The sequence below is a fragment of the Lissotriton helveticus genome, chromosome 6, assembly GCF_964261635.1.
Source record: "Lissotriton helveticus chromosome 6, aLisHel1.1, whole genome shotgun sequence".
Lineage (NCBI taxonomy): Eukaryota > Metazoa > Chordata > Amphibia > Caudata > Salamandridae > Lissotriton > Lissotriton helveticus.
In genome coordinates, this window is record NC_136067.1 from 1,634,048,192 (window position 1) to 1,635,080,984 (window position 1,032,793).

The following is a 1,032,793-nucleotide window of genomic DNA, read 5'->3' on the forward strand; positions in this document are numbered from 1 at the left end:
GGAAAAAAGTCTGAGAGAATTGTAGGTATTATTAGAGGAGAACAAAAGGATGATGAACAGCTAGAATAGGAAACGAATAGCAGTGTAAATCAGGGACTAAGGAGTCAGGAGTCAGGATGGATGCAAAGTCATATAAGTTACCCTACCTCGATTTTAAGGCCTTCACCATTGAACAAACATATTACCAATCTTAAAACTGAATAGTAGGAACCACATTTCAAAGTGTGCCTGCAGTGGTTTGTTGAACACCACATTGACATCCTTCCGCTCTATCACAAACCATCTGTCGTATGACCAGCTTACATTTGCTAGAGGTGGTGGATGTGGTCCATTGTGAACATCACATTATAAAGAACAAAACATTGATTACACATGTTGAATTAGATGCAAAGTAGGGCCAGCTATAAGAACATAATGTTCATGATGGATGAAGAAAGTACTAAAACACTTATTTTAGCATATTGTTTCATGATAAAATTTCTTACTTTTAACCCAAGCTGTGGAAAACACAATAGCATTGCTGAGAGGACTGGGGACATCGCCTTCCTATTTTCTCTCCTTGAGGCCACTTGGAATCCACCAAGTGGCCCAGTGCGAGGGGGGCGTGGCTTGGCACAATGGCCGACTAGACGTGCTGTAGTCTAGCTCCTGCCCGATGTCCCCTGGATCCTACAGAATCCTGGCACGTTTGACGATTTAACTGTTCCTCCTGGGGTGTAGTGCCCCCCTGGATCGTGTTGGCTGCCTGGTGCCGACTGCGGTGCCCCTGGAAACGGCGGGGGTCTGCCCGACTGTTGCTGATCCGGACCGCGGCGGTGCCTGAGTGATGGCGGCTGCCGCGCGGTGAGGTGCCTCAGTGCCTGCGTGGAGAGTGCGGCCCGGCGGCAGTGTGGAGAGTCGCCCCCTCCCCTCCGGCGCCCAGATCTGTGGTGGGGACACGCGACCTCCGGGACCCTCGGCAGCGACGGTGAGTGCCCCGGAGCGGCGGTGTGATGGGCCGTTGATCCCCCGGGGCAGGCTACTAAATTGAGGCCGGGGCATTGAGGCCTGTGACCCCCTGGCGGTGCACGGACGCCGGGGACCTCGGACCGGGACCTGCCGCGACTGTCTGCCTCATTGACGGCTGGCCCCCCCGACGGTGCTGGGAGTGAGCGGTGAGCGCCCCGGAGCGGAGTGGGCCGCCTGACCCCCAGGACGGGCTCCAAAATCAAGGCCGGTGAGCTGAGGCCTGCTCACTACTGACGGCGCACGGACGCCGAGAATCGCAACCGGAGCCGGCCTTCCACCAGCGGAGGGGTGTGGAGCCCCGGCGTGCCCCTCCTTCCTTTTCCTTGCGGTGCCCTGGAGCCAGATCACCGGCCGCCGGAGGCTCCGTGGGGCCCCTGGGGCGGAGAGCTGCTCTGATACCACCGGAGGGCTTCGTGCCGGTTGCGGTGCTGTGGCAGCCATTTACCGCGACAGACCAGTGGACTACGCTGCCTGGTCACCCATTGGGGGGTTTGAGGTCACAGAACGCGGACGCTATCTGGCCCCCTGTATTATCCTCTGGGAGGCAACCCTGGGACTAGTATGGGAAGAGACCGACCGGTGAGAGGGACCCAGACAAACAAGATAGTACAATACACGGTCCCCGGGTCCCACTACGGCGGAGAGACAGGGCCTTGACCGGAGGATGGAGCCCCGCCCGGAGGCGGCCGCACAGGACAAGGCTGATATCCTAGCGGCAATCCGAGACTCCAGGCTGGCGCTGGAGGGGAAGATGGACGGCATGGCCATGGATATTAACCATCTACGCCTCGACCTCCGGAAGGTGGCGGACAGGGTCACCACCACAGAAGGGGGCCTCACCGAACTGCAAACAGAGGTCCGACAACTGAGGGAGTCGGTGGCGGCCCTCCAGGAGCACGCGACCAGGCTGGAGGATCGGGCGGAGGACGCGGAGGGCCGGTCCCGGAGGAATAATCTCCGCTTTTTGGGTTTTCCCGAACGATCAGGGGCGCCGGCCCGCTTTCTAGAGGACTGGATTGCAAATTCTTCCCGAGCCTATGTTTGCTATTGAGAGGGCCCACAGGACTTTGGGGCCGCCACCGAAACCGGGAGCCCCGCCGCGGGCGATAATAGCCGTTTTTTTTAATTTTAGGGACCGCGACATACTCCTCCAGCATATTCGCAGGTCCGGACCGCCTAAATATGAGCACACCGAGATCCGCATCTTCCCAGACTACACGAAGAAGGTTCAGAACCTGCGGAACGATTTCTTGCAAGTCAAACGACGACTTCGGGCCCATGAGGTGAAATACAGCCTGCTCTTTCCAGCCCGACTGCGAGTGCAACACGGTGACCGAACTTATTTCTTTGCCCACCCGGCGGACGCGGAAGAATGGATGGACGCACAGGGCCTGGAGGATCGCGGACACACGCAAGGCTGGCAGGAGCAAAGACGACGGAATGCCAGGCGCCGGAGCAATCGCAGAGAGGGAGGAGGTCAGTCCCCGGGCGGGCGCTCCGCCACACAGAATGAACGCATCACGGTGGGCCCGGATGGTACCCTCCGGACGGAGATGGAGGAAATTCCGACTCAGAACCAGTTCTCCCCACTTTGCCTGGTGCAGGAGACACAGTCGGACCAGGGGGTACCGCCGACCCGACCACCGGCCAGCCGCGTGCCACCTGATGGCTACACCTGGTGGTCAGTATCTGCTGTGGAGGGGTCATTGACATTGTGAGTATATCTTTAGTTCCTTGCATGGGGGAGATTATAACACCTGTAGGTCCTGGAACTGGACTACCTTCCGGAACTCTAAGACTGTTGAACTGGGAGAAGGGGGGCACAGAGGACCTGTTGATTCGAGTGACTGCTTTGTTGTGCTAAATTCCAATTGCAAGAGGCCAATTGTACTGTGCCGCCACGACCGGCTAGGCCTAGGCCGGGCTGCGCCGGGCAGTGCCAGACTATTGGCTGAAGGCTCAATCATGGGGTGTAGGGAGGGGTTTTTCTTATAGTTTATTTTCTGGTCACCATTTTCCTTTTGGTCGTCTCTTTCACGTTACTACTACAGTGTTCAGATTAACATTGCCGACTGTGGGGAGTGAAGGACACAGAGACGATCAGTTTGCACATAGACGAAGAGTGTTTAATGTTAAGTTCCTAATTGTGCATTGAATTGGGAGGGTTAGGGGGGTGCTTTCTTTTGGGGCGGGGTTCGCGGTCTCCTGACTGGGTTCGGATTGGGAGATGTGGTACTACCGACTGCGGGTGGACACTGTTGGGGTTGTTTTTTTGGGGATGGGGAGGGTTGCTGCCGGGTCCTGTTCTGTTTTTGCTTTGTGTGGTTTGCTGCATCAGTTCAATGGCGGGCCGTCTTTCAACACATCGGGGTCAACTCATGGCAGGTGATATAAGCAAATACAAATTTCTGTCTTGGAATGTTAGGGGGCTTAACAATAGAATCAAGCGGATTAGAATAGCCACCTATCTCAGGCGTTACGGGGTCAGCTTTGCTTTCCTACAGGAAACACACCTTTGGGGAGATTGCCTTAAGTATGTTCAGCGTAGATGGCGGGGACAGTTCTTTGCTACGTCCTACTCAGGGTTCGCCAGGGGGGCCCTAATCTGGGTGGCACCGGGGACTCCCTTTAAGGCTACATCCACCAAGCTAGACCAGGAGGGCAGGTTTGTAATAGCGGTTGGCACCCTGGATGGGCGTAGTGTATGCCTCATAAATATTTATGCCCCTAATACTGACGAGGGGGGAATTTTGGGCAATGTGCTGGGACAGTTGGATATTGACCCTGAAACGGAGCTCATCATAGCAGGGGACTTCAATTGCCCACTAGACGGGACTCTGGACCGCTGCCCCCCAAAGGCGGATGCTAAACCAAAAATGCGGGAGGCAATGACCCAGATGCTACAAAGTTATGACCTAACTGACGTGTGGAGACACCGCAACCCCACTCTTCAGGTGTACTCCTGCTTCACGCCTGCCGCCAATACGCACAGTAGACTGGACTATTTTTTCCTGCAGGGCATGGTGTTGGACCGGGTAGAAGAGGTCCTTTATCTTGCACGATACCGGTCTGATCATTCCCCGCTCTTGCTCACCTATTCGTTGGGTGGCCCACTGCCTCGGATCCCACTCTGGAGACTTAACACGGACGCTCTTGAGGACCCCACGTATAAGGAGGCCATAGCGCAAGCACTAGAGGCTTATTTTGAGATAAACTGGGGGTCAACCACCACAAGGGCGACCGAATGGGACGCCATGAAGGTGGTCCTCCGCGGGACATGTATGTCTACAGAGGTAGGGGTTAAACGGGTACTAGAACGAGAACTCCGCCAACACGAGGATCGCCTAGCTGAGATGGAAAAGGAATTCCCCATTGACAAAGAGCAGAGACCCGAATGGACGGCCACGCGGCAACAGTTGGGTGATGCCTGGGCCTCGCTAGGTAAATTTAATAGGACGGCTAGTAGGCGTCGATGGTACGCAGAGGGCGACAAGGCCGGAAAACTCCTGGCACGCCTGATCCAGGCTGAAACCCAACCCCACCCGATTTTGGCCCTACAGAGCGACAAGGGCCGCGTGGTGTATACCCAACAGGCCATTAATGGTGTGCCATGCCCACCTGAGTGGGATATACTCGGAATCTCAACCAGTCGCTGGCACTAGAGACATAGAGTTATATCTTGCTGAGGTGCAGCTCCCCGTGGTGGAAGCAGATAGCCAGGAAGACCTAGGGGGCCCTCTCCTCGAGGACGAACTACGTGCGGCGATTGCCCACCTACAGACGGCGAAGTCCCCGGGGATGGACGGGTTGGCGTCAGAACTCTATAAGGAGTTCAGAGGGGTGCTGGTCCCGAAACTCCGAGCAGTGGCGATGGAGGCCTATGATCATGGCTCCCTTCCGGAGTCTATGAGGGCGGCGATGATAGTAATGATACCCAAACCAGGCAAAGACCCCACCCTTCCCGGGTCCTATAGGCCCATTTCCATGTTGAACGTGGACCTGAAGATTATTAGCCAGGTGTTGGCCTCCAGACTCCTTCCCCATCTCCGACGTTTGGTCCACGACGATCAGTCAGGGCTTATCCCGGGCCGGAACACTCTGCGCAATATCCGCCGCCTGGCTCATGTCATGCGCACCCTGGAGGGGCGAGCTGAGCATAATTTGTTGGTCTTCCTGGACATCAAACAAGCGTTCGATTCTATCCGTTGGGCCTACCTCTGGAGAGTGCGTCTGAAAATGGGCCTTGGGGAGGGGTTTGTGAAATGGGTTCAGCTGTTGTACACCAGACCGGTGGCTAGAGTTCGCACGGGCCGGTGGGTCTCGGAGGAGATACCAATTTCGAGAGGAACACGTCAGGGGTGCCCCCTCTCACCCCTGCTCTTCGCCCTGGCAATGGAACCACTTGCATGCCATCTTCGTTCCGTTTTACAGGGCCAGGGTATTAGGGTGGGGGCAATGGAACATATAGTGTCCCTTTAAGCGGACGACGCCCTGGTTTATCTGAACCAACCGGGGCAATCGCTCCCTATCCTGATGACTGAACTATAACACTTTGCGGCCGCCTCGGGCCTCGCGGTGAACTGGTCAAAATACCAACTCTATGCTATAGGCAGACAGGCGGACTGGGAGGGGGCCCAGCGCCCGGAGGTGGGACTCCCTTGGGTGGAGGACACGCTCCGCTATCTGGGGATTCGGATCGCTCGGACTCCGCTTGATTTTTACCGTCACAACATGGGACGGATACTCCAGGGTCTAAAGGGGAGCATAGCTTTTTGGAACACCCTGAGGCTCTCCCTGATGGGGAAGATCGCTTTAATAAAAATGGTGGTTCTCCCGCGCTGCCTGTATACGATGCAGGGTTCCTTCTACGAGATACCGCACCGGGTCTTCCGCGAACTGGACTCCCTCCTGATCCTTCTCCTGTGGAATGGGAAACGGTGCAGAGTAGGCCTGGAAGTCCTGAAGCGCAAGTGGGGCGCAGGGGGCCTGGAAGTCCCTGATCTGGAGCTGTATTACTTTGCGTCGCAGCTGCAGCATGCTATCGCATGGCTGGACACGGACCCCTCCTGGGAGCGGACCCTGTTGGAGGGCACCTGTGGCACTGAACAGCTGGGTGCGTTACTCTGGCGGAAAGGGGGACATCAGGATGGTGTTCCTCCATTGGTGCGGCTGGGGGCCTCTATCTGGGACCGGGTGGTGAGACGCCATATTGGACGCACCCCATTCGCCCCAGACATGGATATGTGGCTGATGCCACCCTTTGCTCGGATTGCGAGGGTCATGTCCACGGACAAATGGCTGGAGGGGGGTTGCTTGATGTTAGCCGACCTATACCCAGTCGGACAATTTATCACATACCAAGATGCGGTCACGACATTTGAGCTCGGTCCAGGACAGTTCCTTCAGTACGCTAAACTCGCGGCTCCCGCCTGACAGCTATGGCCCTCGTTTCCGGAGGCCCCAACTCACGCCCATACCTTAGTCACTATGCTAGCAATGGCGGGGGGCCGGAAGTTCGTGACCCACCTCTACAGGGCTCTCCGGGAAGATAAAACATTACGACCATTGACTATAGAGGACAAATGGCGGCAGGCGTGTCAGCAGGAAATCACCTCCCGCGAATGGGAAAAAATACATGAGAGTGTGCGGAAGGTGTCTGTGAGTAACCGCTTTAAACAAATTCAATATAATATAGTGCACATGGCCTACCTCTCCCCCAAACGGCTTCAGGTCATTGATGCTACTAGAGACTCCCACGGCCCGAAATGTCGCACTGCCCAAGCGGATTTTGTCCATATGGTATGGACGTGTCCCACCCTCCAATCTTATTGGAAGTCGGTTCTGGAGACCCTGATAGGGATTACAGGTTGGGCAATTGATTTAGACCTACGCCCATGCCTCCTGGGCTTGATCCCCAAGGACCCAAAACGTAAAGTGAGCAGACGTTTCCTTATATTGGGCCTAGTTACGGCTCGACGCCATATTGCAATCCACTGGCTGTCCCCACAGGGCCCATTGCCAGAGAGGTGGAGGGTGGATCTGGGGGAATGGGCTTTGGCGGAAGAAGCGCATATGAGGCATACGAGGAGTGTTGGGAAATTACCTGAGGTTCTGCAGGCCTGGGGAGTGATGATCCAGAAACTGATGAGATTAGACTCCCGCTATCACAGCAGACCCTGACTTCCACATGCACAGATCAGGTGGACTCACTTGCTCAAAACAGCCCGGCACATGAGGACCCGACACAGAGGTAGGGTAGCTTCAACCCTATCCCATGACTAAAGCCCACAAAACAAAACAAAAATAATAATAATCTTTTATCTCCTTGCTCTTTTTGCTCGGCCCGGCAGCAAGGGGGGGGGAGGGGGGAGGGGGGAGGGTGTTGGGGAGGTAATGGGCAAATGGATGAAGGAACATTGCCCTTATATCTGTTCCACCTTTGTTGTGTCATCCGGGATCGCTGGACTAATGTTGATATCACAGTGTTTTATTTTCCTTCCTGTCGCCCTGGACCTGGATGACAACTGGGCTCTGCGAATGGACTTCCTCGCTTTGTTTCACTTTGCCTTTTCTACTTAGGTGCTCAAATTGTATACTCTGAACTTATTGTGAACCAAAGGAAACGATTGCATACATGCACATAATGATTTGTACCAGACTAACTGTTCACCCTTATTCGCCTTTATTTGTTTCAATAAAGGTTTTGAAAATAAAAAATAAATAAAAAAAAGAAAAGTGGCCCAGTGGCAGCTGGCATGGCTGGGTGGCGGGGCTGGGAGGCGGAGGGGGGAGGAAAAAAATACAATTACCTTTTCACTGCGGTTCTCCTCCATCAGCTCTCCTCTTCTCTTCCGGCTCGTACGGAAGCAGAAAACAAACAGGCTCCCCTAAGCCAATCACATCGCTGTTGTCAGGAGCGTTGTGATTGGTCTGAGTGCTATGGTTTGGAGCGCAGACAGGCAGTGGGAGCCTGTGCATGTTCTCCACCCAGGCGAAGTGTGCATGACTTTTTGGCCGGCCCAAGACGGCCAGCCAAACCGTCATGTGCATTGACAGAGTGCACTCACTACTCCTTCCCCTGCTCTTTGACCAGAGCAGCCCAGCCCCGCCCTACAAAACTGCTTCAGCAGGGAAAAATAAAATGATAATAACATTGTGTTACTATCATTTTATTTTTCCTTTTTTACATTGCTGAAAAGCAGTGAGGCGACGCTCCTCCACATTACTGTTTCCATATCAAAGTAGCACTCTTACCGAAAGAAATCTGTTATCAAATTCATATTCACCAAATACAACTTCAGTAAAAAAAAAAAACATACCTGTTACCTTATGGCTGTTGAGTCTTTTTTTTATGTTTGGGGCATTTCACGCTTACGCCTTCATAAAATTTTTCACAAGAAAGGGTTCCTTGCCAAAACTGCATGTTTTTCCCCACATAGTGGGGATTCTAAAGGTACCCAGGGAATGAGAATTTCTCTGAAGGAAACCAAGAAAACAGACAAAACATATCAACACTTATTTTTGGGGAAGAACGGGAAAATGTGCTTTGCAAGAAAGCATATGTGTTTTCTAAAAATAGCATCAACAAAAGGTTTGCTGTGCTAAGATCACCTCAGCTTTCAGAAACAAGCAGAGATGAAAAAAAATCTTTTTTTTTGTTTTGTATTTTTCTAGACAGTAGTCGATATTACGTTTCATGATTTCTACCGACTTGCAGTTTGTGATGGAAACCCACGGGTGAACCCAGAAACAACACATTTCTGAAAAGTAGACAAAAATTCAGAATTCAACAAGGGGTCATTTATGAAATTGACCATTGAAATAAAAAATTATGAAAATGTAGAAAAAATAGTAATAGATGGCAATCACGTCATTTTGTTAAAGTTTAATTTGAGATTCAAGTTATATTAAATAATTCAAACTAAGCAACCGCCCGACACAAAGTTTTACATAATACAAAATCTTTGAAAGAGAATTAGACAAAAAAAGAGAGACCCTTCTTATTAACCTGAATTCTGTATAGAACAAAGGTCCCCATCAGAATTACCTGCCTTTACTGTCCATGGCAACAGGGCACCCACCTCCATGCCAACCACCCTGTGAAGCATGTTAGTCCAGCTATCTAAATTCGCTACCGGACCCCAAATGTTATCAAACCTTCTAGGGAGGCCACGTGCCAGTTATATTGGTTTCTCCACCATCATTCATCAGGCATATTACTAGTCCACTGAACCCACTCCCAGGGTCTCCAGGCTGCCCCACAGTCTAACAATTTCTCTTATGGATACCATGAGGACCACATTACACTGTAGTAAACTGAATTTTGATGTGGTCTGCTCCTCCAAACGCCGAATATGTCCAGGGTGGGTACAAGTGACAGGCCTTCTCCCGTTGCCACTCAAATGTTATAACTCATTGTTGACCAGAATGGTTGCATGCTTGGACATTTCCAAAGTGTAGGGAGGTGTGCTAGGCCGCCCACCTCTAAGGCAGCGGTCTGTGTCTGTCCTCCTCATGCGATGCAATCTGGTCATTGTATAGCATGCACAGTGTAAACTCTTGTACTGTCCTAACTGGAACCCATCTCTGATAGCTACCCCCTCTCTTGGATAACGACATGCCTCTCCTCAGTCTTCATCTTCAAGGGTACCACTTTTCACACTGCAACCTTTTCTTCAACGGAGTAAGGGCAGGCTGCGTATTACTCACAAGTGTTTTGTATATCTGGGAATTGGCGTTTTTGTGTAGCGGTTCCCAATATCCTAAATTCTAATGTTGTTTCCTCTGGCACATCCAGCATCCTGTCCCAATATCTCATTACGATACGTTGAACCTGGGCATATATCCGTAACAATGTGTTTTCGACAATGCGCACTGTTTCTTTAGTTCTATGAATGGGAGAACTCTCCTGGATTCCCAGATGTCTCCCAGCTTTGAAATGTCTAGTATGGCCCATTGCCTTCTACTCTCTAGATCCTGTAAATTAGCCAAGACCAGAGTCCCATAAGGGGGTTTTCAGTGTCACCACTCCCTCCCAACCCATTACTTGTGTGGCTATACTCCACATGTTAACCACAGTCTCCGTCGGAAGCATATTCCCCCAAAATCTGCCCCTACTGTATTGCTGGCATGGGTAGCCCCTTATGCCTATACTGTGTCTATCTGCCTGTATTGCTGGCTCCTGTTAGGAGGCGAAGCCCATTTGTTCACTACTTGATGCTGCGCTGCTCAATAATACAGGTTCAGATCTGGGAGTGCTATGCCCTCGTTGTAGGACTTCCTAGTCAGGGTTGGCATAGCTATTATGGGTAACACCCCGTTCCATAGCAGCTGTCTCGTCACTGTGTCCATTGCCCTGTAGAAATCCTTCATTATTTTGCAACATGTACCGAAATTTGGGGAGGGTGATAATTTTATAAAGTGAAGCTCTGTCCAGTAACAAGATATTAATGCTTCTGCCAATGACTCGCATCCGAATTATAATTGTTTAGTACCCTTCCTATGTTACACTGTGCAACTCAGATGCGTCCAGTGTCACATATATACCCACATATGAAAACCCCTCCTGTGTCCACCATATAGGCCACCCCCAATCCACCAGCCCAATACAGTAATCAGAAATGCCATAGACTTGTCACTGTTAATGTGCACCCCCAAACAATTCCCAAAACCTTTTAGAATATCTAGAGCTCAAGTTATGGAATGAAGTGGGTCTGCCAAATGAGTATACTGTCCACATAAAGTGATATAAAATTGTCCCACTCCGGCGCCCATCGTTATCCATGAAGTTTTGCATCTACTCATACCCAGTTTGCCAGAGGCTCAAGAGCCAGTGCAAACAGGAGGGAGAGTGCACATCCCTGCCTCGTCCCCCGTTCTTTGGAAAGCACTCCATTGTCCTTAACCCCCGCAAGAGGTTCAGCATAGAGGAGCCTAATCCAAACCATAAATTCTGTCCCAATCTCTCTAGTACCAGCAACAGATAGAGCCGCTATGCATAATCAAATGCTTTTTCAGCATCAAGGGCCAGGAGGATCGCTGGTTCTCTTACCGTCTTACTTCATACCAGGCAGTCGAACCGCCTTCTGAGGTTATGCCTTACCTTTGAGGCATGAAATCCAAGTGATTGGGGGCTATTAACTTCTTGATTATTTATATCAGGTGGTTTGCCAGAAGTTTCACTTCTACGTTTAGGAGACTGATTGGCCTATAGCAGGCACATCGCTCTACTGGCTTTACAGCCTTGCATATAAGAACAATCGAGGCAGTTCAGAGGTCCCTCAGGAGGGACCCCCAACATTTTGCTTCATATATGTGATCAGGCATGTGCCCTTCATTGCCAAACATTTGAAAAATTCAGGTGGAAACACATTAGGACAAGGGGGCTTCCCTCCCTGCCACTGTTTAATGGCCTCTCTAGCTTCATCAGCTCTGATTTTGCCGTCTGGCATCTTTTAATCATCTTCATCTAACACTGGGTTTGGGATATTTCTGAGAAACCACTGCCACTCCTCCATTGCTTAGCACTATATTGGTTCTGTATAGTTCAATGAGATGTTCTGCAAATGCCATTCCCTACTCCAGCAATTCACCAGCGACTCTTGTCTCTGCAGTATAGCCTTGCCAACAATTTCCCCGCTTTGGTTCCCATTTCAAAGAGCATATGCTGCCTGGCCCTGAATTATGCCTTCAACTCCTCCTCCTCCAATATTGTCCTGTTTTTATCCCTCGCAAGTGCGATCTGGTACACCAGAGTTCAGCTGGGGCTCATCAGAACATCAGCTTTCCACTGGCTTCATATATATTTAAGGTCTGGGGATGCGTTCTGTTCTTTTACCTGCTACATGTGACAACAGGAGTCCCCTGACAACTGCCTTAAACGCCTCCCGGACACTGACCCTGGACTAAACTGATGTGTTATTTTATTTACATTATTGTTCTGTTGTCATTTCCAAGAAACTGCTTTGTGTGCCAGTCTGTTATTTCTCACGGTTCTAACTTTCGCTCATAGCATTAGATTGCAATTTGTAATCTGTAAATATTTGCCCCAATGACTGATTTTAAAAACGTAATATGCTCTTACATTGGTGAAATCCGAAAACAGGTGAGACCCAGAGCCAACAACTGAGCGACGGCTTGTAATGATATTGCATGTCTACCGACCATACATCAATTCATAAGGTAAAATAGAATAAGTGAAAAATGGGTATGCAGGAAATCTAGACAACTTTGAAATGTGCACCAGGTACTGAGCTTAGTTAGAAATAGCGATTATATGCACAACTCTATAATTACTATAATGTATTTCAGAGGACAGTTTGCAAAACGTGTTCTTTCTTGAATACTGGCTTACATTTAGAAGCCATCAATGGAGAGAAAGTCAATTGGTAATAACTTATGATTTACTATTCTGTGCTCCCACACTTTTCCCCGATAGAAACTGTGTGCCGCTTGTGCATCTGGAAATGTCAGAAAGGCTGCAAAACGCAAGTCAATCAGGCGTGTCCAGGGTGGTCTGATTTGTGTGGTTCTCCCTACGTTTTCATACCAAGAATGCACTGCAGACCTCAAATATTAGATACAATCATGCATTTTGCTACCCCGTTTGTGAGGGAAATGTCTGAAATATACAGGGATCCAGAAACGTCCTACCACCTACAGTACCCACACTTCTCCAGGTAAAAAATAGAACCCCCTTGCTTTTTCAAGTATGCAATAAACATGCTTATGTTAAATTTCATTGGTAGCAGTGGGGAAGAGGTGGTAGTGGAGACTGATCACCTAAAAGGCACCGGTACAAAAGGGGGTGGTGATGGACGGAGCATCTGAACCATTCAAACACTCACACCCAGTCAAAAGATCTGGGTTTAATCCATCACCGTTCTTTAGCCCACTCTGCCACCCCAGTTCAGACATGGCTAAATGCAAATCAGTCTGACCCTGTGCCTCATGGGAACAGTCCAGCCCGAACTGCCAAGCCATGCCTTCCCTGGACCGGAATCAAGCTTCCTAGGACCGTTTTCTGGCATTTCAGCCGTCTTCAGCCAGGCTTGCTTAAATCCAGCGGCAAAGTGAGCAAGGGACTCACGTCTGAGCATACCCTGCCAACTTATGGCGAAGAAAGCGGTACAAAAGGGGGTGGTGATGGACGGAGCATCTGAACCAATCAAACACTCACACCCAGTCAAAAGATCTGGGTTTAATCCATCACCGTTCTTTAGCCCACTCTGCCACCCCAGTTCAGACATGGCCATATGCAAATCCGTCTGACCCTGTGCCTCATGGGAACAGACCAGCCCGAAATGCCAAGCCATGCCTTCCCTGGATCGGAATCAAGCTTCCTAGGACCGGTTTCTGGCATTTCAGCCGTCTTCAGCCAGGCTTGCTTAAATCCAGTGGCAAAGTGAGCAAGGGACTCACGTCTGAGCATACCCTGCCAACTTATGGCGAACAAAGGCACCAGCAGGAACAGACTGGGGACAAGAATGTGGATTTATAGTGAGCAGGGCTTCAAGTGAGATGCCTACGTATTTATAGGCATGGGGTTTACCACGTAAACTATGTTTGTGAATTCCATAGTGTGCCTCTTGACCAGTATTTTGGTATCTTTCTTTTATTGCATCCAGATATATAATACAACAACTGGCATATACCTGAAACCAGCCAGGCTTTGTCAATGGTTGTCTGTGTGCTCCGGAGAAAAGGCAAGGATTGGATAACCATGCATTCTGAACATAAAGAACAAACCCACTACCAACTCAACATTAGGTGTTGTATGTCCCTTAGTCCCTCTGTAAAAAGAAACCCTTAAGTTATTTTAAAAGAACCCTCACTCACCAACCTAGTTGGTGACAAGCTTCATCATTGGGTTCCCACCCTGGGTGCCGAGTGCCCCCAGTGTGTGCTTCGATGCCAGATTTACTGCTGAGCTGTTTTTTTGGAAGTGTGTTAAGTACAAGTGGTTTAAAATTGTCTCACAGTCTACTACCTGGTATGGAGCTTTATTTAATGGTGACCTTGGGCAAGTTTAAAAACGTGGGGATATTTTTTTTAGGACTTATTTCTTTTTTTAAATCCCTTGCTGTGTGGTCAACCTTTTTCAACCATTTGCCATGTGCCCTTTAGGGTCAGTATGGCCTTCGTCTGGACCAAAATGCATATTGCACATGCACCCTAAGGTACGTGCTGTAAGAATCAGTTGTTGAACACACCTATAAAGAATCACAGTAAAGTTAATTACATGAATATAGGGCCCGATAGGGACCTGTTTCAATGTCCGTTCTAAAATACCACCGGGTCTGAGACCTGGCCTTCTGAAAGCTCTGTACCTGAGCAATAAAATTCTATACAATGCACAAATCAGCTCTCTAAATAGAAGCCTAGGTTTAGGGTTCACACGTAAGGGCAACTTTGTTCAATTTATGCACTGAAATAGCTAAATTCCTGCATAAGATAAGACTGAGGGTGTTTTTGCCAATAGGGACAATGTAACAGACATCGATGTTAATACAGGCTTGAGATGAAAATCTACCTTTTAGCCCCCACACGAGAAGTTGCCTTAAGTCTTAGCTTTTGAATAAGCTATAACAAACGATACTGATAAGCTAAATGCAAATACATCAACTTCGTTCCAGAATTTCACAAAAGAAGAAAGACAAGTTCTCTGCAAACTTTCTGAAGACAGAAACATCATTATAAAACCCACTGATGAGGTTTGTGCCCCTGTTGTCATTCCCATTGAGATGGAGTAGTGTCTTACCTGTAACTCCAGTTCTGTAGTAGGGGTATCTCTGTTATAGTCATAATCTAGTGAATAGTCCCGCTCATGTGCGGGGACCCCGGAGCAATCAAAAATAATCTCTTAAGCGGTCTTTTTTGCAGTCCTGCATAGACACTTAAGAGAGAATTTAAAGACAAATATTGCTGCCTATACATGCAAGGCTACACTGTCCACTACTTCAACTAGAAATGCAAAGGATATTCCACCAATATCACATTTAAACCTGTCTGCCAGGTTTCACCATGGAAAACACTCCCCCCCCCCCCCCCTTCACCAAATCCTTGGAATGATAAGAGAGGTAGGGCAGGACAGACAAACCCCCATGGGCTGCCATTATGTGGCTTAAAAAGGGATACCGTGCCTTTAAGAAAACTTTCCAGAACTCTCCTGGTATCCCAGAATGCACAGCAACTTCCTCCACTTTCAGTTCTTTTTGGAGGTGTATACAGCTAGACCTGTAGCATTCATCATTTTATCCTTTTCTCCACCGGGGAGGAGGGTGGGCGCTTATGACTATAACAGAGATACCCCTACTACAGAACTGGAGTTACAGGTAAGAAACTACTCCTTCTGTAGTAGGGGATCTCTGTGTATAGTCATAATCTAGTGAATAGAATGGCAAGCCCATCCAAAAAACAACCTGGCGGTGTAGAAAAATAAGGTAACACCACTACTATGCAAACAGATTTCCCATGAAGCCTGCCCAACCTGAGTATCTGCCCTGGCATCCGAATCCAGACAGTAATGCTTAGCAAAGGTATGGACCGACTTCCAAGTGGCAGCCTTGCAGATTTCTGCAATGGGAACGTTACGAAGCAAAGCTGTCGTAGCCGCTTTGCCCCTGGTGGAATGAGCCTTAGGCTTACCTCCTAAGGTCTTATTCGCTTTCTGATAACAGAGCTGGGTACAAGACACAATCCACCTAGAAATGGACTGTTTCGAAGTAGCCAGACCAGTCCTAACCGACCCATAGGTGACAAACAATTGGTCGGATCTGCGAATGTCTTTGGTTTTATCCAGATAGAATTTCAACACCCTTCTGACATCCAGGGAATGAAGAGACCTTTCCGCTGGAGTAGAAGGATTCTGGAAAAAAGTTGATAAAGATATAACCTGATTAACATGAAAATCAGAAATCACCTTGGGAAGGGACTCAGGGTGAGTAAGCATAACAACCTTAGCAGCATGAAATACAGTATAAGATTCCTGGCAACACAATGCCTGAATCTCACTCACCCTGCGGGCCGATGTAATGGCCACGAGGAACGCCGCCTTCCAAGACAGGTGCTGCAGTGAAGCCTTGTGAATAGGCTCGAAAGGTTCCTTCATCAGCCTGGACAGCACCACATTCAGTTCCCATGCAGGCGAAGGAAGCCGAACAGGAGGGAACACCTTCTTCAACCCTTCCAAAAAATCCTTAATCACAGGAATCTGGAAGAAGGATGTCTGTGAATGGCATTTTCTGTACGCAGTCAACGCCGCCAGATGAACTTTAATGGAATGGAAATTAAGTCCAGACTGAGCTAAATGCAGAAGGTATGGAAGGATGACATCTTCCTTGCAGGCCGTCGGATCATAGTTCTTAGACATGCACCAGATGCAGAATCTCTTCCATTTGTAAGCATAAGAGGTCCTAGTAGATGGCCTCTTAGCCTCCTTCAATATGTCCATGCAATCCTCAAAAAGATTCAAGTGGCCATATTGCACTATCTCAGGAGCCATGCCGCCAAACTCAACGACGAGAGGTTGGGGTGCACCATCTGTCCCCCGAACTTCGTGAGAAGGTCCGGCCTGCACGGCAGTCGCATGTGAGGAAGGAGAGACCGGTGCAGCAGGTCCGTGAACCACCACTGTCTGGGCCATTCCGGAGCAATGAGGATCATCCGCGCCCTGGACTGGGATAGCATGATGAGCACCGCCGGAATCAGGGGAATGGGTGGAAAAGCATACAGAAAGCTGTTCGACCAGTTGATCCATAACGCATTCCCCAGAGTCCCTTGCTGATAATACCTGGATGCGAAGTCTCGGCATTTCCTGTTTTCTGCGGTGGCGAACAGATCTACGTCTGGAATGCCCCATCTGGCGAAGACGTCTTTGAGTAGTTCGTCGTTTATGACCCACTCGTGGTTTTCCTGAATCAGTCTGCTGAGGGCGTCCGCCTGAGCATTCTGCTCACCTGGCAGATGGGTGGCCGTTATCGTCAATCCTCTGGCTAGCAGCCAGTGCCAGATCACCTGCGCTTCCTGTGATAGTGTGCGCGATCTCGGTCCCCCTTGCTTGTTCAGATAATACATTGTGGTCGTATTGTCCGTCTGTACAAGCAGAGAGTTGGTCTGGAAGGACGGAAGAAAGGCCTTCAGTGCCAAGTGAACAGCTCTGAGTTCCAGGAAATTGATGTGGTACGTTGACTCCGTTTGGGACCACAGTCCTTGGATCTGTAACTGTCCGGAATGCGCTCCCCATCCATGGAGAGAAGCATCCGTCACGATAGTCTTAGAGGGAATGTCCTTGTGGAACGGAACCCCCTTGAGGAGGTTCTCCGCCGAACACCACCACCTCAGGGACTGCTGAGCAGGCAGAGACAACTGTCTCCAGTCGTCCCAGATCCCTCGTCTTTGGTCCCACTGAGCCTCCAGACATTCCAGCAGTGGCCTCATGTGCAGGCGTGCATGCGGAGTGAGGAAGATACAAGAGGCCATCGACCCCAGTAGAGAAGACCCCGTCCTCACTGTTGTAGATCGAGCAGTCGTGAGAGTCTGAGCCTTCCGAAGGATCGATAAGCGTCTCTCCTCCGAAGGACACACGCTTGCTGACAACGTAACGATCAATGCCCCCAGGTATTGTAGGCACTGGACAGGAGTCGGGACTGACTTGGACATGATGATGTGCAAACCCAGCTGGCTCAACAGAGCGGCCGTCCTGTTGAAGTGCAGTTGTGCCTTCTGGAAGGTCGAGGCTTTGATCAGCCAATCGTCCAGGTATGGGTAGACAAACACCTTGTTCTTTCTCAGGTGTGCTGCCACCACTGCCATGCACTTTGAAAAAGTCCTTGGAGCAGACTTCAGTCCAAACGGCAGAACGGTGTACTGATAGTGATTGGTGCCGACCAAGAATCGCAGGTCTATCGCGCAGAGCCAGTCTCCCCTTTGCAGCTGAGGGTAAATCTGGTGCAAAGATAGCATGCGGAACTTCTCCCTGCGAATCCATTTGTTTGCTTGTCGTAAATCCAGAATGGCCCTGAACTCGTTCTTGTCTTTCTTGCGCACCAGAAAGAAGCGTGAGTAAAGACCCTTTCCCCTTTGAGACATAGGGACATCTTCTATCGCCCTTTTCCTTAACAGGGTATCGGACTCCGCCTGGAGCTCACGTAGCTGGTACTGCGAGCAAACCGGTGGAATCGCTGGAGGCAGGCTGATGAAACAAAGACTGTATCCATTGCAAACAATATTCAGCACCCACTTGTCCTGAGTAATTTTTCTCCAGTCTGCCAGGTAATGTTGGATGCTTCCCCCCACCGGAGCGGGTAACGGACGAGGGGGAAGTAGCACCTCAGGGCTTAGACCCGGCCGGGCCCTTATTCGCTGCGGAGGACTGTTGTCAACCTCTGCCCCTCTGGCGCTTCTGGAACGGTCGCCGCTGGTATTGCTGTTTCTGCTGTCCAGCCTGCCGACCCTGTCCTCTGCCCTGTGCCCCGTACCGCCTTTGGAACGGGCGGTAGGTCTTCCTTTGCTCCTTCGGCTTCTCTAACCCGACAGCCGACAGGGTCTCAGCCTCCGCCTTCATGCAGGCCATCTCCTCATCCACATGTCTGCCGAACAGGGTCGCTCCAGAAAAGGGCAGATTGGCGACCCTCTGTTGAGCTTTGGGCTTCAGCGACGTCAGACGCAGCAAAGCGTATCGGCGCAGGTTAATACCGTGGCAGTACCCGTGGGCTGCCAACAGCGAGGAATCTGCCGCAGAGCTGTTTATCTGGTTAGAGACCATCATCCCCACGTGATGATCTCCTGGAAGTCCTCTCTGCGTTCCATGGGAAGATGTTCTGCGAACTGCTGCAGGGACTCCCACAATGCTCTATCGTACCGCCCCAACAACGCCGAGGCACTGGCGGCCTTCATGGACGTGGAGGCCGTACCACATACTCTCCTGCCCGCTGAGTCCATTAATCGACTCTCCTTGTCAGGAGGCACCGTCGATGATGGCGCGGTGGAATGTTGTTTCCTTGCTGCCGTCACTATCATTGAGTCCGGTACAGGATCCACACGCAGAAAAGCAGGGTCCGACTCAGGGGCCTTGTACTTCTTTTGTAGCCTCGACGGTGCAGACTTCGTAGAAGCAGGCGTAAGGAAGAGGTCCATGGCTGGTTCTTCTAGCCCTAGCACCAAAGGTAGTAGAGGACGAGACAGCTGCTTTTTATGCAGGGTCTCGAATATAACTGAGGTTGAGGGCGTAGGAACCGCCAGTGTGATGCCCAGTTTTGCGCTCCTCGCAACAAGACCTCCTGAAAGGAGGTAATGCCGTCCACCGGAGACACCCTCGTCCGAGGGGAATCCAAAAGCTTCGGGGAATAGTCCCTGGCACTAGATGACTCCGTGCGGCGGGACCTGGACCTGTCTCTCCTATGACGTAGTCTGGATCTAGTAGACGACCGACGATCATCTCTGGACCTGCTCCGTCCGGAGCGGGACCTCGGTCTCCTTGGTCTTGGCCGATCCACTGGCCGTACAGGCGCGGGTTGTGGAGGCTGAGGCGGCAGCCTAGGCCTTGGAGGGTCTGAGGGTGGCGTAGGTAGATGTAATGAGTAAGACTTCGAAGGAGGAGGTGGAGGAGGAGGAGTTGGATTCCTCGGAGGAGGTGTAGGTGTCCTCAGAGGCGGAGGAGGTGTAGGTATCCTCGGGGGAAGGCCCCTAGGTAACGGAGGAGGCGGTGTTCCATGCTTAGAGGGTGAGTAGGCGTGTGAGTACCCCAAGCCCGGGGACTGTTCCACCCTCTGTCTCTTTGGCTTCCGTACCCTTGAAGGAGAACTTGAGGCCGACCGCTTCCTTGACGAGCGACGGTGCCGCCGCGACCGTGAGCTCGTGGTTGAAGAAGAAAGGCTGATAACGGAGTCTTGGAACTCTGTCCTGGCCTTAGAACGTCTTCGGGACCTGGACTCTCTTCTTCTTGACTCCAATCTGTTTCTCGACGTCGAACGCGTCGACGCCGACCTCTTCGACGTTGAAGATCTCTTTCTCGACGTCGAGGAACGCCTCCTCGCCGACGAATGCCGAGTCGACGACGACCGGCGGTGCGCCTCGACGGCCCGAGCCGGTGTCTGCTAGACCCCTCTCAACGTCGGTGGTACCTCAACGACGAAGTTGTCTTCAACGTCGACCTCATCGGAGGTCTCGACGTCAATCCCCTCGACGTCGAACGATGACGCCGCTTCGACCCAGAGCCCTGGGGAGACTGGGAACACACCGTGGTCATGCCTCTTGACGCCGACATCGAGGCCATCGACGTCGACGGAGAACGATGTCGTTTTCTGGCCTTTTCTTTACTGTGGAGGCCCCCAGAGGCCTCAGCACGGGCAGAGGAAAGAGCCCCTTCATGCCCAGACCCACCTTGGTCACGCTGTCTTTCGCTTCTCCAATCCTTGAAGCCAAGTCTTCTCCCTGTCCCTCATGGTCCTGTTGGAGAACTGTTGGCAGATCTCGCAATCCTCTGGGACATGAGAAGGGGGCAGACAATGAATGCACACCCTGTGCTTGTCTGATTTGGCCTTCTTTCCAGCACAAGCTGGACACATATCAAAAAGGGATGGCATATTTGATAAAAAAGAGTGGCTAAACTTACTAGAAAAACACCAGCAAGAGCAGAAAGGGCCAAAGGACGTCAAGTGAAAACACTCTGAACACTTTTAAAGTGCAAAAAGATTAGAATAACACCCAAAAAGGGAGATCTCAATGCTCCCGGGTCCTGCTAGCAGGAGCCGGAAAAAAGAACTGAAAGTGGAGGGAGTTGCTGTGCATTCTGGGATACCAGGAGAGTTCTGGAAAGTTTTCTTAAAGGCACGGTATCCCTTTTTAAGCCACATAATGGCAGCCTATGGGGGCTTGTCTGTCCTGCCCTTCCTCTCTATCATTCCAAGGATTTGGTGAAGGGGGGAAGTGTTTTCCATGGTGAAACCTGGCAGACAGGTTTAAATGTGATATTGGTGGAATAGCCTTTGCATTTCTAGTTGAAGTACTGGACAGTGTAGCTTTGCATGCATAGGCTGCATTATTTGTCTTTAAATTCTCTCTTAAGTGTCTATGCAGGACTGCCAAGAAGACAGTTTAAGAGATTATTTTTGATTGCTCCAGGGTCCCCGCACATGAGCGGGACTATTCATTAGATTATGACTATACACAGAGATCCCCTACTACAGAAGTACAGATAAAAAGACACCAAATCGCTTGGGGTTCAAAGAATTATAAGAAAATAACCAGAGATTCCACATTGGGCATTGTAGAAGAGGTAAAATTCCTTGTAAACATGGGTCTTGACAACAACTGGGCCACAAAACATGAAGCAGACTTCTTACAAACCTTGTAACCCCTATTTTTATACACTACTGAAGGTAAACAGGAACATCAATCCACCACCGGGTATACCAATTGTCTCAGGCATTGGGTCATTTCTCAAAACCTTTTTCACGATTCTGTGATTCGTATCTTAGGCCACCGGTAGAAAAAATGCTGCCATATTTAAAAGATACTAAGGAAATGTTAAATATTTTGTCTGATCTCACCTTTGATCCTGAACAGGAGTTGCTACTAAGCATGGGTGTGGATGCTCTCTACACGAGCATCCCCCAAGAAGAGGCCCTCAAGGATATAGATTCTCTATTTTAAGAGATACTATGGGAGTTCAATACACTATCATGAGTTTGTACTGCATTAATCTTGCTTGCCACTAACCAGGAACTATATCAAATTCCAAAGAGCTTTCTTTTTACAGAGCCATGACACTTCAACAGACAGCACCTTTGCTCCTAGCTTAGAATTTTGGTATGTGTACACATTTGAGATTGTATTTAATACTGACAACTTCTTTCAAAATAACTTCAAGTTTTTGAAAAGATATATTGAAGACATCTTTGTCATCTGGCATTGCAGATGCCCATGGGTTTGCTGAATGGCTGAACAGCATGAACTAGTTTCTGGATTTCACCTTTACCATCAATGAAATAGAAATTAATTTCCTTGATTTACAGATTTTCACAGCAAACAGGGACTTGACAATTGAAGTATATTATAAACTTATCAACTGGAAAAACTTGCTCCGATTTGGTAGTTTCGACCCCAGACGCTTTAGGGAAGATCTTCAATGTGGCCAGTTTTTACAGCTTAATGTAAAACTGAACTGCCATCCACATTTAACAAAAACATGTTCGAAAACGGACTGAAAAACTACTGGCAAGGGATTATCCTGAGAGATTCACAAAAACAGCACCAAAAAGAAGAAGCAACAACAATCACAATCAACTTCAACAAGATAAGATTAGGACACCCAACACAAATTGATTTGTGTCACCACATATAGCCCTTTTTCGAACAATGTAAGAAAACTGGTCAAAAAAATACTGGCAGATACTAAATTCAGGGTTTCGGGATCTGGAACAACCATGTTTTCTTTAAAAAACAAAGGACCACAACCATGATCCAACATTTTGCCTTATTAATTGCTTTAAACTGCAACAAATATAAAAACAAAATTAATAAATGAATATCAAGGACATTATAGTCCATTCAAGACCACTGGCTAAGACACTGGTGTCTAATCAAAGAACATTATGGAATTTACCTCCTGTTATGGGATACCATCCACATGACCAGTACAATACATGCTGTCCCACTAAAAAAGGGACCTAGATTGACCTTGGACTACCTACCTTATGTTAAATAATTTCCCTATTTGGCTTATAATATAAAGAACTTATATCCAGGAAGGTGCAAATACGAATAAATGCACAGCGCAGTACCACTAGTTGTAAGAAAACCATCACTAGGATGACCAAACATTTCTTTGAACTGGGCCACAATGAAAATGACACCTGGTAGTATGTGATATAAAAGTTATCCCCAAGTAACAATAATTTTGCAATATACCTGTGGACTAAATGATGATATCCTGTGGTCCCAGATCAGATGAGGGAAGTTGAGCATTAAGGTTTTGACTATTGCTTGGTAATGACAACCAGGTCAACCATCTCTGGTGGTTTATGATTATAATACTGGATCAGGAAGTGACATGTATTACTCTAGCCAACTTATCCAGTTGCGGTGATATGTTACAGCTCCCTCGGCTGATGCTGTGTCACTCAACTGGTTGTACAGCTAACATGGGTATGGAGATAGTTTCTGTTTTACACAGTGACTATCACTATCTTGTACATGGAAACAGTTTTTAGGTCTCGGACCGTCGCACTGCGAAGCAGTGGGCGGAGCCCGAGATTTAATGTTACTTAGAGGGGGCTTGGAACCCGCCCCTCTTCTCCATTGGCTGGCCTAGTAAATGCTGGCCAGCCATTGGAGGAGAGGGGCATCACTCGGTCCAAGCACCGTCTTTTTCGGATTCAGGGGCGTTTTTTTAAGCTTCTCTCTATTTACTTTCTCTCCTCTACCCATTGGCTGGAATTTTACCTTCCAGCCAAAGGGAAGAGGAGAGAACGTAAACACGCCCTTCAATCCGAAAAATGACTCCAAGGCATTTCTGCCTCGCCTCGTAGAAAGATGGTGGTGCAGCACTAACCATGCATATTTCGCTGCATTTTATAGCTGGTCTCTTGTAGATTGTGTGTGTACACTTGGATGTGCGAGCTTCAGAAACAACTGCTGTAGCATCACATTTACATTCGGGCGGCGTAACTCTCGGTTTGTTATGCGATTGTTATGCCACACAGCTCCGCGCCATGCAGCAATGTTGCTTTGGATACTGGGGGAAGCCGTCTCCTTGGCCTGGATTAAGCAGCTGAAAGCCTGCCTAGAACAACTGCGGCGGCTAGGACGGGGACATGGACTCGGGCTACAATGACTGTAATAGGTTGTGGGACGTAAAGTCGGAGTCCCAATCTGACCTTTGCTGACAGCACTAACCATGCATATTTCGCTGCATTTTATAGCTGGTCTCTTGTAGAATGCGTGGTACACTTGGATGTGCGAGCTTCAGAAACAACTGCTGTAGCATCACATTTACGTTCGGGCGGCGGCTAGGACGGGGACATGGACTCAGGCCACAATAACTGTAATAGGTCGTGTGACGTAAAGTCGGAGTCTCAATCTGACCTTTCCTGAGTTTTAGAATATCATTTACTGTGAATGCGCCTGCTTTGGAAATGGCGGCTGCGGTTTGCGGGGTAGCAGTCAGGTGTTGTCGAGGAGAGCAAACGTCAGGCAGCAGAAACTGGACGAGGCTGTTCCTGTTAAAGGAAATCATTGCAGGATGTTTATGACTGTACCTGCTGGGTTTGGCAACATAGCAATGTTTTCACATTTGTATTGCAAAGACCTTTTCCCTCAAATTATTGGAATTGGAACGAAAAGTATTTTTCCCCGGCACATGTCCAATAATGTTCAGTAAACTGGACTGGGGTTTTATTATTACGGAAACTAAGTGCGTGTGTGAGACAGAAAAAGTTGTGTCCTGGAAATGTAATGACGCATGTGTTGAGCCAGCTCAGGGAATTGCCCATGAAACGCCAGCTCAAAACGTATCATGACTGACCTCCCGGCCCACAAGCATGCGTATTTTCAACTCTACAATGCAACCATTAGATTTCTGAATGTACTGTCTTCACCAGGTCTACGAAAGCTATTTTGCATTACCTCCGAAACAAAAACAATTGTGAGGCATGCATACAATTCATGCACAATGAATCATGGGTGTGTCTCATACCTATAGGCTTTTATTCAATACAGTAATACAATATATGTGATAAGTTGTCCTCGATGGAGGGGGATATACATGCTGATGTTTCTTTTAAAAACTCTGCTTGTGTCTTCGTCGCCATCCACGGCTTGCTCTCGTCTCAAGTTTTGAAAGGTTTCTGCAGGACGCAGTGTCTGGCGATGACATACAGGAAACAATGTTTGGGAGTTTCCTTGGCTCCAGAACGCTGTGTGTTGCTATGTACTACTGCAGTCTGTCACTGGCTGCGTCAGAGTACTCACTCTCAGGGCACCGTATGAGGTGGCGATATGATTGGACTCCAGGGAAGATGCCAGCTCTGATCCACTTTAATGCCCTTTCGGAATCGGAGTCTTTCTCCTTGTCACTCTAAAGTCTGTGTCCTCCCAATACTAGCACTTGGACTCAGCACATCGTGCCAAAATCCTCGTGCTCTATTTGGAATGGATGCACAGAGCTGTCACTCAAGGGAGCATGGATGCATTTCACAGCGCGTAAAAGGACCTACACAGGTTGGAGAACCAGGCCTTTCATTGACTGTTCAAGGTGTACTTCTATGTGGTTTGCCATGCCAAATTGATAAATCCACTCTAGTTAGGTCAAAACATAATAGTGAGAGAACCTCCGCTCTACCTCTGGTTGCTAGGACACAAGCAGCAGGCATTTTTCCATAGAAGCGCATTTTAGCATTTATTTAACGATTAAGCTATTGGCAATGTAAATGACAATGCTATTTATTTATGATTTTAAAAAAAAATGTCATGAGCAATGCCAATAGCTCTACCTTTAATAATGCCGAGACCATTGCATTGTAAATGCTTGTTGTATTTTGTTACTGTGCAACCTCGGTAACTGCGGTACCAATATTGTTGGGAAGTTACTGTGCATTGAACACAAAAAAGGGCACATTTCTGAGTCCAGGTGGTCCCTAAATTGTGACAACTTATCATGGCCGGATTCCCATTTGGTCTTCACTCTTGCCTCTAACATTGTAACTGTTAGACCTGGCATCTTTGGCGTGGTTTCCCCCTATCTTTTTGCCTCTACCACCTGTATTTTTGATGCTGTGCTGGATTTCGTTTTTGCTGGTTTAGATGCTTTGGGCACTTTGCCACTGCTGTTAAGTGTCAAAGTGCAAGTGCTCCCTGTGTAAATTGTTATTGTGATTGGGTATCCATGATTGGCATATTTGTGTCACCAAGAAGTCCCTAGTCAAGTACACTGAGTGTGCCAGGGCTGGTGATAACAAAAGCTACTAGTGGGCCTGCAGCACCGATTGTGCCACCCACATGAGTAGCCCTAAAATCGTGTCTCATACCTGCCACCGCAGTGCCTGTGTACAGTCTGTGAACTGCCTCCTGGTCAGTGTCCCCACTGACCAGGCCTAACCCTTCCCTTTCTGTACACATTGGTCACCCCTATGGAAGGCCCAAGGTACCCCTTGGGCAGGGTGCAGTGTATGTGAAAGATAGAGCATGTACTAGTGCAGGTGACATGCTCTGGTAGTGAATTACAGCCATTTTCGTATTTCACTATTGTAAGGCTATCTTGCCCCATAGGCCATCATGGTGAATGCTGGCTACAGTGGCTACCGGCATATCATCCCAGAGGAGCAAGATAGGACATAAAAGTCGTGTATCCCTGAACTCAGAATTTAATAACACGTCTTTTAGGAAAGGTTGTTTTTAAATCCTGTGTTTGAGAACAGCACTTTTAGAATGTTGCTGTTCTCTTGTCTGACCTTTCTGTGTGCCTTGGCCTGTTTGTGAATTGACTGTCTGGTTTGAGAGTGACAGAGACTGGGAGCCCCCAGGAGGCTGGTGGAGTCAGCCCTAGGCTGAATGACTGCATCTGCATCTTGAGTGGTGGGAGGGGTTAGCACCTGGGCCTGAATAGGGCTGTGCCTGCCTCCCACAATGCTGACTCCACCTCCTGCTGGGCGGCTGACGACCATGCCCTTTTCCCTGAAGGGAAAGGAAAGGAGAGGCCAGGAAAACAAACTGCTCACAGAACACCCAGAACTGGTTCAGACCGGGCTCAGAGCCCTCCTGCACAAAGGGATCAAATACTTTTAGGGGTATAAGTACAGGACCCCTGACTACAGAAAATTAGATCATCCTGGAATCAAGAAGGAACCTCTGCCAAGGAGAAAGCTGAAACTGAAGAAGGAAGACTGTCCTGCTGTTGCTCTGCTGGACTGACCTGCGGTTGCTTTGCTGCCAAGGAGAGGGGAAGGACTTTGCTTTGTGCTTTGTCCCCTTGCTTGAAGGTATCTCCAAGGGCATGAGAAGAGTTGGCTCCCTATTAAGAAGTCCCAGGAACAAAAGGACTTCACCCCGTTGTGGTGCCTCTGGAAGTTATACCTGTGTTGGGAAGCTGGAAACCAAGATTTTAAAGACTTTCTGCAAGTTTTATTGCATCGCTTGCTTGCGGAGCGCATCCCTGCCAGTGCGAAGAAATTCCCGCCGCTACGAAGGCCGAGATCGTCGCAGCGCCTGTCGCCGCTGCCAGAGTTGTCGCATCCTTCGTTTGCGGGACGCACCAGTCCGGTGCAGGAAGATTGCCATCGCTGCGAGTATCGTCGCAGAGCCTGTCGTCACAGGGTGAGATCGTCGTACTGCTTGCTTGCGGACCGCATCACTTTGCTGCGAACATCGTCACAGAGCCATCGCATTGAGGAGCTGCGAGAGGAAGATCGCCGCAGGACCACCTCGTCGCCCCGGAGATTGTCGCAGGCCCCAAAGTTAATCGCATTGTGCCTTTGCGAGCTTTTTCACTACGGAACCTCCGCACCGGAATCCATACAAGGTATCGCCTCCCTCCCCAAACAGACTGGATTTGTTGCAACACGCCCGCTTCATCCAGCGGGGTTGTCGCATCGCCACCCCAAGGTCTCAATAGTGATGCATCGCTTGTTTTCCACCGTACCAGCTTCTGTTTTGGACCTTTGTCGCATTTAAAGGTACTGTTGGCTAAACGTGACGCAACTGTGAACTGTTTTCACGCAACTGGATTATTTTAACGCAACCTTATGAACTCTTTTTGAAACCATATTCTTGAACTGTGTATGTTGGATTTTTTTCGTTTTGGTCTTGTGTAGTTTAGATTAAATATCTTTATTTTTCTAAACTGTTGTGGAGTCAGTTTGTGGTGTTTTCACTGTGTTACTGTGTGTGTTGGTACAAATACTTTGCACATTGCCTTTGATAAGCCTGTCTGCTCGTGCCAAGCTACCAAGGGGGTGAGCAGGGGTAATCTAAAGAGTTGTTCCTCCTTACTCTGACTAGAAGCAAGGGTCCCTATTTGGACAGTGGTACCTACCTCTGCCAAACAGAGACCCCCAGTTCTAACAGTAACCATTCAGATGCAGGCCCACTTCCTTGACTATGACCACAACTGACTCTATTTTGGTTTAGTTCCCAACAAGATTGGTGAGTATGTTGAATGCAAGGTACATATACGTGAATAAGTAGCTATGCCATGAACGTTCAAAAAACCTAGCCTTTAACCTACACAGTTTACCAGCCTTGATCAAATCTGAAAGGACGAAACGCGTGTTGGAAGAGCCAGAGTTTCTGTCACTCAGCTGTACATATCACAGACAGTATATTTGCAACAGTTCTTGAAGATTATTCCATTTGTTTTGTGGGCATTTATTTCAAGCAGAGGAGGGAATCAGAGGGATGCTGAAGGGCTTGTTGCGCTGTGACAAGAGAGAAAATGCTGATACATCAATGAAAATTATATAAAAGTTATATTTGCATTTAATGTCATTATTTATCTAAATGTCAATTTAAATGTTTTAGTTTATTAATATAATATCAGCAATACTAACACATACTTACTCACCTATACAGTCAATCTATTGCCAAATGTAGACTACGAAAGGAACATCTTTAGTTAGGAAAGGCAGAGAACTGGTGAGACAATGAACAGGTTTGTAAACAAAAACTTGATTTGTTCATTAAGTATTTAACGTTCAACAAGTTCAATGATGAGAAGGCCATGTGTCTCAGAGTAATAGATGGTTGTCTCTCAGATTCCTTCAGACGACGTCTGCTGAAAGAGACACTCATCTTGGAGCGAGTACTCTTGGCTGCTAGAGCGAAGAAAGAGCCGACACACAAACAGCTAACACGGAGGCCGGAATGGCCCAAAATGAATCAGCGTGGAGTGAGAAAAACAAGCTGAAATACAAGGTAGAAAGCCATAAAGCAATGTCTCCAAAGAGAAAGAATTTGTGTTTTCGATGTGGATTTTCCTTTCCACATGAGGGTAAATGTTCCACCATTAGACACATATGTAAAGGCTGCGGGAAAGAGAACCATTTTGTAACGATTTGCAAAGTGAGGGAAAGTTCAAGAGCATCACGTTATCAAGTTGAGAAAACAAAATGTAGGAAAGATCAAGTGTGTCACGGTGAGAAAACAAAATGGATGCCGAAAGTTCCAGAGGTGCTCCAACCATGCCCTCAAGGCTAAGCAGCAACATCAGTTGAAGCAAATAGAAAATAGACAACGTTGATTGTCTTCAATTTCCTCATCTATAGGTTTCATCGTCTAGTGGCAGTGAGGAAGATGGGTGTGCCATTTCAATGTTGACCACTGAACGACATGCGCATGTAGGATTAACTTCTTATAAGGAATAATTCCAGTTGAATCTAGATGGACAAGTAAAAGTACGAAATTCATTTGGACATTGTGCCACAATCACACTGAAAGTGAATGGATGCTTTATACCTTTTATTACAGACAGTGGCAGGTCAATAAACATTATGACAGATGAAAAATTCAAGGAACTGAACTCTCTCCAGTGCCCCATTTAACCCTGTCGAAAACCAAAGTGTAAACGTGGGCTGCTTTGACATCACTGCAAAGTCATGGTTCAATTATAGCAACTGTGAAAATAAAAAGACGAAAGTACAGGCACCAATTCATGTCCTGCTAGGCACTTCGTTGAGTGCATGTTTATTCAGTTTCAGCATTGCTGCTGACAAGGGGCGGATTTCTGTAGACCACAAGGTCAATGCCTATCATGAAATAGTGAATCAGTTTCCATCACTGTTTCATGTACCAGGAAAATGTAAGGCAACGAAAGCGCAACTTCACATAAATGAGGACATCTGTTTTGTTACTCAACGACATCGTAGATTTGCATTTCATTTACAAGAGTCCGTTGAGAAAGAAATGATTGAAACATGACATCATTGAGCAATCCACTGGTCTGACGCCATGGCTGTCCCCATTGGTGGTAGTGCCGAAGGATAGTGGAGGCCCGTTGCGCATCTGCGTTGATATGCGCCAAGCAAACAAGGCAATTGAAAATAAATGACATGCAGGTCCGCACATTACTGACATGTTTACACAGCTGAATTAAGTCAAAGTCTTTTCCGACTACAATTTGAACAAAGGGCATCATCAACTTGAACTGGAAGAAAATTGCAGGTACTCGTCTCATGTTGGTTTGTTTTGAATTAAGTTAAGACTAAATTGCAGAGGATCCTCACCTGCAGAACTCTCTCAGGATGCCATTTGTCACATAATACAGCCAGTCACAAAGGCTTTCAATTACAGTGATGACATAATATTTTCTCTGGCCACGAAGAAAGAACATGATAAAGCTCTTACACGTGTGTCATATACTTGCTGATGCAGATCTCACTTTAAATACAGAAAAGTGTGTGAGTTTCATAAAACAAGACTCAAGTTTTTCGGCCATATTTTTCTGATGGGTATTGACTCCAGATCCAAGTAAAGTACATCCCTTGTCATCAACTTCTCCCCCACAACATGTAACTATGCTGTGATCCTTCCTTGGTATGGCAAGTTACTGTTCAAGGTATATACATGATTTGCCACTGTGAGTGCCCCACTGAGAAACTTAACAAAACAAAATGTTCTATTTCGATGGTCACGTAACTGTGAACAAAGCTTCAAGTAAATCAAACATGCAATATAGAACACCACTGAAATGGCATACTTTGATCCGAAATTGCAGAGGGAGGTTGCGGTTAATGCAAGCCCAGTGGGTTGGGTGACATCCTTGCCCATCACACTGGACATCTCAATGCACCAAGACGCATTGTGGCTTATGCTAGCAGGAGTTTGTCATCAACAGAACATGCCTAAACACAACGTGAAAAAGATAGCCTCGCTGTGGTGTGGGCTTGTGAACATTTTCATTTTTTCCTGCTTAGGAAGCAATTCACGGTTGTTACCAACGACTAAGCATTGCTCACCATTTTCGGCAATCCTAAAGTCAAGATGCCCCCTTGCATCGAGAGGTAGGGGTTGAGACTGCAGGAATATGATTATCTAATTACACATTGTCCAAGAAAAGATGTGAAATCCTACTGACTACTTCTCACATGTAAGAATACTGTGTCACGACACTACTTCTAAGGCGGCTGATGCTTATATTAACTTCATCGTGAAATCCAGTACACCTTCTGCCATATTGGTAGAACAAATCTGTGTTGCCACGAGCACTGACAGAGATGTGCAAATCCTCAAAGACATCATTGCTCATCAATTGTGGAGAAAGCATCCTCGACCTCTTCATGACCTACAATACCAGACATTCAAAAATGTGCAGGAACACCTTTTAGTCACTCTAAAAGGCATCATTTTATGTGGGGCGAGAATTGTCATACCTGAGAGTCTGAGACAAGTCATTGAACTGGCACATGAGGGACATCAAGGAATTGTTGCTACTAAACAGGCTCTACGGGACCAAGTGTGGGATCCCTCGTCTTGATGAAAGAGTTGAAAATGATTTAAGGGCCTGTCATTTGTGCAACTGATTGGCATCCAAAACCACAACGCATCCATTACACATGTCTGATCTCCCAAAGCATGCATGGGAGAAGATTGCAACTGATTTCTTTGGACCCCTTGACAATGGACATCTTCTACTTGTCACTGTTGATGAATTTCCCCCTGTAAAAGAAGTCATCAAATATTCATGACAGAGTAATTGAAATATTAGAAAGTATTTTTGTAACATGGGGTATTACTTCGAATTCAAAATCTGACAATGACCCACCTTTCAATAGCAGAGAATTTAAAGATTTTCTCACTCATCTGAATGTCAAGCATCAGAAAAACACCTCTCTGACCACAGGTAAATGGTGTTGTCTAGAGGTTCATGAGCACCCTTAAGAAGACTGTTCAGTGTGCTGCCCCAGGAAAGCTTGACCTCAAATCAGTTCTTTAGTGTACACTTCGTGTATACCAGTCAACTTCCCATTCTACCACATCTGATAGCCCTGCCACCTTAATGTTTGACAGACCCATAGGAACCAAGTTGCCACAATGGACCGTTGAAAGATCTACTAATATTGATAAACCTTGTGCTACTGATTCATCTCACAAATGCTAGGAGCACTATGTTCAACAGAGGAGACCATGTCATTGTTGGGCAGATACAGAAACACAAGTCGGATGGTCCTTTTGATGTTGGCCACATTGAGGTTTGTGACTAGTAAAGGACACATGGTGAATGCTCACCATTATGGAAAGTCCATTACGAGAGATTCTTTGAATTTCAAGCACCTGCCTCAACATTCACCCACTCCAATTGTCAGAAGTGAGGCTTATCCATCTGAAAATCTGGAGAGCCCAATATGGTATCAATGTCTCTGTCATCAGTGCCAGTCATGAACACTTCTGTATTTCTGAAGCCTCACAGGACAGGATCTGGGTGAGTGACTCAAGCACCAAAATGACATTGAAAAGTTGTGATGTGTATATCTATTATTTGTACTTTTTATTTAACTAAAGGGGATACATAGTATCTTGTCAGTTTGTGATGAGGAGACCCTTTTGGTCCCTGGCAGACTCCGTAGAACAATAAATTAAGTGCTTGGGAGGGTGGATAGAATTCATGCTGTAGAAGGTTCAGTTAACAGTTACACGCTGAGGAATAAAGATGTGTAATACAAGTGTAGGTGTGTGGCATGATCATTTACAAGCACCCGGGCTGGAGGGGACACTACATTTAGCAAACCCCTTGATTATCTCTGATGGTTTAAGGGAACGATCAGTCATGACACGTTCCTCCTGGAAATCCCTCATCTCTAAACTAACCTAGCCCAAAAACAATCCTCCTCAGGAGCTGGCACTTAGCATGAAATTCTCTGCCATCTGAGCTAAGAAAGATAACCTTTCTCACTACTTTCAAGAAGCAGCTAAAACGCATCTATCCTATGAACCCAAATCTACTTTATCTCAATCAAATTTTTAACACTATTTTCTACTGCCCATCTACCCATCCTAAATGTCTTGCTTCAACAACACTTTCTAAACCACCCAATTCCCTAGGCTATAGTTCAAATTTCGCATTGTGAAATGTTAATGTAATTTTTTCGTTGGTTTGTTATCCAGTTCAGATTTAAAGCACCCTAATACAACTTGGTCAAAGTGCATGATATAAGTTCAAGTGCAAAAAATAGATCATATAATTCCCTCTTATAGCTCATTCCCGCAAACTACAATGGTAACATGTTGCACATTAGTCTCTATTCATCTGTACAAGTGAAAAAATAAAGAGATGAGCAGAGTAATTTTGTGGGGGGTTTGATCATATACCACATCCAAAAGTTCTGTGCACCCAACATTTCACTGGTGTCAAACCCCCTCTGCACACAGTCTTGGCCATCGCAGCAGACATCTGTTGCAGGGACTGGCTGGTGGCAAGGTCCTGTACTCAAACATCTGCAAGCGGCCAACTCATCCTGCGCATGGCCTTTGGTCTTAATGAATCAACATAAAATTGGGCAAACCTTTAGCAGGTTTGATTTTTTCTTACGTCACGTTTTATGCAGCTTAATCAAAGGAGGGCAAAATTAAAGAGAGGTGGACACAAAGTTTTTCATATGGTAATAACTTTGGTGCCTTCAATCTGGGGGAAATTTAAGAGTCTTTTATTGTCTTCAGCTTACTCTTGAAATATTGAGTTTCATACAAAATCTATAAAAAATGGCAATTTATTTATTTTATTTTAAAAGTTTTATAGAGCGTGAACAAGACCCACAGGAGTATTACAGCGATTTACTATACAGCGAAAAAGAGGAGGCATATAAATCAAACAAAAAGTTACAGGTAATATTTGCAAACCATGAGACCTTTGGCCTTGTGGTTTGTAAATAATACTAGAACACCTTGAAGGTAATGTAGGTCCATATTGCACATTACTCATTTTGTATATTTCATGAGTTATTGACTTTTATACAAAAATGTTGATTATTTCAGCGTCATTCATTTACCGTTTGCCTATAAATTGTGTCCTAGTGCACAGGTCTGCACCAAACTTTGAGATCCCGTGGTGTGGTCAGCTAAAATTAAGCATGCAAATTTTAGGTGGAGAGGGAAAAAAGTATGGGTGTGAAAAAAATGAAATCTATCCATTTTACCTTTCAAAGGAATTTTTGCTTGCACCCGCAGCAAAAACTGTTCAAACGGATTTGTGACACTGGTGGCATAAAAGAAGAGCCTTTCTCAGAAAGTGTGCTTTCATTAATTTGGTGTAAATCTGTTCAGTAGTTTTTGAGACATAGGAATTTTAAAAACGTGCTTAATGAGATTGAAAGTGTTAAGGCTTTTGTATACCTCTGCTGATTTAAATCATGATTCAGAAAATCGCAAATTCTATCAATCATATTTGAATTTTTTCCCATATGTGACTGACCAATTAAAGGGAACAAAGCTGGTACTAAAAATAATGGCTAGACATTTGAAGATTATTACGCTGGACCCAATAATAGGGAATCCCCAATCCAAGATACCTTACATCACGTTTAAAAAGTTAAATCCGTTCATCATAATTTAGTCAAAAGAGAAACAGCAGGATATGTGAATAAAGGGGAAACCTCGATTTCATTGCTGTCAAATATAATATAAAGCATGTAAACAGGTTATAGAAAACCCACACTAGGAGTACCCATTTATACAGGTAAATGGATCAAAATAAATTTTAGTATGACATGAAAGTGTGATTATGCAGTTTATGTCCTAGATTATCCATACCCTAAACACAGCATTGGTAGGGCTGTCCGGTAAACAAGAACAAGGGTGAAGGTGAATCCCACCCTGCCTCGAGATATTTCCATGAACATCAAGGAGGGAAATGCAACGTTTTGAAATAGCATGCTATGGACACTGTACCTTGGAATACTTCTGGTGGGGACAGGAACTTTACTTCTAAAACAATTAGATTCTATACATATTCTGGGATTAAATAACAAGAAGCTGTAGGCCTACGTACTGATGAAAAAGTATTTGTCCTCTTAGGCTGACAAATATCTTGCTCTGCTATTTTCTCCATTGGTTGTGTGTTGTATATGATTGTGTTTTAAAAACCATTTTAGTCCTTTACAGATTGTTGATTGACATGATGGCCATATAATGAACTACTTCTATTTAGTCTCTTCTTTTTCTATGAAGGACTTTATTCACAACGATTCTGGATCTTGGTTGGGTAATTCTATTGTAGCATGTAAGGAAATGCTTCTTTTGTATGGTCACCCCCAAGTTTTTGGACTAATTCTGCTGTTTTTTCGACTCTAAGAGCGCAGTGAGATCTGCTAAACAGACCTCAGTGTCAGTGCTTTGACCTTAAAATGTGTACATTGCATTGGCTTATACCCAACTGGCATAAACTAGCTTACCTACAATTCCCTAGTATTCAGTACCAAGGGTACTGAGGGCATGTACGTTAGAGAGTCATCCCAGGGTTTGCTGCACTGGTTGTGCCATCCTGGGTATGACAGGGGTAAAATGAGAATCCAAGTCCACCATCACAGACTGGAAGAGCAGTCTTAAACTGCTTGCCTGACTTTGCCATTTAAAACAATGGCAAAGCCAAGCCTTGCCCTGCAATCTGAGTAAGTCGCCCCTATGGCTGGCCTACCGAGCCCCAAGGCAAGGTGCAGCATATTTCATGGGCAGAATACGTTTTTTTATGTGTTCTGACAGCAAAAACATAAAACTGCCATCTTCCTTGTGGAAAGACTTGGTTGCCCAATTGGTGAGTACAGAGTTACACTGTTGACCTCTCAGCAGAACGGTGCAACCAAAGTTGGTGCTCCAAGTTATCAAACCACTTGTTACACTGAGCCCGACTTGATACTCAAGTCAAAATTAATGTAACTTGTTTCAGTGTGCAACTTTTACAAAGTTGCCACATTGTTGCCTTTAGTTCCCTAAGCTCTTAATGGAAGTACATGGAGTTTGTCCTCGAGGCAGCTTTCTGCTCGCCTCAGGAGATGTGCTAACGACTCCCAGGAAAGATTAGAATAGGGGTCTTCATGGATTAGAGGTGTTATCTCCCTCCTGCAGGGAGCCGCACAGATGTTGGCCCAAAAGGCGAGCTTCAAAGGAGAAGCTGCCTTTAAAGGGCAAATGGAAAACACTTGGGGGAAGACTGCTCTATTGTTTAGGTAGACAGGCCATCTCTCCCACATCCTCCTGTTCTGGCTCAATCACCCCCTCTTGCTGGTTGGTCTGTTTGCCCATCCACTGTGAATGTGCTAATTTGTAAAGAGTGTAGAAAAACAAACAGAAAGTCCCTGGATGATGGGGGTATACCCTAAGGCGTAAGGTAACCTAGCCACAAGGCTTGGGGGTTATCTACGCTTTCAGAGACAGAGTTGTATCAATAGACTCAACATACCATATTTCTAATAGAGGCCAACAGTCAGTGTAAGAACCCTAGCTACAATTCACACATTAGTTAAGAGACTATAATCTTCACCAGTATAAAAACAACAGTTTATTAAAAACAATACAATTTCAATTTACAATAGAGGAATAAAGACATTTTTTACAATTAAGTACACAATTAAAAAAACCAAAAGTCGACGCGGCGTTTCGGTGTCTTGTGTCGATGATAACACCTTCTTCAGGACGGGGTTTGTTAAAAAATCTCTCAGAGATTGAGGGATTCGGAGCATATGTAATATCATGAGGATGCAGTTTTTTCTATCATTACTCTGCCTCTCATGGACTTATCTTCATTGGAGGAATTTATCAATACTTATTCCACCTGGATATAAAGATTCATATGTGTGGTCCACGAGGAAGCTGTATCAGGAACCAGATGACAGGGAGGCCGATACCCAGCAGAAAGACAATACAAATAGTTCCATTCCGAAAATCTACAAGGAAAGGAAATAAAAGCGAACTAGTAGAAGGAAATGAAAACGATATGAACACCTCTACCTGTATATGAATAAGCTGGAATCCTGTCCACACGATACCACAAAAGTTACATGTGGTTAAACCTACAGATATACGGTGGTCACCCCTGATACAGCACAGACCACACATATGAATCTTTATATCCAGGTGGAATAAATCTCTGAGAGATTTTTTAACAAACCCCGTCCTGAAGAAGGTGTTATCATCGACACAAGACACCGAAACGCCGCGTCGACTTTTGTTTTTTTTAATTGTGTACTTAATTGTAAAAAAATTCTTTATTCCTCTATTGTAAATTGAAATTGTATTGTTTTTAATAAACTGTTGTTTTTATACTGGTGAAGATTATAGTCTCTTAACTAATGTGTGAATTGTAGCTAGGGTTCTTACACTGACTGTTGGCCTCTATTAGAAATATGGTATGTTGAGTCTATTGATACAACTCTGTCTCTGAAAGCGTAGATAACCCCCAAGCCTTGTGGCTAGGTTACCTTACGCCTTAGGGTATACCCCCATCATCCAGGGACTTTCTGTTTGTTTTTCTACACTACTTACCCGGTCCCTTATTGGTTCCAAGGGTACCTCCCTCCTTGTGTTGTGAGTAATTTGTAAAGAGAACATCAAGCTTCACTTTTTAATTCCCATATTGCCATCGCTAAGGCTATTTTCATGAGCATGCACCGTTTCCCCCCCACTAGCTTTTAACCTGGCTACAAATTTTGTAGGTATTTGCGTCCCTATTTCTTCTGTGCACACTTCACAAGCATCTAAATGAAATGTCTTCTTTTATTCCCATGATACAATATTACACATCATTGTGTGCTTTAGCACATCCACATGCAACCTCGCCGTAGCTTTTATAATGGAGGCTACATTTCCAGCCCTTTCCCACTGACCCCTGCTTTGCATTTTCAGATCATCCCATGTGGTCAGTGGTATCTGCTATCCTCAGGTGGTGCCGGCCATAGACCTCATGAAGTAAGTTGTCTTCAACCCTCTCCTTACCGACATGGTGCTTAGCGCGCTTACCTGTTGCTTGAGAAACAAATATGCAAAGTGTGAATGACAATGACAACTGGCGACACCAAAGTAGACAACTCTATGGATAAGAACCTTCGATGATGATCTCAAATATTGCTTTTAATCAGAACTAGTCTTCAACACATTGATAATTAGCCAAAGTGGGTGCACTGAGGCATTACAAAAAAACCTAACAGCGAATCCTTTCAGACCGAAAGATTAACCATGGGAAGGATGACCGCATGGTCACAGAGCGCTTTATTAAATATTTTATTCATTCATTCATTCATCTATAGTTATTAAAGCAAGCAGTGAACTTCTTGATCTACATCACAAACATTTTAAAAGGAAATATCTGAAGACCATGTTGCATATGTGCAATACACTAAATTCTATCCACCAGCTGCAGAATTACCAATGTAATACTCATCTCTGCGTTTGTATGTATGTATTTGAGCTTGTAAAGCGCACTGCTACCCGTCCGTAGGTTTCCTGGTGCTGTATAACTCTGGGGAACCCGTCCTGGCTTTCCCTGTGGGATGGTCCCTGCTGGGAGTCCCCAAGGTGGAGCCAGGCATCCCCGGAATTGATGGGGCCGTTGTGGAGATTAGGCAAGCTAATGCCCAGAGTTGCCGACTGGAACCCCTGATTAGAGTAAGCACCGAAGCGAGAATTATCGAGTCCGCTGACCCAAGTCCACGACCCTGCCGCGTCGGGAATTGAACCCTGGTCCCGGGCCGACTTCTGCTCCCGGGTCTGCCGCCTCTAACCAGTGAGCCACACTACTCCACTGCGTTAAATCTAAGGGTCATCAACATGTACTTGCTTCCTGAGTAGCAAGAATGCGGATGTCAGGTAGCAGGAATGGTGGGACTTGTGGGGTCTTATCATGGTTGCACACTGGGATTGGGAGGTTATGTAGATTAAGTGGAGAAATGTACATTTACCAGAGTTCACACACAGAAGACCTATTGAGAGGGGTTTCAGACTGCTAGACCATTCTTGCTTATTGTTTTGTTGCTTGGTTTCTCATAGAAATAAAACTTTGTTATATCCCAGTCTAGACAATGTCAATTATTCCTCTAAAAACAAAAGGCAAAGAGCTCAAACACTAAGATGTACAGAAAGTTGTACTCTGAACATCTGCCTTTATTGGTGACATCCCACTACATGGCCTATGACATCACGGATGCTGCCTCAAACTATCTGTACTTGTTCTCAACATCCTGCGCAGTCTAGGATGGCAGCTTGTCTGTACATTCAAACGTGTCTTTTAATGACTACACTAGTCTTCTCTATCTTGGCTGTTTTAAGAAGTTTACCCAGTTAGTGTGCTGTGTTTTACGTCAGCGCCAAGAAGCTCTGCGTATGCGCTTGAGGATAATTATCACATGCCAAAACAGGCATGATATGTTGTGTAGCTATGTACGAAGCCTTATACTTGGTCTAAGTTTACAAAACCTTTTGGACTGAAGTTTAGAACTCTAAACCTGTACAGGTGTGTGAGTGATGCGTAGAAACTGGCAAACTAGGAAGCGTTTGCCACAGGTCAAGCAAGTCATGGGCAGCAGAGCCGGAACAAAAATTTCAATTCTGACATGTACCAACTCCCCTGCAAATCTAGGATTGATGTTTCTTGCAGAAGCCAAGATGATCAAACCGAAATAAATTGTAGCTTGGCAGTTTGTCCCTTTGTGTCTCCGTATAGGAAATGGTAACAGTTTTAACTATGTAATTATTTAGCAATCGGATTGGGTTAAGCATATGTTATTGTTTCTCCCTGTGCAACACAAAAAGATGATGGACAGATTGTTGAAAAGTTTCAGCACTCCGTCCATCATCCTGTTGGGTTTGCTATTGTTTCAGCCTGACAGATCTAGAAAAGAAATGTATGGATAAAAAATTTTAAAAAATGCAAGGCACAAGACTTGTCATCGGAGACGTGTTGTCGCTCAGCTGCTTGCCTCACAGCGCTCTCCTTCGGAGCCGTCACACAGCCTGGGGTTCTGTGCCTCAGCATCACCGACCCCCTCGCCACATGATCCTCTTCCGGGTGCCGACTTGTTTGTTTTGTGTTTTGGTGCTGGACTGTCTCTACCCCTGGTAATTGTGTTGTCGGTATTATGTGGGATTTGTCTCCGTGTAGTCGTCTTCGGGAGTCAAGCTCTGGTAAACAATGCCTTGCATCACGTCACCTGGGAGCTGTGTTGTCATATTTAGTGTAAGGTTACACCTTCCTTCTGTGAGGTGCCCGCCGGCTGGGGCTTGCTCTATAAACAGCTCTCGAAAATTCACACTCATCATTCAAAATACAGAACAGATAGTGAAGAAGAGGACAAACTGAGGCAAAGCTAGCAGAAAATGCTTCGGTGCCTTTATTTTTCGCAAGAAGGTATGCAGCAGGCAAAAACAGTCGCACTGTACAGACCAATGAGCATCAACAGGCAAACATGCTGCTGTCTCTGGGGCTTTCAAGTCCATTCTTTGCAGGCAGGGAGGGGATCAGCTGCTGTGAGTCAGGGCAGTCATGCTGGCCTCCACTTCGGACAGTCTCTTCAGCATCAGGCCGACTGTGGCCTCGTCAAACTCCAAGCACAGAAATTCAGAGTCCTACAGAAAAGGGCAAGAGAAGAAAGATGTTAGTCTTTAACTCATATAGGTGCGTGGACTGTATTTTTGCAGTGCGATCTGTTTTTGACTAAGACTGATAAGATTGTATTTAACAGTGAAACTTAAGTCGAAAATAATAGTTCTACAGGAGTGGACCAGAAACTACACCAAATAAGTTTATGGACTCATTATAAGTAGATTGATTCTGTTTAAACGCATGGACGCAATATAAGTGTATGGTGGACTCAGAGTAATTGTATCGGTGTAGGTTTATGGACTCAGCATAAGTGGATAGACTTAGTATATGTGTATGGACTCAGTATAAGTGTATGGACTCGTTGGACTCAGTGTAATTGTAAGAACTCAGTGTAAGTGTATGAACTCAGTATATGTGTATGGACTCATTGTATGTTTATGGGCTTAGTATAACTGTATGACTCAGTATAAGTGGATAGATCAGTATAAGTGGATAGACTCAGTATAAGTGGATACACTCAGTATAAGTAGATAGACTCAGTATAAGTGGATAGACTCAGTATAAGTGGATAGACTCAGTATGAGTAGACAGACTCAGTATAAGTAGATAGACTCAGTATAAGTAGATAGACTCAGTCTAAGGGTATGGACTCATTGTAAATGTAAGGACTCCGTGTAAGTGCATGGACTCAGTGTAAGTGCATACATAAGTGCAAGCATATGGGCTTGGTGCAAGCATATGGGCTTGGTGCAAGCGTATGGGCTCGGTGCATGCGTATGGGCTCGGTGAAAGCGTATGGGCTCGGTGAAAGCGTATGGGCTCGGTGCAAGCGAATGGCTCGGTGCAAGCGTATGGGCTCGGTGCAAGCGTATGGGCTTGGTGCAAGCGTATGGGCTTGGTGCAAGCGTATGGGCTAGGCGCAAGCTTATGGGCTCGATGCAAGCAAATGGGCTCGGTGCAAGCATATGGGCTCGGTGCAAGCATATGGGCTCGGTGCAAGCATATGGGCTCGGCGTAAGCCTATGGGCTCGGTGCAAGTGTATGGAATCAGCATACGTGTATGGAATCAGTATAGGAGTATGGAATCAATATGAGTGTATGGAATCAGTATGGGTGTATGGAATCAGTATGAGTGTATGGACTAAGTATAAATGTATGGACTCAAGGTAATTGTATCAGTATAGGTTTAAGGACTCTGCATAAGTGGATGGAATTCCAGTATAAGTGTATGGACTCGGTCTAAGTGTATGGATTATGTATAAATGCATGGGCTCGGTGTAAGCGAATGGGCTTGGTGCAAGTGTATGGGCTTGGTGCAAGCGTATGGTCTTGGTGTAAGTGCATGGGCTCAGTGTAAGTGGGTGGAATTAGTATAGGTGTATGGAACCAGTAAAAGTGTATGGACTAAGTATAAATGTATAGACTCAGTATAAGTGGATGGGCTCAGTATAAGTGGATGGACTCGGTGTGAGTGTATAGACCAGCGTAAGTGTATAGACTAGCGTAAATGTATAGACTCAGCTTAAGTGTATAGACTCAGGGTAAGTGTATAGACTCAGCGTAAGTGTATAGACGCAGCGTAAGTGTATGGAGTCAGTGTAAGTGTATGGATTCAGTGTAAGTGTAAATGAAAGTACGCAGTGTATGCGAATGGACACAGTGCTACGTATAAATTCTCATGATAAATATATGTTCCTAGTGTAAGTACACAGTATAGGTGTATGGACCAAGTACAAAAGTATGGACTCAGTATTAGTGTATAGACTCAGCATATGAGTAGAGACTCAGTGTGTGTGTATGGACTCAGTGTGTGGATTCAGTGTAATCTGGTAAAAATGTATCATGTCTGTGAAATCAAATGTATTAATTTAAAGGCGCACCTTTAGATTTTCTAAAGTGCCAGTAGTGTGAGTTAGTAACACAGAAAACTTTACACTGTGACTTTGACTAATGCCCCTAATCACTAAACTTCAGTCATTTAAAAAGGTAATAGAAATTTCACAACCATAATTCTAGTATATGCAACTGAACATACATTAAAAATAGTTCTACAAATTTACTGAACAAGATGCATAATGCAAACTATTTCAGCCATTTTTGTAAAGATATATACATCCTTTTAATTCATGATGTTATCTGCTAATAGGATCTCAGAATACAAAAGGAGCACTCATTGACAATGGGCACCAAATGCAGGAAATGGTCCTTGCACTTGGTGCCCATTAACACCAGGCACAACATTAAAGATGGCACACGTGGTCTTGGGTTTATGAGCTAACTTCTTCAGTATGGGGGTGTCCTCATTGTGCCCAGCTCACCACAAGACAACAGTGACGTCACACACATTCTCTCAGGGAGTGCCAGACATGCACGTCAATTCACCAAAATGCCAGGGGTAGCAGAAGTGACCTCACTCCTTGACCCTCCCCCTCATGACATCACAGGAAGTTGTGTCATGTGACCATTTTACCTGATGACCCTACAGGAGGTGACACATTTTAAGGTCTACAATAAAAGACTAATGAAATAATATATATAACAAAGTTAATAATACTAAGTTACTACCCATATTTTAGCTTAGCTATAACAAACGAGCTGTGCAATCATCATATTCCAGTGGCAAAAACTTCAGTTATAGTACAGCCAGACACATCCACTGTGTTGCCAAATGTACAGTCAAATGCCCTACAAACAACCTCCACATGCTTAGGCACAACCATATAAAACCATCATCATTAGAGACTAGCCAGGGTGGTGCATGTGAGGCGTTTTCCTGTTCGGAGCTAATCTGCACACAAGCTACAGAGATGGGTATGTGTTCCACCCCTAACAACTGAGCGATTGCTCATGAAACTGTGCCTTTCCTGGAAATGTAATTACTTTAATCACTGATTTGTGTAGCTTATGTATAGAGCTGAAATATCATGATAACTGTAATCATTTGTTTTTTCAGATTATAAAGCACCAACAAAACATGGAATGCTCTCTAGTTGATTTAGTAATGGCAGGTGCTATGATTCAACAGCGCAGTGGTGCTTATTTTACAGATAGCAGAAGACTGACGTTTAGTCTAAACATTCCACTTGTAACAGCACATTCTACAAAGGGCTCAGACGCCAGATTAAAGTCATCATTCTGACCTATTGTACAGGCTACATACACATTTCTAGAGCTATTGATTGAATAAAAGGTGCATGGGGAGCATGGCTTGCCGATAGGAAGGACCTTTTTTGACTCAACTTCATCATTTTCTGAAACATATACACATTGAATGCATGTATGTTGCACAAAGAGTTACATATGTGCTTGAGGCAGGTAGATATATTTGTCAAAAGGATTTTACAAAACATTAAAATACACTTTGTGATTAAAGAAAATTGATTATAGATGGTTTCTTTGCATTGTATAAGATTGATTTCTTCTTTTCTACAGGTGTCCCCCTCCTATTATTTTGGGTTTCATTGCTATCAGGAGGCCACAGAAAAGATGTGTGCAATCTCTAATTGTGTACAACTCTTCTGTGACATCATCACATTCGTTTTCAGTGGTTGGTTCTCTATATCAAGCCATGCAGGTAGGTGGAATGATGTTCATCACCCTGTGAGTACCTTTATCCATAAAGTACTCTGCACTCACATGGATATTTCCCCTCACGTGCATGCCCCTAGTTATATTGAATGCCTGTGTCCTTTGCCCTAGAAACCCAGAGGCACATTAATATATTACATTAGGACACTGCACCATACCTATCCAGGAGAAGCTACCCTTACTGGGATCCGTGACCTTCCTCCCACTTCTTCCGAAGAGCACGATGAAAAATGATGTATGGCCCAATTGACAGTGACAGACTGGAAGACCCAGTCAATATCTGGGTTGGTCAACTGAATGTTTCTTTATTGTCACAAAAGCAAGCAGAGAGTTTTAAGAAGTGCCTATGCTGCACTGAAAAGAAACAGCCCCTACCTGTTAAGTATCCCTCCCACCACCTAAAAGTGGAATGTCTTTTATTCAATATATGGAAAGACCTCCTACAACTTTAGACAGTTAAAAAAAGGATGTGTTGGACCAGAAACAACTTCAGAAATAGGGTGAGGTAAAACACGAAGAACAACTGGCACAAAAACTAGTGATATCTGGAGGAAGCAGGGACTCCCGGTCTGCCAGAAACCTCTTACTCCAACCCGCCTTCTTCCAGAAAAAAAGAACCTATAATAGGGCATTCCCCGGGGCAGCCCCTAGAATCTGGAACTCCTTCCTACCTAACATCAGAAGAATCCCCTCTCTCGCACTTTTCAAGAAGGAGGCCAAAACCTTCCTCATGGGTTAATTCCTTGTCTAATGCCTGACATGCCTGACTATAAGTCTGATGTTTCTCAGACTAGTGCTTCTCCGTTAGACCACCAACTCTCCCCGCAGAGAATTTTCGGGTCCCTTATTTTTACTTTTACTGTTTACTAATTTTATTCCTATTATTTGCCGAATTTAAAGATGATTGTATTAGTATTGTGTATCACCAGTATCCCCATGTTCCCTACACCCCGGCCCTTCGTCATCCCCCTGTACAGTTTTGTATGTATATTACTGCACCTTAACGTTGTTTGTACTCCTCTGTATACCCTGTAAAATGCTCTGATACTCTCACGGGTCAAGTTCGTGCTCTATAAAACACTAAAAATAAATAAGACAGTCCCTGAAGGCGTACTCAGTGCTCCTCTCGCTGAGATAATTTTTAGGGTCATCTAATGCAGTGCATGGTGCAGGTAATCTCTCTGGCATGCAGATCAGCCATAATATCACTAATTACTTTGTAGTTAATTGGGGTGCATTTTGTGCATTTGCAGCAATGACATATGGTCTCTTCATGCATTTCAAACTCTGTGTCTTCTGACAGCAGAAGGTACTGTTTAATGTATCAGGTTAGCAGATTAAACCACGCAGAGTTCAGATAGGATGTCATACTAAAATCATAATAGGGAACAGTTGTTTAAACCCTGTAAAAAAAGTAATTGAAGGATGCACATTAAAACATGAGAAATGGAGTATTCCGGTCTACAGAGGAACAAAATTATTATGACAGAAATGTGCTAGCTACATGTTCTAAAAATCATATGTCCATGCTGGTCCAGAAACCATTACTTGTCAACTGGAAAACCAGTATAGCTCTGATTTGTAAAAACGTTCTACTACTGTTACCCTTTAATATTTTTGACAATAATTCACGCTTTCTTATTTTATTACGGTGTTACATCTTTTCATAAACACAGGTGGAATGTTTATTTCAGCCCTAAATACACTGCATGCAAAAGCATTTCAACCTTGCCAGACTATTTAATAATTTCAAAAACTGAAGGGAACAACAATCGCCTTAAATTGCATTCTTTTTACTCCATTACAAGCAATGATGGCAAGAATAAGTGCTGTCTGACCTGCTGGAGATCCCATTGTCTTCTACAGGTGCTGGGTCATTGTGGTAGTGAGACAATAAAAATACTTTTGGTCTGCTCAATGCCTGGCACTGGTTACATCTTGATGATAACATTGCAGCTAGTGGCACATTCATGGGCATGGTATTGCAGGCTGTTGTATGATGATACAATGCAAGATTTTACCCCGCATGCAGTTACAACACAATTTTTTACCCCGACTTGCTGTCGGGGTGTGCTGGAATTTAGGATAGTATAATTTACTATTCCAACTCCAGTCTGTGCAACACTAGGGAAGGTGTTTTCGTTGTAATGGCATGCGGGGTAAAAGCATGCGTTGTAATGCATGCGTTGTAACAGTTGTTTACCATTGCAGGGATCTGGGAAACACCTCTCATGTTGCACCACACACACCATTTTGGCCTCAGAGTACAAGTCTCTAATGCTGGGAAAGCTATACACGTCTTCTTGGGTAACTCATACACTAAAAGGGGATAAGGAAGAGGCTTCTTTCTACATAGCTGAAGCACCAGGCTACTGATTGTTTCCTGCATGAAGTTGTGACCTGTATCTTTTCAGCTATTCCAATGGGGCTGGAAATCCATATCTTTTTTGACCCTTGTAATCATGCAGTACAAAAGGGAAAACACGTATAAACCCATTCACTGCTTTGCTTTAATGAAAAACACCTGCAGCCTTTTCGAAAAGGCACTTCTCTTTCGAAAGCAGCCTTGTTCACTTTCTGGTCTCACTGCTTATATCAAATCCGGACACAAAGGTTGCAAGGGCTCTGCCAGGGGTCGCATGGGCAAACTCCTAATTGACATCCATTGTGCCAGAGGGCAGCACGATATGTGTCATGGTAGGGGTCCACCAGCTTCTTTCCCGCAAGGGTCGGCTGCACAGTTTGGCTGATATAGAACCTCACTAAGAGAGGTCAGCCAGACTCCATGGCTTTCCAATAGGGAAAGACCAGTCTGTCCAAAAGAGCAGGTCAGTCCCACCCACCTGTGGGGCGTGCATGAAAACACCTGCAGGGTGGAGCATTTCACACCTGCTTTTCCTTGTGGGGTCATGGAGGATCTATGGGAACCACATACCACAGCGCCACTCTGAAAAGGCAAAACTGTCGGACGGAGATGGCGACTCGCCCGTAGCTCTCTTGGGTCAGCGGGAGCAGAATCGGCCCGAACGAGGCAACCTTCACCCTCACAGCCTTCAAACCGGATGAATATGCTTCGGAAGCCTTGAGCTTCATGGAGATCTGTTTTTCATGGTGACTACGGCGCTGGAGGCACTTTTACCGGTCTTGTGAGTTGTGGCGCGGCACGGCTGATGTTGCGCCCGCCATTTTGTGCATCACCGCTGACAGAGCTCCCATTATATCGCGCAAAATGCTTTTCCTGCCGAAATCATCTCACCAATGACTGACAATATCAGTGCATGAGCGCTCTACATATTCCCCCAATGTTTTTTCTGCTTAATGATTATACCAGTTACATAATTAAGAGATAGCAGCGCTTCCATTCAACAGCCGCCATTTCACAGCATTACTCATTCGAATTTGTTTCAGAACGCTGACTTTCTACATATGCCTGTATACTTCGGTTGGGGAATGCTTTTGTCACGCTTACATACCTCTGTGTCACATTATTACTAGTTTGCCTTTTCTTGTTCATATCGCATATTTCTTCTTGGAATGTTATAAATCAACCTAAACAAGTAAGCCACGTATGGTGGATTTGATACCCTATGATACCAAGAGAAATACCCTCCACAATATGTAAACAGTACAGGCAAATTCATTTCAGTGAGATGCGGATTCATTGAGCTTTTGATTGCTACTGATATATAATTTCGCTGACAGAGCTCTCTTTTCCAGGCGCTGCTTTCATGGTTTTGTTCCGTTAACAGTAGGTTTCTGACAACTCTACATGCGTATTTACTGACTTTAGCCAAACCTACATGATGTGACATAGCCTGCACATTTAATAACGACCACTCTGTATTACTCTGCAAGTGAAGTAAATTCAGCGACCTGATTTGACTGTCATTTACGCTGTTTTATTCATTGACTCTTCACTAGAAGCATCTATACAGCGTTGCAACTGTTTTCTCTAGCTGCACCAATTTTTCTGCGTCTTCTTAAATTACTGCTCCTCCATAATGCATTAGGGAGCACAATACTGAAACATTTCAACTTGGGATCTCGTTATCACTGATATTGCAGTTTCATCATCATTTCAATCTTTATTTCGACCAATTGGTCATAAAAGATACACATACATTAAAATCACATAAATTCTGTCACATTTGATAAAACATCAGTGCATGATTTGATGATCCACATCAAACATTATTGACAATGTTAAAAAAATAAAACAAATCTGCAACTACCCAGCATTTTTTAAAAGATAATTACGCGTATACCAAACATTTGTAAGGAATTTGGCAAGCGCAAAAACAATTGGGCCGGAAACATCACATTTTAAAATCCTATACATAGGTATATATTCCCTGCCACCCAAGTTCTTAATCAAAGGCAGCAACCAGTACTTTCTGGCTGCCTTATATGCTGGGCAGAAAAAGATCACATGTAAGTCATTTTCCTCTTTGTCGACGCAAAGGGGACAGTACTTAGTGGAAGGGACTTGCGACCAGGTGCTAGAAAAGGAGCGCAAAGGCAATGTACCGTATCTCCACTGTAGAAATAACTTTCTAGTGAGTACGGGATATATGGGATCAAAAGCCTTTTCAAGTGCGTAGAGATCCTTATTTTGCAGGAATTTGGAAGAAAGGGACCCCTCTGTCTGGGTAGCTAAAGCCCTTACCCTTTTGTGTTCATGATACAGATTCGCCAGAGATCTCTTAGAGATTGTAGGTGCTGTATCTGCTGGTTTAGTCCACAATTCGGGGAGCCCCAGATCTGTGCAAGTTGACTGGATATTTTGGACCCAGGGGATACTGAGCGCCTTAGGGTTTTTTAATAGTTCGACCAGTTCCGCCCTATAGTCGGCGAGATCGTCGCTGCTCCAAAGCCTGCGCCAGAAGGCGATGGGTCTTAGACTTATCTCGTCGGCGAGAGGCCGTAGCCCTAGATCAAGCCTCAGAGGGAGAAGTGGGGTGCTAGAAGGAAGTGCGGTAATTTGTCTTATGAATCTGTTTTCCGTGGATGACAGATTCCGACATGGGGTATGGCCCCACAGTTCAGCCCCGTACAGGATCGCCCCCCTGGCCTGTGCTTTATATATCTGAATTAGGGCCCCCAATGGGCGATAGGTCGAACCGGTCATCATCCGGGAGATTCCCCCGGTAATTTGTACTAGTTTAAGGTTAGCCCTAGTTTGATGGGTCCCCCAGGTCATATTTTCGTTGAGTGTCACGCCGAGATATTCAAACGTGGCTACTCTTTCCAGCCTTGCTGCTCCCAGCAGGGGATTCGGGCGCTGTTTGGGGCTTGGATTCAATACCATATATTTGGTTTTTGTGGCATTGATTTCCAGTCCTCTGTCCTGACAGAAGGCCACAAAGGCATCAAGTATCCTTTGGATGCCCATGGGGGATTTAGATACCAACAGCGTGTCGTCCGCAAACATTATTGCGGGCACACTGTTGCCATTTAGTTTGGGGGCATCTGTATAGTCGGTGGCGTTCAGATGAGCGATTACCCCGTTAACAAAGAGGCAAAACAGGGTCGGCGCCAGCACACAGCCCTGTCTTACCCCTCTGCCCACGGGGAATCTATCAGTCAGCTCCCCCGACCTCCCACACCTCACCTGGGCATAATTGTTATGGTGCAGCCTCTGCAAGGTCAATAAGATGTCTGGTGGTACGCCCATCCCTGCCAGAATGACCCAGAGTTTTCCCCTGGGCACAAGGTCGAAGGCGGCTCGTAGGTCCACGAAAATCGTGTACAAACTGCCACCCTCGAACCTCACTGTCTTCCAGTAGACCAGATTCAATCTAAAGACCTGGTCCACAGTCGATACCCCTTTCCTAAAGCCTGCCTGGTATGGACTGAGGGCGCCTGCCTCCTCGATCCATTCCTGAAGCCTATTCAGGAGGACCCTGCCGAACAACTTCTGCGCTACATCTATCAGGCTGATCGGTCTGTAGTTGGCTGGGAGGAGGGGGGATCCCTTTTTGAAAATCGGGACCACCTCAGCCCCCAGCCAAGTACTAGGGATTTCCATCCCACCGAGGATACCATTAAAAAGAGCAGCGAGGTAGGGCGCCCAGACGGTGGGCTCCTGCTTATACAGGTCTCCCGGTAGCCCATCCAGCCCAGGGGCCCTCCCCGAAGCCAGGCCTGAAATGGCAGCGGCGACCTCGCTCAGTGTTATTTGATCCACCTGAAAGCCCTGCCTCTCTGGTTCAATTGACACAGGAAGTTCTCCGGTCTCAGCGCTGTATAAGGACTGGAAGTGGGCCTGCCACACTCCAGGAGCTATGTTGGGCTCCACTGCCGAATGTAAACTCCCTGATCCCCCATTCACCATTCTCCAGAACAGGCGTTGGTCTTGCACTGCTAGGGCCTTAGTGAGTTCTTCCCACTGGTTTTCCTCCCATTCTATTTTAGCCTGGGCGAGAAGTTTCTTGTAGGCTTGCCTATATTGCTTAAGGCGTTCCCCTCCTTTGCCTTCCTTTATTACTCCAAGGAGTTCTGTTTTGGCCCGTCTACAGGCCGCATTGTACCATTGGATTTTGCCTTGGCACCTCTCTCTTGACTTTCGTACCTTACATGTGAAGTGGGGTGCCGCAACTTTTATAAGTTCCTTGTGGGCATCAGACAATTTACTACTTATATCTATATTACTTGCCCCACTATCAAGGTCCCCGACAATTTCCAGAATAGGGGTAATCTCTGCATAGAGCAGTGGGAGTTTGTCCTTTTTTGTAACCATATGCTCCCACCTAATTCTTCTCCTACTATTGTCTATGAGGAGCGTGGGGTGGTTCCCTTCTTCCTGGGTCACTAAGCCCTGAGGTGCTGGATGAACAAGGTCTAGCTCAAGGGCATTGTGGTCACTATCCAGCCTGTCTATTACCCTAAAATCCAGTATAGTTGACCACCTCGCTAATTGGACCAGAACATAGTCCAAGTGTGACTCTCTTCCCCGGCGGTTGTAGGTATTTTTACCTGGTATGTCCGAGTTAACTCTCCCATTGCACGCTCTAAGTCCATACCTTAAGGTGAGGGCAGTGATTTGCAACGCTAATGGGGTCCAGGCTTTCGGAGATGGAACATCAACCCCTGGTACTGCCCACCTAGCTTCTTCATCTGATAAGAACCCTTCCTGGAGGCCGGGGAGTGGCTCAAAGTGAGAATTAAAATCCCCACCCACCACATAGTATGAATCAGTCGACAGTTCAGATAAAAAGTTCAATAGTACATTAAAAGTCGGTGATTCTTTTGTCTTTCCCATCGGCCTGGAATAAATATTAACCAACAGGAGGTTTGCTTTGTTTGGCCATGTTAATGAGACCACCAGGATGTCATCAGAGTTACATGGGAGCCGTGATGCCACACAGCCCAGATGAGCAGCAACCCATGTCGCAAGGCCCCCTGAAGGGCGGCCTTTACCTTCCCACCTAGCTGGAATAAAGAATGATGTGTAGCCTTGGTGTCCATGGTCCTCTCTAGCCCAGGTTTCCTGGAACATGCATATGTCGCCAGTTTCTATATACTTTTCCCAGGTCGGCTCTTCCAATTTGTTTGCTAGTCCCGCGATGTTCCAGGAGATTATCCTCAGATGTTCAGAAGTGGGAGATGTCAAAACACAAGGGTTGGAAGAGGTAGGTCCTGGCTCCTCTTGTATTGCAAGGCCTGGGGCGGGAGCAGCATGGGTTACATGTGGCACCATAGCTCCTCTCTCCCCCTTGCCAACAGGGAGGGGAACCAAAGTTATCCCCTCAGCTGCAGCCACTCCATCAGTGGCTAGGTGAGAGAATTCGATTCTGCCGTGATCTATGGCAGGTGGATCATCCAATAGGCCAGAACTTGGACCGGAGGACAAAGTGAAATGCTCCAACGACCCACGGGAACCCAGAACCCCTGACGCTGTCTTACAGGCAGTAAGTCAGTCGACACCATCCAAGCTGTCCAAGCAGTTGAAGCGATTGAAATCACAAAAAGGTGTATCCGGTGGTTGAAAATACGGGCGTTGTACAGAGCCTTTGTGGTTTCGTCTATGTTCCACCCTTGACCAGTCATCGTATATTGGAGCCTGGCGCTTAGGAATCGGGGGAAAGAAAAAAGATACTGGGAGGGTCTGTATGGTGGAATCCAGGGATCGGTTCATTCCTCTACAAATGTGTCGAACCGTGCCTGGGTCCTTAAAGGTTACCATGATACAGTCCCCCACTATAGTTTTCCTAGTCTTCCCTAGCCATGGAACCCTTCTCACCATGATGATTTCGTTATTATATTGGGGAGGCAAGGGTCGGTTCCAATTAAGCCATTTAATAACCTTTTTCTTGAGTGACTGGTAGTCCTCATTTTCCCCTGATCTTAGGTGAGGGGCACCCGCTAGAACCACCATTAATCTATTGGCCTCAGGTGGGAGGTCTGGCCTCCGGGGTCTGGGAGTTGGACAAGCGGGCGTGAGTGGGGGAACATTGACATGGCCCTGACGCATTCCAGAGGACTCTATTTGTGAGCTATGTGAGGTCAAATCCACTTGATGAGTGGGTCTGGGGCTTTGGTTGTTGTGCCGTGCCTGGATTTGAATGGCCATAAGGGGTTGCAGAGGGGGAGCAGATGGCATGCTTCTGGGGGGGGCTCTATTGGCATTAATAGTGGCATCTTCTTTGGAAGGTTCCTCAGCCGGGGGAGAGATTTCCACTAGCTTTGTCTGCTTACTTACTAGGGTGCTCAGGGTGGTAAGAGAAGTTTCTAGTAAGGTGAGCCTAATCTCGACTTTTTTTAAGCTGTCGGTGATGGGCTGTAGAAGGGAGCGGAGTAGGAATTCAATGTTCCCCTTAGCAGAGAGTGGATTATTTGGATTTGGCGTAGTACCCTCTTGTTCTTTGGTGGTGGCAGTGGTTCCGGTATTTGGGAGCTTAGAAGGAGGCACTATCTCCGTATGCTTCCCCGGTAGAACAGTATTTGGCCGTTTCTTGCCAAAATCCAGATGGGATACTTTGGGTTTTCCCCACCCCCCCGTTGTTTTCCGGGCACGTTTGCTGGGTGGGGGCCTATGTAGCTCCACCACTACATTTATTTTGGGCTTACTCTTATTGGCCATTAGGGTAGGTGGAATTTGGGTTACCAGGTTGACGGGAGAATGAGAAGTCTCTAGGGGGGCTGGCTCTATGTTTTGTGCAAGCGCTATCCCTGAAGTGGGGGGGATTTCCCTTAGTAGGACAGGGAAATCCTCTAGTGTCGAAATATTTGGACTGTTGGGTAGCATACCCCCCTCTTGGGTGATAGGGAAGGGGCTGATGTCAATCAAGGGCCTGTTTTTCATAGATTCAATTGAGCGCCTGCGCTCCGCCCTGCGTTTCTCAAGTGGACCATCCATGTCCGCCTCACCTTTGTTAGGTTTGAAATAGTTATCCAGAGTCCCGGAGCGGAGGCTCCATCCCTTGAGGGAGTTTCCCGGTGTATAGGCGAGGGCATTTCCTTGGTTATGGCACGGGAAAGAATCAAGAGAGAGGGCCCAGCCCGGCCTCCTTCGGCCACTGACGGCCTAAGACGGTCCCGCCCTTGTCCCGGGCTTCTCCCGGTCGCTCCCGCGAGGCGGGGATACTGTACTCCTAGTAGTACTACTGCTGTGCTGTCATACGGTAATGGGCGGGGGGGGCGTGTCCAGCGGGGAGAGCAGCCCAGGTGTTGCTGGTTGGGCGCGCAGGGGCTCCTGGTCACTGGAGTCCCCTGCCTTGCTCGCAGCCCCGCCGGAACACTTGCCTGCCCTCGCGCTCCTCCTTTGGTCCTGGTACAGCCCTCTGCCGGTCGACGCGCTGCGGGACCCGCGAAGCGGGTCCGGCGAGTCGTGGGCGGTGGTACAGAGGGGAAAGTTCGCTAGCAGCAGGTCCGCTGTGCTCCACAAGGTAGGCAGCAAGAGTCCGTTGAAGTGTCCCACAGACGCTGGGGAGAAGGCTACTTTTCAATCCGTGTGCGGGGGGGCGTGTCCAGCGGGGAGAGCAGCCCAGGTGTTGCTGGTTGGGCGCGCAGGGGCTCCTGGTCACTGGAGTCCCCTGCCTTGCTCGCAGCCCCGCCGGAACACTTGCCTGCCCTCGCGCTCCTCCTTTGGTCCTGGTACAGCCCTCTGCCGGTCGACGCGCTGCGGGACCCGCGAAGCGGGTCCGGCGAGTCGTGGGCGGTGGTACAGAGGGGAAAGTTCGCTAGCAGCAGGTCCGCTGTGCTCCACAAGGTAGGCAGCAAGAGTCCGTTGAAGTGTCCCACAGACGCTGGGGAGAAGGCTACTTTTCAATCCGTGTGCGGGGGGGCGTGTCCAGCGGGGAGAGCAGCCCAGGTGTTGCTGGTTGGGCGCGCAGGGGCTCCTGGTCACTGGAGTCCCCTGCCTTGCTCGCAGCCCCGCCGGAACACTTGCCTGCCCTCGCGCTCCTCCTTTGGTCCTGGTACAGCCCTCTGCCGGTCGACGCGCTGCGGGACCCGCGTGGGCGGTGGTACAGAGGGGAAAGTTCGCTAGCAGCAGGTCCGCTGTGCTCCACAAGGTAGGCAGCAAGAGTCCGTTGCAGTTTCACTTTATCCTCATAAATGGGAAGATTACCTAAAGGATTAACACAACCCAACTCTTCTTCTCGAGGATTCTCAATCACCACCAGCTCACGTTACAGCTACCTTGCCATGGATGATCCAGCAAATACCTCACCTAAAGTTGTGTTGACATCATCTACTACCTTCAACTCTGGTGCTACTAAAACTACATCTAAAAGGTTGAAAAAGGATCCTCCTTCTCCTCCTAAACAGCAAACATCAGTCACAATGGATATACTACTAGAAGAAATTAGGGCCCTAAAACCATTCGTTGAAGATGCTTTCTGACAGATGGTCTAATGTGGAAGAACGTGTTACTACACTAGAACTAAATGTGGACTACTTAAACTCCTCTACTTCTAAGGTGGACTGTTTATGTTCAAAGGTGTCAATGCTTCACAAGGAAATCGAAAACGTGGAAAATAGAAATAGGAGAAATAATCTTCGCATCTATGGTCTTCCTGAAGGAACAGAAGGCTCGGATCCAATTGCCTTTTTTAAATCCTTTCTTCCAAAGCTGCTTAAGTTACCGGAAGGCACTCTTCTTAATCTCCAGAGAGCCCACAGATTGGTTCCAGCATCACCTTTATTATCCTCCTCTACAGCAAGAAAACCAAGAGGAGTGATTCTATACCTTTTAGAGTACACCGACTTGCTACGTATCTTATCAGCGGCAAAGGCAATGAATCATATTACTTGGTCAGGAAATTCCTTATTCTTCTCTCAAGATTATGCCAAATCAACTGCAGATCGACGCAAGGAGTTCCTAGCACTAAGACCTCAACTTTGTTCGATTGGTTTATTTCATCCCTGCCTATTCAAAGTAACCATCAATAATAACACTAACACCTATGAAGATCCCATAAAACTTAAAAGCTTCTTATACTCTTACCACGCCGACTCTTTGGACACAACTTCTTCATCAAGCTCTAAGTAGACATTTCTAACTCCTGATATGCGTATATTCTTCTTATGACCCTTAATTCTGTTATTGAATATGCTTGATAGCTAATACTTAGCTTACAAAATGTACTTATGAAAATACTGTCTCAATTATATATTTAACTTCTTTTTCTCCCTACTGGTTATCCTTGCGTGCCATCCTTTCCCCTATGTTCCAGCGTTTGTTGGTTCTGTTCTCCTCTCCACCTTCCTGATTGAGTCTTGGGCACTTCATTTTCCCATGGGGCCTCACAGCCCCCCACCCTTCGTATGTCTTGGATTATATGTAAGTCTTTCATCTAATTTGTTTCCCTTGTCTCTTGTACTATTCTCTTTCTTCTCTACCTCCTTCTCCCCTGCACTGTCTTTTCTCGACCTCTTTTTCTCTTAACTCTTTTCATGATCCTGAAATTCTCTCTCACATCTCATATGTTGATTATTCATTATACATTTCTCTTTCTTCAATTCTCTTCTACATCACGGTTGATTTATTTTGCACACAGTTGGTTAAGTATTTGGTATAGTTTAACTTGTTCACAGTTTTGCTTTAGTCGTAACTTACTATATATTTCTAATCTTAGTTTATGCCTTTAAAACTTGTTTCATGGAACGTCAGAGGTTTACATTCACCTATTAAACGACAGAGAGTCTTAACTCATTTAACTAAATTGGGAACAGATATTGCATATATACAAGAATCTCATTTGACCGCTGAAGAATCTGCTAAACTAAAAAGAGGATGGGTGGGAGAGATTCTCTTACCCCGGGTGATGGTAAACGCAATGGAGTTCTTATTCTTTTTCACAATTCCCTTCCTGTTAAAGTATTATCGTAATGTGCATATACAGCGGGCAGATGGATATTTGTTAAATGTATGGTGGATAATGCTCCAATCTCTTTGTTGAATATTTATGCACCCACAGTTGGGGATTCCTCCTTTTGGACTTCTTTGACCCAACAAATTACACAATGTTTTGCAGGAGACTGCAACGAAATTCTCGATCCTTTTTTAGATCGGAACTCGTTAACTCCCTTTGTCCCTCATAAAACTCATAAATCTTTTACACAAACAATCAAAGAAAACAAGCTTATAGACGCTTGGAGACTTGGTAATCCCACGTTGAGGGAGTACTCCTACTATTCCCCAACACATCACACCCAGTCACGGTTAGATTCTTTTTTTATCTCTCATAATATTTCTCAATCACTGGTGTCGGCAAATATTGGCTCTATTTTAATATCCGACCATGCTCCCGTCACTATTAACCTGGATGTATTGCAGAAGCCTAACTTATCTCGAAAATGGTTCATTAACAACGCCCTGCTTCTAGATCCTGTTTTCACATCGTCCTTTGCCTCCTTTTTTAACAAATACTTCCTATTTAACCAATTAGATTCTATGCCTTTTCATGTGATTTGGAATGCATTTAAGGCATCAGCTAGAGACTTTATTATTAGATTTGTTTCTAAGAAACGTAGAAGGGCACAGCAGGTCACCAATGACCTGCTGGCCAAGACAAAGAGATTGGAGCACTCCTATTATTCTTCCAAATCCAAAACATGTTTGTCTGAACTCATAAAAGTTCAATTTCAATTTAATCGAGATACAACTAATAATGCGTCTAATTATTTATTGAAGTCTAGTGCGAAATTCTATGGTGGCCAGAATAAGGCTGGGAAATTATTGGCTAATTATTTAAAAGTACAACACAACAAACTTAATATAGAATCTATTTTTGATCGAAACCACACATTGAAATTTAAAGATGTAGATATCCTAAATGAATTTCTCAAGTTTTATAAAACACGTCTAAAACTCTCTCTTCTGATCAATCCATCTCTCAATTTTTGTCCGACATCCAATACACCCCTGACACTCGCCCTGACCTATCACTCTTAGAATCTGACCTTACGCAGAAAGAGCTCCTTACTGTCTTAAAAACATTAAAAAAAGATAAGGCTCCTGGCCCGGACGGCTTTACTGTAGAATTCTTTACCCACTTTGCACATTTACTCATTCCCAAATTACATACTCTTATAAATGCCTTCTTACAATCCGGTGAATCCCCTGGTTCCTTTTTGGATGCCCTTATATGTTTTATACCTAAAGATGGCTAGGACCCCCAACAATGCAAAAACTACCGACCCATCTCTCTGGTTAATATAGACAATAAAATCTTCTCAAAAGCTTTAGCATCACGCTTAGAATCTCAGCTGCCTGCCTTAGTAGGCGGAGAACAACCTGGTTTTGTGAAGAGACGGCTTATCACAGATAACACTCGCTTATTTTTTTATGTCCTTTCCAAAGCCTCCCACATTCCTCACTCTTTGCCGGCAATAGCCCTGGATGCAGAAAAAGCATTCGACAGAGTGGAATGGCCCTATCTTTTTCGTACCCTTAAGTGGTTAGGCTTTGGTCCAAAAATGTTCTCCCTAATATATATTTTGTATTCTAAACCGAGAACGGCTGTATGTGCGAATGGTGGTATTTCTTCCTATTTCGACTGGGTAGAGGAGTCAGACAGGGATGCCCACTATCGCCTTTTCTTTTTAATCTTGCTTTAGAACCGTTTTTATTAAAAATCCTTCAAAATATTAATATTCATGGTTTTACTTTTAAGGAGACTAACATCAAAATGGCTGCATATGCTGACGATGTCCTTTTATTTATTTCACAACCTCAATCTTCCCCTCCATCCTTTTTAGAAGAAGTTGATTCCTTTGCATACTTCTCTGGTTATAGACTAAACAAAGATAAATGTGAAATATTACCCCTCACAAAATATACTTTTAAGGCTGAGTTTACCACCTCAGGTTTCGCATGGAGTCCCCAATACATTAAATATTTAGGTATGCATTCCACTTCTTCCATTTCAGGAACAATATCACGTTGCATGGACAACTGTGTAAAATGGCTATCCTCTTTAACAACGAAATGGCATCCTCCTTACCTGACCTGGTGGGAACGCCTTGATACCATAAAGATGATGCTTTCTCCTATAGTCTTATACACAATCTCTAACATTCCGTTGTCTATCCCTTAAAATATTTTAAAAAAATTAACTCCATATTATCATCCTTTTTATGGAGTAACAAGAAATCGCGTATGTCTACAATCAAAATTGATTCGCCCAAAATTGGGGGGGGGGGGGGGGGGGGGGGGAGGACAAATTTCCCTGACTTTCCGATTTACCATAAATCCTTCCTCTTACATCAAGCTTCGAGGTGGCTCTCTGAGTCTTCCGCACACTGCCCCCTAAGGGTCACGCTTGAACAATCCTTCATCCTCCCATTTTCCTTCCAAGAATATTTGTCTTTCACACGTAAACCACAGTCTATCTCTACCCCCAAACTTAAACATACTTCTAAGATTTTACTGAATGATTCCTCTACGAATTTCAGTCATTGGGCTTCAGTTTTAAATTCTACAATATGGCACAATGCTTCCATTTTGATAAATAATAAACCCATCTTTTGGAAAACGTGGAGACAACGAGGCCTGATTTGGGTGCATCAATTATATGATCAAAGCAAGCTTTTGTCTTTTGAACATGCTAGTAGCTCTTTTAACTTACCTTCATCTGTTTGCTTCAAATGTTCCCTTTTAACACAAGTTAGTCAAACTATCCATACACATTGCATAAACTCTCAGGACCTTACCCCCCCCCCATCTGTCCTTGTAGATACACTGCAGAGGCTCTTACTTAACAAGCCTAGGGCTTCTGTCATATATACAATTTTACATAGCTTATGTACTCCCAGGGATAAAACTAAGACAGAAATATCTAGGGAGAAAGTTTTAGAGACTTTTGGTCTGTGGAGTTATGGGATTAAATCTGGCTCAAATTTAGGAAGTCCTCTAGGGCTGCGAACACTACTCAGACACTTTTTTTTATATACAATAGACTCCTGCTTTCACCACTCATCCTCAAATCAAGACATAATGCACTCCCAGAAGCGTGTTGGACCTGTTCTTCACCACATGCTGATTTATTTCATCTGCTTTTCACATGCAATTTAGTTGATAATTTTGGGAAAAAAGTATGGTATCAAATTAATCTGATCTTCAATTCAAATCACCCTTTCTCTGTTTCACATATTTTCTTAGGTAGTTTATCCCCAGTTTGGGAACATTGTGATTCTAATGTAAAGATTATAGACTTGTTATTAGCAGTAGCCTTTCAACAAATTACAAAGAACTGGAAGGACTTTACCAAGTTGTCATATCAAGCATGGTGGTATGCTGTCGGTTACAATCACAGACTTGACACTACATTTGTATATCCGTTACATTTGGCATCAAAACGTTTAGATTTATGGGCACCTGTCACGCTGTTTATAGATATAAGTGCATGATGTTCTCTGTCTCTCACTCCTCCACTACAGGAAGTGACTAAACCTCCATGACTTCCTTTATGCTGATAGTGTATAGTTTAATCGTATATTAATCTGAAAAGTGTATGTTAAGCAAGAATGCTAGTTCCTCTTTTTAAGGACTCTTTTCTTTTATGGCTCTGTTACTTTTTCACACATGATATAAGTGATTGAATTTTATTTAAAGCTCTTTGTACTCCTTAAAACTTGAATGACTTTATTGTGTGTAATACTTTAACTTTATTGCTATTTTATTCTCTGTATCAACATATTCCCTAATTTCAATAAACTTATCTTGAACTTAAAAAAGGCAAAACTGTCTGCCACCTCTAAGTGGATTACATAACTTGCATGCCTCAGACGGGCATGCTCTGTAAAGGGATGCCACACAACAGGTTTTTCTCTCACTTTCTTTGTGAACACCCTCTAGGCAAGAGAGCGATTGTCCGTCAGGAAACACTTCTGTATTACTTCTACCTACATGAAGAACATGTTGATTATTAGATCCATTCCCACATACGAGAATCAATTTCACCACAAGATTTGGCTTGATGTCTTATATACGATGACCCCTGGTGTGGTACATTCAAACATTTTCTATCCCAGACTTCAACATTGTATCAGCAATATATCTGAGTAAATGCATTGGCTTGCCCCTTTACTGGGGCCATCTTGGCACCACGAACTGTATGTGGCCAGTTTGGAGTCTAGTCTGTTCCCCATAACCGTGTACGTTAAAACCCCTCTCACTAAGCCATGGATCCTGGCGATGCAAGGTATGTCAGTCTCCCCAGAGAACATTAGCTTAGTTCAGCTCCTCTTGCCACCAGTTTCATATGAGTTACTGGGCTTACAATCACAGAATAAGTGCAGACTACTGAGCTACTATCTTGACCCCAAACTAGAGGACAAGCTAATACAAAGGGCAGTCACATTATTTGCTCCATAAGACACACTGTCAACCCCTTTCTGGCATCGGAGAATAATGTGGAAACCAAAACTTATGGAAAACCGAACAAAACCTGTAAGGAATCCTAAGTCTGGTGCGTCATAGCCACCTCCAAAAAACAATAATGACCATACATTCTAATGTTTTCCCAAGCACAAGGCCTTACGGTGTAAGCTCCATACTTCGGTTAAGATGGGTTTAGTCTATGCGATTACTTTCTCATAGTGCAGCTTAACTCCAAACATAACACCACTTCCTAGGGTAAGTTCTGAATGCTTCATTGTGCTACCACTCTACAGTCTAGTACACAATGGGAGTCTTGGCTATCCTATTGAGTGCAATATCACCACAGCACCGGGGACACTCGTGGTGAATGCCAATACCCACCATGGCAGGAACCATCCAGTGGTTAAGCATTTCTCAATAACGGAGAAATTCCCTCCCAGATGCTAGGGCATGGGCTATAAAGTCATTTCCATCTTTCAAGGAACCAGCTTCTTCAACATCTATAATGAACACAGACCAGTACACAATATATATATATATATATGCTTGGAGATGCACTGAGCCTCATTCTTCAAGTGAGCCCAGAGACTGTTGGACTGTACATAGATGAGTGATTTCTCTGCACTGCAGTATAAACGCGAATTAATTAAATAAACAGTAACTACTGTAAGCATATATTTGCAAAGAAAAATAAAAGTTGAAACTGCAGCAGAAACAAAACATATTGTCAGCAGTAATGGGATTGCATTGCTCTGTCCTAGCCACTCTAGATAATATAGTGTTATTGAATAAAGGTGAATCAGCTCACGTGCATTTGAACAGCTAACTGCAGTTCATTACCAGGTTGGTCTAGTGATGTGATATATATATATATATATATTCACTGGAAAAAACATAGGTTAAAGGGACATTAGAATTAAATGAAAATTAGCTGAGAATGACAAGGGTACTCGCCACTTGGTAGTTATACTTACAACCACGTTTCCACAGGGAATTTAGCACCATTTGATGAACCTTCGCAAAACTTACCACAAACAAATACTCATCCACTTCAGTTTATCATGGAAAAGTTTAAGGGTGATTCATAAAGTGGAGTCAGAGAAAAAGTGGGGAACCCAAAATGCATTTTCCCCATGCAATTTTCTAAAGGAAACTTAGACACAGCTACAGCCAAAACGGGTGATCACATTTACACCAAATGTGTTAGAAATCTAGATCTCGCTCCAGAAAGCATGCTTTTTGTGGTTTGCTCTAAATTCATTAAGTAGTTTTTGAGAAATTATGGTTCAAAATATTAGTATATTTCTCGTCACTGAGGATCTGTAGATCTAACAGATCAAAAAATATGATCTGATTCGCTGCCACCACATCTACAAAGATGTGGTGGAAGGTATTTTAGGACTTAGGGACTCAGTCACTTGTCCTGCAAAAAGGTTATTAAAAACAAAGAGGGGGCAGGTAAGGTTACCCTGCCTCCCTAGGCTTGGTTGGGAGGGGGGCTTTTGGACCAAAATATATTATTTTATTTTTATCAATGCCCTGGATCCGCAGCAAATATGAACGGATAAAAATGGTCCAGGGCTCGGGTGGTAGGCACCTATATTTTTTGGGGAAAGGAACATGTGGTTCCCATTCCCAAGCCATTTTTAGGCCCCGGAAACCTCATCCACCATGGCCAAGTTCTACATTTTGAGGAAGGCGGCAAGCCCCCTTCCCCGACCCATAGTTTGGCCCCATGGACCCAATCCCCCAAGGCCCGATGTGTACAGTATCCTAGAAACCCTGTCGACCAGGATACGCCTCTGTTCCCTGCCCATGAGAGTGCAGGCAGGGAATAAAGACTTTATTCTCTGCCTGCACTCTCCCTGACAAGAAACACAACTTTGTTCCCGCCCGGGCAGGAGTAAAACAACAGAGCCGGCTCCCATGGGCACCACCATAGGCGCTGGCTTGGCAGCAGGCAGGGTCTGTGGAAGCCTGGGGCTTTCTCTGCAGCCCTCAACTTAAAAAAAAAAGTGTGGGTGCCCACAAAAAACTGCAATGACTGGCTCCTGCCGGCACCACAATGGGTGGTGGCTGGGTAACCAGCAGGGACCACAGGGACTTTGGGATTTATCCTGCAGCCCCCAATGTATGCCATGTTGTGGGTGCCCAGAGGCATCCATAAAAAAAGAAAAGAAGAAGAAATGATTGGCAGGAACCCCTAATTTATTATTCAATGCTCCTTGCACCCCACGATGCCCTGCAACAGAGGCAACACAATTTTTTTATCTTGTGGAGGGCTGCAGGAAGCAGCCCTCTTTCTCTTGTTCTTTCTTTCCTTCTTTTTTCTTCTCTATTTCTCTTTCTTAATTTCTTTCTTCCCTCTTCTTTCCTTTGCCTACTTTCATTCTTACCTTTTGATTTCTTCACTTTCCTTCTCTTTTTTCCTTTACTTCTTCTCTTTTTCCTTCTCTCTTCCTTCTATCTTCCTTTCCTTCCTCCCCATCTCAATTTTTGCTCTTTCCTTCTTTTTCCTTTTCTTTCCTTCTTTTTCACTCTTTTCTCTTTCCTTCTTTGATCTTGCCTTCTTCCATTCTTTCTTTCCTTTTTCTTTCTCTTTCCTTTTCTTTCTTTCCTCGTTGTTTCCCTTTCATTCTTTCCTTCACTTTGTTTTCTTTACCTTCTTTTATGCCTTTCATATTGCCTCTCTTGTCCCTTCTTTCTTGCCCTATTTCTTTCTTGGCTTTTCTTTCTTGCACTCTCTTTCTTTCAGGTGTGGCGCCGCGGCCAGGGCGACTGACGCTGGAATCTGGGGACCACGGTTCGATCCCCGGCTCCGGCGGCAGGTTAGCCCAGCACCATGTGACTCTGGGCAATAGCTCGCTTAATCTTCCCGACGGCCCCCAGCGCCTAGAGACCCTTACGGGTGATTGTGCGCTTTACAAATGTGGGCTTTCTCCTTCTCAAAGGCAACAGGCTTGCAGCCAATGCCAGACTGATTGACTTTTTAAGCAGTTCCTTTCAGTGCCAGGGAGTATCATGGTAATGTGTGTGATTTTTAGACAAAAGAAAACTTTTGTGCCTGTAGCAAATGATTTTTTTTTAATTGACGAGATCCTGCCATACTCCCAAACAATAAGCCTTTTCCAAAAACCATAACAAAATAAGAATTGCCAGAAGGCTGGCGGCCAACGCCAGACCAACTGGCTTTTGCTGATGCTTGTTTTTAAAGCACTCAGAGCTGCAGCTGTGTGCTCTTCAGCTGGAGTGCAGCGACCCCTTGTGGTTGGTTATATGGCTGCCCTTTAAAAGACTCAACACCATGTTTAATCTGTTCTTTAATGCTTTATTAAAAATGTTTTGAGACAATCACTAATATTAAACATTGCAATGTGCAAATTTATGAAATATACATTTTATTATAGCTATAGGTTACTTTTTGAAAAACAACCATAGGTCTGCTATATATATGTTGATGTGCTGACCCTCTGATAAACCATATAGGTTCAGCCACTTTTATATTGTGGTATTTTGATTCTTTGACAACGCCTTTAGGTCTGCCTTACTTAAAATGACACTGTTTATATTGTTGAATAAAATAGTCAAACGTGGTGGTTGGGCACCTGTGCTAGGGCAAGACCTAAGCCAAACCCCAAGCCGTGCACGGCAATGGAGATCTTAATTTATGTTAGGAAAAAACATTGAAATGCACTGACAAAAACGAACGTCTAACTGAAGTTAGTCAGGAATTGTAATTACCTCCCATATTATATCACTCATGACATGTTCTAGGACATCATTCATAACATCACTGCTGCATATGAAACAACATCATTGTTAACAACACTGCATTGTTGGGACACGAGTTAGAGTTACTTTAGGACACGGGTTACAGTTAAACTATTTTTTACAGTGAATATAGATAGATAGACAGATAGATCTGTGTCACAGGGATATAACTAAGGCAGCAAGGCTGGAATGTGTCATCTCGGAATAAACACAAGGGTGTTATTATCTTTGCTGGAATGCTGGTATTATTTTGTACACAATACATGGACATTGAGACCTGCGAACAGTAACCGGATCCAACAAAGTTTCGCAAGAAACTGTTGCTGTAATGTTCCTTGACTCATTGGCTGTCAGCTGCTGCTCTGGTTGCAGGCTTCTGTTAGTGAGAAGGAGGTTAAGATGTCGAAGATGTCGCTGTGCCGGTTACTGGTAACAAATGTGTGTTCTGATAAACCACTTCCTGCCATTCCAGGAGCACTAAAGACGAGACGTGCTGGAGAAGACTCAACTGCAGTGGTGGCTCCTCCGCTAAGGTGGAAGAGCGCCGCCCCACTGCCTAAAAGGAAAAATAAAATGATAATAACACATTGTTTTTTTTTTTTTTTAAAACCTTAATTGACATTTCAACCAAATACAGGTATGGGCCTACAACCCCCGGGGCTGGCCGCTAAGCAGTTAGATTAACAGAGAGCAATTTTTAATCACATGCAGCACCTCGGGGAGCAGAATCACCATGCTAGCGTACTCTTGGTCACTGAACAGCACAATTAGAAAAACAGGATGTAAAAGGTTTACATTTTATAGTATAGGATGGAAGGATCAGGTGCCGAACAATTTCCCAGCAACGAAAAAGGGCAGGCAGAATAGTAAACGTGTCAACAGTAAACAGTAATCAGTCAAATCAATGGCGCTGGAACAGGCGGTTCAGGATGTGAGGGAATATTACGATCAATTCGCGCCTGCTAGTCACCCACCCTAAGACCCAGAGAACACCACGAAAATTGAGGCACAGATGAAAAAGCAGTGATTGATACCAAAGGAAACCCATTGCACTGACCCAGAAAAAGGAAAAAGCCAAAGAAAAATAAGAGAAGAGAAAAAAGGCCATAGAAACAAATAAAAACGAAAAATCCCCTCCCCCAATCCCCCACCCTGCACCGCTGCAGATGACTACGGCCCCCTCCCCAGCAGTGTGCCTGTCGCCCGAGAACCAAACCCGAAATATAGAAGAAACAGAGAAAAAGGAGAAAGAAAGGAAACCCCACCCAACGGGGAAGTGGAGGAGGGCAATAGTCTAAGCGCTCCCGGTCTCTCCCCCCCGCCCTAACAGTTATTGTAATTTATAATGGCACTAGCTTAAATTTTTGTAAATAACTTTTGGGAAGATTATGTTCATTGTATTTTATTGTGACGAAAATCCAAGAACAGAAGTGAAATATTAACATTTTTTTGGTGACATTTGTAATAAAGCTTGAAACATTGAGAGAACATATTTGAACCAGTTGTTGCGTACCAGACTTCAACATCAGCCGATCGCGTTGATAAAGAGGTTTCAATGAAAGGACGGATTCCAGCTAGTCATAAATCTGTAAAATACCTATTTTAAGTGGCTTTGAAAACGTAATACTCGTTTTCGGGTCAGTAAAGACCGCGATGGCCATCCCTCCATGAGGTCACGAGGGGAGCTGGCAAGAGGCGCTACAAAAAGGGACATTGTCGGGCGTGCCACGGCCCGATTTGTGGAATTCGGCTGACAGGGAAGAAGCCTAAGACGGGAAGCAAAGCGTGGTGCAATTGTCACGATACTAAGGGTCCATTGCGCGCTGGACGTCGGCAGGGACAGCACCTACCGATACCTTGCAATGGAAACAATCTTAGCACTCCCGCTCTCCAAGTCCAGACATGAAAAGAATGGGAAGAACCCTCTTTTTCAACGGGGAAGGCAGATAGAACCTATGAACCGCCCCCCACCCCGCCCGCGAATCCAGCTGAGAGGCGAGGCGGCCCGCTGTGACTGCGGCGGCTGGGACAGTGCACGCACAGCTAGTAGCCAGAAGGAGGCGTGCTCGCGACAGGCTGGGGAGCGCGCGCACAGGTTCCAGGCAGCCACAGAGGCCTGGCGCGCACCGCCTCCCTGTGCTGCGTTGTGGGTCTCCTCCCCTTTTCCTCTTCCGTTTGGAAGACTCCGCTCCTGGTAGTGCCCCCCGCCCAGTGTGTGCACCGCGGGGCCTGTTTCCTACGCTGGGGGCCTGCAACCGCCGCTCCCTGTGATGTTGGCGGAGGATGGCGGGGATGCGCCCCCGGTCTGGGGGAAGCTGCCGGTTTTGAAGCCCCTCTTGCCACCTTCTTCCCCAGCGGGAGATGATCCTATCGGTCCTTCCCCTGAAGCCGGGCCCGCCTTCCCACCACTGCCTCCTCCACCCGGAGCTGCAGAGGAGCCTGACTCTCTAGACGGGCCGGAGTACAAGGAGGAAGAGGTGGAGATTCTGCTGACCGCTCCGGCGCCTAACCAGTAAGTACCGATTCGGTGGTATGGCAGATCTCCCGGTGCATGGGGCGGGGGTGTGTGTCTGTGTGTGCGTGCGGGGGGGGGGTAGGGGGCGGCGGCGTGTGTATGCGTGCGTGTCTGTGTGTGTGCGTGTCTGTGTGTGTGTGTGTGCAGGGGGGTGGGGGGGCGGCAGCGTGTGTATGTGTGCGCGCGCCTGTGTGTGTGTGTGTGTGTGTGTGCAGGGGTGTGGGGGCTGGCTGTGTGTGTGGGCGGCGTTAGTGCATGCGAGCCAAGCGAAAGCAGGGGCTGTGTGTGCGTCTGCGCAAGCGCGTCTCAGAAGCGCGCTCACACGGACAAAACTGAGACTGGAAAAGCGCGCGTCCGACTCGTGTCTACATTCCCAGAAACGGACATCAATAGTCGTCGAGCAGACAGCAAGCAATGCTTCGCATTGCTTGCACGTCTAGGCTCGACCTAAAAAAGAAGACTTATTGAACCATGACATCTGCGTTGCACCAGTACCTAAATAAGCCCTCTTGGTGATGGTCTTATCTATATCTTAAAAGAGCATTTTATCCATGCCTGTACTTTTAGTCCTTCAGCTTTCTCTATTTTCAACTTTTCTAGACAGCACCACAGATGCCTCCTAGCTGACTGGATCATATAATCCATCCAAACTATGAGTGTTAAGGACAATAAAGATCCTGGACCTACGTATTCCACCCCAGACCCATCTCATTAACAAATGCCTGCCAATAGGAAAAGACGGAGCCTAGCATGCAAAGGGTAGGTTTTTGGTATTAAGTCTTCTGGAGAAAAAGGGCATGATCTGGAAGTTCCTGGAGCAGATTGAGAATGCAAAAACATTCCAGTGGAAATGACATCTCAGCTAGGCATCAGTGTGTCGTTTTGTTTCCAGTTTACACACTGGTGCAACTCCCCATACATTGGAGATTATCGTGTAGAGGAGAAAGGTAGTGGAATCAAAAGGTGCAGAGTCTGGAGGTTGTCGTGTATTTCTATAGGTTCTGAATCGATCCCCCTATTCCTGACCCTATTCTGGTTAAACTACCAAGCTAGTTAACTAACAGTCAGCCCATGAGGCAAGAAAACCCCCATGATGCAGATACCGTTATCTGACGCAGTCACACTACGGCACAGGAACGTGTTATCTGATTAGGTCATAACGCTTGAGATCTAATTAGACAAGCGACATTCCTCCAGCCCCTGATAAGGCATACGACGTTCTCATAACAAATCAAACCTATGACAACCTGGATAATCCGTGCGGCCATTGTTTTGATTTCACAGAGAACTTTAGTAAAGAATGTGCTAACGAGCAAGTCGTATGACATCTTTATTGACGTACCTATGTCCATCCTTACGTCAATCCCGGCACCTTTAAGGTATAAATATTGCCGACCTTGCCCTATGCAAACACGCGCGTGGTGACAAGACGGAGCAGCCACCCTTGCCGAAGCCGAGAGCAGAAGCAGACCCCGCTGGCAGCAGCCCCGCCTTCCTGACGCGCTGAGAGACGCGCTGCTATCTCAAGCCGAGAGACCCAGCACCGGCGCTTCCGGGTAGCCCTCGCAGGCAGCCTGGAATATCGAGAGCAGAGAAAGAGATACCATTCCTCATTCATCCTAAGTTCCAGGTACAGAACTGAATAACCCCTCCTAGAGAATTCTTTAGTTATTCACTTGGCAAAAACAAACTTAACTTAAACTGTAACTTTCTATTCCCGCCCACGCATTAGACTTAGGTCAGGTACACGGGGTAGGCGTATTTAGAAACACCAGTTGAGTACGTTTAGTCAAATGTATATGTGTATGTAAATATATTTGAATCATTTTTAAACATCATATGGCTCAGAAACCATATCAATGTTTTTACAGTATTATTTTATACTATTGCTTCTAATGTATGCACTTTACTTAACAATAAGTATTGCAATAATATCGATCCATTTCTCTTGTACGAGAAAAGAGACTGATCAATAAATAACATCTTTTATTGAACACGCCCGTCTCTTCCTTTTCTCTACATTCTGATGAGACTAAGAATGCACGTACTGACTGAGTAAAATAATTGCCTTGTGCTCACACGACTCTTGAGATTGACTCTTGATTAGGGGAGAGCAAAGTTGTCATGTTCTATGGTTGTCAGAAACTAAATCCCTTCTTGTCTAATCAGGGGAGTTAATCCTTCCTTGAACATTCGAGAAAGTTTCTAGCGAACTCTGAGCTTAGCTGGCAAACCCAAAAATTAAGTCTAGTATCGACAGTAGTAGACCTAGTTAACGTCTGGCCTAGGCCTTTACTGCTGTAGGTACTATTCCAATGCGCAGAGCCTATTGGGAAAATAGGAGCTACACTACATGGCGCCCAACGTGTTTGGAAAGGGAGATAAAACTAACGTAAGACATTTAGAGTAACTCAGTCGTGCTTTCTCACTCAGACCCCTTTTCCCAAATACTCCAAAGACGTCTGGAGTGGGTGAAAGGTTATTATATCCTCCAAAACCTCGCAGGAGGGAACTCCTATGTATGGTTCTTGGTCTAGTCAACGTTGAAGGATAAAACAGTTCCAGAATATTGTGCATCTAATCTCTGATTCCATAAGAAACCTGATCTGCAAATAAAAATAATACCATCCTGTCAGTAAAATGGGAGACAGTGATGGAGAAAGAGAGGCAATTAGATTAGCTACTGAAATAGCAGATGCTGATGCTACCATGCAAGCAGCAGACGCGGATATAATACTCATTCCGGTCATTAAAAGGAGATCTATAACCTTAAAACTTATAGAAAATGGACTGACACCTAGAGGTGGCACAGTCATATTCGTAATTGAGGCACACGAATATCGGCAGACAGAGGTATACTATACATGGATACATTTTCCAGCAGCAAATGCTGTAACAAAGTACTTCCACTATTACAAAGTAGAGGAACCTCCTGAAACGTACACTCCTTTCGAGGAGGTGGAAGTACCACTCAAATTCCAAGAGCATTTGCTCTTATTTGATGGCGCCCTAATACATAACAATCACATTACAAGGCTCGGTCCTTTAGGAAGACCAGGAGCAACGTGGCCGGTCTTAGCCGGATACACACCACATCCAGACATCGAAAGAATGCCTGCAGCAGAGCTGTTAATACAGCTAAAACAACTACTAAAAATTCACAGACAATTAGTTCAGTATGTAATACGGACTTCAACAATTCAGCCAGCGATTAAACTTCCACAGCTGACCCCTCACCAGGGGAACACAAATAAAATTACACCACAGAACATCCAATCCTGCCTAGGTAAAGTTCCAGCTAAACGGGAACAGATACCATTCTGGTTGGCACAGAAAATTACCCAAATAGAGGCGGTGTTTCCTGACACCACCCCGCTGGAAAAACACAGGATTCTGACTATATGTCTCCCAATGGGAATCGCACCACACATTGAGGACTGTGACACTTGGGGTACAGTCTTTGCTTCCATCTATACAAAAACGCACGGTGTTCCATCCATTTCGGTAATACCAGATGTGCTAAAACAAATTCAAGATGAATACGGTCCAGAACCTGCTTTAACTCTTGGTATGAAATTACTGAAAGACTTCAAGCAGGTCTCGGCTATATTAATAGCCAACATAAAAGGTGAAGCAGCAAACGTGGCGATCCGCCAGAGGTTAAAAGAGACAGATATAGCAGACCAACCAGCTGAAATTGCCAGAATCATAGAAAAATCCTATGAAGAACTAGGCAGAGATAGTCTAGGTGGAATACCAGTAAAACCGCAACTGACTACAAGTCCAGAAAAAATGTTTTTTAATAATAATAATAATAATTCACCAAAAAAGAACTGGGATGGAAATAAACAATCCAATCCTAAAGAAAAGAAATTCCAGTCCAGAGGAAGGTCTCCTAGGCGAAGAGAGAAATCTCCAAACCCAAGACAAAGGTCACCCCAGAGTGACCCCTCTGGGAATAGATATAACCTTAGAAATAGGGATAATATTAAAAAACCTGATAGATATCAAGACATTGATACACGTCCCTCTCAATCTTTTCAGAATTCCTCGCAGAAATCGGAAAGAAGAGGACGATCAGAAGAGCACGCCAAGTCCAAAGACAAGGAACCTGCTCAACTGAAAAAGAAATCACAATTTCCAAAAAAGAAGGTAGCCAGTATCAAGGTAGTTAACAATGCCGAGAATACTGAGGACACAACTGAAAAACGGAGAGTGGGCTCAGACAATGCTAGACAGCGCAGCAGAGGTGAGCATAGCTCGCAAAGTCCTTATGAATCATCTGGAGACAGTGGACACGAATTAATACCTTCAAGTGGAAACTGCAGATACCAGAGTTAGCAAGCCCCACAAAATATACGAGATAACATTACGTATAGAGGGAGATAAGACTAGGAAAATTAGGGGACTATTTTGGGATAACCTCTCCAAAGGCTATGACATCCTTCTAGCTGAAAAAGACTGGCCACCAGAGTTTGTCAGGGAGTGCCCTCATGGCGAAGAAGTAATTATGCCTGCCTTCTCGAATCAAATACCGATTCATAAAAAATACACACTTGCTAGAAAGTGGGCAGTGGCCTTAGCACCTGCTTTATATAAAAATCATGTAGGATGGGATGAGGATTCTCCTCCTCACAAAGTCCAGTTAAAATCACAACCAACTGCACAAAGGCAGTACCCAATTAAGCAAGAAGCTAAAAAACAAGTAAATGAAATACTAGATCAGCTAGAATACCAGGGGGTGATTGAAACTTGCACCTCACAAATGAACAATCCTTTGTTTCCGGTCGCCAAACCAGACAACTCATATCGTCTAGTTTTGGATTACCGACACCTTAACACATGTTGCAAAACCTTTGCAGTGCAAAACTCACACAGTGCTGCACTAATGAATAACATAGTGCGCAAAAAATACAAAACAACCTTGGACATCTCCAATGGATTCTTTTGTCAAAACATAGCACCAGAGAGCAGATATTTAACAGCTTTCTCAGTAAATGGCACTCAAAAACAATTCTGTCGGTTAGCCCAGGGGTACAAGAACAGCCCGGGGGTATTCTCAGCGAGAGTAACAGAATTACTACAACTATATGATGATGAAGCATTATCTTATGTCGATGACATTTACTTAACAGATGATGATTTGGAGACTCACTTGAAAAGAGTGAACACCATAATACTTGGTTTCGCTGCAGAGGGTTACAAATTCAACTTCAAAAAGTCCAGAATTGCCCATCTGACGGTCCTATTCTTAGGATATGAGTTATCAAGTGAAGGTAAAAGCCTGGCAGACAATTTCCTAGAGAAATGTGCCGTAATCCAAGCTCCTAAAACACTAAAAAACCTACAGTCAATTCTAGGCTTCCTAAATTTCGGAAGAACATATATTGCAAATTACGCAGAAAGGGTCAAACCCCTTTATGATCTAATTAAACCAGACTTTAAAAGATCCAGTTGGACTCAAGCACACACAGAAATTTTGAGATCCTTACAAACAGACATGCTAATTAAAACAAAATTAGAAACCCGTGATAATACACGCAACCTTGTGATCCGAGTCATCCCAGGGAGATGCGGATTCACATACCTAACCTCTAATGAGGGAGATAAGGTACCAATTGCATTCAAATCACACTTGTACACTAAGGCTGAAATGAAATTTAGCCCAACGGAAAAAATTCTTACAGCAACACAGACAGCTATAGCAAAAGAACGAGCCCTGGCACAAGGTAAACGAATAGTAATCGTGACACCAATACCAGCCTTAGAGGCGGTAACAAAGGCAAGCATTCCAAATGCTAAAGCACTCCATCCGAGATGGATACAATGGGCTAACTCTCTTGCTGCAACAGACGTGGTGTACGAATTTGATCCTTACTTAAAAACACAAGAATTTCTCCAATATGAATTTGAATGTCCTCCGCCAACCGAAATTCTGCCTCTAGAACACTACGGCTGTATAATATATACAGACGGATCAGCACAACCCGCAGTAGGGGGTAAACAAGCTTACAGTGCTGCGTGCGCGATTGTTAAAGGTCGTTGGCACGAAGGGAAATTTAAACCAACCCTCACTAAAACACAATCTCTAGGAGATTGCACAGCTCAGCGAGCTGAACTACTAGCATTCAAGATGGCGCTTGAAAATACCGATCGAGAATTCCCCACACTTATAGTGTGCGATTCGTATTATTGCTTTCAGTCTTATAATGAATACTTGCAGATCTGGCTTCAGAACGGTTTCAAGGATGCGAAAGGTGGCACAATCAAGCATAAAATGCTCTGGGAACAAGTAGCTCTTTTACAAAAAGAACTACCAAAGACTCACGTGATACATACACTGAGTCATCAACGTGATGGCGTTCACGTTGCAGGGAATTCATTGGCTGATGAGGCCGCGAAAGCAGCTGTGCAAACGGCTTCCGTAGCAGCCGTCACCCGGTCAAAAACAAAAATAGACAGCGAAATATTACAAGCTGTCAGCGCTTCAGAAAAGGATTCGATAGAACCACTCCCTAAAGGCTTTCCAGTAAAATACTCATACATAACTGATGAAAACAATGTTCCTTTTGCTCGAATCCCTGGAGTGGGGGATAGGGCAATTCCAAACATGGAACACAGATTAGGACTAATAATAGCGGCACACGAAGGGCTTGCTTCTACCCATGCTGGCGTCTCAGCCACAGTATCATTATTAAAATAGAGATACTGGTGGCCACAAATGAGAAGACAAACAAGGAACTATGTTCTAGCATGTGAAATATGTCAAAAAATGAAAGTATCAACTGTGAGACGTCCAGCACAGACGCCCCTTCTAATCTCGGATAAACCATTAGCATGTGTTTATCTAGACCACTGCGGTCCCTTACAAAGGGATGGTAACTATAAATATATCTTGGTCGCAGTGGACTCATGCACGAGATTCATATGGATGTGGCCCCAGCGAACGGCTGACACCAGAACTGTTATAAAAGATTTGCGGGTCTTTATCGGCACATACGCAATTGGCATTCTGCATTCGGACAATGGTCCTGCTTTTAGCTCTCGGGCTTATAAGGAGGCCATGGTCAGCATGGGCGTGCAATTGCGGTACTCTTGTCCATTTCACCCTGAGGGGAACGGAATTGTTGAAAGAAAAAACCGTGACATAAAGCAATCTATAACGGCAAAGGTATTAGGTTCGGGAGCTGGGTGGGTCAAACATCTAATAAGTGTCCAACGTAGTCTAAATAACTTGCCAAGAAATTCTCTGAAGGGATTCAGTCCGTACGAATTATTATTCGGAACTAGGATGTTGATCTCTGACCTTGATAGTCAGACTTCAGTGGTAATAGAAAAAACCTTTGATGTCAAAGACCGTTTGGCTATTTTGCAGGACTTAAACAAAACAAGAAAAGACCTGAGCAACATACAGTTGAAACAACAGCCAACGACCACTGAAGATTCACCACCTGTCCCAGCAAGACCTGTCTGGATTCCAAAAGTCGGGGATCTAGTCAGGGAGAAGATCGCGGTAAAGAAGGAATTTGGGCCTTCTTACAGAAAAGCAGTTCCTGTCTTGTCTGTCAACGGGACAAGATCAGTTGTACTACCGCCACTTGCTGGAAAAAAGGAGAACCGAGTTGTATCCATCGACCTGGTAAAACCACAACATGTGGCCGATAACAAACAGTAGGCCAAGTGGACTCCCAATAAGTAGCAGAACACCAAGGTTTGCTACCAGTACAGAGGTCCTAACAAAAAGGCTCATCACATTCGAAACGCCTACAGAAGAACAACAAGGACTATGCAACAATGCAATAGAACTAAGACCTCTGAAAACCCAAATAAAGACATTTAGCAGAGAGACACCAATCTATACTGAAGTACCAAGTGAAAATGCAAAGAACAAAAATCCTGAACCAATTGGAACAATTGACAGAACTGCATCTGGTTACTTCATCAACTTCGATGATTCCTCTGACGGCTTCAGTGAACAAAAGACACAGCCATCATCAAAATCCTTTAAAGACAAAGCAAAGGAACTTTTGAAACAACTAAAAGAAACATATCTGATTTCTCCATGGATTGAATTTTGGGTGGGTTTTGGTGCATTTATCCTCATACTTTGGCTCATCATGGTATTTACCTTGGGACGCTTCATTGAGGGAAAATATGCTAAAATGGACACAGCAAGTCAGAACATCAACTTGGTCCTCAAACCACACACATCTTCACACGTCAAGAAACGAGAACTTTCTTCAGAACTTTCTTCAGCCAACTTCACAGCAATTCCAATACCTGGTGGGGTAGCCTGGGACAACACTGACTATGAAATTTATGGTCCGGTCGAGATCCTGAAATATCCACACCAAATCAAGATCTCCTTGAGTGATTTTGCAAAACCAAACTCATTTGCTGATGATTGGGACTTTGAAAGTATAAATAATATGATGTCTGACTTAGTAATGTCTGCTAAATTTACAAAACATGATTATTTGCAGGGTTCTACAAATTATGATAGTATGTATTGCTATAACCATTATGGTAACCATTTCTTGCATAAATCTGCACAACCTAGAAATGTTTTAAATTATAATCAATGGGAACATTGTGCTACACCTCCAAAAGGGAGCTCTAGAACCGTTTATGACAAATATTCATATTTTTCAGGTTTTAACATAACTAATGCTGAAACATTTTATTACAAATTGTCAAACAAGACAGGGATGAAAACCATGATAACCAACACAAAATTGATTTATTCTGATTCGTTCTTTGAAAAAATGAATACTTTTGGATTTGATTATTGGGACAAAAATGTTGATTTGAAAAGTGTTTGGGGTACAAAAGAATGGCAAGTACAGGGTTTAGAAGCTTTGTTTAGAGCCTGCATGATCCCAGAACAAATGATATTTTTAAATGACACTGTTCAACAAACCACCTGTCTTGGCTTAGCCAAAATCAAAGATTTAAATAACCTGTCTATTCCAAAGCCAACAATGTTTAGCAATAGCTCTGAAACAGATGAAGAAATAGACATAAACCATATACTTAACCAAAACAGAACACATCCTGATTGGAAACAATGGTTGATCTGGCCCACAGATACAAATAACTGTCAAGATAGATTCCTGAATAAAACACAGGGTTTCAAAATGACCAGGCCAGACCCTAGATATCCCCAAAGACATCACCCAGGGATAATAACAACCTACAGTGTGGGCAAATTATGCCTTCAATGGCTACAAACTTCCACACTGCCTGAAATTAAGCAACACCTAACTTTACTTACTGATGGTGCTGACTTGCGTGATTTCATACTGGGACCACGCAAACAGCGTCATAAGCGTTTCATAGCAGCCTCTGTATATGCAGCATACAATGAGGCCTGGAAGGTTACTCAAATTGAGACAGCAGAGAGAATACGTGAAATTGATCGTATTAATTTGGAAAAATCACTTTCTGTAGTGGACAATGGGTTAATGACTCTGTCCTCCAGAATTTTTTCATTGGACAGCATTGTGTCTTCAGCAATCGATATATTATCGCAAGACTTACTGTTATTACAACATGGACAGTCACAATTGCGTTCTATTGTACAGCTTGGCTGGACGTTACAAAATCTGCGTTCAGGCTACGTGCCTTGGCGTTTAATCAACACAACGTCACTATTCCAAATCTTTAACCTTACTGATAGACAAATCGGTATGGCGCAGAAGGGTGCTGATTATACAATCTTGAGCATTGAAAAACTAGAAAGATTACCAATGACAATGTCAGAACGACCTGTCAGTGAATGGATAATCCACGGAATCATAAATATTCCAATCTCAACCTTCAGGTTTCAATACTGCCAAAAATATATACAGGCTGGCATGTACGAGAAATTGGGAAAGGGGTACCTTAAAACAACTTGGAACCTGCCCTATTCACATGCATGTGTCAGTAACAAAGGACAGAAAGTGTTTCTTAGTGGCAACAATTGTGCTATGTCACTAAGCGGCACGCTTCTGTGTAACGGTATTAGTTTGCACGGAGCCTGTGAAGGGAATTCATACAACCTTTCATGTCACCAACAAGGCGCACCTGCAACTGAAATAGAACCATTCTTTCAAAGACTCTATAATGGGAGTTACATTCTTATTGTAGACCGCAGATGTTGTAGTCTTATGCCCGGGACTCCTTATCTCGTCACTACGACGGCGAAGGTCAAGTGCTGTGGACGTTCTTTGTTCCCCAGCTCCTTTCCAGACAGGGAGGCAAGGGCATGGCCCGGTTTGAAAATTACTTCTATTCGAATAGATACTTTAAGCAGAATGAAAACAGTGCTTCTTCAGACGCCTACAAGGCTCACGTCATCTAAAGAAACGTATGATCTACAAGTCGCAAGGACGACTGCAGAGATACATACATTATTATCAACTAATTCCCCCGTACATTTCGCGGAAATCCTGAGCGAAATCTTAAATATTTCTGATACCACTGGGGTCTCAAAGGTATTTAAGACAGTATTTTCGATGGCATTAACACCATTCAAAGCCATACTGGGTATTTTTCCAGATTTCGTCCATTCGATTTTTGGCGGACTTCCCCTGATCCTGGGACTAATTGCAGGAATCCTATTCCTAGTCCTTATTTTCCGTTATGGCAACCCATGTCACAGATCAAACTCTCGCGACAATGGAAGATACGATCCTAGCCATTGGATACCGGGACCGGATATCAAAAATCCTGGGACTCTCCCGGCTTAGAGACCTAAACATGACTTGGTTTCTATCATTTCGACCAATGTGGCAAAGGTGTGTTTTACCTGTACTAAGGTGCCTGCTATGCGGAGAAGAATGCGTGTTAGACACCTGTCTGACGCTACAATCGGATGCGCCAGTGGATGCAGATACACTGTTGGTTCCTACCAAGGTTCACGCACTGTGCTGCCCTCAAAGGCTGCCAATTCTGATGACGGCATTCCTGGAATCTTCACCACTGCGATTGAAGAGTAGTGAAGTTCAAGACGAAAGCAGCATCGAACAGGTACGACCTTCTGTCAGCAATGCAAATCAGAATGTCAATGAAGACAATCATGCGCACGAATGCATGGTTACCCCTATTTCCGACTTAGTGGAACTTTCCCATGAAGCTGTTGACAGTTTTTTCGAAAGCCTGAATGATATGATGTTCTCTCCGGAACAGAAATAGAGACTTTTGAGTAAACTCGCACACAGCGTTCCCTGAATTCGGCCTTCAACTTTAAAAATAAAGTCACATGAACAATTACAATCCAGTTCACGGACAGCAACTTTTTTCAGCAAGCCCTTAAAAAAAAATTTTTCTATATATTTTTTCCCCGGGACACTGATCTTCTGCTTAAAGTAAGAAACTATTCCTAGAGAACTAAGATTTCTATTTTTAGATACTTTATATAGACTTTAGCTGCCCGCTGGTATGTTCACAAAATATATTATGTGATGAAATGGTTTCGACTTTTCTTTCTGTATAGCCATATTAAGAGCCATTTCATGTGTATTTCTCATATACCAACAAGCAATGATGCATAAAATGCGTGTTTACTTTTGCATTTAATTCATAGCTTAAGTGCATACAATATATATGACTGCAATTTTTCAGTATATTTGAAAATTTCAAAATGCATTTATGTATTTTGGGGTGGTAAGGTATACACTATACTCTATAGTATGTTGTACTATGTTATACTATGCATAGATTAGTAGATATGACCATAGTTAGCGTGGAGTGGGTGTCGTGTATTTCTATAGGTTCTGAATCGATCCCCCTATTCCTGACCCTATTCTGGTTAAACTACCTAGCTAGTTAACTAACAGTCAGCCCATGAGGCAAGAAAACCCCCATGATGCAGATACCGTTATCTGACGCAGTCACACTACGGCACAGGAACGTGTTATCTGATTAGGTCATAACGCTTGAGATCTAATTAGACAAGCGACATTCCTCCAGCCCCTGATAAGGCATACGACGTTCTCATAACAAATCAAACCTATGACAACCTGGATAATCCGTGCGGCCATTGTTTTGATTTCACAGAGAACTTTAGTAAAGAATGTGCTAACGAGCAAGTCGTATGACATCTTTATTGACGTACCTATGTCCATCCTTACGTCAATCCCGGCACCTTTAAGGTATAAATATTGCCGACCTTGCCCTATGCAAACACGCGCGTGGTGACAAGACGGAGCAGCCACCCTTGCCGAAGCCGAGAGCAGAAGCAGACCCCGCTGGCAGCAGCCCCGCCTTCCTGACGCGCTGAGAGACGCGCTGCTATCTCAAGCCGAGAGACCCAGCACCGGCGCTTCCGGGTAGCCCTCGCAGGCAGCCTGGAATATCGAGAGCAGAGAAAGAGATACCATTCCTCATTCATCCTAAGTTCCAGGTACAGAACTGAATAACCCCTCCTAGAGAATTCTTTAGTTATTCACTTGGCAAAAACAAACTTAACTTAAACTGTAACTTTCTATTCCCGCCCACGCATTAGACTTAGGTCAGGTACACGGGGTAGGCGTATTTAGAAACACCAGTTGAGTACGTTTAGTCAAATGTATATGTGTATGTAAATATATTTTAATCATTTTTAAACATCATATGGCTCAGAAACCATATCAATGTTTTTACAGTATTATTTTATACTATTGCTTCTAATGTATGCACTTTACTTAACAATAAGTATTGCAATAATATCGATCCATTTCTCTTGTACGAGAAAAGAGACTGATCAATAAATAACATCTTTTATTGAACACGCCCGTCTCTTCCTTTTCTCTACATTCTGATGAGACTAAGAATGCACGTACTGACTGAGTAAAATAATTGCCTTGTGCTCACACGACTCTTGAGATTGACTCTTGATTAGGGGAGAGCAAAGTTGTCATGTTCTATGGTTGTCAGAAACTAAATCCCTTCTTGTCTAATCAGGGGAGTTAATCCTTCCTTGAACATTCGAGAAAGTTTCTAGCGAACTCTGAGCTTAGCTGGCAAACCCAAAAATTAAGTCTAGTATCGACAGTAGTAGACCTAGTTAACGTCTGGCCTAGGCCTTTACTGCTGTAGGTACTATTCCAATGCGCAGAGCCTATTGGGAAAATAGGAGCTACACTACAAGGTCACCTTAAACAGGTCTGTTTTTTTAAACTCTGGCCCAAGGAAGTTGGGAACAAGGACAAATGTGACAGTAACTCAATTCTGGCTTACTTGTTACAAACAGGCTGCATTTTAAAATATCTTGCACCAGATAATTTGTGCAGACAGCATTTTCCAGGATATGACTAAGATAACTCTTGTGGTTAGTGCACTTACTGGAGAGAACTAAGCAGAGGTCAGACTCATTATAAAATAGCATAGAGGGTTCATATGCCCGTTCCAAAGCAGAACGTAAAAGGCAGGTCACTGTTGTGTATTGTGAGCTGATAGCTCAGTGGGTTACTGCTTTTGTCTCAGAGATCCTCATGTTACCTACAAGCCACAAGTTAAAATCCTTGTAATATAGCACTGTGGGTTATGAACCGGCATCAAGGAGCCACATGCAAACTGTAAGGACCGTACTGTTTTTTAAAATCTTTTATTAATCTAAGACTGCTACAAAAGGGCTCCTTGTGGTAGTGATACAGACTCAATACTGGAGACAACCCCAACCACTGCATTCTGTAGGCCCTACACGTTTGAAATCATGACTTTGGGTTCCTCCAGAACAAGCGCTCTTTAATTGTAATGTCTATCAGTCTGGGTGATACAGGACTCCTACACCTGCTACCCCTCCTTGCCTTGTGTAACATTCCCTATATATTGACTTACACACTTCTATGATTCATTGCACTGGTATATCATCTCTGGGATGTAAAGCGCTCCTCTATCCTGCAATGGGTGAGTAGAGCTATAAAAGAAATTAAAGTAAAATACATTAAGTGCTACATAAATGGTTATTGGTGCAGTTACTCACTCAGACACATTTGACATGATTGCAGTGCATGCATGTATCGTACATACAGAGGTTAAACAGGTCAAAAACCTGCTTCCAAATCTTAGACGGCCTTTTAAGGACGTATGAAGTGACAGCAAGCTGAGCATCTGTCTTTGTTTCCCTTCAAGCCATTTGTCATCAGAGTGTTATGTTCCAGCAAGCACCCACCCTGACTGAACAAAAGGAGTGCTGATGGCCTGATAAGTGAAACATTTGTGTTGGGCCCGGAGTAGCTGAAATAAGAAACCTCCCTTACCTCCTGCAGGTTGCTGCTGTGAACACAAAGACTGACAAAGTGCAGGTGCCCCTGAACGTGCCCCGATGTCAGCAAATGACACAAGGACAAGCTCAAGATATTTCACTGAGGCCTCACTGGATCCTGTTCATTAATAGATCACAGATCCAGTTGGATCCTCCTCATTTCCTACACTGGGAGTAATATATGCAAATATGTTTTGTGTATATCTTGCCAAACTACTGGCACTTTTTTTTTTTTTACTTTTTAGAGGTGCTGGTAGCACCTATAAAACAGTGGTGGGTCCACCATGTGTGTCATCAGTACAAAAAAAAAACACAATTGCGCCTATTTTTTGCACTACCATTAGCACCAAACTGCCACTCCAATGCGTTTGAGATATTATTAATGAGGATAATGGCAACCAATAAATGGCTTGATAGCCTTTTCAAGGAATGGGAGCAGAGAGATGGGGCGATAGTTCTTCAGTATCGCTCGGGTCAGTGGAGGGTTTCTTGAGGGGGTCTGACCTCTGCGTGCTTCCATCTATTGGGGAAGGTGGCTATGGTAATGGATTTGTTGAGAATTGCTGCGAGTTCACCACTGATCTCCTTGCTCCCGAGATTGAACATGTTCTGGGGGCAAGGGTCCGGGTGTGCTCCAGAGTGGATGGAGTTCATGGTGGCTGCGGTACTCTGGGTGGTCAGCTTTTCCCATGCGGTGAATGGGTGGTTGTGGGTGGTGTCAGTCAGTGTGAGGAGGTTGTAGAGATCAGTGGGTTGGGGTTTGAAGTTACTGTAGATGGTGGATATCTTTCTATGGAAGTGGTCCACCAGTGTGTTGCAGAGTTACTGGGAAGGGGGGATTGTGTTCTCAGTAGCTGATGGGCATGAGAACTCAGATGATGCTAAGGAGTTCCTTGCTGTGGTTGGAATTTGCTTTTATGTGGCAGCCAGGGGGCCTGTTTTTGAGTCGTTTAGGTTTAGGTGGTATTTGTTGAGGGCTGGCCTAAAGGTAGCTCAGTCTGTGGGATCCCTGTTGGTGTGCGATCTTCATTCTAGACGTTTTCCAATTACGTCTCATAAACTTTCATTGCCTTGAGTTCTGGTGTATATCAACTGGCTTGTTTGGTGGATTTGCTGGACTTGGCTGGCTTGATGTTTAGCGCATCTGTCGGCACAGTTGGTGATCCAGACAGAGAAAATCGGGGTGGCCTGTTCAAGGTAGATTGCTGAGTCGAGCTGGGTGGTGTTGAGGACATCCGTCCATTGGGTCTCATTCACTATGTTTCAGCTGCGGTGGAAGGCGCTGGGGACCAGGTGGTGGTACATGGGGATCCTATGATGGTGAAGTAATGATGACATGGTCGGTCTAGGAGAGTTCGGTGGCATGACTGTACTTGACTCTGTTGCTGGCAGTGAAGATCCAGTCAAGCATGTGTCCTGCGCAGTGTGTGGGTCAGTGCCTAGTTGGGTGATACCAATGTTGATCATGTTTTCCTAGAGGTGAGCGGAGTTTGCATCTTTGGGGTCGTCAAGGTGGGATCACCGAGAAAGATGTAGTGTTTGGAGTCAATGGCAAGTGGGGCGATAAATTCGGGGATGGCATTGTAGTAGTCGGGGCGTAGTCCTGGGGATCTGTAGGCAAAAGTGCCTCTGATGGTAGTTTTGCTGTTGGTTTGGAGTTGGAAGTTGAGGTGTTCCATGACAGGTGTGGTGTCTGGGGTAACTCCTGGCTGTTGGAATAGCCAGGGAGTCAAATGAACAAAGGAGTAACTTAGTGCAACAGTAAACATCCAAGCCCCTGGGACACCAATGCATATAATAGTTAGCACTACAGGCACTATGTCGGCGCCAGAACAGCACAAAGAGGTATAATACTCTCTGTTCTGTTGAAGATCATATACACGTATTTAGTTATACAGCTGATGAGCAAGGGGAGTCAGATTGTTTATCCAAGTCAGCTTACAGGATCTGAAATCAATCTTGTAGGAAAGTGCCGCTTTTTGCATGGTTACCCCCTAACTTTATGTCAGATACCCGATTGCAATTTGACTGAGTGTGTGCTGGGAACCTGCTAACCAGGCTCCAGCACCTGTGTTCTTTAATAAAACTGTACCTTTGTACCCACAATTTGCAAGATTCTGGCCCACCTGTAGGTCCCTTGTAAAATGTACCCCTGGTAACAAGGGCCTCGTGACCAGACAATGACTCTGAGCACTGCAGCATGTATTATGCAACCCTCTAAGACCCCTCACCTTAACACACCCACCCTGCCAGTGCAGACTGGGTGTTTTGGTGCAGACCAAACTAAAGAGTTGACATGGCACACATCCTGTGTGCCATGCCCACTGCCACTGCCTGTGGCATTGGTAAGTCACCCCTCTAGCAGGCCTTACAGCCCTAAAGGCAGGGTGCACCATGTCTTGATGAGGACATAGCTGCAAGAGCAATATGGCCCTACAGTGTCTGTGCCATTCACAGACATTGTAAGTGCAGTGTAACCATTTTGAGTCATGGGCTGGAAGTTTGTCAACACAAACTCCACAGCTCCATGATGGCTTAGCTGAAGTCTGGGAAGCTTGGTATCAAACTTCCCAGCACATTAAACCCACACCGATGCCAGTGTTGGATTTAATGAAAAGTGCACACAGAGGGCATCTTAGAGATGCCCCCGAAAAACAATCAAGTCTGGTATGGTGTCTGACTGGCTCCCAGCCATCTGCCAACACCAGACAGATTTCTGGGCCCCTGGGGAGAGAGCCCTCCTCTCTAGGTCCAAGACAAAGCACATCCTGGGCAGAGGTGTCATGCCTCCTCCTCCAGGATGGGCAGGGTCATCGAAGAGGGAACTTCAAAGGCCTGCCGCCTTTATTAGCTACCCCTAGCCTTTTGCTGCTGCCAGCAACTGGCTCCCACCAGTTCTAACCCCCATCTTGGGGACGAGAACCAGCGGGAAAACCTAGTCAGTAAGGGAGATGTGCCCACCTTTGGCAACCCCACCCCTCAGGTGGGGGAGGCGAGGTGAAGCACACATCTCAGTTCCCGCCATCTTGTAGGTGGGGGGACCCCTCCAATCAGGAAGATGCTTAAGTCCCCCTCCCACTGGAAGGTTGCATACTAGTGGGTGTAGACACCCCAGGGAAGGGACCCATTGTTCCCAACCTGCACACCCCTGTAAAACCCCTAAATCTTGTATTTAGGGGCACCCCTGTTCCTTGCCTCTTTAGATTCGACGAGAAAAGAATGAGAAGGAATGAAGAGCCATGCTGTAGAAGAGGACGACGATGACAACTGCTTTGGTCCCAGCGCTACCTGCCTGTTTCCTACTCTGAACCCCTGCGAGCTAAACCTGGCATATCCTGCACCCGACAACCTCCAAGAATCCGGGGGGCCTGCCCTGCCTTCTAAAAGAACTTCTATCTCCAGTGGACACCAAATTTGTCCAACACCAACCCCAGCCAGGACTCAGATCCAGCCGGATCGGCAAGTCCTCACCACTCTGCACCCGACGCCCACGGTTCGAGTCCAAGTGGCCCAACACCCCAGCGAGGTCCTCCCGGCGATCCTGACCTGAGTGCCAGTGTTGGACGACATCCACCCACCTTCTCCTTGACGCCTGCATCCTCATCCTGATGGGTCCCCCCAAATGTGAACAGAACCGGTGAGAATAATTCGACATGAAAGAACAACCCTGCACCTGCAGCTCCTGAGGCCTGAGGTGCCCAACCGACAGTGTCCTGGTGTACAGCAACTCTTCATCTTCATCCTCCAGTCATTGGTTCCCTTCATCCAGTCTTCTGGCTCCAGCCTGCAGTCCTTTTCCGTGACCGGCGCCCTCCATTGAAAAGCATTGAGCTTCTGACACCTCCTGAGCAACCTGCACCCAGCCGCCCCTTCGCTGCTGGTGGTGTGGACTTGGTGTCAACCTGGGACCCCCTTTGCCCCAACCTTAACCCTAGGAGCTTGGCTTCTGAGACAGAGTGGCCTGCCCATGAGTAGTCCCCAACCAAAGTGTCTTCTAGCCCTATTGGCTAACACTGGCACCCTGCACCCAGATGCCCAAGTGCCGCTGGTGGTGCCCCGTGAGTGCCAACCTGCACCTTGGGGAACTTTGTTTCTATCCTCCAAAACTCCAATCCTAAAACCGTTTTACTCACCTGTAAACTTAACCCTTCGTTTTTCCCTTAGGACTGAATGGTGGGTTTTTACAGAAAATTCTTCTAAGTGTTTAACTGTCTTGTACTGCACAAAAAGTAACATATTGCTTGCACAAGAGTTAATCTGCTTACAAATGTCCTGTGTTAACTGTGTTTGAAGTGTGTTTCATACAAACCTATAACAGTAATCTAAAAGTAATCAAAAAGTAATTACAAGCATTTGTGATCAGTTTACAAATTGTTTTCTCAATTGAAAAAGAAATCTGAATGTTCATGCAAAACCAGTGTTCACTGTATTTTGAAAAGCCACATTGTATGAAGAGTTTAACTTGCCTGGTAGTAAGTACATGTTGGTTCTAGAAATAAAACAAAAGAATAACCTTTTGCACAAACAATTGGTCTGGATTTAGTCTGAGTGTGTGATATCATTTCTTGCCTGAATGTGTACAACAAATGCTTAACGCAGCTCTCCAGATAAGCCTGACTGCTAAACCACACTACCACAAAAGAGAGTAAGGTATTATCTACTTTACCTTCTATAATAATAATAATAATCCATATTTGTAAAGCGTGAACATATCACCCTTTAAGGTTTCAAGGTGCTAGGGGCCGTCGGTGAGATAAAGTGAGCTATTCCCCAGAGTCACATGGTGCTGACCTCAGCTCCTGGCGGCACCAGGTTTCGAACCGTGAGCACCGGAATCAGCTGCTCTGGCTGCCACGCCACACCTCTCCCTTTGCTTCTGCTGTGCCTCTGGGGATCTACTGGACTATGTGCACACTATACCTTACTTTGGTATTGTATACACAGAGCCAGCTTCCTACAGTGTGGTAAGTAATCATCATAATAATCAGCATCATTTATACATCGCATTCTACAAACAATGGTTTCCTAGCTCTAGAATTGGCGTTATTCTTACCAAAGTCAAGAGTACTCATTTTAATGAAAAGACGAAAAGCTGAGTCTGCCATGATATTAACTTTACCTGCAGGTAATGCATGGATTGATCAAGCACACTGAGCTACCTGTTCTTCCAGCCATGAACATTAATGCCACATTTGCCCCACAAGTCTCCCTCTCACCTTGTGAAAAGCAATGCAAATTAAAAAACCTCAGAAAAGGCATGTACTTCCGGCGGTTAAAGAAAACGCAGCACAGGATCAGGACAGGAGTGTGGTAAGGATACCTAGGGCCCTATTGCATGCCAGGAAAAAAAGCCCCCCCCTCCCCTGGCAAAAAACAGCAACAAGTGAGGTGGAGTGGGCACCTCGGTGTCACTGCAACGCCCCTGGCTCCGGACAGCAAGTTTGCCATATCAGCAAGTGACCCAAAACCGCGTACTCAAAAAGTGACGCTCTCCCAGCAACCGTCCAAAGCAAATTGGGACTCGAGAAATATGATATTTTACAGTTTCAGTTTGTTCTTTGTTCAGATGTATTGAAGCGTGCGTGTCGTTTCTATGTGACTATAATTTATTTTAAACAACGTTTAAGCTACGATGTTTTCAAATGCCTTCATGGTTTTGCTTTCTTGAGGTTTCACTAAATGTTTCGTTACAAGGTCTATTTGTTGCTCGTATGTTTGGGGCCAGAACAGAAATGCGGGTAGGCCAAGGTTTGTCAACGCATTAGAAGATAAGAATGGATTTTATATCCTTTTTGAATAGCTTAAATTCTATTTCAATAAACATTTTATGAAATATACATGTAATGTAGAACAACTTGCATGACTGTGTCCATTTCGCTTGAAGTTCATGCACAGATGCAACGAAAATAACAAAACAGCACAGCTCTGGTATTCATGCACAACATCTACATTAGGAAACTCAATTCCGAGAAAACAGAAGTCCTCTTCCTTGGCTCCACCCCCTCCATATAGGATGACACCTGGTGGCCCCCCTGCCCTTGGAATCCCCCCACCGCTATGGACCACGCACGAGAACTCAGCATCATACTAGACTCATCACTCATGATGAACCGCCAGATCAACGCAGTGTCCTCGGCCTGCTTCAACACCCTCCGCATACTCCGAAATACTTTCGAATGGATCCCACCCAAATCTCAAAAAACGGTCATGCATGCCCTCATCAGTAGCAGACTGGACTACGGCAAAGCTCTCTATGCTGGAATCAACAAGAAACTACTTCGCAAATCCAGATCGTCCAAAACGCTGCAGCCAGACAAATCCTGGACATTCCCCATCACAACCACATCACCCAACACCTCTGCAATCTCCACTGGCTCCCCATCGAAAGAAGAATAACCTTCGAGCTCCTCACTCACGCACACAAGGCACTCTACAACATCGGACCAGCATACCTAAACAACCGCCTCTCCTTCCAAGCACCCAATAGACACCTCCGATCAACAGACCTCTCGCTGGCCATGTCCCACGCATCTACAAAACCAGAACAGGAGGAAAGTCCTTATCCTACCTCGCAGCCAAGGCCTGGACCGACCGACCACCCCCCGCCCCTACCCCTTCAACCTCAGGCAAGTCCCCACACTGCTCCAGTTCAGGAAGGACCTCAAGACCTGGCTCTCCGGACAACCCCTGCACTCAACGGAGCACCCAGTGCCTTGAGAACCTTGCGGGTGAACAGCTGCACTTTACCAACCCCTGATCAATTGACTGATTGAATATAGGCCACATGACAAACACTCTTGAATCGTTGGGACTCCAACCTGCTACCCGCCCACAATAGTGCTTTTGCACCTCATCAGGGATTAAAGGCACTATTTAAATACACTTACAATGCAGAGTTAGTTACATAAACAGTCAGCCCCATTATCACGAAATCACTGCCATAATGTCTAGGTTTTCTGGATCAGGTTTCAGATAAATATCAGAAATGCAGAATATATAACGCTAACAAGAGCATGCGTTGCAACTGCCCTGAATTGAGACACGCACCTACACTCTTGATGGAATGGCCCCTCTTCGTTGGCCAGAGATTTCAAGTGTATATGGAATTACTGTATAACAATTATCTGTAACTGGGACATTTGATAAAGTCACAGCACACGTCCTTTGCAGAGGCAAATGAGGGTTTAGGTGGCGGGTCAAACACGTGGGAGAGCTGTGTGGCTTGAGGGTATTAGGAATGCAGTTGCATCAGGGGGGTAGGCATCTCTCTCTCCCCCACCCCCCTCAGGGTTCTTGATCAGCCTCTTCCTTCTGTCTGCAGCTCGCGGACAAAGGCTCTTAATTAACGTTACAGGGTGAGAGGGAGAATGGATGAATGGATAGATGCATGGTTGAATGAATGAAAGGATGGATGCAAGGATGGATGAGTGAAAGGGTGCAAGATGGATGAGTGAAAGGGTACAATGATGGATGAGTGAAAGGGTAGATGGATGAGTAAAAGGGTGTATGGATGATGAGAGAAGGGATGACTAGACAAAGAATGGATGAATGAGTGAGTAATAGGATGCTGGATGAGTGAAGGGATGGATGGAGTGAAAAGCTGGATGGAAGGAAGGAATGAAAGGGTAAAAGGATGGATGGCTGGAGGAAAGAGTGGACGGATGGATGAGTGAAAGGGTGAATTGATGGACGGATGAGTGAAAGGATGGATGAGTGAAAGGGTAAATGGAGTGAAAGGGAGGATGGATGAGCGGGAGGATGGATGAGCGAAAGGATAAATGATTGAAAGGATGGGTGAATGGATGGATAAAAGAAGAGTGGGTAAGTGAAAAGATGGATGACTGAGTGAAATGGATGGATAGGTTTGGAGATGAATAGATAGATTTGGATATGGTTTGGTGGACGGATGGACAGACAGACAGACGAAATGCTGGCAGACTGACTGATGGATGAAAGATTGAATGGTTGGCAGAATGCAAAGGTGAAACTGTGGATATCAGTGCGTGGATGGAAGGTTGAATGGATTGATACTTGGATAGAAGAGACAAGCAAGCTCTTCTGGGGAGGGTTTCAATGACTTGCTTCGCCTGCATGGTGCCACAGCTTTGGTTCAAAGTGGGGTTATTTAAATTTCTGACTATTTCCTTGAAATGCATAAATTGAAATGGTGTGGCGTCCCTAAGTGCGCTGTCAAGGGGGCCCTGGGACATAGAAACCACATAGAAATGTGCAGGCCTTAGGCCGAATGCCCGCCATGCCTCCCGCCACAGGGGCAGCACAGGGCCTGCATTAAGCCCCTGTAGAAATGGCGGCAGTCCCTCTGCGAAGGCTCGTGTTTCTGAATCTCGAAGTGTACTCTGTGTTCAAACAGTGCTCCTGTTCAGCAGCCGGCGCCTTCTCTGGTGTCTGTGTCTATATCAGACAACTAGTGACCTAGTTTCGGCACTGCAGTTACCACGGGCGGGAAACAAGACAACCCCCAGTGAAGAGTCCGACACCCTGAGCCAACTTCCGCCTGGAATCGTGAATACGGTGTTATGTGCAGCAAACACGTGATCTATGCGCCTGTCCACCTCCAAGGTACTGGCGTGGCGGGAAACCATAATCTTTCAGAAGAACAGGAGTCCACATCTGATCTGTGCTCTGCTGCTGAGGCATCTCTCGGTTCTTCAGCCAAATATAAATACTAACACACCCTTTTCAGTCAGGAGACTTGCGATTTTTAATTTTTAGTTGTCTCAAGCGTAAACCTGCCTTCGTCTCAATGTTACTCATTGGGGAAAATAAATTCCCTTGATTTTTTCCACTATCCCTCTCTTTCCTGTTTGGAAACACTGACATGCATGCGTGATGCGTCACCTTCTTCTGATGAAGTTCTAAATAAACCCTTTCTACGTGTGCTCCCGCCCCCCTTCCACTTCTGAGCATCCGGTAAAGGAAAGCTTCAGCTGTTACTTTACCAGCACTTGAGCATCTTATAACAAAACATCTTAATCAATCAGCCAGGTGCAGGCCATTTTAACAACGAGCACTGGCAAAGCCAATAGGTCTAACCTAGGAAGGGATGCCATGTATTTACTTTTTTTTGGAAGCATATGCAATAGATATAAAAACTTCAAAAGTAAAAAAGAAAAAAATACTCCAGTTAACATTTCGTGAATACAAAAATGTGATGAAAGGAATGCTTATTTTTGTGGAAAAAAAGGTTTATTGCATTTTAAGTATTTACGATTCATTGTATACAGTTTTTTGCATCAGATATCACGCTTGTTTATAGAGAGTCTCGTGCTATGTATGTTGTGCTAAAATAAAGATTCTGTAGTTTGCCTGCCAGTCCATCCCCATGCAACCGTGTTGTCCGTTCGTGCATAGGGCTGGCGAGTCAGACACAACATATTCTATTGTATGCTTTTTTTGTAATTCGAACAATTTTTATAATTCAACAAGAAAATAATGTTCGATTACTTCCACTTTCACAAGTTCCTCGCTTTCCACCACCTCCCTGTGTTGTCCCAATATATGCTCCCAGATATGTTATGCTCTCCTTCAGGAGAAGGCGGAAGGGGCACTCGTAGCAAAGTCAGACACGTAAGCAGTAGTTCCCAAAAATACTTCTTTTATTCAATCAATCCGGCTTTGCCGGTTATCATGACGGTTAATGGACTCTTTCCTTAGAGAGTACAAGTCAGGATCCATTGACATGTAAGTGGTGACTTGAATGCACTACCCTTAAGACCGTTCTAGAGACACTTCTTCAAACCTAATAGTGTAAGATTTTTATCGAGACTGTCCCAGGCGGATTGTGCCTTTTAAGACTTAATTTCTTCAAGCACATAGTTTATCATTGCCAATTGGTTGGATATTCAAGAGCCCTGATGAAGTTCCCTTGTGGCACTATTTGGAACGAAACGCGTTGGCTGTGTGCCGTTTTTTAAGGATTGATTGAATAAAAGAAGTATTTTTGGGAACTACTGCTTACGTGTCTGACTTTGCTACGAGTGCACTTTCTGCCTTCTCCTGAAAAATTGTGACTGTGATTCGCACCTCCGGACGACGGGTGCAGGAAGTGTGTTGCACCACCTCGCAATTGACTGTACATGTGGATTGGTTGAGCTAGACCTAGGTCTGTAGTTTGTTTCTTTGTGCTAATTACATTATGCTCTCCTACTGGTGCTACTCAGTGTGTCCGGGAAGGGTTGAATTGGGTTTAAAAATCGGTCCGGGCACGCTAAAAAAAAGTGCCCCACATTTACATATTGCCTTTCCGCAAACCACTGCTTCTGCGAAATTTTATAAAATGGGGGGCCCAGATTAGTTTACACTGGTGAAACACACCTGAAAACAAGTGAGGCCACTTTTGCTCAGGCCCCGTCCCCGCTCAATATGCATACATTAATGGGCCTGCCCAGCAAGAGAAAGGGAGTGACACCTCTGCCTTTGAATAAAAGGGAGGTAATGGATGCCCATCTACCTCCAGAAAGGCCACACAGAACCCACTGGTGGCATTGAGCAACGCAGAAACCACCAAACCAGCCCCCCAGGCAGCTCAAAAAAGCAGCCCACAGGTGGAATTCGGATACCGGCCACTCGGGCATTGCCCGAGAGCCCGAGTTACCAATCCAAAGCTGTGTCCGGGTGCTTGCTGTTCTTTTAGTGCGTCATGATGGTCTTGGGTGGGATGCTAAAAGGTGGTCAATTTTGCAATTAAATTCTCATCTATCGGGTATTTCCTAACCTCCTGCATTTCTACTTGACTCTTAACCCATTTACTGACCTCATGCTTCCAACTTGCCAAAGGTGGTGATTCATCTGATTTCCAGTACACGGCGATGCACCTTTTGGCCAATATAAAGACCAAGTCAATAAAATCTATGAGCAGCTCTGCTTGCTTTAGACCGAGGAAACATCCCCAAGAGGCACACCTATGGTGAATAGGGGTTCCCTGTGCACCACTGAGTTCAATGGGTGCACTACTTGTTCCCAATAATATGTTAGCACCCCACATAGCCACCCATGTGTGAAAAGTCTGTATCTATACGGCCACATCACGAACACATTTGTGTTTCCATTCCAGGTATGTGGTTTAGCCTTCTAAATGTTATCTATGTGGCGTGTAGGTTGTTAAATGTAATATGTCTGACTTGCATTTTTAGAGACTCTCTGAGTGTATTCTTTGGTCCCTTCCCATTATTTATCCGTGGGTGATGAAGGAATACTTGAATTATTCTCCGCAACTGGTAATTCCTTGCAGCCGCATCCCAGTCCATCTTTTCTTTGCCCACCAGGCCACCTCATATTAGACCCAGCACTGTTAAAAGCAGTCTCTGTCCCACTACGGTACGCACAGTCTAGGCCGAACTGCCAAGCCAGGACCTCTCGGAGCCACAACACAAGCAACCTGTTTCACCCAATGTTGGTGAGCATCCTTTTTCACATGGTATCAGGTAAAATGCATTCACTCGCAGTGCAAAACAACCACTGGATGAAGTGGGCTGACCCATTGCGATATGCAGTATGGTATGGTGGGCATAAGCAAAAGGTGAATGACACTTGAACAGCATAGCATGAAGAGAGCTGACCCAAAGCTGTTAGGCCGGGTTTGTGTGAGCACCCGCCCTGATATCTTGAGTTCTTCTGAGAAAGTCCGACTCAGACGGGTGTGGAACAGTGAACAGAGACAAGCAAAGCTTGGATAAAATGTTGTTCAATAAGTGCATGAAACAGCCTTCCTAGAAGTTGCAGGGACAACAACAGTACATGAGAAAGACAGGCACAAATTTAAGCTACCCGGAGACTCAGAGAATAAGCAGAGCCAGCAGCAAGTGTAACATCCCTCACACACACATAGGAGGCACACCATATGTACCAAAAAAACAAGGAGCAAACATAGAAAGTGGGTACGGAACGTTCAAAGGCCATAGTAGCTGGCCTCACACATTGGACAAGTGTAGCCCAAATGTAATGAAGGATTGTAAGCCTGCCTTGTCCAGCAGCTAGGAGCCACGGCCTCCATATTCTTCTGGCAGAGTTAACACTTTCGTTTTTTTCTCCTTCCCTACGTTATTGTCTTCATCTATAAATGAGTTGGATCCACAAATCGTTTGTAAGTAGCACACTGTATGTACCACATGTATACTGGGGCAGAACGTGTTGTGTGGTGTTAAAAATGTATTGCAACACTGGAAAGTTGCTGAGATTTGAATATGGGGAAGAGGGTGGAGGCCTGAAGACCACAAGTGAGTCAAGTGCGGTTCCAGAGACATACTGGGTCAGAGGGTGGTACGAGCCTGGAGATGGTCAAAGTGCTGAGCAAGTCCCCTGAAAGATGGAAAGGGCAACTGACGGTGGTGTCATGGTAACCAGTACTGGCACGCATAGCAACCTAGTAAAAAGCTGACGGACAATGCAAGATTCTGCATCACCACCAGTAAAGCGCGCCAGCAAGGCGTAATGAAAGACACATTGTGATTCTTAGTAAGATATTAATTTTTAAAAGTCAAGTCTGCCAGTGCTTCCCCTTGTTCTGAGAGGGATTCCTCAAAGAGAACAAACCTTCAGTAGATCTGTTCTTGCCTTTCCAAAACCAGTCTTCTTGCATACACGAACACCTCCCTCATGGTGGTAAACCTCAATAGCCATGTTTAAATCTTCCTGGCATGCTCTCCTGACATTTATGGTGATTAGTCCCTCACATCATTACATTACAAACCTACAAGGGGATTACCATGATTTTTGGGCGCTTCCAATAATCTCTCTTCCTCCTGATGACGACCCTTATATAAGTAATTCTATGGGGTCGAAACATCGACAAGATACTAGTGGACTGTTTTTAATTTGATTTGGAACATGATGCTCTGATTCAGAATGGTATTCACCAACAATTGTATCCATATCAGTCATACATTTTGTACATATGTTGTTTGTATAGCACGTGCACATTTTAAACTCACCTATTTCACTTTCAATGCGCCACTGTATTTTTAGGAGCACAGTACCGCCATTCAATATATGAAAATCACTTTAACCTTATTGTTATTAAACTAACTGAATACATTTGATTTGATTCTTGTTCAAACCAATCTATTGATGGTTATACATGGTTGCCAAGGAAGCGGAGGCTCAAACTTCCCCCTTAGGGACCATTGTTTTCTTTATTAACTTGCAATGGCAGACATTCACAAATACTGTCTATCACTTTAACGCCTGATCTGTTAGCTTTACCAGCGATGGGGAACACAAATGGCAAAAAAATGAACACTTCCCTATACAGCGCGCATAGAATATAACAGATTGATTGTGACAGACAGCATGGTGATCTAGTGTACTTTTGAGATGTAAAATATTCCCTCATGCAGTCCAACAGAAGCTTTTCCTCGTAGGCGGAATGATATGTCAATTGATAAGGCGATAGAGCCAAAGCACAATCCATTTCTACTTGTAATAATTGTAACAATAACATAGCCACGCTATCTAGCCAGACCTACACCGAAAGTATTAGGGGGCTATTCAGACTGAAATGGCAAAGGTAAATCTAGAGACCTTATGAGGTGTGTTGACTTACTGCCTCCCCACCAGTTCTTACCTACTCTTGCATAGAGACCACAGAGTGTGCTTGCTCCAGAAGAGTGTTAGGGGATGCACACAATGAGATCATTTACTCCTTTGGAAGAACTCGCCCTGATACCTGAGTATGCATAACTTAGCTCAAACGGCGAGGACACAAAGCATGTTTTGTTGTCACAACCCCAAAGCCCTGTCTGACCGCTTGCTTAAACAAGCATTTGCAATGCAATTGGTCTCGCCGTAGGGACCTTATATGTATTTAGCTATGCAGCACATTAGCCTGGGTGCTGAAACATCTACTGTTCTTTAACATGGAGGGAAAGTAAGCGCCTAACTGTGTGACACGCCACATATGGGAATACATGGAGAGAAATATTGCCTTTCAGCAGGAAATGGTATAGTCCAAAGCTCTGTTTTTAATATAAAATCAGGGCCTTCGATGGTCATATCACTGAAAATACAAGATTAGAAACAAATATTATTGTCTACGGGTGCTCGTGGAAGACTATTTCTATGGACTGGAATCTAGAGAATGCTAAAGTGATTCTGGTATTTTACTGACCTCTGCTGGTCGTTTTCTATCAAGAAAGTTAAATAGAGGCAGTTGCCAGAAAATTTTTAAAAAAGAATGTCGCTCAGCAGAAAGCAATTCTGGTATTTTACTGGCCTCTGCTGGTCGTTTTCTTTCAAGACAGTTAAATAGAGGCAGTTGAACAGAAAAAAGTCATAAGTGGAAGCAAACAAGTCCTAGGGCTGATCTCCAGCGCCCACAAAGTACATACACATATAAGTATATAATAAGTATATTCTAAAGTATATACAAGGGGTCTGAAATGCTCGACCTAAAAACGGATGCCTACTGACAGACCCCTCGTGCGTAACTGTCCTCATTGGATTTGACCAGTGTTAACTAGCTGGGAGTTCACTCTTACCATCGGCTGAGGAGAAGTACCAGACTGCATACATCAGTTGCACTGCCCTTTGGTATTTGATGGTGCTGTTTTCTTTAAAGCCAAAGGGCTGAAGACATCAGCTGCACTACAAGTTCTTGGAGAGTGTCAATAATTTTTTAACAGAAATGCTTTACCGAGCCAGTATATTTTGAGAAAAGTGACTGAGTTCACAGAGTTTGGAGATTGATGCGAGGACACAAGTAAACTGTATAATCTATTTTATTGCAGAGTTAGGGGCGATTTGCATTCCATAGTCGGGGTGGGGAGCAGGTGTAGCTTTTCTGTCTCATTGTCTCTCGGTTTGGTGGAGGTGGCCTTTCACACCAGCCGTGAGCACAGGAAGAGAAAGAAAAAAATTAAAATGGCCCTCATTTGCCAGCGTCTTGTTGGGTTTGCTAAACTGCCCAAATACCTACATTTTGCATAGACCCAAAGATGAAGCATAAACAAGGCCCTGGTGTCTTCGTACACTGAAACTCAGCTGTCTCTCAGTCTAATCTGTTAGTCACTGAAAGAAACCCTTTTTTAGGGCTCGGACTCCTTCCCAGTGAAACTGGGAGGAGTTTCGAGAACTAATGTTAAAGGAGAAAAAAAGAAGTGTATCTCCTAGGGCCTTGGAGAGAGAAATTCCACACATTCCTTAGCGTTTTCTGTCATCTGGTCAGTGATTCGTCTTCCTTGTGTTTTCGTTTTAATAGGCTTGAAGTGATAGGCTAAATGTAGTTTTGTTCCGCCATTTTGGGCATATTTCGTGCGTGCTTGCGCAAAGAAGTACATAAATTATAATTAGGAGCTGTCAGGGTGCCTCCGTTAGTGAATACAGATGGCCGGGCGCGTTCACAAATCTGCAGCGCTCAGCGCGCAGCTTCCTTATTTTGTTAGGCACGGTGAGATTAAGTGATTTGCTCGTGACGCAAGGCCTATAGTTACCGTGTCTGCTTTGCGCGCGGCCAGTGCTGTCCTCCTCGAAAGCTGCCTCACTTCCCCGTGCAGGGCGGGCCGCCGCGCTGCCTGCGGCGACCCGGAAGCATTGCCGGCCAAACCGGAAAGTCGGAGCCAGATTGCTGGATACCGACCGCCTTTTAACTGCACGCCCGCTTTCATTTTCACCATTGAGTGTTTTATTATTTTTATTTAGAGGGCGCACACCTTTTCGTGGGAGAGCAGGCCAGTCGCTGTTGCACTCCTCTGCTTCTCCTGCTATCTGTAATATGGTGCCCCTGGTATCCGTCCTCCTCTCAAGCAATGGGGCCAGCGCACCTTCCTGCGGCTCATCTGCCGCCTCGCCGTAGCACCGCCCCGCCTTCACTCTCCCCAGGGTGTCTCCTCAGCCCAGCCGGCCGATATTAAGGCCCGCGCACACACGCCAGTCCACAGGTTTTCAGGCGGTGCTGCAGTATGCTGCTCCCGCCACCTCGCCAGTAACTTTGCCAGCCCCGGGGCTCCTAATCTTACCGCCACAGATGCCCGCCGCCTCCACGTCACCAGACAAGGACTCCAGTGCCCTCCTACTTCTAGGCGATCCACCGCAGCGTCACAGTCGTCTCTCCGGCTGCGGGTCCCACAGCCGACAGGAACGTCTTGCAGCACCTCCTCAGTCTGCAACGGGGTCCGCTCTCTCGGTGCAAGAGCCAGCGGGTCTCATAAATCGGAAGGCAAGCAGCGTACCAGCAATTCCCCGCACGTCTTCCAGCAACGAAGCTCAGCACAACCCCGCCTCCATGTTTTGCTCCGAGAACTCAGGGGGGGGGGGCGAAGGCGATTTTCTCCGGCAATCCAGCATATAGCCGCGATGTAACTAGCTGATCCTAACCCCGCTGCGTCCTGACTTTCATCAAAGGTCAGTTTGAGTTTTTAGAATTGCTTGCCACTTGTTTTATTGTATATCGTACTTCAGTACTGAGCTGCTCTACAAGCCCTCTGGGTATATGTTTTGATTTTTATAGAACAAAATACGTGCTGCAATAGTGATGTCGTCCAGGGGTGTCTTCTCCTACTACCCTCTAGCCCCAAGTTTCCAGGAGCGTGTATATGTTCCGAGTTTCGTCTCGATCTAATCGCTGGAGGTGAGGAGCTTCATAGTATCACTAGTCGCCTCTGGATTTGTAAACCGGCATGCGTGCAGTGGGTCCTAATATCTCTTGGCCTCGACCTGTGGGCAGTAGTTCTGCATATATCAATATCTGTTCTTGCCATAGGAGGAGATCTCCGATCCAAACTTCACATTTGGGCGCCCTCCCTCCGTCCCACCTGCATTCTGCACCCCACCCTCCGCTTAGCTAATAAAAGGCTCAGTGCCGTGAATCTTTGGCATGCCGAGGGTATATCTGCCGTGTAGCCCATGAGTGCAACTACAGGAGTTTGTGTGATATCTGTCATGATCATGTGCAGAGTGAGAGTGACAGCAGAGTGAGAGTGACAGCAGAGTGAGAGTGATAGCAGAGTAAGAGTGACTGCAGAGTGACAGTGGCTGCAGAGTGACAGCAGAGTGAGAGTGACAGCAGAGTGAGAGTGACAGCAGAGGGAGAGTGACAGCAGAGTGAGAGTGACAGCAGAGTGAGTGTGACTGCAGAGTGAGTGTGACTGCATGAGTGAGTGTGACTGCATGAGTGAGTGTGACTGCATCAGTGAGAGTGACTGCATGAGTGAGAGTGACTGCATGAGTGCGAGTGACTGCAGAGTGAGTGTGACTGCATGAGTGAGTGTGACTGCATGAGTGAGAGTGACTGCATGAGTGAGAGTGACTGCATGAGTGAGAGTGACTCAGCAGTGTGAGTGTTCCAGAGAGAGCAGTGTATGCTTGTGCGCTTACACTGTGTGTGTGAGCGTGCAGGTTGAACATTGTGTGAGTGTGTAGGGTGAGCAGTGTGTGAGTGTGCAGGGTGAACATTATGTGAGTTTGTAGGGTGAGCAGTGTGTGAGTGTGTAGGGTGAGCAGTGTGTGAGTGCGTAGGGTGAGCAGTATGAGAGTGTGTAGGGTGAGCAGTGTGTGTGTGTAGAGTGAGCAGTGTGCGAGTGTGCAGGGTGAACATTGTGTTAGTGTGCTGGGTGGACAGTGAGTGAGTGTGCAGGGTGAGCAGTGTGTGAGTGTGCAGGGTGAACATTGTGTGAGTGTGTAGGGTGAGCAGTGTGTGAGTGTGTAGGGGCAGTGTGTGAGTGTGCAGGGTACGAAAACTCGAACTAAGTCCACCACACACACACACACACATAAGACCACACACATAAGATCACACACACCCACACACACACCACACACACACACACTCACACCACACTCTCACCACCACACACTCACCACCACACACTCACCATTACACACTCACCACCACACACGCAATCACACACACAACCACACACACACACCACCAGCCGTCAGTGCACGCTTTCACCGGGCACAAACACCACCAGCTGTCAGTGCACGCTTTCACCAGGCGCAAACACCACCAGTTGTCAGTGCAGGCTTCCACCAGGCACACACCACCAGACGTCAGTGCACGCTTTCACCAAACACACACACACACCACCAGTGCACGCTTTCACCAGGCACACACACCACCAGCCAGCAGTGCACGCTTCCACCAGGCACACACACCACCAGCCATCAGTGCACAATTTCTACAGGCACACACACCACCAGCCATCAGTCCACACATCAATTGTAAACGCATCCACAATTAACTATTGTAGCAATCGCAGTATGGTGCAATTTACTTTTAAACTTATTCATCTAAAGTGCAGCATTCCACCATTGCTACAATTCCAATCCAACCCACATAATTCCACTACACACCACATGCATACACTCCATAACACATTGCTAAAAGACATTGCCATTTACAATGCCTTTAGCTCTAACTCAAATAAATCCGAGACCTATTGCATTTCCAATGCTTGTTTTTCTAGAGTTTGGAGTTAAAACCTGAATCAGCGGCCATCTGCCTTGAGCTCATTCGTTTCCTGTAGACCCTCCCTTTAGCCCCGTTAAGCAATGCCCTGCGCGCCTGTGCGATAAGCTCAGTATTGGTGACATTCAGATTCTAGATTGGCTTCTTATTTTAAAGGAAGTCAGAAATGCCAAATGCAATGGCCGCCGTGTGTTTTGAGAGGGCTAACACACCATCTGCTTTATGCTTAAAATCTTTGACCAGAAAGCTTTGTATACCATTTAGCAGGATCAAGGTGAGATGTTCCAACGCAGGGATGTTGGAGGAACAGCAGTCTTTATTTTTTCCCCCAGAATTCTGCAGACAGGAGAACTGATTTGGAGTGGTTTCCTTTTTCGAATACAGCTCTATGCAGTTTTGTAGACACATACTTTGTGTGGGGTGATGCTCCTCACAGCACTGTAGTCTCCAGACTAGAGTACCCACGACAGAGGCACAAAGAGGTGCAAACAATCTGCTCCTGGCTATGAACAGTCACAAAGACAGTGACCAAGAAAGAGATAAAAGGCTGGTTTTACCTAAAAGACCCTTCTCACTCTGAACAATTTACCCCCACTATCTACTAAGTAGCAGTGCTATAGGAACGACACAATCGAATTTCTATAGGAGCCTTGCTTCCTTTGTTCTCACTTCACTAATTAGGTCTCCTCCCTCCTGCATCTCTTGTGATACACTTCCACCTTCATCACTTTGTTCCACTTATAAGTACAATGCATATGCTACAATAGCCACATTCACAGATGTGCACAGAATACACTTGGATGGGATTAGGTGACAAAACAGGGCGCAAGTCTGACTGTATGCTGGCAAGACACTCTCAGCCAGTGCCTTTTAACTCATGTTTAGTGAGAGAAAAACCATTCATTACATAAGAGTGAGAAAAGATCTTTAAATGAGATATTTTATTTTTTCTGTGGCAACTCTGCTGCTGCAGTGTACAGACCCTGTATGAAGGTTGGGATACTACAGAGTATGTTTAAAAGGGCTGCCCTAGGCCAATTTCAGAATTACAATAAGAAGGATGAAGGCAGGCATGAGGCTGAATCGAAAGCAATCTTGACTGCATCATAGCGCTTTTTTGTTTACTTCAAGCCATGTTGCACAGCAGCCTGTGCAGCATAGCTTAAAAAATATTGAGAAAGCCAGAAGATCTTGCATAGGCAAAACCTATTGGCTTTGCCAGTGCTTGTTATACGTATGTAAACAACACCCAAAGTTACATTTGATTTACAGGCTTGGGAGGCAACCAAACAACAGATCCTACAGAAAGAAAGAGAGCCACATCTCTTTGAAAAGAGGCAAACAGAGATTCTGCTACTGGGTATTAAAAAACCCACGAGTCGCCAGTGTACATGACTGCCAAAATTTAAAGCAACCACCAGTCAATATTTAGGAAGCAGATTACCATGGAATAATATTCAATGTACACATTGCATTTTAAAACAAGCATTTGCAATGCAATAGGTCTCGCATTTGCAGGAGTTTGAGTTATTGGCATTGTAAATGACAATGACTTTTATTTCTGTGTTTTTAAAACCTGGAAGCGGCGTGTAAACCCGCACTTTAAACTTATAGTCCTTGCTTATGAGAAACAAGGCTGGCAGTAAAATAGGTGCATTACTGCCAGCATTGCTTCTCCTAAGCAACGACTATATGTACAAAGTGTGTGTTCACGCACCTCCTGCAGGTTTGCAAAGCACACAAATGAAAGGCATTGTCATTTACAATGCCAATAGTTCAAATGTTCGCAAATGCGAGACCTATTGCATTGCAAATGCTTGTTATATACGTCACAAGCAAGACACTTTTCTATAGCATTAGAAAACATCTATGTAGCTTTTTAGTGGGCATGGTGTAAAAAGCATGATCCACATTTTTTGTATACTGACAGCTAGGATATTTCTTTCCTATCCAAAGGTTCAAAGGTTCAAAATAAGCTTTATTCGATATTCAGAAAAAATATCATATAAGCATACCTCATATACATAATTAAAAAACAAGAATACATATATATTTAAGAATTAGTTAAAAATCATTCCTTTAAAATTCCAGTGAAAACTTCTGGGAGAATTAAGAAACATGTACGTTGGACAGGACAATTTAAAAGACAGAAAGGCGTTGGTCAATGTCACCAGTCTCAATCCAAAGTTTTCCTAAATTTTATCACTGATTTTAAAAACTGTTCCATTTTGGCTATCACCTCTTTATCCTCCAGTTCCTTTAGACGCCCAAAAGCAGTTTTACATGTGCGAATATTCCATCTCTTTAGTAAAGGTAATAAAAGGGCTTTTCTCAAAGCTCCATAGTACTTGCAAAACAGGATGGTATGAATATTTGACTGTTGTGAACTAAGATCACAGGGGCAAAGACAAATGATCCGTGACCAATCATTAGGTTTTGGGAATGTTACGTGACGAAAAAAGGAGCCCATTCTAAATCTCGTGAGTAACATCCTTGAATAGCATGGAATGTCTGATGATAGGTATAATTGAAGCCCCTTGATGGGTGTCACCCGTTGGTATGCCAGGATCATGTCAGAAATTTTTTGTTTGTTCCATCTGACTGTTTCCAAGTGGTCCATTAAAATCTTTCTCAGATGTTTTCGCGAGATGTTTTCTAGTAAGGATGGATTTAAGAACCACTCTTGGCGTCCGATTTCAAAAAAGAAGTTTCTCACATAGTTTAGCCAGTTAGTTTGTTTAAAATGTTTAGCCCCTTCCAATTTAAGAATGTCTTGTAACACCTCTCTATTAAAGGCAGTTTCATGAGTAGTCCAAATTTTGTGCCAGAGAAGGAGGGGTTCCGTTTTGATGATGTCTATTATATACGGAAGATCTAGCTCGATGTGCATTTTATATACAGAGGTTCCCTTTGAGGCAGCAAGGAGATACCTTAGAAATTGGTTTTCCAAAGTTTGTATTGATGAAATGTTTTTATCCACGCCCCACAGGCCAGCCCCGTAGACAGCAGTGGATATACATTTCGCTCTGTATATGATCAGTAGTTGTTTAACAGGTCTGCCCCCTATCTTGGCAGCAAATTCCGGAGGGCTCCAGTCGCTCTTACAAAGGCCAGTTTTCTCTTCTCTATAGCAGCCTTCCACGCTAACTTTCTATGTAGACAGATTCCCAGATATGTAAAGGCTTCTACTGTCCCCAATTTTTGGTCCTCAATATAAATGGGGCATTGGGCTTTTTGTCTTTTATTACATAGCATAGTGTACGATTTTGCTATGTTCACTCTAAGGCCCTTGGCTTTCATAAAAGTCGTGAAGGCTGTTACTGCCTTTTGTAGGCCCATTCTGGTCTGTGATAGAATTGCAGCATCATCTGCATAGAGCAGAATTGGAATTGGTTGGCCCCCTATTTTGGGGAAGTCACACTCAAAGGTTTTAAGATGCTCGCCAATTGCGTTTATATAGAGGGAAAAAAGCAGAGGGGCCAAAATGCACCCCTGTCTGACCCCTCTATTGATATTAAAACGTGGCGAGCACTCTCCCCTCAGTCCGTATCTCACTCTGGCTCCTGCCTCCTGGTAGAAGGCCTTAATGAAAAAAAGGATTGATGGATCCATCCCAAGCTGGGTTAAAGTGTCCCATAGTTGGTCGTGCATGACACAGTCAAATGCAGAGGTAAGATCTATATATGTTATATACAGACTATTCCTTTTAATGTCAATATATTTTGTCTTAATTAGATGTAAATTAAGGACCTGTTCAATTGTACCTCTGCCTGACCGGAAGCCGTATTGTAGTTTGGATAGTACGTCTTGATCCTCTATCCAGGTTGTTAGTCTTTTGAGGATTATGCGACCAGCAATTTTCATTAGGGTGTCAAGGAGGGATATGGGCCTATAGCACGATGGCAGGTTCCTATCTCCTTTCTTAAAGATAGGTATTACTATGGCCTCTCTCCATGTTGGCAGGAGCTTTGTGGTATTTATAGAGTTAAGTACGGTAGTCAACAGGGGGGCCCAGAACTCCAACTCTGCCCTATACACATCCACAGGGATTGCATCTGGTCCAGGAGCCTTCCCTGGGGGGCTTTCCTTAATAGCTGATTCCACCTCCTCTAGTGAGAAACAGATTTGGGACGGAATGTCCTGAGTTAAAATTATAGGAAATGGATCAGGGTTAGAGTTATTTAAAAATGCAGGTTTAGTGTAAAGGTTTTGAAAATGGTCTGCCCACATGTCTCCATCTATTGCCATGTCCAGATTCCTTTCTGGCATTTTTACCCATGGCAAAGGGGAATTAATGAATCTCCAAAAAGCTGACATATCGCCTAACTTTGATATTTCCACCAATTTATGCCATGCTTCCTGTCTCAATTCCCTTTTTCTTTGTTTAATGGCTAGGTGATATTGTTTTCTTGCCTGGCGTACTTCTAGAGGTGGTTTAGGATGAAGACGCAGCAAGTTCTTTAAGGAATTCAACGCCTTTGTACACTTTGAATCAAACCACCCATTTTGAACGAAAGTAGTTGTTTTGTACTGTCTTGTTAAAAGTTCTTTGAGGGTGCCCTGAATTGTGATAAAAGCTTTACAGACTTTTTCAGGATTCTCCTCAATTGAGAGACAGGTGTCAATCTCCTCCCTCCTTTTGTTGACTAGATTCTTGAGGAGGTTATTTGGGTTGATTTTATCCCATTTAACACAGTAACCGTTTTTGGCTCCCAGCATGATTGGTTGTTCGTAGGTATCTTTGTATAAGTTGGGACTCACCGGTGATCCCACTAGGTCAATAATCATGGACAAGGGGTAGTGGTCGCTATATAGATGGTCAAGTGTTTTCCAATCTCGGATTAGCAACGCATGTGCTTTTGAGAAGAATAAAAAGTCTATGATTGTGTTCCTGCCTCTCCCATGAAAAGTTGGTTTAGGGAGGCATGGAGTCTGGAGGAGTTCGTTTACCAGGTGTAGATTAAAAGAGGTCAAGAAAGTATTAATAAGATCTCCTGATTTTGTGTGCATGAGATGGCTAAAGGTAGAAGGTCCTGGGTCTGATGCATCAGTATCATAAATATCACAGGCGTCTCTTTCTATGTTTGGGCAGATATGGCAGTTTAGATCGCCCGCAAAAAGAATGGCAGACTCTCCACCCATGTTTTCTTTGAACCTAAGCAAAGCGTGATGTAGATTTTGCATAACTTTCTCCAGTTGATCTACAGGTAGGTTATTATAGAAATTGATAATTATCAATGACAATGACGGGGCGATGTTCAGAGCTATTATTTGGAAGGAATCTCTCAATAGTATTTTTCTAACCCTGTGGCTGGTTACGGTACTAATATAGGTACATAGACCCCCCTTATGTCTGCCCTGTTTGGTCGCTGCGGCCGGTGAGTGGAAAGTCTTAAACCCTTGAAGGTGGGTAGGAGAGATCGCCCAAGTTTCCTGAAAACAAAGGATTGAAAAATCATTTACTAGCTTTATCCAATCCGGTAAACTAGTTTTAGAATGGAGTCCTGCTAAGTTCCAAGAGAGGAACTGTAAGTTAGAGGTTTTTTTCCTATCTGCATTATTGTTCAAATATGAATTGAGATTGATACTGATAGGGCTAGAAGTTGGACTTTTCTTTTTGCCCCTTTCAGTGGGTTGGGAACCACTTATTACCCAGTTTGGAGGGGAATTTTTATTTAGAGCCCTTTGGTAATTAACCTGCGTATGGTTGGAGTCAACGCTAGTACTCTCAGGACTCTTACAGCCACCCTTTGCTTGCTTCTCTTGAGCGAGTCATTCTACATCCTCCATACCACAAAGGGGCTCAAAGAAATTATAACAGGGTAAATTCCAATTTGAATGGAAAAAAGAGGGACGATTGACATTTCCCTGTGGGAAGAACTGTGGAGTAGGCTGTAAAAAAGGATCGTTTAAGGGGAAAAGTATCTGGTTTCTTGCTTGCTGGATAGGGTAGTTTTTTCCATGCTGAGCAAATGAGTGTTTAGAGTTATAGGATTTGTGTGTCCTCGAAGCCATTAAAGGTTCTGGGTAGAAGTAATCTAAGGATTTTGGCCGAATCGGTCCCTTGTGGAGACCCGAGAACCAATCTGTAATATGGGGAATGACCCTAGGATCTTTAAAGGTAATAATGACCACATCCCCATCTATGTCTTTCGGGCGGATGCCAACCCAATTGGTTCTTCTCACCATGATTATGTCCCCGTTTATATGAGGGGGTAGGGGCCTATTTTCCCTGAGCCAGAAAATCACCTTATTTTTTAAACTATGGTGATTTTCATATCCTCCTGTACTTGATAGTGGTGCGACCCCCGTTAGTATGATGACATTTTGCGATGCAGCCGGAGGAAGATCGGCATGTCTTTTACCTGGCCATTTATCCTGTGGCACAAAAGAATGGATTTTTCCCTGAGTAGGAGTGATGTTACCCATTTTTGCTGAGGCAATAAGAGAATTAATTTGTGTCACATTTGGCTGCATGTGGGGAGGCGCTTTGGAAGAAGGGGCTGTTCCTTGCGTTGTTAGTGACTTCTTTGTAGGACCTGCCGTTAGGGCATTATTTTGATTTGGTGCCGAGGTTGGCTTCTTTGGGGTCTGATCTTTGGTTAATTTTTGACCAGTGGGTTTCCCACCCCCAGTTTTGATGGTATTATGATTTACTGTATTCTTTTTAGTATTTGCTTCTTTCTTAGATGTTTCCCCAGTTTTTAACATAGGGTTAGACTTTATTTCTTGGGGTTGGGTCAGAGTCTCAGAGAGAGTGTGCAATTCCGTAGCTATTCTTTTCACTCTCTCAAGTATTGGTGTTAATAATGCTTTTACTAGATGTTCCATGGCATCCACAAAGTCTTTAATTGTGGGAGGGACGCACGATGTTAATTTTTCCCATGATGGTTTTGGTAATCCTTCTACAATTTGTAGTAGTTCTTTTGTGAGTGTGTCCTTAGCCAAGGATTGAGACTTGGTGTTATTTTTTGTTAGCATTTTTTTGCGTCGTTTATTTGGTGGGGATCGTATGATAACCTGGTTCTTCTTTGGTTTATGTTTCCCTTTAGAGACTTTGTCAGACTTTACTACCACTGGGGAAGGGTGAAACATAGAGATCTTTGAAGTAGCTTGGGAGGAAGGAATGTCTATTATATCAGGCCCCACAAAATCCGCTGTTTTTGGGAGGTTTGGCGTGACCAAATCTATTAAGTCAGCAGACTCCTTAGTTGTAAAATTATCTGTTTTTAGAAGGGATGGAGGCGAAGATCCATTGTTTGGGGGGAAATAGGATTGGAAGAGCGAGGGCACATTATCTGTGTTCATTAAATCCTCTAGCGTGTTTTTTATGGTAGAATTAAGTGGGCTGAGCTCGGGAATAGGTGTCGAAAGTGATATGAGCACGTTGTTTTTAAGTAGCTCAATAGATTGGCGTCTTAACATGCGCCTCTCTGCCAAGGCAAGGTCTCTATCGATATCGCGTTTTACTTTGGTGAAATATTTATCCAAAGGGCCGGCAATTGAGCTCTCTTCTCCCATGCATGGAGCGTCGATTCCTAAATTGGCCATAGTTACAAGACTTAGGAATGGGACACAGGATTAAGGGGGGTGTCCCGGCCCGGCCTATTCAGGCCTTGGAGGGCCGTAGAGGGCCCGCCCTTTGCCCGGGCTTAGCCCAGGGCGTCCCGCTCGCGTCCCGCGACGCTGGGGGCTGCCTGCTTTATGCAGCCCCTCCCGGCGCGTATGACGCGTCGGGGAACGCGCCGCCGCTGAGCCTATCGGGATTTGGAGTCCCGAGGCGGGGGCGCGGCTGGTGGCGGTGTTTGGCGTCCTTTCCTCTGGCGCTGCTGCGCTGTTGGCGCTGTGTCCACTCAGGCCCTCTGGCTCGGTGCAATAGGTGAGCTGCTTGTCCTCCTTACACTCAGAAAAGGTCCCATCTGACCCCATGGTAGTTTAGAGGCAACCTTTATGCAACCGGGATAAGGGTTTCTTCCCTTATTAAAACAGGTACACTGCCTTTCAGTGATGTAGCGACAGGTACAGCAGATTGATGTGTGGGCCTCCTAAGTAATTTATACATTTAAACAACAAAACAATCTTTAGGTGAGTCATTGGTATGCTCATGGTATGAGCATTACCTGGAATTGTTGGTATTTTTGGTATTTTCAGAGCCCCAGGCTGACGTTTAGTGCTCCCTCTGCCTTAGCAACAGTATGTGTGAAGCCTGAGATGAATCCTAGCACCCACTTAAGGCAGCACCATAAACACCTGCCTACTATTGCTTTAATGTGCCACATCGATGACCAGGAACAGGGTAATGGTTTTTAGAAGTGCAGGCAGCATAGAAATTTGCCTTCTAGAGCACTTCTCAAAAAATCAGAAATGGCAATTTGTTGGTCTTTTGTATCACATTACTTTCGGCAATAGGTGGTGCCTTAAGGTTGTTTCTTAACCTTTTGTTATCGAAGCACCAACCATGTAATCTCCTTGCTCTGCCCCATTACAGTCCGATGCTGTGGCCCTTAAAGTCATTAAGGAAGTAGACAAGTGTGTTTTAACCGCATGCGCGCTAGCGGGTTTTCCCGCTGCGCGCTGAAATTTGAAAAAACCGCGGTTTGTGACAAAGCCAGCTCGTCATGCGCGTAGCGCAGGTAACGCCCATGACGAGCTGGCTTTGTCATCCGCATCGAAGGGGTTAAAACCGGACCCTGTGCAAGGAGAGAGATGCAGGAGTGGGGAATGGAAAGAAGCAGGCTTTGCCATGTACAGTTTAGCAGCCATGCTCGTATAGAGACTACAGAGATCCGATGCAGCAAGATCTGCGACACAGAAAGGAAGGTCAGTAACAAGCAAGCTAGTAAATGAAACAAATGAATGAGCAGGGTAGAGTATGGGAAGAGAATAAACAGGGCTCGAGTCGGGGTACCACGCGCGTGGACGGCGTCCCCCCACTTACTTTACCGGGTTTTTACCAGGTGGACGCCGCCCTCCTTGCCCAAAAGCTGGACTTCACTCTTTGGCCTCTCGGGGGCGAGATCGGAACTTATTTAGAACGCTGCTCACGCGCTGGCTTCTCAGATGCAATCGCATCTAAGGGGTGAGCAAGGGGAGGCAATGAGTCCGATGATGCAAGCTACCTTTTGTGACATCACTTCCTGTTGTGACGTCACTTCCGGTGACAGCGTCCCCCCCCACTTTTTTTTTAGGACTTGTGCTCTGGGAATAAACCGCAGGACTGTTTGGAGGAAAGGGGGGTTCAAACTTTCCACTGACAAAGCCCCTGCTAAGGTTCGTATTGTTACGTCCGAAACCTGATCAGCATGGGTGTCCACTCCACTCTGATCCCCAGCTGAGAATATACGTTAAGCCTGTCCCCTTGCTACAATAACAAGATACCCGTTTATCTTTATTTGTAGAAGATAGACTCCGTAAACGGGGGTGTGCACTGAGACAGACATTATACAACAAAGTGGGGCTGTTCTTAAATACCTCGCAAATAATGATTAAATTGTTACGGAGTTCAACAAAAGGTCTGGACGAAATTCTCATTTGTTCCTCTGTATATTAAAGTCACCAGCTTAAGGTCGCCCTGAAAGGATTTGAAATTGTAACCTACTATTCAGACTAAGGTTGTCCGCAAACTAAGTTGGGAATTTGGCGAAGTTTGAATTAACAGGAGAGTTCTTCACAAACATTTTTTTAGTAGACAGAATTATCCTATTTTCGCTGTGGAAACTCGAAAGACTTGACATATTACAAAGATATGAACTTCGTTGGTCAAAATTAAACTTCTCTCAGCAGTTATGTACGCACAAATGACAGCATTATATACTCAACTACTGAGTTAATTCCCTTGAGCTGCAGGAGCAGACTAGGACTAAGAGGTGCAGCACATGGTGCACCTTATCTATCGATCCATTACAATTCTCAGCGTGCGATGGTCTGATGGACACTGGGGTACATCATGGGAGCCATCAAGCCCTTATGCCAAACATTTTACGCCAACCATGCGGGGATCGGCAGGTTTCGAGTTCGAATCTCAGTAATGCAGACCTAGTCCTCCATCATTCAGAGGTCAATAAATTAAGTACGATTCAAACTGGGTAATACAATGTACCTATTATTAAGAGCACTTACAAATGTTGAATTGTGGTATTAATCGCTATATAGAAAACGATTATTATTATGCATAACAGTGGTGTAGGTTGCTGCAGGATGTTTCAAGGGGCTGCCCGACTGATGCACTCTAAAACGCAGAGGATCGCTTTGACACAAATCTGCTTAGCTTCATGCAGCAACTCTGAGTCATTCCCATCTCTGGAGTGGAGAACACAGAAGAAGGACAGGAAACTGAACGAAATAACCACCACCACGGGAGGAAATAAAAGCATGTGCATAAAAAGGACAAGGAATCTGTCATTGTAAGGAGCTCTGTGACAACACAAGGAGCAGGCAAAGCATGCTCAATGGAGAGAATAACAAGCGCGGTGGCGGCCCGTGAAGCAGCGCCGGAGTGGAGAACAGAGAAGAAGGGCTGGAAACTAAGACAACAAGGCACGCTTGTCAGGCTAGAAATGCTGTGGTCCGCAGTTCTCAGGCAGTAGTAGCGGGAAAGAGAGACTCTGTCCGGCGCACTGGACTGTCCACAACAGCACCACTAAACGAGCCAAGAGCACGGCCTCATTCGTCACGGGAATCCAAGATGCCGTTGGCCTGTCCAGTTGGGCCGTCCTAAAAGTGGACAAGGAGTTAACCCCAAAGCCCGGTTTTCAATCACACACCAGCGTTTAACATAAACGATGACGTGAGTCAAGTGAAAACAAGGGTGGGGCTTAAAGTTCCTTCCGAAAGTGTACTGATTCCAGAAGGCACTCGCATGGCGAGAGCAGCGCATGGGCACTGCTAACGCCAGGCGAGACCTAAAAAGGGAAATTCTGTGATCTTTGGCATCAACTTACAATTGTCCCTACATCAAAATATAACCTTATCCTTGTTTTTTAAAGTCATTTCTATAGCACTCAGATACCCACACAGGGTTTCCCAGCGCTTTATTGATAGGTAGGAGCTAACCAGACCATGCTGACTTGAAACATCCAGGTCTTCAGCTGTTTTCAAAAAGTGGTCAGCAAGATGCTTCTTTTCAAGGGTTCCAGTAGGGCATTTCAAAGCTTAGGGCCCTGGTATGCGAAGTACGGCCTCCAATGTGTGTCCGTTTGACTTGGGAACAGTGCATAGGGAAACATCATTGGAACGTAGGGGGTGAGCCTGCTGATGTGGTCTCATCATTTCATGAAGTTATCGGGGGCCGACCCCTGATCGTGCTCTACGCACACAGCACAGGGATTTGAATTAAATCAATTTCTCCACCTCGAGCCAGTGAGGCTCGCGAAGGAGAGATAAGGCGGATGAACGTTTCTATTACTGCACTTTTCCTTCTCACAGCCAATGAGTGCAGCTAATGAAAGTCTTAATTATGGAAGGGTTTGACTATTGTGGCATAATGTACACGAGTCCCATAAACACTGACTGGTAAGTAATAAAGAATAAAAAATAAAGTGACCAGAATATGTGTAAACTTAGGGACCAGCAACCACATCATAAACTCGCCAGATACCCGCTCGCCCCCAAATTTGATAATATTTTTTTTCAAACTCTATAGTTTGTACAGCGAATATTGGAACAGACACCAAGAAAATGTGAAAACACTGGCACTTCACTATAAGCAAACAACAAAACCAAAAGCAGCAGCCACAATTCTGACCCGCTAAAAGGCATTTAAGATACAATACTACACAGGCAGATTCTGATCTGTTAAGGTTAAGTTAGGAAATATCCTACACATGAAGAAACCTATGTGGTGAACTCTGGAATTATAAAGAACACTGAGGGTACAGCGACTTTATTTTCAATTGAAAAGTGTCACAATCTCATAAATCCTTACAGAGAATACTTGTTTTCTTTTTAGAAACAGTTGCTGACAGAAAAACAAGAAATAACAGATCCTGTATTTAGGGATAACCATGACCTATGTAGTACTATGTAACCATAGAAGCAAATAATGTATGTACAATCAGTCATTCTTTGGAACACAGTCATATGAATAAACTTTACTTTAAGTAAAAGAGATGTATTTCAACACACAATAAATCCTAACAATCTCTAAAAAAATAAAACAAAACAGATTACATGCATTAAATCAAATCAACAATTTCTTACATGCAAATAAATGCTGTAGATATCGGTGAACAACCTTTACAACGCAACTTTTACCACGCAGTGCCTTTACGATGCAACTTTTACAACGCAACCATTACAACGCATTGCGTTGGGGGCGCTCTAGGATAGGGAATAGGTTTAATGTACTATCCAACACCTTCCCTACTATCCACGGGGACTGGAGTTGGAATAGTAAATTAAACTATTCACTATCCAGCGCCCAAAAGCATTATGCGTTGTAAAGGTATTCGTTGTAAATACCGCGTTGTAAAGGCATGCGATGTAATGTCATACAACCGTAGATATCCTATCATTGGCACGATGCACAGTAACTCACATTGACAAGAGGAAAAAAATATGACAAAAAAAGAATTAAGATTAAATATTAGGCAATATTGAACTAAGTAACAACCTGGGCTGACGAAAATAACAATCTCCCCAATCCAGTATGGCTTTAGACCAGGCCATTTTACCATCTCTCAGTGCCTCAACTTATACATGGTTTTGGGGCAATACACGTTGGCACGTCAGGGCACAGTCCACATGGCTTTTATGGACCTCTCGTCAGCCTTCGACTATGTCAACTGGGCTAAACTATGGGAGGCTATGAGAAATATGGGGGTGGAGCAGACCCTGGTCAATTTCTTGGCGGATTTACACTAGGACACCCAAGCTAATGTGCGATACACCCAGGACCTGAAGGTGACCAGGGGATTCGGAGTACACCGGGGTGTAAGACAGGGCTGCATCCTGGCCCCGTTTCTTTTTAATTTATATATTAATAACTTGGAAAACACTCTTTTAAAAACCTTGTGTTGACTATCCCTACGTCGGACGCAAAAGGCTACCCGTCTTACTTTACGCGGACGATGCCGTCTTGCTGGCAAGGACCGCAAAAGGGCTTCAATTGCTGCTTGACACCTTTTTTACCTTCATGAAATCCCGGGATCTCTCCATTAATAACTCAAAATCATTTGTTATGAACGTAGGTACAGCACATAACAAGGAGTTACCATTCTATGTAAATGGGGAGAAGATTCCCACGACAAAAACTTTTTCATACTTGGGGGTCCTGTACGATAACCAACTGAAATGGGGCCCCGCTGTACAGAAGAAAAAAGGGGAGATAACACGTGCAAATGCGGAAATTTTTAATTTTGCGAGGAAAATGGGGAAACGGCCAATTGCCGCTCTTTTAAAAGTATATCAGGCCAAGAGTGTGGCAATAGGCTGTTATGGAAGTGAGTTATGGGGGCACACAACTGTTAAGGACTTGATAGTAGTGGAGAACAATTTTATGAAACAGCTCCTGGGGGTCCCGAGAGGAACTGCAAAGTTCATAGTGCACGAGGAGCTTGGCTCTCCTTATTTAGGTGACATCATTGCACTTCGGCCTTTAACATTCTGGCTGAAGTGCTGGCTAAATAAGGACCTCCCGCTAAACCACCAGCTCCTGAGAGAAGCACTGACATGGGATAATATGTTAAAAATCCCGTGGCTAAAATATCTGAAAAAATGTTTCTCCGCACTGGGGCGTCCTGAACTCTTCTCAAACCCCGACTCCATCACTGTAACCGACGTAGAGTTCGTGAAAAACACCTTTTCTCTTTTGCAGCTTTTTCAGCGGGAGGAGGTGGAACTAAAGAAAAGCAGTAATAGAAACTATGTTGTCCTACAGACCACACTAAGCATGGAACCTTACTTAACTTGGCCAATGTCGAGCTTTGACCGTTTCTTGTTAATTAGGTTTCGGCTGGACCTCTTTCATTTGCTGCTAGCTGTTCCAAGAGGCAGCCACCAAGGCCAAGTGCTACCTTCCTGCGGTTGCGACTGTGTGTCTCCGCAGGATTTGGTGCACTTTTTATTTTTTTGCCCTTTTTAGGATATTCCCCGGAGGGTTTACCTCAAGCCTCTTCTCAAAAGACTGAACTTAATCCAGGTTAAACCTGCCCTCTGTTACCTACAGCTGCTAAATAATAAATGCACTTTATTCGTAATTGTTTTTTTTAAATTAGCCTTAAAATTTAGAGTCAGCATGGATGGTTAACGCTTGATACTGTTGTATGTATCTTTCAACAGATCAATTGTGTTTTATACCTGGGGTCAAAGTGGTTTTTAATCATTCAGTTTTTATGATGTTTATTAAACTGTGCTTTTATGGTTGTTTTCTGCTAATAACCGAATAAAGATCTTCTGACTCTATTAGGCGGTGATGCACCGTTACATCGCAACTTTTACAACGGGAGGCTTTTACAACGGAATTTTTACAACGCAGGATCCATTACATCGGATGCCATTACAACGCATGGCATTACATAGCAGATGCTATTACAACGCATGGCATTACATCGTAAGTATAGGTAAGTATTTAATTTTTTTTAATTTTATTAATATTAATTATAATTAAATATATTTATTTATGTTTTTTAATATTATTAATTTATTATTTATTATATTAATTAAAGTAATTTTTAAAATAAGTACAGGTGTACAGGGGTGTTTTTAGGTTTCAGGGTAGGGTTTGGGTTTTGGGGTACAGGGGTGTTTTTAGGTTTCAGGGTAGGGTTTGGGTTTTGGGGTACATGGGTGTTTTTAGGTTTCAGGGTAGGGTTTGGGTTTTGGGGTACAGGGGTGTTTTTAGGTTTCAGGGTAGGGTTTGGGTTTTGGGGTACATGGGTGTTTTTAGGTTTCAGGGTAGGGTTTGGGTTTTGGGGTACAGGGGTGTTTTTAGGTTTCAGGGCAGGGTTTGGGTTTTGGGGTACAGGGGTGTTTTTAGGTTTCAGGGCAGGGTTTGGGTTTTGGGGTACATGGGTGTTTTTAGGTTTCAGGGTAGGGTTTGGGTTTTGGGGTACAGGGGTGTTTTTAGGTTTCAGGGCAGGGTTTGGGTTTTGGGGTACAGGGGTGTTTTTAGGTTTCAGGGCAGGGTTTGGGTTTTGGGGTACAGGGGTGTTTTTAGGTTTCAGGGCAGGGTTTGGGTTTTGGGGTACAGGGGTGTTTTTAGGTTTCAGGGCAGGGTTTGGGTTTTGGGGTACAGGGGTGTTTTTAGGTTTCAGGGTAGGGTTTGGGTTTTGGGGTACAGGGGTGTTTTAGGGTTCAGGGTTGGGTTTGTGCTTAGGGCTAATTAAATTATATTTAACATTTATAAATTAATTAAAATATATTAATTAAATTAAATTAATTATATTATATTAATTACATTTTTTAATTAAATTAATTAAATTAAATAAAATATTTTAATTAATTTATTTTAATTATAATGTTTAAAAATATTTAAATTAAATTAATTTCATTATATTAATTAATTCAAATTAATTACAATTTTTATTAAAATTAAATTAAATAAACAGATTTAAATTTATTAAATTAAATTAATTACTATTTTAAAATGTATTTTAATTAAATTAATTAAATTAAATTAATTAAATTAACTTAATTACATTTTTTTTAAAAAGATATACTTACCTATACTTACGATGTAATGCCATGCGTTGTAATAGCAACTGCTTTGTAATGCCATGCGTTGTAATGGCATCCGATGTAATGGATCCTGCGTTGTAAAAATTCCGATGTAACGGAATGCGTTGTAAAAAAACGCGTTGTAGTGACACCAATCCTATTAGGCAATATTGAACTAAGTAACACTATGAACTCTACTGTACAGAAGTATGCACCACCGAAGAAATGTAGAATTGATTGCAAAAATCCAAACGGTGCAGAATAAAAATACAATGCAGTTGAACATATTTGGGATTAAGGTAAACAGCAAAATGTTTCCTAAAATAAGTGGAATATATTTCTGGTAGCAACATAAAAATCAGCCAACATTACAAGCTGGTAGCCATGTGAAAATGAAGACTTGCACATCCGTCTACAGAACCTACAGAATCTGTCCAAAAAACACAGTGTAAGGCCCTGTACCAAGACAAGGCCTTTTGCTAACATATTTTGCTTATCTGGTGTCCCAGCTCAGAAGAAAATCAGTTTCTTTAGCAGGATTGTAAGTGTCCTAACATAATGGAATTGTCAATTAAGTGTCACATGCTTGCTGGACGAACTGAGATTTATTTAACCACACATGGTTTTACATTTTGCGCCTGCTGCAGTGAGCTGCTATGAATCAGACCTTCTATTGCAAGAATTTGACAAACCTGGCTCTTGTGGGCAAAGAAAGGGGCATGGTGCATCTTCAAAATCAAGGCTGGAAAAACATACGGAATCAGCCAAGTAAACACCCTGCATGCCTTGAAATGTCCGCACTGATTTTTTTGTTCAGGGCCTTCTCTTTTTTTGAGGCTGCACGTTTTGAATTATCTGCTTTTTAAAATGAATCTGGTATTAGACATTGTGGAAATTCTGTGCTAAGGAACACTTAACGCATACGCTTGAAAGGTAACATATGGAATTTTAAAGCAATTGGGGAACCTTGTTGGAGACCCTTTGTTCCCCAAGATGGTGCGCCACGGGCCTTTGGGACATCTGTAAAAATGTGGAACGAAGGTGCCATATCCTGTAGTTTCTGTTAATTGCGACTATGGTTATGAGACTTTGTTATTCACTCGTAACTGTGGAGGCAGACGGAGGGAGGTAGTTAGTGGATCATTTATTCACTTACTTATTATGTTGGTTGATGAAATGTCGATGACATGAAAAGCCAAATAAATATTGTTGACAAAAATTAACCTTTGAATCCACAAAAGTACTTTTTTTTTAGCACATATCACGACAGGGACAGTCTGAAATAAACACACTTGGGGCCTTTCTCCACCCCTTGCTAGGCCACACTCTTCCACAGTGTAATTGTATTTCTGTTGACAGCTACACCCCCCAAAACTGGCTACTGAAAATGAGTATCCCCTTGGGGTTGAACTTTTCCTCTTCTCCAATATCAAACATATACATAACCTCAGTGATCTGCAGCTATAGATTTGATAGGAGTCAAGGGTACCAAATTATGGAACGCCATGAATCCAGATCTCCAAGGACAGCAAAACTACCTGAAGTTTGGAAAACTCATTAAATTGGAGTTTCCAAAAAAGTTTAGGTCAGGGGCCTCCAACATGTTGTATAATAAGAGCTATTTCTATTTAACAAAAATTATACTGAGTAACTAATATTATTAGTGTAGTAATAGCGACCACGGGAAGAGGTGTGACGCAGCGGCCAGGGCAACTGACTCTGGAACCTGGGGGCTCATGGTTCGATCCTCGGCGTGGGTGGCAGATCAGCCCTGCACTGTGTGACGCTGGGCAATAGCTCACTTAATCTTCCCGACAGCCCCCAGCGCCTTGACACCCTTGGGTAATTGTTCACGTCAAACAAAATTATATTAGTGGCCACAACATGCAAGATTACAAGCAGTGAAAACCTCACTGCATCAGGTAGGGTTGCTAATGTAACAAGCACTGGAAATGCAACAGGTCTCACATTTGTTCGAGTTGGAGCCTTTAGCATTTTAAATGCCAGTGTTTTTTACCTATGCAATAGATATGCCCGCCACACCTTAATAAATTAAAGAACTCCGTTGTGTTTATGAAGTACACCTGCAATGGTGCCATAGTGCTGGGAGTGAAAATGGCAGTTCCGACTCCACGTTAAAACAAGGTGTGTTGTGGGGGTGCAATACCACAGGCTGTCAAAAGGTGTCTTTGGGACTTCTTTTGGCCAACTATGGTACTGCACGCTGCAACATGGCTAAGCACAGGATACGGCGCAGGGGTGAGAGCTGCAGACTGGTGAGCTGGGGATCCGTTTTCAAGACTGCTGTCAGGCTCAACATCTTGTGCTAATGGGCTGATTGTTTAATTTCCCCGAGCCCATGGCTAGGTGTGCTATATGAATAAAAGCTTTTGTAAAGTAACAAAAAACTAGCAAAACAGCAGTGGCCTCGGAGGGGTGGTGGGGGCCTGCAGCAGTGTTGTGGGAGGGGAGAGGCACAGGGAGAGTAAGGGACATGAAGCAACCAAAGCAGTGTTGTGGGAGCAGTTAGGGCAAGGCACATGGAGATAAAGCAAGGGCAAGTAAATGATACCACCAAAGTTTAATTGCACAATTAAACAGAGCAGTTAACGAGCAAAGAGGAAGGCCAACTAAAAAAAGAGTTCTCTCTAAGTATAAATAACCTGAACACTAAGAAACACTTGCAAGAAGGGCAGTCCTCATAGGAGGATACAAAATTCTACAAGGAGGGACTACTAAGTGTATTCACCAATGAAAAGCCAGTATTTCTAAAGGACAGTTCCAGGTACCAATGAAAAAGATGGGCAGCTAGATACAGCATGTCTTGAATAGACAGTGCAAGAGCTACCTAGGCGAGACCTAAAAATGACTATCATTGTGGAATGCCTCTACAAGGTTTATACATGAAAGCCATATCTACAATGCCTCTAGCAGCAATGTAATACTATTAAAGCAATACCTCGCGATTTATGGCTGAAACATTGGCTTTAAATATCTTTTTGAAATGCAACAACTGTTCTCCAAATATCAGTTTATGGGTTCTGAAAATACACACATTTCTATCTAAAATATAAGCTTTTCAATTTTGGGATACATATATTAATTCAGCTAAGCGCCACTCGTTGCAGAAGTCTAGTTTAGGCTACTGCTCTCATAGGATTCATAATGCTGATGGTAGGGAGTGAGAAATGGCGTGTGCGTGGCACACCGAGTATCCAGCTGGGTTTTAACTGCAGGTGATCTATCGTTCTTATCTATCTTTACAAAACCATCAAGTAGCCTGAAGGGGCAGGGTAAGGTGCACTCTTTATGAAACTCCTAGGGGAATAACTAAAGCAGTGCAAGCTTTCCACCTTGTCTACAAATCAGTCGCACAGTGATTTACCAACCTGCGAAGGGCTCTGATTTTGTCCAAGCAGCATAGAATTTGGTTTCAGATAATAACTGCTAGGTCAACTTCGTAAACCCAGCCTTCGGCCATCACACGCCAGATACCGAAGAGGTCTCCGGTTGTATCCTTTAACACACACACTTCAATTCTTTCCTTGGGGTCTGGATAATAGACTTTTAGTAAGGGGTAAAACAAGTTTGTGATAAAAACAAGGGAAAGGGAGGGAGAAGTAAGGGTGCATTGATGATCTAAGTTTTAATCAATAAATGTATTGGGTGTTTGTTAGTTAAGACAGTGTGCAGTCGTCAAATAGAGAGCATTATGATCACGCCTGTGACGCAAAATAATGGGGGGATACCTTTCCTTCGTCGCCAATATCACCTTCACCTCATGAGTTAAGAGTGGTACAGTCATCACAACCAGGCTACACACAGCACAATACAGAACGGAAGAAGACAACTTTCAGTTCCCCTCTCAATACCCTATTGACTAATGCACTAGTCAGAATTAGTAATGAAACCATGGCTGGGTCTAGTAGCAAAAACAAACCATGAACTTTAGCCTAGTTTAAGACACCTTCAATCATGGAAATTGCCCATATTTGGATCTCTAATGCACATAGCTTTCAATATTCAGTTTTATTTTTGAGTTTCTGTATTACAGTTTGCAAAGTAAAGGCATACGTAAAAAGTCATTTGGCTGGTACTGCAAACCTTTCAGTTAAAAGCAGAAGGCTGTACTCTCTTGTGCCACAAAGACTGATAGCGTGTATGTTCCTACTAGGGACAAACCAAGTAAAGTGCAAATATAGCATTCTCAACAAAAGCGAGGTGAAGGGACAAAAAAAGTTCGAGACATTTAGCAATTCGGTTTCTGAAGGGGTGGGTAGGTGCGCAAAGTGACGATGGGAAGTTAACTGATGATGGTGTGGGGAGGCGAGAACACGGCAAAGAGGTGAAGGCACAGTGCACCAATGAACAGAAGCCAGGGAAGGCAACCAGTGCCTAATTTGAGCCGGTGCGTTCCATTGCTCAGCACTGGCACTTAATCATCAACACCGGCGCTTTTCATGAGCACCAGTTAAGGATACATTTATTTATGGGGAGATTAAGTGATCTACCCATAATCACAGGACGTTGAGCCGACGCGGAGACTCAAACCTGGTTCCCCACTTCTGAAGTCGGCACCTCTGGGCATTACGCCACATCCTCTCCCCACTTTCATGGTTAGTAGTTGGTTCTGTTTTAGGCGGCGCTAACTGGAGAAATGGACAGGAGCAAGCTGCCTCCTGACGAGAGCCCAGGCACTTATTTTTTTTACAAATTAACCACTGAAGACAACACACCACACAAAAAGAGATGGGCGGGGAGGGAGGCAAACAAATGCTTACGGACGAAAGGAAGAGTACCTTCAAAGCAGCAATGGATGGACGCAATGCATCCAATAAGAACACTGACACTGAAATGGTCTTTGGTGTGAAAGAATAGAACGTAATGCCTCAAATCAAGAGCAGACACCATAGAAAGACAACAATGATATCCAACCATGAGAAAGGGCTGAGGCAAAGACCACCCTAAGCATATGGTATGTACTGGAAACAGTAGGCCAAAAGCTGTCTGCAGTCAAAACCTAAAAGGGCACCTTTGCTCAAGAAAGTGCATTAGCAGAGATAACAAGTCTTGTGAAAAGGAGTCAGAGGATGACATTGTCATTGCAAGTAGTGAACGAAAAAGCCAATCACGTAAAATATTGTAAGGTTGATTATTTTGACAAGGGATCAGTATTTCGTTGCTGCTTTAAGAAGAAAGCCTATGTAAATGCTCATCCTTATCTTGTGAATGAGTCCAACACGTTATTATGACTGCAAATTAAATGTAATGAACGTGCAAGGCGGATTAATGACTAGATGCATGCCTTTATAACATGCTATGGTATCCACAAGGTATGCCCGTCCTAAACAAAAAAGAGCCTTATATTAGTAATTAAAATGTCATTTTGTGAGCAAATTAGATACAGCAAAAATTGCACACAGGCTCTAAAATAAAAGCTACAAATCATGGCGCTTATACAGTCTGACAAAAAGGTCTACGTAATTCTCACTACCAGAAAATTATGGAAACACAAAAGGATAATGTAACTATTCATAAAATGTCATTTATTTGATTGACAACCATTCCAAGCAATAGCAAACCATAAAAAACAGATGAAAGCCAGTGGTCTACTGGAGATGGCCCAAAGCCCACTCTGTGTACTTATAATTACACCTTTGATGAATTGATTGCATGACGTTTACACAGCTAGACAGATCTATAGCCAAAAGCCATTTTATAGTCATTCATTTGCAATAAGAGCATTTGTGAATATACGAGATTTGGCTCACTAAAATGAGTCCTGGATTTCAAAGTATTTCAGCATATTTCATCTTTTTCATACTCCCATTAGAAAGATTACGTTATTTGGATCCTTAGTGTCCAAATGGAAAGACTTTGAATATTTTGCAAACAGAAAAAAAGAAAATGCATTACATTGTCAACTTAATAAACAACAAACGAATTCTTGTGCACTCACACTTGTACTCCACCACCAATTTTGAACGTCATAGTAAGAAATGGGAAACTGGTTTATTGTGAGAGCTGGGCCTGCAATGTTAGCAAATTAGAAACATGTTTTCTTTTTAACAGCCAGCTGAAACCAATAAATACTGAATGACTAGTTGCTTAAAAGTATGCATCTGTACCATACCCAGCACTTTAAAGTGAATTACACCCATCTTCAGTTGACCTGGCAATTGGAAACAACATAAACACTTTTCAGGCAGTCGCTCTATCTTAAATGACACCAGTATCTTCATGTTTTACTCACAATAAAAAAAGATTGTGTTGACCAAGTGCTTAAATGTATGGAGGTAGAAAGGTAGGAGATGAAATGCCTTTAATGTACATATAAATCACAAAAGGTGCAGACATGTTTCGACCGATATCTAAGCCCGTACAGGTCAAAACTCTTCTTCACGGCCAAGGACCTCCCTGCCTAAACAGTGCATATATGCTATGCAAACAAATGAGGCATAGGCTCTCATACCTCTATACTGTAGGTCAGCAAAGGCAAGCTATTCATGGATGCTTAAGAACATCATGGTCAGGGTAGGCTGATGGGGGCTACCTAGGTTTGCCAGTCTGCACCTACTCCTTGATGATTGTGAGAATAAAGGGGAGGTGGGCCCTTATCCTGCCCATGATGTCCATGACGATTGTGAAGCGAGCTCTCAAATATCCTGTTTGATCCCCCCCAGGGGATTTTTCTGTGACTTCCTTGTGATTTACACTGTTGGCCACCAGTGGCAGCCACTTTGGAAATGTAGTATTGGGGAGGGGGAGGGAGGGACTCGATTTAAAAAATAAATAAAAGTTCACTTAGCTGAAGGGCTGCCGCGTCTCCTACGTCCTCTTCTCTCCTAACGGCAGCATGGAAGCATGCAGGCTCCCAGACTCCCCTAGCCAATCACAACACTACTTTCACCAGCATGCAGGAGGTGTCGTGATTGTTCTGAGCAGCCTGGTTCGGTATTCAGACAGGGAGTGCGATCCTGTGCATGTTCTCCACCCGGCTATGCAATACAGCCGGATGGAGAACATGTTAAGTGCGCATGTTTGGTCGGCCCAAGATGGCCGGCTAAACCGCCATGCGCTTTTAAATGCACATTATACCACTCCTCCTCCCTCTCCCTGTGACGCAACCCAGCCCCGCCCTAACCTGACTCAGGCTCCTTAAAGAAAAACGAAATGATAATAACGTAACGTTATTAAAGTTGTGTTATTTTCATTTTATATTTCCTTTTACAATCAGTGGGGCGTCACTCCACAGCCTTAGCAGAGAAGCCGCCGCTGCTGGCCATTCTTTACTCATGCACCTTTTGGGATGTAAATGTTAAGCTAGGAGGACGTGCTTGAGTTCTTGTCCTCTTTCTCATTTATTGTGATTGCGGGGACCTTTAATGTACACCTGAAATACACATCATAATGTTCCCATCAATCTCTGGCGGGAGCTTTAATTTATCAGCCCCTGGGTCATGCAGGCCGTTTTCTCAACTTCCTGTACAATGACTTGGCTCATTTGACCTTGAGTTATGCCCACGTTATACTATTGGGAGACTTTAACCTCCATATGGAAAAAAGGAGGATAGTGAGGTGGCCTCCTTATATGACACTACTGCCTCATTGGGACAGTCGTATTTATATCTAGTTCTACGCACTGGGCAGGACATGTGTTGGACCAAATATTGTCGAATGAGTCTCTGCAAGTGGACGCCCCCAGCCCACAAATCTGGACCGATCACTTTTTGATCAAATTTCAATGGGTGTGGGCAGGGAAAGCTCACCGTGCTTCAAGAGCGCTTTTTATAAGATCCAGTCAGAGGACTTGCTTAGAACATTGGAGGCAAGAATCCTGCCCTTGTCAGGAGACGTGAATCTTGACACTAGTATCCTGGTCAATTGGATTGGAGATTCAGCTAAGGGGCTATTAACAGAAATCAAGTCAGGCCTTCATGTCCTTGGTATACTGAAACCCTCAAAGAAGGCAAGAAACAGTGTACGGCTCTAGAAAGACAATGGAGGATCTCTTATAATCTCATCCGTAAAGCTCAGTTCAAGGCTGTTTTAAACAAATACTATAGGGAGGTCCGCTTAGCAAAGGAAGCATATTAGGGAGACAGAATTGAACTAGCCGGGAACAAGTCACAATAATTTTTTATAATTGTACAAAGCTTTATGTCCCGGCAAGCAAGTTTCCGACGTCAAGAACCATCAGCTGAATGGTGTGAGCAGCTGGCACAATTATTTTGTGACAAGATTAAGAACATCCAGGACAGTCTCCTTTCTAGCAGGTTACCGAATGGTGTCAGCTCAGACCGTATCTGTGCAAGTTATCCCCTAAATTCAATAGGGTCTCTTTCCAAATTTGATCCTATTTCTCTGGAAGACTCTCTGACAGCTATCCAAAGCCTCAAGGCAGGCTCTCCGGCTGACCCTTGCCCCCCTAATGTACTGGCACTGGGTGCAAGAGTGATTAACTCTTTAGCCAATATACTCTAGAATGAATCGCTATCATCAGCATTGGTACCCCAGACCTGGAAGCAGGCTAAGATCCTGCCTCTGCTTAAAAAATCTCAAACAGACCCAGCCGAATTATCTAATTACAGCCCTATATCCTTATCCCAGCTCTATCAAATGTTTTGGAGAAACATGTCAAATCTCAGCTCTCCCGATACCTGTAAATAAACAATTTATTACATTATAGTCAGTCTGGCGTCTGCCCATGTTTCAGTACTGGGACGGTGCTATTGGAGGTGGTGGATTACAACAGGAGTATTTTAGACTCGGGGGGGAGGGGAGGCATTGCTGATAATGTTAGATCTTTCAGCGGCCTTAGATACAGTTACCCCATGGCGCTTTACTGCCCCGTCTCAAAGATATTGGAATTGCGAGTACAGCCTTAGGCTGGCTGGCTGACATTGTTCCTTGCAGGAAGCGGGAAAGAGGTCTGGCTCCTCCTTTCTGATCTGAACAGCGTGGATTGCCAGTTGAAGTACCTGAGGGCTCGGCTTTGAGCTCTACTTTATTCAACATCTATCTTACTCCTCTTGCTGTACTTGCGGAGGCCCTGGGAGCAAAAATTATTTTATATGCTGATGACACCCAGCTTCTGTTTTCATGGGATTGTAAGACACGGTTCCCTAGTGAAAATATTAGAACTTGCTTGGCAGCTGTCTTCCAGTGACTAACTTCTCATGAGCTCAAATATAATACAGAAAAAAACAGAGCTGTTATTTTTTGGAACTAAGGCCCAGGAATCATGGCAATCTTTTTGGCTTGTTGAAATCCCCTTTCCGGGGGGCCAAGCGAACTCGGTGAAGAATTCAGACAATAAAATCGATGATGGCCTTTCATTCTTACTGCTGGTGAAAACATTAGTAGGGTCCTGCTTTGGATTACTCCATATATTAAGAAAGTTTCTTCATTTTCTGTCCTCCCTAGCCACGAAACAGGTGATACAGGCGCTGGTGTCATCCCGGCTGGATTATGGCAATGCCTTGTATTTGAGCCTGCCTGACTACTGTATTAACAAATTACAGGTGGTCCAAAATGCGGCAGCACATTCTCCCCTGGGTTTGCCTTCGAGAGCACATGTGTCTCCACATCTAAAGGCACTGCACTGGCTTCCTATAAACAAGCATTTGCAATGCAATAGGTCTCGGGTTAATTAAGTTTGAGCTATTGGCATTGCTAAATATTGCAACACCAACTGTAATATTCCATGCAGCACAAGAGCAGTGATGAATGTGTGAACAGGTGGTCGTGTTTGCCCGTGCATGTGTGTGTGTGACACATTGTGCACGGATCCATGTCTGCGCGTTTGGATGTGTGTGTTGGCTTGAGACCGTGTATGCCTCGTGTGTGCATGGATCCACGTGGCATATCTAAACAAACTTTTACATGTTTCTGTGTGGCATTGAGTGTGCGTTTTTATGTAGACGAATGTAACCATTTGCAATTGTGTCGCCTGCGTGAGTGCCTATATATGTGTGTATGCATCTGTGGGCTTATATTTGTGTTTGCTTGTGTACTTGCATGGCAATATAGAAATGTGTTATTGTGTAGGTGCTTGCATGTGTGTGCGGTCTTAAGCACATTGTTAAGGCGGGAGGTATGATTGCGCCGCCCCGCCCCCGACTATCAAATGTACCCGACACCATGTTAATGGCAGTACATGTGCTATAGAACTGCCAACCAAGGCTGTGAAATCGCTTGCCGTGGCTACACTCCAGCCGGTGGTCCGAGCACTTCTATTTTAATTTGTCCCGCCACTATGTAAGGGCTCGCGCACCGGGTGGCAGTATTCTAACCGTTGAATCCCAGCCCCCCGTCTGTCCTTGCCTCATACAGGTGACCTATCAGGCAGGATTCGATCAGGACTAGACCCTGTGAATGTGGTATCTGTTTTACGCTATACGCATCAGTGTAACAGTGGTTATGTTGCATTCAAAGCTGCGTTGCTTAAAACTGTGAGTGAACCCAACAGAGGTCGGTGCAAACTCGAGGAGTGAGGGACATGGGGGCAAAGTATTAATACTCAGATTGTGCTGGTGGGAAGGAAGCAGTTGCTAATGCAGCGCACAGCGGGTCCATGCACCAGCGGCGCGAGCCGTGGTTAGCTTGCTGAGAGGCTGGGAAACAAAGCAGCGCTATGGGGAACATTCTCGATTGTGTACCTCTCTGACCAGAGCATATTTAGCACCATGTAATGCTAAGTGGAGGAGGCGGCAGCACATCTTGAAGTGAGGTAAGCGCTGTAAAAGGAGGGCAGAGGTCAGTAGCGTCAGCGACGGGGTGACTTGATCCCACTTTGGAATCCCTTTAGCACTTAGGCAGTTAGCAGGGGTTCATGAAGTAGAAGATGTGTGAGATGGCATGTGTGTGGGGGACGAGGAGGAGCACGTTTATTCCACAGGTAACAAGTTTTAATCAAGATGAGATGCCAATCAACAAACAGGTTTCAAAGATCTGTGTGTAACCTGCAGGCCGGGACCGTTATGCTGACTCGGCTCGTCACCGTCACAAGGTTCACATAATGTGTAACGAACTGCACTTGGCAACGGCTTTTATCTTGGTTATTACTGCACGTGATTGTCACCATGCGTCCTCGATATTTCATTAAATTGATTTATTTCTATAGTCCGATTCCTACAGTCGCCCTCCTAAGTCATTTTCTTCTACGGGTGATTGGCAGGTCGCAGTTAGAAGCCTAAGCTTTCCGGGCAAACTGTTGTCCGTATAACTTACAATGAATCGCTTTATCTTACTTATAAAATTGTTTGAGGAGCCAGGTCTTATTTATCCTCCAGAACAGCTTTATGTCTCTGCATTTTGGATACGAGTCTTGCCAGCATGCTTGTAATTTGAATGTAGCCGCATTCCAAGCTCACACACGGGACGGAAAAACAAAAAAAAAACATGGCTGTTTATCAGCGCCGCACGCCTCTCTGCAGACTCCCCCTGCATTCCAGAGAGGCGCGCGACGCGATCCTGTCTGCCCTGCAATGCCGTGGAGACAAGACCTGGCCGCGCGCACAACGTTATCCTATGAGAAAACCCTGCGCGCGGCCAGGTCTTGTCTCCCTTCGGCGTTCTCAGACTGCTGAGACGCCGACTATAGTTCTCTGGCGAGAACGCGCTTTTCAAACGCGTTATAGCCCGAGACCTAAAAAGAGAATCCCTTTTAGGACTCTCGTACTGGTCCATAAAACCCTTAATCAGACAGGCGCCGGATATCTTAGGGCACCCATTAGTTTTTATGCGCCCTCCAGATGCCTTCGTTCAGCCAAAGCCTTCTTGGCCAAAACTCCTAAGATAAGACGCGCTAGGACTGGTGGCAGATCCTGCTTCTTCTTAGGCCCGTCAGCTTGGAACACACTTCCCTCTGAGATTCGGAGCATCACAGATTTGCCTCATTTCAGGAATGGATTACAAACATGGTTATTGAACCAAGTCTAAACTGATTTGGCCTTCTATGTGTGGGCTTGGGTGCAGAGCGCCAGGACACTCCGTGGAGTAACAGAGCGCTTTATAAATACCCGTTCATTCATTCACCCAACTGATACAATAAGCACGTTCTTCTCTACAGCACACCCTTCAGTGCCACCATTAAGCACATCACCCAGTGTGCCCGTGAAGCACGTCACCCGTAGCTCCATGACACACGTCACCCAGTGTGCCCGTGAAGCACGTCACCCGTAGCTCCATGACACACGTCACCCATTGCTTGCTTGCCTGATGCAAATCACCCACATTCTATGCACATCTGCTACATAATTATCTCATACAATTCTATTGTACATCACTCTGTGCTCCACTTCTGCACAGCACATGTTCATGCAAAGCACAGTGTTCCCAGCCACGGCCATACATTAGACTATCTCCTGCTGCACAATGTTATGTATGATTGTTGATCTGAGTTCATGGCTGTACATCAGTTGGTCTATGTGGACAGATGTCGCCTATGTGTTTCCATGCACCGGAGCAAGTAGCTTTGTTGGTCTTCGTAAGCAGGTGTCCAACCGTTTGTCATTATGCATGCATGCCTGTGTGTTTACTGCTCTGTGACAATGGAGCCTGTGGCTGTGATAGTCAAGGAATACTATTTGTGTTCTGGGCATAAGTGTATTCTTCTCTACCAAACAATACAAAGTCCAAAACCACTGGCTTTGTCCTTATTTGTTTCAGATGGCTTTGTATAATTTGATTTGTATCATTTCATGCTGTGATTACAGCACAAGATCAGTCATTAATCTCAATATTGTCTTAATGACATATTACAACTAAATTACAGGAACAGTGACATAAATTCGCTCTTATGTTTTTGTATTATTTGCACTTCTAGCTACTGGCGTTTTTAAGTACCTGTCAAAAATGGTATTTTGCCCATCAGAACTGGAAGAAACAAACTGTTCTGCTGGTTGGCAGGGCAGAGCGGCCCAAAAGGCTTTAAATGGACATAGTAAGCGCCGGGGCATTTATGTGCGTCACCGCTGCACCGCTGGGGAGGATGCCCAGCCACTTTCAGTCGATAAAAAGACACGCCAGCAGAGTTGGCAAACCCAGATTTCCAAGTCAATGGGCTGCAAATTCCTCATAATGACCTTTAGAGGCAGATTAACTATTTTTGTTCTTGCTAGAAATGGCACTCTCTCCTGGCTCAGTGAGGCAGGGCGATGAATACAGAAGAGTGGTATGTGAGTGCCTGCAATATGTTAGATTTGATCAGAGTTCGGTGCCAGGAAAATACTACAACAGCCTTCACCCACGGGTGGGGTTTGGCAGCCAGACTACTCACGTGGAAGACTGACTCTTTCAAACTGGTAAACTAGATAAGAAAAGAGGAGCGGTTTCACGAGGAGCCTGGCACTTTCTCACGACCTGAAATAAACTCGAGATGAAAGGAAAGGAAAATGAATTTTACCACCTTCTGGGGAACTCCCGCTACCCACGCCTTCGAGGCAGCGAATATCTGTAACAAAAGCATCCACAGCAATAATGAAACCTTGCATTATACAGATCGAATCTGGAAAGCCACATGGGACAAGCAATGACAAAGCCAATCGGCTTTGTATAGTTCATACACTCCTCGACACACAGCCCAACGCGCTGTTTAGAAATCCCAAGGGTTGGGATCTGTTCCCATCCTCACCTAGGTCATGAAATCTGAAGTAAACCGCAATTCCGCCATGTTGGCCTCACACAACTCAAATGTGCCTGGGCAAATCGTTGTTTACTGTACTATTTTAAGGCCACTAACACAGACACCTACTTGGGTCGTTCTGAAAGAAAAATACTTTTGCAAGTCATCTAATCAAACTAATAGCAAATTTGGGGACCTCGCTGATTTCTTGCCACCCCAGGGCAAATGGTTATTAGTGACCCATATTAAAATCCTCTTTAGTGCTACAAATGGGTCTCTTTTTGGATTCACTACTTCTCCATTCTCCTCTTATCCACTTAAACATGGCGAGAGTGCACAATGTTTTAGGAAAATAATTAATGTTTTAGGAAAACAATATTCTAAGTACAGCATCCTGGTGTTACCAAAGTATACACCATGCAAATATTCCTCGGTCTTGGTCACCAGTCACCTCTGTACCATCCACCCGCTGCTTCCAAGAAGGAGCTGATGGACCTCCCATATTTACCTCATCGTAACAGCCCGGGGACCTTCGTGGCTTCCGGGACTTCGGGGCAGACCTTGGGCAGGGATGTAACAGTCATAGTAGGCTGTACTGCCCACTACAGACCACCTCCGCTCACAGCCTTCGATTGGTTGCTCATATGGATGGAGAGGTTGCTCAAGATCCCAGTTGCATACAACAAAAACGCTTGCCATAGTTTTTCTGCCCGATAAGCTTATGCACCCATCATTATTTTTACACAACAAAAAAAACAGACAGTGACCCTCTTAATAAACAGTCTTTCCTGTGATTGAGAAGAGTGGGGATGAAGGAAGAGGAAGAAAAAAAATAATGAACCCTGTGTGGTGGGGGAAACACAATAGGAAATAAATATATATTTTAAAGTAGCATCTATTTACGTCAAGCCCAAATATTTGGTTGGAGAGGGAAACGAGGAATGCAGTTCAGTTTGGTGCATCTTGTGCAAGACAAAGCAGAACATTTATCTGTGGTATTCAGTGGAAGTCAGTTACTGGCGGTGAGTCACTTCTAAAAGTAATGCATGCTTGCCTTCACCTCAGTGGGAAGCTGGATGTGACCTGAAGCCCAGGTCAGAGCAGCCATGAGCCAAATTCAGGGTCGAGAGCTGACCGGAGGGTTCTTGCAACTAATATGTCCTCTCAGATTCTCTGATCCTAGATTTGTAACATCCTCTGACAGCCGACTGTCAGCAAAATGTTGATTTATGTGTTTGGAGCAGTCGATGAGCAGATCAGCATTACATGGTCTGATGTTCCTGTCTCTCGTAGAGCTGTGAGCACTGCACCAAGAGTTAAACACTCTTTGTGTACCAGGGAGAGGTAAAGTATTCAAAGTATATGCATCCTAACAGGTCTCTAACACAGTGCTTTGCAAAAAGACAAAACATGACGCCTGTCTATTCAATTCTCGTGCTGTTAGTCGACTGCCCCACTCCATCACTCGCTCCCAGTGCCCTGAGATGATCTGTTTGCCCTCCACTAACCTGCCCATGAAGGTCCCCAACCTCAATTTTTAGAAAAACATTTTATTAGAAAAATAGAGCAACAATAAATATACAACTACATATTTAACATTTCGATGTAGGTATATCAGATTGAGTGTCACCACAGGTACAGATTTATATTAGCACAACAAATCAATGACAGCAAATTCATGGCATACAATACAAATAAATATAGGTTATTTATTCTATAAAACCAGCTCCCAGGTGTCTCGTTGTCAATTTCCACCTTTTTGCCCCCATAGCTTTCAAAACCGCAGCTTCCTTCTCAAATAAATGACAAAAAGTGTCCACCACTTCTTCATGGAGAGTGGGCTGGAAGATTTCCATTCTCGAACAATACAGAGTTTAGCAGTGAATATTGAGATAAACCGGATAGGCATATATTGGTCGGGAGTCACACCAGTCAATACACATCATGATATTCTTAATCAAGGTGAAATTGACATGGATTCTGCTAGATAGATACCTAACAATTTTCGACCAATAATAATGAAATTTGGGGCAAGTAGCGAACATATGTACAACATCAACAAAACTCTAATGAACACCTTGGAAATGGCTCCTGTCCTTCATCTTTCCATGTAGATATTTTATCCAAAGTATAATAAAGCAAGGAGACCGTTTAAAAGTGCTGACATTTTTGTTTGGCAGATATCAAAATTGTATTAGCCAGCAAAAAAGATTGTTCAATCATCTCCAGGAATACAGTATGACCAGTCCTAGATGTCTACTTTGTGCTGAGAGATCCAGATCGCCTACTCTGTGAGGATGATAGGACGTTAAAGAATGCTCAGATAGTGATTTTATGCGCTTCAGAGAGAAAGAGATCTAGTAAATCCAATTTATCTGGACAAACTTGATGTTTTTCCCTATCAAGTGTTGATTTGTACAGTTGTTTTTGGTATATTTATCTGTGTGATCTTGGTTTTATTAATTGATTGTATCTTTGAGGAAATGTCTTTACTTTTAAATGTTTGCTTTTATGGCTTTCAGTGGCCGTATTAAGTACCTTTGACCTTGACTCTACCAAGTCACTTTGAAAATAATCACAGATCTGTAGATATAATAAAATAATTTTAAAAAAAATAGATTGATGCAGCAGATCAAGTTTCTTTTAAAGGTTGAATTTAACAAGCCACTGTCCATGATGTTGCTAGTTTGGGAAACAAGTTGGGTTCTGTCCAAACAAGTTGGACCATGGCTGAAAAAAGAAGGAGGCGTCGAATAACTCTGTTGGAGTTTGATCCCGTCACAGATAGTAAATGTCCATTTAAAAAAATGGGGTATTCCCAAGGTTAGTCCTGGACCTGGGCACTACGTGATACAAAAGACAATGGTCCTAAACCTTATTCACAACAGCAATTTAGTCAGAACACCTAGTTAATTTAAATATTATGTTCTTATGTTCAATGAAGAGCCTAGAGCCAAAATTCGGGGCAAGCTCCTAACCAAGACTTAAATCAATTTTTCTTAAAACATCAGACTTTCTAAGGACAAACAGACAACAACAGACCAAAATTATATTGTGTCCACCAAGCAATTTAATGTACTTATTTTCAGGTGGAAACTCATTACATATTCAACTGTGGTACTCTTTGAATCTCTAGGCTCTTCATTGAACATACTATTTAAATTAACTAGGTGTTCTGACTAAATTGCTGTTGTGAATAAGGTTCTAGGACCATTATCTTTTGTATCACAGATAGTAAATGTGTCATATTTGGCCCTAGTTGTAATGATCCTCAGAAGTTTGATACTTTCGCAATGGAGCTCGTTGCTTGGCCTGGATTGCTAATCGTGGTTGGTGATGAATTGACTCCACAAATAACTAAACATACCCACGTACGCTTAAAGTAAGGAAAGCAATATTAATTATTTTGCAGGTACATTCTTTCTCAGATGTATGGCAGGCCGTCAACGCTACCGAGACGAGATCCACACCCTATTCTGGGGTTCATATACACTACTCTCATACAAAACATTGCCATGGCTCCATCCCAGTTATTGAGCAACATGTAGGTGGACATTTGCCCTAAGATTACGTCTAATCACAATCCACTATTTCTTGAAATAAAAGACATCCCCTTCCCCTTCTTGGCCCTAACGAGGACCCGGACTGGGTCTCCTTACCCTATCATCTGGATGCAAAAGCAGGTGCTGGCAAGGCACCATTTGGTCCAACAGATTGGGACCTTCTCCTGTGCATATTTGCATTACAGCAGCTTGCAAGAAAACATGGTTGATACGTGATTGTTGAATGTGTAGTATACCAGGTTTACTCATTAACATGGATGTGTGGCAGGGCGGCTAAGGAGTTTGGGAGCTATGTCAGGATAGAGAAGAATCCAACATCCCAGAAGCCTCCATGAAAAATATTTCAATATCTGTAGGGATAAGATGGGTGTCTCACCTCAGTAGCTTGAGGCTATACACCAAGGAAGAACTAGACTAGGGGGCATTAGTGACATTTAGATAAGGGAGAAAATATTAGACACTTTATCATACAAATCATATCAAAGAAAATTATCAAGTAAATTGGGAGTCTGTGGAGAGACTTCAATATGGCAAATATGAATTTGATCCTGTAAGCCCACTAAAGGTCCATCAGCTACGGTTTGAAGAGAGTTTAATCTATCAATATGGTATTGTAGGCATATTTTAAGGCAATGTAAGATTCGATTGAGAACAAACAACAACTGAAATGAAAGCATATCCATAGAGAAAACCACAGAAAAGGAAATAAATGCTTGACCTTATCATGACCATGAATAAAGAAAGGTTGATATTTCTAGATCTGGAATTTAGACCCAAAGATGACAGGATACCGTGCTCACCAAACAAATAAATACAAATTTCCTCCTCACCTTTGAAAGAAAAAGATGAGAATGGCACACTATTCGATATTTTCTCAAAGTAATGCTACAGCTAGTTCTGGATTGAGATCGATCACTTATTTTGGTGGTTATATTCCGGCATTTGACATTCTAAAAACGTAGATACACCAGTCCCAGATCATTGAAGGATCTTTTAATCGCCCTTGACGTGTAGCAACTCATTTTTCAATAGATAATAGCGCAAAACGGACATTTCTCTGAATAAATAGCTGTTGACCTGAACACGATCAGACTGGAATCTGGTTGCACATTTTGCAATGATACTTTCCTTAAACAATTAAAGATGTTTCACAACATACTTCTATGGACATCATTAAAGAGAACATGCACATGCTACAAGCACCACGAGGAATGGACTTCTAGGACACTATCCCGGTTCACCTTTCCATTTGGCAATTTATGCAGGGGTATAATAGAGAATTACCTTTGGTATTACTGCAAAATATACTTTGTAGCCATTGAAGCATAGTATACATTCGCCAGGGGGTGGCCAAGTGCACTGTTGTTATCTCAATTTCCCATGGTTATTCTAATTTGTGAAGTTGTAGCGTGCAGCCCGAAGCCGTGGCCTGGCCTATAACCACGTGTATGAAAACTAGGACAGTTTGTTTTGAAGCATGATTTCACTCCAAAGTCGGACGGACAGCATAATCCGTGTTTTGTAACCAAGATCCAACAAATTAATCCAAATTTAATCCATTTTATTCTGAGTATTCCAAATGTTCATTTTGTTTCATCATATTACACGTGAGGCGTATTTATTTATTTATTTTATATGTATAAACAGCTTCTAAAACGGCAGATATGCCCACGGGCCTTTTTCTGTCGCATGCCACATACATATATTCATCCGTAGTGATAGATCTCCTCTACCCAATGCATTGCAGGCTTTTTATATGCCCTTCTTCAGGGGTTCACTATAAGTTTAAAAAAACAATCATTAGATTATGCATTCAGACTAAAGTATTTACTAGGTGTTAACCAATTCATCCCAAGATACGTGCTATATTTTAATCAAAATCTTTAATCAGCGTTTTCCCTCTACACGCGTATCCATACGCTACAAACATTCGCCCCAACAAGTCTTAGCCTAAATTTCACTGTTCTACCTTTCGCCACAAACCCTTCATGTACATTTCCCAACAGTTCAGACCAAAACACCATTACCCTTCCTCCATACCTTTTTTCTCTAACATTGTGATCATTTTCCCAAACAGTTCTCTCCTTTTACCAAAACAGCATTCCACCCAATATTATCGTCCTCCTTCTTAACGGATGTTACATAACCCCTCCCCTCTAAATAAGCCAATCCAATGAATCTGACCGTTTAAATGCACCTCCCTCATTACTTCAAGTCCCATAAAGCTTTGTTTCAACCTTCGTTCTTCTTAATTTTCAAATACACCAAATCGTTTGTGATTACCTTCACCTTTATTCATTTGTTTTTTTAAATCAACCACAAGACTAATTCAAGCTTCTCATTCGTATACCCCGCCCACCCTTAGGTGTGAGTTTCGTACGTCGATTATGAAATGATACACTTACGATCTAAAACACGTGACTGTTGATCGAACTTATAGTTCCTCGGTGGTATGTAAAATTAAACACCTTTAACGTCCAAACCACTTTCATCTTGTTTTCCAAAGTGCAGGTTCCGAAAGATGAATAGTTATTCTGTCGTCTTCACATTTAACATTGTAACAATATTTCATCACCAGTAGTCATGGCTGCAACTTGTAATGAGGGCAGACTTGTAGTCAATATACAAAAAAGGGGGTGGCCAAGTGCACCCCTGTTTTCTAAATTTCCCATGGTTATTCTAATTTATGAAGTTGTAGCGTGCAGCCCAAAGCCGTGGTTGCCCTATAACCACGTGTATGAAAACTAGGACAGTTTGTTTTGAAGCATGATTTCACTCCAAAGTCCGACGCACAGCATAATCCGTGTTATGTAACCAAAATCCAACAAATTAATCCAAATGTAATCCATTTATTCTGATTATTCCAAATGTTCATTTCGTTTCATCATATTACATGTGAAGCGTATATGTATAAACAGTTTCTAAAACGGTAGATATGCCCACAAGCCTTTTTCTGTTGCATGCCACATACATATACTCATCTGTAGTGATAGGTCTCCTCTACCCAATGCAATTCGGGCTTTTTATATGCCCTTCTTCAGGGGTTCACTATAAATTTGAAAAAAAAATTAGATTATGCATTCAGACTAAAGTACTTACTACGTGTTAAACAATTCATCCCAAGAAACGTGCTATATTATAATCCAAATCTATAATCAGCGTTTTCGCTCTACACGCGTAGTCATACGCTACAAACATTCGCCCAAATAAGTCTTAACCTAAATTTCTCTGTTCTACATTTGGCCACAAACCAATTTGAAACCCTCCATGTACAGTTCCCAACAGTTCCGACCAAAACACCATTACCCTTCCTCCATACCTTTTTTCTGTAACATTGTGATCATTTTCCCAACCAGTTCTCTCCTTTTACCAAAACAGTATTCCACCCAATATTATCGTCCTCCTTCTTAACGGTTGTTACATAACTACTCCCCTCTAGATCAGCCAATATATATATATATATATATATATATATATATATATATATATATACACACACATACATACTGATCTTGGCTAATGTCAGATGTAAATACAACAGCCCAAGGCAGAAAATAAAAACATGCATCTAGATGAACACACAAGACACGGGAGAAGTAGGAATCTCTGGGTATGGACATAAGTGGCCTATACTCACAGCACTTTTAGTTCTGAAGCGTAAATGTTCAAAGGTTTCAAGAGTGCACCCAGTGCTTATTTTACAATTTTACAAAAAGGTTTTCTCAGGAACCCATACCATGCGCCCCCGAATACCAAGGCTACCAAGTCTAGACTCGACGTCAAGCATCTTTCTTTCACCGGCCCGCGCTTCCTTTCTATTTAGGTCACTTTTGCGGGTTCTTATTCATCACTGTCGTCTCCCTTTGTCACAGTTACTTTATTTCTGGTCATCCTCTGTTCTTTCTTTTCTGCATTTCTCTCTCCTGCTCTAGGTCAAAGTTTGATGATGAACTAGATATATCCTGTTCCCCCAAAATTAGGCCAGATAACACCACCTGCAACCACCATCTGCAACCACAGAGACAAATTCAGTACTGATATATCAGCATGGTGTCTCAAATATTCACCCCGAAGAGCTGTGGACAACAACATGATGCGACTAAAATGGATGCTTTAAAAAATGGAAACCCATCATAGGCATAAGGAGTGCATCTCTCCCATGGGAGAAACAGGAGGTAGTAAGAGTCTGTACGCAGTGTCGTAGCTACAGCCAGGCAATACTAAGACACCACAATCAAGGGGGTGGCAGGTTGTGCCGGGTAGCATTGCCAGGGGGCAGGGTGGTAATATGCCACTTTCATAGGGAGCTACATTCCTTTCCTAGACTGCCTGGGTGGTCTGTTGCTGTACAGGGAGCGGAGAGGGCTCAGTGCAGGTGGCAACAGACTACAGACATGACTCAAAAGCAACCCAGCGCCCCCGCTGAAACCTTGTTCCAACTGTGACTCAATGCCACTTGCCAGCTCACCTCTACAACGGAAACGTGTTTTTTTTTCCTTCCGAGAAAAAGCCCACTATATGCATTAGGAATTCCCCTACAGTAGCACACAGCAGGCGGTAGTAAGTGCAGCTTGCCGCGCACATGTGGCCGAGAGGGAAACTGTGACCGCTGTACAGGGATCCCACATCTGTCAGTTTGATAAGTCCGCGAGTCAACAATTTGCTTCATTTTACCAACACGTTCAGTTCTGAAATTGGGAGATTTGTGAATGAAATAATGTGCGAGGCCAGACAGGGGAATCATCAATTCTTTTTGCTCATAAACAAAAGCCCAGTTATTTTAGCGAAGGCCAATTTGACCGTCGTGTGTGTCAGCCCTGGATGACAGAGCTTCCCGGGCACACACACATCCGCACCTGAGTACTTCACAGGTCCTTAAAAGACCATTTACTTGTAAATGAGGCTTTATTGTTGTTTCACAATTTCTTAGAGACCTGCATCTTCACTCCGCCGATTGCTGGAAGAATTACCCCCCCCCCCAATCCTCCGCCCCACACCTGACATTTTTAGTAGCTCTCCCCGAAATTTCACTCTAGTTGCGCCTCTGCTGGACTCTACACAGTCTTCCCGTCTATGGCGGGGGGCTACTGACGCCAGAATGACTTGGGCCATCATATGCGCTGAATGGCTTCTTATGGTTCAGTCAAAATCTTTCTTGAATTAGATACCTTTATCAAGAGAAAGACTTCATATACAGACTGTTGATGGATATTTAATATTACTGCCTAATACCAGCAATTTAGCCACTTTCTTTAGTGCTCCCTGTTGTAGCAGGTAAGCTGTACCTAACTTATGCAGGTGGTTGTCGGCACAGACATTCTCTTTGGGGACTGGAACTTATATTTCAGCATCAGTATTTGACCCAGGGAAAAATAAACAAAGGTAGAAAGGGGGAGGAAGAGAACAGGAAAACAGGCAAAAGAAGAAAGCAGGGATGAAAAATGTATTCCTATTGATCTTCAAGTTACAGTGGTGATCTCCCTGGTGCTTTCGCGCCTGGATTACTGTAATGCCATCTATTTTCAGCCCAACAAGGTTTGTTGGAAAAGCTTCAGAGGCTGCAATTTGCGGCAGTCCGGCTGTTGAAAAATCTTAAATACAAGTCTGCCACTGCCAGTAGTGGACTTAAAGAGCTCAATTGGCTGTCGATTAAGAGTAGAATCGCCTTCAAATCGCTTTGTGTGGCACGTAACGCCCTTCAGGGAACTGGCCCTGAATACTTTAAGAATAAAATGAGATGGTACTCTCCTAATAGATGTTTACTTTCAACTTCATCTATGACTATGGTAGTGCCTAGGGTTCATAAGCTTCTTGGGGCGGTAGAAGCTTTATACATGCCATGGCTACACTGTGCAATCAACTGCCACTGAATCTCAGGTCTCAGTCGACCCCGATTAGTTTCAGAAAACCGCTAAAAACCTGGTTCTTCTCCTCCCCTTGCTAATATTTTCCCTGCGTTTTTATCTTTCTTATTGGTGACTTTTGTAGTTCTGCCGCTAGCACCAAGAAGCCCTTTGGGCAATCATTGCACTTTATAAATTTAATCTAATCTAAACTACATATAACCATGTAAGAATGAAATGAAGAGGAAGTATGGGGATGGAAGAAAGAGGCGTAACATGAAATCAAACCTAGACATTTAGGGCCAGATGTACGACCTTTGAATTTTGCGACTCGCAAATGGCGACAAATTGTGAGTCGCAAAAACTCGCAAAATTCATGTATAACAGTGTCTGAGACACTGTTTGCGATTCCCAATGGGGTTGCACATTGCATGCCTCATGAATATTAATGAGGCTGTCGCAATTTGCGACCCCATTGGGAATGGCTGGCACTCCTAGGGATAGTGGCCTGCTGGGGTCAGCAGACCACCATGTCTGGGACTGCTTTTAAAGAAAGCATTTTTTTTTTTCAAATGCACTCCGTTTTCCTTAAAGTAAAACAGGATCCATCAAAAAAATATTTGCGCATTCACAAAGGGGAAGGGGTCCCCTGGGGACCCTTCCCGTTTGCGAGTGCTTTACCACCCTTCTGAGAAGGGTGGTAAACTACGCGTGTTTTGCAATCGCAATTGCGGTTGCAAAACATTCATACATTGGTTTTGAAGTCGCTATTAAGAAGGGAAGCCCTTGGAACGCCCCTTCCTAATAGCGAGTCGCTAACCCGATTTTGCGAGACGCAAATTGTTTGTGACTCGCAAAATAGGGTTTGTACATGGCCCACGTGTTTTTTGCCATCGCAAACGGGCCTAAAACCACTTTGCAACTGCAGCAAAAAACAGTCGTACATCTGGCCCTTAGTATATGGAAGACATATTGTGAAAAAGTAAAGTGTGTTTATGCTGCCAACAGATGCTGGTCTAGCAACGCAGGAAGGTTCGATCACCGCTTTCTCCAACTCTTCCACATCCTAGAATGTGTACAGTCGAATACAACTTATATTTGCATACATTTTAAACCAGACAGAACAAATCTGACGTCCAGAGCAGACAAAAGACGACGCCAAAAACAGAATACAATAGCATTATACGTGTTTGCTAATCTTGGCATTCGACAAGCTGGCACTGAACTTCTAAGAATAACTCAGCCACCCCCACCTTTTTTATTAATGTATATGTTTATTTTACAAATGAAGTGCTGCATACAAGTGTAATCACACAAACGGGGCTGAAGCTAATTTGCACAGGATTATAGAATCTGGTTGTATGGTAGATATATATATATATATATATTGTCGCTCCAAGGTTGTCCACCTTTGAGTAGCACACAAGCAGCAGCTTGATTTATGTGTAGGTGAGGATGGGGATCCGCTTGTAGATGCCATATATCTATATATATATCCTGCTTAAATAAAAGCACTCAACATATGCTCCCTCCTACCACAGCACAAAGTATAGGTTAGTGGATCATCTCACTTCAGCCATGGCATACTTTCACTTTGAGTGACTGCATTTTTTCCATTGCACATGTACACATCCACCTAAAAATAATTCCTCCAAGAGTAACAATTTTAAAAACTTGAATTTACCAGTGATTGCTAGTGTCTTTATACAGTAGAGTGTCAATAACTACTTACAAAAGTAACAAGGCATTATTGAAAGTTGTAATGTTGACTCATCATCATAAACCAGCTTTGAAACATTAATTTATTCTATAGAAAAAAACACTCATCATTAGAATAGCCATAGTGTATATGCAAATTTCCAGGTTGAGTTTTATGAATGACATTTCAAGCAATTGCACCTATGGCTCAAGGCACACCTAGTAATGGCTTGAGGAACTACAGTTTTGTGAAGTCTTGAAGCCATCAGATTGGACTCAAAACGGCTGCCTAGTAACCGCTTGAAGTACTGGAGCCTTTTGAAAAACGTTATACTTTTACACAACACTCAAGAGGGACTTCTGGTAAGAACTTGCCAAACTCAAATTTTCCAAAATGAAATTACCTTTCCTTTTATTTTTAGGTCGGACCTTTGAGAAAGCTCAAGCTGTCTCGTCAGACTATTTGTTTTACAAATATACACATAATATGCAAACAGAGAGGGGATTTTAGGCATAAAGCGTCATCCCTGGTATGTTAAATGGGCACTCGCATTTTGCTTCTGCCTACCACAGCATGGAGAAACTGGTCGGTCCACTTTACCCAATGGTTCCCTTCACTTTGATTGACTCCACAAGGCCTGTGCACCATTTGTTCACATTCACCTAAAAATAGTACCTGCCTATTCAGTAACAAAGCATGCTTAAAATTTGTTCTTTTAGATTATTTTTTTGTTATGTTAACACTAAATACTGGCTATTTATTTTGCCTGCCCACTTAGATGGTGATTTATTTCCAGCCACTTTTTAAAGTTATAAAATGTTTAAACAACATTGTAACTTCCTGTGATTTGAGTATTTGGTTAGGTGGTAATTTAGCCTTGACAACTAATAATATATACAAAGCATGGCACAACCGAATGGCTTATTATTTTTAAAAAACCTGCATCGCAAAATGGCCACATCAGTGATTTTGTTTTTAATTTTAAACACAGGCACATGGTATCCATGCTTAGGTTGCCCTGTTTTCTTTTTTCCCTTTAATTTTGCAGCATATACTCGCAAGAAAAATACATTACCCACTGCACCACCTGTCAAGGCCAGAGCTATTGGCTTTGCCAATGCTTGTTTTAGGATGGGGAGTATTTAAGATGCTGATTTGACATATGCCTTTTCTAGGATTGTGCCCTTAGATCTCTTTCTTACCAATCATTTACATTCCTTTTTTAAAACGTATACGTATTATATATTAAGTACACCACACCGCACAGTAAGCCTCACTGCAACCAGAAAGGAGTCTTCCAAACCCAACAGACAACCATTAATTGTCATTCTTTTAGCAACAATCAATAGATCAACACATCGACATCCAAACCCCGAGCATGAATCGGGTCTCCATATCGCATACAAGTTACATGACAATCTGGGACACCAATATTATAATGTAAATCACAACAACTGTGAGTGTTCACAAGGCAGGCTTGCAAACTGAAGCAGTTTAGAAGTAGCATAAAGCTGTTTACAGAAGAACAGGATTGACATTCTGGCATGCTAGGAGCAAGGTTAGTTCATTTATTCAAGTTTAGTGAGAACGACCAAATCTGCTGTCATCACTTGGGCACGAATGTAAGATGTTCCAATTATACCTGCAAAATAATAAGTGTTGCATCCTAGAGAAGCTGCATCAGGGGCAAGAGAGATTTCACAATGGCGTGACTGTGCCTGGGTTCTTCAGAAAAATGTATAGTTTGGGAACATTTGTGCATGAAATATTTGGTTGGGAGATGAGTCTACTGAAAGCAGAAACACTAAAAGAAATTATATGGACTACATAATAGACGTCATCTTCGAAACTTCAAGATGTTCTTGCTGCCCTGCCCAGAATGCCGTCCCGAAAGAGAGACTGACTGACCCCAAAATGGCCGCTCCTGTTCCACACGCAGCTCTCCCCACAACTTCTATTACGCCCCGCCAAGCACCGGAACACCCAGCGGAGCAAATCCCGACTTCCTCCCATCATGACCAGACCGAAGGAGACCGTTGAATGAAGACACCGGCCTGGACCTACAATGAGCACCGTCTCGTAAGTTGAGACTACCTGACCATAAGATGGCTGAAGGGACCCCCCCCCCGGAGAATTTTTCTCCCTTGATAACTCACAAAACCAGACTTGATTTAAACCGGATTGTGCCTTACACTCAATATCTTGATCGACTAACATCTCACCTTTTATCTTACGGCCAGTCGGTATGCATCTGGGAAAGTTTCACCACCACTCAATTGTTGGATTGGCCTGACCCTGTGATGGGCGCCACCCGGTAAGTCCCGACCACTCGGAGCTACATGACTGACCCCCGGTCCATCCAAATGAGGCAGGCTTCTTCTCACACCACGGACACCCCCCTCACTTGCACCATGGTGTTTTACTCATCAAAAGAACGCCGACCTGGCTAAACAATCTCTGCCCCAACATTTAGACCTGGTCTCAAGATGGCCGTCCTCCCACTTTTCTTCTGGGCTATAGAGAATCATGGGGGCTGACTGAATTCGAACTTTCATGGACTCGTCCCCCTTGCCGCACCTCAAGATGGCCGCCTCAGTGAGACCCTCCGCGATACTCTTTCCTCTCCTGATCTAAAATCATTGGCCATTGTTCAGACCTCGACCAGCCTTCACTCAACCCTGTTCCCGCTCACACACCAGGACCTTTACTCTTAGAACTTTCCCTTGACAGCTGAGACCTAGTAATTTTGACTGATGCCCAGCCAAGCTACCACGCGAGCTAAAGGAGAGATGGGCTATGGATTACCTCCTTGACCATCACCTACCCAGCAGTCTTTGGGCAAACCCTCCTTTATATCTCCTGACCTTATCTCCTTCCTCCCCCTTCCCCCTACCCCCTACCCCTCTCCAATCTACTCTTCTCCTCTTTCCAGCTACTGACCTTTGTCCTCACCTGTTCTTGCCCTTAGTCCCCACCCTGTTTATCTGTGAACTTTCCCTCGTCATTTGAGACCTACTTATTTTGACTGATGCCCGATGGAGCTACCTTGTTTAGCTAAAGGGGAGATGGGCCGTGGATTCCCTCCTTGGACGTCACCTACCAAGCCGGTCTTTAGACAGACTTCCTTTCGTCTCTCCTGTCGTCTCTTCCCTCATCCTCCCTCTTCACACTTCACACTTCCTCTTTACCCCCCCACTATTTATGTCTCTCCTTCTCTCTTCTCTCAATGTATTGTGTATTTTTTGACATAATGTGTAATTGTTATCATTTTCTGTTACATTGTGGAGCCTAATGTAACGCGCTCTGATACCTTCGGGTCTAGCGCTTTATAAAACTCTTTAAATATAATAAAAATAAAATTAAAATAAAAACATGGTAGTGAGGGGAATGTGAGTGACGCATGCCAGCTCTCAGCCGGTGGTAGCCCACAGTCTTTGTTTGTCCTCCCCTGGGCTCATGGAGATGTAGCTTGTGGCTGTGGCTCCTGGCCAATACGGTCAGAAAAAAACAGAAGAAAGAAAATGTCTTTTTTGAGTCCCCTTACTCACCAGGGTTTCCCCACAGTGACATGCTTCATCATTGGGGCCATCCCTGCTCTCTACGAACTGGGGCGTGCTACGACTTGCAGAGTTACGTAGGAGGACTTTTTCGTGGATGACTATGCATCTTGATGCGGTCCGGTGGGAAAGCGAAGTAGGTGTGCTGGCGCGGCGTCCCCAGTCTTGAAGATTGTTTCAAAAGGGAGACACCACCCCCTCCCCCCCCCAGACCATGATGTGCTATTACGCACGCTGACAAATATACGAAGAGAACTAGGAATCGTATGTATTTAAACGCATGCTTTTATTAGTAGCAGCGTTCACTATTTTTTCCTTATTTTTTCCTTATTTTTTCCTTATTTCTTTTCTACTTTTCCTATTGAGGTTTAAACAGGAGTGGCAAACACAGGGCTGTTCCCTGTGTGGTCCTGAGGAAGAGCTAGGGGAAGCTCGAAACACGTCGACCACACACTGATTCCCTTCTCATTATAGATTGGTACACAGTGTCAACCCCACTTTTAACCATACCTACCTAGGAGCTGGAATAAAATAGTTTAGGCCCACCAGCACGGTATTTTTAAATCACCAACACCCACTCCACTACACATTGCACCACACAAGTGCTCCTACGTAACTCCGCAAGTCGTAGCATGCCCCAGTTCGTAGAGAGCTGGGATGGCCCCAATGATGAAGCATGTCATCGTGGGGAAATCCTGGTAGTGAGGGGACTCAAGAAAGAAATTTTTCTTTCTTCTGTTTTTTTCTGACCGTATTGACCAGGAGCCACAGCCACAAGCTAGATCTAAGAACCCAATAACTTGGGTTTATGTTTTGAGGATGTGTCACATTATCCACACACCCCCAGTGGCTATTGGAACTTTCTAAGTACATCTTTCACTAAATTTCCTAAAACCAGGCTGTGCATGCACACCTCAGAAAATGCAATCATAGGAACATGAGAAAGGCTTCCTACATTTTTGAAGAGGTCTTAAAACTCACCTCTCCATGTCAGTCTGGAGCTAACAACAAAGTGGAATGACTCTCTGGCACAATTCGTTACGTACTTCAATGCACCATATAACTGATGCGCAAGTCTTGTCCCATCACTAAGTGACATTGTATTGTAATTGCATTTGTATAGCGCTTACTACCCCTGACGAGGCGTCAAAGCGCTTTTTCGCTGAGTAGCGCGCTACTCCGGGACCCATAGAGGATTAGTATTGAATTAGTATAGTGAAACATGCAAGTACATTTTAAGTGGTGGATATGTTAGTCAGTTATTTGGATTCGGAAGGATAGCAGAAGGATAGAAGAGGAAAGAAGGTTTGCATTTATACAGCGCTTCTAACCCCTGATGTGGTATTGAAGCGCTTTTTTTGGCGAGTAGCTCACTACGCCGGAAACCCATAAAGGATTAGTGGTGAATTAGTATGGTGAAATATGAAAGTAATTTGAGTGGTGGATATTAGTCAGTTATTTGGAGTGAGAAGGATAGCGGAGGGATAGAGGGGAAAGAAAGGTTTGCGTTCATATAGCACCTGTTACCCCTGATGGGGTGTTGAAGCGCTTTTCTGGCGAGTAGCAGGTTACTCCGGAACCCATAAAGGATTAGTGTTGAAAATTAGTATAGTGAAATATGAAGTAATTTGAGTGGTGGATAGGTTAGTCAGTTATTTGGATTGAGAAGGGTTGGGGAGGGGTAAAAAAGGAAAAAAGGTCTGCATTTATATAGAGCTTGTAACCCTGATGAAGTGTTGAAACGCTTTGTTGGCGAGTAGCACGCTACTCTGGAACCCATAAAGGATTAGTTGTGAATTAGTATAGTGGAATATGGAATTAGAGAAGTGAACATGCTAGTCTGTTATTTTGATTGAAAAGGATAGTGGAGGAATAGAAGAGTGAATGATTTCTTTTTTTAGGTCACAGCAGTAGGAGGAGACTTTTGGATGAGTAAAAAGGATTTTTGGAGGGGAAGAGTCAGAGGGAAGAGTTTAGAAAGGCTTGTTTTGGAGGATCGGTATAGTAAAAGAGGTGTCAGATGATGCAAGGAGGGGTAGAGTGGGAGAGAGTCAAGAAAGAGTTATTTTGGGGAACATAGTGTCATGGGGTTTGGGATAAATGAGAGAGTGGGTGAGGATATAATGATAGATGTATAGGGTGAGAGATAGGGTAGTGAATTGAATAGAGTAGTAGAAAGAAGTTTGAGATGAGTCAGAAAGTTGGGCTAGAAGATATATTGAGAGAAGTATAGGCTGATAAATAGGGTAGTGCATTGGAAATGCCAAACTAGAAGAAAGTGATAAATATATAGATCCATAAGTAAATTGAAAGTATATAGATGCATAAAGGAGTTAAGTATATGAAGATTAAAGATAATGATCGAGGTAGCGGATGAGAAATAGGGTAGTTCATTGGATATGCTTTTTCATGAGAAAAGTAACAGACACACAGATCCAAGTACATGGAGGTACATAGATGCACAATGGAAGCAAGTACATGTTGACCAAAGATGACTTTTTTTCCTTTCGTTTTATAACAATTATTGTACATGTTTATACAAAGCAATACACAAAGATAGGCACATATTTATGGTGAAAATAAATGCTTATATACAGAGGCACAAATACATAGGGTGGGTATTAATGAATGAGAAAATAGGCAGAATTTCTGGCCCAGGTCCCAACCAGTCTCCAACAGGCTCAAACAGGCACTCGCCCTTGTCCTCTCCACCCTGGACAGACTCAAACAGGCACTCACCCTTGCCCTCTCCACAGTTAGCTTCGACGCCCTAAGCCATGGCCGTTTATAGTCCTAGTAGTCAGGTGACCCCTTCAGTCAATGGGAACCCGAGCCCTAACACTATCCAATCACAGCACTAGCCCTAAAATCCAGTACCAATAGGAGACGAGGACCTTAGAGCCAATATTAGCCCTTGTCCAATCACCCAATCAGCTTTAAAAAACACTGATCTCTACATCCAATAGAGGCCCTAGCCCTCCCAGTACTCTCAACCCTAGTCCAAGCAACCAATGGGACAGGAAGCCCTAGTCTCTACTTCCAATAGAAAGCCTAACCCTACTTTTAGTCCCACACCTATTCCAGCAACCAATCACACCAGAAGCCCTAATCACTACTTCCAATTAAAGGCCTAACCCTAGCCCTAGTCCCACCCTAGTCCCAACAACCAATAACACAGGAAGCCCTAGTCACTACTTCCAATAGAAATTCTAGCACTAGTCCCAACTCTTCATTGATTAAAGCGCAGACCCAGAAACCAATCAGAACCCTCAAATACCCAACCAATGAGGACACTAACCCTACTCCAATAGAAACATCAGATACAACCACCAATCAGTGTACACATGTACATAACAGGGGAGCGGCGCAGAGCCTGGGCCTCATGGGAGAGCGGTGTCGGCTAGACGGAGCGGGGAGCAGGCGCCCCGGTGCCGAGCCTCAGGTGTGGGTCTCCCCAGGGTCTTGGCTCGTTCCATTGGTCGTGTCTAACGGAGCGCCTTGAAGTCCCGTGTCGGAGGCGACGGACCGAATCCCAGACAGGAAGCGTCTCCTGTTGCAGCGCTGGTGACAGGCTCAAACAGGTATTAATTTGGAAGACTTCCTGTGAATCGTGGTTCATCAGTGGGCACCTGAAAGTTACAACTCCTTGGTTTCTTCGTAAGGTGTTTTGGTGAAGAGGTCCTGTAGAGTGTCTTAGCTGCACCTCCTGTTGGTTTTCCGGGCTCTTGTATACCACTTTTTAGAACCAGTTGGTTTCAACTTAAAGACATGGATAAAGGCATTAGTGTTGAGAACCCATACGCCCATGTGACTATCCCTCGTGCCCAGCTCAAAAGTAGCTTTGTTCGGAACTATCCCGGGGAAGACTTTACAGGACCCGTCATTGCAAACCCTGCTGTGGTGCCCACCTATCCTACGTATGCCCCCCAGGACAGTCACAACAATCCATACCAGCATTCTGGTGTAGGAAGCGGTGCACCAATCAGAACCCAGGAGTCGGGGAGACGTCCTTATAACCCCTATGCCAGCCAGACGCTCCCAAACGGAAATCACCCCACAGAGATGTACACCATTGATTTGGACAAGCGCCACAAAGATCTGCTGTAGTCCGAGCTGGATCCCTGGTGCTGTGCCTGTTGTTGCAAAGCTTGCCCCTGCTGTTGGAAGTGTTGCTGCGTCGTCTCCTAATATGAAGTTCTTGCACCCAGTGGGTTTCACTTACCGCTGAAATTGTTCAGAAGGACTTTTACTAAGTTATTATTGAACATCTCTTTATACAAAAGCCCGGTGAGTTGTGTTGCTAAAACATTGCCAACAAGTGACTTTTTTCCAGGTATTGGGTTTCGGTGGTAGGGTTATGGGGGCAATAGAGCATACTCCAGGAAGATGCTGTTGTGCCAGTCATTTGCCTTGAAGCACATTCAGGAAGCTGTCGACATCTGGACGGGATGTGCCCATATTCTTTACTCTGTTTGTGAATAACCATGAACTTTAGGAGGGCCTACAGGCTTCATCTGATATTGGTCTTCATATGACTAGACTGTTACTGAAGTAGAGTCAGAGTGAAATATGTGAAGGGCACATCAAGGGGTCCTCTCCCCACCATAGTGTTGAAGTATGCTACTGTGCTCAGGTTAAAAACAGCCATAGAAGTGAGGACTGGTGCATACTTGACTGACAGAATGAAGGAGCGAACAATTAAATGAGTAAACGTGTAAATGAAGTATAATGAAACGAGCCTGCTATACCTCTGCTGTGCAATTCCAAATATTTTATATCCTTTGTTTAAACGTTTTAAATAAATATCAATTCTACAAGCAAAAAAAAACATAACAAAATCAGACTATATAAAGTCCCGGCAAACCTCAGACAAGGTTTGCTGGCCAGTTAGTTGGAAGCTGCTCATCTCTTCTGAAATCTCCTAGGAGACAGACTGGCTCAATCCACACTTTGGACTTCTGCAGGTAAGGCCCCAACAAACGTGTCCTCCAACAACACTATTTGTATAAAACTTGACTCCCTCTCCTGGCCAAAAAACGAAGTGCACAGTCCCTATTAAACACACTTTAAACAGCTTACAGCAGATTACTGCTGTCTGGGGGGGGGGGGGGGGGGAGGGGTTGGTTTCACTTACTTGTTAACACAAAATGGTGTAAATTTTAAATTGCGTTTTTTTATGCGCCATGCCTCTTAAAAATGAAAGGTGCGTTTTGATGTATTTCATCATTATTGAAAGTTACACATATTGCTTTGCCTAGTTTAAATTAAAAAACGTAGCATTCGTCCAGAAAATCCCTATGGATACACTTTCTTTTTTTAAACGGTTTTCTAGCTACAAGAGGGCGCAAAGAAGCCAAAATATTATCACAGCAATTCAATTGGATTTATCCTCCTTATCTTTTGGAGGTTCCAACTATCAATTATTGAGAATTGTGCCCATAAAACAAGTCAAAAAGGGATTTGTAATATAATTGAAGGAGTGGTATATTCTGCCAGATAGATTTGAGCATAGAGGGTTTCGGACTAAGATTGAAGACTTAAGTGTACAATTAGAGAATTATTTGATGGATTCCATATTCCTTACCACAGACTGAAATAAATTAAAACATGCAAGTTAGTAGGATTGCAAAGAATCAACATGGAATTCCAACTGTGCGAATGCGGACTACTACCTCTAGTCCCAGTATGTAGACCTGCGAAAAAGTGGCAAAATAAGCAAATTGCTAGTAGTCAAGCCCTGCTATTGTATTGGATCAGCCATAATCAGGGAGGCTATCATCAGATCTATTATAATGAATTTGCTGCTATAATGTGTTGTTGCACTACATGGTACTAAAGGAAGAAGTAGATTTTTTTTTTTGTACAGGTTAAGTAGATTAAAGAAGTAACGTGTCCCATGGACAACTAGATATTTTCTTACATTCCACACCCCTACTTGTGTAGATAGAGCCAACATCAATGCCATTTTTTTAAGCAACACTTGTAAGAAAACAGCAGAGAAGTCTACAGCATGGAAATCTGCTACACTGAGTGTAACTTGGTGAGAAGATTGATGTTTGTCAGTTCAGCTGGGACAAGGCAATTAGATATTTTAAGAAAACAAGCATTGGCATAACCAATAGGCCTCGCCTTTGGGACCCCATAAGTGCTCAGTTATCCAGTACAATATCCTTAGTGCAACATCAAGTGTTGCATGGCTAAACACTTATAAGGTCCCAAAGGCGAGACCCATTGGCTATGCCAATGCTTGTTATTATTATATCCTGTAACTGAACTATTGTACTAGTAGGGAAACGGCATTGCTTAGAGGAAGTGGAGTTCAGCTTATTATGGGTTTGGTTCCTTGTGTCTGTAGCCCACGTCATGTAAATAAATAAATATATAAACATACACACATATATATACACATACACACATACATACATATACACACACATATACACATACACATACATATACATACACATATATACACACAAACATATATACACATACACACATATATACACACACACATATATACACACATATACACACATATACACCTATACACACACACACACATATACACACATATACATATACACATATATAGCAATGCTTTTTAATTTTTAATTCCATCTCGCTTTTGTACCATAGTGGTGCAATCAGAAATGCTCCGAAACCTGACAAATACTTGCCGAATTAATTGTAAATAAACTACCAGCTAGTGGTTGAAAATAGCAGACACAACACAGCCTTAATAATACTTTGTGAAATTGCATTATAAATGGAGAAAATGTGAGGAAAACAGGGATTGTGCTTTGCATGTTATGTTTTCCTCATATTTTGAACCTGACTGTTTTGGTGTGAGAAGAATGGTGTGCTTTAGCTTAAAGTGGCGTACATCACAAGTACCACAAGAGGGCACTGTCGCTCCTTCCCTACGCAGCATTCACCCGAAGCAACACCACATTCTACCTTACCCATATACCGGGTAAGATGCATGACCGCTTCTGAGGGCCAGATGTTAGACCCAGTGAACGTGGGTCATTGCGGCTTAGGTTTCAGATGCACGAACATCTAATATGTGATACATTTCGTTTTTTTGGTTTTTTTTTTGCAGACCTATTGCAGGGAGGCTTTTTACTTTTCTTCTGGGGCGGACACTCTTGTCCTTGCTGAGGATACTGTCTGAGGTATCACTACGGAAATGCAGTCACTATTTGATCGGCACAAATTACATTACGGTAGAGTTGGTGTATTGTTCTTCATCAGGACTGCGCCAAGTGATCCAGCACTGGCGATCAAGCCCTGCAGCTCTGTTGTTCTGTTTGAATGAAAGTCTATAGAAGCAGCATGAAGAGTAGCAGCGGCAACAAACAAGAAAGCTGGGACTACCAAGGCATGTGTGTAGTATGTCTGACTAGGCAACATAATGGATCAGATAGGCTATTACACAATGAAGTATAAAGCAACATCAACAACAATCTGCAAAATTCCAAAGTGGTATCCAAATGGCTGTGGTGTTGTGAGCTCTAGGCCCACATGCTAAGTGAAACCAGCGTGCGCGCCTCGCGCTCAAAGTAAAAAAAAAAAACTAGTTTGACGAGAGGCAACAGGGGAAGGGGAGAGGAGGGGCCTGCACCTGTTTCCCTTGCGGGAGCGAACAGGAACCCTCTGTTAATTACTAACAGATGGTTTTAAAGCTCACTCCCGCAAGGGAATCGCCAAACGTGCATGCGTTGCGATTCAAAGCAATGCAATACGTGCATGTTTTTTACTGCAAAACTGATTCGATTTCTAAAGGTCTTTTTCCTATGTAGCGCATGCGCGCTGCATAGGCGAGACCTAAAAAAGGCTTTATTACAGAAAGACCAGAATGAGGTATCAAGGCTGAATATGCTGGGATTTAGACGCTTAAGTTTGCTTAGTTGAAATGTTTAGTCACACACCTCCTTCCAATGCGTATCGAACAAGGGTGGTAAACACAGAGAAGAATATCTAGGTACCACTGGCAGAACAGTGGCTTTGTATTATAAAATCTAAAGCTACAGAAGCAAACTTACATTTACCATTGCTAGTCAAAAAGAAGGAAGCAGAACAATTGCACTTAACTAATAGCTCTAGAATAAACTAAGGAATGTGATAAACTGTACTTAAGTAATACACAGATGCTAGATCTTCTGTGCATACATCAATAGTATCAATATCTGTTCAGCTTTGCGGAGTTCAACAAAATGTTAAGGTAATCAAGGTATCAAAACTATTCAGCCAAAAAATTAGAAACTACTTACTAAATGTATTCAGTAACAAAATCATACAGCCCTGTCATTTTTATGCTACAATGCAAATAGTTCAACCGAATTGCAGAGGTAAAATAGTACCAAGTCCACAGTGTTGCCCAAAATCAAGTGGGTGTTTGTCTAAGAGCTTATAACTAAAAAGCATTCGAAATCCACTACAGCAGCAATTGATACTTTAAGCCAAGTTAATATTAATAAATTCCTGACTTTTCCAGGAGGTTTTCAGGTTTCACATGAATGAAAATATGACATCCCTACAACATAAAAGGCCAATGCCACTTCAACTTAACTGGTCAAGAATTTTAAAGCCACCCAACTTTACACAGAGTTGGGCAGCATGACCAGCCGCTGGGCAAGTTAAGGTCCACAGAATTGACCCCTGATCTACAGTAAAATCTCCTAATCGAGCCTGGTCACAATCATGATTTACAGACGCCTTATGCCTTCAGCCCAGGGTTCTCAGTGGTTAAAACATGTGATGTATATAAAGGTTAGAAAAATCCTGTCACAAGAGGATATATTTACTAGTATACCTAACTGTGTAGTTGCCATATGAAGAGAAACAAATTAAGTGCCTACTTTAAGTGCCCTGTTAAGTTTCTGCCTCGAAATGAAATCTCTACCTTAACACGGCCTTCAGTTTCAGCTATCTGAAGAACAACCTCAAAATAGATCATTTTGGAAGTGAAGGCACAAATCCCAAAGGAGGAGCAGCGGGCATGCTCGTGCATAAAGTGCAACGACTAGGAGCTGCAAAGGGCACCAGTCACAAAGCACAAGTAGGAAAAAAAAACAGATCATGAAGAGAAGCAGCCAGCACAGCAAAGACACCTGCAGGACAGCATGATCTGTTCAGAAGAAATATATTCCATAAGGGCGACTATTTCTGTCCTAACCAAAGCTTTCCCATTGGAATGAATAGAAACTTTTTCATCCCATCTACTATAATCACACAGAGTACCCTGATCATCCTGACGACGGAGGCCATTATGTTTCTCCTCACAAATATCTTCTGAATTTACAACCACTTTGATCTGCTACACACAGCACTATCAAGCAGCTGCGTAATGCGCTCTGCGCTCTGAAATTCAATGAATACATAAATAAATTCATCTGCCATAGCCCAACTCCCCCCCCCCCGCTCCTTAATAATTAGAAAATCAATCCACCAGCTCATGTGGCGAAAGACCAACAGGGTAGTACTGGCCTTTACACCTGGGCCAACGCAAACTAATTTACTCAACTAATCAGAGTAGTCTGGTTAGGGAGCTCAGAAAAAGATTTATATGTTAGGATATGCTGATACATGATTCCCAACAAAATCATGCAGTATTACATGCCCATAAGTAGTTAAATGAGTAGAAAAAGCAAAAAAAGAGAAAATAATGTTTACGTACATTTTAATTCAAAACACTATTATTAGTTGAACTGCCAAGCAAAACAAAAAAGTACCCTAATGGAAAGTCTTTTCTAGTCGGGCCAAAGACTGGGAACAATCTACCATCAGGTTTTTAGACTACTTCTCAAACGTTGGGCAGTGGACAGAACTTTATTTTGTAAAACAATGCAAATTGTAATGCCTTTTTCAAATTTCAAGAAGGAGGTTTCATTTAATGTACTGTTTTTTCAAATGCTGATTTGTGTGAAATGTTTTTTTTTCTTTCAAACAGCGGATATCAGTGATCCGTGGGCTTGATGCGTGTAGCCAAGTTTGGGCCAGGGAGACAGAGAAGCAGAAGAGCAGCGAAACCGTGTCAGAAGGGGAATACACATTAATTCAGAAATGTCAGAGCAGAAAACTAAGTAAAACCTACATGCTTGGGCCAGATCCAGTTCCAGGCTGATGGCCAACTGTAGAAAAAAACAGAGCCAACAAGGCACATAGCGAAAGGAGGTTTCAGGAAGTATAAACAACATCATAGCAAAGACCACCCTATTACAAGAAAAACAAGAACAACAAACCTGGAAAGAAGCGCTCTGAATTGTTGGGAAACGTAATGAAGAGATTACAAATATTTAGAAACTCAGAAACAAACACCTTAACTTCAGCCAATAATGTTAAGCTCAATCAGAGCATATTTGACTTCATACAGGTACTTTAAATCTCGAAGCCAAATCAACCTGGAGGAAGTGAGTGTAGAACTTTGTCTGTCATCCCATTGGAGTTACAATCCAGATGTCAGCTGTTACACCCAAATTAGGAAGAAGAGGAAATTACAGTTCTTAACCTTGATTGATGTTTGTCCCCCCTGAATCATAACTGGATTCCGGGAACCCCCACTGAGCAATTATTTAAGCTGGGGACCTCCAGCCACAGCAATTTCTCAAAAGAGTACACAAAAATACAAAAACAAGTTATCACCAAACAAATTCTCAAATATCTAAATATTTAGTTTCAAGTAATAATAAAATATATAAAAAGATTTCAAATTGTCAATTTTGCTTTCTTATTTCTATATACGTTATTCATTTGAGTTTATAAATTGTTATGGTATTTAATTTGGTAAAACAGTTGCAGAACCCCTGAGTAGGCCTCGTGGACTCTCAGAGGTCCTCAACCACATGTTTATAGTATTAACGTTAAGATGACCCACCACATTGCAGGGAGAATCGCCACTATCTTTTGGGAGTCAAGAAGGAATTTCTGTGGAGCCCTGGATACTGAGCAAGCACAACAAGGAAAAGCAGGAGGAAGAAGAACTATAGGTAATAGATGAACCAGATCTGGACCCACATTCATTTTACTACAAAATACAGTAGAGATACTAAGGGATGTTTGAAGTGTCAGGTTGCTCCATATATTATTCTGTGGGATGAGAGCCGTATGTAAATGCCCACAATAATTCCCCACTCAGACCAGCCTGACTGAAATATTCAGATTATACAGCTTATCTACCATCAACCTTAAAAGGTCACATACAACTCTCGATCTTAGATGTGGATTGAGAGGAGTCACCAAATACTTGTGACACATGGGGAAAAAAACAACCAATAACTTACTATGTAAGCCAAAGAAAGACACCAGAAAATCACACAATTAAGAACCATAACAAACATCACTAAGCTATTCGATTAAGCAATGAGGCTAGAAATGGACACACATTTGTATAAGTATTTAAGTAAATTTTTGGACAACCTTCAAGGTGTAGAAACCTTACCATTGGACTTAGGGGTAAGAGCCCGAGAGATGCAAGATGATAATGTGAAGTATAAAACCATTGGATTCCACAACTAGGAGAAGCAAACAGGGGCTGAGGAAGAAAATGGATTCTAGACATTGCTTTAATGTCTGCCTACATGAGACACAGATAGTTCGAGCTCATTAGAAATAGCCCATTTGCTCTCTCATACAAGCCAGAGAATTTGTGACATCTTTAGCGATTCAGATAGCCAAAGAACATAAACAACTGATCAGGAAGTGAATAATGGTCTAGAAGTTATTAGGTTACCGAAAGTGCTTTGCTTAGCGATAGGATTGAGAAATACCAGGCACTTTCAAATTCGTCAATAAAACATGGCCACAGTCTCTATAAAATATACTCTATACTTTTTTTTAACCCAGTGTATTTCCCTTTCAGTTACCAAATGGCATGAAAAGATGCAGGGACCAATCACAAGTCCCTCTAAACAAATTAGGAGTACACAAATATTTTAAAAGATATATATTATGGTTATAGAAAGAAAGGCCTTACACAGCAAAGTATAGTTCATGATTAAATTATAAGTAATTTAAAAGGGAAAGGATATGAGACTGCGTTAAGTTATTTACTTCATATGTTAATGCAATCATGTAGAAACTATTTGTATGTTTTCTAATAAACATCAACTGTATAACAAAATAATTTATGGATGTCTACATACTTTTGAGCATATTGGATGAAGAAATAACTTAATAATTAAGTACAATAAAGTCATAAAGAAATGTGTGCATTAATTCAGTACAACATAAGACTAGGGAACCCAAAAATCACACACATATGTTTTTCTGATTTTAATAGGTTCTTAATCAGATTATACTCAGAGAAGTCATGTATTCACGTTATGTGGGCTAGAAGATAAACAGTGGAGTCAAGCAACTGAAGACTACCTGGCCAACTAGAAACAGATTTCGCAAAACTATAAATGAAAATAGACCAAGACCCTCATTATGAGTTGGCCGTTGAATTGTGATACATGCAGTTATTACAGTTACCAAATATATCAGAATTATAAGTAGATTGCATCCCCAGGACAAAAATAGGCAGGTCACACCTGCAGATATCTATCCGTGAAAAATACCTGGTAAATAACACGTCATGTGGATTACTGAGTGGCAGGCTCGTACTTGGGTGGTAATTATCACACCCAATAATTTCCGATCCAGTGGAGACACGTTTTGTCGGGTGTCATAAATATCACATCAATACCGTCCAACTCATAATGAGTTCCTCTGTGCTACAGTTTAGCTTTATGCCAGCAGACCTCTTCCTCCTCTTTGATGGCCTCTGCTCTGTGCTGTATGTATGAGGAGCAGAATTACCATCATGTATACTAGGCCCATCAACCCATAGGAATGATGGGTGTTACTGAATGGATTTGTCTTCGAAAATATTATCCATGACACTTAGAAAGGAATATGCGCCTACTGTTTGTCCTCAGCATCCACTCTGTGGCCATCAATTTCTAAAAGTAGGCCTTCAGAGTGGCACAGTTGCTCTTTCGTCACCGCTATCACCCTTTTTCATAGAAAGAGAATAACTGGAAGGAGGAAAAGAGAGCAAAACATGTGCGGTGTTGAAATAACACGTAGCAGAGGCCGCATGCCGAGGGCGTAACATAGGCCCCACAGAACCCGCAGTGCGGGAGGAGCGAGCTCCTGGGGGCCCCTCAGCAAAGTATGCTGGCCTGCAAGCTCCTGAGTATGCCAGAAGGGGGGCCCTCCTTGTATTTTGCAGAAGGGCCCCCTTGAATATCGTTACGCCACTGCGCATGTCCAATCTACCAGTGGAGGCCCAAAGGCGCCCAGATTCCCTTCCTGTGCGCAATATTCTGAGATTTGAGCAAGAGTGAAGGTCAGTCGCATCCAGGTGATTCTGGTCTCTTGAGTCTGCATGCAACATCTAAAGAGCGAGGTGGCTGAAGGAGAAGGAGAAGAGGCCACACCTTGGAAGTGGGAGTTTGACATCATGGTACATATACTAAGAAGAGAACCACAAGTCTTTTCATGTGTCTTTGTTTTACTTGCTACACTATTTGTTTTCTACCATTCCACTTATGTTTGGACTTTTCCACATTTAAAGTTACACTTCTTTGAAGCACTGGAGTGCCTAACAAGTGGATACGATGCACAAACAGATAAGTCAAGTCAAAAGTAGTTGATATACATACATAGAACAACCACGTTAACAAGAAACGAAAGGCGAAATAAATTTCACTCTGTAAATTAAAGCATTTTACTAACTAACTTACACTCTATCAAGACAAAGTTAATTCTTCCAAGAATATTAGACATTGCTGGCAAGGTCTATGGGTTTGATCACGTGACCCTATTTAGGACAGGACTGGGGTACAACGTTGATTATGCAAAACATGTCCAACCACTTTATGGTGATTAGACCCATTGAAAAATACTTTTCGCCTTAAAATGTTTTTCGTAAATTGGGTCTTGAAAGAGTTCGCCCCATTCTCCAAACAAGCATTTACAATGCAATGGTCTCAGCATTATCAAAGTTAGAGCTATTGGCATTGCTCATGAACTTCTTCTTTTTTTTTTTTTTTAAACATAAATAAATGGTATTGTCATTTACAATGGCAATAGGTGAGTATTAGAGAGTAGTAGAGAGTATTCGCGGACACAGAGCCACACACACACACACAGAGCCACGCACACACACACACAGACAGACAGAGCCACACACACAGACAGACAGACAGAGCCACGCACACACACAGACAGAGCCACGCACACACACAGACAGAGCCACGCACACACACACACAGAGCCACGCACACACAGACAGAGCCACGCACACAGAGTCGCGCACACACACAGACAGAGCCACGCACACACACACAGAGCCGCACACACACACAGAGCCGCACACACACAGACAGAGCCGCACACACACAGACAGAGTCGCGCACACACACAGACAGAGTCGCGCACACACACAGACAGAGTCGCGCACACACACAGACAGAGCCACGCACACACACAGACAGAGCCACGCACACACACAGACAGAGCCACGCACACACACAGACAGAGCCACGCACACACACAAACAGCCACGCACACAGAGGCACAGAAAAACCGGGATGACAAGCAGGGAGCAGGAAAATACTTTTCGCCTTAAAATGTTTTTCGTAAATTGGGTCTTGGAAGAGTTCGCCCCATTCTCCAAACAAGCATTTACAATGCAATGGTCTCAGCATTATCAAAGTTAGAGCTATTGGCATTGCTCATGAACTTCTTCTTTTTTTTTTTTTTAAACATAAATAAATGGTATTGTCATTTACAATGGCAATAGGTGAGTATTAGAGAGTAGTAGAGAGTATTCGCGGACACAGAGCCACACACACACACACAGAGCCACGCACACACACACACAGACAGACAGAGCCACACACACAGACAGACAGACAGAGCCACGCACACACACAGACAGAGCCACGCACACACACAGACAGAGCCACGCACACACACAGACAGAGCGACGCACACACACAGACAGAGCGACGCACACACAGACAGAGCCACGCACACAGAGGCACAGAAAAACCGGGATGACAAGCAGGGAGCAGGAAAATACTTTTCGCCTTAAAATGTTTTTCGTAAATTGGGTCTTGGAAGAGTTCGCCCCATTCTCCAAACAAGCATTTACAATGCAATGGTCTCAGCATTATTAAAGTTAGAGCTATTGGCATTGCTCATGGGTTTTTTTTTAAACATAAATAAATGGTATTGTCATTTACAATGGCAATAGGTGAGTAGTAGCGAGTATTCGCGGACACAGAGCCACACACACACACAGACAGAGCCACGCACACACACACACACACAGACAGAGCCACGCACACACACACACACAGACAGAGCCACACACACACACAGACAGAGCCACGCACACACACACAGACAGAGCCACGCACACACACACACACACAGACAGAGCCACGCACACACACACAGCCAGAGCCACGCACACACACACAGAGCCACGCACACACACAGACAGAGCCACGCGCACACACAGACAGAGCCACGCGCACACACACACAGAGCCACGCACACACACAGACAGAGCCACGCACACACACACAGACAGAGCCACGCACACACACACACAGAGCCACGCACACACACAGACAGAGCCACGCACACACACACAGAGCCACGCACACACACAGACAGAGCCACGCACACACACAGACAGAGCCACGCACACACACAGACAGAGCCACGCTCACACACAGACAGAGCACGCACACACAGACAGAGCCACGCATACACACAGACAGAGCCACGCACACACACAGACAGAGCCACGCACACACACAGACAGAGCCACGCACACACACACAGACAGAGCCGCACACACACAGAGACAGAGCCGCACACACACAGAGACAGAGCCGCACACACACAGACAGAGCCGCACACACACACAGACAGAGCCGCACACACACACAGACAGAGCCACGCACACACACAGATAGAGCCACGCACACACACACAGACAGCCACGCACACAGAGGCACAGAAAAACCGGGATGACAAGCAGGGAACAGAGGCACAGAAAACACCAGCGACACCAAGAGGGAAGACACAAGCACACACCGCCCCCGCAAGCACGGACTCATAACGGTGACGCCGACCCCGCGCCCCCTGTACTCATGATGGTGACACTGACGCTGGCCTTGCGCAGGTCACGGTTCTCTTCCTGTAGGGCTTTGCACTTGAGCTTGTAGGTTTCTAGCTCGATCTTGAGGACCTTGTTCACCTGCTGCAGAGACGCCAGCCGGTTGCTGAGCTCCTCCAGGCGGAAGGGCGAGATGACGATGCCAGACTTGCTAGAGGAGGCGGAGGATGAGCTCTGCATGGCGGTGGAGCGCGCACTCTGCTGCAAGTGCATTAGCTGTTGGTGAAGTGTGAATAGTTTTACTACATTACGTGACTATTAATTCTGGAGATCTTGCTGTACAGTTAGGTGTCCCAGCGTAGCTTTGAAAGAAGCAACGCTTGAAGATGACATGTATACTGGCCCCCGGTTTCACTATGGGAGCCTAAAAACTCTAAAGAACAAACATGCTGCAAATGGCACACAGGGTGGTTATGTTAGTGAGGGGAGGATAAGGCAGCCTCCTTACTGCTGCACCAGAAGAGTGCCACAGAGCCCCTGTCAGCAGCAAATCTATCGCTTTAGCTGTGGAGACCGATGGGGGAGTGGATTTTACCAGAGGCACAAATATTAACAAAGCCCGTCCTAGTGCTGCTAGGAGACAATGCGTTCACATTCACCACCGCTGAACTTCGCAGTATCTATCTCCGCACACAACCTTCGGCTAGTTGGAGAGGGCGCCACGACTGCTCTTTCAAAGGTTGCATTTGCGCTCGCTCATGTTGACAAAGCTCCCTCCCCCCACACTGCAGCTAGTGATGCTCTCCCCCCAGATGGAAACAGGGAAGGGAGAATGGTTGGTAGAGGAGACACACCAAAGAGCTGTGGGCATAGTACTGCTGGTCAAGATGGAGGTGCGATGGCAAAGTTGTGTGTAGGGGGAGGAGTGCACGAGGAGTGCATCGACCCTATTACTGGAATATGGGATTTGTCGGGCAGTGCTTAAAGTCACGTGTGACTTTCTTGGACAGTGTTGCACCTAATTCACAGTGTTGGGGCAGCAAATACTGCTGAGTATGGGGCGTTATGAGAGGATACAGATCTGAAGTGATTTCCACATTAGAACCCCCGCGATTGGGAAAGCTCGAAATGACGAACATCGAGAGCACACACTAGTCTTGCTGATCTAGTGAAAAAAACCTTAAGACAATAGTAAATGTCTGCAACTCGAAGCAGCATCAAGCGCTCTACATGTTTATCAAAAAGTTTTTTTAAACGGTCGTAAAGTACTTTAAAGTATATCATAATGTCCATAAAAAGCTAGGCACATCCTGTTGCCTTGTGTTTTTCACGCACTTGATGTGTCTCTGACAGTGAGATGGGAACCTCAGGGGGTTGAATGGTGTGCCTCACACTACAGGGCATCGGGTAGAGGACACACACCCGGGGTTACACAGTGGAGCTCACACCCTGTGGAGTCCGACAGAATCTTGCACCCCAGGGTGCCGGATAGTGAAGCTCACCCCCAGGGGACAGTGGGTGTCACGCGCCAGGGCCCAGGCCCTCCATCCACCCACCCAGACGCGTCAAGTATGGGGTACACTGCTGCTGGGGCAGGCGGCGAGCGGGCTCACCTGTGCCCCTCACACACACAGCTCGTGCATGCAATGTGTGTGGGGGTTCGTGTCCGCCTGTGGGGTGAGGCAGGCGAGTGGTCGTCTTGGAAAAGCGGCTCCTTTGAGTCTGGGCAGGTCGGTAGGAGCAGTCTTGGCTGAGGTGCGAGTTTGATTTATCGGTGATTTTAGGATTGGATTTTTGACTGCGAACTCCAGATACCGAGCTCAGAGCACCGACCTTCAGGAGTGGAGTGCGTGTTTGGGGCCGCTCATTTGTGCCCAGAGATAAATAATCAGATGACGCTCACATTAAAGCTCCTCATGACAACTACTGCCACCACATTCCCCTGAGCGGGCCCCAGCACTCTAGCTTGCCACCTTGTCCCAGGCACCCTCCCCGGCTCCGATGTCCTCGGTTTCCCAGATCACCCAGTGATGGCGTCGCTGGCAGCAAAGATAGGAAGGGACGGCAGAATGCAGTTTCACGAGTAGTCGTACTTTGCGTCCTTCTTCCATGTTTAGAGAGAGGGGCAGACATTGCTCTAGGGACGGGAACAGCAGCAGAGAGGGACAAACACGGGCTGTCTCTGGGACGAGGCGCAGGGCTGTTGTGGCTTGCTAATCCCCATCCCTGCGCACAATACCCGAGCCTGCCCAGGACTCTGCCCGAGAGGTGAGGGTCCCTCGTGCGGCATGGCCTGGATGGCCCAGTTCTGGTCCAGGTAATCCACAAACGCGTAGCCGGACTTGAGCAAGACCTACCCGACCAGAGGCAGCTTCCTGTCCCCGAAGAGCTGCTGGATCTCGTCGGCTGTCACCGAGGGGCTCATGTTCCCGGGGAAAACACGCACAAAGCCCTGCAGGAAGAAAAATAAAACTAACAAGGCTACATACAAGCGGGGGTCTCCAGAGGGGACCGGGAGCAGCAACACTACGTCCATCCCGGCAACAGAGACGCTAGCAATGGCGAAAAACATCCCTGTAAAAAAAAACACAATGGCCCACCTCTGAATGACGAAACAAAGGGGGAGGGGCTTAAAAAAAGACAGAAACGCCCACGAATCTGCTCCAAGACTGATTGACATCATTCTCTTCCAATGGCTAGCCTCCATTTATGGAGCTAGCCAATGGAAGAGAGAGGCGGGTTCAACCCCAGTACTGAAAAACATAAGATCGCGGCCTGCGCGTCACTGCTGCGCAGTGTACGCTAGGCCAAGCCCTAAAAAGCTCCACAAATCCCTCTCTGTACATGGAATGTAAACAGGGGGAACAGATTAGGAAATAAAGGAACAGTGAAATCAGGAAGATCAGAGTTAAAAGGGAGACCACTGAGGGAGTACTGGACAGCACTGTGCAACACACTCACACTGAGACATGGAACAGACTTAACTCCTGGCACACACACTAGACAAGCACGCTAGAATAGGGAGGCTGGTAATACGAGCACAGGGAGACACACGGTAAGGCAGGGAATACACTAAGACATAAAAGAACACACAAGGCACTATGACAGGAAGACTCACCTCCGACCTCCCTACAGAGGCTCTACTAGTCCATAAAGCAGGACCAACATACAACAATCTGCATGACAAAACACCTAGTAACTAGATGAGGCCAAGGAAATGGTGAAAGATGCCCTGTACAAAAACCGCATAACAGCATTACAAAAACACACTTAGAAAGCGAATACTGACAAATAAGGCTTAGTGTTGTCACGCCACACACACATATTTTTCCAATTTACCTACATTTCCTGTACAAGTAGGTACCTAAAACCACTGAATTACTCGCCAAAGTATAATGGTGCCACCCTTTTATTACACTCTGTTCATTTGAGTTATTGCTTCGCTTGATGGGTTTGATGCAAAGCATTCTTTTGCGTCCCTTTTGTGAGGTTTGTGTCCTTCATCAACACAAAAGAGAGCCAAAATGGACTACTACATTCTGAAAGTGACTGGGCAACGAAGTGGATATGAACAAAATAAAAAGGTCTGTGGTGGAGGGGGGTAAGGCTGAAGTGAGACATGATCAAGCAACATTGTTTCCATCAGGCGAGATCGGGGAGCGGGGAAGGCTGAGCCGAGGGAGCGCAGTGCAAGGTTAGGGTAGAAGGGGAGGTGGTCCAACACCGTTGTTTTGCTGGTTTGGGAATTAAAGTTGCCCACATTTGTGTAGACACAAGTTGGTTGGAATGCGGCTCGTTCTTGAGATGTTGTCATCAATGGTTGGTCATCAGTAGTTGTAGTACAATGACGCAACACCCATGACGCTAGGGATGAGAAAGATGCTTTTTCATGGCTTACGGCTATGTATCAGCGAAACTTGTCCACTCTTGTGACATAAATCGACACCATCTCACACCAGATTCTTTTAGATAGATTACACTCAATAGGCATTCAAGACACTGCCTTAGAGTGGCTGAGAGACTTTCTCAAGGATAGATCCCAAACAGTAAATCTGGGACCCTTCAAAGCAAACACCACCTCCGTCACCAAGGGAGTCCCCCAGGGTTCATGCCTCAGCCCCACTCTTTTCAATATATACATTGCCCCCCTCGCCACGCTACTCAGGAACAGCGGGTTCAAACCGATTTCCTACGCAGATGACACACAACTACTTCTGGCCTATGACAAAGATATTCCCAACATCCAAGAGATTTTTGCAGAAGGCATGCGTACGATCGCCTCATGGACGAGCCACAATTTCCTACAGCTCAATACGGGGAAAACGGAAATTATGCTGTTCACTGACGCAGTCACCAGCTTGTCTCCCAGCTGGTGGCCGGAAGAACTTGGTGCAGCACCCTCTCCCAAACCTGTGGTAAAAAACTTATGAGTCCTGATTGACAATAAGCTGAACATGGATGACCATATAGCAGCCACCAAACATTCCTGCTTTCATGCCCTCAGCCTGTTGCGCAAAGTCTTCCATTTTCTCCCCTCGTCAACTCGGAAGATCCTTATACATGCTCTGGTACTAAATCGCCTGGATTTTAGCAATGCTTTGCTGATCTCCATCAAAGACTCAGCCCTACAGACCCTTCAAGTGGTGCAGAATACTGCGGCTCGCCTAGTCACCAGTGCCCCTCACCGCACCCCGTCTCTTCCTCTCCTACACAAACTCCACTGGCTTCCAATCCGCAAAAGAATCCATTTCAAAGTATGTTGCATAGTTTCAAAGGTCTACACCAGTTAGGACCAACCTACCTGGCCGACAAATTGACTAAATACACCCCGTCAGGTACTCTCCGCTCAGAAGGGAAAGGCCTTCTCGTCATCCCCGCATCAGACAAACCAGATGGGGAGGCAAATCATTCTCCCATCTTGCGCCCAAAATCTGGAATCAACTACCCCTGGACCTCCGCCAATCTAACAACTATCTAAGTTTCAGAAAAAAATTTAAAACACTTCTGTTCTAGACATACTGGTCAGCATCCTCTACTAGTCCGCAGCGCGAAGATACCCCATCTGCGGTGATTCAGGCTCTTTACAAATAATATAAATAAATAAATAAAGATGAGAGTGCACTATCCTGCTGTTCATCCGCTTCTTCATCAAATGTGTTTGAGAGATTTCCAAAGACAGTGCTGTCAACAGGCTGTATTTAGTGTCTGTGTGTTAATTATACCAGTAACTGTTGCTCCGCAGGCTGTTTTGCAACGCCCTGATTCTTAATGAAGTAGAAAGGGCTGGGGAACTTGTCAACTCTTTCTTGTGGGCGAAGCCAGATCTTGAATAACCTGTCAAATGACACAAAAGATGTGAGCTCATCACTGTTGATTCAGTCAAATGTGCACTTGTGATCTGTCAATAAGAGGATAACATTCCGCCTCCTCACCCACGCACACAAAACACTCTACGAACTTGCACCCGAATGCCTCCACACGCGACTTTCCTTCTACACCCCATCCCGCCAGTTACGTTCTTCCAACCAAGCCCTCGCTGCTGTTCGACGCATCAACAAAACCACCATGGGAGGAAGATCCTTCTCCTACTTAGCGGCTAAAACCTGGAACTCCCTTCCCATTCACCTCCGCCTTACTCAAAACCACCTAGCCTTCAGAAAGCAGCTTAAAACCTGGATATTCGACAAGTAATTCCCCACCCTTCCTCAAGCGCCTTGAGACCCTCTGGGTATGTAGTGCGCTATATAAATTAATTGACTTGACTTGACTTGGCCTCATACGTCTGCTGCTTCAACAAACTCCCACTCTGGTGGCACTTCAGAGGGCTTGTGGGTGGAAGTAACAGTCTGCTATCCACCGACTCACCAGCATCTTTTTGCGCAAAACCATGCTATCACCATACCTTTCTGTGGCTCTTCTCCCAAGATCCCTTTCACCAATTACAAGTCTACCGTGTGTCAATTGTTGTAATTTAGACCCCGGGCATTTAGACAAGACCACATAGGAACCGGCTGTACCTCCGCAGCATGTGCGGATCTGCCCTAGGACATGCAGATGCTAATCGCTGTTTCAGTCCATTAACCCGTTGGATGCGTCGGATGGCCCCTGGCCGTCCGACCTCACGGTGGGCGCGTGCGGAGGACGGCCGGGGGTCATCCGAACCAAGTCCACCCTTTATTTCGCCCGCACCGCGGCACAAATTCCGCCGCGGTTAAAGGTATCTGCCGAATCTTTGGGAAACATCCTTTGCAACACAGTTGTAACCATGCATGCCGTTACCACACAGCCATTACAATGCAAATCCTTACCACGTGTATGCCTTTACCACACATGCCTTTACCAAGCATAGTACGTACAGTTATGGTAAGTATAGGAGTGTGTAATGTGTGCGTATGTACATATATGTGTGTGTGTGTGTGTGTCTATGCGTGTGTGGGTTTAAGGGTGAGTATACGGTGATAAAAAGGGTGAGTATACGGTGATAAGGGTTGGCTTACGGGTGGGTGGGGTATTGTTGTACGGGTGTTTTGAGCATTAAGGGGTATGGAAAGGATGGAAAGGGTATTTTAGGGTTTTCAGGTAGGTAAGGGCATAGCATTTTTTTTATTTTTTTTTACAGTTTAGGGGTGGGTTGTTTCAGTTCTGTTTCAGCACGAAACAACAAAAAAGGAGGTGGAGACAGGTGAAAGAAGGACTTGGCTGTGGATAAGGAACAAGAGGGAGAGGTGGGTGAGATAATGAGCAAAGGACAAAAGAAAGGAGAAGCTGACACGCGTCGGTAAAGTGGAAGGGGCTAAAGCAAGCACTGAAGAGCTGACAGACTAGTTGTAAAACAATCCCTCATGTAGTTCAAAGTAATCACTCGAAGAAGGCGGAAAGATAGATGATTAGAGGGAGCAAGATACACACTAAGCTTCAATAGCATCAGATGAAAGAAAATAGTCCTGTGGGCTGAGCCAAAACGTGATTGACAAACTCTCAATTCCAGAGGCGGCTGGTACTAATGGGGGTGATGGGCATGTTATGTTATGTTATCGTGTCTTGTAGAGCGCAACAGTTGCCCCAGCAAAGGGTGCATCGCCCTACTATCCCAAGGAGGGAGGCAAAAGAGGAGACGAAACACCAAGCAGCTGGAAAATAATAGCTACTTGCTGCTCGGTTACATATTTCTCAGAATCTGGATTTTTTATCCGGTGGGAAAGTGTTTGAAGTTTGAGTGTGGATTGTTGAGCATGTGCGGGCGGAGCGAGGGCTTCTCCGCCCTGGAGGCACAAGCTACTCCAGTGACTTCATAGTGGAAGGTGTGTTAGATTACAATGGCAGGTACATGGTTCCAATTGGGGCGTTTCTTTCTATGGCCCAGGGTGGATTTAATGGAGCTCCATTCATTTAAATTATCAGGGGCAGGGCAGGGCGGTGTACTCGGTGGGAACCACTGCAGGTCATCACGAGGGGAGACGCAGACCGGAGACTGACAAAGTAGCACGTGTGCGTGTTTTGTATTCTGCAGCATCAGAGTGGCCGTTTTGTGGGGATATACCCTCCCGCTCTTTTGAGTGTACTCGAATCAGAAAGGGAAAAAGCGGTTCCACTGCTGGAACAAGAAAGAACACAGGCACACGGTCTGCCCGCGACCGGAACAGTTACAGTATCCTCATGCGAACTATAATGACATTTTCAGGAGCAGAGAGGACTCGGTGAACAGAACTGAAGCCCAGGGACATGAAATAATAAAAATGTCAGAGGTGATTAACTCCTCCAATGAGAAAATGCAAGGTAAGGCAGTCGTGCAAGCGAGGCGATGGGTGGAATACATGGGCTCCGGGCACTACAATCTATTTTTGTTAGAGGTAGGCGAGCCACTGAAAACTCGAGCCAGGTTTGAATGTGATGTCTGGCTCGCCTCGAGGTACTCTTGACATCTTGAGCCCAAGACAAGTCAAACATTCACAGGAGACTATGTAGCCTACTGGCTAATGTTGCTGACCATGTTACCTGGGAGTATCAGGGTCGAATCCCGGCCTCCCCTCTTAGCATCTTGTGAACAGCAGCAAATTTCCCTGACCAAAAAGTAATACAAATGTGTAACGTAGTATGTGTTTGTTGTGCAGTGCATTTTGGTCCCTGGCAAAGATCGCACTAAGTAAAACTGTAAAAAATAAAAAGTGGATGCTATCACTCACCTGCTCTCCTCTTGATCTCAAAACATTAAGGACAAAGCATTCATCTTTGAACAGGGGCGGCCCCTCCACTAGGGCTAAGGAGCATCGCCCCACTGCTTTCTCGCAGTGCGAGAAGCAGAAACATAAAATGGTAATAACTGCCCGTTATTACCATTTTACGTTTAGTTGTGGGGGGGCGGGGCTGCTCTGAGAGCAGGGGAGGAGTGGTGGGCCTACTCCGGAGATCGCAATTACTGTTTGGTCGGCCCTCTGGGGCCACCCAAACCAGTCATGCACACTCTGCCCTTTCTCCATGCAGGCTGCAATTCAGCCTGATGGAGAACATGGTCTCCCCATAAGCCCCTGGCTGGGCGGCGTCCCCACCAATCACAACACTGCCATTGCAGCGCTGTGATTGGTTTAGGGGAGGGGAGGGCGGCTGCCTGCTTCTTGTTCCTGCCGGAGGAAGGAGAGCAGAAGCACGAGCCAAGAAGATGCTGGACCGGGCCGGCGGAAAGGTAAGTTTTTAATAATTATTTATTAAATTAAACCCCCTCCGCTCCCCGTGCGACCTGCCGCCGCCCCCCCACCCACGAACCATGCCGTCCGCAACTTTCTTCGAAGTCAGAAAGTGAAACCCATCTAGTAGTTGAATTGCATATTGTGAAACTTGAAAATCTGGGATCAATGCCAGGCTTCCCTGTGTGAACTAATTGTGCAATCCTAGGCAAATGATTTATTGCACCAAGCTTCCTTTTTGTTCATTGCCGCATATGAAAGCACCTTCAAATATGTGAGTTCGGAAAGTATGGTTGTTAGACCTGGCATCTTTGGTGTGTTTTTCCCCTGTCTTTTTTGCTTCTGACCTCCTGTTTTTGACTGTGTGCTTCATTTTGGTTTTACTGGTTTCAGAACTCCGAGCAATTTACTACAGCTGATCAGGCCTAAAGTGAAAGTGCTCCCTGTGTAAATTGTATCTGTAACTGGTTATCCACGATTGGCATATTTGATTTACCGGTAAGTCCCTCGTATACTATGTGTGCCCAGGGCCTGTAAATCAAATGCTACTGGTGACCTGCAGCACTGATTGTGCCACCCACATGAGAAGCGTACCTAAAGCACCCCGTCACATCCACAAGACGTTGAATCAGCAGATGCACAATCAGGGGTGCACAGTCAGGGAGGTCCACTCCCATTTTTAACATCCTCCCCCGATGGTTTGACTCAATCTATACAGTCAAACGTGGAACTGAGATCCATGAATGCTAAATGCATACAACTCCTCTTCACCTTAGTGTATTTACTGATTAAAAGGTGAAGAATCAAACATTGTTTTATAGTCCCCAAGCCTTGTCTGAACCAATACTGTTCCTCAGAGAGTATGCCTATCTCAGTAACCCAAACCTCCAGTCGGCCTTAGTAGAATTCTGCCTAGCACCTTGGTGGTAGAATCAATGAGCGAAATGAGATGATAGAAACAGGAGTCTGTTTGGTCCTCCTTCTGAAAGATGGTGATGATTGAGTTGGACCATGATAAATAGGGGCCAACAGGTGTTATTCCTAAACAAATCACTAGAGACCCCATCTGGAACCAGGGCTTTATTTCTCGGACACCGATCAACTGCCAGGATTACCTCCTTTAGGCTGATTACCGGAAAATCTGAATTTACCTAAAATGGGTGTTCAGAACATTACTAACCAGCATGTCAGGCAACATAGAGCTGCTGTACACCATAGAGAAGTATGTCACCAACAGGTGTGGTGGAATGATTGTATCCATTCTTTTATGATGGTTCTCTTAAAAAATAAAAAGTTGTATTTACGATTTTCCAAAAATGGGACACGTCGTTCTTAACACAGGCCTCATGTCATTGCTCCCAAGATTCCTGCTTGATAATATTATTTCTCTCTTTCATCGCGTCTTATAGTGTAGTCTGCATATTCTTTCCTCCTCCATAATTCTTGGTGACCTTTTAAAAGCCCTGATTAAACAACATTTGCTCTTCTTTGGTTCTCAACAAGATGACGGTAAAACTAAGAGCTCAGTAACAGTTTTACAGATTTCATTATAGGCTCTGAGCAAATGAGCAGGATTTTCCCCAGTCCCTAGACACATCTTCTGCTGCTCCTGACAACCAAATCTGTAAGTAGGTGGCCATAATCTATAGTGGACCTTTTGCGCAGAACCCCTCTATTCTTATCTGCCTCTATTGAGGGAAAACAAGGGTGTGCTGTAATTGAGTGCGGCCTATGGATGATCTTAAAGCCAGGGGGTTGTGATCGCTCAGTCATGTCTGAAGAATTACAAATTTAAAAACCTTTTGGCACCATTGATTTGAAACAGCTATAAAATCAATCAAACTGCCTGCACCTCTTCTAGTGAAGGTAGCTTGATGCAAGGCTGTAAGTGGAACTAAATCTAGGGTGAGTACTATGTCAACCCCACTCAAAATCTTATTTAAAAGATCCCCACAGAGATTATGCTCAAAATGCAGGTGGTCCGCATTCTTATGACCCAGTTTACTGGAACACAGCATTCTTTGAAATGAACAAAGTCTACTGTCTACCCCCTCCCTCCCAAATAACAACAAAATCCCCATTTATCTCTCCAAGTACAGCACTTACGGTCACATTCAATGGGTGTGCTTTATCAAAATTCATACAATTTGAATTATTATGATAAAATTTGATAAGAAGAATGGTTGAGCTACCACAAAGGGAGAAGCATATAATTTGAAAACAAGGTGAGTTAAGGTACGTTTTGTTGTTTCTCTTGCCCGCTAAAGAGACAGACACTAAAGTTAGCAGACCTCCCATATGGTGTCCAGTTCTAGAAGCAATAGCAGGTGTCTCAAGGGAGTGAGTGGAACCCATTAGTATGAACATTATCATGTGCCCAGGTTATCTGTAGGCATGCAATATGGCAATCCCTTAACAGGCTGCTTCCGTTGTCATCCTTCAATTTACTAGTAATACTGGTCACATGCCACCACAGAACTTATTTTGGAAGTTAACACTGCCTCAGTTTGCAAAGATGGAACGGCTAAATCAAATCTGTGGTAATTGTGTTTTTAGCTAGATGCAGGACATGATCTTCAACATAGATATGATTTCATAAAGGATGTGTACACAATTCTACAGACCCGGACCATTTTTTTTACCTTAGGGCATTTAATGGCCTTTCCTTGGAAACTGGTCCCCGAAATGCTGCCCTAGTCTCACTATCAATTACATGTATCTCGGGATTCCTTTTCCCAACTGGGACCTTAATACTAGTGAGTCAATCAACCTGCTCCAGTGGGGTAAATCGATCAAGAGTCACATTAGTTGGCGGCATAAAAAGCGATGTTGGTGAGACAGCTGGTCCATTGGGCATAAAGTTACTAAGCCTATAGAAGTAGCCAAGAAGAATTACCTTAACATTGCTCTACAGAGCTCCTCCCCCTAAATACATATGCCTCTGGAGTAAAAAACCAAGCAAGCAGCGGATCCCTGAAATTGATTACAAGACAATCCTGATTATCCATTTTGGGGCTATTTCCCACACAGAATACTGTTACAATCAAGGATGTAGTCTTGTACGTTATAAAAGATGTAGGTTTATTAGGTTCAGATCAGGTTACAAGTAAATCAGGTAAAGCCCCACCAGGCTCACGCCAACTGGCCACTCATCCAAGCACAAGCACTCCTAACATTCCAACCACCCAATGATTTCACTCACTGGCTGAGCAGCAGGGACTTGGAACTCTAAGACAAGCAACAACAAAGGCTCTCCGTACAGCAAATATGTCCTTGTATAAGAAGTCACAGCTGAATTTTCTATGTGGTTTGTTTTTTTAGTTGACATTTGTCTACAGTTTCACTTGATTGTAAAGTTGGATATTTTTTTTTAGCACAATCACTAAAGGTGTGGCTTCTGATTGGAGTTGCAGCATCTTAGGATGTTGTCTATTACCGGTATCCCCATGGAAAGAATTAACATAACGGGGCATTGTTGTTTCTGGATCTCAAGAAGGCAGTATGACCTCTGCATTTGGCTCTTGAGTAGTATGCCTTCGGATCATTGTGAAATTGGTGATACCACGAGGATCCTTTGACATACTGGTTTCCACTGGGGATTTTATAATGATTGGTTTCCGGGACTCACCCCTTGTTCCATTATCACCACCTATATTATGAGAGCCCTCATGCGTCCTAACAGTATTTGGCGACATACAAACTCTAGTAGTTTCTTCAGTGTTGAGTCTATCCCTCTAAGTAGTGAAACATTAGGGTCGATCAATGGCGTAAGCACACCCTCGAGGACCTTGATTAGTTCATTTTCCATATTGCTTCCAGTGCACTTGGGATTTAATACTTGGCATGGTGTAGATCCTGGCTCATGTTGCCTGTTGTGGGGTAATGGACTAGTCACTGACGTGGGTGGAAATTTTATTCCAATAGACATTTTCCATGTGCGAATATTCGTATGGCGCAGGGTGCAATTATTTTGGTGGAATGTGGAGAGCACAAGGGTTCATTAGTATCAGTTGGAATATCGTTGCTAGTCATAAGCAAATCGCCAGTGAAAATGCAGTAAATAGATGCCTCGCCCATCTGTACACGACAAATGGACTAATTGACTGAATGCTCAGTGAAAGTAGTTAGGGCTAACTGATCCTCCTTAACCTTGGAAAGTGCTTTTTTAGTTGTCCCCAGTCTTTCTTCCTCACACTCAATCTTGGAATTAATTGCACCCATAGCGTTAGTTAGAAAGCTAGTTATTGAAATTGTAATCAGGCGATCCTTAGGGGACATTGGTAAGGAAACACATTTTCTCTTATCCATAGTTTCTGTTCGCAGGTGGTTGTGGCATCAGCAAAGTAGGCAGTTGTTAGATCTAAGGGTGGTGGCCCAGCCCAGCCTCGTTCGGCTGCACATGGGCACAGTCAGGCCCAATGATGGCCCAGTCTTCACAGGGCATGCGCCCAGAAGCGGAATCCTTAGCAGTTTTTAAAGCGCCTGCTTGGCGCAGGAAATAAGGCAGCCACATCCCAGGCACAGGTAGATCTGGGACAGGTAGTCCTGGTCCTCACAAACAAGTGGTGAAGAGGTAGATTGTTCCACGCCGCAGGGATCCTCAGCTGTTTTTAAAGTGCCCACCCAGCACAGGAAATGAAGAGGCCACCTCCTAGCCTTAGGGAGATTTGGGATGGATAGTCCAGCACCCATAAACAAATGATGAAGCGGTAGAGCATCCCACGCCATGGGAATCCTCAGGAGTTTTTAGGTCGAGCTAGACGTAAGCAATGCGAAGCATTGCTTAGTCAGCGAAGACATCTATTGTCACCCGTTTCTGGGAATGTGGACACAAGAGGGTGCACGAGCGCCGAGTTGCTCAGATTTGACCTCGTGAGCGCGCACGGCGCCGTGCCCCTCTTGTGCCACATTCCCTTGCGCAAACACACTCCACACTCACGCATGCGCACATACACAGGCACACACACACGCAGACCCACGCGCGCACACACACACACACTGCATACACACACGCAGACCCACGCGCGCACACACTGCATACACACACGCCCCCCCCCTTACCTCATCAGGCTCTTTTCTTGCGGGCTCCTTCTGCCTGGCTCCCAGTGGATGAGCGGGTGCGATGCGGCCAGGGGCTCCAGTGCTGCTACGGCGGACGGGGGCGACGCGGCAAGGAACGGCCAGGGACTCCAGTGCCGTCCATCACCTCTTGTACGCCATTAGCAGGCGGAGCCGGAGACGCGGCCAAGAACACTCTGCGCCTGCGCAGAAGTGCGTGCGCCCGCCTGACGTCACTTGTTTTTAGTACTTGTTCCAACTTGGTTGCACTCTATTCCATGGAAAATGAGCCTACTCTGCAAAGAGAAACTTTGCACAGAAGGCGGCAAACCTAATAACTTAAATCTTCGCAAAAGCTTAAAAACGCAAACTTCAGTGACCAGAAAGGGCCATGTCCCAGCCCCGATCTGAAAACGAGCACGCTCATTTAGCACGATAATGGATCAGACTGACGTCTGTGCTATGGTTTGAGCCACAGTAAAACCATTGGAAGCCTCGCTAATTTAAATGTCAATGTTTTCGTGTAGTGCTTTGTTCTTGGATTACCTACTTTTGGACGATTTCAGTTTCTGCACCTCAGAGAGCAGAAGTTCCGAATTGCTAACTTGAAAATACAATGCGAGTAAATTTTCATAGCGGATCTTCAGCTTTATTTTCTTTTGATTTGCGGCATCTGTATTGTTAAATGAACCCCACTCCACCCCAAATTGCTGCTGCAAGTGTTGCTTCCATGGATTTTTACAGAGGTGCATGCCGAGCAAAGAAATCCAGAACTGGGTATAAAGTGAGATTAGATAATCCCGCCATGTTTACCACATAATCTGTACGCTCCCGGCTGAGGTATGCATGATGATGCTGTTCCATCGATTCAATGAAATATTAAATGGTTTGGTTTGTTGTTTTTCTGTTGCTGTTCTGAAGCACAAATTTAGCGGTGGCCCAGAGGGAAGCCGTCTTGCATACAAATAAGGCCCTTAGCTCACCAAGGCTCTCGGTCCTCATAGCAAACAGCACCTCTTCTTCCTCTCCAACTAAGTGACATGATTTTTGGGAAATGAATGCCTCTTTGTGCTGAGCAGTGTGGTTTGGCACTGTTTCCTATTTGCACACAGGCACGAAACGTTCATAAATATTAAAGCCGCAGAATATACTATTTTTGAGTGAGATGATTATTTTTTTCCTTTTTAAGACTAGATTCCATGGGCTAGCCACTTAAACAGAGCAACTCACTCCCAAGTGCAGTTTAACTCCTTTGTCAGAGTGGCCAGTTTCAGGAAAAACACAAGGGAAGTAGTAAGTGTTTTTACTTTTTCAGATGCCCAGCTGTTTTTGGGGAAACCGTTCCACGTGTGCCATTTTCCAGTTTTCAGAGTGAAAGCCAAGATTTACAAGTTTTGAAAGCCCAGGGGACACCACAGTGTCATCCGATAGAGGAAACAAACCTCTATGTTTGAGATCATCTATTCTGGCCAAACAGCAGTCTTTAGAATCTCAGCCCTTCCGATATTTTGAATGAATAGGATATATATATATATATATATATATATATATATATATATATACGATATAAGCACAGTTACCTGGAGCCATGCAAAGGCAGATAACCACTTCATACAATTGCTCTAAATCAGGCCGGACAGCACCTGTCTTAAAAACGAAAATACCTATGAGGCCTTATTTTTATTCAACATTAGATTGTATTATGTTAATTATTCGTTCTTATGCACTTCACTGAAATCTTATTTAGTCGTTCTCAACAGAACCTACATAAATAAACAGAGACCACAATGAGAGCAAAGGGCTGTGTCAAACTATAGCCTGAGCCTTCGTAAACAAAATTGGCATTTCTAGTAAGACTTCTCGGAATGCTTAGATATTGAATCCAGATGTTCTTCTTGGATATTCGCATTGGATAGTGTGGAATGGAGGATTGGTCATCTTAAGGCACCTAAGTGGTGTTTGGGTGCTTTTGAGGACCTAATGGATGCTGGATTGAGAGCATCTGTGATGAATGTCAATTTAAGGGGTTTTTGGTGTTGCCCGTCAGTAGCTTTAGAACGTCAAAATTATTAAATAATGTTGCTTCCAGTCTGAGAAGAACATTTTATTCTGAATTTGCCTCCGTATTCTAAAACCTGCCATTTCACTTCTCACAATGTAAAGGACTAATGTAAATATGTGGAGAAAAAACTGGATGAGGTACTTGCACCTGACACGCGATACCTTGAGATCTCTGTACCTTGTTTAAGGTGAAGAATTGATTTCAGTCTACATCTTAAAAATTCACCTGCCAGCCATGCAGCGCAGCACTTTACGTGAATGAGGAGAGAGAGGTGCATAAACGGGGGAGTAGCACTAGCAGAGAGTTGTAATTCATCTATGCAACTCCGTCCCATCACTGCGCGGTCACTCACCGGTTCCTCCCGGCATGCCCTGGGACATGAACTGGGGTGGCTGAGTGAACTAAAGAATGGTGATGGATTAAATCCAGATCAGTTGACTGGGGGTGAGTGTTTGATTTGTTCAAACGCTCCGTCCATCATCCCCTTTTGTATCGCTGGGACATGGTCAAAGCGGTACATTACACTCACACACCGGCTTCAAACCCTCTCACAGAGTCCCTCCCAATCCTCCGCATGTTTTCATCTCCCCTCTTCCCCTCTCAGTCCCATTCCTTGCCCGTGACACAACAACTATCTGCTTTTCAGCAAGGAGACATCTTTATCTTCAAACCCCCCCCATTCTTCTTCCTCGCCTTCTGCCCTCGCGCGCTCCCTGTCAGCAAACTTCCCACAGCTGTTTTAAGAGGAATGGATCTCAATGGATCCCTTCTTTCCCTTACTATAATAAGATGCCTCTGAATGGAGCAATATTTCTCCAAGATGGAGAACAGTTGGACTTCATTTTATTTAGCATACCTATGGAGCGTGGACCTGGTGACAGGCTTCGGAGCGCTACACTGATGCGTAGCTACAATTGTGCAGCAGGTGCAGTGGCATCAGGGCCCAAAGCACCGAAGGGCTTGCGAACTCTGATAGTTGCAATATTTACTCCCCCCCCCCCCAAAAAGCAGTCACATCGGACATTGTCCTCGCTTCCACCGGGTATATGGCACTCTATCTGTCTGTCTGTCTGTCGCCCTCACTCTATCTGTCTGTCTGTCTATCGCCCTCACTCTATCTATCTATTGCCCTCACTCTTATCTATCTATGTATCTATCGCCCTCACTCTATCTATCTATCGCCCTCACTCTATCTATCACCCTCACTCTATCTATCGCCCTCACTCTATCTATCGCCCTCACTCTATCTATTGCCCTCACTCTTATCTATCTATGTATCTATCGCCCTCACTCTATCTATCTATCGCCCTCACTCTATCTATCGCCCTCACTCTATCTATCGCCCTCACTCTATCTATCGCCCTCACTCTATCTATCCATCGCATCACCACTGCATCACTCAGGGGCACCACAGCATCACTATGCGCTACCACAGCATCAGTGAACACCACAGCATCAATCTGTGCAACTATTCAACAACAACTGGTTCAAATATGTTCTCAATGTTTCAAGCTTTATTACAAATGTCAGAAAAAGATTTTAATATTTCACTTCTGTTCTTGGATTTTCGTCACAGTAAAATACACTGAACATAATCTTCACAAAAGTAATTTACAAAAGTTTAAGCTATTGCCATTATAAATTACAATAACATTTATTTAAGTATTAATTATTTTTTTTAAAAAAGCCATTATTATTTGTAATATCAATACATCTAAGTCACGTAAATACAACACATTTTGCATTACAAATGCTATAGGTGTCACATTTGCGAAAGTTAAAACTATTGGCATTGGAAATGACAAAGCTATTAATTTAGCTATTTTCAAAACCAACACATAAATAAAAAATTTGTCATTTACAATACCAATAGCTCAAACTTTCCTAATGCGAGACCTATTGCATTGCAAATGCTTGTTAAATGATGCAGCCTCGTCCCAGCCACATGGAGATCTGGGCCAGGTAGCCCGGGCCCCTACAAAACAAGTGGTGAAGTGGTAGAGTTTCACTTTCGTTTTTGGTGAATCAGATGGATTTCATTTTGACAACTGTTGAAGTCTTACTTGTACCACTGGCAGTTTTCACATTGTAAAACTGTGTTTTCAGATTCAGATTAGCTTTATTCGATTTTTGTAATTTAAAATCATAAAAGCAACAATACATATATATACAACATTACATTTCATCTAGCAATAAATAACATTTATCTTAAGATAGGATTAAATCATTATTATGAATCAGCTAATCATTGAATTACGATTTTTTAAAACATTTTTTAAAAATCCAGTCATCACCATAGTGCAAGTAACATTTCCCAGTTGCTGCAAACTGAGAAACGCAGGTCTGCATTGCCGCCAAGCACCTTGACTCAAATACTGTTTAATCCATCTTTTTCACTCCCTCTCGTACAGTTTGCAAAACAGTACTACATGAAAGGTGGATTGCAGTGACATGTTATCACAGGGGCAAGGAACTAAAGTTCGAGACCAATCATTTTTACTTGGAAATGTGACCAGCCGGTGAAATAAATTAAACCTAAATCTGGTCAGAATGAATCGGTCAAAGCCGACGGTACTCATGGCTAGATATGGTTGTACTGTATAGGTGGTCAGCGACGATTGGTGATCAATTACTGTTTTCTTCGTTATCTCCCCTGCACATCTTAGTAAGTCGAAATGGGCCATACATAACCTCTGCAGTTCTTTTTTCGAAACATTCCTAATTAAGTCCGGGTTACTAAATAGCTCAGGCCGTTGGAGGTCAGTTAGTGTTTTCCTAATATACTCAAGCCAGACAATGCGCTTTGCATTATCTAGGCCCATGACATCCCTTATAATATCCTGATTTAGGCCAGGAGCCTCTGAGACCCATACTCTGCGCCAGAGCAGAACAGGTTGCATTTTAATCAGGTCTGTAATATGGTCCATCGCTAATTCCGCATGGCAGTTAAAAACTGAGGTGCCCTTTGGGAGAGCTAACAGGTATCTAAAAAATGTGTTTTCTTCAACCTGTAACAATGATGTATCCTGGTATCCCCAGATCCCTGCCCCATACAATGCGATGCTTCTGCATTTGGCAACATAAATTTTTAGCATGATTTCAGGTTTTTTTTTACCCAACTTAGAGGAGAAGTTCTTCAGTGCTGCTATTGATCGTTTAAAGGATAGTGTCCTATTCTTAACCTCAGGTCCCCAGGTGCCAGAACCATCAATTAACACCCCAAAGTATGGGAAGGTCTTAATGTATTCAATTTCAAGTCCTGAAACTTTGAGGTATTTACAGGTAGCACAACCTTTGCCACAGCGCATCACATATGATTTCTTTGCATTGATGTTAAGGCCCCTGGCTTCCATAAATTCTAAATATTTTGTAAGGGCCTTCTGCGCACCCACCTTCGTTCTTACCATCAATACCGCTTCATCCGCGTACAAAAGTGATACAATCTGCTTGTTACCAAACCGTGGGGAGTCTATTTTGCTGGCCCTCAATTCAACCTCAAGATTATTCGTATAGAGAGAAAAAAGAAAAGGGGCCAGCACACAGCCTTGTCTTACGCCTTTTTCTATGGTGAAGGACCCCGTGCACTCCCCTCAGCCCATATCTTACTTTAGCCGTTGCCCCTGAATAGAGCTGCCGTAAAAATGATACAATGGCTGGCTCAACTTCCATCTCCTCAAGTATTTGCCACAATTTAGTATGTATCACGCAATCAAAGGTGGCAGAGAGGTCAACAAAAATTGCATAAAGACATCCCTCTTTAGCCCGAGTATGTTTCGCTTGAAGCAAAACAAAGTTTAGGGCCTGCTCTACGGTACCCATCCCTTCCCGGAAGCCATACTGCACGGGGCTTAAGATGCCATGCTCATCGGCCCATGATTGCATTTTATTTAGGACCACTTTCCCTACCATTTTCATAAGGGAGTCTATTAGGGATATTGGTCTATAATTAGATGGACTCTCCCTATCCCCCTTTTTGTATATTGGTATTATGACCGATTCCGACCAAGTACCAATAAAGCCTTTAGCACAACAAGCCTCAAGGACCCGTGTGCAAAGTGGGGCCCATAGATCTGTATTTAGTTTATAGATATCATTAGGGATCCCATCTGGTCCCGGGGCTTTATTATTTTTACTGGCATGTAGTGCTAACTGTACTTCCTCAAGGGAAATCTCCATAGTTATTGGATGATAGCCACCCCCTTTCAGCAGATACCCTCTTTCCTCGTCCTCATTCGTGGGTTGCCCCAGCGTATTTCTGTAGACCTTTGAGAAAAAAATCGATCCAAGTTTTTTCATCTATGGCAATATCTATCCTTGCCGCCTCCTTTTTAGTAAAAAAGGGTGCGTTGACTGCCTGCCAAAAGGATCTGGAGTTTCTACACTGTGAAGCACTCAGCAGATTCTGCCACGCTAAATCTTTGATTTCCTTCTTTCGTTGGCGCCTTGCCTGGGTGTACACTTTCCTACAGTTTCTTATTACGTCATGTTCCCCATGGTTTGTTACTTAGGGCCACCTTAAGGGCAGTATACGCCTTAGTGCACCGAGAATCGAACCAGCCCATCCCTTTGTTAGAGTTATTACTCTGTGCCCCGGTTAACTTGTCCTGGATGATACTAGTGATGTTACTAAAAGCCTCCAGGGTTTGTTCATGAGAAGAATTCTCATCCAGACAGACCATAATATGTTTAAGAGCCGTAGTTATAATTTCATTAGATTTTTTAATCGGATCTACAATGCTCCATTTTAAAGTCAGTCCGTTTTGGCGTGCTATAACAATGTTTTGTGATCAGGTCAGGGACTCAATAGTAGAAACGCTAGTAAGCTCTGAGGTGCTTATAGTCACGCTAAGGGGAAGATGATCACTTAGCCCAATAATGGGAATGTCAAAATGTTCCACACAGTTAGAAAATCTATTCTGTACAATCACAAAGTCTATGACGGAGTGAAACCCCCTAGCTAAGAATGTGGCACTAAAATCAACCTTGGGAGAACACAGCATATTAGCAAATCCAAGATCGAAATTGGCCATTATACTATTTATTATCTCTCCTCTCTCAGTATGCATAAAGTGACTCCTACCCACGTTTTCTCCCCTTCCATAATCCTGAAACCCACATGTTTCACGGTCACATATGTTCATATTGAAATCCCCTACCTATATAAATATGGTATTTTCCTCCTTAGACAGATTATGGCCACTTAATTCCACCTGCAATTTGTGCAAGACTTCTGCAAAGTCCTCGTTCTTTATATTATTATAGAAATTACCTATTAGTAGCTCTACACGGTGGTTTAAAATAACAGAAAACAGTTGAAAATAATATGAACAGTTTCTACTAGCAATCTTGACAACTTTTAACAAATTGGACACATAAATACATATCCCTCCTTTATGCCTACCGTACCGAGAACGTACTGCAGGAATATGGAAAGTTTTAAAGCCATCAAGGTGTTTCTCGTTTATGAACCAACTTTCCTGTATACATAAGATGTCAATGTCCTGCACGAACTCCCCCCAAATTGTATTGTGTACTTTGCTCTCTAGCCCACACACGTTCCAGGAAACAATCCTCACTTGGCCACCCCGCTGCCTAGGGGAAAACTGTTTGACCGTGATTTATCATTGTCGGGGCTCACCCACTGAAGATCTGACATTAAACCCATCCTTATAACTTCTTGCTTATACTTGCGTTCTTTACTATTCGGAGTCATTAGTGATGTGCCCTCGCTATCCCCTACAGTGGGCGTGGTCCTGAATGAGTTATCCATTGGTAAATTTTCTTTAATGGTAACTGTTTCCAGCGTGGGGGAACTTAGCAGAGTAAGCACTTCTCCTGTTACTCTATTGCCCTGGATTGCATGATCAAGCGAGACATACTGTGATGGAGACTTCCCCAACAGCGCGGCATGTGTGGATATCTGTGTTGCTTTATTTTTATCACCACCCAGTCAATCACAGTCATTAAGACCGGAAAGAGCTGTAAACCTGTTTAGTCCTTCAAAGACTGGGACATAACCCACATATCCACGCTGTATATGGTGTGAGTGACATGAATGACTCTTTCTAGGATATCCCCATCCCTGGCTTGCTTGTGGGTGCGGTATCCTGTTGTATCCCCACCCATTACCTCTATTGGGGTTTGCTCTGTTCAAATCTCTGTAAAAATACTCAAGAGGAAGAATCTCAACTCCTTGTCTCCGTGTCCCTGCATAAGACATGACCTCACTAAGAATTCTCCCCACTGGTTCAGGGCTATTAAAATTCACTATAACACAGTCCCCTGTTTTATTCTTTCGTGTCCTGCCCACCCAAGCCACCCTTCGTACCATTATGATATTATGCCATATCTTACTACCCTCAATGGTGTTATTTGCAATCCAATGAGCCAAATTATTTTTGAGCTGACCATGGTTCTCCCTTATTCCCTTATTCAATACCGGTACATTTCCAAGAACTAATACCAGAGGTGAGGATTCAGGCGGTAAATTAATTACAGGCAAAGGAACCCGGTCTTCCAGTTGAGCATGCCCATTGTCTGCCCCCTTATTCTCAATTGGTTTCACTATTGGTGTGTTTTGTGACCTATTTTCAATGGATTTATTTCCTGCAGATTTCTGCGGGTGGCCGATATTATTTCGATCTTTAGCTACAACCTTAGTAACTGTGCAGATAGCTGGCATAGCATCAGATGCTAGGGTATTGCTATGCTCAGGCATACTATCCTTATTATATTCTGGTGGTACTAAGATGTCCAGCTTTTGTGTATTTTCTAGAGTTGTTTCGCTTAGGGCGTCAAGTTTTCCGTTAATGACCCTTAGTCTTTCTATCAGGGGAAGAGTAAAAGATCTTAATAAATCAGTCATATAAGAAAATGTCATTTCTAACTCTTTCTCTTTCCCCGTTCTTTGCGCAATATTTTGTAGCTGTGGGCCCAGGGTGTCCGTAGCTATAAGACTTTTTACTGTATTATTAGGTTTAGTGGTGGCTTTTTTAGGGATTGGTATACGTGGTTTATATGACAATTTAATGATTTTAGGTTTCCTGCCCAAATGGCGCCCCCCCCCCCCCTCTTTCTTTTGCCAACCGGCTTAGGACAGGTAGGTACTAAAGTTTGTAAGTCAGTGGCCTGTACACTTTTCCTGGCCACTATCGGGTGGAAGCCCTCTGAAGATAGACTACTGCATGAGGAAATATTCAAAGGTGATAGCTCAGCGTCCAAGTCAATAGATTTATCTTCATATAGTACCCCTTCTTGTCCATTAGAGCTTGGCGTAACTAGACTTCTTGGCCCATCATGGACTGGTGAAACAGCATTTTTCAAGTCCCCTAGCGAGGAGCGCTTAGCTCCCATAAGTTCATGTGATAGGCGTTTTTCCGTGCGTACAATCTCTCTGTCAAAAACCCTGGCAGCTCTTTTGAAAAAATTGTCCAATGTACCGTTTAAGCTTCCCCCAAGTCCTGTAGTGCTCTGTTTACCCCCCCTTCCAGGGATACGAGCCATAATCAATTAATGACTATGATGATTGCTTACAGAGTTAATGGGTAGGAAATCTTACCACGGAGGTAGAAGCCTTGGAGATGGGGCCCTGCCCAGCCTTATCCGGCCCTGGACGGCCATAGACGGCCCGCCCTTTGCCCGGGCTTCGCCAGGCGTCCCGCGAGGCGGGGATGAGGCTGAAGTTTATGCGCCTCCTGGCACGTTACGGTCATGCGCGGCTTCCGGCCGCGTTTGATGCTGGGGATTGAAGTCCCCTGGGCACGCTCACCACACTGCGACCGCACAGGGATGCTGAAAATGCGGCAGCGGGCGACAGGCACACAGGTAGACAACGGCAGTCAAGGGTGTCAGCAGCAGGTAGAGTTTCACACACCCGAAGCACTTGCAGAGCCTTCGATACTACTCCCCAACTGTGTTTTGGCAAATACTCTCTTTATAGCTCTGACTGTCAAATTGCAAGTTGGCTTGGCTTTGCAGATCACAACAGCTCTACTTTTTTAACCATTCTTCAGAGAGGCAAGTTTCTCATTTTAACATTTATAGTTGAATAGACAAATGAATGGAGACGCTGACCAAAAGCCATTCTATGCATGTGTGTATTTTTATTTATGATTTATTTAATAACATGAGGCTAACGAAACAGGTGAAGCGGTCACTGGAACAGGCCTAAAAAAGGAATAAAAACTGGAAAGGAAGCACCTGGAAAAGCATCAAGGTTCTGCATTGTTTGCTACTTCTGTAAAGAAGCGAAGACTAGGCCAGAGGTGAAGCTGAAACTCAAGTCACTACCTACAACACATACTCTATTGCTTTGCAGCCTAACTTCATACGCTAAGGTTGGCTTCACATACCATCCCATGCTACAAGGTACATGCCATCTTATGTTTGGAAAAACTAGTAGCTCATAATTACAAATTAACGGTCTATTAACACCATGCACAATTACAGCCACGGGTTCTTAGGTCTGAACTGACAGGCATCTGTCTCCGAGGCATGATATTACCAAAAATATAAACAGAGTGGGCTTTGATTCCACTCATGCTACTGGCTGCTTGGTTTGCCAATGGTGTATCGTTCCACCTTCAAACACTGCTTACATTGGAACCCAGGAGGGCCTATTTCACTTCTGAAAAGCACACAGAACCATTGCGTCGTTTGTTACATTCAATTCTTTGTCCCCTATGTATTGTGTTCATATACAATCTGTTTATTGATATTTTTTCCACAGCACTGACAAAGGAAATAGGGCACACTGTAATGTGATAAACAGCATTGGTGTACACAAACAGCATTTCTGAATGCCTGTTTAAATATGTTGGCAAATTTTGGCCAGAGATATTGGTGTTTCTACTGCCGGTCACTTTTTTGTCCATTATTCTATTTTTTACATTGTTTATATTTTAATCAAATCATTTTGTCGTTGAAAATCCCATTTTTAATGTTGACCACGACAATAGGGTGATCCACCAAATTCATATCATAAAGCATAAACTATCAAACATTTATATATTTAATGTCACCACTCACATTAAATAAAACATTTTCCTATAGTTGGTCATTCATCATTATCCATACATAACAACACAATATAATACATGATGCCGGTGCTTCTGTCACTCAAATCCTATCTCTGAACCATGCATGATATTCCAAACTTTTCTCAGGCATACGTTTGGTAACAAGACATTTTTCAAAACACGTTGACAGAGCTTTTTTTGAGGCTAACATCCAAAACAGGTACCTTCTTCAGGACATCTGTGTACAAAAATTACATTTCTACAGCTATTTGTTGATTGCAAGCCGGTTAGCACTGATAATGAAAACCCGTGGTGAGCTACACAGCTCAAACCCACTACTTTTGGAACTCCCAGTTTTCAAAATAAAAGGTACAATAGCACAATCCTTCACTGGTAGCGGGGCTATAATTTGGGAGTCTTGAACCTGAGCCCCACCCCACCCACTTTGCTTACTCCTCTGCTTCTTTTGTTCCCTACACTGTCCCTATGTTCTTCTGCTCAGGGTTGCATCACACTCCTACTCTGCTGGTCTATGCTTACATGCGCACCCCCTATTGGATTATTACTCACTGCAGGGACTGGAATATATTTCTGGTTCATAACACACTCCCTGCCTCCTCTGCTTCCTTTCTTATAGTCCTCTTTCCATACATGCACAGTTTCTAATTTATTTTGCAGATGACAACTTCTTATGGATCACTAGTTCTTATTCTGTCAAGAGAGCGAACATCTTCAGGCCATGGTTGCACTATGTAAAACTGTATAAATATATATATGAAGAGTGGTCTTCTGGTCGTTGGGACTGTGGAGCTGAAGGGGACCCCTTTGGAGAAATGCCTTCCAGATTTTACCCTGCAGTTGCCAGATATAGACTTGTTACAAGAGATGCATATGCTTGCAGTTTTATAGGTGGATGTAAATCATGCTGTTGTCCCATGCAGGTTATACTACAGAATCTCACAGGGGAGTAGCTCTTAGAAGACCAACCCCTTTGTTGTGCACTTTATGTGCATCCACCCCTTTGGATGCTTTGCTGCAGCCACAAGTATATGGAATGGGGAACTGATGGCTGCGGCCTCACATTTACCCTGTAGTCTTCAGGCGCACACTGGTAAGGGTGGGGGCTTTATTTCTAAATTTCTTTAAAACAATTTTGATACTGGGGGAGACTTTAATGTAGTCATGGACAAAGAATTGGACAATTCTTTTCTTGTTCCCCAGAGTTGCCTGTGGATTGAGGCAAAGTGGTTCTGCAAACACAAATGGACTTTTAGACTTATGGAGAGAGATCCAAGGTTATGGTAGGTGCTTCTCCTTCCATCAAAATGTACATTATTAGTTTTCACAGCTGAACTATTTGTTAGCTATTTTCAGAATATATGGGTTATGTTTGTGGTATAGAATAAAATGGGCTAAGACAACCGTCTTTCCACTAACAAAATGGACACCTCTACCTGGCTTCATTTACCGCTTTCAGTTATCCAAAAATGTTTCATTTGCTTTTCTGGGCCCTGCCACGCCGTGCTGAACTGAGGTAGACTTACTTAAACGCTCCACACTACAGGAGCCGACGCTGATCTCCCCGGGGCGGAGGACGGGACTACAGGTCCCAGGATTCCTGCTGCGGCGCCGCCGCCGACGCTAGACACACGCGCCAGGAGGCGCTTAAAGCAGCACTTGGAGCCGAGGCCCCGTGTGTCATTTCCTTTTCTGGGCCCCGCCACGCCGTGCTGAACTGAGGTAGACTTACCTAAACGCTCCGCACCACAGGAGCCGACGCTGATTTCCCCGGGGCGGAGGACGGGACTACAGGTCCCAGGATTCCTGCTGCGGCGACGCCGCTGACGCTAGACACACGCGCCAGGAGGCGCTTAAAGCAGCACTTGGAGCCGAGGCCCCGTGTGTCATTTCCTTTTCTGGGCCCCGCCACGCCGTGCTGAACTGAGGTAGACTTACCTAAACGCTCCGCACCACAGGAGCCGACGCTGATTTCCCCGGGGCGGAGGACGGGACTACAGCTCCCAGGATTCCTGCTGCGGCGACACCGCCGACGCTAGACACACGCGCCAGGAGGCGCTTAAAGCAGCGCTTGGTCCCTCGTGATGCGCGCGGGGACGCCCGGGAGAAGCCCGGGACAAGGGCGGGGCCGTCTGCGGCCGTTCGAGGCCAGAAGAGGCCGGGCTGGGCAACCCTTCTTGGCTGTTATCCCTGCTAAGGTACCAGTCGATTATTTAAGTTAGTTTTTGGTTACAGACTGTATGGGCTACCAGTTGTGTCGGTACAAGGAGGATAATACAAGTATTCCCTAATCTGACCAAATTAGAGAGTTGAAACTATGGCTGAGATGAGTGGGAGGCCAGGGGTAACTTGCTCTTTAGATGACTTTATAAGTAGAGCAGAACAATTAGTGTGTCGTGAGATTGAATTTGCTAAGCGACGACTTTCACTTGACCCATCTATTTATTTATTTATTTATTTTTTAAACTTATAAAGCGCAATAAATACCACGAATGGTGTCTCGGCGCTGGGCTAGTCTTCCAACATATGGTCAAATGCTCAGTAAGCCTATCAGCCAAGTACCGGTTACTGTTCCACATCAGACCGAGGGTAACAATATACTGTCATCGCAACAAAGCACAAATTACACCGTCCCTGGGACCTTACATAAAGACCCCGAGTTAGCAGGGATTTTTACTAGACTGCTGACACAGAAGTCTGGTACAGATATGGAAGCCAAACCAAAAATCCAGTTCAAGGAGAAAAAACCGGCTGGGAAGAAAGGGAAGCCAAGTACACCTGTGGGTTGTAAGAATGGGGATGGCAATGTGCACACGCATGAACTGGTCGAACCAAGACGCAGATCCTTGGGAACCCAAACTGACTTTGACTATGATATGAATTTTGGTAAACCTAGTGGGATGGAGGCAAAAGAAGATCGTACAATGGTGGAAATGTTTTAAAAATGCCTTAGACACAATACAATCCCAGATAGATGAATGTTTAAACTCTAGATTAATAGTTCTTGACGACAAAGTAGAACAACTAGATAAATTGTCTACTAAATTATGTACAACTATTGAAGAGGGCAGGGGGTTGATTGAAGATGGTACTTGTCGGTTGAGTGAATTGGAGAGCAGATGTATGGATAGCCATAAATTGATCAATGCTGTAGACCATACAAACCACCCAAGTTCTATTTTGATACAGGAGGACAGCATTGGGGTAGATGGCTCGCTGGTAACCAATAGCAATATTGCCCCTGCACTTGCTTCAGTACTTGCTACTACGAATATAGAACATATAAGGATTCAAGGAAGAGAGGGGATTATTCATAGCCCAAAGGGGACTGATTTGGTGCCAAATGAAGATATTTTGAGCCTACCGCCTGCTGCCTCTCCTTATGTATTGGTATTATCAGGTGCCCCAGTCCTAAAAAGAGACCAAAAAGAATCATGGGACAACCTTAGGAATAAAGTTGTCAATTGGATCTGCAAATATAAAAAGTTTCATCCAAATAGAAGTAGAGAAATACTGATGGTGAGAAGGGTAGGGTGGGTACGTGTATCACCAAAAGACATTCATGGGGATTGTATAATTGTAAATTTTAGATACCCTCACACGGTCCGTAAGATATTAAAAGTACATGAGGAGCCCCCTTCACAAAGCCCCGTTATGCAAGCTTTACCACTAGGTTATTTTTATAAACCAAGTGTGCCAAAATCAATGCAAAATCTGGAATCACTGAGCTTCTTAGAAACTCCAAATAGGTTAATGAGTTATCATCTTTAGAGGCGGTTGACTGACTACAATTACTGCATATGGCCAAGGAAAAGGAAATGGCATACACAGGTTGCACTACAGAGGGGATTGGTACACGTGTTATGGAAGGTGGTGACGTATACCAGTCCCATATACCTACCCTAAGTTCACTATGCGGAATAATGTTACAGAAGGAAGTTAGTGGCACAGAATTTAAGGCAGCAGATAATGTACTTAGTGTTGCCAGCCCTATTGGTCTTCCTCCATCAACTAGTGTTTTTAATTTAAATGGTCCCTCTGAGATAAAGTTAATATCATGGAACGTAGCGGGAGTGGGATCAAACATAAGTGACCCGGAATGGAACAATTACATAAATACCAGCGACATCTGTATACTTCAGGAAACATGGGCCATGAAAACTGTACACAGGGTAGGATATAAAACTTACCAAATAAATGCAGTCCCATCGGTAAGGGGTCGACCGTCTGGGGGCCTTATCATTTGGGTAAGAGTGACTATTGACATAACTATTAGTAAATTAAGTATCGACTCCTTAGACATACTAGGAGTGAAAATAGTCACTAATGACAAAAAGGTGCTATACTTATATAATGTTTACAATAGACCATGTTCATCTTATAGGGAGTCTAACACAATTGAAATCCTGGATTCACTTCTAAATGCTTTAGATCCAGGAACAAGTAAAATAATATGTGGAGACCTGAACTGCAATTTTGAACCCATTGTAGGGTTAGATTAATTGCTAGAGGACGAAGACAGTGCCAATAATATACCATCACTGTCCAGTAGTGGGACAGTTGCTAGCACTGTCCTAGCCCTCCAAATCACAAGGGTAATGGCTGGCCACGGGATGAGGGCATGTAATGGGCGCCTACCATCTGATAGCACCAAAGCCCCAACCTTCTTTAGATACAACTGCCCGAGCAAAATTGATTAAATTATCCTATCCTCGGATATATGGTCATTTGCTGTAGACATGGAAATAAGAGCAAGAACAGATAGCGACCATCGCCCACTTGAAATTAGTTTTTCTAGAAGCCTACTATTGGGACAGAATGTCATGGAAAGAACGTGGCATGCTACCCCAGACAACACTGTAGTTAGCAATAATCGTCGTGCAGTTAAATGGGCATATATAGTGGAGAATGAAGATGTAGTGGCAAACATTTATAGCTCTCTTGCCAACACATTTGGAACGTATAACATTTCTCAAAACGAGCCTAGGATATTTCTAGACCTACACAAAATGTTTTTCAAGGAACTCCTACTACTAATGACCAAAAGACCAAAAAAGATGGGAGGAGTAACTGATTCCCAGTCTGTAGGTAAACCTTGGTTTAATAAAGAGTGCCACACTGTAAAGTTAACTTTAGTTCAGGCGATTAAAAATAACAATGTATTGGCAGTTAAAGAGGCTAGAAAAGAATACAAGAGAACCCTGGCTGAAGCCAAATCATTTTGGGACTAAGAAATTTGGTCAAGTATGCTTTCAGCGGCCAAAATGAAGGACCAAAAATTATTTTGGGAAATAGTGGCAAAAGGTAATAAAAAGAAAAGGGCTCACGAGAGGTCTTCCTTGATGAGGCCACTTGGATTGACCACTTCACCAAATTATACGATATCCCAGAGGGGGATAAGGCTCTGCAGGTTGTACATACACCACCATCTGCACCTATAGAGAGCATGCACATAGTCTTTGACCATCAAGAGAAAGAATTAGCCATTGCCTTGGTCAAAAATGGGAAGGCCCCTGGGCTTGATAAAATACCAGGTGATGAATTTAAACATGAAACAAATATTTTGGTACCATATATAAATCACTTATGTAATGTTATCGCTGCTGGCGCAGAAATCCCGGACACCTGGAAAGGGGCAGAAATCATCACTATTTTTAAAAAGGGCGATAGGAATGACCCTGCTAACTACCGCCCAATTAGTTTAATTGACATATTCCCCCAAAAAATTTCAAGGCATGTTTTAAATCGTATTAATATATGGATGGAAGAAGAGTTGGCGCTCACAAAATATCAAGCAGGGTTTAGAGCTAAAACAAGTACCATCAATCAGGTACTAAGATTTTGTTGTTTATGCTGGAAGTATATTACCCTAAGAAAAGGCCACCTGTATGTAGCATTCGTTGACCTTCGGGCGGCGTTTGACTTAACCCCACGAGAACTGTTATGGGAGACCCTTAAATGCCAGGGGTTACCAGCTGACTTATTGAAGCTGGTCACAAAATTACACATGAACAATTATGCTAAAGTTAGATGGGGACCGAATGGGGAGTTATCACAACCTGTACCAATAAAGAGGGGAGTCCGCCAGGGATGTGCGTTGGCTCCGACACGTTTTTCCTTGTTTGTCAACGACATCCCCTATTGTATGGAGGACTGTGATAATGATTCCCCAAAATTGGGGGGCGAACGGGTTTCGTCTCTCCTTTTCGCGGATGATACCATTCTTATTTCTCAAACACCCCGGGGCCTACAGAATCTACTGAAGAGGTTTCAGGCATACTGCAGCACAAAGGGCCTAGAGATGAATGCAAAGAAAACAAAATATATGGCCCTAAACGCCCATAAAATTATTTAGGGAAAACCGGACGTTAAATGCACAAAAATTAGAATGTGTCCAGAATTTTACCTATCTGGGGGTTTCTCTGGATTCGAAACTAACATGGAGAAGCCAGATAGAAAAAAGCAAAATAGTGTTTAAACAAAATTCTTTACCTATAATGAAAAGACATGGTAATAGCCTGAATAAAGCAGTCACCCCGGCTTTAGAGATTTTTAAATTTAAAGTACAATCAGCGGTACTATACGGGGCAGAATTATGGGGACCTATGTGTAGAAACTCCTTTGAAATTGGAGAGAATACGTTTTTCAGGGCGTTGTTATAACTACCAGTCAGTACCCCGTTGATTCCCCTTCTTTTAGACCTGAATATGAAACGCATCGACCACCATGCAATTTTGAGACCGTTGATGCTCTGGGTCAGATTGTGGACGATCCCAGTGCTGTCAGACTATAAAGGAGGTCTAAAAGAAGTTATGGATCTAGATTGCTGTAACAAAGTCCAATGGCTTAAACATGTAAGATCCTGGTTAGTAAAAATAGGTTTAGCACACTTTTGGAATGAACCAGTATCAATGAACTCGTCCTCAAAGAAAATTCTAAAGCTATCATTCTGGTCATATGTGAGTTATGAGATAGTGAACATAAAAACACATGGATCTCTGACAAATAATTTCTTATTGTTCAAAGACATAGCATCTTTTGAACTCTTTTTGGACGAGATTCACCCACCGCTAGCAAAGACAATCTATATGAAATTCAGATATGGTACGCTTAAGATAAATGTTTGTGAACTGAGGTGGTCCAATAGTAGTAGTAATCTGTGTACCTTATATGCAAACCAGGCAAAGGAAGATGAGTTACACATTTTGTTTTTTTGTCCAACTTATGCAATACCAAGGAAAAGGTGGATATTTTGCCCATTGTCGGAACATAGGTTCCAGATCCCACAAAGAAGCTGGAAGAATTCTAAAAACTAATACCAGTCAGGTTATAGTCTTTGGTGTTAGTAGATTCTTCCTGACTGTTAATTTTATGAGAATGAAATTGGGTCTGAAACTTTGAAGTCGTAGAATCTATTTATCAGGTGCAATCCTCTTAGTAATATTGTTGGATACTTATGAAGTAGAATATTTTCAATATTTATATATGATATACTAACTGTCTCAATGTTGGATCACCAGATTTTTTAGTAAAGTTATGATACGCAATCCTTTTTAGCTTTTAAATTATTTAAATGTTTTAACGTGACTTTTTTTCACCCGGAAATGGTGTCCAGGACTTATATGGAATGTACTACCTATAAACTATAAGTTCCGTTATGTGATCTTGTGATCCATTTAATGTATATTGTGAAATTGTAATGTAATTATAATATATTTTATGCATCTTTTATGGTACTTAACGTACCAAAATAAAGATTTATTGAGTTGAGTTGACTTACAGTACTTAGGAATCTGGGAGTCCTGGGACCGGGTGGCTGTGATAAAGGCACTCTCCCAATTTCAGGAAAATATGACACACTAGAGCACTACTAGGTCATACGGCACTATTTGCAATTATGTCCCGCCCTCCCAGAGGAGGCTTGGTTCTTCTGGCACTTTTATTCACTTTCTACAGCAACGCCCTCTGCTTGTGATAGTCCGGGACAAGGCTACGGGTCATCAGTCAGCAATCCTTTGGTGTCGATTGGCACGAATGGCTAAAACATTTCTATTTGGAAATTGGGGAGATGAACCCAACCTAAAGACATTCAAAAGTGTTCTGTGCTACTGGTCACAAGGCATCTACATGTGATACAGCCAAACTTGAGGAAAACAGAAGCCCTCTGGATTTGCTGCTCTATGGGACATAAAGGACTGATGTATGTTTGCTGAGAAAGTCATTTATGCCGACCCGGACTCTCCCCGGATATTTGCCATGATCTGAGGGAAGTGGAAGAGCTACTGGTGCTTCAACAAAATCTTATAGTTTACTTGAAACACCTACCTAGGATGTGCATTTGGAGTAGCTATTAATGTAATTGATACTGTATATATTTTATTTGGACTGTAGAGAGACAGCATTTTATGTTGACATAAGGGCACAGTGAGCATTTGTAAATTGTGTGCTGTGTAAATAACTGTAGGATTTCCTTGATTTCGGATTCTGCCATGAGGAAAGTAATACAAATTATTTTAAAAAAACAATGTGACATTGGCTTATTTTATGCAATGTGGTTTTGGTAGGCACCCAACCTATGTATAGAACTACAGTTTTTATAATTACCACTTCCTGATAAGAAGAGAAAAGCAATGAGTATGAAAAGAGCATGAATAGAGCATGATCTCATTGTCTTAGGAGTGTGGCTGGTATGATGAGGGTGCTCTCTTTAGCAAGTTCCACTGGAACGTGGGCTATCTTGAGGATGAAAAAGCACTAGGAGAGCCAATACAGGCCCCCCAGTCACACATACCTAGACCAACTACAGCCATTGGAACAGTCTCAGCTTCAGTCACAGATACCCTGACTCTAGCCCTCTGTCTCCGGTGGTACTGAAACAGACACTGGAAAAAAGGGTTTTGTGCAGAAACAATCGTGCCGGGCAGGGATGTCCAAGAACACTGCCTTCCAGAACTGCTGCTGCTCTGCATCTCATCATCTTACTCATTTCAGATATGAGTGTCCATGGAAGCTTGTAGTCAAAAGGTAAAAGCAGGAAAACGTAGGGTAAGCAGCTGTGTTCTGGGTCCTACCAGGATCCAAAAAGGTCAGACATACCGCACTCTCACACTCTTCTAGCTGAACAGTCTTCTTGCTCTTTTCACTCACCCACTCTTTGATACTCCTGTCACAGTTACCCATTTCATTCCTCATTCACTTACTCACACACACAATTCTGAACATTTTCCCTTTCCCCGCTTTCACCTTCTCTAACATTCATTACTTACTTCGCTCCCTCTCCACCTCTTTAAATGCTTCTATTTTAATACAACTAGCAGCTTCCTTAGTGCTCTAAAATTCCTCAGAAGCTTCTGCTCCTTGTTGCTTGCCCCAGGCGGGTGTTGAGCTCCCAATATGTGTGTTAAGGTCACCGGTACCCACTGCCTGACCTGGAGGAGATGCAACTTCCACAGCTAGACCAGGGTTATGTTCAGTCCTTCCCTCACCCATTCTGGTCCAAGCTGCCCTGCCCCACGCTGCACCCCGGATGGATGAGCACTTCTTGGTTCCGCCTCAGGGCATTGCATGATCGCTGGTGGACAGACGTGGGAGGGAGCCGGTGAGGAGGCAGGGGCGAGTCAAGAAGCAGGACAATGGCATTAGGACAGGAGCAATGCGCACTCGGGCAGTGGTAGAGCATGAGGAGAAGGTCAGAGAAAGAGAAACTGGGATACTAGGATAGATGCAGAGCTTCTAGAAGATAAGAAGGGGAAGCAGAACAAGAGGGATAGGGATGTGGGTACTGGGAAGGGACTCAGACCCAGGAAAAAATACAGGGGAAAGGATTTACTGCAAGATAGGAGGCAGCAGCTCTGAGTATATATAGGGCATGTGCCATCCCAAGCAATGCACAGGAAAACAGAGGACCAGGACATATGCATTTGGAAAGGCCCGTGACATACTCCCTCTTGAGTGGGGTGATCTACCTCATCACCACCATGGTCCACCTGCTAAGGTGAGCACATCCTTCACCACAATTTCTGTGTTGTATAATAGAACTCATGGGTCAGCTGGAAGTGTTTTATTTTAGGGTTCACTGTGGTCCCCAAACCACAATCCGTTGTAATGCTTTCGATCTCCCCAGTCCTGCCGACGATGTCATTGGCTGCTGTTCCAAACCATCATTCAGATTTCCAAAAAGCATTCTATAAAACAGTTTGTGTGTAACCCTCTCATCCTGAATCATCATTTCAACCAGTGTCAGATTATCCAAAATAATTTCTCCAACCCTCACTTGCGCCAGAACGTCATCGGTCGACGGTACTTAAAGAACCCCCGCCATAGGGATGTCATATTCCCCCTGTAGATCCTTAAATATGCACAGCATCTCATCACTATACAGCTGCCCTAAATATTCCAATAGAGATTTGCACTGCAAATAACTTAAAGTGGCCAAACAGTTTCGATCACTGCTGCCAGAGAGAAAACAATACTTCTAGTGTCTTAAATTGCAATTTTTGATATTAAGATTTCATATAGGACAGCAGAGCACGAGAAAATGATCAAAGAAAGAGGCCCCTGGACCTTTTCTCCACATCAATTCAGCCAGTCTTCCTCTACGGCAGCTGAGAAATAGAAGAATCATGAAATGTCCTTTAACCCCTATGTATTGGTAGTTTTAAATCCCATAGTGCTCACTTTGGCTTTTTTATAATGACACAGCACTTCCAATAGCCAAGTCTGCAGAGCCTTAGTGGCTCTGCTCCTAATTTGTTGAAAGAGACATGTACTACCTGCCTGCAGCAATTTATGTACTTTTAACTCAGTAGCAAAAGTTAGATCTTCTCAAGCATGAAACCCTTTTTCAGCTCCAAATCAACCACCAGTCACCACAAAACATCAGGCTCAACACTGGCCTCTTTACTACTCGGGATCATGACACTACGGGCCTTATTTAGAGTCAGGCGGACAGGGTACTCTGTTGAGAAAGAGTTTTTATTCATTAGTATTAATGTTTATTTAGCTGTGTTTAGGTTAGCATAACTAGGCCTCAAATTGACATTAATGGGCCTCAGCCTACTTGCACTGACATCCATTTTAAAGTTGCTGAAGAAAAAGTGTTGCTTTTCTTTCACATGAATAAGAGTTCATGTTCGTGTTTGCAATTGTGTTTTTTCCCTTTTGAGAAAAAAAAATATTAATTTTCATGTGCTCTAGGAAGTTGCAAATCAAATGTGTTACTCTGTCTTCCTCCAGAAGGAAGCTGTGTGCTGAATGTATCTGTATTTGTAACATATTCAAGGTCCCTTTATAGAGTCTGCTTTAGGAGTTATGTAAATGTAAATGTACCGGTATTTATAGAGCGCACAGCTACTTCCCTGAGGTAGTGTCCCAGCGCTGTCCGTATACCGCTTAGGAACCCTTCCTGGTTTTCCCTGTGAGTGTCCACTCCTGGGCAACCCCCAAGGTGAAACCAGGCATCCCAGCGCTTTTGGGGCCGTTGTGGAGGTTAAGCAAGCTATTGCCCAGAGTCGCAGAGTGGGACTCCATGATTAGAATAGGCACCGAGGCGAGAATTATCAGGTTCGAGGAAATTGAGCCCAAGACCCGCCGAGGTGGGTATTGAACCCTGGTCCCAGGCCAGACCTCTGCATCAGGGTCTGCCGCTCTAACCATTTGAGCCACACTTCTCCACAGTTATTCAGAATGCACCTCAACAGTATATTCAGACATGACAAACTATACTTCTCACGGCGTGGGAAAGAACTGTCCTTATACAAGTACACATCAATGTAGTTTGAACTATGTCGCCTTTTATAAGTAAGATATATTTGTATAAGGAGAACATTATATATCACGCTACAAGATGCATAGGTATATCAGGTCATGTCAAACTTTCTGCTTCTAAATGGTGCATAATTAGAGGGTTATGCCTGCCACTAATAATGACAATAAATGCTAGTGTATATTTATGTGTATATAATTTAATTACAATTATTTGAAACCATAAAAAATGTACTGAGTATTGTTTCCACTCCGCGATAAAGGTAATGTTATTTTTTTCTCATTTACTATTTAAAGTAGGTGTTCCTTAAGTTGTTTCAAATTTGATGTCTTATATTTTCTTGTTTTATTATTGGTTACTACATCCCTATGATGCTGAATCTCACCATACCGAATGTATGGTTATTCACTGCCTGAAACCTATAAAATGTGCCCTTTCTGAGATGTGTGGTAGATTTTCTCTGCCTTTCGAATCGAGTCGTCTATATGTCAAACAGTTATCTTATTCTATAGACATTGCTTTCATAATTGAAGGATGTCTCCACGTTAGACCTCTGCTGATTTAGACTTAGAACTTTTGGCTCTTCCCTCAGGGACAGACTTCATGTCGTCCTCTTGCTGATTTATATTTAGGCTTTCACCGAGTTATGAAATGAGTACATTCATGCTGATTTTTTGCTGCGCTATATTTTGGTTTTGGCTCTTTAGTTGCTTTGGTGAAGAAGAACCTTATTTGATGGCCTCTAGTAATTTACATTGTTATGCCCTGCTAATGCTGATTTGAATCTAACTACTTTTTGCCTTATGTAATGATTCTGAATTTTTAATAAAGATTTTTGATTTTGGCTCTGAATTTTAGGAAGGTTGTCTTTATTTGCACAGGAGACTGCGTCTTTTGGGACTCGTACAGTCCCGATTCTGCACATCAACCCTTTAAATTTAGTAGTTAAAACCCTTAAAAGCATCACAATTGCAGCTGATGTCCCGTACACTGAATAACACAGGCGGTGAACAGCGTTTACAACGCAAATTTTACAATGAACTACCTTTACCACGCAACTTTAACAACGCAAGTCGTTACAACAACTTGCGCTGGGCGGCGCTCTAGGATAGGGAATAGTTTAATTTACTATCCAACACCTTCCCTACTATCCACGGGGACTGGAGTTGGAATAATACATTAAACTATTCACTATCCAGCGCCCCCCAACACAAGTCGTTGTAACGACTTGCGTTGTAAAAGTTGCGTGGTAAAGGCATGCGTTGTAAAAGCATGCGTGCTAACGACATACATCCGCACAGGCATTGTAGCCTACGGCACTTGTAATACGACAGAAGAGGTACTGGTCACGTTTTGATAAGGTAAGCCATCTTCTAAATAAGGCCCTAACCACCTTGAGGGTGTCCCAGAGAGTAGCTATTGGAGCCGTATCCAAGTTAATTTCAATACATTTTCATATCGCCTATGATAATCACTGCCTACATTCCATATTCAAACATTGGGGTGATCAAAAGCCCATTTCGGGCACCTTTGCTAAACAGCATTCCGAATCGTTTCACATCAAAAAGACTGGATGTGTATCTTGATATTTTGAGGATGACTAGATATATAGGCGTGATTTAATAATGCCTGAAAGCACAATACCAAACCTAAATCAGAGTAATGTGGGTGAGAGGTGAATACTACCATCGTCATCAAGGTTTATTTTGGCAATTGCCATAAAAGCAAACACAACAGCTTAAAACTGTAAAGTCGTGCATAAAATCACTTAAAAACTTATCATATAAGATCAAAAATAGTTGAAATATTGATAAACCCCACAGTTAAGGCTAGCAGCACATAGGGGGAAAATAACATGTAAAATACAAAATAGTTAACATTTTATAATGCCCACAATTAGGACTAGCTGCATAATCACAATAATATTACGATGAGAGTGGATTGCATCTAACAACTCATATAATGGTTATCTACTGTTACACAGTCTAAGACTTGACTTGACCTCTGGCAAAATGGGCAGCTTAGGTCAGGTTCAACATCAACGAGGGTGCGCCACCACTTCGCAGTAAATGATCAAAGTGGCAAAGTCCCAATTCGGAACTTAATGTAGAGTATCTTAGCCACCTGGAGGCTCGATTGTGTCCCTATACCTTTTCAAGAGGTATGTGTCTTTAAATTCGAAAAAGGTAGAAGTTAGGGTACCTACTCCCCCATACTTATGCAACCTACCATCTATGTATCTCCAAAACCGCTCCTTGAGCATAGACCTGGAAATGCCACTAGACACTTTTGGGTGAGCTCACATGCCACCGCACCTGATCTCCTCAAGTGATTTCCTGATGTACCCCAACCATGGAATTCTGGTGTTTAAGGGGAGTTTTGTGATCTCTTCCAAGCCCAGCCAATAGAATAGTAGGTCGGCTGTTGATCAGATCCTCCCCTAGTACTTCAAAGGTCTGAGTTGTACTTTATAGGTAAGTGGACGAATGCCAATATCTAAGCGAAGTGGCACTAGTTAAGTGCTAGGGGGAAGATTGGTGAGAAGTCGGAGGAAACGATTTTCGGTCCACTCCAAGTCGATGGCATTAATATGCCCCCAGAGCTCCCCACCAGACACAGGGCATCATGCTTGCACTGTTCTAGCATGTTAATCAAGTCGTTAATATATAACAAAAACAAAGTGGGTGCTAATACGCACCCATGTCTCACCCCCTAGTCACTGGAATAGGATCTATCACTTCCCCTACAGGGTCATACCTAACTTGGGCATAACTATCCAGGTGAATACTGGGGATATCATATTACACCTTACAGGCCCCGATTTGGGATTCCCCTGGGACCCCTGCTTGTCTGTTAGACCTACTGTCTCAGCCGCTTAAACTAGCAGGTATCAGGTTGTGGAGGGACTTATGTAAAAGCTCACAGCTTATGAGTTGGGAGTCCCTCTCCAATTTGAGAAATGGGACTTTAACGAGATTTAAGTTCTATCAGCTTTCTGGTTGGTGGGCAACACAATCATGGGGCAATGAAGAATATAGTATGCCTTCTGATTCTATCTCTAGAGTGGGTTTATGGAAGCGGGAGGTTTCCTTCTGGTGTAAAGCTTCTATAGAAGCGGGGGCATGTTTGGATTCCGAGTTGGAGAATCTTTGGGGTACTCTTCTTACAGAAAACCGGTAGGAAATCCGGAAAATTTGGTGTGATTCCTACACTATGTCTCAAACAGTGATTAAACCAGCAAATCTCAGAAGGAACCACCTGTATACCACTTATAGAGTGTATTGGACACCAGGGAAACTATCGAAGATGAGCACAAGGTTATACTATTGCCCCAGATGTAAAGATCACGCTGTGGACGATCAACACATGTTCATGGGGTGTCCAAAGATTGCTTTATACTGGGCCAGGGTATGTGGTTTCCTGGAGGAGGTTCTACTATCTTTCTAAAAGTTTTAAACGCCACTTTCACATTCGGAGTTTGAGATCCTCCAACCAGAATCTACTAGCTATTCCAAAATTCAGACTCGCCACCAAAGGTGGAAAATCCCTTGCTGTTTTGGGCTCTAGAGCTTGGAATAAACTGCCACTTCCGCTCTGGCAAATTTCATCAGAATCTCTTTTTAAGAAAGCCCTGAAGACCTGGATCTTCATGCTTACCGATGTTGCCTGTAAAGCCTTGGTGTAATAGGATGCAAGTTCTTTGGAAAATTGCCTCAGCTATCCACCCTTTTCCATTCTGGGTTGGTACTAAGCACCAAGATGCTCCTTGGAGTGATAGATTGCGCTATAGAAATGCATTTTACATTACATTACATTACTAAGACCAATTGAACTTATCACTACTCTGGTCTTTTTTGGACTCTCATTGGATTATTGTATAAGTACCCCCGCCTCAAAATTGATATTTTATGTAATAGTTATTGCCAGGAGGGAAATCTGCAGGGCATGGAAATCGGAGGCCCCACCCACATTTACAGACTGTCTTAAAAATATTATCATGACAAGTCAGTCTGATATGGCCTGCAATGAATCTAGTTGTAATAAGGTTTGGGCAGCCTTGGAGACCTGGAGGATAAAATAACACCAGTCCTATGATTATGCCAGAGGTTTGTTGTCCGGTCCTCCCTAGTAACTTGCCTCTCGTTTAGTCAAAAGAACGGGAGTGGGACCAGGAGGCAGCCCTACCTCTGGTTGAACTTTGTTTGCCAGGCACAGATATATCCAGGGCGCCATCGATTCGGTTTGTGTGGAAGGCACAGAGGGATCCCATCTAGAGTTTATCAGGTCTGATGGCATGTATGAGGACCAAAATAAATGAATAAATAAATAACTATCCAGGTGAAGCCTACTAAACACATCAATTAGGTATTTCCGGACCCCCATGTGGCTTAGAACTGCCCACAGGCCCATAATGGTAACTAAATGAAAAGCTGACCATAGGACAACAAAAATGACAAAAATCCCCCCCCCAATAACTTAATTGTAGTTGTAATACTTGATCAATCGTGCTTGTCCCAGCCCTAAAACATGCTTTGAGGAGTGTCAACACATCCACTTCCTCAATCCATGTTTACAATCAACTCAATAGAATTCAGCTTAAAAACTTCTGTGAGCTGTCGATAAAGCCAATAGGACAATAATTTGACGGGGCCGACCTCGTGCACTTCTTATATAGCGCGGAGAAACTCCTACAAGTAACCAGACGCTTTACAAATCCTTTAACATAACATAACATATATTAGGACAATTTCATCCCCTGCCTACGTCCGTGGCACGGTAAGTCCGTTCATGATGTTATTAAATAGAAGCTCAAAATAGGGGCACCAAATCTCCTTCTCAGCTTTAAACACATTTAAACACATTGTCAAGCCCGAGTGTAATCCAGTCTATTGCCGTATCAACTTAATTCAATGTAATGGGACTAGGAGCATGGTCAATCCGGAGGGACGAGCCATAAACAGGGAAAACACTGGATGATTGAGACTCATTTCCCCCCAACCCCATGGTAGTCAGATCTTTAGCATGGTTGTCCAAAATCAGTACCTCATTTACCCCTCCAGTCAGGCTCAATGTCGGGCCAGCAGCTGGTAGCAAGACCCCCTCATTCCTTCATGCATCTTGGGCATAAAGGCTTGTAAAATGTTCGACCCAAGCATCGGCCGCTATATTACTACATAGCAGGGACGTACAATCTGAGCCCTTGTCGGCCACTCATTGCCGGAAGGAGCAATGGTCTTTCCCCTTGGATCCTGCCAATAAAGCCTCCCATTTGGCCTTTTTATGGTCTCTTTCAGCCATGCCCAGTGCAACTTTGTATGAAGCTCTGGCTCCATAAATAGTTGATCTGATCCCCCCGATAGCAGTCGTTAGAACCCCCCTGGCTAATCGACATGCTTTGTTAAAACATTTCACCACATGGACCAGTTTGGGCAGAGTCCTAGCTTCTACCAATGAAAGCTCCTTTACAGTGCGGAGCAGGGTGCTATGAATATCAGAAAGGGTCCCCCATACCAAAGCGGCAAATGCATTCCCACCTTGTGCCAACACTGCTTCCAAAGCTATAACAATGGCCTTCTACAGCTTGACCTGTAGGGCAGGTATAGCAGCGATAACGCATCATCTCATCCTGCGTCTATTACTAGATGGGAGAAGCCTCATATCGAGGGGTTCTAGGTCATATGATGCAATACTAGGGCCCAGTGGGGTTAGGGAGAGGTTTAAGGCATTGTGGCCGCTGTCCTTCCTGGATACCACCTCCATGTCAATTACCAGTGACTACAGACTGACATCTCTCAAGTTTTAATCAATACGGCTAACCCCACCTTGCCAATTAAATGTGACATTCCCTTCTCTGACTGATGGTGTCCTCCGATTGCAGGCACAAAGGCCGTTGATGAGGGTAAGAGCATTTAAATGAAAGGTTGTAGTAGACCATTTTTTAATTGTTAAAAGTGTGAGCTCCGGAATTGCCCATATTTTATCCTCTGCTACACTAAGTGCTTCAGTGGTAATACCAAGAGGTTCAAAATTGCAATTAAAATCCCCTACCACAATTCTATAGGCATTTACCAGGAGGGATGAAAGGTGCTCATTAATTACATCAATAACAGGTAAACCACACATCTTGCCCTCATGTCGACAATAGACATTGTACAACCATAGTGAAAAATCATCTGAGAATTGCAAATACACGCACAGCACGTCGGGGAACCCAAGATCAGTCAACTTTGAAGTACAAGCTAAGGTAGTTCCTAGCCAAGTTGCAAGCCCTCCCGATGGCCTACCCTTTCCTGAAAACTGAGCAGGCTGATCATAACATACAAACCCAGACCGAGAATGTGGCAAGACAGCCCATTTTCCCTGAATACTACCAATTCACAGCCAATTCCCCTTACAAAGATGGCCATCCATCCCCCAAATTCAGAATCTCTGGCGAACGGAGTCCTGCAGCACAAAACTTGACCATTCTATTATTCCCTGTTTATTAAAAACGATCACTAGCAGGATAAACAAGTACATTAAAATCACTACAGTACAGACAACATAAAAAACACTTGGCCTGGTAGATCTAGTAAAAGCTCTGATCACTTCCCAGAATCATCTACATTATGCCTATTTACTTGGTAAGCCAGTAAATACTTCTCACCCTTCATCGGACTGTGGCCCAGAGCCTCTTATCTGTCTTGATGGGTACACTCTGCCACGTTTACTGATCATACAAAATTCCCCACCCAACAGATGACCTTTGCCTGGAAGCAGACACAACATGGAACCATAGCTAATTCAGAAGCCTTGTATGAAATATGTTCTCTTGCAAGCAAATTGTCTCAAGAGAATAACTCCATCTTACTTGTCCCACGTTTTTAGGGGGGAAATAAAATAATCTTGTAGAAATACTGATGTTCTATACTTTCCCCTTTGCAGCGCTTGTTTTCCATCTGTCTTTTCCCCTTTTTGTGTTTTTCTATCTCTTGCTTGCAGTCAATATCCGGCTCCCACTGCAGTCAAGCACCGGCTCAAATTAGGCTCTGTGGTTAACTGTCCCACCCAGTATGTAGAATGTGGTTTGGGTTCGTGAGGAGAAATCCTGTGGCTTTTGCACATCTGGCTTGATTAGGTTCTTCTTGTGATGTGTTCGTGTTTTGGTGCCTGGGCAAATTTAGTCCTAATTTGAAGTGTGTTGAGAATAGCTAGGCCCTCATCCAACATGGCTTTGCATGTTCTTGCAAGTCTCTGTGAGAAGCTCAGATGTTAGCTTTCTTCCTCAGTATGGTCTACTCTAGTCTTTAGTGCTAAAAAATCAAACACTGCTGCTACTATTTCAGGCTCTGACATGACTTAGGATTTCTTGCATTGGTGAGTGATAGAGAGTACTGTATCCATTTCTTCTGGCCTCTTGGAAGTTACTCTATGCCAGCTAAAGCCGGACGGCCGTACTGGGCATCAGGTGTTTCCCCAGGAGGCTGGAAGGATGGGGGCTGGTTTTGCAGCGGTGGGGGCTGGTTTTGTTTCTGAGGGCCGGTTTTGCAGCTGTGCTGCAAAAGGGTATGAAAAGCAGGGCAGGCCTGTTCGTATTAATTAGCCATTAGCTGCTTCAACAGAGTCTGCGTAAAGTAACCAAGAAAAATAAATCATGTTTGCTAAAAACAAAAGAGTGAAATGAAAGCAATAATACAGAAATGAGACTGTCTTAATTGCTTTCTAAATAGACACTGTCCTTTGGCAATATTATTAACTGTAAGTCAGGCTGTATCCTGTAAAGCTTTTATGGGTTGTCATTGAATGTTTAGGGGTGTCATACATCTTTATGGGAAAGGAGAAATAATGCTTCTCGTTTCAATTAGTTAACAATACATTTGTAAAGCACCTCCTAATTTTAGGTAACCACAATACTCTTATTCTTTTAAGTGCTGCACTACTCAAGTTTAATTATTTTATTTATATATTATGTTTTATAAAGCGTGAACATGACCATCTCGGTATCAGACAGCTGCACAACAAGCGAGATGAAGAGGGTTGCAGCACATTGAGACACCTGTGACATATGATATTTTGTACAAAATTATTGTGTTAAGGTATAAACCAATAGGATACAAATATAAAATAAGGAACTCTGTGCGTAGTATTCATAACGCAAAGTATAGACCAATACGATGCAGTATATAGTAGAGTGGATAACAGTTTCAAAAATCATTCTCTTAAGTCACATGTTTTTCTAGTAGTATGGATTTAACATCCTTCTTGAAAAACCTGAGAGAAGTAATTGCTCCCGATGAGGGTGGTAGGGAGTTTCATATGTTAGGAGCAGATTCAGCAAACGTGCGTCCATGAGTTTTCCTTTTTTTGAATCTTGGTGGTTCTAGTATTAGGGATTTACCACTTCTCAAGTCCCTTCCGCCTCCAGAGAGCTTGATCCTATTCGCCATGTATTGAGGACCAGAGTTATGAAGGGCTTTGTGCGTTATGCAAGCCACCTTCAGTTGGATCCTAGCTTCAACTGGGAGCCAGTTGAGGGTTCTGAGTGATGGTGAGATGTGGTCATGCCAATGTGTGAGCAGCGGTTATTGTTGCTTTCATTGGGATTAGGCTGGCTTTCAGTAGATCTATGAGTTTGGCATTCCCATAATCCAGTATTGAGAGCACTAGTGATTGAACCGCTGTTTTGAAGTCATCTGGCGGTGTGAAGGGTTTTAGATTGAATAGTGAGTGCAGAGTAGGTTAGCGCTTTTCATTGCCGCTTGTATGTAGGATTGAATGTTTAGATTAGAGTCTAGTGTGATACCTAGTGATTTTACAGAGCCGCAGATGGTTGGTGTGCAGTTTAGAAAATTTAGATTAAGAGACCCAAGTTGCTGGTGATGGGATTTAAAAGGAGGGGAGAAGAGAGTGAATTCGTTTTTTGTCAGGTTTACTTTTAGATGGTTGTGTGCCAGCCATTCCTGTGTTTTCTTCATGGTGTAATTCCAGTCTCTGGATAGCTTTATGAGAGGAGAATTTTGATGTATAGCTGTGTATCATCCGCATACATGTGGTATGAGATTACTGATTGTTTAACGAAAATTCAGTGAGTGGTTCCATGTATAGACTGAAGAGTGTTGGTGAGACTGTAGATCCTTGCGGAACGCCCCAGTCAATGTCTGCTACATCAGAAGTGGTGGTGGTGCTGATCCAGCGGCCTATAGAAAATATATCATAAACAACGCTACCCAACTTCATAACCTATAAACAAAATTCTACACTAACTTATGGACCCATTTATAAACATGACATATTTGGGCCTACTGAATCAGGTGGTCAGATTAAATCTATATACACCTTATTTAAAAAACTATATACAATTTATACATCTGTGGAAGGAATATTATCATTATAACAATTCCTAACTATTTAAACGACCACCATTTGGCGATGGGATCTAGCTAATAGTAACCTGCACTTCTGAATAATCAAGACCAGCTTGTTTGTCAAAAGTAAGAATTTTATTTACTAAATTATGGTATTTCAAATGTAATTTATTATTGTAATTTTATTAGCATTAAAGTAAACATGTTTGAAAAGCTTCATGAGAAAAATATAGTTAAAGTAAGAAATACAAAGTTTAAGTAAGGTTTTAATAGTTTAGCAGTTCTAAGCCTAAGTCCCTAGCTAAGCTAAATAATTGGAAAATAAAGTAAAGTTCTTTGAGGATTCTTACGTGCTCCACGCAAAGTCCGACAGCACTTCACCCTCATCGGAAAGTCAGAAAGCAGCAGCCAGCCCATCCCTAAGGGCATGACTTTTTATACCTTTCTATGCTAACTAATCTAAGCGAAGGAAAGTTTTCATAAATCCACGATGTCCCATTGGTTGAGAATGACAAGTGACATGTCACCCATATTTCAAAACTTCCATTAGGTCACATTTCTTAAAGACCATTGTCTTTTCCGAATGCAACCAGGAGCTTCCTTGGTTTGCAACAATTGTAAAATAATATTCTCACAGTGTTCATTTCACTTCCGCGGGTGCCAAGTTAGAGCTGACAAAATTGTCCTTTATCACCGTTTTCCGACCTTGGCCACGTCCGACAAAATGATGACAGCACGTCAGATTTGCTTAGTGAATGCAGCTTTGACGAACACTTTTTCAGAATGGGCATCTCGTGACTTTTGCAGAAGTAAAATTCAGCTTTAGCAAACTCGAGCAAACTAGGCCCAAAAGCAGGCAACTTATGTTTTCTAGTAATAAACAAACATAAGAAAAGTATTAATGTAAGAAATAATGTTGATTCTGTATCCACCCTAGGTTTACTAATTAATTAACCCTCCCGATTAGTCTAATGTTACCTAGCAAATGCAAACATATAAAGCAGCGTTTATATCTACCAGTCTTCACGAATCCATGAAACTTAAGTGCACCTAAAATAGTAGAAATGACATCATATAGACAAGGAAAAGCAAAATAAGCACATGCCTCTTTTAGGTTTGCTGCAGTTAGTAATGACAAAAACGAAAACAATAAATTATTTTATTATTTTGCACGAACAAAAGATGCAACACTTATGCACGTTTATGAGCACACATGTTAGTCCCCCCATGTGTAAAGTTTAATCTAAATTGAATTAGCACAATACATCACAAATCATTAATATTATTATTCATGTTATGGGAATGTGACTTCACGAGTTTAAACAAAATTTTGTTTTCTATCTCGCTCCATCAGTGCCCATTTTTGACTCTCTGTTGTCGGTTCTGCAAGAAGGAGGTGAACCAGTTAAGGACAGCTCCTGACAATTCCATTCTGAATTCAAAATTTTCTCAAAGGCATTTGTGGCTTACCACGTCAAATGCAGCTACTAAATCTAGAAGTATTAGGAGACAAGATTCCTTTTCATCCAGAGATGTGTGTATATCATTTAGGATGTTGAGTTGCAACCTAGGCATGGTGTCCAGCCCTGAAACTTGATTGGTGTTTGTCCAGGAGGTCAAAATGTTGGATGTGTTCGTATAGCTGATCGTGGTTGCATTTTTCTACCACTTCAGCAAGGACAGAAGACTGAATACTGGTCGGAACTTCTTTAAGTAATTCTGGTCAGTGCCCAGTTATTTTTAGCAGAGGGGATACTTTGACCATCTTCAGGCATTCTGGAACAGATCCTTGTTGGAGAGATGTGTTTACGATTTTTGTCCACAAGAGAGTTACTAATTTGTGCATCTCTTTCATTAGGTGAGAGGGATTGAGGTCTTCGAAATGTGTGGTAGGTTTCATTGACAGCATTAATCTCTGGATTTCCTCCTCAGATAAAAACTGTTCCATAAGGCTCCGTTTTCACCTACGACTGATGGCGAGTGTTGGACAGGGTTCTTGCTGCGAGAGTGGGGTTGATGGATTCTCCAGGTTGGGTACTAGGTTGGCTGAAGATAGAGTTGCTTATAGATGTTATTTTGTCTTTAAAGAAAGTGGAGAAGGCTTTGCAGATGTCTGTTGAGTTGTTAGTAGTTGTGGGTTCTTCAAGTTTTCCTGATTGTTGTTTTATTATGTTAAAAGGTTTTTGGGCCTGTTCTTCGCTTTGTCTAGTTGAGATCAGATAGCTGATGTTTTGGCAATTAAGATAGCCTTCTTGTATGCAGTTCTGTGCCTTTTCAACTGTTTGAGATGGGTTGTATTTGGGCCCTTCCTCCAAATTCTTCCCAAATGTCTTAATTTTCTTCTTTCGTTGTTATGTTTTGGCTGAACCATGGTACCTGAGGTTTTTTGTGTGCCTTTTTAGACGTAACGGAGCAGCCTTCTGGACTATGTAGGTCATACTGCTGTTTTAGAGGTATATCAGTTCATGAACTGATGTTTGGTCAGTCCTAGGTTCCAAAGAGGTTTGGCATAGTCCTACCAGTTCTGTTCTGTTTATACAGCTGTGGTCCCTCATCCACGTTTTCTCCCTTCTCGTTTGAACCTTTTTTAGTTTCTTGTGTCTATATTTGAAAAATAATTTGATGTTGGTCAGACCAGTCAGTTGGGGTGATGTCTAGCAGATTTACTGATCCCGGTTTGGCGATGATGAGGTCAAGTGTGGCACCTTTGTTGTGAGCTGGTTCATTGCATGTTTGAATCATGTTGAGATCATAGAGCAGTTTAGTGAGTGCAGTCACTGTGGGGTCTTTGTTGTTGTTCCAATGCAGGTTGTAATCTCCTAATAGTATTGTATGCGAGCCTTCGGTAGCGTTGATTGTGATAGTTTTCATGGGTTGCTCCAGGAAGACTGTGTTTATCCCTGATGGATGGTATAATAGGAGTGTTTTTACCAGCAATCTCTTTACAAGCTTGCTTTCATCTCCCAACAGCTCAAATGATGATGTATCTCCAAGAAAGAGAGAGTTTAGGGTTAGGGATTTTCTGTGGATTATTGCAAGACCTCCCCCTGCTTTAGTGTGCGGTCTAAACGTAAAATGGCGAAATCCAGGCTTGGCGTAATAGAGTTGCGAGCTACAGAAAAATAAAATAACATTAAAGATAACCCATGACACGAAAAAGGGCAGTTTAGAAGGAACACTTGCGCTATCAGGGTTGGATGTCCCTTAAACAACGGAACTACTCTAACTCTGATATAATCTTTGCTCTTTTACCTTTAATTGCATTCCACCAATTGGTGGAAGGAGGAGATGTAAGGAGGTTGGTGTTGCTGGTGGAATCAGAAGGCCTGAAGAGTAGGATTCTGGAATTGGCTCATAGGATGACCTCTTTCAACATTGCAAAATATGCTTTCATACTCCTCACGCCACACAAAACATGACAATTTTTTTTATAAAGCACTCATAGACCATATGTTGTCATCAAAGGGGGAGGCACAAACCTAACATTGAACTCTGCTAGGTCAAAGACAGACCTCAGAGGCTGTATTACAAATAGTGCCACTGGGCACAACGAGCCTGTGCGCCAGTATTCTGCATCCCTGGGCCACTGTAGTATTACAGAATAAGGTGCAGACATTTGTGCACCCTGTTCTGTAGTACAGATAGCGTGGGAGCACATAGAGAACCGGTGCTTTTCCCAGGTTCATAAGCATGGGACATGGCCTGATACTAATGAGAGAAACACTTTGCGCCTGCAGCCAATTATGGACTGGGAAATCAGAGGCAGAGAGCATAAGGAGGTGCACTGATGCAAAGTGTGCCCCTGGAGAACAAACCCTGCTTCCATCATGGAACCCCCCAACAGTGCCGGGATGCCTCTTCGCTGAGGCAGCTGTGCGCTATATAAACTCAGGTAACATAACATAACCAAGGCATCCCTCTGCAGGTGGGTGCAGTCGCTCACTGCATCTGCCTACATGATTCCTTGAAGAGCAGGCCAGTGCCGCCAGCACAGAGGAAGACAAACCAGCTGCTTCAGTCAACCAGTCTATCATCCCCTATTGCGCTGCCCCCAAGGCAGCGCAAGTTCAACGCTGCACCGGGGGCAGCGCATTACTTGCAATAGGGCATACTGTCCCTCTATGCACCCGACGGACTCATTTAATGCTACGTCGTGGTGGAAAAGGAGCTATGCACCATGTAATATGGGCCCAAATGGTCCTTGCTGGTGTGACTGGAGGATGGCTCACTGTCTTTAACAAACATATCTGAGAATCACACATTTCTTAATATAAATTGCAATAGATAAGACTTCTCATTCACTCTTTAAGCAGGCTTCTCCTTCATTCATGGTTAAAACACTACTTCTAAAGATGTCCAACAATTATCACAAGCCTTGGTCATGTTCTTCATCTTTTACACAAGGTATGCAGTGCGTCAAAGACAAAAGCAAATAAAAAATTCCTCCTGCAGGGCAAAACAAAAACAAACTATTTGCATATACAATTCAATTTCAAATTTCAATTTCAAAAGCTTTTATTCGATTTGATACACACAAATCATACAAGCATAATAAGATACATAGTTAAAATATTAAAATCGCCATATGAACAACAATAAGAAAGGAGGTAGGAAGATGTGCAAAGGCTAGTGTGCAACAATTAAAAAGTAATCTTGCATTTTTAAGTCAACAGGCTGTTACAAAAATACAAGACATTCATAGATGAACAGACAGGGAATCAATAGGGTTTACTTGATAGAGATTTCCTGGCAGCTGTACATTTCAATTTAAATAATCAAAACATACTGTGGACATCAACAAGTAAAAATAATACCTTAGTTACTAAAATTGGTATAAAACTTGACAACATATATATACAGACAGGAATGTAAAGGTAATAGCAGCATAATACAATTCCTGGCAGCTGTATAGCATAGGTACAGACAGGTAAGTATAAAAGATATTATAGTACAATACTTTTCCTGGCAGCTGTACACTTCAAAATAAAAGTAGCCAGAAAAAAAGCAAATCTCCTCATTCTCTAATGAGGATAAAAATATCAGTGCAGTTTCTGTGGTACAAATATTATACTTTATAAAAATCGGTTTGAGGTATTTTAACCTAAGAAAATGAAAAAATTTACAAAAAAGTAGAAAATGGCAACTACTCTGGCGGGAAGTACTGTCGCACGGGCAGGGTGTCTCTGATCTGGCTCTCGTGTTTGGAAATGCAACCAAATGGTGAACGATACCCAATCTGACACGTGTTAAAACATACTGATGAGAGGGCCGGGTCACATACACAAGGTAGGGTTGGAGCCCCGAAATTAAATTCAAGTCTTTATAAAATTTCACGGTAATAAGATTACCAGAAATTTTATCTCGCTCTGCCTTTTGAAAATTTAGAAACGTTGTCTTAATTTCTTTTTTTGAAATAAAAACAACCTCTTCTGGCTCACGGAACACATCAATATTAAAAAGAAGGAGATACCAACGATGAATGTATCTCAACCACTGTATGCGTGAAGAATGGTGCAAACCTATACAGTCAAGAATAATATCTTGAGTGAATCGAGTCTCTGGCTTAGCCCAAATAGAACGCCACAATAAAAGTGGCCGAACTGCTGCTAAGTCAGAAATAAACTCGACCCCGACCTCTTCGTGGATCAATTGAACAGAGGCAGAAGGGGGAACACATAACACCCTCCTAAGAAACTTATTTTCCTCCTTCTGCAGGGATGTACCCTCGCTGTGGCCCCATACACCTGCCCCATACAGTGCAGAAGAGACACAACAAACATTGTATATGTTCATCATGTCTGGAATGCTTCGTGAGCCCAGCTTAGAGGCAAATCGAAAGATACTGCTAGTGGACCGCAGCATTTTTAATCTAATAGAATCAAATTCCGAGGTCCAGGTCCCACTATTATTATATGTAATTCCCAGATAGCAAAAGGATTTGACATGAGTCAGTTTTTCTTTATCCAGGAAAAAGGTATGCTTTGACTGCTTTGCTGCCTGACCGCATGACATAACATACGTCTTGGTTTTATTCACTCGGAGCCTCCTAACTTGAATAAACTGCATAAAATTATCAATTAAGCGCTGGAGGCCAATCTGTCGATAAAAGAACAGCGTCATCCGCATAAAGTAACAGCGGGACCGGTTTACCACCAATCAGGGGAGCGTCTGCTGGGATGTCAACCAAAGAACGGTCGACATCATTGATAAAAAGGGAGAATAAAAGCGGGGCCAGAACACATCCCTGGCGTATGCCCCGTGACACTTTGAAAAACGGGGTGCATTCACCTAGGGTACCATAGCGGACCTTACAGGAGAGTTTTTCATAAAGTCTAGCTAAGAAATGAACGATTTCCCTCGGTGCCCCTGCATCAAGCAAAACCTCCCAAAGAATAGCGTGGTTAACCAAATCAAAAGCGCTACTCAAATCAGCAAAACATAAAAAGAGGTTGCCATTTTTGGCCACAGTATATTTATTAATTAAAAGGTCCAAATTTACACATTGATCCAATGTGCCCAAACCTTTCCGGAAGCCGTATTGGACTCTAGTTAAAATATTTGAATCAGTTGCCCAATTTTCTAGCCTTTTGAGCAAAATCCTACTCATTATTTTTACAGAGGCATCCAACAATGAAATAGGCCGATAATTGGAGGCCTCTGACTTATTACCTTTCTTGTGTAAGGGGATAATAACCGATTGACCCCAGGTAGAAGGGAAATTAGTTTCTGCCGCACAATTAAATATCCTCACCAGGATGGGAGCCCACAGAGCTGGTTCATCTTTGTATAAATCCAGCGGGACCCCATCAGGGCCAGGGGCCTTGCCTCCTTTGCTAATAGAAATTCCTTCATGGCTTTCTTCTAATGTTATTCCCAACGGGAGGGGTAACCAAGAGGTAGACTCAGGTGACAGTGACACAAGGGGTAACCCTTCCGGATTAAAAATTTTTGAAAAGTGACTGACCCAATCGCTGCATGCCACATATGATGTTAGTTCTGGAACATCTTCTTTATTGAGAAAAGGACTGTTAATTGTTTCCCAATAAAGTTTGCAGTTTTTGGTCTCAGCTGCTTCCTTCAACTTATCCCACGCCTCAATCTGTAATACCCTTTTCCTATTATTAATTGCTATTTTATATCTGGCCCTAAGATATTGTATATCCTCCTTATCACGTGGTTTGATACCTAAAGCTTTCTTTAATTCTCGGAGGGCGACTATACAGCTCTTATCAAACCACCCCTGCTTCGGACCACTATTGGATGACGGGGCCTTAGTAAAAATACCATCAATAATACTATTCATGGAGACAAAGTCGACTAATAAGCAACCGGGGTCACAGTCACTATCTAGACAGGAACTAATTTGGTTCTTACAGCTAGTAAGAACCTCCTTCTGCTTAGCCTTAGAATTAAATCCAGTCCATTTAATCCTTAGACCCTTCGGTCTTATAGGTACTAGGTCAGTAGAGCATTTTTCACCTGAAACTGTCGAGGTACCATGCCCTAGGAGGGTAACACGGATGCTGTTATGGTCGCTGAGACTTTCTTCATTTACAAACAAATCGGTAAAGTCTCCACTGCTAGACAAAAGAATATGATCTATAAAAGATCCTGCGTCTCTTCCTGTAAATGTGGGGCATGTTATTGCCTGATTATTTATGTTACAGTTTAACAGGGTCAAGTCTAGTGTAACTAGCATGTTGTTTAGTGTAGAACCATAACTACAGTGTTGGAAGTGAGGAAAATCCTCCCTCACACCCGTACCCCCATATACAAACGACGACTGAAATAAAGAATTAAGTGTGTGAGTCTAAAAAAAGAAAAAGGCGCATCTATGCTAACCAAAAGACATGACAAAAAAGTGCTACTGTGGGATGATCCAAGAAGTGTTCAGCAATGTCTCAAGCCAATAGTGGAAGAAGTCGGACCAGAAGTCCCTCTTTATATGTATGGTGAATGTATTGAAAACAATATGTTTGACAAAATGGTCCAAGCACCATTATATGTCAAACCTAACACTGGTGCAAGCACCATTACGCATGAAACCTAAAAACATACAAAACAGTCTCATTATTTTACTAAATTTATAATGCATTCAAAATAGCCATATAAAATACGCAGATGAAACCAAAACCTATTGGCTTTGCTAATGCTTGTTAATATTTATTTTCTCTGGTTGATGTGCTTAGACCATCTTACCATGGGAATCTGTAATCGCACCTGGCAACCAGATTCAGCAGCACAACCATACAATATTCAACCCCTTCTCTCTGACATTTGTCCTCTTTAGTAAACCCTGTGCCTTTCCACGCCATGTTCTGCCTAGGATTACCTCTGGAATCAAACATCCTCACCACATATTCAACTACCTCACCGTCACTGTCGTATCACTTTTTACTGGCAAATGCTTTAACACCTTCTGTCTTTATGCTGTGCTTAAATAAAGAAAGCTTCCTGTAGCTGGTATACACATCCCCATCTAAAGCCAATAAAGTTCTCAAAACTCTCATCCTTCTGTTCTGACTTAAGCATAGGTCCTCCAGGCAAATGTAAAAACTGAGCTGGAGGCGTGATGATCTGCATGTCTGATACTGTACACCTTCAGTGCCCTAAAAGCATGCACCCACTGTGGGAATATTTAAAGGTACTGTGGAACACTTGTGAGCAATGAGTGGCCAGTTCTACCTGGCTCCTGATGCACGTCATAAGCTGTTCCAATGCTCCTTGACTTTCACCACTAAATGACTTTTCTGCTTAAGGTTCTAAGGAAGATTCTCTCCTTACTGACTAAATCAGTCCATACAGTGGTGATCCTGGCGACCATACTGAGTTGCCCGGATTATTGCATCTCCCTTTACCTTGGACTGGATAGCGGTCTCTTGAGGAAGCTACAGAGTGCACTACAAAATGTGGCAGCTCATCTGGCCTTGGGAGCTCCACATTTCTCCTCTGCCTTAGAGGCATTAAAAACTTTGCACTGGTTGCCAGTTGGCAAGAGAATTACCTTCAAAGCTCTATGTTTAGTGTACAAAAAGGCCCACCAACATGGACCAGGGTAACTAAGGCAGACGTTCTACAACTACATTCCATCTCATCATCTGCATTCCTCAGAGGCTAAACTGTTGGTAGCGCCTAGATACAAACGAGTGTGGGCTGGAAGAAACACCTGTGAGGTTTCAGCCACTATCCGACCGCCTCCCACTCTCATTCAGTTTAGGAAGGCCTTCAAGACATGGCTTTTTAAGACCGGCAGTTGCTAAATTGATCGATCTCAGATCCTTCCGACAATAAGGCCCTTCTATCTGATCTGTTTCCTTTTACTGTTCTCTGCTCTTCATGTTTCTTTATTGTTAGAGCCGGGACACCCCGACGGGTAACCGCAGCGCTCTATGAACTCAATAACATAACATAACTTTCACCAAGTTCACTATCGCAATCTTTTTCGCACTCAGCCTTCCAAATCTAGGCCGTAAGTCTTAGGTGAGTGTTACTCCTTTCCTCATTTTGGCCACTGCCATCAAGAAAGATTTGTAGCCAAAAAGTTCCAAAGTACCTGAAGAAAAGATCTCCAATTCTTTTTCCCTACCTCCAACATGAACACGTAGGTGCTTCCAAACAGGGCTGAAAGATGACCTCCGGCAGCTCAATTCAGAAACCTGCTCTTTCAGAGAAAAAGCATTTGAGAGGGGCCAGTGACTTGTCACTGAAAGAAGGGTAGGATGTTGGGGTATTTTTCTGTCGCTCCTGGAAGAAGGGAGAGCTGCAGATTAATCAGCATGGCAGCAATTCGTTATAATTTGCTGCCACCTGTTAGGATAATTTTTAAATGGTTTGGGAAGTTTTTATTAAAGGCCATGAGATTATGGATGGAACGGTTCGGATTCATGTAACAAGAAATGTTCTAGGAGACTTCCCCTTTGCTGACAACATACACATACTTAGCATGCCACCGTCTACATTTGTATGACCCCTTCGAAATTTGGGGGAAATGACTCCGTGACATTAGCAGCAAAATCTCTTTCACTTGACACAGAAGAATACGAAGCCTAGTTTTTGCAATGATTATTTTAGAGGCACATTATTTGGAGCACACTTTAATGCGCGGATCATACACAAGGAAAAGAGGAATACCTGCTATAGGCCCAGATGCATGAAAGGAAAATCTGGTCGCGAAGGGGCAGATTCTCAGAATCTGCCCCTTTGCGACCTGTATTTTTGCAATTGGGATGCATCATCCCAAATGCAAAAATCGCAATTTAAGGAATCTCTAAATTGAGATTCCTTAAATTGTATTTGCATTTAAGGAATCCCAAATTGAGATTCCTTAAATGCAATGCAACAAAGTAAAAAAAAATGTGATTTCACTAATAGGGGGAGCCAATTACCATGAAGTTGAACTTCATGGCAATTTGCAAAAACTTTGAAAAATGCATTTTGTGCATTTTTCAAAGTTTCATGTTGTGCACCCACATGCCCTTAGGGCAGCATGTGTGTGTGCAACATATGTGCACAGATTAATTTCAGGGGTGCAACAGGGTGTCCTTTGGACACCCCTGCACCCTTGAAATTGCATTCTCAATTTGCGATTCGCTAATTGCTAATCACAAATTGAGAATGTCTTCCCATTCATTCCTTGGGGCCTCTAGGCCCATAGGAATGAATGGGGAGGTATTCCTTAATTGCGACTAGCAATTTGCGAGTCGCAATTAAGGAATATTAAGAAATCACAATTTTTTTAGCGATTTCTTTATGCATAGCATTTTGCTATTCCTTATTGGCGAATCCTTATTTTTCGCTAATAAGGAATCGCAAAATGGATGCTTGATGCATCTGGGGGCTAGTGACGATATTATTAAGACCTATCTATACACGTAAGGAAGTGGTTGGAGGGGATGGGATAGGATCTGATTAAGTAATACAAAACAAAAACGAGCATTGACAAAGTCTTTAGGTCCGGGTTTAATGTGCTAAAACCCATGAAAATACAGTGCTAGCACATTAAAGTCAAACGCACGTCACAAATGAAAGCCTATCTGTATTGAAGACTCCTTTGCCTTCATTGCAGTCCTGTTTTTGTTGTTATGTGAAATGAAGGTCGAATGGCAAGAGCATTCCTTGTACTCTTTCGATCATTTCAGTAACAAGGAAACAAACAAGCATTTACAATGCAATGGTTTTGCCTTTGTGAAAGTTAGAGCTATTGGCATTGCTCTTGACATTATTTTTATTTATGTTTTTTTTAACATAAATAAATGGCATTGTCATTTACAATGCCACTAGCTTTATCTCTCGCAAGTGACACACACAAACACCCACAGAGAGCCCCCCCAAACACACAGAGCCCCCCCACACACACACCCACACAGAGCCCCCCACACACACAGAGCCCCCCACACACACAGCCACACAAAGCCCCCCACACACACCCACACAGAGCCCCCCACACACCTTCTGGCCCATTATCTTTTCTCCTCATCAAAATAACTGCCACGCCCTTTTCTTTGTTCTGAAAATGGTAGGTAACAAGCCATTTCAAATCTAGGGGCCTGTGGCCTAAAGAGAACTTTCTGAGGGCATGGAAAGAACAGCAGCCTCCTTTTTCATGGATGAGCATCCCCTAGCTCGGTTCTTATGCTCCACCTGTCTTTCTTTGATACTTCCTCCATTCTTTCCATAGTGTCAACAGTGGGTCAATATGCTTTGTCCTTTCTTTCCATAGCATCATGGCCGCTGTTGGATTCGATACCAAGTCCCCTCTGTCCATTGCTATCATAAACAGTCTGTCTCGATTCCTCCTCTTTTCGTTCAATAGCTTTCAAAGACTGTCTGGGAAAACGCGTGCTCTAAATGTAAGACTGGAGGCAAATAATATCTAGAGGCAAATAATATCTGGAGGCACTCGCATCATGCACACTCCCAGACTTGCTTGTGCATGTTTTTTTTGTAAAACAGATAAACAAATGGCTTTGTCGTTGACTAGTAAATAGCTTTATAGTTACGAAATGTGAGACCTATTGCATTTGCACTTATACACACATATAGGTATATGTACACAGAGCTATACACACACACACAGAGCTCCTCCTCTACACACATTGACAGGCTTTGTATACACAGCTACATACACACACAGCTACAGACATGCACAATTATACAGACAGACACAGTTCCACACACACACACACACAGTATTGTACATACATAGCATCACACACACATAGCATTACACACAGACAGCATCACTCTGCTCCTGGACACATATCTGCACACATACACAGCTACAGACACACACAGCCACACATTGCTACACACATACACATAGCATAATACACACATAGCATCACACACACATACACAGCATCACTTAGCTCTTGTACACATAGCTGCACACATACACAGGTACAGAGGTGCACAGTTTGAACTTGTTATAGACACATACAGCATCACACACATAGTATCACACACACATAGCTCTACACATACACAGCCACTCACTGGCACTCTGGACTCGCACTCTGGACTCGCACTCTCAAGCAGGCAACAGGGTCACAAGCAGGCAACAGGGTCACGAAAACGGAGGCACAAGCAGGCAACAGGGTCACGAAAACGGAGGCACAAGCAGGCAACAGGGTCAAGAACACGGAGGCACAAGCAGGCAACAGGGTCACGAAAACGGAGGCACAAGCAGGCAACAGGGTCACGAAAACGGAGGCAAAAGCAGGCAACAGGGTCACGAAAACGGAGGCACAAGCAGGCAACAGGGGCACGAAAACGGAGGCACAAGCAGGCAACAGGGTCACGAAAACGGAGGCACAAGCAGGCAACAGGGTCACGAAAACGGAGGCACAAGCAGGCGACAGGGGCACGAAAATGGAGGCACAAGCAGGCGACAGGGGCACGAAAACGGAGGCACAAGCAGGCGACAACAAGTTATTGTGGGCACAAACAGTGGACCAGTCCCACCCACTAGCCAAATTGACTGGTCAGGATTTTAGTTGACATGGTTTTCAGCCATACTGTAAAATTACATAGGCCAGGTCTCCTGTACAAGATTCCTACCGTAAACACAATTTTCGTACAATAAAAGAGGTGGTTAAAAACTCCATGGAGAGAACCTTCTGACCTAAACGGGTAAAAGCGCCAATTTGCTTCTAGCGCCTACTACAGGGGCGTAACGTTTCCAAAGCACTTCCAGTTTTAGTGGACACGCCAACAGAGGCCGAGGGGCATGGATTTCTTTACTTTAATTTTACTCAATCTCTGCCTTAAATGACCTCTCTCCACTGACTCCTAGTGGGTGGGTGCATGTGGGTGGGCGCGTGTGATGGTGCGCGCGGGGAGACAGCCTGAGGCCACCTATGCCCCCCTCTTCAGCAAGCCAAGCCTCTCGTACCCGCGCTGTTTTATCATCATTGGTGAGATCTACGAATGGCCTCACACACAGCCTCGGAGGCTTGGGATCGCCCCTGAATTATTCGGAGGCATGGTGGCTGTCAGTGAACGGGAACTGCTGTGGGTGGGCTGCTGGCTGTGGGTCTGACAGCCTTGGCACTTGGTGTACCCGGCGGAGGCTGGAGTGGAGGAAGCAGGACCCGGCAGGGTGAGCCTACCCCCCCGCCGATAAACAAGGGACACATTTTAATCAAGCTATACATATATACAGCCATACATAGACTTGTCCAACACTTAAGTTACCCTGCAAAGGCCCCCAGGTGGCTGGGAGACACCCCGAACACCGCCGCATTACCCAACAGTGAACGAATCAAGCCAAGGCAGGGTCGTGTCCTCAGAATTTTCCAGAGTATAGCTATCCCGTCACCTTCAAACACAAATTAACAACAATTCTACCACCATTTTCTTTCAAACTGCCAGCTGCCAGCCAGCAGCATTCTCGCTCCGACTGCATGAGGTGGCCGTAGGGCAGAACCCCTGAGCTCAGAGGCGCCTCCATTTAATCACCGCTCACAAAAAACAAAGCGGTCGAATTAGAACCAGAGATTTTTAAACAATGGAAAAATAGGAGAGAGTACCAGCGTAGCCCGCAAATGAAGGAAAGGCACATAGGCCTGAAGCCTACATTCTTGTTATGTCGTATTTTGCTTCTCTTTCGGCATCTGTGTGCAAACTCTTCAAAGGAGATCCCGCAGCCCTCTCCTGTTAATGGCCCTTGATAGAGCGCAAAGTATGTTTAGAAAAAAGAAATTAATAAACAAACGATCTGTTTAGCTCAGCACATAAAGAAACAGGAACCATGTCTGCCGTCAACTACTGACCACAACGCAGGGCAAGAGATCGAAATTATAAAAGTACTAAGCCATCAAACCCAAGGCAAATCAGCAGCGTCAATGACTGAGAAACCTCATACTAAAACCGAAAAACACAATATAAGAGACTATTTGAGCTCCTAGGAGCACCACCAAAATGCCCTAGTGGGGCACCCACGGTTTTAGACCTACCTTTCCCTAAGCGACAGTGCAATCATGTCCAATATGGAAATAGAAAACATCTCCCTGTCCCCCACATTCAAGGATCTTTGCCAGAGCTAGCTTTTTTTAGGACCCTCAGTGGCCTTGAGTCCTCCCCCTGCGCCGCCAAAACAGGAGATACCCCGTCCCTCAAGGTTAAGCTAATAAGGTACCAGGGAGAGAATCGAGATTCCAGCGCAGCAATCGGCCAAAGTCCAACACTCATTGCACAAATTTAGCCCTAAGGCAAACCCACTAAACGAAACACTGCTACCTACGGAAGGCACTCTCATCACAACTTATTCCTGGACGGATACAGGGAATCACCATCATTCAGGCCTCATGTCAGGGCAAGAAGGCCTAATTTCAACGCTTCAGCTCATGCAAGGAATAGCATAGAAATCCAGGAAATGTCAGAAGAGGTTACCAAGCTGCAGACCAGAAGTATACTACTGAATCCAGTCACGGAATCAAACACCACCTGAACTTCTGAGAACTACATACAAAAGTGTGGCCTCTGACGCAAAGCGACTTAGAGTCCCAGAGCTGAAAAGAAAAAGTGAACGTTAATGGATCAGATTGGGGCAAGTTTTACAGAACTTTGCCAGCAATAACAATAGCAACTATTATGAACACTGACAAACTGGGCATACAGATATCAGTTTTACAGACATCAGGATGTTTGATACCAGGAAATCTGAGGTGTCGGAAAGCTCTCAAACGTACCCCCTTTTCAGACTCGTTGAAAACTCTTAAAACTGACGATTGCTGCCCGGAGCCAAGGAAGATACCTACCTAACAGACCAACACGCGACGCAGATAATAGCAAGGCTGAACCAGTCTCACACCCTTTAAAACAAAGACCTCCAAGTATTACACCACTGGAGCTCGCGAAAATGCAGGGCCCATTACATCAGATCAGAATTTGCAAGCAAGTAAAAAACCATGCTCCCGTAAATAGCAGAGGGAAGAGTCTTCTACTGGGACACCCAAAGATCAAAGACACGGAAGCGGGAGGGGGGGGGCAGGAGGGGGGGGCGAGAAAGACACGGAAGCGGGAGAAGGGGGGGGCGGGAAAGACACGAAAGCGGGAGGGGGGGGGCGGGAAAGACACAGAAGCAGGAGGGGGGGCCGGAAAGGAACGGCCAGCGGGAGGAGCGGGAAAGGAACGGCCAGCGGGAAAGGAACGGCCAGCGGGAGGGGGGGGGGCGGGAAACGAACCGACAGCGGGAGGGGGGACAAGAAAGGAACCACTCACCTGGACTTCCTCGGCCGCCAAATGGCCCAAACAAACCTCGACGAGCCCAAAAAAAAGCCCCGCCCACCGCTGCATGACGTGGCCAAAAGGGAAAAATTCTCGGGAACGCCCCCGAATCTGGTCCGGCCTTGACGGACAGATCCGGCTCCCAATGGCTAGCCTCCATTTATGGAGCTAGCCAATGGGAGGAGGGGGCGAAGAGGGGGCGGATACCCGACCCCACAGAGCAAAACATAAGATTTTGCTAGCGTATGCGTACTTCGTACGCATTGCCGAGGCAAAACCTAAAAAGACAATCCTGAATGGTCTGTTGCCACCAGAGTTACATTTGATATAGAAAAAAAAGGACAGTGAAATAGAAGGCTGGAAAGGTAGGGAAATCTTTAACCATTAATTAAAACTCCTGCCACTCACTTCAAATAAAAAATAAGGAGAGAAAAATGAATGCCCAGACCTAGTGCCCGAGGGCACTGAAAAGGGGAGGGATGGTGCGAGGAGCAGCAAGAGGGAAGGTCAAGAAGACTGGTGCCAGACAGAAGAAACAGGGGGCAAAACACACATAAAAGCAGGGTTCAAGTCCTAAAAAGAGAAGGGGGGGGGGACTCACCAAGTTAGGCATAATGGTTGTGACATCACGGAGCATAACATCACAGAAAGTAACATCAAGGTGTGTGTCATCACAGGAAGTGACTTCAGATCTTAAGACCTCATATATATTTAGCAGGTCTATGAAGAGTACATTTGAGCGCATTACATTATTTAACAAATTGAATGTTGCACTGATGTTGTGTCAAAATATTGACGCAACCCTGATGTAAAATCTGGGCCTCAATTTATGCATTTATTTTTTTAAACCATGTTGCAAATAAATTGGCAACAAAGAGAAACGTGGCAGTAAATCTGTTCTGCATAATTGGTTGCAATGTTTGTATATTAAAATATCTTATGGGGTTAAGGCACTTGCTGCTGAGATCTTTGTGTGCCAGCTAAATGTCAGGGAATAATAATGATAAGATAACTTTGGAGGATAATGCATTTTTGCTGGAGAGTATTTTGCCTAGTCCTAGTTTTGAATCGAAGTAACATAAAGGGTTAATATGTCTCCTGCGAGGCACTTTATGAAACACACAGATGACAGATTTTTGTTTTATGTAAATGGATAAGTAGGTTACTGCTTTTAAGACCGAGATCCTTTTGTTACTTGCGGTTCATAAATTGTAATCCTTCTAATATAGCACAGTGAGGTATGATTGACATGTGGCTCCTACACTTTGTAACCCTCACCATCTTATCTAACACATCCTTTATATTGGTATTAACACACATATGATTTATTGTCGATGTATAATTTGTAGATGTGATGTAAAGAGCTCCGACAGCCTGCATTGGGATGAGTAGTCATCCCAATTCAGGGAGTAGGAGTGCTTTACATCACATGTACACAAATAATTTAAATGCCACTATTTTGTTTTCTTTCTTTTATAGCGCTTTAGCAGTACTGTAGAGCTGAAGAGCTATAAAAGAATAAAACTAAATAGTGGTAATTAAATTGTTATCTGTGTAATTACTGGGGTAAACAACACATCTGACATCTTTACAGTGTATGCTTATCTCTTTGTCTGCTGTGTGTGGAGACAGAGCCCTTGTTGGTGAAAAGGATATTGTTAGCGCTTTTTTCTTGGAGGCGCTACTGAGCTGTGCTGTAATCCAAACTCCAGAGCAGCGTTTGCATCATCACTGCTCGCGTTTCCCGCTTCGCGGGAAACACTCGCATTTCTTTGCTGGTCGGCGGACTGTGATCTACAACAGGACTTCAGGAACCACAAATCATCTGGCCCTGGAGCACCGCCCTGACACGCCCCCCTCACCTGGCGATAATTGAGCAGTAGGCGCGCAGGAGCGAGGTGAATGCCGCTGTAATCGCGGTTACTCTGTGCTCCGTTCTGCTGTGTGTGGAGACAGAGCCCTTGTTGGTGAAAAGGATATTGTTAGCGCTTTTTTCTTGGAGGCGCTACTGAGCTGTGCTGTAATCCAAACTCCAGAGCAGCGTTTGCATCATCACTGCTCGCGTTTCCCGCTTCGCGGGAAACACTCGCATTTCTTTGCTGGTCGGCGGACTGTGATCTACAACAGGACTTCAGGAACCACAAATCATCTGGCCCTGGAGCACCGCCCTGACACGCCCCCCTCACCTGGCGATAATTGAGCAGTAGGCGCGCAGGAGCGAGGTGAATGCCGCTGTAATCGCTGTTACTCTGTGCTCCGTTCTGCTGTGTGTGGAGACAGAGCCCTTGTTGGTGAAAAGGATATTGTTAGCGCTTTTTTCTTGGAGGCGCTACTGAGCTGTGCTGTAATCCAAACTCCAGAGCAGCGTTTGCATCATCACTGCTCGCGTTTCCCGCTTTGCGGGAAACACTCGCATTTCTTTGCTGGTCGGCGGACTGTGATCTACAACAGGACTTCAGGAACCCAAATCATCTGGCCCTGGAGCACCGCCCTGACACGCCCCCCTCACCTGGCGATAATTGAGCAGTAGGAACGCGCATCGCGGGACGCGCGCGGGCGACGCCGGGCTAAGCCCGGGCAAAGGGCGGGCCCTCTGTGGCCCTCAGTGGCCGAGGTAGGCCGGGCTGGGCCCCGGTATTTTTCATTTCACCTTCCTGCATAACCTTGTCGGTGTTCATTGCAGTAAATATTTGAATGAAAACACGCGGATTGATTTTTCCGACTGTAATTTGTTATCCGCTATTGTGAACTTATTTGCTTCTCCCTGTGGATCTATATTTATAATTTTCTTAATCTGTCTGTGTTTCTATCCGGGACTATTTATCCTGCTTAAGGTCTGGTGTACTCACTGGCATCATGTCAACAAAGAAATTACGTTCTGGGAAAGTTTTAAGGGAAAAAGTATGTTCAACATCTGAACCCATTCTCCTGAGGAAAAAGTCTGAAAATAGTGCACTATTGAAAGGTCAGATGCAGTTGGAACACATTTGGGAAAAATCTGTGAATAAACCTTCAAAAGACCCAATAATTTTAGATGTTGATTCATTACCACAACCGCAATTGCAAACTAGCGTGAAAATGGACTTTAACACTGACTTACTGACTGAAATAAATAAGTCTCCTCAGCCTCAATTAAATGAAGTAAATCTCTCAACTCCTCATTATAACACTACTAATGAAAGAGAAAAGGTGGAGGAAGATATGGCTGATGTATCTATTTCCACCAGTATTGACTTTGATCTTTGTGGTCGGTATATGGACAGGAAACTTTTGACCCAGGTTGGGGACAGTAAATCTCCAATTAGAGCAACTCCATCCGGAATGCTGCTATATAGCAGCACTCCTTCAATCAAATCCAAAGACAATTTATCATCTCATAGTGATTTGAAGTCTCCTCAATTCAATTTATCGGGGATCTGCTCTTTTGTTCCATCTAGCTATCCAAAAAATGAGAAGCCAATTTCTGAGTCTCTGATAGCTCTTGAACAAATCTTGTCCTCTATACTGCTTCTTCTTGGTAAATTTGCTGTGAGCTCTGACTGTATTCTGTCTTCTGTGACTGAGATATTGAAGGAAATGTTGGCTAAAAAAACTGCGAATGTAATAATACCTCCTACTGAACCTGCTGTTCAAAATGTGGTAGATCGTATCAATCCTTTGGAGGTTAATACCCCTCTGAGAATGTCTGTAAAGGCAGACATTCATAAGCCTCTTAAGAGCCCTATCTTATCTTCCCTTGAACAGAGTAAAGATTTAAAACATATTGTCAAGGAAGATAGTTTGGTAGAGATAGTACAAACGGTTGAAAATGAACTTTTCCCTATCTTTACTCATGAAAAAAAGGACCCGGAAGGATTGTTGACAGGGACTAAAATCACAAAAGTAAAATTAAAAGGGAAAAATAGGAAGTTACTACGCAAATATAAGAAAAAAAGACCAAGGCAAATCATTTTTCAAAAACACATAATATCTGAAGTGCGAGATGAATCAGGAAATGGGGAGAATTCACTGCTGAATATTTCCATTAAAGAGGTGGAGGAGGACTCGGCTAATAATGTATTGAAGGGTACCTCCGCTGTGGGTTTTACAAACGAGGTAATCCCATGTCCTGTGTTAAATGCGCCTGAACCTCTATCATTGATGGTTGATGCTACGGGAAATTCCCCGTTTGTGGCAAAAGTACTAAATCCAACGGCATCAATTTTCCGGCCCCAGCCTGATATAGCTAGAGGTTTAAATATTCAGCCTGTAAAAAGCGCTATGACATGTGTGGACACACTGACACTGGATTTTTTTCCGTTGTTTGATCAGGACGTAAAAATGAATAGGTCTTGGCTGCTTAATTGCTTTAAAGAGATTGATAGTCTAAAACTAATTTTATCAAATGATATTGATTTAGTCCTACCGATAAGATTAGTTACTGGGCAACGAACAAGGGTAACATTTTATTCAAAAATAATTACTAATCTTGTTCTTCAACAGGCGGAATTTTTCCAATGTAGAGGAATTGACGTGTTACCTTACTATAATAATGCTTTACGTATTTCCTCTAGAGATAGTATTACAAAGCCAGTATTCACACAGGATGATCATCAATCCTGTAATAAAGACCTAAAAATCTGGGTCTCTAGAGGTAAACGAATGGTATCCCAGGTCCTCCCATTACCTGACAACACAGATATTCCTCTAACAGAAGACAATCAGATGTGGAATTGGTTACCTGGGGTTTTATCTACCAATACCGCGAGTAACCCACGACTCTTCCAACATCTTTAACAATAATTTAAAAATTGTCTCTTGGAACGCAGCTGGTCTGTATAATTGCCCTGAGAAATTTGACTTTTTATCCTCTTTAAACGCCGATGTAATATGTCTCCAGGAGACATGGTGTAAAAATCTCCCCTATGTAGGGAAAGAGTATTTCGTCCTGGAGGCTCCCGCAAAACCTTCTAAAAAAGGCCATGCAAAAGGTGGAATTGCTTGTCTTTTATCCACCTCTTTACAATGGCAATTTACTCATTTCTCAGACTCTAGCAATCTTTTTCAGTCTATAACTATTTGTAACCTAGACAAAGTGGGTACTCGGTCCTCGTTTGTTATTGTAAATGTATATATTCCTCCTGAGGAAATTTTTAATTTAGTTCTAAAGCGAATGTTTTCCTATGTTAAACAACTATTGGAGGTTGAACACCCCCCCTATATACGGTTGGTTGGTGATTTAAACAGCAAATTATCCAACTCTACTTTAGACATGTTTAGAAATATATTTAAGGAAGAAGCATATAATATACCCCAAGCGCTTTGGCCTACTAGAATAAAAACTAATAAAAGAGGTAAGATCCTCTTGGAGGAACTTAGCCTCGTAGAAGGGCTTATTATTAATGGCAGAATGCCCTCAGATACTCCTGCTAATTATACACATGGATCTTTCAGGGGTGAGTCCATTTTGGACTACGCCATTACGGACTATGATACGTTCTCCTTTATTAAAGACATGGTGATCTCTCACTCTCCTCTGAGCGATCATAAACTAATTAATGTAACTATCTCATTAAACCCCCCTGAAACTAATTCTTGGTCTCTAAAGAATAGAGATCTTTCCATTGATCGAAAGTCAGGTAGATGTTTTTGGGGCTCTACTAATATGAAGGACGTACAAAACCTCCTTGCCCAAACCTTACTTGAACTTGATCAGTGGGAGGGTATAGAATTTTTAGAACTCGAAAATTTCATTATAAAAATTACTGGGTTAGCCAAGAAAAAGGGAAATCCCAAAAGACCTCATTTTTCTCCTAGTTCATTATTTTTATTGAATAGGGAGATAAATGAACTTATCAGGAAACAATATCTTAATAGATCTGGGGAAAATGAGCGTCAGTTAGCATTATTAAAACGTAGGAGAGTTAGATTGAGATCTAAGTTAAAAAGAGAAAAAGAAGACTCTCTCTGGATTAGATTAAGAGAGGCTTTAACCTATAATAAATCTAGAGAATTTTGGTCCATAATAAGGAAAGGCTGTGGTTCCATAGTAACTCCCAGTCCAATATCCATTGCCGAAGACGTCTGGACACTATTTGTGACTACATTATATGCTCCGAATGGTGTGATGGAGGATATATGTAACTTGGGTCCAAATAGTGAGCAAAAAATAATACTCCCTACTGAAAAAACCATAGCTTCCGTGATAATGAGTATGCGCTCTACCGGAGCTATGGGTCCAGATGAACTCCCCATGTCAATAATTAAGCAGGATGTCACTACTTGGAGTAGGATTCTTCTCCCAATATTTCAGGCATGCTTTTTATCAAGAACTGTCCCCGATTCCTGGAGGGGAAGTATATTAATTCCGATATTTAAAAAGGGTGATCGGGGGATGCCATCTAATTATCGTCTAATAGCTTTATTAGATGCAATAGGGAAAATTTTCGCTAAATGCCTTTTAATGTTAATCGTGGAATGGGCAGAAACTAATATGATTTTACCAATGGAACAAACAGGTTTCCGTGAAGAACATGGAACGTTAGATAACCTGACATTACTGCAGGTGATTACTGACAAATATGTATGTGTCCGTGGTGGTGGCATATATGCCGCATTTATTGATTTCTCCACAGCGTTTGACAAAGTGGATCGTCCATCGCTGTGGAGAAAGCTGGCCGCGTTGGGTATGCCAGGATACCTACTTGAACTGGTTAGGTCTCTGCATACGAACACATGGTGTAAGGTGCTACAAGGTGGGGAAAGGGGTCTCACTTCATCTATCCCCTCCCAGAATGGGCTTAAACAAGGGTGTATACTGGCGCCCATATTGTTCTCTTTATATATGGCCGACCTACCAACCTCTATTTCCGCTTGTGAGGGACTCGCACCGATAATTGGAGGGTCTGCTATATCTATTCTAATGTATGCAGACGATATACTTGTTTTAGATTTGACCCCGAAGGGTTTATCTAATCGTCTGCTTGCATTGAACCAATTTGCTGTAGCACATTATATGAAAATTAATACATCGAAAAGTAAAATCATGTATATTTTTGGTAAGAGAAAATGTAGGTCAGGAAGTTATAAGTGGTTTATTGGGGGACAAAAACTCGACGTGGTTAAAACTTATACCTTTTTAGGCAAAATAATATCAGCGAATCTTAGTGAGAACCCCCACATCGAACATAACTCTCGCAAAGCACTGGCCCATGGAATGGGGTTATGTTCGTTATACAATGCTACCGGGAAGAGGCATTTCTCACTCTTGTTGGATGTTTTTAGAGCAAAAGTTCCAGCTACTCTACTATATGGAATCGAATTAGTAGAGCTGAAACATTGGGGATTTCTTCAAAAAATGGAAGGAAGGGTACTGCGGAAAGTTTCATCTCTTAATAATGCATGTTCTACTTCTTCATGTAGGTTGGAATTCGGACTTCGAAGTTGTTGGGCACAGGGGCTGGTTGCTCTTGTAAGATGGGTAGCCTGCCTGGCTAGAGGTAAACCTGGTACCCTAAGAGAAGTCATTAAAAAGGAACTATTGGGCAATTTTAATGAATTCTCGTCATTAGTAAAAAACTTTAGGAATGCAGTAGCCCTATTAGAGTTGGATGAGAGTACCTTATTTTTACTCTCTCCCCTAGAACTAAAAGCTAAACTAAAAAGTGCGTCGTGGGAACTATGTTATAAGTTGGATACCCTTGCCCAACCCAGATTATATGACAGGGAATCCCTTCTAAAAACATATATCCCCAAGCAGACCCAACAATATCTTATCTGGAATATTCCCCATGGAGTTCGTAGACTATGGTACCTTTTACGACATGATTTGCTTCCTCTTAATTCACTACTAGCAAAGTGGTATGGGGGATCCCCATTATGTAATTTTTGTAATAACGCTGTACAAGATCGTAATCACGTCTTGTTTATTTGTCCTGTATTACGCTCTTTGCGCCATAAATGGTTAAAACCTATTTGTTTACAATTGGGAATTGTAAATGCTAAATTGTTCTTACATGCACTTTACTGCCCTCCAAATGAATTGTTTTGTTTTAGAATTTTTAAATTTTTTAAAGGGTTTTTAAATATTTATTAATGATGACAGGGAGTTGTTGATGTTTGCTTTAATTGCTGATAATTGTAGTGTTTTCTTCTTGTTGTATGTTTGTTACTTCTTTATTATTTTTACTGTATAATGGTGTGTATAATTTTATGTGGCCCTCATTGAGAGCCAAAACATAATAAACTTTGAACTGTGCTTGCTTATCTCTTTTATACAGTGACTGAACAAAGTGAAAACCATATCTCTCTTAAGTACCTGTGAAGTGATAAGATGTGAGCCTTTGTTTCCCCACCATTGCATCTACGTATGAGGCTCCTGAAAGCTCCCAGGCAGGATACTCCAATCAGGGCCGGCACTAGGCATGGGCAGCTGCCCAGGGCCTCGCACTCAGCCCACCAGCATGGGGCCCCGAACCGATCGTGTGCCCTGTTGTTTCCTTGTCTACTTGCAATTAGAGTCTATGGGAGGAGTCCCCACCCTGGGCCTCTCAGGGATGGTGTCTGGAGGGCTAGGGGAGGGAGACACTTTCCCTTGTCCCAATTGCAAGGAGACTCATTCAGAGACACTGCGGGAGGCCCTTTGCACAGGATTTTAGCGCCCCCACAGTGTTAACTCTCAGCCCACAAGCTATTCTTACACCTATCAGGCTGGAGGTGTGAGAATTGCCTTTGGGCTGAAAGTTAAAACTGTGGGGGCCCTAAAATCCTGTACAATGGGCCTCCCGCGGTGTCTCTGAATGGTTTCCTTGCAAGGGATCACCTAAGTAAATTAGAGGGACCTTGCGCATTCCCTTGAGTAAATTAGTGGGGCCTCGTGCATTCCCTTTTGGCACAGGGCCTCGCAAATCATAGAACTGGCCCTGACTCCAACAAAAAGAGGCCTAATGGCCCCTTAACTCCTGTTTTTTTTTATGGGTGAAGCTGGAATCTGATAAGCCCCCAACCCTGCCAGCCCTTTGCTGTGTAGAACAAAAGCAGACAACGTGGAGGCGCTGGTGAAAGTGTCCTGCTGTCAGAAAATTACATCGGGACGAGCTCAGCATATTTCCGTGAATTCCGGGAGAAGTAGGAAAGAAATGTGGTACTCCGCTGAAAGTGGTCAGCTTTGCAGTCGGGTAGACGGTGTCTACCCTCTGAAAATAGTGGCTAGACAGCATCTACCGTGTCTTCCCTCTAATCAAGCCCTGTGCAAAAGGGATGGGGTTGAGAGGTCAGAATGAGAGGGGCGGGTGAACGGGGAGCAACAAGACACACCAGAAAGTGGCAGTAGGTGGGAAGGAACAAGGGGGAGCGACCGACCCAAGTGGAAAAAGTCGAAGGGGCTGGAATGAGCACCAAGGAGGCGACTGAGAGGCATATAGTAGTAAAAAAAAAAAAAAAAGTCCCTTATAGACTTCAATGCAAGCACTCCACTGGAGGCGGATAGATACACCATAACGGCAACAGCATCGGGTGAGAGAGTTAAATGACCCTCTGGCTGTGCCAATCGCTGAAAGAACCAGGAAGAAAAAGCCAATTAGGGGAGAACAAACCCCACTCTCCTAGAGAGAATAGGTCTGCTCGAGGGCTGCGCTGACAAAGACACAGACCTGAGCTGAGCTACAGACTTGCTGCTTTGTTCACTCCTCCTCCGCTTGGCAGTTCGGGCTGGACTGTTCCCATTTGGCACAGGGTCAGACTGATTTGCATATGGCCATGTCTGAACTGGGGTGGCAGAGTGGGCTAAAGAACGGTGATGGATTAAACCCAGATCTGTTGACTGGGTGTGAGTGTTTGATTGGTTCAGATGCTCCGTCCATCACCACCCCCTTTTGTACCGCTTTGTTCACTCCTCTGACCTCTTTTCCTCGCTGTTGTCTACAGTTTGTGGAAATGAAACCACAATTTCCAAATTAAGAGCTAAACAGAAAAAACGCACAACGAAAGATAAAATAGAGCTAACACTAACTTAAGCGGACATCATGGTTAGAATTGATATTTTTTATTACCCAAAAAAGCATTTATAAAAGCATTTGGGGCAAACGTAAAGCTGGTGGCTCAAACAAAAAAGCTTTGAACTTTTCCTAAATGCCACTCCTCCTTCGCGTGCTTCTTTGTTTTATAAAAAGCCATTTTCTGTATCCTTGCGCCTGAAGGTGTCTTGAATGGGATTCGATCTGACATTCCCACAGGTGTTCAGGGACGCTGTCACCTCCCCTGCAGGTAAAGTGAGATCAGAGAGCTCGGGTGACGGAAGCCGCCCCTCTGGAGCACCAGACAAGTGTTGAGCGCTCCGCATTCAGAGCCCTACGAGGCCGATTGTGTGGCCCCGGTCAGATGAGAGCGCGGGAAGGGATAATGTGGCGCCGGCACGCCGAGAACAATGGAGGCCGGAACGACATGCAGCCTGGGTAAAAAAGTTGAGCCCGGGGATATTAGAAACGTCTCCCTTATAGGCCACACTAGCTGATGAGGGCATGTTTTCATTCTTAGCAGCCTCTGTGTTTTTTATCTCCAGCAGGAAGTCATTCACTGTGGGACAGTCAGATATGACAGACGTGCAATTTTTTTCTGCTATGGTTCTGGCTGCTCAGTTCCTGCTGAACTGGAGTGAAATTGTCAAAGTCAAAGTCAAATTTGCTTTATTCGAGGTAAAAAACTCATAAAAGCATAGAACATTTAAAACCATTACATCCACAGTAACAAGTTTTTAAAACATATTTACAACCTCAAGATTTTTTTTTAAAAATGATAAAGCATCGTGACATTAGAGATGTTAAAATTCATCATTAAAACCTAAAATTCATACAATTATTTAGCCAGTATAAGCGCAAAAAGAACAGGTTCTCATTAGCTGGGAGAGCAGACAATGGCCTAGGTTCATCTCAACAAGCCTACTATTGTGCAAGAGATTTCCTTCTAATGGCCCATGCCCAACCCAAAAATTTAGCAGTGAAATTGTACTATTTGTTAACATAAGAACGCCTGTTACGAAGCTCAGAGATGGAGGCCTCGGCATTTGCAAGAACAGGTGGTTTCAATATTTACCTGAGAAATCATTCAAGAGTGAGGTGGGAGCCCATGCATTGTATCCTGCTGCCCAGTGCTTGAGTCGGGGTACCACGTGGGTGGACGGCGTCCCCCACTTAATTTACCAGGAGTTCGATAACTGGAGCAAATTGAGCCACCCATTCACTCTTTGGCCTCTCTGGGGCGAGATCGGAGCTCATTCAGAACGCTGCTCACCCGCTGCCTTCTCTGATGCAATCGCATCTAGGGGAGGAGCGAGGGAAAGCAAGGAGTCTGATGGTGCAAGCCACCTTTCGTGACTTCCCTTCCTGTTGTGACGTCAGCGTCCCCCCACTTCTTTTTTTAGGACTTGTGCCCTGAAGCAGGGGCCAGAGGACAGGGGCTTGAAGGGAATGACACTACAGCCCTAAGCTGACATTTACTCCAATATCCGCTCTTAAAAAGTACTACTAACTTGCGTACAATTTACGCATTTGGAATTGCCACCTGGTCCCGTATTAGTCAAAGCGGCATGGGAGCGAAAAGGGCAGGTGTGCTCGTTTTCTGCACCCTAGGACACCATAGTTTCACAGAAAGAGGTGCAGACTCGTGTGCACCCACCTTTGTAATACAGATAGACCCAACATCGTTTTAAGGCATGGGCAAAGTGGGCAATTGCCCAGGGCGCCCACATTCCAAGGTGCCTCCTGTGGATGGAAATTCCTCTCTACCTCACATCTGTCTATTTATCCAACTTAACCTTTACAGCTAGGTGTACAAAGCATTTTTTGCAGTCGCAAACGGCCCGATTTGCCGAATCGGTCCATGTCCAAGTGCAAAAATGCATTTTGGTATGTACTAATTCCAAATTGCGATTCTGTAACATGTTACCAAATCGTAACTTGGAATTGCTGCTACATACCGATTTGGTATTTGGAAGGGGCACATTTAGGGAGTCCCTTCCAAATACCTAATCAGAATAGGATGTTTAAATGTTTTGTGACTGAAATGCGGTTGCAAAACTCAAAGTTACCGGTAACCCATTTGCAAATGGGAAGAGGCACCGTAGGGACCCCTTCCATTTTGAGAATGTTTAAAAATATATTTTTTAATTGCAGGCAGAGGTCCCAGGGACCTATGCCTACTCTTAAAAAAGAAAAAGGAAACTTTCCATTTTTAACACATCCCTTTTTCTCTTAAGGAAAACAGGCTGCATAAAAAAACCTCTTTATTTAAAAGCAATGACAGACATGGAGGTCTGCTGAGCCCAGCAGGCCACCATCCCTTTGATGGCAGCGAATCCTAGTGGGTTTCAAATTGCAACTGACCTACCTCATTAATGTACATGAGGTAAATCTGTTTGTGACCCACTACAACAAATCGCTGAGACGGATATTACTTTTGTACATTGGTAATAGCGATTACCAAATAGGGATTCACAAAAAAAATCGCTATCACTAATATTTGTCCATCCAGCACTTAATGAATTATTTAATTGTTTTCGATACTGAATGAACAGAAAATGGGTTATAAAATACAAAGTTGTTCTGGACAGGGGCCCTGAAAGTATGCTTTTAACAGGAACCCCAAATTCTCAAGATGACACTGAATAGTGCCAGGTACGTAAATCTCTGGTGCCATCTTCAGGGGATGTTCCTTCATTAGCATGGGGCCTGCCCCATGTTAATGCGAGAAACTCGTTGCATTAAGCCTGTGCCCTGTTATGGACAGTCACTCACTGCAGCTCCTGCAGAGGGATCTCTGTTCTCTCCTTAAAGTACAAGCAGGGGACACCAGCAAAGAGAAAGGCTGAGCCACTGATTCACAAAGCTGTTCCATATTTTACTATTGCACTGCCCTCGAGGAAGCATAGTACTTGTAATAGGACGCACTGCCCCAGACTGTTTAATCCCTTCGCTGCGGTGGCAATTCCGCCGCAGCGCTAGGGGGGAGGGGGGGGCCACGCGGCGCTCCCATGCTCGTGGCAGAACCGCTCCGTCACGAGCCTCGGGTGGGCTGTGCTTGCGACGGAGCGGTTCCGTCACGGCCCTGCCCGCTCAATAGAACGCACCGCGCAGGCGCGCCGAGCGGGCCGTGACGGAACCGCTCCATTACCAGCACAGCCCACCCGAGGCTCGTGACGGAGCGGTTCCGCCACGAGCATGGGAGGGGTTAGAAGTGTGCCGTAGCACAAACAGTGACTGTTCCGTAATCTGGAACCAGGCGGAAAACTGTATGCATATATATATAATGGAAACTGAAGGATACGTTTGGTTAATAGAATCCATAGCCCGGCGCAAAACACCCCTGACAGCAGTAGCCCGCTAGTGGGATTAACTACAGAGGCTATTAATTGTCTATTGACTCACTCAAATCCCATTTCTTTCTTTTCTTGTCTTTTAATAATTACTAGCATTCACAACTCGCTTTGCATACATCTTATTTTAAATAGTCACTTCAAAAAACTTCACTTTTGCATACTTAAGAATAAATCCGACTAACTCCTTCCATAACCTCCAAACTTTAATTAAAACTGACGAACTGCACATTACCGAATTGCTTCCCAATGTTGGTAATCTTTTAATCGTAGGCATAAACTGCCAAGTGATCGTTGGAAATGTATACTAGAAACACAAATAATAGATTGTATTAAATTTAATTAAATGTTCCAGAAGGTCCCCCAATCATGGTTTTGCTTAGCACAGCCTGAAGATGCACTGTAGCACTCGTCATTCTTATGCATGAACTGCAATGACACACATAGGAGTATGTTTAGATCCAAAATGTATCTACAAAAACTACATGACTTACAAAGTATACTTAAAATATAGGATTGCAACAAAAAGAAGGTACACAAATGTATGGTATTATTATGTTGTATACTCTTACTGCCATGATGTTTTAAAATCTAGAAGTTGTTCCATGTTGCTAATGTTTTTAACTCATTTCAATGTTGTTTTACAATTGATGTAAAGGCGCAATCTCATTTTTGACTTCTTCATTGGGAAATCCTTTTCATTACACACATATTTAATATGAGAGTGCTCCTCCTCCTTCTCCCTATTCATACTTATTTGCTGCAAGCCATTGACAGGAGGTCATTTGAGGAGTTTACCTGTGAGGACATTACATGTAATGGTCTAGGAGGTTTATGGATGAGTAACACAGGTTTGCGCACTCCTGAACCCCTTGCTATGCAAAAGCCATGGTCTTAGGCGCTACCCATGGAAACAGGAAAGAGAGACTCACTTTCTCAACATGATGAGGATAAGTGACCTGGATTTGTTGGGCTAAAAATACATCTTCATAAATAAACTTCAGCTTTAAGAGGACAGTGCCACTGTTCTGTGCGCTCAGATTAATAGTGCCTCTCCTGCTTCATATTCTACGAATCTAACAAATCGTATAAGGTGAGAAATAGCAATGAGAACTAAAAAGGATAGGGTACACGACCAAAATGGGCAGTTTATAAACCAAGGTCTCTTATTTTCCTATTTTACAGTGGAACTGAATTTTTTTTAAATAAAGGGGATCATCAATAGGCCAAGTCTGCAAGGAAATAGTGGATTATACAGGTGGGCAGGTGTCTTTTTCAATGAGGTTAGGTTTGCTTCATTAATACTTCAGCTAAACCAGAGACTAAGAAAAAGGACTGACTAATGTGTAACCATTTTTTGTAGAACTATTTACAGTGGAATATACTGAAAAGGAGACCCATCATGTAATAATACGGGTTTTTGAAGAAAGACAGAGTTTACAGGCGGGTGGACCAATTCAGGGTTCACTTGTAAAACTTCGGGAGCAGTAACAGTGTCCTCAGGGTCGTTAAAGATGACACATGAGAAATTGATTCCCCCCCGAAAAGCCACATATGATAATCTAGAGGCTACAGAGTCACGGCCAAAGGTATGTCGTATTAATATTAACATTCATACTAAATAATTTATGTGAGGCAGCGTTATGGTGCTGCTATTTTTTAAATAAAACCATAAAATAACCATTAGAACCCTCAGATACTGTAAATAACCGTAATATAGCTTGATAAAAGTTCAATGAGAACTATTTTTCTAAGTTGGTAAAAAAATGTGTGTTCTCGTTATTTGTAAAAAAAAAAAAAAAGGAATGTTCTCCGCTTCTAACATAGTGTTTTTATTGTTATTCAGATTTCGAAATTGCTCTATTGTCCTGAAGAAGGTGACAAAATACTTTATTACCGAAACACAGCGTCGACAGTTTGTTTTTCTTTTTTGTAATATTTGTAAATTGACAAATGTTTTTTAATAATGTAAAAACAGTGTGTTTTAGCTAATCACTTATAGTGAATTTTGTGGTATCATTGTTAAAACGTTTTAATAAACTCATTTTTATAAGCATTCCTTTTTAATATTGTTGGATTTTATATATTTATATTTGTTTCTCTTCACACATGATTTTGTACTTTAGCAACTGTGAAATTTAATTTTGTCCTTATACATTTAGATCACAGATTTATTTGATCTGATTCACTAGTCTTAGGGTATACTCTTCAAACTTGGGAAAAGGGAACGTTTGCTCTTATGTTCATAGCACTATGTCAGTATTTGTTACTCTAACTCATGTGAAGTGTGGCAGTGGCTAACTGAAAAAGATGGGCCCACCTGCAGGATTGTGGAAATATCATAGACATTCATGATTGGCCATGGGCAGAATGAGGTCCTTCTGAAGCGTTTGGGACCCCTGAAGTGTAGGAGCCCCTCTGCAGCACAGGGGCTTTAAGGGCCTGTGTTACACCCCACCCCGACTCCTGGAAGGTCGTGTTCAGATTTAGGCAGATGCTACTATAAGTGAATTTTAAACCAGGTCTCAATCAATGAAGGAGCATGGATAGCTCCACAGTTAATCATTCGTCTCCTCTCATGTCTGACATTCTTCCATTACTCAGTAATATAAAAACAACAGTGATGGCTGATTATAGCCCAAGCCGCAAAGTGAACCGTCTCCTGGCACCTTAAAACTGGGTTTATTATTAACCTCTCAAAGGCACTACTCAAAGACGGCCTTGATGCTGCGTGTGACCTGCGGGTTACAGCCAAGTCTGAACACGTGCAGTAATAACTGTACACAACACTAGAGTGCCACGTGACTTACCCTGAGGTACAAAATGGCAGAATCATGCGCCGAGAGTGCTCAGGGCTTGCGCAGGATTTGCTTCAGTTGGACTCTTTTCATACAAGCAAACAACGAGGTAAACGTAGACCCAGAGAAGGGACCTAAATACCTAGATCACAGCTAAACATTTCATACAGCAAATATGAGGTTCACTAGTAGAAACCCATACGAGTGGTGACTAGTAGTGAAATAACACATCAAACTGGAATGACATAAGTTGAGTTACACAATTGTAAGGAGGGAATGGTCAATGTAAATGTACCATAACACAGCCTAACAGCCCAGTTTTTTCCACATCCTACCAGACACTTTATATGCAGCAAAAGGAGATGAATGGCTAGTCCCATTAACAAATATGTAGTATTCTGCCCTTGTTATTGTCATGTGATTTACACCTGCTGCTCAGCCAGTGTTTGTGCTGAGTGCTCCATAGAATGTTGGAGTCATGATGTGCCTCGGAATGTTGGGTGCCTGTGAGGTGAAGGGACAGTTGAGCATGGGCTGAGCAGCAGGCAGGTTGCTCCTGGTGGGGCTGCTTTACAAGATCTTATCTACTTGTAACTATCTACAATAAAGCTTCCTGATTTACATCCTACCTGCGTGGACCTCCTCACTACAAAATATTTATGTGTTCTTTAGCGTCAGCGTTTCTTATGTTTGATGGGCCTATAATTTTATAAGAACACAAAGATTTGTTGATGGGATTATCCATTCATCTCCTTTTGCTACAGTTCTCTGATGCAAAACCAGCAACAAATGTCACAAAACACAAGTGCAAAAATAAACACCCGTGAGAAGGCATGAAGTGATCACTTTATTTATTTTAAACCAATAGCAACCAATCGTCTGTTGCACTTCCACATACTCACCTAACATTTGCCACTTCCCTCCATGTCTGTTGGATCAGTTCTCAACCCCAGCCCGAAAACATATACAAAGTTGATATATGCCAATGAGCACCATGCTTTTAGACTCACTTCGCACATTCTAAAAGGTACTGGTGCCAAAACATGTGAAAAGTGGACCAAACATAATATTACAGATTCCTTTTCCACCAATACTAAGACTCTGACAATCCAAGTTGTGTGCTTTTCAGACAACATTTTCTTAATCATAAGTCAACCAATTCAATATTGAGGCCATTTCTATACATTGTATCATAGTATGCCAATAAGATAGTTGATTACCATTAGTTTCTCTCTGATTTTGTTCACTGACAATTAATGTTGTGACGTTTGCTGGAATACAATTCACAAGAATGCAGTGAACACAACACTAATGAAATGCGCGACACTGCCTCTGCTTATACCTGTAAACTTCATTTCTTCAATCGTACATGCTAGGCTTCATCGTCGTGTGTCCACATCACTAGAGAGGTAACCTATTGCTAACATCCAGAATTCCTAGAAGATCATGGCATCCCACTTCCACATGCCCTCCTCTAGGAAGTACCATAAAGGAGCTCCCACTAATGTCTCTTGTATGACTACTCTAGCACACCTGAGACGGAGGCCCAAGAACATCTCAGTGGAGGATGGTTAAGACCCAAACGAAGAAGGGATATCTGTGGTATTGAAGATCACTGGGAAGGAATTAAAATGTTAGTGTCTCAATCACTCCCTCTATTCAACTCTAAGTCATTGAACATCTTGATGCTATACAACATGTCTTCACCCCTCTCCCAGCATCTAAACAAAAGACTGCTCCCATATCAGTGTGCGTGCACATTTTATCTCATGTATTCCAATGGAAAAGATAAAGACACCGCTGGAGTGCATACACAGAAGATAGCAGCACCGAACACTTGCATCACCCATCCCAGCAACTCGGGTCATGAGCGGGACCTGACCAAACACTGTGACTGTCTTCGAGGTGCACGAGAATGTAAGTTCTCCATCTGCGTCCAAGAAGGTCCAATTCTTCAAGTAGACTCCTCTTCATTGAGCGTGACAGAACCCACTTTGTCTGCAAATTAAGTGCCAAGATGTCCAGCTTAACTTGCGTATTCAGGGTGGCAGGGACAGTCACATTTCATACTTGTCAGACAGCTTCAAAACAAATAAGGGTGAAAAAGCGAATGTTCCCTACCACAACAACATTTGTGAGACAGTGCCTAGAGGTGCCACTTCAAACCAAGTTGATGGGAAGATAGGCATACATACTGCACTCTCACTCTAGGACACATGAGTGCACACACGTGAAGAGCTGCAGGTCTTGTTGAATACTGACCTGCACAGAGAATCTTCAGCAAGTGATTCACACATGAGGGTGTCCTTCTATAACAAGGGTCAAAGCATTTCCTGCACTAATAACCCAATGCACAAGAACTTGAGCCATTCCTCACGAACAGGCACATAGTTAGATCCGATAAAGAAGTCAAAGGACTAACTGCAACCTGAAGCCTAATCATGGTCGGTGGAGAGGAAACACTCTTTAGCCACAACAGCCCACTAAAGGTGCTTTGTCCTTAGCCTAAAGGGAAGAAGTTTTTCAGAGTGACAAAGATAACCAGAGTCCTGATGCCTATGTAGCCACCCACCCGACTCCATCAACCATAATGAATACATCAAAGAGCCAAAAACAAGAAACAAATTCCAGGGCTGAAACCTGCATATTAGCTCCTGTAACCATATGAGCTGGTAAAACATTTAAGTCCAGTGTGACTATTGCCTATTGTAAGAAATTGGGTTACTGGTTGAGGGGTGTGAAGCCCTTCTCGAACAGCAACCACAATTCTCCTCGAGGAGGTGTCACAAGCAACCCTAAATTAACGTGTGTTCAAATCCTTGTAGCTTTGCACAGAGCAGTCAGGCTTAGGTGAGAGACAATGTGTAAAGTATTTGATTTGATTTTTAAATTTATAAAGCGCAGCGAATGCCCGAGGGCGTCTTGGCGCTGAGGACTTGGCCGGACGTATGTAGCAAGAATGCGCTTGTAAGCGGGTCTTATAGGTCAGTTAGAAATAACCATGATTTCCTGAAGAGTCTGAGTGACGTGCTGTTTTTGATCAACAGTGGCAGGAGGTTCCATATTTTTGCTGTTCCTAGCAGAAAATCCTACCTCCCCAACGTGCCGGTCTGTATCTGGGGATTTGACGCAGTTTTGACTGAGCAGATCTCAAGTTCCTAGAAGGCACATCTTATTTCATACGTGATGTCAGGTACAGAGGGCCTCTGCCTTGGAGCGCAATACACAGTGATTAAAAGATTATTCTTTTTCTTACTGGCAGCCAGTGTAGCGCTCCTAATTGGGGTGAGACTGATTCGTATTTGGGAATGTCCAATATTATTCTGGCTGCTGCGTTCTGCAGGCGTTGTAGTTTTTTCAGATGTTGGGTCTGAATCCTCACGTAAAGGGTGTTGCAATAGTCTAGTCTGGAAAGCGCAATGGTGGTTACTAGTGTTTTTAGAGCGTCAGGGGGAATAAAGGAGCAAATCTTCCTAATCATTTTTAGTATGCTCCAAAAACTGACTGCAAGAGTATAGATTTGGCTGTTGAAAGTCAGCCTATTGTCAAAAATCACCCCTAGGTTTTTTGCCTTGGAGACTGGCGCAGGACATTCACCCAGGTCCGTCGGCCACCATTTTGACGACCAGACTGGGGGATTTGTGCAACATTACAAACAGTAACAGTGAAAACACACCGTCAAAAAGATCCCACACCAGTTTAGAAAACAAGAGTAACATTTAATCAATAAAACAAGACCAAAATGACAAAAATCTAATCAGTAGTACTGGAGTTATGAATTTCTTTAAGATTTTAGTGTAATTAGTGCCAAAAAGCTTAATACTCCACTCGCGGCAAGACTGGGAGAAAGTCACAAATTCCGGTTAGTCCCGCTAAAGAGTTACCTTCTCAGTCCAGCGCAAAGAGTCCCGTCCCCAGTGGAGGGGCCGCAAGGAGCAGGGAAACGTCACGGACAGTCGTCGATGTAGCATGAAGAGAAGGTCTGGAGTCTCAAAAGGGCGTCACTGTAGAGCAAAGATCCTATTGCTGTCGAGAGAGGTTGATTCTGTAGGACGAAAGGTCGGCTGAATCAAACTTCATGCTGGCTGACTGCAAGTTACAAAGTTTCGGTGCCAATGGGCCCGTTTGCAGTCCTAAAGAGCCCAAAAACTTTAAATCAACCTCTCTGCAACCTCATCAAGGGTCCTAGACCTGAGGGGCACCACCTCCACCTAGTTCAGGCTGCTGGTTTGGGTGGTTGTGAGCCTGATATGTACCTGTGGCTCTAAATAAGAGACCAGCAAACTAGCTCTTTGAGTCACTCTGGGAGTCCTGGGTTCAGGTCCAATTCCTCTGACTCCGGCAGGAGGGCAGCGGGGCAGCAATGCAGCAAGCCCGCAGCCCAGCAGGACAGCAGTCCAGCAGAGGGGCATTCCTTTCAGCAGCACAGCAGTCCTTCTTCCTGGCAGAGTATCTTCAGGTCCAGAAGTGTACCAAAGAGGTGGTGTCTGAGGTCCAATCTTTATACATGGTAGACTTCCTCTAGAAGGTGTGAGAAGCTTCTAAAATTCCCTTTGAAGTCCCCAGGCATCCTGCCTTCCCTGTCCTGGCTCCAGACTAACAGCCGTTTGTGTAGAGGCAGGAAACAGCCTATTCAAGTTTAAGTAGGGCTGGCCCCAGCTCCGCCCTACCATCTTGCCAGTGATGGCTCATCCAGGAATACCTAAGCTCTCTATTGTCTGAGGAATACACAAAACCCAATTGTCAGCTACATCCAGTCATGTGACCAGAGACAGGCTACAGGAGCTAAATGGCTATGACAGTAAAATGGCAACTTTCTAAAAGTGGCATTTTCAAAATTGTATTTTACAATCTGACTTCACCATAAGTTAGGATTTTTCATTACAATTCCAAAGACACCAAACATGACCCATTTGGAAATTACAGCTTATTAAAAGTAATACAGTAACTCCAATGTTATCCTATGGGAGAGGTAGGCCTTGCAGTAATGAAAAATGATTGTAAGAGTTTTTCACTACCAGAACATGTAAACCCTAAAAGTACATGCCCTACTTGTTAAATACACTGCACCCTGCACTGTGGGCGGTTTAGGGCCTATGCCATGGATAACGTATATGCATTACAATGGATGGTTTGGAAATCGGTTCATTTGCCAGGTCAAAATCGAAGTTTAAAACTGCACACGTGCAGGCTGCAATGACAGGCCTAAGATGTGTTTAAAGGTATACTAAAGTGGGTGGCACAAGAAGTATTGCAGGCCCGCTTGCAGCATTTCATTTATAGGCCCCTTGGTACACATACAACCAGTTTACTAGGGCTTATAAGCAAATGAAATATGCCACTTGGGGATGAGCCAATGTTACAATGTTTTAAGGAGAGAGCCTATGCACTTTAGTGATGGCAAACAGGGGTAAAGTATGCAGAGTCCTAAGGCCAGCAAAACAAGATCTGCAAAAACTGAGGAGGAAGGCAAAAGGTTTAGGGGAAGATCACCCTAAGGCTGACAGGTCAAACACACATTATAATCCAATATCTATCAGGAGAAAAACGTAACTCATTTGCAACCCTTAACAAAAAGACAATCTCTCAACCCCCTGTCTAAAGCCACTTCCCTGGCAATATTTTGGCCTTCTTCATCTTGAGACAGAAACTTCTCATCTTAGTGGCCCATAGGAGTGGAAGCAACACCAGACACACTTGAATCCTGGAAAACCTCAAATCACAAGAGGGGAACCTATACTCTGTGACATTCATTGCCCTGAAGTTGCATGTATCCACCAACTGTCCAGATACTCTAACCTTTCTCTGACCAACAACCCCGATAAGAGGTGAAGGACACATGAAGCAAAAAAGTAGATCCTGAAATTTCATTATATTCCTAGAACACTGATCTCCAAGAACTGTTGTTAGCCCGATTAGATCTGTTTATGCCTACAGGTGTTTAATCATGCCAATGATTTGCCTTTGATGCTCATGCCAGGAATCATCAAAAGGTTGCTGAACTGCACTAACTAAACCAAACCAGTTGACCACAGGTTTCTGATTAAATGGTAGTATCCGGAAGAACACTGTATACAGTCCAGCGAGGGCTGCAAGGCTTCTTTCACATTAACACCAATTTTACTATATAAAAGTCTTTACCATCCCAGGCCTAGGAGTCATAGAGATAGGAAAACCGAAGGCAAAGCTATCCTAAAACATTTTCCACACCACACTACCTGAGCTGGACCCTATCATTACCAGAACTCCTCCAGCAGCCAGTCCAGAAGCTACCAGGACCATAGAGGAGATAATTGCTATGGTCCACCATAGGGATAGATGGGGCATTTCCTTAGTTTCTTTCTGGAAGGAATAGCCTGGGACCAACATCATCTAACTAGACAACAAATATTCTTCACTGCTGCTTATAAAAAGTGACAGACTGTTTCAGAATTAGAACCCCATCAATCATCAGCAGCTCCCCCAGGATCTAGTGGTCCTGAAAGCTTCTCTATTTTTCGTAGTTACACTTATTTTTGAGCCTACGGCTGCCATCATTCCCTGCAGTGTCAGGGTATCCTATCCATCAAAGACAACAATACATGAATCCTGTATGGATATCTACCTCTGTATTAGGGAGAACGGCAGTCCTGAAAGATATAAGAATGGAGATAAGATGAGTGCATGTAGCATGAAAGCTCCTCCTGAACCTGTGACACTGCCCGAACAAACTGACTGAAAACCAAGCTGGAAAGACCATCCACTTTTACAAAACCCTTTCCAGCAATTAAGGGAGTTTGGGAGTGGAATGGTGGTGGAACTAGCAAATATCAGAAGTCACAATTTGGCTGAACATCTGCAAGAAGGAAAGGCTCAGTTGAAGCTCAGTTTAGAAAAGGTGTTTTCTCTACCTTTTCCTTCCCGAGTTATAGCTCCCTGCAGGGTAAACAAAAATCACAGCAACATATCCAGTATTACAATGTTCAGAAAATAAGGACCCCGCTAAATTGAATAAGGAACCACATAGGAGGGAGGCAGGAGATGACACCAATCAGGTAACATAACATTCTCCTTTTTCTGGACCTTTCCAGAGTTCCATGAGAGACTGAAAACACGTTAGGACATCGAGCCACAAGTAACTGCAATGACAGTGCCCGATGTTCCTGAGGTATTTATTTATTGTGTTGAGAAGGTGATTAGAGGTGGTAAACAAGGGAGGCTGGTGTTAGTAAATTGGGGGAAGTGGTTAGTGATGGTGGTGAAATTGGGTGGGTGTCAAGTAAGAAGTACGATGGTTGTTGACGGTGCTTAGTGGTGGTGATAATTTGGGGGTGGTAATAACTGAACTGACGCTGGAAAGGGATTGTGGAGCTGGGTGATTAACTGAGGGACAAGATGTGCCAATATAGGGAGATAAGGTTTATCTAGGCATGCTGAAGTCAGGAGATGGTGGTGGTGGTGAACTGGGAGTCATGGTGGACTGTGGACAACTTAATGTTGGTCTTGAACTATTGTGTGCTGGTGCCAGGGCGACACTGGACACTGGTGATCCTGGTGTTGAACTTGGGTTTATGTCAACATTTATGGACTTGGAGGGTTAAAGGTTGTTAACTGGGGATCAAGTTAGTAGGTGTGTGGAATGGGCACAGAAGCGGTGTTGAACCAATGGAGTTAGGCTTCAGTTGCATTGGACTTCCTCATCAACTGAAGCCCATACTGAATCTCTATTACGTAGCAAACTCATTCAGGATGTTACAACTGAGTTCCATAAACATGTGGAACAAAACAACTTGCACTGAGATTGCTAGTCAGGATAAAGAGAGTAACTGAAACTATAATAGCAAACAAAAGAAACTACTTTATCAACTCTGTGGAAGGACAGCAGGCAGCCCTGGCGTTCATCTCCGCTACGTTGCCTTTGTCACAGTAGATCTTGGCATTCTCCTAAAATGACTGTGTATGAGACTCATATAAACTGCTGAGGAGTGGATCCAATACGTTCTTCTCAACCACACATGCCATGTGATCAGTGTCTGCCCTTCAAACCCTCCATGGTTAATGTCTCATGGATAGTAGGCCAGGTTTCCTCCCTTTCACTCTCAACTGTTCAACATACGCCAGCGTCCACTAGCTCAACTCATCGTGTAACATCTCTTTGAATTTCAAATACATCACTGATGGGTACATGGAGCGGCAAGGTCACATGTATAAATGAATGAATGGAGAGAGACATCTGTCTTAATGTCAAACAAGCATTGGCAAAATGAATAGGTCTCACTATTTCTAAAATACCAGCATCACGTTTTTGTGACCTTCTAAAGTTATAAACACCACTTTCCTAAAGCAGGCAGCAGTAGCTCAGGCCATTGCTATGGATTTCGTCCAATTAGACACAAATGCTTTTAGAACCATTTAAGGTCCCACACAAATAGCTAAACCATTTTTTACAAACATCACGTCAGATGAAGCGCAAGATATACATGCTGGAGATATTGTGGTAGGTTAGGTAGGAGCAGTTATTTATTTTAGCTATGATAGGTTAGGACTGGTAGGGCTCATAGGTTAGGTATGGAAGGCTGATTATGTAGAGTATGCTAGGTTAGGTAAAGTAATTCTTAAATTACTCTCAGGTGCTGGTGAAGGCTCAAAGCTGCATTCTAGTCCACATTTTAAAATGTTTTTTTATGACAGGGTTAGGCATTCACACAGCAGTGAAGCCATAGGTCAAATATTAAAATAGTCCTCACACTTTTCTTCTGTGACTACCACTGTGATTTGCCGTTGGGCCCCGATACTTGTGCATGTCCCATCACAGCAAAATCAGTACCACAACTAGTAGATTTCAAGATACAGGCACCTTATCCATTATAGCACCCTCAGGGCATATTGCTCCACTATTTTGCTGAACATCTCCATCAGAAAGACAGATACCCGTTGAGCTCTTAGCTTAACACTGAATTCCAGGGAACAGGATTTTGACCCTACATGGTAGAGAATTTCTACTGAACAACTATTAACCAGAGGAGCTCTGTAAGCCCTGATCACGTTAGCACTGACCCGAGCTTCAACATACCAGACCTTGCGTTCGAGGCACTGCTTAACACAAAGTAGACTTGAAACAAAAATAAAAGTTAAACAAACTAAGTATTACTTCTTATAGTACAGTTCTCGGTAAAGCTGGGTTCATTGCATAAACCCATGTCTTTTACTCGGTGATAAAAATTCAGCAATCAATCTAATTTCCATCACTATCAGAAAAAATGCCCATGTTGCAACAACAAGCCACTACATTTGTTTAACCATCTGTTCCTAATGGAACACTCAGCATGACAGTGACAGCAGCAAATGGCATAAGTAAAAGCAGATGCAACCCGTTCCCATGATACACAGAAGGTGCAATCTATAGACAACAATTAATACTCATTAGCTCAGTCTCTGGCTTCAATTTAAGAACTCAAGTAGGCTAATGACCCAGAAAGAACATTAGAAAGAGTTTGCGTAGGTGTGTACAGCAGAGCACGGATATTACTTTGGGCGGGTAAATAAGCCTGAGCCAAATATGGAAGGTGTACCTGCCAAGTGAGACTCCACTCCTGGCACTGAGGTATCTGGCAGGGCAAAAGGGCCTCCTTACACATGAAGGATGGGCTGTGTGTGCTGCGGCCTACAAAAGACATCAAACCACAACATTCATGTGCACGAAGAAGGTTGTCCATGTAGTAGTCAATTACTCATAATAGCAATTTATGAAGCACAACTGAATAAAATCACATTGGGCATTATATTCACTAATACAAGATAACCGATTGAAATTCACACTTAGCAGAAAAACAACTAGGCCTATTTATGAAAAAAAGATTCATATTGATACCCGTGAACTTTAACATCAAAATCAACTTACGTTTTAAGGTCTGGCTTCAAAGTACAGCTGTCTGCAAGACTATTGGGATAGAATGCCTTCTGTATGGTAAAAACGCATGCACCCCTGCCCTGAAAGTCACTGCATGTGAAACCTTTTATCCCGACCTTTTATTTGTCCCTTTCACCGTGCTAATATTGCATGTATGCAGGGAACTAGCCTTTTCCCTGATAACACAAGGTCCAGACCCTGTTCTGTGATCTGGTGGGGGGTGCACCAAGTATGTTCTCATAGCACTCATGGGACTATTCCCACGCCCTAGGTAAGTCACATAATACGGTGGTGGCAGCGTACCAACCTGTATGAATCATTAGTGGGACCATACCTTTTTCTGTGTGTCAAGGAAAGATCGGTTTATTGATCCTTCGTATGCAAACTTTCACTGTTATGTGAAATCCAGGACTTGCACTGACATTCCATGTGTGTGATGAGAAAGTGTGTGTGTGCAGTACGTGTATGGGTAACCTGAATACTGGGACCAGTGGGATCCATGTTGGATGGCCGCTGGTTTAACATGGCACAATATGGACGTGGATGCATCTTTCCAGACAGAGGAAGAGTACAGACTGCGTTTCTGTGACTGGAGAGGGGCGGCCCAGACACTGATGCTAGGTAAAATGGAAAAAAAGGCTACTCTTAAACATTCAATGATCAACTTGTTAGCAAAATTTGCTGATAAGTTCTTCCTGAGCACTGCCATTTGGTATATAATAAAAGGGGGTGAGGCTGAAGTTTCTGCTGTTCAAGGTAAGGACGTATGTAGGCAGGGCCTGCCATTTTGTCTGTTTCTGATCACTGCTACAGAAAGCTTGGTGCAGAAATCTTACACATCATCATTGTGCCCTTACTTGGATGCTCCTGCTTGGAGCCAGTGCCATATTAACTGCTGTCAGAGCACCACCTTGCACAAAAGCTGAGTCAGAGGAACATCTTAATAGAGAACCAACCCAAACCGATTCTAAAACCTCAGACACTGGATTCACATCCACTGTATGGAAAATGTGCTCAAATGTGGGATCCAAACCATCCAATCGTGTTCCAGTTTGAAGTTCATGATGACGGAAAGGTGTGCTTCTCCACAGCATACTCAGAGGACTATTGTGTTTCCATGGCTAGTCTATCTGACAACCAGTCTCCCAGAGGGGATGAGAATGCACTTAAAGTCTGCACTTTTTGCTCGAGGAGCCAAGGGTCTACAGAGAGCCTACTGAGAGAACAAAGGAGTGTGTCTGGCCCCGCAGCAGGAGAGACTGCCCAAGAGGAGAAGACCCAGAATGTTCCTGGTTGAGAAATAACTAAAGGAAGTAGACACCTGAGAGGGAGCGAAGTTTTGATGAGAACTACACTAAGCACTGTTCTGTTATCGTAATCCTGCCCTGTGCCTGAGAGACTGGTGTTGTAAAATGTTGGAGTTCGGGATTTCCTGTCACTGCAGATGCCCTAATCAGCCTGTATGCCACAACTGCCAAAGAGCTGTCGACCTCGAAGCTGGGGAATCGGGTGTGGCCTAAAATGCCAAAGACACCCTCTCGGTGATAACCAGCTTTGAGGCTGCATCTGCCCATCCAAGCCCCCCATCTGCATCCGGACTGAGAGCCTCCTACTGCTGAAGGCAATTGCTGCCATGTAAACCTGCCACATTGATTTCACCAGTAGTCACGCCTTCAGTGAGATCCCTGCCATAGAGTGGATATTTGGCTCCATCTCAGAGGACTATTACCCATGCTATTGGCTGTTAAGTGCGTCCTTTCACCTAATTAGCAATGGGCGATGTACTATTTTACTGCTTCAAAGGACCATCAATCACCATTAATTCAAATATTTAACTCACATATGCCTGTTATACATAAATCAATATGCAGTTTTTAAACATTTTGCTGCAAAATGTATCCTTTCATTTTAGTATGAGGCTTGCCATAAGCTGACATTCTATTGCACTTTGCATAGGAAATGCATGACCCCAAGATGGCAGAGTAGATGTCTCTATTTAGTGAGAATTCATGAAACATCAACATTTCAACACAGCCTGCAGCAGCTCCTGTTATCCTGCCACCAGGGCACCATTGCTTTTCAGAGTGAACAAAGGATTCTTCTCGTCTTGCCTCCTTTTAAGCAGCCCAGTCGTTCCTTTCATTCTGGTGTCAGGCTGCTGCTTTATCTTGTCACTCTAAGACGCATGCCAGCAATCTTGAGCACAAGAGACTTTGTTCGTCTTGGTTTCAAGAAAACAGTGACACTCTATTCTACTCCTAGGCCCCTGCTTCATCATGCCACACCAAAATGGCTGTGTAAAGAATCAAAAATATCAGCCTCTCAAGACTTGAGCCAGTCTTTCTGATTTTGAATGGCTTTCCCTCATGATCTTCTGTAGTTAGCTCAAACCTGTTCTAGATACTATGTATCAGCACTGTTAAAAAACATATTCTTCAACATCTGTGCTCACAACATAGGATCCTCCCACTTCTGAGCCTGCCTCACCAGAATATACTGGGTTTTGAACTCAGCTCAGGGCCCTCCCAGTCCTCCGGTATACTCAAAAGGCTGACCATCGGTGGTAGTTCCACCTTTCTATCCAGGATTTGGGAAAGGGTTGCCTCCACTCCCCACCAAAATCACTGCAGTCGGGGACTGGACCAATCCACGTGAAAGAAGTCAGCAGGGCATCGAAAGCGAGTAGGATGCAGGAGAGCCCCTGCGCACCACATATGCTAGGGTGTAAGGCAACAAGTATGCACTTAACACATTTGGGGGAGACGCAGTCTGGAGAAAACTACGATATCCGAAGGTGCTGTGCAAGCATGTCGCCGGTCAATCGCCTCCAGGGGGCCCAACCATTGCTCCTCTGGAGTGTCCTCCGGGGTGTGAATGACTAATGTGCAATAGATACAGGAAATCACCCCTTTACCAAGTTGACCCATGAGCACCTTAGCTTCGAGTGGACTAAATTCAGGAAGGACAATACAGTCTTGCAGGTGAGTGGACAGGGCGTGGCGCAGCTGTAGGTATTTGTGGAATTGGGAGTGCGCTAAGTAGAACTGCAGTAACAGGTCTTGGAAGGAACAGAGATGTCCACCTTGCCAGACGTCACCAAGGGTAGAAAGCTCAATCCTATTCCACCCCCTAAAGCCCTCAAGTTGCAATGTGTGCTTTAACCAGCGTCCCTCCCACAGGAGGGTGAGTTGCATGAGTGACTTGTCCCATCTTGTGAAGTGCAGGACTGCACGCCACACATTGAGTACCACCACAATCAGGCAAGGAAGGGATAGGGGTATTGAATTCCCATAGAGCAACCCATGAGAGTCTCCAGGCCCAAGCGAGCAAGCTCCAGTCGATCAGCCGGGTCATCCCAGCTCCTTGTTAATCAGCCATTGGTGATCACTCGTTGCATTGTCCAGTAAACGAGCCGTCATCAGCAGACCCGAGATCACCATCATACGTCGCTTGCCTACCCCAACTCAACATTTTGGGAGAACGGAGGTTTGCCCATAGAAAGTCGCAGATGGAAGCATTGAAGTTCTGAAACTAACTACTGGGGACGGCATATGGAAAGTACTGGAGGGTATAGAGGAAGCAGGGGAGGATCCTCATCTTGAGCAAAGCTACTCTCCCCAACACACTAGGAGGCAGTAGGTCTCACTTCTGGAAATCTCGCTTCATATCGCGGATGAGGGGCATGAGGTGGAGGTACCAGGCCAGGTTCCGGTTAATGGAGATGTGGAAGCCCAAGTATCAGATGTTCAACCATCGAATAGGTATGGGCCCCTGCCACTCTCCATAGTCTACATGAGCCTCCTCGCGGCCATCGCACGCAAACACAACCTCAACATCATCTCCTACGCGGACGACACACAGCTGATCCTCTCCCTCACCAACGACCCCGCCAGAGCCAGTCTCCAGGAAGGAATGAAGGACGTCGCGGAATGGATGAAGCTCAGCCGCCTGAAGCTGAACTCAGACAAGACGGAAATCCTTATCCTCGGACCATCCCCGTCAGTCTGTGATGACTCCTGGTGGCCACCTGCCCTGAGCACCGCCCTCAAACCCACAGACCACGCACGCAACCTGGGCTTCATCCTTGACTCCTCCCTCACGATGACCAAGCAAATCAACGCCGTCTCATTGTCCTGTTTCAACACCCTGCGCATGCTCTGAAAAATCTTCCGATGGATCCCCACCACAACCAGAAAAACGGTCACCCAGGCCCTCGTCACCAGCCGCCTAGACTACGGAAACACCCTCTATGCCGGAAGCACAGCCAAGCTCCAGAAAAGACTACAGCGCATTCAGAACGCCTCAGCAAGACTCATCCTGGACATCCCCCGCCACAGCCACATCTCTGCCCACCTGAAGAACCTGCACTGGCTCCCCGTCAGCAAGAGAATCACTTTCCGACTCCTCACCCACGCACACAAGGCTCTCCACGACACGGGCCCAACGTACCTCAACAACCGCCTCACATTCTACGCACCAACCCGCCAGCTTCGCTCTGCCAGCCTCGCCCTTGCCACCGTCCCCCGCATCCGCAAAGCCACCGCCGGAGGAAGATCCTTCTCCTACCTGGCAGCCAAGACTTGGAACTCCCTCCCCACTGACCTCCGACTGACAGGACCATCTCGCCTTCAGGAAGCAACTCAAGACCTGGCTGTTCGAACAGTAGCGTCCCCCCCACCCCAGCACCTTGAGACCCTAACAGGTGAGTAGCGCGCTCTACAAATTCTCTGATTGATTGATTGATTGTATGATCGCGATGAGAAGGGATTTGCTTTGATTAACTCACAGACCAGAGGCCATTTCGTAGAGGCAAATGATCTCTAACACCCGGGCCCCAACATAATTGGGTGCTTGAGAAAGAGAAGGACATCGTCTGCATCTAACGCTATTCTGTCCTCAAGCTGATCGGCCCTCCGCCATCCCCTTATCTGCGCATCAATGCGAATAATCCATGCCAATGGTTTGATGGCAAGAGCAACAAGCATTGGAAATGCAATAGGTCTCGCAGCATTAGAGTTAGTGCTTTTAGAATTGTTTATGGGTTTTTTTTGTAAATCTTTAGCATTTTTGTTTCCTGTAGCCAATGCTAAAGAATTACAAATAAAAAAAGCCATAAACAATTCTAAAAGCTCTAACTCAAATGCTCCGAGACCTATTGCACTGTGTGAGGGTGAGGGGTTGAGGGTGAGTGAGGGTGAGTGAGGGTGAGGGTGAGTGAGGGTGAGTGAGGGTGAGGGTGAGTGAGGGTGAGTGAGTGAGGGTGAGGGGTTGAGGGGGAGGGGTCGAGGGGGAGGGGTTGAGGGTGAGGGAGGGTGAGGGGTTGAGGGTGAGGGGTTGAGGGTGAGTGAGGGTGAGGGGTTGAGGGTGAGGGGTTGATGGTGAGTGAGGGTGAGGGGTTGAGGGTGAGTGAGGGTGAGGGGTTGAGGGTGAGTGAGGATGAGTGAGAGTGAGGGTGAGTGAGGATGAGTGAGAGTGAGGGTGAGGGGTTGAGGGTGAGTGAGGGTGAGGTGTTGAGGGTGAGTGAGGGTGAGGGTGAGTGAGGGTGAGGGGTTGAGGGTGAGTGAGGGTGAGGGGTTGAGGGTGAGTGAGGGTGAGGGTGAGTGAGGGTGAGGGTGAGGGGTTGAGGGTGAGGGGTTGAGGGTGAGTGAGGGTGAGGGGTTGAGGGTGAGGGGTTGAGGGTGAGTGTGGGTGAGGGGTTGAGGGTGAGTGAGGGTGGGTGAGGGTGAGGTGTTGAGGGGAGGGGTCGAGGGTGAGGGTGAGTGAGGGTGAGGGGTTGAGGGTGAGTGAGGGTGAGGGGTTGAGGGTGAGTGAGGGTGAGGGGTTGAGGGTGAGTGAGGGTGAGGGGTTGAGGGTGAGTGAGGGTGAGGGGTTGAGGGTGAGTGAGGGTGAGTGGCGTCGGTGCGGTGAGAGGCGGATGTGTGGCGACACAACAACAAAGAAGCAGCGAAAACAAAGCAACATATGGCTGGGGAGTTGCAAAGACCGTAAATTAATTATAAAGGGAGGTGAGATAATGAGAGCACGTGCTCAGTCCCCTTGAAGGGGAGGGGGCAATGGCGGGCGCGAGGCAGAGACTGCAGAGTGATGCGAGGCTCCGGCGGGGTGGAGTGTGCCTTACTGGCACTATTGTCTGTTTAACACATGCCCATTGCACATCAAGTTACGCCCTTAAATTAATTTCACATTTTACCTTTCCTAACATTGATTTTTTTTTTAAACCAGAAGGAAAATGTATAATTGTAAAGTTGGCTGTCATCCTTTGCAACACTTATTGGCTTCTCAATGAGTTTGAAATGGAACTGCAGGCTTTTTTAAACCAAATTTTTCAGTGGAATATACATGTTTTAACTGAAATAACCTCTCTCAGAAACATAAATAAGCGCAACAGGATACCATCGTACCTAAAGAAAGACTCAAACTGCTAGATACAAGCGGCTGGACCCATCGTAAAAAGAGGAGCAATGGGAAGCAAAGTTCTGGCAGTTTGTGCAAGCACCGATGCCACAGCTGGTAACTGTGCTAGAGGCCGGCGCTTGAGATACCATTCAAAGAGTATAACTCTGTCATAAGCAGCGAGGATACTAGGGCAGCGACGCTCAAGTCTAAATTAAACTTGTTGTTGAATGGTCTGCAGCAGATTCTTTGAAGTCACAACAGGATAAGAACGCAAACTCTGAAAGTGACGGGTGGGAACTCCAAGCTGCTGACATCACTGAGGTGCAGGAAGAGGTTGAAAAGAAGAGGTCCGAATGAACAACAGACTTGGGTATAGGTCCCGTTTTCTATTTCATGGGCGCCTTACTACATGCGGAGGAAGATGAGGATAACTACGCTCATTAAACACTACTAACACTCGCTTCCGCCAATATCCTGCATATAGGTACTGTCCGTCTTTTAACTTGCACTTACCTGGGTGTGGGCGGCCTCCCGTCTGCTTGGGGCTCACGAAGCCAGATGTTTTCCAACAAGTGGTAAAAATCCACACTGTTTTTACAGCCTTACTCGCGCCGTACCGGCCAATATGGCCTTACCACAGCCCAACAGCACGCCATAGAGACATGCGCATGCGTGTAAGGGCTGGACAAAGCGGCAGGTGTGACGTAGCCAACTCGCCAATAGACCTAACAAAAGACTGTGGGGTATACTATTAGCGGAACGACAATATTGAAGTGGTTATATTTTGATACAGACATAACTTCAAATGAAAATTGAGTTAAAGTAATATTATTTTAAGGAAAAATATACATATTTTATTATACGAGTAGAAATACTGCACTTTTCACGTTTGCAGTATACTTCGAATATGGAATCTAAACTGAGCCATTCATTATTTTTCTGAAGTCGCAATAAAAACAATACTGATAAATACAATGTTTGTTGATTTTCTTTAGTGATGGCGCCACTTGAAGGAGTAAAAAAAATGAAGGAAACTTACATCCAAAATGTTTCACCGTTTTCTACCGGGTTCCCAAAAACAAAACAAGTATTGTCCGTATTGCGGAAACCTGAATGAAGAATAAATGAATATTGTAACAAAATACAGAGAGAGTAAGAGGCAACGAGTAACGGCTTGAGGAGGTGAGGGAAGGGCTAAAGGCAACAATGTCACCGGGTGAAAAAAAAGCGAAAGAGAAAGCAGGGTAACCTGACCCAGGAGGGGGGAGGAGGGAGGAGAAATGCGTCTCGGCCGGAGCAGGGGGCAGAGCAGGGAGAGCGGGCTTTGAAATGTACTTCACACGGCCGGCCGGTCGTGAAACTGAAAGCATGGCCGGCCGGCCGGCCGTGAAAGCCTTTGATGCCGCAGGGGGTGGAGCGGCACCAGCTGGGAGAGTAGGCAAGGCAGGCGGCTGGGGGCATGTGCACGCGCTTTTAAGCTCAATGCGCATGCGCATTGAGCTTAAATTTCTCGTGCACTGCAAGGAATCGCCACGATTCCTTGCAAGTTGGATAAAGAGTGGATAAGCCACCATAGTCTCGCTTGCTCGATGCGCATGCGCATCGACAGGCGAGACCTAAAAAGGAGCAAGAAGAGGGGGCAGCTACCGGGTACTCATCAGACAGGGCTCTATTTATACGCCCCTGTGCCACTGGTGCGGCGTGTAATAAACCGGAACTTGGGGCCAAACCCCACTAGCTTGAAGACCTCGAGAAGGAAGGACCATCCTACTGAGGCGAAAGGCTTCTCGAAATCAATTAGGAAATGGGCGCGCGGGCTGCCTGCCCTGCAGCACAGCCTAGAACGCACTGTATATAGGGCCTGCAGTTCTTGTACATTTATATCACTAATCAACAATGAATAAGAATTTCTCTTAGATAATTAAGGAACCACTCGAAAGATGTGAATATACAGCCCTGCAAATTTCCACTTGGTAATGAATTTGCCGCATTTGCCACTTATTCGGTAATGTGCTTCATAAATTGCAAATTAATAAAATGCTTCTAGCACAAACAATCTAAGGTTACTAAAAGAGGTGTCACATGTGGTGCTCCCTGTGACCGTCACTATTGATAGTTCGATGGTGATATTTCAGTTGTTCACCGACGTATTTTGGTATCAATTTTTACCCGGACAATTAATGTCTGAAAATAATAAACTGAGGAACAGCTATTGCCTGCAGCGTTTAGAAAATCCTGACATATTTATTTATAATTCAAACGGAGTATCAATAATGTCTTTGACATGCCATGAAAATGACTTCCTTCAGTGTTCATGCAAATGTTTGATATATTACAGACCTGGTTAAAAAAAAAAAACATTTCTTTCAGGATGGCACTTGAAGTGGAGAAATATCCCACATATTTTACTTCTCCTTTTAAGGTTTGGTGTCCTAAATATTACAATAGTGTTGATCCTTATGAAGGAGGCGTTGAGTGCTTGTGACACGGAGGGTTGGACCACTACTTATGATAAATAGCCTAAAAGAATACCACCCATGACACATAGATACAGAACCATACACTAAGCATAGAGAGAGAAAAGACACTAATAATCAGACAAACCAGACCTCAGAACTTAAGTGGTGCCTTCACCAAAGCACTTGATCTTTTTATAGTAGAATACGTTTTCAATAAGTTCTTAGAAACAAATATTTGCTGTTCATCTCAGATTTATTTCCAAGACAAAAAAGAAGCATTTGAGTTGATCAACCCAAAGGAAAATGGCCAACACGTGTTTTGTGACATTCAAGTCACTTCTTCGGGGACAATCTTTAGTTTTTGAATAGTATAAAAGCATATACAATTTGCCACATGTTATACACAGACAGAAAAAAAAGCAGTATAGACAGAAAAATTGAATATTACGATTTACAGGGCAAATAGAGAAATACAAAAATCTATTTACACAAAAATAATTCACTTATTTTCAATGCATAAAGGTAAGAACATAAAATGTCCTATACAAAAAGTACATGCCACATCATGCCAAATTTACACATGCATATCAATGGTGAACAATCCCTTTCCAACCTTATCTTGAAAAACATTAAATGATGTATAAGAAAGACCAAACAGCACTTTGAGCAAATGAAAGTGTTAAAATAAACTCCAATAGGTATGAATGAGAAAAAGAAGGTCTGAGCTAAGAAGAATGAACAAAAGCTGCTCCCCAGGGAGAGGGAGGAAAATGTGTCTCAAGAGACTATAATGCAGTTCATGAATAGAAAGTTGAAGTCTGGATTGACAGCGACAACAGCTGTACTTAATATGTTAAAATAAAAAATTAAGTACCAGTACCCTATTCAGGAGGCCACTGCAGCTTGCACCACCCACTGTCTCTGCCAACGCTGCCAAGTACAGTACCAGCACAAGTACTAACCATCACACTCCACAAGTGTGATAATTCTGGCTATTCCAGGCCACTCAATGCTGTAATAATGGCTCAGGTGGCAGATATTAGTCATTTTTATTGTGTAGTCCATACTAATATTATAAAGAGAGAGCCCAAGCCTTTGAGGCGGGTAATCTCAGTAACCACAGCAACAATCACAACACCCAATACAGCGTTGGAAAGGGCAGTTGCAGCAGAAGGACATAAGGCTATGCAGACGGCCACCATATAAATGTTATTTATTTTAATTTTTTTTATTACCTTTTCAAGAAACAGCGGTGTTCATCACAATCATACAGTGCAAGACATACAATTGTACCGTAGGACACCATATACATTTAAAAGGTAAAAGAACGGTGCCAGCAAAGTAGTCCCTTGTGGGCATGTCTGCGTTGTGCTGTGGGTGTGGGCTGGGGGCGTGTGGTACGGCCATCACATCGTGGGCTGTGGGCGTGACAAACGCTGGGGGCGTGTGTCCGCCCTTCATGCCATGTGAGTCGTACATACAAGCGCCAATTACGCTGCTGCGCAGCATCAAGGGGCACGCTGGGGGCGTGTGCTATGTTCCGCCCTTCATGCCATGTGGGTCGTACATTAATCAGAAGATCGTCTGCTGTGGCCGTGTGCTGGGGGCATGACAAACGCGTTCAGCTGGAGGCCTGATAAGTTACATTACTGCAGCCTCTCCTGCGCGCTGTTACTGAACTCTCTCATTCAACGAAATTAGACGCACCTGCTACCATCAACCAGGGCTCTAGCCGGGCTCAGGCGGCGGATCAGTACACTAATTACACGCGCCTGATAACATCAACCAGGGCTGCAGCTGGGCATCAAGCGGGGAAACACGCGCCTGCTAACATCAAACAGGCCTGTATCTGGGCCTCAAGCGGGGGAACACGCAAATGAGCGTGTCTGCGGGGACAATTACTGCAGCCTCTCCTACTCGCTATCACTGAACTCTCTCATTAAACGGATTTACCCGCGGCTGATAACTCTCTCATTCAACGACATTACACGCGCCTGCTAACATCAACCAGGGCTGTAGCCGGGCTTAGGCGGCGGATCACTACACCAATTACACGCGCCTGCTAACATCAACCAGGGCTGCAGCTAGCCCTTCTCCGTCCCTATTCTAATGAAACAAAAAATGTTGTCTACCGCGAAATTTTAAAATAAATTGCCCTTGCCAAATACACACATAACACACATTCTATTTCATACCCGGACAACGTCGGGACGGGCTGCTAGTAAATTATAAAACAACTTTTGTGGTGCTCATTTCACAATTAAACAGACCGCGCCACCATGTGGTGAATTTCTATAAGTACCAGTGTTGATACTTAAGTCCCGGTGCTGAGCACAGCAAACCACCGGCTCAAATTTGCACTGGCTAACAGGGGAAACGTCCTTGCAGTACAGGGATCATGCAGCTGGAGCACAGCAGGTATTTGTACTCACACTTTGTGCTCTGTGGGGCACTTTATCATTACAGAAGGGGTCACAGACGCTTATGCATAGCATTTGTGACTATTGTTCGCATTGGTGTGCACCTGCCCTATCAAAAGACAATGTCCCTTCATTTGCTTGGGGCCATTGCCTGATACAAATTAGGGAACATCCATGCTCACTCGTTTTTCTGCCCTCTGTTTTGCCCTTTTGTGCTTGTTTCTTCCCTCTTACCGCTGTTTCCTCAAGGCCTGGCTTTTCGACGGAGACCTCGCACCCCAGAGCTCCAATATCCCAAGGGATGACCGTGCTGTGCTCTATAAATGCTGATTGACTGACTGAAGTCCAGGACTGGAAACTGTCCGTAAAGACCTGGAGGGTGGTGGTTACCCAAGGTCTACAACAAACTCCTCCCCCACCCAGCATTTTTTCTTTTCACACATTTTTCCCCGTTCCCGCCATTCCGCCTACCCCCATCCTCTTCCCTGGTCCTTAGTGCATTTTCTGTAAAAAGCTAAGCATTAGACTGACTGATGAGCATTAGCAGGCAGCAGGAACATTGAGATGATGTACAAGGAAATAACAAGATTACTTGCTAAATCAAACATTACTCTCTTATTACAGGTCAGTAATGATTACAGATGTAACATTCGACGAGGAAATTACAAGCGGAAAATGGTACCCCCATTAGTTTACTGTGATTACAGCTGGAGAAGGAAGCTAGAGGCTTAATATAATATCTTGTTTTCACAAATTAGCAGTGGTGCTCAGGAGAAGAAAACCCACATTGTCCCGACCTCAAAAACACTGCCCACAACAAGTACATCCTGTAGATGGTCTACACTACAATGCACCATTTAAGCGGATCAGCATACAAAAAGGCTTAATACAAAACTGGCGCTTCCAGGTTTGCGGCTTAACCGACTTCCTCCCAAGGCATTCCTTAGCACAAAATCTGCCACACAGTGGGAAACTAAATTGGAACACTTGCCAGGCCAAAAATCTATTTATTTTTATTTGCGCTGGGTTTATGTTACACAGGCGAGTCCCAACAAGCAGGCAGAGGCGAGGCTTACCGGTGTAATGCTGCAGTAAACAGGCTCTTAATACCCTTCGAGGTCACAGGAGCTCTCCAGGACCCAATCCTGAGCCCAAAAGCTATGCACAAATCGGGCAGGATTAAAATCAGCATTTTGTGGGAAAATGGATGCAACTTTCGTTAATAAACAAGATTAATACGGGTTGAAGGAGAGTATGCCTATTCAGCAAAAAGGGCTTACAATTAAGATGCGAAAGCCTCTAGCATCAATGTTTTGCAGCTGGGTTTGTTATTGGGAGAACATGAATTCTTCTTAATGTGTATCCCAAACTCAGTGAGGTCACATGAATCAATGGATGAAAGTATATGGTTTATTATTAAAACACCATTACAGTGGAAATAATGCACAAAACCATCGCATCCCTAAACCATAGCATCATAAGCAGTCCTAAACAGTTAATATCTGCCCTAAATCTGGCCACGCTGTGATAGGCACTGTAAATAATAAACAAGACTTATTCCGATTATATATTTATTTTTTTGTCTGTTTTCTACTAATGTCAGTAGGTCTGCCCTACTTCAAATGACATGCTTTATATTGTTGCATCACACTGTTAGCCATGCATGCACATGGGGAGTTGGCTGCAGGGCTGGGCCCCAACCCCGTTCCACGCTGTGCGCATGAGTGGTTCATCTGCAGGGGGTTGGGTGCGGGACCGGGCCACAGGCCATGCCCTCATCCCCACATGGCTCACAGTCAACGGCCATGCGCATCAGGGTGTTGAGCGCCTGCGGGGTGTTGGGTGCACCACCTGAATGCATGCCAGACCTTGCACCAAACCCCATGCAGCACACGGCTGCAGGCCATGTGCTGCAGTGCTTAGACATCCATAGGGGGTTGGGTGCAGGCCCTGCCCACAGGCCAGGCAGGGTCCTACGCCCAACTCCACACACACTGTGTACATCTTATTTTATGTTCATTAAAAATATGGCACAGAAATTCACTGAAAAAGGTTAAAGTGACGTCATAGTTTGGATTTGTAATAATATCTTACTTTAAATTAAAAAAATACGTCACAAATTTATTGAAAATACCAAAAGTTAAAGGGAAATTATAGTTAGGTCAAAATGTCAGTTAACCCCTTGAGTGCTGCCCACGTTCAACGGACGTCGCGTGCACTACCTCGGTAGTGCTGCACACGTCCGTTGAACACCGCGGCCCTGCCCATGCAATAGAACGTTCCGCACCAACACGGAACACTCAGCGCAGCGGAGGGGTTAAAGGATAGGGTTTTAAACAAACAAAACTACTAAAAATTCACCAGTTATAGTCATCTCAGGTAAACAAAACTTGTGCCCTAAAATATCTATAACTCATGCCCGCATCATGCATTCCCAATTACCTCCAATATTACATCACTCATGACTTGTTGCATGACTTCAATGATAACATCACTGCAACATCTGTAATGATTGATGACGACACTGTGCGTGAAAGTGGTGCGTGTTATAGTTACTTGAGATAATTATAACTGTTGAATTTCAGTCGTTTCGGTTGCTTAAAGCTGTATGTTTTAACTGACATTTTGACCTATCTATAACATACCTTTAAACTTTGTTTTTTAATATATATATATATATATATACAGATACATATATATATATATATATATATATATATATATATATATATATATTCCAGCATGTGACCTTCACTTTTTCCGAGTCACGATACGAGGCGCACACTAGCAACGTAAGTTTGAACATTTTAATTGGTACACGTATACTAATGGGCAAAAAAATATATATGTATATCAAAGGTACGCTCCTTACAGCATAAGGAAATGACAACGCCACGTCTCAATAGTTCTTAACAGATTTTTAATTGATCGGCAGTGTCGGAAGCGTTTCCCCTGATCCAGCAGGCTTGCTCACCAACAGCGTTTTGCCAGAAATCCACCATTTTAAACCGTGCATGTGATGAATGACGTGTGAAAACTACAATTTCGGTACATTAGAAAACAGACTCGTCGTTTTTTGGCAAACCTTGCAGAAACACAGTCGACTTTATCACCATTTAGGTATAATGCATACAAGGAAAATACAATCTTTGTACAACCTTATAAATTCATATAAATTTCAAAACTCATCGTCATCTAAAATTTAAATGACACAAAATTCATGTATTGAACAACCCAATTAATTACGCCACAGTGGGCAAAGATGGCCGTGAACTACAATCTCTCAATTCAGCCCCAGTGGGCATATCTTACCGACCTGTCTGTATCATGTTAATTCAACCCTCGTTTGTCACACTAACAAGTGAATAAACTACTTGTGAAGCACCCCAATATTACAATATCTAACAAAACAAAAAGAATAATTACATAACACATGTTATAACAGAGATATTCTGAAGGGTTCATGATTCATTTTACAGATATTTCTTAAATGGCCACTAAAGCTAAATCACATTAATGATGCGTATAAAGGTTCTCTTCCATGTTAAGACCTGTCGGTACTCTGGTATTTAATTCCATAATGTACCGAGATTCTAGTTTCCTTAGGCACTTTTCTCTATCGCCCCCTCTAACACTTGGGGCAATCGCATCAATTACAAAGTAGGTGAGACCTGCAACATCACTATCATGATGTGTAGCGAAATGACGAGTCACCGGGTATGCCTTGTCTATGTTCTTAATGGCTCGAAGGTGCTGTAGCACCCTTCTGTGCACTGGCAGGATCGTGCTTCCCACATATTGTAATTTACAGGGGCAACTTAAAGCATAAATGGCAAAATCAGTTTTACAATTGAACTGCCCTTTGATGTTTTTCTCTATTTTTAAGCAACCTCTCACAAATTTAGTCGTGTTCTTACCATGATGGCATGCTTTGCACTTTGTGCATTTTATAAACCCATTTGGTCTATGCAACTAAGATGTTATGGGGCGTTCTATTTTGGTGCCATATTGCTTACCAACATTTGTTTGAAAGACTTCGCTCTCCTGAACATTATCAAGGGTCTGGCTGGCACAATTTTACTTAACACTGGGTCATTACGGATTAAATGCCAGTGTTTTGTTAAAATATTCCTCACTTGACCGTGTTGCCTGTTATAAGCTGTTATCATTCTACAGTCATTGGAATGACTGTAGAATGATAACATTAACGTTGTGTACTCAAAAACACAGAAATTCACCAGTTAGTTAGCAGATTTAACTATAAGTTGCACCCCGCCATGCACTGCTAATGATTTCACAGATATCATCACTCATGATATATTCTATGACATCATTTATATCAGTGATGACATAACTGATTACATCATTCAAGCTTCTATTGTACACATTGCTCTATAAACTGGTATGGCATTAGAGCTATGAAAGTAAGTGCTGCCAGGCCCTGTGTCCAAACACACAGCAGGCTGCCAACCCCCCAACATGCACAGCCTTTGGTGTGCACAGCGTAGGGTTGGCATCAGGCACCAGGGACTCCATCCCCCGAGGCCAAAACATATATGTTAAGGGAAGGGAGTGCCACTTCTCGAACCCATCCCGTAGGTCAGATCCAATCAAAAGGGGGTCCCTTAAAAGGCCCCTGGGACCCCATCCCCCGGGGCCAAATACATGTAAACGGGGGGCTTGCGGGCCCCTTTCTGAGCCTTCTTGGGCCCCGGATACCTCATCCCCCGGGCCCAAAATCTAAGTGGAGGAGGGTGCTAAATACAATAACAACAGGTAGGGGGGTCACGTGGCAACTCTCCCTGAGCTTTATTAGGCCTGGGGAACCCATCCCCCTGGGGGCGTGCGTTTTGTAAAAGGGGAGGGGGCTACGTAGCCCTCCTCCCTGAGCTTTATTAGGCCCCAGGGTTGCATTACATTATAAAGAGAAGGTGGCAACTCTCCCTGAGCTTTATTAGGCCTGGGGAACCCATCCCCTGGTGGGCGTGCGTTTTTTAAAAGGGGAGGGGGGCTACGTAGCCCTCCTCCCTGAGCTTTATTAGGCCCCAGGGTTGCATTACATTATAAAGAGAAGGTGGGGGCATGTGGCCTGTCTTCCCGAGCCTTACTAGGTCCCGGGGACCACATTCGCCCAGGGCTGCATTACATCATAAAGGAGAGGAGGCCGTGTGGTCCCCCTCCCTGAGCCTTATTAGGCCCAGGGCACCCCATCCTCTGGGGCAAAATATAATAAAAGAGAGGAGGGGGCTCTAGGGACCTCTTCCCAAGCCTTATTAGGCCCCATGTTGTTGAAAGCCAACCAGAGCGCTCATTCCTGCAGGAATCTGACTCCTGAGGGAGAAAGATGGTTCAAGAGAAAAAAAATCCCTGGGCAAATCAGAACACTATTTTTAAATGGGCGCTTCTGCGAGACTCTCAAGAGGCTCTTAAGGACCCAACCATCCGGATGTACAAATATTTTTAAACCTCAATTTCGCTAAAACTACTGAATGGATTTACACCAAATGACAAAAAGCACAATCTACTGAGCAAGATTTAGCTTCCTGACAAATTTGGTGTACTTCCGTTCAATAGGCTTTGCTGTAGTGCTTCTTAAAGAACTCCGTAAACAGAGAGTCACCCAAATTAAGCCAAGAAGGGACTGAGTAGTTAGACAAACTCAAAAACAAAAGGATCCCTTTTGTGCTATATATTACTAGGTCACCTATGATCAAACAGAGTGCACTGAACCAAAATTATACCAAGGAATGTATAAATCTAAATCTCATAAACAAAAGTTTTAGATTATTAATGCGGTAGAGATCCATATGGAAAGGAAAAAATTTCTTTAATGTGTGTTATGTGAATTGATTTTACAAATGTATTTGTGTATATGTATATTTTAGATCAATTAGGACATTGTATAAATAATTTTGGAATTTATGTAATTCCTTCTCATTATGGATCATTATGAAATATGTATTTCATGAATGCAGTGAAATATAATTTTATAATAAATTATTTTTAATATACATAGAGGAAACAATATTTTGTTTGTCTGATTTACTTTTATACATTCATTGGTATAATTTCGGTTCAGTGCACTCTGATTGATCATAGGTGACCTAGTTATATATAGCATAAAAGGGATCATTTTGTTTTCGAGTTTGTGCTTCTTAAAGAAGACTATGGAAAATGCATGGAGATTTTGCGTTTTGGGTACCCCTTTTTTCTCGACCCCCATCTAAGCGATTCACCCTGTAATTTTCCATGCACAAACTATGCAAACAAAGAGCACTTTTTTGGGAAAGTTTCATCAAGTGATGCCAAAGTTCTTAGCAACACAGAAAACACATTTTCCATGGAAATACGGACCTAACTATAACGACTGCTACTGGGTAAGATATCTCAAATTCATTTTATTTTATTATAGAGGTTTCACTACAGATTAAGAATGACTGCCTCCAGCATTCTGTAAATGGTTTTTAGTATTGATTTACTTTAGCAAATATAGAAAAGCATTGCCCATGAGCCATTACATTAAGGATATTAACAATGTGATCAGTGATGCAGAAATGTGCCACACAGTTCCGATTTGGCAGTACCTGTTGATCCTATCTGTATAGTTCACAGGTTGCTACCTTATGCTGGGCAGTGCACTAGTGTGGGAACAAAACATGAGTTGCTCTGATAATATGAAGTCTGTCTAATGGCGATCCAGGTTTAACCACAGGGAAGTGGAGGATTACTGGTATCACTTTAATCTGTGTGACAAAGAAATGGCAATTATCGAACCATTGTCTCTATTGCTGCTGCTAATGCGCTTTTGGATCAATTTATTTGTTTTACTGAACTCAAGAGGGTATACTATCTCTGGTAGCGTGGTTCAAAAGAGGATCTCAATTCTTAAAGGTTTAGCTCCAGCAAATAATAAGTAGAAAGGGGGGCACTGGTTCAACTATTTGGAGTTGTATTTTAATCTTAGCGGTATTGAGCATTATTCCAGCTGTACTGATCAGCATTTTATAATTAGTGGAAGCGCCTTCACATAGTGATTAACAACTCAGCTGCATTGGTAGGACCACATAATTAACCACCTCCCTGGAATCACTGTCACCATAGTGCAGTATTGACCATCATCATGATGTTAGATGTAGAACCCTGGAACACTAATAAGACAAGAATACATTTATACATTGGCCGACCCATATAATATGATGGAAGCCATTCTGATAGGATTTTACTTTCTTTCACAGCCATTATAAAAGCATATGAAACTGAAAAAACACTGTAAAGTGAAATCTTGCTCCCACTGAAGGGTCCAGTTCAATTCTTTATCTCAAGAAATTATCATATTACAAAATCTGAAAGACATCACTAGCCCCTCCACCCCTCTCACTCCTGTGGTGACCGGCCAGTTCCCTAATTTATTTCTCTGAAGACATTTGGCCTTGCATTGATGCTCAAGCTTATCCGTATAACTGTGCAGTCCTAGGGGACAATCTGAATCTATGGATTTACAACCCTCTTGACTACATAGTCAAGAGTACAGCAGCAGACATAAGCTTTCTACATGGGTTCACATAATGAACCTCCACCCATGATATGGCAACCTTGTCCTCTTGTTCCCACTAAACAGAAGATCCTATCTTCAAGCCCCTCTTTCTCTCATGGTTTCGCCATCTACTTATGAACGTCTAGCTACCTGAGGAACCTTGTACTGCACAGCAACTGTGCCCACCAAATGCTGTGGGAGAGACCTTCTAATCAACAGGCTAACCCAGACATTCAAAACACCGACTTCACTAAAATATTCTAAACAAAAATGTTCAGAGCTAGGTTTAATCCATTCCCCTCTGATGGTATACAAGGTCTGAAAAATAAGTCGGAGTCTAGGAATGGCTTAAATCTAAATCACCTGTTGATAGACTCTAATGCCATCTCAAAGCAAACACTCCCAAGGCACTAATCACTTATTTTCCAAAAGATAACAGACTACCGCACACCTTCCTCCACGCAAACCATTCACAGCCACTGTGAAAAAGCCTCAGGGCATGCTTGAGAAAACCTACATTGTACAATCAACCAATATATCACCTACTCCTTAATTACACAACACCATTCTTTAGAACCTTGCAGAGTAACTTCTATCAGGATAGCTCTTGATTCTGATGAGCATGTATCCATGTTATCAACTCACCCAAAAAGCCTTCTTCACCCACCAATGTCTGTGCTGTAAAAATAGTCATTTCTCTTCTCATTTCAAGACTAATCACTGTGTCTTCTTGAGGAGGATACTTTCAAATGTGCCATGACTAGATACTAGAAAATACAGACACAGTTTTGACCTGCCTAGCGTTTCCATGGTACTTAAACCAAAATAAGTAAACAAATATAATTCTACCTGGAGCAGAACACTAAGATTCTGCCAATCAAGGGAGAGCCCCAGATGAGCAACAGAACCGATTACCACAAACATAACCATCCACAATTCATTGTCTCACTCTCAGCAACCTAAACACCATTGACCACTGATTTCCTGTTGCGGGTATACTTATTATGGGAAGGATTGTTTTCATCCTTCCCAAAGTAAAACTGTCCAGTCCCACGTTCACCTACAGCATATCACACTGCTCAGGCACCTCACAGATCCAGCTGAATACATACATGGCTTTGATAGACTAAATCACTGAATGTTATCAAGTGGTCTTTCGCATTGTGCTTACAACATACAGACATACCTCAATCTATAGAATGACACTGGAGATCATTGTGACACTGCAAAAGAATCAGCATCATGAGACTTTGCGAAATCCAGGAAAGTTGTGAAGACCCACCTTTTCTGATCAGCGGATGAAGATTTATATTCCATGGAATTGGTCATAAACAAGCAGAAAATGCTACAATTTAACTAGTCATTCATCTTTTGGAGCAATCCTCTCCTGCTGTTGTTGAAGCAAGACATTAATGCTGTGCAAGGGAACAAAGATAAAATAAAATAAATAAATATGTGTATCAGAAAGCCCCTATTTTAAGTGTGGTGACTATCGTTATGTATGTATTATTTAAATATATTTATATAGCACACACTAAGCTCTGTGGGCAGCAGCGCACCTAACAAATAACTATAGCAGAAGTAACATCTCAGCAGGGAAAGAGAGAAGAGGTAACAGATAACTTGGACAGGAGAACATATTAGTTTACAAGGTAGACTCTTTAAAGTATAGATGCCTTCCTGGAAGGACATCACGTTAGGATTAGTATGATGGTTTTAAGAGGGCTGTTTTGCAAACGTGACAGCTAGCAGGAGAAAGCTTATATGTTTCTGTTTTCTATGACTTCTAGGTGGTGGGATTAGTTTCTTATACTTCTTTCATCTCCAGTAGTTCATAGTTTATCCCTTCGTAAGACAGGACACCCAATGTGCAGGGCATGTATGTGGCACAGGCCATTCTAGAGGTGATTTATGTAACACGGCAAAGGCACTGAAGTTAATTTAGAATGGGGGTTATGTGTTCTGATTTCTTTCTTGTGTGTGGTGCCTCTGTCCTTGCTTGTGATTTGCCCTAGACTCTGTAGAATATGATGCCTCGTGTGTGTTCTGTGTAGATTGTGTGTTGTGGCTGTGACAGGTGGAGAGGCACAGGCTGAGAGGTCACTTCAGTAAATAACAATTTTGTTATGCTTTCGTTAACACATTACCATATGTTGCCTGATTAGGGATATTTCTTTTCTCCACCTCTGTGTCTTATCTCCAAACATGTATATACCTAAGGAGCCAACCCGCTATCGCCATCTCCCTTATGAACCGTAAGAACATTTTCATGCTAACCCTTGGTGTTTTTATGCTGTTCTTGTCATATAGTAATATATATATATATAAAATTCAGGGTAACTTGACGGTCTGGATTCAGCTTTGCTCACTTCAGCAGCAAGGATGAGAAGGGGCATTTCATTTGGAAAGTAGGTGGCTGCCTAGAGTAACAGACATGAGACGGTACCTGTATTTACTGCAAGGTGACTTTAAACTGTTGGGTCAAGGCATTAAAACACAACTGTTGTTTAGTTTTGAAATGAGTTTTGCAGGGCAGCCTACTCACTTACAACCTTCAGGTAAACCTTTTCACTCAAGGCAACTGGGCTATACATAGAGAAATCCAGGCCAAAACATTCTATGGTACTGTGGCTGAACATACGGTTGGCGGTCTGTCAATTCACGGTGGACAAATCAAGGCATAACTATGGCACGGTGTACCATACCCATTCTTATTGTCTGCTTCCTGTTGCTCCTGATTGAGCTCCACTTAGAAAATAGCATGGATGATTGTACAAGTGCACCGTGCCGCTCCTGAATGGACTCTTCAGGCTTATGCTCTAGCTCTCGACACAATGGTTGCTCCTCTGTCGCATCCCAATGATCCATCACAAGACAAACGATGTCTTGTTGTATAATGCCAATTCCTATGGGTTTACTCCTTGCCACACCATGTTGAAATAGTTCATAATTTAATATGGCTGGAATTTTAAGAACTCTGCACGAGTTGTGCCAAGGTGCACCCATCAGAACATCTAATATGGTTGGATGCATAATGCCCATTCCAATTCTGTTCTCAATGCTGCTCCTGGGTGGACACATCAGAGAATATACAATGGCAGGCTCCATAACTCTCTACAGTATGAATTGTTGCTCAGCATTCAATAAGTACTATAGAGCACTTACTATAGTTGATGCAAGATCGCTTCTTCTTCACCTCTGGGCATTTTCCAATGCTGAAGTTCAATATGGCCTAAACTGTATATTGCAGACCAATCCAAGTGATAATTATCTGATCCATCAACGACCACGTTTTTTCTACAAAATTGCTGCAACGCAGTTTGAGCAGTCTATACCATCCACACACAACACTAAAATGTGGTTGGGGTTTCAAGAGATAATAACAGTTCACTAATGTATTCCATGTCTTATCTTTCAGAAGAACTTGTTTCAGAATGGCATTGTGAATTTCTTGACTTCCAGTGGATCTTCACGTTGTCTGATCTGATGTGTACCACCTCTGTACCATAACACCTTAGCTGCAGAGGATTTTGCACCATCAATCCTGAAACCTTTTTTGATACGGGAGGTGCTTAGTTTTAATAAATGTTTTCCCACATAAGGTATTCATCCCACATTGTGGGGCCTTTCTTTCTAATATCCTGAGGATTCTAAAGGTAGAAAGTGTTTGTAGAGTCCCCTTTAGTCAATTTTCCCAAATTTTTGCGGTTTCAACCTACTTGCAGGGTGTGGTACAAACAGGGACTAAACCCATGGATGATTCCAGAAAGCTATACATTTCTCGAAAGGCCAGATAGACCTTTTTAGTCTCGGAGATATATAGGGTTTGTAAGTTCTTCAAAAACACACAATACACAGAGTCAGAAACTGAGCTATACCTTACAATGTTTTTTTTCATGTGTACCAACTATACAGCAATTCATATAATAAAATAAGAGGAATGAAAAATAAGTATACCTATGTATTTCTGAAATGTACACAAGATACTGAGCTTAGAACGAGTGGTTAATTGTACACATCTGAATTTGTGATTACCCATACTATCATGTAATGTAGTGCGCATTTTGTTAAAAGGCTTCTTTCTTGCACACTATTTACATTTGGGAGCCATAAATGCAGAGAAATCTAATTGGTAGTTACACATGTTTTACTTTTCTGTATTTCTACATTTTTCATGATATAGACAGTGCCTTTACCCCCCACTTGTGTGAGTGGGCATCGCGACAGGAAGAGGTCCAAACCACAACATGAACATATTAAATGTTTCCACTCAAAACCAACCCTTTTTTCACAATGTGGGTAGCTGTGGGTTTTAGGTCTGGGCTTTCCTGCCACCCAGGGATAGCTACCAAACCCAAACATTTCAGAAAACTAGACACCTGAGAAAGTCCAGGGTGGTGAGACTTGCGTGGATCCCACAAGGAGTTTTTACCCAGTAGCCTTTGCAAACCTCAACTTTGGCTAAAGACACATTTTGCCTCAAATGTGTGAGGGAAATAGCTGGAATCTGCAGAGGTCAACATATTTCCTTCCACCCACTTCTCACATGGCTCTCCATAAAAGGAGTGCCACACTTGTGTGGGTGGACCTAGTGATGACAACAGGACAATGCCTAAAATGCAACATTGACAGATCAAATATTTCATCTCAAAACCGACACGCATTTTTTTTTTTTTGCATTTGCGGTTGAATGTAGTATTCGATGAAATCCTCAAAGTACGCGTGTACACTCACCGCAACAGAAAGGACGTGTCTCAAAGTAGAACGCTATTTATTTTCCGAGGAGACCCTGGTGACAATATGGTAAACACACCGTGACGTGCAAAGGAAGGTTTCGCACAGTTGGTAGCTAGGGATGCGGCAGCCAAGGTGTGATATTTGAGTGCTTGGAGACTTGCGTTCATTTAATCGAAGTGCCCGAATGCTTTTTATTTCACATCCGACAATCCAGGTTACTTTTTGCGTTATTTTTGTCAGGCCATACACAGATCTTGTCAGTTCCGTCAAGTTTGCAATGTCCGCTTGTATCCGGGTTGGACTTCAAAGGCCCGTCGCCGCATGGGTGCTGCCAGTTAAGCTGTACCACCTATTCACGGAATAAGTCTGTGTGGGTGTCGGACCGCCGGCGAGTGTCTGCTCTGGGTTCTAATCTCGGCTTCTCGACGTTTTGTCCATGTTCGCATTGCACCCTCGGTCCCGTATTGCAAGTGTTGAGAAACCTGTGTAATTTTTGTATTCGAACTCTGCATATTTACTTGTCAATATTTTTGGCAGGGGGTGTGAATTGCCCTTCGTAAAATGATGAGTGGCGATGTTTCATAATCTCCAGTGATACCTTTCGCTTCCCGACACGGCCCCCCTAATGAGTTTCGGGGATTAATATACCCGTCCCTATTGTTCCAGTACAACCCCCTTCTGTGCCCACGGGATTGGGATCCTTGGTAAAATCACCTTGAATCGGCGAGATAAAAAAAAAATGTCGGTCACCTGGCAACCTCCCCCTATGCTTATTGACTGTTGCGGTCTCCACCCTCTAGCAGATGGATTTGTCTATTTTTATGCACGGCAAGTATTCATGAGGAACCTTTGCACTTCACTGACCCTCTCTCCATAGAGGGATATGAGCCTCGAGGTCTGCCCCCCCCCCTCCTCTTCGAGGCTCCTCCAGGGCTTCTTAAAACATTGTCTGCGTGGGAAGCGCTAACCATCCCGGGTACAGAGGGGATCCTGCCGCTCGGGAGATCTGATGCAGCTCCTTTATCCGTCCTGTTTCAAAAGTTAGATTAGCGGGTGCACAACCCATTAACATTAGGCTATTTGCCCACGCGGCTTCCCCGTAGAAACCATTTTTGAAATGCCCCCTTATATTGTAATAAGTGCCTGTCCAACTAAATGTGTAAGCCTTTTATTTAGCAAAGCACTGTGAAGCGAGGTACAACCTGCCCGAGCACGCTGCTATACAATGGAAGTTCATGTCCGTTCAACCCGATCGGCTTGTGTATCGGACTCTCAAATATTCCCTCAAGTGTCTTTGCCTTTGCCTTTATTATTGGTATATGCACACACCAACGTGCCATAAGGACTCTTGGGGTGGATGGGGGGTGCGTGGGTTACAATATGGCAGTTCATTACTTAGACAATGTATTGGGAAGGAGGGCCTAAAAACAGCTGCATAAGTAACTCATCAAATGTATGGTAGTGTGACTAGTGTCGTTCACCCCGCCCCTCACCACTATTTTTGAATATGATAAACTGTCAAATTTGATGGAAGTGTTTTGAACAGTCTTATCGTGATTATGACGATTCTCCGACCCTGCAAGCGTCAGCGTGATTTCTCTTCGGCTGAGTGGAAGCCCAGCAGAATGTGCCCGATCTAGCACCAAGCCTGAGAATACTGCTGCTGATTGTAGTGACTCGCATTGCCATGTTGCCAGTTTCAAAGCATTGCACATGTCTGCCCGAGGAATGGCGGCACATGGGCCTAGTGATTTGAACAGCCTTGTGCCCAAGGTAGGCACCTCGGGATTGCATTTGAGCCAGCTGGTTTGACAGTAAGCCCCTAAACCACGAGGGGTTGTGCTCTTCGCCTGTGGCGATTGGACACGGGCCCAGACAGCACAGCTACCCATCTTTTTACCCACGTCCCCGTAGGGGTGTCTATGCTCCTCCCCATGAACAAGTTCAAGTGTATGCTGCTCAGTTGCTAAGGTGAAGGGGTCTGGCCTTTGCCTTGGTCTGCAGGGGCGAGAGCGAGCTTGTTTTCCTTACTTCCAGAGAAGCACTTGAAGTACACACCATCATCTACATTTTGCTGTTTTTTTTCCTTGTTTCCCACCCTGTTTACGTGGACCATCGTTCCTTCGTTTTTGGGGGGGGGAGTTCCACCCTACAATTTCCATGGTATTTAAGATATCCGGAAAAGGGGTAATGCCAGTTTACTCCACGAATGACTGCAAAAATCCACCGAGGTCCTATTACTTGCCCCCCCCCCCGTACCCGAAGGCTCCAATTCACCTTTTTAGTTTGCCAGAGGATGTGCAGAGTGGCAGTGCGGCGGCGCAGAGTGGCGGTGCAGAGTGGCAGTGCGGCGGTGCAGAGTGGCAGTGCGGCGGTGCAGAGTGGCGGTGCAGATTGGCGGTGCAGAGTGGCGGTGCAGATTGGCGGTGCAGACACACACATACACCACACACACATAACGCACACACAAACCACACACCTCAGTCTCTCAACACCACACACTTGTCACCACTCAACACAACACACTCACCACCACACTCACTCCCCAGGCTCACCCCCACAGACTCACCACCACACACTCACCAGTACACAGAAAACAACACACACAACAACACACCCCCAGCCGTCAATGAATGCTTTCACCATGCACAAACACCAACAACCATCATCCATCTGTGCACGCTTTTACCAAGCACACACCCACCAGCCGTCAGTGCACCCTTCCACCAGGCACACACACCTCCAGCCGGCAGTGCACTTTTCCACCAAGCAATTGCAGTATGGTACACTTTACTTTTAAACATATTCATATAAAGCACAGCATGCCACCATTGGTAAAATTACAATTCAACCAACATACTTCCACTAGACACCACATGCACACACTCCATAACACATGGCAAAAAGACATTGGCATTTACAATGCCATTAGCTCAAACTCAAATAAATCCGAGCCCGATTGCATTTCTAATGCTTGTTTAGAGATACTATGTGACAAGAGTATTGGACTCTTACACTTTCACACATTATGAGTTAATAGGGGAGATTATGCACACTTATTTTTATACACAGGTAAAAGACAAATCCAACAGACCAACAACAGTACGGGATACATAAATGCCCACTGGGGCTTAAATATATAAATAAAACATTACGGCTATTAGTTGCCCAGGTGGCATAGCATATTCTTTTGTAACAAGATGTGAGCAAGATTGTATATAACGTTTTAAATTTTGGATATCTATGAAATAGAATTATTTATATTTTTATAATTCTAGTGCAATAGCTATGGTGGCGGTGGTTTTATTAAGTTATTACAACTGGCTGCTACACATTTTTGCACATTATGAATGCATTATGCTGCCATAACTTCGATGCTGCTGTGAATGTGTTTACATACTTTGTTTACGTATCATTTGCGAAATTTGCACATAACAGTTTACAATTGGCTGTAAGACAATTTTTGCACATTCAATATGTATTATGCTGTTATAATTCAAATGCTGCTATTATATTGCTTATAGACCTTTTTTATACTGTATTATGCTGCTATATTTCAACGCTGCTATTATAATGTTTACAGATCAGGTTTACATTGCATTTGCGTAATTTGCACATGTAATATTGTTTTAGACATATATATGTCTAAATGTTTTTTAAGCCAGAAGGATTATTTATTTGGCATAATTACATAATATCCTGTACTGTTTTTTGCCTAATTTTGCACATGCATTAACTTGTATTAAGAGAAGCATAGTAATTCCTTGCTGTCTATGATCCATAGGGTCAAATGTGTTAGTTGCACTTTAAATAGCCTCCTCCTCCTTGACAATGCGTCATGTGATCAAGACCCAGGGGGGGTCGAAACGCGTCATGGCGGACTGGCTGGTCGGTGATATGCAATAATAATGACTTGATTGGCACAAGAGTTGCGGGTCCACTTTTTGTTTTTTGCCTGAACAACAGCGTTTGAAAGTGACAATTTCGAATATATATATATATATATATATATATATATATATATATATATATATATATATAATGCATGGAGGGCTGCAATACCAGTATAAAAGCCTGTCTCCGATTTCCTTATAATACATGACTTGTGGAGTCTCTAGACACCTGTAGCAAAGAAATTATGTAGCTGATCAACCGTAATATGTTATTAAAGTTGAGTTCTGATGTCACAATGCCTCCTGCAAGGGCTAGCAATCAAAGTGAAAGGTGGGTCACAGAGCACAACTACAGCTGCAGTTTAAACAAGGAAAACAGGAACATGCTTTTCTTTGTAATATATTTCTCTAAAAAGAAAAAATGGTCAGCAGAAAAAATATATTTATGGCAACTTGTTTATTTTTGTCCACACTATTGGACATTGCAAGGAAGATAGAATCTCTACATTGCACTACAAAATATGAGCCATAGCTTTTTTTTTTTTAAATCTGACTTGAATTAAACTGATTCTAATATCTTTTTGCAAAAAATAACTGCTTTTTGGATGTTTAATTTCTCAGTACAGGTGCTACATTTATTATTCTGGTCTACAATGAAAATGAAAGCCCAACATAGATGTAGGGCAGAAAGTATTTTATTTTATTGCTTATAATCCATGGTCACAAATTCCCTTTCCCATAAACCGATTTAAGCAATTCTGCCCTACATTAAAAAGATAGTAAGTCACTTCGGAGTTCCATGACATATGAAGGAACATAGCTTTCAACCTTCTTCCTCTATATGTTGATAGACCTCCTCTGTGACTTTCAATATCCTTATAATGTACAAAAAAAGGGTACTTTATGCCACATATATTTTATATGGAATCCATTCGATCCCTAAGGTTCATCAGCGCTGTACTTTTCAAGGTTCATAAGGTTAGTTTTAAGGTTCATTAGTCCTACATCCAGCTACACGTTCCAAAGTTAGTTAGTGCAGTTACTGCTGAGGTATCTCTCTGCACCTTCTTATGAAATCCTTAATCGGCCACTTGGTCATCTGGACCTTCCACCTGTGTCTTTTTTGTAAACTAATAGGTCTAATAACAGAAAACTGGTTTAAACATAAACACAACTCCAGTCTATCTTGGAGATTCCCTCATAAACCCAGTCCTCCTGTGTTCCGTTCTCCCGATCTGCCTAACCAGTTTCTTAGAGTTTTAGAATCTTCCTGTCAAAAGTGCCTCTGTATTTCAGTGTTTCAAACCTTACATCCTGGCCAAGTTTTCTCTTTGTAGTTGCATTGCTCGTGATTTATCTTTAGGTCATGGTTTGGGCCAGTTGCATGTATACCCTGGTCTGTAGGTTATTCTTCATAGCTGTCATGTAAATGGACGGCATTTCACTCTGAAGTGGGCTCCACTACATCCACGTGGTCTCCTCGCAGGGCAGACTTCCTCATTTAGTCAGCAAAAGATGATCCTCTATGTTGCACCTTCCTCTTCTACTTAGTGGATCACAGATTCATAACTCCTAACAGACATCTTCTTAGTCCCACCTCGGTTGCCATGGCAGTTGGACTTTTACAGTGTTCTCATCCTTTACTTCTTGCTCACCCCTGGCTTTGAAGTGTCAGATCCGTCTAGATCCCCAGGACAATCAAAGATTTGGAATCTTGGTGAAGCTTTATTTGGTAGCACGCACTCTTCAAGTCTAACTTTGAAAAGTATCTACCACCCTTCAGCACTGAAACAAGCTCCCCAATATTGGGTAAGGGAAAAGTGTCAGCTATACCAAATTGATTTAGGGACCTGAAGTCAACGCAAACTCTTAGCCTACCATCAGACTTCCTCAAATGACAACAGCTGACACCCAACTTGAAGCCTCTACAGGTTCTAGGACACCTTTGTCTCACATTTCCTGGATTAGCATTTTGACCTTTTTCCCGAACCACAATAGGTACTCTCCTGAATTTGTGTTGCACCAGTACAGCATTTCTCTTTAAAAAAAAATTATGAGCATACCCTCTGAGTTGGCCCAATTTGTCCTCAAAAACGTGTTTCACACTGCCCAGAATATCAAACAAATATTTGTCAATCTTGGCCATAACTTGTGTCAAAGCCCTAGGGTTAACTATTACATGGATGTCGTACTCGTGCAACCACCCTAAAATTGAGGGTCACAGCTCGGCAACGTACACTTTGCCCTGAATAGGTTTATTCACAAAAACAATGTGAGCATCTACGTAACCTAATTAATCAATAGATTGTGCCTGATATCCTCCTGGGGAAATGTACTTGGGTTTTCAATTTTACTTCATTCCACTCATGCTCAAACATAGATTTAGAAATCATAGTATAGATCGAACCAGTCTCCACCATGAGCTGGATGGGATGTCTATATATTTCAAAAACAGCTCTGGGCCTGTTTCTCTTCCTCCACAATTTCTCCCTCACCACCGACACTAAGTATTCTCTCATGGAATTCAGATTGCATTGTCACAACTTCTGAGACAGCAGCCACTTTGCAACACCCCTTAGATTTGCACACTCTTGCAAAATTGTCAATGCAGCAACACTTCATGTATTCTTTATTACTGGCAAAGCAAAACTTTGATTCTGCCATTTGACTCGTACTCCCACACCGGTTGCAAGTTTTGACAATAGGTTTATCTTATACAAAACCGTTATCAGGTTTTGCCGAAGACTTCTCCAATGCAGCTACAGTTCCTCCGGGTGAGTCCATCGGTCATACCACTATATTGACATTTGGTCGACAGTTTACTTAACCTAGTCACAAACTCATTAATTGACTCCTCCTCTCTTTGATGTGGAGTGTAAAATGTATAATTGCTCATGACCAAGTTCTCCTCGTTTGCATATCTAATTTTCAATCTACGTATTGTCTCTTTATATACACACTGAATAGGTTGGCCATTGGGTTCAAGAGCCTGTGGTAAATATCAAAATACATGATTCCCCTCTTTGCCTAAGGTGCTTAAAAGTTTCAATTCCTCATGCTTTTTTTCTGTGCTGAATAGAATCCTGGCTGTCTAAGGCCTCTAAATAATTCTTGAACAATAAGATCTAATCCTCCCATGTAATTGGTGGAGCACCAGCCTGTGCTAAAAACACGGTGCTAACACCACAGAAACATGAGAAGCTGCCATGTTTTACAACAAGCAATGACACACTAGATCATAAATAGTTGTATAACACCATACAAGTCCCGTAAGGTCCACAGCAAATATAACTTAAAAATATTGGAAAGGTGTGCCTATCACCGTCGTGTACACCAAGCTATACACTAATGTGAATAATTTTACTGCAACACGCAAGAGAACATTCCCCTTTTTATGTTTTTAAGTAGTAATTTTAAGTTGTGAACATCACCGCTACATAATACGCCTCTTTACATAGATGTTGAGCATATCACAGTAGAAAAGATGCAGGTCAGGGCTAAAAAAGTGAGAAAATGACAAATACTATGAAATACAAATTTTCTAGTGTGCACATAACCGTTGTCTATGTGCGTTGTCGGTGACCATGGTACACCATAATACTGGCAGTAATTAATGGCAGCGTGAAGGTGAACACCTCAGTTTCTCAAGTGTGCCCATCACCGTTCCAAGTTGTGCGTTGCCCAGACAACAGTATTAATATTTCCCCATTTAAGATGGCTGTCTTATGTGTCACGCCGTCCACTCAAACGAAGATGGCCACTGATCGTGGTGATGCGCATGCACGACACGTCACTGCAACCAGTACTGCGCAGGCCCGCAGTATACAAGACAAAATGGGGGTACCTCCGTCCTCAATTACTTGCCGCACAGGTCTGCCGAACAAGAGGTGGCTTCCTTGTTGGTTGTGTTCCCCCATGGCCTGCGCGTCTTCATGTACACCAGGGTCCTGTTCACAGCTGCTGCTCTGAAGGCTCAACTCAGCTCGTACCTCGTCCTCTGGCCAGCTCATCACCAAAATTGTAGTACAGAAAGTACGAGTCACACACCAACAGATATGTTTCACGAGAAAGGTTTATATTAGGCACAACGGGAAAGCAGCAAACTCTTCATAGCTGGCCAGAAAGTAACTGTCACAACCAAGAACATTCCTTTTTCAAACAAACACATGGAATCTGACGTATCTTAGATTCCATGTCGCAAGACTGCACAAGGCCTGCGTGAGATGCAGGAGCATTACAACAGCCACATGGCAGACACACAAGCTTCCATCCATAGCACTCTTACAGAGTAGCATGTTACCTAGCCGTAAATGCATTTCGTTCCTCATTAGTTATAGTAAGTGCAATATAAATACCCTTACAATGCAGTACATCTGTGTATCTATCTTATGTATGCTTGTCGGGCAAATCAAAGATTCTCCAGCAGTTTATTCCATAATAGTGGGCTACTAAGATGGGGGCAGCACATGTCAGCCTCATCACAACAAAAACAAATAATGGCTACCTGCAGATTATAGGCTCTCAAAACGATGTAAATCTTAACCCACCTGTTGAATTTGGGGCAGGGATGCTCATTTACATATGTCTATATCTATGAAGTGGACACGTGCCTTTACGATAAGCAAACGTGTTTTTTCCAAGGCCGGTGAGATGTACACTTAGTTTCATATAGAAGTTGCTGATGTGGCGACCACGTTTTACAGAGCTTGGAAGCAATGTATGAGAAATTCAGCTGAGCCATTGTAAAGAGAATTGAAACTGTTGATTGTGGGTCCATTAATGGCCAAGTGATGACACTGAAGGTGTTCCTGGGAGAGGAACGGTTGGGGCTGCCACAGCCGTCTTAGGTGGTAGCTGGAGCATCTGACTACCTCATAGATCTAAAGATACATGGACCTGCTGAGCGACTGAAAAACAAACAGTGCAGAATATCAGTCGAAGCACTGGATATCTGTTGGTACTTTTCCAAAGTTGCTCTCGATTTCCCATTGGACCTCATCTGTGTGTGGGTTTGATGTAATAAGGATATCACAAACTCAAATGTTCCTGCCAGCGAGCTTGAAAATTACTTGCACATGGTTCCGCCGGTGTTACTTCCTCGCAACACTGTAACTCAGGGAGAAGTTGAGTACAAATACCAACAAAATATGAGAGACCCTCTTGATGCTTGGAAGGACTCTCAAATAATGACACTCTCTGTGTCTTTGCTGATCCAGATCCCAGAGGCACGTAGGCCAATATATAAATAGCAATACACTGCAAAGGGATATTGAATGTGCCACAGGTACTGTGCAGCGTAAGGGAGCCACAATTTTCGAAAGTGCATCTTGAACAGTCTATGTTCCCCTTGAAGCTATAATCCCAGACTCCCATTCACCTAGGATTCCATGCTTCTCTGTTAATGTCTCCGGCTGAAGATAGGCTACCTTGCCCAGAATCTTTCAACAGTAGAAGTAATTTGCCTATCCCGAGATCTGATGACGTTTTGCTGGCGAGAAGGGCGATTCATGATTTTCGTAGCATCTCTGGAGCAGTGAATGTAGCAAAGTAGGGTTGAGTAAAGTCAGTCACTGCAGAGATCAGACCTCAAATACATTCTTCAATTATAGCCAAGGAATATAATTTGAAGGGGGTGAAGCTGCGTTCACACTGAAATCAAGATCAAGAGTTTGCTCTACCGAGTCTGAATAAACTCTGCAGCAAGATTAGGCAGATGAGGGCGCTATTCTAAGGAGACGACATGGAGCCCTGTGCATAGTCATCACGCCATTTTTTCCCATGTAAAGCACTATGCTCTTCAAAAGCTTCTCAGTAGAATTAGTTTATACATCTATCTGCACCCTGTAGAGCTAGTTCTTACCAATACTGATAGCGTGTATGGGCACTTTGTAGGCCTGGCCTGAAGACAGCTATAGCTGCTTAGCCAGCCTAACATAAAAAAGGAAATCATAAATAAAATATAATATCTACCTAAACCGAAGGACTATTGGTCAGGCTTCTTCAGTCATCGGTCTGTTCTACTGTCATTCACATTTAGCTTCCAAAGAATACAGCATGGGGCAAAGGATCAGCCTACTTCGGCCATTGGCCGTATTGCACTAAAGGGGACAGTATTTTGTTTGACACACACATGCACTGCTTTCTATAAAGAAGTGCACTTCAGTGCAATGGCTAGTGTGAAAAATGCATTTTTCTTTCCTTTTTGATCTCATTTTTTTTTATCATCCGTAGGTGTTTAAATTATATCTTCAGATTACGATGATTCAATGCTAATAGGACCTTTCCATCGCCCCAATAAGAATCATATTTTCCTCTTACATACGTTAAAACTAAAACGGGTTTCTATACCTATTACCAAATCATCTGCCTGCTAGGAAGCGCATGTGGTGTTCTATTAAAATGGTAGGCAATGGTTTTTTCCATATATTTTTTTTTTTTACAAACATATGGCTACTATGTTCTGCCAGCGCCTTGTTTTCTTATTTCCCCGTCTTCATTTTATTTTTGTGGCATATGCTTGCAATAAAAAATAAAAAAAATGAAACATTTACCCATCTCTTTGCAAAGGCTTGCAGAGGCCAGATCTATTGGTTTTGCCAATGCTTATTAAGCTCTGCCAAGAATTAATCAATTCAGTAGTTCCTACCTTGTACATGTCAGGGTGGAGGAGAACGACTTCTAAATAAGACTTGGTTTAGCAATCTGAGCTTATATTATGACACCTTTAAGCGGGTGAGACAGGCACAAAAGCGAATATTGCACCCTATTACAATCAATTTGCTGCCCAAGGGCAGCGGCAAGCTTACGCCTGCTTGAAGCAGCCACTCTGTCTTTGACTCAGCAGGCGACAGGTCAGTCCTTGTTTTACTTTTTAAATACTGTACACCTTACTTAGAAATCACAGCAAGTCTATTCGCTGACTGTATCTGATGGTGCAACTGTGCTTCTCGCGCACACCTCCCATCCAAGCCGCGTCTTTCTTGTGGAAGCGGATTAGAGACATTTTTTCCGGCTGAAGGGTTATGCATGTGAATTTGTTGGCTGACATTTACCTTTGGCTAATACCCTCTGCAAGAACTTTCATTTCATAACAGTGACTCAGTGGTTCCCTGAAAATCCAACGAGCAGACAGCTACAGACATTGAAAGCATGCTATAGCGAGAAACGGGCAGGAAACCACAAGGCAAATTCCAGTAAAAAAAACAACCAACTCACAAAACGCAACCAGAGCAGAGGAACCGTGTCATTTGGAAACCCACGCTAAGCAGAACACGAGGCCTTGGAGTGATCACAGGCCTTTTGATACAGAAGAATATCCTTGTAAAATCAAAATCATGGGTGGGAAAACACGAAGATGCCACTAAAAGCTCTAAAATGTATATTAGCCTGAGCACAGGTATCAGCCACCAAAGGCCATCTGAGAAAGGGATTACATAACAGCTTGGTGTACACTAGGGGTGGGCGGGGTTTGCATAGTCGTGCTATGCAAAGCTCTGCGAAACTGTAAAAATCTCTGCGAGCACGCAGAAATTCCACGAACACGTGGAATTGCTTGTTCCGCCCGTTCGCGATGCTTTTTTTCTGCTCGCGAACCCTGTTTGCGTGCTCGGGGGAAATATCTTGCGAACACGCATTTTGAAAGCGCGAAGAAGCTAAAAGTTCTGCGAAGCCATGGAATTTCGGCACTTCCGTGTTCTCCGCGGAACGCAAAATTACCCAAATTCCGCAAACGGAACGGAATTTACCGCCCTGGCCTAGTGTACACACACCCACGACGTTTGTCGAGCATACACTGAATGGTCCTACTGTTTCTAGAAAAGGGGTACATTGAGAGAGGGTTACTTACACTCTTCTTGGTTGTAGCAAGAGGTATTGTACTCTGAAACGGATATTTGTTAGATATGTATGGTTCTCACGGACAGCCACTAGCATGAACACCAGATCTAAATCTGGTTATTCACTGCTGTGACAAAGCAACCTGTAGCTAACAAAAGTTGCTACCCACTGTTGCTACCTCATGAAGGAATTCCATGTTGCTGTGAAAGGCCTCTCCAACAGCCTGTCAGTGCAGCACTGCTTTTTATGCTCTGATGGAGGACAGAGGGGACAACTTTGGGAGAGGAGGGTATGGGATGGTATAGAGGGCGGTGGGTTTTGGTGGCATCTCTGTTTTTCTCACCCCAGATTTTGATCCAATATGGAAATTCTTCTGTATCCAAAGAGAGACTTTAAATCACTCCAAGGTCTCATCTTCCACTTAGCCAGGTTTTCAGATAACATGGTTCCCTCGGCTCTAGGTATGTACTTAGTGGCTTGAGGCCTTCTGTTTTTCTTTTTTACATTTTGGGCAGGGAGGAGAGGCCATGTTAAGGATGGCTTGAGGGAGGCCATGTTATGGAAGGCTTGACATTATGCTCTAACCTGCTTAGCAGTGAAAGCAGGGCAAATAGTTTTGGGCCTTTGTTATGTCTATTGTATTACACACGTGGCGTTGAATTATGGGCCAGATGCATCAAAGGGTTTTGCCCATTCTGTGTCTATGGGAAAATGTGCTCATGCATATGGCCCTATATTTGGTAGTAGAATGTGGTAGGCACAGCATGAGGGACTATGGGGCAGAACACCACCAGTCTCAGAAGAAGGAGAAAGAGATTGATAGGAGACTGGTGGTCTGAAGCTGCGGCACTCTGGTAGCAGTGCAGCACGGCAGTGTACAAACACACCCTGCGCATGTGTGGTGGACGTCCGTTTTCGATATCGCCCAAGTCACGCATGTGCAGAGTGTGTCTGTGAGGCAGTGGTGAGGGCAAGCAGGCGCTACCTGAAGCAGCTGGTTTTCCAGGACTTCGGTCGGATTTTCGGCTCGCCCGGAGCTAAGCTCAGAACATTCTTCTAGTTCTAGGGTCCCGCCTCCTCCTCTGACTGGATGACCGTTGATACAGTCACCCTATGACAATAGGAGGCGGGATTTCAAGTACTGCTTCCTGCGCTGGTTCGTATTTCCCACCTTCCTTGAACCAGCTTGAACCCGGTCCGAGAGAAACCCCGTGATCAAGCTGAAAACAGTGAGCACATAATGTGCTTTCGGCAACAGTGTACTCACAGCAGAGTGTACAGTGTACTCACCCTTCAAGGTGTGGATTGCATAGGGTTGCTCTCACCCCACTGCACAATCACAAAAATGTAGTTAAAACAAAAGCAGCGCTGACAACGCACTCACCCCACAACAGGAGGAACGGAGCCTATCAGTTATAACTTCCAATACAGTAAGGTGGACACGTACATATTGAACATGGGTACTCACAAACTTTCTCTCGGGGGCCAAATTTACAGTGTGGTTTGTGTCCGAGGGCCGCACCGGTGGGGGCGGGGTCAGTGGGGGAGGGGGCGGGGCTAGAGCAACAAAAACAAGCATTTACAATGCAACGGTTTCGCCTTTGGAGAAGTTTACATTGCCAATAGTTTAACCTCTCGCAAATGTGAGAACTATTGTACCCTACGGACGACCTCAGCAGACAGCAATTGCTACCACACACACACACACACACACACACACACAGACCCAGCCCCACACACCCAGAGCCAGCCACACCCAAAGCCCCCCCCCCCCCACACACACACACACTGGAGCAGTCAACCACACACACTGGAGCAGTCACACACACACACTGGAGCAGTTAAACACACTGGAGCAGTCACACACACTGGAGCAGTCACACACACACACTGGAGCAGTCACACACACACACACACACACACTGGAGCAGTCACACACACACACACACTCTGGAGCAGTCACATACACACGCACATACTCTGGAGCAGTCACATACACACACACCCAGGAGCAGTCACACACACACACCCCCAGGAGCAGTCACACACACACACCCAGGAGCAGTCACACACACACACACACACCCAGGAGCAGTCACACACACACACACACACCCAGGAGCAGTCACACACACACACACACACCCAGGAGCAGTCACACACACACACACACACCCAGGAGCAGTCACACACACACACACACACCCAGGAGCAGTCACAAACACACACAGGCGAAACCTAAAAACCTCCCGCCCATGCTCATTACTTGATAAACAGTACCACCTCCGCCCTCCTACTTGCATTGACAGAATATCACGATACATTTTTTCATACCATGTTACATGTATCCCCAAGTTTTGGTTCATCCACATGAATCTCGTGAACCTACCAGGCACTTTAAGAGAACGTATTTACACCGGACACCAGGGTTGGGGGGAGATTCATTTCTATTTAAAGGAGTCCGGAGCACCTACCCAGCAGTATTTCTTCCTCCTGTAACCGCCTGTTTACACCCCGAGGCTCGTGCTACGGTGAGAACAAAGGGCAGCACATAGTATTAAACCTAGGCAGTGCACACTTCAAAAACGCCAGAATAAGGGACACCGGGCCTTTAAATTCATACCAGTTTCTTGCAAGTTTCTGTATACAATTCCATACAAGTAAGGCAAGAAAATGCCCACGCATGAGAATTTTGAAAGTCTGGTTTGATTACAAACGCATCTAAGTGCTGCACATAAAAATAACGTTTCAGTAAGACTCGGAAAACAACGAGGGGACCAGGAGATCTGAAAAACAGGCATGTTAAACGTGAATAAAAACAGAATGCACAAGTTCCAATAGCTTTACCATCTAAGACTGGCCAAAAGACAGTCACCCGAGAAATCCCCAGAGAGACCTGCTTCAAAGGAGGATGAAAACACAGCACAGCAGCGAGGGAAGCGGGCAACACTCCCACTGGGGGAGGCAGCCTCTGGAGTAAAAAAAAAGTGAGGACAAATTCAGACGCTATGTTTTCAAGTCGTTTGAAAACTGATACTAAAAGGTCCTGTCGTGCATTTTCTGAGCACCAGAATTTCCCTTAAACCTGCTACCAACACTAGCCTCCCCGTTACAGAAATGTGCTTTGAGGGGGAAAAAACGAACAAACAAAACATTTTGCACTGCCCACACATCCGAACACCGAATCAACTTCTTACATTAGAAAGCTAAAAGCACAAAAGGTAAGGCAGTTTTAGACAGCTCCGAGCAACTCTCTCCATAAACGTGAATCAGACTGGAGACCACTGTTTTGTAAGTGTCCAGCAACAACTGGCCGTGGGTGAAAAACTGTCCATTGAATAGGTGCAACCAGTTCGCCGCACATAAACCGCATGTGCTGCTTTAAGACTTCCACCCAAACGAAACCTACAAACTAAAGATGGTCTTAATTAACAAGAATCACCAATTACAAACACATTTCTTAGATTGGAAGTTACCATTAGTTTGTCATTTCCCATGTTCTTGTGTAGTGCTACCCATGTTAGTACACTCCTCCTTTGCATCACCAGAGGTACAGGCGAAAACAAAGACACGAACACAATGGAAAATACAGGTGACATTATAGACAAATAAAAATGAACAGAAGCTCGTTTGTGAGACTAGCCATTGCATCGTATACAAGCACCAGTCGGGTCTGCCGACCTCGCCACCCAACACAATAATACAGATAAGTAACATGTTTTCAGGCAAATGTGGCCACGCCTGTAGCCGAGTGGGTGAGGTGCATAGAACTAGTATGTATATCAATCATCAACATCTGAGGTAGTGATAGAAGATTGCTTTTTCCGTCTCAGCGGTTTGGCGAAATCCATAGCTAGTTTCGGGGTTGCGAATATCTTTGCATTTTCATCTGTGTTTATATGAGGGCGAGCGGGGTAAAGCATTGCATAGGGAATTTGTTCTTTCATTCGTAGTTTTTTGACACCTTGAAATTCTTTCCGCGCCGCCTGGACTGTGGCCATAAAATCGGGATAAAAAGACAGAACATTTCCCTAGTAGTTTATGATACCCTTCTGACGAGAAATGCGCAGTATAGCATCACGCTCCTTGAAATTCAGTGGGAAATTCAGCGGGCGGGAGGGGGCGAAAAGAAAGACACGGACAGCGGGCGGGAGGGGGGCATAATAAAAAAAAATTTGTCAACAGTAAACAGTATTTCAGAGGCAATTCAATTGAGCTAATGTTGACTTCGGGCCTCGCCTTTTCCCTTGGACTGCGGCCGCCGTTTCCCAACGAGGCTGGCAGGCGGACAGCCAATCCCAGCTGACAGGTTGTGATAATTGTATTAGCTGTCAGCTGAGCCTGGTTCAGACCAGGCAGCGAACGGGTGCGCTCTAGGACCCGGGGGAAGCCCGCTGATCCGCCGCTCATACACACACCGCATTGCCATTAGAGCGGGTTGAATGGCCGGCTATCGCGCACTGCCTGCCGCATCCTTTACGCTGGGGCAGCAGCCAGCGAGGGGAAGGATGAGGAGGTGGCCAGCTGGGTGTTTTATTGTTATGGTTTGCACGCCCCTGTAGACCCTCCTTCTGCTCCCGCCTCCTCTGGAGCTGGTATCGGCTGCAGCGCCTCTTGCATTTGCTGTCACCTCTGAAATTGGTATTTGCCATCTGCGGATTCCCTGCTCCGCCCGGCCGTGCCAGTTTGTGCCTGCATGGCTCCGGGTTGTGCATCGGACCAGACTGGGTGTGTGGGGTAGGATTCCGCCCTGCCACTGAAGAGGGTTGCTGCTTCGCGAGCGAAGGGATAAAATCCTGAAGGGAGTAACCGAGGCCTCGCGCACACAGCTTCGGGGTCCTCAGGGAGGCAGGGGGGTCTCCATCCTCGGCATTGTGTGTGCGCACGGACCCACCGACCGGTCCGTTACCTCTCGCGGCACCAGGGGGTGACAGATTGCGGCATCCCTTGCTGCCGCCTGCTCGTGTGGATTATCGCTTTATGGTTCCGTCCTGCCTGCGGGATTATGCATGCTTGCATATAAAGAAGGGAGGGGGGCAAACACACGGACAGCGGGCGGGAGGGGGGTGAAAAAGACACGGACAGCGGGCGGGAGGGGGGTGAAAAAGACACGGACAGCAGGCAGGAGGGGGCACAACTTACCTCATAAAGGAGAGAACAAACAAACAAGTCAGGTCCCGGGCCGGCAGCCAATCACAGCGCGGCCCGGGAATGACGTCACGGGGGTGTCCCGGCCGGCAGATTCGGGGGCGTGTTTTTCGCGCTCTCCCCTTCCCATTGGCTGGAAGGTAAAAGTCCAGCCAATGGGAAGAGGAGAGGGCGGTACTTAAAAAAAGACACAGAAACGCCCCCGAATCGCATTTTCACGGGAAAGCGTGATTGACAGCCTCTGTCTTCCAATGGCTAGCCTCCATTTATGGAGCTAGCCAATGGAAGAAGGGGCGGATTCAAGTCCCCCATAGTGTAAACAATAGCTTTCGCCTGGGCGGGGCACTGCTTCGCAGTGCTCCGGCCAGGTCGAAACCTAAAAACTGTGACCATGAGGTTGGACACCGGTCCCTCACCACCCTTCCCTCACTCCCCTTCCCTCACCCTCACTCCCCTTCGCCCTCTCCCTCCCTCACTCCCTTTCCCTTCCTCCCTCACTCCCCTTCCCTTACTCCCTCCCCTTCCCTCATTCCCCTTCCCTCACCCTCACTCCCCTTCACCCGCTCCCCCTTCCCTGTCCCTCACTCCCCTTCCCATTCTCCCTCCCCACTCCCCTTCCTTCCCTCACTCCCTCTCCCCCTTCCCTCTCTCCCTCCCCCACTCCCCTTCCCTCTCTCTCTTCCTCCCCCACTCCCCTTTCTTCCCTCACTCTCTCCCCTTCCCTCACTCCCCTTCCCTCTCCCTCCCTCCCTGTAGCTCCCTCCCTCCCTCACCCTCTGTCTCCCTCCCTTTCCCTCCCTCTCCATCCATCCCTCTACCTCCCTCTGTCACCCTCTGTCATTTATTTATTTGTTTGTTTATGCATTTTATAAATTAGTTCTGAAAGTGTCTTTGGAATAGAAGAGATTTGAGGTCCGCTTTGAAGATCCGGGTGGAAATGGTGACACGGAGCGATGGAGGAAGCGAGTTCCAGATTCAGATGCCTAGAGGGTGCAAAAAGCAAGTGAAAAATACCCACTGTGTACCCATGGGACTTCAATAACCCAATTTCCGTTCTCAATTATACAGAACCACCACAAGTCTCTAAAAAAAACGGGATACCGAGCTGGGCCTCAGGAATCAGCAGATTTGAATGCTAGAAACAAAACAATTCCTTCCAATAATGGCAAAACAGAAGCAAATCATTCATTTTCTGTTTTGTTGGCGATGAAAATCTTACGGCTGGCAGGGTGCACACAAACTTGTTTTTGGTTGATGGGAACAAAACGCTGTAAACGTTTAATTTCTAAAACAGAGAGATTATGGTAGGCCTCTGCGTTTAAACCTGCTGACCAAAATAATACAAAACAAGACTACTTTTACAACGTCCTCATTTCAAGAATGATTGCCAGAAGAGACATGCTTGCAGACAAGTGAATACAAAAACAGCTAACCCCTTATAAAACAAATCATGTGTTACAAACCAAAAACAACAACACACCGACCTATCCTGTCTATAAGAGGTAAACTATCTTTGCACATTTCTCATCCCTTCACTGCATTTTTCATCGATTGGTCATTTCTCTAAATGTGGTCACAGAACTGCTTCCATTTTGTTGAGAATGACTTTTTGATACAGAGTGAATGCTTCCGTTTTTACACTTACCCCTCTTCTGCACCCAGCCTTCCTTGACAATTGTAATGTCAGTCATGGTAGCTCCCCTCTGCGCCCCAACTTGAGGAATTTCTTGCTGCTGACTTCGGAGCTTTGGGGCTGCAGTCCTTTTTCCTCTGCTAAACTGCTGCTGCGAGCCCTAGGTTCAGCGATGAGTCAGCATGCGACAGGAACGGCATCTCACCCTGTGTGTCGGCCCGGCTGAGACAGCTTCCGGGCACACACACAGAGCCGCACCCGAGCACTTAACAGGTCTTTAAAAGACCATTTGCATTTTAATGGGGCTTTATTGTATTTCACCTCTTAGGCCCCTGCAGCTCCGCTCTCCCTATCACCTGAATGAATCACCCAACCGACCCCCACAGAGCAGCAGTGTCTCGCTCCGGTTGCAGACACTTAGAAATGTGTTTTTAAAACACTGGTACGATGTCTGCCAGGTCCACGGGCCGCCAGGGAAGGCTTGCCGGGCCGCTGGCGGCCCGCGGGCCGTACTATGAGTACCCGTGATATAGAATGTCCCCCGATCACCTCTGCCTTTCAAATTTCAGCATGTCCTTCTTTCCAAAATGATTTCACTTTTAAGTACTGCATCTGCCCCACCATTTTCAAAAGTCACCAGCTGCTACTGGGTAGGCATGGTGCATGTGCGTGAAATGTAGAACGGGTGGTGTCAGAGCTACAAGGGGGACATTTAACTGAGTACTTGGAGAGTCACAGAGATGCTCTGTTCATGTACCTGCCCGCTCCTTTTTGACAAATAAAGTAATCTCCAATACCAGGGCCGGACTGAGAACCCATAGCAGCCCTGGCAGTTTTGTAGGAGCAGCCTCCCTTACCCCCTATCCCACCTCCCCCAGGGGGATACGGGGTGCAAGGGTGAAGCACTGCTGCTTTTGTTACTGGGGGTCGATATTGCAGCACCGCTGCAAAACCGCCCCCCAGTAACAAAACCGGTACCTATCACTGCAAAACCAGCCCCCACCCTTCCAGCCTCCTGGGGAAATGCCCGATGCTCACTGCGGCAAGTCCGGCCCTGTTCAATACTACATTTCGCCCTGGACTTTATCGTAACAGCTTTTTATCCAACTTAAAACTACACATAAATAACAAGCATTTACAATGCAACGGTTTCGCCTTTGTAAAAGTGCTAAATAGTGAAATGGTTCGGATACAGGACATAAAGAGAGTGTGCAGCCATCAACAGAAACAAGTCACATGTTAGAAGATAACACCTACAAAAAATTCACCTTGCGTAATGATTGATAGATGCCAGCACAGTGTGTTAAATAAAGCATCCTATTGTGTAACTAAACCCAACGCATTTGGTAAAAAGAAATATCCTTGAACCATACAATGGAAGGCAACCAAAACGTAAAACTAGCTGTGCTACTTAAAACATGAGGGTATGGGGATTCCCACCAATCAAATAAGTCTCACTCAGTTTAATCAATACATGGAAGCATATGTGAAATGGGAGTATAGGGCCTCCAAGCCTGTGGCAACATAAGCATGCCACATCCCACAACATCCGCCAATATCTGAATGTGAGGTCTAGGCCTGGAACAATAAATGTATGGGGGGCATTCAGACCAACAAATAGGTACAGGGGTGCTTCATTGCCTTTCTGATGAAGCCCATGGACCTGTACCAATGGCAGACCCAAATCAATTGAGAGTTGAGGGGACCTATGACAATACAAACTTTGCAGCACTTTAGTCCTGTACCAACTGCTGTGCGAGAGCATCCAGGTCCTGTCACTACATGCACTGCAACCCTTCCCTTCAAAGTTGTGCGAAAAGCACGGGCCCTGTCTAGACTGGGATAAGGGGTTTCAAATGGCCACAGACAATAGTATTAGGTACCACCTAAGGCCAGTGGTAAGGACTGCATGGGTGCTCCAGCTCACGAACCAATGATGGGTACCATTGGCCTGTTCCAACAGTGCACATAAGTACAATCTGTTCTGTGCCTGTTGAACAGTACACCCAGACCCAGGTCATTTAGGGATACTGAAGCCCCAGGACATGAGCCAAGTGACTCATGGGAAACGACCACCAGCCTACATATACGCTACCTATAAAACAAGCTGGTCTGCACACTGTGGAATTGAGAATACCCAGAACCTCAGCCAATGGGCTATCCCAAAACAAGCACTTCAAAGCACGTTCTAGTGAATATAAAGGAAGAACTGTATCTTTCTTAGCTAGCAGTATACTTACAGTAAGCGAGGTAGATTATAGTTTGGACCGTGCGCCTGTTTACGTAATATAGCACTTAGTTTCCAACCATAAGATTTCGTGCAATAACGCAGCGCATTCGGAGAGTCAGAGTCCTGATTCACTTCAATCTCATCAGTTTGATTAATGCATGTGAAAACACTAATCTTTGAAAACAAATTCTATGTAACGGCACCAGTAATGCTACTGCCAAAACTTCCAGTGTCTCCGTTTTTGTGCAGCAATTAGAACATATTGGGTGCACGAATGGCAACACTGCTCGGTTCTAAGAGCCAGCCGCTCAGCTACAAGAGGACCTGCCTGCAAAGGTCTGTCATACCACGTAACCCACCCACTTCAAGAGGACTCGCACATCCCACCAGTCTGTCACCCCCTCCTAACATAAATCCCGTAATCCATTCCCAAAGACCAGCCGCTCGCTCACCCAAGACTGGGCCCCGGCCCGCTTCATCTATTCCCAGGCAACACGGCTCGCTGACACACAAAGGAGGCACAGCAGAGCTGAGCCTGCTGCTGCAGCTGTTGTCTTTCTCAAACTCGCTCAAATCCATAATGCAGACACACAGTCAAACTCCCGCGCTCAGGACGGAGAAGGATGCAAGCACTGCGCACGCTCGAGGAAGTAGAACGCTCCTCCCCTCAGCTCGAATCTCTTTTTTTTTCTGTCATTGTGCACGGCGGACATTTTGGAACTGGAATGTTAGCGTACAACTTAATTGAAAAGGCGGGCATTGGCCAGCCCTCATATGTAGAATGTTCCCGTACGACGTCTGAAAAAAGAGCTAGAGTGCTAACGTATCTCGTAGAATATGCACGCGGTGATCGCCATTCTGCTGTACAGTCCAACTCTAAACGTCGACTTGCAATATAGTATGAATCCCACTCCTAAGTTTTAAGTTACCTAATCTTACATATAAAAGTAAGTTTCACCGTTCTCTTTAATATGTACTTTTTTAATATAACATTTTTATTGGAATTTAAACCTTTGTGACGTGAATAAAGCACTGTCCAGAAAAATAAACACAGTACAGTTTCATGTCCATGCTTTCTCTAAATACTTTCTTGGTTACAAGGCAAAAAACAAGAAACAACGGCACAAAAGGGGGGCAGAGGCTTACCTCATGGCCTCGGTAGACGCTGCTCGGAAAGCACAGCGTCCTGTAGGGATTCGGGGGCGTGCTCTCCCCTTCCCATTGGCTGGAAGGTAAAATTCCAGCCAATGGGAAGAGGGGAGGGCGGGACTTAAAAAAAGACCCAGAAACGCCCCCGAATCGCGTCAAGGCGGGCCCTGAACTGAGTGACGCTCCTCTCCTCCAATGGCTGGCCAGCATTTACGAGGCCAGCCAATGCAGGACAGGGGCGTCTTCAGGCGCCCATACTACAGACAAAAGATTTCGGCTCCGCCCACTGCTTACGCAGTGCGACGGTAGCCGAAACCTAAAAACTGAATAATGGAAGTTTTTCAGCTTGGGATTCTGAATGCAACATAGACCTCATCTCAGGGTACCAAATGGCATCTTCGTTAACCCGCACTTCCCTCTTGTTGTTTATTTGATGTCACTCAAAACCACTTGGTGAAAAACATCCCCATTACGCACTGTTACTAATCTGTAATTCTATACGTTGTTCATTCATTGTTCTTACGTCACATCACAACATTGAAAAACAAGTTATTTTTCACTGGAATGACATCACTCAGGATTCGCTAGCTTCCCTGATCATCTCATGTCCCATCTGGGACAACTCTGCTACCCCTACTCGCATCCCTAGGATAGGAATGGGAACGTGGCTGACGATCCTATATCAATCAATCAATCATATCATTTGTAAAGCGCACTACTCACCCGTGAGGGTCTCAAGGCGCTGGGGTGGGAAATGCTGCTACTGCTCGAAAAGCCATATCACAAACTGCTGCTACCCCTATCAGCCGCGGGTCTGTGCAAATCGGCAGCTGATAGGACTGACGGCTAATTTATGTTCTCACAAGCACAGCACGCAATCACAAAACGATAGTATCAATGACAAAAGAAGAACAAATGGTGCGTATCAACCGGAAGACAAAAAGGCCGTTCTTTACTGTAATAGTAGACTAATTTCATCAATACTTTATAGGAAAACAGATTAATAAGTATGTTTTAATAAACCTCATAGACAGTGCATGGATGTTAAAAGCTGCATCATCAAAGACAGTATCTATAGATGTCCTCACAAAAATGACGTACTGAGAAAAGTGTGAAGTTCCACTGATGTTGCCACTGATGGAGCAGAAATTTCATTTAACACATGACAAACGTGTGTTTAAGTTCCAGGTTATTGAAAAATTACAAACAGTGAATCAGATTCTGCATCATAAAAGCATGCAAATGGGAAGATAGTTTGAAATATTTTGTAGTTAAATTCAATAGATGTGGTCATTAAACAAGAACTAGAGTTAGATTTTTATAATTATGAATGTGATATTAATAAGACTAAAAGAAAATAAATGTGTAACGGTTTGATTTCCATGAGAAAACGCAAAATGATTAGCTCATGTGTGCACCGAAAATGACAAAAGCAAAGTAGGTGCTATACAGTTTTAAGTGTTTTCGTGAAACTTTCTCTAAATGCGTATATGTAAACCCTGAATAATATTCTGTAGTGTAGTTCTTATATTCCCAATAGGCTCTGCGCATTGGAATAACATAAACGATAGTTTAGACGTAGGACTGAGGTCGACTAGGTCTCTATTGAATATGTTAGACTTAATTATGAATGACAGCTAGCTCAGAGGTCACTAGAAACTTTCTCGAGTAAACAAGAAGGTGTTAACTTTCCTGAATAGACAAGAAGGGATTAGTTTCTGACAACCGCATAAACATGACAACTTTGAACATGACAACTTTGCTCCCTCCAGAATAAGGAGTATATCTCCAGAGTCGCGGAAACAATAGATAACTATTTTACTCAGTCAATCGTGCATGCTTAGTTTCACCAGAAGTGCAGAGAAACAGAGAGACGGGCGTTTTCAATAAAAGAGGTTATTTATTGAACAGTCTTATTTCTCATGCAAGAGAAGTGAGTTGCCACAATTGCAATACTTATCATAAAGTAAAGTGCGTATAGTAAAAAGAGTATTATGAAATAATACTGTAAAAGCATGGTATGGTTTCTAAGCCATACGGTATTTAAAATGGTTAAAATACATACAATGATAAAATCATATCTAACAGTACTCAACTGGTGCTTCTAAGATACGCCTACCCCGGTGTAACTAACCTAAGCCTAGTACGTGGGAAGGAGTAAGTGAGCTGCAGTTTGAGTTAAGATAGTTTTGCCAAGAATCTGAATCAAGAATTCTCTAAGGGTTTAATCAGCTCTGTACCTTGGTTATAGAATGAAGGAGGTCTTGTATCTCTCTCTCAGGACTCGATCTAGGATGACCGGAAAACACTGGAGCTGGATTTCTCAGCAGGAGAAAAGACAGCGTCTCTCTCAGTGCGTCAATGGGAGGGTCGGCTTCCTTCGGCACTCGCTACAACAGGGCGTCGCACAAGTAGATAGTCGATCTGCTCCAAACCACCGTGTGTTTTGCTAAGGCAGATGCTGGTATATTTATGCCTGGAAGGTGCAGAGTTTGACGTAAGGTTGGACATAAGACGTCACTAAGAACTCGCAGTTCTTTCAGGACTCCAGGAGTTCTAGGACAAATCAATACAGAAGCAGGGGGAATTCCCGGGCTGCTGGAGGCTTGGTTTGTTTAAGAACACATTGTGCTTTATAGGAGTCTATGGGAGTAGCCTTGCCGTATTTGGACTGCATTGGCTATGACTTAATATGGGTATGTTTCTTATGCCTTTATAAGGATATGATTCGATATAACCGCATAAGGGCATACATCGGGAATATTTAAATAGGGTCCTAGATTTGTTTACAATTCATTCATATGGTGAGATTAATAACTTTTTCTAGATGTGAAACGTTAATATTTACAAACATTATATGTGTACGCTATACTTAAATATATTAATTTTGCTCAGAACTTAAATATTTATTAATGTTTTCTGAAGTTATATGTTGGTATCTTATTAAGGGGTGATTCACAATTTAACGTGGTTATTGTTGTATAATAGCTGAATTTCATGTAGGCCTCATATTTTACTTCCCCTTTTTCCAGTGAAGTCATAGACAGAATGTTTGAAAGCCCATGGGAAAACTCACCGGAATTGCAAAATGTATTTGAACCAATAACTTTTTCCGTTGACATCCTTTGTGCACATTTTGTAAGATTGATACAAATTAGCAACATCCTAGAACAACTTTATTTGATTTATTTATAAAGTTTTATATAGCGCGAACTTGATCCCGGAGGATATCAGAGCGCTTTACAATTTGAGGCAAAGGTAAGATAGAGTGAGGGCGATAGATAGATAGAGTGAGGGCGATAGATAGAGTTAGGGTGATAGATAGAGCGAGGGTGATAGATAGATAGAGTGAGGGCGATTTTGGCTGCCAGTTTGCGGCACCACACTATGGACCAGGGAAGGGCACCGTCTGCAGCTTGGGCAACATTGTTGTCCATATGCCAAACCTTCATTATTACTGCTTGGGAAAGTGAGTTGTCAGACTCTAGCCTTATTCTTCTGAAATATTCCATTGTTCAACGTGTCCTATGCCTACATGACTTAATGAAGATGTGTAATCAATTTACTTAATTTTTCTGGATTTGTATCTTCTTTCCTGCCACATCACACTTGTCTCATTTTTGTCGGTCCAACGGAAACCAAGTGCCTGACATTTTTGGTCATGCCAGGGAGTGTCACACTGAAAATGTATGGAGTATAATTGCTCAAATTTTGGAGCTCGAGGGTGTGAGTGAGCGAGCAAAAGGGTTACGGCGACAACTAGGACATCTGAAGACTTGTGGTGTAATACTGTGATTTGCTGCTGACCGGTGTGCTAGCGCAGTTTGAACCTTTTGGATGAATGGTTCACGTCATGCTGCTGTGATTTACTGTAGCAGAGATAGACTGAGACAGATTGCTGTCTTTAATAAACTGGAACTGGTCACATGGAACTTTGCTGAACCTTCCTGAGGGTTTGTATGAGGCTTGATTGATTACCCTATCGACACATATACCGTATGAGTTCAAACCTGCCTATGCTGAGGAGGGTTTCTCCTTGTAATCCTTGTAATTTCAGATGCCTCTTATTACGTCCTTAAATCCCTTACTACCTTACGTAGTGTTAAGCAAGTGTGGAATAATATCCCAAGCATGATTCGTATATAAATATACATGCATCTGGCGTGAGCAGAAATGAGAGAGAAAGGACGACCTATGAGATTTAGTGGTTGTAAGAGTCATATTGGGAGAGAGGGAAAACCAGTTACGCGACTCCAACAGCATGTAATGGTGGTTTATTTGTGGCGAAATAGTTATCGTTTGTCCCAGATATGTCTTGCAGACGATTTCCAAGGAGACTGATGGAGGGCGATGTTGTCTGCACCTCTAGGTTGGATGATCCAATTAATGCAACCTTTGAAGGAGGCCTTATGTGTGTCCTTCCAGTTATTTAGGACAATATTTATTGCAGAGGTGAGTAGGAGATCCAGTAGCGCTTCATCTGCTTGGTTTTCTATTTCAGTGCTAAGGAAACCTGCAATTAGAGAATTTCAGTGCTAAGAAAACCTGCAATTAGGGAACATGTAGTAGATTTTGAATGGTTTCAAAACTACAATTTAATAGTCATTTGGGCAGTCTTCACAATTTTATAAATGGATAAGGTTGTTGTTTCTTACAACACTTTGGGATGTCTGTGGGGGGAAGTCTGCAGACATTGTTTTAGAATCTATGTTCCTGGAGCCATGGGGGGACAGAGTGGGCACACCCCAAACCTAAAGAGTGTTTTAGCAATCCGCCGGGAGGTGGAAAACATACTTATCTACCCAAAAAACACCTATTTAGCCAGGAGAGTACAATCACACTATTCAGATATTTTATTTTGAATCAGATTTAGTGTGATGCCACTGATGCTTCCTTTCACAGAACCCTAACCCTAAACCCGAAATATGTACAGGTGTCAATATATACAGTACACAGGAGCATGAATTGTCCTCTGTATCACCTTGTACTGTATGCAGGTGTAGGATTGTCCTTGAATTGCTTCTAATTTTGCCATTGGCACCATGGGCTCTACTGCAAAATAGGCACATCTCCCCATGACTACTATATAGGTAATAATATAAAGCAAACTGTAGGTTTCAGTGGGCCCCTTAGGCCCCTGTGCCACTGGACGTGCTGCAGCGTTTACCGCTGGGCCCTTGAATTCTGACATTGAATCTGCCAAAACTTTTCAAACATGGAATAGGTCACCATAATACTAACCAAAATTATTGTTTTGAGGCTCCAGCCTTATAGAACGGAACTGGTCCTGCTGGATCAAGGTGGCTTCATACTCCGACATGTTACTGTTAAAAACCTCCTTAATTTCTTTGCGATGCTTCACTAGACCAAGCCTGACCTCTCAGCAGTCGCTATCCTATGCAGCGAGGAGAGGGCATTTTGATTCGCTGGAATGGCTTTTTGTTTTCATGACTGCGCAGAATGGGACAGGGATAGGGTGTGTTGGAGTGGATCTCCCTGCTGCTTACAGATCCCAAGGCCAGAGTAAAACTTAAAGGAGACATATCAACAAACATTGAAATGAAAAAGGGGCACAAAGCAGGGATGCCTGCTGCCTCCGCTTTTAGATTCCATTAGCTATTGAGGCAGTGGCTTGCAACCTGAAGGAATACCCATTGCATAGGGTACTATAAATGAGAGGTTGGCATTTTTAATACCATTGTACACCAATGACATATTTCTGTAGGTACGAAATCCGATACATAATCACTGCCACATAATTCCTCACCAACAGAAGGATCATGTCCGCAAGTGGTGGTTCCTCTCTGCCACAAACTGTGGCTTTGTTATTTTTGATTGGTTCCTTAGATTAACGGAGGATCACTTCCTTCCTGGTTTACCTCCTCGTCCCTCCAGGGTTTCCCATCTTCTTTTTAGATGCATGGTTCCGTACAGCCTTCTGTCATGTGGTTTGCAGTAAAACTGCAAGTCCAAGTCTCCATAGAATCAGTACACAGTTTGTGTGACAGTACACGCAAACATCAACAAGAAGATGGTGCATGTACCACGCAGTCAGAGGGCATGTTGCAGGATGGCGCGCTGAGTGCGTGGATGAGCAATCTCATGTCCTGCTGCTGTTTCCACGGTCTAAACACTAAGAGGTGTACTCCACAATCAGTGTGAAGAGTCAGAAGAGATGGGCAGTGACAGGACAGCAGAGTTCTGCATTGGGCAAAGTAGGTTACACTTGAGCTTTGTCTTCGCCTGGTAGGCCGATGCCATGAAATACACGGGAGGGCCATGGACAAGCTTTATGAACTTTTCCAAGATGGTGGTGTGTTCAGGGAACTCTGCCTGAGGCTCGCAATCTAAGATGAAGTTGAATCTTTTCCTGTGCTGTCAGTTTCTTCATAAATAATATATAAGCTGACATTTATGAGTGATGGATGCTTTGCGGCATACTTTTTTTTTCTTCAGTTCCTTACCCCTTGCTGCTATTGTTGTCCAGGATGTTGGCTACGTACAGTTGGAATCTTCCTTCAGATTTCCAATAAGGTGGTACAAGGCGCTGACCAGTGGCATGAATCAGTCTGGGAGTATGTCGAGACCGTAAGATGGAGGATCCAGATTCATGGACCCCAAGTACCTTGAAACAAAATGGCGGGATTGCGGGCAAACACCAATCTGGTAAAAAAGTCAACAAGGAAAACTACACAAGGAGCAGGGCTGAATGGGGAGGGCAGTCACCAGATCTGGAATGGAGGAAGCCTGGAGGTCGTCGATCCCTCACAAGTCGTCAGAAATCCAGGGAAAGTCGGAAAGTTGCAGTCAGCAGCCCGAAGGAGAAGTCAGCTAAGGGATCAGGAGTGCGCATCAATGCAGAAAAGGGAAACAAACTCGGTGAGGAGGGCAGCAGGATCCTGCCGCCTTCGAGGCGGCTCTGTCGGGGGAAATAAGATCCTTGCGTCTAGGCCGGAGCCCCTGTGAGGTGCAAGCAGGACGCCAGGCAAGGCGGGATTGCGGGTAGACAAAAATCCAATTAAAAAAGCCAGCATTTAAAACCTACCCCATAAGCAGAGCTGAATGGGGAAGGCAGCAGTCAGTTCTGGTGAGAGGAAAGGTTGAAGGTCGCCAATCTCTCCCGGGCCATCCAAGTCAGGGGAAGTAAATGTGGGCGTCCCGGCAGCAGTCCCGAAAGAGCAACGGCAGCTGTGGAATCAGGAGGGCGAACCACTCAGAAAAAAGGAAAGCAAGCTCAGTGGTGCAGGGCAGCAGCGTAGCGTAGATCTCTTTGGTGTGTTCTCGTTGATTTTTATTCCTGCGCAGCGGGATGCCAGGCAACCGCGTCTCAGGTCCGGCAGGTAGGCGAACGGCCGGAGTAGAGATCGCCCGCCATCTCCCCAGCAGCCACCCAGGAAGAAAGACATTTTGCCGACCATCATAAGCAAAATCATCTGTGTTTCGTCAGTAAGGCAGGGGAAGAAGGGGACACAGCAGAGAGACGAAGAGAACTGTGCCTGATGTCTGGCTGGGTAGGTGACGGCTGAGGCAGTGAAACCGGAGCCAATCCCCCCTATAGCTCTCTAGGCAGCTCCACTGGGCATCGGCCATGATTGCTTGGGCTCTGCGGTCAGAACATCCATCACGTTTTCATCCGAGGATCTTGAGCCCAAATGCGGGAGATTGGAGAGACGAGGACTGCAGTAAAACTTGACCCCAGGTGAGTAAAAGGGTCTCAGTAGGAGGTAGATATCAGGGTATTTGAGCCAGGAAGGCAATCCCTAGCCAGGAGCTCCTGGCCGGAGCGCCTCACCTGTCGGCCATCTTGAAATTGGAAATGTAATGATCAAGATTGCCAATGAAAAGATAATGATCAAGATATCTAATGAAGTTTTGTTTGCCTAGTGTGGCTTTTACCTCCTACCTACAACCTTCTAAAGGAGACATGCAACAGCTTTGATTTGAACAATTCAGACCAGTGTGGCACTATGGCTAGTATAAGGAGATGCCCTTTTTTAAGGCAATCAATAACAAAACCTAACAGATCTTCTAAGCATCCCGTCCTTAACAAACAGAAAGGTCCAAGGCAGCAGGAAAAGGGATGATGTCATTTGCATCCCTGCAGTTGACTTTTAAACAAATGATCTATATAGAGGACATGATGAAAACAAATTTATTTTATGCTGTATACAATTTGGAAACTTCTGAAGTGGAACACCTGCAGTGCTCAATCACAAACCACTGCAGCCAGAGAGAACATGGCTGTACAGAGCAGCTGAGGCCAAAGAAATTGTAAGATAAACTGGCTCCCTAAACGCACTTGCTTATTCTTTTTCCACTGCAAAAGCTGCAGCACTGTTTAGTTAATTAGTTAGCTTAAACATTTATCTGCTAAAATCTGTATGTAGATTCCAAAACAAGGTACATAGAAGTATGTGGTGGTGGGGTGCAACACAGCACAGGAAGCGATAAGGTTCGGCAGTTGCTTGGTGAGCAGGTTTTTTACAAAGTGGCAGTACCTGGTAGTTAAGAGAACCTTCCTTTTGGAGAAAGTAGTTTCATGTCATGTTGAAAGCTGTTTACGTAGATGGCGCATTTAAGCACAAGGCATATAAGTGATGCAATGCAAGGAGTATAAATGAATAAAACTGAACTCGACTGCGAGGGTCCTTTGTGTTGGAGAGAGTATGCCGTTTGCCGCAGCAAGGAGTGTAGAAGGAGATAGTGGAGAAATGTTTTTCTCCACTACCTGGCGCCTCCCTGACACTGCCTCCAATTACATTTTTCATATTATGGATATTGTATTGTATTGTATTGTAATTGCATTTATATAGCGCTTACTACCCCTGACGAGGCGTCGAAGCGCTTTTTCGGCGGGTAGCACGCTACTCCGGGACCCATAGAGGATTAGTGTTGAATTAGTATAGTGAACCATGCAAGTACATTTTAAGTGGTGGATAGGTTAGTCAGTTATTTGGATTTGGAATGATAGCAGAAGGATAGAGGAGGACAAAGGTTTGTATTTATTTATCGCTCGCTTGTTGACGCATGCTGTTCAGGAAGCCTATAAAGGATTAGTGGTGAATTAATATGGTGAAATATGAGGTAATTTCAGTGGTGGATATTAGTCTGTTACTTGGAGTGAGAAGGATAGCGGATGGATAAAAGGGGAGGAAAGATTTGCATTCATATATCACTTGTTACCCCTGATGGGTGTTGAAGCACTTTTCTGGAGAGTAGCACGCCACTCCGAAACCCATAAAGGATTAGTGTTGAAAATTAGTATAGTATAAATATGAAGTAATTTGAGTAGTAGATATGTTATTCAGTTATTTTGGGCAGTATATTAGTATAGTTGAATATGGAATATGGAATTTGAGAAGTGAACATGTGAATTGTGACATCTGGGCGAACGCTGCTCTTTCTATCAGTTTGCCCAGGAAAGGTCCATTTGTAATGGGTCTGTAGTTGTCAGGGTTCAGCGGGTCCAAGTTTGTTTTCTTCAGTAAAGGGCGTATGTATGACTTTTTGAGTTCTTCAGGAAATATTCCAGTAGTTAAGGAATCGTTTATGATTCTTCTTACTGGAATGGCAGCAGAGGTTGTTAAAAGAATTGTCTTGAAAGTTTGTGACGGACAGGTGTCAGAAGGGCTGCCGGCAGGCCTACTTGCTTTGACCTGGTCCATAAATTCATCGTGTGAGATGTGTTGGAAGGAACGGAGAGGCTTGATTAGAGCATTCTTGGATAGTTGTTTAGTACAAGGGTTAGTGCTGGTGCTTTGTTTCTGTTGTAAGTACGAGTCCAACGTGTCTGCTTTGTCCGTGTAATGATTTGCCAGTTTGTCTGTGAAATCTTGAGTAACAGGATGAGTTCCTTCTAGGCAATTTGGTTTTCGAAATTCATTGAGTATTTTATAGAATTCTTTATTTGCACTTTTAGTGTTTTGATTTCTGTCTGAATAGTACCTTTTCTTAGCTTTTTTGATAGCCGACTTATATAATCTGTTAATTTTTTGTAGGTGAAGTTTGTCTTGTTTGGCGTTTGTTTTGAGCCAGGTACGCTGCAGCTTTCTAATTTGTTGTTTTATGTCTTTTATTTCTATGTTTCTCAAAGCCGCTTTTTTTCTTTTGTTCTGTTGTGTGGTTTTGAGTGGTATCAGGATGTCAAAAGCTTCCTGTAGCCACTCATATAGATTCTGAACAGAACTTATGGTTTCCAGATTTATACTGGATGTTAGTTGTGTTTCCAAGTGTTCCAAATTGAGTTTGTTCCACAGCCGATAGGTGGATGGATGTAAGGTAGTTTTAGGTGAGCCGCTTAGCGTTGTTTTATGTTGGAAAGCAAGCAAGTGGTGGTCTGACCATGTGACTGGAGTTATAGTTTGAAAGGTAAATAGTTCAGTATTAGCAAAAATGACATCTAGGATATGGCCAGTGGTGTGTGTCGGATTGGGGACAATCTGATGCAGGTTCAATGCGTCTAGGCCAGTGATTATTGTTTTTGGATGGGATTGGTACTGTTACCATCTCTACCTTGCTCAGCCTTATAAACATTCAAAGAAATGCTCTAATCAGGACTAGTCATGATTTTAGGTATCTAACATCACTTGCTGGCAATTGGATACAGAGAAATTGCATGGACCAAATTTCACAGTCACAGGGGAACACTCTGGCTGGAGGAGACAGACGACATGCATATGCCAGTTATTGTTGGAATGGAATTAAGACCTCGGGGCTTACTCCAGTACTCTATTTTTGGTCACTGAGTTTTTGAGAAGAGAATCTGATGACATCACAGGAGTGGGCACTGCAGTGATGGAGCTCCAAAGCAGAATACATACTAAGGCAAGTGGCAGCAGTGGGTTCCATTTAGTGTGCAAGAACCTAGGCCAGTGAGCTGCTGATCATCAAAAAAGGGTGGATTTGCTCCTTCTGCTTCGCCTGCGTCATACCTGTCTCAATCAGTGAGAATGGACTGGCAAATACAAGAAGCTTTGTTTCTTTGCAACTTACGGCAGAGCCCCTGTTATGAATGAAATGGAGTTAATAGATTCAGGGACAAAGAGCTTGGGGAGGAGCACCCATCAATGTTGACTTGGGCCAATCTCCAGCAACGATGTCTCAATAGGAATGTAATCGCCTTTGAATTCAGCTTCAGTGCTGAGACCTGATACAGGTGTGATAGATTTGTGGGCTATAGCACAAGAAAAGTACTCTGCGTGTACCCTCACTTAGAGTGACTATTGTGGGTCAACTACATTCTACAGCAAACAAAATGTGTGGAGCGGGGGATTTAAAGTATTAAAAATGTGAATTATCAAAATATTATATTTCCAGCTGGATGATGCATGTAAGTGACTAGGCCATCCTTCTAAAGTATCTGCAAAGTTGTATTCTAACATTTACTTTGGAGTATTATACATTGAACACTGTCATCTATACAAACATTCCCTGCAAACACTTTCCGGAGACAGCACAACCCCCCTAATTAAATGGAAAACACCAACTCCCTGACACCATCAGCTACATACAGTCACCTGTTCTGCTACACACATGGCTGATTGGTTGTGGCTAACAGGTCTTCTACAAAATGCTCTAAATGCATATTAACTACATAATCTCTTCCAAAATGGTCCTCGGCCCAAATGGTTTAACCTGTGAATTTTAGAATATTTTCGATTTACATTAATCCCAAAAACAATGGAGTCATTTAAGTAGATATTGACCAACGCTCGGATGGCAGGAACATTTTCATTGGTTTAAGCGCTCTCTTTCAGGGAGCAAGACTTGCCTGCTGCTATGCAGTGCATACATGCCTATTTTTTCACTTAATATTGATTTTGAGGTTATTGCTAATGCAGCTTAAATAATGTTAATCCCCTGAAGATGCTGTTAATCAAAATGCATTAAACAAGATCTGAGTTTATTTTCAAGACCCAATTTACAGATATAACTACATAATGGAAATGTCCTTAAAACTGTTGTTCATTTTTCGATGTTGATAAGGCATCTTATTTTGTTGAAGGAAAGTTTAGTTCAGTGCTTAATAGAAGAAATAGCAGCGTGGGGCCCATCGTTTTTCTTAGGAGCTCTCCCCAGGAGTGCTACCAAAGGCAGGGCTTGATGAGTGGAAAGACTGTAGTGCCTTAATTTCAATTCAAAAACAACTTTGGTTGGTTTGGTGAGCAAAATAACGATGGATTAAACCCAGATCTGTAACTGGGGGTGAATGTTTTGCTATTGTGCAACATTCCATCCATCATCTTGTTTGTTTTGCCGTTCACCCTATGTGGGAAGGGTATGCCCAGACGTGGGTCCCTTGCTCACTACACCACTGGAGTCAAGCTATCCTGGCTGAAGACGGCTGATAGCCAGAAACCGGTCCTAGGATCCTTGATTCCGGTCCAGGGAAGACATGGCTTGGCAGTTCGGGCTGGACTGTTCCCATGAGGCACAGGGTCAAGACTGATTTGCATATGGCCATGTCTGAACTGGGGAGGCTTTGTGAGCAAAATATCGATGGATTAAACCCAGATCTGTGACTGGGGGTGAATGTTTTGCCATTGTGCAACATTCCGTCCATCATCTTGTTTGTTTTAATTTCAATTCAATCCTCTTTTCTCCACTGCACTACTATACTTTTTCTTTATGTCATTATCACAGGTTCTTTTTTCATTTCTGCTTTTTAGGTCTGGACTTTGAGACAGCTTTAACTTCATCATCAGACTGGTGTTTTATAAAACATGTATACATACATAGATGGCTTTTGGCAAGCATACTTTATCTACTGGTCTTTGCTTCCTCCCCCAGCATACAGTGTGTCATCCCACTTTACCCATGTGCTCCCTTTACTTTGAATGACTGCAAAAAGTCTGAGAACCTAAACATTGTTCATTTCTCTTTAGTGATAACCCTAGTTCAAACTGTGTTATACTTTATTTAATTTTTTTTATATTAACTTGAAATTCCAGCTGTTGATTTTGTCTGTTCTTTGAGAGCAATGTTAGATTGGTTTTCAATTTTCTATCTCCTTTTGAATGTTGCTGTTAGGGAGGGACTAAGTGATAGAGTGACATATTAGCTGCCTTGCAAGTTGAGTGTTTCGATAGATGGTGATTTATCATTGTTATTCTCCTTCGAAAATAACAATAATAATTATAATAACATGCTTGGTGCAACCAAAAGTATTTTCATTAAATCTTTATTTCGACATTTTTTCAGTCATAAAAGATTGCAGTAAAAACAATATACAAAAGCAAGAAACATAAAATTATTTTCATAAAAACAGATTATCAAACTATTTACGGAGTACTGTGTAAAATTTCCCCTGGGTACCACTGTGATGAGGGAGGATCTTTTGGACAACATTGCTAAAAGGTATTTTGAGAGTGCAAAAACTATATTTGGTGATGTATCTGTCTTAAAAACTCTCATTGCAACAGAGCATTTATCAAAACCCATATTCTTGCATAGGGGTACCAGCCAGTACTTTCTGGCTTTTCTGTAAGCAGGGCAAAAGAAGAGCATGTGCATTTCATCCTCCTTGGTCACACCACACCCGGGGCAAGATTTACTCGTGGAAGTCGACCACTTGCCTACGAATGTCCCTAGCGGTAGTGATCCATGCCTCCATTGGATATATAACTTCCTAGCTCCTACTGGATAAATAACATTCAAGAACTCCTCAAAAGCATAAGAGTGTTTGAGTGTTAAAAAAGTTGTTGTCAGGGAGCCAATTTTGGAGTCTTGCAACCATATATTCTGTTTATAATCCATGAAGGACTTCGCAAGCATTTTGCCAGAAACCCCCCTGCATGCCCGTTCTGGATCGTGCCAGAGGGACGATAGTCCCATTTTTCCTAGTTCGTTTTTCACGAATACAAGCCAGGGGATTCTTGCTGCGCTACCATGGCTCAGCACATCTTTTAATTCAAGCCTATAATTGGACAATTCTGGGGTTATCCATAGCCTGCGCCAAAACCTTAAAGGTTTTAGAGCTAGCTCATCCTGGATAAAACTCAGTCCTAGGTCCAATCTCAGTGGGAGCAGAGGAGTACTTTGAGGGAGTGCAAGTAACTGCCTCATGAACTTTGACGATATCAGGCCTACAGGAGTGCCCCCAAAGTTCCCCACCATAAAGTGCCGATGCCCTTGCCTTTACTTTATAGATCTCCAGTGCGGGGCTCACTGGCTTGAAAGTAGATGTATTTGCCAATTTAAGGATGCCACCCACTAAATGGGAGAGTTTAAGTTGGGCTTTCACCTGTTGGGGACCCCAGGAAAGGTTTTCGTTGATCCTCACCCCCAGGTATTGAAAAGTCTGTACCCTCTCCAATCTAACCATACCCAGGAGCGGTGTTGGGCAGGTGAGTGCCGGAGGACTGAAAATCATAAATTTAGTCTTATCAGCGTTGATTTCCAGTCCACGGCAATGACAGAAGTCGATGAAGCCATCCAGCACTCGCTGGATCCCCATAGGGGACTTGGAGAGCAGGAGGGTGTCATCAGCAAACATTATCGCTGGCACCCTCCTGCCTGCCAGTCTTGGTGCATCATTGTTGGGACCCGCATCCAAGTGCGATATGACACCGTTCACATAAAGGCAGAATAGGGTTGGTGCCAGGACGCACCCCTGCCTGACCCCCCTGGCAACCGGAAACCGGGACGACAGCACCCCAACCATCCCACATCTAACCTGGGCATAATTTTGTGTATGCAGCCTCATCAGGACGACCAGTATTGCGTTTTTGACTCCCATATCCAAGAGCACCGCCCACAGTTTGGCCCTAGGTACTAGGTCACTCGCGGACCGGAGGTCCACGAAAACCATATAGAGGCTGCCACCCTCCAGTGTTGCCGTCTTCCAAAATAGCACTAAGAGACGGAAAATCTGATCCACGGTAGATACTTTTTTCCTGAATCCGGCCTGATAGGGACTGAGGATATCATGCTCGTCAATCCATTCTTGTAATCGATCCAGAATTAGTCGGGAAAAGATTTTTGGAGGGACATCTATAAGGCTAATGGGCCTGTAGTTGGTTGGGAGCAGGGAAGAACCCTTCTTGAAGATTGGAACAATCTCCGCTCCCAACCAAGTACCCGGTATCTCCATATCTCCCAAAATCGCGTTGAAAAGGGCACAAAGGTAAGGGGCCCAGATCAACGATTGATCTCCAAATAGATCACCGGGCAGCCTGTCTAGACCGGGGGCCTTACCAATTGCCAACTTTCTTATGGCAGTATGGACTTCTTCGACTAAGAATTCCTGCTCATCGCCTTCCCCCAGTTTAGGTGTATTTACCAGTGAACATTCAACACATGCAACTGCTGCGTATAGGGTCTTGAAATGACGCTCCCAGACCCCCGCCCCTATATTGGGTTCGATTGCGGATCTAGGCTCTCCTGACCCTGTACTAACTATTGCCCAGAATCTGCGTGCATCTCTAGAGTCTAGTGAGGAGGAAAGATTAGACCATTTGTCCATGTCCCACTCCTTCCTAGCATGATGCATTGTTTCTTTATATTGTGATCTTAGGGTGCAAATATTAGTTTTGTCTCTCCCATCTTTAAGGGCCCCGATGAGCTCTGATTTTACCTTCCTACATGAGGCGTTGTACCATGTGGATACAGGCACCCTACGCCTCCTGTTGGGGCCCGGGGGATTAAGAAATTATGCTAGGCAGGCTACTAGATCCTGATGGACGCACTGCATGTTGTCGTTAAAATCTGGTACCAGGGGCTGGGAAATTAAGGAGCCCACCTTCTCAAAAATGGGTACAACAGCACTATATAGATGGGCAGTGCATCTCGTGATACAACCAGTTTGTCCCACTTGACTCTGCGCCTGTTGTTAGTTATAACCAACCCATCTACCGCATCCAGGCCAGGTTCCATTCCATTTACCCTAGCCCATGGGCACTCTATCCTCAGGCTCAGTGCATTGTGATCACTGTCCACCCTAGACAATACCTCGAAGTCAATGACCTTTGACCATAGACATACCTCCACCATAATATAGTCCAATCTTGATTCATGGCCCCTTTTGTTAAAGGTACACTTGGACGGAGTGTCAGAAGGCATGCGACCGTTACAAGCCCTAATGGAATTATTCAGAGTTAGGGTCGTGATCTGAATGGCCAGAGGGGACCATGACTTCGGATGAGGGGACTGGCAAGGTGGAATTCCCCAATGTTCATCCTCGCCCGTCAGTGCTCCCTCATTTAGACCTCTGAGTGGCTCATAATGGCAATTCAGGTCCCCAGCGACCAAGTAATGGATGTCCCTACTAAGGGAGCCAAGGAAGGATGATAACTCTTCGATGGTTTTGGACTCGCTTGCCACACTTGTCGGCCGTGAGTAAACATTTACGATGGCAAGTTTGTAGAGGTTTGGCCAGGACAGGAGAACACACTGGATATCATCAGAGTGCGTCGGGATAGTCTCGCCCGAGCAGCCCAAATGTAGGCCAACCCAGATTGTGAGGCCCCCGATGGGCGTCCCTTGCCTCCCCATCTTTTATTTTAATTTTATTTGCGGGTTTGTATAGCGCTATGAATCCCTCCCGAAGGAGTATCTCCGCGCTTTGACGACAGATCTGATAAGCAATAGTCCTAGCAGAAGAATTGGTGCAATGATTCTGAACAAAATAGGATAATTAACTGACCAAACTAAACAGAAAAGTTTTCAGATTTTTCCTAAAATTCAAGTGGTCAGAACACTGCCTTAGTGATAGTGGGAGCAGGTTCCAATGTGTAGGCCCTACTACTGACAAGGCCCTGCCACCTAGTCTGGTCTTGATGATTTTAGGCACTTTTAGCAACAACTGTTGGCTGGATCTGAGAGTACGAATGGGGTTATATGGCGCAAATTTAGTGGACAGATATTCAGGTCCTAAATTATGGAGACTTTTATGGATAACACAACAAGTTTTGAACTCGTGCAGCAATATTGTATGCTGCGAATCCCACTCTATGTTGGTCCTCCCTAGCCCAGGTTTCTTGGAATACACATATATCACTACCGTCCACAAAGGTGCCCCACTCTGGGCAGGCCAATTTGTTTGGTAAACCTGCCACATTCCATGATAGAATTGACATAGACTTTGTGTTCCCTAAACTAGACCGTGTGCAATGCGGCGTGATGTTGGCTCTCCCAATTAAATTTTCAGCGCTGGTAGAAGGTAGGGACGATACTGGTGAGCGATCTTCAACTGCCCCATCCAAAACATACATATTACCACTCCTGGAGCTCCCTGTTGAGGGATTCTGGGCTCCGGACCGCTCGCTTACCTGGTCTTTCTCCACCAGAATCCGGCCATCCCCAACAAGCACTGAGTGAGTCTGGGCCTCAACCTGTATATCCTGGTCGACCCTAGTGAGTCAGTCGACCTGGTCCAAGCCACTGAACCTATTGTAGCATGGAATCTGGTTCTGGACAAATGGTTTGTGGCCATCCCAACTCTTCCCTCCCCTCGCCGCTCGACGGTGAGATACGAGGGACCAGCCCTCATTTGGGTTTCTCAGTTGTTTGCTGGGGTAAAAATAGGAGAGGGGTCTGACTTCTATCTTTGTGCCAACATTAGGTAAGTTCCAATTGCATATGTAATTTGTAATATGTGGATTCCTGAAGATGACCAGTACACAATCGCCGGTTAAAGTTTTGGGAGTACGCCCTACCCATCCCACCCTACGGACCGTAGATATTTCTGTACTCATGTGTGGAGGGAGGGGTCTATGCGCATTAAGCCAGCAAATAACTTTATTTTTTAAGGTTGGATATGATTCAACATTCGGCGTGCTAATTTCTGGGACCCCTGTTAGAATGATTAAATAGGGACTGACTTCAGGTGGCAAGTCCACTTGGGGTTCTGTTCGAATTCTCCTGCTTGTACCTGCATCCACAATGGCCCGCCCTTCGTGAGAAGTAGTGTTAGTCTGTGCTCCTCCTACACTACTGAGCACTGTGTGCTGATCAGCCCTAAGCCCCCCACCCACTTTATTTGGCAATACATTTACCCCCCCTAACCCCCCCGTGAATTTAGTAGGATTAACAGCAACTTGTTGTGTCACAGAGGTGGTAAGATTTTCGTGCGTCGCAACCCCTCCCACTTCGGTTGACATGCTCCGGTTACCCTGTACGAATGCATTACTAACCAAACTATTTAAAGTGGCCACTGTTACTTGTTCAAAATTAAATAGTTGGCTTTCAATACTGGCAAGTCTCTCTACCAGTGGACGTAATAGGGCACTCAGATGTGCAGTAATTTTCTTGCATAGGCTGGCCTCCTATGTCAATAGATCTTTCCTGGAAAGACCTGTGCCTGACATATTATTACCGTTAAAATTTCCCAACTGCATAGGTGAGTCGGGTGCAGAAGCTGTGCTTTGCGTCTCGGCATCCTTTGGACTGGGTGGAGTTACGTGTTTTCGACGGCTTTTAGCTGGTCTAGCTCCGGTCTTTTTTTCAATGGGCTGCTTTTTCTTAGGAATTGCGCCCGTGCGGTTGCCATGGAACTGGCGGGTGATCGGTCTCTCCGGAGTATTTTCCAGGGTGGATGTGTCCAATCGCACTGAAAGGTCCTGTTGGATCGTTTGGGTGCATGGGGGAGTTTGAGCCAAATCTTGTCTAGGTGAATACATTTGGGCAGTGGTTAGAACATTGTCCATGTGTGCATTATCCGTATTTAGAACCCTGGGAACTTCTGGTGTTCGAGCGTTCGCAAAGTGCCCCAACGAGGATCTTTTGGCCAAAGCAAGATCCTGCGACACCCTGCGTTCCAATTGCTTAATACCCTGGTCAATCACTAAGTTGGTTTTTGTTATGAAATCATCCAGTGTTTCTGTGGGTTTATTATGACCTTTACTTCTAGACTCCCGTACAGCCATGTTACATATATGCGCTTTAGTTAAAACAGTAATCGTTCCCTCGACAGAAGGTACTTACAGGTAACTAGCTGCAGTGGTTCCAACGAAGGCTAAAGAGGGGTGGCCCGGTCCGGTCTCCACCGGGCTCGAACGGGCTACAACGGGCCCGCCCTTGGCCCGGGCTTCGCACGTGTGCGTCCCGCATGCGCGTTGGTGGGCGTGGCTTAATAGGGAGGCGTTGCGGGAAGAGGACCCAGGTGCGGCCGATGACTATGCCGCTATGCTACCTGGTCCTCGCAGTCCCGCTGGTCCGGTGTTGGCGCCCCAAGTCGGCGTTTCCTCCAAGTAAGTATGCCAAGTCCCCGATTAGCAGGAGCAGGGAGTCTCTGTTCACGAGCGGGGGACGCGAGGCGCTAAAAAGGGCAGGGAGGCGTGGCGGGAAGAGGACCCAGGTGCGGCCGATGACTATGCCGCTATGCTACCTGGTCCTCGCAGTCCCGCGGTCCCGCTGGTCCGGTGTTGGCGCCCCAAGTCGGCGTTTCCTCCAAGTAAGTATGCCAAGTTCCCGATTAGCAGGAGCAAGGAGTCTCTGTTCACGAGCGGCACCCAAAGTATTGTATTTGAAAAACAACACCAAAAAATCTAACACATCAGTAATTTGTTTTCTTCAATTTTTATTCCATGCATATGGCCGCTGTGTTGATATGGCTGCATAATTTCCTTTTTTTTTAATTTATTTTTCCATCGGAGACAGCTTGCTTAAGGCCAAACCTATTGGCTTTGGTTCTGCTTGATAAGTCCAGGTCTCCAAAAATGTGAGACATGGCCCACTACCGGCAACCATTAAGCACTGATTTTTATTTGTTTTAACTATCACTCTCAGATGTATGGTTCTCCTGGACAAATGTAGACAGTAAGAGCACTTGGCAGTGGCACTGGGTGAGGCCATGTGAGGATGATGCCAGGAAGTTCCAGACTCTGAATGATTAAAAGCTGGACAGAAACACTGAGAGGCATTCAGTCTTTGCAAGGGAACTAATATTTATGGACAACGAGGAGTCTCTGAGAGAAACATTAACCTCGTTGTTCAAACTCTAAGTGCTTGTTTGTGCCAGCCTGGTGTGCCATCGTTTTGTAACTTTTCGTGACGCAGCAGGTAATAGGGCAGGTGTACATGCATCAATTACTTACCGGTAATTGCATTACTCTGAGTCCTACTACCTCGCTTCCATTACTTACGCCCCTCCCTCCCTGGTAGTCCAGGTCAACCTTTTTTGGTATGGTTTTGGTCTATGTGGTATTACAGGTGGTTGGAGGGGGCTATATATACTCCATGCGTTGGAGTCACGTGGTATGGGTGTCTGGTGAGGCAGGAATGCCTCAATACGTAAGGAAGGGAAGCGAGGGAGGGACGATGAGGTAGTTTGTTTTCTAACGAGCGTCCGAAATGCTTCATGGATCATGTCACACGACCCACCTTAGCTCAGATAAAAGCACAACATTATCACAATTAATTAAAATTCCCTCAAACAAGCTACAATAGTAATTATACGATTTTTACTTGCCACAACGTCATGCATTACTGATGTTGAGTCATAAAGCCTTGAACCCGTTCGTTGGCGTCAGCATGCAGACTGCTTGACTTACTCAAAGCTCATTTCTGAAAACGTGCACAGAATCCAGACAGTCATCATTTTTTTAATTTCTTATAAATTCATTTTACAAGGTGGTGTCTCTGACTCCGAGTGCCGCTGCTGCCTTTCGTCCTGCGGGGTCAGGTCGGAGGCTCCATGATGGAAAGTTTTACAGCTCGTCTGGTCTGTTTCCCACCACTCCCTCCTGCGCGATGACATTAGTGGCGCAGCGCACCAAGAGCGAGGAAGGGAGCAGGAAACAGAAAAGGCCAATCACTGAATAGCCTCAAAATAAAGCCATGCAGTGATTGGCCATTGTTACGTGGACCTGATTCTCCCCACCCCCTTGCTGCCTCACGTGCAGGACCACTAGACCAGAGGCCTAACACATGTGCTAAGCCAATCCAGACGCTGCACTCTTATTGATATTGATAGAGCAAGCTTCGCATCGCGACTTGCTCGAGTCATGAACCTCGCCCGTGTGTAATCAATTAATAAATTTGTACGTCTTACTAATCTTTTATTTTTTTATATTCGAACGAAGTAGATGAAGCTTGCATATGTGTTTTCTAATACAACTAATCCATGTCCCTAAAACATGGCCGCCGCTTGGAAAATTGCTTCTGCGCATGCGTCAATCACACTCACGTGACCTGACGTAGTTATAAGTTTGGTGGGAAAAGGTGCGCATGCGTAATACACAGCTTTCGTGAATAACGTGGTGAATGCTCTTGTGTTCGTGTATATGTTGCTAATGTTTAAACTGCATAGTATATTTTATAATGATAAGTTTAAAGTACAAAACCAATGATGTGTTTTTCCATACCGTCACTTCTATGTTTTAATTTGTTTTCGCTTACTTTTCATGTATCCTCGACTCGGAGGGGTGCTGGGGCTGGGGAGTCCATCTTGGAGGGTATTTCTGCGCAGAATCACTAGAGGCTGCCACGACATTGAACTCAGGCCAAAGAAGGTTGATGCCAGAGCCACCATGGGAAAGTGCACCTTCACCCAGCAAAAGCATCATGATTATGTTCTATTGTATCGAAATGTATTCTTTCCATTGTATTCTCTGCGACTTCTCGTGGGAACCCCAATCTTGCTAGGCGGTACCCAGAGATGCAAAATAGGCCTCCAAATAGTCTGTTCTGATTGGTGTGTTACCCAAATCCTACCTTAGGACCAATCCAAATTGAGGGATTCTGACACTTTGCAACATTGGGGGGTGGTACACCGTCCCAAAACAGTATATCTACCCTGGGTTCACCTAGGGAAATTGTCTGACTTGTCTGGTTTAGCTGACCTGTCACTGACCCAACGCACTCAATAGGTGACTGTAGATACAGAGAGCTGCGGAGCACTCTGTCCGAAATTTGACCATAGACTAAGGTTTTACTAAACCTTAAAGTGCTGGCGGAGCACTTTGCTGGGAATTCGCTGACCCAATCAGGGTCTTGATCGATAGCTGCAGAGAGGGTGGAGCGCAGGTGTTGCTTCCGAACTGCGGGTGCTGGTCCTGTCCTGAGGGTCCTGTCCGAGAGGTCCTGTCCTGATTCCTAATCTGAGGGTTTCCTGTCCTGTCCTGGGTGTCCATTCTGCACCTGCTGTCCATTGAGGGGTATCCTTCCTTCAGGGTTTCCTGTCCTTAACTGACCGGTGGCCAGGGTTTGGTTTCCACACCAGTCTAGGTAAATATTCCTCTGAAAACTCTGAATCTTGCACCTTTCTAAATTTCCTGTCTTTTGCTTTAATAAAGACATACCTTTGCATATGTTACTTTTCCATGCTTTTCCGCAACCATTTAATCATAAAGTCATTTGCATTTGGTTTCATAACGTGTTCCTATGTTACCCTACTTGTTAGAAATTATATTCTGCATTGCAGTTTGTCACTTTCTCATATGGTCTAGAACCTCCTTACTTAAATTGTCTAAAGAACTTTTGCCTTAAAGCATAGCGTGTTTCTCTTCATAGACTCTCCTATAGTTATATAGGATCTTTGAATTTACCATAGTATAAACTCTTCCAATAGGGAATTTCTAGTACGTGCATAAGATTGTTTCCTTAATGAATGTCCCTTCTTAAACCTTCTTCTAAAATCTGCATAGCATATTCCCGTTGCATCTCATATCAGAATTTCAATGGTTACCCTGACTTTATTTCTCTATAGTTATGTACTTTTCATTATTTTGATTATTGATTGTCTTATTCTTGTAAATCTAATGATTTCTGAGAACGAACTTTAGATAAAGACTTTAAAACTTCCAGTTGTCCGTGGTCATTTACAAAGAGAATTTGAATGTTATTTGTTGGGTTTGTATTTTGCTGCCTTTCCTTTTACAGCTAGCTCCCTGATCCATTGTGGTCATAGGTACCCGCATCGGTGGATGGTAAGTCGGGTATTCTGAAGAATAACGAAAGGAACTCACAAATTATTGATAGTAGACCGTGAGGTCATCTGATCAATGTATATGGTGATTTGAAATATATGGGCCCAAAGACCGGAAGTGGCGAAATTATTGGTCGGGTGACCCGCGCGCTCTATCAGTATTTTCTGGTAGCAGAGTTATGGTTAGGGAATAGTTAAAGGTTAGGTAGGACTAGTTAAGCTAGCCAAGTCGGTAGCTGCTAACATTATTGCTGCTATAAGAGCGGCCATTTCGGGGACTTGATCACTCTCTTGAGATGCGTTGCTTTTGAAATTTATGAATTGTTTGAAAATTGTTATTCTTGTTCTTATATTGTTATATGTATTAATCCATGCGTATGTAAAACGGTTTGTTAAGTGTTGTCGGAAATCCCGGGGAATTGAATGGCAAGTGGTGAATAGAATCTACTTGCCTCGAGGTCGCAGGCTCAAGGAAAGTTAGGTGCAGGTTAGGTAGAACCGGAAGCACTAACTAGGGCTTTTTCTGAATACATGTGTGAATAAATGTTAGTAACGAGGTTCATTGGCAAAATTCCCATAGTGGCGTAAACTAATAAGGGTCACATCGGAAGAGTAGCAGGTTCATCGGAGCTTGGGTGAAAGCAAAGGGGTCCGCTGGGAAACCTTAGACTCGGATATATCCCGGAAAGAGTGGATGGGTCTAGGGAAGTAACAGGTTCACTGATGCTAGAGTGAAGGGTAGGCGGAAGAGATCTACCCGTAGTGTGTGAAAAGTAAATGGAAGTAGTTTACTTGCAGTAAAACAACTCTTTTTCTGTCTAGACACTTGAGCACTGTGGCGAATGTGTATTTGTCGTAAAATAACCAAGTACTAAGCACTTTAGAAAGAAAGAAAGTTTCCGTTACCTTGTGAAGGGAGGGAGTCAGTCGCGAAGCGTCTCTGACGTCACTCCGTGCCGCGCTGGGATTGGTAGAAACAGCGGGCGGGTAGCGGGGCTGGAATTGTGAAGGAGGGGTGAGCGCCGAAGCGTGAGAACTGTCTCGCGAAAAGGCCGCGCACCCATTGGCCGAAAATTATTTGAACTCGTGCACCCCATTGGTCGCACGGAATTACAAGACGCATTCTGATTGGAGGTGATTTTGTAAACAAAGTTAGGCGTAGGAATCGTATGTGGCACTCGTATACTCCAGAGACTAGACCCGATCCAAGAAACCTAGGGTTTGAAAGGGATCAGTGGAAGGCTAATAGATACGACATTATGTACGGAAATAAGCGAAAATTGTCCCTTGTCAATAAGGTAAAGAATTACTTCAAAAAGGACAAGCCGATCAAAACTAGAGAGGGCATTGTTATTCCACCACCAAATACTCCCGCCTCTTTCATGATGTTCGACAGAGGGTACAATACATGCGTGTGGTTAGAAAATTGGGCGAAATACACACAAGATGACGGAATAATGGCCTTTCCGTTAGAAGGTACCTTTAATGGTAGGATCCTATTCAATTTAAGAACCCGAATGAATGAATTACATCCCAGACCGAGACTAACGCAGTATGAGGCATTAGAGGAATGGGAGATCGAGGCTTTCCAAAGAGAAAAGCCCCGAATGGACAAAGGGCTGACAAAGTATTACCCAAAACTGAAACAAGAAACCCGAGACAAAAAGATGAAAGAATGGAGACAGAGCATGATTGTTGAGGGACTGTTTCCCATGATGCCAGCAGAAGATCCTCCTGGGGGGGGAAAAAGGACAGAGAAATCCAAGCACTGGGGGCCCCTAGGAGAATCAGATGACGAATTGTTAGATGACATATGCATGAGAAGTCCGCCTCCTTATAATGAGGGACACCGACCTTCGAGTGCAGGAGATATTCCCCGGAGACCCCTACAAAGGGAAGAGGTCAGGTCCGCAAGTGTAGGAGGGGATTATCTAATTCCTCCTTATACTGAGAATCTAGGACCCGTAGAAACCAGAAGTATTTACCAAAGGAGACCAATTGGTGGGGAGATGGGACATTCACGGGAAGGAGATTTTTGCTCTCGTCCCCCTTACGGAGGTGAGGTGAGGTCCTTAAGTTCAGGAATGCCATTAGTACAGCCACGGGATGAAGAAGATCCGAGAATTCTAGGCACAGGAAGTTTGTTTCAGAAACCTAATTATGGCGGAGGACCAAGTGAGACACATCCCACTGCCCCGAGTTATGCTCCCATTCTAACACCGCAGGTGTTACATGACAAGTCATTGGACAGGTTATTAGAAGAGAAAGAGCGAGAAGCGCTAGCAAACCAGAGAGCTGAGATAATACAGAAAATGTCACAGCTAAATGCAAGTCCTGAAGCCTTGACGATCCCAGTAACTATCGGACCAGTGGTTCCGTTGTACGGGGACCGTCAAGGAAGTCCAAAAACTCCAGTAATTACTCCTGTCATTGCACCGACCAGACCAGAACCATTAATTGCAGATGACCAGACAAGTGAGTGCGAGTCGGAGGTCTCGCTGCTAGATCTGCCCGTTAGAAATGCCGGAAAAAGGATACAGAAAAGACATAATCCTTTTAACGCAAGGGAAATTCAAATGGAATCGACCTCAGGTACTAAGAGTGTCACCTTGGTGACTCCTGAAGAAATCGAAAGATGGAGTCAAGAATTTGAAAAACAAGCGTCCCCAACGAAACCTTTAGATCTCTACAAGCTGAGAATAGAAATAGAGGAATTGATGGCAGGAAACGTAGGATTAGATAGATTAAATACCTACTTTGTAACTGTAACCTGTCACTGCCTCCCTGGACTCTGTGAGGAAAATCTGCGCTTCCAACCTCCACGCCTCGCGGAACCCGCTGCGCGGGTCCCGCTTCGCAGAGGGGCGACCTTCTCTGTGTTTGGAGCCTGCTGCTGGGGTAAAACAGGGGCCGAGGGCTGCGAGCACAAGGACTGGGACTCCATTTCCCAGGAGCCCCAGGAACCCGCGCCCGCTCCACCTGGGCTGCTCTCCCTCCTCGCCCCGCCCCCAACAGACCGGTGAGACAAATACCGGCTTGCCCTTCACTTCGTGGGATCACTTTGTAACCTGTCACTGCCTCCCTGGACTCTGTGAGGAAAATCTGCGCTTCCAACCTCCACGCCTCGCGGAACCCGCTGCGCGGGTCCCGCTTCGCAGAGGGGCGACCTTCTCTGTGTTTGGAGCCTGCTGCTGGGGTAAAACAGGGGCCGAGGGCTGCGAGCACAAGGACTGGGACTCCATTTCCCAGGAGCCCCAGGAACCCGCGCCCGCTCCACCTGGGCTGCTCTCCCTCCTCGCCCTGCCCCCAACAGACCGGTGAGACAAATACCGGCTTGCCCTTCACTTCGTGGGATCACTTTGTAACCTGTCACTGCCTCCCTGGACTCTGTGAGGAAAATCTGCGCTTCCAACCTCCACGCCTCGCGGAACGCGCTGCGCGGGTCCCGCTTCGCAGAGGGGCGACCTTCTCTGTGTTTGGAGCCTGCTGCTGGGGTAAAACAGGGGCCGAGGGCTGCGAGCACAAGGACTGGGACTCCATTTCCCAGGAGCCCCAGGAACCCGCGCCCGCTCCACCTGGGCTGCTCTCCCTCCTCGCCCCGCCCCCAACAGACCGGTGAGACAAATACCGGCTTGCCCTTCACTTCGTGGGATCACTTTGTAACCTGTCACTGCCTCCCTGGACTCTGTGAGGAAAATCTGCGCTTCCAACCTCCACGCCTTGCGGAACCCGCTGCGCGGGTCCCGCTTCGCAGAGGGGCGACCTTCTCTGTGTTTGGAGCCTGCTGCTGGGGTAAAACAGGGGCCGAGGGCTGCGAGCACAAGGACTGGGACTCCATTTCCCAGGAGCCCCAGGAACCCGCGCCCGCTCCACCTGGGCTGCTCTCCCTCCTCGCCCCGCCCCCAACAGACCGGTGAGACAAATACCGGCTTGCCCTTCACTTCGTGGGATCACTTTGTAACCTGTCACTGCCTCCCTGGACTCTGTGAGGAAAATCTGCGCTTCCAACCTCCACGCCTCGCGGAACCCGCTGCGCGGGTCCCGCTTCGCAGAGGGGCGACCTTCTCTGTGTTTGGAGCCTGCTGCTGGGGTAAAACAGGGGCCGAGGGCTGCGAGCACAAGGACTGGGACTCCATTTCCCAGGAGCCCCAGGAACCCGCGCCCGCTCCACCTGGGCTGCTCTCCCTCCTCGCCCCGCCCCCAACAGACCGGTGAGACAAATACCGGCTTGCCCTTCACTTCGTGGGATCACTTTGTAACCTGTCACTGCCTCCCTGGACTCTGTGAGGAAAATCTGCGCTTCCAACCTCCACGCCTCGCGGAACCCGCTGCGCGGGTCCCGCTTCGCAGAGGGGCGACCTTCTCTGTGTTTGGAGCCTGCTGCTGGGGTAAAACAGGGGCCGAGGGCTGCGAGCACAAGGACTGGGACTCCATTTCCCAGGAGCCCCAGGAACCCGCGCCCGCTCCACCTGGGCTGCTCTCCCTCCTCGCCCCGCCCCCAACAGACCGGTGAGACAAATACCGGCTTGCCCTTCACTTCGTGGGATCACTTTGTAACCTGTCACTGCCTCCCTGGACTCTGTGAGGAAAATCTGCGCTTCCAACCTCCACGCCTCGCGGAACCCGCTGCGCGGGTCCCGCTTCGCAGAGGGGCGACCTTCTCTGTGTTTGGAGCCTGCTGCTGGGGTAAAACAGGGGCCGAGGGCTGCGAGCACAAGGACTGGGACTCCATTTCCCAGGAGCCCCAGGAACCCGCGCCCGCTCCACCTGGGCTGCTCTCCCTCCTCGCCCTGCCCCCAACAGACCGGTGAGACAAATACCGGCTTGCCCTTCACTTCGTGGGATCACTTTGTAACCTGTCACTGCCTCCCTGGACTCTGTGAGGAAAATCTGCGCTTCCAACCTCCACGCCTCGCGGAACGCGCTGCGCGGGTCCCGCTTCGCAGAGGGGCGACCTTCTCTGTGTTTGGAGCCTGCTGCTGGGGTAAAACAGGGGCCGAGGGCTGCGAGCACAAGGACTGGGACTCCATTTCCCAGGAGCCCCAGGAACCCGCGCCCGCTCCACCTGGGCTGCTCTCCCTCCTCGCCCCGCCCCCAACAGACCGGTGAGACAAATACCGGCTTGCCCTTCACTTCGTGGGATCACTTTGTAACCTGTCACTGCCTCCCTGGACTCTGTGAGGAAAATCTGCGCTTCCAACCTCCACGCCTCGCGGAACCCGCTGCGCGGGTCCCGCTTCGCAGAGGGGCGACCTTCTCTGTGTTTGGAGCCTGCTGCTGGGGTAAAACAGGGGCCGAGGGCTGCGAGCACAAGGACTGGGACTCCATTTCCCAGGAGCCCCAGGAACCCGCGCCCGCTCCACCTGGGCTGCTCTCCCTCCTCGCCCCGCCCCCAACAGACCGGTGAGACAAATACCGGCTTGCCCTTCACTTCGTGGGATCACTTTGTAACCTGTCACTGCCTCCCTGGACTCTGTGAGGAAAATCTGCGCTTCCAACCTCCACGCCTCGCGGAACCCGCTGCGCGGGTCCCGCTTCGCAGAGGGGCGACCTTCTCTGTGTTTGGAGCCTGCTGCTGGGGTAAAACAGGGGCCGAGGGCTGCGAGCACAAGGACTGGGACTCCATTTCCCAGGAGCCCCAGGAACCCGCGCCCGCTCCACCTGGGCTGCTCTCCCTCCTCGCCCTGCCCCCAACAGACCGGTGAGACAAATACCGGCTTGCCCTTCACTTCGTGGGATCACTTTGTAACCTGTCACTGCCTCCCTGGACTCTGTGAGGAAAATCTGCGCTTCCAACCTCCACGCCTCGCGGAACGCGCTGCGCGGGTCCCGCTTCGCAGAGGGGCGACCTTCTCTGTGTTTGGAGCCTGCTGCTGGGGTAAAACAGGGGCCGAGGGCTGCGAGCACAAGGACTGGGACTCCATTTCCCAGGAGCCCCAGGAACCCGCGCCCGCTCCACCTGGGCTGCTCTCCCTCCTCGCCCCGCCCCCTAATTAACACTCCCAGCAACCTTGTAGCAACTATAAAACAAAGCGCGAACACCGCTGCGCGGGAGCGCGCGGGAGGGCGCCGGGAGAAGCCCGGGACAAGGGCGGGACCGTTTGAGGCCGTTCGAGGCCTAAGAGGACTGGCCTGGCCCACCCCCCTTGGTTTGCACTTTTTTGACTTCGGCCCTGCCATCTGACATCAGTGAGTACGCCACAAGATATACATCTGCTATAGATTATGTGCACCAGGGGGAGCCGCAGTAAGACCGCACTGGGTCTGACCAAGCCAAATGGCACCCTGGATGACTTTCTAGTAAAGACAAATTTGGCAATAGACACAGAAATTACCAAAATACAGAATAGGGTTTCTATTGAGCTAGACGCTGCGCGCAGGCTCTCCCAAACATTTGTTAACTCTAAAAAATCATCTTTGGGACACATTGCGTCCGCTGCATCCCCCAAACAGGCTGCACACCCCCTCCCTTTGCTAGTACATGCCGACATTCATCATTCCTATCCTTCTTCCTCTTCACCCCCATTAGATTCCTCTTTTATTTTTACACCTATGTCCCCTAAACCTACTGAGAATAATTCTTCTACTGCACAGGAAAAGCCTATCATTATGCGGGATATCCCTGCCCCCTCCTTTCCGGCAGCAAAAAGTAAACACCTACATCGCCAAACCACGAAAAGGAAGACCTTAGCTAAACTTGCCTATAACCGCAAGAAAGCTAAAATCGCTAGGCATCAGTTCTTCAATTCTAGAAGAACTCTGCCCAAATTAGGGGACTCTAAACAAACCTCACTTTCAGTTTTTCAGCAAATAGGGGGGGAGAGTGATCCTACCCATTTTAACACCACTTCTGTTCCGGTTGTAGAGAATTATACTGTCTCTGGTGACAATTTAACATCGGCAGCCCAGAACGATCCGGGGAGGGATTTGAGCAAGGTAGGTGAGGATGAACATTTCCTCAAAACAGTCTGGGTCACTCTGAAACAACTTCTGTCACCTTTTGAATTAAGACTGTCGCGTATTGAGACTCACCTCCTTGAAATGGATAAAACTTTAGTTTCCTTGGCCACGCTTAGCCTAAAACAGCTGGAAGCCACATACCCCCAGATCACCGAGGGTCTCCCACAGGCGAGAAAAGATGGCTCCCAACCCGTATCAGCCTCAAATGCTGGCACTCAATCGGTACTAGTGCCTAACGGGGCACTCCCAGCTCCCAAAACTCTCCCCTCTTCTTTGCCCTCCCTATCACTCAAACCTACTCCAATTCCTAAACCCCGGAAAATCCCAAATGTTCTTGTTTCTTTGCCATTAAGCTCAGCAAATCCTGATACAAAATCACCCCTAATAAAAGTGCAGCCCAAAAATTCTTCTAGAAATGATCAAAATGTCACCAAGCCTATTATTCCCCTTTCACAGCGTACACTTGACCAATATCCAAATAAACAAAACTTTCGTGGGGGCTACATTGACCTCCCCCCCGATGCTGGGCCCTATGTTGCCATTTTGGCTGGGGTACCTACACTTGCCCCTGACACCGTGGAAACCCAGTGGTCCTTAAAGAACAAAGTGATCCACTGGCTAAACGCCAACAGGCAGCATCCACATACCACTACAAGCAGGGTCTTAATGGCTAGGCGAGTCCCATGGGTGGGACGCACTAATAAAACCATACCAGGAGACTGTATTGTGGTGTCATTTGCAGACCCCCATACAGCCCACCTTATTACCACATGGGACACACATGCGATGCACCTTTCGATTGTGACTAAACCCCTTACCTTTTTCTACCCTCCCAAACAGATAGTGGAGCGTTCTGGTGGCTGGTCCATAGCCCACAATCATAGAGGGAAGGGGATCGCGCAGGGATGGCAAACCAATAATAATTGGTGGGAAGGCGCACCCACCATGAACAGGTATGAATGTCTAGATCAGGTGGATTGACTGGAAATCCCTGAGCTTTCACCCCGGTCGAGCACTTTAAATCTTTCAACCAAGATCAGTAACACTGATAATTACCCAACTGTAAATAAAAATAAAAATCATAATTCCCGGGGGGCAGAAGAACTATGCCCAGTCCACCGGCCCCTTGTTGTGTGCGCCACACAACATCTAGAGACGGTACACTCCATAGTTTCGACTGACACAAAGGGAAATCTTGACCAACCACTGCAGAAAAACAGTGACTCAAACCACTCACTAATATCATGGAATGTAGCAGGCCTGGGTAATAAGATCACCCATAAACCATGGCTAGAGATTATACGAAAGCATGGCGTTCTATGCCTGCAAGAAACTTGGCTTGTTGTGGAAAGTCACATTCTGGGGTACCGAACATTCCATTCACCTGCTGTTCCCTCTCCCCAGGGCCGAAACAAAGGGGGCTTGTCCATATATATATCGAACGTGGGAGACATAAAGGTATATGACTTCCATTCCCACCAATACTTTCAAATTCTTTCATTTAAATGGGGTACCACACAAAAGGTGATATTGGTAAATTTTTATAATAATATGCCAGTAAATGAAATGGAACAGACCTTGAACAAAATGTCACACTACATTCATAAAGTGAGAGATCAAAATAGGGGGGACCACTTAGTGTTATGGGTGGGAGACTTTAACTGTGCCATCTGCCCATTTTCCGAGTCAGGTTTGTGCGGCCTTACGGACCGTGAGGAGGATGGCCCTTTTCATTTTTCACACTCTAAGCTGGGGTCCCTCCTCAACAGTATTATCTTCTCTTTTGACCTCACTTTTATTAATCAGGCTTGTTCCCCCCCAGTCCCCTTTGCCCCAACATATAATGGCAGAGGCTGTGAAACCATAATTGATTTTGCACTAGCATCCCCCATCAACCCCAATTTTATAACTTTCTGGGAGATTGGGGACGATCCAATGAGCGATCATTATCCAATTTCTTTTGGGGTATTGATTACAGAGGAGAAAGCAAAGGAATCTAGTGGGCCGCTGTATCCACTGGAGGTCACTTTAACACAAATAAACGGCTATGTGATAAAGTGGGAAAAAATGAATCCTTTAACCTTTTTCCATAGCCTCATATCATTTTGCTTTACAGACATACTGGTCTGTTTAGAAGAGGATAGGGATCCAAAGGCGATTATGGCAGCTTTCGCTAATATTCAGCGTCACATTAAAGAAACACTAACGAGGCACCATAAAAAGAACGAGAAACACACACGTGGGTGGTTCGATTCTAGCTGCACAGCTGCCCTGAAGAAATTGAAGAAAGCTCTAAAGGCGACTCCAAAAGACAGGGTGCACATCTCCAAGGCCAGACAAGAGTACAAAAGGGAAATTAATCACCGCAAGGCCAAAATGAAAAGGGAGGCCTGGGAAGCTCTGGGGGAAGCCGCAAGCAATAAGGATGCTAACCTCTTTTGGAAAGTTATAAGATCGGTATATAACACAAAAGTGAGTGAAAATTCCATAGATGTAGCAATCACGGCAGACCTCTGGGTGGAACATTATGGCAAACTTTACTCCAATAGCCAGGGGGTTACTCAGATACAACAGAAAGAACCCTTTTCCTTGAATAATATATTTTATGATCACCAGCCAATTGACCCCCTAGTACCCCCCTACCCAATCGACTTGGTTTTTACTGAACTAGAAGTGGAAAATGCCATCAGGGAAAGCCCATCAGGGAAAGCTCCTGGCCCTGACTGCACCCCTGTGGATGTTTACAAAACAAACCTCGATTTTTGGGCCCCCCTCTTAACTAATGTTTTAAATATGGGAAACAAATGTGGCTTAATTAACACCTGGTCAGATGCAATTGTAGTGCCCATTTTTAAAAAGGGGAATAGGGACGATCCTGCTTGCTACCGTCCCATATCTTTATTGGACGGTCTTATGAAAATTGCAGGTAGGATCGTCCTTAAGAGAATTCAATATTGGGAGACAGAGAAAAAGGTTATTTCCGAAACCCAATATGGGTTCCGTAAGGGAATGGGTACCCAGGAACAATGCCTTAATCTGTCCCTATTGATCTCCAAATATACTGAGGCCAAGAAGGGGGACCTGTTTGTTACCTTTGTTGACCTCAGCACAGCATTTGATTGTGTGGACCATCTTCAGCTCTGGTCAACATTGGAACTTATCGGGGTGGATCCTAATATTATCATATTCATAAAAGAACTATATAGAGATGCCGGAGCTAGAGTGAGGTTCGGGTCCCAGGGTCAATGCACACAGAAATTTCCCATAAATAGAGGGGTTAGGCAAGGTTGCATACTTGCGCCACTCTTATTCTGTTTCTATATAAACTCTATTGCAGAGCACTTAATAAATTTTCCGAGTGACTATCCAGCAATTAATGGTAGGCCTGTACCCATTCTTTTATATGCAGATGACGCGGCAATTATGTCTAGAACTAAGGTAGGGCTACAGAGAGCAGTAACTGAATTCTCTTTCTACATGGGGAAGAGAAACTTGAAAGTGAACATTTCTAAAACCTTCACCATGGCATGCACCCAAAAATATAAAAGGCCACAATGTTCGATATATCTGGACGATCAAAGAATTGAGTGCACAGACACCTTTTGTTACCTAGGTGTCGTCTTTGATAGAAAAGGAGGTTGGAAACATGCAGTATCTGCCAGGAAACTTGCCTTTAGCCGCGCCATTGGGGCCCTGCGAACTTTCGCAGTAAAAATTGGGGGAAAACCAACTGCCGAGATGTTACAGATTTATCAAGCAAAGTGTATAGCGACAGTCACCTACGGAGCAGGCTTATGGGGCTCTGAAAATGTGTCTTCATTACAAACCTGTGAGAATCTTTTTATCCGTTATTTATTAGGCGTGAACAAATCCACTTCGACTTTTTCCACCCATATTGAGACTGGCATCAAATACCTTAGCGACACTATAAAGTTATCACCATGTTTGCTATGGCACAAAATCTGGACCACTATGGAATGCCAACTTAATAGAGAACTCATTATGGACTGCAAAAACTTGGATGGTGTCCCCAAAATCAAGTGGTTACGTCATGTCCAGCTGATGTTCTCTCAAATTGGTCACCCTGAATATTATGACACTCCAGAGTCCTTAGAAAACTTGTCCAGGCCAGCTCTTAAAAAACTTTTAATTATACAACTGGAAAGTGAAAGATGGAATACCGAGAAACACAAGAGTTCTACCCTCCTGTATCAAAAAATAACCCCTGTGGAAGGTTTACAAAAGTATCTCAGGACCGAAACTTCACCGTATCCACGTATGCTTCTCACAAGGCTGCGTTTAGGTACCTTCTTCCGAATGGTCACTCTTCCAAAACACAACGATTGGACTCTGGCGAATTTACTTTGCCCATGTGATGACCATTCTTCGCAAAGTAACATTCATATAATGTTCTTTTGTAAATTTTACTCTGCCCCGAGGAAATTATTCCTCTTACCCCTTCTTAAATCATGGGGCATAAGAACATGTAAATTTGCCTATTTGAAGCTACTAATGCTAGATGAGGTACATGTAATCTTTGCTGTTTCTCGCTTTCTAATGTCAGTGATAAAATACAGGAACTCGATGGTGTAAGTCTAATATGTGTAGATTCGCTAGAATTTCTTTAAACCTGCGACCTTTCGAGTACATGTTCATCGCTGACCTCTTATACATGGAAAAGGTTTTATAGATTCGTTATAAATTTTTCCAATTTTTTATTTTTTTTTTATTTTTAAAGTTGAAACAGTTTTAATAATGTATGATATTAACTGTCTTGTATGCTTTTATGATTTCCTATGTAAATCGAATAAAGCCAAATTTACTTACTTACTTACTTACTTACTTACCTACTCTGAAGACGAAATGCTGTTTATCTGCAAGAGTCTCACCCGAAATACCCCCAGTACTTCATGAAAAACTGACAGATACTGCTGCTAGCATGGGAATAGATATTTCAAAATCAAAACCACTGCAGAAACCATATAGGGCAGATTTCTCAGACAAGGATTTGGAAAACTTGAATGTTTTAGGGAAGAAAGCACAGGTCAAGGAACTATTGACCGTATTGCAAAAATGGGGAGATGTGGAAAGGTGGAAAGCCAGATGGGTCAAGAAAAAGGATGAGGCCAGGTCTAGGCAGGCGACTCCCGAATTCTTGCTAAAAGAAGCTGACAAACCGGAACAGTTATGCCCTATGCGCGAAGTACCAGGTGGAAAATATGTACATGTTCCATGGTCCAGGCAGGATATTGTATCCTTTACTAACGATTTCCCGAAATTACGCGAAAAGCCCGTGGATTGGTATAGGCAGGTAGAAAGATTCGTGAAAGTGCAAAAATGCCTGTGGAAGGACCTGGATGGGTTCTTCGACATAGTGGTCCCTGTGGATCTATGGACCGAGTGTAAAATAGCCATAGCTTGGCCTAGTGAGGAATACCCAAGAGATGACAAAACAGGGGAACCATCGAAGGAAGTAATGAGAAAATATGAGCAGGTAATACAGCATCTGAAACTAAAAGTGCCAGCAAAGGAAACTGATTGGACCAAGATAGATAGAACCACGCAGGAAAGAGACGAGACAGTGCACTCCTTTTATGAAAGACTGTTGCAGGTGTTCAAAACATACAGTGGTATAGATAACATCGAGATGAAGGATATGACAGATTTTATTTACAGGTTTGTAAATGGTTTAAGACCCGAAATTTGTCAATGGATAAAAGATAACAAAATCTGTTGGCATACTAAAAAGATGGATGAGGTCCTACGGTATGCAAAGTACTGTGAGGACGAGATGGCAGAAAAGAAAAAGGCTCTCAAGGAGAAGGTTATGTGGGCTCAAGTGAAGCTCGCAGAACAGCAGGAAAAACAATTGAATAAAATGGCCAAAACTACTCAGAATCCAGGTCCTGGGGGTGGGGGTGGAGGAAAGCCCCGGCCAAAAATGAGCAGGGAGGAGGCTAAGAAGAAATTTCCCTGCCACCAGTGCGGAGAAATTGGACACTGGCGAGACGAGTGTCCCTATTTGCAGGATAACAACTCCCAAACACCTGATTTAACTCCACAGACGCAGAATGAAAGACCAAGAAAGACCCAACAACAGGTAAAAACGAGTCAGTTGCCCCGAGCACCAAAGCAAGTGTTTAAGGGAAAATCCACGCAGGGTGATGACGTAGAAGTCTGGGGGAGCAATGAGAACAGAAATACAGCAACTTCGCAGTATTTACTAAATGATACCTTCCTTTGTGATGACCAGTACTGACAGGGCCTGAGAGGGGAGGACGAGGAGTGCGTGCTTGGCGCCTCCTTGCCGGTAGACCAGTCCGGACCATACATTGAAGGAAAGGTTGACGGAAATGATGTCACCTTTCTGTTGGACACTGGCGCTACCCGTTCTACTGTGAGAACAGTGGACGTTCCAAACCTACCCCTCTCGGGAGAAGCAATCCAAGTAGTGGGGGTATCTAATCAACTGATTAGTACTCCTGTTACCGAGCCCATGGAGATCTCAATTGGAAACTTTAAAGAAATGCATAGATTTGTCGTTTGTGACACCAGTCCAGTGAACTTACTGGGACGTGATTTGCTGTGCAAAATGAACTGTACCATCTTTTGCACACCAAAGGGTGTTGAAATTCAGACCCCAGATGAAGATGGCATTTATAAATTAATGTTAATCAGACCCGACTCAGAAATTAAATGAATGACTATGCAGGATTTGCCCAAAGAACTCCAAGAAACAGTGAAGCCAGAGGTATGGGACTTTACCGGGAAAGATGTAGGATTAATGAAAAACGTAGACCCCATACAGATAGCAATAAAGGACAATGCAGTGTACCCTAATACTAAACCATACAGAATGAGTGCAGAAGTAAGAGCAGGTGTTGCCCTAGAAATACAGAAACTGCTAGAAGGAAACATCATACAGGAAGTAATGAGTAGCCCATGCAATTCACCCATTATGGGCATCAAAAAGCCTAGTGGCAAGTACAGGGTAGTTCAGGACCTAAGAAAGGTAAACAAAATAGTGGTTCCTTGCTGCCCTATTGTCCCGAACCCAGCAGTGATTCTGTATCAGATTCCCTGGGATGCTGAGTGGTTCACTGTGATAGACCTATGTCATGCATTCTTTTCCATTCCCTTGCATCCAGACAGCAAATTTCTTTTCTCGTTTGCTTTCAACAGTCACGTGTATGTCTGGAATAGGGTCCCCCAGGGGTACACAGAGAGCCCCTCTATCTTTAATCAGATCTTGAAAAAATGCTTGGAATCTTTGGTCTTACCTGGAAATTCTGTTTTGGTGCAATACATTGACGACCTCTTGGTGGCGTCCAAAAGTCATAAAGATTGTGTGATTGACACCATTGCCCTACTGAATCACCTGAGTGAAAAGGGACATAAAGTGGCCCCTGAAAAATTACAGTTCTGTGCAAAATCAGTGAAATATCTGGGGCACCAGATAGAGAAAGGCATCAGGAAAGTAACGTCAGAAAGAGTGAGAATAATTCAAAAGATGCAGTTACCCCGTACTCAGAAAGAAATCAGAATGTTCCTTGGGGTGATAGGATACTGCAGGCAATGGATTCTGGGATTTGCAGTCCTAGCTAGGCCTTTGATAAAAATGACCAAGAGAGGAACACCGGATATCGTAGAATGGGATGATGAAAGCTTAACAGCCTTCACAAAATTGCGAGATTGTCCTTGTACAGCCCCTGCGTTGGGAATGCCAGACTATTCCAAGGAATTTGCCCTGTTCTGTGACACTCGCGATAATTGCGCGTTGTCAGTCCTAACACAAGAGCATGGCACAACCAGAAGGCCAGTGGCATATTTCTCTGCCACCCTGGATCCAGAGGCTGCTGGATTACCAGGATGTCTAAAAGCAGTAGCTGCTACTTGCACAAGTTTAGAGCAGAGTGAATCCATTGTCATGGGACATCCTGTAACTGTGTATGTTCCGCATGGAGTGGTGATTTTACTAACAAGAACGAAAACTCAGTATCTCACCCCTAGTCGGCTGACTAAAAACGAGAGGATTCTCGTGGGTGCTGCGAATATAACCATTGTCCGGTGCAACATTCTGAACCCCGCCACTCTGCTTCCCAACTCAATGGATATGGAAGATGGGGAAGAAGACGAACATAACTGCATTGATTTAACAGAATTTAGCACAAAGTCACGCCCAGACATTAAAGAAACACCTTTGCCTAAACATGACATGGAATTGTTTGTGGATGGTTCATGCCTAAGACATGAACAAGGAGGCCTGAATGCTGCCTATGCTGTAGTCTCCTTAACAAAAATTGAAGAAGCAGGTTATTTATTTGGAGTAAAGTCTGCACAAGTAGCCGAATTGATCGCTATGATAAAAGCTTGCAAATTGGGGAAAAACGAACGCCTAACAGTGTATACTGACAGTCAGTACTGTTATGGAGTTGTGCATGACTTTGGCCAATTATGGCTACAGAGGGAGTTCCTGACTTCATCAGGTACCCCTATTCGAAATGGAAAAGTTGTTCAAGACCTTTTAGAGGCAATCCAATTACCAAAGGAATTGGCAGTGGTCAAGTGTGTTGCTCATAAGAAGGACTTTGACCCTGTATCTTTGGGAAATGATTTCGCTGATCGAGTGGCAAAATTATGCGCCAGGGATCGACTGATCATAAATCCAAAACGGGGGGGGGCCGGAAACAGCTGCCAACTTCGAGTGTTTGAAGAAGTGCCTACATGGGATGAAGTGAGAGAATGGCAGCAGGCGACACCCTGGCAAGAGAGAGAGAAGTGGAAGGAAGAAGGGTGTAGACCAAGACGTGAGGATGGTGTCATCTTGGGCCCAAATGGTATGCCTGTGTTACCCAGACACTTGCTTGGCACAATGGCTAGACTGATACATGAGGGATCACACATTGGTAGGGACGCCATGATTCTGGTATTTCAACAGACTTGGTACAGCAAAAAGTTCAGGAAAGTAGCAGAGTCCCTCTGCCAGAGGTGCTTGTCATGTCAACAGTTCAATGCAGGCAAGAGAACAATGGTGGAACTAGGGAGAATTGGGAGGTCAGGGGGTCCCTTTGTGAGAATACAGGTTGATTTCATCACCATGCCACGTTGTGAAGGGAAGCGTTATGTCCTTGTCATTGTCTGCCTATTTTCAAAGTGGGTGGAAGCTTACCCTACTCCCCAAAGTGACGCACTGACAGTAGCAAAGTGTTTACTGAAAGAACTGATACCTAGATTCGGGGTTCCAGTCACTATTGAATCAGATAGAGGCCGACATTTTCAGAATGACGTGATTGACCAACTCTGTAAGGCATTTGGGATCTCGCAAAAACTCCACTGTGCATATCATCCAGAGGCTTCTGGAGTGGTGGAACAAATAAACGGGACTATCAAAACAAGACTAGCGAAATTGTGTGATGCATCTGGCATGACCTGGGTAAAGGCCCTGCCTCTGGTTCTGATGGGACTCCGAAGTATTCCAGACCGGAAAACAGGCCTGAGCCCCCATGAAATCCTGATGGGAAGAGTGATGAGACAAGCGTGGGTACCAGGAAGCAAACTGTTGAGTATTACTGATGATTTGGTGCTTGAATACTGCAAGAGATTAGGTGACCAAGTGCGTTATATCTCTCGCCAGATCGGAGAAGACGCCGTCGCCAATCCAACGACACCTCTTCACAAACTGGTTCCAGGGGACTGGGTCAAAATCAAGAAGCATACTCGGTCGAGCTGCCTGGCACCAAGGTGGGGACAGAAGCGCCAAGTAATCCTGGTAACAACCACAGCAGTGAAGTGTGCAGGTGTTCCCCATTGGATCCACGCCAGCCACACCCAGAAGGTACTACCAGACAAGGAGCCTGGAGAAGAAGGCCGTCCAGCAGAGGGGCCTGCAGAAGCAAGACCAGAAGTAACTGACGACGTACAGCCCAGTACCAGTCAAGCTGAGGGGTCCGCAGACGTTGGTCCGGGGGTAGTTGATGACGAGCTACCAAGAGTCAAGCCTGCTGAGGGGTTCCCAGAAGTTGGTCCAGAAGTAGCTGATGACGAGCTGCCAAGCATATGGCCAGAGGAGTGGATACCCTTGATTGACCTCACAGAAGACCCAATCAGAACAAGAGAGCGAATTTGGGAAGGTAGAGAGTGGAATAGAGAGGAAAAGCAAGGCACAGGCGAAGAACCTCAGACTATTGAGATTCACATCAAAACTTAGGAAGGAGAAGGTCAGACAGGGACTGAGCAAATAATTGATACACCTCCACTGACTCCTGATGTCGAAAAGGGACAGACTAGACATAGTGTAATAGTTCGAGCAGAAGAAAATCAAGGGATCGAAGTGCTCGATCAGGATCAGATAGGGTTAGAAGAATGTGTTCAGGACACAGAAACAGAGACATTTGAAAAGCAAACACAAAACTCTCCTGAACAAGGCCAGTTTAGTAACCAGGCAGAAGAAATAGATACGAGCCCTGGAACTAGTCAGATAGGAAGGGAAGAAAAGGAAGAAGAATTGCCACAAGCAAATGAAAATAAAAGGGCAATAAAAGAAAACGAAATTCCAGTACCAACTAAAAGACTTAAGAAAAGAAAGCACCTTGAGCCTGGATTCATAAAGAAATTGAGGCTGAGGATAAAAACGGTAGAAGAAAAACGTGCCGAAGAAAGGAGGAGTTCTCGCATAGCAGAGCAACCAGAAGACACTTCCAAAAGAAGGATCGATCGAATAAAAAGACAAAACAAAAAGTACAAGTCTCCTGAATGGACGCTCGTTTTGGAAGAATTTGAAGATCTTGATATAACTGACGAAAGCGACGGAGAACCAGTCGCTGAGTACTCTGCCGAAGAAGAAGACGAGCCACCGTGAAATTGCTCAAAATAAACTACTCGAGCAGAGACACAAAGAGGGGTCGAGAAACTTCTTCTGAGCCAAAATGTCGGATTCAAACGTGAGTGGTAGACCTAGTCGCAGTTGTTGCAAAACATGCTGCAAGGTATGTGTATGTAGTATAATTATAGTGATATTAGTTTGGATAGGACTAACAGTTTTCATTCCTTTTGCGGTGAGCAAAAATACTAATATTGACCCTACTGAGATTGTAAATACTGATATTGAAGAACTGACAACACAGAGTGTAGCAAGACATGAGAGAGCACTCAAACAAACAAAACGAGACCTAGAAGCATCAGATGAGGGAGGACTACATTATCATGGAGTTAAGAATAAGACACATTTAAATGTTTTCGCAAACTTGTTAATACACTATGTAGAGACTATGGAAATTGAAGATTGCTATGTCTGCATGAAGCTACCTACCTCTGTGGCCGAAGGCGTGACATACCATCACCTGCCCCTGACATACGGAATATCCTGTAGCATTTTAGCAAGCTTATTTTACAAAAGAGGACCATTACAGTACTATTACTCTAACAATGACGTGATCTTTTCTGAACTTCCTATACGTGGGAACCTGAATCCTGTACATACCAAAAGTGACGTTACTCGCTATATGGGCGAATACTTTCTGACTATAGGTAATATAGACATAGGTGACGCACACCGAGATAACTTGACCTGTTCTTTGCGTGAACAGGAAAAGATGTTCCTGAACATGGCAGAGAAGAGGAGAATAAAAATACAAAGAAAGGCAGATGACGAAAGACAGAAAACGCCAAAATGGGCTGAGGACATGGAAGGCACCTCAAAGGGTGGGGCGGGACCTGCTCTGTTGCTGGATTTTGAAAGGAAGGGAAAGCTATGTCTTCACCGCGAGAAGACTAGCTATTATAATAACATTTTCATTGGTTCCAGTGAATGTGAACATAATTACAAGGTAATTGGAGGATGGGGTTTCAAAAATGGGTCAGAGCCTGTGTTTCCTGGAATTTATTATATATGTGGAGACGAGGCTTATTTCAAATTGCCGGATCACTGGTATGGAAGCTGCTATTTTGGCATTGTCTTCCCGAAAATATACCATGTGAATGAAGTTGCTGGAAGCAGTGAAAATACTAATGGCTTAGTGCGTAGTAAAAGAGAAAGCGTAGGTGAAATAATGGGTAGTATTTTCAGTGCACTGATACCTGGAGTGGGAGTGGTTCTGAACACTCACAGAATTTGCAAATTATCCACAATAGTGGATGTGTTGTCTACTGACACAGCTCATGGATTTCTGCTGGTCAATACCGAAATGGTTGCGATCAGATCAATGGTTTTGCAGAACAGACTTGCTCTTGACACCTTATTAGCAAAAGAGGGCGGAGTCTGCCGGATGCTGAAGGCGCAACATTGTTGCACTTATATTCCGGACAAAAGTGTGCAGCTCAAAAGATATGTGAAAAACATTACTAATTTGGAAAAGGAACTCAAACCACTCGAGGTTGACAGTGCCTGGAAGAGACGGGTAGATGGTCTCTCAAATGTAGGTCATTGGCTTGCTAGCTTAGGTAAAAGCTTATTGTTTAAGGTACTGATGCCAATTGGAATTATAGGTCTTATCCTATTTTTCATATTTGTCTGTTGCAAATGCCGTAAGCACACCAGAAAGCATCAAGTGAATGCCAGAGGAGTGAAACAGAGTGTGGATGAGCTTGAATTAGAGGAAATGAATAATCAGATATACAAAAAGGTGAAAAATTCTCACCCTACCAAAAATGAAAAAGAGAAGCTGAATCGCTTGCTGGAAGAGATAGAGTTGTATAAAGTGTGAGAAGTTGGCATCTGGTTCCATTATTTTTGTGATGATAGTAAATATCATCAAAGAGGGGATTGATAGAGCAAGCTTCGCATCGCGACTTGCTCGAGTCATGAACCTCGCCCGTGTGTAATCAATTAATAAATTTGTACGTCTTACTAATCTTTTATTTTTTTATATTCGAACGAAGTAGATGAAGCTTGCATATGTGTTTTCTAATACAACTAATCCATGTCCCTAAAACATGGCCGCCGCTTGGAAAATTGCTTCTGCGCATGTGTCAATCACACTCACGTGACCTGACGTGGTTATAAGTTTGGTGGGAAAAGGTGCGCATGCGTAATACACAGCTTTCGTGAATAACGTGGTGAATGCTCTTGTGTTCGTGTATATGTTGCTAATGTTTAAACTGCATAGTATATTTTATAATGATAAGTTTAAAGTACAAAACCAATGATGTGTTTTTCATACCGTCACTTCTATGTTTTAATTTGTTTTCGCTTACTTTTCATGTATCCTCGACTCGGAGGGGTGCTGGGGCTGGGGAGTCCATCTTGGAGGGTATTTCTGCGCAGAATCACTAGAGGCTGCCACGACATTGAACTCAGGCCAAAGAAGGTTGATGCCAGAGCCACCATGGGAAAGTGCACCTTCACCCAGCAAAAGCATCATGATTATGTTCTATTGTATCGAAATGTATTCTTTCCATTGTATTCTCTGCGACTTCTCGTGGGAACCCCAATCTTGCTAGGCGGTACCCAGAGATGCAAAATAGGCCTCCAAATAGTCTGTTCTGATTGGTGTGTTACCCAAATCCTACCTTAGGACCAATCCAAATTGAGGGATTCTGACACTTTGCAACATTGGGGGGTGGTACACCGTCCCAAAACAGTATATCTACCCTGGGTTCACCTAGGGAAATTGTCCGACTTGTCTGGTTTAGCTGACCTGTCACTGACCCAACGCACTCAATAGGTGACTGTAGATACAGAGAGCTGCGGAGCACTCTGTCCGAAATTTGACCATAGACTAAGGTTTTACTAAACCTTAAAGTGCTAGCGGAGCACTTTGCTGGGAATTCGCTGACCCAATCAGGGTCTTGATCGATAGCTGCAGAGAGGGTGGAGCGCAGGCGTTGCTTCCGAACTGCGGGTGCTGGTCCTGTCCTGAGGGTCCTGTCCGAGAGGTCCTGTCCTGATTCCTAATCTGAGGGTTTCCTGTCCTGTCCTGGGTGTCCATTCTGCACCTGCTGTCCATTGAGGGGTATCCTTCCTTGAGGGTTTCCTGTCCTTAACTGACCCGTGGCCAGGGTTTGGTTTCCACACCAGTCTAGGTAAATATTCCTCTGAAAACTCTGAATCTTGCACCTTTCTAAATTTCCTGTCTTTTGCTTTAATAAAGACATACCTTTGCATATGTTACTTTTCCATGCTTTTCCGCAACCATTTAATCATAAAGTCATTTGCATTTGGTTTCATAACGTGTTCCTATGTTACCCTACTTGTTAGAAATTATATTCTGCATTGCAGTTTGTCACTTTCTCATATGGTCTAGAACCTCCTTACTTAAATTGTCTAAAGAACGTTTGCCTTAAAGCATAGCGTGTTTCTCTTCATAGACTCTCCTATAGTTATATAGGATCTTTGAATTTACCATAGTATAAACTCTTCCAATAGGGAATCTCTAGTACGTGCATAAGATTGTTTCCTTAATGAATGTCCCTTCTTAAACCTTCTTCTAAAATCTGCATAGCATATTCCCGTTGCATCGCCATCATCCACAGAGACACCATCCGCATCACGACCAACACCGACGACACCCTAACCACCGCTGAACACCTGCACTTCCAGATCCACACCAACCCGAACACCACCCTCAGAGGCACCCTGATATACCGACCCCCGGGGCCATGCACACGATTCAGCGAGGACATCGCCGACTTCATCAGCCCGCATGCCCTCCCCTCCGCGGACTACATCCTCCTCGGAGACCTCAACTTCCACCTGGAGAACAACAGCGACCGCAACACCATCAGCCTGCTCGACAACCTCGCCAACCTCGGACTCAAGCAGCTGGTGTCCACCCCCACCCACCTCGCCGGACACACACTCGACGCCGTCTTCTCCTCCAGCAAAGACGTCACCTTCAGCCACGCAACAGGACTCCACTGGACGGACCACAGCTGCGTCCACTTCACCTTCAGAAGAACGACGATCCACCACCACCAGCAACAGGTTGCCCGAAGAAGCTGGAACAAGATCACAGCCGACCAGCTCACCGCCTCCCTGAGCCAGCACCCTCCTGCCGGCTCAGCGAACCCCAGCCAGGCCGCCGACAACCTCACGAAGTGGATCAACAACTGCGCAGACGAACTCGCCCCTCTGAGAACACCACCCAGCAGACCCTGCAGCAGAAGAACACCATGGTTCACCGACGAACTCAGGAGCTCCAAGAAGAACTGTCGAGCCCTCGAGAAAGTCTGGAGAAGGGAACCTACTACGGACAACATGTCCACCCTCAAGCTCGCCACCCGGAAACACCACCAACTGATCCGCGCCACCAAGAAAAATACATACAAGGACCGGCTGGACAACAACGCACACAACTGCAAGGAACTCTTCAACATCGTGAAAGAGCTCTCCAACCCCAACGCCGGAAACAATGACATCACCCCGTCGCAAGACCTCTGCAACTCCCTCGCATCCTACTTCCACAACAAGATCGCGGACATACACAACAGCTTCAGCAACCAACCAACGCAAGCCACAACCGCAACAACGCCACCCACCACCACCCTTCGCACCTGGACTCCGATCAGCACCAAAGACACCATCCGCACAATGAACTCCATCGATTCCAGATCTCCGACTGACCCCTGCCCTCACCACGTCTTCAACAAGGCCGACGCTGTCATCGCACCCCACCTGCGGGACATCATCAACACCTCCTTCGACACCGCCACCTTCCCTGAGAGCTGGAAGCACGCCGAACTCAGCGCTCTTCTCAAGAAACCCACAGCAGACCCCACCGACCTCAAGAACTACCGTCCCATCTCGCTCCTCCCGTTCCCGGCCAAAGTCATCGAGAAGACCGTCAACAAACAGCTGGCCGCCTTCCTCGAGACGAACGGATCCCTCGACCCCTCACAGTCTGGCTTCCGAGCGAACCACAGCACCGAGACCGCCCTCATCGCTGCCACCGATGACATACGAACTCTGATGGACAACGGAGAAACAGCGGCCCTCATCCTCCTGGACCTCTCCGCGGCTTTTGACACTGTCTGCCACCGCACCCTAGTACAGCGCCTCGGCAACATCGGAATACAGGACAAGGCACTGGAATGGATCACCTCCTTCCTCGACGGAAGAACACAGAGAGTCCGCCTACCACCGTACAAGTCAGAGGCCACCAAAGTCATCTGCGGCGTCCCTCAAGGATCCTCACTGAGCCCCACCCTCTTCAACGTCTACATGAGCCCCCTCGCGGCCATCGCACGCCAACACAACCTCAACATAATCTCCTACGCCGACGACACCCAGCTGATCCTCTCCCTGACCAACGACCCCGCCACCGCCAGAGCCAACCTGCACGAAGGGATGAGAGAGGTAGCCGAATGGATGACGACCAGCCGCCTGAAACTGAACTCGGACAAGACGGAGGTCCTCATCCTGGGCTCCTCGTCCTCCGCCTGGGACGACTCCTGGTGGCCCCCCGCCCTGGGCACCGCACCCAAACCGACGGACCACGCACGCAACCTGGGCTTCATCCTGGACTCCTCCCTCTCCATGACCAGACAAGTAAACGCCGTCTCCTCATCTTGCTTCAACATCCTGCGCATGCTACGCAAGATCTTCCGGTGGATCCCCACCGAGACGAGGAAGACGGTCACCCAGGCACTCGTCACCAGCCGACTGGACTACGGCAACGCCCTCTACGCCGGAACCACCGCCAAGCTCCAGAAGAGACTCCAGCGGATCCAGTACGCCTCGGCCAGACTCATCCTCGACATCCCCCGACGCAGCCACATCTCCGGACACCTGAGAGATCTGCACTGGCTCCCGGTCAACAAGAGAATCACCTTCCGTCTCCTCACCCACGCACACAAAGCCCTACACGACCAAGGCCCGAGCTACCTCAACAACCGGATCAACTTCTACACCCCCAAACGCCTCCTCAGATCAACCAGCCACGCCCTCGCCGCCGTCCCCCGCATCCGAAGAGCGACAACAGGAGGAAGGTCCTTCTCCTACCTGGCCGCCAAGACCTGGAACTCACTCCCAACCGACCTGCGCCTGACCCAAGACCACCTCTCCTTCAGGAAGAAGCTCAAGACCTGGCTGTTCGAGCAGTAACGGCACCCCCCCCCCCCAAACCAGCGCCTTGAGACCCTACGGGTGAGTAGTGCGCTCTATAAATGACCTGATTGATTGATTGATTTCCTTAATGAATGTCCCTTCTTAAACCTTCTTCTAAAATCTGCATAGCATATTCCCGTTGCATCTCATATCAGAATTTCAATGGTTACCCTGACTTTATTTCTCTATAGTTATGTACTTTTCATTATTTTGATTATTGATTGTCTTATTCTTGTAAATCTAATGATTTCTGAGAACGAAATTTAGATAAAGACTTTAAAACTTCCAGTTGTCCGTGGTCATTTACAAAGAGAATTTGAATGTTATTTGTTGGGTTTGTATTTTGCTGCCTTTCCTTTTACAGCTAGCTCCCTGATCCATTGTGGTCATAGGTACCCGCATCGGTGGATGGTAAGTCGGGTATTCTGAAGAATAACGAAAGGAACTCACAAATTATTGATAGTAGACCGTGAGGTCATCCGATCAATGTATATGGTGATTTGAAATATATGGGCCCGAAGACCGGAAGTGGCGAAATTATTGGTCGGGTGACCCGCGCGCTCTATCAATATGTTAACAAAATAACAGGAGAGCAGCGTTAGGATTGGTTTGGTCAGGCGAACCCAGCGCTCCTTAGTAGTCCGGAGGCTGTGGCTGTGATACCCTGGCTCAGTTATTGCGCTGGTGGTGAGAGGCCTCTGGTGCGCATGTCAGGCTGGTTGTAGAAAGGCAGCCGGCCAACTTGAAATGCGCACTTTGACAGTGTATATGTTGACGGCCCATGTAAGCCTGCATTGCAATCATGCCTTGCAGCCGTCAATCATAAGTCCCTCTCCTCATGCGCTATCTCAGTCACTCGTCCGATCCTGCGACCCCGCCTCCGGCTAAAAAAAAACAATGCTGCGGCTAAAAAAAAACCTGAATTATAATTATTTATTTACATTTAATATGGAGCAAAAGGGGGAGGCACTCCGGTGGCAGGGCAAAGCCCCCAACGGTCCTATTGAGGAACAGCCCCTAAAATAACTACATTTTCTTTTTGGCTCAGCACTGCATGAAAGTGCATGTGTTTTCCAGCTCTTTTCCTCTTGCGCTTCTGCCCCGTAAATACCTACCTCACACACTACTGTTTCCCTTGTATGCTGCAAGCTCTGTCTCATGTTCTTTCCCTTGCCAAACTCCTCCTTGTTCAGTATTGCGGTCTCCCTCCTGTGCTTCTACCCCAGCCTCCATGTTGCTTCTTCCTTGCATGCTGCTGTCTCCCACCCCCACCACGTTTTTTCCTACCTCACCTGTTCCCTTTCCACACAGGAAATATATATATATATATATATATATATATATATATAAAAAAATATATATATAATTTATAATTCGATCATCACCCAAGGGCTAATTTCCTTCATTGCACAAGAGACCATATAACCTGCTTGCTGAGCCACTACATACACCTAAAAAAATGACGTAGCCAGATGCGTCATCGTGCTTTTCATGTACTTATTTTGGTTTTGACGATGCTACATAGCATCTTGCTGATACCTACTGGCTTTGCCAATGCTTGCTTCTTCCCTGGTACCTCATAAAACCTCGTTACGGGGACAGAAAACACGTGAGCATGTCTCCTTGCCCACTTAATGGGAGCAGAAATCTCTCTCCGATAAACAAGTTGCTGATGTACCGTTAGAAATGCCAAGACCCCTAAATCCGCCCGCATGGCCCACACAAAAAACATAAGTGCGTGTTGGCAAGCCAGAGGAGCTCTAAGTAAGTGCTTGTTCAAAGGCTTTCTAAGCCAACAGACCACACAGTACGGCTCCTAAATGCGCCTTTTGAGAACCGGTCGGGGTTGTTGTTTTCAGCAAGTAAATGCAATTAGAGAGAGGAGAGACAGAATCTGAAGTAGGCCTGAAAATAGAAGCAGCAACATTTGACGGGCACAGTAGGCACAATGGGCCATGTCTCAGGGATACTGCCAGTGCAGTCTAAAACGTATTACTTATTTTTTTTTTTTTCAGATATTTTTTATTGAAAGAAAAGAGTTTTGTTAAATCCCCAGCCATCAGGCTTGCTTCCCTCAGAAGCTCCTAGAAGCAACTGAATTATATATTGAGTGTACACAAAATAGACAGAAATCAACATTATCAGACGTCCTTTAATTGTTCACACAATTTCTAGGGGATACCATGAAGAAAACCTCTTTACCTGCTCTCTCACAACAAGAAGTTTCCAAGCCTCCTTGACCTCCTATTGTTTGTTTACAATTATGCTTAATTTATAATTTCCTATAATATCTTTTAGAATTATGTCTTTTTGATTTACATTGCTATTTACGTTTCTTGTGAACCTTTGACCGTACTCCTATCCTCTTCTATATTATCTTTTTACTATTTTAATGAGCATTGTATACCATTATTATTCTTTACCACACCTTCTTGTATGTTGCATTAACAACTGATTGCTTATACGAAGTATTGTTTTTGTGATCAGATTAATATTTTCAATAAACCTTTTCTTGAACTTAAAAAAGAAGTCCTTTAATTGAAACCCAGACAGGACTACAAGTTTAAGGGTGCAACATTTCTTAAAAGGAATGACAGTACCGAAAGAGAAGTGGTCTAATTTCATGGACTTATCTGGTCATCCAAACCTATAGGAAAGCTGTCACGTGGCAAAAGACACCGTATCACAAGAGTTACCATCACTTAGTCGTAGTATTTTACCCACCAACACATTGGATGGTGGGACTTGTAATTCTCCTCTCATCGTTCTAATCATGGACATAAAAAACCCCAAAAGATAAAACCTGGGTGCTGTAAATCCGGAAATGGGTGAAGGTGACGATTGTGACGTAAGGCAGTATGCAGCCGGGCATATCGCCCTTGAGAGCATAGAGTTAATGAAAAATGTTATGTTCAGATGCAAATACACACAGCAAAAGATGCGGTATGCTGGAAAACCAAGCAAGAGATTAATCGGGATGCATTAGAGTGCCTGATTGCATCTATTGCGTCATCATTTCTTCCGAGGGCGGTCTTTTAACGGATGAAGGGCTCTCCACAGAACAACTCTGAAGCTGCTAAAAGCAGCCACGCATTAAAGCCAGTGTGTTAACGCTTCGGATTGAATTACACCCCCTCCCACCTCAAGGATGTTATTCATCATTAAATTGCTTCTCTTAAGTCACTTGGTTTTAGAGTGGGTGCACTATCTCCTCTGATAAACATGTTTTCCAACACATACAATTTAAACTTATATTGCAACCATAAGTAGAGTGCAGGTATTTATCGGGGAAACAATGCGGTAGGGTCAATGTTTATGTGGAATTATACATTTGTTGTATTGTGTCGACTTACGTTAGATAAAATAAAAATGTAGGAGGCAAGAATGACAGCATATGGCACTCGGTTATACAAGTGTGTTTTGTACATGACCAGCTCTCGTCTGAGGAGAAACTCCAGATGTCGGTATCAGAAGCGAAGGAGTAAAAGCAGCGTCTGTGGGATCCTCTTTAAAACTGGAGCAATGGGGCTCAGCCCAGAGGCAGGAGTATGTTATGGTAGGTATCGGCAGGGGGACTTCTGGGCAAGGACCAGTGGACACCCTGAAGAATTCCCGCACTCACTGCTTACTTGCTAACTGGCGTTTAGGATGGATTGTTCCCATTGGGCGCAGGGTCAAGACTGATTTGCATATGGCTGGGTTCAAACTGGAATGGCATGGGGGGAGCAAAACAACGATGGGTTTGGGCCCAGATCTCTGTACTGGGGTGAATGTAGGGCATTTTTATGCATTCTGTTCATCAATTGTTCTTTTTGTAATTGCTAACTGGGACATAGTAGATGCACTCAGTTCATGTTGTCAGGATCCCCATTACATCCCAAAAGAGCTCAAGTTGTTACTTTTCAACAGATCCCAACTTCACAAGACAAACTTTTTGGCCGCTGCCCATCATGACCATGAGATTGTGACTACCATGTAGCTTGCCTGTGCACACCTCCACTCAGCTTAACCCCACCTCTCATTCCTGTGGAGTGCCACCCAGCCTCTACGTGGCTTGATGACTATGCAATACTAGCCTGGAGTCCGGGCTCGGCCGAAGGGTATTAATAAAGGGGCTGTGACCACTCATGGCCACACCCACTGTGAGCATATCTATGTGCAGTGTGTCTTTGTAAAGTATGGTCCGTAGACGTGCCCAAGATGCCCGCGCACCTTCACATTGGCAACAAGGACGGATTCCTGCCCGCATTCTTGAATTGTTTCGGTGACATCCCCGCTGAGGGTGAGTGCGGCCTCAGCTCTCTGTACCCACTTGCCTCCCAGCTGCTGCACGTCACTCCCAGGTGCCTCCCAAGTGTCATTCTGATCGGCACTAGCTAGCTCCTGGCAGTGACGTGCCTATGGAGAAGGTCGGCTTGCCACTGGCTGCCCCCACTGTATAGCAAAGAGCTACCATGGATGCTTGTCGACTGAGTGAGCCGTCCTGCTGCTGCTGCCTGCCTAGAGTCGCCTGTGCAACCCCCTGTACCTTGGATAATTCCTTCCAATTTCGGAGGTGAGGAGTGTTTGGATTCCTTATCGTGAGAAGACATTCCGCCTGGTGGTCTCTTGAGGGTACTGCTGCCTAGAACCACTGCTACATTAGGCCCAGCTGACGGTAATCCAGCACGATCCTTGGCCCGGAGTATGCCTCTTTCAACATCCTTGCATCTGAGCTTTCTCACGGTTGGGAAGTCGCACTCCCTACCTCAGACACTTCTATCCCACCCAAGGCGCCCCCATTATGGCACCCCCTCTGTGTGCTCGACATGGCTCATTAGCAGAATGCTGTGGCCCCATCATCGCCGCATGGCTAGAGCTCCCACACCTCCCTGACACAGCAATGGCAGCATCCCTATGGAGCATGTGTACCGGCCGACTGAGCAACTACTCCCACATGACGTGGGAGATAGATGGAACAGTGAAAATGCCACTTCTCTTGCACTTTGGAAGTGGGGAGATGTTCAAGTTCTTTGGGATCCTGCCAGGGAAGGAAGCGGACGTCAACTAGGATGCGGCTATGCTGGCCCTGAACACAAACTTCAACCTGCAATTAAATCCAAACTTTGAAAGGTTCAAACTGCATCAGGCCCACCAGAGAGAAATCGAAAAAATCAATGCTTTTTGCACCTACTTACGACACCTTGCCAGCACATGCGGTGAATGATGATCAAGCAAAAGAAGTGCACGCAGCTCATTCACAGCTGCAGATCACCCACCCTGAGGTGCTTCCTCCTTCGACAGCCTGGCATGACCCTGGATGCAATCCTTCTGCTTGCAGACTCTCAAATAGCAGAGTGGAAGAGATGGAGCTAGCCCTCAACAGAGTTTCAAAGGTAGCGAGTTCCTGCCACACCTGTTCCATACAGATCAAAGAGGAAACGGTAGCTAATGTCTCCCCACAGGCAAGGCATGCACATGCAATAGCACAGACCACCTCAACTCCATCTGAGTGTGGAAATTGCAACCTGTAATTCACACCAAAAGGGACGCCTGCCCAGCTAGAGGCAAGAAACACCCCTGGTGTGGAAAAAGGAACCACTATGCCCATGTCTGCAGGAGCATGGAGAAAGGACACAAACCTCAGGGCAAATCACGACAACCGACGTTGATAAACTGCCGCATGGTAGACGATAACACCTCAGACAATGGCGGTGTGGGTGCACGCTCAGGCAGGAGCACAGTGGATAGTAAGGAAGATGTTTTCACCATCTTTGGGACTCAACCGGAGAATGGCACGAGAAAGCTGGGGCCAATATACCCCATAATGATAAGAGAGGTAACGGAACCAGCCCTGATCGACACTGTGATGTCGGTGAACATTATGGACTTACAAAAATTTGAAAAGCTGCGCTCTCGCCCTCAGCTCGAGCCCAAAAAATTCCAGTTTTCAGCATACAGCAGCAGGTTCCCACTGCCATTAGCTGGAATCACTGAGCAAGTAGTGGTGAAAGGTGACCGGAGAGTACGTACCTAGAGAGTACATACCCACTTCCATGTCCCCAAGAAAGGAATAGGCACTCTACTGCTGAAAACCTAGGGCATGCATTCTTTGCCCATCATATTCATGACAACAATGCAGAAGATATCCTAAGGCACTTTCCAAGACTCATACAAAGCCTTGGCCTCCTGAAGGACGCACACAGTCTGCTCAGTGGCCTTACAGCACCGATGAGTCCCTTTCCACCCACTTAAGGCCCCTAGTGGAGAAAGAATTGTTAAAACAAGAGCAGCTCGACATGATAGAGAAAGTATCAGGCCCTACCCCGTGGGTGTCCTCAATGGTAAGTGCGCCCAAGCCACGACAACTAGGAACCATCCACCTCTGTGTGGACATGCATTGACCTGGCTCTCGGACCATGGGCTCTAGCTTTACAAGACAAATTACTCCTTTTTCGGACAGTCCATCAAATTCTTTGGGTATATATTCTCTAAGAATATCAAGCAAATAGACCCAAAGAAAGTGGAGGCAATTTACGGAGCACTGGTGCTGCGGAGTGAAGCAGAGGTAAAGAGCTTCCTCAGCTTTTACATACTGCAAGTACTTTATCCTGACCCTGGCGCCCCTGTTGGAGCCCCTGCAGGCCCTCACAAAAGCAGATGGCAGTGGAACAACAGTGGATGAAGCATTCCTGCAGGTGAAGAGGGTCCTCATAGGTGATGCAACCATTGTATACTGCGGTCCCCACGCATCACTTAAGTGGTGGTTGATTCCATCCCCGTTGGTTTAGGAGCTGTTATGCTACAAGAAAAGGACCATAGCTATGGGTCCTAATCACCTACGGGTCTCACGGGGACCGAAGCCAGGTATGCTCAGACCGAAGGGGAAGTCCTGGTCAACCAATGGGGCTGCCACCAGTTCCTTTACCTGCAGACAACGGTTCTGTGTCGTCACAGATCACAAGCTGCTGGTCTTGTTCGTCGCAGACATGTCACGATATCAATCACTAAAGATTGAGAGGTGGGCTGTTTAGTTGCAGAGGTATGATTTCGAGGTCACATACCGGCCTAGTGCCCACATTTCAGGTGACGTCTTGTCATGGCACCCACAGACTAGAGGTAAAAAAGTTATGGACGAGTGTTCTGAAGAATTTAGTCTGCATGGTATTACAGAATGCCTGCCCCATGGCAATGACGGTAGAAGAGATCGGATTGGCAACTGACTCAGATACTTGCTCACAAAAGGTAATTTAAGCCCCACGATGCAGGGCATAGAATTGTTTCCTGGATGACGCCCATAGACATTGTTATTCCAAGAGGACTGTTGAAAACGGTTATTGACATGGCACACCAAGGGAAAGCCAAGACCAAATCTAGGCTGAGTAGGAAAGTATGGTTCCCTAGGATAGAGGAGCTAGTGGGCAATATTGTCAGACGCATCCCATGCCAGATCAACAGAGGAAGAGAGGCGCCTACCCTCGTTGCGACTGAAGACTTCCGCACTCACTCTTGAACTCACTCAAAGGTGGACTTTGGTAGCTTTCCAGACGTGAGTCTACTGTCATCATCATGGACGATCACTCTGCGTATCCAGTGGCCTGATTAACACAGTCCATGACATTCTGATCATTGAAACAAGTAATGGATAGGACATTTGCCCTGTTCCGACTACTGGAAGAGGTCAGGAGTCCAAGGCCAAGACTTTGGAAGTTACCTTCAGAACCTCAGGGTGTGGCACAGAAAAGTCATGCCGCAATGGCCCCAGGCGAATGGGGTGGTCAACAGATTTCTGAGGACTCTCAACAGGATGCTCTGCACCGGGGTCGATCAGGCAGAAGACCTTTACGTTTGCATACAAAGGTTTCTGATGGCATACCGGAAAACACCACACATCACAACGGGTTTCGCCCGGTGGACCTTCTGCTGAAGGGCCCCACCTGTGACAACATCCCCAGGAGCCATTGCTGGCGCCCGGCCGCTTTGGACGACGAAGCTGTGCAAGGAAACAAAGGGACACCATTGAGAAAGCCACTAAAGAAATTAGGGCTGTAACACAAATGCTTTGAGTGGGAGACCTAGTATTCATTAAGGATTGCAGTCCCGGGAACAAGTTCCAGACCCCATTCCAGCAAGAACCCTGGCAGGTCACCCAAATTCAAGAGACGATGGTGACTGCAGGGTGACCAGGAATGTGTCCTGGTTCAAGGTAACCAGGGGCATGGAGTGTTCTGATCCACCATATCAGCTGGGAGTAAGAAGAGAGTAGTGATTACCCTGACAACACGTTTTCCAGCCGGAAGGCATCATGCATGAACAGTTATGAGCGAGCCAACAGTACCCCAACCACACCCAATCTAGTACCATGGCCCAAGGACGACAGAGCTGTACAACCTGCGACCTCACCCTGAACCAAGCTCAATCCTCACTCTGTATGCGAGCTGGAGGAGGTTGGCGAGTCCACCCGACTGAAGTTTACCTCTGTGAGCTGACTTGAGGAGGGATGTAGAGTGCTACCGACCTCTACGTGATTTAATGGCTTCGCAAAATGCACCCAGGAGGCTGGGCTCGGCCAAAATGTATTAATAAAGGGGCTGTGGAATGCTCGTGATCACACCCACTGTAAGCATATTTGTATCCGGCAGGTCATTGTAATGTGTGGTGCTCGGCCCCTACCCAAGGGGCCTGCACGCCTCCACAATTCCTTCCCCTCTTTATAGCCTGGTCAAATCTTGTTCTACTCCTACATACACACTTTTAGAATTGGAAAGGTGGTTGGAATACGTGAAGACACAGACACAATAATGATTGTAGAAATGAGATAAGCACACCCTGTTAGTAACGTTGAAATGCAGCGTACTTTAAATATCCTCACTAATTAGGAGGCAGGGGTTGTTTTGAGAGAGCCTATTACAGATAGGACAGGTTTTGTTGATGACACTACTCCTACATGCACCCTGCTTATCTTAGTTATCCTCTTTCCTCACTGTACCCCCAACTTGAAGATGGATTCCTGAAGTAATTTTGGCTTAATCAGCAATGTCTGCCTACTCCCCCCCATGTCCTGGTTCATATCTGCATTCTCTTAGCCATATGCTAATAGCCTAATGCCTTTCCTTATTAGCTGTTAGTCCACTGTCTTGCTTTGCTTTCTTCTCGAGGGCACGCGCCTATTGTATTTCCATATTAAATGCCGACATTGCTCAGTCTCCCCTGTGCCCCGGAACTTGTTTGTTCCACTTACACAGATTGCCTAGTGCTTTGCAACATTTTCATGGTCTCACTGCCTCCTCACTCCTTCCCACACAATCTCTAAATTGCTCTGCGTGTCTTCCTCTATAAGTCTACTTCTTTGACCATCTTAGTCAATTTTGCCATGACTAGACTCTTGCCTACCGCCATCAAACCCTGAAAGCTTCACTGGTAGCATTCCAGGCACAGGAAGCTTCACTTTGGCACACATTCTTAAGGAAGCCCTCTTCCTTTTCAACCATGAAACAATATGCAATCTAGGCACCCATGTAATGATGATTTTCTGCTGCATTTCTTCTTCTGATTCACTGTTGCCTAGACAAAAGTATTTCCACCATTCCCTCTTATTTTACCCCTGCTCTTCTACTTGCTATCCTGTAAACACTGCTTCTTGTAATTTACTTCTGTTGAATCCAGTCTTTTAGACCTCTTCACACAGTACCCCCTACACACTTGTACTAGCCCTCTTTTCACAACTGTCATGGATATTCTGGTCCAGTTCCTACTGGCTATACTTAATGTCCAAATAACATTTTCATTAAACAGTCAAATTTGCCTTGTGATTCATCACTTTATGAAAGTTACTAGTGCTACATCTGGTTTATAGCCTGTCTCGTGGCTATTTTAGCTACCATATGACTTGCATCGTATCTTCAGTAGTCTCTCGCCTTCCTTAGGCTGGGATGCACTATGCAAAACTGTAAACATTTATGAAATAAGTCTTTGAACAAAGGCATCAAGACTTTATATCTGTCTGCCACAAGTCCATGTGGAGCTACCAACCCTACCAGCCTAGATAAAGAGCTACCCCAGATTAATCTATCCACCCCGCAGGGGTTTTCCCCCGCACTGTGTACGCAAATGAAACGTCCACGCCTCATCTGTCCATTCAGAGGTGATGGGTCAAGCTCTTCACAGTTTACAACTGGCAGTGGCTCAGGAACTGTGTAATGTCTTGACCATCTTTTAGTTGCACTGCAGCCTTACATGGAACTCACTGATACACATGTTGGGTGTGCTGAGTGCTCATAGATTTCACTGCGACTTGAGGCACCTGCAGATTCCCGTACTCCCTCAGCCGGACAAATACCCTTCCAAGCACAGACTCAGATCGTACATACTCCTATCCAGTTTGTCTCAGGTAGTTTCAGCTTCCTCTATAACTCACTCTGCTGCCAGGGAATACCTAAAGTTATCTAACCTCATGTCAGTGTGACTGAAGAAGTTACCCTCAGGATGACCAGACGACATTTACACTACGTACTCACTCTGCTAAACTAATACACATGCAGCCTAATACAACGTGCATCCGTCACTTCACATTATTCTCCCTCTCACCTGTCATTACATTAAACAGCCACGCACAGTGCTACTCAACAAGGCTGTGCCCTTTTCCCCATCATATTTGATTTAATACTGGATCTCCTAACATCAGCATGTAGGATGTAGATTATGAGAAAGATGTGTCCTCAAGTGAAGAGGAGGCTCAAGACTGATGACCACAGCACGGGCACAAAGACAAGAAGGTCTTTTCAACCAGGACAGTCTTCATCTCCTGAGGTCATGTCAATGGATTCCTTGCGATAAAGTGGTCCTCTACCCACAGAACAGGATTAGAAAATAGATGAATAAGGAAGTACGCAACCACCTAAGAGCGAAGAGCCCAAGGCCCTCAGGAGATAGCAGGTTATTACAGATGCACAATCTGGATCAAAGATGGCAATATTCCTAGGTAAATTAACATAGCCTAAAAAAGGTATTTATGGCTACTGATCTTCATGCAATGAAAACTGTTGAATCTTAGAGGCCATGTAACAGATATAATGGACATGGCTGAATGTGCAGAGATACTATCATAGATCCTGAAGTTCTATTGGGGTGGATTAAGAGAGCGATCATTCTGCATGATGGACAATGCTGATATTGTGAACAATTTTGCCGAACTGGCAAAGAAAATACAAGTTTATAGAATAGTTGATTCTTTTCATTCAGCTTTTTCTGCGGGTCAATAAAGGTAGATGGTTTAGTTGCTGGGGGGGCATGCATTCATTTTCAAAACTTTGAAGGGTATAAGTTGTCCTTCCCACAAGAGCCATGTACTCCCACCTGTGGAACATCAACAGGGGTTTGCACCACTCCAATAGCTGGGCAGCTGCAAACAAGGATTTGCCCACAATGAAGAGCTCTGACATTTTAAGCATGCTTCCGTATTTGATTTCCAGCACGTGTCTCAGATGTCAGATGGTTGGCTTTGTCTGGTAGAATTTTTTCCCTTGAAAGGGTCATGTTTATAATTTCTAAACAGACAAAACGCAACACTCAAGTTGTGTTTCCTCTAATTTTTCTCATAATCCTACATTTGATTAGAACATGGCCACAAAGATTAGACCCAGGGGCGTATGACAATTTAGCGTGGTGTCCTCACCTTCTCTTGCACAGTAGATTCACTGAATATTTCATGAGGCCTGTCCAGATACAGCATTTTTTAGATTACACTCGATTAATGGGGTCATGGCCTTTTGACTCAAATGTAGGTTGGAGGATATCAGGAGAACATCAGATTGGTCTTCAGACTATAATTAAGCTGGTTTATTTTAAAACCTGTCCCAGAGACAGCATCAATGGCAGTGGGTAAGCTTTAAAATATCCTAATCCTCACCCCAGTCCTGACATAGAATAGAACATTTGGTAGCTATTGGGAAGGACAGTTTGAATTCTGCTAAGGAAAAGTTTTCCCTCTCGTTGACTGCAATACTTTAATGTCAATTTGATCCCCTTGCAATGGGAATGCAAGCTATCATACTCGGTGTTGAAATAAGTTACTATTTTGATATGGATGGATAGCATTTTCATAAAAGAAATTGATAGCTTCTTGTGCAGGACAGGATTGTAAACAGGAGTAGCGCAGACGGAATGGTAGAAGGAGCGACATCGGTGACTTACTACAAAGAAAGAGGTTGATATGGATCCTTGCAAGGATTTTGATGGACTCTTGATACACAATTGGGCACTTAAGGTCATGTTTTTTTCTTAATTTTACATTTAACTTCCGGGTTCTGGGAAGCATAGTTTTGGTGTTTAGTTCTTTATAATGGCTGTTGAGTTGAAAGTAAAGAAAGTAAATGCATATCTTCGCCTCTCTACCCTTAAAAGAATAAAAATAAGATATATTTTCCGATAGTAAGGAAATTCTTTGTTTAGCACAATATTGTAAATCTTTAACACTTCATCAAGCATGCCTTTACTATAAAAGTGCCACGCCCATTGTAGAAACATAAAGATACTCAAATTGTATTTCTGTTGTAATCACATTCAGATATTACAAAGCAAAGAACAGAACTGGCTCCCACTTCAGACATCCGTTTCCAGAGGCAGAGATCGATGATGCCTTCAAGACTACAATAAGAACTTCCAACGATAGAGTCAACAGAATTGAAAACTCACCATGCTTATGGCGGAGTGTAAAGTAGACGTAGCAACTGTAATCCTGCCTTAGTTGTCCTCCAGCAAGTATATAAAGTACAAATTTTAACCGGGCCTCATGCTAACACTTTCCACACAGTATCACCTCCTTTGACGTTGTTGGGTGTATCAGTATACAGGAGAAGGGACAGAAATCAGTCCTCTGGGGATAGAAATAGCCAAACCCTCGGTGTGTCGGCGTCACTGCACTCCTACTAGGATGGGAGCAGTTCAGGTTCAGAGCTCAATCGGCTGAATCCAGTAAATAAAGTGCCTCCAATCAGCTGTGAGACTGAAGTGTGACCCACTGGCGGCCCTGGCTGCCTAAACCAAACACGGAAGGGATATGACCAGTGAACCAATATTCCATGAGCTAGGACAAGCAATAGCTTGTGCGAGGAATACCCTGAAGGAGAACACCATCATTTGGTGGTTGGACGGTAGGGGACCTCGCCACCAGGGAACGAAGTATAGTGACGCTGAACTTACCTGACCCTGGGGACTGCAAAAGGGCAACAGTGGATCATTCGGAACAAATCTCCTTCCCCAGGGCCAGCAAACGACATGAGTGTTCCATGTTTGGGTAGTCAAGAAACAACAGAGTTACGCCAGTAAAACAGACACCTGAGACCACTGAGTGAGGGACACACAACCACACACGCATGCACACACACGCAACCATACATGCACACTCCCCCTCCCCTTCCCCACCTCTGTACCAGTTAATCTGCACAGACTCCACTCTAAAGTCCTAGATGACATAATCCTCTCTCTTCATCCTAAATAATCTTTCCCAGAAAATGTCACAGAAGATGCAAGCAGGGACACACACCCTTCCATGGACTACTGGGCACAGGCACAAGATCTTCACCTACCAAGACAGTCAGAAACAGGCATAGCAGTAATTGTACATTTTGCAAATGTAAACGAGCAGGCAGCTGCCTGAATCCTGTATGTATTAGGACAAAAACAAGTCCCAGCGACAGAGAAGACAGAAACATTCAAGAATATGTACAATTCTGAAATACTGTGCTTAGGCAGCTCATTAATGAGGCCACTGCACTGAACTAATCAGGAAAAGGTAACTTCTCTCGTGGAAAGAAATTCCAGGGGCACTCAGCTGATTACTTTTTCGAACAAGGTAAAAAAGTGAAAAACAAACCGGTCAACTCAGTGGCTACATATACGGGTAACACAACAAACGATGATCAAGAGAGTAACCAGTGCTTTTAGCTTTGATTAATAATATGAGATGGAAGCAAGAAAATAACGAGAACAAGGGAAGTGTGGAGTACCATACATCTAATAGTAAAAAAATCATATTTTTGTGACTGCTGAGTTCAAATCCATTTTAAATGCACGTAATTCTGAATCCTGTAGAAAGTAACATCTTTTTGTTTAGTACTAGAGCGATTAGTAATCATAAAGACAGATGGGTGACTTTACGTGTGAGAATGCATATCAAACCTCAGCCAGCAAAACTAAAGAGCAGAAAGCCACTGGATTAGGTGCTCAAAGGTCAACTGGAGCCATCTTGAAAGAAACAGGCTTTCTTGCCTGCAAAAAAAACTGGAGCCAAGCCAGAAATGTGCTCTTCCCCCAAACTCCTCAAAACATTTTTCTGTGTAACAGAGGGGGTTTTAGGGTGTCAATGGAAGCCACGAGTTAAAAAGAATTTATCATAAACCGTGAGCCTGCACCAAAGAAACTGCAGATGTGTCCAAAAAGTTGCAGGATTGGTCCCATGAGCCAATCAGAATATGAAGTGAAACCAAATGAGCATGGCATTGTGTCCAACACAGATATATATAGCTCTATTATTATACCTCAATGAAATTGAAAGTTGGAGATTCATTGGAAAGGGCTTGAAGCCTAGGCCTTTTTTAAAGAATGAGTGAGAGAGAGCCACTGTGGTAATGTTCTCGATTATATGGTAATGTGTATAACTACATTAGAACAGTTTGATGCCTTCAGGGAGCCATCAATAGACAGAGTATAATATTTAGTGACGGGAACAAAATAAAAAAACAATGCTAATCATAGGAAGTTCATAGGATAAAGTTTGCAGTGAAGGTGTTTGTAAATGAATATCTGATGACTTCAATTTTGGAGGAGACTAAGTGTGCGCTCGGGCAAACTGATCAGGGGAGGTGGTGAAAGTCCATAAATCCACGGTGAGTGGTAGAATTCTCTTTGGCCCATAAAACCAATGACTAGTAAGAATGGGATGCGGATTCCGAATATGGAATACAATCCCAACAGGATATTCATATGCACAGCCAATTCACCTTTCCCTTTTCATTTGTGCTTTGACCTTGCTGCATTCTGTCCATCAATTGTTCTTTTTGCATTTGTCACCCCGAGTGGGACAGGTATGCCCAGACGTGGGTCCTGTGCTCTCCATGCCACTGGAGACAAGCTATCCTGGCTGATGAAGGCTGAAAGCCAGAAACCGGTCCTAGGATGCTTGTTTCTAGTCCAGGGATGACCTGGCCTGGCAGTTCGGGCTGGACTGTTCCCATTGAGAGCAGGGTCAAGACTGATTTGCATATGGCTGGGTCCAAACTGGAATGGAATGGTGATCAAAAAAACGATGGATTTAGGCCCTGATGTCTGTTCTGGGGTGAATGTATGATATTGTTCTTCATTCGGTCCATCAATTGTTCTTTTTGCATTTATCACCTCGAGTGGGACGGGTATGCCCAGACGTGGGTCCTGTGCTCTCCATTCCACTGGAGTCAAGCTACCCTGACTGATGAAGGCTGAAAACTTGAAACCGATCCTAGGATGCTTGTTTCTCGTCCAGGGATGACCTGGCCTGGCAGTTCGCTTGGACTGTTTCCATTGGGCGCAGGGTCAAGACTGATTTGCATATAGCTGGGTCCAAACTGAAATGGCACGGTGAGCCAGGCCCAGATGTCTGGATTTAGGCCCAGATGTCTGTACTGGGGTAAATGTATGACATTGTTCTGCATTCTGTCCATCAATTGTTCTTTTTGCATTTGACCTTGCTGTTAGGCGTGTTATATTTGGATCCCTGGCCTTTTGCCATGCATGAGGAACCAGGAGTCTGATCCCTCTCCGGAAACACCAGCCAAATATACAGCACTCAGAATTGGAAATCTGATGGAAACCAGCAAACCCTTCAAGTCTATCCATTTTTACTAATGTCTAAAACCCAGACCATAAATAACTTGAAGCTTCACACTTCTTTCCTTAAATCTGTTGGTATCCAGTTTTTGCCTATAAGCTATTCCTTAATGTATATACCATTTTGCTATAACCAATCCTTTTGGGATGTTTAATGCACTCACAACCATAGCTTTCAAAATATATGGTCTACTCTAACCTTACGCTTAGCAGACCTAAGGTAAATTATAATCAAACGTGTTAGAAAGACATTGCCAGCTTTGTTCATATAAAAATAATTCCTTCTCGGAGTTCTTGCTTTTTCTCACAAATTTAAGTAACTCTTCTATAAAGTCCCTTGCGTTTCCTAGCAAAAGCAACATCATATTAGTAAACCTTGGCATGCCTGAAAAGGCAGGTAAAGCAACAGCTCAGTATCAGGAATAAATCTCTCTATCTGTCCCAGTAAAAGCACACCGCATATTTCAGAGGTCAACAACAGCCACTCCCATTTGCCCAATCGCTACATTGCTTGGAGTAAACAATATTTCCCAACATTGTTGTGAGACAGTGCAGCAATGCATAGAGAAGGTACGGTCTCCAGTTACCTCTGATAAAATGATACCACATCATATTTAGGCGTTCATTAGGTAACCACTCCAATGTTTTTCGGGCAGAAGGAAATTACAGCACTCAGACATTCCTCACCCTTCACCTAAAGTCTGTATGATGCCTGTGGGCCTGAGGACTTGAACCTTCTTGAACTTCAAACCAACATAGTTAAACGGGGATTCAAACACAGAGGGGGGTTGGGGTGTGCATTCTTCCGGGTGGTTCAGAGAGTGGCTTGGTGCTTGCACAACCTGGCACCAGAAGCCATACAGTTGGAAACCTTCATTTAAGGCACACATCTGATCAAGATACAAGTCAGCAATGCTGTGAAAATATCCAATCCCATTGCAACAGAGGTGCATATCTCCTTAGAAAGGAAATCTTTTATCTTGCACTGAAATCCAATATACACACCCTCTAACTCATCCACTACCGAAGAAACCTGCAAAGGAACCCCAAAATAATGTACTGCGTGTTGAGGTGTTAAATGCACAGAACAGAATAATTCACAGATAACAGCTCCTGCATTATCAGTTGTAAGTAGCTCATCTGCCATGCAGCTCTTTGCATTGTGACACAATAAAGGTAGAAATAGGACAATAACCGCCGACCATGCTTCTCACCTTAAAAGGAGGGTGAATGTTATGGGAAGCTTGTTCGGGGTTAATAAAAACAGAAAAATGCACTAAAACAACCAGATCAATGACTTACCTCATAGTAGAGGTACATAGAGTTCCTTTATGTAAAAGGTAACGCCTGAACAAGTACTTCTAGGTGGACACGACCAACAGGGGTGGAGTTGAAGGGGCAGCTGAGCCAAATGTTATTTTTACGTAGAACCAAATCTGTAATTATTTAGGACAAATAAACATCAGCATGCTACAGAGAGCGTAGAACTGAAGGAAATAAGCTCAGTGTGCATGACTTAAAAGCCTAGTATAATTATGTAAAAGGAAGGAGAAAGACAAGCATGCTACTGTATTGTAGCTACATGTGGTGCAATTGAATGGTGTGGGGCCAAGGATTTAGTACTGTAGAATAAGATGAAGAATACTCCTGGGAAACTCCCTTCATGCAAAAGAATGATTGAGAGGGTTTAGTATATGTACCAATAAGTTTATAGGTATAAGGGACTACAAAGGGTCTTTAAAGATGGCAGTTCACTACACTATATGAAGGAGACCCATGCGAGATAAAGTGAGGGCGGCTGGATCCATGTCAACACCAGTAAAACAAAAGAATTGATATTTGGGAAACTAAATGGATAAGGCAAGAACGTGTGGAATCTCGGCCCGGCGAAGATCGAATACACCAATACTTACAACTACCCAGAATATGGCTAACCAATACGACTAAACCACAATTTCACCTGAGATTACTGAAAAACAATAAAATAATATTTCATGAATGGTTATAAGCCACCAGATGTGCCTTGGGCTTACTGAGCAATCACCTCCCGAGACTGGCATTAAGACTAATATAATATGAGTTTTATAGTCAGAGTTCTAAATATTAAGTTAATTACATGTGTTTGTTTTGATTTTAATACTGTGATCCTTTTTGGAATTTTTTAGTTAATGGTATAGAATAAAATTTGGCATACATATATTTTGAAATGCCAGTCTTAGTCCAAAGGCAGCAGTTGCATCAAAGGCTCTTTGCAAGGGTAGCAAAAAACTGCTTCAATTTCTCGTTGCCCATTCCTGGTCCAAAGCTTTTTGGGCTCAACTGAGTACTAGAAAAAGGTTCACTAAATGTAAAGACGCCATAAACCGGGTCAGACTCGGGCAGAAAGTAGGCCCGAGCGCTAAAGCACCAAAATAAAAGTGGCCCCAATTGGCGAATTAGCTGGGATAAAAGAGGCTCATGTGTGCAAATTGGGGCAGTTTGAAACGTGTAAAGACACGCTGTATAAGTGTTTTGCAATATATGGATGACTGCATGGATTTGAGCTTGTTGCAGGCAATGTTTGTTTTAATATCAGGGAAATTAACAGAAAAAACTGGGACAGCAGACTATAAAACAGGCCCACTAACAGCCAACTAAACAGCTCACAGACTAACCTGTCATCACCAACCACTGTCTGATTGCCCTACAGGCCAGTCATACCCTAGCCATTAAGATATGCATTTCAAGTATTGGTCATGAAAATCAAGTCATGCCATGTATGTATGAGAGCAATAAGTGACAAAATGTACACAAAAGTAATGCATATACAACACATGTAAATGGGAATCAGTTGGAGACTGTTCTGAAAAAAAATAAAAAGCTCTGATGGGATCAATGTTGGACACCCATGAAATAAGGGTTGAGCCACTTGGCTTGAAGAGTGTTCTACATCCATCAGGCATGAGTTTCCTTCATGACTTACGCAAAACATAAGACTTTCACGGTGTGCCTTAATGAGTCATTCTACAAATAATATGCCGCCTCTATTGGAATTAACTAATCAGTTAATTATTTGCGAGTTAACTTGAATACCTAGAATCCTGACAGATGCTGTAACAGAAAGAACATCTTGAACAAAATAGCTACTTCCACTTGAAAGGTGACCAAATGGACCAGCCACCCGCAGGACTCCTAGGTAGTTCAGGGACAAATTCAGACTGATATGAGCAAGAACTCTAGGGATGGAGAATCCACCATCCTCTCCAGAGGAGGCCTCTCCTAAATTGTTTTGATGATTGGAATTTTGTGATTTAGTAGTGTTTTGCACTTCTGATGCCACGGTGTGTGGAGAGTAGTGTTGTTTTCTGCTGTGTGGCATGTGGTAGTGTGCGGTGTTATCTGGCGAAGTAAAGTGATACTCACCAGATACCTGGTGAAGTATCAACTGTGTACTGACAACTGTGGATTAATTACATTGACTTCAACCTAATCCCTACCTTCACAAGGAATAATGATACCTGTTTTCATTCAGTGGCGGCTCCTCAGCTAAGGCGGAGGAGCGTCGCCCCACTGCTTTTTAGCAGTGTGAATAAAGGGAACATAAAATGATAATAGTTTGTTATTATCATTTTATGTTTCCCTGCTGAAGCAGCTCTGTTGGCGGAGTGAGGCTGCTCTGCTCTCAGAGCAGGGCAGGGGAGGAGTGGTTTGCCTGCTCCAAGTGTGCTTGAATGCTTGGACTGCCGTCTCGGGCCAGCCAAACATTTATGTGCACTTTGCATGTTCTCCACGCAGGCTGCTTTATAGCCTGGGTGGAGAACATGCCCAGGCCCCCTGTCCCTGGCTGAGCGCGGAACCACAGCACTCAGACCAAACACAACGTTGCATTGCAGCTTTGTGATTGGCTATGGGGAACCTGGAAGCCGGGTGCTTCCTGCTTCTATGTTCCGGCCTGAAGAGATGACCGACTAGAGACAAGGAGGGAAGTGGCAAACAGGTACGTTTTTTTGTTTTTATTAAAGCCCCTCTGGCCACCTCCCTTCCCGCCCCTGATCCGTGCTGGCCGCCACTGTTTTCATTACTTCACTCATCTATTTCTTGTGGATATCCAGATATAAAAGTTTTAAATAGGGGACTACCCAATGACCGCTCAACAGTTTCTTGAAGATTGTGCAGAATGAGGTTAAGAATTTTACATAAACTGGAAAAAATATTTTGCATGTGATATCATGGATCAGTAAGATCAGCAACATTATATAACAACAACAAAAAACAATAGAGGAACAAGTATTCATTATTCCACCACTTCAGGGGGAAGAATAATTCCCTCTTACTTATCCATTTTTTAATTCACTGTATGCCTATATCTAGATCTTGAAAAGGGGTCCTGACAATGCAGAGATTAAATAAGGTTCTACAGGAGCTTTATTCGAACGGCAGCCCAACACTATAGACTAGGGAGGAGGATATTAGACTTTAATAAATGTTAAACAAACAGATGAGAGCATCCCTTTGGGGAAGAAAGAAGCCAGCTGAAACATTTTAACACGTCTCTTAATATTAACTAGGTCCATCTAAGCAGGTTTTCAATGCTTTTGTCGCGTGGTCAATGAAAGCTGGAGATAGTGCTTACAGTGTGTTGCTAAATGAAGATGTATGATACTTTGAGTTGTGAGATACTGTATTATGGTATGTGGTGGTATACGAAGGATGGCAGCTCGCAGATTTGGATAAGTATGGGTTGTGGTGATATCACGTGCGGTGACGTGCAAAAGTACAATGGTAACTGAACGAGAAATGGCAAGCCTTTTTTATGGTTAGCTGCCATAACACCTTAAATAACTATTTATGAGTGCAATAGGTTTTGACTTGCCCAACTTTCTCCAAAACCAGCGCATTGGCAAAAATGTATCTGTCCTAGATTGGCTAAGCGACTACAGTAGCGTGCACAGCACATATGTTCAGTTGGGGTCATTCATCTTTTTTATGGGTCTGCACAAACTTTAGGGAATCCAAAATTATTTACATTCAGCGCCAGGATACCTCATGGGTGCGCTATACAAATCTGCATAACATAACATTTATGCCTTGGCAACATTGTACCATGATGGTAACTCCTGGAATGTTCTAGACATGTGGCTGCCTGTGGCTGCCAGCTTTCCAGGAAATACCACCATTAAGCCACGGCCAGTATTAAAGCAGGTGCCTTTGATGCCCACATAACGTCAAGTATTACCAACATTGTGCAATGAATTACCATCATTGTGTCAGAACCACAATTATGCTTTGGGTGGGCATCACGGTGCCGAGAATGCATATAACATGTCAAGAATGACCACCATTTAGTCAGGACCAGCAACTTGGCAGAGACAGGCACCAACATACGATGAATGGCTTCAATGTATAATAAATGCCCAAATATGATAGGGATTACCACCAGGGCCTGCATTTTACGTGATGTGGCATTATGACACAGATGACAACAAGTTGCAAGAAACACCACCATTATGTGAGGGCCAACATTTTACCTAGGATAAGCAATGTACAGCATTTCATGGATGCCTGTAAGTTGCCAAGAATAGCCACTATTCTGCCAGAGCCAGAAACCTACCAGGGTGGGCAATGGGAACAACAGAAACAGTTCACAACAGCATTTCAGTACCTTAAGACCTAGTGACACACTGGTCCTCCATCGGGCTGCTCATTCTGCAAGGCTGAAATTACCTTCCAATGCGCTAGATGACAATGGGGAACGGAGAAGCCGTGAGAAATAGGAGAAGGGTGACAGGCAAGTGGTGAGGAATGAAAGAGTAGAACACTTATGAGAGGAAAACAGAATCAGGAAAGTGGGATGTAGGAAACCTGCCTGCTGAGATGAGCACATGCAGCTGGTCGGAAGATTTGCCATTTTGTTTGAGCAAGAGTCCCTACTGCAGGCCATGTCATGCTGCTGTTAAAGGCAAGGACGCCACGGCCAAGGGTGTCCTGCAGCAATTCTATGACATCCCGTAGAATAGGTAGCAAGGGATCCAGAGTTAAGAGAGAGACATGGGAAGGGAAGGTTGGCAGGCAGGCTGTCATCTGAGAGCCCTTCCTGGGCAGCTGTATGTCGATGCGTTTACATTCCAGACAAGAAGCGCTGCGATGCTACCGTGACCTAGCTTGGTCAGTGAGATTATGGGTAAGGCTTCAGATTTTCCAACAATCACGATGGCATACCATGTTAGAATACATTATACAACAATCAAGTCGCATGAGAGGAGCTTAAGGGGCAGCTGAAATGGAGATGAATACGGACTGGTAGAGGTACGAAGTGAAAGAAAACAATATTTTGTAAAATATTCAACATTTTTGAAGACTTTCATAACACAGAGGGAGAAAGTGTGTGTGCGTTTTTGTCTGTGTGTGTGTAAAAATTCCTGGGTCACAATGGATTGCTCACAATGAAACGCCAGATCAATGCCGTATACTCATCTTGTTTCCACACTCTCCGCCAGCTTCGAAAGACATTCAGATGAATCCCTGCAGAATCTAGAAAGATAGCCACCCATGCACTCATCACCAGCAGACTGGACTACAGCAACATACTCTACGCCGGCGTCACCCTGAAACAGCTCAGGAAACTATAGAACATTCAAAACACTGCAGCCAGGCTGGGCCTTGACATGCCCTGCCAGAACCATATCACAGAACACCTTCGACAACTCCCCTGGCTCACAGTCAACATGAATATCACCTTCAAGCTCCTTACACTAGTCTACTAAGCTCTCCACAACGTAGGACCAGCATACCTGGACCACCGTCTCTCATTCCACGTACCCTCCAGACAACTTCGCTCCACCCAACATGCCCTGGCCACAGTCCCACAAATTCACAAGACCAGAACTGGTAGAAGATCCTTCTCTTACCTTGCCACCAAGACCTGGAACACCCTGCCTCTCCACCTCAGTCAATCCCTGTCACTGACCTAATTCCGGAAGGATCACAAGACCTGGCTCTTCGACTCACCCTCCAAGCCCAGATGGATCAGTAGCCCCCCCTCAGCACCTTGAGACCCTCATGTGTGAGTTGCTCGGCTATACAAATTCCTCATTAATTGATTGATTGGCAAAATTAGACCGTCCTCTCACCATGCCTGACTGAAAGCACCTGAACCCAACTATTTACCAGAAAAAAAAACATTTCTAAGGGGGGTGTAACACCACTACCTGAAGCTACGCCCCTGTCCATGATGGAGAACAAGCAGCCAGACGGTCCAGTACTAGAGGGAGAAAAAGTACCTCTATGCCAGACCCAACAAATACCAATTGAGGTCTGCAGAAAAAAGAGCAACAATGATGCTTTTATGTGGGTGGGTTTTGGCAATGACTTTGGGACGGCCTCCCCCTAAAATGGACGCCTGAACGGACTTAAGATCTGGAGTTATCACAAAAACGTAAAACGCCTGCTTTAGGCATACGATGACTGTAAGGCAAAGAATTGCACGAGTGATCACTGAATGATGTTTTAGATGTAATCTAAAATGCTGCTTGCATTGCACTGTTGCACTGCAATGCACGCAACAAGGCACTGTTGCTTGCATTGCAGTGCAACAGTGTCTTGTTGCACTGCAATGCAAGCAACAAGGCAGTGAAATGATCCAAGACCCTTAAGGAAATATAAATTGTGTCAGGTTGTAAAGATTCCTTCAATGAAGAGAGTGTACTTACCTGCGTGAATAATTCATTACCTTACTTGCTGCTGTGGTATGTTTTCACAAAGCTGCTGCAAGGATGCTCAATATGATTTTAGGGCTATGAAAAGGGTGATAAAGTTAATGAGGACTCGTAGAAGCAATTAAAAGCCATCAAAGGAGCCTCACGCAGAGAAATACTTTCTAAATTACACTGGGAAGCAGTGAACCAAGATTAGATGGGGACAAAGGCTTAAACTTATAAAATGCAATACAAAGTATAACTAAACTCTGCATAAAGTAGAGAAATCAGGAAGAATGATTACAAGAAATGTCAAAGCCAATAGCTCTCGACTTGGCAAGCTGGTGCGATGCTTAAATGTAATTATTATCGCCAGCATGTGGACAAAAAAAGGAAAAATATGTATCTTGCCATCTAACGTGGCTACCACATGCTTGCAATACACGTTAAATTTAAAAACAGCATTCGCCAAAGAAGCTCTTTTGCTACTAATGTTTTATTTTAAATAACAATCCCTACAATTGTGCCAAGCGCTTTATTACTATTTGTGAAAGACACAAAACGACATCACCACATTAGCAAAGCACTCAAATTGCAGGCAGCTTCAATATTTCAATGTCACTTTACAACACCAAACTTTAGCATTGGCAAAGCCAATAGGTCTCAGCAATGCCCGAGCTATTGCCTTTTGGCCATGTTGTCTAGCAGCACATCTGCTGTTCAGCGTGGCTAACAGTCACTAAAAAAAGAGCTAGGATGCGATGAGCGCAGGCCACCTCATATCACTTTTTTGTATGTGAGGGGGACAGGACAATGAACTAGTCATGTGGTGCGAAAAAGATTGGCATCGGCTCAACATTCTGTGATTCTTAGCAAATCACTTACTCTTTCCTCAGCCTACGACAATGAATGAGTTACTGTGTAATGTAACTGTTGAGCACATACTGCAGTCCAATACTTTTGGATCATGTTTGTGATATGGAAAACTGCAAAGTCAAAAAAAGAATAAATAATAAAAGCAGCAGCGACGAGGGGGGTAGTGGGGCCGGCTTATAGACTTGCTGGGGAATTTCTCCCAAAAATGTTAAAGTGAACCATTCTCCTAGATAACAAAATCACAACCAAAAGTTGACAATACGTGAATTTTTTTTTTTTACAAAGTGGCTGTAGAGTTAGAAATTCGTTTCCAGTGGCAGCGTCAATGCTTACTTTGAAACAAATAAGTACAGGCCCCAATGTTTTTAGGTCGAGCCTGAACCAGCGTGCACGCCCTGCTCTGCGAGGCTTCTTGTAATCACTCTAAACTCTTCTTTGTGGGACTGACTCCCCTCACGCATTTGGTTTGCTGTTGCCTGTGTCATTTTGTTTTTTTAGCCTGCAAAAGGCTAACAGTGGGCGCATGTCCCACTTTTTGGGCAAATGTTCACTCCCACAGCGTTTTGCTTGCGGGAGTGAGAAGCGCCGCGCGGGGTGGCAGCTGCATTCCTCACGGGTCGTAGTTTTGCTTGTTTAATTTCCTGTTGTTTCACTTTGCTCGAACCCCCCACCCGTTGTCCGTGTTCACCATGCTCCTTCCCACCCTCCCGTTGTCACATTGAATGTGCTCCCGCCCCCTCCTTTGTCCATGTGCAACATGCTCCCGCCCTAGAAACAGAACTGCATTAAGGTTCTGTTCTTTCTAGAACTGACGTGTAGGTTAAAGCCATGCCACGTTAGAGCTCCACAGAGGATTTTCTCACACTTTACTATTTTTGTTCCCGCCCCCCTCCCGTTGTCCGTGTTCAACATGCTCACGTCCCCTCCTGTAATCCATGTTGTTTTTCTCCCCCCCTCACGCCGTACTTTTGGCTGTACTTTATCTGCTGGTTTCCCCGCTGCGTCGTCAATTATAGCCCACGGAGGGCCGGTCGCAAGCGGGTGGTCCACAGGTTCCGCAACCTACTCGGAGGAGGTGCCCATTCTACTGCTCTCACCCTCGTCCCTTCACTTGCCGTGTCCTGTGCGGTAAGGCACATCACTGTTTGTGTTTAAATCTTAAATGCTGAACAGAGTCAGCGAAAACCATTGTCAAAGCCAAAAGGCGAGACCTATTGGTTTTGCTGATGCTTGCTCTTAGTATCTTGCCTTGGGTACTAATCTGGAAACAACTGCTTTTCCACCAATTTACTAAAAAGATAATACTTTAGTAAACCTTGTGAAGTTAGGCATATTTTGAAAGACTAAGTGTAATTTGCAAAGAGAAATCCTATTTTTTTTATTTTTTATATTGTCTCAATCAAGCCCTGTGAGGTGCTACGAGGGTTTTGCCTGCACTATATAAATAACCTAAAAAACATAAATAAAAAAGATATTATTGTTGTGAGCAGAAAGAAATCCTAATTACATCCAACCAAAAATGAAAATATGTTATGAGAAGATGTTAGTTCCCATTTTTATTGTGTGTCTGTTCACAGATATATGCAAACTTGTTTTCTATATAACATATTTTCCGGCGTTTCCATATTTTAAGCACTCAAAATTATAATACAAAACGGAAATAAGTAACAGAGGAAAAAATTATTTTCCAGGGCCTAAAACTCGGGTCTCCTAGCTTAACCCCTTCCATGCTCATGACGAGCTCAGCTCGTCATGCACTACACTGCTTGTGTGCTCACGACGAGCTGAGCTCGTCATGAACAATGGGAAATAAAGTAGTCCAGCACCCAGCAAGAATTGCTGTAGCATTGATAGTGTTAACCTTCAATGTTTCCACTAGACTCACTTTGACCAGCCAAGTAACAATATCTGCATACAGATTACTGGATGCTGCAAAAAGAAACTTAGCTTGGAACACTCCATGTGGGTGAGGGAGACTGACATTTGAACCTCTGAGTACCTAAGGACCATTTTGGATGAGGAAATTCCGTTCGGGTGGTCCTATTGGACACCTCCGCTTCTTTTGATACAGTGAGCCATGATGTCCGAGCTCTCCTTTTAAAGTACTGGCTTTGGATGGCATCATCCTCCAATGTTCTTTGTAAATTCTGGAGGGACAAACTCAAGGTCAGGCAAAACACACCCAAGTTTAAAGACCTAGAGACATCATTGAAGGAACCGAATCAATCAATAATTTATAATGCACAGCAGATCACCCATGAGGGTCTCAAGGTGCTGAGAGGAGCTGGCTGCTGAGCGATGGTTTGTTCATTCGAACATCCAGGTCTTGAGTTTTTTTCTGAATTGCTGGATCGAAGATGTGCTCCTGAGGTGTAGGGGGAGGTTGTTCCAAGCCGTGGCCACCAGGTGGGTGAAGGAACGTCCACGACAGTGGGTTCGGCAGATCCGGGGGGCCTCTGCGAGGAAGAGGGAATCCGATTGTACGTGTCTCATCATCAGCTGGTGGAAAGTCAGGCGTTGGTTAATGTATTCGGGTCTCTTGATGTGTAGGGCTTTATACGAGTGGATCTTTCAAGAGCTTTGCCTTGGCAATTATGCTTTTTAATGTGCACATCTGCCCTATTTCTAAGCTCATTTGATATTTTGGATGCAAAGGGCTTTCATATGTGGCTGTTACGCAGTTTATCATTCACCGAGACCACCAATGCCTTGAATCCCTCGCCCTTTTTCACTATTACTTGTCGGCAGTGCTACAGTACAAGTCCCTGTTTTTGAAGGTTGAATGTTTGCAAAGCTGGAATTATGATCCTTGGTTGGAACAAGGAACACTGGGGTGGTGGCGTCTGGCAACCATGGGAGCAGCACCAATATCTCTATATAAGGTCAAGTCATATGGCACCATCTTGGGTGAGGATCTCTATCTGAATGAGACGGGCTCTCCCCTTTCTTCTAAAAGATCTCAATGTGGGTCCCCAAGGTGAAACATGCAAGTCTGGGAGAGAGCTTCACCATGTAATTTATTGGTTCCCACATTAGGAAAGTATTTGCTCCTCCATCAAAGCCAGATTAGCTCACATATCACCTTCCGGAAGGCCATGAAGACATATCTATTCTGCTAGGTTATGATGTGAAGTTCCTTCACATTTTGTACAACCCACTTTTTTGAGGCACATCTCGTGAGATTTCCCAAGCTCCCAAAGATGTGGGTATAGGTTTATTTCTGCAGACAAATGAGAAATCAATATTTCCACCCCCACATTGAGCTATTGGCTCTAAAAAGGGTGCCTGTAGAACAACAGACCTGCCCGAAACTTGCAATAAATTTTAGGAAACGACCCTGTTGCAGACCCACCAAGTCAGTAAACATATTATAGGAAATTATGATAATGGGGATTGGTTATACTCAAACTCTTGTAGCAAACATGGATTTCAAGAGGCAAGATAATAACAAATATTAGAAAAGGGTAAATGATGTTAGGAAAAAGAATAAAAATACCAAGCACGATATCTCAGTGGTTGTGAACCTGTGGTCAGAAGATTCCTGGGGTACACAAGTCCTACTCAGGGGGTCTGTGGCTGTTTTACAAAATGAAATGATATTAAAATGAATATATTAAAATTGATAGAGCAATAAATTAAAATTAAGAACAAACTGAAAATTTGAACACGTTTACATTTGATTTTTAATTAAACACAATATTTCAATATTTGAGCTTTTGTTTTTTGTATACTTGTTTTTGTAGATTTGTTTATTGTTTTAAGGTTCAAATCATAGAAACTGCAGAGGCCGGGTGTTCCCGGCTTCGAATAATGGCTCAGTGAAGGTCCTCGAATTCAAGTAACGATTCACTGGGGAACCACAGAAGTCAAAAGGTTAGGAATCGCTGCTATATCTTATTAGTCTGTGAAAATCCCGTCCTGCTATTATTTTCTGATCTGCCAAGCTTTGTAAAAGAGCTCTTCATACCTTGTTACTGCACTCGTGCCTGAGCTGAACTGGCTTTTTGGTGAGAAAATCTCTGGGAAGGGCATGGTTCCAAGACCAGTAGATGGTTCTTCCCTCTCTCTCTGAAGGACACAGGTTGTAACCGTGGTTCTGCTTGAGTAAGCCGGCTGCTTGATAAGATTGGCATGGCTAACCATTCCTGACTGAAAACACATAGTAACCTGATACCACTCCAGGCTGCTTAGTGAGCTGTTGTTGGGCAAGGCTGTCTGGCATCCAATATATTAAACAGCGACCCCAGCACAAGCACCTTTAATGAATAGCTCACACAATTATGGTCAGAACGCAAAATGTGTACACAGCTCTGGAAAACAATACATCCTGACACAAAATGCGTACAACCAAATACCATTAGGCCCTACAACCAATTACCATTAGGCCCTAAAGGCTTATACCCTGAGAGGTAGTTATTACAGTCAACTAGTAAGGCACTATACCCTAAAACACATGTCACTTTGCATCAAATAGGAATGACATAAAAAAGGTGTATCATCCGAAATAAGGAAAAACAGTAACAAGTTTCCTCCCACACCCTCTGTTGATTTTATTCTTAAAGCTAAGAAGCCTACTTGATATATGTTGTGCATTAATAGTATTCAAATCAAATCAGAGAAAAACACAATTTTTCACTTTTCCAGGTTGCCTTCTCCTGGAGATACACTTATCACGTGGTCCAACTCTAACACTACTAATATAGACCAATATGGAAGAAGGAGAGAGACCGAACAAAAAATTTCTGTTCATGCTTCACATGACACTCACTCTTACCAGGTGAGCTCTGCCCTTCTGAATAACTCAGCCCTGAGCTCAAGCAAATGACCTATTGGTATACACTCTGGGAGACCACAGAAGAACAGCCTAAATGCCTATTACATAGAACTGGGATTTAATGAAAGAATGTAGACACAAGCAAACAATACAAAGTGTGTTTGAACTGTAAGTGAAAACGTGATCTCTGTAGTTACACTGAAGTTTACGTATAGTTACATAGGGCCACGTGCTGACTATTTTAGTACATTTACACAAATTAAAGCAACAGACATCACCATAATGGATCAATGCATCTTGTAAAGCTGTGAAAAATAGTAAACTGCACAGTTGAGGCCAGAATCTGGAAAAACCCTACAGGAGAAGGAGAAATGCTCCATAAAGTACTAGTTGCTCACGACAAAGTGGTCACTGTTTCTGCGGGAAAGCTGTGAGTGGATCATAATATTTCAAAAGCAAAAAGGAAAAAACTTCTTTTAGTTGACTAAATCCCACACAGCAATTTCACTGCACTGCCTCCCCCTTTCAAGTGAGCATATGACCAGGTGCCTTGACATTTAAATTGATGCAATGAGACAGGGAATATTTCTCCATCACTGAACACCTCACCAGTAAAGCCTTGCAGCAACTTATGTTCTCAGACTGCTGCAAAGAAGAACGAACTTACACATCTGTTCATCTCCGATCCAGTCAGAATCAATTAGACCACTCATCTCTAGGAAATTGATAACTTTCCACAGGTGGTCAGTGAGGACCAAAGCCCCTTGCTGGTCTTCTCGATCAATCCACAAAATTTGATGATGAGGAGCAGAAGAGGCTGCCTCTGGTGTAAGTTCAATTCTGACAGCAATCAAATAGTTTGGATCATTCCTTGTCTATTAAACAAACAAGGATCAAACTGGGCACACACCGTTTGAGCACAACCAAGTTGATCTGCAGGTATCCGGGGCTCCTCTTCCTGATCATAAAGGGTTTGACAATAACGTTTTTGAAAATGAAAGAAGCTTTGTAGCTACCCATGTTCAAAACTGAAACTGAAAGAGGATTGGAGGGAGGAGGGGTAATCCTTCAACCATATTCAAATTTAAGCATGGGCGTAAAATCCGTTCGCTCGCGGATTTTGCGGATTTTCGGCAAATTCGCAATCCGCGAACTCTCGCGAACTTGCCGAAAATTCGTAAATCCGTTCAAAGCGGATTTTTTGCTTGGTCGCACTTGCCAACTAGTATACAATTTCGCGGGAGTAAACACTTGTGAACACGTAGATGCGGCGGGCAGCGACAATCTCGCAATTGCGAGATTGCAAAATTTGCAATTTCGCACAAGAAATCCACCAGCAGGCAGCATAAACATTGAAAATTATGATTTTTATCAGAATAACTCCTTTTTTGCAAGGAGTCCATTTTGGGGGGGGGGAGGAAGGAAGTGCCTCACAGTCTCCAACTTCCTGTTCCTGTCCAGCAGGCTCCTCCCAGTGCTTTCTTCGTGTGCTGGTCACTTTGATTTGGATCTTGACCTGGAAGGATTACTTTTTGTGGATGCTGCTGGATATTTGGATTTTTGCAAAACTGAAAGCACTCAGCAGGTGCAAAAGTTCAATCTTATCATTAGTAACCATTCCCTGTAGTGTTTCCTGAGGGGCCCCTTCAGAGTTCAGTTGCCTACTTGCAACTATTCTATGATCCTGCTCTGACCCTCACAGCAGGCTCAGAGAATAGCTACAAGTATACAACAAAGGTCCTGTTAAAAAAATTACACTGCAACAGAAAGCAATTACAGATAAGGAAGCAGGTGCCAGCCTGGAAGTTCAAATTCAGTGACACATTAATCAGCCCCTAATTCATTCATGTCAGTTGAGGCAGGGCAGGTGTGCTTTTCCCCCCATAATCTACAGTGATGAACTAGAGGGTGGCATGGGTGAGCCAGAGGGTGGCATGGGTGAGCCAGAGGGTGGCAGTGGTGAAACAGAGGGTGGCAGTGGTGAAACAGAGGGTGCTGTGATGAACCAGACGTAGAAACAACATGGTCGCGACCGTTGCTACCCGACAAGTAAGTTCGCGTTTGCGAACTGGTAAAAAACCCTTGCGAAATGGCAGAAACACTTGCGAACACAAAAAAAAAAAGGAATCCGCAAAATTCGCGAGAGTTCGCGGATTTTGCGGATTGCGAATCCGTAAATACGCAATTTCGCGGATTGCCAATCCGCAAAATCCACCCATGCTTATTCAAATTCACCATATATACTCAATGCACCATAATGGTGTCAGGGGCACATAAGAACATCCCTCTAGCATCCTCCCTTACTCTACAACCCAGCTCTGTTCCCCCCTAAATTCATAAGGGGCTTCCTACAAAATGTAGGTTTCACCTTGGATGCAACTCTGACTCCATGAATCATTTGTCCATCAAAGGTATTACCACTAGCTCTATGAACTACAAACCATCCAGAAATCAGTAGCCAGGCACCTTGTCAACCGCCCACACAGAACTCACATTACACAAAACATCAGGGACCTCCAGTGGCTCCTGATACGCAAACCGGCTCATTTGAAAAGTCTCATATACAAATTCAAGGCACTACAAAACGTAGGCCCCACCTACCTGAACAGTCGCATCTACTTCCGGCCACAACCCAAAACCTCCACTCCGCAGGACTCCTACTTGCACGCTTCCCATGCATACACAGAAACATAACAGGAGAACAGGCGTTCTCTTACATCAGTCCTAAAGTGTGGAACCGCCTCCCACTCCACATCAGAGCCTCCTCTTCACTTCTGGAATTCCACAAGAAACTGAAAACCTGGCTTTTCAATTAAGCAACCTACAAATGGCAGGGCAAGGCACACACACCTGCTCAGCGCCAGGATATCCTTGCAGGTGATAATGCGCTTTACAAATACACACAACCTAAAGAGGACAATGTGAGCCTTCATGGCGAGTGCCGTTATTAAGGCTTCACAAGAGTATTGCAGCATCATCTGCACTGGTCAACTTAATCCATTAGGCCAGCGGTTCTTATCCTGGTGCCTGCTACACTAACCCAGGTGGTCCATGACTGTTTAGACAATTAAATAAAATGAGCAAGTTAGCTAAGTATATATACATGCACACAACATTTAAAACTGAACATTTTTAAAGGCTCTCTGAAGCAATTTGAAGCTGGTGGCTAAAATTAAGGTGGCTTGATTCATGGGAGCAGCACAAGTACAGCAAAGAAAGTTTAGACGTCCTCAAATGAAACGCTGTTATGCGACGACGAAAAGATAGCATGCATTTAAGAACAAAAAAAAAGCAGTAATGAGCTTGAGCCAAGCACAATTGTTTCATCTAGTGTAAATTAAACTAAAATTTGTAAAGCTTAAACTTTCCCATAAAAATTTTGACTTGTGTGTATTTGTTTTGCGAAATATTTTTACAATTTGATTGTGCTTGAGGTATACTTGTTTTTGTATTTTTGTGTATTGTTTGGAGGATCGAATGGTAGAAATTGCCTAGATAAGGTCCTCTGCTCCCAGTAGTGAGTCACTGGAGGTCTATAGAAGTCAAAGAGTTAAGAGCCGCTGCCATAGACTTTAGGAGACACAAAACACTGCTTTTTAGGTAATCGAAGAGATTAAGAACATTGCTAAATCCTCCAAGCCTGAAGGGCCCTCCATTGGTTACGCAAAAATGAGTGCAGTGGCCTTAAAGTGACTTGCTTGGTCACTTTCTTCACTTCTCGGTGCCTTGGCAATTAAATGTAAAGTTAAAGACTGCATCCCTAGGTGAACCCTCAAGTAACTGGGCCTCCTGGTCATGAACAATTTCCACCTAGCGATGTAGCAAAAGCCACCCTGATGTGATGAAGAGAGGTTTGTCCTAGATGTATACCCACTGACATCATGGGCTCGGACATTGGAAGCCATAATATGAACTTAAATTGCACAAATGGGACATGGAAGATTAGATACGTGTATTCCTTAAGAGATACATCTTACAGGATAGTTGGGCTTGTTTCTGAAAGTTGAGCAAGGACCCCTACTTCCAGCTATATATTCTCAATAGCAAAAATCTGCCAAACCGTGGCCCCCGATCTGTGCTGTATCAGTAATTGGTTACTTGTTTGGCATATCCTTACAAACCTCCTCTAGTCCTCATTGTACCCTTGAACAGGGGTGATATGTAAACCATATATGCTCTTGCCTACAGTGCAACTAGTAAGGCTAAAGTGTTCTGTGGCAGACAATGGCATAAAAACCATAGACTATCAAATATATTGAAATAATCCTGCCTAGACACATTCTGAATCTAATGTTTTGCACAGCGTGGATGTTTAGTGCACTATGTAGTTCTTAATGCTTGCACAACAATAATACACGGAAGTGACAGAGTTAGCAATATTTAAAATCCAACGTAACCCTGGACGGATTGCATGAGAAAAAATTGGATCCTCTGAGAAGGATTCAAAACAAGATATGCTACTCAATTAGATATATTGATAATTTCAAGCAGAACTTAGAAAACCCTAGAGCAATTCCTGCATTTCTTCAACATAGCAGTGATATATATTTTTAACTGCAAGAATGTTGGATAATATTTGTACGTATTACTTTCAGTTGCATAGTTAAGTCACAAACTCAACAAACAACCTGGGGCTCATCGTTAGTGAAGCATGTGGACCACTGATGAACGGAAAGGATGCAATTCTATCTACATGCAAATTCCAGTGCAGATTGTCATGAAAGATCATGTTAAAGTAAGATCAAAGTTTAGAATAACTAGGTCTTATTAGGTTGTTTGCTGTAGACACTATTGCCATCTTTAACTTTCCTTTGCTTTGATTTTCTTTCAGAGAATTCAATTGTTTTTATTGGATGTATGGATCTTATAAAGGTGAAGGCAGACATAGGGTTGCCTATGTAATGTGCGGCTCACTCTGTGCTCAATGGTAAACAGTGGATCACACAAATTGCTTAAGGTGGCAGTGTTGTGTCTGCAGCGTTAAGGAGCAGTTATACTTTGATGTGTCAGAACGTGCAGTGTCAGAGTGTGTCCTGTCATGGCGGGCAGTGCCAGGGTCTACAGTGTAATTGTGCCCTCTCAGTATTAGCATGTGCAGTTTCAGGGTCTGGAGCCGTATGGACTGCACTGCCAAGATCTGCATAGGCTGCGGGCAGTGTCACTGTGGACAGTGCTGGGCATGGTCACTGTGGACAGTGCTGAGACTGAAGTGTGAGGGTGAGCCCTGGGAGAATAGATAGTGTGCAAAATCACTGATCAGTGATAGTGGGCACTATCAGCAGAATCAGAGTCTATGTGTGGTGTGAAGGTAGTTGGAGTGTGTCGGGGAGTGGCACATTATTAATATTTAAATGGACAGTCAACGATGTCAGTGCCTCAGCGTGCAGTGTCATTGCCTACAGTGTCAATGGATCGTGTCAAGATAAGCGCGTATTGTGAGGGTTGCAGGATTCGTAGGTGAGAGCAACATAGTGACTTATGTCATGGTGGTCATGTCTTAGTTTATGAAAAAATACTTAGGCAACAACATAAGATTGGGGCATCAAAGTATAAATACAAGAACCCAGATCACAAATGACAATAGAATCTTTTATTTGTATCAAAAAGAGAGTAAAAAATGATCATAAATATACATTCCAACGTATATGTCAGGCAAATTAATTAAAAGACTTTCATTGTTGAAATGTGATGTAACAACCCTAGCGCTCAGTCATACTTATTCATTCAGCCTTCAATATTGTTAAACTGTCCATAGGATTCAGTATTACATAAATATAACAAATTCACAAATCTATTAAATGTTCTCATTTATATCTCAAATAGAGAATATTTTCTTCTATATATTCATATACTTGTGGTAATAATGTTTTCTAATAGGATAACAGATATTCTTGTGAACTTGTTAGCAGTGAAAAAATATCGGTTGTTTCGTCAACTGTTAGAATTGTTTAGAGCTAAGTTTTCATCTTCATCATGGCTTATTTGTTTGTTCCCATCACACGCCATGTCTTTAGTGTGCAGTGTCTCTCTGTGAAGTGTAAACGTCTGTATTATCAGTGGACACTCAGCTCCGGACCACCACCTCCTCCCAGGTCTTCAAAACGGACCTCAAAGTTCTCCTCCTCCAAAGACACCTCCTAAAGTAATTCACGCCCTCTCTATTATCTGAAGGAAGACCTCCCATCACTGAAAACTCTTTTCTCCATGACTATGGAAGTGCCTTCCCAGTGTGTTTGTGTGGTTGGAGTGTATGCCTTTTATTGCAGTAGTATCCTTGTGTTAGACCTGTCTGCCCTTAGGATAGTCCCTCCTTTTATTATTTATTTTTGCCCCCTTTTCTCCCCTCAATCCTTTCATTTTTTTTTATGTCCACTGGACTTTTCAGGTGTTGACTTAGGGGTTAGGTGCTCTTTGCCCTCATAGTCTTTTTCCTGAGGCCTAGGTGCCTTCCTGACTGAATTTACAAGACTCACAAAATGGTGGTCAGTAACTGCCATAACTGAAACTTCAGGAGAAGGGGCCCATAGGGTATCATAGGGGGACTCTAGAACTTTCCAGCTGGTTCTAGTGACCTGAGGCTAGCCTATAAAAGGCCAGGGACAGGGCAGCCATTTTGTAGAGTCCAGTGAGCTGTTGTGAAACTGGTCAGGAAAGGAGTGAGGCGATCTAGTGGGAGGAAAGCGCACTGAGAAAGGGGAGATCGACTTCTGAGCCGGCGGCCTCTTCAAGTGACGTGCCCCCCACTCCTCGACCAAGCCCTGTTGTGTGGGGACTGACCCCTACCCCTGACGCTATACAAGTGTTCCAAGTCTATACCTTGTATGCGGTGGACAGCTGTCATATGTGGCATCACTACATAAGAGCAAACGTGATTGAAGATCCACTCACTGCGATAGAGGCACTGTGGAGCCGTGGAGGAGTTCCCTGGCGGTAGCGTGACCAACAGCTGTGGGAGCGCGTGCCTGTCGTGGGTGAAGCTTATCGGATTTGTGAGGAGAGATCTATCGGGTAAAGCACAGCGGAGGCGAGTGACCTCTCCAGCTGTCCTCACCGCGTCGGAAGGGGAGGAGAAGCCGACGGAGGCCGGCTGTGGGCGGAGTCCGGAAGTCCTGCCAAGCCGGTGAGGAGAATCCCCCCCCGGAAGAAGAAGACTGAGGCTGGCTGTGGGCGGAGACCTGACTTCCTCGGAGACGGCGAAGGAAGAACCCCGGGAGGGCGGGGTGCTGGCCTGAGGAACGGTGAAGCCAACGCGGTACCAGCGCGGTAAGCTTGCATTGTGGAAACCAAGCGGGGGCAATCCGTTGGCAGCAGAGCCTTCCCCGGTTCAGGGAACTGCACGTGCCCAGCCGAAGGACAGGCAACCAGGATCTATCATCGACAGTAAGGAGTGCCATCAGTGGGGGCGGGAGAAGGAAGCGGAACCCCGACCTCTGCCCCCTTCTTGACTCGCATTAATTTCAGGTGCCTAGCTACTGTAGGGCCAGCACCTCCCGAGTGCCGCTAAGCAGAGGGAGGCGCTTTCGAGTGAGAGAGAGAGGGAACTCGTCCCATTAACTGAATCTGTTAAGAGTGACCCGGAGCTTTTTAGTAACCTAAGAAAGTGCCTCATAGAAGTGTAACTGATGTTGGGACAAGACAGAGTGTCCCTTACTGTATAGTCAAGGGGGATCTTGGACAGGGGATCATTGAGGAGAATGAGACGGTCGCTAATATGAGCCTCATGCCGTAGATGATTACTCTGCTTGTTGTAATGCAGATATTCCTGTTCTTTTAAGCTAGGTTGTTGAAGAGCAAGCGGGGTACTTGCCAATGAGGGTATCCTGCTGAAAATAACAACCCTGAGATTCTAAATGTAAGAGAATGATATATATACTGTTGAGCTAAATCCCTTTGATCCATTCTATAAAGTGTAATCATTTGATTGTTTATGTATTGGAACGCTACATGCTAAAGAACAGAGAACTTATTTTTATAAAACAGCTCGTATTTTTCATAAGACTGGTGTAGTGTCTTTCTTTTCTAGTGGATGGACGTTGGGTTACTGAAGGGGGTGACGCAAACTTTACACATGTACCTTGGGAGATAGGCCTTCTTACTCTGTGCCAAGCTACCCTATGTAGACTGGTAACCCCAGGTCCAACACCTTGTATCTGTGTTGGGTTCTCTTTTGTAACATGCACACGCCACTTTTCTCTTGTAACACACTGTTTGCTACCTCTCACATTTTGTTTGCTTTTGATACTTGCACAAGTGCCACCTTTGCCTACGTAACGTTTGTTCTTGTGCCTCTGTGTCTAGCATATATTGCAGTATATTACCTCTAAATGTACTTTGTTTTCTCTTGTAACCTGCACACTTGTCACTCTTTCCTCCTGTATTGCACTGTTTGCTACCTCATGTATTTTGTTTGCTCACAATTGTCACTTTTACCTCATGTAACTTATCGCCTGCTTTTGTAATTTGTTCATTTATAATTTTCTGTTCCTATTGTGAAGCGTTCTGACGCCTTCGGGTAAAGTCCGCGCTATATAAAAACGCATAAATAAATAAATACATTTAAAAAAGACACTGCCAACCCAGGTACCGTACTTTCAACGCAGTGTCAATATCTGCAGTACGAGGGTGCGGGGTACGAGTCTGCAGGGTGTGAGCAGTATCTTTAAGAGCAAAGTCATGTTCGGAAGTGCCATCAGGATATCTCAGGATAGTGAAAAATGTCAAGATGCTTACTCCCAGAGACTGTAGTGCCAGGGTATGCAGTGCCAACTTAGGGAGTGGTCTGACTTGCAGCGTTAGGGTGAGTAGTGTTATCGTGCTGACTTTTATTTAGGAAACCCACAATTATTTGAGAGTTTTAATGTGCAAGTACAGGAACTTACAAATAATTACTGGTCCTTGGAGTAATAAGGCCCCCTTACACTATTCCTTCTTATGTAGCATATAAAATGTCAGCAGGGAATGATTAGGTGCCATGTAGTAGTAGCTTTCGTTTTGGGACAGGAAGTGAAGGGAAAAGAACGGGCATGAGTGACGACAACTTCTAAAGAAGTAGAGGAAACGTCACATGACAAAGAAGCAAGCTACAATAAATATTAGAATATTACAAACACCTGTTTACAGGTCAACTGTTCATGATCTCTTTCGAGACAAAATGCAGTGATTGGAGGGAGCGCCCTCACGATCCACCAAGTCTCTTGACTTCTACACAGGTAGGATTAAACCCCTTGCATGCTTCGGAGGGTCCCTAGCCGTCCTACGTCATGGTGGGTGTGTGCGGAGGACAGCCGGGGGCCGTCCAAATCCCGCCCACTATTCAAACCACCCCCACAGCGCGAAAATGTGCGCAGCGTGCAAGGGGTAACCGTTAATGTTTTAATAAACCACCGTTGTCGGGGGGAACGTCAGTATAAGATGGGTCTTGTTGCAGTGTATGCAAGATAGATCTGATTTATGTTTTTTAGTTGGTCTGTTCAGGCCTGAGTCAGACGCTGGAAGGTCGGGTTTGGGGGTGCTACAGCACCCTCTAAAACATGCTGCAGTTAAGAAGGTGATTAAGCAATAAAGATGCATTTACATTATATTTTTATCTTGCCACATTTGCTTTGTGTCCAAATGCAGAGGTTAACTGTCAGGCTATGTCTTCTAACAAATTATTGTGTATTCTTCTAACATGTAGACTGGTGTTTACTTTTCTTTCTCTGACTGCAAAGTTAGAGAATTTGTAAAGTGAACTATATGCCAATCGTGCTGGGGTACAAGAAGTGTGAAAGGAAACCCTGAAGGATGACATTTTTTTTTCTAACACGCAACATTTAAATATGTGTAAACAACATGTACAAATATTTTAAAACATAGCAGTTAGGGAAGCACATTGTTGTAATTCTGAAGTGTGATGGAAAGGAAGATTTTAATAGGAGATAATAGGATCATAGCAAATCAAGACACTTTACTTGGTGAGGTGCAAATGATATCTGACCAAAAGAGGTGCTGCCATGTATAATGCTAATAACTTAGGGAGAGGAGTTGGCCTACTGTCTAGGGCGGTCGAACTCGCATCTGGGGAACTGGGTTTGTGTCTCGGCAATGACGCTGAACATCCTGTGATTCTGGGCAAATCACTTAATCTCCCTGTGCCTAACAAAAATGAATGTGTCCTCATGTAATGCAACTGGTGCTATGTAAAGCGCTCTGATAGCCGATTCGGGTCAAGTTTGCGCTATATAAAACTCTGTAAAAATAAAAAAATAAAAAATAACTGTTTGCTGAAACACGATTTCCGCAAATTATTGTTTGAGCGCTTTATAGTTTTATCATTAAAACTATGTCAGTTCGAATTCTATTGCTGTTTCAGTGGAAAACGTGCTGCCTGTGAATGACCGTGTGCTACCGCGGCCTGCAGTAAGATATTTCCAGTGTGCTCTAAAATACGCCAGCGACATACCCCACCCTTACACATCTCCTGGTGAATGGGCGTGGCTCGCTTGCTTTGCTGGTTCATTGTGGACACTAGGATTATTCACAATCCCCATGACGGCAGCACCCAGACTATGAAAACTGTTACAGCCCCACTGACAGAGCTAACACCTGTCAGAGAACAAACTACATATTTTGAATCTTTCCGAATTACTGGCTCTAGCCATTCCTATAGAATGTTCTGGCCCCAAATTGAAGTCGAGAGGCCTGACAACTCAACTATGGCAATGCTGTACTATTATAAATAAATATTATAAATAAAGCCGGCATTTTCGTTGTTTTTTTTTTTTACATTACATCGACGTATTTATTAAACTAAGAAGAGGGAATCACCCAAACGGTAACTTGCACGGAGCCGAGACAGCTCGTGGAATGCTTCAAAGGGTCACTTTTAGACCTCTTCTTTGAGGGGTCGTGTTCGCTCTCTTGGCTAGTGTCTGTTGGCGCGAGATCTCTGCTCTTTCGTTTGTCCTCGGACTGAGCCGTCACGTGACAAGCAGCAGGTCTGGGTGAGCCGAGATAAGCACGTGCTAACCTGGTGTTCGCTGAGACAAAGTACGTCACTGCCAGCTTTAAGCAAGCACACCAAGCTGCATTTATTCGTTTAATACAAGTCTGTATTTATCTTTGTCCTGAAGGGCCCCGGGAACAATCGACAGGGAAAATAAACAGATTTAAAAGCACCCTCTATAGGTTGTATATCAGAACAGCGGACACAAATATTGTACAGAATATCATGAATGTATGTATGTATATATGGGTAAGTATGCACTTACTATCTTGTCAAGTTACCTATATGTGAAGTTAAGTATAGTGAACTTATATTCACAATATTCTAAATGTCCATATTAGGGCCACGCTATTTTGGTAGGTCAATATTTAAAACCCAGTATTCTGTTAGTAAACTCCCTCTTTCAGATGCTGACTGGCTCAACCAATCAAAAGTCTTGGAATGTAGAAATTAACATCTGCTGCTTCACTCGACTGAAGGTTTTCTGGAAGTATGAAGCCCAGACCTCAAGTAGATCTGTATAGTGGACTTGTGCAGCATTTGTCTGTGCCGGGTGATATTGGGTGACAGCTTCTAATAGCCACATAGCTAAAATGGCAACTGGGCCACTGGTGGCTGCTTTCATCAACAAATCAATTTATGTCGCTTTTGGCCACTCCATGCTCTATTCTCCTTTAAGGGCATTAATGGGTCCCAGTGTCCATCAGAATGATACCTTCTATATTCTTCACATACAGATTTCAGCTGCTGACAGTTGCCTCAATCGTCATATGAAAACCAAGTGGAAATCATGAGTGAATTGGCGAGGAATCATCGATTCCCGCATGCTATTCTCCAGAATCTCACAATCCCCGTTAATTCACCCATTGACGGAATTACAGAGCCCCTGGTAATGGCAATTACCAAGCAGAGGAATTTGAATGGGCCACTCATAATGTGGGCCCTAGAAGAGGATTTATGCAAAGCAAGAAAGGAGTACAGCAATGAGGGTGATGCACTCAAAAAAGAGCAACGCAAAAAAGATAAACAGAATTCTGCAGGTTGCAGTCAAAGAGTCTGACACCTCAGTGTAAAAATTAATTTACATTTGGCTGCAATTGTCAGGACAGGTTGGGTAAAACAGCAATACGTCTTTCTGACATGCTCAGCACAGCACAGAACAGTTCAATACCATAGTTGCAATATGACAAGTCCATAAATCAACTAAAATTGTCCTACAAAAGAAACCCACAGAATCTTGGTATGTCCCACTACTTTTCAATGTTTTTATGAATGTATTCAAACGAGGCATAACAGATGTATACATAAGAGAAAGCACTACAGAGGGCACACAGTTACAAAGCCTAATCACATACTTGTACATCCATGGAATGATAAGCAAAGCAAATCTGGAGAACTATTTATTCTATATAAAGTGTGAATCGAAATTGGGTCGGCTAGCCATTTGTTTATTGACCCTCATCAACCTCCTTTTACCAGGAATAGTCTGCACCACAAAGACACATCTACAATAAACTACTGATCTTCTGATAGCTTACTGATGGAGATGTTCACTTAAACAAATGTTTTGCAATAGCTTCTCTTACTGGCATATAGGTAGTTATTTTAAACAATATCAGTTTGGGTTCAGGATTAAATTAGAGATTTGACATAGGCTCCTGATATTACCACTTAAGAATCCCTCTATTTGGGGCTGAAGGAAAAGCAGGATTATGCTGAATCATTTGATCAGTATCGCCTACACCCAGATGCCTTGGTATTGCAAATTGATTACATTTTTTTGAGAGCCTAGTACAAAAGACATACAGTTATAAAGGGGACTTGGGGTTTAGCATGTGTAAGAAAGCAGCATGAGTTACTGATTCAGCTAAACGTTAAGAAGTTATATCACTGATTTCTTCTCTCCATTGCTCACTGAAATCATCTGGTTCTATTAGTAATAGGGCATTTAAATTCCCAGTAATCCAAGTTTGGGATGCGAAAATTTGCATTATGCAACGACTTCCTTGATACAAAGTGGGATTCAACAATGGTATAACTGCAGAAAATAATGGATTACCAACTTCAAGGCTGGTGTAAACACATTCCGCCACAATAACAAACCAAAACAAAAGGGTCTTAAACTTCTTTTCTTTATTTTTTTCGTCTCTTGTTCTACAGAAACATGAAAAAGAACCGAACAAGAGACGAAAAGAAGAACAAAAGAATTTCCCTAGCATGGCAAAAGCATATGGTTTAATGTGCAATTATTGACTGCTTAATGTAATTGATTTACTTCAACCAGCGTGTGCTAGAGATTTGCTTGATCCCTCCAGAGCATGTTCAGACCATATTCAGCAAAAGACACACAACTGATGGACGGAATGCAGAACAAATCAAAACATTTACCCCCCAGTCAATAGATCTGGGTTAAATCCATCATTCTTTTGCTCACCATGCCACCCCAGTTTAGACCGGGCCATATGCAAATCAGTCTTGACCCTGTCTAGTCCAGCCCAAACTGCCAAGCCAGGTCCTCCCTGGACTGGAAACAAGCATCCTAGGACTGGTTTCGGGGATGGATTTAGGCCCAGATCTCTGTACTGGGGTGAATGTATGACATTGTTCTGCATTCTGTCCATCAATTGTTCTTTTTGCATTTGTCACCCCGAGTGGGATGGGTATGCCCAGACGTGGGTCCTGTGCTCTCCATGCCACTGCAGTCAAGCTATCCTGGCTGATGAGGGCTGAAAGCCCAAAACCGGTCCTAGGATGCTTGTTTCCAGTCCAGGGAGGACCTGTCCTGGCAGTCCGGGCTGGACTGTTCCCATTAGGAAGACTGATTTGCATATGGCTGGATCCAAACTGGAATGGCATGGTTAGCATAGAAACTATGGATTTAGGCCCAGAACTCTCTACTGGGGTGAATGTAGGACATTGTACTGCATTCTGTCCATCAATTGTTCTTCTTGCAGACCATATTCAGGACACTCAGATGCAGACATGTATTCTTTTATATGAATTATGACATTTACACAGTGCTCACTACTTACAAAGGATTTCTTGTTGCTGGTCCTACTTGCACCTCTCTAAGAAAAAAGGTTTATTTTATTCCTGATTCAAAGCTGAAAATAAAATGGAGGAAATTATTCTGAGCTACTCTAGTAATGAGTTTCGCTGTAGGGGGTCCACAAAAGAGATAGCTGCAGTCCCTACAGGCTCACGATTAAAATAAAGGGTGCTAAAAATATATTTTTCCAGTTATTAACTCTGGCATTTACTGACATTCCAACCATAAGTGCTTTTTGTTTATCAAATAATAGCTGGAAGTCAGGTTTATTCATTTGATTGAAACTGAATTTCTTAATTGACAGCACTCACCATCATACAGAACACACAGTCGGTCATTAAGGGGAATTAATTGCGAATTTTACTCAAATAATCATTTTATTAATTAAAAGCCTTTCTCATAAGGGCTGCTGCCTAATCCTGCACTGGAATACAAGAAAACATGTCTCCTTCAGTGTTCAGACAATGTTCTTTAAAACCAGGACTTGTGCTAAATTTATTGAAACTTACCCGGGAGAAATGGTGAAAAATCAGTACTGTGCCAACAAATACAGGATACTTAATCACCCGACATCAAGAGCTTTGCATAACTCTACCAGTGGGGTAACTTATGGATACTTTTGGATTGGAGACATTTAAGAGACAATTATATTGAACACTGTTGGAGAGACTTTGGCATATATACTGTTTAACAATTTTTTTTAAAGTTTTTAGGTCGAGCCTATGACAGCGCACATGCCCTGCATAGGAAATCGACCTCTTGGAATCACTTCAGCTTCAGTAGAAGCTCATGCATGTGGTGCTCACACGCTATTGGCCTTTGCGTCTGGCTTTAGCACGCAATTGGCCAAAGGTGTGTGGATGTCCCAGCTTCTTGGGAAATGTTTACTCCCAGAGCGTTTTGCTCTCGGGAGCCAGCAGCGGCGCGCAGGGGCCATCTGTTTTGTGTCGGGCCATCTGTTTTGTGTCAGGTTTCCTTGCTGCGGAAAGCCATCTTACTATTAAGTGCCAGTGTTCGTTATTAGTCCAAATAATGCAGTTATTTGAACTTATTTCTGAGACCTTAAACATCGGACACTCTCCGGCCCGTTTTTAAAAATTCCAGCCAAGTCGTAAACATCACAGTATAAACAAGCAGATTTGCATTTGGGCGTTTTAATTTTCAGTGTCTGACTACCTAGAGCAATGACGGTCATTTCATCGACTTTTGTCTGCCTCAAAATGCTAATCACTCCTCTGCAGCATTAATAAGGATATACAATGTGATAATAATGTGTGGTCTTGTTAAAATGCATTTAAAGTGCAGTAGATTATAAAATTATACAGCAAAACACTTTCACAATTGATTTATTAACCTTCCTGCTTTCTTACATTTGCTTGAAAATGCACCATTTGGCCACTCTTTTTGCAACATTTTCTCGGCGGAGAACCCCCCGAATCCCCCTTTAGGTTGTTCGAGCTCGCTCGTTACAGTGCAGTATGGCTAGCATTTTACGCCTCACCACTTTCAAATGTCACCAGCCGCCACTGTGAAAGCAGGAAACAAATACAAAAATATAAACTCACTTTCTACACTCCTCTTTAGTAGAAAAGGTAGGAATTAGAAGACGTGTATCTTCAGTAGGCTTTCCTGGTTTTCCAGTTCTGCTGGAACCTAGCTTCCATTGTGGGCCTGTGAGCTATGCTGACTAAAGTATAGGAATGCATCATTATGCAATGTGGTTGACTAAAGTATGCGGCAAAATAAATGCAAATTACGCAGCATAATGAGTACACATTCTGTGGTAGGGTTATTACTCTATTTTGTAATTCTAATAGAGATTAAGCAATATTTTATCGTGATTGCAATTACATAGCGCTTCGTATACCTGATAAAGAGTCGAGGCACATTTGTGGATGGGTGGTACACAGTGCGGGAGTACTTGATTGAAACAGTGGTCAATTGCCATGTGCCTTATATGGGACGTGTTTTGAGTTCTGTGGGTGTGACCAGAGTAGCACTTTCTCTGTGGTGTGTGAAATTCAGTGTTAAAGGTGCGGTGATGTCACTTCCTGTGATGTCACAGGGTCAAAGGTCACATGATGTCGCTTCCGCTACCTCTCAACATTTTTGTGAACTGACGTCCATGGCAACAGTATGCATCAGTACCAACGAAAATAACAGTTGCTAAGATGTTCTTACCAACTTCACAGCTCTTCACAAAAATATTGGCTGAAAAGTGAGTCCAGTTTCCTTGCTTCCATCAAATCCACTTAATTGGTGACAACATTTTTCAGAGTGCTCTAATCAAAGCGCCCGGCTACTCATGCCCATTCTGATAGGAGTCTGTGAATTTATCCATGGATAAGATCTATAGAATTATAAGTGGTAGCAGTGTCGTTGTTGTTCTTTCTTTATTCGGTTTCTAAAGTACATAAAAACCATAAGTATCACAGATAAAAAACATCGTTATACATAGATTTAAAAAAAAAAAAGTTATTACAATTCATAAACAACGTGATATCCATACAAAACATTGGGGAACCCTAACCATGCTAACTAATACATCATTGTTGCTAATTTCTGATAATTCATATATTTTCAATGGGATAAAAACTTATCAAAGATTTACTCTATGTTTAAAAATACATTTCAGAAATGACACGTTGTATTTACAGATCCATTCAGACTCTAAAAACTGCAATCGCAGCATGGCTGGGCGACATCTTCTAAAGCCCATTTTTTTTTTAACAACGGCAACAACCAGAGCTTACGATGACCATCGTAAAAATTACAGAACAGAATAGTATGGATGGTTGACTGTTCTGATGTTCCATCACATGGACAAAGTGCTAGAGTTCGATCCCAACTGTTTTTGGCTGGAAATGCAACCAATCGATGGAAGTTATTAAATCTGAATCTTACCAGAAGGAATCGCTCAAATTGTGACAAAACATATGTTAAGTATGGTTGAATTGAAAGCGTGGTCTGGATCGCCATTGAATGTTGAACAGAAGCTTTTCTTGCTTCTGTGGCGATACACATCTCTTCTACGTGGCTCAATGCCCTCACTTTCAATTCCTTTCTGGATATTTCAGAAATCCTCTCAGGAGCAAAGTAGTAATTTCCAAGCCCCAGGTCGGTCAAAAACTTTTTCACATACATAAGCCAGCTAATTTTCGCTGAATGATCTAATGACATACAATCTGCCACTATTTGCTTAGTAAGTGAATTTTTCGTTGTTGTCCAAATTCTTCGCCAAAGTAAAAGTGGTTGTATTTTTGCCAAATCCACCAAATACGGGATCCCCAATTCCGCATGACACGCAAACGAGGAAAGGCATTTAGGTGCCGCTAATAAAAAATCTTAAGAAGGTGTTCTCTGCTATTTGTAAGGAGCTAGTATTGGTATGCCCCCACAGTCCAGCCCCATAGAGGGCTGTCGTTTGGCATTTGGCTCTATAGATATGTAACAATTCTACAGGTGGCCTTTTTCCCAACTTCTGTGAAAAACTTATGAGCGCAGCAATTGCTCGCAATAGATGGTGTTTCCTGGCCTCAATTGCAGGTTTCCAATTTATTCTATCATCGATTATGATGCCTAGATAGGGGTATTGGCCAGTAACTTCGAGTCTTTCTTTATCAAGGAATATCTCTTTACCCCCTTTTTTCCCTGAACCAGCTGCCATTACATACGTCTTTTTTATATTTATTTGCAGATCAAGGTTTCCCATAAAAGTAGCATACCTATCCAACGCCTTCTGCAGTTCGCGAGGAGTGTGGGCCAGTATCACGGCGTCGTCCGCATAGAGCGGAGCGGGTATCGGGCGGTTTCTTACTTGAGGTAGATCCTGGCCCTCCCTCAACATTGCCACCTCCAGTCCATTTGTGTAGAGTGAAAAGAGAAAGGGGGCCAGGACACAACCCTGCCGGACACCACGCTCTACTCTGAACGACTCAGACAACTCGCCTTTTACACCAAAACGTACCCTCGCGGAGGCATTCGAATATAGTTCCCTCAAGAAGCCAATCAGAGGGGCATCAACGCCCATTTCTGAAAGGACGGACCACAATTTCGTATGGGAGACGCAGTCAAAAGCAGCAGACAGGTCAACATACACCATGTATAACCTGCCCTGCTTTGCACAAACGTATTTACCCAACAGCATTGATAAATTTAGGGCTTGCTCGGTCGTCCCAAAACCCCTTCCGGAAACCGAACTGGAGATCAGAAGGAATCTCACCATCGTCAGCCCACTGCTGTAAACGCTCAAGCACTACTCTCCCCACCACCTTGCCCAGCGAGTCCAGCAGTGAAATCGGGCGATAGCAGGACACTTCATGCCTGTCTCCTTTCTTAAATATGGGAACCATGATGGATTTGGTCCAGGAGGCCAGCAGACCGTTCTTCATTACTGCCCCGAACACCCTAGTCAATGTTGGGGCCCACAGATCTATTTTATACTTGAAAAAGTCTACGGGAACCCCATCAGGGCCCGGGGCTTTCCCGTTTCTGCTTGCGTTTAACGCTTGAATAACCTCGCTTATGGCAAGTTCTAGCGAGATGGGATAAACTACCGTCAGGAGGCTATCACTAAGTGCTGCGTCAACCCCTACTGGTTCTGGGCCTTTCTTGAATATTTTCGAAAAGTGATCCACCCAGACTGATCCCTCAATGGCTACTTCTATGGTTGGAAGATTTTTACGATCTACTAAAAAGGGAGCTTTTACCGCTCTCCAAAAAGCCTCACTATTCTTATCTAAAGAACTTTCACGCAGTTGGTCCCATAGGGCTTGTTTTAGTTCGGCCTTCCTTTCTTTACATGCTATGTTGTAGTCCTTTCTTAGAGTTCTTATTTCTTCTTGGTCTCGGTTTGTTTTTTTTAGGCTGATTTCAGTTTTTTATGTGCTGCCGTGCATTTATGATTAAACCATCCTGTTTTCCTGGGACGGTCACTTTTTACCTTGGCCGTTAATAATTTGTTTGTTTTCCCCAAAATTATCTCAAAATTATGTAGGACTTCGTCCTCCGGGACTCTCAGATCTAAACATTTAACTATGGAAGGGTATACTGCGCATATCACTTTTCTGGTTATTTCCCCAGCATCTACCTTCTCCCATCTTAGGGAATATCAGTTTATCTTGGCTAAATGTAAAGCATTCTGGGTTAAAACACTAGCTATGATCTGTGTGAACTGCTGGGCATGATCTAGAAAAAGTTCTAGGCTGAGAGCACTATGGTAACTTAATGTATTCACCAGTAAATCAAAGCTCATGACTCTATTTGCCAGAGTGTTTGATACTAGGATGTAATCTATTGTGGTCTCACAACCCCTCCCCAAGAAGGTTGGATCTAGCCGTTTACTTTGTTCACCATCATATGCCCCAGATCTGAAAGCACTTCATTTATATATGCCCCCGTAGGAGTATGGCTAAAAATGCACAATTGACTCTTGTTCGTCCACCAACTCACAAATGTTGCTATTACTGCGTGTGCAAGGGTGCTGATTGAAATCACCCCCTCGCTCTACCTCCTACCTCCTGTGTCAGCTTGGAGAACTTGTGTCGTAGGGAACCCAGAACGTTCAGGGCCTGTCCTTCCGCTAGATTATTATAAAAATTAAGCAGAAGGTTGATCTCTTTATTATTAAACGAAAGGCTGAGCAACTGATAATTTGGATCCAAATGTAGAACCGTTGTTTTCAATCCCCGAATTGTGTTGGCTATAAAGACCGACAAACCTCCCTTCGCCCTACCCGAGGTGGCTGCTAATGCTGGAGTAAAGTAGGTCTTATATCCCACCAGGTGCAATTCAGTCGTGGCCCATGTCTCCTGGAGACAGATAACACTATGGTTATGAGCAAAGTTTAGGGCACTTCCATCATCAACCTTTGTACGAAGGCCCGCAATGTTCCAGAACATAAATTTAAGTGATTGCCCTTCATTTGATGGTAAACTATCCTCCAGAGGGCTACAATTGGCTCCCAACTGCACCTCGTCTACATGTGTCTCCACTGTACTTTCTTCTATATATTGGATAGCTCCTCCCATAGGGATTCCAACTTTATTTTGGTTTACCATATTATTTGCTCTCTGGATGGTTTGCATTAATGGGGGTTTGTCCCTGATATCCTCTTCCTGTACATCTAAACCTCCTGTCATTGAGATTTCAGGCACTACAGGTTTAACAGGAATACTAGATTTCCCAATGGCAGTCGGATGAAGTCAATCCACATCTTCCAACCCATAAAGCATTGAAAAATGATTAAAGGTAGGTAAATTAAAACATTGATGTACTGTATTGAATGTGTGGAAGCCCTGATTTAGAAGAAATCTTTGTGGGTGATTAAAAAATGTTTGATTAGGGCCATAATGTTCTATGCCGTGCCTATTTAGAATCTGCCTTCCTAATGAACATTCTTTGGGATATGGGGCTGGCGTCTGCGGGTAAAAGTAACTAAGACAATGTGTAGAGATAGATTCACTACCTCTCGCATCATACCAGTCGCCAATGTGCCTCACTGCTCTATTATCTGTAAAATTAATAATGATAGCATCCCCCTTTCTATCTTTTGGACGTGAACCAACCCAATTTACACGCCTTACATTTAAGATTTCTCCATTTACATGGGCAGGCAAAGGTCTATTAATACACAGCCAATATATTACTTTATTTCTTAGGGCTCGATGATCTTCCTTTATTCCCCCGGAAAGCTCAGGAACTCCTGCCACAATAACAACAAAAGGGGCAGATTCTGGCGGTAAATCTACTCTTCTGTTGGATGGTCTATGTATGTTTTGCGAGACAGTAATCCCATTTTCCTTATCAGTCTTACTTTGAGAGAGTTCCAGTTTTTTCCCCTGATTCCGTTATATCCCCCTTTTGGTTACTCATATTTCGTTTAGGTACTGCTTTAAGAGCTGACATCTTCTGTGATAGAGAAGATATCTGTACTTTTTTGGGGGATTTACGTAATGACTTTTGGCCTACATGATTGACATTTATGAGGACTGTAGGACAAGGGGGGCATTGTTTAGTGGGCAACGTCGAGTTTACAATATTTACCGAGGGATTACTAATGACCAGACCTTTTGCCAGGTTGGCTAATAAGAGTGAATTACCTCCGACCTGTTTCTCAATCTGGTCTAGCTTTGAATTGATCATCCTGGTTCTCTCTAAGAGTGGCAACATCAAGGATTTCACCAGGATTTACATTTTTCCCAAAAGGCCACCCTCATCAATAGGACAATCAGGGGAATGAGTGGCTATTAAAGGAGGAGCCCTAGGAGGGATAGGAGGCTGAACAACAACTGACAAGGCCGGAGTCTGAGTCTTCTTTTGTACTTTTGCTTGACGGGCCTTCATAGGGCCACCCCCTCTTTTCTTACTGGTGGGTTTAATCTTGACTGGAGTCCTCTGACTCAAGTTGGGGGAAGATGGAATAGATAACCTCGGAGAGTTTGAAAAACCAGTATTACCACTATTGGAAGACAAACTCAAAGGAGATGAAGCAATACTAGAGCCATCTAAATCTTCCTCAACATCCACCAGCCTAATTTCAACCCCTATCCCCTAAGTGGTTTGTGGGCACCGGAGAGGCCACCGTCCCTATTTGCACTGAGGAGGATCGCTTACCCGTTATTAAATCCAAAGGTAAACGCTTCCCCACAAAAGCAATTTACTTTTCAAGTATATTTGAAGCTCTCTTAAAGAAGTAATCCAGAGTTCCAGTGGCCACCCAGTTTGAAGTAGCAAGGGTAATATTGCGATTTTTTCCAGACCGCAAAGACATAGTGACTTACAACCACTACCAGCCAACACCTTACAATAAATATCACACAATCGTACCTGTTCACGACAGTGAGTTCACTGGATGTGTGAATATCTACAGTTTGTAGACAGGAGACAAAAGTAAGAGGGTGGGCCCAGCCCGGCCTTCATCGGCCTTAGACGGCCCGCCCTTTGCCAGGGCTTAGCCCGGCGCCCACCCGCGCGCGTCCCGCGTGCAGGGTAATGATTAAATAGGTTAAATGATTAAATTAAATGATTAAATGTTAGAAAGGCGACCCCGGGGAGGCAGAAGATGTCTGACTGACCACCCCTAGGTCCACCTCTCCGTCAAGAAGTAGCGAGCGTTACTGAGAGGCCTCCTGGGTGAGGGCCTTCTCCTAGGATCGCACAGCAGAGTAACCACACACTACAAATGGACACCACACTAGAGGTCGAGTTCGTAAACTTTATCAGGAAATAAAGGCCGCTGGTTCCCAGCGATATGTACAAGTAGACCGAGGGGTCTGTAAAGTCTCGAAAAAGGGGGGTCAGGGAAGCGGGACAGTCTCGGTTGGGGTGTATGAAGGGATACCCTGCGCACAGCTCTCAATCCTCGAGCCGGGGGTTCCGAGAGGTTGAGCCGCGGCAGCGCCAGCAGGCTCTCAAGATGGTTCGGCAAAGGTGGGCCGCGGCAGCGCCAGCAGGCTCTCAAGATGGATCGGCAAAGGTGGGCCGCGGCAGCGCCAGCAGGCTCTCAAGATGGTTCGGCAAAGGTGGGCCGCGGCAGCGCCAGCAGGCTCTCAAGATGGGTCGGCAAAGGTGGGCCGCGGCAGCGCCAGCAGGCTCTCAAGATGGTTCGGCAAAGGTGGGCCGCGGCAGCGCCAGCAGGCTCTCAAGATGGTTCGGCAAAGGTGGGCCGCGGCAGCGCCAGCAGGCTCTAAAGATGGTTCTGCAAAGGTGGGCCGCGGCAGCGCCAGCAGGCTCTCAAGATGGTTCGGCAAAGGTGGGCCGCGGCAGCGCCAGCAGGCTCTAAAGATGGTTCGGCAAAGGTGGGCCGCGGCAGCGCCAGCAGGCTCTCAAGTTCTCCTCAGGTTCCAGGAAATGAGTTCTTCTGGGGTCGGCCGTGACAGCGTCGGCAGGGCTTTCCAGTCCAGGATACAACTGACGTCCTAATCCAGGGCTGGCCCAGATATAGGACTGGAGTCCTTTGATGTCCGGACCCTCGCGCCTGGGGGTCAGAGGGGCCGGGATGATGGTGTCCAGACACCCAGCAGGGAGGTGGAGCCCACGCCCAGGGAGGCCGGAGGGCGATCGAAACCAGGCGTCCGGGGACGGCTGGAGGGCCATCGAAACACCCTTTTCTCCGGGATCTGTCGAGTGGCCACTCGACCACCTGGGTGGATCTTGGTGCCTCGATGTCTGGGCTGCGCTGGGGCCTGGGCGGGGCCGAGGCCACGTGGTCGTGACGTGGTGGGCCCAAGATGGAGTCGGGCGCGGCCTCGTGCTTAGGTCGTGAGGGGCCCACGCTGGAGCCAGGTCGGTAGTGGGGGTCCGGGATGGTGGCCGGACCAGCAGTGTAATGAATAAATAGTGTACAAGCCAAGATGGCTGCCTGGTAGGAGCTCCTGTAAAGAGCTCCCGGTGCTTGGGATCCCAATTCGGGCTTTATCCCTGCTAAGCACCCACCAGCCTCAAGGAACTGCACTACCAAAAGTAACTGGATGGTGAAAGTAACTGGATTGAAAAGTAACTGGTTTTTCACGCTTACCTGCATGGCGGAGATCGGGTGATCGGGAGCCTGTGAAGACCTGTGATCTGCTCCTGGACGCTCGCCTGCAGACACCCCCCCATCGCCTTGCCGAGACTGGGCAGCTGGAGCTCGGGGACGGAGGATTGATTGGTGAGTCGGTGCGGAGGGTCGGAGTCGGCTGGAACCTGCGGAGCTCTGAGGGATCCACACACGACTGAGCGGTCGCAGCTGAATCTGCCCCGCCTCGCCTGGCTGCAGCGCCTCTACACAGGACCTGGGACGGAGGTCCGGAGCCCACCAGTCTTCGGGCGATGCACACGGCTTAGGAGGAAGGGGTCAGAGGCGTGGATGAGGGGCTGCAACGGGAGCAGACACCGTGAGCCGCCTTGTGCGCCTTCAGGCACACCCGTCGCGCTGCTGGACTATGAGGCTGCAACGGGAGCAGGCACCGTGAACCGCCTTGTGCGCTTTCAGGCACCCCCATCGCGCTGCTGGACTGTGCAGCTCAAGCCCCGGGAGCCTGCCGAGCCTGCACTAAGCCAGCACTAAGCCAGCGACCGGATCGCGCCACAACAGAAGAGCCCCTGCGGCGTCGGGGGGCTGAGAGAGTGGCCCATCCGCTTCATGGCAGAGGACGCAGGCTGCGACGCCTGGAGCCCAACCTCCCCGCTGCACCGGAGCAGTTGCGAGACAGTGCTGGGCTGAGCGGCCGGGGCTGTCCAGGAGCCTGCCTGCAAACCTATGGTTGTGTTGCCTGGCCGGGACGAGGCCACGACGACGGACCCCCCCCCCCTCCTGCCCGCTCACAGCACCGGAGGGCCGAGAGAGGCCCCCCCCTCCCGCCCGCTTCAAGGCGCTGGTCGCTAGGCGCTTTGCCGGGCAGTGACGAGACCACAAAGACGGACCCTTCCCGCCCGCTCCACAGCACCGGAGGGCCGAGAGAGGCCCCCCCTCCCGCCCGCTTCAAGGCGCTGGTCGCTGGGTGCTTTGCCTGGCCGGGACGTGGCGACGGCGACGGTCCCCCCCTCCCGCCCGCTCCGCTCCACAGCACCGGAGGGCTGAGAGAGTCTACGTCTTCAGGGCAATACAGGCTTGGAGCCCTGATTTGAGATCACGCACATAAAACTCAATGTATACAATTTGCAATTCACATATATCAAGGAATCTGAAGGTATCGAGCCAATCTTGGTCTAAAACAATGCTGAAAAATTCTGCTGGCAGACTCAACAGGCACACAGAGACTTAAGGTATTTATTTCCCCCACCCGCCTGCTCACTTTTTAAAAAATAACTACCTCCCTAAAATGGCTGGGGCCATAAAGCTGTAGCAATAAATCCCCTCGTACCTCTGATGTCCACGAGGCTCCACAGCTTAACTCCCCCACACCGAGATAAGAATTCCTCCCAGCTAGCCTTGAGCATTGCTTGCTCAAACAGAAAATGAAATCCCCGCCCCTATGCTCCCTGCCTGCATGATTGAAGGGAAACTGCTCCTCTCTGCTATTTAAGCAACAGCAACAAACAGAGGACTACTGGCTCTATAACACCTATTTGGCGGCCATTTTAGATTAGACTAGTCTCTCACCTGGGCGGCCATCCTGGACTAGTCATTTTCATCATTATCTGTTCACACACTAAGAACTTATCATCTTTGACTAAGCTCAACTACCGAGTACTATGCTCAGTTATGTATCTAGACCTTCTTGTGAAAGAATGTTGGCCTATTATTGCAGCATTATATTTCTACCTAAATTTTGAACACTTGTAATGCACAGATTGCTACCTCATATATGAAAGAATGTCTGCCTATTATTGCAGTATTATGCTTATACCTGTATTTTGAACTTTTGTATTGCACAGATTGCTACATATACCTATTATTGCAGTATTATTCTGCTACCTGTATTTTGAACTCTTGCAATGCACAGGCTGCTACCTCAAATACCTTGGTTGCTAACTAATGTCATCTTTGATTTTTGATTCATGCACAACACTGGTTACACCTGTATTCTATTCTTATATTCGACCAGTAATATACTCACACCTGTTTTCTGCACTATTTTTGCACATTTACGCAACCTGCACCAATCCTCCTTTTTTCTCTCCTGTTATGCACCGATTGCTACCTCATATATTGCATGCTTCCTCTGCAGTCTACACTATTCTGCACAGTTCTGCAACCTGCATCCACTCTCACTCCTCTCTCCTGTAAGTCACCGATTGCTACCCCATATATTTCTGGTTGCTCACCAGTGTCACTTCTACCTGTAGCTTGAACACTTATAATGCATATATTGCTACCTCATATATTCTGATTGCTTACTAGTGTCACTTCTACCTGTATTCTGAACATTTGTAATGCACAGATTGCTACCTCATATATGTTGGGTGCTAAATAATGTTACGTTTGATTTTTGATTTTTGACTCATGCAAAGGTTGATCACTAGTCAGACCCCCCAGGATATAGCGGCATGGATTAGCAAATTTAGGGGCACAAAAATGGAAATTTAGCGGCACAAATATGGAAATTTAGCGGCAATTTTCCGGCATTTTATTTGGCCACTTTTCCTACAACAAACACAGATATCTTAGTTTTTTGAGTTATTTAACAACATGAATCTATGTATATTTGGTTTATTTACAATGTAGACACTTTATATTGGCATAGACACAGCTGTAGCTAATAAGACTCATGTTTAATAATGTTAACATGTTCAATAAAAAAAAATCGTAATAGAAATAAATACATATATACCTAAAGAGTGACTTTCAGGCCGTCTCCATCTAGTGATCTTTTCAAATGTCATTCACGTTTCGGCCCCGCCCACCTATAGAATATGGCCTGAGACACTGCCCTTTTAACCATTGCCTAGCTGCGTTATCAGTGATGGCATTTTGCTCCAGGACATGTCTATATCTGCCTAGAAAGTAGTCCGCATAGCAGAGGAGCTGCCACTGTAATTGGTATCACTTACTACAACAGCATTTGTTTCATGACTTGTGGGAAGGCATTTCATCATTGTTAGACGGGGACCGGGAGGGCCGGCCGAGCACAGTGATCGCACAGACAGGTAACTTCCCCCCCACAGATGGACACCACACAAAGATTAGGGTAACACCTTTTATAGGCACTTCGGGTAGTAGTGTGGTACGATACAAGGCGATCAGGACACGATGATCCTCTCAATTCTAGTCTCTAGTAAGGGAAGGGGGTAGCGGGACAGTCTTGGTACCCACGGGTACGGGTGTGTAACGGTGATAGCTCACAATCCTCGAGCTCGGTGTTCGGATGGGTCAGACCGCGGCAGCGCCGGCAGGTCCCGAAGAGGTCGTAGGTGGCAACGGGCCGCGGCAGCGCCAGCGGGTCCCAACGAGGATGAAGGTTACAACGGGTCGCGGCAGCGCCAGCAGGTCCCACGAGAATGCAGGTTGCAACGGGCCGCGGCAGCGCCAGCAGGTCCCAACGAGGATGGAGGTTACAACGGGCCGCAGCAGCGCCAGCAGGTCCCACGAGGATGCAGGTTGCAACGGGCCGCGGCAGCGCCAGCAGGTCCCAACGAGGATGAAGGTTACAACGGGCCGCGGCAGCGCCAGCAGGTCCCACGAGAATGCAGGTTGCAACGGGCCGCGGCAGCGCCAGCAGGTCCCACGAGGATGAAGGTTACAGAGGGCCGCGGCAGCGCCAGCAGGCAGGACAATAGTTCACAAGGCAGGGCTGTGGCAGCGCCAACAGTCCGTCAAGGATGAGTTCGTCGCGGTGTCTCTCGACTCCAGGATACAACTGCCTTCCTGTCCTGGGGCTGCCCCAGTTATAGGTCTGGCGCCCTTTGATGTCCGGACCCTCGCTCTTGGAGGTCGGGAGGTCCGGGATGAGGGAGTCCAGACACCCAGCAGGGGGGCGGAGCCAGCGCCCGAGGAGGCTGGGGGTGCTCGGCACCTGGCGGGGGAGAGCCATCGACACTTCGTACTCCCATTGACCTGCCAAGTGGGCCGTTCACCTCCTGGGTGGAGGGTGGTGCCGGGATGTCGGGGCCTGGCCAGGCCCAGGGTTGGGGTCGGGCTGAGGCCGCGCGGCCGCGTGGTGCCGTGTCCAAGATGGCGGCTGGGCCGGGCAATGGTGCTGACGGTGGCCCGGGCCCTGTCCTGCGGGGAGGGAGCGAGCCCTTCATGTGGCCTGTCCAACATGCGTCCCCCCCAGCTGAAGGCGGGGAGAGTCACCCATCTTCTTGGGGACTTTCCTCGTCGAGGCGGAAAAAGCGGGACAGGCCATCCGCGTTGGCGTGGTCTTGGCCAGGGCGATGTTCCACAGTGAAGTCCATCCCCTGCAGGGAGATGGACCATCGCAATAGTTTGGGGTTCTCCCCCCGCATCTGCATGAGCCATTGCAGGGGCCGATGGTCCGTCTGTACCCGGAAATGGGTTCCGAAGAGGTACGGCCGGAGCTTCTTGAGGGCCCATACCACCGCGAAGGCCTCTCGCTCAATGGTGCTCCAGCGCTGTTCTCGGGGCAGTAGGCGTCTGCTGATGAAGGCCACTGGTTGGTCCACTCCCTCGGGGTTCAGTTGGGAGAGGACGGCCCCAATACCCTGGTCGGAGGCATCGGTCTGCACGATGAACTCGCGGCTGTAGTCGGGGGCCTGGAGCACAGGAGCGGTGCACATGGCGGCCTTCAGCGTCTCGAAGGCTGCTTGACAGTCGGGAGTCCAGTTGACTCTTTTTGGGTGGTTCTTAGACGTGAGCTCCGTGAGGGGCCCCACAATGCTGCCATAGTCCCTTACAAACCGCCGGTAGTATCCGGTGAGCCCCAGGAAGGCTCGGACCTCGGTTTGTGTCTCGGGGGGTTGCCAGGACTGAATGGCAGCTACCTTGAGTTGGAGGGGGGCCACCAGACCGCTCCCCACTTGGTGTCCGAGGTAGGTCACGGACCCCTGGCCGATTTGGCACTTGCTGGCCTTTATGGTGAGGCCGGCCTGTTGGAGGGCCTGCAGGACCTCTCTGAGGTGGTGGAGGTGATCCGTCCAGTGGCGGCTGTATACCGCGATGTCGTCCAGGTAGGCGGCGCTGAATTCTTCGAGGCCTGCCAATACCTGGTTCACCAGTCTTTGAAAAGTGGCTGGAGCGTTCTTCATGCCGAAGGGCATCACTCTGAAATGGTAGTGCCCATCCGGGGTGGAGAAAGCGGAACGTTCTTGGGCTCTGGGGGTGAGGCCGATCTGCCAGTAGCCCGCTGTCAGGTCGAAGATGCTTAGGTAGCGGGCTGCCCCCATGCGGTCGACTAGTTCCTCTGCTCGGGGGATAGGGTGAGCGTCGGTTCGGGTGACCGCCTTCAGACCCCGATAGTCAATGCAGAACCGGAGTTCAGGGGTGGTGCCCGGGGCCGCGGCCTTGGGGACCAGGACGACCGGGCTGGCCCAGGGACTGTCCGAAGGTTCGATGACTCCGAGGGCGAGCATCTTGGAGACTTCTTCTTGGATGCATGTACGTACCCGATCCGGTACTCGGTACGCCCGGTGTCGAACAGGAGGACTGTCCCCCGTGTCCACGTCGTGCAGACACCAGGAGGTGACTCCGGGTGCGAGAGAGAACAGGTTTGCGAACGGCAGCAGGAGGGCCCGGCAATCTTGACGCTGCTCTGGGGTCAGGGCCTCAGAGAGTCGGACCCCGTCCACCGAACCATCTCTTTCCCGGGTCCTCAGTAGGTCAGGGAGGGGCTCGGAGTCTCCTTCTGCGCCACTGTCGGTAGCCATCAGCAGGCTGAGCTCTGAGCGCACGAAGTGGGGTTTGAGTCGGTTGGCGTGGAGGACCCGGAGGGGGTTCCGGGGGGACTCCAGGTCGATGAGATAGGTGACGGGGCTCCTGCGCTCGATCACCTTGAAGGGCCCCGTCCATTTGTCCTGCAAGGCACATGGTTCGATGGGGGACATCACCCATACCTGCTGACCCGGTTCAAACTCGATGGAGGAGGCATGTTGGTCGTACCACTTCTTCATGTCCTCTTGACTGGCCTCCAGATTGGCTTTAGCGATCTCCCTGAATTTCCGGGTCTGATTACGGAGGGTCAGGAGGTATTTGTAGACGTCCGGAGGGGTCTTTAGGGGGGCCATTTCCCATTCCTCCTTCACTAGGCTGAGAGGCCCGCGAACGGGGTGTCCGTACAGGAGTTCGAAGGGGCTGAAGCCGAGGGACTTCTGGGGGACTTCTCGGTAGGCGAAGAGGAGGCACGGTAGTAGCACGTCCCACTGGCGGCGTAGGGGTTCTTCCAGCCCCATGATCATCCCCTTGAGGGTGCGGTTGAACCGCTCGACCAGTCCGTTCCCCTGGGGGTGATAGGGGGTGGTGAATCGGTAAGTGACTCCGCACTGCTGCCAGAGGGATTTCATATACTTTGAAATAAAGTTCGTACCCCTGTCGCTGACGACTTCCCGGGGGAAGCCCACTCGAGAGAAGATCCCCATCAAGGCTCGACCCACTACTGGGGCTGTTATCGTACGAAGGGGGACCGCCTCAGGATAGCGGGTAGCGTGATCCACCAGGACCAGGATGAAGCGATGTCCCTGTGCTGTTCGGGGGTCCAGGGGCCCCACAATGTCTATTCCCACCCTTTTGAACGGGGTGGTCACCACGGGGAATGGTTGTAGGGGTGCCTTGAGTTTGCGGCCGCTCTTCCCACTGGCCTGGCAGGTCGGGCAGGACCGGCAATGGTTGGATACGTCATTTCTCATTTTGGGCCAAAAAAAATGAGTCACCAGGCGGTGGTAGGTCTTGTCTTGGCCCAGGTGCCCGGCCAGGGGGACATCATGGGCTAGGTTCAACAGGAAGTCTCTGAAGTGGAGGGGCACCACCAGCACTCGCCCGGCCCCCAGTTCTGCGATTTTCTGTTCGCTGTACAAGAGATCATTGTCCCAATAAACCCAGTGGGCCCCGGTGGTGTCTCCTTGGCTCTGGGCGAGCGCTTGCTGTCGCAATCCCTCGAGGGAGGGGCAGGTCTTTTGCTCCTGCCGGAATTGTTCCTGGGTGGGCCCCCCTGCTTGACGCCACTGAGCCAGGTCGGGAAGCTCGGGGGGCTGTGTGGACCCCTCTGGGGTGGGGTCCGGGTGGTCGGTCTGGAGGAAGTCTTCTTCTGGAGTGATCGAGGGCGGAGGTGCTGCCCATTCTGGTTCTTCTGGTCTAGGGATGGTGCGGGTGGCCATGGACCGGGTGGTTACGCACGCCCAGTCCGGGAGACCCAACATCCCCAGATGCTCTCTTCTTTCCACAGCGGCCCACGGGGAGCTCTCGAGATCGTTCCCCAGGAGGCAGTCTACGGGGGCATCGTCACGGACAGTTACTTTCAGCATGCCGGACACTCCTCCCCATTCGAAGGGGACGCAGGCCATCCGACACAGGCTCTCCGAGTTATCTGCCGATCGGACGGGGCAAAGTACGTTTGGTAGGATTTGTTCTGGGGTCACCAGGTGACAGCGGACGGCCGTCACACTGGCCCCGGTGTCACGCAGGGCCTCGGCCTTGCGCCCATTGATGCTCACCCATTGGCTGTACTTCCGAGTGTTGGCGGGCAGGGGAGTCCGCGGGACCATGTCTCTTCCTCCCAGGCATGCCAGGGTCATGGCGGCGGGTTCCCACTCGAACTGCTCCGACTCATAGGTCTCCGTGTCTTCGGAGACTTGTTCTTCTCCCAGGGCGGCGGCCGCCATCTGGCGGGGCCCGGGGGCCTGGTTCTTCGGGCAGGTCGGGTCACTGGCATAGTGGCCGACTCGCTGGCATCGATGACACGTCACGTTAGCTCGGAACCCCGGGCGCATCGGGGGGTTTCCCCGGCCTGCTGGGGCCGGGGTGGCGTTAGTGGGTGCGGCCGGGGCGGCGTCTCTGCCCCGGCCCGGGCCTCCTCCTCCTCCTCGGGGACGATGGTGACCTTGGTTGGTTCTGTTCTGCTCATTCGGCCCACTCCGGGCCACTCGGGTGCTCTCCCACCGGTCAGCCTCGGTGGCGAGCTGCCGGGGTTCAGTCAATTTACTGTCGAGGAGGTGCTGCCTGAGCTCGACAAAGCAGTTGTTGGAGAGGTGCTCCCACACAATGAGATTGAAGAGTTGTTCGTAAGTGGTTACGTTGTTACCCTTGATCCACCCCTCGAAGGCTCTGCTGAAATAGTTCACGTATTCCAACCACGTCGTACCTGGGATCCGGGTGCAGTTGCGGAACCTCTGGCGGTACATTTCGGGTGTAAGTCCATATCGACTGAGGAGGGCGGCCTTCATGTGGTCATAGGACGTCATTTGATGGTCCGGAAGCTGCAGCAGGGCATCACGACCCTCGTTGACGAATCTCCCCCATAGACCGGCTCCCCAGTCACTTCGAGCGACCCGGTGGGCGGTCATGGCAATCTCATAGGCCTTGAACCACTGCTGTATGTCGTCGTTCCGGTGATATTCTCGGACCACATCCTTGGGGATGTGGACCTTCTGCTCGGTAGGACCCGGGGAGTGCGGTTGCTCGGGCACCCCTAGGTTTTTGTTCAGTTTGCGTATTTCTATCTCCGCTAGTTTGCACTCGTGCTCGTATGCCAGTCTTTTTTTTTCGAGGTCTCTCTGTCTCTGTTTTTCCTCTCGCTCTTCTCTGAGCCGTAAGTGTTCTAAGTTTATTTTTTGTTCCGCCAGTTTCAATTCTCCGTCTAATCTGAGTCGTGCCAAGTCTAACTCGTGTAATCTATTTTTTTCCCGCTCTTGGATCTCTTCATGGGAGGGGCCTGTTCTCCGTTCCTCCGTCCGGGTGGTGTTGACTTCCGGGGCTGCGGGGTCCCGGGGGGTTGCGGTATTTGTCTCTGTCCAGGCCTCTAGGGCGTTTTTGAAGTCTTCTTTTGTGCTTAGCCCGGTGGTAGCAATGCCTAAGTCCATGCAAAATTGTTTGAGCTCTCGGTGGTTGTATTCTTCCAGCTTTTCCATCTGGAACTTCTCCGCCGATCCGCTCTCTTTGGTCGTCATTGTGGTTTTAGTCGTAGGGTGAGTTACTGTCTGTACGGTACGCGTTGGTTCGGATCGCGCCGCTAGCCACCAATGTTAGACGGGGACCGGGAGGGCCGGCCGAGCACAGTGATCGCACAGACAGGTAACTTCCCCCCCACAGATGGACACCACACAAAGATTAGGGTAACACCTTTTATAGGCACTTCGGGTAGTAGTGTGGTACGATACAAGGCGATCAGGACACGATGATCCTCTCAATTCTAGTCTCTAGTAAGGGAAGGGGGTAGCGGGACAGTCTTGGTACCCACGGGTACGGGTGTGTAACGGTGATAGCTCACAATCCTCGTGCTCGCTGTTCGGATGGGTCAGACAGCGGCAGCGCCGGCAGGTCCCTAAGAGGTCGTAGGTGGCAACGGGCCGCGGCAGCGCCAGCGGGTCCCAACGAGGATGAAGGTTACAACGGGTCGCGGCAGCGCCAGCAGGTCCCACGAGAATGCAGGTTGCAACGGGCCGCGGCAGCGCCAGCAGGTCCCAACGAGGATGGAGGTTACAACGGGCCGCGGCAGCGCCAGCAGGTCCCACGAGGATGCAGGTTGCAACAGGCCGCGGCAGCGCCAGCAGGTCCCAACGAGGATGAAGGTTACAGAGGGCCGCGGCAGCGCCAGCAGGCAGGACAATAGTTCACAAGGCAGGGCTGTGGCAGCGCCAACAGTCCGTCAAGGATGAGTTCGTCGCGGTGTCTCTCGACTCCAGGATACAACTGCCTTCCTGTCCTGGGGCTGCCCCAGTTATAGGTCTGGCGCCCTTTGATGTCCGGACCCTCGCTCTTGGAGGTCGGGAGGTCCGGGATGAGGGAGTCCAGACACCCAGCAGGGGGGCGGAGCCAGCGCCCGAGGAGGCTGGGGGTGCTCGGCACCTGGCGGGGGAGAGCCATCGACACTTCGTACTCCCATTGACCTGCCAAGTGGGCCGTTCACCTCCTGGGTGGAGGGTGGTGCCGGGATGTCGGGGCCTGGCCAGGCCCAGGGTTGGGGTCGGGCTGAGGCCGCGCGGCCGCGTGGTGCCGTGTCCAAGATGGCGGCTGGGCCGGGCAATGGTGCTGACGGTGGCCCGGGCCCTGTCCTGCGGGGAGGGAGCGAGCCCTTCATGTGGCCTGTCCAACAATCATCTATACTGGAAAAATGTTTTATGATATCACTACTGTTTGGGGTTCATCATTTTAGACTGATGTAATCTGCATGCTCTCTGATCTTTTAAGCGCTAAATGAGAAGCAGAGTTGTTGTATCAGCCAACATGATTTGGCTAGCACTGCTGCATTTTGCGCATGATTGTTAAAGGTGAGGGAAAACACAATATTTTGTAAAGTAACCAACATCTTTGAAGACTGGAGGGTCTGGCCAATGCTCATCACCCATGAGACCCGGCCCACTTAAAGCCCTGACAATATCAGCAAACTGCAGGTCCTCCAAATTCTTCAGCTTGATTTCTGCTAAAGATTCCCAAATTCTGCTCAGTGTCTCTGGATATAAAAAACCTGCACTGGCTTCCCATTAAGCAAAGAATCGTTGGAGAGCAGCTGTGTGTTCTGAAAAAAGCAAACAAGGATTATGATGAATCCAGAGGATGGTTATGCTGCTGCATAACTATTTTACTTTGTTCTCTCCATTACATGCAGGAAATGGAATCAAGCATACAACACAACCTCCTGGCTAAAAAAAAACGATATTTCAAGGCAATGCTTGCTGGGACTACGAAGTGCAAACAAACCTCAGGCACAACCACAGAGAAAGGAATTCAAGTGCAAGGTTTTGATTCAGGTGAAAAATCAAACGACGTGGAATGTATGTCTCCAAACGGCCAAGACATGTGGATGTCCCCGTGGGATAAGAAAATGTAAAGCCCATTGAGTCTGATGGCCAACTAGACAAGTTACATAAACAGGAACAAGGCTGTGGCAGCATTAAGCATCCACTGCAGAAGGCTGCAGCACGCCAGAAATAAAATAATGGAAAGAAAGGGACTTACTCAAAAACAACTCATTCACAGTCATGCAAAATCCTAAATTGCGAGTTTCATTGAGTTACATCTAAGTTAGATGTAACTCTTTAGTTCCCTTTCCCAGCCTGTCCTTGGACATGCCTCCAGAGCCAGGCTCCCTTTGGAGTGACTTTAGTTCCCTTTCCCAGCCTGTCCTTGGACATGCCTCCAGAGCCAGGCTCTCTTTGGAGTGACTTTAGTTCCCTTTCCCAGCCTGTCCTTGGACATGCCTCCAGAGCCAGGCTCTCTTTGGAGTGACTTTAGTTCCCTTTCCCAGCCTGTCCTTGGACATGCCTCCAGAGCCAGGCTCTCTTTGGAGTGACTTTAGTTCCCTTTCCCAGCCTGTCCTTGGACATGCCTCCAGAGCCAGGCTCTCTTTGGAGTGACTTTAGTTCCCTTTCTCAGCTTGTCCTTGGACATGCCTCCAGAGCCAGGCTCTCTTTGGAGTGATTTTAGTTCCCTTTCCCAGCCTGTCCTTGGACATGCCTCCAGAGCCAGGCTCTCTTTGGAGTGACTTTAGTTCCCTTTCCCAGCCTGTCCTTGGACATGCCTCCAGAGCCAGGCTCTCTTTGGAGTGACTTTAGTTCCCTTTCCCAGCCTGTCCTTGGACATGCCTCCAGAGCCAGGCTCTCTTTGGAGTGACTTTAGTTCCCTTTCCCAGCCTGTCCTTGGACATGCCTCCAGAGCCAGGCTCTCTTTGGAGTGACTTTAGTTCCCTTTCCAAGCCTGTCCTTGGACATGCCTCCAGAGCCAGGCTCTCTTTGGAGTGACTTTAGTTCCCTTTCTCAGCTTGTCCATGGGCATGCCTCCGGAGCCAGGCCAGCAGTCTTGGTTTCTTTTCTTCTGCCTGTCCCCGGGCTTGGACCCTGGACAGCTGTGCAGAGGCTCAGGCTCCCCTGTCCAGACCTGCTGCGCGGCGTCTTTATTTCCCGTGCACTGTGTGCCTGGACATGCCTCTGGGGCCAGGCCGGCCGTGCAGTTTCTTTCACTGGCTGATCTTGGACACATTCAGCTCCTGCAGGGATAACAAGGGCCCCTGTCAGATAATCCTGACTCTCCTTTGTGTAATGGCTTCGGGATCAGGGGGGAGGAGAGAGTTAACTCGCTGCGTGGAAATGGGGGGTTGTGTGTTAAATCATTAACTTTCCGAGTAGAGAGGAGGCGGGGCAGCGTTTATAAAAGAGGCTGGCAGAGGGTGGTGTAAATGCACAGATATCCTAACTGGGCGCTGCATTTTGTTTTCTGCAACAGGTCTGAATCCGGAGTTAACGACTGCAGACGATCACATCACACATTCCGCTGCTTGGGCGATGCTGGACTGTTTACAGACCCCCCTGGATATAGCGGCTTTTGTAAAAATGCCGCGATTTCTACGAAAGTGCCGATTTCGCGGGCACTTTAGTAAAAATCGCGGCATTTTTACAAAAGTGCCGATTTCGTGGCAAATCGCGAAATCGCGAAATCCTGGAGGATCTGACTAGTGCCACTCTTGTACTTTATAACTTGTACTTTACAACTTCTGTATGTTTTTGTTTCCTCGCACATTCTTATACTTTGGTTATGTTGATGGATCACTAGTACTACTCTATACTGTGTAACTTTGTACTGTGTAACTTTGTACTGTGTAACCTACTGTAGATACTGGTTTTTCTGCACATGTGTACCACTATAGTGCATTCTCCCATACCCAACTAAACCATCATTGCGACATGGATCCTATCGGCAATCACACATATAAAATCAACTACCCACCGTCACTCACCAAAAAAGCTGCTAAACGCTTTAAACACAACTTCCTTAGGTCACACCCTGAAACCCCCTTTGCTGACACCTACTTCTCACCGGTCAATGGATCCCTGAACACTGATATCATCTTCCACACCTCACGCAGAGCTCAATGGAGAAAAGCGTTCCTCACCCTACTCACCGTCTCCTCCACCAGGAAATCCGCTCACAGCCTAACTCTCTCCATCACACCATCCCTATTCTTTCCAGGCAGAGCCACCATCACCATTTACAATAACGGGATTGTCCTATCCCAATCCACAGACAGGAACCTGGAACTAATAGACAATTTGTTCCCCACTTTTAAAGAGCACCTCTCCAAATCACGGACCAACACTCATATCTCCTCCAGTCGCACCAACCATGACCTCACAGCTACATACTCCTCAATCAGGGACACACCTACCACCCCTGACCTCGCATCTCCCACCCACAACACCTCTATCCCAGTTCAGCACCAGACAGATGTAACACACGACTCAAACACAGACACAGATCGCTCCCCCTCATACACCACTCACACTCCCACCCCCTCTACCAATCCTCGGACCTCCACACATACCATCAACACCCCTCTCACACCTACAGCGGGCATTAACACTCGGCTCACCCCTGACGGCACAGCTCCCACCCACAACACACCTAACCTAGTCCAGCACCAGAACATCACGCACCTCGACAAATCCCCCCCTTTACCCCCCCATTCTCAGTCCCCATTTCCCCCCAACCAATTACGCAGAACTCACCTCCCCTCTTAATTTAACACCCCCTCCCCACAACAGGACCATCTTGGGCCCTCCTACTCTCAGCCCTCATTACCCATCCCGCACCCTCATCACGACTAACATTCTCCCAGCTTACACTTTGTCCTCCCCGCCTACCATCAATGCCCTCACTCATACCACCAACCTCCTTCCTACTCCAGCCACACCCCTCCCGCCCAAAACATCTCACCTCCCTAACACCATCCCGTACACCAACACAACGCAGGCCTGCTCGAACACCAGCCTACTCTCCCACCTGCACACAAATTCCCGGGTCAGCCATTCACCTCTGTCCACCACCACCCCCTCCAACACCTACCCCACGATGGACTACATCATGGCCACCCTCACTCAGATCAAAGAAGACATACACATCATCAAAGAACTACTCTCCACACACCCCTTACACCCCTCACTCACACCCACCTCCCCTCCCAACTTGTCCCCTACCCCTCCAGCAGACTCCGTCACTCAACAAGCCCTACAACGGGCGTCAATCCCCGGTCAGAGGCGCAGTAACTGCCCTCGTCCCCCTTACCGCCCCTGCAACCCCTCACACAAATACACCTCCCCGCACAACTTGTCCCCCACCCTTCCGATTAACTCTCTCACTCAACTCTCCCCCAACTTGACCTCAATCCCAGCTCGCAATCGCAACAGTCGCCCTCGTCGCACACACAACGCAATTTCTGACCTCGACACACTCACCCTTCTCCGCTCCTATGACCCAGCCCCCCAAAATAACACAGCACCCCAAAATAACACAACCACCCCACACCTCAACATTCCCACGATACACTCAAACCCCCTTAGACCCACCACACTAAACAGCAGATTCTCCATCCCCAATAACCTTAGAAATGTCCCTCTCTCTCTAGAACCATCTACTACCCTCAATACACCCCGTCTCAAATGCACCCTCCTCAACTGCAGATCGGCCACGAAACACTCCGCCGCCATTGCTGATCTCCTCTTATCGCTGGACCTTGACCTAATCATTCTGACTGAAACCTGGCTAACTGAATCTTCGACACCTATAATGGACATTCTGGTTCCCCCCAACTACCACATTATCAGGCTCGACAGAGTAGGCAAAATAGGTGGTGGAATTGCGTGCATCTACAGGGACAACCTCTCTGTTCAGAAAGTCAATTCCACCTCCCTACCATCCCCAACATGCTGGGAATACATCTGCCTTGACATTATTAGTGAGGGCAAACCGATATGCTCGCTTCACAGCATCTACCACCCACCCAGGGACAACTTCACCTTTTCCCAACAAATCATGGATATGATCTCAACCAATTCCGGAAGGCAGCTCACCCAAATATATCTTGGTGACTTCAACCTCCATTGGAACGATCGCAATGACGCGGTGGTAAATAGTCTTAAAAACTTCCTCGATGCCCTTAACCTCACCCAAATATGCAACAGCCCGACCCACAAGAAAGGTTCTATCCTCGACCTGATCATCTCCAAAGAGGACTCTATCCAACTCGAGTCCATCCAACCCTGTGACTGGTCAGATCATCATATTGTCACATTCTTTATCAATGAAAAAGTTAAAATTAACCCGGCTCAACTCTCCAAGCCCAAAGTCTGGAAAAGAGACTTGAAAAAACTCAAAGCAGGAAGTTTGCCCCCTAACAGTTGCAACCTCCTACTCCCACCGACAGGCGCTACGGACGTTCAAACCCTGACTGACCATTATCTCAACGCTATGACCTCAATAATTAATGAGGCTGCACCTTTGCAGCTAAAAAGAGCTTCTACTAAAATCTCCAATCCATGGTACGACAGGAGTCTCAATGAGGATAGACGAGACATGCGATTGGCAGAGCGTACCTGGAGATCAGCTCTCTCTGCAATGCACCTAAAAGATCTGAAGAAAAAGAGAAACGCCTACTTCAGGAAAATAAAACGCTCAAAATCAGACTTCTTCAGCCTCCAGCTCGACCAAGCAAAAAACCGCCCGAGAAAACTGTTTGAGCTAATTAGAACACAATCAAAGGATCAACCCCAACCACTCAACACTGAGCGTGAGGCACCCTCCTGTGAAGACTTCGCTGCTTTCTTTATCCAAAAAACTGACAACATAAAGAGCGATCTCCTCATTGATGCAAGCCTCTACTCCAAACCCCAGTGCCTAGCACCCACTGAACCAAAAAACAATGCTACTTGGTCAACCTTTGGCACATACTCGGAAGAAGAAATTGGCAAACTGCTCAGCACCCTGAAACCATCCAATCACCTTACGGACCCCCTTCCAGCTAACGCAGTAAAAGACTTTACCCCTTTGCTGCTCCCTCTCTGGACTAAAATTATCAACAGTTCTCTCCAACAAGGAAGCATACCTGATTCCCTCAAAGTTGGTCAGGTCACACCTCTTCTAAAGAAACCTACAGCCGACCCCTCTGATCTCAACAATTACCGTCCCATTACCAATATTCCCACTCTCGCCAAACTGCTGGAAAAATGTGCGCAACTACAATTGACTAAACACATTGAACAATTTGATCTCCTCAACCCTCACCAATCAGGCTTCCGAGCAGGACACAGTACAGAAACTGCTATGACCCACATAATTGACGACGCACTTCAAATGCTAGACCAAAACGAGACCTGCCTCCTCATCCTCCTTGATCTCTCTTCAGCATTCGACACCGTTAAACATGAGAACTTACTAGAACTACTAAACGCTAGAATGGGTTTATCTGGAACTGTTCTAAAGTGGTTCACTTCCTTTCTTCACAACAGGTCGCAGAAATTCAAGAGCAACAACCTGATGTCCTCGCCAATACCCGTAACGCTAGGCGTCCCCCAAGGATCCTCTCTATCCCCAACTCTGTTCAACCTAGTCATGGAACCGCTCACCACCTTGCTACAAGCATCCAATGTACAGTTTCACATGTACGCCGATGACACCCAACTTTATCTCAAAGTACAGTCCCCCAAAGACATCTTGCTCCTGAACTCAACGATCAGATGCACCCAATCCTGGCTTGCCGATAATCATCTCAAACTCAATGCCCTGAAAACAGAGTTCCTGCTGATCTCACCTCCAACGAAGATCTCCACCACTCAAACTTGGCTTAAACACCTAACCGCACTCAATGTCCAACCGACCATCGTGGACTCAGCAAAATCTTTAGGCATAACACTCGACACCAATCTCAACATGCAGCAACATATCAGCAAGGCAACAAAGGGAGCGAACTTCCAGATCAATACTCTGAGGAAACTTAAACCCTTCCTCCCAGCCAAAGACTTCCAAACGGCAGTACAAGCACTAGTCATCCCTCGAATTGAATACGGCAGCACCGACCTCTGCGGACTCCCACTAACCACAACCGCACCCCTGAGAGCTTCTCTAAACACTGCAGCGAGACTCATCACTGGGTCAAAAAAACACTCCCATATTACCCCTGACTTGAAATCCCTGAACTGGCTGCCTTTTGAAGCCAGAATACACTTGAAAATCGCCTGCATGACACACAAGGCGGTACACCTAAACTCACCCGGATACCTCGCTCAGAAACTGACAATCTCTGGCGGAGTTAGAAACACTAGAGGCACAAACAATCTTCTGCTGAAACCTCGAAGATTCCGGAAGGAAAAAACATATAAGCGCTCCTTCTCAGGAATGGCGCCTAGGATCTGGAACTCACTCCCGCCCGAAATCAGGCTTATCTCTTCCACTACACTCTTTAAAAATGAAGTAAAAACTATCCTCATGGCAAAATACACTTGAGCTTTTATCTCAGACACTGTGAATACTCTGCATCGATTTGTTTATTTTGATTATCTGTATTAGCTGTTTATTACTCACATGATTGGCTTTGTAGCCACCTAGTTGTACTGTTTTGACCTATTGATTTATATGTCTGACTATACTCCCTCATGTACTATTCTTTGTAAAGCGCTCTGATATCTGCGAAGATCTTGTCCGCGCTATATAAAACTTTCAAAATAAATAAATAAATAAAAATAAAATAAAATAAATAAATAAAAAATAGGAAGGAGGTTGGGGGCGGGAAGAGGACCAGCTGCGGCAGATCAGCGCCGCACTGCTCGCTGGTCCTCGCAGTCCCGCGGGCAGGCTGGGAGTCGGTCTTCCTCACAATTCCCAAAGGCGAGCGGCTCCCGCGCAGCGGGGACCGCGAGAAGTTGTTGTTGTTGGGAAAGAGGGTCCACAGATGGCAGCAGTCCCGACAATCGCATCAGCTATCCCTCCACCAGGAACGATACAGCAGCACCAGGTAGGCGTAGTCCACAGTAGAATTTATTCAGCCAGGAGGTGGGGGCGGGAAGAGGACCAGCTGCGGCAGATCAGCGCCGCACTGCTCGCTGGTCCTCGCAGTCCCGCGGGCAGGCTGGGGGCCGGTCTTCCTCACAATTCCCAAAGGCAAGCGGCTCCCGCGCAGCGGGGGCCGCGAGAAGTTGTTGTTGTTGGGAAAGAGGGTCCACAGATGGCAGCAGTCCCGACAATCACATCAGCTATCCCTTCACCAGGAACGATACAGCAGCAAGTGGTAGCAGTGAATAAAGGGGATGTTTTTCCTCAAGAGGTTCTGAGTGACATCTTACAGACAGTGAGAAGGAAGCTAAAGTTGTCTTTGATGTGGACGGAGTGTATATTTAACATGGCCTTTTCGCTCTGTTTACCCTTTTCTCCCATCCTCTCCTGATGTTCTCTCTGCTTTGCCAGTGATGGACTGACATGCTCTTTGAGAGCCCTTCCACAGCCGTCTGGAAATCTTTTTTGAGGGATAAAGTAGTGGGTAACAGTTTTTGCTAACCTCTATTGCTAAATAGTAGCAGTGAACTACCGAATTTAGTATCTGGCATTCCCGCTTGTGGCTCTCAGTGACAGCCATGCATAATAATAAAATACATTAAAAAAAATACTTGTGAAATGCATTCTTTCAAATGCTGGCCTAACCATGGACCGTAGGTTAGTGACTAACAGCTAGATTCATCAAAGTCCCGTTTGCGAGTCTGTAATAGCGATTCATAAGGAATAGCTATTAAGGACTTGCAAAACGGGATTCATGTAGGAATTGCAAAAAATATTGCGATTCCTACATCTTCCTTATTTGCGATTAGCAAATTGCTAATCGCAAATAAGCAATAACTCCCCATTCATTCCTATGGGCCTAAAGGCCCATAGAATGAATGGGGAGTTATTCCTTATTCGCAAATAAGGATGCGATTTCAAGGGTGCCAGGGGTGTCCAAAGGACACCCTGAAGTAACCCCTGAAAAGCAATGTAGCCAGATGTTGCGCGCACACATGTCCAAAGGACATGTGTGTGTGTAACATACCAGTCAGAAAAATGCACTAAAGTGCAATTTTTGGAGTTTTCACTATTTACCACGAAGTCTGACTTCGTGGTAAATAGCGGCCAGGAATAGCGAATTCGCAAAAAAAAATGGGTAATGAATTGCATTTAAGGAATCTCAAATAGAGATTCCTTAAATGCAATTCCTCGCAAATATGCGATTTCGCAATTAGCGATTTTTGCATTTGGGAAGATGAATCCCAAATGCAAAAATTGCGCTCGCAAAGGGCCAGATTCGCAGAATCTGGCCCTTTGCGAGCCGATTTTCCTTTCATGAATCTACCTGTAAGAATATCTGATCTGGAAGACATCACCAACACATAGGCCTTATTAAAGCACTTTTGTTTGTTTTGTTTCTGCTTGCTATTTGTTGTTCTGTTTTTCGGAGAATTTGCTGTTCTTGTGCCACCCCACCGCCCACTCGCTTCCTGCCATTTCTATTTCCCTCCCGTCTTCCACCAGCCAAACCCACCACCTCCAGTGACCCTTCCACCTCCCAGGACCTACTTAATGGAGGTCGCAGTGCAACCGCGCCGCTGGCATGCTAAAGGCAAGCCTGTTTGCACCCGTCCGTGCCTCAACCGTGCCAGGAACCCTGGTCGTCCAGCAACCCACAGGAACGTTGATGCAGATCTCAGAGACCCGGACCCCAGACGCCACAACAGCGAAGGCTGCATTGTTTCTCCTCGATAAATGTAGGACCATTCACCTGCAACACAAGATATCCCACCCTCCCAGAAATCCACGCCACTCCCACTTCGCCGACCATGACCGCCCCGGAACCCTTCCCATGCCTACTGCTCAACACCTGATCACTCTGCAAACCTGCCACCAAAGTCTGTGACACCATCTCCACCCTCGCTCCCGACATGACGTTCATCACAGAGACCTGGCTCAACCTCCCCTCCGCCCAATATCGCCACCACAATGCCCAATGGCTATAAGATGACACATTGGGACTGCACCAACAAACACTAAGGGGGCTTGACATAATCCACAAAGAAACAATCCGCTGCACCACCACTGTAGACAACACCACATTGATCAAGGAACACCTAAAATTTCAACTCCACACTGACAGAACGACAGTCAGAGGTACCCACCCCTACAGATCCACAGGACCACACACCGGCTTCTGCAACACCATCATCAAATTCATCGCGTCACCAGCCATCGAGTCCAAGCACTACATCTTCCTCAGAGAATCTCAAAGAACAGACTGGGATCATGATAATTTGCTTGCTCGTAGTCAATATGGTTCTGGAGAAATTGAGGTCTTTGATGGTGTCCACTTCCAGCCAAACTATTATTGCTCTCAGAGAGGAGACCTGGCTTCAGAACTGGCCAGGGTTAGTTTTCTACGGAAGTGGCTTTATTTTAACAGAACATCCCACGGCTGGAGCTCAACAAACTGAAACTGGGCTCCTACCGTCTTGTAAGAACCCCAGAGCATAGATTCCTTGGATTTGTATACAGAAGAACAGCAGGAAATACTGAAAAAGAAGCCTGGTTTAGCTATGGGGATTTTCTTAGGACTGAATTAGAAGTCATTGCAATCACCTCAATAGTGAGCACTATTAAAAAATCCTTTGAGGGGGTATGGCCATACCTTGGAGCAATGTGGTTACTTGCACAAAGGGCTCCCAGATCTGGAGGGGTTCCCCTCAGGCTTGGCTGAAATAAATAGCACCTTCCATGGTCCAATCAACCCCTTCCTCACTGCCAGTGAAGGCCCTTTGGGCATCTCTGTGCCACCTGTTGTTGAAGCACCCATATGGCTGTGCCTTTATTGTTGGGTGGAGCACTAATGCTGGCAGGGGCCAAAGAGCAGAATCACTGATGTCCTCTGTGTGCCTCACCTGCAGTGGGTACTGAGGTCTTCTTGGAGAGATTAGGCTGATGTCATTTTAGGGTCAGGCAGCCTGCCCCCTGTTCTGGTGGAGTGTGGGGCTGCCATGCTACAGTAAGACAGCCAATGCATTCACTGTGTGGCGCTCACAGGGGCCATTTTGAAGTCAGGCAGCCTGCACATAAAGTTGTAGAATGCTGAAGAAAGATCTCTGGAGGAGTGGAGGATCATACGGAGCTTTTCAGCTTTAGACAGCAACGCTGAGGGCACGATCTAGGCATGGTTCCGGTAGTGCCTATTAATACTTGCCCAAGTGAAGACTGGCAATGAAGCCTACTCGTGTCTGGAGGTGCTGATAGAGATAGTCAACTGCATGATAGGGGGCCACTGCATGGTTCTAACGGGCTGTTGCTCCCCGGATACACCAACAATGGTGGCTGGGGCTGCTCTGCCTTTTTTTCATCCAAGAGGCAGCAACACTGGGAGAACTCAAAAGAACTCCCAGACACTCCTCACCCACATCACAGGTGCTTTTGGAAACACTGCTGCATGTTGGAAGCACTGGTGACAACAAAATAAAGATAATATTAACAAACCTCTTGGGGAATTGAATACAAGGATTAAAGATATACAGGATATCGGGTGACACGGTGTACAAGCCTGGTTAAGGAGTAATGGAGGTGAGGGAGGTTAAGGAGGTTAACTGTGGCCTGATAAAAAAACGGAATGCTGGTGAACTGATTGGACCATATTGAGAATCAACCGCGAGTGAGTCTATTGCATGCCATTTTTTTCAGGTCTGGAACTGGCGGTGCATAACACGAGAACTTTATGAAAAGTTTGCTGAAGGACCACTTTGGTTTGCAAGGTTTATGACTCCAATGGAATGTACTCATATGCCTGTGCCTCAGCCATGAAGGCTCAGAGAGAACAAGTAAGTTATATGATCTTAAAGTGCTTGACAAAGAGTACCTCCTTTACACAGTACCTTAGAACAAAAGAGGAAGATGTTGATGATTGATTTGTTGAATCTAAGGTCAAGGGACAATCGATATTTGCCCGGCGGTATCGCCTCTTTAACCCACGAATTATTACTCAATGAAGAGGCAGGCGCTGGAGACGGGAAGGCAGGAAACAAGGTTTATTCTCTCCGGAGGAGAACACAACAATTCAGACAGCAGGTATCGTCATGAGGTGCTCTACCCGCATCTCTGAGGCCTGGCCTCTTATACACAGGTTTATTACTTTATTACATATTACATATTCGTGGCAATGCTTTGATGTACGGAAAGACATTCTCGGAACCCCCGCTTCAAGCCCGTTCCCACACACGTATACAGCAGAAGTCCCACCCCGGTCACAACAGGTGATGAATATCGCGCAGCTGGACATTCCGCCGATTCATGGAATGTGGGGGTTTGATCGGATCTCATAGGGTGGGGGCTTTGATCGATTCGGGGGTCCTTTGATGAGGGAAGCTTTCTACTGTACGGGGAGGGGCAATAAACAGTATCGGCAGGGCTAGGTGTCGGCCTGGGAACGAGGAGGACAAACGGGCACACAGGAAAAGGGGGTTTGCATAAAAAGAGCCTGGGACCATGAAAGGAATGAAGGGAGGTGTTGCGCTGGGAACAGGATGGGGTTCTGAGGCAACGCTGCGCTGAAGAGGGGTTTATGACCCAAGGCATGTGCGAGCGGGGGTTTGTCAGAGTGCGGGTTTTGTGAGGAAGGAGGGCTATGCCGGGGGTCAGTGGCATGCAAAAAAAGGGTTGTTCTGATCGAGGCACCTAAAATGGCGGGTGCGCATAACAAAAAGTGTGGCATCAGGGGAAGAGGCAAGATGGCGCAGATAATGTTTACCAAACCGTACTAATTTTCCACAGTCCTCCCTTTAACATATCCAAGACATCTTGCTGGCCTATTTCTAATTCATGTCGACTGTGGTGGTCATAGGAAAAGAAGTAGGTACCCAGGTGAAGAAATTATAGACATTACATTTTGAAATCTTTCATCTTAGGAGGCGGGTCTATCGATAAAAACTCATTTGCAGGAAAGTCATAGTAATGTGATAACGGACAAAAATGATTCTGTAGTGAGAGCATTGAGTACATTTCATAGTTGCTTATAGTCGTTTGGAATGTGAATTGATAGGTCATTACATATGTGAGTTCTGTTCATGTTACAATGGTGGAGCATAATTAATACAATGGTGGCTGGGAGAGAATTGAGACATAGCAGAAACGATGATTGAGGGTGTCAATGTTCGAAGTAAATGAGTTCTCAGCATTCTTTGTCGTCTTTTGTTGGCGCTGTGGAGCACCGGCGGTGGAGCTAAGGGTCCAGCTCTATTCTAGGTCCCGCGTTGCAGGGCACGACCTTTTCCTCGCGTTTCTGGTCAAAAAGGTCCTTTTCGCCCTGTGTCCTTTGAGTTGGCTGTCAAAAAGGTTCAGATGGAAGAAATGTGCGTGTGAGCAGTCCTTTAGGGTAGGTCGGAGAAAAAGGGGGATGGAGCAGGGCCAGATCTGGAACAGACTAGGGGGACGGAAAATTTCAGGTAGGCGGGCTCATGACCGAGTTTAGGGAGCCGGGACTTTTCGGCATATATTGGACATCGAGCAGGGGCATCAGGTCAGCCCTTTCCTCTTATTTTGTCGAAAACAGAGCCTCGTCCTGCAGCTCCTTACTGTCGCGGTCTCGCCTTGGCCAATGTCGCAGATGTTCCATAGTCTGTAGTCAGGCCACGTGCTCCCACATCCGGTCCTTCTTTCCTCCGACAGTCGTACCCTTAAATGAGTTTGAAAAGATAGTCTTTAGAGAATTGGCAGAGGAAGGTAATCACATAAGTCTATTTCTCTCCCAGCTCCAGGTAAATGAGAACACAATGGTGTTTTTCTGCCCGGTCATGGCACGAGATCTGGTGCTTTTTATTGCATTACAGTTACGTCAGCTCTTCTGACGGAGACCCACCTTCCTAGTACGAGCCTTACAAAGCTATGCCGTTCTCCTGGGCTTTATATCAAAAAACGCAATGTGCTATCACCATGGTCTGATAGGTATCTTTCTGAGAGATGAACATAGGCTAAACATTTTTCATTCTATCAATGCATCCTGCCTTTCAGCTAAACCATTTTACTTTCAACAGGGTTCATTGCAACGATTTCTTCACTTCGGTCTAATCTTAATTTTGCAAACATCGTTCTAGTTCCTACATAGCCTCTTACAACCTGACTACTTAATTAAAAAACCGGGGTCTTGTGGAAAACAACTAGGGACATAGAAAACTGTGGTAAGGGCGTAAATCGACCCATCTCTTACAACCGGGGGTGAGGGGCAGTTTTAAACTCCCGTCTGGGGTAGCTGATACGAAACTGGGGGTGTTCTGGGAAGATGGGGATGTTTCGATCACCTTTACTGTTTGGGTATTGCGACAATTCGGGACGGGGAAGGTCGCGTTATCTGAGGCATCTTTTTATAACACAGGAGCCGCTGACATGTAGTTCCCTTATTTCGGGTCAGATTAGGGAACCTCAGTCGTCTTACCTGTCCTTTCCCTCTTGGCCAAATCTCGGTTTCATCAATTTAGCAGAAAGGAGAGGTAGTGACACGGCGTCAGGGTGATTTTTACTTAGGATAAATTTTGAGCAAATACTTGTGGTATTTGGGGCCAATTGGTGGGGCACTAGGGGTGGCGGTTTGCCAATTTAGGTGCTTGGTCGTTCGGAAGAGCGAGAGAGAGAGAGAGAGAGAGAGAGAGAGAGAGAGAGAGAGAGAGAGAGAGAGAGAGAGAGAGAGAGAGATGTGCAACAACAGGCTAAATAGTACACGTGCGACATGGGGAGTGGCCGTGCATTAAGACAGGCTATTCAACGCATTACGCAACATAAGGCATTATGGGTCTGTGTTAGAATTTTGAAAGCATGCAGTTTGGGATGGACGAGCATTAGGCCGGGTACAGGGGACATGCATCGAGAAAAAAGGGCACCGTTGTGTCGCATTTCTTGCATTCTCGGTCCGTTAATCAGTTAAGTCAACGCGTCAGTCATACACAAACATCATCTCATAGTTTCAGACATACGTGACAGGTGTCCATTCACGCAACACGGATCAAGGGTGATCGCTTTCATCATGTCATAAACTTTATTGGCTCTTTTGGTAAAAAGAGCAGCTTGTGGGTGTGTTTAGGTGCCACCAGGCAGTGTTAGTCCGCCTCGTGTATCAGACATGGCAAGGCTTCAGATCTTCACCATACTTCGGTCGTGATTCCGGTGTGGCCTGTAGAGGGGAAAAAAAGAGGGGAGGGGAGGGGGACAACATTCGAGCATATCAAAAGCACGGGTACGAAAGTCCTTTACTTACCTCATACTCGTCTTATCCCCTCGGGATAGAATCCCTGGGGTTTTGGTTTCTGGAGCCAAGGGGGGGGGGGGGGTGGGGGCAGTGTGACCTTATAGGCTGTGAGTAGGGAAACATTAGAGAATCAGAAGCACTTAGTGCGAGGTTTCCAGTTGGTAGGTGTATTTAGCTATTGGGGTCCTTAAACCTCTTTCAACGCTGTGATGTTCTAAGGTTTATCAGCTCTTCGGTCAACTCTGTTCCCTCGTACCTTTGAGTGTCGTATCTTTATAATATTTTATCATTTACATCGTTTCACTTTACCCAACCTTTATATTCCATCTTTTACACCATTTCGCTTTTACCCATCCCCAGAAGTCGAGGTCTTTCTCCATGCGCGAGTCCCTGAGTCAGTCGCATATTTGACGGCAGAGTGTCGTGTCTCAGATTCGATCCTCCATCCGGGGCTGGGCAACCATCTTCTATTAACCTTAAAGAGAGAGCAGAGTAGGGTGCACAGAAAAGAACTCTCCCGCCGATCCCATATTTTAAATAAAGCATGTAATACCCGTTCATAGTTTGAGAAACCTTTATTTTGCAAAATCATTCAGCATGTAGATTTATGAAGGTGCAGTCGTACTTGGCCGGACGCGGCAATGGCTAAAGTGCGTACAGTAGGGGGTTATTTTGCAGCATTAAAAAACATTAGAAAGGTTTATTCGTTCACTCGTAGGAAACTAAAACGTCTATAAATTGGTTGGGGGATCGGGGGGCATTTATTTCATAACTTAGAAGCACCGTCAGACTAGTTGCAATCAGATTTCCTATATGTATACCGTGTACGTGCGTCATAAGCGAGGTTATACATCAGTTAAAAAAATATAATACATCGTACATTTGTAATCAACATTTTTTAACGGAGTCCTTTTATATGTTCGTCGAGTGAACTCTCTTTCTTTCTCGTCAAGCATACAAAGGATCAGGTACATGTCTCAGAAAATCAAGTTTTTCTTTATTAGCAAAAAGAAAACACCACGTGGCGTTCGTAAGTTCCTATTGTTACCGGCGCCATTTTTGGGCGGGGCCGGGTTAGTCCGGAAGTAGCATCAGAAAAAAATGTTTCCTACAACCGGCAGTTGGACCAGAGTCCTTTTCGGCAGTTCGAGAATTCATGCTAACAGAAAGAGTGGCAATGTCATGCTTGTTTTGTTAGCGATCAAGGCAGTTGCCCCTTACCAGAAGCCTGCAGGGGCCGAGGGCTCCTGGGACGTTTGTAGAATCTTCAAGGCTGTGGGGGTGCTGTCGGAGGTGGGGGCTCGTGTCCCGGTGGGCAAGCGCCCGAGTTACATTGCTGTTCAAAGTTACTCTAGCGGCCGAGGCCCGCCTTCCAGCGGACCCAGACGCCATTTTGAGGCCTGCAGCTGCCCCCCCTCGTCGAGTCTGCGAGAGTGGAAGAGACCTTTCTGGGGACAAATAGAGAATGGAACTCCGTGTTGTGGAAGCAGGACGTTCGGCTAGGGCGCAGCTGTGGTGCCCCCACCTGGGGGGGGCGAGGGAGACTCGTTCGCGCCGTCCCCCTCTCCCGATGCGCTCCATGCCGCTCTCTTTCATGGGCATGCACGATGGTCTCTCCACACTCTGTGCTCCACAAGTCCCATGCCCAGTGCTGCGGAAGTATGGCCACCTGCGGAGCATGTTCGGTGCTGCGCAAGTACTGGGGCGCCACCATGGTATGTTCGGTGCTACGCAGGTATTGGCACCATCGCCTGGCTGGAGGAGTTCGGCGCTGGGCCGGGGGCTGGGAAACCTCCTATCCGTGGAGGTGGGAGAGGCTCGTCCGCGTCGCCTCTCCCTCCCAGCCCGACCTGGACTAAGTTTCGCGGAGGTATGTACAAGACATCCCTCCCCCAGAGTTGTCGCAGCCATTATTCAAGTGGCGCCGGGCGTGCTGCTGCGGCCATTACGGAGGGGAAAAGAAAGAAGTGTCCCGTCCTTCTCTGGACCGGGCTTCCGGTGGATGTCGGCCGGACGCCCCTTGCTCTGGCCCCATGAACGGGTTCCTTGGCTCATCGGCTGCAGCCGGATCCAGTTGGCCCCGGTCCCTGGCCATTGGTGGCCGGACCGGGAGGACATGTGGCGGGACTGCCTGCAACTACCCAGGGCCGCTGCGGCCGGGCTCTGCCGGCCCCTGTCTCTCCTCCGGCTCCACCCTATGTTATGATTTCCTGACCGACTGTTGGCAGCAGGACCCGCCTTATATGGGTTGCTGCCGGTTGGGCGTAGCCGTAACCCTGCCCTACTTTGGAAGGTTCCAGAATGGGGGGGCGAATGTTCTGCTGACTTTCATTTTCTAGTTTTACCGTTCTTGTTTCAAACGTTTTCTGTTGTTAGGGCATTATTAAGTGTTATTATTACGTATTGTTATTTGTTTCTTGTCCGTTATGTTAAATAAAAGTTCAAGTTCATAAGTGGCCTACGGATTTCGTTTTCCCACTCCTTTCTTTCCAGGTTGTTCCATGCTAAAGCTTCTGTTAACAGAAGTTTAAGCACCATGATAACGCAGGCAGAGGGATGACGCAGATTCATGCATTACGTACACACAAACTCAGACGGGGAGACAGTACAAATATTATATAAAAAAAGACCCAAGACAAACATAAAAACAGTTATTGGCCATAATTATCTTATTTCTATAAGCTGCGCGTACTTTTTGTTAGAGCAATGGGGCAGGCTTTAGTTATATGCCTATAAGGATGCGGAAGAAAAGGAGGTAGTAGGTTTTCAGACATAGGCAATATCCCTAGTCCTATCGGCGAAGGATACTTGTGTAACCCTTACCTCGAAATACCCTAAACTTTTCCCTACTTGGCTAAACGTAAGGATGCTTGATCATGTGTGTACATTATTCTTTCTGTTTTCTTCGGGGTTTGTCGCCTGCCAATTTAGAGCTACACTGGGTTTTCCCGTCTTATCGTTGTTAGATCTATGAGGACTCGAACATGTCGCTGAAATCGGCTTGGCGAAATCGGTGCCATCGGGCATAATCGAACGTGGTGGTTCTATCTGGCCTGTTCAAGTCAGTCTGATTCATCTTTGTCTCGCGCCTTTTCCCTTTCTGACGGCCTGTTATTCCTGTCGGTCCTCTGCTCCTATTCACGCTCAGTAGAGTCGGGCATTGGGCTTTCCAGTGCCCGGCATATCTACAAAAAGCACATTGGTTTTGCCGTCCTGTGCGTAGTGTCGGGGGATTACTTTCGGGACGTTGTGTTCTGAGGTCGTCCTGTCGATATGTTCCTTTACCTGCTCTGTCCTCGTCTCTATTCTTTCGTTGCATTGCTTCTTTGTGCCACATACCGAGGCAGTCGAGCATAACGGGCGTTGTCTTACTATCACGAAGGGCTATTTCTAACGTTTCTATTTTATCAAGATCGAAGGATCCTATCAGTGGCCACTGTTTCTCTTGGCTTTCTTTGGTATACCTGTGCCACAGTTTACTATAGGCTATGGTAACTAATCCATAGTTTACGAACATGTCTTTATTAGGGGTGCCTTCCAGCGGAGCTAGATGATCCACCTCTAATAAACGGTCCGGGCTGAACCAGCTATCGACCAGTGGGGAGAAGACAGACATGACAGCTCACGACGAGGGACAAAAAGTCAGCACTGCCTATCTTATCACTGCGCGCAAAGACTAGACAGAATATTTCTATTCTACGTTGTTTGCAGGCAGTGAATACCTCATGAACCAATAACAAAAACAACCAATAAAATAAAATAAAACCAGTGGGGAGAATAAGTAGGCGCGCAAAAGTCTGCGTCCTCTACCCTTTCACTATCCGTAAAGAGGAATCTGTTATTTCCTGTTTGCAGACAGAGAATCTCCAGAAAACAATCCGCGAACAGTAGTTCGGGGCCAAAAACAGTTAATCAGTGTGGGAGAGGGAGTCTCCCGAAAATAAGCCGTCAAATAAATAATAAAACCAGTGGGGGAGAAAAATAGGCACGACGGCTGCGTTACCTATCCTTCACTGTTTGCAAAAGGGAAAGAGCCTACTGTTTCTCCGTGTGCAGACAGTGAATCTCCAAATGAGTCAACAAAGAGTAATACTAGTATTTTCTGAACAATCAACAATTATTTCGTGATTCGTCGTGTCTACACGACCTTACCCGGACCGTATGGACAGTTTCTTGTCTTCCGAATCCAGCGCCCGATCATCCTCTTGTCTTTGTATTCCTCGCAGCACTCCTGATGGTTCCCAGTCAGGACCGTAGATCACTCGAGAGAGGTCTGTTCGGAACCAGTGAAGTTCGGATGATCGGCTGCCAGACGAGGGTCTATTGGGCAAGAGCTCTCCCGATCGTTGCAGTCGTTCACTCTGTCGTCAGGACCTCTCCCACTGGATCCACGAGTCGCTGATGGGCCCCACGCTTGGGACGCCAATTGTTGAATCTAAGGTCAAGGGACAATCGATATTTGCCCGGCGGTATCGCCTCTTTAACCCACTAATTATTACTCAATGAAGAGGCAGGCGCTGGAGACGGGAAGGCAGGAAACAAGGTTTATTCTCTCCGGAGGAGAACACAACAATTCAGACAGCAGGTATCGTCATGAGGTGCTCTACCCGCATCTCTGAGGCCTGGCCTCTTATACACAGGTTTATTACTTTATTACATATTACATATTCGTGGCAATGCTTTGATGTACGGAAAGACATTCTCGGAACCCCCGCTTCAAGCCCGTTCCCACACACGTATACAGCAGAAGTCCCACCCCGGTCACAACAGGTGATGAATATCGCGCAGCTGGACATTCCGCCGATTCATGGAATGTGGGGGTTTGATCGGATCTCATAGGGTGGGGGCTTTGATCGATTCGGGGGTCCTTTGATGAGGGAAGCTTTCTACTGTAAGGGGAGGGGCAATAAACAGTATCGGCAGGGCTAGGTGTCGGCCTGGGAACGAGGAGGACAAACGGGCACACAGGAAAAGGGGGTTTGCATAAAAAGAGCCTGGGACCATGAAAGGAATGAAGGGAGGTGTCGCGCTGGGAACAGGATGGGGTTCTGAGGCAACGCTGCGCTGAAGAGGGGTTTATGACCCAAGGCATGTGCGAGCGGGGGTTTGTCAGAGTGCGGGTTTTGTGAGGGAGGAGGGCTATGCCGGGGGTCAGTGGCATGCAAAAAAAGGGTTGTTCTGATCGAGGCACCTAAAATGGCGGGTGCGCATAACAAAAAGTGTGGCATCAGGGGAAGAGGCAAGATGGCGCAGATAATGTTTACCAAACCGTACTAATTTTCCACAGATTGCATCTTCGTGGGGAATGAATGACAACTTTGCTCTTACGTGCTTTAGTATCCTAACTTTAATAGTGCTTCTTAAGGGCCAAACCAGGTGGCGTCCTGTGGTCCCAGGGACATAAAGGGAAGTAAGAGTATTTTTCCAGAAGAACCAGAAAGAATTGAGCACAGAGCCTTTGATGCAACCCTGCTGGAGTGAGTGCTTGAGTCTGTTTCCCACTGCAATCTGTTACTTGGTACCTTAGAAGCTGGCTCTAGCAGTGTGAGCTTTAGGAGTGGTGAGGGTGAAGATATTCAGCAAATAAAGAAATAGAGACTCAGCTGTGGCCCTAATGATTAAGCATGGGCGTAAAATCCGATCCGCTCGCGGATTTTGCGGATTTTCGGCAAATTCGCAATCCGCGAACTCTCGCGAATTTGCCGAAAATCCGTAAATTCGCACGCGGCGGATTTTTTTGCTTGGTGATACAATATTGTGGCGCACAGCGTTCACTTTCCGTCATTCAGCGTTTGCCAAGTTGTTTTTCTCGATATTTTGCGAGTGCTGCGCCATTTTGGATCTTGCTGCGGGATCCCGCGGGAGTTTGGCGCCCGCGAATACGTAATCGCGGCTTGCCACCTTGCACAGCAAGCATCGCGAGAGTTCGCAATTGCGAGCACGTAGGTGCGGCGGGCTGGAACAATCTCGCACTCGCGAAATAGAGATTTTGCAATTCTGCACAAGAAATCCACCAGCAAACAGCATAAACCTTCAGAAAATGATGATTTTTATCAGAATCACTCCTCAGGTTGACATTTGCATGCACTTTTTTTTGCATGGAGTCCATTTTTTTGGGGGGGGGGAGGAAGTGCCCCACAGTCTCCAACTTCCTGTTCCTGTCCAGCAGGCTCCTCCCAGTGCTTTCTTCATTTGCTGGTCATTTTCATTTGGACCTTGACCTGGAAGGATTACTTTTTGTGGGTGCTGCTGGATATTTGGATTTGAGGCCTTTTTGACTTTCTTTGGATCACTTTTGGATTAGAAATCAACTTTCACAAGTAAGTTTGTTTGGGGCATTAAAGTTGCTGCAACTACAATTTTGGAACTTTTTCAGAACATTAAATAAAATATATTGTGGGTAGCCACAGTATCCAATAGGACCAGGGTTGGTTATGGGTGCATGATACAACTGTTTTGTTGAATTTAAACATCATTGAGGCCATGGACGGGCTGGGATTGTGCTTAATTTTGTGTTTTTTGTCGATTTGTTGGGGCTGCTGTTGGGGCCTTTTGCCCAGGGGTAGTGAGTGGTGCATGGACTGAGTCTGCCTGTGGGGTCTTTTTAATGTAAACATCCTGGATGGCATTGGATTCTGGTGATTTTTGTGTGTTTTTCGTTTCTTTTTGGGGTGTACTGTTGATGTGGACTGGCCATGTGGGTGGTGGTGGTGGCCATCTTGAGTGCTGGTACAGGCAACATGTGCTTGGGGTGCAAGGGGCCATTTTGAAGAGAGGCAGTGTCTGAGGCCTGCACTTATTTTGCCTAGCTTTCATCCATTATGCCCAGGGGTAGTGAGTGGTGCATGGGCCTAGTCTTTCTGTGGGGTGTCTTCTTGAATTTAAACACCATTGAGGCCATGGATGGGCTGGGCTTGTGCTGAATTTTGTGTTTTTTGTCGTTTTTTTGGGGCTGCTGGTGGGGCCTTTTGCCCAGGGGTAGTGAGTGGTGCATGGGTCTAGACTTTCTGTGGGGTGTCTTCTTGAATTTAAACACCATTGAGGCCATGGATGGGCTGGGATTGTGCTGAATTTTGTGTGTTTTTGTCGTTTTTTTGGGGCTGCTGGTGGGGCCTTTTGCCCAGGGGTAGTGGTGCATGGACTGAGTCTGCCTGTGGGGTCTTTTTAATGTAAACATCCTGGATGGCATTGGATTCTGGTGATTTTTGTGTGTTTTTAGTTTCTTTTTGGGGTGTACTGTTGATGTGGACTGGCCATGTGGGTGGTGGTAGTGGCCATCTTGAGTGCTGGTACAGGCAACATGTGCTTGGGGTGCAAGGGGCCATTTTGAAGAGAGGCAGTGTCTGAGGCCTGCACTTATTTTGCCTAGCTTTCATCCATTATGCCCAGGGGTAGTGAGTGGTGCATGGGCCTAGTCTTTCTGTGGGGTGTCTTCTTGAATTTAAACACCATTGAGGCCATGGATGGGCTGGGCTTGTGCTGAATTTTGTGTTTTTTGTCGTTTTTTGGGGGCTGCTGGTGGGGCCTTTTGCCCAGGGGTAGTGAGTGGTGCATGGGTCTAGTCTTTCTGTGGGGTGTCTTCTTGAATTTAAACACCATTGAGGCCATGGATGGGCTGGGATTGTGCTGAATTTTGTGTGTTTTTTGTCGTTTTTTTGGGGCTGCTGGTGGGGCCTTTTGCCCAGGGGTAGTGGTGCATGGACTGAGTCTGCCTGTGGGGTCTTTTTAATGTAAACATCCTGGATGGCATTGGATTCTGGTGATTTTTGTGTGTTTTTCGTTTCTTTTTGGGGTGTACTGTTGATGTGGACTGGCCATGTGGGTGGTGGTGGTGGCCATCTTGAGTGCTGGTACAGGCAACATGTGCTTGGGGTGCAAGGGGCCATTTTGAAGAGAGGCAGTGTCTGAGGCCTGCACTTATTTTGCCTAGCTTTCATCCATTATGCCCAGGGGTAGTGAGTGGGCCATGGGCCTAGTCTTTCTGTGGGGTGTCTTCTTGAATTTAAACACCATTGAGGCCGTGGATGGGCTGGGCTTGTGCTGAATTTTGTGTTTTTTGTCGTTTTTGTGGGGCTGCTGGTGGGGCCTTTTGCCCAGGGGTAGTGAGTGGTGCATGAGCCTAGTCTTTCTGTAGGGTGTCTTCTTGAATTTAAACACCATTGAGGCCATGGATGGGCTGGGATTGTGCTGAATTTTGTGTGTTTTTTGTCGTTTTTTTGGGGCTGCTGGTGGGGCCTTTTGCCCAGGGGTAGTGTGAGTGGTGCATGGGCCTAGTCTTTCTGTGGGGTGTCTTCTTGAATTTAAACACCATTGAGGCCATGGATGGGCTGGGATTGTGCTGAATTTTATGTGTTTTTGTCGTTTTTGTGGGGCTGCTGGTGGGGCCTTTTGCCCTGGGGTAGTGAGTGGTGCATGGGCCTAGTCTTTCTGTGGGGTGTCTTCTTGAATTTAAACACCATTGAGGCCATGGATGGGCTGGGATTGTGCTGAATTTTGTGTGTTTTTTGTCGTTTTTTTGGGGCTGCTGGTGGGGCCTTTTGCCCAGGGGTAGTGTGAGTGGTGCATGGGCCTAGTCTTTCTGTGGGGTGTCTTCTTGAATTTAAACACCATTGAGGCCATGGATGGGCTGGGAATGGGATTGTGCTGATTTTTGTGTGTTTTTTCGACTTTTTGGGGTGTATAACTGATGTTCCTCTGTCTTCCATTGCTTGTAGGTGCACAAGAGAACCACCAGTGCCAGGAAGAAGTCCTGTTGTGGTGTGTGCAGCACAACGTCAAGTGTGCGTGTGGCCATAGACAACTCTGCAACTTGTGCAACTGCGGCCTGCTGTTCAGAGTGACATCTGAAGAAGATGGCCCCAAAAAAAGTTGCCCGTAGCTCCTCTAGCAAGAAAGTTGCCAGTAAGGAGCAGAAGAAGCAAGTGGTGCCACTTACCAAGGAGACTGGTGTGATGACTGCCAAATTTTTTGGGATAAAAAAAGTACGTCTGCAGCAGCAGCGGGGTCTGCTGGGGACCAAGCTGGGAGCAGCACCTCCGCTCCATTGGGCTCAGTGCCACCACCACCACGCCAACTTAGGTCCAAGTCCTTGAGTGCTGCAGAGGCAGCCAGTATAGTTGTTCAATCACCATCGACCAGTGATGTTGGCTCGACGCAAGAAAGTAACAGCAATGTCCCTCAATCAACACAGGTTGTTGTAACTCATCTGACGAGTGTTGAACAACCACAGCCGCAACAACAATCACATGTGCAAGTACAAGCCCAAGTACATGTGGAAGGAGAGGCGGCGCAAGGAGAGGAGCAAGCAGAGGTGCATGGAGGGCACAACAAGTGGCCACAATAGTTGTTCCTCCAGAAGTAGGGGCACATCTGGAAATCGACAATCAAGCCGAGGTAACATTCGAGGAAGCCACTCCTCCTGATGATCATTCATTGTCTTCCACATCCCGAGCAAGGAAAAGATCAAGGGTGTTGGTGTCTACATCTTCTTCAAGCCCACCTCCTTCTGATGATATGGATCTTACTTGGGAACCAGCACCACTGCCGTCTGAGAGTGAGGTTGAGGAGGCACACCATGATCTGACAAAGGTAGCTAAGCGTAAAAGGAAGGTCGTCGAAACTCTCATAGTTATGGAGTGTGATGACGCTCAACAAGAAGTGGCGTATACTCCTGCTGCTGAAGACTCTCACGACGACGACGCAGTCGTCATAACTAACGTCACTGAAGCCCCAGCGGGCATGCAGCAAACATACATTTTGACCCTAGCCCGACAAGCTGCTGAGCGTGATGATGAAGTCGACGAGGAGGCAATGGGAACACCAGAATCATTGATGTTAACTAGTACACCACAACCTACCGCTTCCATATTTCTTACTCGCCAGAAGGGACCTCCATCCACCTCGACCTCAATTAGTGGTGGTGAAAGTGCACAACATAGTAAAGTTCAGCAATACACATCCTCCACTTCATCTGGCATTAGCAGCACGACCACCACCAGTATCGCCTCCTCCGGCCCCCATAGACATTTCAAGTCCGCAGTTTGGGACTTCTTTAGTGTTTGCACAAAAAGGGAAAACATAGCCATTTGTAGCATTTGTAAGCTTGCAGTTAGTCGTGGTAAGCTTGGTACCAACTATGGGACTGGAGGCCAGAGAGGTCATCTTGAGAGACAGCACGCTGTCCAATGGTTTGCGCACCTAAAGGAGATCAAGGAAGCCCGAATTGCAAGTCGAGAAAACTTTGATGTTCCATCTGATGATGACGAGGAGGAAGAAGTGTCACACACTTCACTTACACCCAGTACCCCTGGGAGCCACACTAAGAGTGTGGGACAGAGTGAGACACCAATGCGAAAAAGTTCATCAGCGAGCGTAACTGGGTCGAAGTAGTCATCATCATCATCATCCCGTAAAATGGTCCAGGGCAACATTAAAACAATGTTTTTTTCAGACGCGCCATATGACCGCAACCACCCAATGGTGCGTCTGTATAACACTAAGCTGGCTAAAATGCTAGCACTGGATCTTCTCCCTTTTTCTTTTGTAGAAGGGGTTGGTTTTCTCGAATTAGTGGCAGCGCTCTGCCCTCAATGGAAGGTTCCTAGCCGGTACTATTTTGCCCGAGTTGCGGTTCCAGCACTACATGAAGATGTGCTGGAGGTGATTGGGGCAGCTTTGCAGAAGAGTGCTGTTCACACTATACATCTGACAACAGACATGTGGACCAGTGGGGCAGGCACTGATTACATGTGCATCACTGCACACTGGGTCTCTTTTTCAGGGGTTAAAGCAAAGCTAAACGCAGGTGCTGACCTGGACCAAGTTTTTAAAGCTGCTCGGAAACATGCAACACTAGCCATGTTTGGCTTGGAGCTACGTCATACAGCAGAAAACATTTTGAATGAGTTCAACACAAAGGTCTTTCACTGGCTGTCTCCAAAAAAACGCGGCATTGGTTATGTTTCCACGGATAATGGCGCCAATGTAGTTAAGGCCATGGAACTGACTGACTATTTCAGAGTGCCGTGTTTGGCGCACTGTATAAACCTGGTTGTGAAAAAATTCTTGGAGAAAGACAGTCCAGCATGCCAGTTAGTGGTCACCTGCTGAAAAATGTGCAACCATTTCAGCCATTCTTTTAAGGCCCGGAAGCATCTGAGGAGCCTGCTACATGAACGTCGAATGCCAGTGAAAGCACTCATCCAGGAGGTGCCAACACGTTGGAACTCAACCTTCTACATGCTTGAGCGTCTGTATGAGCAGTTTACGGTACTCGATCAGTATTTCTTAACAATGGGTACAGCTGTGAAGGAGGACCTGAGGTTAAATGCTTCGTCCTTTTGAGGTCTTCACGCGTGAAGTCAGCAGGGAGGACTGTAATTTGGGAAAAGCTATCCCATTGTTGCGCATGCTGGAGCACAAACTGAAGGCGGTGTCTTCAAAGTTTCAAAAAGATGAAGAAAAGCAAGAAGCTTTTGTTTTGGCGGAGAAATTATTAGAGCGTCTACTTGGCGATGAACGTCTTCAAAAGATCCACTCAGAACAGCATTACATTTGTGCTACTATTCTGCATCCACGCTACAAAAAGGCGCTGGCAGGCTGTGCATTATTTCCTTTTGGTGATGAAGATGTTAAAAAGTACAAACGTTGGATAGCCTGGTCAGCCATCAGGTTTGAAAGAGAACGGAAGCAAATTGAAGGAAAAGGCAGTACATCAGCATCAGCAGGCCATCCCCAGTCAAAAGACTCCACTTCTGCACCTGTGGCTGTGGCAGAAGTGACCTCTCAGCCGTTAAACACACCGGCAACCGCATCATCTGCACCAGACACAACAGAAATATCGGGTGATGAAGAGGATTGGCTAGCTGAGATTGGTTATGGTTCTCAAAAGGTCCGAGCAAAAATTCAGCAAAGTGGAGGAACCGTGAAGAACTTTGAGTCGATGCTGCAGGACTATCTGAATGACTCAACAGAGGTCTATGTTAATGCTGACCCATTGGCGTATTGGCATGGGAAAAAAGAATTGTGGCCAGAGATCACCCGCCTGGCTATACATTACTTGTCTTGCCCACTCGCAAGCGTGTCTTCTGAACGTGTTTTCAGTGCTGCTGGTGGCATTGTAACTTGCAAACGGACCCGCCTCTCGCCCAAAAATGTGGAGATATTGACAATGAACAAGATGAATGAGCACCTCATACCACCAGATTTCAAAGTACCAGATCGCACGACTGAAGAAGACGAGGAGGACAGCAACTTAGATGAGGGAATTTCTTCTGTGTTAGGTGACACTGACCTACTCCTGCCTGAATTCGCAGAGTATGAGGACGAACTCTTCTTCCCTGACACCGAGGCCTGAAAATGAGCCAATGAATTCCGAAATTTTCTTTTTCGTACTTATTCACTTTTATTCCTGTGTTTCTGTCTATCTTTGTTTTGCACAAGTTAATATAATTAAAACTTTAACCACATTTTTGTACTTTTGCTTTTTGGCTGTTTGGGGGTCTTCTACTTGTTTTCGCCTGGGTTGACGGCTCTGGGGCCATTGCTGGGAAGGGATAAAACTGGTTTAAACAACATCCATGAGGAAAAAGGTTTTGCCTTTTCTGACTTTTCGCTCAATGTAGCGTTTTCGGGGGCCTGTTTGGGGGGCTTCCTGGTGTTTGTGGGTGGGTTTCGGGGTCTGGGAGCACTACTGGGTATGGATAGTTTAGATAGCAAGAGGTTTGAAGGAAATCCATGGAGGCAGAGGGGAGTTAGGGCCTAGCTGCAGAGCGCGCGCTGAGTGATTTTGCAAATTTTCAGCAAAGTGACTAAGTCCACATTTTTGTACTTTTGCTTTTTGGCTGTTTGGGGGTCTTCTACTTGTTTTCGCCTGGGTTGACGGCTCTGGGGCCATTGCTGGTAAGGTCTAATACCGGATAAAACTGGTTTAAACAACATCCATGAGGAAAAAGGTTTTGCCTTTTCTGACTTTTCGCTCAATGTAGCGTTTTCGGGGGCCTGTTTGGGGGGCTTCCTGGTGTTTGTGGGTGGGTTTCGGGGTCTGGGAGCACTACTGGGTATGGATAGTTTAGATAGCAAGAGGTTTGAAGGAAATCCATGGAGGCAGAGGGGAGTTAGGGCCTAGCTGCAGAGCGCGCGCTGAGTGATTTTGCAAATTTTCAGCAAAGTGACTAAGTCCACATTTTTGTACTTTTGCTTTTTGGCTGTTTGGGGGTCTTCTACTTGTTTTCGCCTGGGTTGACGGCTCTGGAGCCATTGCTGGGAAGGTCTAATACCGGATAAAACTGGTTTAAACAACATCCATGAGGAAAAAGGTTTTGGCACTTTTTGTAACTTAGGGTTCGTTAGGGTTAGCCCTAACAGCAGGATTGCATGTGTTTCGGGGTGTTCTTGATTTTTGCAACTGAGTTCTGGTGTTTTAGAGCACTCGTGGGAATGTGTAATTTTTGTTGCAAGTGATTTGAAGAAAATCCATGGTGGGAAAGGGGGGATCACTTACTCTGTGAGAGGCACTTAGTGTTGAAAACATTTAGCCATTTACACTTAAAGGAAGAAAATGACACAGACTTAAGTTTCAGGAAAACAAACTTACTGTTAAAGCACCACCCACCAGACTCAAAAGCAGTAGTATGGTGGGAAAGGGGGGATTTGGCATAGTTAAAGAAAGCCTTTGCCACTATTCTTAACTTAGGGCTCGTTAGGGTTAGCAGTATTTCTATTGCATGTGTTTGGGTGGGGGGGGTTTCGAGTCTTGGAGCGATGCTGGCTATGGATACTTTTGCTTGCTTGCAAGTGGTTTGAATACAATCCACGGTGGGTAAGGGGGTATTTGGGCCTACTTTTACTTTCAAAGTACGTTTTGTCACCAGTTTTCTGCTAGGCCTCGTTTTTTGAGATCTGATTGGGGGTCTTCTACATTTTTGCGACTGGCTTTAGTAAGGGTCTGGGTGGGAGCACTGCTGGGAAGGTCTAATTTTGTTCTAAAACACAGTTTACAGTACACCTAGCTTGAGGGGAAAGATCCGCTAAATTAATTTGCCCATACTTATTTATCCTTCAAAAGGTGACTCAGACAGAGTACGCACTTTCAAAAATATTGTACTGTCTATTAGGAAAATCAAAGTGTGACTTTTTGCACTACACAGCGTACATACCTTATATTTATTTATCAGTGGTGTTGTAATAGCACTTCCTGTTTTTCGTTCAATAATTACAGGCTGGGTTTCAGTCTGTGCAATGGGGAAAAAAGGATGGAGTCAGGCTTCACATTAGCGAGCCGCAATTCAGCATCCACCAGACAGGCAGTGGACAGGGTGTCTTCTGGTCACCAACATTGATGGACGAAGCGTCAGCTGGAATGGAGGAGTGCCGCTAATAAGAGGAATTGTTTGCTGCATGCAACTTACTTACCAAATTCAACAGGACAACTACAACAACATACAGATACAGTATCCATTGTTTTCTTCTATGAGTGTGACTGCATTTCTTGGATCTCTCTCTGCTTCTAAATTGATCCCTACAGCCACCCTATAGGTTTTACTTCGGCTAATTTTTAAACCTAATTTAATGTAAGAAGTGTTTCTCTGAGTGCAGAGATAGGCAAGTGAAAACACTGCAGCCCTGTACTGTGGCATTCTAGTACTACTTACTTTTCAGTAACAATGCATGCAGTAGGGCATGCACTTCCTTTATGTCACTTAAAAGATTCATGGTTAGCTATGTACCCAAAGATTTCTTAATCTTCAATTATTGTTTGTCCATGCTGTGCTTTTTTTTTCTCTCAACAAAACCTACCCAAAAAGAAACCCCCATTACCATCCATTTTCCAAACCCTAACCCTCTTCCCCCGGGCTGTGTGGTTTTGCTTGATGTGTGACTAAATGACATCAATAATTCCACACACTTGCTGGGGAGAATAAGGTCATAGCAACAGGCTGGTGAAGGAATCCGAGGATATATTCTAGACTTACTCAGCTTCAGTACTATTTCTTGTAGTAGTAGCCAATGTCAAAGAAATTCAACGCAAGTACTAGTTATACTTTCAATACTTTACCATTTGTTAGGCTCTGTGTGGCACTGTTCTAGTGTACTGTCACCTGCTATATTCTCTATCGTACAGTTGTAATGCTACAGTAAGGACAAACCAGGTTTCATTTTATTTTTTTCCATAGGCATGCAACTGCCACTGTGTCACACCACTAGCACCACCGCAATGAGGACATTTCATCCGCCCAGGATTGCCAACCTTAATCGCCATTTCCCGTGGAGCCAGCCCTGGGCCTAGCCCTTCTTTCAAACACAAATTACAGGTAAGATAAGCGTTTGGTGGGAGGTAGTATAATGGAGTATTAGGAATATGTATTGCGATTTATATAGCGCACGTATCACCCGAAGGCATCAAGGCGCTTGCCTTGGGAACCCGTCTTGGTATTCCCCTGTGAGATAACCCCAGCAGGGTATCCACAAGGTGAAAGCCAGGTATCCCGCTGCGAGGGGCCATAGTGGAGATTAAGCAAGCTATTGCCCAGAGTCGCAGAGTGTGAACCCGTGAGTCGAGTAGGCACCGGAACGAGAATTATCGAGTCCGTGGAATTTTTGAGCCCAAGACCCGCCGAGGCGGGGAATTGAACCCTGGTCCAGGACCGATCTCAGATTCCGGGTCTGCCGCCTCTAACCCCTGAGCCACACTTCTAGACGAGAGATTGACGGTAGTACTACTAAAGTCCTAGGACTCTTCAGGAAAACAAACTTACTGTTAACCCCCCACCCACCAGACTCAAAAGCAGTAAAAAACAGGTATGGTCAGATAAAGTTTCAAAAAGTATATTTTTGTAGCCCTAACAAAATAATCTCCCGCAAGACCCTCCCTAACCCCAACGATTGTCCTTCAAAAGTCCCAAAAACAACACAACTCCCAATTCCCACCCCCCAAAAGTCTCTAAAAAAGGGGCAAGGGACACTACACTACGGGAGGGTGCTGTTGACTTTAGCAGCCAGGGCATCATACTCCTTGCGGAGGGTGGCATGGTCGAAGCGGAGGCCCTCCACCAAGTTCTTATAGGTATGCACCTCCTGCTCCAGGTAGGACACTCTGAGGCATAAGCGGCGCTGGCGTGCCTTGCAACTCCTGTGGGGGGCAGCTGCTGTCTTTGCTGCTCGGCGGTGGCGGTTGGCTTTGGTAGCCCGGCTCCGTACCGCTGGAGCACTGCGCTGGCTGGCAGCCCGTGGGGGCACGGAGGAGGATGCAGCTGTCCCAGTGGATGTTGTTGTTGTACCGGTAGACTGCGTCTCCTCCTCCTCCTCCAGGGCCACCAGCCGCCGATATTCGGCGACAGTGGCATCCAGCCTCCGTTGCCGGGCCATTTGAGCCAGCTCCCTCCTTGATGTTCTGTTTGATTTGGAAGGAGCAACTATATGAAGAAAGAAAGACATAGTCTGTAACCAATGCTCCTTAAGATTAACACAAAATGATTGAGCAGAAAGTTGTGTCACAGTACAAGTAGCAAATTGAAAGCACAGTACATAACTATTGAGGACAGTATCTATCTAACCTCCCACTTCTTCATCCTTGCTCTAACATTTGTGGGAGTTTAAGGAACAAATTCCATGAGCACTATGGACTTCCATTACAGTCGACTATGACATTACACCAGTCTTATTCTTCTTCTTCTCTCTTGTTTAGGAAAATTGGTACGTTATCTTATGCAAGCCGGCATAATGCCAGCGGAGTGAACTTGCACCCGAGAAAAACAGACGCACACCATGATGAGTGAGACAGACTTGCGTTACTGTACCGGTCCAGTACATGCAGGTGGTGAAGCTCTTACTTTTCTATTACAGGTGGCACTGAGAAAACTCTGTTAAAAGGGCTACTGCTTAATTAATTTAGCTTTCACCCTACAGTGCAAATGAGTACTAGAAAAGGAAAATGAAGAAGCTAAATAATCTGATTATCTATCACTTCACTTGGGATGTATTTGATGACATATGGGATGACTTTAGGTGCTTTGCTTATTATTGAGTGAACAGTGATACACCCACACATGAATGACGTACTACTACTAAACTAAAGTTATTAAGAGAGGTAGGGAGTGTCCACCGTAATAACCGGATATATGCTGTGCTTGCAGTTGCAATACAAACTACTGCTACTATTCATGGTAGTATTTGGACAAAATTACAACTTCTTTTCCTTGCCGTTCCTACACTGGAACGGACGTGCGGGTGCGGTGTTACATGCTCTTCAAAGTAACACTTAGTTCATCCAGTGACCGTCTACTCTCTCTAGATACACATATGCTATCTAAGAGTCAGATAATACCATGATCCAGGCATCCATCCATTTAAAGTATATGCACACATACAGTTTCTGTTTCACCCACCCAGGCTGTTCTCCTTCCACCCATCCTTGCTTCATCATTCACCCAGCCATGCACCATACCATATTCTTTCCTTCCCAGCCATCTCGGGGACCAAGCAAACACATATCTTTCTTCTTTTCCAGTCATCATTAAATTTCTCGTCCTTCCACACTTACTTACACCCTTCTTTCGCTTTTCGTTCATCCCATCCATCAAGTTCATCTCAGATCTTATTGGGATTCTTCTCGCCAAAAACTTCACAGCTAAGTCGAAGTACATTTAGAGGAGGCTACTACCTGGTTGATTTATAATACACCTGTGCAGAAAGCACACTATGCAGTCTTCAATCTCAATAAGTAAGGAATATATAGCTTACCTCTGCCCGCCACCACCGTGTGAACCCTCACAGGCACGTCCGGCACTTGCACCGCCTCCTCCCCAGAGTTGTTCCCCTCGTCCAATACCACCACCTCCGCGCTGGCCCCACCACCAGATGTTCCACCTACAAAGTACATTTAAGAATGTTAGAATACACCACTCACTACTATATAATATTTGGTCTAGGAGGAATAAAGAAATGTGAAAAAAACAGAATACAATGTAATAATTTGTGACTGTCTACTCTAAAGTAAAAATGTCCCTTTTTCCAGGGAAGGCTGTTGTCTTGCTGCACTTTTTGGCACAACTGATGAATGCTTGCTTTTTATTTTTAACACGCACCACTTTTTCTCCTAACAGACAGAAGCTTCACTTCTAAGAACACGAGCAGGATCAAGTTCAAACCAGGTGAAAGCTCGGCTCGACCACAAGAAATGTGTCCAATTAATCGCGTCAGCACTAAGCACTTTTCCATTTTCAGTTAAACGTTTAGTTTTATGACAAAGTTGATTTTAATAAATGTGTTTACTTTTAATAAAGCTTTTAAACTTAAATAGACTCTGTGGTTTTTGGTCCTCCAGACTAGAGTGGATGAGCTAAAGGTTTTGGAATTTTTGCAGCATGAGTCCGTGCCTCTGACACTTCTTGACTCTGACTCCGTACTCTTGTCCTGCGTTGGATAATCTAATCATCATTGGGGATCAATCATCGGTGACTTTGGGAGCTAAATGACTCTGCCACACTATCTAGTCAGTAAGGAGATTGGGGGTTCAACTACAAAGTCTGTTATCACTGAGGTATGTGGAAAGTCTAACAGCACCTATTATAATTGATAAGCTTAGCAATGCATTATTTAGTGTCCATAGTTCTGTTTGTGCAGATTTGTCCCTGCAACAGTAGTAGAATGGATTGTCCTACTATCCAAACCAAAAGTAAAGTAGTATCTTATTCTTTCTTGGTGGTCATTCACCTTTTTATTGTTGGCAATTGTCAAAGCATAAACATTTAGAAGACTTGAAAAGACATTATGGACAATCCCAGAGGACTGCACTCAGTGCATAGAGCTATTGCTGACTCGAATGGGAGTCCAATGGAATTGCCCAATGTGCTATCTTAGTTAGCTACACAGACAGACTAATAAGAATAATCTAGTAATACCACAGGGAGTCATAGTCGAGGCAGGATAAGAATTTAGATCCAGTCTACAAGAAGATCAAAGACGATTTAGAAAAAATCGAATGAGGAACGCTAGGAAAAAATAGGTACTCTATATTAAAATTAAAACTTACTGGGGCCAGCAAAGGAGCCCTCGCCTGCCCGATCCTGGCCTGCATCCTGAACAGCACCCTCCTCCTCCTTCTGTGTCCTCTTGCCCCTGGGGGGAGCTGATGTACAACATGAAAGAAAGAAAGACCAGAAAACATGGATGATATTTGTCAACAAAATTAAACATTTCAAAAGAACAATAACAAAATATTTTGGCGAAATAGCAAATAGACAACTATTCCACGGGATATATTGACCGATCTCATGTGGTCTACTACGTTATTAGTATTGCTTGATTTGCGGACCGTTGACTTGGAAAGTTCCTATGTAACTCACTAAACAAACTACTAAAAAGGTTTGCCTAGGCCTGGCAGGCAGCAGTCCACAGCATGCGAAGTGACAGACAAAGTCCATCGTGCTTGCAGACCAGTGAATACTCAAACTATCAATCCACCGACCACCACCACTATTTCTTCTTATAGCCATGTGTCTAAAGGAAGGACTGGACTTGAGTCTGTAGGGGCTGATTTAGAAGCCCCTTGCGGCTCTTTTGCTCCGTTGTTGCGTGACTTTTGTGATGCAGCGGCAGAACAAAAGAGGCGCCATGGTGCGGCGTATATTAACAAAGTGACGCATATGGGAGATGCATCACGTTGTAAAGCCCTGCGCCATCAGGGGGCGTTCCGGCGCAAGGGAGGGCGTTCCTGCGCAGGAACGAATCCTAAAAGTGGCTGAGGGAAATCTACAAGATGTCAATCAGTCACTTTTAGGACAATGATGCGTGACTCAAACCATGCGCCTGCTTGAAGCCGACGTACGGCTTGATGCAGCATTGGGGAGATAGGGCACCCCAGAGCATTGCTGGAGCTGCGCCATCGTTGGCACGCAACTACAGCAATGCGCCGCCTTTACGGCACAGATGCGTAAGGCTTCTGTGACGTTTTGGGCCCATGGTGCGCCACATTGTAAATACGGCGCACCATGGGTGGTGGTGGCATGGCGCACAATTACTGGCGCATCCCTGCTACTTTGCAGGGATGCGCCGGTAATTGAAAATCTGACCCTTAGTGTCTAGCATTACGCAGTTCTTTACACTACACTCATACATAATTTCTCAGGCCAATGAAATGAACACAAAATAGAAAACAAATAAGCATAGTAGCAAGGCTACTGAGAAGGAGAGCAGTGCACCTGAAATGCATAGAAGATTTTGAAATATAATTTACCTACAATGTAATCGGCAGCATTATTGCTCTTGGTAAAAAACAAAAATTTGCAATATAATAACACACAGAGCGGGATTAAACAGAGTAGTGATGAAATAGATAGAAATAGCTACTACTACTCACCAAGCCCGGGGATCTCTACGCCGAGCACGTCCAGCAAGTCGCGTTCCCGGTCCATGAGATCCGTCCAGCGGTGGGTGGCCTGGTTATAGGTGCGCCGGACCCCAGAGTGTTCAAACATGGCCCGGCACACCTTCTCCCACCGCTTCCGGCGCTCCCGTAGCCGGTAGCGATCCTGTCTTGGGGAGGCGGCGCTGGATGTGAAAGATTAGTGCGGCCACCTCCTCCGCACTAAAAATCTCCCGAGCAGTAACTGTCTCCCCCCTCAAACACCCGCACGGGAGCCGGGCACGGGGTGCGGGACCCTTCCCCTTTGCGGGCTTCTTCCCGGCTCCCTTTGCCATGGTCTGGGCAGAAAGGAAGCAAAATAAGAAAGAAGAAATAGAACAGGGAAGAGGAAAAGAAAAGCGTTCAAAAAAGTAGTTTAAAATTAACAAAAAGTAGCAGAAAACACAAAAATATAGAGCTAGAAAAATAGAGGGATAGATAATAAGTAAAATAGATCCAAAAAAACTTCAAACAAGCAAAGGATGGCAGAGATTAAGAAAGGATACAGAGAGCATGCCCAGAACCATAGCAATGAATGAGAAACAAGATGGCCGCGCCCGTTCACGACCGCGTGGGTAAGTTCGCACGAGATTTTTATTTATTTTTTTTGCTGAGTTTTATATAGCGCGAACTAGACCCGAACCGAATCAGGTATCAGAGCGCTTTACATATTTTCCAGTTACGTTACATGAGGACACAATCATTTTTTTAGGCACGGGGAGATTAAGTGATTTGCCCAGAATCACAGGAGGTTTTGGTGTTGTTACCGAGACTCGAACCCAGATCCCCAGGTCCGAGGTCGAGCGCCCTAGCCGTTAGGCCAACTCCTCTCCCCTGAGATTTTCCTCGCGATCACACGCGAAATTGTACTAGCGAGCCGTACACTGTGCGAGATTACACATAGCGTCCGGAAACGGAACTACGTCACGCAAACAAGATGGCCGAGCCCATGTACGACCGCTAGGGTAACTTCGCAAACATTGCGCTACAAGCAGCTTGCGAACACACAAAAAATCACGCGAACAAACACGCAGCAAAAAAACAAATGGTGTGTTTGCACGAATTCGCGGCTTCCGAAATCGATCTCGCACGGATTCGCGCCACGCAACTCGCGCGAAATTGCAGGAAAACGATTTTTGCAAAACTGAAAGCAATCACCAGGTGCAAAAGTTCAATCTTAACATTAGTAACCATTCACTCTAGTGCTTCCTGAGGGGCCCCTCCAGAGTTCAGTAGCCTATTTGCAACTATTCTATGACCCTGCTCTGACCCTCACAGCAGGCTCATAGAATAGCTACAAGTAGGCCATAAAGGTCCTGTGAAAAAAAATTGCACTGCAACAGAAAGCAAATTACAGATAAGGAAGGAAGCAGGTGCCAGCCAGACTGGAAGTTTAACAAGCATTTACAATGCAATGGTCTCGGCATCATTAAAGGTAGAGCTATTGGCATTGCTCATGACATTTCTTTTTTTTTCTTTAAATCATAAATAAATGGCATTGTCATTTACATTGTCAATACACAGCACTCTGCACTCAACAGCACACACCACTCTGCACCTGCACTCACTACTCTGCACTCACTACTCTGCACTCTGCCCTCACTACTCTGCACTCTGCCCTCACTACTCTGCACTCTGCCCTCACTACTCTGCACTCTGCCCTCACTACTCTGCCCTCTGCCCTCACTACTCTGCCCTCACTACTCTGCCCTCTGCCCTCACTACTCTGCCCTCACTACTCTGCCCTCTGCCCTCACTACTCTGCCCTCACTACTCTGCACTCTGCAATCACTACTCTGCCCTCACTACTCTGCCCTCACTACTCTGCCCTCACTACTCTGCCCTCACTACTCTGCCCTCACTACTCTGCCCTCACTACTCTGCCCTCTGCCCTCACTACTCTGCCCTCTGCACTCACTACTCTGCACTCACTACTCTGCACTCACTACTCTGCCCTCACTACTCTGCCCTCACTACTCTGCCCTCACTACTCTGCCCTCACTACTCTGCCCTCACTACTCTGCCCTCACTACTCTGCCCTCACTACTCTGCCCTCACTACTCTGCCCTCACTACTCTGCCCTCACTACTCTGCACTCTGCCCTCACTACTCTGCACTCTGCCCTCACTACTCTGCACTCTGCCCTCACTACTCTGCACTCTGCACTCACCGCTCTGCCCTCACCGCTCTGCCCTCACCGCTCTGCCCTCACCGCTCTGCCCTCACCGCTCTGCCCTCACCACTCTGCCCTCACCACTCTGCCCTCACCACTCTGCCCTCACCACTCTGCCCTCACCACTCTGCCCTCACCACTCTGCCCTCACCACTCTGCCCTCACCACTCTGCCCTCACTACTCTGCCCTCACTACTCTCCCCTCACTACTCTCCCCTCACTACTCTCCCCTCACTACTCTGCACTCTGCACTCACTACTCTGCACTCACTACTCTGCACTCACTACTCTGCACTCACTACTCTGCACTCACTACTCTACTCTGCACTCACTACTCTACTCTGCACTCACTACTCTACTCTGCACTCACTACTCTGCCCTCACTACTCTGCCCTCACTACTCTGCCCTCACTACTCTGCCCTCACTACTCTGCCCTCACTACTCTGCCCTCACTACTCTGCCCTCACTACTCTGCCCTCACTACTCTGCCCTCACTACTCTGCCCTCACTACTCTGCCCTCACTACTCTGCCCTCACTACTCTGCACTCTGCCCTCACTACTTTGCACTCTGCCCTCACTACTCTGCACTCTGCCCTCACTACTCTGCACTCTGCCCTCACTACTCTGCACTCTGCACTCTGCCCTCACTACTCTGCACTCTGCACTCTGCCCTCACTACTCTGCACTCTGCCCTCACTACTCTGCACTCTGCCCTCACTACTCTGCACTCTGCCCTCACTACTCTGCACTCTGCCCTCACCACTCTGCACTCACCACTCTGCACTCACCACTCTGCACTCACCACTCTGCACTCACCACTCTGCACTCACCACTCTGCACTCACCACTCTGCACTCACCACTCTGCACTCACCACTCTGCACTCACCACTCTGCACTCACCACTCTGCACTCACCACTCTGCACTCACCACTCTGCACTCACTACTCTGCACTCACTACTCTGCACTCACTACACACACGATAACGGCAAGTTACCCGGGCTGTGCCCAGAGGCATTAAAGTCTTTGACAGGTGCTGGGCACACTCACTTGCCTGCGCTCGTGGTTACCTTCCACTGCAGGCTGCACACTGCACCACTGTGCCAAGAATGCCCACTGCTACCTTTTACCAGCACCCGCTGCTTATTGGGGGCATTACACTGGCCCTGTACTTATAACTAGTTCGGGGCTAGTAGGCAAAACGCACTTTTCCAAAGCTGCTTCATGTTCATAGTCAAAGGCGACCAAAGCGCTGCGAGGCACAGTGGACTACCCTTACAAACTAATACATTTTAAGAATGTAAAGCTCTTGCACCAAAAGGCGTATGCCTACCAGGTGGCATTCACTACATAAACGCTCATAAATTCACTACTAAATAAATAAAAAAGTATTTAGGTGGACTGTTTAATCCCGTCTGGACAATCCATTGCCTTGACATGTTTGAATGGCTATACTTTCATGCAAAACCATTCTCAAGTAAATTGCTTCTACACGCTAAACTGAATGGTCTGAATTTGTTACATATAGCAATTAACAGTGTACCCAACTTTGTTTCTAAAAAACACCTCTTTATTGCAGCAGATCGTAATGCTCGGCACATGAAAGCAATTTGCCCAGGAACGCACTTTCAAATGCATTTTGTTTGAATGAATGCAGTTGTGAAATAAGTAGACTGTTATAGTCGATGTCGTGATGCTCAAGCAGTAGTTTATTTTTGATTCTGGCTGCTTCCGAGTTGTCAGTGTAGGCAGTGGCCATAACAATGGTACAATTGGGTGGCGTAGTAATTTAACCAGGTGAATAACTGTGAGAAGTTGCGGCCGCCGCATAAGAAAGATTTTGAGCACCGGGACTTAATTTTCTACAAATTAAGCACTGCTTACACTGTGGCATGGAGTCATCCTGCTCAGCTCTCGGCCTCGCGCGCGCGCCACTCCAGGCATATGTTTTCAATTATCTCCGCCGTGATGGCGAGATAATTGAAGATATATGGCCTTCTGCTCTTAAGACAATGCCTTTCACGTCTGCCCTACACGGAAAGAAAACACAAGAAAAGCACGAACGCGCGCCATTCACTGCAGACTGGTGAACGCGCCCACAACATCTGCATTACATTATCGCGGCACCCTGACAGCTCCTAATTGAAATTAATGCACTGCTGTGCGCGTAACCACACAGAAAATGCCAACATGGCGAAGGACAAATTACATTAAGCCTATTGCGTCAAGGCTACTAAAAACACAGCACAGCGAAGACGAATCACTATGCAGATGCCATAAAAAACGCGCGCGCACTAAGGAATGTTGCAGCCCGGACCCCTAAAGAAACTTTTTTTTTTATATAACATAAGAGCTCGGAGCTCCGCCTCCCCTGCTGACGCAGGGTTGACGTAGGCCGAGCCCTAAAAATCAGTGACACATTAATCAACCCCAAATTAATTCATGGCAGTTGAAGCAGGGCAGGTGTGCTTGCTTTTTTTCACCACCATAATCTACAGTGATAAACCAACCAGAGGGTGGCAGTGAGAATGTACCAGAGGGAGGCAGTGGTGAAACAGAGGGTGCTGTGACCCTGTGATGATGAACCAGACGTAGAAACAACATAGTCGCGGCCGTTGCGAGCCGACAAGTAAGTTCGCAATTGCGAACTGGTACACAAACCTCGCGAACTGGCAGAAACCCTTGCGAACACAAAAAAACACAAAAATCTGCAAATTCGCGAGAGTTCGCGGATTGCGAATCCGTAAATACGCACGTTCGCGTACGCCAGATTCGCAAAATCCGCCCATGCTTACTAATGATGCAATAATTACCCAAATCTGTCTTGCCATTGAATTGTGGTAGGAGACCCTCACCCCACTCCCAGAAGGCTTGCCATTGAACTGTGGCAGAATCCCACCCCTACCAGAAGCACACTGGGAATATTGAAACATTCGAGTGAACAAGCATTAAAGGCAACTGACTCAGTTGCTGCCATCCCATAAGACAGAATGGTGCTGTAATGCCGTCGGTGGCCACATTTTGTAATGGGCTCAGACATGTATTGAATTTTATACCCCAGCGTTTCAATGGGCTTTTTATTTTTATTTTTTTTAAATAATCATACCTCCTATTCCCTTACCCATTTTTTAAATGTTGGGATTTTTGCTTTAATCGTTCAATTTGTTTCCCCTCCAGGTAAATTAGCTTGGGAATTTTATTGTTTTGTCTTATGAGTTTAATCTTGTTTTAGTGCTACCTACTTAACATTTGTTTTGAGCTGTTGCTGCTAGGGGTAAGCCAAGGTTTTCTCAGAGATGCTGTGTTTTACCTAAGAAAGCACTGGATTCCTTTTAGTGTGCATTTCTCTTAAGTATTAATCCAGGATTCCACTCTGTCCACAAACAAATGTTATATCTCTATATACATATGTACATATATGTGCATATTTTGTTTGTGTACTTTTAGTGCACAGAATGCAGAGGTATAAAAACCCATATTTCGCAGAGAACAATGTAATATGAAATATATTTCAAAGTTGGCTGAGAAATAATGGTTTCATCATCATGACAACCCCTCTCGCCACCGTTGTTTCAACCTCTTCCCAACCCAGAAACACAATGTTGTGTAACACATATGGTATGTGTTATGTATGGTGTACTACTAAGATATCAAGCTTTGACATCAACCTCTAAAACTACAATCTTTAGGATATCCATTGCTACTAGTTTTGTTATGTGCATTTGTAAAGTGCACTATCCCCAGTGAAGGTATCCTGGTGCTGCGCAGGTGTGTTTGCCTAGCCCTGCCTAGGGTAGGGTGCTTAATTGAAGAACCTTGAATGTGTGTGTGATGAGTATGAAATGAGTGCATTTGTGTATTGTGAGCCAGTGGAGCTCCCTAAAGTGTGGTGTGATTTGAGTTTTGTGTGAGAGTTTGAGGATGGATGTGGCTGTCGGGTTCTGGTTGGTTTCTAGTCTTCTTGTGAGTTGCTTGGTGAACCCGGCATAGGGGGTGTTCCCATAGTCCAACTTGCTGGTGACTAGGGCATGGGTGAAATTTATTCTAGTGTTGCTAGGAATCCACTTGAAGATCTTTCTCAGCATCTTCAGGGTATGGAAGCAGGATGCAGTGATGGTGTTGACTTGTGCGGTCGATGATAAATCCAAGGTTTCTGGTATGGGTGCTGTATGTGGGTCAGAGTTCATCCGAACACCAGTTGGAGTTCCATGGCAAGGTGTTCTGGCTAAACAAAACTACTTCTGTATTGTCAGTTTTGAGCTTGAGATAGTGGGCTTTCATCCAGTTAGTGACTTTGTTCATGCAGGCAATGTACTTGTTTTGTGTGGTGGGGGGGTCCTGTCTAAGAAGGAAAGTATGAGTTGGGGGTCCTGTCTAAGAAGGAAAGTATGAGTTGCGTGTCTTCATCGTAAGAAAGATTGCTGATGTTGTGTGTGCGGATGATGTTGGCCAGAGGGATCATGTATGTAGTCAAGAGCTTAGAGCTGAGCGATAACCCTTGAGGCACTCCACAAATGATTTTGCGGGCTTCTGAGGACTAAGGTGCCAGGCTAGCCGTTTGTGTTCTATCCATTAAAAAGGCACAGATTCAGCAGAGAGTTGGTCCTTGGATGCTAATCTCATGCAGGCACCTGATGAAAATGGTTATAAGACCATGTCAAATGCTGCAGAGAGATACAGAAGAATGAGGACTGCTGTGTCTCATCTGTCAAGGTTCATCTGGATGTTGTCTAAGGCAGAGATGAATGCTGTTTCTCTACTGTAGTTGGGCCAGAATCTGGACTGTGTGGTGCTGAGGAGCTGGAGGTTGCTGAGGTGGTCTCTGAGCCATTGGCCGATTAGTGTCTCTAAGATCTTTGCTGGGTATGGTAGCAGTGAGAGAGGTCTGTAGTTGGAGAGAATGGCTGAATCAACATGTGGTTTCTTGAGCAAGACAGTGACCGTGGTGTTTTTTCAGGTGTCCTTGAAGTGGCTGAATCGATGGAGATGTTGAGGATGGGTTAATGTTTTGCTGAAAGGTAGGAAACCTTTGGTAAAGGTGTGGTGGGGCAAGGGTCAGATGGGTCCCTCAAGTGGATGGCCTTCATGGTAATGGCAGTTTGGATGGTCGTGATGGTGGGCCACGAGGTCAGGGTTTGTTCTTTGGCCATAATAGGAAGTTGAGTTGCGTTGGGGAAGCAGTCTAGTTGAGGGTTGAAGTTGCCATACATGGAGATGATTTTCTTACTAAGAATTACAACAAGATGTAGCAACGGTCTTGCGAGGGGGTGAAATTACTAGAAGTTGCAGGAGGCGTGGTGAAATCTTTTATGATGACAAAGATTTTCTTGCTGCTGTTTGTGACAACGGTGATGCGGTCTTCAAGAGTGGTGCGTATGGTGTTCCATTTCTGCTGGTGGTAGCGTTTTAAGGCGTTTTAAGGCGGATTTGAATATGTCATTATTAGTGTTGTCTTGATTTGCTCCCCATTTGTGCTCTAGTTGCTTGCAGTGGTGGTGCATCAGCCAGAGTTCCCCTGTGTACCAGCTGGCATGTCGTAGGGTTCTTGCCGTTGAGCTACGGTTGAGGAAAGCCAAGGGGTGGGGGAAACAGTGATCCAGCTGTTGAGGTCTTGATGGCTTTTCAGCAAATTGCTTGTGTGTTCGGGCCGATGCGCAGAGAGGGCGGAAGCCCAGTCTTCTTCTGGGATGCTTTTCTTGCTGTGGCAGGTGGGTCTAAAGGGTGGTAGGTCTGTGGTGGTGCAGGATGGGTATGCTGAAACTGACTAGGGCGTGGTCTGTTCAGGTCATAATTGTTGGCTTGTTGACTGTGATGTTGCTGTTTGGGGAGAGAATCGGGTCCAGGTGATGTCCTACAGTGTGGGTGGGTTTGGTAACAGGCTGGGTAAGGACACAGTTTATGAGGTTTTCTAAAAGGAGCACAGAGCTTGGGTTGGTTGGTGCAGTATTCCAGATGAAAGTTGAGCAGGGCTTAATTTGAGTCGGTGGTTTCCGGTGCTCGGAACCGGCACTTATTGGTTTCCTGTGCTCGGTACCAGCACTTAATTGTTAACACCACACTTCTGACAGTCTGCCAAATGGTGACGCTGCTCATCTAATTTAGATGTAAGCAGAACAACTGTTGCTTATAAATACAATATACATTAAAAATTAGTAATACCTGCCTCCACAGTCATTCCTTTAGCTTTGGGGACATGGAATAATCAGAACTGTTGCACTTGCAGGTGAGAGGGATGGTTAGTAGTTATTTTGGTGCCATCATTGGCAGCGATGAAAGGGGCAATGGGTGATGCAAGCTGCAAAGGCCTCCTGGTCAGAGCCCTGGCACTTATTATTATATGAATTAAGCACTGAAGTTAAGGCTTCCGAGAAGAATGAAACTTCCGGTGTGGATGATCAGGGGTGCAACCAAGACCCTGGCAAAACGGGTGCGAGGTTCTGGTGGTTGGTATACATGGGTTTAACCAAGGGAGAAGTTGACTGTGATGCGCATCTTGAACAGGTTAGTTTTTAAAATTTATATTGCGCAACAGCTACCCAAAAAGAGGTCTTTGAATAAGATGGGGACTCCTTCTCTGGCCTTGTGCGATGGTCTTTCTTGGTAATCTTGTAGCCGGCGGGGATGGTTGTAGCAAAGTTTGGTGCAGAAGTTGGGTTTAGTCATGTGTCCATGAGCAAAAGCAGGTCTGGCGAGTGGGTGCAGTAGGTTTCATACCTCTGTGGTGTGTTTGGTATGCTTGCAGGTGTTGAAGAACATGCATGCAAGTGTTGCATGGGTGATGGTTGATCTGTTTGAGCGTGAGGGGGAGGCTGGTTTTGTGAGGTAGTGGAATGCTGGGTGCTGTCATTGAGGGAGTGGTTAATGTTGGGTGTGGGAGCGTGCATGAGAACTTGCAGAAGGTGCATGTGAACTCAACCTCCATGTTGTGTGGTGAGACGTGGCAGCAGTGTTACACACACAGTCACTGATGTAGTGCACAGGCCCCTAGTCTCTTCACAATGCGCATTATTTGACCACAAGACCAGTCTCACCTGGTATAGAGAGAAGCTTTCCCAGCTTGTGGGGTGGTGGACATGACTGGATGCCTCAAGGGAAACAATAACACTTCCTTCATTTAATTCATTCAAGGCTGTCGAAGTCAGACGCGCGACAAAGGAAGAAAGTGACCCGGAGTACAATTCCCATGAGGCAAAGAGGAAGCAACCACGTTTGCATGGGAAGAAGCGTGTTTGACCCCCGAAGTGGATATAGTTAAGGAGCCCCGGGGAGGACAGATGCTGCTGATTATTCAACCGAGCAGCGCGCTCTGCATGCTGCCCTTTTCTGCCTGCTGTCCAGTAAGGGTGCACTTGCACCAAAAACTCTCGAAACTTGCCCTGCCTTGATTTCTATCCCGCTCGCTGTGCCGGAATTCGGCACTGCTAGGGACGCGTTCAGTAAATCTGTCAGTTTCGACACCAGGTGCAGTATTACTGAAGAAAAAGACATGACATTTTTCTTGGAGTCAATATTCTAAAACATTGCAACACATGGGTTTTGTTTTACCCTGATTCCCATGGAGCAAATGGGATGTGCATACTTAGAGATATTATGGTGATTGTGGTTTTTGCTTCTTATTAACAGGGGGTTCAACGGGCGGTCTTCTGATCTTCCCCTGGGAAGCGGACCATTATTACTCTTATGGTGTTTATGCTTGCATGTAAAGTATATATGGTATTTAAAACGGTAGTGTGGGGGGGCAATGACACCGAAGCATCATAGAATGGAGCATTGAGACTCTCTCTATTTCTCCTCTTTTCAGAACATGTCTACATTTGATGAATTATTGCTTTGATGTTTTACTTTTCTGCCACCTAAGATGGAGGATTATTATTATTGTTTACAGGTACAAAAGTCATTACGTATTACGTTAGGAGGAATATTGCAGAGAAGCACTACTTATCAGTATTGTTTGCTTTTCAGATCTCCCTTCCTGCTGATCCCTACCCTTTCCTTCCCTCGCTTGATCATCTCAAATACCTGTGCTGATATAGTTTTCAGGATTGGGACTATCGAGAGGTGGACCCCATTTTGGCATCGAACCGTTCTCGAGGAATCATCGAGCTGACAGCAGTGTGGCGAGCGGGGGCTGGGCTTCAGAGCGCAGAGGAGCACGATAGGGTAGAAGTGGCTCGTTGATAACCAGGGATCCTGGTGCTGGGCAGGGTCCAGGAGCAGATGGGCTAGTCTTTGGCATGCCTGCTGCGGACGTCCGTGTTGCAGTCGCCATTAAGTAGGTCCTGGGAGCGGGCGCAAGGAGCAGTGTGCAGCTGGATTATGAGAAATGTAATGATGTTACTTCTAATGCCGATAGATGATGGGAAATGCAGTGTTGTCACTTCCTGTGCAGATGGATAAGGTGAAATGAAATTCTTTTACTTGGCTTCTTCTTTTAAAAACTGTTTTGGTGGGAAACCAGTAATGTTGCTTCCCGTGCAGATATTCTACATTTGATATGAGTATAGGTCAATAACTGCGACCTCAATAGTCTTACATACAACCATATATATATATATATATTGTATGTTATTTCATCATTGTCTTTCTCCCCACTCATTGCAGAAACACATGATCTTAGGAGAAGGCCTTCCATCTTTCCAATCTCGCATTCTTTCTGTATTGCTGGTCACTAAATATAGTGTTTCCTAAAAGAAATGCTTAAATTCAACTGAATGTGTAAACTCAAATGAATGGATAAACAAACTGAAGGGCACTTACCTTATGCCACCAAATCTATTGATGAATAAAACATGGTGCAATGATCAAGCTGCCCTGAAAGGCAATTTACCTAGCTCGGCTATCAGATGTAAGATATATGTACAGAGAACGTTCGTTAAGACTCTTAGTACAAGTTAACGTGCCCTGATTAGGTCAAGGCTAATGAGCTACTGAGTACATACAATTTATGACTGGTGTCTAACTTCAAAGATTAAAACATCGCACACAGCACTTTCAAACACAATTGCTACCTTGGCGTTTAGCTATACAATTCCTTTAACTACTATACAATAGAGCAGCCAATCTGAACCATAAACAATGTAGGTACCCTGCAGGACAACATGTTTGTTTACAGAAAACATTACCTACAACCAAATGATAGAACTGTGATTAGAATGCGGACTTCTACACTGTCCAGTGAACCTTACCCAAGTCTGTCATAAGTTGACTAAATGTGATAAAAGGAGAGGGACCTGCCACCATCTCCAGAAGGGGCACACAAGGGTGTTTGTTTGACTGTTGTGCCAGGACATGTTTGTGATCATTGTTGGACCCACACAGTTAGAAGGTCCATCCCCTAATATTTCCGTCTGTCATTGAAAACTACAACCTGCTATGCCCTTCTTCTGCAATGTTCTTATATGCCCCAGCCCCCTTTGCTTTGGAAGCTTCCTAATGGGCTTTTCTCTTCATTGCAGGATCTAGCACCACAGGAGTATATCCTATTTTGAATTTCAGACATAACACTTGCACAGCTCATAATTTTGGTTGTTTCTAAGAAACAAACCAATAGAAGCAAGGATGACGGCTTAGACGGTACAGGCTCCGTGACTCCCCGCCCAACCCGCCTCCCCGGGACATACAGCGGCATGTATCCCATATATGTTTACCACTAGAGGGAGGGTTTATAATGTTCAGAAAGAATTTAAAAGATAACTGAGGCTTTGAAATCCCAGAATACCACCATGGTTGTATGTTGGAGATTGGACTTGAAGGGAAGGTGCTAAGCGCACTGTGTATACTTTCCACCTAGCACGTTAGAGTTTTGGTGACGGGGCATCAAGTAATTTTTTTGTGAGACTGCATGTGCAAAAATATGTTCAACTTAGAATTCAGTACAAAAGGGGTTGGTGGTGATGGACGGAGCATCTGAACCAATCAAAATCCCACACCCAGTCAACAGATCTGGGTTTAATCCATCACCGTTCTTTAGCCCACTCTGCCACCCCAGTTCAGACATGGCCATATGCAAATCAGTCTGACCCTGTGCCTCATGGGAACAGTCCAGCCCGAACTGCCAAGCCATGCCTTCCCTGGACCGGAAACAAGCTTCCTAGGACCGGTTTCTGGCATTACAGCCGTCTTCAGCCAGGCTTGCTTGAATCCAGTGGCAAAGTGAACAAGGGACTCACGTCTGAGCATACCCTGCCAACTTATGGCGAACAAAGCGGTACAAAAGGGGGTGGTGATGGACGGAGCATCTGAACCAATCAAACACTCACACCCAGTCAGCAGATCTGGGTTTAATCCATCACCGTTCTTTAGCCCACTCCGCCACCCCAGTTCAGATATGGCCATATGCAAATCAGTCTGACCCTGTGCCTCACGGGAACAGTCCAGCCCGAATTGCCAAGCCATGCCTTCCCTGGACCGGAAACAAGCTTCCTAGGACCTGTTTCTGGCATTACAGCCGTCTTCAGCCAGGCTTGCTTGAATCCAGTGGCAAAGTGAACAAGGGACTCACGTCCGAGCATACCCTGCCAACTTATGGCGAACAAAAGGGGGTGGTGATGGATGGAGCATCTGAACCAATCAAACACTCACACCCAGTCAACAGATCTGGGTTTAATCCATCACCGTTCTGGGGTGGCAGAGTGGGCTAAAACTCCATAAGAATAGTAAAAACCCTCCGGGACGTTCCATAGTGTCTTCCATGTATAGCCTCACTGAACATCTATCTATTTTCGTCGATTACTACCTATCTCCTTTTGTTAAACAACTAGGATCCTATGTACAGGATACGAAAGTTTTTTGAACAAAACTGCAACGGTTAAATGGGACAACTCTTATCTTTTGATTGTATTGGACATTGCCAGTCTATACACATGTATAGAGCATCATCATGGTTTAAATGCAATACAATTCTTTCTGAAAAAGAGACAGCTGAGATTTATGGAGCATTCCAGTATTTTGCTTGAATCTGTCGAATTCTGCCTGGTAAACAACATATTCCTGTTTGAGGATCAATTCTACAGACAGAGGTCTGGCACGGCGATGGGCACCTGCTTTGCCCCCAGCTATGCGAACTTGTTCGTTGGCTGGTGGGAGGAGCAGGTTCGCAAAACCATAGAGGGGGGACTTAGAGGCAGAGTGGTGCAATGGCATCACTATATTGATGATTTAGTCATCATATGGCAAGGCACTTCTGAACAGGCACATGATTACATTAGGATCCTTAATGAAAACACCTTCAACTTACACTTCTCGGATACAGTTAGTCCAGTGGCAGTGGACTATCTGGACCTGAGAGTGTTCGTTGAAGAAGGGACCCTGCACACTGCCTTATTCAGGAAAGCAACAGCTGACAACTTGATACTTCAAGCTAGGAGTAGTCATCCCCCCAAGCTCGTCCAAAGCATACCCTATGGGGAGCTTTTGAGACTGAAACGGAACAGCTCTAAGGATGCGGATTTCGATGCGGCTGCCTCGGAGAGCATTAAGAGATTCAGAGCTAGGGGCTATCAGTCTGTCACCTTGGACAAGGCTTTGGCCAAGGTACGGGGCATCGATAGAAAGATCTTATTGATGGGCAAAGATAAGACCAGGAACAACCAAGATAAAAATCAGTTTCGTATGATAATCCCATATTCATCAGATGCAAATCAGTTAAGAAAAATGCTAAAGAAGAACTGGCATATACTCAAAACAGATCCAGTCATAAAAGATGATATACCAAAATATCCACTAGTAAGTTTCAGAAAAAGTAGATCATTGAAAGATACACTAGTTAGGAGTCATCTTGAAGCCACACCAGGGAAAGCCCAGACCCTGAAAGAAATGAAAGGGTTCTTTCCTTGTGGAAAGTGCAAGGCATGCACAAACAGCAAGAGGGTCCTAGGATATAAAGTGCCTGGGATGAAGGAATTAAAACCCATAAGGAGATTCATCACTTGTAGCACTCCCTATGCGGTATACTGTTTGGTATGCCCATGTGGGCTGAAATACATAGGGAGCACTATCCATCCTCTAAAGATCAGAATCCTTGAACATCTAAGGGCTATAGACAAGGTGGACATGGCATACCCGGTGGCACGCCACTTTTCAGAGTTACACCAAAAGGATAGAAACAAGTTGCAATTTTACCGAGTAGACTCTGTACCCGTTAACATCAGAGGGGGAGATAGGCTAAAGAGGCTTCGGAGGCTACAGTCTCGGTATATCATAGATCTTATGACCAAGCATCCAGGTGGACTGAATAGTGGGGAGGAGCTTGCCGTACATCTAGGCTCATGAATTGGCATCTGGGACGTTGTATAGATGAACCTGAAGTACCTGTATATAGTATAAATAGTGTAGATATTGTAAATTAGGGGTACATCAACTAGATTTTCGTACCTTACAATTTATGATCAAATGTAGTCACATATCTGGTTTTGTTTTTTGTAAATATCATCATGCCAAGTAACTTAGTGTGAAAATTGTGTGCAATTTGACCAATGGACCTATATGGGCCTTGAATACAGAGCAGGGACGTATAGCCTATACACGGCTTGATTTAACATAGTTGTGCGGATAATGAGTAATATCACGCAACAGGACGGCAAGCTTATATAAGATTGTTGTCCTATGTGGCATATACACAACTACAATAAAGTTTCGCCTATCCCAGGTGGGAAAAAAATGTGCCTGCGGGAATGAGCAGGTACATCGTCCCTTCTCTGTTTCTGAAACATATGTGGTCAATCATTGCCAATCACAAATTAAACACGTGCTGAACAGACTGTTTTTTGAGGGAGAACGGTAATACAAAGTAAAGAAAGGAAAAGTGCCGATACACGGCAAGATCAATTGTAAATATGAGTTATGTACAATTATGAAATGTGAGAGGTCACTCGTTCTGTAAATACTGTATAATAATATATGCAATGAAGGAGTATTTTACCTTTCTAAGATGGCGTCTAAGTTAACAACAGACGCCTTTGTCCTTTCTTTATCGTTACTCCCGATAGGCAATGTTTTTAAACCGGTTTCACTCAGTGTGCAATGAACACCGAGGAAGGCGTCACGCCGAAACGCGTTTGTTTTGCCTGCAATAAAGAATCTTGAAAAGCATCCCCGGGAGTGCAGCATCTTTTTGGTAAAGCAGAGGATGTGTTAGGAACAAGTTTCCATATGGAAAGCATTTTTTGACTTGCCTATATCTTTGGTGCCGTTCGATGAATATTCAAGACATTTTCCAAAAAAGGGCCAAAGTAGGTCTTGTTGTAAAGATTCAGGGTGATCCACCAAGCAGGGGTCTAGAAAGGGGGGGAGGGATCGGAGGAGGGTAAAAAAAAGTGTGTTTCCCATGTTAATTCCCATAAGCTCTTTAAACACGCCTGCAGCCGGAACCTCAGAACGGAATTACACCAAATTCGACAGAAAGCAAGCTTTTGGTCTGCAGATTGTACTTTTTTTAGTTAGATTTAAATTCGTTCAGTAGTTTTTGAGAAATTAAATGAAATCCACATCTATATACCTGTGGCAGCAAACTATTCGCAACGAATCGCGAATGCATGCCAACACGAATGCTGTAATTAGCTGACCACAATCTGAGCAGAGAGATGCAGCCACCATTTTATTTCACCGGAACAGTCCCAGGGGGTCAAATGAAATGGGAGAAAGTGGCATAAGGGGTCAGGTTGGATGTCACCCGACCTCATGGCATCAATACAGGGGTCTTTGAGGAAACCTTGATGTGCCAAATCTGTCGAGAAACAATTTTTTTCCACACAAGATATTTGAGAATTAATCGCAACCATCAGCGTGCCGCGTGTAACTTCGCAATGAATTCGCAAATATCAACAAAAAGTTTTTTAAAGAAATACATTCACAGAACCACTCAAACACTTATGCACCCACTCACACACCCAATCAGAGACTCATGCGTCCACTGACAGACCCACTTAGTCTCATGTGCTCACTTAGTCCCACTCACTCACGCATGCACCCACTCTCACACTCACTGAGACTCATGCAGCCACTCACAGTCACTCAGAGACCTGTGCACCCACTCACAGACCCACTCAAACACTCATGCACCCACTCACAGACCCACTCTGAGAGACTCATGTATCCACTCAGACACTCATGCACCCACTCACACTCATGCACCCAATCAGAGACTCGTGCACCCTCTCACACACCTACTCAGACACGCATGCACCCACCCACAGACCCATTTAGGCACTCATGAATCCACTCAGAGAACCAGAGACTCATGCACCCACTTACAGTGGCATGCATCCACTCACAGACCCACTCACAGGCTTAAGCACCTACTCACAGATATACTCAAAGACTCATACAGTTGCTCATGGACCCAGTCAGATACTCATGCACACAGTCACAGGCCCAATCAGACACTCACACACCCACTCACCCACCCTCTCAGAGACGCATACCCAATCAGAGACCCACTCAGAGACTCACGCACCCACTCAGACACACATGCACCCACTCACAGACCCATTCAGGCATTCATGCATCCACTCAGAGAACCAGAGACTCATGTACCCACTTACAGTGGCATGCATCCACTCACAGACCCACTCACAGTCTCATGCCCCTACTCACAGATATACTCAAAGACTCATACAGTTGATCATGGACCCAGTCAGATACTTATGCACACAGACACAGGCCCAATCAGACACTCACACACCCAGTCAACCACCCTCTCAGAGACTCATACCCACTCAGAGACCCACTCAGAGACTCATGAACCCACTGACTCTCACTTGGAAACTCATGCACCCACTCACAGACCCACTCATGCACCCACTCACAGACCCACTCGTGCACACTCACAGACTCATGCACCCACTAACAAACCCAGACACACATATTCACTCATAGAACCACTCCGACTCATGCACCCACTCCTATACCCACTCAGATGATCACACATCCACTCACAAACCCACTCAGACTCATGCACTCACTCACACACCCACTCAGGCACTCACATACCCAGTGAGACACTTATGTAACCCCTCCCAGACCCACTCACACCTCCACTAACAGACCCACCGAGACACTCAAACACTCACACACTCACTTTCAAAGTTTAGAGGTTACAGTTAGGAAATACATTTTTTTTAAACCTTACAAAATCACTTAAAAACTAAGGTTACAAGGACGTTACAGTTAGGAAATAACATAACAAAACAGACATTCACTGGAAAAACCAAAGGTTACAAGTACGTTATATTTAGGAAATAACATTAAAAAACGTAGAAATTCACTTTAAAAAATCGAAGGTTACCAGGATGTTATAGTTCGGAAATAACTATGCCTGGGGGGTGTTTGCGGAGTTCCCCTATGCATAACTCCGTGAAGTGATAAAAAAACTCTCTGCGCTACGTGGGGTTGCACAAGCGGCGGAGTACATTTGGTTATGCCGTTCACATTGAGTTTCAGCACCGGGTGTTTATCCCGCACTGTAAAATCACCACAAACAGCACCATGCACAGCGTAAGAGGGTGCTGCTTCCTGTCTTGCCGCTCAAGTAGATTTTCTATCTGAGTGGCAGCTTTCTCAACGCAAATGGAAGGTTTCTCAACGTGAGAGGTTGCGACCATCCGCAACCACCCGCATTGAGATATCTGACCGCCCGCATTGGGAAATCTCGCCAAGAGGTGGATTTTCCTCACTCGCCAACTTGATGTTGGCGAGCGCGAGCGAGGAAACAACTCCGCTCCATGTATCGCTGCTCCATGGAGTGCAGGAAACTCTGCAAACCCGCGAGCGGAGCAGAGTTCTCCACCCAGGCCTGAAAATAACATTAAATAAGCATTTACAATGCAATAGGTCTCACATTACTGATAGTTTGAGATATTGGCATTGCAAATAATAATGCAACGTCAATAGGTCATACTTTCAGTAATGTGAGACCTAGAGCATTGCAAATGCTTGCGTAGTGAGCCAGGAACCAGCACTATATGTCTCAGTGCAGTACCGCAAGCTGCTCCTAAAGGTCCCTAGTGAGCAAGGCACCAGCGCTGCATTTCTAGGAGCAGTACCGCAAACTGCTCCTAGAGGACTCTAGTGAGCAAGGCACCAGCATTGCATGTCTAGGTGCCGTTCCGCAAGCTGCTCCCAAAGGTTCCGAGTGAGCAAGGCACCAGCACTGCATGTCTCAGTGCAGTACCGCAAGCTGCTCCTAGAGGTCTTAGTAAGCAAGGCACCACCACTGCATGTCTAGGTGCAGTACCACAAGCTGCTCCTAGAGGTCCCTAGCGAGCAAGGCACCAGAACTGCATGTCTACAAAGTAGGCGTTATTAGCATTATACATGGCAATGTTTTTTACCTATCCATGTTGCCAAAAGGGCACCTCTTTTGGTCACATATGGTACACCAATCCAGTGAAGATATGGTAAATCCACCCTACCCATAATGGATTGCATGCAGGGCAGTACTACAAGTACATTCAAATAGCTATGTTCATGTACACAATTAGTAGCTTTGAAATGTGACAAAATAATTATTACATTCATTTCGGATTAGATTGTACTCTGTGTGGAGCTGATGAAGGGAAATTTATAGATGGTCTCATATAAATGTGAGATGTTCTAGTGAATGAAGTAACCCCTGCCAGCCTAGTTTAGGACCAAGTGTGTGTCCTGCCTGAAGCCTTTTAAGAAAATAGTGCCTTGAGGCTGTAATTAAAACCTAGGGTGTAACAACACATGTAACAGGGGGTGTCCACATGGGAGGTTACAAGAAGAGACAAGGCGGTACTAAGAAGGGACTATTAAGCTTATTGACCAATGAAAAGCCACCATTTACAAAGGACAGGGGACAGGAGCCAATTAAAAAGATGGGCGGAAAGTGGGCGGAGCTTTATGCCCATATCCTGACTACGCTATGCAAACAAATGATGGACAGAACGCTGAATGAATCATACATTCACCCCCGTCAAGAGATCTGGGTTAAATCCATCGTTCTTTTGCTCACCATGCCACCCCAGTTTAGACCCAGCCATATGCAAATCAGTCTTGACCCTGTGCCTCGTGGGAAGAATCCAGACCGAACTGCCAAGCCAGGTCCTCCTTGGACCGGAAACAAGCATCCTGGGACCGTGCTCTCCATGCCACTGGAATCAAGCTATCCTGGCTGATGAGGGGTGAAAGCCCGAAACCGGTCCTAGGATGCTTGTTTCCAGTCCAGGGAGGACATGGCCTGGCAGTTCGGGCTGGACTGTTCCCATTGGGCGCAGGATCAAGACTGATTTGCATATGACTGGGTCCAAACTGGTATGGCGTGGTGAGCAAAATAATGATGGATTTAGGCCCAGATCTCTGTAATGGGGTGAATGTATGACATTGTTCTGCATTCTGTCCATCAATTGTTCTTTTTGCATTTGTCATCTCGAGTGGGACGGGTATGCCCAGACGTGGGTCCCGTGCTCTCCATGCCACTGGAATCAAGCTATTCTGGCTGATGAGGGCTGAAAGCCTGAAACCAGTCCTAGGTTGCTTGTTTTCAGTCCAGGGAGGACCTGAAATGAAATGAATGAAATGAAAATTATATTTATATAGCGCATAGACTACCCTGAGGCCTCGCAGCGCTGGTGTCTGAATCAGAAAAAAGACAGATTGGCTTGCTGGTAAAATGTATCGAACAAATGGGTTTTTAAAAGCTTTCTGAATGCCAACAGGTTATTGTTCTTTCTGAGGGCGAGAGGAAGGGAGTTCCAGATTTTTGTGGCCTGGCAGTTCGGGCTGGACTATTCCCATTGGGCGCAGGGTCAAGACTGATTTGCATATGGCTGGGTCCAAATGGGAATGGCATTGTGGGTAAAGAAACAATGTATCTAGGACCAGATCTCCGTCCTGGGGTGAATGTATGACATTGTTCTGCATTCTGTCCATCAATTGTTCTTTTTGCATATCCTGACTACAGCATGCTGCCTAGGCAAGACCTAAAAAAGTAGCAATTCACTGAAAAAAACATGTTTATGGCTGTATGGGTGAGTGGGTGAGTGGTTGTGTGAGTGTGTATGGATGAGTGGGTGTGTGAGTGGTCATATGGGTCTGTGAATGGGTATGTAGGTGTGCCAGTGTGTTAGTGGGTGTCTGTGAGATTCTGTGGGGGTGTGTGAATGGTTCTGTGGATGATGTCATCAGTGATGTTATTTGAGATGTCCATCTTTCATGAGAGATGTAATATATGAGGTCATAAGCAGTGTATTGCGGGGGCACAAGTTATAGTTTGCTCAGGTAACTATAACTGCAGAATTTCAATGGTTTTGTATGAGTGAAATGTGAGCCTAAATATAACAACCCTGTAACCTTTGTTTTTTTCAGTGAATTTCTAAGGTTTTTTTCATTCTATTTCCTAACTATAACGTCTCTGTAACCTGTGTATTTGTCAGTGAATATAAATATATATATATATATATCCAAAGTCTCTCTGATCCTCATTGCCAATTTTGCGGAACACCACAGGCACGGACCACAAATTAGTGCAATTATAATTTTATTCGTAACAGTCCGCCTTTAAGTGATTCGGCCTTGAGCCAGGGGCTTTGAACTTTCTTTTTTTTATTCTCGGCAGACATGCTTCAGCAACAATGCCTTTTTAGATGATATCATAGTCGGAGTGCAGATTAGTTCTCTTTTCAATCCAATACATCGCTCTCATTGGAGGATTGCAGTGTGGCAAATGAGAAAGGGGGGACTATTTGTATTTTGCCATCTGCATGCAAGAAATTAATTGGGTGCCTCACGTTTTCTGGCCTATTCAAGGCGTAAAATGAACATTGTCGCACATGCTATTTATACAAGGAAACATTAAATATATTTTTTTTTTCACTGAAAAAAACAAAGGTTACAGGGACGTTGTAGCCACAAAAACAGAATTTGAAAAAAACCTTAGAAATTCCCAAAAAAGACAGCAACCTGTCTATAAACTACATACATACGTTCTTACATTATACATTTCTACATCACACCTACAACACCCTACAGAAGCAACATAAAATTGACCCCTCTATCCCCCACAAATGCCAGCAGTGTGGTCAGGATGGTGCCAGTTTCCTCCACCTTGCATGGGAGTGCTCCTCTATTCTTAACTTGTGATAGCCGATATGACTCAACATACATTGAAGATGGATACCCTGATAATTCATGTTAAGAAGGTTCCACCAGAGGTTCAGCACCTCATTGACATAGCACTTCTTCAGGTTAAACCCAGAGTGGCCATGAACTGGGGGCAAGCCAGAGTCCCTACCATCACTGAATGGCTGTGGCACATGAAGATCTGTAACAACCCTGTCAAAACTCACACTTTGCTGCAACCACCCTCATCCCAGCCTAAGGATATCTGGGGCCGTACTGAGTCTATCTCCTCCGCAGCCTGCCTGTTGATGATTGGGACCAGCCACAGGAAAAATCCGAACAGTACTATCGCTCCCTGGTGCCCATGTTAGCCTCAGTAGACATCCAGCCCTTACGTTTTTGCAACACTGATGTAGTTGCACTGGGTATTACATTGATAGCTTCATATTTCTGTACCGTTTTTATGCTGTGGCTAACTCTGATATGTAACAACAAACGAAGGTGACCAGGTCATGGGTGGTGTGTCGACATGATGATCCCAAAAGGATAATGGGGAAGTGCGTACCAAAGAGTTGAAAGAGTCACTAGAGGCCAATAAAGTTCCCATCTGACCACCCTCTTGGCGGAATTTCATCATCTGGGAATTGTAAATCGACTCAGGCACCGTCCAAACCATAAGGTAGCGGTGCGGAGGTAACTGTCGATACATTGGCCATATTAGTGCTCAAACAAATCATCTTGGTGAAGTGCAGTGCTTAGATAAAGATGTGTAAATAAAATTGGCTACCTAGAACAACAGGGAATATTTAGTGTAAGAAGTCTAGGTGTCAAAACGATAAAAACCCGCCTGGTTGTCAAAACATGGGACAACATTATGGCGTTGTGAGATGGTCAACATGTTTCAGCCGGTTTGAGCATTGCTCCGGCTTTCGTCAGGACCCAAATTGACAAAATGCCACTGCAAGAACAATACACATAAACACACAAGAATGTATAAGCATAAAGTATGAAGTTGCTATCTGGATACTATTATATCTACCAGGACCTTGGATCCCCAATGTCTGCTGGAGACAGTAAGAGTTCTTCTCCCTGTCGACAAAACACAAAATGAAGATATATAGAATCTACTCAATGGCATACATACAACCCCACCACCTCCCAGTAAACATACAGGAAGACACACATGCGGCAATAATTTACATCCCGCATTTCGGGAAAGCATACTAGCTTAATCATTCAGAGGCATTTCCTGCAAATGATACTCACCCAGTATGTGGTACTTACTGTGTCCTTTTTCTTCTACACTCTAGAGCGGGGCCTCAGTTTTCCCGAGCGGTTGCCGGGCGAGGTGAGGCCATCACCCACATAATGCTGGGTGAGTATCATTTGCAGGAAATGCCTCTGAATGATTAAGCTAGTATGCTTTCCCGAAATGCGGGATGTAAATTATTGCCGCATGTGTGTCTTCCTGTATGTTTACTGGGAGGTGGTGGGGTTGTATGTATGCCATTGAGTAGATTCTATATATCTTCATTTTGTGTTTTGTCGACAGGGAGAAGAACTCTTACTGTCTCCAGCAGACATTGGGGATCCAAGGTCCTGGTAGATATAATAGTATCCAGATAGCAACTTCATACTTTATGCTTATACATTCTTGTGTGTTTATGTGTATTGTTCTTGCAGTGGCATTTTGTCAATTTGGGTCCTGACGAAAGCCGGAGCAATGCTCAAACCGGCTGAAACATGTTGACCATCTCACAACGCCATAATGTTGTCCCATGTTTTGACAACCAGGCGGGTTTTTATCGTTTTGACACCTAGACATCTTACACTAAATATTCCCTGTTGTTCTAGGTAGCCAATTTTATTTACACATCGTTATCTAAGCACTGCACTTCACCAAGATGATTTGTTTGAGCACTAATATGGCCAATGTATCGACAGTTACCTCCGCACCGCTACCTTATGGTTTGGACGGTGTCTGAGTCGATTTACAATTCCCAGATGATGAAATTCCGCCAAGAGGGTGGTCAGATGGGAACTTTATTGGCCTCTAGTGACTCTTTCAACTCTTTGGTACGCACTTCCCCATTATCCTTTTGGGATCATCATGTCGACACACCACCCATGACCTGGTCACCTTCGTTTGTTGTTAGTTTAGGAGTAGGGGCATAAGGTGACAGGTCGCTAAATAACACCCCTTGACCCTCCACACACCTGTTTTATTGAAGTTTATGAGCAACCGCTAGGTTGCGGGTCTATATAAATTTGGGATGTAAACTCATTCCGTTTACCCCTTAGCTCACCTGAATTAATTGAGGGACCGTGCCTCTACCTGCCTCGTTCTCCAGTCCTTGACCGACTATCTTGGAAGTATTGTTCCATACTTCCGATCGCTATGCTCTGTAGATACTAGCGACTAACTATTAGGTATTTGTCTGAAATATGCTATTATATTGCTTCTCTAAAAAAAATCTAAATACAAGGCTTCGTGATAACCCACACTTCACTTACTAAACAACACGCATGCGCAGGGATTTCATTCTCTGCCCCGAATGAGGCTATCACGAGAGCGCATGCGCATAGGCACCAAAGCGGTCCTGTTCCTGTATGAAGAAACATTCACTACATTCCCTCCGCGAGTATCTAGATAGAATGTCTTTGCCCTCTGTATTTGTTTTGGGATTCAAAAGCTTGCGTGACTAAAAGAACCACGTAATCCCCTCATTCTATTTCACGCATGCGCAGGGACACACAGCCCCTCCTGGAGAGTATCACCAGATGACCGCATGCGCAGAGAGCTTGGCGCTCTCTCTGTTTGATAGCTTTTTTGTTCAATACAACTTAGCGGTCGGCTTTCAGGATAGCATGGAAAACACCTAATCCTTTCCTGAAATGCTATATGCACATTGCAGGCCTGGTGAGTACAGACACGCACATTATGGATTGACCCCAGGGGCGGACCCATTTGTCCGCGGTCGTCACTTCCTGTGTTTACACGTACCTAACCGGCTCCGTTATTTAAACCGCGAGGGTTGTCCAGCCGGTACCTCCACTTCCGCTCGATCTGAGCGCGGGGTACCGACGGACAGGTAAGCCCAGTCTGTCCTCATTTAAAGCTATTTCTCGAGCTCTTATTTAATCATGGGCAGAACCAATATAGTCGGGAGGAGTATGTAGTGCGTCCTTAGCCCTCATATCTGTTCAGGGCTGTCCACACTTTGGCCCCTTCTAGTTGAGACCCATACCATTTTTGAGTCTGTGGTCTCCCCCTGTATTTATGTAGTATCATTGTGAGTAGCAATCACGAGTTTTAGCAATGACGCATTATATAGATTTCAGCCAATACTAAACTCATTTTTGCATTGGTTATTATACCTATTTTGAGGGTCACTATGAATCAGATGAAAATGCTGGTCTTGTACGGGGGGCGAGTTTGGTAAGAGGCACAATGTCCCACACGTTTTTTAGGTTACATGTGTAGAGCCAATTGGCAGGACACAGTGGAAGTTGGTACTTACTGTGTCCTTTTTCTTCTACACTCTAGAGCGGGGCCTCAGTTTTCCCGAGCGGTTGCCGGGCGAGGTGAGGCCATCACCCACATAATGCTGGGTGAGTATCATTTGCAGGAAATGCCTCTGAATGATTAAGCTAGTATGCTTTCCCGAAATGCGGGATGTAAATTATTGCCGCATGTGTGTCTTCCTGTATGTTTACTGGGAGGTGGTGGGGTTGTATGTATGCCATTGAGTAGATTCTATATATCTTCATTTTGTGTTTTGTCGACAGGGAGAAGAACTCTTACTGTCTCCAGCAGACATTGGGGATCCAAGGTCCTGGTAGATATAATAGTATCCAGATAGCAACTTCATACTTTATGCTTATACATTCTTGTGTGTTTATGTGTATTGTTCTTGCAGTGGCATTTTGTCAATTTGGGTCCTGACGAAAGCCGGAGCAATGCTCAAACCGGCTGAAACATGTTGACCATCTCACAACGCCATAATGTTGTCCCATGTTTTGACAACCAGGCGGGTTTTTATCGTTTTGACACCTAGACATCTTACACTAAATATTCCCTGTTGTTCTAGGTAGCCAATTTTATTTACACATCGTTATCTAAGCACTGCACTTCACCAAGATGATTTGTTTGAGCACTAATATGGCCAATGTATCGACAGTTACCTCCGCACCGCTACCTTATGGTTTGGACGGTGCCTGAGTCGATTTACAATTCCCAGATGATGAAATTCCGCCAAGAGGGTGGTCAGATGGGAACTTTATTGGCCTCTAGTGACTCTTTCAACTCTTTGGTACGCACTTCCCCATTATCCTTTTGGGATCATCATGTCGACACACCACCCATGACCTGGTCACCTCCGTTTGTTGTTAGTTTAGGAGTAGGGGCATAAGGTGACAGGTCGCTAAATAACACCCCTTGACCCTCCACACACCTGTTTTATTTAACTCTGATATGTGCCTATGTATACTCTTTTACAGTTCTATCTTTACATGTCAATTGATTTGCAGATCAGAGCACCCCTTTTGGCATGATCATGTCTGTTGCTATGTGTGTTCTACAATTACAATAAAAGATGGTAAAAAATACTTTCAGGCCTGGGTAAACCTGATACCATCTAACAGGGACATATAGGTAAGTTATATATACAAATTTGGAGTATGCCAATTCGCCCATGTTTAAAAGAGGGGGGGTGGGCACAGTGATTTTAATACTGGTTAGCAGGGGTGAAGTGTAAAAAATTCTAAAGCCAGCAAAAATATAGGGTCCAACTAAAAGTGAAAAATCCATACTGACCACGCAGAAAAGGCAGATTTCCTAAAGTATGCCTTTTAAGTTCACCAATTATAATCTTCAATTAATTTTCATAATGCCCTTCTTTGAGGGTACAGTTTAAATCTATTAACGCAGTCTGTTTTGCATACGAGCCTTACTCTCAGCTTTCATATTGTTATTGCTTCAATATGTTGTCCGTGGCGGCACTCTCTGGGTGCAAATGCCTCTGGTAAGTACTTGCAAATGAAGATGGCCTGGAGCACAATGTGGTATATTTCTTTACGTTTCAAGGCTGTCTTCCTTCCAGTGCTTAATTTGAGCCGGTGCTCAGCACTAGCACTTAATTGGTTTCCGGTGCTCGGCATTGGCACCCAATTGTCAACAACAAATAACTGTGGGTCTAAAGCAATTAGAAGGCTATGTGTGTGCAAAGCTGGCTATGTTTCTGCTTTCAAATTAAAGCTAACTATCGGACATTTACCCGTTGTGAAAAAATATCCATCAGTTACTCGTTTTGTTCCGCCCAGTACATCATTTGGTCTACTCCACAGTAGGTAGTCCGTTATTTATCTCCACAGTTTTAACAAGGAGATAGTTAATTTAGATGGATGTATGGTAGATGTTATTTACTTGTAACTGAAAGCAGTGCATATGTGATTAGTGAAAAGTGAATGTGCTTACGATAAAATTGGATAGTGAACGCAATATGACTTTATTCTGGAGTCCTGCACCTCCAACTATAAAAACAAATAGAGTGCAAAAAAGTCAGATGGTTCAAACAAATAACTTCTGACTGGGTAATCTGGTCGACATGTTTCTGCGGACACTAGAGGTCCAAGTTGGTACCTGCCGCTTCTTCAGGACCCATTAACTTGATTGCTACTGCTCTTACGTGAAAAGGTATATACAAACATATATATATATATATATATATATATATAAAAGAACAAATGTGAACAATAATGCTAAATGTCACCTGTTCACTTCTGGTTTCCCTCCTTATTGGGTCAGAAGGTCCAGATGTAGAATCGCCAACATACACACACACATAGACAAACATAAGAACAAAATATGATAACAAGCCATCATTAGTATGGGCTATCACTAACATTACTAAATTGTTATTCTAAGCTTATATGGTCAGATGACCTTTATATACAGCCCATTTATCAAAATATCAAGGGCTCACCTTAATTTGTAAGGGGAAACTGCCTCTCCTCACCTGGCAAACAGCTCAGGACAATGGAGCACCGCTCTATAGTATAAAGAATTAAAAAGCTGTGATACAATATGTAACCGCTCGACAGTGAAAGACTCAGCGGATCAAAAACACTTAAATAACGAGCCTCAAATTCGTTGTGCTGTATTATACAAGCAATTGCTCGTTTACTTTTCATCTGTATTTATTTTCTCATCGTACTAGGTGATGTTAGTAAGTCACGTAATTAACAAGCAGGCAGTAAGCTAAACGCCGATTTCTTTCATGTATCGTAAACCTGCATAGATATCGCACGCGGCCTAAAGGGACGCTCTTAAGGTGTATAGCTTAAGTATCACTGAGCTCACAGTTCAGAATGAGTTTCACGGTGTGCGGTTGCAATATAATTCGAGTTCCAGTCACGCAACAGTACTCTCTGTCTACAGTCATGGAGCCCGACTGCACCGCGTATCTCTCAAGCCAAGGCGTAGTGTGAAATCAACCAAGTCTGTCTCACCGCTGTCAATAATTAAATCATTGCACTTTTCTTGTAGCATTTGTTTTACCTTTCACTCCTAATATTTCGCCCTTACCTCTCCGTCGGTACTCCAGTCAGCCTACCGGGCTGTTTGGGGAGGTATCGCGGTCAGGGCTGAAACTTCCTTATTAGTTTCCTGCGCTCTCTTGATTGGATGCCGAACCTCACATGATCTGGCTACCTTGAATCATGGGAGTTGTAGTCCACATTATGTGTTAGAGGACTATTCATGAAAGTGCCCAGGATATTCTATCTGGATACATAAACAAATACAGTTTGGATAATTAAATAAGTGCAAATTATGTTTGCGTGTTCATTCCAAAAGGGGAATGCTTGTTTCAGCCAATACCTTACCAAGATATGGGCGGGTGGCAAAAGACTTCATAATCGTCATGATGTACGCAAAACAGGAATCGTAACCAGCAAAAAATTTTAAACCTGTTATATCTATATAGGAAATAGTCTTCTTGATATCAATAAATAGATGATATATCACTGAGGGAAATTAACCCTAGATCATGAGAATAATATCATAGATGTAAGGTATTATGTTCGTTATAGTCTATGAACACTTAGTGAGTCTCACGGACAATTGTCTTGCTACTCACGAGGCATTAATAATTCAGTAATGTGCCACCGAGAGTAGACGATCAGATCAAGTGTTATAATGACATCCAAGGGATGTCTTCATTGAGACCGGCTTTGTCACAGTTAAGTTTGTACACCCACTTTTGTTCAATTTTGAATAGATGCCTAGACACATCAGTTATATGTGCTGGAATATTAGGTTGTTCCAGTACCGTCCATTCAAAATCAGTTGGTTTATGGCCCACTTGTATGAAGTGGTTCGTCAGTCGGGTTGCTTGCTTTTTGCACCTTATCGTGCTTTTATGCTCGGTAATCCTTGTTCTTATTTTGCGTGTTGTCATTCCGACATACCTGAATGAACAGAGGCAGGTTATGAGGTAAATCAATTGGCTGCTATTGCAATTTGTAAATCGCTTTTGCTCCCAGGGGCGACCAGTCCCTATATCAATAGATGTGGAATGTTTTGTCTGGGGGCATGCAGCACAATTCCCGCAGGGATGGTGCCCTATCACCGGGGGCATATTCCATAGTGTGCCTATTTGATGAACTTCTCTGGTTTGAGGTCTAGTGTGTATCAATTGATCTCGTATACTGGTGCCTCGTTTAAAGGCAAATAGTGGTTGTTCAAGAGAATCTATTCCGGTGTTCAAGATCTTCCAGTGTTTTCGAACTATGCGTGGATAGCATTTGACCTTGTGCTAAAGGTATTAACGCATGTCAGTCTTTTATTCTTCTCTTTGGGAACAGGTGGCACTAACAAGGCTTCCCGATTATTATTTGCTGCTCTCTTTTTAGAACGTTTAATGAGTTTTTTCGGATAATTTCTCTCTCCGAGTTGTTGTGCCAGATCCTTGGAATGTTTTTCGAAGTCTTCCTTTGTTGAGCAGTTACGTTGTACACGTAGAAACTGCCCGTATGGCAAATTGTCACGTAGTGACTTTGGATGACAGCTGGTATATTGTAACAACGATTTACGGGCCATGGGTTTCCTATATAGTTCTGATTTGAGACCTTGTGATGTTGCTGTGATTAACAGGTCGAGGAATGCCAATGAATGTTGGTTGCATTCCAACGTGAACCGCAGGAACTTGTTGCGGTTGTTCAGCCAATTGTGGAAGGACAGGAGAGAAGGTTCATCGCCACGCCAAATCACCAGGATATCATCAATGTATCTCGTCCAGACCCGTATTGATGTTAAATACGGGTTTTCGGTGTTTAGTACGTGATCTTGTTCGAATTTGTGCATGTATAGATTAGCCAGACTCGGCGCAAAAACGCTGCCCATGCTAGTCCCTGATGTTTGTAGGTGAGCAGTGCTCCATTGTCCTGAGCTGTTTGCCAGGTGAGGAGAGGCAGTTTCCCCTTACAAATTAAGGTGAGCCCTTGATATTTTGATAAATGGGCTGTATATAAAGGTCATCTGACCATATATGCTTAGAATAACAATTTAGTAATGTTAGTGATAGCCCATACTAATGATGGCTTGTTATCATATTTTGTTATTATGTTTGTCTATGTGTGTGTACGTTGGCGATTCTACATCTGGACCTTCTGACCCAATAAGGAGGGAAACCAGAAGTGAACAGGTGACATTTAGCATTATTGTTCACATTTGTTCTTTTATATATATATGTTTGTATATACTTTTTCACGTAAGAGCAGTAGCAATCAAGTTAATGGGTCCTGAAGAAGCGGCAGGTACCAACTTGGACCTCTAGTGTCCGCAGAAACATGTCGACTCGATTACCCAGTCAGAAGTTATTTGTTTGAGCCATCTGACTTTTTTGCACTCTATTTGTTTTTATAGTTGGAGGTGCAGGACTCCAGAATAAAGTCATATTGCGTTCACTATCCAATTTTATCGTAAGCACATTCACTTTTCACTAATCACATATGCACTGCTTTCAGTTACAAGTAAATAACATCTACCATACATCCATCTAAATTAACTATCTCCTTGTTAAAACTGTGGAGATAAATAACGGACTACCTACTGTGGAGTAGACCAAATGATGTACTGGGCGGAAAAAAACGAGTAACTGATCGATATTTTTTCACAACGGGTAAATGTCCGATAGTTTGCTTTAATTTGAAAGCAGACACATAGCCAGCTTTGCACACACATAGCCTTCTAATTGCTTTAGACCCACAGTTATTTGTTGTTTTTCCTATAGCTTGCCAGGGGGATTATAACTGTGCTCAGGTCGTTAAATTGTCCCTCAGACCCTCCTTTAACCCTTTTGTTTGTTGTAGACCCAATTGTCAACACCATACTGAGAACCGTCTACCACATGTTAGCGCTGATCATCTAATTTAAAGATGAGCAGAACAACGGTTGTATAGAGATACAATATACATTAAAATAATGCTCATACCTGCCTCCCCAACCAAACCTTTAGCTTTGGAAACCTGGAATAATCTGAACTGGTGCATTTACGTGCCAGAGAGATAGTTAGTAGTTGTTTTGGCAGCGATGACAAGGGCGATGCGTGGTGGAAGCTGCAGTGGCCTCCTGGTCAGAGCCCTGGCACTTAATATTTTACAAATTAAGAAGAGCTTCCTTCACATGAAGCGGTTGAAATTGGGTTGCCACCTTTCCCAGAGAAAAATACTGGAAATCTGGTCACGTTTTAAGATTCCGTAAAGACTGGAACATGATCGTTAAGTAGAACCTGACATGATACTCAAATAGAACTTAATAGGAATTTGTCTGTATTTAATTTTAAACATGCCTTTCTCTCTTTGTTTACATTATCAGTCAGGCCTCAATAAGGCAGGTGTAGATCAAATGTTAAAGCGTTTTCATCAAACATTTGCTGTTTAAATTATGTACTATAGGAAATAGGAAAAAATACCGACTTCAGTTGACCGGCAGAATCATGCCAATATAAAATCGGCCAGGAGACAACTCTAGTCCAAGTGCATAAAGAGCATATGCTTAATTGTGACCCGGGAACTTTGATGGGAAGGAGGAAGGAGAGCAAATACATCGCTAAAAACAACCAACTATCCTATAATTATTGTATTGTTTTTTCACTTACACAAAAAACTGCTTAGAAAAAAAACACCAACCTTAAATGAAAAATAAATGCAAGCTAAATTAATTGGTGGAAAATGCACTCTCATGTTATGAAACGTCGGTTGGTTAATGGGACCACTGCAGGTGTCTGGTTGTGAGACCAGAGAGAGACACATCGAATTGTGCTTGGCGCAGTGTGAATAGAGACTTGTGTATGTACATTGCTGTGAGGTCCCAGCATGTTAGAAAAAGCTCTGTGAATATGTAAGTTGTTATTTTAAAATTGGATTACACACAGTTTAAGATAGCCTGCCACATAATAATTTTGTGTATAAGATAAACAAGTGCTTTCAATGATTACTGATGAGTACAATAAAATGCATAAGATGACATATGTAGTTTCTTGGCAGTACAACTAACAGACTCTGCTTGACCCTAGCTCCAACTGCCAGCACCCATAACTTTTCCTCCCACAAGAGGCCCCCCAACATTCTCAACATGCCCAGTATTCTATGACTGACAATAAGAAAACATTAATGCACAGTACCTAAGCCCACAACACCCCCTTACTACAAAAGAAATATAAGAGCAGAACAAAAGAAATGTAAAACATGAACCTCAGCAAGGATACAAAGTTGTAGAGTCATACCTAAACATGAAGATGTACATATGTTTAGTAGGAAAACTTGTGGAATACAAAATTTTCTCACAACACGTTAATTCATAATGCAGTCTTTAAAACTAGAAATAAACTTCCTTGATGTGGCAAACACCCTTGATTTGATGATATTACCATAAACAAATACAGATTTTTGGTGCCAGTATTCTCGCTGTCTCCCTCCTGAGCACTAGGCCTGGGCGGTAAATTCCGTCCCGCTTGCGGAATTTGGGTAATATCGCGTTCGGCTGAGAGCGCGAAATTGCCCAAAATCCTGCGTTCCGCGACTTTTTTTGCTTGTTCGCGTTCGCAAATGCATGTTCGCGAGATATTTTCCCCCGAGCACGCAAACAGCGATTGCGAACAGTAAAAAAGCATCGCGAACAAGCAATTTCTGCGTGTTCGCGGAGATTTTTTACCGTTTCGCGGAGATTTGCTTAACATGATTACGCAAATTCCGCCCAGCCCTACTGAGCACCCATATTGAGAGCATTGGCAGAGGCTCGAACCCCCTCATGGAACTTAGTATTTATTTCATCACACTTCACTAACCTAAATCTGCTCTAGGAGTCACCAGTACACACACTAACGAAATTCTACTTAACTGATACAAAGGTAAACGGTACCATGAATTGAGTCAAGCCATTACATCCCCAGTGTGCTTTTTTCACCCAAACCAAATCTCCCTCACTTCAGTTCCTGGACTTTATTAAATATTTCTCATAATACCTATTCTTGTACTCCTACTGGTACCTCCTATACCTGTATCTGTTCATAACTGATTCCACACTAATTTTATTTGCAAGGCAACCAAACAGGATTTAACTTGGAATTTTATTGACACACAGTTTGGAGTGGTCCGATGTGCCCGCCACGTCTCCCGGACTACATCCTAAAGAGGTGCCTTTTACTACCTTATTCATGTGCTAAGCAAGACCATTAGCTTGGGGTGCATACAAAGCCTTCATTTCCTGTAAAGTAAAATGCCCCCCATTGAACGTCACTAAATACCTTTGCACACCTTCACAAGCAAATTCACTTTGAGAAAATCCAACACCGTTTTAAAACACATCACGCTCACATATCTCGTTGACACCCGCTTGAAAGCATAATCCACCAACAAAAGCACACACCACTCAATTGATGGTTACAACTCAAAAGGGCCCATGCTGTTCAAACCTAATTTCACCCAGGATTGTTCAGGAACCTCTACAGAAGAGAAGGTAGCTTGAGGAGTGACACATTTTATCATTGATAGCTGTTAGACCTGGGATCCTTGGTTGGTTGAGGTAGGTACCTTAGGCCAACTAGGGACCTGCGTTTCCACGTCAGGGAAAGGAAGGACACCTTCTAAGATAGCCCCCGCTCACCCCCTCGGTAGCTTGGCACGAGCAGCTAGGCTTATCTTCAAGGCAAATGTGTAAAGAATTTGCAACCACTTTCAGAGCAACCCATTGATGACACCACAAATAGACTCCACACGGCTCCGGCCGAAATTATCATCATGAGCTGCACTGGCAGGCAGGTGAGGCGAGGCAGGGCACTGAGGGCAGGGCAGGCAGGGCCTGGGGGCGGCGGGGGCCGCAGGCGCAGGATTACGTTTTTTTTAAATTATCATTGTGATTGGTTATCTTAGTTTTATCTATCATTATTATCACATGATGATTGGGGCCTGGGATAGCGGCGTAGGCCGGCAGACATATCATGAATTCAATTAAGTAATAAATCTGCGCAGCAGCGCAGGTGAGGCCTACAGATTTACTTTTTAATGTTGTTCATGGTCACGTCACGGCTTAAATGTTGTTCAAATGCCCTAGTTTGATCATCACCATGTGCACAATCATGTTTTGTTGCCAGCACTCTGTGACTGCACTGGCTATTTGTTGCGCAGTTGCGGGCCGGACTGCCTGGAATCAGTACTACAGGATGCAGCCAGGCCCAGCCAGGGCAGGATTCAGTTTCGTTTTCAGGCCAGGCCGGGCAGGCACGCTCATAAAATCTGTCAGTGGGGGTTGGGGCTGTGCCAGGCAAGCAGCGTCACGTGCACAAATGTTCTAATCTGACTTACACAATCATTTTACATAGCTGCCAAGGTTTTAGATTGCTGTGTGACATTTTCATTATTACAGACAAATATGAGTGACATTTCAACGACCATGAGTGACACTCGCACAAGCAAAATAAAGCAACGCAGAAGAGGGAAACATGATATAAATATCAGAATTTACATGCATTTAAGCAACTAGAAAAATATTTTAAAACTGCCGCAGATCATCTGAAATTGAAGGGCACTTCCCTTGTAACCTTATAGCACTGCTAAGGTGGGCGGGACGGCCAAGTTCTGCTAGAAATATCGCTGTATTGACCGGCACCGGGCACTATAATTGCATGCAATATTAGCCAACTAGCGCGGCTCCTTGTTACACCTCCCTCTCAGTTAAACTACAGTAATGTCCACTAGCGAGTCATTCCTCAAGCAAAGACACAATTGCTTAAATATAGGGGCAAGGAAGGCAGCTCGGAATGAAGTCATTTTCATACCATTTGAGTGCAACTAGATACCAGGCAGGCACAGGACCTGAGAAAGCTGTCCATGCTGACCTAAGTATAAAGGTGTGCACTGAGCAAACAGCAAGTGATTTTAAGTGCTTGTCTGTGCTGCAACACCTGCTCATGCTCGTTGGAGTGAATACGTTGTCACTGTGCAGAGTGACAATTCGGTCTTCGGCCGTGGAAGCCTCCAGTCCTAGCCACAACTCCTCTTCAAGCGGAGGCAAACCGGCAATGATTCACAGTCAGTGAATAAGTGGTGTACTGACCTGCTCTGGGCTCCATCGCGGCCGCTGCGATCTCGGGAGTTCAGGCCCCAGTCATCACAGGATCACAATGTAGGATTTATTTAAAATTTCTTGCAGCTTCCTGATTGAGCGCTGTCATTCTTTATGTTAACTTAAGCTTACAGAGGCTGATACTTACTTGGGCCGGGGCCGGAAGCAGAGTCCCAAGGAGTGCGACGATGAGGGCTCCAAATATATTACCTTTGACTTTTAGCAGTGCCAGTTGAAAATGTGGGTGGAGCTAATAAAGTAAGTGGGTGGAGCCAGTGGATGAAGTGGGCGGAGCCAGAGAAAAGTAGGTGTGGCCTCTGACAAACATTTGAGTACCTGCACTTCATTTTTTACAAATTAAGCACTGGTCAAGACATTCCCCAGATCCTATTGCTTTCAAATCCAGAGTCAATCCACAACCAGGCAGAGAGACACAGAAATGTTACAGCACAAAAACCCAGCCACTTCTAAAAGTGTGGCTTAGAAACACACAATGTAAAAACCACCTTCATAAAAAGATGGGATTTTACATTGTGAGTTCAGGCACACTAAACTTCACCTCTCCATCTTAAGCCTTTGGGAAGATAGGCTGGAAAACATATTACACAGCCTTTCCATTCTGTTCTATGGGCAAGATGGCCTTTCAACAGTGAAAAACGAAATGGAGATTATTTCACTGTCAGGACATGGTACACGCCTTGGTACATATCCTACCTTTCACATGCACTATACCCTGCCCAGGGGGTACCCTGGACCTACCATAGGGGTGTCTGATGTGCAGAGAAAGGGAAGGGCAAGGTCTGGCAAATGGGTGCACTTGTCAGAACAACATGGCAGTTTAACAAACTGCGAGCAGGCCCTGCAATGGCAGGTCTGTGATCCCTTTTTAAGGCTACTTGTGTGGGTGGCACAATTAGTGCTCGAGGCCCACAAGTAGCATTTGATTACCAGCCCTGGCACACATAGTGCACTTTACTAGGGACTTTACTAGTAAGGCAAACATACCAATCATGGACAACAATTACCATTACACTTTACACAGGGAGCACTTGCACTTTGAAACTGTTTAGCAGTGGCAAAGTGTCCAAAAGCATCTACGTTGGCAACACCATGTCAGAAAAAAAGGTCGAGGGGGAAAGCAAAATGTTTAGGGAACTTTAGCCAAAAAGGGTCAAGTCCTACAATAGCACACATAAAATATTCCTGAACAACACCTTCAATCTGATGATTCATTGCTGACCACCAATACCTATCCTCACCCTGGCCTTTGTGAAGTTCCTTCCAAGATGCCCCTCATATGCCAAGTTATCTTGTATGCAATACCAGATAGGGAACTTATGAGAGGTGAGCGAGATGTTCCTCCATCCCAAATAGTCTACTCATCTCTCACACACCAATAAAATCTCATACTGGATTCCAAAGTTTTATGATCGGGCCAACCATGCACTACATACTTGCTGACCAACGACAAAAAGCATATCCTCCTCATCACACTCTTCCCACTCCTCTTTGGTAATAGCAGGTTCCCTAGCCCAATTCACACAGCGATTATCAATCATTCCTACACCATCACCACCATCCACATGTAAGCGAGGAAGACTACTATTAGTGCAGCAGGTGAAATGGCACCGGGACAATGGTGTGAGGGGCGACTGCACCACAATTATGGATATGTTACGAGCAAAAAGGGGAGTAGGGAACCATTTTCCTTGGTAGCATTAGGGCCCAAATATCCCTTGTTACGTGAAACAGGTTCCAAACACAAGGGGATAAAATGTGGGGGGTTTTACCCTTTTTGACACAAAGGGGCAGACAGCCTGCTTTGGGTCTCAGGTCTAGGAATGATGGCCCAGTGGAATGGGCAGAGAAATAGGTATCATTGGTGGTGCAAGTACCGTGGCACTGGGGTCCAGGGGTGTGACGACTCAAATAAACCCCTATTATCGCTGTTTTACTATCATTCCTTCCTTGTATTAGGGCGAAGTGTACCCTTGATGTGCCAGTATTGATTTGGGTATTGCATAAATGGGCCAAGAGATGCGAACATTGATACAGAGGAGACACCTTAGCGTGGGCCTAAGAGAGATGGCAGGAAGGAAGAAGGGGGAGTCTGAACAAGGTGCAAACAGAACTGCTCGCTCCGCAAATCATTAGCTCTCATTTGTGTGGCAGGTGCAATGGCACTGGCGACCAGGGATGTGAAGGGCACATTGCATCACAATTATGACTGTGGCGCTGCGGCCAGGGCCACTGACGCTGGAATCTGGGGATCAGGGTTCGATCCCGGCTCCGGCGGCAGGTTAGCCCAGCACTATGTGACTCTGGGCAATAGCTCGCTTAATCTCCCCGTCGGCCCCCAGCGCCTAGAGACCCTTACGGGTGATTGTGCGCTTTACAAATGTGGATTATTACAAATGTGGATTATTATTTTATAAAAGAGGAATGGTGGATAGCATATTGGCTGAGGGAACCCTTGCTGCAAAGAGATGGGAAACATATGGGCGTTCCTTTTTTCTGAGGGACCAAGAGTCTGATTAATTATTGGAATGATAACTAGGCATGGTGGAGAAGGGTCGATAGAGGCAGAGAGAATATTATATTTGATCTATTTCAGTTTTCTATCATTTAAAAAGCTCGTATGCAGTGTGGATTGTAAGATACTGAAAAGGTTCCCCCTGAAATGATCACACACGCCCGTGCACTCAGCCCTATCCCTCCCACTCCCCAAAGTCTTTCCATACAGTTTTGGAGGGGGACTCGGCTTCAAAACATTTTGAGTAGGGGGCCTCAGAACAGAAACGTTTGAAGACCTCTGTTGCAGACAAATGAAAAAGACAGACTGCAAAGCAACAAGAGCCTAGGAGAAAGCAACCGGAATGCATTTATCATGCCCTGGAGATGGCACTGTGCCGGGATGGGCTGGAATAGAGAATTAAAACTTATGGCCACACTGTTTTTTGTTGTTGTTTTTTTAAAGAGGCGTCACTGTGTGATAGAACTGAATTTACTGTAGCGAACAGAGTCTCAGTGTTTAAATGTTTTTTCCGATAGGTATTTGGTAATTGCGACCCTGAATAATCCTCTTAGTTGCCTTAGATGTATTTTAATGTTATACAATGGCTCCCGAGTGTGATGACCCTAAATCAATAGGCCTACCAGCCATCCATGTATGCGTACAAGGCTAGAAGAGGCAGTTACAGGACAAAAAGATAAATGTTTGTTTCTAAGAACTCTGTCAATGCTGCCAAATTATATGTGTTATTCCTTTATTTCAGAAATATATTTACATTTTTATTCATACAAATTAAAGAAATGTGGTGGCCTAGCGAGCTAAGATGACGGTCGCACCTTGAGTGTGTTCCCGGACCCCTCCGCTATCCTCCCGCAATCTGCCCATCTTAACAGCCATCCAGCCCTGAAATCCGGCGCCACTCACTGCTGCCACATACCTGACGGTGGCCCTGGCTGTGGGGACCCAGGGTACCAGCACCTCGCTGCGATTGTCTGACTGTCCGATCGGCGCTCGCCTCCAAAATGGCAGCCTCCCCCTCATATATAACGTGATGCTAGATAAAATCTAGTGTCATCCCTGAGTAGGCACACATTGATTGTCGACCTCCCTTCAATGAAGAAAAAACGACTTAAATGAAGTTCCTTATGTTTCTTGGTTTTATTTTGTTTTTCAAAATTTCCTTGTATCAAGATTTACTTAGAATACGGCAGATTCACATAATTGAAAATTACATCATTTTTCAACGTTGCAGTTCAGACATTGTCTAATGAGTGTGTCCAATGCATTTCGGGCATTTTGAGACCTGCCCTTCATCAGGGACTTGACACTAGAAGCAAAAATGAATATAAACAGAATTTAGTAAATTTATGGTAATCAGATAGGCAAACATATATGGCTGTACGCATTATATCCTAAAAAACATTTTGTCCACAAGAACGATTGAACAGCAATCATAACAGTTAGTACAAAATTGTGTTTCTGACCGTTGGGGCAGAGTTATACATGTGACGAAAAAAAGTGGCTCGGTGTATCACTTACATGCCTGTGTTCAGGATGTTGGGTGAAACCTAAAGAAACAAAGGTTGCAGAAAAGCGAGATTAGAACCACTACGCTAGATATGAGGTGGGTCAAAGTTGGTTCTTTTACCTAGCAACGGGATGTAAACTAACCTGTTGAAAATCGGTGAAATGCTTTCGGTCCGGTACTCGTCTCCGCCAAAAACGCCGGCTGAACACTTTGGTTTGCCGCGTTCATTATATTCAAAACAACTAAATCATGTGACTAGTCACATGGGTCTCGAGACACTGAAAAAAGACTATGATCAGGAAAGGTCTACTCGTGTTACAAGAAAAACTCGTATATGAAGTTTGTTTAAAAGGGAAAATGTAGACAGCCTGCTTAATTGCAAATATATGTTAAATCCTTTTATTAAAGTGAAAATAGCAAACGTATAAATTAATCGTTTGATTATATAAAAAATCTAAAACTGGGGGAAGGTTCGAACTGCGGTGAGAGCAGTCAGAAGTCCTGTGCGCTATTACTAGAGCTATGAGGAGGGTGATGAGAATCGGGTTAAGAAAAATAGTGTCAATGTGTGTGGTGATGGGAAACGAACACAATGACTACAAGCAGGTATTTAGAGCAATACAATCATAAATCATAAATAACATGAGAATTCAATCCTCTCGTTGAGTCCTGTAGGTTTCTGAGTCGATAATTTGTGAATCCAGTAATTCTCTCTTTGCAGCAAAAATTTATTATTGTCTCTGCCTTCAGTTTTCAACACAGTTTCAAGAACTATAAACTTGACTTGGGAGACGTTATGCTGAGACTCCACAAAATGTGCCGATAAAGCTGATTTAAGGTTTTTCAGACGGATGTTTGATTTATGTTCAGTTAAGCGTACTTTCAACTTACGTTCAGTTTTTCCTACATATAGCTTCCCACAGGGACACTTGATGCCATAGATCAGATTGCTAGAATCACAGGTTGCACTGACTTTAAGTTTGATAGGATATCCTTGTGTAGGATGATTGATAATGTTTCCTTTAATGGTATTGTTACAGTTACCGCAGTTTAAACAAGGCTTTGTTCCAGAGAATGAACCGGACTGTATTGATTTGTATTGAACTAATTCTCCCAGATTCTTAGCCCTGGTGAATGCGAAAATCGGTGGTTGGCAAAATGAATTTCTGAAATCTGGTTCCATATTAAGAATAGCCCAATGTTTATTGATGATTCCCTTGAATTTTTTACTGCTAGTTGAGTATTTTGAAACAACTACTGTTCGTGTTTGTTCTTTTTTGATGGAAGGTGTTAGGAGTTGGGCTCTATCCATGTTCTCAATTCTCTTTTTAGTTGTTTCAACTAAGGTCTTCGGGTAACCTCTATTGGTAAATTTGGTTGACATTTCCAAGAGTCTCTGTTGAAGGGTGGTTGAATCTGAGGTGATCCTTTTGACTCTTGCCATCTGGGAATATGGCAAATTCCGTATCAAATTTGGTTCGTGAAAGCTGGAATAAAGAAGCATGTTATTCCTATCTGTTGGCTTAACATATAGATCGGTAATGAATCCTTGTGAAGTTACTGTGATTCTAGTGTCAAGAAAGTTAACTGAGGTATCCGATATGTTCCAGGTTAGCTGAATGCGTGGATCAATTGCATTGAAGTTGTTCAGTTCTTTTTTCAATGATTCCTCCGAATCCGTCCAAATGATAAAAAAATCGTCAATATATCTTACAATCATTTTGAGATGTTTAGTCCAGTTTATGTTGTTGAGAATATGTTGATTTTCATACCATTCCATGAAAATATTGGCGTATACGGGGGCCGCTGAGTTTCCCATAGCCATCCCGGTGAGCTGTTGGTACCATTCATTTTTGATCTTGAAATAGCTATGGTACAAAGTATAGTACATGAGTTCCATGAGGAACAGTTGAAATTGTTGGTCTAGATCTGTTTTCAGTAACGCTGATTCAATAGCCTCAATCCCCATGTCATGGGGAATACTCGTGTATAAACTACAGACATCCGCGGTGCATAGGAGTACTTTTTCTGTGATGTTAAAAGGTATTTTTTGTAGTTTCAATAAAAAATCTGAAGTATCCTTTATGTAAGTTTGTGCTGCTTGTACTGACGGTTGTAAGTATTTGTCAATAAGTTGCCCAATGGGTTGGTGGAAACTCCCTTTGGTGGAAACTATTGGCCGCATGGGCGGATTTTGAATGTCCTTGTGTATTTTGGGCGTCATTCTTAAGGAAGGGCTTTTGGGATTTGTCGTAGTTAGGAAAGTTTTGGTTCTTTCAGTGATAGTACCTTCTTTGTGAGCACGCTCAATGATGTCTTTCAACGTGGTGTAGTATTCCATCGTGGGGTTGGTGGTAAGTTTGTTATACGTTGTACTATCATTAATATGTTCCATTACTTTATGATCATACATTGTGGTGTTCATTATAACGATAGCTCCCCCTTTGTCAGCCTTCGTAAGGATTATTTTTTCATTTGTGGATATTTTTCTTAGGGTGTCCAGATCTTTTTGAGTGATATTTCTTTTAGATGGTTTACGATGTTTGATTTTGTTAAGGTCTTGTTTAACCATATTTTCAAACAAATCTAGTGTTTTGTGGCTCATTGGTGCCTGAAATGAGCTTTGTGGTCGTAATCCCAACAGTTGATCTTTCTCTTGTGGTGGGCGTTCCGGTATGACATTATCAAAAAAGTGCCTAAGTCTAAGTTTCCGCATCAACTTAAAGAAACTGACCTCCAGTTCCAACTGGTCGGTGGACGTGGTTGGTACAAAGGAAGTACCTTTTTGTAGTAGTTGTAATTCATGAGTATTGAATCTTTGGTCACTGATGTTAATCACTAGGTGTTCCGTGGTTGAGTTTTTTTCGGGTTCTTGTCTTTCTCCTTGGTTGTCGATGATGTACTTCGTGTATTGGGAGGTTCCCTTTCTTTCTCCTTTTCTTTTTCTTTTGCTTCTCCGGGGTCTCCTTTTTGGGATTGGCCCTGTTCTAAAAAAGGACTCTTATCAGGTATTTTGCTAGTGGTTGGTTCTACTATGATGCTGGGTTCTTGTGGTACCCTTGTCGGTTGAGTTTGACGTTGTTTTTGACTGCGATCACTATCAGTGGATGAGGTGTCGGTATTTGAATTATAAGGGCGGGTTCTTCGTTTCTGGGCATAGATGTCTGCCCATGTATATACCTCTCCTAGTCGGTAATCCAAGGTATCCCGTTTAAATTTCCTGATTTTACGTTCATTAATTTCTCTTGTATGCCGATCAATCTGGTTTTTAATGTCATCCAAAGTAGCACTGAGTTCTTCTTCAGTCATCATCTTAGAAAGTTCAGTTGATGTATCCTCGATTTCTGTAGAAAGTTCTTCCAAGATAGTAGAAAGCTCTTGAATAATTAGGAGAATAAGGTCCAAAGAACATTTATTTAGAATCTCATACCATCGTTCCTGGAATTTTTTGGAATGTTTACATAGGGAAGGTTTTAGGGCAATCCTCAGTCCTCGCGGTATACGTAAGTTCTTGTGATATTTGATGAGAGTGCTTGCATGAAGTTGTTGATTAGTTTTCCTCTTAGATAAATAAAGTAACTGTTTGATTGTTTGCTCTTTGGACCGACTTGTGGTTTCTTGCGTTAGTTCCTCCCTGATGAGAGAATATATTTGGTCCACATCTTTTGATTCAAATGTAAAGGTGGAGGCTCTGGCCTCAGTACTCTTAGAGATCTCATCATAGTTACTCATGTTGTGAATCAGAGTTTGGTCAAATATGGAAATTCAAAAGTGCGTGCTATCAATCTGTCGGACGCAGAGGAGGTAATGAACTTGTAGTGGTTGATGCACAGCTGATATTTGCTCAAAGTTTAAACTCAAATTATACTGTTCGTTGGTGCTCTACCAGGAGGCGTCGCGGGTCCTACCGACGTCAAGTAAACATATATAACGTGATGCTAGATAAAATCTAGTGTCATCCCTGAGTAGGCACACATTGATTGTCGACCTCCCTTCAATGAAGAAAAAACGACTTAAATGAAGTTCCTTATGTTTCTTGGTTTTATTTTGTTTTTCAAAATTTCCTTGTTTCAAGATTTACTTAGAATACGGCAGATTCACATAATTGAAAATTACATCATTTTTCAACGTTGCAGTTCAGACATTGTCTAATGAGTGTGTCCAATGCATTTCGGGCATTTTGAGACCTGCCCTTCATCAGGGACTTGACACTAGAAGCAAAAATGAATATAAACAGAATTTAGTAAATTTATGGTAATCAGATAGGCAAACATATATGGCTGTACGCATTATATCCTAAAAAACATTTTGTCCACAAGAACGATTGAACAGCAATCATAACAGTTAGTACAAAATTGTGTTTCTGACCGTTGGGGCAGAGTTATACATGTGACGAAAAAAAGTGGCTCGGTGTATCACTTACATGCCTGTGTTCAGGATGTTGGGTGAAACCTAAAGAAACAAAGGTTGCAGAAAAGCGAGATTAGAACCACTACGCTAGATATGAGGTGGGTCAAAGTTGGTTCTTTTACCTAGCAACGGGATGTAAACTAACCTGTTGAAAATCGGTGAAATGCTTTCGGTCCGGTACTCGTCTCCGCCAAAAACGCCGGCTGAACACTTTGGTTTGCCGCGTTCATTATATTCAAAACAACTAAATCATGTGACTAGTCACATGGGTCTCGAGACACTGAAAAAAGACTATGATCAGGAAAGGTCTACTCGTGTTACAAGAAAAACTCGTATATGAAGTTTGTTTAAAAGGGAAAATGTAGACAGCCTGCTTAATTGCAAATATATGTTAAATCCTTTTATTAAAGTGAAAATAGCAAACGTATAAATTAATCGTTTGATTATATAAAAAATCTAAAACTGGGGGAAGGTTCGAACTGCGGTGAGAGCAGTCAGAAGTCCTGTGCGCTATTACTAGAGCTATGAGGAGGGTGATGAGAATCGGGTTAAGAAAAATAGTGTCAATGTGTGTGGTGATGGGAAACGAACACAATGACTACAAGCAGGTATTTAGAGCAATACAATCATAAATCATAAATAACATGAGAATTCAATCCTCTCGTTGAGTCCTGTAGGTTTCTGAGTCGATAATTTGTGAATCCAGTAATTCTCTCTTTGCAGCAAAAATTTATTATTGTCTCTGCCTTCAGTTTTCAACACAGTTTCAAGAACTATAAACTTGACTTGGGAGACGTTATGCTGAGACTCCACAAAATGTGCCGATAAAGCTGATTTAAGGTTTTTCAGACGGATGTTTGATTTATGTTCAGTTAAGCGTACTTTCAACTTACGTTCAGTTTTTCCTACATATAGCTTCCCACAGGGACACTTGATGCCATAGATCAGATTGCTAGAATCACAGGTTGCACTGACTTTAAGTTTGATAGGATATCCTTGTGTAGGATGATTGATAATGTTTCCTTTAATGGTATTGTTACAGTTACCGCAGTTTAAACAAGGCTTTGTTCCAGAGAATGAACCGGACTGTATTGATTTGTATTGAACTAATTCTCCCAGATTCTTAGCCCTGGTGAATGCCAAAATCGGTGGTTGGCAAAATGAATTTCTGAAATCTGGTTCCATATTAAGAATAGCCCAATGTTTATTGATGATTCCCTTGAATTTTTTACTGCTAGTTGAGTATTTTGAAACAACTACTGTTCGTGTTTGTTCTTTTTTGATGGAAGGTGTTAGGAGTTGGGCTCTATCCATGTTCTCAATTCTCTTTTTAGTTGTTTCAACTAAGGTCTTCGGGTAACCTCTATTGGTAAATTTGGTTGACATTTCCAAGAGTCTCTGTTGAAGGGTGGTTGAATCTGAGGTGATCCTTTTGACTCTTGCCATCTGGGAATATGGCAAATTCCGTATCAAATTTGGTTCGTGAAAGCTGGAATAAAGAAGCATGTTATTCCTATCTGTTGGCTTAACATATAGATCGGTAATGAATCCTTGTGAAGTTACTGTGATTCTAGTGTCAAGAAAGTTAACTGAGGTATCCGATATGTTCCAGGTTAGCTGAATGCGTGGATCAATTGCATTGAAGTTGTTCAGTTCTTTTTTCAATGATTCCTCCGAATCCGTCCAAATGATAAAAAAATCGTCAATATATCTTACAATCATTTTGAGATGTTTAGTCCAGTTTATGTTGTTGAGAATATGTTGATTTTCATACCATTCCATGAAAATATTGGCGTATACGGGGGCCGCTGAGTTTCCCATAGCCATCCCGGTGAGCTGTTGGTACCATTCATTTTTGATCTTGAAATAGCTATGGTACAAAGTATAGTACATGAGTTCCATGAGGAATAGTTGAAATTGTTGGTCTAGATCTGTTTTCAGTAACGCTGATTCAATAGCCTCAATCCCCATGTCATGGGGAATACTCGTGTATAAACTACAGACATCCGCGGTGCATAGGAGTACTTTTTCTGTGATGTTAAAAGGTATTTTTTGTAGTTTCAATAAAAAATCTGAAGTATCCTTTATGTAAGTTTGTGCTGCTTGTACTGACGGTTGTAAGTATTTGTCAATAAGTTGCCCAATGGGTTGGTGGAAACTCCCTTTGGTGGAAACTATTGGCCGCATGGGCGGATTTTGAATGTCCTTGTGTATTTTGGGCGTCATTCTTAAGGAAGGGCTTTTGGGATTTGTCGTAGTTAGGAAAGTTTTGGTTCTTTCAGTGATAGTACCTTCTTTGTGAGCACGCTCAATGATGTCTTTCAACGTGGTGTAGTATTCCATCGTGGGGTTGGTGGTAAGTTTGTTATACGTTGTACTATCATTAATATGTTCCATTACTTTATGATCATACATTGTGGTGTTCATTATAACGATAGCTCCCCCTTTGTCAGCCTTCGTAAGGATTATTTTTTCATTTGTGGATATTTTTCTTAGGGTGTCCAGATCTTTTTGAGTGATATTTCTTTTAGATGGTTTACGATGTTTGATTTTGTTAAGGTCTTGTTTAACCATATTTTCAAACAAATCTAGTGTTTTGTGGCTCATTGGTGCCTGAAATGAGCTTTGTGGTCGTAATCCCAACAGTTGATCTTTCTCTTGTGGTGGGCGTTCCGGTATGACATTATCAAAAAAGTGCCTAAGTCTAAGTTTCCGCATCAACTTAAAGAAACTGACCTCCAGTTCCAACTGGTCGGTGGACGTGGTTGGTACAAAGGAAGTACCTTTTTGTAGTAGTTGTAATTCATGAGTATTGAATCTTTGGTCACTGATGTTAATCACTAGGTGTTCCGTGGTTGAGTTTTTTTCGGGTTCTTGTCTTTCTCCTTGGTTGTCGATGATGTACTTCGTGTATTGGGAGGTTCCCTTTCTTTCTCCTTTTCTTTTTCTTTTGCTTCTCCGGGGTCTCCTTTTTGGGATTGGCCCTGTTCTAAAAAAGGACTCTTATCAGGTATTTTGCTAGTGGTTGGTTCTACTATGATGCTGGGTTCTTGTGGTACCCTTGTCGGTTGAGTTTGACGTTGTTTTTGACTGCGATCACTATCAGTGGATGAGGTGTCGGTATTTGAATTATAAGGGCGGGTTCTTCGTTTCTGGGCATAGATGTCTGCCCATGTATATACCTCTCCTAGTCGGTAATCCAAGGTATCCCGTTTAAATTTCCTGATTTTACGTTCATTAATTTCTCTTGTATGCCGATCAATCTGGTTTTTAATGTCATCCAAAGTAGCACTGAGTTCTTCTTCAGTCATCATCTTAGAAAGTTCAGTTGATGTATCCTCGATTTCTGTAGAAAGTTCTTCCAAGATAGTAGAAAGCTCTTGAATAATTAGGAGAATAAGGTCCAAAGAACATTTATTTAGAATCTCATACCATCGTTCCTGGAATTTTTTGGAATGTTTACATAGGGAAGGTTTTAGGGCAATCCTCAGTCCTCGCGGTATACGTAAGTTCTTGTGATATTTGATGAGAGTGCTTGCATGAAGTTGTTGATTAGTTTTCCTCTTAGATAAATAAAGTAACTGTTTGATTGTTTGCTCTTTGGACCGACTTGTGGTTTCTTGCGTTAGTTCCTCCCTGATGAGAGAATATATTTGGTCCACATCTTTTGATTCAAATGCAAAGGTGGAGGCTCTGGCCTCAGTACTCTTAGAGATCTCATCATAGTTACTCATGTTGTGAATCAGAGTTTGGTCAAATATGGAAATTCAAAAGTGCGTGCTATCAATCTGTCGGACGCAGAGGAGGTAATGAACTTGTAGTAGTTGATGCACAGCTGATATTTGCTCAAAGTTTAAACTCAAATTATACTGTTCGTTGGTGCTCTACCAGGAGGCGTCGCGGGTCCTACCGACGTCAAGTAAACATATATAACGTGATGCTAGATAAAATCTAGTGTCATCCCTGAGTAGGCACACATTGATTGTCGACCTCCCTTCAATGAAGAAAAAACGACTTAAATGAAGTTCCTTATGTTTCTTGGTTTTATTTTGTTTTTCAAAATTTCCTTGTTTCAAGATTTACTTAGAATACGGCAGATTCACATAATTGAAAATTACATCATTTTTCAACGTTGCAGTTCAGACATTGTCTAATGAGTGTGTCCAATGCATTTCGGGCATTTTGAGACCTGCCCTTCATCAGGGACTTGACACTAGAAGCAAAAATGAATATAAACTTTGGATGACATTAAAAACCAGATTGATCGGCATACAAGAGAAATTAATGAACGTAAAATCAGGAAATTTAAACGGGATACCTTGGATTACCGACTAGGAGAGGTATATACATGGGCAGACATCTATGCCCAGAAACGAAGAACCCGCCCTTATAATTCAAATACCGACACCTCATCCACTGATAGTGATCGCAGTCAAAAACAACGTCAAACTCAACCGACAAGGGTACCACAAGAACCCAGCATCATAGTAGAACCAACCACTAGCAAAATACCTGATAAGAGTCCTTTTTTAGAACAGGGCCAATCCCAAAAAGGAGACCCCGGAGAAGCAAAAGAAAAAGAAAAGGAGAAAGAAAGGGAACCTCCCAATACACGAAGTACATCATCGACAACCAAGGAGAAAGACAAGAACCCGAAAAAAACTCAACCACGGAACACCTAGTGATTAACATCAGTGACCAAAGATTCAATACTCATGAATTACAACTACTACAAAAAGGTACTTCCTTTGTACCAACCACGTCCACCGACCAGTTGGAACTGGAGGTCAGTTTCTTTAAGTTGATGCGGAAACTTAGACTTAGGCACTTTTTTGATAATGTCATACCGGAACGCCCACCACAAGAGAAAGATCAACTGTTGGGATTACGACCACAAAGCTCATTTCAGGCACCAATGAGCCACAAAACACTAGATTTGTTTGAAAATATGGTTAAACAAGACCTTAACAAAATCAAACATCGTAAACCATCTAAAAGAAATATCACTCAAAAAGATCTGGACACCCTAAGAAAAATATCCACAAATGAAAAAATAATCCTTACGAAGGCTGACAAAGGGGGAGCTATCGTTATAATGAACACCGCAATGTATGATCATAAAGTAATGGAACATATTAATGATAGTACAACGTATAACAAACTTACCACCAACCCCACGATGGAATACTACACCACGTTGAAAGACATCATTGAGCGTGCTCACAAAGAAGGTACTATCACTGAAAGAACCAAAACTTTCCTAACTACGACAAATCCCAAAAGCCCTTCCTTAAGAATGACGCCCAAAATACACAAGGACATTCAAAATCCGCCCATGCGGCCAATAGTTTCCACCAAAGGGAGTTTCCACCAACCCATTGGGCAACTTATTGACAAATACTTACAACCGTCAGTACAAGCAGCACAAACTTACATAAAGGATACTTCAGATTTTTTATTGAAACTACAAAAAATACCTTTTAACATCACAGAAAAAGTACTCCTATGCACCGCGGATGTCTGTAGTTTATACACGAGTATTCCCCATGACATGGGGATTGAGGCTATTGAATCAGCGTTACTGAAAACAGATCTAGACCAACAATTTCAACTATTCCTCATGGAACTCATGTACTATACTTTGTACCATAGCTATTTCAAGATCAAAAATGAATGGTACCAACAGCTCACCGGGATGGCTATGGGAAACTCAGCGGCCCCCGTATACGCCAATATTTTCATGGAATGGTATGAAAATCAACATATTCTCAACAACATAAACTGGACTAAACATCTCAAAATGATTGTAAGATATATTGACGATTTTTTTATCATTTGGACGGATTCGGAGGAATCATTGAAAAAAGAACTGAACAACTTCAATGCAATTGATCCACGCATTCAGCTAACCTGGAACATATCGGATACCTCAGTTAACTTTCTTGACACTAGAATCACAGTAACTTCACAAGGATTCATTACCGATCTATATGTTAAGCCAACAGATAGGAATAACATGCTTCTTTATTCCAGCTTTCATGAACCAAATTTGATACGGAATTTGCCATATTCCCAGATGGCAAGAGTCAAAAGGATCACCTCAGATTCAACCACCCTTCAACAGAGACTCTTGGAAATGTCAACCAAATTTACCAATAGAGGTTACCCGAAGACCTTAGTTGAAACAACTAAAAAGAGAATTGAGAACATGGATAGAGCCCAACTCCTAACACCTTCCATCAAAAAAGAACAAACACGAACAGTAGTTGTTTCAAAATACTCAACTAGCAGTAAAAAATTCAAGGGAATCATCAATAAACATTGGGCTATTCTTAATATGGAACCAGATTTCAGAAATTCATTTTGCCAACCACCGATTTTCGCATTCACCAGGGCTAAGAATCTGGGAGAATTAGTTCAATACAAATCAATACAGTCCGGTTCATTCTCTGGAACAAAGCCTTGTTTAAACTGCGGTAACTGTAACAATACCATTAAAGGAAACATTATCAATCATCCTACACAAGGATATCCTATCAAACTTAAAGTCAGTGCAACCTGTGATTCTAGCAATCTGATCTATGGCATCAAGTGTCCCTGTGGGAAGCTATATGTAGGAAAAACTGAACGTAAGTTGAAAGTACGCTTAACTGAACATAAATCAAACATCCGTCTGAAAAACCTTAAATCAGCTTTATCGGCACATTTTGTGGAGTCTCAGCATAACGTCTCCCAAGTCAAGTTTATAGTTCTTGAAACTGTGTTGAAAACTGAAGGCAGAGACAATAATAAATTTTTGCTGCAAAGAGAGAATTACTGGATTCACAAATTATCGACTCAGAAACCTACAGGACTCAACGAGAGGATTGAATTCTCATGTTATTTATGATTTATGATTGTATTGCTCTAAATACCTGCTTGTAGTCATTGTGTTCGTTTCCCATCACCACACACATTGACACTATTTTTCTTAACCCGATTCTCATCACCCTCCTCATAGCTCTAGTAATAGCGCACAGGACTTCTGACTGCTCTCACCGCAGTTCGAACCTTCCCCCAGTTTTAGATTTTTTATATAATCAAACGATTAATTTATACGTTTGCTATTTTCACTTTAATAAAAGGATTTAACATATATTTGCAATTAAGCAGGCTGTCTACATTTTCCCTTTTAAACAAACTTCATATACGAGTTTTTCTTGTAACACGAGTAGACCTTTCCTGATCATAGTCTTTTTTCAGTGTCTCGAGACCCATGTGACTAGTCACATGATTTAGTTGTTTTGAATATAATGAACGCGGCAAACCAAAGTGTTCAGCCGGCGTTTTTGGCGGAGACGAGTACCGGACCGAAAGCATTTCACCGATTTTCAACAGGTTAGTTTACATCCCGTTGCTAGGTAAAAGAACCAACTTTGACCCACCTCATATCTAGCGTAGTGGTTCTAATCTCGCTTTTCTGCAACCTTTGTTTCTTTAGGTTTCACCCAACATCCTGAACACAGGCATGTAAGTGATACACCGAGCCACTTTTTTTCGTCACATGTATAACTCTGCCCCAACGGTCAGAAACACAATTTTGTACTAACTGTTATGATTGCTGTTCAATCGTTCTTGTGGACAAAATGTTTTTTAGGATATAATGCGTACAGCCATATATGTTTGCCTATCTGATTACCATAAATTTACTAAATTCTGTTTATATTCATTTTTGCTTCTAGTGTCAAGTCCCTGATGAAGGGCAGGTCTCAAAATGCCCGAAATGCATTGGACACACTCATTAGACAATGTCTGAACTGCAACGTTGAAAAATGATGTAATTTTCAATTATGTGAATCTGCCGTATTCTAAGTAAATCTTGAAACAAGGAAATTTTGAAAAACAAAATAAAACCAAGAAACATAAGGAACTTCATTTAAGTCGTTTTTTCTTCATTGAAGGGAGGTCGACAATCAATGTGTGCCTACTCAGGGATGACACTAGATTTTATCTAGCATCACGTTATATATGTTTACTTGACGTCGGTAGGACCCGCGACGCCTCCTGGTAGAGCACCAACGAACAGTATAATTTGAGTTTAAACTTTGAGCAAATATCAGCTGTGCATCAACTACTACAAGTTCATTACCTCCTCTGCGTCCGACAGATTGATAGCACGCACTTTTGAATTTCCATATTTGACCAAACTCTGATTCACAACATGAGTAACTATGATGAGATCTCTAAGAGTACTGAGGCCAGAGCCTCCACCTTTGCATTTGAATCAAAAGATGTGGACCAAATATATTCTCTCATCAGGGAGGAACTAACGCAAGAAACCACAAGTCGGTCCAAAGAGCAAACAATCAAACAGTTACTTTATTTATCTAAGAGGAAAACTAATCAACAACTTCATGCAAGCACTCTCATCAAATATCACAAGAACTTACGTATACCGCGAGGACTGAGGATTGCCCTAAAACCTTCCCTATGTAAACATTCCAAAAAATTCCAGGAACGATGGTATGAGATTCTAAATAAATGTTCTTTGGACCTTATTCTCCTAATTATTCAAGAGCTTTCTACTATCTTGGAAGAACTTTCTACAGAAATCGAGGATACATCAACTGAACTTTCTAAGATGATGACTGAAGAAGAACTCAGTGCTACTTTGGATGACATTAAAAACCAGATTGATCGGCATACAAGAGAAATTAATGAACGTAAAATCAGGAAATTTAAACGGGATACCTTGGATTACCGACTAGGAGAGGTATATACATGGGCAGACATCTATGCCCAGAAACGAAGAACCCGCCCTTATAATTCAAATACCGACACCTCATCCACTGATAGTGATCGCAGTCAAAAACAACGTCAAACTCAACCGACAAGGGTACCACAAGAACCCAGCATCATAGTAGAACCAACCACTAGCAAAATACCTGATAAGAGTCCTTTTTTAGAACAGGGCCAATCCCAAAAAGGAGACCCCGGAGAAGCAAAAGAAAAAGAAAAGGAGAAAGAAAGGGAACCTCCCAATACACGAAGTACATCATCGACAACCAAGGAGAAAGACAAGAACCCGAAAAAAACTCAACCACGGAACACCTAGTGATTAACATCAGTGACCAAAGATTCAATACTCATGAATTACAACTACTACAAAAAGGTACTTCCTTTGTACCAACCACGTCCACCGACCAGTTGGAACTGGAGGTCAGTTTCTTTAAGTTGATGCGGAAACTTAGACTTAGGCACTTTTTTGATAATGTCATACCGGAACGCCCACCACAAGAGAAAGATCAACTGTTGGGATTACGACCACAAAGCTCATTTCAGGCACCAATGAGCCACAAAACACTAGATTTGTTTGAAAATATGGTTAAACAAGACCTTAACAAAATCAAACATCGTAAACCATCTAAAAGAAATATCACTCAAAAAGATCTGGACACCCTAAGAAAAATATCCACAAATGAAAAAATAATCCTTACGAAGGCTGACAAAGGGGGAGCTATCGTTATAATGAACACCACAATGTATGATCATAAAGTAATGGAACATATTAATGATAGTACAACGTATAACAAACTTACCACCAACCCCACGATGGAATACTACACCACGTTGAAAGACATCATTGAGCGTGCTCACAAAGAAGGTACTATCACTGAAAGAACCAAAACTTTCCTAACTACGACAAATCCCAAAAGCCCTTCCTTAAGAATGACGCCCAAAATACACAAGGACATTCAAAATCCGCCCATGCGGCCAATAGTTTCCACCAAAGGGAGTTTCCACCAACCCATTGGGCAACTTATTGACAAATACTTACAACCGTCAGTACAAGCAGCACAAACTTACATAAAGGATACTTCAGATTTTTTATTGAAACTACAAAAAATACCTTTTAACATCACAGAAAAAGTACTCCTATGCACCGCGGATGTCTGTAGTTTATACACGAGTATTCCCCATGACATGGGGATTGAGGCTATTGAATCAGCGTTACTGAAAACAGATCTAGACCAACAATTTCAACTATTCCTCATGGAACTCATGTACTATACTTTGTACCATAGCTATTTCAAGATCAAAAATGAATGGTACCAACAGCTCACCGGGATGGCTATGGGAAACTCAGCGGCCCCCGTATACGCCAATATTTTCATGGAATGGTATGAAAATCAACATATTCTCAACAACATAAACTGGACTAAACATCTCAAAATGATTGTAAGATATATTGACGATTTTTTTATCATTTGGACGGATTCGGAGGAATCATTGAAAAAAGAACTGAACAACTTCAATGCAATTGATCCACGCATTCAGCTAACCTGGAACATATCGGATACCTCAGTTAACTTTCTTGACACTAGAATCACAGTAACTTCACAAGGATTCATTACCGATCTATATGTTAAGCCAACAGATAGGAATAACATGCTTCTTTATTCCAGCTTTCACGAACCAAATTTGATACGGAATTTGCCATATTCCCAGATGGCAAGAGTCAAAAGGATCACCTCAGATTCAACCACCCTTCAACAGAGACTCTTGGAAATGTCAACCAAATTTACCAATAGAGGTTACCCGAAGACCTTAGTTGAAACAACTAAAAAGAGAATTGAGAACATGGATAGAGCCCAACTCCTAACACCTTCCATCAAAAAAGAACAAACACGAACAGTAGTTGTTTCAAAATACTCAACTAGCAGTAAAAAATTCAAGGGAATCATCAATAAACATTGGGCTATTCTTAATATGGAACCAGATTTCAGAAATTCATTTTGCCAACCACCGATTTTCGCATTCACCAGGGCTAAGAATCTGGGAGAATTAGTTCAATACAAATCAATACAGTCCGGTTCATTCTCTGGAACAAAGCCTTGTTTAAACTGCGGTAACTGTAACAATACCATTAAAGGAAACATTATCAATCATCCTACACAAGGATATCCTATCAAACTTAAAGTCAGTGCAACCTGTGATTCTAGCAATCTGATCTATGGCATCAAGTGTCCCTGTGGGAAGCTATATGTAGGAAAAACTGAACGTAAGTTGAAAGTACGCTTAACTGAACATAAATCAAACATCCGTCTGAAAAACCTTAAATCAGCTTTATCGGCACATTTTGTGGAGTCTCAGCATAACGTCTCCCAAGTCAAGTTTATAGTTCTTGAAACTGTGTTGAAAACTGAAGGCAGAGACAATAATAAATTTTTGCTGCAAAGAGAGAATTACTGGATTCACAAATTATCGACTCAGAAACCTACAGGACTCAACGAGAGGATTGAATTCTCATGTTATTTATGATTTATGATTGTATTGCTCTAAATACCTGCTTGTAGTCATTGTGTTCGTTTCCCATCACCACACACATTGACACTATTTTTCTTAACCCGATTCTCATCACCCTCCTCATAGCTCTAGTAATAGCGCACAGGACTTCTGACTGCTCTCACCGCAGTTCGAACCTTCCCCCAGTTTTAGATTTTTTATATAATCAAACGATTAATTTATACGTTTGCTATTTTCACTTTAATAAAAGGATTTAACATATATTTGCAATTAAGCAGGCTGTCTACATTTTCCCTTTTAAACAAACTTCATATACGAGTTTTTCTTGTAACACGAGTAGACCTTTCCTGATCATAGTCTTTTTTCAGTGTCTCGAGACCCATGTGACTAGTCACATGATTTAGTTGTTTTGAATATAATGAACGCGGCAAACCAAAGTGTTCAGCCGGCGTTTTTGGCGGAGACGAGTACCGGACCGAAAGCATTTCACCGATTTTTAACAGGTTAGTTTACATCCCGTTGCTAGGTAAAAGAACCAACTTTGACCCACCTCATATCTAGCGTAGTGGTTCTAATCTCGCTTTTCTGCAACCTTTGTTTCTTTAGGTTTCACCCAACATCCTGAACACAGGCATGTAAGTGATACACCGAGCCACTTTTTTTCGTCACATGTATAACTCTGCCCCAACGGTCAGAAACACAATTTTGTACTAACTGTTATGATTGCTGTTCAATCGTTCTTGTGGACAAAATGTTTTTTAGGATATAATGCGTACAGCCATATATGTTTGCCTATCTGATTACCATAAATTTACTAAATTCTGTTTATATTCATTTTTGCTTCTAGTGTCAAGTCCCTGATGAAGGGCAGGTCTCAAAATGCCCGAAATGCATTGGACACACTCATTAGACAATGTCTGAACTGCAACGTTGAAAAATGATGTAATTTTCAATTATGTGAATCTGCCGTATTCTAAGTAAATCTTGAAACAAGGAAATTTTGAAAAACAAAATAAAACCAAGAAACATAAGGAACTTCATTTAAGTCGTTTTTTCTTCATTGAAGGGAGGTCGACGACCAATGTGTGCCTACTCAGGGATGACACTAGATTTTATCTAGCATCACGTTATATATGTTTACTTGACGTCGGTAGGACCCGCGACGCCTCCTGGTAGAGCACCAACGAACAGTATAATTTGAGTTTAAACTTTGAGCAAATATCAGCTGTGCATCAACTACTACAAGTTCATAGCCTCCCCCTCATGCCATCCGCTACCTACAGCCTGGGTTTGAGCTGCCTGGGTCCCTGCTGAGATGTCCGTGCCTGCCTGAGGGGAAAAATCGTTTACAACGCGGGGATTACATCGCGATGCTATTACATTGTGGTTTTCACAACGCAAGTCGTTACAACGACTTGCGCTAGATGGCGCTCTAGGACAAGGAATAGTATAATTTACTATCCAACACCTTCCCTACTGTACGTAGACTGGAGTTGGAATAGTAAATTATACTACTCCTAAGTCCAGCGCCCTCCAACGCAAGTCATTGTAATGACTTGCGTTGTAAAAACGCAATGTAATGTACCGCGATGTAAATGTATGCGTTGTACCATCATACATCCCTGCCTGAGAGGCCCCTGGGGAGCGGGCAACCTTATAGGTGTTGCAGTGGTTTAGACACCGCTTGCCTCCTCCTTTTCCTTGCCAGGCTGAGCTCCCACGCGGACTCCGGCCGACTCCGGCCTACCACTGGCGCGAAACTGCCTCCCGACCTCTGCCCACGGCAGAGACACCCGTAGCTGCGCCTGGCTCCCCTGCGGCGCTGCATCGGCCATTCCATCGGATGGCGGGAGCTTGGAGTTGGGGGTTGGGGATCGGCGGCGCTTGAGGCCAGGACGCAGGGCAGTAGCCTGGGGGTAGGCTTTAAACTGTTTGCCCCCTTCTCCTTCCTTGCCAGATGGGACCGGCTCCCTACCGCCGAATCGACATGCCTGTAGTGAGGCGTTGTCTCTGCATCTAGTTGTGAAGTAGACCCTGCAGCTACACCCTGGCTCCCCTATGGCACTGTCAGGGTATGGGCTGCTCCATTGGGTGGCAGTGGGCTGGGAATTGGCACCAGTGAGAGACCGTGGACGCTGCGTTGTGGCCTACAGGAGGTGGAGACCTGGAAGCTGGCCTAACTTAAGAGCGGTGAGTCCAGGCGACGGGGGGAGGTCCTGGGACTGTTGAGAGGGACCCCGTGCCCCTGGCTTGCTTGTGTGACATGGGCCCTGGGCAGTGCTGTGTGCGGTTTGGCCTGCTGCTCTGGCCTGCTGTTCCCCCCAGCCTTATCTGCTGCGAGTCAGACCTACTGGGCCCAGCAACTCTTCCCACCGTCAGGCTGGGGCTGTTTCCCTATTCCTTGGAACGGTCTTCCCCCTCCTCCTTCCTTGCCTGGTGGGACTGGCTCCCTGCCGCCGAATCGACCCACCTGAAGTGAGGCGCTGTCCCTGCCTCCACTTGCGAAGGAGACACCTGCAGCTGCACCCCAACTCCCCTACGGCGCAGCCGTGGTACCGGCCGCCACGTCAGGTGGCAGGGGGCTGGGGACTAGCAGTGGTGGGAGACCCTGGATGCTTCGTTGCGGCCTATGAGGGGTGGAGACCCGGCATTTGGCGGAATCTGAGAGCGGTGAGTCTGGACAAAGGGGGGGTTGTCCTGGGACTACTGAGAGGGACCCCCCCATTCGCCTGACCTGCTTGTACGACCTGGGCCCTGGGTAGTGCTCCGTTCGGTTTGGCTTGCTGTTCCCCCCTGCCTCATCTGCTGTGAGTCCGACCTCCTGGGCCCTGGATCCCTTCCCATCGCCATGCTGGGGTGGCTTTCCTACCCCTGCCTGGAGGAAACCTGGTGAGGTGGTGCCGACTGCATCTGCCGAAGGGTTTCCAGAGGGGATCCTCCGCCGCACCTTGTCCCCGGCCTGGCCTGCCTTCCTGGTGCGGTCCTTGGGCCTATCGACTGGGGAGTCCCCTTGCTGGCCTACATCCCAGCCATCACTACTCCGACTCTGAGGGACTACGGCGCGGAGGAGGTGGGTGTCCGACCGCACGCATCGAGCGGTACGGGGCCCTGTACGCTGCCCCCCCACCCCATTCACCCCTTATCTGTCTTGGGATACCTGCTGAGAACTGTAGATCCTTCTTCGCGGAGGCCCTAGCTGCCAGATCTGGGCCGGCCCTTCATCGTGCTGCCTCTCACTGAGACGGTGATCCAGGGGAGATCCATTTGGCGGCAACTACTGAGAGGCGTGAAGACTAGCAGAGCATTCCCTCCGTCATCCCCTGGCTCTGGTCTGCCCTGAGAGAGCCTGGTACGGTCTGAGGGCCCCTGGCGCGTAGACCTTGCACCTGACCTGGGGCCTCGTCGGGGTGGCTGCACCTTCTCACATTTCGGCTGTTGTGGGATCCCGGGGCCCTGGGTCCAGCTTGCTCCTGCACCCTTTGACCTTGATCGGTGGCCCCCTGCCGCGGAGACCGTCTCTAGAAACGGCAGGACCGTGGCACGTTGAGTGACGATCATGGGTCGCAACAAGGTGGCCAGGACCCCGGCCACCCAGACCAAAATGGACCACTTCACCACCACGGACACCGGGGCGGTCGGGGGAACCATGGATTGAGAAGCCCCACCGGCCGCGGACCTGACTACCATCCTCCAGGCCATACATGCCTCGCAGTCCTCTGTGGAGGGTAAGATTGCTGAGGTCCGGGTTTACATTACCCTCATCCGGCAAAATTTGCGGAATGCGGTGACTCGGATCACAGAGACCGAGTCACGCATCTCCACGGTGGAGGACGACATCCAACAGCTTAAGGAACAAGTCACCCGTCTCCAGTCATACACCCGAGAGCTGCATCGGAGTGCAGAAGATGCTGAAAATAGGTCCCGCCGCAACAACCTTCGCCTGGTGGGGTTTCCGGAGGGGGTGGAGCAAGGCCGTCCAGCGGACTTCATGGAAAAGTGGCTTTGCTCGTGGGTCACCGAAGGCTCCCTCTCCCCGCGCTTCGCGATTGAGCAAGCACAACGCTCCCTTGCCCTTAAACCGCTGCCGGGAGCAGCCCCCAGACCCATCATCATGCAAATTCTCAACTTTAAGGACCGTGACTCCATCTTGACTGAGGCCTGCAAACAGCAGTGTCTTCGGTATGATAATCACACGATTATGGTTTTTCCTGACTATACTCGGGAGGTCCAGGGTAAGCGCCGCTCGTTTGGTGAAGACAAGTAAAAGTTGCGTGCCCTTAACATACAGTACATGCTCTTTTTTCCAGGCACGCTTGCAAATGGTTTTCTCCAACAAGACCCTTTTCTTTGATACCCCTGAGGAGGCATGGACTTGGGCCATGGAGGAACGTCCCCTGAGAGCCAATGACCGTCAACCGTCATCAGGCAGCGTAATTCATGGGTCTGGCAACCAAGAGGCTCCTGGCCCCGGCCCCAACGCAACCGTTCACGAAGACGCCTTGGCCAGAGGCAGGCCCTCTCAGACTCTCCTCTGGGCCCCTCTCGGCACCGACTCTGCTTCCTGGAGAGCCTTCAGTGTGCGGTGGTCTGGCTCCTCGGGACGTCTGGATCCTGAAAGTACCTCGTCCCGGCCTTCACTGCTGGACCTCTCGCTATACAGAAACATATCTAGGCCACTCACAGACAACTGAAAACCCAACTGAGAAGGGTCCCCAAAAGAAGGATAGCAAATAAAAATTTTGGGCTTGACATCTGTGTTTAATATCAAAATAATATCCCCCTTAGGGGCTTTTGCAAACTCGGTTGGTTGTCTGTTTTCCTAGATCCCTTGTGCGTTGTACGTAAGAGATAGTATGTATGAGTAGTGATTGGTGAGACTGACATGGATGAATGAATTAAGCGGTTTTATTTAGCTTTACTTTTACTATGGAAAGTTTAGGTGGGGGCATTATATGAAACTTTGTATTGTGTATTAATTGTAAAATCACTTTCTTCCAAAATATAGGAACGATAAAATGTGTATTTTTGTTTTTGTATGTGTAAAAAATTATTTTGAAAAATAACAAAAAAATGGCTTTTTGAAATTAACTATAAATTAAGAGAAATAAATGATAAATAAAGCGTAAACATTGTCTCTTGTATGTATTGATATAGTTTTGCTGTGTCCTTGTAGAAAAACGTTTATTTTGAGTTGTACCAATTTGTTGAAACTAGATAGGTCAGTCCAGAGGTTTCTGTATAGCGTATATTCCGCCATTTCCCCCTCCTCTAGACCAAAAAGAAATAAATATTGGGGGTACCCTCAGCTGTGATAATAACTTCACTGCTGGACCTCCCAGACACTGACCTGTCGCACCGAGCAGCTGGAAACGGCGGCTTGGCTCATCACTGCTCCAACTCCAGACAGATTTAACTATGCACATCCTACAATGAGGAGGGGTGCTCCACGTTTCCCAATCCCAAGCGTTTTAGTTTGGTCTTTACTAGTTTCCACTGTTAGGGCGACAGATGCTTCCATTCCCGAAGTATAGGATGGGGGCTGGGTTCGGGTGGGGGAACCGTTTCCCGGGATTTATTGTTTGTTTAGTTTGTTTTTGTTGTTCTCATGCCAGCACTTCTGCCTCATTCTGCAATGTCCATACAGTAACAGACATTGTCCTTCTATGTCTTACACCCCATGCGCTTACACTACCACACTCCCTGCGAGAATCGGGTACTCAACCACTTATCCAGCCTCTCCATGTCTGACGACCGCACCGGTTTAGCCTCACTTCATATTTTGTCATGGAACGTCAATGGCCTCCTCAATAAGGGTAAGCGCACTGCAGCGCTGCGGTATGCCCAGCGACATAATGTAGACATAATGCTGCTTTAGGAGACCCATCTAGTAGGCAACCATTGCCCCTTCCTTGCGCGCTTTGGCTATGGTGGGGTTTGGCACTCTAGTTTTACCCGGGGATCTCGAGGGGTGGCCTTTTGTTGAGCGTAAAGTAATACATAATCCGGGAGGCTGCTTTGTCATTCTGGAAGGGAACATTGGGATCCAAGCCTCGAATCTGCTAACAGTGTACTCTCCCCCTTCTCTGTGGTCCTCCACGCTCCGGCACCTTGCCCCACTAGTCACCGCCCTGCCCACAGGGACCCCCGTAGTTGGGGGGGGATTTTAATGCGGGTATGGCCCCACACCTTAATTCTGCTGCAGCCCCTTCTGTCTCTCGGGTTTCCCAATCCACACTCCTTTCGAACTGGGCTGCAACTCTGGGGCTTGGTGATGCCTGACGACTCTGGCACCCGACTATTCGTATATTCACTCACACATCGGCAGCCCACCACACACATGCCAGACTGGACTATCTGTTTATTCCGGCCCTGGATTGTCGATCGATCCAAGCCATCACTATCCTTCCCAGAGGCATATCGGACCATTCCCCAGTTTCTATGCACCTGGGTAGCCTCCTGACCTCTTCACACCAGATCTGGCGGCTTAACACCTGATTTCTCCAGGACAAAGACTTCCGGTAACAAGTAGGGCTTGAGCTGCATCACTACTTCGCCAGTGACCAAGACTCAGTTTCGTTCCCTGGTACCTTGTGGGAGGCGGCTAAGGCAACTATTCACGGTTTTGCCAAAGGACAACTTAAAATCCAACGCACGAAGCAGGAGGCCCGGCTCACGCTCCAGGAGGCCCAAGCTGCCCGGCTGGAGGCCCATCTGCCTGGGGAAAGAACGGAGGCCCAGGATCGGAGACTCACATTTCTCAGAGACAAGCTGAGACAGGCCTCCATGGAGTCCGCTAAGCTGCTGTGGTGGTCCTCCGTGGCGAGAGTGTATGGATGGGGAGATAAAAATGGAAAGCTCCTCCACCATTTGTCCACTTATCCTATGGCTAACCGTATTATTCCTGAAGTGATGGACTCCCAAGGGAAAACCCATCAGACCCCACAGCGGTGGCCCAGTGTTTTGCCTCATATTACGCTTCTCTGTACTATGCCCGGCCTCCAGACATCGCCCTATCAGAACTCCTCCGGAGTGAAAGATTCCCCCTTCCACGGCTCACTGACGCCGAGGCGGAGGACCTTGATCTCCCGATTACTCCGGAAGAAATTAAAAATACTATCTCCCGAATGGCGGCGGGTAAGACGCCGGGACAAGATGGTCTCCCACAGGAATTCTACGCGTCCTACCAGGATACGCTGATCCCCCCGTCTCCTGGCAATGTACAGTGACGCGGCAGATCGCGGCTCCTTCCCTCCTGAAACGGATCTGGCCACCATTGTGGTGATCCCTAAGTCTCAACCCCCCTCGGCTTACTGCTCTGACTACTGCCCTATTTCCCTTATCAACTCAGAACTCAAAATATTTGCTTCAGATTTGGCACACCGCATACGCCCTCACCTGGACAAGTTGGTCCAGATGGACCAGTGCAGCTTTATGCCCACCCGGGGTACCAGGCACTGCCTCAGACGGCTCTAACTGGCGGTGGCACACCGACAACAACTAACTCCCTATCTGTCTTTGCTCCTCGTGGATTTCGAGAAAGCATTTGATTCTGTGGATTGGCGGTATCTGGAGGCAGTGTTGTCGAAGATGGGATTTGGACCCCCCTTTCATAATTTGATCAAGACCCTGTACTGCAAGCCGCGGGCCCAGGTGATGGTTAACGGAGCACTTACCCGCCCCTTCCCCATTGGGAGGGGCACAAAGCAGGGTTGCCCCCTCTCGCCCCTCCTCTTCACGTTAGCGATGGAGCCCTTTGCCTCTCTCGTCCACGCTGACCCGCTACTCGCGGGGTGGCTACTAGCGGAGGACAAGATCGTCCTCTACGCCGACGAAGTCCTGATCTTTCTGTCGGACCCAGCCCGTTCAGGGCCTCGATGTCTTCGCGCCCTATGTCTCTTTGAGCGTGTCTCTGGTCTCAGATTGAATGCGGCCAAGTCGGTCCTGGTCCCCCTTCATTTGTCGAGAGAAGACTTTGATTGGCAGTCCTCGATTCCTCTCCAGCGACAATTATTTAAATACTTGGGGATCTGGGTGAGGCTCCTTCCTGATCTCGTTTGGTCTCTCAACGTCACCCCCCCTGGTGAAACGGGTACACGCTGATCTCCTTCGATGGCAAACGCTGCCGCTGAACTTTATGGGCAGGATCGCTCTTTTTAAGATAATGGTGCTACCCCGTTTTCTCTATGTGCTACAAAACACGCCCTTCGCCTTCTCGCGGTCCTGGTTCCGAGAGATAGATGGTTTGGCCACTAAATTCCTATGGGGGGGGTTTCGGAGGCCAAGATTGGCCCTTTGTCAATGCAGAATTCCGCTCTTTGACGGGGGCTGGGAATGACGAACCTACATCTATATTATCTGGCGACCAGGCTTCTCACCATGCATGACTGGTTTAATGGTGGCTGGGCGGATCCGGCCTACCGCCTGGAATTACATGCCCTGGGTTTTTCTGGTATTCGAGAGATGCTGTACAGAACTGCTATCCCCTACACCCTGCCGGAGATTACTAGTGGGGTGTTTGTGGCCTGGCGAGCTGCCCTGCACCACACACATGCCGGTCAGGCAGACTAACCCAATGTAACCCTTTGTGGTGCGGAACATGGCCCAAAGATGTTGCCGCTCTTTCTGATTTTAGAGCCTGGGTCTCATCAGCATTTCTCAGCTGGGAGATGTCTGGCGCGGGAGCCATATTCACGAATTCTCAGACTTGCAGACCCGGTTCTCCCTCCACGCCTCTCAGTTCTACCGCTAACTTTAGAAGCGCCATGCACTTCATAAACACATCTCGGAGGGGACCTCCTTGCCTGCATATGGCCCGCCTGAGGCACAGGTCATGACTGGCAACTTGGTGAGGGTGGGGGGGGGGGATTTTCCGCATTTATTGTTCCCTCACAAATAACACCCCCAATTCCCTCTCCTATCTCCGGGATAAGTGCGAGGGTTGGATAGGCTCCCTAGATAACGCTGATTGGAGAGACGCGCTGATGGCCCCATAAACTGTTACAGCTTCAGCGCGGCTCCGATTAGTTCAAATATACAATATACATGCGGCTTACTTCACGCCACTGCACCTTCATCGCTCTGGGTTCCGGCCTGATGCTTCCTGTCGCTGCTGTCACTGCTTTCATCACATGGTATGGCTCTGTTCCGCTATTACGCGCTACTGGGAACTAGTGACAGCTGAACTTACTGAGGTCCTGGGCTGGGTGGTCCAGCTGAACCCGATGACCATACTTTTAGGTGTTACTGATGGTTTGGACGGGAATAGGGCCGAGAAGCTCTGTCTCCCCACGGCACTGATGGTAGCTAAACGAGATATTGCAGCCCTTTGGCTGGACCCGTCGGCCCCTTCCATGACACGGTGGCGCAGGGGGGTTGATTGGTGTGCAGCGCAGGAGCGACCAATGTATGCAGCCCGCGGTTGTCCCAAAAAGTTTCGAAGGGTGTGGGGTAAATGGGTTGGGGTGGTGGAAGACAGAACTTTCCTGAGGCTTCCCTATGGATATGGTTGTTGACATTGTTGCTTGCTATTCCTAGCTGGATTCATGTATGTGGGAGTATTATTTCCCTATTATTGTCACTTTTTTGTACGGACCACTGTGCGAAAAGCTGTTTTTGTTTTTCTTGCTGCAAATGTTTTAATTTCAAATTCAATAACATTTTTATCTACAAAAAAAATTTAAAGAAATGAAGAAAGTTCTCTGAAGCAAAATAAATAGGGTATACAAAATTATGCGTTGTCATGCAGTACGGCCCAGCTCTCAAAGCACTTTCAATGTCTTAGTTAGACGTACACAGAAATATCCATACTACTACGTGGAAGGCTCACTGGTGATTCAAAAACATGTGTTAGTAGTGTTATAGATAAAACACGCTCAGGCAACACATGAATGAAACTCCTACAGGGTCAAAACATGTATGCGCCTTTTCCACCAGACCCGGCTGGCCCTTTATTCCACCGGGCATTTCCCCGGTGTGTTGGAGCCCTTGGAAGCTGGTTTTGAAAGCCCAGGACAGCCCCTGGTGAATCTGTCCCTTTCCTGAGCTACCCAAGTTTAATGGCAACAGGCACAGGGAGGCGTCAAGGGAGATAAAGATGGAGATAGAGAGAGGGCACGTCGACGGCTGTTTCCATGCCCCGCCCTTCTATTTGATTTCGGCTGCTGTCATAATTGGTCACCACACACACATCCCTCTTTCTCCCCAATGAAAGCACTCCAAAAAAACCTGGACCATGTTCTAATATTTTAAGATTTCTTTGCAACAAGAACTCTGGATGAAAGAGCAAAATTCAATGGAAGGCAGGTGCTCAACGCCTATAGGGCTAAAAGGGCTTTAGTCCCCCCCCCCTTCCCGGTCGTGTGTCTCAGCCCACACTGCTGCAGCTTGAGCTGCCGGGGGCTCAGCTGAGTAGTGTCTGGAATCTTCTCGCTGCCTCACCCAAGTTTGTCACTGGTCTTTAAAAGACCATTTAAATGCCTATGTACACCGGTTAACAAGGCTCGGGTTTTTTCCCCTGGTTCCAGTACCCCCTGGATTCCCACTCTGCCTATTCCTTGCATTTGTATTTGACTTTTACTGCCACAGGTGGAGAATGCATTTCATGGAAAAGGATATCAAAAGTAGGGATGCCACCTTTCCAAAAGAAAAATACTGGCCATTTGAAGTTTAAAGAGCCTGCAAGGCCTTGCCTTGAAACTAAATAGGGTTGTAAGTAAATTCTGTCTATTTTTCCTTTAATTATTAGTCAGGGATGATTAAGGCAGCTCTAGAACACATTAAAAGTGCTTTCTATTTATATTTGCTGTTTGAGATATGCAAAGATAAGTGTTAAAAATACCGGCTTCAGGTGATTTTTCTACTGGCTAGGTCATAAAACACCTTAGCTGGCAACCCTAATTATAAGACTGAAAGTTTGTTGCAGTATCAGCACATTATTTATTTCCTCCATCCCTGATTGATGCCATATTAGCATGTTATTGACGGCTGACATAGAGTTACAGATATGTTAAACTATTGCTTAGTTACTCCAAGGGTCTGGGAATACAACCTGCATTCAGACAACCCACTTCTCATTCTCACCCTTCACTTTCACGCTCACCCTGCACTCACAGGGATCACACTGCTCACAATGCACTTATGCCATTCACCCTCCTCCTACCTTGCACTCACACGAGCACAACGCTCACCCTGCACACACGACACTCCACTCACCTGTCATTTTCACTGCTGACCCTACACTCACAGCGATCACACTGCACTCACACCATTCATCCTCCTCTTACCCTGTCCTCATAGAAAGCCCATCGCTCAACCTGCCATCACAGCGACCACACTGCACTCATGCCACTCACCACACACTTGGGCTGATCACCCTGTACTCACCCTGCAACTTGCGCTACTCACCCTCCAGTCATACAAGCACACTACTCACCCTGTACTCATGTGACACTTCAACCACCTGTCACTCTCACTGCTCACTCTGCAATCTCACTCAAACAAGTATATCACTAACCATGCATGAATTCGTTCTACTCTGCACTTTCACCCGCACCCAAACTCAGATGGTCACATCATTCACCTTGCAGTCATCAATCAATCAACCAGGGAATTGTGAAGCACGCTACTCATCCATGAGGGTCTCAAGGCATCCTTACTCTCACCCTACTCTCACACAGTTGCATCGCTCACCGTGCACTCACAATAGGCACTCCTGTCCCTCACACAGCTCACCCTTCACTCACATGGGCATAGCATTCACCCTTCATTCACGCCACGTAAACAAGCACACCACTCACTTGGCACTCTCTCCTCTCACCCTGCACTCACACGGACAAACCTCTCAGACTGCACTCACACAGGCACTCTGTTCACCCTGCCTGCACATAGAGACAATAGTCTGCCTGAACTCATAGGGACACACCATTACCCTGCACTAACTCCTCTCACCATGCACTCACCTGCCACTCTCACAAATAAACCAAAACTGAATAAACTAAAACTGTCCCTTCAGCCAACAATGGGTGAGGATTATTCTGGACTTGCAATGAGTGGAAGCCTAGGAACAGTGTCAAATCTAAAAAGAAATCTGTTGGTTATACTATCAGGTGTGTCCAATATGTTTAAAGTGCACAATTTGTGACTTATTCTTCTTCCTATAATGGCTATGCGGTTAGCTCCGACCAGGGCATAAGTCCTAAAAAAAGAAGTGGGGGGGGGATGCTGACGTCACAACAGGAAGTGACGTCACGAAAGGTGGCTTGCACCATCAGACTCATTGCCTCCCCTCGCTCACCCCTAAGATGCGATCGCATCAGAGATGCCATCGCGTGAGCAGCATTCTGAATGAGAGAGAATGAAGTGGTAAAGCTTCGATTACTTGTCAGTAATAATTAACCTGAATAATTTCCCTACTCTGCACAGAGCTTCCGATAAAATAAGTGGGGGGACGCCACCCACCTGCGTGGTTCCCCGATTCGAGCCCTGGCTCCGACCCCATTCTGGAAATGCTTGCCCTGCCCCATTGCTGGGAGCAGGGCTTGCTTTACGAAGGTGCGACTGGTGCTGACTTTGGTGGGTGGCCCTGTGTTTAAAAATAACTTTTGGTTTAAAAGCACATTAACATAGTTGTGCATCCAGCAGTTCTGATGCAACAATAAAAATGTCAAGAAAACTCTGGTGATTAATGTTCCTATTGGTGAGAGAGAGCTCAGATGCTTGTCTAGTGGCAGTTTAGACTCATGTTAATGTAGTGTGGAGGGTTAATGTGTCTGCTGCAAAGAACGTGTGCCATGCAGATCACATAACTGAGTGTAAGTAAACTATGAGTAGCACTGTAAAAAAATTAAATGTACGTCTGAGAGAGGCTGTCGAGAGAGGAGGTGCACTGTTCGAGAGTAGTAGTGAGAACATTAATGGAGAAAGAGGTAATGGGGGAGAGGTTGCCAAAAAAAGACTGGCACACTGGACGCCATCAGCGCTACAGCCGGCCCTGGCTGGGAGTGTTAGCCGCAACCCCCCCACTCCCCTCTCCCCTCGAAGTTCGGGTGTAGTTGCACCCCTGATTGAAGGAAACGTTCTGAGAAGACAATTTGCAAAGCTAGACACAGTTTTATGACTTGATTGTTTGCAAAAATGGCTTGTCGAAAAGGAAATTTACTTTTCTTCCACATTCGTCTTGTATCATGTACCTTTGTAACATTGTTATTTGTTTGTCTTTTTTTTGAGTATGCATCACCATGCTCCAGTAACTGTTTCTAACCATGTAACTTTTCTTGAACTACCTACCCCCTACCCCTCCCTGCTCGACTCCTCTCCACTTCCCTGCTACTGATTTCTGCCCTTACCTGTCCTGACCCTAGTCCCCCACCCTATTTACCTGCGAATTTCCTGCGTCATTTGAGAGCTAGGTATTTTGTCTGATGCCCGATGGAGCTACCTGGTTTAGCTATAGGGGAGACAGGTCGGGGATTCCCTCCTTGGACGTCACCTACCCAGTCGGTCTTTAGCCAGACTTCCTTTCGTCTCTCCTGTCGTCTCTTCTCGCTTCCTCTCTCTATTTATTATCTCTACTTCTCTCCTCTCTCAATGTATTGAGACTGAACTATTCTGTCTGATGCCCGATGGAGCTACCTGGTTTAGCTATAGGGGAGATGGGCCGTGGACTCCCTCCTTGGTCGTCACCTACCCAGTCTGCCTTTAGACAGATTTCATTTTGTCTCTCCTTGTTGTCTCTTCCCCTATCCTCCCTTTCTCACCTTCCCTGTCCCCTCCCCTCTACGCTCCATTTATGTTGCCATCCATGATCCTTAAATGTTTCCTATTGAGACCTAGCTATTTGGCCAGAGACCGATGGAGCTACCTGATAGCTATAGAGGAGATGGGTTTTGGGACTCCCCCTTGAAAGTCACCTAACCAGCCGGTCTTTGGACAGACTTTCCTTCGTCTTTCTGCAGTATCTCCCTCCCATCCTGTTTTTCTGCGAACCTCTTCCCTCGACACTTGAGACCGAATTACCTTGTCTGATGCCCGATGGAGCTACCTGGTTTAGCTATAGGGGAGATGGACCGTGGATTCCCTCCTTGGTCGTCTCCTACCCAGTCGGTCTTTAGACAGACTTCCTCTCGTCTCTACGGTTGTCTCTTCCCTTATCCTCACTTTCTCACCTCACCTACCCCCCACTTCTTTTCTCTCTCCTTTATCTCCTCTCCTAATGTAGTGCTGATTGTTCGTTGTAAGGTGTAATTGTTGATCTTTTTCTGTTTTACTGTTAAACCACATTGTTGCACTTCCTTTCGTCCCTTCTGCCGTCTCCTCCCGCATCCTCCCTCTTTTTATGTCTCTCCTTCTCCCCTCTCTCAATGTATTGAGACTGAACTTTTTTGTCTGATGCCTGATGGAGCTACCTGGTTTAGCTATAGGTGCGATGGGCCGTGGATTCCCTCCTTGGTCTTCACCTTCCCTGACGGTCCTTAGATAGACTTCTTTTCGTCTCTCCCTATTGTCTCTCCCCTTATCCTCCCTTTCTCACCTCCCCTGCCATCTCCACTACCTCTCTCTCTCCTTTCTCCCCTCTCCTAATTGTATTGCCTATTCTTTTTTTGGGGATTTATTGTGTAATTGTTGAACTTTTTCTGAAACATTGTTGATTCTCATGTAAGCGCTCTGATATCTCTGGGTCTAGCCAGCGCTATATAAAACTCTTTAAATAAATAAAATAAATAAATAAAGTGATAGACAAATATTTCTTCAGGTGCTTGGGTCAATCTCATTACATAATTTAAAATATGTTGCAGTTTAGAAGATGCATGTTTACCAGTCCAAGTCTTTAATGAAAGGGAGGAGGGACTTTGGTGTTACCAGATTTTAAAAAAAGACATCTTTTGGAGAAAAAAAATCCATCTCTTAAACCTTACAAGTCACCACCAGCAACCAACGTATACCCTTCAGAACGGCTCAGGGAGTCGAATATTCGACACGGACCATGGGGTGCTCTGCAGGTCATGACTTTGAAACCCAGGAAGTCAAGTTCAGCCTTCAATCATTCAGAGTTTGGGAAATTGAGTACTGTTCAACTATGTACAGCGCTTAGAGGCAGCGTAGGTGACGCTCGAAAAACACATAATTACCAACAGTAAGGATGCGAGAATGCCAGTTGTTTGATTCTTGCATGGCTGGGTTTGAGATCTTTGGCTGGATGGTGGTTTTAGGTCCTACGCTGTCATTCTGAGAGTTATCAGACAGGACTTGTCACAAGGCTCTCTAATGGATCATCATGCTGTTTAACCCCTTGCATACTGATGACGGCCCCCGTCCGTCATGCATCACGGTGGGCGTGTGCTGATGACGGCTGGGGGCCGTCATGATCCCGCCCACTCTTAAAAACGGCCGCACATGCCCAGAATTGCGGCCACGCCCAAGGGGTTAATACGACTGCAGAAACCAATGTTTATAGTAACCTTGACGCAAAACATAAAGAAAACAGACTGGCAGTGTTTTGCCAACAAGAGTTCTGCACACTGGGAGGACTCGCTTGCAACCGCAGCGGCATTAGTGATATGTAGTTACAATCGTGTGCCCCTGCCAGGTTTACATGCTTACTTTGTGCCAAATGAGGAATAAAAAGATAGCTGCCAACATACATCAACTGATATAAGCTTACTATTCAAATGTAAAAGTATTCAAGCTTTCTTCACGGCCGAAGTGAGACAGAAAGTAGGCCTGTGCCCCGGAATAACATTCTGAACTTGTAAAGACACGCTGTATAAGTGTTTTGCAAGGTATGGGAGACGTTGAGCTTGGTGCAAGCAATCTCTCTGGTAATAGCAAAGAAATGAACAGTGAAAACTGGCCCACTAAACCTTAAACAGGCCCACAAACAGGCAAAAGACGAGCCCACACTGGGACATGGCAGACCAGTCCTTCTGGCACTGCCAGACTATTATATAAGCCAGTCAGACCTTGCCTGTCTTTAAATTTAAGTGGCAAGAAAAATAGAACTGTATCCTTTTTGAAGAACAGTATACGTGGCTGAAAATCTCAAATCTATGGATAAATTCGAAAATTTCACTTGTCGGCATAAGAAATTTAAACCAGATGGAGACTCGCTTTATACACTCAGGAAAATATATTTTTGGGATTAGTTCACTGTTTAAAATAATAAAGATTTCTGCAAGATGGCGCAGCGATATACGTGTTTGTTGCTATCATCTGTGTGTGACATGCCGATTACAACATTAACTTGCTTGGATGATTCAATCCTTCACCCTTTCAGGGTTGATAAATTCAGTATTAGTTAGCGGTCTACAATGCAACAAAATTGAAAAGCTGTGCTAAGGGCCGGACAGGCATTTTTTTCCACCGGGCATTTCCCCGGTGGACTGGACCCCTTGGAGGAAGGTTTGGAAAGGCCAGGACTGCTCTTGGTGCCTCTGTCACTATCTCCAGCTCCCCAAGGTTAACAGCAACAGGCACCGGGAGGTTTCCAGAGAGTGGGAGGGGAAAGAAAGAGAGAAAGCAATTAGAGAGTTAGAGGAGAGAATGGAGAGAAAGAATAAGTGAATGAGACTACACAAGGAGACGAAGAGAGCAGGCTGGTTTGAGTATTTTTTCCAGGGCGGCTTCTGGTTCCCCAGTTTGGCCCTGGATGCGCTAGCAATTACAGTGGATAATACAAGTTATCTTACATGTCTAAAGAGACAAATGAATTTGAATTCTGCGCTAAAATATTTCAGTAAAAAGAGTCAATCTGCATTGTCAAAGTATCTTTGGCCGGATCAGGGTTGTCCAATGCAATGTACGTCTAGGAGGGCTGAATCCACGTCATCAATGGTTTCAGATCCGCGTCACTGTATATAAATATGTCCTACTTAGATATTTGTAAATTCCAACACAGATCCGTCTCCTGGAGATACACTGGATACCCACGGCCTCCGTGAACAAGGCCTTCATGGAATAAGATAGATGTTTGGCATTGACCAACACATCATTTGACCAATCTGATAGATGAAAGTTAACAAAGAGTAGAACATGTGCATTGTGCCTAATCAACTGAAATTCATGATGGTTTGGAAGTTGTGCCTCTGCATGCACTTCAACCTGGTGGAGACGAGGTAAAGGATAGAATGGTATCACAAATGACAATAAACTCATGCTGCAAATGGTAAAACAAGCCATTAGCTAAACTTGTATTGCACGTAACACACCAGCCAAAACCACATTTACAATGAACACATAATGCAGTCCGACAAAGAACGTGGAGAAGGGAAAATAGAACGTTGCAGCCCGCGCCACCAAATCAAAAATGTTCACGGATCTAACGATATACCGGTGTGCCGCTGTGGAGAAGAAGCAATTTAGTCGCAACAACAACTGGAGAGTGGCGTAGTAAGTATGCCATGGGTCCTGATGCAAGCAAGGAAATTGACACCTCCCTTATCGCCTGGTGTGTTCGTTTTGAACCTTTATGAATTGTGATTCCATTTTAGTATTTGGAACAATGTGTGTTATGTAATTCCCTTCAGCATATAAAGCATTTGTGTATGCTATATGTAGAGGTTACAGGTGTTTATTTTTGACCTGGGTTCCATGATCTCGTATGCGCTGCTGTGGCTGTAGACTGGGTGTACAGCGGACGAGCTGGTTGTGGGCTCCATTTTAATGATGTGAATGTATTGTAATAAAGCAGTTATTTGCAAGTACTTCATGGAGCGATACCTACTTACAACATTTGGCAACGACGATTGGGAGTAAATCTGTATTGTTATCTGGTAAAGGATGGAGGAGCAGGAGAGATGTCATCAAAGTTACTCCTGTTCAAGCTGCTAAAATTCAGTCAGTAAAAGGTCATGATGAAGCAAATGATTCAAATTCCAGTTTTTAGTGGGAAGTTCTTGTAAGTCTTTGCAATTGCAGCAATGACGTCCTTATAATGAAAATAATGTAACACATGATGATATTTCTGAAACTTCTTGCACTTCAGCCAATGTCATGCATAATGAGGATAATGATGTTCTGGATAGGCAAATGCTGAGATACCTGTATGTGATCCATTATCCACATGTAATCGTTCAAGAAATGTTGGTGTGCTTTTCAAATTTAGGGGCTCAGGAAACATTGGGAGGCCTTCAAAATGTAGGATGTTTACATGAGTTGAGATGCTGCTTTCAATCGTATTATCTTAATAGTTAGTAGAATTATGAATTTAGTCAATTTTTTATATTTCCATAGTTAATAACTTTATTTTCCAAAAATTGGATGGTGGTGTGCCTTTATGAATTGGGATTGAATTTTAGTGTTTGTAATACTGTTTGTTTTGTAATTCCTTTTAGCATGTGAATACGTTGCGCTTTCAAGGGTTTAATTTTGACCTGTGTTCCATGATCGTGCGTGCGCTGCTCTTGGGTCAGACTGGCTATACGGCTGAGGCAGCAGATGCACTGGTTGTGGGCTCCATTTTCAGGATGGGAAATCATTGCAATAAAGCAGTTATTTACAAGTACTACATGGTGTGATACCTACTTAAACATTTGGCGACGATTTCGAGTAAATCTGTATCGTTATGTGGTAAAGGATGGAGCGATGTCATCAAAGTTACCCCTGTTCATAAATGGGGTGAAGTGGTCCCCTTGGTTCCCCGCGGCCCCAGTGTTACTGCACTATTGAGAGCTACAGCCCTCCAGCCTGGGCCCCTCCACCCATGCCTGACCGCCTCTGTTAACATGACGCTAATCCAATGATGATTGAACAGTTACAATGGTTAATACAACAGCATTTCCAAGTATCTTGAAGTCCTGCTGCCCTTGGTCCAACCCTGTAAGCCTCTAGATAGCTGATGTACAAACCATTACACATCCCACTTCAAGCGAACAAGCATCTGTCACAGAGACTGAGGGCCACATCTTTTTGTATTTTAAAACACAGTCACGCGTGAATCCTGGCATGTTCTGAAGTCACCAGTGACACTTGAACAACAACGCCAACATGTGTTGAATACGTCAGCACAAGTCCAGCCTTAACTGGTCACCACGGTGCACAATATTGATGCTGTCGCACAATTACCTTCTCAGAGAGCAGAACAGATGAGTCTTCCAATTACTGAAGGTCATCGCAGTGAATACCCCTTTGTCTAACTTTGTCTTACCCAGGATCCCTGCTGTTCATATCGCTTCCTTCACACCGACACTTCTTGCGTAATGGATTGTGGAACTTTATACCGAAATACCACCTTTCTTACCTAAAAGGTACTCTCGCTTCAAAATGTCAGCCCTCAGCCCTCCCCTCCTGCTTTACCGATCTCACCCTCTCTTAAGGTGCACGTTTCACTCCAGAATCAGCCCAGAATGTCAAACCGCAGGCTTTAAAGACTGTTGTACTCCTGCGGTAAAATAAAATACAAAAAAACAGCCTATTGTTTCTGCCTACCTGTCTGAAACTGTGGATGGACTACTGTTATATATATATATATATTTTAAAAAAATTGGGGGGGTGGGGGAGAAGTTGTCAAGCACTAACATCTACCCAAGTAGTGTCCTCAGAGCGTTCATGTGGGAGCAAACAGGTGAACAGGATGGGTCATATTTAAATTTGTCCCACTGAGGCGAGTGTAATCCCACCATAGACTGAAGTCAAAGCCTGGGCTATGCTGAAGTCTAAAGCCCTTTTTACGAGGGTGGTCCGGTTTTAAGTGTCTGTTTAGGTGTCTCCTTCAGCCTGAGTAAGGTATTACATAAAACATTTTTAAAATGTGAAATAAAATTCGTTCCAGAAAATACCAGAAGGCAATATGAACACTTCAAAATATTAAAATATAAAGACTTTAATGTGAAAATCTTGAACACTTGGCACGATCTATTTCCTCTTACCTGCCCATTTTTACCCAGTTCCATCTCCACTATGGCCACAGGAGCGTTGACTTGATCCGCGAGCCGGGACTGGGACTTTAAGTCGACTCTCCAGTTCATGGCCTTCAGGCTGTTATCCCACCGGCTTTGAGTGATAAGGCTCTCTCGGATTTTTGCCTTGTGGTTCTTCCAGAATTTTGCAATGACCGCGGCTTGCTCTGATGTGATGCCGCCTTGCTTTTTGGTCTGAGCAGTGAGGAATGCTTCAAGCTGGTTGAGATCCATGTCAGCTGACACAACAGACTGCAAAAAAGAGGCACATTTTTGGGTTAGGAATTCTTTGAAGCTTTACCAACCAACCAACAAACCTCTACCCCTCATAGATATTGTTGCCAACCACACACAACGTGAGAAATGCAATTCAACAAAAAACTGTAATCAACAAACATCTCTGAATAGAGCAGAAATAGCAATTTTATCTCAAAGGAGAAACATGCTAATTATGTAGGCTTTCCCTGTTCAACTGTTTATGTGGAAAACCTTTTTGCTCCGCTGAAAACAACAATCTGAGATAAAAGAACAAATAGTAGTTGAAGCCTCTTTTCACCAAATAAAACACTTTTAAATAGAGGTCTTTCAATCTACAGGCTGGTTATCTGTATTATTATGGTGATTGGCAGGCGCGAGTGGGTTGCAGCTGGACAGTGCTTTGATTTTCACACTAGGGTGAGGTTGCATGCAGACCAGATGCCTGGTTTGCACCCTTGGGATGTGTGCTTTTGAACTGGAGATGCCTCATGTCATAGGCTGAATTGACTGATCGCTGTGTGTAATAGAGCAGGCTGAGGGCTGCTGAGAGGAAAGGAGATCTAAAAAAAAGCTGATGGTCAGGTCTCCCAAGAAACCTTCATGGGGGTGGTCTTGGGGTACGGTTATTGAATTAGAAACCTACCTGGGAGTCCCTATTTGAATACATTTGAGACAGTCCCAAGTCTCACAATGTTGACTCAAATTCACTGACACCCTCACATTATAACAGGGCTGTTGAGGTGAGAGATGGCCCATGTGATCAATAAACTTACAAGTGAACCACCAGCACCCCAAGTTGAGCAGATAAAAAAGATTAAAAGGAAGGTAAAAACCAAGGACTTCGACAGAATAGCCGTCGAGTGCACTGAATGACTTATTTATTAAATGTGTGAAGCTATTTCGTTATCAGACATACCATGTCCATTTAGCTTCGAGGGAATAGAATAGGGTGTATATGATTTTCTAGCCAGATGGGGAAATGGTAGTTATAATAACTTGTCCACTAAGAAGCACAGCAGCAACACGTAGAAAAGCAGAAGAATGTTGATGACCCTTTGAAAATGGGAGTCACTTGACCAGGAACTGTGATGTCTATGCGCCTTATACTAAACTTTAAGCTGTTAATAATGACCACACAACCAAGCATGGGTCTCAGTAGATGCTAAAAGATCCCACAGGCAGACTTCATGGTAGAATAGTATTTCCTTTCTGACGAGTTTTACTGAAAACATCTTATGTAGAGAATTTCGTGTCTCCTTCAGTCTAGAAATAAATACAATATTATTACTCTCAAAGTTACATCTTGTAAGAACAGTATTTCTTTTAAACTATCCGACTAGCAAGCACTGTGCATCTTTCAGGCTATAACCTTTTTATCTGTCAAATATAGAGTTTAGGGAAAGCGCGTAAGTACTTGATAAATGAAATAGCCCTAACTGACATATATTAACCCCTTGGGCGCGGCCGCAATTCTGCGCCTGTGCGGCCGTTTTTAAGAGTGGGCGGGATCATGATGGTCCCCAGCCGTCATCAGCACACGCCCACCGTGATGCATGACGGACGGGGGCCGTCATCAGTATGCAAGGGGTTAAACCATATAGGTTATACTCCAGGAGTCTGGCATTCATGCAGAGCTTTCACACACCGACCTTTTAACATCGCCATGTGAAGAATCATGCGACGTTTGCTCAGTAGCCTCAAAGAGTGGTAGGTAATCTCTTGTTGGTAATGCATTATAAATCAGCAATCTGTAAAGGAGAATCCAAGCCAGGGCGGGTGGCGCACTGTTCTGTGGGGCCATTGTAGCGCCCAGAAAGAAAAGGATCACTTTGGAAACTAATTTTGCTGAGAACCAGCTGGAATATAGGAGAAGCGAGATGAGGAGGTAGTAGATACAGCGCACAAGTCACAGACCAACACATGAGCAAGACGCCCACTGCACAAGTTTCAATGCTACAAGTTTAGTTGTGTCCCACAGGGTCATCCTACAAGGGGAAGATGCAAGGGGGCAGCAGAGACCAAACAAATTTACAGATCGACACTGGGTCCAAAGACCCTTTCAATCTACCTCTGTGTCACAAATACCCTGTAAAGTGTGGGGGTCAAAGGTCTATATGCATCAGGAGCAACCAGGGCCGGATTGGCCTACTGGGCAATTTGGCAGTGCCCAACCAGCTGGTCTGAAAGCTCAGTGTGTGCGCCGTTTTTTGGGCTTTTTGTGGGTCTGTTTTATGGTCTGCTGGGCCAGTTTTTACTGTTGTTTTCCCTGATATTAAGACAACCATTGCTGCAGGAAGTTCAACTCCATGCAGTCTTCTATACCATGCTGAATATTTATAGTATACAGTATGCCCTTACAAGTTCATAACTGCCACAATCTGCAAACGTGGGACTTTTCTTTAGCTATCTAGTTCACTTTAATTTTGGTACCTGTGCCTATTTACTGTCTGGGAGCAAGACATCTTAGGTACAACTCATCACAGATACAGACAGAAGCAAAGTGCCTATTTGCAGCACTTCTTACAACCATGTCTAACTGGTGCCTGACAACAGGAGCAATGAGAAGGGCTGGAGAAAAGCACAGGTAGATTCAGCTCACAAGAGCATAAGCAAGAAACAAGGTAGAAACAATAAGCCTGTAATCTTGGCTTCAATGGCGGGGAAATTGGTTAAAAACACCAAGGAAAATATTGGTGAAATAGGTTGAAATCATGGAGTTACAAGAGCCCAGAGAACGCTTTCACCAGAGACAGAACATACATTTGTAAAGAACTTTTAAAAGAGAAAGCATAAGGGACGTTGATAGTGAGCCGGATGTACAGTGGTCGACATATGGAGTAGAGAAAGTTATCCTATTCAGGAGCAGTGGTTCTAGAACGAGTTTCTTTATGGAGATTCCAAACCTAACATAAGGCTGTGTCATCAGTCACAAAATTAAACAATCATTGACAAAGTCAATAATCAGGGCATTTGTTTTTGTAAAAGGTTTTCTCAGGCTTCAGTATTACACATTTTTTTTTGGTCAAATCTGTTTTTATTATTTTAAGGTTACACTTTACAGCACAAGTAAGGGCCCAATTACGAGTCTGGGGGTCTTAGGACTGCCAGACTCGTGGTGGCACGGTGTTGGCGGTTCCAGCCACCACTGCACCGGCAGCCCAAATGTCCCATTAGGAGTTGGCCAGTCAGACCACTGGCTCCGCCACTGAACCACCGTTCCTTGGTGCTGGAGCAGCAGTCAGAGGCCGCAGTATACTTGGGGACACACCGCGGCCCAGCCAAGCATATTACAAGTTTCCCCTCCTCCAGGGCTTACATGGAGGTTCTTCCTCCATGCAAACCTTGGAGGAGAGGAAACAAGGTGCCTCCACCACATGTGAAGGCACACAGGGGGCATAACATGTGCCCCCCTGTGTGCATACACATAGGTTCCTGCACACGTGGACTTTTGTGTCCATTCCGTACATGAACCTTGTAGTGCGGTCCCATTGCAGTGCCTATTTCAAAGGCACCACTGTTTTTAAAAGAGGCACCGCCACACCAGACTACTAAAAAGTCGTAATCGGGCTTGCGGGCGGTGACCTTTGGTGGCAAGGTGGCGCTGCGGTTTGCACAACCGCGCCACCGCTCCACCAAAAAGTCGAAATCAGGGCTTTAAAGATTATCATTGATAGAAGCAGTGCAATCTTCCATTGCACACAGAGCAGATATGCCAGAAGCAACAGAAGCTATAAGCTTCCACCACACAGCTAAAAGGTGCAACTTAAAAAAAATGTGAAGCCAAGTTGCACAGCAGCTCAACTGCTGTGCGAAATGTAACAAAAACATTGACACAAAGTCAATTGAATTCATGTAGATGAAACTGGTTGGCTTTGCAAATGTCATTTTTTTTTTAACACTGTTTTTCTGCTGACGGGCGTTAATTAAACGGCCCTCTCATCGGTTTCCATGGTTGTCAAATGTTTTTGGCTAATGTACAAAAATCTCCAACTTCTGCTCTGGCCCCAGAAATACGCCTTGTTGGTTGCTCATGGAGTTTGTGGTACTACTGAAAAAACAAATCAATCAATCAGGTTACGTGTAAAGCACGATTACTCACCCATAGGGTCTGAAGGTGCTGGGAGGAGGGGGGGGAGCAAGAGCTGGTCCCCCAGAGGTGCCGCGGTTCAGTTGAAGAGCCAGGTCTTAAGGTCCTTCCTGAATTGAGGCAGTGATGGTGATTGCCTGAGGTGGTGAGGAAGGGTGTTCCAGGTCTTTGCTGTGAGGTAGGAGAAGTATCTTCCTCCGGCCGTGGTCTTGCGGATATGAGGGATGGTATCCAGGGCAAGCTGGGCAGAGTGAAGGTCTCTGATGAGTGCGTGGAATGCGACGTGGTGGTTATGGTACACAGGTCCCGCGGTGTGTAGAGCATTGTAGGCGTGTGTGAGGAGCTAGAAGGTAATTCTTTTGTTGACTGGGAGTCAGTGGAGGTGTCTCAGATGGCCAGTGATGTGGCGGGGGATGTTGAGTATGAGTCTGGCGGAGGCGTTCTGAAGTTTCTTGAGGAGTTTCCGGGTGATGCCGACATAGAGTGTATTGCTGTAGTCGATTCTGCTGCTGATGAGTTGCAGATGGTTCACCTGAGCATCTACCTGCTTCTATTCCCTCAGGCAAAGTTCTCGATGTACAGACAACTCTATTAAAATACTTTGCACTGTCGTACCTGGATATATAGGTGGGCTAACATAGGCTACGTCATTTAGGGGTCGCAGCTGTGACCCCTGGCTTGCTCCCGGTTACCTGTCACTTCCTTTGCGACCCCAGGCCTCGGAGATGGCAAAAAAAGTCCGAAGAAAGAAGGCAAGCAGTCTCCTGAAGAGCTCTGTTTACGTCCTGATGAGCTGTTTACGTCCTGCTGCTCTCACTGGGATCCAATTCTCTCAGTAAATTCAGTAGAGGAATGCCACTCATCTGAATAAACAAAAAAAGTGATAGAAAAGCACACATTGTTGATCAACGTACATTTCTATATTGTGAATATGTGAAAACATTCTGTCGGAAACACACCTTCATCTTGATGTCATATCCTCCGATGATACTGAGGTCAAAGAATGTTTAATGACACTTCCACTTACCCAAGCATTTTGGTAAATCGACGTCCATTGCCACGTTGAGGGTTGCGCGCTCTCCTTGTTATAGCTCAGTGAGTTAAACTGTCACTCATGGCATCTGTTAGTAACCCATACGTCAGAATCCGCACAAAGATGAATCAACCTTTCGTACTTCGAGGTAGCACTTGGGTGGGCGATCTTAACACTTCTTATTTATATTTAGTGGTACTAAATGACATTCTTCAGCAGAAGGCATTTTATATATAAAAACATTTACCTTTTTTTACATAAAAGGGTGTTTCTGTTTCTGTTTGCACTGGTGAAAGGAGTTGTCTAACATATGCTAAGGGATCTGGTGGCTGTGAAACATACTCGTCTTACTCGGTTGATAGATAAGGAAAGTAAGCAAAAGTAAGTCTAGTGTTTCTCTGAGGAAGTTAATTGAGAATTGAGACTGATTAGCTAATCGCCCAGGTTACAAAAAGCAGAACTGTAGAGCAGGCAGGACTGATTTCTCCTTTCCATGCGACTGTGGGGCAGTGAATATTATTGCTCACTGGAGGGTGAGTGCTGTCAGTCTGGCAGCAGAAGAGAGATTACATCTGAAAAGGGGGGGCCCTCGGCCCCCCCGCACGCATGGCGGCGCGGCGACCGCTTCCCCCCTTCCCCTTGTTTGCCTCTCGGTGGTGGGGGCGGGCCCTTGGGCGCGACCCACCACCGATTGGCTGGCGGCCTCCCTGACCCGGATACCAATGGAGGATGTCCGGGTTAGGGGGGGCGGGCTACTGGAGGGGCGGGCGGAGGGGCGTCGCTACTCCGCCTGGCCCCTTGGGAATAAAGAGGTGGGGAGCGCCCGGGAGACCCCCTTGTCCCTGGACGCTCCCCCACAGGACGGTGTGCCCCGCGCTCGGGGCTTCTTTGTTTTCCCACCCACCATCCCTGGAACAAAAGTCTAGTTTGAGCGTAATTTTGCTAGCGTATTGTTAACATGTCTTACATGCGTAATTGAACTTTATCTGGACTGTATATTTTGATGATGTAATTTGCTTTAGGAATATTTTTTCCCTTTGTAGCGAACTGTGTGTAAGGTGTTCTGATGCCAATTGTGTTTAGGCCTCTTTTTCCCTTTGTAGCGAACTGTGTGTAAGGTGTTCTGATGCCAATTGTGTTTAGGCCTCTTTTTCCCTTTGTAGCGAACGGTGTGAAAAATGCTTTGATGCCAACTGTGTTTAGGCCTTTTTTCCCTTTGTAGCTTTACGTTGATGCTGTTATGTATTAGCCAGTGTAGCTGTCCTTTAGAATTTTTTCCCATAGGTCGTCGTATTTATTAGGTATGGGGCATGCGGTAAGGTCATGACCGGTGAGCACATATTTAAGGTCTGAGGGGCGGGCATCATCCTATGGAGGTTCCCGCCCAGGGGGAGGGGCCTTCGGGCCACTCCTAGAACTCCAGGGGCAAGGTAATTGATGCTTCAAAGGAGAGCGGGTAGGAGTAGTCACGCTTTCCTTAGGCTGGTAGCCACCCCGCGCGCGTATACTCATGACGTCACCGGATGGCGCAGAGTAAGGGCCCTCCTTTAGTGGGTAAATGGAGTTCAGGGCGTAGACCGGGCAATTCCCGGGGCCCGACTGCGCATGCGCACAGCTCGAGGTGAGGCGCAGCTTGTAGGACCGGACACCGGTTAGCGACCTTGCCATATGGCCAGAAATGTACAGAAATCAAGATGAGGATGTTAGATTTGGTTAGGAAACAACATGTATTAGAATTTTTGTTAAGGTTAGCCTCTCAAACTTGTTGACGATATTGTAATCTAATGTCCTGCTGATTTTTGTATAAATTGTTGACCATGCAATTAAAACCTTTTTTAATTTCATATCTTAATAAATACGGCCGGGGGACTAGCCCCCGCCTTCCAAAGATAAAGAAGCCTCATGTTCATGTTTCTGGGTGTTGGGTGCCGGATTTGGGGGGGGGGGGGCGGCAGCCAGTCGCTGACCATGTGAGCCCACTGCTTAGGGCTGCAGACTGCCCAGAAGAGTCTGCACATGCTGGAGGGAGCTCAGTGACAGCTCCTGTGTGTTTTTGTTGGCATGTTACTCAGAACCCGGTTCACAGTCCGAAACCTATGCCAGAGCTGCAGATGAATTACAGAGAAAAACAAGTATTTCTTAAACAAGCACAGCAAGGGCATGGAAAATAAATGATACAGGAAGGGGACAGCGAGCAGCGCACGAGGAGGAAATAATGAGGAGTGACCAAGGAAGAGGCTGCAGTATTTATTAAACAAGCACTGCACGGGCAATGAACGATATGGGAGGGGGACCTCGAACAACATGAAAGGGTGTGACCCGGGAAAGACTGCAAGACCACAGGGAGGAGAGAGGCGGCCTGCAGATGCACTCGTATGGAGTGCTGGTTCGTAAATGGGAAAACAGGCATTTGCAATGCAATAGGTAGTGCATTTACGAGAGTTTTAGCTCAAACTTTCCTGAATGCGAGACCTATTTCATTGCAACAAAGCGTCCACTATTGTCCGGGCTGCTCGGAAAAGTGAAAGCACGCATGGTGCTGAATGTAAGGAAAGCACGTCGAACCTGCAGTAGGGCAAAACCCATTAAAGAAAATAGTGCTTACAGACTAAATAAAACATACTGTGTCGCAACAGAAGTAAAAGAGCCAGTCACCATGGGAGGTTTCAAATGAAGACACGACGGTACTAAGGAGGGACTAACAAGGCCATTAAGGAATCAGAAGCCAGCATTTACGACGGGCAACAACACAAGCCAATGAAAAATATGGGCGGAGCTTCAAATCACTAACTCATTACAGCATGCCTTGCAGAGCAGTGCATGTGCACTGCCTCTAGGCTTGACCTAATGATATTGTAAAGCAGGAAAATAAGTTGCTTTAGAGACGATAGCCTAGGAAACTTTATCAAAGACGAAAACCTGGAACTTTGCAACACTTCAGAGGGCACAAAAATATTTTCACAGTCCCACAGAAGTACTCTACTTACTCAAAACTCTGCCCTTTGAAACTTCCTTCTGCCTGTTCATTGCCTCTAGCCTGATCAGCTGACGATCAACTGGCTGGATATTTCCCTTAAACTGCTTCACTTAAAGACGCCAAACCCATGACCAGGGTCTCCAGTGCTGGAAATGGAAAAAATACTCTGAGTCTATAAACTGGAGCTCAAGGTGTAACTGCAGAAAGAGGCGGAGTTAGGGGGGCAGAGTCATGAGTTGCAGAGTCAACTTGTACATTATTTTTTTAATACTTTGTCCCAAAGAATTTGACAATCAGAACAAATGTGATATATTCTCATTTACTTAATTAGCCGTAAATAGGCTGCATTCTAATATTGTGGGTCAATGCACCTGCTGCAGAGATATTTGACTACTTTGCAATTTCCAGGATATAATAACAGAGAGGTAGCTCTGGTGGTTAGTGCTCGTGGTAGAGACATATGTTTACACTGTAGTCACAGATCTGACTTTTCATAAAATAGCACAGAGGGTTAATGTGCTTGCAGCAAAGCACATGTGTAATATGGGGTTCATACATTTTATGTAAACAGCTCACTGGGGTACCGCTTATCCTAAAGAGATCCTAGTGTTACCTGCAGATCAAAGTTATAAACCTTAATATAACTAAATGAGTTCTGAACTGGCATCAAGGAGCTGCCTGCATACGTGTGGAACCTTGTTGATTTTTTCTCAATCTTTTGTTACTCTAAGGTTGCCAGTAAGTATTTCTTTGAGTGGTAAGAATGATGTATCAGTAACCGCAGTCTAAATACTTATCACTGTAATTACTCCTATAGAAAGCAATGTCCGACCTTCTTACAGATTATGCATAGATCTTACACACTGAACCTGAAAAACTTGAACAACTGCCTCCAAAGTCCAAAGCAAAGTTTAGCTCAAGTGACAAGCTGCATGTCTTTGTTTCCACAATGGTATTATCATTCAGGTGTTAAGCTTCAGCTAATGCCAGCCAGGGGAGTTGCCAACACAGGAGTTTGGATGGCCCTTTAAGTGAGGCATTTGTGTTCGGCCCAGCTCAAAGTGAAAAGTAGAAACCTCCTGCGGCTTGCTGACCAGAACACAAAGCAACAAAGGTATTCGAAAAGTATTTGATAGAAACGTTAGATGAAGTTATGACCAATTCTGCACATCCCCTTTTGGGGTTATTTAGTTTGTCCAGGTCCAATATGCCTGACCTTTTCCCTCTAATTTAAACTGCTGGTTCCACGAGTTTTCTTTTCTGTTTTTTTCTGTTAAGAGTTATCCATATGCTTCTTCTTGTTCTCTTGTAAAGCGCTCCGATGCCATTGCCATACTTTTGCGCTACATAAAAGGACACAGATAAACTAATTATAGATATTTGCATTTTCAATAGTAAACAAATTGCCAGATCGCTCAATAAGTTAACACTCGTGGCAGCCACCCGAAGCGATCTGCACATTAAAGTTTGGAAGCGAACAAGGTGAACTCAGGACTCCATCCTTCCAAGGTTGGTAAATTAAGTACCTTTAAATAGGGTATAGTGCCAACTATAGCGCTTATAAACATCTGAAGAGCCCTCTGCTAGGAACTGTGCAGGCTTTGCAGCTAAAAGTTTGCAGTGCCGCAGGGCTGGCTCAGGGCTTAATCCTTTGAAGGTCGATGAAAACCAACGCTTAGAGTTGAGTTGGGTAATAATCCGCACTGTCAGTAAGGACCAACAGGGCGTACATTTTGTTGTGTGAACTATGTCAATGTCCTTTATTCACCCCTAACCATAAGAACCTTTATGACTCAGCGCCCCTCTACACTCTAAAAACAGAGGCCTGATGTCGAAGGCTCTGCTCTCTGGAGACTGGGACGGGCTCTGCTGAGGTACCCAAGCTGCAAACTTTGTTTCCATGACCGAGCTCTTGTTTTAAGCATTTCCTCAGAGCTTGTGCCGAACACGAGTCTTCCACGGACTCCACCCATCACCGTGCCCACCCTATGGTCTGTCACTGGAGAGAGCGCCATGGAAACCTGTGGGTGGTGGCAGCAGACGGAATACAGTCATCGCACCCACCTAAAAGTTTTACACTTTATAATAAATAAGCATTTGCAATGCAATAGGTCTTGCATATTACATTGCAAATGTTTTTTTGTTCACTAGTGCCCATGCGCCGCTTTCACATTTATGGATGCTGCTTCCCCTTCTTTAGACAAACCGCACCTAAAGAAAGGGTCGCGGCCAGTTTTAAACTAAAACCGTTGCATGAGGCGCGTTTATTAAAAAAAATATCTGTTTGTCAACTTGACAAACAGATGTCTTTTTGGTAAAATCGCCCATGCCGTGCTTTCAGTTTCATAGTGGCCGCGCATCCTTCTTTAGACATGGTTTGTCTAAAGAAGGGGATGCGGCATCCATAAATGTGAAAGCGCCGCATGGGCGCTAGTGAACAAAAACATAAGTAAATATGGCCGCTATGCTTAAAGCAGACTGACATTAATAGGTTAAATTAATAAAGAAATAAACGCCGCCGCTATAGTTAAAGCGGACCGCGATTAATAAGTAAAATAAAAGCGGACAGCAGGCAGCGTGCTTCAACCAATTGGCCGAAATAGGGGCATAACATTAAACAAAATGGTGCTCAAATCCAATATAATGCAGACCGTGTAAAGCCACAAGTAAAAGATCCAGTCCTGATGGGCTGTCACAAAAGGAGACAGGGCCGTAATCAGGGGTGTAGCTAGAGCTTGTGGCGCCCGGGGCTACCCCTCAGATTGCCGCCCCTTGGGGGGGGGTGCTGGGGAAAAAGGACGGTGAGCAGAAGATGTCCGAGTCTCCGAGGAGAGACACATAGTATTGCTGCTAACAGTTACCTCGATCATGCAAGTTACATGCACATACATGACACGGTGAAAGGCTAGACAGTTGAATACACCGGTGACTGGCAGTACAAAAGCGAGAACACAGACTGCATGATCTATCTGGGGACTCAGAAAAACCACATGTGACATCCATCAGAGAGGTGTGGCAGGGTTTTTAAAACAATGTAAAATTAGTTGAGGCCCAGATTTTGCATTGGGATTGCGCCACTTTTTTAGCACAACCCCAAAGCAAAATCCAGTTTGTCAAATCTCATAATGGGCTTACAATCATGCACTCATGATATATCTAATAAAAACAATGTGTGTGTAATTACACCCATTTGAGCAATCAGCAATGAGAGAGACACTCTAAAAGGATTAAAACTGGGGCAAATGTCTGTGGCGGCGGAATCAGGATTACAAGAAAATTATGAAAATATCACACCTAGCAATCAGAACCAACCCAGCACGCAAAGCTTGTATAGTTAGTAATACCTAGAGCTCCCTTTGCCAAGGATTAACTCGGGCTAAAGTATTTCAAAATTACAATGCACAGAACTCCATCACTACGCACCTTCAAGCACCACAACACTATTCACTACCACCCAATACAAATCACAAGTAAGCCAAGCACTACATTTCTCCAACAATATAATCCAACCACATTACAGCATGGCACAGTCGCAAAATAAATGCCCTGCTAATCCAGACTGCAGTAAAACTGGTCTAACAATACCACCTTCCTCTATTCCACCACAGCGCTATCACCAATACCATAGCAATACCACCTGAGAGACCCACATGACCAACTGTCACTACCAAAGTACGGTTCCCCATCACTCCACTACATAATCCCTTTCTATTACCTTGTCATGGATGTATGACGTTACAACGCATACTTTTACAACGCATACCGTTACAACGAATGTTTTACAACGCAAAAACTTTTACAACGCATACCATTACAACGCATGTTTTTACAACGCAAATACCTTTACAACGCATACCATTACAACGTAAGTATTGGTAAGTATATAATATTTTTTTTATTTTAAATTAATTGTAATTAATATAATTTAATTTATTAAATTTGTTTTTACCCTGTAAACCCCAAAAAAAACCAAATTAACCCAGAACCCTAAAAATACCCCTGTACCCCAAAAACCCAAAACTGTCCCTGAACCCTAAAAATACCCCTGTACCCCAAAAACCCAAAACTGTCCCTGAACCCTAAAAATACCCCTGTACCCCAAAAACCCCAAACTGACCCTGAACCCTAAAAATACCCCTTTACCCAAAAACTGAAAACTGACCCTGAACCCTAAAAATACCCCTTTACCCAAAAACTGAAAACTGACCCTGAACCCTAAAAATACCCCTTTACCCAAAAACTGAAAACTGACCCTGAACCTTAAAAATACCCCTTTACCCAAAAACTGAAAACAGACCCTGAACCCTAAAAATACCCCTTTACCCAAAAACTGAAAACTGACCCTGAACCCTAAAAATACCCCTTTACCCAAAAACTGAAAACTGACCCTGAACCTTAAAAATACCCCTTTACCCAAAAACTGAAAACTGACCCTGAACCCTAAAAATACCCCTTTACCCAAAAACTGAAAACTGACCCTGAACCCTAAAAATACCCCTTTACCCAAAAACTGAAAACTTAAAACAAAAAAACATATAAAATATTAAATATAATTATATACTTACCAATACTTACGTTGTAATGGCATGCGTTGTAAAAGTACTTGCGTTGTAAAAACATGCGTTGTAATGGTATGCGTTGTAAAAGTTTTTGCGTTGTAAAAGTTTCGTTGTAATGGTAGTGCGTTGTAAAAGTTGCGTTGTAAAGGTTGTTTCCCCCTTGTCATATCACAAGCAGTAGCACCCCCTCACATTACAACCACTTCTCCTCTGACAACCACAGTATCTCTGTTACACTGCCATCTGACTCCCAGCTCAGAGTACCACACACCTACCCCACCACTCCACTAACTTCCAGGAAAGTCCACCACTGAGCCCCAGCATCACACTGCCACCCGGTGAAGTAACGGTCCAACACTGCACAACTGAGGAAGGATGAAAACAGGTCAAATTACAAACCATCCCAGGGTATCAATACTGGCAGCACATGTACATACACAAGTGAGCTTTAAAAGAACACAAAATACTTTTGGATGACTGGTGCTACCAGGATATTGGAAATGTTTCATGCACCTACTGATCCCAGTGTAAGTTAATATCAAGCATTTAATGACCCTTATGAGAAGAACTTTATTAATTCTGAGTCTTCCTTGACAACTCTCATGCCCTGGTTTATTTTTCTAGAAGAACCTTCACCAGAAAAGTATCACATACTTCACAGCGTTCGTATATTGGGGTTGTTGCAAAATTATTTCTGCATCACCCCTCTATAAAACTAAAGTAACTAACAGACCATTGGTTCTCTCCCTAACTATCTCTGAACTATCACAAGAGTATTCAATCTCTTGTGATAGTTAATCTAAATCTACTATAACCATGAGAGTGTGAGATTGTGTGATGCTGCTGTGTGTGTTCCCATAAGACAAGACACACAGAAAAGCTGTGCAGCAGGTTACAGGAAGCAGATGTATCTATCACTCAGGCACTTCGAGCTCTTATGTTAGCAAACGCTGACGCTCTCTAACTCGTCATAAACAGTGTATTCTGTTTCAGTGACAATGAAACCTAGCATTTGACATTGATTGAAGCTGCATTTATATAGCGCTTACTACTCCTGACGAGGTACTAACTTCCTCTTTCATTGAGCGCCCTGCCCTTATTTATACCAAGGTGGGTCCCCTCTGGTGACTCACGCTGGGAGGTTTGAATGGCAATCCCCAGCCTTATAGCGGTTGGTGTTGTGGAGCAGCAGGCACTGGAGGACTCCGCGCGCTCCGAGGTGCTATCCTGGTGCTCTGCTCTCTGCCAGCGTGCCAGACTCACTCTCCACAGCGCGCCCGGGCCCCCACGCACACGCTAAGTGCTTACACTTCAAGGTGGTTTTCCTGACTGTTCAGCTGGGTTGGATTAAAAGCTGAGCTCTGTCCCTCTACTGCCAGAAGCCCCACACAGTCACGAGTCACCATTTGATTACTTTAATTGCCAACAGCAACAACTGTGTTTCAATTCTAATGTGACTTTATGGGTCATCATCAGGACGAGGGATATTTGGAGCATATGCACAAAAACTGTAAAAGACGAATCCTAAGGTCAAAAAGTGCCAATATGGTCAGGGTCGCTGCTGTTCTTTATGGGCTAACAATACAATCTCACAGTTAGGTCCTACCTAGCATCTGGTTGATGAGGGCCACAAAGAGTAAGATAGCTAGCCTTAGAGGCCAAGCAGGCTCTTCAAGGTTCTTCTTAAAAGCCGCTGGATTGTTTGCGACCTTACTGTCTACACGTCCCTAAAGGCAAAGCACTGCTGGTGAAAAGGCAGGCTTGGCTTAAAGTGTGACACAAAACACGGGGCCACTTGGAAGCAATGCTCTCTAAACCTTTGATTGTGTGTTAATATTGCCCAATGGAGGGTAAGGTGTTTCGATTTTGATCGTGTTAAAGGTAGCTCTAGTGCTCTACCCCAGCAGTATGGATTTAATGTCTAGCGTTTGCATTTTAATGTAGCACTGAGAAACGGCACTGCTCAAGAATGCAAATGGCCGTCTATTACATGAGAGCTTCACAAGGTTGTATGAATGTATATTGACGCTGTACCACCGTGATTATTTTTAAATGGACTTTAGAATTGACACCAGAACGCATTGAATTAGCTGTGCTCCTTGACAAGCGGTGAGGAGATTGTGCCACCGTGTGTCCACAGTCTGTGCACGTGCCTCAGGCAAAATGCTGCGTGAGGAACTAGTGTCATGTGCACAGAAAGGCGTTTATTCCAAAAAAACAGGCGTCTGAAGAATTTAGGAAACGTAGTGGACAGACCGAAGACGATGTGGGAGTGGGGGTGCATGCAAGCTGCACTTCACCCGCTAACCTTTGGTTCCTGAATGGGAACCATTGCCCTTCACGCGCCCCACCTTGTCCCTCCAGGCCCTCCTTGCACCTCCCAGACTTGCAGGTTGTCCAAAGGGAAATTGGGAATTCAGCAGTAATGGGCTGGGCATTAGAATTAGAACGAAGTGCATAGATCCTCTAACTAACGGCAGAGTCAGTGATTTCAAAACGAGTCTAGGTGCTTAAAGAGTTAGTGTAACACTTGTTGGTGCGTGCCGCCCGTCGTGCACAGTGCAATGATTGTAAGACGGACGGTCACGGTCACCAAGTTCTTTATCCTCACCTTGAAGTAACGGCAGAGTCAGTGAGTGCAAAAAAGAGTCTGTCTGGGTGCTTGCTTAAAGAGTGAGTGTAACACACACTTGGTGCGTGCCGCCCGTCGTGCACTGTGCAGTGATTGTAATTGGAGGACGGACGGTCACGGTCACCAGGTTCTTCTATATCCATTATCCTCACCTTGTGCGTGCCGCTGCCGCTGGCCGTGTGCAGGCTGAGGCTGCAGGCAAGAAGATGCAACAAAGAGAATGGTCTCTCGGTCTCCACAGTGACACACTCCTCCGACTCCTACACGACGAGCGGGGTGAGCGTAGGGGGCACGGGGCGGGCGTGAGCGCGTAACGCGTCACACTGTTACGGTGCGGCGAGGGGGGGTGGGGTTTGCAGGCCAACAACAACGGTCATCACATGTCGCAGCAAGTTTATACTACAGTATTTATGCCCAAATTGCCCATAAGAACAGCTTTGCTTAGTGCTAACTTTAGCTCTGGCTGGTAAGTGAAGTGCCGCACTGCCGCCCGCCCTACAGTCAGCAGAGGCCGCCGCGGCCGCAACGGGCCTCGGCCTCCTCCAGTCCTCCAGACAGTCAGTGCCGGCCCGTGCGTGGTGCCGCCTCCAAAAAGGTGCCGCCTGGGGCGGACCGCCCCCCCCGCACCCCCCTAGCTACGCGGGTGGCCGTAATAAGGAGGGACTAAGAAACCTCATTTTGAATCGGAAGCCAGCTTTTACCAAAGACAATGCTACCAGCCAATGAAAAATATGGGCGGAGCTTCCACAGCAGTTCGACATCTAACCCTACTACAATATGCCTCGCGGAGCGAGCAGTGCATGCACTGCAACGCTAGGCTCGACCTAAAAAGTAACTTCAGAGTGAGTAGCCAGTGGAAGGACACTGGCCAACCAGCTGGCAGCCAGTGACCGGAAGAGCTGTAATTGGTCCACGTTTCACGCCATGGCATGGACGGCAAAGCAGAGCAGAAAATGAAAGCAGATGGCTTGCAGACGACAAGCTGGCCAATGAGAAGAATGCCAATTAGTGTGACGATGGACTCAACAAATGGCATGTCCAGGTAAGTATGGGGCAGGTCCTAAGCCCCTTTTAAGATTTTGTTTTTAGTGCAAGAGATTTTGCAAGCGCTGTGCAGACAAAACATAAAAAGAGAAAATATATAAAAAAATGAAAAAATCTTTGTGGGTTGAGGCAACGAAGCAGTGGGTGGAAGGAACAAGAGAAACACACAAGTGAGAAAGCAAAACAGAATGCATTAGAGAGGGAGAAACACACAATAGGGATCTTGCAACAAAAGCAAGACAGCAGCACAGAGCGCTCAACTGCAGATATTTTCCAGGGGGAGAAACACACAAGAAAGAGAGCAGGAACACACACATACTCTTGTGGAGTGCTTAAGCAAAAAGAAAAAAAAACAGTTTCCTAAAAGTAAGCAGTAGAAGGGTACAACACATTCAGAGGACAGGTAAAGAGGCTATGCTTAATGGGCAGGACAAACACAAGATGGATCAGGATGGACAAGGAAACCCACTGAACAAGAAGTGAGCAAATGAGAGTGACAATAAAACCACCCAATTGTAATCAACGGGCTGGCTGTGAGCCTACTGTAAATTATTGGTAGGCCCACAATTTGTTTGTTTTTTAAACTAGACAGCTTGGACTGCCTTTTAGGCCAGACCTTAAAACTGCCAACCTTACAAAACATAAGTGGTAGCAAAATCTTTATACACAACCCTCTATTTCCCCTCTGTTTTGGCTTTATAACATTTCAACCTCTTATCCTGGCAGAAATACATCTCACCTACCTCTGCTTTTCAGAAGCATCTACAGCCTCAGTGACTTTGTCTATAAAAACAGGATGCAGCTCTGCTCTTCTTTTCTGTTCTTGTTCTCGAATTTTACATTCACAAACTGCTTATTTACTTTAGAACGTTTGGAAGACAGCTCAGCATATGTACTAGGTAACAGAACGTCCAAATGACAAAAGTTATTTGAATGGAAAAGATAGAAACTAAATTACTGAAAAGCTTGCACGATATTTTCTCCCTGAATGGGGGAGGTACATATGGGAAAGGCGGCTGTGGACAATGTATTGTTTCCTTCCATTGAAATCCGTATCTAATTTAAGAGCTGATCATTAAACCTATTACCAAAACGTAATTTTTTAAGGCAATGAGTAGAAGTCCCACAGCATTATGTAGACAACAGAGGAAAATCATGCATAAAAGTCTTCTAGACAGGTGGAAGAAGGGTTTTTATGCAACACGTAGCAATCTGTGTGCATCAGAATATCTGTTGGGACTTGCACTCCACCTCAACTTCACAAAATCTAATGAAGAAGAACAAATTCCACCAGAAGTACTATTTCAGCACCACTGAAACTACCAGATACCCCTTCAGCCAGGAATTCTTGGAGGCAGAGAAAGTGATCATCATCAGATAGGCCACCTCAGATATGCAGGCAACAGAATCAGGGACCTATTGAACCTGGAGCTCTAAACCAAGTCTTATGTTGACCTCTTATGGTCTCAGCTCTCTAAAGGAGCACCTGGTTTGCCAGGTTACGCAAACACTAAATGTGGCCTTTGTACACATAGTATGTAGCACCTTCCGGTACTATGAAACGTGGCTGCAAGTGCAAGAAGATTTATGGAAAATCATTTGATTTTTGTAATTTTCACAAATGTTAAAACCATTGGACTTTTCTTGAGCTAGATTTTCCTAGCCTTCGACAAAGCACTATACACATTTGCAAAACACTTTCATTAACAAATAGAGAACATATGGACATAGGAACCAGAACAGCAGATCCAGATACATCAAACAAGACTAGAGTACAAATGCAGGATTGTTCATAGGTGAGGGGATTTCCTTTTAACTTAGCTTTATAGAAGAGATTTCTGCTTCACATGGATGCCAAATGACAAGGGGCAGGAAATGGGCAGAGGAGGAAGACGTTCCACACAAGATGAAAAGTAAAAAGAAGTAATAAACAGAAGAGAAAGTCTACATGTAAGGATAAAACACAAAGGCAGGGGCAAGGAACCCAAGAAATAATGAACCAGAATGACATAAAAGTTCATGAGTGGATATCAAACTTCAAAATGCAGAAAGAACCAGGGGAAGCTCCCCCGTTTGCACGTAGGAGTGTTGGCCCACTTAAAAATCCTCCAAAGATGAAAAATAAAATGGTAACTAATTACCATTATATTTTTCATTCCCCGTCCTGAGCCGAGCGTCAGGACGGGGGTGGGGTCGTTGCTGAGTGACAGAAGCATTTCACTCAGCAGGGTGGAGGGTGGGCTGACATGACACTGTTTAAACTGTGCATGTCTTTTTGGCCGGCCCTCTTGAGACGGCCACCCACACATGCACACTTTAAACATCTCAGCCGAAGTCTCCAGAGCACTGTGGAACGCAGAGTGAGGCTGCTCCCACCAATCCTAGGACTGCTGTCATTCTAGTGAGAGCTGCTCTAGGATTGGCCAAGGGAGTTGCTGCTTACGGTACCTGAAAGAAGAGGTCCGAAGCGAGGACGTCACCGAGTTCAGGTACGTTTTTTAAAATATATATATATACATTATTTTAAGAATGCCCACCCCTCCTCCAAGGCGTAAATGCCAGCCACAGCTGGAAAGAACTACTGGACATTGCCTTGGCACATTCTTTAATTATGTGGAACGAGTTTTCCAAATGTTCACGTAAATTACAATTGCATACATTTTCAGATTGCCAACTGCAGTAGACCATTTGTTAAGTGCTGTCTAGTATAGAGCCAACAGGACTAACAATGCCTGGATATCCTCCTGTACCTATTCGGCGAGTCTGCCCTCTTGCATTGGGGACACCACTTACTTCTTAAGTAGGATTAGTCATACACCTTGGAAGGAGACAAACGTTCTGGCTACCATTAACATCACCTTTCAGTTCACATAGAAAGCACGAGAAAGGTATTTTCGAAGAGCCAGACTCAAGAGTCCCCAAAACCACAGAGCAGTTCTTTTTTATGTTAAAATATTGTTTGACTTAGCATACGGTAATCTTCAGTGGCAATCATTCTCTACAATCTCAGGGCACTGGCATGGGCACATCCTTTGCTCCCTCATTTATATGTATTTATGTGATAGTGGAAGGAGGCGGCTCGTACTGAAGAAAATCAAGAGGTTATGGGAAAGGTGGTCCCTATGGATGTGTTTCAATGATTACCTATTTGGGATCTGGTATGGGTCAACAAGGATCGAGCTTTACAAATGTACATATAAATTAATATTGCATATGTTTTTTTAATTGCCCCAAAGACATCAAGTAAGGACAGGGCAAGACCAACGCTGAACATACCCACCAGGAAAATTGAAGCAAACAGATATTATGTAAGTATTCCCTATTGAACTGAATCAAAATGACTGCAACACTAAGATCAATATTAAGATTACCCCTGACATCAGGAAGGAGCTTGTGAATTGTCTGTATAAAAATGTAATATTATTAGGGTCACACTCGGTAGACTAACCTATGCCCCCAAAGGAAAAGCACCTTTTTCAGAGAAAAGGAGGGCTGACAGATGTCGTTCACCACTCCTTTAGCGAGTTACGTTCTGATATACAAGGAGTGTTAGGTGTCAGACAAACCTGTCAGAAAATCTCTTATCTGTAGATGATGATAAATAGAGTTGTCTGCCCTTGTACTCCCAAATCAGTATTCACACACAATGGTTGGTATGTTACTATCCTATGATTTGTTTTATTTTGCATATTTGCCAACAAATCAAGTGTTTCAGAATGATTATAATTACAAACAATTCAGCAGATAATATGCAGATCAGCACACATTTTAAATAGGCCCTGATCATATTTTATGACACATTCTTCACCTGTTAGTTTACTCCCTATCCTAAATGCTTTAACGCCTTTACCGCAGTGGTTTTTCCGCCGCGGTGCGCGCGTTCTATTGAGTGGGCGGGTCGAGGCAGCACTGGCCGATGGGAGCACGGAAGGGGTTAATATTGTCAACCATCCAACTTGTGCGGATGTAATAGTTCGCTAAACCTAAAACATGGCAAACCATGTCAAGATTTCTCACACCTTATGATGTTAGAAGGTCAGCAGTCAGAATTCAGCCCTTCAGCATCTTCAACAACCGATCCATGTGTTTAACCCCATCCCTGCACCAGTGCCTATATACCTATATTAATAATGATGTATTATGGAGCAGAAAGGGGGTTGTTAATTGTGTTCGGCTCCTGTTTCGATGCAAAAATGTAAAAACAATACTGTGCATCATTGGGTTATTAGTTGTGAAGAATGCAAGTGAAAGGTCTGCAATTGTACACCATTGTAGTATTTGGCTCCCCTAGGGTAGTTAAGTAGAGCAGTCCAAGGCCTACTCAGTAGAAGTAGTGTGGGTTACCAATCCCAATTTACTGGCACAACAACAACAACAACACCACTACATAAATTATTGTCTAATCATTGCTTTTTATTTTACCACGAAAAGTACTTTATAACACACACCACTAAATACAAATGTATTAATTACAAATCTATACAACAGGTAAAGGCAAATACCTTTGGTGACGCACATATCACATTACACCCCTAGTGGGTCCTCAAACCTACCTATAGCAAATGCAACATCACAGTACAAGGGGGTGTCATTTTAAATAAGGCAGGCCTACTGCCTGTTTCAGAGAGGTCACCACATTAATACCAATAACCACAGGTTATATATATACCTTGTCAATATAACACATTAAAAGGGGTGTCAGTATATAATAAGCAAGCTTACAGGCTGTGACAGGGGGTCACCACATTATTAGAAGCAACCACATGTCATGACTCAACCTGATAGTACCATTAAAATCAGTAAACACAGTATTAATTATCAATAACAGTCATCATAATGATAAACGTTCATTGTTCAATATCAATGCTATCAATAAAGCATTTGAGTTCAAATAAAAATGTGTGTCAGAGTCTTTCTTCACAATCTACAGCCCACAAAATACAACCATAGGACCAACTACAAGAGGTCCCTGCACTTCAAGTCAAAAGCTAAAGCTCCAGCTATCGGAGTGCTTTATAACAGGGTAAGCCTCTCCCTCCGTAATGTATTCCTCTCATTGGGTGAGATACTACCAATTTCCCTTACAAACATTTCTGGGCGCTGCTTCACTGCCTGCAGCCCTCCCAAACAATGAACATCACTTGTGGTGCCCCTGCCCTTTCAAAAGCACTAAAATACACCAAATATACGGTTCAGGTGAATTATGAGGTACTCTGTCTAGGAGAAGTGAATGTTTAAATGAGTGTCTTCAGAGGTAAGCCGTGGCTGTGCGCTGCTTTTCTGTTCTTTTTATATAACGTTTGGGTGCCCTGCTCCCACCTGGAGCACCCCCAAACTCAGGGACTTGAAGGGAGCTGCAGTGGGAGTTTCAGTGCTCCCAACACTCCACGAGTTTCCAGTGTGGAGCTCCTGTGCTGCACGGGAAAAGGTATCTTCTTTTCAGCCCCCGCTTCGTGGGAGGCAGCTCTTCTTACTGCTCCTGCGGCAATGGCCATGAGGTGCTGGGTGAAAATGGTCCATCAGACACAGGCACGGGGATGGCAACTTGCCCAGCAGAGAGGTCCCTACTTCAGGGAATAGGGTCCCAGAGGAAGAAAAAATATACTGCACTGGTACTCCAATGGGTCTTCTGTGCTTGAGGTTGGGTGCCTTGGGATGTCTTTGTGTCTGGCCCTAGGGGATGAGGTCCATGGGCCAAAAAGGGCTTCACGGACACACCTCTTCCAAGTACAATTGATGTGCCGACAACCTGGCCCTGGCTTACCACAGGGGTAATATGTGGAATATAGTGGCAGAGTCCCACCCGCTTGGTTTTCACATTTCTTTCCTTCAAGTAGGCAAACTCTTTCCCCAATTTTGATCTTCTTTGGAATAATTTGCTCCTGGTGACCAGGCCTAGCCCCCAGTAGCATTTTATTAAGGGTGCATTTTGTGGGAAGCTGGATATTCAGACTCCCTGCGCCTGACCTGTCCTTTGCCAGCTCCTAATTCTCATCTTGCACAGCTAATCCACAAACAGCGAGCAAAACACTCTCCTTGCCACACTCGCATGACCCCAGAACCTCAAGGCATCTTGAAGGGAACCCAGGTGGCAGTGGAGACCACGTCCGTTGCCTCTGGTCAGTTCCAAATCACCCTCCATATGGATTTAAAGTTCCTCGGATAACCATTTCACCATGTAACCCACAATGTATTCTCACTCCAACCCCTTTATATATTCTCTGAATGCACATAAGAAAGCCCTCCTTTTATTTTCCAGTCCTTCAAGTGATTGCCCTGTGTGCATAATTATTCTAGTTACTGCCCCTAATATTACTTGCATATCCTCTTCTTTTTCAGAGTTTCCTGTATGTGTGTATGTATATGTATTACAAATGGCCCATCTGTTTGCTTCATTCTCCCATCTAGTTCTCCCATTTTATGACTCGATCGATCCAGATTATTATTAGGGCTTCTGTACTTTGCTATGTTGTACCTGTTAAGGATAGGAACTGGTGGGGGCGTGGCTTTGCCGAGCTGCGGGATGGCTGCTTGATAGAGCAGCCTCGCCGGCCGACAACATAAATCTGTCTATAATCCGATAAAAGAAGTGTGGCCTGGGTTCTGGCGTGGCGGAGGCGCTGTGGAGACAGCCCGGGTGAAAAAGTTGCAGGGACGGCTGCACGTCTAGCAGTGAGACGCGCTGGTGAGCTCCGGGGACTTGAGGCCTAGAGTAGCCTGTTGAAGAACGCGATCGGGGGGCTGGTACTTCAACATCCGCCCCCCCCCCGAGAGCTGGCTACACTATCTGACGCTGCCGGCCTCACTATAGGTGTGGATCCGGAGATTGGATTGAGCGGCCGCCATTTTGGGACACACATGGCCGGCTATTGGAACTTTTTTTTTTTGTGGCTGGTGACTGAAGTTGAGGGAACCGGAGGGCCCAGCATCTTGGCTGGAGCTGGGTGGCGGAGGCTACGGGCTATTGTGGCGTAGGACCACTGCTGGAGGCGATTCCTTGCCCCCCCCCCTGGCGCATCTCCACTTCCTGGTGTGGACTACAATGAGTCGCGGGCTAACCGCGGAAGGGTCACGGAAGTCCCGTGAGGCGAGAATTCAGTCCAACACTTGCCCAGGAGTGGCGCTGCAGAGATACCCCACAAACTGAGCAGCTTGGAAGTGCTTCTTTCGGGTGACGTGGCCGCGCTGAGTGGGGGTTCAGCCTGCGGTTTATAAGTGTGTAGGTGCAATCCACGACATCTGCGGATTGAATTGGGCGAGATATAAGATCGATGGTGGGAAGTGCGCTAGCTTTGTCGTTTGACTAGGTGGGAGAGTCTAATAAGGTGTAGTGTGTTTATCTAGGAACCTGAATCGATATTTCTATTTTGAGCTCTTGTCCGGTTATAAATCAATAATATCCATACAACGGCATAAAAACCCTATTCATAATTCAGTCGTAGCACATGCTGTCACATTAAGCAAGCCTACTCCTCCAGCCCCCTAGAAAGCACACCGAGTTCTCTAAACAAACCAAGCCTCCAGCAGCCTGGGAAATCCCCCTTGCTATTGTTTTGATTTTGTCCTAGAACTCCATTAAAGCACTGTAAGAACGGCCAGTTCTTAGTGACCTCTTTATTGACGTCTTATGTCCAGCCTTACGTCAAACCCGGCACCTTTCAGGTATAAATATACCAACGTTGCCTTAAGTAAACACACGGTGGTAATCCTGGAGCAGAGCAAGCATCTACTTCCGAAGAGCCCAGCTGATGCGAGAGCCCACGGACGCTGCCCCTCCCTTTTGACGCGCTGAGAAAGACGCTGTCTTTTCTCCTGCCGAGAAAATCCAGCTCCGGCGTTTCCAGCCTACCCTTGCGGGTGACTGGGATATCGAGTCCTGAGAGAGAGATACCAGCCCTCCTGCCTTCTATTACCCAGGTACTGAGCTGACTAAACCCTTAAAGAGAATTCTTGAGTCAGATTCTTGGCAAAACAAACTTAACTTAAACTGCTACTTACTTACTCCTCCCACGTATTAGGCTTAGGTCAGGTACACCGGGGTAGGCATAGTTAGAAGCACCAGTTGAGTACGATTAGTCAATGTATATATGTATGTATATATTTTATCTATTTTAAAGTATCATATGGCTAAGAAACCATATCAATGCTTTTACAGTATTATTTTATAATCCTGCTTTTACTGTACGCACTTTACTTTACTATAAGTATTGCAATTGTAGCAATTCATTTCTCTTGTATGAGGAAGGAGACTGCTCAATAAATAATACCTTTTATTGAAAACGCCCGTCTCTCTTTTCTCTGCAATCTGGTGAAACTAAGTACGCACCTTTGACTGAGTGAAATAGCTGTCTTTTGTTTTCACACGACTCTAGAGATACACTCTTATTCAGGGAGAGCAAAGTTGTCATGTTGTACGGTTGTCAGAAGCTAATCCCTTCTTGTCTATCCAGGGAGGTTAAAGTCCTCCTCGCTTATTCGAGAAAGTTTCTAGTGACCTCTGAGCTAGCTGGCAAAAACTTAAGTCTAATATAGTCAGTAGAGACCTAGTTAACCTCTGTCCTACGTCTACACTGCTGAATATATTATTCCAATGCGCAGAGCCTATTGGGACTATAGGAACTACACTACATGGCGCCCAACGTTTGGTAAGGCGATAAATCTAACGCAAGACGTTAGAGTAACTCAGTCGTGCTTTTTCACACAGACCCTTTTCCCCGTAAATACTCCAAAAGACGTCTGGAGTGGGTAAAAGGTTAAAAATCCGCCGAAACTTAGTAGGAAGAGATTTCTATGTATAGTTTCTTGTTTAGTCAACGTTGAAGGATACAGTGTTCCAAAATATTGTGCACCTAATCTTTGTTTCCTTGAAACTTGATCTGCAACAAAAACCTTTCTGCCAGTAAAATGGGAGAAAGTGAAGAAGAAAGGGAGGCAGCTAGAATAGCGGCTCGACTCCTAGAGAATGACAATAGTCTCCTGCAGACTGACCCGGATGCAATACTCATTCCGGTCAACATAAGAAAAACTATAACTCTTAAACTTATAGAAAATGGACTGACATCGAGAGGTGGTACAGTCATATTTGTAATTGAGGCACATGAATATCGGCAGACAGAGGTATTCTATTCATGGATAAACTTTCCAGCAGCAAACGCTGTCACACACGAATTCCACTATTACAAAATAGAGGGACCTCCGGATGAGTACACCCCTTTCGAGGAGGTGGAAATCCCATTAAAATACCAAGAGCACCTGCTCTGGTTTAAAGGCGCCCTAAAACATAATAATCACATCACCAGGCTTGGTCCACTAGGTAGACCAGGGGCAACGTGGCCGGTTCTAGCCAGCTACACACCACATCCAGACATCGAAAAAATGTCAATACCAGAACTTTTAGTCCACCTAAAAGTACTAATTAAAATACATAGACAATTAGTCCAATATGTAATGCGGACTTCAACAGTCCAACCAGCTATTAACATTCCACAGCTGACCCCTCATCAAGGGAACACAAATGAAATCATACCACAGATCATACAGTCATGTCTAAGTAAAGTACCCATAAAACGGGAACAAATTCCATTCTGGTTAGCACAAAAAAACCACTCAAATAGAGGCAGTATTCCCGGATACTACCCCTACTGAGAAACACAGAATTCTGACTATCTGCCTTCCAATGGGGATCGCACCACATGTGGAGGACTGTGACACTTGGGGCACAGTCTTTGCTTCCATTTACACAAAAACACATGGTGTTCCGTCCATGGCGGTAATACCCGATGTGCTAAGACAGATTCAAAATGAATACGGTCCAGAACCTGCTTTAACTCTGGGTATGAAATTACTGAAAGACTTCAAGCAGGTCTCGGCTATATTATTAGCCAACATAAAGGGGAAGCAGCGATCCGCCAGAAATTGAAGGAAACAGACATAGCAGAACAACCATTTGAACTTGCCAGAATCATACAAAAATCCTATGAAGAACTAGGAAGAGATAGTTTGGGTGGGAAACCAGTAAAACCCCAACTAACTGAAAATCCTGAAAAGATATTTATTAAAAATAATCTAAACACTCCAAAAAAGAGCTGGGATGGAAATAAACAATCCACTCCCAAAGAAAAAAGATTCCAGTCCAGAGGAAGGTCTCCTCGGCGGAGAGAAAGATCTCCGGACCAAGGACACAAGTCTCCCCAGAGGGAGCCCTCTGAGAAAAGATACAACCTTAGAAATAGGGATAATCTAAAGAAACCTGATTGATATCAAGATATTGATACACGTCCCTCTCGATCTTTTCAGACTTCCTCGCAGAAATCGGAAAGAAGAGGACGGTCAGAACAAAGGGAAGAGCACGTCAAGTCCAAAGACAAGGAACCTGCTCATCAAAGTAAAAAATTACAATTTCCAAAAAAGAAGGTAGCCAGCATTAAAGTAATCAAACATGCCGAGGATCCTGAGGACACAGCTGAAAAACGGAGAGTGGGCTCAGACAATGCTAGACAGCGCAGCAGAAGTGAGCATAGCTCGCAAGATCCTGATGAATCATCTGGAGACAGTGGACACGAATGAATACATTCAGGTGGAAACTGCAGATACCAGAGTTAGCAAACCTCATAAGATATACGAAATAACATTACGTATAGAGGGAGATAAGACTAGGAAAATAAGGGGTCTATTTTGGGATAACCTTTCCAAAGGCTATGACATCCTTTTAGCTGAAAAAGACTGGCCACCAGAGTTTGTCAGGGAGTGCCCTCATGGCGAAGAAATGATTATGCCTGCCTTCTCAAATCACATTCCAATTCATAAAAAATATACACTTGCAAGAAAGTGGGCAGTAGCCCAAGCTCCTGCATTATATAAAAACCATGTCGGATGGGATGAGAACTCTCCTCCTCACAAAATCCAGTTAAAATGTCAACCAACTGCACAGAGGCAGTACCCAATTAAGCAAGAAGCTAAAAAACAGGTCAAGGAGATCTTAGATCAACTTGAATACCAGGGGGTGATTGAAACATGCACCTCACAAATGAACAATCCTTTGTTTCCTGTCTCCAAACCAGACGATTCATATCGACTAGTTTTGGACTACAGACACCTTAACTCATGTTGCAAAACATTTGCAGTACAAAACTCACACAGTGCAGCACTAATGAATAATATCGTGCGCAAAAAATACAAAACAACATTAGACATCTCAAATGGATTCGTTTGTCAAAACATAGCACCTGAAAGCAGGTATTTGACCGCTTTCTCAATAATGGGCTTGCAGAAAAAATTCTGTCGACTCCCACAGGAGTTCAAGAACAGCCCAGGATTATTCTCAGCAAGGGTAACAGAGTTACTACAAATATATGATGATGAGGCATTATCTTATGTCGATGACATCTATCTAACATATGATGACTTGGATACTCACTTGAAAAGAGTGAACACCATAATACTTGGGATTGCAGCAGAGGGTTACAAATTCAACTTTAAAAAATCGCGAATTGCCCATCTAACTGTCCTGTTTTTAGGATATGAATTATCAAGTGAAAGCAAAAGCCTGGCAGACAATTTCTAAGAGAAATGCGCGGTAATCCAAGAACCAAAAACGCTGAAAAACTTACAATCAATTCTAGGTTTCCTGAATTTCGGAAGAACTTACATTCTAAATTATGCAGAGAGGGTTAAACCTCTCTACGAACTAATAAAACCAGATTTTAAACCAATCAATTGGACTCATAAACGCACAGAAATTTTGAGATCATTGCAAACAGACATGTTAACAAAAACAAAATTGCAAACACGCAATAATACACGCAACCTTGTAATCCGAGTCATCCCAGGAAGAAGCGGATTCACGTACCTAACCTCTAATGAGGGAGAAACGGTACCAATAGCATACAAATCACACTTGTACTCACAAGCTGAAAAAACATTCAGTCTCGCGAAAGATGTTGTAAATGCGGTTCAAACAGCTGTAGCAAAAGAAAGAGCCCAGGCCCAAGGCAGACGGATTACTGTTTTAACAGCTGAATCAGCCTTCGAGGCTTTAACAAGCCCATGTAATTTAACTACCGTGGCATTAGATCCAAAATGGATACAATGGGAAAATTCTCTTGCTACAGACAAAGTGAAATACTATTTTGACCCGGAAATGAAAAAATTGAAATATCTAACATATGAAAAAGAATATCCTCTGCCTGACGACATTCTGCCCATACAACTTTACGCCTGCGTAATATACACAAACAGTTATGCAGAACCCTCAGTTTGGGGAGAACAAGCCTATAACGCTACGTGCGAGGTTGTTAAAAACCGGTGGCGCGGAGGTAAATTGAGACCTCTGGTAACAATGTCCCAATCTGTAAAAGACAATTCAGGTCAACAAACTGAACTAATAGCTTTGAAAATGGCGCTAGATATTGCCGATCGCGAATTCCCAACACTAATAGTGTGCGATTCGCAGTACTGCGCCAAATCATACAATAATGACTTGCAGAAATGGGTTCAAAACGATTACAAGGATGACACAGGTGCCACAATAAAGCAAAAATCGCTGTGGGAACAAGTAGTTCTGTTAAAGAAAGAACTACAAAAGACTCACGTGATACATTCACTGAGTCATGAACGTGATGGCGTTCACGTTACAGGGAATTCATTGGCTGAGACAGCCACAGCGGAAGTAACTAAATCGGCTTCCGTAGCTACAAAAAAGCGTTCAGAAAAATACATAGACGGGGAAACCATGCTGGCGGTAAAAACGTCTTCAAAAGACGACTGTGCAGCGCTACCCGTGAACTATCCACTCAATTATACATACATAATCGATGCAAACTTCGTTCCTTTTGCTCGAATCCCTGGAGTGGGGGATAGGGTAATTCCAAACACGAACAGGAGAATCTTCTTAATACAAGAAGCACACATGGGATTAGGTCTAAGGCATCAGATGATCAAAGAATCTCTGACAGAATTACAATCGGAATACTGGTGGCCGGGAATGAGCGTGGATAATCACAAATTTGCAATAAATTTTGAAAACTGCAACAGAGATCGCAGTGGCGAACCGGCCGAAGTAGTACCAGAACACATAATAGAAAGCATAAGGCGATCTATACGCATGATTAAACAGGAAACATGCGTCCCAATGTATATTATTTAAGACTAGATTCACTTAAAATGTAGACACCAGCGCTCGGCTGACGCCAGAACTGTTATAAAAGATTTGCGAGTCTATATCGGCACATACGCAATTGGCATGCTACATTCTGACCAGGATCCTGCTTTTAGCTCTCGAGCTTATAAGGAGGCCATGACCAGCATGGGCATTGCATTGCGGTACTCTTGTCACTTCCTTCCTGAGGGAAACGGGATTGTGGAAAGAAAAAACCGAGGCATAAAGCAATCTGTAACGGCAAAGGTATTAGGTTCGGGGGATGGGTGGGTCAAACATTTAACAAGTGTCCAACGTAGTCTTAACAATCTGCCAAGAAATTCTCTAAAAGGTTTCAGTCCGTACGAACTATTGCTCGGGACTAGAATGCATATCCAGGACCTTGATAGTCAGACTTCAGTGGTAGAAGAAAAATGCTTTGATATCAAAGATCGTTTGGCTATTTTACAGGACTTAAATGAAACAAGAAAAGACCTGAGCAACATAAAGTTAAAACAGCAGCCAACAGCCACTGAAGAGAAACCACCTGTCCCAGCAAGGCCTGTCTGGATTCCAAAGATTGGGGATCTGGTCAGAGAGAAAATCGCGGTGAAGAAGGAATTTGGGCCTTCTTACAGAAAAGCAGTACCTGTCTTAGCTGTCAACGGAACAAGATCAGTTGTACTACCGCCCCTTGCTGGTAAAAAGGAGAACCGAGTTGTATCCATCGACCTGGTTAAACCACAATCATGTGGCCAATAATAAGTAGTAGGCCCAGTGGACTCCCAAGAAATAGCAGAACGCCAAAGTTTGCTACAATACAAGAGGTTCAAACTGAGAGACTAATCACATTTGATAAACCTACAGTGAATCAACAAGGACTATGCAACAAAGCCATGGAACTTATGCCTCTTAAAACCCAAATTGCAACAGCTCGTCAAGAAACACCGGTCTACAACGATGTAGCCTCAGACTATGCTAATAAAACAAAGAAAATTCCAAAAGCAAATAAAAATCCGGAAGCAATTCCAACAATTGACAGAACTGCATCTGGCTACTTCATCAACTTCGATGACTTTTCAGAGGATCCAAGCGAACCTGAAGAACAGCCAACTACAAAGACTTTTAAAGACAAAGCAAAAGAACTCTTTCATCAACTCAAAGAAACCTATCTGATTTCTCCATGGATTGAATTTTGGTTTGTACTAGGTGTACTTTTCCTCCTGCTTTGGCTCATCATGGTACTGTGCTTGGGACATTTCATTGAGGGAAAATATAGTAGAATGGACACAGCAAGTCAGAACATCGACTTGGTCCTAAAGCCACACAAGTCATCCCACATCGAGAAAAGAGAACTAACATCAGTAAATTTCACAGCAAATCCTATACCCAGTGGGGTAGCTTGGGACAAAACAGACTACGAAATTTATGGGCCGGTGGAGCTCTTGAAGTATCCACATCAATTCAAGGTTTCATTAAGTGACTTTGTAAAACCGAGCACATTCTCTGATGATTGGGACTTTGAAAGTATTAATGATATGATGTCAGATTTGGTTATGTCAGCAAAATTTACAGAACAAGATTATTTACAGGGTTCATCAAATTATGAACAGATGTACTGCTACAATCACTATGCTAACCATTATTTGCATAAATCTGCTCAACCTAGAAATGTTTTTAATTATAATCAATGGGAACATTGTGCAACTCCACCAAAAGGCAGTTCAAAAACATTTTATGATAAATTCCCATACTTCTCAGGGTTTAACACAAGTGATGCAGAAACATTTTATTTCAAACTGTTAAATAGGACAGGAATGAAAACCATGCTGACAAACACTAAATTAATCTATTCAGAAACATTTTTTGACAAAATGAACACATTTGGTTTTGATTTTTGGAAAAATAACATTGAAACAAAAACCATCTGGGGTACCAGAGATTGGCAGGTCCAAGGTATAGAATCATTATTTAGAGCCTGCATGATCCCAGAACAAATTATATTCTCGAATGACACGATTCAACAGACAACCTGTCTTGGCCTAGCCAAAATTAAAGACTTAAACAAACCGTCTATTCCAAAGCCAACACCTGACAGTAATAGCACTACAGATGTTGAGAAAGACGTATCCCATATTTTAAACCAAAACAGAACACATCCTGATTGGAAAAAATGGTTGATCTGGCCCAAAGACACAAATCACTGTCAAGATAGATTCCTGAACAAAATACAGGGGTTCAAATTGACCAGGCCAGACCCTAGATACTCCCAGAGACAACAACCAGGGATAGTTACGACATACAGTGTAGGAAAACTCTGCCTCGAATGGCTACAGACATCCACACTGGCAGAAATTAAGCAACACTTGACTTTACTTAAAGAAGGTGCTGACTTGCGTGATTTCATAATGGGACCACGCAAACAGCGTCAAAAACGTTTCATAGCGGCCAGTATATATGCGGCATACAACGAAGCTTGAAAAAAAAACACAAATTGAAACAGCAGAAAAAATACGAGAAATTGACCGTATTCATTTGGAAAAATCACTTTCTGTTGTGGACAATGGGTTAATGACTCTGTCTTCCAGAATATACTCACTGGACAGTATTGTATCATCTGCAATTGATATAATAAAACAGGACTTACTAATGTTACAACACGGTCAGTCCCAATTACGTTCTATTGTACAGCTTGGCTGGACGTTACAAAATCTGCGTTCAGGCTACGTGCCCTGGCGTTTAATCAACACAACGTCATTATTCTCTATCTTTAACCTTACTGATACACAAATCAGCGTGGCACAGAAAGGAGCGGAATATACAATTCTGAGCATTGAAAAACTTGAGAGATTACCATTGACAATGTCAGAACGACCTGTCATTGAATGGATAATACACGGAATCATAACTATTCCAATAACAACTTTCCAATTTAAATATTGCCAAGAGTATATACGAGCAGGCCAGTATGAAAGGTTGGGTAAAGAATACATTAAGTCATCATGGAAATTACCTTACACACACACGTTATACTGAAAAAGGACAGAATGTATTTCTTAGTGGTGATAATTGTAAAAGGTCACTAAGTGGTATACTTCTGTGTCAGGGTATAAACCTACATGCGGCCTGTGAGGGGACTTCAAATAACCTTTCATGCCACCAGCATGGCACACCTGCAACTCGAATTGAGCCATTTTTTAGACGGCTTTCTAACGGGAGCTACATTCTAATAGTGGACCACAGATGTTCTGGCTTGGTGCCAGGAAAAGCTTATCTAGTAAACGTTTCTTCCATGGTCACTTGCTGTATACAAGTATTGTATCCGAACAACACTCCAGACAGGGAGGGAAAAATGTGGCCCATTTTGAATATCTCTTCTATTCGAATTGATACTTTAAGCAGAATGAAGTCTGTCCTTTTGCAGACAACTGTGCCCTTGACGTCATCAAAAGAAACGTATGATCTTCAAGTGGCAAGGACAACGGCAGATATACATAAACTTTTATCAACAAATTGCCCCTTACATTTCGCGGAAATGTTAAGCCAAATCTTAAACATGTCCGATACGAATGGTATCCCACATGTATTTAAGACAATTTTTTCGGGACTGTCAACACCCTTCAAAGCAGTCCTGGGCATCTTTCCTAATTTTGTCCATTCGGTCTTTGGCGGCCTTCCACTCCTGTTGGGACTCGTAGTAGGCATTTTATTTTTGCTTCTCCTGCTTCGTTATGGCAAGCCATGTCACAGACAAGACTCCAGCAACAATGGAAGAAACGATCCTAGCTATACGCTATCGGGACCGCATAACTAAAGTCCTAGGATTAGCCCGGCTAAGAGATCTAAATATGACCTGGTTTCATTCATTCAGACCCATCTGGCAGAATTGTATCTTACCTGTGTTAAGATGTATGCTGTGCGGAGAAGAATGCGTGTTAGACGTCTGTCTCACACTACAATCAGAAGTACCATTGGATACAGATACTTTGCTAAGTCCTGTAACGGCTAATGCATCGTGTTGTCCCCAGCTGTTACCTATCCTGATGACGGCATTCGTGGAAACTTCACCACTGCGATTAAAGGGTAGTGAAGTGCAAGTCGAGAGCAGCATCAACCAGGTACGACCTTCTGTGAACAATGCTGATCAATACATCGATGATAGCAATCATTCTCACGACTGCACAGTTGCGGCATTTTCCAACTTGGTCGAACTTTCACCTGAAGCGGTAAACTGCTTTTTTGAAAGTCTGTCTGAAATGATGTTCTCCCCTGAACAGAAAGAATAACTTTAAAGCAAACAAGCACACAGCGTTCCATGAACTCTGAATTCGGCCTTCAGCTTTGTAAAACAAAAGCTACTGAAAATATTTGGAACTATTTTTTCTTCTTCCCCTGAAAAACGAAATTATTTTTTTCCCGATTCCAAAAATATTTACTTTTTTATGGCACTTGTACTCTGCTTAAAGTAAAACTATTCTTAGAGAACAGAGCTTCTATTTTTAGGAACTCTAGAAACAATATATTGCCTCAGCCTCTAGCATATTTACAAATAACTGTATTTATATGTGATGGAATGGTCTCTCTTTTTGGAAAAACTGAACTGCACACACCGGGTTACGTGTACTTTTACTCTGTAGTGAACAAGACGTTGTATTGTGTTGTATTAAATCTCCAGAGAAGCCTTATTTGATATTATTCGTTTTTTATTTGTATTCAGAGATTCTATTTTTTCTTATTTTTCTTTTTTTCTTTTCTCAGTACAAAAAGAGGTGCATTGATATATTTGAATTCATTTTCGTATTTCAAACACACTTTTACATCATAGATATATGGTTTTTTTTTTAAAAACAGTTTCAAAAATAATATGACAACTGATATGACTATTTACAATAATTAACCAATCCTGATTTCTATAAATACAGCATATATTCCTTTCCAACGCGTTTCGGCTAGTCGCCTTCCTCAGGAAATCTGTATTTTCAATTATTGCAAGACCTTCATGCTACAATAATGAAAAATAATAGTTTAGTACTTCATCTGCAGATTTTCTGTCTGTTAGCAACGTCTAACAACTACTTTTCCTATTCCTATTATTTAATCACATTTTTTCTATAGGTTATTTTCATTTCCCACTATACAGAGGCCTTCGCCTACTGAGCTGAATTGCACTTCATACATTTGTGTGTTGTTGTTATCTATAAGACTATACAGTTATATACAATTTATACAATTTTCTCATCCATGTTATATACATATTTACAATATTTACACCAGTTTCATAACCTGACATGCTTATAATGCTTGCAGATGGGAGCTCGAATTTAGGCAAGGAGTATAAGTATTACTCCATAGGAAAGTGGTAGGGAGGGTTTACATATGTTACTAGTCAAAGGTGAGACATCTACATTGAAAGGTGCTAGGGGTTGTATTGTTGTTCTAATTCATAGGATTGTTGGCAGGGGCATATCTTAAGGATATGCATCCTGTCGTTATAGAAACTACAAAATTTCTGTTCATGATCTTATTCCAGAAAATATTTATAGGTATATATGCTCTACCTGAATTGCGTAAATTAATTCACAGGTCGTCATAGCTTTCATTCGGCCCATAAATCCATTTTTATAAAACAATTTCCGATAAGAGCGTTTTCTAAAGAGAGAGCAATTGTCATTAATATGTCTTAACTCTATTTACGTTACGGCTAGATACAGAAAGAATTGACCATAGCTTGCTGCCTAAAAGAAGGAATTTAGATACTCTGTCTTTTCTGTTATGGATGTTGGTCCCCTTTGATATTACAATTGGCTCTCAGAAAGACTGGAGGGAGAAATACACTTATCATTTATGGTGGCTCTTAATCCTATACTTAGGCACTGTTAGTGATGTCAGGGAAACAATGCAGCTATGTACCTTTCTGATCGCTTGTTCTTATGGTCCAATTTTCTACACGCAAATGCGGTGCCTTTGTTGACAACCTCTAACCAAACCAGGGATACTGTGGTGTAAAACAAAAGATAAGGCGATATTTAGCTAATATATGAGGAAATGCTAGCATTTTATACTTATGTATTGGGGTTATCGACTTATTTGTTAGTGCCATTCCGTACCTTAAAAAATTGGAATACAAAGCCCCATTGGGAGTCCTTGTTTCTGTGTAGATGGTCAGACGTGTCAATTGCAGTTGACCTCCTGGTATCTTCCTCTTTTAAAATGGTCCAATTTACTGTGAGGTATAGAGATATGGTTACAATCTCGTCCATATTAATTCAAGGCAAGTTGTGGCTTTTTTGCAAAGCTCCAAGCTGACTATACTAGGAATCTCATTTCATCTTACCTTTTTACGGTGACATAAACTATGTCCTGATAAGTTCTTCAATTCACGCTGTGAAGCCTTCATAGAAGTCTCTTACACCATTTAAATGATGTCTGGTTGCTTTGGCCAATCCGCTCAGGCAACTGCTTAATATTATCCTCTTTCGTTATTTCGAAATTGCTGCAAGGCATAAACGGGTATTTTCACTAGCATTACTCTTAATATGGCGATTTCTATTTAAGTAGCGCTTTACGGTTACTTCGTCTAGGATTTTATCCGGTCTTACCTTGCTAGCTGCCTCGAACCATCAGGAGGTTGAGTCGGACGTCATGCGGTGTAGCTCCGTGAGAGCCACTTACACCGTCCTGTTATTTATGGCTGATTTTGGCGCCATTACCGGTAATAGTTCGGGAGACTCGCCCACGCCCACGAGAATAGTGTGCGCAGGCACGTATTCATGTGACGCGAATTGTGTTTGCTATACGCGCCTCCATCTTTAAAGTACCGTATAATGCCTTTAAGCAGTCCCTGTGCGTTAGTTTTGTGAAAGTTTTACCTGCTAAGCGCGTATCTCATGATTATTTCATTTAAGGTTTTGATGCAAAATGCGAGGCTAAATTCAATCATTTTCTCTTCCCTATAATGCATGTAGAAATGAACTCTTTATGTATAACGAAAAGAAATGTTTATGTATTCGTCATGGGGCTTTAATTTACTAAATATATTCTAACCCCGAAGTTATAGCATTGCCTGAATACACCTTTGTAATTACACATTTTCCGCTTTGTAGGTGGCTTGTGAGTTATTGCTATAAAGACGCCATCTTTGAATGTGTTGTTCTACTAACTTAAATAAATGGCCCTTGATCCTAGTTTGCAATGGAAATATTAATCGCAAGGCAGAATTTACTAAATTCATTAAGAACCTGGGATGGTTATTATACCTATTTATTTATTTATATTTGGGCATACATCACTCTGAAGGGTTTGTAAATTGATACTGTACAGGCGCCATCTTTGAGTGTGTTTATTTTTCTTGGCCAAACTAAATAACCAACAGTCCTTGCATATCGTAGGAGTGGGATTAAAGATTGCTTCCATCTGCAAACAATAACTAGAAAAAGATAACACAGAAAATACAGATAAATACAGTATATGTCCTTTCTCTTCTATTTCACCTTAAAATTAATCTAACGTTTTTGTCTCTATCATGTTACCTCACCTACGTTTCACTTATTTTAGATTTATAAAATCGCTTGCTCCCAAGGTAATTCAGCATTTAACCCATTGATTGCTGTTCCCAAAAGGAATATCCAATATACCTCTCTCATCTTGCGTATTTTATCTTGATCCTGACCTGTTTTAGCATGTATTCTTTCTAAAATGAACCATGCCATATTTTCTGGTGTATGGCCAGATTCCACATAGTGACTCACCATTGGTGCTGTTAACTTCCTAGTTCTTATTGCAGATCTGTGTTCTGTCAATCTGACATTAAGAGCTCTGCCTGTTTGCCCTACATAACCTTTCTTGCAAGGACATAAAATGAGATAAATTACATTTGTGCTTTTGCAATTGTTTAGGTCCCTAGGCTGAATTAGCTGGTTATTGAAAGTAAAATTCACTCCTTGTATTACGGTAGCACAAGATTTGCAATTTGAACAACTATAGGTTCCTACTACAGGTTGATTATTTATAACTGATAGTTGTGTAGTGGATTTTGTGGGGGTCATTCTGGATCTGACTATGTGGTCCTTCAAGGTTTTATTTCGTTTATACGCAAAGATGGGCTTGGGTAGCTGGTCCTCTTTGGGAACATTTGCATTTAAAATGTGCCAATTAGCACATATGCATTGCCTGATTCTTTCATTAATCATAGTGTGTTTAGTTATAAATATTAGTTGGGAGATGCTTTTCACTTCTTTTGGTTGGAGCAAGCTCTGACGATCATAAAAACGTGCCCGTTTGTAAGAATCTCTTATTATTTTTTTCGGATATCCTCTGGACTCGAACTTTGCTTTCATATTTGTTGCTTTGGTATCATAATCTAGAATGCTGGTACAGTTACGCCTGAGTCTTAAAAACTCTCCAAATGGCACACTATTCTTCTGTATATGTGGGTGATAACTATCATAATGGAGGAGTGTATTTCTCGCAGTTGGTTTGACAAATAAGTCAACAACTAGATGGCCCTCTTGATGTTTAATTACTACATCAAGATAGTTGACTTGTTCCCTGTCCATAGTGTGTGTAAACCTGATATTGTGATCACACGCATTTATCCACAAAAGAAAGTCTTCCAACGTGTCTTCATTATCTGTCCAGATGAAGAACACGTCGTCTATATATCTAGACCAGTTAACAATAGTTTCAAAAAAAGGCGCAATTTCGTTAAATACAAACTGATTTTCGAAGTATGACATGTATATATTTGCAATTGTGGGGGCACAAGAAGCCCCCATACTGACTCCTTGTTGTTGTTTATATACTGTGCCATTAAATTCAAAAACATTTTCATTTAGGACAATTTTAAGGCATTCTAGTACAAATATCGTAGGACATTGAATTTTGTATTTTTGAATGAACCAATGTGTTGCATGTAATGCTCCCATAATCGGAATGTTACTATACAATGCCTCAATATCCATTGTGACAAGAATTTGAGATGTGTTACAGTACTGAATATTTTCCACAAGGTTTATGATTTGCCTTGTATCTTGCACATGACCCGGAATCTTGGCTACATGAGGACACAAAATTGCGTCTATGTATTTTGCCAGGGGTTCTGTCACTGAGCCAATGGTTGTCACAATTGGTCTCAGTGGAGGATCTTCAATGTTTTTGTGTATCTTTGGTATGCCATAGATACTTGGCAATTTGGGATTGGTCACATTAAGGTATTCACATTCTTGTTTGCATATTTCTCCATCTCTAAGTGCCTTATTTGTTAGCTTTCTAATTTTAGTTTTGGTCTGAGTGGTAGGGTCATTAGTTAGAGGAGCATAAAAGCGATTATCTTGTAACATCTCTTCCATTTTTGACACATATTGTGTTGTTTCATACACTACGATACCACCTCCCTTATCACATGTCTTAACCGTAATACTCTTATTCTCCTTGATCTCATTCATGGCTTTGTATTCCTCACTTGTTAAATTGAACGGGGTTTTAGATACATATTTTGTGATGTTTGTAAATTTCTCATTCATAACCTGTTCAAATATTGCCACTTGCGGTGGTACTTGGTCAAGGGTAGGAGTGAATATTGATTGCGGCCTTAATCCTGAAAGGTTAGTTTCCTTTATTCTTTCTTCTTTGTTATGAAAGAAGAATCTTAACCTTATTTTTCTTAAAAAGATCTGCAGATCTCTAAAGAGATCAAATTTATTCAAGCCTGAATGAGGGGCAAATGATAAGCCTTTTGCTAAGATCGAGATGGTATCTGATGATAGTGTATGGTTAGTCAAATTGAATATGGGTAACTGATTTAATTCCTCCAATATCGGTTGTTTCTTGTTTCTAGATATTGGTCGTAACCCATCTGTTGATGTGCTGGGTACTGATAGTCCTGTTGTGGGGGACCTTGGAACCGATGTTGATTTTGGGGCCTCCAATTGGTGCGTCTCGATGGGCGCTGTCCTAAAAAAGGACGTCTCCCTTGGTATCTGGAATTTGGTCTACCACGTTGGTATCCTCCATCATATTGTGCTCCTTCACTGTCAGACCCAGAAGATTCTGAGAATGTGTTAACCTTTTTTGTATATCTATTGGGCCTATTGTCCCAACTGTCTACCCCATCTTCATTGCCCGTATAATAGTTATCAGAAAGATAAGGGTATGTTGTCTCTTTTTTAAAAAACTTTATATCTTTCTGTAACTTGTCAGTTTTTCTTTTTACTAGATAGTCTGTATAGGAATTGAGATCTTTTTCTATTTCATCTAGTGTCTTTTTCACATCCTCCACTACACCAGACGTTTTGATCTTCTCTTCTAATTCTGCAATTTCCTTAGCTAGTTCTTCTAGAATACCCTTTGATGTTTCAACTATTAACATCATGTAGTCCCTGGAGCACCGGTTGGATATTAAAGACCAGCGCTCCAGGAACTCTTTAATGTGTGCAAAAAGACCTGGGATATTTCGTACTCTTAAGCCTTGTGGTATTACTCCGGCCTTCAAATATTGGAGCATGAAATGGCCATGTTGTTCAATCCTTTTAAGTTTCTTTCTTAGTCCTAGTAGTATATTGACATCCTTATTTTTGTCTTGACCTGATGTTGTAGATTCTCCAAACGAGACTGAGCTTCCCACCATATTAGCATATTGTTCGTCAGTGAAGCCAAACGTAGATAGTTTAGCCATGTCACAAAAGTTATATTTATAACTAAAAAAGATGAGATTCCTATTAAAAAGGTAGAATACTTTTTGCTTTGTACACAAATGTTAGAATACAACCAACCCTGCTGGCAAGACCAGCCTGTAAGTAGGGAGATTCAACGTGAAAAAAGTGCAATTTTTTTTGACAGTTGTCAAAAAAAGAAAGATAGTGCTGATGTATCTAAAATTGACCCCTCACAGACCTGCCGCGAGTATAATTATTTAGAAAATTTGGGGCCCCTGCCTTAACGGATAAACCCTAGCAAGGTAGCATACTTTTTGGAAAAACTGAACTGCACACACCGGGTTACGTGTACTTTTACTCTGTAGTGAACAAGACGTTGTATTGTGTTGTATTAAATCTCCAGAGAAGCCTTATTTGATATTATTCGTTTTTTATTTGTATTCAGAGATTCTATTTTTTCTTATTTTTCTTTTTTTCTTTTCTCAGTACAAAAAGAGGTGCATTGATATATTTGAATTCATTTTCGTATTTCAAACACACTTTTACATCATAGATATATGGTTTTTTTTAAAAAAACAGTTTCAAAAATAATATGACAACTGATATGACTATTTACAATAATTAACCAATCCTGATTTCTATAAATACAGCATATATTCCTTTCCAACGCGTTTCGGCTAGTCGCCTTCCTCAGGAAATCTGTATTTTCAATTATTGCAAGACCTTCATGCTACAATAATGAAAAATAATAGTTTAGTACTTCATCTGCAGATTTTCTGTCTGTTAGCAACGTCTAACAACTACTTTTCCTATTCCTATTATTTAATCACATTTTTTCTATAGGTTATTTTCATTTCCCACTATACAGAGGCCTTCGCCTACTGAGCTGAATTGCACTTCATACATTTGTGTGTTGTTGTTATCTATAAGACTATACAGTTATATACAATTTATACAATTTTCTCATCCATGTTATATACATATTTACAATATTTACACCAGTTTCATAACCTGACATGCTTATAATGCTTGCAGATGGGAGCTCGAATTTAGGCAAGGAGTATAAGTATTACTCCATAGGAAAGTGGTAGGGAGGGTTTACATATGTTACTAGTCAAAGGTGAGACATCTACATTGAGAGGTGCTAGGGGTTGTATTGTTGTTCTAATTCATAGGATTGTTGGCAGGGGCATATCTTAAGGATATGCATCCTGTCGTTATAGAAACTACAAAATTTCTGTTCATGATCTTATTCCAGAAAATATTTATAGGTATATATGCTCTACCTGAATTGCGTAAATTAATTCACAGGTCGTCATAGCTTTCATTCGGCCCATAAATCCATTTTTATAAAACAATTTCCGATAAGAGCGTTTTCTAAAGAGAGAGCAATTGTCATTAATATGTCTTAACTCTATTTACGTTACGGCTAGATACAGAAAGAATTGACCATAGCTTGCTGCCTAAAAGAAGGAATTTAGATACTCTGTCTTTTCTGTTATGGATGTTGGTCCCCTTTGATATTACAATTGGCTCTCAGAAAGACTGGAGGGAGAAATACACTTATCATTTATGGTGGCTCTTAATCCTATACTTAGGCACTGTTAGTGATGTCAGGGAAACAATGCAGCTATGTACCTTTCTGATCGCATGTTCTTATGGTCCAATTTTCTACACGCAAATGCGGTGCCTTTGTTGACAACCTCTAACCAAACCAGGGATACTGTGGTGTAAAACAAAAGATAAGGCGATATTTAGCTAATATATGAGGAAATGCTAGCATTTTATACTTATGTATTGGGGTTATCGACTTATTTGTTAGTGCCATTCCGTACCTTAAAAAATTGGAATACAAAGCCCCATTGGGAGTCCTTGTTTCTGTGTAGATGGTCAGACGTGTCAATTGCAGTTGACCTCCTGGTATCTTCCTCTTTTAAAATGGTCCAATTTACTGTGAGGTATAGAGATATGGTTACAATCTCGTCCATATTAATTCAAGGCAAGTTGTGGCTTTTTTGCAAAGCTCCAAGCTGACTATACTAGGAATCTCATTTCATCTTACCTTTTTACGGTGACATAAACTATGTCCTGATAAGTTCTTCAATTCACGCTGTGAAGCCTTCATAGAAGTCTCTTACACCATTTAAATGATGTCTGGTTGCTTTGGCCAATCCGCTCAGGCAACTGCTTAATATTATCCTCTTTCGTTATTTCGAAATTGCTGCAAGGCATAAACGGGTATTTTCACTAGCATTACTCTTAATATGGCGATTTCTATTTAAGTAGCGCTTTACGGTTACTTCGTCTAGGATTTTATCCGGTCTTACCTTGCTAGCTGCCTCGAACCATCAGGAGGTTGAGTCGGACGTCATGCGGTGTAGCTCCGTGAGAGCCACTTACACCGTCCTGTTATTTATGGCTGATTTTGGCGCCATTACCGGTAATAGTTCGGGAGACTCGCCCACGCCCACGAGAATAGTGTGCGCAGGCACGTATTCATGTGACGCGAATTGTGTTTGCTATACGCGCCTCCATCTTTAAAGTACCGTATAATGCCTTTAAGCAGTCCCTGTGCGTTAGTTTTGTGAAAGTTTTACCTGCTAAGCGCGTATCTCATGATTATTTCATTTAAGGTTTTGATGCAAAATGCGAGGCTAAATTCAATCATTTTCTCTTCCCTATAATGCATGTAGAAATGAACTCTTTATGTATAACGAAAAGAAATGTTTATGTATTCGTCATGGGGCTTTAATTTACTAAATATATTCTAACCCCGAAGTTATAGCATTGCCTGAATACACCTTTGTAATTACACATTTTCCGCTTTGTAGGTGGCTTGGTCTCTCACCTTTTTTCTGTATTAAGAGCCATTTCATGTGTAGATTGCGCAGATCATTCATGCCGATATATATATGCATCCTTTTTAATGAATGATTACGCTGCTTGAGAAGCGTTCAGTACCTATAATCATTTTCATGTATTTCGCATACTCCATTTCATATGCAGATAATGTATTTTGGGGTGGATCGGTATACACGTGCACCTTTGATATGTTTACTATTGCTTAGTTTTTAGTAATGATGGACATTAATTCGTGGAGTGGGTGTAGTGTGTTTATCTAGGAACCTGAATCGATATTTCTATTTTGTGCTCTTGTCCGGTTATAAATCAATAGTATCCATACAAGGGCATAAAAACCCTATTCATAATTCAGTCGTAGCACATGCTGTCACATGCCGCCTGTGTTCGTGCTGTAAATCAATCATTGGCACAGAAAGGTAGGACTTAGTTGGCTTCCCAGTCACGAGTAATTTAAATCACGAACAGTTTTGTGTCAAGAGATAAAATTTGAATACTTCGTGTTATTTATTTTCTTTAGGCGCACCTCCCGACCTTAGTTACATCAGCATCCCTCATTTGTGCGTTGCACATTAAACATCAAGGTATGTGCCTCTAAATGGGATAACCTTTTTTATCGTTACATAGTGGCTCAGAGCATTTCCTACACAACAGGGACTAACTAGGGTTTATATCACCTTCTTCACAGGTAGCATCCTGATATTCCCAGAATAAGGTATTTATCCATTAATTCACAGTGTTTGAGTTGAAGTGAGGTAGTAGTCAGCTTTCCATTGACACCATGTTTTTAACTCAATTCACAGCGACAACGACCTCTCCAATCCTTGTCCTGAGGAGAACCCTTAGAACTACTCAACGGGTTCGAAACGCGTCGGCGTCCTGTTCCACCCAGATACTGAACTGTTAGGGCACAATAGGAATATAACCCATACACAACTCTACATTGTTGCATAGTTTTGTGTCTTCCTATGTTGTGCATCATATGTTGAACCGCTTTATGTGTATCTAGTGGTGGTCATAACAAGTAGGCTAGTTTGTCATCTTAGTTGTCCACTTGTTTAATTGCATTCAGGATTGGTGCCTCTACAAAGGAATTTTTTTGAGGCATTCTACAGTTGTCTTTATTTATGTTAACACAATTGTTATATGTGTATGTTTTGACTTAATGTATTCTTTATGGTTTTTTCAATGCATTTGTGAACCTTTGTAAATGTGATGTGAATCCTTGTTGTTGCCATAAACATCTTCTCATAATCTTTCTTTATAAAAATACAAGTGACCAAAACACAGATGGTTTGTCAGCCTAGCAATTCATTATACTAGGTGCGTACTTGTTAATCAACTAACACTGCCCGGCAACCTGGTTTGTTTATTCTATAAGAGTGGTCCGGCCGGTCAGAGACAGGACCCAGCCTTTCTTCTTTTTCCCTTGTCACATTAAGAAAGCCTACTCCTCCAGCCCCCTAGAAAGCACACCGAGTTCTCTAAACAAACCAAGCCTCCAGCAACCTGGGAAATCCCCCTTGCTATTGTTTTGATTTCGTCCTAGAACTCCATTAAAGCACTGTAAGAACGGCTAGTTCTTAGTGACATCTTTATTGACGTCTTATGTCCAGCCTTACGTCAAACCCGGCACCTTTCAGGTATAAATATACCAACGTTGCCTTAAGCAAACACACAGTGGTAATCCTGGAGCAGAGCAGCTATCTACTTCCGAAGAGCCCAGCTGATGCGAGAGCCCACGGACGCTGCCCCTCCCTTTTGACGCGCTGAGAAAGACGCTGTCTTTTCTCCTGCCGAGAAAATCCAGCTCCGGCGTTTCCAGCCTACCCTTGCGGGTGACTGGGATATCGAGTCCTGAGAGAGAGAGATACCAGCCCTCCTGCCTTCTATTACCCAGGTACTGAGCTGACTAAACCCTTAAAGAGAATTCTTGAGTCAGATTCTTGGCAAAACAAACTTAACTTAAACTGCTACTTACTTACTCCTCCCACGTATTAGGCTTAGGTCAGGTACACCGGGGTAGGCATAGTTAGAAGCACCAGTTGAGTACGATTAGTCAATGTATATATGTATGTATATATTTTATCTATTTTAAAGTATCATATGGCTAAGAAACCATATCAATGCTTTTACAGTATTATTTTATAATCCTGCTTTTACTGTACGCACTTTACTTTACTATAAGTATTGCAATTGTAGCAATTCATTTCTCTTGTATGAGGAAGGAGACTGCTCAATAAATAATACCTTTTATTGAAAACGCCCGTCTCTCTTTTCTCTGCAATCTGGTGAAACTAAGTACGCACCTTTGACTGAGTGAAATAGCTGTCTTTTGTTTTCACACGACTCTAGAGATACACTCTTATTCAGGGAGAGCAAAGTTGTCATGTTGTACGGTTGTCAGAAGCTAATCCCTTCTTGTCTATCCAGGGAGGTTAAACTCCTCCTTGCTTATTCGAGAAAGTTTCTAGTGACCTCTGAGCTAGCTGGCAAAAACTTAAGTCTAATATAGTCAGTAGAGACCTAGTTAACCTCAGTCCTACGTCTACACTGCTGAATATATTATTCCAATGCGCAGAGCCTATTGGGACTATAGGAACTACACTACAAAGGCAGAAGATGGCTAGACTCACTGAGACGCACCCCACCTCTGTGCAAATTTGAGTGATCTCACATGCCCCAGAAAGTGCGGTAATCTGCACAAGCGTTTCTTAGCACACCTGAGCGCTGGGAGCGCAGATTGACGCACAATTGGAGAAGAGTCGGTGGGGGCGGCTCGAACGGGCCATCATTCTTGGTAGTGCCCCCAGCGGGATATAGTCCGGGCAAATAAGTTACTGGACTGGTGACTGGGGATTGGCGGCTGTCGACTGGCAGTGAGGTTCGCCCGGATGCCGCCTACCGTGCGACAAAAAAAGCTGGGACAAAAATAGAGTGTCACGGAGCCCCTCGAAACGGTTGCTGACGAGATTGCTGGAAAACACAAGAGTGCAAATATGGGAAAACCGGAAACACGCCAGCCAAAGATAACCTTTGACAAAAAGTCCAACAAAGCTGGAGACGCTGATGGAGGACAGCAAGAACAACCCACGGGCTCGACGGTGCCACCACCGCCTGCAGACGACATACGGACAATGTTTCTAGAGCTTAAAAAAGGCCTCCAGGGGATTGATCACAAAATGGACTCCCTGGCTGAAAGGATGGATAGAATCACCCAACGTATGGAGAAGCAGGAAGGTCGAGTGAGCGTACTAGAGACGAGGGTCACGGAAACTGAGGAAGGCCAAACGGAAATGGATAAGAAGCTGCGGGGGATGGATGGCGTGCTCCAACTCATTAAGCAAAAGAACGAAGATTTAGAAGCGAGGTCGAGAAGGAACAACGTCCGTATCACGGGGATTGCGGAGTCCACGGACATACAGAATATGGAGAGGTACATTGAAGAGATGATGCGAGATCTATTTGGGCAAGACCTGTCACAGATGCGCCTAATAGAACGTGCACATCGCTCGTTGGGCCCGCGTCCGAAACCGGGAGCTACACCGCGACCGATACTGGCGAGGGTTCTCAATTATAGGGACAGAGACACGATACTCAGACTTGCCAGGGAGAAAGGAGATATCCAATATAAGGGCAACAACATAGCCTTATACCCAGACTTTACGTGTCAAGTGCAAAACGCCCGCAGAGAGTTCCTCCCGGCGAAGAAAATCTTTCAGCAAATTGGGACTCGATATGCGCCGATATACCCCGCCAAGTAGAGAGTTCAAGGACACGGAAAACCCATGTTCTTCACGGACGCTAAGGCTGCACTCGCGTCTGCGAAGCAGATGGCGAAAGAACACAAACAGCAGGCGCCGTCACAGGACCCACAGACTGAAAGGACACTCAGTGACATTGAATGAAGTGCAAGGCCCTGCGCGCTGGATATCCAGATAAGTGTACACAAGATTCACATTGCTGTGATTGGGGGAGGCATGGGCGGCCTTTGGGTCGTAATGTGTTAGTGCCTTACATTATAGATCTGCATGCGTGGTCGGCTACAGTGTGTGCTATAATTGTCTGGGCTGGTCTGGGTGCACTCGCGGGGTCGGACCTGGGTCGCATGTCACATAGTCGGCCACCCTGTCAAGAGTGCAGGGGCGTACAGCCGGCAGACCTGCGTACACCCCGCAGGGATGATTCCCACATGTTCACTACAGTGGACAGTTATGTGTTGGGTAGTTGTATGGGGGTGGGTGTTGACACAACCTAATTGGGTGGTTGGTGTGGGTGGGGTGGGGGGGGGGAATTCACCATCTCAATTTTAAACTGCCACACACTGCTTTGAAAGGTATGCGTTTGATACAGACACAAGACTCTGCCATGTTAGCGTGATGGTCCCGTATGTACAGTAAAGATGCCTGATATCGCCGCTGTGACTGGAAATACTGTTAGTGCTGCTCCACTTACTTGCATGTCCTGGAATATAAGGGGGTTAAATGATCGGAGGAAGGTCAGACTGGTCCAATTCTATGTCTCGAGGAAGGAGGTGGATATCTGCCTACTCCAAGAAACACATTTACAGGACACAGCGGCGGGAGCCCTTAGGACTGCTAGATGGGGTGAGGTAGTGACAGCGGGGTACTCATCCTATTCCAGGGGTGTAGCTGTCCTGATCGGTAGAGGGCTTCATTGGAAAACACACCAGACGATAGTGGACCGAGAGGGGAGATTTATCTTACTATATGGCATGCTTTATGGTACTCCAACGCTGATTGTGAATGTATATGGTCCAAACACGGACAGTCCTGAATTCTTTTCTAACATCTGTCAGAAGATACAAGCACAGGGGCCAGCGGAAATACTCTGGGGAGGAGACTTTAATGTAGTACTGTCCCCAACACTAGACAGGGAGGGAGTGTCCCGGGAGCATCATCCCAAAGCTGCACAGACTTTGCTAGACATCATACACGACCTCCATTTAATAGATTCTTGGAGGACATTGCATCCCATGGTGAGGGAAGGAACATGCATTACGCACCACAGAAACTCATGGTCGAGATTGGACTACTGGTTGCTCCCAAAAGATTTGCATACGCGGGTTGTAGACACAGACCACTATCCGCGCACTTTCTCGGATCATACACCCGTTTTGGTCAAATTGCACATAACCGAGCCATATATCAAGCCATTCGCTTGGAGATTCCCGTCGAGTGCCCACCTGGATCAGGTGTTCCGAGAAGGTGTAAGAAAAAAGGTGGAAGATTACTTTACACTAAATGAGGGTAAAGAAAAAAAAAAGAAGGATAGGAACTGGTATTGTGGGATAAAGTGAATGCAAACTCTCACTTACTTATGCAAATGTTTGCTGGTTTCCCAACTTGAACCTCTGTCCTCCGCTGTATTTTAAAGGGCATCTTTGTGCAACCCTGTAACTTTCTACTTTTATATTAGCCTCCCTTGTGACCCCTCTCCCTTAGAGGACCTATGGGCGGAACCCCACTTTTACAAGCTAGGTGCTCAAAGTCTCCTATAGCTCTCTGCTCAGGGTCCTCCTATGGGTAGCTACCAGGGGCCCTTCTCTCATTTAGAAAGCTGTAACTGGTCAATTCTCTTGGTTTTCCGGATACTCTCTGACCTCCAATATGGTCTATGTCCCCAATACAGCGCTTTTGTGCCTTCCCTTCATTAAAGATGGCCAAGACACTACCTACCATAGTTTTTATGGAAACAACTGGCCACCACTGCTTTCCTGAGGTAAACCAGGTCATCTCTTGGTAGATGGCCAGCACAGGTGTAACCAGCGTCTTATCTTTTTCTATGAGATTTGGGTTCTTTGCATCTACCTCTCAAAATGAGTGTTATTGCTCCACTCCCCTACTACTACCACCTTTGCCTCTACATTCAAGTCTCGGTAGAGCTGTGACTTGGCTCCTCTTCGTCAAAAGGACTAGGAAAGGGACTCCTGCTTTGGAGGGCTCAGCTCAGAAATTTCCTGGAGACACTCTCTATAAGGAGGACTCATGAATCCTGACCCCTACAACTGGTTTCCGTATTACAGGTTGGCGAATACTGGAATCATGTATGTAGCCTGTCTTTTTCTATACCGCTCAATTTTCCTCTCATCCAGCTGCTTCTACGGGTAGCCAGAGACACCTCATGCATGATTTGACATAGATACAGATAGTGCGGGCAGGGAAACGGATCAAAAGTCGGCTCTCAGCTGGCGGGAGCATTTTGTGGGCGCATTTTTAAAGCTCTTGCCTGCCTGGAGTGGCCTTGGTGTTTGATCCCACTTGGCAGGAGTTTTGAAAATGCGCCTACCAGGAGAGAGCAAACATGGGTTTCCCTGCCCACACTGATGGGGGCAGGGAAACTGCTATTTTTCAGGGGTGGACTCCACGGTACATAGCTTGTAAGATGGCCCCAGGGGTGGGCTCCACAGGGCCTTTAATGGCTCAGTGAGGGGGGCCATGTGGCCTCCTCCCCATTTTAAGTATTCTCAGCCCTAGGGGCGGGCTCCTCTGGCCTTTTGAGGCTCGTGGGAGGGGCTGTTTGGCACCCCTCCCCATATAAACTATTTTCATCCCAGGGATGGACATAAACTTAGTGAATGCAGCCGAGATGCCATTTTTTTTTCCCTTTGGGAGTCCGCAGGATTGCTGCTTTTCTTGCCAATTATTTTGTTTTGGGCTTTCTCTGGGTACCCCATTTTGGGCCTAGGGGGTAGGGTATTCTTACCCAGCTGCCTTACATTATTTTGTTTCTAAAAGTCAGGACAAGGGCTAGGTGCACGAGTCCTGTAATTGCTGCCAGAAACATTTTTCTCATGTTGCTGGCAGCTCCTGCGGGAGTCTGACTACTGCAGGAGCAAGATGGCACAGGGGAAATAAAGCTCACTGGGCCAATCAGAACACTCTATTTTTAAATTGGCCCTCCCTTGAGAGTCTCTTGAGACTCTCGTGATACCAACTATCGAGATATACAATTATTTTTTACTCTTTATTTCTCCAAAACCATGGAACGGATTTACACCAAATCACAAAAATAGACAATCTGCAGACTAAGATCTAGCTTCCATTCAGCAGATTTTGGTGTAGCCTTGTCTAAAGAAGTCGATGGAAAATGGGATATCACTTTTTTCTCAGCCCCCACTTGACGGATCACCCCAAACCTTTCCAGGCACAGTCCATATCAGAAAATAGCGCTTTCCCTATGGAACAGCTGACCTCACTACAACTACCTAGTGGCGACCACCACTAGGGGATATATATATATATATATATCACAACTATAACATCCCTGTAACCTTTGTTTTTTTCCAGTGAATATATATATATATATATATATATATATATATATATATGCGGTATGTAACGTCCTCAGCAGTACAGCATACAGCCAAATTGAGGTAAAGACGAGACGAGACCCAACTCGTGGTGTTTAGAGTTTTATTGCGCCCAACACCAGTCTGCCACGACGCGTTTCGGCTACCAAAAGCCTTGATCACATGACGAATATATATATTTTGCAGTTTTATATAGCGCAAACTCGATCCGAAGGTATCAAAGAGCTTTACATGAGCACCAGTTGCATTACAGATGAACATATTCTATTTTTTAATGAGGCACAGGGAGATTAAGTTATTCACCCAGAATCACAGGATGCTTGAGCCCCCACCAGACTCGAACCTCGTTCCCCAGCTTCAAAGTTGGCTGCTCTAGCCGTTAAGGCACATCCTATATATATTATATATTATATATATATATATATATATATATATATATATATATATATACACACATACATACATGCACAGTGCTAGACTGTTCTGGAATCACAGTATATGCAATATGCATGTGTTTAAACAGAAACCATGTTCATGGCTCCAGGATACTACTAAGTGTAGGGTGCTACTCTTAACAAATTAATATATTGACTTAAAATGCTTTTTACTTCAACTAAAAATACTCCACCCACAACAAGACGTTGTTTAGCAAGGGATAAAACTCCGACTTGTCATCCGATCATTTTTTTATTTACCTTGGGTAATCCTGCAACAACGCTGATCGACGGATTAATGTCTGCTCCCCATCAGAATGAATGATACCATGACGTTTATATTATTGTTGATTGCTCTTAGCTTGAAATTGGATTGAAAAGCTCTGGATCTAAATATTGCATCGGAATATTGAATCAATATACACGTTCAAGTGTTCTAACATCCTGGGCAGTGTGGAGGTGGAGAACTAAATAAATAAACACAACCTTATGCATGTTTCTCATTTGAAATCCAAGGTTTCCACAAGGCCTCATCTGTGCAAGTGTGCTGAATGGAGATGTTCCATGGAAGAGCGGGCATCTGTGCACCACTGTGCAAGAGGTTGTTTTCATTGAGATTTAATCTGGAGAAAGCAAGCTGTGTTGGTCTATTCAATGAGAGGTTTATTGACAGAGTATTTGGCCTTCAGAGACGATTAGTGCAGGGAGGGTTTAGAAGGTTTCCTGTCTCTAATTTGTTTTCAATATTCTATTGCTGGATATTTTTTTCTAAATCCAAGTTTTCAATTTATTGAGATATTATTTTCAATCTGCATTGCGGCCGAGTGTAGAGGAGGAAAACAAAAAAGTGTTGGGTGGATTGCTTGAATTAAATAAACTCAGTCACTGGTGATTACTTTGTGAGCATCATCCAGTTGATCATTTTTTGCTCACCATGCCACATCAGACAAGAGCCAGCCTTATGCAAATCAGCCATGATGTTATGTTATGTTATAATTTTGTTAAGCGCACAGCTGCCCCAGCGGAGGGGCGTCCCGGCGCTGTCAGTCTAATTGTACAGAATGACAAAGGCTGGCGAAAGAAATCACAGTCCCTAAGACAATGGAAAGAGGAAGGTCTTAATGGCTTTCCGGAAAGTCAATGGGTCCTCTATACCACGAATGGAGACTGGCAGAGTCTGATCTGAGAACTGCCAGACCAAGTGCTCTCTGAGAAGCAAGACAGCCCCAGTCCTGGGTCGGCCTATTTGAGCCTTCTCAAAGGGGTGCAGCTGAGTCCTTTACACAATGAGCACGGGACCCAAGTCTGTGCATACGTGTCGAACTAAGGGAAATAAAAATGTGAAGGCGAATTGCTTGAATTAGTATCCGCTACTGGTAATTACTGTGGGCCGCAACACAATCCATCCTTTTCTGGTCCACCTTGGCACTCGCAACAGGAACTAACCATATGGAAGTCAGCCTTAGTCCTGCTTAGATATCCGCGCTCCATTTAAAACAATGTCTAATACAGCCACTTGTACAGTGCTTTTGGTTCATTGTGTATGAGCAATCTTAGGGACGAAGCAGCCTCCCCTGTAAACTTTGAACATATGCTATCAACTTTTTTTTTAATAACTTATTATTCAGGTCATTATTTTTTTCCAATAAAATTGTTTATTTGCATTAAAAGAAAGCATCAACAAGAAAGAGGAAATGATTGTCTCAACCTCACGGAGACAGAAGCAGCTGGACATGATCATTGTAATGTAATGTAACTTATAAAGCGCGATCTCCTGCCCTGGGGTGTCTTGGAGCTATCGAAATCTGATTAGGCTGAAACAGTGACTTAGTTGGAGTAAGGCAGATGCGCAGTAAAGTTTCTACTCCTGAGTGAAAAGCCATGTGTTTAAGGCTTTTCTAAAGGAGAGTAAGGAGTGAGCAGTTTTTAATGTGAATAGGAGATTGTTCCAAAGGATGGCAGTGGCCCTAAAAAAGATCTTTCCACCCCAGGTGGCTTTTCTAAATGGGGAGACAATCAGGTTCCTTGCGAAGCCCGATTGAAGTGTCCTTGCTGGGACGTATCATTTCAGTTTCTTTTTTAAATGCTCTGGCCCAAGTCCATGCAAAGATATATAGGTCACACAGAGAGCTTTGAAGCTGCATCATTGTTTGACTGGCAACCAGTGTAATTTCCTAATTGCTCCTCTGGCGGACTCATACTTTGGAATTTTGCAAAGGAAACGAGCTGCAGTGTTTTGCAATACCTGAAGCCTTTGATGAGTCCCATTGCAAGCGTGAGGTACATACTGGTGCAGTAATCAATCCTCTTAACAATGGGTGCCATTGTTACTGTTTTAATACACACATGGAGTTTAAGTTGCAAACACCTATGTCATTGTGAGTTTTGAAGGACGAATTGCCAGTGAATGATTTGATACGATTGCTCTCCCATACGTCCCAAACACTAGCAATGCCAATTAAATCCAAGGTAGGCAGAGCAATTTGTTCACACACCTGGGAAAACCAGTTCCCCTCCCACAATTATGTTTCTTTAGTCACTTTAGGCACCCCAGCCTATTCTCTTCAGTGCCTCGTGACAGGTTTAAGATTTAAAGTACTACTTTGAAATAGCAGGGCCAGCAAAAAGGTTCCTTGAAACACTTTGTGCTCCAGCTGGAAGGTTGGCTCATTCCGTATGCTGAACATTTGTTCACGATCACGTGGCAATCGGCCTAATGGTCAGCAATTCCCAGCCCATCCTCATAAGCGGATTGATAGTATACATGCAGTGCAACTAATGGAACCCCATCCCGCTAGAAGGAGTGCACCATATCTGGCATGGATGTATGGCATTACAACGCAATCTATTACAACGCATACCTTTACAACACGATTTTTACAATGCAACGTCCATTACAACACATGCTATTACAACGCAAGCCATTACAACGCATGTTCCATTACAGCAAAGATTACTTTTCCAACACCGCCGGGTGCTTACCTCAGGGAAGGTGCTGGTCAGTGAAGGATATACGTTTTAATGGCATGCGTTGTAATGGATCTTGCGTTGTATTGACTGCATTGTAAAGGCATTGCGTTGTAATGCCTGCGTTGTAAAGGATATTTCCCATCTGGCATCCTCTTAAAGAGCCTCTCGGGGGGGGTCTCAAAATGCTAATTCAGTAGTTTATGTAGGATCTGGGCTAGCGCCACCATTCTGAAAATGTTCAGGCGTCCTATAATTGAGTTTTGAAGCCCCTTCAAGTCAACTCAAAGACTTCCAACTAGTGAATGTATGTATGCTACAGGGTCTCATGTAATTATAATTGCCAGCTATTTAAATTGCACGAGCTCACAGTGCATGCTGGCCTGCCAGCCGGTCACCATCTCCCCGACCTGTACTGGGAAAAGGATGGATTTTTCTCAGTTCACCTTTATGCCTGTGAATCTCCCTAATATATGTAGTATTTGCATCAGTCCGCAGACTACTTCAGATACTGATCAACTGAAAGGAGTTCGTAAAGATACAGCAACACTTTCATCTTGAAGTCCCTCCCAGCTGAATCCATGGATCAGCACATCTCGTTGGAGCCCTTAAAGTGAGTCTCAATGGCAAGGGCAAACAAGAGACTAGCGAAGGAATCCTTAATGGGTTCTCTCTGAATTGAAAACGAGGACAGTGTACCATTTGCCCTCCTTCGATTCCCCCCACTTAAGACCAAAAATGTCAATTTTAATGGGCATTTGGACATGCCTAGCATCTGAATATTCAATGCGTACCAATGCTCAGATGGCCTTTTTGTATCCCTGCCCAGATGGGCATCCACGAAGGACAATCTTTCTTTAAACCGCATTGCATGATTTCTGTGTGGTGCCATAAAAAGGCCCAGGCTTGATAGCAGATGGCGTTCCATCCCTGTGGAGCAGCCGTGCCAAGCAACACACCTAGCTCTACTGATGTCGAAAATTGATGTTGCTCAACACTCTTCACAGAAAACATCGTTTACAACGCGGTGTTTACACCGCACTACCTTTACAACAATGCCATTACAACGCAAGTCGTTCGTTACTACGACTTGCGCTGGATGGCACTGTTGGATAAGGAATATTGTAATTTTATATTCCAACACCTTCCCTACTGTTACGTGGGCTGGTGTTGAAATATAAAATTATAATAATCCTCAATCCGCGCACACCAACGCAAGTCGTTGTAACGACTTGCGTTGTAATGGCAGCGTTGTAAAGTACCGCGATCTAAAAGATCGCGTTGTACTGACGTACATCCATCTTCACATGAATGGTGGCAGGAACCTTCTAACATCATTGACTACTTTTGATCTAATCATAATCTGACTTTCAAAACCAATTGTCACCTATTTAAGGAGACTTTAAAAGTCTGAACAGTGAATCTTTCATTTCCCAAAGATGGTTTTGCTGTATATATTAAAGTAAGTGCTAAACACCGTTTTGAATCATATGCAGCTCTGAAATCCACGGTTGTATTTGATATCTCCATCACCCAGACAGTTTCCTAGGTACCCATTCGCTCCCATTAAAGCCTTGAGGGACTCTTGGGTGGTCTATCAGGTCAACTGTGACTGCTGCAGATTCTGTGTCTGTGAAAGAGAAGATACTCCTTCCTTAATTTGGCTTTACCCTAGTCTTAACTCGGGACATAATCTCCTATTGCGTTAAACAAACAAAGTGAAAAATGCGGAAGATAAAAACTGAGAAGCACGATCTATGATAAAAGGTATTGGAAACTAAAATCCACCGGTAACCCCAAACTGCCAGACGTGGAGGGCATGGATGACTATAAAGTCCAGCGTTTTAATCTACAGGGAAACATAACATTGTTATTATTTATTATACTAACTTAGTCGACAACTTTCTACTCCTTTTACCTCCAACTCAGAGAAAAAATAAAAGAGCTAACTCCATTAACCGCCTGTATAAGGCCTTCCATTATAAATGCTCTAGTTCTGGAGTTACATTTTGAGATGACGAACATTACCTTAATTAACATGCCATTATTGTTTGTTTGCATTCTTGACTGTGTCAGAAAACCTTGTCATCTTCAAAATGGAAAGTGAGCACGACCTTCAGTACAAACTCTGAAGGTGACAGCAGAATCCAGGCTTGGCGCCTGGCAGCTCACAGGCGTGTTTCCAATGCAAGGCAGAACGGAAGTGGGTGTTTTCTGTGTCCAAACAGAAGTTTAACTAAGGGCCAGTTTTTTTTCACTTGGAAAGAAGGAGGCTACTTAATTAAAGTGAAGTCCTTCCAGGGGCCGGATATTTAGTTGGAAAGTTAATTCGGAAAATGCACAGCCCAGCGCATCATCAAATGGGGAAAGTGTGCTTTAGATTTACACAGAAGGCGTTCTCCCTTTTTTTCCAAAATGCCTTTCCGGTGGGACTGTATTTTGCGTTTGCTCCCCAAGCAATGAATATATGCTAGAGTTTCCACACAGCCCACTCTACGTCACAGCTAAACTCTGGGCTGAGATGCCTGTGGCTTCCATAGACGTAACAAGCACTGGCAAAGCTAACTGGTCTCAAGTTAGATGCTAGCCTTCTGCATTTGTCAATTCCTGTGTTTTGCCATTTTTGAAAATGTATTGTTGTGGAGCTGCTGGACCCTCGCAAAATATATTTTGGGGTCTCAAAAAGCACTAATTCCCATAATAGACCCTGGAACTGAAGGGAACTACTTTATATGCGGATGTGCGCTTGTGAAAAAGCTAATGACAACTCACAGTAAGGTTAGTTGAACTCTGAAGTGGCCTGACCCAATGACTTATGCTATATACTGTAGTTGGCGGAAGAAAAATATAAATTACATAACAGACCAAAGAAAGAAGAGGGCTGGCTGAGCACCTCTATAAATGTACTCAATACCATTTTAGAAAAATCAAAAGGTATTTTCTAATCAGACTTAAACAAACATTGGCAAAACCGAAAGATCTCGCCTATGATAGAGCTACTGTTTTGGCAATGTGTTTTAGCCATTATGTACACCAGTGTGGCTGCCGTTCAGCATGGCTAAACGTTAGTGGCGTGGAGTGTGGTGGGGTGGAGTGGGGTAGATTGGCATAGAGTGGGATGCATTGGGGTAGATTAGAGTGGGGGAGTTGGGTAGATTAGCATGGTGGATTGGAGTGGCATACTTTGAATTGGGGTAGATTGGGGAAGAGTGGAGCAGATTGGGATAGATTAGAGTGGAGTAGATTGGAGAGGGGTAGATAGGAGTAGGGTAGACAAGTGGAATTCTTCAGCTCCTGAAGAAATCTGGGTATGATTTGTTATTTTACAGGAAACGCATATAAATGCATTTTAATGGAGGACCATAACCACATAACAGGGTTGGATCCAGGTGACCATATGGATAACACAAATGTGTATAAAGTGCACACATTTTATTTGAGCCAACTCAGGTATACAAGTATTGAAGTTTGAGGTAGATGACAAGGGAAGATGGGTTGTTGTTGCTGTAATAAGTATTGGTATACTGTGTTTGACGTGTACCGTTTTTTACAGGCCTAATGTAGGCGACTAAGAACCAGTGAGAGCATGTTCTAAACAAATTACTAGAGCATAATGCCGCAATTATGTCAGGTAGGGACTTCACCGTTTTAATTAATAATTCTCTAGATAGGCCGAATTATAGACCCCAAGCTAGCTACCCTAATATGGTATGGTGCCTTAAAAGTATCCGCGATGACTTAGGGCTCAGGGATGTGTGGCGGAGAGAGGATGAGTCTCCAGAGAGTATACTCCTTTTATAGCAAGAAATGTGGGCACAGATCAAGAATAGATCCCTGATTCGCAGACCAGAGGCCTGCAGCAAATTAAGGATTTTATCTGATCATAATTCAGATTTACTTAGATGTGGGAGGGAGCCTGCCAATGAAAATCTGGTTATTTGAGAGGTGGCTCCTTAGAAATACAGAATTCAACCATGATACTGACAAATATATCTGGTTTCTTCATGTATAATTTAGCGATTTGCCCCCTGAAAGTAGTTTGGGATGCTTTCAACATTTATATGTGAGGGATGTTGACTAAATGTTCACTGGAACTTATAGGTAGGGAGGAGAAGAGGAGGTGACTTTGCAGAGGGAGATCGAGCGGATTGAAATATTACTTGGGGATCAACATAGGGCTAGCAATTACTCCAAGATTAGCTTGGAATTAGAAGGATGTAAACAGAAACGCAGGCAACTATTAGAGGGAAAAATGAAGTAGAAATGAGAGGCTACTCGCTTTCGGCACTTCCGGAAAGCGAAAACTAGACTAGTGCGAAATGAGGTTCAATGTATCACACAAACAGTTATTGAGTCTACACAGCCTAAACATATTCTTATTGCATTTCAAATGTTTTATGAAGATCTTTATAAAGAAACAAGTATAACATTTGGGAATATTATTGAAGAGTGGTTAGAGGTATACCAGCTGCCCTTGCTAACAACTGACCAACGAGAATCTCTGATTTGAGAGATAACAGTAGAAGAAATTCATTAGGCAATTGCTAAAATTAAAAATAGGAAATCTGCTGGCCCTGATGGCCTACCAGGGGAATTCTATAGCATGGTAGGCACAGAAGTGAATCCAGTTTTGTGCTCACTTTACAATAACATTCTGTTAAATGGCTCGGACCCCCTGACGACTTAAAGTGTGGTATCAGTAATAGTATATTTAGGCCTAATAAGGATCCGCAATACTGTGTGTACTATCCCTGTATCTCTTTACTAAGCGCTGAAAAGAAGATTTTTGGAGGGGCCTTAGCTAGGAGACTGGCAGCTGTACTCGGAGAAATAGTACAAAGTAATCAGCAGGGCACTGGCAAGATTTAATGCAGACACTGATGGTTCAATCGACCTTGCAATAAACTATGAGACTCCACTCCAAAGCCTTCGATCAGGTTCAATGGTGTTTTTATGGACTTGATTGCAAACGTTCAGCATCCCAAGGTCTTTAATAGATGATATCAAAGCCTTACTTAATCATTTATTTGCAAAAATTCTGGTAAATGGTTATGGTTAAGTGGTTAGCTATGTCAGAGGCTAATGAAAACTTGGCTGGGTTCTTATATTAGCCCGGAGACCCGAAATGATTTAAAAAGATGAGATTAAAGTGTTTAGTAACAGCGGTTTAAATCTGTCCCTGGCTGAAGTCAAAATGGGGGATCCCTATTATTCAGAACTGGCCCATCAGGGATTTGCCTGGAACTCCAGAGGGCCAAATGATGCTCTAGCTCCACTCAAAGAGGCTGGGATAAAAAAAATGGGGCAACCTGCTGGTTGGTAACTGTCTAAAGACTTGGTCTGACCTACTGGGAATCACCAATGGAAGGCTCTCAAAGTCTGCACTCTTCGTCCATAACGAAAGAGGTCACGAAAAGGTGTGGTGCTTTGTGTGAAACAGAAGATCAAAGGATCTACTCCTCCTTCGGGTTCTGGAAAAGATGCTTACTGGATAAACCGCTGGAAGACTTATAGAAAATATCTTTTAACATGCTATACAAGATAGAAAAAACTGCAGCACTTAAGAGGAATCATCTGTTCACTCTCCACAGGGCGTATTGGACAACTCAAAAGCTGTCTAAATGTAGACAAAGATACACAAAAATAATGTGGTGGCTATGCTATAGTGTCTGCACATCTGTCCCCACTTTTCAGCAGTAAAGAAAGAAACCGAGTATAACTGTTCAGCTTGGTGGTGCTATTATGGTACCAACAACCTGCCACCTTCGGTGTAAATCCACTGCACTCCAATATAGTGCAAAATAATTTTTAAAAAAACATACAAGGGACCTCAATCGACCACTGATAACTTGAAATCAAACAAAGACAAGATTAAGAGATAATAATTGAACTGTGTGTGCTTTGGTACCTTATGTAGTTAGCTGTCTAAACGTAAACCGGGAGGGCAGGTGGCAGGATGTAATAAAAGGTGGTTTCTCGGATTTCTTTTATTTATTCATTTTGAAAGTTTTATAGAGAGCAAACAAGATCCTCACGGATATCAGAGCGCTTTACACACATAGGGGTTACACAGACCACAAGAATCATTTAACAAAACATTTTGTGCAAAGATGAGCAAAACGGTGTAAGCCAATGAGTACCCATAGAGCCAAGGCAAAGGCAACAGAGGTGCCTAGGTGGTCTGGCTAACCATTGTCATAAAAGGAATAGTAATGAGTCGCAAGATTTCCTTAGCCTATATTCGTGTGAATTTAGCCAAGAGGATCGTTTTTACTTCTTTTTAGGGCTCGGGCCTACGTCACACACTGCGAAGCAGTGTGGGCGGAGCCAAGAGTCCTATAATCAGGGTCTCCAAGAAGCAACCCAAACATTCCTGAATGCTCGTGATTTTTCGTGTTTGTTTTTTGCCATCTGCATGGCAATTGGGCCTCGCATGCCTGTCTTTTTAGAAGTCAGCATGCAATAGGCCTTAGGCTGTAGAGTTGCTCCACTTCCTGCATATTCCGTGCGGACACGAGCAGCAGAAGGGCATATATCATCAATTACCAGCTGTCAGGGGCAGCGGTAATTGAAGCCAGATGGTCGGCGCGCATTCAGCACTCTCCAGTTAATATTTTTTTCATCTGTGTGTGCGCGCATGCTGCCTCCCGGCCAAAGCTTGTTTACAATTTGATTGCTTTCGCAATCGGTTGAAGTGCCGCTTGTTTAATGTGCGGCGGTCCCGAGATCCCCCGAGAGACTGCTGATTGGATTGAGGTTGGAACTGTAAAAGCAACTCGTAACAAATACTGAGCGTCATTTGTAATGGTTGTTTTAAAGAGAGTTAAAACAAACGCTTCTGTTCCGGCCCCGGCTTTCTGTGGCAGTAGCTTAAAGGTGCGTACCCTCCCATGGTTTACAAGCCGGGGTCGGTTTTTTCTCTCCTTTTAGTTTTATGGAAACCCCTTGTGAATGTTATATCTCAGAGAGTGTTCTTCGCGAGGTATGGGTCGGAGTCGCCTTTCACTGCCTGCCACTGACAGATCCAGCGCAAGTCTCCTCAGCCAGCACTTGAACTTTATGGGTTTCCCCGCTCCCGCCCCGCTTTCAAGGAGGGAGTTTGCTTCCAGGGAGATGGATGCGCACGGTCCGCACAACAGAGGCTTGTGTGAGCATCGGGCCGCTCCACGCCGCCACTTCACTTTTTCAGCAGATCTGCGCTCACTGCTGCAAGGCTGCGCGCTTCTCCTAACAAACAAAATAGGAAGGCCCTCATTTAATTCAGAGTAAAAAGGGCACGAAGCAGATAAAATATCGTGCGATTAGGAAACCTGACATTCTGTTCTTTCAACACAACTGACAACGTATTGGGTGTATAATCAGGGCCACTGGAATTATGCGATTTTGCAACGGCGACGTTTTCCGCAGAAGTATGGATTTGCACTGCAGCATTTTTCACATAATGCATCATGTGCTGGTGAATAATTTGCAGATTTTAACAAAAAATCGTTTAAAACTGAAACGGATCAAAAGTTAACAAAAACATGCAACCCGTGTTGCCTCGCAGTGAAAGGCCCTTTCCAATAGTTGACTGTTTCTGTTGCTTTTTATGTAGTTGTGTGTTAAACTGGTACTAGTGGGGTGAAACCTTTGCCCAGGCAGTCTTAACCTGGGTGGCAATATGACAAAATAAGGAAATAATACTATCAATGAATGTGCTGATTTATGCTGCATAATTGTTTTTTTCTTGTCACATAATTTGGTCATCATCTGCAGCATAATTCTAATGCTCCTGGGTACATGTATTATTTGTGAGGCGTACCTGCTAATTTTGCAAATATTTTTACGTGTAAAAGGAGAAGTCAAAGCCTCGGGACAGATGGTGTTGTGCTTCGGGCTCATCACTTCATGGCAAACCATTAAGCTGACAAGACCAAGAAGAGGAGGTAAGGCTTAGAGCCCAACTCTCTAAGAGTATACCCTCCCACAACAACAAATAGCGGAGGCAACCTAGATTCTGAAGCTGCAGTCAATATCCTGGACTGGCTTCAAAACCCCAGAATCACGTTAGCAGTGTGAAGCCTCTTCACATGAACTGGGAACCCGCTTTCTATAGGGGTGATGCATGTTCTTCACTGGGAGACACCGTGTGAACAGAGCAGATATCATGTGACACCCGCGGGCACTGTGTGAGTTGGCAGGCCTGCTAATGAATACTTCTAATCACAGATTCTTCACCTTCTTTATCTCCCCATGCACCAGACTGGATCTGGAAACTCTTGCAATAGTTCCTATGTGCCAACACGTGACATCATCGATCTCCATTGTGATTTATCCCGTCTCAGGATATCATGACTGATGTATCGAAAATGCATAAAGTGTTACTCCTGCGCACTGATGTCAGTACCTCTATTTTCATGTCCAAAAACGTGGATATGGAGCTTCGCTCCTACTTATTTCAGTTCTTCAACAAATTCTCAAATCCTTATCTTTGGCAATGTGCAAGACCGCCGCTCCTGAAAATAACAAGTTTCAAGCCATGTGATGGGTTTCTGAAGCAGAGGTATAGATTGCATTGGTGCAGCAGCTGCTTTGGCACAGTGGCCTATTGAACCCTGGTGATTGCTGTATTATAGAATCCAAAGAGCAGCCAGGTGCACCCATTTCCTTCTTTGTACTAGTTTTTTTATTGATTTGCGTTCGGTAAATATGTTTACCTCAAAGGGTCATTTACATTAAAAACCATCAGTACGCATTGCCTTGCCCTCTGTTGTTTCGGTGCAGACATTTGCCCTTTCCTGCTTGGTGGCTGGTGGCAGGTTTTTTTTAGGGCTCGCCTGCTGGGCGCATGCGCCTAGCTGGCGAAGCTCTATTGGGGCTTAAACAGACTTTACCGAACTTGGCGATTTGATGCTGTGCCCGTGGCTTTTAGGTCAATGCGCGTGCACATCACCAAATCGCCGTCTGTTCCCTCAGCCGCACTCCCCCCACACCTTTGAAGTGAAGCTTAGCTTCACTTCAAAGGTATCCGCTCCCCCCGCCCCCTGCTTCACACGTCTCACGGCCAGCAGGCCGTCTCGTATTTCTCCTCCCTCCCTCGCCTCCCTCCCTCAGCACGGGTACAGTCGGGACCACTTGCTTTCAGTGACAAATTGAGGTTTTCTTATATAACGGATCTAAACCAAACTCCCGCCTTCAAATAGCTAGAGTTTGGAGCAATGATGTTAGTTTTTTTTAAGGATTTATTTAAATTATGTTTCAAATAATGCTGAGCTACATGCAGCTGTTACTTTTATTTTTCCTTATCGCCTGATATTTTCAGTTGTTTGTGTGTTGAAATTTGAGGTAATTGGGATATTTATTTAAAGGGCTATTTTTGAATGCACCCTTTGTTGTACGAGTTAAAGCTCTACAGCTCTTGGCTAAATCTGCTTAATTTCCCTTTAATCTCTCAATTGTAATTTAGAAACCTATTACTTCATTTATAGTTTTAGTTATTTTCGCATCAAACATTTTGACGTGTGTGAACCTTTGCGCGACGTAGTCCAAGTGATGAGCTTGAAGCGCATTTGCCTCTTTTTACACATGTAATGGGCTTATTTAAATTGTCCTCGTGCGTTTTTGAATGTAACCAACAGTTGCTGGATTTTACTTTGAGGTTTGACAGTGCTGCTGATTCAGCACTGGGGCGATTTTGAAAATGTCTTCACGTTTTCAAATAAGCAGAGAAAGTTTACTGTTGCCAGACGACGATGGTGTATGTTTTATATGTTTTAACTCCCTGTTTCTGCAGCTGTGACTGGTCGCTTGGGGTGACACCCCTCTGTACTCACCTTGTGGCCTCATCGTGCACATGGTCAGTCTGACCTGCTCAACACACTTCAGATTTTACTCCTTATCCTTGAACTGTGTGATTTGGACCACACCAAGAGGATGGTTACTTTCTGTGACAGCTTAAATTAAGGGTGCAGCGTAAATTAAGAAAACCAAGCTTGTATGACTGAGTAAAGTGCGCAGCCCAATGTATTGACAAGTGGTATCAAGTTGACCGTCCGGTTGAGCGCGACAGTGTGTTTATCCATATGCAGTTGGCCCAGACACCGCATCCACCACCACCACCCCCACCACCACTACATCCACCACCACATCCACCACAACCACCACCCCATCCACCACCACAGCATCCACCACCACCACCGCATCCACCACCACATCCACCACCACCGCATCCACCATCACATCCACCACTACCACCACATCCACCATCACCTCCACCACCACATCCACCGCATCCACCACCACCGCATCCACCACCACACCCACCACCACTACATCCACCATCACATCCACCACCACCACATCCACCATCACCTCCACATCCACCATGACATCCACCACCACCACATCCACCACATCCACCACCACCGCATCCACCACATCCACCACCACCACCACCCCCACCACCACTACATCCACTACAACCACCACCGCATCCACCACATCCACCGCATCCACCACATCCACCGCATCCACCGCATCCACCACATCCACCGTATCCACCACCACATCCACCGCATCCACCACCACATCCACCATCACCACCACATCCACCATCACATCCACCACCACCACCACATCCACCACCACATCCACCATCACCTCCACATCCACCATGACATCCACCGCCACATCCACCACCACATCCACCACCGCCACATCCACCACCACTTCCACCACCACATCCACCACCACTTCCACCACTACATCCACCACCACATCCACCACAACCACCACCGCATCCACCACCACCACCGCATCCACCACCACCGCATCCACCACCACCGCATCCACCACCACATCCACCACCACATCCACCATCACCACCACATCCACATCCACCATCACCTCCACATCCACCATGACATCCACCACCACATCCACCACCACCACATCCAACACCACCGCATCCACCACCACCACCGCATCCACCACATCCACCACACCCACCACCACATCCACCACACCCACCACCACACCCACCACCACAATCACCACCCCATCCACCACCACCACCACCTCCACATCCACCGCCACATCCACCGCCACATCCACCACCACATCCACCACCGCCACATCCACCACCACCACCGCATCCACCACCACCACCGCATCCACCACCACCACCACCACTACATCCACCACCACATCCATCACCCCATCCACCACCACCACCACCGCATCCACCACCACATCCACCGCATCCACCACCACCGCATCCACCACCACATCCACCACATCACCACCACCGCATCCACCACCACATCCACCACATCACCACCACATCCACCATCACATCCACCACCACCACCACCACATCCACCACCATCACCACCACATCCACCATCACCACCACCACCACATCCACCACCACCATATCCCCCAGATCCACCACCAGCACATCTATATGTGTGTGGCTCTGTGTGTGTGTAGGTGCAAATGCAATGTTCTTGGATTTTCGTCACAATAAAATACACTGAACATAATCTTCACAAAAGTTATTTACAAACGTTTAAGCTATTGCCATTATAAATTACAATAACTTTTATTTAAGTATTAATTATTTACAAAATTAAAAGCCATTGTTATTTGTAATATCAATACATCTAAGTCATGTAAATACAACACACATTGCATTACAAATGCTATAGGTGTCACATTTGCAAAAGTTAAAACTATTGACATTGTAACTGACAAAGCTATTAATTTTGCTACTTTCAAAACCAACACATAAATAAAAAAAGTGTCATTTACAATACCAATAGCTCAAACTTTCCTAATGCGAGACCTATTGCATTTCCAATGCTTGTTTTCTTCTATTTTCAAATGACTGCAAGGTGAGAGTGACAGCATGAGTGACAGCAGAGTGAGAGTGATTGCAGAGTGAGAGTGACAGCATGAGTGGCTGCAGAGTGAGAGTGACTGCAGAGTGGGAGTGACTGCATGAGTGACTGCAGAGTGGGAGTGACTGCAGAGTGGGAGTTACTGCAGAGTGAGAGTGACAGCATGAGTGACAGCAGAGTAAGAGTGACTGCAGAGTGAGAGTGACGTGAGAGTGACTGCAGAGTGAGAGTGACTGCAGAGTGAGAGTGACTGCAAAGTGAGAGTGACTGCAAAGTGAGAGTGACTGCAAAGTGAGAGTGACTGCAAAGTGAGAGTGACTGCAAAGTGAGAGTGACTGCAAAGTGAGAGTGACTGCATGAGTGACAGCAGAGTGAGAGTGACAGCATGAGTGGCTGCAGAGTGAGAGTGACTGCAGAGTGAGAGTGACTGCGGAGAGTGACAGGAGAGTGACAGCATGAGTGACTGCAGAGTGAGAGTGACTGCAGAGAGTGACTGCAGAGTGAGAGTGACTGCAGAGAGTGACGCAGAGTGAGAGTGACAGCATGAGTGACTGCAGAGTGAGAGTGACAGCAGAGTGACAGCAGAGTGAGGGTGACAGAAGAGTGAGAGTGACAGCAGAGTGAGAGTGACAGCAGAGTGAGAGTGACAGAAGAGTGACTGCAGAGTGAGCATGACTGCAGAGTGACTGCAGAGTGAGAGTGACTGCAAAGTGAGAGTGACTGCAAAGTGAGAGTGACTGCAGAGTGAGAGTGACAGCATGAGTGACAGCACAGTGAGATTGACAGCATGAGTGACTGCAGAGTGAGAGTGACTGCAGAAAGTGACTGCAGAGTGAGAGTGACAGCAGAGAGTGACAGCAGAGTGAGTGACAGCATGAGTGACTGCAGAGTGAGAGTGACTGCAGAGTGAGAGTGACTGCAGAGTGAGAGTGACTGCAGAGTGAGAGTGACTGCAGAGTGAGAGTGACTGCAGAGAGTGACGCAGTGAGAGTGACAGCATGAGTGACTGCAGTGAGAGTGACTGCAGAGAGTGACTGCAGAGTGACAGCAGAGTGAGTGACAGCAGAGTGAGAGTGACTGCAGAGTGAGAGTGACAGCATGAGTGACAGCAGAGTGAGAGTGACTGCAGAGTAAGAGTGACTGCAGAGAGTGACAGCAGAGTGAGAGTGACAGCATGAGTGACTGCAGAGTGGGAGTGACAGCAGAGTGACAGCAGAGTGAGGGTGACAGAAGAGTGAGAGTGACAGCAGAGTGAGAGTGACAGCAGAGTGAGAGTGACAGCAGAGTGAGAGTGACAGCAGAGTGAGAGTGACAGCAGAGTGAGAGTGACAGCAGAGTGAGAGTGACTGCAGAGTGACTGCAGAGTGAGAGTGACAGCAGAGTGAGAGTGACAGCAGAGTGAGAGTGACAGAAGAGTGACTGCAGAGTGAGCATGACTGCAGAGTGACTGCAGAGTGAGAGTGACTGCAAAGTGAGAGTGACTGCAAAGTGAGAGTGACTGCAAAGTGAGACTGACTGCAGAGTGAGAGTGACAGCATGAGTGACAGCACAGTGAGATTGACAGCATGAGTGACTGCAGAGTGAGAGTGACTGCAGAAAGTGACTGCAGAGTGAGAGTGACAGCAGAGAGTGACAGCAGAGTGAGTGACAGCATGAGTGACTGCAGAGTGAGAGTGACTGCAGAGTGAGAGTGACTGCAGAGTGAGAGTGACTGCAGAGTGAGAGTGACTGCAGAGAGTGACGCAGTGAGAGTGACAGCATGAGTGACTGCAGTGAGGGTGACTGCAGAGAGTGACTGCAGAGTGACAGCAGAGTGAGTGACAGCAGAGTGAGAGTGACTGCAGAGTGAGAGTGACAGCATGAGTGACAGCAGAGTGAGAGTGACTGCAGAGTAAGAGTGACTGCAGAGAGTGACAGCAGAGTGAGAGTGACAGCATGAGTGACTGCAGAGTGAGAGTGACAGCAGAGTGAGGGTGACAGAAGAGTGAGAGTGACAGCAGAGTGAGAGTGACAGCAGAGTGAGAGTGACAGCAGAGTGAGAGTGACAGCAGAGTGAGAGTGACAGCAGAGTGAGAGTGACTGCAGAGTGAGAGTGACTGCATAGTGAGAGTGACAGCAGAGTGAGAGTGACAGCAGAGTGAGAGTGACTGCAGAGTGACAGCAGAGTGAGAGTGACTGCAGAGTGACAGCAGAGTGAGTGACTGCAGAGTGACAGCACAGTGAGAGTGACTGCATGAGTGACAGCAGAGTGAGAGTGACAGCAGAACGAGAGTGACAGCATGAGTGTCAGGAGAGTGGTTGCAGAGTGAGAGTGACAGCAGAGTGAGTGACAGCTTGAGTGACAGCAGAGTGAGAGTGACAACATGAGTGACAGTGACAGCATGAGACAGCAGAGTGAGAGTGACAGCATGAGTGACAGTAGAGTGAGAGTGACAGCATGAGTGACAGTAGAGTGAGAGTGACAGCATGAGTGACAGCAGAGTGAGAGTTACAGCAGAGTGAGTGACAGAATGAGTGACAGCAGAGTGAGAGTGACAGCATGAGTGACAGTAGAGTGAGAGTGCCATCATGAGTGACAGTAGAGTGAGAGTGCCATCATGAGTGACTGCAGAGTGATAGTGGCTGCAGAGAGTGACAGCAGAGTGAGAGTGACTGCAGAGTGACAGCAGAGTGAGAGTGACTGCAGAGTGACAGCAGAGTGAGAGTGACTGCAGAGTGACAGCACAGTGAGAGTGACTGCAGAGTGAGAGTGACAGCATGAGTGACAGCAGAGTGACAGCCGAGTGAGAGTGACAGCATAAGTGACAGCATGAGTGACAGCCGAGTGAGAGTGACAGCATAAGTGACAGCATGAGTGACAGCAGAGTGAGAGTGACAGCAGAGTGAGAGTGACAGCATGAGTGACAGCAGAGTGAGAGTGACAGCATGAGTGACAGCCGAGTGAGTGACAGTGACAGTATGAGTGACAGCAGAGTGACAGTGACAGCAGAGTGAGAGTGACAGCAGAGTGACAGCAGAGTGAGAGTGACGGCATGAGTGACAGCAGAGTGAGAGTGACAGCATGAGTGAGAGTGACAGCATGAGTGACAGCAGAGTGAGAGTGACAGCAGAGTGAGTGACAATGTGAGTGACAGTGACAGTATGAGTGACAGCATAGTGAGAGTGACAGCATGAGAGACAATAGAGTGAGAGTGACAGCATGAGTGACAGCAGAGTGAGAGTGACAGCAGAGTGAGTGACGGCATGAGTGACAGCAGAGTGAGAGTGACAGCATGAGTGAGAGTGACAGCATGAGTGACAGCAGAGTGAGAGTGACAGCAGAGTGAGTGACAATGTGAGTGACAGTGACAGTATGAGTGACAGCAGAGTGAGAGCGACAGCATGAGAGACAATAGCGTGAGAGTGACAGCATGAGAGACAATAGAGTGAGAGTGACAGCATGAGTGACAGTAGAGTGAGAGTGACAGCATGAGTTACAGCAGAGTGAGAGTGACAGCATGAGTGACTGCAGAGTGAGAGTGACTGCATAGTGAGAGTGACTGCAGAGTGAGAGAGACTCAGCAGTGTGTGTGTTCCAGAGAGAGCAGGGTATGCTTGTGCGCTTACACAGTGCACTGACACACAGGAGCTAAAACAAAGAACAGCTGAACACGTGTCTTGGGAGCTTCATGGAGGCAGCCAGCACTCTGTGAGGGGAGCAGCAAGGAGGGGACGCCCCAACCAATCAAGCGCAACTGCTCACAGCTTACTGTACGATTACAACACAGGCCAAAGGGCAGAGCTAGGTCTTTTTGTATTACGTAGGGTGAGCAGTGTGTGAGTGTGTAGGGTGAGCAGTGTGTGAGTGTGCAGGGTGAGCAGTGTGTGAGCGTGCAGTGTGAGCAGTGTGTGAGCGCGCAGGGTGAGCAGTGTGTGAGCGTGTAGGGTGAGCAGTGTGTGAGCATGCAGGGTGAGCAGTGTGTGAGCATGCAGGGTTAACAGTGTGTGAGCGTGCGGGGTGAACATTGTGTGAGTGTGTAGGGTGAGCAGTGTGTGTGTGTGTGTAGGGTGAGCAGTGTGTGTGTGTAGGGTGAGCAGTGTGAGAGTCTGTAGGGTGAGCAGTGTGTGTGTGTGTGTGTGTGTAGGGTGAGCAGTGTGTGAGTGTGCAGAGTGTACATTGTGTGAGTGTCCAGGATGAACAGTGTGTGAGTGTCCAGGGTGAACAGTGTGTGAGTGTGCAGGGTGAGCAGTGTGTGAGTGTGCAGGGTGAACATTGTGTGAGTGTGTAGGGTGAGCAGTGTGTGAGTTTGTAGGGGCAGTGTGTGTGTGAGTGTGCAGGGTACGAAAACTCGAACTAAGTCCACCACACACACACATAAGACCACACACATAAGACCACACCACACACACACCACACACACACACCACCACACACTCTCACACTCTCATCACCACACACTTACTCACCACCACACTCGCGCCACCACACACTCGCCACCACACACTCGCCACCACACACTCCCCACCACACACTCCCCACCACACACTCCCCACCACACACTCCCCACCACACACTCCCCACCACACACTCACCACCACACACTCACCACCGCACACTCACCACCGCACACTCACACACCACCAGCCGTTAGTGCACGCTTTCACCAGGCACACACACCACCAGCTGTCTGTGCACGCTTTTACCAGGCACACACACCACCAGCCGTCAGTGCACGCTTCCACCAGGCATACACACCTCCAGCCGGCAGTGCACGCTTCCACCAGGCACACACACCACCAGCCATCAGTGCACAATTTCTACAGGCACACACACCACCAGCCATCAGTGCACAATTTCTACAGGCACACACACCACCAGCCATCAGTGCACACATCAATTGTTAACGCATCCACAATTAACTATTGTAGCAATCGTAGTATGGTGCACTTTACTTTTAAACATATTCATCTAAAGTGCAGCAGGCCACCATTGCTACAATTCCAATCCAACCCACATAATTCCACTACACACCACATGCATACACTCCATAACACATGGCTAAAATACATGGCCATTTACAATGCCATTAGCTCTAACTCAAATAAATCCGAGACCTATTGCATTTCCAATGCTTGTTTGAAGGATGCCGTGGATTTGATAAGTCTGGTTTCTGGAGGGAGAGCATTCCAGATCCTGGGCACCATCACTGAGAAGGACCGTTTATATGCTTTTTTCTTGTTGAATCTTTGTGGTTTCAGTAGTAGATTTTCTGTGCTTCTTGTGGCTCTAGAGCCACCCGAGATTGTCAATTTCTGAGCGTGGTAACTGGGCGGGTTGTGATATATGGCCTTATGCGTCATGCACCCGATTTTCAGGTGTATTCTAGCTTCGTATGGCAGCCAGTTCAAGGATTTCAAGTCTGGAGAGATGTGTGAGCATCTTTTAGAACCAGTGATGAGTCTCGCTGCAGCATTAATAGAGGCTCTTAGGGGTGCAGTTGTCGATATGGGGAGGCCACAGAGGGCGACACTTCCATAATCTACTTGAGGGATAACTAGAGCTTGGACTGCGGTCCTGAAGTCATTGGTTGGCAGGAAGGGTTTCAGCTTCCTCAATGTATTGATCTGGAAATGTTCTCCCTTAGTTGCATTACTGATATGATTCTGCATATTGAGATTGCAGTTGAGGGTTATGCCTAATGATTTCGCCGAGTCCACAATGGTTGGTTGAACGTTGAATGCAGTAAGATGTTTAAGCCAATCCTGTATGAGGGGGACTTTGGCGGATGGTGCTATTAGGAGGAATTCCGTTTTTAGAGCGTTCAGTTTGAGATGTTTTTCAGCCAGCCATGTCTGTGTGTTCCTAAGCGTTGTGTTGAGTAGTTTGATGTCTTCAGGGGTGTGTATTTTAAGGTAGAGTTGAGTATCGTCTGCGTACAGGTGAAATTGCACGATAGATGCTTGCAGCAGTGCGGTGAGTGGTTCCATGACTAAATTGAACAATGTCGGGGATAGGGAGTATCCTTGTGGGACACCTAATGTTACTGGAACGGGTGTGGACAGGGTATTGTTAATCTTGAATCTTGAAATGCCTGGTGTTGGGGATCTTCTGGAGAGATGTAGGTCAGGTCATGAAAGAAATGTTAAAATTGGATATGGAAGTAAGCCCTGATTTAATTTTCTTCGCAATGCCAGGTATGGCGACAGGAGCAGTGTCAAATCTATGGATCACCTCTTGTTTTACTGGGTGCCGATGGCCCGACATATGATTAACTAATTCAGTTGACTTCGGGCCTTAAAGAGTCTCGTTCCTGCTCTATTATTAAAAACGGAATTGCACATGGCTGAGCAGCCTATGCGCAGGATTTGTGTTGTTGCAAGAAATGACCTTCTCGGTAAGGCACAGTTTGTGAATCAGGCATAGATTTGTTAAAGGTGATGAGGACCTAATCATAAAAAAAAGGAAATTCACAAGTGCAAAGGATGCATCTGTTATTTCTATTTGTAAGTGCCTCCCTACTGATATTCATATTGCATCAAACACATCAATTCCAAAATGATGAATATTCAATATTTCTATTAAAAGTGGCCACTTTTCAATAGCAAAAAGTATCTACAACTTTTTTTCTCCAGAATTATCAGCTGATACTTTGTTGAAAATAAATGCCTTTGTTCAGAACAGTGGAATCCTGCCAAGTAAAGCCATACAATTACTAAATGCATTGTTTAATTGTGTACTGCGAAAGAGAAAGCTTTTGGGACTTAACACCTAACAATCCACCGATAGCTGGGCAATAACTGTAATTCTCTATTAAGAGACTCGCAATCTCACTCGGATATGCCTTCCACCATGCAAACATCTGTAGAACTTGTTTACTCAACACCTATTCTGACATGCACAGCTATAACACTGACACACAGTGTAACCCCGCGTGAGTACTGCTACTTCTGGTACTATCTTTGAGATTGATATAATTATTTAATATTGCCTGCCTTACCTGTCTATCTCATCCCTATCACTTATATAGCGTTATAGGCTATAGACTCTTAGTAGTTCTTCACCCCCGCCTGGGCTCTACTCCCACTTGTACTTTTTTGTTTCCATTCAAATTTTATTGAGTTTAAAACATACAAACAAATCAGCAACATCTACCCCCTGTACTTTTATTGTGATAGTTACTACTGTTTATTATTGCCTGGCTTACCTGTTTTGTTCACCTGTTCATTTGTAAGGCGCTCTGATACCCTCTTGGGTCATGTTCGCGCTATATAAAACTCAAATGAATAAATAAATACAGAAATAAAAAAATCAATCTTGGCGTGCAACATGCACAGCTCCTAACACAGTCCTCAAAGCACTGCACCTCTGCCTGACCTGCAACATGCACTGATATCTCAGTAAGACATTCACAGGATTCTTTACCATTTACCTTCATACTACTATCTCTACAATGTACTACAGCTCCATCACTGAACCGTCCACAGAGGAATTAAAACATAGCTTTATTTTGCTCGCACCATACACTGCCATCCCATTACTGATACATTCGCAGAGCTTTTAGAATACAGATTTCTTCTGAACAAGCACAGCTATTACCCTGCAGAAACATCCACAACTTTCACAATGCACCTCATTCATTACTGGCACCATACACAGCATGTACTGGGTGCCAAGTACGGCAACGTCTGATGTGTTCTACCCAGGCCCACAGTATGCACTTGTATCCCATTACCGATTACATCCCATCTATATTCTGTATTTTCCATACATTATAATCATGTGAGCACTGCCACGTCACTTTACATCAAGTATTATGATTAAGGCTCCCTGTTTTCCGTTTTTACTGATTTTTACAGAAACAGACTGAAAACCATTTATTTTCCAGTCTGTATTTATTTTTAAATGTGGATAAAAACGGAAATTGGGTTGTTTTTCAGTAATTCTAAATGCTGTCAATCATGACTACCAGGCCAATAGCTGTATAGATTGACAGGCAAGGGGATTAAACAAATATATGGAGTTAATAGAGTCATAAAACAGCTGTAGATTTGCATAACCGTGATACTTAAATTTACATATTTTCTTACAAGTGCATATTTTACCATCGGCGTGTGTATATATCATTGAAACCTGTCAGGCGTTCGGACAGGAGTGCACATTAACTGGTTAAATAAATGCAGAAATATACACATTTCAGCTTTATTTTTTTTACAAAATCTAAAAAAGATATGGATAAATACAGGTAAAATTAGTTTTAAAAAAAAAATATGGATAAACACAGACAAATGACAAAAATATAAATACCATAAAACCGGGAGCCCTAATTATGATACTTGTGAAATATAATGTAAATACACTTTCAGAAATGTATTCTAATTTGAAATAATTTGACTATCCAAATAATTAATTATTTGTAGAGACACAAATGCCTGAAGACCATGACAGTCAAAAGCTGTATGTACATTGCACCTCAATATCATGGTTTAATAACGATCCTGCATGTATCCCAAGAGAAATGTTCCTCAGGGAGGCCAAGCTGGACCCCTCCCTTACAGTGGTGCTACTGCTATTCCCAGGCGGGAGTGCTGTCCCAAAACAATCGTCTGCAACTGATTCACATTACGTTTTTACACAGACAGGGGTGGCTCCTCCGCTATAGAAAAGGAGCACCCCTACCCCGGTCAGCCTAAAAATTTGAAAAATAAAACGATTATAAAACATGTTTATTGTGGTGTTATGTTTTCTTCCATTGAAAGAGGCTTGGGCCGGGGCCATCACGGGGCAAGGCAGGAGGGAGAGTGGTTCGCACTGTGATTCACTGCGCATGACGGTTTGGCCAGCCGTCTCTGGCCGGCCAGAGAGTCATGCACAGTGATGCTCTCTCCAACCCCAGCTGCATTGCTCAGTTGGAGACATCAGTCACAGGCTCCCAGTCATACTGGGAGCAACAATTGAGGTCGCTCAGGCCAATCCCGACGCTGCTCTCTGGCAGCGTCAGGATTGGCCACAGGGGAGGCTGGGCGCCTGTGCTGCAGCGAGGAAGAAACAGAAGAGCGGAGTTTCAGCGGGCGCGATGCGGCAGGTAAGTTCATTTTTTTGGTACTTTTTATTTTGTTTTCTTTGTCTGTCGTCCCCCCTTTCCTCGCCAGCCCCTGCCCTACCATTCCATTGGCACACTATCCGCTATTGTACACAGAATGTACGGCATGCACGTTTGCTTACCTAGAATGGGAATGGTTAGTAGCCCTAACAGCATGCACTCACTCACTCAAAGGCCTGAGATGATGACTTTTTACATATGTCTTGGGGATGCTTTAACGTTGCTAGATTCTGGTTGTTTTTGTTCAACACCATCGACGCCATCATTGACTTCTTTCTGCAGCGGTCTCCACTGATTGCCTTGCTAGGCTACCTGAAGGATGCCCTGGTTGGGGTTGGCATCTCACTGCTATACTGCTTATACTGGCCAAGCTGAAAGGGGGAGGGGGCAATCCATTGGGACTGCCACTCCAATCCTGTCCTTGGGTGTTAGCTTTGTGATGCTGTCTATTGCCAGGAGCAACTTAGGGTATATCAGGAGCTGATACATGGTAGATGGTGTTCTAAAGATATATGGGGCCCCTTCACTTTATATTTAGCACTCCGGACAGCCCTGGGGTCACCGATCTCCCATCCAGAGATGGGAGAAAAGGAGCCCCTTGCGACACCTGGACTGTCTGCATTGTAAAACAATATATTAGTTGATGTTGATTTGTACAATATTTTGCATTGCAATGAGTGATGTCATTGTGTTGACACAAACGATAACCAGCAGAACCTCGAGTTCAACATACTTATGACAGCAGGGCCCCCTTTTATCTTTAAGAGGGCATATCCTCTGCACGCCACTGCCCCAGTATGGTTTTTCCAATGCTCTACGGCAGAGACCCTATGGGGGCGCTATGTCGTTTCCCAGCATCACCGGTAGAACAAACTCCCTCCTTTCTCGCCCTTCACTTTACAAATGCCGATCTAACAAATGCTACCGCTCGAGGGTAGAGCACCATTGGGGGCGTTCCACCAATTTCGACATTATTATCAGACATATAATAACATAGTGACTTTGGCTCGCTTACTATTTAATTTTTATGCATTGCCCGATTACCAACCCTTTTGTTTGAAGCTAGAGTGAAGAGAGAAGAAAGACCGCATGATCGGGTCTTTTTCCTCACCGACAATACCATAGTGAATGGCCATTTTTGTTCACGCTCTAGTCTCTAAACAAACAGCGCAGACCGGGGATGATGACATAGCTTTTTCCACGAAGTTGCCCTTCCGGCACAAATAGAGAGATCCTGACATCTCGCCTAGATCCCACGGAGCTGCCACAGGGTAGGAACAATGCGGATTATCGGAAGCGGTCACGTAAGTCAGACCTAGATCAGGGGTCTCTAATAATAACTGGTCACACGCTAGGAATGGGCCGCGCTCGAGAAACAAGCAGTCTAAATGACTATCGTTTGTTTCTTCACAGTAAACCGTCGATAATAACCCTAAGATGCAGACTCATGGGGCAAACACCAATTGAAACAACTGTATGTATATGCCGTTTGCATTTATTTCATGAACAGGTGCCATTATGTCACCGTTTGTCTGGTTTTTTTCAAAAACGGACTTGTGTTTTGTCTCTCCTTTTTAATTTGCTACTCAGAACCTTATCAACGAGGTTTCTTGTTACGCCAAGACCCACATGATTTGGGACAGCCAGAGAATACGTGTGTGCAATGTTTTGATGTATGTGTACTGTTGTGTGTGTGAGGTATTGGAGGGATATTATACCCTCAGCACAATGAATATTAAGAAAATATGTACCAATGGTTCACCTCTCTCTCAGAAAGAGTATGAGTGCAATATATCTCTTTCTGTATGGATACTATGCCACTATGTGACACACGCAACTAAGTTGGTCTTTGATCATTATGCGCAGAGCATTTCTTCTTTTGTGCTTTTATGAATTTTACAAATTGTATTTTTTGTTTTTCTCCCATTTCTTTCCACAGGGACCACAACAGGTCTATCTTTTTTACGCTTCACTTGGGGCCCACTCAAGCCCAGAAGCACAACTTGGTGGCGGTTTTTTGCCACCCAGTTTAGGACTTTAGGCATACAACATTTATTCAGAATTGAGTATTGTTAGTAGGGACAACCATAGGTCCTGATGAGTAAGCAGTGGGGGACTGCTTATGAAACATGTCATGTCGACCAAGTAGTTAACGCATTTCGTTCTACTTTTTTCAAACCCCTTTTTACTGTTCCCAGCTAGAGAAGTTAATAAATATTTTTTTTCTATTAGCCAGGGAATTTTTACCTCTTTTTGTATTATCACCACACTTTAATAGGTCCCTACCCCCACCATTAACAACCACCGTCACATCACACATAACCTATCGTCAATATCTCAGTGCTCCAGCGTAGCTCGTAGGTCGCAGCACGCCCCGCCCCGTAGAGGGACGGGAAGACCCCTATGATGAAGCATGACACTATGGGACTCATAGTGTGTGAGGGGTATTTTAAAAGCACATAGTGCTCTCCTTTTGTCACCTGCAAAGAGAGCTTATTTCACAACCCTTAGACACTAAGTCTTCACCCTACAGCGATAACGAATAAAATACTCACATTTTTACATTGATAGAATCCTTTTGGTATTTACATGATTTGTACAGTGCCCACGCCATTGAACCATGAGCATTTACACCAAATGTCAGTGGCGTGTGCATTTGTTCATCCTATAGCTGGACTTACCTTAACAAATGTCTATGATTTTTTGACTGGGCAAATATATGTACCTGGACCATTATGTGGTACAAAGCTGCTCTAACTATGGCATATTTGTATATTGTCCTGAGTGTTCATTCACTGCTCAACTATGAACTGTTTGATTTTTGACTGTAAAACAATAATAGAAGCATTTTTTCAAACAATGTAATAGCTTAGATTGTCTAAAGGATAATTATTCATATGATGTCTACCTATGCAACACTTAACCTCTGTTACCCAGTAACACCTATAAAAAACAACATTGGGTAAATCTATGGAACCCCTTTTTATTAGGTCGCAGCCTGTCTGGTTTTCTAAAGACATCTTGGGTACATTCAGAAAGTTAACCTAGGAATGCATTCAGTCTGTTGCTTGCCATTGGCTTTGTGGTTTGTACCTCACATTTTCTGGCTTTCTAATTGCTGGCTTTATTTGCTTTAGGCTGTCCACCTCGAGTTTATCCCTCCCGTTGCCCAAACCTTGTTTACTGTATTCTTCCACAAACTCACTTACTGTAAACAGGCCTTTACATTTTGTTCTAATCTTGTCACATCTGAGGGGCATTCAAAGACAGAGGTCAAATGTCAGACTGTGTCTTCCAGAAAGCTTGGTGTTTATTTTTCTTTCTTTGACTTCAAAGTGAGAGGATTTACGTGACAATCATCCTGAATAGGGTATGCTTGAGGAAGGCTGTACTTATGTTATTTTTTTCTTAGCACACAACAAAATTTGAATGTCTGTAAATGAACTATGCTGACTAACAAATCAATAGATAGGGTGATGATATTTCCACACATTATCTTATGTGCTCTGTAAACTTTTATCAGTAAAACTGAATGTGAGTGCAAATGTAATGGATTTTTCAATTGAAGGTGTGTTGTCTGTATTGGTAGTACACTATCCTACCATGCAAGCTCCACTTTACCCCACTCCACTCTACTCTGCACCACTCCACGCTACTCTGCACCACTCCACCCTGTGTCACTGCACTCTTCTCTACCCCACTCCACTCCTCTCTACACCACTCCACACCATTGCACTCTACCCCACACTACTCTGCTATGCACACTGTAGTCTTCACCACTGCACTCTGCATCACTTAGTGCCATTCCACTCTATACCACCTTACACTGCACTCTATGCCACTGCACTCTATGCCAATGTAGTTACACCACTTTACTCAAAACCAAAGTATTCTACGCCAATCTACTCTGCACCAAATCGCTCTACACCACTCTATTTTACTCTGCACCACTGTATTCTACACCATTGCTCTCTATGCCACTCTACTCTGTGCAACTGCACTCTACCCTACTCTACTCTGCACCAATGCAGTCTATGCCAATACACTCCATGCCACTCTACTATACACCACTGCACTCTATGACAGTATACTCTGGAACACTGACTGCACTTTCTGCCACTCTACACCACTGAAATATATGCCACTGCACTCTAAGCCACTCTAATCTACTCTGTACCACTGCACTCTACTCTATACCACTGCACACTACTCTATACCACTGCATGCTACTCTATACCACTGCATGCTACAGCACTTCACTCTACTCTGAAACAATCTACTCTGCCACTGCAGTTTATGCCACTCTATGGCACTCTGCGTCACTCCACACCACACCCCTCCACACTCTGCCACTCCACAGCACTCTATGCCACTGCATTCTATGCCAATGCACTCTACATCAATACACTCTACACCACTGAACTCTATGGCAATCTACTCTGTTGTACTGCAATGTATGCCACTGTACTCTACTCTATGCCACTGCACTCTACTCCACTATATTCTACTCTATGCCACTGCACTCTATGCTACTATACTCTACTCTATGCCACTGCACTCTATGCTACTATACTCTACTCTATGCCACTGCACTCTATGCTACTATACTCTACTCTATGCCACTGCACTCTACACCACTCTACTCTGCGCCACTTAACTCCACGTCACTCAACGCCACTCAACTTTGAACCACTGCACCCTACTCTGCACCACTCTACACCACTTTTCTGCACTCTATGCCAATGCAATCAATGTTGTGCCACTCTACACTACGCCAATGCCCTCTGCCCTGCACCACTATACTCTATCCTGCACCACTCCACTCTACTCTGAAACAATCTTCTCTATGCCACTGCACTCTATACCACTGCACTGCTCGCTACTTGACTGCACTGCAGTCTCTGCTATGCCACTGTACCCTAAACCATTGCACTCTACACCACTTTACTCAAACCCAATGCACCCTACGCCACTGCACCAACACCAACTACTTTACACCACTGCACTATATGCCACTATACTTTACAACATTCGACTATGCCACTGCACACTACGTCACTCGACACCATGGGTACTCACAAACATTCACTCAGGGGCCGAAACGCACAGTCTTGGGTATGACCGGGGGCCGCAACGACAGGTGGGGGTGTGGCATGTGATTGGGGGCGGGGCTAAATTGGGCAGGCCAGGGCCTGGTAGGGAGACTAGTGGACAAATTGTACCACGTGGAGTAAAACTATGCATGGCATTCACAAAGTACGTCTTTAAATAAACTGTTCAAAAGACTGATGGAATGCTGCATTTTTAAATAAACATGTGAATGGAACCATTAGCAATAAGGATAAAAAAAGGTGACAGGTGCAGCTTTGCAAAGGGCCTTTCATTGTGTGGTAATAGATGTTGCTGCATCTTTAGTAACTTTTGAACCATTTGAGCTAGAAACATTTTTGAGAGGATAAAATCTACTGGTTAGGCTGCAGATGGTGGATAATGAGGCAAATGCCAAAAATCTATAATTATCCAAAAATCGCCACGGCCGCACAATCGCATAATACCAGTTGCCCTGCCCATAGTGAAGCACCTGCTTAAGGAAACAGAACTGCTGACCTAGAAATCCTTCATTTTTTCCCAGTACTGTCAAGATGTTCTCCAATCTATCACTGAGCCGCAGCCCAGGAATGTTCCTAACTGGCCGTACAACACAGGCCGTGTTATGCTGCGGCGTAACTGTAGCCTAGCCACAGGCACAGCGCGATTAGGAAACAAACTTTCATAATTACCAAGTGTTAAAACTTATACCACCAACAGTGCACAACAAACCCACAGTAACAGAAATGAAAAAGGCATTTTCTATCGCAAAACCTTTCCTACAATAAAATGTTAAAACAGCCATTTCCCAAGCATCAAAAAAGTTTGAGATTCTGTTGCTTTCTGTCCCAGATCGGAAATTGGCCTGCCTACTAAAATACAGACACTTTTTCTGCCTTTTACAAGTAAACTATATTCCATGATCATGAGTTCAAATTTCTAAACATCAATACCTGAATGCTGCATGCTACAGCAGAACCACAGCACAGGAGCAGACCTGTCCCTACAACAAGCTGAACCTCCTGTGGAAAAAAGCCCATCCAAAAAACTAAATGTTGGGTGGCTACAAAAAGCACAGTTGAACAATGGGGCAAGTAAATACATGTATTTCCTTATTCATTTTACAAATATTTGAATGTTATATTAATAATGTTATAAATCATGCACCTGGCTCATTAAAATCACCTTCTCTATCCTCCAGCTCCCACCCTTCCATCAGATTGTTAGATTCGCGAGTTATACTTTCTCAATACAGTGCCCTTCTGCAGGCAGCTTAACTTCAGCGGACCTCAGGGTGGATCAGGTGAGAGGAAGCGCTGGTGGCGAGGGCTAGAAAAAGCACACAACCATAGCTAACAGTAGGTGGAAAGGAAAGGCAGGGGGCAGGTAAGATACGATGTCTGCGCTGGGCTGGTAAGGAAAGCCAGCAACCTGCATGCCATTGTTATCTCTTTCACTGCCAGCTGCAAGTGAGTGAAGTCATGGATTAGGAATGGGGGAAGGGGCACAAGTGAGCAGGTAGACACTGATTTTTGAACACAGGCAAGCTAACTGCTTCTGAACCTGCTTGTTTTCCACATGGGGGCCGCATGGAAAGGTCTGGCGGGCCGTAAGTTGCCCGCGGGCCGTACTTTGAGTACCACTGCTTTACACCATTGAACTCTATGTCGCTGCACTCTACACTACTGTATTCTACTCTGCACCACTGTACTCTACGTCACTGCTCTCCGCACCACTCTACTGTGCACTACTCTGTGACGCACCACTCTACAACGCTACACTCTACTATGCATGACTGCACTCTACTCTGCACCACTCAGTTCTATGCCACTTTACATCAGCGCACTCTACGCCACTACACTCTACGCCACTACACTCTACGCCAATGCAATCTACGCCACTGCACGACTCCAAGCCATGTTACTCTACATTGAAACAATCTACTCTGCACCACTCCACTCTGCTTCACTCTACTCTGAAACTGTCTTCTCTATGCCATTGTTCTCTACGCCACTCCACTCTATGTCATTGCACTCTATGCTGCGCCACTCTATGCTACGCCACTCTACTCTAAACCACTGCACTCTACGCCACTTTAATAAAAACCTATGCACCCTACATCACTGTACCTCTTCTAACGACTTTGTACCACTGCACTTTACGCCACCATACTCTACGTCACTGCACACTACTCTACTAAGCACCACTGAACTCTTTGCCAATGCACTCTACACTAATACACTCTATACCACTCCACTCCTCTCCTCTCTACACTACCCCACACTACTCTACTATGCACCACTGCACTCGACACCACTCCGTGACACATCACTCTGCCACCCTACTCTGCAACACTGCACTCTACACCACTTCACTCAAAACCAATGCATTCTACGCCAATCTTCTCTGCACCAAATCACGTTATGCCACTCAATTCTACTCTGCACCACTGTACGCTACTTCGCTGCCCTCTGCAACACTCTACTCTGTACCACTCTACTCTGCCTGACTGCATTCTACTGCACTCTATGCCACTGCACCACTCTACTCTATGCAAATGCACTCTAAACCACTCTACTCTGCATCACTCCACTCTATGTCACTTCACTTTATGTTACACTACTCTGCACACTGCTCTCTCCACCACTCCGCCACTGACCTCTACGCCACCCTACTCTGCATCACTCCACTCTACTTTACGCTAATCCACTGTAAGCTACTCTGCACCACTGCACATTACGACACCCTGCTCTATACCACTGTACTCATGCCACTTCACTCTATTCTGAAACAATCTACTCTATGCCACTGCAGTCTACGCCACTCTATTCCACTCTGTGCCAATTCACTGTACGCCACTCCACACTATGCCACTCAATTTTATGCCATTGTACTCTACACCAAAGCTCTCTACATCACTTTACTCAAAACCGATACACTCTACGTCACTGCACTCTATACCAATCTACTCTGCACCACTGCACTGTATGCCACTATACGCTACAACACTGCACTCTACTTTGCACCAATCGATGCCTCTGCACTCTACACCAATGCACTCTATGCCACCTTAATCTACACGACTGCATTCTATAACACTCTTCTCTGCAGCGCTGCACTCTCTGCCACTGAACTCTATGTCTCTCTACTCTGCTCTTCTCCATTTCACTGTATGCCACTGCACTCTACTCTGCACCACTCTACGCCACTCTACTGCACTCAAAGCCAATGTACTCTCTGCAACTATAATCTACTGTGCACCAAAGCACTGTATGACACTGCACTCTACACCTAGGCCACTCCCTCTGCACCACTCCACTCTGAAACACTACACTCTGTGCCACTACTCTATACGACTCCACTGTACTCAACACTACTCCACTCTACTATGAAACAGTTTACACTATGCCACTGCCCCAATGCCACTATAATCCACTCTACACCACTGGAATCAATGCTGTGCCACTATACACCACTGCACTTTAACCTGCACCACTATACTCTACCCTGCACCACTTCACTCTACTCTGAAACAAACTTATACACTCCACTATACTCCTCTCTACGCCATTGCACTACTCAGCTCTACACCAGTATACTGCACTCTACTCCACTGCAATTTACACCACTGCCCTCTACCCTGCACCACTTCACTCTACGCCACTCTAATCCACTCCACACCACTTAACTCCACTCTGCGCCTCTGCAATCTACTCTGCACCGCTCTACTCTATGCTGCTGCACTCTATGCTACTCTACATCACTGCACTCCACGCCAATGTCCTCTACACCACTTTACTCAAAATCAACGCACTCTTTGCCAATCTGCTGTGCACCACTGTCCTTTACGCCACTTTCATTTCGGCAACTCTACTCCACTACACCTCAGTCTAAGAAGCTTGACTCCATTAAACTTTGCTACACTGATACTCCACTCCACTATATGCCATTCTAAGACACTACTCCACTCTACGACGCTCTAAGCAACTCCCTCTATGCCACTCCATGCCACTCGCTCCACTCTATTCTGACACAATACCCCACTCTATGCCACTCCACTCTATGACAATCTACTCTGTTGTACGTCAATCTACTCTACAACACTCTACTCCCCTATATGCAACACCATCTACGCCACTCCCAGCAACACCCTCTACGCCACTCCACTTTACATCACCCCACAACACTATATGACACTCTATTCAACTCTGACACTGTGCTCCACTTTACGCCACTCAACTCGGCGCCCTTTCACTCTACAACTTTCTATTCATTCCACAACACTGTACGCTACTCCATGCCACGCCATTTCACTCCTCTCCATGCCATTCAACTCTACTGTACGCCACTCTACACCACTCCATAACACTCCACTCTACTCCACTTTACGACATTCCACTCTCCTTTACCCACTAACTTTTAGCCATGCTGAAAACCAGTCACTCTGGTATACAACATTGTTAAAACATATTATCAAGGCCAATAGCTCTTGTATAGGCGAGACCTATTGGTTTTGCCAATGCTAGTCTTTTCGAACTATTGTCTCAGATTCCCTAATCTTATAGGGCAGCTCCCTCACACAAAGAAGACATCTGTATGCCACAAGCATGTTTTACCTTCCGATGGCAGTCATATAATAATAGTGCATTTCTGCATGGGCTGTTTAACAGGTCACTTACCATTCCTACTGAGAAATACAAGCTGGCGCATCGGGCAGGGGCTACAGCTGGACTGGGCACTTTTGAAGGTTGACTGAGCAGTCCATCCATCTCTGAAAGAAGCCTACCAGGCAGCAGCCCCCAAATGAATATGAGAATGCCTACTAGACATTCAGGCCCTACCACTAAGGTGCAAACACCTGTTAATATATATAGCTGCTCTATACCTGCCTCGCAATATGGTATTATGAGGCAGGAAGCATTAGGGCCATATTGGCACAAGTGACACTGACACATCCAACTGGTGCAGTCACGTAGACCACTGCCATTGCAAGACATGCCCTCAAAGATGCAAAGGAAACCAGGGCATCGCCTAGGAACCATTGGTGGACTCACAGAAGGTAGCCAAATACTAAGTTCAGATGATACCTGAAATAGGGCACTTAACTTTTGTGTGAGGGCTCCAAGCGTTTGTATGAGTGCACCACCACCGCTTCAAATGGAAGCACAAAAAACTGGTTATGAATTATCAGGGTTTGTATGTAAAGGACAGCATCTACTACTACTAGTGACTCATTTCATGCTTCTATTTAACTTACAATCCTGAAGATGTCGAGTAGGATGTTAGACGTAAAGGAAAATGGATGAAGGTGCATCTATGTAGTAGCCTCACATCATATCTCAGAGAGTGTGCTGAACAAGAATCTAAATGCTGAAAGTGTATGGGAGGGAGGAATATGGAGAACACAATCATTTACAATGGAGGGGAGTCCTAAACCCTAGTTCAGAATTCTAGCCCAGTAACTAAAAAATTATTTGAATTACAAAAAAATATCAAAATACAAATTACTAATGCACATATAAAGACTGGTCGTCTATCAAAGCGTCAACAGGTTTCGGCTCTCGTGATTGCACCCTGCACATCTGCATAGGTTCTTTACTTTCTTTCTCTCACCCCTTCTGCCCTCTGCCATAGGCAGACACCAGTGGAATGTACTCCATGGGGCCCAAACGCATAGTTTTGACCTCACAAGCATGCAAAGTTAGATGCTTGCAATCTTTACATTATTCTAATTGTTTGTTTGGGATGTTAAACTTTTAAAAAATTTAGTGTTTCTAGTTCAGAATGGTCATATTGATACCTTTCACTTGCCCCTTAATTCTGGGGTGTCCTTAGGATAAAAAAAGATGTCGGCGGAGTTTGTGGGGGCTTGTGTGGGTGTCTTTCAGAACTTCCTGCTTCTCCTTTAGATACATGTGATGGCACTTCGAAATGGGGCCCATTGTAACTTACTAACGGAGCCTACAATTGTTTTCTCATTCTCTCCAAACCAGCATTTGTATGGTTAACACTACATTGTTTCTTTGTTTTCTATCTGCTCAATTCTACTAAATATTTTCTCTGCACATTCAAATACTTGTCTATTTATTTTGTGTTCTGCCTGTCTCCATTTATAATGTAAAGCTATCAGAAACTCTCTCCCTATTCATGTTACCTTACCATTACAACCATTAAGTAACCTATAGGTTTTCTTTTGGTTATATTTATTTTTGCTTGGTCTTTGTGTCTAGAACTTTCCCTATTGACCCTGATGATAACTAATTTTTACAAGATGTAGATGAGACGGCTATCGGGGGTACTTGTGCCTCCTCTTGATTCTCTGTTCCAAACAAACTCCATAAAGACCTCTCTCCAGAAAGTTATTTTAAATTTTAAGACCCCTTTGCCTACATCTGCAACACCACCAGTGCAACCCATGCTGTCACTAATGAAGACTATGTGTAGGACCTGCTGCCTTAAATTTCAACTCCCAAAAGATAGACGCCCAAAAAAATACATTATTACAAGAAATGGCATCGCGTGTAGGCCATAGACAGGAGAATGGATATAAAAGAGGATGTGGTGGGAGAATCATTTGATTGCATCACCAAAGTGGACTTTTGTACCTGTTATTCTTTTTAAAGCTTACAAGAGTTCCCAGCAGTGCTTCAGACTATCTTAGCAGATTGCAAAAGAAGTATAAATAATCACCAAAAAGTCCCATCAAATGAATTGTCCCTTTACGAATCCCATGGCATGAAGCCAAGGAGGATGAGGCATTAATGCAAAAAAACTCAAACGTCTGGGCAATAAATCAGCAGAGGGAAAAAGAAGCAAAAAAAACAAAATGGCAAGAAGTGAGTGATACTTTATCGCCACCACAAGCACCTCAGTATGATACATTCAAAAAGGCTAGATATGACTAAGAGAATAATAAAAGTGGGGTGTGTAACACAAAAACGGCAAATTACATACCCATATTCAACTTATTCCGACCGCAGATAGATTGCCAATAACCACAATTCAACGAATGCTACTCAGCAGAACCAATTAACAAACCCCGGAAGGGGATCACTTGAGAAAACGGGAAAAACCTCCACTGTCCGGAGGCCAATACCAAATCAATAAAATTATCTGCAGATTAAATCCCTGTAGCTCTGAAGACTGATCTATAGAGGACAAGTGTATCAATCCCTATAAGTATCAAGGCAGAGCCTATCAACCTTAGCCGACTTTTAGCTGAAATCATGGGATGAAATAACCAACCGCCTGAGTGTGCTGAGAATTGAGGTCTTTGGAGAAAGTTCAGAAGAAACAAAATGGAACTATTCTATCCAATCACAGACCTAGTGCAGGAATCAAAACACAAGGTCAACACTTGTTAAATACAAAGTAAAGAAACAGGCTGACGAATGGCCAAGTAATGAAGATCACAACCAAGTAACATGGCCCACACAGATGATTACCTCGTACAATCAGTCAAATGAGAACTGATACTATCTACTTTACACCCTTTTACTCATCCAGGGGGCACCATGACATCCTTGATAGAGTCAACTTGCTGAAATTAATCAAGCCCTTCATGGTCTACACACGGTGACTTCAAATAATATCATAGTGTATCTTTTGGAGCCTAAGAAAGCTTTAAAGATAGAATCCACTGACACCATCTGGTCCTCCCAGGCACTAGTAAAAGCCATACATGCCCAAGATCATCTTATTTCTTTTAAATGGGTTATTAAAATTACAATGCTCACCCCACTATACTACAGGTGTTGACAAATCAAACCTCACAACATCAAATCCCAAAAGACCCACGTTGCATTCAGAACTTTATGGGGCCATAAAATGTAAATGCACTGGCCAAACAGAACAAATGAAGACTGGCTAAACTTGAAGGTTAAAGTATATCAGGTTAAAGTTCATTGCCGGAACGGAGCGAAAGCAGTCTATGCATGTCCCATGCAATGACAGCAATAAGGCTCAGGCTTGGCACAGCCAAGCTAACAAGGACTGAGGATAGCTACCTTCTGTGCTAATAAACAGTGAGGTAAATCTGCCATAAACTCGAAGGACCATTAGTCCAATTAATATACCAGCAACCTGCACCATGCCATTTTGTGGCTCGCATGTCCCACAAAGGCTAATTTCTGTGCTACTGAAACATAGTTGGCCGGAAACAGAAAACCTATGTCAAGAATTGTCTAGCATTCATTAAATCTTACGCATTCCGCTGCTTTCAGGAAACATGGGCCACAGAAAAATCCCATCTGATAGATACACAACATGTAGTGTTTCTGGCATTAAATGCTGTCTCCCTTAAGAAAGTGCACAAGAGAACAATTCTTAAAACACTAATATGCAACATGTTTCCCTGGAAAGTGAAAGCCTGACCTTAAATATTTTCAATCAAAACTTACTGCCAGGCCAACATAAAAGTAGATATCAAACACTCAAGAACCTTGAAAATACTGTAGCTGAGATTAGATTATCGAGTAATAACAATTGACACAAACATATTCTAGATTGAGGAGATTGCAATGAAAAACCCCATGAAAGGATGCTCGACACAGAGATTACCACTGAGGAGAGAATATGGGGGCTCACACATACTATAATACATGACTTTGGGAAAACTACAGAACGTCTATACTTCGTCACCGTGACAGTAACGTGGCCTACAACCCTTGAGTGGATACACCAAATCTGACACACCTGCAAACTAAAAACTTACAGGACCCTGAGGATGAAGATTGGATAGAGGTACTACAATTCCCCAGACATGTAGTGATTTTGGACTGATCAGACACTAGAAAATGATATAACTTTTTAATATACCATTGTGCAGAGACTATAAAATAATACAGAGGCTGGAGTACACAGAACATAATTTGGAAGCAACTGGATGTTCAAATTTGAAGAACTGTAATCTTCATTCGCAGGGGTCTCACTAATACAAAAGAAGAATCTGACACAGAAGCTGGAATATAAAGAGAATATTTTTATTAAACTTAATTTAGTGAAACTACGTCACACAGAAGCCTTTAGCAACTGAATGAGGCAGTCTAAAGAGTACAAAACACAGAGGCCTTTTATATGCTTAGGGTTACAAACTCAGCATAAAAGAAAGGGGCAGTCCTAGCTTCTGCAAGCATGCAAAATACCTAATATGGACATACACGATCTGCAGAATATTAGCCAATAGGAGAACATCCAAAAAAGCATCATATACCCAGAACGTCCCCCTTACGTCGTGTTTCTGCCCAACCCACAAGTAAATTAATTACAGCACCTATAGGTCAATCAGTAATGGCAGGACATGTCTGTATGCAGTTAGGCCAGCTGGTGTAAAGGCAACACAAATTGATGACAAATGTAAGATGGAGTCAAAATTAAAGAACCTCAGACCCACCTCTTGCCATTACACAGGCAAATCCTAAAATTATTTTGCAAACATTTTCAGGGCTGCTAGTTATTTCAGCGACTATTGACAATGCCAGTAAAACAATAAGAATCAGTCTCCAAACACCCATTCTATGCAATCGCACGGGAAATACCCAGAGTCCATCGAAGCCTCTCTGGCAGGCTTCTATTGTCCATCAAATCTGCTTCTGTTGTTTTCTTCCGCATGGGCCTCTTCATTCAGGCCTTTCATGAAAATGGTGCTACTCAGTATCCGTTGGAGTGCCTTCCTGGCAAACACACCTCACTTGAAAGTCTCAATGTCTCAATGCAGTGCACCAATATATTTCCTGTGCTGCAGGCACTACAGATATTGTGCTTTTCATTAGTCATGGGCACAGATCATCTCATGCAGACCCAAGTACTATTAATCGGGAAAGAGCAACAGACTGTCACTCTCAGGAACACATTTCAGGCTCCAACACTCTCTATTGAATGTCAGAGGATGCTCGGGCTGCTCTTTCATTTAATCATAGGTACCACAATGTAGTGCCTTTTGCCAATCCTGAATCCTCCGGTGCACTGCACTTCCGTTGGAGCAAAGAAAAGGGGGGGTGTGGCCAAAACTCAGGCCAAGGGGCTCAAGGGACTGCACACTGTTAGAGGTTACCAGCACATGACAGGTGGAAAACTGAAGCCTCAACAACAACAAGAATCCTTCTCTTTCGCTCTTTTGCACTGAAATTCTGGTTCTGTGGCAAAACCAGATCCTCCTTCTTCTCTGATGTTCAACGCCTTCTGATGAAGCAAGTACAATACGTTGGAGATACCAATGATCGCACGCTGGCGATCGCTGTCTGGGTGCTGGGACTTTTCATCTGTTAACTGTCACTGATGGGATTGTGGGTGAGTTACGCAGGTTATTATGACTTAATCCCGCAGAACCTAGTGACGTAGGAAATGTGACACAGTTGTTAGTTTCCTTCAATTAAGTACAAAACAGTTCATTGTATAACAAGGGACTGCAAGCAAGTGGCCTGCAATCTTTAAAGGAGTGGCCATACGTCATGGGACATTTCTGGTCTAGAATACACTGTCATTCTCAAAGGCAATACAAAGACAAAGGCAGTAGGCAAAACAGTGCCTCTAGCCTCTTTAATTGGGTTTCCCTGTGAGAGCATATCCTCTACCATCTAAGGGTAGATAGCGACATGGGAATTCTATCTAAATGGATGTCCTCACACATGGTGGCATTGTCTAATGGGGCAAACATTTCTTTCCCTCAATGATCACGTCTAGGTGTTCCTAAATTCCTTATCTACAACACCTCAAAAGAGAAATCGCATAATACATATTATCAGGGACATGTAGATACCTCCCTTTAATAATTGTGCATCAGGTGGACTATGCAATACAAAAGCTAATGATCAAAATGTGGAAGCAAAAGACAAGAACTAGAGAGTCCTGGTATTTCCATGATTTGAAACACATCTAATCCACCAAAAATTAAAGCAGCAGAAAAAAGGAACTAAAAACCAAATTAGAATAGGCATTGAATTTGTCATATTCAAAAAAACGTAAGGTGTCTCCTATTGAGGTGGAAAACTTATCTTACTATAGTATTGAGTCAGTTAACCGGTCCATCACTACCCTGACAGTCAGACTGGAAAACATCAGAGTAGGCCTAAAGAAAATTCTTGAAAACCAGTCTGGTCATACAAAAGGGAATTATACATAATATGGGTGTCTCTGGTACATTACTGCAATCTGGAAGTGTGAACCTGAACAATACAAAAATAATAAAAGGGCTAACTGGTAAAAAAGGAATATGGAAAAGCGAAATGGGACTAGGACACAGCTAAAAACCCCAATAGCTAGGCACGATGCGACATCGGTCAGGGGAGAAGTAACAAAAGAAAAATCTATAGGAAGAACAAGGAATTACTTGGGTGAACAAAAATCAAAAATAGTTCAGATGTTAGCTCTACCGCTGGCCGCTAAACCATATACGGTAATCTCCGCTAATGTTCCAGTTCCTTCTTCAGGGAAAAATGAAGCCTTGTTTCCTTTATGGTACAAAGCCATACACTACTTAGGAAGCAGAACAAAACTGACTAATGTAATAGAGAAATTAGGTCACCATGTACAAGAGTCACAAATCTATAATTTATCCTTACGTCCAATCAGGATACATAAATTTAGGGCTGCCTGTTCCTTAAAGGAAGGGGGGGCAGTAACGTGACTAACAGCAGATGACACACGTTGATCCTGTATATCTCTTTTATTTTACTTCAATACTATATAGCCAAATTTGACATACACTGGTGAAGTGTTGTCTGTCTTGTTCACAGCACGAAAAATCATATCTGTGAAATTTAGTATCAGCGCAAAAAAAAAACACACACATATGCCAAGCCATCAGATATACGCGCTGTATATCAAGCACAAAAAGCACAGACAAAGTACAATAGCATATGTAAATAAGCGGTAACACACAACACCATTGCATGCACTGTATGCACTGTGAACCTGCAGCCCAAAACAGAATATTCAGGCCTGCTTAATTTGTCAGGCTTAAAATCCTCACCCTCCTTTTGACAGCAGATCACCAGTTAGTGGAGATTTGGCTGTCAAACACAACTTACTGTGTCGGTTCTGACACACAGGACCAGCAGGAACAATTCATAAAAGGATAAAATGCAAAAATATCTAAAACGCACAAACATTTCTTTTCATAAGAAGTCATAATAAAAAATAAAAAAAACATCTTTTTCAACATACTGCTGACACTGCACATAACACACAAAATATCAACTGTTACCAACCATCTTTTGAAAACATGCTAAACCACCCCAATTTCGACGTCCCAAAAACTCTTTCACAGACACTCTACGAGTCCCGAGCGCCAACACCCTTTGAGGCCCTGCTTTTCCAAGCAATGATTTCTCCATCTGTTTACACTTACTCCTATCCTACCTTACTGACCTTAAGGTCAAAATCTGCCTTGCGGGCTCCTCAGCCCTCTATCTCTTCCTCACTCTAAGGCTGAAAAAGACAAAAAAAAACTTCCCAACTCTTTCTAACCTGCAATAACCAACCCTTTTTAAAAACACATGATATATATATATTACTCCTGTTAGGGGCTACAATTTATTTCTATACTTAGAATATTAAAACAGTTACTGTGAATAATTTGCAGAACATAACACACATACCAGTTTTTAGAACAAATGCTTGTTTGCAATGGTACTCATTTCATCAACCTTAAATGGATGAAGGACTCAGTTAGGTCCAGCAAAAGTTAAAACCTTCCACCCTGATATTAAACTCAAACCTCTGCACCAGGCACATTGGCTCACTGAGCCATTTAAAAGCAAACCCAAATGGGAACAACCTGCAAATTTGTATTATACCTAAAATGTACGCATTTACTGAAGCCTAAAGCACTTTAAAGCTATTGTAAATGGCAAAAACGCCCAAATTTTACCCAAATTCGACTTTGATATTTGGGGCACTTAAAATTAAAGATCCTACAATTGCATTACTTATTAATCATCTTCAGAATGTTCTTTACAAATTGCAGAGATTGGACATTAGACATATCTCATGCAAATCCTGAGAAAAATGAGTTTTTCACGCCTGCGCCAAGTTAAATTCTATATGCTAATGTCCTCATTATGCAGTGTAACATAACTTAAATTAAATTATAATGCTAGGAGGTCACAGTATAAGTATTAAGCTTCATGAATAGTAAAAAACAAATTTTGTAGCACTTATTTTTATAACCCAATCATTTTTGATAATTCCACATATTAAGGCTCTGTAATTCCTCGAATTTGACTTCATTTTCTTTTTTTTTTTTTGCTCTGTGCCACGTAGGCCTGCAAAGATAGCCTGACGAACAAAGTGGTACACATTAACCAGATTAAACTGTAAGAAACTGACCTCTTCACCTGAAACTGACCTCGCAAAGCCAATTTCCCTGATTGATCTTTATCTGAGATTGCCAATCAATGTTCAAGACATCAATAACTTTTTAGTTTCCTTGGACTTGCCTTATCTTGTTTCAGCATCTGTTACTGTTTCTTTCTTTTTAAATGTTTCTTCATTACATGGGTTAATTATTTAGCAACAGAGCCAAGAATATACTTACAGAAATGCTTAAAGAGAGGAAAACCCTTAATTGAAATGTCTTCCTATAATACAAAATAATGAACCTTAGTTTTGGAACCTTTTTAAAACAACATTCTGAAATGCTAAGTTTCACCCGTGCAACTGAGGGCAAAGTCCTGGCTTGAGTAAATATTCCTGTCTATTTAGCTTGTCTCTCAAGGTTTATAACATAAGCACGGTAGCTGTCTATTTAAAACTAAAACTAAGACATTTCAAGTTTCAAAATGCGTGTGCAATACTGCAAGGTCCAATGTATTCAGATAATGTGTTTGCCTGTTAATATCGAATACAATATATCTAAGGAAAATGCTGTAAGTTTTTTTTTTTTTTTTTTGCAAAACACCCAATTTCGTTTTTGGGGGCTTTTTTATTCCTAGTGAATGTGAATATACATTTTAGTTTTTAAGCATTTATACATTTTGCTTAACAGACTGAAAACATGAAAAAGAAACACAAACACACATTTGAGCTCATTTCAGACATAAACAGAAAAGGGGTCAAACACTCAGGACACACAATACGGCGTGCTTTAGCCATGCAATTCGTGAATAGCGCCATCGCAATTCACTTACAGAAATTGCACTAATGGGAAAACCACAGACATTTAAACACACATTTAACCCACAAACCAATACTCAGAACAGAAACAAAGGACAGCCCACAGACTGCACTTAAACCAAACCATATGTAAATACTAGTTGTAAGTCATATTTACAAGAAACGCTTCTCAATTGTGTTCCAAAAGACTGCAAAAACAGACTGCTACATATCCAAGAAGCCAAAACACACTCAATTCACTAGATTTGGCTGGCAGAACACCAAAAATCGCTCTGCATATCTTCATTCAGAAAATTGCACAGAACAAAGGATCCTTGTATGTATTATGTCCATATTTTAATTCCCTGGGGATACAGAATCACCAAGGAAGAAATATGTTTGTATACCTACCTATTTAGGTATTCCTTCTAGGAGAGCCGGCTAATTAATTTCACATCACACTATGGTACTTTCCAAATAAAGCAACACATTCCTCTATGTGAGCTTTGAAACAGGCATGCCAAAAATATTGTAGAATATACAATATTATAATCAAAGTAGTGCTTAATGTACTTTTCGTACGTGCACCGTTCACCAAAACCAAATAGAGAAAAATCTCCTCATTACCTGTCTACACAAATTGCAATTTGCATATCAAATCCATACAAATCAAAAGTTGGCCAACACAAATTCCAAAGTTCCAAAGCTACAGTAAGCGTTACTAAACTACCTTACTCTTACCAATTAAAAGATTGTCCAAATTCTAACTGCCAAGTTCTAAATGACCTAACGGTCCTTTTTTAGAATACTCACGCCAAAAAGGTTCTCAGTCAGGAGTGACATCATGTGGAGGATCAAAATCAGGAAGATCAGAAATATACTGGGCTGCAAAGACAAAGAATCTCCAAAATCCTTGTGCACAGAGAAGTAGAGTCCCGTCCTGTCCTCCTCAGTAGATTTCAGTCTTCTGACAAGATCACTCCTTCAGAAAGTCACTTCTCGGATGAAGCCCACGTTGGCCGCGCCATTTGAAGAACTGTAACCTTCATTCTCAGGGGTCTCACTAATACAAAAGAAGAATCTGACACAGAAGCTGGAATATAAAGAGAATATTTTTATTAAACTTAATTTAGTGAAACTACGTCACACAGAAGCCTTTAGCAACTGAATGAGGCAGTCTAAAGAGTACAAAACACAGAGGCCTTTTATATGCTTAGGGTTACAAACTCAGCATAAAAGAAAGGGGCAGTCCTAGCTTCTGCCAGCATGCAAAATACCTAATATGGACATACAAGATCTGCAAAATATTAGCCAATAGGAGAACATTAAAAAAAAGCATCATATAACCAGAACGTCCCCCTTACGTCGTGTTTCTGCCCAACCCACAAGTAAATTAATTACAGCACCTATAGGTCAATCGGTAATGGCAGGACATGTCTGTATGCAGTTAGGCCAGCTGGTGTCTGAGATTGATTTCAAAGCAAGGACAGAGGGGGTTTTTCAACACGTTGCAGTCCAAAGGGCAGAGACACTTCATGAATAGAGCAGCCTGTGTAAAGGCAACACAAATTGATGACAAATGTAAGATGGAGTCAAAATTAAAGAACCTCAAACTACTGAAATACTCCACATCAAATGAACAAATTGAGTGTAACAACTCTTAAAGAAAATTATTGGAAAGTGTTCTACACTTATCCCAAAGCTCTGACAGGAAGGGCAGTTAGCTTATTACCTGGATCTAAAATACTCAACTATGTAACCATATTTTCACCTACTGCAGCCCGAGCTAGTGAGAACCCTTTATATAAAGTTCGGATTTCAAGCACTGCCCACCTCGGAAACAGTCCCTTCAGTCTTTGTTCCAGAAATACAATGTAATACGTTGCAAGGAATCAATGCTTTTTGCCATCTGCCAGACGTACCAGGTAATTTTCTTCTAGTCTTCTCTTAAATCGCGCTCAAACCCACTAATTGTTTTATCTGTTTTACAGGCGGATTGATTGATTGTATATTTAATTATTTATTTATATGCCTAGTTTAATGAACTTTAAGTTTTAATTGTATGGTTTGTAGCCAAGACAATGAAGTTATTGTTGACGCACCAAATCTGGTGCCCCATAGATTTGTGTGGAAAGAAGCAGAGCCCGCGGCGCCTGCAGACCCGCATCTCCCAGGTGCAGTCTGTTGCGGTCAGGCTGGGCAGTTACTCTCTGGAGCCGGAGAAGTCCGCCCATACTGGGTAGTCCTCTGCCTGGCTTTGCAACAGTGCATATATAATAAGATGCACCCTATCTGTGCAGGTGTCAGAGAGATGCAGAAGCCATGGGAGTCCTTCTGAGGTCCACCTCTCACAGAGAGGCACACACTGCCTTTCACAGATCCAGATACTGAGGACAGTGCACATAGAAACTGTATCTTTCTATTGTGTGGAACAGAAGTCTCCAAATGTTTATATAATAAGAGCTACTCATGTTCAATGAAAATCCTCCCGAGCAGCTAACATTATCAGAGATGTAGTAGTAACCACATCAGACAAGATTACATTAGTAACCACATCAGACAAGATTACATTAGTAACCACCATTTGCAAGATTATCAGCAGTGATCACCTCTGTGCTTCCGGCACGGTTGTCAGCAGTAATGTAAACAATGCTTTGTCAATGTGGAATGCCTCTACAAGGGCAAAACATAACAGCCATAATTGCAATGCCTTTGGGTCAAGTTAATAACAGTGAAACTCTCTGAAACACAGTTTGATTTGTACCACTCAAATATCAGCTTTAAATATATTCTGGGAGCTAAGCCATTTTTTCTCCAAATGTCAGCCAATGAATTCTGAAAATACATAGGTTTTCATTTCAAATGTATCCTTTTTAGTTTTGGTATATTAATGTAACCAACCAAATGTTTCTAATTCAGTTCACTGGGCTGCGCGTAGAGAGGCCTGGTGTGGAACTTCTGCCTGCTTCTGCGCACACAGTTTACCATCAGTGCAACTAGTTAATCTCCTAATTAGAAACTTTGAATCGCTTTTCTAAAACAGCCCAATTTTCTCTGGAAACACTGCATATTACTGTAGCTTTGACACACAGCCTCTTGTTTTCAGAAACAATGCAACTCCTTTAGAGATACACTTTTCCTTTATTCTCGTTGTAAACCCAGTCTCCGTTTCCAATATATCTAACTTTGTTTTTAACTTTGCTGTGTCTGTTTAATGTGACCACCCTAGATAGCAGATTTATATTTATTGATGAAAAACTGTCCCTTTGAATGTCGTTGCATCCCTCCGGACACCCCGCCGATGTAAGCGTGCTGTGACTGAGCCTCTACTAAGTGATCGATGTCAGTGCGGGACTGATGAAAGCACCCTACAAATAGAAGAGGTGCACAAGTAGTCGCTCTAATGTGAAACGAGTTGGCCATCTTAAAGTCCTGCTAATTCCTCTCTATCCCCCACAGTTTACAGCATCCATTTTAGGACATGTTCATTCCTACTTCTCATCCATCACACTTCTCACCCCTGCTTCTCATCCATCATCCCTACTTCTCCTCCGTCATCCCTGTTTCTTTTCCCTCATCCCAGCTTCTCATCCCTACTTCTCACCCATCCTCCCTACTCTTACATCATTCCTACTTTCTTCAATCACCCCTACTTTCCATCCCTCCTTCGAATCGCTCATCCCTGCTTCTCATCCATCATCCTTACTTCTTACTCATTATCTCTTCTTCTCGTCTATCATCCCTGATTCTCATCCCTACTTCTCATCCATCACCCCTACTTCACATTCATCATCCCTAATTCTCCATCATCCCTATCCTCAGCCCTGCTTCTCATGCATAATCCCTGCTTCTCATTCCTCATCCCTGCTTCTCATCTCTACTTCTCATCCATCATCCCTACTTCTCATTCCTCATCCCTTAGTCATATCAACACACTTTCATTGTTGTGAAACACCCCTTCACACTGATTGGTTTGCAACAGCCAATCAGAGTTAAGAGAGAGGGCAGGATTCTATTGGTCTAGCCACAAAAAAATACAGCCTTCTCACTGCACATAAGTGGAGAAGTGTGGCTCACTGGTTAGAAGTGGCAGACCCTGAAGCAGAGGTCGGCCCAGGACCAGGGTTCAATTCCCGACGTGGCAGGGTCTTGGGTCAATGTCCGCGGACTGGATAATTCTCACTTAGGTGCCTACGCTAACCATGGGTCCCACTCTGCAACTCTGGGCAATAGCTTGCTTAATCTCCACAACGGCCCCAGCAACGCCGGGGATGCCTGGCTTCACCTTGGGGTGCCCTCTCACAGGGAAAGCCAGGACGGTTTCCCCAGCGGTATACAGCGCCAGGACACCACGTAACGAGGTAACAGTGCGCTTTACAAGTATACATACATACATAAGGGATGAGGGATGAGAAGTAAGGATGATGGATGAGAAGTAGAAATGAAAAATAGGGATGATGGATGAGAAGCAAGGATGAAGGATGAGAAGCAAGGATGATGGATGAGAAGCAGGGACGATGGACGAGAAATAGGGATGAGGAATGAGGATGTCCTAAAAAGGATGCTGTACAGTGCTCCATTGTCATATCCCTCCCACGATTCAGCAAGCACTAGCTGACCAGATGTAGTCATAAGAAGGGTAGCTACATTTGGCAAGGCGTTGTAAAAATTGGTACTGGTGTTAGTGGGGTCGTCTGTGACCAAGAGGATAAATTGAGTGTAGTCTACAAAGGAGGTTATATTTAAGGCTGTGGGATCCAACAACGTATGCGAGGGGGTCATGTAGCTGTTGAACAGGGTGGGGCTGAGGGATGATCCTTTGGGTATGCTGCTTATGATGTTTCAGGGTGAAGAGGTAAAGGGAGGCAGCCGGATGTTCTGTGTGCATCCTGGAAGGAAGGAGGCGATCCACTTGAGAGCACCTTGCTGTATGCTGATGTTGTGGAGTCTGTTGATGAGGGTGCTGTGGGAGACGTTGTCAAACCCTGCAGATATGTCGAGGAGGATCAGGGCCACAGTTTCTCCACGGTTGAGGAGAGTTCTAATGTCATCGATGGCAACGATCAGTGCAGTCCCGTGCTGTGGTCGGCCAGAAATCCTGATTGTGAGGCATCCAGTAGGTGGTTTTCGTCCAGGAATTTTGTTAGCTGTCGCTTGATGACTTTCTCCAGTACTTTGGCTGGGTAAGGGAGCGGGAAGTTTGATCAATGATTTTTTAGGTCACTGGGGTCAGTGGAGGGCTACTTTAGGAGGGGTCTGACACCTGTGTGTTTCCATTTGTCAGGAAAGGTTGCAGTGTAGATGGAAGGTGGAGGATGCTGGTGAGTTCCATGCTGATTGGGTTCACGCTGAGGTTTAAGAGGTAGTGGGGGCAGGGGTCGGTGGGCACCCCAGAGTGGATGGAAGACATGATGGCTTTGGTGGTCCAGGCGGTGAACAGGTACCAGTTCGGTGATCGTTTGGCTGGTGTTCACTGGTTGGTTGATGTCAATGGGGGTGGGTTGTGGGTCTAAGCTGCTGCAGATGGTGGCAATCTTGCTGTGGAACTAGTCTGAGAGGGTGTCGCAGAGCTCTTTGGAGTGGTGGATGGTGATTTCTGTGGCTGTTGGGTAGGAGAATTCCTTGACTATTTTGAAGAGTTCCTTAGTGTGGTTGGCCGGCGTGTGTCAATGCGTCTGGTGATGGCTGCTTTTCTTGGCTTAATTGATGTTCAGGTGATAGTTGCTGAGGGCTGTCTTGTAGGAAGTTCTGTTGGGAGGGTTCTTCGTGACACGCCAACTTTTCTCAAGTTGGTAGCAGTTGTGCTTGGTGGTCCTGAGCTCTGGGGTGTACCAGCTGGCTTGTTTTGTGGTTTTGTTGTTTTTGTAGTTTTCAGTGGGGCAACTCTGTGGTGATCCAGGTGCTGAAGTTCTCAACGGCCAATTCGAGGTCTGTTGAGGCTTCAGTTTGAGTGGTGGTGAGAGCCAGAGTCCACTGAGTTCCAGTAACCTTGCTCTAGCTATGGTGGGGGAGGAGTGATGCTAAGTGATGGGGTGCTGGGCGTCAGAGATGGCGAAGTGTATAATAGCGTGGTTTGTTGGGGGAAGTCCTGTGGTGTGGCTGTGCAATAATGTTTTCCAGGAGGGTCATGGAGTTGGCGTAGTTAGTTTCGTCGATGTGTAAATTAAGGTTGCCAAGTAGGATGTAGTGGTGGGAGTAGACGGCTAGGGGGCAATGAAATTTGAGATGATGTCGCAGAAAGTTGGTTGGGGTCCCGGGGGTCTGTAGGTGAGGGTGCCCCTTATCGTGGTCTTCGCATCTGTCTGTAGTTGGAAGTTGAGGTGTTCCATGAGAGGCGTGGGATGATGATACATCTGATGGATTCCTTGAAGATGATTGCGACGCCTTCGCCTTGTTTGTTGGTGCTGTCTCGGTGTATCATCTTGTACACTTTGGTAGTGGCAGTGGTCATGTTGGGGTTCAAAGAGCGTTTCAGTGATGAAGGCAACGTCCGTGGAGAGGGCGGTGATGGTGTCCTAGATAACCGTGGCGTGTTTACAGACGGAGTATGCCTTGAGCAGGGTACATTGGAGCGGTTCCGGGTCATTCACAATCTTCTTGGCGGGGGTGGCTCGGGATCCCTCGTCAGTTGTGGTGCAGAAGAAGTGTCAATCTCGGCAGGTGAAGGGTCCTTTGGTTGAACGAGGTGTGGCGTAGAAGCAGCTGAAGTTTCGTATCCTCGGTCCAGGAGTTCCTTAGCGGTGCATCAGTGGGTGACCGGAAGGGCCAGGGGTTCTGGCGCTGGGTGCGGTTCAAGTGCAGACAGGCTAGCCTTTGGCACACCGGCGGCACAGTGGCTTTCATTTGTAGTCCTGAGAGGTTGGAGGGGCTAGCAGGGAGGCGGAAGGTTCAGACACTATTAAATCTGGGTTCAATCCATCATCGTTCTTTAGCTCACTTCACCAACCCAGTTCAGCCCCAGCCATATGCAAATCAGTCTTGCCCTTGTTCCTCGTGGGACCAATCAAGCGCGAACTGCAAAGCCAGGTCTTCCCTGGACCAGAAACAAGCATCCTGGGACCAGTTTTGGGGTAACACTCCTCATCAGCCAGGCTAGCTTGAACTCAGTGGCAAAGTGAGCAAGGGACCCACGTCTGGGCATACTCAGCCAACTTAGAGCGAACAAAGCAAACATAAAAGGATGATCGACAGAGTGTTTAAACTTTTCAGACACTCACCCCTAGTCACTATTAGATCTGGGTTGAATCGGTCCTCATTCTTTAGCTCACTACACATCCCAGTTCAGCCCCAGCCATATACAAATCAGTCTTGCCCCTGTTCCTCGTGGGAACAGTCAAGCCCGAACTGCCAAGCCAGTTCTTCCCTGGACCAGAAACAAGCATCCTGAACCAGGTTTGGGGTAACACCCCTCATCAGCAAGGCTAGCTTGAATCCAGTGGCAAAGTGAGCAAGGGACCAACTTCTGGGCATATCCTGCCAACTTAGGATGAACAAAGCAAACACAAAGAGATGATGGACGGAGTGCTGAACCTTTTTAGATACTCTCCCCCGTCACTATTAGTTTTGGGTTGAATCCATCCTCGTTCTTTAGCTCACTTCGCCACCCCAATACAGACCCAGCCGTATGCAAATCAGTGATGAGGAACAGGGGCAAGACTGATTTGCATAGGGCAGGTCTGAACTAGGGTGGCAAAATGAGCAAAAGAATGATGATGGATTAAACCCTTGTTTTTGCGTGGTATGTCTGTATAGAATAAAAGCACTGGACAACAGGAATTCATTAAATCTAGAAATTGTGGTGCACACTGCTATAATGCTGTAGTGTCTGTGCAAAATAGTGTTGCTGGGTTACAGCCACCGGGATTGCTCAGAGTTGAATGCTTCTGCTGCGATTTATAGTTTATGAATTCAAATCCCAACAAAGCCAACAAGCCCAATAAATAAGATGGGTATTGGCCAGTTCTACTCAATATACTCCCAGCAGAAGGAAAAAGGGGGCAAAGGATATACAACCGTGTGCACAAGCTTCAAACTGCATTGCCATCTAGAGGTATGTCCGCCTAAGTTGTAAGTGCGTTTTGCTGCACAAAATGGTCTAGTAACTAGCACATTGTCAGGATCTCACCTGAATTTCCACAGGAACGTCATGGAACTAAAGAATAGTCCGCAACTTCTCCCAACCACCTATTGTGCTGGTCTATGTCTAAGCAACAAAAGGTAATCCAGGGAAGAAGGGAAACAAAACAAGGAAAGAAGGAGAGACAAATCCTCGTCACAACCCCAAGTCAGGTGAGTGAGAGGATATGAACAAATAAAGTAAAAAGCAGCGCAACGCGCTGTTACCTTAACCACGGTCTAATATTCTATACAGCGTTTCTTTTCTTCTTTTGCAGGAATTCCAGGAACCGGACTGGCGAGGAGTCGAGACAAGGACGACCCGACGGAGAAACTCGGACGTGACACGACGCGGAAGTGAAGGGCCGCGACGCACTGGAAGTGACACGGGTAAGTGAGCCAAAGCTGGAACGCGAAGCGCATTCTCACGGGAGAGGCAGGGCTTTAACGCGCCCGACCTATCCCTGCGCGTATATAACGGCCCGCCATGATTGTAGTTCGATTGCCCCTAAGCTGGCAATCGTGACACTCATACTCGGACTACGTTACTAGGTGACAAATTTGGGGCAGCTCCTCCGCTAAGGCGGAGGAGCGTCACCCCACTGCCTTTTATAATATTGTTCGTTTATTTAATGTAATAAGAGAAAAGTCGTTTCAGCAAAGCAGAGTGGGTTTAATAAAACCTCATCCATTAACAGCCACAAGTAACTGACAAAAAGAGAATCATGTTAACGGGTACATTCTCAGAACTTAGAATGCAAAGGAGAATGGTACAACTTAAAGGGGAAGGAAGGGATAACAGGGGAAAGAGGAAACATCACACATCTCCCTTCTTTACAAAAAGAAGAAGTAAACTAAATTAGGCAATACCAACAAAAAGTAATGTAGACTAAACATAATCTTTCAAGTGATACGGAGCACTACGAACTCTTTGACTTCTTGTAGAAGGAGAGGGTAACCTGTCTGATTGGGAATTGGAAGGAGAAAGGAAATTATTGCACAAACTAGTATCACAACAAGAAGAATCAACAAATGAATTAGGATTAACAAGCACAACCCTATTCTTGTTCCAGATTCTTCCGTCTTCAGTCTTTACAGCATTTTTGAATACCTTGATAACAGCTCTAACATCGGTATACTTGGACCACGGTTTGCGCCCAACAGGAGTCTTTATTTTTACAAGATCACCTATCTTGATCTCCAGAGAACTCACACTTTTCTTCTTGTCAAAATATATTTTACGTGCATCCTGCTTGGACAGTTCTCTTGTCCTCCACTCACCTATGTCATTATCCACTAGACCTTTGTTTAGACACATCCACCCAGGACACAACAAAGTATTGGGAATTCTACCTTTAAATAGTTCGAAAGGAGACCTCCCAGTAGAAGAATGGGGGACAAAGCGATAGGTATTTATCCTGTCTTGGAGAGTGGATTTCCAATTCAGACCAGAGGCACGGGCAAGTTGAATTGACTCCTTCAGAGTTTTATTGACCCTCTCTACAGCACCATTAGTCTCTGGGTGATATAGTGAACACTTCTTATGGGAAACCCCACATTTTTTAAGAAAATCAACAAAGACTGAGGAACAGAACTGGGGACCATTGTCAGACAGAAGACTATTTGGAAAACCTTCTTTATAAAACAGAGGTTCCAAGAACTTAATGATGGAATCAGAGGTAATTTCTCTGACAGCAGAAACTTCAATCCATCTCGAATAAAGATCAATTAAAACGATGAGATAGGGAGTATCAGCAATACCAGATAAAGGACCCACAATGTCAATAGCAACCTCATCCCAAGGATGACTAGGTAAGGCCCTCTTAACCAAAGGCATTTGTTTGGTCTTCAGGATCTTATCGCTTGAACAACACTCAGGACACTCTCTAACCATTCTTTCGATTTCGAGATCCATGCCTGGCCACCAAAATTGCATACGTAGAAACTCTTTGGTTTTTACTATACCCAAATGACCACAATGGGCATGAGCTAACAACTTATTTCTAAGAGAAGAGGGAGGAACAAGTTTAGTACCTCGAGTCAATAGACCATCATATACAGAGAGTTCATCTGAAACTAACGACCAAGGTTTGGACAAACGAGATTTATTCATTAAAGACAGCATAACTTGAGAAATCTCATCATCATTTCCCAACTCCAACCTCCATTCATTTTCTTCAATTGCTCCATCAGTTATTTCACACACATTGGTACCCTCATCAAGTTCACAAAAATCATCAAGATCAACATTCTCACTGTCAACCAATCTAGATAAGCAATCAGCCGACCTGTTAGCTATTCCAGGAATATACTCTACTTCAAACTCAAATTCCTGCAAAGAAACAATCCACTTCCTGATTCTTGAGGAAATGGCATCAAGACCCTTCTTTGAAAACACCTCTCTCAAAGGCTTATGATCAGAAAGTACACATACTTTCGTTCCCCAAACAAGATTCCTAAACTTTCTCAAAGCCCAGAAAATTGCAAGAGATTCCTTCTCTATTACGGAGTAATTAGACTCTGACCCTTTAAGGCAACGGGAAGAACAACATATGAGGTAATCCTTTCCATCTCTCTTCTGGACCAACACGGCACCTAGGCCTTTATCACTAGCATCGGTGAACATCACGGTGGGAAGACCCGGAACAAAAGCATGAAGAGAAGGGGCCTTGCTCAACTCTTTCTTAATACACTCAAATTCACTCTTACATTCAGAAGACCAATTATATACAACATTCTTTGCAGTTAACTTCCTCAAATTGTGTGTTTTGTCAGCAAAATTGGGAATGAACTTCCCATAAAATTCTACCATGCCTAAGAATGAGAGAAGTTCTTCTTTACTAGTCGGTTCTTTAACTTTGCCTATAGACTCAACTAGTTCTTTCTTTGGAAAGACACCAACTCCAGTAATACAATGACCTAGATAGTTAACTTCTTGAACTCTAAATTTGCATTTGGTTCTTTTCAAAGTCATTCCAGCACCATCTAACCGTTTCAAAACATCAGACACACGACTATCATGTTCAAGAACACTACTCCCATAGATTAACAAATCATCTTGATAACACTTGACACCAGACAAACCTCTTAAGATCTTGGCCATGATTCGTTGGAAAACTGAGGCAGCTGAGACGAGGCCAAAGGGCATTCTCTTAAATTTAAACGTGCCCATTGGTGTAATAAAGGCCGTAAGATCTTGTGAACAAGTATCTAGCTCAACCTGATGGTAAGCGGAAGCTAAATCGAGAGTGGTGAAATACTTTGCACCTTCTAAAGTGCTGACTATCTCATCTATGTTGGGAAGAGGAAACCTATCAACAACTACTTCCCTATTTAGAGCTCTTAGATCAATGCAAAGGCGAATTTCGCCAGTAGGTTTCTTTGCAATAACTACAGGAGCAAGCCACTCAGTCGCCTCCACAGGTTCAATAATATCATTTTTCACAAGTTTGTCAAGTTCTTCTTGTACTTTTGCTTGTTCAACTAGAGGAATCCTCCTTACTTTAGCCACCACAGGAATAGCATTTGCTTTTAATTTAATATGGTGTTTGTAACCACGCAGACACCCTAACTCTTCTTTAAAAACACTTGGAAATTGTTTAGCCAAAGACAAAGACAACCCTTCATCACTCTTGTTGTCCTGTACTGGGTTAGATACTTCTTGAATTCTGACTTGGGGAGTGGCATTTGGATCAAGTGTCACACCTAAATAGCGTTGATGTAACCAACCTAAAAGTGCATCACCTTTCTTTGACACGTAGACTTTACCTACAGTGATTTTTGAACCAAGTTCTATTTCTGCCATGAAATAACCCACCATCCCAATAGGTTTCTCGCTATACCCCAACGGTACAATATCACATTTAAACAGTTTAACTTTATCTTTAAATAGCTCATTATACAATTTTTCATCAATTATAGTTATTTTTGAGCAGGAATCAAATTTTAAATTTATCATTGAGCCTTCCACTCTAACTAAATGAGAGGGATGATCAGATTTGTTATCTTTAACTTCAAAACAAATTGACCTTACTTGAGGTTGAGGCCACCGCCTTCTTGAGTTGTCACCATTATACATTTTGCTCCTGCATAACTTTGCAAAATGACCCTTCTTATTACATACATTACATGTTACTTTCAATGCAGGACACATAGGTGAGTTAGCCAAATGATTAATTTGACCGCATCTAAAACAAGAAAATCTGTTATTAGAGGAAGAAAAAAAAGGATTAGTTGGCCTAACATTCCTCTCATCATTTGTGACATTCTCCATTTTCTTCACTTGACAGACAGTTTCGTCAATTTTTACTTCGTCTTTAGACTCAGAAGTGGACGGCTTTTCTTTTTCTTTTTTTTAGTTCTCCGACACATCTTGTCATATGCTCTACTTGTTTAGCAATAGTCAAAACTTCTTCTAAAGGAGGCTCATCTTTTAGCCACAGTTCTTTTCTTATATCGTCATGTGCGCATCTCAAGACGAACTGGTCACGTATTCGTTCATCAAGTGTCTGACCAAAGTTGCAAGAGGAAGCAAGTTTCCTCAAAGAAGATACGTACTCCTCTACAGTTTCATCCTTTTTCTGTTCACGTAGACCAAAATGGTACCTTTCCATGATGGTACTAAGTCTAGGTAGATAATGCCTATCAAGTTGTACAATGGCAATTTCGTATTCATTTAGGTTTCTTTGTTCCGCAGCTGATAAGTCTGGCAAATGTTCAAGAACATCTTGTCCTTCACCTCCTAGACAATGAAGAAGAAGTGAATGTTTTCTTTCAGCACTCAAGTTGGTTCCGCAAACCCTAGCATAATTTGCGAATATTTTCTTCCATTTTTTCCATTTCACATTAGGCTCCCCTGGACTTGTAAGAAAAAATGCAGGTTGTGTTACATTTTGCATTTTTTTTTTTTTTTTTTTTTTTTTTTTAAATTGTAAGAATAAGTTTATCTCTTGTTTGTATCAAAATAAATTTTTTTAGTGTGAATTGTATTGTGCTTATTTTCTTTTCATGGCAAATTGGAGAATTAAGGTAGTAAAATTGAATGTTCCACTTTCCAATGTTTGTTTAAATGAATAGAACGTGTTACAACAAAGGATAATCCTCCTGAATGTAGAGTAATCCCTTTGAGATGCAGCGTTAGTCACTAACAATGTACATTCTGTTGGAACGCTTTTTTTTTTTTTTTTTTTTTTTACTGAGGAACAATGTCCAATGTATTTAACACTGCTCTCCTTTTATCTCTTTATGTCGTCAGTGTTTTCAGCGTGTTCTATTTCAGCGCGTTCAACTCGATCTATTTTTTTTCGATGAAAATGCAGCTCTCTGTCAGCGCGTTCTAGTGAACCGCAGCGTGGCTCTCCTGAAACGCAGAGTGGCGTCAGTGCGTCTGGAACGCATGCGCATGAAACAGAGGCTGACGTCACTGGATTGAAGAGTGAAGCACGAGAGCAAAGCGCGAGCAGTTAACCTTTTTTCTATTAAACGCGTAAAGTCTTTAGTTATTAATCTTCAAGTCCCTTATCTTATATACGAAACCTCCCGCTCTCCTCACCATTATGTCACTTTCAGAGCTGCCGCTGGGAAGTCTTCGCTTCTCTTGTGATCTTGAAAACAGCCGCTGGAGGAGGGGGCAGGTCAGGAACATCGATGTGTTGTTATGTTGAGGTTGTTTCGTTTCCGATCGTCGCCAGTATAATATTGTTCGTTTATTTAATGTAATAAGAGAAAAGTCGTTTCAGCAAAGCAGAGTGGGTTTAATAAAACCTCATCCATTAACAGCCACAAGTAACTGACAAAAAGAGAATCATGTTAACGGGTACATTCTCAGAACTTAGAATGCAAAGGAGAATGGTACAACTTAAAGGGGAAGGAAGGGATAACAGGGGAAAGAGGAAACATCACACCTTTCAGCACAGCAAAAAGGAAAAATAAAAAGATGATAACGCAATGTTATTATCATTTTATTTTTCTGTGCTGGGGCAGTTTTGTGGAACGGGGCTAGGCTGCGCAGGGAGGAGGACTGGTGGCACCCTCCTATGTGCGCAGGAAGGTTTGGCCGGGCCTCTGGGGCAGCCAAACATTCATGAGCAATTTGCATGTTCTCCAACCAGGCTCGATTACAGCCTAGGTGGAAAACATGCCCAGGCCCCCATTCCCCAACTCGCTCAGACCAATCACAACACTGCTTTGCAGCATTATGATAAGCTTAGGGGAGCCTATCCTGCTTCCTTGAACAGAAGCCAGGAAGAGGACAGAGAGGAATGAAGTGAGGACAAATATAACTATTATACTGGTCCATTACCAATGACCGTACTTGCTCTTGCATTGATGTTGCCATTATGACTCACGAAGCAATGACTTTATATTCATAATAAATGCGCTTTGAAAAAGCTCTTGGCGTACCTGCCCAAGCGATATGATTGTCAACTGGAACAAAAGAGACCTACATATTCATCTGTAATAAAAAAGAGCTTGAATACACATTGAAATTGAATCAGATATACTGAGCATAAAACGTCTTCGTAATCGAAGTGTGGATTCGACCACAGGTAAACTTTCATTATGTCAGAGGTTATTTATCCAGCACTCATACGAAATTGTTTCTTCTTGGATATCTTGCTAATGAATGCTTAACCTGTTTACTTTTTTTGCCAGAAGTCCTTTGCAATTCTCGTACAACAAAGCAACCCTTATGTTGCATCCATTTTTCGGCTGCTTTTGTCAGTGTTCGCTCTACAACCTATTCTCTGAACAGTTTTTATTAACCCAAATCCTCGGGCAAAGATGTTTAGTACAATGGAACTTGTGTGCCAGAAAACAGAAGCCACACAGGTGAGTGGCCTAATAAGATAAAAATTAACAGTATTGCCTCAAGACATTTACCTTTTGCAATAGGTGAGAAAGGGAAACCTTTTATTAAGGATGCATGACAGAGTTTTCTGTAATGTGTTGCCAGCAAGAGAAGACCCAGTACTTCTCGAGACACCACCCACATCGCCTTACCTTTGATCACTGGCATGTAATCTTGTACTACAGCAGATATGAAACTTTACACACATTAGGGCTACCCAGCATAACAGGGGGGGTCCAGCGATCATTCAGGAGGGCCAGGTCCATGCATGCTTTTCAGGATAACCAATTACTATGTAATTAGGTTACCATTAGATTACATGCCACTTAAAGACATCTGAAAATCTGGCGCAGAACTAACCTTCCTGGACTATACAATGGACACCAGTAGGGCCAGACTGGCCGTAGCAGGCATCGGGCGTTTTCCCAGCGGGCCGGTAGGGTGTGGGCCGGTTTTTGACCCGTGGTGGCCGGTTTTATTACTGGGGACAGTTTTGCAGCAGTGCTGCAATATCGCCCCGTAACAGAAGCGGCAATGGTGCTTGACACTAGCACCCCACCCCACCCAACCCCCCTACCCCACCCCCACCTAGGGCCAATCAAGTAGAATTGCCAGGGCTGGTTTCTGTTCTCAGTCCGGCTGTGGACACCCCTGCAGTATGGGAGATCGGCTCCTACATTAAAAGAAGAAGCCACTTCAAGTGTCTCAATACAACTAATAACCAACATATGTGCTGGCTGGGAAATGAATTATCTAGGTGAACAGTGCTTCTAAAGGCCGACTACTTTTAAAAGCAGGCAGAGGAAGCAAACAACTAAGGGAAACAACTAATTCATAAAAAAAATTCCAAAACTGGTATTTGGCCATAATTGCTGCCGTGAATGAGGGAGTGCTAAGCTCTTGGACCAAATCAATAATGGTCCCCATTTTTAAAAAAGGGGACAGACAAGATGTGAAGTGTTATCGGCCCATATCACTGCTGGACTCGCTCGGGAAAGTAGTGGGGAGAGTAATCCTAGAGCGTCTCCAGCAGTGGAGTGAGGACCGATGTATTATCTCCGACATCCAATTCGGCTTCCGAGAGGGTTTCGGAACAGTCGAACAGGCCCTCAATCTCACCCTAATAATGGGAAAATATATACAGGCCAAGGCTAATAAAATCTATATTGTTTTTGTCGACCTGTCCGCAGCCTTTGACTGCATTTCACATGCAAAGCTGTGGACGGTCCTTGCCCAAATGGGAGTAGAACCCCCTCTTCTGGATTTCTTACGAGAACTTTATTCTGGTGCCACGGCTAGAGTACGATTTGGCGTAAATGGCGAGTTGACGGCCCCGTTTAGCGTAGGGCGTGGAGTCAGGCAGGGTTGTGTCCTGGCCCCCTTCCTCTTCTCACTCTATACAAATGGTCTGGAGGGGGAGATGTTGAGGGGGGCTCAGGACCTCCCACGCATAAACCACCGCCTGATTCCCGCTCTGCTCTACGCGGACGATGCCGTCATTCTCGCGCGCACCCCTCGCGAGCTTCAATCTTCACTGAACAGATACACGACCTTCATGAGTAACCTGGATCTAAGGGTGAACGTGAAGAAAACTTTTGTCATGACAGCAGGCAGGGGCCAAAAAAGAACAAAAGCTATTTACCTTGAAGACCAAAAACTTGATGTTACTCCCCAATATCCTTACCTGGGCATCATGATTGATGATCAGTTAACATGGAAGCCAGCCGTAGTCACAAGGGGCAATCTATTTAAAAGATCAATAGCCGCTCTAACGAGCTTTTCCCAGAGATTAGGAAAAAGGCCCCCGGTGGAGCTATTAAAAATTTACAATGCCAAGTGCCTGGCTACCGCCATATATGGTGCGGGAGTCTGGGGGTACGCCGACACCAGCTCTATCCAGAAGGCGGAAAATGTTTTTCTTAGATTCCTATTGGCAATGCCGAAAGGCACTTCAACATACGCCATGCATCTGGAATTGGGAACACTCTACATAGAGGATCTAATTAAAACAGAACCTGTGATGCTGTGGCGGCGCATCTGGTCATCTGAAAATAATAAACTGACCCAGTCTATCATCGCTGACTCGATGGCTCTTGACAAATCCTCTAGCATAAAGTGGCTGTCCTACGTAAGAAATTTCCTTAAAGACCTAGGACTTGAGAACTGCTATTTTAATCCAGAATCTATAACGGACATTCCAAAAAGAGACCTCAAACAACTAGCGCTAAGACATTTGGAAACGCTAAGACTAGCATCAAACTCACTGAAAACGGCGGTTGTTCATGCGAACATGGTCCAAATAGCCTACGGCATTCACCCGCATTTGACACTGCAATTATCGACTTACGAGAGAATGCTACTAACAAGATTTAGGCTAAACACTTTTTTTAGACTGGTCACGTTCCCATTGAAAAACTGTTGGAAAGCTATTCTCCCACCCTGTCCGTGCGATGGAGTATCAGCACAATCAAATTTACATTTGATTATGCTTTGTAAATTTCATCGTTCACACAGAAAAATCTGGTTATTACCAATATTAAGGAATTGGGGTCTGAGACAATGCAGACCTGCCCTTCTTAGACTCCAAATGTTGGAAACTGAAAATGTCTGTTATTTTGTGAGTAATTTTTTAAAATGTATCACGAAACATAGGAAAAACTTATAAACGCCTTATTGATGATACTTCGTGCAGATCCATACAGAAAACTCTATAATTAATTCTTTTTATAACTTACTAGTTTTTTGTATGAAAGGCTATGAAATATGCTTCTTTTAACTACACAAAAATGTAATGAATGTTATTTACTGTCTCTTTTATGGTTTTTCCTTTGTGAATAAGCCGAATAAAGAATTTTATATATATATATTTGGCCATAAGCAAGAAAAGCGTGTGGCCAGCAGGCCACCTGAATAGAAAGTGACTGCTGTTGCTGTTCCTTAGACTGCCCATGTTGCACTTACTAAGTGAACCATGGAGTGATATCTCTAGTTCCATGAGACATCACACATGCAGCTAGCTGCACATTGTATCTCGTAAACAACATCTCCTGAATTAGAATATCTCACACAATGCCTATTAAATGAACGAGTTTAAGGTGACATCTCCCAACTCAAAAGTTCTTACATTGGCTGCATCCCCTACTGAAATAACACTCGACAACTAACACTAAGCTGTGAGAGCATAACTAGTCCATAAAAACAACACATGTGCTGAGCCACAGAAAAAGATCAGCTCTTCAATGTCATAAGACGTTGCAGGCAGCACCTACGAGCAGACATTTTATGGCATGAGAGCGCTTCATGTGGCTGATCGGCTAGAGTAGCCAACTTTGAAGCTTGGGAACTAGTGTCGAGTCTGGTGGGAGGCTCAACATCCTGTGATTCTGGGCAAACCACTTAATCTCCCCGTGCCTATTACATGAATGTGCCTGTCCGTAATGCAAGTGGTGCTCATTTAAAGCGCTCTGATACCTTGGGGTCGCGTTTGCGCTATATAAAACTGCAAAAAAAGAAAAATGTGCCTTCTTTAACGTTCCAGCACACAACGCTGACCCCAACACACTCATGTTTAGACAAGAAACGTGTGTTCACTTCGTTCTTCAAAAACAAGAGCCATGGCGGTTTCTTTCAAAGCCAAAGATACATCTTTGGCACAAGTACCTTTTGCAGTTACATAAATATGGAATGGCAGCATCCAGTTTCATAAATCTATGTACACCACATTGCTTCCCTTTGTCTGACTCTCGAAAGTCTCGTTGCCCCTCAGCTGAGTTCTGGGATATCTGGCAGACAACAGTCACTGTGGCAGACCTCACTGGGATGTTTGAGTGAAGGTGACCAGCTCACTGATGAGTTCTCTGGGTGTAAATGAAGGACCATCATGTGGCGTAAACTGGGGTCTTTCGGGTGTATTTTTGTCTTAAGCTGTGTGAAATGTCTTTGCCATCAATCTCTTTTCGTCAGGCTGATTGGGTTGGGTTGTGTGATTAGGAAACCGCTATTGCAATAGACATGGTGTTAGTGTGAAATGGAGCCGGGTGCTCTAACCAATGCTCACCGGCCACTCCCTCCAGTTCACCCCAATGTTCCGAGCCGCGCTCCCCTGGGATTCCTGCTATACGGCTCACTGCCCCTAGCTGGTGCTTACACTAGTTGCTGCTCCCCCTAGCTGGTGCTTACCCTAGCTGCTGCTCACCCTAGCTGGTGCTTACACTAGCTGCTGCTCACCCTAGCTGCTGCTCACCCTAGCTGGTGCTTACCCTAGCTGGTGCTTACACTAGTTGCTGCTCCCCTTAGCTGGTGCTTACCCTAGCTGCTGCTCACCCTAGCTGGCGCTTACCCTAGCTGGTGCTTACACTAGTTGCTGCTCCCCTTAGCTGGTGCTTACCCTAGCTGGTGCTTACACTAGTTGCTGCTCCACTTAGCTGGTGCTTACCCTAGCTGCTGCTCACCCTAGCTGGTGCTTACCTGCTCCTCTCCCCTATTGTCCCACCCTGTGCGATCCTTTCTGCCGTGCAGTCCCAAAGTAATCATTCCCTTTCTAATACTTAGGGGTCGTTTTCCAAAGAGAGACGCCAGGATGGTTCGTGGAGGTTCATGTGCCTGTGAAACATGTGGGGATTGACCCATCGTGGGTTTGAATTTTAACAAAACCAACTCAGCCTTGTTTTTCTGGGTAATCCTGTGGGAGCAAAATGGTACACAAAAAAAATGTAAACACCCTAAAATATTACCCAAATCAATACTTTACTGGATCAGAGACCGTGTCAATTTCATGAGGCAATGTATATCTGCGTTAAGGCACCTCCAAAAACACCAAAATCGGCACAGTAATACAACTCATTAAGCAAAGGGGTCAATTCAATATCTGAGTTCTGGATCAATGAAAAGTTAAAGGTTTTTACAACAAACATTGAAATTAAGCAGTACAGGGTCAATATGCCATTAAGGCTTTCAAATGAAACGTTATACAGAGTAGGCAAAAAAAGAAATTCTAACTCCCAAATGAGCACCAAAATCAGAACGAAACTGGGCAGCAACCCTAGTTGAATATTAGAGTCTTCCGACCCACCCCCAAAGTCTAGGTTTTTTTATGCCAAATTCTTGCAAATTAAATCATCAGTTCTACAGATACATGTTGTGTGCAAAGGTATACTTTTTGTTCTGCAAATCAGAGCACAGAACATAATCGTCACATAGACTTAGCACTTAAGCGCTAACCCACTTTATGAATAATTATTCAGCATCCTCTCTGCTAATTTCATAGAAGACGTTCAAACAAAATACCAAACATTAACAATAGGACTTTTTTCAAGTAAAAAGATCCAGTGAAGAAACAGAAGATGTAATTACAAGTAACAATTTTACATCTGCATCATGGAAAGTTCATTTTTGTTTGAATAGGTTTATTGCATATTTTATGTTTTTGTATACATCACAACCATACACATATATAAGAATTGAAGAAGTACGCCGTAGTAAAATAGACAAGGCCCTGGCCCCCGTGATTGCCCATAGACAGAAAGAAATACATCCTTGAAGAGCAACTGTAAAGTAAGCGAGGCAATACTGTATGGCAACATCATAAGCTACTGGCATAACAAAAGAAGAAAAAAAAAATAGTAAATATCAATTTGTGTGGATGGTGGAAAAAACAAGTGTCTGTCTCCAATAACACATCAGAAAATTGTTCAGTTCGAAGCAGAAACAATGCCCCGGTAGCATCACAAAATGGGCAGTATATATTGGCAATACAATACGTATCCAAAGTTTCGGGACAGAAACTAAAATTAACAAGAACGATCTGAAAGGGTGTAGGAATTAGAGACTGGTCAACGTGCAATGACAAGAGCGTGTGTGTGTATGGCGCTGTCAGGTCAGGCGGGTGGGGACAGGCGTGTGCAGTGTGGTGTCAACAGTGGGGGCCTAGGTACAAGGCCCACCAAAGGCGCTGCAGGGGGGGGGGGGGAGAGAGGAGGCCCAGGGGACGGAGAAAGAATGCAGGGGGGGGAGGCACCAGCACCTACACAATGCCGCTCTGCAGGCACACCTGATGGTAGATCGTTAGGGTACTGTCCCAACCAAGGGCTATGGGATACATGCGGAGCCCCGCCGTCTCCTCCCTATGGAGCGCTGTGCTTTCCGCCCTTCCCCAATTGTCGAACGAAGTACGCCATTGGATCGGTTGGGGAGGTATATTATTCTTCCAGCGCTTGATGATGAGTCGCTTTGCAGTGATCAGCCCCAGGTCCCAGAATCTCTCACGGACTTTAGTCTGTTTAGTTCTTCTGAACAGCCCTAGCAGGCATGCCTCCCATGTAAGCGGCAGGCTGCCTCCCGTCGCCTTCGTCAAAGTATCCGATACTGTGGCCCAGTAGAAGTGCAGTGAGGGGCATGTCCAGAGTGCATGTAGGAGTGGTGCATCTACAAGTCCGCATCTGTGGCACGCCGATGTTGTTAGCCCAAAGTATCTATTGAGCTTGTCCGGGGATAGATAGGCACGGTGTACAATGTAATATTGTATAATTTTAAATCGGGCATTGCGTGGCACATGTAATGTCCCGGCAAGTATCTGCGTCCATTCCTTATCTGTCCAGTCCCGGCCTCTATCAGCGGTCCATTTGTCTCGCAGCCGCTGCGACGAGAACTGTGTGTGTATATGTAGTGCCTGGGCAAGCCAATGTATCATGTGGGAACCGTTCCCCATCACGTGCAGATATTGAATTAGAAGATGGGTCGGAGGCTCCTCTGTTAGTACACCCCAGGCACGCGTCAGCGTATGGAGAAGTGTCGCATGAGTCAAAAATTGACCAGCCGGTAGTCCCGTGCTATCCGCTAGTGTTGTAAAAGATAGCAGGGCGCCGTCCTCGAACAGGTATTCCCAGGCTCTCCAAGTCAGCTGCTGTCCAGCTGCTCAACGCGTGTTCTATTAGCGCCCCCCCCCTTCCCAAGGTGTTCCCAGAAGTGGCAAATTAGGGGCGTATGGCGTGGTAGTTCTTGTGAGTTTCAAACTCCTCGCGTAGCATTTCCTCGCCACAGCGAGGAGTAGTTGATCAGGGCAGCGGGCCTTAGATAGGGGGTGAAATAACACGTGTATTTGCGTGGTAGTCCGTCCTCATCTAACGTGGCCGTATCTCCTAAGTTCTTCCCACTGAGCCAATAAGTGACCCATTGTAGCTGCGCCGCTATATAATAAAGTTCGTGGTTTGGGACCGACAACCCCCCGTACTCCGTTGCAGCATAGAGAGTCTTCAGCGCAACTCTGGGACGCCCCTTGTTCCAGATCAGACACCTGGTGAGGGTTTCCAGCTCTCGGAAAATGCGAGCAGGGACGTATATTGGCAGGTTTGCGTAAAAGTACAAAACCAAGAAGAAACCCTGTAGGCACAGGGTGGTGAACCTGAGCACACCTGTGTGCTTGACTGAGCAAAAGTAATTCAAAACTTAGTATTCCAGAAAAAGTTTTATTCACTTTTCGTTTTTCATTTTTATATTTTTATATATTCATAGTTCCGTTTTACAGTGGTGCTTTCACTGAAACTTCAACTTGTAATTGATTTTTCAAAAATGTGAATACAAATAAATCCAAAGTATTCAGATTCCATAAGGTGATGCCATACATAACTCCTCTCCCCGATGCATTTCGAGCCTAGCGGCTCTTCGTCAGGGGGTACACTGTTAATAAAGTAAAAGAAGGTAATGTAAGAAAGGAACGGTATCTGTGTGAGCACTAGCACGAAAACAAACCTTCAGCGCTGTGAATATCACCAATTATGCGAGGTTGTTATAAATCACCAGATGGTGTACATGCACGTGAAAAAAGAAGTGGAACGTTGAGTACAAACGGGTCCTTAAAGGATTGAATAGAAAAAATGTAGAAAAACGTGAGAGGTGATCAAGAAATCATGCCCGGAAAAATACTAAACAAAGAACCAAAGGGAACGAGACCGTGAAAGACATAAGTTAAACGCGTGACCCACGGTGAACTTTGTGATGCGCGAATTGTAATTGTAAAAATAACGCACTTACCGAGGAATAGAGAGATAGAAGGACCATGCATCACCGACAAAACCGTCTGTGGTGTATGCTACTCGAGAAACGCCAACGGACGTGTGTGGTAAAGTGCGGGAAGCCGCAATCGCGTTTGTAAACAATGGTGAGTGAACATAGAAGACAGGCTACAGGGCCACTCCAACACCGGTGAAAACAAACAAGGGACTACACTAGGGTGCACATCTCGGTCAAGTCGATAGAAATGGAAGACGGTGTAGAGTCAATTGAAAGTGAACAAGAACTAAAATGAAAGAGACTAGGTGCAAAAAATGTACATAAAGATACATGCAGAGAGACACAACCAAATGAAGGAAAACGAAGAGGAATTTCTGGGAAGTGAAAAATAATCAGAGGATAAGAGAAAAGAACATGCACATGTGAATATATGGGTGACTCCATATCAATACATAAGTCTAAGTATGAGCAGAATGGTTGAACAACCAGCAGTCAAATACAATTCAAAGGATGGTATATACAGTTACAAAAAGCTGCTAAATTCCAGGCGTTCGTTGAGCCCATGTGGCACCGTGGTGCCCAGTTTAAAAATCCAGAATAATTCCCTTTGTAATAGGAATTTTTTGGGATCAAGACCCTCCGGTTTATTTACAGTTTCCAGGACCAGAAAGCGGATTTGACTGTTCGTGTGGTTATGTTGTGTGAAATGTGCTGACACACAGGACTTCAAGTTTTTATTCCTAATGTTACTCCTGTGTTCGTTAAGACGTGTTTTGATCTTGCGTTCCGTTTTGCCTACATACGGTAGGCCACAAGGACATTTTAGAAGGTAAACCACGTTGGTAGAATCACAAGTGGCGTTGGTTCTCAATGGTATCACTTTACCCGAACTCGGATGGTTGATCATAGTTCCTGGTATGATGTTGTGGCAATTTTGGCAATTGTGACATGGAATGGTTCCTTTGTATGTCGTGGGTTCCTTTTTCTGTGGTTTAATGTATGACCGTAAGTTTTTGGATCTTTGATAGGCAAATATGGGCATGTCGTTGAAAATGTTGTTAAAATCTGGTTCTACTTGTAGCAGTTGCCAATGATTTTTAATGGTTTTTACAGATTTTAACAACATTTTCAACGACATGCCCATATTTGCCTATCAAAGATCCAAAAACTTACGGTCATACATTAAACCACAGAAAAAGGAACCCACGACATACAAAGGAACCATTCCATGTCACAATTGCCAAAATTGCCACAACATCATACCAGGAACTATGATCAACCATCCGAGTTCGGGTAAAGTGATACCATTGAGAACCAACGCCACTTGTGATTCTACCAACGTGGTTTACCTTCTAAAATGTCCTTGTGGCCTACCGTATGTAGGCAAAACGGAACGCAAGATCAAAACACGTCTTAACGAACACAGGAGTAACATTAGGAATAAAAACTTGAAGTCCTGTGTGTCAGCACATTTCACACAACATAACCACACGAACAGTCAAATCCGCTTTCTGGTCCTGGAAACTGTAAATAAACCGGAGGGTCTTGATCCCAAAAAATTCCTACTACAAAGGGAATTATTCTGGATTTTTAAACTGGGCACCACGGTGCCACATGGGCTCAACGAACGCCTGGAATTTAGCAGCTTTTTGTAACTGTATATACCATCCTTTGAATTGTATTTGACTGCTGGTTGTTCAACCATTTTGCTCATACTTAGACTTATGTATTGATATGGAGTCACCCATATATTCACATGTGCATGTTCTTTTCTCTTATCCTCTGATTATTTTTCACTTCCCAGAAATTCCTCTTCATTTTCCTTCATTTGGTTGTGTCTCTCTGCATGCATCTTTATGTACATTTTTTGCACCTAGTCTCTTTCATTTTAGTTCTTGTTCACTTTCAATTGTCTCTACACCGTCTTCCATTTCTATCGACTTGACCGAGATGTGCACCCTAGTGTAGTCCCTTGTTTGTTTTCACCGGTGTTGGAGTGGCCCTGTAGCCGGTCTTCTATGTTCACTCACCATTGTTTACAAACGCGATTGCGGCTTCCCGCACTTTACCACACACGTCCGTTGGCGTTTCTCGAGTAGCATACACCACAGACGGTTTTGTCGGTGATGCATGGTCCTTCTATCTCTCTATTCCTCGGTAAGTGCGTTATTTTTACAATTACAATTCGCGCATCACAAAGTTCACCGTGGGTCACGCGTTTAACTTATGTCTTTCACGGTCTCGTTCCCTTTGGTTCTTTGTTTAGTATTTTTCCGGGCATGATTTCTTGATCACCTCTCACGTTTTTCTACATTTTTTCTATTCAATCCTTTGAGGACCCGTTTGTACTCAACGTTCCACTTCTTTTTTCACGTGCATGTACACCATCTGGTGATTTATAACAACCTCGCATAATTGGTGATATTCACAGCGCTGAACGTTTGTTTTCGTGCTAGCGCTCACACAGATACCGTTCCTTTCTTACATTACCTTCTTTTACTTTATTAACAGTGTACCCCCTGACGAAGAGCTGCTAGGCTCGAAATGCATCGGGGAGAGGAGTTATGTATGGCATCACCTTATGGAATCTGAATACTTTGGATTTATTTGTATTCACATTTTTGAAAAATCAATTACAAGTTGAAGTTTCAGTGAAAGCACCACTGTAAAACGGAACTATGAATATATAAAAATATAAAAATGAAAAACGAAAAGTGAATAAAACTTTTTCTGGAATACTAAGTTTTGAATTACTTTTGCTCAGTCAAGCACACAGGTGTGCTCAGGTTCACCACCCTGTGCCTACAGGGTTTCTTCTTGGTTTTATACGTTTCTGCTCTCTCTGGACGGTTGGAGCATTACCCTGAACACCCTAAGAGACGTATACATTGTATCAAAGAGTTTTGATTTACCCAAAGGAGTGCAGCGGAACCCCACTGTTCATTGTTCATTCTTTCTGTCCAAACCGCTTGCACCCACTTTATCAAATATGATGTCATACGCAGACATCGCAAATTTGACATCAAACAAAGCTGACACATTTGAATTCACCACTGATGACACGGAACGGATTTACACTTTAATCCAGGAACCGGAATGTGTGAGCTCGAGCACCGGATCTACACAGTCCAACATTCGTCAATTACTGTATGCAGCAAAGAGGGAGATCAACCAGCGTCTTCACGCCAGTACACTGATTCGCTATCATAAGGTGTCAAGAATACTGAGAGGGCTACGTATTCCTTTAAAATCCACCCTGTGTAAAAACAACAGCAAATTCACTGAAAGATGGTATGGAATACTAAATAAATGTTCACTTGACTTGATTTTATTGATTGTGGAGGAACTGTCAAAAATGTTAGATGACCTCACCACCGAAGTCTCACAACTCAAACAGGAATTAAGCTCCAAACTCACCGGTGAAGAACTCAAACAAACTCTAGAAGACATAACCACCCAATTAGATAAATATACCAAGGAAATAAATGAACGCAAATTGCGTAAGTTTAAACGGGATACCGTTGATTATAAACTGGGGGAGGTGTACAACTGGGCAGAGATATACGCAGCAAGACGACAACAAAGGACCCAACAAAACAAATCTACAGAAGGAGAAAGTTCCTCCTCAGATGACTCTAGTCGTTTTCGACAACCGAGACAACCATTTCACCCGGCTCCACGGCAACAAGGTGGCCACTCGACGAGTACTCAATCACAGAGCGCCGCATCAACCAGTCAAACTACCACACAAAGCACTGGGCCAGTTCCTTTTTTAGGGGTAGGCACAGACGCAGCCGGAGATCCCGGAGAACAAAGTACAACCGAACAACAACGTCCGATAGCTCAGTCAACGAGGAGCCACAAAACCTAATTATAAACATCTCTAGCACGACGATTTCCTCTACCCAAAACAAATTCCTACAAAAAGGGATTTCTTTTGTCCCGACCTACAACCTGAATAACCTTGAGATCCAGACTAGCCTGTTTAAATTCATGAGAAATTTGCGACTCAGACATTTCTTTTCAAACATCTGTCCAACTCCTTCTAGTACAGAAGAACATACATCCTTAGACTTACGTCCTAAAAGCACCTTTATGGCCCCCATGAGCCACAAAACGCTGGATTTATTTGAAACCTTGGTACAAAGAGACTTTGACAAAATCTGCAAACTACCTTCCAGACAAAAACAAAACTTGAACAATCAAGAAAGAATGGCATTAAAACAACTAGCAACCAATGAAAACATCACAATCTGCCCAGCAGATAAGGGAGGATCCCTAGTGATCATGGACAGTCAATTCTACCTCGACAGTGTACAACAACACCTCGCTGACCACAACACATACATAGAAATTCCAGTTGACCCTACCAAGGAGTATGCTGCTATTCTCCAGACTATCGTTGACAACGCTGTGAGTAATGGAACCATCACTACCAGAGACCGTAGTTACCTCACAAAGAACCATCCCAGCATCCCCTACTTGTACATGATTCCCAAAGTCCACAAGCACTTAACAAAACCTCCATTCAGACCCATTGTCAGCACGATCAATTCAATTCACGAACCTGTTGGAACCTACATTGACCGTCACTTACAACCATCTGTTAAATCAATGACCAGCTTTTTACAAGACACCACTGATTTCTTAGCCAAACTCAATCAGATCAGCATTGATCCTCACAAACCCATTCTGTTATGCACCATTGACGTGAATTCTCTTTACACTTGCATCCCCCACAATCTTGGAATTCAAGCAATAGAAGCAGCATTGTTAAGATCAGACAAAACACAAAACTTGCAAATTTTCCTAATGGAATTGATGGAATTCACCTTGATGCACAGTTACTTTAGATACAACAACAAGTTCTACAGTCAATTAACCGGAGTAGCCATGGGCAACTGTGCCGCTCCGGCATACGCCAACCTGTTCATGCAGGATTTTGAAAATGAACACATTCTTTCAGTCCCACATTGGCACAATCATTTGCAAACTTACTATCGCTACATTGATGACATTTTTTTAATTTGGGCAGGTACAGAGGAACAATTACTATTTGCAATCTCGGATTTGAACTACATTGATGAAAGAATTCAATTCACCCACCAATACAACAGTTCAAACATAACTTTCCTGGATGTTAACATCACAAACAAAGATCACAAATTGGAAACATCAATGCACATCAAGCCTACAGATCGTAACAATTATCTCCATTACTCCAGCTTCCATCAATCCAGTCTCAAAACTCATCTACCGTATTCACAGCTCCTCAGAGCAAAGAGGATTGCTTCTACTGAAGAGGCATTTGTTCAGGACAGCTCTACCATCATGACAAAATTTACCAAAAGAGGTTATCCCCAGAGCATTATTCATGCTGCTTACCAACGTGTCAGATCCACGGTTCGTTCTACTTTGTTGCAACCCAAGGACAGATCAATAACAAATACACAACCCAACGTGTTTGTTGCTAAATTTTCCACAAAGAGTCATCTCATCTAAAAAACCATTAAAAATCATTGGCAACTGCTACAAGTAGAACCAGATTTTAACAACATTTTCAACGACATGCCCATATTTGCCTATCAAAGATCCAAAAACTTACGGTCATACATTAAACCACCGAAAAAGGAACCCACGACATACAAAGGAACCATTCCATGTCACAATTGCCAAAATTGCCACAACATCATACCAGGAACTATGATCAACCATCCGAGTTCGGGTAAAGTGATACCATTGAGAACCAACGCCACTTGTGATTCTACCAACGTGGTTTACCTTCTAAAATGTCCTTGTGGCCTACCGTATGTAGGCAAAACGGAACGCAAGATCAAAACACGTCTTAACGAACACAGGAGTAACATTAGGAATAAAAACTTGAAGTCCTGTGTGTCAGCACATTTCACACAACATAACCACACGAACAGTCAAATCCGCTTTCTGGTCCTGGAAACTGTAAATAAACCGGAGGGTCTTGATCCCAAAAAATTCCTACTACAAAGGGAATTATTCTGGATTTTTAAACTGGGCACCACGGTGCCACATGGGCTCAACGAACGCCTGGAATTTAGCAGCTTTTTGTAACTGTATATACCATCCTTTGAATTGTATTTGACTGCTGGTTGTTCAACCATTCTGCTCATACTTAGACTTATGTATTGATATGGAGTCACCCATATATTCACATGTGCATGTTCTTTTCTCTTATCCTCTGATTATTTTTCACTTCCCAGAAATTCCTCTTCGTTTTCCTTCATTTGGTTGGGTCTCTCTGCATGTATCTTTATGTACATTTTTTGCACCTAGTCTCTTTCATTTTAGTTCTTGTTCACTTTCAATTGACTCTACACCGTCTTCCATTTCTATCGACTTGACCGAGATGTGCACCCTAGTGTAGTCCCTTGTTTGTTTTCACCGGTGTTGGAGTGGCCCTGTAGCCTGTCTTCTATGTTCACTCACCGTTGTTTACAAACGCGATTGCGGCTTCCCGCACTTTACCACACACGTCCGCTGGCGTTTCTCGAGTAGCATACACCACAGACGGTTTTGTCGGTGATGCATGGTCCTTCTATCTCTCTATTCCTCGGTAAGTGCGTTATTTTTACAATTACAATTCGCGCATCACAAAGTTCACCGTGGGTCACGCGTTTAACTTATGTCTTTCACGGTCTCGTTCCCTTTGGTTCTTTGTTTAGTATTTTTCCGGGCATGATTTCTTGATCACCTCTCACGTTTTTCTACATTTTTTCTATTCAATCCTTTAAGGACCCGTTTGTACTCAACGTTCCACTTCTTTTTTCACGTGCATGTACACCATCTGGTGATTTATAACAACCTCGCATAATTGGTGATATTCACAGCGCTGAACGTTTGTTTTCGTGCTAGCGCTCACACAGATACCGTTCCTTTCTTACATTACCTTCTTTTACTTTATTAACAGTGTACCCCCTGACGAAGAGCCGCTAGGCTCGAAATGCATCGGGGAGAGGAGTTATGTATGGCATCACCTTATGGAATCTGAATACTTTGGATTTATTTGTATTCACATTTTTGAAAAATCAATTACAAGTTGAAGTTTCAGTGAAAGCACCACTGTAAAACGGAACTATGAATATATAAAAATATAAAAATGAAAAACGAAAAGTGAATAAAACTTTTTCTGGAATACTAAGTTTTGAATTACTTTTGCTCAGTCAAGCACACAGGTGTGCTCAGGTTCACCACCCTGTGCCTACAGGGTTTCTTCTTGGTTTTATACGTTTCTGCTCTCTCTGGACGGTTGGAGCATTACCCTGAGTACCCTAAGAGACGTATACATTGTATCAAAGAGTTTTGATTTACCCAAAGGAGTGCAGCGGAACCCCATTGTTCATTGCGTAAAAGTACAACAGTCGAGGGAGGGCGACCATTTTTGCCAATGTGATGCGACTGGGGACATTCAACGGAAGAGAATACCAGAAGGTCAGTTGGGCTGTAAGCGACGATATCACCCTCGTGAGATTACCGTCCAGGAGGTCAGCAACGTCGCGATAGACTCGTATACCCAGATATCTAAATGTGGACGTGTACCAAAGGAGCCGTTCACCCGCCACCAGAATGTCACATTCCGGGGTGTCTATAGAAAAAGAGTACACCCCTGACTTCGCCCAGTTGACACGAAGGCCAGACACATCACCGAAAGTAGTAAAAATGTCCGTGAGTGTACTTGGAAAATGGGTCAGGTCTCTGACGTAAATTAGTAAATCGTCAGCATATAATGACACAGAGTGTACCCAGTCAGCCAGAGGGATACCCCACTCCGCGCCAGATGCACGCAACTCCGCAGCCAGTGGCTCCATCATTAGTGCAAAAATCAGGGGAGAGACATGGTCGGAGTAAAGTAATTCCACCATTCTCAAATAGGCTGCACCCAACTCAAACTTCCCCAGCACCTGCATGAGGTAGGGCCACTCCACGGAGTCGAACGCTTTTTCTAGATCCAGGATCACGCAACCTGATCGCGGCCACTGGGACACCGCTAGGCTCTGCACACGGAACATCCGCCTGATGTTATATGATGTGCTACGGGTGGGTACAAAACCGTTTTGGTCGGTGTGTACTAGTGCGGGGACCAGAGGCGCCAGTCTCTGAGCCAATACAGACGCTAGGATCTTGTAGTCCGTGTTAAGGAGGGCAAGTGGTCTGTAGGAACCCATATTGAGCTCGTCCCTTCCAGGTTTTAATAGGGATATCACGTTCGCCTCATTAAGTGTGGGTGGGAGGATGGCATCCCCTATCGCCGCCCTATACGTCCGCAGAAGTTCAGGGATGAGAATGGGAGAATAGGCCTTGTAAAACTCCGCGGGCAAACCGTCAGGGCCCGGTGTTTTACCGTTAGAAAGCGAGAAGATGACAGTTCGAAGTTCCTCCGCCGCAAGTGGCGCACTTAGTTCGGCTCGCTGCGCATTAGTGGCCGTCGGTAACAGTAGGCCTGATAGATACCTGGAGATATCTTCGCTAGTCACCCGCAATCGGGAGAGGTACAGTGTCGCATAGTGGCTCGTAAAAGCGTCATGTATGGCCCTCTGTGTATATACCAGAGTGTCTTGGGTAGTTCGGATCGACATGACCGGTAGTGACTGAGTGTCTCGCCTTATCAGCCAGGTCAGGAGCTTGCCTGGTTTATTCCCAGTATGGTGTGTGCGTGCTGAGTGTGCGGCAAAATTCAAGTTCTTCAACCTGTCCAGAAGACGTGCGTGTTGTGCACGGACTGCCACCAATCGCGTGTCGTCGCCCTACGCTGCATCGCGCTCCGCCTCTAGCATGGTATTCTCCATTGCCGTCAAATCCCTGTCCACCTGACCCCTCATTCCCGCCTGTGTGCCCAGACAACAACCCCGTATGACCACTTTAAAGGCGTCCCACTCAACCTGCGGTGTAGACGCAGTATCAGTGTTGAATATCCTTCAAAGTATCCTTCAAAGTATCGAAGGATATGGGTTGAAAGTGTCTCCCTGAATGGGGCGTCCAGTAAGATATCTGGCTGGAGGCGCCATGTGGGGATTGGTGGATGTGGGCGTTCCCAGGTAAAATCAATTGTGTGCGGGTTGTGATCCGAGTGAGTGCGTCCCAGGTAGCAGGAGTCCACGACATGGGGTAGTAGGTCGCTAGTTAACATGCACCTATCAAGTCTGACATGGAGAGCGTGTGCACCTGAATAATACGAATAGACTCTCACAGTAGGGTTACGCCTGCGCCAGACATCGTGGAGGTCCCACTGTGCCGCCCAGTCCACGAACAAACGCGATGCTCCAATTATCGGGGCATTTGCCGGTGGGGGGAGTGAGCGGTCCAGCTGGACATCCATCACACAGTTGTAGTCACCTCCAAGTAAGAGTGGGACACCATCATGGAAAGTTCATTGTGAACAAACCAATACAGCAATGAGAATATACTAATATGACCTCAGTTTGACTGTGTGCTGTGGAGCCTGTGGGGAGAAGAGATGCACAAGGTGGGAAGCATGAGTGAGTGACAAATAGTTTCCATCTTGTTCCAGATGGCATCTGCAAAAAATGAGGCATAACTAAAACACATAATTAAATACATTTTTACACATCATAGGATCCTCATTTCAAAAGAAATCATTTTGAATCAGTGCAGAAGCATATTGCACAGTTAATGATACGCAAAAATATAAATCTTTAAAACAATTCTACAATAGTAACACTTGCTCTTTACAGTGCCTAGAAGCTGCAAGAGCACTCTGTATTCAGATTGAATTATAACGTAATTATATTTGTAAATGGCACAATGTACGGGCTGATGGCTATGTGTTTTGCCTGGGGGAAGGTGACATGGCAAGACCTATACCTCCGAGTGGTGTAAGACATTGGGATACCTTAAGGCCTTGAAATGAATGCATGCACTCAAGGTCGTGAAAACTGCAATGGAGAACCTCATGAAAGCAAAATGGAGAAGACACACATTTGGAATTAGGAAGACAACCTAACAAAGGAGTTTGATTTCATAGCGGTTATCTCGATGGCTCAGTACATAGTGCACTTGCTATTTTTATCCCAAAAGTCATAGGTTTGAGCCTCAATGTGAGCTAGAAAAGTAATCTATCCTGGACCATCCTTTCTCAAATAGCTTGTAGCCATTACTGCGCTATTAGTCTTACGATTGTCCAATCAAAAATTTGCTGTGGTTTCACGCGTCTGTCAGGCAGGGATGGGTCGCTCATTTAGAAATGTTGCGCATAAACTATAGAACGCTCTTCTTCTTCATCTGCGCCTCAGCCCTTCAGAAGGTATCTTACGTATACAACTTCATGCTGGCTATATAAATGGACCTCTGCTGAGGTGGTTCTGTTCCAGCCACACTGGGAAGGCCTTGTTGGACAGCTATGCACTCTTTAAGTCACTAAAATATAATTCAGAAATCTATTCTGTACAGGGTGGCAGTTTGTGTTTTGTAATTGTTATTTAATGCGGTCCTATACCATCGCTCAACTATTCCGCAACCAACTGGTAAGGTGAGATATGGTCGTGCCCGTTTGCATTCTCAGGAGTCTGTCCTCTGTGGGCGGTGACTAAGGAAAACGCCAACGTGGATTACCTGGAATATACTCTTCTTGTTGATATGCCAATGGGCTAGGTTTACACTATAGCAGCTGGGGTTGAGGGTTTTCCCACCTCCTAAAAGCCATTGCAGAAACTCCCAGAAGAGATTTGAGAATATCCACAACCAATAAATGGCTATTTCCCATGAGAGTGGTCCGTACAGATGTGCAGGCCCTGCCATTGCCTCTCCTTCAGGTGCAGATCTCACCAGAAATTCCCCAGCGTTGTTAGGGTATGTTATGAGTCCAGAAACCTTATTTAACGCTGTCCAGGCACCAATCACCCTTTAATTAGGCTTCTTTGTCCTTCTTCCCGTCTCACTCTCTTTCCTGTCCCTGGCCAATCTCTCCCCCATCAGTGGACCCTCCAAACCTGACACTGCCACCAATCAGTTTTCAGTTTAGTTCCTTATTTATCTTTCTCTCTTGTTGCTGCCCTTCCGTCTTCTTTTACCATCACTCTACGCTTACTGTTCCCTTTAGGTTATTGCCTCTTTCCATTCCTCCAGTACCCATGCCTCCTTTCAGTCTCTTCTCTCGCTCTTCTCACTCTCTCTCCATGCCAACCTCTCATTCCTGTCACTACATCTATTGTCAGTGCTGTGGAAATCAGGAATCAGCTTAAAAAACCAGAGGTTTGGTAGGAAATGAGATAAGAAATTGGGAGGGGTGGAAGCAAAAGCCCCACTCAAATAATAAACACAATCCTTGTCAAGGTGAACCACAGAAGTCACTAAATTAACCTGTGCTTAACCCTCTGGTAGCTTACCACAAAAGCAGTCAGGTTTAACTTCGAGATAACGTGTAAAGTATTTATGCAGCACACTAGCAGTAAAATCACAACATAAGAAAAATTCCAAACGAATAGAGTAAATTGTAATAAATAAAATGACACCAAAATGACAAGAATCCGAACAATAGAACCGTAGATATGAGGTTTTTTTAAGTTTTAGGTGTAAACAGCCCAAGAAGCACAAAGCACTACTCACAATTATCTGGTCGTGTTCACGTCAACAACAATGGAGCATAGATCGGATACAGGGACCAGGTTCGTCCCACTGAAGAGATAACTCTTCAAAGTCCACACAAAGAGTCCTATTCCTGTTGGTGGGCGTGACCAGGTGTAGGCTATCAGCACAAGGAACAGTTTGAGTGTTGCAGATGATCATTGTTGTAGTACAACAGCCAGTCGTTGCTAGAGTTTTGCGTTGGTTGATGGTCGCGGACGCCCACTGTCAGCGCAAAGTGCAGTTCTCGCGTTGCTAGTTGTCAAGGACGGTCACTGTTGGCGAAAAAGGCAGGTCCCACTGGAGCTTCACATTGACAGTCATTGCAGGTGGTCACTATTTGGCACAAAGAGATCCCTTGGCAGTTGTGAGGAGCCCAAAACTTCTGTCTCTTCACCTTTTCCTCAGGAGGAGTTCTCACTGATGCCAGCCAAGAGTCCATGACCTAGAGGGCACATCTTAGGGATCAGGACTCATCCCATCAGAATGGTTCAGGCAAGTCCAGTTGGTGCAGGTCAGCTGGGCAGTTGCAGGGAGGTCTCTGCAAGCTTGTGTCGCTGTAGCTCACACAGGAGGGCTGGCAACTGACTTGGAGTCACTCTGGCTAGCCTGGGTACAAGGCAAGCAGGTCCAATCTTTCTTCTTTAGTCAGCAGGGCAGTACCTCTTCCTCAGACCATAGGGTAGTCCTCCTTCTGAATCTTACACAAGCCCAGGGGTGTTCTGATGAGAGGTTCTGAAGTTCTCACATTTGTAACTGGTGCCAGCCTTCATGTAGGGGAATTTCCTGATCTAGCCCCAATAGATCCTGGGCTTTGGCCAGAAACAGTATGTGGTGACAAAGGCAAGGGCAGGCTTTGTCAGGTTCCTCTGTGTGTGCAGCAGGCAGAGCCCTTTGAAGTGTAATCAGTATAGTGTACAGCTCCTCCCTAACCATCCTGTCAGGAAGACCTATTCCCCTCACACCTAGGCTTCCTTTGCTTCAATGTCTGGAGGCAATACACGATCTACAAAAGCAGAGCCATTTACAGTCAAGTGACCCTTTACACCGTCAGAAAGACATATTTTGTTTGGGCAGGATAATACCAATTTTCTAACTGTGGCCTTTTTAAAATTGCAAATTAAAATCTATCTTCACTGTCACAGAGTGGGATGGGGTCAGTGAGACTGCTGACCATAACCCGCTCTGTAACAAGGGTTCACTAATTGACACTCAGCCCTGGGCACTTTAGGGCTTAAAACTGAAGCGCCCATGTCTGAGGCTTTCTGTGAAACACCCCCTTGTCATGAGGGAGAGGGGCTCAGGGCACTTTTGCAAAGCTGAGAAGGTCAGCCCCCTCGACTGAGAAATCCTCAGCCTGGCAAAGTTCAGCTCAGGCAGCCAGGCATCTGCGCGTTTAGAACATGTCTAGCTGCCTGACCTGAACAAGAAGAGTGTCTGACAGGCTGACCTTACTCAGTTTGACACTCTTCTTATCAGGAGAAAAAAGTGGGGGAGTGGCCCCTCTGTCCATACAGATGGGCCAACGCTGGCCAAAATGAGAAATGCAGCCCACTAGTAGAATCTAATATACAGGCCCTGGGTACATGTAGCACCATATTCTTCGGTGGACCATCTTGCCTACTTCGATCCACTGCTATGTACGGAACCGACGGTGGACGCCAGCCGGGTAGAACTAGGAGCGATCTTAGCACAACACATAACAGGCAAAGATTCTCCAAAGAAGATAATGGCATATGCAAGCAAAAGCCTGTCTGACATTGAGAGGGCATACTTGCAGCCAGAAAAAGAAAGTCTAGCAGTAGTATGGGCGTGGGAGCACTATCACATGTTCATCTACAGGAAACCATTCACTATCATAACAGACCATCATGACCTAGTGACAATCTATGGAAATCCAAATGCAAAAATACTGCCTCGCATCGAGCGCTGACATCGTGTGGACACTATTTGCTTGACTGTGTTTTTTTGCCCTTTAAACACAGAGCGAGAAAAAAAGTCCTCTCTTTATGTATGAGAACCACATTGACTCAAACCATGAGTTGTGAAGACAGGACTATCACTAGGACAGCTTAAGATGTGTTACATCAAGTGAGTACTTGAATCCCCTGGTTGTTTTGCGGTAAAAAAAAAGTATATATAAAAAAGTAATATTACTTATAAACTCAGGTCAATCATATCATTGTAACTCACTGTTTTTCTAGGTGATCCTTTGCCTTTTCTCATTTTAACATCAAGTAAAGCTCTGTTACTTCTACCAAGCTTCAATTTTTCAAGTACGTACAAGGTATATGTCTAGAACTACATAAGACAAATAATTTTTTCAGGTTAATAATATAGTGGGGCAAGTACAATATTGGCAACGAGCATTACAACCAGTATTTATTGTTCATGTAGGCCATGGGGGCAAAATTTCTTTATATATCCCAGAGATAAGTGTTGATATTCTCACTATAATCACTAGAATATATACAAATAGGTGCGTGTTTCATTTTCAAAAATAATACCTGCTAATAGGGCTCCATGTCCACAGGCAATAAGGGAAAGAAAGAATACATTATGCCTCTGTGTTAAATTCAAAAATGTAAGGCATAGAAGAATATAGCCTCTTAAATGGAACTAGTACCATGCCAAGAGAGTCAACGGCTTAAAGTTGGCACCATTCCTAATAATGTTACACAGCAGCTTGAGAATTAATGATGGAACTATAATCGCAACGGCTATAGACATAAAGCTTTTTTCTGTTCATTCTTCTTTTTAGGTCTTGCACCTGCGACGCAGCGTGAAGCGCTGTTGCAATGCGAGACCTATAGTCGTCGAGCCTGCTTTCAAGGGCTTGCAAAGGGGACAGGAGATGGGCACGCGCAGGCTGCAGATCGGATCAGTGAATGCGCGTGTTCACCGCGTACACTCACGCGCTGCGTCCATCTTCTGTCTCCCTTGCAAGCCTATGTAGCGCCTCCTAAAACCGGCTCCCTGGCATGACCACGACCAAGCCCCCCGGCCCGCCCGGCCAGAGGAAACGTGCAAACTCACCCAGTGTGGCGCATCTTACATGCGCCTCTTACGCCGTTCACTCTGCCAGCATGCAGCCCCACTCATCGGGCTGCTGTGCAGATACTGTTCTTGGTGGCCTGCTCGGTGTTCCAATGCGACGCTCTGCAGGGCTCCCTCAGCATACAGGAGCCCTGCAGAAACACACCCTGCCTCTCGAGCGTCTGAAGACTTTCACCGCTACCACAGGGCTCTCCCTTCCTCATGGGAGCCCCGCGTGAACGAGCAAGACCAGCCTTTTCCGGCCGCATCATAGGCCCCGCCCATGTCACGGGCAAGGATGCCGGACTTCCTGTTTTTGCCCCCGGGCCGCAACGGTGAATTATTGCTTGTTTTTAGTTGCAGCTGCCTTGTTATTATATGCGATGCTTTGATTTATATAGGGTCGGCTGGAGCCCCGAGGACGGTATTTTTTTAAATTTATTTTACACCTGAAGTGTCTCTATATTTCACGATATGCGCGCATGTTTGATATATGCACCAGATGCCTGTTGTATCACGTTAATTTCAAGGCTCTGTGTACAGGAGGCATCTGCTGCAGTGTAGATCCTGAGCAGCGCTGCGAGGCCAAATTGGCAGCAATACAGCGCTATGCAAAGCTCGGTAGCATGTAAAGCTAGCTGGAGAGGAATATATACATATATAGTTTAGTTGGACTACGTAGCATCACATTATCATACTCTATTTTAGAACGGTGTGTCTGTTGTAGAGCATTTGCTGTTCTGTTGTGTAATATACAGCTTGCAGAACGTGCACAACGTTTGGTACTCGATATAGAGTCATGTAATACATGCGCCATTAACTGTTGTAATATTGGACTTATGCCTTAACTTGGCACAATGATTTTAAATACCCGGGGGCGTGTAGAGGCTATGTTGCGTAATATGGAACCTGCCAGACACCGAATAACATATTGGGGCCAGCTAGACCCATGTAATGTATGCAGCAGACAGTTGTGTAATAAGACACTTTTATTGTATGCATTCGTGACAGGGTATCCCTTCTTTCCTTATAAGGGGTTTTCAGTGTTTTTATGCTACTTTATAATTTAGACATTATTGTAGTTACTGCTTGTTTCAAACTGTGTTGCTGTATATAATTGACCTGCCTATTTTTTGCCTTTCATTTATCTATTTCACTTTTTATGTTTTTATAACACTCCCACTAATAAAATCACCAAACAAATATAGATATTGTGTAGATATTGATGTTCATGATATGTAGATGGACCAGGGTATGAAATATCCATGAAATTGGAACTCAGAAGCCGAATTATACATCTGAATCATGTATCAAGTGATGTTATAAATGAGACAAATGTTAAAACTATGGGTACAGCATTCTATCAAATGAGAGTTTTTCTTGCCGTGTTTGTAGTGATTGTATATATTTTAAAAATGTTTTAACTAAGCATGTATTATGGTTATTCTAGGTGTGTTAATTATTTTATTAGCTAGAAATAATGGTTGCTTATATCTTTTTATTTAAATGTAAATGTAAATGTAAATGTACAGGAATTTATATAGCGCAAATCACCGAGCGGTTTCTAAGCGCTTGCTTAGGGAACCCGTCCTGGTATTCCCCTGTGAGATAACCCCAGCAGGGTATCCGCAAGGTGAAAGCCAGGCATCCCGCCGCGAGGGGCCGTTGTGGAGATTAAGCAAGCTATTGCCCAGAGTTGCAGAGTGTGAACCCGTGAATCGAGTAGGCACCGGAGCGAGAATTGTCGAGTCCATGGACATTTTAGGACTCAAGACCCTGCCGAGCCGGGAATTGAACCCTGGTTCCGGGCTGACCTCTGCTTCCAGGTCTGCCTCCTCTAACCAGTGAGCCACACTTCTCCACAAGTTTAGTGTATGTGCAATAGACTGTTTTCCTGATGAAGGCAGCAGTGCCGAAACGCACGTAGTTTTTTATTCTGCCGCTTGCCATCATCTTCCAGATATGTCAATACATACCAGTTACCATTGTTGTATACCCTGATTGGAAAGCTATATAACTGTCTCTGTTATTAGTTATGAGTCTACATGTATAGGAATATATTCTTTTCTTTCTAACAAAAAAACCATATGAAAAAAAGTATTTTATGAATGACTAATTAAAGTATGAATTAATTTAAAAAGTATAAAGTCAATAAAATGAAAATATTTTCTTACATTTGTAGTGGGTGATTTTCACAATTTTTTATGATTGATTAAGATTTTTTTGTGACTACACCTAGAATATATGAGCCCTTTTTTGTATTTAGAAGCTTGCTATTGTTGTCTTTACACAAAAGAGGGCATACTCGCAGCCAGAAAAAGAAAGTCTAGCAGTAGTATGGGCTTGAGAGCACTATCACATGTTTATCTACGGGAAACCATTCACTATCATAACAGACCATCAGGCCCTAGTGACAATCTATGGAAATCCAAATGCAAAAATACTGCCTCGCATCGAGCGCTGGGGCATGAGACTGATGGACTATAACTTCAAGATTGTGCACAAACCAGGAAAAGTACATAACCTGGCGGATTACATGTCACGTCATCCCTTACCACAGAGACCTCAGGACATGTCAATAGTGGAGGAATATCTGGACTTTGTGCTGAAACAAAACACCCCGGCATCGACAACGATAGCAGAACTTGATCAAGAAACAGGGAGGGATGCCACGATGCAAGCGGTAAAAATGGTGACAAGACAGCAGTGATGGAGACATGTCAACAACAACAGCATCATGGAAGAAGGAGTGAACAAGGAGGAGATGCTGGCGTTCAAAAAGGTTCATGAAGAACTATCAGATACCGTGAACAGAATAATAATGAGAGGAACAAGAATAGTTATGCCAAGGGCCTTGCGCAGACAAACTGTAAACTTGGCACGAATCACACAGAGGTATGGTTGCGACAAAGAAGCTGCTACGGGAGAAAATGTGGTTCCCTGGTTTGGACAATTTGGTGGAGAACACTATCACAAATTGCCACATCTGCCAAACCACAGGGCAGCCAGCAAAGCCTAAACCACTACAAATGTCAGAACTCCCACGGGCAGTGTGGACGGAACTGGCAGCAGACTTCTATGGACCTCTAGAAACGGGCAACTACTTGCTTGCGATCATTGATGAACACTCAAGATTTCCTATCGTGCGACAAGTCTCGTCAACATCAGCAAGTGCGACATTGCCAATACTGGATGACATATTCACAGCCTGGGGCACCCCACAAACACTTAAAACAGATAATGGCCTGCCATTCTCAGGGGAGGAATTTCGAAAGTTTATGGACTACCTAGGCTTTCATCACAGGAAAATAACACCTCTGTGGCCACAAGCAAATGGCATGGTGGAAAGAATGATGGGAAACATGAAAAAGGCTGTCCAAAGAGCCACTCTGGCGCAGATATCAATAGGACAGACCCTTTGTCAAGTGCTAAGAGACTATCGAAACACCCCTCACAGCTCCGCGGGATGGTGCCCCGATGAGCTGATGCTGAGCAGAACAAGCAGGACAAGGATACCACAGCTATAAGCAACGGCGCCACCAGAGCACAGCAGCATTGCTGTCAGAGACCAGGAGGCCAAGAAGAAAATGAAGGCGTATGCAGACGCCAGGAGATATGCCACTCCATCGCACCTCAAGCAAGGGGACGCAGTGGTGGTACGCCAGCGGCAGCTGAGAAAATCGTACTGTCTATTCTCAAAGGAACCATTAACGATGACAGAGGTGAAAGGGCCCATGATAACAGCGACAGCAGCCCCCTACCGAATAACAAGGAACAACTCTCACTTAAGGGATTAAAGAACATGGAGGAAGACAGAGGAGACACAGCCGCAGGAGACACAGGCACAGACGAGAGACAGGATGAGGAATGGCAGAAAGACAAGGGAGAGACATATCTAAGAAGAGTCAAAGATGTGCGCTATCACTGCTGGAAACTACTCGACAGGACCTCGCACGTTTAAGCGGAATACCCTCCCCCCGCGATAATGGATAAAAGTAACTGGAAGTGCTCTCAAACGGTAACAGGCTGTCTTAAATAAGTGTGAAAGGGGGAGGAAGGTAAACACTGACCCTAGAGCATTTCGATAACACACATATTTTATTATAGCACCCACTAACCCCTCCTCACCCCGGTATTTAAATAGTCCTCCTGGCTCGAGCCTGTGTTAAGATGCCTGCCCTGCCCCTCCCCGAGCCTCCCTGATACCTGCCGCTTCTTGTGCATTTCAGTTTTTTAAATGTTCCGTGGAGTGTTTGTTTTCTATGCCTTTTACTGTCAGAACTGAGCTTTTCCCTCTAGTCGAGCCCAATGTACAACAGCACCCACAACCCCTCCTCGCCTGCCCTAGTGACGTTTTCAGGAAGACTTTGTGAGTTAAGCATGGCTTTAGCCGTCCACCTGGGATAACCGTACACATGTCTGAGGCAGTGTCTCGTTCCTCTCTTACAGGCTACACATCCATCTCTCTGACCCGTTTACGGCTGCATCGCTGATTGGCGAAATTGATACTAAAATCAAAGGAGCCCAATCAGGGCATTAGTGATAGATATTCACCTTTCCCTTGACTGGCTACTTCATTACTAAACTCACAGTATCGAACTGAGACCGAGATAACAGCTATCTTTATTTTTCCTGTTATTGGCGACTTCCATACTAAACTCGCAGTATCCAATCATGGCTTAGAGATAAGCTGTGGCTGGAGACCGGCGTCCAATCAAAACAAATGCAGTCTGTCCACCTTCAGCGATGGCCAGTGCAACCGCTCATATGCAGTGCACCATAACTACAATATTTGTGAGGCAGTTCAATATGTATGATCCGTCATACCCCCAAACAGACCAAAATAAAAACATAGCATAGCGTATTTCCCCAGCTTCCATAACCCAGTGGTATCGCACACGTTAAGTACTGGTATTGAGGGTTCCGGTGTTTGTGGGTAGGTCATTATAGATCAGGTTGGGCAGAATGAGGCTGCAGACCTGCCTTCACCCAGTGGACGGTGAAGTTTCTCAGTTACCACAAGTAGTGCAGATTCAGTAATGTGTGCAGGCCTAAAGCCGTTTTGAGATGCATCCAGGATGTGATTTTCTTCCAGGAACTTGGGCAGGATGCTGTGACCGTGTTTTTCTGTTACCTTGGCCAGGAAAGGTAAAAGGGAGATGGGGCAAACGTTTACAGGCTTCGTAGCATCCAGAGATTCTTTTTCCAGCAGAGCAATGACTTAGCATGCTTCAATAGACCGGGCATGGAGGCAGAGGACAGGGAAAGATTGATCGTTTCTAAACAGGAAGGGAGAGGAAAGTCCTGAAGCTTAATGAAGAGTCTGGTACGATGGGGTCACTGGGAGAGAGCCTGATTTCACTTGGCTACAAAAGGCTTGTAACAAGCATTTGCAAAGCAATAGGTCTTGCATTTACGCGAGTTTGAGCTATTACCATTGCAAATAATAATGCCTTTTATTTTTGTTTTAAAAGCATAAATAAAGGGCATTGTCAATTACAATACCAATAGCTTAAACTCAAGTAAGTGCCAGAGCTATTGCATTGCAAATGCTTGTTATCTTAACTACTACTACCCAACACAGGGCGATCTCAGAATGTTCTTTTTCTAAATACTGTCTGGTAAGTTTGGTGTTCTCTTTTTTTATATGAGACGGTACTTCGGTGTTCAATGATCCTTATTTTCACCTTTCTAGTGGTAATGCCAATGTAGAATAGGTTACATGGGCCTGTAAAACTGTATAAAACATTGTATGAATTACAATTCGTGTGGGACTTTAAAATCCATTGAAACCAAGTTCAACTTCTTTCTTTTCAAAATTAATCGATACACATTGCAACCACCACATGGGTAGTTCTCTGTAATTATGGGTAGATTCCACATTGCCTGTATATCCATTACTGGTTTTCCTAATATGGTCTTTGGTCTGGTATGGACCAGAGTGTCTCTAATTGATTTTCCTTTTCTGAAGGCAAACATTGGTAGTTCATAAGTCAAGGATGCTGAGGGGAGTATCTTCCAGTGATTATTAAGAATTTTCTTCATCATGTTCGAAAATGGTTTGTAAGTTTTTACACACAGCAGTCTATCTTGCTGTTTCTTTTCTTTGCGATTTAAGAATACCGTTCGGGAAATAGTCAAAGCTCATCTGTTTGTCTCTCTAATTAGTCTTAATGGGTATTCCTGTTCTCTTAATTTCGTAATTAATTCTTTTGCATGTTTTAGGTAGTAATCATTCTCAGTACAATTTCTTCTTAAATGTAAGAATTGCCCTACTGGTAAATTTTCTTTGAGAGTTCTCCGGTGAAAGCTATCAAACTGCAATAAATGATTGCGGTCTGCCAGTTTATAAAAGACCTTGCATGTTAGTGTATCCCGCTTTGCCTTTATTCTTAAATCTAAGAAGGCTTGTTCCTACTATGTGAAACAGTAAATGTCTGGTATTTATTGGTTGCGTTAATCCAATTACTGAAGGATACTAGGAGGCTCTTGTCTCCTTTCCAAATTATAAAGACATCATCAATGAATCGTTTCCATAGTTTAATATGGTCTCGGTATGGATTGTCCTCACTAAAAATATATATGTTCTAAAAATTATGTATGTGGAGACATGCTACACTAGGCGCAAATGTACTTCCATAGATGTTCCATGGGTTTGGAGAATTAATTCACCCTTGAATTGAAAGTAGTTTCTTGTTACTGCCATGTGTGCACAGTCAAGGACAAATTCTTTAGGTGTACTGTACTCCAATGCCTCATCCCTTCGCAATGAAACTGACACTTTTAATGACTCCTCTAGTGGGGTGCTAGTGTATAAGGCCTCCACGTCCACTGTATCCAGTATTTCACTTTCTGGGTTGAATGATATGCCTTCAAGCAGATTTAACATATATCTTTAGTATCAAAAAGATATGTCGGCATCTTCCTCACTAAAGGATTAAGGAAAAAAAATTCTGTTCATTTTTACATTGGTTCCGAGACTGAACTAATACTTGACACTGTGGGTCGACCTGGTGCTGGACTTTTATGTATGTACATCTTTGGGAGGATATAAAAGTATGGTATCTTTGGATGTTTTTGACATAGATATTCTACTTTGTGTTGTGTGATCCAACTATTTTCTTGCTTCATTTATTTTACAGGTAATATCCTCTACATTATCCACGGTGGGATCCTTGTGTAGTCTTTTGTAATTTCTTTTGTCATTTAGGAGCTTCAGGCACTCTTACCTGCCCAGATTTTTAAGTAATATTATAGTGGCTACCCCTATCTGCTGGCATTATAATGACCGTGTTGAGATTGGCTAGCTCTGGTTATCCTTTTTGTTCTTCTTTTGTGAGGTCATGATAAATTTTGAAATCCTGATTTTTAAGACTGTCAATGTTTTTTTTTGCAGCCGATTCAAAGGCAAGTACCTCTGCTGGCATAAATGATGATAAGAGTGTAAATGTGGACTTTACTTTTAGACCAGTGTTCGGCTTTGGGATCTCTCTTTCCTCATTTCCTTTTGAAAAATACATCTTCTGCCTTATCTTTCTAAAAAATTCTGAATATTCTACTTGGAGTTTGAATATATCCTGTTTTGTAGTAGGGACATTTCCTAAACCCTTATTCATTTTCGTTAGTATCTGCTTGCTCACATTAATGTGGCATAGTGTGACAGATGGGGAGAGTGTGCAAAACCCAGCAATAATTTCTGTCATTCTCCTAGTATGTGAATACAGATGCTGACTGCCCTCTCTTCATTAAGCATTAGCAGTTGAACCACTAGCAGTCTTCCTGAGATGGATACAATGTTATTGAGCGGTCAACTGTTTTGGGCATATCCAAATCCGCTAACTTTATGCCGACAACATTCTATTCTCTAGGAATAAGTATAAAGAAACTTTCCTAAAAACACTGCTAAGCAGTAGGGGTGAGATATCCATTACTTGTACTTATACAAGTGCTTGGTAGCACATAACCCTATTTGAGCATACAGGTCAATGTCGATTTTGGCTAAGAATACAAGCAAAATGTCTTCATGTTTCAGTCGCTTGACCAGATTTATACAGTTTTTGAGCGGGTGGCCAATGTCTCCCGTGGTATATTTTAAAAAACAAAAGAAGAGTCAGGACTGTATGTGGGCCGTCCTTCTCCCAATGTAATACTCAAATAACCAACAGAGACGGGCCACTAGAGAGTGACTAGTTAACCTGAGTAGTGTCCAACACCACAGGAATTGTTTAAACGAACCCTCACACACCAACGTGGTTGGTGTCATGCTTCATCATTGGGTTCCCAGTTGGGTAGCCGAATGCTACCCAACTGTGCTAAGACACCTGATTACAGTGGAGCAGGTTTTTGGTTTTTGTGTGATGATGTTGTGAGTGTGGTGACGTTAAAAATACCTCTGGGAAACTCACTATTCGATACTTTATTCCCAGTGGTCCAGAGTATGATTAAAACGAAGCGATGTGGATAATATGTCAGAACTGCAAATAAGTGTCTGGATTATCCTTAGGTCCTAAAGATAATCCAGACACTTATTTGCAAATAGTGAGTTTCCAAGAGGTATTTGTAACGTCACCACACTCACAACATCATCACACAAAAACCAAAAACCTGCTCCATTGTAATCAGGTGTTGTAGCACAGTTGGGTAGCATTCGCTACCCAACTGGGAACCCAATGATGAAGCATGACACCAACCAGGTTGGTGTGTGAGGGTTCTTTTAAACAATTCCTGTGGTGTTAGACCCTACCCAGGTTAACTAGTCACTCTCTAGTGGTCCGTCTCTGTTGGTTATTTGAGTATTCCTGTGGTATATTTACATCTTTCAAGCAATACCGCTGAAGCCCACACATGGGAGGAGATGATCCATGACCCCTAGGTTTTGGACTTGGAATCTGGAGACATGAGTTGTAATATTGGCATTGCCACTGAACTCAAAATCATGTAATTTAGGGAAATCGCACAACCTTCCTCTACCTAAAAAAAATTAAATATGTGAAAGTTAATGCAGTTATAAACATGTGAAATGTAACTATAAAATTCAAAAGTTATGAAACACCCACTTGATGTACACAATCTTGTATTGACTTCCAATCCCCCGGTGCTGGAAAGTGGCGGGATCCCACCAGACACCAGTTCCTGCAGCTATATTTCTGGGCATGCACTATAAGAATAGCGGATTTATCCGTTTGTATGAGTAATCATACATATATTGATCTACATGCCACCCGCTATTTTTTATTGAACTCTTTTATACCATTACTCATCCCAGGGTCAGAGCGATTTACATCACGCGCAGAGGCATAATAATCATATAAGTGTGTAAATCAACGTACAGGAAATGTTACATAAGACAATGAGGGTTATAAGGCGTAGGAATCCTATCATCCATACTTGTAGATATTACATGTTAAGAGTGAATATAACTGATAAACACAAAGTCAGGATATAAATGTAATGCTGGGATTGTACACACTAGGTTTTATTACTTCTCAAATAAACCTTTCTTTTCAATCTTAGAATTACAACAGATTTAGAAAAAACAATAAGGATCTAATCCCATGATTTACAGTTTGCATGCAGCTCCTCGACGCCGATAAATAGATCACGGAGCTATTTTAGAAGGCTTGCAACTTATGAACTGGAAGTAACAAAATGACCTCAGTGTCAAAAGCAGTAACCCACTTACCTCTCTAAATAAAATATAAATCTCCGATTTGCATGTTACACAATGTGCAGAGTCACCGACTGTGCTACTTTACGAGTCATTACTGTGACTGGACAAAACAGAATTCTACCAGAACTGCGAGTTATATTACCTCTGTTATTATAAGCCACAGCAAAATTGAGGAGCACACGATCTGTGCAGCGGGTGAGTTAACCCTGTCAAATATTTTAAAATGCAGTCTCTTTTAGACCAATTAAGTATTGTAGAAGAGATCTGCTGTCACATATGTCCTTGTTGCCAATTTCTTTGTAGATGTCTTTTTTTAATAATAATAGTTGGCTGTCAGACTGCTTTTCAAGCTCCATCCCTAATGACTCCACCCCTTTCCTCTGCCACACCTTGATCCCCAATTCATGGTTTCTTGGAATAATTGTTTTCCAATTCCAGCTCAGCAATCCACAAAGAAATGTGCAGTTTTTGTCCAGCTAGATTTTTTGCCGCACGATTAAACGTTCTTTTCAAAAGTTTAGACTGTCTTATGACTCTTGATCTGGCACTGCTCAACGTTTCATCATTATTGTTTGCTTACTAGGCCACTGCGCACAGAAACAAGCTACACAAAAATTAATTCTGGTTCCGCCCCAGAAGCTCGTGCGGATCGGATCGACAGCTACCACGAATGCAGAGTGGGGAAAGACGTGAAATGTAAGCGCACATAATTTGTAAATTTGCCTCAATGCTAAAAGGCCCCAGGATATTATTGAAGGGCCGAAACTGCTTGTATGCACATCTACGCATTCTCTGCGTTTAACATTCAGCAAGACCTGTGCTGTATTATATCACATAAACATTAGGAAAATGTCAATTTGGCATGGGAATATGTTTTACGTATTTTACAGGGTTTTTAAAGCAAGCTACCTTCAGTCAGCAAGAGACAATATTTCCGCCAACATTGAAAAGCACCTGTCCTTGCCAGCTCTGGGCGGTGCCCCTAGGCGCGCGCCGGATGCTAGCATTCGAATGAATCTTGCCTCGCGACCAAGAATGTTCTCTGTGCGCTCGTGCACCGGGCTTAACCTTATTTCTTGGAGCTGCGATGTGTGCTCAGCCACGTGAGCCGGGATCCGGAGCGTGTTTCGGTTTCAAAATATTTTCCTAGATTAGACAATGCATGTCAAAAGAAAACAAGCAAATTTAAGAAACGGAAAGCATCCAATGTAGGCCTAAGAAACATCACAAAGAGAAAGTGGGTGTTCGCCCAATAAACGCCTAACATCCTCAGTGACCTACTTCCTACCTTTGTTACACGAGATATTTCTGTACCCAGACTCGCAGCCACTTCCATCACGCATGGACAAGCGCGCTTTTCCTCCACAGCACAAATAATGCGTTACCTTCGCTCCAGCGGGCAAGCTACTTGCCTATTACCTGGCACAGCTCCCTTGAAAACCACCAGACTACCACCCAATCCACTATTAACGATAAAGGGGAGCAAGCGGAAACAAGAACTAAAAAAATAAAAAATAGATGTATTTTTTTTTTTAAAACAGTAGAGGTAGAATTGTAAGGGTGAGCAGGGAAAAAGCAAAAAAAAAAACGTTCAAAAACAAGAATTGGCAAAGCCAATAGGTCTGCCGTGGCATGCTGGTACTATGTTTTTTGTTTTTTATTTTTTATTTAGATTTTTTTTTGCAATCGTAAGCCAAAAAAGAATTTTAAAAAAAAGAAAACTTGAAAGAAACTGCCTCTTTCTGCATGATTACACCCAAAGTTTGGACTGATTCTGCTGTTTTTTGCCTCCGAGTGCACTGGGAAATGCTAACCATACCCGAGTGCCCGTGTTTTGACTATCCAAAGTGCATGTGTAATTTGCTTATGTGCAACTGGCATAAGTTAAATTGCTTATAAATTCCCTGATATATGGTAACAGTTAAAGTGTCTGTCAGGGGCTGCAGCACTTATTGTGCCACCCTGAGTGTGATAGAGTAAAACATGTCACCCTGCCTGCCACTGCAGACAGGCAGAGAGCAATTTGCAACTGCTAACTCCACTTCGCCATTCAAATGTAATGGCAAGGCCCACACCTTCCTTTGTAATATATATGTCATCCCTAAGGTAGGCCTATCGAGCCCGAAGGGAGGGCGCTTTATATTATAAAGTAGGGCATATGCTTTTATATGTCCTGACAGGAAAACCCACAAATTCATCATATTTACTGGGGAAAGTCTGGTATCCCCATTTATGAGTGCAGAGTTATACATTAACAACTCAGAAAAAGACTAATAAAGTTAGTACTTCAAAGTATCAAAAGACTAGTTGCATTAAACCAGACTTGAAGGCCAAGTCAAATTTAAGAGTAAAAGGCAACTTTAGGAAGTTGCTACTCAGTTGCCCAAGATTTCCATTGGCCGTTCACATATTCCGGCCACAAGGCAGCGTTCTGCCCTCTCTGGAAGACGTGTTAACGACTCCCAAGAAAGGAACACTAGAGGACTGTCCCTGGAAGAGGTGTTACCAGTTCCTGACAGGACGCCAAACAAGGTGTGAGCCCAAAAGGCGACCTTCAAAGGGAAAGCCGCCTTTGAAGAACAAACAGTGGACACACACAGGAGTGGTTGCTCTTTTGTTTTGGCCAACTGGTTTGCATCGGGGACAGAGGGTCAAACAGTTGCTAAACCAGTTTTCCCATGGGCATATTGCCTTCAGGTAGTCAGACCTCTAGTGTGAGCTACCAAGCTCCACACACCAAGAGAGGGGTCCTGACATTTTGGGAGTAGGCAGAATGTTGCACTCGGGGATATCTAGATGCTACACATTGTGGGAAATCATCATCAGACGGGATGGGACCTGGTATCCCATTGGCTGGTAGTCACCACATCCCGGAGGGAAAGTTGTGGGCATAAAAGTATCACCCAAACATCCAATAACATCTGGACTGGAGAGAGGACCAAAATAGGCCTGCCCTGCTGTTCTCTGGACCTGGCAAAGAGTGGTTGCACCAAAGACTAGACTGCATCTGCTGCCTCTGGGTTAGCAAAGAAAGGACTGTGTTTGTAATGCCCGGTTCAAGGAAAAGTTATTCCCGACCCCCAGACAGAAGAGGTGAACTCTGAGAGCCAGTTGGCTGACTACCTGGTACAGTTCCATGGCCACAAAAGCTGAAGAAGCTGACTTGGCCAAGTTGGTAGCCACAATCACTTCTGCCGAAGCACAGCCTGGGAGATTGAACCCTGACATTCAAAAGTTGTACCCAGTTCCCTAGATCAGGGAAAGTCCTCAATGTGTAGATTGGTGACAAAAGATGGACATTAGCCGCAGTTAAAGAGAACTACTTGTTTAGCTGTGACCGGGGACCAGTAGGCCAGTTGTAACTGATTTTTGGCTGCACATTGAGGGACATCGGCCTATGTGGCTAAAGCCATTTCCCCATGTGTTTGTGCCACAGCATCTTCAGCATTCTCTATACCTTGCATCAGAATGACTCCATTGAGGTCCATGGTGATTCACTGAGAGAACCCGAAACTGGGCTGGAGACTGCTTTGACTGCAAGGTAACTTATCACAAGCTTTTCTGGCCCTCTTGATTTGGCCCCTGCTAGAGACGGTCACCCAAAGCAGGCCGGATTATCAGAACACAACTTTATAAAAAGCCTTCCAAGTTATTAAAGTGACCGCGAACCACAATAGTTGCCAATACTTGTTTAGACTGAGTGAAAAACTGCAATTTAGGATTTTTAAAAAAAATGTATACCTCTGGAACTTTCTTGTGGATTTTGTTCATATAGGGCCAGATGTAGGTCGGTCGGTAACGGCCGAAAATCGGTATTTTCGGCCGTTACCGACCGGTAATTCAGAAATGGTATGTAGGGCCCTGAATTTTACAGAATCGGTAAATTTACCGATCGGTAAATTTACCGATTCTGTAAAATACCGAATCGGTATTTTTACTGATTCGGTATATTTCAGATGTAGGTGGGACTCTTCTGAGTCCCACAAGCCTTACATAATCGGTATTTTACCATCAAATCCAATTTGATGGTAAAATACCGATTCCGGTGTGCATGCACATGTGTGCATGCACACCTCTCCCATATGACAGGCAGACCTGCCCTTGGGGCATGTATGCCTGCCACATGGCACCCGAGCCTATTTTTGGGGTGCCAGAGGGTGTCAAAGTGACACCCCCTGCACCCTTGCTAAAATCGGTAATTACCGATTCTGTAATTACAGAATCGGTATTGCCCATTGATTCCTATGGGCTTCACAGCCCATAGGAATCAATAGGAAATACCGATTCGGTATTTCCAGATTCGGTAAATACCGAATCTTAAAGATTCGGTATTTACACATCTGGAAATACCTACATCTCCCCCTTCATATTTACCACTTCTTAAATACTGAATCGGTAAAATTCGGTATTTAAGAAGTGGTAAATAAGAATTACCTACATCGGGCCCTTAGTGCTTAAAAATTCATAAAAATATGAACTATTTTTAAAAAGTTTAATTCCTATTCAATTGTTTTGATGCTACTAAATGCTTTGCACTTGTTCCTTTGTTAAAGCTTGACTGCTCGAAACCACAGCTACCCAGGGTTGAGCTAAGGTTTTACAAACGAGCCAGACTGGACCCAAGGCAGGTATGTGCGTGTATTACATTGTGAGGTCACACAACCGCACCATATAATAAACCTAATCTCCTCATAACAGACTATTACACAAAAGAGTGCAACAAAAATGTTACATGTAAAATATTCTTTCCTGCTGCCTGGCTGCTTTCTGCTTTTGGCAGCCAGCAGCTAGCAGCTAGATCACGCACTGCCTTAACAACTCATATGCATGGTTAAGGCACACGTGGTAGCGCTTACGTATTTGGAAAAACGCGTGGCTGAGGCCGCGGTGTTCCAACTATTCCCCGTTGAGAACAAGGATGTGAGAAATTGGGTTGTTGGTTGAGGGGGTGCAATCCTACTTAAGCAACAGCCACAATCCTTGTCAGGGTGAACCACTAAAAGTAATTAAATTAACCAGTGCTTTAACCTTCTGGTAGCCTGGCACAAAAGCAGTCAGGCTCAACTTAGAGGCAATGTGTAAAGTATGTGTGCAGCACTTCAAACAGTAATAAAGTGAAAACACAACACAAGAAAAATACCACACTAATTTAGAAAAATATAGTTAATAATTTGAACCCAAAATAACAGAAATCCAATCAGTAGAATCAGCTTTATGGATTTTTAAAGTTTAACGTGTAAAATAGCACGTAAAAGATCAAAGCACCAACTCGGACATTTGGTAGCACAAGACCTGGGCAAAGTCTAAAGTCATAGCCGACCGTGATGGAGTGCAGTTCGGATACACAAAAAGTGGATTGGGCCTGGTCTGCACTTACCTATAGACTGAAAATAATTCTTCAAGAAAAATTTCTGAGAGGGTATAGTACAGTGGGGTAAGGCAGCTGGCAGTGTCTGAGGCAAAGAGGCTTCGAGGAGCCGCTGGTCGAAGTCACGGTGAAGACTTCTACTTTTGGATGTAGTCTCTTTTATAGAAGTCCAAAATATCCAGCAGGACAAAGCTGCAGGTTGTATCCAATGAGGGCTCCATGAGGCTGGATATCCCTTCTGCGAGGGGCCACTGAACAGTATTTGGTGGTGTGGAGGAAAAACTCCGGGGGAGCTGCCAACTTGTAAGGCCAACCTGCGATGCACGTTGCGTAGATCGGCGAGCAGGTAAGTCCTGGTCTCTTCCCCGTTCTCAGAGCACTTTTTGAAAAAAAATGGTCCAAGACCCAAGTTTTGGACTTGGGCTATCTGGGCATCCTTAGCACATTTCCAAAGGTCCAGGGTTGGAGGGGCATCAATTGGAGGGCACGGGTTCAAGATGGTCGGAACCTTTTCTGTCCATGTAGCTCTGATCAGGAGGCCAGCTAACTAGCCCTTGGAGTCCCTCCGGAAGTCCTGGGTTCAAGCAGAAAAACAGGTCCCTAGCAGCAGGGCAGTTCTCAGAGGGCACAGGGCAGGCTTCAGGCAGCAAGGCAGTCCTCTTCGCGCAGCAGGGCAGTCCTCTGAAGTACACAGAAGACTACAGACAGCAGGGCAGTCCACACAGTCCTTCCACAGGTCCAAAAGTGAACTGAAGGGAGGAGCTACGTCAGCAAACGAGATGGCTGCTTGGGCTCCCGGCTCCGCCGACCTCCGTATCCCGCCGCAATATCCTGTACATTATCCTGATTTTACGCCTAGCCTCTGTGTACATGAACTGTTCCGCACTCCGATGGTGGAATCAGGGAACTTTTATTGGCTGGTTTAACGCAGTTACATCGAGTTGAAGACTGTGGCCTACTCCAGCAGTGAAGCCGGGGCCTCGAGTACTTTCACAGCCGGGCTGCAGTGCAACAACATCGGCCGGGAGACCCAGGCTGGGTCCGGTCAATCGGAGTGGAGGCTTTGTTTAAGCCCGAATTTGGTGGCGATCGTTTCTATTGCTCAGCATCGATGGAGGAGTGACTCTGCTTGCTGTTGGCGGCGGGTGGGGGTCCCCGTCCCGCGGACCCGGTCTTGGGCCCGCCGAGGTTCGGTAGGTCGGGGTCTCTGGCCTGCGGCCTTAACCGGGTTGACCGTGGCTGCGAATAAAGACTGGTCACCCTCTGCATCTGCACGTTCGTGATCCTGTTTGTCCCCCCTGAGGATGCCAGATTCACCTGGGGAGGTGATTGTGATTGGTGTCGGGTGTGAGATTATAGATCGCACGGTGCTTGCACCATCACTGAGGTCAATATTGGCAGAAATTAGGGCGTTTCATTCACATGTTTTTTTTTTTTGCAGAGTTTTATATGGCGCGAACTAGAACCGAACCGAATCAGTTATCAGAGCGCTTTACATAGCACCAGTTACGTTACATGAGAACACACTTTCATTTTTTTTGTTTTGTTTTTTTTTAGGCACGGGGAGATTAAGTGATTTGCCCAGAATCACAGGGGGTTTTTGGCGTCGTTACCGAGACTCGAACCCAGATCCCCAGGTCCGAGGTCGAGCGCCTTAGCCGTTAGGCCAACCCCTCTCACATGTGGATGTCTTATTGTGCAAATTGGACATGCGCCTATCTGAGATGCTCCTGGTGGAACCGGACCCAGCCTTACTGTTGGAACAGCAATCTGCAGCCATTCAAACCACGGCCATTTTGACTCCGTGCGAGAACCCCGTGAGGAAGCAAGTATTGATACCATCGGATGGTGCCCTGGAGGAAGGTGTTCCCGATGTCGTCAGTGTATTGCCGAACCTTCCACCACTATCGACTTTGGAGGTATCGAAAGGCATTCCCTTCCCGGAGACTTTTGTTCTTGACTTTCCATTCATTTTGTGGTCGTCTTCTCCTTTCTTGGTGACTTGACGACTCCTAGGCAAGATACATTGAGACTGTCCATATAGAAGGGAGAGTTCTTCTGCGTCTGAAGTTCTTGTGGACTCACTGCCTATGAGTCGCCATAGATTGATTCTTGATGACTCCCTTCTCCTCTATTACTCCTTTGTGTGCCTTTGGGTCTCGCTGGGGGGGGTTCGTGTGCTGATTCGGAAGGGCCAAGGTTAAGATCAACTAGGTCGGGACGGGTTGGAGTGGCTTTTACGGGTGTTCGACCTGCAACTGTTTGATCTAAAAGGCTGGGCGGTGTATTACGGTACCCCCTAATTTTTTCTATAAGTGTTGTCATACGTTGGTCTTTTAGTGATAGGGGGTGTCTGTTTCTGGCGGGGGGGACTAAAGGGGCTGGGAGCCCAAACGGATAAGCCCTCCTCCACTCTTTTTCCTACTTTTAGGGTTTTAGTTAATAGGGGCGACAGGCACGCTGCTAGTGGGGTTAGGCTGTAGCCATTTGCAGGGGTGCAGGGTGGGGGGTTGGAAAGGGGTTTTTTATTTTGCCTTTTTTTATTTCTATGGCCTTTTTCTTTCCTTCCCTTTCTCTTCCTTTAAGGATCAGTATAGCTTGTGAATCATTCGGATTCTTATCGTGTACTTGTATTTAGTGCTTATGCTTTTTATGATATCCTGATTCCCGGGTGGGCAGGCCCTGAGAACTGGCGCTCAACATTGAATGTATATTGTATTGTCGTTTGCATCGATCCATATGCTTTGGCGCCAATGTTCCATTATAGCGGTTCTTACGTGCATATCCCGTTTCTTGCCCTGTCCCCCGTATTCTTCTGTTTGATTGTATGGCACCTGATCCTTTCTTAAATAATATAAAATGGAACCTCTGTCTCATCCTGGGACTCAGCTGTGCATTCTAATACAAGCTCTATCCTGAATCGCTGCCGGACCTCAGGGTTGTCGGCTGATGAGCTGTGTCGTACTGTGATATTGGGGGTCTTAATTTTGTTTATCGGCCGGCCCCTGCGGTTGTAGGCACATGCTTGTATTTATGTTGAATGCTACAATAAAGGTTTTTCAAAAACAAAAAAGTGAACTGAAGAGTTAGTTTGAGAGGCCTATTATTTATATCTGATGTTCACTTTGATGTGGAAGAAACTCGTGGAGTTTTTTCCTCCACAAACGTGTCTCCATAAACTGGCCCCAGTCTATTTGCAGTCACAATATACGAATGGGACGTTTTTTGTATGTCAGCTGAGGTAGGGTCTCTAAAGTGCAAGTAGGGCTGTGCACAACTCCAATCTGCCTTAGATGGCCCATACTGCCAACAGCCAAGTCACTCTATTGTGTGGATGTCTGGGAGGAATACACATAGGTCAGCTGCCAACTACACCTAGTCATGTGATCCAGAAGACAGGCTGCAGGCACCAAATGGTTAGGTTAAGAAAATGTAATTTCAGAGTATTTTAAATCCCAATTCCCTAGATACCAAACATAATATTTATATCTGATTCCAAACAAAAGGCATAATTTATCAAATGTAATAAGGTAACCCAATGTCTTCCTATGGGAGGAGTAAGCCAAACAGTAGTGAAAATACAAATTTGTGAATTGTTTCACTAACTGAACATATAAAACTTAAAAGTACATGTCCAACTTTTTAAATACAATGCACCCTGACTTATTGGCTGCTTAGAGCCTACCTTGCACAATGCACAACTTCGAGGGTACCTCAGAATCTGCACGGTTTAGCAAAGAGCAGGTAGTCCAGGGTGTCCGGTCCCACGTCTCTCGTGTCCGCCACGGGTCTCAGCTTTGCTGTGGATGTGGATCGGAGTCGGAGAAGTCTGGAAGTCCAGTTCCTGAGTCGCTGAGTCTTCGGGTTCCGGCAGGAGCATCAACAAAGCAAACCGGCAAGTTACTGGTGGTGCCTGTTTGCACAGGGTGGTCACTCCTTGACCACAAGGGAGATGTCTTCAGTCTTCTAGTCGATATAGAACTTCGAAGGTCCAAGAGTTCCATTTCAGAGTTTCAGTCCAGGATAATCTAATGTCTCTAGACACAGCTCCTATCTTTATACTAATCTAAGGGGCTGGATTACCTCCTAGGTCCCTCCTATGGGTGGACCCCGAGAAGGGGGTGGTTACACCCCTTTCTCTTTGTCCAGTTTTGCGCCAGAGCTGGGGCTGGAGTGCCCCAGCAACTGGTTTGAACCGGGTTATGCATGGAGCACCTTGTGTGCCCCAGGCAGTGTCTCATTTTGTAGCCCTTCCTGCCCCAATACACTAAAAGCCTGTCTGGGGAGGTGCTAGCACCTCCCAAGGCAGGAAACCCATTGTCCAGGCCTCCCCTGCCGGAGTTTCGTCCAGCAGCAGGAGGTCAGACTTATGTCTGTGGCAGCAGCATCCATTTTGTGATGCTGTGGCTCTGTTTAACTTTAACTGGGTAAAGCAGTAACTACATGTCTTCTCCATCTAGAAGGGTGGAATGCTACCCCCGCTGCCAGAACTGGCGGGGGGGGGGGTATTATTCCTAAGTGTTTCCCACCTTACACGACATGTTTTGATAAAGCCAAACCAAAGTTAGCATTAACCGCGAGGATTATAACGCACTTAAGAGTATATGGTATGGCTATATCATAGAACAGCTATAAGGACATGGTTCCGAAAGCTGCAGAGGGGCTCAGCTCATGCTAGGGCACCCTCTCACATAAAAACAAGCACTCTGCCTTCAGGATTGTCAAGGCCTGCCATAGGAGTGACTTATAGGTATATAGGTACATATGTGTCTATATATAAGGGCAGATATAGGTATACTATATCTAAGCAAGGAGTGATTACACCACCTTACCCAAGCTGAGTGATCAGCCTGTGGTGTCAGTTTGGATAGCCAGCCAGGGGTGGCACGTAGGCCTTGGATCAGATATACCCAATCAGGTATGTACCTAAGGTACATGGAGTCCATTTTATATGGAGAGCAGATAGTTGGCCTGGGATCCTGCTATTCAGGGCCCCAGGCTAAGTCAAAAAACAGCTAAACACAGGGCAAAAAGTTGGGGTAACCATATAGTCAGATATCCACCTTCCTACACTCATGCCGAGCTGAGCTCGTCACGGCCACACCCCTTTCTTCAGAACGTTCAGCACAGCAGTGGAATTAGCCTCGCGTGCGAGCGTTCTGACCGTTATGACGAGCTGAACTCGTCATGAGCACACGGCCACCGTGGCTCATGCCAAACTGAGCTCGTCATGAGCATGGGAGGGGTTAACAACTGTAGCTGAACCACAGCTGATTTGCAGATCGCCGGTTTCTGTTTAGAAAAGCATACTGGGTAAAAATATTACGGACTAAACGAGGCCCAAGTAATTACCAGTGACAGTGATTAATTCAAGCCCTGCACTGATAACCTTTCTGTTTTACACTGTGGAATAAGGACTTTTTTCTAGCTAATCAGGGAGGGAAGCAGAGCGCAATGAATTCCAGAACGGTGGAGCATATCTCCTCAGCACTCAAAAAAAGGAAAGCAGAGAATCTGCAAATTACCATGAAATGTTAATTCTAAATTTGGAAACAATCCCATTCCCAGTCAAAAACCAACCTCTTTAGAAATATGTGAAGAACACAGGATTGGTCATAATGGAGACCAAAACACCCAGGAAGAGAGTCTTCTTGGGTGAAACCCCTAAAAGCAAAGCCCCTGCAAACAGAAAAGCTCCACAAAAACACTGAATGCAAGGGAAAGCGATTACACTGCAAGCAAGGTGAGAGAAAAACTGCAAAGAGTAGAGGTGTACACAGTTTAATAAATGCCCGAGCATCGGACAGGTTGCTGAATGCTATTTTGCCAGCATACTAACTGACAAAAACAACAAAGTGATGGATGGAATGCTTGAATTAATCTCAGCCACTGGCAATCGCTCGGGCAGCATCATAAACCATTTGTTTTCGCACACCATGCCACTTCAGTTTGGACCCAAACGTATGCAAATCAGTATTGACCCTGTTCCTTCTGAGAACAGTCCAGCCCGAACTGCCAGGCCAGGCCCTCCCTGAAATGGAACACAAACAACACAGGCCTGGTTTTGCCTATATATTGGGCTCCTCAGCAGGGTATAGCTTGCTTCCAGTGGCACTCTGAGTCAGGGACCCACTTCTGGGCATACCCGGCGCACTTAAGGAGTCAAATGCAAACACAAGGTGATGGATGGACTGCTTGAATTCATCTCAGCCACTGGCAATCGCTCGGGATCGCCCCCAACCCATTATTTTTCACTTCCCATGCCACTTATGTTTAGACCCAGCCATATACAAATCAGTCTTGACCTGGTTTCTCATGGGAACATTCCAGCCCGAACTACCAGGCCAGGCCCTCCCTGAACCAGAACAGAAGCAACCCAGGACCGGTTTTGCCTTGGTTATGGGTTCTTCAGCCTGGTATACCTTGGTTCCAGTGGCACAGGGAGCCCAGGACACTGCGCACTTAGGGCGTCAAATGGAAAAACAATAAGGTGATGGATGGAATGCTTGAATTAATCTCAGCCACTGGCAATCGCTCGGGCTGCATCCCTATCCATCGTTTTTCACCCACCACGCCACCTCAGTTTGGACCGAGCCGTATGCAAATCAGTCTTGACCCTGTTCCTCATGTCCACCTTTCTAACTGAAGCATGAGGACACTCAAAAGATTAACAAACGCCTATTAAAGAAAGAAGGGTACGATGTAGAGATCACAGCCTGACAGTGGACCACTGCTGCCATAGGGTCGAGCACCAGTAACGGACTTCACTAGATGAGACTAAACTGCAGAAAAGATAAAGAGAGGCAGAAGCGCATTATGCCAGCTGATACGCTGAGGCATTCTGAAATCTCTTTCACAATTCGGTAAGACCACAGTTGTATATGAATAGCACACAGGGAAATGGGTCACTGCCTACACCAATTTGAAAAACTAATGCAGTCAAAGACTTTAAATGAGTGCTCACAGCCTGTACAAAAGTGCTTTTGTGACAGTGAAAAAACACCTTTGTCTCCCGGAGAGAAGATGTAAAGTCACAAATGGTCAAATGAGATCCTATAATTTCTCATAGATGTAATCAGTAAAATTGACTTATGGAGGTTTACCCTGTACCCCTTAAGGGTAGGTTCAGAGGTTGAAAACTGCACTATTTAAGTGCTTCTTAACACCTTCGGTGCTCATGACTCGCTCAGCTCGTCATGAGGCACAGTGGGACTGTGCTCATGACGAGCTGAGCGAGTCATGACCGCCACGGCGCTCCCATGCGGAGATAATTTCCCTGCTGTGCTGAGCGTTCTATTAAAACGGGCGTGGTCATGACGAGCCTAGCTCGTCATGAGCACAGCACCACCGTGCTGCGTGACGTGCTGAGCTCGTCACGAGCACCGCGGCCCCCCTCCCCCGCACCGTGGGGGAATTAGCCCAGCGCAAAGGGGTTAATCTCCTTATGCTTCTGCAAGCTGGCATACTAGAGGTGGAGAAAAAGGCACGCTGCTAGACCTGCTGCAGCACGGCCCAGGGAACTAAAAAGTGAAAGACGTGTGTAATGAAGAAAACAAAGATCATAAGAATCTAAAAACTGAAACAGTCACCAGTTAAGACACACTAAAGACAAATACCTTATCACCTGGAATGTCCTCTTGAACTCGAAGACACTAAGACTGTCACTTGATGGGGCTAGAAACAGCTGAAGAAGGTGGGTTTATTTATTTATTTAAAGGTTTTATATAGCGCTGGCTGGACCCAAGAGTATCAGAGCGCTTTACAAGATTTGGTAATAACAGAGTTACAGTTAATTTTAGCACATTGAGATAATGAGGCAGGGCACTTTGATACATTTGGGAAAGGGTAAGTAAGCTAGGAAGACCTAAGAAAAGTAACAGATCAAAGCAAGAAGAACTGGAGGACAGCAGAGATTGGAAAGTAAGTGAGAAGGGGGCCAGGCGAGAGAGTGAAGGACAATTGTGGTGAGTGAGGAGTAAGGGGAAAGCAGGTGGCAGAGGGTGGGTGAAATCCTCAAAAAGAAAAGGGGGGAGGGATGGTCGGGAAGAGAGAATAGAATGGGAAAGGTTAGGGTGTCTCTTAACTTAGTGGTCATTGCAACTGAAAAATGCATGCAAGCAGCATCACAGAGTGGTTTTCAATAATGATCAACACCTGGGAGTTTGACATAAAATTCCCCACTTGCAAGAGGAAAGTGTGAGCAGAGAGCATCATGAAGTTCTCGCGGTTGTCCACCCCTGCCTGAAAACTGAAGAAGGAGCAAACCAAAGTTTTCACTAAGGATCTCCTTGAGGTGGGGACCTCCCATCAAAAGGGCTCAAATTTTGATGGAGCCATTTGATGCTAAAGGACAGAAAATCTGGACTGGAGGCGTGCATCCAGCAGTAAGAAGCAAAGCACCTCTTAAGGTAACGCCATACTGGAACGTATGAATATTCTTCTTGGAGATTGAAGGAAAAATCATCCTAGCTAAAACATGGGAAATATTTTCCGATGAGTGTCCACCTTGAAATTACTAGTTCAAAGAAACCCCAAGTCTCATTTAGATCTCCTACCAGCCAAACTCACCAGGGGATTCCTGCACGAGGAATCTATTCAGCACAGCCCCAGTCATCTCTCAGTCTCCAGATAACAAAAGACAGCCCTCCTCAGTAGAAGTTCTTAAAAGACTATCAAAAAAAGCTCGCCCCTTGGCAGCATACCTGACGTATCTTACAACATTCCAGCATCCAGATTCTAAAATTCTTACTTTGATGAGGGACTAAGAAGCATAAACAGAATGTGTCTGCAATAGCACCAGATTGAGTTCCATAAGATGTTTTTTAACATGACTTCCAACTCTGTGTCCATGTGTTCACTGTGCATGATGAAGAGAGGCCCTTTACAGATCATTATGAAGGGCAGAGTGGCAATGTTAATGCTTGGAGGAAATTCAGTGTGGCACTTGGTCGCTCTATTCTACCAGAGGACTCATCTCAATTTTACAGCATTAAGTAAGATGAAACACGCGATTCTCATTGCTTCTGCAGCTTACTTCCCACTGCCATCTTTTTTAGTCCTCCCCAATTCGATATGATCTAAATGTGAAGTTGTCCTGTATTCTGCAAAACAGTATGATCAACACTCTGATCCCGAGGTTGAGCAGATCTGAGCGCTGAATACAAAGATACATATGGGTACACCTACTCTTACTTAACCACTAGGCACTTGAGTTACACTGAAAATTAAGTTCTTTACACAGATTCTATGAATACATACTAAGCACCTAACTCGGTCATGCAACCATTTTGTTTACGCAAAAGGAAAAATTATGCTAACAAGTCCTTCCTCAGGTTGTGGGGGGGCTGTAATTTTCATTTGGCACAGCCCTCAATGGAAATATACCACATCATAGAAGTTAATACTCTCCTGAGGCAAAAGCAAATCAGACTCTCCAACATAACAAACACCCTCATCCATACTTGTCAATCATCTAGAACGATCTGCCTGGCTAGGCAGGTCAGTTTCATTGGGAAAATCTGACAATACTTCTGCTTTATGTGAAATGTGGGTGGTCACCTGTTATCCTACAATATCAGGATCTCTTACACGATACATCACCACCTTAAGAGAAAAGAATGGTTTCCATGAATTTGGATCAAAATTCGGGAACTATAGACTTCTCCTTTAACCTAAGATGAGAGAATCCGGCTAGATTTATAAACATACTGTAACCTGGAACCATTTCCTTAAGGGGCTATTGATGAGAACTGATGTGCAGCTTCATATAGTCTTTAGATACCAACCAAGTGCCACACACAGAGCTTTCAGTCAGCTCCAGTCTCAGTATTCCATCATGTCAATAGAGACACTCTGCAGTTTCTGACTGCCCAAGAATGCTCCAGGGTGAAAATACACACCGCTCACAGTGGCAGCACTACAAGCACAGATACTAGAAAACACAAATCAGAGAGGAATGCTGTAAATATACATGTGATGAAGAAAATCTAGCATGCCGTCCAGCCACAGCTCAATTCTATTGCTGCCAGTTCCCAGGCACAGAACACTGACTGCTTGCCTTCGATGAGCCACATTTCAATGACTTGATTATGAAGAGAGAGATGAGGAGGATCCAAGAATTCACCAGACGAATGAGGCGATGGTATGCCGGAAAGATGGGCCAATGCGGGACAGTCACTACAGAGTAGGCATCTGCAGGAAGAGTTCAGTTTAGTGTATTGGTGTAAACCTGAGTAAAGGTAGAGGTCAGAGCAAACACACCTAATGGTCTGAGGACACAGAAGAAGATCAATTCCTCTGACAAGAAGAACATAGTCAAGGTGAAGCAGAGTGACACACGGGAGCACTTGGATTGGGAGCTCCAGTGGTGCTGTGCGATAGCCCTATACAACAGGTCGGTGTGTTGGTGTTGTCGCATGGTGTACGGGATGGTGTCTGCAGTGAACTTAGCTCACACAAGCCACATAATAGAAATGCGAGAGATGCATAGGTTAAAAGATTTGTAGGGGGTGTTGGTGTGCAGGCTCAATTTAATATGCTTTGCCTGGCATATGACCTTTAATGTGAACTTCCCAGAGATGAATGTTATTTTATAAACAAAGCTGCTGGTAACTTAAAGTTCTCAGTATTATGTGCACGAGGGAGTTAGCTTTTAAGCCAAACTTTGTATCATAGATGTTTTGCCAGCACACTCTGCCTGAGAGAGTCATGGTTTCCCAGCCTTCCTGGCCTGCTTGAAGCAGAGTATGCATTGATCATTAGTTATACTGCAATACAATGTACACTATATTTGACATCAGACACCTGCTGTACTATATAATTTCAACATTACTAGACAAAGTGTAGCCAGAGCCTCGAATGTTCACAGAGAAGGATTTTTCAAATGCACCCGGTTGCCACCCACTGTGGCATAGCTGTTCAGAAATCCAGTAAAACTTGAGCATTTTGGCAGGTTCCAGAAAGAGTGTCAGAAAAAGGTGGATAAGAAGGGAATATATAATTTTTAATGTACTTATATTTTCTCTTTGAATTCCATTCAAGGTTTGGTGTGACTATAGTTGAAACAAAGATTATTACTAAGAATGACAAACTAGATTAGCCAAAATCAGATCCAGTGTCAAGGTTACTTTTTTGTATTTGTTTAATTAAAATGAAAGTTTTAGTATTATTTAGGGTTACTGTTAATTTAATATAGCCATTAAAATGTATTCGATTTCTTTCCATTTACGGTTAGAGTAAGTCAGTGGTGTAGGAAGGGTGCCATGGACACTCTTTCCAGAAAGGAAGATTGGCTTCTCTAGCTTCAGTTTGTAAGTAAAAAGCAGCTACAATGGAGAGACAGTAAATGTAAATGTAGTGTATTTTGTAAAGCGCACAGCTGCCCCAACGCTGTATAACGCTGTGGAACCCTTCCTGGCTCTCCCTGTCAGAAGCCCCTCCTGGGCACCCCCAAGGTGAAGCCAGGCATCCCAGTGTTGTAGGGGCCGTTGTGGAGATTAAGCAAGCTATTGCCCAGAGTTGCAGCGTGGGACCCATGATTAGAGTAGGTGCTGAGGCGAGAATTATCGAGTCCGCGGACATTGAGCTCAAGACCCTGCCGCGTCGGGACTTGAACCCTGGTCCCGGGCCTGATCTCTGCTTCAGAGTCTGCCGCTCTAACCAGTGAGCCACACTTCTCCACAGTGGTCCTCTGAACATCTGGACCCTGAGCACCAATGAAAGAAACATCTCAAAATACTATACAAGTTAGGAATGGAGTGGTCACGGCAGCATAAGTGGTGGTGCCGGATAAACAGTAATTACAATGTACCTATGGGGGGGGGGGGGGGGCAGGTAAGGGGAAGGAGGTCAGCGTAATGGTATACGGACATAGGAGTTTCAAAGAAAGAGTGGAAAAGTAATGGAGGTCTAAGCAATGACATGCAGCGTTACACATTGATAGAGTAAATGCTCACCAAGATTTCTAGTGATTCACTACTCTCAGTACAGTGGCTTCAAGTGATTTCAGCTCACCAAATCCACATATGTCCAGGTGCATCGTACCTGCTCGACTTCAGCTCTGTTGCACCTCAAACAAATAATTAAGTACACCAGGTACTTTGAAGAAGCCCAGTGATTTCTACACAGAATGAAGAAAGGGATCCCTAGGTGTTTATTAAGATGAAAAAGGGGAACCAAAACAGTAGGACTGGGGTGCAGTTGGGGCCAAAAACGAATTACCTTAACACATGAAGAAAACACATATCTTCCAAGATCAAAAGTCAAAAGATAGATTAGCAAAGGTACAGACAATTTCAGCAGCAGAACAATGAAAAAGGTTCATCTATTTTAAATCAGTCTAGCTTAACTACCTATAGAGGCTGCAATGCCATCATCATGAGGAGTTTGTCACTGTAGGAAGTGACAACATGATCTACATGGATACAGCTTTGGTCAAACTTGTTAGTGATGTGGGATAAGAACCGCACGCTGAAGAGAAGGTAGACACATGACTAATAAAAGGTAAAACAGAGCAAAGATAGAAAGGAAGACAAAATATGAAGAAATTGGTGACACGAATGCCTAGGGTGTAAAATCAAAGTGAATGCCACTTTTATGGTTCAAATACTCCTTAAGGAGGGAGACTGTTGTTGTAATCGCTGATCATCCTGGAGCCCTAGCACACCTTCACCAGTGGTATGCTGGTGCACAGAATGTGGTGCAGACGGTAGTGTTTTATACAGATCTCTTGCTAACATGTCTAGGTTCCTTGTCACACTGCCCTGCCACAACTGGACTTACATTATTTTTAAGGAATCAATGCAATCCCGCCAGGACTGCTAACCCTAAGGAAGAAAAATAATGCACACTAAATTCATACCCTGGCGCTGATCAGCCTGCCAACCATAACTGTATGGATAGAATTAAAAGAAACAGATTTTTTTTAGCACTAGCCTAAATTTAACATGGCAAGTCTAGCAGTGCAAACCCCTGCATCAGAATTCCTTAGACGGTGTCCAAAATATAGACTAGTCTACTTCCCAGGGGTGGCCCATCCATAGGGCCACTGAGAGTGGTGCATTATCACATTTGGAAGAGACGCAGGGAGATTGACAGCCTTAACCGCTTCTCTCCCACTTTACGGTTTGGCTATGGAAGAGGAGCAGAGCAACAAGTACACCCAGTGGGCATACAAAATGGGCAACTTCATTATCGCCCAAATGTCACATGTGCAGTGTCAATCTGTAGGGTATCAACAAGGGTACCAGATAGCCGCTGCCAAAAGCAGTAATTATGTCACTAACTCAGCCAAGCGATCAACTCGCTAAGAGCCATGATATCTGCTAATACCTGCCGTCCAATCCTTTGCCTCTCACTGGATGACCATTTAAAGTGCCAGCCAATGAGGGGGAGAGGGCTGAACCTGTCGGAGACAGAGCGCGAGGCTGTCATTGCTTCATACGAGCGCCTCTGTCTTCGATGTCTTTTTCCTTCTCTGCACTCTCCCTTGAGTCCAAGACTGCACCCGTGTTGGTGCTCATTGTCACCATGGTTCAGGAGGCATACGGATATAAACAACAGCTGTGTGTCTACTCATACACGCGGAGGCCTAGCACCACAACAAGGCTGCGGTCACCAGAGCTTGATGCTCTCTTCTTAGATTATCTAATACTGCCACCTGCACCACAGGACAATGTGGGCCAGGAGGGAACAGATCAGAGGGTAAGTAGCCACTTGGTAGTAAGGGAGTAGGGGGAGCAGTGCTCAGTGTCCATGGGTGAATATGTTCCCATGTGTGAATGAGTGAGCGTATGTGAACGAGCTCGGTCATTGTTTGCGATTCTGCCGGCTTGTGTGGTGTAACAGGCAGGCCGGCCACTAGCGGTCTACAAATTGAAAAGTTCACCAGAAGCCATAACTGCTACCCAACGTTTTATTTTCACTTTCAGGGCGAGTTACAAGCTTCCTGAAGAGTTAGAACAGACTTCTCCAATGGGTAGCTCGTGAGCTACTGGTAGTTCTCCAGCAACCTGTCAGTAGCTTCCTGTGTGCATCACCACCTTCCAGACTGTAGCTTTTTGCTGGGTTATATTAACGTATGTACGGCAAAAATGTGTAGTCCATGACCAAAATATGTGTATTTTCAGAACTCATAAACTGATGTTTGGGGAAAAATGGCTTGAATTTACAAAATATATTTAATGGGGATTGTTTAGTGATAATCATGTCCAGAGACTTATTCCTAATATGATTATTTTTGTGCCAGATGCACTGCAGCTGTTTCTGGCATCTATTACCCGATTATAGACATTCCAAATTGACAAAGCCTTTTTTACAAAATTTATGGCACCCAACTGATGCACTGAGGTGATCAATTATGGTAAACTTGGACATGGTGGTCAGTAATGTAATCTTGCCAGATGTGGTCACCATTACAACACTAATAATAATGGTAGCTTGGGATGATTTTTGTTTTAACATAAGTATCTCTTATTACTCAAAAGGATGGAGACCCCTGATCTAGAACTTGGAATGCATTGCGTGTGAACCAGCAACATTCTTCATTGCGATATATAGGGAAAAAGTGCACGCTTCCTTTTTGTTGTTTCAGTCAGATCACACTATCACAAGGTACTTTTTGTTCAAGGTTAGTATTCCGGGAGGGGAAAGCAGGTTCGTCCAACCGATCTGTATCAATAGTTAAATCACCTGCAGTCACCGCTCATGGATAGGGTATGTTCACCTAAAACTCTAGTGGGAATTCACAAGTTCTAGCTCTGCTGCCACCAGCATCCAATGTAATGATCTTCCAGCAGCAGATACATGGTCCCATTTTTTTTTAAAAAGAGGGAACTGAAGCAGAATAGCAGTGTTATGAACAGTCTAGACTATCCGGTTAAGGAAACTACAAAAGTTCCAGGTCTAAAGCATTAACATAGACTGAGCGCGAGCTTACCAATAACTGCACAACAAGGTGACACATTCTAGGAGGTATGAGTGGAAGAATTATTTTTAGCAGGAATAGCTGAAAAAATGGCTGACTAACCCCCAGATTCATCAAAGTCATGTTTTGCGAGTCCTTAATAGCGAATTTTAAGGATTCGCTATTAAAAAGACTCGCAAAACGGGATGCATGTAGGAATCGCAATATTTTTTGCGATTTCTACTGATTCCTTATTTGCGATTCGCTAATTGCTAATCGCAAATAAGGAATGGCTTTCCCATTCATTCCTATGGGCCTTAAGGTCCATAGGAATGAATGCGGAGTCATTCCTTATTTGCGATTCGCAATTAGCGAATCGCAAATAAGGAAGCAATTTCAAGAGTGCCAGGGTTTCCAAAGGACACCCTGTTGCACCCCCTGAAATGCTAATGTTCACTGGTGTTGCGCACACACATGTCCCAAGGACATGTGTGTGTGTAACATACAACTTAGAAATATGCACTAAAGTGCATATTTCTAAGTTTTTGCTATTTACCACATAGTTAGACTTCGCGGTAAATAGCGTCCCCAGATTGCGAATTCGCAATCTTGGAATGGTTCATGCATTGCATTTAAGGAATCACAAATTGCGATTCCTTAAATGCAATCGCAATTTGAGAACTCGCAATTATTTGCGAATTCTTAAATTGCGAGTGCATGAAACCTTGATGCATTTCAAATGCCATTTTTGCGGGCGCAAACGGGCGAATTTTGCGTTTCGCACCGTTTGCGCTCTCAAAAATGCTTGATGCATCTACCTGTTAGTGACTGCTTTAATTTGAGAAGCATCTTCAAGGGTGGGTCAAAGAGAATGCACAGACTGCAGACCAGGTAATTCACCAGATTAGCAGGCCTAAAGAAGGCTAGAAGAGCCAAAGCCCTAAGGCCATACCTATTTGTACTCAATAAGAGTATCTCATTTGTGTTCTGGTTTAGCAGAAATCAATCCAAAATGTAATTTCTTGTAGACTTTGGTCATGGGGGGCTAGTTCGTCTATTGCATCAGATAGGTAGCCAGCCCTTTGCCAGACGTTGTTAGAATGGACTTGAGCTTCATGATGGAGGAAAATTGGCAAAGGTCTGTCAATTAAATATTAAAGAGAAAAGGTGGCAGTTGTGACCCCTGCGGAACATCATACGGAACAGGCAGAGAAAGATCTTAATCAAACAAGCGTGTGTATACTTGGATCACCCTCTGAGGAAATCCTGAAACCAGACACTCCCACTATTGTGAACACGCTCTGCAACAGGTAATTAAAGTACACTGTGCCAAAAGTGTGCAATAAATCAAGTTGTCTCCAACTGGCTGTGATTTCTGGAGAGTTGGACTGCGAAAATAATCGATAGAATTGATGATATTTTAGTGTTAAATACAGAGAGAGGCATTAGAAAAGGGTCCAAATTATTCATTTGTGGTATTTAGTGCAGACTAGACCTTTTAGGGTGACAGAAAGGCATACAATTGAAAATTACAACGTGTGAAAAACAAGCTGCGGAAATAGCGTAGAAATTAAGTCATCAGATACGTTTCCTCTCTGTCTCTCAAGGGGTTTTCAATTCTCGGTCTTACTCAAAACATTTATCATGCTATCCTAAAGCAAGTTAACTTTGAAAAACTTTTGACCGTGTGCAGGGGTATAGCTTTAGAGGTGGTACACCCACCCCCCATAAATGTATTATCTAGTAATTAGTTGGGTGCAGGTGCTTTCAGTCGTGTATTATGAGTAAGCATGGGCGGATTTTGCGAATTGGCAATCCGTGAAATTGCGTATTTACGGATTCGCAATCCGCAAAATCCGCGAACTCTCGCGAATTTTTAATTTTTTTTTGTGTTCGCAAGGATTTCGGCCAGTTCGCGAGGATTTTGTACCAGTTTGCAAACGCGAACTTACTTTTCGGGTAGCAACGGTCGCGAACATGTTGTTTCTACATCTGGTTCATCACAGCACCCTCTGTTTCACCACTGCCACCCTCTGTTTCACCACTGTCACCCTCTGGCTCACCCATGCCACCCTCTGGCTCACCCATGCCACCCTCTAGTTCATCACTGTAGATTATGGGTGGAAAAGCACACCTGCCCTGCCTCAACTGACATAAATGAATTAGGGGCTGATTAATGTGTTTCTGAATTTGAACTTCCTGGCTGGAACCTGCTTCCTTATCTGTAATTGCTTTTTCTGAGCCTGCTGTGAGGGTCAGAGCAGGGTCATAGAATAGTTGCAAGTAGGCAACTGAACTCTGAAGGGGCCCCTCAGGAAGCACTACAGGGAATGGTTACTAATGATAAGATTGAACTTTTGCACCTGCTGAGTGCTTTCAGTTTTGCAAAAATCCAAATATCCAGCAGCATCCACAAAAAGTAATCCTTCCAGGCACTACAGGGAATGGTTACTAATGATAAGATTGAACTTTTGCACCTGCTGAGTGCTTCCAGGTCAAGATCCAAATCAAAGTGACCAGCACATGAAGAAAGCACTGAGAGCAGCCTGCTGGACAGGAACAGGAAGTTGGAGACTGTGGGGCACTTCCTTCCTCCCACCCCCCCCCCCCCCCCAAAATGGACTCCTTGCAAAAAAAAAGTGCAGGCAAATGTCAACCTGAGGAGTTATTCTGATAAAAATCATAATTTTCAAGGTTTATGCTGCCTGCTGGTGGATTTCTTGTGCGAAATTGCAAATTTTGCAATCTCGCAATTGCGAGATTGTCGCTGCCCGCCGCATCTACGTTTTCGCAAGTGTTTACTCCCGCGAAATTGTATAGTATTCTAGTTGGCAAGTGCGACCAAGCAAAAAAATCCGCTTTGCACGGATTCACGAATTTTCGGTAAGTTCGCGAGAGTTCGCGGATTGCGAATTTACCGAAAATCCGCAAAATCCGCAAGCGGAACGGATTTTACGCCCATGCTTAATTATGAGGTGTCAGACGGATTTTACCTGGGACGTTTGCAGACCAAAAAACACACACATGCACATTCTCTCGTGTCTCTGTTTTGGACGTCTTAAAAAATATTGCTTATTTTGAAAAATATTGTGTTTAAATACACTTAACAGTCTGAACTCCTCTCCCCTGCCCCTTAATCCCCCATCTCATGCCCTGCTGCTTCTCATATAATATATTTGAATATGATATGACAGCATGACTGTTGGGAAATCTGAAGCTTACATCCACCCCGAAATTGATAAGCTACACCTGTGACTGTGTGAGAGGTGGTGAAGGGACCTTCAAGGGGGCAGTGCCTGGAGAGGAGGTGGGGCACTGAGTCCTTTTGTGTCTGAGTAGTCATGGGTGGGGAGCGACCACGGAGGGAGCTTGGCTTTTATGCCAGGCACTATCGGAGTGACACTCCCAACCTCCCTAAAAACAAAAACTTCTAAAGCTGCTGCTGACGTCCTGAAGAGGATGCAAAACCCCTGATTGACATTTACTGGACAGAGTCTCCATGCATGATCTGGAACCCTATTCTGTGCAGGGGTTTCCAGCTTGTTTTGTCGTCCACCGTGTAATATAGGGCCTTCACTGGATGACCGTGTCAAGGGAGTCAATATCATGTGACATGTGGTGATACGATAAGAGTTCACAGGTGTGTGCATACTTGCCAAATCTTAGAATGTTGGGATAATTAATTAATTTTAAGATAAATATTATAATTTTCGCATGTACACAGCATGTTGTTCCAGGGTCGTTTTGTTTTGTGCTTTTTGACCAGAAACAACAATTGTGACTTTTGGCTCAGCAACTAGGTCTGTAAAACAGGGAGCACGTCACTTCCGGTTCCGACGTAGGAGAGACAGAGCCGAAGGAAGGAAGGAGAAAACCCAAATGGACATCGTCCAAACAAAAGGTACTGAATGCCAAAAACAATAAAAAGCACGGACCTAAGAAAAACAGAATTTCTGTGCCGTCCTATGCCTGTTCGCTCTTACAAACATTGAGATTAAGCACAACGGTGACACCCTAAAACTAAATAAAAATATGGAATAAACGCAAGGGTACGCCATCAGTGACACGTACATAAGAGGTGCTACAATTACAAAAGCAGAGCCCTGAGGAAGACCTTATAAATCTGAAATCCATGGTCCCATATACATAAGGTCGAAACGCGTCAGCAGAATACGGATAGAGGCTCGGAGGAACTCGAGGAAAAAGAAACACTGACCCCAAAAAGGGCAGTTAAAAGAATATAAAACAAATCTATTTTTGATTTCTTGTGGAGAAGCAAATAATCTCCGACCCTATATAGGATCATAAAAAACAGGCCATCTCGAGGACCGAGAAAGTTCGGGTCCCAGTCAACACTAACAGAAAAGATAGGACTCTTGAAAGTTAACTTGTGTTTTGGTTAACAAAGGTGTTATATCTAAAAGAAAATTTCTAAGTAAAGAGACTTTTGTTCTTTATGGAGAATGTGTATATGTGAAAAAAAATTATGATTTATATATATAAATGTTTTGTAATATAACTGTTTTTATATGTTGTAAGAATAAGAATATACAAGATCTCAGGTGTATGAAACATCAAACAAAAAAAGATTCAAAGTAAAAAGAAAAAAGAAAAATTGCCCAAAATTAATAAAAAAGATTTTTGCAGGCTAAAAAAATAGCATTTTAATTTATGGTTTTCAGAGGTATCTATTTAGTTTAACTGTAAAACATGGTACAGCCAGTCGAACAGTCACAACAATGCCCTCCTAAGTCGCATTGCAGTGTGATTTTTTCCCCCTGCTATATCTAGACAGTGTGACCATGGAAGGCTTCTTCTCTCTAGAACAACCGGAAATGACATATTTCCAAGGTCCATTCATTAGAAGCTAACCCAGGCAAAGTTTGCTTTTTTAGATTTTAGCACTTGTAGTCTTGATTCTATTGTGATTAAAAGAGAACTTCAAATACCACAATGCACACCATTAACTTTCAAGCTATGCAAGTTACCTGTGCACTTTCCAGCAGCCATTCTCTACCTGGGCTCTCTAGCCCTCAGTATTATGCAAATATGTCTTGCAAGCACTTCACATTTTTTTAAAGATATCATTTTTGTGACAACTTTTTTTCAAAATGCATAAAATTATAGAATGTTGCGCGTTGAGATAGGACTTAAAAGAAAATCCTGGTCGTTCTCCTTTTTAGGTCGAGTCTGAGCAGGGCATGCGCTGCGCTGCACTGCGAGGCATGCTGTATTCGAGTATGCACTTGAAGTCCCACCCACTCTCCACCATTATTTTTCATTGGCTTGTGTCATTGTCCTTCATAAATGCTAGCTTCTGATCCATTAATATGCGAGTTAGTCCCTCCTAAGTACCATCTTGTCTTCATTTGTAACCTCCTGTAGTGTAGTTCCTATATTCCCAATAGGCTCTGCGCATTGGAATAACATATCCTATAGATTAGACGTAGGACTGAGGTCTACTAGATCTCTATCGAATATATTAAACTTAATAGTGAATGCTACTAGATCTCTATCGAATACATTAAACTTAATAGTGAATGCCAGCTAACTCAGAGGTCACTAGAAACTTTCTTGAATTAACAAGAAGGGATTAGTTTCTGACAACCGCATACACATGACAACTTTGTTTCCCAAGAATAAGAAATATATCTCTAGAGTCGCGGAAACAATAGATAAGAATTTCACTCAGTCAATCGTGCATGCTTCATTTCAACAGAGGTGCAGAGAAATAGAGAGACGGGTGTTTTCAATAAAAAAGGTTTATTGAATAGTCTTCTTTCTCATGCGAGTAAAGTGAACTGCTACAATCGTAATGCAGACTGTAAAGTATAATGCGTACAGCGAGAACAATGATATAAAATAATACTGTAAGAGCATTGTATGGTTTTTAAACCATATCTAAATGCATAAAAATATAAGAACGGCTAAAAATACTCAACTGCTGCTTCTAAAATACGCCTACCCCAATGTACCTAACCTAGTCTCGTACGAGGGAAGAAGTAAGTGTGGTGGAGCATAGGTTTTAGTTTTCTTTGCTAAGAATCTATCCAAGATTTCTCTTAGGTTCTAATCAGCTCCATACCTTTAGTTTTAGAATGAAGGAGGTCTGGTATCTCTGTCTCGAGACTCGATTTCCCAACACCCCGCAAGGGGAGCTTGGAAACACTGGAGCTGGATTCTCGGCAAGAGAAGGGAGCCTCTTGATCAGTGCGTGAGCTGGAGGGTCGGCTTCCTTCAGAACTTGCTGTAGCGAGCTGCGTCGGGCAAGTAGTCAAACTGCTCCGAACCACCGTGTCTTGCTAGAGCAAGTGAGGGCATATTGATACCTTGAAGGTGCCTAGTTTAACATAAAGTGAGGCATAATAACGTCAGTAAAGAACCCCAAGGGAATAGTAGTTCTTTGTAAAGTACATGAGTTCTTGGACAAATCAATATTCAAGCAAGGGGAGGTCCCTGACTGCTTAAGCCGATTTTCCAAGAAATCGTTGACGTTTTGGTACGGGTGGAAGCAGCCATGCCTGTATTTGGACTGCATGGGCTATGCCTAAATAAGGGAATGATTTCTATGCCTATATTAGGGCAATGTGAATTGTACCTATATAAGGGCATGAATCTGGAAAATTCACTCGGATCCTAAAGCGCCATACAACACTCCCATGAGGACTGGCCCTTTTACTTCTGGTGTTACAATATATGTTTATTTAGTCTGTAAGCATTATTTTCTTTAATGAGTTTCTAGTACTGCAGGCACAATGTGCTTTCCTGCAAAATTCAGCACACCATGCGCGCTTTCACTTTCAAAGCAGCCCGGGACAATCACAGCCGCTTCTTTGCAATGAAATAGGTCTTGCATTTACAAGAATTTAAGGAGACCTATTGCATTACAAATATTTTTTTGTAAAATCCCCCCATACAGCGCTTTTACTTTGATGTCGGCCACGCCCCTTTCTCTAGACAAGCCGCGTCTAAAGAAAAGTGTGCCGCCGCTACTAAAGTGAAACTGCGGCATGGAGCACTTTTACAAAAAAAAGCATTTGTTTGTCAACTTGACAAACAGAAGCTTTTTTTTGTAAAATCTCCCCATGCAGCACTTTCACTTTAATGGCGGCCGCGCCCCTTCCTTTAGGCGCGGCTCGTCTAAAAAAGTGGCGTGGCCAACATTAATCGCAGCATGGGGCGATTTCCGAAAATTTAATTTGCAATGCAACATGTCTTGCTTTTAGGAGAGTTTAAGCTACTGGCATTCTCATTTACAATGCCAAAAGCTCAAACTCTTGTAAATGCGAGACCTATTGCATTGCAAATGCTTGCTAAATTGAGTAGGCAGCCGCGGAAGCGGTTACTGCCCCAACATCACTCACATTAGTGAAGCAACAAAGCTTGGGTAGAGGTTGGTGTTTTCTTCAAATACTCTATATAAGGTCATGGAAACAACTAAGATACAATCAAGAGCTGTAATAGCATTAGAATAATCTATCCCTCTTCTTCTGACAGTCCCCACAGACAGATTGTTTAAAATAACACACCCTTATTCACAAATCTATGTGAATGCGCAAGTAGACACTATCCAAAGATGACCTCCATCACTCCCCAGCACCACTGATAACCAGTTAAAGTGTGCCTTGCAGCAACTGAATATGCATTGATGCAGTACACACTATTCTTCCTTTATTCCTTCACTTACAATGCATGTGGTTTGGACCGAGGAGAAGATACAGTGAGGCCAATTGCCACAAAGTGATCTCCTGGACACACCATCCTGCATCTTGGTTTGCTGAGAGCAGTATCAGGATGGACAGCCAGCATCCCTCTTCGCCCAAACATGCGCCTAGGCCTCACCCAGAGCAAAAGTGCACAAAGGTAAATCGACTTACTGAGCTATTATAAAGACAGTGCTTTTGAATACATGTTAGAGAGGTTGAATACATGTTAGAGAGGTTGAATACATGTTAGAGAGGTTGAATACATGTTAGAGAGGTTATTAAGGCCATTCGCAATTCTCAAGTTCACTTTTTTCATTTAATTTCTTAGGATGTCAGGTTATTAAGGCCGTTCTCAATTCTCAAGTTCACTTTTTTCATTTAATTTCTTAGGATGTCATGTGAACCAATAGCCCCACGGTCAATTATTGCGACTAGATCTAGGGTATCACGTTATGTTATTTCCTGTGATCTGCTTAACAATTCGTACTTCAAATGATGTCATGTTCTGTGCTGTCATCTTAATGCTATTTATAATTTTTGAAATCTCGAAAGTGCTTCCTTTTTTGGCCACAGGATGAAGGCAGGTACACCCACAGTTTTTTAATTCATTAAACTTTCAGAATACAACATCTTTTCCTTTCATGGACACTACAGATGGGATGCTCCAAGGCTCCCCTGTCTGCACCCTGACTGGCTGAACAATGTGCTTGAAGGATTGCAGGCATGTGTTTTATGTAAGTGTTCCAAGGGGATTTTCCCTTGAGCAGAAACTGGTTTGATGTGAAGATTAGGTCTGCTTTTATTCTAAAACTGTCCTACAGAAATGACTTCTGCTGACAAGAAATCACGCAGACTGTACTTAGTATACTTAGGTAATCAGCCCTGAAAGTAGAATATAAATAGCACTGCAAAAGAAAGAACATTTTATCCATATTCGGTCACTGTAAAACCAGTGAGGCCATCACTCCTACAAAATGCACCAGGTGCAGTCAGAGTATAACAACCACATAAAATATGCTGCAACCACAAAGGGACAACTTGCACATTTAAAATAAAAAGGGGGCAGGGTAAACAACCAAAAATGCAGGCATAAATAGCCAACGTCCTGAAATCTGCCAGTACATGACAGAGTGGCCCAAACTGGCGGTCGATTGGTCAACATTAAATGCATTTCATTAGTATATCTTAGGAACAATATCAACTGTAGTATTTTCAACAGTCCACACACTATATGATACCTAACTTGTAGCAATGGCTTCTCCTTGTACGGCCAAAAAAATCATCCTAAAAACACGTAATATCAATAAGGACTGCAAACACTATACCATTGATGCAAAACCCCAATGAACGGACGATGAGCTTTCATAACAAGAAGGTGCCTATGGACAGACGATTACCGCACAACTAGAACGCGGCACATTCCTGTTGAGCTGACCCATCTGACAGCCATCTTCTAACATCAAGACTGCCGCTCAACAGGCGACCTGCTCTCACGGCGCTTGCGGATCACTCTGACAATCTACACTCACTGATTGCCCTTCCATCCACACAGCCCACATGTGCCACCTCAGACCTGCATGGCCCACAGAAAATATCTGTAAGCCCATCCCCCATTCAGACTTCTTTCCAGCCCATAAGTGTTTGAGAGCATTTCAGCTTTCCTCTGTCAACCCGCCACGCACTGCTGCTACCTTCCTGATTTAACCCCATGCCTTCTGGACTTGGGACTCTCCCTGAAGGAAATGCAAGCAACCCTGATCAACACTATGCTTCATCGGTCTAAGTAATTCGGACAACTAACATCCAAGTGGGCTTCACATCTCTCAAAGACGCTACCTTCCACTATGTGGCTAAGCCTCTTTGACCCAGTGAATTGTGCCCATAACCATTCAAGAGGGTCCCTACTCGAACAGTGCTCTTAGCCCCTTGTATAACCACCTGCCACTCCACCTCACGAAGATTTTTAGGGCACAGAGCTCCATCTAGAAGTTTAATGCTTTAGGACTTCAAATATTTAGGCGGGCCTTTAGGCTACTATATCCTCTAGTCTAAAGCCTCCCAAACCTACCATGGGCCTTCATTCGAGCCATCTGAGCCAGTAAGTTACTATATGCCGCGGACTGCCTGGCTAATACTAAATCAGATAGCAGACAGCACAGAACAACCCTTGACAAGCAGCAGGCCTGCTGAGAGGACAAGACATGCAAACATATCACTGAAACCCACAGCCACTAACCAGCGTTTCACAGACCTCTTTATCTGCCTCAATCTAGTACAGCAGATCCACAGGCATAATGACCTTCTTCCAGTTCATGAAAATGCAACCTACACTTTCACAACCCAAGATCCCTCCCCAGAAGCCTGCCAGTCTGTCCAACCCACTGTTCTCATCACAGTGCCCCAAAGCATGTACTTTTCTCCTCCAGTCACGTGCCCCCACGCAAATCACTTCCCCAGCCACATTACCAGAAGCAAGAAATCAAACATAATCACCACCACCTCAGGGGCAGTAACCAAGTCAATCCCATACGCACAGTCTAATAACTCTGCCTTATCTGCAACAAAACTTAATTTGTCCCGCACTCGTAAAATCCAGATCAGCCAATGTTCATTCCACAAAATATTTAGTCTAATAATATACCATAAGCTGTACACAATCCGCAGTCCGGGCTAAATGTATACTCATCGTCTGTCCTTGGCCTCCTTGTCTCCAAAAACGACAAACTCATCAGGACCTGTGGCTAAGTCGAAGTTTCAGCGAGACTGCAATCATTCTAATTAACTCACTCAATTCCAAAGTCATGCCCACCCCATTACACCACACTTTTGAATGCCAAGTTAGGCATCTACCTCAAACTCCCGGTCAACTAAAAGCAAGATCTCACCCACACAAGCATTACTCCAAAGTTAACAGCTCAGACTACATATCCGTTACATACATGCTCTCTCCCAACAACTTTTTTATAGTGCGACTTCAACAGGGACGGCGGCAATCCCAACAATAACCATGCTGCAACCACTGATAGTCTTGTAAAATTGAATAACATGGCTCTATAAACCCAAGCAAAATACTGGACTTGATTTGCGATGACGTCAACAGAGTTAAATGCCTACCCCTAGGAGCATCCACTGGGCTAATTACTCTCCGGTCACATTACATAGTCAATCACACCATCACAGTGCAAAACCTCATCCCATGAAAAGGCAAGTACAAGCATGGAAGCAATTCACTCTATCCACCACCTAAAAAGCATCACTCCCCGACCTCAAACAGCTAGGCCCCACAAAAGACGTAGAAACAACAGCTAACGATTATGTAAATAAGTTCACAAAGATTCTGGACCAGATAGCTCCATCATAATTCCAAAAAGTTTGACCAATGCACTGCCAACCCTGGTTCAATTGCCCCATCTAGAATGACATTCAGAAAGACGGGGCAAAAAAAATGGACAAAAAAGAAATCTGCCCTACTGCTTTCAACGTTGATCTCCTCTTACTCGGCACACTATCACCCCGTGTGCACCATCCTCAGTAAAGGAAACAACACTGAAAAACTGTGATCAAACAACTAAATAAAATCATCGCCAAAGAGGGTCTACTGGCCAGCTATGGATCTGGGTTCAAGGCTGGTTTCAGCAAAAGTGGGTACCTTAAAAGTTCTCAAAGATGTACATGACATCCTCGATAAAGGTGACAAATGCCCAATTGAATTACAGGACCCCCCCTTAGGCCACTTTGAGTGCAATAAATAAATGACCTTCAGAAACTCAACAGTTAAAAGGTCAATTTTGGCCCAACAGAACCTGGTAACAGCACACCAGTGGTAAACAACTCTCACTGACACAGAACTAGAAATTGAATGTGTCCTCACGTAACGCAACTGGTGCTCATGCAAAGCGCTCCGATACCCGATTTCGGGGATTTCGAGTTTGCGCTATATAAAAATTCGAAATAAAACCCGGACTGCTCTCGGACTCCATGAACTATTTCTCACAGTCGTACTCATTATGGTCATTGCACATTTCAAAAGTCCTTCAATACTTTTCATTAGCAAGCCTAAACCTTTTCAGCAGGGCTGTTATGGTTTTAATGGAACAGCAAAAGCATTTATCAACATGGCAGCCACGCCTTTAAGTGGATTGAACCTGCATTTCTCTGGATGGCTGCCATTTCTTTAAGGACCCAACAGTTTTCAAAAAGAGCTGCTGTAGGTTTAATGGGCAGTACTGACATTCCTAACCGGAGCTGCTGTACTCTACAGGGACAGTACCAACATTTCTCAGCAGGGCTGCTTCATTTATTGTAGAGTGGTAATATTTCTCAGCAGAGCTGCCATATTTTTATTGGGGCGCATCAATACGTCTTAGTAAGTTGGATGTCATTTTAATGAGACTGGAGAAGCAGGTCTCCACATGACTCTCTTGCTATTTTTAAAAACAGTGGGATCATTAATAAATCAGTTTCTGTTTGGGTTAATTTGGACAATCTGGCGAAAAAACTCATTAAGTAGATAGCTCACATATAAGGTTTGCATTGAATCGGAAGGGAGCAGGTTTAGGCCCCAGCAAGGTCAACTCAGCCTCTCAGCTTTTCACAGGCGACAGAACGAATGCCCGCTGTGACAGAGTAGTAATAATATAGCCTTATAGCCCGCCGTAGAGGGCTATACCGGCTATTAAAGGCCCTCTCCAGCGTTAAAGGCCCAAGCCGAAGACGAGGGCCTTTAACAAGGGAGAGGGACTTTAATAGCTGGTATAGCCCAGCTACGAAGGGCTATAAGGCTATTAGAACATTCTGCCACTAGAGGGCAGAATGTTCTAACAAAAAAGAACAAAGCCTTATGGGAGCGTGAGGGGATTGGAATCTCCTCAGGCTCCCTGAAGCCTTTGTTCACAGCCAGATCTGTGAACAAAGAAACATTGGAATGTTGGAGCTCCAGGCTTATACCAGCCATTATAAGCCCGGAGCACTCCATTGTTTTCGATGGAGCTCCCAACATTCCAATGTTCTAATAGTATATAAGGAAGTAGTGCGTGTTTATTATTCCTTCTCTTTTTATCAGTTTTAAAGAGATGAGAAAACTGCTGGTTACTCTTTCAGTCGTCATTGGCGACCATCTCCTGCTAGGAGCAAGCGGAACACTAACTGGGAAGGAACGTTCGCAGGCCGGGTGCAACTCGCCGACTCATACTGCCGGCAGCTGCAATAACCACACATGTGCACCTAATCCACGAGAAAAGGCTTTCTGTTCATGGCTCAGTGATTTCTGGGAACTGACGCTTCTCTTGTTCGACTAAGTTTACAGTGGCGGCTCTTCCGCTATGGCAGAGCAGCGTCGCCCCACTGCTTTTAAGCAGTGCGAGAAGTAGAAACATAAAATGATAATAACAGTCAGTTATTATCATTTTATGTTTGTGCTTCTTTGCCGGCGGGTAGCGCTGCTCTGCTCTCGGAGCAGGGAGGGGCAGAAGTGGTTTGCCTACTCCTAAGTGCGCAGTGACTGTTGGATCGGTCCTCTCGGGCAGCCCAAACCAGTCATGCGCACTTCCCCCATTCTCCATGAAGACTACATTACAGCCTGCATGGAGAACAAGCCCAGGCCCCCATTCCTTGGTTGAGCGTCGAACCAGGATGCTCAAAATCAATCACAATGCTGCATTGCCGCGTTGTGATTGGTCAGGGGAGCCTGGATGCCTACCAATCACAGCACTCCATTGAAGCATTGTGATTGGTCAGTGGGGACTGGCTGTGCTTCCTGTTCCTCAAGGAGAGCATGAGCAGAGACGTGGGACAGGGCGGCAAGGTAAGTAAACTTTTTTTATTTTTTATTATTTTTATTATGTCTCCCCCCAGCGAGCCATGCCGGCAGCCACTGTTAATATACGTTGAAGCATACAAATTGCAGTTGGCTAAAACCCTGGGTTAGCTAAAGGTAACTGTCGTGGTATGGACCAGTGGCGGTTGGGCTGAACAGGGTGATTGAAAAATGTTGTATTATCTATGGGGCAGCAGGATCTATTAGGTGAGATTTACCTATAGGGGCCTGTGAAGACACGGTGTCCAGTGCTTAATTTGTGTAACAAATAAAATAAAATAAGTGCCAGGGCTCACGTCAGGAGGCCACTGCAGCATGCACCACATATTGCCCCTGCTATGTCTCCAATGATAGCAACAACACAACTACTAACCCTCACACTCCTACAAGTGTGACAATTCGGACTATTACAGGCTCCCAAACCTACAAGAATGGCTTGGACGGCAGGAATTAGTTATTTTTAATGTTTATTGAATGAATAATTCACTGTTCATTTCATTTCATTTCATTTCACTGTTGTTGGGGTCATCTCTAAATTAGCCAGACTACCCCACTTTGTGGCAGATGTCACAAGCGACGGTGCTGACATTAAAGGGCTGGTGATGAGCTCCGAAAACCACCATCTCAAATTAAGCACCGGTCCAACCAGTAGAATGTTTACTCCAGCTCGTCGCCAATCAGTGAAGACACTATGCCCAGCCAGTAGAATGGTTTTTACTTGTATTTATTAATTCAGATAAGTAGCCCTCAGTTACAGGTAAAAAGAGCCCAGGAGATCAGCTCCAACTGCTCCACATTCCACAGCCTATGTCATCACATTCTATCCACTACATTCCCTACAGCACTGTCTAATATAAGCCCATCAGCATGATCTCATAAGCTCAAGACACCACAGGACGCACGCTACAGGAGAATCACAGCATGGCAGGAACACAAACCCCCCTCAGGCTGCTGCGCTTTAGGGTTGAGAGGTGAACTAAAAAAACACATATGTCGCTGTTATGCGCTGTACATGCAGTCATTTTATTGACTCACTTGTCTCTCTTCACTGATCCTTTATTTACGCTCCAGGAGGAGGAGAAGTCTGCTGACCTGGAACTGGGTGCCTCCAGGGGCAGGGCTTTTATTGAATCCTTTCTTGCATGCTGCACAATGAGAATGATGCTTGGACCTCAGCTAAGCAGCTCAGACAAAAGCACCCTTGAAACTCAAGCCTTTTCGGACATAAGCCATTATTTCCAAATTTGAAATAATGACAACATGAACAAATAGACTCTGGTGAGTGCGAATACACTTCTTTTTGCAGAATCCTTGCACACACATTTAGTACTATTATAAATAATACATGGAAGGCTGCAAGCCTGTCTAGACACCCATGTCTCTGATTTCCTTTTATCAGGTCTGTTTTTATAAAATCAAGAGTGATCACAGAAAGGAAATATGTATGGCAAAATGTTTATTTTGCACACTATAGGTCATTACAGTAAACACAGAAATAAATAATCTCTGCAAGTTTCTACACATGCCCTACTACTTTTAAGCAGTGTAACTAAAGGAAAATTAAAAAGATAATAACTTAGTTATTATCATTTTATTTTGCCCTTGTTGTAGCGGCTTTAGCAGGTGGGGCTGCTCTGCAGACAGAACAGGAGAGGAGTGGTTTGCACTCCCTAAAAAGCACATGAATGTTTGGCTGGCTGTCTCTGGCTGGCTGGCCGAACATTCATGCGCACTTTGCATGTTCTCCACTCAGGCTGCATGAAAGACAATAATAAATAAGGATAAACAAAGAATTCTGTCTTTAAGATTTCGTCTCCTTTAAATAATTCTAATTTTAGAGTTACACCCTAATATGTATCCGATGGAGTGTTGAGGCGTTATTCTATCTATCTATTAGTTGTTCACAGGAAGGTACATGTTTCATACCTGTTGTAGTGGATGAATCTGTTTTTTGTGGATGTCGGAGTAGATCATGTTTGAAAAGTCCAGATCTGACAGACAAGGGGCCCTATAAGCTCTGCTCAGTGATCAGTTTATAAGAGTGGTCTAGTTAAGAGCCAAGGAATGCCAGGATTCTCTAGGTCTAGCATATCCAATATTTCTTAAAGACATTAAATATGGCTGTCGGAGGCCACCTGTTTTCCAAGAACCACAGAAAGTCAATCAAATCTCCCAGTGGTAGCTATGGATTAAACAGTTCAATTGTTCACAAAGTGACCCCAATGTCCATTCATGTTTGGAAGAAAATGCAATAATATCAGGCTCATTTATCACACTCAAACCCTCACAATACCTCTAAAAAAGCCATAAGGATATGCAGGCCTTTTTTGTCACATAATACCTAAGGGAAATAGTTAGTATTTTCAATTACTAAAGTATTGAACTAGCATCTCTCACTCGTTCTGCAAGTGTAAGTCTTTTATGGAGCCACTTCTGATTTATCATACAAGTTATATGAACAAACTGTTGAAGAAGTAGGTGCCCAATTTTTTTTTTCGATTTGATCTTGTGAGCCGAGATATATATTTATTTATATTAAGGCTAATTTATGAATTAATCAGAGGTTAAAACAGCAATTAACTTGCCGAAATTACATTGGGAGGTCAGCTGTTCCCGGGTGATTGAATCATTGCTCATTGCAGCTTGTTTTAAGATTTTCCCTATTATTCAATTACAAGTGGTTCTGTAAATTTGATCTCAGATTAGCCTCGGTATATTTTATTATAAACGATCAAGGTTAACATTTACATCCTGTTTTTGTATGGGGTCATTTTTATATTTCATTAACCGTAACGGGCTTGAGGATGATCTCGCGTACTACTGAAACTGGATACCGAAACGTCAACGCAAAGTGCACTTTTTTCCCTGGATCTTCATCCGTGGATCGATTAATCTTTATATTGGACTGATGAACATCAAAGTAGGAGCTTGGCAAACATTGACCTATAGATCTGCGGTATTGACTCTTTATTGTATTTAGATGCACAAGGTTAATTAATGTATGATGGTTTTTTGTATGTATGCATCCTTTAACGTTAGTAAGGAATACAGAAATATTGTTGATAACATGCTTATTGTGCACACCGGTTTCATTTGATGAAGCCTTATTACAGATAATGGATGTATGCCTCGTGTTTAACTCGAACTGTCACCATAGGGATAAACAATCTACATTAAATTTGAAGAAGTATATGTCTAAATGACTCCCTTGTTGGAATATTACCCTTAACTTACTTTTAGAAAGTTAAAATGTTTTCCTTCCCTAAACTTTGAGGCTTTCTAGGTGTTTCCAGCTGCCTGGGCCTATTAATTGCGTCCCCATCAGGAATGCGTTTTAGTCCAGACAGTGAACAATAGGTCCAGGGTGTAGCTGGGAGAGGGCCAGGGTGGAAGTGGCAGAGCTGTTCCCTGCCCCACTTACATTTTGCTGAGAGATTTGCACTCTGCTCGAAAGACTTTAAGAAGGTAACTTTTTTCAGCAGGACTGTGCTTGTTCCTTCTATCAGGCCCTCACTCCATCGCAGTCGGTCTGAACTTGTGACTGTCCAAGTCTACGATGACCAGATAAAATGACAATAGCCAAAACTCTTGTAAATGCGAGACATATTGCATTACAAATACTTGTTCCTGTTTGCTCATCCATATCCATCTAACCATTCATGTGTTCAGTCACACATAAACTTTGCATTAATCTATAAGCCATTCACATGCATCTGTCCATCCCCCATCATCCATCTATTCCATTTTCCACACACCCACCACACATCCACTGATCAGTTCATTTATATATATATATATATATATATTCACCCTTCATCCATATATTCATCCATCACGCTTGCCAGCTATCCCTCCATATGTTTATTATTCACGCAGGCAACTTCCACGCAACTATCTATCTACCCCTTCACAAACCCACCTTCCAGCCATTCCTCCTATTGTTCTTGCAGCGGTGTCCAGTGGCAGGTGAGAAGTAAAGTACACTGCAAGTACACTGCCTTTATTGCTAACCCCGCCCCACCCTCTATCTCACTTCTTATTCACGTTTCCGCCCAGCGCCCATGTGGCGCACACCTGCGAATCTCTCTTTAAAAAATATCCACTGCAGCTCAGAGGGACGGTGTGCCCGTACTCTGCAAAAACGTGCAGTACTTTATTTTGCAGGTTTGAACAGTGTGTCTGTCTTAATCTAGAGTGAGTAGTGCTTATACGCACACAAGGCAAGTTTTGTGCCTATGAGCGTAGGGGTGGGAGTTGTGTATGAATGCACTGTGAGTGATGTACCTAGTCGAGTGTGTGTGTGTCTGCTTACTAATGTAGAATACATTGAACTTGTGTGAGTGCAGAATGTGCCTTGTGCCTGTCTACACACAGAGTGAGGGGAGTTCTTGTGCGAGTGCAGGATGGACTGTGCGAGTGCAGAGTTTACCAGAGTCAATGCAGGGGGTGCTTGTGTGCATGCAGGGTTACAGGTGTGCCAGTGTCCATGCCGCAGGGGCGGCTCTAGGTTCATGGGGGCCCTGGGCAGGGAGCTTAAGTAGGGGGCCCCGGAAGAGGGGGTCCGGGCGGGGCGGTGCCCCCCAGAGCTCAGGAACCAGGAGGAACGCAGGCGTGGAGGCCAGTGAAGAGGGGGGGACCGGGGTCAGGGTGTTTGGAAGTGGAACAGAGCCAGAGGCCACCAAATCCCTGCCAGGGGCCCCCACGCAAATATGTATCCATCCTCCGAGGATTATTATATTAAGGATATATATTGGTGTGGAGGCCCCTGGGGTTTGGTGGCCCTGTGCAGGTGCACAGCTTGCACATGCCTAAGGCCGCCCCTGCATGCCGTGAGATGTGTGTCTGAGTACCAGCAGGGTGGGGAAAGTTCTTGTGTGAGTGCAGGATTACGGGTGTGTAAGTGTTCACCAGAGTGAGATGTGTGTCTGAGTAGGGGCGGCCTTAGGCATGTGCAAGCTGTGCACCTGCACAGGGCCACCAAACCCCAGGGGCCGCCACGCCAATATATGTCCTTAATATAATAATCCTCTGAGGATGGATACATATTTGCATGGCGGCCCCTGGCAGGGATTTGGCGGCCTCCTGCTCTGTTCCACTTCCAAACACCCTGACCCCCCCCTCTCCACTGGCCTCCGCGCTCCACCCCGCCCGGACCCTCTCTTCCGGGGCCACATATCTACGCTCCCTGCCCAGGGCCGCCATGAGCCTAGAGCCGCCCCTGGTCTGAGTACAAGCAGGGTGAGGGAAGTTCTTGCGTGAGTGCAGGATGGGACTGTGCGAGTGCAAAGGTTATCTGAGTCAGTGCAGGGTTACAGGTGTGCAAGTGTTCACGCAGAGTGTGATGTGTGTCTGAATACACCCAGGATGACGGGTGTGCCAAGTGAAAGCTGTGACTGAGTGTAGGCTTGAATGGTGTGAGTATAAAGGGGGCTGCGCCTGTGTGCTTGTGCAGGGTGAGTATTGTGCCTGAGTAGACCGAGTTGTGTCTGTGTGAGTGAATGGTGAAATGTGTGACAGTAGGGTGAGACTTTGTGAGCACCATGTGAATGGTGTGCTTGTGTGAGTGCAATGTGAGAGGTGTGGCTGCGAGAGGGGAGCCTTCTTGAGTGCAAAGTGAGACATACGCCTGAGAGTGCAAGGTGAGTGAGCGGTGTGCTTGCAACACCGGTAACGCCGCATTATGGCCAGACATATTGGTATTGCAAAAGCTTGTTTTTTATTTTAAATGAGGGAGGGCGTTTTGTTTGTTCTGTCTCTATGGGTTTGAGGAGACGTCCCTTGCATAAGAGTAAAGAAGAACAACGCCCGAGGCGTTTTGAAAGGAAGTTTTACATGAGGACACACTGTTCGTTGAGGGAGACGGAACGATTCCTAAAGGGCTCATCACCTTCCGGGGCGGGGTCAGAGAGAGGCCCCGCCCTTGAAGAAGCGCGTGCCTTCCACTGGCTCTGACTAACTGAGGAAACAGCTGTGGCTTCCACCCTCTACATTAGGACATGAATCATTGAAGAGGAAACCCAGAGCTTCTGCTTTCCCACTCAGATATTACAATGGACGGCTCCCTCCTCACACCCCTCCCCTTCCCCACAGGGCAGTGAGATCACTCTTCTATGTTGAAAATACAAGCGGCAAGTGAAATCTAACTTGCGACAACAGGGATTGCAGAGCGGATTTTACACGAATTCAAAAGATAGGACAAGAATCCACTTGGGAAATTGGGTGCGGCCTAAGGGAATATCGCAGCCTGAAATGGAAACGGTGTTTACACAAATATAATCAGTGCTTTAAATGGGCCGGTACTCACAGGTACTGAGTACCGGCACTTCCAAATTTTTTAGCCCTCAGTGCTGGCACTTTTTTTGTTGTCAGGGAGAGTACCGGTACCCTCATTGGTGGCACAGCTGGCTCAGGTTCTATATTCCCTACAACGCATGACAGATGCCGCTCTGATTCCTTATCTTGTAAGCCATGAAGTCGACTTTTGAAGAGACGCTGGTAAAGTTCAGAGGTGTCCCTTTGTAATTCCTCACACTGCAGGGGTTTGGGAGGGTTTGTGTCACACGCTGTGATTAACAGAGCAGGGTCTAGCCAGACCTTGCTCTGTTGATTAAGCGAGTAATGACCATTCAGCTACAAATGCTTTAGCCTCGCCCCCCTCCCCAGCTCCCTCTCTGTCAGGTGCATGAAATAGCCTGGCTGGTGCTGCACTGGCCACACTTAAGCGAGTGGCAGTTCAACACAATCATCGACCTTTTCTTTTCATGTTTGTGTTTTTGACAGTGCAGGAGCTGCTTTCCTTTGTGTGCCCATCAACTAATCGCTGCACTTACATAACAGCGAGAAATCCGTGGGTTTCAAAGTAGCCCTGCCCAAGGGGGTTTGGGGGGGGGCAGCCGACCCCTGGGAGGTCCCCCCCCCCCGGGCAGTTTGGGAGGGTCAGGCGGAGGGGTGGGTGTTCAGGCCCTGGGCGGTTTTTGGATATTTTGGGCTTTCTTTCCCTACTAGGGGAGCCCAAGCATAAATGCTGTTGGCTCCTCCTCCCGGCCACCATTTTAGGTTTGGTGACCTGGTGGCCGGGAGTTAGCTGTGAGAATTTATTCTTGAGGTGTTTTTAGCGTTGCGTTTAATTAGTCTTTTTTCGACGTAATTAATTAGAATTATGGCGGCTGAAGACTACAGGGTTTTGCAAGCCATTCGGCTTCTCAGTGAGGCTGGGAGACTTGACCTGGTCATCGGTAATAGGGAGGGCCCTTCGCGGCCCCACCGTCAAGCTTCCGACGGTGTTGCCGCTTTGGTGGCGGCTTGTGTCACCCCCAAGCGCTCCCGCTCGGGGGCTCTGAGCGAGCGTGGCCGCTCTCGTACGAAGAAGTCGGCCCAGTCGAGGACGAAGGAAGCGGCGAACTTTGAAGCCCAGCGGTCTCTGGTGCCGGTAAGACCTGCGTTGGTTGGGGCTTTGCCTGTCGGGATGCCTCAGGAGCTGCCTCTCGCTCCGGCGGCTTTAGTGCGGACGGCATTTTGCCGGCGCAGCGGGGAAGGGAGGTGCTTCGTGCGGCGGCCAGAAGCGCTCTGCTTCGGCCTCCGCGCTGGTATCTGAGGCGGTTACCCGGGGAGGGGGGGAGGAGCGGGTGCGCGTTATGTGCTCCCCGTCTCTCCCGCAGCTGCATTCCTTTTCGTGTGAAGGAGAGGGACAGGTTTTTGCGGAGGTGGTGGGGACTGCTTCTGCGCCACTTTTTAGTGTGTCAGGGAGGGAAGTGAGCTCATTTGCGCATGTCCGTTCGCCTTTGAGGGATCAGGAAGTGAGTGTGCAGCACAAGCAGTTGCCGGTGCAGGGGGCGGAGAACGTTTTGGATCAGGGTACGATGGGGCAATTCAGCCCTCTGTTGTTTTCCCCTGCAGTGTCAAATAGGGGTGAAGTACTTTCTGTTCGGAGTGGGTCTGTGGGGGAGATTGAGTGGGCTCAGACAGGGGGTTGGGTGGATATGTCTTTCGAGGCGCAGGGTCAGGAAACAGGCAGGTTATCTTCTCCAGTTTTTTCCTTAGGGTCCAGCAGGTTGGCTCCTTGTAATTTGTTACAGGCAGGTGCTTTTTCTTCTAAGGAGGTGGTTAAAAAGGGCCTTGGTGTAGGAGCAGGGTCCTGGGAAGGGTTGGATATTTTCCCCTCATGGTCTGAGGGTGTTCGTGAATCTGGTAGGGCTAGAAGTGGGGTTAGTTTTGGTTTTAAGGATCAGTCAGGGCGTTTTCTTCAATTGGATAATCCTAAGGTGGGGAGTCGGGTGTTGGAGGCTCCTGATGTATCGGTGCAGAAACAGGTGGTGTCTGGAGGACAATCTGTAGGCCCTGCGTCAGCTATATTACAGGCTGTACTAGATTGGAGCAGTGGGGAAGAGGTGGTGGAGCCTTCACCTCCTCCTAGTAGAGTTTGTTTGCCGTCGGTTGATGTGGGAGTGCAGGATAAAGGAATTGTGCAGGGACGTGTTGTAAGGGGGTCAGTTGGTCCTAGTGTGGTTCGTAGTCAGGGTCCCGGCACATCAGTCCAGCCTTTTTCTTTTCAGGTTAGGGACCGGCGTGGGACAGCAGACTCGGTAGGGCGGAGTCCAGCCCATTTTCACCGAGGAGAAGGGAGGGTGGAGCCCGGCGCGGCACATTCTGAACCGTCGGGGGATCCCGGCGCGGTCAGCAGATGCAGGTCCAGCGCGACCTCGCTGGCCCCTACATATCTTCACACACGGAAGATGGATTGGTCTGCTGCAAATATTTACAGGAGTGGTAAACAGTCAGGGGAGTACCGGCGTGTACAGTCGGCTCCCCCTTTGAGTGTTCAACAGAGGGTTGGTAAGGCCCAATTCAGTGTGGTAGAGCCTGGTAAAGCTCATAAAAGGTTGCTGGTGCCAAGCCCTCCCCGGATGGAGGAATCTTTACTATTGGATTATGATGAGGACAGCCCCGAAGAAGGGGAAATACGTGATACTGTGTCTGGGGGGGCCTTCACATACTTCTCCTAGTATTTTACAGGCACCGGTGGCGGTGCAAGCAAAGAAAGTGGTGGTGTCTGAACCAGTTCGAGAGCGCGGCCCCGCAGGAAGGGTTCCTCGGATGGTGGACAACGTGGACCGAAGGACATGGAGGTCGGGGCCTGGGCAAGCCCCCGTGTTGAATCCAGGTGAGCTTCGTGAACCACAGGCCAAACCGAAAATGGTGTCAGTGGGGATCGGGGGTGAGCCTTTAGAGGGTGAGTCAGGATGTAAATTGTTTAAGGGCCGCTATGTTAAAGATCAAGGGGTAAGTACAGGTGATGATGAGAAGGCGGCCGCTAAGGTTGACAGTGGCACGTGCACTGAGCCCGTAGGGGAAGGGAAAGATCCTTTGCATAGTAAGGAACTGAAAATTAAGAAGTTACCCTACATGGGTGTCACTAAGCCTTTAGGAGCACATTTGATGCTTTCCACTAAAGAAAGGATTTGGAAAGGTGAGTATGTAGAGCTTTTGAAGCTGCTACATAGGGAGGTGCGTTCTAAAGAAGGCTCAAAGGAGGAAGAGTATGAGCTAGCTAAGCGCCCTAAGGTACCGCTGACTATTGAGAACTGGACGTCAGCCTTCTTAATCTATGCTAGTGTGTACTGCGAAAAGTTTCCAGAGCGCTGCGTTGCATTATTTAAATACATGGATGTTATCAGGAAAGCTCAGATCACTGGTAGTGGTTTTGCTTGGGCACAATATGATGAGGAGTTCAGGGCCCGTATGGCGTGGGACCCTGACGCCAAGTGGGGCGAATTGGACACTGATCTTTGGCAACACACAATGGGTGTTTCAGCGGTTGGTAAGACCATTTTCACAGCTAGTGGCTTACCGTTAGTTTACCGGCCCTTTCAAGGAAAACCCACCAGGGGAGGGGTGGGAAGCTCGGCAGGCACACAATCAGGAGGAGGCGCTTGTTGGGATTTTAACAAGGGGTTCTGTTCAAGGGAATTCTGCAGATTTCGGCATGAATGCTCCCAATGTGGCAGGAAACACCCTTCAGTCAAATGCCGGGGGCCTAGACTGACAGGGGGGCAACAGTGGGCGCAGCAGGGTGGTGGCACGTCCGGCCCCCCTCAACAATCCCAGGCAAACAGAGGGGGAAAAAGTGCTTCGGGGGTTGGGCCCAAAGGCTCGTACTCCAGTTAGATTGGTCCAGTTGGCGGCCAGTCTGTCGGAGTATAGTGATGTGCGAGCTCAGGAAATTTTGTTTTCGTGAAGGTTTCAGATTAGGATATACAGGCCCTCGTGTGCGGCGTTGGTAAAGGAATTTAAAATCGTCTGATGAGCTTCCAACAGTGGTACAGGACAAACTGAATAAAGAAGTTTTTGAAGGGAGAATGGCAGGCCCTTTTGATGATTGGCCTTTGGAAGATTTGATAATTTCACCTATAGGAGTTGTTCCTAAAAAGGAACCTGGTCAATATAGGTTGATTCAACACTTATCGTGGCCAGAAGGAGCATCAGTGAATGATTTTATTGATGAGGAGTCAGCTTCAGTGTCCTATTCTTCTGTTGATGTGGCCATGTCTTTGGTGGTAGCAGCGGGTCCCTTGGCCGAAATGGCAAAATGCGACATCAAATCTGCATTTAGACTGCTTCCAGGCCATCCTGAAGACTGGTGTCTTTTGGGTATCCATTTCCATGGTAAATGGTACGTGGACAAAGCACTGCCAATGGGTTGTTCGATCTCCTGTGCCCTTTTTGAAACTTTCAGCACCTTCTTACAGTGGTTTTTCACTCACCAATCTGGTCATGAGCTGGTCACACATTATCTAGATGACTTCTTTGTGGGGCCTCAGGGATCATCTGAGTGTCAGGCAGCATTGGACACATTTCAACGACTTATGGATTATTTAGGAGTACCTTTGGCTCCGGAAAAGACCATGGGTCCATGCGCGACCATGTCTTTTTTGGGAATCAAGCTTGATTCAAGAGCCATGCAGGCTCGTTTGCCACAGGATAAGAAGGTGACAATGCTGGATCTTCTACACACAATGCTGGTGAAGCCAAAGGTTACGGTGAAAGAGATACAGGTGTTGTTGGGTCATTTGAATTTTGCCTGCAGGGTGGTGAGAGCTGGCAGAACTTTCTGTAGGAGTCTACGCAGGGCTCTGTCGGGACATCATTTACCCCATCACCGTGTGAGATTGACTGCTGGAGTGAAAGAGGATTTGCGGATGTGGTCTACCTTTTTGCATTCCTTTAACGGAGTTCCTTTGGCTCGTGAAGAGGACTGGTTGTGGGAGGTGCAAATTTTTTCAGACGCGGCAGGCAGTGTTGGTTTTGGTGTGTATTGGCAAGGCAGGTGGTGTGCAGAGAAGTGGCCGGAACTGTGGATGAATGGTGGCAGAAGCATTGCTTTTTTGGAACTGTTTCCAGTGGTTGTTGCTTTGACGCTGTGGGGGCAGGATTTTGCTCACAAGAAGGTTCTCTTTCGAATCGACAATCAGGCTGTGGTGGACAACATTAACAAGCAGTCTGCCAGGGATCCCCAGATTCTGAAACTGCTGCGAGTCTTTGTGTTGGGGTGCCTTAGGTATGACATCAGCTTTAGCGCTCTACACATTCCTGGTGTGGACAATGACATTGCGGATGCTTTGTCTCGTTCGCAGTGGGAGAGGTTCCATGGGCTTGCCTTGGAGGCGGACAGAACACCGACACGCATGCCGGAGCACCTATGGGAGGTCAGCAACACAGGGTCCTACAGTTGGTGGTAGGTTCTTTGTCTTCATCTACTCAAGCCGCATATGACCTGGCTTGGAGGGAATTTTTGGCTGGAGGCGTTTGGATGATGTGGTTCAATTTATTCTGGACTTGATTGACAAAGGGTTATCCAAGGTTACTATCGTGGGGAAGTTGGCCGGCATCTCTTTTATGGGTAAACTCCTTTGGGGTTATTCTCCTTCAGTAGGTAAGGTCGGGAGTAGCTTGTTGGAAGGGTGGGCCCGTGAACATAGTGCACAGCAGTCAGTCCGGAACCCCTTGTCTTGGCAGTCCCTGGCCCGGGTGGTAGAGGCACTTCCTTATGTTTGTACTGATGATTTTGAGGTTTGTCTGTTCTCCACACTTATGGTGTGGATGTTCTATGGAGCATTCTGGGTTTCTGAGTTGTTGGGGTCTAAGTTTCATTTGGGTGTTGGGTGGGGGGATGTTCATTTGTCCGAGAGAGGTGTTCATGTATGGCTGCAGCGTTCAAAAACGGATCAAAGAGGTAAAGGGAAAGGGGTCTGGTTGGAAGCATCCTCCCCCCTATTGATGTGCCCCCTGCAGTGGGCCAGAAGATGGTGTGCTGTTTCTGGGGGAGCTATGGAAGCTGGCGTTTTTCAGCACGCTAATGGCGCCAGGGTTACTGATTATCAATTGCGCATGGTGCTACGCAAAGCGTTAAGGAGCATTGGTCTGGATGAAAAGAAATATGACACTCACTCCTTCCGAATTGGGGCGGCCACTGAGGCACATAATCGAGTTTGGTCTGGGCAAGATATAATGCGCTTTGGGCGTTGGTCATCCAAGTGTTTTTGGCGCTATGTTCGTCCTGAAGCGGGCAAGGCGCTTGCGTCATCCTCTTTGTCTTAAAATTTGATGCTGCTTTTCTCATTCCAGGTTCGGTGGCTGGTCCCCGGTCAACGGCTCTGACCATTTGGATTGTGGGGCACTCATTCGTGAAGTGGGCACAGATTCAAGCACGAAATAGGTATTTTGGTCCATTTCTTGGTTTTAATGAACGTCTCTTCAATGTTATTTGGAGGGGTAGGGGGGAATGTGTTGGAAGGAACTGATTCCTGCTCTGAATTCCTGGTTGGGTGTGGGCCATTGTCCTGATGTTTTAGTTATACACCTGGGGGAAATGATCTGTGCAAGGTAAAGGGAGTTGTTCTTCTACGTGCTATAAAGAAGGATCTTTCTCTATTGAAGCAGCAGTGGGCGGGTTGTCACGTTTTTTGGACTGAATTGGTCCCGAGAAGATCTTGGCGAGGAGCTAATAAGCCCAAAGCAATTGATAAGGCTCGAAAAAAGATTAACTCAGAGGTTTCCAAGTTTTGCAGGGAGTTGGGTTTTGACCGTGTGTCGCATGGTGACATTCGTTACGATACGGTGGAGTTTTTTCGTGATGATGGTGTTCACCTCTCTCGTTTCGGTATGGATTTGTACCTCTTGGAATTGCGCGAAGTTTTGTCTCGTTGTTTGAAGGTTCAGGAGTTTTCTGGTTAATTTTCCTTTTCTTTTTATTCCTTTAGTGTATTTGCGATTTTTGGGGAGCAGAAAGGGGGGTGTATTGCTCCCCCCCCCACTTTCTGGGTGGCGGGGTTTAGTTGTTTTTGTCAGGCTTGGTAAGTTTGTGGTTGGTTTTTACTTGGTTGGCACATTCGGCTGGGGGATTGGGGCATGTTGACGGTTTGGGATGGTTGCATACGTTGGGGGACCAAGAGGGGTTGAGGGCAAACTGTGGATTTTGTTTTATGGTTTGGAGGGTTTGATAAGTTGAAATGTTTATGCGGGGTTTTGCATTGTTGGATTTGTAATGATGTAATGCTTGGGTGGGGGCGGGGACAATGACGTTTTAGGGGTGGGGGTGGGATGGTGGAAATTAAGGAAGTTAGTATTATTTAGTGAGGTTTAGTTTTGTAAGGCATTGGCCGAGGTTTTTAAATTTGTTAATGTGCATCTGTTTCAATAAAGCGGCCTTTTTCACACACATATTCTTGTTCTGTTGGTCTGCTCACCCCCCCTCGCCTCTCCCTCCCAAAGAGCAATGCATAGCAGGGAATGCTGCAGACCTCCAGTGACAAATGGCAATGGATCTGGCTGGGAGGGCGAGGGGGGGGGGGAATTAAATGATGAACATAGAGGAAGGGGAGGGAGGGATGTAAAAAGGTGAGGTGACAGCTGATGTTAGGATCGGCACTTTTTTTTTTCAGTTAAAAGTGCCAGATATTTGTTTAGTTGTTCAGTTCTGAAATCGGGGCTTAAAAATGGCATTGTAACACAAATTAGTGCGGAGTTCAAAATCGGCTGTATTTCTTGTTAACTTTCATTATCGTTTATAAATATATATGTATGTATACGGAAATACTTTTGCTCTTTTGAAGTGATTGAATGATTTATGCTTTTATTTACGGTTATATATTTCATATTATGTATCATCATGCCTTGCCCATAGCCCCGCCCCTATCCCCGCCCACTTGACACACCTCTAGCTCCTTTTAATGAGTACCTGCACTTATTTTTTCCCATTTAAAGCACTGAATATAATGAAGTGCGTGAATTCAGTACGCAAGGAGGCAAGGTAGCAAGGTTAGGTTTAAGAGTTACCTCATGATTATTGATGGCTCTGGAAAATTCTGTAAACTCTGACCCGCGTTCCTGCTTTTCCCATCACTCCTCCGAGATGCACGAGAACATCTCCCCACGTCATACCAGAGATCTACACCTCACTGCAGAGCTTCAAGTGTAAATACAGTAGTGCAGGTACTCACTATGTAGAGTAACCACCACTCTCCCATTGAATGTACTAAAAGAGCGCTGAGAAGTGGAGGTACACTCGCTTTCAAGTTAAAGAAGTGCTGGGACCCAGTACCGGTCAGCACCTGCCCATTTAAAGCAGTGCCTCATTGGATAGTCCGTTCACTCTCTGGACAAGACATCGATGACGTGATGAAGTCATACAATTTAAATCACTCAAGTGAACCTTCCAAGAAGGGTATGGAGATCTGTCATCAAAGAGAATCCCCGTAATCAGTCCAAGCTGTGACTTCCTCAGAACACTGCTATAAGCGAGCACCTCATACATACTTGAGCTCTTCCTATCACCCGCCAGGGCTGTCAAGACACTTTTATGGTGTCTGGGGTTAAAATATTTGATGAGGCCCCACAATCAATTTTACACAGCGGATAGGGGGCGTTACTTAATTCTTTAGAATCATTTTATAATTAATTGTTTTCCTTCCCCGACCATACTTTCCATGCACACCCCCTTTTCCTTACCCCTGTATCTCTCCCCTCCAATACGGTCTCTGCACTTCTGTCTTTACCAGTACAACTTATCCAGCTCTGACTCTGTCATGGGTGCCTCACTGTCTCCATCCATAGAGTCCTTCCTACTTCCTTGCACATTCCCCCCGCCTTTACGTCCTCGTTCTGCTCTACACCCCTCACATGTGACCGGACCATCGCCCATGCAACTGTCTCACCTGTCCCCTTGGCACCCCAATATCTCTCCCTATCCAGTATGGAGCATCAATTAGCCCCAGTCAGCAGCAGTCAGAGCCACCTTTAGCTCTACTGCACGGTATTTGAGAGTGTCAGGTAAAATTAGGTTTCGCATTTTTGGTCCCTTCCTTTCCCATACACCATCTTCGGCCATTTATTGTAATTTGTCAACCTCTTGTTGCCCGGTGCGGTGCCACAGTAAGACCGCTGCTTACAATGATGTTAACGCACTCTTGGCACCGGCTACCCTGCCAGTGACCCTTAGCCCATGATAAAGTCACTGCACCCAAATGCCAACCTGCCACACCGTTGCCATAACAGACCTTGGACATTCAGACAAATTTACTGATGCACCTTCATTTTGACCTGTCCCATTCCTGTCCTGTTAGCTTTCCTGTCAATTGAACAGAATACAAAGCAAACTATGACCTGGAACAATTCAGCAGTTTTAGTTCTTGGACCCAAACATAGCCAGTGAACTCTAACCCTGATTTACCGTATCCTTTACCATTCCAGTACTGAGATCAACACACTGGTCTGCGGGCACACCTAGTCCCGGATATGCAGCACCTTGAAATTCCATTCGAGAGACCCACACACCACTCTGTCCATGCACTTCACGTATGACATGAAGTATCTAATGTTACTGTAGTAATTAATTAGTGACACAGCTGTGCCAATGTGGTTAATTCAGAGCAACAATGAAACATACAGGGATCCGAGTAGGTAACAATAACAGTTTGTGGAACTAGACACAGAATCGATTTTTTTAAACTAGAAGTACGAGTAACTGGCAACTTGTGCACATTTTGCACAATGCTTTCTGCAGGGAATGGCCACTTAAACTTGCTTCACAGGCTCCAGCAAAATACCTTTCTTTATGTAAATTGAAATCATGAGGTTCCTACCAGGAATTGTGGTCTTACTTTTATTGTGGACCATTCATCTACTAATCTTTTGGCTGTGACATGAAGTGCCAGACCATGTTGAGCGTGGGACCCAAATCATCTAGCTTCGTTATGACGGTAGTGCAATCGGGCTACTCAATAAATGTTTAGACTTGAAGGGGAAACCAAGGGAAAGTTCCATCTGATGCAAACCTCTGAAAAACTCAATTTCCTCCTTCCAATGTTTGCCTATCAAGGTGAACACCACTGAATGAACACCTACTTTTTTCCACATAATTTGCCATCATCCAGGAGACAATTCATTATTTCTTGAAGAGTTAATAGATCTCTTAGCATGCAGAACAAGACTTCTGCAAATGTCTCCTTAAGTGATTTGAACATACATCATGGAGACACTATAGATGCAGTGTACCACAGTTGGCCCCTTTTTAAACCAAGAACGGCATTGTGCAACTTTGTTCGTCACCGACACAATTTAAAAGGCTTGATTCTATACCTCCTAATTAAAAAAAAAAGGCATCATAAAGATGGAAAAACCCATTCCAGTGGACTGTTTGATCACTTCCTAGTCTTTCGTTCTCCACTGCAACAAAACCTTGCACTTCACCATGGAACCTGACAATTGCAATGGTAAACTACTACAGCTCTGTCATGATGAATGCAGTGAACGATCTTGCTTCACTTAAATTAAAAAGACAGAAGAGGAACACATCTACACAACTGATCCCACAGAACTGCATAAAGCGAAAATGCCGAAAAGGAACTGGGAGAACTTTACTTTAAAACCCATCTGTACACATCTATGACTCAATTGGAAAGCATGCAAAAAACATTTTCAATTCCAACATCTGCTAAATTAGAGCTTAAACTGTCAAAAAATCGGATAGAAAATGTTTTGAAAAAAAAAAAAAGAAATCAAATTACTCACCACCCAATTGTCTTGATACCAAAGTAAAAATAACTGTAAGGAATGCTCTTACTTCTTCTCAGCCATAATACGAAACATTAAACTGAGCTCTGGGACTACCAGGATGTTTCACACTCAGAAATGGCTTCCACTCTTGCCGATCTAGAACATCTTCCCATTTACCAGACTCAATTCAAGCCAAGATGGCGAAGTATATGAATGGACCACGTGTCCAATAACCAACGGATGTGATTAACCCCACTTATCACCCGAGTATCCCCACAACTTAAAAACTGACAATGTCACTCCAATCCTAAAAAAACTGGAAGAGGACCCGGAAGATCTGATTTACTACCATCACATTTACAATCTTTCTTTCGTAGCCAAAGAGTCATACAGAGCTGTGTTGTGAACAAAAGTAAATCACTTTGTCATAGAAAATGATATCCTTGAGGATTTCCAGTTGGGTATCAGATCCAGCTTCAGCACAGAGACAGTTATAAATAATAAATGTTGAACTTCGCATCAATTGACAAAGGTGAATATTGTTTTCTGGACATATCAGCAACATCTGACACGCTTAAACACTCAGCACTTCTGAATACTACAGAACAGAGAATGTCAGTCTATGGTAAAGCCCTGAAGCGGTATGAACCATATCTGACCAATTACTCCCAACAAATTCAAGTGAGTACTAGTAAGACTTGCCCCTCCATCAGCACTGGATCAAACTTGGCTAAGTGCAAAAAACAGTTGTAATGCAAACCAACCAGTGCTGGAAATACTAAGGGGGTCATTAGGATGGCGGGCGGACTTAGTCCGCCCGCCATCCTGTCGGTAATTGGGACCGCCCGCCATAAGGGCGGTGGTCCCGTGGGGGGGTATTAGGATGCGCCTGCCACTGTGGCGGGCGCATCCTGCATTTTTAGCATTGTGGCAGGCGGTGCTCTCAGCACCGCCTGCCACAATGCTAAAAATGCACGGTTGCATTTGCATAAACAAAGAGGCAGGCACCGCGCGTTGCCTGCCGCTTTGTCCATGCAAATGCAGGGGGGTACCACAGGTACCCCCGTGTGCACCCCCCACCTCTCCTTCACTCTGGGGGCCCGCAAGGGGGGTCCAAAGTGAAGACCGCATGCCTTTCCGTGGCGGCATCGCCGCCACGGAAAGGCATCTAAAAAAGCCCATGCTAATATGACTGGCGGTGTTTATTAGACACCGCCACCATATTAGACCTTTTCCGCCACGGAAAAGTGGCGGACGGTTTTCCGTCCGCCGCGGTCCCCCCCCGCCATACTAATGTGGCGGGGGGTCATTTAGGTGAGGATGGCAGGCAGATTGCCCCCGTCAGGCTGGCGGTGGCTACCACCAGCCTGGCGGGGGCAATCTGCCCACCATCCTAATGGGCCACTAAGAGTTTAGGTTTCACTCTCGACAAAAACCTGTAATCAAAAGGACTACGGTACATATTGTCTGATTGGCATCCCAAAATTCAACCTGCTCCTTAAAAATCAGCCATTAATCCTGCTGTTCGTCTGATATCTGAATCCAGATGATCTGACCATATTAACCCAATTCTGATCTCTCTTACATGGCTTCTGTTAGACCTAAACAACAACCAGAATGCCAATACTGATCAACAATTTAAATCACTTTAAAAAAATGACGCAAGAACCATACAGCACTGCAACCATAAGCTCATCAATAGCTTTCATTTCAATAGCACAAATTATTCTTTTATTTTCTTATATCAAAAGGGAACATACTAATACACGTGATAGACTAAAATGATTTATAAATAGTGAAAACTTTCCACAGCTTGAGAACTGCACAAAAATGTTTTAACCCATCATCCTTAAGTCCACTTTCACTCCACTTACATTCAAACACTCTCATTCAATTCAACCTCCTCATTCAATCATCACATTCACCACACACAATAGTTGTCCTAGGGGCAAAAATAGTTCAATTCCACAACCTGTAGAATGCCCCAACCAACAGCCAAACAAAACAATGGTTAATCCTCAAGTTTCTAGTGGACATTATGAAACATTCACAATAGTTTGCATTCAATGAAAATTGTATTAAATTTGCACAAAATAACCAAAACTATTACAATAACAATTGTTTGGCACAGAAAAACCAGGGTGTAAACGTTTCAAATCCCCTTATTCATGGGGTTCTCATCAGGACCAGACAACACTATTCGAGTGTAACAAGAAGGTTGGGATTTCAAAGAAGCTGGACTGTTTGGTGTAACTTTGGTGTTTCCCAAGTCATTCGACACTGCTGGATTAATTGTTCCAAATGACTCCAAATAACACCCGATGTTTACGGCGTTCCTCAGGCGCCATCCGGCGCTTGTGAACAAAGACCTCGTTCGGCTACGTCTTCTGTTTAGACCGACTGCCGGTAAACCAATCTACTCGGCACTGCTGTAATCACGGCATTCTTTATTGTTACATAGTAGTTATTGCAGGCTTTATTGTTACATTATGTTAGACCTGGCATCACTTAGCCTGGTTTACCACATTTTTGCTTCTCACCTCCTGTTTTTGACAGTGTGCTGAATTTAGTTTTTGCTGGCTTTAGGACTGAGCACTTTACCACTGCTGACCACTGCTAAAGTGCTCTGTGTCTAAAACCTGATGGTAATTGGTTTCTCCAAGATTAGTGTATTTAATTTATTAGTAAGTGCCTAGTTCAGTGCAACATGTGTGCCCAGGGCCTATAACTCGAATGCTACTAGAGGGCCTGCAGCACTGACTGGGCCACCCACCTGAGTAGCCTTGCTAACCTGTCTCAGGCCTGCCACTGCAGCGACTATAGGGGCATTTTTAACCTGCCATTCGACCTGGCAAGTGCACCCACTTGCCAGGCCCAAACCTGCCTTTTTATTACATGTAAGGCACCCCTAAGGTAGGCCCTCGGTGCCCTATGTGCCCAGTGCAGCGTATTTAAGAGGTAGGATATGTACTTATGAGTTTACATGTCCTGGTAGTAAAAAACTGTTAAATTCGGAATCTTGCTACATCAAGGTTTATCTATCCCGTAGGTTAGTATTGGAGCTACCAGGTAACAGCGTACCAGTGTATTTTCCAATTAGGAGTAGATAGAAAATTGGAGTTTGATGTCTCTGGACTCATAATTTAAAAACACATCTTTTAGTGAACGTCGTTTTTACATTGTAGGTCTGAAAACGCCACTTTTAGAAAGTTATGAATAGTCTGGGAAACCCAATAAACCCTTGTAGGCTTGGGCAATGAACAATTAAGGGTAAAGGCGGTCTACAGGGGATTTTGTTTATGAAAAATCTGTAATTATTGGGATCTATTTGATGAGTTAGTCTTACACGAACAAAATCCAAAGTGTCCGAAGACAACAACACTGAATGAGAATAGACGATACAAAGCACAAGGGTAAATCCTAATTATGTAGAAATATTTATATTTTATATACTAAAATTAAAAGGGGTACATACATTAAGAACACATCAGCAAAAATGTCATGAAACGATGTAGAATCAAATTAGTCAAACAGTTCATAACAAACATCAACTCCCAACATAATCACAAAGTAACAGATCTCCACTAGAGAGTAGACGTCCCTTAGAGGACAATACATTTCTTTGGAGTTGATGGAAAGTTGGCATTTTCTTCCTTAAGCATTCTGTGCCGCTGCCTGTCCCTGGAATATATGTTTGGATTGGATGACATACTGGATGAATGTTGGGCTTTGTAAATTCACTCTAGACAGTCACACACAGAGGGGGCTGAGGTGTGTCCTGCATATCATGATGGCCCATCACCAGGCTGATGAGCTTCCTGAACTAGAGAGATGGGAGGAGCTGACACTTGTAACTGAATAGGCCTGTGCCTGTCCCCTCACAAAGAAGTAGTGGGTCTGGAGCCAGGGTCAGTAAGGGCAGTGTCTTGTGCACTACAAAGACCTTTCTTTGAAGTTTTCCTACTTCAAGGGTTAGAATGGGTATAAGTACTGGACCTTGGACACCCTACACTCGGAATACTTCTGGACTGAGGTCATTATGCCAGGTAGAAGATCTGTTGGGTTGCCAGGAGGGCCTGCTTTGCTGTTTGCTTTGCTGTACTGGCTTGCTACTTCTGTCCTGTGAGTGAGAGGACCGGACCTTGCTCTCTACATCCTGCTTTTTAAAGTTTCTTCAAGGGATTGAGCTGAGCTTGCCTCCTGTTGGAAGTCTCAGGGCCATCAAAGACTTCGCCAGTTCTGGGCTCATCTTCTGAGCGCTCTATTTGCCAAGTGATGCCAATTCCAGTTGCTGGGCCTTTGAGAGTGAGTTGCAGTGCTACAAGAAGAAACTTACACCAAGCAACTTCGGAAACAGCACCTATTTACAGTTCTGATGCAGTGCCGCTGCCTGCACTAAAGCTGTGGTCCCCGCTCGACGCAACGACTGTGACTTACAATGCAGGCTCCGAAAATGCTGCAGCGACTCCATAACAGTCCATTGCAGGAGACCCAAGAACTGCACCACCCGACGTCCGTGACACACCACTCCGACGCCACAGCTGTGGCTCAGTGCTTCAGCCTCAATGCCGCGAAACCGAGGACTAGTGGCTTGACCGCCAACTTCATCATCAATACTGCACAACAGTAAAGAACCAAGGTACCGAACGTGCAACCGAGTCCTAGGATGCTTGTTTCGGGTCCAGTAAAGACATGGCTTGGCAGTTCGGGCTGGACTGTTCCCATGAGGCACAGGGTCAAGGCTGATTTGCATATGGCCGTGTCTAAACTGGGGTGGTGTGGAGTGCAAAAATACGATGGATTTAGGCCCAGATCTCTGTACTGGGGTGAATGTATGACATTGTTCTGCATTCTGTCCATTCTGTCCATCAACTGTTGTTTTGCACGTGCAACCGAGGCATCACCTCCTCAGCGCCTCGCATCGTCCCCGGGCATTAGCAGCTCAATGACCCTGCACTGCCTCCAGGAACCGAAGCCTCACTTGCTACAGTGACACCTCACCTCCTTTGCGCAACACATCGTCCGAGAGCGCCAACGACACTGCACAGCAGTAAGGAACCAACGCATCACCTGCTTTTACTGCGCCTCACCTCCCCTGTCTCGAATCATCGTTGATTTTTTACATATCCAAGGTACTGTGCTGGGGTCTGCCTGACTCCAGTATCCAGCCCGCATACCCTCGCGGTCGGATTGAGCCTGCGGATATGTCCTGGCCAAGTACGACCAGATAATCCCAGTCGGAGCAATTGTTTCCCAAGAACTAGAACTTTACTTAATTTTGAATACTCCATAACATGATTTGTGTATGTTAGATTGATGTTGTTTTGGTCTTATTTTACTCAGATAGATATTGGCTATTACTCCGAACTGGTTTATAGGACTTTTGTGGGGTTTTGACTGTGTTACTGTGTGTACAAATACATTACACATTGCCTCCGTGGATAAGCCTGTCTGCCTTTGCCAAGTACAATGCGGTGATAATGGGTTTTTCTTAGTGTGTACATTACTTACCCTAACTAGAGCATGGTCCTTACTTGGAAAGGGCTCACACCACTGCCAACTAGAGACCCTGTTTGTAACAGCTTCCAGTAGAGATGACAAGCACATTAAAACTGGCAAGCATAGTCCATAAGGCTATGGACAAGGGCTCTCGCTGAGTGTCATAAAACAATGTTGATTGATCTCGGAAGCATTACAAGCTCATCTCCAGAAACCTTCACACAAAGTCAATTTACAGATTAAGACCTGTTGCTGGGGCAGAGCCAATCTCATTATACCCCAGTCTGCAAGGCGCAGACCTGCTTGGTTGGGAAACATGCACACTTCCTGACTCGCTGCCTGAAGTGTTGTTAGACATCGCTAAGCATCAATGGCCTATTGGCTTACTGCATGAGAATATTGGGAATATTGGATGAGTAATTAATCACCAACTCAGATGTCAGATGATTTTGCCTTTCTCTTCCGGCTCATGTGTTAATCTTTCAGTTTCAAATTACTTGTGATTATGTGTTAAGGGTGGCAGGTGGCATGCACCTCTGCAGGGGAACCCTCTGCAGAGCACTGAGGTACTCACAGATCCACTGTAGCAAAATGGCTGATTCTGATCTTAACATGGTAAACTGGTCAGTAAGACACACAATGACAGCATGGGGAAAGATGTAGTAGTGGCTGGCATCTTTGAGGGAAGTGAGTGGACACACGCCAATTTACAGGCCTTACAGACCATAGTGTTATACATCTTGCAGACCCTCACAAAAGTCCAACATTCTAAAATACAGAGGCTGGCACTCATTTTCATCCAAGGCTTTCCAGTCTAGACATCTGTTATCATAGGCATGGGGCACATGCGCCCTGCAGCCTTACATAAAAACACTGAGTGAATTTTTCCCTCAATCCTAGGCCTGCTATTGTGGAACCATGTCTCCTTACGAATGTTCTCTGTCTACAACGTTCCATGATGACTTTCATTAGCCAGCGTAACCATTCCCTGAACAAAGGGCTGGCCATTGCGATGACCCTTCATGCCATCTTCGAGTACCGGCTACTGTTCACAATCATTTAAGAGCTGGTTTTGTTGTTTGTTGTCCATCAAAAACCTTTACCTTGATGGAGCGAGATAGAAAACAAAATTTTGTTTAAACTCGCAAAATCACATTTCCATAACATGAATAAAATTATTAATGATTTGTGATATGTCGTGCTAATACAACTTAGATTAAACTTTACACGTGGGGGGACTAACATGTGTGCTCATAAACGTGCATAAATGTTGCATCTTTTTGTTTGTGCAAAATAATAAAATAATTTATTGTTTTCGTTTTTGTCATTACTAACTGCTGCAAACTTAAAAGAAGCATGTGCTTGTTTTGCTTTTCCTTGTCTGTGTGATGTCATTTCTACTATTCTAGGTGCATATGGGTCTCATGGAAAAACGGAGACTGGTAAATATAAACGCTGCTTTATTTGTTTGCAATGGCTAGGTAACATTTTGATTAATTGGGTGGGTTAATTAATTAGTAAACCATGGGGTGGATACAGAATCTACATTATTTCTTACATTAATACTTTTCTTGTGTTTGTTTTATACTAGAAAACATAAGTTGCCTGCTTTTGGGCCTAGTCATTTGAACCGCAGAAAAAGAGCTGACATATAATTCTGCAGAAAGTCACGAGACGCCCATTCTGAATTAAAACGTTTATTGAAGCTGCATTCACAAAGCAAAAACTGATGAGCTGACATCATTCTGTCGGACATGGCCAAGGTCGAAAGTGAACATTTTGTCAGTCCTTAACTTGGCATCCGCGGAAGTGTAATGAAAGTCTATGGAAGCTGCGAGGATGACTTAATACATAGTTGCAAACGCAGGAAGCTTCTGGCTTCACGTGGAAGAGACAATGGTCTTTATGAGACATGATTTCATGGAACTTTTTGAGAAACGGGTGACATGTCACTTGTCACTCTCAGCCAATGGGACGTCGAGGATTTCTGAAAACTTTCCTTTGCTAGTTTAGTTAGCGTAGAAAGGTATAAAAAGTCATGCCCTTAGGGTTGGGCTGGCTGCTGCTTTCTGACTTTCCGATGAGGGTGATGTGCTGCTGGACTTTGCGTGGAGCACGTAAGAATCCTCAAAGAACTTTACTTTAATTTCTATCTATTTAGCTTAGTTAGGGAATTAGGTTTTAGAAATGCTAAACTTTATATATTTTCTTTAAATTTGATTCACTTGCTTAAATTGTATTTTTCTCATATTTCATTACAAACATGCTTGCATTATTGCTAATAAATTTCATTTATAAAACTTTCAACTTATATACCATAATTTAGAAAATAAAATCTTACTTTTGACAAACAAGCTGGTCTTGGTTATTCAGAAGTGTAGGTTACTATTAGCTAGATCACGTCGCCTATGGTGGTCATTTAAATGGTTGGGTTTTATTCTAATGACAATATTCTTTCTGCAAATGTATAAATATGTATATAGTTTGTAGATAATGTGTATATAGATTTATTCTGACCACCTGATTCAGTAGGCCCAAAATATATCAGGTTTATAAATGGGTCCATATTTAGTTTAGAATTTTGTTTATAGGTTATGAAGTTGGGTAGCGTAGTTTATGATATATTTTCTATAGCCCGCTGGATCAATTCTCTGGTAGCAGAGGATGGTTGGTTGCTAAGAGGTAACCAAGGTAATATGTTGGTTGCTAAGGGTTGCGTTATGGTATGGAAATAGGATCGATGTTTTAACACACGTTAAGTTTGTTTTTCGTGCCTATCTGTAAGCTATACCGGTATAGATTGTGTGGCGAGAAATTAGTCACGCAAGCCATCTGTTCAGTTTGTAGTGATATCGCCGAATATCACAAGAGGTATCGCCGTGTACCATAGTGTTGTCGCCGAGCAGCACAGTTTTAGGGCTAGGTCTGAATCTTGTATAGTGAGGGTTTTCTAAGAAATCAAAGCAGCATGAGAATAGGGACAAAGCGCCTTCCATAAAACTCACTGTGATGAGAGTATTAGTTATATCCGAGCTTGAGTGAAGGGTAAAATTAACGTCGGTGCATGATTATCTATAAACAGGTTAGAGTCCTGTACGGATTTCATGTTTCATATCTATAAACAGGTGAGAGCCCTGTACGGATAACGTCGTTATTTTGCTAACGGTGCATGATTTCTATAAACAGGTGAGAGTCCTGTACGGATTTCATGTGTGTTTGAAATTAGGGAATTTTCCGTGTAAAAGTGCGAGTTTGAATTGTATTTTATGTTCAAGTGGAACTCTTAGAACTTTCACTTCGCGGTGGGTTCAGAGCAAAGCGAGTTCATAATTATACTTGTTAGAAGGGTGGGGTAAGGTTACTCTACTGACAATTGAATATTATCCTTAGTGTGAATAGCGCCGTCTATTCCGAAGTGTGGATACTTGAATGTATGTAAACTATCCTAAATAGTGAAACGAACAGATGTTGTCTTTATAGTCATCGTTAAAAATTAATTTACACTGAAAAGTGTCCTTAAAATGGCGCTGTGAAAAGATTTTGTGAAGGAGGGGTAAGCGCCAGGAGTGAGAAGCGAGAAACCGCAGCTGCTGTGTACGTCACAGAGCCGCGCTGGGATTGGGTGACCTACGTCACAAGCAATATTCTGATTGGCTCTTGAGTCTCTGACGGCCTGTGAGCTGATTGGTCCTTCGGAAAAACTCTAAATTTATTGGTTGAGCAGAAAAGTGACGTAGCTCAACTGTCATTGGCTTGTTGGTGTGTTTCGCGCACGGATTGGTTGTTTTGCGGAACATCCCGGAAATATTTTACGAACGATTTTGTGAATTAAATTTAACTTTTAAAAATGAGTTATCATTTTAAACATGTTGAGAAAAAGACATTATTTCAGAAATTCAAAAATTTATTTTCACCTGACAAGAAAATCGAAACGCGAGGTGGTAAACTACTTCATAAGTATAAAACACCTGCAGCGTACATGGAAGGTGAATACGGATATCATACTGTCTTATGGTTCGACAGTTGGAAACGCTATACTAAAAACGACGGTGTTTTAGCTTGGCCTGATGATGGTTCATTTAATGTAAGAGTTTTAAGAAATTTACGAGAGAAAATGAATGCTCTTGTTCCAAAACCGAGACCAACTCAATTTGAAGCTTTAGTTGAGTGGGAAGACGAGATGTATCAGTTACAAAGAGAAGCTAGTGGAATTAAAAGACCTTCTAAAAATCCATCTTGGAAAAGAGAAACTCATGAAGATAGATTGCGAATGTGGAGACAGGGAAACATGAGTGAAGGATTGTATTTAATTCATGAAATGGTAATGGGTACTCCTACAGGGAAATCTATGGAAAGTGAATCTGAGGATGCAGTTATGGAAGAAATATATACAACTGCTAGAAAGAATCAGCCTAATCAGCCTTTGAGACCTCCTAGATCATGGTCTACTCCGGTGGTTTCTACTGAAACTTCACCGAGTGCACCTCCAATTAGTGAAGCTCCTAAACTTTATCCAAATAATTGTGAAATCACTGAAACTCCTAGAAGATCAGAATTCGAGAATGCTCGAAATGAAGGTAGACATTTTACAATGACTCCAAGAGCAAGGGAACCTCCAAAAGATTATGCAAGAGAGACAAGAAATGTTGAAGATGTTGATTATAATGAATATTTAAGATCTAAAGAAGAATTAATTAAAAGAATGACAAAAGGCATGGAAGCTGTCACAGTTCCAGTAACAATTGGTCCTGTTCAGCCCGTATTTGAACCAAGAGAAACAAACAAAACTGGATTAACTATTCCTTTAAATACAGAAATTCAAAAGCCTGCTGAAAAATTTTATTCAGATTTATCTGAAATAAACACTTCTAAATCGAGAATGCCTGATTTAACCTTTAATGAGGATTTATCTCCAAAAACACCAATGGGTGCTGTATCAGATATAGGGAGTCCTGAAGTCAGGGTAACCACACCAAAACTTGATGTGGCCAAATTAAAAGCGAATATCGAAGAATTAATAATTGGAACAATTGGCCCAGATAGTTTAAATTACTATCGGGATGATGAACTACTATTCATTTGCAAAAGCATTCAATGGAAAACGAAAAATAAATATGATCAATTAGAGGATCTAGCTGCAGAACTTGAAATCGATGTGAGTAAACAAAAGAATTTTGCAAAGCATTACAGATTAGACTTTTCAGAAAGTGACATTGAGAGTTTGAACTCAATGGGAAGAATAGTTCACATTAAAGATTTGATTGTCTATATCAAAAAGCTAGGAGAACTGAATAAATGGAGAGTAAAATGGACGAAAAAGAAGGAAGATGAAAGATTGGATAAATTGTCAAAACAATTTCCAATGAGAGAAGTAGCAGGAGGAGGATATGTTCATGTCCCGTGGTCGAGACAGGACATTCTGTTATTTACAAATGACTTTCCAAAATTGAGGGAAAAACCAGTCGAGTGGTACAGGCAAGTTGATAGATTTATCAAAGTGTCAAAAGTTCTGTGGATTGATTTAGATGGATTTTTTGACATTGTCGTTCCATCTGATCTTTGGACAGAATGCAAAATATCGATTAGTTGGCCAAAAGCAGAACCTGAGCGAATTAAAGAAACAGGTGCTCCAAATCCACTTGTAATGGATTTTTATGAGAAAGTAATTGTTTGGATGAAAAACAAAATTCCACCCAAAGAAGTCGATTGGGTTAAAATAGAAAGAACAGAACAAGAAACAAAAGAATCAGTTCATTCTTTTTATGAAAGACTATTGTTAATCTTTAAACAATACAGTGGTTATGAAAAATTAGATGAAAAAGACATGAGTCATTTTATCTATAGATTTGTTTATGGACTAAAACCTGAAATTGGAGAAATGATCAGAACTAGTATTGTCGGATGGCAATCACTATCTGTAGATGATATTCTAAGAAAAGCAAAATATTGCAGCGATGAAATAGAAGTAAGACAGAAGAAGCTGAAGGAGAAAGCCATGTGGGCTCAGGTAAAGGTGGCTGAGCAACAGATTGCCAGCATGGGTAATAAGAACACTAATTTTGTTCAAACTGGAAATACAAACCAGATACAAGGAAAGTTTAAAGGTAATAATTTCCCAAAGAAATTTAGCCCAAAGATAGAAGAGCTGAAGCAAAGATTACCTTGTTTTAATTGTGGCGAAATTGGACATTGGAAGGACGAGTGTCCTCATCCTCCTAAAAACTTAAAGAATCCCTTATTGAATCCACAGATGCAGAATGGTGTTAACCTGCAGCAACAGCTACAGATGCAACAGGGGTTAAATGAATTTAATATTCAGCGACAGTTACAGCAACAGCAACAACAACAGGTGAATAATCGTCAAGACCAATTGCCACAACCACCTTTTCCGAATTGTGGGGGAGTTCAAAAATATAATCCAAACGTGGGATTTCAGGGAAGTGAACAGGTAATAAAACCACAAAAACAGCAAAAGCAGCAAAGGGTTCAAATGCAAAATGCTTCACAACAATTTTTATTAGCAGAAAGTCAAGACAGTGATTCTGATGATTATTGCTGACGGTGCCCGAGAGAGGAGGAAGAGTGTATTGTTGGAGCCACTCTTGAGGTTGACCAGTCTGGTCCTTATGTAAACGGGAAAGTTAATGATGTAGACATCACTTTTCTAGTGGACACTGGTGCTACCCGTTCTACTGTTAGATCAGTGGAAATTGAAAACCTACCTCTCTCTGGGGATACCATCCAAGTTGTGGGAGTAAGTAATCAGCAAATTAAAACAGACTTAACTGATCCAGTACCAGTTGAAATTGGAAATTACAGAGACAAACACAGATTTGTGGTTTGTAATAGTAGTCCAGTAAATCTATTAGGCAGAGACATCCTATGTAAAATGAATTGCAGAATATATTGTTCTCCTGATGGAGTTGAGTTACAAACAATGGAGGAAGATGGTTTATACAGAATGACAATGATGATGATGGAAGCAGAAGAAACAAAATTGTTTCCTGCATTTGAAGAAAAGGATTTACCTGAAGAGCTAAAAGAAACAGTGAAATCTGAAATATGGGATTTTACTGGGAATGAGATGGGTCTAATGAAAAACGTAGATCCTGTAAAAATTGCATTGAAACAGGGAATTGAATTTCCAAACACTCCACAATATAAAATGAAAACAGAAACAATTGAAGGTATTACACCTATAATTGAAAAAATTAATCAAGCAAGGCGTATTAAAGGAAATGAAGAGTAGCTCTTGTAATTCACCAATTATGGGAGTTAAAAAGTCTAACGGAACATTTAGGATTGTACAAGATTTGAGAAAGGTTAATCAAATTGTCATTCCATGTTGTCCTGTGGTTCCAAATCCAGCAGTAATTCTATTTCAGATTCCACATGATGCTGAATGGTACACAGTCATTGACCTTTGCAATGCATTCTTTACTGTTCCCTTACATCCAGACAGTTATGAAATCTTTGCTTTCAGATTCCAAGGTAAGACCCTTGGATGGACAAGAATCCCTCAGGGCTATACAGAAAGTCCTTCAATCTTTAATGAATTGTTAAAAAGATCATTAGAAGATTTAGACTTACCAGGTAGGTCTACGTTGGTGCAGTATATTGATGATTTGTTAATAGCTGCAAAGACAAGAGAAAATTGTATAACAGACACAATAATTCTGTTAAATCGCCTTGCAGAAGAAGGACATAAAGTGTCCCCAGCAAAACTACAGTTTTGCAAGCAAGAAGTAAAATATCTTGGTCACAGAATTGCAAAAGGGAAAAGACAAGTAACAATAGAGAGAATAAAAATGATTCAAGCAATGTTACCGCCAAGAACACAAAGACAGGTCAGAATGTTCTTGGGAATGGTAGGTTACTGTCGACAATGGATAAGTGGATTTTCAGTAATTGCAAAACCACTACAAAGACTGACCAAATCAGATGTAAAAGATCCAATTATTCTCAATGATGCTGAGATGGAATCTTTTGAGAACCTGAAAAAGAGCCTATGCCAAGCTCCTGCTTTAGGTATGCCAAATTATGAGAAAGATTTTGAACTGTATTGCAGTGAGAGAGAAGGATGTGCATTATCTGTATTAATACAGAGACATGGAAATTTAAAGAAACCTATTGCATACTTCTCTGCAGTTCTTGATCCAATTGCAAAAGCATTACCAGGTTGTTTGAAAGCAGTTGCAGCTACAAGTATCAGCCTCGAACAAAGTGAAGGAATCATTATGGGATTTCCTGTAAAAGTTTTTGTGCCTCATTCGGTTGAAATATTACTGACAAGAGGTAAGACTCAACATTTAACAAGTAGCAGATTGACAAAGTATGAGAAAATCATACTGGGAGCAGATAATGTTTCGATTTCAAGATGTTTGAATCTGAATCCTTCTACATTACTGCCTGATTCTGAAATTGTTGATGACATTGAGACAGAACATGAATGTTTAGATGTCATGGAATTCTGCACTAAACCAAGAAAAGACATCAAAGACAGACCTTTGTCTGAATCGGATTTTGTCTACTTTGTAGATGGCTCATGCTTAAGATCCGAAGGAGGTGTCTTGAAAGCTTCATACTCAGTATGTACAGTTGTAGATGTTGAAGAAGCATCATGTCTTGAAGGAGTTCGTTCAGCACAAGTGGCTGAATTGATTGCTTTAATTCGTGCATGTGAAATATCAAAGGATATAAGAGTTACCATCATTACTGATAGTCAGTATGGGTACGGAGTTGTGCATGATTATGGACAACTCTGGTCACAGAGAGGATACATGACATCAACAGGATCACCAATTAAAAATGCAGTTTTCATTAGAAGATTAATTGAAGCAATACAATTGCCAAAAGAAATTGCAATTGTCAAGTGTGCAGCGCACACTAGAGGAACTGATTATATTTCCAAGGGAAATGCCTTCGCAGATGAAACAGCAAAGTACTGCGCAAGGAAAAATTATTCATACAATCGGGAGAGGAGTAAAGAAACTGATTCAAATTCATTAATGCTAACAACTGTTGTAGAAACATGGCATGAGATTAGAGATTTACAAAACGAAGCAGATGATGAAGAAAAAGACCAGTGGTTAAAATCAGATTGTAGACCACGTGAAGAAGATGGAGTGTGGGTCTACAAAGATGGCAGAGTAGTCTTACCAAATTGCTTGATTGCTGACATGGCCAGATTATATCATGGTCCTGCACATCTAGGAAGAGATTCTATGGTCAGACTTTTTAGAGAAACATGGTTCAATACCAAATTTAGAACTATTGCTGAATCTTTTTGTCAAAGGTGTTTGTCATGCCAACAAATGAATCCAAACAGAAAATCAGTGGTGGGGACAGGAATAATTGGTCGAGAGGGTGGTCCCTTTACCAGGTTACAAATAGATTTCATTGAAATGCCCTTACACAACTGTTTGAAATATGTACTTGTAATTGTATGCTTATTCTCAAGATGGGTAGAGGCTTTCCCTACACGACATTGTGATTCAATTACAGTAGCAAAACTAATGCTCAGAGAAATCATCCCAAGGTACGGTTTTCCAGTCACTATTGAGAGTGATGGAGGAAGCCATTTTGATAACAAACTGATGAAGTTAATTTGTGAAGCTTTGAGCATTGAGCAGAAAATACACTGTGCATACAGACCAGAGGCATCAGGTGTAGTAGAACAAATAAATGGAACAATCAAAAACAGAATTGGAAAAATGTGTCTTGAGACAGGTATTAAGTGGACAGATGCTCTTCCACTTGTTTTGATGTCATTAAGAAGTACACCAGATAAAAAGACAGGTTTGAGTCCACATGAAATTTTAATGGGAAGAGTTATGAGGCAAGTTTTTGTACCTGTAGGTAAACTGTTGAGTATAAATGACAGTGCAATTTTGGATTACTGTAAAAGGTTATCTGATATGGTAACTTCTGTGTCTAATCAGGTGGGAACTTAAGCTCAATCAAATGAAAAAGTTTTGACTCATGATCTGAGACCTGGCGATTGGGTCAGAACGAAAGTACATCGGAGAAGGAATTGTCTATCTCCTAGATGGCAGAAACCTAGGCAGGTAATCTTGATCACTACTAATGCTGTAAAGTGCAGAGGATTGAAGCGTTGGATTCATCCAAGTCATACTATTCCAATACCAACTCCTGAGAGTTCTGATGTTGAAAGTGATACCACAGATGATTCTGATTCTGAAGCAGAAGACGGAACAGAAGGTGAAGTAATTCCAGATTCCGAAGATCGACAAGAAAGTCGACATCTGGAAACTGTGCCAGTGAATGGAAATCTGACAAGAAAAGACTTAGAAATAATTGAAATAGATTCTGAAGGTGAAGAGAATCTGTTAAAAGGAAAGATAACTGAGGATTCGGTTGTCTCTATTGAAGACAAAGAAGCTGAACCAAAAGAAGTTTCAGACCAGGAGAGTATCGAAAGGCAGAGAACAAACTCTGAAGTAAGGAACAAAAATCCGAAATCTGGGAAGTTAGAGGTAATTGAGGAAGAGGAGGAGAACGAATTACCGAGTACCAGTGATGGAAGACAAAGTGAAGTTCCTGAAGGAGTGAAATTGCCGAATAGAGAAGTTCCTGAGACAATTGAAATTTCAGACTACGAAACTGAAGAAAGTGACGTGGAAGGTGGAAGTGAAAACAGAAAGAAAAGGACTTGGAAGTCAGAATCAAATAATTCTGAACCAAAGAAGAAGTACGTGAGAAAAGCAGACTACTGGCCTGGTGGAAGATTGAGAGTCAGATTGATCAAAAAGCCAATAGAACAAGTAGAGGAAATAAGTAGTCAAAAGAGTCCAGGAAAAGAAGTTGGAGTTGGAAGAAAAATTGAAGTGATATCGAGAAAAGGGAAGAGAATAATTAGACCAAACCAGAAATACAAGTCTCCTGAGTGGACTTACTTAGTAATTCCACCTGTTATTGACATATATGATAGTAGTGAAGAAGAAAACGAAATCCAAGAAATTAGTGACAATGATTGAAGTACAGAATTATTAAATTGGCAAAAGGCTGAAGAAAATCTGTTAGTTGACAAAAGGTCGAAGAAAAACTGTTTAGTTGAAGAAAACTTATGTATGACATAAGGTCGAAGAAATCTTGTTTAGGGTTATAAAAGAAAAATATATTTTAAAAGGGGGGTGTATATAAATTTTAAAATTTATTTTTATTTTTGAGGCTAAAACTAACATAAAAATGCCTTATGTTAAGGAGAGCACTTCAAAGTGTTCTGTTTTTAAAAGATGCTGTAAGATGACTCTGGTATGTCTGCTCATTTTAGTTCTGCTCTGGTTGGTACTAGCTGTGATTATCCCTTTAGAAATGAATAGAGAATTACACAAAGTTAACATAACAAGCAAAGCTCTGGTTAGCCAAACTAAACATAGTACATCTGTAAAAGTTATTGATCATCAGCCTAACATTCATCAAGATAAATCAATAGGTGATTTTTCAAGTAATACATTTACAAAGCTATTGAGTGAATATGTAAAGGTAATGGATGCAAAAGACTGCTATGTCTGTGTTAAGTTACCTGCTTCTGTTTCTGAGGGAGTAACATATAATATGCTTCCTCTCACTTATGCTGTAACATGTAGTGTATTAACTAGTTTATTTTATCAAACTGGTCGTTTAGAATATTACTATTCAAATTATGATGAAATTTTTGCTAATGTTAAGATTGACAATGCTTTAAATAAGCATAAGAAAGCAAAACAGATGAGAGAATATTTCCTTGTTACTAACGAACTCACTTACGAGTATGCTTACAAGAATAATCTAACATGTAAATTAAGTGCTGAAGGAAAGAAATTTTTGAATATGGTTGAGGAGAGAAGAGCAATTTATAAGAGAAATGAATTAGTCAAGCAGACTAAGTCAGCCTTCTGGCAAAAAGAGGATGAGAAATTAAATGGCAAAATGCTTGAAAATATTGCAATTCACATAGACAAACCAGTTAGTGGAAAGCTTTGCATTAGAAGAGATAATACACTTTTTGATAATTATTTTGTAGGTGCAAGTAACTGTGAAGATACTTATCAGATTATGGGAGGTTGGGGATTTAAAGGTGGAAAAGATCCTATCTTTCCTGGGATTTATTTTGTTTGTGGTGACAAAGCCTACTACAACCTTCCAGACCATTGGTATGGAACTTGTTATGTGGGAATTGTTTTTCCTAAAGTGTTTCATGTTGACAGAGATTCAGAAGGATTGTTTAAAATTCATAATTATGTAAATAGAGCTAAAAGAGAAACTTTTACCGAAGTTCTGGGAGATATTTTTCAAGCTGTAATACCTTTTGTTGGTATAACCCTAAATGCAGGGAGAATCAGAAAATTGTCCACTATAGTTGATAGATTATCAACTGACACTGCTGATGGGTTTCAATTAGTGAATGTTGAAGTTATTGCAATTAGATCCATGGTAATTCAAGATCGTCTTGCTTTAGACATACTCCTAGCAAAAGAGGGAGGAGTCTGTGGCATTTTACATGTCCAACATTGCTGTACATATATACCTGATGAAAGTAAGAATATTGAAATGTATATTAAGAATATTACACAAATGTATTCAGAGATAATTCCTTTAGAAGAAGAAGATTTTACCGGGAAACTTTCAAAAAGGTTTCAAGCAATTAAAAACTGGTTTCATAATATCGGAAGTTCAATTCTTGGCAAGATTCTGGCACCTTTGATTATAATAGTATTCATTTTTATTTTGACCAAATTAGGTTGTTTGTTACATAAAAGAAAGAAACAGTTGAGAGAAAAGAAAAGAATCTATAAACTCAGAAAAGAAGAGGAAAGGGAGATCGAGTTACAGGAGTTACATAGAGAGCGTCATGTTAATTGCAAAGATTATGCAGAAACAGACTTTTAGGTTTACTGATACAAATGAATTTGAATCGATTTCTTAAAAATTTAATTTACCAAAATTTTGAGTGCTGGTGTGGTGATTTGTTAATCACCAGATGAGGGAGTTGATGGAGCGAGATAGAAAACAAAATTTTGTTTAAACTCGCAAAATCACATTTCCATAACATGAATAAAATTATTAATGATTTGTGATATGTCGTGCTAATACAACTTAGATTAAACTTTACACGTGGGGGGACTAACATGTGTGCTCATAAACGTGCATAAATGTTGCATCTTTTTGTTTGTGCAAAATAATAAAATAATTTATTGTTTTCGTTTTTGTCATTACTAACTGCTGCAAACTTAAAAGAAGCATGTGCTTGTTTTGCTTTTCCTTGTCTGTGTGATGTCATTTCTACTATTCTAGGTGCATATGGGTCTCATGGAAAAACGGAGACTGGTAAATATAAACGCTGCTTTATTTGTTTGCAATGGCTAGGTAACATTTTGATTAATTGGGTGGGTTAATTAATTAGTAAACCATGGGGTGGATACAGAATCTACATTATTTCTTACATTAATACTTTTCTTGTGTTTGTTTTATACTAGAAAACATAAGTTGCCTGCTTTTGGGCCTAGTCATTTGAACCGCAGAAAAAGAGCTGACATATAATTCTGCAGAAAGTCACGAGACGCCCATTCTGAATTAAAACGTTTATTGAAGCTGCATTCACAAAGCAAAAACTGATGAGCTGACATCATTCTGTCGGACATGGCCAAGGTCGAAAGTGAACATTTTGTCAGTCCTTAACTTGGCATCCGCGGAAGTGTAATGAAAGTCTATGGAAGCTGCGAGGATGACTTAATACATAGTTGCAAACGCAGGAAGCTTCTGGCTTCACGTGGAAGAGACAATGGTCTTTATGAGACATGATTTCATGGAACTTTTTGAGAAACGGGTGACATGTCACTTGTCACTCTCAGCCAATGGGACGTCGAGGATTTCTGAAAACTTTCCTTTGCTAGTTTAGTTAGCGTAGAAAGGTATAAAAAGTCATGCCCTTAGGGTTGGGCTGGCTGCTGCTTTCTGACTTTCCGATGAGGGTGATGTGCTGCTGGACTTTGCGTGGAGCACGTAAGAATCCTCAAAGAACTTTACTTTAATTTCTATCTATTTAGCTTAGTTAGGGAATTAGGTTTTAGAAATGCTAAACTTTATATATTTTCTTTAAATTTGATTCACTTGCTTAAATTGTATTTTTCTCATATTTCATTACAAACATGCTTGCATTATTGCTAATAAATTTCATTTATAAAACTTTCAACTTATATACCATAATTTAGAAAATAAAATCTTACTTTTGACAAACAAGCTGGTCTTGGTTATTCAGAAGTGTAGGTTACTATTAGCTAGATCACGTCGCCTATGGTGGTCATTTAAATGGTTGGGTTTTATTCTAATGACAATATTCTTTCTGCAAATGTATAAATATGTATATAGTTTGTAGATAATGTGTATATAGATTTATTCTGACCACCTGATTCAGTAGGCCCAAAATATATCAGGTTTATAAATGGGTCCATATTTAGTTTAGAATTTTGTTTATAGGTTATGAAGTTGGGTAGCGTAGTTTATGATATATTTTCTATAGCCCGCTGGATCAACCTGTCAGCGTAGTGAGTTCTGGTGGATGGGTAGCCTTTGCAATCTTCTGGATGCTTAAGGCTTTTAGACTAGAGTACTGCACCACCAGCCTTGCATCTGTCTCCATTTACTGAACGTCTCAACAAACAGCCAATGTTGTGGTCCTCTACTGTTGTGATGGAACCCATGGAAGTGTCAGCAGGAGGAGGAAACTCAGCCTCACACTATCAACAGGGAAGATATAGGATCCATCTTTTAAAAGTCTTGGGCTTTGTAGTTGGCTATCTATGCCGAGTCAGCCAAGTACAGATGGAAGTGGTGACAACCCCAGAAGATGGCGATCACCTCACTATATAAGAATACACCTTTTCTGTGGAGGTCAGCACCCGCTTCATAAACCTAAGGGAATGTGGGAGCCTGGTTTACTTTCCCATAGAATTACTACTCCAAGCCCAAATGATACGCACTGACTAGTTCTGTTATTCGCATGGGCTGATGATGTTGCCGGACAGGACTCTATCTCTAGATGCTACGAAGCTATGTTGAGTGTGAATACAGAGTATGTCTCAGTTTTGTATTGCCTAAGATTTCGTGGGGGTTCTGTACGGAATGAAAGCTGCAGTGATTTATCATTGCCAGGAAGTTTTTCACCTCTGAAGGATTCTGAAAGAGGTCTTAGACTTTCTGGAGTTTGAAAAGTTCAAGGCTAGACTTCATAAAACCACACCTTTGTTGCTGTATGGCAACACCACAGTCATTTAGAGAATAAAGCAGCAATTCTTCAGTATGTTTGGTGTTCAAACATTCAACCAAAAAAACAGCAATGACACTGAAAAAAGTTTGTCGAAATGTATTATACTCAATGCTTTAAGTAGGCCCTGTCCTACTGGTGCTCAGGACGAGCAGTTCTAATAAGAAGGTGCTGAGATTGGTCCCTATCGGGCTCTCTAATTTTGCCCTCACCCTCGGTGTGAAATTTAATTTCGTTTTTGGGTCGAGCATTCGAGACCTCTTTGATATACTTTAGTATATATTTATATGTGTATTTTTGTTGGCTCTGGAGATCAGCCCTAGGACTTATCTGCTTCCGCTTTGGGATTTATTTTTTCTGTTCAACTGTCTCCATTTAACGGTCTTGATAGAAAAGGACCAGCAGAGGTCAGTAAAATACCAGAATTGCTTTCTGCTGAGGGACTTTCTTTTTTCTATTATTCTGGCAAATGCCTCTATTTAATTTTCTTGATAGAAAACGACCAGCAGAGGTCAGTAAAATACCAGCATCACTTTAGCATTCTCTAGATTCCAGTCCATAGAAATTGTCTTCCACAAGCACCCGTAGACAATAATATTTTTTTCAAATCTTGTATTTTCAGTGATATGACCACTGACTGCCCTGATTTTATATTAAAAACAGAGCTTTGGACTATACCATTTCCAGCTGAAAGGCAATATTTCTCTCCATGTGTTCCCATGCCTGCCGTGTCACACAGTTTGGTGCTTACTTTCCCTCCACGTTAAAAACCAGTAGATGTTTCAGCACTCAGGCAATGTACTAAATACATATAAGGTCCCAAAGGTGAGCCCGATTGCATTGCAAATGCTTGTTTAACTCTACAGCAGTGCCACCCTTCACTGCCTTTGATGTAACTTCAAAGAGACTCGTTTTGATTCTTTCGCAGTCTCGTCTCATCCTTTCAGAACTGAAGCATTTTCAATATTATACACAACGAAGCCAAAGCTGTTGCTCATTTATCTTATAAGTCTAACAACCTTTGACAAAGCCAATAGTCTTGGCCTGTCGTATGTGTAATGTTACTTGTTGTATTATATATCTGGATACAATTAAAGAAGCAGCAAAATACCAGGCAGGCGGCACACTTTACTACGCAAACATTTTTAGCTTACTAGTGTCTAAGCCACGCCCTTAATTACATCGGCCACGCCCCTTTGAGAACCCTACCACACACACACAATTTTGTCATCCTACTTAAAGCCTTAGTTCTACACACGAACACATTTACAGTGGGCACACAGCCAAATAATGCCGAACCTATTCATTATAAATAATTAGGACTCCCGGCCTAACTCCAACTGATAACTTGTGTTTGCTCCCATAAAAAACAGAGGCGTTGCACGTTTCTTTACAGAGAATACAAAATGGAGAGGCGTGTACTTAATTAAGAGTCGCTTTCTCCTTAAGGACATCGTGGCCTCAATGCAAATCACCGACACACTCCTGTCCTCCAGGTTGCCATGTTTTTTATTCGATCAACAATAATAGACGTAGGAAGAGTGCAAATTACATGTACGTTAGGTACCTGCAGCACACATGTCTTTCTTCAAATTTAAATAGCGACGACTGGGAATTTTGCATGTAGAAGCATGCAGTGCTTCGCTGCCACCTAGCGGAGAATTCTTGGACTACAGCAGATGTAATAATTCACAATATATGATGATCAAGTTCACAAAGGGACACCTACCTGGAGCAGAGGACAAGAAGAAGGTGCTGGTGGCAAAGCAGGAAACCACAAATTACAGCTTCCTCCGCGTTGCCTCTAATGTATAGCACAGACAGGCAGGCCCCTTAACGCTGGGGGAAGATGCCTTTGCGTAGTTCGTGTGTGACAGATCTAACTAGCCGGTGGTAGCAGAGTCGGGTCTTCGAGTATCGTTGTCCCTGTGGCACGAGTAGGCCGGAGACCATGCCTCCATGCAAGGACCCTTTTTTGCTTTTTTTGGCCCACCCTTCCATTTTTACTTTCTTTCTTGCTCGAAGACTAGTGAACCGACTGCACATTTGTGCAGGTGCCGCTAAAAGTATACTGAAAGATAAACTACTGTCAAACATGGGAGCCAGCCAGTGCAAGCTTTGGGTACTGTAGTCTCAGCCAGAGCGAGAGCCCATCCCTTGCACTACAGGAAAGGATGTGTGAAGCACTTCCCAGGGGTCACAAGAGCGCCCCTCAAGTCTAATGAGATGCTAAGCACAGCCAGGTATCACTACTGTAGGCTAGTCTCTGGTAAGTCTTACAGACTCCATGCTACGCCTTCACATGCCTAGGTGTGGTTACTGACATAACCAGTACGGTTTGCAAATTTCTAGGCCAATACTCCTTCTGCACCAACAGGGAGATAACAAAAAGTCTGCTGCATACTGCTGAAGACAGCACTGATGGAAGAGAGGCAGAACCAGCGAGTTCTCAAATGATGAAACTACAGTGGTCAGCAACTCGCACAGCAGCAGCACAAGGGTGCCGCACACTTAGTTTGTGAAGTGTGCCAAGTACAAGGTTATAAAGTCGCCGGCTGATGGCCAGAAGGGCGGAGAGCTGTAACCGCTGATAGTTTGATTTTATAATGGAAGTCATTTTTAGGTGGGTATGGAAGGTCTGATAAATGGATATTTGATCCATATTCCAACTTTTGGTACAAGTTATAAATAAGGGCCCAACACGTTGCTTGTTATTCCGATGTTAGGCGAGTCGCAGAACGCAAAAAAGTGCATAAAAACGCTAGCTGCAAGTGCAGTCATAAAAGGTCACCTCTATTAATTCCACATAAAAAACCTACTAAAATGCTGTCTCCACGCTGAATACTATTTACAACAAGGGGTGGTGAGGGACAGAGTCTCTGAATTAAGCAGAATACTCTCACCCAGTCAAGAGATCAGGGCTAGATCCAACACCGTTTTTTAGCTCAATGCACCATCCCAGTTTCAGAACCTGGCTGTATGCAAATTAGTCTGTTCCTGTCCCAAAATACGCTGAATACGACAGATAAAAACCGAATCATAATCGCTCTAACTTTTCCGCGAAGGGATCCATTAGTGACTATTCCTTAGACCCGTGGTGATATTGTAAAGAAAGCCCCTTCCCTAATTTCACAGTGCAGTTAGCGTGGCCTAAGCAGTCAGCAGCAGAAGAGACTAGATTAGTCCATGGGGAGACATGGTAGGGCTAACGCAAGCAAAGGACTGCAGCTTAAAGGCATTCCCACACTGCAGGAAGTGGCTTCTTGGAACAACAAGGGTAGACCACACAATGGAAAGCATGAGTGAATTGGAGGAAGATGTAACCAAGGACGTGAAATCGGATCTTACAGTTATGGAACAGGATTTAAACTAACCAGAAGACTGCATTAGAAATGGGATTTGTGTAACGAGCTGATAGGAAGGCTTCTGTGTGCATGAGATTATGCTATACGTGTGCCACTTCCAACCATTTGAGACTCTAAAGATTGCCTGGTTACCCATATGCAGCAGTTTGTGTTGCAAAAAGGAACACTTTGACTGCACAACAATTCCCATCAGGTGGAAGTTTGGAGAGGGCAGTGCAGGGGTCTTGTTTGGCAGTCCAAGATAGAGAACTCACACATTTGTAAGTGAAAAGGATTTGGAAGTTCCAATTCACATAGTAATAGAGATGTGGAAGAAACAGCAGAGGTGCGCTTACCAAGTTTTTTTGAAGGACACGTCCACATATTAATTATGGCTTAAGATGAGAGGAAATCATTACACCTCCCAGGAAACTGGCGTTGCCTTCACTTTGGACCTTTTGTTTTCTTACCACCGTGTCCTATTGCATTCACATAGCTGGCGGTTTACTGCACTCATCAGGATCTCTGTTCCAAACAGTGATGCACAGAGAGTTCTAACGTGCCTAAGAATGGAATCTGTGGATTATATATTGGGATTTGGAAGAGCTAGGGCAGAGACTAAAGCTAAGCACAAGAACACACTGGAGATCTTGCAAGATGGTGAAGAAAGAGAAATGTCACACTATTTGTGAGATCCTAGAGTTTATATTCCATACAATGAAAGGTGAGGCCTCAGCTCTGGGATGTTTTAAAATAACATCCATCCAGGAGTCTAAGCCAAGTAACAAAGACGAGAGGATCTCAGTCTTAGGAATGGGTGAGTTTCATACCAGATTCATGAAAAAAACGTTACAGATAGCACCTATTACTTTAAAGTGTTGATGGATAAAGGACACAACATAAAATAATTATTCATTAGTGAATCAATATCTAAAAGTATTTCACATCATTACGCAGAGCATGATAGAACTTCTACTTTAGCTCAATTTCACACAAACTTGCAATGCGTCCGGGTAAAGTTGATCAAGAAGAGACTGCAGCTTTTGCCATGAGAGTAATGAAGTGGGCGGACACTTGGATCCCATAAATTCGACTGTATAAGGATTAGGTTGGCGGTGAAAAAGCGGAGGACGTTTAGGCAGGGGAAACTAGTGGAGTCAAGCTATCCTGGCTGAAGACGGCTGATAGCCAGAAACCGGTCCTAGGATGCTTGATTCCGGTCCAAGGAAGACATGGCTTGGCAGTTCGGACTGGACTGTTCCCATGAGGCACAGGCAGGGCCGGACTGGGAACCAAAACTTGCCCTGGCAAAGTGCTCGGCTGGCCCCCCTCTCCCCTGGGGGGGGTTGGAGGTGCCGCCGAGCGCTTTGCTAGGGCCGGTTTTCAGCCGATTTTGTTGCAGGGCCGATTTTGGAGCTATGCTGCAAAAACGGCCCCTGTAACAAAATCGGCCCCCAGGGGCTCAAAACCGGCCCCCACCCCTTGCGGCGCACCAGGGGATTGCCCGGTGCCCGCTATGGCCAGTCCGGGCCTGGGCACAGGGTCAAGGCTGATTTGCATATGGCCATGTCTGAATTGGGGTGGTGTGGTGAGCAAAAAAACGATGGATTTAGGCCCAGATCTCTGTACTGGGGTGAATGTATGACATTGTTCTGCATTCTGTCCATCAACTGTGTTTTTGCATTTGTCACCCCGAGTGGGACGGGTATGCTCAGACATGAGTCCCGTGCTCTCCACACCACTGGGGCCAAGCTATCCTGGCTGAAGACAGCTGATAGCCAGAAACCGGTCCTAGGATGCTTGATTCCGCCAAATATATTTGCAGTACAGATATACATGCATCGCTTAATAAACGGTTTTGTGGCTAGAGATGCATAGGAGACTGATGTTCTACAGATTACAAATATAGCATTATAGGTAAATTAGCACTTGCATTTTATAACGCTGTGAATCTAGTAATGCAGGCCTGCTTATACAATTTAAGATAAGTACATCTCCAATCCTTTGATTTTTGAAACAATTAAATAAACAGATGCTTTATCGTATAAAATGAGATTTAGTTTATATACATAAAAATATATTTTTTTAACTGAATTATACATGTGTGTATCAAACAATATTCGTTTTATGCCCTGGTGCACACCAACATTTTCTTAGGAGAGGTATTTATTCACTTGCCAAAACATTTTATCCATGTATAGAATATTGAATTTGAATTGAATATTTACTACTTTAACATCGTGCACTTTATTGGGTATTTAAAAGAAGTGAAATCCATAAATTATATGTGTTTATTGAAAGTTTTCTGTGGCACTTGCCACACGAATTAATTTAATTTAAGAATAAAATACTGGCTTTGTATCTCAAGCCTGCACTTTGCACTTTGTAGCAGTTTTCTTTAATGGCCAATACAGATTATTGTATTAAGTGAAAGCTTTATAAAGTAACCGTGTTAAAAGATGGCAACCTCGCTAGTGAAACTCCTTTCACTGCACTTTAGTTGTACTTTTTTTAGGTCTAATGTGTAAACAAAAGTATATAAAGTAAAATCAAGAGGGTGCTCGAAGTCGTGAACAAGGTTGTGTGTGGCAGCCAGAACGCGTGAACGCTTTCATTTGACAGTTCTTTAAATAAAGGATTGGTGTGCCAGCGTTGTTTTGTATATATGCGAAACAAACTACGATATATATATATATATATATATATATATATATATATATACACACACACACACACACATACACACACACTTTTTGGGGGGAACACACATGTTTTTAATTTACTCCTAACTTCCCTTCACCTCTGTACATCCCTACACCCTAAAATTACGCTTACTTCTCTGTACCACTGCCCACACCTGAACCCCAAAATTACCCTTATCTCCCTTTACCACTGCCTGCCCCAGGACCCTAAAATTACCCTTACCTCCCTTTACCACTCCAAATCCCTAAAATTATCCTAAACAGTTTTTGCCACTACACGCAGCGAAACTCTTATTTTTAAAATAACATTAATGATGTTATAAAAAAACAGCTACCTATGTATTAAAGGCTCCAAAAAAACTCCAAACCTTCCAATTAAAATGTAGAACTTTTTTATATTTGTTTGTGAATAAATAAAATATTTCATAATTTGCGTATTTGTTAGATGAATGCTTGGTTCTGTACTTTTTGTGTTTGTTTTGAGATTCGAATCATCAAAAATGCTTAGCTTGGCTTGGGTCCCTCCCCTGGTAAAAAACACTGAAAAGCACAAACCAATCAGTAATCCGATTGACAAAAAAACAATAACAAAAAATACTCAGTAACGCCAGACAAATTGTAAGTATCCTAATAATGAAAGACCATTTTATCTTCATGTTCACTTTTTTGCTGACAGCTATGGCTAAAAGAACAATTGAAGGACAGAACGCAGAACGATGTCATACATTCACCCCAGTACAGAGATCTGGGCCTAAATCCATAGTTTTTTTGCTCACCATGCCATTCCAGTTTGGACCCAGCCATATGCAAATCAGTCTTGACCCTGCGCCCAATAGGAACAGTCCAGCCCGAACTGCCAGGCCAGGTCCTCCCTGGACTAGAAACAAGCATCGTAGGACCGGTTGAAGGGTTTCACCCTCTTCAGCCAGGATAGCTTGACTCCAGTGGCATGGAGAGCACGGGACTCACGTCTGGACATACCCGGCCCACTCAGGGTGACAGAGGCAAAAAGAACAATTGATGGACAGATTGCAGAACAATGTCATACATTCAACCCTTTTCCAAAATCTATACATTCAACCCAGTACAGAGATCTGGGCCTAAACCCATCGTTTTTTGCTCACCATCCCATTCCAGTTTGGACCCAACTATATGCAAATCAGTCTGCGACCTGAGGCCCTGGCATCGCAGTTCAAGCTGGACTGTTTCCATGAGGCACAAGGTCAAGACCGATTTTCATAAGACTAGGTCTAAACTGGGGTGGTATGGTGAGCAAAAGAATGATGGATTTAACCGAGATCTCTTGACTGGTGGTGAATGTTTTGATTTGTTCGACATTCCGTCTATTAATTGTGTGTCTTCTGACAGCTATTGTTAAGCATTATTGGAGAACGCCCATCTTTAAAGTGGTTACCCCTAGGCCTTATCCACCAAGGAACATTAAAAGGATGCATACAAAACGGTCTATGGACAGTAGGCGTTCTTAGTGACACGAATATACTTGAATCCACCATGGCCCAAGCTTAAACATCTCTGGTATACGAGGAGATGCAGATGCACAACTACTAAAGACATTGCTGCCTTATGTCTTCCAACAGTGCATATCGAGTCTACATGGCTTATCTCATTACAGGCATTCAGGATCCTACTCTGAGATTTTGTCCTCCCTCGTCTGACAAGTGCAAACACTAATTGGGTGTTTTAGGACATAAGTGCATTAGCGCTCTCTTGTAGGGGTGGCACATGTGGTCATGGTCTGAAGCTGTCACTCAAATAGAAGTGTGTAACATGTGTGCGCATGAGTGTGATTGAAGGCATGAATGTGATATATCCATCTCCGGCATAATATTGGCTCTGCCATAATTAGTAATTCATGGCCTGTTTTGGGCACCCGTGGCATGATGACACCTACCTTTATTAAATCATAGCAATAGCCGGTGGTGATTATTGGTGTGCTTTGTATATCCATCGCATGATAGTTAGTGCCCAACCCTTGTTTGTATACTGCTGGCAATTCTTGGTATAATAACTTCCAGGGCGTGGGATGATACTGCAGGAGTGTGCAAAGCAGAATCTAGCCATGTGAGTATTTGATGAAAATTACAAACTAATATTTGGACAGTAAGCACAAAAATGAAGATGCTATTCAAGAATATAGTATTTTTGTTCAAATGAAAATTACGCGCTTTTTGCGAGAGGAGAATTGAGTTTATTGTCCCACGATATAAAGCTTGCAAAATGTGTATTTTCGTACACTGACTGATGTTGGATGGCAAATTTATTGCATTTCCAAATGTATATTTAAAGCTGATACTTGAAAGTTAATTACCAATACTGTCTGAGACCCACAATTGGTGCAAACTCTGGTATCCAGCTCTGTACGGTCTCCACAACCATAACGATGGCACTGTGGAATCAACATAGAGACCAACGCCTAACCAGTGATCTCTCTGTTTTTAAAAAGAAACTGAAAACTTGGCTTTTCACACATGGGTATTAGGTTTTTAATTTGGTGCTGTAAGTCTTTAGTGCCGGGACACTCTTTAGAGTAGCTGTGCGCTGTACAAATAGTTATAACATAACATAACATAACATATGGCTCTCCTGATCATGGACGGAAGTTCTAAGATTCATGCAATTTTTTTAGTTTTTCTACCGAGCCCCTGCTTGGTGATTCTCAGCAATTTTTATATGAAAAACTAATTGAAAAGGCCAAATTGGAAAAAAGAAAGGAAGTTAAAATTAATGGCGCAGAAAGATGCTATTAAAAATGATAGGTAGCACGAAATAGGGTTTCTGAACTTCTGAGGCTTTTTATAATTGGTTAGGAAAATTGTGCTGAAAAATGCACAATTTTTAAACAATTTTATTAAAGGTTAGGTTATTAGGCACCTGCGCCCCTAACATTCCTTGGGAGGGGCAGGTTTGCTTGGCACTCCGTGAAACTATTGGAATATTTTATGAGCGCCCCTTTTATAGTCTATGGCTTTTTAACAAATATATGTGAAAATTGCGATGCAAAATGCATCATTTGACTCCAATTTTTTATTCTCTCGAATCTCTTTGGAGGAAGTCAAGTTCTCCGGCTTCATTTGGTCCTGGGAGAAATTCGGTCAGGTATTTATGCCAAGTCGCGCTCCAAGACTACCAACCACCACTGTTAACAAGCATGGGAATAAAGCAAGAAAGGATTGCCACAAAATTCTCATTTTCTCTTGGAAGAGGGTTTGGAAACTGAGCCGGGTGCCTCGTTGGCACAGAAGCTGAGAAAGGTGAAGTGGGTGCTGAGGAGTGAGCCCTCTGTATTGAAAATCCAGTCATAGGCTTTGACTTTCGAAGCTCTGGGAAGAATGGCATACATTTAGTGCAGTGCCAGGGGTGCATTTAGATTCAAGGACGACCATATGCTAGGCTTCAATGGCATCATGGAGTCCTGCTGGACCTCTCTCTGGGTAGAAACATCACTGGGGTTTAGCCTGCCATCAACACTGCTGAGGCTTGAATGGCAGATACATCGTAGTGTAATTGTGCACCATACATTAAGCCTCCCTCTGGCTGTGAAAACCTCAGGTGACTGTAGGGGGAGTCAGAACATGTCAGAGTAGTACAAGAGGTAGGCTTCAATCTGCAATATGGCAATAGGCAGCAGTAATTCAGCACTACATACCCAGGTGCTTTTCTTCTCTCCAGAATCGCTAAAAGTAAACAGAAGGAAATCACTAGCACTGAAGGCAGTAGCGGCTGTTACCAGATATTGATGGTGAGGAGCGCGAGGTGCAGGGGGGTAGGTGGGTGCACTTAACTGCCTATGGCCGGTGTTGCCACCAACTCTCCCTCGATCCTCTGGTCTTCCTGTCTGGAGTCCTATCTGATGTCCGGCAGCAGGAAGCACCGGGCTCCTAAGCTCCCCTGACCAATCAGCATGCTGCACTGCAGCATGGTAATTGGTCTGAGCACCATATTTCGGCTCTCAGACCAAGCTTGGGAGCCTGGGGCATGTTCTCCACGCAGGCTGTAATGCAGCCGGGATGAAGAACATGGCAAGTGCGCATGACTGTTATAGGTGGCCCGAGAGGGCCGTTCAAAATGTCGTGTACACCTGGAGCGTCACCACTCCTCCCCCTGCATTGCTCTGGCGTCAGGGGGCCCAGCCCCACTCCCAGGAAACAATGGAGCCACTGCAGTAGGAAAAAGACAATTATATTACCATTACGTTATCATTTTTTTTTCTTTTTTCACTGCTCGGAGAGCAGTAGGGCGATGTTCATCCGCCTCAGCGGAAGAGCCGCCACTGACTGGAGAGGAGGCACAGCCAGGTTTTGTACTGAGGCGTCCTCCTAATGACCTGTTTTTAAATTATTCATCCCCAGCTTAATTTCCAGCAAATAAGGGAAATGGACCAATGGGTTAAATCTACTATTCAAAAAGGGGAAGCCCTTGAACAGCAACACTTATTTATGTTTTTATATGGTGCTTTTGTGCCTTACATCTTCTTTTAAGATAATGTGCAGGGTAAAGGAGAGGAATGTATGTGTATGGAGCAGAAGTCTGCCACTTGGTGGAGAATTCGGGGGACGTAGGGGGTGTCATAGTAATCCCAATGTCAATGAAGTGTTTTGCGTAACTTATCTGCAATTACAGGAGCTCATGCTTACCTATGAGGCACAAATAATCAATGCTCCGTTTTAACCTTTTCGGCAAGAAAATGTGCAAGGAGAAGCCTGGTGATGTGAACGGGCTACGAGTGCTTCCTTAGCACCTTTTTTATTTACAAGAGAGGAGGTTTCTTTAAATTATCTCAAGACATGTTACATGTGATACATAGGTTTATGTGGTTAAACATTGCATTTTCCTGTGCGGGACTAGCCACTAGCGATGCTAGCAAGGCATAGAAGTTTAGCAAGGCTTCTCCACTGGACACTTAAAATACAAGTCCCTTACTACCAGTCTTTGTTGCTTGTGGGCCAGAGTGGGTGACCAGGAAGAAAGACATCCAGGCTGGCCGGTCCACACACACTAGGCCTGAACCTCAGACTTCTAGCCTCGGTGCTTGTGTTTACCTATGACTCGCCTAGTAACTCAACTTTTTCAATAACTTTCGAGTTTTAAAGAAGATCTTAAGATAGTATCATTGCCTATTTCATTGTAGAAAATAAGTGAATTTAGGTATTTCAGATGATCTTGTCTAAACACCTTTTCAATACTCTCACATCTGCAAATACATTGGACTTGCACTTCTAGAGCACAACAGCTTGTGAGCTCTGCTGGTGTGCATTTCTGTGCTTCTCCAACTCGGACCTACTGTTTCTTTAACTATTTTTTACTGTCTCATCTTGCCTCGCTATTTACATTTGGCCCTGCTTCTATTGTATATTCTCCTCATAATTACATTTTTGCTGTGTTATTTAAAGTGTGGACATTTATTGCGCTTTTGAGGGCGATGAATTGTTCAAGAACTTCATTATCTTTTTTCTCTAAAGGGCAGATCTGATAAAATCAGGATTCAGAGAAGAGCCCAGAGTGCATCATTCCTTCTTTGGTGGAATGGGGTTGCAACTCCTGAACATGAAAAGACTGTGCACGTGGTCAGAGTGCCAATCAGCTCCCTGGACAGCACCTTACATCTCCAGATGCGTATACCCCTTTGAAAGTAAATTCACACTGTGAACTGCTTTTTGTAAAAACCCATTAGGAGAACACTAAAATGCTCTTTTTGCACCAAAATCCAGAATGCATTTTAATATGTTCACATACACGTTTGTTTGGGGAGAATCACTGACCCTGGGCAGATTCAACGGCTGGTGCTCAGGTTTGGCTGAGAACAACCACAGCCCGTTATGTGGCACCAACATCCTCTGAGAAACATTACATCACTGCTAACAAAAGATCCCCATCAAACCACTAGGAATAGACAATGCAAAGTTTGTTTTCATGTCAAAATACTTATAAAGCTCTTGGGGGATTGAGAAGGATGTTTAATACTGCAGACTTTGAGGATGAGATTGAGGAGGATGAAAAAGAGAAGAGCTTGTACCTGGTCAATCTTCTGGACAAAGGCCCAGATTATTCCGTAGGACAGTCAGAGCATCAGGGAAGACTGGCCTGGGGTACATGACCCTTTCTTTTCTGAATGTCTGCTTGCTCAGGTCTGTTTTCTCTTTTTCCTCCTCATACTCAGGGGACACCCAGGTGGAGGAGAAGGAAAATAACATAAAAAACAGACTAAATAATGACAAAGCAAGGAGGGAGGAAAGTACGTGTACTACCATTAGCCTTGGATAGAAAAGCCCCCAAGACATGCACTTTTTTCTCAAACAGGCCTTGAAACCCAGACTTTTGTATTGCAGTAGGTGTGACTCCCATCCTCATTCTTTCTCTCCTTGTTTCCAAGTCTCAGGGAAGAGGGAGCCTGTGGCAGTATTTCGAGGAATGCTTCTTCACACCGCAGCATTGCTTTTAGCTATACAACCTACAGACAGCACAAGAAGGCAAAGCAGAGGTCTTAAATACAGTAGAGGCTCTCTCAACATGCATGTAATCTTTATTGGATAAGGACCCAGGCCATGACCAAATACATCAAACAAGACGCGAATACCAGTTGTCCGAATGCACAGCCTGTTCTATGCATCCTGTCCTCTATCTCCACCTGACATCAGAAGAGGGACTTCTCATCTGTCGTCACTCCATCTGATATAAATAAAGACTACCCGCAGGTGCCCAATTCTGCACTGACCGCTGATGGCGTTTCTAGGGCGGAACTTCATTGACCCATCCACCATCTTCGCCATCCAGGAAGCTGTGTCAAAAGCTACAAGGCTCCTTTTTGTAACTGTATCCTGCAGAGCTTTGTGGCAATGCGCAAGTTATACATCCCACACAAGATGCCCTCATGCTCACACCATCCCTACCCCAAACCATTAATAGGGCCTAGTCAAGCCCATTTGTCCCAGAAAAAAAGCAAGAAAACAGGAAGATTAAAGCATGCATACCTCGTTTACGGTTCTTACTATTCAGATAGACTTAAGAGAAAATTGAAGGATACGTGTTGTATTAAAATTATGTTATATGGAGCAGAAAACAAAATGTTCTCCTGAAAGGAAACACTGTGGGTTACATCATTTAGTAGGGATTGGACCAAGGAAGAGAAAGATGAAAGAATAGTGTGCCTTACAAGAACGTGAAGCTCATCATACAGTTTAACATATCTTACTAAACTGAAAAAGAGCAGATTCTAAACATGTAACTCGTTGAATGACGGTTTTAACGTGCCAGGTAACTATAGCAAGAAGAAGCATTTGCAATACAACAGGTCTCACATTTGTTAAAGTTAAAGCTGTTAGCGTTAAAAATAACAGTGTTTTTTACTTTTGTTTTTTTTAACTGCAGTAGAGTGATTATATTTGCATAGCACTATTGCCAACGGTATAACAAGCAAAAGTAAGAACCATTGTCATTTTCAACGCAAACAGCTCTAACTTTAACAGATGCATCTCTATTGCATTGGAAAAGCAATCGGTCTTGCATTTGTTGGAGCTATTGGCATTATAAATGCCAAAGCTTTTTACCTAGCCATGTTGCTGGGTGCAGTACCATATTTGACCGCTTTTGCCCACATATGGTACTGCACTCAGCTTAGTTGGAGTTATTTGTATTTATAGATGGCAATGCTTTTTATCTAGCCATGTTGCAAGGTGCAATACTCTACGTGGCCAAAAGTTGCCCATGGGACCTCTTTTGGCCACATATTGTAATTTTAATTATAATTGCATTTATACAGCGCTTACTCCCCCTCACGAGGCGTCAAAGCACTTTTTCAGCGAGTAGCGCGTTACTCCGGAACCCATAAGGATTAGTGGTGAAATTAGTATAGTGAAATATGAAATTAATTTGAGTGGTGGATAGGTTAGTCTATTATTTGGATTGAGAAGGATAGTGGAGGGATAGAGGAGGGAAAAGGTTTCCATTTATATAGCACTTGCCAACCCCGATGGGGCATCGAAGCGCTTCTAGGTGGGCAGCACACTATTCGGGAACCAAAAAACCAAACAGGATTAGTGGGTAATTAGTCTGGAGAAATATGAAATTAATTTGGGTGGTGGACATGTTAGTCTGTTATTTGGATTGAAATTTGGACATAGCTATTTGAATGTACTCATAGTACTGTCTTGCATGCAATGCATTATGGGTAGGATGGATTGAACATATCTTCTGCAGGGTGCAGTACCATATGTGACTTCTTTTGGCCACATGTGGTACTGCACCATGCAAAGTTGGAGCTATTGGCATTATAAACGGCAATGTTTTTTATCTAGCCATGTTGCAGGGTGCAGTAGAATCTTCTGCCACTATTTTTGGTGCTTCCTGTATATTTTTCACGTCCTGATGATGACCCTGCTTTATGCCCAAGGGTCGAAACGTCGATGAATCAACATATATCAACTGTGTTTTTAAGCATTTGATGGTGGATATCAATACTTGCTTGACGAGTATTGACTTCAAACACTCTACTATCCCTATCAGCCACATGTATATATTTCTGTACATAGCACGTATGCACTTTTTTCACTATTGATCACTCTCACTGTGCAGTCACCTTATATGAGAACCTTATCCTTGTAAGATATGAGTAATGTATAATAAACGCAAAAAATTTATATATATATATTCATAACTGAGAAGATACATAAAACCAAATGCACTAAATGCATTACTGAAAACCGACTCTTGTAAGGGGTTTACTCTATCTCTGTTTTGATACTATTGCCGTGGAAGTCAAGGGCTACACTTCCCCCGTGGAGACCACCGTTTACATATTCATATCCTAAATACAGCATGTCTCGAAGAGACAACACGAGTACTGCCTAGGCGAGACCTAAAAAGGTGCAGCACTATCACTGTACACAGTAGCCTGTAATTTACAGCAAGTGGATATGATCAAAAATCAATAAATGAATCCGATTTCTGTTACTATCTCAAAAACATTGTTCTGGAGAAAGTACGAGAAGAAATGCAGGTTGGTGACTATTACTGCAGTATCACATGCTCTGCAAGCAGTTTTGCAAAAACATCTTCCCGTTGTAAAGAGCTTTCTTCAAATGCAAAGATGAATCCCAGGATCTTAGGTTCAATGGCCAACAGGATGCATCAGAGGATAATCTGAATGTATCTGAACATGAAGGACTACCCCTCGCCTACCCATTTCCTTCCTGCTCTACACTCACAGAGTCTAAAAGGCCACTAGCTTTACTTTGGAGAATTAAGTAGCATGTCTCTCAAATGTTTTCACAGTTTCTGGATCAATATGCTAATTTTTCTCTTCCTACCACACTTGTGTACCCGACACTGTCCTCTAGCATGAGTCAGGACTCAGAAAACCCACATGGGTTCATGTGCAAACACCACACTGCTGCAGAACAGGAGCGTGGTCTGTTAAAGTTAGTAAATTTATAGCATCGCTCATCACCAGTGAGGGTATCCAGGCACTGTCCATAAGCACAAGGAGATTAAGGGATTTGCCCAGGATCACAGAATGTTGCGCAGACGCTGAGACTCTAACCAGAGTCCCAAGCTTCCGAGTTAGTAGCTCAGGCCACTGCACCACATCCTCTGGAGTTGCTCCTGCAACAGGGCTTTGACAACTCCTGAGTTAGGGCAAAGAGGTATGTGGGGTATTGAATGCCAGGGTACAGGCGGTGGTTAAATGAAACAGAGGGAACTCTGTTTGAAGGGAGTGTGGCTATCAGGGGAGGCATGGTACAGGAAACCACTGTATGGCCAACTCCTTTCCATTCACTGCCCTTTGTTCCTGAAAGTTCATATCAGACTAGTAGATGGTACTCCACAGGTGAGGCCTGGTGTTCTAGGAGTGAGGAGACTTGGCTGGCATACCAGTAGGAAGATGCCTTGGTAGCAGCAGGAGCAATTAGCAATTCTCCATTCTTTTCTCCAGGCCAGCAAGGATGACAACTAAGAAAAGTAGGACAAATTGTGAAAAACAATACTGCTACAGCCCATGTTAATCTGGAACATAAAAGGATACCGGCCGTAATTGTATGGGCCCCTCCATTGTTACACGGCCTTGAAATAGTAGACTCCTCCTCTTACTTGGAAGATGTTTCAGACATTCAAAACCTTATCAGATCCTGCTTCCTGATGTTACTTCTGGCCATCAACGTTACTCTTGTCATCTTACCTTTACCCAAAGAAATAGTCTTTAACTGAAACACAGGGTTAGATGTTAGACATGCAATTCAGATAAGCTGGGGTTGCTAGATCTATGCCTAGACAAGAACAGAAGGCTTAATGACTGTACTGCAAAATAATGTGTATCAAAGGAAACATCTGTCCCAAAGGAAACATCATTTCGACGGAAACATCTGTCTCACAGTGGGGTCATGCCCAAGGTCATGCAAGCTATATTTATTGACATATTTGTGGCTCTTGATAAGGTCTTGAAGTGTTTTTATCTCCTACGTTTGGAAAATGAGTGAAGGGAGAAAACTACGAAACTCATTCCTGGTCTGTGTATTTTTATGTTTAAATAGTTTTATGGATTTTTTTTAAAACAGCAAATATCTATGGATTCCTCATGCACGATAAAGACAGACCAAAATAGCTCTACCATATAGCGTTGGAATTGAGCCACTCCCGATACATGGAGACAGCTCACTGGCAGGCACTCTGAAAAAACTTTAAAATCCTGCAGCACAGAGAGGAGGAATACAAACTACTTATGAGATGGTGTTTGACTCCTTGCAAACTTGGAACTATTTACCCAAATACAACAGGCTGCTGCTGGAGATGTGGCCGGAAAGAGGCACATTTCTTCACATTTGGTGGACTTGTCTAGCGATCCAGGGGGTTTGGCAGCAAACCCTAAACCACATAGATAGACTCAATGCTGGGATTCAAAGTTAAAAGAGAACCCACATTGATTCTGTGTGCCATGAGAGGTGCCCATGCACAGGAGAGGGGTAACGGGGGCAAAGTACTCCTAAGTCACCTTCTAGGACCAGGCAAGAGATTGATAAATTCCTTTTGAAAGAAAAGGGTGATGTCACCACTGGAACTATGGGTGCACCATCTGGCATACTATGGCTATGGAGAAATTGACAAATAACCTGAGGGGGGGATAAAAAAAAAAATTGAGATCGGGTCCACTCATCTGATTTATTTGATCTCCATGCCAATGTTAAGATCGGTACCAGGATGTGCCCAGCCGGTGGGGATGGGGTCGAATCAAGCTCCAGAATAATAAACTGAGCCGGAAAGGTCCCAGATGTTGACGAGGGATGAACCTAAAAAGAGTGCTTGGATTTGATCAAACAATGCCCGAGTTTTATGTGCAGGGGGGAAGGGTATTGGGATGTTTCTAATGTTTTTTATGTTTACACTTTAGATTTGATTCCTCTATGGCCTTATGTGCAACTGTTAGGCACAAAGGTGGTTCTGTTGGGTAAGACAGGTTATTTGAACAATGCTTATTAATGCAATCTAACACAAATGCGCTCTGATACACACCTAAATTGAGAAATAAATGCTCAAAATACAGAGTCGTAGGATCAAAGGATTATATTGTGCAAATTATAACAACATTTCTTCCATTTGTATCCGAATTACTTCATTCAAGGATAACATACAATGCATGATAAAACCGTCATAAAAAGTGCAATATTGTGACTTTTTAGTGAAAAAGTGCTCAATGAGTGAAGAAATACATACAGTGTAAGGAGATTTCATATGTACAAATATATACAGGTGTTTCATTGGCCAGATATTGAATTTCAACCAAGGATTCCTAGTGTTCCTATTGAGATCCTGGTGGTTCTGGACCTATGATATGCGTCGACGTTTCAACCCTCATGCGCCCCAGTAGGTTGTCGCGGCGGGTCTTTCTCAAGACAGGGTTGGAAGTGAGTATTGATGACAGTCTGAAATGGTAATAAAGATTATGCTTCAGACCGGCGAACCTCAGCCTGAATCAATTCGGCGCAATGGCCCGTCGTATCCGGTGTTGGGATTCAATCGTGCCAGATTGGAGGTGCTTCGTCCCTCCCACTAGCTGCATCCGTTCGGAGCCAATGTTAAGATCGGTACCAGGATGTGCCCAGCCGGTGGGGATGGGACCGAATCAAGCTCCAGAATAATAAACTGAGCCAAAAAGGTCCCAGATTTTGACGTGGGATGTACCCCCAACTGAGAGCTTGGATTTGATCAAACAATGCCCGAGTTTTATGTGCAGGGGGAAGGGTATTGGGATGTTTCTAATGTTTTTTATGTTTACACTTTAGATTTGATTCCTCTATGGCCTTATGTGCAGCTGGTCAAATGAAATATGAGACCCTAGTGTCGGCCATTGGTCAGAAATGCACTATACAATGTACACACAGAGTCATCCTTTAAATGTATTAAAAAAAAAAAATCTGTTATACAAAAAAAACACATCGCAAATCTATTCTACAGACATCACCACCCTGAACATACAACATAGAAATGTCTTTGAAGATACACAAGCTGAGGAGTGCAGGACCAGGTTGTCACCCTTCTTTTGTAAATGGTTGGCGCATAGGTGCTGCTGTCCCCCAAACTGGCCCTCCTAGGATGCACCATCAATACACAGAGCGAGCTGCAGCGATTTTTATTTCTTGCGCTACTCTTGGAGATGGATCAGGTGACCAGCATCTGGGGCAGAGAAAACATTTCCAAGGTCCGAAAATGTCTGGATGATATGGTATATTGTAATGACCAAGTGGAACAATATTGTTCCACTGTTCCTGAGGCTAGTTGGCCAAAAGACTTTTGGAGCCCACTGCGGACCTACTTATGGAGCACGACCACACAGAACAACTGAATGACGTGGGCTTAGCTATGTGTCGCAGCCCTGGCCCTACTGTTGTATACTTGTCCCACTACTTTTGTGTGTGTCCAAGCAGTAATGTACTACTTACTACGAAGCGGGGGAGGGGGCTTGTGCTCTAACCGCTTAATGGAAATCTTACGGCCAGTTTCTAAGGCTCCAGTCAACAGTCCATTCTTTGCTCTCTTGAGCTTGTGTTTTGCAACGCCTTTTGTTTCTATAAAACCAATGCATTTCCAATCAACAAATACTGCTGACTAGGATGAAAGAGCTACATAAATGGACCCCGTTAGAATCGAGACTAGCCACCAGCAAAGGGATTACGGAGAAGGTAAAATACCTACCAGTATGGAATGAACTTGAGGTGGGTCTCTGGATCAGCGAGTCGCTAATATGGAGCAGGGTTTCAGAAGGTAGAAAACGAGTTGTGTTGTCACCATAACACATCTGGAATCAAAGGTGGGGTTCCTGAAAAATCCATGTCAGTGCTGGTGGCCTCACTTCCTTCAGATGTGGGAGAAATTTGCTTGGAGGTCCTTGTTTTGATGAAGAATGAGAGACTGATGTCTGGATTTTGAATGGCAGTGGGAAAGGCTATGAGAATTCCGAAGAAGGGAGCTGGTAGACTGCAGAGGACCCGCTACTGAGGAAGCCTGCAGATCCCTGCGGTTGGTAGTCACGACCGCGGATGTGTGGAAAACCTAACTAGGCATGCAGGTAACATTCATATCTTTCCTGACCCCTCCCACACCACACAAGTAAAGAGAAAGCAGCTGCACTCGGGGCAATAATGCGCTCCTGTGGAATGACAAACTGAAAATAAAAGTTCCCCTTATGTTTCAGTGAAACGATAAATCTCATCCAATGCGAAATGATGCAAAACAGAAATGTTCCCGGGGCCGAACAAACAACAACAGGGAGGAAAGCCATTAATTGATCACGAGAGAACCGAGATAGTCAAGAAAGCCATCCAGTCATGGGGTAAGTGCTGGCTCAAAGCCCCCTCTATATATTTTGGGTTACGCTTAATAAGTCACCAAACAAGTTAGAAAACGATGTTTGTAGGCATGATGTAAAAATTTTGATAATTGGCTCAGATGTAGTTCTCGAATTGCAGATTACTTGCCTTCTCCCTCATAACCACTAGATGGGGCTAAAACCTTACTCTGAGTCTACAACACACTCACGTGCACTTGGCAGTACAAACCTAGTAGTGGCTGGGTAAGTCTTGCGCAACAACAACTGCTGTAATATTCTCAAAATAAAGCGGCTCAAGGGAACAGGGGGAAACGGCCACCAGCGCCCCCAAAAGGGAGAACTCCTCTGAGACCAGGGAGTTCAATTAACAAAGATAAGTTGTCCCCGAGCACATAGATACAAATTCTTAGATTGTCCCAAGAGAAAAGATAACCACAATCAAAAATTATTCTTTCAAAGTTCGTCAAATCAAGTTCCTTTAATTTTCATTTCTTTTCTCTTCATATATCAACAAAATTCTTCAAAATCTCCTTCAAATTGACATAGAAATGTAGCCAATGCATCAAGGACCAATGCCAACACGTGTTTCGTCAGAGGGTACAATTACCCAAATGACTTCTTCAGGGCTACAATAAAATAAGAAATACATAATATATACAATTCTCATTACATGGAAAGCCATACCATCACCAGTGAATATACATTTCACCAAAAACAAAAAAGTGAAATGTGACATAATATACTGTATGCAGGATTTGAGACTGTCACAAAAGGATTAACAGAAAAACGACTAAATTCATCACTTAAAAGGAGAACAAACCTATGCCATTAATAAATTTCAGGAGAACGAACATAGTCCAAATAATATAGGAAAGGAGAAGAAAAAAAAAATAAAAAAATCTAAGTGTAGTAGATCACCCAAACACAAATCATAAGTAGAACCTTGTACCCCAAGGTGCAAGCCAAAAAACACGGGAAGCTGTAGAGGGCTGTGAAAGCGAAAAGTCAGGCTACTAGTGATTTTTATATATAAAGGGCAAAAAGATCAAATCTTAAAGGCCATATCCCTTTATAATGGGTTGCCTTACCCTAGGACCATAATTTAACCAGAGTCGGGAAGTTTACTCACCAAAAGATACAGTCCAAATATGAAGTCAGGTAAACAAATTCCAGACGATATTAGTTCCTCAAATATTTACTGAGAACTAAATCAAAGGGGAAAAAACCCATTAAAAACATGTTTTCCTATGTGCTATATCATAGCATACTATACCTATCTAAGAAAAGCAAAGCTCAGTAATGCTAAATAAAATTTAAAAGGGACCCATCTCAAATGGGTAGTTGGGAGAGTTACCTCAATCCATTTTCTATCTCAGAGTTCTTCATGTAGAGTAAAATATAATTAAGATCTGTAATTAAAATACAAACCAATATACAATATCAGAATTCACCACAGTATATTAAGAGCAACTTACAATGCAATATACTAACTAAGAACACCACGGAAATTAGTCCATAGGTGTGTGAAAAGAGTCATGAAATTAAATAAAGTAATAATTTTGTTAAAAAGGGGCTTATTTGTCACTCGCTACAATATAAATCGGTAATATCGACCCAACTCATATCTATAAAAAGTATCTAACGTCAAGCCAGCAGCCGGTTAAGCAAAAAAACATAAGGCTGGACTTCTTTAGCTCCCCGCATTACCCACAATCAGCTTGAGCCCATATTAGTGGCCTTAAATTAATAAAGGAGAGTGCTCCTCAAGCCGTCAACAAAGAAAGGTTCATTTTCACTGAGAACCGAAGTGTTGGTATACGGCGTATAAATACCCACTCCCGCCAGACTAACCCTGCCGGTCCCGAAATAGACATAGGGCGTCATACTAACTCCCAAAGTGAACATACAAAGCAAAGTAAGCAGCCGGTTAAACAAACCATAAGGCTGCACTTCTATGGCTCCCCGCATTAACCACAATTAGCCTGAGCCCATGTAAGTGCCCCTAAACTTACCAAGGAGAGTGCTCCTCACACCGTCAGAAGGGGTTCGTTTTCTATGAGAACCGAAATGTTAGTATACTGTGTTTAAATACCTGCTCCCGCCAAACGAATCCTGCCAGTCCCGAAATAGACATAGGACATCAGTGTTTACACACACCCAAGAACTAGCGCCATCTTGGAGTAGTAAAATATCGGGCATAATGGTAATCACATAATATATTTAAACTATTACAATCAGGCTAGCCAGCGAAAAGACGTTTCTTAGAAAAGAAATGCAACATGTTTAGTGCTTTTAACGAAAAAGCCCATAACGTATGGTCAAGGGCTATAAACTCAGAATTAGTCAACTCCGGGGTTAGAAATGGATAACAGACTACTAGCCCAAGCTCGACTGATCTATCCAACACTAGTCATCATCGGAAGCCACAAACAAAATCCAACATAAATATCTTAATGTACCAATGTGCTATATAAAAGAAAATTAGAAAGAATAAATAAACAAAATAATAAAAAATTATTTAAAAGGAAATAAGGGGGACCAGAAGAGGAAACCACATCCAGAGAAAGGGAAGACACATAAGGACCCAACGTGATGGGTGCAGAGATTAAATAAACATTTTAAGCAGATTGAGGCCTCAATCTGCAAATCACTAGTTAAAATAATCTAAAGAAAACACAGACAATTCTTAGGTCTTCTACATGAATATTAACACACCATCACAACACCAACAGGCGCCGTGTAAGTTACAGTACTTCTCTATTTATACAGATATTAGCAAAGATAGTGTTAACATTTAAAACCCAGTAATTCCACTCCAAACACGATATTATACATTACAATGAAATGGCAGTGTGATTTTTTTATATATGTCTACCAGATGAAGATTTGTAATACTCAGCTGATTCTAAGTTAAACATCAATAGATTAAAGGAAATAATGTAGTTCATGGTCCACATTTATCCCGTATTCCACCGCATGAAGTTTGAGAATCCATTTCGCTTCACATTGTCTCAGTTTATGCTCTCTATCTCCGCCCCTAAGGTCACCATATATAGTTTCCAGACCATGAAATTGGAACCCCAAACTTTTTTTATACTCCACACAGTTTGCTGCATGGCAACCAATTGGGTACCTTTGATCCATATTTTTAAGGGCACGGAAATGTTCAATCATTCTTTCTTTCAAAGGGCGGATGGTACTACCCACGTAGATTTTCTTACATCTACAAATGACAACATAAACTACATATTTGGTCAAACAATCCATATGCTGATGAATTTTAAAAGTGCGTGAACCATTATAACTAAATTCCTTAATCCCTTTAAGGGCCATACGGCACATGCTACAACTGCCACAGGGAAATGAGCCAATGTTGAGATCCCTCAACCACGTTTTCGGCGTACCCCGTTGTTTAGGGTAACTAGGGCTAATCATACCCTGGATAGTTCTGCCCTTTCTATATGTAATACTGGGTGAGCTTGGAATATAATCCAATAGAGTTTTGTCTGCCAATAGAAGAGGCCAGTTCTTTTTCAGAATTGCATATAACTTATCCGACCAAGGGTGATAGTTTGTTACAAGGCGTAACTTATTCCCCTTATCAGAGTTCGGTTTCTTAGCTGTTTTCAGAGTATCAGTATGTTTAAGTTTGGTCACTCTGTTTTTAGCTTGTATTAACACTTTTTCAGAGTAACCCCTGTTCTTGAATCTTTTTTCAATGTCTGTCACATTGTTCATGAAATCTGCATCCAGAGTACAATTCCTCCTTGCCCTAAGCATTTCCCCATAAGGGATAGCATTTTTCTGGCTTCTTGGGTGAGCACTACCAGCGTGTAGAATTGCATTACACGCAGTGGATTTGCGGTACATTTTGCTCTGTATTCTCCCCTCAAAATGGAAAAGCTCCAAATCAAGAAACACTATACTATTCAAGTCAGAAGTCATAGTAAAGGTCATATTACATGTATTGTTATTCATGTGGGCCAAGAAATCGGATAGGTCCTCATCTGTACCCGTCCAGATTAAAAGACAGTCGTCAATATAACGACCGTAGTACAGAATATATTCCTGCCACTTGGCACCCGATGGGCCCCAGACATGCCCCGCCTCAAACCATCCCATAAAGAGACAGGCAAAGGACGGGGCAAATCTAGAACCCATCGCAGTCCCACAGGTTTGCAGGTACCAGTCTCCGTTAAACAGGAATGCATTGTTTTTAAGGATAAGATTAGACATTTCAATTAACATTTCTGAATGCTCCAATAATTCAACCGGACGTCTGAATAGAAATTTCCTAAGGGCCTCCAAACCCTGTTCATGTAAGATGTTTGTATATAAAGAACAGACGTCCATAGTAACAAACTTCATTCCATTGTCCCAGGTTAAGTCATGCAAGAGATTAAGCACATGCTTACTGTCCCTAATGTAAGATGGTAAGTTGATAACGTAACTATGCAAAAATCCATCAACAAACTCAGACATTCTCTCGGTAGGTCCACCGATACCCGATATAATCGGTCTACCGGGTGGTGCTGCCAAATTTTTATGAATCTTTGGCAGCGTATACAGACACGGGTAGCGAGGTTTATCTGTCTTCAAAAATAGGTATTCATCACCTGATAGCAACCCACGGTCCCGCCATCTGACCAGTTCAGTGTTTATTGCTCTAACAATCACAAACATAGGATTAGTGTCCAATTTCCTATACCAGGCCCGGTTGTCAAGTTGGGACAGGATCTCAGCATCATATTTCGACCTATCCTTAACTATCACATTTCCCCCTTTGTCTGCTTTTCTCACTATGATATCAGGATCTTGAGATAAAACAGTGAGCGCCTTTCGTTCTTTAACTGTCAAATTAAATGTTCTAGGGGTGAAATTATGTTTGGTCATGTATGCGTCCCACTTGTCAATTTCCATAATCACCATTTTGTGGAACAGATCAATGTTGTTACCACTCGTAAATTGTGGGGTCCAGCGGGACTTATTTCTAAGACCTCTGTCTTCACTCATGTTAGTGCAAAGATCTAATTCTGCTGCAACATCAGACAAGTTAGTAACTGTATCACCATCATCATTCAATGAAAGTAAAAGGGCGGTACCTTGTAAAACGTCAATCAAAACATCCCCAAAAGGTCTATCAGATAAATTAGATACAGTGGGATTGGGGTTATTTGCAAAGAATTTCTTTAATTTCAAGTGACGTACAAATTTATATAAGTCAACCTTCACATCCGTTACATCATATACAGTAGTTGGACAGTAATTCATTCCTTTCTGTAAAGCAGATTTCAATTCAGTGGACAAACTCTTACTTGACAGATTAATCACCTGGATTTCATTAGTCTCATCATAATTCATTTCCTGGCCCTGTTGTAAGATCGTGTGTGCATCCCCTCTCTTCCTTTTGCTTCTCCTCCCTCCCCTTTTTCCTCTCCTTGTTTTAATTGTGTTTCCTGATTTACTCTCCTTTCGCTTCCTTTGTTCCCCATTCGTATTCTCTGCACTTCCCGTAAAAAAGCATTGTCGGGTAGTGCCACAAGGGAGTTACCACTCACATTTTCCTCACCACTACTAGAGAGATTACTAGATGATCCCACACTTGTGCAGCTTGGTGTCAGATTCGTAGCACCTGATCTAACTTGATCTTTCTTGACAATATCATCGAACCTTTTCGCAAAAGTAAAGATTCTGCCATTGGCATAGTCTATCTCGTCACGTCTTAATTTGCGTGCCTTACGTTGTTTAATATCGTCCTCATCCCTCCCCAATATTCCTTCCAAGATATCAAAATTTTTCTTAGTAGGTTCTGGAAGGTTTAGATCACTAATTTCTTTCTCAAGGACATCTATCTCCAAGGCTGTTTTTGTCACTTTGCGGTCCGCATTTTCGATTAAGATATTCATTAATCTGAAACTATTGTCACTTAATTCCTTTTCCCAAATCTGAAGTAGGTCTACCTCCAGATCATCATAGGTGGGAAAAATTTGGGCCCGCAATCCTCTGGGTACTCTATTAAGTTTTATATACTGTTTTAGAGTCGCACCATCCCACCATTTGGAGATTTCAAATTTTCTTAGTCTCTCTAGTCGGTTAAATTTCGTCTTCAATCCTTCGTTAACTTTCAAAGCTCCCTGAGTAACTGCTTTATTCACAGGTAATCCTGCTGTCAGGTTTTTGAATAAATCCTCAGCAACTTTCTCGCGGTCCTGCCTAGAACTCATTTTCAAATTATTATCACAGTTAATTTGTAAATAGTCGATATGCAGCAAAACCCGTGCACTTGGTTATCTGCTTAGATTTTGCTTTCATGGTACATTTACTCGGAGTCGATAAGCCAAATACTTTGCCACTGGGGAATAAAAAAACAAAGCAGAATCTCCATAAGGAAGTTGCCATTCGCTTCCTAGCTTTGCCGCCATGGAAATAGGAGCAGAGGTAAAAAGTGAATGTCCAGTTCGCCATATGTGAAAATGTGACTAGGGATGCTGAGCTTCATGACTTGCAAGACACAGGCACAGACACAGAGCAGGTGCAGCACTGAGGCTGAAACTCCACAGCGCCTAGTGCATGCACATTCAAGACCTTTCAGTGAGGATGGCACCTGTGCGCCTGTCTGGAGCAGCTCTGAATAACACCGACCTAGTAGGTAACAGCTACTTTTCAAAGCAAGGAACACCAAAGAAGCCATACTTACTGTAGGTCTCCAAGTGACAGCAGCAGGAATTTCACAGTGCTCAACTGGAATGTCACCTAAGTGATAACAGTGTCAGAACTCGCATATTCACTCATTCTTTCGCCATAACATTCCTCTCACTGAGTGCAGCACCGGCTCCAGATATCTGTCTGTAACCTACACATCACTCATAGCTTTACTGTGGATGTTCTGTGATTGATAAAAGCTTCTACTAGTCTGCCCTGATGGATTTGCTGTGAGAAGCAGAAGATTGCACTTGTTGCATTCTGTGAAATATGGAAGATTGCTTTGCTATAGCCACGCTGTCTCTGTTCTGTGAGAAAGTAAAGTTTGCTCTGCTTCTGCTAAATTTGTACCTGTCCCATGATGGAAACGCTTGTGCCGATGTCACCCTAGCAATACCTGTCCTTTCAAAGAGGATGCTTGCACTGTTTCTGCCCAAGGTGTAGCTGTTTCTATGGAGAGGGATGTTTCCACTGCTGTTGCCCCACCTTACAGAAAACAAAGAATATTTTGGATGTACTTGCATACCATGTCCAGCCAGTCAGAATATTTTGTTAGACGCAGGACAAATACTGGTTGCAGAGCCCAGATCCAGTCACTCTGGTTTCAATCGCAGCTTCCAAGCTTGACCAGTTTGACCCTGGACAGTTACTTTTCTTTCTTCTGCCTATTTTTCCGCGTTTATCATATTTGAAAGCACATTGAAATAATTCAGTTCAGGATGCACATTGTACAACACACTTCTTATGTGTATTTAATAGGCCATAAGTGCAGTGAAATAATCTAAGGTCCTAAAGTGGAACAATCCAAAATACACTTTTTAATGTAAATGTTTAAACCTCAGCTATAAATGAAGTGGCAGTCTGCGACACATGCTGTAGGGCAAGAGGTTCAGACTGAGGTAAGAGCTGTTCACTTCAGTCTCCTCTGCGCTGCTTTTCCTGACAGGGTGCGGTTCACGGTCGTAAGGTCTATACAGTCCCACTGGTTACATCAGTCAGCCGCAAGGGTGGCTTGGCAGCGTAAGCATGTCCTGTTTCATAGCACATGATATGATTTACAGTGACTTGCCATGTGAAACATGCTGATAGATCCACCAATAGCATAGCGTGAGGCCTCTTCGAGGAATGAGGCTTGAGAAAATTTGCCAAATCGCCCCCATCCCTTTTGAGGCTGGTAAACATGCTACAGGAAGCTGGGATTGTTTCACAATATTTGATAAGAGATACTTATATTCCTGGGGAAGATGCCTGACCCCCATAGGGGGAAATATTCAAGCACCAAAACAAGTTGATGGAAAAGAGAATTTGAGTCAGTTGTTGGGCTCTCTTGTTAGGTCGAGCCTGTCCCATTCCACAGGAATGGATAGGATCGAATTCATGTCGGCAAAATCCTCTTCAAACTAAGGGGTTTCAGCCCGGCGTTTTCTTGCAGTTCACGTGAACATGCACGAGCATTCACGGCCAGGGCTTCTCCTCCCCTAGCAGCACTCCTCCCACACCAGCAACTCCCCCCTCCCACACCAGCACCTCCCCTCTCTCTCCCCGCAAACACAGCCTTGCCGTAGCAGCACTCCTCCCACACCAGCACCTCCCCCCTCCCACACCAGCACCTCCCCTCTCTCTCCCCGCAAACACAGCCTTCCTTTCATTTCTCCTCCCCCTCCCCAGCCAGCTTCCCCCAGGCATGCTATTGCATATCGTTTGCTACCTCTTGTATTTTGTTGCTCTTGATACTTGCACAACTGTCACTATTCTCTCATATAACGTAACGTTTGCTTTTGTAACATGCTCACTTGTAATTTTGGCTTCATGTATCTAAAAACGCCTCCCTCGCGCTCCTTTCTCCCTCTCTCCCGCTGCCTAGTCCTCCCACCCCCTCCCTCTCCAGCGCGCGCTCCACTCGCATCTGCCTGCTGCTCCCCCGCCCACCCCCCCACTCCCCCAACCAGCAATGCCGAGAAGCTTGTTTCCTCTAAGAACATATCGTTTGCTACCTCTTGTATTTTGTTGCTCTTGATACTTGCACATAAACTTCGCTAGAAGCACGGCGCTTTTATTCGTAAGCTCCCTCCCCGATCATCGTAAAGCCTTCTGCTTATTCCATGTTTTATTTCTGCGCTCCATTTTCTTGTGTTATCACCAGCTGCTCGGCACAGAGCTCTGTTTTGGTATGGCGCTTCACAGGGCGCCTGCCACAATGAGCATGCTTGTCAGGACGAGCAGACCATCTTCCCCTACTTGTGTTTACAAGCAGCAGCATTGCTTGATAACCCGACCTCTTCTGAGGGTGAGAATATTAATGGTGTTATGCCGTGGCGTCTTTAAACAAGCATTGGCATTGCCAATAGGTCTCGCTTGTGGGACCTTATAAGTATTTACTTTTGCAGCACAATATCCTTGTTGCATAATCGGATATTGTGCTGCAAAACTAAATACTTATAAGGTCCCACAAGCGAGACCTATTGGCAATGCCAATGCTTGTTTTTATTTGTGTGGTAGGGAGAACCCAGTAAACATTTTTAGCTCACGACATACAACTTTAATATAGATCTGAGTTTAACAAAGGGATAACATAAATGTAGACATAAGTGATATAATCTCACCCAAACTAGGGAACCCATAACTAGGACACTGTACAACCTTTGAGGACTAGTGTTCAGATGCCTCTCAGTCCTAGATGTGGAACCCACTCATGAGGCATACCACACTAGGCAGGTGAGAGTAAATCATCCTATGTGAATACATGAATATACGGTCATTCCATCAGATGTTTGAGGTTTGTACTTCTTTATGCTTACAGGGCGCATAGAACAGTCCTTTAACTCTTCTCACTCCCTCTGTTTAGTGTGTTAGCTACCTGATTTGTATTGGTCCTCCTGATGTGAGAAAATAATGGGATGGTCCTTCAATAACTACCATCTGTCTTTTATTTATTCTTTGCTTTGAAGAAGGTCGCACTGCTGTCCATGGTGAACCTTTATGGTGTTGTGTTGTGACGCTTGGTATAAAACTTTCCAATGTACATGGAAAAAACTATCCACATTACCAATGCTTCTTTTAATGCAAGATGTGCGTGCATGAAAGAGTAAATACAAAATATGAGAGCAGTTTACTTTTGATTTTAGGTATGAAATAAGAAGTTTTTCAAACGGCGTAGGCGACTTTATAACATTTTGAAACATAGCGGACACTGGAGTCTGGCATGTATAACAAACACATCCAGCCTGTTCTGCCATTTTTGTCAACTAAAGTTTACAAAATAAGTGATGGATGGAATGCTGGAATTAATCTCAGCCACTTGTATTTACTTGGGGCCGCATTCCAGTGCATCATTCTTTTGCACACCATGCCACCTCAGCTAGGGCCCAGTCATACGCAAATCAGTCTTCACCCTATTTCAGTGGGAACAGTTTATCCAAACTGACAGTCCAGATCCTCCCTGAACCGGTACACAAGCAACCCAGGACCAGTTTCGCCCTAGTTAAGGCTCATCAGTCAGGTATAGCTGGGTTCCACTGACACAGTGTGCATAGGACCCACATCTGGGCCTATCCTTTCCTCTTGGAGTAACAAGTGTCGCTAAAATATCCAAAAAAGTGATGGATGAGCTTGGATGCGGCCCTGAGTAATTACCAGTGGCTGGCATTAATTGAAGAATTCAATCCATCACTTTTTGTCATTACATGACCCACTCTTTTTAGATCTTGTTGTAACTCTGATATTCTTCATATTTTTCTTGTTTTACACATTTTACTGAAAAGGTGGGATCTATTAATTTACCTCTTTTGTCAGCTAAGGTCCATGTAAGGGCCTCTTCTCTCAAGGCTAGCTCATGTATTCTTCATTCTCTAAGTTTTGGTGGAGATAAAAGGTGTATGATCAGACAGGATTTGAGTGCCAATTCCAACTGCAACCATGCTCAATACCATTGATCTGTATATTAGGAATTATTTTATTGGTCCATCCTTGAATGTGTTTTGTGAAAATTAGAATAAAACGTGTTGCCCTGCTCAAGTCTGTTTCAATTGCCATGCATCAATTATGTCATTGTCATGGATACCCCAAAATAGCACTGGAGACGGTTCCCTAGGTGCTGCTAGGGGAGAATAATGATTGTGATATAGGTCAAGTGTGATATTAAAATTGCCTCTTATAACTAGATTTCCTTCAATAAATTTGGCTATGGTTGAGAATTCATTAACATATACTGTTTCATTGACTAAAATTGTTTCTGATGGCAGCATGAACATCATTTATATCAGTATGTCGAGAATTATGCATATTTGTTTTACATTTGGACTGATACCAATCAATACATTTTGAATAAATGAACTTGGTGGAACATCATCATTTTTTAGCCCTAGAGAATAGGGAGAGGAGAGACGGGATAAATTAGATCATAAGGTTAAAAAACAAGAACAATTAAGCCAATCTTTAGGTGTTATTCAATAGAGACTCTTGATCTTTCAGTCTCAATATTCGGGAAGCGTCTGTCATTGTGTGCACTGTTTGTTGTTTCCCCTGGATCGTGAAGATAACTTTGAATGGGAATACTTTCTAAACAGAGATAAGAGGCACCCTATTTCATTTATTTGAATCCCAGAATCGTCATAGCTAAGACATTTTGGCATATTGTTATTGTGTATTCCCAAAGTTGAATTTTCTTAGACGTGTATACCGCTTCTAGAGTGTTTTTTATGTTAAAATACTGTATCATTGTGAGACCATCTAGTGCAAGATTCTTCTGGACTTGAAATGCTCTACAGACTGTATAGCCTCTACCTAAAACTATTTGTAGGTAGTCTACAGCATTGAGCGCTGTCAAAACAAGGCTTGTAAGAGATTTTAGACTTTATTATTACCGTTGTGTTCGTGGATTCCTCGAAAGAGTAGATTGTTTTGTCTCAAGCAGTTCTTTTTGTTATCATTTTTCGCAAAATCTTGCCTTAACGCTCTTGATACGTTTGCAAAATTCTGTGATTAGCAGCTCAATAGCATCTTTTGTTGAAGGAGCAGACATGTCAATCCCAGACTCGTGAAGCTTTAGACATTTGTGAGATCGCAATAATGTCAGAACTCATTTTAGTGGACTGCCGTGCTGGGTGTAGCATGTATTTAATGTTGGTTCCTCTCCTTCCACTTAGTTTTGTGGTGGCCATAAGTCTGTTAAACGGTTTCTTAGTGTCACAAGGAAAAGATGCATAGACAAGTCAGCCTTTCATACTAGGCAATTTAGCTTTTAGTACAGTGAATCAGGGTAAGTAATTAGTCTTCAGAGAAAAGGTGTTACGAGTTCCAAATTTTGTGCCGCTCAAAATTTTTAGGGGGATTAGGTCATGAGCCAAGTTCAATGAAAAGGATAGAATCAGTAAGATCACTCAGTTGTAGACCAGTGCAAAGGTCATATGGACTTCTACCTCATGTATCTTAGGCGAAAGAGAATAGGGTTACTTAAATCAGCATTGTCTGTCCTTAATACTTTACTGTCACTGGATGATGCAGGTCTGCTATTTCTGATTTACGTACTGACCTGGGAGAAGTCCGTCCTGCGGTAGCAGATACCGGTTTAACTCTTAGGCCATTAAACACATCGAGATGTTGTGCTCCGGCAACCTGACTGCCTCTTCCTGATGTGGATTGTCCGCAGTACGTCCTATTCTCTTTCTTCACTGTAATTATTTACTTTCCCTCTGCCATAATCACTTTACCAAACCCAATCTTGTTTCCCCCAGACCCACTAGCTCCAACCCCTCTGCCAGGAATCTCCACGTGCTGTTTGAATCCTACATGATGCTGCTGAAATGTATCTCTACCCTCCTCTCAGAAGCCACACACAAGTGTGTCAAGATCAGAAAGATATACCCTCACCTTCAATTTCAGAAAATCAAATATTTCAGTAATTCCTTGGTAATGATAATTATTATATTAGACTACTTAGCCCACTACTCCACACTTTGTCCCACCTGGACAACGTAATCAACTTTGCTATACATGCCTCTTTAATATTTCCAGTCACACTCCCTCCTCTCCGACCTACCACTAACTGGATGGATACCACCAAAATACTGGGCCCTATACAGATTCCCAAGGTTGATTAAGAATGTCATCATGCCACCTATCCACCATACTTCCACTAGAGTACTACTTGCTACACTCCTTCCGGACATCTTTTTCTGGCAACCATAATTTCTTCACTGTCCACAATCTGTCTTCTGCTTAGTTCTGGCTTAATTCTGTGAAAGAAATCAATATCTTCATGCTTACTTGAAGCCAAAAACATGTTTATTAAAGCAAAACTACCAAAACGTAAGCACACAGTGAAATAGCTTTTCATCTCCCCAAGTCAAGGAGCAGAGATTGCTAAACCATCCCACATTTCAAATTTGTTATGCACTCTCACTCCATAGAGAGTCATGGAAAAGATACATGTGACAGAAATGGGAAACCAGACACTAGGGGTCTTGGCAAATGCCGTGCTTTCTCATGAGAAGCATCGAGGCTACAGATGATATACACTCCATGGATGCTGAGCTAGTCATTTATGAATCCTAGCTTACAAGTGTCAATATGAAACAAGCATTTGCAATGCAATAGGACTCATAATTACTAAACTGTCGAAAATGCGAGACCTATTGCATTGCAAATGGTTGTTTGCAGAAGCCCCCCATAACGTACTTTCCCTTTAATGGTGGCCGTGCCTCTTTCCTTAGTCTCGACTGGTCTCGAGAAATGGGCATGACCACCATTAACGTGAAAGTGCGGCACGGCGTCCTTTTACAAACAAAAGTGAAAAAAATCATGCGGGCGCAGCAAATAAACCAAAGTCACGGCCGCCACTGTGGCGTGCCGTGCTATGGAAAAAATAATAATAAAGCCTTACGAGAGAGCGTATCCTGCATTTAACAAAATAGTGCTTGGAGGCTGTAATTAAAGCCTACAGAGTAATAAAACACGTAACAGGGGGTGTCGCCATGGGAGGTTACAAATGAAGATACTAAGGATGAACTAAAAAGCCTATTAACGAATCCAAAGCCAGCATTTACCAACGCCAATGACTCAAGCCAATGCAAAATATGGGCAGAGTTGCACGTACTTACTCCAATACAGCATTCCTCGTAGAGCAGCGAATGCGGTGACCAGGCTCGATTTAAAAAGGCTAAATACATCAGAAGTGTGGGCCTAAGCATAACATTAGTATATGAAGTGGCTGCAATGAAATAACATTGCGTTATTTTTGTTAAATGCTAAATAAAATCAACAAAATCATTAAAAAGGTGAACAGATTGACAGTTCGGTCTTGTACACTGAACTTCAAATACAAGTCAATTGAGGGTTTTTCCTTCCCTCTAAAAATTCAAGACCACACTGAAATAACATAGTTGACAATTCACAGCATTAAGCTGACTATCAAACACGCCACAGCTCCTCTCATGTAAATATGTATAAACACTGAAGGTTTAGGCACTATGTTTGTAGTCACGATGTTACCATTCACCATGAATCACCTTGACTCCTAACATTTCCATCTAATTTGTAACATGCTGTGTTCAGATCTTCCATTATACTGGGAATAAAAGAAAACAGAGAGAGGTAACCTGCAGGAAATTCTGCCAAGAAGGAGATGCCAACAGGCAGAAACTCAGCAGCCAGAACCAAAAAAGAACCCCTACTATGCTGCGTTCCATGGCTTTGGACAGGTTTGTGCAATATAACATTCAATCCATATATCCAGACATACATATTGAAGAAAGATGCTGATCAGCTTTTGGTCACTATTTACAAAGAGAATGATAATTATTTTAGCATGAATGCTATTAACGTTAGCCAGAGAATAGACTATACAAATACTTTAAAACCACAAAAAAATCGGACTTTGCAATCTACTTCCTCAAAAAGCATCCTTGTGGAGGGGCGTGGCTAAGATGGCGGCGTGATCGGTCGCAGGTCCCGGAGGCTCCCTGCCCGATCCCACTCAATCTCGCCCTGTAACACAGCCTGATCTCCCCATCACGCCCAAATCGGCTGCTTCTGTTGCCGGACTCTTGCGGTGCCGTCCGGTGCCCTGCTTACGGTCGCTGGGACCGTGCTGGAGCTTGGGGGAGCTGTTGACTGCACGCGGCTGGCGCATCATGGCGACCGCCACGGCCTGGTGAGAGCCGGCGAGCTCTATCCCTGGTGCCCTGCGAAGATCCTGCGGCCTTCTGCGACTAAGGTCGGGAGGTACCCAGCACACCCGTGCCCTCCGGTGAGGTCCTGTGAGGTCCCGACTTCCACCTGCGAGGCGCCCCTCGGCCCAGGGAGGTGCCGGGCGGGGCGCCGTGTGCCGGCCGGGAGTCACGAAACTCGACTCCCCGGCTTCTGGGCCTGCACGCGCTCTCCGAGGACTGCCCGCCTGGAGCCTCGCGCCGCTGGACAATAGCGCGACTGCCGCTGAGGCGACTCCCCCCGGCCTGTACCCTGCTGGCCCTTTCCGGGCCCTGACTGTCATCGCCCTTGCCGGGGGGACGCCTGGAAACACCTGAGGCCTGTTGCGGTGGCCCTGTAGGAGCCGGCGTGCTCGACCTTGGCGGCCCCCGCTCTGCTCCCGCGGCCCACCGCCACGTCCACAGACACAGCCCAACGGCCCGGAGGCCTGGCCCCCGCAGCTGGCGGCGTGTCTCTAGCTCTGCGGCCTGGCCGACGCGCACCGCACCGCCGGCTACCTCTAAATCGACCCCCCGGCTTCGGCCTTGGGCCTACCGGTGCCGCCCGGGGGTGAACTACAGTGGGCTGAGAAACCTTGACGGCGCAACTACTGGGGCAGCACTGGAATAGCGGTGCACCACCCTGGCTGGCGGGGGGCACTGCGACAGCGTCTCCTGCACTTGAAGAGCGGAGCGTCCGGGGAGTGCGGCCGGAGCGGAGCAGCCGGCCCATACCGGTACCACTGCTGAACACTGCTATGCACAGGTGAGGAGCACGGTGGGGGCATTGTGATGGACCTCGGGGGGCACGCACGAGCTCCCGGCGATCGGCTTCAGTGGCCTTTCCTTCCCATCCGTCTCACCACGGACTACTCGCCACGTGTGGCAAAGACCCACAGCTAACTTGGTCCCTACCGACGGACGCTGCCGCGGGGCCCAACGCTAGGCCCCTCCACTTCACATTTGAATAACCGCCCCCCATATTGCTCCACTGCCGAGATCCTCCCTGAACAAGTCCTTTGGGCCACCACCTACCCGTTGCGACAGATTAGATCTCACCGCGCCGCCCAGCACCACCCGGGGGCCCACCCACCAAAACCTGCTGGCCGCGCACCCACGCTCCACCGCGGAACTCCGACGCCGGGGGCAGGTGCGACCTTACAATCAAAATGGCGGGGCAGCGGTCGAAAAAAGGGACGCAGACGCTCCCGGAGCTTCTGGCCAAAACACAGCCCAGGCCCGGTAAGGACCCCCCACCGCAAAGCAGTCGTCTGCACCGACGGAGGACCAATCTCCTATCACTAGGACTTTCCTAGAAACACTTTTTAACTCCCTAAGAGACGACTTCCGATCCCTGAAACAAGAGGTGGCGGGCGAGGTTCGGGAGCTCAGACGAGACGTGGAGGGCCTGGGGGAGCGAGTGGCGGCGGTTGAGGAGGCGGATCAATCCAGGAGTATGGAAATAACACACCTTGAACAGGAAATTGTGCGCCTCAATGACCAGCAAATGGACCTCCAGGCCCACGCAGAGGATCTCGAGAACCGTTCCAGGCGGAACAACATACGGGTCCGGGGGGTCCCTCAAAAATCAGAAGGATCCGATGTCACGGGCTACCTACAGACACTCTTCCGGTCCGTTCTGGGCGAAGAGGCGGACTTCGAGATACGCATTGACAGGGCTCACAGAGTAGGGCTGCCCAGACGGTTCTCGGCACCACCACCGGACATATTAGCCTTTCTGCCTGACTTCCCCTTGAAGGAGCGAATCCTCAGGGAGGCACGACGAGCCCAGCCTCTTCAGTTCCAAGGTCACTCCATCGCCCTCTACCAGGACCTGTCTGCCATCACCCTGCAGAAACGCAAGGAATTCCGTAAAGTGACGGATTTCCTACGGCAGCATGAAACTCCGTATTCCTTGGGTCACCCGTTCCGTCTCATCTTCAAGTGGGACGGAAAATTACACCAACTGCGTTCGCTCAGGGACACCTGCGCCCTCCTGGGCCTTGAGCATGAGGTAGATGAACCGACCCCAAGCCCTCCCAAAGAGCCCCGGGACAACGGATGGCAAACTGTGCATCGCAGACGCTCACCCTCACGACAACTGAGACCGGACGCCTCTACTATCACCCAAGAACGCGCCACGGCAGTGGCGGAGGTGGCCAAAGAGACCTCCTCAGGCTAACAGCGGCAATACTTGGGAGATCACTTTTAGCTTATTTCCCCCCTGAATGGGGGTTGGGGTTTGGGCAGGGGGCCGAAGTGTCCGCCACGAGCCATGACCCGAATGGTAGACTTCACCACAGCCCTGTGCGACTTGACAGGACTGGGACTGTACCCATTTACTTGTGGGAGTTGGGGTTTCGGGTGGGAGCGGGAGTTGGGGGGAACTGTTAACAATGTCCTTATCTCATGGAGAACAGTTGTGGATACACAGGGGGGGTGGGGGGACGGTTTGGGGGGGGGGGAGTTGGGGGGGGGAACCAGTGTGCCAGGGGGGATTTGCTCTTATTGGACTACTGAGACTATTTCTTTGCCTTACTGCTCAACTTCGGGCCGCAGATGCTTACACGACATTGTGCATCTAGGCCGGTAACACGCACACGTTACAACGCACCTATGCCCACCCTCTACAGCAATGGTTAATCCCACACTGAAGATACTAACACTGAACGTCAAAGGCCTAAATAACCCTATTAAGCGACGGGCGATACTCTCTTACCTGGAACACTCTGGGGCGGACTTGTGCCTACTCCAAGAGACCCACCTGTTGCCCAAGGACTGGCATAGACTGCGCTCACGTGCCTTTCCCCAACAATTTTTCTCTTCCCTTCCCACCAAGAAAGCTGGGGTAGCCATCCTGATCTCCAGGCACTTTAGGGGGAAGGTGGGGGCCAAGTCAGGGGAAGTTAAGGGCCGTCTCCTCGCACACTCCTTTCACCTTGGAGACCTACACCTCACGATCGGGTCCGCTTACGCTCCCAACACAGGCCAGGAAGCCTTTTTGAAGAATGCCCTTTCTGAATCCCTTCAGTCATCTAACTCACTCATACTTATCGGGGGGACCTTAACCTAGTCATGGACACCACCAAAGATAGATCAGGACACCGCTATGGGGATACGGGCGCTATTACCGCCGCTGGGGCGGACTGGCTGCGGGAACGGGACCTGGTGGACCTATGGAGCACTGTACACCCTACCACGACACAATTCACCTTCTATTCCCATGCCCACCACACTTACGCCAGGATAGACCACTTCATAGGATTGTCTGAGCTGCTCCCTAAGGTATCCGGTGTTGACATTGTCCCCGCGGCGCTTTCGGACCATGACGCCATAGAGCTCACCATCACTGCCCCTGTCGTCTCCCGCCCCCGTGGTACATGGCGACTTCGAGAAACCATGCTGCAACGGCCAGCGATCCGTGAGCGCCTGAACACCTGTATCATCGACTACCTGACAAATAATGACACACCGGAAGTGTCATTGTCGTCCTTATGGGGAGCCCTGAAATCAGTGATTCGTGGGGAGCTCATTTCTATAGCTGCCAAGGAAGCTAGAGATCGCAGGGAAAAGAGGTCCGAACTCACAACCCAGGTCGGGGAACTTGAAAGAGTCCACAGTCGCACTGGCGCCCCACGTGTCTGGCGGCAGCTAAAGGCGGCTAGGGCCCAGCTGGCCTCCCTTGACACGGACAGGGCGGAATTTGCCGCACTCCGCCTTCGACATACATACTACGTTGGAGGCAACAAAACTGGACGCTTGCTAGCTAGCGCCCTCAAAGCCAAGGCCCACCGCACAAAACTCACAGACCTCACAGACAGCTCTGGGAACGCTCTCACTGAGGACTCCCAGATAGCCAACGAGTTCCGGACCTACTATGCCTCATTGAATAAAGCTGATACACCGCCTCTTAGGGAGGTGGACACGTATTTGTCCTCGGCGGCCATTACGGAGTTATCCCAATCCAGCGCGGAGATGCTAGATGCCCCCATTCGATTAGAAGAAGTCACGGCAGCCATATCCAGACTTCGCCCGCTGAAGTCCCCGGGCCCGGACGGCTTCTCAGCGGGATTTTACAAATTGTTCAGTCACCTAGGGGCCCCTGTTATGTTATGTTATGTTATGTTATATTTGTGCTTCTATAGCGCACGGCCACTCCAGTTGGAGCATCCCGGCGCTTTTTCGAAGGTACCCACTAAGTGAGGGAGAAACATAACACTGAAGGGAATCGCAACATACGCATAAAGAAAAAAACAGCAGCGGTCTAAGGGAAAAGCCATGTTTTAAGGGCCTTTCGGAAGGACATCAGGCTAGAAGCCTGTCTTAGAGAAATCGGAAGGTCATTCCAGGCACGAGGAGCTAGATAGCGGAAAGACCGACCTCCTGCTCTGGCGCGCTTAATGATGGGAACCTTCACTTTGGATAGCGCGGCAGATCTAAGAGATCTGGAAGGCTGGTACCAAGACACACGATTGGAAATATATTTTGGACCGATGCCATGTAAGGCCTTGTAGGTCGTAGTCAAAGTTTTAAAAAGAATCCTTTTATCAACCGGGAGCCAATGTAAGGTCGAAAGAAGAGCAGTGGCTCTAGCTCTTCTTGGGAGACCAAAGACCGCTCGGGCTGCAGAATTCTGAGTGACTTGAAGACGCCTGACCAGGTATTTGGGAAGCCCCAGAAATAAGACATTGGCGTAATCCAGTCTGGATCCCACCAGTGCCTGGACAATAATTTTCCTGTGCTCAATGGATACTAAAGGTAGAAATTTACGTAGCATCCGTAGAATGCCAAAACATTTCCCCGTGAGAGAGGAAATATGTGGACCAAAAGAAAGGTCATTATCAATGATTACTCCCAAATTTTTGGCCTTCTGGGATGTGCTAACTGGGGGAGACATCTCCTGCGGCCACCAGGGTTTCCAATCTGGCTCGGAGGTGCACCCGAAAAAGAGCAGCTCCGACTTGTCGGAGTTGCATTTCAGTCCATGGTATCCTAACCACTCGAAAACCGCACTCAGACAACCTCTGATCTGCTCGTCATTAAACAGGCCATTCCTGTTGCTCACAAACAGGAGCTGGGTATCGTCAGCGTAGGTGACAATCCGGGCACCGAAAGACTCCGCGACCGCTGCCAGAGGAGCCATAAAGATGTTGAAAAGGAGGGGGCTCAAGATGGAACCTTGAGGAACCCCCACTTCTAGCAGCGGCATCTCAGCGGAGTACGGAGGAGCCCAGATTGTCTGTCGGCGGTCGGCTAAGAAGGATTGAAGCCATCTCCACACCGTTCCCTGCAAACCAAAATCCCAGAGTCTAGCAAGGAGAAGCGCATGGGGAACGGTGTCGAATGCCGCCGACAGATCAAGCATGACCAATACCGCCTTTCTTCCAGCATCCAGCTCCTCCCGGATAGCGTCTGTGACTTCGAGGAGCGCAGTTTCCGTGCTAAAATTCGCACGGAAACCGGATTGGGTGTTATGTAACAGATCGTTTTCCTCGATGAAATTAGATATCGATCTGTGAACAAACCTCTCAGTCACTTTCGCTAGAGCCGGGAGTAAGGAGATAGGTCTGTAGTTGGCATGGACCAGAGGGTCGAGTGCTGGTTTTTTCAGGAGTGGCAGGATCATGGCGCTCTTCCAAGCCTTAGGAACTACCCCAGATAAGAGTGACATATTTAAAATGGGGTTGACCAAGTCATTTAGCACAGGTGCCAAGTTCGCTAAACACTTGGCTGGGCACGGATCCTGTGGAGATCCCGATTTAAGGTTGGACAAAATGTCAAGAGAACTTGCATTGTCCAGTGGAGGAAACTCACACAACAAAGGACCATGAACGGACATGGGACACCCCAGACTCACAGGTTGCCGCTGGAAAGAGGAAGAGAGGGAATCTTGAATAGTAATAATTTTCTGTACAAAATATACAGCCAGATCCCTCAACCAGGGTTCAGAGTGCGTGTGGATGGGGGTGTACGCAGAGGGAGAAGTAAAGTCTTTTACCACCCTAAAAAGTTCTTTACTGGAATGCTCCGCCTCATTTATTCTAGATTCTAAATAGGCTTTTTTCCCCGCCCAGATTGACTTATGGTAAGCTCTCGTCAGTGTCTTAAAATTCTGTTTTTCCGAAAAATCATAAGATCGTCTCCAAGCTCTTTCAGCTTTTTTTAGATCTTGTCTGGCTTTTTTTAGCTGCGGAGTAAACCATGGGGCAGATGTCCTTTTATTGGCCGAGTTCTGTGACTTGGTCGGAATCGAACTCTCAAGACACTCTAAGAGCCATTGGTGGAAGGAGGCAATATAGTCCTCAACATTATCAGATGTAGGACAAGGAAAGTTAGTTAGGGTATTTAATAACATCTCTCTGGTAAACAGATGGAAAGATTTAGACCGATGGTTTGACGTGCCCACAAATTTGGACCGAGTTGGTACCATATTAGGGAGAGAAAAGGAAATAAGAAAGTGGTCCGACCACAAAACTGGCTTAGGGAGATCTATCTCGATAGGGAGAGTAGAAAAGATCTGGTCCAGCGTGTGGCCCTTCTTATGGGATGGTCCCAGCACATAAGGAACTAATCCGAGCACAGAAGTAATATCAAATAATTTTAGGGTATCCGGGTCTGAACTGACATCCATGTGAATGTTTAGATCGCCTAACAGGAGGCAGTGATTAGATCTGAGACAAGGAATCGAGAGGGCTGTCTGTAATTCATCTAAAAAAGACCCCGTCGAGCCTGGTGGTCTATAGACAAGAATCCCTGTACAAGCCTGGGAGGACGAGAGCTGGAGGGTGAAGCCAAGGGCTTCACTGCCCTGAATATTATCAACCGGAAAGGTGCGACATGGTATGCTCTTATTTACTATAATCGCCACTCCACCGCCTCTACCAGACGGTCTGTCTTTTCTAAATATATTATAGGCAGGGGGTATGGCATTTGCCAAATCAGGGGCAGACAAATCAGATAACCAAGTCTCTGTCAGGAATAAACAGGAAATCTTAGAATCCTGTAATAGGTTCCAGATGTCCATAACATGGCAGGGTAGGGATCTGGTATTGAGTAATATACATTGAGGATTCAAGGGTGTACTAACCTTAGAAGAGTGGTTACAAGCAGGAAGGCGCCAGCCACAGTCACTGCAGCCTTTCCTTAGAGCCCTTCCTCCGGGGAATACATGATGGCAGAGACTATGCGGAGGACGGAGAGAGCATAGCACGGCACTAGAATAAGTGAGCATAATAAGGCACAGTATGAAAGTAGGCCAAATAGCGGTCAAACAGCCTGCCGTCCTGCCCCGCCCGCCTACGTGCCGCTGACGGGCGCAGATGGGCAGGACTCTGGCGCGACTCAGGCGCAGAGAGGGCGCCACACCTGCGCGTCACCGCTGCGCGTTGAAAGAGGTGGAGCTTTAAATAGGCCGGCTGACTCACGGAGAAAATACCTCTCCTATGTACCTGCACCAAGATGGCGGCGGCGCGCTTCCAAACCTATCCAGGATGGACACCACCTCCCCAGAACCGGACCCGCCAAAATAGCGGTGCTCTAACCGATTAGAGTGTGGGAATGAGGGCCAGGCGCAGCGCGGTAATGTTACAATCAAGGTAGGCTGCTAAATGTAAATTAAAAGAAAGGAAAATATTAAAAACGGGTATTTTTAAAAGTGATCTGCTGGCGGCGCGATTACGCGACCCAGCAGCAGCAGTTGCTGTCTCAAACGATGGACACCTTACCAGGCTGCCCCAGTCGAAGTTCCGCCTTAAATAGGCCGGCTGACTCACGGACTCTTCAATTCCTTTGAGGGTCCGGGTTCTATCCCCCCTGATATGTTAGCGGCGGAGGTGATCATCCTGCCCAAACCGGGCAAAAAACCGACTCACTGCTCGGCATTCCGTCCTATCTCCTTACTAAATTTAGATCTCAAGCTCTTCACTGGAGTACTGGCGGCTCGCCTGGGCCCGCTCCTACCCGGAATCCTGGAGCCTGACCAATCGGGCTTCGTGCCCAACCGCCAATGTAGCGACAACACTAAACGAATGCTACATCTAATAGATAAAACACACTTCCAGGACTCCGACGCGGCACTCGTGGCCATCGACGCGGAGAAGGCTTTCGACCGCGTTGACTTGGGTGTACTTACAACAAGTACTGCTCCGCTTCGGGCTCGGCGACCGCTTTCGGTCCTGGGTGGCCAGTTGTTACCACCGACCGCAGGCCCGAGTCCGCTTGGGTGGGACACGCTCGGACCCCTTCGATATCCAACGTGGGACGAGACAGGGTTGCCCACTTTCTCCCCTTTTATTTGCCCTCTACATCGAACCTCTGGCGCAGAAGGTCCGAGACAACCCTAACATTACTGGAATCACCTTCGGGGGCGAACCACACACCATCAGTCTATACGCTGATGACATCATAGCTGCTTTGGCCCGACCCACCCACTCGATACCCGCCTTCCTAACCAAGCTGGAAACATTCGGCACGGTCGCAGGCTTCAAGATCAACAGAGGAAAGTCCCTTATTTTGCCACTGGGGGGTAACGCCCACCTACACGCCTCAGCCTCTGACTATGGCTGTGACCTCCAGGTCACTTCGGAACTCCCTTACTTGGGGGTCATCCTCACCCATTCCACCACATCGACAGCGGCTCTTAACTACAAGTCTCTTACCGCCCAGATCAAGGCAGATCTCACGCGTTGGTCTAAGCAGCCTCTGTCCCTCCTGGGCAGAGTGGCAGCGGTGAAAATGTCAACCCTACCCAAAATCCTATATGTCTTCCAGACTCTCCCAATATTCCCCCCAAAAGGCACCATCTCCGATCTTCAAGCAGCAATACACCACTTTATTTGGGAGGGCAAAAAGGCACGACTCCACAAACAGTTGGCTCACCGGAGCACAGACGAGGGAGGCCTGGGGGTCCCCAACTTACTACAGTACTTCCATGCCACCCAGCTCCGATACCTAGTGGAATGGTATAGGCCCGAGTCAGAGAAGAGGTGGCTATTCCAAGACAGAGCCATGGCCCGGCGGCCCCTGTGGGCGATCCCCTTTCTGCCCAAGAAGCACAGACCAACGTATCTCACCAACTCTCCCATTACCCGCACAGTCACCAAGGTATGGGACGCTGTGGCCGTTAAACGCGGCCTCACCACCTTTCCTTCTCCATTTACCCCACTCCTAGACAACCCGGACTTCCCCCCGGGTAACGGCCCCCGGGCCTTCACACAATGGCGTGGCACGGCATGCAGACGCGCTGGGGATCTCTTTGATCTACAAGGTTTCTTCACTCTCTCAAATATCAAACAACACTATGACGTCATTGACCCCCACCTTTTCCAATACTTTCAATTGCGTCACTGGCTTACTGACTCTGCGACTGTCACCTTGGTGGGGCGCCCCATGACTCCTTTCGAGAAATGGCTCCTGACCAAAGACACTGACCGTCATCTGATTTCTGATATATATAAAATGCTTACACCTCCAACGGAGTTACACAAAACCGCTGGTCAGAAAAGGTGGGAAACCGAACTGGGCAGAACACTATCATCTAAAGAATGGGGCCAAGTGTACTACAGGGCATCACACACCACACGCAACACAGCAGGCAAAGAATCTGCTGTGAAATTAGAGACCTACTGGCACCTTACACCAGTCAGGCTTCATAAAGGGAACCCATCTAGGAGTGACCTGTGCTGGAGGGGGTGCGGGGAAAAGGGCACTCTGACGCACATCCTCTGGGAATGCAGGGTGGTCCGGGGCTACTGGGACTCGGTTTTAGATGACATCGATGAGACCTTTGACACCAAGATCCCTCGATTTCCCGCATATGCCATCCTGGGGTTACCCAACGCACTTACCTTCCCCCTGAAATCTGTCCGAGGCCGCCAGATGGGCATCGCCATGCAAGCTGCCACGCAACATATCCTCTCACTTTGGGGGTCCACGTCCGAACCCACTCACACAGGGTGGCTACACAAACTCTGGTTCACTTTGGGCATGGAACGTATTCAAGCCACTCTCACCCAAACTACAGCCCCATTTCAAGAGGTCTGGCAACCATTCATCTCGCTGCTGTCCAAAGAATTTAACGAAATTACATGTCCGAAATACTTACGACTGCTACGCCTTACGGACCCGGCGACTGGCACCTAATCACTTCAAAAGTTTACAGGGCATGTCTCTTTCTGATCCAAAGACTATGGACCTCTGCCGTATGGCACACTGGTTGGGGAGGGGGGAAGGGGGTTGGTTGGTGGGGCGGGGGGGTTTTGTGGGGTTGGTTAGTTCTAAAATGTTGGCCAAAACTGCCTGTCAAGTGCCTCATCTGCATCGCCCAGCTCTTATTGAATGCTCGCTTCCTATGCCAATTCTTACTTAGCGGTATATGGACATGTGTTTACAATCCACGACTGTCTTACCTGTTACATTTACTTTGTACTGCAATGCTTTGCTGTGCTTTCTTTTGGCTCAATAAAAAACCATTTAAAACTAAAAAGCATCCTTGTGAGGTATTGCACGTCAGCCTTTACCAGGATAATGTACTATCGACATACGTGTCTGTACACAATTCATTAAATAAGCAAAAGTAGACCATCAGCCACGCTAGTAAAGTTGCACTTCTCAAATACACTTGGATCACTGAAGTTATTAATCCTCCATAAATCATCTTTTCATTAGATAACAGGAATTCCAAATTACCATTAAGAAATGATGTCTTACGTGCACCTATGTGACATAGCAACAGCAGCCTAATTGTCTTTAATGACCATTTACCCTCACGCCGGCCCAGGTAAAAAGCTTTCAGAACAAAACTTGCCAAAGATAACATGGGGGTATACATCATCAGTATGTAATTTCATCATATATATCATTAGAGTGAAAATATTAATATATTTTATTAGTTCATCTTTGAAAGTCAAATGAATCACACAAACCCCATGGGATGGTGTGACATGAGCACCCAACCCAATAAAAGAAGATTCTACACACATGTCTTGCTAAACCTGACCATAGCACATTCATCAGAGTCCACGCAGCAGTGGTTGAGAAAGTCCACCCACAAAACAAGAGCCAGTCTTCCATATGCCCAACCTAGGAACAGTCCTATAAGAAACCATAAAACCGACTTTGGGTACTGTATAGTAAGCATGCAGTCCTTCTTGATCTCCTGAGTCATGTCACAGTGGAAGTAAAAGCAATATTCTCAAATGCCACAAGTCAAGGTTTAGAGGTTCTAAAGTCTTCGCCCCATCTAGGCAGAAGCGCAGAGGTCTTTCTGAAATAGTGTATATGCTGCAGTCATGACACACTGAATTAAACAGGAGTAAGAACACCAAGGTACAAATTGATTGAAATGTAACTACACCATTTTACGCAGGAAATATGAGATTGGGTGCATACTTTGAAGTTGAAAATGCAATGCAAAGCTAACACTGAGCAGTATATATATAGTTCTAGTGTTCAACGTGAGATTATTATTCATTTGAATAGCAGGACATATATCACAATAAGAATCTACTTTGATATATGCACATGGCCAGGCACGGGCATGGCATGCAGTCATCAGATGCGTCCTGACCAATTCTTTAGGTATTAATAAATACTGCAACTATCGCACAAGAAAAGCATCCATAAAGGTATACATTGCACGCCGACTGGATTCCCAGTTACTTGTCCAAGTGTATGACCTGTGGTGCCAAAACCCTCAGGGAAGCAACTGGAAAATGAGTATCCTACTGAAACACTTCTGCCACTTTCTAACAAAGGTGGACTAAAGAAGCAGGATTCCTATCTTGAATTCGGCCAGCACAAAAATGAAAACATTGCCAATAATGAGACTTAGAACAACAATGTGAATCATGTACAAATTGTAGTGAAAATCATTCTGTTTCATTTTATATTTCATAAATGTCAGTGGAAGATAAGTAGCTGATACTGAACAAGTAGCAAACAAATGTTTCCTCTTATATCATCACCAACTTATGAGACAGAAGCCTGGAACCACCACCTAAATCTACACACCGCCTACGTAGTGGAATCAGCATAGATATTGTGTATAACAGGGGTTTAAGAAAATGTAGAAGGAAGAAATTATGAATTTTCAAGAATAATGTTAGCGGAATGAAAAGCATCGAACAAGTTCATGCCAGATCTATATTTGATGATTAAGGAAGGCCATAAAGACATAATGTTATTAAGAATCGTGAGGATTATCAAAGAGAAAGAACTTAGCAATGGCACTTGTTATGAAAAACTCAGCAAGGCCATCAATACTTTATTTAAAGTGTAAGCCTGGAGGAAGGGAGGCACACAGACAATGTTTGCATCTTTTATTTGTGCCCAATCCAAGGTTTTCATTCATTTATTTCTTGCCAAAGATATTCAAAACAAGGCAATTTCCTTCTGGTCACTGAAATTATTTTATTAATAGAACCCCCCCCCCCCAACAAATAAATCTCCCAGTATACTCACAATGTTCTATTCAAATGTGCCTCAAACGTACCCTTTCTGAATATGACACAAAAGCTGTACTGAACAAACAGAGTAAGTTAACTTGCATGCTAGGTATGCTGGTCACCTTTGATACGTGGTCCTTACATGCTAGTTTAACGACTGATTCCGCCTGAACGCAATACTTCACTTTTGGAACAAATGAGGAGCCACCGGTTCTGACCCCACTATGATACACACAATGACGAAGTTATCCTGAATAAAATGCCTTTCTATTTAAGGACAAATGGTATAGGCAGGAACAAGGAATTGTTATACGTTCCAAATATGCACCTTCACATATGCTAAACAGAGTAATGTCTATGGATACACACAAACTTTATATGGTCGAAAAACATCTTTGTATTGGGGTTGATGCAATGAAGCAGTTTTGGATTTAAGGACTGGCACCAACAACAGTCTATGTGGTTCCATGATTATGTTAACGCCACCCCCTATCACTTACAGTTCACCATGGCTCTTGCTGAAGAAAGTATTCACTTTTGGATGGCACTATATGTTAGAGGTGACTAAACTGACAGTAATATTTTCTGAAAGCCTACCTCACACAATGCAATAATGCATGCCAATAGTACACATACCAGACCACAAATTAAGGGCACACCCTTGGTGAAACAACTAGTTAGTATAAACTGTAGTTAAGAGAAAGCTTTAGAGACACATCTATCTGGACATGAAAAGCAGATTTTAAAAAGTGGAAAAACCCACTGAGGCACGAGGCATAACTGTTTAGAAATTCAGACAGGAACATTTTAAGTCAAGGACCACCAGACAATCCAAGGATAGAAGGTTGCCACTCATCACCTCCTTCAACAGAAGCAGACACAAAACGTGAAAGGCCTTACTAAGGCACTGGAAAAGCATCTGTTCTTATCCAAGCCTAAGGTATGACATTCAGTCTAACCCACCTGACGCCGACAAAAAAAGACGAACAATCAAGCAGGTAATATTTCAAATTTACCAATCTGCTGTACTATGTTCCACAACATGGTTACCCCCGCTACTGCAGGAATTTCACACAATTTGAGTCACTGCAGTATCTGTAGACCTGCAGTGAATAAATGTATATGTTTTTAGAATGCTAATATGTAATATTGGATCCAGAATTTCATAAATTGCATTTCAAATTTGGTTAAGTGTGTGTTTGTTTGTCAGTGTAGATTAGATGCAACAACATCTTTGAGAGCCAATAACTGAAGAACAATGCTTATTTTGTACCGGCGATTTCTGGTGCTCCGCACCAGCACTTAATTGCCAACATCGGCACATATGACAGTCTGCCACATGTAGTAAATGTAGTAGTAGTACTTATATAGCGCTCAAATCGACCCATGATGGTATCTCGGCGCTTGTACGCATACCGCTGTGGAACCCTTCCTGGCTTTTCCCTGTGAAGTGCCCACTCCTGGGCACCCCCAAGGTGAAGCCAGGCATCCTAGCGTTGTTGGGGTCGCTGTGGAGATTAAGCAAGCTATTGCCCAGAGTTGCAGAGTGGGACCCATGATTAGAATAGGCACCGAGGCGAGAATTATCAGGTCTGAGGAAATTGAGCCCAAGACCCGCCAGGGCGGGAATTGAACCCTGGTCCCGGGCTAGACCTCTGCATCAGGGTCTGCCGCTCTAACCATTGAGCCACACTTCTCCACATGGTGGTGCTGTCCGTCTAATTTGAAGATGAGCACAACAGTTTAAGTGTTTTAATTAATAATACTTTAAAAATGACCAATACCTACCACCCAAACCATTCTTTTAGCTTTGGGGGTCTGGTATAGTCTGACTTGTCACACTTTTAGGAATTTTGTTTTGGTAGCGCTGGCAGGGGGGATTGGTGGTAAAAGTGTAGTGGCAACCTGACAAGGGCACTGGCACTTCTATTTTTTCATACAAATTAAGCACTTCTAACGACACACAGATCCTTAGGCAGAACACTTCAGAAACCATCACATATGTTAACACCTCTCAATCAACTCTCATGTTAGAGAAAAGGTTCTTTGAATGAAAGAAGTGGAGAAAATCTCGAATCTGAGATAATCTCAAGTATGGTTGATTGATAAGTTAATAAGAGTTGAATTGAGTGTTACCCCGGAGAGGGAATAGCAATGGTTCCTGGGTATTTGAAATGTCCTTGCGTCATTGCGCTGTGCCAACTACCTGTTAGTGGATATTGTGGCTATAGCATATGGAACTGTATATACTGAAGTGACTTCATGACTCATATTCAGGATTAAACTGGATACTGGAAATCGAAGGTGTCTTGCTACCTAAGAAAATGTGCCATCTGCCCGCCCACTGTGTTTTCTTCCCATGATCTTTGCGGTTAGGCTACTACTTTTATTACTATAAATAATACGATATTTGAACATCAATGACAAGGAAATGGGATTAGCATAATATCCTTGCTCTTGGGCTCTCTTCTGCAGGTTTTTACTTTGTGTGTGATGACATGTGCCTTTGAAGCTGCTAAGTCAGATTTACAAAATCCAACCTCAGAGGCCCACCTTTGACCACAACACAAGAAAAGACAATAGAAAACGCCCTCCGACTAATCTTTCACTCATCCACCCACTAATCTCACCCAAACATATATTTGCTCTTTACCATATCCAACTATTAGCCCACTCACCCATATATTCACTCACTCAGTCATTCACCCACTCCCCCAGCCAGCCATCGATACATACATTCGACCACTGGTCAACTCACTCTTCCATTTACTCAGTGTCCATACATTCATTCACGTAGCCATTCAACCAACCCAAACGGGCACACAAACTCACCCTTGAATAAGCAAACACTTCCCCACACTACTTCAAATGGGACTTTCAGAACTAGCCATACTATGGCAGACGAGAGCCCTGAGCCTCGATGCATAACACCAGAGATAACATCCCGACTTGGAAACCACAGGCCAGCAGTAGGATCCACAACAGCACCTTACTCCAAATGAGGTTTCTTGAACTTGACAATACACTGGTCTGAGCCCTATAAAACTGTACCAAGTACTTCTAATGAGGCCCCTCATAGTTGGACACATCCCTCTAGATGTGGCCACCGTACAGTATTAACACAGGCTCCCTATTCTCCTGGTTGTATTACACCATGCACCCAAAGATTACTCTTGCTCTCCTCAGCTTTGGACAGGAGGAGGAAAGAGGAAAAAGAAAAAGGGAATAGGAGGACAAATAGAACGAGGAGAATGCCAAAGAGGAAAATCGAAAGAAAAAACGGACAGAAAGGGAAAGAGGAGAAAGAACCAGGAGAAAGAAGTAAAAGAAAGAGAAAGAGGCTAAAGAAAGAAGAGTATGAGAAAGAAGAAAAAATAAAGAGGAGAAAGAACAGAAAGAAAAAGAAGACAAGGAGGGAGAATCTCTCCATATTGATATTGTAGGACACTGTCAGTATGGTGTGTATTTCGTGAAGGTGCTGTGTTGCTAAACGCACCAGTGTAACTGGCAACATATGAAACCATGAGGGGACTGCACGATCTGCTCGTGCAGAAAGAAAGGAGCAGAGGCTGAAAGCACCAGATAAAGCCGCCAGCACAGGGATGGCAGCTGAGAAAGGCCCAATAGCAAGTAAAATGTTGGTCTGTACATCATGTCCATGCCATACTGACTTCACTGTGCATCCAGTTCCTGCCCATTCACCCTTCACCTGCCTGTAAAGGTGTTAGAAGTGGGGGTCTCTGGTTGGCACAGGTGAGTACTTGTGACAAGCAGGGACCCTCTCCTCCAGTCAGGGCAAGGGACTTACTCTTAAAAATAACCCCTGCTCACCCTCTAGGCAGTGTGGCGCGAGCAGACAAGGCTAAACTTCAGAGCGTTATGGGTTAAGCATTTATGACCACTTACAGTAATTCAATGACACACCACAAATGGACACCAGTCTAGTTTTTATCAAAAATAGGTATTTTTTTATATATCAGAAATGACTTAGCACAAGACCCATATAACGTTTTAAATCAGGCCACAATACTTTTTAGGATTCAAGAGTTCTTTAAGAGATGCTTAATTCTTGGGTTCGGTGCGCTTCGTGCACCCTGAGCGATTCGTGCTGCGTTGGGACAGTCTTAAAAGGCAATACAACAATATTGCGGACTCTCTGGTCCGAGGCGTACACCACTAGGGGTGCGAGTCAGTTACAGTACCTTGAGGATCTAGCTTTTGACACACAGGATGCGTATGCAGGTGAAGGCGGGCCCTGGACGTATCAGCGGCTTCCCGAAGTGAGTCCGGCTCGTACAGGCGTCGTGGTGCGAGGCATAGGAGCTGGACTCCGGGGGTGATGCGGACAGTCAGGGCTCCAGGCGTTCACAGTGCAGTGCGTTAATCCTTGTTGTGCCTTCCAGCGGGGATGCCGGGGTGAAGTGCGCAGCGCGATACCAGGCGGCCAGTACGAGGCGTACAGGCGGAGCGCTGGTAGTGCAGTGCTGCCGGGAACCTGACGAGCGCGGTGCACGGCAGCCGTACTTCAGTCGTGCGGTGCGCTCCTAGTCCCGAGCCAGCGGCAGGAGTGCAGGTCAAACAGTGCGGCTGAGAGGGAGGGGGGAGGAAGCAAGGTGCGGGCGGCCCTTGGGGAACGGTACGAGCTACGGCTCGAATTGAGGAGCGGAGCTACACGGGGCAGGGGCGGCCAGGCACGCACTTCACAGCGGGTAAGAGTACGGGTCGCACAAAGATCGCAACTCCCACGGCAGGCAGTCCTTGGCAATATCCATCCTGGTGTAATCTTTCTATTCACCACCTGGCTGCCCAGCCTGTCTCCTGGAATTCCCCAGCCCTGTCACTCCCAGAAACCAGACAGCAGATACACATAAGAGCAGAGGCGGGCTGAAATGGTTAGGCAAGCAAATACCAACTTTCTAAAAGTGGTATTTGCAAACACAGAACATTAAAATAAACGTTGCTAAAAGATGTATTTTATTATTCTGAGTTCAGGCATACCAAACTCGAATTTCTACCATGTTCCCTGAGCCTGCTAGGATTATAGAGTGTAATAATTCCAGCAGCCCATTCTGGCCTATGAGAACAGGTATCCTTACAATAGTGAAAAACGAAAATGGCTGTAATTCACTATTAGGGCATGCCACACACATCAGGGCTTGTCCTACCTTAAGCTTACAATGCACCCTGCCCTTGGTCCTACCATAGGGGTGACTCACATGAAGTAAAGGGAAGGTTTAGGGGCGGGCAAGTGCACGCAGACTGCACGCAGGTTCTGCAATGGCAGACCTTAGACACATTTTACAAGGCTGCTTCTGTGGGTGGCACAACCAGTGCTGCAGACCCACTAGCAGTATTTGGATTTACAAGCCCTGGCACTCCTGGTGCACTTTACTGGGGTCTGCCAGTAAATCAAATAAGCCAATCATGGAAACTAATCACATATACCCTTTATACAGGGAGCACTTGCACTGTGGCACTGATTGGCAGTGGCACAGTGCTCTGAGCAGCTAACACCAGTAAAACATATGAGGCACAGCAGCAAAAAGAGGAAGGGAGACTCACGCCAAGGTGCCAGGTCTAACAAAAGGCCTTTACATCTTTATCCAGAATGTCACTTCCTACCTGCGTAGTAGTACCTTGAGCTTCCATTGCACACCTTTCACAATGCTACACCTTTCACAATGCTGCTTTTTAAATGGGTACTGCCTTTCCGCTTACTATGGTGTGCCTGCAGTGTGATCTGAGCATTTGTGCACACAATGCAAGAAATCCATACATACCGGCTTTGTCACAGGTTGTTTTGAGAACTAGCATAACAATGTGCATCTCTTAAATGTCAACAGTCGTGGATGGTGCTGTGGAGGTCTCTCCAGATAAACTTATAGGGACATTTTCAGGAGAGACTTTAGCAGTTAATAGGACTACAGTCATAGCAATGCCTCAGACTGAGATTTTATTTCAACTTAGCACCCCTCATCTACCAAACTGTCACATTGCTCCAGGTCCCTCAAGGGAGGCCAGGCTTTTTAGCCAGTATCAATTTGCATGCTGGGTTGGAAGCTTCACTCTCCACTTCTGGATGATAGTTTCCAAGTCCTAGACTGCAGAGTATATTCTTGGTTTTAAATTTAAGAATAGCTCAAAGTTCACAAACTGGGCCTCTATGTGACAATTTTTATTTTATTAAAATAACTTCTCCACGTGGTGATGAGCTGGTGCTCTGTAATTTCTTTATTTTACATCCACCCTCACCCAAACTTTGGTCCAGCCATCTGTGTCTAAACATTTATCCAACCACCCACCGTTCCATCTGTCTACCATTCCAAGCACTGAAAGCAATCCAACTATCTGTTTACCCATATATAAAGCCACATAGCCATCAGCCAACCCATGTCTCTATCATATGTCTATCTGTGTCTGTATGTACTCATATGCCTCCTGCTGTGCTATTTGTATATGTGTGTCTGTTTCTGGCTAAATAAGCCTGACCAGTTGGCTTTACCAATGTGTCAGATCCCATTCGAGTTGGCGAAGGACACTGCGTAATCTGCCTCGGACAGACACTGGGCCTCCTGGGGTCTGTCCTACTATGGCTATTCAAACTGAGCACAGAGCAACTTCTTCAGCACTAGAGTGTCAACGGTATTGATGGCGAGCAGTCACAGGCTTCTCAGGGAGGTAGTGTAGGGTGCATAACGCTCAAAACTCAACAATTAACCAGCAGCACAATAGCTAATTATTCAACCTAGTGCTTATCGTTTTAGAACATAAAATACTTTAACACACTCCAAAACAAGATAATACACACTACAATATACAGCCACTAACCAAATGGCGTAGGGCCACTGTACTTGGGATTAAAGGTCCCTTTTCTCCCCAATTTTCTCCTTAACACTGTGTAAGGATAGTGTGCTGGGTTTCAGGCACAGGGGAGTGCTACCCCTCTGGCATATAGAGTTTGGGAGCTAACTTTTAGAGTTTCTAGTCGCAATGCCACTCTAACCAATGTCATTGTTTTAGTCCATCTAACAGCATGTGTCAGGTATCTCTCCCTCTTCTTGGAGAACCACATGGTTGCTGCGAGAATGGTAGCACATCGGCTCAAATCTAGGATGCTGTAGCTGCGCTCCTCGATTGTCTCAGGCCCTCTTCCAGTAAAGGTGTGCAACGGGCGGTGTTCGAGGTCATGGGACCGCCGTCTGAACTTCTCAGGTGACAAGGAGGCTACGACTCCATTCTATCTGGTGACACAGCAGCTTGGTTTACTTTGGGGGCAAATGTTCATGATCACAGTGGTGCAGTCCACTCAGGCACACTTCGGCAAAGCCACAGTACCGCTGCAGTCTGTTTCAGGCACACTTCACGACAAAGCCATGTCACTGGTCATGTTCAGGGTCACAGCGGCGTCACCTGCTTGGCACACCAGCAGTGCCATGGTCCCAATGCTTCAGAATCACAGCGACACGGTCCAATTTTGGCATAATTCAGGACAGTGCAATAGCACAAGACACTGTAGGCAAAACAGAGTATGCACAAGACACTGTAGGCAAGACAGGAGTATGGCCGTCATTCTCTCGCTTGACTCTCTTCTGGGCAGATGGACTCACAGCTCCAGGGCCAGATGCTTATTGCTCGCCCTGGTAGTCAGTATCTCCTGCAAAAGTAAGAAAAGTCAGCTTCCAAGTGCTTCAGGAGAGGGAGACAGCTCTCCCTGCCAGGTTAGACTCCAGGGGATGTCCACCCACCTCTGGGAAGCCAGCTGTGAGCAGGACACTAAATCTAGCTGCACAGCAGTCCTCGGGTACTTTGCAAAGCATCCACTTCCTTGATCAAAGAAAACATGGCACAACAAGGAGGTCAGCTGCTAGCAATTTTATACAGATATTGGTTCTTTTTACATATGCCCTTTCCAGGCGGTCTTCCAAACTCTGTATTTACAGTGATGCTTCTCACAGCAGGGTTGTCTCCAGGTTAGAACACCCACAACAGAGGCGCAAAGACTAGTGAGCATTCAGCACAAGGATATCAACAGCCACACTTAACAGTAATCGGGAAAAGAGACTGAAAAGCTGGCTTTATCTAACCAGCCCGGGGGGCGTGGCCACGAGCCAAGCATGGCGGTTGGGTTTTAGGCTAGCTCCGTCGCATGCCCTTTAAAACTAGCGGATTATCCTGTTCCCCGAGCCCTACGGGACGCCTGCCCAGGCTCCACAACCACCGAGTGCGGGGCGCACGCAGCGGTGCGGAGTGAGACGCCCGAGACCCCTCAAGACGGGAGCGCGACGACCGGCGCTGACGGGGCCTGCACCCAGAGAGTAAGCCGCGGCCTGTCGTGATTACTCAGGCCGGACGCGAAGGCATCGGCTCCCCGGAGACAGATGGAAACCACCAACCCCAAGCAGAGCCCTGCCTCGGTGGAAGGACGGCCGAGGAAGTACCCGCTGCAGCCCCAAACATCACGGCCAGCACGGGAGCGAGGCGGAGAGGACACTGGATATCGGGCTCGCGCTGTGCGCACTGAGGAGGCAGGTACCAGCGATATCTGTAGCGTCGGCGCCTGCTGGGATCTTGACTCTGCGGCCCTGCGGGAGAGCTACGGTGGCGCAGGCGGCTGGCCCCCAACACCATAGGCAACACCAAGGCCTGCACTGACCCCCCCCAGGGGCAGCCCTCCTTCGATGCGCGACTGCGGGAGTGCGCCGCCGAGAACGGCGCTTTGAGAGGGACGCCATCTTGACCAGTTTGTGACGCCAGCCATCTCGCTCCTAGAGCGGCGGTGACCCCCGCCGCGAGGAACACCCGCTTCACGGCCGCAACAACACGGAGCACGACGGACCACCAGGCGGGGGATGCGCCGAGGCGGAGCACTGATGGGCATACCGGACACCCTGGCAAGTAAAATATTGTGAAGTGATCCAGAGCACAGGGAGGTATAGGTCACGACCACAAACCACAGGCTAAACACGGACCCCTGGCGGGCACTGCTCAGTGTTGCTGTGGGGGGCTGGCAACTGTAAATACCGTGCCGCCTGCGTCCTGGGACTATACTTACTGACCGTACCGAAACAGCAGACAAGCGCTGCTAGTCCTGTTCTTGGAAGTGCCGAGAGAGCCTAAACGCCGCCAATCTGCAGACGAGAGCCATGGGAAGGAACAGGGCGAAAATGCAGGAACAGGGCGCTCATGCAGACACCCACTCCACTGGCTCAGATGACCCGTTGGCCTCCTCTAACATGGAGTTTGTACCACCGACAGGCAAGTGCACGCAAGATGCCAAACTAGACCTTATCCTGGCTGAAATCAAGGCGTCTCGGGAGGTGCTTGAGTCGCGCACGGACAGCATGGCAACCGGCTTGTCGCTCCTACGGGCGGACCACAGCAAACTGGCTGAAAAGGTGTCGGAGCACAAGATTGCCCTAGACGATCTGATCCCTCAGCAGACGGAACACTCTACGAAGCTCGAGCAGGTGGAGAAACAGGTTAAACTGCTTTGGGACAAGATGGATGATGCGGAAGGGCGGGCCCGCCGCAATAATGTGCGAATCCCGGAGCGCAGTGAGGGGAGGAACCCCACGCAATTTGTAGAAGACTGGCTAAAGAAGGTTGCAGGGCCTCAGGATCTCACCCCATTATATAGCGTGGAGAGGACGCACAGAATGCCAGCGACACCGCCCAAACCAGGGGCGCCACCACGGCCGTTCATTGCCCGCCTTCTGCACTATAAAGACAGAGACGAGGTACTGAGAGCAGCACGTGAAAAGGCACCACTGAGGTACGAAGATAAAACTGTCTCCATCTACCCTGACTTTACCCCGGCGGTGCAGAGGGCCAGATCTACATTTCTAGGGGTGAAACGGAAGCTACGGGATAGGAGCCTGAAATATGCGCTGCTGTTTCCGGCCCATCTCAAAATAATGCACGACAACAAATCTTTTTTCTTTGACACACCTGAGGAGGCAGCGGAGTGGATGGAAGTGTCCTTGACACCACAGAACACGCGGGACCCGTTTGCAGATAGCCAGAGTGGAAGACCTTCCCGCCACAGGAAGCAGCGAGACGTCATGAGTGAGAAACGCGCAGAGAGATCGACGGCCAGCGGTAGGTCACCATCGGCCCGAGCTGAGGAGTCACCGGAAATCGCCCGACTGACGGAGGCTGCATTGGCCGCTCACGATGCGGATGATGTATTGGCCATAAGCGGCGACTCGGACACACACACGGAAGTGTCAGGCTCTGCCACCAGCATGCAACTCTTTCCCAAAATTACTGCGCAGGTGGCGCATGACCTTTGATTGCACAAGCAGCAGCCTCCTGGTTGGTAATGTATGAGACTTGCACGGGAGCCAGGGCGGGCAGATAGGGGAGGGGGGTACACCAGCGCAGGGCAGGCTGTGGTGGCAAAACGAACCCATAGCGGGCGTCGGTGGGATCCACCCCCCCACCGCTTAGACATGTTCAGGTTTTACTGTCACCCACGTTGGGCGCTAAAGTTCGGACCTCAAGGCTTTTCACTTGGGGACCTTGAAGTTGTGGGGTTACGTGTATTGATGGCACTTGGGACACTTTCTACACTATGCACACTGTTTCTAGTACGTGGCTTACAGACGACACCGGGTACACGCCACAATGGGACTCTTGATGCCTACAAAATATGCACCTGGAACGTACGGGGCATGGGGTCAGTACACAAACGGCATAGGATTTTGGCACAGCTAAACCGGAGGAAAGTCATGGTGGCGTGCCTTCAAGAAACTCATCTGAACAATGCGGAGAGCATGAAACTACACAAAAAGTGGAAGGGTCAGCTATTTGCTACTACTTATTCAGTGTTCTCGAGGGGGGCGGCCATATGGTTAAGGAACTCTGTTCCCTTCAGTCTAGTGGAAAAAGAGGGTGGACACGGAGGGCAGATACGTTTTCCTCCGTGGACTATTGGATGGCTACCCTGTGGTGATTGGCTGCGTCTACGCGCCGAACTCCGGCCAATCGAATTTAACCGCCATTAACAGAATACTAGCGGACTGGACTGACTACCAGTGGATTATTGGTGGGGATTTTAATGCAGTGTTAGATGTGTCGCTAGATAGGTCCCACTCTCCGTTACACGCCACCGAGAGCAAGAGGCAGGCGGACGCGCTTGCGCACTGGGCGGAGGGCTGGGATTTGGCTGACACATGGAGATGTAAGCACCCACTTAATAAAGAATACACATTTTACTCCCCACCACATGGCCTTCACACCAGGATAGACAGAGTGTTCAGCACTAACTCTCTATTAGGGGCGGTGACACTAGCAGAGCACATGGGTAAGACCCTCTCTGACCACAACCCGGTTACAGTCACAATACAGTGGGGTAGGATCCCAACACCTATACCGACCTGGCGCCTCAACACAGACCTACTAGAGGACACAGTTTTTAAAGCAGCACTTACGGATGCCATAACAAATTACTTCACCACGAACCCTGACACTGCCAGCTCCCGACAGATGGAATGGGACGCCTTCAAGGTGTACATACGGGGCGAGGCGATGGGCACACGGGTGGGAATGCGACACACTGTGATGGAGAGACTCTATGGTGTGGAGGGGCGACTGGCAATGCTCGAAAGTGAAGCTGCCGGCACAAATCTGCCCTTCACGCCACTACAGGAGGCGCACATACAACATGCCATATTATTGGAAGAGCTATGGGTCCTTGACTACAGGACATATACATGCAAGCAACACGCGCAGGCTGAAAGACCAGGACCCCTACTAGCCCGAATAGTGCGGGATGACCCAATACACTTGCCCATACTAGAGATTACTGATCAAGGGGGAGCAAAAGTCACGACGCAAATAGGCATCAACACCGCTTTTAGGGACTATTATGAGACACTTTATGGCCCGCACCAGCGGCTATCGGAAGAGGCTTATGAGGCATTCATGTCGGGACTGACTTTCCCACAACTCACGGCCTGTCAGAAGACAGACATGGCGCGACCCATCACGATCACGGAAATACGCCAGGCCATACGTGCACTTCCTCGAAATAAAACCCCCGGGACTGACGGTCTCCCAGCGGAGTTTTATGGCACCTACGCTGACCTGCTCGCCCCGCGCCTCCACGCAATATACCTAGAAGCGCTGAAATCTCAAGGCTTACCGTGCTCCTCCCTGCAGGCATTGATAGTTTCACTTCCGAAGCCAGGTAGGGACGTCACACAACTGGCTAATTACAGGCCCCTATCTCTACTGAACACAGATTATAATATTCTGAGCAAGGTTCTTGCGGTGAGACTGGCCCAGTATGTCCCACACCTGATACACTCAGATCAATGCGGCTTCGTCCCTGGCAGAAGCACGGCTATGAACCTGCGAAGGCTCAGCCAACTAATGCTACACGACAGGGCGCTGCTCGGGACGGAGGGCTGCATCTCTCTAGACCTTAAGCAAGCATTTGACTCCCTGAGATGGGATTTTATGTTTGCAGCACTTGCGCGATTTGGAATACCGACAGAATACATTGCTTGGGTACGACTACTGTACACTTGCCCAACAGCCCGGGTCCGCACGAACAGATGTATCTCGCCACAGTTAGATGTAGCTAGGGGCACTAGACAGGGGTGCCCACTATCCCCGCTCCTGTTCATACTGGCGTTAGAGCCACTGCTATGTAGGCTTCGCGAATCGGCACGACACCTGGGCATCCAGAGGGCTGGGACGGTGCACGTGGTCTTGGCTTATGCAGACGATATTATCATATACCTGGGAGACCTGGGGGGCGGACTTGACCCCTTACCCAAGATCTTTGAGGACTTCTGGGCAATATCAGGTTTAACCATCAGTGAGCCCAAGTCCTATGGCTACTACTTCAGAGACACGGGCGGCACTGCCCGATTGCCCTTCCCGCCTCACGCCTTTCAAATTGCGGACACTACCTTCAAATACCTGGGGATCCAAGTATATAGAGAAGCGAAGGATATGATTGACGGTAACCTGGGGAGGGCGATCGCAAAACTGAAGTCACAGATACAGTTCTGGACCGCTTTGCCACTGTCAGTGGCGGGCAGGGTAACCATCTCTAAAATGGTGGTGCTACCCCGCCTTATCTATTATTTCACGGGCTTACCTTTCGTGATCCCCATGTCCTTGTTTAAGCTGCTGAACACCCTACTTACGGAACTCACATGGGGGCCGGGTAGTAGACGCATTGGACTGGCTAAGCTGCAACTCCCTACAGCGGCAAGTGGCATGGGGGTCCCGGACTTCCAGGCGTACAGCCACGCCTGCCAACTGCAATGGCTGGCCTATTGGCTAGCGGGACGCAACCTGCACGAAATTGGTATAACAGAGACGGAGTGGGGGAAAGGGGTTGTCCACACATTGTTACTACCAAGGGCGGAGATCCCCGATTGGCCGCCGCCCCTGCTCCGGATTGCAATTGGCTACTGGCGGAGGGCGGTGAAGTACACAGCCCCTGATTCCTCTTACGCCCCCACGATACCACTGCTGGTGATTCCGACGGGAACGGGCCCACTATCAGCCTATACACTGAAAATATGGCACGATGCAGGGGTATCGCAAGTGGGGGACCTCTTCACAGATGGCAGACTTATGTCCTTTGAGGACTTCCGCACTACACACCGCACCCGGGGGGACTGTTCCTCGTACACGCAGGGCTGCGACGCTATGAAACCAAAACCTGGGCCCCACGCGGAATGGAACCCCCCACGGACCCCCTGCTCACAATGCAATACCTCATGGGGTCAGGTAGCCACCTGACGAAATGGATAACAAGTAGCATAAGAATGGGGAGAGCGACATTGCTGCAATCATTGCGCAACAGGTGGGAGGGAGATCTGGGCAGAACGCTTAGAGACAAGGAATGGGAACAAGTGCTCAAATTTCCCAAGTAAGTGTCCAGGAACCCGAAATGTAAGTTTATTCAACTAATGATACTACATAGGGCGTACCTAACCCCTTCCCGTTTACATGTGATGTTCCCCAACACTCCCGATACATGCCCCCGCTGTGGCGCGGATAATGCGCGCCTCGTACACATGCTATGGAGCTGCCCAAAATTGGGGTACTACTGGCAGACGGTTCGGGACGCACTAAATAAACTGGCCCCTTCCAGACCCTACACCTCCTTAGAATATACCTTGTTAGGGCTGGGACCTGCAGAGCGGAAGAGGAGCGTAACTGCGCGATTTATAGACTTAGCAATGTTGCTTGCCAAGCGCGCCATCACCATGCGGTGGAAATCGACTAGGCCACCAGACCCAGAAATGTGGCAGTCAGAGGTGACACGCTGGGGGAAAGCTGAGGGTGTGACACTGCAGCGCGAGGAGCGTAGGGGGCTTAGGAAGACCCTAATATCACTGGATTGGAACACTATGGTGGCGGCCTTCACTGCGGGCAATGACACTCCATCCACCCCATCGAATACAGATGATTAGCCACAAAAGCAACACGGTAGACACTCATTGACCCCCCCCCCCCGTCACCACTGTTTTTAGTGAAGTACTGAAGTTAGATACTAAGCTCTGGGTGCGCCAAGTGGAGAAATTGTATATACTGCAATGTGTATAGTCCTTCGTAGGCTTCTGTAAAACGGACACTGCGTACTAGAAATATCCGACCACGACAAGTAATGTTGTCAATCATTGTATCCATGTAAGTGCCGGGGTAGGGAGGGACTGGGAGGGGGGAGTTCAGGGGAAGTCAAATAGATGTGAAAAAATTGAAAATGTTGGACAACTGACTATCATCGCTACCATGTAAGAACCATGCACCACGTGCCCTCTATTGCTATTAAAACTGCTGCAACTGTTCTTACCTACTTACTAATAAAGACATTTTCAAAAAAATATCTAACCAGCCCTACACACTGTGAAAAACAGAGACTGCAGTCCCACCCTTTGTCCTCACTGCTTAGGAAGACTCATGAACAGCTCTTGCAACAAAAGGACCTAGAGTATTGAATTTCCAAATGGAAGCTGGTCTACATTTTTCCCCACTTCAGGGTCTAGGTTTCCTCTTATCAGCTTCACAAATGTCAGCAATACAATTCCACTGTCTAGGAAAACACCTTTCCTCCAACTAGTGCACATAAACAGGTCCGGGGCTCCCAAAATGAAACCCCCAGGCCTCAATTACGCTGATTCGCTCTTCGACACAATGTATGCACCATGTAGATCATACAAAGACACACACACAAACATGCACAGAAATATTAATGCTAAGACCTGGGTCAGAATGTGGCAATTGGGAATATTACACAAGTGAACCATTAAGCTTCATCTCCTGTGATGCTGATCACAAATACAGATTCATAAAACATGTTAGGTTTCCACCCATGCACTAGATACTGAACCCATGTCAGGGACAGCAGCCAACTTCCTGACCAATGGAAGCATACTTTGCGAGTCCTGCCAAGTCCAAGACTGCTTTCGAGTAAAAAAACAGGACTAGGCCTTCGTTCTCAAGCTGGAGTAACAAGAGACTGTGGCCAAAAAAAAAAAAACAACAAAAAAAACGGATTTTATTTTTTAATATTTGTTTTATTGAATTGTAACCTTAGCAGAGCATGGTACAGCATGAGGCAGGGATAACTGCACATATGTTGAGACGTTTTTCTATTATCACTTTATCACTTTGAGAACTTCTTAATGGTAGTTACATGTTAGGATTATATATGAATATAACAAGTTCTATATGTTTAGATTAGCATCACACATGCTCAAGCAACTGCGATAAATAAACAGTGGGGCCTATCATGCACTTGACAGCTTAGCAGTAGAATGAAGTAGGTAAGTTTCTGACTATGTTTGTTGCCTTCAATATGGTGTATCAAATGCAGTAGCACGGTATTAGAGGAACTGGCAAAGGGACATAGGGAGGAAAGACCTAGCAAATCTCATTCAGGGGGAAGAGAAGGGGAAGAAACAAAAAGCCTCCGCCAGCAAACACAATAGGGTTACTGTAGATGCTTTGCTAAGGACAGGGATCACATTTAGGATAAAGAAGGAGCAAGGACATTTAAATGTGAGACCCACTGGTTATACAGTCATTCAATCCGTTACTGGTAACCTGTTGAAAGGCAGGAGGGTTTCATCTTTAACAGTGGCTTGGAATGCAATCAATAGCGTATACCATCCCTGAGATAAGATGTGTTTACGCAGCCCACGGGTCTCTTCTCTTCTGAGTGTCTCTCTTTCCACATTGCCCCATATCAATAAAGAGTGACTCCACTTGGATATGCACGGTGGCGAGTTAGCCTTTCAATGTTGTGTAAAGGCACGTTTTGAGAGTAGAAATACGAGATGAAGGTATCTGGTGGTGAGTTTGGTTTTCTCAGTGCACTGGTAGGCGCCCACAGCACACGTCTTGCATCTATTTAAGGTGGCGCACCCGTGACTTGCGCAAGCAGTGCAAAAATAAAACAAGCATTTACAATGCAACGGTTTCGCCTTTGCCAAAGTTAGAGCTATTGGCATTGTATCCCGAGCTACTATAAGTGATGTGATAGTCCATCAAAGACTGTCAGCAGTAAATACATCAGTGCATTAGGCAGGGTTGCTAGCAGTAAAGTAAATAAACACTATAAATTTGCATTGTATCTACATTGCTTATGCATAACAGCCATAGCAGCAGTCACCATGCACCAGGGTAACAATATGAGTGATACATCTCTCCAACTTAAATAACAGCTTTAAATTTATTTTGAAGATGTAAATGCTTTTTCTCCAAACATCACCCTGTCAGTTCTGAAAACACACACATTTTCGTCTCAAATATATGCATTTAAATTTTGACAAACTAATAAAATGTCGACCAAGCAAAGGCTTTCATGTTTAGTAGGCTGCACATAAGAGAACTACTCATTGGTAGGCGGCGAGCTACTGGTAGCTCACAAGCCACTTGTTGGAGATGCCAGGTTTAAGTAGAAGGGAAAGCACTGTTGTGGAACTTGGCTGGTTCAATGGACTATGGGAAATAGGGTGGCCACTGTCAGTCCTGGTCTGAGGCTAGATTTACAGTACAGAGAAAGGGGAGGTGAAAGGCCAGGCCATGGCTATTCTGAAAACGTTGCACCAAGGGTTACACGCCCTCTGTATCACGATCACCCGTCCCCTCACTTGCTTGTTCACTCTCTCTACACTCCTCCGAATCTCTTCCGTTTCTATCGCGATCTCCCATCTGCTCACCCCCCTCTCTAAGTCTTTTCCCCGTCGCTCTCTCTCTTCCCCTCTATTCACTCTCCCCTCTCTTCCTCGCCGCCCCTCTCTCTCCGGCGTTATTCTATTTCTATCCTGCAAGCCTCTCTTCTTGTTCCGCGGTATCCATCGGGGATTCACCTGTTATCGAGCGAAGCTGGCCTGTTCAAAACTTTTGGATTCCAGCGTACCGCAGCAGCCCAGTGAGTACTGACCAGCGGTACCAGTGGGGTCTACAGTATGAGCACAGGAGCACTTGCAACTCTACAGTTTGATTTCACACGTGCAGGAGCGCGCTGTCAATACTACATATTGTCGAGCGTAGGAACGCTTACATTCCTGCATTTATTTTCACACCTGCAGGAGCGCGTTGTCCTTTGTTGCCAATTGAGTGAGCTCAGGAGCGCTCACCTTCACACATTTTATTTCTCACGCGCAGGAGCGCATTATCATATCTACCTATTGTGCAAGCGCAGGAGCCCTTGCATTCCTGCATTTGTTTTCACAAGCGCAGGAGAGGGTTGTCATTTGTTGCCGTTTGGGTGAGTGCAGGCGTGTTCACATTTACACATTTGATTTCCCAGCGCAGGAGCGCTTGCACATTGCATAAACCCTTATCAACCCTGGGGGAGCCTGAAGTGCCAGCACAGGAGCGCTTCCATGTATACCTTTCTACTCACACGCACACAAGCACATTGTCTTTATTGTAGGAGTGACTCCAGAGGCTGTTCTCTTCACTGCTCATTTCCTACTTGCACAGGAGCGCTTATCCTTTCTTTATACACAACCTCCAATGGCTGTGCTTCCTGCCTTTCCCTACTTTTTGTTTTCTGGTTCCTTTTCCCCTGAACACCAAACCTCAAGTTTCCTTCTTAGTGGATTACTAACTGAGACACCAGAGAACAATCCTGAGTTTGATGTCAACCATTTTTGCAGGTTGCTGTTCCCAGATGAGTTCCCATATAGCCACGTAACATATACAACCAGGCCTACCTACAAGAGAACAGGCACTACAACGTTTAGGATTTCCTCTCCTGACCCCAACCTACAACCTGGTCGGTGCCATTGCTATGACTGGAGGACGGCAAGGGACGGTGGAGGTTGTTCATTTCGCATCTGTGGGACTGCTCCCTGAGCATAAGGTAAGGCTCGCAGAGCCCCTTCCAGGTCCCTGCGCTGTTAGCTATGCACTCAAATTAAACCGGGGAGGCAACAGCATACATTAAAGATGCATACAATCATAACACAAAATCACGCAAAAAAAATGAGACACAATCAAGAAATATACAATCTTCAAACAATTAGTACTGCTCTGCCCGTACAGTGCGAAATACAAGAAAAATGTTAACTCGGTATTAACACATCCTAGTGTCACAGGAGTGTTGAAGGGAGGCTCCGTGAAAACTGGACTGTAATCTCTAGGCGAGAGGTAAACACTGTGAGAAAATGAATATTTTAGTGGTGTGTCCACCACACTTTATCACTCTGATCAGCTGATTTACAATTCATCAGAAACGATACTCAACTACGTCACATGAAGATTTAAGGAAGCGGGTCAATGTTACACAACAGACAGGAGCTTGCTCTTGATTGCTCCCTGAGCTGCCGTTACTATTCCTCTGTTAACTTCTAAATCCGGCAAAAGGCACCAGCTGAGGATTTTGCATGGCGGACACAGTCTGCATTCAGATGGAACCGAGCTGCAGCGACTGGAGGGAGCCATCATAAAACAATATTAATGATTCCTTTTCTTAAAAGTGCATTTCCTCTGGAACTTCCAATTTGTATGGTAACATCAGGCAAAGGACATTCTAATGCGTTTTGTGCGTGCCCCTGCATACAAAGAAACCGCATTTACGGGCGGGAACCTCGTCCAATATCTTATTGCTCTAAACAGAACTTGGGTAGATGTATTTTTTTTGTTTTCCAAACACCCAGATCGATAGCACACCTAAGTGTTGAAGCATTTTCGAATCGTAAAACTACAGTAATAAAAGACAGCTACTACATCGATTACCGAAATCCCAAAATGTCCTACCTGTATATGAGATCACTTCAAAAGCAGCAGCAAGAATGTTGCAATGGCATCTTTCCCAAACTGATAAACTTGTGCACTGGCGCTGACCCGGTTTTATTGCATGTTGTCTAGCAAATCTGAAGATGGAAAACTAATTTGCAAAAGCGCACGCTCTGCTGGTCAACTGCTGTAAACCCGAGAGTAATCCTCATGTGGAGAAAGATAATGAAAAGGAGCGAGAGCGTCCTGAAACATGGGGGGGGGGCAGGATTGTCGGATATTATCAATGCAGTGTAAACAGGGACACTATTCCTAAAAGTATGAGTGGGGCGAGCGAAAAAGCATCCCTCAAAGAAAAAGGTGGAGAGAGAACCAAGAGACGATAAAGCAGAGGAGTGAACTCTGCTGGGAGGGAGGAAAAACATCACATGAAACGATGTGGGAGTGAACATATTCGAAATCGGACAATAAGCTATCCGCAGTAGTGAAAGACTAGAAAAAGTAAAAAGAGGAGAATGAAAAAATAGGTCAAGAAACAGGAAAATATAACAAGTCAGGTCCCGGGCCGCGCTGTGATTGGCTGACGTCACGGGGGTGTCCCGGGCCGGCAGCCAATCACAGCGCGGCCCGGGAATGACGTCACGGGGGTGTCCCGGGCCGGCAGCCAATCGCAGCGCGGCCCGGGACAAAGGGGCGGGGCTTAAAAAAAAGCACCAGAAACGCCCCCGAATCGCGTTTTCGTGAGAAAGCGCGATTGACAGCCTCTGCCTCCCAATGGCTAGCCTCCATTTATGGAGCTAGCCAATTGGAAACAGAGGCTGTCCTAACCTCACTATTAAAAACAACAGATTTCGATCTGGGAGGGGCTTCGCCCCTCGCCAGGTTACGAAACCTAAAAATAGGATACTAGATAGTGGCAGCTGAGCACTCAGGACAAGGGAACATGATTGGGCATTATGGAGGGGACAATACCATCCCAATACAATGCTGGTCGTTTGCAGCCTTGATAAAGTCTTTTGGACTAACTTATCAGGTACCCCATCCCATATCGACTTCTGTCATTGTCCACTGATATTTATGAGAAATAAAATTATACAAAGTGACATTCACTTTAATGTTTCTCTACACAGATTGCATTATTAATTTAATACCGTTAATGACCAGTTGGACTTTGTGTGCTGACAGAATTTAATAGAATAGTAAACGCACAGTTCACAACCTAACAATCATACTTTACTCTTCATTTTGGAAGTAAGATTGCCACCTGACTAGTAACATTTAGGAAAATGACTTAAAGATGGTATTTTTATGTTGAACCCTCTGTCTGGTTGCTAAAGACTTCTTGGGGACATTCTTTCCATTTCTTACCATTGGCTTTGTAACTCACAGTTGCTTGCTTTCTATTTGCTGGCTTTATTTGTTTTAGGCTGTCCAACCGGCCTTTGTCCCTCATGTGGAGAATAGCCAGTTTACTGTATTCTTCCACGAGTGCATGCTTTCTGTAAACAACCCTTTAGATTTTGTTCTCATCTTGTCACATTTGCTGTGCATTCAAAGATAGAGGTCAAATGAAAGGCTCTACCTTCAGAGGGAACTTTAGTGTTTACTTTACTTTCTGGGACTTCAAAGTGATAGTATTTATCTGACAATCTGGGGGCATGAAAAGACAGGCTTTCTTCTAGCACACAACAAAATTTAAATAACCGTAAATGAACTGTGCAAATATTTCAGAATTAGGAAAGCACAAATGAAGCACATTTTTTTTGTAATTCTGAAGTGTGGTGGAAACTAATATTTTAATACGTCCAAACAAATCGATACGCTAGGTGATGCCATTTCTATACATTATCGTTTGTGTTCTTGTCACAGTGCGCCCCCGGATCATGGGACACTAGAAACAAGCGAAGACTGGTGGACTGTGCCCCCTGTTACTGTTCCCTTTTTTCTTTCCCCAACAGGATGACTGGGACCCGAGTCCGTTTTTCACGCATAAAGCAGACAAATCTGAATTGGAAACCGATCCCTTTAACTGGGACGTAAACTACGGGAGGACCGCCTCCTTTCTGGACGTCAGCTCTCCAGGTCCAATAAGAAAGAAGGAAACCAGAGCAGAAGAGAGAGAGAGACTTCCGGAGTCGGTGAAGACGTGAAGAAAAGAGACAGAGACGAGAAGCCAGGGAACCACAACAACCGTACGAGTGCCGCTGCTACAAGTCACGGAGGAGGTGAACGGTCCGAAGGAGCCAGGAGGCCAACGTTACCACGGTGTGCCCAGCCACACTTCAGGAGAAGCGTGGCTCTCGAAGGTACGGAATAGGGTTGCGGGGTGGGTAGGGACACGGGCAAAGTCCGGCGAGTAGAGTGGTATATTTCCTCACCCTCTATCTCCCGCTCCGTACTTCCAGACTCCCTGAGCACGTTCACCTTGTTGTACAGCATCAAGTACGAACGGGTGGTCCCTCACTCCCTTATGGGGAAAGGGAGTGAGGGATCACCCCAGACCAGGGGGTGACGAGAAAGAAGGCTGAAGTGAAGAAGACCCCGGATTAGAAGAATTATACCGAGGCATAACTCTGGCTTCATTTAGGAGGAGACGTGCTTACAAAATAAAACCTTCTGTATCAAGACATAGTCTCGACCTCGATCCTTCCCAACGCCCACAGTGCTGTATAGTTTTATCAGGAAACAGTATGTCTGTGCAAATGTAATGATTACTTCCACTCTAAAACATTCCACTCAACTCCACTTCACTCAAGATCACTCTATTCCTCTCTATGTCACTTCATTATACTCTATGCCACCGTACGATACTCCACACTACACCACCCCACTCTATTGCATTTTAGCCGACTCAATGCTACGCCACTCAACTCTACGCCACATTACTCCACTGTATGGTACTCTACAACACTGCATCCTTTGCCTCTCCATGTCACTCTACGCTACACCACTACTACACTCTAAGACAGTGTTTCCCAAACTGTGGTCCGCGGACCCCCAGGGGTCCGTGACACATTCCCAGGGGGTCCATAGGCAACAGTTTTAAAAGCACAGAAACGTGTCTTGTATAATTAGCAGCTTTCCAGCAACAATAAAAGTGTCAAGAGAATGCCAGTGATGAATGTACCTACTGGAGAGCGAGGAGAGTTTTGTTCAGTGGCAGCTTTGGTTTAACTAATGTAGCACAGAGGGTTAATGTGCCTACTGCAAAGAACGTGTAACATGCATCTTAAAAAGCAGTATTTTATGTGCCTAGGTTCGTGGTTACTGCCTTTGTCACAGAGATTCTTTTGTTACTGTGCACTTCATAAGTGACAATCGTAATCTAGCAGAGGGACCTATAAACTGTCATCAAAGAGCTGCTTGCAAACTGCATGTTACCAGTTAGTAACTTTTATTTTGTCCCAGTTATTCATTATCCTGCTGCTGCTAAAAAGATATATTTCGGTGGAAATACATTTTTAATGTTATAGTCAATGCTAGCCACTGTGTTATGTTCTGAATCCTGAGTTTGTGCTTTTTCAGACCAAGCACTCTTTAAACATTTTCACAGTGATTTACATGTGTGATTCAATGTGTGTGATGTAAAGTGCTCTGACATCCTACAATGGTATGAGAGATGCTATAAAACAAATGAAATACATGTGACAGAGGGGCTATTACTTCAATATAAAACACTAAGGGACAGATGTATGATCTGTTTTTATATGCGCGAACGGGTTTGTGAACCCGTTTGCGCATGGAAAAACCTATTGGGCCATGTACATAGCCTATTTCGCGAGTCTCAATTTGTTTGCGACTCTCTAAATAGGTTTTGCAACTTGCAATTTGGAAGGGGCATTCCCTTCCAAATAGCGAGTCTCAAAACCATGTACAAATGTTTTGCGGTCGCAAAACAGTCACAATTACCACCTACTTCAAGTAGATGGTAATGCATTTGCAAATGAGAAGTGGTCCCCAAGGGACCCCTTCCCCTTTGCAAATGCATGCAAAATTATTCTTTAAGGGCAGGCAGTAGTCCCAGGGACCTCTGCCTGCCCTTAGAAAATAAAACGAAAACGTTTCATTTTCTTTTCTTTTTTTTTAAATGCATGGTAAACAGGCTGCATTTTTTTTTTAAACTGCTTTATTTAAAAGCAGTCCGAGACATGGTGGCCTGCAGAGCCCAGCAGGCCACCATCACTAGCAGGGCTGGCATTCCCAATGGGCTCACAAATTGCGAGAGGCTCATTAATATTAATGAAGCTCGCAATTTGCAACCCCTTTGGGAATCCCAAACAGTGTTAAACACACTGTTGTACATTTCATTTAGCACCTCGCAATTCGCCACTCCAATGTGTCGCCAATTGTGAGGCGCTAAATGAAATGGTCGTACATCTGGCCCCAAAATCCTTAGTACTTTGAGTATTTGTTTTGTGTGCACACGTGTGTATTTTTTTTAAATTACTGTTTTAATGTTTGAAATTTAACTCATACAAATTGCTTGGGGGTCCCCGGCTTCCAGTGGTGACTCAATGGGGTCCTCAGGAGTCAAAAGTTTGGGAACCACTGCTCTAAGACACTATGCCACTCTACAACACTCCACTCGATCCCACTCCACGACTCAACGACACTCCATGCCACCCTACTCTACAACACTCCATGATATTCTATGATACTCTACTACACTCCACAACACTTTATTGCACTCTAACACTCCACAATATGCCACTCCACAACACCTTCTTCCACTCTACACTATGCCACTCCACTCTACGACATTCCACTTTATGCCACCTTATGCTACTCCAATCTACGCCCCACCACTCCATGAAACTCTATGCCACCCTACCACGCTCCACCGCCCCACTCTATAACATATTAGCACACTCTACGCTATGCCACTCAACTGTACGCCACTTTACTCCCCTCTATGGTACCCCACAACACTCCATCCTTTGCCTCTCCATGTCACTCTAACTACACCACTACTCCAATCCACTCTATGACACTATGCCACTCTACTCTACAGCACTCCACTTGATCCCTCCACTCTATGACACTTCATGCTACCCTACTCTACACCACAACCCAGCCACGATATTCTATGCCATTCCACTACACTCCACAACACTTTACTACACACTATGGCACTCCGTGCTATGCCACTCCACTCTATGACACCTTCCTACACTCTACAGTATGCCACTCCTCTCTACTACATTCCACTCTATCACATTCCACTCTATACCACCCTACTCAACTCCAATTTACGACCCTCCACTCCATGACACTCTCTGCCACCCTACCGCTCTCCATGCTACACCACCCCACTCTATGACATTTTAGCCCACTCTACGCTATGTCACTCAGCTCTACGCTACTTTACCCCACTCCATGGTATGCTACAACACTCCATCCTTCGCCTCTCCACATCATTCTACTCTACACCACTACTCCACTCTGCAAGACTAAGCCGCTCTACAACGCTCCACTCGATCCCACTCCACTCTATGACGCTCTACGACACTCTATACCACCCTACTCTACTCCACGATATTCTATGCCATTGTACTACATACACTCACGCCACTTTACTGCACTCTATGACACTCCACGCTATGCCTCTCCACTCTCTGACACTTTCCTTCACACTACACTGTGCCACTCCACCACATTCCACTCTATGCCACCCTACTCTACTCCAATCTACACCCCTCCACTCCATGACACTATACTCTATGACAAGTCACTCTCCTACAATAACTTTTAGACGGGACGAAAAGCAGCCACGCTGGTGTACAACACGACTAAAACACACTGCCCAAGTCAATAGCTCTTGCACAGGCAAGACCTATTGGCTTTGCCAGTGCTTGTTTCCCCTTATTAGTTCAAACTTAAAACAGTAAATATAGGAAGAAAACGCTTAAAAAGTGTTCTAGATCTGACTTAATGATGCCCGATTGCTAATTAAAGTAAACAATAACTGAAATACCATGTTACAAATGAAAACAGACGATTTTATACTAAGTTTATTTATGCATCATGTTGAGGTTTTTGCAAAATCTTAAAACGTGAACCAATGGCCAGTGTCTTTCTATGTGAAATATGGCAACCCTACTTGGAAGGTTTATACAGTTCTGATTATAAGTCCCCAAAAATGACTCTACTATAGTAGCTACCTATTCAGTACCACAAATAGAATACATATCCTACATACATGTGTGATGCGAGGGGGTGTGGCACACCCAGTAGAGAAACAAACGGAAAATGAGGAATACCAAGGCTGTTCATGAGGCGCTCACTGGCGGCTTTACCTTCAGCAGGCCTCGCATTCTGTCCAGCAAGGAGCGGAAGTCCTGCTCCGGCATCTCGGGGTACAGCTCCCGCTGGAGCAGCTCCTCGGTGATATCCGGGTTTCTGTAGAAGGTGCATTGGGCGATACCGTTCAAGAGCGCGCTCAGAGCCTTGCTGCTCTCCAGCTCAGCCATGGTGCCGCTGACAGTCAAAGTACAGTCACGTGACGGGAGAGCGTCACGTGATCCCTCCTTGGTTGCATTGGGACGCTGCCCGGGCTCAAGGCTTCTGTACAGGAAGAGGCCACGTAGAACTGAGTTATTTGCTGTTCTACTGCCCTGGAGTTGAGGCTGAATTTTGTATGATACGGATATTGTTTAACACGTTGATGTCGTCGCTTTTGTGCGTTTTAGGCAACGTAGTACATGTTATTTTAGTACATGCACATTAATACGTGTCTCATTTTTGTTTGCACTCACTGGAAAACTTTTAAACGAAGTTAACGATGGCACATAACTGTACAGGGTTCCAGGGATTTTTAATTATAAATGCTAATAACTCCTTTCTCTTGGTTATGTCCATCTGGAGGTAAAGGCCATGTGACTGTAACGAACTTTATGTAAGATAGCAACTGCTTTGGTTGGCCCTTTATCTGACGAGGAGCTGGTCAAATTAACCACGATATTTGATTATTTTGGAAAAAAGTGTTTATCACACATTTTATACAAATTTGTTTTGTCTCGTAGAGAGGGCAGCATTTGTGTTATGTTGTCAGCGGGAGCTCCGATACAGGTGGGACTGTCTCCGGTGGTCAAGTTTACGCAGCTACTGAAAGAACGACATGGAGCCAGGTATTTGTTGTCTACTAGCCGCCGCGTACGCGTGTCTCCTGACCTCACGTGTGTGGTGGTAACTTTATTACATTAACATCACGTGACCAGGGCCAACCTATTTGGCCCAGTCAGCAGGCAGCACAGGGGTGCAGCCCCTGTTTCCCCCGTGGGAAGTTACATATCAGGGCGCCATTCCAGTCGCAGCTGTTACATCACAGCTGTGACATAACATTCCTCCCAAAAACAGAAATTCCAGTCAAACACAACAACACTTGAAATGTGCATGGGGACCCCCACCCTTGATTCTTGTTATGTTAAGTGCGTTTTGTAAAGCGCGCTGACACCGAAGCTTCCTGGCGCTGATAGACAGAATAGATGAGGGGGGAGCAGAGATGGCGAGATCTAACCAGAGGTGGGGAAGAGGTGGGTTTTCAACATTTTCCTAAAGTTCAGGAGGGAAAGGGAAGATTTGATGGGGAGAGGGAGGAGGTTCCAGAGCGCGGGAGCCAGGTGAGAGAAGCGGCGGCCGCCGAATCTCTTGGTTTTGCTCTTGGGGGTGATCAGCAGATCGCGGTGAGCTGATCGAAGATTGCGTATGGGACAGTGAGGGCGAATGAAGGATTTTAAGAAAGCGGGACCAGGGCAGTGAAGTGCTTTAAAGGTGAGGCATGCCACCTTGAAGGCGACCCTTCGATCGACTGGGAGCCAATGAAGGCACGTGAGCAGAGGCTTAGCTGATTGCCATCTGGGGGTTCCGTGAATCAGGCGGGCCGCCTGGTTCTGGACAACTTGGAGGCGTTGTATAAGAAATTGCGGTAGGCCGTGGGGATGGCATTAGAGAAATCCAGGCGGGAGAGTACCAATGAGATAACGGTTTGGGTGAGTGCCGCCGGGGGAAGAAGGTAGCGGACTTTGCGAATCCTCCGGAGTTGGTACATACAAGAGGAAACCACCGCTCCGACTTGAGCTCTGAGGGAGAGCTCGGTGTCAATGATGACACCCAGACTCTTTACTGCTTTTACAGGGGTGGGGGGGGGTCCGAACTCTGGCGGCCAGAACTGTGGCCCCCAGTAAGCGTGACTGAGCCCTGGAAGAAGGAGCTCAGTTTTACCGGGGTTCAACTTCAGTTGGTTCTGGTTCATCCAGAGTTGGATGTGAGGCATGGCTCCGTGAAAGGTTTTGACAGCGTGTGGTGAGTTGAGGGAGAAAATGATTTGTAGATCGTCAGCATAGTTGTAGGTGACGATATCCCATTTCGAGAGTGACTGAATGAGTGGCCGGAGATAAATATTGAAGAGGAGTGGAGAAAGGGAAGATCCCTGGGGGGCACCGCAGGACGTGGGGGTTTGTTTGGCGGTGTAGGGGCCCAGGCGGACCGCCTGTGTTCTTCCCGTAAGGAAGGATTTGATCCACTCAAGAGCAACGCCCTGGAGGCCTGCCTGCTCGACACGGTGGAGAAGGATGTTATGATCCACCGTGTCGAACGCGGCCGACAGATCCAGTAGGACGAGGGCCTGGGGGATTCCCGCGTCCGCGCCGCTCCTGAGTGTGTCAAGGACTGCCAAAATAACGGCTTCAGTGGAGTGGGCAGGTCTGAAGCCGGCCTGATTCGGCTCGAGATAACCGGAGGATTCTATGAAGCTGGACAGGCAGCGGGTAACATGGGCTTCCATGAGTTTGGAGAAATAAGGAAGGAGTGAGATGGGGCGATAATTTGACGGTTCCGACATGTCCGCCCCTGGGTTTTTTAAGAGAGGTACCAGAATGGCATCCTTAAAGGCGGTAGGACAGATGCCACTGCAGAGAGATCTGTTCATTAGATGTAGGACACTATCTGGTAGATTGAGACAGATACTCCGCAGGACAGAAGGTGGGCAGCAATCATTCGGAGAACCAGATTTCACACGAATGGCTAGTTCTGACAGGGAGGTGGAATCTAGAGCAGGGAAGGAAGTGAGGGTCGAAGGGTTGTAAGAGGAATTATCCGGTAGTAACAATTGGGGAAGTGGAGGGATAGATTTTTTGATTTTTCAGATTTTTTCTACGAAGAAGGAGTTCAGAGTATCACAGGCCTCCTGAGTGGGGGTCTGGGCTGGAAGGGTTCTGTCATCAGTGGTTAACTCATTCAGAACTCTGAATACCTCCTTAGATTTATCAGTTGCCTGGAAGATCCTGTTGGCAAAATGTTCCATTTTGGCAGAACGGATAGCTGTTTTGAAATCTTTACGTGCGGCCAGATAGGATTGTTTGGCTGAGTCCGAATTGTCATGTCTCCAGGTGCGTTCTAACTGGCGTGTTTTTAATTTCCGGGCTTTAAGATCGTCGGAGAACCACCTATGAGAATTCCGATGTCTAGTACAGGGGAATTTGACTAAGGGGGCAAATCGGTCGCTAGCCGACTCTAGCCAGGAGGCAGTATCTCGTTCTAGTCCGTCGATGTCGTTGAGATCGTGGATGACTGGGCATGAGTCAGCCAGGGCGGTGAGGAAGCCCTGGGAGTCGTATGAGCTCCATTTACGGGAAAAGCCAAAATACTTAATACAAAAAGAACGGTCTTACATGAAGTAGTCTTTCAGGTTCCGGCTTGGCTCAGGGTTGTGTCGTAGCTGATACTGGGAGACTCCCCGACCACTGGACTCTCCGTCTGCCTCTTCACTAGAGGCCCGATGCAACGATCCTCTAGAGCTTTCTGGCACTTCCGCAGTTCCCGGCACCAAGGTGTCAGGGTCCATCGACATGCCAGGGTCCACCGCGAGGGGTTGCGATGATGATTCATCAGCTTCCTCCGCAGGACTGGGAGTAGAAGGAGTGTCACCGGGGAATCGGTTCAGTCTCTCCGTTACTCTGTCCGACGATGCAGTCTCCGCAAGATGACATTTTTTGAAATGGGAAATGTTCCTTGTTACAACCTCTCCTCCTCTCGGATGACAGTCCAGGGATGTCTTTCATATGGAAGATGGAACATGCTATTAGTCACGCGATTCTTCAGCAGTAATTTATCTCCGCGCCCCAGAAGCAACTGTTGAGCTCCTCAGCGCTGGCTGACTTGCGCATGTGCTCTTCTTCGCTGTTGATCTATCCGGTGATCATCAGGATGGGCCGTGCTCCACCGGGGATGATGGGGAATGGAGTCAGTGACCACTCGTCCCATTGACAGGTGCCCTGGGGCCAAGCCCGTCGTGGTGTGAGGAGTTTGTTGGTAATTTTGCAGGAACGTGAACATAGCTAGTTCCATGGGCTGGTGACATTCATGGGCTATGCAGATGACCTTGATTAGTGTTCGCATAAACCGCTCCACCTCTCCGTTGGCTTGCGGCCAGCAAGGGGTGATCCGTCAATGTTTAATGCCCAGCAAAGCTAGGTAGGTGGCTAACTCCTGGCCTTGAAAAGGAGGTCCATTATCTGTTTTGAGTTCTTGAAAAATGCTGTGCGTTGCTATCACCTTTTCCAACTTCGGGATGATCTCTGCGGCACGGATGTATGACATTACAACGCATGCTTTTACATCGCATGCCTTTACAACGCGGTTTTTATAACGCAAACCTTTACAACGCATAGCGCTTTGGGGTGCTGGATAGTGAATAGTTTAATTTACTATTCCAACTCCAGTCCCCGTGGACACTAGGGAAGGTGTTGGACAGTAAATTAAACTTATTCCCTATCCTAGAGCGCCCCCCAGCGCAATGCGTTGTAATGGTTTGCGTTGTAAAAGTTGCGTCGTAAAGGCACTGCGTGGTAAAAGTTGCGTTGTAAAGGATGTTTCCCCTGCGGCACTTAGTGAGGTGACTATCTCAATCTCCGGATATTTAGAATAATCTTCAATGGCCACAAAGGTGTGTCTCCCATCCGGCAGGCTTCCGAAATCGAGGCTGACACTCACCCAGGGACGCCGAGGTCTCGATGAGTACTGGCGCGGGCTTGGGTCTTCCTCCAGGGACCTGGCACCACTGGCATTCCCGGACGGCAGTCTCCACAAGCTCGTCCATTAAAGGAAACCACACTTTGGTTTGCAATAATGATTTGGTTTTGACCATCCCTTGATGACCGCTATGGGCCAGTTGAATGACTCTGGCGGTCAACGATGAGGGAACCACCAGCCGGTGTCCTCGCATGAGACATCCTGTGGCGTCTTCCGTCAGTTCCTCACGGACATGATACATACTTTCCAATATCCGGCGTGCTTCCAGTGAGTATTTTCCATTCTTCCCTGGCTTTGTGCCAGTTGCCATGTTTCACTGCTTGCTTGGCCCTTTGCAGACATTTATCCCTGTCTGTTTCATTCTTCAGATCATCCATTGAGAGGGGAATAGGACAAGATCTTTCCGTGATGCATTTGACATATTCCTCCGTGTCTGCCGCATCTTCCTCTTCTCGGGGCGTAGCCTTCCTAGGATGTCTCGACAGATAATCAGCGGGGTTTCGGCTTCCAGGCTGGTATTCAATTCGGCAGTTATAATTCTGCAGCTGCTGCATCCATTTTTATATCCTCGGCGGAGGTTTCGATGAGGTGTTGGAGAAAAGAGGCAGCAGGAGCTTGTGGTCAGTGGCTACTACAAATGGCTTGCCGTAAACGTAGAGATGGAAGTGACGACACCCCCAGTGAATGGCGATAGCTTCCTTTTCAATCTGGGAGTACCTCTGCTCGGTGTCAGTGAGCGAGCGGCTAGCGAAAGCCACAGGGGACCAGTCCTCTACAGCAGTACGGAGTTGCATTAGTACTGCACCCAGTCCCTTCGGGCCTGCGTCTACCACAACCAGCGTGAGTTTATGTGGGTCAAAGAATGCTATGGTGGTGGCAGCGGACAGGGCATTTTTAATGTCTTGGAATGCCTTGGTCTGTGGTTCACCCCACACCCATGGGCCTGAGTCCTTGGTGAAATCCCTCAGGGGCTGGGTGAGGGTCGTGCGGTCTCTGATGCGACGCCCACAATAATTCACCATGCCGAGAAAGCTGCAGACTTCTGTGACATTGACGGGGGCTGGTGCATTCTTGATGTCTCTGACCTTCTCAGGGTCAGGATTCACCCCCTCAGCCTAGAAAGTATATCCGAAGAACTGCAGCTTATTTTTTAGGAATTAACATTTTTCCCGGTGTAACGTTAGTCCAGCTTCTCTGATTCTCTGGAGGACTTGCAGTAGGCGGGAGTGGTGCTCAGGGATGGACTTGACATGTACCATGATATCATCACTCACGTTGATGACTCCTGGAATAGCCATGATCAGCTCGTGGATGACATTCTGGAATACCTCGGCGGCACTAGATATTCCGAAGTTCAAACAAGTGTATCTACGGAAGCCAACATGAGTGGAGAAAGTCGTAATGTTCCTGGAGGCCTGATCCAGGACTAGCTGGTGATCCCCTGACCGCAGGTCGAGCTTCGAAAACCAGCACGCCCCTGCAATCTCTTTAATCAAATCATCGATGGTCGGGGTGATGTGTCACTCTCTTTTGATGGCTGCATTCGGTAATCTCATGTCGACACATATTCTGACGGCCCGGGTTGCTTCGGTTTTTGGGCAACGACTATTGGGGAGACCCAAGGTCTGGGGCCAGGCACCTTTTCAATTATGCCGGCCTGCTCCAACTTGATCAGTTCTTGTTTCACTAATGGGCGTTGATGAAAGGCCACTCGTCGATGTCGCAGGGCTACGGGTTGGACCGTGGGGTCGATGTGAAGGTGTATCTTCTTTCCTCTATACCTTCAGATTCCCTCGAAAACCAACGCAAACTCAGTGAGTACTCAGTTTGTATGTGCTGGACCTATTCCTGATGGATTCCGAATGCAAAAGTCACGACGCCTAGGTCTTCCGCGGCTCGACATCCCAGAAGCATGCCTTGTCCATCCTCGGTGACATACACCATGGTGGTGACCGACCGGTTCTCATCGGTCACCATGGTCTTGAATTTTCCTCTCCTCTCCAGTGGCTTGTCCTGCCCATACGCAAAGACAGTGATCTTTGTGGGCTGGAGAGGGGGTGCCGGGTGCATGGATTTATAGAGAGCAGCTGCCATTATGTTTATGGTGGCCCCTGTGCACATGACAGTCATAACGTCTTATGTTCCCACCAGAATGCGGCATTGGGGCAGCCGCCTACGACGACTCGATGCTGCTTCGATCATGTGTACCTTATATACTGCTCTTTCTTCCTCCTCCTCCTCGTCCATGTCACTCGACTCACCACCTCCCTCGGGTACCAAGTTGACTGTTGGCTTGGGTTTTCTATACTGCTTACCTTTTCGAAATGATTGAATCTGCTGAACCCTGTACATTTCTTGCCCTTCGCTTGGCAATCAGCCGCTTTGTGAGGTGGGCCTCCACAGTATCCTTAGTATCGCTGGGTACCCTGCAGGTGCTCTTGGACGGCTTTCTATTGTGTCTGTCTGCTGGTCTCGTCGTGACTGCGTTCACCGGTTCCACTTTGACTGACGATTGCAGTGCCGCCTCCATGTGTGCTGCTCTGGCTTTGGATAACTCTTTCGTGCGTCCAAGAGTTAGAATTTCTGTTAGGGGCTTGCCTGACTCTCCCAGGATACGTTCGCGAAGCTTCGCCGAGGCGCACCCTTGGATAATTTGCCCCCGGATTTCTTCCGTCTCATCTCTAAAGCCACATGTGGATGCCAAGTTCTTGAGTAGGGCATGGTATGTGTTGAGGGATTCATCGGGCAGTTGCCTGGCCTGACGGAAAATAAAGCGTTTGTAGTCCTGGTTGGCCATGGGTTCAAATTAGCCTGTGAGCACATTAATCAGGGTGTGATGAGTCTTGGGCATCGCCTCCACAAGTGTCTTTGTGATGCGATGAATGTCTTTCCCACCTAGGTGCAGCACCATGGCCCTCTTCTGGTCTTTGTGGACTATCATGGCCTCAAAGTAGATAATAAGGCGTTCCACCCACTCCTTCCATTTGGGAGCCTGGGCAGATGTAGGACCTTCCACCACAAACGGTTCAATTGGTGGGATGGTGGGCATGGTGAGACTCAGCAGCGCAGCGTGCTGCAGCGACTCCTTTCACCACGACAGTGGATCTTCTCTGTGGAGCTGAGGAGCTGCCCTGCCTTGTACCAAGGAGAAAACTTTCTGCAGCAATGGCACTCTGCGAGCCCTGGTCACAAATGCCCTGAACAAAGGATGTGGTGCAGACTGATGACACAGCTGCCCAGGCAGTGTGAGGACAACTGCTCAAGTATATCACTTGCAGGCACAGCAGGACTCCAGGACGTAGGTGCAGCGTCACTTGCTGAATAAGAAGTGTGTCACGTGCAGGCACAGCAGGACTCTAGGATGTGAGTGCAGCGTCACTTGCTGCATAGGAAGGCACAGCCGGACTCCAGGGCGGCCGCGCCACGTGAACACTGGCGTCAATGCGGCCTCCTGAGCTGTTCCTTACTGCCTATTGCAACGCGCATGTGGTCGGCCGGCAGAACGTGCAGGTGCGGAGCACAGCGTCAGCTCTCACTGCGAGGAATGCGGCCACTTTGCTCCTTCGGCGTGTGTTGTACAGCGCTTGCGGGCGCAACAGCGTTGCGTCTGACCTGACCCTCCGAGTCTGGGTGCTGATGGCCGGAACTCTGGGGCACGAGCACCGCGGCGCTGGCAGGAAGCACACGCGGCCTCCCCAGCACAGTAGCACGGTGGAAGCACGCCCGCCCTCGTTGCCAGTGTGATGTTGTCAGCGGTAGCTCCGGTACAGGTGGGACTGTCTCCGGTGGTCAAGTCTGCGGGGCTACTGAGAGAACGACATGGAGCCAGGTATTTGGGGTCTACTGGCCGCCGCGTACGCGCGTCTCCTGAAGTCACATGCGCGGTGGTAACTTTCACGTGACCGGGCCAACCTATTTTGCCCAGTCAGCACAGGGGTGCAGCCCCTGTTTCCCCTGCGGGAAGTTACATATCGGGCGCCCTTCCAGTCGCAGCTGTTACATCACAGCTGCGACATAACAATTTGTACAGATATGTTTTAATTGTGCTTCTCTCTGTGGCATGTCTGTGACAGTTGAGTAACACTTTGTCATTGAGTTGAACAAAGCAGCCATGTGAGATACATTTCAGAAATGATCTGCGTCATGAGCTAAGAGAAGATATAAAAATAGCTTTAAATCGCGGCAATGTCCCTGAATTGCTTGTGCAACCCTCATCGTCTTCAAAAAGTATACCTCCAATGAGTTCAATTATACCATTACTAAAGAAAACAAGCATTTGCAATGCAATAGGTCTCGCATTTGTTAAAGCTAGAGCTGTTGGCGTTGAAAATAACAATGTTTTTTACTTTTGTTTTTTTTATTTGCTGTGGAGTTATTTTATTTGCATAGCACTATTGCCAATGGTGTAAAAAAGCTAAAGTAAAAAACTTCCTTTTCAACGCCAACAGCTCTAACTTTAACAAATGTGAGACCTATTGCATTGGAAATGCAATCGGTCTTCATTTGTTGGAGTTGGAGTTATTGGCATTATAAATGCCAATGTTTTTTTACCTAGCCATGTTGCAGGGTGTAGTACCATAGAGCCGGGTCAGAAGCCTTCAGGAAGGCCAGGAGCGCAGTTTGGTTATCTGTGTCAAAGGCGTAGAAGAATGGATAATAAAAGGGCACGGAGAGCAAAGTAGAAACTCAAGTTAGGAACATCCTGTGGAACGGAGACAGCATAATCCAGACTGGAAAGATTCAAGGAAGTTGTGCATGGAGAGAACGTTTATTCAACACAAATTGCTTAGGTATTTGAGAAGCACAGATTAAAGGGAGATTGTGCACTAATGAGAAGGAAGCAAGGAATTATTGGTAAGGAGACATGGAATTAATGGGATGGTGTGGAAGGTACGGCGGCTCTCTTACAGCAGCTGCGACACATGCCTATAAGTAGTGACTGCTTGAAGTGTTCTGCGTGAAGAGCCTAATGCAGCGCTCTTCTGCCCTGCCAGTCTGCCCCTCTCTCCACTTCCCAAATCCAAAACTACAGGTCGCTCCCTCCCTCACTCAGACAAAGACAAAGGGATGCAGAGCAATCCCTCACGAAGCGGTGAATGTTCACCCAACCGTGTGTGAGAATCTTTTCACTCCCCTTTCTCATAACTTCATGTTTTGAGTGAACACACCAGTCAGTCATGCCAGGGGCACTGTCTGCTGCTGTGATGGCCTCACTTCCACCTCTTGGGTTTCAAAGCAAAACAGTGCAAAGTGTTTACTATGTAAGGAAATAGCCAAGAAAGAGAATAAGCAGAATGAGCACTAAGATTTATATATTAAAAGGAATGAGGCACCCACTCCTTCATGGTGCTCAGCAGGGAAGCCCCTCACTAACCACAGCAAGCAACTTTATGGCTCAACTCCTGCTTCAATGTCTCAATTTCTATAATTCATAGAAACCCCTTGCTGCTTAGAGCTTGGTCATTTATCAACCTTCCAAGTTGAAGTGAGGGAAAATAAAACGGTTAGACTTGGACGCAGGCCGGTACTACACCATGGCAGACACTCCAATGTGGTCACCACCACAAGACTCAGATTGGACCTGGAGGTGTCTGGTACATCACTCTGCATGACTCTGCCCATCCTATCTGCTGCAGTAAAAGAGGAGGATGCACCATTTTAATACATCTGTGAGACCATGCGTACCTATAAATTGTTATTTTCTGTATTGTTGAAGCATGTACGCAGCACAGACACGATCACCACAGACTTGTGAGCTATGCATCTAAACAAATGCCAGCTCTAAGAGTATATCACAGCGGCACCCACAAGAGGTTAATTGGTGAGGGCATCTAACTACAGTGACTGTAGGAAGTATGCCATGTAAATAAAAAGGCAACATGGCGCTTGTGGACTGTGTACACGGTGCCTACTGCTAGCCTTTTGGTCAGCATCTAAATACAGAGCCAATATATAGCTCGTCCAGGGTAGTACATCTAATTATGGTAGCAGCAGGGTGGCTCACTTGATTGGACTCTCTACCAAACCAAGGGTTACGTCAAGGTCACGGGTTAAGCCTTCAATCTCTAGGAAGGTGGGTAGACTGGATAGCATTACATTACCACTACATGGAGCAAAAGTAAAAATATTGGCAAAGCCAATAAGTCTGGCTTGAATGTGCTGATGCAGGTAAATACAGGTACACATGCTGTTCATCACATTAAAATTAAAGCCTGCCTTACAGGCTTTGCCAGTGCTGGGGTAAAAAGTAACACAAAAGGATTACTTTCTGGCTAGAATGCTTACAGGAGATAAACTAGTGAACATGACAAGCAGTGTGATGATGGAGTGTACTTTTCTGATGTAAAGTAGTCCCTTATGCATTCCAGTGGAAGCCGTACCTAGAAGGCGGCATGATGCACCAACTAGCCAATAGCTTAAGGTGAAAGAATGGTCCTCGAGCTAAAGTCTACTTTTTAGGTCGAGCGTAGCGAAGGGACCTCGTGTATACTTTAGTATACTTTGTAAATGGGGGGGTGCACGTGCTGGGACAGGGGAGGTGCACGCGCTTTCCGTCGCGGATCTCGGATTTGACCTCGTGAGCGCGCATGTGTGCGAGCGCGACTCTGCCATGCGCTTAGGAAAACGAAACCTAAGAGCCGCGCGACGTGAGCTGTCTACGGTAGAAGCTCACGCGCGCGGCTCTTAGGTTTCGTTATGACTGGTTAAAGGACAGTTATAACAAGAAACAGGTTATGCATGGAAATGTACACACCTCGGGGTGCACAATGCTTGTCTCAGGAAGTTCCCGGTGTCTCTGGAGAGCTCCCGTGCCCTGCAGTGTTGACTGGCAGCTGTAACCTCTGACGAGGGTTCAGCTTCTCTTTCGATGCTGCCGGTTGGTTTCTGTTCCTGGATGTCTGGCCGGAGGGTTTGGGTCCGACACCTGTGATGGTCTCGGGATGAGCCGACCCGAGCCCCAGCGAGAGGAGCAGCCTGTTGGACATCCGAGCCCCTTGTTTCGGATGCGCTTCTAGCGCCTCGGACCCGCTTCTAGCGCTTCGGACCCTCTGTCTCTGCTCCAAGACTCAGCAGCGCTTGGTTTTGTTAACAGCTCGTGACGTCATGGAGATGACGACTGAAAAGAGACACCTTCATTCCTGCACCTATATTCGACTGACTTGAAATAGGGCGGTTAATGCCTCACTGTTCATTTGTGGGCACAGCTGTCTGTCACAGAATAAAGTCGTTCTTAGACAGCTGCTGTTCCACTTAATGTTTACGGATAGGTGACGTTTTGACATTAAAATAAAATGCTGCCTATGTAGCACTTCCCTTCACGCTCCTGTAATTTGAAGATTGCACTTCATGTATTATTACCCAATTAAATGGCACAAAGCTTAGAATTAAAAGCGGGACAGACTAATAGGATTTCATCTGAAGCTCAAGTTACGCCGCTCGCCTGTCTGGCGCTTTGACCGCATAATTAACTATAATTGGTCTGACTGAACTAGCTCGGGTGAGTCAGTTCGTATCGTTTCCTCCCCCTCGTCACATTTCACTTGCTGAATGGTGTGTGTTGAAGCGTTCGCAGTCCTTTTCTACAAGTGTGTGCAGCAGGTTTTCAACATTGTGAATGGCCCGCGCAGACCTACCAAGGACCTTTACAGTAAAGCCAGCATATTGGTACGTCCCTGGTAGCACCGTGGGCCCGTCTAGCCCCAATTAACCTCTTCTTCATTGGTTTCCAATAGGTTTACTGCTTTCAAGTCGCGCCATCCCACCTCGCCTTTCCATACAATAACTGATAATTGTTTTATACAACTTTGTGATTTTTATACATTTGTTACCGCATAATTTGGCCTCTTTTTTTAATTTTTATTTTTTATACCCAACGCTGCCGCATACTATAGCCCAAGCTCTCTCTCTCTCTCTCTCTCTCTCTCTCTCTCTCTCTCTCTCTCTCTCTCTCTCTCTCTCTCTCTCTCTCTCTCTCTCTCTCTTCCCCACCTTTTCTCTCTCTCTCTCTCTCTCCTCCCCTCTCTCTCTCTCCTCCCCTGTGTCTCTCTCTCTCTCTCTCTCTCTCCCCTCCCCTCCCTTCCCTCTCTCCCCTCTCTCTCTCTCGCTCTCTCTCTCCTCCCCTCCCTTCCCTCTCTCTCTCTCTCCTCCCCTCCCCCCAACCCGGAATACAGTACCACTGTGATCACAAAATTCTTAAGCACCCTGCAACACTGGGGATTTACAGGAATCCAAACACCAGCGTAAAGTACTCGAACAACAATGACGTCTGTCTTATAAATGTCACAAAAAAATGTTAATATCACATATTGCATTACAAATGCTATAGGTGTCACATTTGTGAAAGTTAAAACTATTGGCATTGTAAATGACAAAGCTATTACTTTAGCTATTACTATTGCTATTTTCACAACCAACACATAAATTAAAAAAATGTAATTCACAATACCAATGGCTCAAACTTTCCTAATGCGAGACCTATTGCATTGCAAATGCTTGTTATTTTAAAGAGCTGAAAACATTAAGTCCTAGACACCTCCACTGGCAACTCAGATCTAAAAACAGCTTATTATTGTGGGTAATCCACTTAAATACAGTGATAACAGTACAGCTTGTAGACATTCCAATTACAAAGCACATTACCAGAAGGTCAAATAGGAAGAGCTTTTAAATACAGTGTATAGTGCACCAAGGGGGTAAAAGAATCTGTCACCCGTAAAAGAGGGTGAGGGGGCAGGTATGTCTATACCGTGCTTTGAGAGAAACTTCTGAGCAAAGCATTTGAACAGTGAATACTGCACCAAGAGATCGGACAGGAGGTGCAAGCGTGAAGGTCTTGGAGTACAATAACGTGTTTAACACAATTTTGAGGCAATGTTTCTAGCAGGCTTGAACATTACTGCTGAATAAAGCAACCGCAAACAGGTCAGTGATGTTGAAAACAGCTGTGCACTGAGCGGGGACATCTGTGTCCTCGAGATGTGTCTGTGAGGCAGAGGTGTGCACTCCTGGAAGGACGGTGGAAAATATGAAAGGACGCCTCCTCATTCCAGACACACAAGCAGGTAGGCATCTGCCGCTCAGAAAATACCAACAGTCTCACTGGACGTAGGCAAGTACTATCACAGTGCCATGAAAACCTTTCTTTTTCAATAGTAAACCAGGGAGCACAGAAAACGTGCCTTTACAAGGGTGTGACTTTTTAGGTCGTGGGGGTTGCATGTGGCCCAACGATTGCAGCTTGATGGGTTTCGCCTTGGTGCTTTATCACTACATTGCACTTCAATACCGCATTTCTCCACAAGCCATTCAGAAACAAAATAATAATAAAGAAACAGCATCCTGGTGTCTTACAGGCACAGCCCATTTTTACTGTTTCTGTAGTTCAAGTAACAACACATTTGAGAGAAATGTCAAAGCAACTTGTGTTGACAACCACAGAAGGAGGCCGAAGACAAGTGACAGACATGTTTATGTGAGCACTGGATCAAGGGATGCGTTCTGTCAAGAGGATGCTGGCTTTCATTCTAAAAAAGAAAGTGCTTACCGACTTAATGAAGAAGACAGTGTAACTCCGCAAGTAAAAGATCCAGTCCTGATGGACAGTCACAAAAGGAGAAAGGGCGGTAACGAGACGGGACTAAGAAGCCTCATTATCAATCGGAAGCCAGCATTTACCATGGACGATGACGCCAGCCAATGAAAAATATGTGCGGAGCTTCCACAGCACTCCCACATCTGTCCCTACTACAATATGCCTCGCAGAGCGAGCAGCGCATGCGCTGCAACACTAGGCGAGACCTAAAAACATGACATTATTCCAACCACGGAAATCAAGAGAGATGCTGCTTTAACATAATAGGTGTCCGTTGTTACATGTCCTTGAAGAGGACCCAAGCTGTAGTGATGGCTGTAAGTCATGTCTCTGTCATCAATGGCCCTTTCAAGTTGGTGGAGAGGTGTGCTGAAGAATGCCAGGCTCTCTAGTTTTAAATTGCCTGTACTTTTATTAACTGCATAGTGCGTGGGGCTCTGTGAATGTCTGTATGCGTGTGTGTGTTTACTCACAAGAGTAGTGTGCTTCCAAACAGCAGCATAGGTAATATTTAGCCAAAAATAAATAGCAAAAGCAAGAATTTCAGCTAGAATGGTTAAACCGATATTATGGCCTGCTACAAAGCTTAGTCACACTGGGCCACTGAAGGTGTAGGCAAAGCTTGAAATGTTCGTGCAAGTTGTAACCTGCTTCTCTTCTGAAGGTCCTCCGTTTGTCGGACATGTTTTATGCAGTCCTAGGGAAAGGCATAGCCTCCTCCATCGGGCCGTTATTTCTAAAGCTATCATTGCTAGCTTTGGCTTACTTCTTCTTCCTCCTCCCGATTCGTAACTTCCTGCATCTCCAAATTAAATAATTGCTATGAGGGGCCTATCTCTACAGGGTCTTCCTGACTACTGCCCTTGAATTTCTCGGAAAAATAATTGTTATGCACAATGGTAAGGTCATTGATGTATGCTGTATCTATTGTAACACAGCTACAACATGTTACAACCAAGTATTGATTTTGAATGACTAGCAAAAATTGAAATTGACCTCCCTGTATGAAGGTCACCTTCTTGTGAGTTCCTCTTACCTTGCTTGTGCGATCATAGTTGGTCCATCTTATATTCTGCACAGCCAATTCTTCAAGACAGGGGGCGGTCATGTCCAAGAGCAGGGGTAGTGCTAGCTGTGGCCCACTCTAATGGTCATAGTTACCAGTAAGAAGCTATGGGACCAGTAATTTGAAATTCCTATCGCCCAACACCCAGGATATATTCTTTGGGCTAAAGGACACCAAGATTTCAGGCTAATTTTGTCCACTGATAAATAGGCCCAGCCCCCTAAATCATCAAAAAGGAATTGTTCTCCTAGCTAGGGTTATTTTACCACCCATCCTTTTTTTATCTATTGTAAATTTAGAATTTTGCCTCTACATTCAATTTTTCGTCTCTAATTCCCTTTGAGAGTTTACAGAGAAACATATATAAACATGTATGAACCAGTGGCGGTGCGTCCATTGGAAGCGTTGGGGCGTTGCCCCACTAGCCATGGACGACCCCACACGCCACAAATGCATTTAAAGGCTTTTTAAAAAATGCATCGATCGATGTCTGATAAATAAATCATCTAGCGCACTGCGCGCTGCCTGCTGCCCGGAAAAGCCCGACAGAATCGGGCATCGTATAGGAAGTGGGCCGTGGGGGGCGGGGCTGAGGGAGAGAGTGACAGGAGGAGGCAGCGCACAACAGAGCAGTCGGAGACTCCGAGTAGACAGAGCAACAATGCGCATGTGGAACCCAGGAGTCTTACAAATTTCTACTTGCCCGCGCATGCACGTTGTAGTAGACCTTCCCTCCCCCCCCCTCTATGCTACTCGAGACACAGGGACTGCCAGGCAGGGACCCGGGGCCCCCGGTCTACTAATGGGCAGATAATATCTTGCTCCTAGTCCAATCCTGGCGCAGTGTTGCTGTTAACTCTGCGCCAGGATTGGCTGCTGCAGCAGGATGGTGGCGCCCGTGGTTGTTGGTCGCTCTGCTTAGGGACCGCACTGTATGGCCAATCACTATATGGCTAATTCCAGCCATGTCGAGGTGATTGGCCATTTCTACGCTGTCCGTCACGTCACCGTGCGTGGTGCACTGCTGCAGAAAGTGAAAGTGGCAGACCATGACGCAGTCAGCGAGAGAGCACGGTGGCAGGACGTAATGGGCAGTGCCAGTGGGGGAAGGGGGGGGGGAGGGAGGTTGGTGAAAGGGGACCGTGGGGGACACAGGCTGCAGGAGATATCGAGGCGCCCAGACGAGGGGCCTTGGAAGGATCCAGACAGCGGCAGAGACCTGCGCGCTGCTGGAAGAGCGCCAAGCAGGCCCTGTGACATGCCAAGGAGACACGAAGGTGAGAGGCAGCACGGTGAAGGTCTGAGACAGATATTCATAAACTTTGGTCTCGATGTCGATAATAAAGGAGGGAAGTCGCGCGTCATTACAGGGCAAAGCATTTCCTTGAAAACGTTGCCGTGCGCTTTTTAACTAAGAGCAGTAGAACAAGGTTTAAAATCCTAAAATGTCAACAGTTCCACAACTATCCCGCACGAAAACGACTGTTTAATAACGATGGTATCATCGCTGAGACTTTTTTTCTGCGTCTGTGTCTGATATAATTTTAACGTGGAGCGCGGACATGGGCGCCAAGTGACGTCATGCCATGTGTGACACCTTCGGTGAGTCTGGGCTTTTTAGCCAGCAGCACTTAGAATGCTGGAATTTTTAGAATGATTCCTTCCTCTGTTAGCAGTGAAACTACAAGTTCCAGAATGCAACATGCTGTGGGTTAAAAAGTCGAAAGTATTGCTAATGACGTGTGAGCATTGGCAGTAAAGTAAGAGTCCAGAGATGTCTATTAAGATTTCCAGGTTAGTGGGGGTTGGGGGAGGGGCTGGAGCAGGACCTGCTGAGGAGAAGAGAGAAGGCACAAACTCCCTGACTCTGCCTCAGGGGGCAGCCGGGCACATGCAAGCTGATCTTAAGATGGATGCTTGTATGTCACGTGATGCACCGGACTCTACCAGCTGAGCGTGCTTTGGTTACCCAGGAATACCTGTCTAATGAGACACCTGAGACACGGTGCGCCTGTGGCACGTGGAACTCTAAGAATGATGGGGGCAGGGGGAGGACAGTGAAAGAGAGCGTGGGAGCTGACTGAGGGCCGGCACAACGAGCGGGAGAGCAGGGAAACGCAGAGAGAGGAAGGGAGTAATGGAAGAGTGATGGAAGAAGAGAACAGGGATCGAAGAAAGGGGAGGGAAGAGGATGGAGCAAGGGGGTGTGGGGAGGGGGGTAGGAAGAAAGTGAGGGGGGAGACAGACGGGGTGAGAGTGGGAAAGGGGGAATGAATGGGATAGACTAGTGGTGATGGGAGGAGGGCTAAGGAAGATAGATAGGAGAGGGACACAGGAACCACAAAAGGAAAGGACAGACAGAAAGGACAATGTTGTAATGTAAAAAAAAACGTCCCTGTAACCGATGTAGTATGCTGCTGGCCAAACGATTGGTAAGTGGTTGCAAAGCATTGGGGTGGAAGAACCGTGCCCAACTGTTGGCTTAAACTTTGTATCTGTCTTAGGGATCTATACTCACACAATATCCTCCTAGCAAAGCTCTACCATGCACATCTTAATGGCTGAAATCCAAGAGCAGATCCAATGTCAGCCACATTCTGTGCCAGGCCACACTGGCCTTCCCTTGTCCATGCGGTCGACATGGCTTTGTGCTGTAGTTATCCCCTTGCACACACAACAAATGTGTTCTCTATGCTGCGTTAATTGAATAATGATTAAATCATCTGCACTTATGTGTACGCTGCCCTTAAGTCTGTGTTGCCATTAGGAACATTTTGTCATTAGCCAACAGTAGGCGGGACCTGAAATTAATTTAGTGCACTGTTATGTGAGCAGTTAATAGTCCGTGAAACAACCGTGCCCTGCTCACCCCGTTCACTTAAATGGTGAGTGTGGCAAAGCAGGCCTTTTGGAAATGAAATAATGATGGCTATTCGTCTGGGAAAAGTCAATCTGTCACACTGAAGCCTGACATGAAAGATGTACGAAGCCCTTGGCTGTGAACTGAGGGAAGAGACTAGACCAGCGGGTCTTTGAGTGATGCTGGTCTGGTGCTGCTACAGACAATGCAATGGCACAGTGTGGTTTGCTTGATATTGCTAATTATAAACCCCCTAGGTGTGCTTCTATTACATATTGATGCACTAAGACGTAGTACACATTAGAGAGCTTTACATAATAACATTCTTGAAGCATATATTGTGGAGGAGTTTAAATACTGGAGTATTTTAAAAGGGGAAGCAAATATTTCACATACTCTAGGGAAGGGTAGTACTAAGGCATTTTCACAGATTAGCTGTGTAAATCTGTGTAAGTGGCATTGCAACCAACTGAGTCTGAGTATGTTAATGTGCCACTGTCTGCCACAACGTGAAGCGCCGCAGCTGAAAGGCGAGCGCAACAGGCCATAACACAGTGTAGATACCAATCATCCAATATCATTGATGGGCTTCTCTCCCAACCATATTATAAGTATCCTGCTACTATCTCCCCAGAGGGCTCCATCAAGTGTGATGTAATGTTTACCCTTGTAAAATGGACCGATGGTTTTGAAATAAAGAGATTGTCCTCTTAGTAGAGCATAGAAGTATGTTGTAGAGTGCTCCTGTAACAAGCATTGGAAATGCAATAGGTCTTGCATTAGAAAAGTTGGAGCTATTGGTCTTGTAAATGACAATTTTTTAATTTTTGTTTTGGTTTTGAAAATAGCTAAATTAATATCTTTGTCATTTACAATGCCAATAGTTATAACTTTCGCAAATGTGACACCTATAGCATTTGTAATGCAACATGATTTGTAATTACGTGACTTAGATGTATTTATATTACAAATAACAATGGCTTTTAATTTTTTAAGTAATTAATACTTAAATAAAAGTGATTGTAATTTATAATGGCAATAGCTTAAACTTTTGTAAAAAACTTTTGTGAAGATTATGTTCAGTGTATTTTATTGTGACGAAAATCCAAGAACAGAAGTCAAATATTAACATCTTTTTGTGACATTTGTAACAAATCTTGAAACATTGAGAGAACTTAATTGAACCAGTTGTTGTTGAATGGTTGCACAGATTGATGCTGTGATGGCGCAGTGGTGCCGAGTGATGCTGTGGTGGTGCTGAGTGATGCTGTGGTGGTGAAGAGTGATGCTGTGGTGGTGAAGAGTGATGCTGTGGTGGTGAAGAGTGATGCTGTGGTGGTGAAGAGTGATGCTGTGGTGGGGAAGAGTGATGCTGTGGTGTTGCTGAGTGATGCTGTGGTGGTGCAGACTGGTGCTGTGGTGATGCTGACTGGTGCTGTGGTGGTGCTGACTGATGCTGTGGTGGTGCTGAGTGATGCTGTGGTGGTGCTGAGTGATGCTGTGGTGGTGCTGAGTGATGCTGTGGTGGTGCTGAGTGGGAGATGGGGAGAGGGAGAAAAAGGAGAGCAGGGAGAGGGTAAAGAGAGAGAGGAGAGAGGGGGGAGAGATGAGAAAGAGAGGGGGAGGAGACAGAGACGGGGAGAGAGGAGAGGGAAAGGGAGAGAGGGAGAGGGAAGTGAGGGAAAGGGAGAGGGGGAGAGAGGGAGAGGGAAGTGAGGGAAAGGGAGGGGGGAGAGAGGAGAGGGAAGAGAGGGAAAGGGAGAGAGGGAAAGGGAGAGAGGGAGAGGGAGAGGGAAGTGAGGGAAAGGGAGAGGGGGAGAGAGGAGAGGGAAGAGAGGGAAAGGGAGAGAGGGAAAGGGAGAGAGGGTAGAGGGAGAGAGGGAGGGTAAGAAGAGAGGGGGAGGACGAGAGCGAAGGACGGAGGGTAGAGAGAGGGGAGGGAGAGAGAGGAGAGCAGGCAGAGGGGGAGATGGGGAGAGGGAGAAAAAGGAGAGCAGGGGGAGGTAAAGAGGGAGAGAGGAGAGAGAGGGGCAGAGGAGAGAGAGAGGGAGAGGGTGAGAGAGGAGAGAGGGTGAGGGAAGTGAGGGAAAGGGAGAGAGGTAGACGGAGAGAGGGAGAGGGAGAGGGAGGACGAGAGGGAAGGAGGGAGAGGAGGGGAGATAGAAGGCAGAAACTGCCTGAGAAACAGACACAAAGAAGGAGTAAGAGAGAAAGGATGGCAGGCTTTGAGGAAGAAGAGTGCCGCAGACAGAGATCATGCGGTGAGAAACAGGAGGGGAAAGGCAGATATGGAAGACGACAATCCACCGAGCAGGTCAAGCCGCGGAGAGGCACAGGCATAGAACAGGCAGAGCACGGGGAGAGGAAGGGCACAGAGAGAATGAAGGGCAGTGGCAGCTAGATTGTAGGTGCTATGAAAGAAGGAGATAGTGAGTCTGAAAAAGGTACGAGTGGGCCAGAGAGATTGCGAGAGAGAAAGACGAGAGCAGACAATATGAATGAAAGGGAGAGAAACAGTAAGACAAACTGGAGGGAGACAACTAGAAGTTGGGAAAAAATGAATGCATGTGGCTAGCAAATGAGGGACTGGGAAGTGCGTGATACAGACGAGTGTACAATAGGATTCAGCCATACTAAGACATTGCCTGAGACTTATTTCCCACGGTCTGCAACTCTTTGGAGAAACTGCAGAAATCCAAGACGGGTGCAAAGACAGTGCATATGGCCACACGAGTACTGTAACATGTTAACATGAATTTGAATACACATTTATATGTGTCATCCATAAACATGTTGTCACATTGCAATCTATTCTGGTTTGGCCCTTAGCATCAGAGGTTTACTTCAATCCATCCCCCAGACAACGCACACTTATTGACAGCACGGGAACAAACTGTAAAAAATAAATAAACTGTAAAAATAAATAATCTGGAAAAGATGAAAGTCCGTCTAGCACGGGAACAAACGGTAAAAAAAATTAATCTGGAAAAGATGAAAGTCCGTCTATCAGAATAAAAATCTGGTGCATCTACTACCAGTAAAAAGTCAGACTCGAAAAATACTGTAAAACAAACGCTTAGGCAAACAACTACAATGTGTGCCATAACCACACGTATACATTAAGGTCTGCCACCCTTGTTATTACTGAAATAAGATTTTGGAACTATTCTACATGAAAAAAATAAGCTCATCATCAACTATGTAGAGAGACATTCCTCCTATGGGAAGAAAGTTGTTTGCAGTTTAAATCAAAAAAGTTGTTTGTTTTGTTGTTTGCAGTTTAAATAAAAACAATCTGTGAGGTTCTCAGCATTGTATCTTGAAGTCTGTTATGAAGCTCCCTCTGTTGTTATACTGAATAAGCAGCTACCTAGTATGTTATATGACAGCTCTTTAATAATGTAATACCTGCACTTTCACAATTGCTTTATTAACCTTCCTGCTTTCTCAAATTTGCTTGGAAATGCTCCATTTTTCCACTATTTTTTCAAAATTTTCTCGGGGGGAAATCCCCCTGAAACCTCCTTGGGGGGTTCGGGCTCGCTTGCTACGCTCGCTCGCTACGGTGCAGTATGATTATCAGTCTCCGCCTCACCACTTTCAAATGTCACCAGACGCCACTGGTATGAACTTTGATGATACAGGTAACCATTGACATGCCTCTGTCCAGTTAATTGTGAAGAAAGGGAAGGCCATTGAAGAGAAATAAATAGATGAGGGGTAAGAAAAACAAAGAGTAACATAACCAATTAGTAGGACTTGTAATGAAAACCATCTTTTTTGAATATGGAGATATCTTTCCTGCATAATTTTGTAGCGCTCTATGTAAATGACACTGGCATGATGGCTAATTTGATGCCCTGAATTACAATTGTGCTGCAGCACCAAATGATGAACGGAATGCTGAATGAATTAAAACATTCACCCCCAGTCAACAGATCTGGGTTAAATGCATCGTTCTTTTGCTTGCTACGCCATCCCAGTTTGGACCCAGCCACATACAATCAGCCTTGACCCTATTCCTCATGACGCAGCAATTTTCGCCCTAAGTGGGATGGGTAGGCACAAATGCGGGTCCATTGCTCGCTGTGCCACTGGATTCAAGCTAGCCTGGCTGATGAGGGGTGTTACCCTGAAACAGGTCCCGGGATGCTTTTTTCCGGTCCAGGGAGAACCCGGTTCAGCAGTTCAGGCTGGACTGTTCCCATGAGTAGTTGGGTCAAGACTGATTTGAAGCGGCCCGTGGTGGGAGTTGCATCCTGTGTGTACAGGTTTAAACTGACACTTCAACCTGGCTAAGTCTCCCTTTTGCCAGGCCTAAGCTTTCTTTTGTAAATCATGTAATTCACCTCTAGGGTAGTCCTTAAACAGCCCACTGAGCAGGATGTGTTGTAATTAAAAAGTTGAGCATGTACTTTGGACTTGTACTTTTAAGTTTTACATTTACTATTGCAAATCCTTCCTCTCCCATAGGATAACATTAGGTTTCCTTAATACATTTAATAAGTGATAACTTTTGTCTGGGAGCAGGTAGACGTTTCATGTTTGGTATCTGACGAATTGTAATTTAAAATCCTTTTTAATGGTAAAGTCGGATTTTAAGTCACAATTCTGAAAATGACACTTTTCGAAAGTTGGTATTTTCTTTTCCTAACCATTTGATCCCTTCTGCCTGTATCCTGAGTTACATGACTAGCTGAAGTTAGCAGGTGGCCTTTTTGTATTTCTTCCTATCAGTTTCGCAATAGAGGGTCTTGGGGGGGGCAGAGCTGTCACCTACCACACTTGCACTTCAAAAGCACTGGCTCAGCACACTCACAAAAACTTCCCACTAGCCTATTTTGCGCTCAAACAGACTGGGCCAGGGCAGGGCAAGGAGGCAGGAAATTCACGCCACTTCTGTAAAGAAAAAACACCAGAAGCTTCTTCCACTTCAAAAGCGGCACCAGGTATAAGAAGCATTGGCATAATCAATTGGTCTCAGCAATGGGAGTACTTAATTAGGGCAATGCAAGAAGTACTTTATTATTGACACTACTTGAGTCCTTAAAAAAATTGTTTCCTGCATAAAGCGCTGTGCATTGGTGCCACTACATTTATGAATAGCCCCTTTATGTTCCAACAAATATGTTTAAACATTGACTACTATAACGCTTACTTTGAAGAGAATGGCTTCAAAGCCCAGGACTGAAGCATGGTTGCTTTGGTTAAGTAGAGTCAACAGGCAACTTTAAACAACTAGACCCCTGACAGAGAAGGCAGACTTCAAGGTACTTTGCCAGGTAGCGCGAAAAGCTTCTCTTCGGAGAAGAGGTACCGTGGCCAAACCACTCATGACCGAATTCATTAGAAGCGTATTTCAAACCACAGGTGTCTTACGGCAGTAGGAGTTATGTGTGTGTTGTCCAAAAGGTGCTAATACCGAATCTTGTAATACAGGTTATCTGTATATGTTTCATGTTAATAGTATAAACACAAGCAGAAAAGTCGTGTCATAACCCTTCTTTCCCACACAAAGACACTGTAGTAAACTAGTTGTACATTAATTCTGCGTGTGTAACTGTGCTAACAGAACACGGTCAGTTCAATTACTACAAATCAAATTATTATTGACTGTTCACAAAATATCGCAAACTTGATACCAAGTACCGCCGTCTCATAAGAGAAACTCAGCTGTCTTTTGGCCGCTGTTTGGGCTCAAAACGTATACACAGGGAGCAGCTATCTCACCCAGCTACGTAAGAGTATAAGAAACAATAATGTAAGCAACACTTGACCCCTCAGCTAAGGTATGTTTAGAGAGGTTGGTAGAAAGAATTGAAAAAGACAAACTGACTGTTGGACATAGTGGTACAAAACATTTTAAAGAATGTAAAATAAACAAACTGGGGGACGAGTTTGTATACTGGAACTTACAATCCAGTGGGTGCCTTCCAAGAAGAACAAAGCAATGTTTGGGATTTTGTTTTTGTTCTGATAAGTTTGGTTTCTTTTCTGAAATTCCCTAATGTGACTGAAGGGCAGGGTGTGCCTGCACTACGGTGAAGAATACTCACCCAGGATCTCGCCCAGAAGGGAGCTTCTGAGGCACAGCGTCTCGAAGCAGAGCGCCACCATCTGGCAGCCCAGGATGTCGAGCGACAGCAGCAGTCTTGCTGGCAGCAGCCATGCGAAAGAGCAGTGCTGGGACGAATAGAGGGGGCAGCGCTGGAGGCGGAAGCGGTGGCCGCAGCCCCTGTGGGCAAAGCCATGGGGCAAACAGGAGGTAGGCATCAGCAAAGGATTAAAAAACTAAAAACACCACGTGTCACTAGTCAAAACACCAGCGTTCCTAACCTGTGGCTGGACCGGTTACCCTTTTACATTTTTTTTAAGTAGTTATGAAACAATGGATGAAAATGACAGGTGCGTATGTTTAAAAGTAGTTGGTCAGGGCTCTCGAACGTTCTAATAGCAGTTGGTCGGGGCTCTCAGGGAGGACTCCCCGAGAGCCCTGACCAACTACTTTTAAACATAAAGGTAGAGAAAAGACATATGCATGCCGTTGACAAATAGGGAGAACGAAAAATGGAGCGACGATGGTGCCAGCAAATGGGAAGCCTATTGGAGGGCTGTAAGCCCACAAAGTAGCTACAGCATGCCATCTAGAGCCGAGACCTAAAAAGGTAACACTCAGATCCACTCTTCAGTGCACTCCTAGACCTGTGGATGCTACATGAAATGGCTGCCCTGGTGCTTGTGGCCTGCCCAACTGGCTGGTAGGAAAAAAGGACCTGCACCCTTCATCCCAGGCTGAAGTGATTCCGAGGGTCAGTTTACTGACCTCCTGTTCTGAGCTACAGGCCTCTCTGCAACTGATCAGCTGACCTGCTACAACTGGGCCTGTAACTTGACCTGCTGGCCTCTTTTGGAGTGACTTCCTGACCACCAAGATGTGCCTCCCAGGTCCTGGACCTTTGTTGAGGCTATCAGTCCAGCTCCATATTGAACAAAAGGAGAAATCCTGAAGTTTTGGGCTCTTTGCAACTGCGGCTGGGCCAGTTCACGCCTCCTGTGTTGACCGCCAATGTGGAGCTCCGGTGAACATGACTCTTTTTTCTCTACAGCCACTGCCAGCGTGGCCCGGCAACGCGAGATCTGCACTTTGCGTAGCAGCATCAGCAGCCCGCACTGAACGCCAATGCGAACCTCCAGCACAACCATCCGCGAGGCCCACCAGGATCTTCATGCTACAACAACGACTGTCTGCAACGCCTGGCCTGCTCTTCGCGCTACAGCAACGATCATCCACAACGCTCTGCCTACTCATCACGGCTATCTTCCCCACAAATGGAACATTTCTTGCTGGACTTTTAAAAGGTAACTTTTTAAGCTGAACTAACCCAGTCCCTGTATCTGGCGCAAGCTTCATCACAGATGGCCAGAATGTGTGACTTTCACCCAGTCTGGCACTACCAGATAACCGCGAGTGGCGCTTTGCACTTTTAGGTGCTATACGTACCTTCGATATTTAAAACTGCACATCTCGGATCCTACCGATTAGATTTTTGTTTCAAATGTAAGAAATTTTGCTCTATTTGGTTAAATTGGGGTGTGATTTTTGTCTTTTTATTACTGTTTGTGTGCTGCATAAATACTTTACACATTTCCTCTAAATTAAGCTTGACTGCATTTGTGCCAAGTCACCAGGGGGTTCAGCACAGGGTAATTTAGTGACTCTTTGTCATTCACCCTGACAATAGTTGTGGCTGTTGATTGAGGAGGGTTCCCCCGCCCCCCTTCAACCAATAACATATTTTCACAGAGACATTAATTACATCCAAAAACAAAAAAACTAAATTATTCATCCAAATAAAATCATATGATTCAAACAATTATCTAAAAAATAAAATATAAAATTATAATATGAATGCTATATATATGTTTATAATATCTAAATAAACCCCAAAAAGCCCAATGTACTTTACAATTTATGAATGTTTCAATTTTTCACATATTACTAAAATAATTATATATACATATTAATTATATATTTATTAATTATTCCTCACCCTATTCCTTTACAAACCCAACACTCCACTCCTAAAAAAGAATTTTTAAAACATACATTACAAAAATTAAAAGGATAACAACATTTAATAAATACAAATAAAACAACAATATACATTATGATATCAAACACAGCAATAGTTTTATAAAATTAAAAAATACTTGCAAAAACAATGTTCTTATCTGCAATATTCTATACAACGATATTCTTCACATCAGGATATTTATGACACCATATTTGTGCCTGGCAATATTTTGGAATCAATATTATAGCGGAACACCATTTCCAGGGCAGTTTGCAAGACATTTCATCAGAAACTAAAGTATGGAAGAAAGTAATGATACAATTAGAACAATGATATATACCAGTTGTGAGAAGTTGGCCTGGTATATGATGTTCACTATTCTAGTGAGCACCTTGCACCAGTCCAAACAACCCTTATGGTGATGGTTGTAAAGTCAACCTTATAGACCCACTATCCTAGTGGTAGCATGGACAAAAGCAGTCTTAGGCTAAACTCAAGAGGGCATGTGAAGCCAGCTGTTTTACCATATGCAAACCTTTTAATACCAAATGAAAGGACACCACACAGGTTATATATTCAAAATATATATGTATTTATTCCTAAATAAATCCCCTTAACTCTTTATGAGCACAGGAGCACAAGCGTATAACAAGAAACTTAATTTAGCATACAAAAGTTGCACAAATATGGATAGGCCCTGGTGGCCCCTAAAACCATATACTAAAATAGTGGTATAAGAACCACGTCACGAACAATGGTAAGGCCTAGGGCATTGGGAATCGCTGGGGCTACACTGGACTAACAGCAGTTAGGAAGTGGGGGGCCCACAGGATGCGGGTGCAGTGTCTAAATGCACACGCGTGCACCAATAGAAGTCAATGGGTGCGTAAAGCTAGAAAGTTGCAGATTTGGAAGTCTTCCGACTGGACTAGAACTTAACCACTTAAAACTAGGACACTAGGGATGTAAATCTCTACAGGAGCACCGGAGTACTCGCGTTACCTCACCCACAGGAAGCAGGTGCATAGGTGTCAAAGTGTGTCGGGTTTCGTTGTGGAGTTCTATGGAGCCATGGAGAAAAGATGCTGCAGGCGACCAGGAGAGAAGAGTCCGGTTGGATCCAAGGATGGATCAAAGTTGTAGAGTACCTGAAAGCAGAGGGGACAGAGTCTGGGTCACTAGCCAGTGACCAGGAAGGAACCAGGAAGGAACCAGGCGATGTCGGGTTGCGATCAGGTGATGTTGTGAAGCTTATCTCCGCTGCCACGTGGACCAGGAGGTGTCGAAGATGACCAGGTGCTGGACACGGACTGTCCCACGAAGGCTCTCGCTGTCGGCGGTGTCGGATCTCGATTCGGAGTCAATAGGCTTTGGCAAATGCAACCCACGCAGGAATCGAAGATGGCTTCTGGATCAGACCAGCAAGGTCTGATGGGCTGCTCCTTTTCAGGGGAACAAGGGCCAGTCTGGAGCAACCAGACTAGCATTGAAAATTCGAAGGTTCGTCGTCACAGAGGCCACTAGCCAACGGGCAACTGACCGGACAGACGCGTCGAGCAGAAAAATGCAAAAGGGCCCCACGCAGCACTCGGTGAGTGTGGAGAGGTGATCTCCGGTGCAAAAGCTGCTCGGGGCTGGGGCTTCTCAATCCCCAATGCACAGCTTCGAGGGGGCCTCAGGAGCTGCACAGGAAGCACTTCGCTGGCTTTCCAAGATGGCCGGTCCCACGTCTCACGTCGCCTCCACGGGTCTCAGCTTTGCTGTGGCTGTGGATCGGGCTGTTGGATGTCTGGAAGTCCGGTTCTTGACGATCTCTGTCGTTAGAGCTCCAGCGGGAGCAACAACAAAGCAAACCTTTGAGCGCTTGATGGTGCCTGCTTGCACAGGGTGGTCATTCCTTGACCACAAGGGAGATTCTTCAGTCTTCTACGTCGAGTAGGATGTCGAAAGGTCCAGAGTTTTTTATCAGAGTTTCAGTCAGGATTATCTAAAGTCTATGGACACAGTTCCTACCTTTATTCCAAATCAAGGGGCTGGATTACCTGCTAGGTCCCTCCTATGGGTGGGACCCAGGAAGGGGGTGGTTACACCCCTTTCCCTTTGTCCAGTTTTGCGCCAGTAGACTACCCACTCGGTAAACAACCACTGTCTCCTGCAAACTAGGTACCATACCTCCCCAGCCGGTCCCACGGGAGCAGACTGAGAGGTTCATCAGGGAACCTGTTTAGGGTAAGGTCACCTAGATAACACTCCTCAGATTTTAAAGCACTGTACAAAATTGTTTCTTCATGTCACTTCCGACCGATGCATGGTATGGCTTGGACTAATTGATCACATCAATGGTTTGCCAGTATTTACAAACATTTATGCTCGGGTTTTTAGAACAAGCACGGTTAGTGTGTGTGTGTGTGCGCTCACTATATATTTTTCTCAGGGTGAAACTTCATCAATGCAGTTATCCTGTATAATGTCTTTGATTTAATCTCATTTCCACAGGTATTCACACTGCAGCAGGACCGACTGGCCTGCATTCTGGTATTACTGACTAATTAAGGTCGTATACCTTCCTGCAAGTTTTTGACCCTTCACTTTTGTATAAATTTTCACTACATTTTTCACTGTGTGGTACGATCTTACTAGGTCCTGAAGAATTGCCATCAGGCAAGAAACATGTTGACCAATAATTGAGGGTAGCAGTCCAGTTTACTCTAAGAGTGTTAGGGTAACTGTCTCTCCCCTCCCACACCACCTTCCTTTGTTTTTAACCAAGGGAGTCTACCACGAGAATAAATTCAGTGTGTGGACTGACTCACCTTTTTTAATTCAGCATTCACGTCACGACCACACTCCCCAGGCCCTCTCACACGCATGCACCATATGGCGGGAACAAAAGATCTCCGATAAAGAGCCCCGGTTTCGGGAGCCCGTCAGACATTGCAGCGCCAGTCTGACGAGGAGCAGAACCCATATGATGAAGCATGACACCTAGCTTGCTGGGTGTGTGAGGGTTCTAGTTCCAACTAGGGGATTCCCCCCACTTACCAGCACACACACCACTCTCCGTCACTCTTCCCGGGGAACTTTTGTACACCCTTTTGTGTCACTGGGGCTGGAGTGCCCCAGCACCGGTTTGAACCGGGCTATGCATGGGACACCTTGTTTGCCCCAGGCAGTGTCTAGTTTCATTCAGCCCTCCCTGTCACAATCCACTATCTCCTGTCTGGGGTGGTGCTAGCACCTCCCTGTGACAGGAAACCTATTGTCCAGGCTTCCCCTGCCGGAGTTTCGTCCAGGCCAGACTTGTGTCTGTGGCAGCAGCATCCATTTTGTGATGCTGAGGCTCTGGTTAACTTTAACCGGGATTAAGGTTAGTAACATGTCTTCTCCCTCTAGAAGGGTGAAATGCTACCCCCGTCGCCAGAATTGGCGAGCGGGTAGTATTCTAAAGCGTATGACACCTTACACAACATGTTTTGATAAAGCCAAACCAAAGATAGCATTTAACCGCGAGGTTCATAATGCACTTAAGAGTATATGGTATGGCAATATCCTAGAACAGCTATAAGGACATGGTTCCGAAAGCTGCAGACAGGCTCAGCTCATGCTAGAGCACCATCTCACATAAAACCAAGCACTCTGCCTCCAGGATTGTTAAGGCCTGCCATAGGAGTGACTTATAGGTGTATATGTGTCCAGATATAAGGTTAGACATAGGTATACTATATATAAGTAAGGGGTGATTACACAACCTTGCCCCAGCTGAGTGATCAGCCAGTTGTGTCAGTTTGGATGGCCAGCCAGGGGTGGCAAAAGACATGCTGCAGCCCCTGGTAGGACTTGGATACACCTATGCCCTGGGTACCTATAGTACACTGTACAGGGGCTCATAAGGTGACCCAATCCCAATTGGTGATGTACCTAAAGTACATGGTTGTGAATTTAGAGAGAGAACAGCAGGGCTATGGGTCTGATTAGCAGGCCCACAGCCACATTAAGTCGAAAACCAGTGAAGCAAAAAGCAAATAAAAAGGGTGACCATAGGATAGCAGACCCTACTCTCCTACACCAGTGATATAGCCGGAACTTGGTATTAGCAGATTTCCAGCATAGTGAAAATGCTAGCATATTCAGAGCTCTACTGTGACCAAACAGCTAGTCTAAACCGAGCCTATTTATAAGCAAAGCGTGATTCAAAGATATGACATAATAGAAGTCTAGTGCATTCAGAGCCCTGTATAATTAGAAATGTGTCATATTCATAACCCTTTTAGGATTCAAACCCTGACACAATATGAATGGTAGAGCTCTGATATACTGAGAATGCATGCTGCTGTATTTTGTCATGTCACTGCATTGCACCACAAGGGACAAGAGGATTTTTATATCGGACATGCAGATTTCTGGGTCACCCTATCCTGTGGCAAGTAGATGTTTAATAAAATTCCACGCCCTGTGAATGCATGATAAGTGACCTAATGTTTTGGCAAGACCTGAGGAAAACTAGTTTTATATTCATTACCTCCTTTTCAATGATGAAGCATGTTTGAGGTTCCATTATTTCTCTAAATGTCCATGTTAGCATAGGGTCCGTATAAAGTGAACAAGCGGTGTTTAATTGTAAATTTGTACAGGTGCCCTTGGAACATTAGAACTGTGTTTGGTTTGATTTCCTTGTGTTATCCATGCGTGGTCAGCATCTTTTCTATTAAGCAACATAATCTCTGCTGCTTGTGTGCTCCCAAACTGTAGTTCTACCAATCTTGAGAACTCTTCCAACACCACCAGTAGGTGTTATCTTTCTATTGTGCTATTAAAGGCAACAGTAATTTTGCCTCATGCTATCTGGGTGTGCTCTGTTGATATTTTCAGGAATTGATATTCTCCTCACCCTGTTGCTTGGAAGACAAGACATTGTATTATTTCATCTTCTATAAGAAGATTATTACCAAAGAACCTTATATTTTGCTCAATCCTGGTTTTTGATACTCGCAGTCTCTAAATGTATTCATGTGCCAATTCAGCAGGTTCTATAGCTACGAACATGGGACGACTATCAGGCTGCATTTCAGCAGCAATTCAACATTGATAAAGTAGGGGAAAGGTCAAGAGAGTTTTCACAGATTTCTTGAGTTCTGGGGATTTGTGTTTTTTTCTAGGCCATATGATTTTTTTAACTATTGACTTCACCTGTAGGACTCGAGGGAGGGTGAGAGAGACAGAGATCGAGAGAGACAGAGTGTGTGGCTGTGTGCATGTATGTGTGTATTTGTCTAGGCTGTCTCTGTAGCCCATCTCACCACCATCACCCGTCCCCGGTGGTTATAGGGGCCAGCGCCTGCCATCCTTGCTATATTAAGTGCTATGTACCCTGCAGTACAGGTCTTCTTATTGGACCAACGTGTTTAGTGACAGTTGATCTAAACATGACACACAGTGTGAGAACTGCATAAGTAAAAGACAGTGTTACTAAAGGAGTATATAGACTCCAAGAATATGTTAAGTTAAACAAAAGCAAAAACTCTGCTGTTGCATATATTATCCATGCCATGGGAGAGGGTTGGCATATACATCATGGGGTCCATACCAGAAAACATTGAGCAGTGTTATGTAATAATCATCATAGACCATTTTAGCAAATGGCCGGAACTCTAATTTGTCAATAAACCTGACGCAGTAAGTGTTGTCAAATTCCTGGACAAGGTTTTCACGATGAGGGTCTACCCAAACAGATAGTCAGTGACAACGGATCACAATTCTTGTCTGACATATTCAAAACTTACGTACAGAGAAACCAAATTGAGCATAATACTACCTCTGTTTACCACCCTGCAGGTAACGGGGCAGTTGAGCGCTTTAACAGAGTTATCAAAGGCACTGTCCAGTTGGCCAGCAGCAACAATCTTGGTTGGAAACAGGAGATACTCAAGACTCTTTGGGCTTACAGCATATCCCCAAGCAACACCACCAGACACAGCCCTTTCGGACTCATGAGGGGCAGAACACCATTGAGCAAGGATAATGTGGGGTGGATCAAAGCAGCTAAAAGAGTACACTAGTCTGCTGACCGAGTCAAGGAAAGGTTGGAGCTAGCTCAGTCCAACATCAAGGCAAGATACGACCTCAAGCATGGATGTAAGCCTGTGAAACTCAAGATAGGGGACATGGTCAAGGTCAAAAGGAGCGGGCACATCAGGAAGGGACTGGACAGATACACCTCGCCCTTATCGGTGCGCAACGTACACTGCAATTCTACACTTTTGAGTGATGGAAAGGTGTGGCACTTCTCTGCTCTTTCAGCTTTTAAACAGACCACTGAGAACCCTGACAACATCTCACCCTTGTAACACTCCAGTGAGCGCACCACAATCGACAAAGAAAAAAAGACACCCCTCGCAGTGTCAGACGATGAGTCAGACTTCGAGTTTCCTAGCAATGAGACTACTGCACACAGTACTCTCACACTACTTTCTACTCCTGCTGCTGTGCAGGGCCGGACTGGGAACTGAAAGCAGCCATGGCAAATTTTGGTAGACCAGCCTGCGCCCGGCATTCTAATTCACACGTTCAGCATTATTTTTCAACCCGCTTTTCAAGTGGGTATATTTATCCATGTCTTTTTGTTATTTTTTCAGCACAAAAATACGAAGCCCTGAATCACCTCGCTACTATCCATATCATCTTACTGAATCTCCAGACATTGGTATTATTTTAGGCCAAACAAGTGAGTCACTTCACATCACAGGGTCATACAATTAACTTTATGTGTTTGGATGCATTTTTTTATGTGTTTTCCCAAATGGCATCTTTGTATATTCTTAGTCTGCTTATGTATATTCAATGACCAAGGTTCTTTACAGTTTTTCTTAGAAAAACATTTCTTTGATTTATTAATTGGAAGTTTATACATGTTTAAAATTAATTGTGGCACACTGCACCACTGTATGATGATAGACCATTACATCAAGCGACAATCAGATTTATGTTTCGTTTCAGGTACTGCCCCCGACGAAGGGCCGTGTGGCCCGAAATGCATTGGGCATGATAACTTGTGGCCATAAATTGTAAGGTGAAAATTATGTAGATGTGAACATAACATCAAGTTTCAATGAATTTTTCTCAATTAACATGAGAGTTGTAAACACAATCGTGATTATGCATTAATAATACAATTTAATGAGACTGAAACCACAGTTGGCGTTGTTTTCATTTTTTGAATTTCATAAATCAATTGTTTAATGTGACTATTGAGTAACCCAAAAGGGTAGCAGCTACAGTGCGCAGAGGGCAAGCTGTTTAGCTTGTTTCTTTCACTGCAGCGGTCTGCCCCCGATGCCGGGCTGAGAGGGCGGACCTGGTCCACATGCTATGGAATTGCCCGCAGTTAGGCGCATACTGGGAGGAGGTGACGGGGACACTCGGTAGGATAACGGAGCGGCAGATCGATATAGACAAGGGGGTGTGCCTATTACAGTGGTTCCCACATACTAGTAAAAATAAGATAACTAGCAAATTCCTGGACTTAGGCCTCATCTTGGCCAAAAAGGAAATAACGTCCCATTGGAAGGCAGTGGCCGGCCATAGTTATGTAAGGTGGAAGGCTGCGCTGCTACTGTGGGCGGGAAGCGAGAGCTCACTCAGGATGCAACAGGCGCATAAATCCCAATGATAGAGCGTTAGAAGCAGCGAGGGAGTGGGAGGCCCTGGTGGCGGATCTCCGGATGGCAGATGCGGAGGCCGAGTCAGATTCAGGTACATCAACGGGGGAGGAGCAGGCGTAAATGGCACTTTCGGGGTTGGGAGGAGTTAGCGTGAGGGGGGATCCCCGCAACATGAAAGGTTATGGGACTTTAGGTGTAGACAATCTGCCGACCCAGTTCAATATGGCACGAGAGTAGTACGCACGTGACACTTTTTCCTGAGGTAGTAGCACCAGCAGCAGGGGTGGGGGGAGGGGAGTTGTGGGTCATTCACGAGGACATGAAGGGTTACTCACTGGTATTCAGAGTTAATCACTGACCGGATTACCGAGGTTGGTGGGAATAGTCGGCATGATGTCAAGATGATGAGGGAACCTGTATTGTACTATTGGATGCATACTTGTCGAAGGTTCATTGACACGAACTGTGGAATACTCTGTATTTGTACGAGTCCCTTTGAGTGTTGTTTGTGTTTTAAAACAATAAACAGATAAAAAAAATTAAAAAAAGAAATAAGCATCTGATAACTAACACCTAGGGCACATAGGCCAGAAACTATGGAAACGTCACACCCAGGCCTGGTCACACCAGGCCAGAAAGTATGGAAAGGGCACACCTAGGCACCCAGGCCTGTAAGCATGGAAATGTCATACATGAGCCTCCAGGTTACTGAGGCAAGAAACTATGGAAATAGCACACAAAAGCACCCAGACCAGAAAGCATGGAAACATCACACATAAGCACCCAGGCAGCCAGAAGACATGGAAATGTCTCACATGGCACCCTGGCCAGAAAGCATGAACAATTCACACAAAAGCACAGTGGCACTGGAACACTTTTCAGAGTGTGGGTGCTGCCATCAATGTTGCCTGTACATCACTAAAGTCAACTCATGGGATTGTGAAAAATGCAAGAATCACACAAAGGACAAGGGTAGCAATTGAGCCTCGCCTATTCCGGTACATATAAAACTTAAAAGTATATGTCAAACCATTTAAATACACTGCACTCTGCATACTGCACCCTGCCTTATGGACAGGGCTTGTGCTGACATTCTGGTGACATATGTAGTAAAAGAGAATATTTTTAGGCCTGGCAAAATGTTCCTTTTGCCATAGAATAAATCCTCATATTTGTAGCACACTCGCCCTCATGACATCGCTTGAAAGCCTTGGAATCAGGGGGCATGTGGGCAGCTGTGTTTATATGTCAGGTTAAGTTAAAAAATCTCCTGGTGTGCACTGAAGAGCAGAGCAACCCAACTGTGCTAAAAAGTAGAAGTTGTGGTAACATTGAGCTGGCTGGCACAGCCGCCTGTGCACAGGATCAGGCCTCTCTCTTCAGGGTCTTGGCAGGAATGTTAGGCATGTCACTGTGTCCACGACAGGGTGGTCAGCTGTACCACTTTGCACGAGGAAGTTGAGAAATACTGTGTTCTCTGTGCCGCGGTGTTTGCACGAAGGTGGTGAACGGTGCCAGTGTGCCAGCGGGAAGACCATCTGTGTCACTGACGCTGGGAAAAGTATGCAGGGGGCACACAAAGGTGAATGGCAAGAGATGCATAAATGGTACTGCAGTTGTACAGCATGAATGCTTAAGATGTAAGCAATGGGCCGTGGCGAGGGTAATCGTGCACACTATTGTTTCGAAAGACTGATGAGTCATTCGAGCGAAGATGTAAAGGTGCATAGAACACTGGAAATATGTAAACGTTCTGTTATTAAATAGAGCCTAGCGGGAGCCTATGAACGAGATTAAAATGAGGCAAACTTTGGTAGATAAGAGTAATGAGACACAACCAGATAGATTATTGCCCAAAATCCAGTGCTTAATTTGTAAAAGAATAAGTGCCGGTGCTCACAGTGCTGCTCGAAGCTGCAAAATGTCAGAGGAGTCAAACACCAAGGCTGCATGGCCTTAATGCCACCTCATGCCTCTTTGATCCACCACCAGACATCCCCTTCCTCTTGATCTCACTTGTGTAGCTTCTCTTTCACGTTTGCTATCTTCATTTGTCACAGTTTTTTCTGTCCTTCTCTTCCTCTTCTCTTTTTCTCCCTCTTGCTTTGCGTCCAAGTGTGATGAGTTAAAACAAGTGCTGGTCCCCAAAAACAAGTGCTGATAGGCTCCACCTATAACCACCGGCACAAATTAAGTACTGGCACATTAACCCTCTAAGCTTAATGTATCATAAATAAAATCTGAGGGCCGAGACTCCCCAGTCTATGAGTTCCCGGAGTGTTCTTTCTTCTGTCCACCAAATATGGCAGAGAGAATGGGGGTCAAAGGGAGGAAGATCAGAAGACCGGGGGTGGCTGACAAGAACCCTGCACCGCATGCCAAGACATCCCTTCTAAAGCCTACACTTATTTCACCCTTGGTACAGCAGTGATGGTGCAATAAAGTAATAGAAACATATCTGGGCTTTATTGTGCATTAAAAAACAATCCAGTAACATTGGAAAATTGACTGCGGTATTACGGTTGAAAAACAATATTACCTCGTGGTGCAGACATCTCGCAAAGGCCCTTGTGCTTGGCATATCGATTAGTCCTGCGCAGACAGATTCATGTCTGCAGCAGAATACAAAATATCATGTCCATGTTCTGCTTTTCAGAAGAGCTTCAGACTAGTAAACTAAGTAGTACACTAGGACTGCACCAGAATCCTGCAGACAGAGCCCGAGCACAAGTCTAGCTGAGCAGCGCGTTGCGTTGTGGAACTTGTAGTGACTTTCCATTAGAGATGCAGGCCTTCAAGTGTAAGGATGCAAAGTGCTGTTGGCTAAAAAGCCTGGTCTATCTGAAGGTGCTGCACACAACAAGGGCCCTGGGGCAGCTGTGCAGACACATAGTGTAGCATTCTGCAGGCCGCTGGACAAGGGGCACCTTGCTGTTTTTTAAAAATTCACAACAAAGTACATATTTCTTTCTGTTCATTTAAGACACCTACCATCGTTTCTACGCCATTCTGCCTCCCTTTACTCTGATCTGCCTTCATTGAAACATACTCTCCCTTGCACCACTGTATCTAGGATTTTTTACCTGAAAAATCACCCTCAATCAAGCCTCTAGAGTGAAATAATAACTACAGTTCTTGCCAATTACATCTCTGCGCCTTCTTATATTACACCTGTTTGAGGCATTTTCTAAACTTTCCTTACCTTGCACTGCTGGGAGGCACTGTGCTGGAGCTGGCAGTTTTCATACAGTGCTCCCAGTGCAAAGCAGCACTGTACACCATCACCGATGTCGGCCTGCATTTGGTGGTGAGCCCAGGCCACGATATGTGTGGTTTGTTTAATCTGGTTTCATTTTCAGGTCAGTTCGTGCGAGCTGTTAAAGTATGCTACGCACCTTTAGTTTATCAGACCTCAACAGACTTTCCCAGCCTGCTTTGCCCACAACTCATCCATCAGCTCACCCTCAACCACATAAATAATCCAATGGGAATAATGATTTTCCCTACTGAAAGGCAGGCATGCACTGCTGACATCACTAACGTGATGCATCATCATGCCTTGACCTCGGAAGGCCATCGTCTGGAGACATATCAGTAGTGTCTTGGGTTTGTTTTAGAATGTTAGTACTTAAGAACACTGTTGCTTATGTGTTCTGTACAGTTAGATCCATATGTGTCAGTTGACAGTCTTACACTGAGACTGTAGTCACCCTGCTCTGATGGTCCAGTATATTAATGAATAAACCTACAAACTGACCTTCAAGACGCTGTGTCATCTCTTCATTACCACATCTTTTATGGCGACGGGCGCTCGACCATCATCAAGAACCCACAAACTCTCTATTTAAAGAATTGACCACAGAAGAGCGAGCAGTCATACAGCGGATCACTATCTACGACGCTCAAAGTAAGGAGAGGCTTTTCCTGTGTTTGCGCGATAGTTTTTACGATGTGGGAGCAGGGCGGAGAACAAAGAAATTGAAGACGTTGCGCTGGAACGCATAAGGGAAATTTGCGTTCCAGCAACGATCAAGAATTGTGCGTGGATCCTTATGTTGACATCTTAGTTGGAGATCGGTCTTTGCGTCTCCTTGTTGATTCTGGTGCTCGCATCTCCATGATCACGTTGGAATTGTACCAAGGAACTTGGCCTGACAGATCCTTGTTACCCCCTGATCGCAAAGCTATATCGTATGAAGGTCGTGAAATTGATCTGTCAGGTTACATTGAAGATATTCTTGAATATAAGGGGAGGCGAATCGCTGGAAAAATCTATGTAGCACACAAAGGTTTAAATATTTTGGGCTGGTTCCACCAAGGCTTATTTGGGATTGTGCTTAGGCCAGGACACAAGATCAAGTGTTGGCCATAAGAGATCATCCTGATCTTGAAGGTCTTTTGAGCAAGTATCCACATGTGTTCTCTGTAGAGCTAGGAAAGATAAAAGGTTTCCAACATGAAATCATTGTGAAGGAAGGTGCTCCTCCAGTCAAACATAAACTAAGAAATGTCCCTTTTAGTATCAGACAGGACTTAGAGAAGGAGTTGGACTCCTAGTGCGCTAAGGGGATAATTGAACCTGTGGAGTCTTCTTTGTGGTTATCTCCTTTAGTAGTGGCACGCAAACACAATGGTGAATTGAGAGTCTGTGTTGACCTTCGTTGTCTGAACAAGGAAATATGGATAGACTCCCATCCCCTTCCCAACATCAACAAAATGTTAGCCACACTTAAAGATACAAACATTTTTACTAAATTAGATTTGGCTTCAGCCTATCATCAGGTTGAACTTGCCCCACAATCAAGAAGCCTCACTGCTTTTGTCTCACCTTTTGGTACGTTTCAGTATGTACGAATGCCCTTTGGACTCACTTCAGCGGCATCAGTGTTTCAACGCTTGATTTCAGAGATTCTGAAAGGCATCAATGGGCTATCGTGATGATGTCCTTATCTTTGCCCCTGACAATAGTACACATGACAATATTCTAAAAGAAGTATTATCCAGGTTTCAAAAAAATTGGATTGTTTTACGCAGAGACAAGTGCGTTTTCAGGACAAATGAGGTTGAATACTTGGGACACTTGGTGAATGGAAATGGGATCTTTCCTAAAGCGAGTCTGGTGGACTCCATTGTTAAATCAAAAGCTCCTTCTGATAAAGTAACTCTAAAGTGCTTTCTTGGGATTTGTGAATTCTATTCACGCTTTGTTCCAGATTTTGCGAGCAAATTAAGGCCATTGTCCCACATGTTGATGAAAGGAGTTACCTTCGAATGGAACAGAGAGTGTCAGAATGTGTTTGATTGGGTAAAACAGCAATTAGTCTCTCCAAAAGTCCTTAAACATTATGATCCATATCTCTCCTGTACTCTTACAGTAGATGCAAGTAATGTAGGGTTAGGAGCAGTTCTCACTCAAAAGTAAAATGGAAAAGTTAGGACCATAGGATATGCATCTAAATTGCTATCTACTTCAGAAGTTAAATACTCTGTCATCGAAAAAGAATTGCTGGCATGTTGGTGGGCTGTTATGAAATTTAGAAATTTCATTTGGGGACGGAAGTTCTGTCTCCAAACAGATCACAAACCTTTGGTTTTTATCCTTAGCGGTAAAAACGTCAGGGCTTCTACACCAAGAATTTCACGTTTATCTTCTAAACTTCTTCAGTTTGATTTTTCAGCAGAGTATATCCCTGGTTCAAAAAATGGATGTGCAGATTTTTTATCTCGTTCTTCGGGCATTGTTGCGGTTGCAACAGATATAAAACAAGAGGATAAGGAAGATTTTATTGTTGCAGTTGTGGATGTACCTCATTTATGTTCGGTGTCAGAGGAGAAATGGCGTAAAGCTCTTAAAGATGATGCTTCATTAGTTCAAGTGATGAATTTTGTGGAAAAAGGTTGGCCTAAAGAAAGGAATTTGTCCTTTGATTTCAAAACCTTCTTGCAGGTTGCTGATGAATTGACAATTGAAGATGGACTGTTGCTTAGAGGGGACAAACTAGATCCTCCTCTTACTTTGAGAGCAGGTTTAGTTAAGAATGCTCATGAAGGTAATCTAGGGGCTTCTTTGACGAATAAGAGAGTAAGTTCATCATTCTGGTGGCCTTCCATTTTTTTTTAAACACAATTTTTATTGCAATTAGAGCACAGTAGGACAGTTCACTCGGATCATAGAAGAAGCATGAGCATCAGCCTACCCCCAGACTATTACAAAGTTAATGTCCATGGGCATCGGTGAAATTTGCATACACATACCTCTTGTGCTCTGGGCCATTAAAATGGCAGTGCAACCAATGGCAAATGGTCAAACTAAAACCCCCGGGAGCCCTCCCCCTCGCCAACACCTATGTACTATTCCAACTATAGTCCCTCCCGCCTTCCCCCCTCCCCAACACTCCCCCCCTAGGCATGTAGTGGTGCAGCCCCCATCGGGCTAGAAAGGGGTTGACTTCTTTACTCCTATCTCGCTACTGGATCCGAGGATATTATGTGGTATGCGGCGTCTCACTGCCCAGTGTGGGGCATCAGTGTGCAATCAATTAGTGTTACGCGACTTACTTTCATCTTGACCTTCTATGGCGGGTGTGTCCCAGGGCTATGTGCAGGGGACCCTCCATCCTCGTCTGCGAGGAGTGTGAATTCCATAACCAATCTCTCCCAGGCTCTTGCCCTCTCTATTGCCTGTTTATTTCCTGTTCTATGCGCCATTTGTAGCCTAACCTCCCCCTCACATCGAGTGGCCTTCCATGGTCATTCTTGTAGACGATTATGTTAAATCTTGTGTAATTTGCTCAAGTTGCGACAAAGCTATTAAGTTGCGTACCCCTCCACTTACCTCCATAGAGTTGCCTTCCGCACCATGGATAAAGTTGGGGTTGGATGTTGTAGGTCCTTTCCATGCCCTTGATCTAGCTTCAAAATTTGGTTTAGTTCTCATGGATTATTATTCTAAGTGGCCTGAGATCAAGTTTGTAAAGGAAGTAACTACTAGGACAGTTATATAGTTTCTTAATGATGTCTTCTTGAAAGAGGGATATCCAGAGTTTTTAATAACAGAAAATGACACACAATGTATCGGTTCAGAATTTGAAAATTTTCTTCAAAGTTGTAGTATCAAACATCTTAAGAGTTCACTCTATCACCCTCAAACTAACGGCCTAGTTGAACATATGAATAGAGTGTTGGGTGAATGTATCCAATGGGCTCTTTCCAATAAGTGTCTAGTTGTTAATTCTGTGAGGAGTATGTTATGGTTTTACCATACTACACCTCACTCAACAACAGGTGTTTCACCTTTTGAGTTGTTACATGGACGAAAAGCTGCTACCATCTCTTGTCCTGCATGGATGACTAAATGGGTAAAAGGGAATTAATGGTCTGATGAAAGTGTTAGGAAACAGGTTGAATCGGTTCAGAGCAAACAGAAATCATACTTTGATATGAAAATGAGAGTTAAAGATGTTAGTCTAAAATCAGGTGATTATGTTTGTGTTAAAAAACCTGTCCATGTATGTTGGACTCGGGGACACCGGTCCACCTAGGGTAGCCTGGCACAAGTGGTAAGGACTATTCTCAGAGATATTTGTGTTGTGATTGCGTCACACTCTCCACAGCAACCCAGCGCCCATCCACTAAAAATGACACCACACCAGATTAGAAAAATATGGAATGCTTTATAAAAATTCCTCAAGTTAGCTTATTTCGTCGGACATGAATTGTTTAAATACATTAAGCACTTCCACATTTGATTACCTGCATCAATAAGCATACGACATTACATTTAGTACCAGCACCGGGTTTTCTAGGGGAGAACAAATTCAGTAATTCACTTAATGCTTTAAATTTCAGGCAGTACTTTTTGTGATTCAAACAAACCTTAGCAGGAAAAACATTCGACATCACTTTAAAGAAGCAAGATTGCACATTACCACCGCCTGGAGACCATTTATGAATCTCTTTTCTCGTAACATTAGATTATGCGAGGACACAGCAGTAGTCTGTATAATTCACCCCTGGTCAAATAAGAACAGGCATCAATTTTCATCAGTAACATGCAATTGAACTGGTCATATGAATTGTTCTGGCTTTGGTTTAACTTTAGAGGTAAGCCAGCAATAGTTCTAGGACTGGCAATTCTCAGTATAGTAGTCCTGTCAACTCGGGCTCCCTTGGCTACACGACAGTTTTTACTAAGGTTCCAGAGATCAGACCGCCTACTAGGCCCTGAATTGTTTTCTCTGGGTTTATGTCCCGCACCAGCCCCCAGATCCCTGCTTACTTTTGGCGGTGGAGCTTTTAGACTCTGTTTCAGCCGTTTCACACTCTGGAACTTAATTAATCTACTTTGTTGGTTCTTTGAAGCAGCGTCTACTCCCTCGCTGGCAAAACCGTTTCACACTCTGGGCCTGCGCGGGAAGAGGACGCTGTGGTGACCGGGTACAGCTGACATCGATCTGACTCGATCCCCCACCAAAGCAAACGCATTGATTTCCCGGATAGCTGCGCTCCACTGGGCCTGCACGGGGAAGAAGTGGCTGTGTTGCCGCACCGCCCTCTCCTCAGGTCAGCCGTCAGGTTCCTCTCCGGACCTGCGCGAAGGAAGAGACACTTCACCGCTGCTCCGCCCCCTCTGCGCGTACCCCTGGTCCTCCACTGGGCCTGCGCCGGAGTCAGACGCCTCCGCGCTTACTTCCACCTTTTCACCAATTCCCCTCAGTGATCGGCAAAAGCACCAAGCCGCCTCTAAACCCGATGCCGTGGATCAGTTGAGAGGGGGGGGGGGAAACGCTTCCGATGCCGCGCTTCCTGACACAGGTAACAGGGGTCAGGCCAGGGCAGGAGTGAGTTCGTGAAAGAACCGGGGGGAAGGTGTCGGATTCTCACCGTCTCCCCCTGGGTTTGCCAAAGTCCTCAGTCAGCTCTTCCTCCTGATGGGTCAATTAAGCAGTTCTGTCTGCTCGAAGCGAACCCCAGCAATCTCCTGTGACCACCCAGTGAAAGGGTCAGATCCTCCTATTCTATGAGGACTCTCGGCCAGGGTTTAACAGGAGAAAATTTGGGCAGGGCCAGATCTATGGTTAGAAGGGGGGATAACAGCAATAAGGAAGCAACCCTCTAGAGAAGTCAACCCTCTCAGTGTTCTAACCCCCTGACGCCACAGCCTGAACTCCCACCAACTCCTTGCTGAACAAAATGGCCGCCCAGGTTCTGACCTTATATACCCTAGGTCCAGTTCACCAGAAGGGGCCAGAAGGTTCTAGAGTCTTCCCAGTGTAATCCTATGGCTCAGGTCCCTGAGGTAAAAATGTGGCAGTTACAGGCCACCATTTTGTGTGTCTCTGTAGTTACCAGAGCACCTAGGCCTCAAAAAGCTATGGAATAAGGTAGCACCTAACCCAAGGACAACACCAAAAATTAAAGTGGACATAAAAATGAAAGGAGTTGGAAGGCAAAAAGGGGACAAAAATAAATAAATAAATAGGAGGGACCACCCAAGGGCTGACAGGTCTAACACGCGTCCCCCCAGCTGAAAGTGGGGAGAGCTACCCAACCCCTTGGGAGTTCTCATCACTAACGCGGAAATACCTGGAGAGACCGTCTGCATTGGCGTGGTCCACTCCAGGCCGATGTTCCACCCGGAAGTCCCTTCCCTATAGGGAGATAGACCATCTCAACAGCTTGGGATTTTCTTCCTTCATTTGCATCAGCCAACGAAGGAGTCGGTGGTCGGTCTGCACCAGGAAGTGCGAGCCAAACAGGTATGGCCGCAGCTTCTTCAGAGCCCATACCACCGCAAAGGCTTCCCGCTCAATTGCACTCCACCTCTGTTCCCGGACAAGCAGTCTCCTGGACAGGAAGACAACAGGTTGATCCAGACCCTCTTCATTGAGTTGCGATAACACTGCCCCAATGCCATGTTCTGATGCGTCTGTTTGGACAATGAATTCCCTGGAAAAATCAGGAGCTCTTAGGACTGGAGCCTCACACATTGCTTGTTTCAAGGTGTTAAAGGCTCGCTGACAAGCCTCTGTCCAGACTACCCGTCGGGGTTGCTTCTTGGAAGTGAGTTCAGTTAAGGGTGCCACAATGGTGCCATACCCTTACACAAAGCGATGGTAGTAACCTTATTTAAGGGCAACTCCTCCCGAGCACTACACTAGCTACTCCCGGGGCTTTTCCTCCAGTGGGAGGGGGTGGTCTCTTTGGGCACTTGACATCACCTTTATAGTGCCCAACCCCACCACACTCATAGCAGCGGACAACCCTTGGCTGCTGACTATGGTCAGGATGAGGGTTTCTTGGCGGGTTAGCCTTGGGAATGAATCCTGTTCCCTTTCCCTGGAAACTGTTTTGGGGGCCTCTTGAGAACTCCCTCTTTTTGTCTCCCCCCTCTTTCTTCTGGGGAGCACCCTGTCCGGTCCTTTGGGAATCCCCTCCAGTCCCCTTTGAGGACACCCGGGTACTAGCCCAGATGTCCACCTCCTCAGCAAGCTTCCGGGGGCTGGTCAGCTTGCTGTCCACCAGGTGATGTCGCAGCTCGGGAAAACATTTCTCGAGTAGGTGCTCCTTCAAGATTAGGTCATACAACCCCTCGTAGTCCCCCACCTCGCTGCCTTGCACCCAACCCTCTAGGGCCTTCTTTGCATAGTCTAAGAAATCCACCCAATTCTGTGTAGCCCGCTTGTGGCGGTTCCTGAATTTTTGTCGGTACTTCTCAGGAGTCAGCCCAAACTTTTTTATCAGCGCCACTTTCATGGTGGGGTAGTGGGTCTGCTCCCCCCACTCTAGGGCCAAAAGTGTATCCCTTCTAGCAGGAGGCATTTATTTGTACAAGCCACCCCCCCCAGTGTTTTTCCAATATCCCATGGGCTCTTAAGGAGACCTCATAGGCAGCCAGCCATTTTGCAATGTCATCCCCTGCGCTGTAGCTGGCGACTACGTCCTTTGGCAAATAGGGTCTGGGTTCCCTGGCTATCTCTTTGGGTTCGCTGCCACCAACAGGAGTACTAGGAGTCCCTATTTGCAGGGCCTTGAGGTCTAACTCCCTGAGACTCAACTCATGAGCCAGCCTCTTTTCCTCCCTCTCCTTCTCCAACCTAGCTAACTCCCACTTCAACTGCCTTTCCTCTCTTCGGTCAGCTAATTCGGCTTCGGTCAAGCTTCTTACAGAAACACTGCTGCCCTCCCTTGAAAGTGTCCTAGGACCTGTTAGTAGGTTCCCCCCTTCAGGTTGGTACAGTCCATCCACTCCGATGACAGTGTCCTGATCCCCGTCTTCCTCCTCCTTCCTCCCATCTGGATGAGCTGCCACCCATGCTCTCAAGCTGGTTTGGAGTTCCCCCTTTTTAGCACATCGCTTGAAAAACACCCCCTTACTTTGACAGAATTCCCTGAGTTGGCCCGCAGTGTAGGTCTCCAACTCTTCCAAATCGAATTCCATTTTGTCAACAGGGTCTCTGACAGTTACTTGGAAGAAGTCAGGAACGGGCGATAGTTAAAAGCTACCTCCACCCACCACCAGGAAAGAATTTGGAAAAACAAAACTTTTAATTAGGGAGTCCGCTAGGAGAAAACTCCAGGTGTAGGTACGTGGTGCACACTAAGCCACTGTCAAGTGGACGCAAGCACAAGCTCTCATCCCACCGCTGAACACCAATATGTTGGACTCGGGGACACCGGTCCACCTAGGGTAGCCTGGCACAAGTGGTAAGGACTATTCTCAGAGACATTTGTGTTGTGATTGCGTCACACTCTCCACAGCAACCCAGCCCCCATCCACTAAAAATGACACCACACCAGATTAGAAAAATAGGGAATGCTTTATAAAAATTCCTCAAGTTAGCTTATTTCGTCGGACATGAATTGTTTAAATACATTAAGCACTTCCACATTTGATTACCTGCATCAATAAGCATACGACATTACATTTAGTACCAGCACCGGGTTTTCTAGGGGAGAATGAATTCAGTAATTCACTTAATGCTTTAAATTTCAGGCAGTACTTTTTGTGATTCAAACAAACCTTAGCAGGAAAAACATTCTACATCACTTCAAAGAAGCAAGATTGCACATTACCACCGCCTGGAGACCATTTATGAATCTCTTTTCTAGTAACATTAGATTATGCGAGGACACAGCCGTAGTCTGTATAATTCACCCCTGGTAAAATAAGAACAGGCATCAATTTTCATCAGTAACATGCAATTGAACTGGTCATATGAATTGTTCTGGCTTTGGTTTAACTTTAGAGGTAAGCCAGCAATAGTTCTAGGACTGGCAATTCTCAGTATAGTAGTCGTGTCAACTTGGGCTCCCTTGGCTACACGACAGTTTTTACTAAGGTTCCAGAGATCAGACCGCCCACTAGGCCCTGAATCGTTTTCTCTGGGTTTATGTCCCGCACCAGCCCCCAGATCCCTGCTTTCTTGTGGCCGTGGAGCTTTTAGACTCTGTTTCAGCTGTTTCACTCTCTGGAACTTAATTAATCTACTTTGTTGGTTCTTTGAAGCAGCGTCTACTCCCTCGCAGGCAAAACCGTTTCACACTCTGGGCCTGCGCAGGAAGAGGACGCTGTGGTGACCGGGTACAGCTGACATCGATCTGACTCGATCACCCACCAAAGCAAACGCGTTGATTTCCCGGATAGCTGCGCTCCACTGGGCCTGCGCGGGGGAGAAGTGGCTGTGTTGCCGCGCCGCCCTCTCCTCAGGGCAGCCGTCAGGTTCCTCTCCAGACCTGCGCGAAGGAAGAGATACTTCACCGCTGCTCCGCCCCCTCTGCGCGTCCCCCTGGTCCTCCACTGGGCCTGCGCCGGAGTCAGACGCCTCCGCGCTTACTTCCACCTTTTCACCAATTCTCCTTAGTGATCGGCAAAAGCACCGAGCCGCCTCTAAACCCGATGCAGTGGATCAGTTGAGTCCTCAGTCAGCTCTTCCTCCCGATGGGGCAATTAAGCAGTTCTGTCCGCTCGACGCGAACCCCAGCTGTCTCCTGTGACCACCCAGTGAAAGGGTCAGATCCTCCTATTCTATGAGGACTCTCGGCCAGGGTTTAACAGGAGAAAATTTGGGTAGGGCCAGATCTATGGTTAGAAGGGGGATAACAGCAATAAGGAAGCAACCCTCTAGAGAAGTCAACCCTCTCAGTGTTCTAACCCCCTGACGCCACAGCCTGAACTCCCACCAACTCCTTGCTGAACAAAATGGCCGCCCAGGTTCTGACCTTATATACCCTAGGTCCAGTTCACCAGAAGGGGCCAGAAGGTTCTAGAGTCTTCCCAGTGTAATCCTATGGCTCAGGTCCCTGAGGTAAAAGTGTGGCAGTTACAGGCCACCATTTTGTGTGTCTCCGTAATCACCAGAGCACCTAGGCCTCAAAAAGCTATGGAATAACGTAGCACCTAACCCCAAGGACAACACCAAAAATTAAAGTGGACATAAAAATGAAAGGAGTTGGAAGGCAAAAAGGGTACAAAAATAAATAAATAAATAGGAGGGACCACCCAAAGGGCTGACAGGTCTAACAATGTACAAAAAGGGTTTTCTAAAGTTAGCACTCCAATAAAAGTATTGGATGTGAGAGGAAGTTCGGTCAAACTCAACAATGGACAATGGTGGAACAAATCTTTGTTAATAAAGAGAACCATTCCTCCTACTCTGTTGAATAGCAACTATACTGATACTAATACTTCCAAGTCTTGTGTAGACAATACTTTGAACTCAGATTGTACGGGGAATAATACCCTGAGGCGTAATGTACGAGTTAAACAAATTCCTGCTAGATATAGGAAGTAATACTAGTAATTTTCCTTGTTTAGTAATTCTTTTTATCTTCCTTGTCTCTTTTTCTTTTCTTTCCTGCTCTTTCTTTTCTGGCTCTTACTGTATATATTTGCTAATTGTTTAGTTTTCCTTGTTTTTTTATTTTATATAAATGAAGACCCATGTAGTGTCTTGGGTTTGTTTTAGAGTATTAGTAATTAAGAACACTGTTGCTTATGTGTTCTGTACTGTTAGTTTCATATGTGTCAGTTGACAGTCTTACACTGAGACTGTAGTCGCCCTGCTCTGATGGTCCAGTATATTAATGAATAAACCTACAAACTGACCTTCAAGACGCTGTGTCATCTCTTCATTGCCACAATATCAGGCAAACATCTGAGAGCCAGACACAGGTACGTTTATTTTTAATAATTACAAGGTCTGCCGCCCAGAGACAGTACTACTCGGAAGAATCTATTATAAACTGAGGGAATATGAGGTCGGGAAGGAGCGTAACTTTCCCTCTGTGTGAAGAAGGACCGGGAGGGATCAAGATCACAGCAGAGTCAGAGCCAGGTATTCACTCTAGACTGCCCCAGCAAAACCGGCCCCCTCTGATAAAACCGGCCCCCACATCATCCGGCCTACCGGGGGATTGCCTGGTGCCCGGATTCACCAGTCCGGCCCTGCTGATGTGTCGCTTCATCGCAAAACCACGGAGAGAGTCAGAAGGCAGTTGCCAGTCACGCCTTCACAGGACACGCCACCTATAGTCAGCATGAGCAGGGCAGGCAGAAAGTTGGTGCCACCTGTTAAGCTGTCAGATTATATTTGTGTGTAGCCTACACTGGTTTTCCTCTTTTTCGCCCTAGACGCCCATGGACTTGATAGAGCGCGCGAGGTCACCCAGCCAATAATTTCGCCGTTTCCGGCTTCGGGCCCATATACTTTCAATTCACAATATACATTGACCAGGCGACTTCACGGGCTGCTACCAATTTGTGTGAATTCCCTACTGTTATTCCTCAGCGTACCCGACTTACCATCCACCGACACGGGTACCTATGACTTCAACGGATCAGGGAGCTAGTTGTAAAAGGAAAGGCAGCAAAATACCAACTCAAAATGACATTCAATACTGTTGTGAATGACCACGGACAACTGGAAGTTTTAAAATCTTTATCTAAAGTTCGTTTTCATTAAGCATCAAGTTTACAAGAATAAGGCAATCAATAATCAAGATAATGAAAAGTACATAACTATAGAGAAATAATGTCAGGGTAATCATAGAAATGCTAATATGAGATGCAACAGGAAACGCTATGCATTCAGGGCAAAAGTTCTTTAGACAGTTTAAGTAAGGCCGTTCTAGACCATATCAGAAAAAGGACAAACTGCAATGCAAAAATATGATTTCTAACAGGAAGGGTAACATGGGAACGTATTAAGGAAATAAATGCAAATGACTTTACGTTTCAATAGTTGCGGCAAAAGCATGGAAAAATCAACATGTGCAAAGGTGTATCTTTATTAAAGCAAAAGACAGAAAAATAGAAAGGTGCAAGTTTAAAGAATTTAGAGCAGTATTTACCTAGACTGGTGTGGAAACCAAACCCTGGCCAAGGGTCAGTTAAAGACAGGAAACCCTCAAGGAAGGATACCCCTCAAAGGACAGCAGGTGCAGAATGGACACCCAGGACAGGACAGGATACCCTCAGATTAGGAATCAGGATAGGACCCTCAGGACAGGACAGCAAACCCTCAGGACAGGACCGCTCAGGACAGGACCGCACCCGCAGTTTGGAAGCAACGCCTGCGCTCCACCCTTTCTGCAGCTATCGATCAAGACCCCGATTGGGTCAGCGAACTCCCAGCAAAGTGCTTCGCCAGCACTTTAAGGTTCAGTAGAACCTTAGTCTATGGTCAATTTCGGACAGAGTGCTCCGCAGCTCTCTGTATCTTCAGTCACCTATTGAGTGCGATGGGTCAGTGACAGGTCAGCTAAACCAGACAAGTCGGACAATTTCCCTAGGTGAACCCAGGGTAGTTATACTGTTTTGGGGCAGTGTACCACCCCCTAATGTTGCAAAGTGTAAGAATCCCTCAATTTGGATTGGTCCTAAGGTAGGATTTGGGTAACACACCAATCATAACACACTATTTGGATGCTTAATTTGCATTTTTAGGTACCGCCTAGCAAGATTGGGGTTCCCATGAGAAACTGCAGGGAAATACAATGACAATTTACATTGTTGCCGAGTAAGGACAAATGGCTCAGTTTTCCTGGGTTTTCAGGTCAGTTCTCAGGAGCATCTTGCCCATCCCTGCCAGCTGGCCAAGTTCCACCAGCCAAGGTTGTCAGTTCCCCAGATGGAGGAGCATGCGCAGAAAGGCCCTCCAAGATGGTATTCGGCTCAGTCAGACCCCCATTCCCCGCGGTACATGAAAAGTAAGCGAAAACAAATTAATACATAGAAATAACATTATGAAAACACATCACAGGGTTTGTACTTTCAACTTATCATTATAAAATATACTTATGCAGTCTAAATGTTAGCTACATGTATACATACACAAGAGCAGTGGCACGAGCAGTACCACGTTACTGGTAGAGCTATGCATTACGCATGCGCAACTTTTCCCTCCAACTCTGCAAACACATCAGGACACATGAGTGTGACTGACGCATGCGCAGACACTCCTTTCAAAGCAGCGGCCATTTTAATGAACTCGAGTTAATTATTTTAGTAAAACACATAGGCAAGCTTCGGGAAACCTTGTTTAAACATAGAATAAACATTAGTAAGACATACAAATTATTACCTTGTTACACATAAACGAGGTTCATGAATTCGGCAAGTCGCAAAATATGCGAAGCTTTGCTTCATCAATCCCCTCTTTGATGATATTTACTATCATCACAAATTAAATGGAACCAGATGCCAACTTATTACACCTTATACATCTCTATCTCTTCCAGCAAACGATTCAATTTCTCCTTTTCATCTTTGGTAGGGTGAGAATTCTTCACCCTTTTGTATATCTGATTATTCATTTCCTCTAATTCAAGCTCATCCACACTTCGTTTCACTCCTCTTGCATTCACTTGATGCTTTCCGGTGTGTTTACGACACTTGCAACAGACAAATATAAAAAATAGGATAAGACCTATAATTCCAATTGGCATCAGGACCTTGAACAATAAGCTTTTACCTAAGCTAGCAAACCAATGACCTACATTTGAGAGACCATCTACCAGTCTCTTCCAGGCACTATCAACCTCGAGTGGTTTGAGTTCCTTTGCCAAATTCATAATGTTTTTCACGTATCTTTTGAGCTGTACACTTTTGTCCGGAATATAAGTGCAACAATGTTGCGCCTTCAACATCCGGCAGACTCCGCCCTCTTTCGCTAATAAGGTATCAAGAGCAAGTCTGTTCTGCAAAACCATTGATCTGATCGCAACCATTTCAGTATTGACCAGCAGAAATCCATGAGCTGTGTCAGTAGACAACACATCCACTATAGTAGACAATTTGCAAATTCTGTGAGTGTTCAGAACCACTCCCACTCCAGGTATCAGTGCACTGAAAATACTACCCATAATTTCACCTATGCTGTCTCTTTTACTACGCACTAAGCCATTAGTATTTTCACTGCTTCCAGCAACTCCATTCACATGGTATATTTTCGGGAAGACAATGCCAAAATAGCAGCTTCCATACCAGTGATCCGGCAATTTGAAATAAGCCTTGTCCCCACAAATATAATAAATTCCAGGAAACACAGGCTCTGACCCATTTTTGAAACCCCAACCTCCTTGTAATTATGTTCGCATTCACTGGAACCAATGAAAATGTTATTATAATAGCTAGTCTTCTCGCGGTGAAGACATAGCTTGCCTTTCTTTTCAAAATCCAGCAACAGAGCAGGACCCGCTCCACCATTTGAGGTGCCTTCCATGTTCTCCGCCCACCTTGGTCTTTTCTGACTTTCGTCATTTGCCTTCTTTTGTATTTTAATTCTCCTTTTCTCTGCCATGTTCAGGAACATCTTTTCCTGCTCACGCAAAGAACAAGTCAAGTTATCTCTGTGTGCGTCAGCTATGTCGATATTACCTATAGTCAGAAAGTAGTCTCCCATATATCTTATTACGTCACTTTTGGTATGTACAGGATTCAAGTTCCCACGTATAGGAAGTTCAGAAAAGATCACGTCATTGTTAGAGTAATAGTACTGTAACGGTCCTCTTTTGTAAAATAAACTAGCTAAAATGCTACAGGAGATTCCATATGTCAGCGGCAAGTGATGGTATGTCACGCCTTCAGCTACAGAGGTAGGTAGCTTCATGCAGACATAGCAATCTTCAATTTCCATAGTCTCTACATAGTGTATCAACAAGTTTGCGAAAACATTTAAATGTGTTTTATTCTTAACTCCATGATAATGCAGTCCTCCCTCATCTGATGCTTCTAAGTCTTGTTTTGTTTGTCTCAGTGCTCTCTCATGTCTTGCTACACTCTGTGTTGTTAGCTCCTCACTGTCAGTATTTACAACTTCAGTAGGGACAATATTAGTATTTTTGCTCACAGCAAAGGGAATGAAAACTGTTAGTCCTATCCAGAGTAATATCAGTACAACTATACTACAGACACATACCTTGCAGCATGTTTTGCAACGACTGCAACTAGGGCTACCATTCACGTTTGAATCAGACATTTTTGCTCAGAAGAAGTTTCTCGACCCCTCTTTGTGACTTTACACGAGTAGCTTACTTTGTGCAAATTCACGGTGGCTCTTCTTCCTCTTCGTCAGAGTACTCAGGGACGGGCTCTCCGTCGCTTACGTCAGTTATATCAAGATCTTCAAGTTCTTCCAACACAAGTGTCCATTCAGGTGACTTGTACTTCTTGTTTTGTCTTTTTATTCGATCACTCCTTCTTTTGGAAGTGTCTTCTGGTTGTTTTGCTATGCGAGCACTTCTCCTTTCTTCTGCACGTTTTTCTTCTACCGTTTTTATTCTCAGTCTCAATTTCTTTATGTATCCAGGCTCAATGTGCTTTCTTTTCTTAAGTCTTTTAGTTGGCGCTTGGACTTCGTTTTCTTCTCTTGCCCTCTTGTTTTCATTAGTTTGTGGCAATTCTTTTTCAGTTTCTTCCTCTTCTATCTGACTAATTCCAGGGCTCGCATCTATTTCTTCTGCCTGGTCACTAATCTGGCCTTGTTCAGGACAGTTTTGCGTTTGTTTTTCAAATGTTTCTGTTTCTGTTTCCTGAACACGTTCTTCTAATTCTATCTGATCCTGTTCAAGCACTTCGATCTCTTGATTTTCTTCTGCTCGAACTATTACACTATGTCTAGTCTGTCCCTTCTCGATATCAGGAGTCAGTGGAGGAGTATCAATCACTTGCTCTGTATCCTTCACTTGTTCAGTATCGAGCACTTGCTCTGTATCATTCACTTGTTCTGTCCCTGTCTGACCTTCTCCTTCCTCAGTTTTGATATGAATCTCAAGATTCTGAGGTTCTTCGCCTTTGCCTTGCTTTTCCTCTCTAGTCCACTCTCTACCTTCCCACAGTCTCTCACTCGTTCGAATGGGATCTTCAGTGAGATCAATCAATGGAATCCACTCTTCTGGCCATATGCTCGGCAGCTCGTCTTCAGCTACTTCTGGCTCAGTTTCTTGGACCCTTCCAGCAGGTTGGGCTCTTGGTAGTTCGTTGTCAACTATTCTTGGGCCAACGTCTGCTGATTCTACAGCTCGACTGGTACTGGGCTGTACGTTGTCAGCTACTTCCGGTCTGGCTCCTGCAGAGTCCTCTGCTGGACGACCTTCTGCTTCAGGCTCCTCGTCTGGTAATACCTTCTGGGTGTGGCTGGCGTGTATCCAACGTGGAACCCCTGCACACTTTACTGCTGTGGTAGTTACCAGGATCACCTGACGTTTCTCTCCCCACCTTGGCTCCAGGCAGCTCTTCCGAGTATGCTTCTTTATCTTTACCCAGTCCCCTGGGACCAGCTTGTGGAGAGGAGTCGTTGGATTGAGGATGGCGTCTTCTCCGATCTGGCGAGAGATAGAACGCACTTGGTCACCCAATCTCTTGCAGTATTCAAGCACCAAATCATCAGTAATACTCAACAGTTTGCTTCCCGGCACCCATGCTTGTCTCATCACTCTTCCCATAATGATTTCATGGGGACTTAGGCCTGTCTTGCGGTCAGGAACACTTCTGAGTCCCATCAGGACCAAGGGCAGGGCCTTCACCCAGGTCATGCCCGATGCATCACACAGTTTTGCTAGTCTGTTTTTGATAGTTCCATTTACTTGTTCCACTATTCCAGAAGCCTCTGGACGGTATGCACAGTGGAGCTTTTGTGAAATTCCGAAGGCCTTACAGAGTTCGTCGATCACCTCATTCTGAAAATGTTTGCCTCTATCTGATTCAATAGTGACTGGAACCCCGAACCTAGGTATCAGTTCTTTCAGTAAACACTTGGCTACGGTCAGCGCGTCATTTTGGGGAGTAGGGAAAGCTTCCACCCACTTCGAGAATAGGCAGACCATGACAAGGACATATCGCTTCCCTTCACAACGGGGCATGGTGATGAAATCAATCTGCATTCTCACAAAGGGACCCCCTGATCTCCCAATTTTTCCCAGTTCCACCACAGTTTTCTTGCCTGCGTTCATCCTTTGACATGGCAGGCACCTCTGGCAGAGGGACTCTGCTACTTTCCTAAACTTTTTACTGTACCAAGTCTGTTGGAACACTAGAATCATGGCGTCCCTACCAATGTGTGACCCTTCATGTATCAACCTTGCCATTGTGCTAAGTAAGTGTCTAGGTAACACAGGCATACCAGTTGGGCCCAAGATGACACCATCCACACGTCTTGGTCGACACCCATCTTCCTTCCACTTCTCTCTTTCTTGCCAAGGTGCCGCCTGCTGCCACTCTTTCACTTCATCCCATGTGGGCACTTCTTCAAACACCTGAAGTTGGCAGCTGGTTCCTGGCCCCCCTCATTTTGGATTTATGATATACCGATCTCTGGCGCACCATTGGGCCACTCGATCAGCAAAATCATTTCCCAGTGATACAGTGTCAATGCCCTTCTGATGAGCAACACATTTTACCACTGCCAGTTCCTTTGGTAACTGGATTGCCTCTAAAAGGTCTTGAACCACTTTTCCATTTCGAATAGGGGTACCTGATGAAGTCAGGAACTCCCTCTGTAGCCACAACTGGCCAAAGTCATGCACAACCCCATAACAGTACTGACTATCAGTATACACTGTTATGCGTAGGTTTTTCCCAATTTGGCAAGCTTTTATCATCGCGATCAATTCGGCTACTTGTGCAGACTTTATTTGATATAGATAACCTGCTTCTTCAATTTTGTCTAAGGAGACTACCGCATAGGCAGCACTCAAGCCTCCTTGTTCATGTCTTAGGCATGAACCATCCACAAATAATTCCTTGTCATGCTCAGGCAATGGTGTTTCTTTAATGTCTGGACGTGGCTTGGTATTAAATTCTGTTAAATCAATGCAATCATGCTCATCATCCACCCCACCTTCCATATCCACTGGGTCGGGAAGTAAAGTGGCTGGGTTCAGAATACTGCACCTAACAATGTTTACATTTGCAGCACCCACAAGAATCCTTTCGTATTTAGTCAGCCGACTAGGGGTGAGATACTGGGTCTTCGTTCTGGTCAGTAAAATTACCACTCCATGTGGGACATACACAGTTACAGGATGTCCCATGACAATGGACTCACTCTGCTCTAAACTTGCGCAGGTAGCAGCTACTGCTTTCAGACAACCTGGTAATCCAGCAGCCACTGGATCCAGGGTGGCAGAGAAATATGCTACAGGCCTTCTCGTTGTGCCATGATTTTGTGTCAGGACTGACAACGCGCAATTATCGCGAGTGTCACAGAATAGGGCAAATTCTTTGGAATAGTCTGGCATTCCTAATGCAGGGGCTGTACACAGACAATCTCGCAGTTTGGTGAAGACTGTTAAGCCTTCATCATCCCATTCTACAATATCTGAAGTTCCTCTCTTGGTCATTTTTATCAATGGCCTAGCCAGGACTGCAAATCCCAGAATCCACTGCCTGCAGTACCCTATCACTCCCAGGAACATTCTGATCTCTTTCTGAGTACGAGGTAACTGCATCTTTTGAATTATTCTCACTCTTTCGGATGTCACTTTCCTGACACCTTTCTCTATCTGGTGCCCCAGATATTTCACTGACTTTGTACAGAACTGTAATTTTTCAGGGGCCACTTTATGTCCCTTATCACTCAGGTGATTCAGTAGGGCAATGGTGTCAATCACGCAATCCCTATGACTTTTAGACGCCACCAAGAGGTCGTCTATGTATTGCACTAGGACAGAGTTCCCAGGTAAGACCAAAGTTTCCAAACATTTTTTCAAGATCTGATTAAAGATAGAGGGGCTCTCTGTATACCCTTGAGGGACCCTGTTCCAGACATACACGTGACCATTGAAGGCAAACGAGAAAAGAAATTTGCTATCTGGATGCAAGGGAATGGAAAAGAATGCATGACACAGGTCTATCACAGTGAACCACTCAGCATCCCAGGGAATCTGATACAGAATCACTGCTGGGTTCGGGACAATAGGGCAGCAGGGGACCACTATTTTGTTGACTTTTCGTAGGTCCTGCACTACTCTGTACTTGCCACTAGGCTTCTTGATGCCCATAATCGGGGAGTTACATGGGCTACTCATTACTTCCTGTATGATGTTTCCTTCTAGCAATTTCTGTATTTCCAGAGTAACACCCGCTCTCACTTCTGCATTCATCCTGTAGGGTTTAGTATTGGGGTATACTGCATTGTCCTTTATTGCTATCTGTATGGGGTCCACATTTTTCATTAACCCTACATCTTTCCCAGTAAAGTCCCATACTTCTGGCTTCACTGCTTCTTGAAGTTCTTTGGGCAAATCCTGCATAGTCATTCGTTTAATTTCTGAGTCGGGTTGGATTAGCATTAATTTATAAATGCCATCTTCATCTGGGGTCTGAATTTCAACACCCTTTGGTGTGCAAAAGATGGTACAGTTCATTTTGCACAGCAAATCACGTCCCAGTAAGTTCACTGGACTGGTGTCACAAACGACAAATCTATGCATTTCCTTAAAGTTTCCAATTGAGATCTCCATGGGCTTGGTAACAGGAGTACTAATCAATTGATTAGATACACCCACTAGTTGGATGGCTTCTCCCGAGAGGGGTAGGTTTGGAACGTCCACTGTTCTCACAGTAGAACGGGTAGCGCCAGTGTCCAACAGAAAGGTGACATCATTTCCGTCAACCTTTCCTTCAATGTATGGTCCGGACTGGTCTACCGGCAAGGAGGCGCCAAGTACGCACTCCTCGTCCTCCCCTCTCAGGCCCCGTCAGTACTGGTCATCAAAAAGGAAGGTATCGTTTAACAGATACTGCGAAGTTGCTGCATTTCTGTTCTCATTGCTTTCCCAGACTTCTATCTCATCACCCTCTGCGCCTTTTCCCCTATGTACTTGCTTAGGAGCTCGGGGCACCTGAACCGTTTTTACCTGTGGTTGAGTCTTTCTTGGTCTTTCTTTCTGAGTTGTGGAGTTAAATCAGGTGTTTTGGGGTTATCGTCAGGCAGATAAGGACACTCGTTACGCCAGTGTCCAATTTCTCCGCACTGGTGACAGGGAAATTTCTTCATAGCCTCTTCCCTGCTCATTTTGGGCCGGGGCTTGCCTCCTCCCCCACCCCCAGGACCTTGGTTCTGAGTTGTTTTGACCATGTTACTCAACTGTTTTTCCTGCTGTTCTGCGAGCTTCACCTGAGCCCACATGACCTTTTCCTGGAGAGCCTTTTTCTTTTCTGCCATCTCGTCCTCGCAGTACTTTGCGTACCGCAGGACCTCGTCTATCTTTTTGGAGTGCCAACAGATTTTGTTATCTTTTATCCACTGACAAATTTCAGGCCTTAAACCGTTTACAAACCTGTAAATGAAATGTGTCATATCCTTCATCTCGATGTTATCTATACCACTGTATGTTTTAAACACCTGCAACAGCCTTTCATAATAGGAGTGCACTGTCTCGTCTCTTTCTTGCGTTGTTCTATCTATCCTGGTCCAATCTGTTTCCTTTGCGGGTACCTTATTTTTCAAATGCAGCATTACTTGTTCGTATTTTTTCATCACTTCAATTGACGGCTCCCCTGTGTTGGAGTCCCTCGGGTACTCCTCACTAGGCCAGCCTATGGCAATTTTACACTCGGTCCATAGATCTACCGGGACCACAATATCGAAAACTCCATCCAGGTCTTTCCACAGGCATTTTTGCACCTTTACGAACCTTTCCACCTGCCGGTACCAGTCAACTGGCTTCTCGCGCAGTTTTGGGAAATCGTTAGTAAAGGACACAATATCCTGCCTGGACCACGGAACGTGCACATACCTCCCACCTGGTACTTCCCGCATGGGGCATAACGTTTCGGGCTTGTCTACTTCTCTCAAAGGGAACTCAGGTGTCGCTTGTCTGGATCGAGCCTCATCTTTCTTTCGGGCCCACCTTGTTTTCCACCGTTCTACGTCTCCCCATTTTTGCTAAATCGCAAGCAACTCTTTAATCTGCAACTTTTTCCCTGACACATTCAAGTTCTCTATATCCTTGTCTGAGAATTCAGCTCGGTATGGTTTCTGCAAGGGCTTGGATCTTGAAATATCTATTCCCATACTAGCTGCCGTGTCTGTCAGTTTTTCATGGAGCACTCTTGTACTTCTTGTAAGGCTTTTACACATAAACAGCAACTCTTCTTCCGAGTAGGTATTTAATCTGTCCAATCCCACATTTCCTGCCATTAATTCCTCTATTTCTACTCTCAGTTTGTAGAGGTCTAAAGGTTTCGTTTGCGGAGCCTGTTTTTCTAATTCACGACTCCAGTTTTCAATTTCTTCCGGAGTTACCAGAGAGACACTCCTAGTACCTGACGCTGATTCTAATTTTATTTCTTTCGCATTAAAAGGATTATGCCTCTTCTGCACTCCCTTCCCGGTCTGTTTGTTGGGCAGGTCCAAGACCACAACTTCAGACTCACACTCACTGGACTGATCGTCTATCAGTAGGGGCTCCTGCCTTGGTGGGGCCATGATTGGGTTCACAACTGGAGGGTTTAGACTACCTTGATTATTCCCGTACACCGGAACTACTGGTCCGATAGTTACCGGAATAGTCAAAGCTTCAGGACTGGCATTTAACTGGGAGATTTTCTGAATTATTTCTGTTCTCTGTCTAGCTATGGCCTCTTGCTCCCTTTCGTCTAGTACTCTTCCTAATGTTCGGTCAGGTATTATCTGTGGGGTCAGATGAGGAGTAAAACTTGGGGCAGTAGGATGCGTTTCACTTGGTCCTCCACCATAATTTGGTTTTGGGAACAAAGTTCCCGTACCAAATGACCTGCGCTCTTCCCCATATGGAGGCTGTAAAAAGGGCATTCCTGAACTTGATGGTTTCTCTTCGTTCTCATAAAGAGGTCGGGGGAAAAACGTTCTTTCACGGGAATATTTTTCCTCTGGGCTCACGGGCATTCTAGGATATATATCTCGTACCTCCGCGGGTCCGGGATTTTCAAAATAGGGCAGTGCCTGCCCACCTCCCCCCCTACTTAGGGATCTGTCCTCCTCCTTAATAGATGGACGCTGGGGATTTTCTCCTGTACTGGAAGGTCGGGCTCCCTCATTAGAAGGGGGCGGACTTCTCGTAAAGATGTCATCTAACAATTCATCGTCTGACTCCCCAAGGGCTCCCCAATGCTTATTTTTTTTTTGTCCTTTTCTCTCCCACAGAAGGGTTACCTGCTGGCATCATGGGAAACAGACCCTCAACAATCATACTCTGTCTCCACTGTTTCATCCTTTTATCCCTTGTCTCTTGTTTTAGCCTGGGGTACCACTTGGTCAGACCTTTATCCATTCGGGGTTTCTCTCTTTCGAAAGCCTCAATCTCCCATTCCTCTAATGCCTCATACTGCGTTAGTCTCGGTCTGGGATGCAATTCATTCATTCGGGTCCTCAAATTAAATAAAATCCTGCCATTGAAAGTACCGTCTAACGGAAAAGCCAATATTCCGTCATCTTTTGTGTACTTCACCCAATTTTCCAACCACACACAGGTATTGTACCCCCGGTCAAACATCATGAACGAGGCGGGAGTATTCGGTGGCGGGACAATAACGCCCTCTCTGGATTTTATCGGTTTGTCCGTTTTGAAATAATTCTTTACCCTATTTACAAGGGACATTTTTCTCTTAGCTCCGTACATAATATCGTATCTATTGGCTTTCCACTGATCCCTTTCAAACCCTTGGTTCCTTGGATCGGGTCTAGTCTCTGGACAATACGAGTGCCACATACGATTTCTATGCTTAACTCTGTTTACAAAGTCACCTCCAATCGGAACGCGTCTTGGAATTTCGTGCGACCAATGGGGTGCACGCGTTCAAATAGTTTCGACCAATGGGTGCGCGGCCCCTTCGTGTGACTGTCCTCACGCTCCGGCGCTTCACCCCTCCTTTACAATTCTAGCCCCGCTACCCGCCCGCTGCTTCTACCAATCCCAGCGCGGCACGGAGTGACGTCAGAGACGCTTCGCGGCTGACTCCCTCCCTTCACAAGGTAACGGAAACTTTCTTTCTTTCTAAAGTGCTCAGTGCTTGGTTATTTAACAACGAATACACATTCGCCACAGTGCTCAAGTGTCTAGACAGGATAGCTTTGTTTTACTGCAAGTAAACTACTTCCATTTACTTTTCACGCGCTGCGGGTAGATCTCTTCCGCCTACCCTTCACTCTAGCATTAGTGAACCTGTTATTCCCCTAAACTCATCCACTTCTCCGGGATATATCTGAGTCTAAGGTTTCCCAGCGGACCCCTCTGCTTTCACCCTAGCTCCGAAGAACCTGCTACTCTTCCGATGTGACCCTTACTAGGTTACGCCACTATGGGAATTTTGCCAATGAACCTCGTTACTGACATTTATTCACACATGTATTCAGAAAAAAACCCTAGTTAGTGCTTCCCGGTTATCCTAACCTGCACCTAACTTTCCTCGAGCCTGCAACCTCAGGACAATGGATTCTATTCACCACTTGCCCTTTCAATTCCCCGGGGAGTTCGGACAACATAAAACAATACGGTTTACAAATGCATGGATTAATACATATAACAATATAAGAACAAGAATAACGATGATAAAACAATTCATGAATTTCAAAGCAGCGTATTCACAAGAGATTGATCGGGTCCCTCGGAACAGCCGCTCTTATAGCAGCATTAATATACTAGCAGCTACCGACTTGGCTAGCCTAACTAATCCTGCCTAACCTTCAACTAGTCCCTAACCATCCTCAGCTAGCAGAAAAACTGATAGAGCGCGCGAGGTCACCCAGCCAATAATTTCGCCGTTTCCGGCTTCGGGCCCATATACTTTCAATTCACAATATACATTGACCAGGCGACTTCACGGGCTGCTACCAATTTGTGTGAATTCCCTACTGTTATTCCTCAGCGTACCCGACTTACCATCCACCGACACGGGTACCTATGACTTCAACGGATCAGGGAGCTAGTTGTAAAAGGAAAGGCATCAAAATACCAACTCAAAATGACATTCAATACTGTTGTGAATGACCACGGACAACTGGAAGTTTTAAAATCTTTATCTAAAGTTCGTTTTCATTAAGCATCAAGTTTACAAGAATAAGGCAATCAATAATCAAGATAATGAAAAGTACATAACTATAGAGAAATAATGTCAGGGTAATCATAGAAATGCTAATATGAGATGCAACAGGAAACGCTATGCATTCAGGGCAAAAGTTCTTTAGACAGTTTAAGTAAGGCCGTTCTAGACCATATCAGAAAAAGGACAAACTGCAATGCAAAAATATGATTTCTAACAGGAAGGGTAACATGGGAACGTATTAAGGAAATAAATGCAAATGACTTTACGTTTCAATAGTTGCGGCAAAAGCATGGAAAAATCAACATGTGCAAAGGTGTATCTTTATTAAAGCAAAAGACAGAAAAATAGAAAGGTGCAAGTTTAAAGAATTTAGAGCAGTATTTACCTAGACTGGTGTGGAAACCAAACCCTGGCCAAGGGTCAGTTAAAGACAGGAAACCCTCAAGGAAGGATACCCCTCAAAGGACAGCAGGTGCAGAATGGACACCCAGGACAGGACAGGATACCCTCAGATTAGGAATCAGGATAGGACCCTCAGGACAGGACAGCAAACCCTCAGGACAGGACCGCTCAGGACAGGACCGCACCCGCAGTTTGGAAGCAACGCCTGCGCTCCACCCTTTCTGCAGCTATCGATCAAGACCCCGATTGGGTCAGCGAACTCCCAGCAAAGTGCTTCGCCAGCACTTTAAGGTTCAGTAGAACCTTAGTCTATGGTCAATTTCGGACAGAGTGCTCCGCAGCTCTCTGTATCTTCAGTCACCTATTGAGTGCGATGGGTCAGTGACAGGTCAGCTAAACCAGACAAGTCGGACAATTTCCCTAGGTGAACCCAGGGTAGTTATACTGTTTTGGGGCAGTGTACCACCCCCTAATGTTGCAAAGTGTAAGAATCCCTCAATTTGGATTGGTCCTAAGGTAGGATTTGGGTAACACACCAATCATAACACACTATTTGGATGCTTAATTTGCATTTTTAGGTACCGCCTAGCAAGATTGGGGTTCCCATGAGAAACTGCAGGGAAATACAATGACAATTTACATTGTTGCCGAGTAAGGACAAATGGCTCAGTTTTCCTGGGTTTTCAGGTCAGTTCTCAGGAGCATCTTGCCCATCCCTGCCAGCTGGCCAAGTTCCACCAGCCAAGGTTGTCAGTTCCCCAGATGGAGGAGCATGCGCAGAAAGGCCCTCCAAGATGGTATTCGGCTCAGTCAGACCCCCATTCCCCGCGGTACATGAAAAGTAAGCGAAAACAAATTAATACATAGAAATAACATTATGAAAACACATCACAGGGTTTGTACTTTCAACTTATCATTATAAAATATACTTATGCAGTCTAAATGTTAGCTACATGTATACATACACAAGAGCAGTGGCACGAGCAGTACCACGTTACTGGCAGAGCTATGCATTACGCATGCGCAACTTTTCCCTCCAACTCTGCAAACACATCAGGACACGTGAGTGTGACTGACGCATGCGCAGACACTCCTTTCAAAGCAGCGGCCATTTTAATGAACTCGAGTTAATTATTTTAGTAAAACACATAGGCAAGCTTCGGGAAACCTTGTTTAAACATAGAATAAACATTAGTAAGACGTACAAATTATTACCTTGTTACACATAAATGAGGTTCATGAATTCGGCAAGTCGCAAAATATGCGAAGCTTTGCTTCATCAGACTCATCCCAGGTCCTTCTCCCTTCCCTCCGTTCTCTCCCTCGCTCTCTCTCCCTTTTTCCCCATGTTTTCGCGTTCTAAGGGGGAGGATGTGTTGTATCTCACTAGTTATGTCCCTGCGTGGACATGGTAACTGTTGTGCTTTCGGTTGTCCCTGCAAGGACACCGTACCACCTGTACTGGCACTGAGCTGTCAACTGCCACCTGACAGTTGACAGCTGATGACCGACAGGTATAGACGTTACTGCTGTCCGTCTTGTCAGAGCTTGTGTTGGTGAAACAAATAATGAAACTTCTTGCAACCACACCAATGTGGAGAGTTCTTACAAACTGATTTGTTAAGAATCACAGGATGTTTGAGCCTTCTACCAGACTCAAACCCGAATCCCTAGCTTCAAGCCAGTCGCTCTAGCCCTTACGCCACATCCTCTTTAATTCTACCTTAGGTTTTACATTCTTTGTTTACATTTCAATGATATCGCTACCTTTGTTGTCATTGATGTCAAAGATTGTGTGATACCACTTCCTTTAATGTCAGAAAGTATGTGTTGTAATCTCCCTCTTCCCCTTCTCCACCCCTTCCCCTCTTTCCCCTTGGTACAGCCCACCCTGTCTCCGGGAGTGCGTGTTAGAATGTTCGGCAGTGAGAGACTGCCGCCAAGCTGGGAGCACCTGTTATACTTATACTTAATAAACTTGATATTTGAACCCTCTACAGTAGTGATCATTACTACATTTCTGGCGACGAGGACGAGGAGCTGAGCCAGGGTCAGTTAGGTGCTTTCCCCCCTGGATATGTGATGCTTGTGCGGACCTTTGAATTGAGAGACTCACCAGTTGACGATTGAAGATCACTGGACAGCAGACATATCGGCAAACCAGGAGGTAATCATCGAGGTGATTCCGGAATGGTGAAGGTGAGCTGGTGCCGTGTGGAAAAGAGGAACGTTTCCTCCTCGTATGAGGTCTGACTGGCGTCGGTGGATTTGGTAACCAGTGTCCCCTGGCGGTATCCCGCGGTGGTGGAAGTAGCGTTCCAGGAAGCAGCGGGAGGTAGAGCCGAGACAGTTGTTGGTGACGCGACTGTGAAGAAGGTGACTGGTATCGGGACACGAATCGGTCACCACTGTGACAGAAGACGCTGAGGAGAAGCGGGTGAGGAGGTATACCTGCTGTTAGTACTGTGGATGAATATAGCCGGACGGGCAGAGCAGCGCGGTTCTGGCACAGTCCTCTTTCGACGTCAGTTGGGCTCTGTCAGTTGCTGTGCTTTCTACCACTACCGCCCTGGTGACAAGTGTGAGGCGGTCTTCAACCAGAAGGGTTACTGATTGGGAGCCAAGGCGGAGCTGAGACGCCGTCCCAACTAGGGAAGCTGCCGGCTGCATAACTCACCCTGGAGGAAGGAGGTACGACATATTGAGATAGTTGTCTTTCACAAGTGGGACATATATCGTTAGGTGAAATTTAGCGAGTAATTTACGAACCTCCTTGAACTGAGAGGCTACATAATAATTCAAGGAATTTACTGCATTACGTAGGAAGGATAAGTGTGTGAAACATTGGATGAAAGTATTACCCTGTCAGTAGTACAGTGACTTTTCGCTGAATTCAAGGGGGTGCACCTATGAAATTGATCTGGAGGAGAAGTGGAGTGAGGCTAATCTTAAAGTTTGACATGCGTGAGTGTTGTCTACCGCAGTTTTCAAGCTGAGCTGGCGTCATATCGCACTGCCACCTTGTGGGCCATACTTACCAAAGCACGCTTATTTCTGTCCGGGATCGTCGAACTTTAGTAACATTGTGAGGAGCGTGGAGGGTAACACAAGGTGCTGCATTCATATAGTACTGTACGGCAGCAGTGAACTGAGCTGTGTGGAGGAAAATCAGAGGAACGGAGAGTGTAGCGAGCTCTCGTTCCAGTCATGGAAGATTAACTGTGGCAACACGTTTGGCAGTATAAATTATCTGAGGTGATCAAGAAAGGGACTTAACCCCAGTGGCCACGCGTGAAACGGAACGGTGGTGTAATCCTATGAAACTGTACGGCTGCAGTGAACTGAGCTGGGTGAGGAAAAGTCGGAGGAACAGAGGGTGTAGCGAGCTTTCGTTCCAGTTATTGAAGATTGACTGTGGCAGCACGTTTAGCTGTATAAATTATCTGAGGTGATCAAGGAAGGGAGTCAACCCATGTGGCCACGCGTGAAACGGAACGGTGGTGTAATCCTATGAAACTGTACGGCTGCAGTGAACTGAGCTGGGTGAGGAAAAATCGGAGGAACAGAGGGTGTAGCGAGCTCTCGTTCCAGTCATTGAAGATTAACTGTGGCAGCACGTTTAGCAGTATAAATGAACTCAGGTGATCCAGGAAGGGAGTTAACCCCTGTGGCCACGCGGGAAACGGAACGGAGGCAGCGCCGAGAAGCGGCGTGAGAAGATTGCAAAGGTGCAGGGAGCGCAAGGAACCCCTGTGGCGGAGTCATTACAGATTCGAGGCAGTACGCCTTGGGAGGGACACGTAACCTCTTTGTATCGCGGACGGCGGATTTACTAGGGCCACAAACCTACAAGCGGCGCGAGCAAGGCATATTTAGGGATTTCAGGGAGCTAGGAAGAATAACAGTAGGTGGAGCAGGAAAGTTTCCTTCACTTTTAGTACCCCAGTGCCCTCTGCCAGCGCATTATTTTTAATCTGCTAGGGGCGACAGAGAACTCCACAAAGTACACTCGTACCGCCATCTGTCTAGGTGTGGTGGATACCACATCTTCACTTGAATCACTAGATATAGCGGTGCATTCAACATGGAGTGGGGCCTAAGGTATAATTTTCCGCCTCCAGTGCTGTTTAAGGAGGGGGATGAAACAAACACAACAGAATGGAGTGAATGGAATGAATGTTTTGAGGAGTACATTTCAGTCGTCGAGGAAGAGGAAGTATCTCTTATACAGGAGGAAAAGGCTGAAGTATTACTTCACACCTTAGGAACTGAAGGACGGAAAAAGTACCATGAAAAGGGAAAAGTATTCACGAAAGGATCAGTCAGAAATGTGAATGAAGGCATCGGGAGTGCGTGGGATGAATATAAAAAACAAGTCTTGTTGATAAAGGTACAAAGAGAAGGAGTGATCAAGGAAAGAATGGTAAGCCAAGAGAAAGATAATACCAGAGGAATAAACCCGGAGTGTACCATCTTCATAGGTGGAGTAGGGACATATATGATCTCAGTTTCAGGATCACGTGATAGTTTGTTAAACAAGAGCAAATGGAAGAGAGAAGTAACTAAAAAAAAAAATGGAGATGAATTCAAAGAGGCCAACATTTTCCTAAATATGGACACAGGGGAGGATATCAATGGAATAGGTTACAAAGTAACGGATTTAATGCACAAGAGAAATAATACTTGGAGTACCATATGTATAACAGAAAAAGGATCCACCAGGCCAGGGTGGAAGGATCAAAGGAAATTGGAAATATCAGGTAATGTAAGAAGAAAAGAACACGTGGGTGAGCTGGCACAGATCCAAGGCTCACAGGAAAAAAACAGTGAAGCACGGAAGACCCGTGTGTTGACATTGAAGGATTCGGGTGACATTGATGGAGCTGCAAGTAACAAAGATTATGGAAAAGAAATTAAGAAACATGAGAGGAAAAACAGTGAAAAAAAAAGTGAAGAAATAAAGAAATTCGAAAGAAAGGGAGAGTGCATAATTACTACAGCTAATGAACGGCAAAGGATAAAATGTAAGAGTAACCAATTCAATCACAAAGGGACGTGGCAAAGAACCACATCGTCTGAGTCCAAGATCAAAATGAGGAAAGAGTATGAAGACAAACATGAACAGGAAAGAGATATAGTTCTCCACAGACAGGGGCGTGAGGAAGCAGTTAATGGGAGAGCGGCCGGCACGGATGCAACTATGGGTGAAGCATGGATCGCTCGCACGTCACCGTCAAAAGGTTCGGTGGTTTTTCAAGAAGCTGCAAGCAATAAAGGACGGGAAAAAAAAGTAGCAAAGGACAAACTAAGGAAAAAACTTGAAATGTACCAAAGTTGGGTGGACGAAAGAGAATTACGTAAGAAATGCCAGAGACAAGGCAGTGGAAGTGAAGTTGTGAAAAACAGAGAATTCGAGAAAAAAGAGCAGCGCATTGTAAATGCAAGAAATGAGCGAGAAAAAGTGAAAAGTAAGAAATACCTCTTTAATCGCAGTGAGACGAGGCAAAGTACCTCACCGGTTGAGTTCAGGACTGAAACAAGAGAAGAGTATGTGAACTATGGTGGGCAGAAAAGAGAAAGAGACTTAAGAGTGTCGGAGGATAAGGATGAGAAGAAAGCTAATTACTTTCAAAGACCTTACAGTGGTAAGATGGAGAGTGAGAGTGGGGAAATGCAGGAATCATTAATAGGTCTTCCACCCAGTGGCCTGTCAGGGAAGAAGGGTCCATTTGATTATAATTGGAGCAAGCAGGAGTGTCATGGCCCAGGATACACTATGGAGTTCTTCCAGGGGAATCAAGGAAGGGAGCAGAAGGTCAGACTGAGGTCAGTAGAGACTGATGCTAGTGATCCGGAGCTGTTTGAAATGGAGTTCGTAAAAGGTATGGACTCTGCTTATGGCCAAGGTAAGGAGGGTAGAAGAGGGACCATACCAGTCATCGAGGACGACATTGAGAGAGAGTCTTATCTTGTCAGAGGGAGCAGGCGGGGTGTATCCGGGCCCCAGTTACTGCCTAAGGTAGAAAACAGCGTTACTGCCTACACACCCTCCCCGATGGATATGGAAAGACTAGTAGAGGAGTGCTCAACTCCAGGCGGGAATAAACTGTAAAGCTTGTTCACACTTAGAGGATCCTAGGGGGAAAAGTTAGGTTGCACTCTTTCCCTGCCTTCTACCCCAGCTTTGAGACTTATCCCGCAGTTCTTAGAAATGCGTTGGTGGAGTGGCAGAAGTGGACTTCTAAGGATCGGCATATCCGTCAACACTTATTGTAGCACTCAGGGTGTTCATCCCTTTGGGAGAAAGGTCAGGACTTATCACGGGTCCTAGTGGACCAAAGGAACCAATGCTCGGGACTACCTTTTGTCAGCTCTACACTGAACTTAACGTGATTAGTTCTATAGTTTACTGTTCAATTGTTCCCTTGATGTAGCCCCAGTTCTCCTTTCCCCTCTCCTTCCTTCTCCTGTCTCCACGCTTCCTCTCCTCCCATCCCTCTTCCCTCTTCCTGTTTTCCCCCCGCCTGGGGCGCCGCATTTCCTTCCTTTCTGTTCTCCTTAGGGGGGAAGGTGTGTTGTAATCTCCCTCTTCCCCTTCTCCACCCCTTCCCCTCTTTCCCCTTGGTACAGCCCACCCTGTCTCCGGGAGTGCGTGTTAGAATGTTCGGCAGTGAGAGACTGCCGCCAAGCTGGGAGCACCTGTTATACTTATACTTAATAAACTTGATATTTGAACCCTCTACAGTAGTGATCATTACTACAGTATGCTAATTAATTTTCACTCCTGGGCATTTTCAAAACTTGAAAGCTCTCTGCGGACCCCTGAGTAGGCTTGCTACTTAATTCCAGTGCCATGACGACATGTACAGTTACACGTATGTCTTGTTGCAAATTTTGAAAGGACGTGAATGACTTTATTCAATAGACGGGACCTACATATCAAATGTAAATTGTCTGCGAAGACACGGTATCAGGTTCGTATGTAGTTCTTTTGCGCACCTGCTCTTCTCCTACCCAAGAAAGATAGTGACCAGATCTCCCTGTTGCGCTGACAACAACTCCCTGTAAGGAAATATGCGAGAGACAGAAGATCCATATACAAAGAAAGAGGACACGTTTAACAGCCGACTGGGCGCCAAAATAGAGTCGCCATATTGCAGTATTAATAACTATGAGTAACCACGGAAAAGAAAATTATTTTCTTTTCGGATTTTAGAATCCATCTAGCTATCCCGATTGAAGAATGTGATAAGCAGTCGTAAAATGATGTATTTGTTATAAGCGCGGTGCGAATCGCCATATTTAAGAAAACGATTTACATTGTGCTGTTGAACGTGACATCTATCTGCTGAAGATTTCAAGTGATAGAACGAATTATTGACGCAGAAACCATGCGTTTAATGATACGTTTGTCACTAAAGCATTTTAAGTCCTGCATTGTTAGGCGGCTCGCTAGATAAAATGAGCTGTCAGCTTGCAGGATGTGACTTGGGTTGGCCGTCGCCATAGAGACTTTGTGCTTGGCATCATGGTAGGAGTAGCCGGACGTTTCAAAACCACGTGTGGGTTTTTCTTTTTTTGCATTTAGTTTTATATATCGCAAACTCGACCCGAATGTATCAGAGCGCTTTACATGAGCACCAGTTGTATTACAGACGAGCACAATGCACTACACGTATAGATATACGGATATCGAAGTACTCATTTTAAAACACTATTAACGTAGGTCCGAAACCACTATTGTTCCTAAATGTAAATTAGACTTCATACAACCGGACCTCCAACCCATGTTCCTTTATCGTACCGATGGTATAGTCAAGGCCATTGTTAAATATATACTGGCTGTGTTCTTCAAACTGTAATGTATTTTACGGATGCCAGTGTCTTCAGGAGGACTTATACAAGTGTTGACATCACTTAATATGCTGCCCTTAGATATTGTTTCGCCTGTTTTTTGTTACATTTACATTGAACGTGTAGCATTACTGTATGGCCGCCGAGTTGGCGTGTTTTGCGCTCCCCTGTCTTTAGTCCTTTTTTTGTTGCTCTTAGAGGTTGTGCCTTAGATGGGGCTTCTAACGTCACACCAGAGGCGTCAGAGACGCCCCGCCTGTCTAACCGGCGTTTCACTGGAAGCTTCCTTTTCTTTTCACTGAAGGTTGCTGGCTGGAGTAGGGGGCGCCCAGTATCTACATCCATCCGCCGCACGCACAGCAGCCAGGACCATGCCCGAATACGCCACCCCACGGGTGCTGACCGCCGGCACCGGCGCCAGGATCAAGGGCGCTTACCAGGACCGAGACAAGCCGGCGCAGATCCGATTCAGCAACATCTCAGCCGGGAAAGGTATGAACAGTGGCAGGGCCTGTAGTGTTATCTGCCAGGACCTTTTCGTGCTATTGGCGACCATGCAATATAAGCTGGGAGCTCACACACTTAGTGTGCGATTCATCTGCGCGAGGCGTCATTCTGCAGCCGTTGTTCAGGCGTGGTTTTGTCAGCATGACCAGCAAATCACCTGCCCCTAACGACTGGGTGGAGTGTTGTCATAACAGACTTTGATGCCACCATAGAATTGTGCTTGCCGTTTAGGCAGTTCGTTCTGTTTAGCTAATAGCACGTTGGATTCTGGGACTTGAAGTTTCAATTTCTCCTTTATGATGATAGTCGTACTAACCCTAGCAGGCAAAGTTGTTACACAAGCCTACATGGACAATAGGAAGAGGTCTTGTATGTAGGTCGTGCAGTCACTACAGAGTCCTAGATCAAAGAAGGGCTAAACAAGTTTGTTTAATCCACCAAGTTGACAGAGCTCCCCCCCCCCCCCCATCCCACAAGTTGGCTATTGGGAAAAACTATAACACTCAAAGGCTAACGTTCCAAAACCTATCACAAAGTAAAATGTATGTAGAATTCAGTAAACCAAGTGGCGTGCTTAGCATGTTCAACATATCTTAATCCCCCAAACAATATACATGAAAATGTATTAACCTATGAACCAGCTAATCGATACATTATATATATATATATATATATATATATATTTTTTTTTTTGTTAGTCTTGCAAGTATTTTTACACCCTCTTTTATATAAGTTTTCTTGGTACTGCACCCTTTAATAATAATATTAATCCACATTTGTAAAGCGCACAATCACCTGTAAGGGTCTCTAGGCGCTGGGGGCCGTCGGGAAGATTAAGCAAGCTTTTGCCCAGAGTCACATGGTGCTGGGCTAATCTGCTGCCGGTGATCGAACCGTGATCCCCAGATTCCGGAGTCAGTCGCCCTGGCCGCGGCGCCACACCATATCTATTATATATAGTGAACACATTGATAAAGGGGTTTCCCGAAACGCGTTTGTGCGAAGCATAAAAATAAATTGAATCGTTTGAAAAACCATCCCGCGAGTGCCCCTTCCTTCCTGGCCGGGAGAGGGGGGGCTTTAAAGCGGAAAAAAAAATATATATATATATAAAAGTATGTCTGTTTGTCCTTTATGCATTACTACACCATTCATCCGATCACCATGAAACTTTGATAAGTTGTTGAGTACACTCCCGCGAAGGTTTCTAGCAAAAAAAAAGAAACATTTGTTAAATATCGGCCACCCGGGGCCCTCATAATCTTTCCAATACTGAACGTTTACAGTTTATATTGCGACTCGCTTTTGTAATGACCATCAACAAAGCACAAGGACAATCGCTGCAAGTGTGTGGACTAGATTTGGAGAATCCGTGCTTCTCACATGGACAACTGTATGTGGCCAGCTCACACGTCGGAAAACCTTCTGATTTATTTGTGTACGCACCAGACTGAAAAACAAAAAATACCATGTATCCCAAGCACTCGACTAAATAAACGGAATTAAAACAACACTTTAAAATGTTTTCCATATTAAAATGAATAAGTTTAAATAAAAATGACACAATGTAAATTGAATGTTATCATAACAAGTTTCCTTAAATTTCCTTTCTTCTGAGATCGCAGCAACGCGTAAGCTAGTTTTCAATATCATACAGTTGGAGAGACACCCAATAGAGTCTTTTATTTTATTGACAGTATTATCTCCATCAATTGTGTTATCTTCGTTACTTGCTACTTAACCTGTTTCCATTACCAGAACCATACAGCCTCACAATGTTGGCGCATACTCTCTACATCATTATGTTATGTTATGTTATGTTATGTTATGTTATGTTATGTGGTTTTTATTAGGCGCGCAAATGCTCCAGCTAAGGAGCGTCTTGGCGCCAGACAAGGCAGCTACACAACACAACTAAATAAAACAGCACAGAACACACTAACTAAGGGAATAGAAATGTTTTTAAGGCGCGACGAAAAGAGAGCAAATCGCTCATGGCGCGAATTGCCGGGGGTAAGGAGTTCCACAGAGCAGCGGCCCGCACTCGAAATGAGCGACCAAGACGATACATCTGTACAAATTTCTGAAGACCAATCATAGTAAGAAGACAAATCTTTGGATCATAAGATATCCTTTATCTTATTCTATGGTATTGTCACAAAAAAGTGACATTTTGGTTCTACTAGCATGTCCACTTAATACTGTAGTGAAGATGGCAAAGAAAGTGATCCAAGTAACTGCTTTATTTTCCTGAGCAGTCACAATGAAAGGTACTTCACCTTCCCACCACCTTACAACTACTACTAAAAAAAAAACAACATTCCAAGAAACACTATTTACCACACAGAACTATAAATATTGAATGTTCTATAAACAAAACAGAAAATAGACTACTTATAGTAGTAACTTCTCTATCCCTGTCGAACAAAACGTATATGTAGTAAGTATTTAGAAAATAGACAAGGTAAATTGATACTTTTAAATGAAATATGTTAAGAACAATCACATAGCTTCCTAGGAAACTTTATGCATTTACCAAAAGTGCTCACTCTTTTATTCTCAATGGGCAACCCGTCCTGCACTGCAGCTCTTCAGCACGTTGTGTACAATACCATAATCACTCCCACAATTATTTTCTACAAACATGTCATTCAAATAACTGCATCAGAAGCAGCCAAAGACTGTTTCGCAGCAACACAACTTCAATCTCTTCAACATCTTCCCCGTCGGAATTCTCTTTCTGGAATTACTCATCAGCCAACCACCGATAGTTGTCAGCCTTAGTTTGAACGGTAGTACCACAAGCATCGCCACCACCTGACGCAAAAATTAATTCTTCCCCTGTGCCTCACACTCCTGTCGCCCTCACCCCCCCCTTCTTCACGACTTTTCACATCATTATTCTTTTGGTGAAGTAGGTACAGACTGCATTACTTCATTCATGCTCTGTTTAGTATCATAATACCTTTGATACTTCACTCTGGAAGCCTCAACGTATTTTTTTGGCATCTGTGGGGATCCAATGATGAATCCTACTCTTAACCATCCATTCTGGGTTACTCCTAGAATAACCTACCTGTCCTCTCTTAATAGCAAGAGGACTTAATGTTTAAAGTATTTTTATTAGAAAGGTACAGTGGTAGAGGTAAACAATTATACAACGGGTCAGTGCTCGCGCCAAAGGCGTCTCCGAAATGCAGTTCGAATGTCTCGGCCTCTGAGGGCCGCCCAGCACCCGACCCTGTAAGTCGTAATATGCAAAAAAGTTTCAGAAGCCATACCCAAACCAGTCGAACCCTCCATGAATAAACAAACTCCCCCCAACAATCCCTCCCCCCCCTCCCTACTCTGTCCAGCGTTATGTAAAACAAAGCCTTGGTGTTGTCTCGGGCACTCACCCTCTCCTCAGCACCGCCTGCTGGTCACACTCATTCACTCCAATCAAGCAGCTCCTCACATCGGCGGCATGAGCCTCAGGTATCTAGGGCACGTTATTTCCTTGAATTCCGTGGACAGCAGTGCGTGAAAAGGCTGCCACAGCTCTTCAAAGCTGTCTACCTCCCCAGCTAATGTGAGAGAGAGCTTTTCCATCCCCAGAACATGCCACAGCCTGTGTAGCCACCCTGTTAAAGAGGGAATGGTCGGTGTGCGCCAGTGTATTAAGATATTCTGAACAGCTGAGCCCAACATGATTGCAATCTGTCTCCCCCGCCGAGATTTCAAAGGATACATTAATCTATTAGGGAGGCCTAGCAGGGTATAAGCAGGAAATCTGGGCAGTTCGATCTCAAAGCACACATCAATCTCATCAAGTACCTCCGACCAGTACGCTTGTATAACTGGACAGTCCCACAGGATATGTGTTAGAGTGCCTTTCTGCCCACAGTTGCGCCAGCACCTGTCATCGATCAGCCGGTTCATCTCGTGTAGCCGTTCTGGAGTGCGTTACCAGTAAGTAGAGACCTTGGTAAACGTTTCTGTGAGGCCTACATGGTAAGCTGAGTGTCGTGCTCGGTATGATATTTGTTCCCAATCCTTATGGCTAAGAGTCCTCCCTAACTCCCTGTTCCACCGTTCCCTACCGGGGATATGGAAATGTGAGGGTGGAAGCTGCAGCATCTTGTACAGGTCGGATATAAGTTTCGCGTCTGAGGTGCGTGTCACCAACCATTTTTCATACGGCAACAGTTTCCTGTCCGCCGATTCTCTAACTTGTGGTTGCAGGGCCCAGTGCCTAACCTGCCAATATCTCATACGGTCTTTCGTCCATCTGGAAATCGTCTTTCAGGCTTTGAAAGGGGACAATCCCGTCTGTCGTGTACATGTGGTAAAGTGCCTTACAACCCCTCTCCCTCCAGCGTGAAAAACCCCCAGGTTCAGTCCCCGGTGTGAAGTCGGGATTGCTCACGATAGGCGTGAACGGGGAAGGGAATGTAGTGAGATCAAATGCACGATTGGTGGCGTCCCACACCCTTAACGGGACCCGTGTGACATGAGAGGCATAGAGATTCGGGGGACGGTGCGATCGGCGGAGAAACGGAATGTCTTGCAACGGGCGCCCGGCTACCGCCTGATCCTGGAAGAGCCAGTGTTTGTCGGATTCCAACCTGCTCCATTCCACCAAGTATCTCAATTGAGATGCCTGGAAGTATTTGCGCAAGTCTGGGACCCCCAATCCTCCCGATTCCGGCGCCAGAGTAGTAAGTGCACGGCGCATTCGGGGGGCACGGCCCTGCCACACAAATCGGGACACCTCAGTTTGCATCTGTTGAATCCACCCCTTAGGGGGCTGTAAAGGCAGAGCACGAAACAGGTACAGAATTTGGGGTAAGACCGTCATCTTGACAGCCGCCACCCGTCCTAGCCAAGATATTGTCCCCTTGTTCCATCTCCTCATTTCTTCCTTAACCTTCTTACTCATTGCCTCATAGTTGATGGTAACCGTTGCCTGCAACGTGGGAGCCAGCGCGATCCCCAGATATTGCACTTGGTCCCGCGACCAACGTAGGGGGAAGAGCCCCTGCAGCTCGCGTCTAGTTGCAGGTCGGAGGGAAACATCTAAAGTAGTGGACTTCGCCACGTTCATCCTGAAGCCTGCTACTCTCTCAAAAGCCTCGAGTTCGGCTATGCTTGCGGGCAACGACCGCTTCGGGCTCTCTAGCGCGAAAATTACATCGTCCGCATAGAGACTGATCGCGTGGGTATAGCCGCCCATTCTTATGCCCGTCACTTCCGGATTCTGTCGCACTCTCTGAGCGAAGGGCTCCATGTAGAGCGCGAAGAGGGGAGAGGGGGCACCCTTGTCTCGTACCGCGCTCAATGTTGAATCGCCCCGAACCGCAGCCGTTCACCCGCACCACCGCGGACGGGAACTTATAACAGTTAAACACCATGCTCCGAAATTTCTCCCCCATCCCGAACCGTGCCATCACGCTCTCGAGGTAGGGCCAGTGTACACGGTCAAATGCTTTCTGCAAGAGGACTTTAACCAGTAGAATGGTATTCAGTTACTCGAAAAGCCAACAACATTTTTTCTTGCTAATCCACAAATCCTTATTCACCAATAGTATAGCACCTTTAATGATGCGGTTCGCTCTCTCCTCTGCACCGTTACCCCATGGTTGATACAGTGTTGTAAATTTGTGCTTAACATCGGAACGTTTTAAACAATCAGACTATTCTTAAACTCACTGAACTCCGTTGTCTTGCGTTTTTTTTTATTGCTCTTCATTATCATTATTTAACATCATTTCCAACATGCAGTATATTATATAGAAAGTACAAAGTCAATCCGCATTTTTCTTGGGCTCTGCTACAGATCTTTTCATTATCTCCCAGTATACAGTCCTCTAAACCCATTAAGATTGATGTAGGCAAACTCCTAAAACTACCTTGTGCAAAAAAGACAATCCTACTTTTCATGTCCATCCTACTAACTTCACTTCGTTTCATTTCATCTAGAGAAAAATCCAAACCAGACAAATATTTTCTTGAACTATCTTTCCCAGCTATGAGGTCATATTATAGCTAATACAACATACTCCCAAGGCAGCCATGGGCATTCTAAATGATGTCCTCAAGCTTTTCTGGCATTGTTAGCTGTGAGAAATTAGGTTGTTGGCTGACTGGGTGGGGCATAAGTCCTGGGCAAGCAACCGCCACACTCCTTGCAGGGTGAATCACAAAATGTCTCTAAATTAGCCTGTGCTTAACCCTGGGTAGCGTGGCACTAAAAGCAGTCCGGCTTAACTTGGAGGCATGTTGCAAAGTATTCATGCAGCACGTAAACCGTATTAAAGTGGAAACGCAACAGAAGAAAATTCCCAAACCATTTTATAAAAAATAGAATACATTTGAATAAATTGACACCAAAACGACAAAAATCCAATCCGTAGTAACGGAGTTGATGAATTTATAAAGATTAAAGTGAAATCTAGCACATAAAAGATCAAAGAGCCAACCACTGACATCTATTTGCGTGAGACAATTTTGTGTAGCTGTGGCTCCATAATGTCCGCAGCATGCAACACGTATTACATTTTCATGAATGCTCTCTCTAGGCACACATTCTGTCTTGGTACTATATCTCCACTCGCTGTCGATTCTGAAGCTGCATGCAAAAAATACTTCAAACCATTCTTTAAATTGATGCCAGATGAGAATCCTCTCACATTTAGCTTCTTAACCTCCCTCAACACAGCATCATTCAAGTAGCCTGTATTCACTCCTTACTAATTACAACTCCATCACATCCCCTGAACTGCATTTACTGGCACAGTAACACACTCAACTTTCGCTCAGCTTAAGTAGCTGCTATTTCACTCTGTGGCTTTGACAAACCTTCAGCTTGGTCATTACTTAAAAATGATCTATATTTGACGGTGAAATGATACTCCTGCAGTCTCGAAATTAGATGCACTGGTCTTGAAAATGCTTTTGCCACTCTATTGGCATCCATTGAATTCATCAAAGGGTTTTGCTCAGTATAAAGATCAAAACCTGATCCCCAGAGGAAGGTCTTCAGTCTCTCAACAGCCCAGCTTCTGTTTACTGCTTCATGGTACTGTAATGCCTCAGACCACATGATATTAAAGGGACAGTGTTCACATCCACTAACACAATTCATAAATGGCTTTAACGCAGTTACACTCAAAATAAGTTCTTTAAAATAACTGAAAGCTTTACTATGCTCTTGCCTCCACACACATTTCGTCCCTTTTTTTAACTCTTTAAATCCACGAAATGCTAGCAGCTCAGGGTGACACAAAGTAGTCTTACATTATTGATTTTAAGGACAGCATATCACCAACTACGCCAACTAGTCACAGTGCAGTACTACTTTACTGTTATCATTCAGTTTTTAGGTCTCGCGACCTATCAATGCGCGCAAGCGCATTGAGCGGAGCGAGAATTCATGTCCTCAAAATCCTCGTCAAACCAAGGGCTTCTTGCTGCGGTTTTCTTTAAGTTCACGTGAATCACGTGACCAAACAAGCACGCGCATCAGCCTCCCTCCCTCCTAATTGCATTTTTTTTAACGGCCGCACAGCACATCAAAGGGCTTCGCCCAGCGTGCGCTCTGCGGCTTCTCGGCTTCTCCTCCCCTAATTATTCATGGCTCAGTTTCCCGGCGCACGCATTTGTTCGCATTTTTTTGTTCTTGCCTTTCATCTCCTACCCGTCTTATCCCATTGTTAACATTTCCGCACCTCCGTCCGTCTGTCTATACGTCTCTGCTTTATCACAATCTGCCTTTTCCCACAAGCCTTTCTACTCTGTGTTCGCACTCTGCCTCCTCAGTTTCCTCTGCCTCTGTTTCACTGCCAGTCTTTCTTTTGTGACCTTCTCCCCCCCCCCTTTCCTTTCAGTCTACCCTAATTTCTCTTTCGTCATGTGCCTATCTTTCCTATTCCTCGGCCTTGACCCTCTCTCCATCCTGTCTCACTTCCTCTGCCTCTTTCTTAGTCACACTCCGACGTCTCCGTTTCCCCCCTCGAATCTCCATCCTGTCTCACTTCCTCTGCCTCTTTCTTAGTCACTCTCCGACGTCTCCGTTTCCCCCCTTCGAATTCTGCAGAGATGCCACATAACACATCCAAACCAGACTCTGCATAACACACCCACTCCAATGTCACATATCATTTGCCACCCAGACCCCAGATAACACATCGAAGCCAGACTCTGCATAATAACACACCCACTCCAATGCCGCATAACACAACCCACCCAGACTCCAGATAGCAGATCCAAACCGTACACTGCATAATAACACACCCACTTCGATGCCAAATAGTAACGCATCCCACCCAAATTACATATCCTGCTCACACTCCCAGTCACCCTCAACCTAATACCACATCTAAACTACACTTCACATATTTGTACAACCCACCCAGAGTCCACATAAGACATCCAAACCAGACTGGATAATAGCACACCTCACTCAGATGCCACATTACACGTCCAGGCTCCATATAGTAATGAATCCCACCTAGACACCAGTTACCACATCCTACACCCACTCCCACCCACACTCAGCCTAATACCATGTTTCACCCCGTTGCACATAAACAGAACATGCAACGCAGACTCCACACGCCCCGCCCACTCTCAAAGTAATAACATATCTCACTCAGACCACATGTACTAAGGCTTCCCAAACTCCACATACCATCACGTCCCATTCACACTCCACGTAATGCCACATCCCACCCAGCCTCCACATAACACACCTCGCCCAGACTCGAGGTAGTAACACGTCCCACAGCACTAGCTGGACCCACCCTCGCCCTTCGTACTGGCACTTACATCCAGATTCACATAAGATGTCCCACGCAGAACACACCCGGATGTCACAATACACCTCCGACCCCCTCTCTGTGTAACATCAGACCTAACTCAGACGCCATGTAATCACGTCTTACTCCGACTCCACGCGCCAAGCCCCATCAAAATCCCAACAGACTCCATATGATAACAAAAGCCACACACACTATATGTAATAACATATCTGACCCCCCTCCTGTGCACTGGTGCTTATCGCACGGACGAGTGCCTCCGAGGCTGCGTGCACTAACATGCCCCAGCCAGGCGCGTGACACTGGGCACTAAAGTGCCCCACGGTGATTCCACGTGCTGGCGTGCAACACTCGCAGCCTCTGCGCCAGCCCTGCCCGTGAAATATGTTCTTTTACATACATTTTTCCCTTCTATTTTTTTTAATTCTAATTGTTTTCAACCACGTTTTTAAAGTTACTTTTTATAGCAAGTTGTTTCATCATCTTGTTCAGCTTTAGAATTCACAAAGGTGACAGTTTTGTAATGGGCTGTGGCAATTTCGCTTCCTAAAACTTCAGAGAAACGCACTTTTGTTTTCCAGCTAAAAGTATTGTATTTCTAACCAGTCTCCATGGGGAGGGGTCTGTATACTCGAGGGGGGAGGGAGTGACGTCAGCCTGCACAATTTGACACAGCGGACGGTGTGGCAGGCCGCAACCTCACTTTAAGAAGGAACAAGCACTGGCGTTGCCAATAGGTCTCGCAGTAGGAAAGTTGGAGCTATTACAATTGCAAATAACAATGCCTTTTATTTTTCTTTTCATTTTAAAAACATAAAGGGCTTTGTCATTTACAAAACCAATAGCTCCAACTTTCCTACTGCGAGACCTATTGGCAACGCCAGTGCTTGTTTAGCTTGCTCCCATCCAGCATGGCACTGTCAGAAAATCTGTCTAATTCCAGGTTCATTGTTATGTTTTTCACATCATTTAATCATAACCATACCAAACTCCATTGATGTATCCATCCAACTAGCTGTTTCTCTGATTCCCTACCCGTTACAGTGCATAACATGTCTGAACGATATGCTTGATCTAAATAAATTCATACAAATCAAATCCCTGGTGAAGTAGTACATCCAGCGAGCTCTCTTGCGGGTCCGAAGGAGAGGAATTTACAGTTGATTAACCAATGATACCCATCAAGATCTAGTTGCAACGTGCTCTGTTGTGAACAGAAGAGTAGGTGCAAGTTTGATTGCATTCCAGGTTCCTGGCAAACCTATATGCCATCTATGTAAAAATGTGATATTTTTGTGATCGAGTGCCCCAAGATGTATAGAAGTGAAGAAAAATGTTGCGATTAGCTAGCATGTGTTCAGCAATTGTCCCCAAATGCTCATCTTCATCAGATGCCTCGCCATGGTAGTGGTTCACCTTTCCATGGAATGCATTTGTCTTTATTTGATTAGTTAATTGAGTCCTATATCTGTTGTTGCAAAGCAAATTTTCTTATGCAGCTTCTTCACCAGCCAAGATTCATTTGTGACAAACATAGTAATGTGGAGTTCCGCTGCTAGTGATTAAGTCCTTTAGACAGCTGTTGGTCATGGATTTCAGGCCCTTTTAAGGGCATTTGTTTCACTTTGTGATTACCTCTTTGCAGTGGTCCCTTTGTGCTTAATGATCATTGTGACCAGTAAGAATATAGTTGGTGTCTTTTTGTGAAATAGTGCCCTCCACAAAGGTTCTCATGCAGGAAAATCTTTAAGAAAAGCAGTTTCAGATGGGATAGTCCTCATACTGGGGGACCTTAAACTTACTGTTTTTAGGTCTCGCCTAGGCAGTGCATGCGCTGTCTCGTCGAGAGATGCTGTATACACTATAGTGGGGGAAGCCCCACCCACTTTCCGCCCATTTTTTGATTGGCTTTAATCATAAATTCTGCATTGTGATTGGTGTTTAGCTTGTTAGTCCCGCTTCGACGTCTGTCATCATTTTGCGCCTTCCGAGGCGATCAGCCCCTTTACTCGAACCCTATTTGCTACCCTGTGTCCCCCCGCGCCCTCCTGCAGTTCGCAGATCCCCCCCTCCTCAGCCCCCACTCCTGTTCGTACCTTCTTAAACGAGGCCAAAAAGGTACTCTGGTAGCCAGGGCTACTAGTGATTTAGAGGCAGTATTAATCTGAATCGGTAGTCCCAATTGGACTAGGTAGGTAATCATTTACAGGACCCAGGGTTATGCGAAGAGACAACACATTTATTAACTGCATAAATGGGATATCAAGTACTTTTGTAATTGTTCTAGTGCTCACATATGAAGTGACAGTGCGTGAAGTGAGGAAGTGCTGGTGATATTAAAAACGTTACATCGCATTGAAAAACAACAGACCGTATCAAAACTCCCAAATAAATTAAATGAAGTGGATTAGCCCCTTTACTCGAACACTATTTGCTGCCCTGTGTCCCCGCCCCCTACCGCAGTTTGCAGATTTTTCGCCCCTCCCCCCACTCCTGTTCGTGCCGTCTTGAACACGGAAGCTCCCATTTGTAATGCAATACGTCTCTCGTAAATACGAGTCGTATTGCATTGCAAATACTTGTTTTTAAGTAGTGCGCAAAGTAAAGGAAGCGCGAACACCAGAAGGCAGGCTCCCGTGCACCAAGGAGAACCCCGCACACCCGCCAGAGGAAGACGGTGCTTCCCTGATTGCTCCAACGTCTGAGAGGGGGGATCGGAGTCTCGCGCGCTTCCATTAAAAAGGACAAGAGCCTCGCAGGCTCTGTGTGTGCTGCTAATCACCACCTGCAAAACGAGGGAAAACGCACAAATCGCAAAGAGCAGCTATCTTAAACATTGGGTGCATTTCAAGTGCAATTTGTGAACTACATTTTACTTCTGTTTCATTACTTTCACTCGGTGTGTGCCGGTGGGGGAAGGACCCTGTGTGCTCGTTCTCCCTTCAAGGCACCTGCTTCACGAACAGGTCATGTACAGTACCGCTAGTTTAACTACAGACGACAGAACATTAAAGCAATGCCTTACTGCGGACAGCAGTATGGAAACAGTGAATGGAAAAACATCTTGAGGAACGTGAGTAACCAGACTATGTGGGAAATTTCACTTACAAAGTTAAATTTGCGAATTTTCCGCAAATGTATTAAGCTGGGTAGATTTTGTGAAATTGTGCAGTGTTCGCAGAGTTTTGAGGGTTATCCTAACGCCTCACCCCTCATGCAAACCACTGTGGGCAAACAAAAACACACCCTCTGCCTTTCCACTTGCTGCAGGCTGTTATCTCTCTCGCAGCTGCCCCCTCCTTCTCATCTACCACAGAGATGTGGAATAATTTATTGTATGCTCGTCCCTCTTCCCTCCCTTCTTTACATCCATGTCTTTTTGCCTTTTCTGGCCTTGTGCGTTTCTATGCCTTGACCTCCCTATTTCAACTCACATTCTCATTCTTTCCTATTTAGCGGTATACTTAAACCGCAATTCAAACAAATCCAGTTTCCATCGGGTATCAACACTACATTCACTTCTGTAGCTGTCTGCGTGCTCCTTCCCTTCCCCTTCAATAATATTAGTTTTTGTTTTTCGGTAGTCGAGAGCATAAATCATCTTTTCAAATAGCTGCAAAAGTGAATTGTTTGCAAACATGATTGCACATGTTTATTTCAGAGTCAAGGCTGCCTCCTTCTAGAGGTCCGATTGCTGAGACTGTGTAAAGTGTTTTAAAGTTAACCCAATCTAAATCGTGGGCAAATCCCAGAATGCACATCTCGCAGGGCGAAGACTGAATCTTGCTCATTTTACAACTGTACTCTGGTGTATGAATTAATTTACGGTATGTCTGAAATTGGAGTCCCTGGGCTAATGAAACCGTTGTGACTTTCCTACTTCTAATGGTTCAAAGACCCAATTAATAGAAATGTTCAGTGGGATAAAGTCTCCTTGGCAAACAGAGTCCTTTCCCGGAGCTGCATGACTGATATGGATGCTAACCAACATGTACTCATTCAATATGTAAGGTTGAGAAGCAATTACCTGGAACACATTTCAGCATATAGCAGCTACAAAAGCTTCCAAAATATGTGATGGCTATATCTATAGACGATTTATACACTGTCCTGGATATGATTTACATTCCAGCCTTGTCTTGGGGGCTCATACATTTTCTGTGCAGTTTCAATATAAATTGTGACCACCTTCCTTCTGTTTGTGAACCCTGATGCCTAAGCATTTAGCCGTGTGTATTTTAAAGCCTGTGAGAAATGTAAGCACAATTTTAATCTTTGGCAGCATTTTGGCAGGAAGGCTATTGACACGTACAGTTCCCTTTCAAAAGCCAAATGATTATCAACGCACCCACTTTCTCCTTCTGCTTCATGTCCCTGTGTCACACTGTCACTGATTAGCTCTTTGAGCATCTTACATCACATGTTCTCAATAGCAAACTAGCCAATTGTAGCCGTTCCACCCTTTCGATGGCAGATCATTCAGTAGTTGAAATGAGTACAGAAACATATTTTCAAAAGGAAATTCCTTCTAAAGATATTCAAGGGCCTTCCCAATTGTTGCACTCAAGGAATGCAAAATACATTATTTATTCTTCTAAATAGATGATCAAATTAATTTTTCTGCAGTTCTCTAAAGTGCTACAAACGAATTGGAAGGTGGCCGTCAGATAAGATGCTCTTTCCCTGCTGCTTTCTAACATAACATATCCAATAATTTCATCTCCTTTGAAAGGTCATCCATCCCATAGAATAGTTTAGAATAACAACATACCACTTCAAATCAGAAAATACCATTACACATAATTACAATCCATAACACACAATTCCACTCCACATCATTCCAGTACACTCAATGCCACATGATTACTATCCACAATTCCACAGCACACCAAACCTCATAATTCCAACACACAAATCCACTCCACATCACACAATTCCATGCCACACAAATCCACAACTAACTGTAAAACCCAACCCACATATTTCTACAACACACCATTTACATATACTCAGTAATACATGGCTAAAAGGCATTCCAATTTACAATGCCAAAAGCTCTAACTCACATAAATGTGAGACCGATTGCATTTCCAATGCTTGTTGTGGTTACTGGGTGAACTATGCTTTCATTAAGGCACAACAGTGTGGTGCAAACGGTTTCTTCCAAGAGCTTAAAAGAACTCTGTGGTTTAACAAACATTGCATAGCCACAAACAAATCTTGCATAATATTCATTCATTCCTAAGAATTATTTAAGACCTTATTTCTTAACATCTGTTACATTTTTGATAGCAGCTAATAAATCCGCTTTTGATTTTATGCTATGATGAAATGATTACGCACTTGTATAGCGCACGACTACCCGTAGGCATCTCGGCGCTTGTACGAATACCGCCGAGGAACCGTTGTAGAGATTAAGCAAGCTATTGCCCAGAGGTGCAAAGTGGGACTCATGATTAGAATAGGCACCGAGGCGAGAATGATCAGGTCCGAGGAAATTGAGCGTGAGACCCGCCGAGGCGGGAATTGAACCCTGGTCCTGGCCAGACTACTGCATCAGGGTCTGCCGCTCTAACCATTGAGCCACACTTCTCTACAACTGTATGAACTGTAATTGTTTGATATTATTATTATTAATTTAAATATTTCCTATTTTTTCTTAAGTCTTACCTGTGTTTAGCAGGATTGGTAACACCAAAGGCAATGTTTCATTATACTCTTAAGGCATAGCAGCATAACATACACTGGCCGCTTACTAAAAAAACATTTATGATCAGGAAAAGTGTGATTTCCTCTGTAAGGAAATGAGGACCAAGATTCCACACCTCCTAAGAATCTCAGTACTTCCTATTTTGGTGCACTGACCATATTCTCTCAGCCAAACTGTCATTAGGTGGATTTTATGTCAAGTTGTAGTCAAACCTACTAATTGGAGAATATCGTTTGCTTTCTTTTTCCCCCCTTAAACAGTCAACTGTTTTTGTTGTAGAAGATACAAACATCTAGCTCTGAGGATCTGGATTAACTGAAAGATATCCAAGGAATTATCACTCTAAACTAAAATGGTGGCACCTCTTTTTCAAGCCTATCCCACCATTCAATGCAGTCAATTTTGAGTAATTTTGTTTCTGCTTTTGTCCATAGGGTTCATCACTGTCGTGTGATAGTGCGTAGCTCCACTTATTCACAGGGAAAATGGTGCCTGTCAATTGGAAAATAAATATTTAATAGTAATTTTGCATCTGAATTTGCAATCTAAGAATAATTTAATGAGAAATCAAACTATTTATCTTTAGTTGTTGCTTAGTTTGACAAATTTTAGGTAAACCAATATAATAAGTTATGAGAAAACATACTCCTTAATAGATCGTAAAATATGTATAGTCTTCAGCAAACCAAGAAAAGCGGTATTTATTTACATGGAACCCAATTTTGCTAGAACAGGTTATTGTTCATTACTTATAGCTGATGCTTTGCTGCCTATTGCACTTGAATATTTACACTGTAGGTGGTAAATTCCATCTTGAACACAGCACTGAGGGTGATGGGCTTTGTTTATGTAGGTTGGGCAATTTCGCTTGGTATTTCAGAGCTAGCAGTAAGAAGTGCCTTACTTGTCTAATTCTGGAGATGGTGCCCGTCTGGCAAGTCTCCATAAGACTTGTCTGGGTTTGGGGGATAGTGTCAGTACTTAAAGGGTGACAGAGATGAGGTGGCAAGGAGTGTGTTTTAGTTGTACATCCTTCTCCTATCGTTACTGTCAAAGCAGGAATATGTACTAGGTGCATAAATATATTGAATATTGATATCTTTGTTTGAGAAAGGAGGGCATTGCATCCTGCTCCTTTTCTCACATTTCCCTACACTTGCGAAATTGGACAATTTTACAATTGCCTATATTTGCTTTATCTGATCCTTAAAATAATTTTGCGTCTTTTTCAGCTGTCGCTGATGCTATAAGAACTAGTCTTGGACCAAAAGGCATGGACAAAATGGTAAGAGAATCTTTGACATATTACCCCTATTCCATTATAATTACCAAATGATGACGATCCTATTCAGAAAAAGTTTGCATTAACATCTGTGATTCTAGAATTAGCGGTGTGTATCAAATTGTTTTCCCCTTATGCATTTGTCTGAATTTTCTTTCGTAAGATTCAAGATGGGAAAGGAGATGTGACTATCACAAATGATGGAGCTACTATTCTGAAGCAGATGCAGGTCATGCACCCAGCAGCCAAAATGGTAAGTAGTCCTTCAGAGTTTTCACCAAATCCATTCAAATGGTTTAAAAATGGAAGGAGGGGAATGAAAGAAAAATTAAATTGGCTGCTTTGAAATCGATAGTAGCCAAGATACCCATACCAGAGATTTTAAGTAAAGTGGGCATCAAATGCAGTGGAACCTCCGCAAACTAGAGAAAGGACCGATGGTATAACAAGTGCGGTACATATTCAGAGAAACTGTATTTCTCAGTCTTTGTGGAGTGCCACTGACAGAACCTAGACTTTACTGGAAGTAGAAGGTTGAGTGATAAAGGTTGACCAAGCATTCCAGGGTTTTAGACAGATATTGAAGTAAAGAAATAGGACAGATTGTTTGTTGACAGAAGGAGAGATTTGAGTAGCAATCTGACAGTAGAATTCCGAATGGAAAAATACTCCAGGGTGTGGGGAAAAGTTTAGGAAATGGCCTAGCTAACAGAAAGTGAATCGCAAGTAAATTTAATCGGATAAGTAGGCAGCAAAGTTGTGTGCACATCTACAGCATGATAAAGTGGCATCTTCTGTTGTGGGACAATACAAAACTAGCAACTTGAGGAGTGAAAATGGGTAAAATAAAGGATACAATAAAAACAGGGTAACTAACAGTGTGGAATGTCTGAGAACTCTTGTGTTTGAGAATATTTGGTTATTTCTCACAAAGAGCTTTCTGGCAATGTGTAAGGCTACTATGAAAACACATGTGCTTATTTTATGCATGGTGAACATGTGTTGTAAGAATGGGAGAAGGTAGCCCTGGAAAGAACCAGCGTTAAGGACTTCATCATTAGTTATGAAAGTTCAGCGGATGGAGTATAAGTTAAAGGTTGTGCAGTCAGCTGTGTGTGGTAGAAGAGGCTCATCATAAATAAAGTAATTGTTGATTAGACACTCATATGAATTTGATAGAGGAGCCTGATTGAGGCAACATATCCAGAAGAATATGATCAGATGGCGGTATTGGAGGAGTTAAAGTCAAAACTGGATAAGGGGTTACTTATTGAATCCGATGAAGCTCTAAAGATGTGCAGGTTTGAAGATGGCAAAAAATGTAGGTCATGAGGCCAGACATACAATTTGTGGAAACAAAGCGGTAAATGTTAGTTTATTAAGATTAAGTGAGGGTGAGAGACTGTGAACATGTAAGTGAGATGGGTGTTGGGATCCCCTATAGGTGAATTAATGGGGTTAGGTGGCTGGTAAATCGTGAGGTTAAACAGGATGTTTTGAGAAGAAGAAACTGAGGGCGGAACTAGACATTTAACTAGAATCTATTGCAAGTGGTGTCAGCACCATCACTGTTATCTGACTGGTGGGATGTGGATAAAATGCAGTAGATCAAGCAGCTAAGAGAAAGCGCTGAGATAATCCAAATGTTCATAATGCACGTGGTTTTTAACAGTAAAGTGAGGGGACATCCATGTGAGGATAGTGCTTTTGTAGAGGTAGCATGCATTCTATAGAGCTCTCTTAATTGGAGAGGGAACGGGAGTGCGCTTTGGGACACTGCTTTACTACTCATGAACAGTATATACCAAGTTATCAAAGTTGCAAGGTCTTTCAGCACGGTTTCTCTCTCTTAACAAACAAAAACAGTGCACTGCCAGAGGCAAACCTATGACATAATGTAGAATACAATTTTCCTCCTGCCTGTTTTTAGTTCTCACCTGAGCCAATGCGCTTGCACATTGCTCCGGCGAGATTATAGTAAGGGGAAAAGAACAGTCTACCAAAACGGCGGATTAGACACAGTTCATGTGATCTATGCACGTGCACAACGCCAGCCACGTCAAACACCACCATTTGTCTGTGCCTCGCATCAGACTTTAAAGGCTGCCCCTCCCCCAATCAGACTTCAAAGGCTGCCGCTCCCCCGCATCAGACTTAAAAGGAATGCGCTCCCCGCCACTGCAATGCCGAGAGCTTGTTTTGCTTGTGTGCTTGCATCTTCCTTCCTGGGCGCTGGGTGTTTTCCGTCTTCTCCCATTCAGTGCCTTCTCGACCCCGTACTTGATTGCTGTCCAAGAACCAGCCCTCGCTGCCTCTATCATTATACACTCTCCCTGTGTTTTCCTGTTTCCCCTTGCTTTTTCCCTACTACATCATTCTGTGCTTTGATAAACTGAACGTGCTTTGTAGCACTCAATCAACCCTGCCTGTTCTTAGCTTCAGTTTCTGTGCTGCTGCACCACATCGCTCGGGGACACCACCACATCGCTCGGGGACACCACTCGGGGACACTACCACATCACTCTGGGGCACCACACATCACTCGCGGGCACCACTCGGGGGCACCACCACATCATCCCTCGGGGGCACCACCACATCATCCCTCGGGGGCACCACCACATCATCCCTCGGGGGCACCACCACATCATCCCTCGGGGGCACCACCACATCATCCCTCGGGGGCACCACCACATCATCCCTCGGGGGCACCACCACATCCCTCGGGGACACCACCACATCACTCGGGGCACCACCACATCACTCGGGGGCACTGTGAGAAGTTGGCCTGGTATATGATGTTCACTATTCTAGTGAGCACCTTGCACCAGTCCAAACAACCCTTGTGGTGATGGTTGTAAAGTCAACCTTATAGACCAGCTATCCTAGGGGTAGCATGGACAAAAGCAGTCTTAGGCTAAACTCAAGAGGGCATGTGAAGCCAGCTGTTTTATCATATGCAAACCTTTTGATACCAAATGAAAGGACACCACACAGGTTATATATTCAAAATATATATGTATTTATTTCTAAACAACCCCCTGTACTCTTTGAGCACAGGAGCACAAGCGCATAACAAGTAACTTAACATAACATACAAAAGTTGCACAAATATGGATAGGCCCTGGTGGTCGGTTAAACCACATACTAAAATAGTGGTATGAGAACCACGTCACGAACAATGGTAAGACCTAGGGCCTTGGGAATCGCTGGGGCTACACTGTACTAACAATAGTTAGGGAGCAGGAGGCCCTCGGGATGCGGGTGCAGTGTCTAAATGCACACGCGTGCACACATAAAAGTCAATGGGTGCATAAAGTTAGAAAGTTAAAGGTTTAGGAGTCTTCCGACTGGACTAGAAGCTAACCACTTGAAACTAGGAGAGTTACTCTTTACAGGAGCACCGCAGTACTCACGTTACCTCACCTACAGGAAGCAGGTGCATAGGTGGCAAAGTGTGTCGGGTTTCGTCGTGGAGTTCTATGGAGCCTTGGAGAAAAGATGCTGCAGGCGACCAGGAGAGAAGAGTCCAGTTGGATCCAAGGGTGGATCGAAGATGAAGAGAACCTGAAAGCAGAGGGGACAGAGTCTGGGTCACTAGCCAGTGACCAGGAAAGAACCAGGCGATGTCGGGAAGCAATCGGGTGATGTCATGAAGCTTGTCTCTGCAGCCACGTGGACCAGGAGGTGTCGACGACCACCAGGAGCTGGATACGGACTGTCCCACGAAGGCTCTCGCTGTTGGCGGTGTCGGATCTCGATTCGGAGTCAACAGGCCTTGAAAAATGCAAAATACCAAAATTGTACAACCTGGTACCAAAGTTGGTGGAATACACTTACAAGGTGGAATCGACAGGTTCCCATTTTTGTTGCTAAATCTAAGAAACTGTCCTGAGGAAATTGTTCCTAACTTCGAAAAAACCGAAACGCTGCGTCGACATACTGCTTCTTTTTTTAGCTTATTCTACAGTACTGTGATATTGGTTTTAAATGTTTTTTGTGATTTTATATTGTTTACACATAAAATGTCTATTGAAAATATTGTACTAAATATGTATGAATTCCTTTTGCAATAATTTGTGACAGTCTTGTTGTTGGTGCTTTATGAAATTATTTTCTGAATACACATTAATGCTTGAATGTATGGATATAATGACCAGTCTAAATTGAGTTCCTTGAATATACAGTTGTGTACCTGTACCTATAGGTCTCTGATAATCTATGGTCTGTGATCAATTGGGACTTTTTTTATGTTTTATTTCTAATTCCCCTTGTCCCGTATCGGATGAGTAAGGGGCCTCCCTCTTTTTATACGAATATCCTAGAACAGCTATAAGGACATGGTTCCGAAAGCTGTAGACAGGCTCAGCTCATGCTAGAGCACCATCTCACATAAAACCAAGCACACTGCCTCCAGATTGTTAAGGCCTGCCATAGGAGTGACTTATAGGTGCATATGTGTCCAGATATAAGGTTAGACATAGGAATACTATATCTAAGCAAGGGGTGATTACACGACCTTGCTCCAGCTGAGTGATCAGCCAGTTGTCCGTTTGGATGGCCAGCCAGGGGTGGCAAAAGATATGCTGCAGCCCCTGGTAGGCCTTGGGTGCACCTAAGCCCTGGGTACCTATAGTACACCATACAAGGACTCCTAAGAGTGACCCAAATCCCAATCGGTGATGTGCCTAAAGTACATGGTGTGAAATTTAGAGAGAGAACAGCAGGGCTGTGGGTCTGATTAGCAGGCCCACAGCCACATTAAGTCGAAAACCAGTGAAGCAAAAAGCAAAAAATGGGGTGACAAAAGGATAGCAGACCCTACTCTCCTACATATCCCCCCCCAACGCAGGGATATTAGACTAACCTTGACCAGTTGTGTCTTCATGTTCAAAGTGGAAATACCTGGAGAGACCATCTGCATTGCCATGGTCAGTCCCTGGTCTGCTCCACTGCAAAGTCCATCCCCTGTAGGGAAATGGACCACCTGAGCAGTTTGGGATTTTCACCCTTCATCTGATTTAGCCACAAGAGGGGCTTATGATCAGTCTGAATCTTGAAGCGAGTGCCAAACAAGTATGGTCTCAGCTTCTTCAGGGCCCAAACCACAGCAAAGGCCTCCCTCTCAATAGCTGACCAACGTTTCTCTCTAGGGGTCCGCCTTCTGCTAATAAAAGCAATGGGCTGGTCTTTACCATCTATATTCAGTTGTGGAAGCACAGCTCCCACCCCCACCTCAGAAGCATCTATTTGGACAATAAACTCTTTGGAGTAGTCAGGACTCTTTAAGATAGGTGCAGAGCACATGGCCTTCTTCAAGTCATCAAATGCCTTTTGACAGCTAACAGTCCACTGAACCTTTTTTGGCATCTTCTTTGAAGTGAAGTCATTGAGTGGTGTCACAATGGACCCATAATTCTTGACACATTTTCTGTAGTATCCAGACAGGCCCAAGAAAGCTCTGACCTGGGTCTGGGTGGTTGGGGGAGCCCAGTCCTGTGTGGTCTGGATCTCACTCTCCAGTGGTTGAACCTGACCCCCACCTACAAGGTGGCCCAGGTACACAACCTTACTCTGCCCTATCTGGCACTTTGTGGCCTTGATAGTTGGGCTTGCCTTTTGCAGGGCCTCTAAAACCTTCTTCAGGTGGATCAGGTGATCCTCCCAGGTGGAGCTGAAGACAGCAATATCATCAAGATAAGCTGCACAAAAGTCATCCAACCCAGTAAGGACTTGGTTCACCAACCTTTGGAAAGTGGCAGGTGCATTCTTCAAGCCAAAGGGCATTACCACAAATTGATAATGACCTCCTGGGGTTGAGAAAGCAGTTTTGGCCTTGGCATCCTCAGCTAACCTGATTTGCCAATAACCAGCTGTCAAATCAAATGTGCTCAAACTTGGCAGAAGCCAATCTATCAATGAGCTCATCTGCTCTTGGAATTGGGTGAGCATCTGTCCTAGTGACAGCATTGAGACCTCTGTAGTCCACACAGAACCTCATCTCTCTCTTACCATCTTGGGTGTGAGGTTTTGGTACAAGGACTACTGGGGTGGCCCAGGGGCTCTTTGATGGCTCAATTACTCCCAACTCAAGCATTTTCTGCACCTCAGTCTTTATACAGTCCCTGACATGGTCAGGTTGCCTGTAGATCTTACTCTTCACATGCAGACTGTCACCAGTGTCCACCTCATGGGTGCACCAGTTAGTCTGACTAGGTGTTAATGAAAACCTATGTCTAAAGGCCTGCAGAACTTGTCTGCAGTCCTGTTGTTGCTGGTCAGTGAGGCTGCCTGCCAAGGCCACTCCATCAACTGAACCATCACCAGGGTTCTGAGTCTACAGGTCAAGGAGAGGGTCACTCTCTTCCTCCTGTTCCCCATCTGTAGCCATGAGCAAGCCCATGTCTGCCCTGTCAACATATGCTTTGAGTCTGTTGACATGGAACACCCTGTGGGGGCTCATAGGGGTGCCAAGGTCCACCAAGTAGGTGACCTCTCCCTTTATCTCAACAATGGTGTGGGGTGCAGACCATTTGTCCTGGAGTGCTGCTGGGGCCACTGGCTCCAACACCCACACCTTCTGTCCTGGCTGGTACTCAGTCAGCACAGCCTTTTGGTCATGCCAAGCTTTTTGAAGTTCTTGGCTAGCCTCAAGGTTTTTAGAAGCCTTCTCCATATACTCAGCCATCCTGGAGCGGAGACCAAGTACATAGTCCACTATGTCTTGCTTGGGCTTTTTGAGAGGTAACTCCCATCCTTCCTTCACAAGACACAGGGGTCCCCTTACAGGATGCCCAAACAAAAGCTCAAAAGGGCTGTAGCCAACCCCCTTTTGTGGGACCTCTCTGTAAGCAAACAGAAGGCAGGGTAAAAGGATGTCCCATCTTCGCATAAGCTTTTCAGGTAACCCTTTTATCATCCCTTTAAGGGTCTTGTTGAACCTTTCAACAAGCCCATTGCACTGTGGATGGTAGGGTGTAGTGAATTTGTAATTAACACCACACTCCTTCCACATTGCAGTTGGATATCCTGACATGAAGTTTGCACCTCTGTCAGAGCCAACCTCCTTTGGAAACCCCACTCTGGAGAAAACTCCAAGTAGGGCTCTTGCCACAACAGGAGCTGTTGTGGTCCTCAGGGGAATAGCATCTGGATACCTGGTGGCATGATCCACTACCACCAGTATAAATCTGTGCCCAGATGCTGTTTGGGGGTCCATTGAGCCAACAATGTCTATCCCCACTCTCTCAAATGGTACCCCCACCACAGGTAGTGGTATGAGGGGGCCTTTGTTGTGCCACCTGATTTGCCACTGGCTTGGCAGGTAACACAGGAGCGACAATACTCCTTGGTATCTTCTGACATATGGGGCCAGTGAAAGTGAGGGAAAAGCCTGTCCCAAGTCTTGTTCTGGCCTAGATGTCCTGCTAAGGGAATATCATGGGCCAAGGTAAGAAGGAAGCCCCTAAATTGCAGAGGTATGACCAACCTCCTGGAAGCACCAGGCTTGGGGTCTCTAGCCTCTGAATAAAGGAGCCCATCATCCCAATACACTCTGTGGGTACCTTGAGCATTCCCAGCAGCCTCAGTAGCAGCCTGCTGTCTGAGGGGTTCAAGAGAGGAACAAGCTAATTGAGCCTCCCTCAGATCTGCCCTTGAGGGTCCCCCTGTCCCAAGAAACTCAACCTGATCAGGCTCAAGCTCTTCTAGGACAGTTCCCTCTTTGATCACAGAATCATCCTCCTGGGAGGGCTGATCCTCAACCTGAGGCAGGGGGGGGAAGGCACTGCCTTAACCCTCTTGCTCTTTCTCTTGGGTTGTCTGGTCTATAGTTTCAAGATCCAGCACTGGTTCAGGTAAGCACTTTTTGGCCTGTGACCTGGTCACAGCAAGGACATGTGCTGAAATACCTAACATCTCTGCATGAGTCCTATACTCCACTTCTGACCATACTGAGTTTTCTAGATCATTGCCCAAAAGACATTCAACTGGGAGGTCTGCACTTACCACAACTCTATTGAGGCCAGTTACCCCTCCCCAGGAGAAATTAACAACTGCCACACTATGTGTAGTAGTGACATTGCTAGCATTGGTCACCAGGTAATTATCACCCAGTACAATCTGTCCAGGGTTCACAAAGTTAGGTGTCACCATAGTGACACTGGCACATGTGTCCCTGTAAGCTTGGGCCACTTTATCATTTATCAAAGGTGTCTGTCTGTACTTGCCCAAAGTATTGGGACTCACAGTAGTGGACATAGCCATGTCCACATCACAGATCAGGACAGCCTGAGTTGGAGTCCTGACTAGGCCAGGATCCACCTCAGTACCCATGGTTAACCCCACTAGAGCCTTGCGTTGGGAACTACCACTGCTGACTGTACTAGGGGGTGCAGGTGCCTTAGGGGCTGCAGTGGTAGGGGCTGTACCTTTCTTGGTGTACTCACTAAACAAGTGAGAGGCAGTTTTACAATAATTACACCAAGGTTTCTTTGGACCTTCATTCTTCTTTTTCTTGGAATTGTGGGACCCCCCCTCATTAGAAGTATTTTGGGGGCCTGAAGAAGACTTCTGGTCTTTTTGTTTCTGATCTCCACGCTTCTGGTCTGCCTTTTTCTCGTCACCACCTTGGTTCTGGGGTTTCTGCTTAACCCTGGTTCTGACCCATTTGTCTGCCTTCTTTCCCAATTCTTGGGGAGAGGTCAGATCTGAGTCAATCAGGTGTTGGTGCAACAACTTGTTCTGACAATTATTAAGGATTTGTTCTCTCATGATCCAATTATACAATCCTGTATAGTCCTTAACTTTACTTCCCAGTAACCAACCTTCCAGAGCCTTAGTGGCACAATCAACAAATTCAGTCCAGTCCTGAGTCTGTGTCTTCTGGGTATCTCTGAACATCAACCTGAACTGTTCAGTGGTTAAGCCAAACCCATCAATTACAGCACTCTTCAGGACAGTGTAGTTTTTAGCATCCTCATGGCTAACTGTGAGGAGTTTGTCTCTTCCTTTGTCTAAAAAGGAGAGCCACAAGATTGCTGCCCACTGACCTTGGGGAACCTGCTGTACCATGCAGGCCCTCTCCAAAGCAGTTATCCACTTGTGGATGTCATCCCCATCTTTGTAGGGGGGCACAATCTTACTCCGGTTTCTATGATCATAGGACCTGTCTTGATCCTTAGGGATATTGCTGCCACCAGTGTAATCTAATCCACTTAACTTTTGCTCCCTTGCTAAATCAAGTTTAGCTTGGGCCAGGGCTGTTTCCTCCTTTTCTATCTGAGTTGGACAGCTCTCATCCTAGCCTCATGTTCTCTTCTCTGAGGGGAAGTCATTCCCCTTTGAGAACCCCTTGAGGCATTAGAGGGGAGAGACTCCCTGGAAGGAGATCTTTCCCTTCTATTGCCTGGATTAAGTCTACTGTTAGGTCTGGGAAGGTGCAACCCTTCTCCATTCCCAAGTAAGCTTAGGTTAGCCTGGCTAAGCCTCCTGACTTGGACCTGGCTATCATCTCCATTATCTGAATCTTCCCCTACTTCGTCCTCATCTACTTCTGGGGTCAGGGAGTCATCTTCTGTAGAGGGTACTCCTTCACCTGTATTATCTAGGGGGCCTGGTTTAGAGGCCTTCTCAAGATCAGCTGCCCCTAGGACGTCTATCAGGTGCTGGATTGTAGGGTTGGAACCCTGTTTCAACCTCCTTGAGGTACACAATGACCTCATCTCTCTTAAGTTGAGCATATCATATCTGGAGGGTGCCTTGGGAAGGTCACTTACCACAGGTGGAGAACTGAAGGGTTCACCTGTGCCAGACCTGTCTAGTGAGGTGTGTGCACCTACCTACACTGAGTGTTTACCTACTAGAACATCTCTAGGAGTTGTAGTCGGGGTGTGCTAGGCCCTTTCCTCTACAACAACTAAGTTCAGTAGAACTTATGTATTCTAAGTCTTGTTATATGTACCTATGGTACCTAATGTGATCTTTCAAATGATATCAAAGATTACAATTGGTAAAACAACAGCATGCTCAAATCCCAACCGCTGCACACCAATGTGAGAAGTTGGCCTGGTATATGATTTTCACTATTCTAGTGAGCACCTTGCACCAGTCCAAACAACCCTCATGGTGTTCGTTGTAAAGTCAACCTTATAGACCAGCCATCCTAGGGGTAGCATGGACAAAAGCAGTCTTAGGCTAAACTCAAGAGGGCATGTGAAGCCAGCTGTTTTACCATATGCAAACCTTTTAATACCAAATGAAAGGACATCACACAGTTTATATATTCAAAATATACATGTATTTATTTCTAAATCAATCCCCTTAACTCTTTATGAGCACAGGAGCACAAGCGCATAACAAGTAACTTAATATAACAGAAGTTGCACAAATATGGATAGGCCCTGGTGGCCCGTTAAACCATATACTTAAAAAGTGGTATAAGAACCACGTCACGAACAATGGTAAGGCCTAGGGCCTTTGGAATCACTGGGGCTACACTGTACCAACAATAGTTAGGGAGCAGGAGGCCCACGGGATGCGGGTGCAGTGTCTAAATGCACACGTGTGCACACATAGAAGTCAATGGGTGCATAAAGTGAGAAAGTTAAAGGTTTAGGAGTCTTTCGACTGGACTAGAAGCTAACCACTTGAAACTAGGAGAGTTACTCTTTACAGGAGCACCGCAGTACTCGTGTTCCCTCACCCACAGGAAGCGGGTGCATAGGTGTCAGTGTGTCGGGTTTCGTCGTGGAGTTCTATGGAGCCTTAGAGAAAAGATGCTGCAGGCGACCAGGAGAGAAAGAGTCCGGTTGAGTCCAAGGGTGGATCGAGAATGAAGAGTACCTGAAAGCAGAGGGGACAGAGTCTGGGTCACTAGCCAGTGACCAGGAAGGAACCAGGCGATTGTCGGGAAGCAATCGGGTGATGTCGTGAAGCTTGTCTCTGCAGCCACGTGGACCAGGAGGTGTGGACGACGACCAGGAGCTGGATACGGACTGTCCCACGAAGGCTCTCGCTGTTGGCGGTGTCGGATCTCGATTCGGAGTCAACAGGCCTTGGCAAATGCAACCCACGCAGGAATCGAAGATGGCTTCTAACTCAGGCCAGCAAGGACTGAGGGGCTTCTCCTTCGCAGGGAAGCAAGGGCCAGTCTGGAGCAACCAGACCAGCGTTGTAGATTTCAGATTTCGTCGTCAGAGGCCACTAGCCAACGGGCAAGTGACCGGACAGACGCGTCGAGCAGCAAAATGCAAAAGGGCCCCACGCAGCACTCGGTGAGTGTAGAGAGGTGATCTTCAGTGCAGTTGGTGCTCGGGCTGGGGCTTCTCAATCCCCAAAGCAGAACTTCGAGGGTGCCTCAGAAGTTGCACGAAAAGCAATTCGCTGGCTTTCCAAAATGGCCGGTCCCACGTCTCTCGTCGCCTCCACGGGTCTCAGCTTTGCTGTGGCTGTGGATCGGGCTGTTGGATGTCTGGAAGTCCGGTTCATGTCAGGCTCTGTGTTCAAGCTCCGGCGGGCGCAACGACAAAGCAAACCGTTGAGCGCTTGATGGTGCCTGCTTGCACAGGGTGGTCACTCCTTGACCACAAGGGAGATTCTTCAGTGTCAAGTAGGATGTCGAAGGGTCCAGAGTTTCGTATCAGAGTTTCAGTCAGGATTATCTAAAGTCTAAGGACACAGCTCCTACCTATATACCAAATCTAGGGGCTGGATTACCTGCTAGGTCCCTCCTATGGGTGGGACCCAGGAAGGGGGTGGTAACACCCCTTTCCCTTTGTCCAGTTTCGCGCCAGAGCTGGGGTGCCCCAGCACCGGTTTGAACTGGCCTATGCAAGGGACACCTTGTGTGCCCCAGGCAGTGTCTCGTTTCATTCAGCCCTCCCTGCCCCAATCCACTATCTCCTGTCTGGGGTGGTGCTAGCACCTCCCTGTGACCCGAAACCTATTGTCCAAGCCTCCTTCGCTGGAAGGACTCCCAGCAGCAGGAGGTCAGACTTGTCTGTGGCAGCAGCATCCATTTTGTGATGCTGAGGTCTGGTTAACTTTAACCGGGAATAATGGAAGTAACATGTCTTTACCCTCTAGAAGGGTGGAATGCTACCCCCGTCGCCAGAACTGGCGAGGGGGTAGTATTACAAAGCGTAGGACACCTTACACGGCATGTTTTGATAAAGCCAAACCAAAGTTAGCAATAACAGCGAGGATTATAATGCACTTAAGAGTATATGGTATGGCAATATCCTAGAACAGCTATAAGGACATGGTTCCGAAAGCTGCAGACAGGCTCAGCTCATGCTAGAGCACCATCTCACACATAACCAAGCACTCTGCCTCCAGGATTGTTAAGGCCTGCCATTGGAGTGACTTATAGGTGCATATGTGTCCAGATATAAGGTTAGACGTAGGAATACTATATCTAAGCAAGGGGTGATTACACAACCTTGCCCCAGCTGAGTGATCAGCCAGTTGTCAGTTTGGATGGCCATCCAGGGGTGGCAAAAGATATGCTGCAGCCCCTGGGAGGCCTTGGGTGCACCTATGCCCTGGGTACCTATAGTGCACTGTACAGGGACTCATAAGAGTGAACCAAATCCCAATTGATGATTTACCTAAAGTACATGGTGTGAAATTTAGAGAGAGAACAGCAGGGCTTTAGGCCTGATTAGCAGGCCCACAGCCACATTAAGTCGAAAACCAGTTAAGCAAATAGCAAAAAATGGGGTGACCATAGGATAGCAGACCCTACTCTCCTACAGGCACCACCACATCACTCGGGGGCACCACTCTGGGGCACCACCACATCGCTCGGGGACACCACCACATCGCTCCACATCACTCGGGGCACCACCACATCACTCGGGGACACCACCACATCACTTGGGGGCACCACCACATCACTTGGGGGCACCACTCGGGGGCACCACCACATCACTTGGGGGCACCACCACATCACTCAGGGGCACCACTCGGGGGCACCGCCACACCAAACGGGGGCACCGCCACATCACTCTGGGGCACTGCCACATCACTCAGCCCAACCACGTCACTGTCCTTGCTTGCTACCAATAAGCATTGCCATAGCCAATAGAACTTGCATTAGGTAAGTGTAAGCTATTGGCTTTGTGAATAACAATGCTATTAATTTATATATTTTCAAAGCCAACACATATTTAAAAAATGTAATTTACAATACCAATAGCTTACACTTTCCTAATGCGAGACCTATTGCATTGCAAATGCTTGTTGTACCAATTGATCTATGCCTTTTAACGAAAATAAACCCTGCTTTCCTTTCGTTTTTTCAAGTTGGTAGAATTGTCCAAAGCTCAAGACATCGAAGCCGGTGACGGCACAACATCTGTTGTTATTATTGCTGGTGCCCTCTTGGATTCCTGCTCAAGGCTTCTTCAAAAAGGTAAGATTTAAGTTGTGCTCATTTAAAAATCTTTTTATTTTGGCAACACTGCAAACTTTTTTAATTGAAATTATGTAAGTAACCTAAAATGTCATATGCATAACGCATATCCAAAACAGATTGTTGCAAAAAGAGGATCTATCTTTATATTCCAGTTGCCTTGCATACGTTCATTAAGTCGACAGTTATGCTTTGGCACAGGTGTGTTTTTTTAAATTTGTTTTTAAACCTTTATTGAAGCATTCAAAATCATTACAAGCACAGGCCTACAACCACAGGGGCCGGCTGTAAACTCAGCAAATCAAATAGGAAATTTACTTATCAGTCAACAGCCCTGGCACCAGCTGTGATGAACGTTACAGCGTACGGTAGAATGCGATATCAATAAACAGGATAATACAGAGGTTTCGTTTCTTCTTTTTTGAAAAAGCAGTAGTGGCATTACTATAAGAGGCGTCACACCATATAAGTAGGAGCAATTAAAGACGGGGGGATGTACCTCGCACCGGAATCAATAGAAGGTAACGAATAATATAGCCGTAATAACGCAACGCCTAGCAGAGGTAGACAAGGAGTAAAGGATAATCGATTTAGCGAGCGATCCAGTGCGAGTACCATCCAGAAAACCCACTCTTAGGAGACAGTAAAGTAAAAGTTAGTATAGACGCCCAATAGAGTAAGAAGTAACTGGAGGATAAACAGCCAACCACCCTGAAAAGAAAGAAAGGGACCATAGAACAAAACAAACTAAAATAACAAAAAAAAAACCCGTATCCCCCCCCACCCTGCACCCCTGTAATGGCTACGGCCTACCCCACTAACAGCGTGCCTGTCGCCCCGAAACTCGCCCTGAAAGAAGGAAAAGAAAAGCGGAGGAGGAGGACAAAAAATACACTCCCGGGCTCCCATACCCCCCGCCATCAGCGACCTCCCCAAGACATATTATCCACTGTTTTGAAGCAAAGTATTAAACCCCAGCCTGGGGAGGACATCAACAAAACCACCGACTCCCGTTACACTATAAGGTACAACCCCGGCACATATCATGTAAATTAGCAAACCCTAAAAGTCAGTCAACCCTGGCCAGTACGGTTCTTTACAAGAGCCCTTGTCGCCCAGGCCACAGTCACCATGAGGAAATCGAAGCGTTCATAAAAGTTCAAGTCAATGAAATCGGATCGAAGACAGGATATAAGTTCGCGACATCCACATAACCGGCAAGGAAGAGTGAAGAAGAATGGCAAACCTCTCCGATAGTCACTGAAGAACTGTTTGTGGCGATCAAAACCTTTAGCAACGATGTCCCGCCGAGCAGGGTTCAAGCAGGGAAAGCTGACGATGATCATAGGTGCGCTATCTATGAAGCCAGTCATCAAAGCGGGCTGAATCAGGCTTCCGCACGGGGACCTCAAAATGGTAGGTAGAGTACTCCACGGGAACCACAGTTTGCTGATAGCATGCCGGAGTGTCGTCGTCCGGTCTCAAACAGACGTTGTCCAGCGTTACAGAACACTGATGGTACATGACGGGGATTTGAGAGTGGAGCGCCCCAATGGCGGCCATTACGAACCTCAACGTTGGTGTGCCATCCGTCCCCTCCATCCCCTCTCGCGAAGCGACGAAGCAGGACTCGAACCACGGAGAGGACAACTCCGAGGCACCAGGCACACACGGAGCCGATGACCACAGTGGGTGCTCTCAAAACTGGCAATATCGACACCTTCGCCGCTCGCGGGGCCCAAGCCCGTCCACCCCGGTCCCCCCAGCAGGATCTCCGGGCGTCGGACCTCCGACCGCGGCTACCGATGTGCACTTGCGTCACTGTACCGTGTCCTTAGCGGAAGCCGGTTACTGAGTAGCCAATCGTAAATGCAAGTATGATCCGAGTTCGGAAGACCGGACGCAACCCTGGTCCCACAGCCGATGTTGATCAACTCTAGCCCGGATGGGCTAGAAATCGAGGCCCCGGCTTCAGCCCTGAAGTAGGCCGAAAAGAAAACACAACATATCTTCGTCACCCGGTGAGTTGGAAATTCCGGGATTGCACCGCAGGAGTCAGGAGCACTTCATATGCACGGGAGTCCGGCGTGAGGAAAGGATAGAGAGCAGGATATCCGAGCTGCCGGCGGAGGTCGGCGGAGCCGGGCGCTTATGCGGCCATCTTGCTTCGCAGCGTCGGCACAGTTGGTTTTTATGTGGACTGTGGTCAGAAGTTGCATACCTTGTTTGAAAATAGTGATTAAGTATCTTCTGTTCTTCATTATGGGGAATGCTTCCTGTTGAGCCACGTGCAGCTCTGAGAAAAGCACCCCATACAAGGGGATGGATGGGTCTCTTATCTATCAGATAGCAATATTGGACTTGTCCACATATGACTGAGGAGCAAACTGTTTGATAACTAAGACTGGAATTCCCTCAGGGCCAGAGGCTTCACTGATTTAATGCTAAATGTTTTTTGTTCTGGTGACTTGACTAAATGACTGACATCTGCCAGAGCTGCAGAAGCATTTTGTAGCTGCACCAGGTCTGAAACCACACCTGCACTTGTATTGAACAAGAAAAGGAAGTCAAACTTATCTTGAATATTAACAACCCTTACAGCGAACAACATTCAGAATTTTAGGAGTATTACCAGACCTAGTGGTATTTTGCGTTTACAGCCTTACTCGGAGGTTAGCTTACCTTGAAGCTGAAACCCGCTCTCATAATGCCTTCCCACGAACTTGTAGCTAGCAAATGCATCTTGCCTCTTAAACCACAGATACGATCACAAGTAACTTCTCAGCTTAGGTTTTGCCTCATGCATTCTTTTTTTATACCATGAGTTCTTCAGCGCCTTACATTTTTTTCCTTTCGCCAGACAGCGATTGGCTTTAGCAGCCCATCTATCAGTTGCAGGCAATCCAACCGCATTATTTATTTCTGAAACTCTGGCTTTTCCACACGTTTTTCATATTTAGTAAGAGATAATCACATCTTTACATGTTTCGAATGACCTGACCATTATCTGGAACGAACAAATGCAGCCCTGTGTGCTTTTCTTCCAATCACTGCAGAGTGAAAGTGAATTGGTTGCTGCCGTTCGAGGGAGAACAAAAACATTTTTGCAAGATGAAAATGCTAAATAACCTAGAGCTTTGTAATCAGTTGGCTGATGTGTTCTTGGAACACAGGCTGGGAGCATCCCTTGTCAGCCTGTTCGCAGTCCTCCTGGTGTTTTAATAACCATTTGTGAATATTACAGTAGCCTGGTAGCCCGCTCTTCACATGAGTGGGTCTTCACTAAACATGTTCACCGTTTGCCCTTCGTTTGCTTATCCATATTTGGCTTCAGCAGGATGTTCACTGACCTCAAGTCTTTCAAGGTGCGCTGAAGGAGAAATTTTGGTAAATTGCTAAAGCATTTGTACTTTCCAGGAGTAATGCAACAGTCTCCTTTCAGATTTTAGTTGATGGTGGCAATGTGATTCTGGTTTTACTTGCAATTTTGATTCGGGACTGCCCACTCATTTCACTCCTTCTGATAGTAGGTCCTCTCATTTCCCTTGAAGAGGGGTCCCTTGCCTTAATCGTGTCTAGAACATGTACGAGGTGGACTAGTAAGTTCTTCGTTCAGTTTAACCCTGTGTGCTGGCCAAAAATGCTGTATGTGAGGGGGGATGGTGTCTGTCTTGTATGTACATACTCTTGGTCTTTTTCTACAATATCTGTGTCTGGTGGATGAGGAGCTCTTCAGCCTATTCCATTTGACCTTAGAGTAAATATACCCCTGCTTGAGTGAAACTTACCCATGCCCCCATGCCAGCTGCCATGGAATAAGAAAGATCATCAACTGGGTTGAGGGCCTGCTTCATTGTCTTTGAGGTAGGTGAGCCTGCATTCTCTTACGCAATCTGTACCTATGCCCACCTTGTCTCAGTCACAGGGTGGCTTCGCACTTCTGGCTTGGAATGTGGGTCTTCTGGCTGGGGGGAGGCTTTCCTGAACTGTGTGAACCATTTATATTTCTGGACATGCTGCTTATTAAAGTCACAGCCTCCTTTTTAGGTCTCGCTGGCGTTGCAGCGCGAAGCGCTGCCCCCAACGAGACTTATAGTCGCCGTGTTTGCCTCCAAGGGAGACAGACCTGGACACAGACCTGTGCACGAGCCGATTCAGGTCTGTGAACGCGCTTCACAGTGTCAGCTTGTGCGCGCAGCATGTCAGGCGCCGCAAGGATGCTGGAGCACTCAACTATAATTAATGCGCAGTTGAGTGCTCCAGCAGCGTGGGGCGCCTCTTGGCATGCTCCGTAGGGGGCCGCAAGTGAGAATTAGGCCAGTCTCTGGGGAGTAGGTGAACAAAGGTGGCAGCTACCAGCCCCATTGTCTCCGGGAACCACCGGCACCCTAGACCCAACCAGGCAGGACGTCTGGTGCGCGTGCACGGCCCGGCGTTCTATGTCTAGTTCGGGAGGTGGCAGGGAGGGCGCAGTCACTCCAGGGCCCCTCCGGGCTCCGAGAACGTTATTAGTATATCTGCAGCGGCGCGCCCCACACCGCCAAGGAGCCCAGGCCCACCGCCGCCAGCAGCTCGTCCCACCGCTCACCTTCCGCCTCCTTCCTCAGCAAGGATAATGTTGTCCGCCTCCAGCTTCCGATCACCAGAGACTCTCACCACCAGGTACTGTGCAGTCGCGCCCACCGCTCCGGGTTTCAGGCCAATTTCTCCACTGCCGCCGCCCAAGCAGCACCACCTGGCCTGGTTGCCTCGTGCGCAGCAGCGGACTCGCTTAGATGTTGAGTCCGCCCCAGACCGCTCCTCAGCTCTACACACCCCCTGGTTCCTCATGTTTCACTACTGTTCCTATTGTGAAGCGCTCTGACACCTTCCGGTAAAGTCCGCGCTATATAAAAACAAATAAAATAAATACATAAAACGCTCTTGTTTCTCCTTTAAAAACGCTCTACAAGGACCGAGCCCTCTAAGTTTTCCCCTCTGCTCGGCGTCCTCCCGCCCCCTCTCTGTCGAGGAGCCTTCCTCTCGGGCTCTCCTCCTCCCCGCGGCCGCCTCGCTCTCTCGCCCGGCGTGGTATCGCTTCCATGCTAACCTTGCCCCCCCCCCCCAGCCCCCCGTACAGCTCTCGTATTTCCCCTGCCCCTCGCCACGTACAGCCAGCCCCTCCGGCTCCCCCCTGCCACTCTGCCCCCGGTGGGAACCTTCCTGCGCGGCCTCCGTTTCCCCCGGAAGCAGTCGAGTTGGCACCGGAGCAGAGTGAGCGCAGCCTCTGAGGGGCCGAGAGGCTACACACTGAGCAGCAAGGGCTCCAGGGACCAGGGCGGTGGGGTCTCCAGGCCCGTAGAGCGAGGGCAGGGACAAACAGACACAAGAGGAGGGTGCAGTGTTCCAAGGCGCTGGTGCTGATGAGAACCCAGACAGGATGACGGATCTTTTAAGGTGATAGTTTTTGAGGGGGAGGGGGGACGATGACTCCCCGGCCTCTTCGACCCCAGTGATTTTGCCCCCACAAGCGGAAGAGGAGGATGTACCCGACCCGGAGGAATGCAGCTCTGCACTACCAGGAGCCCGCAAGGTGAGTGGTGGCAGACATGGCGAGGGATGGAAGGTGAGGGCTGGCACCGGGGGTGTTGGGGAGGCGGGCAGCAAAGGAGTGGAAGCATACCGTGGCCAGGAGACTTCAGGGGGTAGTGGGAGAGATGCATGCAATCAATTTACTATAAGCGCGCACTGCATAACGGAATTGCTGTACCGTATATATGGGGACAGAGTAGCACGGTTGAAAGTGACAAATTAACCAAAATCACATTGTGTGCTGGGAAACCTAAGCCCATGATTATTGTTGAAGGCGAAGCTACAGGGTAGGGTGCCTAGGCGTCCTGGATTTGCTCGGACAGTCCCAGTTTTCGCCCGCTGTCCCGGCAGATTGCGGTAAATTTGGCTCATGTCCCTGTATTTAGAGGGTATCGACTGAAAACAGTAATAGGCACTTTTTTTGGGTGTTCTAAGCTGTGCTAGTTAGCAGCTCTTATACGTAATCATTTTAATTAACAGGTATGATGCTGGTTTTACAAATTACATTTTATTTATTTCCTTAGTGCCTCTTCAGTGTTTCTATGTTGATGAGAGCTGTCATTCTACGCCGCTCCTGGGATGTAAAATTGTAGTCCTACTTTTATATTACAAAATTTCCCGGTTTTTGTTGCTTCTTGAGATCTGGTCATCCTACTACAGAGGCACAATGAAACCATGTCGGTTTAAAAACAAGCTTTAAAAATGCAATAGTCTCGCCTTTCATCAAGTTAAACCCATTTGCTTTGCTACACAATACCATTAGCAAAGCAAATGGCTTTAACTTAATCAAAGGCGAGACCTATTTCATTTTCAATGCTGGTCTTTACAGCAGCCCAGTGGCTACTGGTACCATCTTGGCTCTCTCTGGGTGAGATTCAGGCCCTATAGGAGAGACACCATTGTGATGCAATTTTTGTAGTATCCAATCACTAGCAAATGCAGCAACAAACCAGATCATATGTACTCTAACTAGTCCCAGAACTCAAGAACTGTGTCCCTCGACAGTACACTTGTGCAAGGGCACATGGTCACAAAGGACACCAAGATTTTTCTTGTGGGTTGGGTTCTTGTTTAGGTGGTGGGTTTTTGAGATAGGATGTTTATTTTTAAAGCTCTCTTTGAATCGAGGGCTTTGGCTGTAATAAGGGGTATGCCTTTCACTCATGGGCATCCTTGGGCACCATGATATTTGATCCAAGGGGGATGGGTGAATCTGTATCCTGCCAGTCAACCTCCATAAGTTTCTAAAAGACCTGACTGCTTCCAGAAAGGCCAGAGTTACCCAAAGTATTTTCCCTAAACTAAAATTGGCCATTGAGTTTAATGTTAGCAGAATTCTAGAATCGAATGTCCAGGAAGTACAAAGATTTTGTTGTTTCATAACTTGTGCCAAGAAGATGTGAGGACTTTCTAGTTTATTATAATTTAGAATTAAGTATTTGCTTACTTACTAATGCGTTATTTTCTGTTTTGCCACTTCGAACCAGTCTCTAATTCCCTGCACTTTGTGGAGTAAACTTTGGCTGCTCCTCCTCACAGCCCTGACAGTTAAGTGCCTAAAGTGATACTCATTGGCTATCTAATTTTGAATGTACCTATATTGTGACTCTGTAACAAATGGTATAGGACCGTCCCCACACGGCATACTGCAGAGTAACAAGTGACGGCCTCTGGCCCTCAAGAACTGACTTCCTACTTGGCTTACTAGAATGCCTAGAAAAACTTTGAAATAGTGTTACTTGGAAGCATATTTTATAATACCACAGTAATTGGGTCATTTGTGTCATTCACGTGCTTCCTTTGTATATATTTTTTTAAGGAATCCATCCTACTATTATCTCTGAATCGTTCCAGAAGGCTGTTGAGAAAGGGATTGAAGTCTTGACCAACATGTCTCAACCAGTTCTGTTGAGTGACAGAGAAACGTTGCTAAATAGTGCAACTACTTCTTTGAACTCAAAGGTAGTGTATTTCTTTATTTTTTTTTAAGTGTATATAATTTCCAACCTTTGTTTGTGGTACTATTTCGGATATGTAAGATCTCTACAACACGGGTACTGCAAATACGAATTGCCGTATAGAATTTTCTTTTAATTAAGATGGTTAGCTTGCATATGTTTGCACCATTTCGTGTGAATCAGATCCAGTTTTTATCCCTTGCATTATACACACTTTCTTTACTCGCAAGTTGGGACCTTAACCGGTCTGAGTTTCTAATGAGTATTCAGTTTACGTGTAGAAGAAGATACTTTGCTTTTGAGGTATGCTCTCTTAAACCCACACCTTTAAATTGTAATAACATTTTCCAAAATAAACGAAGGTTGTTCTATGGCCCCAATTAGTCCAGTAAAGTAACAGCTGAAAGAAAGTCTTCTGTAATGTCATTAGGAATTGAATTAGTAAAACGATTTAGATGATTTTAGCTTGGCTATGGTTTTTATCAACCCACATTGAGAGATTTCTTTGAATTGTAGCAAGTATCCCTGGATCTGCTATTAAGAGCCGAGTTTGATGAGAAGTAATATCTTCCACATCAGACAAAGACATGAGCAGGAGGATTAGCCACTTCAGCAACTACAAAGAGTTGTCTGGGGGTGGTTGTTAAGGGTCATTTTGAGTTTTAATATGAGAAGTATTCCTGTTAGGCTTGTTTCTCTTTCAGATTAGTTTAACAGACCATTGATTATCAACGTTTGAGAGTGAATGTCTCCTTTTTCTCAATCACTCTTAAAGTTTCCATCGCGTTTCAATCCACCACAGACTTTTCAGCTCCGGTCCATCTAGGCAGAAGGATATAAAGCATACAGTCTATTGGAGTGCTCTTCGTTTTGAATACTTATGAAAAGGTTCTTTGCCCGCTCTGCAGTACAGAAACCTATTTCCCAGTAATGATTCGGACCAGCCAGTGCTTGCAGGTTCCAGATTGGAGTGCAGTAATCAAACTGATGAGAGTTTGGCTCCCCTCCAAACTTTGGACTGTTAATTTGTGTCTGTGGTAAACTAGTCAGTTGAGTGTCTCTTCCGCTTCGTATTTATCACTTCATGGAGGCACACTTTAGTTTCCCCAAGCCTACTGAAAGGAGTGAATATACCTGTGCCATAGAGAGTGAGAGACATACCCAGCTCAGGATAACCCTAAATCTGCATGACTTAATTGCCATTTGTTGAAGTGAAGTTTAAGTTAGTAACGCTATCTCAAATCTTTAATATTGCACGCAGTGAGGTGTTGGGAGTAGGGGTTGGGGAACAGAACCACAGAGGGTAAGGCAAGCACGCTCGCTTTGTGCTATAAGTGAACAGGATGCACATTTCTGTATCTTTGATTAGAGGTAGGGACGGTGATGAGGATCTGCGGATAGTCTAGACAGTACAAGGTATTTCCCTTGCGTTCAGCACACGTTTACAAAAGCTTCATTGATGGTATCTCATCCTAGGCTGTAATGGAATAAGTCACTAAAGAGCATACACACTGTATTTAAAATAGTTGTGTAGGTATAAAACATCCTTTTATTCTCAGGAGTACCCTTCAGAATGCATGATGTACACTTTACTTAGCTTAAGAATATTTGTTTTCCTTAAACAATTTGGTATTTCAGTGATGTATCTGAAATATTCATATTTAAAGTAACGGCAGCTAAAGTTGAGTCAACTACACGAAACCCAAATAGCAGGTATTACTTTAGGATATGACTTTCTTCTTATGTGAAATACACTTCTAAATGAGTACTCGTAGTAACCCAGGAAGCATGCCTTTCCCACACCTTTCTGTAATAGAGGTCAAATTATTTTTTTTTTTTTTTTTTTTTTTAGCTTGATCATACAAATAATGCTTCCTTTCTTCTTTTGGTACTTTCAGGTGGTTTCTCAATACTCTAGCCTGCTTTCTCCAATGAGCGTGGATGCAGTGATGAGAGTGATTGACCCGGCTACAGCCACTGGTGTGGATCTTAGAGATATAAAAATTGTCAAGAAGCTGGGGTAGGTAGCACTTTCTTCTTTTAACACATTAAGTTAAAGTAAATGGTTGATGAACATGTGCTGAAAACTAAAGTAGTTTGTTGAATGAGTGTCATGTTCCTCTTTCTCACTCTTATCCAGTGGAACAATTGATGATTGCGAAATGGTTGAAGGTTTGGTGTTGACTCAGAAGTTGGCCAGTACTGGAGTATCTCGTGTGGAGAAGGCAAAGATTGGTCTTATTCAGTTCTGCTTGTCTGCCCCAAAGACTGATGTGAGTATATTATTCATCATCTCATACTGATGCTAACATTTAAGCAAATACTTTAGGAAGCAAGAAGTTTAAAACTGCCAATGAGATTATTACTGTTTTTAATGAAAGCCAATTGTCCATTAACTGGGGAACCAAGGCTAAATATTGTCCTCTTTAATGTGTAATGTCATTCTGAGGAGAAAAACAGTCTGCAGAAGTGTGAGCTTCCCGTGCCATTTTCACTTCCATACAAGTGTCTCAGAACCCCTAAAAGACAAATATTTCAGGATTTCCAGCATGTAGTTAGTTTCATATTTTGACTCTTGCATGGTGCCAGAGGGCCTGGGTAAAAACACAAATTTGACATTTGATTCTAACAAATAGTGTTGGCGAATAGGCGCTGTGATGAGCTTTAGAAGCTTATGCTACTTGTAATAAATGTGTGTGTCTGGCCACTCCAATGCTGTGTTGCCTTGGTACTCCTCAGCCCTGTCACCTCTGTTCTCATTTTCAGTGTGTGACATGGACTGTTACGGTCTTCTCTGGGGTACAGTATGCTTTTAAAGATGTCTCTTCGATGTATTATTTCCCCCCCCCCCAGTTTTTTCATGGTCTGCTCTTTGTATTTGTTCTTTTTAGAGGCGCTCTCATGTCCGTGGGCAATAAAGAGACCTCTATATGATTCTATCGGCAGAATGACGTGAGGTGAAAAAGGAAAACCAATACATCCACCCTCCTTTCCAGTGAGGAAGTCAAAACTTTGCTATAGAATTTAGATGCTCATAGGGGAGGGAGAGTTTAAGGGCCATCCACCTCTAGAGGGTGGAAAAACCAAAGTAGGCAGATGACCTTTTTTTGTTGTTTCTCAAAACATCCCCAGTCCAGTGACACAGAATAGGTAGAGCTTGGATTTATAAAAATACCCATGCTAGAAAGGTAGGTTCTTTTGGACACTTCTACCTGCATGTTCATCACCATGGAATATCCCAGGCGCCAGACTTAACGTGGAAACATCTGCCATAGCTCTCCAGGGCAATAGGGGGTGGTGGCTCAGTCTCTGTGCAGGAAGTGGCGTTGTGGAAACATCACTGGAGCCATATAGTACCCACCCCTCTGGCTCAAAATTAATTTGAAGGCCATTTACGAGTGGCAAGCAAAGCTCTTTATGTCCAGTGCAAGGGAGGAACATTGTGTCAGAGTGACAGGCCTTGATCTAGAATCGAGATAAGGCCCATACCTCCATCTCACTCCTCCGTGTCCTCAAAGGAATAATAGAGACTCCGTAAGAAGAAGAAACAATCCTATTCTCCCAGAAGCACGGGGCAAGACTTAACCTTGTGTTTCTCCCCTGCTCTTTTTAGGTCTCAGCCTGAGTAGGCTGTGCTTGCGCTGTCTTGCCGGCGAGAACTTATGTTTTTCAGTGTGGGGCTTGAACCCGCCCCTCTTCTCCATTGGCTGGCTTACTAAATGGAGGCCAGCCATTGGAGGAGAGGGGCGTCTGTCGTTTTAAGCCCCGTGTTTTGGGGATTGAGGGGCGTGTTTTTTTTAGGTTCTTTCTCTCCTCTTTCCATTGGCTGGAATTTTACATTCCCGCCAATGGGAATTGGAGAGAACGATTAACACGCCCCTCAATCCCAAAAATGACGTGTGTTTCTCCGAGGCATTTCTGCATGACCTCGGAGAAACATGGTGGTGTGGAGCGCTCCTCTAATGGCGAGAAATAAGTGAAAGAGGGACGACAGAGGTGGCACTTGCCTTGGTCCTTCTGTTGATCCTGAAGTTGCTGAGCTTCCCGTTACAGTGCCGGATCAGGTCGTCCATGCAACTCATCAGGCCCCGATGGCTTTGCATTCGGGCTCGCTGCCCTCCACCCAGGTGATCTGGTCGACCAGTCCCTCCTCTGGCTCACGAGCTGCTCGTCCGTGAAGCGACCCGTGCCTCGCAGCGCGCACACCTTCTGCGCAACGCCCTCGCCAGCCATTGGGCCCAGGAAGTCGTCGAGCATGCAGATGCCGTTCTTCTCCATGCATGGCAGCAGGTACTCTCGAGCCAGTTGCTGCGAAGGTGGCGGGCCCCGGCTCTGCCAATTCAGTGCCCCGCTTCGCGAGCCCCCACCGACGGCTGCAGTCATGAACCGCCCAGACCGCTTAGTGTAGTCCTCGGCGGCCAGCGGCTGTGGCTCAGAGGGTTGCTGGGAGGCGACATCCGGTGTAGTATCATTGCCACCTGGGCTGGCGGCCGCAGCAGTGTTAGGGGTGGTCGAGGCCCCAGCGTTAGTAGTGTTAAAGACCCCAGTGACTGAACCCTCGTTCACTGGCGTGGCAGAATCCCTGTGCTAAAGGTGGGAGCGGCAGTGTTGCCACCAGGCTGCTCGTTCCCTTTACACACCAGCTTGTGCTTCTTCCAGTCCTGACGCTGGTGCTCCTTGCTGCAGTAGAAGGAGCTCTGGCAGCGGCCACAGCGCAGCAGCTGTTCGAGTTTACCGCAGAGCTCACAGTACTGCCGCTCGCTCAACCCGCCCGAGGCCATACCAGCCTTGGGGGAGGCCGTCGCCAGAGCCCGGTTGGATCAGCCCGCATGGCCGCCAGGAGCTGCGACGGGAGCCTTTGCCGGCCTACACTTGGCCCCAGCTGCTCGTTCGCGCCCTCTCGCACGTACGCCAAAGGCTGGTGTCAGCGACTGGGCCCCGACTGCCTTCTGCGTGGGAAGGGGGTGGTCTGTTCCCGACTTTTGCTTGTCCCGCACCCGGAGGCTGAGTGAAGATTTAGGTTGGGCCGCGCCGATGACAACCTTTGGCCTCCTCTCTGCCTCGCCTGCCTGACAGAGAATCTCGGGTCCCCTCCCCGGGTGTTCGACAATCGGTATACGCAGCGAAGGAAGGTGGCATTTGTAGGAGAGTAGGGTCTGCAATCCTATGGTCACCACAGATTTTAGCTTTTTGCTTCACTGGTTTACGACTTTCCCTGGCTGTGGGCCTGCTAATCAGACCCACAGCCTAGCTGTTCTCTCTCTAAATTGGCATCCATGTACTTTAGGTGCATTTACCAATTGGTATTGGGACACCTTATCAGCCCCTGTACAGTGTACCATAGGTACCCAGGGCATAGGTGAACCGAAGGCCTACCAGGGGCTGAAGCATGTTTTATACCACCCAAACAGACACAACTGGCTGGTAAGACAGCTGGGGCAAGGTGGTGTAATCCCCCTTTGCTGTAGATATAGTATACCTATATCTAACCCCAAAATGGACACATATATTCCTATCAGTCACTCCTATGGCAGGCCTTATCAATCCTGAAGGCAGAGTGCTGGGAATTATATGAGATGGTGCTCTGGCATGAGCTGAGCCCGTCTGCAGCTTGCGGAACCAAGTCCTAATAGCTTTTCCATGATAACGCTATACCATATACTCTTAAGTGCATTATAATCCTCGCGGTTGAATGCTAACTTTGGTATAGCATTATCAAAACATGTCGAGTAAGGTGTCATACGAATTGGAATACTCCCCCCCTCGCCAGTTCTGGTGACGGGGGTAGCATTTCACCCTTCTAGAGGGACATGACATGTATGTAACTGTGAACCCCGGTTAAAGTTAACTCGAGCCTTGGCATCACAAAATGGATGCTGCCACCACAGACACCAGTCTGACCTCCTGCTGCTGGGAGTCCTTCCAGCGAGGGAGGCTTGGACAAAGGGTTTCCTGCCTTGGGAGGTGCTAGCACCACCCCAGACAGGATTTTGTGTATTGGGTAGGACAGGCCTGAAAGGAATGAGACATGCCTGGGGCACACAAGGTGCCCTGTGCATACACCGGTTCAAACCAGTTGCTGGGGCACCCCAGCTCTGGCGCGAAGCCGGACAAAGGATAGGGGGTGTAACCACCCCTCCCTCCTGGTCCCACCCATAGGAGGGACCTAGTCGTAGTACAGCCCCCTTTAGCCGGATAAAGGTAGGAGCTGGTCCCATTCCAAATGAGATTATCCTGAACAACTTTACAAGAAGAAACTCTGGACTTCGACGTTCTGCTCCACAGAAGACTGAAGAATCTCCCTTGTGGGCAAGGAGTGTCCACCCTGCAACTGCAGGCACCATCAAGCGTCCAGCGGCTTCACTTTGTCGTCTTCCCTCGAGGATCCAGACTTCAGAGCCCGACGAGACCCGGATTCCCAGACCTCTCCGACCTCAACTCACATCTGCAGCACAGCTGAGATCCGTGGGTGCGACGAGACACGTGGGACCGGCCATCTTGGAGAAACTGCACTTCGCTTCCAGCACGACTTCTGAGGTAAACTCTACAAAGTGCTTTGGGGATTGAGAAGCCCCAGCCCCGAGCAGCTCCTGCATCGAAGATTAGCCCTCCAGCATCCACGAGATCTGCGTGGGGCCCTTCTGCCTGTTTGCTGCTCGACGCGTTGTCTGGTCACTTGCTGGCTGGCTAGTGACCTCCTAGACGACTATCTTTGAAAACTACACTGCTGGTCTGGTTGCTCCAGACTGGCCCTTGCTCCCTTCCAAAAGAAGAGCACCCCGGCCTCTCCTAGTCCGCACCATACGCCTTTTTCACTCACCGCGTGGGTTGCCTTTGCCAAGGCCTGTTGACGCCGACGCCGAATCCGGAACAGACACCGCAGACAGCGAGAGCCTGCGTAGGACAGCTCGTGCCTCCATCCTGGTCGTCGAAGACGCCTCCTGGTCCACGTGGCTGCAGAGTCAAGCGTCCACTCTTCACCTGATCGCGACGACATCTGGTTCCTTCCTGGTTCCACTCCAGTCACTGGCTAGTGACTTTGAACATTGTCCCCTCTGCTTTCAGGTCTTCAGCATCCCTGATCCACCCTTGGATCACACCGGACATCTTCCTCCTGGTCGCCTGCAGCATCTTTTCTTCCAGGCTCCATAGGCTTAAACGCAGAAACCCGACACGACTTCGCACCTATGCACCCGCAGCCTGTGGGTGAGGTAACAAGAGCATTTCGGTGCTCAAGGGTAGATTAACTCTCCTAGTGTCCAGATTCACAGTCGTTTTAGTCCTAACCAGTCAGGATCTTCCGTACTCACCTTTTTCTTGAACTGTACTGTCCATAGACGTTGTTGCGCATCCCGCGTGTGAGTTCACACTCTGCACCCGCGTCCCGTGGGCCTCCTATTACTTACCTAAAGTTAGGATAGTGTAGTCCCAGCGATGCTACAGCCTCTGGACAGCTCCATTCCTTCTATCGATTTCCTTATACCATTTACTTAGTATATAGTTTTCCGTGCCCCTAGGGCACCATTGTAATTTTGTCGTATTTTTCCTAAGAGATTGTCATGTGCTTAGCCCTCTGATCTCATAAAGAGTTCAGAGGTGTTTGTTATTAATAAATATATTGTTTATTTTCATAACCTGTGTGGTGTCCTTTCATCTGGTATTCAAGGGGTTATATGTGGTAAAACAGCTGGCTTCACATGCCAAAAGAGTTTAGCCTAAGACTGCTTTGTCCATGCTACCATTAGGATAGCTGGTCTATAAGGTTGACTTACAACCAATCACCATAAGGGTTGTTTAGACTGATACAAGATGATCACTAGAACTAGTGAGCATCATATATCAGGCCAACTTCTCACAGCATTGAAATCCTTTCAGAAGTACCCAAGTACCCTCTGAACTCTTGAAGGCTCCCACAAAACAGTGGTTTTGACTGTGAAGCTTCTCGGCGTGGATACAGTTCACACAAAATCCACTTGACCAGCCACGCTGCTTGAGCATTAATCAGTCAGTTGCCATTGATCCTCGAGTATGCAGACTCGTCGCGCTCAGGATCAGCACCACCCGCCGCCCCCAGTGGTACCCCCAGCTGCCACTGCTGTGCCGCCCTCCCCGCTGCGGAGCCCCAGCCTCTCCCCGCGCCGCGGCTTGGACGCAGAGGCTGAGGGGGAGGCCAGCGGATCAGCCCCTAGCGCCATCATAGTTGGTGTTCCCTGCGTCCCTAGCCTCCCCGATCCCTCTCCTCTGGGGGTCGCCTCAGGCTCTTGCTCGTCTTCCAGCAGTAGCGGCAGTACCAGCGGCCCCTCCTCTGGCTCCAGTCCTGCGGATAGCCCCGCCGAGGCCGCTGGAGTGTCCGGGGCCTTCCGAGAGCTCTTCGAAGCTTGCAGGAATGGGGATGTGTCCCGAGTTAAGCGACTGGTGGACACAAGCAACGTGAATGCCAAGGATATGGCAGGCAGGAAGAGCACCCCTCTGCACTTCGTAGCCGGTAAGAGAAAGGTTGATGCATTGACAGGACAGCTCGGCCATTGTGTCTCTTGTCTTACATTTATCATAAATCGCTCCACTTGCGTATTTATTTATATTATCTGCCAATGTCTCTAGCCCATAGATCACGAAACGTATATGTTTGTCCAGATGTTGAGATTTTATAATAGACCTACTCTGTGCCAACAATGAGGTGGTGTTATTCGTAGCTGTCACTTCTCTGTATTGCATCACTTCTTTGTATTGCATCACTTGTATCGCGTTTGCTGCCCCTGTATGGGATGCTGAAAAGCTTGCATACATGGACAGCATGCTCCGCCCTATCGGGTGTGTTGTTGGAACTAGGTTATCTGTGTTTTGATTCTGTGTGGAAAATGGTTCCATGCCTTGCGTGATAACCACCGGGGTCATCACGCTTTTATCATGTTATGGGGCGTCCTGTTGTGAGTAGGGCGGAGAGTTACCCAATTCAACAAGAAGTTTGACCTCCCAAGGCACATGCGTGTGGGTGTTGCGGGCGCCATGTTGGGAGAGAGGCCGAGGAGAAGTCAACAGAATATGGGGAGATCGGTAATGAGGTTAGTGAAAAGCTCTAATGGTAGTCAGCGCTAAGTAAAAAGTAAATACTTGCTTTAATGTCATGTATAACGGCCACTACTCTACATGGAAAAGGTATCATGTGTCTGTAGCAAAAGCATGGAGACTGCATACCTTGATGAGAAAAAAATATAATACAAATGTGTCATATATTAAATTAGAGCAAGTATTTCTTTTTTACTTAGCGCTGACTACCATTAGCGCTTTTAATATATATTATTACTAACTTCTTAGTGCCTTCGCTTTTAGCATGGGTGTTAGCAGTTCTGACCCGGCTTTCGATGCTCGATGACCTCCGCTTCTGTAATGGTTAGTGTGGCCATGCCTGACTCTACTGCTGATTGAAATACATTAACCGGGGCAACACCTTACATAAATTCCAAGTAGAACTGTCTGTTTGTTGTGGTTTAAATGGCTTGATTTAATGGCCGCTTGGACTTCCATATTAAAGAACGGGGCTGATGAGGCCCCTAGCTGTGTTTTTGTTTTTTGTGATAAGTGTAAGTTTTTCAAAAAGTACTTTTGTTCTGTTAGGGTCACTTCTTATTTAAGGAATTGTAGTATGCTCTGAAAATATTTTATTTGTCTTGTTTGTCATTATCATGATATGTCCTTTAGAGCTTAAGGGGGGGTGATGTATTTTTATTTTCGCTTTTAAAGCATTCACTAAAAGCGTATGCCCCTTATTTCCTATTTCGTAACCCTGCCTTTCAGTGTCGATTTCCGCTCAGGTCAATTACCAGTAGAGTATAAAGGTGTTCCCTAATGGAGGCGGGTTTACACAGAACCTTCCTCAAATTTATGTGATCGTGCAATTCTTCTGCTTCCCAAATGCGGTTTCAAGTTGGTGCTGTGCCACCTCTCTATCCCGTTTTGCAACAGAGGTATTAGAATTAAATTCCCCCCTAGCAACTTTCTCTAAGGTGTCCCAGAGAATGCCTAAGTGTATATGGGTTGTCGTTAAAAGGTTTCTAGTAGGGGGTCTTGAACCCGCCCCTTTTCTCCATTGGCTGGCTTCCTAAACAGCGGCCAGCCATTGGAGAAGAGGTTTGTCTATCCATTTAAGCCCCGTCTTTTCGGGATTGAGGGGTGTGTTTTTTAGTTTCTTTCTCTCCTCTCCCCATTGGCTGGAATTTTACATTCCAGCCAATGGGAAAAGAGAAAAACACGCCCTCGTTCAGTCTCCTTCCAGCGACAGACACAAGCACAGTGGTAGAAGATGGTCCCCATGAAGGCCTTTTGGTGCGAGGAATCCTAAGTGACCCCCATACCTGCCCTTCAATCTGAGGTGTGGAGTTGACAATGGTGCCCTTGTAAACCCTAAGGAACAATATCTGAAAGAGACACGTTAGTGATAGATTCCTTACCTTAGAATATCCCCAGGCGTCAAACTGGATCCGGAAATTTTTACGTAGCAGTACCCTTGTGTGTCGGTAGGCGTCGTCTGTGGCTCCGTGTCCGTCGTCTGCGCCGTGATGACGTCATCGGAGTACTTAAACGCCGCCTCTGCGTGCTGACATCAGTTCTTCTTTTTTCCGCGCCAGCAGCGCAGATCCGGAAAAAGTGGTACCTTAGTCATTCTTTGACTGAAACTTTTTACGATCCTTTTTGATCTTTCCTTCGAGTCTTCGACTCCGAACGGTGACGGTAGGGATGCCAGGTTTTAAGCCTTGTGAGGATTGCGAACGACTGATGTCGGTCACGGACCCTCATTGTCGGTGTCTCCACTGTCTCGGCGTCGATCATGACGACAAGACCTGCTCGGACTGCCGGGCCCTAACCTCGAAAGCTAGGCGGGAGCGGTCCCGCAAGCGACTCGAGCTCAGGCAGTCGACCCTGCGCTGTGAGAGGTCCCGGTCCGGACGGAGGTCAAGGGACCGGTCGCAGGAGCGGAGCCGCCATAGCTCCGGGAGTCGACATCACTCCTCAGGGTCGAAGTCGTCAGGTAAGCACAATAAGTCGAAGAGACGTCATCGCTCTTCCGACTCCCCCCGACGCTCGCACGACGCGGCCGGGGGTTCGGGTGACAACGCCCACGCGGCTCCGTCGGAGTCGCGAGCGTCTCGTCCGGCCCCACACCCTCCGGTCCCTGGGCCACGCGCGACGCCGGAGAAGATCGAGCGGATCCTCGTGGCCATGAGGTCCCTCACCCCTCCGACGGGCTCCGCGGCGCCTTCGGGCCCAGCGGACCAGTCTGGGGGCCCTAGCGGGTCGGGGGCTTCGGCCCCGACGCCGCCGGCGCCTTCGGGCTCTGCGCCGCAGGGCCCCACTGGATCCGCTTCTGGATCTGGGTCGTGGCCGGTTGACTTAACGACCTCACCGGCGCCGGTCCCTCAGGTGTCACCTCAGGCGGCGCCGTCCCCGATACCTCCCTCGTTCCGGCGCTGGGCGCGGCTCTCTACGCCGTTTGGAGAGTTAATCTTCCATGAACTGGCCCCATCATTTGACACCCCTGAGTACCAGGAGATGGGTGATTAGGAGTATTGGGAGGGGTCTGAGGAGGACTGGACAGGTGAACTTGGGGAAGCCAGTGGTCTGGACACCTCGCCAGACACTGGTTTTGTCTCACCTCCTACTGTGGCTACGGAGGAGGGGGCAACCTACAGTGTGGTGCTGACGCGGGCGGCCAAGGCCTTGGGCCTTGAACTCCCCGTCGCGGCCGTGAGGACTAACCTCACTGAGGTCCTTAAACCGCAGTCAAGCTCGGCTGAGCCTCTGCTGCAGTTTAATGAGGCCTTGACTGACGTTCTTTTGGGCACTTGGTCCAGGCCCGCTACAGATTGGCCTGTAGATAGGAACGTGGCAAGACGCCACCGCCCGGCCCCAGGCGACCCTTGTTTCCTGTCCACCCACCCCACCCCATAGAGCCTGGTGATCCAGGCCTCCAATTCCCAGACCGCATTCCCGTCTGCTCCGCCTGACCGGGAATTCAAGCGGTATGAGCAATACGGCAAGAAGGTATTCTACTCCCTGAGTCTGGGACTGCGGTCTTCCAACACCGCATGCCTCTTGGGCCGTTACAACCACTCTCTGTGGGATACGGTCGCGAACGTGCTGCCAGAATGGAGGTATGAGCTAAACTCGGCCAAGCCCTTGTGGAAGGCCGAGATGCGGCACGTTATTCTATCCGGTGTGGACTGGATACCACCGACTCACTGGGCAGAGTGATGGCCACGACGGTGGCGATTCGTCGCCACGCCTGGTTGAAGTCCACCAACTTCTCGGCTGATGTCCAGAACACTCTTGGACATGCCGTTTGATGGCCGTCGCCTTTTTGGCGACAAGGCAGACCATGCACTTGAGCGCTTTAAGAACTCCAGGGCTACGGCCAAGTCCTTGGGCCTCTCAGCCCCGCACCAGCAATCTGGTGCCTTTCGCGGCCAAGGAAGGGGTGTACCCACACGTGCTGCCAGCCACGCACCGCAGAGTATTACCCAACGCGGTGGCGGCCGTGGAAACCGCCGTGGTGGCGGTCGGGGACAACAGCGAGGACAGTCCACACCTTCCCCCGCAGCATCCGCCTCAAAACCCTCCTAGTCCGTGCTTTCAGGCCCATGTGTCGCCGGTGGGGGGCAGGGTTCGCCATCACCTCCTCCACTGGCGCACTGTCACGTCGGACAGGTGGGTGCTGCAAATAGTCCGAAGGGGCTACTCCCTCCCCTTCGAGGCGACTCCTCCAGCCATGCCACCGCAGAACCACCGTGTATCGGGGGATCATTTGCGACTTCTGCAGGAGGAAGTTACGGCCCTCTTGGCCAAGGGGGCCATCAAGCGCGTTCCTGGGCCAGAAGTAGGGTGTGGTTGCTACTCCCACTACTTTCTGGTACCCTAGAAGGGCAAAGGGGGCCTACACCCTATCTTGGCCCTCCGGAACGTCAACGGCTTCCTCTGGAAGGAGAAGTTCAAAATGCTGACACTGGCTCAGGTCTTAGCTGCCCCGGACCCCGGAGACTGGATGGTAGCGTTGGACTTGCAGGACGCTTATTTCCACATCCCCGTCCTGACGGCCCACCTGCGCTACCTGCGGTTCACGGTTGGCCACGAGCACTTTCAGTTTACCGTGCTCCCCTTTAGCCTTACCAGCGCCCCACGGGTGTTCACAAAGGTGATGGCGGTGGTCCCAGCTCATCTGCGCAGGTTAGGGGTTTCAGTCTTCCCCCTACCTCGACGACTGGTTGTTGAAGGCGGGCTCGCCCCAGACAGTCGTCAGCCACCTCCAGACAACGGCAGACCTCCTGCACCAGCTGGGATTCTCCATCAATGTGCCGAAGTCACACCTGTGCCCCTCTCGGAAGCTCCTCTTCATCGGAGCGGTTATCGACTCGGCGCAGTTTCGGGTTTATCCACCCGAACAGCGGGTTTGGGGTATTCAGGCTCTGATTCCACTCTTTCAGCCTTTATCCCGGATCTCGGTCAGGTTGACGCTGCGGCTTCTGGGGCTGATGGCCTCCTGCATCCCGCCAGGTGGCGGATGCGGGCTCTGAAGTTTCAGTGGGCCCTGCATCAGGGCAACCTCTCCGACCATGTCTTGATCTCGGAGGGCACTGCGAGACCGCTGCAGTGGTGGCTCACGGACCGCGATTGGTTCAGCGGTAGATCCCTCTCCCTTCCCCAACCGGAGCACGTAGTTGTGACGGGCTTGGGAGGCCACATGGGAGAGGCGGAGATCAGAGGCCTCTGGTCTCCGGCGGAGTCCCGGCTCCATATCAACCTTTTGGAGCTGCGGGCGATTCGTGTAGCACTAAAGGCATTCCTCCCCTCTGTCCGGGGGAGTGTAGTGCAGGTGTTCACGGACAACACCACCGCCATGTGGTACTGCAACAAACAGGGCGGGTGGGGTCGTGGACCCTTTGCCAGGAGGCTCTGCGCCTCTGGCAATGGCTGGAACATCAGGGCGTGACCCTGATGGTTCAACACCTGGCAGGTTCTCTGAACGCCAGGGTGGACGAGCTCAGCCGTCGGTGCATGATGGACCACGAATGGCGTCTGAACTCTGATGTGGCGCAAGGCCTCTTTCAGCAGTGGGGAGAGCCTTTGTTAGATCTATTTGCCACAAAAGAGAACGTGCAATGTCATCAGTTCTGCGCGTTGGAATTTCCAAAGCGGCACTTGCTCGGAGACGCTTTTCGTCGCGAGTGGAGTTGCGGTCTGTTGTACGCCTTTCCGCCTATACCACTTCTGCCCAGAGTGCTGAAGGATATCAAGCGCGACCGGGCCCAAGTCATCCTTGTGGCTCCGGACTGGGCACGAAGGTACTGGTATCCAAAGCTACTCAGTATGTCAGTCGATCCCCCGGTTCGTCTGCCTCTTCAGGAGGACCTTCTGTCGCAGTAGCAGGGGACAGTGCTCCGCCCGAACCTGTCCAGTCTCCACCTCCATGCTTGGAAATTGAGCGGCAACAGTTGAGGCCATTTGACTTGCCTCCTGAAGTCTGTAATGTCATTCTGGCAGCCAGGCATCCCTCCACAAAATCGGTATACGCCTGCAGGTGGAATACATTTGTGGCAGACCAGTCCGGAGGGATGTCTTCTTTGGCCGTTCCGTACTCCAGTGTAAAAGCTAGGTCAGGGACAATCAATATTTGCCCGGCGGTATCGCCTCTATAACCCACAAAGTATTAATCAATGAAGAGGCAGGCGCTGGAGACTGGAAGGCAGGAAACAAGGTTTATTTTCTCCGGAGGAGAACACATCAGTTCAGACAGCCAGTATCGTCACGAGGTGCTCTAACCGCATCTCTGAGGCCTGGCCTCTTATACATAGTTTATGAATTTTATTGCAGGTAACACATTCTTGTAATGCTTTGAAGTATGAAAGGACATCCTCGGAATCTCCCCTCCAGGCCCGTTCCCACACACATTTACAGTTGAAGTCCCCACCCCGGTCACAATAGGTGATGATTATCGCACAGCTGGACATTCCGCCGATTCACGGAATGTGTGGGGTTGATCGGATATCATAGGGTGGGGGCTTTGATCAATTCGAGGGTCCTTTAATTGGGGGAAGCTTCCTACTGTACGGGAGGGGGGGGCAATAAACAGTATCCGCAGAGCTAGGTGGCGTCCTGGGAACGAGGAAGACAAACGGGCATACAGGAAAGGGGGTTTGTATCAAAGGGCCTGGGACCATGAAAGGAATGAGGGGAGGTGTCGCGCTGGGAACAGGATGGGGTTCTGAGGCAGAGCTGCGCTGAAGAGGGGTTTATGACCCAAGGCATGCGAGAGCGGGGGGGTTTATGACCCAAGGCATGCGAGAGCGGGGGGGGGGGGTTTGTGAGGGCGAAGGGCTGTGCTGGGGGGCCAGTGGCGTGTAGAGGGTGGTTCTGATCGAGGCACCTTAAATGGCGGGTGCGCACGACACAAAGTGTGGCATCAGGGGAAAAGGCAAGATGGCGCAGATAATGTTTACCAAACCGTACTAATTTTCCACACCAGGACTTTCTGGTGTGATGATTGGTTCGCAGACCCACCTCCGGGGTTGGTATTGCTGGGGTATCTATTCAAAGGTAAGGAATCTATCACCAATGTGTCTCTTTCAGATGCACAAGTTACTACTTGTGTAACGATATATCTGTAAGAGACATTAGTTAGTGATAGATTCCTTACCGACCCACCCATCCTCCCCGTTCTGCGAACTGATATCTAGGGTTAAGGTCCCCCCCCTTTCAGGGCCCTAGTTTCAATGGCACCAGTGTTGGTTTTTAACATGGCTCTGCGTTTCTGGCGCGGAAAAGCTGTGTCTAAGAACTGACGTCAGCACGCGGAGGCGGCATCTAAGTATTCCGATGTCATCACGGCGACGACGGACGCGGAGCCGCAGACGACGCCTACCGACGCGCAAGGGTACTGCTACGCAAAAATTTCCGGATCCAGTCTGACGCCTGGGGATATTCCAAGGTAAGGAATCTAATACTAACTAATGTCTCTTACACATATATCGTTACACAAGTAGTAACTTGTGCGACTTAGGAGGCAACAAAAAGGGTGGCTGTGTGTGTGTGTGGCTGTGTGTGTGTGTGTGTGGCTGTGTGTGTGTGTGTGTGTGTGTGGCTGTGTGTGTGTGTGTGGCTGTGTGTGTGTGTGTGTGGCTGTGTGTGTGTGTGTGTGTGGCTGTGTGTGTGTGTGTGTGGCTGTGTGTGTGTGTGTGTGGCTGTGTGTGTGTGTGTGTGGCTGTGTGTGTGTGTGGCTGTGTGTGTGTGGCTGTGTGTGTGTGGCTGTGTGTGTGTGTGTGGCTGTGTGTGTGTGGCTGTGTGTGTTGTGTGTGGCTGTGTGTTGTGTGTGGCTGTGTGTTGTGTGTGGCTGTGTGTTGTGTGTGGCTGTGTGTTGTGTGTGGCTGTGTGTGTGTGTTGTGTGTTGTGTGTGGCTGTGTGTGTGTGGCTGTGTGTGTGTGTTGTGTGTGGCTGTGTGTGTGTGGCTGTGTGTGTGTGGCTGTGTGTGTGTGTGTGTGTGGCTGTGTGTGTGTGTGGCTGTGTGTGTGTGTGTGGCTGTGTGTGTGGCTGTGTGTGTGTGGCTGTGTGTGTGGCTGTGTGTGTGGCTGTGTGTGTGGCTGTGTGTGTGGCTGTGTGTGTGGGTGTGTGTGTGGCTATGTGTGTGTGGCTATGTGTGTGTGGCTATGTGTGTGTGGCTGTGTGTGTGGCTGTGTGTGTGTGGCTGTGTGTGTGTGGCTGTGGCTGTGTGTGTGTGTGGCTGTGTGTGTGTGGCTGTGTGTGTGGCTGTGGCTGTGTGTGTGTGTGGCTGTGTGTGTGTGTGGCTGTGTGTGTGTGGCTGTGGCTGTGGCTGTGTGGCTGTGGCTGTGGCTGTGTGTGGCTGTGGCTGTGTGTGGCTGTGGCTGTGTGTGGCTGTGGCTGTGTGTGGCTGTGGCTGTGTGTGGCTGTGGCTGTGGCTGTGTGTGGCTGTGGCTGTGTGTGGCTGTGGCTGTGTGTGGCTGTGGCTGTGTGTGGCTGTGGCTGTGTGTGTTGCTGTGGCTGTGTGTGTTGCTGTGGCTGTGTGTGTTGCTGTGGCTGTGTGTGTTGCTGTGGCTGTGTGTGTTGCTGTGGCTGTGTGTGTTGCTGTGTGTTTGTGTGGCGCTGTGTGTGTTGCTGTGTGTTTGTGTGGCGCTGTGTGTTTGTGTGGCGCTGTGTGTTTGTGGCTGTGTGTGTGTGTGGCTGTGTGTGTGTGGCTGTGGCTGTGTGTGTGTGTGGCTGTGGCTGTGGCTGTGTGTGTGTGTGGCTGTGTGTGGCTGTGGCTGTGTGTGGCTGTGGCTGTGTGTGGCTGTGGCTGTGTGTGTGTGGCTGTGGCTGTGTGGCTGTGGCTGTGTGTGGCTGTGGCTGTGTGTGGCTGTGGCTGTGTGTGGCTGTGGCTGTGGCTGTGTGTGTTGCTGTGGCTGTGTGTGTTGCTGTGGCTGTGTGTGTTGCTGTGGCTGTGTGTGTTGCTGTGGCTGTGTGTGTTGCTGTGTGTTTGTGTGGCGCTGTGGCTGTGTGTGTTGCTGTGTGTTTGTGTGGCGCTGTGTGTTTGTGTGGCGCTGTGTGTTTGTGTGGGGCTGTGTGTTTGTGTGGCGCTGTGTGTGGCTGTGTGTGGCTGTGTGGCTGTGTGTGGCTGTGTGTGTGTTGCTGTGGCTGTGTGTGTTGCTGTGGCTCTGTGTGTGTGGCTCTGTGTGGGTGCAAATGCAATAGGTCTCGCATTTGCGAGAGATTAAGCTATTGGCATTGTAAATGACAATGACATTTATTTATCGGTTTTCAAAACCAACACATAAATAAAAATAATGTCCTTTACAATGCCAATAGCTCTAAGTTATGCAAAGGCGAGACCGTTGCATTGTAAATGCTTGTTTTCTTAGAGCCGGAGTTAGACACCGTCTCTTCCAGCGCCCAGGATGATACCCGCACCTGCATACCACAAGGTCCTGGGCAGATTCTGTCTCCTTCCTACGGGCCATGCTGAACATGTTACAAGGGAGAAGCAGTGCTCTTCGGTGCACCAGTTGGGCCCCATTGGACCATTTGGGGCTCCACTTCACCCCCTGGTGTAGGAAGCGAGCTCTTTATATGGTGGACCAAAAAGAGGTTCATTGTTTAACCCTTTAAATGCGTCGGACGGCTCCCGGCCGTCCGACGCTATGGGTGGCGTGTGCGTCGGAAGACCGGAAGCCGTCCAAATTTCGCACCCATCTACAGGGTTAAAGAGTTCAGGCAAACCCCAAAAGAATTACAGAGGCCCAAATGACACCACAAATGCTCTTTTGTGGTACTGTGGGCTAACAGTTAGGCATTATTGCACACACAAAGGCAGTAAGTGAGACCACACTAAAATAAAGTAGTCTGACACTGACTTACAAAAATGACACATACGTATATAGGAATTTAGATACCAAGATCATCGGAATGAGGTAAATAGTTTTTGAGTTATGAATTTTTAGTTTTAAAAAATGGACACAGTGCAATTTCTGAAGCGGTAATGTTATCCTATTGAGTAAAAACATACACTGCATACGGGTACTTCCCAGCAACTTAGGGGACCAATCTCCTGGACGTAAGGTAAGTATGTGGCAAGGTCCGAGGCAGCACCAACGGGTCACCTCTGAGGGAAGCCAGATTTGCATACCACAGGCAGTGGGCTCTTTGAAGCTCACTGCTGTGGAATAGTAGTTTACCAGCCTTCCTGGACGAAGTGTAAAACACCTCCCTCCAGACCAGGCATTGTTCGTGACCACCTGAGAGCGTGGACTCTCACCCCTGGGTGAGAAACTTGTCTGCGATGGCAGGCTGGACTAGACCATTCAGCCAGCACACTAGACGGGTGGTAGGTTTCAGGCGATACCGCGTGCATTAATAAATCCATCACTGGAGTCAGTGTGGGTTTATTAATATGAGATGTTTGATACCAAACACCATAGGTTTCACTGAAGGCATTCTAAAGCTGGGGAACTTGTTTTGATCGGTGCCCATTACATACCTTAAGATGGCTTTCCTGCTCACTTGTAATGTCTAGTAATGGAACTAGACATCATAGGGGCATATCTACTCATGTGTATATATGTCCTCACATAAAATACAATGCTCCCTGCCGTAGTGCTCAGAGGCCTGCTGTAGGGGTGACTTATATATATTAGAGGCAATGCCTCTGGCATGGCACGCAGAAGTGTCATGTTATGTTTTTAATCCTGGCTTGCACCACGTCACGCAGCCTGCAGTGGCAGTCTGTGTGGAATTGGTGTGTGGGTGCTTTAGGGTGGCATAATATAGGCTGCAGCCCTTTGGGACCCTCTTTAGCACTCATGCCCTAAGTATCCTGGGTACCATTTGCTAGGTACTTACACAGGTGCTAAAGTCTCTAGCTAATTCTAGAACAATTAGATAACATCTTTTTTTGACGAAGGAGCACTGGCACTGAGGTCTGGATAGCAGGCATCTGTGCACTGTAGTTGAAAATATGCATCTAGTAGCTAAAAAGGGACATAAAGTGGGGAGATTACTGCAACAAAAGCCCAGTTTCATACACTTGGATGGTGTAGACGTTCCTGCTGACCCAGTCCTCCCTCGACTGTATACCAGGTTGCCACCTCTGCCGTAGATTCCAGTGCCGTTAGGATCTTCACCTCCACAAGACACTACTGCCATCTGTCAAGAGGATGAAATCCAGAGAGATGCTCAATGCTTCCTAGAGGAACAACAATATCAAGAGGCGCCCAATCCAAAAAGCCCATATTGGAACACAATTGTATGCTTTTTGTTTGGACTTAAAGTCCTCCGATGATCATGGGGATGCTGATGGCACTGAGCCCATCCCCTCCTCTGATGCAACCGATCTTTTGGCCTTTCAGAATGCCAGTGGGCTTGATATGTCACCAGACATTGATCCAGCACTGGCAGAAAGTTTATCCTTCATACCATGCTCAAGGCTTCTAAAGTGTTTAAGCTCGCTCTCCCTTCATTGGAATATAGGCCTAACATTTTGAGTGATGAGCTTCAGTTGGCGTTGTCTACCGTGGAGGCACTGCCTCCCTTTTAATGTGGATCTTCTGAAAGCATCCAAATAGCCATGGTCTAAAAACTCACCATGTGTGTGGTGGAAAACCAAACCATTACACATTGTTACATGCCAGCTGTTGGACTCGACTTTCTTGTCCCTCCATCCTTCTCCAAAAAGCTTGGTGGTACAGGCTTCTTCCATGATCAGGTTGAACCCAGGGGCCTTTCCCCAACCATGGTGTCTCCAAAGCTGGGGGAAGTTGTAAAGAAAGCATTGTCCACAGGCATTCTAGCTCTGCGTTCCCTGAATGCAGCGTGTTTGTTGGGGTGCTTCTCCCATGCCTTTTGGGATATGCAGCGTTGGTGGTCCCTCAACTTACCCGATTGTCTCAGGGGCTACGTCGCAAGGGTGGTCCATTATGGGCAGCATGCTTCCTGCCTTATACACAGGAATAGCCGGATACTTTTGAAGGAGGGTAGGACCACTGCAAGATCATTAGAGCTGCAGTCAACGAAGGACTGATGTTTCTATTGTAGTTTCAAGTGCTTTGGCAGGAGTTCCCCTTTTGGACAATTACAGTCAATTTCAACTGGCCAACTGCAAACCCCACTCATCCTGCAATACAGGGGAAGAGGTTCAGGGAAGCTGCAGCCAAGTTCTGCCTATATTCTCACCTGCGCCACTGGGGAAGTCTGTGAAGGAGCACGTTATGCCAGTGGAAGGGCGGATATTTTCTGTTCTGCAGGCCTGGAATACCGTAATTTCAAATGAATGGGTCCTGCAGTTCGTGGAAAGTATTATCCCCTACAGTTCCAAGCAGCCCAGCCCCCACCCTCCCTCAGTGATGATCCTGCTGCAGAAGGGAACAGTTAAATTGATGCCAGAACACAAAATTGCACAGAGGTGCTTAACTTCATTTCTTAGCTCCCAAGAAAGTTGGCGGTCTTCGGCTGATCCTAAGCTCCAAAACTTTTACCTGTGTAAGGAAAAATGTTCAAGAGGCTGTCCCTGCCTAAGAACCTTTTTGGTACTGGATTGAAAAGACTGGATGCTGTCCCTGGACTTGCTGGATGTGTATTTTCATATACTGATCCTGTGGTCCCTCAGGCGGCACCTCCTGTTTTTGGTGTTGTTCACTTATTGCAAATTCAATGTTACCATTTTTGGATTTGTAACTTTGTCACCATAGGACTTGGTGGCAGTGGCCATAGCCCATCTCAGGAAGTGTAGGTTTGTGGTATTCCCGTAGGTGGATGACTAGCTGTGCAAAACTGATTTGCCACAGATGTGGTCATTCTACCTGGAGATGATGGTATCAATGCTGTTTGACTTGTTGTTCAGTCAATCTACCCAAGTCTCATCTGGAGCCCTCCCTGTGCCTATTGTTAGTAGGAGTGGCAGTGGCATTGGATACAACCTTGATCTGAGCATTCCCTCCTCCACATAGGGTCTGGGTCATTCTGGACATGATTCTGATGTTTCTGGTGGGTCTCTGATTCCAGTCCTGATTGCTCCCTGCCTGTCTGGTGTTTTGCATCCTCCTGAGCATGTACCCCCCCCCCCCCCCCCGAAACCAGAGGAGCTTTCAGTGGTAACTAACACAGGCAGTGGTTTCAACATCTGGGAGATCTGACAGACTGCATCAGGATCTTGGTGATGCTGTAGCACTTTTATTGTATGGAATGGAACAGAACCTGTCTAGATGGCTGTCCTTCTGTCCCCTGCCGAAAGTGAGCATGGTGGTGACTGACGTGTCTACCTTTTGGGGTGTAGTGTGTATTTGAAGGAACCAAAGAATAGATGGCTGTGGTCACCACAAGAGCAGTGACTGCACCTCCGTCTGCTTGAATTCAGGATAATTGGGATGGCTCAAAAAGCCTTCCTTTCATCACTTCGCGGTCAGTCTGTCCAGATCTTGGCGGGCAGTGTGACCGAAGTGTGCTACGTCAACCAGCAGCGAGGACTTGGTTTTCACCTTCTCTGTCTGAAAGTGGGTATTCTGTAAAATTGGGCATGCTGACGAGGGGTCTTGTCGACCACGAGTGGCATTTCAACCCAGAGGTGTTTCAAAACCTCTTCGTCCTGTGCGGCACACCTCGGGAGCATCATTTTGCCACCCGTGCCCATTGCCTGACCGTTTGTGCTCTCTAGCATTCATTCCAGGACGCCTTGGGTGACTCGTTAAAGTTTCCACTTCACTACACCTTTCCTCCCATTGAATAAGTGTTGACAAGACTAGGCGTGACCAATTCTGACCAAGAAGGGTCACTCCTAGAAGGGTCTGATACGCAGACCTTCTACAATTTTCCCTCTGTGCTCCTATTCATCTCCCGCTCAGAGCAGACATTCTATCTAATGGGGGCCAGATCTCTCAGGAGTTTACACCTTGATGCGTGAAGATTGAGCGGGACTAATCTGATTCCTTATTAGCTTTTATTGGAGGTGGTTAACATGATCTTGTCAGCTCCTCATCTCTCAACTGAGTCCGTGTGTTCAGGGAGAGAAAATACATTTGTGACACTGGGTTCAGCAGAAAAATCGATCCTTCTAAAGAATCTTTCCCAAAATACTTAGGGTCTCATGGTCCTTGACACAGCAAGGCTGTGCAATTGGTATGGTCGGAGAATATCTTGCACCTGGTCTGCTTTTTTTTTTCTCAGGTCTCCCAGACAAACCTTATTTTAATCACCCATGGTTGTCAGATTTTTTAGGGGCTTTACAAACCTCTTTCTGCCAGTTCCATTTGTTACGCCACTTTGGGACTTGAATTTAGTTTGGACTTTCTTGATGGGTCCCAATACAGTTGTCAGTAACAGCTACTCACTTATTTTTTGAATTTTTTTTTTTGAACAAGTAATCAATAATCAAAAAAAATCAACTCATCCAGCACTTCCCAGAGCAAGGATACAGTATTACATATATTAGGGAAGGGTCGGCAACCTGGCAATTGTATTGTTGTGGGACTGCTGCGCTCTTTCTCCCCCGGGTTCTTATCTTCACCCATCTAATATCTATACTTTTCCCATGGATTCCATACTTTATCCTATTTTTTTGGGGGGCATCCTCTGCTTTGGTGTACAGCTTTTTCTGCCAGGCAGCACCAGTGGTATAAAAAGATGGCAGTTTAGTTTATTACTCCTGCACATGTTAGTGTTGATGTTGTTCCCATCCCCTCATCTAGGCACTGTTCAAACAGGTGATTGATATTGGTGCTCTGGGTGTGACTTTTACTGCACCAATGACATCACAACTTAATCTCTGGGGTGAAGTTGGAGCTAATTACCCCTACTGGCAGCACAGAGCTATCAGACGTTTCTGGATCAAGTGTGGCACCTAACCAATTCAAAGGTACCCTCCAAAAGATAGTACTTCTTTATCTTGAATCGCAAACTTCCACATATTACATCAGAATTTCTTCATTGGTTCTGTGTTTTATTTAAGTGCTGCCCTGCTACCTGAGATCAGTGCCAACTTTTTTTTTTGCCTTATATTCGGATATTAGACATGGAGCTTAGGAAGCAAATCTTTGGTCTTGAAACAGAAATGTATAAATTCAGATTTTAATTTGCTGGGTTTTTCTGAGACTTTGATAAACATCCCAGGTTAATATTTGGAGCTTTTGGCATTAAATCCTAGTCATACCTGTGCCTTGATACTACTTCACTCGCCTGTGTCCTTTGATAATATGTACCATGAGATTATTCTTGGCCCGCTTAAAACGATTTGCAGAATAAGTTGAATTTCACTGCTTCACTCGACTTTCCACTTGTACCTTTCTCTCCATGTTTTCAAAAGAGATGGTGGGGTCTTGTAGCGTTCTTTGCTGTAGGTACATATAAATCCAGTACAATAACATGTTCGACTAAATACATTGAGGCATCAGCCCCGTCTTATACTTGTCAACTCTGGTTTCAACTAGTTATTTGAACTTTTATTGAACATGTTTAATATTTGCCTATCAATGAGGATACAGTGAGAAGCATTGGGTTTGCTTAATAGCAGTGAAATTGTCCAGTGTGTATGGTCATACAGGGGACATCAAACCAAATATTAAAATCCCTTAGAATTTCGTAATTAGCCATGTAATCGGCCTCTAAGGAAGCCACCTAATGAGTGGTAATATCTTGAGAAAGATTCTGCAATGAAGCGGGAGACCAGGAGGTTGATAATGATAGATGGTTTCTGTGTGTACATAATTTAGGGAGCATTGATTTGGTCAACGTTTCTCAAACAGTTGACAATTCATTATTGATAATCTGGCCAAAAGCAGCTTTTAAAAATGTGTGTAATGACTTCATTCCTCTGTTATGGGGCCACATGGGAAGGGCTTGCTGTCTGCTAGAAATTGTGTTTTTGAACTGCTGTAAACTTTTTTTTTTTTCCCCCTACCTTCCTCAAATAGATGGAAAATCAGATTGTAGTCTCAGACTATGCACAAATGGACAGAGTATTGCGTGAAGAGAGAGCGTATATCTTGAACTTGATCAAACAAATTAAGAAGGCTGGATGCAACGTACTACTCATCCAGAAATCTATCTTGAGGTAAGTCAGCTACAGCAGTAAATTTCATTCAGTTAGTATACCAGATACCTTCTGCGCTAATGGCTTTATCAGAATATATTTCTAAAACAATGTGAGCACTCCCGAAACAGTGTGGTGTTACTTTTAAAAAAAAGTTTATAATGTTTTCTGTCATTGCGACCAAAGCGTACTACAGGATGCTTGTTTTATTCATGCATCATGTAAGTACTAGTAATGAGTCTGCAAACTAATGCATGTAACTTGCTTCACCCTTTACCTGTGCATTTCATGGTCTGTATCCGCACCTTAATGAGTTGTGAAACCAGTGCCCCGTCTAGGCCAGACTCCACACTTTCTTCCACCACATACACCTTTAATGGCGTTTGAGTGTCTCTGAACAAGCATTAGTTGTATTTTCTATTGATTATAGTCAAGGGCCAGATGAACTTTCTTCGCTGATTTGAAACGCGTTTCGCAAGTCCTCAGTTGCCCACTTTGTACCTTTCGTCTAGAGGCAACACCTACACGGGTGATTCAGGAAGATGCCTCTAAAATAATGTATGACTGACTTGATATTTTGCCCTACTGGCCTTGCAGGGACCAAAGTCTGTATGCTTACAGATGTTTCTGGCATGCAAGCTCAGATGAGCCGGGAATGCAACAGACTGCGAGCCAAACCTACCAACCTTTCAAGAGACTCCACTGATCTGGCTTCATTGAATTCATCTTGGACCTTCTGGCCTCTTAACCTTCTATTTCCTATCCTAGACTGTGCCAACCACCCGTTGATGTTGTGCCAGACAGGCCCTCGCAGGGCCTGTCTAGCGAAGTCTCTCCAGTAGACAGTTGTCCCAAAGTGGTTCAAGTAAGGCATGGACTCCTTAACCAAACTAACAAGCATAACTGTAGCCTGGGAGGGGCGGGTTGAAATGTTAATCCTCGCTCAAGTTCAGGGAGTGGGGGTCATTTTTGGATGGCCTTCTGGCAGGAGAACAATCTTTCTCTGGTGTAGAGCACTGTAGAATGTGTACCATCTCCATTGTGCTCCCAGTTTGTCAAGATCACTGGAGGAAAAATAGAGCAGCCCGGAAAAAATTTACTGAGTGGCACAGCTTTTCCAGCCTAGACAGATTAGCCTAGCTTTTCCAGAAGAGGCTGCCCCAGAATGCCTCCTGGGCAGGAAACTGATCTGACAGGGAAACTCTTCGAACGGCGGGCTGCATTACCATGCAACGTATTTTCCTTAGGATTTGTGGCTACAGTGAAACCGACCAGAAGCTGCTGGTCTTTTATCAACGTCTATGAAAAGCAACAGCATGTTTTATGTTAAGTGATAGTTTGATGACTGAGACTCCAGGTGTTGTGCATAATTAATTCGAAGAAGCTGTTTGAAAAGCCTATTCTTAGCAGGATTCAGTCTCGCTTATGTGATGTTATTTCTTTGTCAATATTTAGGGATGCTGTCAGTGATCTGGCTTTACATTTTTTGAATAAAATGAAGATCATGGTGATCAAAGATATTGAGCGGGAAGATATTGAATTTATCTGCAAGGTAATGACGCCTTTTTTTAAACCCTGTATTCTTCTGGTATCTGTGATTCTCCATAATCAGTTATTTGACCATGGCTGTATACGCATCCGGCAATGATGAAATGGAATGTATTAAGAATATATACTTTATTTTCCAAATATTTCTCATGAGTCCTTAGATCTCAATTGTAAAGGTAATGTATATAAATAGCAAACAAGTTCCCTGGGCTATGTGAGAGTGATGGGTCCATTTGTTGGCACAGATGAATGATAGAGAGCCCCGTTCTTGTACTTTCATCACATTTGACCGCTGCTAAGTTACTTGTGTTTATTTCTGTGCAATCTACAGCAATAAAGTGGCATTAATGCAGACAATGATCATGTTGGGAAATCAATGATGTTTCCTCCTTCAGATTGGGGCAGATGGAAAGGCTGGGGCGTAGGTACAGGTAATGGGTAGTGTAGGGTTCAAGTATCTACAATGGAAGTTTCAACACGTCCCCTTTTAAAATTCCAACAGTCTCGTTATAATTTTCAGTTAGTTTGCTCATACTCAGTCCGTCTATAGTCTTTATGAACATTTCTTACATTATACTTTGGGTTCTAGCTCACTTCAAGTTAAAGTCCTAATTGTTCATCGTGGGGCTCTCCTTTTGATATTCAAGAAGTAGTACCTTGCATATGTGCAGTATACCATAAGCAGGTTCTCCTATGGACCTTTGATGGAAGAAAAGGGGAGCCGCCCATCTCATTACTACCACAGCAAAAGAACTAAGAAAGGTTATTCCTTCACCTGAATGCTTGGTTGGCCATTCTTGTACCATGTGGTGTCCCACAGAAACGAGCATTGGCAAAACCAATAGATCTTGCCTAAGTGAAAGCTATTGGCTTTGTTTTTTTTTATAAATCCTTTTTGTTATTTATATAAAAACAAAGAACAAAAAGGCTTATCAAGTGCAATACAGTCAATGATGGACGTTAAATCAAACAGTTGTAAAATCAGGATATTAGCGGGACAACAAGCAGGACACTAAGTAAGACCCAACACCTATAGTTTGTCAAAAAATACAAGAACAAATGACATTTACGATATACCCTCAGCGTGTAAAGTCACAGTCCAGTTGTTAACCCATTGATTTGTTGGGAGATTTCAGGGTAATGTTCAGGATTGCGCCCGTATCCAACGGGCCGAGTCCCAAATAATGTCCAAATCGCTCATACTCCGGGCAGCGTGAATTGGGGCGATCCAAATATTTTCCGCTGTGCTATTTTATCGCTCCACTTGCGCCACTAATCAATTTGGATGTTTGCCGCTGGATTTGGGCAAAACTCCACCTCCATATCAGTGGACCGGTCCCTCCCAGACATTTATGGCCGATGTTGTTCAACTAGTGGCCTGCTGCTCCCATACTCGAGGCCCCGGCTCAAATGCTGATGTAGGCCGCAAACCTCAAGGCGACGTTTCTCCGTCCTAGAAGCTGGTGGATCGCTCGGGATCACTCGATCAGGCATCGTTACGATTCATCTGTACGAGGGTGTTGCATAGGCGCAGGATAAGTAACAGGATCTTGTGGCAGGATAAGGAGGTCTACAGAGCCGGGAGCCTAAGCGGCCATCTTGGTCGCCAGCTTGGCTCCTCCCCCGCTATTGGCTTTGTTAGTGTGTTTTAGCCACCTTGTACAGCAGCGCAGCTGCTGTGCATTATGGTTAGAACGAAAAAGAAAAAGCGCTATGACCTGGTCCGTCCTGGCTGCACCAGAACACTTTTTTGCTTTACTTTTATCCATGGTGCAATGCAGCGGCACTTCAGTACCATAAGCTGAACAAAATATTGACTAAGCCAGTGAGTTCGAGGCATGTGGGCTGCTAAATTCATATCTTTGCATTAGATCGCCGCCTAGTGTTGGGTCCGGATGATCGCACATTGTTGTCCTGGAAGAGTCTTCGAAGTATCCTGAGATAGGTGGCTCCTCCCCTGGACTACAGTGCGCATGGGCATCGGCTCCATCCCCAGATTGTTTTTTTCCGCCATTGGGTTCGGATGCGGTCTCGACGTCTCTCTGTCGGAACCGAGAAAAATAGCTTCTTTAAGGCCAAAAGGCCTTCGTTTATTTACGTCGGTATTGTTTGCGTACGGTCTAGAGTGCTTCCGTCTCTTTGAGCCGGAATCTGCGGAGTCGAGTTACTCTACGGACATCGGGGCCTTCTCATCGCAACACGACCGAAAGTTTTCAACATGGAGCGGAGCCCGTTTAAATACTGTCCCGTCTGTGGGTCCAAATACCCACATATAGACGTACACCCGGTCTGCAACAAATGCCTGTCGCCTGACCATAACGAGGACAACTGCATGGCCTGCTCCAGATTCAGGTCGAAGAAGACGCTTAAGCTCCGGTGCGCCTTGAGGCCAGACAAGCGGCCCCAGCTCCAGATAACATCTTCGGCGACCAGGAAGAAGAGGGCCTAAGCCGTCATCTTGAAATCTCCCCGCCCGAGACGGAGGTCGAGGCAGATCCGGAAGACGTCGACGGAGTCGTACATCACGGAGTCGTGGATCAAGGCCTTGAATACGTCGACGAGGTAGGGGACGTCGAAGAAGTTTATGGGGCCGCGGAAGATAGCTCGGGGATGAGCTATGCCCCGAAAGTTACGAGGATCAGGCTCGGGTCACGGGATCGCCACTCGGCCTTACCCAAGACCCTGCACCGCAAGCCACGGCCCCGCCTTCAGGCCCGGCCACGGACACCCTTGCTACGCAGCCCATATCGAAACCGAAACTGATACCATCGGTATCGACGACGCCTAAAATGGCCGACCCGAAAACGAAACCGAAACTTACGGATTCGAGTGCATCCAAGATGGCGGCCGCTCCAACAAAACCGCCAAAGCCTGCTACCTCATCGACTCCGTCGACCTCCGGTCTCCAGAAGTCGAAGAAAACTGTCGATTCGACAGTGCCGAAGGCGTCAACGGAGGAGGCATCCTCTAAGACGGTCGCCCGGCATGGCTCGACCGGGGAAACGCCGTCGAAGTCCAAAAGAGTCGGTGACAAGTCTGCAGTGCCTACGGAACCTGCAAAACAACACGGATCAAAGAGCGGAGGCTCAACACATCGGTCCAAGGACTCTGTGTCGGCGGCTGCAGCATCAACGGCTAAGACTACGAAGGGCCTACAAGCCGTCGAAAGCGGAGGCAAAGTGAAGGCCTCCTCGTCGGCGCCAAGTACAGCTGTGAGTGACGCATCCCTCATCGCCACTTCACTACAAAGAATTCGGGACAAGGACTCTGCGACGTCGGCTCCAACGCCGGCGCCCCAGAAGCCGATGGACATGCCGTCAAAGCCGGCTGGAAAACTTCTCTTTATTCTGCCGCCAAAAGAGGCGCCGAAAGCCTTTGCGCCCAAAACGGCGCCAAAGACATCGGAATCGTCCACGTCTGCTGGTGTTTTAGGTCGACAACTCGACTCAGGAGATGATTCAGAGCGTTTTATCGACGCTGACACTGGCAAGTTGAGCCTTTACAAAAGAAAGATCACTTCCCAACCAGTGGACTCCTATGTCATTCCACTGAAGAAGAAAAGGCCTGTACAGGACGCTCCAGCCCTGATTGAGCCCATCCAGCCTACTCCTAGAAGGAGTCCAACACCTTCCCCTGACCACTCAGAGGGAGAGGAATATGGACAAGATGACCAGTACACTTTCCCCATCAATGACCCAGATGCACAACAGGATTCCTATGACGACGTGGGTGACCAAGGAATCCAGAATGTGGGACAAGACCCACAGCCTTACAGTGCACGTGCATCCCCCACAGAAGACTCTGCAGAATTTCATGCACTCATTGAACGGGCAGCTGCTAATCATGATGTGGACATGCATGCTGACCCAGTGGAAGAAGATTTCCTGTTTGACACTTTTTCGGTCTCTGAAAGGACAGTCAAGACACTTCCTATGCTCAAGGGTGTCCTTAAGCATGCTGCAGAAATCTTTAAAGAGCCTACTAGGGCAAGGGTGGTCAATCCGCGCATCGAAAAGAAATACAGACCAGCACCTACGGACCCTGCATACATTCGGGGGCAGCTGCCACTGGACTCTCTTGTGGTCGCAAATGCCAGAAAAAGAGCCAACTCCCAAACAACGGGTGAAGCTCCTCCCCCAGACAAGGAGTCCAAAGTGCTTGAGGCAGGGGGCAAAAGGGTAGCAGCGCAGGCTGCCAATTTCTGGCGTATTGCAAATACACAGGCGCTATTGGCGCGTTATGACAGGGCGCATTATGACACCCTAGAACAAGTTTTACAACACCTGCCTCCGCAGTTTCAGGAGGGTACAAAACTGCTTATAGAAGAGGGAAAACTCATCTCCAACGCAGCCATAAAGTGTGCACTTGATGCCGCAGACACAGCAGCTAGGGCTATTAACACTAGCGTCATGCTGAGACGACAAGCGTGGTTACGCATATCAGGGTTCAAACCAGACATTCAAACAACCATACTCAACCAGCCCGTCAATCCTGATAGACTGTTTGGTCCTGATGTTGACACCACCCTCGAAAAGATTAAAAAAGACAATGAAACGGCTAAGTCTATGGGGGCCCTTCAGTCACAACAGTTCCGGGGCAACACTTTTCGTCGCTCAGGTGCACGTGGTGTCACCAGAGGACAGATGGGTCAACAATCGCAGTTCACTAGAGGTGGAGCACAGTCCTCGTACCCCAAACAGAATAAAGGGGGTTATCGGGGAAACAGCACCAGAGGACGTGGCAGAGGAAACAACAACTCCCGTTCCTCTGCCCCAAACAAACAGTGACTCTCTGTCACTGCCCCCCGACCATTTAACACCTGTCGGGGGGAGACTCCAGCAGTTCCTGCCAGTCTGGACAAACATCACCAAAGACAGGTGGGTACGACAACTTGTCCAGTACGGTTATTGTCTAGAGTTAAAGTCCACTCCACCCAACATTCCACCAAGGCAACGGCCTATGTCCGCAGAGCACTTGCACTTATTGCAGCAAGAAGTAGTGGTGATGCTGCAAAAAGGCGCAATCGAGCTCGTGCCAGTGGAGGAGGAAGGCACAGGGGTATATTCCCTGTACTTCCTTACTCCAAAGAAGGACGGATCTCTCAGACCCATTCTGGATCTGCGTCCCCTCAACCTGTATATACTGTCAGAACATTTCCATATGCTTACACTGCAACAGATTCTTCCCTTGTTAAACCAAGGGGACTTCTTAGCAACCTTTGACCTCAAGGATGCTTATTTCCACATACCACTACACCCGTCCCACAGAAAATACCTCAGGTTCACTATCCAAGGCAAGCATTATCAGTTCAAAGTCCTGCCCTTCGGAGTCACCACAGCCCCAAGAGTGTTTACCAAGTGTCTGGCGACAGTAGCGGCGCACCTCAGGAGGCAGAACATCCATGTCTACCCCTACCTAGACGACTGGCTCGTTCAAGCCAAGTCGGAACAACAGTGCGCCGCGGACATGTCGACTACCATTCACCTCCTTCACAATCTGGGCTTCTCGTTGAACTACCCAAAGTCGCATCTTCAGCCGGCACATGTCCGGCAGTTTCTGGGTGCGACGATCAATACCCTGACGGCCATGGCTCAGCCAAACCAAGTCAGGATAGACAGCATGCAGTCTCTAATCCAAAGGTTCAGACCACAACACTCGCTTCCAGCGAGAGTGTTCATGCAGTTGATTGGCATGATGGCCTCCTGCATCTTCATAGTCCCGCACGCACGTTTACATATGCGTCCGCTCCAGGAGTGCTTAGCAAATCAGTGGACACAGGCTCAGGGACAATTGACAGACCTAGTGTTGGTTACCAGTCGGGCGTACAACTCTCTGCATTGGTGGAATCCACACAACCTTTGCAAGGGCCGACTGTTCCAGGAGCCAGTGCCACAGATTATCCTGACGACTGACGCATCTCTCCAGGGATGGGGAGCTCATCTGCTCACTTACACAGTGCAGGGACTATGGACGACGCAGCAACAGATGATGCACATCAACTATCTGGAACTGATGGCAATCTTCATGGCGCTCAAGTCCTTCAATGTACATCTGTGCAACAAGGTAGTGTTAGTCCGGACGGACAACATGACCGCGATGTACTACATTCAAAAGCAGGGGGGCACCCACTCGCCACAGCTGTCTCATCTGGCTCAGAGCATGTGGAAGTGGGCCATTCAGAGGAACATTTTCCTCATGGCAGAACACCTCCCGGGAAAGGACAATCAGATGGCGGATCTGCTCAGCAGATACAGCCATCAGATGCACGAGTGGGAGATACATCCATCAGTACTCCGCCCGTACTTCCAGCAGTGGGGTCATCCGGAGATAGACCTGTTTGCCACAAACGAAAACGCAAAATGCCAACACTTTGCCGCCAGGTTCCCTCACCCACAGTCGCAGGGGAATGCGATATGGATGAACTGGTCAGGCAAATTTGCGTACGCTTTTCCACCAGCACCTCTGATACCGCTAGTGGCAAGAAAACTAAGGCAGCACTCGATGACACTCATCCTAGTTGCTCCAACGTGGGCGCGCCAAGCATGGTACACCACGTTTCTAGAACTCTCGGTGGTTCCGCATCAAAGGTTGCGCCTAACGCCCAGGCTTTTGACGCAGAACCATGGAGACATTCAGCATCCAGATCCGCAACAGCTCAACCTGGCGATCTGGCTCCTGAAGTCCTAGAGTTTGGCTACCTTCACCTACCTCCAGAATGCATGGACATCATCAAGGAGGCAAGGAAGCCAACTACCAGAGCATGCTATGCTGCGAAATGGAAGTGTTTCGTCATTCACTGTACAGCCAATGGCATAAACCCGCTAGATGCTTCTATCCCTAACATCATTTGCTATCTGTTACATCTTTACAAGTGCAAACTAGCGTACACTTCCATTCGGATACATCTATCCGCCATAGCAGCTTATCTTCAGAACAGGCAGCATCTCTCTGTCTTCAGAGTGCCTGCCATTAAGGCCTTCCTTGAAGGTCTGAAACGAGTCATTCCCCCAAGAACACCGCCAGCTCCAGTGTGGAACCTCAATGTGGTCCTCACCAGGCTGATGGGACCGCCTTTTGAGCCACTACACTCGTGTGAACTCCAGTTCCTAACGTGGAAAGTGGCTTTCCTTATTGCTATCACTTCACTAAGACGTGTCAGTGAGCTGCAAGCGCTCACAATCCAAGAGCCATTCATACAGATTCACCCAAATAGGGTAGTACTACGCACTAACCCCAAATTCCTTCCGAAGGTGGTGTCACAGTTTCATCTCAACCAAACTATTGACTTGCCTGCATTCTTCCAAAACCCACAAACGGTGGCGGAAAGAATGCTCCATACTTTGGATGTTAAGAGGGCGTTGATGTACTATATTGACAGGACACAACACTTTAGGAAAACAAAACAACTTTTTGTTGCCTTCTCACCACAACACAAAGGCAACCCTATTTCCAAAGCAGGAATAGCCAGGTGGATTGTTAAGTGCATTCAAATCTGTTATCAAAAGGCAAAGCGTACTTTAACAATACCCCCAAGAGCGCACTCCACACGCAAATTGGGGGCATCCATGGCTTTCCTGGGGAACATTCCTTTGGAAGACATTTGCAGAGCAGCCACGTGGATTACACCACATACCTTCACAAAACACTACTGTGTTGATGTGCATTCCAAGCAGCAAGCTGCTGTAGGACAGGCTGTTCTCAAGACACTTTTTCAGGCTTCTGCAGCTGGCACGGGCAACCGCCGCTAATGGAGGGACTGCTATGTATTCTATGCAAAGATATGAATTTAGCAGCCCACATGCCTCGAACTGAATATGCTACTTACCAGTATGCATCTGTTCTTGGCATGTAGGGCTGCTAACATTCATATCGCCCGCCCTCCTCCCCGGTGCCTGTCGCAGCTGCAGACATACTCTTGCATTCAATCATTAGCATGGGCATCCTTTACACCTTACACTCCATCTCTGCCACAATGGCTAAAAACAATCTGGGGATGGAGCCGATGCCCATGCGCACTGTAGTCCAGGGGAGGAGCCACCTATCTCAGGATACTTCGAAGACTCTTCCAGGACAACAATGTGCGATCATCCGGACCCAACACTAGGCGGCGATCTAATGCAAAGATATGAATGTTAGCAGCCCTACATGCCAAGAACAGATGCATACTGGTAAGTAGCATATTCATTTTTGTGTAGGCGAGATCTATTTGCTTTGCCAATTCTTGTTTCTGTTTTCCTCCTAGTTTATGGTATTGTAGCCCTTTACGTTTATGGGCTGTGTCTGTTACTATGGTGACCTCCAGTGCCCATATAAAGTAACTGATGCTAATAAATATTTCTTGTGTAGGATTGCTTATAAACATGACCATTTTAAAATGATTACCCAGCGGCCAGTAATCTGTATTAACTTAGATGGTCCTCATCAAAGAATAACCTGACTCGAATACAGGTTAACTACTACATTACTGCCTACTATGTTCTTAAAAGGTACATGGTAGTAGTGTAAATCATGAATACCAGTGACTGTTCTATCTCCTGAACTGAAGGCGCAGGAGCCGACAGAGCTATTTATTTTTTAACGCACCTCACAGATGCCCAAATCTACTAACACATGACCAGTGTGGGAGGGTGCCAACCAATGTGGCGCATAGACGAGACTACACCCCCTCACAAAAAAAAGTTGCCTCAACAGCCTGTGATTCTGGGCAAATTACTTCATTTTCCAGGTTTAAAAAAAACTATTTGAACTTATGTAATGTAAGTGGTGCTCATGTAAAGCGCTCCTGTACCTTCGGGTCGCGGTCGTGCTATATAAAAACGGCAACAACAAAAAAAATGGATTCTCAGTCACAGTGCAAGCAGCGGGTGGACACAGAGTTTAATCAATCCGTACTTGATCGGTCCATGCTCCACACAAAACAAGGTGATGTGTTGCGCTTGCTGTTGAATTAGAAGGCAGCAAGGCAGAGTAATGATGCCAGCAAATGGTAAATAATGGTGCGGAGCTAAAAGCTCCCTTTCTGATTTTTTTTTGACACAGTAGATTGCCAAGCGACAGCACGTGTGCTGCCTGCTGGCTCAACCTAAAAATGCAACATCACCATAATTTCCATTTTCAGTCATTGTAGCGGCATTGAAAATTGAGCTTTACCAATTGTAGGTAGCTGGCTCTTTATCTAGTGGGCCAAAACGAGGTACATTGTCTAAAGAGTCTAGGCAACCCTTTACAGAGGCAAAAAAAAATAACACTAAATGCTCTTTTATGGCAGCGTGGGCAAGCAGTACAGTCTTATTAGAGGGTAGTGCTAAGTATTTGTTGTACTCCAAGGCAATAAATGCTTGGGTGTGCAGAGTGGTACGGTCGGCATAGCTCTGTGTGTCCTAGGGCCTTGTGGTTGTCGCCCTTCGCCAGTTAAGGATGCAAATTTGGAACACTCTGGAGGTGGGTCTCTGCGGGACTGACTTCCCTCGACAGCTGCTCCATCCGGTGCTGTGGGAGTCCGGATTAGACTCTCACGGGCTATGTTTACTGCAAAATGTCCGATACCGCTGGTATTGGCTCTGTGTGCCTCTGGTTGGTCCTGGTATCCTCTCACTCAGTGGGGGGGGGGGGGCAGATCTGGCCTCCAGGAGCACAGGGTCCTCTTCCTGGGAGGCTGCTGTGTTGGACTGACTGGGTAGCGGCTACTCGGTAAACCGAGCTTTGAGTTTTTGGTGCCTGCGGACCTTAGGGGAGTAGCTCCTCTACCTCGAGGGAGATCGCTGGAAATTTGCGAAGGGCTGGCAGTCTCCAAGGGTACTTGGAAACTGGTCGCTGGTCACGATTGTCGAGACTGTTGCAGGCAGGCTGGGTTTGTCACCAAAAGTCCACAGCAGTCTTCAGTTCTCGCTTTTCTTGTAACTTTGTCCCCTTCTTGATCTGTCAAATCTAAGTTCCTGGTGTCAGGGGTGCCACCTAAATACTCAATTTATGGGGATTTAATCGGAGTAACAGGTAGTAGCCACTCGGAGAACTACTTTTAGGGTGTCTACCCCCTCTATATGACCACTTCCTGTGGGAAATGGGCATAAGCCTAACTCTGCCAAAACTAAGATGGTGGAATTCTAAAATTCGTGTTCACATTAGGGAGCTGATCTTAAGGGTGGTACTTGCCTGAGAGGAGAACACGCCTCCTGACTACCTAAATTTCTCGCCTGTGCTGGTGCCAAATATACCCGCGGAAGGTGTGGCATTTTCCCTGTCTGGAAAGCCTTTGGTCGCATATCAAAGGCGGCAGATGCCTTTGAAGCCTCCTGTCTTGATATGTGATCACTAAGCCATCCTCCTTGGAGGGGTGACACCTCTGCCGAAGCAGGTGTTGTTTCTGCCCTCCAAGAACGCTGGCTCTCACCTGTTGAGTCAGAAACCTGTCTTGTGGTGGCAGTCTGGATTACACCAGTCAGCATACACACTAGTCTTTAGGATTTCAGTGGGCACCTCTAAGGTACCCTCTGGGTACAAGTATCAGTTAATCCATCACTGGAATCGGTGTGGGTTTATTAATATGAGATGTTTGATACCAAACATCTCTTGTTTTGGTGAAGCCATCGTGTAGCATAGGAGCTCGTAAATACGAGTGCCCAGCACATGTTCTCAAAATAGCTTCCCTGTTCCTTTGTCAAAGCGAAGAATCGACTTGCACATCTGCTCCTGCAGGCATGGCCACACATGTAGTATAGTGCACCCTGTCTTAGGGCTGTAAGACCTGCTGCAGGGGTGACTTACCAATGCTGCTTCAGTGTCTGTAGGCATGGCACACAGGAGGTGTGCCATGTTGTGTCTCAACTTTTCGCTGCACCCCAGCATGCAGCCTACATTGTCAGTTTGCATGTTGGGGCGGAGGGGTCCCCTAGGGTGGCATGATACATGCTGCAACCCTTAAAGATTCTCTGTAACCTCCTTGACCTAGATACCAAGGTTAAAATGTACTAGGTACTTGCCAGGGGATCCTAAAGGTATTGCCAATTGGGGGAACAATTGTACAGTTTTAGGGAAACTGGCCCTGGGGGCAGGGATAGCAGGAATGCGGTGCACTTCTGTCAAAATTGCATCCGATACCAGGCAAAAAATGGGGGTGACTGTGAAAAAAAGGCACTTTCCTACACCAATGATCTTTCTATATTGAGGCAGTTTTTTTTTTAATGTGAACATTAAAGCATTCCTCAATCTCAAACTTTCTCTGCATCCACACTAACAATGTCCGAGCATGGCAGAAAACAGAAAGCATTAATAACATCCTTCCGTCATGGAATGGGGAGAACTGCCATCAAAGACCCTTAATGCAAGACATTTATCTCCTATCTTTACAGCTAATAATTATCTTCTTTACCATCCTACATATTTTTTTTTATCCCATCTCCCCTCAATCAAGTTTTTATTTGATTTATTGGACTATTTTACAAATTCTCACTTTGTGTAAACAAACCTCTGTTTTTAACCAGTTGACCGCGGCGTAAATTCCGCCGCAGGGTGACGTCGGACGGCCCCCGGCCGTCTGACGCATGGAAGGGGTTAATCTGTTTAAGACTGGAAAGTTGATGGTGGAATTTGATGGCACTGATATTCTTCATCTTCCCCTTAAAGAATTCAAGAAAATCTTTAAAGAAGGACGAGTGGCAAAAAATATGGTTCCCACTTGGCATTCAGTAGTGCCTGTAGTGAGTGCTCTAAATTCTTAGAGATCCTGCTGGGTAGGCAAGGATGTTTAAATAGAGTGGAAGGCTTGCCAAGCTCTAAACCACACTCTATCTCTTTACACACGTTTGACATTGAGGTGCCTAAAATTCTACTTGGATGAAAAACTTCCTGAAGTCTGACCAGCTGGACTTCGCTTTTTGAAATCCCAACAAAGGCCAGTCTTTATCAAAGCAGGGTGTTGCTGCTGGAACACCACACGTATCGTCCTTTAATATCTCTCTAAAGGATAACCGTAGCTGTTTTTGCTGGTATGCAGCTTACAGACCCCCTCGGTCACAAAAAATGGAGGTGAGCCTTAACGGTGCACTCTTGTTTGGATCTCCAGGTAGTGCTGTAAAACCTTTATATTCAAGGGCAACCTCATTCATTCTTACCGCTTAGGAATTCAAACCCTTTTCCATTGACTTTCCATCTGGCTGCTTAATGAAGTAGCTAGATGCACAAAGTGGAATGTTACATGAACGTTTCTAGCATGCAGTAAACGTTTTCTACTAAGAATACCCAGCCTGCCTGTGGCAGAATAATAATTGCATGCATATTTATTTTAAAAAAAATGTACTCTGAAAACCTGGTTACAGGTAAGTAACTCTCCCTCAACCCTTCACCGCCAAAGGTATGAAAGGTACCAATCTTGGAGGTATTTTTTTTTTTTTTGTAGGTGAGCTTCTCCTATTACTCATTCAACATTTGTTTTTACTTCCTGTCATCTTCCAAATTGGTTTTTACTTGTTTAAACTGTTGAATCTTTTTTTTTCTTTCTTTTTTTTTACCCTCCAGACCATTGGAACAAAGCCAGTTGCCCATATTGACCAGTTCGCTGCCGATATGTTGGGATCTGCGGAACTTGCAGAAGAAGTCAGCTTAAACGGCTCTGGAAAACTTGTAAAGGTAAGGAATATGAAATGTTGTATTTTCGTTTGTTCATAAACCTTGATATATTCTAATCATGTGTTTCAATCCTCAATAGATCACTGGTTGTTCGAGCCCTGGGAAAACCGTCACCATTGTCGTTCGTGGTTCTAACAAGCTAGTAATTGAAGAGGCAGAGCGCTCCATTCATGACGCGTTGTGTGTTATCCGTTGCTTAGTGAAGAAAAGGTAAATTTCTGTTCTTGGCACTTATTGGTTTACTTTGGAAGATATTCTTACTGCATGCTAGTTTCACAATTTCTTTCCATTATTGCACACACATTATTAAAAATTGTCCACATTTGCAGAACAGAGCAGTTATACATACTATTTAGCTTTCCTAGCCTTAATGTGAAGAAATTGCCCCTTCTCCTTCTCAACATAAAGGTGTTTTAGGGGGCAATAGTGTATGTTTAATATATACACAAGTAGGGACTATCTTCCTTGTGTCCCTAGCGCAATTGTATATGGACCCTCCACAATTGTGGGACAATTATCATGCTGGGTGCTATTATTCTTCCTAGTTTTGGAAGAGAAACCGGTAGATTCTCAGAAGGGGCCAGCAACAACGAAAAAATATTTGGCACTACAAAGATGCTTAATATCAGAAAATCACCTGGTTGGAGGCAATGGCTACCAGCAGAGTTCTATGCAACAAACTTATGCTAACTTTGTAGTGGGATGGCTAACTGAAGGTATTGGCGGAGGTGATGGATGTGGATATATTGTCAATTTCTGAAAGAGACATGGTTATCGTGCTAAACCCAATGAAGACATGCTGAACTCAACATCTTATTGCCCTCTGTCAATGTTAAATACTGATAGTCAAATTGATTGTGAACCGTTAACAGAGTGCAATCAGTAGTACTAGAGCTTGTTTTCAGGGATCAGTGTGGCATTATACTGCAAAAAGAAGACTGCATTGAATTCGTAGCGAAGGAAACTGAGGGAGGAATATGCACCAGTGTCACTGAATGTTCAACAATTTGGCTTTGTTGGAATACCACTTTCAGGACTCGTGCAGATTGAATTTTGGTCCAAATGATATCAGCTGGGTCAAGTTGTTGTATACAAGCCCGACTAGAAAAGTTGGGATTAACTCGATTGTATATGATAGCTGGTAGGTGAAGTATCGCACTACGCAGGCTCCTTATCACAGTTTTTCTGCTTTGCCATAGGAGCCTCTCTGCAGTCTCATGCTCTGCTCTTTTTCAGGCTTTCAGATGCCAATTGCAACCCTGGAACATTTTGATTTGCTGTTGGTTGGAGATGTGCTGGTTTAGCTGTAGGACCCGGCACAATGAACAGCCTTTTTGCTAGGTACATTTGGGAAAATAGTGCTCAAATGTGACAGTGACCACACTGTGCTAGTCGTAACAAAAACCTATAGCCCAGATCGAGTGATCAAGACCGTCGAGTAAATAAATTGCTGAGGGATATGCAAACGATGGCCAGAAATGGCAGGCATGTTTCCTGCTATAAGATGGCAACTTGAATTAGGACAAGCACCTCATTGAGCAAAGCTCTTGCCCATAATGCCAAACTGGGACAGTACTGTCTGTTGTACATGGAATTTTGTAACCCTGAACATTCTTTTTACTATATGCACGCCTTTCTCCGTGGAGTCCTGAGTCGATTCGGGTTGGGTGACCAGTTTGGGAACTGGACATCGGTGTTGTACTCCTCAGCCACGGCCAGGGTGAAACTGGGTGAAGTGATCTCTGACCAATATCCAGTCATGAGAGGAACACGGCAGGGGTGCTCGTTATCGCAGCTGTTGTTCGCACTGGCGATGGAGCCTCTTGCGGTCCAGGCAAGATCAGGACGGATGTATAGGGGGCTGATGTACCGGGGGGACCAACACTACATTTCTCTATATGCGGACGATCTGCTCCTCTTTCTCCAGGAGGCTGAGGATGATCTACGGGGGGGCGACGTCCCTGCTGTCCCACTTTGGGATGGTCTCCGGACTCAAGGTGAACTGGACTAAGACGTGCCTCTTCCCGACTAGGCGGGGCTTGCCTCCTCCCACGTCCCTGGGGGAAGTAAAATGGGAGCCCGCGTGCCTTACTTATCTAGGGGTTCGGATTTATCATAATGACCGAGATTTGTTGGACGGTAACATAGGCCGATGTGTTAGAGCTTTAAAAAGTTGTATGGAGTTTTGGGCGACGCTCCCCCTGTCGGTGATGGGTAGGGTGGCATTGCTTAAGATGGTAGCACTACCCCGGCTATTAAACTATTTCCATACCATGCCGATCTGGCTTCCGCCGAGAATATTTAAAGACCTGAGATCGCTGATTGTGGGTTTCATTTGGGGCAGCGGTAGAAAGCGTGTTGCACTGACGACATTGATGAGACCCAGATTAGAGGGCGGACTGGCAGTGCCTGATTTTGAGCTTTATTATCTGGCGTCCCAATTGCAGGTTCTGACACAAAATATAGCGCAGGAGTATCGGGCCCGGAGGATAAGAGGGGCCAGGGAATACCGCGTCACGTATTGGCCTACATAGTGCTGCAACAAAAACTAGATCTGCAGGACCTGACTGGGGAGGAGCGGACCCTGCGACTTTGCTGCAATAGAACACAGCGTAGAATGGGGACCACTCACCCATATGCTCCAGAGATCCCATTGGGCATGCTGACGGCACTGCCCCATGGAGGGGACTGGACCCCACTGGCGACTTGGGAACAGCTGGGTGTTCAGATGATGGGGGACTTGTACCTGAACGAGGAGCTAATGCCCTTCACAGTACTGCAGGAGATGTATGGGCTCCCGGAAGGGGACTTTTTGATACATGCTGCAGTCACGACCGCGATTCAAAAGCACTGGAGAACGGGGGGAGCGGAACCGGTTTTGACACTTGCTTGCCAATATACTGTAATGGCAGCTGGTACTGTCAAGGCAGTGACATGCATTCAATCCAGGCTGCTGAGGGAGGGTATGCGTCCCTTGGATGGGCTGAAAGCGAAATGGGAGGAGAGCATAGGCCGCCAGATACCGGATACTACATGGGAACAAATTCTCAAGCGGGCGTGGAAGAGTACCAGGAATGCTCGGTTCCAACAAATCCAGTACTTTATATTACATAGGGCCTATTTAACACCAGGGAAGATCTGGAAATATTTCTGGGTCCAAAATGCGGTATGCCCGAGATGTCGAGAGGAGGATGTTGAACTAGAACATATGTTATGGTTTTGCCCACGAATGGAGGGTTATTGGGAAGGAGTGGGGGAGCTCCTGAATGCAATCACAGAGAGACAATTAGAATATGATATGACCACCTGCTTGCTGCATTGGTTCCCGCACACAGCCAAGTCCAAGGTGACCAGCAAATTTATTGATTTAGGGCTTATACTGGCTAAGCGTGAAATCACCTGGCACTGGAAAGCGAAGGAGGGACCGTCGAGTGGGCGCTGGAGAAAGGAGTTCTGTAAATGGGCGAGCTGCGAAAGTGCTGTGCGGCTCAGACAAGCTACCCGATTAGGTAATGATAAGGCGCTGGAGGTGGCTAGGTCATGGGAAGCCCTGGTTCAGACTTTGAAGGATCATCAATCGGCTGAGGAGGAGGATTGAGTGCCCCCCATCCATGTGGTTCATAATTACGGGAAATAGCTTTGATAGCCCTCCGACACACAGTTGGGTGTATAATTTGATTCTGCTAGTGCCCACACCGCCGCCATTGTAAGGGTGGGAGAGTGTTGAGGGAGGGGGTTTTGGGTTTGAAATGAGATGGCTATTGATATTGGAGATGTGTCGAGTTGTTGCCTGCTCTTGATTATAGGGTGTTGAATTGGTTTATTGTGATACGCTTTCCGTGGAATGAGTGGGGTAAGCGAGGAAGCAAGTGTGGTGATGTTGAGGAATAGGGGTGCAGTTAACTCCATACCAGTTTTTAGGAATTGTTTTTATTTTTTGTTGGGGAACTGGGAGGAAAAGAAAAGCAGAAGCAAGAATCCTTGGTGATCGGTCATGGCTATATTTTTATGACACAACTAAAGCTGCTTTCCTGATTGCCGCCGCCCGCCCTCAGGGTTGTGGGCTAAATGGCTGTGTATTATTAGTCCAAGTGCCTTGGGCGTCGCACGCATTGGATGTGGAATTGTTGACCGGCATAATTGTATTTCATATCAATCTGCAATAAAAATATAATAAAAAAAAAATGAACTAAGTAAATGCACTTGCACACACACGCCTCACTCCTTCATAGCTGACCCACAGAGAAGCCTGCATTTTCTGTCCACCATTAGGAGACTACTCCATTCACCTAGCTGTTGCCATTATGTTGTATGAAACCTGCAGTAAGTCTGAACTAAAGGAGTGTCCATAAGGAGTTAGCTACAAAATCAAAGTCTGAGATCTGTATTTAAAGCAGCTTTCTCGTAGGTGGATGGCTTTGTGTATGATGTTTATCCAATTTTAAGTTTATTTTTATTAAAAGCCAGACTACTGGGAAGTATAACCAAAATAAAGTGGATGCTGCCAAATAAGAACGGTTTATGAAAATGGGCAGCCCTCTAAATCCTTGACCGGAAATATGTTCCTCTTATAACATAATTTGAAAAATGTTGGCAACAAGATGATCAGCAGAAAATCATTACCCTTATGATGATGGCTGCATAGAATGCCCCAAACAGAAAATTCCCATCCCTGGATTTTGCAAATACTTGATGCCTATCTTTCCCCCAAGTATTTTGAGATCCTGCTTTTTTCTAGATGTGCAAGATGCTTATTTTCATATTACAGTACATCACTCTTGCAGAAAATTTCTCAGGCGTCCACTGTGGACTTATTAAATCAAAGTCTTACCCTTTGATCTAAAATATTCTTAGACTGATCACCGCTTGGAGGTGGTTAATGCTCCTTTTATCTAGACTTCTGACCACTGATGTTGTAATACCTACACGGGTGCTACACAGTCCTTACTGTCTAAAGCATGCCTGCTGCATTCCCATGTAAATCATTGAATTGATAAAAGTTGTCCCATTCACACCAATAAAAGCTTAATTTCTAGATTGCTTTCTGAATGCAGGCACAAGAATGGTGTTTCCTTTGAAGGAGAAGTGTATTCACTGATTTAGAAGTTGTATGTTCATGAAAAGGTGTTATCTGTTAGTGAGGACTGTGCAGCTGCTGGTGGGTATGGTGGGCTACAGCATTTTTCCAGAAACCTGTGTTGTGTTTGGGTCCATTTCAGTGATGTCTCGACTATCAGTAGTATGTGGCTACAAGGGATTATGAGGATATAATTCTCATCAGATGGAGCCCAGTACTCCTGAACCATTGGCTAATGAGCTTAAATGTTGAAGGTCTTGCATTTCGGAAATGATGAAGCTGAAGTCTCACATGCGCCCTCAGGGTTGAGGAGCTCATTCGGATGACACAACTGTGCAAGCTTCCTGTTCTGCATCCAACAATACTAGCCATATAAAAATGTTGGAGTTCAGTACAGCCCATCTTGCTCTGAAGGCTTTCCTACCCATGGTTTGGCATAGTCTGTTCTTTTTGACTGACAGTACTGTGGCTATGTATGACATCAATAAATGGCTGAACATGATTGCGCTCCCATTTAGGGCCGGAATGGCTACCGGGCCTTTCTAAGTAAAGAATGGAAAACCAAATGGTTTTAAAGTATGCTGTTAGACGGGGACCCGCAGGGTCGGCCGAGTACTGGGGGAGAGGCCTCCGAGGAGGGCCGTCTCCAGCCATCGTACAGACAAGTCACTTCCCTCCCCACAGATAGACACCACACAAGGATGAGATCAACACTCTTTATATAGGGTTCTTGCGGCAAGGTTATCAGCGGTACAGGAGATTCAGGACTCGAGGGTCCTCTCAATTCTAGTCTCTGTAGGGAAAGGGGTAGCGGGACAGTCTTGGTACCGGATCGGTACAGGGGGCGGCAGGAGAGAAGCTCACAATCCTCGAGCTTAGGAGTCTGCAAGGTCGGGCCGCGGCAGCGCCAGCCGGCTAAGATGAAGGTCTACAACGAAGGGGCCGCGGCAGCGCCAGCAGGCCAAGGCGATGGTTCAAGTGTAGAGGGCCGCGGCAGCGCCAGCAGGCCAAGGCGATGGTTCAAGTGGCAGAGGGCCGCGGCAGCGCCAGCAGGCCAAGATGGTAGTTCACGCTGCAGAGGGCCGCGGCAGCGCCAGCAGGCCAAGGTGGTAGTTCACGTTGCAGAGGGCCGCGGCAGCGCCAGCAGGCCAAGACGAAGGGTTCACAGGGCAGGGCTGCGGCAGCGCCAGCAGTCCGTCAAGGATGAGTTCTTCTCGGTGTCTCTCGACCCCAGGATACAACTCCTTCCGGGTCTGGAGCTGCCCCAGTTATAGGCCTGGTCCCCTTTGATGTCCGGACCCTCGCGCCTGGAGGTCGGGAGGTCCGGAATGAGGGAGTCCAGACACCCAGCAGGGGGGTGGAGCCAGCGCCCAGGGAGGCTGGGGGTGATCGACACCTGGCAGAGGAGAGCCGTTGACGACTCCTTCTTCCATTGATCTGCCAAGTGGTCTCTTTACCTCCTGTGTGGAGGTTGGTGCCTCGATGTCGGGGCCTGGCCAGGCCCAGGGTTGGGGTCGAGTTGAGGCCACGCGGCCTCGTGCTGTAGTGTCCAAAGATGGCGGCTGGGCCGGGGCCATGGTGCTGATGGGGACCAGGGCCAGCCAGTACGAGAGGGTTCAGGAGCTGGAGTCCCGTTATGGACGGGTTGTGGGTTGCCTCGGGGGGTTGCCATGGTGGTTCTTGCGGGGGATTCAGGGAGAGCCGGGTCCGGGCCCCGTTGTGCGGAGGGGGGGACGGCCCAGCTACGAGGCCTGTCCAACATGCGTCCCCCCCCAGCTGAAGGCAGGGAGAGTCAGCCATCCTCTTGGGGACTCTCCTCGCCGAGGCGGAAAAAGCGCGACAGGCCGTCTGCATTGGCGTGGTCTTGGCCTGGACGATGCTCCACAGTGAAGTCCATCCCCTGCAGGGAGATGGACCAGCGCAACAGTTTCGGGTTTTCCCCCCCGCATCTGCATCAGCCATTGCAGGGGTCGGTGGTCTGTCTGCACCCGAAAGTGGGTGCCGAAGAGGTAGGGCCGGAGCTTCTTGAGGGCCCAGACTACGGCAAAGGCCTCCCTCTCGATGGTGCTCCAGCGCTGTTCCCGGGCCAGCAGGCGTCGGCTGATGAATGCCACTGGCTGATCGACTCCCTCGGTGTTGAGTTGGGAGAGGACGGCCCCCACGCCATGATCGGAGGCGTCCGTCTGTACAATGAATTCCCGGCCGTAGTCGGGAGCCTGGAGCACGGGGGCAGTGCACATGGCGGCCTTCAGTTTCTCGTAGGCCGATTGGCAGCCCGGAGTCCAGTTGACTGTTTTGGGGTTCTTCTTGGATGTGAGCTCCGTGAGGGGCCCCACGATGCTGCCATAGTCCTTCACAAACCGCCGGTAGTACCCGGTGAGTCCCAGGAAGGCCCGGACCTCGGTTTGGGTCGTAGGGGGTTGCCAGGCCTGGATGGCAGCGATCTTGAGTTGGAGGGGGGCCACCAGCCCGCTTCCCACCTGGTGTCCTAGGTAGGTCACGGACCCTTGGCCAACCTGACATTTGCTGGCCTTGATGGTGAGCCCGGCCTGCCGGAGGGCGTGTAGAACTTCCCGCAGGTGGCGGAGGTGGTCGGTCCAATGGTGACTGTACACAGCGATGTCGTCCAGGTAGGCGGCGCTGAATTCTCCGAGGCCCGCCAGTACCTGGTTCACGAGTCGTTGAAATGTTGCCGGAGCGTTTTTCATGCCGAATGGCATCACCCTGAAGTGGTAGTGACTGTCCGGGGTAGAGAAGGCGGATCGTTCTTGGGCCCTGGGGGTGAGGCCGATTTGCCAGTAGCCCGCTGTTAAATCGAAGATGCTCAGGTAGCGGGCGGCCCCCATACGGTCAATTAGCTCATCTGCCCGGGGGATAGGGTGAGCGTCGGTCCTGGTAACGGCATTCAGTCCCCGGTAGTCCACACAGAACCGGAGCTCAGGGGCAACGCCCGGGGCGGCAGCCTTGGGGACCAGGACGACTGGGCTGGCCCAGGGGCTGTCGGAGGGTTCGATCACTCCCAGGGCCAGCATCTTGGATACCTCGGCCTGGATGCAGGCGCGCACCCGATCTGGTACGCCCTGTGTCGAATAGGGGGGCTGTCCCCGGTGTCCACATCGTGAAGGCACCAGGGGGTGACCCCGGGGGTGAGAGAGAACAAGGATGCGAACCGTGTCAGGAGAGCTCGACAGTCTTGGTGTTGCTCCGGGGACAATGCCTCGGAGAGTCTGACCCCTTCCACTGAGCCATCCTGCTCGAGGGTCCTCAGCAGGTCAGGAAGGGGCTCGGAGTCTTCTTCCGTCCCATTATCGGTAGCCATCAGGAGGCTGAGTTCTGAGCGTACAAAATGGGGTTTGAGTCTGTTGGCGTGGAGGACCCGTAGGGGGTTCCGTGCGGTTTCCATGTCGATTAAATAGGTGACGGGCCCCTTGCGTTCGATCACCTTGAAGGGCCCGGACCATTTGTCCTGTAGGGCACAGGGTTCAACCGGGGACATCACCCAGACCTGCTGTCCCGGTTCGAACTCAATGGAGGAGGCGTGCTGATCATACCATTTCTTCATGTCCTCCTGACTGGCTTCAAGGTTTGCTTTGGCGATCTCCCTGAATCGCCTGGTCTGGTTGCGAAGGGCCAGGAGATACTTGTATATATCAGGGGGAGCTTTCTCGGGGGGCCTCTCCCAACCTTCTTTGACTAGGCTGAGGGGACCCCGGACGGGGTGTCCGTACAGGAGTTCAAATGGGCTGAAGCCTAGGGATTTTTGAGGGACTTCTCGATAGGCAAACAGGAGGCACGGGAGTAGCACGTCCCACTGGCGACGGAGGGGTTCTTCCAGGCCCATGATCATTCCTTTGAGTGTGCGGTTAAACCGCTCGACCAATCCATTTCCTTGCGGGTGATAGGGGGTCGTGAATTTGTAGGTGACCCCGCACTGTTGCCAGAGAGACTTCATGTATTTTGAGATGAAGTTCGTGCCCCTGTCGCTGACGACCTCCCGGGGGAAACCCACCCGGGAGAAGATCCCCATCAGGGCTCGGCCTACCACGGGTGCCGTCACGGTTCGAAGAGGGATGGCCTCAGGATAGCGGGTGGCGTGGTCCACCAGGACCAGGATGAACCGGTGTCCTTGGGCGGTTCGGGGGTCCAGGGGCCCCACAATGTCTATTCCCACCCGTTCGAACGGGGTGGTGACGACGGGAAAAGGCTGTAAGGGTGCTTTGGTTTTTCGGCCACTCTTTCCGCTGGCAGGTGGGGCAGGCCCTGCAGTGGTTGGTGACATCCTTTCGCATTTGGGGCCAGTAAAAGTGGGTCACCAGGCGGTCGTACGTTTTGTCCTGTCCCAGGTGTCCGGCAAGGGGGACATCGTGGGCTAAGTTCAGGAGGAAATCTCTGAAGCGAAGGGGCACCACCAGCACCCGACTGGCCCCTAGTTCTGCAATCCTCTGTTCGCTGTAGAGCAGGTCGTTGTCCCAGTAGATCCAGTGGGCCCCCGAGGTGTCCCCTGCGCTCTAGGCAAGGGCTTGCTGCCAGAGTCCCTCGAGGGAGGGACAGGTTCTTTGTTCTTGCCGGAATTGTTCCTGGGTAGGACCCCCCTCGTGACGCCACTGGGCCAGATCGGGGAGGTCCTGGAGCCGACCGAGTCCTTCTTCGGTTTGGGCTGGGGGACTTGCTTCGGGGGTGGCCTCCTCTGGGACAATCGCGGGAGGAGGCTCCGGACACTCGGGTTCCTCTGGACTGGGGACGGCCCGGGCGGTCATGGACCGGGTCGTGACGCAGACCCATTCGGGGAGGCCCAGCATCCCCAGGTGCTCTCTCCGTTCGACTGCGGCCCAGGGAGAACTTTCGAGATCGTTCCCCAGGAGGCAATCCACAGGGGCATCATCGCGGACAGTCACTTTCAGCATCCCGGATACTCCTCCCCATTCGAAGGGGACGTAGGCCATTTGACATAGACTTTCTGAGTTGTCGGCCGACCGGACAGGGCAAAGAATGTTCGGCAAGATCTGGTCCGGGGCCACCAGATGACAGCGGACTGCGGTCACACTGGCCCCGGTGTCGCGGAGAGCTTCCGCCCGGCGGCCATTAATGTTGACCCACTGGCTGTACTTCTGCGTGTTGGCAGGAAGGGGGGCCCGAGGGATCAGGTCTCGTTCCCCTAAGCAAACCAGGGACATGGCGGCCGGTTTGTAGTGTAGCTCCTATTTTCCCAATAGGCTCTGCGCATTGGAATAGTACCTACAGCAGTAAAGGCCTAGGCCAGACGTTAACTAGGTCTACTACTGTCGAAACTAGACTTAATTTTTGGGTTTGCCAGCTAAGCTCAGAGTTCGCTAGAAACTTTCTCGAATGTTCAAGGAAGGATTAACTCCCCTGATTAGACAAGAAGGGATTTAGTTTCTGACAACCATAGAACATGACAACTTTGCTCTCCCCTAATCAAGAGTCAATCTCGAGAGTCGTGTGAGCACAAGGCAATTATTTTACTCAGTCAGTACGTGCATTCTTAGTCCCATCAGAATGTAGAGAAAAGGAAGAGACGGGCGTGTTCAATAAAAGATGTTATTTATTGATCAGTCTCTTTTCTCGTACAAGAGAAATGGATCGATATTATTGCAATACTTATAGTTAAGTAAAGTGCATACATTAGAAGCAATAGTATAAAATAATACTGTAAAAACATTGATATGGTTTCTGAGCCATATGATGTTTAAAATGATTAAAATATATTTACATACACATATACATTTGACTAAACGTACTCAACTGGTGTTTCTAAATACGCCTACCCCGTGTACCTGACCTAAGTCTAATGCGTGGGCGGGAATAGAAAGTTACAGTTTAGTTTAAGTTTGTTTTTGCCAAGTGAATAACTAAAGAATTCTCTAGGAGGGGTTATTCAGTTCTGTACCTGGAATTTAGGATGAATGAGGAATGGTATCTCTTTCTCTGCTCTCGATATTCCAGGCTGCCTGCGAGGGCTGCCCAGAAGCGCCGGTGCTGGGTCTCTCGGCTTGAGATAGCAGCGCGTCTCTCAGCGCGTCAGGAAGGCGGGGCTGCTGCCTGCGGGGTCTGCTTCGGCTCTCGGCTTCGGCAAGTATGGCTGCTCCGTCTTGTCACCACGCGTGTCTTTGCATAGGGCAAGGTCGGCAATATTTATACCTTAAAGGTGCCGAGATTGACGTAAGGATGGACATAGGTACGTCAATAAAGATGTCATACGACTTGCTCGTTAGCACATTCTTTACTAAAGTTCTCTGTGAAATCAAAACAATGGCCGCACGGATTATCCAGGTTGTCATAGGTTTGATTTGTTATGAGAACGTCGTATGCCTTATCAGGGGCTGGAGGAATGTCGCTTGTCTAATTAGATCTCAAGCGTTATGACCTAATCAGATAACACGTTCCTGTGCCGTAGTGTGACTGCGTCAGATAACGGTATCTGCATCATGGGGGATTTCTTGCCTCATGGGCTGACTGTTAGTTAACTAGCTAGTAAGTTTAACCAGAATAGGGTCAGGAATAGGGGGATCGAATCAGAACCTATAGAAATACACGACACCCACTCCACGCTAACTATGGTCATATCTACTAATCTATGCATAGTATAACATAGTACAACATACTATAGAGTATAGTGTATACCTTACCACCCCAAAATACATAAATGCATTTCGAAATTTTCAAATATACTGAAAAATTGCAGTCATATATATTGTATGCACTTAAGCTATGAATTAAATGCAAAAGTGAACACGCATTGTTATGCATTATTGATTGTTGGTATATGAGAAATACACATGAAATGGCTCTTAATATGGCTATACAGAAAAAAAGTCGAAACCATTTCATCACATAAAATCTATTGCGAACATACCAGCGGGCAGCTAAAGTCTATAAAGTCTATAAAGTATCTAAAATAGAAATCTTAGTTCTCTAGGAATAGTCTCTTACTTTAAGCAGAAAATCAGTGTCCCGGGAAAAAATATATAGAAAAATATTTTAGGGGCTTGCTGAAAAAAGTTGCTGTCCGTGAACTGGATTGTAATTGTTCATGTGACTTTATTTTTAAAGTTGAAGGCCGAATTCAGGGAACGCCGTGTGCGAGTTTACTCAAAAGTCTCTATTTCTGTTCCGGAGAGAACATCATATCATTCAGGCTTTCGAAAAAACTGTCAACAGCTTCATGGGAAAGTTCCTCTAAGTCGGAAATAGGGGTAACCATGCATTCATGCGCATGATTGTCTCCATTGACATTCTGATTTGCATTGCTGACAGAAGGCCGTACCTGTTCGATGCTGCTTTCATCTTGAACTTCACTACTCTTCAATCGCAGTGGTGAAGATTCCAGGAATGCCGTCATCAGAATTGGCAGCCTTTGAGGGCAGCACAGTGCGTGAACCTTGGTAGGAACCAACAGTGTATCTGCATCCACCGGCGCATCTGATTGTAGCGTCAGACAGGTGTCTAACACGCATTCTTCTCCGCATAGCAGACACCTTAGTACAGGTAAAACACACCTTTGCCACATTGGTCGAAATGATAGAAACCAAGTCATGTTCAGGTCTCTAAGCCGGGATAGTCCCAGGATTTTTGATATCCGGTCCCGTATCCAATGGCTAGGATCGTATCTTCCATTGTCGCGAGAGTTTGATCTGTGACATGGGTTGCCATAACGAAAAATAAGGACTAGGAATAGGATTCCTGCAATTAGTCCTAGGATCAGGGGAAGTCCGCCAAAAATCGAATGGACGAAGTCTGGAAAAATACCCAGTATGGCTTTGAATGGTGTTAATGCCATCGAAAATACTGTCTTAAATACCTTTGAGACCCCTGTGGTATCAGAAATATTTAAGATTTCGCTCAGGATTTCCGCGAAATGTACGGGGGAATTAGTTGATAATAATGTATGTATCTCTGCAGTCGTCCTTGCGACTTGTAGATCATACGTTTCTTTAGATGACGTGAGCCTTGTAGGCGTCTGAAGAAGCACTGTTTTCATTCTGCTTAAAGTGTCTATTCGAATAGAAGTAATTTTCAAACTGGGCCATGCCCTCGCCTCCCTGTCTGGAAAGGAGCTGGGGAACAAAGAACGTCCACAGCACTTGACCTTCGCCGTCGTAGTGACGAGATAAGGAGTCCCGGGCATAAGACTACAGCATCTGCGGTCTACAATAAGAATGTAACTCCCATTATAGAGTCTTTGAAAGAATGGTTCTATTTCAGTTGCAGGTGCGCCTTGCTGGTGACATGAAAGGTTGTATGAATTCCCTTCACAGGCTCCGTGCAAACTAATACCGTTACACAGAAGCGTGCCGCTTAGTGACATAGCACAATTGTTGCCACTAAGAAACACTTTCTGTCCTTTGTTACTGACACATGCATGTGAATAGGGCAGGTTCCATGTTGTTTTAAGGTACCCCTTTCCCAATTTCTCGTACATGCCAGCCTGTATATATTTTTGGCAGTATTGAAACCTGAAGGTTGAGATTGGAATATTTATGATTCCATGGATTATCCATTCACTGACAGGTCGTTCTGACATTGTCAACGGTAATCTTTCTAGTTTTTCAATGCTCAAGATTGTATAATCAGCACCCGTCTGCGCCATACCGATTTGTCTATCAGTAAGGTTAAAGATTTGGAATAGTGACGTTGTGTTGATTAAACGCCAAGGCACGTAGCCTGAACGCAGATTTTGTAACGTCCAGCCAAGCTGTACAATAGAACGCAATTGTGACTGACCATGTTGTAATAACAGTAAGTCTTGCGATAATATATCGATTGCTGAAGACACAATGCTGTCCAATGAAAAAATTCTGGAGGACAGAGTCATTAACCCATTGTCCACTACAGAAAGTGATTTTTCCAAATTAATACGGTCAATTTCCCGTATTCTTTCTGCTGTCTCAATTTGAGTAACCTTCCAGGCCTCATTGTATGCTGCATATACAGAGGCTGCTATGAAACGCTTTTGACGCTGTTTGCGTGGTCCCATTATGAAATCACGCAAGTCAGCACCATCAGTAAGTAAAGTTAGGTGTTGCTTAATTTCAGGCAGTGTGGAAGTTTGTAGCCATTGAAGGCATAATTTGCCCACACTGTAGGTTGTTATTATCCCTGGGTGATGTCTTTGGGGATATCTAGGGTCTGGCCTGGTCATTTTGAAACCCTGTGTTTTATTCAGGAATCTATCTTGACAGTTATTTGTATCTGTGGGCCAGATCAACCATTGTTTCCAATCAGGATGTGTTCTGTTTTGGTTAAGTATATGGTTTATGTCTATTTCTTCATCTGTTTCAGAGTTATTGCTAAACATTGTTGGCTTTGGAATAGACAGGTTATTTAAATCTTTGATTTTGGCTAAGCCAAGACAGGTGGTTTGTTGAACGGTGTCATTTAAAAATATCATTTGTTCTGGGATCATGCAGGCTCTAAACAAAGCTTCTAAACCCTGTACTTGCCATTCTTTTGTACCCCAAACACTTTTCAAATCAACATGTTTGTCCCAATAATCAAATCCAAAAGTATTCATTTTTTCAAAGAAAGAATCTGAATATATCAATTTTGTGTTGGTTATCATGGTTTTCATCCCTGTCTTGTTTGACAATTTGTAATAAAATGTTTCAGCATTAGTTATGTTAAAACCTGAAAAATATGAATATTTGCCATACACGGTTCTAGAGCTCCCTTTTGGAGGTGTAGCACAATGTTCCCATTGATTAAAATTTAAAACATTTCTAGGTTGTGCAGATTTATGCAAGAAATGGTTACCATAATGGTTATAGCAGTACATGCTGTCATAATTTGTAGAACCCTGCAAATAATCATGTTTTGTAAATTTAGCAGACATTACTAAGTCAGACATCATATTGTTTATACTTTCAAAGTCCCAATCATCAGCAAATGAGTTTGGTTTTGCAAAGTCACTCAAGGAGATCTTGATTTGGTGTGGATATTTCAGGATCTCGACCGGACCATAAATTTCATAGTCAGTGTTGTCCCAGGCTACCCCACCAGGTATTGGAATTGCTGTGAAATTGGCTGAAGAAAGTTCTGAAGAAAGTTCTCGTTTCTCGACGTGTGAAGATGTGTGTGGTTTGAGGACCAAGTTGATGTTCTGACTTGCTGTGTCCATTTTAGCATATTTTCCCTCAATGAAGCGTCCCAAGGTAAATACCATGATGAGCCAAAGTATGAGGATAAATGCACCAAAACCCACCCAAAATTCAATCCATGGAGAAACTGGATATGTTTCTTTCAGTTGTTTCAAAAGTTCCTTCGCTTTGTCTTTAAAGGATTTTGATGATGGCTGTGTCTTTTGTTCGTTGAAGCCTTCAGAGGAATCATCGAAGTTGATGAAGTAACCGGATGCAGTTCTGTCAATTGTTCCAATTGGTTCATGATTTTTGTTTCTTGCATTTTCACTTGGTACTTCTGTATAGATTGGTGTGTCTCTGCTAAATGTCTTTATTTGGGTTTTCAGAGGTCTAAGTTCTATTGCATTGTTGCATAGTCCTTGTTGTTCTTCTGTAGGCGTTTCGAATGTGATGAGCCTCTTTGATAGGACCTCTGTACTGGTAGCAAACCTTGGTGTTCTGCTACTTATTGGGAGTCCACTTGGCCTACTGTTGGTTATCGGCCACATGTTGTGGTTTTACCAGGTCGATGGATACAACTCGGTTCTCCTTTTTTCCAGCAAGTGGCGGTAGTACAACTGATCTTGTCCCGTTGACAGACAATACAGGAACTGCTTTTCTGTAAGAAGGCCCAAATTCCTTCTTTACCGCGATCTTCTCCCTGACTAGATCCCCGATTTTTGGAATCCAGACAGGTCTTGCTGGGACAGGTGGTGATTCTTCAGTGGTTGTTGGCTGTTGTTTCAACTGTATGTTGCTCAGGTCTTTTCTTGTTTTGTTTAAGTCCTGCAAAATAGCCAAACGGTCTTTGACATCAAAGCTTTTTTCTGTTACCACTGAAGTCTGACTATCAAGGTCAGAGATCAACACCCTAGTTCCGAATAATAATTCGTACGGACTGAATCCCTTCAGAGAATTTCTTGGCAAGTTATTTAGACTACGTTGGACACTTATTAGATGTTTGACCCACCCAGCTCCCGAACCTAATATCCTTTCTATTATAGATTGCTTTCTGTCTTGGTTTTTTCTTTACACCATCCCATACCCTCAGGAAGGAAGTGAGAAGATTCCCGCTGGGCTGTGCTCATTTGGCCATTCTTTCCCCCCCCAGGCTGGATTGCCTGAGAAAAAGAAAAAAAGATGGTCGAACGTAGCATGCTCTTAGCGTATATGCCATTTAGACTCGCAAATCTTGTATAACAGTCCGGACGTCAGCCGAGTGCTGTGGATCTACATTATAAGTGGGAACTAGCCTGTATATGTTAATCGCAAGCCATTCTTTTTAGTGGTGATGTTATCTGCCTTGATACGACGAGGTATTAAACTGCTTCTCTCCCCACTGCGATCTCTGTTGCAGTTTGGGCAGTTTTTTACAAACATGGTGTAGTGCAGGCTCATGCCTGGCCACCAGTACCGTGATTGTAATTCTTCCAGAGAATCTTTTAATTTAAGGTGTCTGAGACCCTCGCCCATGTGTGCGTCTGCGATTAACAAGTTTCTCCTGTCCATGTTTGGAATCACTCTATCCCCCACTCCAGGGATTCGAGCAAAAGGAATGGAGTTTGCATCTATGATGTATGTGTAATTGAGTGGATAGTTGATCGGTAACGCCGAGCAGTCGCCTTTTGATGACGTTTTTACTGCCAGCACTGTTTCGCCGTCAATGTATTTTAATGTACGCTTTTTTCGATCTACGGGAGCCGGTTTACTGGCTGCCGCTGCGGCTGTTTCAGCCAATGAATTCCCTACAACGTGAACGCCATCACGCTGGTGACTCAGTGAGTGTGTCACGTGAGTCTTTGGTAGTTCTTTTTTCAAAAGAGCTACCTGTTCCCAGAGCAGTCTCTGCTTTATTGGTGCATCCGTGTCATCTTTGTAATCGTTCTGAATCCAGGTCTGCAAATCCTTGTTATATGTTTTGACGCAGTAATATGAATCTGACACTATAAGTGTCGGGAATTCGCGATCCGCATTATCTAGCGCCATTTTCAAAGCTAATATTTCAGTTTGTAGTTCTGAATTAGTTTCTACTGAGTGTGATTTTGTTAATAGAGGTCTTAGTTTACCTCCGTGCCACACTTCTTTTGTAATCTCACATGTGGGATTGTATGCATGTTCTCCCCAAACGGAGGGTTGAGCATGTCCGTCTGTATAGATTACACAGGCGTAATGTCGTAGAGGCAGAATGTCGATTGGCAGAGGATACGTTTTTTCATATTTTAGATTTTTTAATTCTTCTAGTTCTGGATCAAAGAAGTAATATACTTTGTCCGTTGTGATTGAATTTACCCATTGTAACCATTCTGGATCCAATGTTGTTGTTGGTAAAGTACACGGTGTTGTTAATGCCTCAAAGGCTGATTCTGCTGTTCTGACTGTGATATGTCTACCGTCAGCTATGTCTTTTTCTCTAGCTATTGCGGTTTGAACTGCTTGAACAATTTTTCCTTTGTTGTTGAATATCTGTTCAGCTTTTGTGTACAAATGTGATTTGAATGCAATTGGTACCTTATCTCCCTCATTAGAGGTTAGGTATGTGAATCCGCATCTCCCTGGGATGACTCGGATCACAAGGTTGCGTGTATTATCACGGGTTTCTAATTTTGTTTTAATTAGCATGTCTGTTTGTAAGGATCTCAAAATTTCTGTGTGTGTTTGAGTCCAACTGGATCTTTTAAAGTCTGGTTTAATTAGATCATAAAGGGGTTTGACCCTTTCTGCGTAATTTGCAATGTATGTTCTTCCGAAATTTAGGAAGCCTAGAATTGACTGTAGGTTTTTTAGTGTTTTAGGAGCTTGGATTACGGCACATTTCTCTAGGAAATTGTCTGCCAGGCTTTTGCCTTCACTTGATAACTCGTATCCTAAGAATAGGACCGTCAGATGGGCAATTCTGGACTTTTTGAAGTTGAATTTGTAACCCTCTGCAGCGAAACCAAGTATTATGGTGTTCACTCTTTTCAAGTGAGTCTCCAAGTCATCATCTGTTAAGTAAATGTCATCGACATAAGATAATGCTTCATCATCATATAGTTGTAGTAATTCTGTTACTCTCGCTGAGAATACCCCCGGGCTGTTCTTGTACCCCTGGGCTAACCGACAGAATTGTTTTTGAGTGCCATTTACTGAGAATGCAGTTAAATATCTGCTCTCTGGTGCTATGTTTTGACAAAAGAATCCGTTGGAGATGTCCAAGGTTGTTTTGTATTTTTTGCGCACTATGTTATTCATTAGTGCAGCACTGTGTGAGTTTTGCACTGCAAAAGTTTTGCAACATGTGTTAAGGTGTCGGTAATCCAAAACTAGACGGTACGAATTGTCTGGTTTGGAGACCGGAAACAAAGGATTGTTCATTTGTGAGGTGCAAGTTTCAATCACCCCCTGGTATTCTAGCTGATCTAGTATTTCATTTACTTGTTTTTTAGCTTCTTGCTTAATTGGGTACTGCCTTTGTGCAGTAGGTTGTGATTTTAACTGGATTTTGTGAGGAGGAGAATCCTCATCCCATCCTACATGATTTTTATATAAAGCAGGTGCTAAGGCCACTGCCCACTTTCTAGCAAGTGTGTATTTTTTATGAATCGGTATTTGATTCGAGAAGGCAGGCATAATTACTTCTTCGCCATGAGGGCACTCCCTGACAAACTCCGGTGGCCAGTCTTTTTCAGCTAGAAGGATGTCATAGCCTTTGGATAGGTTATCCCAAAATAGTCCCCTTATTTTCCTAGTCTTATCTCCCTCTATACGTAATGTTATCTCGTATATTTTGTGGGGCTTGCTAACTCTGGTATCTGCAGTTTCCACTTGAAGGTATTCATTCGTGTCCACTGTCTCCAGATGATTCATAAGGACTTTGCGAGCTATGCTCACCTCTGCTGCGCTGTCTAGCATTGTCTGAGCCCATTCTCCGTTTTTCAGTTGTGTCCTCAGTATTCTCGGCATTGTTAACTACCTTGATACTGGCTACCTTCTTTTTTGGAAATTGTGATTTCTTTTTCAGTTGAGCAGGTTCCTTGTCTTTGGACTTGGCGTGCTCTTCTGATCGTCCTCTTCTTTCCGATTTCTGCGAGGAATTCTGAAAAGATTGAGAGGGACGTGTATCAATGTCTTGATATCTATCAGGTTTTTTTATATTATCCCTATTTCTAAGGTTATATCTATTCCCAGAGGGTTCACTCTGAGGTGACCTTTGTCTCGGGTTTGGAGATTTCTCTCTTCGCCTAGGAGACCTTCCTCTGGACTGGAATTTCTTTTCTTTAGGATTGGATTGTTTATTTCCATCCCAGTTCTTTTTTGGTGAATTATTATTAAAAAATATTTTTTCTGGACTTGTAGTCAGTTGCGGTTTTACTGGTATTCCACCTAGACTATCTCTGCCTAGTTCTTCATAGGATTTTTCTATGATTCTGGCAATTTCAGCTGGTTGGTCTGCTATATCTGTCTCTTTTAACCTCTGGCGGATCGCCACGTTTGCTGCTTCACCTTTTATGTTGGCTAATAATATAGCCGAGACCTGCTTGAAGTCTTTCAGTAATTTCATACCAAGAGTTAAAGCAGGTTCTGGACCGTATTCATCTTGAATTTGTTTTAGCACATCTGGTATTACCGAAATGGATGGAACACCGTGCGTTTTTGTGTAGATTGAAGCAAAGACCCTACCCCAAGTGTCACAGTCCTCAATGTGTGGTGCGATTCCCATTGGGAGACATATAGTCAGAATCCTGTGTTTTTCCAGCGGGGTGGTGTCCGGGAACACCGCCTCTATTTGGGTAATTTTCTGTGCCAACCAGAATGGTATTTGTTCCCGTTTAGCTGGAACTTTACCTAGGCAGGATTGGATGTTCTGTGGTGTAATTTTATTTGTGTTCCCCTGGTGAGGGGTCAGCTGTGGAAGTTTAATCGCTGGCTGAATTGTTGAAGTCCGCATTACATACTGAACTAATTGTCTGTGAATTTTTAGTAGTTGTTTTAGCTGTATTAACAGCTCTGCTGCAGGCATTCTTTCGATGTCTGGATGTGGTGTGTATCCGGCTAGGACCGGCCACGTTGCTCCTGGTCTTCCTAAAGGACCGAGCCTTGTAATGTGATTGTTATGTATTAGGGCGCCATCAAATAAGAGCAAATGCTCTTGGAATTTGAGTGGTACTTCCACCTCCTCGAAAGGAGTGTACGTTTCAGGAGGTTCCTCTACTTTGTAATAGTGGAAGTACTTTGTTACAGCATTTGCTGCTGGAAAATGTATCCATGTATAGTATACCTCTGTCTGCCGATATTCGTGTGCCTCAATTACGAATATGACTGTGCCACCTCTAGGTGTCAGTCCATTTTCTATAAGTTTTAAGGTTATAGATCTCCTTTTAATGACCGGAATAAGTATTATATCCGCGTCTGCTGCTTGCATGGTAGCATCAGCATCTGCTATTTCAGTAGCTAATCTAATTGCCTCTCTTTCTCCATCACTGTCTCCCATTTTACTGACAGGATGGTATTGTTTTTATTTGCAGATCAGGTTTCTTTATGGAAACAGAGATTAGATGCACAATATTCTGGAACTGTTTTATCCTTCAACGTTGACTAGACCAAGAACCATACATAGGAGTTCCCTCCTGCGAGGTTTTGGAGGATATAATAACCTTTCACCCACTCCAGACGTCTTTGGAGTATTTGGGAAAAGGGGTCTGAGTGAGAAAGCACGACTGAGTTACTCTAAATGTCTTACGTTAGTTTTATCGCCCTTTCCAAACGCGTTGGGCGCCATGTAGTGTAGCTCCTATTTTCCCAATAGGCTCTGCGCATTGGAATAGTACCTACAGCAGTAAAGGCCTAGGCCAGACGTTAACTAGGTCTACTACTGTCGAAACTAGACTTAATTTTTGGGTTTGCCAGCTAAGCTCAGAGTTCGCTAGAAACTTTCTCGAATGTTCAAGGAAGGATTAACTCCCCTGATTAGACAAGAAGGGATTTAGTTTCTGACAACCATAGAACATGACAACTTTGCTCTCCCCTAATCAAGAGTCAATCTCGAGAGTCGTGTGAGCACAAGGCAATTATTTTACTCAGTCAGTACGTGCATTCTTAGTCCCATCAGAATGTAGAGAAAAGGAAGAGACGGGCGTGTTCAATAAAAGATGTTATTTATTGATCAGTCTCTTTTCTCGTACAAGAGAAATGGATCGATATTATTGCAATACTTATAGTTAAGTAAAGTGCATACATTAGAAGCAATAGTATAAAATAATACTGTAAAAACATTGATATGGTTTCTGAGCCATATGATGTTTAAAATGATTAAAATATATTTACATACACATATACATTTGACTAAACGTACTCAACTGGTGTTTCTAAATACGCCTACCCCGTGTACCTGACCTAAGTCTAATGCGTGGGCGGGAATAGAAAGTTACAGTTTAGTTTAAGTTTGTTTTTGCCAAGTGAATAACTAAAGAATTCTCTAGGAGGGGTTATTCAGTTCTGTACCTGGAATTTAGGATGAATGAGGAATGGTATCTCTTTCTCTGCTCTCGATATTCCAGGCTGCCTGCGAGGGCTGCCCAGAAGCGCCGGTGCTGGGTCTCTCGGCTTGAGATAGCAGCGCGTCTCTCAGCGCGTCAGGAAGGCGGGGCTGCTGCCTGCGGGGTCTGCTTCGGCTCTCGGCTTCGGCAAGTATGGCTGCTCCGTCTTGTCACCACGCGTGTCTTTGCATAGGGCAAGGTCGGCAATATTTATACCTTAAAGGTGCCGAGATTGACGTAAGGATGGACATAGGTACGTCAATAAAGATGTCATACGACTTGCTCGTTAGCACATTCTTTACTAAAGTTCTCTGTGAAATCAAAACAATGGCCGCACGGATTATCCAGGTTGTCATAGGTTTGATTTGTTATGAGAACGTCGTATGCCTTATCAGGGGCTGGAGGAATGTCGCTTGTCTAATTAGATCTCAAGCGTTATGACCTAATCAGATAACACGTTCCTGTGCCGTAGTGTGACTGCGTCAGATAACGGTATCTGCATCATGGGGGATTTCTTGCCTCATGGGCTGACTGTTAGTTAACTAGCTAGTAAGTTTAACCAGAATAGGGTCAGGAATAGGGGGATCGAATCAGAACCTATAGAAATACACGACAGGTTCCCACTCAGGCTGGTCGGTCTCGTACTCCTCTTGGTCTTCTGGGGTTTGCTCTTCCCCCAGGGCGGCAGCAGCGACCTGGCGGGGTATAGTGTTCGGGTTCTTTGGACAGTTGGGATCATTGGCGTAGTGGCCGGGTCGCTGGCACCGGTGGCAAGTAATGTTGGCTCGGAAGCCTGGTCGCATCGGGGGGTTTCCCCTGCTGGCCGGGGGCGGGGGGTTGCTTGCGGGAGTCACCGGGCCAGTGTCTCTACCCCGACCCTGGCCTCCTCCTCCCCCACGGGGGCGATGGGGCCCTTGGGCAGTTCTGTTCGGTTCGCTGGGCCCGTTTCGGCCAACTCGGGTGCTTTCCCATCGGTCAGCTTCGGCGGCGAGTTGCCGAGGTTCCGTTAATTTACTGTCCAGGAGGTGCTGCCTGAGTTCGATGAAGCAGTTGTTAGAAAGGTGCTCCCACACAATGTCAAAGAGTTGCTCGTAGGTGGTCACTTTGCTGCCCTTGATCCACCCCTCGAAGGCCCGGCTAAAGAAGTTCACGTACTCCACCCAAGTTCCCAGGGCTCGTTTGAAGTCCTCTTTCGTGCTCAGTCCTGTGGTTGAAATGCCTAGTTCTATGCAAAATTGTTTCAGTTCTCTGTGGTTGTATTCTTCCAACTTTTCCATCTGCAATTTTTCCGTTGTTCCGCTCTCTTTTGTTGTCATGGTGGTTGTGTGTCGTGGGGCGAGTGACCCTCTGTACGATTATGCGTAGGTTCGGATCGCGCCGCTGGCCACCAATGTTAGACGGGGACCCGGAGGGTCGGCCGAGTACTGGGGGAGAGGCCTCCGAGGAGGGCCGTCTCCAGCGATCGTACAGACAAGTCACTTCCCTCCCCACAGATAGACACCACACAAGGATGAGATCAACACTCTTTATATAGGGTTCTTGCGGCAAGGTTATCAGCGGTACAGGAGATTCAGGACTCGAGGGTCCTCTCAATTCTAGTCTCTGTAGGGAAAGGGGTAGCGGGACAGTCTTGGTACCGGATCGGTACAGGGGGCGGCAGGAGAGAAGCTCACAATCCTCGAGCTTAGGAGTCTGCAAGGTCGGGCCGCGGCAGCGCCAGCCGGCTAAGATGAAGGTCTACAACGAAGGGGCCGCGGCAGCGCCAGCAGGCCAAGGCGATGGTTCAAGTGGCAGAGGGCCGCGGCAGCGCCAGCAGGCCAAGGTGGTAGTTCACGTTGCAGAGGGCCGCTGCAGCGCCAGCAGGCCAAGGTGGTAGTTCACGTTGCAGAGGGCCGCGGCAGCGCCAGCAGGCCAAGATGATGGTTTCCCGAGGGTGGGCCGCGGCAGCGCCAGCAGGCCAAGACGAAGGGTTCACAGGGCAGGGCTGCGGCAGCGCCAGCAGTCCGTCAAGGATGAGTTCTTCTCGGTGTCTCTCGACCCCAGGATACAACTCCTTCCGGGTCTGGAGCTGCCCCAGTTATAGGCCTGGTCCCCTTTGATGTCCGGACCCTCGCGCCTGGAGGTCGGGAGGTCCGGAATGAGGGAGTCCAGACACCCAGCAGGGGGGTGGAGCCAGCGCCCAGGGAGGCTGCGGGTGATAGACACCTGGCGGAGGAGAGCCGTTGATGACTCCTTCTTCCATTGATCTGCCAAGTGGTCTCTTTACCTCCTGTGTGGAGGTTGGTGCCTCGATGTCGGGGCCTGGCCAGGCCCAGGGTTGGGGTCGAGTTGAGGCCACGCGGCCTCGTGCTGTAGTGTCCAAAGATGGCGGCTGGGCCGGGGCCATGGTGCTGATGGGGACCAGGGCCAGCCGGTACGGGAGGGTTCAGGAGCTGGAGTCCCGTTATGGACGGGTTGTGGGTTGCCTCTGGGGGTTGCCGGGGTGGTTCTTGCGGGGGATTCAGGGAGAGCCGGGTCCGGGCCCCGTTGTGCGGAGGGGGGGGACGGCCCAGCTACGAGGCCTGTCCAACATATGCTTTAAAACTATTTGATTTGCTTTCTTTACTTAGAAGTAAATGCAGGTCCCCATCAACAAAAATCATCCCTCACGGCAGTAAAATCGGGCCCCAGCTTGGCAGCCGAACAAAACGCCTGGTAGCCAGTCTGTCCCTGCTCCCATTCAAGTAAAGTTAATTTTCCTCTGCAAGCAAAAGACTGGCTTATTTATCTTGATGGAGCAGTTAATGCCAGGGCAAACTCTTTAGGCAGATCCTCAAGTTGGTGATTAAAGTAGTTTCCGCTTCCTGTTTAAAGTCATTGGGACATGGACATAATCAAAGTAGTATATTTAATCGTAAATGCAAGTTTACAACCAACTTCACCCTTGTTAACCCACCAGCCCCTCCACCCTATAAATTAGCGTAAATTGTTTTAAGATTGCAGAATTTATCGCCACCAAGACGGAGAAATCCCCACTTGTAAATGTCACTCAAGTGGTGAGAAGAGGGCTTTTCTAGGCTTAGTTGGTATTGAATGTTTGGGAATGCTGTTTTTTTTTTTCGTTTTTTTTTCTCCAAAACAGTGGTCCCATGCAATAGGCGTATGTTTGGGAGCTTCGCAAACTTTGATTCAACCCAATTACATTCTTAAAAAGGTGTACCTCCGCACAGGGCTGGGAAATCTCCTATTCCTGGTGGGTTGAAGAACGGATCACTTCCTGCCCACCACTTTTGGTGGGAGTGTAGAAGAGGGTCTTTTCCCCACAGAGAATTAAAAAATGTCATACACTAGGCTTCATTCTCCCCTATGTGGACTTATGTAATATAGATAGGTAAATATTGTCAGTTGCTCTGCTGACTAGAATGTCCGCATATTTGATTAGCATTGCAATATTGATTCTGCTAAGGGATTCTTGGCAGCCATGTGTACCCATGTCATTGCTTAACCCCTTGCATGCTCATGACTGCCCCCGGCCATCGTGCGTCATGGTGGGCGGGTGCTGACGACGGCCGGGGGGCGTCCGAATCCTGCCCACTATGTAACTCGCCCACACAGCGCGAAAATTCTCCGCGCATGAAAGGGATTAAGCTAGGCTCTTTGTTTTTGCCTGATAATTGTGAAATTGTTTATCAAAGCAAAGCTTTTTTTTTCTAGTCAGATTTTTGTATCCCACCAGGAACTAGGATTTAACTTTTGTGATGGTTTCTCCATGTAAGCCTCTGCATTCTTGCTGAATGAAACACCTGACAAAATATTTCCCTTTCTGTCTGTCTTTTTTCTGAGTATTACATACAGCAGTAATACAGGCGTTATTTCGTTTGATTATGTCTGAACTGCATTTCTCTAGGAAGATATTCCTTCTAGCTAGTGTTGCCCCATCCATAAAACACAGAGTGACTGCTCTGGATGGACCCCAGACTTGCCCAGCAGAAACTAAAGAGTTTCTAGTTGATCAACTAGTTTGCTGACCAAAAAACAGGTAGGACATTTCCCCCAATTTATTATATACAATCCCAATCCCCTGCATTTGCATCATATTTGTGTGCGCTGTGTGCCTCTGATGGAAATTTGCGTCAAACCTTCCATCAGTCCATTCAGTAGTTTCATTTGTGAATCAAGTAGTTGATTCTTCTTTTGTGAAGGGGGTTGCTTTCTGCTCCTGTGAGATCCTTATCCTCTTCCCGCTGTAGGTACCATTTACTGTGGATCATGGCTATCTTAAGGTCTTGAGGTCAGAAGCTCCAGCGCTGCATAGATTTCAGAATGTTTGTTACACATACCCATATCCTTTATCCAGTTCTTCTCATCCTCAACACTTTGCAACGCTACACTTGGCCAACCATAACGCCATAGCTATAGATCTCTGAGTAGCTCTCGTCAATTTTACATAGCTCAGTAGAGCCATTTGTGGGTTTGGCTCCAGCCTTTTTCCAATCCTGCATTAATATGTTGAAGATGAGTGACCAGAATTCTAATACTGGTGCACATGGCCATACTAAAAGTAAAATGTCTGCCTGCTCTGGAACAGGAACAGTGATATGGTTTGCTCTAGTCTATCTTATATAAGCCTGACAAATACTTGTAATGTAGCACCTTATGCATGTGATTAGGGATGCCTATTTAATTTGTAAGAAACTTTGCCATATCTAACCCCTTATTTCAATTTGTAGATCCTTTCCCCATGTCTGATTTACAATACCCTTAATCCATTGGCAAAACTTAAAATGTAACAAGGGACCACCGAGTCTCCATATTTCAGATATTAATTGGTTTTGGGCTAAAACGGGGCACTCCTGAAGTGTTGGGGGCTCCACGGGGGGGGGGGGGTTACACCCCTGTTATCACCTTTGGAGCCATAATCCGTTATAGTTTGGAAAACAATCTGTGGCATTCGGGGATGTTGTGATCTGAGTAGTCAGAATGAGTTCTTATGGTTCAGTGGGAAATCCTGGCAATTTCTCACACACCGTATGCTTAAGTCTATAAAATGTAAACACGTCTAGTGGGGATTCCTTGGAGTTTGACCTGTAAGGTACTCGCAATTGGCATATAAATGCCCCCACTTTTCCCAACGTAGCCCAGTACCCTGCTTTCGCTGGTTAATAGAAGTGTGTAAATTATTTATCAGTAAGGCGGGTGACTATTGTAGCGGCACTCCCAATGTTCTTTTATATGCATTTCCAAGCCCAGCAAGTTGCCACAACTATTTGAGTGTCTTTCCCAGGTTGCTGTACAAATGTGTGTGTGTGTGTGTGTGTGTAACACATTTTGCGAATCCCATTGGGTCGCAAATAGACCTACCTCATTAATATTCATGAGATAGCTCTCTTTTTGCGACACATTAGGAATCGCAAAATTCATGATTTTTCAAGTGCAGCCGTGGCCCTTTATACTGACTTTTACAAAGCATTACTGCCTTGATTCACATGCAGAGAGTCACATTTTGTGTAGATCCAGTTTCAGATTTGTCTTCTTGATTTGAGTAGCCATAGCTCGCTACTTTTCGAGTCTTCATGATGTAAAATCTGCAGAAAAGATCAGTTTGAAAGATGCTACTGACCTTGACCTTTGGCCTGCAGATTAATCCTAGCCTCCCCCCTCTCCCCCCCACACTTTTTCAGAGGACATGTCAAATATAGGGTAGAGTTCTGTTCACATGTATGGCTGTAGATGCACATGCGTAGAATAATCCCACCATCTAGTGTTGGGTGTAGATGTGTGCAGGTTGTTTTTCTTTGAAGAAAGTCTTTGTAGTTACAAGGTATAGTGACTCCTCTTGCTTGTTTAATGCGCATGGTCCTCAACTTCAATATTAGATTGTTTTCCTATGCCATTGGGTTTGGACGTGTGTCCCCCTGCTCTGGTTTGACAGTCATCGTTTACTCTTTCCAGACTATTATCGGTATGGTTTCAATCGCGGCTGTTCTCTGTCTCCCTAGTTGGGATAGTTTTTATCCTGATAGGTAGCAATTAAAAAGGTTATCCCTTCACTCAGACATGTCAGTGGGCTTCAGGCCCTAACCTTAGAAAAATCTTTCTTTCAACTGCGTACCAATCCAAAATTTCTTCCAAAGGTGGTATGTCAGTTCCATCTAAATTAATCTATCTATTTGCCAGTGTTCGAGGCATGTGGGCTGCTAAATTCATATCTTAGCATTAGATCGCCGCCTAGTGTTGGGCTCGGATGATTGCACATTGTTGTCCTGGAAGAGTCTTCGAAGTATCCTGAGATAGGTGGCTCCTCCCCTGGACTACAGTGCGCATGGGCATCGGCTCCATCCCCAGATTGTTTTTTTCCGCCATTGGGTTCGGATGTGGTCTCGACGTCTTACTGTCGGAACCAAGTAAAACTAACTTTTAGCGGCCAAAAGGCCTCGATTTTCTTGCGTCGGTATTGTCTGCGCACGGTCTCGAGTCTTCCGTCTCTTGGAGCCGGAATAAGCGGAGTTTTCTTCGCTTTCGGAACTTTGAGGCCTTCTCATCGCGACACGACTGCAAGCCTTTTCGGACATGGAGCGGAGCCCGTTTAAGTACTGCCCGCTCTGTGGGTCCAAGTACCCACACATCGATCTACACCCCGTGTGTAACAAATGCCTTTCGCCTGACCACGACGACGGAAAGTGCAAGGCCTGTGCACAGTTCCGATCGAAGAAGACTCTCAAGCTTCGGCGCGCGGTGCGCATGGAAGCTAACCAAGCGGCCCCGGATCCGGAGAACATCTTCGGCGACCAAGACGAAGAGGACCAGGGTCATCATCTCCAAATCTCCCCACCCGGGACGGAGGTCGAGGCGGATCCGGGAGACGACGACTGAGTCGCTGGTCCAGGCCTTGAATACGTCGACGAGGTAGGAGACGACGATGAGATTTATGGGGCCGCGGCGGATAGCTCAGCGGACGAGCTCTGCCCCGAAGGTTACGAGGATACCGACCGGGACACGGGATCGCCTGTCGGCCTTACCCAAGACCCGTTGCCGCAAGCCACAGCCCCGCCTTCGAGCTCGGCCACGGACTTACTTGCTGGGCAGACTGTTTCGAAACCGAAACCATCGGGATCGACAACACCTAAGATGGCCGACCCGAAATCGAAACCGAAAGTTAAGGACTCGAGTGTCCCTAAGATGGCTGCCGTGCCGGTGAAACCGACGGCGCCTGCTACCCCATCGACTCCGTCGACCTCCGGTCCGCAGAAGTCGAAGAAGTCCGTCGATTCCGATGCTGCGAAATCGAAACCGACGCCAGAGGAGGGGTCCTCCAAGAAAGATGGTCGGCACGGGACAGCGGCTCCGACGCCGTCAAAACCCGCCAAAGTCGGCTCCAAGGAGGCTACGCAGGCACACGGAAAGAAGTCTGTGCCCCGAACGCAGGAATCGGAGGCGGTAAAGACAGGATCCGCGCCCAAGACGCACAAGGCCCACAAGGACGTCGGATCCGAGGGGAAAATCAGACCATCCTCGTCGGCGCCGACACAAACTGTGAGTGTGCCGTCCCCCATAGCCGACTCACTGAAATGGATCAGGGAAAAGGCCTTTGCCCCGTCGGCTCCGATACCATCAACGCAGCCGCGAAAAGACACTCCAGAGAAGCCGTCTGGGAAACTTCTCTTTATTTTGCCGCCGAAGGAGGCGCCCAAGGCATTTTCAACCAAATCGGCACCGAAACAGGTGATTTCTTCACCGACTGGCCCACTTCCACGTCAGGTGCTCGAATCCGAGGACGATTCGGTGCATTTCATCGACGCTGACACAGGCAAACTGACCCTCTATAAGAGGAAAATAACTTCGGAGCCAGTGGACCCCTATGTCATTCCACTAAAGAAGAAGAGGGTGCCCCTTGACGCCTCAGGCCTCACGGAACCGATCCAGCCTCCTCCGAGACGGAGCCCTACTCCCTCCCCAGACCACTCTGAGGGTGAGGGGTATGATGAGGACGACCAGTACAATTTCCCAATCAATGAACCTGATGTGCAACCGGATTCATATGATGACACTGGTGACCAGAACACCCAAGGTGCGGGGCAGGACCCGCAGCCTTTTAATGCACGGGCATCCCCGACTGAGGATTCAGCAGGTTTTCATGCCCTACTCGAAAGGGCGGCAGCCAATCACGATGTGGACATGCATGCCGACCCTGTTGAGGAAGACTTCCTTTTCGACACTTTTTCGGTCTCTGAAAGGACAGTAAAGACACTGCCTATGCTTAAAGGAGTCCTCAAGCATGCTGGGGACATATTTAAGGAGCCTACGAGAGCGAGAGTGGTCAACCCTCGCATTGAAAAAAAGTACAGACCTGCACCTGCGGACCCCGCATACATTCGGGGACAATTGCCATTGGACTCTCTTGTGGTCGCCAATGCCAGGAAACGTGCCAACTCCCAGACTACGGGTGAAGCTCCTCCCCCGGATAAGGAATCCAAAGTGCTAGAGGCAGGGGGCAAAAGAGTAGCTGCACAGGCATCAAACTTTTGGCGCATTGCCAATACACAGGCGCTCTTGGCGCGTTATGATAGGGCGCACTATGACACCCTAGAACAGATCGTACAACACCTGCCTCCACAGTTCCAAGAGGGCACCAAACTGCTTATCGAGGAAGGGAAGCTAATCTCAAACGCAGCCATCAAGTGTGCACTTGACGCTGCGGACACAGCTGCTAGGGCTATCAACACTAGCGTTATGCTGAGACGACAAGCGTGGCTCCGCATCTCAGGGTTTAAACCGGATATTCAGACGACAATTCTTAATCAGCCAGTCAATCCTGATAGTCTGTTTGGTCCGGATGTTGACACCACCCTAGAGAAAATAAAGAAGGACACAGACACTGCTAAGTCTATGGGGGCCCTACAGTCACAGCAGTTTCGTGGCAGCAATTTTCGTCGCTCAGGTGCACGTGGAGTCACCAGAGGACAAATGGGTCAACAATCCCAGTTCACAAAAGGTGGGGCACAATCCTCGTTCACTAAACAGAACAAGGGAGGTTACAGGAATAACAGCAACAGAGGTCGCGGCAGAGGAAACAACAGCTCCCGCACCTCTACTCCCAACAAACAGTGACTCTCTGTCACTGCCCCCCGACCACCTAACACCTGTCGGGGGGAGACTGCAGCGGTTCCTGCCCGTCTGGAGAAACATCACCACAGACAGGTGGGTGCGACAACTAATCCAGTATGGTTATTGCCTAGAGTTAAAGTCCACTCCACCCAACATCCCGCCAAGGCAACGGCCTATGTCCGCAGAGCACTTGCTCTTATTGCAGCAGGAGGTAGTGGTGATGCTGCAAAAGGGAGCAATCGAGCTCGTGCCGGTGGGGGAGGAAGGCACAGGGGTATATTCCCTGTACTTCCTTATTCCAAAGAAGGACGGTTCTCTCAGGCCCATTCTCGATCTACGTCCCCTCAACCTGTACATACTATCGGAACATTTCCACATGCTTACACTGCAACAGATTCTTCCCTTGCTAAACCAAGGAGACTTCTTAGCAACCTTAGACCTCAAGGATGCTTATTTCCACATTCCACTACACCCGTCACACAGGAAATACCTCAGGTTCACTATTCAAGGCAGGCACTACCAGTTCAAAGTCCTACCCTTCGGAGTCACAACAGCCCCGAGGGTGTTCACAAAGTGTCTGGCGACAGTAGCGGCGCACCTCAGGAGGCAGAACATCCATGTCTACCCCTACCTAGACGACTGGCTCGTGCAAGCCAAGTCAGAGCAACAGTGCGCCGCAGACATGTCGACTACAATTCACCTTCTTCACGATCTGGGTTTCTCCCTGAACTACCCAAAATCGCATCTTCAGCCGGCACATGTCCGGCAGTTTCTAGGCGCGACGATCAATACCCTGACGGCCATGGCTCAGCCAAACCAAGTCAGGATAGACAGCATGCAGGCTCTGATCCAAAGGTTCAGGCCACAACACTCGCTTCCAGCGAGAGTGTTCATGCAGTTGATAGGCATGATGGCCTCCTGCATCTTCATAGTCCCTCACGCACGGCTACACATGCGCCCGCTCCAGGAGTGCTTAGCGAATCAGTGGACACAGGCTCGTGGGCAATTGACAGACCTAGTGTTGGTTACCAGTCGGGCATACGACTCTCTGCATTGGTGGACTCCACACAACCTTTGCAAGGGCCGACTGTTCCAAGAGCCTGTGCCGCAGATTATCCTGACAACGGACGCGTCTCTCCAGGGATGGGGAGCTCATGTGCTCACTTACACAGTGCAGGGACTATGGACGACGCAGCAACAGAAGATGCACATCAACTATCTGGAACTGATGGCAATCTTCATGGCGCTCAAGTCCTTCATTGTACATCTGTGCAACAAAGTCGTGCTAGTCCGGACGGACAACATGACCGCGATGTACTACATTCAAAAGCAGGGAGGCACCCACTCGCCACAGCTGTCTCATCTGGCTCAGAGCATGTGGAAGTGGGCCATTCAGAGGAACATTTTCCTCATGGCAGAACACCTCCCAGGAAAGGACAATCAGATGGCGGATCTGCTCAGCAGATACAGCCATCAAATGCACGAGTGGGAGATACACCCGTCTGTTCTCCACCCGTACTTCCAGCAGTGGGGTCATCCGGAGATAGACCTGTTTGCCACAGCAGAGAACGCAAAATGCCAACTCTTTGCCGCCAGGTTCCCTCACCCACTGTCGCAGGGGAATGCGATATGGATGAACTGGTCAGGCAAATTTGCGTACGCTTTTCCGCCAGCCCCTCTAATACCGCTGGTCGCAAGAAAGCTAAGGCAGCACGAGATGACTCTCATCCTGGTTGCTCCAACGTGGGCGCGCCAAGCTTGGTACACCACGTTCCTCGAACTCTCAGTGGTGCCGCATCAAAGACTGCGCCTCACGCCCAGTCTTTTGACGCAGAACCATGGAGACATTCAGCATCCAGATCCACAACAGCTCAACCTGGCGATCTGGCTCCTGAAGTCCTAGAGTTTGGATACCTTAACCTACCTCCGGAGTGCATGCACATCATCAAGGAGGCGAGGAAACCAACTACTAGAGCATGCTATGCTGCAAAGTGGAAGCGTTTTGTCATTTACTGTACGGCCAATGACATCGACCCGCTAGATGCATCTATCCCCAACATCATCTGCTATCTGTTGCATCTTTACAAGTGCAATCTAGCGTACACTTCCATTCGGATACATCTATCCGCCATAGCGGCTTATCTCCAGAACAGGCAGCACCTCTGTCTTCAGGGTGCCTGCCATTAAAGCCTTCCTTGAAGGTCTGAAACGAGTCATTCCCCCAAGAACACCGCCAGCTCCGGTGTGGAACCTCAATGTCGTTCTCACCAGACTGATGGGACCGCCATTTGAGCCCCTGCACTCGTGTGAACTCCAGTTCCTTACGTGGAAAGTAGCTTTCCTTGTGGCTATTACGTCTCTGAGGCGTGTCAGTGAGCTGCAGGCGCTCACAATCCAAGAGCCATTCATTCAAATCCATCCAAATAGGGTAGTGCTACGCACTAACCCCAAATTCCTTCCGAAGGTGGTGTCACAGTTTCATCTAAACCAAACTATTGACTTACCAGCATTCTTTCAAAACCCGCAAACGGTGGCGGAAAGAATGCTCCATACCGTAGATGTACGGAGGGCGTTGATGTACTACATAGACAGAACACAACCCTTTAGAAAGACAAAACAACTCTTTGTTGCCTTCGTACCACAACACAAAGGCAACCCAATTTCCAAAGCAGGGATAGCCAGGTGGATTGTTAAGTGCATCCAGATATGTTATCAAAAAGCCAAGCGCACTTTAACAATACCCCCCAGAGCGCACTCCACACGCAAACTGGGGGCATCCATGGCTTTCCTAGGGAACATTCCTTTAGAGGATATTTGCAGAGCAGCCACGTGGGTCACACCACATACCTTCACAAAACACTACTGTGTTGATGTGCATTCCAAGCAGCAAGCAGCTGTAGGACAGGCTGTTCTCAAGACACTTTTTCAGGTTTCTGCAGCTGGCACGGGCAACCGCCGCTGATGGAGGGACTGCTATGTATTCTATGCTAAGATATGAATTTAGCAGCCCACATGCCTCGAACTGAATATGCTACTTACCAGTATGCATCTGTTCTTGGCATGTAGGGCTGCTAACATTCATATCGCCCGCCCTCCTCCCCGGTGCCTGTCGCAGCTGCAGATATACTATTGTATTTATTCATTAGCATGGACATCCTTTACACTTTTCACTCCATCTTCTGCCACAATGGCGAAAAACAATCTGGGGATGGAGCCGATGCCCATGCGCACTGTAGTCCAGGGGAGGAGCCACCTATCTCAGGATACTTCGAAGACTCTTCCAGGACAACAATGTGCAATCATCCGAGCCCAACACTAGGCGGCGATCTAATGCTAAGATATGAATGTTAGCAGCCCTACATGCCAAGAACAGATGCATACTGGTAAGTAGCATATTCAATTTTTCCCCCAACCGAACTCAGTTGTCGAAAGAGCTCTACACACTTTAGATGTAAAAAAAAGTCTACCGTGTCCTATATTGATAGAACCAAATCATTTTAGAAAAACACAACTCTTGGTTGCCTTTTCAAAACCACATAAAGGAAGGGCTATTTCTAAATCTGGCAGTTTACTTTGGATTGTCAAATGCATCCAAACCGGTTATGCTAAAGCTAAAATCTCTCCCTATCCCTCCAAGAGCTCACTCTGCTCTCAGCAAAGCGCTTCTATGACCTTCTTAGTAAAAATACCTACAGCTGACATATGTAAAGCAGTTACATGGTCTACACTGCATACATTTACAAAACATTACTGTGTAGATGTCCTGGCTCGTCAACAAACTGATATGAGCCAAGTGGTTCTACTTGCACTATTTCAAACCACTGCAACCCCCGCAGGTTAGCCACCGCTTGTCGGTGAGAACGGCATTACAGTCTATGCTAAGCATGTGTATCTACAGCCATCTGTCACTCGAACAGAAAACTTTGCTTACTCAGTAAGCGCATGTTTGCGGCATGTAGTGCTGGAGATTCACTGACGCCCACCCTCCTCCCTGGAAAGTTCTGTTGGTTATAGCTACTTGTATATTACACTTTTTTTGCATGGTCATCTCACTACACTACACTGCACTATCCTTCACACTCCAGCCTCACCGCCTTTGCAGAAAACAATCTAACAGTGGTGTCGAGGACCATGCGCATTACAAGCAAGGAGTCATCACTGTACCTTGTGACTCAAAAGACTTTCTTCAAAGAAAAAAACTTGCAAATATCCAAGCTCAATACTAGCTGAAGGGATTATGCTAAGCATGGCAATATACAGCACTGCATGCCACTAACAGATGCTTACTGGATAACTAACTTTTTCCTTCTGCCAACATGTTGTTGTCCCTCCCACAACCCCCCATCCCAGCTCCACCCCCAGTGGATCCTGGTGATTCGAAAGGTATGTGAAATTGACTTTTCGTGCCTTTATGAACCAACTTCAGTTCTTTCTGTCTATGATGCCCTATGAATTTACAGGTAGTGTTAATTATGCTGGATCACTCTGAATCTCTGAGCTTGTGCAAGTATCTCTCCTATTTCCAGATGGGTATCCCTTTTGATTGGCCTCTACAGTACTTCCAGATCGACTCGTCAGATCTTAGCTGGGTGGTAAACCAGTTAAGTTTCATGCGATTTTAAGTCGCATAGTAAATTTTTCTGCTGGTTACCTTTTGTATTTAATCTCTCATGTTGGTTTTCTTTTTTTTTCTTTTTTTTTTGTATCATTGTGCAGCAGTTTACAGATTGTTGAACATTTTTTTTTCTTGTCTCATAATTTTCAAATTGCAGAGCTCTAATAGCAGGAGGTGGTGCTCCAGAAACTGAATTGGCCTTGCGATTGAATGAGTATTCTCGCACTTTGAGTGGCATGGAGTCCTATTGTGTACGAGCTTATGCGGATGCACTTGAAGTCATACCATCCACGCTAGCAGAAAATGCTGGACTTAATCCCATTTCTACTGTGACAGAGTTGAGAAATAGACATGCACAGGGAGAAAAAACATCAGGCATTAATGTTAGAAAGGTAAGATGTGATGGCTTTGTATTAATGCTAACTATTGTTTTGTATTTTGTCGTGTAATTTTAAGTTAGTTAGTCAATGAATGTTCCCCATTATGGGATTTCCTTTATTATTTTCAAACCTAAAAATATCTCTGCCTTTGTGCTGGATCCCAGAACAAATTAAAACAAACATTTAAGTTTGTATATATTTTTTCTACTTAAATCCCTCGATATTTAAAATTTGTCACACAGCAGTTTGCTTAAACAAAATCTTCTTAATACTCCTCCAAGGTGAAAAAAGGGTCAGTGGCACAGATGGGTACACTTTTAAACTGGGAGACTTTTTGACCTTTTAACTTTAAGATACCAGCTACTCAAGTGTCTCCGAACAAGGCGCAGTAAGAGTTAAAGCAGTTCATTTGTAGGTCTCGAGAGTGCAGGTTTCTGCCAGATCTTTTGCCACTACACTTCTAAAACCTATATATAGAGTAGGTTTCTGAGGAATAATTGTCTCTCCCTTCATAGTGTTGGCTGTTCTGCATCATTCCACCTTCGTGGAAGTGTTTCTGTTGCAGTGCATTGTTTTCAGTATCTGTAAGAAAATATTAGGTAACAGCAGAAGCTATCTTGAAATAAATGCTTTCACCAATAAAGTCTACCCATTGTGCTTTATAGCCAGCAGCGCTTACTTGAAGTATAAATTTGGGAGCTGTGTAAAAGTATGTAAAGGCAATCTAATCATGTTGAGTTTTTTTTAAGAAAAAGATTTTTGTGCCAATAAGCTATATAAAATGTATAACTAAGTAAATAAATTCTACTGCATTTATCTTTACAGGAAGGTCGTAAGCATTTTTTCTCACTATGCGTTTTTTTTGTATTCAGTACTGGAACCTTAAGTCCTTCCATGTACAATTTCTTGGGAAATGACTTACAAAATAGGCAATCGCAGTTTTAGGCTGATACGTTGCATGCCATTCAGGGTACTCCTGGTGATGTCTTTAGTTAGAATGCTGGCTGGGCAAGCATTTATTTTTTATAGCTCCCTCCCAGTTGCGTCATTGCTGGGGTACAGCATTTGCTTACATTGTTAGCTCCCTGTCGACTATTTGTATTTACATGTTCGAGGCATGTGGGCTGCTAAATTCATATCTTAGCATTAGATCGCCGCCTAGTGTTGGGTCCGGATGATCGCACATTGTTGTCCTGGAAGAGTCTTCGAAGTATCCTGAGATAGGTGGCTCCTCCCCTGGACTACAGTGCGCATGGGCATCGGCTCCATCCCCAGATTGTTTTTTTCCGCCATTGGGTTCGGATGTGGTCTCGACGTCTTTCTGTCGAAACCGAGAAAAAACTAACTTTTAGCGGCCAAAAGGCCTCGCTTTTGCGTCGGTATTGTCTGCGCACGGTCTCGAGTCTTCCGTCTCTTGGAGCCGGAATAAGCGGAGTTTTTCTTTCGCTTTTCGAACTTTGAGGCCTTCTCATCGCGACACGACTGCAAAACTTTTCGGACATGGAGCGGAGCCCGTTTAAGTACTGCCCGCTTTGTGGGTCCAAGTACCCGCACATCGACCTACACCCCGTCTGTAACAAGTGCCTTTCGCCTGACCACGACGACGGCAAGTGCAAGGCCTGTGCACAGTTCCCGCGACTCCATCGACTCCGTCGACCTCCGGTCCGCAGAAGTCGAAGAAGTCCGTCGATTCCGCTGCTGCAAAATCGAAATCGACGCCAGAGGAGGGGTCCTCTAAAAAAGATGGTCGGCACGGGTCAACAGCTGCGCCGCCGTCCAAGCACGCCAAAGCCGGCTCCACGGAGGCTACTCAGGCGCACGGATCGAAGACTAGCACGTCTGCGCCCCGGTCCCAGGAATCGGGGTCGGTGACAGCGGGATCCGCGTCCAAAGCGCACAAGGCCCACAAAGACGCCGGATCCGAGGGAAAGGTCAAGACATCCTCGTCGGCGCCAACACACACTGTGAGTGAGACGTCCCCCCATCGCCGAATCACTACAGAGAATCAGGGAGATGGCCTCTGCTCCGTCGGCTCCGAAATCATCGCCGCAGCCGCAAAAGGACAATCCAGCAAAGCCTTCTGGAAAACTTCTCTTTATCTTGCCGCCGAAGGAGGCGCCGAAAGCCTTTTCCACCAAATCGGCACCAAAGAAGGCGATTTCTTCAGCGGCTGGTCCACTTCCACGTCGGGTACTCGAATCAGAGGATGATTCAGAGCATTTCATCGACGCTGATACAGGCAAACTGACCCTCTATAAGAGAAAAATCACTTCGGAGTCAGTGGACCCATATGTCATCCCACTGAAGAAGAGGAGGGTGCCCCTTGACGATTCAGGCCTCATGGAACCAATCCAGCCTCCTCCGAGACGGAGCCCTACTCCCTCACCAGAACACTCTGCGGGTGAGGGGTATGATGAGGACGAGCAATACAATTTCCCTATCAATGAACCAGATGCACAACCGGATTCATATGATGACACTGGTGACCAGGGCACCCAAAGTGTGGGGCATGACCCGCAGTTTTTTAATGCACGTGCATCCCCAACTGAGGATTCAGCAGGTTTTCATGCACTACTTGAGAGGGCGGCAGCCAATCATGATGTGGACATGCATGCTGACCCGGTTGAGGAAGACTTCCTTTTCGACACATTTTCAGTCTCTGAAAGGACAGTAAAAACACTGCCTATGCTTAAAGGAGTCCTCAAGCATGCTGGGGACATATTTAAGGAGCCTACAAGAGCAAGAGTGGTCAATCCACGTATTGAAAAAAAAGTACAGACCTGCACCTGCAGACCCCGCATACATTCGGGGCCAGTTGCCACTGGACTCTCTTGTGGTCGCCAATGCCAGGAAACGTGCCAACTCCCAAACGACGGGTGAAGCTCCTCCCCCGGATAAGGAGTCCAAAGTGCTAGAGGCAGGGGGCAAAAGAGTAGCTGCACAGGCATCAAACTTTTGGCGCATTGCCAATACACAGGCACTCTTAGCGCGTTACGATAGGGCGCACTACGACACCCTAGAACAGATTATACCACACCTGCCTCCACAGTTCCAAGAAAGCACCAAACTGCTTATTGAGGAAGGGAAGCTAATCTCAAACGCAGCCATCAAGTGTGCACTTGATGCAGCAGACACAGCTGCTAGAGCTATCAACACTAGTGTTATGCTGAGACGACAGGCGTGGCTCCGCATCTCAGGGTTTAAACCGGATATTCAGACAACCATTCTTAATCAGCCAGTCAATCCTGATAGTCTGTTTGGTCCAGATGTTGACACCACCCTAGAGAAAATAAAAAAAGACACAGAAACTAAACTGCGAAGCCCAAGCAAACAGTGACTCTCGGTCACTGCCCCCCGACCACTTAACACCTGTCGGGGGGAGACTGCAGCAGTTCCTGCCCGTCTGGAGAAACATCACCACAGACAGGTGGGTGCGACAACTAGTCCAGTATGGTTATTGCCTAGAGTTGAAATCCACTCCACCCAACATCCCGCCAAGGCAAAGGCCTATGTCCGCAGAGCACTTGCTCTTATTGCAGCAGGAAGTAGTGGTGATGCTGCAAAAAGGAGCAATCGAGCTCGTGCCGGTGGGAGAGGAAGGCACAGGGGTGTATTCCCTGTACTTCCTTATTCCAAAGAAGGACGGATCTCTCAGGCCCATTCTAGATCTACGTCCCCTCAACCTGTACATACTATCAGAACATTTCCACATGCTTACACTGCAACAGATCCTTCCCTTGCTAAAACAAGGGGACTTCTTGGCAACCTTAGATCTCAAGGATGCTTATTTCCACATTCCACTACACCCGTCCCACAGGAAATACCTCCGGTTCACTATTCAAGGCAAGCATTACCAGTTCAAGGTCCTACCCTTCGGAGTCACCACAGCCCCAAGGGTGTTTACCAAGTGTCTGGCGACAGTGGCAGCGCACCTCAGGAGGCAGAACATCCATGTCTACCCCTACCTAGACGACTGGCTCGTGCAAGCCAAGTCGGAACAACAGTGCGCCGCAGACATGTCGACTACAATTCACCTTCTTCACAATCTGGGTTTCTCGCTGAACTACCCAAAGTCGCATCTACAACCAGCACATGTCCGGCAGTTCCTAGGTGCGACGATCAACACCCTGACGGCCATGGCTCAGCCACACCAAGTCAGGATAGACAGCATGCAGTCTCTGATCCAAAAGTTCAGACCAAAACACTCGCTTCCAGCGAGAGTGTTTATGCAGTTGATAGGCATGATGGCCTCCTGCATCTTCATAGTCCCTCACGCACGGTTACATATGCGCCCGCTCCAGGAGTGCTTAGCGAATCAGTGGACACAGGCTCAGGGGCAATTGACAGACCTAGTGTTGGTTACCAGTCGGGCATACGACTCTCTGCATTGGTGGACTCCACACAACCTTTGCAAGGGCCGACTGTTCCAAGAGCCTGTGCCGCAGATTATCCTGACAACGGACGCATCTCTCCAGGGATGGGGAGCTCATCTGCTCACTTACACAGTGCAGGGACTATGGACGACGCAGCAACAGAAGATGCACATCAACTATCTGGAACTGATGGCAATCTTCATGGCGCTCAAGTCCTTCATTGTACATCTGTGCAACAAGGTAGTGTTAGTCCGGACGGACAACATGACTGCGATGTACTACATTCAAAAGCAGGGAGGCACCCACTCGCCACAGCTGTCTCATCTGGCTCAGAGCATGTGGAAGTGGGCCATTCAGAGGAACATTTTCCTCATGGCAGAACACCTCCCAGGGAAGGACAACCAGATGGCGGATCTGCTCAGCAGGTACAGCCATCAAATGCACGAGTGGGAGATACACCCATCTGTCCTCCACCCGTACTTCCAGCAGTGGAGTCATCCGGAGATAGACCTGTTTGCCACAAAAGAAAACGCAAAATGCCAACACTTTGCCGCCAGGTTCCCTCACCCACAGTCGCAGGGGAATGCGATATGGATGAACTGGTCAGGCAAATTTGCGTACGCTTTTCCGCCAGCCCCTCTAATACCGCTGGTCGCAAGAAAGCTAAGGCAGCACGCGATGACTCTCATCCTAGTTGCTCCAACGTGGGCGCGCCAGGCTTGGTACACCACGTTCCTCGAACTCTCAGTGGTGCCGCATCAAAGACTGCGCCTCACGCCCAGTCTTTTGACGCAGAACCATGGAGAAATTCAGCATCCAGATCCGCAACAGCTTAACCTGGCGATCTGGCTCCTGAAGTCCTAGAGTTTGGATACCTTAACCTACCTCCGGAATGCATGAACATCATCAAGGAGGCAAGGAAACCAACTACCAGAGCATGCTATGCTGCAAAATGGAAGCGTTTTGTCATTTACTGTGCAGCCAATGACATCAACCCGCTAGATGCATCTATCCCCAACATCATTTGCTATCTGTTGCATCTTTACAAGTGCAATCTAGCGTACACTTCCATTCGGATACATCTATCCGCCATAGCGGCTTATCTTCAAAACAGGCAGCATCTCTCTGTCTTCAGAGTGCCCGCCATTAAAGCCTTCCTTGAAGGTCTGAAACGAGTCATTCCCCCAAGAACACCGCCAGCTCCGGTGTGGAACCTCAATGTCGTTCTCACCAGACTGATGGGACCACCATTTGAGCCACTGCACTCGTGTGAACTCCAGTTCCTTACGTGGAAAGTAGCTTTCCTAGTAGCTATTACGTCTCTGAGGCGTGTCAGTGAGCTGCAAGCGCTCACAATCCAAGAGCCATTCATTCAAATTCATCCAAATAGGGTAGTGCTAAGCACTAACCCCAAATTCCTTCCGAAGGTGGTGTCAGTTTCATCTCAACCAAACTATTGACTTACCAGCATTCTTTCAAAACCCGCAAACGGTGGCAGAAAGAATGCTCCATACCTTAGATGTACGGAGGGCGTTGATGTACTACATAGACAGAACACAACCCTTTAGAAAGACAATACAACTTTTTGTTGCCTTCGCACCACAACACAAAGGCAACCCTATTTCCAAAGCAGGGATAGCCAGATGGATTGTTAAGTGCATTCAGATATGTTATCAAAAGGCCAAGTGCACTTTAACAATACCCCCAAGGGCGCACTCCACACGCAAACTGGGGGCATCCATGGCTTTCCTAGGGAACATACCTTTAGAGGATATTTGCAGAGCAGCCACGTGGGTTACACCACATACCTTTACAAAACACTACTGTGTTGATGTACATTCCAAGCAGCAAGCTGCTGTAGGACAGGCTGTTCTGAAAACACTTTTTCAGGTTTCTGCAGCTGGCACGGGCAACCGCCGCTGATGGAGGGACTGCTATGTATTCTATGCTAAGATATGAATTTAGCAGCCCACATGCCTCGAACTGAATAAGCTACTTACCAGTATGCATCTGTTCTTGGCATGTAGGGCTGCTAACATTCATATCGCCCGCCCTCCTCCCCGGTGCCTGTCGCAGCTGCAGATATACTATTGTATTTATTCATTAGCATGGACATCCTTTACACTTTTCACTCCATCTTCTGCCACAATGGCGAAAAACAATCTGGGGATGGAGCCGATGCCCATGCGCACTGTAGTCCAGGGGAGGAGCCACCTATCTCAGGATACTTCGAAGACTCTTCCAGGACAACAATGTGCGATCATCCGGACCCAACACTAGGCGGCGATCTAATGCTAAGATATGAATGTTAGCAGCCCTACATGCCAAGAACAGATGCATACTGGTAAGTAGCATATTCATTAACCTTTTTTTCTTTTTCTCCACGTTGGTGAAACAAACACTTATTATTTAAAAGCTGCTCATTAATCCAGCAAATCAGTCAGTTTCTGTGTGATAGTTTTCAAAGGATTGTGAGTATGCAAATATCCAGCTCATCAACGGCCACATATCCACAGTCCTTTGAAAAACGATTTTTTGGGGGGGGAATAGATGTTGTTTTTGACAGAAAATGTTGCTTGCACATTACGCATGTGGTCTTCTATGCTATATTGCATCTCCTAACTAGGACTGCTTATAATTAATGGAAGAAAACTGTCTATTGGAGCAAAATCGTGCTTATGAACACTTACTAGGTGATCAACAACTAGTCTTTTAATGCTATTGGAAGCCAAAGTAACTTACATTTTCCTCACTTTGTCCCCTGAAGCAAAAAAGGAGCCCTAAAGAAACCAATCACGTCTTGGTTAAGAGAGCCTAACGAACTTTTAAATGGCAATAAAATTGTTGCCTCATTTTGTCTATTTCTTTACTCTTTGCGTTAAATTCTCCTGTTTGTTTGAGGGAGAACTATGGGCTGATTATGTAGAAATGTAGTGTAGAAACCTCTGTGAAGGTAATTTCTTTCCATCCTCTACGTCAAGACCCCATTTACATGAATCTCACTGTGACCTACACTTCGTGGGCTTCAATTTGTATCAAACTTTGCTCAACTCGGAAAGCACAAAGTGTGCATTGTACGTCCTTGGTGCGGACTGTTTCTTCCCAAATCTATGCTCATTTATCGTATTCAGTTGTGGGCTTATTGTCTCAGTTTAGTAGCCTCAACCACCAGTGTTGCTAGTTTCTTGTTTATAGTATTTGGATGGTAACATGTCGTTTCATATTTAGCCTTAAGTTCACTGTCCCAAAAAGTGATTTTCTAGACTTGGGTTATATCATGGTTTACTGCCCGTCAGCCCTTTCCCCAGTGACCAGACATCTCTGCTTCATAAATCTTGAATCCTTTGACCATGGCTGAGAGACAAAGATACTGCCTCTAGAGAAAATAACTTAATACTGGCACTGGAGAGATTAAAGAGTGACCCCATGCAGCATTGCTACAGTGAGGCGAGCTGAGTGTATTTAATGACTTACTACGTGTCTACTGTGTCTGGATGCTGACTGGTTAATCTATAGCTTTTCTTGTTCTCACCATCTTCTGATGCTAATCCAGCTGCCTCTTGACCTTTATTGTTCCGGGATAATGTAGGCCGGGTGCAGGTCCTGATGAGCTGATGCATTGCCAGCACGAGCACAAGTCTCTCTGTTTCAGGCAAAACTGTGCATATTTAGTAGCCATTTAGCCTCATTTGAAAAGACCTGCAATTAATTCAGTGAGGTGGAAGGGCCATGAAAGAACTCGACTCCTCACATAAATCTCGGCTTTTCACTATGCTCACCCCAGTTTACTACAATACATTGTTTTTTGCAACCGTTGGGCATCCCAGCCCCTTCCCCGATCGACCTGCCCCATCAGGAGAAGCAAATATCTACTTCCACTCCCCTGATGAGATCCCCCAGCCTCCCCCCGACGCCCCCAGAAACTCCTCCCACTCCTCCGTCCCCACAAACCGTGACCTTCAATCTTCCAAGGAAGATCAGCCCCCACAGCCCCCTCAATTTTATCTTCCTCAACATCACTCCATCATCCCACAAGCTCGGTCTACTGACCCCCTTCAATCTTCCGAAAATCAATCCCCATTGCCCCCTCAATCTTATCTTCTTCAAAAGCAAATCATCAGCCCTCGTGCTCAGTCCATTCCCTCCAGCAGATTCACTGAGGAAGAGCTCACGACTAAACCCCCTACCGAGAGTCACTAACAGAGACAGCCGGGCTGACCTACTCGGCAGTAGACCTCACAATTCGACCCTGGCCCCCACCCCACGAGATGTCCCTACCCAAAACTGCATGCTACCAGCCCCAGAAAATATGGCGTACCAGCTGGCCCTACTAGAAAGTCAGTTAGAAATTATATTCCGTGGCCTTGATCAAATCCTTTCTAACCTAGACAAGGCTCGAAAGCCCCAACATTCCCAACTCAGGGCTTCCTATCCGACTGACTACCCCTCTAAAACCCCAATTTGGGACCTCAACCTTCCTCGAGAACCGGCTGCTGAGGCCCCCTAGAACAGACGCTGTGATCCCACTACAATCTCTCACAAGAATCAAAGCCCCCGCGTCTGGAGCTCAGAGCCACACTAGTAAAGATCCAAACACAAAGAACTTCCAGAACTAAAGCCGCAATGTCCGCTGAAGAAGCTTTGGACCTAGCCTCCACTTATGACTCCCCTCTCCCAACTTCCACTAACTCCAATATTCAAGTGAACACGGGCTTCGGAAGAGACTTCCCTCCTGTGAAAACCACAAGACCCCCGCACTCCCTCACCTCCATACCGAGGGCCCCATCAGGAAAGCATCCGAACAAAAATAATCTATCTACTAACTGCTTGCTCATTAACTGTAGAGCCCCCAACATGCAACGGAATTAGCTGAAGCTATCCTCTCTCAGGACTTTGACATTGCGTTCATCCCAGAGACATGGCTAAATGAGATCTCCCCACCTTGTTTAGACATGTTTGTGTCCCCAGGTTTCACCATCAATAAAGATAGAAAAGATCAACGCAGGGAGGTGTAGCCGTCATCCATAAAGATGACATTGACCTCGCTGTAATGGACTCATGCAAATATAGCTCTTTTGAATGTCTGTCACCATCAAGACTAAGGATAACAGCCCTTTAGTTGGTCACCTTCTCTATCACCCACCTGGCAACACCCCCACTTTTGGTGAACACCTATCCAACTTGATTGCCCACTGCGTACTCAAAGACACCAACTACATAATCCTGGGTGATCTCAACTTACGCTGGAACGAGGCCTACAACACACTAATTCAATCTCTCAATACTCTCCTCTGTGACAATAACCTTCCCAACACTGTTCTGAAGAAACTCACAACAAAGGAGCGACCTTTGATGCCATCTTTGCCCACCAAGTCGCAATTACGATCGACAACAGCCTCCCAGTGGACTTGTCGGATCATCACATGATCTTATTCCACATCAACCAAAGAGTTCTATCCCTGCCTCCTGTTCAAGACCCCCCCAAATGGTCCAGAAATCTCACCCAGATCCCCCTGGACGTCATGGAAGATATGCTAAAGTTGCTCCTACCCAGCGACCAAGATCTCTCTACAACTGACCTCACCTCGCTCTATAGCACGAATATGGTAATCCTTCTTGACCAACTAGAACCCTTGAAACTAAGAAAAAATCGAGCCATTCGGTCCAGATCTTGGTACGACTCTGACACTAATGAAGAAAGTAGACAACTAAGAGCTGCAGAAAGACGCTAGAGGAGCTTGCCCACTACCTTCCATCGCGACAAACTCCGAACTATCTAGAAGAAATACAAATTCATATCAAGAACAAAAAATCTATGTATTTCCGCTCTGCTCTGGATAGTGCAAAAAACAGACCCAAGGAGCTCTTCAGTATTATTAGACAGCAAACCTCCAAACCGGATACTTCCCTGGGGCAGGCCACCAAAAAACGATGCGACAACTTCGCCAACTTCTTCAATTATAAGATCTCCAAGATAGAGCGCTCTCTGGTCACCAACTGCTCTTCCCCTTCTCATAGCAGCCTGGGTGGTGTGCTTGGTAGCGCTCCCCCTCCCACCACTAAACCCTGGTCACTCTTCCAGCCATTCTAGAAGAAGAGATAGTCAAACTTTTCGCCACCTCTAATCCTTCATCTCACACTCTAGACCCCATTCCTGCTCAACTCACCAAGAAACTGAAACTCTACCTAGCCCCACTATGGTGCAGGATTATTAACAGCTCCCTAAAAACCAGAATCCTCCCAGACTGTCTGAAAGTAGGACAAGTCAACCCACTGCTAAAAACCCAGGCCTGGACATAAATGACTTAAACAACTTCAGACCCGTCTCTAACCTTCCTCTTCTTTCCAAAATCCTAGAAAGGTGTGTACTCCAATAACTAACTCAGCACTTGGAAAATACCAACCTCCTCGACTCACATCAGTCGGGATTCAGGAAAGGGGGCAGCATGGAAACCGCAATCCTCAACATAATTGATGACATACACAAATCACTGGACTCAGACCAATGTTGCCTCCTCATTCTCCTAGACCTACCGGCGGCATTCGACGCAGTTGATCACAATCTTCTCCTCAAAGCTCTCGAAGAAAGGGCCGGACTAGACAACATGGTTCTCCTCATTCTTGCACAACCGCTCCCAAACAATCAAAATCAGAAGCTTTGAATCCGACTTTCACCCAGTCAAGAGGGGAGTGCCCCAAGGATCAGTGCTCTCCCCTCAACTCTTCAACATTTACATGGGACCCCTCACCGCCCTACTCAGAAAAGCTAACATCCCCTTCCACTTCTACGCTGATGATACCCATAACTACTTGGAATCTCCTCTTCTAAAGACATTTATAGACTCAATGAAACACTAAATGAAGTGCAACGTTGGCTGTCAAGCAACCCCTTTTTTTTTTTTTTATAATCCACTTTTTTTTTTAAACAGATTTTTATTTGTCTGAACACACATAGAATGCAGAGCCCCGGAGACTTCTGCCAACATCAGTGACATACGAATATCATCTGCAGACTTTTACAGGACAAACTAGCACCCCCCATCCCTCCCCCGCCCCCCCCCAAATTGCGCTGCTGCTAAAAGAAAAGGGAGGAACATGTGTACAGAAAACCTGCATAGTCCGGTCAAGACACTTCACGGTATTACCAAATGTGCAAATGTCAAGGCGATGGGAGGGCCGTCCCATCAGGCGGAGGGTGTACAAGTCCAGCCCTCGATAATCAGCCCACTTCTTCCAAATTTTAAAATGTTTGCCTGGGTACCCCCTGGCCCGAAATATGGGTTGCTCAAGGTTTTTCCAGCCGGCCAGAGGTGGGGCCTGAGGCGCCTTCCAGGCCCTGGCGATGTCCGCCTAGCTAGGGCAAGGCCTAGGAGCAGCAAATGGCGCTTGTATCTATTTCCCCCAATACCCTCCATAACCTTCAGCAGCGCCAATCTGGGGTCCCGAGGAAGCACCCAGGCCAGTACTTCCGAGAGGCATCGAAATACCCCATCCCAAAACCTCTGTAATGCGGAGCATCCACATACAGTATGCAAGAGTGTACCTACTTGGAGTGGAGAAGTGTGGCTCACTGGTTAGAGCGGCAGACCCTGATGCAGAGGTATGGCCCGGGACCAGGGTTCAATTCCCGTCGCGGCTGGGTCTTGGGCTCAGTATCCTCGGACCCGATAATTCTCTCGCCTCTGTGCCTACTCTAATCATGGGTCCCACTCTGCAACTCTGGGCAATAGCTTGCTTAATCTCCACATCGGCCCTAACGCTAGGATGCCTGGCTTCACCTTGGGGTGCCCAGGAATGGGCACCTCACAGGAACAGGCCAGGATGGGTTCCTTAGCGGTACAGCGCGGGTACACACTGGCTAGTGTAACCAGGCGTTTTATAAGCTCAGGATTATTACTTCCGAACCACAGCGAAGACAATCTGGGGACCCCATCATACCCGCCCTCCACAGGCGCTGTCTAGTAAAATACGTGCCTGTGCAAGTATTTTAATTGGATCAAGCGCAAACGAGTAGAGATTGCCGCAAGCCGCGGACTGGCCAGAGCCTCATTCCAGTCCTCTTCCTCCAAATCCCCAAGATCTTCCTCCCACGCGGCCTTGAGTTTATGTAGATCGGAGGAGCTATGGTGACCAGGGTCTGATAGATACGCGAGAGTTTCTTGTCGGGCAGTTGCCCCATGAACAATTTAGCCTCAAGCGGACTGAAGTCAGGAAGCTGCTCTAGGTTAGCAAAGTAGGGCGTCCAGGCGTGCCGAAATTGTAGATATTTAAAAAATTGAGATTGGGGCATCCCGAATTCGTTCTGCAAGTCTTGGAAGGATTTAAGAGTACATCCTGCCATCACATCGCCCAGGGAGGAGATGCCTATGGCATCCCAGCCCCGGAAGCGCAGCCATCTGAGGCAGACGACCATTGGACCAAAGAGGGGTTTCCTGAGTAAGCACGTTCCACCACCCCATTCTACGCAGCGCCTGGCGCCAGACGCGGAAAACCACTTGCGTGGCAGAGGGAAGACACTGCCGGAGCGCTGCCGAGTACAGCAGCGTGTGAACTGACGCCGAGCCCATGAGGAATCGCACCACAGCATAGGCCGGATCGCCCCGGTCACCGTACCACCAGTCATTCGAGACCAGCAGATGAGCTGCCTGATAATAAGAGAGCACGTCCGATGTGGCCAGACCCCCAGTATATTAAATGTTGAGCGGAAGCATGTCCGCAGCACCACCCGAGCAGTCCCCCCTTCCCACATGAAGCTACTCAGTGCCTAGTTGATTTGCCGGAACCAGCGGGCGGGATCTGATAGATGTGATTCTGTAGTTGGTATACGATGAGGGGAATCGCAACCATCTTAAAGATGGCCGATCTCCCATAAATAGACAAGGGCATACGGGACCACACCGTTATATCCTCGCGCGTACAATTCCAAACCGGGGTGAGATTGCGGTCCCGGGAGACCGTAGCATCCTCCGACAAGTACACCCCAAGATACTTCATACCGCCCGGCGCCATCTGGAGGTCCGACGCCCAAGCCCGACCCGCCCCTGTCCTCCGAGCACACGTCACAAAGGACCAGGGCCGATGACCAGCCAAGAGGCTCTTTGCGGAGGCGAGACGGTGCTCCGACGGGGTCTCCGTCTCCTGCACGCGAGGGGTGCAGGACGGCGTTAAAATCCCCCCCCACAACTGTGAGACCCTGTGGAAAGGAGGAGAACACCAGCGTGGGGTGCCGAAGGGTGGATGTCATGAGTGCAGGGGGAATGTAAGTGCACAGGTGGTTCATAGGGTGTCCCTCAATCATTCCCGACATGGCCACATACCGGCCCTGCGCATCAGTCTCTGCTTTAGCCAGGGTAAAGGGAAGTCCCTTTCTGAGTAGAATGGCCTCCCCCCAGCCCTTGTAGGCGGCTAAAAATAACAAACTGTTGGGAGACAACGGTCCTCACCCCCCAACTCCCCCCACCCTACACTTCTGAAGTGGAAGCATCTGTCGCCCTGAAAAAAAAAAAAACAATAACTACCCCACAAAGAGGTGATTCGCTAATCTAAAACGGTTAGCAACAAACAAGCAAGGACATGTTGAACTGGATCCCCCCCTCAATGTATATGGATGAATGCCAACAGCTGAAAACATGAAGTGGTAAACGTGAGACTACTAGAACGTGCCAGACCCGGGACTGCAATGGAAGGTCAAACCCCGAACGGGCCACTCATTCGAGCTAGGTAGGACCCCGCTCGTGGGATCAGGAGCAGTCTCGTTGCAAAGAGTCCCGAAGGGTGAATTGTGAGTTACACACCCTGCGGTGCTGGTCACCCCCCCTCCTACCCACCAGAGCCACGAATCACGGAGCTCCCAGACAGATCCGAGTCCGACATGGCCCTTCGCAAAGTGGCATCGGGCCCGGGGACGCTGCCCATACCGATCAGAGAAGAAGCCAGTTTTTGTTTAACTTCGCCATAGGAGCGACGTGTAGTCTGAACCTCCCTGGAGTAATCTGGAAAAACCATAATTCTGGAGTTCTGGAAGTGTAACGGTCCCAATTCCCTGGCTGCCCCCAGAATAGCGTCTCTGTCCCGGAAGTTCAAAATTCAGAGGATGATGGGATGAGCGGGAGCTCAGGGCGGGGGTTTGGGAGCGAGAGAGCGGTGAACCTGCTCCACCTCGAACCAGGGGGAAAGTTTCTCTTTGGGCATCCTGGAACGAACCCAGGCCTCTATGAAGTTGTCAGTACGCGCTTCTCGACTCTCTCCGTAAAACCCAGGAGGCGCAGGTTGTTTCTTCGTGCTCCATTTTCGGCATCTTCCGCCCTGCGGTTCAACTCCGAGGTCTGTGTCTGAAGGCGGGTCACCTGGGATTTGTCATCCCCCCACCGTGAAGATACAGGATTCTGCCTCCGTGATGCGCGCTGTGGCATTTCGGAGGTCCTGTCGAATTAAGGCTACATCCACCCTCACCTCCCCGATCTTGCTCTCCACAGAGGCCTGCGATGTGCTTATCGCCTGTAGGATGGCGGAGAGATCTCACCCGGCGATACCAGGCACAGCCTGGGACCCTCTACCTGGGTCCTGGTCCGACGTAGTAAATTGGTTGACTTTAGTTTGGGTTGGGGGAATGGGGGTGTGGGTGGTGCGGGTTCTGCCCATGTTCCCGAAGAATCAGCTTAATGTGGCCGGAGGGGAAGGGGGAGGGAGACATGCCAGTGGCCCCACCACAGATCCCGCCACCCGGTGCAGTGGCCGGTCCCTCCTTCCACCCACCGCTCACCGACGTTGAAGAGAGGAGGCCGCCCTCCTGGGGATCCCAGCAACTAATAACAGTGGCGGTCACCCAGGCGGCACCGAGGGCCCCAAGACCTCAGAGCCCTTCCAGAAGGCCCCATCAACAAGGTTGCAAGCGTCCAGGGGGGGCGGCGCCACCCAATGTGATGGCCGATGTGCCCCTGCACCGGACCCCAGCGCACCACTCAGCTGCTCAGACAGTGAGGAGTGAGTCTTCACAGCAGTGCATCCGGGGCAGGTCGGTGAATTCTCAGGGCCTCGGAGGATGGGGCACCCCGCATCTCTGGTGCCTGGGCAGTCACTGGAGGCGCCACACCGCGTCCAAGGTCAATACAGCCTGTTCCCAGAGATTGTAGAACGATCACAGTCCCACTGACCTGCTCACCCAAAGAATCCAGCAGCACCCCGCGCCCACAAGATGGCGGAGGTCGCGAAAGGCAGCAGCAGTCGAGAAGAAAGGAACCTCCCAGATGTAGCCCCTCTCAGGCCAAGATTGAGGTGCTCAGGATTCAGCAGCAGTCCACACAGTGGCCCCCCGGCCCCAAGGGGCAGTCCGCTCTCCAGGGCGCCACCACAGACCCCAATCCTCCTGTCCGCATGGGGGGGGGGGGGAAAGCACACATGCGCGACCCCGGCAGCCCTGCAGAAGGTCCCGGGGGAGGCGACACAGAACCGGGCCCCCGATTCCCTCTCAGTCCCCAGGGGGTCCTCGGGAATCCGTCCAGGCGCCACCCAGGTAAAGGCCCGCTCTCCGTCACCACTTCAGGCCGGCCTCTGGCACTCTCGCACCAGAGCAGGCTAGCCGCGCCGCCCAGGCTCTGTCTCTACTCACCGCAATCTCGCCTGCGAGCAGGTCGGGCACTGCAGCGCGGCCCGGTCCAGCAGTCCTCCCTCATCTCCTCTCCAGCAGCGGCACAGCTCGCGGGCGTCGCCATGCACCATGTGGCCCCAGGAGCAGGATCGGCAACCTCACGCGGCCGCCATGACTTCGGGAGATCGAGGGCGCCTCAACTGCGCCCCGGGACCGCCCCTCGCGCTCGTCCGGCTGGCAGGGTGGCTGGACCCGCACCGCAGCCCCGGGCTCCGAGGCGAGACAGCCAGCCGTCGGCCCCGTCCTCTGCCACCAGGTGAGTCGCAGGCAGACAGTAGGGGCAAAGGGAGCGCCGGACCGTCCGGGCAGAGATGTCCGGCCCAGGGACGGGACGGCACGGGGGCCGCCATCTTGATTATGCAAGGCCTTATGGAAGGGGGGACCAGCGAAGGCAGCAGAGTCACCGGGCAGCCCCCAAAGAGAATCGAGGCGATGTAGGCGGGATGAGGGAGCCGCTACCGGTAACGTGGAGCTCCGATGGCAGCTGAAAGCGGGCAGATGCGAGGCGGATGACGGAGGGGGGTCCGGAGCAGTCTTAGAGTTCGACTGCCATCTTGACGCCTCAAGCCACACCCCGCAACCACTTAAAGCTGAACCCGGACAAAACCGAACTACTCCTCATCTCGAACAAAGAAGAGAACCCACAAATGGTCGAGTGGTTAAAAGATATCGATGCGCTCAATGGGAACCTCACCCTGGCTGCCACCGTTAAATCATTAGGCATCACGCTAGACTCCAAACTAGACTTGACCAAACACATTAAGATCTCGGCGAAGAGCGCTTTCCTTAACCTGAAGCTGCTAAACGAAATAATAATTTCATTCCATCCAAAGATCTCAAACAAGCCACCCAAGCATTGGTGCTGTCAAGACTGGACTATGGAAACGCAATCCTCTCGGGAATAGCCAAAATTCACCTTGCTCCTCTGGAAACAACCTTCAACGCGGCTGCCAGAATGGTCACTGGAATACAGAAATCACATATCTCCAGCACTAAAAGAACTCAAGTGGCTACCAATAGAAATGCGGGTGAACTTTAGAACAGCCTGACTCACCCACAAAGCCCTTCACACAGGCAAACCCAAATATCTGGCATCCAAACTCAAAAAAGCAGGTCAGTACAGGAACCTCAGAAGCTCTAATACCCTACTTCTTATCCTGCTGAAAGCTCAAACAAAAAAACGCGGAAAAGTCCTTTGCTGGAAATGCGCCCAAAATATGGAACTCTAGCCACCCGCCCACATCAGAACTATTCCTTCCTTCCCTAAATTCAAAAGTCAGCTCAAAATCCTTTTCCTAGACCGCTCCCTATCTAACAGATAGGAGCAGTTTGGAGTGTTAAAAGTGGCATTGCTCCTCTCTGATGCGGATTGTCAAGACACTGTAATGGAACTAGTCATCATTCTCTATACTACGATTCGTATCCTGAATGTCTCGCTTTATTGTATTATGTTTTGCTTTCTTTTGCACTGCTCTGTAATTGTTGTAAAGCGCTCCGATACCTTCCGGTCTGGCTAGCGCTATATAAAACTCCTTAAATAAAAAAAACAAGCATTTACAATGCAACGGTTTCGCCTTTGGAAAAGTTAGAGCTATTGGCATTGTAAATGACAACATTTTTATTTATGTGTTGGCTTTGACAACATAAATAAATGGCATTGTCATTTACAAAGCCAATAGCCTAATCTCTCGCTCTGCACTCCCACTGCACTGCACACGATTAACTAACATGAGCTTGCTCATGTTAGTTAATGTTGGAAAAATCTTTTCACTAAACAAAGCCAAACTGATTGGCTTTGTCAATAGGTCTTTGAAAGTGAAAGGTACTCGAGTTGGTGACACAATATAGTCTCAATTTAACATCAAAATTAACTCGATCATTTACCGTGCGTGGGTGATTAAAAAGATTTCATGATTTAAACCATCACATGTATAATTCTTGCGTCTAGTGCGAGTATTTCCATAAACCCAATGCCCAGCAATCGCTGCCTAAATTAATTTGTGAGTCGATTAGAACATCTGCAGTCACCCAGCAGTTAAAGTGCATATGGTGCAGTGCAAACTTGTAATTTATTGAGGCGTAGGAAGGGCCAATTTCGAAACTGAGCAAAGCATCTAGAATGGACGCTTCTAGTGCAGATGGTGACGTCAGTAAAATGCAGCTAGTTATAATCCAGCCGTAGGTCAAAATCGCTTCTTGGGCCACTACTTATAAATTATTTACAGTCGTTTAAGTGCATATGGTGTTGTGCACACTTAAAACGTATTAAGCAATAAAATACCCCATTATCTAAGACATGTCGGTGCCTATGAAACAGACGCTTTTGATACAGATAGCAGCATCACCCCTACTTGTGCCCACTTAAACCTAATTGCTGCCATAGGCAACACGGATCAAGTGCAAGTAGAATTTAAGATCAAAATCGTTTATGTCCAAGGGAGAATTATCGTGTACCGCACAATTTTAATAGAAACAGCGTGAATTTGATATAATTCGTGAGGTTTTTAGTTAATTAGTTTTCTATAGATTGTCTGGAAAAAAAAGTAAGGCACTGCTGAGATTCGAACTCAGGATCTCCTGTTTACTAGACAGGCGCTTTAACCAACTAAGCCACAGCGCCACCTGTGCAAGCCAGCATTTCCACTCTAGCCTCTTTCTGTTTAGAACTGTCCGGTGCTGCGCTTTCAGTTCTTGAAAGCTTTCATATTTTTCACCTGTTCCCAACAAGAAGATGGAGAGGAAAACCTGATACAGGAATGGAAAAACTACAATACTCATGAAAAGTTTGTCGGTACAGATTCATATTCGTATTCATTAGTAATATTTTGAAGCATGAACACCATGCACTGGACACCATGCACTGGCAGACGAAGTGCTTGACATAGAGAAAGGTACAAATGTAATAGAAATGGAAATACTATAAAGGTCACTAATACGTACGAGCCACGTATATGAATGTCTACGTAACCTCTCGTGGCCATCAGACGCCCCCCCTGTGCTGTACAGAGATCACTACATACCATATGCTCTATCTGCAAAGCCCCGGTGAATGCACAAAGTTACAAAAGTGTTTTGGGTGTTTTATTCGATACCTTGTCTTCGTCTCCTAAAATGAAATTGGCAGGATTTTTTTTGCAGTTTTACATAGCGTGAACTCGTCCCGAAGGCATCAGAGCGCTTAACTTGAGTACCAGTTGCGTTGCAGGCGTCACTTTCTCACCAAAGAACACGTTTCAGTTTTCCCGGTACAGCCGAGGAACCCGCCAGTCTCGGAAATAAAGGTGGGATTTAGAAGTGCAGAATGAGAGCCCCATTAAAACACTAACGAGGCTGGAGCATCCACAGTGCACCAATTACAATCATTGTTAAACACCAGGCACCACATCACACGGTTATTTACCAGCATAAACAACAGTCCTCACTTTAGCGTGCCACTTTAAAACGTCCTGCACTGTGCATAGCTTTTTTTTTTATGTAGATACATATAAAAGACAAGCACCTACGGGCACACGGACAGCGGGGGGGGGAGACTAACAGCGGGAGGGGGGGCAGAACGGGCACACAGACAGCGGGAGGGGGGCAGGAACGGGCACACGGACAGCGGGAGGGGGGGGCGGACAGCAGGACATCGCAACCCACCCCTGAAAACGACACAAAATGGCGAAAAGAAAGCTTAAAAAAAACAAGGATCAAAGGACTCAAGAGAACACATATTTACGTCTCTTTTTAGATTTTTCTAGTAAAAAATTGGCATTAATAAATGACACAGCAGCAGACATTCGTTTAGCTTACAATAAAATGCCACGCATACAGCATGGAAGCGCCACACAAAGGTACACTGTAAAACTGGAAATAACAAATATTTAAACACAAAAATTGGCAGTGCCTCATACTAGCCTCGCTCCGGTTACCCCATGCCCCCAACAGACCTCCCCCGAACTACAGTTTAAGTTGTACAAATGTACAGCATTGAACGAGTAAGCCTGGGCTGCGCCACCAACCCACCCTGACGCGACCCCAAGCTTCACCTCCCATCCTTCCCTGCTCACTCCACGCGCATTTCCCATGTTTCAACAGTCATAGCCGTTCCCTCACCGTTCTCCAAGTGTTGCAGGAATTCTTGCGCCGCCCTCTTCTCGTGCTTCTGCAACGCCGGCCTATAGAGACTCCCCCTCCGGGCGCGAGCGCCCTGCCCTGGGCAGCAGCACTCGCAGAGCCGCGCCAGCAGCTCGCGCACCCTGTAGGCCCAGCTCGAGCACAGTTCACTCAGCCCGCTCAGAAGCTCTCGGAGCGCCAGCCAGCACTCCTGGCACAGCTGCCCCATTCCTCAGTGCTGACCTAGACAGAATAGCTCCGAGGGCCGCGGACCAGCTGCCGCTGCGACGTTTGGCTGCAAAGGCAAATAGAACTGACTGTTTCGAGAACACACATGCACACACAGCGCTGGTGGAATACTTGGGGCCCAGCCACCCTCCAAAGTGGTGTGTTCAGAGCCGGATGCTAGCCACTGCCATGTGAAATAGCTGGGACAGGAACAAAGCCTGGCCTTTGTAACAACAAACTTGCAGGGAGCCAGGCAAAATCTCAATTGCTGACAGGGGAAGCCTCTCTGCATAAGTAAACAAAGGGAGTCTGAGCTGTGACGGAGTGACATCACGCAGTCCCCACCTTCTTCAGCTGCAGGCACTGGACTCCTTATCAGCATGCACAGAGAGAAGAACAGGTTTCCCCAGTTGTCGAAAAAGTATTCAAAATGGGAGGTGTGCAGTTGCAAGTCACATCTGCTTCATGGCAATGTAATATGCGTATATTTTTCTAGCTTACGGGCATTTTAAATATATTTTGGTCTTATTTGTTCCTATGGGATCGAGGAGTTCGTTAATAAAGCAAATAAGGGGATATTTCCTTGTAAAAAACACAATTTATTTTTAACATTGCTTCGCCTAGTGATTTCTAGTTGTCCCATCTCCCCTGTATGCGCGAACACTTTTAAAGCAAACTATGAATGAACGGCTTTGGTATCACACCTGAGTAAACAAGTCGGGTCCCGGGCCGGCAGCCAATCACAGCGCGGCCCGGGGAGTGACGTCACGGGGGTGTCCCGGCCGGCAGATTCGGGGGCGTGTTTTTCGCCCTCTCCCCTTCCCATTGGCTGGAAGGTAAAATTCCAGCCAATGGGAAGAGGAGAGGGCGGGACTTAAAGACACGGAAACGCCCCCGAATCGCGTTTTCACGGGGAGAAAGTGATTGACGCTGATGTCTTCCAATGGCTAGCCTCCATTTATGGAGCTAGCCAATGAAAGACAGAGACGGGACTAAGCCCCACACTGTAGGAACATAAGATTTCTCCTGGGCGGAGCTAGGAGCTCCGGCCCAGGCGAAACCTAAAAATGTATCTGGGTTTCTCCAACCCCTTTGGCAGCTCTTGAAATTCTATTAGTGTGTTTTGGTTGAGAGCTTTCCCTCCTCTCCATGATGTTAAATACCTAAAAGATTTAGTCTGCCGATTAACACTATACAAACATGATTGCTTTCGCTTTCATTTTAGAGGCATACTGATTAAGACTTCTAAAGCAGTACCAATGTTCGGTCACATACATCGGCCTAACTTTTTTTTTTTTTAAAGAAAAGGGATAATGAAAGAAAACTAGAAGGTGTTCTCACAATACAGGTCTCCGATATTAACCCTCTGCCCCTAACCCCCAAAGGTTTAACAGCATTTTAGCACTAGATTTCTGGTACAGTTGTTGCTATTTTGTTTCTTGAGGGCATGTTTGCAACTAAACTCTTGTGCAGTGCTCTTCAAGGTGGGCAAGAGACACATGGACCATGGTCCTAACTCTGGATCAAGCAAAGATATAATACTTGTACCGTAACTGAAATTAAAGTTCTCCCATAAAATAGAATGCATGAAAAAATTGCTTCCCCAAATTTTATAAAAATTAAAAAAATTACCACTTACACAGTGACACACTTTACAAAGTACATGGTGCTCCTGGTGGTAATGCCCTAGCGAGCTGGTGTTTGATTATAGACACAGTGCACACGTATATTAGCTATTTTATATTGACAATGAAACGCCCACCTGGTACCCCACCTTTGAGTAGGACTTGATGAACTAGTGAACCTACATTCATGCTAGTTACATGATTTTATAGTTTATAGCTTTGGGTATTCTGTAAAACAAAGTATGTCCCCACAAAGAAGCAATTGGAGAGATTTCCAAACCTTTATAAATTTGAACCCATACTGTAGAGCTAGTGTAAGAGGTAATTGTTTAAAAAAATCTTTTTATTAACACATTCCAATAAGAAAAAGGAGAAAAAGCACCAGGTGACAATCTTGACTTTCACATTATTCAAGTATACATGTTGATACATCATAATCATTAATCTGATAGAATTCAGGGATCACTGAGGCTCCAACGCTAATACCTCTTCTCTGACCTCCGGAGGTGTGCAAATATCCCGTCTGAATCCATTCCACGCCCCCCTATACCTTCCCCCCCACTTCCCGGGGCAGCCCCAGGCAATATATAGACCTTTCCCTGAACATGCACCAGTCCAGATCTTCCATCCATTTTCCAATTTGAGGCGCCTGACTAGCACCCCACAACTGAGCGATGTTACGTTTAGCGATCATGCATGCCAGTGTCACCCACACCTTTCCAGACATATTCAGGTCCGTGGGTTCCCAAACCTTCAGGACACATCTACGGGCCTCCAACGCCAACTCTACCCCCATGACCTCCCGGATCTTCTCGTGAATTTCAGAGTAAGAGGTAATTAACGTTTCCATCTACAAAACTTATGTTATTGTCCCCTGGTTCTAGTATGAATGTATGGCCACACGTTTGGATTGCATTAAATAGGTTTCAGATGTATTTAAAAAAAATAATTTTTTTTGTTAGGGTGGAATTTCTAATATCTTGGAGGAGCTAGTCGTACAGCCGTTATTGGTATCAATCAGTGCTTTAACACTTGCTACTGAAACTGTCCGTAGTATTCTGAAGATCGATGATGTGGTGAGTTAAAATTTTGAACATTTTTTTTCTGCAACAAATGTAAACTATTTTCACATGACTCCATGTATTGTTACTGTTCACTGAATCGACATGTCCTTATGTTATTGACTGCGTGTTTCAAATCTTTTTGACTGAATAAAGCTATCCAGGAGAAATTATTTTGTTATTGCATGATTGTGTTCCATCATTAATCTGAGTCATGAATTTGGTAGCTAATGTATTTTGTTTGTAGGTCTTGTCTAGACCGCACATACGCTGTATTTTCGAGGCCTTTTGTTTTCGATCTGTGGGCTTAAAGACTGCTCATTGCTTACCATTGGTTGACTTCATTGTCACTCATTTGCTGCTTTTTGTGGTTAGCTCCACAATTCCTTCCTCTTCTCATGTTAGTCCCTCTCCTTGAGCATTGACCAATTGCTCTCAGGACACACGCACCAAAGTCTATGGGTGCCCTACAGTGAGGTCCCTAGCCTGCTTTTCGCAAGCAGCACACCAGTTAAGGTAAAAAGCAATGGGGCTCAGGGAAAGGACCCCAAGTGAGCAGTACCAACAGCCCTTACAAGATCTCCAATAACTTTAACCCCTTCCATGCTCATGACGGAACGGTTCCGTCATGAGCGTCGGTAGAGCTGTGCTCATGACGGAACCGTTCCGTCATGAGTCCATAGGCTCATTAGAACCTTTAGCACAGCGCGAAAATTCGCGCCGCGCTGAAGGGGTTAATTGTTCAAAGTGGGTATACAGAGGAAATGGGCAGCGGAAAGGTAGAGGTGGTGCTGCACGGTGTTCCCCTGCTACAAAACGAGCCTCGCCAGCCCCAGTGGCCCTACAGCTTTTAGGTAAAGGTTAGGAAACTTCCTGTCGCACTCTAAAAGCATTACATCAGACCAGTGGGTCCTCCATTGTGAGGGAAGGGAACTAGCTAAAAATTCACCCTCCCCCTTGTGAGAAGTTGGCCTTTTATATGATGATCACTATTCTAGTGAGCACCTTACACCTGTCCAAACAACTCTTAGGGTGATGGTTGTGAAGTCAACCTTATAGACCAGCTATCCTTGAGGTAGCATGGACAAAGCAGTCTTAGGCTAAAACTTCAGGGAGCATGTAAAGCAAGCTGTTTTACCATATGTAACCCCCTTGAATACCAAGGTGAAAGGACACCACACAGGTTATATATAAAATATATATGTATTTATTATAAACACAACCCCTCTGAACTCTTTGAGGTCAGAGGCTAAAGCACATGACAAGATACTTAATTATCATACAGTAAGTTGCACAATATACAGTAGAGCCCTAGGGGCACGTAAAACCATATACTAAAATAATGGTATAAGAACCACGTCACAAACACAGGATAGGCCTAGGGAATCGCTGGGGCTTAGCTGTACTACCAAGAGTTAGGATGCAGGAGGCCCACGGGAAGCGTGTGCAGTGTCTATACACACACACACACGAGTTACCATAGAGTTATAATGGGAACAAAAAGAATTGGAAACTAGTTCTTTTAGGACACTTCCGGAATGACTAGGAGAAAGCTACTTAAAACTAGGACACTAGGATAGTCCATACCCACAGGAGCACCGAAGTACTCGCGTTACCTCACCCACAGGAGCCGGGTGCATAGTTGTCAAAGTGTGTCTGGTTTCCTCGCTGATTCCTATGGAGACCTGTAAAAAGATGCTGTAGGCGACCAGGAGAGAAGTGTCCGGGTGGATCCAAGGGCAGATCGAGGATGAAGAGTACCTGAAAGCAGAGGGGACAGAGTCTGGGTCACTAGCCAGTGACCAGGAAGGAACCAGGCGATGTTGCGAAGCAATCAGATGATGTCGTGAAGCTTGACTGTGCAGCCACGTGGACCAAGAGGCGTCGGCGACGACCAGGAGCTGGATACTGACTGTCCCACGAAGGATCTCGCTGTTGGCGGCGTCGGCTTCCGGATTGGAGTCAACAGGCCTTGGCAAATGCAACCCACGCAGGAATGGAATATTCGCTTCGGGTTGGACCAGCAAGGTCTATGGGGCAACCAGGCAGGCGGTTCAGATTCGAAGGTTCCTCGTCACAGAGGCCACTAGCCAACGGGCAAGTAACCGGACAGACGCGTCGAGCATGAAAATGCAGAAGGGCCCCACGCAGAACTCGTGGAGTGTGGAGGGCTGATCTTCGGTGCAGATGATGCTCGGGGCTGGGGCTTCTCAATCCCCAATGCACAACTTCGAGGGTGCCTCAGAAGCTACACAAGTAGCAAGGAGCAGGTTTTTCAAGATGGCCGGTCCCACGTCTCTCGTCGCCTCCACGGGTCTCAGCTTTGCAGGGACTGTGGATCGGGGTCAAAGAAGTCTGGCTCTTGTCGGACTCTGTGCTCAGGCTCCGGCGGGAGCGTCGACAAAGTAAACCGCAGATTGCTGGATGGTGCCTGTAGGTACAGGGTGGTCACTCCTTTACCACAAAGAAGATTCTTCAGTCTTCTAGTTGCAGTAGAATGTCGAAGGTCCAGAGTTTCATTACAAGTTTCAGTTCAGGATAAATCTAAAATCTCTTGACTCTGCACCTACCTATATACTAATCTGAGGGGCTGGATTACCTGCTAGGTCCCTCCTATGGGTGGGACCAGGGAAGGGGGTGGTTACACCCCTTTCCCTTTGTCCAGTTTCACGCCAGAGCTGGGCTGGAGTACCCCAGCAACTGGTTTGAACCGGGCTATGCATGGGACACCTTGTGTGCCCCAGGCAGTCTCATTTCATTCAGCCCTCCCTGTCCCAATACACTATGGCCTGTCTGGGGTGGTGCTAGCACCTCCCAAGACAGGAAACCTATTGTCCAAGCCTCCCTCGCTGGAATGACTCTCAGCAGCAGGAGGTCAGACTTGTGTCTGTGGCAGCAGCATCCATTTTGTGATGCTGAGGCTCTGGTTAACTTTAACCGGGATTAACAGGAACAACATGTCTTCTCCCTCTAGAAGGGTGGAATGCTACCCCCGTCGCCAGAACTGGCGAGGGGGTAGTATTTCAAAGCGTATGACACCTTACACATGTTTTGATAAAGCCAAACCAGAGTTAGCATTTAACCGCAAGGATTATAATGCACTTAAGAGTATATGGTATGGCTATATCATAGTACTACAAACATCAAGGGGCCAAGGGGGATTAGGACTAGGGTACAGGCTGCCCCCCACTCACTAGACTCCTCAAACCAATGTGCCTGCCCTTACAATTAGGTGAACACTACCACCTCTTGGTTATTTCAGTTATTCTCAGTAGTGGGTTTGTCTATCTCCTACTACCTATTTCATTGTCTCATATCACTCTCTGTATGGATATTCAAATCTAAAATCAAATGTGTGTGTGAAAGCTCGTTCCTTGTGCTGCTCTAATGACCTTCTCTACCCTTCTCTAATAGAAAAAAAGGGGAGGGGGGTTGGCAATGCCTCACGGGAGTAACCACCAGGGGGTATGTCAAACTGGTACTCGCTTGACTGCCCGCTATATCATCATCAGCAGTTGCCAACCATGAAAATAAAGGGGATAAAACTGTGCACAAAAGAAACCTCTGTGTAGTTATGTGAGTGACCCGCCTAAGCAATAGGACCTTTCCTCCAAGATATGAGTTATAGGACCTACTCAGTATATATCATAGAACAGCTATAAGGACATGGTTCCGAAAGCTGCAGACAGGCTCAGCTCATGCTAGAGCCTCATCTCACATAAAACCAAGCACTCTGCCTTTAGGATTGTTAAGGCCTGCCGTAGGAGTGACTTATAGGTATATATGTGTCTATATATATATAATGGTAGGTATAGGAATACTATACCTAAGCAAGGGGTGATTACACAACCTTGCCCCAGCTGAGTGATCAGCCAGTTGTGTCCGTTTGGATGGCCAGCCAGGGGTGGCATAAGATATGCTGCAGCCCCTGGTAGACCTTGGATGCACCTATGCCCTGGGTACCTATGGTACACTATACAGGGGCTCACAAGGTGACCCAACATCCAATTAGGTATGTACCTAAAATATATGGAGTCCATTTTACAGTGAGAGCAGATAGCATGGGGCCCTGATTAGCAGGATCCCAGGCCAACTAAGTCGAAAACAAGCTAAACACAAGGCAAAAAATCTGGGGTATCCATAGTCGGGTATCCATCTATCTACACCCCTATCTCCGCATCCCACCCAGCCGTCCTGGGTTAAGACAACCTCCTTTTTCTGGAGGAAGAGATGCTGGAGCTTCTTCTAATGGGTGTCATATAACTGGTTCCCGTACACCAGCCACAGGGCAGCAGTGTGCTCTTGGTTTTCTCATTCCCAGAAATGACTGTTTACTCCAACTAATCCTCAAGTTCTGTCCATTGAACGGGTTCAAGGACAAACCCAATGTGCCCACCTGGACCTGGGTATGTATACTATATTAAACACTGGTCCCATGAGGCTCTTTTTCCTGGAAACTGTTAAATATGTATCAACAATATCCTGAATCAATCACAACATTCAGTGCAACTAAAACTGTAATGGATACAAAAGGGGCTTCTTCATGGACAGTTAAATGTCTGAAGTTCACACTTTAAAAAAAACAAACATTTTCACGTCATGTAGGTGCATAACCCTAAAAAAGTGTCCAAATGACAATAGTGCAGACGACAGTATATGAAGAAGCTGCTAGAAGTAATTATATACAGTTAAAATCAACAACTCCTTTTGGTCTTTACAATCATCTCCTTAGAAACCCGTTACAGTTCAGATGTTCGTTACATAGAATATAGGTCAAGGGATTTTTCTGTCGCCGTTTTGACAATGAAGGTACGTATCGGACTCCTATGACTCACTATATAAGTCTCCGATATCCAATTTTCAGTCGGACTTTCAGTACTGCTTGTCGTATCCCCAAAGAGGTATCGCATCATAGATCTCAATCTCCAGTATCATAGCCCAGATGTGATTCTTGTTCCTACCACTCAATCTGCTTTCAGGGCTTCAAAAGGGGATTTTCTTTCTGACCATGTCAGACCTGATCTCAAGCTAAACGAATCCCAGAATCCTCTGGTTAAATAGTACAGGGATAGAGCCAGGGGTAAAGGCCATGGGTCCCTCTAGCAAGTCGTCTCCCCTGCACCACCAGGAAAGCAGGTCTAGTGTGCCTCTCCAAGCCCACATTGAGCATGTGGCAGGGTTGGTGCCCCCCTCTCAATTACTCCAGACCAGTTGGTCCTTCAGATAATAAAGAGGTTACACCCTGCCCTTCCTTCAGGCTCCACACACCCCCATCCCTGCCAGAAGATCTTATTTTCATCCTGCACTAAGACATGGCAGTGCTTCTCTTGAAAGGAGCTGTGGAGTTAGTGTTGAAGCAGGAGATTGGACAAGGATGTTACACCTGGTACTTTCCGGTGCCTTAGCAAGACAGGGGTCTACTTCTGAGCCAGATCTTGAGGATTTCATTTTTTCCCCTCAAAGTAGTTGTTTAAAATGCTGACCCTGGCCTTGTTGGTTTTGGAAGAGACTGGATGGTGTCTCTTGGCCGGGAGGATGTGTATTTTCACATTCCAGTCATGTGGTCCCACCAGAAGTACTTATGGTTTGTGGTAGATTCTGCTGATTAGCAATTTGGGTTGCTTCAGTTTGGCTTGACATTGGCACCCCTGGCCTTCAAGGTGATGATGAATTGGTTGCGGCCCATCTTGGGTCAGGCATTCCAATCTTTCCCTGCCTGTACAATTTTGGCTGCTGAAAGCTGGTTCACCGGAGGTGGGGATGCACCATTTGAAGTAGACTGTCTTGTTACGATTTGACCTAGAGTTTAAGATTACAAATCCCACATCTCACCTAGAACCCTTCTAACTTCTTTTGTTCATAGGCTTAGTACTAGATACCACTACTCTTCTCCACTCCTTTCCTCCTCCTCAGAGGATCTATGACATCCAGGAAACTGATTCATGATTTCCAGAAGGTGTGCAAATTCTTGAGGACCGGTTTGCTTCCTGCATACTACTGGTAACATATGTGTGCATTGGAATATGAGGGCTCCATAGTGGTGCCGCGAGAGACAGTGGTTCCAACAAAGGAGGGTGGGGGGCACTGTTGCAGTTGAGGCTTGGTGGAGAAACAAGTTGAAACTTCACTGACCGATGCCAGTCAGTACCCCTCCACCCATGGCCACTGTAGTTACGGATATCTCCACTCAAGGAGTAGTTGTAGCCTTGTAGGTACAGGCTGCAATTTTGTCTTTAATTTTCTCTTAAGTGTCTATGCAAGACTGCAATGAAGACCGCTTAAGAGATTATTTTTGATTGCTCCGGGGTCCATGCACATGAGCGGGACTATTCACTAGATTAGGATTATAACAGAGATACCCCTACTACAGAACTGGAGTTACAGGTAAGAAACTACTCCATCTTAGGAATAATTACCAAGACTGGACCCAAGTAATTCAAATTGTCCAGAAGTGGCCAAGGAGGGTGTGGTATGCATACCTTTGGCTCTTATGTCCCTGCTCAGATTGCCATTCGGACTGGGGCTCCTCTCCCAGTTGTGTGGGGGTGGGGGGAGAACATGGTGCTACACCCCAGTCTCCGAGTCCTCCACCTTCATTGCTGGAGATTGAGCAAGACAGTTTAGCTCATTTCAGCTGCCATTGGAAGTGGTCAGTGTAATTCTGGCAGCTTGTCGCCCCCTCACAAAATCTGTTTACTTTGGGAGATGGAACAGCTTTGTAGCTTGGTGCTCGGACAACAATGTGGACCCTTTGCGAGCCTGGCTGTCGCATGTTTTTCAGTTCACACACTGCCTAGCTAAAAGGGGGTATGCAGTGGGTACTGTGAAGAGCTACTTGGCTGCCTTGTCAGCTATCCTCTGTCTCCCCGTTCAGCCTTCTTGTTCAAATCCCCCATTGTAATGCTATTTCTCAAGGGGCTGACCAACTTAAATTCTCTAACTCCTTTTCCTATGCCGCATCGGTGCTGTAACCTTATTTTAAACTTTTTGATGGGGTTGTTGCTGAAGCCCCTTCATATTTGTCAGTTACTGTTGACCATAAAAACAGCCACAGCAGACCTTTCAAGAAAGTCAGCAGCAAGGCAGACAATATCCTGAATATTTCCATTCAAGATCACATCGCCCAGTGGGTTTACCAAATGTCTAGCTAGAGTTGCAGCGCTCATCCAACGTAGTCATTTTCATGTCTTTCTATACCTGGACGACTGGCAGGTAAAGGCGTCCTTGCATTCACCTTCCCTAAACCCAACAAATCGTTCTATTTCACTAATTAGACTTTGTAATATGTGCAGAGAAGTCACTCTGGTGTACTCTGCAAACCCAGGCTTTCATGGGTGGCCAAAAAACGTACCTCATCGCCAAGAGTGCGACTGTATTTTAAAGGCTGGATCCCATTTACCGGACATTGCACCCTCTGGCCGTGAGAATCCTTATATAACTGCTGGGAATGATGGTCATATACTGTATTAGCTCCCACTGCAAGGTTATACACCAGCCTTCTCCAGGAGTCCCTTTCCAGGCAATGGTCACATGTGAGGAAGTTGGATACTCCTGATGTTGCTGGAGCCCAGTGTTGGCAACAGTTGCAGTGGTAAAGCAAGACCAACTTGTTTTCTGAGCAGGTGATTTCTCAAACTGCATCAATACAGGTCTCTGTACTCTGTCATGGGTTGGTGAGCTCACAATTCCGGGCCAGTAGACACCCCCACAGCAATGTCTCCTATACATGGTTTTGGAACTCACTGCTGTACTGTTAGGACAACCAGCTGTTTGAATGAGAATTTGCTTCAAGATGGTTTTCATTCAAATAGGCAACATGATAGTCATGTACTGCATATAGTACCAAATAGGGGTATAAACTACATTTGTCCAGACAGTCTGGTATTGGGTGATTCGCCATCACATATTCTAGCTGGCGGAACACCTGCCAGAAGTGAACAGTGACTTTACAGATCTCCTCAGCTTGAGTCACAAACTGGTGATCACCTTCCAGATACTGAATTGTTACTTAGTATTGGAGCCCTCCAGAAGTAGACCTGTTTGCCACCCATAAAAGGTAGGTTGTGACCCATGTAGTTGGCTTACCCAAGTCTATCGGACCCACTCCTGCGGAGAGCAGTGTATTGGCCCCCATCCATCTGTTACCTTTTGTAACTGTTAAAATCAACATTGACTGTTTAAAGTATTTTATGGCTACAGAGGTTTCACAGCTTGACTGTGAATAATTCAAGCATGTGTATCCCAGAAATAAACTAACACTGCAGAGCTGTAGTTACAGGTAGGTAACTTTTTTTGCAGCAGCAGCACTTTGACACATTCCCCACCCCTTTGGTCCAAATAGGACCAGGATGTGATATAAACTGTATAACTTCCCATTGATAAAAACCCACGAGACCACTAATAAAGAACCATGTCAAATTCCTACTCAAAAGATGAGTTGCAGAAAATGCTAGAAAAACTGAAGCACCCAAGCAAAGAAATTAAGGGGGCATACTCTGCATATTTCTTTGCACACTCCGACCACACTGAACTGAGACATTCTAGATAACCCCTTTGTTCGAGGCATGTGGGCTGCTAAATTCATATCTTAGCATTAGATCGCCGCCTAGTGTTGGGCTCGGATGATTGCACATTGTTGTCCTGGAAGAGTCTTCGAAGTATCCTGAGATAGGTGGCTCCTCCCCTGGACTACAGTGCGCATGGGCATCGGCTCCATCCCCAGATTGTTTTTTTCCGCCATTGGGTTCGGATGTGGTCTCGACGTCTTACTGTCGGAACCAAGTAAAACTATCTTTTACCGGCCAAAAGGCCTCGATTTTCTTGCGTCGGTATTGTCTGCGCTCGGTCTCGAGTCTTCCGTCTCTTGAAGCCGGAATAAGCGGAGTTTTCTTCGCTTTCTAAACTTTGAGGCCTTCTCATCGCGACACGACAGCAAGCCTTTACGGACATGGAGCGGAGCCCGTTCAAGTACTGCCCGCTCTGTGGGTCCAAGTACCCACACATCGATCTACACCCTGTGTGTAACAAGTGCCTTTCACCGGACCACGACGACGGCAAGTGCAAGGCCTGTGCACAGTTCCGCTCCAAGAAAACTCTCAAGCTTCGGCGCGCGGTGCGCTTGGAAGCTAGGCAAGCGGCCCCAGATCCGGAGAACATCTTCGGCGACCCGGAAGAAGAGGTCCAGGGTCACCTTCTACAAATCTCCCCATCACAGACGGAGGTCGAGGCGGATCCGGGAGACGACGACGGAGTCGCGGGTCAGGTCCTCGAATACGTCGAAGAGGTAGGAGACGACGATGAGATTTATGGGGCCGCGGCGGACAGCTCTGCGGACGAGCTCTGCCCCGAAAGTTTCGAGGATACCGACCGGGACACGGGATCGCCTGTCGGCCTTACCCTGGACCCGTTGCCGCAAGCCACAGCCCCGCCTTCGGGCCCGGCTACGGACTCACTTGCTGGGCACGATGTTTCGAAACCGAAACTGAAACCGTCGGGGTCGTCCACACCTAAAATGGCCGACCCGAAATCGAAACTGAAACCAAAGGACTCGAGTGTCCCTAAGATGGCTGCCGTGCCTGTGAGGAAGTCGGTGCCCGTCACCCCGTCGGCTCCGTCGACCTCCGGTCCGCAGAAGCCGAGGAAGTCTGTCGATTCCGATGCTCCGAAATCGAAGCCGACGCCCGAGGAAGGGGCCCCCAAGAAAGATGGTCGGCACGGATCAGCGGCTCCGGCGCCGTCCAAGCCCGCCAAGGTCGGCTCCAAAGAGGCTACGCCCAAGAAGTCTGCGCCCCGGCCTCAAGATTCGGAGGAGCCGAAGAAGGTTTCCGCGCCCAAACCGCACAAGGCCCGCGAGGACGTCGGATCCGAGGGACCGCTCAAAGCATCCTTGTCGGCGACGAAACCCACTGGCAGTGTACCGTCCCCCATTGCGGAGTCACTGCAGAGAATCAGGGAGAAAGCCTTTGCTCCATCGGCTCCGATGCCATCACCGCAGCCGCAAAAGGACGCTCCGGCTAAGCCTTCTGGGAAACTCCTTTTTCTCTTGCCACCTAAGGAGGCGCCGAAAGCGTTTTCGACGAAATCGGCTCCGAAACAGGGTTCCTCGCTGCCTGACCCTCTTCCACGTCGTGTACTCGAATCGGTTGACGATTCAGAGCATTTCATCGATGCTGCCACCGGCAAGCTGACACTCTATAAACGGAAGATCACTTCGGAGCCGGTGGACCCCTACGTCATCCCGTTGAAGAAGAAGAGGGTGCCCCTTGACGCCTTAGGCCTCACGGAACCGATTCAGCCTCCTCCTAGACGGAGCCCTACTCCCTCCCCAGAACACTCTGTGGGTGAGGAAGATGATGAGGATGAACAGTACGATTTCCCCATCGATGAACCTGATGTCCAACCAGATTCATACGACGACACTGGTGACCAGAACACCCAAGGTGCGGGCCAAGACCCGCAGACCTTTAATCCACGTGCATCCCCGACTGAGGACTCAGCAGGATTTCATGCACTAATTGAACGGGCGGCGGCCAATCATGATGTGGACATGCATGCCGACCCGGTTGAGGAAGACTTCCTTTTTGACACCTTTGCCATATCTGAAAGGACAGTAAAGACACTTCCTATGATGAAAGGTGTTCTCAAACATGCTGGAGACATTTTTAAGGAGCCTACGAGGGCTAGAGTGGTCAACCCTCGCATTGAAAAGAAGTACAGGCCTGCTCCTGCGGACCCCGTCTACATCCGGGGACAATTGCCACTGGACTCTCTTGTGGTTGCCAATGCCAGGAAACGTGCCAACTCCCAGACAACGGGTGAAGCTCCTCCCCCGGATAAGGAGTCCAAAGTGCTTGAGGCAGGAGGCAAAAGAGTGGCTGCACAGGCGGCAAACTTTTGGCGCATCGCAAATACACAGGCGCTCCTGGCGCGTTATGATAGGGCGCACTACGACACCCTAGAACAGATTATACAACACCTGCCCCCACAATTCCAAGAAGGCACCAAGATGCTTATTGAGGAAGGAAAGCTAATATCAAACGCAGCCATCAAGTGTGCACTTGACGCTGCGGACACAGCTGCTAGGGCTATCAACACTAGCGTTATGCTGAGAAGACAAGCCTGGCTCCGCATCTCAGGGTTCAAGCAGGATATTCAGACAACAATTCTGAATCAGCCAGTCAATCCTGATAGTCTGTTTGGTCCGGATGTTGACACCACCCTAGAGAAGATAAAGAAGGACACGGAAACTGCTAAGTCTATGGGGGCCCTGCAGTCCCAACAGTTTCGTGGCAGCAATTTTCGTCGCTCAGGTGCACGTGGAGTCACCAGAGGACAGATGGGTCAACAATCCCAGTTCTCCAAAGGTGGGGCGCAATCCTCGTTCACTAAGCAGAACAAGGGAGGTTATAGGAATAACAGCAACAGAGGTCGCGGCGGAGGAAACAACAGCTCCCGCACCTCGACTCCAAGCAAACAGTGACTTTCTGTCACTGCCCCCCGACCACCTAACACCTGTCGGGGGGAGACTGCAGCAGTTCCTGCCCGTCTGGAGAAACATCACCACAGACAGGTGGGTGCGTCAACTGATCCAAAATGGTTATTGCCTAGAGCTGAAATCCACTCCACCCAACATCCCACCGAGGCAAAGGCCTATGTCCGCAGAGCATTTGCACTTATTGCAGCAGGAAGTAGTGGCGATGCTGCAAAAAGGCGCAATCGAGCTCGTGCCGGTGGGGGAGGAAGGCACAGGGGTATACTCCCTGTACTTCCTTATTCCAAAGAAGGACGGTTCTCTCAGGCCCATTCTCGATCTACGTCCCCTCAACCTGTACATACTGTCAGAGCATTTCCATATGCTTACACTGCAGCAGATTCTTCCCTTGCTAAACCAGGGAGACTTCTTAGCGACCTTAGATCTCAAGGATGCTTATTTCCACATTCCACTACACCCGTCACACAGGAAATACCTAAGATTCACTATTCAAGGCAGGCACTACCAGTTCAAGGTCCTACCCTTCGGAGTCACTACGGCCCCGAGGGTGTTCACCAAGTGTCTAGCGACAGTGGCGGCGCACCTCAGGAGGCAGAATATCCATGTCTACCCCTACCTAGACGACTGGCTCGTACAAGCCAAGTCAGAGCAACAGTGCGCCGCAGACATGTCGACTACAATTCACCTTCTTCACGATCTGGGTTTCTCCCTAAATTACCCAAAATCCCATCTTCAGCCGGCACATGTCCGGCAGTTCCTGGGTGCTACGATCTACACCCTGACAGCCATGGCTCAGCCAAACCAAGTCAGAATCGACAGCATTCAGTCACTGATCCAACGATTCCGACCGAGACACTCCCTGCCAGCGAGAGTGTTCATGCAGTTGATCGGCATGATGGCCTCCTGCATCTTCATAGTCCCTCACGCACGGTTACATATGCGCCCGCTCCAGGAGTGCTTAGCGAATCAGTGGACACAGGCTCGTGGGCAATTGACAGACCTAGTGTTGGTTACCAGTCGGGCATACGACTCTCTGCATTGGTGGACTCCACACAACCTTTGCAAGGGCCGACTGTTCCAAGAGCCCGTGCCGCAGATTGTCCTGACGACGGACGCATCCCTCCAGGGATGGGGAGCACATGTGCTCACTTACACGGTGCAGGGACTATGGACGACGCAGCAACAGAAGATGCACATCAACTGTCTGGAACTGATGGCAATCTTCATGGCGCTCAAGTCCTTCATTGTACATCTGAGCAACAAGGTCGTGCTAGTCCGGACGGACAACATGACCGCGATGTACTACATTCAGAAACAGGGGGGCACCCACTCGCCACAGCTGTCTCATCTAGCTCAGAGCATGTGGAAGTGGGCCATTCAGAGGAACATTTTCCTCATGGCAGAACACCTCCCGGGCAAGGACAATCAGATGGCGGATCTGCTCAGCAGATACAGCCATCAGATGCACGAGTGGGAGATACACCCTTCTGTTCTCCGCCCGTACTTCCAGCAGTGGGGTCATCCGGAGATAGACCTGTTCGCAACAAAGGAGAACGCAAAATGCCGACTCTTTGCCGCCAGGTTCCCTCACCCACAGTCGCAGGGGAATGCGATATGGATGAACTGGTCAGGCAAATTTGCATACGCTTTTCCGCCAGCCCCTCTAATACCGCTGGTCGCAAGAAAGCTAAGACAGCACTCCATGACTCTCGTCCTGGTTGCTCCAACGTGGGCACGTCAAGCTTGGTACACCACGTTCCTCGAACTCTCAGTGGTGCCGCATCAAAGACTGCGCCTCACACCCAGTCTTTTGACGCAGAACCATGGAGACATTCAGCATCCAGATCCACGACAGCTCAACCTGGCGATCTGGCTCCTGAAGTCCTAGAGTTTGGATACCTTAACCTACCTCCAGAATGCATGAGTATCATCAAGGAGGCGAGGAAACCTACTACTAGAGCATGCTATGCTGCTAAGTGGAAGCGTTTTGTCATCTATTGTACGTCCAATGACATCAACCCGCTAGATGCATCTATTCCCAACATCATCTGCTATCTGTTACATCTCTACAAGTGCAATCTGGCGTACACTTCCATTAGGATACATCTCTCAGCCATAGCGGCTTATCTTCAGAACAGGCAGCACCTCTCTGTCTTCAGAGTGCCCGCCATTAAAGCCTTCCTTGAAGGTCTGAAGAGAGTCATTCCCCCAAGAACTCCACCAGCTCCGGTGTGGAACCTCAACGTCGTTCTCACCAGACTGATGGGGCCACCATTTGAGCCACTGCACTCGTGTGAGCTCCAATTCCTTACGTGGAAAGTGGCCTTTCTGATAGCTATTACGTCTCTGAGGCGTGTCAGTGAGTTGCAAGCGCTCACCATACAAGAGCCGTTCATTCAAATTCACCCACATAGGGTAGTGCTACGCACTAACCCTAAATTCCTCCCTAAGGTGGTGTCACAGTTTCATCTTAACCAAACTATCGACTTACCAGCATTCTTTCAAAACCCGCAAACGGTGGCGGAAAGAATGCTCCATACCTTAGATGTACGGAGGGCGTTGATGTACTACATAGACAGAACACAACCCTTTAGAAAAACAAAACAACTCTTTGTTGCCTTCGCACCACAACACAAAGGCAACCCGATTTCCAAAGCAGGGATAGCCAGGTGGATTGTTAAGTGCATCCAGATTTGTTATCAAAAAGCCAAGCGCACTTTAACAGTACCCCCCAGAGCACACTCCACACGCAAACTGGGGGCATCCATGGCTTTCCTAGGGAACATTCCTTTAGAGGATATTTGCAGAGCAGCCACGTGGGTCACACCACATACCTTCACAAAACACTACTGTGTTGATGTGCATTCCAAGCAGCAAGCAGCTGTAGGACAGGCTGTTCTCAAGACACTTTTTCAGGTTTCTGCAGCTGGCACGGGCAACCGCCGCTGATGGAGGGACTGCTATGTATTCTATGCTAAGATATGAATTTAGCAGCCCACATGCCTCGAACTGAATATGCTACTTACCAGTATGCATCTGTTCTTGGCATGTAGGGCTGCTAACATTCATATCGCCCGCCCTCCTCCCCGGTGCCTGTCGCAGCTGCAGATATACTATTGTATTTATTTCATTAGCATGGACATCCTTTACACTTTCACTCCATCTCCTGCCACAATGGCGAAAAACAATCTGGGGATGGAGCCGATGCCCATGCGCACTGTAGTCCAGGGGAGGAGCCACCTATCTCAGGATACTTCGAAGACTCTTCCAGGACAACAATGTGCAATCATCCGAGCCCAACACTAGGCGGCGATCTAATGCTAAGATATGAATGTTAGCAGCCCTACATGCCAAGAACAGATGCATACTGGTAAGTAGCATATTCAACATGATGCAATAACATTTACGTTGGAAGGTAAATTCCCCTGCACAGTTGACCTGGAGGACATGTACTTTCACATAAACATACATCAGAAGCACAAAGTGTCTCTGATTCTTAGTAGGTGCCCCTGTGATGTATTGGTGACCTAATGTCAGGTAAGTAGCACAGTCCTATCGAAGGCCATTCTGTCTGATGGTGACAGCTAGTAAAAGTGTGCTATTCCCTGCTATAAGCCCTATGATGTGTTTTAGTCTAAGGCACCGGTATATTAAAATATACATGGTGCGGTATAGATTTCTGGTGGCAAGATATCCAGTAGTGCTAGGGACACCCACGGTAAGTTATGGTGACCCTAGTAGTTGGAGCCTACATATAGATAAGGGTGACTGCAAATTCAACCAATGATAGATCTAAAACCTAAAGGTCATAAAGTTAATGGTGATCTCTTCCAACCTGAACTGGATAACAGGAGGGTTGAAGACCGATTGCCTCCTGATCCAATTGGAGAAGGTTGGTGTTGACACCAGATAGACATGCGGAGGGACTGAGATCAGAAGGGTGGAAATAATCATTTTTTTAGAAATCCCAACACTTCCAAGGTCTGTGGATGTCTTTATGTTCGAGGCATGTGGGCTGCTAAATTCATATCTTAGCATTAGATCGCCGCCTAGTGTTGGGTCCGGATGATCGCACATTGTTGTCCTGGAAGAGTCTTCGAAGTATCCTGAGATAGGTGGCTCCTCCCCTGGACTACAGTGCGCATGGGCATCGGCTCCATCCCCAGATTGTTTTTTTCCGCCATTGGGTTCGGATGTGGTCTCGACGTCTTTCTGTCGAAACCGGGAAAAACTAACTTTTAGCGGCCAAAAGGCCTCGCTTTTTTTGCGTCGGTATTGTCTGCGCACGGTCTCGAGTCTTCCGTCTCTTGGAGCCGGAATAAGCGGAGTTTTCTTTCGCTCTTCGGACTTTGAGGCCTTCTCATCGCGACACGACTGCAAAACTTTTCTGAACATGGAGCGGAGCCCGTTTAAGTACTGCCCGCTCTGTGGGTCCAAATACCCACACATCGATCTACACCCCGTCTGTAACAAATGCCTTTCGCCTGACCACGACGACGGCAAGTGCAAAGCCTGTGCACAGTTCCGGTCTAAGAAGACTCTCAAGCTTCGGCGCGCGGTGCGCATGGAAGCTAGACAAGCGGCCCCGGATCCGGAAAACATCTTCGGCGACCAGGAAGAAGAGGACCAGGGTCATCATCTTCAAATCTCCCCACCCGAGACGGAGGTCGAGGCGGATCCGGTAGACGACGACGGAGTAGTGGGTCAAGGCCTTGAATACGTCGACGAGGTAGGAGACGACGAAGAGATTTATGGGGCCGCGGCGGATAGCTCAGGGGACGAGCTCTGCCCCGAAGGTTACGAGGATACCGACCGGGTCACGTGATCGCCTGTAGGCCTTACCCAAGACCCAGTGCCGCAAGCCACAGCCCCGCCTTCTGGCCCGGCCACGGACTTACTTGCTGAGCAGACTGTATCGAAACCGAAAGCATCGGGATCGACTACATCTAAGATGGCCGACCCGAAAACAAAACCGAAACTTAAGGACTCGAGTGTCCCTAAGATGGCTGCCGTGCCGGCGAAAACGACTGTACCCGCTACTCCGTCGACCTCCGGTCCGCAGAAGTCGAAGAAATCCGTCGATTCCGCTGCTGCACAATCAAAATCGACGCCAGAGGAGGGGTCCTCTAAGAAAGATGGTCGGCACGGGTCAACAGCGGCGCCGCCGTCCAAGCACGCCAAAGCCGGCTCCACGGAGGCTACGCAGGCGCGCGGATCGAAGACTGGCACGTCTGCGCACCGGTCCCAGGACTCGGGGTCGGTGACAGCGGGATCCGCGTCGAAAGCGCACAAGGCCCACAAAGACGTCGGATCCGAGGGAAAGGTCAAGACATCCTCGTCGGCGCCAAAACCCACTGTGAGTGAGACGTCCCTCATCGCCGAATCACTACAGAGAATCAGGGAGAAGGCCTCTGCTCAGTCGGCTCCGATATCATCGCCGCAGGCGCAAAAGGACAATCCAGCAAAGCCTTCTGGCAAACTTCTCTTTATTTTGCCGCCGAAGGAGGCGCCGAAAGCCTTTTCCACCAAATCGGCACCAAAGAAGACGGTTTCTTCAACGGCTGGCCCACTTCCACGTCGGGTACTCGAATCGGAGGATGATTCAGAGCATTTCATCGACGCTGACACAGGCAAATTGACCCTCTATAAGAGAAAAATCACTTCAGGGTCAGTGGACTCATATGTCATCCCACTGAAAAAGAAAAGGGTGCCCTTTGACGCTTTGGGCCTCATGGAACCAATCCAGCCTCCTCCGAGACGGAGCCCTACTCCCTCACCTGAACACTCTGCGGGTGAGGGGTATGATGAGGACGAGCAATAAAATTTCCCTATCAATGAACCAGATGCACAACCGGATTCATATGATGACACTGGTGACCAGGGCACCCAAAGTGTGGGGCAGGACCCGCAGCTTTTTAATGCACGTGCATCCCCAACTGAGGATTCAGCAGGTTTTCATGCACTAATTGAGAGGGCGGCAGCCAATCATGATGTGGACATGCATGCTGACCCGATAGAGGAAGACTTCCTTTTCGACACATTTTCAGTCTCTGAAAGGACAGTAAAGACGCTGCCTATGCTTAAAGGAGTCCTCAAGCATGCTGGGGACATATTTAAGGAGCCTACCAGAGCGCGAGTGGTCAATCCACGTATTGAAAAGAAGTACAGACCTGCACCTGCAGACCCCGCATACATTCGGGGACAGTTGCCACTGGACTCTCTTGTGGTCGCCAATGCCAGGAAACGTGCCAACTCCCAGACGACGGGTGAAGCTCCTCCCCCAGATAAGGAGTCCAAAGTGCTAGAGGCAGGGGGCAAAAGAGTAGCTGCACAGGCCGCAAACTTTTGGCGCATTGCCAATACACAAGCACTCTTGGCACGTTACGATAGGGCGCATTACGACACCCTAGAACAGGTTATACAACACCTGCCTCCAAAGTTCCAAGAAGGCACCAGACTGCTTATTGAGGAAGGGAAGCTAATCTCAAACGCAGCCATCAAGTGTGCACTTGACGCCGCAGACACAGCTGCTAGAGCTATCAACACTAGCGTTATGCTGAGACGACAGGCGTGGCTCCGCATCTCGGGGTTTAAACCGGATATTCAGACAACCATTCTTAATCAGCCAGTCAATCCTGATAGTCTGTTTGGTCCAGATGTTGACACCACCCTAGAAAAAATAAAAAAAGACACAGAAACTGCTAAGTCCATGGGGGCCCTACAGTCACAGCAGTTTCGTGGCAGCAATTTTCGTCGCTCAGGTGCACGTGGAGTCACCAGAGGACAAATGGGTCAACAATCTCAGTTCTCAAGAGGTGGAGCACAATCCTCGTTCACAAAACAGAACAAGGGAGGTTACAGAAATAACAGCAACAGAGGTCGCGGCAGAGGAAACAACAGCTCCCGCTCCTCTACCCCAAGCAAACAGTGACTCTCTGTCGCTGCCCCCCGACCACTTAACACCTGTCGGGGGGAGACTGCAGCAATTCCTGCCCGTCTGGAGAAACATCACCACAGACAGGTGGGTGCGACAACTAGTCCAGTATGGTTATTGCCTAGAGTTGAAATCCACTCCACCCAACATCCCGCCAAGGCAAAGGCCTATGTCCGCAGAGCACTTGCACTTATTGCAGCAGGAAGTAGTGGTGATGCTGCAAAAAGGCGCAATCGAGCTCGTGCCGGTGGGAGAGGAAGGCACAGGGGTTTATTCCCTGTACTTCCTTATTCCAAAGAAGGACGGATCTCTCAGACCCATTCTAGATCTACGTCCTCTCAGCCTGTACATACTATCAGAACACTTCCATATGCTTACACTGCAACAAATTCTTCCCTTGTTAAACCAAGGGGACTTCTTAGCAACCTTAGATCTCAAGGATGCTTATTTCCACATTCCACTACACCCGTCCCACAGGAAATACCTCAGATTCACTATCCAAGGCAAGCATTATCAGTTCAAAGTCCTACCCTTCGGAGTGACCACAGCCCCAAGAGTGTTTACCAAGTGTCTGGCGACAGTAGCAGCGCACCTCAGGAGGCAGAACATTCATGTCTACCCCTACCTAGACGACTGGCTCGTTCAGGCCAAGTCGGAACAACAGTGCGCCGCGGACATGTCAACTACCATTCACCTCCTTCACGATCTGGGCTTCTCGTTGAACTACCCAAAGTCGCATCTTCAGCCGGCACATGTCCGGCAGTTTCTAGGTGCGACGATCAATACCCTGACGGCCATGGCTCAGCCAAACCAAGTCAGGATAGACAGCATGCAGTCTCTAATCCAAAAGTTCAGACCACAACACTCACTTCCAGCGAGAGTGTTCATGCAGTTGATTGGCATGATGGCCTCCTGCATCTTCATAGTCCCTCACGCACGGTTGCATATGCGTCCGCTCCAGGAATGCTTAGCAAATCAGTGGACACAGGCTCAGGGACAATTGACAGACCTAGTGTTGGTTACCAGTCGGGCATACAACTCTCTGCATTGGTGGACTCCACACAACCTTTGCAAGGGCCGACTGTTCCAGGAGCCAGTGCCACAAATTATCCTGACAACGGACGCATCTCTCCAGGGATGGGGAGCTCATCTGCTCACTTACACAGTGCAGGGACTATGGACGACGCAGCAACAGAAGATGCACATCAACTATCTGGAACTGATGGCAATCTTCATGGCGCTCAAGTCCTTCATTGTACATCTGTGCAACAAGGTAGTGTTAGTCCGGACGGACAACATGACCGCGATGTACTACATTCAAAAACAGGGGGGCACCCACTCGCCACAGCTGTCTCATCTGGCTCAGGGCATGTGGAAGTGGGCCATTCAGAGGAACATTTTCCTCATGGCGGAACACCTCCCGGGCAAGGACAATCCGATGGCGGATCTGCTCAGCAGATACAGCCATCAAATGCACGAGTGGGAGTTACACCCATCTGTACTCCACCCGTACTTCCAGCAGTGGGGTCATCCGGAGATAGACCTGTTTGCCACAAAAGAAAACGCAAAATGCCAACACTTTGCCGCCAGGTTCCCTCACCCACAGTCGCAGGGCAATGCGATATGGATGAACTGGTCAGGCAAATTTGCGTACGCTTTTCCACCAGCCCCTCTGATACCGCTGGTCGCGAGAAAGCTAAGGCAGCACGCGATGACTCTCATCCTAGTTGCTCCAACGTGGGCGCGCCAAGCATGGTACACCACGTTCCTCGAACTCTCAGTGGTGCCGCATCAAAGACTGCGCCTCACGCCCAGTCTTTTGACGCAGAACCATGGAGAAATTTAGCATCCAGATCCGCAACAGCTCAACCTGGCGATCTGGCTCCTGAAGTCCTAGAGTTTGGATACCTTAACCTACCTCCGGAATGCATGGACATCATCAAGGAGGCTAGGAAGCCAACTACCAGAGCATGCTATGCTGCGAAATGGAAGCGTTTTGTCATTTACTGTACAGCCAATGACATCAACCCGCTAGATGAATCTATCCCTAACATCATTTGCTATCTGTTGCATCTTTACAAGTGCAATCTAGCGTACACTTCCATTCGGATACATCTATCCGCCATAGCGGCTTATCTTCAGAACAGGCAGCATCTCTCTGTCTTCAGAGTGCCTGCCATTAAAGCTTTCCTTGAAGGTCTGAAACGAGTCATTCCCCCAAGAACACCACCAGCTCCGGTGTGGAACCTCAATGTGGTCCTCACCAGACTAATGGGACCACCTTTTGAGCCACTGCACTCGTGTGAACTCCAGTTCCTAACGTGGAAAGTAGCTTTCCTAATCGCTATCACGTCGCTACGGCGTGTTAGTGAGCTGCAAGCGCTCACAATCCAAGAGCCATTCATTCAGATTCATCCAAATAGGGTAGTGCTACGTACTAACCCCAAATTCCTTCCGAAGGTGGTGTCACAGTTTCATCTCAACCAAACTATTGACTTACCGGCATTCTTCCAAAACCCACAAACGGTGGCGGAAAGAATGCTCCATACGTTAGACGTACGGAGGGCGTTGATGTACTACATAGACAGGACACAACCCTTTAGAAAGACAAAACAACTTTTTGTTGCCTTCGCACCACAACACAAAGGCAACCCTATTTCCAAAGCAGGAATAGCCAGGTGGATTGTTAAGTGCATCCAAATATGTTATCAAAAGGCCAAGCGCACTTTAACGATACCCCCAAGGGCGCACTCCACACGCAAACTGGGGGCATCCATGGCTTTCCTAGGGAACATTCCTTTAGAGGATATTTGCAGAGCAGCCATGTGGGTTACACCACATACCTTTACAAAACACTACTGTGTTGACGTACATTCCAAGCAGCAAGCTGCTGTAGGACAGGCTGTTCTCAAGACACTCTTTCAGGTTTCTGCAGCTGGCACGGGCAACCGCCGCTGATGGAGGGACTGCTATGTATTCTATGCTGAGATATGAATTTAGCAGCCCACATGCCTCGAACTGAATATGCTACTTACCAGTATGCATCTGTTCTTGGCATGTAGGGCTGCTAACATTCATATCGCCCGCCCTCCTCCCCGGTGCCTGTCGCAGCTGCAGATGTACTATTGTATTCACTTATTAGCATGGACATCCTTTACACTTTTCACTCCATCTTCTGCCACAATGGCGAAAAACAATCTGGGGATGGAGCCGATGCCCATGCGCACTGTAGTCCAGGGGAGGAGCCACCTATCTCAGGATACTTCGAAGACTCTTCCAGGACAACAATGTGCGATCATCCGGACCCAACACTAGGCGGCGATCTAATGCTAAGATATGAATGTTAGCAGCCCTACATGCCAAGAACAGATGCATACTGGTAAGTAGCATATTCAATACAGTTGCTGACCAAATTTGTAGACATCGACTAGTTAAGCTGGCTCAGGCTTGGTGTATTGACCTTCATCTGGAGATAATTGTCCGGATGGCCGCAACACTGGAAACTAGGGAGAAGTGAATTTCACACTCGTTGTGGAAGACCGTTGGCAAGTATGGCATACTAGGGTTTGAATAGAGCAGGTTTGTCAAGTCAGACAATGCCTGGAAAAAACAAAGGGTCTGGGCTGGTGTCCCTAATGCGAGATTTGTCACCCAGCAGGTGCACCAGTTTCTACAAGTGGGAGACTGTGATAAACCACTCTTCCTCCTAAAAGTTATTGCACATTTAATTTTCGGGTGCCCTAGGGCCCTAAGAAGGGGCCTCACAGGTTGTGTACAAAAAAAGAAACTTTAACAATTTATGTGCCCCAAACCTTCATTTAAGTGAATTGTACTTTTCCATCTTCCTTGGCTCTTATGTCCACAAGCCCCTTGAGTTATAGTCCTGTAATGTCCTGGACGCTTGACAGCCCCCAAGGGTGAGGTCCATGCTTAGAAGTCAGAAATGGTTGGCTCAATCCACTCTTAAGCTCTCATTCTGTTGCTCTTGTCTCCTCAGTGGGACTTTACCCTTCGTAGTATTAGCAATATTTTGCAGCCAAAATGAAATTGGGGATATGTAGATTGGGTTGTAGCACTGAGTGACCTAGAGTTAATACTGTTAACTACACTTTAGGACCATAAGTCTCTTCACTCCTGAAATGGAGATCTCTTTTCTGAAAATAAAGGATATTTTAAAGTGGTATAACTGTTGATATTCATGAAGGCGATCCTATGCTGCAGATAATTGTTGTTTTGTTACATGCTGCATATTGCTGCTGTTTTTAAATTTAGTTTCATTCTGATATATTTATATTTTCTTAATTGTAGGTGAACACCAGATAGATCAGTGCATTAACAAAACTGTGTTTTTTGGAACTGAAGAACGCTCCGGACCTGGACCCTTTACAAATCAAACATTTCTGCTTATTGCAACCTAATTTAATAAAGACTTTGGTTTAAAAAATTACTTTGTCCTGCTGTTTCCTATCATTTAATACATAATTCAAATTATACTGTTTTTTTTGTCTGTGTGAAACGCATACTGGCAGGGAGTTCAGCATCACAATATCTCCAGTCTATATCCGACACAATCTACACGCACACGGTTCTGATTTAAAAATGTCCTTGTTATTGAGTTTTAGAAGTTTTTTCTTTGTGGTATTAGTAGCTTTTCTTTTACGTTTACCCTTCATTTCCTCCCCCCGCTGGTAATTGTCATGAGTGTCCAGCCTGGCAGTGCAACACGCCTCCTGCTTAGCTCATTTTTCCACCTGTCCTGGTGACAAATGGAGGGGTGGGGGTGGCATCTCCCCTGTCTGGGGAAGCCTTAGGTTCCATATCAAAGATGTCATACGCCTCTGAAGGCTCCTGCTTTGATGTGGTGATTTACTAGCCCTCCTGGATGAGGTGGTGTAAGCACCTCTATCAAGAGCAGGCATTGTTTCTGGCCTCAGAGTCTCACCTCCTAGGGGGTCAGAAACTAGTCTGTGGTGGCAGGCTGGACTGGACCAGTCAGCCAGGACACTAGAGGGCAAGTAGGGTTCAGTGGGTACCTCCAAGGTACCCTCTGGGTGCTTGTATTCATAAATCCATCACTGGAATCAGTGTGGGATGATTAATACAAGGTGTTTGATGCCAACATATATTTCAGTGAAGCAATTATGTAGATTTGTGACTTGTTTTTACCAGTGCCCAGTACATACCATAAGATGGGCCCCTGCTCATTTGTAACATCCAGTAATGGAACCAGACATTACAGGGGCATATCTCCATAGTCTCTGGCTGCCTTGCTTTCACTCCTTGTCAGATTCCATATAGCATCTCAAAGGTTCTCCTTGTGTTGCTCCTGCGTGGACTCCATAGAGCCTTCTGTAAATTACTCTTTTTCATTGCTAGGTGGCCTGCAGATATTTTTCCACATAAGCAGCAAACCTGCAAGTATCACCTTTTCTGACCAGGTTATACACTCCTCCCTAAAAAAAACTCATTTTAAGAAAACCCGTGTTAATAGACTTATTTCATTTTCACTTACCTGGCAGACTTCCTCTTACTCATTCTCTTTTCTATCACTCCTCTCTCCCACCATTCCTCCCTCACTTTGTCAAACTTCACCCCATTCATCTTCTACTCCTTTTTATCCAGACTGTCCTATCTTCACCCTCCTTGTCAACAGCAAATTCCGTTCCCGCATTTAGTACACCCTATCCAGCCTTCTTCCCTCACTTCAGCCTTGAGTGCATTTCTGGCTCCTTAACTCCTTCCTCTAGGTGTCCTATCCGTACACTCCAAATAAGCCTTCCCTACTCTCACGTCTACTCATCAAAAAACCCCAGTCTCTCCCCTCTCCACCTATAATTATTAGTAAACCTAACTATACTGGCTACACCTACTGCTGTACTTATTCCTATATCTCATTTTGCATTCTTCTCTGCCATCAGCACTATCTCCCACTACAATCACACACCCCTATATATAATGAGTTCTCACTAATGTCCCATGATGCGATATCAGTCATTAGACTTGGACCAACCTCCTTGATCACCATTTTATACAAAGGTCTCAAGGAATGCGCCAGGGTCCCCCTAGCGCCCCTACATCCAAAGTGAGAAGGTAATATTGGCTGACCATTACACAACAAAGTGGATGCTGGCGCTTGACTCGCCTCGTCTCCCACAATATGAGATTCGAGTGTATCCAATACACTCTTACAACAAGCCTGTCTCATCCTGGCTAAGCTCAACTGCATTTTACCCACTGTTAGCCTGTAGACACCACGCTTCTTTATATGATATACCACTAAGTTGTTATATTGTGCAAAGAGTACAGAGATTCCCCCAGAAGTGTACAGGGTTCGATTTAAACCCTTAGTGCTCTATTTGTGGTAGTGTGGTCGAGCAGCCTTAGACCTAAAACAGAGGACTGTAAAACATTTGTTATGCACACAGTGATTAATAAATGACACACCACTCAAAAAGGAGATCCCCCTCAAGTTTTATAAAACTAAGCTTTTTTTCAAGATGTACATAAAAAGGAAGTATGTTTTTCAAGAAAAAAGTGGACAGTGCAATTTCCAGTTCAGCAATAGTAACCTATGGGAGGAAAACAAGAATGCGGTTTTGCAGGTAAGTATGCAACTTACAGTCTTGGTTTCAGGCTGAAGAATCCGCACCAGGCAGGGTTCAGGTAAGTAGCAAATCTACACCTCCAGCGGCACAGGGGTGTCTGGGTGCGGTGTTCAAATTTGGAATCTGGTGCCAATGTTATCCAGTGAAGAAAGGGGGTAATCGAAGAGATGCTGCTCACAGGTGTGGTACATGTTTTGGTAACCTAGTCTCTACGGATTAAAGTAAGCATGGGTGGGGCAACGAGGCAGCACCAAACTTACACCATCAGCGGCACTGGGTCGGCCGGGTGCAGAGTGCCAACACTGTGTTGGGTGCCCAATGCAAACCAATAAAAGAGTGCAGAAAGGCTGCAGGCTCCAGCCAGGAGGCTGGACAAAGTAAACCCCCAGCTGCCCAGGTAAGTAGTGGTGCTAGGGGATGTAGGGACACTGTTGGACACGCCCCCCAAGGCCCAGGAGCTTAAGGTGCTTGGAAGTCCTTAGGCCTCAACAAAGTCTTATCTGGAAGATCGCAGTCAGAGGGAGTCTTCGAGTTGAGGCTGCAGGCATCTAGGCGGAGTTGCACAGGGGTCAACCCATGGTGGACTCAGAAGTTTTGGGGAACCTTTACAGGACCGGTGGGCCACTTGGACTAGGGCCGTGGGCGACTGGTGCAGAGGTGGGTCCGGCTGTGGTTTCGCAGTTCCTCAGGGCAGAGGTCTTAGTTGTTTAAAGTTAGTTTCTTGTTGACCGGTCTGCTGTCTATGGGAGATTTTGATCTTTGGTGAAGGCAGGCAGTCCTCCCAAGGCTTTGGAGGTCACTGAGCTGCAGGGCAAGTCGTCTTTTGAATCATCGAGGGCTGCAGATAGGCTGGTAGGTCTGGGGCCAAGTCAGCCAGTGTCTGTAGTTTTCTCTGCTGGTGCAGCGCCATAGTGTGCAGCTCTTCTTAGGTCGTCAGGAATCGGATTTCAGGGTCTGGGGTGCCACCTAAATACTAAATTTAGGGGTGTTACAGGGAAGTGACAAGTAGGGTCCAATTTGTCTCTCACCTGGCGTGTCTACACCCACTATTGTGCCGCCATCCTGTGGGAGGGGGCATAGCCCTAGCCCTGATTGGATAAGTCCCACCATCTTCAAGATGGTGGGCACTGAAATGTCCTTCACTTCGCCTCCAACCCCTAAGGGGTGGATCTGGCAAAGGGGGTGCCGGGGGCACACTTCCTGTTCTCACTTATGTTTTCCTGCTTGTTCTCCCACCAAAAGTGGGGGTTTGAACCAGGGGCTGCCATCTGCTGCTAGCAGCAGAGGCTGGGGTCGAATTACAAAGGCGGCAAGGGTTTTGAAGCTTCCCTCTCAAGCACTGTGCACATCCTGGGGGAGGAGGGGTCCAGAAACAAGTCTGGTGGTGGGAGGCTGCCTAAAGCCAGTCAGAGGCCACACAGAGTTGGTAGGTTTTCAGGGGGCACTTCTGAGGAGCCCTCTGGGTACATGTTTAAATAAATCCCATGTTTGCATCAGTGTGGGTTTATTGCTTGGAGTTATCTGGTACCAAACACTCCTGGGTTGGTAAAAGCCATCATGGTGCTGGGGAACTAGAGTTGTCAAGTTTCCAGCCCACGTACTCCCTATGGCTTCACTTGCAAAATTAAGAATAGACTCAACCATGTCAAAAAAGGCTCTTTCTCACACAGCCTTACTTGCCCCAGGTGCGACTCTTGAGGCCACAGACCTGCGCCATATGATATAGTGCCCTGTGTTGGCCACCTATTGGCAGGTAGTTTGTGACTCCCTGATATCGGTCACTGAACGCGCACATCCCAACACATTGGTGGTGACCGCCAGGGGCGGGGGGGGGGGGGTCTATAAGTTGGAGCCAAAACACAGTTTGAGTCCGCTTTTTCAACTTAGCACTCCTTCTCCCAAAAGAGTTATTACTTTGCACTTATAAACCCCCCCCCCCCCCCCCCCCCCCGAACGATTACCATGGGGGCCTATAGCTAGAATATCTGGCCCCATCAGAATTACAAGTTTCACTCAAGGCTCTGTCTGCTGAAAGCAGCCAAAATTTGTCTGAAACACCAGGCGAGGAAGAGGCATTAGTGGGACAGGCTTGTTTAATGGAGTGCTCCCAGACCGTATGAAAACTCGACCCGAAGGTATCCTGTATCGAAGCGCTTCACTTGAGCACCAGTTCCGTTACAGACTGACATTCATTTTTTGTTAGGCACGGGGAGACGAAGTGATTTGCCCAAATCACAGGATTTTGAGTGTCCATGCTGAGACTACCCAGCTTCGAGGTCGACCGCTCTAGCTGTTAGACCACATCCTCTCCCCTTTTATATAGTGCTTCATACCACTGAGGCATTTTCGGATGGTGGGTAGGGCTGCTCCTCTATGGGTTCCACTTGGCTGCAAGGGTGTGGCCTTGTAGTATGAGCCTTTGTGGGAAGTGTGTGTTATGGCGCTCTTTCTATATAGTAATCAATAGGAGCTAGCTACACTGATAACACTCATGTTGTATGTGTCTTTAGGAAAACATTCGTTTTTTTAGAAGGCCCTCACCCACCAACCTAGTTGGTGGCATGCTTCATCATCGGGCCCCAACCGAGGCACCGAGTTTGCCTTAGGTGTGCTAAAACGCCTGTTAACAGCAGAGCAGGTTGTGTTAAGTGAGTGTGCAGTGATGGTGTTGAGAGTGGGGTTACAAAATTGTCCTAGAGGTCCCAGTGAATTTATATATTAGTGGGCCCTAGGCAGAGTTGAAAACAAGGCTTTTGGACATGGTAGGAGAGACTTATTGTCTCCCACGTCCGGTGTGGTCCACAAGTTTCAGCTAGGCCTTGGGTTAAAAACTGGCTTTCTTTATGACCTATGTGTGAGGGGGTGAAACAAGGAACTTAAGTATTTAAGCATCCTATGTGAAGCACTCGCTAAGGTGCTGTAGCTGAAAGAGGAGATTTTCCTCTAAGTTTGTACCTTTAAGGGAAAGAAAGACAGGACAAACAAGTAGACACATAATTGTAAAAACAGGCTGGGCAGGCACCCCATCTGTGATTGCGATACATAGTGCCTAAGCAGTGAGTGGAGAAAACCGGCAGTGTTATGCGGTTAGTGTCAGCTGGTGAAGTATAGGCCGATTAGTATTGCAATGCGGTAAAAGTACTAGTACCTGAGGGCGGTAAACCAATTGCGATGGTGACCAAGGCAGACCGAATTAGAAAAAGAGAGCTTACTTCCTAACTTCAAGGGACAAACTCCATGAGTCTCTGGCGAGGATCTGGGACACTAGAGCACTCTAAGTGGGTACAGAGAGTGTTATTTAGGGGGCGGGCGGGGAGAAGAGAGGTCTCGTCATACGGAATGGGCTGCTCACTCTGGAATAGCCAATGGCTGTAACCCGGTGGCGGGGCGGCGCTCCGAGACATCTCCCGTTCTCCCACTTACATGGCGTGATCTCAGGGTCCGCTGTTGCACCTCAAGTCGCTGGCCAGGAACTCAGTCGGTGAGGAATCAGTGTGCCGATGCGGTTTATGTAGTAATTTCATGCCGCAGCTGGGGCTCGTTGAGGCGGGGCTTGTCTCTCTTGAGAGTGGTGTCTGTGGATGAAAGTGAAAGACGGACACAGAAGACAGACTAGCACGGAGTGTGGCACCTACGTGGGATGCTATGTTAAAACAGCGAGGATGTGGTCTGAAGTGTGCCCTATTTATTGCAGGGTTATTAGTAGTAATAACCGCTCGGAGAGAGTAAATAAATAATTGCTTAGGTAAAAATGCTTGGGTAAAGGTCGCCGGTTCTCTGATATTTATGGCGTCCGGGATGACTAATTGCAAAGTCTGTGTCTGTAGTGAGAAACAGACACAGGAGACAGACTCGCACTGAGTGTGGCACCTACGTGGGAACACCCCTCGTCGTCATGAGGGGTGATACCCTGAAACACGTGTCCAGGGACGGCGAAGATACCGAAGATAGCAGATAATCGAAAGAAGATGCATCGCGGAACACGTAACTACATTGACCACAGTCCTTAGGGGCGATACCGCTGGTGTGTGAGTAGTGTGCGACCCCACCCCCAATTGTAATGTTAAAGCTCCCTCGAGCAGTTGGCTGACGAGCCTGGGACCCCGCACCTGCGCGCCTGAGTGGTACTAAACCTGGCAGATATTTGGCAGCCACCGGCAACCCCAGAACACGGCCTATCCCTGCTGATGAGGGGTGATACCCCGAAACACGTGTCCAGGGATGGCGAAGATAGCAGATAATCGAAAGAAGATGCATTGCGGAACACGTAACTACATTGACCACAGTCCTTAGGGGCGATACCGCTGGTGTGTGAGTAGTGTGCGACCCCACCCCCAATTGTCCATCAATTTGCTGTTTGCTTTTTTACAGCGAGTAGTGCTTCTATGTTCCACAATTTTAGTCCGCACTTTCCGGGTGGTCATCCCTACATACCTGAGTTTGTAGTTGCTTGAGCATTTAAGGGAGAGAAATGAGAGCTAAAATGATTAGACTTAAGCAGCATTGTTTATGGTCAGAAGGTTATCTGTTTCAAGTGTGGTCTGTGTGAGAAGAGTTGTATTAGGAAACGAGCTTAGTACATGGTGCACACTTATTTAAGTGATGCAACTTGCACTAATCCAGGCAACCCGTATAGTGATTTTGGTGGTCTTTGATAACATAGAAAGCTTTCAAAGTGGTAGCTGTGGAGAGGAGCCTTCGGGTTTATCTTGAAGGAATGTTAAGCAGCTTTTTTTACTAGTGTTTTCATATAGTGTAGGTAAACGAAAAAGAACCACAGTGTGTATATATATAAATGTCTATAAAAATGTCTATTTATTACACAGCACTCACGAACACATTGGTATATTT

The 1,032,793-nt window shown here is 45.2% G+C and overlaps 2 protein-coding genes, 1 non-coding gene and 1 pseudogene across 5 annotated transcripts; 1 reads left to right on the forward strand and 3 right to left on the reverse strand.

Moving 5' to 3' along the window:
• Window positions 1–40,291: 40,291 nt before the first annotated feature.
• Window positions 40,292–798,593, reverse strand: COMMD1 (copper metabolism domain containing 1). 2 transcript variants are annotated; one of them, XM_078647070.1, is made up of 4 exons: window positions 798,353–798,593; window positions 512,598–512,879; window positions 247,309–247,400; window positions 40,292–40,542 (listed from the first exon to the last, which is right to left on the reverse strand). In XM_078647070.1, exons 1-4 carry the CDS (start codon window positions 798,524–798,526, stop codon window positions 40,494–40,496), a joined length of 597 nt encoding a protein of 198 aa, XP_078503196.1. In that variant the 5' UTR covers window positions 798,527–798,593; the 3' UTR covers window positions 40,292–40,493. The 2 variants fall into 2 exon arrangements, with proteins under 2 accessions (XP_078503196.1, XP_078503197.1); XM_078647071.1 differs by lacking the exon at window positions 247,309–247,400 and having other exon boundaries at window positions 798,353–798,573.
• A 69,732-nt stretch (window positions 798,594–868,325) lies between these two features.
• Window positions 868,326–1,025,784, forward strand: CCT4 (chaperonin containing TCP1 subunit 4). Of its 2 annotated transcripts, XM_078649474.1 has the most exons (14): window positions 868,326–868,609; window positions 884,365–884,417; window positions 884,578–884,667; window positions 897,717–897,825; window positions 905,216–905,358; window positions 907,253–907,374; window positions 907,495–907,627; window positions 929,786–929,925; window positions 931,360–931,456; window positions 943,966–944,076; window positions 944,156–944,286; window positions 979,661–979,895; window positions 1,002,814–1,002,927; window positions 1,025,646–1,025,784. In XM_078649474.1, exons 1-14 carry the CDS (start codon window positions 868,489–868,491, stop codon window positions 1,025,658–1,025,660), a joined length of 1,614 nt encoding a protein of 537 aa, XP_078505600.1. In that variant the 5' UTR covers window positions 868,326–868,488; the 3' UTR covers window positions 1,025,661–1,025,784. The 2 variants fall into 2 exon arrangements, with proteins under 2 accessions (XP_078505600.1, XP_078505601.1); XM_078649475.1 differs by lacking the exon at window positions 1,025,646–1,025,784 and having other exon boundaries at window positions 868,328–868,609; window positions 1,002,814–1,002,936.
• LOC144761419 (egl nine homolog 1 pseudogene) lies at window positions 909,314–910,135 on the reverse strand (annotated as a pseudogene).
• TRNAT-AGU (transfer RNA threonine (anticodon AGU)) lies at window positions 998,450–998,523 on the reverse strand. Its single transcript has one exon. It is a non-coding gene; the product is annotated as a tRNA-Thr (tRNA).
• Window positions 1,025,785–1,032,793: the final 7,009 nt, after the last annotated feature.

Bases quoted from the DNA above. Each gene is read 5' to 3' on its own strand.
- COMMD1 (XM_078647070.1), bottom strand. From the start codon at position 798,526: ATGGCTGAGCTGGAGAGCAGCAAGGCTCTGAGCGCGCTCTTGAACGGT. The intron at 512,880-798,352 runs GTAAAGCCGCCA...TCTTTTTTGCAG, and splicing joins GAATGCGAGGCCTGCTGAAG to TCTGTTGTGTCAGCTGACAT. The intron at 247,401-512,597 runs GTAAGAGGAAAT...TGTCTTTTGTAG, and splicing joins AACTGGGTAAAAATGGGCAG to GCCGCAGCACACACAGCCCA.
- CCT4 (XM_078649474.1), top strand. From the start codon at position 868,489: ATGCCCGAATACGCCACCCCACGGGTGCTGACCGCCGGCACCGGCGCC. The intron at 884,668-897,716 runs GTAAGTAGTCCT...CGTTTTTTCAAG, and splicing joins TGCACCCAGCAGCCAAAATG to TTGGTAGAATTGTCCAAAGC. The intron at 907,628-929,785 runs GTGAGTATATTA...TTCCTCAAATAG, and splicing joins TGTCTGCCCCAAAGACTGAT to ATGGAAAATCAGATTGTAGT.